The 1,113,229-nt window shown below is 33.1% G+C and overlaps 55 protein-coding genes and 2 long non-coding RNA genes across 79 annotated transcripts; 24 read left to right on the top strand and 33 right to left on the bottom strand.

Moving 5' to 3' along the window:
- Window positions 1–30,932: 30,932 nt before the first annotated feature.
- On the top strand, window positions 30,933–34,891 carry LOC149478826 (uncharacterized). The gene is made up of 6 exons (XM_089708802.1): window positions 30,933–31,117; window positions 32,097–32,253; window positions 32,629–32,743; window positions 33,044–33,178; window positions 33,727–33,940; window positions 34,626–34,891. Exons 1-6 carry the CDS (start codon window positions 30,955–30,957, stop codon window positions 34,778–34,780), a joined length of 939 nt encoding a protein of 312 aa, XP_089564928.1. The 5' UTR covers window positions 30,933–30,954; the 3' UTR covers window positions 34,781–34,891.
- A 5,089-nt stretch (window positions 34,892–39,980) lies between these two features.
- LOC149478825 (alpha-tocopherol transfer protein-like) lies at window positions 39,981–53,659 on the top strand. Its single transcript, XM_089708480.1, has 7 exons — window positions 39,981–40,025; window positions 40,715–40,922; window positions 41,527–41,683; window positions 43,501–43,618; window positions 45,354–45,488; window positions 49,664–49,877; window positions 51,601–53,659. Exons 2-7 carry the CDS (start codon window positions 40,760–40,762, stop codon window positions 51,753–51,755), a joined length of 942 nt encoding a protein of 313 aa, XP_089564606.1. The 5' UTR covers window positions 39,981–40,025; window positions 40,715–40,759; the 3' UTR covers window positions 51,756–53,659.
- A 24-nt stretch (window positions 53,660–53,683) lies between these two features.
- LOC149478824 (uncharacterized) lies at window positions 53,684–61,740 on the top strand. The gene is made up of 6 exons (XM_089708473.1): window positions 53,684–54,317; window positions 56,931–57,087; window positions 58,237–58,354; window positions 60,076–60,213; window positions 60,465–60,678; window positions 61,056–61,740. Exons 1-6 carry the CDS (start codon window positions 54,155–54,157, stop codon window positions 61,208–61,210), a joined length of 945 nt encoding a protein of 314 aa, XP_089564599.1. The 5' UTR covers window positions 53,684–54,154; the 3' UTR covers window positions 61,211–61,740.
- A 6,491-nt stretch (window positions 61,741–68,231) lies between these two features.
- On the bottom strand, window positions 68,232–99,800 carry spidey (hydroxysteroid 17-beta dehydrogenase 12 spidey). The gene is made up of 7 exons (XM_089709146.1): window positions 99,529–99,800; window positions 79,011–79,057; window positions 78,261–78,336; window positions 77,804–77,969; window positions 70,893–71,061; window positions 70,288–70,601; window positions 68,232–68,508 (listed from the first exon to the last, which is right to left on the bottom strand). The coding sequence occupies exons 1-7, from the start codon at window positions 99,680–99,682 to the stop codon at window positions 68,487–68,489; spliced, it is 948 nt and encodes a 315-aa protein (XP_089565272.1). The 5' UTR covers window positions 99,683–99,800; the 3' UTR covers window positions 68,232–68,486.
- A 26,296-nt stretch (window positions 99,801–126,096) lies between these two features.
- LOC149478822 (alpha-tocopherol transfer protein-like) lies at window positions 126,097–135,857 on the bottom strand. Of its 5 annotated transcripts, XM_089708478.1 has the most exons (9): window positions 135,722–135,857; window positions 135,077–135,208; window positions 134,762–134,788; window positions 134,464–134,677; window positions 133,797–133,953; window positions 133,245–133,365; window positions 131,654–131,785; window positions 130,931–131,144; window positions 126,097–126,531 (listed from the first exon to the last, which is right to left on the bottom strand). In XM_089708478.1, exons 4-9 carry the CDS (start codon window positions 134,624–134,626, stop codon window positions 126,377–126,379), a joined length of 942 nt encoding a protein of 313 aa, XP_089564604.1. In that variant the 5' UTR covers window positions 134,627–134,677; window positions 134,762–134,788; window positions 135,077–135,208; window positions 135,722–135,857; the 3' UTR covers window positions 126,097–126,376. The 5 variants fall into 5 exon arrangements, with proteins under 5 accessions (XP_089564604.1, XP_089564603.1, XP_089564601.1 ...); XM_089708477.1 differs by lacking the exon at window positions 134,762–134,788; XM_089708475.1 differs by lacking the exon at window positions 135,077–135,208 and having other exon boundaries at window positions 134,464–134,788.
- Window positions 135,858–143,636: 7,779 nt separating this feature from the next.
- LOC149478821 (alpha-tocopherol transfer protein-like) lies at window positions 143,637–147,765 on the bottom strand. The gene is made up of 7 exons (XM_089708714.1): window positions 147,678–147,765; window positions 147,091–147,279; window positions 146,199–146,355; window positions 145,706–145,826; window positions 145,207–145,338; window positions 144,502–144,718; window positions 143,637–143,960 (listed from the first exon to the last, which is right to left on the bottom strand). Exons 2-7 carry the CDS (start codon window positions 147,251–147,253, stop codon window positions 143,806–143,808), a joined length of 945 nt encoding a protein of 314 aa, XP_089564840.1. The 5' UTR covers window positions 147,254–147,279; window positions 147,678–147,765; the 3' UTR covers window positions 143,637–143,805.
- A 2,227-nt stretch (window positions 147,766–149,992) lies between these two features.
- On the bottom strand, window positions 149,993–155,451 carry LOC149478820 (uncharacterized). The gene is made up of 6 exons (XM_089708937.1): window positions 155,217–155,451; window positions 154,649–154,805; window positions 151,743–151,863; window positions 151,184–151,315; window positions 150,504–150,717; window positions 149,993–150,185 (listed from the first exon to the last, which is right to left on the bottom strand). The coding sequence occupies exons 1-6, from the start codon at window positions 155,377–155,379 to the stop codon at window positions 150,031–150,033; spliced, it is 942 nt and encodes a 313-aa protein (XP_089565063.1). The 5' UTR covers window positions 155,380–155,451; the 3' UTR covers window positions 149,993–150,030.
- A 3,978-nt stretch (window positions 155,452–159,429) lies between these two features.
- LOC149478819 (alpha-tocopherol transfer protein-like) lies at window positions 159,430–182,433 on the bottom strand. The gene is made up of 8 exons (XM_089708935.1): window positions 182,356–182,433; window positions 180,223–180,401; window positions 179,593–179,698; window positions 162,694–162,853; window positions 162,007–162,124; window positions 161,313–161,447; window positions 160,795–161,008; window positions 159,430–159,886 (listed from the first exon to the last, which is right to left on the bottom strand). Exons 2-8 carry the CDS (start codon window positions 180,277–180,279, stop codon window positions 159,732–159,734), a joined length of 945 nt encoding a protein of 314 aa, XP_089565061.1. The 5' UTR covers window positions 180,280–180,401; window positions 182,356–182,433; the 3' UTR covers window positions 159,430–159,731.
- Window positions 182,434–186,855: 4,422 nt separating this feature from the next.
- On the top strand, window positions 186,856–188,478 carry LOC149478818 (uncharacterized). Its single transcript, XM_089709084.1, has 4 exons — window positions 186,856–186,864; window positions 187,325–187,545; window positions 187,672–187,733; window positions 187,808–188,478. The coding sequence occupies exons 1-4, from the start codon at window positions 186,856–186,858 to the stop codon at window positions 187,846–187,848; spliced, it is 333 nt and encodes a 110-aa protein (XP_089565210.1). The 3' UTR covers window positions 187,849–188,478.
- Window positions 188,479–194,215: 5,737 nt separating this feature from the next.
- LOC149478817 (alpha-tocopherol transfer protein-like) lies at window positions 194,216–199,437 on the bottom strand. 2 transcript variants are annotated; one of them, XM_089708939.1, is made up of 6 exons: window positions 199,083–199,436; window positions 197,474–197,630; window positions 196,339–196,456; window positions 195,823–195,957; window positions 195,292–195,505; window positions 194,216–194,482 (listed from the first exon to the last, which is right to left on the bottom strand). In XM_089708939.1, exons 1-6 carry the CDS (start codon window positions 199,243–199,245, stop codon window positions 194,328–194,330), a joined length of 942 nt encoding a protein of 313 aa, XP_089565065.1. In that variant the 5' UTR covers window positions 199,246–199,436; the 3' UTR covers window positions 194,216–194,327. The 2 variants fall into 2 exon arrangements, with proteins under 2 accessions (XP_089565065.1, XP_089565066.1); XM_089708940.1 differs by lacking the exon at window positions 195,823–195,957 and having other exon boundaries at window positions 199,083–199,437.
- A 5,917-nt stretch (window positions 199,438–205,354) lies between these two features.
- LOC149478816 (uncharacterized) lies at window positions 205,355–210,915 on the bottom strand. Its single transcript, XM_089708587.1, has 6 exons — window positions 210,745–210,915; window positions 209,538–209,694; window positions 207,649–207,766; window positions 207,228–207,362; window positions 206,336–206,549; window positions 205,355–205,602 (listed from the first exon to the last, which is right to left on the bottom strand). Exons 1-6 carry the CDS (start codon window positions 210,896–210,898, stop codon window positions 205,448–205,450), a joined length of 933 nt encoding a protein of 310 aa, XP_089564713.1. The 5' UTR covers window positions 210,899–210,915; the 3' UTR covers window positions 205,355–205,447.
- A 3,759-nt stretch (window positions 210,916–214,674) lies between these two features.
- LOC149478815 (alpha-tocopherol transfer protein-like) lies at window positions 214,675–233,342 on the bottom strand. Its single transcript, XM_089708536.1, has 6 exons — window positions 233,101–233,342; window positions 219,622–219,778; window positions 216,705–216,822; window positions 215,894–216,028; window positions 215,162–215,375; window positions 214,675–214,829 (listed from the first exon to the last, which is right to left on the bottom strand). The coding sequence occupies exons 1-6, from the start codon at window positions 233,261–233,263 to the stop codon at window positions 214,675–214,677; spliced, it is 942 nt and encodes a 313-aa protein (XP_089564662.1). The 5' UTR covers window positions 233,264–233,342.
- A 3,541-nt stretch (window positions 233,343–236,883) lies between these two features.
- Window positions 236,884–252,497, bottom strand: LOC149478814 (alpha-tocopherol transfer protein-like). Its single transcript, XM_089708534.1, has 6 exons — window positions 252,312–252,497; window positions 247,953–248,109; window positions 247,429–247,546; window positions 240,633–240,767; window positions 240,083–240,299; window positions 236,884–237,117 (listed from the first exon to the last, which is right to left on the bottom strand). Exons 1-6 carry the CDS (start codon window positions 252,472–252,474, stop codon window positions 236,963–236,965), a joined length of 945 nt encoding a protein of 314 aa, XP_089564660.1. The 5' UTR covers window positions 252,475–252,497; the 3' UTR covers window positions 236,884–236,962.
- Window positions 252,498–254,903: 2,406 nt separating this feature from the next.
- On the bottom strand, window positions 254,904–271,614 carry LOC149478813 (alpha-tocopherol transfer protein-like). The gene is made up of 6 exons (XM_089708467.1): window positions 271,382–271,614; window positions 262,666–262,822; window positions 260,239–260,356; window positions 257,840–257,974; window positions 257,019–257,232; window positions 254,904–255,563 (listed from the first exon to the last, which is right to left on the bottom strand). Exons 1-6 carry the CDS (start codon window positions 271,542–271,544, stop codon window positions 255,409–255,411), a joined length of 942 nt encoding a protein of 313 aa, XP_089564593.1. The 5' UTR covers window positions 271,545–271,614; the 3' UTR covers window positions 254,904–255,408.
- Window positions 271,615–286,612: 14,998 nt separating this feature from the next.
- LOC149478810 (retinaldehyde-binding protein 1-like) lies at window positions 286,613–308,006 on the bottom strand. The gene is made up of 6 exons (XM_089708936.1): window positions 307,764–308,006; window positions 302,715–302,871; window positions 292,176–292,290; window positions 289,072–289,206; window positions 287,939–288,155; window positions 286,613–286,914 (listed from the first exon to the last, which is right to left on the bottom strand). Exons 1-6 carry the CDS (start codon window positions 307,924–307,926, stop codon window positions 286,760–286,762), a joined length of 942 nt encoding a protein of 313 aa, XP_089565062.1. The 5' UTR covers window positions 307,927–308,006; the 3' UTR covers window positions 286,613–286,759.
- LOC149478812 (uncharacterized) lies at window positions 290,539–291,720 on the bottom strand. Its single transcript, XR_016317372.1, has 2 exons — window positions 291,471–291,720; window positions 290,539–290,916 (listed from the first exon to the last, which is right to left on the bottom strand). It is a non-coding gene; the product is annotated as an uncharacterized LOC149478812 (long non-coding RNA).
- LOC149478811 (uncharacterized) lies at window positions 304,614–306,433 on the bottom strand. Its single transcript, XR_016317371.1, has 2 exons — window positions 305,654–306,433; window positions 304,614–304,878 (listed from the first exon to the last, which is right to left on the bottom strand). It is a non-coding gene; the product is annotated as an uncharacterized LOC149478811 (long non-coding RNA).
- Window positions 308,007–313,667: 5,661 nt separating the features above from the next.
- On the bottom strand, window positions 313,668–322,765 carry LOC149478809 (retinol-binding protein pinta-like). Its single transcript, XM_089708465.1, has 7 exons — window positions 322,707–322,765; window positions 318,554–318,727; window positions 317,545–317,698; window positions 317,020–317,140; window positions 316,478–316,609; window positions 314,794–315,007; window positions 313,668–313,858 (listed from the first exon to the last, which is right to left on the bottom strand). Exons 2-7 carry the CDS (start codon window positions 318,720–318,722, stop codon window positions 313,704–313,706), a joined length of 945 nt encoding a protein of 314 aa, XP_089564591.1. The 5' UTR covers window positions 318,723–318,727; window positions 322,707–322,765; the 3' UTR covers window positions 313,668–313,703.
- A 23,822-nt stretch (window positions 322,766–346,587) lies between these two features.
- On the bottom strand, window positions 346,588–563,049 carry LOC149478806 (uncharacterized). 2 transcript variants are annotated; one of them, XM_089708929.1, is made up of 5 exons: window positions 562,637–563,049; window positions 442,788–442,844; window positions 391,164–391,203; window positions 349,956–350,738; window positions 346,588–347,886 (listed from the first exon to the last, which is right to left on the bottom strand). In XM_089708929.1, the coding sequence occupies exons 4-5, from the start codon at window positions 350,680–350,682 to the stop codon at window positions 347,078–347,080; spliced, it is 1,536 nt and encodes a 511-aa protein (XP_089565055.1). In that variant the 5' UTR covers window positions 350,683–350,738; window positions 391,164–391,203; window positions 442,788–442,844; window positions 562,637–563,049; the 3' UTR covers window positions 346,588–347,077. The 2 variants fall into 2 exon arrangements, with proteins under 2 accessions (XP_089565055.1, XP_089565056.1); XM_089708930.1 differs by lacking the exon at window positions 391,164–391,203.
- Window positions 538,327–540,518, bottom strand: LOC149478808 (uncharacterized). The gene is made up of 2 exons (XM_089709083.1): window positions 540,450–540,518; window positions 538,327–538,926 (listed from the first exon to the last, which is right to left on the bottom strand). The coding sequence occupies exons 1-2, from the start codon at window positions 540,516–540,518 to the stop codon at window positions 538,327–538,329; spliced, it is 669 nt and encodes a 222-aa protein (XP_089565209.1).
- On the bottom strand, window positions 555,432–557,224 carry LOC149478807 (uncharacterized). Its single transcript, XM_089709082.1, has 2 exons — window positions 557,218–557,224; window positions 555,432–556,102 (listed from the first exon to the last, which is right to left on the bottom strand). Exons 1-2 carry the CDS (start codon window positions 557,222–557,224, stop codon window positions 555,432–555,434), a joined length of 678 nt encoding a protein of 225 aa, XP_089565208.1.
- A 4,240-nt stretch (window positions 563,050–567,289) lies between the features above and the next one.
- Spt3 (Transcription initiation protein Spt3) lies at window positions 567,290–568,708 on the bottom strand. Its single transcript, XM_089708789.1, has one exon. The coding sequence runs from the start codon at window positions 568,525–568,527 to the stop codon at window positions 567,586–567,588; it is 942 nt and encodes a 313-aa protein (XP_089564915.1). The 5' UTR covers window positions 568,528–568,708; the 3' UTR covers window positions 567,290–567,585.
- A 237-nt stretch (window positions 568,709–568,945) lies between these two features.
- Window positions 568,946–570,370, top strand: Hsc20 (iron-sulfur cluster co-chaperone protein HscB-like protein, mitochondrial). Its single transcript, XM_089708713.1, has 4 exons — window positions 568,946–569,074; window positions 569,215–569,506; window positions 569,589–569,674; window positions 569,975–570,370. Exons 2-4 carry the CDS (start codon window positions 569,232–569,234, stop codon window positions 570,274–570,276), a joined length of 663 nt encoding a protein of 220 aa, XP_089564839.1. The 5' UTR covers window positions 568,946–569,074; window positions 569,215–569,231; the 3' UTR covers window positions 570,277–570,370.
- Window positions 570,371–573,978: 3,608 nt separating this feature from the next.
- Window positions 573,979–575,986, top strand: LOC149478803 (trypsin, alkaline A-like). Its single transcript, XM_089708788.1, has 4 exons — window positions 573,979–574,111; window positions 574,630–574,822; window positions 575,216–575,471; window positions 575,648–575,986. The coding sequence occupies exons 1-4, from the start codon at window positions 574,063–574,065 to the stop codon at window positions 575,954–575,956; spliced, it is 807 nt and encodes a 268-aa protein (XP_089564914.1). The 5' UTR covers window positions 573,979–574,062; the 3' UTR covers window positions 575,957–575,986.
- A 785-nt stretch (window positions 575,987–576,771) lies between these two features.
- Window positions 576,772–584,230, top strand: LOC149478802 (N-acetylglucosamine-6-sulfatase-like). Its single transcript, XM_089708452.1, has 10 exons — window positions 576,772–576,977; window positions 577,230–577,467; window positions 577,543–577,602; window positions 578,393–578,593; window positions 578,832–578,984; window positions 579,245–579,412; window positions 582,519–582,720; window positions 583,167–583,474; window positions 583,652–583,768; window positions 583,973–584,230. The coding sequence occupies exons 2-10, from the start codon at window positions 577,351–577,353 to the stop codon at window positions 584,150–584,152; spliced, it is 1,506 nt and encodes a 501-aa protein (XP_089564578.1). The 5' UTR covers window positions 576,772–576,977; window positions 577,230–577,350; the 3' UTR covers window positions 584,153–584,230.
- Window positions 584,231–584,882: 652 nt separating this feature from the next.
- Window positions 584,883–598,151, bottom strand: LOC149478801 (uncharacterized). Its single transcript, XM_089708439.1, has 12 exons — window positions 597,940–598,151; window positions 597,644–597,721; window positions 596,099–597,293; window positions 595,748–595,888; window positions 595,267–595,378; window positions 594,731–594,874; window positions 594,262–594,407; window positions 593,622–593,788; window positions 586,955–587,075; window positions 586,670–586,785; window positions 586,227–586,345; window positions 584,883–585,014 (listed from the first exon to the last, which is right to left on the bottom strand). Exons 1-11 carry the CDS (start codon window positions 598,027–598,029, stop codon window positions 586,238–586,240), a joined length of 2,418 nt encoding a protein of 805 aa, XP_089564565.1. The 5' UTR covers window positions 598,030–598,151; the 3' UTR covers window positions 584,883–585,014; window positions 586,227–586,237.
- A 3,826-nt stretch (window positions 598,152–601,977) lies between these two features.
- On the top strand, window positions 601,978–620,285 carry LOC149478799 (sodium/calcium exchanger regulatory protein 1-like). The gene is made up of 4 exons (XM_089708451.1): window positions 601,978–602,139; window positions 611,527–611,693; window positions 618,850–618,960; window positions 619,962–620,285. The coding sequence occupies exons 1-4, from the start codon at window positions 602,070–602,072 to the stop codon at window positions 620,010–620,012; spliced, it is 399 nt and encodes a 132-aa protein (XP_089564577.1). The 5' UTR covers window positions 601,978–602,069; the 3' UTR covers window positions 620,013–620,285.
- LOC149478800 (uncharacterized) lies at window positions 617,377–618,222 on the bottom strand. Its single transcript, XM_089709060.1, has one exon. The coding sequence runs from the start codon at window positions 618,121–618,123 to the stop codon at window positions 617,377–617,379; it is 747 nt and encodes a 248-aa protein (XP_089565186.1). The 5' UTR covers window positions 618,124–618,222.
- A 1,761-nt stretch (window positions 620,286–622,046) lies between the features above and the next one.
- Window positions 622,047–806,278, top strand: Mhcl (Myosin heavy chain-like). The gene is made up of 38 exons (XM_089708942.1): window positions 622,047–622,379; window positions 646,203–646,385; window positions 648,372–649,598; window positions 650,253–650,390; window positions 690,298–690,480; window positions 690,761–690,940; window positions 691,540–691,664; window positions 692,553–692,690; window positions 693,211–693,354; window positions 699,305–699,534; window positions 705,334–705,478; window positions 706,115–706,225; window positions 706,516–706,645; window positions 706,868–706,964; window positions 707,224–707,347; window positions 707,528–707,675; window positions 707,993–708,093; window positions 708,264–708,385; window positions 708,580–708,755; window positions 716,381–716,466; window positions 717,076–717,208; window positions 775,539–775,687; window positions 776,741–776,864; window positions 783,230–783,319; window positions 795,110–795,253; window positions 796,137–796,364; window positions 797,837–797,953; window positions 798,776–798,937; window positions 799,359–799,535; window positions 800,404–800,533; window positions 800,869–801,016; window positions 801,304–801,409; window positions 801,685–801,882; window positions 802,258–802,467; window positions 803,102–803,268; window positions 803,912–804,121; window positions 804,439–804,546; window positions 804,768–806,278. Exons 2-38 carry the CDS (start codon window positions 646,215–646,217, stop codon window positions 804,853–804,855), a joined length of 6,465 nt encoding a protein of 2,154 aa, XP_089565068.1. The 5' UTR covers window positions 622,047–622,379; window positions 646,203–646,214; the 3' UTR covers window positions 804,856–806,278.
- On the bottom strand, window positions 657,013–659,675 carry LOC149478798 (uncharacterized). Its single transcript, XM_089708941.1, has 3 exons — window positions 659,398–659,675; window positions 658,012–658,256; window positions 657,013–657,704 (listed from the first exon to the last, which is right to left on the bottom strand). Exons 1-3 carry the CDS (start codon window positions 659,558–659,560, stop codon window positions 657,246–657,248), a joined length of 867 nt encoding a protein of 288 aa, XP_089565067.1. The 5' UTR covers window positions 659,561–659,675; the 3' UTR covers window positions 657,013–657,245.
- RhoGAP5A (Rho GTPase activating protein at 5A) lies at window positions 748,141–909,412 on the bottom strand. Of its 3 annotated transcripts, XR_016317370.1 has the most exons (9): window positions 909,239–909,412; window positions 908,956–909,157; window positions 908,558–908,788; window positions 908,166–908,398; window positions 907,016–907,267; window positions 906,691–906,822; window positions 906,046–906,151; window positions 905,248–905,709; window positions 748,141–748,314 (listed from the first exon to the last, which is right to left on the bottom strand). XR_016317370.1 is itself a non-coding variant. In XM_089708932.1 (8 exons), exons 1-8 carry the CDS (start codon window positions 909,270–909,272, stop codon window positions 905,541–905,543), a joined length of 1,359 nt encoding a protein of 452 aa, XP_089565058.1. In that variant the 5' UTR covers window positions 909,273–909,412; the 3' UTR covers window positions 905,011–905,540. The 3 variants fall into 3 exon arrangements, 2 of the variants coding, with proteins under 2 accessions (XP_089565058.1, XP_089565059.1); XM_089708932.1 differs by lacking the exon at window positions 748,141–748,314 and having other exon boundaries at window positions 905,011–905,709; XM_089708933.1 differs by lacking the exon at window positions 748,141–748,314 and having other exon boundaries at window positions 905,011–905,709; window positions 908,956–909,143.
- On the bottom strand, window positions 810,465–811,650 carry LOC149478796 (uncharacterized). Its single transcript, XM_089709081.1, has one exon. The coding sequence runs from the start codon at window positions 811,137–811,139 to the stop codon at window positions 810,465–810,467; it is 675 nt and encodes a 224-aa protein (XP_089565207.1). The 5' UTR covers window positions 811,140–811,650.
- AP-1-2beta (adaptor protein complex 1/2, beta subunit) lies at window positions 848,018–859,994 on the top strand. Of its 3 annotated transcripts, none has more exons than XM_089708991.1 (18): window positions 848,018–848,082; window positions 848,280–848,441; window positions 848,818–848,988; window positions 850,148–850,345; window positions 850,517–850,634; window positions 850,801–850,991; window positions 851,872–852,054; window positions 852,572–852,754; window positions 853,306–853,500; window positions 853,769–853,861; window positions 854,000–854,121; window positions 854,511–854,701; window positions 854,885–854,973; window positions 855,279–855,407; window positions 856,225–856,354; window positions 856,811–856,928; window positions 857,738–857,864; window positions 859,414–859,994. In XM_089708991.1, exons 2-18 carry the CDS (start codon window positions 848,334–848,336, stop codon window positions 859,813–859,815), a joined length of 2,748 nt encoding a protein of 915 aa, XP_089565117.1. In that variant the 5' UTR covers window positions 848,018–848,082; window positions 848,280–848,333; the 3' UTR covers window positions 859,816–859,994. The 3 variants fall into 3 exon arrangements, with proteins under 3 accessions (XP_089565117.1, XP_089565115.1, XP_089565116.1); XM_089708989.1 differs by having other exon boundaries at window positions 855,261–855,407; XM_089708990.1 differs by having other exon boundaries at window positions 848,070–848,187; window positions 855,261–855,407.
- LOC149478794 (uncharacterized) lies at window positions 863,299–877,286 on the bottom strand. Of its 2 annotated transcripts, none has more exons than XM_089708943.1 (16): window positions 877,074–877,286; window positions 874,489–876,987; window positions 874,139–874,309; window positions 873,613–873,714; window positions 873,135–873,216; window positions 870,486–870,643; window positions 870,104–870,194; window positions 869,729–869,852; window positions 868,603–868,699; window positions 867,997–868,149; window positions 867,626–867,772; window positions 867,118–867,330; window positions 866,446–866,598; window positions 866,129–866,207; window positions 865,693–865,918; window positions 863,299–864,293 (listed from the first exon to the last, which is right to left on the bottom strand). In XM_089708943.1, the coding sequence occupies exons 1-16, from the start codon at window positions 877,167–877,169 to the stop codon at window positions 863,729–863,731; spliced, it is 4,956 nt and encodes a 1,651-aa protein (XP_089565069.1). In that variant the 5' UTR covers window positions 877,170–877,286; the 3' UTR covers window positions 863,299–863,728. The 2 variants fall into 2 exon arrangements, with proteins under 2 accessions (XP_089565069.1, XP_089565070.1); XM_089708944.1 differs by having other exon boundaries at window positions 869,729–869,849.
- Window positions 877,795–880,237, top strand: LOC149478793 (uncharacterized). Its single transcript, XM_089708596.1, has one exon. The coding sequence runs from the start codon at window positions 878,014–878,016 to the stop codon at window positions 879,472–879,474; it is 1,461 nt and encodes a 486-aa protein (XP_089564722.1). The 5' UTR covers window positions 877,795–878,013; the 3' UTR covers window positions 879,475–880,237.
- On the top strand, window positions 881,348–894,191 carry LOC149478792 (serine protease gd-like). Of its 2 annotated transcripts, none has more exons than XM_089708928.1 (9): window positions 881,348–881,407; window positions 890,518–890,683; window positions 891,032–891,130; window positions 891,333–891,657; window positions 891,905–892,119; window positions 892,415–892,576; window positions 892,867–892,982; window positions 893,332–893,476; window positions 893,900–894,191. In XM_089708928.1, the coding sequence occupies exons 1-9, from the start codon at window positions 881,363–881,365 to the stop codon at window positions 894,109–894,111; spliced, it is 1,485 nt and encodes a 494-aa protein (XP_089565054.1). In that variant the 5' UTR covers window positions 881,348–881,362; the 3' UTR covers window positions 894,112–894,191. The 2 variants fall into 2 exon arrangements, with proteins under 2 accessions (XP_089565054.1, XP_089565053.1); XM_089708927.1 differs by lacking the exon at window positions 881,348–881,407 and adding an exon at window positions 884,326–884,645.
- On the top strand, window positions 895,167–897,012 carry Ogg1 (8-oxoguanine DNA glycosylase). The gene is made up of 6 exons (XM_089708934.1): window positions 895,167–895,304; window positions 895,407–895,745; window positions 895,835–895,946; window positions 896,167–896,337; window positions 896,569–896,763; window positions 896,894–897,012. Exons 1-6 carry the CDS (start codon window positions 895,228–895,230, stop codon window positions 896,981–896,983), a joined length of 984 nt encoding a protein of 327 aa, XP_089565060.1. The 5' UTR covers window positions 895,167–895,227; the 3' UTR covers window positions 896,984–897,012.
- On the top strand, window positions 902,882–903,922 carry LOC149478790 (uncharacterized). The gene has a single exon (XM_089709080.1). It carries the CDS (start codon window positions 902,882–902,884, stop codon window positions 903,920–903,922), a length of 1,041 nt encoding a protein of 346 aa, XP_089565206.1.
- Window positions 909,413–912,731: 3,319 nt separating the features above from the next.
- Window positions 912,732–915,492, top strand: LOC149478788 (phospholipase A2-like). The gene is made up of 4 exons (XM_089708801.1): window positions 912,732–913,007; window positions 913,352–913,511; window positions 914,979–915,131; window positions 915,356–915,492. The coding sequence occupies exons 1-4, from the start codon at window positions 912,836–912,838 to the stop codon at window positions 915,441–915,443; spliced, it is 573 nt and encodes a 190-aa protein (XP_089564927.1). The 5' UTR covers window positions 912,732–912,835; the 3' UTR covers window positions 915,444–915,492.
- Window positions 915,493–916,498: 1,006 nt separating this feature from the next.
- On the bottom strand, window positions 916,499–933,305 carry LOC149478787 (RIMS-binding protein 2-like). 6 transcript variants are annotated; one of them, XM_089708972.1, is made up of 21 exons: window positions 933,230–933,305; window positions 932,760–932,960; window positions 932,059–932,260; window positions 931,091–931,993; window positions 930,863–930,983; window positions 930,618–930,795; window positions 930,385–930,517; window positions 929,591–929,781; window positions 929,165–929,368; window positions 928,626–928,823; window positions 927,800–927,994; window positions 927,370–927,624; window positions 926,318–926,377; window positions 925,323–925,412; window positions 924,405–924,620; window positions 923,945–924,175; window positions 923,380–923,610; window positions 923,082–923,244; window positions 922,755–922,913; window positions 921,796–921,869; window positions 916,499–920,711 (listed from the first exon to the last, which is right to left on the bottom strand). In XM_089708972.1, the coding sequence occupies exons 2-21, from the start codon at window positions 932,955–932,957 to the stop codon at window positions 920,343–920,345; spliced, it is 4,371 nt and encodes a 1,456-aa protein (XP_089565098.1). In that variant the 5' UTR covers window positions 932,958–932,960; window positions 933,230–933,305; the 3' UTR covers window positions 916,499–920,342. The 6 variants fall into 6 exon arrangements, with proteins under 6 accessions (XP_089565098.1, XP_089565101.1, XP_089565099.1 ...); XM_089708975.1 differs by lacking the exon at window positions 925,323–925,412 and having other exon boundaries at window positions 916,499–920,714; window positions 924,405–924,617; XM_089708973.1 differs by lacking the exon at window positions 926,318–926,377 and having other exon boundaries at window positions 916,499–920,714.
- Window positions 933,306–945,650: 12,345 nt separating this feature from the next.
- Window positions 945,651–963,158, bottom strand: LOC149478786 (retinaldehyde-binding protein 1-like). Its single transcript, XM_089708710.1, has 5 exons — window positions 963,002–963,158; window positions 953,683–953,793; window positions 949,463–949,654; window positions 946,604–946,856; window positions 945,651–946,359 (listed from the first exon to the last, which is right to left on the bottom strand). Exons 2-5 carry the CDS (start codon window positions 953,772–953,774, stop codon window positions 946,000–946,002), a joined length of 897 nt encoding a protein of 298 aa, XP_089564836.1. The 5' UTR covers window positions 953,775–953,793; window positions 963,002–963,158; the 3' UTR covers window positions 945,651–945,999.
- Window positions 963,159–963,290: 132 nt separating this feature from the next.
- LOC149478785 (uncharacterized) lies at window positions 963,291–976,421 on the top strand. The gene is made up of 12 exons (XM_089708709.1): window positions 963,291–964,068; window positions 965,065–965,351; window positions 966,067–966,241; window positions 972,015–972,211; window positions 973,088–973,226; window positions 973,439–973,566; window positions 973,641–973,884; window positions 973,957–974,301; window positions 974,404–974,543; window positions 974,638–974,779; window positions 975,836–975,969; window positions 976,290–976,421. The coding sequence occupies exons 1-12, from the start codon at window positions 963,981–963,983 to the stop codon at window positions 976,419–976,421; spliced, it is 2,151 nt and encodes a 716-aa protein (XP_089564835.1). The 5' UTR covers window positions 963,291–963,980.
- A 606-nt stretch (window positions 976,422–977,027) lies between these two features.
- Window positions 977,028–979,526, bottom strand: LOC149478784 (zinc metalloproteinase nas-4-like). The gene is made up of 7 exons (XM_089708354.1): window positions 979,445–979,526; window positions 979,262–979,297; window positions 978,698–978,829; window positions 978,223–978,398; window positions 977,992–978,130; window positions 977,705–977,835; window positions 977,028–977,453 (listed from the first exon to the last, which is right to left on the bottom strand). The coding sequence occupies exons 1-7, from the start codon at window positions 979,524–979,526 to the stop codon at window positions 977,028–977,030; spliced, it is 1,122 nt and encodes a 373-aa protein (XP_089564480.1).
- Window positions 979,527–982,582: 3,056 nt separating this feature from the next.
- wbl (endoplasmic reticulum protein 29-like protein wbl) lies at window positions 982,583–984,058 on the top strand. Its single transcript, XM_089708410.1, has 2 exons — window positions 982,583–983,299; window positions 983,575–984,058. Exons 1-2 carry the CDS (start codon window positions 982,751–982,753, stop codon window positions 983,776–983,778), a joined length of 753 nt encoding a protein of 250 aa, XP_089564536.1. The 5' UTR covers window positions 982,583–982,750; the 3' UTR covers window positions 983,779–984,058.
- Window positions 984,059–984,074: 16 nt separating this feature from the next.
- LOC149478782 (ran-specific GTPase-activating protein-like) lies at window positions 984,075–986,715 on the bottom strand. Its single transcript, XM_089708411.1, has 4 exons — window positions 986,567–986,715; window positions 986,302–986,493; window positions 985,659–985,893; window positions 984,075–985,336 (listed from the first exon to the last, which is right to left on the bottom strand). The coding sequence occupies exons 1-4, from the start codon at window positions 986,576–986,578 to the stop codon at window positions 985,101–985,103; spliced, it is 675 nt and encodes a 224-aa protein (XP_089564537.1). The 5' UTR covers window positions 986,579–986,715; the 3' UTR covers window positions 984,075–985,100.
- A 524-nt stretch (window positions 986,716–987,239) lies between these two features.
- On the top strand, window positions 987,240–996,756 carry Lztr1 (Leucine zipper like transcription regulator 1). 2 transcript variants are annotated; one of them, XR_016317320.1, is made up of 17 exons: window positions 987,240–987,379; window positions 987,639–987,795; window positions 988,214–988,385; window positions 988,679–988,815; window positions 989,021–989,135; window positions 989,393–989,556; window positions 990,132–990,302; window positions 990,824–990,965; window positions 991,423–991,586; window positions 991,987–992,162; window positions 992,379–992,574; window positions 993,193–993,347; window positions 994,248–994,426; window positions 994,830–994,956; window positions 995,551–995,708; window positions 996,085–996,336; window positions 996,372–996,756. XR_016317320.1 is itself a non-coding variant. In XM_089708558.1 (16 exons), the coding sequence occupies exons 2-16, from the start codon at window positions 987,653–987,655 to the stop codon at window positions 996,265–996,267; spliced, it is 2,382 nt and encodes a 793-aa protein (XP_089564684.1). In that variant the 5' UTR covers window positions 987,240–987,379; window positions 987,639–987,652; the 3' UTR covers window positions 996,268–996,756. The 2 variants fall into 2 exon arrangements, 1 of the variants encoding a protein (XP_089564684.1); XM_089708558.1 differs by having other exon boundaries at window positions 996,085–996,756.
- A 1,774-nt stretch (window positions 996,757–998,530) lies between these two features.
- ox (ubiquinol-cytochrome C reductase complex subunit oxen) lies at window positions 998,531–999,620 on the bottom strand. The gene is made up of 2 exons (XM_089708609.1): window positions 999,401–999,620; window positions 998,531–998,643 (listed from the first exon to the last, which is right to left on the bottom strand). The coding sequence occupies exons 1-2, from the start codon at window positions 999,539–999,541 to the stop codon at window positions 998,605–998,607; spliced, it is 180 nt and encodes a 59-aa protein (XP_089564735.1). The 5' UTR covers window positions 999,542–999,620; the 3' UTR covers window positions 998,531–998,604.
- Window positions 999,621–1,007,734: 8,114 nt separating this feature from the next.
- Rab35 (RAS oncogene family member Rab35) lies at window positions 1,007,735–1,010,850 on the bottom strand. The gene is made up of 4 exons (XM_089708506.1): window positions 1,010,625–1,010,850; window positions 1,010,234–1,010,533; window positions 1,009,537–1,009,685; window positions 1,007,735–1,008,879 (listed from the first exon to the last, which is right to left on the bottom strand). Exons 1-4 carry the CDS (start codon window positions 1,010,674–1,010,676, stop codon window positions 1,008,778–1,008,780), a joined length of 603 nt encoding a protein of 200 aa, XP_089564632.1. The 5' UTR covers window positions 1,010,677–1,010,850; the 3' UTR covers window positions 1,007,735–1,008,777.
- Window positions 1,010,851–1,011,513: 663 nt separating this feature from the next.
- Window positions 1,011,514–1,012,575, top strand: Arpc4 (Actin-related protein 2/3 complex, subunit 4). Its single transcript, XM_089708493.1, has one exon. It carries the CDS (start codon window positions 1,011,612–1,011,614, stop codon window positions 1,012,116–1,012,118), a length of 507 nt encoding a protein of 168 aa, XP_089564619.1. The 5' UTR covers window positions 1,011,514–1,011,611; the 3' UTR covers window positions 1,012,119–1,012,575.
- Window positions 1,012,576–1,012,652: 77 nt separating this feature from the next.
- Ufd1 (ubiquitin fusion-degradation 1-like) lies at window positions 1,012,653–1,015,029 on the bottom strand. The gene is made up of 7 exons (XM_089708492.1): window positions 1,014,908–1,015,029; window positions 1,014,708–1,014,828; window positions 1,014,468–1,014,622; window positions 1,014,152–1,014,281; window positions 1,013,677–1,013,819; window positions 1,013,183–1,013,398; window positions 1,012,653–1,012,905 (listed from the first exon to the last, which is right to left on the bottom strand). The coding sequence occupies exons 1-7, from the start codon at window positions 1,014,908–1,014,910 to the stop codon at window positions 1,012,744–1,012,746; spliced, it is 930 nt and encodes a 309-aa protein (XP_089564618.1). The 5' UTR covers window positions 1,014,911–1,015,029; the 3' UTR covers window positions 1,012,653–1,012,743.
- Window positions 1,015,030–1,015,450: 421 nt separating this feature from the next.
- Chc (clathrin heavy chain) lies at window positions 1,015,451–1,040,192 on the top strand. The gene is made up of 29 exons (XM_089708926.1): window positions 1,015,451–1,015,583; window positions 1,015,753–1,015,862; window positions 1,017,353–1,017,578; window positions 1,021,001–1,021,258; window positions 1,021,600–1,021,788; window positions 1,022,067–1,022,321; window positions 1,024,379–1,024,575; window positions 1,025,304–1,025,484; window positions 1,026,250–1,026,443; window positions 1,026,726–1,026,952; window positions 1,027,494–1,027,665; window positions 1,028,197–1,028,475; window positions 1,028,771–1,028,989; window positions 1,029,432–1,029,574; window positions 1,029,886–1,030,020; window positions 1,030,424–1,030,646; window positions 1,031,132–1,031,306; window positions 1,031,651–1,031,805; window positions 1,032,137–1,032,361; window positions 1,032,816–1,033,056; window positions 1,033,539–1,033,696; window positions 1,034,416–1,034,583; window positions 1,034,944–1,035,093; window positions 1,035,660–1,035,902; window positions 1,036,008–1,036,122; window positions 1,036,665–1,036,831; window positions 1,037,154–1,037,240; window positions 1,037,359–1,037,485; window positions 1,037,961–1,040,192. The coding sequence occupies exons 2-29, from the start codon at window positions 1,015,821–1,015,823 to the stop codon at window positions 1,038,056–1,038,058; spliced, it is 5,049 nt and encodes a 1,682-aa protein (XP_089565052.1). The 5' UTR covers window positions 1,015,451–1,015,583; window positions 1,015,753–1,015,820; the 3' UTR covers window positions 1,038,059–1,040,192.
- Window positions 1,040,193–1,043,850: 3,658 nt separating this feature from the next.
- LOC149478775 (zinc finger protein 593 homolog) lies at window positions 1,043,851–1,044,498 on the top strand. The gene is made up of 2 exons (XM_089708373.1): window positions 1,043,851–1,044,055; window positions 1,044,164–1,044,498. Exons 1-2 carry the CDS (start codon window positions 1,043,944–1,043,946, stop codon window positions 1,044,496–1,044,498), a joined length of 447 nt encoding a protein of 148 aa, XP_089564499.1. The 5' UTR covers window positions 1,043,851–1,043,943.
- On the top strand, window positions 1,044,449–1,045,905 carry Slimp (Seryl-tRNA synthetase-like insect mitochondrial protein). Its single transcript, XM_089708369.1, has one exon. It carries the CDS (start codon window positions 1,044,449–1,044,451, stop codon window positions 1,045,865–1,045,867), a length of 1,419 nt encoding a protein of 472 aa, XP_089564495.1. The 3' UTR covers window positions 1,045,868–1,045,905.
- Window positions 1,045,897–1,048,453, bottom strand: Tango2 (transport and golgi organization 2). Of its 2 annotated transcripts, none has more exons than XM_089708372.1 (7): window positions 1,048,438–1,048,453; window positions 1,048,036–1,048,211; window positions 1,047,835–1,047,945; window positions 1,047,484–1,047,604; window positions 1,046,613–1,046,834; window positions 1,046,274–1,046,372; window positions 1,045,897–1,046,072 (listed from the first exon to the last, which is right to left on the bottom strand). In XM_089708372.1, the coding sequence occupies exons 2-7, from the start codon at window positions 1,048,175–1,048,177 to the stop codon at window positions 1,045,937–1,045,939; spliced, it is 831 nt and encodes a 276-aa protein (XP_089564498.1). In that variant the 5' UTR covers window positions 1,048,178–1,048,211; window positions 1,048,438–1,048,453; the 3' UTR covers window positions 1,045,897–1,045,936. The 2 variants fall into 2 exon arrangements, with proteins under 2 accessions (XP_089564498.1, XP_089564496.1); XM_089708370.1 differs by having other exon boundaries at window positions 1,048,428–1,048,444.
- An 876-nt stretch (window positions 1,048,454–1,049,329) lies between these two features.
- LOC149478772 (uncharacterized) lies at window positions 1,049,330–1,054,829 on the top strand. The gene is made up of 12 exons (XM_089708360.1): window positions 1,049,330–1,049,358; window positions 1,049,464–1,049,625; window positions 1,049,707–1,049,974; window positions 1,050,129–1,050,291; window positions 1,050,506–1,050,582; window positions 1,050,799–1,050,929; window positions 1,051,152–1,051,291; window positions 1,051,951–1,052,918; window positions 1,053,181–1,053,344; window positions 1,053,657–1,053,766; window positions 1,054,186–1,054,290; window positions 1,054,608–1,054,829. Exons 2-12 carry the CDS (start codon window positions 1,049,593–1,049,595, stop codon window positions 1,054,642–1,054,644), a joined length of 2,196 nt encoding a protein of 731 aa, XP_089564486.1. The 5' UTR covers window positions 1,049,330–1,049,358; window positions 1,049,464–1,049,592; the 3' UTR covers window positions 1,054,645–1,054,829.
- LOC149478770 (Fanconi anemia group J protein homolog) lies at window positions 1,054,737–1,111,196 on the bottom strand. 4 transcript variants are annotated; one of them, XM_089708356.1, is made up of 19 exons: window positions 1,110,755–1,111,196; window positions 1,110,161–1,110,278; window positions 1,078,887–1,079,006; window positions 1,067,518–1,067,604; window positions 1,066,024–1,066,171; window positions 1,064,416–1,064,665; window positions 1,063,864–1,064,088; window positions 1,063,334–1,063,453; window positions 1,062,732–1,062,820; window positions 1,062,247–1,062,374; window positions 1,061,767–1,061,880; window positions 1,061,344–1,061,456; window positions 1,060,870–1,061,058; window positions 1,059,593–1,059,777; window positions 1,058,135–1,058,228; window positions 1,057,690–1,057,803; window positions 1,057,104–1,057,228; window positions 1,055,975–1,056,101; window positions 1,054,737–1,054,921 (listed from the first exon to the last, which is right to left on the bottom strand). In XM_089708356.1, exons 1-19 carry the CDS (start codon window positions 1,110,965–1,110,967, stop codon window positions 1,054,817–1,054,819), a joined length of 2,664 nt encoding a protein of 887 aa, XP_089564482.1. In that variant the 5' UTR covers window positions 1,110,968–1,111,196; the 3' UTR covers window positions 1,054,737–1,054,816. The 4 variants fall into 4 exon arrangements, with proteins under 4 accessions (XP_089564482.1, XP_089564481.1, XP_089564485.1 ...); XM_089708355.1 differs by having other exon boundaries at window positions 1,078,887–1,079,012; window positions 1,110,167–1,110,278; XM_089708359.1 differs by having other exon boundaries at window positions 1,064,416–1,064,605; window positions 1,078,887–1,079,012; window positions 1,110,167–1,110,278.
- On the top strand, window positions 1,068,710–1,072,281 carry LOC149478771 (fatty acid-binding protein, heart-like). The gene is made up of 4 exons (XM_089708368.1): window positions 1,068,710–1,068,939; window positions 1,070,326–1,070,495; window positions 1,071,430–1,071,540; window positions 1,072,182–1,072,281. Exons 1-4 carry the CDS (start codon window positions 1,068,810–1,068,812, stop codon window positions 1,072,251–1,072,253), a joined length of 483 nt encoding a protein of 160 aa, XP_089564494.1. The 5' UTR covers window positions 1,068,710–1,068,809; the 3' UTR covers window positions 1,072,254–1,072,281.
- Window positions 1,111,197–1,113,229: the final 2,033 nt, after the last annotated feature.

The raw sequence follows: 1,113,229 nt of genomic DNA, 5'->3' as shown, positions 1-1,113,229 counted from the left end.
TGATTTAGCATGACACTGATTTTAAAAGATTGCAATTGCTAGCTTCAGTTGGAATTTACTAATTCGTTACAACTAAGATGAAACGAAAATTTTGGATTTCGTATTTCATTAAGAAACTCTTACGAATCTAAAAATATGTACAAAACGTTCGTTTAAGAATTCAAGGTTTAAGTTTTTTATAGAGTACGTAATATTTTAGTGACATAAAGAATTGATCAATGAACTTTTTTAAAGGATTTTTCCAGACTCGATATAAATTTTCAATTCGTCCTTTTTTAACTTAAACTTCCCCAGTTATTAAAACAATAGAGCTTGTAAATAAAATAGATAGTTATAACATCTAGTCTTTAATTTTTTTTCAAAATCGAATCAGGAAACAAACATTTTTTTTGATGTTAATGTATAATGAGAATTTTATACGCGTTTTTTTGTATTTTATGTATGATTATTCTATCGATTAATTAGATTTTTTGTTTCATTATTTTGTTAATGATTTTTTATGAATCCGTTACGATGAGATTCCTTAAAACCATTGTTTTCAGTCTATCCAGTGCAAAAAAAGTTTATAGTTTGAGTACTAAAGTTCAACGACTTGCAATTTAAAAAGTCATTTATTGGTTATTCAATTGACACAAGCAAGGACACAAGGTCCTATCAATCTTGACTGTCAATTTACAAAATCTAGGTGAAGGCAAGATCTCTTTATAGTACGTTCTTAGTACGTTTAAATTTATATTTGCATACAAAATATAATTAATTTCTTCGTCGAATATATGCCTGTAAAATCTACGTAAACCTTGAGAACTATAACTAACCTTTGGAATATTATAGAAGATTCGAATATCTTCAATAATTATGGCATTTTAAATTCATTTAATCGCCATTGGCTGTAGGGTTGCCAATTTTAGTTTACCATCAAAACCGACCCCTTAATATAAACCTTGTATTTGAAGGATCTCTAGAGGGTGTATGATGGCAGTATTTTCATTGAATATTATTCATGAAAAAAAATTCTAATTTGAAATAATTTTTTGTTTATTATTGGTAATATTTTCCGTTAGGTACCAACCCTAGCAAATTCGAGTTTAATACAAAATAGACCTTTATATAATTGATCATGGTCAATTCCATGTTATTCTTGAATAAAATTCAACAGAAATTTAAGACTGTTGGTTAGTTTCCGCACAATCAACAAAAAAACCATTATTTTAACGAAAGGAATAATTAATAACGATGACTGAGCAAATTATAAGGCCAATATCCTTTCACTGGGTTTCTATTTCCTATGATTACTTTCTTGGTATTTTTAATATTATCTGAGGACGTTAAAATATGTTTAAACTGTTGTTTAGTATTTGAACAGTTTTCCTTATTATTTTTTAGCAGTTGCAATAATTGTTTTTATTGTATCTTCTACAATGTTAAGATCTTAAAATAAACATAATATCTACATATTCGATGATTTTTTTTCAATATTTTGGCGTGTATTAATAAATGTAATTCCCATTGATATTCACTATGAAAACTTAAAACATATGATTTTAACAACAGCGAACATATTATTAACAATCCGGTTCTAAATATTTATGATGCAACAATTTTTTAATACGTTCTCGTTCTTTTATCTCTCGCTTTCGCTTTCTGAATTCCTTTCTTTCTAAATATTGCACGCCTCATAAACGAAGCGTTGAGGTGGGTACTACTGTCACTTCGCGCAAAACATCTGATTTTTTAAACTTAAAATGTCTTTATGTATCATACATTGCACTTGTAAGATAATACATACACACACATAGAAAAAACACTATTTTTAACGTTCATGATATTTTTGATGTCATTTTTGTTATTTAAACTAGTTAAAAAACAGTTTAAAAAAGTTCTGTCTTGGACGTCCGTGTGTCTGTATGTGCGGATCCTTTTTCTTGTTAACACGATAGCGACCGAAATACTTTACTAATCGAGTCTTTTTTTCTCTCTTACGCTTGAGTATGCTCAGGAATAGAACCCTTTCATTTTTCAGGGTCTGATTCGATGTGGTTTAATTGTTATTAAATAAACAAAAATAATAATTAATAAATATTTATTAAAAAAAAAATTATGAGGCGTGCACTTTTGGATTTTCCAAATTAATTTAAGTATTAAACTATACTTCGATGTAATCTCAAATAAAATTGCATAATTTCTGAGTAGGTATGCTCTCGGTTTTTTTTGTATTGGATAACAATAACATTTATTTTTGGTTGAAAAAAAAAGGTTCTTATTTCGAATGTTATAGGTAATGTCGAAGTTTTATGCCACGAATATCCTTGTAGCCAATTTGGTACATCATCGAAAATAAAAATCATTTCTTCAACTAGGTACTACACTTTATAATATTATTTGAAACTTGCCACTAAAATAAGAACTTATAAGCAGAATTCAATTTGAAACTATTTTATGCGTAAACGAAATTTTTGTATCGAAACTTTATCAAGACCAAACAATCTCGATGACCTCTGCTTGAATTAAATCTCTAACAAAGTGTATTAAAGTTCTAAATTGAATACACTATCTTTATATTGATACAGAATGCAAACAAAGGAATAGTCGGATAGTTCAGGTATTGTATTATCTACATCGACAGGTAATGTATGGAAAACGCCACCCGCAACGTTTGTATGAAAATTAGATTTGAATTTAAAGCGACTGGGATTACGGTTCGATGGAGGCACTGCCTTTTGAAAACAGCGTGCTATAAAAATGAATATAAAGCTGTATATTTTTACAACATAAATAAAGTATCAGGTAGCTTGTTTTCACAGATAAAAAGGGGTTTTCATATACCATAATATTCCTTGAAGCGTTACTTTTCAAAAGATGGCTCTCTCAGTAAACACGGGGATTGGGTAAGTTAAGTTATGTAAACAATTCTTGGGTGATATGAGAAAGTTCCTCATTGACGTCGAGGCGTGACGCATTGGACAAAATCATACGTTTTCCCAAAGATATTTAGCCTAACCTTGGACATTGGCTCACCTGCGTTCTAAGGGCCTTGGTTTTTCACACAAATAAGCCTTTGTTCGTCAGAGTTCCAAAATTTATTTATTTATTTATTTATAAATACTTTATTGCACTTAAAGATAACAAAACAAGAAATACAAACACTTAAATATAACTTACACTAAGTACAATTGGCGGTCTTATCGCTTAGAGCGATTTCTTCCAGACAACCTTTGGTACAATAGAGGAATAAATACCAAAATACATAAATGGGTAGTGCAATAATAACTATGATAAAGGATACACATACATATTATATATATTGTGACATAAACTAAATAAGTAAAAGGGAATAGAGATTCGAAGAAAAATACCATACTAAAATAATACATAGTAATTAATAATACGTATATAATATAAATAAATTTTATGTACGGCTAATACTGAGAAAGTGAGATTTAACCATACATTTAAAACTATTTGGTGACTGAGCATTTTTGATAGAGTCTGGCAGAGCATTCCAGAGTTTAGTAGCATGTACAGTAAAAGATCCATCATAAAAATGTGTGCGATGTTGAGGCATAATTATCCTCAACATTTCGGATGAACGAACCTCACTACATTGACCTCTAAACTCAAACCTTTCCTTAAGGTATTTTGGCGTTTTAGGGTCAAATAAAATTCGATACAGTAGTTGGAGAGCATGCGCATCCCGCCGCAAGCGAATCGGCAACCAGTTGAGCTTTTTTCGGAACTCCGAAACATGATCATATTTACGGAGCCCAAATATAAACCGTATGCAGAAGTTCTGTAGGCGTTCGAGCACATTCAACTGTTCCATCGTTAAGTTTACATAGCTTACATCGGCATAGTCTAATATAGGGAGAAGGAGGGACTGAGCTAAAAGGATTTTAGTAGGCAAAGGAAGAAAGTTTCTTAATCGTCTCAGGGATCCAGCTGCTGCGTACATTTTTTTGCTCACTTCCTTGATATGAGGTCTCCACGATAAGGTTTGATCAAAAATCAAACCCAGATTTCTTACAGACTCACTATAAGGAATTATGGCACCATCAACTACAATGGGTGGCAGATTAACCCAGTTAACCCTTGCGATTAACGAAGGACTACCAATAATAATAACTTGGGTCTTAAGTGGATTAACCTGCAAGCCATAGCGGTAGCTCCATTGGACTATAGTATTCAGATCTGTATTAGTATCTTGAATAGCCTGGTGTATTTCGTCAAGAGTAAACTGTGTGTATATTTGAAGGTCGTCAGCATACATGTGGTAGAGAGACAGCAAGGTATCTGATATGGTATTAATAAAGATTGAGAACAGTAACGGGGACAGAACACCACCTTGAGGAACCCCGGCAGAGACCTCACACCAAGAAGACAAAACGTCATCGATGTGTATTCGCTGCCGTCGTCCATTCAGGTAGCTCTGAAACCAATCAATTACCGGTGCGGATATATTTAGTGAACACAGTAAGCTGAGGAGAATGTCGTGGTCTACAGTGTTGAAAGCATTACTGAAGTCTAACAAGGTCAGTACTGTAAGCCTTTTATTGTCCATGCCCATTCGAATATCATCGGTTATTTTAGCTAATGCAGTGGCCGTACTATGACCTGGACGGAAGCCGGATTGGTAAGGATTAAGGAGATTATGTGAATTTAAAAACAGTTGCAATTGATGATGTATCAACTTTTCCAGAACTTTAGAAAGGAATGGAAGGATGGAGATGGGTCTAAAGTCGGAAAAAGAGGATGGGTTATTTCTTTTGGGGATCGGTATGAGGTGGGAATCTTTCCACACCTGTGGAAATGAGCTATTGGATATGGAATAATTCAGAATATGGGTAATAACAGGTGTAACAATGTCTAGGATAGGTAAGATGTATTAAGATGTACGTCCAATGCAGTCGCCACCAACAGCACTCGACGAGATGGACAATATGTTCCTTTTGACATCACACTCGGTAAATTGTTTGAAGCTAAAAGGAGGAATATTGGGAACTGGTAATTTGGAAATGTAATCTAATGTGTTATGTTTTAATTGAGTATCGAAAGAAGGCGAAGAATTAGAAAAATGTAAGTTAAGTTGTTCTATGTTTATATTAGATGGAATTGAATTATTTCGTTGTTTGCCAATACCTAACGTTCTAAGGAATTTCCAAATGACAGTAGGATCACTGTTTTCAACAGAAGAGTGAATATACCGTCGCTGTGCATCTCTACAACATGTATTGCATCTATTTCTTATCGCATTGTATTTTTCTCGACTTGCATCACATTTAAGTGCTCTATGCCTCGCCTTGGCGCGAGCTTTTTTATTCAACAAAATTTTGAGATCTTCAGTCAACCATGGCGCAGGTAATTGTTTTATTTTAACTGATCTAAGCGGTGCATGCAAGTCATAAAGCTTTATTAACGCGGAGTTAAAGAACTCAACTTTTTCATCGATGCTAAGAGACAGAAATATCGGAGACCAATCAATACAGCGAGCATCTTCCTTTAGTTTTGAATCATCCATACCGTTGAAATTACGTCTTAATAATACTCTAGGTTTATGTTTAGGTGGCCGTATTCTATATGACAGAAGCAAGAGGTCATGGTGTGAAAAGGCATCAGCTGGATACTGGCCGTATTTCGAAACTAAATACTAAAACTTCGAAAAAAATTTAGTATTTACTTCATACAATAATTATGCATTTTTAGAACATTATTTAATGGGCGTCCTTGTTTTGCAAATGTTTAAAATTAGTAGAGTATATTAATAGATTTTTAATGTGAAAATTTGTCTTTAAAAGTAAAGGGCCAATGACATTTTAATTTTAATATTTCTTTGCGTCTGGTAGCTTTGTATTTCCACAATAATTCAATATAATTTATTACGTAAGGAAATTTCCATGGGCCGAGATAATTCAGCGTGGTAAATTTATTTTTTATTTCAATTTTTTATGAACAATAAAAAAATGTGCTGAGGTAAAAATTAGCGTGTCACTCTGTTCTTAATATCTACACACATATTTTTTGTTCACTATTAATCGATGTTTAGACACATTTAAATTACCAACACAACTACCAACACACACCTAATATGTTTACTTTTATAGAGATAAAACATCAGCGCTCTAAAGTGGTGCAAAGAAAACATACACAAAACATTATTCAGCAGTAATAGAAAGAACCAAATCACTCGAATAAAACCAATTCTCGGGTAAACAAGAACTTCTTACTTTGCATTTAAAGCTTGCATTAGCGACGAAAAGAATTATACGATTTACGAAGTTGTTGATTGTGGAAACACATTGAAAACGAATGCTATTGTGCTGTGTGGAATACATTATGTAATTAATTTATATTTTGTTTAATACACCATTAAAAATGTGAGTAAAAGAATTATTTGTTAGTCATTTTGGAACACAATACTTAAAATATGCGTCAACATTAAATAAAGTCAATTAAGGACTTCGTCGTTTTGTTAAATTTTATTCACATTAGTTGCGTAAGAACAAGGTAAAAAGCATATTCATCATTACTGGGTGGAAATTTCTATGGACCCAGGAGGGAAATACTTGAAATACTGAGCATAGCATGGCTATCTAGTTAAAAATTGAAAAAATAAAAACTTGTTTTAATTCATCAAATCTATACAAATAAACATACATAATATAACGAAACATACTTAGAGCACCGAACCTGCTTCATTTTAGTGAGCTTAAAATTAAAATTACCTATAAATTTAGTACATTACGAGAAATCTATGTTATTTTAAAATTAAATCTGTCTATATCGTGTGACAACGCGTGCGAATTTTAGACTATTCGGTTCACTGGATTCGCGTCAATCCCTCGGATCGACTAACACCGGGAATAAACTAATTGGATTTGAAGCTGTGTATTATTTGATATATCCATTGCATATGTTAATATATTAGGTTAAAGTTGTAGCAATTTATTAGGCTGTTTCATAATTAAGGAATTGAGATTGGTTGAATTAAATGTAACCTGTATACATACAGGGGGAATTTGCTTTTAGTTTGTAATATTTAAGACAAAAACTCTTTACCTACTCTAATAGTGTTTTTGATTGCAGTTTCTTAGTTCAAGAATGATTGATTACAATACGTTTAATACAACACATTGGCCAAATTCATACCAAGCCGTTCGCCAAAAAATGCGTAGCCCAAAAAACAGTTACAAGAAACAACTCTTCCATCCAATATACTTGATGTAATGGAAAATCCATTCGATTTGTCGGACCGTGGCTGAAGTGAAACAGCCAACTATTTGTGGGCGCGTGCAAAACTGTTCACTGGCTATTAACAATGGCTAATACATTGCCTTTCGTTGGGGTCCATTGGTGACTCCTTTACAGACAAATGGGGTGAACACACGCGTGATTTACTCCACATTTAGGCTGGTTTCACGAGCCTGAAGTGAAACTGTAAGGGAGTACGTGAAACTTTTGTGTATTGTATTACGTTTATGTATTTTTATTTTATTGGCTGAGCTTGGTGTTTTGGTATGGAGACGGAATTGTAAAGGTTGTGTGAATTGGATGGGGTTTATAGTTACAGGGTGCTTGTAAAAGCGTAAAGCGTATAAATATTGTTATTTTGTTACCAGATGGCATTGATAAGTTAAATTAATGTTGTGAAAAATTTTCAAAATGTTTGGATTTTAAAATACTGAATGCAACCAAAAATGCACAGCATACTAGATATGTATTAATAATTGTCAGATTACAATCAATTGTGTGATTTTGATATCAAACATAATTTGTTAATTAAGAAATTATTGGTTAATATTATTACAAAATGTGTTGTTGCATGCTTAATGAACCAATAATAATACTTATCATCATGGCAATATTCCTACAAGTAGTTTATTTGTTATTGTTATTAAAATTATAAGTCAATTATGTGAAACCACACCGCTATTTCGTTTATAAATTTATGTATAAAAGTTTCTTCCTCCGAAATAAATGTTTTACGAAAATGAAAATATTATAATGTTCATTGAAGCTTACGAAATTTCTTCGAAATGAGTTTATGATATAAAATTACGACGTACCATAACAATGCATAATATTATAATTGTGTTTCAAGATTCGCAGGAAATTAGTATCAGAAATAATATTTTATAAACCATGTATAATCGTATAATCTAATCATATTTTGTATGTATATGTAATAAATTATTTATAATATTAGGTGGTTCAAATTTCAATAAAATTAGTGATTGAAAATGCTAGTGCGAAATCTATGATCGAAATTAGCAAACACATCCATAACCAGACGAATCGTTAGGTATGTTAGGTGCTTTACATCTAAACAAAATAAATTATTAAATCCCAAATTAAGAGAGAAACGTTTAATTTAACAAATTAAATTAGACACTCCATAAATTGAATGTTCATCCATTGTAAAGTGACCAATATTAAAGGGTTGGATCATTCTATCAATACAAGGGTAAAGATAAAAGAATTGGTTAAAATATCTCATTTACCTTTTGTTCAATGAATTATCAATTTCGGTTTCTATTTATAATTCAATATTTTATTCATAAACATACGTTCTCTAATTTTAAGCACTGTTGCGCAAAATGCTATTTCATCGTACAATACTGAAAACTTAATTGAATTTTTACAGTAATACAAGAAATAGATATTTCTATTAATACCTATAATAGAAGTAGAATAGGAGTATATAAAATTTTCGTATAGAATTACCTACACATAAAAACCTATGCATTCCCTCTTTATTAAAAAAAATATAGATCAACTTTTTAGTAATCAATGTGACGCTCAACCTACCAGCTACTTTGCCTACATAAAAAAGAATCTATGGTATAGTTTCTACATTCTTTAATTGTGAAAACAAGTTTGGAAATTGTTGGTATTCATATACATTCATCTACTTATAGTACAAACTCAACCTGAGGAATAATTCACTTAGCGTCTAATAACAAGATCATTATTTTAGAAAAAAAGGATCCTAATAAACGGTAATCACCAGATATTGCTTTTATCAAAGGCCACATATTAAATTGAATGGAGCTAATGCACTAATTTCAAATAATTAATTTTGTTGGTACTTTACGTACACATACGTTAAATAGGTACATAAAACAATTTGTTTCATCGAAATATGTTGTACAATATAGAAATAAAAAAAAATATTGTAGTAATCACTGATGATGAAAACAGTAAATCGATTGCTTTGAAACAATACATTTTACCTTTTATCCCTTACCTAGTTATTATTCCGTGTCTTGGGCAGCCTGGAAGAGATCGCTGGTAAACTATAAAGCCGCCTTATGTACCCTATTAATGCGTGTATTGTAAACTTAATTGTAAATACTCATTTATAAATTGTAAATATTTTCTACTTGGTGTGGTATATAAAATTGTTAAATAAATAAACCATACTCAAGCCTTAACTACAATTTTCAAAACGAATCAGGAAGCCAATCAATAGACATACGGCAGGCAATATCAAAGCAATACGTTCCCTTATCTACAGGTGCCTTCACACAACTAATGGCGGCTGTCTGCTCACAGCTGCTTCATATTGTTAAATGGGAACTGCATTGTGCCTCTGCAGCTTCCAAGACGTGCGATACCGAACTAATACTCTCTAAACGTTTATTTCAATTCAATGGAACTTGATTCGGCTTAGTTCTGAGCTAGATAGTTATAGGTGACTGTTCTTGGAAGACAAATTTGGTTTTCCTTAAGATTTGATAGCCTGATTTGTTATTTATAAATACAAATAGAGTATAAAATAAAGTTGTTCCCCTCTGTCTATCTCTATGTATTCTTAGATCTTCAGTGAACGTTAGCTACGAAATATTTTGTTGCGTTTTTTTTAATAGATGGAGTGGTTCAAGAGGAAGGTTTAAGTTCTTACCTATTGTTTGTTAAATTGTAGAAAGCTAGTATAGTAGTTTTCATAAAGTCATATCTAAATATTCTTTTCTATTTCATATTTCATAGAATTATAAGAAAATTAAAACGACACGGAATAAGTCGAGCGTTATATTTAACACAATACAAAAATATTTTTCCACAATCAAAGTTGTATATCAAGATAAAACGGTACCTTGTGGTATATCATCTTTTGTTGCACAAAACTACGTCCTTCCTCTAACCGGAACATCATGCAATATTTACTGACCCTGGCAGCACAACTATTGTTTCGAATATTTATTATACACTGCAATGTATGCTGTTTCCTTTTAATACGTTTTATTCATATATTTTTAACTTTATCCCTTATTTAATAGTTTTAGGTACTGGTATTAGAGCTTGTCTGGAAGGTGGCATTAAAGTTTAAGAATTTGTTTTTTTTATAGTTTTCAAACTGTTTTCAAGTTCAGATTGGTTATTAGTCGGAATGAAAAATTTAAATACAATAAGTAAAATATTTTACGAAAATTCTAATTTATTAAAATTAAGTTGATCCATTACTACTAACTTTTAACTTGATGCCTCTAAAAATACTTGCTTTTATCATCCCTTACAATACAATACATATCGCCTATCTCATTATGTAAAAGACACAAGGTTAGATTCTAGAGATAAGCGCATTTTTGCTCCTGCTTTATGATCACAGTACTTTGTGAAGGGAATAATTTGCCGATAAATATCTTCAAGGCGTTCCCTTTCGTTTTATTGTTTGGATTTCGCTGATTTCTTTAACTGTTTATTCTTTGAACCCCTTTTATCGTCTGAGTATTGCCTGAAATGTTCTTTAAATGGAAATCGGCGGAGATTCTCTTGAATATGGGGAAAATTTTGGCATGCGTTATTATTCTAACTAATTCACTAACATTAAAGAAGAATATTCACAATTTTAATCGATTATATACTTACATACTTAAATGATGTTTATTGTGAGAAATTTTGGACGTTTTGATTAAAAAGATATTCACAATAATTAAAGTAAAGTAGGTAGATATTCTGAGAACTGAACATGTGAACAAGCTTTACTGAAACACATAATAATAATTGATTTTTCAGAATTTTGTGTCAAACAGTAAGTAACTATTTCTGCGCGAAACTAATTTATTTGGAATATTTTTAATACCTACCAACATGTCTATGAAATGTTTATTACATTCATTATATACATAATTATACAGATAAATCCAATCTATCGAGACACAACACATTTAGACGGAATAAATAGAAAATAAGCAATAAAGAGGGTCGTAAAAAATCATAAGCACGACCACGTTACAGGACCGGACCGTTCGTCGTGGCCCCTCCAATTACGAGGATTTACTGCCATGGTAAAGTCACTCAGAGATGCTTAGAACCTGGATGGTCAATGCATAATTTAAATGAGTTTTTCATTTGAATGAATGAATATTCTTTATTGTGCATTCACATTACTTATAATATAGGGTAAAAGTGGGATAGATGCCCTACTTTTTGAAATAGCCTCATAATTTTAAATACATGAATCTTATACGAACACTTTGTATGAATATAGCTAGGTTAATTATCTGTTTTGAATTACTATATATATTTTTTATCCTATCATTTATAGATAATGTGTAATAAATATTTTTGTAGAACACCTTTTTTGAGGATAGATGCCTACCTAGTTGGATAGTTGCCCCACCATGAAAATACTAAGGAGGATTGATGCCTGCAGAGTGGGATAGATGCCTTACATACTCTATAAACGCGAAATCTAATAAAATTAATATGATAAACCAGCAAATGTCATGTTAACATAGTTGTTCTGTTGTCCAAGAATATACTTGCGCTCGCACTCCTTCTTTTCTTTTGTATTTTCGTGGCGTGGTTCTCCTACAATCAGTATAAGGACAGATCATTAATAAGTAAGTATACATAACAAAAAAAGCAAATTAAACGAGTAAAATCGGTTAATGTAGAGAAAACCTCTGACGCAATCAGGTAAAAATATAAACAGTACTTGTGATTATCGATAATAACATGTACATATGTATTGAGGGATAGATGCCCTTAGAGGCCCCTAAGGGCATCTATCCCTCGAAAAAAAAGGGGCAACTATCCTTTTTGATAAGGATAGCTGCCCCAGTATTTTTTTTATTAAATAAAAACAAAAGAGCCACTATTTTCACTTAGATTTGTACTTAATGAACCAGTGTATAGACATAATAAGAAATATAGTGAAATTTATTAATACTTATAAAGTTATGCAAAGGCAAATATCAACCTTTTTAAATTTTAACGTGTTCGTGAAGTTCACCGCGTATATTATAACACGCACTAGCGAAACACGTCTTCACCAAACAACAGCTCATGCGTACCCGAGGTGCGGGGTGATAGGAGCTCCTATTTAAATCATTAATTCGTAGTCATGACTCTGGGAAGTGAGGTTTTTTGAAAATGAGGCATCTATCCCCGTGCGGCATCTATCCCACTTTTACCCTAGATGTACAAAGAGCGGCTTAATCGCTCGTGAGCTATTTCTTCCAAGCAACTCGATGTAGACAGATATAGTGAGTTGTTTGAAGAAATAATTTGGAAGACATCTAAGTTGATGAGACTGCTTGAGCTTATTTTTCAATATAATATTAATCAATAGCTGTTTTTTTTTGAAATGGTAGAATCTTTTTTGTTTCATCTAACACAGTCATTGAAAAAAAATGTTTAGAATATTATTTTATTTAAGAAAAGGTATATACTATATAGCAATTTTGTCAAGTTCCCCTAAAAATGCCATGTTATAGGTACATATAGTATGTTTCATTTACTAGTTATCCAAATAGTCACGTAAAGTATATTGGTGATTGATAATGTATTCGTATTTTAGAGTAACGAATTGTTTTCTCCGGCAAAACTTTACAATATAGTTAACATTCAAAAGTCTCTTCAAGTGCTTTCATACGGCGTTTATGCAGCTATTCGAAAACTTACGTCGTTTACTTAAAGTTTCACGTTGTGGTTGCTTTTAATTAAATAACTTCCCAGTCTCATATATTTCTTAATTTTTGTTTAGCGTAAAACGTGTTATGGGAGCTTTAGGATTTAACCACTGACCTACAATTGTTTTTGACTATGTTGTATACAATTTAGTTTTGCTAAATGTTTTAACTGTGCACACATAAAATAAGAAAGTTAAGACTTGATATCAATTGTTTTCTCTAGGATACAAACAAATAAATAGGTTGGTACCTAGGTATTTATTTGGTTGTATCCTATAATTTTTTTTTCAGAATTTTATATTAATTCTATAGGAAGCCGAAAAGTACTAAAAGTGAAAATACCTTTTATTCACCGAGAAAAATAATTAATATAATTGATACAATTTCATTTAAGTACCTACTTAGTATGCATTCAGAAATTTTTCCCTTTAATTGGAGATAATTACAGTTTTCAAACCTAGCACATTGTATCAAGCTCTTGTTTGTTTGTTGTAATGTTTTCTAAAATTATCTAGTTACCTTATTTTTCAATATAATATGTAGCTCTACATTTTATAACAAATAATACCCCATTATACCCTATATTGTACGATGCAACACAATTACTGAAGAATCATCTATTAAAATGGGCACTTCCAGAAGTAATATATCCACGTAAAATGCCAGCAGAAGGTACAAATTAAGGGTAGGTAACAATATACAGCTTTATTTATACACCTTAATTTAGAAGTCGCGACACTATAATGATGTACTTACATTTTAAAAGCCTTGTACCGCAATTTATGAACACACTAAACCCAGAATATGTTGGGTAGAAACTAATAATGTGTGTTAGAGCCTAGTGTAAAATATTTGTACAAGGTTAATATTGTAAAGGTAATTTTAATGAGACTATTTAACCATTTTGTATGTACATCTAAACAGTATCTATTTCTAAAAACATCGCTAACTATCATGTTGTTGAGCAACAAGCTGCATATGAAAGAGATTAAGTTCAAATGAATTTCAAACAAATAAACATAAAGGACCTCATCATACCCATTTTTCATTTCACGTATATATTGCCGTAATCTGTACAATGTAATTATCTGCTCCTCTTGAATTTCACAGATAACTAGAAAGCTGTGTTCTTATGAGCGCTAATTCAACGAAACTTGCATTTAATTCCCTAGTAACGATTGTTAACTTAGACATGCTTAGACGTAGGAAATATGGTAAAATTGTATGTCATATTGGTAAAATCAACCATAACATTTATCTTCCAAGAACAGTCAGCTATCTATCTAGCTCAGAATTAAGCCGTATCAAGTTCCATTGAATTGAAATAAACGTTTAGAGAGTATTAGTTCGGTATCGCACGTCTTGGAAGCTGCAGAGGCACAATGCAGTTCCCATCTAACAATATGAAGCAGCTGTGAGCAGACAGCCGCCATTAGTTGTGTGAAGGCACCTGTAGATAAGGGAACGTACCTATTGCTTTGATATTGCCTCCCGTATGTCTATTGATTGGCTACCTGATTCGTCTTCTAACATGTAGCTAAGAGTTCATGTACCTAGTTTTCTTGGTGTATATCTGAACTTTACAAATGAATTATGTTAATTTTAATAAATAAAATTACAATACATTGTATTACAATCACAGTTATGATGTTCCTATTAATTTAATGAAAATTATACGAAAACCATGAATTTAATGTGTTTGAAAAACGAAATACGACGTTCGACGACGACGATGACGATCTACGATCTTTCATTGTTATTAAGATTTTAATAGGTTATTAAAGTTATAATATCGCACGCTGAGAACGAAAGTGACCTAACTCAAAATTTTGCAAAAATGAGTTATACTCATAAAATGACTCAGAATAAGGTATTCTATCATTTAAAAAATCAAAAACTATCCTATGTCACCTAGAAACCGAAAAACACGTATGTTGCGTCTCTTTATAATTTGCGTATTTTAAATGTCCCTCCGCTAAAATAGTGACCGTTTTAGTATTATGTCGGCACGGTGATTACATTTCTTAGTTTTAAAGTGATTTAATCCTGATTGCGGCGTTTATTTACCGAAAGCTAAGTAAATATTTTGTCAATGTTCTAATCCTAACAAGACCGTTATTCGTATTAGGTCACTTTTGTACTAAAATGCAGTTTTTGAATTGTGACTTAAATCATATTAAGTCATTTTTGTATTATCAACTATTCTAAAGGTAACGACATATTTCTCGTTATGCCTGTACTTTATTAAATGTTTTCTTTGTTTAAGTGTATTATGTATAAATAGGCCGTTTTAATAATATTTTGATAAGTTAATTTTATGGCGTATTAAAGTTTATGTCGTTGTTTCAATAATAATTTGTTTAAATATTTATGTTTAGGTCATTAGATTAAGAGATTAAAGATGATTTTATATTACAAATGGTTCAAGAAAATGAAAAAGAAAACGAAAAATTCATACCCAAAAAGTTATCATGAAATACAAGAGTTTCCTCGCTGAGTGATCATCATCATCTGAGGCTCTACAGCTGCTAGTGGGCCTTAGCCTGGTCCAGTATTTTTTTCCAGATCTCTCGGTCCTTTGTCTGAGTTCTCCAGATTTTCACAGCAATCATTAGATGCCATCCAACCATCGGAGCTTCGGCCCATCTGGTTTTCCATATAAAAGAAGACGCAGAGGTGCCTTCTTGTCGTCCATATGTGCCTCGTATCAGGCCCAGCGTAAACGGCCTAGTTTTATGGTCTATAAGACATTCGGCTCCTCGTACATTTCATAAAGCTCATGGTTATACCGCGTTCTCCAATGACTATTTTCCAGCACAGCACCGAAAATCCGTCTAAGGATTTTTCGCTCGAACACCAGCAGGCAATCCTCATTTTTTGCTCAGGACCCAACTTTCGGACCCGTATGTTAGTACTGGTCTTAGTAGGGTCTTTTATAGCAGTACCTTTATGTTTCGGGATAGCAGTTTCGATCAAAAATATCTTAGAAGGCCGAATCAGCCATAATTCGTTTACATATTTCTGCAGATATTTCGTTCTGGTTTGTTATTAATTATGCCAGGTACACAAAGTCACGTACAGCCACGAACTTGACTTGTAGAGCGAGCTTTTGGGCAATTTGGTCTATAGCAAGATATGCGTTAACAGCAGTAGAGGATCACTGCTGGTAGCGTCCTCCCGATCCAGGTCTATATCATCCGCGTATCTCAGTATTTGTATCTATTCGAAAAATAAAGTGCCCGATGTCTCAATTTCTGGAATCTCGGATGCATTTTTCTAAGGCTATGTTAATCAGAAGGCTGGAGAGCGCATCACCCTACCTAAGGCCTTCCATTGCCCTAAAAGGTTGCAAGATACTGAATGGATCCGAACGACGCTTTTTTATTTTTTTAACGTCATTGATGTAAGTGACACCAATTGTGGTGGAATGCCGATCTCAGTCAACGCTTGGTACAGGAAATTTCGGTGAACATTGTCGTATGCAGCCTTAAAATTCACGAAAATAATATGGTGTGTTATGACATTGAACTCAAGTGTTTCAAAATCTGATCAGTAGTCGAACGGTTAGGGCCCCAAGCGTACTGGTAGTCACCTAGTTTGTCTTCTGTGTATGGAGATATTCTATTGAAAAGGACATAGGCGAAGATTTTATATGCCGTGTTTAAAAGAGATATACCGTGATAATTCTGGCAATCAAATATGTCACCTTTCTTGTGCTGTACACACCGCTGTAATATATACCCTATGTTACTGCGATGTTCCACTCATCGGGCGTATTAGATTATATTAGAAAAACTTAACTATAATTTTTCTTATGTCATTGTTGTGGCAACCCTGTACTTAGTCTGTGGTTCATGTACCTATGCAATGTGTAAGCCGTAAGGCAATGTGCTTTTAGAAAGAATAAAGAAAAGTTAACAGGGCGTCGTTTCAGACTACCACACCTGGACTATCAGCCGATAAAATTTCTCCTTAAAGCTAGTTTCAGCATATTTAAGCAATTCGACAGAGATGTAATCAGTTCCTGGTGGCTTTTGAGTTTCCTAATGGCCAATCTAACTTCGTCTATTTGTAGGCAGCGAGATATCTGGGATGTTAGTATAATTTTGTATGGCAGAAGGTGTTTCAGCAGTTTCTGTGCTATTTAGCAGTTCTTGGAAGTACTAATTCCATCTTTTAATAATATCGTTCTTACTATTTAGTAGCTCACTATCTTTACTTTTACAAGCTGAGGTTCTAGGTTTGAAATCTTTCCTAGCTCTACTCTATTAGTTTGTCTTTAAAAGTTTCTCGAGTCCTTCGTTGAGAAACTTTTAGCAATCTCTTTAAGTTAGTTGACATCAACACATTTCTTCTTCTTTCTCTTGTGTAGTTATTTTTTTTCCTTCGTCGCGCTTTATGCTCTCTCTCGTCTGCAAGTGTAGGTCTGCTGTAACGACAGGTATACTTCATTCTTTTCGTTAGTAACCTTTTGGCATTCGGCCACTTGTTTCTGCATCGTATCTCATTACCTAGATTTTCACTCGCAGCTGTTAGTAGAATTTTACTTAGTACTTCCCAGGATCTTACTTGCGTTTTCTTCGCTATTTATCTATCTGCTCTGAGCCAAAATTTTTAGATAAACTTTCACTTTAAGAGGTGCGAAATAAATCTATACTACATAGTATAAAACAAAGTCGCTTTTTCTGTCCCTATGTCCCTTTGTATGCTTAAATCTTTAAAACTACGGAACGGATTTTGATGCGGTTTTTTTTAATACATAGAGTGATTAAATAGGAAGGTTTTAGTGTATAATTTATTAGGTTTGAAACAAAGTAGTCGAAGCCGCGGGCGGTAAGCTAGTAATATTATAAAGAGGAAAGGTTTGTATGTATGTATGGTTTTCACGCATAAACTACAGAACCGATTTTGATGAAATTTGGCACAGATAATCTTTAGACATTGAGAAAGAACATAGACTACCTTTTATTGCGAAATATGTACTACGGGCGGAGCCGGGGCGGACCGCTAGTTCCTAACTAAAACTGCACTTTTGTATTACTTTTTTTAATTAATTATACTGAAGTATAATTTTTTGTTGATTAATAATACCAATATTAGAGTTGATTGCCCATACGTATTAAGTAAATAGTAAAAATGAGTCTTGAAACAAACAATAAATATAATTTCTTAGTTAACATTTGGTTTCATTAGACTACTTCCCATTAATATTTTAATACTAAGTTGACATAATTCAGGTTACGTCCAAATGCATGCATAGAACAAAAATACTAAAGTGACTCATTCCCAAACTAGTCAAAGATGATTTACAAGTTTTCAGTACTAAAGTGACGCAATATCTAATGATAATTTTTAAAAAAAGATAAAAAATATTTAAATTTAATTTAATTTATTTTTTATGGATTGTATGGGTGGACAATATCCTCTAAAATGATATCAGACTTTAATATCTTATATAACTTTGCATGCGAACAAATTATGACATGATTTGTAAATAGTTCTGTAAATTACGAACACTTTTTTGATGATTCCCAAAAAACACGAATTTCGTATTAGGTCACTTTCGTTCTCAGCGTGCGATATAGCAAACAAAACTATAACTAGTACCTATTAAAGCATTAGCTCCCGACTACGTCCTACTTTTATATTTTTAGACTAAATTCTCTTATATCAATATAATATTATGTCTCTATCTAGCATTATGTCTCTATCTAGCATTAATGAAAAAAGAAATAGACATAGGTATGTTTGCGTTTACAAGCGAAAATGAAAACGTTAAAAATATGTCATTTTAGCGGTAGCATAAATTATTTAAAGAGGGTTACCTAGCATACAAGCTGATATAAAAACATTTCTCTTGACCGTATTGGTGAAAATTGCGTAACATTTTGACTTACACTGAATGCGAATGGTGAAAGGTATAATTTACTCAAGCCACCTGTCTAACCCTCGCCCTGGGGTGCACTAAATTTATATAATTGAACGCCCAAACATGTCTGCCCGAATTTATTATAAGAACCACGAGTATTTTCACTAATCGGAAAAAGTTAGAAAGTTTAGGGAAAGGTCATGATAATATTACGAAGTACCTAAATATAAAGATGAATTAGATTTTTAGTTTGATTTTTAAGTAGTCATTAAACGAATTATCACAATTACTACACAGTAATAACGTAAACATTCTCTCTTTTAATTGATGTTATTTTCAAACTCAAACTCAAACTCAAACATTTATTTATTCAATTAGACTTCTTCCAGAAGCACTTTTGAAACTTTTGAATTTTAATGTCTGTTGTTAATTTATGGGAATTACTGAACGGATTGTGTTTTTAAAATTCAAAAGTCTACATTCAAATAATGTATGATATTAGATATTTTAATAATGATCACATTTACTAAACTTCAATTTATGTGTTCCAAATTAACGATTTCTTTCTCTAATATATAATTAATCTACATTATATTAAGTTAATAAATTCAAAAAACCTATTAATCATATAAATATTACACGCTACTCTTACTGGGAAAATATAATATCAAAATTAAATACCCTACGGTGAAAAATTCACCTATAAAATAAGTATGAAAAATAAAAATACGTCCTTCGAAGGATGACACTTCACCACGAGAGTTCAAGAAGAAATTCTACATTAAATTTGTGACGTGACTTTGCCTAAAATTGAGAGATTATTATCATATTTAACAACATCTCATTTAATTCTGGTTTATAATTTACAAAATATACCGAAACATACGTTTATTCATGGAATTTTCACCTGTAGATGAACTCGCTGACAAAACCAAGTATTTCTATAGCTCATAATAATATGTTATTCTGTAAAGTTTTATTCAAAACCATCCAGTAGTTTTTTCGTGAAAGCGGTGAAAGAGTAACAAACATACTCACAAGCATTTATAAAATAAGTAGTCATTGAAGTTAGCCGTTCAGTGAAAACAAAAGTCATGTTAAATAGTTGATATTTTATCAATATTGGTCTGGACTCTGGACGCTACAGTGGTTTATAGCTAGTGGCGCCCTCTGTTCTTTATGCGATATAAATCAGTGGTCGGACAGGGGATACAAGATATTCGGCACTTAACTATAAGTAATAGCATGTAATAGTGTATAATAATATATTTATAGGTAAATAGTGAAGAAGACAAGGAACGATCCAAGCTGTATATTCATGTGACTTTTTATTTAACACATTTTTAAAAGTATAAAGTCCTGGCATTTCTGTGCATAATGACAAATTCATTTCATGTTATTTGCTTAATTTTACTTGTTTTTCTTCTTCTGAGCTTACGAACTCTTAATATAACAATAATTGTTGGATAGGTGGTTAGTTACTACATTTTTTGCTCTATTTAGAATTTAGATTAATGTGTGAGTAAAACGACAATTAACAATGTATCAAAAAATGTATTGAATAGGCAGGCAGTTAGAAACATTGTCAAGTACCTATTGCCTACAAATTTTCAGACGTGTTGTATGTACGATTATATTGTATAAAAACAAAAAAAAAAGACGAAAACAATCATGGACTGAAATGCTATACGCGTGATTAATAAATATATTTAATTTCAACTGTTTTATTTATCACCAATGCCTTGCTTTATAAAACAACATGGAAACTATTTACGCAGGCACACAATGGACAGAGACAGACGACTGTCAGCCAGGCCAATGAATCTCACCAGAATTTGTCTGGACATTTTGGAAGTAATCGGTTAGTAGCAGGCCCTGACCACGCTGTTTCGTGTACGACATATTTCACTCAGATTCCGAAGTAAACTGAGATAACGTCAGCATTTATCTTTTGTCCATAGTTTAATCGGCAAATAATTTTTGGACGCATTTTTTGGTATAAAGGTTGGGGAAGGTCCTTCATAAAATCATTGTATTCATTATGTAAATTATTTATTGATTTATTTCAAAATCATTATAATAAAACAGTTTCATTGTGTAGCTAAAAATTGGTAAGTAAAAGACATAACTGTTTGGTACCTATAATATATATCCATAATATTGTAAACCAAAAGTTTTGGATCTTGATAAAATTATCACTTGTCGAGATGAAAAGCTTGTAAATTTTAATGATTATTTTTCCGACCCAAATATCGACCAATAGAATTGCACCATTCGACGTCACGTGGTACAACCTACATGGTATTATACTGATAATTTTTTGAAAATTTTCTCTGGTCGTTGACGTCAAACTGACAGGTTGAATTCAATTGTGAAATTATTGGCCGACATTTGGGACGGAAAAATAATCTCCCGAATACCACACGAGCTTCAAAATTATCTGGCATTTCCCTCAAGGTTCCCTGCAAACAAATAAAGTCGTCAAGTTTTTCAGGAAAAATCACTCGCGCTTCGCGCTCGTGATTTTTTAACCTTGACTAAAAACTTGACTCCTTCATTTGTTTGCAACGAACCTATCGGAAAATACCCGATAATTTTGAAGCTCTTGTGGTTATTATAAGTGAAAATACTTTCAAAATAGCACAAGAGAGCTTACAAAAAACTACAGCTTTATTGTACTAAACTTTTTCTTTTAAATTTAGTAACCATAAGTATGTACGTAATTCATTTACGACTCACTTATAGGAACCCAATACTGAATACAGAAACTTTCCCATTATTTAAAACAGTTGAAAATTCGATTGCAGTAAATCCCAACTCCCAGTGTCATTAAAGTGAAGTTTTAATTCGTTAATTTTTACCCGAAACTTTCACACGCCCATATACCTACTCAGTTTCAGAAGTGTCTGTTTAATTGAGAAATAATATAATTATATACTCTTTGTGTTGAAACTTTATTGTAAATGATTTCAGACGCCTTTTTCAATTGGTATACTTGCAATAAAATATCTTTGTTTTCTTTAAATTCTTATTAGGATTAAACGGAGTGGTTTTTCATGTCTTTATAGGTCGATTGTAAAATGTTATAAATTTACTCACAAGTAGCTAAATATCATTATAATTTTAGCTGTAGGTTTGGTAGATAACGAACAGAAAAGGAGAGATAATTATAGAAAACAGGAATGGATCTATTGGATTGCACTTTTATATGCATATGCTTTCAATAAACTATTTTCAAAGGCTGATTGACGCTTCGGATTACGTAAATATATATGACGAAAACATAAAAATTCATACGCAAATCATAAAAAGCAAAGAACCGATCACAGTTCGTTTGTTATCGACGATTTATGGAGTGTCATATTGCGGCGTGTAGATCAACTACGCCGACAGTTTAGCTAAATTTGATTTATTCGCTGATTTCTCCAATGAAATGGAACGACAACGATTATATTAAAGGCCATTGCAGATGATGATATGTAGGTATATCGTGAAAAAACCGGTTGAATGTGAGTCAAACGCTATATGCGTTTGACGTACAATAATTTTAAAATTGTCTATGCGTGAATTGTTTGATTAACATGATTTATATCGCGCGTAAAATAATATAGAGATATCAATGGAATTCTGAAATTACTGTTTGGTAGACAAAGTAAGTATTAACTGATATCGAAAATAGACAAAGACTAGGTACTAATAATATCCCTAATAGTAATATCCCATAAGCAATGCGGCATGAACCTTCACAAATAGGTTAAAACAAAACCTCAAACTATGAAAAAGCGATACGAGTTTATTATAATAACGAAAAATATAAAAATGTAACAAAAATTATTCGTTAGGTATATTTTAAGCATGACCGTTCTTAAATATCTATAAATTTAATCTGAGGGCAATAAAAGAATCAAAAATAATATACAATTTTATAAAAAATATTATTTTTCCAGTGTAGACTAATCATATTTTATTAATCATTCAAATATGATAATCCTCTTAAATTGGATTATATTTTATTATGTTTTCGAGGCTGTATTAATTTTATTTCTAGATTGTATTTCTTTCATAAAATAAGTTGCCACATCTGCCGATTGAATTATCTTTGACAAAGTCATAAATCACATGTGCATCGAAGTTTAGAAATCACTGTTGTCTGCTGTTAATGACCATTTACGATATTTTATGAGTCGTAAAACCAACATAGTACATTAGTAGCTTATAGTAGAGTTTTCCAATAAATTTAGATAATTATCTGATTATTAAGGTATTATTTTCTAATGTATATTAGATCAATTTATAGTAGCGCTAAGGATAATATTTTTGTCATTTTGATATTATTATATGTCTCGAAAAAATCCTGAATAAGAGCAGATGGACTTTGAGTAATGACGTCTCATTCGTAAAGCTGAACGCATATTGCGCTACGAACAGAAAAAACTATAGAGCTGTAAGTATGTAAGTATGTGTATTTTTATAAGGTTCGTTTGTTTGAGACTTACTGATAAACTTACTCAACTTGTTGCTTAGAATTATTTTAACGATTGATATTATTTTTGTAATTTCCTTCACAAAGAAATAGGTATTGACATACATAAAGCAATAAGAAATAGATATATTTTCATTATTTATGATAACTATGTCAGTTGTTAAAACTTCAGCAAATTTTTTCATCAGATTTTAGCAATAGTAGTTATAGTCGTATCTATACAGATACGACTCTATAGATTTATCTGTTCAATCACAAAATGTGTCAGCAGAATTTCTAAGCAACGTAAGCTATTTTCATTTTGATAAGTCATTCTATTATCAATCAATTAAGCTTTTGTCTTAGAAGGGCTTTTACTTTTATTGCCTTTTCTATAGAAAAGCTTTTGTATCGTAACGCCTCAATTTATAACATTTAAAATTGAATTTGTTTTTATATTATTCAGAAAACAAAATTATTGTACAACTAAGATACATTTTTTAAATTTCAGGAATATTTTAACTGTTTATGGTTTTTAAACATGTCCTACTATTAATATATTATGTCCGAAACATAGTAATTTGTAAGTAAATTTTATTAGAACTGTCTTTATCCACGATACTTTTTACACTAACTCATACCAATTAAACAAAAAATGCGAGTTTTAAACGCATCTCTCATGAGCATATGAGACCTCGATTGAAGTATGATATGATACCTGTTGAAGTATCAACTATGTATCTAATTCATGTTCTCCTTTCATTTAATCGATCTTTCCTTCAAATCACATATACCGCTGCAGAGTTCACAATTGACGCAAAACATTTCCACGTAGCTATAAAGCCACTCCCAGTAATGCAACGGTATGCTCCTTGCATAGAATGGTGAATTTTTCCAGTACTGCCTGTATTTTCTAGCTGAAGCTGACCTTATTAAATTTTCACGCCAAGTACAATCTGGGGTATCTGCGTCTCTGGAATGTGCATATCTTAAAGCTTTTAAACAATATTTGTTTTATGTAAAACGAAGGATTTGTGCTATCAAGGTGACTCAGTTGTGGAAACTGGTTAGTTTTAATTTTTATTTAATTAAAAAAGTTGTGTGTTTTGTGGACTGAGGTCCTTGGGGTTTAGAAACTGTATTAATCATTATAAATATGTATCATTAAATTCACGAAGAAATACTATTTCACTGTCACAACTCACAAACTAACATGACGTCGGTTTATTAAGTTCTATTTATTAATCTTTACTTCTTCAAAGCTATTTTATCATATTTTTGAAGTGAAAACTTCTTTAGCGGCGTTGAGCACTTTTTCTGTAATGGGTATAAAATCTTAAACTCGCGTCAGGACACGTGACCTGATCGAAAAAGCGTAAGACGGATACCATTCCAAAATATCAAACATGCTCAACGTTAATAATCAAGTTTTCACTTCTGCCGGCACTCCCGGAGTGCAACCCGTCTTTTTTTAAATAATATTATCTTTAGTGTAAGATGATATATTTTTATATGTTATCTACAAATCAAATAATTCTCTTTTAGTTTAGAAGCGAATGGAGACGTGCGTAAAGTACCTATCCATTAAAACGATTTTATTACCTATAAATACCTACGCTTTTTCAAATTGAAAACAAATTGGACACTTTGAATGAACAAAACTTTTTAACAAGTGGTCTGAAGAAACTTCCACCTAAACCCTTCAATTTTCACTTGAATTGACAAAATGAAAATTAAAGAGATCCTTTGATGTCGATAACTTTACAATGACTGAATATCTGAAATAAATTAAATTGCGAACTTTGGCGCGCTTTTCTTCATTATGAAATAGGGTTATTAAACATAATTAGTTTGGAATAATTTGTATTTAGAACACCTTATTATTAATTTTATTACATGGTGATATTTGTAATGTAAAATGGTAATTGCGCGAATCGTTTCGACGTTTTAATCCCAATGTGGAAAAATGATAGCAATATAATGATGATAATTAATTGAATACCTTTTACTACAGGCACACTATAGGCTACCATGAAGTCTTATAGCAATATTAGTTCCAGGTATTTGAAAGTGATAGCCATGGGACTGTAAAAAAAGACGGACGCCGTTTTACGAACAAACAAAGTGAAGCCACCATAGTAAGCTAGCCATCGTGCAAATACAATGAACACTCAATCATTCATTCACAGAGTACACATAAAATGTAGAACAAATTGAAATATAAAAGTACTAAAATTTGGGATAATTTCACTGCATCTGGCAATCAATCTGGCACACACACATGGATGTGTCGCCGCCATTACTAGGCTTCACCCAATGTTTAGGCCATATTCCGTCCGTCTTTTTTTTAGGTCCATGGCTATCACTTTCAAATACTTAGAACTAATATTGCTATAAGACTTCATGGTAGCCTATAGTGTGCCTGTAGCACGCCTGTAGTAATAGGTATTCAATTAATTATCAACCACGTACCGCGCATGTAATTACGCTCCTGTACGAAACTTCGGCCGATTCGAACTTTCTTATTGTCTTCCGCAATTTGACTTTATACAATTTGTAGCAATGAATTTGATCTGCTCAAACTTTGTAATCACGTGTTAAGATTAAAGTGTTTCATTCATTACAACCTATTCAATACTAAATACTTTGTTACGTAAATTACTGAACATTTTAAAATGGTATGTAATAATTTGTTTAGTATCTACCTACTTAATGTTTTATGCGTTTAGTCAACATTGCATCATAGAATACTATGATTTATGTGTCAATTAGCAGTTGAAATAATAAACATAGGAATGGTAAATAATAATTGTACCTAATTAAATGTGAATTATTAAGCAAATATCAAAGCCGCGAGCGAATGAGAATATTGTATCAAGACCAAGACAGTATAGATGCTGCGGGTGTAAGTTTGGTCTAAAGTACTTTATTTCGCCCTTAGTTTCAATATTATGGTACTAACTGCTGTTTAAATAAGAAAAAAAAGTTAATCGTTAATTTATTCCGTTAAATACAGTAAATGCAGAATCACTTTAACCCATTGACCACCGAGCGCGCGCGGCGGCCCGATCGGGCCGAGACACAATAGATTTTCTATTGTGTCTGTGATCCGAGGACTGACGGATTATTAGATATAGCAGCAACAAACAGACAGAAACGTGAACAAACTTTGCTATTTATAATATGGAGTAGGATTTCAAAAACTTTCAAAAGGTTCTATTTAATTAAAGCGGTAAGTGATATGAAATAGAATTTAATTTACCAAAAACCATTGTTTAACTCGACTGTAGCAAACAAAGCTTAGATATATAAACTTTAAACTTCAGTACCGTATTTACACATTGTCCTGGAGAATAATGAATTAGTTTAATTATTATTTTATATGTTAATGTGTACTTTAAAATTATAATAGGTACTATAAAGTTCTTCTTAAACAGTATGCGAAGAGAACCGGTACCTACCTACTAGGGAAGCGCGTACCATCTAGGCCGCATCTTAGCTTTCCATCAGGCGAGATTGTGGTCAAGCGCTTCCCTATCTAGAGTAAAAAAAATAAAAATGCAAAGAAGTTCTTTCAGTATTTCTTGGAAGTTTTCGGAAATAACTGGTATCCAAACGAAATGTTCAAAATTACTGCCTATTTTTACTGGAATATACTAATAACTGACCTAAAGTATAATCATAATATTCGAGAGTTAAAAATTCTCCAAGTCGATATGTAGCGGAAGCTTAAGGCTTCCCTGTGGACGGAATTAACAAATTAAACTAGGAATTAATTACAACTAGCGGCCTCCCGGACCCTCTTTATGGCGCCCTTCGTCTGTCTGCCTCAAGGTAACCCGCACTATAAAAATTTTGCAGTCAAACTTCGTGCCGTAAATTTTTGATGTTTTACTCCGCAAAGGGTTGGGACAGAGGACTTTTAAAGCGACTAACCGCTTGAATGTTGAGGAATTTTATGTTATCTTCCTAAAACAAGCTGTCGCTGCTTTATTTTAAGAGTTTTGGGTAGTGCTTTTTATTACGCTATTGTCATTCTGCAAAATTTAAGGGCTTGTTTTATAAATTTCAGTGTTATTTGAGTTGATGGAATAGACAATAAAACAAAATTTAAACAGCTACCTTTGAATAGAAAATAAGCAATTAAAATGTACAACGCAAAAAATAAAAAGCAGAAGTTTGGTGTGTTTTGGAGAACGGATAAATATATACTATTGCTATTACCCTTTATTTATAAACCTATATTAAATACTCAAGTGCTACTGAAAATACATATAATTTATAATGAACTCATCAATTAAAAAAACCCAATCTAGACATAGTCCCAACCTTTAACGACCTTAAGTCATATTTACAACTAGCAGAGGTAATAAACTATCATTTCATTCAATAACCTTAAACCATCAAAGAGAGTTAGACTTCCAATTATACTAATATGTATACCAAATATGTATCACACGCAAATATTATCATGCCTAACTGGTAAATCCAATAAACTGGCTCTGTTTGTCTGACCGATATATTGACGGAGAACTATTGACTCGAATGGACTAAAATTTACTTAATTCTTGCATGACGAGTTTAGATCAATTCAGGGAAAATTTATTATTTTCAGGACAATTTTCACACACGGCACAATCTGATCCCATACTAAGCTTTCGCTTGAGTTATGGAAACCAGATGGCTGATAAACATACATGTTATATAATTTTAAAATAAAAACTTATATAGATAATTAACACCCAGACACAGAGCAAACATCTCTATGTTCATCACACAAATATTTGCCCCGGGTGGGAATCGAACCCACGACCTCTGGCTTGGAAGGCAGGGCCACTACCAACCAAGCCAACGGGTCAGTCGATTATAATCGACTTGGTTGGTTGGCAATTGGTTGGTATGTCGATTATAATTTCGTTTATTAATATTCTATTAACTATTAAAAAAAACGATATGTATTTGCCTGGATTTTGAATGGTAGAAAATAAAAATAGGGGAAAATAATTATTGTCAGTCATGAAAATTGGACAGCTATTTTAGTCTTATTACTTTATCTTCCATTGAGAACCATACAATGGTTTTGAATGAAAATGGTTTGACTATAGAATATATTCTCCAATTTAATTTTGATATTATTCTGATACTAATACCTATCTGATATGTCACTAAGCCTTGCATGACCAAATATTAAGTTTCTCCTACACTTTTAAGTTCAAATTTGCACATAGACGAATTTTAAATGAATACACTAAGGTGTTTAAGAATATTACCATTGTGAACTTATTAAGGTGATATCTTTTTTATGTTGCTCCATTCATAATTGTTAATTAAGGTTGAAAAAATACAATTATTGAAATAATTTGTTACTGATTAACTATTTTAATGCCGCTGATAAAATGTTAAGTATCTTTTTTATCGCAATTAATTAAATAATTACACATAAATTCCAAATTGAGATTTGATTTTGGCTCTCCCACGTAAAATAATATGAGTTGAATCTTCTTTTAAAAATTTAATCTATACTAATATTATAAAGTTGAAGAGTTTGTTTGTTTGAACGCGCTAATCTCAGGAACTACCGGTCTAATTTGAAAAATTATTTCGTTGTTACATAGCTTATTTATTGAGACAGGCTATAGGCTATATAATATCAACACGCTGCGCTAATAATACCAACAGGAGCGGAGCGATGCGGGTAAACCGCGGGGCACAGGCGCACAGCTAGTAAATGACTATTTTCATTATTTACTGTCAAAACCTTTAGCACTTCGTCATTATTTTATTAGTTGAAGCTGTTAATGTCAATATATATTATTAAGTCTGTGTTATTAAGCAATTAATTACGAATTTATTAAGTGAATGTAATAAAGGAAAGCTTTTGTTTCTGATAATCTTTGATGTCTTGAAATATTTCGATTAAATGTTAAAATTAAAGTTAGATTGTGCTGACTTCAATGACAAAATTATTTGAATTGCGATAATATATAATAGGTATACATAGGTAATAAGTCAAATTATATACATACAGTATTGCAATATTACAACATACTAGCTGTGCCGGGGACAGCTAGAGATATTATTGTAATCTGAATTTAGATTTAATAATTCATTTAAATTCTTAGTTCTAATTTGATTTATTGTGTTTGTATGACTTTCGTAATTTTTCCATCAATATTTTAATTATTTAACGCCTACTTCTCGTTGCAAAAAAAACATAATAAAAAAAATTTATCAAGGTTTTTAATTAGTTCCCTTATTATATTGTAAACACGGTTCGAGGATGAAATAATTGAGATAATGAAATGTAAATAAATTAATTGCTATATTTAAATACAAGGTTATCGTATTATCTGAGCTTTTAAAACTGGTTATACCTAAGGGCTTTAATGTTTTTATTTTTCATTGTTCCATTGTGCCCACATGTCATAATATAATGTATTCATATACATCATCAAGTGTCATTATATAATATAATAAAATAATATTATTATGACATCATCACTACATAGTATAAAACAAAGTCGCTTTCTCTGTCCCTATGTCCCTATGTCCCTTTGTACGCTTAAATCTTTGAAACTACACAACGGATTTTGATGCGGTTTTTTTTAATAGATAGAGTGATTCAAGAGGAAGGTTTATATGTATAATAACATCCATCAAATAGTAGAGAAGTACTGTTATTTTTGAGGTTTCCAATGTGATGTCGTAAAAAATTACATTTTTTCCGCTTACATTGCAAACGCAGGCTGAACCCTACGAGTTTTATCAAAATAATGTACTAAGTATTATACACATTGAAAAGGTCTACAGAAAAGTCCGCGGTGGTATATGTCTATCTCTTATGGATAACCCACAATAACTTTTTTTTGTCATTTACTTTTTACGACAAATAATGGCTAATTTTCGAAGCGATTTTAACCAATACAGCATTAATCCTTAACCAATTAAATACCTTGAATACATTGTTCATTTAATATAGATCTATATGGCCCTTTACACCGTATGATTTAAGTGAATATTTTCGAAGATATTACAGATTTAAAAATTGCGGGACGTAGCGTTTGCGGCGGCACCGGCCGGCCGCCTGGCTATATATTTTATACCCGTGCGAAGCCGGAGCGGGCCGCTATGTTTTTATATATACAACGTTCACAGTTTTTCTGTTATGTATTTAGTATCAGCATTGCACCCGTGCGAAGCCGGGGCGGGTCGCTAGTAATATATAATTCATGTTACATCAAATAAATAACTTCTGTTTGTTTGTAAACTCTGTTTGTCTGTTTCCCAGTTTGTAACCAAAATTTGCAATAACATTAGAAATTAGTCCTATTTAAATTCTTTTTCGATGTGACTTCAATATAAATCTTGATTATCTTACAACTTAAAACTGTTCGTGGATAGATTTAAACTAAAGCTGCCAAACTTAACAAATGTCGGTTACCGATGAATTTTTTAACATAAATTACATAAAAATTTATAAACCATGATCCAGTGACTAAAAGCTAATCTCTTACTTGTATAAATATCCCATGAATATATAAATAAATATTATGCCTTGCAAAAATAATTTTTAACACGTTCATTTAAGTATCAATACTTACGTCAAACCATATAAATAAAATAAAACAATAAATACGATATTACAGTTAACAACTACTTAAAGTTAAAAATAAGATCAGTATTCTTTACGACGTTGAAAAAGGAACACATACAGTATGGAGTATAAACCTATGAAAAATCTTTTGTTACTAAGACCGGATTCTGTGGAGTATGTTTATAAGAGCATTAATATGAAGACATCGTGTGACATGGAGGGAGCTATCAAGGCTTTGAGGGACTGGCTGGAAAAGCAATCGCATTTTAAGAGGAAAGATTTCAGTATGTTAATGTCTTATTTATTCTAGTTATGAGCAGAGAGTTATGTTCATGTAAGAAGTTTTGATAGATTATACTCTCTTTGCAGTAAAAGTCATAGTAAAATCAGCTCAGCAATCCAATAAAACATTTTTCCGGAAAATAGAGAACAACATAATATTAGCTAAGAATTCCAAAAGGTTATTTTTATGTTATGTTTGTCTTAAATGTAAATCTCTATTTAATATTATGGAGCTGAAGAGTTTGTTTGTTTGAACGCGCTAAGCTCGGGAACCACGGGTCCGATTTAAAAATTTTTTTCACTGTTAGATAGCCCATTCATCGGGGAAGGCTATAAAGCTAATAGGAGTGAAGCAATGCGGTAAAACCGCGGGGCACAGCTAGTACATAATAAGCACATGTGAAACATGTAGGTATTTCTTGCAAAAGTTTTATAAATACATATATAGGTAAATACCTACAGACTTCAGACTTTAATATATAATTTCCAAGTAAACGATTAAGTGCTACGTATACAGAAACTGCTTACTGAACCGATGAAATATGGTAAATCTATGTTATAAGTTATAACGCTTAAAAAAGGCCCCTAGAAGAAGTCAAATTCTCTTATTTAAAACAAAGGTAAAAAGTTAATAATATATAACAAAAAAAGAATAAAGTTAGTTTTATTTCATAGCATAAATATTATGTATTATCCTATAGCACAGCATATTAAAATATTAACGTCATAATATCCAGGACATATTTTTTTAAGAAGCATTTAAAAATCATGATGTAGGTTAAATTACAAAAAAAAGTCCAATCGATATAATTATTATGTAGATATACTTCCGGAGATTGTATTTTATAATATAAGTACCTACTTTTGTCGTAAAGCCTCGAAAATTTAACAACAAAATAAGAATGTTTTCATATTTTTTTCATTCTATACATCGCATTTAATGAAAGACATGTTTTATTCCTAAAATATATTTTATTCCAGCCGACAACTATTTGCAATCTGCAATCATTGCTTCAAAAGGTTCGATAGAAGGCACAAAGCAGAGGCTGGACAAAATATGTACTCTACGGACTTTGATCCCAGATAGTTTTCGAAGCTTTGACGTGAAGAAGGACTTTCATGACTGCTTTGTTTATATGTACGTATGATTTTACGAATTGAAGTGGTTTTGAAAAGTTTTATAGGGTTTATAGTCACTGAATTTCATGATTCTTATGCGCAATTAATATCCATTTTTGTCCACCGCAATCGAATTTCTTTCACCTGAAGATAAATCTAGATACATAAACTCAAAATTTACATACCCATACATTTTTGTTCATATACATTAGTACACATACGTACTACAATGTATTGAATTTTATTGTAACCACCACTGATTCGTAATGTACCTATCGATAAAAAATTCGATAGTTAATTGAAAAACAACTCATAAATACTGGGCAAAGTCTGTCAAGAGTTTCCTGGGACACCCATATATATTTGTATAATTTGACTTCCAGTATATTTTCAGGAAACCAATAATGTTGCCGCAGTTATCACAAGACCAGTGCAGGCTGTTCGTCGTAAAGCCTTCTGGTATATTTGAGGCGTCGCATATTTGCGATGTACTTAAATATACATTAGTTGTAAGTTTTATTATAATTTTACTTGCAATATATAATTATTATAGTATTAAAATGTCGTCACTACATAGTATAAAACAAATTAGCTTCCCGCTGTCTGTCCTTCTTGTCCTGCAAAGTTACAATATATTTTTTATTAATCTTTTGTAAAATTTTTGCTTTTTTTATAATTATGTATAAACTACAAAGGTAAACTTTTCAAGCGTGTAATGTAGGTTATTGTAAATAAATGAAAACGACTTTTGTCAATATTATTATACTAAAACGTGGGAAAATTAATTAATTATTGTTTGTTCATTGCAGATCGGTGATTACATGAAACAAACTGATATTATTTGCAATTTTAAGGGAATATTTGATCTCAGTGATATTAATTTGATGGAAGTCATCACGAAACTGAATCTTATGGATTTGAGACGGACTTTGACTGTGTATTTTGTGAGTATGATAAAATATTTGTATCAAAGGCAATAAAAAAAATCTCGATATAGGATATAAGTAACTGTTTATTCGTTGTTTCAAACGTCGAACTTAACCCAGCGACAGCCTAATTCCTGTAAATTATTGATTTCTCAAAACAACAATAAAATAACGGATCGAAATACCATGATTTTAACCGTAAAAGGGGGTTTTAATTGCTAGAAACCTTTAACGGGAGAAATTTGTTAAATGATAGAATATGATTTCTACTATGTACCTTTATTTTTTATATCTGTCTATAGTGCTACCTACTACATATAGTATAACATCCCATTCTAAGTACCCGCTGACAAACATTAAAACAGACAATTAATAGGTAATTAGGTATACAGAGATGGTAAATTATATTATATAAGAGTTGGATTTATATTCAATTCTCTTAATTTTTAAACAAGAAGTTGGCGCCTGAAAAAGTTTAAATCTTTATTAATAGAACAACGAATATGTGGATAAATTATTTAACTAAATATATACTTTTAAAATTAATTAATAAATATCTATTTCAGGAAGGACACGGGATGAGATTAAAAGGCATATATTTTATAACAACATCAAAGGTAATAGAAACCTTGATAGGTCTATTGAAGCAGGTCCTAAAGCCGAAGATAGTCCAGCGTATCAGAGTGGTGAAATCCTGGGACGAACTACATAGTGTGTTTGGAAAGGATATAATACCTGTTGATTTTGGTGGATACGAAAAATCGGTACAGGAAATACACGGTGAGTCTAATTATCATTGTTATTAAGTAAATAGAATCACTATAGACTAACTAAACGTTAAACGTTACATTAGGAACATTAATTATGCATGGTCATACATTTTTAAATAATAGAAAAAAGCCATCACGTGGCGGGATTCGAACCTGTGTCTTTTTGCCCAACCGTGACAACGTCTATTCAATCAAATTTCTTATATTTTTTGGGTTTTATGTGCCAAAGGGACCATCTCTGTGATCGATTTTTTTTCTATTCTTTAAAAATGTATCATATATAAAGCATTCGAATGCTATAAAACTTAATATTAAATTGATGATCGTGTTCGGGACTTTAAACTAACTGATTTCTGGAGCTGATAATCCAACTAATCAATAAAATCCAATTAATAGATTATTTTTTTCTTTTAAACGTCGATTTTGTATCTTATCCTTATCTAGAGTAAGTTGAAGCTTAAAGTTTAATAACTAGAAGGTAGGTTGATATATCTTATAATATATTATATAAATCTCGTATCACAATGTTTTTCCTCAATGGACTCCTAAACCACTAAACCGATTATAATAAAATTTGCATACCATGTGCAGGTCGATCCAACTTGAGAGATATGATAGTTTAAACATGTAGGTACCACGGGCGAAGCCGGGGCGGACCACTAGTTAATATTATAATAATTTATGATTATTCACAGATGAGTGGGTTGAAGAATTATCAAGTGATAAATTTAAGCAGTATCTACGGGATATAAATTCAACTGGAACGGATGAGAGTTGCAGATCTTCGTACAAGTTCAATGAAGAATATGCGGGAATGCCTGGCACATTTAAAGTTTTGAATGTTGATTAATTTATCATTGTATCAATTGTATAGAGTATGATTTAATATAATATATATAAATGATATCACAAATACGTATATAATAATAGATTATTTATTATAACTTTATATTTTTATATATTATTGTTTATACAGGGTGTCCCACTATTGGTATACTAAGCGCGAAGGGACTTGTAGTTTTACATACACTGATCACGTAAAAAATACTTAAACAACAAAATTACGTAAAAAAATTTTTGCTAAATTTTTCCTGAAAATCCATGTTTTCTTCTCTAACTTCGCGCAGCCGGCATATACCGCTTCTCTAAAATGAGCATTTTGTCTATGAAAACATAATCTTAACGATAGCTCACGTGCTGGTGGCAAAGTTGGGCGGGTTGCTTGTTAGAGGTGTACGCATAGAGTTTTAAGAATTCATCTATTTGAAAAAAAATGCGTCTGGAATTTTATAAGTATTTTTTACGTACTCAGCTTATACAAAACTATAACCTCCTTTGAGCTTAGTATACCAACAGTGGGACACCCTGTATAACTTTATAGACTGTGTCGTAAATCGGGCTAAAACTAAATGACTGTGTACCTACTGTTTAATTAATGGAAATGTATAGAATTTATTGAAAGTTTTCTACCTATATTTGATAAATAAATATGTGATTTTAAATCAATGAACTGGTTTAATATTATAGTTACCCATATTAGTTAACCGATGACGTACAATCAAATTATCAAAATCAATTAGATTAATTGATTTGATTTGATGACGTAAAATGTCAAACTGTATAAAAAAAGTTAAATAACAAGTTGAACTAGTATTAATTAGCAATTAAGACACACGTGGGTACCTACAGTAGATAACTTAGTAACAACGATACCGAAGGTTTTTTTTTAACTTGGATGAAAATAACTATAAAACTATTCATATTGGTGTGAATCGTGAGAAATTAAACATAATATTATATGATATTATATTATTGACGTTTAATAGGTTTACGTAAATAATATGACTTGTAAAGGTTAGCATAGTATTTGTGTTTGATTTAATGTGAATATTTTATAAAATAAAGACTTTTTTTTATATTTTAGCCTATTTTCAGTATCTCCTTGTCCACGCGAGCGCTGTAAAGTGTCCGAATAGTCGGGCTAATAGTCGAATGTAATAAATAAATTGCCATTAACAATAAATAAAAATCCATACTTGATACTAATATCTATTATAAATGCGAAAGTAACTCTGTCTGTCTGTCTGTTACTCAATCAATCAATCACGCCTTAACTACTGAACCAATTTGCATGAAATTTGGTATAGAGATATTTTGATACCCGAGAAAGGACATAGGATAGGTTTTATCCCGGAAATCCTACGGGAACGGGTTTTTCTTTGCAAACGCGGGCGAAGCCGCGGGCGGAAAGCTAGTAATCTTTAATTATTAAAGAATCTCCAAAGTTAAGAAATACATTCTTGCAACAGCTATGACGATATAAATGTGAAGTATTTTTAAAGAAATATGAAGAACAATATTATACCTATTAGTCTATCTTTTCGTTTTTTAGTGAAAATTTTGAGGGTGTCTGGATAAAACGTTTCAAGTTTGCTAGTATAGTTCACATTTTTTTATCATTGCATGTAATACATATTTTGCTTTTATTGAGCGTTTAGTTGGAGCACAAAGCTTTAAACGCCTTGAAATTAATAATAGCAAACTTGTTAGTTTACGTAATGTAGGTACTGTTTTTTCACACTTGTTGATATTAAGACCTATACATATACACGAGTTATATATTTAAGATTTGTATACAATTTCAAGTAACGCACTAGTCTTGATCTTTTAGTATTTCCCTCCATTTATAAAAAAAAAAAACAACCAAATGCACGCTACAATAGAAAGCTTAAGCTATCCTAGATATAAATATGTGATGTTTTGTTATATGTGATGTTTAATACATACAAGCAGTCTTAGTTGTTGTACAACGAACTTTCGAGATTCTGTATTCAAGCAAAGAGCCATTGAATATCTTGAGTCAGCTGTAGAATTAGTTCACAAAGAAAAGTAATATTAGCTTATTTCGTGAGAATGTGATCCTTCGAGTCAGGCGAGATGTTCACGTTTCTTCATTCTCTATGCAATCAGCTATAAGAATGATTAAACAAAATAAAACACCTTTAAAATGTAGTTTAAATCATTTTTTTAGAAATATAAATCAATACACATTTCAATTAAAATGGAGGTTAGAATTATTATTTTATATAAAGAAAAACAGAATCTTTTAACTTCGTTGTAATTTAATAACAAATTAATGTTAAAAAGGAAAACTAAACATACACAAAAAAAAATCCACTGCTTGGCGGGCGGAGTAATAGCTCGCTATCGCGAACGCGGGTGTGCGCGAAGTCATTCTTGCATACTCGCCGCGCTGCCGCTGGCCGACTCGGGACAAACATGTATGGAGTCGTCATACAGTTATAATATTGTTATACATTTATTTAATTGTTGATTTATTGGTTTTATTTTCTTGCTTATAAACAAATAATCTTCTTTTTAACAACTATGTACTTAGACATTATTAATAATTATTATTACATATTTCGTAATGTTTACTTTATTACAAAATAGTAGTTACAGGTTATAAATAATCTTTAAAATAACAAAAAATATTGTTACTCTGAAAAAATGAAATGGTACTCAATAACGCGGACTACTGAATTGATTTAGATATAATTTGATGCTGACGTAGATATTACATCATGCCCAGAAATGAAAGGTACTATTTCTGAAAGAAGTTATAAACCCTAATTCTTCTCAGTCAAAGTCAAGAGTGGAAGATATCACTAATACAGTAAAACTGATGCGAAACTTTGGATGTTAATTTGTATATTTTTTTGTTAGTTGTTACTTAATCACGTCAAGACTACATTACCAATTTTGATAAAATATAGCTAATTGCCTGGATTTACACATAGGATACTTTTTATCCGAACTGAACACTTCTGTGGGATAAAACAGGATTCACGATATAACCTAATTCCACGCGGGCAAAGCCGCGGTCGGAATGATATTTTTTTAAATAAAAAAATTGTTTTAAAAAAAACACAAAATATATTGACGCATGTATTTATTTTTTGCACTCTATAATAATTGTAATTATTCATTGCAAATAATCAAAATAAAATAGCCAGAACAAAGTTAGGCCCTGGTAGGGTAGGTAGGCAGGTACAGCAATGTGAGACGAACACTGGCTTATTTATACCAATAATAATGTATTATAAACATTAAATTAAGTTTACAACAAAAATACATAATATTAGCTAATGTGAAAACGAATCAACCAATCATCACACAACAATGAAATGTGCACACAAATATTCATCCAAATCGGTTCATGTGATTAGGAGGAGTGACTGCAGCGCCATCTTCCGGGCCCAATTGTGTTTCCAGATCACCCAGGAACTCAATTTAATATACTTACACAAAATTTTTCGAAATGAAAACTCACATTACTATGTATATATGAATATAAACCTGTTTTAGTACTAAGCAATTTCCCGCACAGGTGTAGTAAGTATAAATGAAATAAATATCAACATCAAATTCTTTATACAACATACTTATCTACCACCTACTAAGAAATGTAATTCTTGAAATTTTTTCGTATTTTTTTTAAATATAATACTACTCCAATGAGCTCCTGTTCCATATTATGTCCACCATACTTCCACTAAGTTCACCATGATTTTTTATTTCTTTGCACTTTGTTGCTTTTTGCTAAAAATGGAATCATGCGATAAAACCAGTAGAGCGTTGATAACATACATTTTTGACTGAATAAAGGTACTAACGAAGGAGTGGGTTCACATTGTGAACAATCAGTGGGTTTATTTTCCTTCTGGATTCCGGATTTCTGAAAAGATTATCTATGCCATAAATGAAAAAACCTTACACATTCGTTATGTACTTAAAACAGGGGTACATATCAAACATCGTCTATAATACAATTATCATCAAATTTAAAATAAAACCAACTTACTTCATTAATTTGTTCCAATTGTAAGCATTCTTTTTCCTCCAACCTTTATGTTTCTTCTTCTTATTTTCTTTATTGTCCCCATTTGTCTCATTTTGTCTTATCGTGTTGTCACCCTTTTTTACGATTGCGCGAGCGACACAAGTTCCCCGTGTGACGGCCGTAGCGGGAATGACTCGTGCAGCGATCGGGGTAGGAAGGTACAGGGCGGCTCTCGCTATATTGGCTGGTCGCGCGCTAATTTCAAGTATTTCTTGTTTATTTCAAAACCATCGCATATTTCAAAATTCTAAATCGGTAGACGTATAGGTTGTATATTTTATAGTTAATATCCAAAAAGTCGTAACTTTACGTTTGTTATTTTGAAGATGCCAGAGATTTAAAAAAAATAACAATGAGAACTTTGTATTTTTTTTCTATCGAGAAAATATCATGGAATCATGTTTCTAAAACGGTAGACGTATTGTGTTACTATTGAACTTTCTTGTCAAGAATTTTCATCACGACAACTTTAATAATATAAAAATTACGAAGGTTTAAAAAGGGCCGTAAATGTTAGAAAAATTAATTCATCACCTTGTATTATTAGTAGGTCAGTTTCCAGACGATATCTATTATAACTCGATCGACTGTGACATGACTAACCCGTGTGACTAACCTACCTACCCTATTGGACTTCTTAAGTTTAACAAAAAAATATGCATCGCTAAAGCCAAGTTTCACTATGCTACTCGCTACTATGTGAAAATAATTTGCCACAATTTTCTTATGAATATTATTTACGAAAAAGAGACGTGTGACACTCGGGGACTGCCGCGGTAAAGTATATTGCATGCTATGCCTTCAAGCCACACCTCCGTGCCCGTCGGAGTGGGAAGCGTGAGGTTTTTTCGTTACGGAATTTCTGGATTCGGTCCCCGCGCTCAAGGCCCGCGATAGAAGCTATGCAATAGGCGATCGCTCTACAACAAGACATATCTTTGGTCAGCCCAGCGGGAATCAAACCCGTTCCATGTGATTGTTAAACACGTGTTAACCACTGTACCAATAAAGCGAAGTATATTATATCAGATCCATAAATATACAACGTATCAAATTTTACTCAAAAAATATTCAAATTTTGGTTATAGGTGGGGTAATAAATTCAAATAGTTAGAATAAACTGGTTTAGCGATGTATCTAATCAGCCCTATCAAATTAGATAACGGACGTGTTTTTAGTTATTAACAAAAAGGTAAGTCCCATTTAAAATTTTCGGACGAATTTCCATAATTTGAAAATGAAAAATGAATATATTTATTATATAGAATATATTTATTTCATACACACAATTTTCTATGACATAAACTGGATGAGTCCTCCTACTAAGTTCACAAAAACCTGTGTCAGGAGGACCCGGAATTTAATACAAGAAAAATGATGTATAATTATGTAATCAAATGTAACACGCACATTTTTTTTTGTTTTATTTTATCAGTTGACACCTAAGTCTCTGCAGTTTTATTTTGATAGCCCCCTTTTGATAACAGACGCTGCCGCGCAGTGCTTGTCTTATTTTTTTTGAGCTGTAAGTTTTTATGTGTTATATTTGCTTTAGTTTTATGTTCTGTACCATGTTTTTTTTACTTTTTATATTAATGGTCGTTTTCTATCAATAAATGTTTTATTTGTATATTTTATTTATCATTCGTTTAGGAATACCTATACACCATATTATTTATCAAAATAATTTTTACTAAAATAATTATATTTACATCAATATGTATAAATATAATAACGCAAATATGCTCTTCCATAAAACTGCATTAAATGATTGTCTTAATTATAATAATTATATTGTTGTTGGGTAAATATGTAAATATTTTCTTTAAAAGACGTTCATGAAGGTTAATATAAATTAAATTACTTTGTTTCTACTTACAGTACCCAAAATATATATCTAGTCGGTGGTCGCATGTGATATTAAAAATGGATTTTGTACCAAAAACACAAGTTTTGAAGCTTCATCCTGATTCTATTGATGTGGCAAGACAAAGAATTAACCTGAAGACACCTGAAGAAATGGATGCGGTAGTTAACATATTGAAGGAATGGATTCAACAGCAAAAACATTTCAAACGAAGAGATTTTAGTAAGTTTGATTACATATTTTATAAAGTTTGTCTGTAATTATTTATTAATTACTAGCGGTCCACCCCGGCTCCGCCCGTGGTACATATTTACGTTTTCTCTACATAAGAACCATCCTCGTAATAACTTCAAGGAATATCTATAATAAAAAAAAATCTAAATTGGTCCACCCGTTCACGCGTGATGCCGTGACCAAGGAAAACGGGTTTCATTTTTGTATATAATACTAGCGGTCCGCCCCGGCTTCGCCCGTGGTACATATTTATGTTTTCTCTACATAAGAACCATCCTGGTACTTCAAGGAATATAATAAAAAAAGAATTATCGAAATCGGTCCACCCGTTCTCGAGTTATGCGCTTACCAACACATTTTGCGATTCATTTTTATATTATAGATATAGATTCAGTTAATAATTCAAACAGTATAGTATAAAAATAGTTTAGTATAGTTTTCACTATAGCAATAGTCCTTTGGTTTTCCGCTTTTTATCCACTAAACCAAAATGCTCGCTAAAAATAGCAATATTTTTTTATTAAATTTGAATATAGTATTCATAATTTAATAGTTACTTAGTTAGTTTAATACTCTATATTATTATATACAGGCAAAAGGTACTTAGAAATGACTATAGTACAATCAAAAGGATCGATAGAACGCGCCAAACAAATGATCGACAAAATGTGTACCTTGCGAAGCTTGTTACCTCAATACTTCACGATAAGCGACATAAAGAAGGACTTTACAGAAATGTTTCAAGTTGTGTAAGTAGCCATTTTTTATACGTTTTATTTATTTATTTATTTTCTTAAAATAGGGTAGTCTATTTCTATATTTTATTCTCCAGAAAAACGGTATACAGGGGTCGTTTTCGTAATCTTTAAAATATATTTGAAAATAGTGATGCTCCAGATATTATTTTTTGGGATTGACTAGCAGTTGTCTAGCAGTGGGTGCTCACTGCTCACCCATGCTGCATGCACGTGTGCTAAAATCTACTACCGTCATATTTTAGACCGGGAGATATTGACACAAAATTTCGAGTCATTTGTAACAGGATGGCGGTTCTACAGGGGTCTTAGTACGCAATAACAAAAAGAATAAAACCGGCCAAGTGCGAGTCGGGCTCGCGCACAAAGGGTTCCGTAGCAGCAAATATAATAAATTACAGTTAAATCAACCTATCTCAAAAACTATAAGAGATACTTTGATCAAACCAAAAATCGTTGAAAGAGTTAATTAGCATGCATCACCTCTATTTTTTTTAGAATTTTATACCCCGTAGTTATAAAAATAGAGGGGGGGGGACATACTTTTTACGACTTTGAGAGCTGATATCTCAAAAACCGTTCACTTTAAGAAAAATGTTTTTTTAGAAAACTTTATATCATTTTAAAAGACCTTTCCATTGATACCCCACACGGGTATGTACATCGAAAAAAAAAATTTCATCCCTCAGTTACATGTATGGGGGGCCCCACCCCCAATTCTTTTTTTTACTATTTAGTGTCATATTTTTGTAGCGGTTCATACAACACATATTCCCATCAAATTTCATCACTGTAGTACTTATAGTTTCCGAGTAAATCGGCTGTGACAGACGGACAGACGGACAGACGGACAGACGGACATGACGAAACTATAAGGGTTCCGTTTTTGCCATTTTGGCTACGGAACCCTAAAAAATGATGGTGTGAACGCTGGTACCGGCGGCTTAGTCGCGTGGGCGTTAGTCGAACTCGTCGGAAAAATAGCGAAAGTCAAACGATTTGTAACACAAAAATTTTATAATTTATCGATAGCCCATAAAAAAGAAGCAGGCGGTAGTGTCATGTCATTTTCCGGTGTGACTTACAGCCCGCCATACCGATGCGAATGTGTTGATTTAGAAAAAACAATTCAACCAGGCTAACTTTTGCACAGGTTACTATCGTCGTGCAGCCATTTACGAAAATCGCCATGCCATACTTTTCGGACGATTCCAAATGGTCGCCATACCGCCGAAAATCTGCATCGAAATTTTGTGTTAATATCTCCCGGTCTATTTCATCTAAATTTCATGAAATAGAGTACATACTACAATTATCTCTTCACACCTCTCTGTACCATGTTTTTGGCAAATAAATGTTATTTTATTTTTTATTTTTATTTTATTACAATAATAGTCCATATTGCAATTTACACTATACTACAATGTACACTAGTTACTAATTATTATTCTATGACACTATACAATGTGGTAGAATGGTAGAAACTACTACCTATAAAGATCGTCAAATTCTAAGTCTTCATTTCCTCCTAACACCAAGAATTAATACCTGAATTGGTATCATATATTTGTTTTCTCGTGACTTATTACACGCTTTATATTAGCTTCACCTGTATGTTTGTTTGTTTGTAACCGACTTCTTTGGGCGCGATTTTGACCCACTTTAAACGGCCAGATTTCGTTCAAACTTTGTAGATTTATTGAGGACCGACGACAATGCACTAATTTGATAAAATTTTCTATTTTTTAGTTCGGTTTTCTATAAAAAGCGTGTTTTTTTAGTTTTATTAAACTATTATTATTTTTTTACAGAACTCCGGTTATATTACCACGACTTACAAAAGATCACCGAAGGGTTTTTATTACCAAAATGTGGGGAGATGTGCGAAATTTATCGAATATTACTAATTTCTTTAAATACACTTTTATGGTAAGTAGGTACTTATATTCATTATAACGTTAATATTTATTTTAATTGTATCGCTTGTCCTTCTCTTTATTGTGTCCTAGACGTGTGTGCAGTGCCATTAATTTTGATTTATTATTTCTCGATTTGTATCTCGAATATTAAAATTATCGTGCCGAGGTATTTGAACTTAACCTCCTCCGAAACGGCTTAACCGATTCTGATGAAATATTGTGTGCACATCAAGTAAGACTGAGAATCGAATAACATCATTTTTCATACCCCTAAGTGATAAGAGTATCTATAATAACATTTTATATGAAGACAGATTCAAAGTGTTCTAAAATAAAATTCATTTAATTTCTACCACTTCAGTTTCGTTTATTAAATTAACAATATATTAATATGAGAATATATTTTAACATCATAAAAAAAACTCATCTGTTTTCCTCCACTGATATAATTATTTGTAAACTGGAGGAAAACAAATGAGCTTTTTTCATAATTAAATGCAATTCCATGAGGATAAATGCAAATTATAACATATTTTATTTTTAATATAAACTTCTTTGTCAGTGTTATATAATAGGTATTTATTTAATCTTGTTATAATATAATAATCTAAATAAATAATTAGTAATAAAAAATAAGAAGTCATTCACCGGAACCAGTCGTAACCTTGGCAATAGTAACATACTTAATATTTAGTCATCGTGTTTCTCAGTTATTTTTTAATCTATAAAATACACAGATTTAGGGTTCCCTAATATATTAGGGAACCCTAATAAAATTTAGTTCGTTTTATAAAACGAACTCTATCTATTACTGAGACTTCACTTCCAGTTTGTCCGTCCGTCTGTCACTACCACTATTATAGTAACTAAAATTTCAGGACTGATGTATTTGTGTTGACACTAAAATAACAAATAATAAAATAAAGCCTTCATGCCTAGTTTAACCTAAAATTTTGTTCTTAAATTTGCAAAACATTATGTATTTCATACACGTGGATCAAATCAAACATTGTTTTATCCAATTTTCCTTCTTTTTTATATATAAATTATTTTAATATGATTTAAGCAAAATGTGTTTTTTTAAAGCAAAGAAGTACAGAATCACGCTATCGTGATAACGCTTTGTCTATACAAAGCGTTATAGAAACGCAATAGGAGAAGTGAGGGTATGATGCTTAGGGTAATAACTAATAACAATCTACACGTGGATACAACTGGTTTAAACCAGCTCAGCCAGTGGCCAATTTTAGGGATGAGAGTATAATATCCGTATTATTTGCTCTTATATTTCACGATGTGAAATATGTGAAACACATCTGAAGCTTTTTTTAACATAAAATAGTTCCTAAAATATAGGCACAGCTATCTTTGTTTATTTTCTGTACTGTGGTGGCCGTGGTGTGATGTAATACGTTGTTGTTTCGACTCTGATTCAAACAATTAAAAAAAAATCGTGACAGGGTATTATTCCACTAGCCGACCTTAAACATTGTAAAAATAAACGTGTTTTTTTTTAAATTAAAGGCATTTAACGCACCATTAATTGAAAAAAGACTTACCTAGTTCGTTCATAATTTATACACATAATTAAATCGTAGGAAAATCAAAACTGTACATTGAATATTTTTTTTTAAAGAATCCTTGGGGCGTGATCTACAATCCATATTGAAGCTAAAAATAAAATTTAAAGAATTTTTATTGGTAACGATTAGAATTATAATACATAATAATAATTTTTGTTGCAGATTGCTGAATACGAGAAGGCAACTGACTATGTAGCTGGAATTCATTTGACTATAGACTTTTCGGAAATAAATCTGATGAATTTGTTGTCCAAATTGAATCCGGTAGAATTGAAACAAGTTATTACAACATTCATAGTAAGTATATTATGTTAGATAGTTGGCTAGTGTTGAGGAAAATATAATAATAAATACTAATAGATATATTTTTGAGCATAAAACTATGTGTAGGTATGTTCTGCGCAGCCTTATAAAACGATAATTGTAAAACTCGTATAAATAAATAAATAAAAAAGAAGCAATAGGAAGCAATCATCAGCCTTTGATTTAAAAAAAAACAAGTACAATTAAGTTGACATGAATAATTAGCGAATTATTTTAAGAGTTGAACAAAAAAATATTAGAGTAGAAATTTCATGTGAATGAAGTAATAATAATAGATGGTATAAAAATGATGTACACATGTTCATAAAAATAATTATAACATTAAACAATTTGACATAATATTAAAAGATTGATAATTTTTTTATGTACATGTACTTACCATACATTTTGAAGGACAATTTATCTGATAAATAATATGCTAATTAAATCTATTATTTATTTTATATTTTTAAGTTAAATAAGCTTTTTTTAATTCCTATGTTTGCACTTATTATATCGATTGTTAAACAAATAAATAATAAATTTATAGATAATCTATACTAATATTATAAAGCTGAAGAGTTTGTTTGTTTGTTTGTTTGAACGCGCTAATCTCGGGAACTACTGGTCCGATTTGAAAAATTCTTTCGGTGTTAGATAGCTCATTTATCGAGGAAGGCTATAGGCTACATACCATCACGCTACGACCAACAGGAGAGGAGCCACGGGGGTGAAACCGCGCGGAGCGGCTAGTATTGTATACAAGCTGTGTCGCACGGTTTCACCCGCGTGGCTCCGCTCCTGTTGGTCTTAGCGTGATAATATATAGCCTATAATATTACTCGTGGATAATGTAGCTTTCGAATGGTGAAAGAATTTTTAAAATCGGTCCAGTAGTTTATGAGCCTATTCATTACAGTCAAACAAACAAACATACAAACAAAGTTTTCCTCTTTATAATATTAGTGTAGATAGTAAATTATTTTTTGAAAAATAAGGTCATAAAGAAGTTTCACTTCTTACGTGTGTACTCTAGTACACGCACACATTTTTTTTTTATTGTTTAGCACAGTTTAGTATCTAATAAATTTTACTAACAGATCTTTTACTTATTTACCTATGGTAGTCCGTGTTTACTCAATACTTAAGTTAAGTAGTAACTATACTATGCAGTCACTATTCCACGCGGACGAAGTCGCGGGCACAGCTAGTATAAATTATAAATATTCCTGAAATAAGAAGAGACTAAAAACAATCGTACCATATGAGATACAGTAGGATTTACTCCATTTCCCTGGTAAAATTGTGATGTTGACTAACAACGTAACATAACGTAATTATATTAATATTTAAGGGCTTGGTCTAGTAGTGCAAACAAATGCATCCTGTCATCCTATATGTAAATAATACAAATGTACTAAGGGAAAGTTGCTCCACTTAATTTTTAAAAATTAAATCATTCGTATGCATAATTTAATATTCGTAATAAGTACCAAAAATGACAATTTGAAACAATTTTCGTGAAAATTACACCGGGTGATTTTTTTTTATCAGTACACAAAATTTCCGAATACTTTCTATTGATATCTTCATCTTCATGTTTATATAACTGATCAACTTTTACAAAGAAATTTGGACGAAATATAAAAAAAAATAAGCTTTCCATACAAAATGCATAACTCTATACATTTTTTTCGACCTAAGTTTCTTAGTGAAAGTTGTACAGTTTAACTAATAAAACGGATAAACAAATTTTGTATATAAAAAAAAATGTAATGTTTGTGTTAAAAAATTATAAAATAGAAAAATACGCAAATGAAAACAAAAGATATTTATTTCTGACTAGCTTCCGCCCGCGACTCCGTCCGCGCGGATGTCGGTCTTCACGTCTTCTACAGATTTATTATATAATGTATAATATATAGATTTATATTGATAAACCTAATAAATCTTTTGCTAGCATTCTGATGCTTTATCGGTTGCACTGGATTTATCTCTTTTTTTTTTCAATCGCTTGAATGATATAGGATGGGTCCTTGATGGGCATCGAATGCTGAAGTCTCGAATCAATCAATTCTGACAGTAGGCAATTTATGTAAAATCTTGATAATGGTCCATCATTTTATTTTGCCTAAACGTTACATAATTTTTTATATATTCTATTTTTAACGAATGATTCACTCCAGTCCAAACAGCAAATAAGCAGACTTCTGCTTCTGCAACGTTTAGTTGCAGAAGCAGAAGTCTGCTTATTTGTATTTCAAAAGTGTTATTTTTTGCATTGTATTTCAAATATTAAATTTTTTTTAACCGCATCTTCCGCATTCATGTCTTTTGCCGGAATTAGACATTTAACTTCTACTAGTCCCATTTTCCCTTTTTGATATGGGAGTGTATAAAGTAAATTTTTTAGATATTTCTCGTTATACTTTTAAAAAGTTATTATTGTCATTTTGCTCATTAGGTAAAGTAATTTCGATATCAGTTTTAAGTTTTTTGATACCTGCAATAATAACGTCATAATCGCCTGCACATACTTATCGATTACACCCTGTATACAATCCACCATCAACATTCATAATGTTTTCCTGTCCTCCTCTCCTTTACGCTGTTCACCGATACATTTTAAATGAGTAAATCTGCTACCACTGAAGGATGTTTCATTGTGATCAGCAAATTTTCACCACTGTTGTCGATTATTTGTTTTTCATTTTTAATCAGCAATTGGGAATCATCAGTTTTGTTTTTTGCAGATTGGTGATGTACCCTAACAATACGTTGAAAAGGGAAAGCATCAACGAATTATCGTTTTCGTCCTCTTTTTTTATTCTTCGCGTCTCTGTTACTTCTGTTTGTTTAGTTCTCAACCCCACTGAATTTTGATGATGTGATGATAATCCATTCGTTTTAATATTGGTACTTAGAGTTTTTTGGTAGTTTTGTAGTTAGACTAAACTAGAAATGGTGGACTAAATTTGTCAGCGCGTCTGTAAGATCAGAATATAAAACCAACATCCTGTATTTAAGTTACAAAATTAATAATCAAACAACATGCCGCTACGTTGAAAATGACTAGAAGAAAAAATTAAAACACCTCGGATCAATTTTGGAGTAAACAAATCATTTTCCCCGTATGGGGATTTCCCCGGATGAACTTAGGAAGTTCAAGTTCTCAATACAAGTTTATATTATATTTCGTATTTCTCAAACGAAAAATAAACATTTTCGGAACTTCAAAAAAATTATATTATAAGAAAATTTATGAGCTTACTTTAGTTTTAAAGAAATATACATCCCTTTACTGACACCCCGTAAAATAAAGAAATTGTTGCCAATCACCTTTGCAATCTATTTGGTTTCATTAACTTTATGTTCGAAGATAATTTTTTTTCTAGTAGTTACACGCGTATTTTTTTCGTTTATTTTCCATATCGAAATCAAATGTTTAAAAATACGAATATTTGCACAAAACTAAGATAAAAATAATCAATTAACAAAAATATTAAATTTAATGAAGTAGAGCAACTTTCACTTCGGTATGAAGGAAAATCGAGCGTGGAGCACACGTCAGAACGCTCCGGCCCAAGGAGCGCGACTAAAGAAATTCGCTAGGATTTTTCCTTATTATTTTAAATATTTTTTTAATATTTAAAGAATTATCAAAATTAAAAAAAAAATTTTTTTAAAGGATTAATACTCATTGGTCTTCAACCAACTCGAATAAATTAATGGAAAAAATAACTTTTAGCAGTATTTATCAATCGATTTTGTAAGGCAAAAAATGGGAAATTTAATGAATTTATAACGCTCTAATTAAGAAAATCATAAGTTTTTCGGCAATTGTATTCAGCAGTTTTTAATAACGACTATATAAGGATAATAATGCGCTGATCAGATTATGTAAATTGTAATCGGTTGCAACGTAGTGAGTGCACAAACTTAGCTCGAAATGATTTTGGGGGAAAGAGACTTATCTTGAAGGCCTGATTAAGGTAACATAAAGTAACTTTATAAATGTGAAAAAATTCACGCGCATTGCGTATATAACACTAATTGATAAACAAGAAAAAAAAATTCAGTTTATCATTTTATTAGCCGGGAAAAAATTGTCAAATAACTTGTTGAAAACGCAATTTTGCTAGACTGCAGCCTTAAATTATTAATTATAGGTAGCGTATGGCATGAAGATACAAGGCATTCACTGCATATCAACATCCAATCTGATAAACGCCTTTATAGCAATCTTCAAACAATTTCTGAAACCGAAGATCGTTAGTCGTATTCACGTTTATAAGAACTGGGAGGAGTTGCATGACGTCATCGGGAAAGATGTCCTGCCTAAAGACTTTGGAGGAGATGAGAAATCTATCAAAGAACTACATGGTAAGACAAAATCTTATTTGTAATAATTAGGTGGATTACAGTCTTCGGCACGTAGCTTGGTTCGTTCAGGCAGTAAAAGTGACTAATTTTAGTTGCTCTAATAATATCATCATCAAAATAAAATAGGCTAATTTAATAACAATGCTAGTTATACTACGAAATTTTGTTGTCAAGTAAATTAAACTCAGATATTTATGAACACAAAAAAATTTGTCAGATATTGACTGGACGCTCAATATAAGTATCTAATCCTGAAAATGATTGGATAGTAGATATTATAAATATTTCAGGACAATTTTCACACACGGCACGATCTGAACCCATACTAAGCTTTCGCTTGTGTTGTGTTATGATATAGGCACAGAACATATAAAAGAGGTGTTCTGTGGGTATAGGTATATGTTTTCTATCTGAGTGTCGACATAATATTATTTTTATACCTAATGTAAAAAAATGTGATCGGCCCTGATTTCAATCAAACGTTGATTAAAACCGGTTAGTCAAGTACGACAAAAAGTAATAACAAAGCAAACAACATACGAATATTTAATCTATTTTTATTGCTGTAATTATAGGCATAATAATATTTATTAATTTAGAATAAGCCTATCGTAATTAATAAAAAAATTCTATTAAAATTAATTAAGGCATTGACAGGATCAATTTGAAAATAATAAGTAGAATAATATGGGTATGATGATGTAATAAAAAAGAGCGTGTTTCGAGCACACGTGTCAGAAGTGAAACTTCTTTGGCAAGATTCAATGATACCAAAATCATCGCCTTACGTACATGACGAGACGGTATTGCCATTACGCGACCTTGAAATTTTACCTTTAACGTGCCTTAAGAAGTTTCACTTCAAAAACAAATAGTTAAAAAAAAGTATAATAATAAAAAAAAAAACATATAATCGGGTCTGTATAAATATTGAATACAGATACAAATTATAATTGAGATCATTAGCACATTAGGACATCCGTGTGTGAGTGAAGCCGCGGGCTCTAGCTAATAATATAATTATTACCTACTCGTGTATGCTAATTCTCATTGTTACGGTAAAAAATGGATACGCAATGAAGTTCAATCACCTGTGGAGACTTATAAAAAATAACAATTGTTCAGATACATAGCAGGAGCATAGAATATAATATACTCAATGGCAGAAGTCTCTTCTGTCCATTTTTTGTCAATAAAGTTTTTTTTTTATGTAAATCCATAGTTATAAAATTCTTAAGACTAAATCTAAATTTGATGGGTCCAGAATGGATGATGCAATTACATGTAGATGTGGAACGTGTCGCTTGATAACATGCAATTGAACGTAAGCTAATCAATAGAATAAGTATCTACTACAAATATCGAACTGGTATACCTATATTATAATTGTGTGATTTATAACTTTTTAACAAAATATATCGCATATGTGAAGTCCTATGTCCCCTAGTGGGGTAAGTAGCAGATGCATTATATTGTACATCTGTTTCACTGATCGATTTTATTTAGGGACAAGTGGGTGATCAACTTTCTGTGTCCCGTCAGACCGAAACTTTTTTTTTTCTTCGTCTCCACCGGGAATCGAACCCAAGAACCCTCGGTGCTACGCTCACGCATCAACACTGTACCAAGGATGTGGTCAAATATCACATAGGCCATCTATTACTATTTAAAACACTTCACAAAGATACAATTTTTATCTTAAATCATCGATTTACATTTTCAGCGGACTGGGTCGAAGAATTATCTTCAGAGGAATTCACAGCATACCTTCGTGAAATATACACAGCTGGTACAGACGAAGCTTGTCGACCGTCACATAAGTTCAATGAAGATTACGCTGGAATGCCTGGAACTTTCAGAGTTTTGAGTTTAGATTGATTATAATCTTATTTCCTTTGGGCCCTCTTCACAATAATTGATATTGTTGGCCCAAAAAATGATCGTCGATGTTCGCCGCCATTACGGCGATAACTAATAAGCATCTACAATGACGGCCGATCATTTAGGCTCTCTGCTCTATCGTGATTGCCTCTACTCGCCCAAAGCTGCCCATTGTGAAGAAGGCCCATTATATACATATTAATACGATGTCAGCTAAAACCATGAACTTTGTGTCTCATCTTGACATAGAAATTGAACTAATTGATGTGTTGTTGTGAGCAATTTAATTCGTTTCTTTTGTATAAAGTGTAATAAAATGTTAATAATATCTACATATATGCTTTGTTCCGATTGTAAAGAAATCTTGTCATACCCCGTTTTCCAATTACAGAGCATAATGCGACTCAGTGCCGCACAATGCCGAATTATGCTGATGCTTAATTGGAACGTGAAACGCACCAGCAGGTTGCGCTAAGTTCAGTGTTGAAAAAAAAAATATTCATAGAGTTAGCAATAACCTCATTAATGTGTAAATAAAGTGGTATACATAATAATTGGTTGAAAAATATTTACGGTTATTTTAAGTAATTTGGATTTTGATTTTTTCATTAACATTTTTTTCAATGTTTGTACCTTCATCCATACTTATATTTATTTTTTTAACACAATTTGAATTAACTTTGATTATTTCGAAAAAACTACAATGAAACGAAAGCTTTAATTTTTTTTTCCAACAATTAATAATTACTAACGATAAATCGATTGCACGCATCAATTCACGCGCATTACTTTTTCTAGTGCTCGATTGTGCGAAGCGTTGCTGTAGTTGGAACATTCAACCTTAAGCATTATGCCGCACAATGCGCTCTAGTGCTGTAATTGGAAAACGGGGATAGTGTCACGTCCAATTTTACTTTCATTTGATTCATTTGTTCATAGTTTAATTGATTTATGTGGATTTTCAATTTCTACTTATGTTTTTAAAGCTTTTTAAACATAGATTTAATTTATTCTTGTATAATATATATTCAATGAAGTATATTCAGTTGATTAATGTCGCATCAATCTATCTGTCTATGTGTATGGTTGATTAATGATCTGTGTTATGATTTAATGATAATTTACATTATGTAAGACGTTGTTATATAATAATAAAATATTTCTTGAATAAACGATTATTCTAAAAATATCACACTTTTTAAGAATGTACCAAATATGTACTGATGTTAACATAAAAGTATAGGGATTTAGTTGACATATTATATTACACGCATTTCTACAAACATAGACATAGGTGATAAATGGCAATTTAATGTGATTAAATACTTAAACAATTCTGGGAATAAGGGTTCCCGAATAAACCCGAATTAATTTCAGCACCTCACGAATATTGTTTGACGATGTTTTCAACGCGTTTGGATATGGGATTAAGAGATTGCTCCTAACAATTAATCTGCTTGTTATTCTAACATATAATATTTTATATTCTTATTATAATGTTTTATAATACAAAAAAATAACATTATTTTAACTTAAAATGTACTTAACTATATGTACATGTATTATGCGATTGATTTACTCCCTGCTCTTCGATCCGATATAATAAGTTTTACATTTTAAGAAAATGCTAATTAATATCTACGATATTAAAAATATTTCAGTACTCAAATAAAACCTCGTTATTAAAAGTTTGCATAGTCTGAAATAGCTTTACCAAAATAAATAGAATTTGGAACAAAAAATTCTACTTAGCTAATAAGGGAGAGTAAAGAAAAACATGAAAAAGAAAAAGTTTGGGTAGTTAAAATAGGTATATAAACATTTATTTGCATTTTACTTTTATATAATTATTTTCTATTTATATAGTGCTTGTTCTTTATCTCCCATAACTTTTTATTCTCAAATAGCATGCTCCCAAATTTTTTCTTATATTACTTATGCAACCTTTTTCGCTGATGCTCCATTCCTTTTGATCTAAAATATAGCCATAAATTTAGACAAAAATCTGTTTGTATACTGTGAATGAATGAATTAAATTTAATAAAGTAATTAAATAAAAATATAAGATACTATTAGTTCAATTCTCAATTTGTTCTTCGGTAGAAAATGTTTTTGTGTACTAATGTTTACGATCTTTGTCGCATATTCATTAGACCAAAGCTACATCAAACAAGACAGTACGTCAATATTAGCCAACATTAATTCATACAAAAAACTGTGTATTCACGCGTGTTTTTAACCGAATTATAAATAGCTGATTTTAAATTTTTCACTGATGATGTACAGTCTACTTAGCGACGTCAGTTTAAATCGATTTTTGTTATACATATAATAAAATATACGGGGATCACGATTAGTATGTTTTATTACTCCATTGGTGTTAGACATAACTGAACATGGATTATGTACCGGTGAATAAAATTCTGCACCTCCATACCAATTCAGTGGATGTCGCGTGTCAAAGAGTCAATTTATCGAAACCCGGTGAAATAGAGCAAGTTGTGAAAATATTGAGGGATTGGATACAGGAGCAGCCGCATTTTAGAAGAAAAGATTTTAGTGAGTCTGTCTTTGTATTGGAACGGTTGAATGCAATATGATTGGAGGCTCGAATTGATTGCGAGGAATGAAAATTGTTATAATATGCAGTGTTGTTGTTGATAATTTTTTGCATCTGATTATACAGGGTGTAGTGCACAGGCGATTATTCCGGAACAGATATCAAAAAACTTAAAACTGACATGAAAGTACCTACTTACTATAAATAATGAGTAAAATGACACTATCAATTTTTTTTAATAAAACAGGAAATATCCTAAAATTTTACATTAAACACAACCTACATTTAGTATGAGATATGACTATCCTATACAATTGAAATGTAGGTAAGGTTTTGGTTATTTTTTTGATCTTGTGATGTAATTAGTTCGCAAGTTTTAAAAAGTTCATTTAAAAACTGTATAAATCGTTGAGAAATACAATAATATTCCACAACGAGGACGTCACTTCGAACATTTACTTTGAATACAAAATGTATGAGAGTATTTAATGAAAAGTCTTAGAATATAATATTATTATGCTGTTTTATTTTTAAAAAGTTTTTAGTGCCATTTTACTCATAAGGTAAAGTATTCTTGATACCTATCAGTTTAATTTTTTTTTTATCTGCAAAAGTTTCGAAATAATTGCCTGTGCTCACTTAACGATTACACCCTGTATGGAATTTTAAAAAGAGGTGTTTATTATGTGTATTAAATATTAATATAGTATCCTCTAATTCCCTAATTTACAATTATTATATTTAAGTGTCCAAAGAAACCAAACATGCCGAATTTCGTAAGACTCGAGGACATTTCTATATTATCAGACATCTAGAATCATCTGATAGTACCCAAGATTGCATGTTTAAACGTCTACAATAATTGTTATTCTTAATGAGGAGGCGTTATAATAATTATTCATTGTATTGCTAATTCTAATAAGATTAATTTACAACGTTTACAATGTAACTGTCGCAGTTATATAGTTAAATCTGCTATTTAATTGAATCACTAGCTCCTTCATCGAATGACGACTTTTAAACGAATTACTAAAAAACAACGCGTCAACGCGATGCTTTAACTGAACATCTTTTAGTATAGTATATAAGGGAATTTTTTATAGCGTTAGTCATTCAATCAAATAGCAGATTCAATAAGATGACGGTGACATAACCATTACAATGAATCTTAATAATACATGCCTGATTATTTTTACTAAACAGTTACTCAGCTGCTCTCGTTTTAGTTTTAGGTCAATGATATTCCTAAAAACAAGTTCATTACTATTCTTTTTCTTTATTTCTCCGCTCATTCATTTCCTTGTTATTTTTCGCGGGTAGGTACTAACTACGTGAGTGATATCACAGGCTCTATCTTGAATAGAGTGTAGCAGTTATTATACTTCAACACTTCAACCCTTGAAAGATCTAAATTCATTGCCACGATTACATAAGTTTCAATATTTTAAACGTAAGTTTCACTTAATTTTCACCAATATAAATACCTAGTTAATAGACATTTTCACGAAATAGAGATGATATATTAAATTTCGAATTCAACTTCATAAAATATGTTGTTTTTTTATTCATAATGTTCCTTATTTTATAAATTATATAACTAAAATATAATTGAATAAACATAATAACATGTAATTAAAAGTATTGAAGGTTGTTTGTCAATTGTTAAAGGAACACGTAAACAGTAATTATTATTTAACTTCTATATATATTTTTGCATATAATTAACAACCATAAAATCATCGAGATAGTATGTACTACGTAGTACATATATCTCGATGCATAAAATAGACATTGTAGCATGAGACCACAGACATGTAAAGAATATGACTTATACAAAGACTTAATTTATTGTCTAAAACATGTGTTATGTAGCTTTTAATTTAAAGCAAAAACTTACTACACCTAAAATTACAGTAGAATGACACTATCTATAGTATTATTTATAACTCCGTAAATCTATACTTACATATTATAATAAATCTGTAGAAGGGTCAATTCTGTACATTGAAAATATTGAAAAAATAGATAGGATCGATATCAAACCCAAATATGTGATTAAAAAAATTTTTGTCTGTCTGTCTGTCTGTCTGTCTGTCTGTATGTGAAGACATCACGTGAAAACTAACGGTTCGATTTCGATGAAACTTGGTATAATTATACCTTATTATCCTGGGCGTAAAATAGGATACTTTTTATCCTGGAAAAATACGTAGAAAAAAAAATAATCTTAATTTTTCAGTTTTATCCATAGACGTTGTTCTGTAGAACCGCGAACACACGTAGCGTATTATTATAAGCCTAGCCGTATTTGGGTCCAATAGATATTAATAATTATAAGATGCCATTGTCAGAGTTACTCAAAATGGAGAAATAAACCATCCACGCGAAGACCGACATCTGCGCGGACGGAGTCGCGGGCGGAAGCTAGTACTAAATATTATACAAGTAGAACAAATTACTATAACTTATATACTTACTATTAAACTTATAATGTATTACCACAGATTAGTAAATAATTAATACGTCTATAGTTCATTAAATATTATATCTATACCTACCTATAATATCACTCATTTCCAATCAACCAAAACACTTTTTATCAACATGTACAGGTGATGCCTACATAAAGATGACAATACTCACCTCCAAAGGTTCAGTGGAACGAGCGAAGAAACAATTGGACAAAATGTGCACATACAGAACTTTGTTACCGGAAAATTTCCAAGACTGGGACGTTAGAAAGGATTTCGGCCATACTTTTGAAGTATCGTAAGTTCACTTTGCTATGGTTCTTCTGAAACTTTTAGTTGCTATCGAGGGTATAATAATTTGAGAGGAGGTTAAATATTTTTGTTTCTTATATTAAAAGAGTTTTTATTAACTCAATGGAGCATTTCATGTTGTTCTTGGTTTTTTGTGAACACTTTTTTCATTCGTGGTATATATCTCGCTGTTAGTCTTATTATCTAGGTACTATAATACATAAATCACACGTGGGTGAACTAAATCGACTTACTAAGATAAGTAAGGGCCTTCTCTATACCGCAAACCTCAGCTTAGAATGTCTCAGACTGTCGGGCTCTTACAAGTACCTAGTTGAAAACCGAGACTTATTTAAATAGGATTAGAAATCTTACTCTATGCTTAACATGCAAAAATTGTAAATCAAAAATCATACATTAACTTTTATGGTTTTTAATCTTTTTTTATTAGTACTTTTCAACATATCACTTATAACCTATAATTTTTAAACTTTTAATCTGTTCAAGTTCAATAATAGCTTGTTAAACTTTGAAATAAAAAAAAAATATTTGAGTTTACTCGATACAAGGCATAATGAAGTTCATTGCTGAACAGGTTAAAGTACCTAGATCATTAATTATTATATCCATTACATCATTAAAGTGAAGATTTGTATCATGTGAGAGAGTCCTCACTAGGGCTTCACACGATTGTAATAGAACAACGTTAAAATTAATTATTCAGGTAGGTATATATTATTATGTTCTACGTCATCCGAAGATTTTTATCTTTTGGGTTTTGACGTCAGAGAACACAGATCCTTTGGACTCAAAACTAGATAAATATCTTAAATAAATTAATATATGCTAATGGAGAAGATTAATTATTAATAAAAGGGTTACGAAAATACTCATTACATGCCATATTATCAGTAAATCTGTTAAAAAATAATTTTGTGGTTATTTCAATTGTTATAAAATTTATTTTTCAATAGAAGCAGACAAAAAAAAACGATGGTAACGATGTAGAAGTTTTTGTTGTACCGTTAGGTGAGAAATAAGAGCTACAAAAACATATAATAAATCATACCTAACCATAATTTCAATAAAATATGCAAACATAACTTTAATTAAAAAAGAAAAATAATATTAGTTCCTTTATTATCTGTTCATTCAGATCCCTGGTAATTCTCCCAAAATTAACAAAGGACCATCATAGAGTATTCTTATATAAGATTTGGGACCACTTCAAAGACGCATCGCAGATATCAAGCAACTTTAAATATTCCTATATCGTAAGTATTCAAAAAGAGCGTGTATGCTTAGCACACGTGTCAGAAGTGAAACTTCTTTGGCAAAATTCAGAGATACCTACCAAAATTGTCGCTTTACTCCATCACGTGACGGTATTGCCATGACGCGATCAAGAAATTTTACTCTCAATGCGCTCACGAAGTTTCATTTCAAAAACCTTGAATTAACCGAGATATTTTATATCCTACTAGCGACCCGCCCCGGCTTCGCACGGGTGCAATGCTGATACTAAATACACTACAGAAAAATTGTGAACGTTGTATAGGTATAAAAATATAGCGGCCCGCTCCGGCCTCTGGCATCGCACGGGTATAAAATACATAGCCGGGCGGCCGCAAACGCTACGTCCTGCAATTTTTAAATCTGTAATATCTTCGAAAATATTCACTTAAATCATACGGTGTAAAGGGCCATATAGATCTATATTAAATGAACAATGTATCCATGGTATTTAATTGGTTAAGGATTAATGCTGTATTGGTTAAAATCGCTTCGAAAATTAGCCATTATTTGTCGTAAAAAGTAAATGACAAAAAAAAGTTATTGTGGGTTATCCATAAGAGATAGACATATACCATCGCGGACTTTTCTGTAGACCTTTTCAATGTGTATAATACTTAGTACATTATTTTGATAAAACTCGTAGGGTTCAGCCTGCGTTTGCAATGTAAGCGGAATAAATGTAATTTTTTACGACATCACATTAGAAACATCAAAAATAACAGTACTTCTCCACTACTTAATGGATCTTATTATACATATAAACCTTCCTCTTGAATCACTCTATCTATTAAAAAAAACCGCATCAAAATCCGTTGCGTAGTTTCAAAGATTTAAGCGTATAAAGGGACATAGGGACATAGGGACATAGGGACAGGGAAAGCGACTTTGTTTTATACTATGTAGTGAAGCCCTTAAAGATGGGCAAACGCTAACTTACTAACAAGGACGTTGATTAGAATATAATTATTGTTCTATATTCGTAGTAAAAAATACAGTGATACACACACAAACGCACACACACACACATGAACAAAAAACTGTTTGCCACGAAAAGGCGTATAGACTCAGCGTGTATGATGATGATGCTGTAAACCTTGCGAAAAACAAAAACTTCTGAATCTAGTTCACATGATATAATTAAGTAACAAGAAACTTTATCTAAAATTCGTATCTTGGAAATTACCAATTTTTTATAATTTTCCTACATAATTAAAATGGTAATATTATGTGCAATGATTAGATAATGTAGTAAAATAGTCGAAAGACATTAATTATTATTTATTACGTTTGCTTCCTTACCTAAAAAAGTATTCATGAACAAAAAATGAGTGATTTGTGACCAAGTTTGTGAGTTGTGACAATAGGTACCTATATTAGATTCATGGTATTATCTTTTTTTGTAAGCTATAATTAAATTCCATACTTTGCGTGTACTTGTCACTATCACGTGACTTCTATACATTCGCTTTTCCCCTTTTTCTCTCGCATATAGTTTTATTTTCTTGATAAAAAGTAACTTATAGCCATTTCCAAAGTTCTGGTATATCTCTGTTACATTTTTACCGAAGTTCAGTCTCATATAGACTTACTTCTTCATTCATAATCGTTGAAGGAATATTGTTCTTTAGGATTTGATCATTTGACCTCAACATCACTATTAATAGTTTTGTTTATTTATGATTCCTACATTATGTTTCAGATAGCTGAGTATGCTAAGCAATGTGACTTTGCTTTTGGATATCACATTGTAATTGACTTCTTAAAAATCACCAATTTATTGGAAACTATTAACAAATTAAATGCTTTAGAACTGAAGCAAAGTCTTACTCTTTATATGGTACGTATCGTCTGTTAATTAAACGCATCCGATTAGTGCTTTTGTGTTATTACCTACAACTTTTATTCTTTCTTTTTCTTTTTAAAAATATTTTTCGCAAGTTTCATAAGTTTCAATACCAGAAGACCAGAAAGCAATATTTCTGGCATTGAAATAAATTTTACGTTCACCATCTAATTTGAAATTCTTACTTAAAATTTTCGGTTTCATCAGACTTAAAGCAAATATGAATGTTTCACTGTATTTTATAGGAGGCATACGGCATGAAAATATTGGGTATTCACATCCTCTCAACATCAAAAATCATTGACATCTTCGTGTCAATATTGAAACAAATCCTCAAACCAAAGATCGTTGACCGCATCCACGTATACAAGACTTGGGACGATTTACACGGCGTTTTAGGTAAAGAAATAATACCCAGTGAATTTGGTGGTGATGAAAAATCAATAAGAGAGATTCAAGGTAATTGAACAATCATAATTATAAGACCTTCGGTACTTTCATTTAATCACTAGTTATATAACTAGTGATGTATCTACATTCTACAAGGGTTCATCTAGATTCTGGTTTTATAATATTATGACGTGTAACCTATACTTATTATAAAATATTCAAAATACAGACATCCGCTTGTTAGCTCACTTGAATTATATTAATATAAAAAACATAAAGTTCATCAAATTGTTTTTCGAACCCTAATTAACCATAAATTGATACCCTTTATGAAGATTCATAATTATGCCATCGTAAAAATATGGAGATGCAGCTTTTATGAAACAATTATTGAACAGCTATTATTTTCAATGATAAGTTACATTCTCTTAATTATTATCTTTCAGAGGATTGGATAGAGGAGTTATCTACAAAAGGATTCAAAGACTACCTTCGTGAGATGAATACAGCCTCCACAGATGAAACTCGTAGATCGTCAAAAACATTTAGTGAAGAATACGCGGGCATGCCTGGCACTTTTCGTTTGTTGAGTGTTGATTAATTTTGTAATTATTTTACTTCTGTTTTCACAGACTTATGGGCCCAGTTCACAATGGGCATTGGGCAGCGTTGGGCGAATAGAGGCAATTACGATAGTGTAGAGAAACTGTGGTAGAGGGCCTAAATGTCTATAATCGGACAACACTGTAGATTCATAATAGCCGTAATGGCGGCAAATACCGACGATCATTTGTTGGGCCAACGCGGACGCTGGCCCTTGTGAAGAGGGGGGCTTTTAATTGCTGTTTTGAAAGAAGATTCTTGATAATTATGTGTAATTAGGTACCTACGTGTTTGTATGAACTGTTCATAATCATAACTAGATATCAGGAAAACCTCGTTTGTCATATACGTATAGTATTTAATGAGTAAAGGATAATAAAAACCGTATTTTTGTAGTTATTACTTCCATTGATGTTAAATACCTATTATCTTTTGTGTAAAATTCAGACTGAAGTTTTATTTTGAAGCGCAGAACTATTTGATGCTTTTTATTCATTCCATGTATTTAATCTTCTAGTATAGGAGACATCATTAATTGTAAATAATAAAGTGGTTGTGTTTAATTTAAAATCTGCATTTTTTCGATTTCTGTATTATCTTAGAACAAATGTTCAAACCGTTAATAATGCCTATCAATAGGCATTATTAACAACAAATTTAATCACTTCTCTAGATTTGCGAAATTTAAATGAAGAGATTTTTAAATAATTTTGAAGTGATACCTCCTACATGCAGTCGTTAAAATATGATAATGAATAAATCGTGATATTAGAACTATTACAATAGTTTATTTTTAAACAAAGTGCACGTTTAGCTTATGTTTAATTTTTTTATGTTTTATGCACTAAAATAATTATGCTCCTTGTTATAGTACATATTATGTTATACAAAACAGTTCATTGTCAAACAAGTAGGTACTGAATAATTTCTTATAATGTCTTATAAACTCGTAACTATTTATTTTTGATGTCAATTAAAACGATAAATAGGTAATGTAAGGAAAAATCATAGAAATATACGTTTAAAGGTTTATAGGTAGATACAATGTAAGTGTCCTGGCTTCAGCAAGTGGTGAAATTGAGCTTTATTCTTTTTATATAATATACCCAATACTGTATGAGACAGAATAATTCATGTTTCGAAAGTCAGTTCTTTTGCAGCACAATTTTTTTTTAGAATAAAAACATAATTTTAACAGCACATTAATTAATTTTCTCAAAATTTCTAGCATGGTTAGGCCTCCCCCACATTGGGCGTTGGCCGAGCGTACGCGTTTTCTGAGCGTGCTGCCGGCGTCGGCGCGGCGCGGACGTCGCGTCAGCGCACCGTCTGCGGAGCGCGCGCCCCGCGTTGTCCAGCGCCGCGCGGGCGCTGCGTGAACGCCGCGCAGACGCCGCGCTTACGTCGCGTTCCACGGGCGACGACCCTAGCGGGCGACGACGGGGGCAATGAGTGCGAGGGGCACGGCGCGGGCGGCAGAGTGCTTAGACGCGACGTCGGCGCGGCGCTTGCGCAGCGCTTGCATGGCGTTCGATGACGCGACGCCCGCGCCCCACAGACGGTGCGCTGACGCGACGTCCGCGCCGCGCCGACGCCGGCAGCACGCTCAGAAAACGCGTACGCTCGGTCAACGCCCAATGTGGGGGAGGCCATGTACTTCAAAACTATTTTATTTTACAACAGCACCTATTATGAATATAGTATCGTCTTACCAATTACTCTACCTGAGCCTATGTAATGGAATACATACATTTAGAAACCACTTGCCGATTTAGGTACCACGTTTATAGTGTGTTATGAAACTACTAATTTAGGAAGATAGTGTTTCAAGAAGGTTTCAAGCATTAAATTTGTAAGAAAGAGTCTCTAGACACATAAACTAATGACGTAGGTTCATCACTACTACTAGTCTATTTTAAAAGTTTACAATTTCTGTTCATTGACAAGACTATTTACCGATTACTGTTATTTGTTATGCAGATATATTATGGTATAATGTACGCTTCCCTACTACATGATGCAGCTGAAAATTTAAGGTACTTACGTTATCTAATATCTAATATATATTATAAAGGCGAAAGTTTGTAAGGACGTATGGATGTATGGATGTTTGTTACTCTTTCACGTAAAAACTACTGAACCGATTACAATGAAATTTAGCACACATATAGAGGGTAACTTGGATTAACACATAGGATAGTTTTTATCCCGGAAATCCCACGAGAACGGGAACTATGCGGGTTTTCCTTTGCAAACGCGGGCGAAGCCGCGGGCGGAAATCTAGTACTACTTATATTCTTACTTTACTATTATACTATTCATGTTTATTTCAAGCTCATAGATTGTAAAGCTGAAAATATACATAATCATCATCATCAGCCCTTCGTCGACGATGTTTTCCTTCACCGTTACAGTAGGTACATTAAAAGTATTTTTTTAAAAGTTTGAAAAACTTGATAAGAAAGTTATCACGCAAATCGTTTCAGTGAACCAGGGAAACATGTTTTGCATTTGAATTAATGAAAATATTCACGATTACATTTATCAGCCCTGTTTTGGTTAAAAAATGTCCATTGTCCATTGTGTAAACACAGGATGACAAGGGGAATGCTAATTACTTATACCGTTGTTTTGAAACTTTTAATGCTTTTTCCTGTTAATCAATTCAAATCTATGGGCTTTGTAAAACAGTAATCGGTCTATGGTTAATTAATTCATCATACTTAGATAGGAATTGCAATTTTTAATAATTACGTTCAATATGAAATTAAGTTTGGAGAGAGAACTTAACCGATTGTGATTAAATTTACGTGAACTAGGAACTTAAAGGTTTTGTGGAATGAAAAAGTTGTTCAATAAACATAAATGTTAAGGTTATCTCAACTATATACTTTTTCGTCGATACATACCTACTTACCCTTTAATCTTTATCATTAATATCTTTCTTTTTATTTTTCTCATTAAAACAAACGTGTAGATAATATGGTGTAGAATGTAGATATATTATCTTGTTATATATAAAAATGAATCGCAAAATGTGTTGGTAAGCGCATAACTCGAGAACGGCTGAACCGATTTCGATAATTCTTTTTTTATTATATTCCTTGAAGTACGAGGATGGTTCTTATGTAGAGAAAACGTAAATATTATGTACCACGGGCGAAGCCGGGGCGGACCGCTAGTATGAAAATAAAACTCGATTTGTGCATTTCATTTTTATTTAACCCCTTCGTTTCAAATTAAGACACAATATGATATCTAAGTTTCGACTTTCGACGTGTAAAAACTGTATACTATTATATTATATTAATAACAGAAAAGTATACACAAGGTAAAGTTTTACAGTTTTATCAATCGTATACAGGTAGAGCGGTAATCCCGTCCAAACCAGATTAAACTTTGCGCGACGTGAGACGCAAACTGAATTGGTTTTTAATATTAATTACGAATTGCAGTGACTGCTACCTTTTTGCATTGTTTAATCCCGGAGGCAAACGTTTCAGCATTTTGTTTGCTATTTGTATACTACAGTGTATATTAAAATAGAGGCGAAGAATCGTATATTATGTACTATAAAAATAGATTTCTAACAAAAGGTTTTGAATGGATACGTTGCAATAAAAGCTTTTTGTAAGATAAGACACAAACAAAAGAATGCTGATAATTATTCTCCTTAGAGCATCGAGTTGGATTAATACTCGTACCTAAGTCTAAGGTATTCTCCAATATTGATAGGTATGATTATTAATTTCTAATTATTATAAAGAAACCAAGGAGCTTGAGCTTTAAAAACAGCCTTTACCTATAAAAATGAATGAAATAAATACCTTCAAATACAAACTTATCGTGTTTCATCTTCAAAGGAAGTATTTGCTGGCTATCAGAAATCAGTCATTATATTTTTAACAGACCATAACTATTACTTTTTAATTAGATACTAGTGGTCCGCCCCGGCTTCGCCCGAGGTACCTATATGTTTAAACTATCCTATCTCTCAAGTTGGATCGAACTGCACATGGTGTGCGAATTTTATTATAATTGGTTAAGTGGTTTAGGAGTCCATTGAGGACAAACATTATGACACGAGATTTATATATATCTACTAGCGGTCCGCCCCGGCTTCGCCCGTGGTACATATGAAAAATAGATGTTGGCCGATTCTCAGACTTACCCGATATAATGCACAGAAAATTTCATGAGAATCGGTCCACCCGTTTCGGAGGAGTATGCAGACTAACATTGTGACACGAGAATTTTATATATATCTATATATATATATATATATATATATATATATATATATATATATATATATATATATACGATTTAATACATATAAGATTTAGGTGCCAAATGCTTTCTTCTATTTAAATGTTATCTCCTGAAATTACTCTGTACGAGGTTAAATATTTCACCACGGCAGGAATGAGACGCTAAGCGCAATCAAAGCACTATAATGCTTTGTAGCACTTTGCCATTTTCGAGCTGCGTCAAAAGCAAATATGAAATGCTCAGATCTACTAATTAGATGGCCTTATATTGAAGCTACTGTACCGTGAAGGTTTTACAGGGATGTAATGCCCTTAAGGGTGGGTATTAAAATATATAAGGGCCCGTGGTTTTTGCAGAAACCACAGGCAGAAACCTTATGAATATTCGATATATGCTTGAAATTTTCTTTTATATTATACCTATGTAGTTATGTACATAGCAATACGAAATTCACCTCATCAGTAGGATGAATAGAAAAAACTATTTGTTAGCACAACATTTATTCAAATATAGTTACCTACTTAGATCCAATTTATTAATGAAATGGCTGCAGCACACGATTTAATTATGATTAAATATTATAGATAAGTAACTACCTAGTAACTATTTGTTTTAAAATTATAATTTAAAATTGTTTTTTTTTGTTTTATACAAAAAACTATTTGTTTTAAGATTATAAAAAAATATACAGCCTTATTTTTACTAAGTATACACAAACCACCTCGTGGTCGCCGGGGCCTCAACATGTTTAAGACCATCTCTGCAGAAATGCCTCAAACTTGATCTCGCGAAATATTTAATTTAAATTATATTTGTTATAACTGTTTAGTTTATTGTATAAACAATGTAACCTAGATAGTGAAATGTCGAAGACAGTTTCATGTAATAAAATATTTTGTAAGAAAAAAAAGAAGAGATTCTTTTTTTAAGCTTTTTATTTAAATTTTTTATTAGCAAATATTTCAAAACAAAGGATTGCTAGTCATATTAACTTTTATCTATAGGCGTAAAAAAGGACAGACTGCGGACACTATTATATTTTTTAGATAATATTATTATATTTCAGATTCCTTGGCTTAAAAAAATCTCTATATGAGAGTTCTCATCTCTCTCTATATTTCAGATAGGTATAATATGATTTTCAATGGGAGTTTACTACCAGTCATCTAATACACACATCAAGTATTTATTTTATACTTCAAATTAATATAATACCACAGACTAATAATAATATACTACGTATATAATACTATCGTGGTAAAATCTAACATTGTAATTAGTATCATCTGTTACGAAAAATTTGATGGTTTATACTTGTTCTTTCTATCTATTTCTTGCGTTTCAGGTTTCTAAGATTGACTCAAAAGAAACTAATGAGAAAAAATCCATCGTTTAGTTACGAAGGATTGTTAAGTACAAATTGGAAAAGCTATTACACAACGACAATGATTTATTATTGTACATTCAATCAATATTGCGTAGGATTGGCGCCAGTGGCAGTCTTTGATTTGGAGTTACTAAGACGATTTTTATCGTAATATTTTTAAAAAAACTTCCTTAGGAAATTTGCAAAAGCACCTGTGCACTAGGATTCTTTATTGCTCTTCTATGTACATGCATAATAATCATGTTAAAAATGAAAAATTATTTCATTATTGTGATGGTATTTATATAAATGTGTAAAATATTATAGTAACACTACTGTTACATTTTATTAAAATGTAGGTCCTAGTTGCATAATCTGTAGGTAAATAGGTATATTTGTACCTACAAATAATAAAAAAAACAACAATTTATGAAAATAGTCTTTTATTGAACATAATACTGAACAGTTATTTGAGTGCAGCACAATTTGAAGTAAGTTAAAAAAATATGTTTATCCTGATCCAGAAGCTACGGTGGTAAGCTCGTAATGTATTTGCACATATACTGCATTGCCATCAGCCATAGTACAAATGAGAAGCCAATTAAAACAAACTGTACGAGATCAAATTCTGGCGGTTCCATCAGGTTTTGTCATTCATGATGCTGCAAATTAATGTAAACAACAGCCCGAGTACCACCAACGATCCTATCACCGTCACCAGCTGGTTAAGATTAACCTGCGGGCCTTCACACTTCATTTTGACCTACGTTCCTTGGTAGTACTTACACATCCAGCTCATTACAATCAGCAAGGTAACAAAAGCAAAGGCGATCAGGATCACTTGGAGTACATCAATGTTATAGCACACACTGCTCTTCCCCATATCTACCGGCCATTGACAATATGGCAGACGACCAGAAAAAGTAGCACTAGAATAACAATAGACCCTATTATCATCAGCAGTTGGTTCAAATTGAAACTGAGGCCGCAGGTAGAAGAGCTTGAATTTCCACCCAACTTTCGACCCATAATGGTTCACGACAAAGGCATTTTGCCGTCCATCAATTTCATTTTCAAATTTCCATATTTCGAGAGTCCCGGTATATTTTTATTTAACTTTTATAATTTTGATATAAAATTGAATTGGATGTTGCACTATTTCATTTTGATGTTTGAAAATTTTATCGATTGAGCGAAAAGTATTTTGACGTTTTATGGTCTATGATTGGACTGAAGTCATAAAATTTAATATTTTTAGTAAAAACTATTAAAATAAATAATAATGTCAATTATGCTACTAAAAACCTTTTCTGTTTAACCAACTGAGAATAAATTAAAATTTTCCAATAGGGGCAAAAATAAGAAGAAATAAAAAACGCTCTTAATGGAAACCACTTATTTAATAAATTATTGAACAAGCAACAATAAATAGGATAACCTACAGAATATAACAAAATTAAAAAAAAACGATATAACATAAAGTTCTTATAATCGAAACCCCAGTAGTCAATTTAAATTATCACGTTTCAGCTTTTCCTTGTATAATACTCAACATAAGATTATTGTTAAATATCACATTATTCTAACCTTCTTCCGTGTTACGTGTTGAACTCTTGTAACTTCCCTTTTGAATTCTTCATGCAATACTCTTATCTCTTCTGAAATTAGGAGGAAATTATTTTATACACATAGAAGTGTCTCGATGAACTTTTTATTTTAAAGCCAATTTACATAATATACTGGCTTTCCGCCCGCAGCTTTGCCCGCTTCGTCTAAAACTTTTCAAATTATACACTAAAACCTTCCTCTTGAATAATTATATCTATTAAATAAACCATCAAATCTGTTTTCTAATTTTAAAGCTCTCAGCATACAGACACACAGACGGCGGAAAGCGATATTGATTTATACTATGTAGTGATAGCTTAGCCAGTCGACAACTTTTAGAGTCATTACTTCACTAGGTATTTTAATTGGGCCCAAAATAAAAATATTCATCAGTATCTATTGTAATATTTACACGTGGTATTCGATCAGACGGAAACTCATTAATGTTTAATGTAACCGTTTAATCAGATACTGCGTTAATAAGTATTTGTAACAATTAAAATATATGCTACTTCTCACATAATATATGCTACTTCTATCTACTAATTTATTAGGTGTTCTCGAGGAAAAGATTGCTTCTTTTGTAGTCTACATACTTCAGTTTAAGCATTTGGGCATCGAAAGATTTATTTACAAGTTAATATACGAGATTTAGTACTAGATCTAATTAATATTGCATATTATGTACAGTAAACTTATTTCTAAACGCAAGGTATTCGTACTTACCAATTTCGAGCTCCTTGGCCGCAAATTAGTAAAAGCAAAAGCCTCGTGTACCCTCAATTACAATAAAATTTTCTTCTTTTCAATATACTATATATTTAGATGTTATTAGTTATTTTACGTTGATAATGCCATCGAAAGGTTTACAAAAACATTTTTTCTTTCGATATATTTAGATGTGAACAGGCTATTTTGCGTTGATAATGTCAAAAGGGTAACCACATTATGGCAATAACGTGAAAATATTTCATTACTTTATTAGGGACAGCAGCGGTTTTCCGTCACAGTTCATTGTTATGTTATAAGCGAAATATAACAATATGAATGTTCTATTTTGGTAACGCGGCCTTTTTCGTAATAAAGACAATATTTGTAAAGAAGCTTTAGAAAGTCTTTTCGAAACACAATAGGATAAATATGATGTTTCCTGTTACGCTGCCCAAATGGTAATTTTAAGGTTAAAATGTGTCTAATATGGTATCTCGTTGAATATTGTCTTTTTAATCATCCATTTCACTATTGTTTGTACATATGCAGACTCTATGCATGGCTTGATTATTCCTTCGTGTGACAGAAGCAGGTAGAACTACAATTTAAAATATTTACACATCAAAAGAATTAGATAAATTTCCTGGATAAGCCCACCACCACAGGGAAAATTAAATACCAGTGTATTGTCACCAATTTTATTGCAATTATAATAAATTACACAATCCCAACCAAACATACAAGCAAACATAATATGGCATTTACACCAGTTAATAAATCATTAAATGCGTAAGTATTCTACACAGCCTGTTATGTGAAGGGATCATAAGAACACAATATTTACATGAAATTATATTGACATAGCCTAGATTTGTCCCAAGTCACCAAACGGGCTCTAATCTTAAAACGCTACACGATAAATAATTGTAAGGCAAGTAGCATCAATACGGAACCAACAACATGCCATGAAATTTGTGTACTAATAAAGATCCCCTTTTTCTTCTATCTGGAATGAAGGTAAGTTTTAGCGCTATATTCAACCTTAGTTACTACATTCGACCCACAGCATGTCGTTGGCAGCACGTAACTCAGAAGAGAGGAATTATTTATTTTTGTACTTTTTCAGGGCCTTCCTGCGTGTGTTCTCCATCGACCTGGTAACCAACCAGACTGCGAATCTTGCGTATGCTGCATATATCAAATTGATGGTATTCACGAAAACAGCATGTGGAAAGTATCCCGTTGTCTTTGACGTTGTACCAACAAGGCTGATAGAAGATTTGACGAAGGTCTTTGCGGTTGGGGCCAACCAAGTGCTCCTGCGAATACCAGACATATTCGAACAGACGAAACCGGGTAGAACGCATTGTATTATAATGCCCTTTTTGCTGTATTCCATGTCAAGTCCCTCAGAGAATTTGTCTACGTAAGCCTGAAAATCAAAATCTTTGTTGTAATTTAAACCTAAAATTCAAATAATGATTACAGGTTCCCCCTTTAAAATTCCTCTGATAATAAATTAAACTTATTAATGAACACGTATCGAAACTGGTTAACTTTTCAACAAATCCAAAACAGAATAAGCATACATTAAAATCTCATTTAATTGTCATATTTATCTATCATATTCACCCTATCCTACCTATCCTTCATCAGACCTATCCTGTCTAATGAACCAATTTCCCACCATCCTGAAATAAGCCATTACTTTGTCTATACATACCTTAGAAGCAGCATACACAGTGAGCAGAGGGCTAGGTATAACCGACGATCCCGATCCGATATTTATGACGACGCCCTTACCACGCTTCACCATGTCGGGTAAGACGATACCCGTCATCCGCGTCACGGATACCATGTTGGCCTTGATCATGGTTGATATGCTACGCTCCCTGTTGAACAAATAGTATATTAATCTTAATATTATGATAAATGTTGATGCAAATGCATTTTAATCTTAAATCAAATTTATACTGAACTAGCTTTTCACCCGCGGCATCGCTCGCGCAGTCAAAGAAAAACCCGCATAGTTCCCGTTCCCGTGGTATTTCCGGGATAAAACCTATCCTATTTCCCGGGATAAAAAGTAGCCTATGTCCTTTCTCGGGTATCAAAATATCTCTATACCAAATTTCATGCAAATTGGTTCAGTAGTTAAGGCTTGATTAAGTAACAGACAGACAGACAGAGTTACTTTCGCATTTATAATATTAGTGTAGATAGTGAAAAAAATGGTGCACATGAAACTACAATATAAATATCTTCATCCAAGAACATACTAATAATAAATATTTATTTATTACTAGCGGTCCGCCCCGGCTTCGCCCGTGATACATATTTACGTTTTCTCTACATAAGAACCATCCTCGTACTTCAAGGAATATAATAAAAAAAGAATTATCGAAATCGGTTCAGCCGTTCTCGAGTTATGAGCTTACCAACACATTTTGCGATTCATTTTTATATATCTGTGCCTCCAGTGAATAAGGGAGTAAGACGAGTTATTCCCTTTGGTTTTTATTGCACCATTGGATTCAGCTCGTCAAAATACACAACATATCAAAAGGTCATATCTCTAGCTGCGTCCTAACCCATTTTTTCGAATGACCCAAACGGTATAAGTAGGGTGTGATTAACGGTATAAGTTACCTTATCCATCATTTTAGGCAATCGCAAAGGAACTATTCGTCTCGAGTCAAAAGTACCCACGAACACAAAGACGTATGTGTAGTTATACTTTTTGAATAAAGACTTATTTCATTTTGTTCCATCAGCCCTAACACTATTTTAGTATAAACGCATTTGTGTCATTTTTCTAACATGAGCATAAAGGAACAACTCTTTTAGTGTCATTGGTTCAAGTGACGACATGAGACAGTTTGGCATTAATGCCGTGTTGCTATTGGTCTATTAATTGAATACTGCACGGAAACAACACACTCTATTCCTTATTATTTTTAAATCGTTTTTTCAATAAATCTCCAACAACAAATCTTTATATTTTTTAAAAAAGGTATTTATCAGTTAACTTGGGATACTAATATATTTCTATGGAAATGAACTATTTTTTGCAATAGATATTAAAAATACAGTTAACACATTAAGTGCATTTAATGATATTATACTCTTTGTTTATATAAATACAGAACGATAATTGAATCATCCAAAAAAAAGCCAACAAAAATGTTAAACTTATATTTTCTTCTTATAATTGGGTAAGTTTTTAAAAAATAACTCGATTTTAATCTTTTTTTTTTCAAAAAATTATCTAACTACAATAATCAATTGACAATAATAGGTATTATAGTATATAATAGTCGCATAAAAAAAAAATATTTATAACCAGTCTTGACAATAATTATGAATATTGTTTTCTCCGCATATAGCGTTTTAGCCACTGTGCTTTGGTAATTTGCCTTTTTTATAGGAAAAAAATCCGCAATATCGATACTTCTTTGGTCCTGCATTTTCGTAAACATTTTATGGATACTCTGGTACCACATATTTTGAAAAAATTGGGCTATTGTCACGTAGAGTCTCTTCAAAGTGCGTGCCACAAGTCGTATTTGCATCCAAGGCACCTTCAAATCTGAGCTTAATTTTTTCATAAAATCTTTGCGGCTCATTGTATTTTCTTTATTTATCTACATTATTTTGATATTATATGATATAGAAATTGTTAAAATTCTATATCATGCCGTAAAAAATCGCCACTACCAACCACCTATAACTTTTCCTGTATTAACTGAACAATGAACATACAGGAATATGGTTTTCGGGCTTCTCTTATCTCTTTATAGTGCTTGTATCCTCAATGTATTCCACCATGACATTGTGGCGTTGCCACTTTTATTATCTATATTTTACGAAACGGAACGCACTTGAACGAATTTTAAATTGATTCGACGATTAATTTTCACTATATAGGACAATAGTTAATACGCAAAACGCAATACGCAGTTGATACGTATTTAATACCAATACTCAATGATTGTCTCCTGCTAACCTGTACAGACTAGACTCATTGTGGTGACTGGTGAAACATTGTATAGCATTAACAACATAGTACTGTATTATTGAAAGATCGATTAAACGTTTATTTTACAATCTACGACTTTCATTATACATGGGTAACAAAACCCCATAACATATTCGGTTTTACTCCGGACAACATCTTCAGCCACCCAATCCCCTTGCTTGAAGTCCAAATCCAGCGGAGTACAATAATCGTCATTTACTAAAATTGAAGGTTTTTCGTTCTAGTATAAAAGTTGTCTGGATCCCATTTTCCCTACTCAATCTATAGTATAATACTATAGATATCATGTGAAACGTGACTTGGAATAAAAATTATTCAAATAAATCACAAAATAAAAAATTTGAAACAATCTTAAAAGTTACGAAAAGCCCAATTATACGTCAAAATGACGCACAACATCCTCTTTACAACCAAATGGCGGAATTTACCTGGATGAGCCAACTATGTACTGCTAGGTCTCGACGGCTCGTAAGTTGGTTCTGGATTTTGCAGCGATTCGATGGTAAATATAGAAGAGTTCATACGTCAAATTTACGTAGATTGGACTTCTAGGGTTAAATGCATAAATACCTAAATGTTGTTTTGTTTTTATTATCTAATAACGATAAAAAAGCCGTTGATTTCATTCGTTTTTCAAGCTACGTGCATAGTTTTTCCACTAAAAGTCCTCAATTGAGTCATAAAGTACACAAATTTCAAGCATAATAAGTCACATCATTTCTATAAAACCAAAACTGGCAATAATATAAGTCGTGTTGTGCGATTATGAACATAGTGCATAAGGGCATAAGTCGTTATATTGCAAAGAGTAAAAAAAAAATTATGTGAATACATTGAGTTATTCCATGAAGTACTCGTTCATAAGGCCACAACTACAAAAAAACACGAAAAAAGTATATTTATGGGGTTGTTACAATATGTGTTCATATGTAAAAATATAGTCTTACATCATATCTTACACATACAAGCTTAAAATTTTGAATTAATAAAGATTTAGTATTGATATATAGTTTTTTGTCTCTCCTGAAAAGTGCTGTTTTTGAGTTATTCCCTTATTCACTGGAGGCACAGATATAAGACTAGCGGTCCGCCCCGGCTTCGCCCGTGGTACATATTTACGTTTTCTCTACATAAAAACCATCCTCGTACTTCAAGGAATATAATAAAAAAAGAATTATCGAAATCGGTTCAGCCGTTCTCGAGTTATGCGTTTACCAACACATTTTGCGATTCATTTTTATATATAAGAAAGAAGATAAGAAGATTAGTAAACCTATTGCAATTTCAAAGTAAAATAAATAAGTACAAATGAATGTTAATATGCATTTAATTTATATACTAATTTAGATATTAATTTAGATACGCTGTACTGATAAAATACTAACATATATTTTCATACAATATCAAACATAATTAAATTTTAAACTTAATTGCGGTTCCAAATTATTGTCGCCTAGCGTAAAATAGCTAGCAAATAGTCGTTTACAATATTTGCTATACACTAATAACAGGCGTTATAAATCTAAACATTCACAATCTGATCTCATCCTATACCCAATTAATAGGAACAATTAAGCGGGTCCTTAAAAGCTATTTCGCCATAAATCACAGATCACTAACAATCAGATAGGATCATTAGGTCAGTTCATTAGCTAGCTATGCTGATATTAATCAGGTAACAAATGGGACACGGAATGTACTACCCTCAATACACTAACAATTACAGAATAATTAAACAGCTCATACATTATTAATCGATTCTTTCATAATTGGTTACCTATCTTAATCTCGAATTTTAATATTCCGAATATCATAATCCAGAAAACGTTTGGACATTTTTTCATAACCCCGAATTTTAAAATTTCGAAGTTTTGTTTGACATATAATCGCAACTCCGAATTTCATTTGCCCATTTCTTTATTTGTACGACGTTTTACAATCCAGACGAATGAGTTCCAGACATACGAAATCTAAATGCACAAAATCCAGATGACCGTAATCCATATGCACGAAAGCCAGATTTTTAAAACACAAATTTTTGAAATACAGTTAATTGATATCCAGACAAACAATGTCCAGATTTTTGAAATTCAAATAAACGATATCCAGCTAAACGTAATCCTTCCAGGGGAATGCAGCACGAACCTAACCTTACCTTCTGAATAGATTTTAACACTTTAACCTTTCTGTAATGGGCAAGTAAAACAATAGCGAGTCGGTTCTGGCACTCGCCGGCCGCTGCCGCGGCACGCTCGCTTCGCTCGCTCGGCTCGTGCATGGGGGGTCACAGTTCAAACCTAACCTAACCTACTGAGTCGAATTTGACACTTAAACCTTTCTGTAATGGGCAAGTAAAACAATAGCGAGTCGGTTCTGGCACTCGCCGGCCGCTGCCGCGGCACGCTCGCTTCGCTCGCTCGGCTCGTGCATGGGGGGTCACAGTTCAAACCTAACCTAACCTACTGAGTCGAATTTGACACTTAAACCTTTCTGTAATGGGCAAGTAAAACAATAGCGAGTCGGTTCTGGCACTCGCCGGCCGCTGCCGCGGCACGCTCGCTTCGTTCGCTCGGCTCGTGCATGGGGGGTCACAGTTCAAACCTAACCTAACCTACTGAGTCGAATTTGACACTTAAACCTTTCTGTAATGGGCAAGTAAAACAATAGCGAGTCGGTTCTGGCACTCGCCGGCCGCTGCCGCGGCACGTTCGCTTCGCTCGCTCGGCTCGTGCATGGGGGGTCACAGTTCAAACCTAACCTAACCTACTGAGTCGAATTTGATACATACACCTTTCTGTAATAGGCAAGTAAAACAATAGCGAGTCAGTTCTAGCGTGGGCGTCGTAGTTCAAACCTAGCCTACTGAGTCGACTTTGACACTAAAACCGGACTAAAAATGGACAAGTAAAACAATAAATTTACTTACTGACAATGTTTATTTTCAGTCGATAGTAAAGGTATAATCACGATTGTATGGAAATCAAATAAAAAGATTGTGAAAATCTGGCAATAGTTTATCTGTTATATGATTATATGGGAACCAAATAAAAAGATTATGAAAATTTGGCAATAGTTTATTTGGAAAATGGTACGATGGGAAACAAAAAAAAGTATTCTGAGAATCTGGTATAATGAGATCTGTATTATGAGAATACGGGAAACAAAAAAATACTTTTTAAAAATCTGGTTTTGGTGCATCTGGAAATTGATTCATCTGGGAAATTGAAAAAGGAATTTTAAAAATTTGTCATTCATTACATCTGTCTTTTAAAAGTTCTAACAACCGTTTTCGGGGTTTTAAGATTCGGGTAATAGAAATTCGAGTTTTTAATAGGTTACCTTCATAATTACATCCAACTAATGAAACACAAACATTTTGTTACCGTTGATGCTCTTATCATTAATTAAAGCCCGAAATTACATGTAATCGCTCATGGTAATTATATAAATTTAGCTCAGTAATCTGTCCTCATTTATTACACTAATGAAAACCATGATCGAATAAAATGCCTAGAGACACATAGTAAATTGTAATGTTATTTTATAAGAACAGGTCAAATTGAAGATAAAATGCGATATTGTTGTGACTATCATCGTAATTTCAATCGTAATCACGTGAATAAGTTGATAAATCACCTTTGACATCCACATTATAATGTCGTCAATATACGAATATTAAAATGCACAAAATTCTATCCTACAAACTTCTACAAATTTGACAGAGGCAAGGGATGAATTTATAAGTTTTACATCTTGTAGAAAAAGTAATTAAACAAGAAAGGTATAGGAAGAAATTCATCTTGGGTTCTCTTGTAAGTTTTTCTATAGAAAATATCACTCTCTCTATATTCAAAAATATACCTGAGATACCTACATCATTCCACTTATATTAACGAACATCATACTATATTCTCTTTCGAAATAGTAACATTAGCATACGCTAATAAAATTCACGATATCTTTATACTGCAGAGCAGTCATACCATTAAAATATACGACAAAAGAATTCAGTTCAGAAATAATCCCGACGATAAGACGACGATAGTTCGTATAATATTTCAATTGAGCACTTATTTCATACGGCAATACGGGAACACCTGCTCTACTTGAAAATTGTTTTCAGGGGACCACCCGTGCGGTTTTATACTTTCAATTTGCACGATATTTCTGAACTTATGGTTATTGAAAGGCCAGTAGCTTAAAACGTTTCGGAACGTATGAAATGAATTGTTCCCGCGAAATAGTAGGTAGCTACAGAAAGTGGGTACGAATTTGAATATCATTCTAAATGTAGAAATTTAAACGTATTGTATTCAGAGCAAATACTCATCAGCATTTTTAATTATTTATCAACTTACAGTGTATTTCAGTCTCTTTACTAGGGAAATAAGGTTCAAATCAGTAGGTGTATATAGTTCATATTACCGCGACATAGTTAATTAACCTTATAACGTTATTGCACATTAAGCTTAATACTTAATGAGGTAACGTGACATGTCTTCGTTTTTATGCCAATTTCGCCAAATATACCGTCTCCATGTCACATATTCAGAATGATGATTAATGCACTTGATCTAGAAACTATTAACGCTTACCAATCAGGGATTTCTGTGAAATACTCCGGATAGCTGTACGAAATACCAACATTATTGACTAGGGTTCCTATTTCAAGATCAGTAATTTCTTTGGAAATTTTGTCGTAAATTCCTTCGTCGCCGAAATCAGCTTGAATTATTTTGGTATTTACTTTGTAGTCGTTTTCTGAAAATGAGGTATTTTTTAATGATACGAAAAATTACAGGAGTCTTAAATTAATAGATAGATTCAAATATTTTGTCGTACAATATAATAAATAGCTCTTATTTTCAAAGCTCAATCTATAAAGCTTCACTTTTTATATGGGATAAAAAACGAAAAATTATAATAATCAAACATTTACTTTTTCATTCTTTGAACATTAACTTTTCCCAGGAAAAACCAGTGTAATTATAGACCAGTCTGTAGAATCATGAACCAAAAACTTAGTTTATTGGCCCATGGTAGAATACATACCTATTTCAGAGGCAGTTGCTTTCAACTTATCAATAGAACGACTGACTAGAATTATATCACAGCCTCGTGCAGCCAACTGGGAATAAACAAAAGTATTGAATAAAAACAAAATAAAAGTATAGGAAATCGAGTTAGTAGGATGCATAGTATTTATAGATAGGATATGGATCTATATAGTCAATAGTATTCACTATTCACTAATAGATCCATATCCTACCGACTGTTCTAGCATTTAAAAACCCCTGCAAATGCGATTTGAACAAAAACAATGTTGGAATGAATGAAATAAATAGGTAACTAGAAATAAAGACCAGTGATATTCTTTTAGAAATTGAGTAGTCATTCTTTTAGAAATTTATAACATCTATGGCTCTTAATCTTAAAACGGTTTTAGAAAGCAACATTTTCTAATTCCTAAATTATATATACTTACTTATAACTCTTTTTTTTTTGTTGAATACGTATCAAATGAACAGAAGAAAGCTATAAAAGCATTGACCAAATGTATAAGAACAATATTCTTATACATTTGGTCTCTAATAAAAATGTAAAAAAAAAACTTTTCTGTATTCAACATAGAAAATTAGTTATCTGCAGCGTGTTAGCAAACATGTCAACACACCTCTCAAAAATACAAAAGTGCATATCCAAATTTGACTCAATGACCTACAACAGGAATCATGTTATTTTTTCATTTATTTCTATAATATTCAAACGGCATATTACAAAAAAAAATATACATGTACTCACCTCAATCGCGTATTGTTTTCCAATACCATCAGTGCTGCCAGTGACCACTGAAACAAAAGGACAATTTTATAATCTGAATTTTTTATATTTTTTCACATTTTTTAAACTAGCTGTGGAAAATAATAAATGTAGCCCGCACTTATCAATACAAATTCGTGTATATTGCAATATTTTTTCATACTTTTTCAAGATTCTAACAACTCTACATTGATGGCGTGGAGTGCCTTTTTATAGACATTCATAAAAAATACTATTTTGGGCGTATTTTTTAAATTTAATATAGAGCAGGTAGAAAGTTATCAGGAAAGGTATCAGGAGATCAGAAATGATATAATTCGTTGACGAACAAACTTGTTAATCAAAACAAATTTGATAACCTAAATAAAGAAAGCATTCGGAAAATCCTTTTGTTTAGAATATATTTATAAACATCCGAATCTCATTAAAAACAAAGAAGATAAACAACGAATCTGTTTATTTTAAGGTTTATTTACATCCTCCCTTGAGAATAGCAAGACTTATATTATATTTACAATCAAATGCTAAAATTACTGTAACGAATAGTATTTATTGACGTTTCAAAAGTGCTTCTTGAAGAAGTCTTATTGAATAAATAAATGTTGGAGTTTTTTTTATTTTATGAAAGGCGAGTTTTGCCCACAAGTAAGTTAATTCAAACGGTCCACAATCTTACGTGATTTCGGTTACCTTCTGAACGCTTAGTCGACAATTCACAGGAACTACTGTATTTGCATAATTTGCAATTGATAAGACACGCAGGCGTTGGCTGCTGGAGCAGAAAATATGTGCAGCTAAGCAAATATTGCCGCAATATTGCACGTTTCATTGTATTACCTATTGAAATAAGTTAATCATAAATGCAGAGAGATATAAGAAATCATATCGATTGTTTACATTTTTACGTAAGGACTGGAATCTGGATGCATTGGTTCTTGGTCTATAATTTGAGACATCTACTAACTTACTGAGTACTTAATATAGTCATATTTTTGGTAACTTTGATTTGATTAACTTTTCGTAATAAGTTTTTTGTAGATTTTTTATAAAGACATTAGTATAAATGAAAAAAAAAACTTTTAAAGATGTCTAAATAAAGTACTATAAATGATGCAGGTTTTTTCAAATACCATGTAAAATTATTAAGCTGGTCAATAAACTAACAAAAAATACAGGAACGATTATTTTTTACTTTGTGCATTATAAAATAAAAATCTTGTTTCAAATTCCATGTTGTTCACATTATTGCACTTTAGACAGGTCAATAACCTCTTACCTTGTTTCCTCATTCATGAAATTTTTTACATTATGTTAAATAGCATTCCGACTTGGGAGCGTTGCGCTCAATTAATTGACTTGTTTTGAAAATTATAAAATACTCTATTGTCCTTTTCTTTTTGGAAAATCTTTAATATTTAATTTATGTTAACCAGAAGAGTGGCTTATCAATGGTGTTATCAGTACATCCCTATTAGATAAACCTAAGCAAACCATAATACTAATTTTGTAGCAAGTACCCAGTAATATATAACTAAACAGAGTTTCGATGACTATAAATACATTAAAATTTACTTAAAAACATCCTGAATATTAAAAACTAACTTTCTCTTAAAATAAATGAACCACGCAAAGTTCAGCAATAAACAACCTTGTTAATATAAGGTTAAGAACCTGATCCCCTTGAACTTGTGTTTAAGTGTGAAAGTCACGACTGCAATAACGAAGCCTTCGTTAATTATGACAAATGAATTTAAACTCTATTCAGTTATAATACGACGACTTTTCAAATGATTTATAGCTTACATATTAATAGATCCAGAATTAATAGATTTTGTTTTAGCAAGATTATCGCAACTTAGGGAAAGATTAAAAATTGGTAAGCTTAACAACAATATTTATATAGAAAGTTTTTTATTTTAAATATACTTTTCGAAAATGAGGAAAAATCCAAAAAAACTAAATAAAACACTCAATAAATTAAAATTTAAATATACGTAAACGTACGGTAGCAGATAGTATAAAAAAGTTCGACTTTTGGACCTAATATTATATTGACGTCAAATACGCTGACCACTACCTCAGAGCTGTTTTTGTATGCAAATGATATCCAACACGATTTAAATACGATATTCTGTTTGAAGTAAACATCGATATTTTTTGTAATTCACTTCACTTTAAAAGTCGTAAAGAACATTTAAAAGCATTCGATGCAAGTCGAATAAGAAAAAAATCGATGTTGTTAATAATTTTAAAGTATCAAGCAAAAAATAAAATGGTAGCGTGGATAAATCCTTTCAACTTATTATTCCAGATATTATTTACTTAACTATTTATTATAATTAATTTTTTGTGACGTTTTCGCATAAACAATGAAAATAAATCCATACTAATATTATAAATGCGAAAGTAACTCTGTCTGTCTGTCTGTTACTCAATCACGGCTAAACTACTTAACCAATTTTCATAAATTTGGTATGGAGATAATTTGATACCCGAGAAAGGACATAGGCTACTTTTTATCCCGGGAAAATGACGCAATCCCGGAAATCCCACGGGAACGGGAACTATGCGGGTTTTTCTGTGACTGCGCGGGCGAAGCCGCGGGCGGAAAGCTAGTATTTCATATATTTTTTAAATTATTAAAAATATATCTAAACATGGATGTTGATCGGACATAAAAATACGCTTGGCAAAGTCCTTCGGTATGTCGATTAAAGGCCTACTAGAATCATAGTACCATCAATTCGTATAGGAGCTACCGACGTTGACAAGTGAGAATTTTAGTATAGTTGGTTCTTTGATATACTGTTCCTCTTGCTATTTCGATTAGAGTCCGGGCTGTCTGGCTGGTCGCAGTGGTTGCGTTTAGTAGTGCGCATCTTATCTGTACAGGATAATTTCCTTAATTTTAAGTCATTTTTTAACGCGTAATTTTTAATATTTTGCCTTTAGATAGATCCATCAGACATAGTTTTTTTATTGCAAGACGTTTTTTTCGTTGTTAAATAGGTGCCAGACGCAATTTTTTATTTCGTTTTTATAAAAAATTCAAATTATTTTAGAATGTCTGTAAATTTCATATTATGTTCTTCAAACATAATATAATCTAAAATTAATTAGCCAGACGCTAATTCGATTGTTAAGTATTAAATAATGTGTATAAATAAAAAAAAGTAATGAAGCATGCAGCTCATCAGCTAGTGTATTTTAATTATGCGACAGGAAATAATTGCAAGAATACAATATTATTTACGTCTTGTTCTTATAAATAAAAGCTAAAATGAAAAAAAAAATATATAAAAGTGAAAAATAAAATATTAAAGTTACCATACATTGAAAATAGAATAAAATCTATATCAATGAAGGTTAACAATTACATTGTTAAATTTAAAAAGCCATCTTCATAATCATCATCATCTTCCCTCACACTGTCAGAATTATTAATGTTATCGTCTAAGGAGTTGTTATTGTTTTCCAATATTCCATCATCTGTAAACAACTAGAAAATTAGTAATGATGTACACACATACACACACACAACACACACACACCACACCACACAAGATACACACACGTGAACACACACACAGTACACACTCGCATGTTTAAGTTTGTATTGAATTTAACTAAAGTAGTTAGCATGAATTTATATAGCTAGTATACTAGCGGTCCGCCCCGGCTTCGCCCGTGGTACCTACATGTTTAAACTATCCTATCTCTCAAGTTGGATCGAACTGCACATGGTGTGCGAATTTTATTATAATCGGTTAAGTGGTTTAGGAGTCCATTGAGGACAAACATTATGACACGAGATTTATGTATATATATTAAGATTAATGAATTAATATTGTTATCATCATCACTACATGGTATAAAACAAAGTCGCTTTCTGTGTCCCTATGTCCCTTTAAATCTTTGAAACTACGCAACGGATTTTGATGCGGTTTTATAAATAGATAGAGTGATTCAAGAGGAAGGTTTATATGTATAATAACACCCATTAAATAGTGTAAAAGTACTGTTATTTTTGAGGTTTCTAATGTGATGTCGTAAATAATTACATTTTTTCCACATACAGTGCAAACGCAGGCTGAACCCTACGAGTTTTATCAAAATAATATACTAACTATAATAGTACACATTGAAAAGGTCTACAGAAAAGTCCGTGATGGTGTATATATGTCTATCTCTTATGGATAACCCACAATAACTTTTTTTTGTCATTTACTTTTTACGACAAATAATAATGGCTAATTTTCGAAGCGATTTTAACCAATAGGTACAGCATTAATCCTTAACCAATTAAAGACCTTGAATACATTGTTCATTTAATATAGATCTATATGGCCCTTTACACCGTATGATTTAAGTGAATATTTTCGAAGATATTACAGATTTAAAAATTGCGGGACGTAGCGTTTGCGGCGGTACCGGCCGGCCGCCCGGCTATATATTTTATACCCGTGCGAAGCCGGAGCGGGCCGCTATGTTTTTATATTTAACGTTCACAGTTTTTCTGTAGTGTATTTAGTATCAGCATTGCACCCGTGCGAAGCCAGGGCCAGGCGGGTCGCTAGTTAGTTATAAAAAAAATTGTTTTGTATAGAAGATTGTTGATGTACCCTAATAGTTTATTTTTTAGCCTAAGGAATAAAATGTACCAATAGAAGGTACTTGTTCCCACAACACAGGGAATCCTAGAGTAGGAACAATTCAATTTCTATGCATCGTATATTTTCGAATAAAAAAAAGTTATTTTTTATTGTTATTTAATTTTCGCGGCCGACCCTTTCTATCTCTCTTGCACTTTAAACTATCTCTCCATATACACAATCACCAAATTGTTATATGTACTTACCTACTTTCACTACGTTTTTATTTGTACATATTTAATACTTAACAATCGAATTAGCGTCTGGCTAATTAATTTTAGATTATATTATGTTTGAAGAACATAATATGAAATTTACAGACATTCTAAAATAATTTGAATTTTTTATAAAAACGAAATAAAAAATTGCGTCTGGCACCTATTTTACAACGAAAAAAACGTCTTGCAATAAAAAAACTATGTCTGATGGATCTATCTAAAGGCAAAATATTAAAAATTACGCGTTAAAAAATGACTTAAAATTAAGGAAATTATCCTGTGCAGATAAGATGCGCACTAAAAAACGCAACCACTGCGACCAGCCAGACAGCCCGGACTCTAACCGAAATAGCAAGAGGAACAGTATATCAAAAAACCAACTATACTAAAATGACTTTTTTTTTAACGTTAATAGCTCCCGTACCAAATGGCGAAATCCCTTCTTATTAGGTGGAGCCATTAATAAATAATAATAAAGAGAAGAAGAAGAAGAATCATAGCATGACAGAATTCATGAACATTGCAGGCACAGATTGCAGGTATCTTTCAACTAAAACTCTATTCTTGTATTTTTGGGTAGAAAAATGGAACATTACACGATTTCATACATCTTTAAAAAACTCTCACTTATCTTTCACGTATTTTCTATAACTGGTTGTTTGTAATACTAATCCAAATTTATATAATATTTAAATATTCTCAAGGAAATCATTAGCTCCTCTTAAATTAACATCCGTTTCAAATAAATTGCCATAACAAAACAAACACATATCGCATTAATAATTGTAATGTTATACATAAAATAAATGAGACCTTGTGTTTTTCCATATTGCGGAAATAAGCTTTGGTCAGTTTAAGAAATTTATTTTTTTTGTGAAGGCAATCCAGCGGCGATTTATTAAAAATATAACGTAGGAAGCAAAGAGCACATAAAATCCTTGTCAAGGATGAAAAACTACATTAAAATTTATAATTCTACTTAAATATGTATCTAATCGAAATAATTAAGATTTTTTATTGCATTTTAGAAGATCTTCCATTTTTTTTATCAAAAATCGGGAAGTCAAATTGTAAAATACATATAGGTAGGTAGGTCAAATCGTAATCTATAAAGTTTAGTAGACATTATTGTAAGTGTACCAATAAAGATTTTTGGACATTTCTTTTGGCTTTCAATGCATCGCAATCGCATTTGAGTCATCCTTGAGTGGCAGTTTCAATCAAAGCTACATTTCAGATAGAATTTCAATTGTTACACTTCCTTTAAAATTTTTGACCAAGGAAGCGGGAATAACTGATCCCAGTTATTCAGCATCAATATCAATGAATATTCAATTGAAATACAGGAAATATTTCCCACTTGTCGGGGAAATTCATCAGTTGATTCATTTGACCCGGTGGGAACCAACCTTCAAGCGCATAATGTGTGTTATGGACTTGTTTTAGATTACTTCTGTACGAAACATTTTTAGTTGCATAATAGCGGAGATATAATTTGTATTTTGCTTTGTACATTTACTTTACATCAAACATTCAGAGAGCATTACATATTGCACTCATCGCAGCGTTCCCGTTGTTGCACTTTAAACAATATCCGCATCGTTTGCAGATGAAATGTAAATATTTTCAAACAAACACAGTTATATTTTGAACATACCGGAATCAAGGTAAAGTATAAAGAGTTTCACGTTTGTATTGTATTGTTGAATTTCATACTTGCGACTGCTATTGTACGGGTAAAAAATGATAAATTGCACAACCTTTCATCTCGCATTTCGCTGTTTAACGGATGGACTTTCAAAAATGCTTTCTGATTATCATGCTTATGTTATTTTAATACTGAATTTCTATTAGCGAATTAGACTGCTTCATTATGATGTGAAAGGGAAATGAGAACAATATCATAATAATATGTAGGATAATAGATATGCTTATACTGAATACTTCCGCGCAAATACTTCCAGAAGTGTTAAATATCACCTCCTAAACTTTATAACTTTTAAGACTAGATATTACATTGTACAGGGTGTCTCAAAAGAAAGTTTATATTTTGTGGATGAATAAAAAAAAAGTAAGCGGTGTATTGAAAAAATGCGTTTATTAATTATTGAAGTGCATAATATGGGAATTTATTTCTTAAAAATAATATCTTCCAAATGCAGTCCATTGCGTTCACGGCACTCATTTAATCGAACAGTAAAATTACAGTATTTATGACAGCTCGGCAGGTAGACACAGTGATGGCTGCCATTTCGTGCCGGATATTTTCTTTTAAATGCTCTAGAGAAGTTGGTTTGTTGGCATACACTTTAGATTTAAGATACCCCCACAAGAAATTATTGAGGATAGAAATTAGCGAGGAATTATTGGCCCTTACTTTTTTGAAGACGAAAGGGGGCGTGCAGTTACAGTAAATTCAGAGCGCTATGTAAAGATGATAGACGAGTTTTTAATGCCTGCACTGCATAACTTTCCTGGCTATAACCAGAGAACATGGTTGCAGCAAGACGGAACTACATCACACACATCCAATATGTTTTTACCTCGAATTCATGAAATTTTCCCGGGAAAATTGATCTCTAGGAGAGGTGATATAAATTGGCCTCAACGCAGCCCTGATTTAACTCCCATGGACTTTTTCTTGTGTATCTTTAATCTAAAGTGTATGCCAACCAACCAACTTCTCTAGTGCATTTAAAAGAAAATATCCGGCACGAAATGGCAGCCATCACTGTGTCTAACTGCCGAGCTGTCATAAATAATTTTACTGCTCGATTAAATTAGTGCCGAGAACGCAATGGACTGCATTTGGACGATATTATTTTTAAGAAATAAATTCCCATATTATGCACTTTAATAATTAATAAACATTTTTTCAATACACCGCTTACTTTTTTTTTTATATTCATCCACAAAATATAAACTTTCTTTTGAGACACCCTGTATAAGTGAAATCACGCGTTCATATCCACCCCCTTCAGGCAGATTAATTTATATCCAAGAAAAGGGATATAACTGTAAAAATTAAAGCGATGGCTATAATGAAATTTTGTAAATTCCTTTACCGACCCGTGTTAGATCGGGCTCTTAATTTAGTGGAATTTTAATAGGGTTCTCCAGACGCGAAATTGTATTAGATAAATTGCAATTAATAAAGTTTTTGCATTGTTTGATGGATCGTTTTTTAAATTAAATCCTTATTACCTGGGGTGGGATAAGCTGTTATTTTTATGGCCTTTTTTAAACAGATGGGTCTCGAGCATATACACCTGGATTTGTATGCTTGTTTGAATTAAATCCTGTTAAGAGGCTTGCTCTGTAACGAAATATGGGGGTATGCAACACAATTATGCATATTGGATAAATAATGACTGAAACTTGTACCTATTGTTAGAGAATTTAAACTTAATATTATACTTCCTATTACAATATACCTACCACGATATATTAAATGTTCGGAATAATTAATTACATCGCTTATGATTGAAATAAAGATGCTATGCTATGTGCTTAACTAAGGATATTAGTTTTTTGCCTACGTCCCAATCAAAATAAAAATCTAGTTTTTAATTAGTGGAATATACATAAACTTACAAAGAGTACCTAGTTTTTTACTTACATTTTATTTAAATAAATGTATTTTTGTGCACGGTACACTTAATATGTTGGCTTACTTAGTATGTTGGGTTGGTTGGCAATTATAAAGCTTGTTTCTTTCTTTCTTTAATATGCGGGTATTTACAGACAGACAGAATCGACTTTTTATCATAAATAGTTTTACATTCCTACCTTTATGTGCATAATATGTATTTACAATATAAATTATAAAATAATAAATTATTATTAAATTTGTAAGGCAAACTCTTGATATGGTTTTATTGTAATCATATTGTAATATTTGCAAGCATATTAACACGCAAGTGTAATATAAATAAAGTAACCAGTTGTAATAAAGTGATAAAATACTTTGTCAAATATCAATATTTATTTAACATTTTCATCGTTATAATAAAATATAATCTATTATCATAAATGTTTAATTAACCCTTAAATTGATTTCGTCCGTTTTAAAGGACATAGTATTTACAAACATGCTGGCGCTGTTATAGCAGACCTAAGCTTCGCTAATCGGTATATTGGGAAGGTACTAGCTATGTCCTTTGCGTACATGCAGGTTTTTTTACCAAAGCGAAGTACAGTCGCGAATGGTGACCATTTGAAAATTGCAAAAAACGATTCTCTTGACTCTCCTGATAAAATTGATAATAACTGTAAGTATTTTGGCTATTTTGCTTATAATGTTATATTATTAGTTAGAATACGATTGTAAGTATAGTATTTTGACATAATTTTTACATATTTTACAATATTTGGAATAGAAATCTTAGTTTATATACGATGTCCCATAAAACGGACGTTGACAACTTGGAGTATATACTAGGGTATTCTTCACATGTCCTATGTAACGGACGTTGCCAATAAGGCCCTCCATTTTCAACGTCATCATTTTGATACATTTTTCTCTATTTTTAATATGTTTTAGAGGAGCATGACTTGGCAATCAATAAAAAAATTCCCTCACTACCTCTGGCGGAAGCTGAAGAGTCTGGCGTTGAGTTGAGATGACGATTTTGAAGGAAATGTAGACCTACGGGAATGATTTCACTATGATAACAGTGTCAATCATTTACCCCCAGCACCATACCTTCGGAATTATACGACAAATTGATTTGAGACACAATGAAGACCCAAAAAGTCAGAATTTTTACCATCAACAAAATATTATTGCTGCAGAATTACAGCCATTACATGCGGTGCGAGATGAATCTTCCCTACTTCTCAGTAGTTCTTCAGCCACAGAATCATGTTACTTACCAAAAATACCACCCAATGTTTAAAAATTTAAATAATAATACCTTACAAATTAAAAAACTGGCAGAAAATGGATATGTATGCCAAAGAATCCAAAAAAAGTGATTTAAATTTCCTGTTTGTTTTGGTACTTCAGGCATGGTACATACGACTTCTTTGCATACGATGAAGCAAACACATCTCAATCTGTACAATATAAGGAATGGGAAGAGGACTTTCTTGGTGTATTAGATATGTTCTCAGGCTATGTAATACTATTTCTATTCCAATTCTTAGCATATTCTTAGGCTGTGATTTTTGGGAGTGTCGTTTTTTAAAATCCATTATTTTTAACGATATCGTCAAAGTTTTAACCAACATTTTAAGACAGATGTTTGAAAAGCTTATTCTAGATCGTCTATAATTATAATTTGATAATAATTTTGAATTACAGAGTTGAAAATGTGCATTGTATTCATGTACCACGGTTGCAGGAATAATGTGCAATGTCCGTTATATGTGACGGTTCAAACATGTACATATAATTGGCAATGTCCGTTTTATGTGACATAGTGAAAACAATAGAAAAAATTAAAATTTTTAATTTTTTTTTTCATTTTCCTCTTTTCTATCCTAATTCCAACACATCCTCCAAATTTGGACATTATAAACACAAGTTATCTAGGGGTGACAATTTAAGGGTTAATTCACACCTCCATATTTTATAGAGCCATTTGTTGTCTTCCTCTAGCTATCTAAATTGTAAATATTTAGGAGTCCATTAAAATCCATTTTTATTACAAAATGACTAAATCCATACTAATATTATAAATGCGAAAGTAACTCTGTCTGTCTGTCTGTTACTCAATCACGCCTAAACTACAGAACCAATTTGCTTGAAATTTGGTATGGAGATATTTTGATACCCGAGAAAGGACATAGGCTACTTTTTATTACGAAATATGTACCACGGGCGAAGCCGGGGCAGACCGCTAGTATTATATAAATACAAGAATAGCCAGTAAATATCTCTATAAAGGCATAAATAATTATATCTATCAACGCACAGCCCAAACCACTGAACGGATCGGGCTGAAATTTGGCATGCAGGTGTTAGGACGTACTTTAGAGAGAATTTTTATAAATTCCACCCCCAAGTGGTTAAAATAAAAAAAATGATACCATATTATAATAATACTTCTTAACGCGAGCGAAGCCGCGGGCAAAAGCTAGTCTTTAATAAATTACAAATTGTCCTGTTTCCTACATCAAGAGAGGTGTAGATTCTCTATTTCAGTTATATGGATTGTGTGATTTTATTACCTGAATGACGAACCGAACGCACATTTGTTACACAGTACATTGCTCGATACCTGCAGTCAGTAATTTGAGTCATTCACAGCAATTGAGCATTGTAACTGAAACCTTTGCTAGCATTGAATATACGTAGTTAGATATTTAGTTCAAAACGGATAAGGAGAAATGTATCCCGAAAATCTAAATTGAAAAAGTAAGTAAATAACGTTAATAATAACGAAATTAAATAGCACAAGAATGTAAGCTTCATAACATAAAAAAGTGTTTCGAATGTTTATTATAACTTAATTAGCCTAGCATTGATTTACCTTTTCTAGTAATAATTAAATATAACCTTTTCTATCTTTGTCAAGGATTATGCTATTAAATACTGCGCGCCAATAACATTGCATTTCCATTTAAGTATAAGAATATTACATTATCATGCAAACACTTGTGATCTATTTTAAAGGTCAGTAGGAAGCTAAATATATTAAAATCGAGTTAAAACTAAAATAAACAAAACGTACAGCCAAGTGAACGACTGACCCTGAATTTCAATTCTTCAATATTAATTTCTAGAAATTATTGCAAAATATTATATTTTGTTTGAAGAGTTGGAGGGCTATTTTGGTCGTAGCTATAGGAACTAAATATTTGTGAATTTATGTGTCTTCTTGTGGGGTGTTCGGCAGATCGACATTTGTTCCGCTGATCTAGTATTTGATTATAGGGCAAGTAGGTTCTCGTTTTATAACCTGCCAGGACAGGTTAAATATTGAAGTCTTAAAATGGAGCACAATCTAGGTCTCAACGATTCTATGTTTACGTGTTGACCAATAGTTTCCAAACAACTGTTTCATCAAACTACATCATCATCATAATCATCAAATCAATCATCGTTCCCTCTGCTGTGACACGGGCGTCCTATGAGGGTACAGGCCATAATCCATCACGATGGTCAAGTGCGGGTTGGCAGATGTCACATGTCGTCGAAGTTTTGATTCTTCAACATGTCGGTTTCCTCACGATGTTTTTCATCACCGTTTCGGGCAGTGGTGATGTTATCCACATGCTCAGATACATTAAAAAATCAATTTATTTCCTAGACGCTCGCTTGGTCTTGAACCCCCGACTTATCGATTTGAAGTCTGATGTTTTCACCACTGAGCCACCACTTCATTTTGATCACAATCAAGTTTCATTAAACTTGATTATATTATGATCAAAAGGAAAATATAACTTTTTAAATGTAACGTCTGATCTTGTTTTGTTTATTTCATACTGAGAAACCCCGATCGATACCTAACATAATATTATCGTTAAGGGCTTGGTCTAGTAGTGCAAACAAATGCATCCTGTCATCCTATATGTAAATAATACAAATGTACTAAGGGAAAGTTGCTCCACTTAATTTTTAAAAATTAAATCATTCGTATGCATAATTTAATATTCGTAATAAGTACCAAAAATGACAATTTGAAACAATTTTCGTGAAAATTACACCGGGTGATTTTTTTTTTATCAGTACACAAAATTTGCGAATACTTTCTATTGATATATTCAACTTCATGTTTATATAACTGATCAACTTTTACAAAGAAATTTGGACGAAATATAAAAAAAAATAAGCTTTCCATACAAAATGCAGAACTCTATACATTTTTTTCGACCTAAGTTTCTTAGTGAAAGTTGTTCAGTTTAACTAATAAAACGGATAAACAAATTTTGTATATAATAAAAAAAATGTAATGTTTGTGTTAAATGAAAACAAAAGATATTTATTTCTGACTAGCTTCCGCCCGCGACTCCGTCCGCGCGGATGTCAGTCTTCGCGTCTTCTACAGATTTATTATATTATGACGTGTAATATATAGATTTATATTGATAAACCTAATAAATCTTTTGCTAGCATTCTGATGCTTTATCGGTTGCACTGGATTTATCTCTTTTTTTTTCAATCGCTTGAATGATATAGGATGGGTCCTTGATGGGCATCGAATGCTGAAGTCTCGAATCAATCAATTCTGACAGTAGGCAATTTATGTAAAATCTTGATAATGGTCCATCATTTTATTTTGCCTAAACGTTACATACTTTTTTATATATTATTCTATTTTTAACGAATTATTCACTCCAGTCCAAACAGGAAATAAGCAGACTTCTGCTTCTGCAACGTTTAGTTGTCCCTGAATTTAGAAAAAATAGTCATGATTCTTATCTATGACAAAAGTGTTATTTTTTGCATTGTATTTCAAATATTAAATTTTTTTTTAACCGCATCTTCCGCATTCATGTCTTTTGCCGGAATTAGACATTTAACTTCTACTAGTCCCATTTTCCCTTTTTGATATGGGAGTGTATTTATAAGTATAAAGTAAATTTTTTAGATATTTCTCGTTATACTTTTAAAAAGTTATTATTGTCATTTTGCTCATTAGGTAAAGTAATTTCGATATCAGTTTTAAGTTTTTTGATACCTGCAATAATAACGTCATAATCGCCTGCACATACTTATCGATTACACCCTGTATACAATCCACCATCCACATTCATAATGTTTTCCTGTCCTCCTCTCCTTTACGCTGTTCACCAATACATTTGAAATGAGTAAATCTGCTACCACTGAAGGATGTTTCATTGTGATCAGCAAATTTTCACCACTGTTGTCGATTATTTGTTTTTCATTTTTAATCGGCAATAGGGAATCATCAGTTTTGTTTTTTGCAGATTGGTGATGTACCCTAACAATACGTCGAAAAGGGAAAGCATCAACGAATTATCGTTTTCGTCCTCTTTTTTTATTCTTCGCGTCTCTGTTACTTCTGTTTGTTTAGTTCTCAACACCCACTGAATTTTCTATGTTATTGTGATCTTCCATTACATCTGAGTTTTGATGATGTGATGATAATCCATTCGTTTTAATATTGGTACTTAGAGTTGGTAGACTAAACTAGAAATGGCGGACTAAATTTGTCAGCGCGTCTGTAAGATCAGAATATAAAACCAACATCCTGTATTTAAGTTACAAAATTAATAATCAAACAACATGCCGCTACGTTGAAAATGACTAGAAGAAAAAATTAAAACACCTCGGATCAATAATTTTGGAGTAAACAAATCATTTTCCCCGTATGGGGATTTCCCCGGATGAACTTGGGAAGTTCAAGTTCTCAATACAAGTTTATATTATATTTCGTATTTCTCAAACGAAAAATAAACATTTTTGGAACTTCAAAAAAATTATATTATAAGAAAATTTATGAGCTTACTTTAGTTTTAAAGAAATATACATCCCTTTGCTGACACCCCGTAAAATAAAGAAATTGTTGCCAATCACCTTTGCAATCTATTTGGTTTCATTAACTTTATGTTCGAAGATAATTTTTTTTCTAGTATGTAGTTACACGCGTATTTTTTTCGTTTATTTTCCATATCGAAATCAAATGTTTAAAAATACGAATATTTGCACAAAACTAAGATAAAAATAATCAATTAACAAAAATATTAAATTTAATGAAGTAGAGCAACTTTCACTTCGGTATGAAGGAAAATCGAGCGTAGAGCACACGTCAGAACGCTCCGGCCCAAGGAGCGCGACTAAAGAAATTCGCTAGGATTTTTCCTAATTATTTTAAATATTTTTTTAATATTTAAAGAATTATCAAAATTCAAAAAAAAAAATTTTTTAAAGGATTAATACTCATTGGTCTTCAACCAACTCGAATAAATTAATGGAAAAAATAACTTTTAGCAGTATTTATCAATAGATTTTGTAAGGCAAAAAATGGGAAATTTAATGAATTTATAACGTTCTAATTAAGAAAATCATAAGTTTTTCGGCAATTGTATTCAGCAGTTTTTAATAACGACTATATAAGGATAATAATGCGCTGATCAGATTGTGTAAATTGTAATCGGTTGCAACGTAGTGAGTGCACAAACTTAGCTCGAAATGTCTTTGGGGGAAAAAGACTTATCTTGAAGGCCTGATTAAGGTAACATAAAGTAACTTTATAAATGTGAAAAAATTCACGCGCATTGCGTATATAACACTAATTGATAAACAAGAAAAAAAAAATCAGTTTATCATTTCATTAGCCGGGAAAAAATTGTCAAATAACTTGTTGAAAACGCAATTTTGCTAGACTGCAGCCTTAACAACCAAAACATGTAAAGAAAAAAATCAGTTTAGTAGAATGTTGTTTTCTCTCATTTTTAGGGTTCCGTACCCAAAGGGTAAAACGGGACCTAAGGACTAAGCCTCCGCTGTCTGTCTGTCTCCAGGCTGTATCTCATAAACCGTGATAGCCAGAAAGCTGACATTCCACAAATGATGTATTTCTGTTGTCGCTATAACAACAAATACTAATAATAAAAAATAAAAAAAAATTAAGGAGGGTCCCCAAACAATAAATGATTTTCTATCTATTATAGATGATAGTACGGAACCCTTCGTGCGCGAATCCCACTCGAACTTGGCCGATTTTTATTTAATTTATTTCTTTGACGTCAATATAATATGATCCTCAAATATAATGAATGGAGGAAATAATAGTGGAAATGTTGAATTTCATTTGCAATGATAACAAAACATAAAAAGCTTATTAATTATTATTTTTTTACTTAAATGACGTCTTTATTTATATCCTTGGGATCATTTTTTACGTTTTGTATTTTAATACGATTAGCTTATAATCTTTTGTGGGATGTAAACAATCTCGAATTTGTTTTGCAATTTGTAATTTGCAATATTGCATTCAACTTCAACAATATTAAGTTATTTAGAAATATTGAAGTTTGTAACACATCCGAAAAGATTAGTATGAATTATATAATTTTTTAGATTATGATTTTTAATACTTATCTTTTATTTATACCTACTATATATTACGTTTTAACCAAGTAGGTATAGCCAGTAAGTATAACGTGAGCGATATTAAAGATAATATGAACAAGTATTTATACCTATAAATCTATATATTTATACCTATATGTACCTATAAATCTTTGTACCATAATAATAAATTACAAGTTCTGCTATTTAAACTAAAATGTTCCGAATGCATGCGTACTAATATTATAAAGCTATCTAAACTAATATTATAAATCTGAAGAGTTTGTTTGTTTGAACGCGCTAATCTCAGGAACTACTGGTCCGATTTAAAAATTATTTCGGTGTTAGATAGCCCGATTATGAGGAAGGTTAAAGGCTATAAATCATCACGCTAAGACCAACAGGGGTGGACCACTGCGGGTAAAACCGCGGGGCACAGCAAGTAACTTAACTATACGGAAACGGCACTGAAACAAGAATACTTAAATGATAAAATTAACATTATTTGAGGTGCAATAAATCGTAAGTATTACTTTGAAGTTTGAATGTTCACAGAGCCAATAGCTACTGAGTTTATACCTATAGCTGACAATAATATAATTATTAGTTAATACATTTTCAAATAACCATATTAATAACAAACTCAATTGGTACTAGGAAAATAATAAAAGTAAACCTGTTCAATAAACTCATGCTTAATTTTTTTCCTTTTATAAAACATTAAAATTTAAAATAATCAAGTTGAAAAACTATGAAATAAATTTAAATTTTAACAGATTCTTCCATTCACAGTTCCCTACCTACCATTTCAAATTTGTAGCCATTATACGCCGAGAAATCGAATATTAATTTGATTTTTTTTTATTTAAAAAGGGAATACCTAATAAATTAGCAAGTAGTGGCGTAAATATTATATTTGCATAAGTATTTTATCCATCATATACCTACAATCAAAGTATTCACTACAATAAGTTGCTCTGTCGGTCTAGAGTCGCTTACAGTGTCGGGTTTCAGGTATTTTGAAAATTATAGTATAATTTCTTAGTAAAATAAAAAAGCCCTAACTTTGAAAAAACATATTTATTACCTATTACTTACCTAATAATATTATAATGATTGATTTATTCTAGTAAGTTATGGGCAAATATTTAAACGAGTTATCTGCGTACGCCGTACATACAAGTTGAGAGTATAGCAAACAATTTGTTTTTTTTTTTTCAATTTACTTTAGTAACGTCAGTCGCATCCGGATATATTTTTATATAAGTACCGATCTAATATCAAATAAAAATATTGTAGCGGTGGCCGCCCATACAGTCTTTTCCTGAACAATGAAAAGTAGAGTGTCATTTTTACGTTTTTTCTTTCCGTACGAAACTTCCCTATACTTTTTTTTAAACAAAAATTTTCGAATTTGTCGAGCCCTTCTCGAGTTTTACGATTAGCAACACATTTGGATATTCATTTTTGTTCTATCTGATTGATAGATGACAAATAAATTGTGTTTGAGATTCTACACAGCTATTTACTTACTAGTAAGCCTGGAATAATTTCATATTATTATTAGTTATTCACTACGTCTTCCTGGTGTACAATTATAAAGAAACAAATCAAACTATTCTTAGTAGGCAATTATAATACAAACTTAGTAATTAATGACTGTTTGTTATGCTCGCATAAACTCAACTCGAATTTTTGAACCAGTTTTTTATCGCTTTTATTTTCGTTCGGTTCGTCCAATTAGTTTATAGCGTGATCAACACCGCTGATATTGAAAATAGGCTTTGGTTTTGGAGCCATAAAGAATTTGTACAACCATTGGTATAAATTCTTTTTTGACATTCTTCGGAGAGATTCCTGTTGTAATAGATCACGGGACCGTTCACCATCACTTTGGACTGATCGCATCAGTAAGTAATTGATCCAGTCCAGCTTAGTACAATGTGCTCGCCACTCTGTACTAAGTGGTACAAATCATCAGAAATGGTGATTCGTTACGGGTCAGGGAACTTACAGAGAAAGAGATGATAGCGTACATCAGGAATAAGCAACATCAACTTTAATGACGACAACTCTGGCAAAGTGTGTTATTTCAACGCGCCGTTTGCGCGAGTCGCTCCTCGCGTCGGTCGGCTTGTCAAGAAAACGCTGGGCAACGTTAAATTCGAGATATAATAATATGTATTTAATAATTACAGGGCTTCAGTTGAAAACCAAAATTTAGCACGTTTTCTGCAGTACATCAAAATACATATCCTTATATAAAAATTATTTGCAAAGTCAGAAATTTCATTATTAAATAATTCGTTTTCGATTTTTATTTTAGCCTATTTTTATGATTTTATATGATCGAGCAAAATACACGTGGTTGTGTAACAAATTAGCACACTTTTTAGGCACTATATTGAAGTGTATTGATTATTTTTTCTAAAAGCGTCATATAATTGCAAATGCATGAAAAATTTGATCTTGCAAACCAATTTTACTCCGTTTCGCTGACGGGACTACTATAACGGCCACACTACCGTGATAATATGCCAATAATTATTGCCACAACTTTATACAAAGTAGGTATCATATTGAATTAGACTTAACTGGTACCTAGTAGGTATCTAACTTATTAGGTTCCGGAGAAAGTGTAGGGTAAAAGTGGGATAGATGCCGCACGGGGATAGATGCCCCATTTTCAAAAAACCTCACTTCCCAGAGTCGTGACTACGAATTAATGATTTAAATAGGAGCTCCTATCACCCCGTACCTCGGGTACGCATGAGCTGTTGTTTGGTGAAGATGTGTTTCGCTAGTGCGTGTTATAATATCCGGGGCGAACTTCACGAACACGTTAAAATTTAAAAAGGTTGATATTTGCCTTTGCATAACTTTATAAGTATTAATAAATTTCACTATATTTCTTATTATGTCTATACACTAGTTCATTAACTACAAATCTAAGTGAAAATAGTGGCTCTTTTGTTTTTATTCAATAAAAAAAATACTGGGGCAGCTATCCTTATCAAAAAGGATAGTTGCCCCTTTTTTTTCGAGGGATAGATGCCCTTAGGGGCCTCTAAGGGCCCTCAATACATATGTACTGTATGTTATTATCGATAATCACAGGAACTGTTTATATTTTTACCTGATTGCGTCAGAGGTTTTCTCTATGTTAACCGATTTTACTCGTTTAATTTGCTTTTTTTTGTTATGTATACTTACTTATTAATGATCTGCCCTTATACTGATTGTAGGAGAACGCCACGAAAATACAAAAGAAAAGAAGGAGTGCGAGCGCAAGTATATTCTTGGACAACAGAACAACTATGTTAACATGACATTTACTGGTTTATCATATAAATTTTATTAGATTTCGCGTTTATAGAGTATGTAAGGCATCTATCCCACTCTGTAGGCATCTATCCTCCTTAGTATTTTCATGGTGGGGCAACTATCCAACTAGGTAGGCATCTATCCTCAAAAAAGGTGTTCTACAAAAATATTTATTACACATTATCTATAAATGATAGGATAAAAAATATATATAGTAATTCAAAACAGATAATTAACCTAGCTATATTCATACAAAGTGTTCGTATAAGATTCATGTTTTTAAAATTATGAGGCTATTTCAAAAAGTGGGGCATCTATCCCACTTTTACCCTAAGTGATGATGACTGTTACCTACCTATTTAAAAAGTAAGGCAAAAATTTGACGAGGGATGTTATAATTATCTGAATTTGAAACTTCTGCTTCATTGCTTATTAATAGATTAATGTGTGATATCCCAAATGTAGCTACTGGGTTGGGGTTTTCGTTTACTCGTAAGCCCTTTAAAGCTCAAACAGCCGTACACACTGAGATGAAATTAGGTATCCAGACAAGCCTGGCCTTAAATGACATATTTAAATCTTTCTGGTGGTCATCTTAAGTGACGCCTTGTATTTGATCTACTTATTCTTAAGTTGCCTACTACAATATACCTATCTACTTCTTTATTTTCCGATAGCTAATAATTTAGTGGATAATAACTTATCTATTTACTCCATTTTATATCACGACTTCGCTTATGTTGTTTTTTAAGTTATAGGTTACTACCTATCAATAACTAATAAAACTAATAGGTTATAATATTACGTTATTGGTGATTGGACTTCATTAATTAGCCATCAGCGGAAATCGCGACTAATTTAGGTTCTTTATTTTAGTTACCTACTTAACGTAAACTTTTTTAACTTATCTGAAGAACATTTTTTTAAGTCCCTACTTGAGTTTAGACTTTTCACTAATATACTTTTTCTGTTTGTTACAAACCACTTTTACTTGGAAGTGAAAGTTGTTACGTGAAGTTATGATGACGATCTTTCCTGTATGTATTATTATAATATTTTTAATATTAATATTAATAATAAATATAGAAGGAATATATTTTATGCTTATAAAGTTAGCTAGACACAAGCCGCGCTAATCCTATTGGCTATTTTATTGTCATACGGGACCACAAGATGGGCCCGCAATAGGTCAATGACCTTCTGAATGACAAACATATTTTGCTAATAATATTGTAACCCATTATTGTAAGCGCCGTACGACAGTTACAGTTACAATTAATTGAACAATAACACTAACTAAATAAACAAATAATGATACTCACGTGCCCACTTTCCTTTCGATTTGAAATCCACTTTATTCACTGCTGGTCCAATAATGTAAGTATACACCACATTTACGAAACATTTTACTATATAGAACAGTAAACCTATTAGGAACGCGAGTCCCAACTTTTCTAAGGACCCATAGTGTGCCATGTTTATTTAATTCACAATTTAATTATTATTTTTAGGTTATTATTAGAGAGAGTGAACCACTTCACTCGGCCAACTGACACAGTTAACGCATGCGCACTGACGATCGAAGAAAGTCGCCATGCGCATCGACTGTTCTGAAATACGTCAGCGGCCGGCTTCCCGATTGAGATAAGGACGGGAATAAAACATATACCCTTCTCGCTCTGGAGTCTTATCGTAGAGGTTTCAGCGAAAATTAACAACTGAAATATTACGTACGGGTTATATTTTTAATTCAATAAAATAATAATTATGGTGTAATGATTTAATTTAGTTGATATATTTTGCGTGTGCTACTAGAGAAAAACACATTGAAACTAGATTCGCGTTTTAATCGCATGTTTTTGATAATAATATATGCCTAACAGGTTATAAAGCTTTGAATAATGAGGTTGTATGCTTCAGGGTTGCCTATTTGCATTTAATATGTATTTTCATTTAAAGTAAGTATAAAAAACGTATTACTTAACACACTTTTTTAATCCTTATGATTAGAAGTTAGGATATCTAGATTGTTACTTCCTATTAGACATAAGTGTGTTGTTGCAATTAATAATTTATAATTAGGTACTTACGATGTGAGCTGATGAAGTGAGACTACGTGAAAATTGTTTATTTTCTGAAATCTTAGTATACACCTAATTCATAAATGATTTAGAGACAACCCTAGTTATAGGTACTTGAACAACACTGCGATCAATCATAATGTTATTTCATAATCTAAACAATTTCCTTCCTCTAAAACCTGCATTGAAATAATACAAATAAAAAAATGCATTTAATTTATAATATTATAGGTCCTTCTTTTGACTTTTTAATTAGGTATAACTAATTGCCTCTCCGAAGCAAGGTTATTATTTTTATAATCGTACTGATTTGTATCACATTTTTGCCGTCCTCAAAGGATACTGTACATTTATTACTACTCCATACTCATAAAAAATTAACTTTATATAAAAAAAGATCAAAACAAAACCCAGAAATAAGTATATCTATTTTGAGATTAATTTCGAGTTAATGTTCGGAATATTGAACCTTATAAATTATAATGAAATTCGGAATAAACTATTTCAGGACCTTTTCTCTGAACAATGAAGAATGCATCTAAATTTTACTTCAGATCAATAGCTTTTTCGAGTGGGCACATTATCACAAATTACTATAATATTATAGTTACTACGGTCTACATTATTTAGATACAAAACACATTTTTTTTATATTTCTTAATAGAATTAAAATAATGAAAATAATCATTTATAATTGAAACAAATTAACACACGGAAATCGCCTTTAAACTTTAAATTATATTTTTCAGCAATTAATTAATTTTGACTCAGTTCCGCTTTTTAAAGAAACAGTGCTTGTAAAATGATTATATTTTGTATCCTATTGCATTAAATTTAGTATCTATTTTAGTTCATAGTTTATTTTTTTTAATAATCTACAATCAAATTAATAAGAAAACGGAATAAAGTAAGTATCGATGTCAACCAGACTTTTTCATAAAATTTAGAAACCTAACTAACCTTGTAAAAACGTAGTAAAAAGTGTAACAACCTTCAACGATGTTATCGCTTGTTTCTTATCCGTATTTGATCACGAACGCTATAGAAAATGTAATATAAATTACATTTCTTATAAGTAACATTACTTGAGCGAATTTTTCCTTTTTCGTTTTAGTGAAACTATTCTAATATAAAGAAGAAATTAGAAGAAGAAGATATTGTTCTCAAGTGATGATATTATGATCAACACAGACCATTGGTCTGTGATAGTAAGGATAGATTCTTCTCAGAGGAACTCTTGCATTCACAAAATTTCATAGAAGACGAAATGTTCTAACTCTACTTTATAAAGCATATAAAATTAAATATATTTTTTTTTTGTGAAAAAATTATTGCAAAGTGTAAAAAAGGTGTGATAATTTATATTGACAGTGCCTGCCGTGCGTATACTCATCATTACTATTATCAATGGCAAAAAAAGGACCAAGGTAATAAGATTTTTAAACAATACGTAGTGAAATAATAATTAATCGATCAAGCAAAAACAATACGTTATAATCGTTATTATATTATAAATAGGTGTCAGGTAATTTTAATAATAAAAAATACCTACCCTTCCCTGGATATTCTTACCGGAAATTACTAAGATTGTGTACTTAGGTAATCCTTCCGTAAGGGATGGAATTCCTTTTCCTCTCCTATTAAGTATAAATAATATAATATATTTTGTCAGTAATTTGAACAACGGTTCAAATTCCTGATTAGGACATCTAAGGGTATAAACTATAAATTATTTGCACGCATACTTGCCCATTTACGTATGTATTGTTATAAATTCTAAGGGGAAGAGTAACCTCTTTTGGTCAAAGGTATTGAGTCCATACTTTGCATTCATTTATTTTATCGTGTTACAGTTACGAGTCTGTCTGGAACATTATGGAGTGCTCGTACTAGAGAAAGTTTACGTTATTTCATATAGGATCGTTTGATTACTAAAATTTGACCTTTTTGTTATAATGGGTCTAACCTACGTATTGCAAGTAAAAGAGGAAATAAAAAAAAAGATTCTGAATTAGCAGCTTTTCGAAAAATACGATTAAATTTAAACATATTATACTGCACGTATCTGATATGTAACGTGTAGCAGACTAGTGCACTGTCTTAGATGTTAAATCTCAAGTCTATGGTACTCATCGAGATAGAATGTACTACGTACTAGAGAGGCGATCGCTACTACACTCTCTTTAACACGAGCTAGAGGTAAGAATCACAAGTCTCTTTAGTCTGTGTCGGACTGTGCCCCCCGCTTGCCGCGTCAACACGTGTTATTGCTCTGTTCAAAATGCCTTCGTGTTTGCTTAGATATTGTTTTAACAGTTCCCATAATACAAACAAAGCCCGAGGAGTGACTTTTCACCAGTAAGTTTCCTTATTATGAGTAAGTCATGCATTTTACTAATATTGTTATCATTTTGCGAAAAATCACCACGCGTTCTGCGTTTCGCGCCATTTTTCATAGACTAACAGCACAGACGTGACACTATCGATGAGTCTGTTAAAAAAATGTAACTGGATTTTTTTAACTATGTATATACAATATCTACTAGGAAAGATTACCGTGGTGTAGTACCTAAATATTTATACTTTTACCCGACTACGCAAAGTAAAACGGTAGGTTATATTAAGTAATATTTATTTATTTACCTATTTTTATTTATTAAAAAAAGGTTAATCAACAGTTGTTCCAATAGGATTTATAAATTATTATGCACAACAATTACAAATAAACACAACATTCACAGAAACTAATACAGTAAAAGTTCCTTAATCGCGCTTCCTTTATTCGTGTTTTCACTATTCGCGGATTAAAAAAATGCGACCCAATTTCTATATTCACGACTAAAAATTTTTTTTATTCGCGGATTTAATAAGTACATACATAATAATAAAATTATTCCAATAGGTATCTTACCCAATATCCTTGTCAAATGGACTAATAAGAAAGTAAAATAGAACTTATTACAAGTTTGCCTAAAGTACATAATATTATGTTCTTAAAATATGATATCGCCAAGGCCTTTGACACAAGCCGCCTTTGTCGCAAGCCACCTCTGCGGCGATTGATGTTTTTGAGAATGTAAATAAACAGAATGGAAGCAACCTTATAACTCAATAAATAAAGTTTATTTTTAAATATAGTTCCGTTTATAGTAAAGTTACAAAAATTGTGATCGAGTAAGGGGGCGTCCATAAATTACGTGAGGTGTTTTTTAAAATTTTCTGCACCTCCCTCCCCCCCTGGTGAGATGTCGTGAGAATTTATTCAACCCCTCCCCCATCCTCGAATCTCACGTGAGATTTTTCAAAATGTGAGTTTCTTATACGTAAACGCCATCAACATTGAATCATCGTATCCATTTAATTAGGGTTATTATAAACCAATACTCCAAAATTCGATTACATCATGAAGCAAAAACTGATAAAACTATTGATTACTACACAAAACGACAAAAGCTTACTAAATTGATATTATTTAAAGGAAATTAAAATACATAGTTTAATATAAAATCCTCGTTTTATTAATTCCCTAGTATCAGTACCACCAGATAGTACCGAGTAAACAGATTGCACAATGTGTCGCATCTGCACGCATTGCTTAATCTTTGAACTTGAAGCCACGCCTCACTTGTTCCACACGTACCCCACCACATCGGCCGCGCGCAATGTTTTTGTTTGGAATAACCCCTCTAGTAGTATATCTCGATGATGGTACTATATTTTTTTTTGCATTAAATAGTAAGCAATACCTATAGGCAAGAAGTATACTTACTTACCTCAGCCTCATTTTAGCAACCTAACGCCGAAATTTTCTGATTATTGAATAAATCCTTAACAAACATGCGAATTTATGAACTAGATGAAATAATATCGTTATCCATAAACTTTATTAATTTATCTGTACGTGAATCGTCAGTTATTCCACTCATACCACCAGTCTGCCAAGACAATGTATGATCATATTATATTCTGATTATCCGTTATGCTAATACCAATTTGCAATAATCTACGTAGTTAGACCATTTGGGACGCACAAAACATGATGAAGAAATAATTACGATATATTACATGTAATTAAAATAGTTTTATGTATGTGTGAACAACAAATGAATTGTTAGTTGCATAAAGTTAGAACCTAATGAAACTTTGTTTTACAAAGCTCGACCGGATTATATTTTTATATCTTTAACTGCGTAATAGAGCTTGGTAATTATAATTTTAATCATTAGGTATCCGTTGAACTTTATGACGTAAATAAAGGGTACAAGAATTCGAGATCGTTGTCTTAGGTGTAGAAAAAAAGAATTAAATCATATTATTTCTTAACGTTAAGAGAAACAAAAAATAAATAAGTACCTACACATAAAAAAAATAATGTAATTTTTCACATTCTTCAATTGCCTTTAGTTATATAATATTTATTTAAATATTACGATGCGGCCTCAAATTTTTAAAAAGTATTACTACTCGACGTTTAACGAGTTAAAATTGCTTTATTAGAATTCTATAAGGGTGCTTTGCAAAAAATCTATATTTATTCTATTCATAACGTTAAATCTGAAGCATAGCAAAGCGAAGGCGAATGGTTAAAGATATTACGTTTTGTTACAAAGTCATTAAAACAAGTCTGTTCTGAGTTTATAATTATTGCGAATACGTAGAAATATGTTAAAAAATGCAAACATTATGCATATTTATAAATATTTTCCATAGCGTTTATATTGTAATAATATACCTATGAATAAAGTGCGATAATTACGTACACCGATAACTTCACGAATAATAATTTAAATAAGTACTGCATTAAACTATGGGAATGCGAAAAATTATTTCGATTTCTCGCAAGAATAGATATTTAAAAACTATGACGAATTATCTTATAACTTTGCAACCATAATATATTATATGTACTTACTATACATATTTTTCAAGTGAAACTTCTAGATAAGCGCATTGAGGCTAAAATTTCAAGTTCATGTTATGGCAATACCGTCACGTCATGGATTAAGGCGACAATTTTGTTATCTTTGAACCTTACCAAAGAAGTTTCACTTTTGTTTGCTCGGCACTTTCTTTAAAGATAAACAAACACAGCAAATGTGTATTAACTATTAAGTTTATGATAATATTACTTCTGATTTCATCCATGTATTGGATACAAATATTATCTATTTCATAAACATCCACCTAATACATATAAACATCAAATCAATCGAAAAATCAAATCCGAGAGAAGCTAAAAGTATTAATTACAGCCAATATCCATTATTGGAACAAAATGTAATTTGTAAATACAATTTCGCCTCACCTGTGGATCAAGTCGATAGCGACGACTACGAGATATTACCTGAACAATTTTTAATCAAAAATTCGTTTGTGGATCGCAAATCGAAATACAAATTGGTTCTCTTCAGTTCGACAATTAGTTTTCAATTTTACAATTTATGACAATAATTTTTTGAATGTTATGTTACGTAGGTAAATTGTTTTTAGACAATTTAAAACAATTGTTCGAAGTATACATTTTATTTTGTCGGTAAAAGTCAGAACGTCAACTAAATATAACACAATAATAATTATTATAAGTAACAAGTCCGAATCAAGTTCAAACTTTATTTTGATAACTAAAATTATAATTTAGTTCCCATTTGTTACCAAAGGAAATCTGTTTATTAAAATATGGTCTGTATGTAATTACAATTATTATTTTGTTGTGAAACTCATACAACAAAAATAAGTAAATTGTGGTACTATCATACAGTAAAACCATGCTCACACTGCAAACATAAGTGACCTTAGATAAATCTTATCAGGCATTTATCTGTTATCTTCTTATATCTGCATATAATATTTCAGGCTTTTTTTCGTTTACCCGCGAATATGCAGCTAATATTATCTTCACAATACAATCCATATTATCACAACATCATCACTACATAGTATTAAACTAAGTCGCTTTCTCTGTCCCTATTTCCCTAGTCCCTTTGTACGCTTAAATCTTTGAAACTACGCAACGGATTTTTATGCGGTTTTTTTAATAGATAGAGTGTTCAAGAGGAAGGTTTATATGTATAATAACATCCATTAAATAGTGGAGAAGTACTGCTATTTTTGAGGTTTCTAATGTGATGTCGTAAAAAATTACATGTTTTCCGCTTACATTGCAAACGCAGGCTGAACCCTACGATTTTTATCAAAATAATGTACTAAGTATTATACACATTGAAAAGGTGTACAGAAAAGTCCGTGATGGTATATGTCTATCTCTTATGGATAACCCACAATAACTTTTTTTTGTCATTTACTTTTTACGACAAATAATGGCTAATTTTCAAAGCGATTAAAGCAATACAAATACAATACAGCATTAATTCTTAACCAATTAAATACCTTGAATACATTGTTCATTAATTAATATAGATCTATATGGCCCTTTACACCGTATGATTTAAGTGAATATTTTCGAAGATATTACAGATTTAAAAATTGCGGGACGTAGCGTTTGCGGCGGTACCGGCCGGCCGCCCGGCTATATATTATTTACCCGTGCGAAGCCGGAGCGGGCCGCTATGTTTTTATATACAACGTTCACAGTTTTTCTGTAGTATATTTAGTATCAGCATTGCACCCGTGCGAAGCCGGGGCGGGTCGCTAGTTATGTTATAAAACAAACGTCGTCCGCCGCGTTTGTCTGTTCGCGATAAACTCAAAAACTACTACACCGATTTTCATTGTGATAACACCAATAGATAGTGTGGTTCTTGAGGTAGGTTTAGCTGCTTACATAATATAATACAATGATAGTATACAAATGAATTGTTAAGTTCATACAACGCGGACGAAGCCACGGGCGGAAAACTAGATACAGATATAGAGTTATAATAATACAATAATATTTCTAAATTATATCAAGTTCGTGACTTGTGCGTAAAAGTAACTTCCATTGAATAGTACAAACGTTTTTATATTATCACAATATTACGCCCTTGACAATAATCTTGTTGCATTAATCAGACGCTTTGCAATGCAGACTGCAATCTACGGAAATCATCTGGGGACCTGTTAGGCATTTGCATTTGTATTGTAAAAACTTCATTTGGGATAGATTATATTAAATTTAAACATATTTGTATCTATTTGACAATATTTAAAACTTTCGTAGATACTCAATTACCTAGTGAGTTCAAAAAAAAACTTGAAATGTCGAAAATATCAATAATAAAGAAGGTTATTTTTAAGACAAAATACCTGAAATATTCAAATTCAAGATAACTATAACTACAGTTATATACCTAATAATTATTTAAAAATAATTCGCACACGTAGGTACATACGTGCAAATGCAAAGTACCTATTCAGTTTTCACTTTAAAAATATTAACATCTCCATAACAGCGAAAAGTTTACTTAGGTAATTGTTTTAACTCGTTGACTAGACTATTGCCGCAATTGTAATACTGTGCTATTGCGATGTCCTATGATTGACATTCAGATAAATAAATATTATATTCTATATTTCTTGTTCTGTAGTAAACAAGTTGAATTCCAAAGTCCATTGTTAACAACAACGCTATCGTGTACGTATTTCCGACATTCCATGGTTTTTATCCGTACATCACATCTAAGTTAATATTTACTAGTCTATTACGTATAGATATAAAAAAAAAACTTCCCAGAAATTATTTATTAAAATTGCGTGATATTTAACACAACAAAAAATTAAACAAGTAATTTAAAATCACCCGACACTAAAGTAATTATATTAAAGCTCGGTAATTTTTATATAAAAATACATATGTATATTATTTACGCTCAAATGACGAGGTAAAATTCAAAATTTTGGATTTCCAAAAAACTTCGAAATTCATTAAAAAACATTAAACTGGTAAGCCTGATTGATTACTAGGTATCATTATTCACAAAGACATAATATTTCATAATTAGGTAATTTAGCTTTTAACCCGAACGGCCCGATCGGTCCACGACACAATAGATTTTCTATTGTGTCTGTGTGTTCCGGGGCCTGAGTTATTTACATAATAATTATTAATTAACCACCCCTATTTACTTCGTATGACTTTAATGCGTCCATATAGTGTAATATTCTCATAATATTGAGCGTAATGGGAAGGAAGGCAATGAATGCGTATTTATTAACCAGTTTAATGGCTTCGAGAAATTTATCGAGCACTCTGTCCTGGAAAACTGCAATGCATTCCATCAATATAAGTAATATGTTTATTTTCTTCTAAATATAATGATAGTTATTTGGAACGACTTATAATGCTCATACATTTATTTTGCCCAACTTGGCCCAGTTATATTCAATAATAATATAATATATATATGGGTGATTATACAAAAATGGGGTAACTCGATGTCATCAGCCAATTTAAACAAAGTCTTATTATATTTTATTCAAATAACAATATATTTTAAAACAATGAAGCGTCCTTTATTTGGTCACTCAATTTCACTTCTTTATTTAAAATACAAATGAATAAAAAAAATAAATTAATACTTCAAATGTCAGTACTTTGGCATGTCACAACTCCGAAAACCAACAATAAAGTGACTATCGTTTAAACATTATCATCGATTTAAGAAAACTTACTAATTCACTACAATCTTTGATGTACATAGTATTATATACTACAACTTTCATAACGTAATGTTTTCCATTTTATTTAAAAAATAAAGTTAAACTTTGTCATCGTTTTCACTAGTCAGTCCGTTGTGTGTTTTTTAAATTTGAAATTCTCGCAAAATATCACCAAGTCGAGGTCAAATCCCTGTCTAAGTATTAATGTTGGTAATGAAGTTACTTGTGCACCGCATATTTTGACGAACGTCATAACTGTACCAGCGCTAGGGTTGTGTTTGTCCTCTAAAATCTTGCTGCGCCAGTCAACATTTCAGTCCTATGGTGAGTCGTTATTTTATTGTTAATCCGATTTTTATTTTCATTTATAAATGGTTAACTATGATTTATAAAACTATAGTTTGTTGATATTAGAAATTAGGCAAAAAAACATAATTAGTGATTATAACCTCATATTAAGTCCCTTTTCATCAGTCCGCTGGCATCAGTCCTTTGTCAGATATCGTGCCAGAGGACTGACGCGACCCCATAGGACTGATGATTCTGTCGTTTTTGAGAACTTTTATCTTGATTGCTATTGGTATAAGCATTTCTATTTTATATTTCAGTTTAAAACATCATGCGCCACGCTAAAAGAAACTGAATTTGACTAGGGAAGAAACATTTAAGAAACAGTAGCAAAGAAAAGAGCTATTGAAACAAACTATAATAATTTTATTAAAAAGATCTTATTTTATTTTGATTATTGATTTTGATGCTTTCAGGGCATGGCAGGGTATATTTATCAGATAAATACGTATACGTATAATACTGTGAAGTAAAATTACCTCAAAATAACATAAAAGATAATTAATATACTTAATAACATTATAAAAATGTCAAGGGGCTCTTATGAAAACTCAGATGAGAGTTTCATTCGAGCCTTTGGTTTTTAATTTTACTATAATTAGTACTTTTAACATAAATATTGGTAGATTTTTAGGGCTCCGAACCTCAAAAGGAAAAAACAGAACCCTTATAGGATCACTTTGTTGTCCGTTTGTCTGTTAAGACGTTTTTTTTTGGAACGCGTGGAGGAATCAATCTGAAATTTATATTGGATACTCAAGATTAAGAAACCTTGGGGCTGTAAAAAAATCAAACTTATAACGCAACGCAATCAAAAGATACCTACATCCGTTAATACTGCAAATTTCCGCAAAATTCAATATTCGCAAGGGAATAAAAAAACACACAGGATGCTTCCCGTGTATACAGTCTACTATAAACTGCTCTAAAGTTTACTTCTACTTGGTAAATAGCAACGTCTTATTACACAGATAAAGGAAAAATTGCTAAAAGTGTAAATTTTTAGTTACAAACATAATAAAAAATAGGTTTGTTAGGACTCCAACTCGCACTTGGCCGTTTTCTTGTTTCTATTGTTTGTGAATTACTTGAAATATCAAGTAAAACTAAGTCAAAGTAGTAAAAGTTAAGTAAGAATATTCACGTAGCGGTAAATGTCAGAAGGCTGTTTTGAAACTTGAGACATTGTTTTTTCCCAGTATCACATATTATTAATTATCATTTTTAAACGTAACTAAGTGATTTTAATACTTAAAAGACATGTGCCATTATTAAAACAGAGATTTGTAGTAATTTTCATTCAATTTCTTTAAGAATATTACAAAATTGTGCTTTTTATCAGTACCATGTTAGCCTCGTCAGTCCCCTGGAGGCCAATTCCAGAAAATTTAAAATATCTCACAATCTACTTAAAAAAGTGGCTGGCCCGATTTGGAACAATATATTCATTAGATCAGCTATCATATACACCCTAATTTGTAACAATCTGATATAAAAAATATAGTAAACAAAATATCCTCAAAAGTTACCCCATTTTTGTATAATCACCCATATATATATATTTTGTAGAAAGTTATACCTACTGCGTATTGTAGAGCAAACTATATTTAAAATAAATTATACCAAAATCTGTTCATAAAGGTTTACGTAACAGTTCTAAAGGTGTTGTGATAAAAACAAAATCTAACCATTTACGGTTTTAAAGTTCTGCTTTTCATCAACAGTACATCGATAATATGTTTCCTTAAAATATACGTTTGGATACTCGAATTATAAATAATTTAGCCCATTTTCAGTGCAACCCAATGATCTCTATAAAAATAAACCACTAAATACAATACATTGCAATACTTAATATAGAATGATTTCCAAACCAACGCCCAAGCTATCAACTTCAGCCAATCTTATAGTTGGAACCATTCACAGTATAATGAAGTGAACTTCAGCAGCGCAGCCTTTACTAAATTAATTTCCTATAAGCTTTAGTATCGTCAAAATAACTTTGGAAGTTAGCGACATGTTTTAATTAAAAGTATAAGGCAGTAAGGCGGGCGGAAGTATACTGTATTGTTCTGATAAATTGATTTTCTTCCCGTGTTTAATGCGTTTTAACCTGTTAATAGCTTGTTGATAACTAGTTCAATTCACGACTTTGTTCGCTTTCAGGAAATTATATTGGGGTACTACACTGAACAAAAATTGGTCAGGGAACTATAATGACTTAATTTCGGTTCAAAATAAGATTCTTATAAAAATGCGACTAAGTGGCACCTACGAAATGATAATAAAAAAAATCTAACTAAAATTATAAAAATATGAGTAAATAATCATCTCTTTGGTTTATCACATATTAAGTCAAACACGTTTATAATGCCATAATATTTTATTTGTGAATGGAAAAAACACCTTAAAAATAAAACGCAATTTAGGCTACTGCTATTTATCATCTTCAAGCTTACATGTAGGTAGCTTCAAGCGTACACTACTTAATAACATCTAACAATTTGTTGTTTCTTTTGTAAAAATCATAAACAATATTGAACGTCGCAAATAGAATACAAGCAAAAAATATATTAAATTATGCCGACAAAATATGTAAATATTTTTATTTGTGCGATACTTAAACATTTTCCGGTCGCAGGAGGATTGACGAGGGCCAAATTGAATATTATGCTCAAATTGAACTGCCCTTGCGACGACACCTGTCACCAACTATTTTTTCATTTCGATTAATATTTATTATAATATCTTTACTTTCTCAACTTTTTATTTTCCTTTTTTGACGTGACAACGTCTTATAATTCGATAGAGCCGGCTGCACGCACGAAAAAACATGACTCATGCGGCGTTACCTCGCTCTGAGGCGTTCCATGTTTAGGCTTGAAGTGCAAGCGAGAGCGCGGAACGAGCGACAAAGAAGCACAATCAGCCTTGACGTGTCACGTTCAACTATCGTCAGTAAACCGACTTTACAGACAACCATTTTTTTTCTAAATCTTCTACTACAAAATTAATAAATAAGATGTATAAGTATATTCTGTAGATGGTACACTGTTCATTTCGGCGTTAGATAGCGTTAGATAGCCTGTTTATCGAGGAAGGCATAGGCTAATATACCATCACGCCAAGACCAACAGGAGCGGACCAGTGCGGGTAAAACTGTGTGACACAGCTAGCAGACACAAATATTTTGAACAAAAGACGGAATATTGATGCAGAAATTGCAGCAATCTCTGCAGGCAACCTGTAAGGAAAGGTATTATGATATCTATAAAAGAAATAAGTGCGTCTTTTTACTGTCTTCCCGTTCTTTCAACAAATAAATGTTTATGCATTGTAACTTTCTCGTTTTACATCAAACAAGCGACACTCAATTGCTACAAATACAAGTATAAATTATTCAAACACAAATAAAAGTCTCAACAAAACTATAATCGACATCTAAATATTCTCAATTTACTCTATTGAACACTACGGTCTTGAATTTCAATAACTGTAAGCGACGGTCCTTATATTTTCCTCTGTGACTTTATTTACTCAGCAGTAGTATAGGATTTAAAGCATTGTTTATGGAGTATTCTGTGTCAGCAGCCGTTATTTACTCTGGCACTACCTTATAAGGAAATACGTACAAAGATTGAGAGCGGTACTTTGAATTTTACAGCGCTCTGTTGGGTAGTATGATTATTTATTTTAAAGAGCTTCTGTTTTTGAGGAATTTTAAATATTAAACTTGCTAAGTTTGGTTATATATTTACATACTGTCATTATTCGAATTAATAATGTGAACGAGTAGATGCCTAATAATAATTGGTTAAATATTATTTTCGATTATATAATAGTAAATACTGTACATAGGTACGTATGTATTAGATCCTTAGATTCAAAATTTTAATTTCAAAATTGATACTGTCTTTATTGGATTATTGTCTACTTAGAGGCATAAAATTAATGTTTTAAAAATACAGTAAATATAATCCTGCCAAAGCTCGATAAAATAAACACCTCATAAACATCGTAAGACGCTCGAGTCAACGATCGCACGATCCTGCGATTCCCTTTGACAAATCAGTGAATCCCATACGAGCATCCTGGAGCAATGCCACTTCCTTTGTTCTGGCTTGTAGGTATTTGCTGAACATGTAAATATATTATGTTCAAATGTAAAGAAGATATAGAATATAAGTATGTGTTATTTTTTGTGACTAATTTAAATATAGAAAGGCTTGGTTGCTATTACAATCAATTTACGAGTATATAATTGAGATAGTGGGTTAGTGGTCTACTACCTACCTACTAACATCAGATTATTTTATTTTATAAAAATCATGTTTTCGTGATGCATATTTCAAATGTCTATATATGAATGATTCAGAGATTCTTGTTATCAAATTAATAAAAGAGAATGTGAAATACCTAAATACTATAAATAATAATTTGTAATTCATGAAACCTTAGGCAAATAGAAAATTGGAGAAAGATTTTTGCTTTTGTAACACGCAATTGTAGGTATATGTCTTTCTTTACATGTTTAAAGAAGGATTTGTAATATTATCGGAAAAGAATACCACTTCCATTAAAATGTAACAAGCTGTTGAAACACAATCACATAAATATGACACTAGAACCGTGATGAAGCCGAGAAAATAAACAGAAGTTGGAGAAAAATAACATTTCTCATACATTTCCTGAGTTTCTTTGCTGTTTTCAATAAAAGTCACTTTAGCGGAATTCTCGTTGTATATAAAGGTGGAATGGGATTGCCAAGATTGAAGAGGGTCTCATTGTGATTCTGCTGAGGCACCATTAATTAATTCTGCATACCACTTAGCTGTTAAGAATTGATGTATAAATGTTGCGAATGGAGTCATTTGTTTCAGTATCTTGGAAGTTGTACAGGTTCCTGAGTTTTACGGGTCAGGATTAGTTCTAGCGCTGATGCGTTCATCATTTTATAGTAATATTATAAAGATGTAGAATCACCCTAAACCTATTTGCCAAGCACGGTGGATTAGACCACTACCGCATTGAAAATGCCAAAAAGTACCTGCACGAACACGTTAAAAGAAAGGCGTATGTAAAATTCAAATTACTTTTCAATAATTTGCTGTAAATTGTAATGGATACCAAAATAATGTCATCCAAAGTATTTTTTTCGTGTTACAATATTAGGGAATAGAGACGTTAAATTATTTCGTGTCGTAAAATTACATTGGTCTAAATCCGAATAGTTGCTGTAAGACCAACGGTGCTGCAAAATAAAACAATATACGATAAACGGTAACATAGGTACTTTAGGAAAACTTACTTAAATAATACTTATTTAAATTATTCTAAAACTGTCATCGGTTTTCGTAGAGTATTTTATGAGCGATTTAAGTTTACTCAGCGTTTTCTATTTATTGCCGTATTTTATCGATATCTGAGCTTTTATGTTTGTTTTTAAATAATCAAACTTATCATATTTTATAACCGAAACGTTATACTGCTTTATTTTAGTTTTATGTCACTCTTAAAATGAGACATGGATTTTACGGCTCAAAATAACTTTGACAGTAGAAAACTTTAACGCAAACAAGTAGGAACCCACACACATATCTAAACTATTTAGTATTTTTTTACTAAAAAACACACTTACAGTATGCTTAAACTCATATTTCAAATTGCAATAAAAAATCTAATGATAATAATCTATCAGTGTGGTAGCCCTACGGCCTTTTTATTTTCTCCCTCTTAATTTCTATCTAATCTGTATCTCTTAGGAAATTATGTCAGGAGTTAACGCTAATAAAGCTATTTGTAATTTAACTTGAAGCTTTGTTAGATGCTTTGTTAGATTCTTTGTTTTGTTAGAGTACCTATTAATGCGACCACTTCATCTTAATTAAGTTTCTCGTATCCAACTTTAAAAATATCAAAATTATCTTTAAAGTTGGATATGAGAAAAATTAGATTATCGAATTATGAACGAATGTATTTTGTAGAGCGGATTTGAAAAATGTTAAAAATAGTTTCAAATATACTCGGTGCAAAATTACATCCAAATTTTAACTCGTAAAAGTCAACAATACCTGTGTCAGTACGTTAGTGACACACGTAAATTTCACGTTATTGTAGGGTTGACACAAACAAGTTGTAGATATTATAAATAACAATAGTTTCAAAACTTTTTTCTTAGGTACTGCTTGCTATTTTTCGTAGCCATTTCTTATTGATATTTTTTTCTAAAATGGTTCACAAATTGATAGTATCAGTCATGAGGAAGAATAGATTTGAAATAAATTTATACCGCCCTTTCAAAAATCGACAATATCTACTCTTAAAAACAACTATCACAATAATTACATTTCTTGTTTAAATAATTATCAATATTAAAATTAAAGGCACAAAAATAAATAAAATAAAACAAAAGTTGACAACCCTGTACCACGCCCGCCTGGAATACCAAGGGGAAATTCCTTCGTATATAAACAGTAAGTGGAATGTAGCAAAGGGTGGACCGAGGTGGATCCTTCAATGAAAAATCTAATATCACTCAAGTGAGGTAAAACTGAACAATTGCCGCTCATGAATTTTAAAGAGACAATTTCTTTGCGCCGTCTAAAATTATCCCGCGGCTTATTATTCCACCGCAAATATTTCCGTATAAATTGTTTTATACATTCTTATCTCGTTTATTTTAATAATATTTATGTGTTGAAGAAAATTATTTTGCGCGTTTTCTGATACTATAGTCGAATTTAGTAGCCATCATTAGCGTAAAAGTATGTTTCTTTCCTTTTCATTCTGATGAAAGGTCATTGACCCTAACAACCCACGTCGTCTTAATATCTTTGCTGTATTCTTCTGATCGATATTCGGAAATCGCAGCCAATTTCCCAATTATAATATTATAAATTATTCGTATAGGAGCTAGCAACGTTGACAAGAGAGAATTTTAGTATAGTTGGTTCTTTGATATACTGTTTCTCTTCCTATTTCGGTTAGAGTCCGGGCTGTCTGACATATAGTCTTATCATTTATCACATAAATTTTACTAACTTAGGGTTTCTTTTTAAATTTGGGCGCCTCGAATCCGGCACATCTCAACCTATGTTTGTACATGCAAACCACTAAGCCGACGAGATTGTCAACCCTCCTCACTCCCCCATTGTATAATTATATTCAAATGGTTTATTAGATTTTCACGACCCTTTTTGCACAGAGGGCAAAAAAGAGTTGACGATACTTTTTAACTTCGTTATCTATGCTTTATAGGGAAAATATAGCCCCTACACCATCTATCAAGAGTTACTTGAATAAACGTATACAAAACTGTACCAATGATAAGAAACCCAATTGCTTCTTTTTTTTATTGTACCAGCTTATGTCGAAAACTTCAGAAATTAAGACTCCTCACACACAGATAATTTAAAATAACAAAAAACCGAGTAGATTCATAATCTCTGCTCTTTCGTTAATAACATTTACTTACATGCAATACACAAATTATCTTTTAATTATTCCGCACATTATCACTTACACGTTCACTCGTCCAATTTTAATATAGCACCAATTTAATAATTTATGGATAACATAACGAACCTGTATTAATTAAAATTAATTACACCGTTCAGATCTACGGATAATCTCCCGATGAATTTTCATTTGCACCTTCCAATCTATGACAGATTAACAAAGATGGTTTTAATGAGATTTCGTTTTAATGGTGGGCTACTACCGGCTGCGTTTTGCTCTGGTTTAATTGAAAATCTATACTTAATATTATAAAGATGATGAGTTTGTTTGTTTGAACGCGTTAATGTCAGGAACAACTGGTCCGATTTGAAAAATTCTTTCGGTATTAGATAGCCCATTTACCGAGGAAAGCTATAAGCTATATATTATGCTATATAAATTATCACGCTAAGACCAACAGGAGCGGAGCAATGCGGGTAAAACCGCGGGACACAGCTAGTAATTAATAAATTATTAGTTTTAAAATATTGAATGGAGTGTGTTAGGTAAGGCTGAATTAGAAATGACAGGTCCTTAGAGTTAATGTTTTGGTGTAAATATTTTTAGTACACTCGATGTGCCACATAATATGAAATTATATTAGTTAGGTTAGATAAGGAATGATTACTGAGAAATGGTTAAAAATTAACACAGATTTTGTTAAAGTATGAATTAGATAGTAAAAATAATAAAAAGGATAGGTTGGGTCTGCGAAATATTATTTTAAAGATGATTCAAGGCTGAAGTTGGGGCGGCAAAAAAAACAATAGGGCTCAAAGCTTCATCCTATACAATGTGGGCTTAATTTATTTCACCAATAGGTATGTACTCATAATTTTGTTAAATTAATTTTGATCGGTCCTCAAGATATTTTTCGTCAAAAATGGTTCATTCCGTTGTTATCACATTTATTATGCCAAAAACATCAAAAGGTTCAAATAGCCTTTTCTTTTCAGGCAGATCTTTATTAATATTTTTATGGTAGGTACTTTAAGATTAAAACTCTACTCAAAATTTAGTATATTATTAGATATTTTATTTTTATTTTTTATTTTTAATTTCCAACAAAGAATACATACCTAGTTTGAAAATTCTTAATTCTAAAATTGCTTATGACAATAAAATCATTTATGGAAACAGGAAATTACAATGATCATATTATATTAATATCATGACCATCGAATGAAGCCATTTAAAAGGTAGTTTAATTTTGAAATATACAAATAAAGTAACAATTTAGGATATTTTTTTATTTTGAGTGTTAGTACCTCTGTTATTAAAAAAATTTCCCTCCGGACGTTTGTCTTAATTTTTCTTTTACCTAAAGATATTTTCACGGTAACATCATAAAATTACTTTTTAAGTAAACAGTCTATCATAAAGTAGGTACGTTTACTCATAATTGCTTTTTTGATTATAATACACGACTGGACATCTTTTTAGATAAATAATAATCAAGGAGAAGATTGCTTAGCCGTCTGACTTCGGGGCAACGCTTCAAAGGAGCGAAATATATTTTCTGGAAGTCGAGTCAATATTGATAAGGTAACTATTTTATTCAAAATAAATTGAGTAAGATGAAGCGTATTTTTAATATCGACATTCTTCCATTGAATTTTATAAGTAGCACGATATTGTCAAGTTAAAGGTGTTTATGTTCATAAGACGTTCAAAATATAACAATTACGTATTGGAAAATATTATCAACATTTACAACTAGATATTAAATTTTAAAGCAACGAAGGACGGTAACACTACCTTTAATCACAAAGTTAATTTGTTAGACATAAATTTAAATCAAAGTTTACACAAAGTTTTCATTTCACTTTCTAGAACGAGCTAATTTAAATTCTTAACTAGACCGGGAACCTTCTTTAGACCCTATAATATTTTACCGAGATCTTAATATGTAATATGGTAAAACTTTTAAATTTTATGCCTAAATCTTTCCTTCGGAACATTCGGAACATTCGATTCGTAAAATTCTATCCTTCTAACAGGTTTGTCTATCCAATATCTAAACACATTACATGACCACTAATCGTCCTGTCTAGAGAAATGTAACAGTATATCGCTTATTACGTTACAGGCAGACCGTGTAATCGGTATAATTCCGTATGACAATATTTACGGAAGCTTTATGGCCACTCTCACTGATGGCTGCTATAAGTAATGAGCGCTTATTATTTGCTAGAAATTATTCTTTGCTTGTGTGCGTGAGTTTATGATATTGAATTTATGTAGAGGTTATAGGGATGTTCTTGTGTAGTTAGAAATTGTAACTGGATGTCTTTAATGATGGTAGATTTAAAAGGAATTAAAAATTATACCAAGATATGAACTAAATCGTACGTTATGCGTATTGCGTAATATATCAAATACAAAATCATCCCATATATTCTGAAATAAAATAAAGAAACAAACTTACAAATGAATACCACGATCAACAAATCGTTTCTAGATATAGCAATCAAGTAAAATTATATACCTAATAAAACATATTTATGTAACTAAATATAACGAGACATGTGAACGTTTTTCTAGGGACCCCAAACACTTCAAGGAAATAACGATCCTAAGTAAACATTGTGTTTTCTTACCACCCTAATTGGATAACTAAATCCTGCGGTCGTTTTGATACTTACAAAAATGCGATAGATTCTAATATAAGACCTTTAATACTAAAACCTATATATTGAAGGCTTTATTCCGGTTGTGCGTCTAATAACGTGTAAATAATAAAATCATGTACAAGGTTTGTACTAAAAATATAGGATATTTTCCCATTCATAAAGTTCTTTAGTAAAAGCGTTGTTTACCTATAGTTTGGAATAAGATAGTATGCGGAAATTTTTATTGATTAAATGTCTAAATAGAAAGGAGTTCCAACCTAATTTATGTTTATTTAAATAGATTTTTGCATAGAATAAGTTTAACATTGTTGGAAAGTAATTTGTAATGTGCACACTGCACGAACATCTTGCTTTTCAGCGTTCAAAAAGGAATTTTAAATGATACACTTAATTTTAAATGATACACGAATACTACATAATAAAACAAACATTTATACAGTTTTAAATAAAGTAGCAATTGTGTTCTAAACAAATGCGTAATTCATTTTCCCAATAAATGTTAATCACAAACATGTACTTACTAAGGACTAAGATTAAACAAAAACTCAAGGAGGTACATAAGGAAATCCCAAAACCAATTTCTTATAGAAAGGAAAGGTTAAAGGGCAGATCAATCACCTAACGCAAATTATTCAATCACTGATGTATTGACCACCGTAAAGGTAGGCTCAGTAGGCTTGAGACGGATGTGGAAACCCTATGAAAAATAAGGGTGTTTATGGAGTTTATATGTTTTAAAATCTATAGGAATAAATTGCATCTATAAGTAATTAATGTATGTTTTTGTGAAGTTTTTTACCATGTATACAATGTACATGTACAATGTACATATGTTGATGCGGAACTATTTGATTACAGGTAAACCTTTTTGCGTCAAACTAACCAAAGATTAACAAAAAAATTCCAGCACTGAATATTAGTTTCAAACAAAAGCATTATATCAAGGCCCAAGTGTCTTTAAATCAAGCCTTTATCCAACAGTTCATTTTAATTTACATTTCCCAAAATTAACCTAAATTAAAACATTGATTCGCACTCCGCTAACCTCCCCGCTTTTGTTCCGAACATAAAGAGAGAATTTTTTATCGTCAAGTCACACCGAAGTACATTAAAACATTTCAGTACAAGGAAAGAATTTTATTACAAAGTTAAATTACATTGCTGTTATTATTCTTCATAACACCGACTGGTTCACTTGATGACACTTCATTTATGTTATCTTATTTCCTTAGTAACACTATGTAATGTATTTGTTGTATGTAATTATATGTATTTGTTTTTAAATTTACAAACCCTACTTTTTAATTCGGTCGTTTTAAGTGCGTTATTCTTAGTCCGATCATCTTTTTGTTGGTTATTTCATTTCAGCTGCGTCATCATCGGATTTTTCAATGAACGTCCCCTCAGCGTGCGAAAAACAAAAGAAAACACAAGTTCACCAAATATTAATATGACAGAGGAAATCCATTACATTAGATAAATATCGAGTGATGAAGCACGTTAAGGAAAAATTGCAAGTCATCATGGAATGAATAGCTGAAGACATAGCTGGAATATAAGAAATATGTGATTTCGAGACGCGGCATTCGTCTACTCATGAATAAACGATTTGTGTCACGCCTGCTTTTCTTGTTTTAGGGGCATCGTCTTGGATATTGCTACGAGTTATGTGCAAATGTATATTCAAACACGTGGTTCTTGTAATACATATTGTATTTAACAAAACGCTGCAAGACGTACAATCGAATGCATACTTTTTGCACTTCAATTTATTGAAACCGTGCTTTTTGTTTTTAATTTAACAACTTTTGTAAAGTTGGTAGGTATATAATACAATTTTATAATATTTATTACTATTCGATATTTAGGTTTTTCAAAAAAGTATGATAGACTACAAGCCCGCATAGGACAAAAATATGGGTCAAATGAACCACCAGGGGACATATCTAGAACGAAAGCAGAGCAAAAAATAATAAGATTCATCACTATGCCGTCACTTGTAAGCTGTCCAACTGAGTGCAGATGAGAATTGAAAAGTACAGGTAGACTCGGTAAATTTTGGTCATATATTTTTGTACGGCATTCTTAACCATCGATAGATCCATTAAAAATAATAAGAAACCGCTCAGTGCCGTACAAAAATGGTGGTCCACCAAGTCGGAATTTTTATTTAATTTCCGAGAGTTACCGGGGGTAAATTTGGTCAATTGACCATGTACGGCATCTGTGTCATACTATTGCTATACTGCTTTTAATCCATTATTCCGCAACGCCGTACAAAAATCATGGGGACAAGGGGAAAAAATCGAGAGATGCAATCCCCTCTCTTTCCCCACTCCAGGGGGTCATTTGACTAAGTACGGCTTCGGTTCCAAAACATTATCTAGCACTCAAAAGTACTATTAAAAGCAATGCCGTCAAAAAATAATTGTTCTTTTAAATGTATACCAATAATCATCTTAATTTCATCGAATTCTTGATATAAAGAGCTGTAAGGTCATTTGACCCTGTACGGGAACTTTTTTTTTAACATGATATTGTAAAATTCAATTGTTGTATAGTATTGCCGTTCAAAAGAAACCGTTCTAAAAAAAGTTATAGAGAAATGCAAAACCAGAAATTTTGTTAAAGTTTAAACATCGTAGATTAATGAATATATAATAGTTTTCTACACTTTATCCGTTGTTTTAAATAGTATTAACATAGATAAATTAGGAAAAAACGATGCCGTACATTTTTGTGCAGACCACATCTTTTAGGCTGATGAAAGCGACGAAAGCTACAATTTTAAGAGTGCTTTATGGCCATTTGATACAGTACGGCATTAACATATTTTTACCCAACTACGGCAAAGCAAAAGGAGGGTTATGGTTGTTTACAGGTCATGCATGTATGTTCATCTATTCCCTCGTAACTTCTAAACTACTTATCAGAATTCGACAAATGACATATCATTAGAGGCGTCTGAATTGTTCACTGGATAACCAACGACCAGCTAGCTAAAGGCTATATGGGGTTTCACAAAATCTAATGTGGCGCCCTCTAGCGGACAAAACATACAGAGTAAAAAAATAAAGTTAAGATAAATATGCAGTGTTTGGTATCATTTGAAAGCGCTTTACTTGTACATTTTGAATATGTATATATTACTAACATTTGCTTGTGACTTTACCTGTATTCATGGACTGATTGCATATAATTCACATCTTTTCGTTCATAGCTTTTTTATTAGTTCATCAATTTAACGGAGTCCATTCCACCTGACTCCGACTTTCCAAGGTGATAATTAACCACCTCGAGCTTCTTAATATTAATGTATATTTATATTTTATTATAAAAATATAAAGCAAACATTTCGTTATATGGATTTTTTTCTTTTTCAGATTTTTCCCCTTTGAACCAACGAAAATGTACGGCACATGAAAAAATATTATCTATGCATAAAATACTTTAAAAATAAATTTATTTCGTGTTGTGTCAAATGACCCCCTGGAGTGGGGAAAGAGAGGGGATTACAACTCTCGATTTTTTCCCCTTGTCCCCATGATTTTTGTACGGCGTTGCGGAATAATGGATTAAAAGCAGTATAGCAATAGTATGACACAGATGCCGTACATGGTCAAATGACCAAATTTACCCCCGGTAACTCTCGGAAATTAAATAAAAATTCCGACTTGGTGGACCACCATTTTTGTACGGCACTGAGCGGTTTCTTATTATTTTTAATGGATCTATCGATGGTTAAGAATGCCGTACAAAAATATATGACCAAAATTTACCGAGTCTACCTGTACTTTTCAATTCTCATCTGCACTCAGTTGGACAGCTTACAAGTGACGGCATAGTAATGAATCTTATTATTTTTTGCTCTGCTATCGTTCTAGATATGTCCCCTGGTGGTTCATTTGACCCATATTTTTGTCCTATGCGGGCTTGTAGTCTATGATGTAAAGGTATGACATAAAAAATAAAGAATATTGTAGCTAAAAATTAGATCCTAAAAACATTTAGAAGTATGTTTGTACAATGTACAGTGAAATTTCTCGCTCATTCAAATTTCCGCGAATTTCATCACCGGTGCAAAACATACGTTTTAACGTCTTTTTTAACGCATAAATAATATGAATACGCAAAAAGGACAGTGAAATTTTGTAAACATTTTTTTAGACAAACAATTTTCGACGTCTACGAGCTTTGAATATATTATACTCAGAGAGAAAGGGCAAAAGACATGTAAATATTTTACAAGGTCGGTCTTTATGTTTGTTTATCCGCGTATTGTGGATTACGTCAGTCATGTAGAATTGGATTATGTATACAGTGATTATCTGGGAATCATAATAACACTGAAAATATGGAGCAATATTTGGGAATTAAACGGAGGTGGGATCTAAGAATTCCGCCCTAGAGTCGCATTTTTATTTGCTCCTTCATTTATTCTTTAGATTTATTATTTGTCATCCTCTTTGAAACATTATAATAAAATCTACCTTTTTCTATGCTCTCTTGTTGAAATAATGTTTTTTCTTTTACCAATTAATGCATTATTTAGTCAGTGTAACTGGAACCTGCTAGTATTGAAAGGGACAATAGTCAATGACTACTCAAAATGTGAAACTTGCAACTACCAGGGTAATTAGTTATCCGAATCAGGCGTGATGTGAACTCTATGGAAGGTGTTAAAAGATATTGCATTGGTGTAAATTGAAATCGAAACAGATTTGGAAAAAATTAAGCAAATGTAAAGCAAAATGTAATGTAATATTGCCAAAATGATGAAAGATAACCACGAAACTTAATGAAAGACTAAATAACAGCAATATTGAAAAGACACTTCTTATAATATCACCAGATCAGCAATGATGAAATTGATGATGATTTGAAAGTTATTTAAGACACACAATACAATACAAAGGACAAAATAGCTAAATATTTCACTATACTGTAACGGCTAGAACGCTTGGACACTCGGAATCCAACAATAACCTAAACATTTCAAACTGTCTAGAAAAGCAGACGTGCAAAAATTTAATGTAGCTCGTTGCTCAGGTAATTGGATAGAAAACTCAATTTTTGGAATGTGACCACTCGGTTTTTCTATACGTATCTACTAATATTATAAAGCTGACGAGTTTGTTTGTTTGAACGCGCTAATCTCAGGAACCATGGGTTCGATTTAAAAAATTATTTCACTGTTAGATAGTGTATTTTTATCAAGGAAGGCTTATACATAGACTATTTATTAGCACGCTTAGACCAATAAGAGGAGCAATGCAGTTAAAACCGCGGGGCACAGCTAGTGCTCATTAAAACTACGGGAAGTTAACCATTCCCCATGATATTTCATACAATTTTGTGCGACTTATTCAAATGAGTGGGAAATTATGAGGTGTATATTGCGGATCTCGGACTTACTAATTGACTTCTGCGGGTACGTTTTAGGAATTTTTAATTACTTTACATTTTCGCTGGTGATTTTGCAGCGACTTTTACAACTTTGGCAACTTGTTCTACTATTTTTAAGATTTTGGTGAAAGAACGTGTCTTGAAAATTGAATTGCTTCTTCATAAATAACGGCAATTCAAAGATTCAGTTTTAACTAGGTATCCCTTAATAAAACTACCGATCGGTAAAGGATACGTTAGGTAGGTAAGATTTCGGTATATAATTTCTAATGGTTGGGTATAATCACACATTCATCTTTACAATCATAGGGAAAAACAACATGTGGTCTGACATCCATATTTATTTTCACCAATTCCACAGCCAACTGACAACTTTGGAGAAAGTTGTACGACAAGTTACATTTCTCCTGTGAGGATAGCTACTAAAGTATATATTTTATGTGAATATTATTGACAAAAGTGTGCAGATGCAGAGATAATATTATAAATAACGACTTATAGACAGTGACCCAAACGACAAGGCGTGGTCCTTGTGAATTATGATCACTCGTGGCGGTCAGCCATTGTTTGGAACCCATTGATCGCAGGCGAAGTTTGTTTTATTTATCGTACAATAAAATATAAATAAGTTTATACAATATATATTTAAGGAGTTATTTAAACACTGCAGCTAACAGGAATTTATCAATAAAAGAATAGAAATAACATAAAATATGAACAGCTGGCACATTGCTCGTTTTAATTTATTAGGAGTTACATTTTTTTAGAGATAGAGATATTTTAGATATTTCTCGCGAAATTAATTAAGATTCCATAATAGTTTACGTAAATACAAACATTTTTATCATCATTGAAAATGAAAAAGATTTCTCCAGCCGGAGTGACGTGGAGACGCTCCGACTTGACTGAAAGGGGACACGACCTGAATCTCGTGAGCGTTTTATTTTAAAAACTCTTTAAAATCCACTATTGGGAACTGGAACAGAAAATTGTACAATTTAGTGAATAATTAAATAATAAATAGTTGAGGAAATAATGCATCAATTTGTGCTGTTGAAACAATTAGATTGTCTTCTTATTAAAAGTAAAATGTCAAAAGTCTACTAATATTAGATACTAGCTTTCCGCCTGCGGCTTCGCCCGCGTTTTCAAAGAAAAACCCGCATAGTTCCCGTTCCCGTGGGATTTCCGGGATAAAACCTAGCCTATGTTACTCGTGGATAATGTAGCTTTCGTATGGTGAAAGAATTTTTAAAATCGGTCCAGTAGTTTATGAGCCTATTCATTACAATCAAACAAACAAACAAAGTTTTCCTCTTTATAATATTAGTGTAGATGAATAATTTTAAACGTGAATGAAATACGTATTTTAAATTAGCCCATATGTAAGTTTAATTTGCTTATGATTTCTTCATAGGACGTCACTATCATAATTCCATAGCCTTTTGTTCACAAAGACACGGATTTAAATATGTAGTACTTCAGTAGATACCCTACCCTATTATTCGAATATGTCACTTAGTGCACAACTGAACTGTTAAAATCATAATTAATATATTATAAGCAAATACACAAATCTTCTTGAACCGTCATATTATATTTCAAAATTAATCAACATTTAAAGTTTTAAAAGAGCCCGGCATTCCCAGATACTCTTCGTCGAACTTGAGCGTCACTCTGTAAGATTCATCCGTCATGGCCCCCTCTGATGCCTTGAGTTGCTCAATATGTTCGTTGGTGCACATTTCTTTGAGAGTCGACTCTGAAAATAAATGCATATACACTATTTTATATACATAAAATAATACAATGGAAATGATGAAGTTAAAATTAATTAGCAGTTTTGTGGAACTTAAATAAAAACTTTTATTAAAAAAACTTAAAGCTTAGCCATTAAAAAATAGGCAATAATGAATCTATGTTGGTCGCATTATTATTTTGTTTTTAATGGAATAATAAATAAATTTTCGTTCCTACAAACAAGTCTATGAAATTGAAAACAGTCAATAGGTATTTTATAAGAAATATTTTAGTTTCGAAGTAAGAATTGTTTTTCAAGTGAAATACCTAATCTTAATATAGGTATATAAATCTCGTGTCACAATGTTTGTCCTCAATGGACTCCTAAACCACTTAACCGATTATAATAAAATTCGCACACCATGTGCAGTTCGATCCAACTTGAGAGATAGGATAGTTTAAACATATTGTAGGTACCACGTGCGAAGCCGGGGCGGACCGCTAGTAGAATATAAGTAAATCATTGTCAGTTACTTTATATTTAAACACCATTATTCCTTATACAGCGTGACAATAAAATATGTGGTCAGTAAATATATTGGTTTGGTCCTCAGAAAACTTCGGCAAATTTTGGTACAGGGGCGTATTTGGGAGTGATAAATCGATCTAGATAGGTGTCAACGGGAAAATCCGTTCATTGTTCAAACTAAGGGGAAAATAAGGGAGATATATAAAACAAAAGATAATATACCCTGGAACATTATTTTGTGACAAATTTGATTAATGGATGGAATGCATTACAGGAATTTGATTAAATTTATTTACGAATTTGTTTGTTCAATTTATGCTTTTGTTTTGCAAAAAATAAAATTCCCGATATCACTGAACAAAAAATTATTTTCGAGAATTTCATGTGTAGATTTTTTTGCAAATTGTTCATGCAATATGCAAAATTATCTGTGATTAATACCTAATTAAATTAATTTTATGAAATATTAAATAGATGATTCTGTTATTTACTGATATACAATATACTTAACCCGTGACGCGTCCTATGAACAGGCGGTTGCTCATAACTAAAACTGTACTGTAGCGTCCTGTGTAACAACGACTGTTCATAACGCGGCCAATGACTTTGAAGGTCACCTGTAGCTGCTTACAAGTGAATGTTTCCAGTATAAAAAATATTTGTCTATGCCTTATACATTTTTAATTCGAATCGGTACGACTCCGACGCTGGCAATAAAGACTAAAACCACAAAATAAAAAAAAAAAGTGAATCATTGATTGAGTTGCGTCATCGGCCATAGTTTGTGACATTTGTCTTGTTCAACGAATATTTGGATTGTGAATTATGCCGAGAGGAATAATTAGATGAGTGATAATTGAGACGTATATTACTGGAAATTTTACGTAGAATACGTTTATGATATTGGTTTTAGGGATATTTGAAGAATACTCAGTGAAAAAGTGTCTCAACTTTTCAGTGCGGAAGACGCAAAATGGCGCTTTTTTTCTTGTTTGTGAATAATGGAGATTTGTTATTATTCATAGTGAAATACGTTGTGTTAAATGTGTGAAAATATAAGTGAATGTATTTGGCAATCGTGTAGTGATATGAAAACGTGAATATGATCATTTGATGACTCAGCATTATCATGTAAGTGTTAGTATGTAAGCAATTAAAATTAAAACAAAAGAAAATCAATTTTTTATAATTTTATAGAAAAAATATATCGTCATGATTACATTTTTATGCTATAACTAGTTTCTTCCTCTTTCCAAAAATATATCATACATGGCATATAATTATAGAACAATAGGGTAAATAAAATTTTCAAACTCGGTAGTCATAAAAAAGCTAGATTTCGTGAACTCCCTTGACACTATCGGGATCGGTGCCGGCTGAGCGCCGGACGCGTCACGGGTTAAGACTAATTTAGCATAATAAGAAGTTATAACTTTTTTAAATATCTATAGTTTTTGACTAAGGTTTTTGATATGTTGTTGTTTCGTCATTTACCTATTGCAATTTATAGAAGCTCCAATTCAAGCGCGGATCCAGGGGGGGGGGTCACGGGGTCATGACCCCCCCCTGGGCTAGGTCCACGACCTAAGTGGACCACTAATTTAATATTAACTTTTTTAAATTAACAAATTAATACTGTTCAATATGATGTTTTTATTGAATTTTGAGACATAAAAGTAATATAGAACAATGAAATCAATTACAAACGGTAACGGAAGAGAATATAACAAAAATTATAGAAAAAGTTTATTAGGGTCGACCTGTGGTCGTAATTTAAGGACAAATAACAGGTTTTTCGATTAAAAAAAAACTATAACTGCGGAATAAAGTGTAATGGTAAAGTTGTATGTAATTATTTTTTTTCTACAACTTTTGCTGTTACACTTTTCACACAAAACCTCAAATATCGAAATATCCCAGTTCGTGGATAAGACATAAAATAGCAAATTTTTTTTTCAAATGAACACTATAAAATACAGTCAAATTACAACAAAACATCGGCCAAGTGCGCGTCGGACTCGCGCACCGAGGACTCCGAGCAAACATATTTTTTCATTATGTTGCAGTTGTATCTTACAATTTTGTTTAAAGGATTTTTTTTCTCTATCTGTGCTTGCTTTTAACCAAATTTCAAGACTGTGTTCACGGGAAGTACCTTGTAGGTTTTGATTGATGATTCCCTTGCAAGTAGTTGCGAAATAAAGAATATGCGGCTCTAATTGCTTTTTCTTCAGATTGCGTTGACATATAATTTGAATTAATTAACAGATTTAAGTTATTATAGACCTGAGTTCTGATGTGAATATCAATTAAAGATATATGTAGACGTTCATGAGTAAAGGGATTGTAAGTTTAAAATTATTTAAAAATATATTTTTATTTAATTTACTTAATTAAATAATTAGGGTTTTCGCAGTTATTACTACATCTGTGCTATAACACGATACTTTTTACTCAATTTCAAGACTGTGTTTACGGGACAGGGTGCTCCCTGCAGGTATTGATTCCCTTGCTAATGTCGAAATCCTACGGTCTAGGTCCCTTGATGCTGTGAAAAATGCAAACGTTTTAGCTAACGTAATCAAAAGATGCAGCTGTAATTGCTGAAATTTTTCGACACTCCCTAAGAAATCAAAACCTACAGGGTACACAGAGTTCCCGAGTACACAGAGTCATGAAATTTAGTACAATCAAACGTCTTATAACGCAGACTAGCTTACCGCCCGCGGCTTCGCCCGCTTTCTCTAAAACCTTATAAATTATATACTATTCCTCTTTAATCACACTATCTTTAAAAAAACTGCATCGAAATTCGTTGCGTAGTTTTAAAGATTTAATCATACATAGGGATTAGGGACATAGGCACAGAGACAACGACTTTGTTTACTAATTGCGAAAAGCATGAATTTTTCCTTAGATTATAATATAAAAAAATATTAAAAAAAATTTTTAACTTTTACTCACGAACGCTGACATGTATTAACTTAATATTCATACCAAAAACTCAAGTCTAAAATACCTTTACGCTATAATAAAATCAAACTTCTATGTCAACGAATCAGAAGATACAGCCGTAAATGCCGAAAAATTTCGCAAATTTCGACATTCGCAAGGGAATCAAAACTCAAAACCTACAGGGTACTTTCCGTAAACTCAGAATCTTGAAATTCGGTACCAAGCAACATCTTATAGTACAGATACAGGAATAATTGCAAAAAATATATATTTTTCAAGTTTGTCTGCCTGTGAAGACCCTTTTTCTCAGGAACGCGTGGAGGTATCAATCTGAAATTCATACCGAATACTCAAATCTACGGTTCCTTATAGCTGTGAAAAAATCAAACTTATAAGCCAACGCAATCAAAAGATACAGCCATTTATGCCATAAATTATCGCAAATTTCGACATTATCGCAAGGGAATCAAAATCTTTAGGTATTGTACTACTTTCTCTGAACACAGAGTTCTGAAATTTGGTTAAATACAATGTCAGCACAGATGGAGGAAAAATTGCTAAAACATACATTTCATGCTTATCAACATTCGCAAGTGTTGCCAGGAATCAAAACCTACAGGGTACTTCCCGTGAACACAGAATCTTGATATTTAATAGAAACTTACGTCTTATAGCACAGATAAAGGAAAAATCGCAAAAAGCATAAATTTAATATTAAAACATATAAAAATGTTTGTACGGAACTCTTGGTTCGCCAATCCAACTCGCACTTGACCATTTTTTTTTAAATCTACGTATCAATTAAATTACCAAAATATAGCTTTTGAAAATTGACCACGTCTATGTGACCCCCCCCTGGCACTAAAGCTGGATCCGCCCTTGAGCTCCATTTTTTCCACTTTACATATTATTTTTATTAATTTTGAAACTAACTTACCACATAGTTCCTTAATACTCTTGTCTTTGCCACCATAATCTTTTGGTAAGATTTCTGGAGAAATGTATTTATGTATTGATTCAATATTATCATGAACAATAATTCTGTGCACCAATTTTTCTGTAAGCGCTTGTTTAATGATGGACAAAACCACATCAAAAAGTTTTGAGCCATTTATTATATGCAGCCGTTTAAGTCTTAACCCAATAGCTTCCTAAAAAAGAAAACAAAAATACATTAGTATTCTCGAACGATTGAAGTTATTTTTTAATTATATTCATATTATGAAAGAAGGTTATAAGGTTTCACTGTACCTTTTCGAACACAATATCCATTTTATTCCTCATTAAAATTGTAACAACAATTGTGAGGAAAATGAACGAAAATATAAATTTCTACCTCTTTTCCTCCTCGACTTTTAAATTTTGTGAAATTCTTCTTCAGAAATGGCAAAGCCTTACACAGTAGGTATTCAATTTTCACAAATAACATTTGAGTTTATTATCATTTATGTATTTTTTTTAACATTACATATCGATACATTACGGTAGTAATAACGGTAAATTTAGTGTCATGTTTTAATAATAAACATTGATTTGTAATCTTAAACTTTTTTAATTGTTGTTAGTGTATTAAAAATGTATGAACATAATATAGATACTATTGTAGTTATTTCTATATGTACAAAAGTTTATATCTATTTTTCTTTATTCGAAAACTTACCAAGAAGATCGTAGCAGCTTTTTTCATAGCAAGTGGGTTTAATTTAGACACAACTCCGAGTGTAAAGTTTCTCGTATCAAATATAACTTCGTAGCCAGCGTTGTAGTCGTGGTTGAACATGTATTCCATTAGCTGTGAATTAAAAGAAATTACAATGTATTTTATTTAAATAATATTATGTAATATTATACAGTTATACTGTATTTAGAAATAAAGATCTGTATATTAAGAAGTGTGAGGCCGGCTACTCACGTACCTGCCGCAGGGGCAATATTGGAACAATCTTGGTTGGTCGACGCGCGGTGCGGTCGGAGCAATTTCAGTTGTTCTCTAAATTGCCCCTGCTTGCCTATTCACATCACAATTAAGGGTCCAATTTCAAAATTTCCCCTGCTACAGGTACGTGAGTAGCCGTCTTAACATGTCATTGAGAAATAGAATATCCTTATACTGTTCTCTCCTATCCTAATATATGTAGATTGTATTTAGTGAAGGTAGTAGGTAGGTAGTATTTGCACTTAACCTACTTTTACTCGAGTATATCACAAGTGAAGTCAAGGGCTTCAACTGGTATGTACCTAAATATAACTGCCATAGGATTCCAATATATATTTTAGTGGCAACTTTCAAAACATTACTTCGCACTTAAATATTCTTCTCGATCGAAATTTGATTACAAAGTTTGGTTTAGTTTCTATATTGTATCGAATGCTTTTGTCGTAGTTATAATTGTGTAGGTAGTAAATAATAATGTCGAAATATAAATAGAATACTAAAATTACCTAAATGTTGTCGAAATATAAATAGAATACTAAAATTATTGATATTTTGATTTTGACTGACCGGTTGGCTTTGTTGGTAGTGGCTCTGCATCCAAGCCAGAGGTCGTGGGTTCGATTCCCAACCAGAGCAAATTTTTGTGAAATGAACATCGATATTTGCTCTGTGTTTTGAATTTGAAATTGTATATTTTTTATACGTATGTTTATCAGCCATTTGGTTTCCATAACACAAGCGAAAGCTTAGTATGGGATCAGATAAAGTCGTGTGTGAAAAATGTCCTGAAATATTTGTTTATTATTTATTTAAAATATACTTATTTATCTTATTATTTAAAGGATTTATCTAGCAATTCGCCGTGGCTCCATCCTCGTTGTTATTCATTTTATATTTTTTTGGGATAAAAGTTCTGTTCAGCCGTTCTTGATTTATTTTAGTGTAACACGACCTTCTTCTTATATCGCTATCTAGACATTATAAATACATACAAATCTCGTTGTCGTCCAATTTTTTTTTTAAATAAACAACTTATATATTGTATTTCTCGATAATCTTATAGTTACATATTAATATATTCTTACTTATTATATTTATGCTCTGCCCTATTCCTCTCCTCAAACTAACTTCCTTTCGTACGTGTGGTTGTCTGGAAGAAATCGCTATTTAGCGATAAGACCGCCGTTTGTTTTAATTATTTTATAATTAGATAAAGTTCCTAGTTAAGTTTTGTCAGAGCAATAAAGTATGAATAAATAAATAAACTTATTGTTTGAGTAACATTTGTTAAAACTCAGTTTTAGGGGTCACTTACCGATATATTAAACCTGTAGTATTGTATAAAATCAACAAGGTCAGATGCCTCTGGATCATGCACGTGTGTAACCAAAACTCGATAATTGTCTGGTGTTAGCTTCGGCATGACGCATGAATGGCTATAAAAATGTAAATATAGTAATAAAGAACTTATTTTATGCTCTTTGTAAATAATTTTTCTCTTGGAAGGGCGTATCGCGTCACTATAGTAGTTAGGCACTCAAAAGGTTCTTACCATTTTCAGACAATTAAAATTTGAAACATAATATTGATTTGAATTTGTACGTCTTTTAATTCTTATTTAGGTATGTGATTTAAATGGGACTAATAAACATACCTAGAGAGAATTAAAGTAACTAATTAAAATGTTTGATCGGGATACCGAATTTGTCGATAGGCCGTTTTAAGTAAATGAAAATGTACTTAAACATTTATTCAATTTAGTAGGTATAGAAATATAAATTTTGTGTCAAAGATCTTAAGAATTCCATACAACAAAAAATGCCTTACAATAATTAAGTAGATAAAATAAATAAAATATAATACAAACCTCCACTTCATAGTACTAGCGAATTCATTTCTCACATCGAAGTTAGTTAAGAATTCCGGCAATGCTCGTCTAAATGAGCACAATTTGTCGAGGCGTTTTTTAGCGATTTCTACGGAACCCTTGCTTGCCATGAGGAGACGTTCTAGGTAGTCTCTATCTGAAATATTATAAATATTTATAATTACTTTATGTAAATAAAAAAATAATGCATAATTATAAATTATATAATTAAGCGTTATATTATTAACATTGTTGGCAAATATTGTAGTAATGGTGTAAACTATGACATTATATGAGTTTCTTGCCCAACTAAAGTTCTTCGTTCTTCCTATATTTTCTTTATAATATTGACTTGATTTTAAAATAAAACTGATAACATGAATAAGATAATACAATACAATATGTTATTACAGTTCGTGTGTGCTGTTTAGTTGTTACAGCAAATAAGATTTTCTTATTGATAACACGACATTTACAATTTAGATTTCTGACCTAGAAACAAAAAACATTGACTATGAAAGGAATCTGTAAGGCGTGCCGCAACAGTAGTAAGGGACTATCACGAAAAATAATCACTACCTAAGACTAAATATAACCTTTCCATTCAAGTTTTGTCCGAATTAAAAAAAAGGTACATAAAATTAATTTTTAATAGAGTCGTACTTACCAAATCGTCGAACAAGAAAATGATTCTGCTTCTCAATCCAATCCTCAAAATTATCCAAGTCCTGCTCCAATTTTTTAACATCATTATAATTAAATAATTTACGAACTTCATCTATTTGGTTCGTTTTAAATTCCAATATCGCACTTGGTGGTAATTTATCCATATTGTCAATAATTTATATACTTTTTTGCTTTAAAAATATCAAAACTGCTCACTGCAACAAAGTAGGAGTATTGCTTGAACTTTAATACTTTTAAACTTTCTTTAAAGTGAGAGCTTTCGAATAAAATGTACCGACATTATCAACGTTGTCACCACAAATGAACTAGAATCATAAACAATGTATAGTTATAGTATAGTTTCTGCAAAACCGCAGTTTTTAAAAGCAATAAAACATTTTATGTGCCTGAAGAATACCATAAAATGAAACACGTTACATAATTAGACTTTGTTTTTTCGAAAATTATACCTAACTTTTATAACTATGTGTCCTATGAAGAAAATGAGACGATAAATTATGATTTTCTGGTAAAAAAATATGTATTATAATAATGTTTGGTACCTAATAAGTAATAAATAAATCAAAAACTTGAACAATTTTGAAAAATCTCACCACGTTGAGAGTAAAATTTGAAGGTCGCGTCACAGCAATACCATCACGTCATGGAGTAAGGCGACAATTTTGGTATCTTTGAATCTTGCCAAAGAAGTTTCACTTCTGACACGTGTGCTCAGCGAACGCGTTCTTTTTTTTCTGAAGCAAAACAGGTCATACAAGTATATTTTAAGTTTTAATCTCAGGTGATTTGGGGCGCTCTCCTAGTTACAAATAATATGAAGATATTTTTTTAATTTTGTGTTTATCTCGGGTCGACAAAGGGCGAACGGCTAATTCTATAAAATATAAAGATAATATTCGGAATTAAATTTTAGCCAACAAAAATATCAGTAACTTTAAAACGTAAACGTACCCATCATAATATTATCTCAGTTTAAAAGTGTTTATTTCATAAAACTAAAGAAATAAGGTATTAAATATTTAATTAGCCGCTCGTCCCGGCTGCAGCTCCACCTGGGTTGACCCGGGATAAAAACACCATAAAGCCCTTGTTGAAGTGCCCTTGATAAAAGTTTTTTTTAATCGGTCCAGTGGTTTCGGATCCTTTGCAATTCAAACAAACAAACAATTAAATATTTCATCTTATTAGTGTAGATTTAATTCAAATAAAATAGAAGAAAATATATAGAAAGCACTCACCATATACCTATTTGACTAAAAGCACAAAAACTCTTAATTATAGCACTTTTGATAAGTTTATTTTATTTATTTTTTAAATATATTTTAGCCAAGCGACGAACATTTGGTACGCTTGATCACGCAATGCGACCATAGCAAGCAAAAGGACAACTTTCAAACTTCTTGAGGGAATTTATATGTACCGTTATATTACACACTTCATTCGTATTTTTTATCTTCATCTGCCAATTATTTAAGTTTGTTTCCAAACCGGAGGTATAAAAGTTAATTTATGTGCTATTCATGCGGAAGATTGCGAATGTGTACCCGCATCCCGTCTAAAGCAGCGCGTTGGTACACGGTGGGGTTTTAGTCGGTAGGAATCTGACATAACCCACGGCTCCTTCCCCGGGAGCCGTGGGTATCTTAGGCAAGATTTCCCCACTTGAAAAAAGAAATGTGCTATTCAAAAGAAATATAATTTAATAAACAAATGTTTGAGTGGACGAATTTAGAGGAATAGGTATCCCATGAGGATGGAAGTGAGGAGAAATGTCTCGAAGTTGGTAAAATCTCCTTAAAATGACAGTAGATAGACAGGAATAAGGAAGGCTTCACAGAATAAAGTTGAAAAATAAACATCTTTCCAACATCGACTACTCTCCATGTTTTTGACGACTGTATTTTAGATAATTCTTGAGAACTATTTGAGATTTACAGGTATGTCACGTAAAACTTATTAATTAAATGTACTTGGAAAAAAATAATACAATTTTCTGGCATGAAAGGTAGATTATCTGCTTTTTCGGGCTAAATCTATTTTGTGCCATATTTTTTCCAGATACCTACCTGTAGCTGTTAACCCGTGACGCGTCCGGCGCTCAGCCGGCACCGATCCCGATAGTGTCAAGGGAGTTCACGAAATCTAGCTTTTTTATGACTACCGAGTTTGAAAATTTTATTTACCCTATTGTTCTATAATTATATGCCATGTATGATATATTTTTGGAAAGAGGAAGAAACTAGTTATAGCATAAAAATGTAATCATGACGATATATTTTTTCTATAAAATTATAAAAAATTGATTTTCTTTTGTTTTAATTTTAATTGCTTACATACTAACACTTACATGATAATGCTGAGTCATCAAATGATCATATTCACGTTTTCATATCACTACACGATTGCCAAATACATTCACTTATATTTTCACACATTTAACACAACGTATTTCACTATGAATAATAACAAATCTCCATTATTCACAAACAAGAAAAAAAGCGCCATTTTGCGTCTTCCGCACTGAAAAGTTGAGACACTTTTTCACTGAGTATTCTTCAAATATCCCTAAAACCAATATCATAAACGTATTCTACGTAAAATTTCCAGTAATATACGTCTCAATTATCACTCATCTAATTATTCCTCTCGGCATAATTCACAATCCAAATATTCGTTGAACAAGACAAATGTCACAAACTATGGCCGATGACGCAACTCAATCAATGATTCACTTTTTTTTTTTATTTTGTGGTTTTAGTCTTTATTGCCAGCGTCGGAGTCGTACCGATTCGAATTAAAAATGTATAAGGCATAGACAAATATTTTTTATACTGGAAACATTCACTTGTAAGCAGCTACAGGTGACCTTCAAAGTCATTGGCCGCGTTATGAACAGTCGTTGTTACACAGGACGCTACAGTACAGTTTTAGTTATGAGCAACCGCCTGTTCATAGGACGCGTCACGGGTTAATGTGATTGAGGAGCAAATCCATCTAGCCTACTGTCACAATAATAATATTATATTTGGGCGTAAAATCTATCAGTTGGTTCTTAAAATAATATGTAAGTTGCAAATCCATACTAATATTATAAATGCGAAAGTAACTCTGTCTGTCTGTCTGTCTGTTACTCAATCACGCCTTAACTACTGAACCAATTTGCATGAAATTTGGTATAGAGATATTTTGATACCCGAGAAAGGACATACCCGGGATAAAACCTATCCGGTTTTATCCCGGAAATCCTACGGGAACGGGTTTTTCTTTGAAAACGCGGGCGAAGCCGCGGGCGGAAAGCTAGTCTTATATATCCTCCTCCTCTTTCGTCCGAGCTTGCATCGAGGTTAGACGTGTTGTCGTTTTGTTCCGCGGTATATTTTTGTCAGTTAAGCAAAAGTGGTTTTTATGTGAACGAGTTGAACCGTGCAATTGCGCTGCGCTTGAGACCGGGCTGTTGTCGACGTGCTTGCTCGTCTCTGCCCCACGCGTGCCGCGGAAAGTGAAACGGATGCCATAATTGCTATCCCGCTTGTGCTTCGCTAGAACGTAGCCGCAAACGCCGTATGCGGAACAGTCTACGATTTGTTTAGTACGCTACGGTGATACCCGCTACGAAGCTGCTACGCAATTAACAACAGACGCAAGTATTCGTGTTAAATTATTTACTACGCTGACGGATCGACTACGTGTACGCTGTTAACGGTTTCATCTTCTCCTTGCATTTTTATCTTACAAAAACGGCGCAAAATATGAGTAATAAGCCGTCTCCGAAGACATTGTCGGCTTCCGACCCAAACATAAATGTCTCGAAAAGGGTTAATACTAAAAGACTGCGCCTCGAAGACCACGCTGAATCTGATAAATTCGAACAATTAAAAGGCGAAATTATTGAAAAAATTACAGTCATGATTAAACCTATAAGCTCAAGACTTCAGAGCGTCGAAAATAGTCTGCAAGAAATAAAAAAACAAACTACGGAAATAAAAACTTCTAATAACGATATAGAAAAATCGCTCTCATTTCTGTCTAGCCAAATGAGTGATTTCGAAACAAAAATTAATAACCTTGAGAAGGAACGAAAAGCCACTAACTTACTAATAGCACAGCTAGAAGACCAACATGAGAACCTTGAGCGTATCTTAAGGAAAACAAAAATTGAGATACGAAATGTCCCAAAGATAAAAAGAGAAAATAAACATGCAATCCTAAACTCAGTCACTACTCTTCTGAAAAAGATTAATCTCGAAACGGCCATATCAGATGTCAGGGATGTTTATCGTCTGCCCTCAAAGGAAAATTCTACCACATCTACGATCATCGTGGAGTTCCTGAATGCGTTTACAAAGGATAAATTCCTAAAAAGCACTAAGCTATATAATAAAGAAAATAAATCTTCCCGATTAAACTCAACGCATCTTAACTTTGAAGGTACAGCTACACAAATATATTTCTCTGAACATCTCACTAAAAAAACTAAGAGGTTGTTCTTTCTTGCTAGAGATTTTGCACTGGCTGAAAAATATAACTATTGCTGGATTTCTGATGGTCGAATTTTTCTACGTAAAGAGGAAGGCTCTCGATATACTATTGTTAAAAACGAAGACACATTTAAACAACTTCGAGCTTCTTCTAAAAATGAATCCAAAAATCAACTCGGACCTTCTCCCCCCTTGTAATACTGTCACTTTTAAAATATGTCTTTTTTATTTTGTTTTATATTCTTTTATTGCCAAACTATTGCCTTTAACTACTTCATTCTGTAAATCAATGCACACTACTCATAATACACATTTACTACACACACAAACGTACTTACCTTTTTTTAACAAAAACATTCATGTTATATTTTTATTATTATACAAAGACCCGCTCTTTTGTAACACATTTTTTTCTTATGTAATTTCAAATGGCTAATCAAGATGTTTTATTCAATGACATTGATAACACTGAGATTTACTCCAGTTTTAAAACGGATGTTCCCGAACATTGTGTAAAACTGCTAGGCAGTTTACAATCTCAATTTATTATCCTAACTCAGAATATCAGAAGTATTCAAAAAAACTTTGATAATCTTACTATATTTTTAACGAGACTTAAATTTTTACCAGATATTATCGTGTTGACTGAATGTAGGCTTAATGAAACTGTTCCTGTAGTACATCTAAACGGTTATAAGTGTCGTTATTCCTATAACCATTTAAATCAAAATGATGGTCTTGCAATCCTCTATAAAGAAGAACTCAAAGTAATGATCGAAGAACCACCGTTTGAAGAATCAAATTGTCTGCTGATTCGAGTAAACCTTGATATTACTATATGCGCTATTTATAGGTCTCCCTCTTATCGCAATATTACAAAATTTTGTCACTCTTTAAATAATATACTGCAAAGGTGCACCACGCCTACAGGTATAATAATAGGAGATATGAATATCGATATCGGCACCCACACTCAAGACAGTCGTGCCAGTGATTATCTTGATGTATCTGAACATCATGGATTTTATCCTGGCCATCAGCTGCCTACCCATGACCGTACATGTCTTGATCACGCTCTCATTAAGACAAACCATTTGACAAGAGTGATCGTCTGCGAATCTGGTCTGACTGATCACGACACAGTCTTAGTTGGTATTAGTAAAAAAATTCCCAACGAGCCAGCGCATACCAAAGGGCCCAAATACAAAATAAAAATTGACTATAACAGTGTAACAAGTGATGTAAAAACTATAGATTGGACCAGACTCTTTAATTGCAATGACCCCTCAAAAGCCTTAGAAGAATTTACAGGAAAAGTAAGTAATATCATTCAAAACCACTCCCTTAAAGTACCTATTAAAAATTCTAAAAGCATTAAAAAACCCTGGATATCCTTTAACCTCTTAAAATGCATTCGCAAAAGAGATAGACTGCACATAGAAGCAAGGAAAAAAGAAAACAGAGACAATCCTATTATTCAAAAACGCTATAAAGACTACCGAAACTATTGCAATAATACTATACAAAACTTAAAGAACGCATATGAGAAGGGACTTTTAGAAAAATCTGAAGGTAGCAGTAAAAAGACTTGGGATGCAATTAAATATATCTGTAAGTTAAACAATAAAACATCGTCTAATTTTGACATTTTCAGCGCTGACCAAAATCCTACTCGGGCCCTGAACAAAGTTAATGATTATTTCGTAAATATTGGTGAACAACTAGCTAAAGAAACGATGAAGCAAATCAATAAAACGGAGACTGTATTAGTTCAATTAGCTGCCACTTTAGATGAATCACACACAAATCCTGATAAGTCATTTTTTATAAATCCTACTAATGAGTTAGAAGTGAGTGACATAATTTCAAATTTGAAGAATGACTCCGCTCCCGGATGGGACGGAATAAATTGCCGTGTTATCAAACTTGCTAAATCCGATCTTTCTGCACCCATTACACACATTTGCAATCTTAGCATTTCCACTGGTATAGTTCCCTCTCATATGAAATTAGCAAATGTTTGCCCAATACACAAAGGTGGAGATACTTCTACTTTAGCGAATTTCCGACCTATATCACTGTTAACAATAGTTTCAAAAATAATGGAAAAGCTAATAAACAAAAGACTGCTTAAATACCTGGAACAAAATGAAATGCTTTCAACAAATCAGTATGGATTTCGTAATGGCAGGTCAACGGAGGACGCCGTCACAAATCTGGTGGATTTCATAACTATGAGTCTCGACGGCGGGGAGAAATGTGTGGGCGTCTTCCTTGATCTTGCCAAAGCTTTTGACACGGTGTCCAGATCCATTCTGCTGCGAAAGTTGGAGTTGTTTGGCATTAGGGGTACTGCACTCGACTGGTTCTCGTCATACCTATCCAACCGAGAACAAAGAGTTTGCCTGGGTGAATACCATAGCTCTCCCGCTGCAATAAGATACGGAGTTCCCCAGGGCAGTGTCTTAAGTCCTACGCTCTTTCTTCTCTATGTTAATGGACTCTGTTCACTCAAACTCAACCAGGCAAGGATTTTTGCTTACGCAGACGATACCGCGGTGATTTTCCACGGCAGGTCTTGGAGGGAAGTGTATAGCGCTGCAGAAACCGGAATGCAATCTGTTGCCAACTGGCTCCACAACAACCTGCTTAGCCTCAATATAGGTAAAACCAAACTTATGAATTTTAACATAAGCAATAGGACCAATGCCCCGAAAGAATTTTCCCTAACAATACATAGATGTCAAAATAACACTACCAACTGCAAATGTACTGCTCTGGAAAATGTTACCTATATAAAGTATCTAGGTGTGATTATTGACAGACACCTTACCTGGAATATACAAACTGATTTAGTAAAGACACGTGTGAGAAAATTAACCTACATTTTTAGAAAACTAAGACTAATTGCAGATATCAAAATGATCAAAATGACTTATTTTGCTCTTTGCCAATCTATCTTAAACTACTGTCTCATTTCTTGGGGTTCCGCAAAAAAATGTCATCTTATAAAAGTTGAGCGCGCGCAAAGAGCAATTCTTAAAATCATCTTTAAAAAGAATTTAAGATATCCAACCAAAGAATTGTATCAAGAGGCTGGTTTACTAACGGTGCGTCAGCTATACATACTAGCAGTAACACTAAAATTTCATAAAATAGCTCCAAACACAATTATAACGAACGAGCGCACTCGAAGAAATCCTGTATGAAGGAAACATTGCTGTAATATGTCTTTCGGTAGCAAGGCGTTTATATTCATGGGACCTTACTTATACTCCATAATGAACAAAAAACTAAATATCTTTCCTATGACCAAGTTCCGCTGTAAAAAATATGTTACAAATTGGCTATTTAATCTAGACTACTTAGAAACTGAAACTCTCGTTAGCATAATATCTTGATTAAAATATAAACTTACTATTAAAATAAACACTCATACAACATCAACACATACACACACACATATACACGCGCGCATACACACACGCATATATACACACACTTAATACTTAAAATGGCAAGTAAAGTTTGAAATATTTTTTATGTAATACGATGAAAGAGATTGAGCCTCACAACACAGGGGATCCTAGTGTGGGGTTCAATGCAGCATATATAACTATATTATGTAACATTTTTTGAAACTAATAAAGAAATTTTTCATTTTCATTTTTTCATATAATAAACTGAAAAGTTGACAACGTTGAAACGATGGACTGACTTTATAATAGTACCTAGATATTATTATTGTATATGACGAAACAGCTGAAAATTCTTAAATTTACTTGCTAATATTTTGCAATTAGGGTTCAATATTTTTTCAGGAATTCACGTTGTACATATTATAACGGTCACCAAACAAGATAATAAACGTTTTCTTTTGTAGGTACATTTCTTTTTCTTCGTAATATTTCAATAATTATTTTATGTAGAATTGATTTAATCGTTTAATATATTGTTTATGTCGTATTTACCTAAACAATACGTGCAATGGCATTCTAAAGAATTTTCTGCTTGATTTTCCCCGCCTCATTGCAGGATTGATTGCACGATCGTCTATGTATCAGGTGATTCGTCAAATGTTGATAGCTCGGAATGATATTTTTATAATATAATGTACTTTTTGCCTGATTTCGCTCATAAGTTTTAGATAAACCGCCAGGTTGCCTGGTAGAGATTGCTGTTTAGCAATAAGGCCGCCTTTTGGGTAAATTATGCTTTTGTATTACTACTTCCTTTTGTATACTATTGTTTGATCATATTTTGCACAATAAAGAATTATAAATAAATAAAATAAATTTTTATTTTAGACAAGTTTCCATAAATACAAAATCTTAACAACCTTGTTGATATCATCATGGCAGTAGTTATATAGATATGGAAATGATACAAATCTTAAATCTTACTATTGTAATAAAAATGTTTTCGGACAGTTTACTAAGCATAACTATAAAATAAGAAAAATTTTAAGTGATAAATTATTGTATTATTTAGACTTTAGACACATAAATAAAATGTATTTAACTAGACGTGCATTGCAAAAATCACAATGTCTACCCTCACAAGGAATTAAAACTTGAAACTCACAAGTAAATTTATCAACAACGTATCAACAAAGTAACGTATTTTTAACACCAGGAACACCTAATATTAAAAAAAATGTTCCAATAAAACTTCATTCTCCAAAATAATAATTTATTGTAACCACCAACAAACATCGGTCAGCCTTAACCATAGTGAAATTAATTACAACAATATATGTGTTATATTGTAACAAAAACACCTAGCCCATAACAATTAATAAATTAACAATAACTTTGGACAATTACTATGAAAACTTTACAAATTTAATCAACACACAATGTTTTAAAAGACCCAGGCATTCCCAGATACTCTTCGTCGAATTTGAGCGTGATTCTGTGAGATTCGTCCGTCATAGCTTTCTCAGTTTCCTTGAAATGCTCAATATGTTCATCAGTACACAGCTCTTTGAGAGTATTCTCTGAAACGGTAAAATATAAGGCATAGTTGAATTATTGAATAGCTATAAGGCTGTGTGGCAGAAGCGTAGCGTGCCTTGGCGGGGCCCCGTATAAAAATTTGTTTGGGGGCCCTTAGGAAGAGAAAAGATTTCTCACAAAAGCGCACGTTGGGGGCCCCCTTGGCGCGGGGGCCCCGTATAATTGATACGGCAGATACAGCGGTAGCTACGCCCCTGCTGTGTGGACCCACAGAGAGAGCAGCATCATGAAGCAATTACTGCAATTTCCTCGATAGAGCCACGTCCACATAGACCGAGATGCTTCGCGCAGTAGTTGCTTCGCGAGGCTGCCCTTTCTGAGTAGACCTTCCTAATAAAGATATACGGAGACCTATGAAGCTACCTATATTTCTATTAGCAAAGGAATCAAAATATCAGTGAATAGGTAGAACATTATTAATTATTTGAATATTATAAACTGTTCTTAAGCCTTACACAGGTCGAAAATTGTCTCGTCACTTAGTTTTTACAAAAATGCAACGCTAAATATACAAATTCTTACCGCACATTTCTTTAAGGGTTCGTTTGTCCTGACCACCATAATCAGCTGGTAAAATTTCTGGAGAAATGTACTTGTGGAGAGATTCAAGATTGTCATGGACGACAACTCTATGTGACAGTTTCTCTGTTAGAGCTTGTTTTATGATTGTTAAAACAACATCAAATAGTTTAGATCCACTTATAACGTGCAAATGTTTCAATCTCATACTAATTGCTTCCTGAAAACATACAAAAAATATTATTGATGGTGATTATTATAAGTTCATGTTCTGTTTATAGAGACAAAAGCATATACATCAATAGTAAACTACTTTTGATAATGACAAATCTATACTAAATACTAATATTATAAAGCTGCAGAGTTTGTTTGTTTGTTTGAGCGCGCTAATCTTAGGAACCACTGGTCCGATTTTAAAAATTCTTTCGGTGTTTATGTGATAGCCCAATCATCAAGGAAGGCTATAGGCTATTGACTCATAGAATATTACAACTAAAAGCATCTGTATTTTGATTGAACCCATGAGACATAATTAAATGCTATTAAAACCGCCTTACTAGTTATTAGATTTTATTATAAAACACGATCTTTAAAATAATTCGTTGTAATGCATATTACATCTATTTTGCATCATCCTACGTTATTTATCCAGCGTCACTTTAAAGAGTAAAACTCTATTTCTACTATCATTTCTTATCAAGGACTTACCAAGTAAATAGCAGCAGCTTTTTTCATAGCAAGTGGGTTCAATTTAGATACGACACCGAGAGTGTAGTTTCTCGTATCAAATATAACTTCGTAGCCAGCGTTGTAGTCGTGGTTGAACATGTAGTCCATCAACTGAAAATTTTTATAAGTAACTTTATAGAAATTTAAAAAATTATAAATGATTGTTTCAGCTCCGATAAAGAGAGAGTACTGGGATATATACATAATGTTTAAACAATAAGAATATTTAAAATGTTGCCATTGGCTGAGTGAGAAATTAAGACACAGAGATCAAAGTTAAAGTACCTACTAGATAAAGAACTTAACTAAATTCAATGAATTGATTTGCAAAATATTGACAAATTACAATAATTGCTAATTTATTTATACAAATAGATTTGCATGTAACAGAAACCATCATGACAATTCAAGATAATGCGTGTGATCTCTTAGATGTATCAATAGTAATTAAAGAAAATCTATAGCCTTGGATACTTACCGATATACAAAACCTGTAGTATTGCATGAAATCTACATGCTCCGTCGCGTCTGGGTTGTGCGCGCAAGTTAAAAACACTCTGTGGTAATCAGGTGTGGGTTTCGGCAGTATAGTTGTGTGGCTATAAACAAATTAGTGTTATTTAATATATTATACATTTAAATACTAGCTGTGCTCCGCGGTTTTACCCGCAGTGCTCCGCTCCTTTTGGTCTCAGCGAGATGATAATATTATATAGCCTATATAGCCTTCCTCGATAAATGGGCTATCTATATAACTTTTCAAATCGGACCAGTAGTTCCCGAGATTAGCGCGTTCAAACAAACAAACAAACTCTTCAGCTTTATTATTAATATAGATATTAGTATAGATACTGTAATCCTGCAAAGTAGCCTAGAATATGATATTTATTAGTAGAAATGTTGACATTTTTAACGTTTTATAGAGATTTTTGCTTTAAACTAGAGAATTAAATTAATATGAAAATACGTACCACCACTTCAACTTAGGAATGAATTCATTCCTCATGTCATAATTCGTTAAGTACTCCGGCAATGCTCGTCTAAATGAGCACAATTTGTCGAGCCGTTTTTTAGCTGTCTCCACGGAACCCTTGCTTGCTATCAGAAGACGTTCTAGATAATTTCTATCTATAAACAAACAAGTATGAAATACATTAATTTACTAGCTTCACTAAAACTCGTTAAAATAAACCAGTGTAAGTAGATTTCGCTGAAATATGTATTTCGTTATGGTTAATTAATATCTATAATCTATATTGACAAAAACAGTGATTGTATTTTTAGCTACTGATTAAAATATAGACTACTTAAAACCACAATTTAGTTTCCGTTGAAATTAATTAACCAAATGTTTATTAAATGTACAAATAATGATAACTCGTAGATTGGTACTGGGAAATATTATGTCCATTGCCTTTACTATTTTAATAATTTATTTATTTATTTATTTATTTTAATAAATCATTGTTTCAGCTCCGATAAAGAGAGAGTACTGGGATATATACATCTAATCTTAATATTATATATTATATACATTTCCTAGGAATTGTATACAATGACGGATTACATACATTTCCGGTAACATATTATATATAAATCTCGTGTCACAATGTTTGTCCTCAATGGACTCCTAAACCACTAAAATTCGCACACCATGTGCACTTCGATCCAACTTGAGAGATAGGATAGTTTAAACATGTAGGTACCACGGGCGAAGCCGGGGCGGACCACTAGTAATATTATAGGTACATAACATAGGAATGATATTCAATGATTATTATTTTATTTTGTATTGACTTATAATAAAGTTTACAATACCACTAAACTTTGGTCTACTGTCTTTTTTGATTGATAGGTACTTACCAAAACGTTTAACAAGAAAATGGTTTTGTTTTGCAATCCAGGCTTCGAAGGTGTCCAGATCTTGATTGAGTTTTTTGATATCTTCATAATTGAATAATTTGCGAACTTCTTGTAGTTGATTTGGACGATGTTCCAAAATTGCACTCGGTGGTATACTCTCCATTTTGATTGTGTTTGTATGCACGAAGCCTGTCGTTTAAATTGGATATTTAACAATTTGATCATTTAATTTCGCTAGCTAATATTATAATGAGTGGATATTTTACATAACATAATATCACTAAAAAAAGATCTTACCCAATCTTCTTCTTAGCAGGTCTAACTTAGTATATTATGTCGGTAATTAAATTTCTAGTACCTAATTATTTGTAAACCAATAAAAATTACAAATTTCAAATTCTGAAGGTATATTATGTCCATGTTTGGTTTGTTATGTAAACACATAAATGTAATTCAACTATGTAGTATGAAAAGTTCAAAAAAATAATCTTAAACGTATACGACGTAACGACGGCTAATATTATATCAAAACTATATGTAATACCTATAACATTAGAATTAAAATAATTAATAAAACACGTACTTACTTGTTTAGAGGACTAAAATAAAATCCAAAAAAGCTCTAGGCCACACTAAACACAGTAGCAGCAACTATTGTTGATCCTTTTAAAATTAATAACGACATTAAAATACTGCCCTTTTTGTACTTCTTTCTGTTATAAACATTGTTAGCAGGGAGGGGGAACATGTTAAAAAAACTTTCCTAATTTTTGGAGATGTCAAATGGCAAAAATAATCATTATAATGTTGACGCAGTTAAGTATCGTCGTATCTATAACTCAACATTTTGTTTATTTTGTTAATTTGACTAAATTTTTTATAAGTACTTAGATACAAGTGTTATTAAGTGTTCAACCAATCGATATCAAATCCATTATCAATTATATTCTCTTATTAAAAGAAACAAAATGCAATATGTAGATTTTCGGGCTTATTCATCTATACTAATATTATAAAGAGGAAAGGTTTGTATGTATGTATGGTTTTCACACATAAACTACTGGACCGATTTAGATGAAATTTGGCACAGATAAAGAACATAGGCTATCTTTTATTGCGAAATATGTACAACGGGTGAAGCCAGGGCGGACCGCTAGTCATATATACTTATGAATGAATGTAATTATCATGCAACAACACTTTGCTGGTATATTATTAAATAGTATAAATATTATATAATAAGGCTTATAACGGGTCGTATTCTATGTCTTAATTAATACGACACACTAGCTCCCTTGAGATTCATTCTAGACTCTCATAATATAATAATTTCTAGTTATTTAGTGCAATAATAAACAATGCTTGAGATATTATTAATTTATTAGGTAAATACATACTTAATTAAGGTTTAGTAATTGTAATAATTGTAAGTAAGTTTAAGATGACTTAATCAATGTTATGTTAAATAACAACCTAGTAGCTATAACTTAATCAATGTTTTTTGTGATTATATTATTTGTCTAGCTTTGAAAAAAAGAAAACTAAACTAAACTCAAGAAGGTATACGTAGTTAAAAAACAAAATAGTTTATTGTAAAATTTAAATGTGAGTTTCAAAGTTCATTCTTATCTTATACGAGTGGAATAGAATATTGCAAAAAATTGGGTTTAGTATATTTTTTAAACCCCAATAGCATAGAAAGTAAAAGAGATGTTATTTAAAATATATGCCTAATTATTAAAAGTAGGTACATATATATAACCATAAATGAATAAAACGAGAAGATAGATTTAAACAATTTAAATATTAAAAGACTTAAATGTGACATTATAATTAATGTAAAAAATATTAAGAATAAGGTACTTTTCTTCCCCGTCTTATATAATAATGTGATTTATTATTTTAACAAGTAAATTTTCTTTAAAATATACAAACATTATTCAACACACTCTTTACCACGTATGAGCTAATACCATAATAATATAATATGAAATTAATATCAAATTTTAATGTGGTCACGTGCTTGTCATTAAATACGTGAACTCTGTTGATCATAATTAAGATTTAGTATTTTATTGTAAAGGTTAACAATACCAGTGTATACGAGGTTAGTTTTTTAAGCCTGAACAATAGTAAAAGCTTCTTTTAGAATTTCACTACATAGTTATACATATAAGTCGCTTCCCGCTGTTTAACTGTCCCTATATTAATTATATGTTTAGATCTTTAAAACTACTTAACGGATTTTGACGCGGTTTTTTTTAAATAGAATGAATTAATTAATACTTCATTTGCACCAGTAACAAAATAATAACAAAAAACACAAACAATAGAAATACGTACAAAAAGGCGGCCTTATCGCTAATACAGCGATCTCTTCCAGGCAACTTTAGGTCAATGATCATAAGAATTACGTCGTAAAAAGTTATATATACATGAAGATACTATACATAATTAAATAAATGAGATGAAATAATAGATGGGATGGTTCTCGAAGAAGGTTTTAGTATATAATTTGGTAAGGCTTAGACAAAGCGGACCAAGCCGCAGGTGGAAAGCTAGTATTTATAAAAAGAAAACAAATTTTAGTATTTTGTAACAATATAATTTAATTATTTACCCCAGTGTAACAATATAATTTAATTATTTACCCCAATATAATTTAACACAGATTTACCTTCAAGAATTGTAAAAGATAAGCCCAAACCCTAAACAATAATCCCTTCAATGTTAGTAATCAATAGTAATGATACATTGTAACAAAAAACATAACCAATAAAAAAAACCCCAATTATTTAACTTCCGGAGTTATGTTCCGGATAAACATCAACTTTTGTCAATCAAAATGACAAATAATGAACGAAACTCCATCAAAATCTGATAAATAGGTTATCATTAACTTTATCACTAAGTCATGAAACTGGCCATCAATATTTTACATTAATCAACGCATAATGTTTTGAAAGATCCCGGCATTCCCAGATACTCTTCGTCAAACTTGAGCGTGATTCTGTGCGATTCATCCGTTTTGGCTTTCTCCGATTCCTTGAGATGTTCAATATTTTCATCGGTACACATTTCATCGAGAAATGCCTCTGAAAGCGTAAAATATTATACTGATATAGCGACTACAGTTTACAACTAAGTACCATAGACGAATATTCGTTGTAAATCTCTGTATGCAAAAATTATACAAAAATTGGAAGAAAAGAGCAAAGTCTCTAAATAAAAGATAGATCGAAGAGTAGATTCGGTGTCATTTCACACATTTTTTTCCTTTCCTTGTATTTGACGAGAGCAAGAGATTACATAATAAACCCAAACCACGACTATTATATTATAGTTTAGCCTCTTTTAATGGTGTTTTATGCACTAGTTTCTACGACTTCTATCTTTAAAGCCCCAGATCTTACCAAATAAGTCCTTAAGACATTTGTCCTTGCCACCATAGTCTGCGGGTAAAATGTCTGGTGAAACGTATTTATGGAGTGACTCCATACTGTCGTGGACGATAATTCTATGTGTCAACTTCTCTGTCATTGCTTGTTTGAGAATTTTTAAAATTGCATCGAATAGCTTCGATCCACTTATTACATGCAAGTATTTTAATCTCAAACTTATGGCTTCCTGAAATTATAAAAAATGACTGATGATGCTGACGATAATTTGTAGTCCTATTATATTATAGTTCTTTATGTAGGTATAAATATACCTATACCAATACCTATAGTCCATGATATTGTAACGTGCTATTATATATGTTCTGTAGTAAACACGCAATTTTTAAGCTATTGCATAGCTTCTATCGCGGGCCTTGAGCGTGGGGATCGAATCCAGAAATTCCGTTACGAAAAAACCTCACCCTCCCCACTCCGACGGACAAGGAGGTGTGGCTTGAAGGCATGCTATGCAATAACTAAGTTTTATTATGACAGAATGTATCTAATATTGTAGATAGAACATTATAATGTTTTCATCCTGATATTGTTCTCAAAGAAAATAGTAAATTCATCTCACTTGGGAAATGATGATACAATTTTTAATACACCAAAGAAAAAATTCCTTAATTAACAACGCAAATATAAAATCTTACCAAATAAACAGAAACAGCTTTCCTCATAGCCAGTGGGTTCAATTTAGATACGACACCCAGAGTGTAGTTCCTCGTGTCAAAGACTACTTCGTAGCCAGCGTTGTAGTCACGGTTGAACATGTAGTCCAGCATCTAAAATTATATTATAATTATAATTGTTAATTGTGTTTTATGTATTAATAAACAGAAAATAAGGATTTGCAATAGTTTCTGCATATTATGTAGAGCGATAAGATATTATATGTTTATAACGAAAAATATAGGGCTAGTTACTGTTGACAATTTATCTTTCTGGTGGAACAAGTTTCAAAAGCGGTCCAGTATTTTTGGAGCTTGTTTGATATAAATATGCCTATATTTGGCTAAGGCTACAAGGAAGATCTTAATAAAATTAGTATCTATAGATATTGAATAGGTACATTTATTACTTTTAATAATACATGCATGATGACTTCAAGTAATTGTGTGTAACTAAACTGAAAAGTCAAAAAGTTCTATGAAATCGTTTTTATTTTGTAAAGTTGAATAATTATTTACATTGTGATTAATAAATTCTTACCGCTATACAAAATCTGTAGTAATGCATGAAATCTACAGAGTCCGCCGCCTCAGGATCGTGGACACGTGTCACAATGACTCTGTAGTTATCGGCTGTTGGTTTTGGCATGATACTTGTGTGGCTATACAGGCATTAGTAAAGTATCAGTTTTCTATGAGATTTTGTTGTTGCATTTGAAAGTGAAACTTCTTGAGGCGCGTTGATAGTAAAATTTCAAGGCGACGTCAAGGCCATACCGCCACGTCATGGAGTAAGGCGACGAATTTGGTATCTTTGAATCTTGCCAAAGAAGTTTCAATTCTGACACGTATGCTCGACACAAACGCTCTTCTTTTAAATATTTATGGTAGAGAGTGATCGTCCATGGTATAATAGTATGAGCTTTATCATTAAAAAATCAATAATAAAAAGACACAATTTCTCTTATATATATTTTTAACTAGCGGTCCTCCCCGGCTTCGCCCGTGGTACATATTTCGCAATAAAAAGTGGCCTATGTCCTTTCTCGGGTATCAAAATATCTCTACCAAATTTCATGCAAATTTGTTCAGTAGTTAAGGCGTGATTGAGTAACAGACAGACAGAGTTACTTTCGCATTTATAATATTAGTATGGATAGGTTTGAAGTTGGTGCCGAACATTAAGCACTTAGTATTAAGCCCGTGCACCGACATCAAACCTTTTTAATAATTAGCACATATAAATAATATGTAGTAAATAATAATGTCAAATCTTTTTTATTTCTTATTTTTCCGTTTTTGAAGTCGGTTGTTTTTAACGTAGTTATTTTTATTAGTGAATATTAAGCTTTCCGTGCGATTAGAGCTTTTTATGAAAATTAAGCTCTCCGTGTTATTAGAGCTTCTTGTGAAAATTAAGCTCTCCGTGCGATTAGAGATTTTTGTGAAAATTAAGCTCTCCGTGCGATTAGAGCTTTTTGTGAAAATTAAGCTTTCCGTTCGATTAGAGCTTTTAATGAAAATTAAGCTCTCCGTGCGATTATAGCTTTTTTGAAAATTAAGCCTCCGTGCGATAAGAGCTTTTTGTGAAAATAAAGCTCCGTGCGATTAGAGCTTTTTTGTGAAAATTAAGCTTTCCGTGCGAATAGAGCTTTTTGTGAAAATTAAGCTCTCCATGGGATTAGAGCTTTTTGTGAAAATTAAGCTCTCCGTGCGATTAGAGCTTTTTGTGCAAATTAAGCTTTCCGTGCGATATGAGCTTTTTGTGAAAATTAAGCTCTCCATGCGATTAGAGCTTTTTGTGAAAATTAAGCTCTCCATGCGATTAGAGCTTTTTGTGAAAATTAAGCTCCGAGCGATTAGGGCCTTTAATGAAAATTAAGCTCTCCATGCGATTAGTTTTTAGTGAATATTAAGCTTTCCGTGCGATTAGAGCTTTTTATGAAAATTAAGCTTTCCGTGCGATAAGAGCTTTTTGTGAAAATTAAGCTCTCCGTGCGATTAGAGCTTTTTTGTGAAAATTAAGCTTTCCGTGTGAATAGAGCTTTTTGTGAAAATTAAGCTCTCGGTGCGATGAGAGTTTTTTGTGAAAATTAAGCTTTCCGTGCGATAAGAGCTTTTTGTGAAAATAAAGCTCCGTGCGATTAGAGCTTTTTGTGAAAATTAAGCTCTCCATGGGATTAGAGCTTTTTGTGAAAATTAAGCTCTCCGTGCGATTAGAGCTTTTTGTGCAAATTAAGCTTTCCGTGCGATATGAGCTTTTTGTGAAAATTAAGCTCTCCATGCGATTAGAGCTTTTTGTGAAAATTAAGCTCTCCATGCGATTAGAGCTTTTTGTGAAAATTAAGCTCTCGGTGCGATGAGAGTTTTTTGTGAAAATTAAGCTCTCCGTGCGATTAGAGCTTTTTTGTGAAAATTTAGCTTTCCTCGCGATTAGAGCCTTTAATGAAAATTAAGCTCTCCATGCGATTTTATGCGGTTATCAATTCGGCCGGTATATTTTTTTTATGTATGTACATTGTACACCGATTACTCCGAGGTTTCTGAACCGATTTACGTGATTCTTTTTTTGTTCGATGCGGGATGGTGTCGAATTGGTCCCATAAATTTTTTTTTCGGATAGGCCCAGTAGTTTTTATTTTATGAGCATTTTTGTCTGTACTCGATGGTTGATATGTAGCAAGTAACTTTGATTCACTTCCCGGTAACCGATTGAGCTGAAATTTTGTATACGTATGTAAATTTGATAGCGATGAAACATTATCATGACATGAAGCTGATTTGATGATGGAATCGGAAGGTGGCCATAGGAACTCAGTAATATATTGACTCAACTTTATCGAGTTTGGGCTCGTTTGATTCGTGTTGAAAAATACACTAAAAAGTAAAAAATGTTGTGTGGTTTTATGAAACTACGGTAAAAGTGAAACTGTTCGAACGGTTCCGAACACTGCTTTGTGTAGCGCATGTCGCGTGACGGTCGGCTGCCGAGTAGGTATACCTACTCGGCAGCCGCGATACACGCGACATGCGCTACACAGACCAAAAAGTTTGAGACGATGTAATAAAAGTTTCACTTTAATAAATAAAAACTGCGTTAAAAACAACCGACTTCAAAAACGGAAAAGTAAGAAATAAAAAAGATTTGATATTATTATTAACCACTACTTGATATTATATTTCGCAATAAAAAGTGGCCTATGTCCTTTCTCGGGTATCAAAATATCTCTATACCAAATTTCATCCAAATTGGTTCAGTAGTTAAGGCGTGATTGAGTAACAGACAGACAGACAGAGTTACTTTCGCATTTATAATATTAGTATGGATGTACGTTTTACGTTAGTTTATACAATATGATATTATGCATCTAATAAAACTGATTAGGAATGAAATTATTTGTTCAATTCAACGAACATAGTACCTACAATATCCATGAATATACAAACCACCACTTCTTTTTAGGAATGAACTCATTCTTCATGTCAAAGTTAGTTAAGAACTCCGGCAATGCTCGTCTAAACGAGCACAATTTGTCGAGGCGTTTTTTAGCAGTTTCCACGGAACCCTTGCTGGCTATCAAGAGTCGCTCTAAATAGTTCCTGTCTGTAATTAAACATATTTTATGAATACAGTACTTTTTTGGTTCAGTATTAATAAATCGAAATCTATGTATTTAGTTGTAAGTAGGTAACAAACACAGGTGTAGAACTTTTCTATGATTTATTTATATGGGTATAATATTATTCTGGACTGCATTTCAAAGCTAGCTATGTAGGTATAATTGAAAAATTCTTCGTTCTTTTATATCGAATAACTTGTTAGATCAGAATATGAACTAAAATAACTACATGAACTTGTTTCTTGTATTAAGAATATTAATTAATTTCCTAATTTTTTTTTTACCTTTGAAGAAAATTTGGGATATTGTATGGGATATTAATTCAAGTCACTTGCGTGTAATAGGTATACTTTTGTGAAATCCATTAGAAACCAGTATGACTGATAGTTACTTACCAAAACGTTTGACAAGAAAATGATTCTGTTTTGCAATCCAGGCTTCGAAGGCGTCCAGATCTTGCTCAAGTTTCTTGGCATCATCATAGTTGAACAATTTGCGTACTTCTTGTATTTGATTTGGATTAAATTGTAGTACAGGACTCGGTCTTAAACTATCCATTTTACTGATTTTGCCTTAATGCACGAATTTTTACTTGTCTGTTGAACATAAAAGTAATGGATGATAATTTTTGGATATATACTTCTCTGTTGAACCTCAAAGTAATAGACAATTCATGAATATTTTATTGGGTTAAATTCGTTTATATATAAAGGTAAATAAAATGTATAAAAAATACCATATTATGGTGACTGCTTTATATGAATTGATACCATGACATCGATGTCATAGTATCAATAAATTTCATGTAGTTTAGAACCCTAAACTAAGTATTTGAAATTTATTGGTTTAGAACCCAGTTTAGAACAAGGTAGCCACTTCTGATGAAAATTTTCAAAACCAAAGTTCAGTAATTTCCGAAAGCTATGTGTCATAACTCTATATGTATTGGGTAATGATTAAAACTAAATATTCTATAATAAATTAAATTATCGAACCATTGTTTATGTAATTTTGGTGATTATTTTTCCGACCCAAATATCGACCAATAAAATTGCACCATTCGACGTCACGTGGTACAACCTACATGGTATTATACTGATAATTTTTTGAAAATTTTCTCTGGTCGTTGACGTCAAACTGACAGGTTGAATTCAATTGTGAAATTATTGGCCGACATTTGGGACGGAAAAATAATCTCCCGAATACCACACGAGCTTCAAAATTATCTGGCATTTCCCTCAAGGTTCCCTGCAAACAAATAAAGTCGTCAAGTTTTTCAGGAAAAATCACTCGCGCTTCGCGCTCGTGATTTTTTAACCTTGACTAAAAACTTGACTCCTTCATTTGTTTGCAACGAACCTATCGGAAAATACCCGATAATTTTGAAGCTCTTGTGGTATTATAAGTGATTATTTTTCCGACCCAAATATCGACCAATAGAATTGCACCATTCGACGTCACGTGGTACACCGTACAACCTACATGGTATTATACTGATAATTTTTTGAAAATTTTCTCTGGTCGTTGACGTCAAACTGACAGGTTCAATTCAATTGTGAAATTATTGGCCGACATTTGGGACGGAAAAATAATCTCCCGAATACCACACGAGCTTCAAAATTATCTGGCATTTCCCTCAAGGTTCCCTGCAAACAAATAAAGTCGTCAAGTTTTTCAGGAAAAATCACTCGCGCTTCGCGCTCGTGATTTTTTAACCTTGACTAAAAACTTGACTCCTTCATTTGTTTGCAACGAACCTATCGGAAAATACCCGATAATTTTGAAGCTCTTGTGGTATTATAAGTGAATATTATTGGTAGTTATGTCTTGAATTATATTAAGTTACGTATAAATTATGTAAAGTTGGGGTACCCAGCTAATTTACTTTATCACATTATTATATTTTATTTCCAAAATTAATTAATATAAATATTACTTACTTTTCTTAGACGTTAAAGAAATCCTTATAGTGATACAAGCACTATGATCAAGTACCCACAATATAATAATACAACTTACTTTTAAATTGCATTTGCTATTTATATATTATTCTCAGTGCTTTTTAAGTTTATTAGGCATTGCATTATCTCATCTATCTTATAGTCTTGAGAAGGGAAAAAGAACTATCATATACCTAAATTAATAATTTGTCTTTAAAATTCATGCTTTTTAAAATGTTAAGATGACGTTACTGATGGAAATAATGCATATTTTAAGAAATATATTACCTAAATATAATTATATCTCATGTAGGTAATATTGTAGTTTGCATTTTCCTAAAGAAACTAAAGATTGCTGATTTAGAATCTAAAGGTGTCCTGAATTATGATTAAATCTTAATCTTAATATTACTATTATAAAGGCGAAAGTTTGTAAGTATGGATGTATGGATGTATGGATGTATGGATGTTTGTTAATCTTTCACGTAAAAACTACTGAACCGATTACAATGAAATTTAGCACACATATAGAGGGTAACTTGGATTAACACATAGGATAGGTTTTATCCCGGAAATCCCACGGGAACGGGAACTATGCGGGTTTTCCTTTGAAAACGCGGGCGAAGCCGCGGGCGGAAATCTAGTAATAAATATAGATGAGAAAATTTATAGAGAATTTTATTTCAATAAGATAGAGCTAACGATAATTATGTCTTTTTGAATGGCACGATGTATTTTTTTATACGGGAAATTTATCTGGAATTTATTTAGTTAGAAAATTAAGTTGATGACAAAGATTTTGTACAGGTACATATTTAAAAAAAAATGTTAACTCAAATGAAAATAATAAAATTATAATAAAAAGCGACTCTTAGTAATTGCAAGCGAATAGATTTTAGATTAGCAGTCTTCACGATATACGCATTATATTCATGATTAATTAAACGATAAACTCTTGTTAAGTAAAAAGTATATCAGGAGACTTATTAGCGAAACTTTGTTTTCTATGACTGCAGTGTACGACGCCTTTTGTGACGATTATGATCACATGTGTCAGAAGTGAAACTTCTTTGGCAAGACTCAAAGATACCTTGCTCCATGACGTGACAGTATTGCCATGAATCGATTTTGAAATTTTACTCTCAACGCGCCTAAAGAAGTTTCATTTAATAATCGATATTTTAAGTCAACCATCATTGGCCTAAAAGAGTCATTCGTTTAATCAACTTTTGTTTTTAATATTGTCTGTTGCAGCGAAAGTAGAAGCTGCTATATTATAATAAAACTAGCTAATATTACGACATTAGTTTGTTTTATCTTAGTACCTACGTGATGTATTATATCTGGAGGCTTATAATTTTAATGTATCATACAAACAAAGAGACATTCAACCATTTAATCTTTGTCTGAATCTCAAGTGGACTTTGCTACTTTCTGAACATTATAAGAATTAAAAAGATTGTCCATGGGTGTGGTTGTTTAATATAACTACTATATTATATGCTTTTAAATGCCGTTTTATATATCGTTATATCAAATGAGTAGTTATAATATTATTATGTTTCTCTTTTCTATTGTGTTTACTTTGATCATAATAATAATTAATAAAAAAATATCCTTATGTAGAGTCGTTGAACCAATATGTTTTATTGGCTTTGCATATGGTTGTAAAAGCTCCAATTTACAGATAGTTTAATTGAATATTTATTTAGAATGGTAATAATAAATAATAATAAGAGTTAAAATAAATAGAGTTCAAACGTTTATTTTGCGTGTTCTAAGACTTTTTCCTTTTGAAAACTATTAGCTATTATGTTTTTAAACCGTACGTCTTTAGAGCACGTTAAATTTTCTTTTTTTCCTTGAGCACACCTTATTTCAAATCATAATTAAAAGGTAAGGATATTGCGTTACTAAAAGGAATAATCGTTTTTAATATCAACGAGTATTTAATTATACGCTTAGAAATTAAAATACAAATGTATTCTACTAAAATAAGAATAATTACGTCCATATCACAATGCCTAGTCTCATAACCTAATTAAAAACGAGAGTATTTGTAAAACTCAAATAATAAAAAGAATTATTTGCTCCAATATTAAACTTCCTTAATTACGTTTCGTAATGAAATTGTTAAGTTATTATTTTTCAGTTATCTATATTATTTCAAAACAAAGTTTAAGCCTGCGGCTTTACTTGTGTAAAATAAAAGTAGTAGTAATAGTATACCTATAATATTATATTTAAACTATATTTCTGGGGTCGAGGAAACGCATAACAATGGTAAAGCAAATAATACGGATTCAAATCCTGCTTAACAATCACTGTTTCCTTAAAGATTTTTAATACATTATATTCCAAATTACATTCGTAGTGAGTAAAATCATCCATTCATAAATTAAATAGTAGTAGAAAAACACAAGGTCTGTAAAGGAGCTGAGGGCGTTGAGGTGTGCTTTGGGCACTTTTTATTTGTTGGTAAAATGAATCAATACACTCGGAAAACTTAAAACTGTTCATTATAGCCTCTTTACTGAGATTTCGTATAATAATAAGTATGTTGTGTAAACGAGCGTATTGTATTGTCGAATTTACAAAGGCGTTACAAAATGAAATAAATACATTATTAATTATCATGTGTTATTATCATTATCATGTGTGTAGTTTAGTCTGCATTTTGAGAGAGCTACACATTACACAATTTTGTAGTTAAAGATTTTCTTGACTTTCTATATGATTGACGATAAATCTAATTTAAAGTAGTAAAAATATAACAATACATGTAGGATAGGATGATCGAACGATCGACGATCTAGTGATTTTGAATATATAGTATAATCGAAATAAGGTTTTTTAAATCATTTATAACACGCGGAACGTAAAAATTTAACAGCATGATTAATGAAGTCATCTTTCTATTATTTCAATAGGAACTTAAAACTATAACCGATATACAAAATACGATAAATATCAGTCAACAGTCAGCAATCGGAATGTGCCCGGCATCCCCGCATATTCTTCGTTGAATTTGTTTTCCGTTCGAAGCGACTCGTCCGTACCAGCGCTGTTTATGTGTTTAATATATTCCTTGTGTTCTTCTGTTGATAATATTTCTACCCATTCCTCTGTAAATAAAAAATAATATTTTTTGAACGTGGAAATGTAATAATTTGTAAACTGCTCAACAATTATTAATAGGCTGTGCTCTATTTAGTTACGTTGTTTATTTTATAAGTGACTTTTGGACATTGACTTATTTTGTGTAATGAATTATACAATACAAAAAAAAAACAATACTAGGTTTCCGCCCGCGGCTTCGCCCGCTTTCTCTAAAACCTTATAAATACTAAACATTCCTCTTGAATAACTCTATCTATTAAAAAACTGCATCAAAATCTGTTGCGTAGTTTTGAAAATTTAAGCATACAAAGGGACAGAGAAAGCAACTTTATTTTGTACTAAGTAGTGATGAGCCCTATAATAAAGTGATATCCATTTGTACATAAACTAAGAGCTTCCTTATTTAATAATTGTTTGAGAGACACTCTTAATCAAATGCTTAATTGATATTGCGTGGATATTACATCATAACATAAATCGAGCAGAACATTAGCTTTACAATTAAATGAGTCATTTAATTAATGTCCCAATCATTTGTAATAAACTGTTAATATTCATGTTCTACTAGCGCCGCGGCTTCGCTTGTACTAGGTACCTGTAATTATAGCCTACAGCACTCAGGGTACACTTATGCAAGATGGAAATTTTCAATAGGCCCTGGAAGGAATAGTACTTGAAATACTGGAGATAGCAAATTTTGTGAAAGAAAACATTCCTTTGTTTTTTAAAATAAATAGAACTGCATTTAGAGATTTTCAGTAAAATTTGCTAGCTCCATACTCCAGGGCCCATAGAAAGTTTCCACCCTGTATATCCAAAGGTGAAAGAATTTTTCTAATCGGTCCAGTTATTCCAAGGATAAGCTTTTTCATAATTATTTTAGTAGGTACCTATAGATATTGAAAATACAAACCAAAAAGTTCCTTCATAGACCGCTCATGGCCACCAAAGTCCACAGGTAGAACATCTTTGCCGATAATATCGTGTAGTTCATCGCAAGTCTTATGCACATGCATTCTACCAGCTATCTTTGGTTTCAATACTTGCTTGAATATTGTTAAGAGAGCGTCTATTGCTCTGGATTGTGATATAAAATGGATGCCCTTTATTTTCATTCCGTAGCCGTCCTGAAAAAGAGGGTTTTCATTTTGTATGTTAGAAGATTTTTTTGTAAATTTGGTTTATAAGTTATTGCAGACCAATATTTAAGTTTCAAAGACAGACAAATGAATGATTTTTTTTTTTGGTTTTTAGAAGCCTGGTCAAAAATAAACAATTTTGGTAGTTTTAAAAATTTGTATTTTGAGAATATTTTAAATGCTTTAATGTTTATTTCTACACATAGATTTCACGACTACTAAGCTTAAGAATTATTCAGTGTTTAAATTATTAAAATAAATACTAAATTGAACGACATAATTGATTCCTTACCATGAACAGGGCCATCACTTGCCGTATCTCCAGCAGATTTATTTTCGATATGTAATCTAACAGATTACACTCTGATAGGTCAGCAACCATTCGAAAACTACCAACGTAGTCATGATTTTTTGCGTATTCGGCCATCTGGAAATTAATTTGAGAGAAATATAAAAATTCTAATAACATTTATATATATATTTTGTATAATAAATGTAACTGAAAATAATAATGTAAAGAAAATTCAAAATTCTGGCTGAGAATATAGAGTCGCGCGTTTTCACTTAAAACAAACAAACTTACTTACTCTACTTATCGTTTAAAAAATATTTATCAATTAGGTACATTAATTTGGAGCATTTATGATAATAACATGAATTTGCAGATAGTTTTACAATCAAACAAAAAAAAATGGTTGCCTGTAAAGTCGGTTTTACGGGCGAAGATTTTACGTGACAACGTCTTTTTCTCGATCATAGTTGAGTGGGAGAGAGACGCAAGGCATTCGGCGGGCCTCTCTCTCGTTCGGTGACTCATCGTAACGTTACCGAGCGTTACACTTTTTCATAAGTGACTCCCAAGTCCCAGTCGCAACCTAATTTAAGACGTTGTCACGTCAAAATTTAGATTTTCAACTCCCTGCGTCTTGTCGGAGAGAAAAATAGAATTCATAAAAATAGAAAATAATATAGTTCAAACATCTTACTTGAATACAGAACTTAAAATATTTTGTGTAGGTAGCTGAATCACCAAATACATCAATGACTTTGGTAGCGAATACCCTGTAGTGCTCTTTTGTTAATTTTGGCAACATTGTTAAGTATCTGAAAATGAATAATATTTCAATATAGTAATAATAGGGAAATATTTTCGAAGCAAGATAATTATTAATCTTATTGTCAAATTATATCCGATATTTAATTAGTTGACTACATTTGGAGTGGTCTCTAAAAGGCACAAACGTTCAATGTAATCTTCTCTTATATATAAAAATGAATCGCAAAATGTGTTGGTAAGCGCATAACTCAAGAACGGCTGAACCGATTTCGTTAATTATTTTTTTATTATATTCCTTGAAGTACGAGGATGGTTCTTACGTAGAGAAAACGTAAATATGTACCACGGGCGAAGCCGGGGCGGACTGCTAGTTATTGAAAAAAATAAAATGCCTTGGATAATTAAAAAAAAAGTATCTAGGCAATAGCCTATTCGGTGGCCAGTTTATGACTCGTATTTTGCACTAATAATGTAAAAAAAGCTTTGATTGTAAGTGTAGTAAGAAAACTATTTCGAACATTCTTTCATCAGTTCTAATTCAAATAATTTCTAAATAGCATAGACTTTTTATAGTTTAAATTTCAGCTCATCCATGTTTAGTTAAAACAATATTTACATAGAATTCTCCAAATACGGTGCCAAGTCCTTTTTAACATCGTACGTGTCGAAAAACTGTGGCATCAACGTCCTCATGGTGCAGACTTTGTCGAATTGTTTCTTGGCGCGTTCCACTGATCCCTTTGTTCCTACTATTGATGTTTCAAGATAGAATTCCGCTGAAAAATAATAAATCTTCCGTAATATACATCTTATTATTTATCTATGTGAAATATAATATAATATATGACGGAAGAAAGGCCCAATGGCTATTTTTAAAAAGAGTGACGTCAGCAAATCTGACGTCACCATCATCAGAGCAGACGCTCATACTCGAAGTAGAACGCCTGTGGGTATTTTACTGCCTTTTTAATCTACGTCGAAATTATAGAGAGAGCTCCGAACGCTCCGACGGCCGGCGAGTGAATGTGTTCTGTGCCGTCGGTCGCTCGTATTTAAAGCAAACAATGACTCACAAGAATTAGTTTGAGTGTTGCCACTCGAATTTTTACAATGAATTTTCATCAGTTTTAACAAACATTAATTATTTCGTTAATTTAATTATTTCATTAGTGGTTGATTAATGAATCAACCACTTATTTAAAAAGATCAAAGTAAACTTCAGCTAGTTATAATTATTTAGTAGTTTGAGGGTAGTCGTTTATCGTCGTTGCGCCGACACGGCCATACTGACAGGCGGTGCGCGCTCTGCACCAGCCTCGTTGTAAATGTCTCGTTGTAAAAGCAGGTCACCAATGCGCTGGACTGACCAAGTGAAATCTGCTATAGGAATTTGTGTATCAGACTGCACCAGACAGTCTAGTAACAGGAAGACATGGCGGGAGATCGTGCGGAAAGCTGTGTCCGCCTCCACTACCAATGTGGATGTCTCAACGTGACCACGCCCACTCTGCCAAGAGTGAATCGACAAAGAAGAAGAGAACGATTCTCGGCGTATTTTGTGTCGGTTCTCGGAGAGTCTCGAAGGTTCTCGGAGAGTCTCGAAGGTTCTTGTAGATTTCTCGGAGGTTCTCGTAGATTTTAAGTCTAACACGGCCATACTGACAATCGTACGTCCTCGTACGCCTTTTCTCGTATTACAACACTACGGTAGTTCATCTCGGGATTTCAAAAACACACTGCCTCGGCCACACTGACCTTTCAGAATACTGAACACTCCACATGACAGACACAGTCCGTTCGCGTATCATGTGATCAACACCTACTCATTTGTGATATAGGCAGATTCTCGAAGGTTCTCGTAGATTTCTCGGAGGTTCTCGTAGATTAATGCTTATCACAAAGAGAGGCGCAGATAGCACGCACAATTCCTTCGATGAACTACACTCCCGTTACAATTATCCACGTAACAAACTTTTACTTTACACAACGCACGAAAAAACACAAACGCCAGTATGCCGATACAAAACTACGTAAACGTTAACATTTAAAAATAGAGAGCTTGAATTCTATCCCACTTCTGATGACGGAAGAAGGGGCCCAAAGGCTATTTTTAAAAAGAGTGACGTCAGCAATTCTGACGTCACCATCATCAGGGCAGGCGCTCATACTCGAAGTAGAACGCCTGTGGGTATTTTTACTGCCTTTTTAATCTACGTGGAAATTATAGAGAGAGCTCCGAACGCTCCGACGGCCGGCGAGTGAATGTGCTCTGTGCCGTCGGTCGCTCGTATTTAAAGCAAACAATGACTCACAAGAATTAGTTTGAGTGTTGCCACTCGAATTTTTACAATGAATTTTCATCAGTTTTAACAAACATTAATTATTTCGTTAATTTAATTATTTCATTAGTGGTTGATTAATGAATCAACCACTTATTTAAAAAGATCAAAGTAAACTTCAGCTAGTTATAATTATTTAGTAGTTTGAGGGTAGTCGTTTATCGTCGTTGCGCCGACATATATAAATGATTTTCTGTTAGTTTAAGGAAGGCTAATCCGATGTCAAAAAATTTATGGTGGTGAATAGGAGGATATTTACACAGTTGACAGATATAAGCCCCTGCGATGAAATTATGACATAAGCACTATTATAACTATAGTAGGGCTGTTACCTTTTTGATATTTAACCGACTTCAAAAATAAAGGAGGAGGTTATCAATTCGGCCTGTATATTTCTGTTTGCTTTTTTTACAGATGATTTTGTGGTAATTTTGAGATTAAAACCCGTTAAAATACAAAAATGGTGTACTTAGCCTAAATATGAATTTACAAGAAGAAACAATCCGAATAAATATACCTTGTAAAAGTAAATACTTTTTTTCAGTGCTATATTTCGAAATCTTGTTTTGTTATGGACGCCGAAGGCTATTTAATGTACCACCTAAATTATTTATAATGCTTGATATTTGTATGATACTCTTAACGATTTTAAATTTAACCTAGAAAAGTTTTATTCTTTACAAAATGACTTTATATGTCTACCTTCAACAATAAAATAATAATCGACTCAAATTAATGATTAACGCAACTAAACACAACCAATAGCGACCGTTACGTCCGAGAGCCCAACGCAAAGTGTGTCAAATCCGCTGTTCAGCTCATTTTTATAAACACCCACTCGGTTCGGGTTGCCAGTTGGGAATTAATTTATAACACGGCCGTTCCTGACAGTGCGGCGTCCTCGACCGCAGCATGACTTCTACCACTAGCAAGTAACATCAGATCCATCCAACCTGCTTGCTTCATCACATAAAGGAAACTTGTTAGCAATCAACCTAATTTCGCGTTATAGTCTGAAGCGTATATGTTATGCAGGGGAACGAAAAATGACCTTCATCTCTATTTTACCATTACCAGTGCCATGGACGCAAGCGTGCACTCAAGCGGCCATAGACAAGGTGTATTAAAAGGCAAATACTTATTACAGAATTAGATACCTTCAGACTTAACACGAATATAGATAAAACTCAAAATGTAATACACCGTCGTAACGACAGTGGCTCCAAGTGCTCTCATAAGCGACAACCTGTAAAAAAACAGAGACCCATACATTTTGCATGTTCTCTAAGTGGCCTAAACACATTAGCACCACAAAAATTTAAAACAGAGAGACCCATACCTTTTGTACGTTCTCTAGTGGTCTATAAACAATAGCACCACAAACTTTCAAAACAGAGACCCATACCCATGTATGTCCTCTAGTGGTCTATAAACAATAGCACCACAAACTTTCAAAACAGAGACCCATACCCATGTATGTCCTCTAGTGGTCTATAAACAATAGCACCACAAACTTTCAAAACAGAGACCCATACCCATGTATGTCCTCTAGTGGTCTATAAACAATAGCACCACAAACTTTCAAAACAGAGACCCATACCCATGTATGTCCTCTAGTGGTCTATAAACAATAGCACCACAAACTTTCAAAACAGAGACCCATACCCTCGTATGTTCTCTAAGTGGTCTATAAACAATAGCACCACAAACACAAAGTCTTCGACAGCAGCGGTGAGTGGCTACCGTCGTTCCTCGTTCACGCAGGCATCCCGGCGTCGTAGATTGGTTGCAAGCAGCCCGGAAGCCCGTTGTCAGCAACTGCAGTGGCGCAGTGGATGTACAGCGCACGTGCCATTGCCAGCGCACAGCACATCGTACCACTGGGAACCCTTGTTGCCTCCTTCAACACGTAGCATGTTGAGAACTGTCCCGTAGCACCTGTTATTATCATAGCAACTAGTTATTTTCTTAACAACTTTGCTTCCCCGACTCGGCCTAACCTGACCATGACTAATCAATAGCCCCAAGGTACTTAATGACTCCCGCTCACAGGACGCAACGGACGTTATTTCGCTACGGTTGAGATAATGTTCTTTCAACACTGAACAACTGAACTGAACAATAACTAATAAGCACTAAATTTAGATGGCAAACGGTCTAAAACGCGTGGCAATCCCAATTCTGATCTTAACGATTTTAAATTTAACCTAGAAAAGTTTTATTCTTTACAAAATGACTTTATATGTCTACCTTCAACAATAAAATAATAATCGACTCAAATTAATGATTAACGCAACTAAACACAACCAATAGCGACCGTTACGTCCGAGAGCCCAACGCAAAGTGTGTCAAATCCGCTGTTCAGCTCATTTTTATAAACACCCACTCGGTTCGGGTTGCCAGTTGGGAATTAATTTATAACAATACATAATATTATATTCAATAATAATTATTTTAAACCAGAATTAACAATACTTGTATGTAGGTATACCTACTAAATTATTTTTAAAACGATAAATTAAATTAAATTAAAAAACACAAAATATGCAAAAATACATTAAAATTATTATTATACGAGCATAGAACCTCCACCTTTTTATTTTAGGATGAAAAAGAAAATAGTTTGACAGGCTTAGTGCTTGACAAAGTGGTAAAGTCACGTATCGATAAAAATACAATAATTATAATATCTATCTTTTTCTTCCCTAATATTTACGTAATTATGCACATAAATTTAAACAAGATTTTTTTAAGGTTTCCATTTTTTTAGATTTTCGTGCTCTTCTAGATTGCGTAAAAAATAGATGCGATCTTTAAAACAGACTGGACTCCTAATAGGTACTATTTGTAGCTATCATTTTGGTAGAAAATATGTCAACATAATTTAAAACTCATACTGCCATATCTATAGGAATTAAAAAAGAGTCTCTTTTTAACTTATAGTCAGATACGGTATTTACAAATATATTTATTGAAAGGGCTACAAACTGAAACAATCGATATTTATTTAATGTGAAATGACATCACTTTAAACTTTTTTCTATACTATGTATCTTTGTCATTCAAAATCTGTGGATGTGTCACCCGCTACTATCGATCCCTCTCAATACCCTCGTAAACACGCTTGATGGGGGGGAGCCATTTCGAACATTTTGTATGAAGTTTCCTTACTGTATGTATATGTATATTGTGATATTTATAAGCAGTCTGTCTACCCGAGTAGCACCTAGTTTAGTTTTTACGATTTAAGGTTATTTTTTTCAGTGTTTATAGATATCAAGGAATCAGGAGGTAATATTTGTGAGTTTTTTTGAATGGAGATAATTTGTTAAAAGAACAAGTATCTAGGTAATTATTGTAAAAAAAACAGTTTCAATTTTGAAAATTAACTGTTATGCTTTGTCAAAAATAAAGTACGAATTATAACATCTTCGCATATACGAAAATTTATTAAGAGAGTATAATAGTTCTATTACTTATACTGTCATGAGTTTAGTTCATAGTAATCATATAGTAATACTAAAGAAAATGTTTAATGAATATGTTTAAACAATGTTGGCATAAATCAAATCTAGAACGTCCTGATAAAATCGGTATTACATCAAACAAAATATAATGTTCCCACTGCGGCACAAAATGTGTATATTTGAAAAGCCTTTGTAATAATATATTCTAAGATGGGCGAGAAAAATCAGATTATTGGTCGATCGGTTGAAGATGTCGTATCGTCAATAAATTGGGTCGCCTAAGATCGGACGCATTTGCCGAAAATTTTATACGTACTGTATTTTTTATTTTATTTCTCATGATTCGATGTCGTTTTTCTGTTGCGGTCAACTGTAAATTGATGACAAAGAAATATTGTTTAACCCCAAATTTTTTGGTTTGCGTAGATGCTATCTATCTAAGCAAATTTAGAGCCTAAAAAGCAGACTTTTTTCGACTTACCATAGTGAAGAAAATAACAGTTCGGCCGAAGATCGGACTATGTAGTATCTTCACTTCTATGCGTTTAATAATAATGTTCACATTAGGAAAACATCCGGACTTACGTCCATACATTGAGCATCAATGATTGAGTCAGGAAATTCCTCAAAAAATTTGACAAAGAAGTTTTTTTTATTATTGCGTTTTTTTAGTCCGGTCTTCCCTCCTCATCCTAATTAAGTTTCTCAAACTTTTATCCTCCGTGTTCTAGGACTAAATAATGAAAATGTACCTAAGGTCTGATAGTCATAGCGTCATTGGATAGTTAAATATATTAAAAGTTAATAATTATTGCGCATTATTGCATAAGGCGCAGTCAAGAGCTAAACTTCGGTCCGATCTTCGGCATTGGGAGGGAAGATCGGATCTTGGGTTGTGAACGTCCTAGGCGTAATCAAAGTATACAGATGGAAAGAGGATTCGCTAATTCTGCCCCAAAATAATTAATTACATTATTTCAATGAAAGTACTCTCCACAATGAGCCATCAAAATTTTGTAGGTAAGATCGGATCGACGATTTTCGCCACAAAATACACCTTTTCTGCTGAATCACCTGTGTACACGTCCCGTCTGGTCCCTGGCCGGCCGCAGAGTGAAGAGAGGGGCAGAACAAAATGGCGGATCTAGTAGTGTTGGCAGCAGTAGAGAATATTGCCTAGTTTGCGAGTTATTCCATGCATCCGATCTTATGTCACATCCGATCTTAGGCGACCCAACCTTATTAATAGCACTCATTGTTATTAAATAAATTACTTTTTTATTCATGTTTGATGTGTATGATAGAGCAAAATAATAATCCGTAGACAATCATTACTATTACGACGTAGCATGTAAGAATAATATAAATGATATATAATATTATGATTATTACCTATTGTATATTAATTATTAATGGTATTTTTTTGTCGAATATGTAATGAAACTCAATAATATTACCATTTTACGAACATTATGAATAGGTATATAAAAATTGTAATTTTGTTCATATGAAAATCCCATCAATTACAAAATCGAGTTAATCTCAAGTTGAAAACAATAACAATACTAATTGTTACAAGTAAAAACTATTTATTAAAACAACAATATATTATGTTGCTTAATTTTGCAGATGTAAGCATAGGTACTTGAAGATCTATGAGCCACTACAACAGCTATGACAGATACATATATACCTATCTCATAGAAAGTAAATATCTAGTTCTAGTACATAGTACATAAATATATCTATGGCAAAGAAATATTTTTGACGTGACAACGTCTTATTATTCGATAGAGCCGCGTGCACGCACGAAAAAACAGGACTCATGCGGCGTTACCTCGCTCTGAGGCGTTCCATGTAAGGCTTGAAGTGCGAGCGAGAGCGCGGAACGAACGACAAAGAAGCACAATCGGACGTTGTCACGTTCAACCTGTGCGTTCAACTATCGTCAGTAAACCGACTTTACAGACAACCAATTTTTTTTGACGTGACAACGTCTTATAATTCGATAGCCGGCTGCACGCACGAAAAAACATGACTCATGCGGCGTTACCTCGCGCTCTGAGGCGTTCCGTAAGGCTTGAAGTGCAAGCGAGAGCGCGGAACGAGCGACAAAGCAGCACAATCGGCCGTTGTCATGTTCAACTATCGTCAGTAAACCGACTGTACAGACAACCAATTTTTTACAAAATAATAATGACATTGGATTTCATCACAAGGAGAAGTATTCAAAACAATAAAACGATTAGTTATTCTGTGTAACTAGCTTATCCTTGACCATTTTAGTTCTCATACACCGATTACCGGTTAATTATTAATAATCAAAACAACACGCGATTAAAAATATTTCAATTCATGCTTTTTGTCTCTAGTTCAGAGGCATTTTTTACCCGACTACGGCAAAGCAAAAGGAGGGTTATAATTTTGACAGGCTATGTATGTATGTATGTTCATCTGTTCCCTCGTAACTTCTAAACTACTTATCAGAATTCGACAAATGACACATCATTAGAAGCCTCTTAATTGTCCGCTGGTCCGCATTTTACCATTTTACACATTATGAAGTAAAAGCTCACCCTCAAGTATCAAGCAGGGTCAGTCCAAGTACATTCATCGCAGTATGGCGGTACGGACCCCGTCCTCGATATTCGGCACCATATACACACAGAGATACCTCTACGCTCCATCTAACTATTCCACATTCATGCGATGGATTGTTCTCCAATGACAGATGAGCGCAAAAACTCAGCAATTGGCACAAGTATCCAATTATCTAAATATTAGGCACGTATAATCTTGAGACTTGAATATTGAACTTTGAACAGATTTTTTTGTGAAGATCCATACGATAACTGGTTTTGATTTTTTTCTTGAAATGTTTTTATCCGCATGTTATTGAATGATCTAGCCATGTTTTATTTATGTAGACAGGATAGTTAAAGGCTTGTGTTATGAATGATGTCATTTAATTGCAAATTTTAATTTTATTCATAACAGTCGTTATTTGCTTTCAATGACTATATATTTTACGTTTTACCCGACTACGGCAAAGCAAAAGGAGGGTTATGATTTTGATAGGCTATATATGTATGTATGTAGGTATATGTATGTATGTTCATCTGTTCCCTCGTAACTTCTAAACTACTTATCAGAATTCGACAAATGACATATCATTAGAAGCGTCTTAATTGTTCGCTGGTTATAGGCTATAATATGGGGTTTCACAAAATCTAATGTGGCGCACTCTAGCGGACAAAACATACAGAGTAAAAAAATAAAGTTAAGATAAATATGCCGTGTTTGGTATCATTTGAAAGCGCTTTACTTGTACATTTGAATATATATGTATATTACTAGCATTTGCTTGTGACTTTACCTGTATTCATGGGCTGATTGCATATAATTCACATCTTTTCGTTCATAGCTTCTTTACTACTTATCAGAATAATGTTGGTTATGACTTATGAGCTATAACCACTGTTTAGTTGTTTACTCATAGGTTGAAGTTACAATGTTCGGCCAACAGATGCCGCTAGGTGTATTCACTCGCATATTAACTCGCGCTATAGAAATACTTTTAATATTTCATAAGTATTTTTCTGGTTATATGAAATATAGTTTGGTTTTTTACAAGTGTGTGAGTGTTTTAATTCAGTGATCCCTTAGTGATTCTACATTGGTGCCGAAACCCCGGAATTGGACTTTGGACTGGTAAATTGTGGACTTAGAATAATTTGCAGTGATTAAAGACTTAGAAAATTTACGAACATTTCTTCAAACACTTAGAATATTTTCTGGACTTAGTAAATTTTGCATTTCTGGACTTAGTAAATTTTGCAGTGATCCGACACTTAGAAAATTTTGCAATAATTTCATGGACACTTAGAAAAATTTCGATGTCTGTGCTTGGGACTTAGAATTTTTCATCGAGTTTATGTCAAGGACTTAGAATTTTTTCGTCGAGTATATTTTGAACTTAGAAGATTTCTTATACTTTGCTTGTCACATAGAAGATTGCATTTTGGACAAATATGGAAGCACATATGTCAATTCAATATGACCTTTTTGAGAAATTGAAGAAGGCGGAACTGAACTTCCGGAAGTCACCAAAGGAAAGAATTAAACCATCATATATTGAGACTCGTTTAGAGAATTTGGAAGACTTATGGAGAGAATTTAAAGCTGGTCATCGGAAGATTATTGCTTCAATATCTGCAGCGGAAAAGCCTAAGACTAAGTATTTCTCGGATGATTTATATGAAGAATTTGAGGAATTCTACACAACATTTAAATGTGTCTTGAAGGATGCCTGTGCAATTGTACCTAAAAGCAATAATAATATTCCTAGTGTAACTAAAGATGAAGTGAAACTTCCCACCATACAGCTACAAACATTCAGTGGAAAGTATGAAGATTGGCAAGCGTTTCATGACATGCACATTTCTATTGTTCAGAATAATGCATCTTTGAGCAATGTTGAAAAATTTCATTATTTGAAATCCAGTTTAACCGGAGAAGCTGCAACTTATTTGAATAATTATGCTACAACGGATCAAAATTATTTGGAAGCCTGGAAACAATTGGTGAAACGTTATGACAATAAGAAATATAATGTTAATACTGTTATGAAAAGGCTTTTTTCACAAAAGAAGATAACGCATGAGATTTCAACTGGATTGAAGAGTTTAATTGATACTACATCATCTTGTTTAACGTCACTGTACAACATGAAAATTAAAACTGATAATTGGGATACATTTATCGTCTATTCTGTTGTTACTCGGTTGGATGCGGAAACTCACAGATTATGGGAGAATCATGACAGTCAATTGAATCCAGAGGAATTGGCTACTTGGTCACAACTTTTATCCTTCTTGGAGACAAGGTTTAGAACTTTGGAAAAGTTTGAAGCTATAAAGCATACACCAAAGTCTCAGCAGACTACTCCCGTTGTTAAACATAAATCTTTTCATAGTTCCATTCAACATAAGGAAGCTGCTGACAACATTTGTGCATTGTGTGAAGGGTCACATTTTATATACAGCTGTAAAAGCTTTCTTCAGCAGCCAGTGAATGCCCGTCAAAGCACAGTAGAAAACAAAAGATTATGTTTCAATTGCCTCTCATCTACTCACACTGTTAAGAAATGCCGCCATTCAACCTGCTGTAAAAAATGTGGAAGGCGACATCATTCGCTGCTTCATCGCGAAAGGGATAATGCGCAAGAGATTCTTACGCATAATCAGCACTCACAGAACCAGGACAAATCATCCCCATCAAACTCATCAACTGAGACTAAGATTTCAGCCCATTTTTCGAAAGTGAACCCCGTTCCATTGTCAACTGACATTCATGTGTCAGCCCATACCACTAGAGATAGTCATCATGATGTGGTTCTCGCCACAGCTATAATCAAAGCGTATTCTAGAAATGGTGTTAAACATATAGTGAGAGCGTTGCTTGATCAAGGCTCACAAGCATCGTTCATTTCTGAGAAAACTGTACAATTACTTGGACTTCCACGCATTCCCATAAATGGTTTGGTGTCAGGTCTTGGTGAGGGTTTATCTAGGAGTAAATACATGGTGTCATTATTCATTGAATCGTATCACAACCCGTCTACCACAATCCAAGTAAATGCTCACGTTTTAAGTTCGTTGACTACTCATATTCCATCTCATAGATTGCATACGCCCAGTTGGCCAGATGTACCTCTTACATTGGCTGACCCAAGTTATAATATTCCAGGTAAAATAGACGTTCTTTTAGGAGCGGATATTTACAGTGAAATTTTACTCAATGGTGTGCTTAAAAATTCACAGGGTCTAGTAGCGCAAGAAACTACATTAGGATGGATTTTATCGGGTAAGCTTCCACAAAGTTCAGAAAGATTAACAAATAGAAGTATAACTATGCATGTTCAAGAGAGAAGCGACGAGCTTTTAAAGAAGTTTTTTGAAATGGAAGCAGAACCAGACAGTATAGAAAGAAAATTATCGCCAAGTGAAATAAAGTGTGAAGAGTTATATGACGCAACAACTACGAGAAATTCAGACGGAAGATTTGTAGTTAAGCTACCATTCACTAGTGATGATCCTCAATGCATGTATGGAAATTCAAAAGACATAGCAGTAAGAAAATTGAAAGCGTTAGAAAGAAGACTTAAACAAAATTTAGAATTATACGAAGATTACCGAAAAGTTTTAGGTGAATATTTGGAACTAAATCATATGATAGAAATTAAAGAGACAGATATCAATAACCCCAAGGCAGTTTATTTACCTCATCACGCTGTAGTAAGGAAGGAAAAGGACACTACTAAGGTGAGAGTCGTATTTAATGCATCATCGAAAGGTGTCAATGATGTATCTTTAAACGACGATCTGCACATAGGTCCTAAACTACAGCAAGATTTGAGACATCTGCTTATGAGGTGGAGAACTCATCGTGTATGTATCATAGGTGATTTGGTTAAGATGTATCGACAAATATTGGTGAAAGACGAAGACACCAACTATCAAAGGATCGTGTGGAGAAATGACTCAAATCAACCAATCAAGCATTATAAATTATTGACCTTAACTTTTGGAACTGCTTGTGCTCCTTATTTAGCAGTTAAGACATTACAGACATTAGCAAAACAAGAGCAGCTCAGGTTCCCTACTGCATCGGATATTACTCAGCGTGATTTTTACATCGACGACTTAATGACCGGATGCGAAAATCTAGATGAAGCTTTACACATATACGATGAAATGAATAGTCTAATGAAGTCTGGTGGTTTTCAAATGCAAAAGTGGAGTAGCAATGACACCAACTTTCTAAGTAAAATTGGTAAAGATAAAATGAGTGATGATTCCGTACGCATCAAATCAGATAATCAATTTAAAGTTCTCGGATTATCTTGGAATAGAGAGACTGATAATTTCGAATATACAATTAATTTACCAGATGGTCAACATCCTGTAACGAAGCGCCAAATATTATCTGATATAGCTCGATTATATGATCCGATAGGTTGGATAGCACCGGTAGTAGTTAAAGCAAAGATATTTATACAGAAGGTATGGAAAGCAGGATTAGACTGGGATGCAAATTTGACAGAAGACCTATTGATAGAATGGACTAATTTCAGGAAAGAGTTGAATGATCTAAAGAATATCGTAATTCCACGCTGGCTTAATACAAGCAAAGATTGCGATATGGAGCTACACGCATTTTCGGATGCTTCTAAAGCTGCATACGCAGCAGCAATTTATCTACGAGTTGTTAATAAACTTGACAAATCTGTGCATGTTACCTTAATCACAGCGAAGACTAAAGTTGCACCTATCGACAAAGAAATATCCATTCCACGATTAGAGCTCTGCGGTGCGACACTTGCAGCTAAACTCGTGTCTGAGGTCGCTCAAGTCATGGGTATAATTAAAGAAAATACTTACGCTTGGACGGATTCAACTGTAGTCCTTGCATGGTTGAAAGGTCACTCATCTCGTTGGGCTACATTTGTGAGCAATAGAGTATCGACAATACTTACCATTTTAGATTATAATCAGTGGGGACATGTACCTTCGGAATCGAATCCAGCGGACTGCGCCTCTCGTGGTCTTAAATCTACAGAATTAAAGGATTACTCACTTTGGTGGAAGGGTCCTGACTGGTTGTGTAATTCTACAATTGATATCGATCAACCGATTATACCAGATACAGAAGAAGAAAGAAATACTAAATCATTTTGTGTTCAACATCAGAAGGAAGAAGATTTTGAGTGGATTAGATTTTCGTCGTTGTTTAAAATGTTGAGAGTCATGGCATGGTGTCGTAGAATTTTTAATAGAGAAAAATCTAAATTACCGAAGTACTTAACATCTAATGAATTGAACGAGGCTTTATTTATGTGTATCAAACAAGTTCAACACCATGAATTTGCTGAAGATATAAAACATCTGTCATCAAAAGGCTACGTTACAAAGAAGAGCATTCTTCACAAACTCACACCTTTTTTGGACGAAAAAGGTATTGTGCGAGTTGGTGGAAGAATTAAACAACATCCTATTATTATTCCCGGAAGAAGTCATTTGGCTACACTAATAATTTCGGATACTCACAGTCGTACTCTCCATGGAGGCCCTCAACTCATGCTCAATGTTATTAGAGCAAAATATTGGATTCTACGAGCACGAGACCGTGTCAAAAAATTCTATAGAAGTTGTATCACATGTTTACGTCATTCTAAAGCTCAGAAAACGCAAATAATGGGTGAACTCCCAGATGTTCGATTAAATCCGAGCAAACCGTTTAGATCTGCCGGAGTTGATTACGCTGGCCCTATATTAATGCGTTTCTCTCCAGGTCGTGGTTCCAAAGCCTATAAAGGGTACATTTGTATTTTCGTGTGCATGGTGACCCGAGCTATTCATTTGGAAGCAGTTTCTGATTTGACGGCAAAAGGATTTATAGCTGCATTCCGAAGATTTACATCAAGGCGAGGTCACTGCCAGGATTTATATAGCGACAATGCTACCAATTTTGTAGGAGCAGACAAACTCTTGCAAAGCATGTTACGGGAGGCACGTAAAGAAAATCCCAATGAATTGGTGGATTTGTTGTCTTACGAATCTACGACGTGGCATTACATCCCTCCATATTCGCCAAATTTTGGTGGATTGTGGGAGGCAGGGGTACGATGCGTTAAAACACATTTGCGTAAGGTCATAGGTGATAGTACGTTAACCTACGAGGAACTTACTACTGTACTTCACCAAATCGAAGCTTGCTTAAACTCGCGTCCTATTACTTTACTTAATGACAATCCAGACGATCCCCTACCCCTGACACCAGGCCATTTTCTAGTCGGAGAACCGCTCATTAATATCCCAGATGAAAATCATCTTGTCCAAAACATATCTCATCTAGAAAGGTGGAAAACAGTACAGAAAATGGTTAATGAATTTTGGACAAGATGGTCCAAAGAATATTTAGTAACGATGGCCCATCGTCAAAAATGGACCACTAAAACGCCTGAACCAAATATTGGCGATATTGTTGTTTTAAGAGATGAACAGCTGCCGCCTTGTAAATGGGCATTAGGTAAAATCGTCGACAAACACCCGGGCCCAGATAAAATCACTCGTGTAGTTACTGTGAAATGTAAGAACGGTCTATTTAAACGCGCTTTAAGTAAAGTTTGTGTATTGCCTAAATGATTATTTTTTTGTATCCAAGTTGTTTCACGGTGGGCGGCAGATCTGAGCACGTCTTATAAGTTTTTTTTGTTTTACATTAGGTAATGTTGAGAAGTTATTTTCGTTTTTATTTTTTACTTTTATTATTTATACTTTTGTATTGTATCGAGTAATAGATCTGTTCACAGAGAATGTATTGTAGTGTTAAGACCGTAACTTCATTTTTCTTTGTATAATTTGTTCACATAGAAGTATTAATGTATAATGTTGATAAGGAGGACAAGTCCTCGGTGGGCGGAATGTTTAGTTGTTTACTCATAGGTTGAAGTTACAATGTTCGGCCAACAGATGCCGCTAGGTGTATTCACTCGCATATTAACTCGCGCTATAGAAATACTTTTAATATTTCATAAGTATTTTTCTGGTTATATGAAATATAGTTTGGTTTTTTACAAGTGTGTGAGTGTTTTAATTCAGTGATCCCTTAGTGATTCTACAACCACCAAATATATATGTCACCAAATTTAGTATTGCGCCCTCTAGCGGACAAAAAGTTGTATGTTAATATAAAATTAAAATAAATATACCGTGTTTGGTATCACTTGAAAGAGCTTCACGAGTATTTTTAGATCATCAATTTAACTTTTGTTAATATTATGCGCCACAAATACACTTTAAGACCAAAATAGTACAAATAATAAAAAGTAAAAAAACTAAAACCCAACTACGACAAAAAACGGCGCTGAAAAAGGATAAAAAAAGGTTTTCAGAATATTGAACTGAACAAAGTTGCTAATGTAGTTGCAAGTAAATGGACACAGTAGACTCTACCAAGATGCCTTCGTTGTAAATTGACAATAATGTCATACAATAATATTCTGAAGTATACAATATTCCACTGTAGAGATAAATTGTCATGTTTTGAAAGGCGTAGTCACACGTTACATATACCTATCTACCGTAGCACTTTGACAACGTGTGACTGCGGTTTGTTCAGCAACTTTGTTCAGTTCAGTATTCTGAAAATCTTGTTTTATCCTTTTTCAGCGCCGTTTTTTGTCGTAGTTGGGTTTTAGTTTTTTTACTTTTTATTATTGCCTTGTAGGGGAATTCCCGATGTGGTTTGGAAATTTTAGAATACCGCTTTAGAGGATCGTTTCTTAGTAGGTAACGTAAAAGGTATCGTATGAAAATATACATTCACATTATGACCCCGTCTTTCGAAGATACCCCAATGCACCTTAAATTAGGCGCGATTGTTTAAATGTATCCTACTATTATTATAAACGGGAAAGTTTGTAAGTATGGATGGATGGATGTTTGTTACTCGTACTCTTTCATGCAAATATTACTGAATCGATTACAATGAAATTTGCTATGTAGGTAGGTGCAAATCCAGAATAAGACATAGACTAAATTTTATCCCGGAAATCCCACAGGAACGGGAACAATGCGGATTTTTTTAAAACGCGGGTGAAGCCGCAGGCGAAAGTCTAGTTTTAATATAATTTATTTATTTCAAATTACTATACTTTTTCAAATATTTCAATCAATTAATTTACTATCTATGCAGTTTTCTGATCCTCGAGAATTAGTTTCATGATTAATCATTTAAATATGGTAGAAAAGAAGTAATACTAAGTGGATTAAAATATAATTCCTGATACGTTTATGATTAAATCGAGTGATTAGTTTTGTATTTGATAACGAATTCGGCCGTTTATAATGTTTTTATACATCATCGATATATGTATAATGATAAATATATATCGTTTTTTTTTTGTTACCGGCAAAGATACAGATTAATTAGATAAGTTTAATTATTTTTAAATCTCTATATTCTGTAAATTTTCATGAGTCTTCAATCGGTATTAATATATCACACATTCAGAACTGTTTGTAAATTTTCATGAATCCCCAAACGGTTTTAACATAATATTATGATACACTAGCTTACCGCGGCTTCGCCCGCTTTGTCTAAAACCCAATAAATTATATATTAAAACCTTCCTCTTGAATCACTCTATCTATTAAAAAACCGCATCAAAATCCGTTGTGTAGTTTTGAAGATTTAAGCATACAAAGGGACATAGGGACAAAGAAAGCGACTTTGTTTTATACTAGTACTACTATATAGTGAATAGTGATTCTTGCTAAAGTATGGGTTATTCTGAGTGTTTATCGATTAGTATATAAGATAGATATCGATTAGTCATATAAAAATAGGATTTGAATTCTTAAGATAAGATCGGTATTTTTGTACTAATAGTCATACAAATTACATTTATATAAATCACACCATTTCACATGAATTTGTATGATTAAAGTTATTACCGGATACTTAAATAAGAAATTGTTACAATCTTTTTAAAATAATATTTTCATAAATTTGAATCGAAACTATTGAACATTTATTTAGAACTCTACATATTATGAAACATTATTAAAATAATTCACATAACACCCGAGATGCAGAAATTATTACTTAGTTTATGAAAAAGGTAGAACTAAAACATTGACTTACGAAAATCTTTCTTTATCAAATGCGGTTGTTTGAGCAGCCATTCCTTCAAAAGATTTACCGCTCTTTTCATTTCACCTGGCTTCTCCATATTTATTTCTTTACGAACCTGTAAACGTATTTTTTATTTGTTAAAAAGTAAATTAATGATTTAGCTGAATGTATGTAGTAAATGAGATAAAGGATTATTTTTTATTGCAGCTAAAAGAGCTTCGTAAAACAATTTATTAATCTAAATTAATAATAAATCAAAACTCTTATAGATCCCAAATTAGTGTGTAATATTAACAAATACCTATTTAATATAAAAGAAAGCCGTATAACTTTAATAGGGCTAAACGCATCTTTATATGATATTCTTGCGCGTTTGCTGTACATGTAAATGATGCTGATAATGATTACTTAACAGTAATTATTATTTTCTTGGCAATCATTATTTCTTCTATATAAAAAACAATATTAATCGATCATTGTATTAGACTTTACATTTATTCATTATAATAGAAGCACATGCAACATTTATATCGAATCTAACGCGTAATTAAATATTATTATGATCATTGAATTGGCATCAATTATTACAATCGAAACTTTTAAAAACGAGGATATAAAAAATTTAAATATTTCCCTTACCTGATACAATGTGTCAGGGTATAGTTCCAAAAACCTGTCCTTCGGGATAAAATCCATAATTGTAACTCTTTGATCACTGCACAAACACCGTCTTTTGTTATATTATAATAATATATTATGTATTTTGAATAATTTATTACTCAGATACTGTTCAACTCGCACTGCCATTAAATCGTAACCTATAATGAACATATGATTATATGCATTGTGTATTTATATCAGAAGATCGATTATAACTATCCAGTAGTTATGTCGCCGTCATCCGGTTGAATCTGCTATTTGATTGAATGACTAGCGCGTTCATTGAATGACGACAGAATTTACTTTTTCTAAACGTCCACAAGAAGAAAGTTGCGAAGCGTGGGTCCTATTTCTGTGTAGTAAAAAAATACACGAATCTTACCTAACCCACTCCCATATCTAAAGCGGGTGATCCACTGGCGAGCCGACGAGCCGACGGTTTAGATCGTTGACTCGTTGGCTCGTCGACTCGCGTTGGTGATCCATTAGCGTACCAAACAGTTTACTCTCATCGTTGGCGAAGTCATGGCGTGTTACTTTGGGGTACTTTTAAATCAGGAGAAAGAACAAAAAAAGAAGAAAAGACGCAGATATTGAATGGTGTTTTTAATATCAGATATTGTACCGTTGGGATCATTTTTTTGGTAGATCTCTAAAAGTTTATTGTACGCGGAAGTTTTTAGCAATTTATTTTTATAGTCTCTGCTGATGTACTTCCATAGACAATCATGTTCCTAAAAACATTTTATAAATTCCGACACAAACTCGCGACGAAACGAGCATAAATCCATTTTTGTAGCTAGACGCAGCGCGTGCGGTCTACACGAAAGTCGCAAAAAGACTGTAGGCTCGCCGGCTCGCCTGATCCACTGGCGATTTTCTGGACAGCGGACTTCGAATTTCAAGCATGCACAACGAGCCAGCGAGCAAATTCGCCGTTCTTTAAGTCCGCAGACTTTTAAGTGCTCCATTGGCGGTTTAGACCTTTGGCTCGCGAGTTCGTTAGCGTACCAGCGGTTTTGCTCGCCAGTGGATCACCCGCTTAAACCAACGAATATACTAAATGATGTTCGATGTTCAATCAAGACGTTGAACGTTTAACAACTGGGCGAGTTGTCCTTTAGTCATTCAATTAAATGTTGTCATATTATATTGAAATCCCATTCAATCAAATAGCAAATTCAACCAAATGACTGCGACAGATACATTTTGGTACTTGCACAATGTTTAACGCTTTGTCTGTTCAATGTAGGGACAAGAGTAAAAATAAATTTGTGTTAAAACTCGTTTCATTAAATGTCGTATTCTTTTGTCAATATAAAATGCAATCTCGGTTCATTTTGCAAAGCCTTTTTAGATCTTTATTTTATTTATAGATTTTTCGGAATTTTTGCAATTACTGTGGCCAAGGATTCATATTGTATTAAATTACAAAAAAAAAATGAGAATTTTTGTCGTTTTTGGAACGTCCGTTAAAATTGGATCTGTCTGCAATGTTGTTAAATAAAGTAACGTAGAATATTGTAATTACACATAGATAGTACCTAGGTACCTATATAATTAATATGCTTGTTTGCTGTCTTGAATTGACAAGACCTATAATTAATTGGAACATAAATGTAATAAAAACATGGTTCGAAGTGTATAATATATCTTAATACATATATATAAATCTCGTGTCACAATGTTTGTCCTCAATGGACTTCAAACCACTTAACCGATTATGTATAATAAAATTCGCACACCATGTGCACTGTGCAGTTCGATCCAACTTGAGAGATAGGATAGTTTAAACATGTAGGTACCTCAGGCGAAGCCGGGGCGCGGGCGGACCGCTAGTTATTGTATAAGTTAGTTTCATCCAATAAATGTTATGAAGATTATGTACACAAGGAACTATTTTTTATAGATATTCAATAGATAAACATATTGTTTGATAAAGAAAAAGATTAGGCTTAAATTTTCGTGGATTTATTTAGTTTCGTATTTTTAAAGTAATTATTAGAAATAGCATAACTACTAGCCCCTAGGTATGATAAAAAAAATAAACCTTAAATTAAATACATTGAAATATAGGTACTTATTAATTCATTTTTTATATTAAAAACTTACCCCAATATGATTTTCCCGTACATTTATTAAAACATTTTACCGACACGTTCACGACCTTGTCCAAGCAAACTATGCGATATATCTCATAGATAACATTATATTTATTATCTTTATGCGTCTCACACAATCAGGACATATTTTTGTCCAACCGATAAAATGTATTAAATTATCAGTTTCCGTGTACTACAAGATCCTAAAATTTTGTAAATTACGTAAAATTTTACGTGAATGTGTAGGTCATTGACTCGCACCAAGAATTCGACTCTCATTATCATTTCGTTGCAAACAAGAAAAGTACTTGCTCAGTATTTATGCCGTTCAAAAACTGTTTAATATTTTCACTTTTCATTTAGGTGTTACACGCATTATTTATATCTATCTACCTATAAAGCTGAAGAGTTTTTTGGTTGTTTGAACGCGCTAATCTCAGGAACTACTGGTTCGATTTGAAAAAATTATTTCAATGTTAGATAGCCCATTTATTGAAGAAGGCTATAAGGCCTGCATATATCATTACGCTATAAAAGAAGCGGAGCCACGCGGGTGAAACCGCGAAGCGCAGCTAGTACCTAAGTAAGTAAGGAGTATAATAAGGTATGCTTAATTAATATTCTAAATAATTGAGACTTCGGAATAAACAAGACTACGATAAATTGAAGAGAAATATAATGTTCTGAATAAAAGTTTATTACAGAAAAAGCAGAAAAGTAATTGCAGTAATTGCATTTTATGAATTTCAAACTTATAAAAACAAATATAATTTAATTATAAGAATAATTATGAAAAAAAAATAAAATTTAAAATAAAACTTATAGCAAATAGCCTTCCTCGATAAATGGGCTATCTAACACCGAAAGAATTTTCAAATCGAACCAGTAGTTCGTCTCAATAAAATATTTATGAAGACACAAATGTAAGTGATGTTAATATAATAAAGATGAATAAAATAAATAAAGTTTGGAAAATCCAAAAGTGCACGACTCATAATGCTCATTTAATTATGAAATATAAAAAAAAAAACTTATTGTAGTTTTCGTTTTTTATTAATTGCAATTTTAGAAATAGAATTGTTTCTGAATGATAACAATATTAAAATATTTTGTGTAACAGAACATTGGCTTAAACAATGTCAGTCGTTAGTAAATATTGAAAATTACAAATTAAAAAGTATATACTTTAGGACACAGGCTATTCACGGAGGTTCTGTTATTTTTGTACATGATAGTGTAAAATGTAAAGAACGAACTGACATTGTTAGTCTTTCTGTAGAACGGACCATTGAACTGTCCTGTGTGGAGCTGGAGCGTTATATTATTGTTTGCGCTTATAGACCCCCTTCCAGTGACTATAATATGTTTGAGACAGTCATGGAAGAAATATTAAAGCGTCTAAGCAGGAGTAAAAAAAAAGTTATAGTATGTGGTGATTTTAATATTGATTTACTTTTACAAACACAAACGGCTACTCGAATTGTTAATTTGTTTCAGTCATTTAATCTATATAAACTTTTTAACGAACCCACACGAATTACACCTACTTCTGCAACTTGTATTGATAATATATACTGTGACTGCATCTGTTTAGAGAAAAATATTCTCAATACATTGACTTCGGATCACTGTGGCCAGAAAGTAGTTTTTGAATGGGATTGCATACCTACATTTAAAAGGATTAATGTTAGGCCTATAACTAAAAAAGGCATTAATAAATTTAGGAATAATATTAATAAAAACCTGCCCGTACTAAATGATCAATCCTATCCTAATAGTCCTTGTGAAATGTTTAAAAATCTTTTTAATTTAGTACATAAAGAATTTGAAAAAATATTTAAAGTTAAATCTTTAAATATTACCAAGGATTTACCATTTAGTAAATGGGCGACAGCTAGTATACATAGGTGCAGGAACATTCTTTATGAATTATATGGTATGAAGCAATATAATAAAGACCCATCTTTTCTTAGTTATGTTAGAAATTACTCAAAAATTTTTAAAAAAGTTTGTTTCACTGCAAAGCGTTTGTATATCAAAGAAAAAATACGCGACTCTGATAATAAAGTTAAAACAGTTTGGTCAATTATTAATGGTGAAATGGTTAAAAGCAAATCAAGTAATACCATAAAACTAGTAAATAATGACAGGGTTATTGACAAAAGTGCTGATGTTGCGCTTGCTTTTGAAGAATTCTTCAGTAGTGTCCCTGCTACTATTACTAATAGTTTAAATTCGTCTTCAGCACTCGCAGAGACCTTTTTGAGGGACCATGTTGCGGAGTGCAGTACATTATTTGAATTACGACACGTAACTGCTAATGATATTGTTACTGCCTTTAAGACGCTTAATCTTAAAAATACTTGTGATCTTTGGGGAATGTCCGTAAATTTAGTTAATAATATAATAGAAAATATTGCGAAAAATTTAGCTTCCATATTTAATAAGTGTTGTGACTATGGTACATTTCCTAATTTACTAAAGCTTAGTAAAGTTATACCTTTATTTAAGAAGGGCGATCAAGAAGACTGTAACAATTATAGACCTATCTCTATTTTACCAACATTAAGTAAGGTATTCGAGAAGTTAATATTAAACCAATTGAGTAGTCATTTTGCAAATAATAATTTACTGCACACCAAACAGTTTGGTTTCACAAAGGGGCGCTCAACCACAGATGCTGGAGTTGCACTTCTAACACATATATATAAGGCATGGGAAAACTCAAAAAATGCTCTAGGGATATTTTGTGACCTCTCCAAGGCATTTGACTGCGTTGAACATTGTACTTTGTTACGTAAACTTAATCACTATGGAATTAAAGGAAAAGCCCAGAACCTCATAGCGTCATACCTGCATGATAGGATACAGACTGTAGTTGTTAATGGAGAACGTTCTAGCGGTGCGTCAATTAACATTGGTGTTCCACAGGGGTCAATTTTAGGTCCCTTCTTGTTCTTGGTATATATCAATGATCTTCCCTATTATCTGCAGGATAGGTGTGAAATAGTTCTGTTTGCAGATGATACCTCATTAATTTTTAATGTGGATAGGCATGACCCAAATGTTGACGAAGTGAACAGTGCTCTTTTACACATATCTGAATGGTTTACTGCCAATAATTTATTATTAAATGCCAAAAAAACCACTTGTGTTGAATTTTTACTTCCTAATGTAAAAAAGTTGAACAGAGATATTACCTTGAACGGGGAGGCATTGCATCCTACTGAGTCTACTGTATTTCTAGGGTTAACATTGGACGAGAAACTACAGTGGGGAGCCCATGTCAACACCGCTGCAGGTAAGCTCAGTTCTGCTGCATATGCAGTCCGAAAAATAAGGCATCTCACCGATGAAGATACGGCCAGATTGGTTTATTTCAGCTACTTTCATAGCATTATGTCCTATGGAATTCTACTGTGGGGCAGGGCTGCAGATATAGAAACTATATTTATCTTACAGAAAAGAGCCATTCGCTCTATATATAATTTACGTGCTCGGGACTCACTAAGAGATCATTTTAAGAATACTGGTATCCTTACTGTACCATCACAGTATATATTTAATAATATTTTGCATGTACACAAAAGCTCTGACTTACACACAAGAGTAGGAGATAGACACGATTATGGCACAAGGAACAAGAATAGAATTGAAATGCCATTTTTCCGATTAGCTAAAGTTAAAAATTCATTTATGGGTCAAGGTATACGCTTATACAATAGAATTCCTCATAATATTAAAGAGTTTAGTAGTACTAAATTTAAAACTTACATAAAAAATGTACTAGTTCAGAGAGCGTACTACAGTATTCAGGAATATATGGACGATAAAGACCCATGGAGGGTTGTCGCGTAAAAACCACAGGACAGTTCTTTGGCATATTATGTAGTTAGGTAGATATAAGTTACATATTATGTAAATTTATTGACATTATTTAAAAGAGCAACTATGGAGTTTCTTGCCGATTCTTCTCCATAGATACTGCTTTCCGAATCGGTGGTAAATGTTAAAATACTATGTAATGACGATTCGAAAGTGCTACTAAATAGTAGTCTAATTGAATAAATGAATGTTTGAGTTTGAGTTTGAGTTTAAACGACACTGAATTAATTAATCATTCGCATTCAGTGACCTACAATCGTCGATTAGAATATTTAAAAAAAAAATTAACTCAAATGATGGATTTTTTCACAAGTTATAGTGTTTTCAGGTTTCACACATGACGGACAGGAAAATTTTTTGACCTATTTCGGTGTTTTTTTCCAATTCTATTGAAGTAAATCAATTTTTAAAAAGTATGGGATTAATCTCCATTAAATTATCTCGACAATAGTATGCAAATTATCTTGATTCCGTGAACTAACAAGGCTATAATAATAAGAATAGCTACAAAAATGAGGCGAAAAAAATTTTTCGATCGTAAAGCACTCTCTGATGCTTCGCATCATGAGTCGTGCAATTATTAAGAATAATTATTTTAAGTAAACATTATTCACAGACGTATATTATGTTAAAGGTAATAGGCTGTAATAGGTTTATTACACGTAGGCTCAAAATATCTTTAACAAGAATATTAACCTCCTGAGACCCAGGATTTTTTTCTCTTTATTTTTTAAGGTGATGAATTAATTTTTCTAACATTTACGGCCCTTTTTAAACCTTCGTAATTTTTATATTATTAAAGTTGTCGTGATGAAAATTCTTGACAAGAAAGTTCAATAGTAACACAATACGTCTACCGTTTTAGAAACATGATTCCATGATATTTTCTCGATAGAAAAAAAATACAAAGTTCTCATTGTTATTTTTTTATAATCTCTGGCATCTTCAAAATAACAAACGTAAAGTTACGACTTTTTGGATATTAACTATAAAATATACAACCTATACGTCTACCGATTTAGAATTTTGAAATATGCGATGGTTTTGAAATAAACAAGAAATACTTGAAATTAGCGCGCGACCAGCCAATATAGCGAGAGCCGCCCTGTACCTTCCTAGTTCCTACCCCGATCGCTGCACGAGTCATTCCCGCTACGGCCGTCACACGGGGAACTTGTGTCGCTCGCGCAATCGTAAAAAAGGGTGACAACACGATAAGACAAAATGAGACAAATGGGGACAATAAAGAAAATAAGAAGAAGAAACATAAAGGTTGGAGGAAAAAGAATGCTTACAATTGGAACAAATTAATGAAGTAAGTTGGTTTTATTTTAAATTTGATGATAATTGTATTATAGACGATGTTTGATATGTACCCCTGTTTTAAGTACATAACGAATGTGTAAGATATTTTCATTTATAGCATAGATAATCTTTTCAGAAATCCGGAATCCAGAAGGAAAATAAACCCACTGATTGTTCACAATGTGAACCCACTCCTTCGTAAGTACCTTTATTCAGTCAAAAATGTATGTTATCAACGTTCTACTGGTTTTATCGCATGATTCCATTTTTAGCAAAAATCAACAAAGTGCAAAGAAATAAAAAATCATGGTGAACTTAGTGGAAGTATGGCGGACATAATATGGAACAGGAGCTCATTGGAGTAGTATTATATTTAAAAAAAATACGAAATAATTTCAAGAATTACATTTCTTAGAAGGTGGTAGATAAGTATGTTGTATAAAGAATTTGATGTTGATATTTATTTCATTTATACTTACTACACCTGTGCGGGAAATTGCTTAGTAATAAAACAGGTTTATATTCATATTTACATAGTAATGTGAGTTTTCATTTCGAAAAATTTTGTGTAACTATATTAAATTGAGTTTCTGGGTGATCTGGAAACACAATTGGGCCCGGAAGATGGCGCTGCAGTCACTCCTCCTAATGACATGAACCGATTTGGATGAATATTTGTGTGCACATTTCATTTTTGTGGGATGATTGGTTGATTCGCTTTCACATTAGCTAATATTATGTATTTTTGTTGTTAGAAAGTAAACTTAATTTAATGTTTATAATACATTATTATTGGTATAAATAAGCCAGTGTTCGTCTCACATTGCTGTACCTGCCTACCTACCCTACCAGGGCCTAACTTTGTTCTGGCTATTTTATTTTGATTATTTGTAATGAATAATTACAATTATAATAGAGTGCAAAAAATAAATACATGCGTCAATATATTTTGTGTTTTTTTTTAAACAATTTTTTTATTTAAAAAAATATCATTCCGACCGCGGCTTTGCCCGCGTGGAATTAGGTTATATCGTAAATCCTGTTTTATCCCACAGAAGTGTTCAGTTCGGATAAAAAGTATCCTATGTGTAAATCCAGGCAATTAGCTATATTTTATCAAAATTGGTAATGTAGTCTTGACGTGATTAAGTAACAACTAACAAAAAAATATACAAATTAACATCCAAAGTTTCGCATCAGTTTTACTGTATTAGTGATATCTTCCACTCTTGACTTTGACTGAGAAGAATTAGGGTTTATAACTTCTTTCAGAAATAGTACCTTTCATTTCTGGGCATGGTGTAATATCTACGTCAGCATCAAATTCTATCTAAATCAATTCAGTAGTCCGCGTTATTGAGTACCATTTCATTTTTTCAGAGTAACAATATTTTTTGTTATTTTAAAGATTATTTATAACCTGTATTATTTTGTAATAAAGTAAACATTACGAAATAATAATAATTATTAATAATGTCTAAGTAGTTGTGGGAAAGAAGATTATTTGTTTATAAGCAAGAAAATAAAACCAATAAATCAACAATTGAATAAATGTATAACAATATTATAACTGTATGACGACTCCATACATGTTTGTCCCGAGTCGGCCAGCGGCAGCGCGGCGAGTTTGCAAGAATGACTTCGCGCACACCGGCGTTCGCGATAGCGAGCTATTAGACTCCGCCCGCCAAGCAGTGGATTTTTTTTTGTGTATCGTCTTAATAAAAATTAGCTGTATCTGTTCTAATGCAATTATAGATATTCAAAAAAATGGTAAAAAAAATCTTTCGTGGAAAACTTGGATTTTCTTTATGTCATGTATATATTACAGGGGGTCCCAGTTCCAAGTGTAATAAGTTTATGAAAATGAAGAAAAACTACATGTTTTCTTAGTTATTATATATTTTTAAACTTGAATCTAAATATTTATTATTCTATCCATTGTTCTGTGTCTATTTTTTGTACCTTGGTTCAAAGATAGGTATTTATAAGGGTGAGAAATGACCAGTTCAAGTATTTTGCACCGGCGCGGCGGTGTATTTATATTGTCACGTCCACCCCTAGGTCTTATTTCTTATCCATCCTCTCGGTCAGCCTCCTCTTATGCTTGGTCCACGTCATGTGCGTCCCCAAGATGGTCTGCCAACAACTGAAGATGGCATACATAGTGACGATTCTGTTCTGAAATGACTCATACTCATTAGACGAATGGAAGAAGAATCATTTTCTGGTATTTGGGCGGCTTCATCCGTATCATTTGGGGGATTATCTTCATCTCAAACATTTACTTATTCAATTAGACTTCTAAAAGCAATTTGGAATCGTCACAACAGTATTAACATTTACCACCGATTCGGAAAGAAGTATCTATGGAAAAGAACCGGCAACAAACTCCATAGGTCCATCATATAGGTCAATATTTGACTCATCCAGGTGTTGGTAGATCTCAGTATCTTATAATCCTTGAAAATTATAATAAAATCTGTAACATAAACTAAAGAATGTCATATAGGTAATACATGGGGCCCTTGTAACCAATACCAATTTGGTAAGAATTGAGACCAAATGTCTTACCAGTATGACATAGAAGAAAACATTCATATTTTTCACAAGTTTTAGATTTATCTTACAAAATAACTATTGCGGTTGCAGAAATAATATCTATTATCATTAGATATACAAAGATATACTGCAATATACGAATGGTTCCACTAGAAATGTAAGATTACTGACCACGTGTTTGCCGTCGCACAGCCACCGTCAACTTCGAAATGAGAATACTTCAAATCACTGTCACTTATAAAACCAAAAACCATTTAGGGTGCACTCACACACATCAGTCACCGTCACGGCACGTCACCGGACAGGATTAAAAAAAAATATGTATCAATAGTTCTAGTATGACTCTGTTCCCACACGACAGTCGCCGGCACGAAATCTATCAGTGACGTCACCGGTCAGGCACGTCAAATAATCTTTCCATACATGTATCATACTTTTATCCCCACTCACCCGGTGCCGTCACGTCTCAGTTCAGTCAGCGTCGTGCTACCGTCAATTGCTACATGTTCTCTAGCGTGACACACGTCTAATCACTGACTAACCTGATGTATGTGTTCAATTGTTCAGTCAAACCGGCGACGTGACTGACGGACAACATGACGGTGACTGGTGTTTGTGGATACGTACACAAACCGTCACCGATCAGTCATCGGTGACTTGACGGTGACTGATGTGTGTGAGTGCACCCTTAGTATAGTGGATGACATACCACTACATCGATTTGAGGTATTATTCCCGCATATACGCAAAAGATGGCGTTGAAATATTTTTTTATTGTTTATGTAATATATATATGACCGCAGGCCCCAGGAGGTTAATATGGGAAATTCATTGTTACTGATTTTAGTGGCTGCTCAACTGTTCAGATTTGTAGTACGTTAAAATGGGTTAGAAATATCATACAGCGCCATATAGGTTTATTTTAAACAACTCTTATACATATTATAGTAAATAAAAAATATTATATAAATGTAATAATAATTATTATAATATTAGTAAATTGTATAGATTATCATACAGGCAAAATTATATGCTCTAAGGAAGGATCAGACATCTCGAATACCTAGACGCGTATTTTGAGAAATAGGTCTTAGAATTCACTTACCACTATTTCGCTAATTTTGTTATATTTTGAGATTTTTATATTATTTCATGAACAAAGACATATTTACATCAATACTAATTAACAAATATATTATGAAGAAATAAGCCAGCCTTTGTATCGAGAACTCAAAAATTCACATTATTTAATATGGTACAAAAGATAAATTCGCAACAAAATTGGTAAAAAGCAGGTCATTAATTTATTCATGCATTCATTAAATTGTTAATCCTTTAGCAATGCTTGCAGTTTTTCAGTATATTATAAATCAATACATTCCATAAATTATTCTTAACCGAGTTCAAAAAAAGGAGGACGTTTTCTATTCGGTCGGTATGTTTTTATTAGTATTCTTAAACATAAAACATTGTAGAAGCAACTGCTTCTAACTAGAAGTGGTGTCTGTAGACTCTTTCAAATCCACGTTTTAAATAGCTTTATAACTACTACCTATATATTGTTTATAGTATTTCTTAAATAAATGTGATTTTAATATCGCAAATATTGTTCTACTTTACCAATTCATGCTCTCCCAAATTTTGGAATGTAATTTAATCAGCATTGATGTTGACTATTCTGTAAAAAAATCTAGGACAGGCTAAGTTTATTCTATATTAAGTATTAATTAGTAATTTAATTATAACATTAAGTTGTATTATCTGACGTTGCAAATGAGCCAAAGGTTATAGGTTATCAATTGAAACAGCTGGCGTAGAGTCGTCGTAAAGTCCATTATAAATAAGTAAATAACAAGAGCCTTACTAACCAATATGTAAATTCCTTTTGATACCTAAGTGTAAAAAAACGGAATTTGTTATATTCGTAAGTATATTTATGAATTTACAAAGTACTAAAACGATAAAAGTCTTATAAGATAATTAAATAAATCAGTGCAGTGTAGGGCTTACTTTTCTTTTTGTTTTAGTTATATATTATTAACTATATGTTTGTTACTTTCTAAATTACCTACATATTACATGTGTACATACACAATGTACAAATTATTATCTGTTACCTGAAAAAAAAATAACTAGCAACCTAGCTGTCAGGCTTCGGATATAATATGTAGGTACCTAAGTAGAATCTGATGTAGAGTCAGCGTGGAATTACTCTTGTATAGTGTAGAAGAAATAAGCAGTCAAACTCATATTAAAAAAATTGAGCTCATATACTTATATTATACTTTCTCTTAAATTTAGAAAATTCCAAAGAATGGTTAACGAAATCAATATTTAAAAATATTTTTGATGCAGGAATGTCAATGACATTATTAGTACCGAAAAGTAACAAAATATAGCAAGATACCAGCTTTTTTACTTGAGTTATATGGTATTGAAAAAATATTAATTTGTTTAACAGGTCTTCAGAAAAAAATAAATGTATACAACATTTTGTAATCTGGTGCAGAAATACCACAAAAAAATAATTTTAAAAGACCCCATATGGAGCATGAAGGAATCTGGTAACTTTCGAATTTTTATATTAAAGTAGGAAGTAAGATTTTTAATTCAGATGTTAAAATGCGATTGGTATTAATGACAATAAATGATATCATCGACCTATAAAGAGAAAAAATGTACTTTTAAAAATATCAACTCGTAGTGGTTATACATGCTTTGGTGCTCAAAATAAACTGAACGTTTTTACTCTTATCAAAGAAGGATTTCGTATATAAATATTTATAAAAATGGAAGAAATTGCGTGCTTTTTTTAATCTTGCACGGTTTCTTATCCTAACTAATATTATAACTGCGGAAGTAACTCTTGTCTGTCTTTCGTGAGACCTGTGAAATGACAGGATGAATCATATAATTATGCGGGTTTTTCTTTGAATACGCGGTCAAAGCCGCGGGAGCAGAGCTAGTAATCATATCTGCGAAAGTAACTCTGTCTGTCTATCTGTCACGCTTGAACCACAGAACTGATTTGGATGAATTTTGGTACAGAAATAGTGTGAGACCTGTGAAATGACATAGGATGAATCATATAATTATATGCGGGTTTTTCTTTGAATACGCGGTCAAAGCCGCGGATGCAGAGCTATATGTTTATGTTACAATATTGTAAACACAATACATAAATTAATAACATTATTGTATATCTTTTTTATTGGTTTATTAACACTTGCGTACATGATAATTCGTCATTTACGATGATAAATACTTATTAAGTACTAATGGGATATCTAACCCTCTCCTTTCGATGTCTCTGGTACCTACATCTTTAGAAATAAATAAAAAAAAATGAAGGTTGTAATCAAACCTCATATAAATAGAAAAGTAATTTGGGAAGTAATGTCTGTAATTATTTGAATATTGTATGTAGAGACTTATAACTTACTTAGAACTTCTGATTTCTCAGTGATATACTCTCCTATATTTATTTATATCCTACGGAACCCATATTAGGGCATATTTAATTATTGTGTTGACCTTATCTTTTACCATTTAACAATGAATAAAATGCTTCACAAATAAAATAAAAACTATGAATGGATGTTCCTTACTCAATATTGCGTAAATGTATGCAATTGTTTGCACTTTGGGATTAAAGTTGTCAGTGGATTAGATTATATATTTATAATGAAATCTTACGTAAATTCATAAAATAAAACTACTATGTATTTCCAATACTTAGTTTATGATCATGTTCATCAATAGTAGTTACCAATACCACAGAAATTATTATATTAGGAACGGTATTTCGAAATTATGTTGGAATGTAATTATATCCTCAGAATAATTGAACAGGAATTAAATAATTACGGTGCATTTAGACCAAACGAGCATAGAGCTAGAGCTAGAGCAAGAGCATTCTTTCGTGATAAGTGTAGTGTAAACGAAAACTCGTATTCAGTGTTGTTCAGTATTAAAGCATTGCATATAATCTTTTCGAACGCACTAAGAACAACGAAAGAATGCTCTACGCCTGTTTACACTAAAATAATTCACAGTATTAGGGTTAGAATGAGTATTCGCTTGTTTGATCTAAGTGCACCGTTGTGTAGGTGAGCACAATAATTATTAAAACTCTCCTGGTGCCTGAATTAACTATTTATTTACATTTTAAATATTATATACATACAACTATCATCTCATGAGCATATAACATAATATTATATCTAATATTTAATCTAGTGTCAATACTCTGAAAGTCCCTGGTAACCCCGAATATTCTGCGTTGAATTTTGCTGACGCCCGACGTGTTTCATCAGTACCACCTTTGTACAAATCTTCTATATATCTAGTGAAATCTTCTGATGATAGAACCTCTAGCCATTCTTCTGTAAATAAAGTAAAATTTAAACTATAATATGAATCAATAAATGCAAACAAAATAATAGTATTATGTAATAATAGGTTCACAAATACCCCAAGAATTTAACACATGTAAGCTAAGTAATTGTACACTTAGTTTACAGTTTACAGGTTTATAATAAGACATAAAATAATGTTATTTTGTATTACTTTTTGTGTAAATTCTATGTTTAGTTTTCCTAATAAAAATAACTGCGTTAAAAACAACCGACTTCAAATACAGAAAAGTAAAAAATAAAAAAGATTTGATATTATTAATTACTACATATGTATTATTTAGATGTGCTATTTACTATAAAGGTTTGATGTCGGTGCACGGGCTTAATACTAAGTGCTTAGTGTTTGCTACCTCGATTAAACCCTTTTCCTGACCATACTGGAATTATAATCCCATTCACACCACAAGTATGTTAAATTCTGTATCACGACCGCAAATATTTTGTAGATATTTGTCTTAGCCCCAAAATCGCCAAACATTACTTCAGCCTCTTATGACATAATAACAATATGCATTTAAATATAAAAACTCTTCAAATCACATTCATTCATTAAAGATACATTATTTTCAGTCATGAATACAAAATTACTTGCTATATTTCTATCCAAAAATAATTTTGTAATATATTTTCCGGGCATAATATGACCACAGCTATTTGCATACATAATTACACCAAAGAGCAATGCATTAAAACATTTTTCAGTATTACATCTCAACCATCTACTAATTTGTTTTCACCTGTTAGAATAATGACTACAATTTTATACATTTCCTCACCATGTAGAATTTCAAACGACCGTTTGTTGCCTCCCAAATCAATAGGCAGAACATCTTTGCCAATAATATTGCACACAGCTTCACTAGTTTTATACGTATGTAGCCGACTGACGATCTTCGGTTTCAGAACTTGCTTCAATAATCCTAATAGGGCTTCTATTGTCTTTGACTCTGTGATGATGTGGATCCCTTTGATTCGTAGACCGAAACCGTCCTTCAAGTAAATACATTATTGTAACTATAATAGTTTATCATTTTAAAGCTTTTGAGAGTAATAATACAAAGTTAAGTTATCTAGTAAATTTATTTATATTTATTGTAGGAAGATTATTCAATTATATTTTTAAATGCAAATATTAATTATCCAAACAAAATATAGTAGTTCTTTATATGAGGATTGATTTAATAATTATCTGGTTCATGTAGTAAATTTTTCAAAAGTTATATGCATATTTTTATTTTGAAACTCAAGCCAATTTAAATGTTACCTATTATTAATATTGAATAATGAATAGGCAAATAATATCTTACCATTAGTATAGTTAATCCTTGCCTTAAGTCAACGAGATCCACAATAGATACAATTTTCAATATATTTGACTCAGCTAAATCTAGCACAATTTGAATATTAGCAACGTAGTCATGTAATTTTGCATATTCACCCATCTGAAAGCATAATAATCTCAAGCTTGAAATAGAAATGATACACTATTTGTAGACAAAAAAAATATAATCACTAGGTACATAGTACTATAAAACAAAGTTGCTTTCTCTGTCCTGTATGATTAAATCTTTAAAACTACGCAACGGATTTTGATGCGTTTTTTTAATAGATACATTGATAAAAGAGGAAGATTTTAGTATATATACATAATTTATTAGGCTTTAGACAAAGCGGACGAAGCCGCGGGCGGAGAGCTAGTTAAACATAATTTTATATCAGATAGTTTAAATTAGCTACAAATTAATCCATATTTTTGTAACGTGAAGAAAATTTGTGTTGTAAATGTATGCAATGCATGACTAAATAAATAATACCATATTTACCAAGGCACAATATTTATAAAACAGTAAATATTGTTCTGTGGTCGAGAAATTTCCAGTAGCTTTGATTGCATATACTCTGTGATGATCTTTCGTTAGTTTTGGCAGTAATATGGGAAACCTGTAAATATTATAGTAAATGTTAATTAGATATAAGTAATAGAATTATTAAAATTGAATATTAAATGGGGAAATAATTAGTCAGATGACTAATAAGTCCAAGTATTCTATGCATTTTTAGAAAATAGGTAATAAAACGTTCAGATATTTGAGAGAAAATTTAATTTCCCTTATACATCGTTTCTTTGAGAGAAAATTAATTTTTCCTTGCACAATACAGTGACTTGCTTCATCAGTAAACTGCATATTATTTAACCATTATTGCAAGTCACTAGTAATAACTCATCCTGTAGATAAATCGTTTATTATGATTTAATTGTAGAATAACATATCTAAAACCTTTTGTATTGTGTAAATTTTATGAATAATTATTAATGTCTCGAAATACCTATTTAGTCGGTGAAATTAATCTTTAGCTGATTATGCTGCTATTTATCTTATATTTTTTGTGAAATTGATAATCTCAAGTCAACATTGAAAGTCAATCATAACAAAAAGCCAATTTCAATCGTATCTTTTTATCAACATCAACACAATCGCGATTAAAAATATGTTGTCTGTATCGTAAAACATTACTTTATACAAAATAGGAAAAAAATCTTTCTATTTTTCCAGAGATAATGAACTGGCTGGTTTGAATATTGAGCGTTATGTGAATCTATTATAATCAGTAGCCATGTAAATTATACGTCAGTATGACACCATGTTCCTAAGATAAGATACGAGATAGATGTGTAGATAGTGAGAGGTATTCTCATGACTGTTTGGATTACAAAAAATGGAATGATATTATATAGACTTGCTTTGTTAAGTAGCTTGTCTCTTTAATCGTATAATAATATATTGAAACTTTACATAGGTATGGACTCTAACGACAAAACGCTAAAGGCTCTATTACTAACAACTGTTAGCGATTAGTCATGAACTAAGAAACATAAATAAAAGCAAGAGTACAAGTAAATAAATATTCAAAACCATAATAAATACAAGAGTATTGAATATATTAAAAAATACGAACGTAATTTTGCTAAATTCACAGGTATCTCTTCTGACATCGTAGCTGTTGAAAAACTTCGGTAGTAACGTCCTCAGGGTGCACATACCATCTAGGAGTTTTTTAGCCCGCTCTATTGACCCTTTTGCTGCTATCAATGTAGATTCTAAATAGTGGTCAGCTAGAAAATAATGGTTATTTGTCAATTGTCAGAATGTATATAATTATTTTGAAACAAACATTTAAACCGCCTTCAAATTGTCACAAGTAAGCCATATTTAAATGGAACCATATGGAAGGAATCAGCTTTCAAATATAAAAATTATAATCAAAATTCGTTCACTCATTCGAACGTTTGTAGGTAACAAACAAATAAAAAAATAGTTTCGGCTAAAATAGACACAATATAATATAAACGGATGCCTCTCTCGTAATTTAATTAACGTTAGATTAAAAAAATTATTTGGAAAATCCAAAAGTGCACGCCTCATAATTTTTTTTTAATAAATATTTATTAATTATTATTTTTGTTTATTTAATAACAATTAAACCACATCGAATCAGACCCTGAAAAATGAAAGGGTTCTATTCCTGAGCATACTCAAGCGTAAGAGAAAAAAAAAGACTCGATTAGTAAAGTATTTCGGTCGCTATCGTGTTAACAAGAAAAAGGATCCGCACATACAGACACACGGACGTCCAAGACAGAACTTTTTACACGCTTTATATTAGCTTCACCTGTATGTTTGTATGTTTGTAACCGACTTCTTTGGGCGCGATTTTGACCCACTTTAAACGGCCAGATTTCGTTCAAACTTTGTAGATTTATTGAGGACCGATGACAATACACTAATTTGATAAAATTTTCTATTTTTAGTTCGGTTTTCTATAAAAAGCGTGTTTTTTAAACTGTTTTTTAACTAGTTTAAATAACAAAAATGACATCAAAAATATCATGAACGTTAAAAATAGTGTTTTTTCTTAATATGTGTGTGTATGTATTATCTTACAAGTGCAATGTATGATACATAAAAACATTTTAAGTTTGAAAAATCAGATGTTTTGCGCGAAGTGACAGTAGTACCCACCTCAACGCTTCGCTTATGAGGCGTGCAATAGGTGATTCGTGATTCAGTAAGCGTATAATAATAAATACCTATTATAAAATGAATATCTGATAAAGATTAAGCACTATGATTAATACCTACATAGAACCGTTGATAGAACCTGATGTTTTATATCTTTGAAGATAAATAGTACTTAGACATTGTAAATTATAACGTTACTTCCTAATCCGTTTGTCTAGTGTCCTGTAATCTTATCTGCCTTTTTTGAATTCGTGGGGAAACAATATTTAGTACCCAAAAATAAAATAAATAACATACTTTCTTGTGTTTGTTTTTACGCGACCATTATAAACATTTAAAAATTAACGGAAGACTTTTTAACGGATTGTAAACGCGATTTATTCATTAGGTATATTATTTAACCCAATGTTTCGAACTTTCGAACATTTTACAGCGAGAGTGGTCACGAGGAGACTCCCTATTACAAATAATTTGCAATTATTTTATACTAATGAAGCTGTATTAACATAATTTAAAATAAGTGTAAATACACTGAATCTACTCACCAAAATCTTTTTTCTTAAAGTGTCTCTGTGCCTGTATCCATTCTTTCAAAATAACGAGAGCCTCTTTTACTTCCCCAGGTTTGTGTAAATTAATATCTTTTCTCACAACACTTAAAGTATCTGGATGGAACTTGAGAATTTTATTTTCAGGCAAAACTTCCATTTTTCCGTCTTATCACACATCAATTCTTTATTATTCTAATACTTCTCTACCATATTTGACCTTCAGTTCCCATAGTTGACAAAACACTCGACATAAATTAGAATACATAAAAGAGTCAACAAGTAAATAATTGTTTAAGTGTATGACGTTAAGAACTGGCTGGTACGAATATTGAGCGTTATGTGAATCTATTACAATCAGTAGCCATGTAAATTATACGTCAGTATGACACCATGTTTCTAAGATAAGATACGAGATAGATGTATAGATAGTGAGAGGTATTCTCATGCCTGTTTGGATTACAAAGAATGGAATGATATATAGACTTACTTTATTTAGTAGCTTGTCATCTGTTATTGTATGTTCAAACAGATTTATAGAAATAAATCTCTGGATCTCTGTCAATAGCTGGATTCAATAAATAAATAATATATTGAAACTTTAAATATTATAATTTAAGCAAATCGTTATTTGCTTAAATATATAGTTGTCATTTTGAAAACTCAGATGGTCAAAGCAATGTAGGTATGTTAAAATAAATCACATATTATTTATATAGTGATTGAATATATAATATACTAGCGGTCCGCCCCGGCTTCGCCCGTGGTACATATTTACGTTTTCTCTACATAAAAACCATCCTCGTACTTCAAGGAATATAATAAAAAAAGAATTATCGAAATCGGTTCAGCCGTTCTCGAGTTATGCGCTTACCAACACAATTTGCGACACATTTTTATATATAAGATATATTATATATTTGGTGCATTGTTTTAAGTATTTAACCCTCAATCGTGACTTCAAAATATTATTATTTTCAGCTTTAATTGTATAGATAATACACACTGAATCTACAAACACATACACTTTAAGGATATCGTAAGAATTAATCTGAAAATATATTCGTAATTTAATATACCTACAAATAATAAAGATTCTAGTCCACATTTAAAACTCTAAAAGATCCAGGAACTCCATCATAATCTTGAGCCAATTTATCGATCGGCCTACAACTCTCATCTGTAGTACCTAAGTTCATTTCTCGTACATAATCCAAATGTTCTTTTGAAGATAAAATATCTCTCCAGTCATCTAAAATCAGTATTACAAAATTTTGGTATAATATTATAGAGATCTTAGTACGTGAAAATAAAATAAGACTCATAAAGTAAGAACTACATTGAAATCTAAATATCCTGTTTGTTTTTCTTAAGAAAAAATGATAAGCTACTTAATAGTACTAAATATCTTGTATGATATTTTATGATAATATACATAATAATATAAAAATACATAGGTAGTCTACAATACTACGGATCATGTCTGAGAATTGAATTGACAACAGTTTCACGAAACACAAAAAATTCAGAGCAATATATTTTTCGATATTTGAAGAAAGAGTCATCTGAAATATTCAATATTATATAAATCTATATATCTTCTTCTTATATATAAAAATGAATCGCAAAATGTGTTGGTAAGCGCATAACTCCAGAACGGCTGAACCGATTTCGATAATTCTTTTTTTAATATATTCCTTGAAGTACGAGGATGGTTTTTATGTAGAGAAAACGTAAATATGTACCACGGGCGAAGCCGGGGCGGACCGCTAGTATATATATAAAAATGAAATCCGTTTTCCTTGGTCACGGCATCACGCGTGGACGGGTGGACCGATTTCGATAATTCTTTTATTATTATATTCCTTGAAGTACGAGGATGGTTCTTATGTAGAGAAAACGTAAATATGTACCACGGGCGAAGCCGGGGCGGACCGCTAGTATTGAATATTATAACAATTAATTTTTCAAATATTTAAATTTATTACACTTACTCTGAATATCACGAATTGGTCTTTCAGTGCCCTCCAATTCAATCGGTAAAACATCTTTTCCAATGATATGTACAAGTTCCTTACAATCTTGGTAATGGTGGAGACGACTCATTATTTTTGGCTTCAGAATTTGATTCAAGAGCCCAATAAACACATCCACTAGTTTAGATGTTGATAACAAGTACATACCTATCAAGCGAAGCCCGTAACAATGCTAAAGAGAATAATTTCATTGATTTATACAAGAAAGAAAAAAGAAAACATGCTTTATTGCCAACAAAAACTTAGACTACCTTAACTTAAAAGTGTATAGATATTAGGCAATCGGAACAGACTCAGCCATACTATAATGGGCGAACAGCGCTGATTTTCAGTCTGCCCGCGTATTTTTTAACAATTAATACTTATTCATTTATAAATAGAGTTGTAATAATAATAATTGCCTATAGTACTGTATCTTTACACAAATAATATGTGATGATATACAGCTTTCGATCAGACTACTTTCTGCGCTTTTGCAAATTTTAAATCGTCGCATCTAATTAAGATTGTATACTTTGAAGTAGGTATTTATATTTTATTCTTTCTATGGTGTCTATGAAACATATTTTTGCAATACCTATAGAAAACTTTGATTTGGTTAACTCACCACGAATATTGTAATAGCTTGTTTTAATTCCACTAAATTTACTTTGGTCACGAAATCGCTCATATTTGCAGTTCTCAGGTCCAATATTATTTGAAAACTTTATTTATTTATTTATTTAACACTTTATTGTGCAAAAAAACAAAATATACATAAAGGTTACAAAAATAAGATTAGAAAGCACAAAGGGCGGCCTTATCACTATGCAGTGATCTCTGCCAGGCAACCACGGGGAGAAAGGCAAAGAAGCGCAAAAAGTTGTCGGACAAAATAAAAACATATTTTTAGAATAGGGTAGAAATAATAAGAGAACACAATAAAATATATACACATTTTATACAGTACATGATATAAATACGTAAAAATGAACAAAAATAAAAAAAATATATAAATGCTAATTCAAAAATATATAAATTTATTCGTAAATTTACTAATATTACCTAAATAAATATAATATGAAATACAAATATATCATAAGATACACATACATACATACACATATGCATACTACATAGTAGTAACTATATAAATATTATATATATATATATATATATATAAAAATGTCTAAATAGAAGTATACTACATAAACTAATCCGAATTATAGGCAGTTATTAGATTATTTGTTATTAGATTATTTTTAAAGGTAGGTCTTTCTATGTAATCGTGAGATTTTGTATATTCCGCCAGCTATAACAGTATCATTTAAATTATAGAATTTATTATATATGTCGCAGGCAAATTGTATAATCTCGCCGTTTACAAATGCTCGGCATTTTGTAATATGCTGAGGATTCAAAAGACGGTCGCGAGCCGACGGAGCTCCACTTCGTGGGGCTCCTATTTATGTGTAGTTTTAAAAACACGAACCTAACCTAACCCACCCCCTTATCCAAACGAAAAATTTCTGATTACGAATTCTCGACATATTACAAAATACCGAGCTTTTGTAAACGGCGAAATAATACAATTTGCCTGCGACATATTATATACGATAACACGATTTATTCATTATCCATAGGTATTATGTTTTTCTTGAAAAATATAAAATCTCAATAGTTCATGATGTATATGCAGTAATCAAAATTTTTTGGGTAAAATGTAGCAACTATCTCTCTACTAAGCCTTCTGACTAGCATTTCACTTCTTGTCTGTATGTATGTTTATTGTTTAACATAATATTATTACGTCTATAAATATTCCCTTAACCGCGTGAACTCAAAATACTGTATCATTCTCGCTTCAATGAATATTTATGGGATGAAATAATAATAAAGAATTGCTTACGATAATTGAATATCTGTATAAATTCAGAAAATGTGAGGAGTTTTCGATTTTTCCAAAATAAGTAACCAAATGCACTCGATGACCATCTTTGCTTTGTTTTGGTAATATTACGGAATAACTGAAATTGTTACACAATTAAAGTTAAAAAAATATTATAGAAGTACATATTATTATTATTATAAAGAAAACATCTTCTTTTTTTCTATGAAACTGGACTGTATATGTATGTTCCAAAAGAAAAAGTGAATATAGATATTTTATCAGAAAACATGGTTTAAACCACTCCTAACGCACAAAACTTAAATAAAATATTTATATCTAAAATTAAAAAAGTATTATATACTTGTTGACCCAGAACGGATCCCTGAAGTATCCAGATTTATTATCGAACTTAATTTTCAACTCAATCACTGACAAGCTGTTAGATTGATACAGTATTGCAACTCATTGCTGATGCTATGAAAAGTACGTACAGTTAAACTAGAGTGTAGAGATTTTAGAAATTAATTTGGTACATAAATTAAAAGTAAATAAGTACTTAAAATTAAAGACCTCGGTTTCGTTTTAAATAATAATCATCCTTACCATGATGTAAATAACGATTCGAAATCTTTTTTTACATTGAACTCTCCATAAAAATGTGGCAACAATGTTCTCATGGTACAAGATTTATCGATTTGTTTTTTTGCTCTCTCAATCGATCCTTTCGATCCAACGATTGAGGTCTCTAAGAAGAAATCACCTAAAATTAAAAAAATATAATTCAACGCACTCATTAAAAATTGAATTTCAGAAGAATAAACAATTAATTCATTAAATATAACACAAAAAATCATCGTGATAGAAGACAGAAGAAACTCTAAAGAACATAATATCGTATACTATTTAATATACTTATAACTCAGAAGAGACTTTTTTTATCGTAGACTTTCTCAGCCCCCGGAATCACAGACACAATAGAAAATCTATTGTGTCGTGGCCCGATCGGGCCGCTCGGTGGTCAAGAGGTTAAAAGCTATATTTTGTAAATTAGAATGATCTTACAAAAATCCTTCTTCCGTAAATCTGGTTGTTGTTGTATGGATACAAAATTTTAATGGCCGCTTTCATTTCACCAGGTGTATTTAAATTGATATTTTTCCTTACAGTTTCTAATGTATCGGGTTTAAATAGTAAAATTTCATTTTCTGGTATAAATTCCATTATACGTTATTGAATGTCTATTTCTACATTTAATTGTAAAGAAACTACATTTTTACTGTCTATACTTTATTTCAAATCGTGACTTTCTCATAAATCTTTATGATTGAGCAAATTGGTCATTATATTCATAGTAGGTACCTACACGAGTATTTTGTAATGTTAAGTTCAGGTTAAATATTTCAATCGCAATTACATTTTTTTTTATATTTTAAGGGTCACTTTTGTCATATGGTTAGATATAAGATTATCATCATATCTATACTAATATTATAAAGCTGAAGAGTTTGTTTGTTTGTTTGAACGTGCTAATTTCGGGAACTACTGGTCCGATTTGAAAAATTCTTTCGGTGTTAGATAGCTCATTTATCGAGGAAGGCTATAGGGTATATATCATCACTCTACGACTAACAGGAGTGGAGCCACGGGGGTGAAACCGCACGGAGCAGCTAGTAAATTATATAAACTGTTACGCCTATTTAAAGTTCAGGTCTATAAATCACGACAGAATATTGCTCAGTATGTCAAAAAGGATAATGATGAATTTGTGTATCTGAAATTTGTTGAGCTTTCTGCTTTAGGTATAGCAGTTATTTTCTTTTTTAGTACCTAGTTACGTTCTTCAAGAATTAAAAAGAGGTGTTATTTTTACACATAACTCTAATAATTTAATAATATGATTTTAGTTCGTTGTAATGGTTATACATATATACTATAATTATTATATAATTAAGTCTTAAATCTTATACTAAGTTTACCTCGAAAACAAGGTTACGAATATTCAGCTTTTACATGTGCATGGCGATGCTGACTTGTGATTTAATGGCTTTTAAATGAAGCTATCTAATTAGTATAGTATATAAGTAATAAAATACCATTGTAATTTATTAGCACTTTTTATATTTTCACAGAAAAGAACCCGCCTCCCGCGACGCAGTTCATGGCAATGCTTTCAACAATTGCCTGTTTATCAGAAAAATGAGATTTAAAATGCTAAAAATTAATAATATCCTTGTAGACTATGATGTTTTCTAAATAATTGGGATATAATAATAAGCTGAGAATGAGCACAAAAAGCTAATAATTTTACTCTTTTTGTTTTTTTTCATAACGTCCATGCTGTTCAAATAAAATATGCTTAACAACAAAACATTGTGTTTTATTTTAAATATACTGTAACACCATAACTTATCTATATTTACGAACAAATCAGATTTTTGTTTATCATTTTTTATATTTCAATCCACAGTTAACAGTCGGAATGTTCCAGGCATGCCAGCATAATCTTCATTAAATTTATCTTGAGGTCGGAGCCCTTCGTCAGTACACGCTTCGTTCATCTCACGCATGTATTGCAAATGCTTCTCAGATGATAATTCTTTCACCCAATCCTCTGAAACATTTTTATTCGTTTATTACATTACTGTGAATGCAACGTTTGCTGGCTGTAATAACGCAACGGGCAATTTTAATTTTATTTTACCAAGCCGAGACAAGAATATGATATATTATTAAGGTAATTTGATTAAAAATATATATAATTATATACATTGAAAAATCTTTCTTTTTAATAATATAGAGCGGAGTAATAGAGAAATGTAGAGTAGCTTATAATATACTAGCGGTCCGCCCCGGCTTCGCCCGTGGTACCTACATGTTTAAACTATCCTATCTCTCAAGTTGGATCGAACTGCACATGGTGTGCAAATTTTGTTATAATCGGTTAAGTGGTTTAGGAGTCCATTGAGGACAAACATTGTGACACGAGATTTATACAGGGTGTCCCACTGTTGGTATACTAAGCTCAAAGGAGGTTATAGTTTTGCATACGCTGAGTACGTAAAAAATAATTAAAAAATTCCAGATTCATTTTTTTTTCAAATAGATGAATTCTTAAAACTCTAAGTACTTTTTTAAGTATTTTTTACGTGATCAGTGTATGCAAAACTACAAGTTCCTTCGCGCTTAGTATACCAATAGTGGGACACCCTGTATATATTAAGATAGACTAAAGTAAAGTTGTGAATATATTTTGCAAAATTGTCACTTTCTTTGAGAAAAAATTGTTCTAAGATCATACCCAATGTCGTCTTGTGTTTTTAAATAAAGATTATACTTAAAATTACCATGAATTTTCGAAATAGACCGCTCTTTGCCACCAAACTCCACCGGTAGTACATCTTTGCTTATAATATCATGTATTTCCTCATAAGTTTTGTGAACGAAGATGCGGTTAGCAATCTTCGGCTTTAGCACCTGCTTCACAATGGTCACTAGGGCTTCTACTGCTTTTGAGGGACTTATAAAATGTATGCCTTTTATTTTTAAGCCGTAGCAGTCCTGAAAATTTTAATCAATATCATTAATTGTTGTATTAAAAATAGGTATCTTCTATAATATAAAAATGAATCCCAAAATGTGTTGGTAAGCGCATAACTTGAGAACGGCTGAACCGATTTCGTTAATTCTTTTTTTATTATATTCCTTGAAGTACGAGGATGGTTCTTACGTAGAGAAAACGTAAATATGTACCACGGGCGAAGCCGGGGCGGACTGCTAGTATAATTATAAATGTATTAGGTATAGTAGTTGGTATAAAAATGAATCCCAAAATGTGTTGGTAAGCGCATAACTTGAGAACGGCTGAACCGATTTCGTTAATTCTTTTTTTATTATATTCCTTGAAGTACGAGGATGGTTCTTACGTAGAGAAAACGTAAATATGTACCACGGGCGAAGCCGGGGCGGACTGCTAGTATAATTATAAATGTATTAGGTAGTTGGTATAACAAGTATGCATTGTATTGTCTTGGATAAATTAATATATTTTCTTTATTTGCTTTTTGCTTACAACAAACTCGTCAGCTTTATAATATTAGTATAGACTATAGATGATAGGATATCATAACTCAGAGAGTATTATTATCATAAAAGGTAGAGTAGGTGTAATATAATTAAATATTCATGATGCATTAACATGATTCTATCTCGACATACATAATTATATTAAAATCTTACCATAGTAATACTTAAAGCTTGTCTCAATTCGATAGGATTCAGCTTTGAAACAAACTTTATCATATCAAACGCAGTCAAATCTTGAACGATACGAAAACTGCTTATGTAATCATGCATTTTAATGTATTCAGCGATCTGAAAAAAAATGCGGAAACGTTTTTTTATACTTCGATAATAATTTCGTACAATTTTCCTTTTAGATATTATATCTTTTACTATTTGTACATGAGTAAATATTTTGTTTTATTTGAGATCAAGGCAATAGAACCATCTTTCATTCTAGATGTCATAATATAATTAAATATCTTACAGCTCCCCTTTTGGATTTAACAGGCAAAGTTTAAGACTGTAAATAATCTGATATTATTAAAATCTCAAAAGCTATTTTATAAATATCTTGATATATAAAAATAATACTTACATATAGAGAATATCTATAAAAGTTTGTATAATGTAACGATTCAGTAAAATTTCCATAGGCTTTTACGATAAAAACTCTGTGATGTTCGTCAGTTAATTTTGGGAGAACTGCTATTTTCCTAGAAGAAAAAATTCTCTTTTACACTTTATTATAACATATTATTTATTTAGTAAAAAAATAAATTTTGAGGAAAGCTTATTTAAAATTTAAGTTTCCATTTTTAAATTTAATTTTTTTACAAATTACAAGCAATAGAGGAAAAACATAATTACTAAGTATTTTTTTTTTTTTTTTTTTTTATAATAGAGCGGGTAACGGAGCAGGTGGGTCACCTAGTGAGGTGATCACCACCGCCCATGAGCACTCACAAAGTTACCTTTGTGAGACTGTTACCGACTTTCGAAGGTGGGTGTAGGCTCTCTTTTTAAATAAGTCCATGTCATATAAGTGCGGGAATACCGAACTTGGTAGACTGTTCCACAGGGTGGTGGTACGTGGAAAAAAGTGACGCGAGAAGCGTACGGTACTCGTTCGCCAGCGGTCCAAATGATGTGCATGGAACTTGGCTTTGTGGCGGGCGGTGCGGTGATGGAATTCCGCAGCAGGTATGAGCTCGAATAGCTCATTTGAACACTCCCCATGGTATATGCGATAGAAGACACACAGCGAGGCAATGTCCCTACGCAAAGCAAGAGGGTCAAGCCGATCGCTAAGTCTTGGATCGCCAATCATTCTAATTGCTCTACGTTGTACGCGATCAAGTGGAAGGAGTTGGTAAAACGGGGCACCAGCCCAGAGATGTGAGCAGTACTCCATGTGTGGCCGTATCTGAGCTTTATAAAGTAAAAGAAGATGATCAGGCTTGAAGTACCGCTTCGCTCTATTAAGGACGCCCAGTTTTTTAGAAGCTAGAGAAGCTTTACCTTCCAAATGATCGCGAAACTGAACATCATTAGAAACATTGACGCCAAGAATTGCGATGCTAGGCTTGACGCTGAGGGGAGTGTTCAAAAAGAGGGGAGCTGGTTCAAATGGCTTTTTTTTGGCCGTAAAAGCACACAGTTGCGTCTTAGCGGGGTTAAACTCGTTAAGTTAAAAAAAAAAGAATACTCGAGTATTTTTATACATATATATCTATAGATATATCTATAAGATGATTCATTTCAATATTTTTTTAGCACTATGAAGATTGAAACACGGAACAGTATTAAAAGGTCTATTTTTAGTCAAGCAGAGAAACGTTCCTACTATCTTAGATGTTATTCCAATCTTGCAAACTTTTGTTTAACTAGCGTGGCTGCTCTCATTCTAAAGTATTCGAAATGTAGCATTTCAAAATAATAAAAAATATAATGGCTTTTTAAACTAAAAAAATATAAATAAAAAATCTTATACGAATGGCTCTGCGAATAAAATGATGTATGAAAGAACAAAAAATCGTTTATTCAAATCGTCAGAATTTTAATATTACTACATGGGACCGAGCTCTCAAATAAAAAAGAGTCATCAAAATGGGTTCAGCCAATCGAAAAATCTGTGGTAACAAAGCCAAAATTAAAAGCAGAGTTGAGTAACTCCTATTTAAGTTGGTTGAAGTATTATACGAATAAATCTAAAAAGATTGTAGAGTGACAAAATATGTTACTAGTAATGAAAATAACCATAGGTCAGTGGAAAATATTAGGTATAGTAAAATAGAACTGCATCCTATTCAAACTGTCCTGGCTTATCAACTAGCTTATTAGTATTCTAGCTTAGAAACGAAGCTAGTTTTGTCTACACGAAGCCAGAAATTCTAGCTTACTGGTTTACTGACACTAGCTTGCTATCATAGCTTGAAAAACTATCCTCGTGTACCCCGGGCATAAGGTTAATGATGTCTTGCTTACATTATATCAAATAGATCCCCAAAGTCTTTGCTTACGTCGTTAACTTCAAAGAAATGTGGCAAAAGAGTTCTCATCGTACACATCTTGTCAATGTGTTTCTTTGCGTCTTCTATAGAGCCCTTTGACGATATCAAATATGATTCCAGATACGCGTCATCTGCGAACAATGGTACAATATTTACATTAGTGAGACTGCTACTTTGATTTACATATTATTCACTAATAAGCTATGAAGATGTTTAAGTTCAAAGTTCATTGGAGTATTAATTATTTGTTTATTTATTTCTTTAAGAATTTTAAACAAGGATACAGATTACATTTATTACAGCTTATTAATTATTAATAATACATGGTCTACTGCACCTTTAATTACAGGAAAATGTAATGAAATAAAAGCGCCATTAAGTACATAAACTCAATAAGTATTTAAAGTATAAAACATAGCTGTAACATAGATGCATTTCTGGTGCCGCTATAACAAAAAATAATAAAAATGGTCGATGTGAAACAAAGGTTAAGCAACGATTTAGCACAATTTTTTCAGCAGCTCTTTAACTTTTTTGTACGGAACCCATAATGTCGCGAGTCTGACTCGCGTTTGAACGACTTTTTTTGTTTTTTATTTGGAACCTTGTTGAAAGATAGGTGTCATAAAATTTCATGGTGCAATAATTTAAAAATGTATTTTTATTACACGAAGGTGGTCCCTTTGCAAACTAATTGCAACGTTTTACAACTCAATTTTATTGCAATTGTTATAAAAGCAATTAGAGAAATAATTTTGTATGATGTCATTAGCTGTATTAACCTCAGACTAATTAAAAATTAGACTCTTAGTTTGCATATAGGTAAATACAGTATAATTAACCGATTTACACCAAAACTGCTTCAGGGAATATATTTTTTTTTTCAGTAGAAAACCACATTAGGTACTTACATATTCCTTGAACAACTCTTAGCTTTTAATAATTACTTTCTTGTAATAAACAAATACAAGTGAATTTGATATTATACTTTTACAACATTCAAATGCTTTATAAACAATAATTTTAAAGAATTGAAAAAAATCGATCACATATTATAAATTATAATGTGCAGAAGACGTGGGTTTGAATCTTCGCCTCGTAATCGAATTTTTTCTGTTCTTTAAAATCTATACCAATCAAGTGTTCACAGCTTAGTTACTAAGAAATAAACGAATACTAACGAAAATATTTCTTCTTAAAATGCGGTTGCATTTTCACCCAATCCTTCAGGATATTAACAGCTTGCTTCACTTCTTCTGTATTCATATGAATACTTTTTCGAACCATTTGCATAGTATCCGGGTGTAATTGTAATAATGCATTTTGTCTAAGCATGTTGTGTGACCGCACCGAACGATTTATAAAGACTGAATAAAGTTCGCACTGTTAAGGTAAAATATATTAAACCATGATTATACGCAAGCTAAGATTTATTTAAATAGAGATGCGATCTTTGATGATAAATTTGCGTACTAATTGATTGGGTTCTGTATATAATATGTTTGTGTAGCAAATTGGTTCTATTTATCTATACTATTAAGCTGAGATTATTAAGCTGAAGAGCTTGTTTATTTGTTTGAACGCGCTAATCTCAGCAACTACTGGTCCGATTTTAATAGTTATTTCGGTGTTAGATAGCCCATTTATCGAGGAAGGCTGTACATAACAGGACCGGAGCAATACTGGTAAAACCGCAGGGCACAGATAGTTGCTTTAAAATATAGCTACGTCATTGATAAAAGTAAGGCAAATAGTTACATTATATTTTCTACATATTATAAAACAACGTCTTTCTCAAATTAGTTATGTACTTACGTTATATTTTTTGTTTGATAGGCACCCGCTATCACAATTCACAGGGTGTATCAAACCAGAATGGCGTCACCTCTGGATTATAGTCCAGAGACATTGTTTACTTTTATTATTTTAATTGTACAAATAATTTAATAATATAAAAGTATAATAATTACAATGAATCTAAAATAGAATTATTTAAAATTACAATATTTAAATTAAAATAAAATACTTAGTAGATTAGATTTAAAATAATAATATATAAATAACCAGTATTTATATATTATTATTTTATATTATTAAAATACAAATCAAATTATAATACAATAAATGGTAAAAATACTTATTATAAATAACAATATAAAAATAAAACACGGTACAATAACATTCTATTTTAACACAGTGAAACTAGCTAAAACCTAACACAAATTATTAATTCTTTGGTTTACTACGACTACAATATTGCTACTGCATCTATCTGCTCGTGATAAACTCAAAAACTATAGGACCGATTTTCGTGGCCGTAAACGAAATCAATTTCCGGCAGCTATCACAAGAAATTACCATATATTGTAAAATAATATTCATACCATAAGACATTCATTCATACCCTAATATCTAGGTATATTATGTACAATGTGTACAGACAAGATATTGTTGTACTAAACCCATCGCGAGTCTGACTCGCACTTATCCGTTTTTTATAAGGTGTGTAAATTTAAGTGTTTTAAAAATGTAGAAGTATATTTTTATACTTAATGTATTCTTCATAAGTCAGTCAGCAGAATACCGCCTCTAATTTCAATTAAAAAGTCGAAGGATTCGAATATTTTAAGTTATCCTCCTTCGTGAATACCGATTGGCGAACGAAAATATCACAGAAAATATCGTAAAAGTTGTATGACACAAATCGTTTGACTTTCGCTATTTTTCCGACGAGTTCGACTAACGCCCATGCGACTAAGCCGCCGGTACCAGCGTTCACACCATCATTTTTCTTTTTGTCATTGCGTACTAAGACCCCTGTAGAACCGCCATCCTGTTACAAATGACTCGAAATTTTGTGTCAATATCTCCCGGTCTAATAGATATTAAAGAATGCAAATAATGTTTGGGTGTCTGTCACTCTATCACGGAGCAAATTCTGATTTGAGTGTGATATAAATGCATACAGCGGTATAATCTGATAATAAAAAAAAAACAATAATTTTCTAAGGATAACTATTTGAATAGGTAAAATTTTATTTTTATCCCACAAAGAAAATGCACAAGAGGTAACAAAAATGAACACGTTCACGAATTAATTATTCTTGTTAATAATTAGATACGCCTTATAAAACTTTATGATAACATTAAGTATATTATGCAATGTAAATCAAGATTTTTTACATTAATTAAATTGTCTTACAGAAAATAGGTTTGCATGTTAACAAGTAATAAGTAGGATTTCAATGTTAATGTAATTTTTATCTAATTGTCACATCAATTAGATAAAAATTACAGCTTATGAATTCATCCATCAGTTATCTATATTTAAATAAACTTGTTAAAACCATTCTTTTATTAATCTACTAGCTTTCCACGAGCGGGTTCGCCCGCATAGTCAAAGAAAAACCCCTATAGTTCCCGTTCCCGTGGGATTACCGGGATAAACCCTATTCTATGTCCTTCCTCAATCCATGCAGTACCTACCTACTTTTTGATATTAGCCCGGATATAGGAACATACAGACAAACAGACAAATAGAAATACAAACAGATAAATAGACAAAAATTCTAAAACTATATTTTTGGTTTCGGTATCTCTGCTAATAGACTAATGTATCTAAATAATGAGATTATAATATTTTTGACCTTTTTTTATCTGTAGGCACTATTATTATATTATAATTCATAATATAAATATAGATAAAATTCGCGCATCACAATGTAAGTTACCATACTCCTCCGAATCGGCTAGACGTCTAGGCTCATTAAATTTTTTGTGCCTATTGGGTACATCTGAGAATCGGTTAGGCGTATTACCCGTGGTCCCCCGCTATGACCCACTGGTGGGTCTACGGGTAATATTTTTTCCCCGTGGACCCAATGCTATAGAATGGTATGACAGTGGGTCTACGGGCACTTGAATTAAAAGTAATTTTTACCCGTGGTCCTCCGCGACCATGCTTTGACCATTATAGAGACAGGATTATTATATTATCTGCACTTCCCGGTTTATGTCCTGCGTAATTATTGCGAATTAACCGTTAGTTTCGAATAGTTTCGGTTTACGGTTGCGGATATCAGATTTAACTAAAATGTATACTAATATTGTAAATATGAAAATATCACCCGCAGATTGCGTTTCCTGCTTTTGACAGTCGGTTGTTGGTTTAGAATATTATATTAATGAGCTTTATCGTGGTTGTTCCCTCGAATTATTGACCGTGAATTAATTACGTACTTGTCAAAAAGAAAATGAGGGTCACTTGTTATTAAGATTTATATTCGGTCTGAAAAAGTTGTTATAAATAACTCATATTAGACTTTCTTGTAGAAGTAATAAATCATAACAAAGTATACCTACTTACGTCCTACAATTTAATTTTTAACATGTTTTTAGGTTATATTTTATTAAGTGTTGTAAGTGCCTAAATATGTCATAGGTATAAACTATGACAAAGATTTGAAGAATAAGCAAGAAGAGCATTCGCAAAAATAAAACTATATTTAAATACATTTTTATTTATAAAATGTATTTAAATATCTTAATTTTTATTTATAAAATGTATTTAAATATCAATAAAAGTGTACGAGCATATGAAAACTTTACTAAATTATATGCATCCTTTAAAATAAATAAGACAATTGTTTAAGAATAGTATTTATTAATTAAAATCACAAGTATTTACCTACTTTAATATTTCATTTAATTAAATTTGTTTAAGTACAATACATACAATAAAACCCTAATCGATTTAAATAAGCTTGGTCTAGGTATATCTAGATTTCATTCTTATATATTTAATTTATAATAAACAGACTGTACCAAACTAACGCTATAGCTTAGTGTAGTGTTAATAGAGTTTCACACTTCTGATAAATCAAAGTAAATAACTTATTTCTCCAATTTAAAAGACGAATTAGATCTGATAATGTGTTACCATAAAAAGCCTAGTAAGTCCTCCCCGTTGTAGTTCTTTTCCCTTAACCTTAAAATTACTCACAGGATTTCTTATAAATGCTTCTAACTTTACAAATTATTAAAATCACTATCATATTATCAATATTTTCATTTCCATCTACTTATATAATCAGAAATTATTAGCCTTAATACTAATCTACGCTTAATACTCTAAAAGTTCCCGGCATCCCAGCATATTCTTCGTTAAATTTATCCCTGGGACGACAACTCTCATCAGTCAATGCTCTGTTCATTTCTTTTATGTAGTCCATGTTTTCTTTGCCGCCTAAAACTTCGAGCCAGTTTTCTGAAATAATGAAGTGTAGGTATATGGTAAGTTTCTAGAAGGCTCCATGATTTGAACCTTGGAAGAAAAAGAGTTGCAGTTAGGAGTGAAAGTCCCTTAAAAATATATGTATCAATATCAAATGATGATAGTTCTAGATATAATAACATTTTCTTATTTATCTTTTGATTTTAGACATTGACTCCTGATAAATCGGCAAATACCTGGGGAAAATCATCGCCAGATCTTATTAATATTATTATAATGTAGTTAAGAGTAACCGGATACATTGACTTCCAATCAAATCCTTAACTATGCTGTGAATTATAAGCACAAAGCAAAATATACCGTACCTCTGATGTCTGAAATAGATGGTTCTGTGCCTCCCAATTCCAGAGGAAGGTACTCCTTTCCGAATAACTTTATTATTTCCTCACAATCGTTGTGATGATGGAGCCTTTGCACCATTTTCGGTTTAAGTAACTGTTTAAGTATTGCAATGAATGCTTCGATCAGTTTCGATGATGTTATCAAGTGAATCGATTTTATGCGCATTCCGTAGCAATCCTGAAAATAAAACAATTATATCATAATTACATCAGGGTATAGATTTTTAACCGACTTTTAAAAAAAGGAGGAGGTTCTCAATTCGACCGTATATACCTACTAGATTTGCGCCCGCGGCTTCGCCCGCGCAGTCAATGAAAAAACCCGCATAGTTCCCGTTCCCGTGGGATTTCCGGGATTGCGTCATTTTCCCGGGATAAAAAGTAGCCTATGTCCTTTCTCGGGTATCAAAATATCTCCATACCAAATTTCATGAAAATTGGTTCAGTAGTTTAGGCGTGATTGAGTAACAGACAGACAGACAGAGTTACTTTCGCATTTATAATATTAAGTATGGATATATTTTTTAGTAGCTAAACTCTGTATTATCAAAATTTTAACAAATAAATGATTGATTTGATTTAGCTAAGGAGTTGAATTTAACAGATGCTTTTTCTTGAAAAATATTTGTGCTATTTTATTTTTAGCTCTGATATTTTAATTGTGGACAAAATTAATAAATTTAATAATATACTTACAACAATGATCGTCAATGCTTGTTTTAGTTCCATAGGATTCAGGCTCGACAGCATATCTTGTAGGCTTGCCAATCTCATATCCACAATGCATTCATAGTTACCGACATAGTCGTGTGCCTTGAGGTATTCTGCAAACTACATAGTCAATAATTAGTTAGTCAGTTGACCTGAAGAGCCGTGAAAATTGAGAATGAGCAGAAACGACAAAATATTTATTTATTTTTATTTGTTACAGTTTATTGTACATAGGTTAATGAGTTAAATTACAAAGAAAAGAAACAGTCTGATACCAGAATAATGTTAGACAATTATTGGGGACCATAATATCAGCACCGCATACAAGGCAACCGCGGAAGGAAGGTAAAAAAGGGAGCCAAAAACGCTGTTTTTGTCAAGATCTGTCTATGCTTCTTTTAAACTGACTAACTCGATTAATAAGATAAGAAAGATTATTATAATATAGTAAGATTATATAAGTAACTAGCGGTCCGCCCCGGCTTCGCCCGTGGTACATATGAAAAATAGATGTTGGCCGATTCTCAGACTTACCCGATATGCACAGAAAATTTCATGAGAATCGGTCCACCCGTTTCGGAGGAGTATGCAGACTAACATTGTGACACGAGAATTTTATATATAAGATATTAAAAATATGTATTCAGTTTAGATAATTACTCAAGTATTTTTTAAATGGATCTAAAGTTAGGTAGTGTATTTAAGTTTAGACGATTAATAAAATAGCCTAGTAAGTAGGAGGGTTGTTATTTTTGCGTATTTGCGTGATAAATGAAAAATAATTCAAGTTACTTACGAAAAATGAATATTTAAAGAATTTCAGGAATGTCGTGGAATCAGGAGGCAATGCACTTATTTGTAATACCATTATCCTGTGGTTCTGTTTGCTCAATTTTGGCATTATCACTAAATGTCTGTAACAATAATAACCGCTATATTTTTATGATATATAAATAATTCATTAATAGACGTTGGTGTAGAGATTAGTATAAATTTTCCAAGTATGTATCTTATGTATTGTCGTCATAGCAATTAATTCCTTCCAATAGATAATAGATAAATTCGTTTATTTTGTTGACGTCCCAAGTCTTACTTGTAAGCGAAAAATAAATTAATATTAAAGTGATACCCACTCGTCTATTTGAAGACGGTGGCTTGTTGTTTTGAAGGGGGTTATTTTTTAATTATTTCTTGTAATAATAATTAATTCAATCTTCTTATGTGAAAAGTAAGTTTTAATAAAATTAGATTCATCTCTTCATGAGTGAAAATATTGTTAAACATACAAAAACAAATTGATTCAGCCGAAAATAAAATCATTTTTGTTTTTGGAAGTCGCTTGATACAAAAAATTCTGTTTAAGTATTATAAATAATTTGCTAATTAATAATTTAAAATTGTTTGTGAACCATTATTGAAAGATCAAGATGTCAAATAATTACAATAGTCTACATATACAATTACAAATTACAATGTAAGTAAATGATTTATGAATGCTAATTACTTATGAATACTTAATTATTCTAATAACTTATAATACTCTGAATGTTTATGAGCGAAATACGCAACCAACGTAGGTAGGTAGTTAATAAGTTGATCTAAATAATAAAAATTATTAAAAAAACCCTATTAAAATATCTACTATTATTTTGTGTTGAAATTTATATAAACAAAGTAGTTAGCGTACAACAGCTGAGCGATTAATTTTTAAGCTGCAATTCCACCAGAGATGTGAGAGGATGCGTAACGAGGGATGTCTCTTTAAGCAACCAATAGTATCGCTTCAATTTTCTGCCCTCGGTCAACACAGCTCAGGTGGAAACGGCTTAGGCGCGGGTCAAACACAAGCGGCGCGGGCGCGGGCGTGCCATAAGCGCACCTCTTGAATCTGTTTTGCACCACGTCCTTCTTATACATTTTGTATGAAAGAATTTTGGACAGGCGTCGAGACGGCACGCCACGGTTGTGCCACGGTTGCGCCGCCTTTCCAAAATTATTTCATACAAAATGCCAATAGCGCACCCGATGCACGCCGGCAGCGCGCCCGATGCGCGCCTCGCCGCTTGTATACCTATGTCCCGCGCCTTAGCGTAGTAAGATTTTTGAGCATAAAAAACAAGCGAGAGATGTGTGCGAGAAACGTGTGCGTGGAAATATAGTTGTATTATTTAACAATGGAAGACATTCCACAGCTTCGCAACGCATCCTCGAACCACGCATTCCTCATCATTCCTCACACATCACTGGTGGAAACGCAGCCTTATAGTACGCGTGTAAAGCCTCGGACGGAAAGTAGACAGTGTAAATAATAATTATTAGCTATGGTAACACAGCTACAGTCATAAAATCATGTTGTAATCTATAATTACCTTAAACATTGCATAATCAAACAATTACCATGACACTACTTAACTTGGTTAGAATAGTAATTAATCCTTAAATACAAGTTTTATAAAAACTAGCTCCAGTCTTCATACAAAGTAGTCTTATTATTTACTAGCGACCCGCCCCGGCTTCGCACGGGTGCAATGCTGATACTAAATACACTACAGAAAAACTGTGAACGTTGTATATAAAAACATAGCGGCCCGCTCCGGCTTCGCACGGGTATAAAATACATATATATAGCCGGGCGGCCGGCCCGTACCGCCGCAAACGCTACGTCCCGCAATTTTTAAATCTGTAATATCTTCGAAAATATTCACTTAAATCATACGGTGTAAAGGGCCATATAGATCTATATTCAATGAACAATGTATTCAAGGTATTTAATTGGTTAAGGATTAATGCTGTATTGGTTAAAATCGCTTCGAAAATTAGCCATTATTTGTCGTAAAAAGTAAATGACAAAAAAAAGTTATTGTGGGTAATCCATAAGAGATAGACATATATAATCGCGTACTTTTCTTTAGACCTTTTCAATGTGTATAATACTTAGTACATTATTTTGATAAAACTCGTAGGGTTCAACCTGCGTTTGCAATGTAAGCGGAAAAAATGTAAGTTTTTACGACATCACATTAGAAACCTCAAAAATAACAGTACTTCTCCACTATTTAATGGATGTTATTATACATATAAACCTTCCTCTTGAATCACTCTATCTATTAAAAAAAACCGCATCAAAATCCGTTGCGTAGTTTCAAAGATTTAAGCGTACAAAGGGACATAGGGACATAGGGACATAGGGACAGAGAAAGCGACTTTGTTTTATACTATGTAGTGATAAATCTGGACTTGAATAAATAACTGACGACATTCCATTCAATCGTTTAAGCTTAATAGTATCCTTATTATCTACAATCATCATTATCATCATCAGCCCATATGTTATGTTCCCACAGCAGGGACATAGGCCTTCTAGGAGGATACAGGCCAAACTAATTATGATGATCGACTATATCTGTAATATAGTCGATGATGGAAGTCAATTCAAAAGAGAATGACTCTCTTTTTAAAGAATACTAAAACCACCTTCGACAGCCGGTAACAGCCTCACAAAGGTTGCCATAAAACCGAAAGAATAGAATAAATTCGATTGCTCTGGAGGGATCTCGGGCGGCCGAGTGGTCAGGCGTCGTGTCGCGTCGCCCCGGTAAGGCAGAAGACGCGTGTTTGAATCCCGCGATCGATTTTCTTCAATTCTTTAAAAAATATTTATAAAGCATTTGAATGCTATAAAACTAAAAATATGAAATTTAAATTGACTATACCCATTATCCACAAGGTTAGCGAAGTCCTTCTCCACGTCGGTAACGCCAAAGAACTGCGGCATCAGAGTCCTCATGGTACACGCTGTGTCGATCTGCTTCTTCGCTCGTTCTACAGAGCCCTTTGACGTCACGATAGTGGTCTCCACAAAATGATCAGCTGGAATGAAAGGAATGCAATTCATTGTGGTCGCGCCAATATAAAAATATACGTAAATATATTTCTCGATATGAAAGTGGACTGTATTTAGATCTACGTGGTGTTAGCAAAGAGGGATAGACAGGATACACACGGCACGTACCTCGTCGGAGGGAGTAGCGTCCAGAACACACGCGCCGCCACGCGGTCAGGGTCCTCCAGCTCGCGGCGGGCAAGAACGGCGTCCAGTCCCACACTCCACACAAACACACACGCGGCGGTGAGCGCGACCAAGGGCCGGGGCACGGGATACCCCGGTGATGTTACAAGGGCACAATGCCTGATGATCTAGAGAGCCTCGTGGAAGCTCTCCGGCGGTGGCCGAGTCCCGAACCTCGCGAAGGCACGGAGCGAACCCGACTGACTGCAGCGACACGAACGTCGCGTTCACGTCTTATTGGACGTGTCACGTGGTTAGTGACCACGCGATGATTGGTTGTGCTCGTATGTAGGGAAGGATGAAGGAACACACCACAAATAATAAACGTTTAATTTCTACATTTACTATTTTAATTATATTGGCGTTACCATATCCACCCGCCCTAAATGGGTCACCATTTAAAACCAATCATAAGATACAGCGAAAAACTATGACTCTAGGATCGCATAATGCGCGCGGGTTGATAAAAGTCCTAAAGTCACGGCGGTATTACAACTAACAAATTCTATGACTCTAGGATCGCGTAAAGCGAGCGGGGTATAAAAAATTCCTAAAGTCACGGCGGTATTATAACTAAGAAATTATAAACGAAAGCGGTGCAAAACTTAAAATTAAACTTAACTAACTGCGGTAATATACTAATGCGATATAACTATTGTCTTGGAAGCGGACATAAACGAACGACCGGGCGAAGGTAAGTTCCCTTGGCGGTTCTAACTGTACAAACGCGCGCGACGTCGTCCTTTGAAGGATGTACTTTCTCTACGACGGCTAAACGCCAGGTTAGGGGCGGTGTATTATAATTTATCACAACCACGACCGTTCCAGGAGTATGAGGTGTGGAAGGCATATTCCATATCTGCCTAACCTGCAAACCGTGTAAGTATTGCAATCTCCAACGTTTCCAAAACGACTGGACTAACTTGTCCAGTAGCGAATGCCTATCAAGTAAACTGACGTGATCAGATTTGACTTGCGGCGCGGGTAAAGCTAATAAAAGCGCGGTAATTAAAATAACACGAAACAAATGCGTTATAATATTCATAAAATATTTAATATGATAATAGTCAATGATCATGATAATTATGTGATCATTGCGCGGTGATATCACTGGATGCTTATGTGCACATTCCAGGGCGGAATCGCTTAGACGTCCGATGAGGATAAGTCTGTTGCGAATAAAAGGCCTCAAGCGGTTGAGAGCCTGCGAATAAAATTTATAATAGAGTATATTATAATACTCCTCTGCAAAATATTTATTTTGCAGGGCGGGAATTATTTTATTCTCAGCGAAATTAGGTTCCTCTGCGGTCATCATAACACCGCGGCGGGTTAATAATATAAGGAACCTATAAATATAAAATACACGACGCGACGAGACGCGAAGGGCGGTATCGTATAAAGCGCAATGCTTTATAGGCGGGCACACAGTGTGCGCTAATAATTTTCGTTCGGGAATGTCTGCAATAGACTCACCATCGAGACTCCTAAGAGGCCAATCAGATGGGTCCGAACGAGCCCACTGGGGTCCGTGGAACCACAGAGGGTGCGGTACGAGATTTTGTGGCGTAATGCCACGCGAAAGAATGACAGCGCGAATTTCAATACCAGAAACATGGTAGAAATTATCTGATGGGATGTTATACACGACTGTGGGAGCAACGAAGCCCATCATGTCCCACAGACGGGCGGTAATTGACAAGATGGAGCGCTTAGTGCACATCACATCGGCGGGAGCGGTAATTTTAAAATAAAAAACAATAAACAACAGTAGACCAATGCAGACCAAGTAATTTATGTTGCACGGTCTTATCAAACTCCACCGCGGAGGGTAAAATTTTGTGCGAAGCGGGAAGATTATCTAACACATTCTTACTATTACTATTCCATTTAATAAGATCCCACTGAGCTCCCTTAAACAAATCGATGAGCTGCTGCGACGCGGAAACTGCTTCACATTCCGTGGGAATAGAGAAGGCGATATCATCCATATACAACGAGGAAGACGCAATGCCACTCGCGAGCGGATATTTCGCGCCGTCATCTTCTACGAGCTGTCTTACCGTGCGCAGTGCATGATAAGGACTAGACTTGATGCCGAAGCAAACTCGATTAAATTGATAAAGAAGCAGCGGATCCTGCGGGCTGAAACGATATAAAAAACATTGAAAACGACGATCAAACTCACGCACGAATATCTGCAGAAACTGTTGGCGGCAATCGGCGGTCATGGCAATCGCGTGGAGACGAAAACTTAAAATTATTGTAAACAAATTGCCTTGTAAATTCGGCCCAACATGCAGAAGGTCATTCAATGAACGCTGGCTTCCAGAAGTTGGCATGCTAGCATCTAAAACCATGCGCAGCTTAGTCGACGATTTATCCTCGCGCAGAACAGCGTGATGCGGTATAATATAAATAGGTGTAGGGTCACGCGGATCATACGGAGGCGCGGGTGAAATATAATTTTTCGTTAGATAATCTTTTATGACGTCATCATATGCCAACCTTAATTTAGGTGAAGCCTGTAGCTTTCTTTCGAGGCACATGAAACGTTTTGCGGGCAATATTAAATGAGTCACCGAGAGTGTAGAAATCATCCTTAAATGGAAGCGAAACAATATATCTGCCACTCACGGGGTCGCGGGTTGTAGTTAATTTATAATATTCTTCACATTCAACATCATCGGGATGTTGAACGGGCGGTGCGGTAGGAAGCTCCTCGAGCTCCCAGAAACGCCTGACTAATGAGTCAATAGCGGCGGTCTCTTGAACGTGACAACACGTCAAGGGCGGTTTATGTATGTTAGGTATGGTGGGTACTGAACCCATTATTACATAGCCTAACACCGTGCGCAATGCAGCGGGCGCCGACGAGTCACGAGATGCATGAACTACGTCGGGGAGAAGCAGATGAGGGAACAGAGAAGCACCGATTAATAAATCGATTTTATTTGGCGTACCAAAACTCTCATCTGCGAGCGGTAAATGCGAAATATGCGATAAGACAGAAGTGTCTATAACAGCGGTAGGTAATAAATCCGTAACATGATCAACAACTAGCGGTGATATATTAAAAGATATGTTGTTGTCAAGACGCGAATAAAATTTTATATTTACGGAATTACTATTTATAATTTTTTCTGAACCACCGAACCCCTTAATAATAGTACGTTCGGTTTTCTGCGGTTTAATACCTAAACGTTCACAACATTCATTCGTAATGAAGTGACTTTGCGAAGCGGAATCTAAAAGCGCGCGAATAACAAGCCGTTCGCCTTTACAATTATAAGCTACGACTTCAGCGGTTGATAATAAAATAGTACGTTGTTTATTCGCGGGCGCGTTGCATTGAAATGTGTTATCAGTATCAGCTGTATAGCTAGCGGTACATAGCGCAATGTCGGAGCGGACGCACTCGCCCGACGGCTGTGACGGCGCAGGCAACGGCGGTGTGCTGCGCGGCGGGGGGTGAGACGCAGGCGCGGGAATGGACGATTCGCGTTTCAAAATATGTAACATCGTATGATGTTTTAATTTACAAATGCGGCAATTAGAATTAGACGAACAGCTAGAAACTCGATGTTTTATACTGAGACAATTTATACACGCGTTTCTATCCTTTACGTATTTAAAACGTTCCTGCGGACTCATTTTATGAAAACTTGAACATTTAAATAAATGTTGATGCGTAATATTTGTACAAAGACAACTATAAGCGGAATCAGCGGTTGTTACGTAAGACTGATACGTCTTAGGCGGTGCGGAAGAAGTATTATTTGAACTGCGGTTATAATTATTATTCTTTCGCGGCGGATTATTTATTCCCGAATTTGTGGAAGGACGAATGCGTTCTAATACCTTCGCACGAGTCTGAATAAATTGAACTAAGTTATCAAAAGTAGGCATTTCACTACCAAACTTAGTCTCGAAAGCGCGAACAGTATCTGAGTCTAACTTCTTCAACGCGATATGAACAATCATTAAATCTGTAATATTATCTAACTTTATATTTTGTAAGGCGCGCACTGCGCTAATAAAGTTATCAGTAAATAAATCAAAGTTTGTTGCGGACGGAGAAAGCAAAGGTTTAAAATCAAACATTTGATTTAAATACGCGGAAACTAACATACGTTTATCATCATATTTATCTTTTAAAGTTTGTAAAATTAAATTATAATTTTCAGCGGAGGGGGTTATACCAGCTATAACAGTTGTGGCCTTCCCCGTTAATTTACCTAGTAAATAATATAAACGCTCGGCATCTGTAAGGCCGGGATTGTTATGAACAACTGATTCAAAATTCGAAAGAAACAGCGGAAATGAGCGAATATCACCCGAAAATGGTACTAATTCGATAGGCGGTAATTTAGGCCTATTTTTATGCAAATTATTAATATCTCCGTGTGACGGACTTGGTTGCGAATATTGCGATTTAATTCTTTTAATCCTGCTATATAAAGACTCGAATGCAACGAGGCTTTTATAATCAGGTTTCGCGGTAGGTGTTAATAATAATAAGCGAGTATTGTATTCGTCTAAACACTGTTTATAATCATCGCGTAATGATTCTACCTGCGCGGACTCGTCAAGGAAACTTTCCATAAGCGCAGCGTTGTTTTGAATGTTCAAAGACAAATCATAAATTCTTTGCACCATTTCGAATATAATTTCGCGTTTAGCTAATAACATGGATAACTGCGAATCATTTATATCTTCCGAATCATTAACATCCGAAGCGTCACTATCAGGTAACTTAGTCATTTTCTTAGGCGGCATTTTTAATAACAAAAGTATATATTCAAACAGAGAATGTTACAATACAAGTTACAATAACAAGTAATACGACTAAATAAAGTAGGTCAGCGACGCAAGCGTAATATGAACCGAGTATGAATTTTCAATATGGTCGGATTATAACAGCGGATCGCGGAATGACCTAGATAACGTTATAAATTTCGAACGCGGGTAGCGGGTAAATAAATATGATGAAATATGTTCGATTTATAATGATTTTAGCGTTATAACTGCGGATAAACGATATGAATATAGTTTTAATTAACTATTTTAATAATAATATACGCGTAACTTAATGTTACGGGCGGAATAAAATATATTTTAAGCAAAAAATAATAGATGACGCAATGTCGATCTATGCGGTATATTATAGTTATTTCACAATGAATGTACTATTAAATCGCTTATTAGGGCCTACAATGAGTATCCTAATAAGGGCGGGTTTAAAATATATTTTATATGAATAGTAGAAGACGCATTGTCGTTCTATTATATGCGGTATATTAAATAGTATTTCGCATTGAAGATACTACTAATCGCTTATTAGGTCCTACACAATGAGTATCCTAATAAGGGCGGTGGAATCATCAGGTATTTATACGGAATGACCAAACAATGGTTACTATCCGGGTCGAAGGTACCACTCAATGGTCGCGCCAATATAAAAAATATACGTAAATATATTCTCGATATGAAAGTGGACTGTATTCAGATCTACGTGGTGTTAGCAAAGAGGGATAGACAGGATCACACGGCACATACCTCGTCGGAGGGAGTAGCGTCCAGAACACACGCGCCGCCACGCGGTCAGGGTCCTCCAGCTCGCGGCGGGCAAGAACGGCGTCCAGTCCCACACTCCACACAAACACACACGCGGCGGTGAGCGCGACCAAGGGCCGGGGCACGGGATACCCCGGTGGTGTTACAAGGGCACAATGCCTGATGATCTAGAGAGCCTCGTGGAAGCTCTCCGGCGGTGGCCGAGTCCCGAACCTCGCGAAGGCACGGAGCGAACCCGACTGACTGCAGCGACACGAACGTCGCGTTCACGTCTTATTGGACGTGTCACGTGGTTAGTGACCACGCGATGATTGGTTGTGCTCGTATGTAGGGAAGGATGAAGGAACACACCACAAATAATAAACGTTTAATTTCTACATTTACTATTTTAATTATATTGGCGTTACCACATTGAATAGATAATTATTTTTTGATAAAAAAATAAACCGACTTTAAATTATCAGAACTAAACAAACCTCCTCTTTTTTTGAAGTTTGTGGCAAAGAGAAATAAATATGCCCAAAACTTCCAAGGATAATGGGTAAATACTATTACATACTACTAACAAGTAAAAATTTTTTTCTCCATTTCATTATAATATTATACGTATAATAATAATTAATGATTTTAATAAAAACAGGTAGGTATGACATTGTATTGTGTTAGTTACATTAAATAGTTATGATAATCCGATTGCAATTTAACGATTATTATAATTGTAATCACATTTTTCTGTTCTTTTTCCATGATTGTCTTGGTATTTCATTCCGTAATTATGTCGTCTTTGAAAAAAACAACACTGTAAATTGTCCTCTAACTATGTACTGACATGTTATTAGAGTTTTGACCATAATTTTTATTTTCCGCAATAAAAACGTGCTATGATTACGTTTATTATTTTATTATTGTGAAGAGCATGGAAATGTAAATATATTTTTTTTTTATTTCCTTTTTGTTTGTCATATTATATTATATCATGATAAATGAAAAGGAAATAATAAAAAAACTTTTTGGAGGTATGGAAAATACCTTGTTTCTACAGAGAAGAGGACTACTACTACTTTATGCAATTTAAAAACAAATTATTTTTGTCAACAATTTTAAACAACAGATTTTTCATCTAGAGTCCTTTTTTTGTTGGTCGGTACGTGCACACTATCATGTTATGATTCTCCTGACCTCTATGAGTAGGAAACCATATTTTTTAAGGATCAACAATATAATGGTAAGGTTAATAATTATTAGAAGCTTTTAAATTCATTAAGCTCAATATTACAATAATAAAATGAAGGTACAATGTATAAAAAATTTATAATTATACGATAAAATTAGATATTTCTATTCTTATATTCTCCATTACAAGGATTGTTTCAGGTAATACCTACTAAAATTCCTTTGCATTTGCGATGTACATTGAAAATTTGAACGTAATTATTCAGTTTGATTTTAATGGTCTAATTTGAAAAAAAACTCGCCTCTCCCTAACAGGATGTATATTGTATAATTAGGACTTTCCTAGTATAGTTTATAACAGTATGCCAAACTATGTAATGTCCTCTTGATTAATATTTACTCTTTATTCTAACACTGTCAAGGTGACTAAGATAATATTAAGCAATGTCAAATACTACTTTGATAATTAAGACTGTATAATTTATGTAAGTAAATTATAACTAAGAAAACTTAACGATAACACGTTTTCCAAAAAAGAAAAAAAAACTCAAATTTATGTCGTGATATCCTTTTAATTATACTTTTTGTACATTTATCTGTATTATTTTTCTTTATTATAATCGTAAATATTATTTTGAACCTACCAACAGGGAACAAATTCCTATTATTTTTAATGACGTGATTCTAATTTCTATGAAATAGAAGCTATAAATTTTGACATTTTTCGACAAGGAAAACCCTCGAAGGACTTACGCATGACTTCAAAGCTTGATCTTAATCATTTCTGTTTGAACATTAAAACTCAAATCATATAAAACGACTTTCAAAAATGACGACAGCTGTTTACAATAATTATAAGTATTTTTTTTGCAAATATATCTCAAGTAATTGTTTGGGTTTTGAACCTAAGTTCAAAAATGTTAATGGATGCGTTGGCCCTGAAATGTCAAATTTAAAAAAAAAGGGGAAAAAATTGGCTAATATCTCACGCATTTACCCCATTTGTCATATTTGAACCGAATAGAATGAAGTTCATGATGTGGTTCAAGGTTTGGCAAATATAATATGTATTTGTTATATTTTGTCACGTGTATTGTAATTTGTATTTAATAATAATATATTTTAGCGAAAACTAAAGGCGATTTTCAACGCTCTCTCTGTTTTCCTAGAATCTAGATGTAATAAGATCTTCCTACGTTAACATTTTAAACTAACAATTTCTACGAGTATATATACATATATACAGTGGTGGTCACATAATTAAAGACACCCCCGAATTGACCATAAAAGATTTACATTAGGAAGTACAATTATCTGAAAAAGGCATTTAATCTAGAACTATTTTTATTAAACCATACAAGACAATATGTTCTTTAAAATGAGGGACAAAATATAGTTATATTCCTTGTTAGTTTCGACACTTGCTCTCTGTGGGAATGTAACACAAACTTTGTTAACGTACGTGTAGCTGGCCACTTAATTAAAGACAACAAGAAATCAGTTATAATTTTTTATAAATAAAAAGAAACAGCATTGTGCTTTTCTTCGTTTTGCCGTAATTTCATAAATCGTTGACACTCCATAATTTTTTTTGAGTATTTTTAACTTTTGAAATTAAAATTCATATTATGTTTCATTGTTTTAATATCAATTATTATGGTTAATAAAACCGGCCAAGTGCGAGTCGGGCTCGCGCACAAAGGGTTCCGTAGCAGCAAATATAATAAATTACAGTTAAATCAACCTATCTCAAAAACTATAAGAGATACTTTGATCAAACCAAAAATCGTTGAAAGAGTTAATTAGCATGCATCACCTCTATTTTTTTTAGAATTTTATACCCCGTAGTTATAAAAATAGAGGGGGGGGGACATACTTTTTACGACTTTGAGAGCTGATATCTCAAAAACCGTTCACTTTAAGAAAAATGTTTTTTAGAAAACTTTATATCATTTTAAAAGACCTTTCCATTGATACCCCACACGGGTATGTACATCGAAAAAAAAAATTTCATCCCTCAGTTACATGTATGGGGGGCCCCACCCCCAATTCTTTTTTTTACTATTTAGTGTCATATTTTTGTAGCGGTTCATACAACACATATTCCCATCAAATTTCATCACTGTAGTACTTATAGTTTCCGAGTAAATCGGCTGTGACAGACGGACAGACGGACAGACGGACAGACGGACATGACGAAACTATAAGGGTTCCGTTTTTGCCATTTTGGCTACGGAACCCTAAAAACAAGAGTTGCGACTCGTCCACAAGAAAAATTTTTTTTAACTTCCATGATAATTATAATGTTCCAAGGATATGGTTATGAATGCTATAAAACATGTCAAGATGTTCCACACGACCGAAAACGTACTCAGAAAATCAAAACCAAGTGAAACTACTCGGCCAAAAGATTCAAAAATGGTGTTGTTGGCTAAAAAAGATCTATTTCAAGGGTCGAAACTGATACAGTTCAGAGTTGTATGGTGCAGCAGGCTTGAAGGAAGTGTCTGCAAGGACAATTAGACGGAGACTGTGTGAGGAAAACTTGCACTGAAGAGTATCTCGGAAAGTACCACTTTTGAAAAAAAAACATTTGAAGGCAAGATTTGACTTTGCTACAAAATACGAACACTGGACTGAACGAGAATGGAAACATGTGCTGTTTTTGCATGAAACTAAGATTAATATGATTAATTCTGTCAGAAAACAATATGTAAGACGCCATCTCAATAAGGAAATGGATCCAAGATACACTAATAAGTAGTCATACATGGAGGTGGAAATATCAATGTGCGGCGCTGTTTTTCTGGACTTGGTGTTGGACCTGTCAAAAAGACAGAAGGCAACATGGATAAATTCCAGTACAAGTATATTTTAGAGCAATCCATGCTGCCCTATGCGGAGGAAAATTTACCTTTTGTTTGGACTTTTCAACAAGATAGTGATCCTAAGCACACAGCAAAAGTAGTGAAGTGCTTGAAACTGTAACTGTTTTGAATTGGCCCCCCTACAGCCCGGGTTTAAATCCGATCGAAAACTTATGGAATCAAGAAAGAAAGAAGTCGCGGCAAAGCGGTCATCAGTCGTCGACTAACTTTGCAAAGCATTTTCGAATAATGGAACCAAATTAGTGATGCAGCTTGTACAAAATTAGTTGCTTCAATGCCCAAGAGATGTAAACCGTCATTACCGCCAAAGGACATGCAACCAAATATTGAAAAGTGTAAAAATGTTTTGTAAATACGTCAGGCATTTTGTGTTGGAAAAATAATCTCATTAAAATAATATTTTTTTATATTTCTCATAAGCGAGTCTAATGTCTTTAATTATATGGCCAGACCTTTGCTAGGTTAAAACTGCTAGTAGTAAGGATGAACCGATTAAAATCTAACAAACCGACAAGTTCTGTAGATAAAATTTAGTTTAGCATTAGACAACACATACCTGAATATTTTAAAATTATTTAACAAGTTCCAATGGTAGTGTGAAAAAAAATGTTGAGAGAAGTGTCTTGGGTAGTATAAAATGCTCTTAGTGTCTTTAATTATGTGACCACCACTGTATACTTATATACAAATTTTTAATCTATAAAGCTAAAGAATATTTTTTTTTATTGAATATGCTGTTCTCAGAAACTACTACTTTATAAAAAAATTACGACATATTCTTTCATTGTACAATTTTTATACGGCGCTGAGACATAATAATATGATAGGAGTGGAGCAATACGTGTTAACCCACGGGGAAAATATAAGTGATCTATATAGTTGTTGGATTTCGACTGAGTAAAAAATAGACAATTTTATGCTTATAATTTACCTCAGACCTAATTATTTAACCAGTCTGAATATAGCCCAAACAGGATGATAAAAAGTTGTAATTTCTGACCGGTTATTTTATGTTTCGTTTAGATCATAGAACCATATATTTTTTAATCAGAGAGTAGGAATTTAAACTGATTGTCCTTATAAAAAGATGGCTCAAATGCTCAAACATGCTTTAAAAGCCTTGATTTATATGGTTCTGTTGCTTATATAGTTTTGACTGACAACTTTGGTAGATAATATCTACTATCTACGTAATTATGAACAAAATATTATAGTCATCGATTTTATTTCAAATTTTAAGCTCATTGCAAGAATTTATGTAATGTACTTATATCGTAAGAATGCATTCACTTTATGATGGTCTAACATAAAACGTTATGAAATTAATTTTAATTATGAAATAATTTTCGTTAATAATTAAGATTTAGTTGTTGCATTGTTGCATAATACATTTTATTACAACGGATTGGTCTACAAAAATAATTATAACTGAGTCTAGTCGATATCTGATCATTTTGTTCATAAAAATACGCTTAGATTAGCATTCTTTTATTCTATCTGGGTTAAGGTTGCTAATAACTTGTTAAGTTGCAAAATTAAATTAAATTTTATTGGTATAAAATATGATAGCATAGTTTATATTTGAAACGAATGTGACTCAAGCATCGGGGAGATTATCGAATCAATTGAGAATTCATAAAATACATTTATTATAAATAGTCGTAAGAGCAATTTATTAATTTCGTTAGGACGGTCTCGCAATTTATGACCACGAAGGGTGTATAGAGATTTTTCTAGCAAATATTTTTTTTTTATAATATTTTATAATTATTATGGTTTTCAAGCATCTTGGTAAATAATAACTATTATACTGTGAACATCCAAATGCCATAATCTGAGATATCCTTAGATAGATGTTGTTATACATGACCTGAATTTATTCCAGTATGCAAAATAAGATCGTTATTCATATCCATTGATTTATTTTCACAAGGTGCTTTGGATTCACACTAATTAATCCAATCATTAAAAAAAATATAAATAAAATTTTTAATCTCTTATCTAGTTACTGTCGCTTAGTTAAATTTACGAACTTAATGAAATTGAATAACTTTAAATATTGATATATTTTAACACATAGGTATATTTTATTCATCTTTTATTCAAAAATTATTACAGATTACAATACTATTGTCTGTATCAAAGCTTGATCTCCAATAATAATTGGTCATAAATCTCATTGTTTCTTTTGTTGGACGTAAACAATGATTTCGAACCCACTTGCCTGTAATGGATCTGTTAAAAAATTACAATACGTGTCGTCGTGATCACATCCTGTCCTTGAGAAATAATAGTAGAATTATATCATGTTCAGAAGCAAACAATGAAACAGAATGAGTGAATAATTGCCTTAACACCTGTGTATAGGGTTCTCTAATAAAATTAGTAATAACCGTAGCCTCAAACAAACACTTATTTATTCAATTGAATTCTTCTAGAAGCACTTTTGAATCGTCATAGCATAGTTTTACAATTCACCAACAATTCGAGAAGAAAGAAACTCCAGTTACTCTAGTTGCTCTTTTAAAATCATGTACCGTAAAATAGTTTTAAGGAATCTAGAAATTTTTATCACACATTGAAGCCTTTACGTATAGGAACCTGTTTTATAATCAAGCCTATTTATATGGCATTTGTTTTATTTATAGAAAAATCCTACAATGAGATAATATTGATGGAAAAGCCAAAACTATCGAAGAGATGAGATAAATATAGAATATAATATCATAACACAATTTAAACTACAATAATATTATATCTTCCTATTTAATTAGTTCCTGAGCTTTTTCGAAATAAACATACCTTTTTTACAAGACGCTTATAAGTAGAGTTTCAATGTAAGGGGTAGATATTCTATTTTGCATTAATACCTAGGGGTAGTTTTGGTACGCATGGTAATTATCAATTTCTCACTAGCTCTCCAGAACCCATCAGGTTTATATCAATAATAATCGTATGTTCATAGATCAAGTAAAGTTTTTTAAACCTAAAAACCGAATATAAAAGCCCGTAGTCAATTAACTATACCAAAAATGAAGTAAATTTTCATAAAATATGCTGTGGTTGTGGGTATCAATTACGAAGTACGAACCCTTTTAATACGCACTATCCTATGCCCACTTGACATAGTGTTTAGACTTATTACAGTTAATTGCTGATTGAGATTTTTTAATTATAGTGACGAGAATTAAATGCACAATTATTACTAGACTCATTACAACATAATACGAACGTCAATAGTGTTATTAAATCAAGTATTTTTTTTATGGAAAATAGGCACCTAATAATTAAATATATTGTATGTTTTTTCTTGATTTCATCGAAAACATATAAATATTTTTGAAGGATACTGTCACCCTAGAATTCATCTTGTCATATTCAAAATAAATATCTCAAATAAAAAAATAAATTAGCAGTTCCTAATTTGAAATACTTTGAAGTTACCAGCATGTAATTAAATAATAAAAATTAAATGAAAAACTCACTAAAATCCTTTTTTCTCAAGTGCGGTTGCTGCTGAATCCATTCCTTTAAAATATTAACGGCCTGTTTCATCTCTCCCGGCTTATCCATATTAATTTCTTTCCTAACAACTTCCAGAGTATCTGGATTTACTTTTAAAATTTTATCCTTCGGTATGAAATCCATTGTAGAAAATACTACTTAAATTATTATTATTATTCAGAGCGTCTACGAATCAACCACTTAGATGTAAGATCAGCCGCAGATTGCGTTTACTGCTTTTGACAGTCGGTTGTTGGCTTAGAATATATTAATGAGCTTTATCGTGGCTGCTCTCTTGTATTATTGACCCTGAATACACTCATAACAAAAAATATAAATAAGAAACTAGGGGCCAAAGCAACACGTATTGTCACTTTTAAATCAAATATAACGTGAACGAGATCGTAGTTAAACCCTATAATTAATATCCTGTTGAAAATCGAATATTAACATTTTTAATATATTTTTTTAATTTATTTATTTTGTGGCAGTTTTCGAATTTCAAACTTTTTTGTCTATATTCTAAGGAGGTTGTATTGTAGGTACAAAGTAATATTTATGTGTGATAATATTATGCTGACTTTCACACAATAAATATTATTATGTTTCTCTTCTCCATAATACTCGGGTACCACCAGAAGGACGGTACCCGGATCTTTGGAAGGCTTACGTGGGGACACGGATCCAACACGCAGAGGCCCTTTCGAGACTTTTAATGTGTTGTGGGACACCAGCCGCAGCCTGTCCATGACTGCACTATAGAGATACAGCCCTAGGCAGTCCGCGGCCGATGTAGGACTATTGCAGGGTATGGAAATTTAATAATTGGGCTATGGATTGGGATGCTAAATGGACTGTTACTGGGGACTATGGGAAACTATGGCACCTGCCTTTCTACTAAAAGAAAGTAAAAATATGTTGGCAGGTGGTGACTCGCCCTCTCACTGTATGGGCCCCCGAAATAAGTCGCTGCAATAGTGCGACAAGGGGGCAACATATTGTGAGCAGCTAAGGGTGGAGAGGCGTCCCTGGACTTTAAACTACGACCACGCGCTCCCTGAGGGTCCAGCATCACGTGCCCACTCGCCACTTACGCTTCGCATCCACCCTTCGAGCTAAAAGCTCTCGCGACTCCACTCTGGCCGGCCGGTAAAGGCAAGCCAGAGGTGGGGGTCCTGTCCTCGTCAGGCTTCACTCCGACCGGCCGGTGAAGGCGAGCCGGAGATGAAGACAGGGGCCTCCCCCGGGAGCACTCGGTTCCCGCGGGGTTGCTACTCCCCGACACCCCGCCACAAGGTGTCCTGCGGGTTGACTGATTGCACGGGTGGAATATCTATTGTCAAGTAAACAATAGATATTCCAACCGTGGGCGATGGGGTCGTCACATCCCTACGCCCATAAATATTATTACTATTACGGATCGAATAATTATTATCTATACTCTACCAAAGTAAACGTCCGTGAAATAATTTAGATTTTTAATAAAAAATTAAAATACAATGGGAATATATTTTATCTAGTTCTTTAATTAAATTTATTAAAGGATTCTTAATTTTTTTGTCGAAATAATATCACGTTACCATAGGTATTATCAAGGTCTAAATCCAAAAATGGTTATAAGGAAAAATAACGCCTAGGCAAGAATATTAACTAGCCTAGTCTTTTGCAGTATTTAAATTATAATAATATATTAAAGCATATTTTCCCAAACAATGTGTCAGTTTTTTTTGATGGAGTGCTACTTAGGCTCATAGATTTTGCAAAAAAATATGTTCATAGATTAATTTGACCTTGCTCATTCGATTTCGATATTGGTATTTATTGTTCATATATTTTATATATGTTGTTGGAATATGTGTACATTTATATTGGCAACACTGAATGGTATTCGAGTAGGCAAAATGGCAGATGCCGGTTAGCAATGTTAATAATTATGTAAAAGTGTAAACTGTTCTTTCTCTAATAAAGCTAAGCGAAGTTAAAACATGGTGTTTAAATTAATTATTTAACATATTATTTATAGATATTAACTACTGAACCAATTTGCATGAAATTTGGTATAGAGATATTTTGATACCCGAGAAAGGACATAGGATAGGTTTTATCCCGGAAATCCTACGGGAACGTGTTTTTCTTTGAAAACACGGGCGAAGCCGCGGGCGGAAAGCTAGTATATTATATAAATCTTGTGTCACAATGTTTGTCCTCAATGGACTCCTAAACCACTTAACCGATTATAATAAAATTTGCACACCATGTGCAGTTCGATCCAACTGGAGAGTTAGGATAGTTTAAACATGTAGGTACCACGGGCGAAGCCGGGGCGGACCGCTAGTAAATAATAAAGCTTGGAAATTGGAAACTACAGCAGTTTTTGAAGTTCACTCAAAAAAGGCCGAGTTAGGAGGTACGTTTTAACTGTGTCATAAAAAAATATATTTATTGACCTAGATCATTTAGACGTGCTTCAATTTGGAATCTACAGTGGGTCCAAACACAAGAAGAAGAGCCAGGAAAAACTTATTGACGTTTCAACTTTTTCGTCTCTGACTTCATTCATATTATTCAAATGCATTTATTTCATGTTATTGAAAATTATGTTCCTTTTTTTGTAGAGATCGAAGGGGACTATTTGAGTAATTTTTGCTAGAGCTTTAAACCTGAGTTAGGCAAAAATTCTCCTCTACCTTTACCTCTACCTCGGTCTACCTTTACCATAATCATATAAATGCATATTGCTCAATTATTTTAGAATAATATGATAACGTGAATAATGTGATGTCAAAGTTTTGAACCTCAGAAAAAGTTTTATCTCATAAAATATCATCTAATTACTTGTCGTACTCGATAAAGGGAAAGTATCAAACACCTAACTCGTTCATTTTCTTATAGTCAGGCGACAGTTTTTTAAACTTTATAGAAGAACTTTCAAATAATTAAATTTACTGGAACAATCATTTAAAAAAGAATTGTTGAAATTTAGATACCTAGGTTTGTGCAATAGTTTGAGTTATTATATCTTAGAATGAATTATGTGCAAATTTCTCATTTTTTGAACAATCCAATTATAATAAAAACATAATACTTATAGATGATATGAATACAAATAAAACTACATAATAATTTAATGTAAAAGGGTAAAAAATAAAGATAATTTTAAGCAGATATAACTTTATTTATATACATAATTGTGTTGTTCTTAATGTTATTAAACACAGTAACTTTTTTATTGAACTAAATAGGTACTAAATTATATTACCAGCATTGAAAAATATGACGAATGTATGTTAATTCTATATTACTTTAATAAATCATTCTAACATTGCAATTAATTTAATATAATAATATACAAACCCTCCATCCATTTATCAACAGAAAATATACCAATTAACTGCAAATGTATGCAAATTACGTATAGGTACTATGTTTTTATTTAAATTATCAGTATATTTTTAATCATATTTACAATAAAAATAAAGGAAATCATAGATATTATTTCAATTTGAAGAAAAACTAAACACAAATCAAACCAAATTTCCACCTTCACGCACTAAAGGTTTTGTGTTAAATAATATATATTTAACACAAAACAAGCTATATGAACAATTAGAATTACATTTTTCCAAGCCATACAAATCAAATTTACAAAAAACGTGAAAAATATAATTATCACATAATATTATCCGTCCCATGTGCATGTCTGTTTGTCTATTCACGATAAACTCAAGAACTACTGCACCTATGGATAGCGTGTTTATCAAGGAAGATTATGTTATATAATATAATTTTCTAAGTTATTGACGACGGGAGCGAAGTCGTGGACGGAAAGCTAGCTATTATATTCTAATCTACACTCAACACTCGGAATGTCCCAGGCATGCCAGCGTATTCTTCATTGAACCGATTGTTCTGACGAAGATTTTCGTTAGTTTTCGCTCCCCTCATTTCTCGCATGTAGACCATTACATCTTTCGACGATAGAACGTTGACCCAGTCATCTAAAAGTATACAATTTAAGTATTTAATATTTTTAGCATTTAATATAATTAATTTAAATTACTTACTGTATTAGGTTTTACACATCATTTCAATGCTGAAAATTGTTACGTAAGTACATGAAAAATTGTATAAAATTACTGTTTTAATAGTACTTATTTACGCATCACTTCGTTGCTGAAAAATTGCGAGGACAGTTTTTATAATATCACAGTTTCTATTAAAGGTTTTTATAATATCACAGTTTCTAGTAGAATCACTGCATAGACTATACCCGGCGCGGCCTAAGATGATCCCTATGACAGTTCGTCTTAGTGATTGCTCGTATGATGGATCGTGTCGATACTTTACTATTTTATAGGCTAAGGCGTGGTTTGCATTCAGCCACGTCGGTAAACATGTTTTTACAAATATTATAAAATGAATTTTTAACGTCTATTATGTAAACGAAACGGTAAGTAAAACGAAAGTTTTCCAAAACATAAAAATGCACCTTATCATTTTCTCGTAATCTTTAACCCGTTTAACACAGTGTATATTATTTTATCATGAAAATGGAATCCCCCATTTAATTTTTCTAAAAAACTTATATTATCATAGGTAAGTAAATTAACGCGAACGGTAATTAATTAATTAATTATGCTGCGATCTTCTGTTCCATTCAATAGAGAATGAACTATAGCTTAAGCATGGAAAAAATGTGAACTCGTTTCCATTATCGTTTATTTATCGATACTTTCCGCACTAGTCGATAAATGCCAACGATGTAAGTTTTGAAGGACGTAAACGTAAAGTCAGATTGATATAATTTCTCGTAAATGTTAAGAATTGTTATAATTCCAACGGAATATCATTGTAATGGCATAAAGCTACGTAAAAATTAATAAATGCCATTTTTAGACGCCTCCAATACGTTTCTAATTTAATGGTGACGCCATTACAAGTTTGTCTCTTGAGAATAACTGTCAGTGTCATAGGGATCATCTTAGGCCGCGCCGGGTATAGATATGCTATGATATGAAAATGAATATAAAGTATTGGTATGATTGAATAATAGCCGAAGGACTATCCTCATATTTATTGATTGATCGATTTCCTATTAAAATTAAATTTATACTAAAGTGGAAGTTTTAATTGAATTATGTATGTAGAACGTAAGTAACTATTTAGACTTAATCTATGGTAGAACCTTTGTTGCTCGTAGTCATAAAGGTCTTACAGCTTACTTAAAATAAAACTAAAGGTATATAAATCAAACGTTCGAGAACTAAAAAAGCAATTCCTAGTCAACCTCTTATACAAAAACAACACCCATTGTAAAAACAATGAAGATCTAAGAAGGCCTATTGTAGTTAAAATCGGTATTTCTTATAAACGCGTTGAGTGTTGTTCTTAAGATAATAATTTTAATGATTAAATTCTTGAATTTCTTTTTCAGATTTTGTATCTTTGTTGATAAAACAATTTATGAAGCATCACATAGTGAAACAAATTCGCTTTCCCCAGTCTGTGCGTCTGTGTACTTAGATTTATAAAATTACGCAATTACGTAATATGATAAAATTTTGTTTTAATTAAATTTCGAGAAGTTCATTAAAACGTCGCAAAATATTAAGTGGTTTATAAAAGAACTAGTATTTTAGGGTCAAGGCTCTCAGTCTTTTTAATGACTTACATTTCAATTAGTTTAGTTCGTGTAATTAATTAAATGAATTATGTTATGTGTGCCAAATAGGTATGTAATAGTAAGAAAAGTGTCATAATTAGACATCGGATTATATGCATTTGCATATTTGCATATGCAAATGCATAAAACTCTCTAATTACGGCGTTAGTGCATATTTTAGCCTTTTTCCCCAATCGTGCACGATTATTTCGTTAAGTAGCGGGAGTTTTGATTGGTCGACTAACCTTTATTAGCCAATCAGAACGCTCAGCGAGTAAACAAACCCTATTTTGGCATGGTAAAATGGCAAAAAATTACAAAATTTTGGGGCTAAAAACTTAAAACACGGGTTGAATTCCAAAAAAGGGCTAGATTTAGCCCGGAAAGGTCTAAGGTGGCAACACTGGGCTCGCGGGTGACAAACGTCACTTTGCGCTCGAAAATTTGGTAAAAATGCTTAATTGTATATTGGCACAAAAACTATACTTAATTTCAAGAAAATTTCACTGTTTTTGTACAATCTTTGATTTAAATATATAAATATAAAAAAAATATTAAAGGTTTTTTGAATTTGTACTGTGCATATTTTAGGCATATCAGTCGTTTTTAGTGCATATTTCGGCCTTTTTTAGTGCATATTTGCATGCATATTTTGGCATTTTGTTAGTGCATATAATCCGATGTCTAGTCATAATATTATAGTCTGTGGTTATAGCACAGATAATTTAATTTCTTTTACAAATAGTAAGGGGGCGCCCATAAATTACGTAAGGTATTTTTTCAATTTTTGGACTTTACACCCCCCCCCTCTCCCCACCGTAAGGTTAGATGAGATTTGATTCGCCCCTTAAAAACCTCACGTAATTTATGGACGCCCCCTAATCTATGCTATAACCGCAGATTACTATTTGTAAATAGTTACTACGTAAGTAATATTTGACATCAGTCAATAACAAAAAGTTTTCCGTCGATAGTTATCTTTATAGACAGAAAGTTTTTTTGTTATTGACTTACAAAAACAATTTCAAAGGAGAAAACGTAGATCGTATATTATGTTTCTTATTATAATAGCATAATATATAGTAATAGAATATCTACTATGATAATTTACATTGACAGAATCATAAAAAAAAAATTTCGCACTTATTTTATATACTAAAACCTTCTTCTTGAATTCTTGATTCACTCTATCTGTTTAAAACATCACATTAAAATCCGTAGCCTATTTTAGCATACATAGGGACATAAGGATAGAGAAAGCGACTTTGTTTTATACTATGTAGTGATAAGTAATAACCAACCTTGCATTTCTGATATAGTTTTTTCATACCCTCCAAAATCCACTGGTAGCACATCTTTACCAATAATATTATCATGTAATTCATCACTAGATTTATGAATATGTATGCGGCTTGCTAATTTAGGTTTTAGTATCTGTTTGAAGATCTGCACTAGAAGGTCGATTGCTTTTGACTGTGTGATCATGTGAATGCCCTTTACTTTCATGCCATAGCCATCCTGAAATCGAGAATAGTGTATGTTTTGAAACTTTCAAAGGAAATACTGTAATTATACAGATCATCTTATCAACAAGAAATAGAGGCAAAAGTTTAACAATTATAAGATAGGTAAATCTGGAATTAATGCATTATTTTCCCATGTCGTTTTCACGTTACGTTTTGTAAGCTGAAGGTGCCTTCTACTTTAAACGTTATATCTAAACGTTTTTAATATTAGAACACCCATATTATAATAAATTTAAAGAAACAAATTCTCTTCAAATCTATTTGATTATCCAAATTTGATGTATTTTTATTCCTAAAAAATGTGTTATAAAACTGTATTCCTCACCATATAGATACTGAAAGCTTGTCTCAATTCGACGACATTTATGTTGGAGACAAATTTAACTAAATCTACTTCGGTTAGGTCATATACCACACGGAACCCATCGACGTAGTCATACCGCCTTACGTACTCTGAAATCTAAAGAGAAATGTTTTATAATTTATGTACGTATTATGAATTAAATGTAAATATTCTTCTTTATCAAGTTTAAATGAAGAAAACAATCAAACCAAGCATTTAAAAATTTTTAAACGTTCTTTCTTATTTCAGGAACCCGTAAAATGTACCTATATAACGTGGTTTGGAAAAATGTATCAACAATAGGTGGTCGCGCCAATATAAAAATATACGTAAATATATTCTCGATATGAAAGTGGACTGTATTTTGATCTACGTGGTGTTAGCAAAGAGGGATAGACAGGATACACACGGCACGTACCTCGTCGGAGGGAGTAGCGTCCAGAACACACGCGCCGCCACGCGGTCAGGGTCCTCCAGCTCGCGGCGGGCAAGAACGGCGTCCAGTCCCACACTCCACACAAACACACACGCGGCGGTGAGCGCGACCAAGGGCCGGGGCACGGGATACCCCGGTGGTGTTACAAGGGCACAATGCCTGATGATCTAGAGAGCCTCGTGGAAGCTCTCCGGCGGTGGCCGAGTCCCGAACCTCGCGAAGGAACGGAGCGAACTCGACTGACTGCAGCGACACGAACGTCGCGTTCACGTCTTATTGGACGTGTCACGTGGTTAGTGACCACGCGATGATTGGTTGTGCTCGTATGTAGGGAAGGATGAAGGAACACACCACAAACAATAAACGTTTAATTTCTACATTTACTATTTTAATTATATTGGCGTTACCATATCCACCCGCCCTAAATGGGTCACCATTTAAAACCAATCATAAGATACAGCGAAAAACTATGACTCTAGGATCGCATAATGCGCGCGGGTTAATAAAAGTCCTAAGAGCCACGGCGGTAATATAAATAACAAGTTCTATGGCTCTAGGAGCGCAAAATGCGAGCGGGATAATAAAAAAATCCTAAAGGTCACGGCGGAAATATAACTAACAAATTCTATGACTCTAGGATCGCGTAATGCGAGCGGGTATATAAATTCCTAAAGTCACGGCGGTATTACAACTAACAAATTCTATGACTCTAGGATCGCGTAAAGCGAGCGGGGTATAAAAAGTTCCTAAAGTCACGGCGGTATAATTATAACTAAGAAATTATAAACGAAAGCGGTGCAAAAACTTAAAATTAAACTTAACTAACTGCGGTAATATACTAATGCGGTATAACTATTGTCTTGGAAGCGGACATAAACGAACGACCGGGCGAAGGTAAGTTCCCTTGGCGGTTCTAACTGTACAAACGCGCGCGACGTCGTCCTTTGAAGGATGTACTTTCTCTACGACGGCTAAAGGCCAGGTTAGGGGCGGTGTATTATCATTTATTACAACCACGACCGTTCCAAGAGTAATAGGTGTGGAAGGCGTATTCCATTTCTGCCTAACCTGCAAACCGTGTAAGTATTCCATTCTCCAATGTTTCCAAAACGACTGAACTAACTTGTCCAGTAGCGAATGCCTATCAAGCAAACTGACGTGATCAGATTTGACTTGCGGCGCGGGTAATGATAATAAAAGCGCGGTAATTATAATAACACGAAACAAATGCGTTTTAATATACATATATTTAATATGATAATAACCAATGATCATGATAATTATGTGATCATTGCGCGGTAATATCACTGGATGCTTATGTGCATATTCTAGGGCGGAATCGCTTAGACGTCCGATGAGGATAAGTCTGTTGCGAATAAAAGGCCTCAAGCGGTTGAGAGCCTGCGAATAAAATTTATAAAAGAGTATATTATAATACTCCTCTGCAAAATAAATATTTTGCAGGGCGGGAATAATTTTATTCTCAGCGAAATTAGGTTCCTCTACGGTCATCATAACACCGCGGCGGGGTACTAATATAAGGAACCTATAAATATAAAATACACGACGCGCCGAGACGCGAAGGGCGGTATCGTATAAAGCGCAATGCTTTATAGGCGAGCACACAGTGTGCGTTAATAATTTTCGTTCGGGAATGTCTGCAATAGACTCACCATCGAGACTCCTAAGAGGCCAATCAGATGGGTCCGAACGAGCCCACTGGGATCCGTGGAACCACAGAGGGTGCGAGACGAGATTTTGTGGCATAATGCCACGCGAAAGAACGTCAGCGGGATTTTCAATTCCAGAAACATGGTAGAAATTATCTGATGGGATGTTATACACGACTGTGGGAGCAACGAAGCCCATCATGTCCCACAGACGGGCGGCAATTGACAAGATGGAGTGCTTAGTGCACATCACATCGGCGGGAGCGGTAATTTTAAAATAAAAACAATCATCAACGGTAGACCAATGCAGACCAAGTAATTTATGTTGCACGGTCTTATCAAACTCCACCGCGGAGGGTAAAAGTTTGTGCGAAGCGGGAAGATTATCTAACACATTTTTGCTATTACTATTCCATTTAATAAGATCCCACTGAGCTCCCTTAAACAAATCGATGAGCTGCTGCGAAACTGCTTCACATTCCGTGGGAATAGAGGAGGCGATATCATCCATATACAACGAGGAAGACGCAATGCCACTCGCGAGCGGATATTTCGCGCCGTCATCTTCTACGAGCTGTCTTACCGTGCGCAGTGCATGATAAGGACTAGACTTGATGCCGAAGCAAACTCGATTAAATTGATAAAGAAGCAGCGGATCCTGCGGGCTGAAACGATATAAAAAACATTGAAAACGACGATCAAACTCACGCACGAATATCTGCAGAAACTGTTGGCGGCAATCGGCGGTCATGGCAATCGCGTGGAGACGAAAACCTAAAATTATTGTAAACAAATTGCCTTGTGAATTCGGCCCAACATGCAAAAGGTCATTCAACGAACGCTGGCTTCCAGAAGTTGGCATGCTAGCATCTAAAACCATGCGCAGCTTAGTCGACGATTTATCCTCGCGCAGAACAGCGTGATGCGGTATAATATAAATAGGTGTAGGGTCACGCGGATCATACGGAGGCGCGGGTGAAATATAATTTTTCGTTAGATAATCTTTTATGACGTCATCATATGCCAACCTTAATTTAGGTGAAGCCTGTAGCTTTCTTTCGAGGCACATGAAACGCTTGCGGGCAATATTAAATGAGTCACCGAGAGTGTAGAAATCATCCTTAAATGGAAGCGAAACAATATATCTACCACTCACGGGATCGCGGGTTGTAGTTAATTTATAATATTCTTCACATTCAACATCATCGGGATGTTGAACGGGCGGTGCGGTAGGAAGCTCCTCGAGCTCCCAGAAACGCCTGACTAATGAGTCAATAGCGGCGGTCCCTTGAACGTGACAACACGTCAAGGGCGGTTTATGTATGTTAGGTATGGTGGGTACTGAACCCATTATTACATAGCCTAACACCGTGCGCAATGCAGCGGGCGCCGACGAGTCACGAGATGCATGAACTACGTCGGGGAGAAGCAGATGAGGGAACAGAGAAGCACCGATTAATAAATCGATTTTATTTGGCGTACCAAAACTCTCATCTGCGAGCGGTAAATGCGAAATATGCGATAAGACAGAAGTGTCTATAACAGCGGTAGGCAGTAAATCCGTAACATGATCAACAACTAGCGGTGAAATATTAAAAGATATGAGGCTGTCAAGACGCGAATAAAATTTTATATTTACGGAATTACTATTTATAATTTTTTCTGAACCACCGAACCCCTTAATAATAGTACGTTCGGTTTTCTGCGGTTTAATACCTAAACGTTCACAACATTCATTCGTAATGAAGTGACTTTGTGAAGCGGAATCTAAAAGCGCGCGAATAACAAGCCGTTCGCCTTTACAATTATAAGATACGACTTCAGCGGTTGATAATAAAATAGTACATTGTTTATTCGCGGGCGCGTTGCATTGAAATGCGTTATCAGTATCAGCTGTATAGCTAGCGGTACATAGCGCAATGTCGGAGCGGACGCACTCGCCCGACGCGGACGGCGCAGGCAACGGCGGTGTGCTGCGCGGCGGGGGGTGAGACGCAGGCGCGGGAATGGACGATTCGCGTTTCAAATGTAACATCGTATGATGTTTTAATTTACAAATGCGGCAATTAAAATTAGACGAACAACTAGAAACTCGATGTTTTATACTGAGACAATTTATACACGCGTTTCTATCCTTTACGTATTTCAAACGTTCCTGCGGACTCATTTTATGAAAACTCGAACATTTATATAAATTTTGATGCGTAATATTTGTACAAAGACAACTATATGCGGAATCAGCGGTTGTTACGTAAGACTGATACTTAGGCGGAGCAGACGAGATATTATTTGAACTGCGGTTATAATTATTATACTTTCGAGGCGGTTTATTTATTCCCGAATTTGTGGAAGGATGAATGCGTTCTAATACCTTCGCACGAGTTTGAATAAATTGAACTAAGTTATCAAAAGTAGGCATTTCACTACCAAACTTAGTCTCGAAAGCGCGAACAGTATCTGAATCTAACTTCTTCAACGCGATATGAACAATCATTAAATCTGTAATATTATCTAACTTTATATTCTGTAAGGCGCGCACTGCGCTAATAAAGTTATCAGTAAATAAATCAAAGTTTGTTGCGGACGGAGAAAGCAAAGGTTTAAAATCAAACATTTGATTTAAATACGCGGAAACTAACATACGTTTATCATCATATTTATCTTTTAAAGTTTGTAAAATTAAATTATAATTTTCAGCGGAGGGGGTTATACCAGCTATGACAGTTGTGGCCTTCCCCGTTAATTTACCTAGTAAATAATATAAACGCTCGGCATCTGTAAGGCCGGGATTGTTATGAACAATTGATTCAAAATTCGAAAGAAACAGCGGAAATGAGCGAATATCACCCGAAAATGGTACTAATTCGATAGGCGGTAATTTAGGCCTATTTTTATGCAAATTATTAATATCTCCGTGTGACGGACTTGGTTGCGAATATTGCGATTTAATTCTTTTAATCCTGCTATATAAAGACTCGAATGCAACGAGGCTTTTATAATCAGGTTTCGCGGCGGGAATTAATGATAATAAACGAATATTGTATTCGTCTAAACACTGTTTATAATCATCGCGTAATGATTCTACCTGCGCGGACTCGTCAAGGAAACTTTCCATAAGCGCAGCGTTGTTATGAACGTTCAAAGACAAATCATAAATTCTTTGCACCATTTCGAATATAATTTCGCGTTTAGCTAATAACATGGATAACTGCGAATCATTTATATCTTCCGAATCATTAACATCCGAAGCGTCACTATCAGGTAACTTAGTCATTTTCTTAGGCGGCATTTTTAATAACAAAAGTATATATTCAAACAGAGAATGTTACAATACAAGTTACAATAACAAGTAATACGACTAAATAAAGTAGGTCAGCGACGCAAGCGTAATATGAACCGAGTATGAATTTTCAATATGGTCGGATTATAACAGCGGATCGCGGAATGACCTAGATAACGTTATAAATTTCGAGCGCGGGTAGCGGATAAATAAATATGATGAAATATGTTCGATTTATAATGATTTTAGCGTTATAACTGCGGATAAACGATATGAATATAGTTTTAATTAACTATTTTAATAATAATATACGCGTAACTTAATGTTACGGGCGGAATAAAATATATTTTAAGCAAAAAATAATAGATGACGCAATGTCGATCTATGCGGTATATTATAGTTATTTCACAATGAATGTACTATTAAATCGCTTATTAGGGCCTACAATGAGTATCCTAATAAGGGCGGGTTTAAAATATATTTTATATGAATAGTAGAAGACGCATTGTCGTTCTATTATATGCGGTATATTAAATAGTATTTCGCATTGAAGATACTACTAATCGCTTATTAGGTCCTACACAATGAGTATCCTAACAAGGGCGGTGGAATCATCAGGTATTTATACGGAATGACCAAACAATGGTTACTATCCGGCTCGAAGGACCAATCAATGGTCGCGCCAATATAAAAATATACGTAAATATATTCTCGATATGAAAGTGGACTGTATTTTGATCTACGTGGTGTTAGCAAAGAGGGATAGACAGGATACACACGGCACGTACCTCGTCGGAGGGAGTAGCGTCCAGAACACACGCGCCGCCACGCGGTCAGGGTCCTCCAGCTCGCGGCGGGCAAGAACGGCGTCCAGTCCCACACTCCACACAAACACACACGCGGCGGTGAGCGCGACCAAGGGCCGGGGCACGGGATACCCCGGTGGTGTTACAAGGGCACAATGCCTGATGATCTAGAGAGCCTCGTGGAAGCTCTCCGGCGGTGGCCGAGTCCCGAACCTCGCGAAGGAACGGAGCGAACTCGACTGACTGCAGCGACACGAACGTCGCGTTCACGTCTTATTGGACGTGTCACGTGGTTAGTGACCACGCGATGATTGGTTGTGCTCGTATGTAGGGAAGGATGAAGGAACACACCACAAACAATAAACGTTTAATTTCTACATTTACTATTTTAATTATATTGGCGTTACCATATCGGTAATATTATAATATTATATTATGTCCAATAAGTCACTATTAACGAATTAGCTTGCAGGCGAAAAAGAAGTTAAAATATGAGTATCGAAAAATTTGCTAAGACTAAAACTCAATAAAAATGGATAATAAAATTATTATTTTTATTTACAGATATTTGATGGTAATTACTTACAAGAATGCAGAACCTATACACTACACTAATATGCTGAGCATTAGTGGGTGTCTTCAAAGCCTTCGCTGCGAACAATCGATGATGTTCCTTTGTTAATTTTGGACAGATTGCTACATTTCTGAAAGAGCAAATAAAAAGTTAATATCTAAGGATTATGTCTATATTTACAAACAGTTAAATTGAATTATTCTATGAGCTTAAACAATATTATATTATTAATAATAATATTATATTATTATCTATATTTGTTTCAGCGACGTTAGAGCCGGATCAACATTGATTCTTATAAATTTAGTGGCTCACATATTTTGATGGTTATGGTTATGATCATGTTATGATATAATTTTAAGTATTTTGTTGGCGATGTGGTTAGCGCTAGACTGTTTCGTTGTCTGCTTTATGTTATTCATATTATCAAGATAAGATTCAACATTGGAAAAAATTAATATAAAATTACACACACTTCATAAATGTATTGTCAGTTTTAGGATTGATTTACCTATTTAAATTATTTTTAAACTTACATAACTTCAAACATTACGTCCAAGTCCTTCTTAGGGTTTAGTTCTTCGAAGAATTCAGGCATCAGAGTTTTAACTGTGCACATTTTGTCGAGTCGCTTCTTTGCGTTTTCTATCGATCCTTTTGATGTTATTATACAGGACTCCAAATAGGGATCAGCTGTGGAAAATAAATGTAATAATTAATTATTATTAAATAATGTTTATTTTTGAGTATAAATGTAGAGTTTATTAAGAAATAACATGAAAAATTAGTGAATTTATATGCGGAAATGTTTTTAACAATGCAATCTGTGCAATAAGTGCAAATAAGCTAATTAGCTGTGGTTTAAAACATAAAAAAAAAACTATAAAAAATGCTCGATACTGTAATAAATGTACGTACTGTAATAATGTACGTACGTAATACGTACGTTTTTACAACGCTACGTCATTTATTATGTACCTTTAAGGAGACTGGAGTTAATAACATCATAAATGCGAAGGCTGTTTTTTATTTATTTATCACGATACATTTTGGCATGACCGATGGAAAAATCAAATGTTACTCATATTATGCTAGGTATCTATTTTTATAAGTTAAATAATTTCATACATAAGTTTATTGAATTTTTATAAAATTAATAGTTAACTTTGTTTAAAGTTTAAAAATATATAATATTTAAATGGGATATTATTATCTATTTATTCGTCATTCTATAGCCTTCGAGAGACTTAATTTATCAAGGAAAAAACATTAATATTAATATGCTTAATGTTATGCTCTAAATTGCACAGGTGATAAAGAATATAAATATTAGCCACATAAGGTATATTTTCTATTTCTCATGATTTTTAATGATCCCAAAGGAAAATAAAGGTTTTATTGATTCTGGTCGCTTAGTAAAATTCTTCACGCCTCAACCACTAAACCGATTTGGATGAAATTTGTGTACCTACAAGTTTGATAAACGTAAAAGGATACGATATTTTATGCCGGAATTCCTACGGGAACGGAAACTATGCGGGTTTCTTTTGACAATGCGGGCGGAGCCGCGGGCGGAGAGCTACTATAAAATAAACATAAGAAAAGTCATCGTGGTCAAGCCCTTACTATAATTACCTATTATACGTAAAAAAATAACTAAATGCTGATGCACTATTTTATTAATCTGTGATTTATATGCACTGTGAGTGAAGTGATAGGTCCATAGAAATCTAAATAACAAGACACATAGAAGTGCTATAATGTCATAATTCATATGAAAACCGCTGTCGCCAAAATCAACACATTTAAACCGATAGCTAAACAGTACACACAAGTAAACTATGCCTTTTATTGGACAGCTTGATTTTAGTGAAAACTACCTTAAATATTAAATTAAGCTTTTTAATATGTATCCTAACGCACGAATTTACGGTTTATTTTAGAATAACATCCCTAAGTATATGAGACGTTTTGTTTCTTTTTGTTCCAATACGAAAAAATTCGGCTTTTCTACAACAGAAGTTGTCAATTTTCAATAGATATAACTTTGAACATAAACTCATAGAAATAAGGTTAAAATTTGTGTTAAACGTGATAATAAGAATGGTCGACTGTGTCATTCATTGTTATATTTTCGATCTTACTATGGTGACACTCGTAATACTTGTAAATATTCTATAATTTTAAGGAAAAACGGCATTATTTCTAAAAAAGAAATATTTACCGATGAAATATTATTCCTTTATTAGTATAATTACAACTTGTGGAAGAATTTCCGCAATGGGATATGCTGAAACACACCATGTTTATACACATACGTCTCCAGAGCAACTGAACAGTGACGAACACGCTGGTGTTGTGAAAGTCACCTGAGTGGCGACAAGGTCACGCGCGCTTACGACTTCTAGTGTCTTGTTATTTAGATTTCTATGGATAGGTCAATAATAATATAGGCGAATCAAGTAGATTTTCTGTGTTTTTTATAATCCAGATATTTAAGAGTATTGAGCGGAGTTGATGACAATTTTAGTAGTTTTTAACATCACAGATGAAAAGCAAAGAAAAATAAAGAGAAAAGCACCAATAAATGATAATTTATTGATTGAATTTAATAAAGAGAATAAATTTTATTTACAAGAATATTTATTGGAATCACATTCGTAGGTACATCTTTACAAAAATATAAAAATCGGCGGCAGTTAAATGAAAATAAAACGTATTTCGCTTTTATTGGTCTCAAACGTGATTGTTGTTTTACAAGTAATCTAGTAGGTACCTATCGCTTTATTTTTATGGTATTTTAAATTTTAATATATACTTAATAATATAATATAAATACATGAACAAATGCACATTCACATCTATACTAATATTATAAAGCTGCAGACTTTGTTTGTGTTTTTATTAGCTGGGCGCTAATTTCAAGAACTACGGGTCCGATTTGAAAAATTATTGACTACTGTTGACTACTGTTAGACACTACATATTTTATCGAGGAAGGATGATAGGTATATCTTCACGCTAAAACCAATAGTAGCGAAGCGTTGCGAGTAAAACCGCGGGGCACAACTAGCGTATTATTTCAGTATCTAAAGTTTCCTTTAATCTAATGCCTCATACAGATCACTTTAATATCCTAAACTAAATGCACATGTTAACTCTTATTAATTATTGCTCTAGATTGGTTATATTTGATCAACTTTACAAAAACAGCATTCTGGCATTTACAACAGATGGTCTGGCTAACCTAGACTTTTATAATTTTACACCACTTAAGTGCTAAGTTTATTACGTGTTTATGGCCGACTTTAAACCATATACTTAAAATGATATAGAGCGCAAGCGAAAGTTAGTCCATTTTCACAAAATATATAAGTATACTAGCTGTGCCGCACAGTTTCACACGCGTGGCTCCGCTACTGCTGGTCTTAGCGTGATGATTAATTTAATAGCCTATAGCCTTCCTCGATAAATGGACTATCTAACACTGAATTTTTCAAATTGGACCAGTAGTTCCCGAGATAAGCGCGTTTAAACAAACAAACAAACTCTTCAGCTTTATAATATTAGTATAGATTACAATTTATTGAAATAATTAAAAATCAAATCTTGGGGTATCATATACATTTCACATATTTATCATTTATGAGTTTCTTATGGATCTACGCTTTTTCACAATTACTTCCTATTTATTTACTTTATAATAATATAAGGTATATAGTACAATAATGACGTTCTACTGTTCTTAGTGTTAATAATTGACTAACAAACTAAAAATAAATTCAAGTATATTTTTAACATGAAAAAACCCGTGTGAATCCGTTTCCTTTTAAATCTTTATAAACTTAGAACCAGACAAAGTAAGAATATGTAATAACAGAACAGAAGATTTTTTAATTATTATAATAAGTAATTTTCCATTTGTTTACGTGGAAAATTATATGAAATTAAACACGTTTTTTCGACAATCACTACATAGTATAAAACAAAGTCGCTTTCTCTGTCCCTATGTCCCTTTGTATGCTTAAATCTTTAAAACTACGCAACGGATTTGGATGCGGTTTTTTTAATAGATAGAGTGATTCAAGAGAAACGTTTAAGTATATAATTTACTAGCGGTCCGCCCCGGCTTCGCCCGTGGTACCTACATGTTAAAACTATCCTATCTCTCAAGTTGGATCGAACTGCACATGCAGGTGTGCGAATTTTATTATAATCGGTTATGTGGTTTAGGAGTCCATTGAGGACAAACATTGTGACACGAGATTTATATATATTAAGATTGGGTTTTAGACAAAGCGGGTGAAGCCGCGGGCGGTAAGTTAGTTTTAATATAATACAAATTTATGGAGACTATTCGCAAACATTAGCCTATATTTCAATAGGCTGCATATTTTATACAAATGTGCCAGTAAAACTAGTTTGATTGAATTAAATTGGCCTACAACCTTCATTTAGTAGTTGTTATTGACGTATTTAAAAGTGTTTTTATTTACTTTTAATTAGCATTAGCATTATTGTCGAAATTAATATTTGAATTGAAAATTTCTTAAGTCGCGTTGATCTCCAGAAAATGTCTAATGGTTTCGCTTTACCGGCTTGCTGGTGTTCCCAAATTCACATTTAAATACCAAAATTGTAAATTATAGGTGTTCACTTCTATCAGCAGTCTTTGTGACTGATTTGCTTTTTTACTCAAACATTTGGTTTTATATAAAAGAGAAAAAATAAACACGAATAATATGCTTCTCTCATCGGAGAGAGAACAGCTGTTCCTTTGCAGCGCGCATAAAAAATATGTTGATGATATTGTTTATGATATTATTATCAGGAGAAAAATAAATTATAATTATAATATCATCATTCAGAGTAATAAAAAAATAAATAATACTAACGAAAATCCTTCTTCAAGAAGTGCGGTTGACTTTCCACCCATTTCTTCAAGATTTCAATGGCGTGTCTCCTGTCTTCTTCTTTTTCTAAATTGATGCTTTTTCTTACAAACTCCACAGTATCCGAGTGTAATTGTAACAGCTTATTCCCTTGTATTTCTACCATTTTTCCTTAAGATGAATATGTGTTTTCACTACAACTGCTTTATTTAAACTGCGGTACTGCTGCTGCGATTTGTATTACTAGACGCTTGTTAATATTTTATTAGTATCTGCAAAACGTCAATAGGCTTTTTAAATTATTGTTTTATTTAGTTAAAACTTTTATAATAACAGCTGTAAGGTACCTTTTATGAATTAAATAATAAAAAATAATAGCAAGTCAATAATTTATTGTTTAATTGCAATGATAATAGATATATTTTAAAAATTATATTACCTACATGACTGTGTGAATAAAAAATCTCATTATTTTGTTGTAAGTTTATTACAAGGAAATAATAACGTTTTAATTACATTGTTCTGTGAGTGGTTACAGTCCTTACTTTAAAATACATTAGAAAAATAGATTATAACATTATTTTATTCCTCAGCTAATCAGCTCATTTTTATTAAATTTTTGTTTGATTTGAAACACAAGGAGTTTCAAAACTTATAAGAGTACCTAATAATTTTGGAAAATATATGATAGAGAATTTTTATAAATTAAATTGAAATAATGTTTTGCTTCATAATTTAATGATAATAAGCCATATTAACCATGACTTGATTAAAGTGAAATTCATTACTGTTTGAGCCAGAGGTTTTTTAGATATGAAAATAAAAAAATACAGCAAATTTTTTTTTGTGTTTTTCCATCTAAAAAATATCTTTAATTATGACAAGATATTTGTTTTTCGAAATGGTAATTAATGCTCTATTGCCTAATGTATATAATCGGTTTCGTTCGTTTATATGCCCCTCAATCCGTCCGCCTCTCCTAGGCTCAATTCCATGAACCGCGACTTTTTACAAACTTTCACTAGATTTTTCTACTAGATTGATATTAGATATATAATAGAAGATTATATTTCAATAAACTACGTTACCTTAACGCAAACTACAATAAACTACATTACCCAATGCAAACCATGGAAAAAAACACCCACCTTGAACATTTTTAGAAGATCTACTTAAGCAAATAATGTTAAGTGATAGTGAATTGAAAATTAATTTATTAAAATAAATGTTAAACATAATAAAAAACTCACCAAAGTTTGCCGTTTTATTTCTATTCACAATGCTAATTATATTTTAACACTATTTTGTTAGCTTCACCTCTATGTTTGTAAGTCAGTCCTTTCGATTCAGACTCGATTTTTCTCACTTAAAACGGATTTAACAGATTTAATTTAATCTTCGTACACTTGTCAACTGTGTAAATACAATAATTTCATGATTTTAAGCGTGTTAATTTATATTTCTTAATTTCAGTTTGTGTATCAGATTGCATTGTAAATTGTTTAAATGTCAAACCTTGACCTGGTACAAAACAATTACTTTTTTATTTAAAAGTATGTCTGGCATATGTATCGAATAAAAAATGTCGTTATCGAGGTGAGATCTCAGCAAAAGTTCATGAGTTGTCTGAAAATCGAGTTATTGAGGACGTTCAGGAAACATATTAAAAACCAAAATTGCATTCATTCAGATAATATTAGATTATTACCTACCTATTAAAGAAAATAATGATGTATATTGGTTGATATACCACGGAGATAGAAATGTACATCTCTTTTAAAACGACATCGACAACGATATTGCGAAGCTGGATCGTTTTGTGAACGACAGTTTAAAAAAGTAATGTATTTATTAATAAAAATAATACATTAAATAATGAAACAAGACTACTGTCACTGTTCACCTTAATTATATACATACCTATATACAAAATTCTCAGTAGACGTTCTCCAGTATAAAACTGTGTTTAAAATAATTAATTGTACAATTGTGTTATTTTTTACGTTTATTTTCAATTAAACTCCTTATAAATAATAAGTAGCAAATATGGCGAGCCTCGTCGGAAATAAAATCTTTTTTCCCAAAAATGAGATCATCTTACTCAAAATATAAAAGTAAATTTGGAAAAACTTGTTCCTTGTAATCCAATGCTATTTTTAGTACTTAATTTAAAATCCTTAACCATAAAAATTTAAGTTCGCAGGTTCAGTAGCCTAAGTGCTAGCGCATACATACAACTTTTAGTTGAACAAATATTTTACATACTGGCGCATACTGTCAACACGATAGTTGATCGATAAAAAAGTCAATAACTGTATCGATTCGCTCTTGATTTTAAAATTGGACAACTATCGATCACACGCTCATTGTGTATTGCAACATGATTGCAACGTATTGAAGTGCGCATAATATAATCGACTAAACAGTTGATCCGCAAGATTGCTTTTAAAACATGTGTAGAGAAAAAATACAAGCTCTAACATGGTCCTTATCACCGACACAAACGACTGTTATATTTGTTTGATAATAAAAAGAGGAACAAAGGAATTGGTTGATCTCTCAATTAATAATGTGGATCGTATACAATGAAACAAGTTTATAAATAAGAACTTTTATTTAGCTACTTATAATAATTAATTATATTAATTCAGTTGATGCAAATGTCGAATGGCTTAAGCCTACTTATACCTAATTACGTCACGCAAAACTAAAATACTTAATTATAAAAAAAACCGGCATTTAAACAACAGATTTTCATGTTTAATATTCTATTCCTTAAATGATGAGCAAATATAAAATATGTACCTAAGAATAATTTCAATCAATATACACGAATACCTACACGAATAAAATTAAAATATTCGACCGCTTGTAAGTTTGTTTATATTGGATAAACACAAAAACAAGTAAACGGATTTATAAAATGCTCCGTCCTTTAGAAAGCTACCTTTTCCTGCGTGGTATAAGCTGTTTTTTTTTTAGTTTTTATCCCGAGTCCAACCCGGGGCTCAGTCCTCTCTATTTAGGATGGCAAGCAAAACTTTAGAGTTAAAATAATAATATATAGAATATGCATATTTTTAAGAATGGCTTTATATATTTAATCTAGGCTTAAAACCCTGAAGGTTCCGGGCATGCCAGCGTAGTCCTCGTTAAATTTGACAGAAGGTCTGCAAGCTTCGTCGGTCTTTGCTGAGTTGATATCCCGTAGGTATTTTTTCAACTCTTCTCGGGATAATTCTTCCAGCCAGTCCTCTGTATTAGGAAATTTTATAAATTAATTAATAGGTTAGATTTAGACACAAATCAGTGCTATATAAGTATATTCTATTAACCCTAGAAGCCTAATCTATATAGAACGTACACAAAGCCTTAATATACGTCTCAGAGGCGTACACATATAAAAGCCCTTATTTTATGTATATTGTTTAATTATTATTGTTTTAATAAAGCGGAAATTTGAATTTGGGAAATAAACTAAAAATAAAACCACACTGTTATTAATTATAACTATAATCACAGTTGTTTATTACAACATAAAAAACAATATGCATAAATTGGAACAAAAAAATTAACTTCTTCAAAATCAACTAAAACATACATTATTTTTATAGAGTATCAATTTTTTTCACGTTAATTATATATTTTTAGATCAAACATTACATCTAACCAGACTTTAAAGGACTAGATTAACTTTAGGAACTGTCTACACATAAATCAACCTTGTGCTCGCCACACATAGTTTTTTTAACATTTCTTACACACAAATTTTGACATGCATGGTTGGATTAGTTTCTTCAGAGGGCCCAGATTCTTGTAATGATGCAACAAACTCAAACACCTCATTATTGTCGTCCTCGCTATGAACGTCGTTGATAATCTGGTCATCCACAACTTCGGAATTTGAATCCTCGTGAGAAGGACGTCTCCTCCGTTCAAAATTGCGATAATGTCGTCTTCATTTAATATATTGGACCGTGACATATTTATACCTGAAACAATTCCGAAAAAAGATATAAAATACACGAAAAACAATCAAAAGGAAAATCACTCAATCTTAGTTAAAAGTTACACAAAGCCTAAACATACGTCTCATAGGCGTGCAACACTTCGATAAATCAAAAATGGCGGGACTTACCTTAACGATACAGGCACCGTCCTCTAGCTCCCGTCGGCCACTGAGATAACTAAAGAGTACGACGCGCTAGCTTCAACCGTTAAAAAGAGACATCCAATATTCGAATTCTTGTACGCCTCGCAGGCGTAGATTAGGCTTCTAGGGTTAATAAAAAAGGGCTTCCAACTTTGTACTCGTTGCTAAATTAAAGTTATTTTCGAAATGTATATTGTAGCATGTTTTATAATATGAAAACAGTATTCCATATTATATTCATATTAATAATGGCTTGTGCATACTTCTTTGCGTACTATTGTAACTTCAATCTTATGAATAAAGAATTGCCTTTTTATGTACTAGCTATAGCCAGCCTTTTTATGTACTAGGTACACATCTACAGAATACAGAGTAACTTACATGTAAATGATAATAATCTATCTATGTAACAAAATTTATACTAATGTATAAATTTCTAATGGATAGAGACATGCTAGAATTATCTAACATCTGGTTTTAGGAAAAAAGATAAATCGTTAAAAAATCATAAATCGTTAAACGTTTACGTTTTTAAAATAATGGGATTAATATTTTACCGTGAATAGCTTTCAATGATTTCTCATAGCCACCAAACTCCTCAGGCAGGATATCTTTTCCAATAACTTCGTGAAGATCCTCACAAGACTTGTGCACGTAAATCCGACCACCTACTTTGGGTTTCAGTATTTGTTTCAGGAGAACTACTAGACCATCAATGAACTTAGACGCGGTTATAAGGTGGATCCCTTTGATTTTCATACCGTAGCCTTCCTGGAAATTTAAATATTGTTTAGTAAATATTGTTCTATGGTCAACGGACATAGTAGTTACGTCAATAATCTGATGATGGTTTTGTGGATATAAATAATTTCTGTGTATTAAAGGCAATAGGTATTATGGAGATTCTTTAATTCACGTGAAACAAATCTACTTTTATGAGAATGTAATGAAATAGTATAAGATTTCACTTATATATACTTGGTTGTAGTGGCACGACTTCTCTCTACCTTTACATAAGTTTATAGGTCAATAGGTTTAGAGAAATTTTATTTCAAATAATTTACAAGTAACTAACTCATTCTTAAATTTTAAAGTAATATAATAAGTAAACACTAACAAAAATAAAGTGCAGATGTGTATAGATTTAGTTTTGCAACAATATCATACTACGACGCTACGGTATGTACCTATGCAGTATTGCTGCGCTCCTTCGAAATGTTAACATTGCAATTCGTACTATAGTAACTAAAATATTATGTGCTATGTATTGGCAAATGACTAAACCATATTATCAATATTTATATCTAGAACGCCAAGTCATATAAGAATAATAAGATCCACTTGTGTTATCGATTTCTACATCTCTTTGAATACTTACAAGATAGATTGTCAAGGCGTGTCTCAGATCCATAGGATTAAGCTTAGTTAATAGATCCATCATGTTTATATCTGTAAAATCGACAACCAGCCTGTAGCCTGTGATGATGTCGTGGGCCTTTATATAATCTCCAATCTGCAAAAGCATTAAATCATACAATATAAGTAGGTAATATTAATCAATTGAAGTTCAACGCGTTTATTTATTTATTAATTCACTAGCTGTGCTCCGCGGTTTTACCCGCAGTGCTCCGCTCCTGTTGGTCTTAGCGAGATGATATTATTTAGCCTATTGACTTTCTCGATAAATTGGCTAACACCGAAAGAATTTTTCAAATCGGACCAGTAGTTCCCGAGATTAGTGCGTTCAAACAAACAAACTTTTCAGCTTTATAATATTAGTATAGATCAGTCTCGTTTAAAAGAACTTCTTATTCAGTTTCTGTTCTAGGTATGTAATAATAAAATCAAAACCATATATACCTACTGTTAGTCCATTGAAAAGTTACATTTGGGGTTGCATTTTTTAGAGGACGCAATTTTGTTTTTTTGAGGTGTAGAGGGGGTCAGTGTGAAGCTATCACCAAGTTTGTGGGGTCGCCACCCTTGTCCCACGGCCGCCGTCTTGAAAATAGCGGTTGAAATGGTTTTTACGATATATCTCTTAAACTATTTATTTGATAAAAAAAATTTGGTTACATTATTTGTTGCAAATTAAATTCTCTACAACTTTGGTCCAGTAACTTTTTGTCGTAGAACTATAAATAAATAAGTTATAAGTGAAAATGTTCAGAAATTAGAGATATTTGTTTTTCAATAAAACTTTTTTTTTTCATTTTACGAAGAAAAAATTTCAGACCATTTTTGTAGATTGTTTTTCGAGGAATAACTTTTATATACAACATTTTTTCATTAAGTAAATAGCTAAGGTTTTACACCGCTTCAAAGTGAGTACTGATTTTCAGTACTCTGAACTATACAGTATACTTATATAATGTGTGTACTAATAATAATTTGTCATCAGTAATTGTTTTTTTTTTGTTATTATAATATTTTTAATAATTAATTTTGCAATATTATTAATAATTAATTATTGAATCTTTTCCCCACCACCCAGGAGGTAGAGTCTGGAAGCGCGTTTTTTTTACGTCGAAAAGCAGGGCTGAAATGTTCTGCAGTGTGCTTCTATTGTTCTGGAGTATGGGAAAAGAGCCAATAGCCAATATATGTACAGTTAAGAGTACTGAAAAAAAGTACTCACTTCAGAGCGCTGTAAAACCTTAGTTTAAACGTAATGAAAAATGTTGTACATAAAAGTTGTTCCTCGAAAAATAATCTACAAAAATGGTTTGATATCATTTCTTCGTAAAATGATAAAAAAATGTTGTGTGGTTTTATGAAACCACGGTAAAAGTGAAACTGTTGGAACGGTTCCGAACACTGCTTTGTGTAGCGCATGTCGCGTGACGGTCGGCTGCCGAGTAGGTATACCTACTCGGCAGCCGCGATACACGCGACATGCGCTACACAGACCAAAAAGTTTGAGACGACGTAATAAAAGTTTCACTTTAAAAAGTTTTATTGAAATATATAAATAGCTCTAATTTCTGAACATTTTCGCTTATAACTTTTTTATTTATAGTTCTACGACGAAAAGTTACTGAACCAAAGTTGTAGAGAATTTAATTTGCAGCAAATAATGTTAACGATATTTTTTTATCAGATAAATAGTTTAAGAGATATATCGTAAAAACCATTTAAACCGCTATTTTCAAGATGGCGGCCGTGGGATAAGGGTGGCGACCCCACAATCCTGGTTTTAGCTTTACACTGACCCCCCCTACATATCAATAAAACAAAATTGCGTCCTCTTAAAAACGCAAGGTTAGGCCTAAAAAATGTAACATTTCAATGGACTATGTTGTAAATAAAATATTTAACCTTTTTTTCATAAGGTAAAAACAAATATAAAATAAATTACCGAAGCATGTCATAAGCTTAATTTACAATTGCAATAAAAGTGCTGTCTACGTATTATGATATTTTGCTGACTTGGTAGCCGAATAAAAATTGTACATACATAGTCTAGGCTATAATTTACGTGCATACTAAATTTTAGCGAAATCGCTACATTATTTTTTGCGTGAACACAAACATTTAAACATCCATCATAAGTATCCATCTATGCAAACTTTCGGATTCAAAAAGCTAGTCTGATAAATAACATAACGAAAAAAATGTTTAATATTTTAAAATTGTATTTAATTTCTAAATGCTTTTTGATTCATAAAATTCCCCAACAACTCGGTTAAATTCAAATTAATTCAATAATGATGTTGCCGAAACTCGCTCAAGTTTTACAAGAATAATTAAATTACAAATAAAATAAACAAGTTTTACCAAATATCCATATCTGAAGTAATTTGTTATCTGCGCTGTATCCGTTACATTCGCTGTGAGCTTCGATACGAATACTCTGTAATGCTCCTTAGTCAAATTCGGTAAAATTACCGGAGTACTGAAAAAAATATAAAAAAAAAATTATTGCGTAATATTTTCCTAATTAAACGACATTTAAGTTATAAAAATAAAAAGAAACACATTAAACATAATCAACATTTTTTCTTCGCATGATAATCTTAAAAAGTAAGCATTTTTTAAAACTTGAACTTTGAACGGATTATTTGCAAATCTTATCTTAATATATATATGTTACCGGAAATGTATGTAATCCGTCATTGTATACAATTCCTAGGAAATGTATATAATTCCTAAAATCGCACGGAAATGTGTGAAATAAATTATTTTATACACATTTCCTAGGAAATCTATACATTTCCTAAATAGCTATCGGAAATGTAAAACATTTAAGATATGAAATGTCGCAGGCAAATTGTATATTATAATCTGACCGTTTACAAACGGTCGGCATTTTGTAGTAACTATGCCGATCCTTGGTACAGTGGTTGACGCGTGAGCGTAGCACCGAGGGGTCCTGGGTTCAATTCCCGGTGGAGACGAAGAAAAAAAAAATATCTCGGTCTGGTAGGACACAGAAGGCTGATCACCTACTTGTCCCAAAAGAAAATCGATCAGTGAAACAGATATATGAATAATGCATCTGCCCCTTACCCCACTTGGGGACACGGGACTTCACTTTTCTTTATGCCGATAATTCGTAATCAGAAATTTTTGGTTTGGATAAGGGGGTGGGTTAGGTTAGGTTCGTGTTTTTTAAAACTACACAGAAATAGGAGCCCCACGAAGTGGGGCTCCGTCGGCTCGCGACCTTTTTTTTGTAGAATTTTGGAAAAAGACGAATTTTCGGCATATTAAAACAGCTAGCCGTAATGTAATAGGACGAGGGGACTGATTACTTGCCAAATGAAAATTTGATTTTATAAGAATAAATATAAGTTGATTTTGTGATATTTACGTTAAAAGTTAGATAGTTGATTTTTAAAATGTTAATTAGTAAGATAATAATATGAACATAATATTATTACAATTTTATGGTATGACTGTTACCCGATTGTATCAATAAGAGCTATAATAAAAAAAAATAACAACGTGTTTTATTACAGAAAGCATTTACTTTACACATTTCCTAATACGATATTGGAATTGTATACAATTCTTAGGAAGATTATACATTTCCTAGGATATGCATGCATTAAATAGTTTTTTAAACAATATTTTATACATTTCCTAAATGGTATCGGAATTGTACACATTTCCTAGGAATTGTATACAATTCCTTGATTTCATACATTTCCGGTAACATATATATAAATCTCGTGTCACAATGTTTGTCCTCAATGGACTCCTAAACCACTTAACCGATTATAATAAAATTCGCACACCATGTGCAGTTCGATTCAACTTCAAAGTTACATGTAGGTACCACAACAGAGTAATCTTATATCTTATCTTCTTATATATAAAATTCTCGTGTCACAATGTTAGTCTGCATACTCCTCCGAAACGGGTGTACCGATTCTCATGAAATTTTCTGTGCATATCGGGTAAGTCTGAGAATCGGCCAACATCTATTTTTCATATGTACCACGGGCGAAGCCGGGGCGGACCGCTAGTAATAATATACTACGTACCACGGGCGAAGCCGGGAGGGACCGCTAGTAATATATTAAATTTAATTCCCAACAACTTTCTTGGGACCTCGATAAACTGAACAAGGAAGTAAATTGAACAAAAATTTAATTTAATATAGACGGAAATTAAAAGGAATATTCCGGTATATTTTCGTAAACCACATCTACAATTAATGCGTAATGAGTTCCTTATTTATATTAATATATACAAAATAACGAACATGTGGGCGAATAATTATGTATATATGTATGGTAATAGGCTCCAGAATTTTATATTTGATAAGTCTTAAAGTCAAGGCTATATATACTTTTGAACAAAATAATATCATTGACTCGTGTGAAATCCGCTTTTACTCATAACCTTTTTCGGTTGATGACGTCACAAACCCTATTACCTTCGTTGCATAACAGGTTATTGCTTTTGCACATTCTGTGCGAAATTTTGTAAGAGAAAGTAGACTGTATTAATTATTTTAATTTTGTAAATTTATACCAAGTAAGTAGGTGGTACTTCATTTAATTAAAACATTTTCTACGCAATAAATAGGTACGTATAATTTATATTATGCACGTCAAAAAAACATGTAAAAAATTAACAATAGAACATGAGCGCGGGATTTTTTGAAACAATTTCCCATGTCTAAATAATGCGTATTAACAAAGTACAATAAAAAAAACCCCGTTATTTATTGGAAATTCCCTTAAAATTACTTACGTTACTTCGAATACATCTTTAAAATCATTTCTGACATCGATAACGCCAAAACACTGAGGCAATAGCGTCCTCAGGGTGCACATTCTATCGATGTATTGTTTTGCCTTCTCAATCGAGCCCTTTCCCTCCAAGATTGTTGAGCGCAGGTATCCATCAGCTGTAAATTGAGAAAATCGTTTCATTATGTATGTAATTATTGCAAGGTTCAATTTAGCTTGCACTTGAAGTTTTTATTCAATAGAATACAAATATTGTCGTTTTTAAATTAAAGTGAGCTTATTATAATCTGAGCTTTCTAGAAGTTCTGGCCAAAGATCTCAAGAAATACCGATCTCAATAAATAAATAATAATACATAATATGTTAGTATTTTGTGTTCCTTTTTAGGGTTCCGTAGCCAAAATGGCAAAAACGGAACCCTTATAGTTTCGTCATGTCCGTCTGTCCGTCTGTCCGTCTGTCCGTCTGTCACAGCCGATTTACTCGGAAACTATAAGTACTACAGTGATGAAATTTGATGGGAATATGTGTTGTATGAACCGCTACAAAAATATGACACTAAATAGTAAAAAAAAGAATTGGGGGTGGGGCCCCCCATACATGTAACTGAGGGATGAAATTTTTTTTTTCGATGTACATACCCGTGTGGGGTATCAATGGAAAGGTCTTTTAAAATGATATAAAGTTTTCTAAAAAACATTTTTCTTAAAGTGAACGGTTTTTGAGATATCAGCTCTCAAAGTCGTAAAAAGTATGTCCCCCCCCCTCTATTTTTATAACTACGGGGTATAAAATTCTAAAAAAAATAGAGGTGATGCATGCTAATTAACTCTTTCAACGATTTTTGGTTTGATCAAAGTATCTCTTATAGTTTTTGAGATAGGTTGATTTAACTGTAATTTATTATATTTGCTGCTACGGAACCCTTTGTGCGCGAGCCCGACTCGCACTTGGCCGGTTTTTTCTTTAATAGTTTTTGTTTCCTTGCGCAGTGTTATTTTATTTTGCTAATTGTTAATTATTATTTGTTTGTTTTTACAAAAAATATCTAACATGTTGAAAAATAAATGACGCAGCGTTTAAATGAGATCGATTCTAATTTAATGTTCTAAAATGAAATATTTATTTTTTCATAAATGCGTAGGTAATAACTAATAATGTTATTACATCAGCTATGTCATCATTTAATATTATTGTTTGGTGTTTCTATTTAAATAGCAACACAATATTTGCATTAGCAAATATGATTCGTAGTAAACAACACCTAATTCTATTATACAAATGAACCGACGATATTATTTTTTATTATGACAGCTTGCATATTGTTATGACTTATGATAACGGATAAGTAATACATTTTTGCAAGCACTAACTGCCACTAATTTGCTACAGAGTAAACAGGCTTTCTTCGTTATTATTTCGTTGCGACATCTTCAAACATTGTATAACATATTATTATATGTTATACAATGTTATATGTTATATATTATATATAATAGCACCTTGCTCACATGCTTGAGACACCACTAGAAGATAACCATTATAATTATAAAATAGTTTAATTTGTACTCCGTCAAAAACTATGAGAGAAGGCGCTGTTTATGTTTTACTAGCTGTGCCTCGCGGTTTCACCCGCATTGCTCCGCTCCTGTTGGTCTTAGGGAGATGATATTATATAGCCCTAAAATTTTCTCGATAAATGGGCTATAAGAAACTGAAAGAATTTTTCAAATCGGACCAGTTGCTCCTGAGATTAGCGCGTTCAAACAAACAAACAAACTCTTCAGCTTTATAATATTAGTATAGATTCGTTCCCTTAGCAGCTACTACGTATCAGGACATTATTTTGTCAGATATTCGAAAAATAATCTTTTTCTGAAAAAGTATCCTGATACCGGAATAAAGAGATCAGCCTCTGTATCATAATGTCTTAAAGCAATATTATTTCGTTTAGCGCCATCATTTTCCCGCCCTGGAAATAACACTGCTTAAAGACATCATGGGGGTTACCAGATCACAATAAGTAAGTGTCCATAGTGTAAAAGGCTCTAAAAATAAGGGGATTTTCCAAAGCACCAATTATTGTTTTTCCCCGGTCTGGCTGTTTATAATTGATAATGTAATAATTTCTTTATTATAATCTAGAAAATATAATATAACAGAATATCACATTTTCCTTGTTTGCGTTTTTTCACTCACGACTATAATAATATGGCAAATTTTATTTATAACATATACAAAAAAGAGCCTATAATTATGATTTATGAGTATATGGTCAACAACAATCGGGTTACCAACATTATTTTTCCAATAAAATTCGATTATTTTTCCAATTTTGAACATCTCCTCGACCTTTTTTCTCCACAATATGATCATATTATCCTTATGGGTGACTTTAACACGTGCTTATTAAAAGGCGATAGCCGTAGTAAGAAGTTACTCTCCCTCCTCAACTCCCACAGTCTCCAGGCCCTCCCGCTCAACCCTACCCATTTCTTTCCCGGCTGTAACCCCTCTCTCCTTGATTTGCTTATTGTCTCTTCTCCTTATTTTGTATCTAAGCACGGTCAATGTCCTGCCGATGCCTTTTCCTTCCATGACCTCATCTATGTGTCCTATAACCTTCGTCCTCCCAAATTTAAACCCTCCAAGGTCATGCTGCGTAATTTTGCTGGAATTGATCTTAGTCAGCTATCTGCTGATGCAAAAAGCTGTGATTGGCAGGGTATCGTCGATGCCGAGACCGTTGATAGGAAGATTAGCTTATTTAATAACCTTATTATTAGCTTATATGATAAACACGCGCCTTCTCGACCTGTTAAGAGAAAACATACACCAGCTCCTTGGATATCACCGGACCTTAAATCTCTCTTAAACAGGAAGACTAGAGCAAAGGCCAAATACAAATCTGCTAAAACGGACGATGCCAGGGAAAAATACAAATCAATACGTAATCGTTGCAACATATTGTGTAGAGACGCACAACGACGCCATATTCACGCATCTGTCGAGAACGGCGACAACCTCAAAATATGGAACTTTCTAAAATGCCTGGGAGTTGGTAAATCACCCCTTCAAACCTCTTCTAACGTTAATATAGATCTTTTAAATCAACATTTTTCATCTGCAGTTAATATTAATAATACTTTAAAGCAACTCACTTTAGATAACCTTTCTTCATTTCCAACTCCAGAATTTCCTCCGTTCTGTTTTAGTCAACTCACCGATTGTGATGTTAAGAAAAGCATATTATCCATCACCTCTAACGCTGCCGGCTGTGATCTTGTGAGTCGTAGAATGCTTATTCCTATCCTCGATATAATTATCCCTACCATTACACATATCCTCAATTTCTCTCTTTCTTCTGGAACCTTCCCTGAATGTTGGAAATCTGCTCATATTATACCTTTACCTAAAAAATCCAATCCCAAATTATTATCCGACTACCGCCCTATTTCTATTTTACCGTTCCTGTCAAAGGTCTTAGAGCGCCTTATCCATCAACAATTAACCACTTTCCTTAACCTAAATAATATCCTGAGTCCTTTTCAATCTGGGTTCCGCTCCGGTCATAGCACCACTACGGCTCTAGTCAAGGTAGCAGACGACATTCGTGCAGGGATGGATAATAAGAAGCTCACAGTTCTCACTCTTCTCGATTTCAGCAATGCTTTTAACACCGTTGATTTTGACATACTGCTGAGTTTGCTGCGTTTGATTAACATCCCAACTTCGGTGATTGACTGGTTTCATAACTACCTGCGTGGCCGACGGCAGCGCGTCCTTATGGGTGAAACTCACTCTTCTTGGGCCGCTGTCACAGCCGGTGTGCCGCAGGGTGGCGTGTTGTCACCTCTCCTTTTTTTCTATTTTTATAAATTCTCTAACATCTCGTTTATCTTCGCTCTACCATATGTATGCTGACGACTTGCAAATTTATACCCAGGCATCCGTTACTAACTTACCTAGTGCTATTCATTTTACCAACGCTGAGCTTGCAACTGTGGTCAAATGGTGCGATGAGTACGGTCTTAAAATCAATCCTGCAAAAAGTCAAGTCATCATTATAGGAAGTCCGTATCTCATCTCTGAAATTGACTGGGGTGCTTTGCCTAGTATCATACTTGGTGGTGTTACCATCCCATATAGCAAAGTTGTTAAAAATTTAGGTGTTACCTTTGACCAAACACTTTCCTGGTCTCATCACATACAAGAGATAAGTCGAAAGGTGTACGCAGCATGTGGTTCTCTACGGCGTCTGCGAAACTTTTTGCCAATTCCAACAAAAATTATGTTAGCGCAATCCCTCCTTTTCCCTATCCTCGATTACGCGGATGCGTGCTTTCCTGACCTTACAGTTGAGAGCATGGAGAAACTTGAGCGTCTACAAAATCTTCTAATACGATTTATCTTTGGCCTTCGGAAATTCGACCATGTATCTTTATATCGTAGACGTCTCAAGTGGCTCCCCATTCGCATGCGACGTAATCTCCATTACCTTCAATTATTATACCGTATCCTTTTCGATCCCATCACTCCTTCCTACCTTAAGAATAACTTTTCATTTCTACACTGTGAAAACTACTCTCTTCGATCCGTTGACAGACTTATTTTGTGTACCCCATCTCGACACACACACTTCTTTGGTGATTCTTTTACTGCCACTGCTGTTAAGCTATGGAACTCCTTACCACTAAAGATAAGACTTGCTCCCTCTTTACCCTCATTTAAAAACCTTGTTCGGAAACATTTCTTTTTATCAGCCTTTAATTCGGAATAGTATATTTATTATATGTATTTACATTTATTAGTATTATAGAATATATTTTTTATACTTTATGTAGTTTTATGTATGTATTATCATTAATTATTTATTTATTTGTCTATTATAATACATATATTGTATATATATTATGTAAGGTTATTTATAGTATAGTTATTATACATGTATGTATAGTTATTTATATGTGCATAATATAATGTACTTTTTGTGTAAGTATCATAGTTACTTTTTTTTTATTTTCATGTTTATATTTAAATTCTAATTTTATTTACAAAATTTTATTTACTAAATATTTCGCTTTTTTACCGTTTGGTTGCCTGGCAGAGATCACTGCTTAGTGATAAGGCCGCCGATTGTACTACATCTTTCTTGTACCATATTTTCTTTTTATTGTTTCCTATTTTTAAGTGAATGTATTACAATAAAGTGTAATAAATAAATAAAAATAATATAATGTTTTGTTTTAAATTCTGCATGAAAGTACCTAATCATAGGCATGCAGATGCAGATATTTGCTTCGGAAATTAATCATAAATATATTACGCTTTTCTTCCATTTTATTACATTGCTTTAGTTCATGAATATTCAATATGTATAAAATTTAAATTACTACTACCTATGTTAATAAAAATATATGCGGGTATAATTCATCATTTGTTTTAATTATGCATTGTTAGGTACTTTTTTAATTATATTGCATTTATTATCATTTTATGAATGAGAAAAAGAATAAATTTAATAAAAACTGTGTAGTTTGGTAACAAAAAATAAACAAAATCATCCAAATAGACGAATAAAAACTTTTGAATTGACTTAAAATAAAAATTATGAATAGTTTTTTTAATAATATATTAATTAATTAGTGAAATATTTTATATTCAAATAAAATATTGTATCGCCTTTTTAATGTTGATTTACCTAGCCACTTCATCTAATTACTTTTAAATCTTTGCAAAGTATATTCTTGCTTTCAATATAAATTAAAATTGTCAATTTTTATCAGAGCATTATTTTGGATATACCTATTAAAAAATAATGAATAAATCGCTATAATTCATTAATTTCTAAATGAAAGAGGCATTAGGCACAAGAAATCCTACTAATATTATATGCGAAAGTTTGTATGTTTGTTTGTTACTCCTTCGTGTAAAAACTACAGAACCGATTTTCATGAAATTTGGCTCACATAATATAGAAGGTAACTTTGATTAACAGATATAATAGTTTTTATCCCGAAAATCCCACGGAAACGGAAACAACGCGAGTTTTCTTTTGACAACGCGGACGAAGGTGCGGGCGAAGAGCTAGCTAGTCATTCAAATAAATAGGATATTAAGTATTAATTGTTATTATAACATATTTGACTACATATTCAAAAAAATTGAATTCACACTGACAACTGACAATATTTTGGCTTATAATATCACATAGCATACAAACACCTTTTATTCATATATACGTGTGAAAAGCTTGTATCGTCAAGCTAATACTCGAAAAGGATATCACGAATTAATTATTGGGCCTCTTTTACATAAATCGATATATTATCACTCATTAAGTTGCCTAGCAACGGTGGAAAGGTCTAGAATGTTCTTATAATTTCAACAAATAAGAACGTTGCTAGGCAAACTCAGATAGATATTGGAGATCTTATATACAAGAATATTCCATTGAAAAGTTACATTTGGGGTTGCATTTTTTAGAGGACGCAATTTTATTTTTTTGATGTGTGGAAAGGTCTAGAATGTTCTTATAATTTCAACAAATAAGAACGTTGCTAGGCAAACTCAGATAGATATTGGAGATCTTATATACAAGAATATTCCATTGAAAAGTTACATTTGGGGTTGCATTTTTTAGAGGACGCAATTTTATTTTTTTGATGTGTAGGGGGGTTCAGTGTGAAGCTATCACCAAGTTTGTGGGGTCGCCACCCTTGTCCCACGGCCGCCATCTTGAAAATAGCGGTTGATATGGTTTTTACGATATATCTCTTTAACTATTTATCTGATAAAAAAATTGTTAGCATTATTTCAACATTAATATAAAAAACACTTATTGCAGGAGTTTGAGTTCCAACCTTAGTTGTGTGATGGTTATTCACTGTCATTAGGTTTTACACATTATGTAGGTATACTATCTATCTATCTATATTATTACGTATTATTATTTTTATTTAAACCTTAACATTTATCCATTAATATTAAGTTAAATTATTATAATTATGTATTTTATTCAATAAGCTTATTATATGTAAATATATTTATATATGTATATAATATATATAATATCTATCTATGAACGTACTGCCGCTCCAATCGCTTCAGAGAGGGGCCACTGAAAATCAGCGTTGCAACTATATTGCAACTTATGCTGAGTTGGCCTGAGTACCTGACTTGGCTCCACTTTTCGGCTTCATTTTATTTTATTTTACTCTTTCATTTATTATAATTGTATTGTTTTGTTTCATGTTGTGTTGTTTTAATTTTAATTAAGTATTGTATTCTGTGTCAATTGTGTTTGTTATTATTTTGGAGTCAAATAAATGATCTTTCTTTCTTTCTTTCAATATTATTAATAATTAATTATTGACTGAACTGACTTGAAGTCTGGAAGCGCGTTTTTTTTACGTCGAAAAGCAGGGCTGAAATGTTCTGCAGTGTGCTTCCATTGTTCTGGAGTCTGGGAAAAGAGCCAATAGCCATTATAGGTATGTATAGTTAGGAGTACTGACAAATAGTACTCACTTCAGAGCGCTGTAAAACCTTAGCTATTGACGTAATGAAAAAATGTTGTATATAAAAGTTGTTCCTCGAAAAACAATCTACAAAAATGGTCTGATATCATTTCTTCGTAAAATGATAAAAAAAAGTTTTATTGAAAAATATAAAAAGCTCTAATTTCTGAACGTTTTCGCTTATAACTTTTTTATTTATAGTTCTACGACAAAAAGTTACTGGACAAAGTTGTAGAAAATTTAATTTGCAACAAATAATGCTAACAATTTTTTTATCAGATAAATAGTTTAAGAGATATACCGTAAAAACCATTTCAACCGCTATTTTCAAGATGGCGGCCGTGGGACAAGGGTGGCAACCCCACAAACTTGGTTTTAGCTACTCACTGACCCCCCCTACACATCAAAAACATAAAATTGCGTCCTCTAAAAAATGCAAGGTTAGGCCTAAAAAATGTAACATTTCAATGGAGTAGAAAGTTTAAAAAAAGGAGAACTCAGGCACAGCTAGTAATTTTTGTTGTCTCAACTATTATTCGTTGATCCTTGTAGGTTCGATTTTTAGAGATAAAGTTGTTGAATGATGTATAGATAATTATTCAATTTGCTTAAATCAACAAATTCGTTCTTATAAATATTAACGAGCTAAAAACGAGTAAAATCTCTACACTTTAGACAGAAATAAAGATAAATGAATGGGTCTATCGAGGTGGGTTTTTAATTGAAATACAATCGAATTTGGACAACATTTTAATAATTAATATGAGTGGTCGAGTCGAATAAAATATAAAATAATTGTCCTATGATTTCGTCTACATAAATTTTCTTTTTATAATATTCTATCTATAAACCAACGATTTCAAAAGTAACTGTTACAAACTTGTCTTAAATATTTTAATCGCAAATCTGATTTTCTTGTTGAATAGAACTTGTAACATGTAATTATTTAAGCAAGATCCGAATAGATAATTTTCTTGATTTCTCCATTTTAAATAAGTGTTACCTCACTTTATTAAATAACATGCAATTAAAATTATTAACTAAATACAATATAATCACGAACTGTCTTGTGCCTTTTCTTTTTGAGCCTTATTCCAATCCATCACCGAAAGATAGTTATTATTAAAATAATATATATAATAATATCCATTCCCGAATTAAATTATTAAATTAAAATAATATAAAAAAAATACTCACTGAAGTCAGTCCTAGTAAAATGCGGTTGTTTCTTAACCCATTCCCGTAATATTTTGATAGACTCCTCCATAGCTCCCGGCTTGTCCAAATTATATTCTTTAAGAATAACATCGGTTGAATCGGGACGAAGGTGCAACAAAGTATTTTTGGGCTTGAACTGCATTTTAATGGATAATTACTTCTTAAAAGTATAACCTCTCGCTACGAAGGCGTATTGTAAACTGCTTGCAAAGTATCGCGGTGTTAAACATCAAAATAAAACAGGTCAGGATTTTTGTGTACATTTCATTAATAAGGAAGCTGTACGAAGTGATACTATATTAAAACTGTAACAAAGAGTTTTATATTACGCATACAGTGCACTTTGATTGTCGTATTCATAATATCGCTGCGTATTATAAAATGTATGTAACTTTCCTCTTGTATTATTTTTAATTTTGACGCACGATATATTTTATTAATTCTATATAATATGAGCAGTGATTGTCTCAAAGAGCCTTTCATAGAGTTGTACAAAAGTACAAAAGCAATGTCTTTTAAACAGATATGATATACGTTATATTACAATCACATCTTCGAGTATTTATCTGTGTTACATCGATGCTAAGCAGAATTATTATTAAAATAACAAAAGTTTTAGGATAAGTCAAATAATATGTTTGTAGAGTATTTAATATAGAACTTAAATATTTTGATGACGTGTTTTATGACGTCCACGTGCGTGTATGTTACTTTTAAATCGTCTTTCAATATTAAAATATCTATATATAAAAAATCTATACCAGATTAAATTATTTAATCTTATTTATAATATTATGTATATATAATATGAACTATGGATTTTTTATTTGTTCTTATTTATCAATATTAAGCAAGGATTCAAGTCATATGACGGTCATATCATTCTCCGTTAACAGCAGGTCATACACATGTCATTGAACTTTTCGGTTTTCGAACAAGTCGATTACCTCACATTATATTTTATACTCAGATTGAGTTATATTTATGTTATCTGTATATCTGTATGAAATGACAAAAAAGTATTTCGAAATTTTTTATAATAGTGGATTGTTTCTATCCGGTCGTCATTCACCCATAGCTTTGGCCACGTATTACTAAATTTTATAGTTTTATTGCATTAACTACTAGCTGCGCCTCGCGGTTTCACCCGCGTGATTCCACTCCGGTTGGTACTAGCATGATGATATAGCCTTCCTCGTTATATGAGCTATCTAACACCGAAAGAATTTTTCAAATCCGACCAGTCCTTTCATTCCGACCTGAGATTAGCGCGTTCAAACAAACAAACAAACTCTTCAGCTTTATAATATTAGTACAAAATTATATTAATTGTAGTTTTGTAAGAATCCATTATTTACGAAATAAAATTGTGCACATGTGTTTGTGGCGGGAAGTTATTTTCCGCATATCCGCATCAAACATAGTCTGTGTATTCAGAATTAGAATATGCTTTATATCTACCAACTTTTGAGTGTAATTATGTATTTTTCTTTTTATGTTTAGGCATTATAAGTTACTTAATGAGACAACAATTATTATTTTTTAATTGAACAATTAAATATTAAACAAAATTCTTGGTTACTCGTGTAAGTACATTCAGGGATTTCAAGTGTTTTTACATAAAGTTAAACTTTAGATAATCAATGAAAAAATTGTAAACTTTTCGCAATAAAAAATAATAATCAGCCATTAATCAGCCTATTTAATTGTACGTTAATACGACGTGGTTAATTGTTATGTTTTTTATAATATTTTTATCAACGAAACTAAGTAATTCATTTTAACATTTAAATGAAATATTTTTTTAATAATTATCTTCCGCATCAGCCGATTATAAATTAAGGAAATCCAAATATAGAATAAACCAAATGTAGGTAGTATGCGAAATGTAATATGTCTAGAAAATAACATCCATGTTCAGCCCCCCTAGTCAAGTGGCTTTCTGTTAGCGTAGCGTTCAATAGAATAGACTACGAATGTATGAGATTGACGTAGGCTGTAGATAAACGTATCTACAGGTTACGTCAATCTCATACATTCGTAGTCTATTCTATTGAACGCTACGCTAACAGAAAGCCACTTGACTAGGGGGGCAGTTAGCTCTGTTTGCGTGACGGAATATCAAATATTCTAATTATGTATAGGAGTACACGTATAAGATAATATTGTAGAGTTTAAAAATTACTATCGAGATAAGAATGTTTTTTAAACTTGATTTTTTAAGATTTATTGCTAGCTTAATATGGCAAAACCATAACCCAAAATCTAAAGGCTTTTTCAGTAACCTTTATCAGTATTAGTAAAAAAGCATTTGACATATCCATGTAATCGGCACGTAAGATCATATTCGCTTTAGCAATAAGCATTTCATAATATTTTTTTCTGTATTTACAACTGATTCTATTCGATAAATAACCAATCTCATAAAAAAACTGCGCTTTTGCCATGTTCGTCCGCGGGTGATACTGCACAGCAACCATTTTTTTTATATTAATGTTTCACTAAATTTGTATAGGTTAGCAGTGTAGGGTTTCGTACTAAGGCCACTTTGTTTATTTTTCTATTGCCGAAGTTTAGAACCTAATTCTCCTGGACCACATTTATTCAATTTTTAATTATTTATGTAGGTACAAATGCATATCTACGTACAGTAATGTTATTTTTCTGTTACTTGAATGGAAAATTTTAAGTATTGTACAAATCTCTATACAGTTTCTAAATAGGAATTAAGTAGGAAGAGAATAAATAAATGTTCTAGTAATATCATTTTATTGTTCTAGTTTAAACAAATCTTGTGTTGTTTAAATTACGTCAAAATAAAACCTGGTCACGCACTTAAAATGTGACCTTGTCTTTTACCAGTCTATAACACTTTTGTATTCTGTTTTATTCAAATTTGATAATGTTTATGTAAATATGCAATACTAGGTAAATAAAGCCTAATTTCCCTAATAACCTAATTTCAATATTATAAATTTTTTGAAATTAAAATGGAGTATGTAGATTAGTTAATGGTTCTATTTTTGTTTATGTCTAGACATTTTGAAAAAGCAACAAGAATTAAAAAGATAATTAAATATCTTTTATCTAAAATAAGCTTTGATTACTTTTATTTATTTTTATGCGTATGATACGTAATATTATGTAAAGCAAATCTTGGCTGAATTTCCGTATGCCTTATTATTTTATTTAACGCGGAACTCCTCTTTTCAAAAATAAAGGACTGAGAACAGTTTATGTTTTAAATCATAATTTTCAGCAAATAAAATGATTGCATTTATTTGATTCGATGTATTCCAAATTTTAGAGCCCCCGCAGACCACAGACTTTTTATCGGCCGATAGTTTAGTCGGGTTGGCCTGCTAGTACGCACACCGAGCCAACTAAACAGTTCAGTCGGTTATGAGTGCGCAAACTATCCAACAGTCTGCCGACTATTTGCTAGTTTCTAACCAACTGTTGAAAAGAGTGGTCACACCGCACAATGAAAATTAATAAAACATTGTATAGAATTGTTATTATTGCTCTCATACACCGGAGGAGGAAAATTAAAAAGAGAGCCCGAGAGTATTGGGTGCATCCTATCTTTAGTGATAGATTAAAATGGAAAATTTTACACTATGCATTCCAAATTACTCCATTACCCGAAAAAATTTTCGCCTTTTATCGAATGAGCATAACTAGCTTCAACCAACTTGTCAAATACAGAGTACCTACTCTTTTAAGTCTTTCTTATAAAGTGGAGGGCGTTTTTCGACTTCCTCGATCAAAGTTACGATCGAAAATTCCGAAATAAGCGACTGAGAATTGAGCGACGCCATTTTACAAAACATGCGCGGCCGACCATTCGCTGTCAAAGCTCGGAGCGAACTGAACTATTGGCCTAGTCGGCCGACTAAAAAATCGTCGTGTTTGCGCGTGTGGTAGGGAGCCAATACTGATTATACAGTCGGCCGATAGTTTGCCGACAGTATAGTTTGAATTGAATCGGGAAGCCCATCAAACTTGTTTATCGGCCGATACCTAATCGTCATAGTGTGCGCATTTGCTTATATCTGCGTACTGATTAAGAGCCCGACCAAACTATCTGCCGATAAAAAGTCTGTGGTCTGCGGGGGCTCTTAGGGAGGTAATTCTAAAAGTATGATGAACAATTGCGTTAATAGCTTCTCTAAAACTTGTTCGCCTCATCATCAAGTTTGATTTAAAATAAGCTATATATATTATACTTTTACTTCTGTGTACGTATTTTTGGTAATAATTTAATAACTTTATTGAATAAACTCAAATAAATAATTAATATTTATGAATAACAGCGCGCGCGTTAAACTTTTTTGCTGCGTGAAAGAGATTCTCCATCTTGTTATGTGTATTGTCAAATGTCAACGCCATAGACATCATGTAAATATACACATAGACATATGTTCATACTTTTATTAAAGAAAAAAAAATTGAATTTTTGGTCTATTTTGTGTGTTAGTATATATACTTCCAGTCACCTTGATAATAATTATTAAGAGATTATTATTTATATCATTTAACAAAAACTAAAAAAGACAAGTAATTGGACACCCTTGAGAAGTAAAATACAATTTTTTTACCTCTTTTTAATAACTCTCAATAAGGTTTTGTATTCAATCAGTTTTGAAATCGTGTACAAAATATTACCTCAACCTAAGTTAACGATGAAAATTCTTTAAAAATAATAAATAAACCAATGCTTTCAATCCCTCATACTTAATTAAGAATGTTTGTTGCAATCTAAACCGATTATAAGGAAATAATATGATAAATTTTTCCTTCATATTGACAGAGGTCGATGAACTTTGATGTAAATAATATTAAAACATAAAATAAATCATTGGAATCTTTGAAAGGTCAAGCCGTTTTAAGTGCATAATTTTTCGAGTATTTAAAATAGTCTTTAATTTCTAAGTTTTAAGTAATAAAGAGGAAAATTTTTATTCTTTACAATTTAAATCATTTCTTTTTTTTGAACCACTAATTTTTTTTAAGATTTTGGAAAGCTTCATTATTGGTGAGTATAAATATGTAGGCTATATTTTATTATTGTTTTCTATGTGAACCCGGGAGGAGCAGGGTCCAGTGGATAGTATTTCATAATACCCGCATAGAATCGCAGGTAAGTTGATTTTTGTTCATAAATTTTATGCAAATATTTTAACCGCGGTTTTATGAGAGCAGTTTTTTTATATTACTACAAAAATACTGATAAACAACCATACTCCTCATTCTTTTTTATATATTATCAACCGTATTTTAATATGTTCCTTTTTTTTAGGCGCTTTTTCATAGTACCTTATATTAATAGCGAAATGTAAGGCATGCTTCTCTTTTTAACAGGAAAATAAACCAGATTGTTTTGTTTTTCTTTTCTTCCATAAACACGATAGTGCCAATATAATGAAAAAACGCCATAAACAAAATTAATTGTTTTTAAAATATATTCACAGTCCACATCCGCGTTTTAAATAAGCTTGAATAATAATATATTATACTAGATTTCCGCCTGCGGCTTCGCCCGCGTTTTCAAAGGAAAATCCGCATAGTTCCCATTCCCGTGGGATTTCCGGGATAAAACCTATCCTATGTGTTAATCCAAGTTACCCTCTATATGTGTGCTAAATTTCATTGTAATCGGTTCAGTAGTTTATGCGTGAAAACCATACATACATACATACATACATACAAACCTTTCCTCTTTATAATATTAGTATAGATTGTTATCATATTTTTTAGTCTCGTTTAATAGAGATTAGTTACCGATGACACAACTAACATTTTTTGTAACAAAAAAAGGTTTGGAAGGATACTTGAGTATAAAATAAGAATTGTAAATCTATGAAATGTCCGAAAAATATTTTTATATTTATTTCAATAATAAATTTCACCAGAGGCTGATGAAGTCACTGATAGCCCAATTAACAATTTGACGTAAATTTTCATACATTATTGATCAGTGTAACTGACAGATATACTTACACCCAGATATTAATAACTACATAAAAAATATTAAGACTAAAGATTGAGTTAAAAATTGGTTGTCTGTAAAGTCGGTATACTGACGATAGTTGAACGTGACTACGTCCGATTGTGCTTCTTTGTCGCTCGTTCCCCACTCTCGCTTGCACTTCAAGCCACATAGGGAACGCCTCAGAGCGAGGTAACGCCGCATGAGTCATGTTTTTTCGTGCGTGCACCCGGCTCTATCGAATTATAAGACGTTGTCACGTCAAAAATAGCTTATAACTGACTGTTATCAACATAAACACAAAAAGGAGGTACTTTAAGTAGGTATTCAAAAATATGGGAAAAAAACTCTAAATTAAGAGTCACCAAGTATTACAGGGCAAAGACATCAACGTTTAAACACAAAAAAATATCATTAACGTTTTAATTATATTTTAATTTTATAAATTATAATAATTGTTATTATTACACTAGTTTCGGGAAATAATTAATTTGTTTCCTGGTTTAATGTATTAATTGATACAGCAACCTTCGTTGAAATTATAACTGGATAGTGAACGAAAAGATAATAAATTATAAATTTACTGAAATTATTGAAACGGATTTACCAATATTTCCAGGTTTATTAATAAAGTCTTATTTGTAATGCTTATGAGCCTACAACGCTTGGAAAAAGGATAACCTATCACATAATTATGGAAAAAAAATCGAAAATAAGTACGCAACCTAATAAATACTCAGACCTACAGAACTATTTAATCAATTAGATACAAAATAGTGTTGTTCGTATTATCCGTAAACAAGTTTTTGTTAAATCCATACAATATAATAAATACGCCGTATTTACGGTAGGTACTATAACAAAACAAAAAATAATAAAAATTCGTGGTTACATGAAAAGCTGTATATAAATAGGGCATGCTATTTTTACTTTGTGTTTTATAAATTAAACGTGTTACAAATGGATTAGCACGGCTCGAAAATTAAACATGTAAATAAATGAGGGCTGCCCATTGCTCAACCTGATTTCAGGGTTGAGCTCAAAATAATCAAGATTTATACTTAGTCCTAGTATCAGCATAAAAGTCTAGTCCAGTCCTAGGCCAAATTTTTGAGTCAGATTTTTCAGATCGTATTGACAGTCCAAATCCGAAAAAAACTGATTATGATAGGTTATGAAATAAACCGTCATACTTTTTTAAGTATGACGGTTTATACATATAAATGCATAAATGGATAAAAATAAAGGTACGGTCTACCTCATACAGGGTGACTGGTAAGACGTCAGACGCATTTTGACAGGAGCTTCTTCTCATGAAACTGAAGAACTTTTGTTCTACAACTTTGCTGAATTCGTAGAAAAAAAAATTGACTTTGTATGGAAATCGGTCAGCTGATTAGCGAAGTTTCCTTACAAAGTCCAATTTTTTTTTACGAATTCAGCAAAGTTGTAGAACAAAAGTTGTTCAGTTTCATGAGTGGAAGCTCCTGTCTAAATTTGTCTAATTCACCTGGTATAAGTAATGCCTTTCCTAATGTTCAATGATTTGTGTAAGGAATAGGCCTTTATTAATTCTGATATGTTTGTAGATTAGTCTTTCTTGGTCTTTTGAGATTACGCAGGTGGGATTCTTGTTTAAATTCACGTTCCACTCATGCTTGCCTTTCCTCTTATTTACATTTCTCTAGAACATTTTTTAGTTGATCCCTCATTAATCATTCCATCATTATATCTCATACGTAGAAACCCGTTTTAAATTTTAACGAGACACCATAAAACAAACTTGATCATGCTATTATTTAATTTATACAAATTACATGAAATTTTGAGAATGACGTGGTTAATGAGATTATTTATTTTACGTGGGTACGATTCTAGGAAGCGAAAATTATACTCGATGCGTATTTAACTATTTACTTGCAATATAATTATTTTTTATATCAATAGTAGTAATCTTCTTTTAACAAGTGAATTAATATTATTTTAATATAATATTTTTTTATGTAAATTATATAGGAATCACTAGAATCACTAGTTCTCTTCGTGTTTATATCATGTTCTTTAAAATGGTATATTTAATGAAACTTTCGTAGGAATAAGGTGTCATAGAAACAGGAATAAGACGTCAATAAAATTTATAAAATAAAACAGTTATCTAGTCAATAATTAATAACCCTAAACGGAATTTGGGTAAAATTATTGGTGCGCTAGCAAATTTAAAAAAAATAGCGGAATACAACTAATCTAACGGAAAGTCAAAATGCTGTTATGAGTATGTTTAATATTTAATGCTTAGTATTTATAAGTATACCTATGATATAGTAAGGATTTCCTAATATAGAAAATTATTAGTGTCAAGTACCTAATTCTAAAATTCAAATTAACTGGGAAAAGGATTAGCTTTTACTTTTAGTATCTATTATGTAACAGACAAACATATCAAATTTTAGGATTTAATAAATAGGATAAATATAATATTTAAAAATCCAGTATTTTTAGGAAACAGCTGTGAATACCTACATAACATTAACATCTGTTTAACATATTACATACTTAAAAATCTACTTATAAAGTCATTTAAAATCAATAGATGTAATCAAAATCCGGAAGATTTCATGTAATATTATGTTAGTATTAAGTAATAATTGTAACAAGGTGTTGATTTGATCAATTCAGTTCAATATATTAATTAAATTACCTACAATTTAAAACGCTGTGAAGTTTTCAATGCAAATATAGCCTAAGAAATATTTGCCAATCTATTAAAAAAAACGTAATTAATGTACAGTCAAAACGGCCTATCGCACACATAGTAAATAATTACTCAGTATTTTCATTTCCATTTTCATCGCTGTCTCTTCTACTAAAACCCCACTGATAAGAAAAAAGTGTTGAAATCGTATAATCGCCTCATAATACGAAAAAAAAACTCAGCTGCAAACATTTTAGCAAAGAAAACAATCATTTAATACGTTGATTATATTATCGTTGTTTTTGATTTTTACACGGTTACAAACAATTTTTTACTTGTTTTGCGTGACGGAATTTTTTCGAAACATGGACTGTTTATCTTCAAAGTACGTCATGTATTTTTTAATAAATCATCAAATAAAGCTCTTAAGTCAGTAAATTTAATATAGCAAAATTGGACTTAAACAAAATAAGCACATACATCCATTCAATATTATTATTATACTTACAATAAGCTTACAATTCATTATTAAAGAAAGGACAGAAGTCAAAGAAAATTTTTCAATTCGGCGAAAATTGTAATGCGCCTAAATAATTATTATTGTAAAAATATGGTTAGCAGTGATTGCTAAATTAATATAATATTATATGATAAAAAAGAGCGTGTCTGTCGTGTCAGAAGTAAAACTTCTTTGGCAAGATTCAAAGATAAAAAATGTCGCTTTACTCTATGACATGACGTTATTGCCATGACGCGACCATGAAATTTTACTCTCAACGCGCCTAAAGAAGTTACACTTCAATAATTAACGTTTTTGCTATAAATTAAACGTTGTAACTTGTTTTAAACAAATCCTTTAAAATACAAAGAATGCGTTTGATCTACTAATAATTTAAAATAGCGGAATTCAAAGAATTCAAGGAATTCAAAAAAAACCTACTAATAATTATTATGCTAATCATTCATATTAATTGTTCACAGCTAATTTTTTTGTCCTGGATGTCTTATATAATTATGTATAATATCTTTTACTTCAAACTTTTGCAAACTCACTTATAAGACTAGATATTTATTTTGAAAACTGATCATGTCTTTGTGCCATTTTATACATTGTTGTTGTTTCATATTTACTCATTGTATTAACCAAAACATAAAATCTAACAGATATTTCCTACCACCTTAATCCTCTTTGCATTTTTGTGTATTTATCATAAGACAATATTTTTATTCATCAATCATAGGACCATAGAAATCTAAATAACAAGGCAATAGAAGTCGTGAGTGCGCGTGACATTGTCGCCGCTCAGGTGGTTACCATACCACCACTACCACCAGTGCGTTCGTCGCTCTTCAGTTGTTCCTGCAACGTGCGTGAGTAAACATGGTGTGTTACAGCATTTCCCAGTGCGGAAATTCTTCCATAAATTGTAATTATACTAATAAAGGAATAAAATTTCACCGGTAAGTATTTTTGTTTATAAATATTGCCGTTTTTCCTTAAAATTATAGAATATTTACAAGTATTACGAGTGTCACCATAGTAATCGAAATAACAATGAATGACACAGTCGACAATTCTTATTGATAATACGTATAACACAAATTTCAACCTTATTTCTATGACTTCTATGAGTTTATGTTCAAAGTAATATCTATTGAAAATTGACAACCTCTGTTGTAGAAAAGCCGAATTTTTAAAGTGAAACTTTTATTACATCGTCTCAAACTTTTTGGTCTGTGTAGCGCATGTCGCGTGTATCGCGGCTGCCGAGTAGGTATACCTACTCGGCAGCCGACCGTCACGCGACATGCGCTACACAAAGCAGTGTTCGGAACCGTTCGAACAGTTTCACTTTTACCGTGGTTTCATAAAACCACACAACATGTTTTTTTCGTATTGGAGCAAAAATAAACAAAACGTCTCAACAACACTGAATACATAGGCTTGGTTGCACCATATTTTAGTAATTATAGCTGTTAAGGGCGCGTATAAAGTCAAATCACCAATCAACTTTTAGTTGATACGTGTAATATTCAAGACCAAATATAAAAAATAAAATATATGTAAAACTTGATGATATTTTCGATTATATTGTCAGATCAAAAACATAAAATATTGAAATTGACTCGATAGAAAAAATTCACGAAGTTACCTCTAAATTTCACACTTTTACGTTTTTTACTGGACATGGTAATACTTATTAAGATTTTTTTTTCATAAACAATTATATTAAAACATTTGCAATATATTTGTCAGAGCATTTTGTGTAATTACTTTTAGTTTTGGTTTAATCACGATAAAACACTTTTGGCGCTTACTATATTTTTAATTACGCAAGAAATCATCTTCCATCGCACGTTCCGGGAGCTAAAAACATAATTCTATTTCATACATCAGACGCTATCGCTCCGTTGAGACGAGTAGACCACGCTAAAATTGCTGCGCCGTGTTTTATAATTACGCCGAATATTGATTTGTAAACAACAAAATGAGAAACGAGAACTAAAAAAGATTCAAATTGAAAAGATAACTAAATGTCGAAGGTAAGTTATAATAGTATTGTTATAATATTAATAAATAATAATTATAATATAAAAAGATAAGTCTTGATTTACCTATTTGAGAAAGTTTAGTTTCTGTAAAATAATTTCCGCGGGCTGAATATTGACGCGATAGCAGCAGCAACTATAGATAGGTAAATAAAATTCATAGTGGTACCTAATTCTTACAGTCGCGGTGCAATCAATCAAGTCAAGAAAGATTTATATTATTATTATTACTATAGGCAGATCCTATGTTCGCTCCAGTAAATAATAATATCAATAATATGTAAACCGGTTGTGAATAGTACATATATATTATATTTACAATCTGTATTAGATAATCATACATAACATCTATACATAGGTATAACAAATTCGTACGAAAGTCAAAACTGTACTTACATTGAATAGGTATTTTTTTATAATATACATAATATGTATATGTATATATATAATATATTCATAATCTGTATTACATAGTAATATGTAGTACATATCTATACATAAATATAGTTTTTAGAATTTTTGTACGTCTGTCTGTATGTATGTCTGGGCTCTAATTTTGGTGCAGATATAGCTTGAGACCTGAGAAAGGTCATAGGATGAGTTTTATCCCGTAAATAAAAAAAAACTGTCTGTGTTTGTCTGTTTGTTTGTACACGCTAATCTCCGGAACTACTGGACGGATTTGAATGAAAGTTATTTTGTTGTGTAGGTACTATTATATTATCCGGGAAATATAAAATAATAATTTATTTTGAAAACTGAAACACCTGATGCAGAACCGCAACAGACCACCTAAACTATAGATTCATTTGAGAAAGTTTATCCAGGCGAGTTTGGATATTATTATTTGTGTAAATTCTGTAAATTCGTTTCGGGAAAATCGGGAATGTTTTATAATATTATATATATATATATATATATTATAGTATTACTATAGGTAGATTCCTATGTTTGCTCCAGTAAATAACCAATACAAGTTGTGAATAGTAACTACACATTATATATATTTACAATCTGTATTAGATAATAATATTACAATCACATAGGTATAAAAAAAAATTGTACGAAAGTAAAAACTGTACATTGAATATTTTTACGAATACCTACTTGGGGCGTGATTTTCAATCGATATAGGAGCCAAATTATAGAATTTTTGTCTGTTTGTCTGTATGTATGTCTGGCTCTCTAAGCTCTAACTTTGATACAGAGATAGCTTGAGACCTGAGAAAGGACATTGGATAGGTTTGTTCCCGTAAATCCTAAAAAAACTCTATGTGTCTGTTTGTTTGTACACGCCAATCTCCGGAACTATTGGACGGCTTTGAATGAAAGTTATTTTGTTGTGTAGGTATTATCTGGGCAATATAAATATACAAATTCGAAGATCTAGAATGTATGATGAGGGACCCTGAGATCACACTCTAACATTTATAGGAGTGACGTCAACAAAAATTGTTGCGTCTGATGGAAATTTTCTGTTGATTAAAAAAAATCAAAGATCTGGAACATCTGATATAGACCCATAAGAGCCCAGCTACACATTTATAAGAATGATTTTATTTTTAGAATAATTGCTGAGTCGAAAAATGTCGTACAATCTAATAGTCCATTGAATAAAAAGTTCTAGAGTGCGTGAGTTAGTAACGTAAGATGTTTCTTCGGAAACATGTCAAGAGTCCCTAGGTAATAAACATACTAAAACCCCGGGCCACTAGGAGGAGCCCCGGAGTGGGGGGAGGGGGAAAATGGGTCCATTTTTTTCATTTTTCGCTTAAATCTCAAAAACGGTACATGTTAGAGAAAAACTTTCAAGGAAAAGTTGAAAGGCCATAAAATTATCTACAAGTTGTACCTGAATCATTTTTTCCTATATCCTACCGTTTCTTAGTTATACGCAGTAAAACATGATTTTGGCTCAAACAATTTCCACATCAATCGATCAAAAAATATTTCTTTCTTCCAAAAAACTCAAAAGTGCAACTTGTGACCGGTACTGATAGATTGCTCTTAATTAGGTCTATAATTGGTAAAATAAACACATTCCTCCATGGAAGCCTTTAGGAGGAATCGATTGTCAAAATATTATATTATGGTAGTTTGAGTTACTGAACTTGATCTTTTTTATTTTTTTCTTCCAAAAAACTCAAAAGTGCAACTTGTGACCGGTACAGATAGATTGCTCATAATTAGGTCTATCATTGATAAAAATACTAGATTCCACCATGGAGGCGTTTACGGGGAATTGAATTTTATTAGGGTAGATACGATACTTGAACTTTTTATTTTTTTTCTTCCAAAAAAACTCAAAAGTGCAACTTGTGACCGGTACCGATAGATTGCTCATAATTAGGTCTATCATTGATAAAAAAACCAGATTCCACCATGGAGGCCTTTAGGAGGTATTGAATTTTATTAGGGTAGTTACGACACATGAACTTTTTAACTAACTACCCTAATAAAATTCAATTCCCCGTAAACGCCTCCATGGTGGAATCTGGTATTTTTTATCAATGATAGACCTAATTATGAGCAATCTATCTGTACCGGTCACAAGTTGCACTTTTGAGCTTTTTGGAAGAAAAAAAATAAAAAGTTCATGTATTGTAACTACCCTGATAAAATTCAATTCCCCGTAAACGCCTCCGTGGTGGAATCTGGTATTTTTAGCAATGATAGACCTAATTATGAGCAATCTATCTGTACCGGTCACAAGTTGCACTTTTGAGTTTTTTGGAAGAAAAAAATAAAAAGATCAAGTTCAGTAACTCAAACTACCATAATATAATATTTTGACAATCGATTCCTCCTAAAGGCTTCCATGGAGGAATGTGTTTATTTTACCAATTATAGACCTAATTAAGAGCAATCTATCAGTACCGGTCACAAGTTGCACTTTTGAGTTTTTTGGAAGAAAGAAATATTTTTTGATCGATTGATGTGGAAATTGTTTGAGCCAAAATCATGTTTTACTGCGTATAACTAAGAAACGGTAGGATATAGGAAAAAATGATTCAGGTACAACTTGTAGATAATTTTATGGCCTTTCAATTTTTCCTTGAAAGTTTTTCTCTAACATGTACCGTTTTTGAGATTTAAGCGAAAAATGAAAAAATGGACCCATTTCCCCCCTCCCCCCACTCCGGGGCTCCTCCTAGTGGCCCGGGGTTTTAGTATGTTTATTACCTAGGGACTCTTGACATGTTTCCGAAGAAACATCTTACGTTACTAACTCATGCACTCTAGACCCCCCTTGGAGGGACTCATTCAATGGACTATAACCAAATTAATCAAAATAAAGTTCTGGAGGAATGTGTGTCGTCGACTGCGTATGTTTATTTAAAAATAGTATCTATACTCGCTATTTCGACAGACTTTTTTTACGGATTCGTGCTCTATACTGTTTCCCTAATATTGTTTTTTTTTATATATTACATACAGACAGTTTTTTACTGTTTTATAATATGTATCGATTATCATTAATAATTATAAACAAATAATAATAAAAAGACATATTACATAATTTGTGATGATTTCAACTTCACTGTTTTATACAATTATTTTAGACAACATACCTACTAACTACCGAAAATACGCGTTGAACGAGCGAAGAATATTGTGTATAATTTAGCGTGCGATGAACTTTACGTACGTTGGATGAGCCGGGTGTATGAGGGTATTGTGAGGGCGCGCGGCATGGCGCGTAATGTGCGGGGCTTAATCGTAGAATTATCTGGCTTTATACGCACTCTTAAGGTTAATATCAAATTTAACAATAACAGTAACGGTGACTTTTACAGCGTCTGCGAAATTTGTTGCACCAGCGTATTTTTTAGCATAGCAAAAGTTAAAAAAAAAAGTCATAAGTCAATTGACAGCTTATTTATTATTTGACGCTTCTGACAGTTATTTAACTTTAATAGCTTTAACTGCTGAAACACGGTAGGTAATAATTAGTGTAAAATTATGAAGTCATGTATAAAATTGTCAAATTCATTTATTTTCCCTAACCGTTACTTTGACATGTTTGTTATCGCTAAAGTAACATGGGGCAGCTTTAGGATAAGTTTGAGAAAAGTGCTTTACTAAGTCCACCCCTAAAGTCTTTAATATCACCACTTTTACTTTAGTCTACACTTAATGTTCTGAATGAGCCAGGCGTGCCTAAATACTGTTCGTAGAACTTTTCTGTCTGTCGCTTCGATTCGTCGGTTTTAGCAGCACTCATTTCTTGAAGATAGTCCATAAAATCTTTTTTACATAACTCGTCTAATAGTTCATCTGAAACATTATGAAATGAAGTTATACCTCTATAAAAAAATTTTTAAATTGAAAGTACTACGTTCAAGTAATCTATATCTACAGGGTTACTTGTAAAACACCAGCAACCTCTCAGGACAAGATAGCTAACATCATAAGTAACAACATTTGTTCTACGACTTTTGGCATAACGCAATACATTATTTTTAAATGATTTTTTTAAAGTTTTTATTGTACTCTCCTAACATTTGTAAGTCTATGTTCTATTCATTATCGAAAGGACGACGCGACGCCTCCTTTCCCCTCTCGTTCGCTTCTTGTTTACGTAATTTTTGGGATGCGCGTAGAGTTTATAATATTCAAACGGAAAATTAAATGAATATTTTATATTTATTTTTGTATGAAAATAAAATCTAACAAATTATCAAAAGTCGTAGAACAAATGTTGTTACATATGATGTTAGCTATCTTGTCCTGCGAGGTTGCTGGTGCTTTACAAGTAACCCTATATATTATATAATATTATATAAAACTCAAAGGTGACTGATATAGTGATCTATCAACGCACAGCCCAAACCACTGGACGTATCGGGCTGAAATTTGGCATGCAGGTAGATGTCATAACGTAGGCGTCCCCTAAGAAAGGATTTTAGAAAATTCATCCCCCAAGGGGATCAAATAGGGGATGAAAGTTTGTACCATGAAAATTTATCTTTTCCACGCAGGCGAAGCTGCTATCTAATATATTTAAGTATTATGTTTTATAGATTGTGTATTTTGATGATTCAAAAGAACTTCCGAAGGAAAACTATTTGAAAGAAAAAGTTTGAGCGTGAATACTAAAGTCTGAATACTTACTACTAAATATAAAAAAAAAACTCAGGTCCGACGCAAATTAAAAGTTCTACCTAAAGAGGTAAGTAAATACTGCATAGGTATGCAGTATTAGTGATATAATAAAAATCAATGGCCAAACGCCATAAAATTAATAATATTGCTATTCCAATTTGTCTTGAGTTCAAAATTAACCGCTCACGATACTCACTATGTATTTTTTCCATTGATTTCTCTTTACCACCATATTCAGAAGGTAATATGTCCAAGGGTATATGTTCTGACAAAGAAGCTATATCTTTATGTACGTGGATACGGTTAACCAGCTTCTCATTCAACACTTGCTTCACAACCAGGTTTATGAAGGTTTCAATCGTTTTAGATGGTGACAGGAAATGTAGGCCTCTGATGCGGAAACTATAACCCTCCTAAAAACATATTAATACAATAAATATGTTCCAAAAAAAGTTTAAAGTGTATGCGTGTGTTAATTTTTTTTTGCTAGTATTTTAATTACATATATAAATATTATTCTGAGATTGCGTATGTGTAGTGGTTCATAGTTGCTATTTAACTCTTATATAGAATTTATTTGACTGAAATTTGGTATGCTGATGGGTTATGACTTGGTGATATAAGTTATACGGATACGTAATTACAATAATAATAATACAATTACAATAACTTTATTTTTCAAAATATTAGATACATGTAAATTGACAACCCTTGCTCCCAGGATTCCCTGTGTCGTGGGAACAAGTTTCTTCCAGTGGTACTACATTTTATTCCTTAGGCTAAAAAATATACTATTACAATTAAAAATCTTGTATTTTTTTTTCTCATGAACTACTGATCCGATTGGAAAAAGTATTTCGGTGTCAGATAGCCCATTTATCGAAGAAGGCTATAGGCAATATATCATCATTGCAGTATATAAGTAAGGACCCAGGAAAGAGAAGAATTTATGAGCAAAAGAGGTGTGAGTGGTAGGAGTTTTCCATGTAAGAGGTCTACTTTCCGGGTTAATTATGGTTCTAGCAGCTGACTTATGAAATTTTAAAATGAGTGAATTAAAAATAGCTTCCGTACACTAAGTTGACCGGTTTCTAAGTACAATTGCTTTTCAATTTGCAATTATCAATTATCAATCTTTGCAATTATCTTTAAAATTTATTTTTATCATCTTCATGAAAACTTTCTCAGATGGTATGATTAAATTTTAATTAACTTTACCTGATGAAACATTATAGTCAGCGCTTAAAAAGCATTTTCAAACAATTATTAGGTACAAAGAGAAACCTAACATATAGAGTCAAAAATATTTCCTAAAAATAAAATACTCACAACAATAATGGTCAGTGCTTGTCGTAGTTCCATTATACTAATATTCTTAAGCAATTCCAATATATTCGCTTCTCGATAATCGAACAAGACGAGAACACCATTGCAATAATCATATCGTTGTAGATACTCGCATAACTGTAAATGAATTACATAGGTATACTATAATCACCATTGAATATATAAATATTTTAAATATTATTTTTATTTATTTTTCCCTATTTCTTATTTGTGGAAACGCGGTGCAAAAGATACTTTTTGTTACAGTACATTAGGACTAGAAATTGTATTGTTGCGTCTAACGTTTGTTTTTTCAACTGTCGTTTAGTTTTCAGTAATTATCTACACTGGATACGTTTTGGGTATGAGTCCAGTGCAAGTAATTGCACATTAGGGATAGCAATAGCAGCATTGGATTAAAATCCATGTCACAATCAGTTTGTAAAGTAATTGTAACTGATTTCTATTCATTGTGTAATAGTTACTAATACAGTTTAAGCCTTAAGGTCTGTACTGAATGTATAATCTGGATCTGGTAGACAGGGCATACCGGCATAATGCACCCCAGTATAGAATAATATAATAATTCAATTTTGATTTCGCAACTAATTTGATTATCTATAGCAATTTATAGACATAATAATATCGCCTTGCTAACGTTATCAAGGTCTATACAATGTGCTTTAAAAAGTACATAATTTTATTTAAAAACGACAATAATTTTTTTTTATTTTTTTAAATGTAAAATAATCGTGGATCAGAATTTCACATTACCACAAAAAATAATCCTGCATTAAATTTGCTACATTGATTCTGCATTCTGATTCCCAATATTTAATGTAGGTACCTATTCAAATTATATTTTAGCCTCTTTATTTAACGGCATTTATAATACGACATCCGATACGATATACGATATGGTCAAGTAGGAAAAATTGCAAATCAGTTCAGTTGTTCTTGTATTAGAAAAAGTTTAACTAACACGACTTTCCTATATTATACTTATATGACGGCGCGCCGATAATTACTGTACTAAATAATAATTATCTAGCATAGTTGATTTCACGTGGTTAAATTGTTTGTTTTGATTGTCAATGTCAAAGTCATTGAGATAATATTAATAATGGAGCAGACACCACGAACAAAATCTGTGCGCCAAGATGGCGGCGCGGGGCGCGCGAATGACAGCTAGACAGTCATAGATTATGCGATGTCACTGACTCACCGCTATAGAGGCGACACTTTGTTTCTTTCTGTCTATTTTATTGGGTGCCACTCCTTACATGCACGTTGACTTGAAATTTTCTTTGTACTTACTTAATATTTATTTCAGATATAAACTGACTTTACTACGCGGGGCTAACAATATCTGGCATATAATATAGGATGAGGAGGTTCAATATGGGCTATGGGAAGTTTCATTCCTTACAAATTGAGCCTTTTTTAGAAAAAAAATAAAAGCCGTGTAAAAATTGTGTTTATTTATATTTAGTTCATCATCCTCAGAACATGTTCCCGGCTCAGAAATTGCTTGTATTGTTCCAGTACTATTGTAGCACACCTTCGGCTAAAATAAATATAATAATAATAATGTTAGTGATGGCTAAAATAATATTTTATTTGTTATACAAATCCGTAAAATTTTATTATTATTACTAACATCAATACAAGGAACAGCAGACTTCTTTAGAATACGCCTTCCCGCTTTTGTGGTATATTTATCCTCATCGCGAAAATGCAATGAACAGATGCTAGTTCTATCGGATGGTAACCAGGTTTTTTTCACTGCGGTTGTTTTGGACAAATTTTACCCATTTTTCCCTTTCTTCACGACCCAGACATGGAAACCTTGAATAGAAAAAATATTAATCTCTGAACTAGCGGTCCGCCCCGGCTTCGCCCGTGGTACATATTTCGCAATAAAAAGTAGCCTATGTTTTTTCTCAGGGTCTAAAGATTGGCCAAATTTCATCAAAATCGGTCCAATAGTTTATGAGCCTATTTATTACAATCAAACAAACAAACAAAATTTTTCCTCTTTATAATATTAGTGCAGATAAATAAATAATAATTCAATTATACGTTCAAGTCAGTAGCTTATACAATATCAATTAAAATTGATTAAAATCAATTAACAAAAAAAAAAATTGGTGATTAAGTAATTGATTTTCATATTTCATGATTTCACCTTTTTTCAATTAACAACCAGTCTATGCTTTTCTAAATATGTAAAATTATTATTTTATACTATAAAAATATACGCCAGCAAATATTACTAACAACACTTATTTCATGCCCAATGTCATATCTTAAATTTTTAATCTATGACAAATGACGCAAAATGTCGCCCGCCAAAAATTTTGTTCTAACTAAGTTTTAAAAATTATTATCTAATTACTTACTGATTGAAAAGTTATTCCTTTGCACTTTTCCGTATTATTTGTATTATTTGTGCAATATCGTAACACACACGTAGGCATATTTGATGCGTTTCACTTTAAAACAAATAAAAAATGAGCGTGACGTTCGCGCCAATGAGCGAGCAAGCGACTGAGTGCAGTTACGCCACATGACGTATGTTGAGTGGAACATAAGTGGTGTAGGCGGTATCGACTCCATATTAATATTATCTCAATGGTCAAAGTATTATGTTGTGTTGCCAGTAATGAAAATATTGTGAAGTAAGGTTGACACATGACATGATAAAAATAAGAGCGGGTAGTCCCGAATAGGGTAGTGGGTTGGCACGATGGTGACAGCTGACATTCTACTGTCAGTTGTGCACAGAGGCGCACGTGGGCGCACGCGTACTAACCTATTGGCTCTTAATCTGTTTCCATCTTGATTGTTACGCAAAATTAAGTAGTACTGTAAACTTTAATAAGTATCTGATTGGCGTTTGAGAAAATAGTGAGTTTATTTCGGTGTTCCCGTCACTACTAAACCACCGCTATGTCTGATAACGGAGATCATACCGCCGAGCCTTCCGACGTTCCGTTATACATATAGAATTTAAAAATATAATATCTCCATTTCAAATTAGACATATTACCGTGCTAACAATCCATAAAATGTACATAATATAAACTTTATGAATAATAACTTACCATAATCGTGAATTTGTAATAATTACTGAAACTGCTTTCGAAACGTTTTCCTATGTTCCTTAGCACGTACACGCGGTAGTGGTCCTTCGTGAGTTTTGGAAGGAAACCATCGATACTGAAACGAGATTAAATATAATTGTTAGAAATTTAACAACACAGTACAGTCATAGAAGTCCCGTGCCCCCTAGTGAAGTATGGAGCAGATGAATTATTATGCATACATCAGAAATGTCTCAGTCTGGCAGGACACAAAAGCCTGATCACCTACTTCTCCCTAAAGAAAAATCGATCAGTGAAACAGAATTATTCTGTTTCACTGATCGATTTTTCTTTAGGGAGAAGTAGGTGATCAGGCTTTTGTGTCCTGCCAGACTGAGACATTTTTTTTCGTCTCCACCGAGAGTCGAACCCGAGTTCCCTGGGTACCCTAGTTCTACGCTCACGCGTTAACCACTGAACCAAGGAGGCGGTCAACAGGTAATAGAGATTGTGGCTCCCATAAGTAAAGTTCATATTGTAATGTTAGTGGCTGCCATAGTGTACACTGTACACACTATCTATACAATATATAATATTATAAAGCTGAAGAGTTTGTTTGTTTGAACGCGCTAATCTCAGGAACTACTGGTCCGATTTGAAAAATTCTTACGGTGTTAGATAGCCCATTTATCTAGGTATATAATATTATCATCTTGCTAAGACCAACAGGAGCGGAGCAATGCGGGTGAAACCGCGGAGCACAGCCAGTACATAAATAAAGAGCCTTAGTAATATGGAATAGAAAAAGATCTTTTTCTATTCCATAATATTATGTTTTTCATGTTATAGATCCTCATCCCCAAAACATTCGCATTTAGGGCAAAGAAAAAAAACCATAATAATTAAAAAAGTGGTTAAGATAAACGTACAACACTGTATAAACTGTACACTATGTAATTGTTTTTCTATTAAAATTTATTATGTGTGACTGGAATGTTAACTGGTTTCCTACAAGTTTTTATAATGAATGTTTATTTAATTAGCTGAGTTTCTTTTTTTAAGAATATAAAGTTATCTATTATAATATATATTATTCTAATAATATCATTAGCGTTTTATCTATTAATGATAATTATTAGACGTTAACTATGAAGCGTGTTAACTATAAAAAATGTTATGTTCAACTATCTTTATCTAATACTTCTTATCAACAAGTTTTAAAACACAAGATTTGGTCTAAGTTATAACATGATGAGAGTTATTGATTGACATTATAGACCGGGAGATACTGACACAAAATTTCGAGTCATTTGTAACAGGATGGCGGTTCTACAGGGGTCTTAGTACGCAATGACAAAAAGAAAAACGATGGCGTGAACGCTGGTACCGGCGGCTTAATCGCGTGGGCGTTAGTCGAACTCGTCGGAAAATAGCGAAAGTCAAACGATTTGTAACAGTATGGCACTTATTTTTCCTGTAAGTTTGAGGATCAACAAATATAAATACAAAATTTCAAAGATCTATGTGTTGGAAATCTTCACTTATATAAATTAATAATAAATTAAGTTTTCAAGTATGACAGCACTTTTTCCCCCTACTAGAAGTATGGCAAATATAATAATGGTCACATTTTATCAAATACTCTCCAAAAATCCAAATGCAATACTGGTACAAAAAGTTTGGCGAAATAAAATTTTTTTGCAGATTTTCGGCGGTATGGCGACCATTTGGAATCGTCCGAAAAGTATGGCATGGCGATTTTCGTAAATGGCTGCACGACGATAGTTACCTGTGCAAAAGTTAGCCTGGTACAAATGGTTGAATGATTGTTTTATTTAAATCAACACATTCGCGTCGGTATGGCGGGCTGTAAGTCACACCGGAAAAGTATGGCATGACACTACCGCCTACTACTTTTTTATGGGCTATCGGTAAATTCTAAAATTTTTGTGTTACAAATCGTTTGACTTTCGCTATTTTTCCGACGAGTTCGACAAACGCCCACGCGACTAAGCCACCGGTACCAGCGTTCACACCATCATTTTTCTTTTTGTCATTGCGTACTAAGACCCCTGTAGAACCGCCATCCTTGTTACAAATGACTCGAAATTTTGTGTCAGTATCTCCCGGTCTATTAGGTATATAGGTACATAATATAAAACCGCGTACGTTTATTGTTTAGTTTGGTAAACAGTAATATCACAGTGTTCTGATGATATGAAAAAAAAACTTAACTTATATCACTACATGGTATAAAACAAAGTCGCTTTCTCTGTCCCTATGTCCCTATGTCCCTTTGTATGCTTAAATATTTGAAACTACGCAACGGATTTTGATGCGGTTTTTTTTTAATAGATAGAGTGATTCAAGAGGAAGGTTTATACGTATAATAACATCCATTAAATAGTGGAGAAATACTGTTATTTTTGAGGTTTCTAATGTGATGTCGTAAATAATTACATTTTTTCCGCTTACATTGCAAACGCAGGCTATGAGTTTTATCAAAATAATGTACTAAGTATTGCACACATTGAAAAGGTCTACATAAAAGTCCCTGATGGTATATGTCTATCTCTTATGGATAACCCACAATAACTTTTTTTTGTCATTTACTTTTTACGACATAATAATGGCTAATTTTTAATAAACAATAATGGCTAATTTTCGAAGCGATTTTAGCCAATACAGCATTAATCCTTAACCAATTAAATACCTTGAATACATTGTTCATTTAATATAGATCTATATGGCCCTTTACACCGTATGATTTAAGTGAATATTTTCGAAGATATTACAGATTTAAAAATTGCGGGACGTAGCGTTTGCGGCGGTACCGGCCGGCCGCCCGGTGCGGGTCGCTATGTTTATATATATATGTATGTATTATGTACCTACAACGTTCACAGTTTTTCTGTAGTGTATTTAGTATCAGCATTGCACCCGTGCGAAGCTGGGGCGGGTCGCTAGTATTATTATAAAATATTTTTTAATTGAATAATTATTACGTCTTAACTTCCAGTCTTAATTCTTTAAAATAAATAATGTTATACCTACTAGACAATTTTCCTCATAATATACGAAAATGTGAAGTTTAATTTTTACAATAATATTAATTTGTAAAATTCTGAGTTCTGACTAACGCCGACAAAAAAGTGATCACGCAAAAAGTACCTAACATGAATATTTGCAACTTTAACCATCTAAAAGTAAATTTAATAAACAATATTTTTTTGTATACGACTTTTAAAGAATAAATTTATGTAGGTAGCGGTCCGCCCCAACTTTACATATAGAACGTTACATTTTCTCTCCTTAATAACCATCCTCGTACTTCAAGGAATATTATAAAAAAGAATTAACGAAATCGATTCTGCCCTTCTCGAGTTTTGCGCTTACCAACACATTTAGCGATTCATTTTTATTAGGTACTAGCGGTCCGCCCCGGCTTCGCCCGTGGTACATATTTATGTTTTCTCTACATAAGAACCATCCTGGTACTTCAAGGAATATAATAAAAAAAGAATTATCGAAATCGGTCCACCCGTTCTCGAGTTATGCGCTTACCAACACATTTTGCGATTCATTTTATATTATAGATATTGTTAACTATACCCCCACAAAATGGCAACACTGTGTCGGGTAGATGTATAAAAGCAGTTGTTAACTAGTACATCCTCCTTTTTCGTTTCGCGGCTTCCAAGGCAGACGGACATCTACCCGGTATACGTGAGCCATTTTGTGTTGTGTTAATCGTTTATCTTTACCTGAATTTCTAATGTATAAGTGCAGTACGAATTACCTGTCGGTTGTTTTGAACTATTGATTTAATTTTGTTGTAATAACAATTAAAAGTTTGGATAAGTCTCGTGTGCGTGTTTTTTTTTAACGAATTACCACTTCTGATTCTAACATCAGAAGTGGGATAGTGAACTCCATAAGCCCACTTGTTCGACGGTCGTTACATTGCGTACGGCAGGTAGTTCTAGTGCACTTTTTTTTTTTTTTTTTCTTTTCTTATTTTTACATTTCCTTTGTTCTTTTGTGTTTTACTTTGGTTGATCTAACTTAACCGCCGAATAATAAGCGTGACTGTGTACGTGTGAACTTTTTGTGCTAAATAATGCCGCGAAGTAGGTCACGTGGACGTACTCGGCATCGTCAAAATGGCTCGCGTGAAAGAGACGTATCGCGATCTCGTAATAAACGTAATAGTTGCCGTCGGTCGTTTTCGCACTCGCGTAGTTCTTGCTCAAGCGATAGTCGTCGGTCAGAACTCGCATGCAGCGCGTCACGTCACTCGCGTCAATCTCGTGATACAGTACCACGTTCCCACCGCCGTCGCGACCGGTCCCGTAGCGCCGCTGTACATCGTTCTCGCAGCGCGGTGCGTCATACAAAACGATCTCCTCACTACTATCGCTCGCGTCAATCTCGTAGCGTTTCAAAGTCTCGTCATTCGCATAAGACATCGCGACGTCATAATCGTGACCATAAAACGAGGACTCCTTCACCGCGGCTGATGACTCCAGTTCAAAGCGCGTTGAGGTCTGCCCTTCCCATTGAACGTGGTGAGCTTCGTGAATCGAGATTGATAGGAAAAGATCGCGCCACGAATTCGACTATGCGTTGTTCGGAGACGTCCACTCTTGCTCAGGCTATTATCGACGCAGTAAAGGCAGTTCAACCCGCGCGTGCGGGCAACTACTTCGTCTCCAACTTCGACCCTACCATAAACAATATTGATGTGTGGTTCGAAGAAGTAGACCGCGCTAGGGAAATGAACGGGTGGTCAGATCATGAGTGCTTATCCCGAGTAGCGAACTGTTTGAAGGGCGACGCTAAGGCGTGGATTAGCGAATGGGTCACCAACGATAGGACTTGGTCTAACTTTAAGCGTGAGTTTAAACCGCTCTGCCCCGCTAAACTCGACTTTGCTAATATCCTTTACGATACTATGAATAAAACCTCGGACAAATATAGTACTTACGCTGAATATGCCCGACGAACCTTACTCCGTTTACGTATTGTGCAAGGTTTAAGCGACGAACTACGCATACTTATCGTAATAAGAGGCATTGTTAATCCCCAAGTACGCGCGGCCGCAGCTAACGCTGACTTAAACCCCGACAACGTAGTATCATTTCTGTCAATCTACACAAAACAAAGTCATATTAAACAGGAAGCCCGTAGTTCTGCACCGAAGCCGCCGTCTAGACCACCAAGGCCAAGTTATCATGATAAAGAAATTAAGTGTTATACTTGCGGCCAACGAGGCCACTTACGCCGCGATTGTCCTAAAAGAACAAAGCCTTCGGCTAGCAGCGACTCTAGTAAACCTCGCGTCGAGACTCGGAGTTCCACGATCGTTTGTACATTCTGCAAAAAGCCGGGACATACAGAAAAAGATTGTTTCACTAAGAATCGGTCGGAAGCCCGCAACGAGCATAGAATTAACTTGTGTTCGGATTCTTCAAACTATTCTCAGAAAAGCGACATTACTACCGCCGTTGTATGCGGGGTGCCAATGGATGTTCTTATAGATAGTGGAGCATTAAATGTTTCGTTAGTCTCTTCGGCTGTATTGAAGTACCTCCCTTGCCAGCCAAAATTTCGTCGGTGCGTACTTAAGGGAATCGGGAACAAGGAATTCGTATCCACCTCGTACGTCACAGTTTACATAGAGTTCGACGGTATATCGATCGAAACTGACCTCACTGTGGTACCGTCTTCACTCATGGTAACCCCGATTATAATAGGGACGGATGTATTAAACAGAGACGGTGTGACCTATGTGCGGACAAAAGATCGTCAGTTCTTTTCTCATTCGGCATCGAAAGCCCGTGTTAACGTCATTAGAGAACAGCCAGATAACATTGAAATAAACACACCACTACACGGTAGCGAACGCGAAGCGTTACTTAGCGTAGTTAGAAAGTTTTCAAAATATTTAATTACCGGTACGGCCGAAACTACTGTCAAGACTGGAGAGATGGAAATCAAACTGACCAGCTCGACACCCGTAGTGTACCGACCATATAAACTGTCCTACCAAGAGAAACTGAAGGTTAGGGAAATAACGGCGGATCTTTTAGAAAAAGGCATCATAAGGCGCTCCACATCAGAATACGCTAGTCCAATCATACTAGTGAAGAAACGCGACGGCTCTGATCGGCTTTGCGTAGACTTTCGAGCCCTAAACCGGATTACGGTGAAGGACCGATATCCTCTCCCGTTAATAGAGGATCAAATAGACAGGCTAGGAACTCATGCTTTCTTTTCGAGCTTAGATATGGCTTCTGGCTTTCACCAAATTAAAATTAAAGAATCGTGCGTCCACTTGACCGGTTTTGTAACACCGGAAGACCACTTTGAATATTTAAAGATGCCTTATGGTCTGGCAAATAGTCCCATCGTCTACCAAAGGATAATCAATGACACACTACGTGAGCACATAAACGCGGGAAATACCCTGGTCTACGTGGACGACGTGCTCCTACTAAGTGACACCATTGAAGAGGGCATCGAACTGCTCCGAAGGGTGCTAGGAACTCTTACAGATGCAGGATTCTCTATCAACTTAAGAAAGTGCTCGTTCCTAGTTACTGAGGTAGAGTATCTTGGCAGGATCATTAGTAAGGGTCAGGTGAGGCCGAGCCCACGGAAGGTCGAAGCCTTGGTCAACACGAGTCCACCAGAAAACGTCAAGCAGGTAAGGCAGCTATTAGGCCTTGCTGGTTACTTCCGACGTTACGTCAAGGGATACGCTACCAAGACTGCTATTATCGCCCAACTCACTCGAAAGGGCTCTGAATTTTCGTGGACCCCGGAACATGAAAGTGTCCGCCAAGATTTGATCAGGTACTTGACAAGTGAGCCAGTTTTGGCCATTTTTAACCCTAGATATCCCACAGAGGTCCATACAGACGCCAGCAGCGTTGGTTATGGAGCTGTCCTACTACAGATCCACCCGGATGGTAAGAAGCACGCAATTGCTTATTTCAGTAAGGTGACGCAGGGTGCCGAAAGTAAGTACCATTCGTACGAACTCGAAACGTTGGCCGTAGTGAAAGCACTCCAAAACTTTCGTCACTATCTAGTGGGATTGAAATTCACCATCGTGACTGATTGCAACGCGCTGAAGGCGACTGAGCGCAAGAAAGATCTGCTGCCACGAGTTGCAAGGTGGTGGATTTATTTACAAGACTTCGATTTCTCAATGGAATACAGAAAAGGGGTGCTTATGCCACACGCAGACTACCTCAGCCGCAACCCGGTTACTCGAGTAAACCACATACAGAAACCTCGTAACTGGGCTCACACTGCGCAAGAAGCGGACCAAGAAACTCAGGACCTGCTTCAAAAGTTACAAGACGGGGCTCTAGACTCAAACAGGTATGTGGCTCGTGACGACCTTCTCTATTATCGTTACATGCCAGTCGGAGAACAACCACGCCTGTTGTGTTACATACCCAAAGGACATCGGCTTAGCCTTCTGCGGATATTCCACGACGAGCATGAGCACATCGGCGTGGAGAAAACTATAGACCTCATCCTGAAACACTTTTGGTTTCCTGGCCTGAAACAGTTTGTGACCAAATACATCTCCCATTGCTTGACCTGTATCTCGAAGAAACGAATTCCCCGGGCACCTCTTCAATACATCACTTCATGGGAGAAACCAGACACGCCTTTCCACACAGTACATGTTGACGCATTGGGGCCACTACCCGCATCTGGAGAGTACAGATACGTCCTTATCATTGTCGATAGTTTCAGCAAGTACTGTTTATTACACCCCATGGTCCGTCAAGACGCTGAGGAGCTCAGGAAAGTTGTCACGCAAATGATTTCGCTATTTGGTGTGCCGAAAGTCATGATAACCGACAAGGGACGTATGTTTGAGTCAAACGTGTTTGTCAAGTGGGTTAATGACCTAGGCTGTGACCTGCATCATATAACACCCGAGATGCACCACGCTAACGGCCAGGTTGAGAGGTATATGCGCACCGTACTCAACATGATTAGAGTAGAAGCCAGTCAAAGAAATACATCGTGGACAAACACGTTGTGGAAATTACAACTCGTTATTAATATAACGAAGCACAAAACCGTACAAAGCTCCCCGCTAAATCTCCTCATAGGAACCGAAGCAACGACTCCGGTGATTCGCGCTTTAGTGCGAGACGTGGCGATCGAGAACTCGTCACCTAACAGGGAAGCGCTCAGAGAACTCTCCAGGAGCAGAGCACGACAACTCCTCGACAAAAACCGGACTGAACAAGATGAGCGTGAGAACCGTCGAAGACGACCACCACGGGAGTTTAATGTAGGCGACCTCGTGTTCGTAATAAAAACTTCTCAGTCCACAGGCAAACTAGATTCGGGGATGCGAGGGCCCTACAAGGTGGTGAACATCCTGCCTAGCGGCCGATACGAGCTGAAACTCGTTAGCGGTGACTACGGGAAGAAGACTCAAGCCGCGGCACAGCATATGGTGCCCTGGCGTGGCGAGTGGTGTCCCGAAGCATGTGCCGCATTTTTTGATGGTGAGTACCATTGGCTCGTAGCGATCCAAATCGCTAGTCGAACCCTGGCGTTGAGGTATTGTCTAGTCGCTGGCGTATCGTAGTGATGTACTTCACTAGTCGAACGAGCGTAGATATACCGTCAAGTCGCCGTCTGTATGTCCGTAGTGAGTTGCCTCGCTAGTCGGATTTGAGCGTTGACGAATTGTCAAGTCGCCGACTGTATTTCCGTAGTGAGTTGTCTCGCTAGTCGGATTTGAGCGTTGACTAATTGTCAAGTCGCTGTTTTACTAACGAGTGCGTAGAAAAGTATCCAGATGTTCTCTAAACTAGCAAATTGTTACTAAGTCACTGAAGCCTTGATACCGCTCTAGTCGCACTGGCGTTGTCTGACAAGTGTTAAATCACGTATACGGCTGTACATTGTGTATTAGAATCCTTGCATAACCTGTAGCGTTCGAATCGCTAGCCAGGAGTACTGGACTGAAACCCTTCAATAGCAGGTGGCTGTAGACTACTCCTTATAATTTCAGGTGAAGCCGAACCCTGGGAGACCATTCAGCCATCAACGTCTGCTGCAGATGCCGTGCGGAGGTCGCTCCCTGATGAACATGTCAACGATGGGAGCCGGTCATCGAGATCGACGGACCAGTGACGCCCCTACCTAGCCAAGTGGGATTGTCGATGCCACTACTGGACTAGGACGTCATCACAATCAAAAAAACAGGATCGAGGACGATCGGCTGTCAGGAGAGGCCGTGTTAACTATACCCCCACAAAATGGCAACACTGTGTCGGGTAGATGTATAAAAGCAGTTGTTAACTAGTACATCCTCCTTTTTCGTTTCGCGGCTTCCAAGGCAGACGGACATCTACCCGGTATACGTGAGCCATTTTGTGTTGTGTTAATCGTTTATCTTTACCTGAATTTCTAATGTATAAGTGCAGTACGAATTACCTGTCGGTTGTTTTGAACTATTGATTTAATTTTGTTGTAATAACAATTAAAAGTTTGGATAAGTCTCGTGTGCGTGTTTTTTTTTAACGAATTACCACTTCTGATTCTAACAATATAAAGATTTTCTGGATTTTTTTCACATAAGCTAAGTATAAATCGTGTCCGCTTATCTTTTGGAGTATTTGTATATATAAACAGTTACAAGGCCAAAAATCTAATAGGTGGAGGTCAACGACTTTAAAACTTGATTGGAATAATTTTATGGGAAGTTCTTACAAAAAGCCCTTATAAATAAAATGTTATCTAAATTCATAAATAAGGTTATTATAGTTATGGTTAGCTATACCACATTAATCAATAATATATTTTCTTTTCTAAAAAACTGTTTTTACAGTTCACGAAATAATTGTAATAATACGAATAAGTTTAGGTACCTAATTGCGATTATCTATAATTCGTGTATGAAAACTGATGAATATTTAGTTTAAGTCTGAAGTCAAGGCATAGAAGTCGCCCCAAATTAACAAAACCGCCCAAAGTAAAATTGGTAAAAGAATTTACTTACAATTTTAAACACAAAATAACACAACAAATCAATCTTTCTATTTGTTATCAGCTAATGTTATATGTTTTTTTTTTAAAGGCACCCGTCATCACAGGGTGTTCGCGCCCCCTCTGGATTATAGTCCAGAGACATTTGCTTTAATTTATTTTTTGCACGAATAATATAAAAATGCAATATAAAATACTACTTTTAAACAAAATAAAAAATACTGGTATAAATTACGAATAAAATGACTAAAATACAATAATTGCTTAAAATACTATAAAATATAAATACTAATAATATTATAAATGCGAAAATTTGTGAGGATGTGTGTGTGTTTGTTACTCTTTCACGCAAATACTACTGAACCGATTACAATGAAACTTAGCACACATATAGAGGGTAACTTGGATTAACACATAGGATATGTTTTATCCCGGAAACCCACGGGAACGGGAACTATGCGGGTTTTCCTTTGAAAACGCGGGCGAAGCGAAGTGGAAATCTAGTATATTATATTCTATACTCACACAATATCTTTGTAACCTTTGACAAGATATCTTGGGTCGTGGATTTCGAAAAACGCAGGCATAAGGGTTCTAAATGTGCAGGTTTTATCCAATTTCTTCTTTACTTTTTCTGTAGAACCCTTGCAAATAATGATGGCTCTTTCTAGGTATTCTCGAGCTACAACCAGAAAAAAAAAACAATAATTATTAAAGACATATTCAACATACAAAATAAACACAATTAAATTTGTTCTTGACTAATTATACGATCCTAATTGGTGGTATCTAATGTCTATTTTATATTGTGGTTCAAAAGCTCTTTTGATAGAGTGATCATAATTTTGGGAAGACTTCACTTCAAGATAACGTTATGATTATTATAAATCTACTAGATACTATTTTGGATAAATAATTTAGATTGACTCTACACACTATTGACGAATCTAAGTTACCGCCATAGACTTTGAACGAATTCAAGTGCTAGATAATTCAATAATATGTTTAGATTTCATTTTTTTATTCAGTAGCAGTATAATGCTAATTATTTACTCAATTTACATAAGACACAAGCGAGACTATGTTAATTATTATAACATTTTTTGCAGTTTCATAACTTTTTGTTATCAAGATATAAACCTTCAGATTCACAGTACCTATAGCTTATTTACATTAACATATTTTTTTTCGAATATTACATTAAAAATTACTTTTTTTTTTCATTCAAGTGAAGTCCTGTGTTCTCTTGTGAGGAATGGGGTAGATTTTCACAATTTATCGACTTTTCTTTAATGACAAGAATGATATGTTTCCTATTATAGCTTCCCAGACTGTGAGTTATGTTATTAAATTTTACTGTGAATTGAACATCGATCAATTTAGATAGAAAGTAACGCTTTAATTATTTTGCCTAGAAGTGGATTATTCTTATTTTAATATGGTTTAAAACCTTCGTTTTCTTCTTTATTTCACGTGTTTATAATATAATTACAACAATTAATAAAACTGTTTTTGTATGGAAATATACTTACTTCATTTATAATATTATACAGTGTATTAGTCAGAAGCGTGCGAGTAATTGTTGTTTTATTTTACATTTTTTATATCCCTAAACAATAGCTGCTGTCAATGGCGCTAATGCAGGTCGAGACTAATGGCAGAGAATAGAACAAACGAAGGAATAGAAACTGCTATCGCTAATTATTGACATAAGTTCATGACATTTTAGTAATGGTTCGGTCACACTACCAACGATGACGACGACAACGACCAAAATTCCCATCCAGACAAAATTCGTTCAAAATAAATTTCCCGTCATACTGGTACTCGGAAAGAAAAAAATTTCGAGGTCAATTAATAAAAAATAGGTTTTTTGCGATTTTCGCCGAGACGGTAAGCTAATCATATAATTACCTGGGACCAAAATTATAGATCATAAAATTATCTATAAAAAACTTCCAATACATTTTTTTCTAGGAGCCACCGTTTCTACGAAAAATCTATGTTTTCATTCATTATTCGCAAAAAAAAAAATCCAATCACCAGAACGACACGAAATTCCTATACTTTAGTTTTAAGTGTGTTTTTCAGAATTTTGTTAAATTGCGACTGGATGAAAATTGTCCGTATTTAAGCAAAAAGGAACCACCCAGCAAAAACGCACTTCTGAGATATCAAAGGATTTACAAAAACATTTGCAGCTCTGTTAGATGAAGTAAAATTAAAATTTATTTTATTTAAATTCATTGATAAATTACTTATTTAAGTATGTGTATATAAATTTGCTCTGAATATTCTTAAACTTTCTAGATAATTAAGAAAATGTGCATGTGGTTCCTTTTAACATTTATCAATTGATAGGTTTTCTCTTATACAAAAAGGAACCACATCCCAGGGATTTCATGATATAAATGAAACTATGTATTTATAATATCGTAATTAAAGCTTTAATTAATAAAATACATAAAATAATACTTATATAGGACGTTTATTCGACGTTATCATCAAATTGGATTTCGAAATCCACCGTGTCTAGTCCATCTATGTGGTCTTCTATTGCATCATCACTAATGAGACCGTTATAAAAACTGTGCATCTTGTGGAATGAGATGTAATATGCACTGAATATCGCTAGAAGGTGAAGAAAGCTTCTCCAGAGGCAGCGACGTATAAGGTTCTTCGTTATCTTCTGTAATAAAAAGAAAAAAGCTTTAAATCAAAATAATAAAGCCGCGTGGCTTTTATACGTAGGTAGGTATATGGCGACAGCAAAATATTATTAGTTCTTATAAAGCCGTGTCCCTACTAGACGACTAAGTATGTTGTATGTACATGCGCCATGTACAAAAAACTGGCTAAGTGCGAGTCGGACTCGCGCAATAAAGAGTTCCGTACCTTATAATCACGGCTTATTGTATGGGAGCTTCTTAAATATTTATTAAGCTATTGCATAGCTTCTATCGCGGGCCTTGAGCGCGGGGACCGAATCGAGAAATTCCGTTACGAAAAAACCTCACTCCGACGGGCTCGGAGGTGTGGCTTGAAGGCATGCTATGCAATAGCTTTACCGCGGCAGTCCCCGAGTGCCACACGTCTTTTTTTATTCTGTTTTTTAGTATTTGTTGTTACAGCGGCATCAGAAATACATCTAAACGTATTTTACCAAAATAGTAGGTAGGTACCTAGATAATCGACAGTTATTTTTAAAACAGGGTTTAGACTTTAGTAGTTTCATCTCACAATGACAGATGAATCGTAACAAAATGACTCTTAATTCGACTCGCCTTCGTGAACAACGACATTGTCGTTAAAATACGTAAATCCACAGAGGATTCCTCTTGTACTTACTTAATGAACTATCTTCTTAAAATCACACCACAATCGGGAATGAATCAAAAGTGGATAAAGCGTACCTGCATCTCAGATTCAATAAGTACTTATATGCATTAAATAAAACTACTTACCCGTTGTATCTTCATTATTATCTTCGGTGTTCGTCTCCAATGCTTTTCTTACCCATTGCTTGCTTATTTATTTATTACTAAACATTTTCACATTTAATTTTAAAGGTAATTAACAAAAACAATAGAACTTACTTCGCGGAGGAAAAAAACACCGTCGCGTATTCGAACTACTTCGCTGAATGTCACCTATATTGACAGATGTTCGACGTTTTACTTAAAAAATCGGAGTTTTGCACTTAAGTAATGAAATACGTTGTTTAAAGATGAGAAGCATTGTAACAAGTCAAGGCATTTGGTTCCATATAGCGATGATGGTTTTCAGAATGTTTTACAATATTTATTTATGCATAATAGAACCGAATGCTTGTGGTTTTATTTTGCAATAAAAAATTACAATTAAATTATGTATTTATTTTACGCATAACCATACCACAGAAACCTGGTTCCATTTCGTGTATTAAAAATAATTGTTATTAATAGAAATATGTGTAATGTATAATGGTACCAAGTAGGTGTGGATCTGTTTTGTATAAAATGACATGATAGTAATATCGTTTATTTGTTTGAACAAAGCAGTCCCGTGGTGCTGTGGTTCGGTTTTGCTTAATATGGTATTATTCGTTGTTCCTGGTGGTTCCTTTCTGCTTTTAGTATACCTTGTTTCCAACGTAAAAATCATGTGGTTCTTGTTTGTATAAGAATTTAGACCACTTTTGGATGAGTATTCTTCAATAAAAGCAAAAAACGAAATTTGTCGAGTGGTTCCATTTTGCATAAATACGGACAATTATTTTTATGGTCGTCTTCGTTGTTGGTAGGGTGAACAAATCCTTAGCGAAATATCATACGCTTATGACAATTAGTATCGCTAGCGAATTCTATTCCTTTTCGTTTTGACGTTTGTCTCAGCGCCATGGTATTTAATTTGAAGCGAGTTTGGGCGAATTCTTTTTTTTTAACAAACTTAATACACACCTTTCAATTTTCAGAATTAAACCAGAATTTTCCACCACCAGTTTTCAAATAAAAAAATATCAAAACAGGTTCGCCGAGTCATAAGTTTTGAGATAGCAAATCCAAAAAAAGATGGATGGAAAAAAGTTCTCAAATCGACTGTGATTTGTGAACTTCCTCCTTTTTTAAGACGGTTAAAATTAGATACCCACTATTAAAACAATTATAAGTGATGATTGTGTTTTTATATATAATATAATATAATTAGATTGTACTTCATTTTTTAATTTATTATATTAATGGTAAATAATAAATTAAAAAATGGTAAATAATAAATAGGTACCTAACCTATTTATTTATAACTAGCGGTCCGCCCCGGCTTCGCCCGTGGTACATATTTACGTTTTCTCTACGTAAAAACCATCCTCGTACTTCAAGGAATATAATAAAAAAAGAATTATCGAAATCGGTTCAGCCGTTCTCGAGTTATGCGCTTACCAACACATTTTGCGATTCATTTTTATATATAAGAAGATATAACGTCTCAGTTTTCCTTATTTCCAGAGTAGAGCAGTATTTTACTTATTCATAATACTTAGTAACTACTAACTATACTTAAATAATTCCCGAAATCTTTTTCATATTATAAAAATTTTTGTGTTTGTAAAATTTAAAGATACTGATATAAATATTCTTCGATATAATATTACGATCGCATATCCTTTGTATTAAATATAGAGTTTTTATTTTTTTACTACAGAGCATTCTTATGCACGCTAAATAGTTTATTATAGTAACCCATATATGAACCCATATATCATAATCATATTTTAATCTAATTTGCACGATTTAATAGAATCAAAAAATACAGTACCTACCTATATTAAAATTATCATCCGACTTATTTTATTTTACCTGATATTTATAACTTTTATAGAAAACAGCATAATTACAACTATCAAAATAAAATGTTTTAATAATTTTTTTTACCATCACTTAAATGATATAAATAAATTATAATCTATTATTTTATCCAATTTTATCCATTTCTAAGCAAACATTACTAGAAAGTTTGTGCTTAAATCGACTCTATGATTTAATAAATTATTTATTTAATTAATTTTTAACAACAATGAAACATAAATAAAATACTCACAAAAATCGGTCTTTCCAAAATGGCTCTGTTTTTTAATCCATTCCTCTAATATATCGATGGCTTCGTTTATCCTGGCTGGTGTGTTCAAATTGTATTGTTCCCGAACGAATTTCATAGTGTCATCCCTGTATTCTAACATAGGATTTTTTGGTATACTCTCCATACTTACAGACGGGCACAGATAATGTAATATAATAATATACAAGTACAAGTAACTGACACCACCACGAGTTCAAGAGTGACTGTGCCTTCGACGTTCTATATGATACATTATACATATGTGTCATAGTTTTGTTTTTTAAAACGATCTTTATTATTGTGTAAAATAGTAGTGTGTAAATATATTGTTTAAGAAATTAAATAGGTAATTTCTATTTCTATTTTTAAAGTTGCTTTAAGTTATCTATTAAATTTACTAACTATTTACATTTTATTAAAATAAATACAGAATTTACTTGTTACTAAGAAGTTTGTGATTAAAACATGAATAAAAATAAGAATTATTAATCGTTTTAATAGTTTTATCACGTGAGTTAACTTTATTTTGAAGAAGCATTTTTAAATAAAGTTTCTTTTTTCATTGCTGAATACAAAAATAATAATCTCTTATGATTTATGAATATTAATAGATTATTTTATTCGCAATTAATTATAATTACTGGATATGGTCATAACATTGAATTATAAATTAATATTTATGGAAAATTTAATTTCAAATCATGAAAAGTAGTTTTTAATATTTTTTAAATTTTGTATATTTTTTAAAGTAAAACGGAAAATCTTCATTGAATCATCATAATAATTATCCTTGTTGATTGTAAACTAAAACCACTGACCATGGAAAATAATGCATAAACAGATCTCTACGATGTAATTTAAAAGTATGTGTAATTATGTGAATTATTTTATCAACAAAAAATATTAAAAAACCCAGAGCAGTCTATAAATTTTTTGTCAAAATAGTGTGGTTTGGTTGTCTCAAGAATCAATTTGATGTAATTATCACAATGATAATATGAAAAATACTACACGAAGAAATGTTATTTTGTGTTGACTTAGTGTGATCTGCAATATATATTTATGTAATGTAATGTAGTCAGGTCAAACTATTTATATGAGTTTTAAAATTGATGTAATTAGCGTTAATACAACTGTTTCTATGCATTTTTGATTCATATTCATATTCATATTCATTGTTTGTGTAGATATATATACAAGTTTTATGTTGGACAACTGAATCAATTTTGATTAAACTTTCAATGATACGTAATTGAAATGAATGAAGCAACGAATGAAGTCAATATAAAAACAACATTCGCAATACTAGCAATTGTTTCTTAAATAATATGTATAATGTAAGATAATATTAGATACATAATATGAACATACAGATTGCAAGCTTTCCGCCAGCAGCTTCACCCAAATAGTTCCTGTTCCCGTGGGATTTCTCAGGTCTCAAGCTATCTCTGTACCAAATTTGAAGTAGATCCATGCAGTACTTTTTGAGTTTAGCCCGGTCATTCATACAAACAAAGATACAAAAATTACAATTCTTACCTAGGTAATTAAAATTTACTTGTGTATCTCATGGTATCATGGTATCTCATGGTATCTGTCGATGAATTGAATATATAAAATATATTTCAAATATTTTGATATAATAAAACGATCAAAACTAGGCTATTATATTATGTATTTTGAATAAAATAACATGTTTTTAATAATAAGTAAACACTTATGTTATACCTAAATAAACAAACTAAAACAACAAAAAAACCGGTTTAATTCGGTATTTATTGGTAGAACTTATTTATTACGCATTAAAGTAAATAACACGTTCTATTTATTTAGATTAAATTATCGCCCTACATTCTTTATATGTAAGTTGAGCTCTCTAGATGTTCTCAATAAAGCTACATTTTCCTTATTTATTAAACCTAAATTATAAACTGTATGTAAAAGCTAGATTTTTAATACAAAAATAATATTCCAAATTATCGTATTATGAATTAAAAAAAAGAAAATGTTGTGTGGTTTTATGAAACCACGGTAAAAGTGAAACTTAGGCACAAAATTATCGTATTTGTACGATAATTATCGTACGGTTCGACCGTCACGCGACATGCGCTACACAGACCAAAAAGTTTGAGACGATGTAATAAAAGTTTCACTTTAAAAAAAAAATAGATAAAAAAATGCTTATTAAGCTAGAAAAATAGGTAGTTAAAAATATAGCCTCGTGATCAAATTTTTTCTATTCTTTATAAATTTATATTTATAAAGCATTTGAATGCCGTAAAACCAAAAATATCAAATTCAGTAAAAAATATTATGTTAAACGGTCTAGCACAAATCACATTTTACATAATATAAAGGATTATAAGTAATTGCTTGATGTAAAAAAAATATTGTTTACACCGAGATTAATAATTTATAACAACAAGCTTACGGTTCCGTAACAATATCATCATCATACGCCCATATGCGCTCCCACTGCTGGGAAACGGGCCTCCTATGGTGGTACAGGCCATAATATTATATTGCAGTCACTTTAGAGGTTACCTAGGTATATTGAGATGCCCAGTATACCACGTAAAAACTTGTATTTTTGCATCCTAAAACTGTTCTCAAAATACATTTAATTGGTTTGTCGCAACTTGCAAGTTTCATAATTAGGGTTCAAAAAATCAAATTACTAATCACAAAACTATAACGTTTTAAAATACATAAAATACATAAAAAAAAGTTCAAGTTATAAAAAAATGTAACATGGAAAAGTTGTAGAGAATTCTCTACAATATTGATAATTAATAAAAATGGTGTAAAACCCATAGAAAAGGAGAAATTCGATTTTTACAAAGAAAGTTTTCCCATTGGACCATCGGATCGGAATGATGAAATAGAGAATGTTTAGTTATAACTTTATTTATAACTAGCTGTACACCGCGATTTTACCCTCAGTGCTCCGCTCTTGTTGGTCTAAGCGGGATAATATAATATAGGGGATGGGCAATCTAACACCGAAATAATTTTTCAAATAGAACCATTGGTTCCTGAGATTAGCGCGTTCAAACAAGCAAACTCTTCAGCTTTATAATATTATAGTATCTGTAGATCTATTCTTCATAATTAGATATCATTGCGTTATGCTAGTCTCAATAGAAATCGAATACAGTGATTAAAATACGGTAACTTGACCAATTGTTCTTTAGATCAATATAAAATTGGACAAACAGTAAGTACCTCATAATCGTAGTTATATCGTACGTGGCTTAACCTTGAGCTGCTCCAATAAAAAGTGGTCACTGATTCACCGTGTAGGTACGTAGCATTTGATACTAAATAATATACAGAAAAACTCAGAAATCAATCGCATATACGCGTGACCTTCTAGTTTGTATAAAATCATTGCTAGTGAACTATTAATTTTTGACATGACCTCAATATTTTTAATGTTTCATTTTAATTGCATGTGTTTTTAACATAAGTTCATAAGGGATTTTATAAGCTTTAAATATGATCTATATGATCACGGTTTCTGATATACAGCCTGGAGACAGACAAACAGACAGCGGAGGCTTAATAATAGGGTCCCGTTTTACCCTTTGGGTACGGAACCCTAAAAAAACAATTCACTTAGTAATCTTATTATGTCGATGACGAAATCGGATGAGATTCTAAATAAACATTTCTATAGGTATCCGATCTGCAATTGCATTTTTATACTTTGAAATTGTTTTCCCTATCTAGTCTATTTACATTAGCAACAAAGTAGAAGCCTATTATAATAATTGTTCACAATCTTGTTACCATGAATACACACATACCCACCACGTAATTATGCATGCTAATGTAAAGAATTCTACTGCTACTGCTGCTATACGGCTGCTATAATACAATAAATAAACAAATACATATTGGAATTTAAAATACGGTATTTGATAGGATTATGACCAACACTCTCATAGAAGGCCCTAATTTGGCCCTAGGTATACAAATACCTAAAGATAATAATGATGAAGAATTTATTAATGGTGCTTCATTAATTTCCAAATATAAGTAAAGGAACATTTCGTGTAGTTTGTTCTAATTTTTAATTGGTTATAAGCTTTTATGACCGTCACCGTGAAATTGGAAAGAAAATAGAGAGAGAGAGAGAGACAGAGAGTGAAAGAGAGACTGAGAGAGAAGGAGTGAGAGAGAGAGATTTCAAACAACTATTGCTTATTATGTTATTGTATGCACTATACGGCACGCATTATCAAAATTCAGCTAGTCCACCGGTTTTATTTAGGGATCTCCAATATTTTGGAATATATAGAGGAATAAGGAGATTTTTTATAATTATTCTGATTCAAAATGCCGAGCATTTGTAAACGGCGAAATAATACAATTTGACTGCGACTTTTTGTTGTCATTAAACTTAAAAAGCTATTGTCAGCGCGTGCTTTTGTGAAATAATTATTTTGATGCTCTTTAAATTACCTAAACTATAAAAAAAGCTTTTTATTATCTTCAAAACTTATACGAAATTTATAGGAACACTTTTCTATACATAAAAAGCGCGAAATATTGTTTATATGTAAATTAATAGAGTATTGAGTAGGTAGTGGTTGCTGTGAATTCGCATAGGGCCCCAGTTTGGAAGTGCGTCATTAAAAATCTACCTGAATTTTTAATTACGCCATTAGCTAAATTTTTTATTGAGATACAAGTGTGGGTCAAAATTCTCTAAAATATATATATAGAGGTTTGTCATACGCTTGTCCTATCTATATTAAAAAAAAAACAAGTACATTTTCATGATATTGATACACGATATTGATACATGATATTGTAGTCACACTTATATAATTAATATTTAAACTAATTTGGATATCGTATTGTAAAAAAAATAATAATAATAAAGTATATTGCCAAATAAACTTTCAGAAACATTATCAGTAAGCGGTAAAAGAGTCCCTGAAAACGTAGAGGGCTTAACACAATATTTTAGTTTTATTGTCTTGGAATTGAAATATATATTTGTTCAGCTAGAAAATACACGTTTTCATAAAATAATCGACATAAGGTTCTCACTATTTAAGTTACGAAAAATGTTTGCGTCGTATTGCGTAAGGTTTAAACAAATTTTAATTAAAATCAAGCTTTTTTTGTCAGTTTTTGTAACCTACTATAGCGGAACAAAGATTTATTACGCACTAAGCTTATGTTTTCCTGTACATATTAATTGTGGGTGTTTCTTTTCTATGGCATACAGCTATGATAGTATGGCACTAAAATCAGACTCGTCGGACTCTAAAACTTACTAACTTTCGACACTACCTACTAACTTTTAACTCAAACATTTTTGTCTTCGACTCTACTTTTTCTTAAATGCTTTTGAATCGCCGTGACACGTGGATATTATTTTTTTAATTGTGTATTACAAAACAGTTTCTTGAACTCGAAAGGCCATAATAAATTATGTATGATGACGTCAAAACCAGATGGTCAAGGGATTTAAAAGTGTATCGAAAGTTCATCTCATGATACTCCTCCTAAATGATCTTAGCGATGCTCAGTTTTTGTCAGTTTATATAAACTTTGGAACCTTGAAAGAGAGATTTCTTATTTTTCGTAACATAAAAAGATGGTTAAATTGTTAGAAGCTATTGTGAGTATATAATTATGAATACTGAATATGATTATTAATAAAACATTTAATTATAATGCTTAGAAATTACAATTAAAAATAGTTAAAGTGAACTTATTTTCCAGTAGTATCTATAAGATTGTAGCAGAGGCGCACGTATTTTATACATACAAAAATATGAAATATAAAATATACCTATGCATATTTTAAATCTCAACATTATGAATTTCAACGTTCAATAAAACACCTTTTAACTTACAATAAATTTATTAACGTAAACACCACCATAAAAAATACGTTAGAGATTAATCTACGTTCAATTTCCTAAACGATCCTGGCAATCCTAAATACTCTTCGTTGAACTTTGACGTGTTGCGTCGAGACTCGTCAGTTACCAATTTGTCGCTGTCTTTTATTATCTGCCTCGCTTCTTCCGTTCTTAGCATTTCTTTCCATTGTTCTAGAATAAATGATATCATGAAATAAGTAAATAGGTATTTTTCAATTGCAAACAAGAATAATTATTATAAACAAAAACCCGATTGCGAATTTATATTGTAGCCTATGTACTATCACAATAATTGAGATGATTACAACAACATCTCATAAGTCAAAATCCGTCCAGCAGTTTTAGCTGTAAGGCATGCCAAAGTAGAACATACATAAATATCTACACTCGAAAAAATCTCGCCTCTTTCGCAGTCGGGTAAATTATCTAATCAATAAATATCAATAGACAATTCACAAAATAATAATACATCTGAATCAACTACTAATTAGTTTTATATTACGTTTCAACTTCATTATCAGGACCCTTCCAGTCCTTTGCACATTGCTTACAACCCACAAAACAATAGTAGCTTGTGGCACATTGAAGCTACTGAAGGTACTTGCAAGAACAAATAAAATAAAAAGACGTGTGGCACTTGGGGACTGCCGCGGTAAAGCTATTGCATGCTATGCCTTCAAGCCACACCTCCGTGCCCGTCGGAGTGGGGAGCGTGAGGTTTTTTCGTTACGGAATTTCTGGATTCGGTCCCCGCGCTCAAGGCCCGCGATAGAAGCTATGCAATAGCTTAAAACTTCATAGTAAACAGGGCTAAGTTTGTAGCCAAAATAACGAAGCCTTTAAGCTTCCGAGCAATTTTTTTTAGTTATAAAACCCTACTTTACCGATAATCCTGCATTCCTGTATGGTTACCATAATGCCTTAAAGCAGTATTATTTCCAGTTTGGGGAGTATCCTTTTTCCACACTGGAAATAAAACTGCTTTAACCATGGCAAGTTACTACTATAATACTTTAAGACATCATGTAACCCCTTGATGTCTCTGTTGAGAATGTAACAAAATTGTTATTCGGGCTTTGCATTAGTTAGGTGTTTTGTATCATTACCTGCTAATTTAGATATACTCGGGCCGTCGCCCTCGTAGTCCTTTGGCAGTATTTCTTTTGGTATATACTTATGTAGGTCGGCGTATGAATTATGCACGTGTAGCCGACTCGCTACCTTTTCCTTAAGACCTTGCTTTATGAGAAAAACAATCCTGTCCACGAAGGATGGCGCGTTCAGTAAGTGAATGCCTTTTATTTTTGTACCGAAACCTTCCTGAAAAATTAAATGGATTGGTATATTTGCAGGATTTGATGTAGAGAATGGAGATGGATGAATGTTCCATCAGCACATTTCACATTATGAGTGTCATCTCTGCAACTTTAAGTGGATCGGCTGCTGAAGAAGTAGTCATAAAATCTTGAGGTTTAAATAAAGTGATTCGTTAAAATTATTTATTTATAGATCTCAATATTTATTTCAATAATCATCCTATATCTTATATTGTGATGTAATAATATCTGGCACATTATAATAATACTTGTAATTCGTCTGATATTCGTTTCTGAATAGTGAAAAAATAACAGTTATCTTATGAGCATCTTTGAAACAATATTTTATTGCGTAGTTTACTAAAAAGTACTTTATTATTTCATAAAATTGTAATTATTACATTAAGTTTTTATATAGTTTTTAGTTATCATCCTTGAACCGACCTAGTTTTTTAGGGTTCCGTAGCCAAAATGGCAAAAACGGAACCCTTATAGTTTCGTCATGTCCGTCTGTCCGTCTGTCCGTCTGTCCGTCTGTCACAGCCGATTTACTCGGAAACTATAAGTACTACAGTGATGAAATTTGATGGGAATATGTGTTGTATGAACCGCTACAAAAATATGACACTAAATAGTAAAAAAAAGAATTGGGGGTGGGGCCCCCCATACATGTAACTGAGGGATGAAATTTTTTTTTTCGATGTACATACCCGTGTGGGGTATCAATGGAAAGGTCTTTTAAAATGATATAAAGTTTTCTAAAAAACATTTTTCTTAAAGTGAACGGTTTTTGAGATATCAGCTCTCAAAGTCGTAAAAAGTATGTCCCCCCCCCTCTATTTTTATAACTACGGGGTATAAAATTCTAAAAAAAATAGAGGTGATGCATGCTAATTAACTCTTTCAACGATTTTTGGTTTGATCAAAGTATCTCTTATAGTTTTTGAGATAGGTTGATTTAACTGTAATTTATTATATTTGCTGCTACGGAACCCTTTGTGCGCGAGCCCGACTCGCACTTGGCCGGTTTTATTTTTTATATATTTTTATTTCAGACACGTGTGTACTTTTTTCTTTCGTCTTAAACATTGTAATGGAAAAATACAGTAAGCACTGTTAATATGTATAATAAAACGCTAAGCTAGTTCTTTATTTTCATAATCAATCAAAAATAATAATATTAAATTATTATGATTTGTTTAATTTTTTCATGAATAAGTAATATTAAGGTAGATACCTACTAGGTATGAACTGTGAATATTGAAGCAACATATAGGTCTTCAATTATTTATAAAGTATACTTAAATATGTCGTCAAATGGTGTTGCTAAGCGTAATACTCGAGAACGGCTCGACCAATAACCTCAACTATTTTTTAATGTTTTTTTAAGGCAATAAAAAGGGGCAACGTGGCAGAACAACGTCTGCTAAGGCAGCTAATTATTTATTAATATATAATATGCAAGTAAACTTACAGTACATAATACTTCTGCTTTCTTCACCAGTATAGGGTTTACTTTTGTAAGCAGCCCAATGTGAATATTCGATAGATCGATGATATATCTTTCTGATAAACAATAATCGTAGTGCAACCTGTATTCTCCAATCTGGAAAAGAAAGAAAATGTAATTGATTACACACTTTAGTATAATAGAATTTAGGCGATGCCTTTGTAGCATAAAAATAACCTCCTCCTTTTTTTGAAATGGGTTAATGAAGAAGGATATGACTCTCTATGTAAGCTCTACGTTAGTCCACTTGTAAAAATTCGTATAAAATGTACAAAACTTCAATTAAAAATATTGTAGATAATATGTATTAAATATAGTTGATACTAAATTTTAGTTACGTATAAAATATAGTTGATACTATATTTTATTTTTCAAATCATTATTTGTGCGGTCAGTGAGTATATTGGTGCGCAAGTTACAATGGACAGACAACAACACAGAAATTCGTTCGGTTTGACTTATTTCTGAAATATCTAATTATTAACCGAGCTAAAAGAAAAGCTTACCATAAAAGCATATCGAAAGTATGATAATAAGCTAAATTGTTCTAATTTCTCCGACAGAAACTGTGTCACCATCACCCTAGATTGTTCCATCTTGTACAGCTTTGGAAGTGGCACGTACAGTCTGTAAACAGCATAATATACATAAATAATATTACCTATAATTATCAATTGTTGTTTTCCTTTTACCTATATACAATTTCCGTAATTATTAAAATTGCCGTAAAAACCTAATTTAACACGCCTTTAAAATTTACATAGCAATATTTGTAATTCACTATTCGTAGGCACGAACTATTCACATGCCGGTTTACAATTAATGAAAAACCTATAGGTATGAGAAATTGCAGTAATGAAAACTAAGGTATGCTCATTATAATATATTCACATATTTTTATACACGTGTATCCGAGATACGTAAAAAATACAGCATATTATGGATTCTTAACTACACGATTTAATTAACGTAAATCGGCAAAATTAAATCTAAATGTAATAAATTATGTAGCAAATAAGAATAAAATGTACCCATAATCCCAAAGCGGTTCAAATTCCTCCACACTTCGGTTCATACATAATTCCGGCATCATGGCTCTTGATGTGAACATTTTGTCTATTTTAATCTTTGTAGCTTCCACAGATCCTCGAGACAGAATCAATATTCTTTCTAGAATGTTCCGATCTGAAATTAAATTATATTGAATAATAAATAAGCCGTAATGTAAAGCTTACGTCTTGACGCAATAATAGGAAATATTCTGCGATTGTATCCCATTTATTTATTTCAGTTTAAGTTTGAAATAAATTGCGTTTTGTATACAAATGTTTTTTTTTTGCTTTCAGAGGGCGGCAGTCGGCACCTTCACAAGGACTCAATGATTTTTATTATTGTAAATCCAACATTATTGCAACAATATCAATATTTAACAAACAGAGAAAGCCTATAAATATAGAGTATTCTTAGAATAATTATGCGAATAAAGTTAGTAAAATTTTTAAAAGTTAATTCAATTCAGCGTTCATAAATAATTGTTAAATTTTCAAAACGGACAATAAATTATACTAGCACAATTACCATAATTATATTAGCTACTACATGAATTGTTTCATTACGATTGTTCCAACTACATTTAAATATTTTATATGAACATAATAATCGTTTTATTACGTTTATTAAATTTTAAGCAATAAGTCTAATGCAAATCACCCATGCATTTAACTACCTGTGCCTCACGGTTTTACCCGCATCGTTCCGCTCCTATTGATCTTAGCGTGATGGTATAGCCTAATTCCTCGATAAATGAACTATCTAACAGTTCAAATTGGACCCATGATTCCTGAGATAAACGCATTCAAGCAAACAAATAAAATATTCAGCTTATTATTCTATAGCTTATATTAGTACAGATTATTAAATATTTCTAGTTTAATGTAGAGTGTTTTTTCATTAAATCTTAGTTCAAATAAACAAAGGCATTGACATTATGTGCCAACGCCAAAATGGAATTTTATCACTAAACTTTTCCTGTAAGCTTACTTAATGCTTTGCAAGCCTCTGATAAATGGTCTTGTTTCTTGCACCATTCGTCTATAGCGTCTAGACTTTCCTTTATTCTGTTCACGTCATTAATTCCATAAAACTCTCTCGCTTTACTAACGTCGTCAGCTGATATTTCTATCAACGGATGGTGCGGTAGATTTTCCATTTTAACTGAAAATTAGAAAATGTATTAGCAAATTTTCTGATCTTCGTATTGTACAAGAGTAAGGAACAGGGTTCAAAAAATCATAATAATCATAAAACAAGTGTTTAATTTGTTTTAAATGGTTTTTAAACATTTACTTAATGCATTGATTATTATAGATTACCCAGTATGTTATGTACTAATAGGGATGGAGTTCAAAAGTTAAATGGCATTGCAATTACAATATTGTAGTTGGGTAAATATGATACTTATAATACTTCTATGTCCTGTAGATAATTTATCTATATGTACTAATATTATAAAGAGGAAAGGGTTGTATGTATGTATGGTTTTCACGCATAAACTACTGGACCGATTTTGATGAAATTTGGCACATTTCGCATTGCACATTGCATATTTTCGTGTAGTACCTACATAATATTTTATATTCAATTTACAAATTGTCGAAATTAAATATTTAAATAATTATCAAATATTATTTTTCATTCTAGCCATTTTTATTAAAATCATTTTTAATAAATAAAGTCATAAAAAACCTCAGCATCTTTTAGACTCTATTCTATGAATTAGTCATTAAAATGAGAAAAAGTTAACTGATATATCGACAAGTTTTAATTATTTGTACCTCTAATTTTGGGCACATAAAATGTAAGATTTTAAAGGCAGTTTAATTAAAAACAAATATCGAATTAATTACAAATTATACGTATCAGCCATACTTGGCCTTTGATCAGAAATCTTATAGGTTAATGATATTCAATAGTATTAAGTTACTCCTTATAATTATGACATGCGATATAATATGCTATTACATACCTAAGTGTTGAATCAATAGTATTTAAGGTTTATAGTTTAGTAATATGTAATATACCTTAATATAGCAAGATATGTGAGAGCAGGAAAATAATTTATGAAGCTGTATGGTAGGAATTTATGGAAGAAGTTCGCAAACTCTATGTTTACTCTTGAGAGTGAATAAAATAGTAATAGAAAAATGTAAAGAGGTATATCAGTGCGGGGGAATTCAGGAGATTTAAGTGTTTCTGCCTTCGAGCACAAAAATGTTTTGAAATAATGACAGGAGAGAGGTTTAAAATTCGGTTGCACTTCTTGTAATTTATATTTTGGTAGACAACGATATATTCGACTCTATTGGTAACTTTTTACTTGAATTGGTCGTAAATATTATCGAGGACCAAATTGATTACAATTTTCAATGGTTTCAAGGATTTTCTTAATTGAATTGTTAATTTTAATGCTCTTTTCCAGGGCACATGTAGGTTATGAACCTACATAGGCCAAAAAGCTCAAAGATTCTAACGATTTACGCCAGGAAAAATATTCATAACAAAGAAAAATTTTCATGATTTAATAATTTTACCGTATTCCATATCTATTTTAACATTGACCTTCAACGCCTGTACCGTTTTAAAAAATAGTTGTATCATCAATATGACATAAACGGTTACCTATGACGTGTTAAACAAATAATATTTATAATGGCTAAATCAAATATAAGATCATTACCGTTGTAATAAGTGGTTGTACAAACATTTGCTTCATATATATACGTGTTTATTATGAGTATAGTAAAACTGACCCGAGTGGTCAAGGAAAAACTGGTACTATAAGTCTATGCTATATTTTATAATACAATTAAGCCAAGGTCAATGCTATAGTTGTATGCACGTGATATGCATGGACTAGATTTAAATATTTAGAAGAATTAGATATTAAGAAAAATATTGTTATTATGGTCCTGGGTAATAATAATATTTTCAAAGGATAAAAGCAGATACTTTGACTGTATTTTCTATGATTATTTTGAAGTGTTCAATGCTCTTAGTTTTATTTAATTTTTGCAATGAAATAAATTATTTAGTAGGAACCTATGTTATTAAATCAAAAGTGAGTTATCAATTCATATTTTACTAACTTTGCATGCATTCCCTCCATTTTTGTGAAGACTTTCACTAAACTACTAATCTTCGGGTAAATAGTTCAAGTTACACGAAGTAAAATTACATCAAGTTCTGTCAAATCGTTTCCAAGGTAATTAATATTTACATGAAATACCTCACGATATTTTGTGTAGCTACTTGTCTATGACAAGTAGTTCACGTACCTGTATGACGCTACTTCGCACATGTTAAAGTGTCATCTAAAACGTTTGTTTGCACATTGTAAGATTTTTTTGTGTTTATTCCAATAAAATCACACCTACGTGTAAGGCAAATCCTATAATCGACTTAATAGTACGTAGGTACTTATCGTAAATTACTGTCAAATAAGCACACGTTTTGTTGAGAAATTCATCGGAAAATATAATATAACTAGTTTACCGCCCGCTTTGTCTAAAACCTAATAAATTATATACTAAAACCTTCCTCTTGAATCACTCTATCTATTAAAAAACCGCATCAAAATCCGTTGCGTAGTTATAAAGATTTAAGCATACAAGGGGACACAGGGACAGAGAAAGTGACTTTGTTTTATAGTATGTAGTGATGAAACGGCCTGTTTGGTCATTTTTAAATGACTGAACGACTGACAACTCAATGAATTAATAAAAATTATTTTTTGCGATACAAAAAATATACAAAATAATGGCAAGGTTCATGACGTGACGGTGTTGCCATGACGCGTGATAATTGAACTCATTTAATGCGCCTAAACTCTAAAGACGTTTCACTTCAAAAACAGCAAAATAAAATTATTTATTCTGCATAGTTTGTAACACATTATTACGATTTGACTCTCATTCCAGCTAATTATAAAAATTGTGGGAAGTTACATAAAACACGTCAATTGCGAACCACAATAAAAATAACCATTCTTTATAATTCCTAATAATATCCTGTCCTTGTTTTCTTACGCTAAAACTATATCGAAGCAATTGGACTTAAATGTTGTGTATCAAAGGTTGTATTTGGTTTTAAAGGATTGTAAACGATCACCACCGCTCATGAAAATTTTCAGAAATGTACTGGGAGAGGAAAAGGAAACAGGCAGTATTTCTATCCAGATTAGACGAATAACCTTAAATACCTATGGAATCCATATTAATCTACATTATAGGTAGATACAATAAATGATAAACATTGATGATACACTCGCGAATCTACATTTTCTAATATATTGAACTTAGCAAATAATTTTCTTTAACACATAAAAAACAATATTATTAGTTATAAGAGGGATTAACACAATACAAAAAGCGATCATTTCGATCTAGTTAGAAATCAAAATGTATATCACTTTTAAGTTCTAAGCCCGTTCTTTATAAAATGTTACCTTTAATTTGGCTTACATATTAAATTACTAAAAATTAATAGAAAAATGCTATGTCTATTTATAGCTGTATCAGTACTATATGAATGTATCTATTATGACGTGTAATCAAAATTACATCAATCCTTTTAGAATATGAATTAATTAAACGGTGTACTAAACTGATTAATAATTATAATAATTAATTTATGAGGATAATTAATTGATATTGATTGACGTTTACATGATTTAGTTATCTGCCAGCACAAAGTGGTTTATTATGGTTTAGTAATAAGAATACTAAGAATTAATTAATTGGTGTTCGTAAATAAGCTGAAGATTAACAAAATATCGCCATGAAAGGCGATATACCTACGAGGCGGAAAAACATGGTTTGTTATTTAACAGGAATAACTTAACTATAATTATAAAATTATATAGAATTGTTAAATTGATTACACTACAAAGAAGTAATTACATGAAAGAAATATATTTATAAATTTTATTATTTGGCAAGTTTTAACCCTAAAATTTACGATGCATAATATGAATTTTCACAAACATTTTATACAATCCATCTCTATTTTATATTATTTGAATGCAATGATTATTTAAGTGTTATTAAGGAAATATATCTAATAGAGGTTTCTAGAAGAACAATGGTATAATATAATAAAACACAAAATAACCATAACTACGCAATACAAGACTTACCTGTCCTTTAACAAGGTAACCAACTGAATACGTTAGTTCTAAACAAATGTGCTCTGATGTATATCTATACAGTTTACTTTTCTAGGCTGTAACAATTATCAAAGAATGTCGTATGGTGCAGATCTGTTATGGGGTTTTATGCCTTATACCTTTGCCTTAATCATCTTAAGAATCTTGAGAACAAGAGTGATTTTCTAAATACATGATATTTACGCGTATAATTTACGAGATTTTCGGTAAATTAATATGTGATACTTTGAACTGAAAATTACAAGTTGCTTAGTATTTTATAAGCATTTACTGATAAGTTTTCTTAATTATATGGCTAAACTAGTAGATACAAAGAACCATAATATCGTCCAACAGCTTAATAAAATTATAAGTCAATTGAGTATATATACTTACTTTCAAATAATAATTGTAGTACCTTATTCACAAGTAATTATTTTTATTCCTATATTAAAACTAAAACCTTATCTTATAAACCTTAATATATAAAAGGGAACAAGTCGTAGTAAAATAATCTTTGCCTGTTGTCGCAGTTTCTCAATAAACTACGGGACGGAAGATTGTTAACGTTACCACCACTCTACCATCATTTACAGAGATGTGTGAAACGTTTTAAACATACCCTTTGTTTAATATAACAATTTAAATCTAGTGCGTACAAGGTTTACGGAAGAAAAGCTTTGATAATCATTTCCTTAGTTATTCCTCTCCGAAGTAACTAAAGCAGGTACCTTTTTTAACTAAATTTTTTACATATTACTTAAAATTAGTCCAATTTTTTCTTCTAAAACGTAGTAAACATTCTCAAGTAAACTTTTGAATAATATATAGGTAATGTTTTGTTATTATGAAACCTTATAATAAGACGTTATCAATACTTGACATAGGGTAAGTTAATTAACTTCTAGTTATTATAGAAGTCTAGTAATATAATATTATGTCTTGAAAGTATTTCTTAATAGTGTTACCTTAAATAAAAAAATCTTGAGGGGTGTCAAGGGACACCCGGATGGAACGCAGTTTTAAGTTAGATAGAGACAGACAGAGAAACACACGCACGCCGCACGGCTTACAACTATAGCAAAAACAAAAAGTTTTCGTCTTAGTTTTTTTCCGTCTAGACCCCATTCGCATCGCGCAATAAGGAACTTCGTTCCAAAAAAGTCACCAATCTATAGAGATGGCCAAAATCAATCTAAAAAGGAGTCGGTATATATTATATTATGTTACTAGCTGCTCCGCGCGGTTTCACCCCCGTGGCTCCACTCCTGGCCATAGCGTGATGATATATAGCCTTTAACCTTCCTCGATAAATGGGCTAGCTAACACCGAAAGAATTTTCAAATCGGACCAGTAGTTCCCGAGATTAGCGCGTTCAAACAAACAAACAAACTCTTCAGCTTTATAATATTAGTATAGATACCACCTATATGTTTGTATGTAACAAACATATAGGTGAAGCTAATCGAAGTGTGTTAATATATTCGTTTCTCAGTAATCAGAAATCAAAATTCTTCCTCAACTATTAGAATATCTTACTGTAGTACCTATATTATTATCCGCTGTGGTTATAACAGCTTATAAATGTATCAATCTTGGATTAAACGAGGATTAACGAATTAGGCAATATTAATTCGTAAATCAAGAGCATCAAATTTTGTCCTAAAATAGATTCTATTAAGTAATTGTTTCTGTTATAAATTTTACTTGTTTTATATTGAATGTAGCCTATGTCTTGGCAGATCAAATGAAACAAATAAATCTACCTAAATTATAACATAGTATAAAACAAAGTCGCTTTCTCTGTCCCTATATTATCTCTATGTATGCTTTAATCTTTAATACCACGTAACGGATTTTGATGTGGTTTTCTTAAATAGATAAAATGAGTCTTGAGGCAGGTTTTACTATAAAATTTATGAGGTTTTAGAAAAAAAACAAAGCGGGCGAAGCGACGGGTGGAAAGCTACTATTAGTACTAAGTACTTAATAAACTATTATCAAGTAATAATAAAATGTTAATCTGTACAAAACATTTCACAACAATTTCCGTGAGTTACAAAAACAATTTAATATGAGAGAATGTATGAAGGGTTATCAATTTATATTTCACCTTTATTCTTATCATGGAGATCGACATAATATTATCTTTCGCCAAGAATTCAATAATTGTTGATTTGACGATGTTTTTTACAATTTTCATTCCAGTTTTATTACCTTATTAATTGATCAAATTATTTTTGTGCAAAAACTCAGATTAACTTTATTTGTTTTAGTAATGTTGGATCAAGGTTGGATCAAAGATCAAAGACTTACACACAGCTATGAACAAATACACACTGTTAATAAACCAATCAAAATTATAGCAAACTCTACATCTCTACATGTTTTATTTCTGAAATATACATACATTAATTCATTATTTTTTTTGTCATAATATGCGCACATAATAATACTAAGTTTAAAAAAAAGCTCTACCAATAATAAAATTTTGTAACACAAAAATACAGTTAAAAAATTAGAACCCTTTGATTAAGAGTTATACCTATTACACCAAACTTTATTTCGAAAGTTTAATAACAAATTAAAGCAATTTCCCTTCTGTTCGCAAACTCTTTAAATTGGTTAACACTTTTTTATCCTAAAAAGTTAGGGGAAACATAGCATCAAGGTAAATAAGATCACTGAATAAAATATTACTTTTAACGAGTTTATTCTAATTTAAGCAAACGCTTCTTTTGTAGGAGAATGTCTTTTACAATGTTCATCCCAGTTTTATTACATTATTAATTGATCAAATTATTGTGCAAAAACTCAGATTAACTTTATTTATTTAGAAATGTTGGATCTAAGACGACATTATAATTATCACTACATATCATAAAAATCCGCTTCCATCTGTCTGTCCGCATACTGTCCCTATATTATTATGCTTAAATCTTTAACACTGCGCAACAGATGCCATAGGCGGAAAGCTAGTGTGGCATATTTTATCAATTCACACATCATGTCCAACCCGGTAAATTAAAAATGGGTTGAAAAGATAGATGAATTAAATAAGTTAAGTTAGTTATTTTTTGTAAGTATATATTTCTATCAAATTCCGAGACACATAGGTATATATATATTACTAGCGGTCCGCCCCGGCTTCGCCCGTGGTACATATGAAAAATAGATGTTGGCCGATTCTCAGACTTACCCGATATGCACAGAAAATTTCATGAGAATCGGTCCACCCGTTTCGGAGGAGTATGCAGACTAACATTGTGACACGAGAATTTTATATATAAGATAATATATTATAAGTAAAAAAAAATTGTGAAGTAAATATATAGAACAGAAGTCACTTTCTTATAATATAATCCATACTATAATATTATAAATGCGAAAGTAACTCTGTCTGTCTGTCTGTTACTCAATCACGCCTTAACTACTGAACCAATTTGCATGAAATTTGGTATAGAGATATTTTCATATCCGAGAAAGGACATAGGATAGGTTTTATCCCGGAAATCCTATGGGAACGGGTATTTCTTTGAAAACGCGGGCGAAGCCGCGGGCGGAAAGCTAGTTATTGTATATAATAACGATGTATTATAATATTTGAATTAAATCTCCTGACTACCGTCTGTTAAATACAAAAACATAAAACCCGAAAATATCCGAATACAAATGACCGCCCCAAAAGCTTTATTAAGCAAACTTCAATTAGTATAAATATAAAATTTTCTTTGTGAATAACTCTTTACGCAACGAAATTTACACCTCTTAGTAATTAAGATAATGCCTCTAACAAAGATTCCGTCGAAACATTTCTTTTAGAATAAAGGGCCAAAATTTGTGTATTACGAAATTTTGTTGCTACAATGTTATCAGGGAAAACATTGTTAAGTACAAGCCATGACTTTGCTAACTTTATGATTAAGTTACAAAAGAAAGGTTATAATTTATTATATCAACGGACAATATCTTTTAGGCCTGCGAAAAATCTGTGCATACTTCTCACCTAATGAATCAATTAATTATACAATAATATATTACTATAGGTACACTTAAATGGTCATTTCAGCACTTGATATTCGATGATACGATGGAGACAAAATAACAATTAATGATTGCTACATAAATAAATCGGACCAATGATAATCAAGATACTACCCTATATAATTACACCTAACGGTCAAGCTGATATTACATAATAATTATATGAAATAAGCATGTGGCAAAGTATTATTCACAACTAAATTAATTATCTAACCATGCTTGATGCTACACGTATCTACCTACTAATCTCAAGAAGTCAAGTCAATCTTCAGGCTGAAGAAATCACCGTGGCCCCGTCTTTAAAGCGACTCGACGGAACACTAGGGTCGGTAGCAATCCGACATTCCACTGAAGAAGACGTCTTTAGGATTTATCAAAAAAAACCCGCGTCGAAACAACTCAGGTGTAAGTCGTCTGAATAATGAATTATAACCGTTTTATGCTAATTGCTGGTCTGCAAACGTAACGAAGGGATAAAAAGCAAATTTATAGCTCTAGCCGAGTGTTAACTGAGGCGCGAGAAATTTTTATTTGCCCGCCTTACTTTTTCGGCTGTCTGAGTTTAGCAATTAACGGCGTTTGTTTTATTCGAATGGATGCAGTATAATTACCTTACCTACCTTATGTACCTGATACTTCATTTTATAATGTGGACATGTTTCTAATGATTGAGAATTCCGATTGATCTACCGAATCATATTCGACAAAACTCTCTAATTATATTTAAATTTATCTTTATGTAAATATAATATTATTTCCATAAGTCCACTTCTTTTGCTTAAAAATTAATCCAGATTTCATAAAATGATACTACCTATTATTGCATTTATCTTGACAGAAGATGTTTCCACATCACTTACATGATACTTCTACTTTGTATATAATACACAAATAAAATGAAATTTCAACTCTATTACAATACGTTTCAGTGCTAATTTGATAAATTATGAATTCATACAGCGGATTCCTTACAGTGGAGTATGAAAATAATTTAAAGTCTATTGTCGCGTAATAATTGTATTACGTGCCTTGAATGCGCAGCTTGTGACTAATAACATTTTCTATAAACATGAACATAACAACCTTTTTCATTCCTGTTACACTATATGCAAATACAAAATGTTTTTCAGATTGTTTTGTTATTATTTTATCGTATTATTATCTAAAAAAAAACTATATTAAGATTGTATGATGTTTATCAAATTATATAATTAAATAAAACACGATAGTGTATCGCTTCAATTTATTTTCACAATATAATTTATATCAAGTATATCAATCATAACATTTGTACAAAACAATGATGACCCTTGTTCTAATTTAAACGACTTATTAATCTAATCATAAGTACCTACTAAAAACATACAATCCTTGTTTACGTACTTTTAGCATTTTATTTCTCAATATAACACATAATATATTAACTCACATCTATTTATACTTTATACACATTAACACTTAAAATCTATGAAAGAACTTTATTAAGGAACTGGTAGATCCAACAATCGAAACTTTGTCGTCATTAGCCAACCCGCACTTGGCCAATGCGATGGACTTCCTAAAGCTTCATAGGCAATAGGTATATCCCTGCAGTTATCCCTGAAGAGTCACATTCACTTCTAATATAATGAAGTTTCCACAAATACCAAATATGAGCTGATCACGATGAATATAGAAAAACTATATTTAAAATCCTGTTCTGTTTGCTTGAGATGTGCATCTGCCTGAACTCCTGAGCCTGGTTTGTGTAACTGAGCGCCTTTTTGAAGTAATTGTTACATCATGCTTTTACAGTCAAACAAATTATTATCACAATTTTAGGCTCCCTCTGCGGTATCGAAAATATTTCTTCTTGAAAAAATCTTTAGGTATACACTGGTTCAAAGCACGAATTGTACCACTCACACACTTCACAGGTACATCTATAAAAGCCCTGGATCTTATTGATGCCATCTTTTGTAACCTTTCATACATATCCGGGAATATTATGATGTCTTTGAAGAACTCGTCATCTGTGTCTTCCCCTGTTGTCAATTCGAACACCACACATAGGAGTATTATGTTATATAGGAAATACTTCGTGAAATACATTTTGTATTAATGGCACACGACACAGCACGAACAAACAATAATTACGACTGAACTCAGAGGTCTGGAGCTGTGGAGTGATAAGAGAAACATGTGCCGAAGTTTACATTATGAATAATAACAAATTATGATTTGTTGACTCATTTAATGCGGTCAATATGTTTGTTATTTATATGAAATACAAGAATTTAGAAATACACTAGTGATCTAGCCTCTAACCATACAGAAGGAAAAAAGTAAACCATACAGGATTACTTTGTTTTCCGTGTGTGTCTGTCAAGGCCTTTTTATCAGGAACGCGAAGAGGTATCAAACTACAATTAGAAACAAATAATCAGGTCTACTGGGCCTAGATCTGTTGATAAAATCAAACCAATACAATCAAGTTATTAGGTCTATAATACATTTAGCTATAGGCTGTAAAAATTCAAGCTTCCATGTCAATGTAATCAAAGAAATAATAATAAAATCTGCATGCTTCGAAACTCGCAAGGAAACCAAAACCTAAAGGATACTTCCAGTCGGTCTAAAATCTTAAAAATTGTGATGAAGCACAGTGTACAACACAACATTGTGCATAGCATATTAAGGAAAAAAATAAATTCCTGAAAGTCCTATTTATATCACATAATATATCTTTTAATGGATACAAAATTATTACCTTTTTCCTTATTGGTATATATAAGGGGATAGCAAAATTCATATGAAACACTTCGAATAATAAAGCATATCACATAATACGTCAAATTGCCTTCAGGCTTTGGCAGACAGAAGGCGTACTTAGCGCCGCGTAATAGCGCTTTAGGGTGCTTTTCCACCAATAATGTGCGAGGATGTGTAGCGAGGAATGTGTTTGTAAATCTTATATATAAAAATGAATCGCAAAATGTGTTGGTAAGCGCATAACTCGAGAACGGCTGAACCGATTTTGATAATTCTTTTTTTATTATATTCCTTGAAGTACGAGGATGGTTCTTATGTAGAGAAAACGTAAACATGTACCACGGGCGAAGCCGGGGCGGACCGCTAGTAACTAATAGAAGTGCTTGAAACACGCTTCTAACTTCAAAGAGTTCAAACTAAATAAAGTGATAAAGCGATATGATTGGTTATTAATTAATACACTTTCCTCGCTACACCAAGCACCCTCATAGCGTATTAGCGTCGCGCTCTTCTCATGCCACACATATTTATTTATTTAAACAGAATTACACTTACAGTAATTAAACCAAAACGTACATTGAATTTAGAAACGATACTATATTGACTAGAGCCCCGCTACGCAAAGCACCATACACCTAAGCGTAATCTAAAAACATACCAAATAACATAAATAGTATGAAATTATTGCAATATTCTCCTTGATAAGAATACAAAGTTTAATATAGTTAAGCTAATAAAAGCGATATCATTGTTTGTGTCGCGAGTAGGTATTTATTGTATAATTACTTATTCGTTTCATTGATTTCCGATTTTTTTACAAAAAGCGTACAAAAACATAATATACATTGTGCTTATTATTTAATATTATTTGTAGATGTAGCAAATTTTGAACTCGGTTTACACAAATCAAATCCATTCATTGCTTAATATCCTAAGGTGGGGTGGGGTGGGAAGGCGAGGAAAGGTTTTGGTAATGCCACGTGGTGAGCGTAGCACTACCTTCAAATTACCATGTATCTATCTGCTGTGTTTTTGGCGGGACACTAATTCTTAGCAGAGCCTCACCCAGTCCGAGTCATCGACGTCCCCGTCGCGTCGTCCACCCTGGGACCTGCTACGACCACGCCGCCGCGTGATCCGCCTTAAAAGTCGTAGTTGCTAACAAGATGCAGGGCGAAAGGCGAATTCTGCGCCTATAACTCAGAATCACTCACCAGGGAGGATACCCGAAACTAAACCGAGCCTGTCCGCAGGTTTAAGGTGGCAATCCCACCAGCGGACTAGGATATAGTGGGCTAATCACCTGCTTATCCGAAAACTTCACGATTTTCGAAACTGAAACAGTACAAAACCGGACCGAAATCCATTCATTGTTTCTTGTTAATTTCGTGAGTAAACTCGCTTACATTAGACTTTCTCAAGACACAAGAATGAAAATTAAATGCGCCGCATCGTAATGGAGTGGCAATTTCGTAAATAAATTGTGTTGCTGTTCTCAAATGCGGCGTAAAGTACAGAAGATATAGCCAACAATGAATTTTATGTGAATGACCTTTGTACATATTACGTCATTCGTATCGAGGTACGGGAATCAGGAATTCTTTTATTGTCACTCACGTTATTAAAAATGAATCATAAAATTAAGAATATTTATTTATTCGTTTTTAAATTTAAAGTATGTTACAAAATCTGTATATCAATATGTTTAATTGTCATTTTTAACTAAAAATCTGTATATCAATATGTTTAATTGTCATTTTTAACTAAACCAGATGTTCACATAAAAATTTATTTCAGGGACTTCATTTAAAAATTAAAACATGTGTATCCTATACCTAAGGTAAACTAAATTATAAAGTATATGAGTAATATTTATTATTTATACGTAGATTAAAATATAATATGTCTAGATTATTAAGGTTTTCGTCAAGAAATTGTGTCACACAAATAGAATCAATTGCGATGAGAACATGTAATGTATGTAAACAAAGTTATTACGGGAGACGCGAATATAGATTACTCAATTTTACAGTAATTATTTATATTTACATTAGTTGCTTATGCGATGTGCTGAAACATAAGTAGCTCGGTTTCAAATTCTTCTCTTGTTGAAATATATTTAATTAACTAGATATTTAATTGAAATAGAATTAATCGGTTGAAGACAGTCAGACTCAGACGTACGGCACTATGATTCCGTACATATATTATGCTATATTTTTCTTGAAATCACCCTTAAATACTATTTATTTCACTTAGGGCTAAATATTTTGATAGCAATATTATATAAGATTGCATCATAAAACTGAATTATTACAACATCATTGTCTATATTTAATCAATAAATATTAATTATATTATTACATAATATCCGCAGTACCGTTTTTATTAAAAACACCGAAGCTGCTTGCTTTGAGCTTTGCTATGCAATATACCTAATATTTCGTAATATGAAAGAAAAATTATATTTCAAACTTTTTAAAGAGTGTTATTTTAAAAGGATTAATCATCTAAAATGATCAGCAGAAATTGGACTGAGTTCCTTTCCATTGTAAAACATTGCATTTACGATTTGTAAGTAATTAAGGAAAAACATATGAATGTAGGTAACAAACCATAACCATATTGTACGCGTGTCATTTATAGACATCTATACAAATATTATAAAGAGGAAAGGTTTGATTTTTTGTTTGTTTGTTTGTTTGTATGAATTGAATAGGCTCCGAAACTACTTGGCAGATTTGAAAAATTCTTTCACTGTTGGAAAGCTACATCATTTCTGAGTGACATAGGCTAGGTTTTATCCCGGAAATCCCACGGGAACGGGAACTATGCGGGTTTTTTTTTGAAAACGTGGGCGAAGCCGCAGGCGGAAAGCTAGTAATATATATAAGTTATATACACAATTAAACAATTAAATATTTATTTTTATTAACGTACCGTTGACTCATCGCAACTTGGTTAGTACATCCGTCCGTGAGTCAATATAAGGGATACATTATTTAATATGACAACTAGATATTTTTCTTCCTTTATAAGGATAAATTAAAAATTTTATAAATACATATTATCATCACTAGTCTTTTTAGTTTACGTGATTAACAAACATTGATGACACAAATTATCAATTCTTAAATTGTGTAAATTTAAAATTCCTTCTTTAACATTTATTACTTATTTATGCATTATTTATTCTCATGAAAATTGCAGAAAATTCAAGTAGTACTTCAGAAAACATATCGTTTGCTCGCAGCCATATTTTATTTCTAACCTTTACAAAATTTCCCGCCATAACTTAGAAATGTCATACTTTTGTCTTCATCAACTTTAACCGGGGAAGTTATCTCGTTAAATGCACCAGAACTTCATTCAGATGACTAAAGTTTTGAATTGCCGACCACAAAACTGTGGCCTCCGGTTTTGTCGGAAAGTTCCAACTTCTTGAGGAAATTATGAATAAGATAGGTCTATTTAAAATGGCGCAATGGCGGTTAGTAAAATTAAAGAGACCTCGTCATTTCTCCACGTGTTTTAGCGGAGTTATAAACGTGCTTACTTCCTTGATATTGTTTTTATTGTTTTGAGTTATATGATGCATAATAATTATATTTTAAATGCTTTAATAATATAATTAATAATATGTTTTACATATGTCATACCTAATCATACCACACATTGATCAAATATTCCCTATTTCTGGGCTTTGACTCGATTTGCCGAAGGCTTATTTCTGTGGGTTATTTAGTAATTTAAAAAAAGGCTACCGGGTTATTCATAGATATTGAATTATTTTATATACAACGAGCAATTGAATCTATACTATGAGTCATTATATCTTACTCAAGTTCAATTGACACAAATTTACTATGGTAAACAAAACGAATCTGTTTACTGTAGATTTACGCATAATAATTTTCATACATATAAGTTTCCTTAAGTCCTGTCTAGTTAAATAATTGCTGCCAATGGTCAGCTTTGTGGTTGACTAACAAATAAACGGAATATGTCAATTGCTATCTCAAAAATTACCAATTGATATAATTTATAATAATATACACGGTTCTCAGAAAATATCTACCACGGATGCGACGACTAAACTACTCATAACAGCAAAACATTAACATTATTTCTTACGAATCATTTCATTATTTAACCAATAATCTAATGAAAAAGTGTTGCATTTTAATAATTATAATCATTATCAAAATTATGTTTTTATAGCTTGATCGGCCTTTCATTAATTTAACCCGCCATTGGTGACGTGAATTTGACTTACAGCGTTGGTGACCCCGGTCTCACGCACCGGGGTTTTTGACTTCGAGTTTATCTGTAATTTACGTTTCATGCTACTTTTCATTGGGATAGATATAAAATTTGATCTTTTATTGTCAATAAAACATAGGTATTTAATAAATCAAATCTCTTTTATTAGCATAAGACAACATCTTTGAAATAACTAAAATTGTCAAGTATTTTAACAAAGTTTTTTTAAAACTCAAAAATAAAGCATCAAACTTAATTATTTAACAGTAAAATTAGGCTTAGTCAGTCTTATGACACTGAAAACATAAAATGAAGTAACATAAATGGTAATACTTCGACCAAAAAAAAAATATACAATACTAAAATCACTCATCTTCAACAGCCAAACAACTAGAGCAAGTTATTGGTACTACGTGCGATCTGGTTCGAAATTATCTGGTTCGAAGTCACTTCCAGATTCACTTTCCGATGACGTTTGTAATCTGTCCTCATCAGATACTGCTTCTTGCAAAAGAGCCTCGAGACGACACTGATTACTTTCGTAAGACATGCTGAAACAGTGTTCACAATTTGAACAAAAAACACGGAATTTCTTGTAAAATATCGATCAAATCTAGCAAAACGCTTACTAATAATAGAATTATATGATTAAACTATAAATTACAACAACAGCTTTATCAAAATAAGTAAAATAAAAAAAATATACAATAACCATTTGACTTACTTAGTTGGTGACGCCGGTCTCACGCACCGGGTTGGGGCCAAAACTCAGTAACGTGCGCCCGCGTCGCTGTCGTGGGGTAGGGGTAGGGTAGGGGGCGCGAAATTAGGCAGCTACTCGAAACCACAGTGCAATTCGATAAACGGTGACAAAAATATTTGGGTTTCTTTAACTGCCCGGTCTCACAGACATATGAGGTCACCAATGGCGGGTTAATAGAAACGATGGGCCAAAAATGGATAGAAATTTCACAGGAAAGGATTACATGGAGGCTTTTACCCTATAGGGATCCGTGGATCTAAGAAGGAAAGTAAAACTAAAATTACATACTAAAAATGTAAATTATTATTTTAAGACTTAATAAATGAGCTTATTATTATTATTCGCTAGATCATACATTATTTACATCATTTAAGAATAATACACATCACAAATGAAACTCGGAAAAACCTCGTTAGAATATTAAAATTGAATAATATTAAGTTACAAAGTGTAATTATTTGCTGCTCAGCGCAAGACTCACCAAGTAAATACGCAAGTAGAAAACTTATTTTAAAAGCGGACGCTGCAAAATTTTTAATCTTAACCTAAGAACACTTTGACGAGATAACTTCTTCGATATGATCTGGTTAATATTTTAACTCCATTGGGCTTGAGGTTTTTACAAATTGACGCTTTTAAGATGCTATTTTGTCAGGAATTTAGTGTATTGTAGTTTTTTCTCCTCAATTCAACGGTATTTTTAATGGGTTTGTTTTCGCCTGAGTGAATCGATTTTGGTGATTATTTTATTCGAAAACTGGTGCTTTCCGTTTGCTAAAATTTAAAATTTTCCTAGTTTTTTTCCTAGTAAAAAAAAATAATTACATAATATGTTCAATTGTTTCAAAGTGACGTTTCAACACGTAAATTTTGTAAATGTAACTCTCTTGAAATATAAAGAATTGACTCTTAAGTTAAAAATAAATAATTTGTGAATGAAATTCCCAGTAAAACAAGCAATTTTCTTGCAGGATTTAGACCGTACTTAAACTCATTATTGCATTTAAATACGTTTTAGTATGTTGGAAAAAGAGAATTGAAAATAAATTTGTTTTAGTCTAGTTTTTAATGAACTGAAATATAAGTGAAAGTAAAATTCAATCATATCTGTGCTTGAAATAAGTTTATGAATGAATAATTTTGTTTGATCACTTATAATATGTATTTGAAATTGAATATCATTTGACTAACAAAATATTTGACTTGTCTGATTGCTTGTCTGCAGATTATTAATGAAACAGTTATTTTATTAAACAAAAATGGAATCACATTACGTAAAATAAAGAGAACTCTAAAATAAAAAGTATAAAATCAGTATTTTCAACAAATATAACACAGTGTATATTATGATTCAAGATGTCTGCCTACGCTGCTATATTTTATATTTTGAAGGTATAAAAAATAGAGAACTTCATTACGCTCTACTTGTGTATTAGGTTTTTCTTTTATTTCTTAAAACAAACTATTCATAATAACGCTAGAAAATGTGTTCCTAACACACATATTACGGGCACGTACGATATCCAAATTCTTGTATTGTCACCGTCAAAGCCGCTTGTATCCTTCATTTACATTTCATATCCATGGGAAAACGTCTTTTATTGTGCCAACAAATAAATCCCATTTTCCCTTCACACTATTTAAGGCATTGGCGAAATCTAGGGTTGTGCTGACATACCAATATATTACAGTCTGTTTTCAGTGTTACTATCAATTTTTATATGCCAGATTATGGGTTGGGATTCGGATGTTTTTATGTTGCAAGTTGTGTTCGTATATTGGATGTTTCTAGCGATATTTTCTTATTGCCGCTTTAGTACTGGTGTTGATTGTTAATGCTTTGTTGGGTTAGGAGTTTGAGACGGTTATTTATATGTTTATGCCTTCTTCGTAGGTATAACTATGTTTATTTCGTACGTTTCTTTAAGATTGTGTATTTAAGTACCTACTGTAACCTATTCTCGTGGACGTTTTTTCGTATTATAAAAGGGTCAGAAACACTTCACTTATATGTTCAATTCACACTATAATAATCTTAATAAGTACCTACTCGTATATAAAAAATATACGACCTAATTATTCGGGTCTACACACATATCTTAAAACGGTAACGCGGGTTGCTCATGAACTTTGATCTTTTCAAACAGTCTATTGTGATCATAAATCTCATATTAGCAACGAGAATAAAAGGAAATTAAAAAGGAATAGCGCTATTGAAAGTGCACTGCATCGCGGCGTGATTGCCTCGACCGTGCATACAGGCGGCGGAAAGAGTGGGCCGCCCACGACCCCGCGTTTTAGGGGCCTCGGTTTCGTAGTTTAAAATAATTTTGAATCTATACTAATATTTTAAACCTAAAGAGTTTTTTTTTTGTTTGTTTGAACGACTTAATCTCAAAAACTGGTACGATTTGAAAAATTATTTCTGATTGATTTGGATAGCCCATTTATCGAGGGAGGCTATACTGTTATAGGTTATCATCACGCTAAGACCAACAGAAGCGCAGCCACGCGGGTGAAACCGCGGAGCGCAACTAGTAATCAAAATAGTTCTAAGAACTAAAAAAAACTCATGAAATTATATAGTAACCTGTATCCTTGATAAGTGTACAAATTTTGAATTAAATCTATCCGTTAAAAGGTAAAGTGGATGAAAATCGATTCTAAGGAATCGTTTACGTGTAGCATAAAAACATACATGATACAGGTGCAGCTAATAAAAGCATGTTAAAAATTATTAAAAGTCCAAAATCACACGCCACAAGGCTATACTAATAAAAATTTAAAAAAAGACGTGTGGCACTCGAGGACTGCCGCGGTAAAGCTATTGCATAGCATGCCTTCAAGCCACACCTCCGTGCCCGTCGGAGTGGGGAGCGTGAGATTTTTTCGTTACGGAATTTCTCGATTCGGTCCCCGCGCTCAAGGCTCGCGATAGAAGCTATGCAATAGCTTAAAAAAACAGTTGATACCAATCTTACCAATCTTGTTAGAAATGTCATACTTCTAACAACATCAGGGGCCTCGCGGTACATTTCGCCCACATAAAGTTTAGATCACGCGCCGCCACTGCATACAGGCGCTGAAAAACTTAACAAGATTTTAACAAACTTTCATTATTTCTCTTTGTTTCTTGTTCCTTTTCAATCTGCAACAATGTATACTTTCAAATTATTATTTAAAGAATGTGTTCTATTGTTAGCTTCGTTTGTGGGGCTTTGATTTAATAACCGTATGTTGCAATTTGTACAAAAAATAATTACAATTAATTATTATCATTATTGTTAACTGGCTAAAGTGGGTACCATTTAAATCTTTCTTAGAACAGGAACTTGTACGTAAAGTTCATTAAAATAATAATAATTGAGAAAAACAAAGGTAATTTTTTTTCGTCAATTTAGTAGGTATTAGCATTGTAGCTCTACAATCAAAGTCGTATCGATTCAGAATGTCCAATGCATTTACGCAGCTATATTTCACCTTTACAACATTCTAATTACTTAAATAATAATTAAACTTACGCAAACATCAGGATTCATAGCAATAAGACACAAGAAGAACCTTTATTGTCGGCCATGATAAATTGAGGTCGACTGCTTTTAAACGGACCAATGAAATTGATATTCCTGAAGTGAAGATGGGGTTTAAAGACGTTGTTTAAGTTAATTTACTTTATTCATATTAAATCATCGGTGGTATTGTCTTTGGTAGTGGATGTAATATTATGATGTCTAAAATTATGCAGAACTTAATATTTAATTAGCTCTTGTAAACAATTGTCAGAGATTTTATAATTTCATTAATTTAAGATTATATTGCAATCATCAAAAGCTTTCTTATTAAAGTGTTTTAAGCGTGTAATTGCTTTGTTTAATGTAGGCTAATTGTACTACTCTTTAATTTCATTTGATCTAAATTTATTTTTGTTCATGCATGCAACACATAATTGCCCAAATTAATTTGATTGTCTTGACATATAGATTTAAATGTGGATTTTTGAACTTTTGAGTCTTTGATAGGTTCTCAATTAAGAACCGTTCACTGTAAGAATATCGTTGTATTCTATAATATGAAGATAATATGAACACTGGATTTGAATTTTATTCATATAACTCATAAGATACAAAACTCATTATTATAATGATATGGATATACTAAGAAAAGCGCAACGCTAGAACCATACACGATACAGTTGAAAGATAACGACCTAGAGTTTAGTATTATTATCAAAATATAAGCTCTTGTGTACGTTTACATATCGATTTAATCTTCTATCTACTGCTATTATGTAAACTATAATGGCAAAATGCTTTACAGTAGACTGCATCTTTTAAAACAAGAATTTACTTATGAGAAAATAATAACTACTGAACCTGAAATTTAGTAAAAATATTCGACAGCATCCATAATAATAAGTACTTTAACATAAGCTAATAGTAATATTTGTATTTATATTTTAATCTATATCAGATCTCTCCAAATAAAATGTAATTAAAGAACGATATTTATTTTGATCTTTGCAAATACGTTTACATTTTAATTAATGTTTTCATATTCTTGTTGTTTCTGTATCTAAATTATAATATTATATCACATTATTTTAAACAGAATATATTCTCGTCTGCTTTTTATTACCTCACGAAAACTTATGAAGGATATCTTCTTAAGTTCAACCAATAATAGAAAATTTGTAAAGAAGAAACTTGCAACTGCATAACCGATATTCGGCAATTCTTTCACCAGTAGAAAGCTTCAATGTTTCGGAGCGATATAGTTAGTTTTAAATAAAGCGATAAAAGCTAGTTTTAAATTAAATTTGTAAGGTTTGTAAGATCTAAATAAATGAATGAGTGAGTTTGCTGATCACATTATCGCATTAGCAATCTTGCGTAAATTTCTTAAACAAATACATGTATTAACTACGTCAGAATAACGAAGTAATGTTACACTACCATAAAAAAACACATTTACAGCCTACTTACTTGGCTAAGCATGATAAAACTACATAGAATAGTGTAACAATCTTAAATATGATTTCCCGTGAGATGTTAGCTTAGGTCGGTTCCCCTCAGGTGGTTTAATCAAGGGATGCTTATGTATAAGAGATTATGTCTGCACACCGTAGTTACTTTAACTAGTTATTTATGGCCGTAGATTGCTTCAATAAATAAACAATGTGAAATTTGTTTCTGTCCGGTTTGCTCTCAATTCCCTTCACATTATTCTCTTAACCATTCCTGAAGTTAAGAGGTGTTAGCAATATATTATATTCTAACTTTCCTGTCTTTTACACTTGAAATCGTTTAGTGGGTGCTAATTAAGTTGGTATATTTTTTTTTTTTGATTGCCTATTAGTGGTGTTGAAGTGGGTTAATTTTTTTGTTTTAAAAATAATTTATTTTACGTCAATAATGCTAGAAATTCTATCGCGTAATTCAAGTATCGAATCCACTCTGGAATAATAATTACTATTGCTGTGTTAAAAACATCACACTAGTTGTTTCGAGTATTTGATAATTGGAATAAACATAAGTGCTTATATTTCAAATATAATAATATTTATTGTGATTTTATTGCAGTGGTAAAGAGCTGTGTCAAGAAGTAGAGAATCTAACCCAAATCATAATCCAATAAATAAATAATTATTACCTTACAAAAAATACGATAATTATTACCTTACGAAAAATATATACATACGATGACAATACTAAAAATATTTCAGTCACAAAGAGTAGAGATTAAAAATAACAATATACGAATGAAAATTAATCATCGCATGATTACACGCATTTTTTCTTACCCAAAATAAATCGTTTTACCTGTTGATAAATATAATTATAAATTCATAGATATTAGCCAGCTATGTTCCTAGAAGCGTAATAACATCCTTTGGTATTTAAAATTCAAAGACGGTAATTGCTTTTACGAAATTGAACGTGTAGGTTATTTTCCTAGTAACGTTAGTATCCGTCTATTCCTCATGATTAACTTTTTTATGTACCTATTTGTTTATAGCCAATGAATCAAGCTTAAGAAACAGTATGTTTTTAAAGCATTTGCATGTAATTTTCATAAATTTTAGACGACGTAAAAGCTAGATGCCTAGTTTTTGTGCTTTATTTAACAGTATTTCTGTACACTACACTCTTACAACTATTGATAAAAATATGATGCTGTGTCCCGCGGTTATATCCGCATAGCTCTGCTTCTTTTGGTCTAAGCATGATGATGTATAGCTCATAGCCTTCCTCGATAAATGGACTATCTAACAATGCAATAATTTTTCAAATCGGACCCGTGCTAACTGAAATTACGCATTCAAGCATACAAACAAAGCTTCTTCTCTCTTCTCTCTTCAGCTTTAAAAAAATAAAAATAAATAAAATATCCTTTATTTAATTATTTTGTACATTAATGGACGACTAAGATCCGTCAGGCAAAAATAAAAAATACAAGAGTTACATTACATTACACAGTTATTGAAATAATACAAAAATAGAAAAGTTTAGAATTCATAAATATTAACGCAGAAGCCGGGCATAAAAAGCCAAGATGCTGCTACCAAAATTCGTTTAAGCATTTATAATCGAGTTACTAGAAGTAAAAAGAATATTCCTAAATCTAGCAACGCAATGCCTGATCATGCCTTTATATTTATTTACTAGTAAATTGTATGAAGAAGATAACACAAATATTTTTAGACTTGTTGTTGTCTCTGTACTCAGTAGAAATCTATATGTTGACTTGTTCGATTCGTACATAGAATGGAGTATATAAAAGCTTATACAATGAATATTTCGATAAAGACCGTCTTTAGGGTTGTGACAAAGATCCACGTTATTAGACAAGCATGTTTGGTCCCCATTGTGATATTGAGTTCGTTCAGCCGAGAAGGGACTGCCTTATTAGCTTTCCGATCAACTAGCGAGAGACATGATGTTCATACATTCCTTTAAAGTTGGATCAGCTATGCGATTGACCGTTTTATTATATGATTCGGTGTAGTTTGAAGAATTTAAGTACCCGTCTTTATGGCTGATTGAACGTAGAGGGTTATGTCTGATCTTTGTTTCTTTGACGAAAAGTTATGTCGTTATGTGTATAAAATTTCATGTAGGTAATGGAGATAAAAATTATAATTGATTACAAGCTTTAATTTATAATCTTTCTGCTGGGATTCTTATTTGATTCCTATTAAGAAAATCCATCGAAAGCTTCTACCTACCTATGCAAGAGGAATATCAAATATGTAATAATATCCTATCTATAATAATATTAGAATATTATAAAATACAAATCGTCAGAAACATGTCCCGTTCCCGTTCTGTTAAAGTCATAATTAAGATCAATTTACAATACAAAATAAATACAGAATACAATATGAACGAACGCACAATATATGCAGTCTAACTTTCAATTTTATTTGTCCAACTTAAAAATCAAAGAAAATGTAATACGCAAAACAGACAAGGCATAAATGCAATAAGCCATGTTGGGTGAAGCTAAGATATTTTGCTTGCTCTAAATAAAAGAAAATATTCTGCTGATAAAATCACCGAAATTCCTAACATAATAAGCTTTATTTCCAAGAAATTAGACCCAGCAGTATAATGTTTTATTTATTTTTTCAGGCTAAATCATCTGATGCTATCTAACAGGAGCCTTCACTCGATATTTCATTTTACACGTATCTCAAGTTCCTTAGACAAAAATCTTTGTTTATTGGAAACCTTTTGAAGCCATCTTTGATAGCTTGTTTACCGTGATCTTTCAAGCTTTTTATGTCGTCCACTTTAAAATAAAATAAGGTTAAAGCGAAAAGTCAGGTAAATATGTTTTTATATTGTGAAAATTATTATTGCCATAATGTATTACAGGAAATAATAAAAAGAGATTATTTATTTTTGTAATTACTTTTTATTGTAGAAGAAGTTTTTAACTTTCTCTACATTTTCAGTATTTATATAAGTACATAGATATATTTTTATACACGTATGTTTCATATTTCGTCTTTAAATATGGTTCTGGTTTAAAATTACCAGAATGAAAAGCATATTATAATTTATTCGGAAACCTAATTATAAGGATGAATAAACATTTAAACAAAAAGTTTACGGTATAACATTTAACATATTAATCTGCATGACAAATATCTCATACGAAGCTATATTAAAATAAAGTGGAGTTTATGTGTGTCTTTGTAAATTATTGAAGTTATAAAACACACTGCAATTAAATCATTCCCCTGATTGTTCGGTGTAGAAAACTTTTTGTTTGAACCTCAGAAAATATAACATGTAATCAACTTGACGCAGTGCAGATATATTTACGTATGTGAAAAATGCATTTTGAACCCTGCGACAGTTTAATATTAACGACATTTTTGCTTGAATGTCTTGTTGTGATAAACCATTTATTAAGATGAAAAATGCTGAATGGCAATAACTATGTAAGTGGTAACTTTTCTTTACTGACCATTAACAACCAAACTTCTAAATATACACCACACATAAAGTATTATTTATTTATCAAATCAAAAAATAAATAAAAAAAACTAAAAACTTCCATAAAACGATTCCGGAAAGAGTGTCAGGAAAAATATGACTACAGTCAACCAATATGGCTAAAAAGTTTGTGACCATAGAAATCTAAATAACAAGACACTATTTTTGACATACCTATTTTAGGCAGCTCACAAATAGTTTCTGGCAACAGGCGACAAAATAAATGAAATTGATCTTTCAATAACCCATGCAATATTTATTACACGCTGCAGTCATTTACTATTCCGAACTAAAATAATTCGTAAACTATACATTTTGGTTAGATCCAATATAACACTAGCACATATTTCCGTGCAAACATTTCTTCAATATTCCACTGGACCTACATAACTCTCAATATCCCAAAAGTAATAATATTCAATAAATGCTATGAATAACGATGTGCGAAGTGCGACGAGAGTCGTCTATTATCTGGAATTTAAATATGAATTTTCTCTCTGGATCCTAGAATATTCTAGATTGTTACGTCAGTGTGGATTTAGATCTACAATGGTATTTCATGCAGACTTTCAATAAAAGTTAATAATTCTATTGGCAGTGTTGCTTTCATACTATGTAGACATATTTATAATTAAGACATTTTATATTATTTGTTAAATGTAGTGCGTTAACAAAGCAACGCAGTTTATTAAATATTACATATCCAACCAATGCCTACAAGTTTTACCAAAATAAATATTTGTTTTTACTACAAGCTTTTTGAATATATAAATCATCAGAAAGAACTTCAAAGATTTCCAGTCAATCACCAACAGCCAAATAAATGTACCTAACCACTGTGAGATATCTTACCAGTATTTACCATACTAGTCCTTACTTACCACGGTCAAGCATCTCATTTCCATGGGAATCGCCTTTCACTGGAGTGACGTCTCTAGCGAACAGCTATAATGATGAAATCCATTTAGAATTCTCGTAGAACGTGATTTCTTCTTAAGTTATATTATTATAAGCCCCCTACTGCCTCTAATAACCCCATATCATTCAATGTATTTCAGAAAGCGAAGAAAAGTTGCGGTGTCTTCACTTAAACCAATCATCGTGTAAAGATACCACTTTAAATAGACCTATCTCAAGGTTTCCTCAAGAAGTGGGAACTTTTCAACAAATACGGAGGCCACAGTTTTGTGGTTGGTAATTTCAAACTTTAGTCATTTGAATGAACTTCTGGTGCACTTAACGAGATAACTTCACGGGTAAAAGTAAATAAAGGCAAAACAGTACATTTGTTAGAACAGGTATTATTCGGTGAACGTGGTAACATTTGCTTCACCTAGGTATGGGTGCATTTACATCAAATGAGTGAATGCTCATACTAACCTCACTAAGTCAAATTCTTTTAGTGTAAACCGGCGTAGTTGTAGAGCATTCTTTCGTTGTTCCTAGTGCGTTCGAAAATATTCTATGCGATGTTCTAATACTGTACAGCACTGAATACGAGTTTTCGTTTACACTCAAATATCACGAAAGAATGCTCTAGTTTTATGTTCGTTTGATGTAAATGCACCGTATGACTAAAGAAATCACTCCAGAAAAATGTAATGTACTTATTTATCAGCAAAATATTATTCAGGTGAACAGACTTTCACATCCATAATATTAGGTAATGGTAAAGGTAGTATGTCGTTATTGGCTTACAAAAATTGGCATAACATCAGAATCACGTACGTTTTTTTACGGCATAGAAAATGGCTGGATTATGAAATATTTACTCAGTTATGTGGAGTTTTACAGCTTTTGTGGCCGTTTTGATCTCATAAGCTGTTGTGAAGGGAAATAATAGCCAGCCATTTTGACAAAGGAAGCACTTTATATGACAACTTGGCCTTCCAATAGCCACTCCATGTTCATTATTCGATTCATCGTGGAAGCGGATGTCTGAGTGGAGACTAATGGACGAGTGTAAAATGGTTAGACACATGTACAATGCATGGAGAATACTTCTACGCCGAGCATTTTTTACTCGTCTGATTAGAGAACATAATAAGTGGTATACTTGCTGATTTCTAACTCAAACTCTCTCTGTTGTATTCTATAAGGTGTACAATAAAGTATTTTTCATTCATTCATTCATTCATTCAAATATTCATTTCATTTAATTTATTACATTTCATTCATTTCATTCATTCATTCTCACTAAACTACCTTTACCTATATTAAGAGAGCTTTTGATTTTTCATAATACATTTTTAACTGGAACGTTTTAGTTTTTAAACTATACAACATTAATTATCTTCCTCTCTTATCTTTTAACTTGTTGGATGCAATATTATGGTGTAAGTAAATAATAATTTATATTATCATCATACCAAAAGCTTTAAACGTCAAATCACTATCATCTAGACCTTAATAAATATAACATAAAATCTATTAAAAAAATGCTTGTCAACAACATAATTTATAGCCTCGAATATGCATTTAAAATAAACTGAAATAATATCGTTTCACTTGCTGTATGTTAGGAATTAGCATAAGAAACCAATAAAATGGATGATTGCGCACAAAATCAAAGAAAGCGTAACATATTCAATATAAGCCACTATTTGTCTTCCTCACAAGCCTTCAACCCTTTTTCTTACCGAGATTACTTTTTGGGGGATGTATTTGTTCGCTCCCGAAATGAGGTATTTTTATATTCATACTCTTATTTTCATAAAAATTGTTGAATTATGTCACCCCATCGTGTTTGACTTTAACCGGGGCGGTATAACGCGGCAAAATGTTTTGCCTAATTGCCCAATCTTAGGAGGAAATTTGATGTTTTAAGAAAATAAGAAAATAAATGCGATATAATACAGATTAGGCATGTTGATGTTTATTCTAATTTAATAGATGCCATTTAGTTAATGTAATGAAACATAGTGCTAGTTTCTTCTCACTGTAACTTACCAGTTACCTTCGAAGTATTCAAAACCCTGGATTGTGAAAGCAAAGCAATTCGCAACATTAAATAAATTATCTAAAACTAGCGGTCCGCCCCGGCTTCACCCGTGGTACATATTTCGCAATAAAAGGTAGCCTATGTTCTTTCTCAGGGTCTAAAGATTATCTGTGCCAAATTTCATCAAAATCGGTCCAGTAGTTTATGCGTGAAAACCATACATACATACATACTTACATACATACAAACTTTTCCTCTTTATAATATTAGTATAGATACCCAGAATGCCTTTTTAATTTCAATGACTATAATGCTTGTAAAAATAGGTGTTCTGGTAGAATATTTGGTTATATCCTGACTTGATTGCTTTAACTACAACTAAATTCATTAATGTAATACAACAAAGCTTTTTTAGAATGCATGCCTAATGCTTATGTATAATCATATTTTACTTTGGTTTATAAATTGTGTAATAATTTGAGGAAGAGATTAACAATAAAACAACACATTTATTTCACATTTTTAATTAATTTCATAATAAATTTTATATTTTTACAAAGATTCTATTCACATAAAAATTACTTACAATTAGTCTGATATTAACATTTGACATTAAGATAATTAAAAAGATGTTAGACATCGTATAATAATTACAATATTTACACTAATTACAATTTACATTTTTTATTATTAAAATATTCTGGGAAAGTAAATTCGAGAGATTTTAGTGATATATTTCTTAACGAACTAAGGTTAAAACAATAAGAAGGTATAGTCACAGCCAGTAAACAAATTTAGAAATTTACAAAACAAATGAAGACGATTATGTATTAACATGTTCGAGCATTTCAGGTAAAACGTTATAAGCTACCATATTTCCAAAACCACCTTTAGGTTCTTTTTTTGTAACAATGGCAACGATTTCTTCCTCCGGTGGTGGTGGAGGAAAATCAACGTTAGTATCTACCGCTAATGATATATCATCTACACTAAGAACTACTTCTCTATTGTCAATTTCTATCCTATTGCGTTCTACATTAGAACTATCCTCCATAATGCTGTACAAGTTTTCGGACCGACCTTTATTAAACATATGTCAAGAGCTCATGTAAAACGGATCGGTTATGTTGACTTCATCGTTCACAGTATTACTTTTTTGTGACCACTCCTTCTGTTGGTGCTTTATCCTATAAATAATCTCATCATGGATAACACCAAAGCACATTGCGGTCAATGCAAGGCCCGTCAACGTATATACTGAGCAAAACCATAATACCGTTGAATTTATTGTATAATATCTAACACCATTAATCGTAGTGTAACTAGTACCAGGAATAATGTTACCAAAACCTATTGTGCTGAGGGCCATAAAGCAGAAATAAAAACCATCTATTAAACTCATATCATCTAGGTTGAATAAAACGATAGCCCCTAATGAAATATAGATAAAAATTGCCGTTAAGCATAATAAAACTGGAGCCAGTATGCTGAGCCCACGCATGGATAGTTTGGAATCTGTGTCAGGCCAACTAATAATGTCGTCTTTAGCTGTGCTTGTTGTTGGCCTTTCAGATAGTGATGAATCCTTCTGACTATCAGCTTTTAACACGTAGCATTCCTCAGTTGGAGTTTTACTCGTGTTTTGACTATTAAGACTTTCTTCCTGCTGTCTCTTCAGTTTCATGCGCCTTTCTTTTTCAGCCATTCGTCGTTCATCGTAGCAACAATAACCGCAGTTTGAGCAAAGACAACAACACAGTGCTCTGCTAAAAACGCTTCTAGCCATTTTAGAGAGTAAAGAGCCGACGCTTGAAAGATATACAAGTGTCAATGGAATTCCAATTAGCGCGTATAGAATTGTGATCCCCTTTCCGAGTATCGTTCTCGGAGCGATATTGCCGTAACCTGAAAAGAGGGTGCTTTCATTAGTTGTTATATTAATAATTTTGCTGTATACCTTTGAATGCACGCTCAATGCTCATGTGAAGTATATTTATGTAACAGTATAAAATATGATTATATCATATGCAATAAATGTTGTAACGTAAAAAAAATAATAAATTATTAGATATAATAGCACTTAGTTTTTAACAAGTAGCCTATTCCTGTCAGCCAAGTTCAAACGGTAATCGATGTAATTAGTTTTCTATTGGAAATTAAAATCTGTCCCGCAGTTTTTGAATTAAATTGTAACAACAAGACCAAACAACACTTGTACAACTTTACTTTTGATAAATTTATTATAAACTAGATTTCCGCCCGCGGCTTCGCCCGCGTTTGCAAAGGAAAACCCGCATAGTTCCCGTTCCCGTGGGATTTCCGGGATAAAAACTATCCTATGTGTTAATCCAAGTTACCCTCTATATGTGCGCTAAATTTCATTGTAATCGGTTCAGTAGTTTTTACGTGAAAGAGTAACAAACATCCATACATCCTTACAAACTTTCGCCTTTATAATATATGTATACAGGGTGTAATCGTTAAGTGTGCACAAGCGATTATTCCATAACTATTGCAGATATCAAAAAACTTTAAACTGATATCGAAAGTACTTAACCTAATGAGTAAAATGGCCATAATAAATTTTTAAAAATAAAACGAGAAATAACCAAAAATGTTACATTAAACGCTCCCATACAATTTATTTCCCATACATTTTGTATTCATAGTAGATTTTCGAAGTGACGTCCTTATTGTGCAATACAATGAGGAGGTCTATTTACAGTTTCTAAATGAACTTCCCTCCAAATTTGCGAAGTAATTAAAGCAGAAAACCAAAAAAACAAAAAAAAAGCTAAAATCTTTCATATTAAATGTATAGGTTGATCCAAAAGTAATGATAATTGGGTATTTCCTGTGCACATAAAAATATAAAATAAATGTTTTATGCTTGCTCATGTAATCACTAAGTTATCACAAAAAAATTATATCTACAGGCCACGTTTCCAAGTATTAACATTAATTTTAATGTGAACAGTGCGAGCCAGAATGTTTCCCGACGAAAAGAAGAAACAACGATTCGACATTTAGAGGGTGAATTTCTAAATTTTTAATGAGATCAGGATAATTTTTTGTCACGATTTGTGACCATGGGCGTTACCTGGGTTCACCATGTTTATGCTGAAACCAAGAAACAATCAATGGCCTGGATGCGAGCTTCCAAAGTGACGGTGAAGATTTTCAAAGTGAAAATTAGTGGGATAGATTAAAGCCGTAGTTTTTTGGGACGCTGAAGAAATGTGGAATATTTTAAGAAGGTAGCCACTACTACACAGGGCTCTTACTACACAGACCAAATTAAAAGATTGCGGGTAGGTTAGTAAGAAAAAGAGACATGGCAAACTTCGGTCTTGAATGTTGGTTCACCAAGACAACGCACCAGATCACAAAGCGTCAGTTGCGATGGCTGCCAATCAAAAATCGGCATTGAAAATGCTTGAACACCCACCCTGTTTGTAAGATCTAGCTCCTAGTTAATTCTATCTCTTACCTCGGCACAAGAAACACCGTCGATACAAGAAATTTTAAGACGAAAGCGAAGTGATGGCCGATTTTGAGGGGTTTTTGTAGATGAAGTCAAAGTTTTTTTTTTTCTAAGTTAAGGAAAAAAAATATCGAAGTATATTATCTAGTTAGAAGACTATCTAGAGAAATACATAATTATTTTAACTGTAATGACCTTGTTTAATATTTATTATCATTACTTTTGGATTAACCCATGTACATGGGATATTCATATCTCATACTAAATGTATGGGAGGGTTTAAAGTTAATTTTTTTAGATATTTCTCGTATTATTTTTAAAAATTTATTATGGTCATTTTACTCATTAGGTTAAGTACTTTCGATATCAGTTTAAAGTTTTTTGATATCTGTAATAGTTACGGAATAATCGCCTGTGCACACTTAACGATTACACCCTGTATATGTATATTAGAATATTAGATATATGAAAATAATAAAAGTTAACTTACCAATAGTTGTAAGTACGGTTAATGAGTAGAAAAAAGCTAATGCCAAATTCCAATCATGTTCTTCATAATGGTTGTTAATATCAGCCTCACCGAATTCTCCTAAAGCCATCTCCTTATAACTGACGCCGTACTGCGACGCCATTTCAGCTGTGACTCTTTGCATCAATTCGTTTTGAAATTTCAGAATTTCTTGCGCCGCTAAACGCGTCCAATTTTCTCTGTACAATATATTCAATGATACTGTTATTTCCCATATATTTTCCACTGCTCTACTCCTCGCGTCCCAGAAATTAGCTGACAGCGTTAAGTTTCCGTAATCATAATATTCCTCAGCGTCTTTTTTACTATCGTTACTGTGATCTTTGTGGGTAATCTTTTGTTTATCGGGCAATAGTCTGGGTCGAGCTGGCACTTCAACACCGCCTTCAATGGCTAGAAATATAAACGAGCCCAAGAAAGTATACGCCAAGAGAACTGTAAATATTACACTATTGGTTATAGATCCGACAATAAATTGTTTCCGTCTATACTTAGTTGTTTTGAAACAAAAGCAACAAACTACTTTCTGTCGGGAAGTTTGTACTTTCTTTCTGCTATTAGATGCCATCGAATCCGCATCTTGGCACTTGTCCAAAGGGATGCCCCCGTTCAAAGAAGGTTTTGCCAATGTATACTGCTCGAAACGGTTGATTGCCTCTTTGTCCAATACTACATGGCTCATATCCATTTTTGGTCTATCTTCTATTTTTATAATGCGACATTATTATTCTTTCGCCATGGATTCTGAAACAAAGAATTTCCTTATTAATATTGATGGTAATGTCGGGTTACAATGTGGGAGTTTTATGTGAGATTTTTCAAGAGTCCTCAAGGATAAGAGGAAGGAAAATGAGTGACAAATAAAAATATGAGCAAAAGTATGATTAATGGTTGCTGTGGGTATCCTTATGATAAATTTCGCAAATGTATCTTGCGTATTACTACCATTCGAGAAAATTGATATGATAAAGAGTTTGATTGAAGGACCATAAAGTTTCTTCGAAATTGAAATGAAACAAAATTTTACTACAAGTAGGTACGCTCAATGAATTATTCATACGAAACGTTTGTTCGCTCAATAAAGCTTTACCTTGTAGATGAAAATTATTTTATAAGTGAACAAAGACTCGAAACTAGGATTATTATTTAATTTTCGCAAATAAGCAATTTTGGTAGCTAAGTATATATTTATATCAAATATCAATATATATACAAAGATCAGTGGATTAAAATATTTTTTGGCAGTTTTTAATTGAAATTATGCATTAGTTGTAAACTGTAATGTTGAAAATCTTGTATGAATAATTTCCACAAATATTAACGCAGTAACAATCACTTACTGCAGTAAACTATTATGATAAAAATTATACATATAATAGGTATATACTCAATAAACTGTAGGTAAAAAATAAATAATCAAGATAGTTCAAAACTTTATTGTTTACAGTTTTAAAAGGCGCAAGAAAAGTGAATATTCTTTGAAAAATGTCTAAATTCAAAATCCAGTAGGTTATATTTATTTCAAGACACGTTTCGTTCGTTCGATTTCTCGTGAAGGTACACCAGTAACGCGTGATGAATAAAAAATATCTAATGTTCCTTACAAGGGAACTCATTTTCACCTTATAAACGAGGGCCGAGAAAATTGATATTTTGATGGATTGATTATTATCTTTTACCTCAAAGGAATTCCGTTTTATCAACAACCCTATATGATTGTAATAAGAATTGACGCTCTATTATTTATACGTGTTCATATCGATTACATAATTTTCCAATTCATTTATTATATCGTGTCTTATTTTTTTGAAATGTCAACGCACAATTTTAACTGTTGGATCTGACAAATTATTGGTATTATAATAAGTGGTAAATTGTAAAATGATAATATTTAAATAATTAATGTAATGTACTAACATAGTAATTAAGAAATTACTAACAAGTGGACCTATGATGTCTTATCAATAAATAAATTATTATTATTTATGTTTTTTTGTATTTTATAAGTTCTCTCATAATCGAGGACTCGAACATTTTTGCGGGCTTTTGGCCAAACAAAGATGCCTATACAAGCTTATATTTAATGGGTGGGACAAACAGACAAACTTAATTAATCTAAAGATAAAAATTTGCGAACTATACGGCACGTGTTTAAAATAACGGCCTTTTGTAAAAGAATATGTGTGTTACTATGAATGCTTAATGTTTTGAGGCTTAAGTGAAGTGATTTTGGTATGATTCCTGTAGTGGAGATAACTATTGGGACCGTTTTGACTGTACTGACTCGCCATTGAGTTTTTATTTCAATGGAGAGATCAGTATACTTAGCAATTTTGTTGGAGAATGTGGATGTTAGGTTGTGTGTATTAGGGATAGCGATATCTATTAAATATACAACTTTGTTTCGTTTATCTAGGAGGGTAATATCAGGTCTATTGCTTTGTATTGTTTTATCCGTGATAATGGTTCTGTCCCAGTAGAGTTTGTAGTTTGTGGAATCTAGAATTATTTTAGGGGTGTATTTATAGTAAGATACTTTTTCGGTGATGAGATGATATTTGATGGCCAGATATTGATGTATTATAGACGCGACTTGGTCGTGCCTATGCTTGTAGTCTGTCTGAGCAAGCGACCTGCAAGCCCCTGTAATGTGCTGGATTGTTTCGGATGCGCTGTGACATTGTCTACATTGGTCTGTAACTAAATTTGGGTCTTTCCGTATGAACTTCCTATAGTTTCTCGTATCAATTATTTGGTCTTGTATGGCAATCATAAAACCTTCTGTCTCTGGAAACAACTCGCCGCGTTTGAGCCATGTGTTCGATGCCAGCTTGTCGATGTCAGTATTCATCAAATCGCGTCGGTGTCTGCCATGTAGAGATTTCTGTAGCCATGCATCTATTTTCTCTTGTGGTTTTCTAATTTTTTCATTTTTTTGGGTACTTCTGTCTGATAGGTTTAGAGGTGTGAGTTTTTTGTCGGTGTGAGAGATAGCCTTGTGCAGTATGGAATCTAAGGTTTTATTGTGAAAGTATGAACGTAAATTAGTAATAATTTTATTATGCAGGTTTTGTATATCGATAATACCCCGTCCTCCTTCGGCTCTAGGTAGCGTCAGACGTTCTATTGCAGATCTTGGATGGTGTTTACGGTATTTAGTGCTTAAAGTATTTATAATTCGTTGAAGCTTTATTAGTTGTGTTTGAGACCAGTTAATTGTTCCAAAAGAGTAAGTTAATATAGGTATAGCAAAGGAGTTAATGGCTTTGACAATATTTTTAGCGTTAAGATGTGTGTTCAATATTTTATGTAATCTAGCTCTAAAGCATTTTTCAATTTCGATTTTAACCTGTTTATGGAGAATATTTTGATTTTGGTAGAAGCCTAGATATTTATATCCTATTTGGTTGTCTACTGGCTGGATAACTTCGTCATTATGTAAAGTGTATGAATTCGATTCTAATTTACCTCGTTTAACACTCTGTATCTTACATTTATCAATACCGAAATTCATCTGTATGTCGGAAGAGAAAACTTGCGTTATATCTGCTAATTTGTTGATTTCAGCTAAATTTGAAGCGTATAATTTTATGTCATCCATGTACATTAAATGTGTAAGTATGAATTGATTATTGTTATATTTTAAACGGAAACCTACATTAGCCTTGTTTAATAAATTAGAAAGCGGATTTAATGCTAAACAGAACCAAAGAGGGCTAAGAGCATCCCCTTGAAATATACCACGGCGAATACTTATGGGCGCTGTTTCTGTAAATTTAGTTTGTGTGTGGAGTCTTAAAACTGTCTGCCAATTATTCATAATGGTTCGTAAAAAATTTATAAGTGTAGGATCTATTTTGTAGTGTTCGAGTATATATATAAGCCAACTGTGGGGGACCGAGTCAAATGCCTTTTGGTAATCTATGTACATTGTATATATATTTCTTTTCTTGTTGTATGCCTGCTTTGAAACCACTGAATCAATAACAAGCTGTTCTTTACATCCCTGAGTCCTTTTACGACATCCTTTCTGCTCTTCTGCTATTATGCTATATTTTTCTAGGTGCTGATACATTATTTGACTTATACATGAAGTGATAATTTTGTATATATTTTGTAGGCATGTGATTGGTCTGTACTTTGCGGGATTTTTTGGGTCTGATTTGTCTTTAGGTATCATGACGGTTATTCCTTGAGTAATATATTTAGGCATTGATTCGGGTGACTTAATAAAAGTGTTTATATGAGTTAATAACAAATGGTGGACGGCAGTAAATTTTTTATACCAGTAATTGTGTAACTTATCAGATCCAGTAGCTTTCCAATTGTGTGTCTTTCCTATGACAAACCGAAACAATTCAATAGAGACATCTTCATATTTCATGTCTAATACGTCGGTAAGACTGTCTTTTTCATCTTTAATCCATTCTGCGGGGTTGTGTTGAATTGGTTTCGCCCAAATATTTGACCAGAAACCATGGACATCTTCAGGATTCGGTAGTTCATCTAACTCGTCGCGTGGCTCTGAAGAAGATTGATTAAAGTTCCTATAGAAAGATTTTTCATTCATATTGAAATGGGTATTTTGAGATTTCCTCAGTGTAGTTTGCTTATACCTACGTAGCCTACTGGACAGAGCGCTAAGTTTCTGCTTCAGAGTATCTAAGAAATGTGAAAGATCTGTATTTTCATTTTCATGCTGAGAGTGAATTTTATAGCTGCGTTTAATCGATTCAATATGTCTTTTTAATCTTGGGCTGCTGTTTCCTTTAATGTATTCGGTGAGTCTGCCAATTTTAACTCGGAATTCTTCAATTCTTTTTTCCAATCTAACCTGCCAGAGTGGAGTTTTATGCTTATGTGGTGTATGAATGGGGTTATTTCTAATTTTCGATCCATTGTGTGTAGCGGCTGTGTATGCTGCGGAGTAGATAATTTCTTGGAGGTTGGGAAAGTCTGTATCCTCTCGACAGTACTTAGGTAGTATGGTGTGATTAATGAAGTTGACTAAATGAGCTAGTTTTTTGGTTATTTTTTGCTTAGGGATTGATGGTCTTTGTGTAGGGTCAGTGTTTTTGAATATATCTAAAGTATTTATAAAAGTATTTTCAACATCTGAAGAAACAAACATTGAAGTTTCTTTATGGGCCTCCGCTTCATTTTCTGCGAGTAAATTGCGAGAAAGAATTGTTTCATCATTTGTTAAAACTCCTTCAATACTAGCAGCTGTATTAATATATTGATAGGAAACTGTTGTTTCATTAGTGATTTCATCTTGTTCGTGTTGTTGCTCAAGATGCAAAAGTGTACTAGCTACTTCATTTCTTATTTCTTGCAATCGGGTATCAGATATGAGTTTGTTATTAATTATGACTCTACGTTGATCAGATATACGTTGTTCGGATACATGCGAAATATTAGGATGTTTAGATATTACAGCTTGATGCAGAGGTTGAATGTAAGACGTTCTATTGGTTTCTAAATTAGTGATTGCATAGTAATGATACATTATACTTTCGTTTATTGCATTTGACCATCTCATTCTTTGGCCGGAGTTCTCTCTGTAAAGTGAAACGGGATTAGCTGGAGTAGTAGAATTGTTTTGACTTGATAAAAATACTTCAACCTCTCTACGGATTTCCTGTACTTTATTTTGATTAAGTAAGTTGTTGCGTATAATAGCTCGGCGTTGGTCGCCTATACGTTGTCTGCTGACTTGCATTTGTGGGAACTGTTGTATGAATGATGTGTGTAATGCTGGTAAATATGTGTTCGTATCAGATTCTAATAAAGTAAGAGTAAAATATGTGCGCAAGATAAAGATATTCATTTCATCTGTCCATTTCTTGCGGGCACGTTTTTCAACGTTGGTGGGTGCAGGTATTTCGGCACAGGTTGCCTCCTGCACAACATCCTCGGTTGTTATAGAACTTGAATAGTTAGATGAGCATGATGAGGGTGAAAGATGATTGGTATAAGAGATTGGGGATGATTGGAGGGAAGAAAATAAGGATTTTGGGGATGATGCAGATGATGAGGGATTTTCATTTGTTGTGTTGTTACGGAGAGGGCTTCTCCTGTTCAGCCCCCTGTCGCCGATGGATCGCATGCTGTCACGTCCAGCATCGGCTCCAGACGCGCCCCGACGCCCTCCGGGCAGCGACCGTAGGTTATATCTTTGTCTGCCTCCTACCTCCTCCATTTTTTACATTGTGTTCCCACGAGTAGCTAGGGACGATCGGTCCACCACGGCAGAGCCCCGCGTTCACCGTGGCAAGGGTAATTTAAACCGGATTTCCCCTGGTCTCCGGAGTTCGCAAACTAGCGACTAAGCTCCCCTTAGCCATGCATCCTTCGGCGCTTGCTGTTCCACCTTGGATTGGGCTGTATCTCGCTTGGTCTGGTTTCTCGTCTTGGGCCTATCCGGCATGAGTAGCTCTACCGGCTTAGCCCCGAGAGTCATTGAAACACACAAGCCCCATCACGTCGTCAACGTAGAGATACGGTGATGGGGTTATTATTATTATTATTATAATGTTTCTCTGTTCCATAATACTCGGGTACCACCAGAAGGACGGTACCCGGATCTTTGGAAGGCTTACGTGGGGACACGGATCCAACACGCAGAGGCCCTTTCGAGAATTTTAATGTGTTGTGGGACACCAGCCGCAGCCTGCCCATGACTGCACTATAGAGATACAGCCCTGGGCAGTCCGCGGCCGATGTAGGACTATTGCAAGATAAGGGAATAAAATAAACTGGGCTATGGAATGGGATGTTAATGGACCGGAATTAAGGACTATGGAAGACTATGGCACCTGCCTTTCTACTAAGATATAGCAAAAAATTGTTGGCAGGTGGTGACTCGCCCTCTCACTGTATGGGCCCCCGAAATAAGTCGCTGCAATAGTGCGACAAGGGGGCAACATATTGTGAGCAGCTAAGGGTGGAGAGGCGTCCCTGGACTTTAAACTACGATCACGCGCTCCCTGAGGGTCCAGCATCACGTGCCCACTCGCCACTTACGCTTCGCATCCACCCTTCGAGCTAAAAGCTCTCGCGACTCCACTCTGGCCGGCCGGTTAAGGCAAGCCAGAGGTGGGGGTCCTGTCCTCGTCAGGCTTCACTCCGACCGGCCGGTGAAGGCGAGCCGGAGATGAAGACAGGGGCCTCCCCCGGGAGCACTCGGTTCCCGCGGGGTCGCTACTCCCCGACACCCCGCCACAAGGTGTCCTGCGGGTTGACTGATTGCACGGGTGGAATATCTATTGTCACGTAAACAATAGATATTCCAACCGTGGGCGATGGGGTCGTCACATCCCTACGCCCTTATTATAATTATTTTTAACTTCCTTACTTAGGCTAATTCTTAAATTACTAAAACAATATTTTTATTTGACTGACTGACTACAAAGTCTCTTGAAAATTGAAACTTGATAACTGATTTCTGTATCTTCTATACCACTTCCTCATAAGACCCTGACCCGTACCATGATATTTTAAAGCAGTATTATTTCCAGTGTAGAAATATGACATTGAAAAAAAAACCACCTATATAGACGTCGAGCACCATCACAAATATGACTATGATAATTTAAAATTAGTCATAAAGCATCATCATCATCATCAGCCCATTTATACCCACTGCTGGGACACGGGTCTCCTATGAGAGCATAATTCATAATGCTGGCCAAGTGCGAGTTGGCGGATGACACTGTATGTCGTCGAACTTTTGATTCTTCGACATATCGGTTTCCTCACGATGTTTTCCTTCACCGTTCGAGCAGTGGTGATGTTACAACATGCGCAGATAAGTTGAAAAAAATCAATTTATTACCTGCGCGCTCGCCTGGTTCGTACCCGGAACTTATCGATTCAAAGTCCGAGGTCTCACCTCTGAGCCACCACTGCTCTAGTCATAAATGCAATGTCTATTTCATCAGATAATCCTCTCAACTGTTCAGTGTTCAGTTCCATCAAGTACCTTAATCATAGCAACATAAATCAGGTTAATAACTTCCAAATCTACGAGCAAGTTTTCATCAGAAAGCTTGAACAGGAGTCAAATGCAATCCCAACTAAGCTGCGTAGAGTTGGCCACTAATGAGTCGCATATTGGCTTTGTGACCAGAATTGGCTGGTATCTAGTGTGTTCGGATCGTAATTACAATAGTTCAGAACGTAGTGTCAGGTAAACATGTCTAGATTAGTTGAATTAAAGTTAGTTTGGACTGATCTACGTTGGTAATTGGAATCTCTGGATTTCATTATGATGTTCGTTGTAACAATGGCACATAGTTATTATTTCGTTGTATTTGTTTTGTAAGGCATATCCATAAATGTATTTAGGTAACGGACATTATTAAAAAATAACCAGATGAAGAACAATACTACATGTTTTTTAACCATTTCCAACACCACTAAGATAAAATTTGCAATTCCGTTTCCTCATTCTTCTCGATTTGTTTACATGATAAAGTTCGATTAAACTTTTGCCATAATATTACAATAATTTTCGGACTAGATAAAACCGTGGACACAATGCAACTAGATGACGTATTGGGTTTGTTAACGTGAAAATAGTTTCTCGGTGAATAATCATAATAACAATTGTTCGATTTTCAACATAGTTAGCTCTATTATTATTGTAACTATTATATTTTGGTATATGAATTGTCAAAACTGTCGTAATATATTTCCGTGTGTGTTTAGAATTCTGAAATGAGGATTTAGAAATGATTAAGTAGGTACGAGATAAGTTAACATAAAAGTTCACTACAATATACTTATTATTACTTATATCTTTCCATACATTTTTTACAGCAATACAATATTTAATCCCGTTACACAGGATATTGTCATGTGTATATATTTCTTCCCATGTTCTTACTACATTATCCAGATGATCCTACCAAATCCTTTTGAAATAGGCAATCTTCAATATTCAATCGCAACTTATTGTTTCGGATCATATTACATACATGCCACGTGTTTACATTTCCTTTGAAAAGTTATGTGAATAATTTGTACCCACATTAGCCTGAAACCCCGCTCAAAGTTTTCATCAAATCATACAAAAATATGTTCGTGTAAATGTAGGTTAAGCTTTAGCATTCAGGGTAGCCCGTGCAATACGGCACCGTTTATCATAAATAACCGGCGTATGTTTAATTATATAAATTATACGGACCATTTCATCTCCCCACCTGTTTCATATTTCATTAGCTCGCTCATTTCTCAGAGATAGCGCATTCTGTTCGAACGTGTTTGGATAATGGCGCTATTAACTCCCTAATTAAACAACAGCGCATCGTTTAGATAAATTTGCAATTTATTGTACACTAGATGTAGACGAGATCTCGCTCGAGAGACACATCTTACAGTAGAATTAATATTTTTAGTTTTATATAATAACTAAAGCGTCATTGCGTCTTTCTACTTAATTAAGGCAAGACGAACTTAATTGGGAATTAGATCTCTGATCATAATTAAAGTTTAAGATAGATACAACCTCATATACATACTTATAACTTAGTTTATAATCCGCAATTCCAACGAACTTCATAGATAATTAATCTCCAATTTCCAAAATGATTCAAACATAATTAAACTATAACACACTTGGCACGTCTATTAAGTTTCGTAATTCAATACATACACACTTGTATATACTTGATATGCTTGTATATACTTTTACTTGTACCATGAGCATATACCATTCGTGGTGACCAATCCTTTTTCTTTCAGAATAATCTATCCGCATTGTAAGATTTGATAACATGTAGACAGAGTACTTTCGTTTTATCAAGAATGTAGAGAAAATCCAAATAACGAAACAACAAAACTATTAGACGTAAACCTAAACCGTTTACATCTGTTCTTTTATAGCCAGGTCAATGAAAACACTGAAAATGGCCTTGTATTTAGACGTAATTAAACCATACTCGGACACTCAACAGCGTCTATATTGAGTCCAATACGAAACCGCATATTCAACACCACTAGTAAGAGCAATAAAAACGATATAAACCTTTACATCTCACAATTGTTGCAATTGTACGATAACCCATAAAATACACGAGGTCATAAACGTTAAGATTTATGGATTCCGTACGGGGTTAGTGATCACTATATTTATGATGTAGTAAGATGTGAGTCATTGCGGTGGAACTGGGAACTATCTATAAAACTTCGCTGGAAACTTGGTGTATAAGACAATGAAACGTGCTGGTTACGAACCAATGTAGCGTTTAGTGTTGAGTCTGGTAAAAGATGTTTGCGCGGATGTTGGTGTAGAAATCGGAGAAATCGGTTAGATATACCATTTTTAACATCTCAACGATATAAAATGTATGTTATTTAAATGTATCTACTATTGCCTGTTTAAATTGTTAAAAAAATATACCTGAAAGATACAAGAAAGAAAGAGATTGACGATACCTTTGTAGAATATAAGGATTTAATAAATTACTACTGTGATTTAATATTCAATACTCCTGTCATTTTTAATTGTGGAATCGTGTCTTCAATTTCTCTTTATTGTAAAAGAAAACAAGCAGATGTACTCCAATGCACATACAAACTCTTAATAAGTATTCAACAGGTGTAAAACTTGAGCACAATATCATTTTCGCTGGTCGATTCTCCTACAAGCAAAACTTTTATCAGTAAAAAAATAAGGCAAACTATAAGTGCCGTGTCAAGACCAAGCTCTTTTTGTTAATGTCCACAGAGGATTACTCACAACTTCTGGATAGTAACATCAATCTTCTAAACAGTAAACTAAGAGATCGATTATTACTAATGTAGCAATATTAATAAGAAAATAGATAATATTCATGTGTATAAAGTAGGTTTAGGGATAAACTTGAGATTTCCTTATGCTATTGAGATATTGTTTATAAACTGAACTGTTATTTGTAAGTACTGATAGAATATATTTTCTCAATATGAAGCTATAATTCGTATCCTCAAAGATAAACTGTAGTTCAAAGAAGTCAATACAATATCCGTGAAGAATTGTATTTAAATACTGACCAAATTTCACCAACATTAATTCAGCATTGCATTAAAGTTCGTACTAGTTTATGTAAATGAATTGAATACAAAATAGATTTCTTACAATAGCTTCCTTACCAATGTTGCAGATTGTGGTTTTACGATTGTCGCAAAGGTTTTAAGAACACGTTTACAGCGGTGTTATTCGACAAACTTGCAAACTTTTATTGGTGGATCGGGGCTTAGTCCGCTTGATGGCGATTACCTCACATTGTTAAGGGACTGTCGTTAAAATACATTTTGCCCTTCCTTTGCAGATTACACCTACCTTTTCTGGTATTTAACTCGGGTGGATTTTGAAATCGGCCAAGTTTAGACTATTTAACAGTTGAGTATGCTTTGTTATGTTTGTAATATACAAGTGTAATGGACATAACATTGTTTTCTGTCATAATCAGACTTAAAGAAGCCTTTGAATTTTAATTTTCATTATGGAAAGATTTATTTGGTAGTTTAGCAGTTATATAGGGTTACTGAAGTAGGTATGATAATTATACTGCAAAATATGTTATTTATCTGTATATCATTGTCGATCGTGATCGTGATATAAATGAAATTAAAGTGGGAAAGATAGTAACTGTTTTCACAAAATAAGAAATCAGTAGTTTAAAAGAAAGCTATAACTTTATAACTAACATTATAAACCAAACGAACACATTCACTAACGTAACTAAAACTCAAACACTAATAATATAGGCAATAATTATAACAATATAATTATCGTTAGTTAAATATACCTCTTACCTTGTGATATTCAAAAAACATTTTCCCCAGCAAAATAATCGCAAATTGTGTCATTTTTCAGAGACTACAGCGATACACAAACAAGAGAAGAGGCTTGTTAAAGTGTCAGAACACTCGGGCGTGTTTGCGATCCACACTTTAGTTGCTATGATATCAATTAGGAAATCTAGGACAGGCGCTATATACATATATATATTTTCGCAAAAATTAATGAAAGTTTTGTTTAAAAGGGTCATTTGTGTTTATTAAATTGACGTCTTAGTTATATCTTTATTATTGTTTTATTGATTTATTTAGAGTAATCTATAAATTTAATCATGTATTTCCTAATTACATTCAGTTTTGTCATAGGTAGAGGATTTGTGTGTAGAAATTAATATTATTATGAATTAATTACAAGTTTAAATTTATACATATTCATAATCAATTACATTAATGATTCTTCAAGACAAAAATCTAATCTATCAGTGATGGCTGAGATCGTACAATGATAAAATAGTATTTTAATCCAATTTCAACGTTAATTAGAATATGATATGACATGATAATATGATATCTGTGGTATTTGGTACGTACCACTTAAGTGCAAAATGGTGATTTTTGAGTATGAGCGTTTGAAAGTTTTCACGGTTGCTACCCTGTTGCTACAGATCGGAATAAACTCTTGAGTAAAACAAATTTATGATATTTAAATGTCTATTATGTTCAAGTTTTGAACACTTACAAAAAAAATAAAAAAAATGTTCTAGTTCAAGAGTAATTGTTACTTAACATGTTTGTACCAAAAGAAAAAAATGTGAAAATGATGTGAAAATGTCTAAAACGTGTGTACTTAAGTGGATTAGAGCATATTTATTTGTACTCTTAATTAGTATTTATTCCTATTTTTACCCTAAAGGAAAGGATTTTTCATTTTTTTTTCGACGGAGACATAAACAGACATTAAAAAACAAATATTATGGGGAAACGTCTTCCATACAAATAGATTTAACCATATATAAAAACAAAAACGAATAGGAGTGTGATTTGCCACAAATAAGTACTCATAAAAAAGCCAGGAAATATTGTGATTTCCGTGCAATATGCAATTCTCTCATACTCTCTCTACAAAGTAAAATCCTAAAAGTAGTGTGTATGTGCGTGTGTGGTTCAGAAGTCACGGTAGTTCGCTTGCCTGCCGTGCTAGATGCTGCGGGATCGATCCCATCAACCGAAATCTACGAATGTGTCTTTTTCGGATGCATAAGTAGATTCTCTAATAACCAGAGATACATCTTTTATAACAAGAAAAAAATCATCATTTCTAATAACAGGAAAACATCGAGATGGCAACCGGGATTTTCGTCTGAAATCACCAACCAGCAGTGAGCAAGCGTGGTGATTACTGCTCATGCCTTCTCCTTGTGAGAAGATGCCCTTACCCTGCAAATAGTTACGAGCTGGATCAAGTCAAATAAAATTTGTTTGTAAAACGTACCACTACAACATTCATTCATAGTCCTCATCACTGTCACTGAAAGTCACAAGATTGTTTCTAGTCGGACCATGAGACAATGATTTGAAATAATCATCATAAATTGGATCGCTTATTGGCAGGAGATCTAAGAGATCTTTGAATTTCAGAGCATCGATATTGATAGGCTCATTAGAGGCCAATGGCAAAGCCACTTCGGAGACTTCTCTCTTTTCTCAGTTCTCTTAAACCAGAAATACAGCAACTCTTCATTTTCACTCAAAGAGTATTTAAAATCTACGTCATTAGACTTTTCATACATCAACCAGAAAATACAGTTCTAACCAAATGTAGTTTTGTCTGTTGCAGTATTTCTTTTGATAAAATGAGTAGGCAGTCAATAGTTTAGAAAATGGAAGATCAGATTCATTCGTTAATTTTACATCATGGCGATTGCTGGTCATTTTCATTTATCTCGGGGAACGGAGATGGTGCTGTTTCTTTTTTGAAAATGAATCTTTCAATATCTGCTTAACAGGCAAGATATTATACCGATTTTGACCTGGACAACACTGAATATAAAATAAGCTACTCTATTTCTTCTGCCAAACCGTTAATAAAATGCCATAAGCATGATGCGATTTCATCCGCACCTCTTTGAGCTATTCCTTCATACATAACATAATGGAATGTTCGTTTAGTAATAACTTTGCGGATTTTTAAATTAAAAGTCCAAAGTTTCTTCTATAAAACGTTATATTTAAGTAAGGGAGAAGACCTGTTAAGTTCACAAATAATTTTATTTGATTTGGTACAAATAAGTTAAGTGATGATAATAATTATTCAAGTTTGGTCTAATTATGTTAAGTGCTCTTACGTTGTAAATGGCCGTTCGTTGAATTGAGTATTCGTTTTACAAGTCTATGTTAAGTTATATTAATATATTTGTATCAAATAAAAATATTTTTTTTTGTACTTAAGGGGTTTTGATACAACCTATTTAAGGTATTTCTACTATCAGTAGGCTTATGTGACATAGACCAAACGAAAGAGGACGTTTTTATCAGTATAGATGGCCAGAAAACAAAAAATGGCCATTTTTGCACTTACGAGGTATATACCAAACACCACAGATATTTATACACAAACATGTCTTAATTAATGTATATCGTATCATTATACGTAAGTGCTCTAATGTGACCTATAAAATTCACAAGGCAAGGTTCCATCAATTTCAATTAACATGTTAATTTAGTAAACTTAGTTTAAACATCAATAATAGGCTTATACGATTACAGATTTATTTCGTGAACTCGAAGCGCTACAAACTATTCTAATCAAAAACCCGTCAAGGAAGTTATAAAACGGTTTACTCGGAACAAGTTTTATTACTCATAAGATGTAATACATCGTCGGTAAATTCATTTTTCAGCGGTTATCGTGAACCGTTTAGACGTTATAAAACTGGATAAAGTACGTTGAAAGAGGAAATTTATGGGGGTTCGTTGCTAAGCTACAAATTCTGCTAAACAAACAACGCGAGAAGGAATAGAAAGATTAGTGCGGTTCAAATTGAAATAAATTTTATAGTAGCGAAGTTTTCTGTAATGGATTTGTGTTAAGGTATATGGGTGTTTATGACGGTTGCTTCTTTATGAATTTACAGCATAGGTACTGGTTGGTATTTAAAAACAACTTACAATACAATTATTAAACGTGAAATATAAATTATGAGTAATTTGAAAACTATCAACGTAAAGAGAGTAAAAACAAGTGGTATTAAGGCCAGGAAAATCGGAAGAAATGTATCAATTACGATATAATTATTACTCTGAAATACCTACTATAACAGTAAATTTCCCATAGAAAAGCAGCATTTGAATGAATGCTGAAAATGAAAAAACTGCAGTCGAAAACTGCTAAAGATGACAGTAAATGCACACGGACCAAGTTAACTTAATTTTTAAATCTCTTATCTCACTACCATAAACTGAATAATACTTTCAGTTAGTGATGTGGTAATTGCTTTTTAAATTTTATTACCCGGCTAGTTTACGAAGGCTGAAAATTACGGGCAAAGTTCTCCGGTTTTAGAACTATGCAAGTTTCCTTTGGTCGAATTTACGAGAAATAGAGAGTATTAACCGGAGCGATTTAGCTCTTTGCCAAAGCACTGTGGTGGTTTTTAAGTATTTAATTAGGTATTTGCTAGGTATTTTAAGTAGTTTATGGTAAATATAAATTAAAGTAAGCAAGAATGTGGAAAGTCAAATTATGTGTTTAGAAATGCTCTAGATGTAAGTTAATAGCATGCGCTACGAGGTAAATTAATATCCTAATTTTAATGTGATTTGCATAGATTATTTCTTATGTATTCATTTACGATTAATTAGGACTTAGGAGTAGTAATTTTATTATACATTGAAAACGTTAAGATTTTTTGACTCGAATACATCATTCAAAAACAGATTTCAAAATAAATAATGTATTGACGATAGTGCAAAAAAAATTAAGTTAAACATCCACTTATTTCACCATAGTGATAATTTTATGTTTTTTTCTCTGTTGGAAGTTCTAATAACGTCTACTTGTCTTTCAGCATGTTTGACATGGAGCCTTAAATTCTTAATATCTAGAATAGCAGGTGTTGCAGAGAAGAAAGCTTCACTCTATACCACCTGAGATCTTGCTTCAGAGCTTAATTTCTACATTTTGAATTAAATTTTTTATTATTATAAGTACCATTAAAACATTAAACTTTTAATATTATAATGCTAGAAAATTATGAATTCAAAATGTAATTTATCAATAGGACAGTAATTCCAATTCAAACTTTCGCCTAGCCTAAGAGTTTTCAATATAAATACAATCATGATAGCCAAAGATATGTGAATTACACTAAATTAATAAACACATAATCATATCGCAAAACGACCATATCATAACATACATTGTCATAATCATTAACAAAACAAAGCAGGCATATAAATAAAGCCACTAACGATATTACAACCAATAACCAGACTATTTCACAACTATTTGGTTCCAGCTCATAACAGTATTAAAATTATTAAATGCAATAGAGAAGCTTCAGTATAGAATTGTGGTTTTCATATTAAACTAGAACCGTGGTTATATGAATTTGCAACAGTGGGATCTGTTGCAATGTTCCAAGGAGATTAAAGAGCTTGGCGATTATGTATATGAAAGTAGGACTAGATATTATTATATTTGCGTGTGCATAATGCAAAACTTTGTCCGTAGTGGCAGTGAATTGAAATATAGTACAGTAGTAAAATGTCATATTAAAGAAACCAAATTAAATACAAGATTTTTATGTTAATAATAAATTACTTAAGCTATTGCTTAAGCTTTTGGATAAGCCATTTTGAATAAAATTCCTCGTAATTTATTAATTTATATAAATCGAATTTCAAGGAAAATTTTCAGTAAGTGAGTTATTTCTGTGTCGAAACATTTTCAATTACCTAGATATAAATACAAAAAGAATGTACAAAAATATAATAAATAAAACGAAGCATAATAATGGATACCAGGAATCCATAAAATGTTATTTGTTTTCGTTTTCACGTTTTCAACATAGCGCAGAAACCGAACTTTTCGAAGAAAACATTTTTACAAAACTTTGAAATGTGATATACTGCTGAGTTCGAAGTATTTCTCTTTGCGAATTACAGAACAAAAATTATTAATGTATATTACAATGAATTACTTGAATGGTTTAAACCTTGAATGAAATCTTAAACGGTTTAGTTTATTTATAATATAATATGTTAATAATGTTTAGGTTAGTTATTAAGTGAAAATGCTGATTCATAAAAAACTTTGACAAATGACGATTTACTTTATTACCTTGGGTTTGCTCTATAATGTAATGTTATTTTCGATTACTTATTTCATTTCCATATTTTTACAATGAGCATCTATTACTACGATTATTTGATTATTTGTTCATTGAAATAAAATATTGGCCTTCACTGCATGAAAGACTTCGTTAGTCTACTTAATATCTTATTCAAATTCAAATCATGCGGTTTGAAGGTTTCTAATGAAAATAATATAAATATCAGAAAGAAATAAAATAGAAAGAAATGTTAAAGTTGATGATTAATCATTTAAAAGTGATTTATATAATTGTTTATGTATATTCTTAACTCAACTCAACTTAATATGCAAATAACAATTATTAATTCCTATTTGTAATAAGCTATTTGAGATATATTTCACTTTACTCATTGAAAGTAGGCAATTCATAAACACCTCTTCTCATTAAGTTTTGCGAAACAAGTCAAGGCAAATAAATATGAGCCTTTAAAATTGCTACAAGCACGCACATCAATTTATCTTGGATGCGGCAAGTCAACAAACTGTTCCTTGGTCTGTCATCTCATTTGTAAAAGAAAATCTATCACAAAAGAATCGTGCAGACGAGCAAATGCCGGCGTCCTGAAATGGTACAATTGTGTTATAGTTACGGGAGTTATTTCTCCTTTTGTACGTACACAATGAGGGTATTGTGGACCAAGACAGATACTAATTTCAAATGTTGTGAGATGAACAAAACTTATGATATAAATGCTGCGCCGTAATACGATACTTTGGGAGTGCGTGCGTCATAAATGGATTGTATTTTTGTTGTGATGTATGTTTGTTTACGTTTGTATGGATGGGAGTTGAACTTAATGGGCTTGGGTCATATTTCTTAAAAGTTATTAGATACAGTGACTAAAAGTTATTGATTTTGTTACTACTTGCATTAGAAATGCCAAAGTGTGTTTTGTTTATTTATTTCGTGATGTTTTTATGATTTCAAAGAAGGTAGTTGGCAGGCTAGACAACTACATAGGCTTTTAGCCGTGGTGGGACGTCTCATTCCCATGGGAATTTCCTTATATCACGCGGGTGACGCCACATGCGAAAAGCTAGTTTGTTGAAAAAACTTTTGGCTCTCTTTTAAATTTATACGTACTGTTACAATTAGATCAATTCAATGTCCTAACGGATAAAGCACTGCCTATTTGTGTTCAACGATTTATCTTTATAATTTCTAACATTAAAAGAAGAACATTGAAAGTTAAAAAATCTGTTCGAATATAATATCCTAACTACTATTATAAAGGCGAAAGTTTGTATGGATGTTTGTTACTCTTTCACGTAAAAACTACTGAACCGATTACAATGAAATTTAGCACACATATAGAGGGTAACTTGGATTAACACATAGGATAGGTTTTATCCCGGAAATCCCACGGGATCGGGAACTATGCGGGTTTTCCTTTGAAAACGCGGGCGAAGCCGCGGGTGGAAATCTTTAGCAGATCAAAAAAAATGTGAGTTCTTATCGCGTGCAGTTGAGTTCTACAGTTCCTGATACTTTTTAGAAATAGTTCTGGCGTTTTAACCTTAAAAAACGACATTTGAAAAAATGATCTGCCAACTTCCCGTAGTAGATAATTTTTAGCAGATCAAAAAAATGTGAGTTCTTATCGCGTGCAGTTGAGTTCTACAGTTCCTGACACTTTTTAGAAATAGTTCTGGCGTTTTTACCTTAAAAAACGACATTTGAAAAAATAATCTGCCAACTTCCCGTATCAGATCATTTTTAGCAGATCAAAAAAAAATGTGAGTTCTTATCGCGTGCAGTTGAGTTCTACAGTTCCTGATACTTTTAAGAAATACTCGCGTAAAATGAAACACTAGAAAATTTATTTATGTCATACTAGATTTCCGCCCGCGGCTTCGCCCGCGTTTGCAAAGGAAAACCCGCATAGTTCCCGTTCCCGTGGGATTTCCGGGATAAAAACTATCCTATGTGTTAATCCAAGTTACCCTCTATATGTGTGCTAAATTTCATTGTACTCGGTTCAGTAGTTTTTACGTGAAAGAGTAACAAACATCCATACATCCATACATCCATACATCCATACATCCATACAAACTTTCGCCTTTATAATAGTATTAAGAATTAAGATTAAGATTTCATCATGCCGTAGCACCATGCCGTAGCATCATGCCGTAGCATCATGCCGTAGCTTCATGCCGTAGCATCATGCCGTAGCATCATGCCGTAGCATCATGCCGTAGCATCACGCCGTAGCATCATGCCGTAGCATCACGCCGTAGCATTACGCCGTAGCATCACGCCGTAGCATCATGCCGTAGCATCACGCCGTAGCATCATGCCGTAGCATCATGCCGTAGCATCACGCCGTAGCATCATGCCGTAGCATCACGCCGTAGCATCATGCCGTAGCATCATGCCGTAGCATCATACCGTAGCATCACACCGTAGCATCACACCGTAGCATCACGCCGTAGCATCACAGCGTAGCATCACGCCGTAACATATGCCGTAGCATTACGCCGTAGCATCACGCCGTAGCATCACAGCGTAGCATCACGCCGTAGCATCACGCCGTAGCATCACGTCGTAGCATCACGTCGTAGCATCACGTCGTAGCATTACGCCGTAGCATCACGCCGTAGCATCACAGCGTAGCATCACGCCGTAGCATCACGTCGTAGCATCACGTCGTAGCATCACGTCGTAGCATTACGTCTTAGCATCACGTTAAGCCGGGTCCAGGTCGGGTTTTTGCAAATGTCGTTTGTTAAGGTAAAAACGCCAGAACTATTTCTAAAAAGTATCAGGAACTGTAGAACTCAACTGCACGCGATAAGAACTCACATTTTTTTTTGATCTGCTAAAAATGATCTGCTACGGGAAGTTGGCAGATCATTTTTTCAAATGTCGTTTTTTAAGGTAAAAACGCCAGAACTATTTCTAAAAAGTATCAGGAACTGTAGAACTCAACTGCACGCGATAAGAACTCACATTTTTTTTTTTTTGATCTGCTAAAAATGATCTGCTAAGTTCACTAACATGCGTTTAGTGTTGCAAAGAGCCATACAAATTACACAAAAACAAGAAATGTCTAGACCTTCGTTCCGAAATTGTGTCATGACAATAATTAATATTTTCATTGTTAGCTCTCTGTTTAGGACGTTCTCCAATTGTTATTCGTTGTTCTTTATTATAAAAACAGAGATGACCCAAATTTCATATCCCCATTAATTCAATTCTCTGCGCATATTTTTAATCAAGAAATTAATAAAAACACCCTTGATTAAGCCTGACTGTGACTGGATTTTAAATTACGTTTGTAACAGTTTACTTTATCCGTTTGTAGCGTTATTTTTACATGGTAATTTTATAATACTTTTGTCAAAATAGTAGAAAGGCTTATTATTATACTTTCATAGTACACAAATAATTTTACATTTTTGATCGCCTTTCTATGCGTTGTCGTGTCCTTCATTTAAATATCTTATAATGAAAGATGGTGTATAACACAATTCATAATTATCTTTATACACGACAGTGCAACATATCAATAAAATCCTTACGGACATAGCAGACAAAAATAAATACAGCTAACTGAAACCTTCGAAGACACAACACGGCTTGTCCCAACGGCACTAGAAGTTTTCCCTTGCTGGCTGTCAGAAATTGTGCAGTTTCAACGTTCGAAACGTACCTACCAAGTAATTTCAGTAGGTACCAAATGTAAAAGTGGAACGTGTGTAGCTGTTTCCTCACCAACGATAAAATATCTATACTAATAGTATAAAGCTGAAGAGTTTGTTTGTTTGAACGCGCTAATCTCAGGAACTACTGGTCTGATTTGAAAAAATATTTTGGTGTTAGATAGCCCATTCATCGAGGAAGGCTATGCTATATATCATCTCGCTAAGACCAACAGGAGCGGAGCACTGCGGGTAAAACCGCGGAGCACAGCTAGTGCAACATAAAATTATATGTATAAATTCAAGATAATTTCATCACACTTAAACCTGTGAGATTTGAAGAAATATCATACGTTCTCAGTTCCCTGTAACCGTAAACCCGTCACGTGCGCGCAAAGTGCTGACAACTGTGGCTGACAACATCGCATTGGAATCAAATCACGAACTTTTAGCACTTGGAATGTGAGCATTTTCAATTATGAGATATTTTAATAATTCATCTTTTATAACCCACCGCAAGTCGTGATACATGGTAGTATATGTATACTTTAAGCAATTAATTATATTTAGGTATATCTGTTTAAATATTGTTATATTATCTAGAGACCTATTTCTTTTGCCTATGGTTCCATCTATCTTACACTGAATTGTCTACTTTATTTCACATTCATTTTGTGATTATTTCACTAGTATAGTGGTCGATTCCAAAATCAGTTACCTAACCTTATCAGTTATCAAATCCAAAATACATAAGGTATTCTTAAACCGTTTTCGGTTTAATGCACATAATATTCTATACCTACATACTAGTGGGTGTATGCCATAATTCAATAAACGTTAGCTATATTTTGGTTTAAACTCTGGCAACAATATTGACAATTGCTATAATCCCGAGTGCAAGAAGTGTCAGTCGCTCTGATCTCCAGTCATATCGAGTTTCTGTCCCACCGGACTATAGAGTATAGACCACAGAGTATAGACTATATAGCATGGATAGACTATAAAGTGTAACCTATAGAGTATAGAGTAAAGACTATAGAGTGAAGAAGAGTTGAACTGTTTGAGTGCACCGTTGAGAGTCGGAGTGTGACTAGAACATTCCATTTTATAATCTTCAACCTTCTGGAGTTGGAAATGTTAAAGCAGTATTTCTTGTATTACCTCAATATTTGTTATCGTTCTAGATGTGTATCGAGAACTTAAATTTCTACGATACTTTTATTGACCATAGAAACATTTTTACGACAAAATAGTACATACACAAATCGACATCATGATCAAGTAAAACTAGCAAACAACAAATAAGTAGTATGAAAAATTAGAAGCACCTTGTATGAGAATCAACGATATCGCAATTAATTCACAATGAATACGTTTATTCACATACATATATATACCTCTACATATTGTAACGACTACTAAGAAATAATACGTTGATTTTACAAGCCAATACAATGAAACAAATACAGGAAATCTTACTCAAGTGTTATTGTACGATACAGTAAATTATTTCAACGGAATCTGCATCAATGAAATGTTTACCTAAGTGGAGTAATAAGACAAGTCTCGAATGTAGTTTCATACTAAACAGAATATTATTAATGTGTAGCATTTTCAGACAAAAAGCCATTAACATAAGCATTCATGCTAGAGCAAGACGTGCATGCACGTACACGTATACAAGATAGAGATACAATAAACATATTATGATATTATGTAGGTTTTTAACTGAATGCATGTGGTTGAATTTGCTGCAAATTATTACCTAGTTGATTAATTATTAATTTATATAAAATACATTATCGTAAAGATACGTTATTATATGGATGTCATGTACGCTGCTTGAAATGAATGTAAAGACGATAGGAAAAGCTGGTCGTTTTCACTGATTGCTATCATTTTCAGATTTATATTTTATCGTCTATGATTAAAATTTTAATACACTATGAAAATGATCATAACATGCAAAGGGGCATTCATCAAGAAAATGATCCTTTTACTACATTGAATCTGAATGGTTATTATTCACAACATTACATTTTTATGTGTCGTCACAAAAAGAGGGAGAAGCAACGAATTTATTATTGTCATAACAACCGGGTTTTTATAGAAGATAAACTGTTTAAACGACGAAAATGTCCGTAATGCTTCGTTTTACGAGTGGCCTGGGCAAAGGCTATGTAGGTTTGGTCGTTTCCTATGCCATGACTTCATTCATATGTCCGGATATGAGCGGATATTCGATTATGCTAGACCGCGATTTGAATTTATATCCAACTCTGGTAATAACTCCATCATTTCTCGTATTCCTTAAGATTGTTATGCGACTTTTATGGCAAGAATAAATTTTTATTTATTTCTTGTAAATAAATAACATAAAATAGTATTTATTGCAGATTTAACAAATATTTGGCAGCAGTAGAATAATTAAGTTATTGATTGGTTATTGATATCTTTTGACAGCTAGTCTTGATGTACATGTCTATTATAATTTTATAAGTAGTGTTTAAAGACTTCTTCTGTCTTTGCCACATAATTTATCTGTCTAGCTAAAATATTAAGCTCTACTTAGATCTATTTTTTTTCTAGTTCAATTCAGCCTTTCTCGTTCATAATACTCGCACATTCATTATAATTTCTAATATATCTTCGCTTATATTAAGTCAAGCTCTCATAAGATAAATCAAATGACGTTACCAGGCCATTACAATGAGTTATAACTTGTCGCTACTGCACTCTAGTTCTGGTGCATATAAAGTTAAATCTTCGTAATGGCTTTTCTCTGTATCTTTTTGCGTGTTAAGCATTTTTTATTCCAACATAAATACTAAAATTTGGTTAAAAATATACATTCAGTTATTGGAAAACTATTAACGACTCGTCGTTTTAGAAGAGATTTTATATTTTTCCGAATAAGTAAAAAGCACTGCAGTCGTAACTAGTAACTATTTAGTAATCTGTAATACTGTTTATAAAATTGAATCGAACAGTATTTTGCTTCTTGTGTTTAAAGGTAGGATATTATAATTAAGTTTAAATTTTTTTAGGATTAAAGGAAATGAAATTGGAGTAAACACATGAATTATCAAATTCTATTCTATACTATAATATGTCAGTTTGCGATCTTTTACGGCACTTTCACTAGCACATAGTGAATATTATTACACAGTCGACTTTAATTTTGAGACATAATTAAGCCTGCCCCAAGAAATCGAGGGCGTCAGCTACTTACAGAAACAAAGTAATTACATCACAACGTTTTAACGTACCCACCTCCACAAACCATAATCGCCCGCAAATATTCTATCAACGGAATATCGTCCATCCATTGATCAAACACTTATCTCACACGTATCACAATCGTTTGGCACGGTACAAGCAATCGATCTCATATATCGTACACATTAGCAGTTCCAACCATTCCAAGAGGATTTATCCCGGACTATTAGACTCGATGTGCCAAATCGTTATCTAGCTAGCCTGCGGAGTAAAACGCAGCTAAAGCTGTCTATTTTGGGCCTCCGTTAAATATAGGCTGCTTGTCGAATTGTTGGTTGACACTGTTACATGCGAATTGAAGGTGATTTATCTGTAGTTTAGTGTTAGGAAGAGGCACAAAGGACTTGAGATTAACTACAATTTGTGATAGAAAATTTTCTGATGGAATTAAATGCTGGTGAAATGTTATCAAATGACGACGCTGACTGGGAATGATGATTTACTGATATTAATTATTGATTAAGTTCAATAAATAAATTAATACAATAAATTAAAGTTTTTCAATTAGGTATTATTCAAATAATTTTATATTGCGTGCAACTAACAATGACGTCGTTGACACATATAACATGATAAGAATTACAACCTTAGTTTCCAACACTGAAAATTCAAAATAAACTATATAGACTGGGGTAGAAGCCTTTGAAAATAATGAAAAGATAAAAAAAATCGCAGTCGGATGAAACCCATTAGAAAAGGAGGGGAATATGATAAAAATGTAAGGAAAAATAAATTACGGTCAATCCGAGTTCGGGAAGCGGGAGGGGGGAGCTTTTAAGAGAAAAAAATGGTTTCTCTCGATTTCCGACAAAACTACAAGTCCTATAGTCCTTCCATACAGCTTACAGATTATTCCCAGAAAACAACAATGAGAATGATTTTAGGATGCTAACAAACGCAAAGCCAGACTAATTCCAGGAATCTCTGAGTATGCACTGCAATTAAAACATACCAGAATTTGCCTTTTACAGATTGAAGACAGATATTTCGCAAACCAAGTTTATGGAAATAAGTCAAAGAGAATTTCAATAAAATTGACTATGGCCAGATCATCACTAACCAGCAGGCGAGATCTTGTTCAAAATACATTCCAAATATCTATATTTATCTAATTAAGACTACAGAATCTATTTGGAGTAGGATATCCAAAGCCGATCTTTCAGTAAATAATTCTCCAAGAAAAGTAATACGAAAGTACGGAACATGAAATTTGGTCCCTTTAATATTTAAAGAGATAAGTTCTTACTTCTTAATGCCCACACATCCTGTTTAAGCAAAATAATTCCAGGTATTTGGTATACTAATAATTAAAATACCGTACAAAAAGAACACCACAAATAATAACCATAAATAATAACCCAGAAATGCGAATACTTCGAAATGTCTAACCCAAGCGAAAACAATTTTAAAATTTAAAAGAAAGCCATAACCAATACATTGCCAGTCGAAGAGAACAGGGTTGACTAAAAATTTTACAGCGACCATAAATTTAACAAGCTTTGACTATTCAAAATTGCACGTAAATTCTGCAAGCGAAATACTCATTCAACAACACTGTCTCAGTTACTAGGTTTATTTAAGGCAATTTTTCCATGTTCTACACGGTCTTAGCGGGGAATTTTGTGTTTTATTATCATCGGGGAAAAGGCGAAAATCCATAAATACAATTACGAAGAACTAACTCCATTTACTCTGCCATTACTCTTTTTCAGTTCTTAGTAGGGGATGTTGTGAACATGAGTTATTGTATGAAACTTATGTTGATTGATTCAGAATTGTTTTATGAAAATAAACATGTACATTGGACACACTAAAATTACCTCTTTCTTTGTTTAAGAAGTAGGTACTTAGTCGTGAGTTGGGTGATTAAAATTAAATTATTCAAAAGCTTGAAAAATTTAAACTGCTCAGTAATAATATTCTTATTGTCAAAAAAATGAGCATCCCAAAATGTTATATTGCAAATATCGTGAACCAAGTAAATGTTTTAGACGAAAGTAAATTATACTCATATATCGTAAAAGTTGTGTCAAAAATAAATAAAAACGTAGTTAGATTCACAGAAACTACCGCAGTATCTATAGATGAAATGAACATAAATTAATGATCAAGCCACGAAACAATAACTCTTGTCTTAACAGATTGCAATTCCGTATCAAAGATGTTTCTTGAACGTTTATTTTGAAATTAAACTGTGTTTAAAATAAATGAATCACTGAAACGTTCCTTTTAAGCTCTTCCTTTGAAATACCACTTATAGTTATAAAGGATCCGCCTTGAAGTAGCGAATACGAGAAACAATAGCACTTAAAACATAACGACCTTATTTCCAATATAATAAACATCATACAAAGGTTGCTTTGAGTACAACATCGATATTGCTATTGGTTTCTTATTAAAGGTGTAGTGCACGGTATGGTATTTATAGACAGGCAATCTTCCTGATCTAAAAGATGTATATCATACGCTGGTATTCAATATGTATCATATAGAAACGGAGGAATTCAGATTAAAAAGATACGTTGCGTAGGTGAAATAGTATTTGTAGTTCACAAACAAATTCTTCAAGATACATTCCAATTTTTAGCGTGGGTAAGATGAAAACTGGATCTAAATCTGGATGATTACTGTTAACGTATATTCCATTCGAAATATCACGAAAGCCTGAATATTAATATCTTGGAATATTTCAGACTCGCTGTATTTGTGCATTTATTAATGTTTGTAAAGCTATTCTTATAATATGGTAGTTCAAGTAGAAAATATATTACAATCATTATCATAGGGATCGAAAATTTTAATTAAATTTTAGGTATAACTTTATGAGTTGTTTAAAACGATTCCAGGCTAATAACCTTTCAGTGATGGATATAACTAATTTGTTCATATAATATTGTTTTTTAAAACTATTCCAGTGTTTATAAATTTTATATTTTCACAAAGAAGAAACGTTAACAGTAATGAAGACGGTAATACCATCTTAGTCGTATTATTGTTCATTGGAAAAAGTATCAATAAATATAAAATTTCCAACGTAAATTATTTATCGCGAAGCATATTTTAAACTAGACTAATTCCTAGTACTTCAACAAACCAAAATAATTCAGAAACAAACTTGTAACTTGTCAGCACTTAACACCGTCTTATTACGTTCAACTGTAACAAAGCGCTCCCCTCTTTCTTCCAGTAATTGGTTTTAGAAATTCCACCGAGAATTGATGGATTGTCTTATACAAGTTTGTCTTCGCATTGTTAATTATGCTAATGTCGCTGGCGGAATCGATTACGTGGTAAATACAGTTATTTGTTCGTTGTTGATGCGGCGTTTGGTGGTGTTTTTTATTGACTGAATGCTAAGTGTCCAAGTTAGCCAATTTATTAATTAGTCTTTCTTAATATTGTAAAATGTTGTTCTCTTTATTTATCAGTAGTAACAGTATCTATCCTTAGTATAAGTCATTGAATGAAGTTCAAGTTAACCTAATTATTTATAATCTTATCGAAATTTGGCATTATTTCTCCATCTTCTACAGAGCTATAAATATAGAAACAACGATAAATTTACTAACATTCAAACAAAAAGTAAGGTAACTCAAAAGAAAAAACACCATTAGCGCGATATGTGAAAAGAATTAGGAGTTGCTGTGTTGCGCAAGGAAATCAGGCAATACACAAGAGCTGTAAATAACATTTCGGCGTGACGCGTTTAACACAAATAAGCCGATAAAAAACGACCCAAAAACTTCGTTGTTTCAGCCAAAATCGCTTCTTTATTTTCCCCCAGTTACTTGAATAAATCGAGCCCTTTCGTGTTATAAATAAAATTGTCAAATATATTGCTGTTTGGAACAAGGCGACATGATTGAACGACTGCTAAGGTCCGTAGTTTAATATTCTAAAGTCTTTTAATCTAACGTACTTGATTAATTACGACCTTTCGAATAGCCCTTTCTTTTTTCCTTTTTACTTGCTACAAATTTAATCCTAGGATAAATAATTTATTTTTTAATTAATTCAACATTAACAAAAGATGCATTATATTGTACATATTTGTTAACATTTGCATATGTTTCAACAATCGATGCTTTTTCGTCAATCTTGAACTTCATTTAATTTTATTTTGAAAATTTTATTCGATACTATTATTTACTTTGAAAACTTTGTTCTCTACCAATACCCAATTCCACTCCAATGTTAGTTTTATACCTCCAAATTATTCCGCATTCCCAAACAATGGGGAAACTCGATAAAAAGTCCAGAATAAATGTGGCAAGCATCCATTCAACTCCATATCGACGAATGCACTGAACTAGCTTTCTTATTCCTTCGATAAGAGCCACTACTCGTTGGATATTAATCATTCCTTTATACAGATTTATTATTTTTTCTTTACGCTTTTACCGCGGCTCATTGAATTAAATGGACGGAAAACTTTTCATTCGCTCTTCCATTAAATTATTAAAATACCTTTGTTTATATTAAGCGACATTTAAAATGCTTTAGCGTTTTAAAACTTACTGTTAGTTTGTTATTATATTATTTTAATATTAAAAAAGTACGTGAAATTTTAAATAGAATTTCCATAATCATACCAGATTGAAACTCGGCTATTTTTATTAAAATCTAAAGTTTGCTCGCTCAGCGGAGCAGACCTTGGCCTCCGTCAACAGAACCTTTCAGAAATGAGAATTTCTTTTTAAATGCTAATTTTATACAATTATTTAGAGAATTGTGTAAAATTGGCATTCGATGGTAACAGTTACCTCGGTTACTTGGTTACTTGCTGACGAATCTACCTTAAGGAACGTTGATAGCGTTTTAAGATCCAATTTAAAAGTACTTTACCTTCAAAGGCTGTATAAGCATAGAAGAATAAAATTATTCATCCGATTTTCCGTTTTATAAAGTACCGTGCGGCCCCTGGCAACGAGTGTTTTTATTATTTTTGTCACTGGAGTTTTGTAAAAATGTTTCTAACCCTCTATTCATACGATACGAGGAACATGCAAACCTGTGATAGTTTGACCTGAGCGGATTTTAGAAAGAATGTCAGTATGTATAACCACATTTATATGCATATTACTAGAATTAAGTAGGTACGACAAATTGTTTTTATTACTGTTGCATATTAAACAAATCTGTAGTAATGAAATCGATGAAGTATGTAAGTGTGAATTCTTATCACCTAGCAAATGTAACAACTGGTTGTTTCATCTTTTGTAACTATATAGACGGATAAGTATATCTTTGTCTTATAATCCGTTAATATTTCGTATCACCACGCAACAGGTTTTGAAATGTTTATATAACTATTATTACTATTCTGGAAACTACGTACAGCAATGGACATCTATTTTTAAAATTTCGTAAAATTTACTTTCATAGCGTAAGCTCATTAAAAACTCATACGAAAACCTGCCATATATATTCATCAAATTATAGTTCACATTGGAGCCCGTTTTCAAACAATATTTATTCATTCGTACAGAAAAAGACGATGGACTCATTTTCAAATCGCCTGTAGTCATACTAGACAGTATCTACAGACGGCACACGAGGACAATTCATCATCATCCGATCTCCATCGAGAAGACTGTATCAGATTCCAACTATAATTTCTGTATAGGCTCACAGATCTAGTTGCGGCTTGCATTGTCGAAACCATGTGTTGCGATAACGAGCTGTATCTATCAATGCGGTCGAGCAAATGTGAATGTGCTTCATTTATTTACTACCACGGAATATATTATCTGGTATCGCATATCTCGACGGTATACGTGTTTGATTTGAAGTTGGATTGTCGGTTTGATGTGGCTATTTTCTTTGAAATAAATGTCTCTAAACCTATTTGAGTGATTTTTTCTTAAAATCTATAGTTTTAAGGCCAGCATTGATGATTGAAATTGGAATGATGTTTGTTTATTCTGTGGCTATTGATTTTTTGTTAAAGTAATCTATACTAGAGCAATTTTAATAGGCAACATTTGACAGTTCAACAAAATTCAACAACGTAACATAGTAACGACGACATAGAATAACATGACATTTCGTTTTGTTAGAACTGCACATTTGCTTAACTTTTTTCAATTAGGACTACATATTCATAAAATCGAAATCTGACATCTAGAATCGAATGCATTGATTACTTGTGAATAAAAATCATCATAAATTAATAAATGCGTTGTGTTTTTTTAACTATGTATTATAATTGTCTTATTTTGCTCCTTAAATTTACGAAAGAAAGTATATTACTGGGACAGGGATTCGCCTGATGAATTTTAAAATTGACAAGTGTTTCAAGTTCGATTGACAAATGTTTCAAGTCCGTATCGATTAATTCACTTTAATCGATGTTTTTAAGCAGGTTACCTCTCTTCGAAGATAAAATTCTTTGATCTATAATTTTAAGGAACTAATAAAATTATTATAAAATATCAAAAGAATCAGAATTAATGAATAAATGATTAAAAACAATGTGTATTTATTGTACAACACAGATTTAATTGATACCTTAATCACTCCTCTGAAATGCAAATACGTAATTAGAGCGGAAGTAATTAATATGGGCCAGTAGATCATTATCAACGTTCTGTGGCCGCCAAAATAAGTCATTATTATTATACGAATATATTGTCAAACCAAAAGTTCACCCAAAAAATCATTAATTTATAAAATTAAATAATAAGGTCTTGTAAACTTATAAAATACCGTTTCTAAATATTTAATGTTATAAACAGTTAAATATTAGAAAATAGTCTTCCATTACTATTTCTCAGGACTGCCTCCTTGGTACAGTGGTTGTACGCATGAGCGTAGAGCCGAGGGGTCCTGGGTTCGATTCCCGGTGGAGACGAAGAAAAAAAAATCACATGGGACTTCACTTCACACTATTTCTCAGTATTTATGTATTCTGCGTAACTTCGTTTGCGTGAACTTTAGACGTGCGCATATAAATAGAAAATAATTCTTCTTAAGTGTCTATTGTTATAAATTAATTCCCAACTGGCAACCCAAACCGAGTGGGTGGTTATAAAAATGAGCTGAACAGCGGATTTGACACACTTTCCGTTGGGCTCTCGGACGTAACGGTCGTTTTGGTTGTGCTTAGTTGTGTTAATAATTATTTGAGTCGATTATTATTTTATTGTTGAAAGTAGACATATAAAGTCATTTTGTAAGGAATAAAACTTTTCTAGGTTAAATTTAAAATCGTTAAGATCAGAATTGGGATTGCCACGCGTTTTAGACCGTTTGCCATCTAAATTTAGTTGTTGTTCAGTTCAGTTGTTCAGTGTTGAAAGAACATTATCTCAACCGTAGCGAAATAACATCCGTTGCGTCCTGTGAGCGGGAGTCATTAAGTACCTTGGGGCTATTGATTAGTCATGGTCAGGTTAGGCCGAGTCGGGGAAGCAAAGTTGTTAAGAAAATAACTAGTTGCTATGATAATAACAGGTGCTACGGGACAGTTCTCAACATGCTACGTGTTGAAGGAGGCAACAAGGGTTCCCAGTGGTACGATGTGCTGTGCGCTGGCAATGGCACGTGCGCTGTACATCCACTGCGCCGCTGCAGTTGCTGACAACGGGCTTCCGGGCTGCTTACAACCAATCTATGGCGCCGGGATGCCTGCGTGAACGAGGAACGACGGTAGCCACTCACCGCTGCTGTCGAAGACTTTGTGTTTGTGGTGCTATTGTTTATAGACCACTTAGAGAACATACGAGGGTATGGGTCTCTGTTTTGAAAGTTTGTGGTGCTATTGTTTATAGACCACTAGAGGACATACATGGGTATGGGTCTCTGTTTTGAAAGTTTGTGGTGCTATTGTTTATAGACCACTAGAGGACATACATGGGTATGGGTCTCTCTGTTTTGAAAGTTTGTGGTGCTATTGTTTATAGACCACTAGAGAACGTACAAAAGGTATGGGTCTCTCTGTTTTGAAAGTTTGTGGTGCTATTGTTTATAGACCACTAGAGGACATACATGGGTATGGGTCTCTGTTTTGAAAGTTTGTGGTGCTATTGTTTATAGACCACTAGAGAACGTACAAAAGGTATGGGTCTCTCTGTTTTAAATTTTTGTGGTGCTAATGTGTTTAGGCCACTTAGAGAACATGCAAAATGTATGGGTCTCTGTTTTTTACAGGTTGTCGCTTATGAGAGCACTTGGAGCCACTGTCGTTACGACGGTGTATTACATTTTGAGTTTTATCTATATTCGTGTTAAGTCTGAAGGTATCTAATTCTGTAATAAGTATTTGCTTTTTAATACACCTTGTCTATGGCCGCTTGAGTGCACGCTTGCGTCCATGGCACTGGTAATGGTAAAATAGAGATGAAGGTCATTTTTCGTTCCCCTGCATAACATATACGCTTCAGACTATAACGCGAAACTAGGTTGATTGCTAACAAGTTTCCTTTATGTTCCTGAGACAGCGCTAAGGCGATGTTGAGTAGATTTCAAGGGATGAAGCAAGCAGGTTGGATGGATCTGATGTTACTTGCTAGTGGTAGAAGTCATGCTGCGGTCGAGGACGCCGCACTGTCAGGAACGGCCGTGTTATAAATTAATTCCCAACTGGCAACCCAAACCGAGTGGGTGGTTATAAAAATGAGCTGAACAGCGGATTTGACACACTTTCCGTTGGGCTCTCGGACGTAACGGTCGTTTTGGTTGTGCTTAGTTGTGTTAATAATTATTTGAGTCGATTATTATTTTATTGTTGAAAGTAGACATATAAAGTCATTTTGTAAGGAATAAAACTTTTCTAGGTTAAATTTAAAATCGTTAAGACTATAATATTCACTCATTAAAATAATTCAATCTTAGCTACAATAAATCTTACACCAAAATATACCATCAAAACTCACGAACTGACAAAAGTAAACGCATCCGTTTCTCGAACAGAACCCGGAACTTTTTTGGCACCATTCTACATTACGAACAATGTGGTGAAAAATAACTAGCGAGTGCAAAAGTAGTATTCTGCATCAGTAAAACTATGTTAAAGTGAGTTATGAGCATCCTTCAGGGAATAAAAAGTGTGCGATGTAAGAATTCAGTTTGAACAATCGTCCCAGTTCCCTGTGCAGTCGCTTTACTTGACAAAAAGAAATATGCTGCTAGTTTTCGTGTGAGTTTGTTCGCAAATATCAGTTATTAGATACGTAACATTTTTATGTTATTAAAACAGAGCTTAATAAGTACATGATATTTCAATACAAAATTTAGTTTAAGAATTTCGAAATACATGGTAGGTATAATTGTAGTCATCTGATATATGCGTGCGTATTATACCTATGTATGTAACATAGGTATAATACGCTACACGGATTCAATGTACGAGACGTAAAATTGATATAATATAGCATGGTCTGTTATTATAGATGTTTATAATATTACACCAGTTTAGGCATAGCTTAAGTCGTAGCTACGAATTTTACAAAATTTCTATGTACTGTTGTTCCTAGAAAATATCTTGTTCGTGATAACTAATAATGACATGAAAACCATTTAAAACTGTTCAGTATGAACTCAAAGCGAATTGATATGCAATGTAAAGCTGTATTTATGTACGTGGATATCGTGTTCAAACAAGAAACAGCAACAGATTGGATGAATTTTGATATTTTAATCTATGAAAACTAGGATGGCTGGAGATAGGCATATTTGCCTATCTCCAATTTTTTTATCACGAATATGAAACGTAAAAGGGACGCAAATGAAATCTTTTTACGTAAACGAAAGACTTTTTACGTGTATGTAAGTAAACTAGAATAAAAAATTGTTACATATTTTAAAGTGTGTTAAAGAAGTAAAGTTATTAATATCTAGATATTATATTCAACTCTCAATCTATTGATTTACCTTTGCGATAAATATTTATTTTGATAGCAGTAAAACATTTAAATATTTACAAGTCAGGGCAAAGACAAATAAATTAAAAATTGTTAAATTGTTAATTTTAGTGTTAAATTTCCTCGTGTTCGCCAGAATTTAAACTCATGCCTCTTGTCATGCCTACATTTAAAGGTATATCGATTTGAAATAAAATAAAGCTGAAACTTTGAATTTTAAAACTATTCATCAGTACATTACTAATTCAATTGAAAAATAAAATCCATTTGGAGACAAGAAGATCTGATAAGATTGATGCTCTCTTTTATACGGATCATTATCGTCGACTCTTAGTCGATCCAGAGTAATAGATGTCCCTTATTCAATGGAACTAGGATCTCGATTGTGAAGTGACGATTAATTGCCGAAATAATCCTAATTGACGTATCTAATTAAGAAAAAACGTGATAAATGTATAATGTGAGATTTGTGGAGTATTAAAGAAACGTGTTGAATGGGTAATAAATTTAGTTATCAATCTCTAGTTGCATAAGATTCCAAAAAATACAGAAAAGCGCAATTCATTAATTAGTGTCCTTAACTTTTCTTTAATTTAAAAAAATATTTAAATAATAGTAAGGCATAAATATTAATTAATAATTATATTAATTACTTCATACACATCAATTAAAATTATCAAATTTATGTTTATTTCGGCATTTAGGTACTTAGGTAACTACAAGAAAAAATTACTTAAGTCATTTGCTATTACAAACTGCAAAGAACAGTTTTATTGCCCACTGAAACAATATTTAATTCCTAAAACTTTTCTATTCATTCGGAATTGGTAGCGTTTTTATAAGTTTTCATTGCGTCAATCTCTAAAACAATAGATCAAATCGTATTGTTTATTCGATATTCAATTTAAAATATGCAAGAGCACACGCATCCATAACTTGGGCAGCGGACAGGATTTATAAAACTAGAATCGTATACAAATTTGACATCGACTTTCAACAAAGTAAAAGCATCAGTTAAAATAATAGACGAATAGTTTACTCCTCCTTACGCAAGGAAGCAATTCTTATAGACGCTTACATACGCCTCGGCAATCAAGAAGAAACAAATATTTATAAGCTGATGAGGATGATGATGATGATGATTAAGGAAGGGTAATTTATGATAAAGAATACGAAGTTTATATTGTTGAATGGGATGATGTAGTGAACGACAAAACTGCTAAATATATTTAACTAATAATTGGTATTATAATTATTATAGACAAGCCAGAAATAACATACAGTTTTTTTTTCTCCTAAGCTACAATTGCATATCATACACAACGTCAGAAGATGGCACTTAATTAAGATAACAGTTAATTAATAGTAGCGAGTTTCGTATCCAATTTACATCAAACTCCAAACAGAACAATAAACAATTTAACAGCACCGTCAAACTGACACTAAATACACAATTTTATTGTAATTAAACATAACTATTAGTATTTGAGTTGTGGACGCTCTAATTACTTGTCAGCAATTACGGTCACACTAATTAGTCCTTCATCGGTCTAGCTATTTGAAATGTGTAGACACTGTTATATTGTTACAGTATAATTACTTGATTCATGAGGGAATGATAGTATGTGTTGGCAGATGATGAGCGGTTGTAATGTGCTTCTTCTTTATTTCAGCTACCCCTACAGAATCTGTTTAATCTTCAGATAATGCAACAGTTAATAAGCATTAGTTTTCTTTCATTTCAAACTCAAACATTTATTTATTTAGTAAGACTTCTTATAAATCACTTTTGAATCGTCATAACATTTTGGAAACACACCGATTCGGAAAGCAGTTTCTATGGAGAAGAAACGACAAGAATCTCCATAGTTGCTCTTTTAAAATCATGTCAATTCATGTATGAAATCCAGGATTAATAATTAATTCGGTAGATTTTTTTCTCAAGTTATTCATGGTCAAGAGAATTAGGTTCAATATGTCATGTCATTTAAATTAATTTTATAAATACAAGTCATTTCAGTATCATCTTGTATTCATATGTAGATCTAAACCATAAACTAGATTAGATTTTATCCAAACATGCGATACTTGTTTAGGAAGTAATCTTGTCTTGCATCCCGGTAGAAATTCAAATATTGTCTAACTAAACACACGTATTTAGGAACAAATAGCTTCCAATCTTCTAAACAAAGACTAGATTTCAATTGTTTCGTTTTCAATTTTATTTAATCGTGCCTCAAACCAACAGCTAGTTCAGTTCCTTTATTTTTACATAGTGTTATTTAAAAACAGTCGCGGGAAATACAATCTAGATTGACGATTCGCAATGGTTTAGTGTGGCCATACGAGTTGAAAAATGCGCCCAATCTATTTTTCTAACAATCTATTCTTTGAAAACATTGATTGTGTAAAACATTTTTGAAATGGATAGAAGTGATTTGCATAGATTTGTTTAATGTTACAGAATTTATTGCATATTTCCGGAAGAGTCGTATGGATAGAAAAGGCTGTAGATATCTCTGTAGTTAAAATATTTTTGGTAAAATACTTTCTTTTATGGAATTTTATGCAAGATTGGGAATTAATTTAGTATTGTCATATGTTTACCTAATGGTTTTAGGTAAGTATTATTGTATTGTGATCGCAAACAAATTAAATTACTTGAGACTAATCTTATAAATATAGCGACAACTTGAATTACTATTTTGACCGATCCATAATATCATTAAAGTTATCTTATAAGAATCTATTTCATATAATGTCATCTAAATACCTATTTAAGAATATAACATTGTAATAACTATATAATATTATTTTCTTATACCTATGTGAAAGATAAATAAAGTTTATTTATTATGATAAATCTTGTGAGTGATAAATCGTTCTTTTGTCACAAGCAAAACAATTATTTACCTTAGTATTTTGAGATTAATACAAATATGTAATAATATAAGTAACATTTTCTTTCAATACATTAGCAATACACACACAAGCTTGTTACTTACTCAAATTAAAATATAATATATGATAATCAATATTCAATATAGACTTAAAACTAACCGAATAAAACTTAATACGCAGATACTATTTTATTCAAAGTCTAATTGAATAAAATTTGCTATACGCGGTTTACGCCATGCATAAAACATCGTATCCAGATGAATTGATTCAATATAAAATATGATATTTTATTTCATAGAAGGCGGGTTATAGGTCGTAATCTGGGATTATTTATCAGGGTATAAATATTTTAATACAGAAGACTGTTTTATGTGATGAGTGAAGGTGAACCGAACGATAGTCTGGGTAGTACTGTCTACCTTTATTTGATAAAGCCGCTATTCACGGGCGCATAATAAAGATGGTATAAAATCAGGTTTTCAAAAGTAGTAAAGTTTTTAGGAGTATTCGTTTTATGGATCACTGTCCTCCGTTATTTTAACAAGACAATCAAATATGAAAGTGATTTTTAAAAAATATATTTTATGTTAACAATTTGAGAAGAACTATTCCGAATTTCCTCTCTTTTTTTAAACATAACTTTGATCCCTTATTACGATAGATAAATAAATAATAAATAAAATAAATCTTTATTTCACCTTTAGATTATACAAAATTGAATATGAGGCTCTGGTTCTCTTGCTAGGCATAGCCTGTGTTAAGAGAGCCAGTCCCTTCCCTTAATACATCTTGGTCTTGATAAAGGTAAAAATAAAGGTAAAAATAGATAGATGTATCAAAAGTATAAATGAAACTACTTACTAACTGTAAGTTATCTATTCTCATATATAATTATTGAAAAATAAATCCCACATTTCAATTATCATTACACAATTATGCTCCAATAAAACATAACAGACATTAAATCATCTAGTATTAGATGAATAAACCTTGAAAAATATTCTCCATACGTCCGCTAAGACCGATCAATATAATCACGGTATACAATTGGAGGCAACTATGAATTCACGGTCCGAAATCGCAATTCCCTTCAACAAGCGAATGGTAAATTGCCACTCGAGCTTAACGCGAGCGAAGCGAACTTATTATGTATTTATCAATACCACAAATTTGCGCCCAATCTAACGCGAAATATAATAGAATCGCTTTGTGTATCAACGTTTAATATTTGACGAAAATGCGTGATCGATTTTATTTTGTATATAATATTCAAATATCATTTTATAGTCACGACTATCGAGTCCTTTGGCACCGTTACTGTCTTTGTCATCAAGGATTGTGAATTTGTAGTGTAGAAGATACCTACATAATACCACATATTTTGAAAATATGACACAAGTAAACTTATTAAATGGAACTAATACATTAAAATATTCAGGACAATTTTCACACACGGCACGATCTGATCCCATACTAAGCTTTCGCTTGTGTTATGGAAACCAGATGGCTGATAAATATACTTACATATATAATTTTTTTTTAATAAATACTTATATAGATAATTAACGCCCAGACACAGAGCAAACATCTATGTTCATCACACAAATATTTGCCCCGGGTGGGAATCGAACCCACGACCTCTGGCTTGGAAGGCAGGGCCACTACCAACCAAGCCAACCGGTCAGTCATTAATTATACACATGTGATTTAATATATTATTATTATAATATTTTTATACCATAAAATTATCACTACATAGAATAAATGAAAGTCGCTTTCTCTGTCCCTATGTCCCTGTGTATGTTTAAATCTTTAAAACTAAGCCACGGATTTTGATGCAGTTTTTTTTATAGGTAGAGTGATTCAAGAGGAAGGTTTTAGTATGTAATTCATCAGGTTTTCAACAAAGCGGGCAAGGCCGCGGGCTAAAAGCTAGTAAGATATAAATCTTATATGTTAGGTGTATAAAGGAAAATAAATAGGCTCGTCATAATAAAAGCGATTAATTTTCTCCAGCATTATTAGTTTCTCGAGCTCATCATGTCATTAGACACAATTAGTTTTCATTAATATCTCAGTCTATGAATAACTGAGTATTTTACTTTTAATGAAATTATAATTTCTTTATTACAAGCGACATATTTTTCTAATTTATGTATTTTTTTCACAGGCAGGACACGAGATAAAAATTATGGTGTATAATGTATATAGTTCTAAGTGTGACAAATTTACAAAATATAATCATCATCTCACACATTGTCTCCCACAGGCAAACTGCCAAGCAAGTTTTGCAGCATTTAATATCCTTAATTCTACCAGGGTCTCAAGACGTCATCGTTTTCATATCTCTTTACGAATATTGAAAAATTAATAATAGGATAAAATGATAATAAAACTTAATGCATAAACCTGAAACCTAAGACTGGAATTAAAATAAGAAATACATAGAAGAAAAAAATTACAATTTACTTTAAATATTAATAAAACTAACTTTAGAGGTCAACAGCATCTGCCTTTAGTTCTTTACAGAAGCTTACGTCACTATTACTTTAATGTTATTTATAGTTTAAATATTATGAATTTCAGGCTGTAGGTATACAAGTATTTATAAAAATACGTCATGCAATCTAAATTACTCCATTTACATTACGTTCCTTATCACTTTGGATTATATCGACAAACGTTAAAACATTAAATAGCTACTCAAATATAGATACCTAGTACAGATTTCCAAAGTTCCCTTGCACATTTGATTCAGAACTACATCCCAGAGTCTGAACAAAGTTCTAGAGCAGCACTTGCATGTTTGAACTGTGTAAGTACTTTCTTTTAAAACTGATTACAGCGCTAAATGTGCTATGCTGTGTAAATTTCCAAGTAGCAAATCAAGAAATAATGGCATTAGGAAACAAAGAGCTTCAGAGGCGGATAAATCACCAAAAATGACTTCAATATAAGTCATAAAAAGTTGCCGACTTCCGGCGAATAAATCTAATAATGGCTAGAGAAGAGCGTAAATAATATATTTTGGAAGTTGTGTTTAATCTATCTATGTTATTGCTACATATCTATTATAAAACAAAGTCATCCGTTGCGTCGATGATTCGCGATGAGCTTTAAAACTACTGCATCGATTTTCATTCACTGATAGATAGCATCTCGAGGAAGATTTTAGTATATAATTTGTTAAGTTTTAGAGCACACGGGCGAAGCTGCGTTCCGAAAGCTTGTGACATATAAATACAATTAATAGAGCCTATTTCGAGGTATTGTTAAAGAGAAGAACGAATTGACATGCCAATATGGCATTTTTCGGAAAGAACATTAAAAGAAACTAAAGCAATGCAAGAGCGGGCTAAAATTTCAGGTCCGAAATTCGGCCATCTGCCGCTCTCGCATACTAGATATGCCGATGCATGTAAATGAACTACAGAATCTGAATAGGCTGTGACACCTCGAGGTTTACGTTTAATCGTTATTGGTTCATTAGTGATGATAAGTCTGCTTAAATACGTGAAATTTAGCATGGTATTTTAAAATTTTAAGTATAGGGCTTATTTCCATCATTTAGGCGTCTAATTAATATCCTTTTGATGTTGAAGTTATAGACATAGTCCACATATTATACATATACAATATACATCTATGCTGTGCAGATTATTTCTCGCAGATTTTCATTACTAAAGAAATGAAAAGTACGTCAATCGATTTTAGAATACATAATTATACCTAATAATATATACCGACTCGATACTCGTGTACCGTCAAGGAAAATACATTAAGGTCCAGGCGAACTAAACTAATATTAATCAACCTTAAAAAAATTAACCATTCCTTACAATAGGTACTTAATTCAATATTACTGTACTCCCACTGCCTGTAAGGTATATTCACTTATACTTTATATCACATTTCCTATATTTTGCGCTATAAAAGTTCTGCAGAACATCATACAGAGCTTATCTGGGTCAAATAAATTATAGATAGTGAGTGTAATGACGTTTGCTGGGAACTGCCGGTGTATGGAATAGATTTTATTATAGAAGTGCGGGATCTTTGAACATTACTCGTATGTATGGGTAATATTTGAATAAAATACTAATGATGAAATAAAATGTGGATGAAGTTAATGAAATAGTAAAAAATTGAGTTTATTACACATAAAGAAATGATGTCCAAGAAATGCAATAAAGAGAAGGTCCATACCTACTGTTTTAACAAATATGATTGAATGATGAATCAAAACAAAAAATGAAATAGAAACGAATGAAATTTTTTGATAAATTATGAAGAAAATTGATTAAATACAAAATTAACACTCACCTTTTATTTATAACGTCCAATTGCTGCGTTTCATTTGTTCCTGAAACAGAAATCAAAATTTGAACGACGCCCTTCTTATATGTTTGTTTTACAGCGGGTTCCTTTTAAGTGGGCTATTAAATGCGTTATTTGTTTGTGATTTAACGACATTGTTTTATGCGTGGAGTAAATTAAATTATTTATGCCTTTTTATTGCGTATGTTTCAGAATATTATCATTTAAAAATTGCATAACAGAAAAGGTTCGTTTGAGACAAATGCCTATCTATGATTCTTTGGATATAATTCTAACGATTTTTAAATAAAATTTTAAAACATCCGTGTCATATACAAGAGTTAACGCACGAGCACAATGAATTAAATAGAAACTGATTTTAACAGTTAACACTGTAATTACAATAGACTATTAAAAATAAAATTAAAATATAAAATGCTTCTGTGTGCCTCACATGAAACATGAAACTCAACGTTATATTGAATGTTATTTGATTCCATAACATAGAGAATGTTATTATATTTATATTCGTTTCAATTTTTTCAAGCATTACTATAAAACGGTAATAAAATAATGTTCACAGAGCTATAGCGTATCATTGTGGATATTCTTAAAACGTTCTGAAAGTATAATTTTTATTCCAATTTCCACTCGTTATTCAATACGGTTATTACGAATTGTACGCTTTATGGAACGCAAAAACAGCAACGTAATTCTGATAAATTCCGTATCGATTCCTCCTTCAGTAATAACACGGTGAAATACGATCTCTGTTTTTATTTTCGACGTAATACCTATTGGAAGAGCAAGATTATTGGCATACTCTCGGACGGCATGGCATACTCTCGGACGGAACTCAAAATCCCTGCAAATAATAATATTTTTATTCGAAAATCCGTATAAATAACAAAAATATATTTAAATGAAAACATCCTTTAACGACATCAAAGATCGCATTGCCTAAATAATTTCAATTAAAACAATAAAAGATATTTCGCATAAAACGAAAAGAAAATCGGCCTTTTCAACGGAAAACAGGAAAAAGCTAAAAAGACATTGAAGAAAAAAGGTTTTCCTTGTTATTCAAATGGAACAAAGTTTGAACGTCGTCGACTTTTGAACCGAAATAGTCTGGAAGTTATATAAGAATTTTGAGAAACCAAACACGTTTATCAATATGAATCTCTTTCAATTGAAACATTTAAAAATAGTAGAAAATACTCTTTAATGAAATAAAAATCACAAAAATTTAGGAATATTTTGTGTACCTCATGTCATTAAATTCAAGGTAATAAGAATTACATAGTATTTTTTTAAACATTTGTAATATAAAAATCGTTTCAATCGATTTAAAGACATCGATTCTTCTATCTATATAATCTACAAATGAAAAACAGTTCATGAAATTTTTAGTTGAATCTTTAATGAATTATGTATAACGCAAATCCGATTAGCTATCATTGTTTAAAAATAAAATTCACCATCCTTCCTTCACAAACTTGCCTTTATAATACTAGGAAATACTATGTCCTATTATTACATAGGGAAAATGTTGGCATTGTTGCAAATATACAGAGACTACGCTTGCGAAGACTGATAAAGGATTACACCCATCAAACTGGAGCTTGCTTACATCCTGTTTTACTTATTACACGCTTTTATCAAAATGTAGTGCGATGCAGTTGACCATTTATTTAATTTGGGCGTTAGTAACAAACATTTTTCTTGCGTAACATAATGAGTGGTAGGGGAGAGCGGGGATGAAAGTCACATTTTTATCTTTTTTTATGTAACTTCCAAAATACGTTGTTTAGGAATGATATTTGTATACCAAAAGATAGTGTAATTATTCTGTTACAAAATAAATAAACGTATTTTTGTGTAATATTATCAGTTGTAGAAATATTTTGTATTTTCACTCTAAAGAAAAATGTGACTTATAACCCCGGGTCAGGCATGGTTGTCACAATGCCTAGGGTAGGTAGTCACATACTAAATAACAGGCAATTTATAAATAGAAAGTCACACTTTGGTCTTATAATTTTACGGAATAATTTTTAATTAAAAACTCTTAACCAAATGAAACCGTGTCTACGGTCTTTATTTCAGTCTGAATATTAATCAATCACAATTTTAGCAAACAATAATAATCGTGAGTCAATATAGAGTCATCAAGGACAGATGGACTTCCAGCAGGTTTGTTAGGGTGATTTTCCGGTGTTGATTGAAAATTTACGGCTAAAACAAACAACCTCAAAACGCAATTAAAGTCATCTCGCATACAGGGGGCTGGTTGATAGGTGACAACCAGCCCCCGAAAATTTGTGACAACGAGCCCCATAACACGTTTCATGAAAATAAAATTGAAAATAAATTCCGATCAATGAATATCTAAAAAACTATACTACGATATTATAAAACACATTTCATCATCATCAAATGAACTGAAAGATTATTACTGTAAAACAAGAACGTATAATTACGAGGTTCGACACAGCAGCACAAAAATTTACTTTTGCTGTGCGAAAACAATAAACACGTGTGAGGCCCTCACGGCAGATCGGAGCGGTCTGACGCGAAGTTGGGACAGCGTTTTCACTGTATCGATCTTGCCACGCTGTTCAACAGACTTATTCGATAGTTCAGTTTTGTGTTAAGACCGCTGTGACAAACAACCCGTGAGACAACCAAACCCGGTCTCCCCTACCTATATTTCTTTATTTAACGGTTGTTTGGTGCTTAGAATTAATATTACGTAAACAAGAAAATGCTACCGCTTTTTAATGTGAATTTGCGTAGTTTTTGATCTACCAAAAACTACAGCATTACTAGTAAGTAGCAGAAGAAAGTACTACGAAAATACTAGCGAAACATAGTAGCATTCGCATGCTACTATTTCAACCCGATATTCTGTGGGGGTGTGGTACCTTCCCAGTGCGAGCTGGCCCAATTCGTGCAGAAGCGTGCTCTAATCGAAAAGAGATTATGTTTATTTGTAAACATTAGCTACTTTTAAACGAGGAAAATGGAACTTAAATATTTATATTCGGGATTTAAAAACATAAAATGAATATAACTTAATAACTACTAATTGATGCTTTTGCGAAAATAAACTGTATTTTTATAACATATTTTCATTGTTCAATAAATAGCTATAGACAAATATCAAAGCAAAGGCTGTGTTTAATTATTTATTTAAGAATAAAAATGTTTATAAAAATATTGCTTACCTCTAAATATGAGTATAATATTTCAAATTAAATTATTTTTGTTAAAGTGAAGGCGACTTGAGAGTAAAATACCGACACGTCATGGAGTAAGGCGACGATTTTCGTATCATTGTATCTTGCCAAAGAAGTTTCACTTCTCACACGTGTGCTCGGCATATATGCTCTTTCTAAAATAATAATTTGACCAAAGATGCTGATGATGAACAAAACCTATCCACGAAGCTCACTCAAGCTCCTATTACAAAAAGTTCCTCCCAAAATAAACATAAACGATTATAGTAAGTAATTGTATCAAGCCGAAAGAGGCCGTTTTATTTAGTTTCCTCCTGGACCTTAGCCAATGTTTACGCTGAAGATGGATCGAGTCGCCCATGAAAGGAACGTTTCAGCATAATTGAAAATACGATACAGTTCTAGAGCAAATATTTTTGACATGTTGAAAGCATATTTCGGGAATCATGTTACAGCGGACTGTGCAAATATTTTTAAGGAATTGGTCTCTGCGAAGGTTCCAGAGGTATACTTAGATAAAATACACTTCTTGACATACAAGTACGTCTATTATAAATGTACTTTCGATCCTAAATATACTTACATAATCAAGTTTCAAGTAGTTCTTAAATTATCTCTGTTTTTGCAATATCTATCATAGGGAAAAAACCTTCAACGATTCGGGGAAAAAATAAAAATCAGGACAGCTTTACACGTGCGTGCTAAGAAGGCGTAACTAATTCCAAAAATAGATACATATTTGAGGAAGTGTAGTTCTATAATAAGAATTAAGATGAGACACTTCTTCATCTTATTTTTATTTTCTTAAGTTTGGTATAAAATTGAACAGTTTTGCGATTCATTTAATATCTCCTAGTTTTTTATAAATTTCAATGCCCATATTTCTGTTAGATTGGGATTTGGATAGAAATAGATATTCGAATCCCGATATCGTAGAAAAAAAATACGAAAAAACAAAGAATATTTTAAATTTCCATTTCAAAAATACAAAAGCAAGAGACACCTTTGTCCTCTAGTGAGGCAACGCAATTAAAGTCCTACCGGTAAGTACATTAATGACACTTCCCCGGTGTAAACAGGTTCATACCGGCGTGAGACCGTAGTGTTTTGCTTTTCAAAACGTTGCTGTTAAGCTATATATATAGTAGGTATTTTTAAACGTTTTTGGTTTAGTTAGCAGGACGTTTCTTATAGAGAGAAAACACGAAAAAGGGGCTATAGGCCACAGCGTCTGCCGTAGCAGCTATTATAATCAGAGGCGGCTTTAAATGGCGGTATGTTTTGCGTGGTACTTGGATAAAAATAATACTTCAAACTGGCCCAGACAGTACTCTTATTCAGTGTCAATATGATGACCTATTTATGTAGGAGCGACAAACATCAATCGATCCTTACGAAATTTAGTTCATAATAAAAGCAGTATTCAATCTTCAAGGTTCGGTTGTGTACTACAAACTCTAATTGGCAAGTCTTTGGTAAAAGAAGATCAGAACAAACCAATTACGACTTTAAAAATATGTAATACAAGATACAGATTACAGATTTACCACGCTCCAACATCTCTCAGTAAACAGTATATGTATCGTGGTATACGTTGACAAATAAGAACAGCCTTACCCTATTTCCTAAAGCCATTCTGCATCCCTCCGCACCGCTGGCTTCACAAATGTAGCTGCTATTGTAAATGTAAATGATTCAGACACGTATTGGTCCTTTCCTTGCTTTATTGTGGAAAAATCGCCTCTTGGAAATTAGGTCCACACTATATTGGGTACCTTCGCCTTTCAGAACACAATTACAATCAAATGTATATTGATTTTGTACATGAAACTACAATGCTATTATAATGTTAAAAGCTTCAGTTACTAACTGAATTTACTATACCATTGAGGCCATATAATTATAAACCTGCGTACATCTAGGTCAAAATAGATTACATAATTATGAGTGCATTAAAAATTTAAAGTCATACTTAATGTATTAAACTGTAAACAACACATTGTATATTTAGTATGTTGGATTTTGCATAACAACAATTCTATTAATCATCATTAAAAAACAGCCTGTTTGCCGAGCACACGTGTCAGAAGTGAAACTTCTTTGGCAAGATTCAAAGATCCAAAATCGTCGCCCTTCTCCTTGACGTGACGGCATTGTCATGATGCGACCATGAAATTTACTTTCAACGCGCCTTAAGAAGTTCCCTTCAAAAACCTCATAATCACTCAAGGATAAGTGGCAAATTCCTATAGCAATTATAAGATGACGATCCCGAAGTCATTTTCGTCTAGATTGATCCAGATACTATCTGGTCATCAATCTATTCGACCTGGCTCTGATATCGACGGCCTTATCTTGAGGACATTTCGGCACATTACGCCCTTTACGCGTTTCGCTAATATTATTTTAACGACGCTGGCATTTTTCATGACTGTCAGTATAGTGGGGATATTTTATATAGTGGGCAATGGGATGAAGGGAAATAATGATGTGTGCCGCTAATAGGAAGAGAAAAGATATTGTTTGTTTGTTTGTAGTGTGTAAAATCAATAACTACTTGTAAGCTGGAAATTATTTCACCAACAGGAAGTCACATTCTTACTAAAAGGTACGGGCTATTCTTTTTACTTTCATTTCATGTTTATCGGATTAACACGAGAAAAGCCTATCGTTTACCGAATTAACATGAAGGACGTCTGTAATAATGTGATAGATATTTTTATCATTTAAAACAGAGCAAATTAATATTAAATATCATCATTCGTCATTCTGTCTTCTTTACTTACAGCTTATATCGTAAACAAAACAGGTTTAGTCTGTCTGGAAGTTACCAGTGATTGTTATCCTAAAACTTTAATCCAGGCTTTTAATGCATAACGAAAAGCCTTTTCTAATAGTTTTGTCTCCTTACCCCTTTTTCTAACCTTTCTCAAAGATGCAAATCCAATTTATTAAGTCCCAAATCTTACATTTCGGATTTTGACTTACATTGGGTAAGAACATAAAATTTAATATCTCTACAAACACTTAATTATCACGCTAAGGACATCGTTATCCCCACTTACTTTGCAAGTGCTAATGGAAAAGTAGAAGTGACATCGTATAAGCCATAAAAAGAGTTTATTGCCCGCCTCGGAGAACAGGCTCATTTTATGTTGGTCTGGAGGGATAATTATGATACTCTGTTGGGTCAGATTAAATGTACAGTTAACATTTTATAGCCTTCTTTATATTGCTTAGTTCAGTTATAATAAGCGTTATTATAATCACGCTAATTTGTTTTGTAAAGGTGCGTAAACTTTGAAAGTAACACAAGTGATAACTGCGTTAAAAACAACCGACTTCAAACTTGCACTTGCAACATCTACAAATACAGACAAAAATGCTTATAAAATAAAAACTACTGGGCTTATCTGAATAAAATTTTTATGGGACCAATTCGACACCATCCCGCATCGAACAAAAAAAGAATCACGGTAATCGGTTCAGAAACCTCGGAGTAATCGGTGTACATAAATTAAAAAAAAACATACCGGCCGAATTGATAACCTCCTCCTTTTTTTGAAGTCGGTTAAAAATAGATAAAAAAATAGATGTTTATATTATACCACGATTAATGCCGGTTCGATTAATATCATAAAATCTAAAAATCTATTGAAAGGAAATATGTAGAGTTTTATCTTTCACACATAAAGCATAGAACTGATTCGGTAAAAATTGAGTAAGTATGCAGATTGATTTTCATGAAATAACTTTATATGTATGTCACTGGCTGATAATTATCATTACAATAAAAGTAAAACAGACTACACTACTCACACACTATCAAACTCTAACAAGCTTATAAATCAATAATTAAACGAATAAGGAATTCAAATAAATAGTAAATGCAGAATCAATTTTAATTACTAAAAGTATATCTACGTTTATAAAATCAGGAAAAAGGCACCAGCTACCTTTACCCTTCTTATAAATATCCGGAAATCGCAAATCCATAAATAGGTTACAAAGACCTCAAATGATTAGCAATTAAAATCTCAGCAAGATAAGGGTTGACATGTTCGTCCGATTATATCAGATCGAGGTATAAATTGTTACCTTTATTTATACGTTAAAACCCATTTGTTTTGATATACAACTGCGTTCAAAACTAACAATTTATTTTAGTAAGCAATTCGCTGCAATATTTTTAATTTGTTTGATTAATATCGCAGAATTTATCTGATGGATACGAATGCATAAAGTTAGTTTGTTCTGTTATTTTTGTTTTGTAGTTTTGTCAGTTTTATTTATACAATATAATGGTAAAGGTATTCAATGTAAATAACGAATCAATATTTTTTACCAGGTAATTTTAGCAATAATTCAGTTATTGATTCGATTTTCTCTACGTTTTATTATAAAGCCAGATCGAATTTTAACATCAAGACGACTTATTTAAATATAAAATAGTAAATATGTTGATCTTAAGCGCATCACACACGGTGAAGATACTATAATATTTATTAATTTATTGTTACAAATGACCCGAAATTTCCACCAAAATTTCGGGTCATTTGTAACAGGATGGCGGTTCTACAGGGGTCTTAGTACGCAATGACAAAAAGAAAAATGATGGTCAGAACGCTGATACCGGATACCTTAAGATACTGTAATACTTGATATTAGAGAATCTTAACATAAAATATTATAGTATCTTCACCGTGTTTGATGAGCATTATAGGTCTTATTTATTTATTTTTTACATTTTATTGCACAAACTAAATTATGACAAAAATAACATTATTACAAAAAAGGCATCGTTTATACAAATTATGTGTGCTAAGCCGCAATTTATAGACTTTAAGGGTCATAATGTGTTAAAGGAATTTGAGTTTTAATTCATCTCCTGTTCAAAACAATTCCGACTTGCACAATGGAATTCTGCATGAAATACTAAGCTTTGTAAAGGCTTAACATGCGATCCTTTTGAAACAAACAATCCGTAGAATTTTCAAATTACCTCTTGTACTAATTTTCAACACTCGCAGTGCACGATTTTTAGCTTTACATACTGGTTTATTAAGAAATTTTTTTTAATAATAAGATATAAGACATTTGATATAAAATAATATTATAATACTATTTACTTGTGGCCACTTATAATCTCACATTTATCAGCTGCATGACTTGGCTTAGGCCGGTTTGACTCGGCTTAATACCTACTTAATATTGCTATGTTACTCGGAAGAGATGGATTTTTCTTATGATACACTAGTTTTAATAATTTATAACAAGAAGTCTTTGAGTTAAATCGCAATACATTGCAACTAGCTCCTTCACTCTATTTCGCGTCCTCAATGTAGAGCCTATGTTTTACATCAGACCACTAGTGAAACCTCGGTTAGAGTTTTATCAATTCCCTCAAAGATGGATAAAATCTGATTTTTAAATCCGATGTAAAAATTAGTGGCTTAATGTAGATATTTTTTGCAGTAAAACAGAATTTATGATTTACTTTAAATATTTTCAGAGATCCACTTAAACTTTTAAAATTTTTCGGCTAACCAATTAAAAAGTACCTTTTTACATTGTCTTATCTATATAGAGACTAAACAAAACCGATATTGCAACTACGCTAATTAATCTATTTTTTTACAAAAAAAAAAACATAAAATCACTTCGTTAATAAATGATAGACCATTAACGACAAAACTTCAATGAAACTTTTCAGACGTTGCGTCAATCGATCATTTCAGCTTTTAATATTAAGCATAAAAACAACTAGCGGAGATAAAACTTTCATTAAGTACTAAACTATATTATTGGTGCTAAATATTAAACGACGCTAACAAACTGCATCATCTTAACTTATTTATAATTACTGTCCTACAAAATAGCAAAATCCCTACATCATTTTTTGACTTAGAATTTTTTTTTGTTGGTTCGTTTTAATCCTTGAGGATTTGGACCTAGAACATCAGCGCCAACCTCCATACCCAGGAAGCCACAGTGACTAAATGGTTCACTAACTAATGGTTTTAGAAAAATTTCAAGTAAACATATAAAGTTTACTAAACCGAAGCTCTCAAATTACGTAAAATTCTTTCTTGAGCAGGCGTAATATAGAAACAATTTTGCATTTAAAAAAATACGCTACTTTTACAAGTAGACATTATTAGTTCAATCGAATTGTATGATTTTACATTGTATAATATTTTAAACCTTCGCATAGCTCTCGAATGGTGATTACTCATTGTTCAGAAGTAAAATGAAAACAATTGTAACATAAATCCAAGTAAATCAGTATTCCATGTAAGCTTCCGCAAAGGTTCAATCATAACTAAACATAGTTTACATACAATCTACATGAATACTTCTTGTATTCTTACATTTGATTGGGTGTGACCTTTTTCTTTATAAAGTTGGCGTCAAATAGATCTGAATAAAACAGTGGTCTGATCATTTGGTTAGCGCTGGTCTTATTGAAGTTGGTGACACGAATACTCAAGTATTAAATTGATTGTTGGCTTTTGGGTAGGAAAATAGTGTCTTAGGGTAATTCCTACTGGCGCCATGCCAATGCTTGGACAATAATTCACTTGAAGTGCAGTCTTAAGGAAAGCTATAGCGTTGTGGTTCATGTTTTTAATAGACTGTGTTGGCACGGAGAAAATAGTGAATGCTTATTCAAAGATTGAACGTTGATTGTTGTGGTTTCTTGATAGTAATATCGTTTTAATAGTTCATAAAATATGAAGATATATTTTCTCTTGTTTATGTGAGTATTATAGATTTAGAGCACTCTAACAAATTTACGGTGTAATCATATAAATTTGTTTTATGAAAATGAATTCGTTTCAAAATAAAATGTAAGGATAGTTTCTCGATGTTTTTTTACGATTATTATAGAATTAAAACGCAGTCACTTATTATTAATGTTTGGTTATTATTAATATTTAAATGAAGAAAATGAGATGAACGAGTTGAACAAGTAGAAGTAAAATCTACATTCTCTTCTCCTTCATTAAAATGCAACAGCACGAAATATAAATTACGCGAGTAAGCATTTAGCCAAAACATTGTATTCAGGGATTCACAACAATTACCTTTTAGCGTTTCATACTCAAAGACACTTGCACTGTGCTAAGTGCACTTAATTTTAAACAAAAGCTGTAAGAAAAATAAGACTAAATAGGCTAATTTAAAAACATAAGTGAGTTACTAATACCCTGTTTGATTTCGAGCGTTTTATATTTAACTAGCGGTCCGCCCCGGCTTCGCCCGTGGTACATATTTAAGTTTTCTCTACATAAAAACCATCCTCGTACTTCAAGGAATATAATAAAAAAAGAATTATCGAAATCGGTTCAGCCGTTCTCGAGTTATGCGCTTACCAACACATTTTGCGATTCATTTTTATATATAAGATTATCAAGGTGTGAGTGATCATGGTAGATTTTTCCTAACACTAATCTTAAACTCCCTTTCGGTTTTCCATTTTCCAATTTGTAAAGCAAGTGAAGGCCATAAGCTAAAAATTATATTTCCACACCAGTGCTGCTAAAACCAGCGTGAGGAAATATCCATAAACAATATTATCTTAGTTCATTAATTTCACTAGAAAATCTTTTAAACGGTGAAGAAATCTCATATCACGTAATAATGCATCACGTATCGATGTTTCTAGAAATACACATAGCCTCAGATATGTGTTCTCAAAGGTATCATTGTACAGGGCGTACTTTTTCTACAATTTAGGTACAAATTCAATATCTCCACTAAAACAACACAGTTCACAATAACGGAATTTTGAACCGGTATCAAATTCATGTTCGCACTGTTCCTTGAAATCTGTGACAATAATCGTATTTGCGACCACATAGCCAGTCGAACATGTTGAAAGAAAACATTGTTTGGGAAACAACCCCGGTTGCGTGGAAAAATGAAAAAATATGGTTTTCATAGTAAGTTTTTTAAATTTTGATACAGCACTCTAAGGTTTGTAAAATATTTGAAACATAATTTGGCGCCAAAAATTAACAACGCAAACTTACTATTTAATAAGTTTTAACTTTATTAAGAACAAAACAAGGAATAAGATAAATGCATGTTTATTACAATTTAGCTAAACTCAAATAACATTACCATTCATTGAGTGTAGATGAGTAAAAGCAATCGGCATTTGAATAACTCCAAGATGCAAAATAAATGCAAAAGAAACAAAAAGCAATAATAGTAAGAAAACTTTACGTTCAAAAGTTTTCGCTCCAAGTGCCTCCAGGTCAATAAATGTTATGAAAAGAGAAATTAAGCCCTCTAAAAGCTATCTCTATCAATAGAAGCAAGAATCCATTAAATGATCTTAAATATAAATATACGTCAGCAATTTTTCCTTTATCTTTCCAACCCGATTCCCAATAGCACAAAAGTGCCATTTAGGTACACCCAATAAAAATGTTCAAACCCTACATTTGAAAACTTCGTCCAATATTCTTAAACTTATCGTTGAAAGTGCTTTTATCGTTCTTCAATTTCTTCACGATTGAATTGACATAGAATCAATTGCAATAAAATTAAGAATTCATTTGGTTTCACCCCCACGAGGCGTGTCGTGAGCCAAGTTCAGAAATCCTGGGAGGATGCTTCGTAGACGCTCTAATTCTGCGGGAAATATCTCATTATCTTAGTTTAACAATCTATTACTGGAAGATATCATGTGAGAATTATTGAATAGATTCCTATTCTATGTATTTAATTAATTATTAAATAATAATTGTTCACTTTTGATCAAATGATTGTGGTAAAGCACAATATTATATTAATACAGAATTGATGTCTCTATAATAATGTATGAAACGCTTAATAAGAAATCACATTAAAAAGAAGTACTTCTACAAACTAGAGAATTGTTTACTAATTGCTTTGTACTTAAAATAGTTCAGAGTTATCAGACCATTTCTGACTAAGATAAAACAAAATAATAAACATGCAATGCTATGAAAATCATCTTGTTATTGTATTTTGATACCATTAAGTATAATGTACCTACTCAGATTAAATAACCATTAATTATCTGGTTGTGACGTTTAGGTAAGTAAAACACATGAGATGTTGGAATGGAAGTGAAACATAATAAGAGCAGATATTTAACATAGGTACATAATTGTTAGAAAAATAACTGTAATCTATTTACCTCATATTCAATATGGACAACTCAGATTATAACTATTAATATTTAAAATATGGTCCCACACAAATAAATATTGAGCTCGATTTGTCACTAATTTCGTAGCTCCAAATTAAATTCAATTCAACACAAAAGGCGCTATAATATCTATCACATTACAAGTTTAAATTCACTAAAGTTTAAACAGCTCGATATTTTTAAAGTAACAATTGAAAAACGTATTATGTCCCCTTGCATTGCTTTTGTCCCGTAATGTGATAAGAAGCGTTTGTTCCGTATTAACGTGGGTTTGCATGGGAATTTAGGTCGGAACATATTCGAGCTAAATCTGGTTACTTTCGAATGCTAAAGGCCTTCGCAGACCGGGATGGAATAGCATTTTGCCGTGTCCGTGTGCACCCAAGCCGCTTAATTTATACAAGCTTTCCACCCGCTTCTTCGCCCGCTTTGTCTAACTTAACAAATTATATACTAAAACCTTCTTCAAGAACTACTGTATCTGTTGAGTAATTTCAAAGATTTTAAGCATTCAGACATACAGACGACGGAAAGCGACTTTGTTTTATGTTCATACTATATTAGAATGTCCATTAATAAAAAATTAAATCCCTTGCCACGCCGCGCCGTCCGGGTCTGCGCAGGCCTTTATGGAAAAGTTTATATAACAAGGGCCAAAAGTATTTGTACCTACCCGACGCGTGAAAATGTTGGACTTGTGTTTAGCAAATGGTAATTTGTTTCATTTCAATTTTATCGCCTTGAGAGTTTCTCGAAATATTTGCTCGCGATTTGATTAGTATTAAATTAATATTTTCCATTAGCTTACGAAAACAATATTATAATGTTAAATACGTAGGTACATAGACGAAACGAGAATATTTGTCGACAAGATTTTCCATTAGAATACTGTGACATACTTTATTGAATTTTTATATATTTGCAAAAAAACACGTCTAATACAAATTAAACTTCTTAAATTTTTACATATCTTTAAATTCATTTTTATGGATTAAAATATATGGACGAATAATTACTGTCTCAAAATATAAATTAACATTAAAATAGTTCACGAATTCCTTAAATTTCTCAGTGTTCCCAGAATTTGGCTTTGAGCCAAAAAGTTTAATATGTTTTTAGAATAGGAAAGTAATGCATTTTAAATGAAGTAACTAAAGTTATTTGTATAATGGAATTCTAAATAATAGATACCTAATTATTTCAAATTTCCTTAGGTACAGTATTTATTATAATAATATTTATTTCGACCAAATTTCAAACTTTATTAACGTCTTATATGTAACTACACCTACTTATACATTTAAAGTATTTTAATGAAAACTTAGAGCTTGAAGAACACCTTGCCGTATCAACCTATCTAAAAATCAGGTTTAACGTGTTTTCCTAATCTTATATATAAAAATGAATCGCAAAATGTGTTGGTAAGCGCATAACTCGAGAACGGCTGAACCGATTTCGATAATTCTTTTTTTATTATATTCCTTGAAGTAGGTACGAGGATGGTTCTTCTGTAGAGAAAACGTAAATATTATGTACCACGGGCGAAGCCGGGGCGGACCGCTAGTCTTATATATAAAAATGAATCGCAAAATGTGTTGGTAAGCGCATAACTCGAGAACGGCTGAACCGATTTCGATAAAAATTTTTTTATTATATTCCTTGAAGTACGAGGATGGTTCTTATGTAGAGAAAACGTAAATATTATGTGCCACGGGCGAAGCCGGGGCGGACGGCTAGTATTCCTTAAATTTGCAGAAAACTGTTAGAGAATATCATAAAAATTATGTTACGCATATAACATCAATAAATTATAATGTTTATAAAAATGTTATTATATAATTAAAGTAATAAGATAAAACGCTAGCCAATTTATTATAGCATACTTATAAAGTTTAAGTCCAAACTTAATGTTCACAAAGTAAGCTGTAGAGAAAAGTAATTATGTAAATCCACTAACATAATGCGAATAATCCCACTAAAATGAACTGCTGCAAACTTAAGTCTTAGTCCCACGATTTAAGGCTTCTTTTACATTGGCGTGAAAACGCCATCAACTAATCCACGGCGAACCAAGCTGGACTATTTTCTTTCTATATTTCCTCGCGTTTGATTTTACCTGAGTACGCTTTAAGGTAATTAAAATAGTGTGTTTACACGTATTCAGTTTCTTATCTAAAGAAAAATATTAAGTTTTTAGGTATAAGAGTAAGTACCTATTTAATATTTTTGAAAAATATGCCCATTTTATAAAGTAATAGGTACATTATTATTTTCCTTTTGTACTAATCTGATATTAAGTTCAAAGTTCACTCGACTCTTTAATGATACACAAAATAAAAGAACTATAATATTAATGGTTGCGTTTATTGTGTAGGTGTTGTTTAATGCGTGGGTGAAGATTATCCTCCTATCTTCACTTTACGTTGTTTTACACACCCACATTATAAAGAAAATAAACGCACGTATCGTAGCTGCCTTACGAAAATTCGTCTTTTAAATCAGAGCACTGAAATAGTTCGTCACTAGAAAATAAATGTAAAATTATAGTAGGTATGTAACGAACTTTAATTACATCTACGATGGAAACTTCTATCTAACCGAATAATTATATTGTACAACAGTAGCCAGCTATATTATAATTCATTAAAAATGAATCATATTACCAAAACAAAATTTCTTAATGTGTTCTTGACAATGCATTTACTCGTATACCTAAAGAATAACCAAAAGTTTCTCTACTGATTACAAATTAAATACTTTCGAACGGAACACCTATTTTTTACCTATTATAATCCCAGTGATCAAAATCCTGCACTATAGACTGTGTCACAGATTCAATAAGGCACAAAAATAACGAATGAAACATTTGACATTGAGACCGGAATCGTTATCAGCTGGCATTGAATTCAGTGTATTTTTACGAGCTGAAAGCTCACCGATTGCATAATATCTCGGTCAAAGAATTGATTTGCGTTTATTGTTTAAACTTGATGTATTTTTAGTTGAAACTGTAAAAGCTACGTAGATAAATACTAATATTAATAATAATTAACTATGCTCATTATTAGTTTAACCTTTGTAATTTTCCTGCGTGTTAAGCTTTTTTATTAAGCTTTTGTTCTAAATATAAAATCTAGATTTGTATTACTTCGTTCTGACAGTTTGTCTGTTTGTACATCTATCTGTATTTTATAGCGATTGGTATCTTAAAGTTAGAAGAAAATTAATTAATGAGTTAGCTATATCTGGAAATAAGAGGAACGGATTGCATTTTTTCCCGACTTCTTCTAATAAGAATCTTAACCAAGAAATTATTAAGTAGGTGAATTAAGAACTCTCCTGCATTATAAAAAATGATGACAAAGGCTAAGTCTAGGTAGAGATAAACGACGATAACATGGCGCGCCCCTCCAAAATTCAAAACGTTTGAAAGTATTTGTGAAAGTATTTACAATGCACCACCAAGATTCACAACGCATGTGTGCGTAATGAGACGGCCGTCAAACAAAAACAAATCCACGGATTTGTTGCTCGACTAGTCACGCTCTAATCGCTCATTATTATTAGTAATGGCGCTGCACTGTCGTATTCTATGAAAACGACACGTGCGTTGTCTTGGGCGCTCGGCAACTTATGATTAGTTGACCAACAAATCTGGACGTAAAGTACTAAAGACGAATACGTACAACTACATATACAAACTCCTTCGTAAGGATGTCACTACACACATTGAAACAGTAATTTGCAGGGGCGCGCCATGTTATCGTAGTTTATCTCTATATTTTTACTCAGGTATATTAAAAGTTTCTAAGTGTGTCTTATAATATGCCTCTAGCTCTGTAAAGACACCTGTCAAAGGTATTTAACGTGAATTTTAACGAAAACGCATTGTGAGTAATAATAACAAGAACGATTTTAAAGTTAAATACTACAAAATAGTCAGTTCTGGGTAAAGTTACAAAAAATGCGCAATAATCTATACATTTTATTGATTATTAATCTATTCATGTTAAAGCAATAACACAAAATGTAAAGGGTAGAGATTTTGACGAATATTTTTAGATTGTAAAACGTACTTTACCTATAGTGTTAAAGACAATGTTTTCATTATAATATGTATTTGTGATATAATATTATGTTAAGTACTTTATTAAGTATCCAATTAAAATAATATTTTATTATGAATACGCCAGTAAAATATCTAAGAAGTAACGAAATGTTTCTCAGATCTCTTATTTAATTTCTTGTCACACGTGCCATGAGAGATAAAGGCATAAAGGTTTAAAGGTAGACGTGGGTGTCTTGAACGTTAATAAATCATGTTATATGGATTATATAATACTTAATTAAGATTATTTTAGATTAATAACATCGCTTACGGAATATAGATACACATTCTTTGGGAATCTATTACCATATTAGATTTATTTACATATTTTTAGTGAATGGTTTTATGTGTTTGAATACATAATGATTACTAGGTTTTTTATAACGCGGCATTTTGCCCAAAACTAAGCGAAGTTTATACCTTAATAATCACTAATTAATATTAATACATTTTGTATTTATAAAAATAATAAATTTAGGAGCGCTCATTTATAACAGGTTATATTTCCAGGAATAAGGATAGAAATAATGCCTTCTCTCTGACACAATTTTTCAGAATTCTAACCAAGCTATAAAGTGAGATATTATAAGGTAACAAAATTCAAATTACAATTTAATAATTGGAACAGTGTGGCCAATTATTATGATAAGGGGATGACTGAAATTTCGTAAAAAATAAAAAGATAATACATACTAGATCCTGACGTTATATGAGACTTGGTTATGGAGTAATTAGATTTCGGATACAGGATGATAAAATAAAATGCCGTATTTTATTGGGGAACCAATCGACATAACAGACTTTTTTACTGTCATGTGAGTCGTATACGAAATTACGGATGACGTAATGAATAATATTTCCATATTATTTTTCATTGAGAGAGTAAAACGTAAATTATAATTATTGTAGAATTCAGCTATATCTCTATGAAGATTATTTGCCCTTTGTATAAAACTTTAAATTAGCATTAGTCGAAAAGTTAGCTCTTTTGTAGGCATATTACCCACTAAAAAAAATTAAAATTTGTTTGTCTTATTATTTATCCCGATCCCCATACAACATTTAAGAATACTTTATTTTCCGAGCCTGTATCCTGAATCCATTACTTGATGTACAGCAAAATACCTCTCTCACCGCACCAACGAATCAGTCAACAAGCGAAATTCCATGCCTAGCAACATCCCATTTTCCCTCCAAAATAAAGTGTCATACACGTTCCTAAAACTGGTAAAAATTTGAACGTAAAACCTTCGTTCTCTGTACAATGTAACAAGCCATTCCTGAATATAATATGAAGAAAGATTGTAGCAAAGTGAGACATTGTCTTTCTACGACAATGGATGCCCCGGTTTCATCCATTTTGAAAGTAAACGCGATTTTGTTTACTGTTTTAGGTTATGAAATAATTTATTATGTTTCGCAGCCATCAGTTTAATTACGGGCGTCCATTTTGTAATTGCGTTTGAATTTAACATGGTTGGAAAACTATCTTTTCAACATAATTGCTACGTAGTGCAGTGTGATGACGAAGTAAGTAGAATATTAATAGAGTTGTGGTCTATTCATAGCGGCATTATGATTTGAATAAAATATAAGTATACTTAATAATTAATGATGGTATGTAGTTACTGTATTCACTTTTTTGTGTTATTGTAATGATTTAAATGTTGTGTGCAGTTTTAACTGGGTTGTAATCTTAATATTGTTTAATTTAGTAAGTTGATGTAAATGTTCTTGGATTATATCCTGTAACTGTGCCTTATATAAATAAATAAATAAAAAAATGTGTGCGTGTACTAGAGTACACACGTAAGAAGTGAAACTTCTTTATGTCCTTATTTTTCAAAAAATAATTTACTATATACAATATTAAAGAAATACGTTAGTCACACGCTCGTCGCTACCTACTTAAATATTTACACCGGCCGCTGCTGCAACCCGCTCGCTTCGCTCGCTCGGCTCGTGCGGTAGTTCAAAAGTTGACCTAAGATGCTCGTCGCTTCGCTCCTCGCTACCTATTTACATATTTACACCGGCTGCTGCTGCAACTCGCTCGCTTTGCTCGCTCGGCTCGTGCGGTAGTTCAAAAGTTAACCTAAGATGCTCGTCGCTTCGCTCCTCGCTACCTATTTGAATATTTACGCCGGCCACTGCCGCGACTCGCTCGCTTCGCTCCTCGCTACCTATTTGAATATTTACGCCGGCCACTGCCGCGACTCGCTCGCTTCGCTCGCTCGGCTCGTGCGGTAGTTCAAAAGTTAACCTAAGATGCTCGTCGCTTCGCTCCTCGCTACCTATTTAAATATTTACATGCAACTCGCTCGCTTCGCTCGCTCGGCTCGTGCGGTAGTTCAAAAGTTAAACTAAGATGCTCGTCGCTTCGCTCCTCGCTACCTATTTGAATATTTACGCCGGCCACTGCCGTTTTCAGCTTATAAAGGATTTTGACTTAGGCGGATTTTGATTGGACAGAGAGTTTGAGGTTTATTCTTATAAATTTTGAATTCATAAAATTATAATAGAACACCTGACACCAATCAAGCAAACACGTGTTTACGTGAGTCATAGATTTATTATCGTATACTCCTAAAATGTTTTCTAAGAAACAATAGTGTACTTACTTACATTGTCGGCACGTTCTTAAAGTCGGTAACTTATTTTTGTTCGAACAATAGAGGTAATAAATTCCTAATGATCAAGTTGTAAAGGTTGTAAAATAAAAAATATTCTATATTAAAACGTATATATAATATGTGCGTCATTAATTTCTGACTGTTTCGAAATTTGGTGCAAAATAAAATAGTGTGTAAATAAAATTTGTAAAAAATCAATAAAATAAAACAATTGAGTAAAGATCTATAGGCATATTATGTATGTATTTATACAAGATATGTATATTATATATTTATACAGGGAACTTCTCAACGTGTTATCTATGAAATTATACTTTTACTCAATTGTTTAATTTTATTTACACACTGTTTTATTTTGCACCAAATCTCGAAACAGTCAGAAATTAATGACGCACATAGTACATAATATATACATATTAAGACAGAGGTTAAGCTTAAATAACTTGAAAAATAAATAACATGATCACGCCCACGTGTTGGTGTTTTAAAAAATTCAATCAAAAACTGAGGTTAACTTTAAATACAATTTTAGAAAAATAAATACCACAATCAACATTCAAGTATTAGAAAAAATTGATACCATAATTCCACCCTCGTGTTAGTGTATTGAAAAATACAATCAAAAAGTGAGGTTAATCATAAATGACTTAGAAAAATAAATACCATTATTACACCTAAGTATTAGAAAAATAGATATAATTACTTATTTACTTTTTTTAGAAATTCACTGGAATTAGAATTAAAACAAACCCTTTGATTTTGCTGATCACTTTAATATAACATGTATATAGTCACGAGTAACTACGGCGTAACGCAAAAATGTCACGAGTACGGCGTAACGCAAAAATGTAACGCGCGCGGCGTAACGCAAAAAATGTCTCACAAAATTTTTGTCCACCCCCGATAAAGAAGTTTCACTTCAATAATTATAGTCATATTGTAAGCCTTTCAAAACAAAAGAATACGTAAGTAATGTTGAAATGTATAACGAATAAACTGCACCCAATATAGTACACATGCTCTATAGTATATTTACGTAACTAAAAACTGCATTTTTAAATCGCTCATGTTTAGATGCTTTTACACCGCATCATTATTATGCAAAATATAAAGTATATAATATATTTAAACTGTATGTTACCATTGTATTGATAATCGTGTGTGAAAGAAAGCATTTACATACATTGTATCGAAGGTTTTCTTGTCCTATATATCGTGTTTACATAAAAACTACGGTTAACAAATCGAGCACTTAATCTTTGGTTAAATGCGTCATTACGATCGTCGGAATAGGTTGCCGCGGACAAATGGTACGGAAAAGGGTTGATTACCTCTCGATAGTAACAAATAACAAGCGAATTGTATCGAGATATCGATCCGTTAACAAATAGAAATACTTTCACAGTTCAGTTCTTTTAATTTCGCGTACATAGGCTTAAAGAGTTAGAGATAGGCCTAGAGAGGTTATACCTGAAATCTACATAATATTAAACTAGGGTCTGCGCGCTTTTGTTTTTTATTTTTGCAATTCGTGTGTATAATTTGCTTTGTTTTTATTTGGGTACTATTAATGGATATGTTTTTATGTAAATATGTACACATATGTATTTTACATTCAAGTAGTTTGCTGTAGGATAAAAACAGCTTATTCAATTTGACATAAATTTGAGCTCAATGTCACTTTCACCATCAAAACTGGATCAAAACGACTCCAATGATGCCACTCAAGCTTATATTCTAATCTGTAGTCGTGTAACAAAATGTAATAAAGACTGTACCAATATTATCAAGAAACATGCATACATATTTTATTTAATACTAGCGGTCCGCCCCGGCTTCGCCCGTGGTACATATTTCGTAATAAAAGGTAGCCTATGTTCTTTCTCAGGGTCTAAAGATTATCTGTGCCAAATTTCATCAAAATCGGTCCAGTAGTTTATGCGTGAAAACCATACGTACATACATACATACATACATACAAACCTTTCCTCTTTATAATATTAGTATAGATTCCTCTTTACGCAGGTAGAGTAGAAAAGTTACGGTTAGTAAATTATCGCATCATCGGTACAAAGGTGTCTCATATTTTTTTATGGATATGGTTGATAAACCGGACATTATTTTAAGCTATGAAAAATAGGAAAATTAATCGTTATCTTTATTCTAACTTTACTATGAAATTTTAAATGAAAAATGCTTGTAATCAATAGGGACTATAAAGGAAACAAAATTATATCGATGAAACCGTTTAAATATTATCTCTCACTTACGTACTTATAATAATAGCAACCGAATTTCCCTTAAAGTTATAAATTACCTGCCATTGATAAAAGTTATTTGTAAACATAAGTTATGGAACGCGTAATAGAATCGCTCCGCCATCAAACTTAGTAGCATTTCGTGGATATTGAATTCGTGAAGAAAAATAGAAGACATTTTATCTTTCTATAGAGATTGTGTTTCGATATAAAGCAGGAAAAGATTTGGCAGCTTTTATATTTGGGAGGATTACGTCGGGACTGCGGACAGTGTTTCAAATCCTTTGAGATGGTGCGATTGCCTTCTGTGTTTGGTGCAATATTGCAGATGTGTTTTTAAACAACGGATGCACGTATAAGCTAACAATTATATAATATCGATTGTTATATTATGTATATTAATATTTAATTACGGAAATTATGTACATCTTTTTATGTCCAACTATTTCTGGCATAAGTGACAAAATACTGGTTCCATTAATTTGTTAAATATTATTAATTAATCATGCGCTTAGCAATTATTTTTCGATTACATTTTTGTACGATTTTTTTTGTATTATTTATTATTTAAAGTAAATCACAAGTAAGTACTTCAAATATAATAATGTTACTCTAAATATTTAATTCAATAAAACTACTACAACTAAATTATCAGTGTAGTGATTGTTTGAAGGATACGTTACAAGTTACGACCCTTGATTTCAGTTACTCGAAACTTTTCCCGTAGATTTTTCCTCAATGCCCTTACGGAACCTTGTGGGGAAATATTAACTTATATAACACGAACTTGGTCTATGTGACACATTCTAGCAATAATTCCCGGTAATAGGTAAAAGGTATGAAGCAATTTATTTTAACCGACGTTTCTTAAATGATGAGGGTTCTCAATTAAGAGCGTATATTTTTGTCAAATGATTATGAATATAGACCTATATATTTTCATAGTTTGTATGCACTTCTTACGAACTTCATTAGATTGCCTAATTAATTCATATGTTATGGATTACAAAAACAATAATTTCCTCTCTTCTTTAGTGTGATCGTTGTCATGTCGGAACTAATTTCTTACAAACCTATATTGTTTGTTTAAAATGCTAGTTAAAAATAAATTCAGAGAGGTTTGTATTATAACCGCAATCTCCTCCTTGTTAATTGAGATTTTTATACGGGCTACCTACGTAAATTTGTCCCTGTAGATAATGTCAGCTATCTGCTAATAAAATTCCCATTAAAATCGGTCAGGCCAGCAGCAGCAAATATTACAGTTTTTATGTATATTTTTGCACATAGTTTACTACCCGCCTACTGTTTTATACTCCTAATAAAAAGCAGTTATTTTCATTTAATATCCAAAAAAACGTTATTTATTCATAGAAATTACTATCAAACAAGGAAGCATAATGTATTCATATGAAACCCATATACGAGAGAAACGATCCAATAAAAAATCTTATATTTTTGTGATATAGTTTAAGTAATGTAATATGTTCTTATTCCCAGATGTGTTGAGAAATGGGAAACCTTATTGCATTCTTTGTGCCTTGCTACTGGAAAAACATAGCCATTGTTTCCTTTTAACTTTCATTTTATATGTCCCTTGAGTGATTGCAAGCGTTGAATATTTTAACGTGATGATTGTAATTTTGCTTCCGTATTTTCTGGAAATGAATTTGGATGCAAGCAAGACTAATAATTATATTTTATACTTACGGCATAGTATGGTAGAATGTATTGAAAAAACAAACTACTATTTGGGTTTTTTATAACATTTTCTTCAAAACTTTAAGCAACATGTATATTTTAACCAGAATTTGAATTTAAAATTCCCAATATAATTTTATTGATTTTCTTACAACGACTATCAATACATACACACTCTTTTCTTCCTTATTGCATCATATCTACCTTCTACTATCTTTCAATAATCTGAACAAAAGCTCCTAACATTATTCCAATACAACCACATTTAAGCCACTTAGCATTAATATAGCGATCGATCATAATGCTCTAATTATATAATATACTGTCTCTAGTTAATTAATTCCAAGTGTAACAAAAACCCACACCCGGATTAGTGGATGGAGTTGAAAGGAATGACATGTAAACTGTTACAAAAGGCCTCACTGCCATCTATTATATTCTGCATGAATTGTATTTTTTGTATGAAATGATGAGCTCGTGGGAGGTAATATAGAGGTATGTAGGTATTTTTAAATATTTAAAAAGGTTAATATGGAAATTGTGAGAGTAGTTAATGTAAAGCCACAGATAACTAAATAGTAATTACTTGATACTTCGTATCTATACTCTAAATATGATAATAATAGTTTTCCACCCGCGGCATCGCCCACGTTTTCAAAACCCGCATTGTTCCCGTTCCTGTAGGATTTCCGGGTATAAAAAGTAGCCTATGTCTTATTCTGGGTCTTCAGCTACCTACATACCAAATTTCATTGTAATCGGTTGAGTAGTTTTTACGTCAAAGAATAACAAACATCCATCCATCCATACTTACAAACTTTCGCTTTTATAATATTTATTAGTAGGATGCTTATATGCGTTTGACTCGTGCATTTTCTTCAATAAAACCTCTCCCAGATATTGAACCGCAAACCAGACTGAGGTAAGTTGCTAATATCATTAATTAATTCTATAATTTTATTTACATTCGACAAGCATAGCTACAAAAATCACCGCGTAAAGCGCTTCTAAGAAAATCTTACCCTTCGATTTGCGGAATCTCAACGTTCCCAAATTTCCTAATAATGGGTCACTAATAAATCAGTAAGAAGTCAAGCGTGTAATCACTCGGCGCCAGGTCGGCATAAATCAGCCGTGGTTGCAGCCACAGTCACCATCGATCATGCTATGAATCTTGGTAACCCTTACCATTTAATAAATATAACATAAATATGATACAAAAACCGTCAACAGACGCACGCAAATGATAGCAATATTGAACAACTACACTAGACTGTTGTGTTTGCCCCGCGTCTTACGTTAATTGGTAATTACGCATACAATAATATTTACATTTATTTTGTGTCAACTAGAGGCAACTGAGGCAGCAAAATTTTTCAAATTTAGCTGCCAAATAATTCATTATTGTTATAAAAAAAATTCATAGAAATCTAGGATAATTAAAATTACATATAAATAACAGTCATTGGGTTTCCAGAAATTTAAAATTCGGAAATTCCATTGCACTTTACCACAAATAATTATTTTCCGATAAAACAAGCGAGCGTCACCTGAATATTTTATTTATTAAATACAATCTAACAAATTGTAACTGATTGTTCATTCGTGACAAGCAAATATTTCTCGATAAAAAAATGGCGCCGATTCGAATAACAAATTGACTTCGATTCTTCTAATAGAATGCGACGAGAGTTTGAAATAATAAAATGTTTTTATGATATTGAATATTAATTAGAGCGTGGACTGTTTAGATTTTATATTTATTCAATTTATATTTATTATAAGCATTTATTAATTGTTTTTATTTCGCTGCATAATAAGTTTTATTAATTTATCAAAGCCCCTTGCTTCGGATCTACCTATTACGTTATGGTCGCCCCGTTTATATAATTCATGTTTAAATATTTCATGATGCACTTTTGTTTTTTTTTTTTATTGATTACTACCTGCGCTCCGCGGTTTCAACCGCGTGGCCCGCTTCTGTTGGACTTAGCGTGATGATATTATAGCCTTCCTCGATAAATGGGCTATCTAACACCGAAAAAAATTTTCTAAACGGACCACTAGTTCTTGAGATTAGCGCGTTCAAACAAACAAACAAGCAAACAAACTCTTCAGCTTTATAATATTAGTATAGGTAGATGAGAATTTAAAATCTCCCAAATACTACATCAGTTTAGGTAATAATATTAATTCCATTCTGTTATATTAAAAACTTTGTAAAGTTCCTCAAATATGTAATTTACACAACACGGAAATGGAAAATGTATCAACCTTGTTATAACACGACACAAACAGACCATGTAACGTGGACAAATAATAATCAAATTTCAATTTATCGTAAAATAAAACGAAGTATAATGGAACGTGCACGAAATGTTCCAGAATGTTCGAAACATTACACGTAATAACTGATTGTATCAAAACAATATCACCTAGCTTTGAAAACACGTTTCTGTTTTGTACAAAAATCGACATTTTATTAACCAATATTAAATTTAACGCATAATTAATTTGTTCATTATAAATATCACTTATGTTATTGTAGAATTAAAGGTTAGAATTTAACTAATTTCGGTTCAATTTAGTATAAATAAGCTGTTTCTATACTAACATCATGTCAAAATATGTTTTATTAAATCTATGTTATTTCGGAAACATTGAATTAGCAATTTGTGGCTAGCTTAATTTGTTGTTCAATTTGAAATACATAGAAAGTTAAGAAACGCGTCCCCAATTTCTTTCAACTATATTTTTACAACTAGTAAATCTAACTTAACCCTATCCCTATGCTATTAAGCTAATTTAAAATTAAATAAAAATCGGTACAGCTGTTTTAGCATGAAAATATGTTGCATGTTTGTATGTACAAAGACTTTCCTTCAGCAAAACCTTTTCATTCACTATTCACTACACATTGCATAAATCTCCATTGCGAGGTCCGTTAAAAGTCAATTGGCATCGCAATTTTATAGTACATAAATCTTTAGCAACACTTATTTGTAAAGTCGCGAGACAATAAAAGTTTTCTTGTTTAAAACATATAAATTAAACGACAAATGGTACGTACGATGAAATCCCGCGCGTATTCGGGAAACGCATTTCAAACAAAAATAAAGTGATTTGTATAAGGATCGTAAATCGTATTTTATTTATCTGAATTCTCTGGTGAATATAAACGGAATTTTTATGGAGTTTTCTTTTGCTGGATTAAACCGTTTTTATATTTTGTATTCTAATCACTTAACTAGATTAATTGGAGTGTTTAATTATCATCTATACTTGTTCGTTTCTTACACACTAAAAGTGCAACTGAAAAGAATAACATAATATTTTTTTCGTTGGTATAATGTCAAAATAAACAAGGCTAATTATACTTATATTAAGTATCATATTAAAATACGTCATTACCCTTAGATACGTAAAAAAAATGCCACTTCTTTATTTCAAACAAATTTGATTCCCAGAAAACGTGTGAGAGAAAATTCACAAATTAAAGTGCGTTTACCAACGATGGAAGGCCGAAGCTTTGTCTTAATGTTTTTCATTATAAAGCATCTATACACGTTGTAGCAGACCCTTTCCGAATCTCATAATACCCGCAGGCTTTTCGATGATTAATGTAAGAACATAGAGTGTTCGTTAAATTTTTATATACGCTCTGCGGTAAGGGATCCCGGAATCTGGCTTAATGTTTCTTTAAATATATGTTAGGAAAGATAAAATATTTTCCCCGTGCGGTTTTAGATTTGATGAAACCGAACCCGAAAATGTATGAAATATTTTTATAAAAACAGCCTTGGATCTCGCGAATCAGTGTTATTTCAGACGGTGTTATATTTGCAAAGGAATTTACTTTAAACGCTTATTTGTTACAAAATGCTTTCACGCTGTATGCTTAAACGGAATTTTGAATCTATACTAATAGTATAAAGCTGAAGAGTTTGTTTGTTTGTTTGTTTGAACGCGCTAATCTCGGGAACTACTGGGCCGATTTGAAAAATTCTTTCGGTGTTAGATAGCCCATTTATCGAGGAAGGTTATAGGCTATATATCATCACGCTACGACCAACAGGGATGGAGCCACGGGGGTGAAACCGCGCGGAGCAGCTAGTTGTTAAATAAATGTAAAGTAAGGTCAACTTATACGCTCTCTATTTCTCTATTTTATAAAATAATGATTTATAAATATTTGATTGTGTATACATCTTTCTCATTATAACAGACAGTTTATAATAGATTATATTGTTTTGATTTGTTAAAAACTTAATCTCTGCATCAATATAAAATTAAGGATAATTATTCGCTAAAGTATTTAAAACACGACATTTACTGATCTTATATCTATAATATGTAAAATTTGCCACTTGTTAAATAATTAATTAACTTACTTAATAATTAAACAACGAATTGTTTTCGTGTTAAAATTGATTATTTCACACCATTTCTCTAACACACAGTCATAATAAAAAGTCAATAACTATTCAATATTAATAAAGAGTACACATATTAAGATTTATTATGTGAACACCATTAACAATGATCATATTATGACAACCATACCTGAAAGCATCATCGGTTTCACATTAAAAGCTATTTAAAAACTGTATCAAAATATTATTTCATATTTCTGCGACGGAAATTAAAGCAATGAGGCTACAATATTGAAAAGTAGCTTAAATTCAACATGTTTTTATTTATGTGACGTTAATAAAATAATTTACACGAGCATTGTAGCCGCAATAATAAATTATCTTTCATTTCGACGCAAGCAAACACAGGCCACGAAATTTATATGCTACACCAACCTTATGTACCATGAAGCTGGATGAACAACATTCGACTATGTTGCTTTCTGTTCTGTAAATAGAGTTCAATGTCGTGTGCATTATTGAAATAATTTAGTTGATTTGAATCTGTGATGTGGTCTTTGTCTTAGGAATTTATTTTAGGGTGTGATAGACGTGTCTCTACATTGATCATTGTATTAGTTTTATTTTGTTATTTTTATTGGCACTTAAATATTACCTATTTAAGTATTAAAAATTTGAAGGAATTGTTCAACTGCTCTAATAAGAAAAAGGCTGAATTGAATACTGCAGTAGAAAAAAAACCGGCCAAGTGCGAGTCGGACTCGCGCACCGAGGGTTCCGTACAAACCTGCAAGGTTTACAAAGTTGATTTTGTTACAGCTTAAAGGTATTATAGACCTGAGTATTTGGTATGAATTTCAATTTAATACCTCTACGCGCGGAAATGGGTAGTAAGTTTAAAATTATTAAAAAAAAATATATTATGTGATGTAACTAAAAATTTATGGTTTTCGTAATTTTTCCTTTATCTATGCTATAAGACGTTGCTTCGTACCAAATTTCAAGATTCTGAGTTCACGGGAAGCACCCTGTAGGTTTTGATTCCCTTGCAAGTGTCGAAAATTTGCGGCATAAACGGCTGTATCTTTTGATTGCGTTGGCTTAGAAGTTTGATTTTTTCACAGCTTCAAGGGACAGTAGACCTGAGTAATTGATATAAATTTCAGCTTCATACCTCCACGCGTTCCTGAGAAAAAGGGTCTTGACAGACGGACGGACGGACGGACGGACAGACGGACAACAAAGTGATCCTATAAGGGTTCCGTTTTTTCCTTTTGAGGTACGGAACCCTAAAAACATAATAAAAATAATTAGTTCTGTTAACTTTTGTGTAAGAGACTGAATAGAATATGTAGAACAATATTCACCTTAAAAACCATTTCCAAAAAAACATAAATTCCATGTATGAAACAGCTACGTTCACTAACAATCAGCTCACGATTTTTATAAAATCAGACATAAACTTGAACAAGACGTAATCAGTAAAATAAGATATACCATTGATCCCAGTCATAAAATCTTAGTCCCATCAAGTTAATAGGCCTTTAATTTGATGAGCCTGAAAATTCGAATTCGCAATAAACCGGTCTTAATGAATTACACTTAAATTTTATTTACTGAGTCTCGGACAAAGAAAATGGGTTATTAGCCACTGGCTAAGGGTCTTGAGAATTTTGTTAGCTATCAAATTAATTTTACTTCGCTGATGGAGATTAACTTATCCATTGATCTTTTGACGGCTCGTAATTGGGTTTTTGATCATATTATCATTTCGTGGAGGCGTCGGCTCCAGACGTTTATTATAAGCATGCTAATAGATAATTAGTTCAGCGACCGGTGTTGAGGTCTGGCAGTGGTGAATACGATTTCAGAGGTTAAAAATTTATTGCACGATGTTTTAAGCTATGAATTTTTTAATAAATATGTGATATGATTATAAAAGGTTTTAAATATAATGTGCTAAGTGCTATTAAATTTTAAAATATTGAAGAAATAAGATTTTTATAATGTCAATAACCTCATAGGAATTAAAATTTCTGAAGAAGATAAGTTTTATTAAATTTAAAATTGTTGGTGAATAAATAATTCTAAATTTAATAACGCTTCCCTTTATTAAATGTAGCAATATGCAATATAAATGCAATTTCTCTTAAAAAAAGTGTTAAAGTTCCCACTCTTTCAACCTCTTCTCGCTAAAAAGTTTTGACATCTCTGTAGAACCAGTCTGTATTTATTATTTTTTATTAATAAAGAAAAAAATGTTTTTTCATCGATATACAGGGTTACTTGTATAACACCAGCAACCTCGCAGGGCAAGATAGCTAACATCATAAGTAACAACATTTGTTCTACGGCTTTTGATAATTTGTTAGATTTTAATTTCATACAAAAATAAATATAAAATATTCATTTAATTTTCCGTTTGAATATTATAAACTCTACGCGCATCCCAAAAATTACGTAAACAAGAAGCGAACGAGAGGGGAAAGGAGGCGTCGCGTCGTCCTTTCGATAATAAATAGAACATAGACTTACTAATGTTAGCAGAGTACAATAAAAATTTAAAAAAAATCATTTTAAAATAATGTATTGCGTTATGCCAAAAGTCGTAGAACAAATGTTGTTACTATCTTGTCCTGAGAGGTTGCTGGTGTTTTACAAGTAACCCTGTATAAGATACAATATTCCTCGTTTACCTTATGTAGTGTATAATATTTTCACATTGTTGGCTTCCTAAACTCTTATCTTTTGAAGGTTACAAATGATAATATTATAAGAATAGGTAAATTATAAGAATAGTATTTTAATAATTAGATAATATTATAAGAATAGTATTTTAAAAGTTTTATTACGTAGACAATTATTAAAGATTTCCATATAATATTATGCATTTTCGGACCGGACATTAACTCGGACCTTCTTCTAATTTGCAACAATATAAATCTTTCATTTCACCATTGAAAGTTCGACGTTGAACATGGAAGTACCAACCAGATTCTAGTCACAAATCAAACAGAATAATTCAACGTGCAATCCCTTAGAAAGTTCATTGAAACACTGGTCCCATTCAGCAAATACGTAACATGAGGAGTCGCGGTAATCCTCAATGTGATACGTAACTAAATTAGGTCTTCGGGTAACGAAGGGGTAGGGTTACCTCTCATCAAATTAAAGCCCTGCCTTGCTTTGAATTGTGCGTAAATCAGGGTCTGCACTAAAGGAATTGATTAAGATGCTTATGTTTAAACAGCTGAATTCATTATGAATCTTCAAAGAACTTTGCGGTCGCTCTTGGTAGAAAATGCTGAAAGGCATGTGTTATACAGTGGCCTACTGGCTTTGTGATTAGTATTAGAGTGTAAGTATAGAATAGTAATGACGAATAATTTTTCTTCAAAAGTTGAACCTTTTTGCTATTATTTTTTAATTATTTGATATTAAAAATAGGTACGATCAAATAAACAAATAAAAAATATTCATAAACTACAGATAGATTTTTCCAAACAGAAATAAATCTCCAAGAAAAGCTTTAATGGTTCTGAAGGTGTGAATGAGCCAATCGAATAGTTGAAAATTAAATGTCATTTTTGTACAATCTTTGATCTTAGTAACCACCTGTGACTCGATAATTTCGAGGCGAAAATTTTCCAGAAAACTGCCGTAGGCTTGAGCGATAAAATATCAAATGATCATTCAAAATACCTATCGATTTATGGAAATACCAGTAATAAAATACTAAGCCGCGGTGTTCTTCAAAGCGGCATGGGTCGTAAAGTCGTGAACTGTGACCTTTTTAGAGGTGATAAACAAAAAGTGAATTCGGTTTGTGTGGGTATGTAAAATATATTAGAAGAGTGCTTCTTTTGGTTTTATTTCAATAGACTTAGCGTAAGTAAAGGTTAATAATCCAAATGAAAGATCCGTCATTAATTAATTTTAAGTTAGGTTATGGAATTCGTACTAACAGAAAATGTTATAATAATATAGTCGAGTAAATATTAAAAACATATATTTTCATGCAGAGTAATTACACATTTTCTGAAAAGAAACAGAATCTTGATCATGTATTATTTTGTCAATAGGTTGATAAGTTCATAACAAAAGTCCGATTCGTGCTACAGAATTTTCCGAAATTCTATATAATGATATCAAATAATATATATTACTAGCAGTCCGCCCCGGGTTCGCCCGTGGTACATATTTACGTTTTCTCTATGTAAGAACCATCCTCGTACTTCAAGGAATATAATAAAAAAAAGAATTAACGAAATCGGTTCAGCCGTTTTCAAGTTATGCGCTTACCAACACATTTTGGGATTCATTTTTATATTATAGAAGATATGTGTTTTCAAAATCTTATAATATCAAATCTTATAATATCACTTGACGATGGACATGGTAATGCGACGAATAAACCAAAGTGATGGATAGTTTGGACGAGCTCAGCGGAGTGAAGCGAAGTATCCAAATTAATCATAGTAGGTACAAAAGTTATCTATACCTATTTGATTGACATTTGAAAATAACTATGGCTTGTGTGACGCTTAAACATAGGAAAAGTTTTTTTATAACATCGCTATCAGCCATTTATTGTTTTGAAAGATGAAGCGTAGCCACATATTATAAGCTATTTTTTTCAGAATTACCTACACCTTTAAAGTGTGTCTGTCCTGTTCCACGCAATGGATTAAAAATGTTTGTAAACGTAAGAGGGCATAATCTTTCTTATTTTAAGTTACATTAATGCCTTAGTTTCATCGCATATTAGGTACCAAAACGCAGTAGCAAATGAAAATTCTAGATCTCACTGCTTATTAAATTTAGCAAGAGCCATTAGTACCATCTCAGTTACTCCTTAATCCAGTACATCAACTCGCAACGAGGGCCAAGATGAAAATGAAATTGTCTTTAAACAATAATATGATTTACCCCAATCAACGCATCCAAGAGGATTAAAACCAACAATAGAAATTAGTGTTGCGAGAACCTTAGTTTGTGATACGAAAAATTCATTCAAGCGTATTGAATTCTGCTTCAAAGCGTTTTGATTAAGCCGCGGTTATTCCCCGTTTATTCAAATACCGCAAGCTTTATGCGCGAATGAGTTGAAATCTATATTTTTTTAACGTTAACGAGGGAAGGCCCGCTGACCAAAATTGCCATATTTCAAAGCTCATCCCGCAGTTTAAACGTCGATATTTTTGCGGCATTAAGGTAACCGCTATTTAGTATCGTAATATATTTTTTGGAAATAAACGATCATAAAGTGTCCTTATTTGCTACGTATGGTAACGCATACATCGATACATGATTTTCTATACATATAATAAAATCGTAGGAAAGTCAAAACTGTACATTGAATATTTTTTTAAAAGAATACATAATCCATGATCTATAATCGATATAGAAGCCAAAAATATAGTTTTTAGAATTTTTGTCTGTTTGTCTGTTTGTCGGTTTGTCTGTTTGTCTGTTTGTCTGTATGTTTGACCGGGCTAATCTCGAAAAGTACTGCATAGATTGACTTCAAATTTTGCATGAATATTACTAACAGGTCGGGTCAGGCTATAGGCTACATATTATCAAGCTATCACCTGCGGGGGAGGAGCTGTGAACCTTTATTTTTCTTACGTATTCTCTGTACTACGATAGCGTACAATCTAAAGACTCATGTTTAAATGTTGTTTTTGAGTAAGCCATGCCATTGTCTACCTTTACACTATAAAAACTACGTCATTTAAGTAATTTTGGCAGAGAAACAGTATAATGAATCTTAGTAGTATAAAGACAAATTTAAAACAGCGCCATCTATGAGATTTCATTAAAATCAAATCAATTTACATAATATTAACGCTTCTTGGAAATTCATAATTTAAATATTATGATGTTGGTTAGGTTGTTTTTTTTTTAAAGTTAAATAAATAATTCATATCTTCCCAGAGTCCATTTCAGGTGCGCTTATATTTCATGTGAATATAATATGTACTAAATTTTTATAAGTGAGGGTAGATGTTTATTATTTGATGTCAAACAAGACACCATTACAGTTAATATAGGTAATAGTAGATAACAGTGATTGTGTTCATTCGTTACATTGTTATGCTGGGGCCACACTAACGGGAAATGCCATTAATTAACGCGATAATGGACGTTAACTTTAGGTGTAGCCAGTATTATTTAACAACGGCATTAACATTGCCGTTTGGCGAGGCGATAGCTTTATCGCGAGAATTAACGCAATGAAGCGGTCACACTACGTCCATCTTCCTAGAATTTTAGTAAAATTAACGCCGTTTTTATCGCCAACAATCGGCATTCACGTTGACCGTTCAAGTGTAGCCACCCACTTAACGCCTTAAAAATTATCGGAATAATTATCGCGATAAAGGGCATAAGACGTTAGACGTTAGTGTGGCCCCAGCATTATAAATCTTCGGCTTTTTTTTAATTTTCGCCTTCTTGCGTTCCCACAAAAGGTAAGTTGTAGCTTTTGTATTTATTCTTTATAATTATAATTATATAGTTAGACTCATGTTTTTAATTTGTTAAAGTTATGTATGACAAAATAAGAAAATGATGAAATTTTATTTTTATGTAGGTATAACTTTTACAAGACTATATTAAACGCCCAAAGAAGGTCACTTTAGTTCTTGATAAAACTTTATTTGTTAGTAGCTTTTTAATAAAATAAGGTACAGTTATCTTTTGATTTTTTTTTATTAACAGATTCAATGTTAATAAAAATTGACGATTTGCGTGAGGATGTACCGATGTAGTGGAAATTAGTAACCTTGCGCGTGGTCAATCATCAATCATCAATCATCAATACACATAATAAAATTCTAGAAAAGTGATGTCTGTACAATGAAAATATGTAAAAAAAATTAGCAGGGGTTAAATTATTAAATCGATCCCAAACCCAAAACTGTAGTTAAAAATTTAACTTAAGCTGAGGTAGTAGGGGGAGGGGTCAAACTAGAATTATGCTTACTTCTAGGTAAATTTTCTACATAAAATGTCCTTTAAATTATGTCGTATTATATTTTTAACCCCCGACGCAAAAAGATGGGTGATAAGTGTTTGACCGCTATGTGTGTGTGTGTTTGTGTGTGTAATCCGAATTAGATGCGGTTTTGATGTTAGGCAGCATATTTTCCGACGCTGGTTCTTAGATAAAGTGTATCAAAATCGGTTCATCCATTTATTATACCTTTATAGGGGTAAAAGTGGGAATGTGGGAAAAAATATTAGTTATATTTTTATCCAATTCGGTTTATCCATTACAGCTTCTATTAGATTACAGCGGTAAAAGTGGGAATGAACAATAATGGAATGTTGTCAAATAATATACTCAAGCGGTAGATATATCAAAATATGAAAGAGCAACGTGTGAATTACAATTAATAATGTTTTATCGAAATCGGTTCATCCGTTTATTACATATAGGGCACTTTAGGGGTGACAGTGGTTAGATAAATAAACCAAATGGAGCATCAAACGACAGGATATGACGTGTACATATAGGTACAATTAGATAATATGGTTTACATCAAAATCGGTTATCCCATTTACTAGGGGTGGAAAGGGAATGGGTTGAAAGTCTATTAAAGAAGAGGGGGATATGGGAGCGAGAGGATAGCCACACACTGGAAATTTTGAACTCTACTCAAAGCCACATAGGCCTGGCCCTTGGCAATTTTTTTTCCTAAAGATACCACTTCTTTTGTCACTGTGGTCCATTACAATGTGCCCGTAACCGTGCACAAATTGAAAGATGTCAAGGAGCAACAAACTTATAGATATCAATATGATGTAGGAATGTAAAATGGAGGTAGGTCTCGCTTACTTGAAAATAAGAAACCGAAGTTAAAAATTTAAAAATTAAAAAAAAAGCAACGCAACGAATGTAAAGGAATAAATAATAATTTTACAAACTTCCCGACGATCTTTAAAATTAAGTACCATTATAAAAAAAATATAATATATGATATGATAATGATGGTATGGCAGCTCCGACGACTTTGTTTTTTCATTTTTATAAATATTTAAAATGGTAGGTATTTATTAATTTTTATTGCACGGTCTAAACGGTTTAGTTACTACAGGCGTGAGACAGGAAAGATCTGCAGGCTGAGACGGCAGAGATTAGAATAAACGCTAAGGAATAGAAACTGCTATCGCTAATTATTATTGACATAAGCTCATCACATTTTAGTAATGGTTCCGTCACACTACCAAAATTACGACGACGACAACGACCAAAATTCTCATCCAGACCAAATTCGTTCAAAATAAAATATTAAAATTTCCCGTCATACTGGTACTCGGAAGAAAAAAATTTCGAGGTCAATTAATGAAAAATAGATTTTTTTCGATTTTCTAGGAGCTACCGTTTCTACGAAAAATATATTTTTTCATTCATTGATCTCAAAAAAAAAATTCCAAGCACCAGAACGACAGGAAATTTTAATATTTTATTCTAATTGTGTTTAGCACTATTTTTAACCGACTTCAAAAAAGGAGGAGGTTCTCAATTCGACGGTATTTTTTTTTTTTTTTGTATATTTGTTACGCGATTACTCCGGCAATTATAAACCGATTTGAATAATTCTTTTTTTATTTGGTAGGTCATACGTCAGAGGTGGTCCCATTGTCACCAGGTCAGGATCTGATGATGGGATCCCGGGAAAATCGAGGGAAACCCTCAAATTTTGTAGGCATATACACTGTTTATCAGAAATTATTTAAATTTGTACATATAGGTATAGTCTTGAAGTCGGTTTTTGTTTTTTTTTCTAAAAACTTACTTTATGTTAAATTGCGACTGGATGAAAACTTTGTTCGTGGTCGTCGTCGTCGTTGGTAGGGTGAACAAATCCTTAGCAAAACATCATACGCTTATGTCAATTATTAGTATCGATAGCGGATTCTATTCCTTTGCGTTTTGACGTTTGTCTCGGCGCTCAGTTGCTTCACGATTTATTATCAAAAACATCCATACAAGGAAGGAAGAAAAATAAATTTGCTCCCTTCCCCTCTGGTGCCTAAAAATAAATTTTACGTAGAAAATTAATTAAGTATTTATTTTTTTATTTTTTAGCTCAGTTTAGTAATAAATTTTACTAACAGTTCTTTGTATTATTTATGGTAGTACATGTTTTTCCTTTCAATTCAATAAAAAAGACGGGTTGCACTCCGGGAGTGCCGGCAGAAGTGAATACTTGATTATTAACGTTGAGCATGTTTGATATTTTTGAATGGTATTCGTCTTACGCTTTTTCGATCAGGTCACGTGTCCTGAAGCGAGTTTAAGATTTTATACCCATTACAGAAAAAGTGCTCAACGCCGCTAAAGAAGTTTTCACTTCAAAAATTAAGTAGTAACTACTATACAGTCACTATTCCACGCGGACGAAGTCGCGGGCACAGCTAGTATAAAAATAAGTGGGAAAATTTTCAACAAATAAAAACAAGCATTATGTACAATGCCATACCTCTCATAAATCAAAAAGTTGACTGGAATTTTTGAATGTTTATTACTCATCCAACTCCGAGCTGTTGAATAAATTTGCTTGACATTAAGCACGTTTTGCGGACGCAAATTCAACGCGTTTTCTAAAAAAATTTTTTAGAGAGTAACAAGATACGACCTCTAGAAGATTTTTTATAAAAAAAAATCAAATTCAAGTATTTAAACATACCTTGTTCTATGAATATAAAAAACATAATATCTTACGTAGAAGCGCAACTTAAATGACTTGATTGTATAGAAAATTAATGTTAAAAATTCTATGGAATAAATCTCTGAAAATTATTTTTATTTTAAAGAAGTTCTCAAATAAAGCACCTTCAACACAATTAATCTGAGACATAATCCTGCGATACTGAGGAGGGAAACATCCTTAAGTAAGTTAGACTTAATTTTAATCTCCTTTCCAGACTAGATAGTATCATTAGTAGAAAATTGGACTTTAAAAAAGACGAGAAAATAATTTATCGGATAAAATCTTAATGGAAATAAACGTTTAGGTTGGAATAAATATGTTTCGTTCTGAAACTGATGGAAGGATATTTTAGTACGAAGGTTTTTAATCAAATAATTCAATAACAAAGAAAATTTGATAGAAATAATTTCTAAAACAATAATCTTCTAAAGGTCGTTGCCCAAAATAGACATTTAATAGACCTACTAATGTTTATGACTGGAAAATAATTAATTCATCAAAAATGATTTATTTTAAGCTTTAATAACGACTAGCTAATATATAATTATGGGTAACTACTTCTTATATATACGTTAATATAATATGTAAATGTAACACCATTATTATGATCACCCATATTGATTGGTGTCATAGAAATAGTAATTTATTTAGGTTATATATAAATAAATCAAATAAAAACAAAGAAAGAACTTCGTTGCTACTCATTTTAATGATACCTAATTAATATTAATAATCTAAGCAATCTAGATATTTATTTTCATGAAAAAAGTGAGACTAGTGAAGTGTTTTCAACACGCCTATACGTTCACTAATTAATTGAATTATATAAATCTCTCAAGCGAATTGAAAAAGATCATATAATATTTTCTTGTGTTTGATTTTACGCGACTGTCCTCCATTTAGAAATAAAAAAAATTAACGGATTTAAACGTGATTTATTCTCGCGAATAGATCGCGTTTAACGTCCGTTAATAACTTTAACTAGCTGTGCCGTGCGGTTTCACCCGCATTGCTCCGCTCCTGTTGGCCTTAGCGTGATAATATATAGCCTATAACCTTCCTCGATAAATGGACTATCTAACACCAAAAAATTTTTTCAAAACGGACCAGTAGTGCCTGAGATTAGCGCGTTCAAACAAACAAACAAATAAACTCTTCAGCTTAATAATATTAGTATAGATTTCTAAGATCATATAACGTAATTTTTTTAACGTTATTAATTTGAACATATGTCTGCTTAAAATAGCAGACCTATAGATAAAACGTGCTCATTCCCGCTAAGAGCACGTCTTTAAAAAATGATAATGCTTTATTCAAATTAATTTTCTTATCTCTTACATCTGTAAACACGTTGTGTACCAAGCTTGTTAAAGTTGACCAAGGTATGAACAATGGCGTATGATTATATTTTTATTATTGTTACGTATTATATAAAATAGTTGGTACGTTTTTTGACGTGACAACGTCTTATAATTCGATAGAACCTGGCTGCACGCACGAAAAAACATGACTCATGCGGCGTTACCTCGCTCTGAGGCGTTCCATGTAAGGCTTGAAGTGGATGCGAGAGCGCGGAACGAGCGTCAAAGAAGCACAATCGGACGTTGTCACGTTCAACTATCGTCAGTAAACCGACTTTACAGACAACCAATTTTTTTTTCAATATTGGATAACCTCTAGATATTTTTCGCAACGCTACGTACAACCATTTCTAACAATCGAATCTTAATATTGAATGGAATTTTGTTACGTTCATTTGTATAAGTACATACATAAACACATTTTTTTATACACACATTATAATATGACAAGACCATCAGCTATTTAGAAGCATGCAAATATCTTGGTTAATGTAAAATGTAGTGCTACGACGATATAATGCTACGCCATGACGTAGCTTTGCGTAGCGCTATGTTTCACACTTACCACTACACCATTCAAATAAACAAAGATACTTTCCACACTAATATGAATGTTTTACACTACTAAACAAACTTTCAAAGCGTCCTGCGTCGTTTGATGTCTTTAATTACTCGGTAAAAGGTATCCAGTTTCATTATTCTGTCCTAGTTCGAGCCGTTTAGTTATTAATATAAACGCTTGAACCCTTTACTTACACCACACACAGGGTAAACGGCCCGGCGATTTACCTTCCCAGCTTGATTAAAGCATGACGAAGTTAAGATGGCTGACGGTACTATAATTGTGAATTTGCGGTCTTATTTTAGTAGGATGAAAAAATTAAATTATACAATGCCCGGGACCCTCTTTACATACATATTTATAATAATAATTTTACGTGCTTTTCGTTTATTTTGGGTCCTGTTTTTGTAAGAATACAACGAAATTAACATACAGATATAGAGATTCGAGGAATTGTTCGTTTAACGTTTATTTTCATTTAAAGTAATCATTTAAGCGTAATGTTTAAATTGTTTTTTCTCGAACTGGAATCGCCTGTTTTAGGAAAGTGTTTGGCTAAATTATTAAGAGTTTTTTTAGCCGCCCTATTTAATGCCAATACTGTTTCTTTATTCATCATACTCTATTCGTTTCATCTTTTATTTCAACTGTATAAATCAATAAAAAATCTCCAAGAGTTTTAATACACAGACAAACTATACAAATTAAAAAATATAAACATGAATCCATTATGTGAAAATAACAGCCTTAAACAGGTTTCAATTAAAATTACACAACCTGCCTACGTATTCAGGGAACATTTTTAAACAACATAATAATCTAAAACGACATCACATACTCTCCTAATTGTAACCTGGCATACGTGCAAGGATCTTCAAAACCCTTACCTGCACACTTACCCTTAATATTAACTTTTATGGCATTACGTTATATGAAGTTTTGAAGAGAATTTCAAAATGATCCGAAGTTTACGCAAAGTGTGAAGTTGGCAGAATAAATATAACCTGTACTTTACGCTGGTCCCTTTAGAATTTGCATTAATTACGTATTAAAGTTCAGAATCGCATAATTAAGCTTCTGTGTGAAGGTGCCATTTCTAAATTTCCCAAGTCAACTGAATGTGTAATTACCACGTTTAGTACGAGCTTACCGTTGATTTATTTGTATATAATATGAGTATTATATTATATTTGCTTTAATGTTTATTTGGACTTGAATTGGTGGTCGCTTTTGTTACATTCTCAGCATTTAATACATTTTACATTAAGATTGAATATTATGCTATTAATTTCGCTTTCTAGAAGCTTAAATATATTTTATTTAATGAATATAGGCGCAAAACTTAGAGAATAATATGAAATTTTGATGGAATTAATTATTTGCGATATTAAAAGGTTATTTAATACGAGTAGAGTTCCATTTCTGATGTTTTAAATAAATTACGGTGTTTGCTTTAAAAGAGAATATGATATTTCAGTATTGTCTTAGATTAAGCTCAAATTTTGTAACCTGAAATTATAATTTTAAATGGTTTTAGGTAGGCTACTTCTACTCATACTAGTCATGTATAGGTAGTAGAAGTAGCCTACCTTAAACCATTCGATACATAATTATACAAACACACATATTATTATAGAAAAAGAACTATAGTTATGACGTTTTTAAACTACAAAGAGATAACATGAGGAACTTACGATATTAACCGTTTCTATCATCGATCGACATCGATATAAGGTATGAGGACGGAGGCGGTATTATCATAAACATAATAGTAATCGACAAATCGTGACCGAAATATATACAATCTATGGCGGGAGTATATCAGAATTTACTTATTGAAAAGATCTACCAACACAAGTTTACGTAAAAGATTAAAAAACGTATTATTGTTACATTACAAGCGTTTTTTATATATAAATAATTTTGTTGTAAGTATATTTATAGTTATTGTAGCGACCTCTTCGTGATTTTTTTATTCATTTTACGTATTAAAACCTCGACCATAATAATATTGCGTATCGCTCGTTATACTATAATTAAACAGTTTCACTCGTTCCTTTATTTATTATACTATCCAATTATCGAAATTACCGTTTTAAAATCATCGACAAAATTAACATAGCATTTAAATATTATCATTTAATATTAATAATTCTCATTTTACTACAATCATTATGTACTTGTGAAATAAAAGAATAACTTGCTTAATATACATAACTAGCTGCTCCCCGTAGTTTCACTCGCATGGCTCCGCTCATGTTGGTGATGATAATATATCCTACTAATATTATAGACTATAATTATAGCCTTCCTTGATAAATGGGCTATCTAACACTGAATTTTTGAAATCGGATAAGTAGTTCCTGAGATTAGCGCGTTCAAAAAGCAAACAAACAAACTCTTCAGCTTTATAATATTAGTATAGATTTACAGGTAAATATTGAAATGAATGGATCTCTATCATTCGGTTCTGGTTAACCAGAGCTAATCAAGCCGCACGAACGCTTTTTAGCTCGCTTTAACGAATGTTATAGTACAACAGGTGGGGAAACTTCGCTGTGCTCAAATACAACTAAATGGATACCCAATAATTGCTTGACAGCATTCCATCCACAGATCGTTAAAAACAAATTGTAAAATGTTTCCAAAAACATTCCTTTAAAAAGGTTTACAACAGCTGATCACCAGCGGCCTGCATGCTTCAATGGCTGACCACCTTGCTTGGATTAAAGACAACTTTTTTAATCAAATCTCGCTGCATAAAATATTAATATTAACACTTGATATTTTATATATAACGGAAACTAATACCTTTTATATTTTATTTCGTGTTTAAATAGGTACATGCTGAATATATTGACACAACTAAATAAGAAATGAAAAGAACACACGCTTGAGAGCGTATCTTCAAATTATAATCAATTTAAAGTATTAATTATAATAATTGAAAGCACATTAATAAATAGTACTAAAATAGCTTATTATTGCATATAACAGAATCAAATCTCTGATACAGCTAAGTGTTCGTGATTCAATGTAAATTAACACGGCAACCATCTAAAAGACCTAAATCTTGGGAATTCAATTTAGTGCTCAGATGATCCGGCTCCCCTTTGCATAAATTAGGAAGGCAGTACAATTACTTATTAGACCCATTTCGTCCAACAAATGGCCGTCGAATTTTAATTAATTGAAGCAGTTAGATATACAATGACCTGAGGATTACGTGGATTCGGATTTCTTAATATATTTTTAATTAATGTTTGGAAATTTCGAGAGGAAATGAGCAGGTATTTGTATTGGGCTTTTGTCGGTTTGAAACTCCGAGACAATAAAAATGATGAATAGACGCTTACAATCCGAATGGGTCATTTAATTTGTTTTATTATTTTTGTTGACGATGTTATTACAATAGTTCTTATAGTGGTTCAGTTTTATGCTGTTCTAGTTTAATGGATGGTAATATTAATAAAAAATTGTTAAAGTCTTTCGATGAACCTATTATCATTTCATTTTTATAGAGAAATACTACGAATTATAAAAACTCAATTAATGAAAGTAGTTTTAACAAAGAACACAGTATTTAAGTCAGTTATAGAATCGATATACCTTTTAAATTTACAGCAGTCATAACTCTGACGTCATTGGTACTATGTAATTGATTTATTAACTTTCACTGTATTAAATTAAATTAAATCGGCAGAGTTAATTACACGCATATACAAAAGATGTTTGAAGTTTATTTGTTGAGACTTTAACTGACTGACAGTACATTATTTTATTTTATTGAATAGTGTAAAAGTGAAGATTTCCATAGCACGTCGGTCTCCTAATGAAAGAAATTGGAGCACAACTTGAAGTCAAGATTTGTTCTTCATAATTGTGTAAATTTTTCCCTTTATTATATAGCATTAAGTTATGCACTGTTTGAAAATGGTAAAATATATTCTGAAATCTTTTTTATAGACGAATAACAACTGCAATGTAAGAACGATTCTTGTTAAAATGTCCATTGTTTAACAAGTCTTATATGTTGGTAATTTGCTATAATTGTTTATCTTATTTTTATAATAGACATTTATTTACTTTAACTATAATAACTAATTATTTATAAATATCAATAACACTGGAATTAAAACCATTGCTGCCAAAATAACGCCCTAGTACTAGTCCTATTATTTATAATTAACAATACTTCGGAATTAAAACCATCGCTGCAAACATAACGCCATAGAACTAGTCGATAAAAGAAATAACTATATCAAAGTAAAGACAGAACGACGGCGCACCATTAAGCGTGTTTAGGGGTTTTAGCCAAAATACATGTATCTCAAATTTGGTTATTATTTAGTATGCTACAGCATTACTAACACCAGCTGTAATCCATAATATGAAATGTGTTGAGTGCGTTCGCTGTAACCCTAAAAGGGTCATTTGTCATCCAGAGAAAGCCTTAGCATTACATATTGACGGGCACTCGCAAATAACTCGCAAAATGACACATTTTTTGCGAGATTTGTTAGACTGATATATCATACTTTTATGAACACTAGCGTTATACACTACGTCTCAAAATCGCGATAAACTTTCGATTCCATTCGATGTAGCTTTATTTTTATCTTATATTTTATATGAGCTTTTTTATAATATTTTTCAGTTCCTAGACTTTTAATTTTGACAATAAAAAGGCATTGATTTCATAAATCCAAAAGTGTAGTAAAGATACTACGAGTGCATAAAGCCAGTCATTTAATATTCTTTAACAAGTAATTAAAAGGATAATAGTGGGAAAAGTTTAAATTTTTTCTCAAGATCCATGCATATTATGTGACACAAACCAATTATTTATTTGCCCAACAAAAACAACTCCACCACACAGAAATGGTTCTGTAAACAAAAAAGTTGCTATTTAGTTTTGTTTGCATCAACAACACACACAGTTTTTATCAGATAAACAAGCTCTATAAAATGTCAGTTAAAAATAAAATGCTCCTTTTTTACTGCTTTTCGTAATCCAATTTCGAGCCATATTATTGAAGATTATTTAATATTCTATTCAACAACTACATACGAAGACTTAACCAAATCGAAGCACTTGACGCAGTTTCATTATACTAAAAACTACTTACTGCCGATATAATTCAGATAATTCCAATAACACCTAAAGATTCGAATCCTGCGTCGGTTTTCTATGTAATATTTCTAAGCAACCGACGAATATCAATTTCCGGAATTTTGTACTAAGCCCGGACAATGCCAAATATTCTCTTCGAATACATAATACAACTGCCTCCACCTTCCATGAATTTTGACGTGATTTCACGGTTTTTTCGGCAATACTTATAATATTATTAGTCCTATTAGGTCGGAAAATTTTCACCGTCAATCGTCCAATAAAATTCTAATTAGATACTATTCTTTTCATAGTCGTACGGTGCATTTACATCAAACGAGCAAATGCTCATTCTAACCCCACTATGTCAAATTCTTTTAGTGTAAATTGAGCAGTTTTTCTTAGTGCCTTGGAAAAGTTTCTACGCAATGTTCTACTACTGAACAGCACTGAATACGAGTTTTCGTTAACAACAAAAGATCACTAAAGAATGCTCTTGCTCTAAGCTCTATGTTCGTTTGATGTAAATACAATCGTTAATGTTACGTAGTATGTTGCAACAAAGAACTTTTTATAGGCAATATAATAGAGGCCGCATTATTAAAATTTTATATTCCATAACACATGGCAACAATGTTTTGTTTGGTCGACACATTTAGTTGGCTATTTCGTTATTTTGTTAGGAAGGGAATTTTCGTTTCAATCATTTCCTACTAGTATCTTGATAAAAACAAACAACAATCCGATTGGTGAAAAACTTATTCAAATAAAGACCTTTAAAAAGAACTTAATTAATAGGAAATTTCTTGATATCTCTAACTAAAACTATTGCTCTATTTTTGTCGTCGTTCTCATAAATAGCAATGGCGAAGACCAAGGACATATTTTGCTCTAAACACAATCTCAGGTAGGTAAACATCCAAAACAAAACACAGTACATTTTTAACGCACACAGGCACCAGCTTAGCAGAACCTTTACATAAAATATCTCCTGTACGACTTATAGTTCGCTTAGAACAGAATTAAGTAAAAATTTCATAAGCCTATGCTTTCATGCTGCCAGAGCGAGCTTCCAAAGTCATTAATATCCCTTTCATATACCCTAACCCAGTTTCAACTCTCGTATAAAAATCATACAATTGGAATGAAGCTAAAATTTTAACGGATTAATTTTGTGGTTTTCGCATTATCCGGCAAATTTTTAAATTATTGTTGTTTTTACATACATTTTTAATATTTTATTAATAGGACTTGAATTGAATTTGTTTTTTGAAGTATTAACATATTAATATAACCAGTAAAACCCAGAATAAATTGCAGAAAGACGGACAAAATAGGTATCTACTAACATAACAAGCCGTAAGTTACCAAATATTATGAAGTGTAACTTAACAGCAGATACCAACCTTAACAAGTTATATTAAGCAGTACCAACTGTTTAAACATTAACACGAACTAAAGTTACTGATTAAATGCTAAGAGCTTATTACAATGTAAGCCATTCACGTTATGCACAGGTGGAACTTGTGCAGCGATTCAAATGTTACACCTGAATACATGTTTAATAGCGGTTATAGATTCTAATTAATAGACATGTAAAGAGCAACGTTAGTTTATGAAGTATTGGTGGTTCATAGGACCTGATTTAAAGGAGTAAGGGTTCCGGGCTAGATGGGGAAGTATAAAAGGAGGGATGCGATGTTTGAGATTTATATTTTAAAAGCTAAATTTTGGTCGTAATCTTAAGGTATTCATTTATATTCTAAGCAAACATAGGTCCACGATATTACTGTAAGTTGTGCATCTAGTCAAAAGGAAGATCACGAAAAATGTTAGTAATAAATGATGAAAAGTGTACCAGGGATCCTATACAATTAAGACAGTGTACGAATAAAATTAAAAATAAACGCAACTGCATTACTGTAAGTGATGTACAACTACCGACAAATAAAATAATGACATGAAATTCATTAACATTATCACCGCATCGTGGTCCATGCAAATGGCCGCTATTAAAAATCGTTCCGAAATTTATCATCCGCCATGCCTGCACGTAATGCCTTGAAAATAATTACGTCATTACACGTAAATACATAAATTCATTAAAAACTGAAGCGCGAAATGTTTGACAGTTCGGAGGTGAGAGCCGATAAACCTTTATTGGATGTTTATATCCATAATTGGATTTTCGATTAATTGGAAAACGTATATGTGTGAAAATCCAGTTCGTTTATGACACGTTCTTGGCCTCAAGGTGACGGACTGGGAGCGATATGGAAAGAAAAACTTTTATTCTAAATACAACCAATACACAAATTTTTTACATAAATTTAATCATTTTCGCAGTCGCAATTTCCATTAAAGAAAAACATAAAGGCAATTGTCTCAACCATTTAGTTTGATTGAATACAGCAATCGGGCATTAGCAAAACGGCAATCAAATAATACCCTTATCCAGAAATGTAATTGTAAATCCCTTTATCCGAACGCTAATAAATTCAATTTAAAATCATAAAATTGTTTTTCATATTTGGTTTGGAATAAATAAACAATTGTAATCCCAATTTACTAAAACAAATAGAACCTTTTTGTAGAAGATAATGTCGTATACTCATTACTTATGCTAAATGTGTGACAAAACAAGAGACTTATTTCACTAAATAAATATCTCAAACTATAAACCAAATGAGTGCAAATTAGTCCATGCTACAACTAATGCTGAAAATTCTAAACAATCCACAATAATTTTACTAACAGACTTCGTTACAGTAACTACTATTAGAGAGTTTTGCCGTCCAAGCTTTTGCAGTTAGAAAATATTATATTCTGTTTTGTGAAATAATTTGTACGACGACCATGAGACAAATGTTAACGCATGAAAACATTGAACTAAGTTAATTTTGTGCTGATAAACGTTGGCGAATTAACTTACTAGCTTTTTGCCCCGGCTCCGTCCGAGTCATTTTATGCACAGAAAGCATCCTATGTATATTATAATTTCTAAGCTATCTTTCCTCCGATGTTCAGCCAAAGAAGTTAAGTTATATATACTGTGACTTACATGACTTAACATGACTTTCTTATAAATATCTATACTTATATTATAAAGCTGAAGAGTTTGTTTTTTTTGTTTGTTTGAACGCGCTAATCTCAGGAACTACTAGCCCGATTTGAAAAATTATTTCGGTGTTAGATAGCCCATTTATCACGCAAAGGTAAAACCGCGAGGAAAAGCTAGTGTTATAATATAGATAGATTGAATGTTGTCTTTGAGCAACGATAGAGTATAGCTATATTTTAATTTAATTGGTATATGATGTAACTACGTATATAAATAGGCATTATTTTTCCACTTATGTCAAAAAGTATCGCATAGATTAAAATACAGTACTTATGCTATAGGTTTATTTTTTTATACATAGGTATAATAATATACTAACGACATTGTTAAAAATACAAGCAAAGTAATAATAAAAAAGCATGGCGCTATTCATTAGATTCGTAAAACCGTTGTAACAAGGAGAAAGTTTATTCGCACGTTATTTGTAAACGAGGTGTTACGTGAACACGTTTGTGAAATTGTCTTTTTAATAAAATTTAGTTTAGTTTTAATAAAATTGTCTTTTTATAAAGGAATTTCATTTCCCAGTACAGTCTTGTTATTGGAATAGAACGAATAAGAACTGATGTGTTATATAATATGTTTATTTTGCTTTTGAATGCTGCAAAATAAATAAATAAATGAAGTGAGTGTTACAATGTAAATTTTACTTCTTGTTATGACTAACAAGTAAATGCAGGAACACATTTCTACTTCTGATATTATAATATGCTTAAAGTATTTCTATTTAGTTATAAAGAGAACTTGCCAAAATTGCTGGAAAGTGTTATATACCTATTCTTTGAATGAAGACATTTTATAATATCTAGTCTTTTATTTTTAGATAGCATTCATAATTTAAGCATGACCTATCTATGATTGAGTTAGTAAGTAGATATTTTAACAAATCATTAAAAAAACAATAACACGTATATTAAGAACACACTTAACTGATCACATTACCGAGAAAAAAGCGTAATAAAATTATGAAGATAACTGGCAATCTCAATAATTTGATATCTGATACAAGCATCCTATAATTTTATTACTGCCGCGGTCGGCAGCCATCTTGCCTCTCAAGGGATATTATTCTGGGTTATTTATTTAAACGTCTTATGTTACCTTCATGAGGACTAATGTTCATGAATTATGGAATGAAGGTATTTCAACCGACTTACGGCGTCTGAACCAGGAATCTGGAGATGCATTCTTGTAATAATTTGATGCTTCCGTGGAAAGTCCGGTTTTACTTTAAAGTGGAATTTTCTTGTCTTTGATTCACACTTTTTTTATTAAAGTGCTTTTTAAAACATTTTAATAACCTTTAATACGGATGTTCAGTTCATAAATTTTAAAAAATTTGATTATGGTAACTATGAATAGCATCGGAAATATTTCACTGAATAGGTAAATATATAATGAATTGATAAAAACAAAGAATATAATTTTAAACAATCGTAATTATTAAAGAAAGCTATAATAAGAACGGAACCAACAAAAAGATATAGCGTCTCGTACAACAATAAATAATTCCAAACGCCAATCACTTTACCGAGCAGAAAATAATGAAATTCCATCAGAATCAGATCTATATCCGAATCGCTTAGACATCCATTTCAAATAAACTTCTATACCTAGACCGATGTTTAAGTCTGTCCAAGTTTAGCTGGACAAACAAACTGGAATTCCCGCAGTGTCCCGTAAACAAAAAGTTTTGGGTCACAAAGGGCCACGGACTAACCTCATCAATCAATCATCTGGTGGCACTGGTATGTAGAACGCAGTTTATTTCGTGAAATGTGCTAAATACACTACTATTAGCCCCTTTGTGGTCAACCGTAAAGTAGACCTAAGAACTGTCCAGCATGCAGACATGCCGTTCATTAGGACATTTAAATAAATAATAAATAAATAAATAAGCCATTTATTCGAAATCTCACTTATTATATACGTAATATACAATTTTGTTAGAAAGTAGTTATTTAAAAACTAAGGTTACTTATAATTAGTGTTAGTTATATTATCTAAGAGATTTCGACCCCTATTTGGGTAAAGGCCTCCTCCTTCCTTTTCCATAACTCTCTGTCCTTCCCTGTCTTTATCCAGTCTTTTCCTGCGACGTGTATTATATCATCAGCCCACCGTTTTAATGGTCGACCCACATTCCTTTTCCCCTTTGGTCCATTCCATCTTGTAGCTTCCATGGTCCACCTTCGGTCTTCATATCTTGAGATGTGCCCTGCCCATTTCCACTTTAGTGAGAGTGCGTGTCTGAGAGCATCAGTGAATCTAGTTCTTTGACGAATATTTTCGCTCTTAACTTTATGTATTTTTTTAATTTTTAATATGCTCCTCTCCATCGCTGTTTGACTGCATTTGATTTTTTGTTTAATTTTATTTGTGAATATCCAGGTTTGGCAGCCATACAACAAACAGGGTAATAGGCATGTATCATATATAGTCTTTTTCATGTGCAAGTTGTAGTTCCCTTTTAAGATTTCTCTCAGTGCCCAGAACTTTTTCCAAGTTGCGTTGATTCTTCTTGTTACTTCTTCTTCATTACTTGTCGTTTTAAATGAGATTTGCTTCCCCAAGTAGATGTAATCACTGACATATTCACATTAGGACATTAGGACATTTACGTTTGCTAAATGTTCTTCTTTGTACCTAAGTAGACCTAGACCTTAAATGTAATTTAATTCTATGTGGGAATGCTGATGAAGAAATCAATGCTTATAAAACGGTGATCATGTTGACGTAATTTGTATTGCGTTAAGGCATCACTACATAGTATAAACAAAGTTGCATTCTCTGTCCCTATATCCCTTTGTATGCTAAAATATTTACAACTAGGCAACGGATTTTGATGCGGTTTCTTTAATAAATACTGGTTCTCGAAGAACTAGCACGGCAAAAAAGTTAAATAGATATAAAAGCAATTACACTTTAAATGTTGATAGACTTAAATGAAGGAAAGATATAATTTAAACCAATTATTCTTACAGAAGAAATTACTGCTAATAGCGACCACATGAGAAATATTCTCACAATAGCAGAGCCCACAAAACATTTAAAATTTAAAACATAGATCGTGAAAGTAAATTTCGTAGACGAGGAACTTGCCCGAGCGTCTTAAGACTCTCATTGGTTTCAGTCTTTATTACACCCTAAACTGTTCGTATCTTTTGTAAAATATTTGGTTTTCTTTCATTAAGTTTATTTCTAGAAACATCTTTGGAATGTTTCATTAAATTTGAAGAAACTGAACTGAATTAAACTTATGCTTCTCGCTTTGGATGTTAGATTTTAAAATTGATAAAAAATAACCTGTTAGTGAATAAGGTATATAACAGCAGCACAGATAATACAATAATACAAAAAATAAATATTCACAATACCAATACTATTAAAAATGAAACTATGTTTTCAGAATTAGAAATTTGGTCAATTGCTTGGCAACGTTCCAAAAAATAATAGCAGACTCTACAGTTAAAAACGTATTTTCTAATCAACCTCCTAATATAAAATAATAAAAAGCTGAAAAAATACAATATGCAAATACTTTTTCTCGATACTTCTTTGTTTTCTTTGTATCGCCTGTTTATTTATGCGTAAATTATAAACTTCATTGTACCTGACCGAAACAAACAGTCTATTGGTTTACTAAGTTTCGCATTCACAAATATAATTTAATTTTAACTAGTTTTTGAAGTGTTTGCCTCCCTTTGAAGTTTGATTGATATGTAATTTGGGTTATGCGGTACTTACTAAACTAACTAAAGTAATTTAATTATAAAGTATACTGAGACCACAGTATACTTTATAAGATTATATTTTGTGTTCATTACTTATTTATACCTTCAAAATATTGATTTTTTTATAACTTCGTTTACAAAATGAAAGCTTTTTGAAGAAATACATTTCAGATTTATTGCACAAAATAATTTCTATATCGTGTTTATATGAGTAGAGGTATTATGTAAATAATATAATGATTTATATTTTTACACGAAATATATTATCTTAAATGAAATCTCAAGATAGTAAGACTAGACACAATAAGAAGAATATTAGATGGAGTCGCAATCAAATATATATAGACCATGTCGAAATATGCGTAGGTGTATTATCTAAGCGTTAATCAATGTAAAAGCCTGCTAAATTTATAAAAAAAAACTTCTACCAACGCTACAAGAAGGCTTTATCTACAGAAAAACATTAACTAAAAATAGTCCCTAAGAAATGTTGAACAAATATTTTTACATACATTTATATGAATCTCAGTTCCATAGACGCTTCATCCACTAGACTTGTCTTCTGTCACCTGAAACAATAAAGGGCTTTTATGCAAAGGCTCTTATGTATTTTAAAAGTACAATTCTTTTGTTTTATGCCGGATTCACCATTTTCTTGAAAATAAACTTATACGATTTATTCAAAGCTGAACTAAATAGAATAAATTTGTTTCGGGTCACATAATTACACATTGTGTTTATAGTTTATACACTTTTATATTTATTTAATATGTGAGTAGTGATATAGAAAAAAAAGAAGTGCCTTATGCTAATAAAACATAGCTATATTTCATTAATTTCAGAAAGAAAAACTGTGATATGCAAATGAATAAAGCCATAAGAAACCTTATCCTAAAAGCTCACTCTCAATTAACAGAAAACAAATTTATATCCATACCAAAACATTATTAATGTCCTAATAAATGTAGCATTTAATGGAAGTTGGATCAAAGACGGCCATTATCTATGTCCCACTTAATCAATTTAATACCAAGATGGTCGCCAAATTCAGCAACTACCCACAATAGTATTAGCCACGTAGCGATGAACATCCTATTTAGTAAATTATAGTAATTACACATCAGAAAGTTTAATTACAAAAGCTATAGTAGTATGTAGTATGTACTTTAGTACGTATTTGATAAAACTGCGATCGCAATATGTCTTAGAAATCCAAGTGGTGGAATAGAATATCATGTGTATGTGTGAATTTCAAAAGTAGATGGGTAGGTACTTCACCTGCTGAAAGGGTGAAATCTACGTTCGAACTAAGATTAAATTTCAATAGGGCAAGACACATCAAAACAAGCAAAGCATAGGATACATAGCTATATTTCAGTCGGTAGAAACATGAAGAATTATTTAGAGCACAATACACAGAGGAATTTTAAAAACATTCCTATTGTAACAAGCTAACTTATTAAAACGAATACAATTTCGTCGAAAGATGGAAAACATGGCGCGTTCTTTTGTGTATTAAATAATAAAAATTATACGTCTAGTTCCCTGTTATATCCAAATTTCGAAATTCGTCATTAAAACTGCCTTTTAACAATTTTAAAAGCTCCGATGCGAAATATAATCAACATAAGCAGATATTTTATAACTTTTTAATATATCACTCGAAAATGCGCTTTAAGAATTTAACAGCAAACTTTTCTAAAGTTCTCGGATGTGAAAAACATTCCCGTGGCGCAAAGATATAGAAAGCAAACTATAAATTCTATACTTTATTCAAATTTCCAACTCATCGTGGCATCTGTTTATAAAATAGTGTCCGTATAGAAAAACTTCTTAAAGTATCATTTGAGAACTCCTAGAGGAAAATTTTTCAGCGCAAAGCGGAACAAATTGAACCTCCATAAAAATTTATTGCGCGAAAGAAAGTTACAAATAAAAATATGCAAGGAAATTGTAAACTCAGTTCGTTAGACCACAAACAAGTTTGACGGCACCGAGTTGTTTAAGTAGTTGATAAATGAAGTTCATTAATTAATGCATCGGGCATTCAAGTTAAGATCTTACAGAGATAGGGTTGCCACGTCAGCATTTCCGTGGCAGATGGACGTGGAAATATTGTATTGTTGGGGGCTTTCTTCTACTAATTGTAGTAATGTATGAATTATGTTGTTCCTTCTTCACTAAAACCTGCTGGTGATAAAAAACAACGCCATATTATGTACTATAGCATTTGTTTATGAAACCTCTGCAAATTTATCTAACTATACCTGTATGACATAATCAAATCAAATCATTTATTTGAAATTAAACATGGTTACAACACAACAAATAACAATACAATTTTCATTATTTCATCTATGTATAAAACCAGTAAAACACTTAAAAAATATCAGCAAGTTTACTTACTCAGGAGTTTTCAGAATGAATTCTGTTTATTTCAAGTATTAAAAGAAAATGAATGAATTACGCTTACCTAGAAAAGGTAATTATTTTTCAAGTTAGACATTCGAAGAAAGATTACTAATTTATCCATTGTTCTCGCATCTTGTCTGAAAACTTTATAACCATAATTGTACATAATATTTCTATTAATCTTTGGGATATCTTTATGTAAAATATTATGTAATAATAATAAAATATATAAAAATGTGTTTTTCTTTTCATTAGGTACAGGAATTTTTTTATTTGGTTTTACGATTTAACCGCCTATTTCAACGAATTGGGATTAGTTTTAATAGAAAGATAAAGTTAAAAAATAACGAAAATATGTCAAACGGGATGTACTATCAAGATCAAGTTTGAACCCTCAAACAAAAAAAAATATTTTATTTGTTCCTTTTTTCTCGATGTTGACAACCCTACCCTCCGATCATTCATTAACACTAAAGCTGCACGAAAGCTGCAAGAACACACTTGTAAATTGTAAGTTCGAAATCTTCTGGAGTAAATTATTTCTCTACTTTATAATTCTGCTAAGTTTCTAAAATACATTTTTTATACCACCTGCTTTAAGATTACAGTATATTAACTTACCTTTGTAACATTTACCTATAAAATTCAGGTATTATAAGAGATATTTTGCACTAATAAGAAGTTATTAAAATAAAGATAAACCTTATACATGTTATGTCGGAAATATTTATGTACATTTTTTGTAATTATAAACCACCTTCTTATTCATAGTGTACAATTTTGGTAGCATCCATACTAATATTATAAATGCGAAAGTAACTCTGTCTGTAACTCAATCACGCCTAAACTACTGAACCAATTTGCATGAAATTTCGTATGGAGACATTATGATACCCGAGAAAGGACATAGGCTATTCCTGGACCTTTTATTGCGAAATATGTACCATGGGCGAAGCCGGGGCGGACCACTAGTTTTAAATAAATATGATCCAAAAACCATGACTATACCAGAAATGTTATAAATAGGATGGTAAGAATAGGAACTGCTGGTCTGATCTCTTTCAATTTATAACCCTAATATTTAAAGTTAAAGAAAATTATGCTAAATTCATGAGCTTGAACTGAAAAGTATTACTAACCAATCAAAACTATATCAATTAAAGTAACATTAAAAAAAGTAATATATAAACCAAAACACCAATCCTAAGATTGAAAAGAATAAAAGTAATTCAAAGTAAATCCCTCGCGACCTAAAGCCATTATTACACATATTAACCACGAAACGTTATCTGGTAAAAACATTTTTCCCGCGGAATCCATACTAATATTATAAATGCGAAAGTAACTCTGTCTGTCTGTCTGTTACTCAATCACGCCTTAACTACTGAATCAATTTGCATGAAATTTGGTATAGAGATATTTTGATACCCGAGAAAGGACATAGGATAGGTTTTATCACGGAAATCCCACGGGAACGGGAACTATGCGGGATTTCTTTGAAAACGCGGGCGAAGCTGCGGGCGGAAAGCTAGTTCTAAATAATTCCATCACAATGTGTAACCACGTGTAATCCAGTTAAATAATCTAGGATTTCAAATAGTATTACCAACATTGTGTTTTAATTCAAAAAAAAATAGATAACAATATTATGGTATATTACTTCAATATTGTAAAGTAAGGAATTATTGTAAAAGCTTGGAGATACTAGCTAGAGCTTGGTTTACGCTTCTTATATTTTCTTATTACATTATCATCAATGTATTAATACAAATAATATTGCCAAATAAAGTGCTAATTACCCATTTTTTGTATCATTTACTCGACCATTCTTTGGCATGAACTTTTCAATTAATTAATTATTATTATAGTCAACGGGACCGGATAAAATATTCACATACTGCGTCAGTATTCTAAGACAATTAAACAAAAATTCTCCATCCAATCACACCAACGCAACGCAGCATTCAACAAATAGCGTGGCATTTTTCATCAAATTTCATAACAGTCTAGAATCTCGCTACTATGAGTTCCGCAACTTTGTTAATTTCGACAAAAGTTCCATCTCTGGGGAGTTATTACGCAGGCGCAACCTCTCGACACGAAAATTACTTATAGTTCCAACCAATCGAGATTATAAACTTGCGGTAAACATGTTGAAAATAGTTGTGAAAGTTTATGTGACTAATTATGCTACTTTAAAAGTTACACTACACAACGTCATGAGTAGGTACGTACGGCTTACAGCGAAATATAGAGCAGATTAAAATTTTAAAGTTAGTTTATTCAACGATATTTCAAGCTAAATACAATGAGCTCTTTAATAAATAGTTAGCACATAGTTGGGAAGACGAATTTAAATAATAGAAGAATGCCTACTGAACTCAAACTGAGTTAATTTATGAAAAATAGAACTGTGATAGACTTTGACGACACACATTGAAAGAAGCTTTATCTCAAGGAAACAAAATTGATGTGAGTAATAGTGTGAAGTTGATAGATTTTCCCTGTCACGCGATATCACAAATTGCGGGCGGAAATCTTCAAATAATATCAAACCAAGTTTAAACTTACATTCGTAGGAAATCTACCTTCTAATACAATTCCGATTCAAATCACATATATCAAAAATACAAACTATCGTCATTTGGGAGCCCTTTGTAGAAGAAAGTCATTAGTAGCGAACAATCTTTGGAGTCGGCAAAACGTGACACGTGGTGGGATCACAAATGACTGTACTACGTGACATCGCCCTTGATAATAGATACAAATATTTACTGTGCTGTGTCCTGATTACAGATTAGGTAGTATTTTGTTTAGCATTGTCTAGCTTTTTGTAGATCGAACCCATAGATAGGATACGAGCTGATACGCAGTGTGAAGTACAGAATTATAACCGCAGTTTGCTAAAACATGTAATCGTTGTTTTATCGTACCCTTATCACTTAGGATATGAAAAAAATATAATAATAAAATATCTGATCTACCCAGATATGCACATAAAATTTCACAAGAATCGGTCCAGCCGTTTCGAAAGAGTATGGTAAGGGCGTTTGTGCACTACAAGGAATTTTACTGTCCGGCATTCCGATTTTTTACGGTCCGGTGTGGCATGAAAAAACCGATGAATTGGCTTGTGCACTTGTCCGTTTTTACAGTAAAATTCCTTGTAGTGCACAAGCGCCCTTACTAACATTGTGACGCGAGAATTTTCTATAATCTTATATATAAAATTCTCGTGTCACAATGTTAGTCTGCATACTCCTCCGAAACGGGTGGACCGATTCTCATGAAATTTTCTGTGCATATCGGGTAAGTCTGAGAATCGGCCAACATCTATTTTTCATATGTACCACGGGCGAAGCCGGGGCGGACCGCTAGTATAATATAATATAGCCTATAGAGAAGGTTTCATTGCATGCGAATGTATCAAACTCAAGTTATGAAGATTTTTAGATATGTATTCATGGAAAATTTCGGGATCATAATGATCAAACGCCTTTGAACATCTAACAAGGAGGGTATGAGAAAAAAAATGTATCATTATACAAATACGTATTTCCTGAATCACAAAGGGGTGACCAAGTTAAATCAATTTGTCACACATTTTCGTATTTTCTTGTAATTTAGTTAATTCCGTTTTAATAATTTTCCTCACCTTTTACTCAAGGAAGAGCTCAGGAAAAATTATTTCGATAACGAGAATTACTTTCTTTAATAGATGGAACGTTATGACGAGTAAAGAACAAAATATAAAATACCCATACAATAAAAGTAAAATTTATTCTTCATTATTCGGTTTCTGGAAACTACGATTTAAATTCACCCTTATAATGAAACCCGGGACAATTACGTGACAGGAATATTTTGAATCGAGGAAAAATCTCAGATACTTAATGTTTTTACACAATCAAGGCTAAAATAACATTTTCAAGCTATATTTTAGATTTATAATGGACTTTATGGAACTCAGCCGACCCATATCACTCTGTCACTTCATTCTTTACTCGTAAATACAATGACGGTCAAACTAATACAATTACAGATTTATCGTAATGGCTGGGATGAAAAGACTAATGTGTTTAGAGGAAACAAAATTTATACTTTCAAAACATAGGTTAATTACTTCTGAAAGGAACAATTTAGATTTGTAGAATGATAAAAATAATATTATTATACAGTTTACACAGGTCTGACTGATTTAGATAGTTAGACAGTTAAAGAAAGCTTACATACTACTCATAAAAATATTTTCTACATACTCAACCTATATTAAAAAGTAATATAATAATGATAACAGCAGCTTAAAATTTAAGCTCCTCTGACTAAAGGTCATCTTTACTCTCATTGAGAGTAGGCCAAGGTTAAAATATAAATCCGTTTCTATGATTCTTACAACATAAAGCAAACACATCCAATCATAATGTTAACATTTATTTTTACTTTTATTTTCATTTCCTGAACTGCTCACGTTTGGTACTCTTTTTATGTTAAATAAACATTTTATCTTCTATTTGAATAATACCGATACGTGAAACATTTATTTATTATTTTTATATCATATTTTGACTGAAATATCATCATGATTTATTTATTATATTTTGTCTGATTTCTATTTATATCAATGTTATATTTTTATGTTCATCACGCTATGTTTTATTTACTTTGTTAAACTTTTTCAGGATAGACGACCGCGACTTGACAATGTAGCAGGACCGCTAATGATCTTCCTCCAGAAAAGAATCTTAGTAGAAATGGTAATATTTGATGTCCTATGACCAGTACCGGACGTCTTAAGACTGATCGATAACTATAGCTTACGGACAAACTCCATGCTAAATCAGAAACAATACTACACCCTCGAGAAGGAAGGATATTGCAGCAACAAACTGTAAACCATTGTGAAAACATTAGCCATTCTTGACTCAAGTCCAGAGAATAGTACTAAACAATTTCAAGTCTTTACCTATAATTGAAGATGGAGTCAGAGTTGGTCGATAGAATACTAAGAATAGACAGTATATTTCAGGTAGCAGATGTGAAAATTACAATATTTACGACTCAAATAACAAAAAAAACTTCAAAGACGGATAACGTTCAAAATTCAACATCCATACTAATATTATAAATGCGAAAGTAACTCTGTCTGTCTGTCTGTCTGTTACTCAATCACGCCTAAACTACTGAACCAATTTGAATGAGATTTAGTATGGAGATAATTTGATACCCGAGAAAGGACATAGGCTACTTTTTATTGCGAAATATGTACCACGGGCGAAGCCGGGGCGGACCGCTAGTAATAATATATATTCAATAAATACCGGTACAACAAAAATAGTGTTAAACTAAGTTGGAGAAATCATTTGAACAATCACATTAAAACACCATATTTTGTCCATTTATTTTAACTTCATCAATACTAAACTTATTTTCAACAAAATATTAACACAATCAAAACATTTTAAAGCTGTTTTTACTTTTTACTTAAATTCAAGGCTCTTTTGGCTTAAATTTTGTATGAGCAAAAAATTATTACTTAAAACAGTTATTTTAAGGTAATTTCGGGCTGAAACCCGAGGCAAAAACCACACTGGTTATATTTAAAATATCTGTCATACGAAGTTTATTAATTAACAGCTGACTTCACTTAGACGAAAATAATTTCGACGCACTGCTTACTTACGAGCAAAAGTTATTAAAATATTGCTTATTTATTCATGTCCTTGGGGAATGATAATAATTTATCCTTCATGATATACTGTTAATAATGAACAACTTTGTGAATATGCTAATGAAAATACATGCTTATTATATATATAAGCAATGCAGCGATACTTAAGTTTCAGAATTTTCTTTAAGCTTTGCATATACTTAAGCTTTCGTTGGTTTATTTTGACTGAAACCTGTGTATACAATTTAATTATATAGACAACATTTTTTTGGCTTTTGGTTCATGACAACAGAAATGCCTCCTTCCATAAACTTGATAAAAAGCTTACCTTATAATTAATATAAAAACTATGTTTGAATGTGTTCAGTAGTTACCAAAATATGTTAGTATATAATATAATACACGAGTTCATATTTTCATACAGTATTATATTATAGTACTTTATGAAAATATTTGCTTTACCGCGTAGCGACTTTGTAAGTTTCTGAAGAGAAATCTGTGCCAGACAAAAGTTTATTGAACCTTTCACCCTTATAAAAGCAAGCCTATTTTAATATTCTATAAACAAATTCTTAATTATAATACTGTTGAATATGTAGGTACGAGTAACGCACAAAATAATGGTTTACCTTCCGTTATTGTATAAATTGTTCTTAGCTTTATGAAATAATTTAATCAGATTTTTTTGTTTCTATCACGACTAATAGAATTTACCAAAAATGGTTAACGCGTGAGCGTAGAACCGACAGGTCCTGGGTTCGATTCCCCGTGAAGACGAATAAAAAAAATGTCTCGATCTGGCAGGACACAGAAGGCTGATCAGTGATCACCTACCTACCTCGATCAGTGATACAGATGTATACATATCGGTCCCTTACCCCACTAGGGGACACAGGACACTACACTACCGTTAATGTACCAAAACCATTACACGCTTATTAAAATATTTACCGCGATAGACAAAGTTACAATGGACCTAAAGTTACCTAATGAAAATTAGTGGAGGGCCTATGAAATACTTTATTCATGACACAATGCTTCTGTGTGTCCTGTCCGTGTGTACTTTACGTACAATTTACGAATTAATTACATTAAGAGGCAAATGACCTTGTTTTCTTTGTAAATACGGCTCGGGTAAGGGATCCATGGTAAAATCTTAAAGGTTCGACGTTGGATCTGAATAGCGTTATCTTCAACGTTTCTTTAAATGTCTTTGACTGCTCAACGTTTAACGAAGTTCAATTAACGCAACTTGATTAAAAATTTAAGATTTTTTCATTAAACTCAATGTAGATTGTCTATGTTTCAATCAATAGAACGTACAAGGTTGTTCAGAATAGATGATAGTAAGATAAAAATACATATCTATAATATAAAAATGAATCGCAAAATGTGTTGGTAAGCGCATAACTCGAGAACGGCTGAACCGATTTCGATAATTCTTTTTTTATTATATTCCTTGAAGTACGAGGATGGTTTTTATGTAGAGTGGAGAAAACGTAAATATGTACCACGGGCGAAGCCGGGGCAGACCGCTAGTTATGCAATAAACGAGACTCTCATAAGTGACGTTTTCGCGTCCTGGAAAAGTGTATTTTGTTTATTACTTCCTTATACACGATATTCCTTACCTATCACATTTATAACAGGTTTCTCAATTGAATATCTACATTTTTTTAATATATTATGTGATCAATAGCATAGAGCATAAGAGTTTGTTTCTCGGTATTGATCACAAACCTTCAAGTATCTGCTTTATATAATACCACGACGAAGTATTACTGTAGTTCTATGAAAGCCTCAATACAGCACGTTCACGCATTTACCATATAATCATTTCTTTCTATTGCGAATACGGAGCTAGCAAACCGCTACGCTCTTTCCACGCCACAAAACAAATCTACCACAAATACCAGACTACAAAGCCTGGATTGATTGAAAGCTGCTACGTTTGATACCAGAGATAAACAGAGATTAAACTCAAAGCAAATCCTGTCAACGTGTACATGACACGAGCAAACAGCTCGTAATTATTTTGAAATAGTTTATGAATATAAAACAACCAACTACCGAAAACGATTCGTTAAAACGCGGTTGAAAGAATTAACCTGCGGTATTCCGTGCACCCGAAACTTTGCAATTAAATTCATAATTTCAAAGTGTTAATGAAAATCAAAAGGCAAATGGGCGTTCATTTAATTAGAGCTAATTGTCTTCATTTAGAAGTTGTTTGGGATATTTCCGACGCAAACGTTAAATAACGTTTCAGTTACTTTTTCTGCTTGAGAGCACACAATTCAAAGTTTAATAAATCCTTCAATACAAACCTGTTACTGACATTTGACGATAAGTTAGTAGCGAAACAGTGCGGAAGATAATGGGTGAAACTGACATTTTAGAATGGACTAAGTGTTCTTTTCCGTTGTTGTAATTTGATATGTGGAAAGGATAAACTCCATTACAGTAACAAATTAAGGGTACCTAGAGAAACTATTAAGCAGCTAATGTTTATTTTAACCAAAATACGATTTCTAAGAACATTATCGCTACAAATTTCCATAATTAATATACCAAAACTCAACTTTTTTAATTGCTTATTATTTCAACGTCGTGTGTACAAAAATCCCCGTTCATTATAGCTGTGATAATATTGCCACTACCTTGATTGTACAGCCTAATTATCATAATAACGGAGACAGCTGACTGTCAAAAGGAAAAATTAAAAACTCCCACTCTTAACTTGTTTTTTTTAAACTGATGTCGTAAACAAGTGCTGGCGCTTTAATTACAAAATTAAAATCCCGCGGCGTAGCGGTTTCATGTCAAAGAGTGGCATTAAATTTATCGCATAATTTTTTAGTCACAGTCTCGGTGATATATTCGTGAGTGTTTTTTTGCGTCTTACGCTTTAGGGTAAAGTAAGATTGCGTAAATCTGAAGGGAGTATAAAATGTATCGAATGCTAAGTCATTGTTAGTATATATATAATATGTGTTTAAGTCGCAGTCATCTAGATGAATCTGCTATGTGAAAGACTAACGCGTTCATTGAATGACGACATTTAATTGAATGACTAGGCGAAACGTTGATTTAACAATCGACACTCAAAGTAGGTATTTAGTAATTATGTTATGCATTATGATTTATGTATCTAAAGGAATAAATTAATATCGTAATATAGGTAGATACGATTTTTTTTATACTTAAACATAGGTACTTGTTACAGACATCTTAAAATAAAAATTAATAATTATTCCTGGAAGTATTGAGTAAAAGAAAACAACACAAACAATCTCCTTAAGTAAATTGAAATTTGAATAATAAATTTTACATTTCCTTGAGTTTAAAATCAAAAGTTATTTTAATTATATTAATGGGAAGTCAAATAATACTTAGATTTGGACTACGAAATTGAATATTAACGTTCACTATGATTTTTTTGCTAAATAAAGTGTAACATGATTAATTTCTTATACCTAGTTGAAAAACATAACAGCTTGAAGGCAGACCCCCATAATTTAATGCTGTTATAGTTAAAAAATGTGTTAAGCCAAATGCAAAAGTACATAATATCTAAAACAAAGACTGATTTAAAATCACAATAAATTACCTTCTTTTCATAATCACAACAGCTTAAAACAAGTCGCTTCCCGTATATGTGTCCTTCCCTAAGTACCTACGCTTAGATTTTTAAAATACGAGCAACAGGTTGTGTTGCAGTATTTTTTTAATAGAAAAAGAATATAGCATAGGTACAAGTGTTAAACAATGCGGGTGAAACCTATTGAAAGATTGTCATTTGAAATAACTAAATATATTTCAGTACTAGATGGATTTGTGTAAAGTTAACCATCCTTGTCTGCTTTACGGTTAAGCCAACAGACCGATCTTGTTGAAATTTGGTACAAAGATGGGATAAAGCATACAGCCCCGGGACATAGGCTAGTTTGTCTGTTTTACGCAAAGAGGGGATAGAAACTTAATCGAAACTACACTTTAAAGGACGTAACTTCTATTTTATAGACTCCTAGATTCGGCCCGCGGCTTCGCTTTGTCTAAAACCTAATAAATTATATACTTAGACCTTCTTCTGGAATCATTATATCTATTAAAAAAAACCGCATCTAAATACGTTGGGTAGTTTTAAAGATTTAAGCATACATAGGGACATAGGGACAGGGAAAGCGACTTTGTTTTATACTATGTAGTGATAAATGTGGACTTTAATAATATTTTTGCTATTTAATTTCAAAATTCAAAATTTTTGTATAACACCATATTCAGTGAAGAAGATGTATGAAGTAGGTATGTAATGCTGAAAATCTAACATCTTTTAAATACGTGCGTTATTGTGTTCAATTTCAATCGAACTTTACCTACCTTAGTTTATTATAGATATTATATATATACGATTATACGAAATACTTATTCTTTAAAAGCTGATATCCTTTTAAGTTTTAACAGAAATGCAATAATTCACATAACCGATAAAATCAGTCACTAAATGTGATAAATTTCTGCAACTATTAAAGTGACCACATCCTATAATAAGGTTATCGTTTGCCAAATAAAGAAATAATAATTTTCAAAACATAGAAGCGATAATGGCACTAAAAAGTGGGAAATACCAAGACGTTGCCAAGTTATCAACAACATTTTTTATCTAGTCAATGTGCGAGGGCTTAGTGTGCCAAGTTGACTTGCATTCAGAATATTTAAGTTGGCAAGTACTTTGCGATGTCTATCGTGCGTATTAGCATATTGATCAGATGGAAAATTTAAAGTTCAGTTCTCGATTGAATTCAACGTGAATCTTTTGAAATAGAAGGATTTAGGAATTTGTAGTTTTTCAACAATGTATGCAAACTATATCGATTCAAACTTAATTTTTATTAGATAATATTATATATACGGCTATTTGTAAAATATTTGATATATTTCTACAAAATGGTTATAAAACAGAATTCTCACACGAGCACGTCATCAATAAACTTCACATATAATAAAAATCACGCGTAAAATAAACGGGCGATTTCCAGCAAAACTGTCACAAATTAACCGCAAACTGCAGTATAGCAAAAAAATTCGTAAATTATTCGTAAACATATTATGTTGTAGAACGCGAAATATTACGTAAAACGCCGCAATATGCATATTTTATCTCACGGCACGCCACTGTAATACCTATGGTACGTTTTACCGCTGACTGTGGATTCCACAAAATAAAATACCAGCATTCAGGGGCTTTTCAAAACATGTCATGTGACGTCACATGTCTCTCAGTAATGGACTTGATTTTTGTTATACTATATCTAAAACTAGGGCTTAAAAAATTTAGAGGGTCCTATAATTTACCTGATCAACCACACTTTTTGGCAGAGGCATTTTTTTCAAAAGTATGATGACTGAAATACAATATTTTCATACAAAAGCAAAAAATTATCAAAAAAAATGTCCAGAAAAGCCTCGAATTAAATTGGAATACTATTGAATTATAATGATTATAAAATATTTAAAGACATTTCTTGTAAAACATATAAATTACAATTTACAAAATTCAAGCGAAAGAATGAAAATTCCCAGTACAATTAATACATACTGAGCATACGTTACAGAATAAGCTGTTAATTTGTAGCGCGCTCCAGTATGTAAAAAATGGATCCTTTTATTTGTCCAAAAGTTGAACTAGGCTAAATTATTGCGCTCTATTTCATGGAACCAAGGATGAAGCGGGATTTAACTTGCAGTTGGGACACTGGAATTTACAGCCTTTGTCATTTTAAACTATATTTTCTAATTTTACAAGCGATAAAGTAATAAGCGCGTTTCAAAACATATGAGTTTGTTTCGTACAAGCTATGTGTAGTTACGGACTTTTTTTGTGTTTTCTGTTGCTTATTGTATACGAATTTGCAAATGACTTACAATAAACTTTCATATAATTTAAAAAGGGATCTTAGGAAATTACGATTTCTACATCTGATGCAAATACATACGTTTTAGATATAGTATTATAAACATAATATTTTAGAGCATCTGCATTTTATTATTTCGCATTCATGGATCACGTTGATAATATAACTTTTTCTTAATTCTTGTGTTACAATACAGATTTACCTATACAATATGTGTTTACAATATGTATATAATATGTTTTACAATATAATATGTTTCATCGAGATACGTGCTATGAAACACCGGTGAGAGATGTATAAGACCAAGCAGGTCGAATTTCGACCACTAGAACACAATATACAATAGGTACTACAAAACTTTAATATCAAATGCACATTGTAGAGGTATAATAGAAAACAATTCTACTTGTATTTCCTTTTCCATCTATACTTAAAAACCGACGCGAAGTAAACGACGCTTAAAAGGTAATCACGTCTGTCTGTACACATTTCGCATGTCTATACACATTAGACACGTCTCATTTTTTCTTGTCACCAATATACGTTTACGTTTCTGAGCATTCATTTTATTTATTACTTCAGGTTTCACTCGCATATTTCACTTTTACCGCAGTTTTACTTTTCATTTCGCTCTCAAGTACTGACTAATTAATCTCAATTCATATAATATGTAGATACTTTGTTCATTCTTCATATTAAAGTTCAAGATAATCTAGTCATTCAGTTAGCCTTACTTTATTGATACTCTAGCTTTCCGCCCGCGGCTTCGTTCGCGTAATATATAAGAAAACGTCCATAGCTCGCGTTTCCGTAGGATTTCCGGGCTGAAAACTATCCTATGTCCTTCTCGGGTCTCAAAGTATCTGAATTTCATCTAAATCGGTTCAGTTGTTGTGGCGTTAAGAAGAGACGGGCAGACAGACATGATTTTCTTTCGAAATTATAATATAAGAGATTGTATTATTAAATTATTTTGGTAAGTACATGTCACAACTCACATCTTATCTCCGTCTTTTCACAAAGAAAACATCTCACCTAAGAAATTTCTAAATACCACGAAATTGAGAACATTCCTTCGTGTTATCAAATTCACAAACATCGTTGCGGTCTCTGGTCACAATTGATGAATGAATTCAACAACCACGAGTCCAATTAATTATATAACTTTGACATTTGCGGGTTTAAATTGCTTTTCATTAAAACAAACTGTTCATTTGTACTCGACTCTATAAATATTGATAACTTTAATCATTATTCTATTAATACTTGATACAGCCAGTTATTGACTGTCTAACATCTTATTTTCAATACTTGTGAGGGAGCAATGCTGCGTAGCATTGAATGAAACTTTTACAGAGCAATGCGAAAATAAAAAGAATTATACACATATAATGTAGTTAAACTTTACTCCCCTAATACTCGCCACAATGTAGAAAACATTATGATTTATAATACAATCGGCATTTAAAAAAATACGTGTGGCACTCGAAGACTGCCGCGGTAAAGCTATTGCATAGCATTGCATCGCTGTGCCGGTTGGAGTGGGGGGGTGTTAGGTTTTTTCGTTACGGATTTTTTACATTCGATCGCCGCGTTCAAAGTCTGAGATAAAAGCTATGCAATAGCTTAACAAATAACCTCTCTCTTCAATCGGTAAATGTCTGAATAAATTTTACCTACTAAAGAGAGAAAAGTTCCAACAAACGTGCTCCCAGATTCCATTTAAACATCATAGACCAAGTCGACCCTAGCTTCCTTCGCAATCACGTAATAAAATTGTCTACAGCCGTTTTTTCCCATTAAACTTTTATGATCAGATTCGATCTATAAAGTTAGTCATACCTTCTGTTCGCTGAAGACACCTGAAATGAGATGACCGAACAACTTTTCTAATTTCCAATAGAAGCTACACATTCCCGGAAGTTTGGTAAGCGATAGCGAAGCGCTGATAATTAAAATGATTAACGTTACTCTTTTTACGTTTTACTTCGCAGTTCTTTGATACTTTTCTCTTATTTAATGAAACTTGTTATTTTATAGTTTCACCGGTCGAGCTGGCGCTGCGAGATTTTCTGATAGTGTGCACTTTTTTAATTATTCTCGGTGGAATGAGGGTGAAGTTTTACCTAATCTATTCATTTGAATACTTTATTTTCTATGGGATCATTGCTCTAGACTGAATAAAACTGTGTTAAAATAATATTGATTTTAAAACCTGTTCTTCTTTGTAAAAGAACAAGTACCCTAGCAATTGGGTCACCTGGTGAGGAACCACCGCCCAGGAGAATTCATTATAATATAATTTTTGTTAGTCTGTCACCGGCGTACAGTTTTACTAGCGTTAGCTACTTTTAAGTATTCTGTGTTTTTACGAAGACTGTTAAGTGTCATATCCAAAAGCTTTATCACTTTACTCTATAATGTTGACTTTACATGAAAGTACGATTAAATTTCGTGGATATCCTCTAATACCTTAATCACAGTCTGATAACTTTATCGATTTAAGCAGCATACGCTTTACGCTTTGCAAAGCCTTCGATCACACGATTAATCGACAAATACCCTCATAAGTTGGATAAATTTGCATAAAAGGATAATATATTACATCCTAAACCACAGATTACATAGTCCTGAACCACTCTAGTAGTAAAAAGACATTTAAAAAACCTATTCGAAATTTTTTTTATTAAGGTGCCTGTGCCGACTAATGTAAATTCGCTTAAGGATTTTAACTGTATGCTTGTAATATATTTTATGTTTTCTTGCGTTTGAATAAGACTTTTTTACGTTTACATTCAAATATGACTTAACCAACCAATTATAACAGTTTACTGCAAGCCTAGTCATTTAATAAAATCAACAGGATTATATTTCCATTTTTACAAACAATCGAACAAAGTTCATATTTCTATTATGAGCCCATTTTTTTTTAATATTGATTCTGTCCATTGCGTATAGAGTTCATTATAATTTATAATATACTAGCTTACCGCCCGCGGCTTCGCCCGCTTTGTCTAAAACCTTATAAATTATATACTAAAACCTTCCTCTTGAATCACTCTATCTATTAAAAAAAACCGCATCAAAATCCGTTGCGTAGTTTTAAAGATTTATGCATACAAAGGGACATAGGGAAATAGGGACAGAGAAAGCGACTTTGTTTCATACTATGTAGTGATAAAGTCCATTTTCGTTAAAATTGGAATGAACAAAATATTTCAAGAACCTCCCCCACGCGTTAATTCTATGTCTGTCAATTGACATAAATTTCACAAAGAAAATTCGAAAGCTGTTACATTACAAAGTAAATAGGAATGCTAAACAGTACTGTGATTTTCCTAGGAGAGACGTCGTAAGAATATTTAATTACAACTTGACATTGGCAAAATCTCTGCTAGATATACCTTGATAGAAAAATGTTATAAAGAAAGCGTACCTAGTTGTTTATAAGATTATGCAACGCATTAGTGAATAGATTTAAAATCCTTGTCTATTTTTTTGAAAACACGAAGCTTTAGTATAAAATACTTTTCAAATAAAGCTATTACAAAATTATTATATTTTTTATCTATTAATTTCTAACCGATCACGTTAAACATTTTAATACAGATAAAAAAGAGTTTCTGCAATTTTTTATATAGCAGATTATTAAAAAAAAAAATTTCATTGCCTTATTAAGCATTGTTTATGATTTACGTAGGCAGGTTAAGATAATATTATGATTTGGATATGCTAATCTGCTTTGTGGTTAATTACAGACAGAACGATGTATGGAGATAGGCTACTAAGTACAAGACTACAAGAGAACATATTAGACTTGCTTCAATCATAATAGGTCAGTAAATAGGGCCAAGGTTCATTGAAACATCTGAATTAGATAAGTAGATATTTCCGTAGTATCGTTTGTCCACCCGTCTTAGTTTTACAACAATTTTATTTAGTGAATAATTCTGTTTAAAATTGTTTCTAAATATTACAGATTCTCGAATTAAATAAATAGGTACGTAAATATGTATGTCTTTTGCACGCCTCATAAGCGAAGCGTTGAGGTGGGTACTACTGTCACTTCGCGCAAAACATCTGATTTTTCAAACTTAAAATGTCTTTATGTATCATACATTGCACTTGTAAGATAATACATACACACACATATTAAGAAAAAACACTATTTTTAACGTTCATGATATTTTTGATGTCATTTTTGTTATTTAAACTAGTTAAAAAACAGTTTAAAAAAGTTCTGTCTTGGACGTCCGTGTGTCTGTATGTGCGGATCCTTTTTCTTGTTAACACGATAGCGACCGAAATACTTTACTAATCGAGTCTTTTTTTTTCTCTTACGCTTGAGTATGCTCAGGAATAGAACCCTTTCATTTTTCAGGGTCTGATTCGATGTGGTTTAATTGTTATTAAATAAACAAAAATAATAATTAATAAATATTTATTAAAAAAAAATATGAGGCGTGCACTTTTGGATTTTCCAAATTATTTATAATTATAACAATAAAAAATGCGGCAGAACATAATGTAGAGTTGAATATATTTGCAAAATAAAATGATACTTATGCAATTAATCTAAACGCATTCTACAAAGAAGTTTTAAAAACATAAGATAATATCTAATATACATAGAGTACACATCTAACAGTATTGCTTACATTTTCACAATATAATATAGTTAGTTCATACTTGCAACTAAATGAGGTATTTATTAGACGGAACTGGATAATGCAGTTCCAACTATTATTACTATTCCACCACAAAATGTGCCCGCATCGCGAATTATCTTCAAACTCTAACTAACAACGATTAAACACATGCACTTATATGCAATGTATTTAACTTTATATTAGTATATAATAGACTATCTGCTCTGGCGAGGAATGGGATACAACCACAGATCTCAGAAACTAAAGGATCTCTATATATAGATCTCTATGGATACAACTAAATATTGCTCTTGTCATACTAGATTAAAGAAGTTTGTCCACATGGCAAAATAAAATCTGTTTTCTTTTTTTAACATTATCCATTATAAACATACATTCAAATATTTCCCTCTTCATACTATTTTATTACCGTATGTAAATGTAGGTAAAGTCAGAAGATAAATAAACGAATGGTCAGATTTAAATTAAATTCCTACAAGAAAATTACTATACAACTTTTCCATTAGCGGGGAATCAAACCTGCTCTAGCAATAATTAAAATACCACTGCACCACAGAGCTGTTCAATAGATAAAATATATTAATTTAAAAACGTGAAATAGGAACGACGTAGGACGTAGAAACTAAAAACAACAATAAAATAGGGCTATCCCTTGAGTATCACAAACCTTTCACCCTTAAGTTTTAAATAATGGAAATATCTTCAATACAACGTGATTTCTTTTCTTTGTGACATTTTCTTTCCCATTATTTGTTTCTTTTTGAGGTTTGTGCCGATTGCCTTAGCCAATTACTATATTCTAATGTCCAAGCTAAAATAATTCATAACAATTTAGGTAGGTACTTAATTTATTACTCAGTTTAAAATTACTATTACCAGAACGCTTAAAATGTTAGTAATTCTACATTAGAATGTGAATAACCGTATTTACAAAAATATGTCAAAATACGTAATCAAAAATTACAAGTATAATCCAAACTAATATTATAAATGCGAAAGTAACTCTGTCTGTCTGTCTGTTACTCAATCACGCCTAAACTACTGAACCAATTTGCATGAAATTTGGTATGGAGATATTTTGATACCCGAGAAAGGACATAGGCTACCTTTTATTGCGAAACATGTACCACGGGCGAAGCCGGCGTGGACCTCTAGTTATACATAATTTATAATCACATATAAGTACATGAGCGTATTATTTTTAAGTCGTAAACGTCCTTTACAATCAATTTACAATACATAAAAGTATTACTATAAACTGGAAACCGCACGAATATCTTTAAATTTAATTTTGTCATCTAATCATGAATAGCCGTAATACTAAAACATAAGCATATAATATCGCTCATAAATATTATGTTCAATATTTATGCACAATATATTTTGCTGGCAAGCTTATTGATGCATATTGATTCTAAAATTATTGCGGTTATCGTTGCTTTCAAAGCTGTTCCGCGTCCTTAGGCAGTATAATTTTGCAATGCCCGAAATACGTACTCAATCTATATCCATTCCAAACTCTCGAATATTCCAGATATTCTAGATATTCGAAGATCCTGTACAGATTGTCTTTTGAAACAATGGTGTAATAGGATCGTCAGATTTTACAATAGCGCATAACTTGGGTCTACTAACCGCAATTAAAGATGATGGTATATACGTAATTCTAGGTTCGTTTGAGGACAAACTGCTTTTAATTGTCACACAATATTTTCAAGATATAAACAAAACTCTACCAGAGCCGTTTGATGACACTATACAGTAAAAGCAAAATAATTAATGTTTTCTATGCCTTTCTTATAACGCAACATCGAGAAATCTGTCTAAACATTTAACAATAATTTCAAAATTTTTGGCTTTAGAATTGTTTTTATTCAAAGAATAAGATTGTTTTAAGCCAGCTTTACAGAAATAATATTATAGCTATATTCGTTTTGACCTGACAGCGTTATAATAGCGAGCCAAACTTAGTTTAGACCAGTCGAGCCAAGCTACTGCCAATTTTGGCTACAGCATTAATGGGCCAACTCACAGATTTAAAGTTGACATGATACGTTACTTTTTCAATTTTAATTTGAAAACGGGAACATACAAATAATAATGCTGGAGATAGTAAAATAGTAGAGGATTAATGCAATAATTTTAAATATACAAAAATATATTTGTGAGCAAGGAAGGATAAGCTCATTCCTTATGTAAGGCATTACATAATATACATCATACTCATACTAATATTATAAACGCCAAAGTTGGTAAGTATGGATGGATGGATGTATGTTACTCTTTCATGTAAAAACTACTGGATGGATAGGGATGTTACTGTACAGGAACATAGGTTATACATCAGAATAAAAGAAATACTGGATTTTGCACGTGAATTGTTCAGCGAGTGAAACTGCGTGGTTCATCTAGTAAATAATAATGATATATTTATGATTATATACTGTAAAACCGAATAAAATATATCCGAATCGTATAATTCTACATCACCTATTCATTAATAGAAAACTGTCATACTAACTTTATTTGTGCCCACAAAGGAATTTTCATATGTTCCCACAGTGCTTTGTAAGTAAAATTTAATCTAGAAACTTGCAAGTAAAACTTATGAGCTTGTTAGCACATCAGCTAGGTTGCTTTTGCATATAAAAGAATGAAACTTTCAAGCACTTGGGCAAGGTGCTTTTAAGTTAGATATGGGAGAGTATACCAGCATTATAGAATATGATTTTTAGACTGAAGACTGATGAAACTATATTCGCGACGATTTTGTGTTAAATGTTATAATTTTTGTTATTTCTAAGTATAAGATTAATATAATATAATAAGTTTCACAATTATTCACCCTGAATTAGAATAAACTGTGAAGATAAGCTAAAGCTGCTCTATCACATGTATTCTTTTCCATTGCTCTTCGATATTGTTTTACTGTTCTGAATATATAAAACATATTTAACACAATGTATACTTCATGCTTATAATATCAATTTAAGTATTGCTTCGTTGGCACTCTTCTTTTTTGTTCCATGTTTTTTGTTATTTATCCAGCAACAACTTACATAGTACATATATCAATGTGTGGTTGTTTAATACAATTTATCAAAGAGCATTTTATAAAAAAAATATCTAACTTTTATAATTAGAAACGTATGTTAGCAGAACAGTATTACTTATAAATATCTATTAATAACTCAGAATAACGAAATATCCCTATTCCGCTCTCCACTGAAATATAATATGCCCTTAGGAGTGGACCCGTGAAGGGATATCGTTTTACAGTTCGTAGTAATTGTATTAATTATGCTTCGGAGATATTTGCATCAGTTTCACCTGTCAGTTCATATTATTCGTCATTATTGCACCTATGTAGCATATAATGTGAAATGTTTTATTTATTCATTACAGATAATTATATAAAAATACGGTTGAAAAGTCATCAACTTATAATAGAAATAATATTTGGGAGTCGTGTGGTGTTGGTTTTGAAGTAAAATGTATCCTATTATTATCTATTTTAAATGTGCGTAAAAGCTTTGAAACCAATCTAATATCCAAAAGATTTATAATTATAAAATAATCATGGAAACGATATTCTTATAAAAAGAGAATAATTAAAACTCTATATTTCAAAACCTAATAACCTAAAACCAACATTCCTCCAACCATTACAACCATCTCAAAGGAAATACAGCTATAAATCTAATTAGATAATTAAACACCTTTCATTTGCGTTTAATTAAGCGAAGAGACTCAATTTAAACACTAAAAACGGGCACTGGTTTAAGCGTTTAATTACGTTCTCGATAAACCTCTATAGCCCACATACGCTAACACCTACATTAGGATAGCCTATACAGTATCGTTTATGCATGCTGCCTTAAGCCATGTGTGTACGACCAGTTATACAACTGGTCGGGCTTCTATATCCCACTTATGTTTATAAACGCGGACGTTTGTAAGAATTAATGAAATTTATAACTCTTTCGCGTGAAAATTATTACTGAACGGATTTTCATTGTCTTAAACGATGATTAAAGCTTACATAATAGAATTACAAATAAGCTATAGATAGATGTATTATTTATTCATTTCTATTTCCATTACTGAAGCAGACGTCAGAGACATCGTTGTAGTTAATTTTAATAATAATTTATTGCATCATTCACGACAAGTTTTAAGCGATAATTTGGTACAGAAAAACCTCATGCATTCAAGAATGTAACCTTTTTATTTTAGACAATAAAACATTACGCTACCAAGATTTTATAAGCATAGATCCGAGAAGATTGTATAATATTCTATTGGAAGTACGATCGATTCTTCTTTACATAGACTAATAGACTATGCTATACATTAGCGACACGACCGTGCATTACTTTTGTTTAGACGGAAAATATTTAAGGCTATGCTTTGGTAGTGCAAATATTCTATCTCTATTCTTATACATTTCATTTTAATTACGCTTCTGTAATACAGGTAGAGCTTTTATAAAACCCAACCGGAGTTAGTGAACAAATTCTTTATGAATTCCATTAAAAGTTCAATATATTTTTAACACAATAAAAACGCGGCAGATAGAAATTCTATAAATCGTTTTGATAAAAGCGACGGTCGTCATCAATATTGGGAGTGACGTAGTTTTCTAGTTTAAAACAATAAACTAAACACGAACTGACTGAAATCACATGGAATGTTCACCTAAAATTATATATTAGAGTTTCGTAAATGTCTTAAAGTACGTCAGCCTTTAGGCGGTAATGGCTCTTACTTATTAAAGCCGGAATTCGTTACTGCTGGTTCTACGCCAAGTTTTTACCTGAAACACACGTTAAAAGGGAATTTGATATTTATGTTATTAACATTAGATTTTCAAGTGCGAGCTAATGAATGAGGTTATTTCCCGCGTGACGTCATTGGAACTTTGTAAAATTTATAGTCATTTTCTGAGAATTTATGTTGGTTGAGCTTTACTATGATAATTATATATTATAGTGTTTTCATGTGAGTATTACACATTAAGAAACATTATAATTATGAATGTGACCAAGTTGTTAATGTGTTCGAAATGTTGGTAATTGATATAAACTGTATAATAAATAAAACGCCAAAAATTCAAGCCTATTAGTTGATTATTAGTTAGTAGTGTTCGTTGCGAAAGTATTTACAGAAACATTTTCTATAATATTTACACTCTAAACAAACAATCATACGTTTTGTTATTTAAACACATACAAAACACTTTTTATATTTATTTATACAAACCACTATTCAAAACGAACATTCTCTTACAAAAACTACCCTGTCCATTATCTATCTCAATAAAAAGGTGCCATGATGAGGCAATCAATAAAACCTTACGTCATCATTTAGGCTTCGTACAGAAAGGTCATTAAGTCTGATACGGAGATCTACTTTGTCATGTTTTGATTGATGTTACCTAAACTTCGATAAGGGCGTCTAATCAATGATCCTCCATACGTTTTAGGGTGATGGAACCTGCATTTATTTGGTATAAGTTTGTGAATATTATTTAGATATGATTTATTCATTAATTTATGTTTGTTTGTGGCAGTTTTCGCACAAAAATACAGAAAGAGTTAAGTGTATATTGTTTAAATTTCTATCAACGAAATCTATCACGATATTGATTGAAAATCCATACCATTTTTTGCAATATAACAATAGAGATACTTACTTTCATATTAATTAAATTACACAAATTTATTTATTAATCCCACAATTCCACATATTCTATCTCATTTTACTCATTTATGAGATATTATGACTTATGAGCAGCAGAATATAGGAATATATGAATCAGTAAAGCATTTTCCTCAACCCACATTCCCTTTAGAACTCCAATAAAAATAGCTTGTATTATGACGTAGTTATCTAAGAGAAGGACAGCTTCAAGAAAAGAGCGTTTAAGACCAACAACGTAACTATAGTCTCGAGGACCTGTGAACTCATGGGCTACGACGATCGCTCGATTTTTACGATTCAACTATATTCATTTTATTTATTCAACTATAATTGCTCGGTTTTGAAATATCAAAATACATATAATTTAATTATTATTCACCATCGATTCGTAGCAAAAACTATCACAAAAAAGCGGTATGTTAAAAAACTCTATCATCTCGATATCTCATAGCTTGTGCCGTTATAATAGCAGTACCTGATACAGTAACCAGTGATGGATGCTAACATATTTCCTTTCAAAGGTTATGGATACACGGAATTTCCACGCTTTTTCGTAGCCACGCAGTACTGTAACGGTTTGTATTCATATTTGATGTGAAATGATGATACAAGCCTTGGACACTGCAACTTATTGACACTACAGATTTTATAACTTCGTTATATCACAATATACAGATACAACCAGTAGGGAAACTTCATACAACACGTTTGAAATGGCTCACGCACACGAGCAAGCGTGTTGACGAGAATCGGCACAATCGAGAGATATTAAGAATATTCTTACAATTCTCGTAAACACGCTTGCTTGTGTGCATGAGCCGTTTCGAACGTTTTGTATGAAGTTTCCCTACTGTTTGTATCTGTATATTGTATGAAGTAAAATATGTGACACAAACTGTTGGCTGTTCGTGGAAATAAATCTTATAATTATTAAGCGTTTTAGGTAACTACTAAATAACCTTGTGAAATAGTAAATTTACCTTATAATGTTACGCTCGTAAGCTTGCTTTGATGGACTAAGCTAGGGGGGATTATTACGTGAAATGTGATTATGAATTTAAATTGCTGTTACAATCATAAAAGTTACTTTTAGCAAGTAAATTATTTTATACCTTTTTCTTTGTTTCACCAATTAAATCAATATCTCAGTAAGTTTGCGAAACTTGTTATTTTTCAAAAAGTGAACAATTTCCTGAGTTAAGAAACTTTATAAATATAAAATATTAAAGCTGGTAACTTTATAGTGTTACAAAGTTTATTAGATGAAGGTGATAAAGTTGAAATGGTTGTCTTATTAAGATATTTTGCAGTATAATTTAGAACTGCTCAAATTCCAAGCCTTAAATAATAAATACTTATTATAACCATAATATTTGCAGTCATATTTATGAAAAGCCATTATCATCAGTCTACGACTACATATCTAACGAAAACAATTGAAACGTTCTACATTCAAAGACACCTCTACAAAAAAGCTATCGATTCCAATAATGTTACACATGTTAGTAAAGTAAAACAAGAGCATATACTGTGAAAATTATTAGGGTAATGGGGACCATTAGCATGTAGGTACTGAACGCCCTTAATGCACTGTTTGAGAGCGTTTTAATGCAATTACATCACTTGTTTAGTAGATTACGTATGTATATACGACATAAAATACCTACTCTTAGCTATTATTAATTGGATTTGGTACTTTGTAGGTAACTCGAGTGTTATTTAAGGTGGTGTACTAATTTAATAAGTAGCAAGGCTTACAACATTTCAGCGTAGGGAGGGAAAATATTAGACGTCAATGATGAAACTGTGTAAAATAAGATACTGATAAAATTATTATGGACATTAGACCCTGATTTATTTATAGTGAGAAACACAATCTCACCGCAATAATCGAATTCTTATACTCATTATAGTATTACTTAGACATGTAATATTTGCTTTATCTTTGAGTTATTCAAAAAGCCTTGTTAACACAAATACAAGTGTAACTTGTCAACCAGAAACATGATAGTAGATATGAAATGTTGATTAATTTTAACTTCCGTTTATTCCGTCCCTTTACACCACGTCATGGGATTTAACAAGCCCCATTAAAGTTAAATTATCCTTATATATTCCGACCCGAACACTAATTATATTATAAACTGCTGCTATTAGCATTATCTCAAGTTTAAAGGACATTAAAACGAAGAATTTATTAACTTCGGACGGACTGCGAATTTTATGTCGCATGTTCTAGTTATTGCTATAGTTCATGTGATAAAGTGATATCGTTAAATTAATCATACTGTTTATGGACCCCTTCCCGTCTATTCTATGCCATCTTATCTTCTTATATAATAAAAATTAATCACAAAATGTGTTGGTAAGCGCATAACTCGAGAACGGCTGAACCGATTTCGATAATTCTTTTTTTATTATATTCCCTGAAGTACGAGGATGGTTTTTATGTAGAGAAAACGTAAATATGTACCACGGGCGAAGCCGGGGCGGACCGCTAGTATAATAAAAAATTAATCACAAAATTGGTTGGTAAGTGCAAAACTCGAGTACGACTAAACCGATTGTGTTAATTCTTTTTTATACTATTCTTTGAAGTACGAGGATGGTTCTTATCGAGAGGAAACGTAATCATGTACCACGGCCGAAGCCAGGGCGGACCGCTAGTTCAGAATACAATTATACATCATTCAAAATTCATATTATAAATGATTTAATTAAATCGTCATTCAATAGATATATTTAATTTTAATATAATAATGCGTTAGTAAAAGAGCACGCATAGTCATCTTTTTCTATCCATTTCTTTAATATGAAAAATATAAGATAACTTTGAACATCCTTTGTACGGCGGAACGAAACTTAAAACATTTTCTTGTTCAACAAGGCTCCTTTTATATATGCTTTTGAATCGTATTATTTAATTTAATGACTATACTAAGATAGTATATGCATTTCTTTAATATGAGAATAAAATTGAATAAACACTATACATAAACTTAAAAGTGGGTAGTATTAAGTTCATGTTATTCATAGTTTATAATATCCACTGTTACATTTTATCCTACATATAAATGGTTTTTATTAAAACTATATAAAAATATACCTACTCATATGGAACCGTCTCGTTCCTATCATCTTTTGAAACAAAAGAATTTTTTGAAATCAATTTAACAGTTGGCTGAGAAATCAGTGAACACACAAAACAGTAGAACATACTCATCTTCTTTTTTGAAGTTAAAAACATAAACAGCGAATTACACACTCCGTTAAACTTGTTCAAAATAAACTAGAAAGATATATTCTAATCTCTTGCTTCCAACAATCGAGTGATGTTGATATCCTCGAGCGCTTCCGCCTGTGTATGACACGTTCATTTTATTTTCATATTACGTAAAACGCTTGTCTAGAAAAAATAGTATAAATATTATTAGTGTATAAAAATTATCTGATATACATTATTTACTTACATGATACAAGTAGAGTCCGTTCGCTTACTTTTTTATTTAGTGCGATAAAATATTATATGTATTTAACCTCGATCAAAATCATGTAATTATAGTAAATAAAAAAAAACCTTATCAAAACATGTTCATACTACACTTCTCTTATTTTAAATAAAAACATAATCATTCGTCCTTAATTTCAACCATTCCTTTTAAAAATAATATATTTCTTTAGATGACAACAATGAAAACATTATTCCACAAATTATGCTGTAATAGTAGCAAAATTTGTATCTCTACTAAATATTTCACGTATCACTGACCCTTGCGAAGATCATAAAACGAAACTGAACAAACTTCGCAGACAGTACAATCGAACAAAACAATAAAATCGTGACCAATAGTATCTGTGGGCAATTAACGTGGGAAATGGCGCCCAACGAGCCACTGTACATCGGTCGATGTCGATGACCCAAACATAGATATATGCTACTAGCTAATCCAAAACTACGACTACTCAAAAGGATCTTTATCTTACATTGATGCAGAAGGACGATCGAATAAATAAATATTTTTGAATTCAAAGCGATAGTTTCTAAGATTACTTCAATGAAACAAACTTTTCTACAACTTTGCATCAAACCAAAAACATAGATATATGCTACTAGCTGAACCAAGACTACGACTACTCAAAATCATCTTTTTCTTGTATTGATTGACTCTCCTATTGGTCGCAGCGTGAATTTAATAGCATATAAATAATGTATCAATTAACCTTGTAGTTTCTGAGATTACTTCAATGAAAGAAACGAACTCTGCAGCTATATAACAACTTTGCATTGACTCAAGAACATAGATATATAGCTATCTAGCTATCCATCCAACTTTGTCTGCATTCTTAAATAATAATTTTTAATTTTATAGATGCAACGCTCGTGTTGGTGAAAGTAGATATAATATCATAATTTAGCTTATAAGTCTCGATAAATTAAATTCAGTAGCTTTTGAGATCGGTGCCTTGAACCTAGCAAACAATGTATTATTTATAACCATCTACAAATACATTAATAAACTTAACCACTAACACATTCATTTTTATCATTTCGTACATTTAGCCTTCGTGAATTAATTCAGAACATTTTTCAGATATATCTTTATTCGATCATCCCAAACTAAAATGTATTTAAGCTGAAGTTATCCCGTCTTCGTATAAAACGAGAATTTTCTTGCATGAAAATTAAGAACTGAAAATGGACATTTAAAATTAAAATGCACTTTGGAGATGAAATTACGTTTGCACACCATTTATCAGACGGTTTTAAAAAGTCATTTATTTAATATTCAAAGAGATGAATGCTTTAAAACTTCACATGAATACAAATAACATATTAGCTTGATAATAAATTGTGGTTTGTCTATATTTGAAATGTTTATATGAAAAATATTAAAGCTATACTCATAAAATTTATATCAAACGACAATACGATTAAAATTATAATTGGTAATATTACATATGTGAGTGTGTATTCTAAAAGAAAATATTATTAAGAACTTTCTATATATCGCACGCTGAGAACGAAAGTGACCTAATACGAAATTCATGTTTTTTGGGAATCATCAAAAAAGTGTTCGTAATTTACAGAACTATTTACAAATCATGTCATAATTTGTTCGCATGCAAAGTTATATAAGATATTAAAGTCTGATATCATTTTAGAGGATATTGTCCACCCATACAATCCATAAAAAATAAATTAAATTAAATTTAAATATTTTTTATCTTTTTTTAAAAATTACCATTAGATATTGCGTCACTTTAGTACTGAAAACTTGTAAATCATCTTTGACTAGTTTGGGAATGAGTCACTTTAGTATTTTTGTTCTATGCATGCATTTGGACGTAACCTGAATTATGTCAACTTAGTATTAAAATATTAATGGGAAGTAGTCTAATGAAACCAAATGTTAACTAAGAAATTATATTTATTGTTTGTTTCAAGACTCATTTTTACTATTTACTTAATACCTATGGGCAATCAACTCTAATATTGGTATTATTAATCAACAAAAAATTATACTTCAGTATAATTAATTAAAAAAAGTAATACAAAAGTGCAGTTTTAGTTAGGAACTAGCGGTCCGCCCCGGCTCCGCCCGTGGTACATATTTCGCAATAAAAGGTAGTCTATGATCTTTCTCAAGGTCTAAAGATTATCTGTGCCAAATTTCATCAAAATCGGTTCAGTAGTTTATGCGTGAAAACCCATACAACCCTTTCATCTTTATAATATTACTAGCTTACCGCCCGCGGCTTCGCCCACTTTGTTTCAAATCTAATAAATTATACACTAAAACCTTCCTATTTAATCACTCTATGAATTAAAAAAAACCGCATCAAAATCCGTTCCGTAGTTTTAAAGATTTAAGCATACAAAGGGACATAGGGACAGAAAAAGCGACTTTGTTTTTTACTATGTAGTATAGATTTATTTCGCACCTCTTAAAGTGAAAGTTTATCTAAAAATTTTGGCTCAGAGTAGATAGATAAATAGCGAACAAAACGCAAGTAAGATCCTGGGAAGTACTAAGTAAAATTCTACTAACAGCTGCGAGTGAAAATCTAGGTAATGAGATACGATGCAGAAACAAGTGGCCGAATGCCAAAAGGTTACTAACGAAAAGAATGAAGCATACCTATCGTAACAGCAGACCTTCACTTGCAGACGAGAGAGAGCATAAAGCGCGACGAAGGAATAAAAATAACTACACAAGAGAAAGAAGAAGAAATGTGTTGATGTCAACTAACTTAAAGAGATTGCTAAAAGTTTCTCAACGAAGGACTCGAGAAACTTTTACAGCCAAACTAATAGAGGTAGGAAAGATTTCAAACCTAGAACCTCAGCTTGTAAAAGTAAAGATGGTGAGCTACTAAATAGTAAGAACGATATTATTAAAAGATGGAATTAGTACTTCCTAGAACTGCTAAATAGCACAGAAACTGCTGAAACATCTTCTGCCATACAAAATTATACTAACATCCCAGATATCTCGCTGCCTACAAATAGACGAAGTTAAATTGGCCATTAGGAAACTCAAAAATCATAAGCCACCAGGAACTGATTACATCTCTGTGGAATTGCTTAAATATGCTGAAACTAGCTTTAAGGAGAAATTTTATGAGCTGATAGTTCAGGTGTGGTAGTCTGAAACGACGCCCTGTTAACTTTTCTTTATTCTTTCTAAAAGCACATTGCCTTACACATTGCATAGGTACATGAACCACAGACTAAGTACAGGGTTGCCACAACAATGACATAAGAAAAATTATAGTTAAGTTTTTCTAATATAATCTAATACGCCCGATGAGTGGAACATCGCAGTAACATAGGGTATATTAACAGCGGTGTGTACAGCACAAGAAAGGTGACATATTTGATTGCCAGAATTATCACGGTATATCTCTTTTAAACACGGCATATAAAATCTTCGCCTATGTCCTTTTCAATAGAATATCTCCATACACAGAAGACAAACTAGGCGACTACCAGTGCGCTTGGGGCCCTAACCGTTCGACTACTGATCAGATTTTGAAACACTTGAGTTCAATGTCATAACACACCATATTATTTTCGTGAATTTTAAGGCTGCATACGACAATGTTCACCGTTGACTGAGTTCGGCATTCCACCACAATTGGTGTCACTTACAGCAATGACGTTAAAAAAAATAAAAAAGCGTCGTTCGGATCCATTCAGTATCTTGCAACCTTTTAGGGCAATGGAAGGCCTTAGACAGGGAGATGCGCTCTCCAGCCTTCTGATTAACATAGCCTTAGAAAAATGCATCCGAGATTCCAGAAATTGAGACATCGGGCACTTTATTTTTCGAATAGATACAAATACTGAGATACGCCGATGATATAGACCTGGATCGGGAGGACGCTACCAGCAGTGATCCTCTACTGCTGTTAACGCATATCTTACTGTAGACCAAACTGCCCAAAAGCTCGGTCTACAAGTCAAGTTCGTGGCTGTACGTGACTTTGTGTACCTGGCATAATTAATAACAAACCAGAACGAAATATCTGCAGAAATATGTAAACGAATTATGGCTGCTTCGGCCTTCTAAGATATTTTTGATCGAAACTGCTATCCCGAAACATAAAGGTACTGCTATAAAAGACCCTACTAAGACCAGTACTAATATACGGGTCCGAAAGTTGGGTCCTGAGCAAAAAAATGAGGATTGCCTGCTGGTGTTCTAGCGAAAAATCCTTAGACGGATTTTCGGTGCTGTGCTGGAAAATAGACATTGGAGAACGCGGTATAACCATGAGCTTTATGAAATGTACGAGGAGCCGAATGTCTTATAGACCATAAAACTAGGCCGTTTACGCTGGGCCGGATACGAGGCACATATGGACAACAAGAAGGCACCTCTGCGTCTTCTCTATGGAAAACCAGATGGGCCGAAGCTCCGATGGTTGGATGGCATCTAATGATTGCTGTGAAAATCTGGAGAACTCAGACAAAGGACCGAGAGATCTGGAAGAAAATACTGGACCAGGCCAAGGCCCACTAGCAGCTGTAGAGCCTCAGATGATGATGATCACTCAGCGAGGAAACTCTTGTATTTCATGATAACTGTTTGGGTATGAATTTTTCGTTTTCTTTTTCATTTTCTTGAACCATTTGTAATATAAAATCATCTTTAATCTCTTCATATAATGACCTAAACATAAATATTTAAACAAATTATTATTAAAACAACGACATAAACTTTAATACGCCATAAAATTAACTTATCAAAATATTATTAAAACGGCCTATTTATACATAATACACTTAAACAAAGAAAGCATTTAATAAAGTACAGGCATAACGAGAAATATGTCGTTACCTTTAGAATAGTTGATAATACAAAAATGACTTAATATGATTTAAGTCACAATTCAAAAACTGCATTTTAGTACAAAAGTGACCTAATACGAATAACGGTCTTTTTAAGATTAGAACATTGACAAAATATTTACTTACCTTTCGGTAAATAAACGCCGCAATCAGGATTAAATCACTTTAAAACTAAGAAATGTAATCACCGTGCCGACAAAACGGTCACTATTTTAGCGGAGGGACGTTTAAAATACGCAAATTATAAAGAGACGCAACATACGTGTTTTTCGGTTTCTAGGTGACATAGGATAGTTTTTGATTTATTAAATGATAGAATACCTTATTCTGAGTCATTTTATGAGTATAACTCATTTTTGCAAAATTTTGAGTTAGGTCACTTTCGTTCTCAGCGTGCGATATGTAGTTCTAAAAAGAACTATTAATCGCAAAATATTACAACGATGAATAGTTTGTTTCAAAGTGAATAAAAGAAATTATAATATACTAGCTTTCCGCCCGCGGCTTCGCTCGCGTTTTCAAAGAAAAACCCGTTCCCGTAGGATTTCCGGGATAAAACCTATCCTATGTCCTTTCTCGGCTATCAAAATATCTCTATACCAAATTTCATGAAAATTGGTTGAGTAGTTTAGGCGTGATTGAGTAACAGACAGACAGACAGAGTTACTTTCGCATTTATAATATTAGTATGGATTTAAATTGGCACTTCGCTGACATTTTAGATTCAGCGCATCGACAAGTTTACAGCGCTTTGAATTAATGAATAAAAGAATATCGTCGTACTTTGAAATCACAGAAATATCTTTTATCTATACGTAGATACCTATTGCTAATATTATAGAATTACATTGTTTTCAATAGATTTTTTTCTTTGTATTGCTATTGAATATAGCGTATCGGGAAGGCACAGGCTCCTGAAACACAGCAGAAGTTGTATTAGGAGTCTAGGATCCATATTTTGTGTAATGTATACTTATTCAATAAATGTTTTTGTTTTTTTATTCTAGCTCTAAAAGGGACACAATTTCCAATGGGTTTTGCAACTATTAACAAATATAAAACAGTATGTTAAAAAAATCGTATCCGTAATCCCAATATAATGAGAGTAATAAGTATTAAAATTATCATTTATAGCCATTCCACATTAATACCAAAATAGAGATAAATATTTGTTAATTAATAGATCAATTAGATTCGACTACAATCACTACATAGTATAAAACAAAGTCGCTTTCCCTGTCCCTATGTCCCTATGTCCCTTTGTACGCTTAAATCTTTGAAACTACGCAACGGATTTTGATGCGGTTTTTTTTAATAGATAAGAGTGATTCAAGAGGAAGGTTTATATGTATAATAACATCCATTAAATAGTGGAGAAGTACTGTTATTTTTGAGGTTTCTAATGTGATGTCGTAAAAATTTACATTTTTTCCGCTTACATAGCAAACGCAGGCTGAACCCTACGAGTTTTATCAAAATAATGTACTAAGTATTGTACACATTGAAAAGGTCTACAGAAAAGTCCGCGATGGTATATGTCTATCTCTTATGGATAACCCACAATAACTTTTTTTTGTCATTTACTTTTTACGACAAATAATGGCTAATTTTCGATGCGATTTTAACCAATACAGCATTAATCCTTAACCAATTAAATACCTTGAATACATTGTTCATTTAATATAGATCTATATGGCCCTTTACACCGTATGATTTAAGTGAATATTTTCGAAGATATTACAGATTTAAAAATTGCGGGACGTAGCATTTGCGGCGGTACCGGCCGGCTATCTATTTTATAGCTGTTTATACCCGTGCGAAGCCAGAGCGGGCCGCTATGTTTTTATATACAACGTTCACATTTTCTGAAGTGTATTTAGTATCAGCATTGCACCCGTGCGAAGCCGGGGCGGGTCGCTAGTTTATTTATATAAATAGTATTAACATATGTGTACATTCGCAATGCAAATAAATACCGAACAGCAAATTTAATAATATTAATTAGAGAGCAAATGTTAAAATATTTTTTTATGTATGCTACTAGTATGAAACTGAGATACAGTAATTTGTATATATTTTCTGCTTTACGCTGATATGAACAAAACATAACTTAAAGATTTAAGTAGTGCAGGTTTTTTTGTTGCAGGCCTTTTTCCCAATTGCCAAATATTGCTATGGTAATTGGTGTATGTATAATTTTGTTTAAATATAATATTCTTTTTAATTGCCAACATCGCGATTGTCGGCCTTCAAGAGATACATGAGAAAAATATGAAATGCATTGGGTAGTACGATTTTTTCATGATTAGATACTACACAACTTTATAGTACATAACTAAATTGTATTTATTCCTGGATCTTATCCGTCTATCCGTCTATCCGTATATCTATTTAAAATATATACAAAATAATAAACTTAACCATTTACATTTAAGTCTTAAGTACAATGAAGTTATAAGTTCCCATTGAAAGCATTCCTGAATTCATGTGGCGAGACCATCCTTGCCTTGCGGTTGATATAAAAGCGAAATGATGTCATCGTCACATCCTCACGGATCCCTTCATAGCCGTTTGTTACTCAAATTGTTATTTGTTACGTAAATTGTTATTTGTTACTTAAAGTGTTATATTACACCATTATTTTACATAGGGACACCTGGAATGTAGTACGCTGAATTAATTATAGGTGTGAAATTTCAAGTGTTATGTGTTTAGACTGAAGTGTGTTTATGTGTAATATAATACGTGGGTGGCGTGGCATCCCTAGATATAAAGGATTAATATATTGCTTACGTGGACTTAGTGGTATTATATTCTGAAGCTTGATTTAACGAAGCATACACGATTACACTATTTTAGAATGCGATTACTTTTGGTTAAGGTTTGTTTAAGCGTATGACGCGGAATACATTGCAGGTCGGAGATTGGAGAAGTATTTTAATTATATCTAATTTATACGCATCTAGATGTTGTCTGTACGTAGTATTTATATTCAGATATAATCCTATGTTTGAAAGTTGTTATTATTATTATTAGCTAAAATTTTAATTAATTTGACCTATCAACGCAATACTGACGACATATCAGATCCTGCTATGAAAATATCCAAGATAATATTATAAGTTTTATAACGACGTAAACACCCAAGTTTAATTATTTAATTACATGTACAAACATAAAACATCTGAAATCCATTAAATAAATGCTTATGTATCAGAAAGTCATTATTCAAAAGATTGTTTGTGTCCTAACATTGCGTAAACATTCCAAGTAGTAGTTCCATTTGGCAAATGGCGAAATTGTCGCGTATACCATTACGCGGAGAGTCTTTCATTTTCATTTGCGAAGCTAAAATCTGTCAGACATCATTTACCGTAAATAAAGGTACTGAAGGGTTCTCAAAAATTTAGGAAACCGTGAGTAATGTGTGTTTTAGATAATTGCTGGTAATAAATGAAAGTTTACATAAATTTTCACTTTGTACGTGGTAAAAGATTGAGACTTGTTACCTATTATAAATAAGTAGTTGTTAATATATTTTTGAGTATTAAGTAGCAACTACCTATCCAGATGTAGGAAGAAACCATATACGTTTAAATACTTTCACATTTTTCTGATCTGCGCATGTGAAAATGTTGTAATTAATTTTCAAAAAACAAAACTAAAAAATGTTGTTATTATTACTAATTTCATCAATCTTATTTCAAAGATCTAGTCCATTTTTTTTTCAGAATTCACAGAATTTCTAATCAAATTCTTGATTTTTTTCTTAACGGATATTTAGGGTTTCTTAACAACTACAACGGAAGCTTAATTTTGATTGAATTTTTTAAACCTAACTTTAATAAATTTAAGCAGTATTCACATGGCCAAGTCTCTAAAGATCTCAAGATAATAACTGCTAATATTTTATATCAAAACATAAATACCAAAACGAATAATATCGCGACAAATTGAAGCTTTTTTCAAACCGTTTATTTGCTTGTGAATTTCGGGACTTAATATTCTCCTAACGAACTTCATGAGACGAAAATTCGTTAAAATAAACCCCGAAAAATGAAAATAATCCTGTCCTTTATCACATTTGCCGAGATTGTGACTAGAATGAATTTCCTTTTTTACTCAAACCCGTAGAAATTCAATAAGACTGTTTGATAATATTTTTAATCAGTCTCAAAAGAATTATTTAAATGGATTTGACATCGGTTGTACCACAAAAATACAGATTATAATAACTTGAAATGCAGGTATTTTTATTAGTTGAAATAGTATTAATTATTTTACTTGTTAGGAACGAAATAGTTGAATTTACCTCTATTTAGTAGCTTTATCTTTTATATACTTCCAAGAAATATGGTAAGTGACTCATAAATCGGAGCCTTTATAACACCTTTTTTAACCACTCTTAAGTCCGAAGTTGTGACAAAAAATAATCACTTCAGAGTAATATGATCGAACGATCATTATGAGCACTTCACTTCTTTTATTTCATAGCAAACAATACAACTGAGAATCTTTAGTTATATCCCACAGAATAAAGTACCTACAGAGATGATTACTCACTCGTTAAAATCGATCAGTGTAAATGTTAAATGCATTCGAATTCCCCTGACTGAGGACTTTATTTTGTTCTTTGTGGTCTTCACTATGTATCCACTACTTGGATTGTTTCGCACACATCTCTAGAGATATCCTAATTCAGAGTAGCGCTTTGCATAGCAACTTTTAAACTTGCTTCCGTTGTCCGCCAGTGATAAAACGTTTCTAGGTTTTATTTTCTATGATTACCAGTCTCTCCTCTTTTACTATACATTATTTTTTGTCATATAACCTATCACTATTTTATAAATATAATTCTCCAACTAAATTATAAGGTAGAGAATGCAGATCAGAAAACGTTATTTCAGGCACAGGGTTTGTAAGCAGTTGTTAGTCAAGAGAGAACGTGCTGGAATCCACTTCAAGTTTTACATAGATTCTAATTATTAAAACCAATTAAATGGAATATCTATATATATAAAACTCAAAGGTGACTGATATAGTGATCTATCAACGCACAGCCCAAACCACTGGACGTATCGGGCTGAAATTTGGCATGCAGGTAGATGTTAGGACGTAGGCATCCGCTAAGAATGAATTTCCCGAAATTCTTACGGGAACGGGGAAAAACGGGGATTCACGTACAAAGTCGTGGGCGGAAGCTAGTTGCATATATAAACAGAACCCCATTCAATATTTAAATAGATAACCTACCTATAACTGACTATAGACAACACTTAAGAACTAACTTATAACGAAATATATCGATAAACAAACTAATATGCTGCTCAACTCGATGCAAACAAGGCAATCAAATAGTGAGTCATTGCAAAAGTGAGTGTACACATCATAGAACCATTAGGATATCATATATTTAGCACGGTTCTGACCTCTGAAGCGGATATTCGTTTCATACAAGCACGTTCGTTACACAATTTATCTTTCTCCTGACACTGACGCAAAGAAAGGACGAACTTAGGGTGTTTTTCCACCAGAGATGTGCTATGCAGCTATGCTACAAAAAAATTAATATCTATGCTATGAAACGATGTGACCGTTTCCACTTTCCAGCATACAAAGCTAGGTATTGGTGCGAGTAAGATGTGCGAGGAAGAAGCGTAGCTCCAGCTATGCGATGTATCGATAGTAGGCGCGTTACACATAGCACGCATCCATAGCATGCATCTATAGCACACACCCATAGCACGCATCCAAATCACGCATCCATAGCACACATGCATAGCACGCCACTTCTATATAAAAACATATCTTAGCTGAGACAGTTTCCACCAGTACGCTATGTGCATTAATGAATATGATGGGTGGATAAAAAACGCATCCACAGCAACGTAGCATCGCACATCTCTGGTGGAAAAGCACCCTTATACATCTAGATGTATATATAGATACTACATATGTAGTTTGTTCCCATATAATCTACCTACAGAGCAGTTATCTCACGTTACCTTATTAAGACTGGAGTCGCAATTTAATTTAACTCGCCAAGATCGTGTATGTGGATTTAACTCTATTTACCTTGCTTGATGATCTTTATGATTATATGTTTGCTGGAATTGGATTCAATTCTTCATCCTTGAAATTATGGTGCAGCCAGCATACAATTTATTTAGATTTTCTTTAATAGTTTTACTTACTTTCTCATCTATATGAAAAGTTATCCTATGTGTCTAAGATATTGTAGTTGCGGTTAGCCATTAAGTTTTATAATTACTATTAGGTACAATTCTTTTTTTTTTTATTTTAGATAGTACAAATTCGTGAGGTGTAAGCTGAAAGATGAGAGATAGATTTTTACTATTTTTATCAAGAAAATACTTCTATATAAAGTACACGCTTCTCTTATTTCCCCGTTAATGGCCTAAATAAATAATGTTTTTCATCGTTTATTCATCGTCCGTCATATTATTGATTTAATCTGATGTTATTTGATTCCAAAAAGCGGAAGCCTTATTGAGCTTTCTACTTAACAATCGCTTGTTTGAACAATTTGTTGAATCCTTACGACGCTTGATGAAGTTACCGTATTTATTTTAGAAAATTTTGATGAACTTATCGAATTGACGATTATAATCATATAATTTGATATTTAAACGAGTACAATAAATTGTTTTGAGTTTAATACATAAAGGTTTAATATGGCTTGTGACCGCTTCTACAACGTTGATTGGAATCTTACGAAGAAGCATAGCCTTAAATCCAAGATATAATATAATAATAGTTCATAAATTAGTAAAAAATTCTTATTATTCAGTCAGATGGTTTTCCATTTTTTAGAACCAAAAAGTTCTATATAAAATATCTTAAATATTTTTATATTCCTTTACAAGCTGTCTACATTTTCTAGCTTACTGTGTAGAAAAAAAGCGAAGCAATATCGTACCAAATAAAAAATATAAAAATTTTAATTTACTTCATGGCAAGATCATCCGGTTCGGTTTTCATCGATTCCAGCTATCTCCGGGATTTATTTACCGATATTCATCCTGACTCAGCAGATTGCTAATAAAAGACTTGATAGACGGTCAACTGAAGACTTCATTTATAAACTTACGTAATATTATTATAACAGAAAATTAAATTTTTATGAAATATACGTCCATTAACAACATCATGACAGGATTACTTTTATCATGCGTTTTTACATTCGTATTCGTTTTCAAAACTATATTTTGCATGCTATTTTATGCCACATTTTACTATAAAATTTCACCTTATAATACATGCTGAAAAGTGCTTTTAATTAATGATCTATAGCGTTCATTATATTGAAAGAGTTAAAAATAGTCCATACATAAATAAAGGTTATATTTTTATTCTAATAAGATCCCAGGCAGAGAAAACTATTTCATGCATTTTTAATTTCTAGAGCAATGTAAAATGCACTACCGAGAGGACAGAGCAAGGCTCATTCTTAAACCATTCTATTATTTATGAGGTCATATTACCTTGTTATTTGAGACTATTTTTATTTTATAACAAAGTAGTAATCAAAACGTAAAACTTGCATGCATTTTGATTTAGAATATAATATAAAGATGTCTAATAGGTACAAGAAAGTTTTTAAACGTTATTTCACAGATCCAACATACATAATATATAGTACCTACATAAAAGAAAACCTACTTGACTAGAAAATATAACAACGTTTCTTTAAATAGTACTTTAACATTTAAATTAATTTCGATCAACCACACATACACAATATAGCACCAGTAAAACAAGTTTAACGCAAGTTTTATTGAAGTTAATACAGTAACACATTATTTAATCAGCCAAAGGAAGGGTGTTTTTCATATTATAAACCACATGAAACCCAGCCTTCACTTATCTATATAAAACATAAATGAATTACAATTGTTTACATTTGCTACATAAGACAAAACTGTTGAGATAAGAGAGAACTAATTAAGTTGCGGACAACCCTCCACAAAGCTCATTAAAGTTACATTCTTGTGCTTAATTTCGAAACAAGATTTAATAGGACCCCTTAACTTAGCTCATCGGATAAAACAGGTTTTAAAATAGTGTTGTTAAGGACTTAACTGTAATGTTAAATGTAAGCACATTTCTGCACAACATATCTGTTAGCGCGTTTAATTTAAAGATAAAATTATATTTTAAAAGTAAATCAATTGATGAACTCAATTAAATAATATAAAATATGGACACAATCATAATTCTACCAAGCAAAATAAAAGGAAAGGATTAAGGTACGGGTAAAATTATTTATAAACACACCAGAAGTAATATTAATCACCAGCAAATGACTTGAAGTTGTTGAAATTTACAAATGGAAATCCAACCTCTAACATAAAATCAAAGAGCTGCAAAGTATAAACAAGCGAAAGTTCAACGTAATTAATAACTGAAGCTAACACCGAGTTACAAATGTTCAGCCATAATCCATCTCCACAATAAATCTTAAAGTTCGCATAATAAATTTTCAAAACAACTTAGTCACGATAAGAATACACTGAGAAGGAAATAAATGGGAAGGTAATCTGGTTGTAAAATGTTTTCAACAGGCGGGCATTTCATTCATACAGAACGATCTCGGTTAGTATAGACAGATGGGCCATACCGGAGCCAGGAAAGAAATTAAACAATACCCATCGACATTTCAACGCCGTACCATGTCCGTGCCACGGTAGTGCCACGGTCAGGCATGAATCACTTCATACAAAAAATATACAATAATATTTGATCACGGCCCATTACTAGCAGCATTCACTACATAAACCGCGAGCCGAGCATCGAGCCATACCCATCCTTTGACAAATGAGTCATCTCCCACATACTATATGCAAGCCGCGCCTCGAATTGAGAACGAACATTGACACGCAGATTTGTCCGCGGACATGTCGCGAGTGATAATACAATAGACGCTCCAATGTATGGTAGCGTTTAACTTACGTAGTAACTATTTTGTATTCTGTGGTTTAACGTTATTTTCTCAGCAATTGCTTCTCGAGGCTGCTCACTCTATGTGTTGTATTTTAATTCGAGCAAGATAAGGTAGCTCATGATGTGTTCAATGTTTGCCCTTCGTAGGGAATTATTTGGTTTCCCTAGAAGCGTTCTTATATAGAGTAAACATAAGGGAAGGTCCGGGTACATTTTGAAGGACCTCTCCTTCAGGTTGTTGTTACAGTTATTGAAATATTATTCACGTAATACTATGGAATTGCTTTTTACAAGACTTAGTCCAGTATAATAAAAATAACTTTATTTGAAACGTATAGATAGAGCAAATAATTAAATCAAAAAATAAATAATATGCGGAAAAGCGTGCCTGTGCTTAAAAATTAGTTGTTTTTTGTTGAACTAAAGACGTCGTGATGAAACTTGAAATAAAATTATCTTATTATGTATATTGTAACGCATTGTAAACCTATTATGTTTGTTCAAATTAAGAATTATGAATTATTTTATTTTATACTTAGGACCAGACAACAAACTAGAAACGTATTTTCTACTTTACTCAAAACTAAAACTGCTTACAAACCTAACTGTAAACCTAAACTCGAAGCAAAGTCTGAAATCCTTTTAAATATTTAAATGTAGCCAGTTTTAATAGGATTATATATCATAGAGGTGCCCTAATTAAGTCGGCGTATTCATGTTTCAGAATTTATGTTTTCGATGCGTCCATTATTATATTCAATATGCTTTGGAATATCGTAATTTAATATTCTCTTCCAAAATGTATTTTATACTTTGAAATTTTGTAAAATTATTGCCTCTTTTGCTTCGGGAACTCTATTATTGTTTTATATATTTCATAATGTTACAAAACAGACAAAATGCGATGAATTCGTTCATAATTGTGTGGTTATTTAATTTATTTTAATGCTACGCATACACGCGTATTGGATTTTACTAAAATGCATTTGTTATTTTTTTTTAATTTACACTAGATACCTACTTACTAACTTCTAAATTATTTCAGAAAATTCGATCAAGCTTTTTTTGAGTGATTAAATAAAAACAAAATATAACCTTGTTGGAATTAACATTTACGATAATTTCGTATCAATAATTATTGACACGAACTTATTGTATTTGTTTGTAATTTAACATTATTTCCCGAAATATGAAACACTTGCAAATTAACCAAACCAATCTAAACCTCAACCATATAATCCGATATTTACAAATGACAGTATCAAATGTACCAAACAGATCCATTTGAAAGTTACCTTGTTTGTTGTAATTAAATGAAGGAGATTTTATATGAGTCATGATGGCCGACATACTGTCAGATTACTCCCAAAGGAGAGATGCGTTCGCAAATGTAATTGTGAAATATTAATCATTTCAGCGCCATGTTGATGTACTGTGGCCCTTTTGGACGATCAAATATGTATGCTTTATAAAAAGACGCGGGAATGTGAAGTGATAAACTTGTACAACACGTGTTGGATAAAGACTGTTTTATAATAAAATACTGAAGATGAATAAGTATCTAGCAATAACTAAACTACTGCTATTCTACCTTATTTCTAAGTAATACGTAGATATAAGATATATTACGAATTGAACTGATATACCTATACTAATATTATTTCTAAGCGTAGTTACTATCATTAAGTAAATTATTTATAGTTTATGAGGTTAAAAAGTAGAAAGCAGCTTTTCAACTCACATTGCTTAATTGATATCCAATAAACTGTGATCTATATCGTTTTTAAAGTCCTTTTTAGGTGTTACAACCAAAAATCGAAGAATACCTCGAAAATCATTTATACATCCGCGTCGTTAGAAATAAGTATGAAAGATACGTGAAATTATAATAAATTAAAAATTAAGCACAATTTAAAAATACTCTCTGAGCTATTTCGGCCCGGGATGAAGGTAAAACAGGATTCAGCTGGTGGCTTGTGGTAAAGGGCTCATGAATTATGCTGCCAAAGAATTTGTATGGAAATTCATTACGTATGAAGTATTTAGTGAGGTTGACCGACGTTTTACATTTCAATGTGGACTTTTCTACGTGAATATGTATGATAAAAATTTAATAATGCAGAAATACTTGGTAATTTTTAAACACGTTACAATATAAAAACCATTAAGTGAATCAAAAACAGTAGCATTAGTAGGCCCTTGCAATTTTATATTAACGTATCTTTATTTATTCAAAAAGATTTGTAGTAACAAGAAACTATCTATGTAGTACCTATCCATATATTACCATGCTACGAATACACTGAATATTTTTAAATTAACGGACAGATAAAATGGTGCACTATCTTTATCCCTCTTGATCCTTGAACGCAAAGAAAAGTTTATTCGAAGTAACTGCAACTATTCACAAACAACCAGAGATAAAGCGAGCGTCCGAGCGAACAAGAAAAATATATGAGTTTGAAAAACCGCATTCGATGTGTCACAACCTCTTTATCGTGAAGTCGATTCAGTATGTATCAATGACGTCATTGTTTTCATATAAATCTACGACGTCATAATAACATTCTTGTTTCACACTTTATCGAAACCCCTGCGAAACGGTCTGATCGATTTTTATGAAATAGGTATGAGAATTTAACGTACATTATATTTTTAAATGGTATAATTAGAAACCATTCTTGAACTACGATGTCTACGGAAGATACATTTACAGAAGCGCATCTGATAATCATAATTAATGGTCTTGAGACTTAACTGTTCCTCAATTATGGTTAAAGGCCTAAAGCGATTGCAATTAACAGCGGCTAAATAAACATCCCATAAACCACAATCCCCGTTATGAATAAATGATAATATTATAAAGATACTAGTATGTTACATAAATGTAAAATTGATTAGAGCACTCGGTCCCTGTAATCCACGTGAATTATTAAAGTTTCTAAGTTCCTAATGGGACTTGAAGACCAAAACATTAGGGTCCTTTGGAATTAGTCGTGTTTGTGAATATCACATGTGGTACCAAACTTGAATATGTTATGTGATAGTTTTCTTGGAAATATATTTTCATGAAACTTCAGTACCTAATGGAAAGTCATGTCCTTCGTGTGGTGAATGGGAAAATGTTATCGCAATATTTAATAATAGTAGTGGAAATAAATAGGCGACTGAGAGGAGCTTATTTTCTTTCAGTTTATGGTCATTTTAAAAAGTGACTATGCCATGATAAATACATTAAAAATGCGAAATGAATATTTTGTAAGCAGAAATGAATGAAAAGTGCACACAATAAAGTATAACATCAATTAAAAGCATAACTTCAAAAACATAATTCTCAATTTATCTTTCACGGATCCTACACATATCTCATTCAGAATTTTTTTTTTCGACAGTTCATCCATAAGTTATACAAATGGCAACTAGATAAACAACTCTACTACTTATATCGTCAACAACTATTAATTATTAAGTGGTTTCGCAGTTCTTAGCAATTCATAACAATTTGTATCTGCACTGAGCCATAAATACGGAAGAGCGTATAGTAATGCACCATTATACCCAGATTATTCTAGTATAATTAAACTCGCATACAGGAAAGACAAAGACAGTAATTACTCATGTTCTAGAAAGATTTTTTATCGTGTCAGTATGTCAGTATATCATTACATTTCTTCATCAGAGAGACCTAAACTATGTATTCAACCGACTTCAAAAAAGGTTTTCAATTCGACTCTATTATTTTTAACTTTGTTACCTCAGTACTTTGAGCTGAGTGAACTGATTTTGATGATTCTTTTTTATTTGAATGGTAGTGTGTTTTAGTTGGTTTCATTTAAATTTTGTCTAGTTCTTAGAATAAGGATTTATAATTTAATATTATAAGTTATATGTTGGTGAAGAAAAACATCGTGTGGAAATCAGCACGTGAAATAAATGACAAGTGACATGTGCAAACACGCACTTGACCATTTTGGTGGATTACAGCCTAAACAATCAGACGAGCCCTTTGCCCAGCAGAAACCAAAATAAGCTTATACCGTTGTGTATTTTTCACATACTAATTACAATTCCCTTATTTTATCCTGAATGCATAACAAATTTAAAAATTAGCGAACTCAAACAATATGTTGAAAAGTATTTAAATAGCTAAACAAAATAATCTCTGAATAATATCCACAGCATAAACCATGTCCAACTTTCTGTTGAACTATTAAAACTTGGGCGAGCCGCGTTGTTTCGCTCTAAAGTCGTGTTTCGATCAACAATTTTAAATAGCCGGTACACAAATAATAAACAATTTTTCCTTAAACCACGTGGATACAAAAGATATGTTAAAACTAACTTAATTAAAAAATGATGGCCACAGAGAGAAAATAATTAATATAATATAATATAGTAAATAAAAGACAACTTCATGATTTTATTTAAACAGATTCAATACCAAGAAAATATATAACCCATGTAATTTATTTTTTTATGTTAGTATACTTCAATATCTTCTACTAAAGCTTTGTCTTGTTTGTTGAAAGGGATTTTCCAACTTCGATTGATAGTAGCTTCAGGATGTTGTAGATTTTTTTTTTATATCCGCCTACATGAATTTAAAACTTACAAAATGTGTTCGCGTCACACTATTTAAATTTAAAAAATACAAAGAACAAATAAATAGCCTACAAAAATAAAAACAGCATGTAAATGATTGTTTCAAAAACAAATTCCAATAATATCGATGGTGCGCGGGAAATTCATAAGCGATTAAAAACTCCGCCATTTTCATACAAAATCCGCCATTTTGATCGATTTGCGTTCAGTAATAAAAAATGCATTCGAAGTTTTATAGACTGACATTAATATCGTTTTTCAATACGTTGATAAACGGACCAATAACTACTGCTCGAGTAAGGTGAACGTAATAAAGTTAATTTTTTATCAACTTTCTGCAAACAATTCTCCAATATCGAGGAAGAATTATAAACATAGATTAATTATTATTAAGATAGCGTCTAAAAAGTTTGAAAAAAAAAACAATCTAATTATCTGAAGCTTAAACCAAGTACTAATAAGCATGCAATCTGCTTTACTATCCCACTCGATAAATAGTAGCATAGCTATCAAATCAATATCCGTGAAATTTTATGAAGATCGGCCAAGTCATTTTTTTCAAAAAGATTTACAAACCACTAGAATTTGACGCTAAAATAGGTATCTCGTGTGAGAACACATCCAAAACAAATTAGCAAACCACGATCTTAATTCTAGGGAATTCTTCCATCTACGCGTTATTATATATCGGATATTATAAGTGATTGATTTTGTATCGAGGTATGTATTTATATGACATTCGATTACTGATCGTCATGGAATACGCATCAGATCACAGCAGATGCCTGTCTCTGACGTAAGACAGATTAGCTCGTACAGCAATGGTTGTAATATATATGCAACAAGACTATAGCCTATAGGCATTAGAACAGAGACCAGATTATAACTAATCTTGCTTCAGAGTTTGATATAGATACTTTTGTTACTTATAGAAACTTGCATTTTATTGTACTGTGAGTATAACAAAACATAACAAATAATATACGTACTGATGACAAAATGAGCGTGTGTGCCGAGCACACGTGTCAGAAGTGAAACTTCTTTGCCAAGATTCAAAGATACCAAAATCGTCGCAACTCCATGATGTGACGGTATTGCCATAAAACGACGAAAAATTTTACTCTCAATGTGCCTAATGAAGTTTCACTTCAAAAACTTTTATAACCAGTCGAGTAACAAACGATCGAGATATCTACAAAATTAGAGGTTATCATATTGTTTAAAATGACAAGTACCATAAAACCATAAAAGTCAGAAAACATAAATACTTTCTTAAAAGTAAAAAAGAAAGGCGATACATTTAAGCAAATAATATTCCATATGAAAAATTAGGCCTCGAATTTCCATTTCGTGTCACGGTTAAAAGTATTGAGAGAAATCGCCCACGCTTGAATTCTGAAGACGGATAATCTTGAAAAGGACATTTAAATTTGATCTAGGTACATCAAACGGGTCTTAATTTAAGGAAAAAACCTCGTAAATCCATCTCATCTGATTACAGGGCGGTTAGGCAGAAAAAGGAATCTTTTCATCAATAAATCTCAGTTTATGTAACATTTGAACCCTTTTGGTTAACATAAACGAAAGGATTATTTACCGCCGAAATGTATTGCGTTTGAATTGAAATATTTCTTTGCTGACTTTTCATCTTAAATGTATGAAGGAATTTTATACCTTTCAGTAACGGGGTTATCTTTTTCCATTAGAATCACTTCTTATTGGTTACCAGATTAAAATTACAAACTTTTTTGTCTGTAAATTAGGACTTACATGTATATGAAATATAAGCTTTAGTTATAAGATTATTTAAACAACAATCTATACTTATAATAAATCTGTAGAGAGGCCAATTCTGTACATGAAATATATTTAAAAAAAAACTATGAAGGGGTGATAAGGGATCGCTACTGATGCCAAAAATGCAATCAGTAAAATTTTTGTCTGTCTGTCTGTCTGTCTGTCTGTCTGTCTGTCTGTCTGTATATTCGTTATAGAAACAAAAACTACGCGACGGATTTTAACCAAATTTGGCACAATTATTCTTCATACTCCTGGGCAGGTTATAGTAAAAGAATCATGTAAATCGGTGTAGAAACACCAAAGTTATACATGAAATACGCTATAGGTCATCGCGCGTGAATACAGAATCATGCCATAAGGATTATTTTTGTGTATCAGTTGCCGCGTTCGACGCGCTTCGCGGCGGGAGCTATAAAAAGGCGGCGGGTCTGCACCCGTTTCGCGTTGTCATGGCATCACGTGTGAACGGCTGAACCGATTTCGATAATTCTTTTCTATTATATTCCTTGAAGTACGAGGATGGTTTTTATGTAGAGAAAACGTAAATATGTACCACGGGCGAAGCCGGGGCGGACCGCTAGTAATTAATAAATTAAAGTTTTCTGTTTTCCAATATCCTTCAATGTTCTGTATATTTTTGGAATTTCATTTCATGTGATATTCAGTGTTTGATATTGTAGTTTAAATTTCATATATTAATATGCATGCTAACCATGTTATTTTGTTGTTTGATACTGTGTGGTTGACCAGTAACTATAATTGTCAAACCAAATTAAGTATTATGTTTTGTAAATTAAATTTATAATTTAATGAATTATAGAGCCACGTGCGTCAAATCTAACACGCAATATCTATTTTTTTTCTATAATTTATGCTGTGTGTGCTTATGGTGGAATAAATTATTTTCTTTCTTTCTTTTCTAATCTATTTTTATTTGTTGAGAATAAATAAACACAAATTTTTCTTATAATAATATCAATATTCTTAAACAATAACGATGTATCAAGAGCATTTAATTCGTTGTCAAAGGTATGCAGTAAGTACATGAAAGATCAAGCACTTACAAGCATATAAGTACCTCAGCTAAAATTCAGAAGTCGTGATGCGACCTGAATACGATATTTCTAAATAAAACTTAGATTTATGGATACCTATACCTATACCTATACCTTTTTACTTTGTGTTTCCATATAATCTAAACTAAAATACACTCGTTACATATCATTTTCATTAAATATCGTTTATACACTTTTTAAAACTTTCATGAAGTATAATTAAAATATTATTTATAGTGTTAAAAAAATAACAAGACATGACTGTCACAAAGGCTCTTGCAGTGGTTTTGTAATAAAGTATTGTGCCAATAAGAATTGGATTAGCTATAAACAATAAACATGACACACATATTTTTTCACAGACATGTTTAGATTCGTTATCTTTTATATATAAAAATGAATCGCAAAATGTGTTGGTAAGCGCATAACTCGAGAACGGCTGAACCGATTTCGATAATTCTTTTTTTATTATATTCCTTGAAGTACGAGGATGGTTCTTATGTAGAGAAAACGTAAACATGTACCACGGGCGAAGCCGGGGCGGACCGCTAGTTTATAATAATTCCATAGCATAACAATTAACATAATTGCAATAGTACAGCAACACGCTTCTGTTTAAAAATATTAAATGCAATTCCACGTATAAAACATAATGTTAAAATGTCACGCTTCAAAAAATATTCGTACAAGATAATATAGGCTTTCCCATTTTAACACAACGGAATAATGTATAAGAATCTTGACATTCCAAATAAAGTAAATGAAAATAATATGTAACATTTAAACACGTACACATAAAATATCTTTCCTCTTTCCTTAATGGAATTTTGGCGTGATAAATTGTATGTCATTTGACGAAGGCATAATAGATACGTCTGTGAAATATTGCAATAAACTTTTCCTTTTGGAAATATGATCGTTCATTACACTTCCAATTTGTTATTTTTAGTCTATTAAACAGAGTTCAAATTACAATATTATAAATGAGATTAATTGTATTTTTACAGCTGGCTACGAGCTCGATATTTGAAATAATAATATCTTCACCTTTTAATACTAGAGACTAAAACCTGCGTAATTATAAATAGCCTATAATTACATTTCTTGTATGCTAGTTATAAGCATGCGAGAAATATAGTAACAGGTATACCATAGAAATTCTTCAATTAAATATTTATTGTCTTAAAATAATGAGGTTGTTGAAGATTTACCTAAAACTAAAAAAAATGTTAACATGCTCTACATCTCCGATAGCACACAAAGAGGACAACCAAACTTTCAGAACACTTTTCAGTCCTTCTTTATATTTTTACGCTTTTCATTTTTATAACCTAGAAAATAATACAAAATAAGGAAATTTACTGAAACACTGTCAGCATTACTGCATTCAATGCATAGGCGAATGCGACGCACGAAATATGTGCCAACTCTTATATTACCACCATACTCAACTGAGCACAATGTAAAATCTTATAATCTTTAAAATGTAGGTTCTTTTATTTAAAATGACTCGACGTACCCAAAAAAGATGCGTATCTTTTTTATAGTGTACTAAATCACTCGGTACGTACAAAAACCAACAGATATTGAAGCGAGCGATATAAAAAAACGATCGAATTTTTTGAGTGGTGAAACCGCGGTTATAGTTTTTCATGTTTGTGTTTACAGTTATGTAGACTTTAGATAGGTTGTGTTATATGTATTTCGATTTGTATTGAATAAATAATGGATATTGTATTACTCTATCTCTGCTGGAAGATACAATATTGCGTAGTGGTATTGAATTTCTGTCTATTTGTCTTGCGTAGTTTGTCGTAAAAAGCAATATAATATTTATTTGGCATTCCAAAAGAAGTCTGGTTGCCTGGAAGAAATGGCTTATAAGGCCGCCTATTGTATATCTTTTATTTTGTTTTGTTTTCATTTTTGTATTTCCTTACTGTGTAGATATACAATGATGAATATATAAATAAGTCCTAGGGTCATAATATTGATAGGATTTTACCATACAGCCGATTTATAATATTGATGAAAATTAAACTTCAAATGAAAAAGCCGAGCTCACTCAAACTGCAATCGAAACGTATACCCATCGGACGTAATGCCTTGTGCTGGTTCTAGAAAAACGGAATCTCGCCACGGATATTGACTTGCTCCAAGCTTTTTAATTAAATGCCCAATCCTATGTCTCAGTCGAGGTAAATTATCTTAAATCCTCTTCACATGGAAGTAACGGAACAAAGAGGTAACGTTCTGTTTGAAATAAAACTTCAGGGAATGCGGTTTATTGCTGTCTCATTGGAATTAGTTTCTTATGCTGATCGTAATTGAGCTTTAAATTATATGGTTTTAATTTGTTGTTTTATTCTCGCTTATTTTGTCAGTACAAGCGTTATAACTTATAATTAAGGGGATTACTATGGTCAAAACCGGAAAACACCTTATACATATTGAATTTTGTTGAGGAAACTGTTGGTACGATTGTCTTAAAAAAAATATATGTGATACTCAAGGATATAATTAACAAAGTGTATTGTTTACTTTTCAGTTTAGAACGGCCTAAACATAAAAAAAATACATACAAATCAACCCCTTTTTGAACATAAAACGCATTTTGTTAGGAAAACGGCTACATATTTATACATGAAATTTATACCAAAAAATATGTTATGATATTTGTAACAATTTGTATTGATTGTTTTTTCAATTTTCATTATTATCGTTAAATTATCAAGAAAAAACTCGAATTTATAATAAAACCCACATAAAACCTCACCTCTATTGCATATTTTCGACGAAATTTGACGGTGTCAGTTCGACTCGGACGGGGGACTGTACGTGCGGTTTTTTTTGCAAAATAACGCTAAAATTCACCGAATTGAATGTTTTGTTAAATTAAACCAGATTGTAATAGGTATTTACATGAGCAGTTCATGAAATGAAAGTTAAAAATAGGTATGTAAAGATATAAAAATCTGTTTGTAAATTAGTTTTGTTTTTGAAAGGCGTCATTGAATAATATCCAGTGTTGATAATTTTTGACAGTAAAATATTATCAGAAAACACATACCTATAAAACAGTAACCAGACTTTCCCTGTGCCTTGAATATTTTTTAAAAAAGATTAATTGCTGTTCTATCGTATATTTTAAGGGTCCAAAACAATCCAAAGCCGGGAGATACTGACACAAAATTTTGGGTCATTTGTAACCGGATGGCGGTTCTACAGTGGTCTTAGTACGCAATGACAAAAAGAAAAATCATGGTCAGAACAGTGGTACCGGCATACTAGTCGCGTGGGCGTTAGTCGAACTCGTCGGATAAATTACGGAAGGCAAACGATTTGTAACACAAAAATTTTAGGATTTACCGATAGCCCATAAAAAAGAAGTAGGCGGTAGTGTCATGCCATACTTTTCCGGTGTAATTTACAGCCCACAATACCGACGTGAATGCGTTGATTTAAAAAAAAAAATTCAACCATTTGTACCAGGCTAATTTTTGCACAGGTAATCATCGTCCAGTAGCCATGTACGAAAATCGCCATGCCATACTTTTCAGACAGTTGCAAATGGTCGCCATACCGCCGAAGATCAGCAATTTTTTTTTATATTGTATAAAATCATTTAATTTTATATTATTGTATAAAATCTTAGGAAAGTCAAAACTGACATAAACGTATAGCAACATTTTTAGCCGACGCCATTGTAGGACGAAATTCTCAATTCAACTGAATTTTTTGTTGGTTCCGTTACCTCCGCACTTTTAACTGGGTGAACCGATGATTTCTTCTACACTAATATTATAAAGAGGAAAACTTTGTTTGTTTGTTTGTTTGATTGTAATGAATAGGCTCATAAACTACTGGACCGATTTTAAAAATTCCGTTCACCATTCAAAAGCTACATTATCCACGAGTAATATAGGATAGGTTTTATCCCGGAAATTCCACGGGAACGGGAACTATGCGAGTTTTTCTTTGAAACCGCGGGCGGAGCCGCCGGCGGAAAGCTAGTGATTCATAAAAATATAATTTATATAACAATAATTCCTTTGCAGTGACTCTCCGAGGAAAAAAGAAATAGATTCGTGTTACAAATTTTAAAATCATACATAGAACATTTCCATCGACAAGGTTTTCTGGTATTTATAATCTACCGCCTGAAAACTTAACCTCCCCTCCAGTTGGTTAGTTGTCAGTCGATCGCTTACATTTTTTGAAGAGACGATCAGCGAGCCAATTGATGTTAAACAGCCGACCAGTGCGGTCTATAAGTGCCATAGCCGTGCCTTGTGATTTATGTAAGATTTAAGAAAACTATCAAGTGAATGTACCAAGTGAAGGAATAATAAAATATGAATTGTGACGAAGGCGTTTTTATTCTACAACCCAACATTCGGGATAATAATAATCAAATAAGGCGTCATTATAAATATATTTTTAAGAAAAACGAAGGTTTTTTCAGTATTATTTTTTTGTTAAATTTTTACTTCACGAAAGCGAAAACTCTTCTGAAGACGTCAACTCTCTGGAAAATCTGTTTAATCGGAGGATTTTAATAAGATACTAGATAATATGTCGCAGTCATCTGCTATTTGATTGAAGACTAGAGCGATTATTGAATGACCACATTTAATTGAATGACTAAAGAACAACTCGTCATCCAACAATATGCCGAACGTTCTATCCGCTCTGTTCAAAGGGCTATAAATTCGCTAACTAGTTGGACGTCGTGAGTGATGCTTGTTAAATCAACGTTCGGCCTAGTAATCCAAACAAATATTAGATTTAATCAGATGTCGGCGATGTCTTATAGACACAAATAATGGAAACAATGCTAAAAAACATAAATTTAAAGTTACAACATCATAAAAAATAGATTTGATCGGAGCCCTCAGTGCGCGAGTCTAACTCGTACTGGGTCGGTTTTATTTCCTTCTCGAATACCTTTAATCTTCAACTGTACTATAATTTTCCTGTTGCCATGACATGGTGGTACTGATCTACACACGTCACATGCATTTTTTCCAAAGCCACAACAAAATAAATTATCCAAGTTTGCACCCTTATAAAACCAATTCCAAGTTGCCCAATTTCTTCCTTGCCCGCGCCAACATAATATGTAAGACTGTTTAACTATAGCGTTGAACATTGTAATAGACCATAGATACCGACACAACTAACACTGTATTCTTTGAACGGAAGGTATGACCCATATCAGTCATAGTCATAGGCTCTGGTAACTTCAGCCGCAGGAAAATCACTCATTTTGTAATGTGTTCAAAGATAAACAGTAGAAAAAAATATAATTTGGAAAATCCAAAAGTGCACGCCTCATAATTTTTTTTTAATAAATATTTATTAATTATTATTTTTGTTTATTTAATAACAATTAAACCACATCGAATCAGACCCTGAAAAATGAAAGGGTTCTATTCCTGAGCATACTCAAGCGTAAGAGAAAAAAAAAGACTCGATTAGTAAAGTATTTCGGTCGCTATCGTGTTAACAAGAAAAAGGATCCGCACATACAGACACACGGACGTCCAAGACAGAACTTTTTTAAACTGTTTTTTAACTAGTTTAAATAACAAAAATGACATCAAAAATATCATGAACGTTAAAAATAGTGTTTTTTCTTAATATGTGTGTGTATGTATTATCTTACAAGTGCAATGTATGATACATAAAGACATTTTAAGTTTGAAAAATCAGATGTTTTGCGCGAAGTGACAGTAGTACCCACCTCAACGCTTCGCTTATGAGGCGTGCAATAAACTCAGTTTAAAACACGTTATAATATTTTTGATTTGAAGCTGCTATATAGTCGATAAATAGGCACCAAACTCTTAAAGGGGTATAATATTTTAATGTTTAAAAATCGAAACACATTTTATTTCTCGTCATCATTTCAAAGACGTAAGGGATTTAAAAAATTAACCCCGAACTAACTACAAAATACATAACAAGTCGAAAAAAACGTGATTTCTTGTCCGTTCCCCTATTTTTTTCGGTGTGTGTAGGTTGCATGCATATATTCCTACTAGGTATGAAGAGATATACAGAGAACGCTAAATACATTTGCCTGGTCACCATTACCATTAGATACACCATGACATGGTAGAGGCCGTTCTGTAGAATTACGTCAAATAATGTACTCCATCTTTTATATCTCTGTAGGTGAGATGTTCTCCACCCTAGCCATCATCAGGTCTCCAGAATATAGTAGAGTCCGTGTTGAATAAAATTAATTTCTAAATCGGTGTTTTCTTAACTGTTCCCCACTCTAGAACTTATAATTACTTGCTTAGTCATTTTAAGGTCTCCAGAATGGGTCATGTAGTAGAGACTTTGCTTATAACGGTTAATGTTGAAAGATGAGTCTTCCTACATTACATTTACAACATACATAGTACACAATATTTACTATTCATAAATGTAATATGTTACTGCCTCTCAGAGAAAACATAAATTAGGTAGAAACCACTAACACATTACGATACAATACGATACAGTATACAATTCCATAATCTTTGGTCACTTTTACTTCAACAACGATGTATATTTATAGAGGGCGGTTAAAAAAACAAATTCAAATGTAGTGACAGAATCATTAAGGTCGTTGAACCGTGTAATTGCCTTAATATAGCGTAATTTTAAATATCCTTAGTGAATATCATACTAAAATTGGTATAATTTTTGCTTTTTCGTTTTTATAGGCTAATCATCCTTCCTCCATCCTATTTGGAAAATAAAGAACTACATTTCAGTTATTACAAAACAAGTCAAACTTAGATAGGAAGAGCGTAAAAAAATACTTTCTACGAAAATGATTTTATGTGAATGAAACTAATCCATACTAATATTATAAATGCGAAAGTAACTCTGTCTGTCTGTCTGTTACTCAATCACGCCTAAACTACTGAACCAATTTTCGTGAAATTTGGTATAGAGATATTTTGATACCCGAGAAAGGACATAGGATAGGTTTTATCCCGGAAATCCTACGGGAACGGGTTTTTCTCTGAAAACGCGGGCGAAGCCGCGGGCGGAAAGCTAGTCCAAAATAACCTTTGCAAATCATAATAAAACTGGTTGTATTTGTGAATAAAAAACTTGCAGACTGAGCAAGACGCACATAATCTTTTACTAGATAACTAGAAAAGCACACAAACTACAGTATTATCTAGTTAAAATGTCCAAAGAGCATGTGCAGTCGTAAACCGGGATCGTAAATCGGCAATAGTTCAGCACTTGAATCCGTTTAGATTTTTGTTGTTCCCTTTATATAAACTTTAATAGCAGACCAAAAGTCGATCCAACATAAAATAGGAAAGTAAATAAAACTCCGGTCAAGTTTCAATTCAATCAGAAGTAGAGCAATCAGAGGCATTTCAATTCATAAAATTGCCAATTTGTGTGCTTCAAAAAAAGTTTTGCTTATTCGTGTCTTTGAAGTATTATACTGGAGATATGTAGTATTTTCGTAGATAGAAATGTTTTATGAAAGTTGGAGTGTACAGACGTGACACGGCGATGGTACCTAATTAAGGAATTGTGAATTACAAAAGATACATAAACACGCAAAACAGTAAAACTTTAACTCAGATTTACTACAGTAAGTGACAGTTTAACCAATCAAAACCTGATTTTTGCAGGGTATTATTTAACTATAGTAGCTGTAGCTTTCCGTTTAAGTAATCCAAACCAAATAAGCATTCACGTCAGTATGTCGAAACATACAAAGAGCTAACCTAAAATGATCGGCTCATATTACTAAATACATTATATGGAGCGTCTACATACATCCATGTTGAATACCGAGCTCCATTTTAATTCCCCTTTACGCTAAATAACATATTACGCCAGTGCACACTGCGAGATTCAAATAGCTTGGGATGTTGCCAAAATAAAGCTTAAATTACGAAATTCACAAACGTTACGCGTGCAAAGCTGCGAGGTTAGGTTAGTACACAATGATGTCTAAATTCTGCCAATTTATAACCTCGCTAGGAGACGTGCGACGGCTTTGTTTGTACGTTTCGTACGTTGTTTGACGGCTCTGCTCCTGAAAAGAACAAACAAAATAATATGTTCCATATATCCTAATTAGGTATTATTATGAATTTAAGACAAACAGTATTTTTTACTTCACTGGATAAGTAGATTTTAAACGCTCTGAAGAATAATCTCTATGATAATCAAATACAAAACCATCACTAAACTTTCACAAAAATATATTATCTCATTTAATATGTGAATAACTCGTGTATAATTTCATTAAAAACACGCAATACAATCTACAAAAGTGTAGGCGACTTCTTGCATACCGTACGTTTCCATCTTAAAAGAGAATATCCTATCTTCTAAATAAAACCGACTTGAATAAAAGCGACTACAATTTCAAATCTGTTTAAATAATACACTATGCTTCTTAATTTATATAATAATTATATATTCAACGTTTACTTTAACAAATGAAGCAACTTCATAAAGATCAGTAGTACCTCCAAGCAAGTCACAATAAAATAACCCAAAAAGCGCTTTAACAAGACGAAATAAGCTATCAATTCCATAAAGTGGAACAGCCTACATAAATATGTACCACGAAGACGCAATCTGTTTCTTAACAATAAAATATAGCCGAATGCTTTACGCCTCACTTTTGTATTGGCGATAGAAAACGCCCTGTTTCAATTTATAAAACGGTGAACTGCTCTTTCGTGTTTATTCGGCAGCGTAGTTTAGGTAAATATTCAATTTAAATTCGCAGCAAACATTGAATTTGAATAATAAATAACGGTATTTAAAAAGCAAACTAATTGCCGAGCGATCAAACAAAGTCCCATCCAAATGTGAATACAATAAATTGCTGCATTGTAAACTTATTTATTTTGTCACTAGCAACATTTATAAAACAAAACTAATACAATTAGTAGTTGATATTTTAAAGACTGGTGGTTGTTTGTTTAGGAAGATTAAATCGTTTTGTATCATTGTTATATCATCAAATGAACAAAAAGGAAATAAGCAAGATAAAAGATGAAATGATTTATATTTTGATTTCACTTAAAAGAAGGTTGAAACATATTTGAATAAGAAAATAATTGTAAGCTTTGAATGAACTCAACGAGCTTTTATTTCTTTACAATAAATCATTATTTCATAGATATAATATCTTTTAATTATTTATCCTCAATACGAAAATTGCTTTACAACAATATTTAAAATAATAATTAAAAAAGAACGATAACAACAAAACAAAAGTTTGTATACTTACAGATAAGTATGGAACAAAATTAATCAATATGGAAATTGTAGGATATTTAAACTACCTTGACTAAGTACAGTTAATTTAAACAAAATCGGTCGTCATATGAGTTGTTATAAACGCAAGTGTGAAAGAAATCTCAATACATCGGTAACAAATAACGAAAACACGGCAATGGCTTCACCATTTTCCAGATTGTACGTTTATACCAAGAAGCATTTGTTTCATTGATCTCTATACCGAGGGAATAACTCCAGTTTTTATAGGAAACAATTATAACTACTTAATGTAATCTTCATTCTTACTGCGTATACTTTATTAAATTTCGTTTTAAAATTCAAAAATACCTCTCTTGTTACTAATCATAACATTCTAATCGTGACATGTTATTTGCGATGTAAGTGAATTATAGAGAAAGATAAATAACGTACTTAACAGACGCACAGACGTATTAACGTTTGCGCAGTATAAAGCGTAGGTATGCCGGTAATCCGGATTCATCTAAACAATTAACAGACAAAAAACCTACTGAAACCGTCTCCCTGTTATAAACGAATCCGCAATCGCAATACAAACTACAGAGAGACTTTTGAACTTTGTATTTAATATGCTCGAAAATTTATATTAAAAATGCAAACTTCTCCATAAACAGAGCTTACAGCGGTGCCAAATGAATGCGCCGACTTCCTCGACAATAAAGTTAATGAAATATCTTTAAAATAGCTCCCAGCGTCGCTCCTTTTTAATTAGATGTACTAAATAAAATTACTCAGGAGTAAGTGTTCGCGTGTTCTGTTGAATTTCTTTGGAAGTTTGCGAATATTATTAGTGTAAGCATTAATTAAATAGATCGCTTGTTTAAATGAGAAGAATTAAGTAACGACGTCGAGGCCAAATAGAGAAAGTACTCTCAAACAAATTTACGTCCTAACTCCTAACTACTAAGTCTGTTTTTTCGTGCATTATATTAAGTGCGTTTACTATCAGTCCAGTTCATTCACTCTTTTGAATACTAAAAAGCAATTTCTTAATAAGAATATAAGGAAAAGGAAACAAAAATACTTTTAAACGCGCGGAACCAATTCACGTAGGCGATTCACATTCTTAGGGCGCGTTCCCACCGGGTCGTGACGACAGATAATCGTGTAGTTTTAAGTGTCGTGGCTTATATGTTTAAATGGAGGTGTTCACATTTAGAACGACACAATTTACTGTCGTCTACAACAGTTTTTGCAGTGACGACACTTTGTCGTGACAGTGGGAACGGCAAGCACGACAGTCGTAAAACGATAAAAAAATCGTGGACGGCAACTCTATGTAGACGAACACGTGTTTTCCCTTCCCTCTCGCACCCGCGCGCCCCTCGTGTCTGTACTCGGTTTGCTTTTCCCAACCCAAGCGAACGCAGAGGCGACTAGATTTGTAGCTTGCTGATGATGCGAGCGATCTTAGCGATCCAATGGGAACAGCTAGATACGACAGTCCCTAAACGATAAAAAATGTTGACGACAAACAATCGTTATAATGGGAACAGGTAGAGACTACAGTCGTCGAACGATAAATTAGTCGTTACGACATAGTGGGAACGCGCCCTAAGGGCGCGTTCCCACCGTGTCGTGACGACAGATAATCGTGTAGTTTTAAGTGTCGTGGCTTATATGTTTAAATGGAGGTGTTCACATTTAGAACGACACAATTTACTGTCGTCTACGACTGTTTTTGCAGTGACGACACTTTGTCGTGACAGTGGGAACGGCAAGCACGACAGTCGTAAAACGATAAAAAATCGTGGACGGCAACTCTATAATGTCCATTGAACTCAGGAGAGTAAACGCACTAGTAATCACCAAGCGAACGCAGAGGCGACTAGATTTGTAGCTTGCTGATGATGTGTAAACGACAAAGCGACTCCCAGGAAACGATAAAATGTGGTCGCGATCCAATGGGAACAGCTAGATACGACAGTCGCTAAACGATAAAAAATGTTGACGACAAACAATCGTTATAATGGGAACAGGTAGAGACGACAGTCGTCGAACGATAAATTAGTCGTTACGACATAGTGGGAACGCGCCCTTACTCCTCTTTTAAATACGTTACTTTTCCATCATAAAGAAACATTATAAAAGCCATTCAAATAACCTTTGCTTTGAAATGAAAAGTAAATAGATATTCTTTAACATAAGGTTGTACTTTTGATGTTCTTACGGAAAAGAAAGTTTATCGCATGTCACAGACTCGAGAACCGAGGTTTTATTAACATAATATGAAAGGATGAATTAATCTTAGCCAGAAGTTTAACGTGGTTTTTAACGTTTTATCATTTTAATGTAAAGGTGGACTAGTCCCACTATTGCAGGTAACATAATTACAAAAATTTGTTATGTAGATACGAACCTATTTCAAGGAAGCCTATCCATTTACTTAATTATAGAAAGGTCAGAATTAAATTTATATAAAGCAAATTAAACTAGTATTTTATAAAATGTATGTGTGTCTTCATTTCCTATTTACTGTTTAGATAATCTGATAAAAAATTAAGCATTTCCACTTAACAATAGGAAATCATTTCAATATCTATTATTTACGTATCTTCTACAAGTACAAGTCTTTCAGGTCTTTATTTATATCATGTAGCATCCGAATAGTCCCTCACTTTATTCGCTACAGTCGAGGAATCTGGTAAATCGCTCACTCACGACACTTGTTCTAAACGTACGTTGTAAAAATGTACATACAGAAGGAATACATTTCTACACTACTGCATTCACTCGTAGTACGAAATAGACCATGCAAACGTGATATAGTGAATTTCACAGGGAGCCTAACGATCACTGAGCATCTCATTGTAACGCAAATACATTCAAGAATACGAGCTTTGTGAGACATATTATACTATGCTGGCATTTTCTTATCCGCGGGTGATGTATGTTCGTTGCAAATTTAGAACGATATTGTAATAAAAAATATACGGATTAGGTTTCTTCTCCTTCCTTGTTACGAGTCTTCATATAATTATTTAAATTTTACCCATTTAAAAAGTATATAACAGTAGTTTTCAGCCTGCCAAAATCCGCACAGTTCTCGTTCCTGTGGCATATCCGGGATGAAACCCTATCCTATTTGTTAATCCAAGTTATCGTCTATTCGTGTGCCAAATTTTATGAAAATTGGTGAAGCAGTTTTTACGTGGAGGTTAGAAAGTTGTACAAACAAACAAACTTTCGCATTGATAATAATAGTAGAATAAAACTAAAATGTTAAAAGCTAAAAACAAAACACAAAGCTACCATTTCCTTGACAGGGTCTAAAATAATTTGTTCATCAGAAGACATAATTAAATCAAATTAACTAAGCGCCAACGCAACTTTAGAAAACAATACTGGAGTGAAGCGTTTTGTTTAAAATTATCTCGAAATTTCCACCAAATAAAGTAAAGGACGACTCGTTAGTCGACGGTTATTTTTAATTATACGGAAGTGAGATGGAAAGCGGTGCGCAAAATGAACCCAAGTTTTTTAAAACCATCACTAGAAATTTGAATCCGTGATTTCATCTTGGAAGCCTTTTAAACACGCTCCGTTCTAGTCTGAAGTTATTAGAAACAAACTCATTATTTTATTCTCTGGAATTTTTAAGAAATTATTTTCTAAAATAATTGAAATTTGTATGTACTAACGTCAAAAGCCAGCGTGGCTGAAATAGAAATCTTTTGCACGGAGTTAAACATTTGGATTTTATTTTGGCTAACTATTTCTGCCTCAGTCTGGAACATGTTGTTTTTTTTACCACATTGTTAACAATAATAGAAGTTCGATTCGACGTTTAGATTCCATAATATGATAACCAATATGGTTATGGTAAAGTGTCAGCAAATTATAGTATGTCGTTGGAAGAACGTGTCGCATATTAGAAATTGATGAAACAATCTTTTTATTTTAATTACTAACGCTCGAGTTGTCACTAGTCTACAAGGTTGCAGGATAGAAAATATTTATTTCAAATGTGTTTCAGTATTAGGGAAGGCATGAATTTACATTAGTGTAAGATCCTATCAGTATTGCATAATATACGTATTACATTCAACCACCTACATCTCATTTAATTATGATCATCCCCAAAATTTATTACAAGCTGCATTCTTTTTATTTTTAAATTTACCTTCACAAATACCTTCATTATATGAAAAGCCAAATTATTTATGCAAAGTCATAGACGGTTCTCTTCAAGAATATATTTTTACCATACTGAGAAAAATCTCGTAAACACTGGCCCAAATATGAAAATTTATTTAAGACCCTCGACATACTAACTAGGCGTGCTTGAATTTTTATACTAGCATAATTTATACGGAACAAAATTTTAATAACTTTTCTCATAAAACATGCCTATTTTCACAGCTACCATTCGATACCGACCTTGGACTGGCTTTTATTAATTTAATACAAATTTCATTTTAACGGATTGGATCAAACATTTTCCGCACGTACCGTTTCGCGTGGGTTATTAATATTGCTTTATTTCATATGATGATGATTCATACTTATAATCAATATCAGCAGCTCCTAAGTAATCAGTCACATTTTTCAAAATGGACAAAGTTATCTCGGATTCAAGGGATTTGTTACGAGCTCCTGAAAAATTGCTCTAGTTTTTATAGAAGACTCATCATCGTTTTATTACTAAACTAATTTGGAAGAGCGATATATTTTAAGCATTTTTACAGGAACACAACTTTTCTCTGTTTATTTAAAAAGGTCTCTTTTGAACCGACGCACAGATACCAAGTATCAAAAACCATATTTCATGCAAAGGCTTGGCTTTAACCCAGAGAATATCGCATGCGCAAAATATGTCCTATGGGTTGCTACAAGCTTCTGTAATTCGAACATTTTGTATTTAAATACATGCATTTACGTATAATCTTAGAAAGTATGCGCTATGAATACTCCTTGTAAGAGAAATTAGAAAAATACGTAATTATTTTCTACAGAATACTTGGAGAATACAAATTTCACTAACCAGTATAACATGAAGTGCAAGCAAAGCCGGATGCAGAAGCATAGGAATTCTTCTTTTAAAGGAAAATTCTATACAATACTGAAAGTACACATTATTCCGTCCAATTGCTTTACGACATGCTTCGAAGATTCAATTAACTTTTAAATTAGAATCTCGCCAATGGACCTAGAATTTATGGAGCAATATCGATATTCAAATAGTAGTTTCGCTATACGATAGATCAAACTGAAAATCCACGTAGTTCTTGTATATTTAGTATCGAGTAATTCTTGTATATCAATTCTCAAGTAAACATCAATAATTCATCGCAACTGTGAATATAACATGACGTGTATCTTGGTACAAACGTAAAGTAGTCCCTAGACGGTAATGCGAGCATGACATGCGTTTACGTAAATTGTCATGTTGCATGAGCAAAACTTTTAAATCATGCATTTTTGTACAGTTCACGTCCAGCCCGAATTTAGTGCATGAAACGCCTTAAGCTTTCGCATTACAGCAAACAAATTTAAACGATCATGCAGCCTGCATGTCTAATATAGTCTATAATAATAGAAAATATATAGTAAGCATCAATCAGCTACCAGCACGAAGTTTGCACGACATTTATTTCAAACATCGATCCAAACGATCATTCATGCATGACCACAAGGCATGTCATGCTGTATTACCATCTAGGGTCGACTTTACGGTATAATGTCAGAAATATCCGTGTATCAAAGAGCATGGAATTGATTAAATGCGTGGGATAATAATTCGATAAGTATACGGAATTCTGCTTAGTAATTCTTCTTACGTGCTCTTATCTCTGATTATTTATTAATATTGTAGAGGACGGGAGAAACACGTGTTTTATGGAACAAATTCAGGTTATGTTTCTTCAAATAAAAATAACGAAGAATAGATCTCGCTTATATACTTTACAAATTACAAATATATGATAAATAAAATATAAGTTTTAAATTAATAAAAATTAAATTCAAAGAATGGTGCCGTATTTAAAAGAATTATGCCTGTATATATATTTAAACTTCTCTTTACGTGAACACTTAATTAAATAAATTACGAACGCCAAAATCCCTTCCGAAGTTAGTAAGCTACCATTTCATCTGAAACTTTGGGGTCAATTGTATGAAAGGGCCTTTAAGACCTGAATTGCCTAGAGTAATGAGAGTCCTTGTCATAAAAACGCTTTAATACGAAATGAGAACACGAGCACGTGTGTGAATCATTTATTATCAAATACAGCTTACATTCGATGTGAAAATAACTAGTTCGAAGGAAACCTAGTTATACTCCAACTGAAATGAATCAAGTGGAAAACGTCATCAATCTAAAAGCTACATTCTTACTGGTGTTAAGTAACTTAGACTTTTACACCGCATTCTATTACCAAAAAGACCAAAACTTACGTAGAAGGTAACTATTTATTAATATGAATCAAAATACTGAAAGAAAATCCATTTAATCCTACTAATATTATAAATGCAAAAGTTTGTCATGATGGGTATACAATATACCTACATCCATTCTCACATCACAACCATCTTAATCTTAATTCTTATTCTTAATACTATTATAAAGGCGAATGTTTGTAAGGATGTATGGATGTATGGATGTTTGTTACTCTTTCACGTAAAAACTACTGAACCGATTACAATGAAATTTAGCACACATATAGAGGGTAACTTGGATTAACACATAGGATAGGTTTTATCCCGTAAATCCCACGGGAACGGGAACTATGCGGGTTTTCCTTAAAAAACTAAAAAACGTTTGAAAACGCGGGCGAAGCCGCGGGCGGAAATCTAGTATACACATACGTATATGTGTATGTATGTTTGTTACTCTTTCACGCAAATACTACTGAACCGATTACAATGAAATTTAGCACACATATAGAGGGTAACTTTGATTAACACATAGGGTAGGTTTTATCCAAGAAATCTCACGGGAACGGGAACTATGCGGGATTTTCTTTGAAAACGCGGGCGAAGCCTCGGGCGGAAAGCTAGTTCTACATAATTTACCTGATAATAATGACCATATTATGTTAATTGGTGAATTGCTAGATAAATAAATATTAATGGAATGACGGAGCTGTTCTTAAGATTCATAAAATAGTTTAACATATTTAAACCATTATATGGAATGATAGTCCAAATACTACTATTTTTATTAATATAACAATTATTATTGTAAGTATTCCGTACGTAGCACTGATGTTTGATATATAACGTGATATAACTTACCTCGTATCACTCCACTAGGCAAGAAGAAGCTTTCTAATTACTGTAGTATTAAAAATTTTGCCGATAATAATTCGCATAAGTCATAATAATTATTGGTTATGAAACCTAACAAGGATATGTGATACTTAGTTCTTTATTACTTGCTCTAGGTTAAGTTTGCCTGTAGGGTAACTTAGAACTTTGGCTGAGTTCTTACACGCGACAATTAAAGCTTTCAACTTTAAATCAGAATACAGTTCAGAAACTTAATAAAATACTGTAAGAGCAGTTGTGAATCGTACCTGAAACAAACAAATGTTTATTAATACAGATAATAAGAAGTAATCATGTGAAGGTATTTATAATAAAAAAAATATCTAAAATAATTGAGAAAAAATATTACATTTAAAAGCATTCACTGGAATATCTTTAATATTAATTGTAATCGAATATTTATTTCATATTATACTTAATATTCGAGTAATATAAGGAACAAGCACAATCAAATATTATGATTGAGATATTATTACTCAAATAATATAATAAAGTTTGTACAGGTCATTGAGATAATATTACTACGTATGGAGGAGACACCACGAACAAAATCTGTGCGCCATTTTTTTGCTCTAACTAAGTTTTAAAAATTATTATTTAGTTAGGTACTTAACGATGAAAGTTATTCCTTTGCACTTTTCCGTATTATTTGTATTATTTGTGCAATATCGTAACACACACGAAGGCATGTTTGATGCGTTTCACTTTAAAACCATTAAAAAATACCGCTCAACATACGTCACATGACGTATGTTGAGTGGAACATAAGTGATGTAGGCGGTGTCGTCTCCTATTAATATTATCTCAATGGTACAGGTACTATAATTGTGTATAAAGCTAGTACAATTGAGTATTTATAGTTCATTATGTAACATACGTTGCATGACCTAAATTTTCAAACCGTCTATGTTTGCTTTTAAAAATAATAAACTAAAAATACGATAACATTAGAAAATATCAAGATTTTATCATTGCTTATAATATAACATTTAGATATTCAGGGAACTGTTTTAAAAATCTGAAATAACTATATGTAAAGTGTTTTATTAATTACTAGCTGCACTTCGCGGTTTCACCCGTATGGCTCCGCTCCTGTTGATTTTAGCGTAATGATATATAGCTTATAGCCTTCCTCGATAAATGGGCTATCTAACAACGAAAGAATTTTGCAAATCGGACCAGTAGTTTCTGAGATTAGCGCGTTCAAACCAACAAACAAAAAAACTTTTCAGCTTTATAATATTAGTATAGATTTATTTAGCTACTATACTAGAAGAGTAGTTAATTATTTTAGAATTAATGGGTGTTTTTGGTTCTGAAAGAGATACAATTAAATAGATTACATTTTGGTTACAAAGCTTTCAGGCAATCAAAATTGATACAATATATCAAAGAAGTGGTATTTTATTTTTCATGAATTCACACGGCCCTAAAACTTTATAGCCTCCCCAATCATAAAATAAATCCTATCCTGCTTCGTTTAGATTTCGTAACCTTATAAGGTAAATTTATGTAACATGTGATATACTTACTGGAAGTAATGTTTATAATTCTAATTAAAAAAAGGAGATCCTGTACTTCACTTATACTAAACAAAATTATTAAAGATTTTAGATTAGATCATACAATTTTCTTGAAAATGAAATGAAGACTATTTTATTTAAATTTGAACGATATATATTATATCGAAGAATAACGGCTACAAGTTTTCTTGTTTAAAATATGTAAAGCAAATAAAGATCTAAAAATGTTTAGTTTTTTATTGATATTTTTCTAACTTTCCATTCAGATTCAATATTATATTTTACTGGTTGATAAAATTAGGTAGGTACACGATATGCATTGTATTCTTACAATTAATAATAATGATTAATGACGTAACTCTGTCGCTTCAAAAAGACGAAAATATCTCTTGGACAAAAAATATCAATTCATGAAAACTTCCAATTAAATTCAGCCCACAACATTTATTATAAGTTCATATTTATACAGAAAATATGATCACAATAGTGCCATTTTCAAACATATCGAATACTTTGGAAAACATCTTTAAGTACCATCGAGTTAAGGGAAGATAATAAAAAAGTTATAGAATCAATATTTTATGATATCGAAGTCTTTCAGCTTATTGATGGGAGGAAATTAATGAGCGATTTTATCTCTTAGTAACAAATGAATTGCTTTAGCATAGCCTTATAGCATTTGTTATTATGTTTATGGGGTTCTATCTGGTGATAAATGTATTTCTCATTAAGGATAAATGTTTTAAGATATCGGACTGACACAATGGGATAGCATGATAAAAGGATAAATGTAATAGAATGCATATAATTATTATTAATCTATCTACTCATAATATGTTTTGCATTAGCAGTTTTATGTGCTATTTATTCCATCTGCGAAATTGTGGCTATGAATTTAAAAGCCTAAAAATATTTATGACCCCAGTATGAATTCATATTCTTTATATTATTCATTCATATTATTTAATGACTCCAGCAAAAAAAAAGATAAACGAACATATACTGGAATGCGTCCTACATGTGTGTTAATAAAAGAACCTTTTCGAATAGCTCCAATAGTTTCCAACCGGAACCACAGATCAAACAAACAAATAAAACCTCTTAATAATGCACAGATGTAAAAATCAACCTTTACGGACCAGTTAATCTAAGTTTACGAGCGTTTTTGCGGTTAAACCTCTGCGGAGGTTCGGACGAAAATTCGGGAACGAATTAGCAAAGTTGGAACTCCGATCATGCACATGTCCTTCCGTTACAAATTCGATCTGGATTCAGAAACCATTATTAACAGCTATTAGACAGTTCCACTCTGTCTGGTTAATGCGACCGTAATTCTGCATTTTGGGATTGAAATATTTAACTGATTAAATTGAGGAAGAGAGATTTGGATTTGAGCTTTTTAGGTTAAATTTTTATAATGTCAAAAGTGTGTGTTGTTTGAACAAGGAAATTAAAAGATCTAAACATAACATGAAAGTTCTTATTTAGAAGAACTGCATAAATCTGACCATTTAATGTCTGTTTTGTATTTCTCTTAAACTAATTTATTAACTGCGATAATCCAAAAATCTAGTTCATATATTAGAGATACTGGGTACAGAAACAAAATTTCTATTTAATTTGGACAAAAATTAATTCGTTTTACAACACTATCTCACTAACGAATATACGCAGCGTAATTTCAGGTTACATACACCTCTGTGAGCATAAATGTAAGCAAATGGTAATTAGCTTCGCTAAAATCTCTCCCGAAACCTGATTGATGTTGCCAATAAAGAGATGATAATATAGGGCTGTGAATTGTCAAAAAAATAAAAATAGATTCTCCGCAATACTATATTACGGAATGCATAAAGTTTTTTTTTAAGATTCCTAAAACAAAATAAAAAGCAATAGTATACAAAAATATAATAACTCCAGTTTTAATATTATTTTATAATAAAAAATAAACCTGTCAATCTTCTCACGCGGTAGCTTCAATTCATAATTATAGAACGCAAAATTATACCATAAAATAATTGTACATAAAATATATGTAGAGGTAAGGCACTCCGCTGACGTGAATAGCTGCCTTAATTGAAACAATTGCTTCGTAATAAATGTAACTAATTGGCTTTATTTATAGCAATTTATAAATAATAAATATTTCAGGACGTTTTTCACGCACGGCACGATCTGATCTCATACTAAGCTTTTCGCTTGTGATATGGAAATATATACATAGAACTAGATTTCCGCCCGCGGCTTCGCCCGCGTTTTCAAAGGAAAACCCGCATAGTTCCCGTTCCCGTAGGATTTCCGGGATAAAACCTATCCTATGTATTAATCCAAGTTATAGTAGTTAGTCTATATGTGTGCTAAATTTCATTGTAATCGGTTCAGTAGTTTTTACGTGAAAGAGTAACAAACATCCATACAAACTTTCGCCTTTATAATAGTACATATTAAGATTCTTAGATAGATAATTATCACTCAGACACAGAGCAAATATCGATGTTCATCACCCAAATATTTGCCCTGGGTGGGAATCGAATCCATGACCTGTGGTTTCGAAGGCAGGGTCTCTACCAACTAGCCCAACCAGTCAGTCAAACTGTTATTAATTACCACTTTGATTTTTTTGTTTGAACAAGTGTATAAACAGATTGCATGATTATTTAAAAAAATTCACGATACATTGAATGTAATCGAATATTATGCTTATATGATTTAATTGTTTACAGTACCCTTTACAGGAGTATATAGTATCGAGTTATTGAAATTGATAAACCTTTGCAAATGATGTGTGTTTTGCATAACGCGTAGAGCATTAAGTAACAAAGGGTTAGGTTTGCCCAATACTGATCATAAATTTATAGATGAATGATTACATTTTCCAGTTTATATAAACTAAAGACAAAGATTTGTTATAGGATTGACAACTTATATAAAATTAAACTAATTCGTATTTTCTAAATATGATATTATTAATAAAACTATTTAAAAACATCCGTTGCCCGAACTATCTAAATCGCAAATAGGCACTCCGAAAACCTTTGTTTACAATCCGCAGGAGTGTGAACAATACCACAATAAATCACGGCCATTGTATCTAACCCGTAACTGCCACTAACAAGCCCAACTATACAGCTAGGGGTCGATTTGACCACTTATACATTCCAACGTGCGCAAATGTCTGAGCATGGATCACTACAACTACAATCGGAATTCCGGACCAAGTGCCGACGCTTCCAGATTTAATATCTACGAGGGTCGATCCACGCTAGGGCTCTGAACTATAGGACATCCGAAATATCTATCGCTAGCCAATCCGGTTTGGATAATTTTGAATTGTCCCCAATTTATGACGCGGTTCAGGGTTAACCCTTAATTCATTTGGATGATATGTAACGCGATCACCTGTTCAAACGAAATGTTTTGCAATAAATCACTTTTATGTTCTATACGTTCAAAGTAATAAATAATTTAATATTCTCATGCTTTTACTGTGCATGGAGTTGTGATAAGCTAGACGATGTGAACTTCGTAGCTATTTCCAGTCAAAGGCTACGTCACTGCTACACCGTAAGAACAACTTAGAAAATATATCTATATTTATGTCTCTATATTTTCAGCATGTTATTTACATTAATTTTAAAAATTGGTGAATATATATTAAGTATCAATCTAGATATTACTTTCTCATTCACGACTTTATAGTACCCACTTACAATAATAATCATTTATTTAATTCTAATCTAATTAAGCTCTTCGAAAAACATAAACTTAGAACCAACACAGCTAAAATACATAAATCCAACTTTACGTTAACCAAAAAACCCGTACAATATTTATATTGTATCCAAGAACAATATAAAATAATTAGGTCGCACCGTCCGTCAACACACGTCTAATTAAAATGTTCCCTTCTTCCGCTACCGCAGCTCTATATATTGTTTGTTTTACAGATTTACTTTGAAACGTACGAATATAGCCACGGGTTATACCAGGACCTTGTTGCCTTTGTCAAAGGATGTCAACTTTGTCAATTTATCTACTTCCCTGAGGCGGACAATTATATTTACATACGCTTCAAATCGTGTTTCAGAAGTGATAATTAACTCTTTGGTTGCCATGTATACTGATAGAAATCGCTTGTTTCAGATTTCCCTATTATATTACCGTTGAATTGTATTAACTGTATTTACAAAACAACTCTATTTGCTTTATCTATATTCCAATATAATATTTAACATTAAATGTTATGTATTCGACAATAAGAAAGATATTTTGTATCAAAATTACCCATCTGAGTATAAGCTTTTAACCACTTAACCACTTGTGCCTCAACTAATATACCGTGGCTATGTTTGGTTAACCCGCTAATCTATAGATCAGCATATAGCCATAACTACCCTCACTAAGTTAATAATAATCGAAGCCGTTATCTTTACAACCCTGCACCAGTTGCAAACAAAAAATTATGCAACGACATATCGACTATTTTCGAGCAGTATTTTCACAGAAAATTATCCTAGTTTGCCACTGAAAAACATTCAACTTGTAAACTTTTGAAACCCCTCACATAAAACAGATCTTTTGATTTATTGGTGTTTGCGTTACACTCCCCGACTGAGTTCGACACGAGAGCACGAGAATGTTTCAAAATATCTGGAATTCATGTGTCAAACATGCTCCTCTCAAATTGTGTTTCAACAGATGAAAATAGAATTTGAAATCTTGACAAAAACATTGTTTGAAAACTAGTTACAAGTGTTTTTGAAAGTACTTGTTCAGATAAACAAATATTTGTACAAAAATTCATTTTTTGTCCGCTTTATAAAATTAGCATGCAATTTGGTGCAGTGTATTCTTTACTGAAGTAACCTAATATACTTTTATATCGTTATAAGCACGTCTACTTTTTAATTCCCAAGCCGGTTATTTTGGCAAGATCCGACTCCACTAATTTGTACTACACTCAGCAATTGCGCAACATATGCTATTTTTATCTGCTCTCAAAAGCCTTTACGAAGCTTTTTCACAAGAGACGAATTTTTACATGAACCTCTTTGGCTACAAAGCTTACCAGAGCTTCCTAATTTATGTAAAGAAGCTAATATGTAAGTAGTGTCAGTGAGCTCTTTTAAAATATGCTGTGCAAGAACCAAAAATAACATGAGAGATTAAAAGTGGTGATGTTTTTTATTTTACATTTTAGATAAAGACTAATTTTTTATATATTATTTAATAAGAGAAATTATACAAAAAGGACGTCAATAATTTGCCTCAATATAAACTTGAAAACAATTCAACCGATGCTTATAATATTTTGGCAAATAATGTAAGCGCTTTGCGTCATATACAGAGGGTCAGTAGAACATATTTGGCCGTCATACAAGTTACAATGTACACAATGTTGAACCTACAAACACGGCCTACATTTTGTCGCAGAATCGAATATTGCTATCTAGTTTTTAGCGATTTAGTTCAGAAACGTTATATCAGAGAAACTATGAGACTGAGAAAAAATAATTTTCGTAGGTACGATAGATAAATAAAAATATATAATCTCATTTGTTGTGTTAACTTTGAGATGTTTTATAATATGTATTAATCCCTGAAATTGAGATGTCCAAAGGAATAGTTATTAATAATATAAATGGAACCTTGATTTATAAATAATTGTAGCTTGAATTTTGTGTTCCTACGTCATCGCGCCATAGCCACTCCCTAGACCATTGCTATCCCTTATCTTAGGAACAAGATTAGCCGAAATCCCTAAGGGTATATCGGTATTTATATAAAAATTCATCCGATACCGCAACTATAAACAAAACTGAAACCTCAACAGATAGACTGACAAACAAACTTGTAACTGCTAACCGTATTAAACATTACTATGGTTTAAAAAAGCTGTAGGTACAGGTAAGCCTATTTTTTCTTTTCTACATCTTATTTTTTGTTCAAAGTAATATTCACTACTAATTAATTACATGGCTTGCGTAATATGCGTATTTGTTGAACGATTCAAAGAGGCAGCCAATGTGTTTGGTACAGTGCCAGAACGTGGAGGGTAGTTAAAAGAAACTTTACTCGTATAGAATTTATAGTAACAGAGCGTTCTAGATTAATATTATATGTTTTTAATTTTAATCAAAGACGACTACGTATAATATTATCTATTATATAGTTATCATTTAATTACGTAAGCGTATAAAAATAACTAACTCACGAAAATGGCTTTTTACAATTTATTAATTTAGGTATTATCTTTTCATAGGGATTTTTCAGATTTTGATAATATTAAAAAATATATTTACGGAGTTGTAGCCTTTAAGCGCTTTAAAGACAAGTAATCAATACAGACGAACCGGTATTGTTTTTAAAGTATAAATAACATTGATAAATATTTCATTCGAAACTCCAAACAGTTTGTCCTTTTCATGTATTGGTATTTAATCAAATTGAATGAAGGTTTTAAATTGGTAATTTTAACTATGAAATTTCTGTACCGACATGAGATGCGAAACGATGACAAGGCTTTATGGCTAAAAGCGAAAAATGTCAATAGTCCATTACCGTTCGTGAAATATTTTAATTGAAGTTGGTAACCGAATAAATGTTTCGGTCACAATTTAACTGGCGCTTTGTATTTAACATTTTCTCATGAAACTTTATTAATTGCCCGAATGAATCTTTGTTTGGGGTAACATCAAGACAACAGCGTTAGGAGGAGGAATTAAGGAATTAAATGTTGTCTTCTGGGTTATTTGTTTCTTTTGTTATTTCTCATTGCTCTTTATTTAATTTTTCGATATATCTTATAGTCTATAGTCCACTTCAATTTTCGATATATATATTCAATTTCATTCACAAAACTCATGGAAATGAGCATTCTTTAAGAACGTATATATGTTTTAATTTTCTTACATTTAAAGTACAGCTGATAATAAAATTAATTAATTATTAAATTTAATTTCACATTATGCACGCATATTAATAAACATGTCATTTATTGGCATAAGTAATCAGGTTCATCATACATCAAAATAATAAAAGAAAAAGGCATACAAAATGTTAAACATAATATGTATTTAAAAACATTTGATATGCGAAAACGGGTGGTTTTACGGTTCACACAACATAATTCCTCAAATATCGAGAACATTATCCTGAAGCACACTTTCACAAAACACTAAGGAGTTAGGGTAATCCCCGCTCAAGTGAGTTTGAACTAAACTTTTACTATTAGCATAGGCTCGAAAATTTTTAATTAAATTGAAAGAAACCACTGAATCCGCCAAAAATAGAATTGGAATCGCGCTCACTTTCAAGGCCAGATATCGTTTGAAATTAACAGCTTAAACGGTTTAATGCAATTTTTGGGTATTGTCTTTATTTAGACAAAGATGTGGTTTAAAAATTTAAGAATAGACATCCATACATGTAGAAATCAAAGACTTTTTAACTGATTTTAAACGAGAATTGTATTGTATTTTAGTAACTTATTGCAATGATAGTGAAATTACCAACTTAGTATTATAATACTAAGTTGGTAATTTCGAAATGGTCGAAATATTAGGATGGATAATAATCCATCCTTATATTTCGACCAGGATAATTAAGATCCATACAGTATATTTGATTTATTACTTAATTTTTCAAAATTATATCTAAACGCGTGCAACCGTTTATTGCTAACACGCAACATAATATTCATTCCATTTGTTTTCCAATAAATAAAAATATAAAACATGCTTCCTATAGTAAAAATGATATTACCAAAAATAAAATACAATTGCAATAATAAGTCAAAGTGAAACGTGATCGGAATAATACAATAAAGCTCTCGCTTCGTGTAAACACATGTAATAATTATTTCAGCATGAGTCGACGTTATAATTGTGGCCGTGTTATTTTGCTTTTAAAATTAATATGTTTAATAAAAGTGTTCTCGTTTATATTTTTAGTATATGTATATTTTTAGTACCCGAAATATGCCCATTTGGATTAGATCACACGATGTTTAATATATCTTATGTAGGGGATAGTAAAAAAGGAGTATCGATTTCTAATGCTCGAATCGAATTTTGCATGTGTATCTTTATTCAAATGATGTTTTTTACAGGGATATTGGTAAAAACTATTTAATTCCACTTATAATATGTCCTCTTAACGCTGTTTGCCATACTCATTATTTATGTATGTTACAATAAATTACTTCATTATAATAATACCGATAAACTTCAACATTTTGTTCAAAAATACACTACGAAAATTGTTAGTTATAAAAATAATTGACATTTTTCAAGAAAAATTTTAAAGGATTACACATTGTCCATTAGCTCTAACATCCTCCGCAAAACAAGGATTACCTTTATCACATTCTATTTTCGTCACAATCTTATAAAGTTACATCTTTCTATAATCCTAAAACCCATTTGTTTGAACAAAACAAACATAAAACAAAAGCCCCTGTCCCGATGGAATAGAAAGCACACCTAACGAGGCAAAATCGAATAATATTTTTGAAGTCAGCGAAGCTATATCGCTTAAACGTGAATTTCAATTTGGAGGTGAAACAGTATAGCCAGTAAAATTAAACAACTTGGGAAAGTTTTATTTTATTGAAAGGTAAACGGGCGGACCGGTTACCTTGTTCCTATAGGAAGTTGGAAAGTTTTACAACACACAAGTTCCATCCGTGTTTTATAAAGTTATGGAAATATGTTCCTTGATAATATGGCTATAAGGTTTAATCTTTGATCCGTATAAAAATTGCCTGCGATTTTATACAGATTGTAAACCCTTATAGTAATATGATTTTTTGTTAAAATTAACTACTTGATAAAATATAAAGGCATTGTATTACTTTACATTTCTCTTAATTTTAAGCTATAATTCATCAAATTGCCCAAATGTCGGGTTCAGGATGTCATAATATATCGTCTAACTGCGGTCTAACTTTTTGGTGTTGGACATGTCGGTTGCGTCAAAACGTTTTGCTTCACAGACTGTGTAGATAAATAGAACAAGTCTATTCATTAATAATAAATGAAACAGATGCTGTGAAGCAACTGTATATACTAGGATAGTCTAAATTCTGGTCAACGCAGTACTCCTTCGCTATTTATATATATAGATATTATAGTTAGGTACAGTTTCTTGCCGACTGCTCTTTTCAGAAACTGCTTCCCGAATTGGTGGTTAATATTTAACTATGGGTTTTTTCGACTCAAAACAGCTTATTAACGAAGTCTATTTTAAAATGACATATTGAAACAAGGCAATCAGTAAACTGGTCACAATTCTCCGTACTTTTCAATACATTAGTTGAATACTAGAACCCCATGGAGAGTTGCTTCAACTACGCGTAACGCAGTTAGAGCCATTTTACAAGAAAAACATATACTTTGTACTATTCTGCCAAAGAATTAGGAAGAATAGAATTAATGTTTTCAAATCTCATCGAAAAGAATATCGATACTACATAATTTGTACGGCCATCGACAACTCATTTACAGAAGAAACAATTAAGGTTTAATGTACATTTACATTCATATAAAATACAATGGTAAACTGATTTTTATTTGACCTCATTTCTTTTGATATTATAATATGTATGACGCAATTGGCGTTTTGGTTGCAAATGACTTGAATACGCAAATGTATTTTATATATTATACCTGAAAGCAAAAGGCTGACGTGCGTTTTGATTTGTAACGAAATAAAGTAAATAATGGTATAACTTTGGTATAACTCAATACGGCAATTGACAAAAGAAATCAATAATCGCAGCCTTGACACGTCTAATACAAAATGGAATAATTTCTTTTTTAATATCATACTCAATGGACAGGATTTAATGAAGATCTAAAAGTACTTTTTACCGTATGTAGAACCAGAATTTTTCCAGAAATAAAACCTTAGTCTTACTTGCACGCCAGCCCTTATTCTAACTAACCACCTATTAACATGACTGATAGCATAATAATATGTTCTCATAAATATAGAAATATTATTGTAAAACCCTGCTGACATTTCTACGGAACCCCATACACGGAACATTCAAGGTCCGCGGATCCCAATTTAATAATCGCTGCCCTAACACGATACGAGGTCAATAAACTGACCGCCAATCATATCATCAAATAAAATCTCAGTATCAAAATGATTGATAGACTCCACAGGCTTCCTTCCCGTAACTGCGCTGTTTTCATACATGTCACAAGGTACAGTTTGCTGGTAATTAATCACAGGGGATCGTGACGCGAAATATCAACATGCGCGAATTACATGCTCAATACTCCCCGATGTGTGATCAGAACACGTCAAATATTGTACTAGAGTTCAGGGTTGGTATATTAAAATCGAGACCCTTTCCCAAATTCCCAAAAGGGTAATTAGAAGCTAATTTGAAGTGTGCAGTTTAAAAATGTTCCACATTGACATAATATAACTGATTAATAAGAACTGCATTGGAGAAGCCAGAAATACAATTTACAATTCATATGAAAATTGCTCTTTGGTTTCTTTTGTCGCTATAATGCGCAAATAATTTGTGTCATCAGTGTCCAAACTTCAGGGTAAATTTTATGATCACCAATACGAAATATATTTCTAAAAGGAATACCTGCTAAAGCATAAATTGATTTCAATGTAAATATTTTAGACTGCATGTGTATCACGATATGTAAGAATTAATTAAGTATAATAATATAGATCGGACCCGAAAGCATATAATTTAAAAACATCAATGAACTACGGCATAATAAAATAATTGCCCTGTATATTTTTCAGTCTGAATTGCTTTGTCTTATCAACTTTAATATCAGTTACATTGATATTACTGATAATAAATTACAGTTAATAAAACAACATTACTGATATTAAAGTTAATAAAACATGAACAAAGCATTTCAGTCAGAAAAATAGACAGCATTAAATTTGAACGAAATGTGAACGACGTAGAGACACTTACTGGATTTTGTTCATAGTATAAAGAAAAAAGTAAGTTATCTCCGAACAAAGGTACATCGCGCCGTTAGTATGTAAGCGGAGCGCTTAGCAACGCCGTTTATGTATGTACGCAAGCAAGGCACGCACACAACGCCGCTCGGTTCCTAATCATGGACCGTTCCCGTGAGGGCCGCGCCATTGCTGTGAGCGGTCGGTGTTTGTTTATACAATAATTATTTAAAAATCAATGTGACAAGTGACAACCGCCTCGCGAGTTTAGGCACCATGCGCTCCTAAACGCCGGGAGTTGGCCTACTTCTCTTTTTATACTATGTTTTGTGTCAGTCAGTAAAGGTCAAGGGCTGAGAGCGGTCAAAGACGAATGTCGATAGATTGACGGATTTTCATCAAATTACATACTTTCCTTGCTACAAAGATACGGTACAGTGACCATAATTACGGTATCTCTCCATTAATCAGGGATTCTAACATGTTATTTTGAATTAAGATAATTGGAGTACATCAAAGATGAAAATACACCAAATTATATACGTCCTTGTTAAGAAATATCTAATAAATGTTAATAATGATTACAGCTTCAGAATTCTAAATAATAAATCGATTTTCGAACATGTTTAAGTTTGAATTAAAAAATGTAATCACACTCAAACATACGTACTAATTACATAGGATATTCGTGGTGCATAAAAACATAATTTATTAAAGTAGAGCTTATTTGTTAATCTGGACTACAGCTTTGAAATAAACTTGCAGCTCCGCGTTTTAGTTTGTACATATTTTATTCCTTAGAATACTAAAGAATGAAATAATAATTACTTTAAATGTTTTCAAACAGCCGTTATCATTTATTCTGCTTATTGTTCCATACAGAGCAATTTTAATAAAATTTTTCATATTATTTGCATCTGTTTATAAAAGTGCATTATGGCCTCATTAAAACTTTGCTTATAACAATAGAATGTTATTATGAAGTTGTCGTATCTGAACTTTTTTTATTTTATGGCACGATGTTCTTTTAATTTTAAAAAGAAAGCAGTTAAAATACATAAGGCTTGGAACAAAAGACTGAACGACACGTGTTCAGATGACAACAAAGGGGAGGATCGAGTTTTGTTCTATTAAATAATAATTATTGTGCCTTTATAAGCTAGTGACCCGCCATTTTTTACTTTGATCTAGGTAACATTTAAACAGTGAACAAATATCGTGAAGTTATTTATATTTTCTAATTAAAAAAATGATAATCATGTCGATACAGTGAGTAGATAAGGTTGCTCTGAACTTGAACACGACTAAATTATCTTGTATACAAGCTTTTTAGTTTAAGAATTATACTTATTGTACTCTCTATACTTTACAAATATGTATATTTTAAAAAATAGCAGCATGCTAGATAATACATAATTTATTTATTTAAATACTACTGCCGTATACATAATTCATTTATTTAAAACCAAGAAGCGTCTTTAACAGCTTCTCACACGAAATTTCGTGTCTATCAAACATTCTGTTCTAGAATATTCTTTATACAATTTACACCCAACGTTGCACTCTCCTAGCTCGTGCATGCAACTATGCGAAATAAATTATTGTCATTGGATTGGTCTAGACGTCTGCTTTTCTTATAGAAAGGCTTTACATATACGTAAAAGAAAACGCGAGCTGAATATGAGCTTGAGAATCTAAAAATAAACGTTTAAATTCTTCTCTGCGTTTTACTTTTGCATATTTTTTTTAAGTCAGTTTTATTGAGTCTGAAATACACACTATTTTTCTAAAAAAGCAACACATAAAATTCATATCATCTTTATATGTAGACTTGTACGAAAATATAGAGATTTTTTATTTCAATAGCTTCGTTAGTCCAGAATATATTAAATACGACGTTATTGGGTCTCTTCAAGTGGAATTTCTTAGGAATAACGGAAAGGATTCAGCTCAGATTATAGCAATAGGCCCTTTATTGAACCTGAAATTAGCAAAATATATGTATAACATCTCTTCGATATTTTATTTATTTTTTTAATCTTAAGATGAACGAAAAACCCATACATTATTTACAGAAAATAACGTATATAATATTAATAATAATCTTCTATAACTGAGAAGATGGCAAAACATGTAACATATAACGAACTATTATCTCCCATACAACAACAATCTATATAAATATAGCTACAAAAACCGTATATTTTACATTTATACCACTTTACCAGCTATCAAGAACATCCCACCAAAACTATTACCGACTAATCCGTCGCACCCAATTGCCGTTTAAATTCAACGCCAGCTAAATCCACAGCGAATTGAACAATTTCAACAGGATATACGAAGACTACAAAACACAAATATATCTGTGACGGTATTGACGTTTGAAATCCACACGATGCAAAATGCATTCGAAATGAGGGATGTGGATGCCCTGATACTATTTACTACCTGTCACGCTCTCGCGCGACGTGACGGGTTACAGCGGAATTATTTACTAGCATTGTCACGGATACTTTTAACTTTTTCACAGAATAACGGCTTTGTCATATGGAACGCGTTCTTGAGCGCTAACAAAGTCGCAACGCTCTGACGCGCGCTATCGTACGCCGTTCTATGAGACCGAATCATTGAATGCAACTGTGTAGAAGCACCATACCACACGTCATAACGTGGGTAAATGTAGTCACTTCACTTGCAAGATGCTAGCAGGTATTATTACGTTATTTAATTGTTTATTAAAGACGCCAAAACGCTTCGAGGTTAACTGATCTTGTATTAAAAACAAGTTGATAGTTGATAGGCCGATTTTTCTATTTAATACTGTAAATAATCGCTGTACTAAGAATTACTATTTTACCAAAATAATTCTCGTATACGTTAGAAGATTCTTTAAAAGGAGACATTCCAAGAAATCAATCTAAATCGTACAGTTATATTATCTGTGCTTAAACCAAAAAACCGAAATAGAAAATGAACGAAAATGTACCCCTAATACAGTATGACATAAGATATCAAAACATTTTGAAACAAATAACGAACACCAGCAAAATCAACTGTTTTTACTGTATTAGATTTCAAACAATTGAGACACACTAATCCTCTACAATTAAACTTGTATTCATTTACATAACAATGCTTTTTTGGAACTATTAAATCAATTGTCCTTTGCGTTTAGTCTAGTTGCATAAATAATAGCTTCTAGCAACAAATTATTTGAATAGCACTGTACCGCCATAATTTCAAGTGAATCATGTTCAACAAATTCAAAGCAATTAGCCCTGTCTGAACAAGAAATTGAACACCGACTGTTCACTTTGAACTTTATTTCAATTACCGGCAAAATCAAAAATTGGGTCAAAATATAACGTGAGCTAAGGTAGGCGTTCTCACCCCTGTGGAAATTGATTTGTTGAAAATTGCATACAAAATTAAACTCTATTGAACCCATGTGTTTTATTCTGGGCAATAATTTTTAAAACGTATATTTTTTATTATTCTCGCTCCCAGTCGAAATAATATTGTATGGTCGTAAAGATAAAGTGCAGGAAGCTCTTTATTCCTTTTTATATGGTGGCATTCTAAATAAATTACGTTATAATTTGACGCCTTGCTTTTTATATTTCATAAAAATATTAATATCATACATATTGTCTTATACTGAAATATTCATTATCTTTTATAATAATAGGTACCTACCTTAAACTTTGTTGTCTCTTTTTTTCTAATATTAACATCATTTGTAAATGTTTTTATTTTAGACAACCGTTTGAAATAATAATTCTTTATCTTAGTCTTCAAGAGGAATTTATCAATAAAAAATGTACAAACTGCTATCTATATTTATTTAAAGATATGTACAAAATTTTACCCCTACCTACAAAAATAATTATCACCACTAAAAATAATCTACGATAATCATTCGGTAATAAACGTTATATTCCCCTAACATTTTTACAAGAGAGTCCCGTATTAAAATAACAATTCCGCTCCAATCTTCCATTTTTCACTTTTCAGACACTCCGCCACACGACTGACGTTTCAATTAAGTTTTATTTAACAGCTTTGATATTGTTACCAAGTATGATATTGTAGATGAAGTTGGTTTAGTTAACTGTATACTATATACTATGTAGTTCTATAGTGTATAGTTACTAGTTCGGGCCCGCGACTTTGCTTTTAGTTACGTAGCCTTGTTAGTCATGGCTCAGGGGCGCTATATATTCGAGACTGGCTTCTAACTCAAGCTAGGAGAGGTACAAAGTTTACGATTATGGTACGTTCTAAGATTTCTTTTGATGATGAAATAACATGAACTTCAATAAAATATTTCTCAATCGACTATACCTCTCAACCACCGAGCGGCCAGATCCGACCGCGACACAATAGATTTTCTATTGTGTCTGTGATTCCGGGGCCTGATGGATTAAAACAAATAGATTTTCATGTAGTTTCAAAAAATGTACCACAGAAAACTTATCTGAAGGCGTCTATCTCTCTCTAGCTCTATATTTTTTATTAACAAATAGAAGATACTTCTTTCCTACTGTGAATTTAGGTAAGAAATCAATTAAAATATTTACTAATTTAAAGTGCGAAATTGGCAATATTTTTCGTTCCGTAGATTCTGCTGAAAATTTTATTTTTTGCTGTTAGTATAAGTAGATTCATAGTTACAACTCAGGCTTTATAAGTTAAAAATGCACCCATACAACGAATGTAACTTTTCTGATTGAATTGAATAAGTATTAAAATAAAATTAAATAGAAATTTCTTTGCCCTTCTCCAAGAAGGTCGAACTCATTAAAGCAAACTGAGAAGAAGTTAAGTAAATTATAGAATCAAATAAGTTCGTCTAACACGCTTTTAGTAAAGTTGAAATACTAATGCTGTGTTGAATAATGATACTAATTTTTTAGTTTGAATAATCTTTTACATACTTAAAAGTTTTAAGATTTATTGAAATTAAATATTAAATTACAAATTGAAAAGATTCTTCGTAATCAAAATAATAATATTAAACTTCATAATTTAAAAGAGAGTACAAAAATGTTGTCAAGTTTCAAAAATGAAGACAGAGTTATCTAACTATCCATATTCCATATGCTACAACAAAAACCTTAATCCAATCCAAAAAAAGTTTCTTATTTTATTTTAATGAACAAATTCACCAATTGTCTTATCAGAGAGCAATAAAGAAATCAATTAATTGGATAACAATGAACAAGGAAACCCATTCGTTGTTCTCTTCCGGAACGAGGACTATCTAAAGCGATTATTTAACTAGAAACCGATATCTGTTCACTGATGTGTGCAATTTATAGAATTAGTATATGTACATTTCACATAAACTAAATAAGAATGAATTATTATAATTTCAAAGGGATTTTAAAACGTTTAAAAGAAAACTGTAGAATTAGAATTTAGGACTATTCTGAAAATTGAATATCTTTATTTGAAAACAATCTATTCTAGATGCTTTGTTTTATATTTTATTATAACATAACTGTATCCCTAATTTTAACACGGACAAAGCTCCTAGACAGACTGACAGATAGGTACCTCCAAAGAACGGTATATATTATGTATTGCACATTGTATATTCCAGGTATAGCTGTTCCAAGTTTCCAAGCAGTCAAATATAAGCCAGCACCACATTAAAATTAAACTCAGTCTGCTTCATAATTAGTTACTACAGTAAGACAGAAGTCGTAACTCGTTTAACTGGCTTTAATTTCTTTGGAATCTATTAAACAAAGTTGATAGTGAGCGAATGCTCCAATTTCTCTAAAATCAACGAAATTCACGCAAAAAATTTAAATAATAGTTCGAGATTAAAAGAGCAGTCGGCTGGTGAACTCTGAAAAATTGAAGGCAAAACTCAGAGGGTTAATCTCGAGTTCTCATTTAAGAGCGACGGAAAGGCTGTATTTTACAAAAATAATAGCTCGCCTGACTTATTTGACTGCTTTATTAAATTGATGGTCTCGAAAAAAAATTTTTTGTCCGTCGACTCCGCCATTCCCCGTCTTATCTTTATTAATCATTTTGCTTCAATGCCTTCGTTTTGTGAAATAGGTTTACTAGACAGTATAAAGGGAACTGGTGTCCGTTCGTTGGAGAGGAAAACATTAATCGTGATGAGATCCGTGTAATGAGGACAAATGAAATTGAGTGTGATTGAGGGCTGTCGGATCTGACGCAAATTTCAAGAGATACTCTTGCTAATGAAATGATTGCTGGACGTCACTCCTCACTACAATGCGCCTTCAACTGACTGTGACGAAACGTATTTGTCTCCGCTTCGAGATCATGTTTTCAATTTTAAGTAAAAGATATAAGTTTCAATGGAATTATAAAACTCTACCTACTAACGTCTACAGTGAAAACATAGTGTTTCTTTACTTATGACTTATAACTTAGTAAATATTCATAACATTACCCAAACAACGAATTTTAAACTTCTATTATCATGAAAACAATTTAAAAATGCCTTAAATTTACCTATTCATAGAGTTTATATGTTCTCTTAAAATAATAAGCAACACTTTAAAAATTATAAAACATAAAGGCAAAAATTCCTTACGTTATCACGCATTTCTCTTGAAAATGTCACACGAGGGACTTTAATATTCTAGCCGCTGAACCTTTTCTTGACCTATAGCTACAAATCGTGGAAAATACGCCATTTTAGTGTGCTAGAATACGAAGGAATTATTAGAGACATAAGCTACGATATGTCAAAATCATAATTGAATTTATTTAACTGCTTTTTCACCTTTCCATAAAGAAATATAATTATTTTTTAATGAATGTTCTGTCTGTTTTTTTACAATCAGAGTAATCGGACTTTGATGAAAGAAATTAGTTATTAAAAATTGATTTCAAAGTTTATAACTAAGAAGCTTAATATTTTTATAATGTTCCACTCCACACTGTTGAAAAATCTAAATTTTAATCATAAACTCATTATGCTTTAATACTTAACGTGTAAACTTGTCTCCTAACGTGTATATAACCCGTGATATGTAATGAAATGAGTTAATTAAAACGATTTAAAGAGTTTCTATATAAATAAATGAAAAGAAAATTCCATTGAAGCATCCTCCAACCTTAGAATTTCACCTAAAGAGCAGTATATTTTTAATGAATTGGAATATCTCTTATCGCAACTTTTGAGGCTTACCAAAAATTCGTATTTGCTATTTCCCAAAGAAAATTTTGCCCTTTGATTACAAATACTTTTCTGAACGATAAAAAATTTAATGTTTGCATATTTTTTATTAAGATTTTCTTCGTAAATTTTTTCTCTCGTGGTCGATGGTAAATACAGCAGCTGTTTTATTTTAAGATAAGTTTATGGTTAATCAGAAGCCAGTGAGTAGCGTAGCAGACCAATAATTGATAATAACAAGGAAAAATTCTATATGAAATGGCTTCGTATACTTTAAAACTAATTTGAAATATCTTATTTACGATACAATCACCAAAGATAATATAACTTACTTATATCCGCAGCTTGCTTCGGAACCTAGAATACACGTAAATATTTATAGCACTTACTCTTGCTAAGAATACAATACGAATACAATTAACATTAACAAAGACATAAATTTTGTTCACAGAGGTGATCACCGTAACATTAAAGGACCAGCCAAAATCTAAATGATTCAGCCTCTGTACCTATCATGGCGAGTTCATTTATATAAAGACCATATTACAAGGGCCACATAAACAATGGATCAAATAAACATACCTGAAGACGAGCAGGCAAAGCGGAAATCCGAACAAAATTGTAGATGACGGTCTATCTCATTGTCTCTCCTATTGCCGCCTACAAAGACTTCATGCCTTCATTTTTCAAAGTGTCTTTGATTCAATCTATTTATAGAGGATACGAACAATGCGCGTCCTAGATTCGCGAGCCTCTGCTGTTTTTGAAATGCCTCCTCATTGTTTTCTTTAGTTCGAATTATGCTTTTTAATATTATTATTCAAATCCATTTTAATTATTGGAAGATAATACAGAGCTCTTATAAGTTGTTACCAATTCATTAACTACTTTTCCAGGGGAAATAAATAACTTCCATTTTTGTTTTTGTTAGGTGGATAAAAATATGATAAACTAGCGGCCCGCCCCGGCTTCGCCCGTGGTACATATGAAAAAAAAGATGTTGGCCGATTCTCAGACTTACCCGATATGCACAGAAAATTTCATGACAATCGGTCCACCCGTTTCGGAGGAGTATGCAGGCTAACATTGTGACATGAGAATTTTATATATAAGAAGATATTTTAGCTAATATATTATCTAAATAAAATCATTGTGCACTTAAGTTTTAAAGCAGCTATTGAATGATTGACTTCTATGTTTTGATTTTCCTTGTATTAACGTATTTTAGCCTCGTTTAGATTTATCAAATTAGTCCTATCCAATCCTAATTTTGACATGATGAAACATAGAACAATCAGTTTAATGCAAAATTGTATCGTTCAATCTCATTTTGGAGCGTAATTAATATTTGCAGAGGTTTATTTTATGAAAATACTCATTGTAAAAATATATAGCGATATTAGCCTTGGAAAAAGCCACTAGATGAAATTGTAGTTAACGGGAGGTAACTGTAGATTAAACTTCTTTTGTTTTAAAGATCGTGTCAGATTTTACTATTATATTAGAAAGTGCATAAGAGGTGAGATATCAAAATGTTCTGCACAAGTTCAAACTATTTTATTTGATGTAATTTCCCACCAATTATAATTATTTTTCTTAGTAATATTACTGTTGGTTACAGTTAATGTAACCAACTATCTAAGGTATTTTTGCTTCAAATGAAGTCCCAAATCAGTTGAAATAAGATCGACAAACTGCGCACTACAGGATGGTTATAAATGCCTTGTACCTCAGGAATATTTGGAAATTTTCCATTCCAATGGGTTCGAACACAGTACTGTTTAATCGCCAGTTCACTGTTTTCTGGAATGTGGATAGTCAGACTTTTCTACGTGACCTTTGAGTATACGTAAACGCGAATATACGTAAGTAAGGGCAATATGCATAAAGAAATACTTTCGCACACTGCCTGTAGAATTAAGAAAGATATTCCAGGCAGGTATTCAATCGACCATTGAAATAATGTCTAAATTCTTTGCCAAAATTTCGATAACTTTAATACATAATTTTAATTCATTATTTAAATTATTTAATCTGAATTCATTATCTTCAAAATTATAGGATTTCCAATAGAACTGTCCAGAAACTTAAACAATAACTAAAATAAGTCCTTTCGGTTTGCCGATTTGTATAAATTTAAGATATTCAAGTCATTATTAAAATTCATCAGGTTAAAATGTTTTAAGTATTGAAGAATAAAGAAATTTAAATATCTATGCTTTTATTATAAACTAGCTTCCGCCCGCGACTCCGTCCGCGCGGATGTCGGTCTTCGCGTGGATGGTTTATTTCTCCATTTTGAGTAACTCTGACAATAACATCTTATAAGTATCTATTGGACCCAAATACGGCTATGCCTATAATAATACCCAACGTGTGTTCGCGGTTCTACAGAACAACGTCTATGGATAAAACTGAAAAATTAAGATTGTTTTTTTTCTACGTATTTTTCCAGGATAAAAAGTATCCTATTTTACGCCCAGGATAATAAGGTATAATTATACCAAGTTTCATCGAAATCGAACCGTTAGTTTTCACGTGATGTCTTCACATACAGACAGACAGACAGACAGACAGACAGACAGACAAAAATTTTTTTAATCACATATTTGGGTTTGGTATCGATCCAGTAACACCCCCTGCTATTTATTTTTTCAATATTTTCAATGTACAGAATTGACCCTTCTACAGATTTATTATATGTATAGATGTGGTTATCGAGTTGAGACTCTAATTTGAATAAATATTCATTGTTTTAAACAAAAATAAAACGAAGTAGAACTAAAAACTTATATCTTACCCAGAGTAGAGACACATATATTTTATATTTAAATATAACTAACTTTTCGCTCGTATAATTTATTCAAAATTTAAACACATCAAATTGGTCCAAATCCAGGATGTACCCAACCAACCAAAAATCATTAAAATCCGTTCAGCCGTTCTTGAATTACAAGCTGCGTAACTAACACGATTTGCTTTTACAGTATCTATTTATTTAGGTAAGTATATTTTTGGCTAGATTTTCTAAACGTACTTCAATTGTATCAAACTTAAAAGCTTCTATTCAGGTGCTCAATTCAAAAATGAATTTCAACAATAGGAAGGATAGTCAACATTTATATTGATAAAAAAAGATTGCATGTAAATCGATTTTCAGACTATGCGCAAATAGAGAAAACTATTCATATTTTTTCCGCAGACCCGCTTGTTCTACCGCCGACATAAAGTAGACTTTTCCAAATTGAATCTGAAATTTATTTCGAAAACCTACATTCGTGGAGGATGAATTACTCTTTTCGACGATTCGTATCAGTTTTAGGTACAATGCAAATGAAATGGTGACTAAGTTTTTTGAAACATAGCGTTGGCATTGTTACATCGAGGGTCGTGTACTGTACAAGACATGCCTTTGTAATATTTTTTCACATTATGTATTGATTGATTTTACGTTATTGCTAAGCATGTGTTTAATTGTAAATGTATTTATCTTATATATAAATATCAAAATTATTATCACACGAATTACATGCATGGGAAATATTCATGTAATTTTTGAATTTATAAAACTTGGACTATTTTCAAATTACCAAACTTAGAGTTACCTATATCGCAAAATAGAAATCAACATTTAAAAATTTTCTGTGTTATTCTTAATTTATTAATATTAATTGTAGGCCACTGTTTAAGATTATACACCGACCATTATCTAATTCTCTGATAGGGAAGTAAGAAAACCGCAAGACAAGTACAAATGCTTTATCATAAATTATATTTCCTTAAGGCAGTTCCAGTCCCCTCAATTTCCAGAAATTAAAAACACGTAAATCTTCCCTCTGCCCGACATAAAGTTCATTCTAAATTTTCCTTCATTTTTTAAAAACAAAAATGAAAATAGCAATCAATTTTTCATTTGTGATCGCAGAAATTCTATTATCACCGGTTCAAAATTTAATTCCGAAGTTTTTACGGTAATACATAGATTGTGCGAGAATGGAGGCTTAAGTAATTCGCGAACAGCTTTTAAGGTCCAATGACGGGCAAAAATTTGTCGCGTTTCGTTTGACCTAATTTTTTACCCCACAAGCAATTCCGAGTTTATGACGTAATAAAGTAGACTTATATTTATAACGGAGTTCGCTCGTTCGGTATCGACATATTCGCGTATTTGTTAACATAACCGCAGTAATGTGTCTGGTAACTGGATGTTTATTTTGCAATATTTGAAGAAGTTGTGATTGTCTATTGACTATTCTATTTCTTTTTTTAATGCAGTGTCATTCCCGCCGAATTTAAATAAAGATCGATTTAAAAAATGCACAGATTAAAAATATAATATGTATATATATTTAAAACAACAATAAACCTACTCTACTAAACAAAATAGTATTGTTTGAAAAAGCTGAAACAATTTTAGTTGATTACAAATTATTTCGGCAAACATTTTTCAACGAGCAAAACGTATTGAACATTGTAATACAGGGAACGGAACATAATTTCTCCTTAAAAATTTAGCTAATCAAAGTAACAAATTAGTTTTGCAAACTCGAATAACAGAGGGCATTCTGACGGTTCATAGACTGTTTGATCCCTCGGACTCATTATGAGGGACTCAGATTTTCCGCCCTCTGACTCTCGATCTTAACTTTAATTGACTTTTTGTACGAATACATTTCACTATGATATCCCTTGGATTAAAGGCACAACAGCTATCGGTACACAGATTGTGATGTAAACAGATTATACGTGCTGTTTTCCGGTTTCAGTAAATCCCGCAATTAGCTCTCACTGTAGATAATTATGCATAGTAACTAGTGTTGTAAAAATAGAAATAAAAAAGCGTCTCTATGTTATAATCTTGATTACATAGAAACTTCTTTAAGTTTACGAAGTATTCTTTTTACGTTAAGTCTACACAGTCTACATATCGCTTATTACAAAATTTTCATAAATATTAATTACTAGCTGTGCTCCGCGGTTTTACCCGCAGTGCTCCGCTCCTGTTGGTCTTAGCGAGATGATATATTATAGCTTATAGCCTTCCTCGATAAATGGGCTATCAAACACCGAATGATTTTTTCAAATCGGACCAGTAGTTTCCGAAATTAGCGCGTTCAAACAAACTCTACAGCTTTATAATATTAGTACAGATTAACTTTTCTAAAACTATTACCATCCTGTAAACACAAGTATACCAGTAGAGATCGTACCGTTTCGTCGTTGTACCTATATTTAAAGTAGAAATAATTCATACTTAAATACACACACACACACAGTTTTATTATTAGATATTATTTTGACTTTCATGAATGGAAATGAAGTGAGAAATTTCACATCGTTATGCCGAAATAATAAATAATCTGATATTAAAATCTTGTATTTGTTTCTTCGAAATTATTCGGGTACAAATTTAATAATGTTTGAAGTTTGAAAGCTGTCGCGACCACGATAGGCCTAAAAAAGGGATGCGTCTGACGGGGAGCTGTAAAAAAAGAGTTAGTTATGCTAGCGTCTAACGTAGTTATGTCAAAATCTTTCTAAGCTTTTTCCTATGAAAGTTTTAAACGTAAGTTTTTTTGGATTTACCATTCAAATAGGTACACAGAGCATGTCATCATACTATAAGCGTAATAATATCTAAATTGTAAATATGCCTGACTCCATAAATTACATGTTGAATACAACAATTATACAAGTTAATAAAATTAGTACGATTCAAATAGATATAAGATACCCATTGTATACTTCATTTAATTAAAATAAAAGAGCCCTAAGCCCTAAGCTCTTTATAAAATGCATCCTTTGAAATTAAATGTAAAATGTTCTCGAAACCGCCGAGTATTTGAATATTTATGTAACAGCATCTTAATTGAATAAATAACGTCATTAACAGCAACGTAATCGCCCCATTAATTTTAAATGTTCGGTCTTTAACACAATTAGCGACAATTTACATAAAGCATTGGACGTTTGAAACAGCACAAAATCTTATTGAATCCTTGCTAATTAGCAATTACAAGTGCAAAAGTTAAGCTCGGATTTACAAGGCGAATTAAACGGTGAATGACGTCACTATGAAAATTTATGGAAAGCAAATAATATTTTTTGGATGCACGTCGAATAGATTTCCGGCCAGTATGTATTTTGATGGCTCTCTAGGAAACTAGAGTTATAGCGTTTTTATTTTAAACTTGTTTTTATAAAAAAGAACTAGCCGTTTGTCCCGGCCTGCCCGGGCTGAAGATAAAAACGGAAGTTTTGGGTATGGAATCTATACTTAATATTATAAGGCTAAGGAGATTGTTTGTTTCAGCACGCTTATCTCAGGAACTACTAGTCGGCTTTGAAAAACTCTTTCGGTATTAGATAGCCCATTTATCGAGGAAGGCTATAGGCTATATATCATCACGCTTAAAACTTACAGGAGCGGAGCCACGCGGGTGAAACCACGGGGCGCAGCTAGTTATTAAATACATTGTTAACAATTTTATTGCTTTTGAAAATTACAGAATCTCAAATATGTTTCATCTAAACAATAATAATACAATGTATTGCAATTTTCGTTCATAAAATTGTTTGTTGAACAATTAGCCCATCCGTTAAGCTATCTGAATAGTTTATTAGCTGAAGCCAACTAGCGGAATATAATAAATAAATAATCAACATTCGTAGCCCAAAGCTTTTTAAATTACATTATTTAGATGAAATGATTGCTTTTACCTTCTTTGTTTTGAAAATTTAATTATGAATTTCTGTAGTTCAGTTAAAACATTCTTTCAGTTAAACTATTTTTTCATGTTATTATTATGATATAAAACTAGGTATGTTCTTTGAAAGCTACACTATTTAAAATTCGGAAAAATATTACAGTAATTTACAAAATTTTGCCTTGCAAAGTCCCTTGCATCTATACTAATATTATAAATGCGAAAGTAACTCTATCTGTCTGTCTGTTACTCAATCACGCCTAAACTACTGAACCAATTTTCATCAAATTTGGTATGGAGATATTTTGATACCCGAGAAAGGACATAGGCTACTTTTTATCCCAGGAAAAATACGCAATCCCGGAAATTCCACGGGAACGGGAACTATGCGGGTTTTTCATTGACTGCGCGGGCGAAGCCGCGGGCGGAAACCTAGTATTTAATAAAAAAGACGGCACAAACGATCTTCATAATACACACAACAATAATAATGACTCTCGAAATAAAAAGTGCTGATCTATAGTGTAAATACATTTTAGTCCATTGTTAAAAAAATAGCGCCTTAATACAGCTAACATCGAAAAACAACAATTTGTTCAACATTTCCTCATAACTACTAAAGGAAAACTTGCGGATGTAACTAATTCTTGGAACCAACTTGTTTGAGCCCCTAAATATAAACGAAATAAACGTAAAAATGATATGATTTATTTTATCTATGTGAGTGACAGAACTTTATAAAAGTTTATAGGGGCATAAGCAGCTTTATAGCATTTAACAGAAACTTTCATACATAACTACCTATTCTATCACCGCTGCTATAAGATCCTACATAATAAAATCTATCTTCAAACGATATGATGTTAGTAAAATTAAAATGTTCGATACAAATCTATTTAGGCGAAAATTCAAAATAGTTAAACAAAAGTTAGAAAAATGAATTACGCTAAAAGAAGCTACGAAACTTTCCTTATCTTGGAGCTTCATTTCCTGTTAAATGCACATTCATTAGGGAAAAAGGGAATAACGTGGCTACTATCGCCAAAATTAAATATACAGTGTAATGCAACAATGGAGGATTCAAACAGTTACCTCACCAATTAATCATGTTAATAAATCATACAACTGCACTTCAAAGGTCACCTCTACCGAACGGCATTTGATTAACCTGTAGCCATTTGCAACTATAATGCAATTCAGATCCTTGACCCTTTGACGGTAGTCTATAAACTAATTGGAAATACGACAGTGTTCCACATTATGTGACTGTAAATGACATATTTGTAATTGTAAATTAAATGTACTAAATATTATTTCATTTGGTAATTAGTTCCAGAATCCAGGTGATCAACGATTAGAATAGATTAACTGCACAATATATTTTATTATTTTTCATTGTTAAAGATACCTAATTTATTAATTGTATACTTTTAAACTTATTTCTCGCATGCTGTGTTTACCTATACCTAAGTGTTTTTTACCGTTGATCATATAAAATTGTATTTTAATTCTGTTATTGTATCGGTAATGTACCTAAAGAAATGTTGATAAACCAAATAAATAAATAAATCAACCGACAATATCCTGCCAGACGGAAATCTATTTTTGTATGCATCCCATAAGGATTGAAACCCCTCGGTTCTACACTCACACGTTAACCATTGTACCAAAGAATCAGTTGCAAATAAAGTAGCCAAAATTCCCATAAAGTTACATTTCTGGCATTTGCTCCATGTTGCATATAAAACTTAAAACAAAGAGCTCGTTACAAAACTTATTTACAAGTGCAACAATTTTAAAACGCAGACAATCGCTGTGGAAAGCAACTTTGGCCAAATGTCAGGAAGTCGGGGTAGAATGTTAAATTTAACTCCAAGTTCATGCAAATGTACGACTCAACTCCGTCTTGTAAATATTATTTCGTCGTCACTTGATTGTTAAGATAAATACCAACTTTCTCGCCTTTTCTACAAATATTTATGTGAATAATATGTTTGCGCTCTGGTAGTTTTGAAAGCGGAAAATTCGCAATTTGCAAACAAAATGAAACTACGAAAAGATTTTTAAAATCAAACAATAAGATCAGCTTTAAAAGCCACGTAGGCGTTTCAATATTCCATGCAATACAAGTATTATCTTAAGAGATTCCAAACAACGCGCTCGAATTCGATTTCCTAACCAATCCACTCGGTTACAGTTAGTGTTTTCGTGTAAAAATACAAAAGGAATAAAAAACTAGGTCAAATAGTTTCCCCTGCGTTGTGAATGTCACGTGACGATCGCCTCATGGAACGGCTTAGCAATCAATACTAGTTTCAAATCCTTCCTTTATTCGACTTTTAGTGACATTAGTTACGGGTTCATAGACCGTACTATTTCTGGGTAACGCTAAATCACTCCATTTCAAATCGAATGAATTTAGTAGGAAACGCGTAACGATGCTAAGATTCCTAAAACATGCTCTTACGTGATTATTATTAGTTCAGTTTGACGTACTATGAACTCTCCTAAACTTCAAACAATGGAAAGAACTTATATCGAAGCTTCATGTAAAACTATTGAGAAAATTTTAAGTTATTGGCATAAGTTTGGCATCTAAGTAATATGCATAAACTTGGCATAAAAATTGAAACATTAACTCTTAATTATTTTTTATCACTTTATTATGTCCTAGTGTCTGTGGTGTGTGTGTGTTATGCTCTCGTCACAGTATTACAATATTAGGAAATAATATTGTAATACTGTGCTCTCGTCTTGAAAATTACGAAAACTATTCAAGCTATCTAGCAGTACAAATTCTAAGATTTCTTCTATTAGGATAGAATTATTTCACCAACAAAGTTATTCCATACATATATAGCGGATACCAACTCAAATCGTTAGAAACATTGTACATACATTAAAACCGCGTCACATTCGCAAACTCTGCAATCACCTACAGTTGTCGCTTTCTTAGTCTCAGGTACATTTAACATCAGATATCACGTCTCGTATAGCTACTGAACGGCCCCACGGGTCATTTAACTGAGAACTTTCCAGTTTTAACAAGAACCCTATGAAATGTTAGGGTTTTTAACTTCATAATGTTAAAAGTTCACCTATACGCTCTCGACATGCGTGTGAAATGTTCTGAAATAAAATTTACGTCATACGTTTGGGCGGGAACTGACGTGTTGATAACTCTTTGTCTAGTCTTGTTTGTGTGCACAGTGTTATCAAATCTTTGTAAAGAACCTGTTATTTACAAAGATTGAACTATTTTTTTTATTTACAAACTGGTAATGTGTAGTCAGTAGTTGAATAGGGTTTACAAAAACATTTATTTAATGGATTTAGCAAGTAGTAACTAGCAACGCGATTAAAACCGAATGTAAAATTATTCTCCTCTAATTCAGTCTACTTCAAATTCTAATCTACGCAATGAATAAAATTACAATCAATCAAGTTAAAATTATCATAAAATTTCATCGTAAAATGAAATCAATTTAAAATTCATGGAAAAAATTGCGTAATAAATTTTTCAAAGCCCTGTGTAAAATATTTATCGTCTAAGAAAAGCCTTGAAACAGTGAGAAAGACACTGAACTAAGTAACAATTTTCTTCTACAGTGTAAACGGTATAACCTTTTAAATTCACCTTTTTTGTGAAACGTGTTGGCTTGGAAATTTTATTTTACTATTGTAAGTTCAGCCTGTGAAAAAATGAACAAAATACGTTTTAAAATTTTATTATAGCTATGAATTTAATGGCTATTTTTAATGTGAATAAAAAGTATTTGTGTACTAAAAATATCATAAGTGTCCACTGTTCAGACTACTGAGGCTATAAAATTCCTTTATGTATTTTTCTCTATTGTAATTTTACATTGGAAACTATATTTTATTATATTCCTTAGGATTATATTATATTATGCCAGATAGTTTTTTTTTTTTTTTTTTTTTTTATCGCTTAAGCAGGCACACGAGCTGGCGGGTCACCTGATGGAAAGTGATGCCCGCCGCCCATAAGCATTCGCGATGTTAGGGCCACCGCGAATGTGTTGCCGGCCTTTGAGGTGTAAATATGCCCTTTTTTTGAAGGTCTCCGTGTCGTATCCGTTTGGGAACACTGAGGATGGTAAGTCGTTCCACAAGGTTGTCGTTCTTGGTAGAAAGTGTCGAGAAAAGCGCACTGTGGTGGACCGCCATGCATCCAGATGGTGGGGGTGAAACTTTAATTTGTGGCGAGAGGTGCGATTGTGAAATTCAGCAGCTGGAATGAGTTCAAAAAGTTCCACAGAACAATCCCCGTTATAAATCCGGTAGAACACGCATAGAGATGCAACATCTCTCCGCAGTGAAAGTGGATCCAGCGAATCGGAAAGCTTAGGGTCGTCAATAATTCGGACGGCTCGTCGCTGAACGCGGTCTAATGGTAGGAGCTGGTATTGGGGCGCTCCGGCCCAGAGGTGAGAGCAGTACTCCATGTGGGGCCTGACTTGTGCCTTATATAATTGCAGGCGATGAGCAGGCGTGAAGTACCGTCTTGCCCTGGCGAGCACCCCTAGTTTTTTCGAAGCTACTTTAGCTTTGTCCTCCAAAAAAACATAAAACATAAAACATAGTTACATAAAACACAGAGATATAAAACCCAGAAATTACAGTATCTCCTGTAATTGAATTAACAGTATTTGTTTTTTCTTTTGGTAAAATAAACCAAATGAAAAATTTTAATCTAAAAGATAGGTAACGACTCACATACGAGAAGCCTACTATAAGGCTATATGTATAAGCTTTTTAACATAGCTACTCGATACAGCCCAAATCTAGAAGTTTCTCAGATAAAAATTTACCTCATTGCACATCAAATACCACTTGAGAGGTTCGTATTTCAAGGGAAGCGCGATTTCCCAAAGCGTAATTGAATAATTTCGTTAACGAAATGAAACAGTTAAGGGGTGGAAATTCTCAGACAGTTCCACCCCGATGCATAAAGAATTTTATCGCCTCGAACCAGTACGGGATATTAAATTACATCTAGATGAGAGAGGTAAATGAAATACCGTGCTTTACGGATATGAAGAACAGCTCTATACATGCCTGAGTTTGTGAATTTGTGAGTGGATCTTGGTACTTCATTTACTATATGTTGATTATGATTTCACTTTATCTTATGGATTGCTACAAATGTATCATTAACATAGACGGCAATGATGAAACATACCATTATCAAGTACCAAACTGGGCTATACCAAGTAGTTAGCTATTTCATAGGATAATATATGTTTATGGAAATAGAACTATAGTAGTAGTAAGTATATATATGTAGCAAATAGTTATCTATTTGCTTCTTAAGATAACTTAGTCTCATGGAAGAAATATAGAAGATAGATACATACATATATTATGTATCTATATAACGATAAAAGACTTATTCACAATTTTGAATCGGTAAGTGCATATCATAATATGACGATACAATATTCCTCGATAACTTTCATTATTATTGTATTTGTAAACCCTAAACTTAATACAAGTTGGTAGTTTAATAGTATGAGATATTCTAAACATTTTGCAACGTGGATACAATATAACTATGCAAATATCAGCGGATTCGATAAACGCACACACTATACAGCTTCTAACATCAGACTTCGACAAGTCTTAGTAAAACGAGTAGATGGAATATAATAGATAGGTATCTATTATTATAGAAGGAAAAACAATGATTAGGTATATAATCTTCCAGTAGGGTGCACGAAAATGGTTTAACGTTAAACAAACAATAATAACTATTATATCCTACTAGCGGTCCGCCCCGGCTTCGCCCGTGGTACATATGAAAAATAGATGTTGGCCGATTCTCAGACTTACCCGATATGCACAGAAAATTTCATGAGAATCGGTCCACCCGTTTCGGAGGAGTATGCAGACTAACATTGTGACACGAGAATTTTATATATAAGAGATATCGCCGATGCTATCGTAAGAGCGTATTAAACGTGATGTTTCACTTATAAAATATTTGGTTTATATTCTTATACAAAACGCACTAAATGTAACTGATTGTCTCAAAAGTTCATAGAGGTGTATACATATAATATTTCAAACCACCAACGTAGTCAGGATCATCCTTAAATAACAATTTAACTTGTCCACTGTCCCAATCTGGTTTTCTTCCAACCATTTATAGTTTGGGGTCGCAAAGCGCGATAAAAACGAAAACAAGAGAGTATTCCGCGCAGTATTCCCTAAGACCAACTGGATATAACGTATAAAACCTAGTGGATTCCCAGTAATCCCACAGCAGGTATTACTCAAGAAAAATGAAGTTCGGTGTGATTCTCACAGCTTCAAGGAGCAAAAACATTGCTTTTGTTTTCATTCTTCAACGAACTTAACTTGAAAATCGAGCTCTTTAAGGTTCGAGGGCTTTCTGCGAAACATTACTTTATTATTCAAATTCAAAAGCTTTATGTTTTGTAAGAATATTATAAACCATAATAAGTCATGAAATGTAACTAACAATTATTATCTTTTTATTTTTTAAATTGAGAAAAGCGAGACGACCAGCATAATTGAAATACTTATACAAATAAACTATTCAATTAAGATTCTTTCATTTAAGAAAGAGATCTAATTATCTTCGAATTCAATGTCTTTTCAAAACTGCTTATAAAGATTATGATGAACTTAATTTCTTTTATACAGCATCTCATTATTAGCTCTCTCTAACACGTAATAAAAAGCAAAGTACAGAATTAAACATGACGTGATACACACGCTAATGAGATTTCAAATGTAACCTCGAGTAGCCTCATCAAATCCACGATGCAAGAAAAAAATGTTTTCTCGTAAATACAACTCTATTTTAATAAAAACCGCAGAACAAACATTTTATAATCCAGCTCAACATCGTAAGGTTTATGAAAATATAGGGTCACCTACATCTGTCATTTTGCCCTAGTTCGTGTAATCCAAAAAAAGCGGGAAACTTGCGAGTGGGTACTCGTCGACAAGATGGTAGTCTTGGAACTTTATGGCGGCGCGTGGCTGCCAGTCGAATTACTAAGACGAACGTTGGAAATTGAAATGAGTCGACAGAGCATTGTTTGCGCATTGGACAAGTTCCCGTTTTAAACTTCGCATCATCAGTTCGGGAATTGCTATCGGAAGTTATTTAATTAAGATGTTATGAAACCATACAAACTTCACATTCCGGTTGCCAGGACCGCTTGTAAGGTTCAAATTAATGTTTGCCAGTTCCGAACTTTTTATATAATGGATGGAAGCAAACGTATTGAATTAATTCTGGCAATTGTATTCAAGTAGCTTTATTAAGAGGGACGTGATAAGTTTCAAAAAGGAATATCCTTTTACTTATTATAAAAACGTTCAACTTATTGGGAATACATAACTCTCATCGTGTTACAAACGATGAGAGTTATACTTTACTAAGTATTATTGAATTATGGCACAAAATATGTTCTTTATAAAAATCCTCCTTCATGCTTATAATATCTGTTTTATTTCCAAAGCGAAATCTTCATAAATAAGTTTTATGGGGTGGGATTATCTTATCTCTTTATGTCAAAAATATGAATTTTTATAACAGGGGGATCTTATTATAAAAAGTATTTTTGAAGTGAAAACTTGTTTAGCGGCGTTGAGCACTTTTTCTGTAATGGGTATAAAATCTTAAACTCGCGTCAGGACACGTGACCTGATCGAAAAAGCGTAAGACGGATGGATATCAAACATGCTCAACGTTAATAATCAAGTTTTCACTTCTGCCGGCACTCCCGGAGTGCAACCCGTCTTTTTTTATATAGGTAGGTACATATATTTTTTTTAAATAAGACAATACAATGCAGCATGTTGCGATTAAAAAGTTAATTAAAAACTTAATGATATTTATTTAAGTATATAAAATTAACTAAAAGTTGAATGAATCGGCCGACGAAAATTTAGAATGTACGTAATAAAATTGACGGAAGGTCATAATGTCGCATTATAAGGGCTTTTGAAGTTTCAAGAACCCTTCGTTGTTCGAGTGATATCAAGTATCAACTGCTCATAATTAAATATTTTCAGAAGAATATTTTTGCAGTAATAAGCCACCAGATGTCACTTTCATGAGAGTTTTAAAAGTGATATGTGTATTTACTAGGTTCTAATATAAAGAAATTTTAATATGTTTCAGCTGGAAGAAATAATAAACACACAAAGTAGTTATTATTATAAACAATACGAACGGTAACTTGAAATATTTTTTTCAGCAGACTTTATGTTGCAGTTTTAATTAATAAAACTGTAACCGTAATACAGAAGTACCTAGTTTTAATTTGTCTGAAGCACTAACATTATGATATAGCTCATTAAAAAATACGTATTTTTTTCATATTCATAAAAGGCATACCTACAATTTTTCTTGTTATATGTTGTAATAAAGAAATATCTCTGTCAATAATAATGAAAAGGAACTTACACGTGCCAAGAAAATGTTACCACAGATTGGCTTACTATCTTTTTGATTTTTATTTTTTACATAAAAAACATAGCATTATTTGAATAAAAATAACTTTCCAGTTTGCGTGACCACGGTAAAGCGTGACCCGTATAAGCCTGCCCGAGGGTTTAGTGAAGAAATAATGTCAAAGCCTTTTGAAAGGTACTCCGAACCTAAATATACATGAAAATGTTCGCCTATTAACTATGCGATTAACGCTCAGACAATATTTGCTTTTCTTGCTTTCACAGCTCTTCAGATATAGGTTATCATTAATTGTTCTAGTAAATAATAGTCGGTGATTGTTATAGACGCTACTCTAGTTGGTAAATTTACTTATAGAATAATTATTTAGTTGTAGACTTATAATATTATTAAGTAAGAATAATGTCTTAAGAAATACATTAAGAAGATGGCCTAAATCAACCTGGATGGATACTAATCCATATCCATTTATAATAATAGAGACTTAATAGTAATATTATAATTATTTTACTCTATATCTTCTCTCTTTGTCTTAACGAATTTACGAAACAATGTCTCTTGTAAAATATTTTCGAATCCGTATTAAATTTCCTCATAATAATTGCAATATTGTAGCGAAAACACAGTATTTAACAATTGCTGAGTCGAATTTATATACAAGCGGCGTCAATACCTCGTCACAGTCAATAACTTCAGATTTAAAATATTTCCCCTCAATATTTCGTTACAGCAGGATATTAATACACTTTATTATATTAATGAAACTCCATTTTCATTTACCGCCTCCATGCCATCCCTTTTCAATGACATTAAAATGAATAACATTTTCTTATTCTTATATTCGTTCCGTTAACTTTGTATGCGGACTAAAGTCGCGTTTCCATTTGTGTTCATTATCCAAAAATGTTAACCTACATTACAATAATAGTTTATATCAAAAGATTGACTTTAAAAACCCGCTGACAGAATAACACGGTAGCTTGACCTAACTTCCACACAAATTGTCGACAAAACATAGGGTGACTACGACTTCACGTAAACCGCATTCGCTTTTAAATTCATACATATTTATACCGGTCAGCAATTTGTTAGCAGCCTTTTAAATTTTGTATTGTGTAAATAAATGTACGCGACCGTCGCTGTGTTTCGATAATTACAAGCGTAATCCGGACTAAACACGGAGTTGGGTCAACCAATATGCTAATAACTAAACTCAATGGCTTTCCCCTCTGACATTATACATTACTCCTATTATCCGATTTAAAGGACAGAATAAAAGCCCTCTATTCATATTATGTCAATCTGATTATGAAATTGTGAATACAGCTTGTAAAATGTTTTATAAGATGAGAATTAGCATCTTTAATATTTTCAGATTTTAAAAAACATAATAGAACGCACACTAAAAGCAATTCCTCAATATATCACAAATATTGATTAATTATAACGCAATTTTGTCCTTAAACCGAATTGAGACTATTGTAATTTGCATCAGAGCAAAGATAATTAATCTTCCACGAAAGGTTTAATTCATTATCATTTGACTAAACAGCGTATAACACTCAAAGGTGTATGATTTAGGAAATCAATGACAACGTCTTTAATGTCAGACGGTATCCCGAGGGATCAAAATTTATGGCCTCCCTACCGGCGGGTAGGAAGTCTATTCACGTCGCTCGACAATACGACATTGAAGGTAGCAGTCTATTGAAGACACGTGACTTCAGGAAAAATGTTAGCCCGATACATTTGTTCTTGCATTTTTCAAATATGTACTGATAGTTCGTCGTAATGCTTCGTGAATGCTTGATAAGTGTGTGACGAAAGGGTTTCTGGCGTAGAGAATATATTGTATATTTGGAACGCTTAAATATTTATACGTATATTTATATAAACGGTGGCTGTATATGTGCTACATCCATACTAATATTATAAATGCGAAAGTAACTCTGTCTGTCTGTCTGTCTGTTACTCAATCACGCCTAAACTACTGAACCAATTTTCATGAAATTTGGTATGGAGATATTTTGATACCCGAGAAAGGACATAGGCTACTTTTTATCCCGGGAAAATGACGCAATCCCAGAAATCCCACGGGAACGGGAACTATGCGGGTTTTTCTTTGACTGCGCGGGCGAAGCCGCGGGCAGAAACCTAGTTTTCTATAAAGGAGGCATGGTTGATTTTTGATATCGATTGAATTCATTCTACACACACTACGTCAAATTGTTTTAGTATAAACAGGCGTAGAGCATTATTTCGCTGTTCTTACTGCGTTCGAAAAGATTCTTAGTCCATTGAAATGTTACATTTTTTAGGCCTAACCTTGCGTTGTTTAGAGGACGCAATTTTATTTTTGTGATGTATAGAGGGGGTCAGTGTGAAGCTAAAACCAAGTTTGTGGGGTCGCCATCCTTGTCCCACGGCCGCCATCTTGAAAATAGCGGCTGAAATGGTTTTTACGATATAACTCTTAAACTATTTATCTGATAAAAAAAATTGTTGACAATATTTGTTGCAAATTAAATTTTCTACAACTTTGGTCCAGTAAATTTTTGTCGTAGAACTAGAAATAAAAAAGTTGTAAGCGAAAATGTTCAGAAATTAGAGATATTTATATTTTTCAATAATTTTTTTTTTATCATTTTACGAAAATATGACATAAGACCATTTTTTGTAGATTTTTTTTCAAGGAACAAAAATAACACACATCACAAAAATAAAATTCCGTCCTCTAAGAAACGCAACCCCAAATTTAACTTTTCAATGGAGTATCTATGCAATGCTCTAATACTGAACAACACTGAATATGAGTTTTTGTTTACACTAAAACGTCACGAAAGAATGATCTTGCTCTAGCTCTAGCTCTAGCTCTATGTTCGTTTGATGTAAATGCACCGTGAGGCACCGATAAATAGCCTGCTACTTAGTGTTTATTAATTCATTAATAATTAAAATGGAAAAAAACTGAACGTATATTTACCCATAAATCATAATCAATTATAATAGTTATATAAACATTATTTTTTATTTTATATAATTTATTAGAGCCCTTGTAGTTTATATCAAAATATTTCGTCACGAAATAGAAAATACATTACTTATATTTCTGAGGGTTGTCGCCAAATCGATTGAACAATTAAATTGAAGGTCGAATAAAGAACCAAAGGATCGAAGTTGGTAACACATCGCGTATGGCCGGTTTCTCTATTTTCTGTTTCTATCTTTGCGTTACCTAGCAACCATATTATTTGTCAAGTACATTCTTATATTTTCGGACAGACTGTTGCCAGGAAAAAATGTTATACTTAAGAAACTACAAAAATTATTATCATTTTTGTATCAAATTATTAATTTTTTTTATTTATTTTGTTAAAAATGGAACATTTTGTTGTCAGATGATTGCGGCATTTAGCGCCAGCTATGACATGGATTACTACCAAAAATACAATAGAGATTTAATCGTCTTTTGTTCGTATTAAATAACAGTTAATAGTTGCGAAAACCGATTACATTTTTTACTTTTAATTATTTGTAGTAGGTATTATTCAATATAATATTTAGTGTATTATAATTTTTACTTTGTCTAAAACAAAGAACAAGAGCATCCTTTAGATTCATTATACTACGGACAATATTATAGTAAGCCCCAGCTAGTCTTTAAAACATAAATACGAATGGGCCGCACCGTCCATAACAGAGATAGGCCGCATCTCTTTATCATTTTAGTGCTATTTTCCACCTAACCTATTTTGCTCCGAGCTAGTTCAGATTATTAAACAAGCTCATTTTCCACATCAATACACTGATTCTGATACTATCGCGTACAGTCTCCTTCGAATGGTACCCGATAGGTCGGCTATGATGTTATATAAGCCGTAGGGCACAAACGTTTCAGGTACGTATGTTGGTCAAGCCGTGTATCAAGGCCTTATACCTAAATGTGGAATGATATTGAAGATATGAAAATGGCTTATAGCAAAGCTGTTTGGTAGTTTAATTTCAAAACTAGTAATGTGTATCAATTTAAGTTAGTAAATGTGCTTTAAGAACAATCTTAATTAAAAAAATTGAATATAAAATACAAATTTTATATTCAATTTTTTTACCTGAATTTCAAAAGTCATTTCGAATGTTCTAAAATCTTAATAGAGAAAGCTATGTTTGAAAATTTATCTAAAAGTACTCATAAATATCGAAAGAATATATCATAAACAACATAAGAACAAGTAACTTCACCATATATTCTATCTATGGACATAATTCGATCAAAAAGCGTCCCCAATATAATAGAACGATACATTCATTTAATATCTTAGAGCGAGCGCGCACGAGCAACTTTGTCTCCGCAACTATTTTGTCTCCGCAACTATTTTGTCTCTCCACCCATGGGCTAGTATGAAAGTGCGCGCACGTAGCGACGCAACTCCCCATACAATTGATGGGAGAGACAAAATAGTTGCGGAGACAAAGTTGCTCGTGCGCGCACTGTCTTAAAGCCCACTTCTTATAATTTGCGGGTACGCCTAACGTTTGACGTTTGATTGATGCTTATTATTAGATTATACGTAGGCTCCAGGGACTGATTAAATTTCACAAAGGAACGTCAGAGCACCTTAAAGGAAACCTCACTGAGTTAGAAGCGTGACTCGACACTCATGAGATATATAATGACAATATCTAAAGATACTTGGTATCGGTTATTGTCTGAAGTATGTCTACGTCAATTACGTATCTTTCTATACAGAACTGAGATTGATAGTCTTGTTCAATGAAATGATATCCGATTAATTCCAATATTATTGTTTAGGCATTATTGAAAATAAACCTTTGTTTCCATGTAATAGATACCTAAATTATAATGCTTAACATAAAGAATCATCATTCTTTGACGGATAATTTAAAAATAATTGATCCCATTATTAAATGACAGAGTTCTTATAAGAGAACCATTAAAATCAACTGAATTGAAATTTTCTTCCATTTTCGAGGTTGGAAAAACGAAGATTGCGGTGAAGGTTGCTTTCATTGTGAATCTGAATTCAAATTTTCACAAATACATATTAAAAACACTATTGAATAAATAACATCAGTCACAAATAAATTCAATAAATCCTTTTCAAAAGTTCCACATAAACATGAATTCATAAATAACATCAAAACAATTATTTTTCAATTGGAATCAAGCTATTACCAGAAATTAATAAACAGCAGTGATTATCCGTTTCAATAAACGTTTTCATCTATGATTACAATGCAACCATTTTACGCCCAGATTAATAATCAGCCGTAATTTATAACACAGACAAGCAAAACTTAACGCTTAATTTGATGTGCATTAAGGCAGATTAACCACAAAACTACGGCGTAATAACGTGAATTTTGCTTTATTTTAAGCTGTATTAGCAGTTTGTTTAGTTCATGATTAGATAATCAAAATTACTATTAATATAATAGATAACATAAGTTAATGTGAATATTATGTTTGTTATGGCCATGGCGAGATATTTAGCTCAAAACAAAATTATATCAAATTACCCATTTTTCAAGTACATGGTGATAACTGTTTTAACTGGTCATATGAGACAAATAAAATACAACTGTCCCGATACTATCAACCTGCATGACATACATTTTCTGAAAAATTTACATCAACCAATCGCCAGCTGGAATATCTATAATATATATTTTTATTATAATTTTTTTTTTTATCTAAAATGAATCGAAGTCATTACAAAACACAAAACTGAATATAATGTTTAGATATTTTGAATCTATACTAATATTATAAAGAGGAAAGGTTTGTATGTATGTATGGTTTTCATGCATAAACTACTGGACCGATTTTGATGAAATTTGGCACAGATAATCTTTAGACCCTGAGAAAGAACATAGGCTAACTTTTATTGCGAAATATGTACCACGGCCGAAGCCGGGGCGGACCGCTAGTTTAAAATAAAGCTCAATAAGTACCTCTTTAAAATCAAATTCCAAAATGTATTGCTTTGTACAGAAATTACAAATTAATTTGTTTATTTTCGCGTTGTGTCCCCGTTTCAATGTATTACCAGAAGGGTGATATGTAAATTAATTTTTGGTATTAATTCAGTGAGGAATGATTTGTAGCCATTTTGTAGCGAATGCGATATTACTGAACTTATTAATTATGTAAATATATATCTTTTTCCATATTTATATGTTAAATTGTTTTATCATGTCATCATTAATACTGCTATTAATATGATATTCAAATGATAAACTTAATGATCATAAAAATTAATATAGATTGTAACCACATTACAGGGATATCTGTTTATATAATTTAAGGTATAGCTTTTACAGATTCATATAATTTTAATTTTAAGCTTTTATTGAAGTGAAACTTCTTTATCGGGGTTGGAAAAAAAATTAAGTGTAACATTTTTTCATTACGCGTGACATTTTTCCGTTACGCGCCATCTTTCTCTTATCCCTACCACGCGTGATTTGACGTATTTCTGTAAAGTTGCATAATATGTATAGTAAATTATATTTTGAAAAATAAGGTCATAAAGAAGTTTCACTTCTTACGTGTGTACACTAGTACACGCACACATTTTTTTTATTTAGCTAAGCTATGAGTATGATCTTGCAAGTGAATAGTAATACACATATTTACTGACTATTACACTTATTTATAATATAAATTAACGGTAACGCTATGACTAATGAGTGACCTTATTTGCGATAATAGTGCATATCTTTTACATAGTCAATATATTATGTGAATATTTTTATTTTATATATCAACAGTTCTCTTAAAATGTATCTATTTTAAGCTAAGACTTTTAGATAAAATAAAACCCGCAACATAACGTTTTAAAATAGATAGGTACACTATAAAAGGTCACTTTCGTATATTCCGTGCTTTTCCAAGAGCCGCATAGGCTATCAACTGAAAAACGAGATTTAAAATGCAAAGACATACAGGCCTACAATCTACATACATCTACAAAAATGATCGACCGCCCATAGTACTAAGCCGATTACTGACTTTGTGCACGCACCCACAAAGGCGCGTAAGGAAAATTCGATAAAAACACGCCATTTTTCACGTTCGTATATTCCCGAGAAATATTTGAAAAATCCCAAATATACTTACCCTAACGTAATAAGCCTGTAATAGCTGTCATTTCGCATATCAGACACCCGTGAGACCAGCGATGTCCGACATGATATTTGACCATAGAGATATCCCGCTCACATGAAGCATGCATAGAATTTTTAAGCTAACGCTGATGGAATAAGTTCCAGTTTTGAATACGCGCATGATATGTTTTTGTTAGCGAGTGCGCCGCAAAATGCGTGTTATAATCGAATTTGTGTTTCGGCAATTTAATCTTGAGTGTGGTTGGCGACAAAAAGCCCATTATCGGGTCCCTCTTATCTTGTTAACGGTTACGCTTCCTTTTAACTTTGACTAAATCCGTTATAGGGCCTTTTATTGATAATTTCTATAAAGTACGCTCCGAGAAAATTAAAATTTCCGTCTATCCTTTTTACTTTGTGACCAATTTCTACAGCTGGTCTTTTCAAAGCCTGAGATTATTCTATGAATTTAAAATGACTATTGAGGACCCCTCAATACTTTATAATTTGAATTAATTTTGAACTAATTAATTATTAAATATTATAAATAATTAATTCACTAAATATGTGGCGTAATTTTAAAAGTGTTTTTTCAATTATTGTATTTGCATATTCTCTTATTATTTACCAATATCACATCAAATTATTTCCAATAGGAGCATATAACACATCAATCACAGTACATGTACACCTGCCTCAATTTCACTGTCATTTGTTTCACTAATCAATAATCAATATTCAATATTATTTTGTGCTCTATGGGTTTCAATATAACGACTCCATTATATCTGAAAATCTATAACTATTGCAAAGCTTAAAATTGATGTATTTAACATACTAAATATTAAACTTAATAGCGCTAAAATTAAAAAATGATTAGTTAGAAACACGATAATAACAAGAAAAATACACTTAGACCGTGAAAAGACTTGTAGCGTTTGATTACTCCGTGTACAAAGGTTCCCATTCATCGTAGTCTCTTTGTTTTACGTAAAAAAACATCTCGTCACGCATCCCGAATGATTACGACATACTTTACAGGCTCTGATTTGTCCCCAGCCACATTTATACTTTGAATTTTGAAATTTACGTTCCTCTTGCGAAGCTATTTTGGTCGGTAATTACAAAAATGAGTTTCGGGAGATGATTAAACTTTGTGACCAGTGAGAAATAACAGTAATAACACTGTGTACACAGTACACTGTAATTAAATATTGTTACTGATAGTTAAGAAAACGATGTTGTTTCTTCTTAATTAAAATTGTGTTTGTGTAATAATTAAAACAATAACTTTTCAGATCGTATTCTAAGATAATTTGGAAAATCCAAAAGTGCACGCCTCATAATTTTTTTTTAATAAATATTTATTTATTATTATTTTTGTTTATTTAATAACAATTAAACCACATCGAATCAGACCCTGAAAAATGAAAGGGTTCTATTCCTGAGCATACTCAAGCGTAAGAGAAAAAAAAAGACTCGATTAGTAAAGTATTTCGGTCGCTATCGTGTTAACAAGAAAAAGGATCCGCACATACAGACACACGGACGTCCAAGACAGAACTTTTTTAAACTGTTTTTTAACTAGTTTAAATAACAAAAATGACATCAAAAATATCATGAACGTTAAAAATAGTGTTTTTTCTTAATATGTGTGTGTATGTATTATCTTACAAGTGCAATGTATGATACATAAAGACATTTTAAGTTTGAAAAATCAGATGTTTTGCGCGAAGTGACAGTAGTACCCACCTCAACGCTTCGCTTATGAGGCGTGCAATAGCTTGCGTTCAGTTTTTACTCGGACTAACGCTAAATATAGAACTCGAATTAATTAAAAAATGGCTTCACGGGACTGCAACAGAACTACATCTTCACAAAAGATCAACTAGTACAACCATATTCACAGTAATGAATTCCGTTGTATTCATTGAGTGGAACTTTGTTTTATCGCTAACTTTTTCTTTTGTGTAACTTAACTCGTTCGCAACTTGTTGAGAATACTCATGAGCGTGGGTCACAAACAGATACAATTCCGTTATTTATGTATACTTCCCACAAAATACGTGTTCCAAAGATAATACAATAATACGATAATATATCAATCTTGCCCTTAATCCGTTTGGAAGTAATTCTTTCAAAGAGAGTTCCCGAGATCCTTTTAAGAGCAACAATTGCTTATCAAGTGACACGAATGCTTGTATGCCGCTCACGTAAAAAATCTGCTTTAAGTCGGCTTCACTTGCCCTTGTGAAGCTAACTTTTTGTACATCAATGGAAGAATTCACAAACGGTAACGTTATATCCATTACTAGCGACCCGCCCCGGCTTCGCACGGGTGCAATGCTGATACTAAATACACTACAGAAAAACTGTAAACGTTGTATATAAAAACATAGCGGCCCGCTTCGGCTTCGCACGGGTATAAAATAGATATTATAGCCGGGTGGCCGGCCGGAACCGCCGCAAACGCTACGTCCCGCAATTTTTAAATCTATAATATCTTCGAAAATATTCACTTAAATCATACGGTGTAAAGGGCCATATAGATCTATATTAAATGAACAATGTATTCAAGGTATTTAATTGGTTAAGGATTAATGCTGTATTGGTTAAAATCGCATCGAAAATTAGCCATTATTTGTCGTAAAAAGTAAATGACAAAAAAAAGTTATTGTGGGTTAGCCATAAGAGATAGACATATACCATCGCGGACTTTTCTGTAGACCTTTTCAATGTGTATAATACTTAGTACATTATTTTGATAAAACTCGTAGGGTTCAGCCTGCGTTTTCAAAAAAATGTAATTTTTTACGACATCACATTAGAAACCTCAAAAATAACAGTACTTCTCCACTATTTAATGGATGTTTTTATACATATAAACCTTCCTCTTGAATCACTCTATCTATTAAAAAAAACCGCATCAAAATCCGTTGCGTAGTTTCAAAGATTTAAGCGTACAAAGGGACATAGGGACATAGGGACATAGGGACAGGGAAAGCGACTTTGTTTTATACTATGTAGTGATACGCACAATACCAAAAGGCGCTCACGAACCTATTTAACTAGAAGAAGCGAATCGATTTGTATGGAATCAATAACATTGCGATAAAGTTTTTAAAACTTAATGTTTTAGAGCAGTATGTTTGTTCCTCTGAGTTTTACTATTATGTAGGAAAATATTCAACTGTGAATTCTAGAATTAAATTGGCAATTAATTATTATATTAAAATTATTAACAAATACTTATGAACGTAACTCAAAGACGCATATGGCTGATTAATGCAAAATATCAAACTTATGTAAAGCAGCAATATAATTTTAAGATGATTCTATATGCCAAGGCAAAATGAGTGTTTTCCACTTAATCTGAGGCACGGTTAACAAGTGCACCTGCGTTGTCTACAACTTACAAGCTCTGTGTTACCCCTACATGTCTATTGTACTGAGAAGGGTAAATGACCTTTCAACTTTATAATTCAACGTGAATGTATTTACATTGCGCGGCAATTGTGTTTCCTATTCAGTTCTATTGTAGTGCACGAAGCAATGTATGTTTGATCAGTCTACGTGACCTATATAGTATTTATCATGGGTAAGTAATACTAAATAGAGTCAATTTCCTGTAACTATATAGTCCGAAAGGTCTGTTCATGAAAGGAGTCTTACTTTGTATTTACATTTGTTATTGTAAAATAAACAGTGTAGACGTAGTACATATTTGGTATTAGTTCTGATATTCATGAACCATTGATTAAAAATACTTATTATTTTCTTACATTACAAAATAGAGACAAACTATATCTTTATATTATTTGTACATGAAATTTATTTTATGTTTACATCATAATATCTTTGAAGAAAATTCGTTTGCCCGTATAACAGGATTTGAGCCAGTTATATACTTAAGTAAATTTGTTTATTTGCCTCTGAGGTATTACTATAAATATAACTATAAATTAAAATAGTTTCAAGATTAATTTCAACAAGGTCGTCAAAGGTCCTTTGAAGGTCCTTAAAAAAAATTTCATTAACATAAGAATTACCTACCTATATTAAGAATTAAATTTCGTATAATGTCCAACTTTGCAACTCACTCATAATGAATTATACAATGACATTATCATTACAATATCAAAATTCAAGAGACGTTAATTTGTTTTGACATAATATGTCAAGTGGAAGTGATATGGCGGGAAATACGTGACGTAAATCCGCAACTTCTCTTGAGAAGATTAAATTCGCACGGAAACCCACTGTTTTATTTAAGCAGGGCTTAAAACGATCAAAATTACATTTCCCGAAAACAAACTGCCAGAAAATAATGGGAGAAGTTACATTATTTCGGCGTAGGGCTTTTATGGTAACGGATATTTTAAAGTATACGTTGTACTTCTATTTACTTTCGACCACGCTGACTGCAAGCAAAAAGTTTTCGCTAATGAGGGTTTATATGAAGCCACTCGCGCGAATATAATTTTTTACTCGACTTCAAAACGAACTGTGAATTTTTGACGAGTTCACAGTCCGAAGCCAAGTTAAAACTTGGTGTTAAATTCTGAAACTAAACTTTCAGTTACTCGTACACCAGCAAAGCTGTTTAAAAAGCTAGTGTAAATCGGGTAATGGTCGGGATTATATGACTCGCATTTAATCTGACCTACTAAATAACATTAAGTTAATTGAAATACAGAGAAATTCCATTCAGATATTATTTTGTGTTTTGTATCATTATAAATAATGTGCGATTCTAAGTACGAATAAACAATAATACATTTATAGGCAAAACATTCACAATATAAATTTGTTCCGGGGACATTAATGTTAAATTACTTCTTCTGCAGCATTTCTAAAGCTGCTACAAATTCAATGACCGAATCAATACGTACCGTACTATTTTATGTATAGAAAACGGATTGGTATTTGCCCAGCGGCACTCAAAATTCAATCCTTCTAGGTGCTATAGTTGGAATTCCTACAAATAGTAATTGCGGGTAGGCAGTAATTTAATGGGCTTATCTGACAAGGGCCAATCGCACCCACGGGCTTACCCTCAGCAACCAATCAGGCCATCCTCTTTTTACCAAGATCAACGTCCTGGGAACAACTGGGTGTTTTTTACGTTGCCTGCGCCATTAGAGAAATGAGTGCTCCGCGTTTTTTGTCCTTTAGCGAAGTGCGTGAGGCTGTGACGTCATTTCTTATGTTTTCTTTATACATATTCTTGTTAAAATTACTTTGTATGTTTCCAACATAAGTAAATTTTTAAAAATGATCTCTACATTTCTCAGCATATAAATTTTTCCTATTTTTTTCGAAAAACAGTCTGTTTATGCTACTTATACTGTTTCAGAATAAAGCATCCTCGCTGCGCCTAAATAGTTGGATTCTTTTTTTTTTTTTTTTTTTTTTTTTATTAGAGATTAGGCAAGCATTTGACCATCGCTTCGCCTGATGGAAAGCGATAAGCATGGTCTAGGATGGAGCATGCTGACCTAATAGATGCCTATTCACTTTTCTTTTGAATAAGTCCAGATTGTAATTATCAGGAAACACGCAGGCCGGAAGATTGTTCCATTCCCTACTGGTACGCACGAGAAAGGAAGAAGCGTGACGCTTAGTGCGTATAGGTGGAATGTCGATGACATAGGGGTGGAGACCAGCACCGCGTCGACTCGACCGGTGGTGAAAAGGAGAAGCAGGTATCAGGTTGTGCAGTTCTTCAGCACATTCACCATGATAGATCCTGTAGAAGACTGCCAAACTAGCCACTTTTCGACGATGTTCCAAGCTGTGCAATTTCGAGGTCGTGAGGGCCTCATTCCCGATAAGCCTTATCGCTCGTTTTTCAATCGAGTCCAAGGCGCTAAGTTGGTATTTTGCTGCACCAGCCCAAAGGTGAGAACAATACTCCACACCCGACCGAACTTGAGCTTTATAAAGGTTTAGGAGCTGTTCCGGTGTGAAGAATTGCGCCACTTTGGAGAGAATTCCCAGCTTCTTGGCGGCAACTTGCACCTTGGACTCAATGAAGGTTTTGAAGTTGAGGTTAGAGGAGAGCTTTAGGCCTAGAAGCTCCAGTTCATTGGACAATTCCAAGGACACATCCTGAAAACTAGGTGTTAAATTTAAATCGGTGCGTTTAGCTGATATAAAAGGGATAATAAATGTATCCAATTTTACACGATTTAGTCTCTGAATTCGAGTACTACGATCCTTTTCCCCGTTCGTTGCCAACAAATCGAATAATATAAGGCATCCACTTAGAAAATATATTAAGCATAAAAAATGGTTTCTTTCAGCGGGCCTATTCTTTACACATGTTATTTCATATTCGGTTAAAAAATATTTCTCGTTTATCTAATCGGATACAGTTCAAATACCATCCGATCAATACTTTTTATATAAGCTACAAAAAAAGAAATTAACCAGTATTATTCAAACTGATAATTATAATTAGTATCGGCTTAAAAACAATGCGAATAAAACACCTCAGTTATAAGTAATTAACACAAATACCTGAGTCAGTAACCTAGAGTAGCTTAGTTTAAGCGTATGCTTTAAAATAAAAGAAATCCTTATGAAATAACAAAACAAATATCTTTCAGAACGACTCCTTAATTCCATAATAATTTCCCCTCCAGTTAACAGTTTGTATGTTCGGAAACCATAAGAAGTGTTTAAAAGTGAGACGGGAAAAGTCGCGCCGTTTATGGGTATTATAACTTAGTGGGAGACGATAAGCCGATTTACTCGCACCTAACACCAAATCAGGTATTACCGACTTTGTTAATCCCTCTGTTCGATACATATAATATACAACAAGTATCTGTACTAAAAGAAATAGATTTCTTCTCGAGAGTTAACTCATATGCATCGCAAAATTACGAAATTTAATTCATGTCAAAATTATTTATTTTGCAGATCTGCCGATGACAAGAAAATTATTTTACTGGCATACTATAAACACACACACACACACTAGAAACGTAAAGTTATAATAAAAAATAAAGTAAGAACGCTTATAGATTAGTTAAACACTATTCAAAATACATATTGCAATATAAAAGCTATTAAACTTGTAAAGCGACATTGCATAGAACACTGCGGAAACCCACGGGGCTTTTCAAATCTATGGTCAGGAAAATGACGTCACAGGTAGCGTTCAGTTCCATACAACTTTAGTCGTTAGAATAATAACACCCTTGGGTAATCGGATGCTAACTGCGCTAAAGATAAAATTAAATTAAAATTCTTATACCGCACATTTTCACTAGCATTAGCGACTAGCGACACTACTTGCATTTTTATTCATTCTTTCCGTTTATTGTTATACAGTGTTCCACTCTATTCAACAACGCTTCTACTTAATTTAATATCGGTATTGTTAGCGGAACAAAATGAGAGTTAAATCGCAGCTAAGACAAAACTAGAATTTTAATTTTAAGAGCAATATTGTCTGTTCATAGCTTCGAAGACTATTGAAAGGATGGCAACAATAATTACAAATAATATTAATAAACACTAGAGATAATGGAGAGAACACAATATTTTCTTTCGCGTTCTTATAAATTCTTCTCTCCATAATGTACTTTACAATTTTGAAAATAATCAATTTATTAAAAAAGGTATAAATAATATTTAATTCCTCTTATTAAAAGGTATACAAATAATCACTTTTATTTGTATTCATAAATGCTTTTCCTTCAACTATAGTTACACTAAATAATATAATTCATATTTATGGATAAAGACCTCGTTTGCTCAGATTTAATTAATCTAATTATGTAAAACCTTAAAGCATTTTCATAACAAAAAATAACACTCATGTGCGATATATAAAGTCACATATAGTTATACTCTTATTGCGAATCGAATCCAAGGATCCGACGGTAAAAAAAAATACAAACTCCTCGTATAATATACGTGTACACTAAACATATGTCTCAGTATCTCAAACACACGTCGCAAAATGTTGAAATACGTTTGTATTCAACCCAAAGGCAATTTTCTATCCACAGGTCTCGTAAAAATAGAACATTGGAACACAAAAGTGGATGGCGCCCAGTTTTCACGCCTCAATCACGTTTTGAAAAATCCTATCTGAGGACGCTTCTTCAGCAAACACCTGCTTTGTATACATAGGTATATCGATTCACCACATTCTCTTATTTGGTGAAATTTCTGACGATTCTAGGCTAGAACGTACGCAAAGGCTTTGCGTGTGTCCTCTATTCCTGATTGAGATAAAACTTTATTGCAATTGCTTTTAACTCTTTAAATAGCAAAAAAATTATTGAGTTGTATGTGTTTGAAATTGCTTTATTAATATGTATATACGGTGACATTGAAAGTTGAGATAATATCATCAAAATACAACAAAATATCGTCTTGAATCAAGTAAATTGTATATTTAGTAACAAAATAACAATCGTTAAGGCTACGCTATTGTACTGAACGAAAAGTAATTTATAAAGTAATTTTCAGTAGACGAAGTAAAAACACCACACCCCACTCATGATTGAAAATGGAGACAGCCACCGTGTATTAGTGAAAAAGTCTAGTTATTCTATATACATTACTCCGAACACTTCTTGTGACAACTCTCAACACGAAGTTAGAAACACATCTACAAAAGTTTGTTGAAGTTCCACTGAGGAATTACTAAAATAAAAACGTGGAAGTATTAACAATGTAGATATCTAGACTTCGAAATGTTTAGTGGAACATAACATATTTTATGGAAGGAAATGGAAAATTATTTTATAAACATTCATCCTGTTCTTAAATATAAAAAAACCTTTCATCATTGTGTTAATCGAAGAGACTTAAAACTTTTATTCGTTTGTAATAAACAAATCTTTTATCACTTAAATAGAACGCCTCTACTATATAATAGCATTACCGTAATCTCTATATATATAACTCTATTAGGAGATTACATGGAATACAAACTTTGTTCTATAATTGTGTCAAAATAATCGGGTGTTATAATCTGGTTGATACGAAACGGATAATAGCGGATACTATACAGCTTATAAATTTTATAGTTTATGTACTTGTTTTGAAATTTATTACTCAGCTACAGTGTTATGCTAAAACTATTTTTATATGGCGAGAACTTACGTAAACTGTATAAAGTATAGATGGTTATAAAAATAATCCTCATATTATTTTCTTTTGTAGCTAATCAAAGCTAAAAACCAGCGATCAGACAAATTAATTTGTTTTAAAGAGCATTTTTACAATACATTTTTTTTTACATAATAAATTCATTTTACCTTAAGTTCAACTCACACCACATACCGCACGTACCTAATTTGCAACTGGTGTTACAATAAATTCAAATTTCCGTCTCATACATTTTTGTCTCATTTCCATCAACGCGATGACATTTCATTCCGTATTATAAATGGATGTACAAGCACCACGCCCAGACATGACCTACCGCAACTGCTATGTAAATTTGACTATTCTATGGACGCCCTGGACAATGTACACGGGCTTTATAACGTACCATCGCCACTCAGTAAACCTTACATCGTATTCTTTCGTTATAAATTTCAGGTGTTGATATAAAATAATGCTATTTCTTTGTGAAATAAGGTTATCTTAAAAGCACCTGAACTCTTCCAGAAAAATATCATGGCTCTGATACTTTGAATATTATATTTTACATTTTCTGAATATTTAATGTCACTTACTTTCTTACTATTTTTGTTAACAGTGTGTTTCATATAAAGAAGGAACATTCATTCATTTTTGTTTCACGCAGCAATTACTTTGCAGCAGTTGCACGAAGCTACTCACACTATGGGGACCAGCTTAATAATTAATATCTATCTCAATATCAATTACAAAAATATGAAAAGATTCTCTTTCATTCCTTTGTTTATTTAGGGAATACAACCTCAACACATTAGCATAAATAACCACCGTATATCGAAACCGATACTCTCCAAGCAAGTTTGGAGCACGTATGAGTTACCACTTAGGCTCGAACAAACGCAATAGGAGGACAGGCAGAGTCAACAAACGGCGAATCTGTCTCACATCGGTTACCAAACTTTGTTAGATCTCGGTTTTCGCAGACTAATGAGTTATGAGATGTCTAACGTCGTGATACATTGTATGAATTCGAATCCCGCTCGACCGTTCTGTTGACATTTAACTAAACTTCGATATTAATTATTCATGTTTTATTAAATATGTCCGCCCTATATTTAATATCGCGAAATTGCAAATCTGTCACATAGGTAACTTTTATATAAAAGGGTTCCCATTTAGGGATTACTGCTATAAATTCTATTTAACGACGGAATATTCGATGAAATTTTTGTAAGTATACCGGAGGTTTTGGGATCGAATTAATCTTTATCGGTGTTATCTCTGGGAATTCGGTTCCACTAGCTAAGCTTGTCACGCTCGGCCACCAAGTATTAATTAAAACGCCTTTGTTTGGTCGTGACATAGTATATACAAATGTTTATTTTCATTTATTTTGATCAAATCCGCAAAGATTATAGTCATCAAGTGATAATATTTTATTCTGTTGCTATGAACAAAGGATATATTTTGTGTTATTATAGGATGAAAAGTATAAGTCTCCGAACATCTAACTGAATGCAAAATATACTTTAATAATTATGTGAGGTCTTAACCACCCCGTTGTGAGCATGGCTAAATTTATACCGAAGCACGTTCTCTCGTTTAGTCTATAAAAGAATATAAATGACACGAAACGTATTAATATTTTCCATTTGACATTTTGTCAAAGAATCATTAATATGAATAACAATAATACTACGAACACTATAATCCTTTTATTATTAATAATAATTAAGGCATTCAGGCAATCATTTGTTATTTAAACCCTGGTTACTGTTAATAAATGGTTATTACAGCTTGTTTATATTTTACTAAATGTTTACAAACTAAGATTAATTGTCCCTTCTACTGCATAATTTACACATAATTTTAGTTATATAAGAAGTGGAAACCTGAATCGTATTGTAGAATAACAGCCCCAGACTATATAAACACCAGTATTACAGGACTGAAGTGAGTTACCAAGTTAAACTTCGCTATACCCGAGGAAGGTCGGTTGGTAACATTAGGTAGTAATGTGAGAAACTTCGCCTTATTATTTCATATCAAGAGCACGCTTATATTTTCCTCTTTATTAAATTTGTTTATCGTTGACAACACCAACGAAATGTCCTCTTTATTATCTGTCTAGTGGAACTTTCACACTTCATAAGATTTTTTAACACGATATAAATTTTTTTTAGTCTCTTTGAACTCCTTATTAATAGATACTAATACTTCTTTTATCAAATGGTTAACTGTTTATAACAAAGTCCTCAAAGTAACATGTAGCAATTATTTTATTATGATTGTAGTATAGATGAATTTGAACACGGCCTTGTTAAAATTATAAGACACTAGTTTTATGTATTCAGTGAAATGAGGATAGTATTTTGCAGGTTCTCTAAATTGTCATTGAATAGATCGTAATTTGAGTCATGAAAATTCATTCTAATATTTACATAAAGAGAAATGGAAATCTTCAACTATTTCAAATTTTAAACACCTGACAAAATCATAATCAGATTATATTTTCAATACAATCCACGTTATCGCTGAAATAATTTTCAACAGTACACTAGAACTTGTATTTTGTAACGGAAACACCCAGCCAGTACCTAATTAAATAAGCTTAATGAAAAGTTTCCACTCAAAACTCGTTAACTAAATTAAAATGTATGAACTAAAAATATAAACATTAAGAAATTATTTCAAGTACGTCACGTATTTACCACAGTTTCGTGATTATAAAGATTGTTGACCTTGGCAAACATTCAACCCGCTTATAATGTAGCCGTGCTACGCCGGGCGCTACGGAACTGTAGCGAGATTGTAGCTTCGTAGAACGTTTACGATTAATCACGGGTGTAATACAACAGCTGCCGCTAAGTTATTACAAAATAATTGTAAAAGATAATCGATGTTTGACTTACGTCTAAAAATTATTGATATAAAATGAAATAAAATTATACAATATACATATACGAGTATCCAGTCAGATTTTATTTAAATTTTGATTATTAATTCGAAATTTATTTCATAGCTTATTGTAAAATTAAGGTAAAATTATATAACGTCAAACGTTATATACAATGTATATTGAAGCTTGATGGAATTTGGTTAACAATGTCGCAAGTGCTTTCGTAATTATTTTCATATCAGTACATAATAGGAATCAGTACTTATAATTTTCCAAATTATTTGTTTTCTATATAATTGTTAAGATAAAGTTTTATTAAGATAATTTATTTAACTAGAAAAATAATATCCGTTTGACGTTTCACTTTCCTAAGCTGTAATTTTAATAGTTTAATCAACTAACACAGATTTTTTATTACAATTTGAATAATATTATTTAAATATTGTGGAAGATTAATATTTAATTTATCTTTCCATATTATAGTTATTAAATCATATATAAATCACAACACATTGTAGAGCTTAAGTAGAGTCATTCACTAAAAATATAAATATGCATTTATCATAAAATTGTTTAAAAATCCACTGTTTTCTTTTATTTTGACACGATTAATGTGTACAGCCAATAAATAATAAAATTTCCTTTGCAGAACCACAACATAAACTTTACTTACGTTTTCAGTCCAAATTACGCTTCAAACACGACACTTCACTTTTATGGTTTTAATTTCATTCGGCAATATCCAATACCGCACTAAATATTATTTAACGACACTTTCTACTGAGTTTAATATTTATTATCGATAAATCTACACTTATATAGAGAATATACTTCATACATTAAACACGTCACGAAGCAGCGGCTTAAGGGCAACCTCATGAAACACACGTTCAGAGCGTTCCGCCACGAAGGCTAAACTGACTACTTCAGGCAAGCACGAAGCCTTCCGAAGTCGAATTTCCATCCCTCTCATACAATAATACCTCCGCGGTACGTTAAATTACTAGTAATAATATTTAAAAGACGATTACCAGTGTTAAACGCGAGGCTGGTGAATATTGCGCTTATATTAGGTGGTGTATTCCCGCTTAATGTTTGTGTGAACTGAACATCGTACCATGTAGACGCGTATTATATTTTAATGGAGTCGCGAGAACACGCATGAGGAATGTCTTGTGCGTGCGCGAAATGTAAAACTACTTTTAGAAACACAAAGAATAGATTAATCTTCATTGTGAATAGTACAGGTGTTCGTGGTGAAATATGATGCTTTAGTTTTGTTGTAAACTATGAACTTTATTTAAGGGAAGCTAATGTTTTAGTAAGTTTATGTTATCATGGAAATGCAAACCAATTAACAAGCAATAATTAACGGTCAATCGTCTATGAGGATGAGTAAAGGATTGACGAAGAGAATAAAGGAAAAATGCCTTCGACTTCCCCACATATTCTGTTTTCGAAAAATATAAGAACAAATATATGAACTCTACATATTCATCAATATTTGAGTTAAGCCGCAATTCTTTTCTAGGAGCATATACGTCTGTGAAAAATCTATTATAAATAGCAATACTATCTAAAGCTAGTTCTCCTTGAAAATAGTCTTCATGCAACGTGTCCTTATTATATTATTTTCTTAAACAACATTAAATCCTTTTAATGTAACGAATATATTATATTCTTTTAAATTTACGAGATACATAATTTATTTACTTTCTTTAAGAATAAATTACCACAGTCGGACATTTTTAAGAATAATTTAAATAGTCTTTTATCTCTTAATTTATTGAAAATACGGGAATAAACCAAATTCAATGTAGTTAAACATTAAAATTATAAATAATTAAAAGTCGCTAGCAACACGTTTACAATATTGTGAATACATACAAATTTTAAAATCATATTTTATCATTTCAGTTTGAGGTATGGTTAGCATAACAATACAGTTGAGAGAGTTGATTTGCTAACCGTAATTGGTTAATTATCAGTTCTATTGCGCCCAGTAGCTGGTGCACGTAATTTCATTTCTAGTTTCACGATTATGTACATTTCATTTACATGTACTGTTTAATACTAGTTTAGTAAGGTTGAACAGAAAACACACCACCAACACATAATATTGTATTCCAAAATACCATACAGCCATACCATATAATGTTTGTATGAAAAAAAAATTGACTATTTCTAGTAGGTATATGCCACAAAGAAATAAATCTCTACATAAAGAAACATAAACATTCATGATCATTCTATACAAAAAGCATGTTTTCAAAATTGTATTAGGTATACAATTGAACGCTTTCAGGAACAAACGTTTAGATGTGAAATAGGGACGCCTATGATTTTTCCTCCCCGTTCTCAGATGTCAATCAACACTTGGCGACTATGAGTGCCATAGCGGAGCCGATTTAATCTTCAAACGTCAGTCCTAAATCTTTTGATATCGGAGCTTGCCGGTATTGGAAGCGGATTTCAATAAATCCGTCTTACTGATTTTAAGTACTTGAACATTGCTAACGCGATCTTTTATTTTTCCCAAAATAGAAAAGATGTTTTCAATTTGTGTAGAAGAAAAAAAATTGTATAGAGCAATCAAGGAATTAGGAATCAATGCCTAGATATATTTCGTTCTATTGATAAAAATAGAACTATAGTTATATTAAAAAACTTGAAACGTCTACGAAAAACGACCACTAGAGTCGTCTAAACTCCTCTCCTTTAAAATACAATAATTCAAGAAATGTATAGTCTTAAAAGCTGTAAGCATACACAACGATCAAAATCATTATTTAATCACTTACATCAAAAATATATCGACGCATTGTTACGCGTTATTCACATCCACGCCTACCAAATAAACAAAACCTGCTCTCTTTAAACGATATAATCTTATATCCTCGCTTATAAGGTCTATTTTCCTATCTACCTCGCGCAAATAAAATGTTGTACATCCGAAATATTGGGGATAAAATAAAAAATATTCCAATTTCGAAAACAGATTGCGGCCTGGGCATCCCTTATAAATATATTAAAGAACGAATTATGACTTGCAGAATGTATGTTCAACCTTTTCTATGAAAGCGAAGGTCAAATGGGGCTTTTATAAAGTTTTAAAGCTTTTAAGATCGATTATACCCACCACGTTATTTGATATCCTTTCCCGATTCCCAATTGTCTACTTATTTTGAAGTATTGTCTTTCACCCTATCCACTTTAATTGTTTTTTGTTTGCCTTTTGTTGTAATTGATCACTTAAGAATTGAATTTCGTTTGATAATTGACAGTAATTATTGTAATTCTATAAATCGAATTGAATCCTTAACAGTGGTGGAAATTAAATACAACTATATTATAATCAAGGCGAAATTACTTTATTTATAAAAAAAAAAAAACAATTTAAGTAAATAGCAGCTTTACAATATTGCTAAATTTCAGTCCATGATTTTGCTCCTTTTCTTGCGTTATATCGCAACATAATATTATGCACTATGTAAATAAAAAACACAAACCGTATCATATGATTTATAATATTATTTGAGATCGCCTTTACGGTATAAACCACAAAGCAATGAACTAACGAAACAAAATATGATAAAACGTTTCTAATTTACGTGCAAACATTAAGATTAACCGATTACAGAAAGTTGACTTTTGATTAAAAGGTAAGTGTAAAAGTAACAATGTGGTCTACGGTCGATAGCCAATTTAAACACGTTTCCCTTTCTGCTCACTCAATTAATCTTAAAGATTGGGTTGGATCCCATATGGGATCCCGAGGGTTTGAAGCACACTCGGCCACTTCACCCGACCTTAAGTACGATACGAGACGAGATAACATACCTAACTAGTAACTAGATTTAGTCACGTAGATAAATAGAAGTATCATAATAGCTATATTTCGAAAACTACGTATGTGCAAAGGTTCTATTAACTATTGAGCTATATTGAAGGTCTTAATAACATCGTAGACGTAGACGACACAATGTTTGAGTATAGGTAATCGGCTTAAATACCTATTTCCATTAAAAATCATTATTATTTTTAATGAAAACAGACATTTTGGTACAATAAATATATCTCTATTCTATATAAACACATTCTTTTTTTTCAATTACGTTCATGAACATTTATTGAATTGCAGCATTAGTTCTAATCTTATTTTTATTTCGTTTCTCATTATTTTTACGAACTTTCTTAATATACCTAATAACGTGTATTTTTGTCCTTATCATAAAAAAATTAGCTATAACCATTACCTACAAGAATATTAATTTATACAATTAACAATTTAACAGTTATAACTTTATAGTACAAATAAAAAGGAGGCACATGAATAATTCTTAAAATTTCCACCGCTTTATTGAACTAAATACATGATTCGGTGCAACTTTCACGAAGCACTCCAACTTAGAAATTGTGTTAGCAACATTAATGGTTAAGGTCCAACCGCGGGGTCCAGAACTTTCTCGTACAACAATTGCTTAACTTCTTTCACATTTACTTCAACTTAAAGTAAATCCTAACATTGTCTTTGTTTAGAATAAAAATTTAAGTGTAGGTAGGATTAGGAGTCCTTTACCAATTTGTACAATTCGATGAATGAAATACTGGATTATGTGATCGAAAATAATTATAAGCTCACTTTTATATTACAGTACTATAACAATATTATACTAATAGTAATTAATAAATAAACGTACATAGTTAAGTGCTTTTTTTGCTATTCGAGCAAGTAGCAACATCTACGTGTACTTATTGAATAATAAGTAAGAACACTGTTAAATACAAATAAATAATTTTAATAAATGTAAAAAAAATTGATTAACGGGAGTCGGGATGCGCATCTTTTTGAATTTTTTCTATTACTTAAAAATGTCTCTTCTTTCTTTATATCTGCGCCATCTATTAAATTATTCTAAAACTAACTGTTGCATGGAGGCTAGATGGAGACCGAACAAAATATAACGAAAACCAAAAAACGACATTCCGCTTAATAACCTCAAGATAAATATGGATTATCCATTGAGAAAATACTTTCGCAATTCGGACCAGTAGTTCTTGTCACAATATATAAAAATGAATATAAATGTTATAAATAAAAATAACAGTTATTGTGATTCAATAATATAATTCTCAGATTCTGTCATGATAAAGGATAGAATATAATAACAAGTAATACATCAATCAAATTCCAAGGGAGTTAATGAAGTTAAGTACATATTAAAATTTATCCGCAATGGTTTCAGTTTATATGTAGGTTTCAGATTATATAATTTAACCCATTGACCACCGAGCAGCCCGATCGGGCCACGACACAATAGATTTTCTATTGTGTCGGTGATTCCGGGGCCTGATGGATTAAATTATTTAACCATATCTTGTAAGGTATTTCCAACAAATGCTGGATAGAAAATGTCTTACAATAAAGAAACATTCAATACTGAAAATACATAATTTAACAATCTTTCATCCAATGCCTTCTCTTGAAAGTAGACTTGCACATATAAAACAGTTAAGTACAACATATTCAACTCTCCACAGAGTTATCTGCTTTTAAATCATGTGAATTAACACTTAATTATAGCACATATACATTAAGCTCAATTGTTATTATGATTGTAGTTAAATAGCTATATATCTAACTGGTAAATCATTACTCATATTCCTATAAAATAATCCATTCATCCCAACTCGTGGAGTAAAATATCTCCTTAAAACTTCCCTCACTTCTGCTACAGTAATCGCAGGCACTCCTTCATACCCTGATTTAATATACACTGCATTATTCAAACTCAAAGGGTTGCAAAAGTAACCACCTTCAAATTTACTAAAAGGGTCTCCCGACTTCTTCTTACTATCCTGCCGAATCAGAAATACTGCATCAACAATTTCCGCTACAGTTTCATAAGCCAAGAAACACAGTACTTCTAAAGCTGGAAGGGTTATCTTCAATTCTTTGGTAGGGTTTATCCATCTCTCTAATTTAACAAAACCTTTTGCCATCCCATAACCTGAGCGAAATGAACTACATCTAGCTTTGTGATAAGCCTCATATTTTTCAAAAGACATTGCCTCTGTTAATTTAGCAGCCCTGACTTTGCGTAAATAGTCAATCACATCGAATTTTATTTGACTAACTTCATCAGCCTCGTCCAAATCCTTAATAACGTCAATGTGAGTTCTTTTCTTTTTGACCAATTCTTTATCATCTTCTAAGGCAGGTAATATACCTTCTGCAGTAGGGGTACTTACAGTTGCCGAGCGACTCGTTTCTATCCGATCTAATTTTATTTGATAATCGTATAATCGCTTCAACTTCATCGGATTTTTTCTCATCAAACATATAATATCAGTATTTGTAATTGCTTTCGCCCCTCTCAATATTGAATAATTCAAAGCCTCTTGTAACATTGATCGTAGCTGTTGAAGCACTATACTCTCGACTAGAACAACTGTAGCAGCGTTTGGATTCGGATTATCACCAAAACCGTGCATCATGTTGGAAATTTCTTTTTGAAAATTAGTTACTTCGCCGGTTGAGTCGATAGTAAAGTATGAAACCATTTTTCTATAATTCTGTAATTAATTGCTGATAGTGGTAATGGCAAATTATAGAGGTCAATCAAATTCGTTACTACAAAAACCAAAGATCTTCACTAAAGCGTAGTGAAATTCAAAATTTTGACCAAAATTAAAATTATAGCCAAACGTAAACACCAAACAGTAGTCAGTACAAACATCAGTCATCAAGTCATGAATAATTGTCAAATGTCAAAAAGTGACTAATTAAGCCAATGATCAATAATGAAAAAAGTATGTGTTTATTTAGATACTGTATTTAATTTGAATTTAATTAAAACTAATTGGAAACAAAAAACTGGAATAGGAGTATCTTCAAATATGAAGAACTATTAAATGTAACATAAATAAATAAATTATTATCTATCTGTATTTCTGAACTTGTATACCAAATGTCAGTAATCAGCTGATTTTGAAATGTCTGTCAGCTGCGGGCTGTCATATGCACCTATTTGTTGATTCTATTTTTTATTTAGGATCATACAATAAATTTGTTTAGAATTTATGTAATATATTAACATAAGCATTCAAGGTGAGATAATTATATTAGCTCTAGTAGGTTGTGACTTGTGAGTTGTTATTGTAATGTACAGCACTGACATGACGTTTCGACCTTCGTGATTTATCAACTTTTCATTTGGTTTTAATAACATTTTCTGAATTACTTTTCAGGTGTATCGTTATAAATTATGAGTTTTGGAAGGCTTATATGTAATTTGACTAGACCAAGTGTATTTTTAAACAAATATCGCTTAGCATCATGTTGGTCGTGTGGGAAAGATCAAACAAGTCTAATATCAAACTTATTCTGCTCGAACTGCAAGGCACTTCAGAAACCCGATGATAAGGAAAATTATTTTCAACTAATGGGTATAAATGAAACATACGATTTAGACGAAACTGATTTGGCAAAAAGATACAAAGAACTACAAAAATATTTACATCCAGACAAATATGCCAATAGGTATGTATTAAAAATCAATTTTAATATGTATCTGATTTTATATTAAATGTATACAATACTTAAATTACCTTCCACTTTGTAGGGATACCAAGGAACTAGAAATATCAGAAAAATATTCATCATTAGTGAATGAAGCCTATAAGACATTGTTAGAACCATTATCAAGAGGTAAGTTGTTATGTACCTACTAGTGATTTGTGCTATTTAATACTTTATTTATTTGATCCATGTTAACATGTCACTTCAGGTAATTCAAGTAATTAAATTCATATTACATAGTTTACTATCAAATATTATTACAATGATCATAATTCATGATTCTCTTAATTCCCAATCATTCCTTCAAAGCTTTATATATAAAAATTAAGCCCTATTCCTATTTCCAGCTTCTGCATTTTTTTTTTACTATTACACTGCATATTTGACAATTTTCACAAACACATTAACAAGTGTCTGGTCACGTTTCAGGTATTTATATGTTACGCTTAAGAGGGAAGGAAATACCTGAAAGCACAGAACTAGATAGTGAGTTTTTAATGAAGATCATGGAAAAAAATGAGGAGGTGGAAAATGCTGAAACAGAAGATAAAATTATGAATCTAAATAAAGAGAATAAAGCCATTATTAAAGATCTACAGAAAAGAGTCTCGGTTGCATTTTTTGATGGTGATTTAAAAAGAGTAACAAAATTACTTGGAGAAATGAAATATTATACCAGTATTGATAATCAAATACAAGCTTCTATACGAAGCAAAGGGATTATAAGATAAAATTGAAAGTAGATATTTTATTTTGTTATTGTTAATGTATGTAAAATTATTTTTAGAAGTTGACATGTGATATATTATAATAAAACAAGCAATAGTTACCAAATTTTTTCTTTTATTTTTACATAGGTTTTTTTTTATATAATATCTTAACATTAATAATTAGCTTTAGGCAAACACACAGGCAGTTAACTAGTATTTTTTTATCAAAATTACGTAAATTATTATCGACTCCGCCTACAAAAAGAACAAGCAATAAGCAGAAGAACACATTGTATGTATGTACTACACTACTACTATCACAGACATGTAGAAATTAAAGACTTTTTAACGGATTTTAAACGCGATTTATTCATTCTATTATTTTCCCGACGTTTCGAACACTTTACAGCGAGCGTGGTCACGGGGAGACAGTCTCCCCGTGACCACGCTCGCTGTAAAGTGTTGAATAAATCGCGTTTAAAATCCGTTAAAAAGTCTTTAATTTCTAAATGTATAATACTCGCGTAAAATCAAACATCACAGACATGTATCAAGATAGACTAAGCGAGTGTATGTACTTCCCGTGTCCAAACTAAGTTTATGAAACTTACTTGACGCTGGCCTACACTCAGTCCGCGCTTGCAGTTCGCCAAGGAAAGACGTGAAGCTGAATAAAGTAAAATGCCGAATTACGCCGTTATAAACTGTAGAAACTCCACAGCTGTGAGTGGCCGAGTTAGCAGAGATGTTTCCTTCCACCGGTAAGTAATTTTCTAATCAGAATATGCACTATTTATTTTAAAATCAAATAAAGGATATCTGTGGAAAACGATCGTGACAAACACGGATACCAAATCATACGAAATGATTCGGAATACATTGCGGCTTTTACTTGGCACGGTAAAGATCGCGTCGTATGATAACAAGCAATGAATAGCGTCTTCTCATTTTTCTGTTCTCATTTTTCTGTCCAATTTTGTGGTTAGTGATGTTCATTTGATGCAACAGTTCTCGATTCTAATCGATTTTATAATCGAACAGAAAAATGATAATTTGAAGGAGCAATTTTTCAGAAAAAAAGGCATAGATTTTTTTTGTCATTTAATACGACTTGACCTAGAACTTTTAAGTATTTTAATACAAAGGTACTAAAAATAAATATTATGACATGGACGCCATTAGTTAAAGTGTCATCTTGGGAGTTTTTTAAGAAAACTCCTTATTGCTTAGACTATGTTTGTTTTTTCAGTTTTCCAAGTAACCCGAACATAAAAGGAAAATGGATCGATGCAACGGGACATAAAGATTGATTGATTGACAGTTTCATTACTTTCTTTCGATGGCCTCTCTAGTACGTAGTACATGGTAACTCAATGGGCATATGTAAGAAAAAGCTAAAACACATTAGTTTACTTGTTAGAATATTAAAAGGTTTATAACTTTATTTTATCATCCCTCTGTCTATGGTAATTATCATTTTTCTGTCTTGAATCGATTTAGTAATCGATTACGATTCATTTATTTGACTACCTCTTAGACATAGATCTAGTTTGATCTGATTTCTTTCGATTTACTTCGATGGGATAGGACGATACTAGAATCGCCGCGCGAGTGGCGGCCTAATCGATTTAGCGTAAAATGAAATTAACATCACTAAAAAGCGCTCGTGACGTCATAACGCGTCAAGGTCAGTACAAAAAATATGACACGCTTGGTTTTCATACAGATCGCGGTACTTGCGTTGTCTACTTAAATATGTGACTACTATGCTATACCTATGCACTGATCGATTTTCTTTACTAACAAGTATAAGTTAATAGATATTATGACCAAGATTATGACCCTTAGGACCCAATTAGGACCCCTTCAGTGATCTGCCCGTAGACAGAGTGGTTTCTCTGTCTACGGATCTGCCAAACAAATATTTTTTTTTGACGTGACAACGTCTTATAATTCGATAGAGCCGGCTGCACGCACGAAAATACCTCGCTCTGAGGCGTTCATGCGTTCAATGTATAGGCTTGAAGTGCAAGCGAGAGCGCGGAACCAGCGACAAAGAAGCATAATTTAATTTTTACTGTGTGCCGGCTACGTTAATTTAAAAAAATGTGTGCGTGTACTAGTGTACACACGTAAGAAGTGAAACTTCTTTATGACCTTATTTTTCAAAAAATAATTTACTATATGCAACTTTGCAGAAATACGTCGAATCACGCGTGGTAGGGATAAGAAAAAGATGGCGCGTAATGGAAAAATGTCACGCGTAACGAAAAAATGTTACTTACACTAAATTTTTTTCCAACCCCGATAAAGAAGTTTCACTTCAAAAATAATTTACTATAAGTATGCAACTTTACAGAAATACGTCGAATCACGCGTGGTAGGGATAAGAAAAAGATGGCGCGTAACGGAAAAATGTCACGCGTAACCAAAAATCTGTGCGAAAAATGTTACACTAAATTTTTTTCCAACCCCGACAAAGAAGATTCACTTCAAAAAAAACATTCTAATCTCTATGAATTCTCAAATTATTATTCGAATGTGGAGTTTTCTTAATTTTTTAAAATAGCTACATGAGTACTAATAAAGTTTTTATTCATTAAAAAATCGTTCCAGCCGTGAAGGAGCTCTGACAAACACATTCGCTCATGTTTTACGAAAGAACCCTCAACCTCAACTTTATACCTCAATAAAAAGACAACAAAGTTGCAACCAAAACATTAAAGTTCTATATTTATGTCGTGTCCGTGGTAGGTTTAATATGAGCAGAGAAATTCAGAGGTCGGTCGTCGGTAATACTGGCACATCCCTTAGTGCACAATTAACTGCGTCGGTGTTCTAGACCTTATTATAGTACCTAGGTACTCTGCGTATAGGCTTTACAGTTTGTAATTATTCTGTCCTTTCCCTACCTACTTCTATTTTCAGGTAGGTACCACATAAGCGCAAGTACCTAACTAATTAAAGAGGATAAACCATTAACATCTAATATGTTTACAATGATTAAGTAGGTAACTACCTATATTTTACTAAGTGAATTTCGGAGCCTCCTCTTTCATCAATAAAACAGGATACCTAACCTAGAACATCAATAATTATTATAGTTTATGCGTGCTTGAAGCTTCAAATTTCTAATTAACTAAAACACTTTCGAGATGATTGATGGACATAATTTTCTACAACGGACAAAGTACTTATTAATATTTACTTACCATCGAATATGTTTATCGACCTAACAATGTTGATACTTTATTGATTTAAATACCTATAACTTTTCGATAATCCTAACTTTCCATCAGACAAGAATTCTTTCAAACATAGCATTTAACAAGTAGGCAAGTGTATAAAAAATGTGGAATATTGATAAATTGTTTCAGGCAATTCGTAGGTATAATTTCAATAAAGCTACGAGAAGACTGATTCTATATTTTCCAAAACTGGGGGAATTCACCTTGATGACTCTGGGCTAGGCATTTATTTATTATTATAATGTATATGCAAGAGACATTATTCATTACGATTTACTGGAATACAAATGAAATAAAATGTACCTAGTATAATTTAAAGCATCAGTATCTACTAATCCCGTAAATTCGAATGCAATCTAGGTCTATTAAAATACAAGTATCAACACTGCATCATCAGACTACAAATTGCTTAGGCTTACCTTTACGACTTAGGTATGTTATTATATCACCGTAATAGACCTTTAAGAAAGTATCAGTTCAAGTTGCGATTCATTAGTCGAAAGAAATCTTGCAAGGTACACGAATACAGCTCGTGCCAAAATCATTTCAATTTAAAATCATGTTTGTGCTTAAAATTCAGTGCGTGTTGCTATCGTACTTTTTAGCAGGTTAGTAGTTTTCCTTTAAAGTTATAATAAAACACTTTCGAGATGATTGATGGACATAATTAAAAATTACTTATTTAAAATTTTCAAATTCAGTTTTTTCATTCATATTAATTTTAATTTAGTTTTACTTTATTTTGAGTACCAAAAATTGCCGATTATGCAATTATGTATTAATGGATTATGATTAATTTAAATTTAAATATACCTATTACTTGTTCTTCATCTGTAAAAGGACATCTTTTCTAATCTATACTAATATTATAAATCTGAAGAGTTTGTTTATTTGAACGCGCTAATCTCGGGAACTACTGGTCCGATTTGAAAAATCGCTAGTCATATAAATGTGGTAAATAATATGTTGCGGCATTAAACTGTGCAGGATATAATAACTAATTAAAATTTTCTTTATGTTTACAAAGTTTAAGTTTTTTTAGAGATTATAGCGACATAATATTATTGGCAAAAGTTGTGGTTATATCTTTTTCACCTCAATTTCAACCTATTTAAATATGTTTCAGTACATTGCCAAAACATTCGTGTGTTAGGAGGATCACCCACAACAGTACAACAATTTCCAGTTATAGCCCAATTGTTACTAGACCCCTTTGGTAACGGCCAATACTCTCAACATTGCGCAGGCGTCATCATCACATCTCGGCACATTCTTTCAACGGCGCATTGCTTTCAATATAATTATGAAAATGGTAACAAGTAAGTTCACATACCTACATATTTTTAATGACTCCATTTATTGATTGATTTAAACGAAAAAATAAACCCTATGTCTATAAAACAGATAGTGATAAAACTAAGTGATAAAAGTAAAAATCCAATAATCTCTGAAAAATAAAGATGTAGGTACATAGTTGTTTCTGTAGGTTCTTTCTGTATCATTGAAGCTTCATTATGAATAAATTTATAAAGAATAAAAAAAAATCGATCACGAGGCGGGACTCAAACCCGCATCCTTTCACGCCAATCCGGGGCGGATGCTTGACACGCATGATGCTTGCAAAAGCATTTGAATGCCATAAAACCAAAAATATCAAATTCAAATTTATTATGTTCTAAATCTGATTATATATTATATTATATTTGTTTCAGTTATACGTACCCTAACTTTTGGAGGGTACGAATTGGTTCATCGTTCCGCTCTCGCGGTGGTGTCATACATAAAGTAAAGACGATTGTACCACATCGAGAATTCGACAATTATTACTTTACCAATGATGTTGCGGTAGTCGTGCTAACTAAGAAAATCCTTTTTGGCTCTACAACACGACAAGCTACTATAGCCAATAAAGGTACAGAGTTGAGACCGAATTCACTCTGCACTCTTATTGGATGGGGTGTTACACAGGTGAGAAAATAAGATCAACCGCAAATTCATCACTAACTTTCGCTTAATTACCTACTGGTTATACGTGATTGATGACGACGGGGAGCCCCGAAGGAAAATATTGCTTAGTCCGTAATAATAGCCTTCTTCCACTAATGATTTGTTACATTTAAATTAACCTCATTTTCCTTACACAGGTGGGAGGCCAACAATCGGATCAGTTGCAATTAGCAACGATTTTCACAGTAGAACAATCAGATTGCCGATTCCGATACAGAACTATCGGATCGGTTATAGCAGACTCAATGTTTTGCGCTGGTCGAATTGATGTAGACGGTATCGACGGGTGCTTCGGAGATTCTGGAGGACCGTTGTTTTATAAGGGAGTGGTCACAGGATTAGTCTCGTTTGGGTATACATGCGGTAACCGGTTTTACCCAGGTGTTTACACTAAAATTTCACATTATATTGATTGGATAGTGAATACAATTAGAAGAAATAAATAAAAATATCTTTATATGTACAAGTAATGGTGTTTTATTAAAATAAAATAAAATCGAAACGAGATTTAAATACCTATTCTTTTAATCCTGGATCCATTATGTCTTACCTTACATAAAAAAGGTAAGTAATCTTTTCATGCAGATTCAATATTATGTGGTCATATTATTACATTTTCAACGACTTTATCTTTGAGTTTCGTTTTCTATAAGCTCTTCCACTCTATATATACCTAGTTAATATTATCTAATATACTTTAACCATATAAAAATAATTTAATAGTATATGAGAGTATAAGTAACATAGTGATTACTTATCCTTCACGGGGACTCATGTTGATGTAATTTCACTTATTTCGATGACATTTTAATTATTTTGAAATAAAAAATTGCGTTTGGCACCTATTTAACAACGAAAAAAACGTCTTGCAATAAAAAAATTATGGCTGATGGATCTATCTAAAGGCAAAAGATTAAAAATTACGCGTTAATAAATGACTTTAAAGTTAAGTATATTTTCCTGTGCGCACTAATAAACGCAACCACTACCGCCAGCCAGACAGCCCAGACTCTAACCGAAATAGCAAGAGAAACAGTATATCAAAAACCCAACTATACTAAAATGACTTTTTTTAAAACGTTACTAGCTCCCGTACCATTAAGTATATAGATTTTTCGGAATTGTGAATGAAGTTCAATCTTGAGTTCAATGCTTGGTTCAATGTTATATTATGTTGATCGCAGTGCCAATGCCTTTAAAAATTGTCACTCTGAAAATAGATCACTCACCATAAACGTCATTAAGAATTGTCAAATGTCATCTGTCCTTTGTCAAGTGTCAGTGTCAATGTGAATTTTATTTAGAAAAATTAGGATTTCTGATTTTCCTGCTTTTCCTAGAGAAATTAAACGTTTCAGTAGTCTTTTAATACTAAATTTAGAACTAAAAAAATTTATTATATTATATAATGGGTAGCAAAGGTGCAGTAGCATTTGTTAAGGATTTTTATACCGACCCCTTCAAATGGTTAGTGCGACGCATTAAATATAACCTCTATTAAAGATAATATAGCATGATAATTATTGTTAAAATAGCACCTCGTAAGTAAATGATCAATCTGTTATTGATTGAATACACTTGTTGATGATGATTAAAGCAATAGTTAAAACCTTATCAATGTTTCGGACAATCACCTCACTTATTGTTATCTTATTGACATAAACTTGAATACTATTATTGTTCTGAATTATATTAATTTCCATATTCCTTATCTTTCAGGTCAGTTGTGAAGAGCGTAGGTTTCTTTGCTGTCGGAGTTTTAATAGCCAGTGAGTGTACAGGTCTGGAACTAATGCCTGCCGTACCACAATAAGTTTAACCTTTATAGTTTGTTAGCAAAATGTTAAGTTATATTTTATTCTCACTACTACTCCTGCACACTGCAAGGTGTCAGGAAACAAAGCCTAACTTTGTTATTATTCTTACCGATGACCAGGATGTCACTCTAGGAGGAATGGTTAGTAAACAATAGTTGAATGGTGTAATTGAATAAATGAATTGAGATCAATGGGCTTTTTATTTTCTATTACAGACCCCTATGAAGAATGTGCAACGATTCATTGAGAGAGAAGGCACAAGTTTCACGAATTCTGTAAGTTCTTTTGCTATGTAAATTGTTACATACAATATGAACTCAATTGCTCTTTATAGATGATATTTATTATTGTTATATTTCCTATTTTTATTACTAGCATTGACTGACATAATATTTTAACACTACCTTATACAACCTTAAATGAGTTTATAGAGAAAATGAAAAAAAACACTCAAATAGCCTAAGCTGCATATACTTAAACAATATTTATATTTGTATAATAACAATCATTTCACATGAAACCAAACTAATCATATTGCTCACCAATGTTCACACTGTAAAAATGTGGTTTGAATTTTTTTTAATACCTAATAGTTATACCAAATATGTAGTATGAAATATAAATACATACATAAACATAAACAGAATTATTCATTTACTATTAAGTATTAACTTATATTTTTGGAGGACTCCTGAAAAACAAATAATATGTTTCAAATAATGTTCAATAACATAGCCGGTAACAATGCTTCAAAGAATTAAATTTTCAATCTCACAATCTACATTTCAAAATTATAATGTTGCCTAAGCTGACGAATTTATTTTTAGAAGACTCCTGATACACTTATTATAGCCAGTAACAAACATCACATCATTGCGTTTAATAAATTATAATATCAGAAATACATCTTCAGTACGTCGTATCGCCGATCTGTTGCCCGAGCCGCGCCAGCTTGCTGCACTCGCTGCATGTGCATAAACATCTGACGAATTTACTTTAACAAACAAATATTTTTCATTCCATCATTGCATTTAATAAATTATAATATCAGAAATACATCTTCAGTACGTCGTATCGCCGATCTGTTGCCCGAGCCGCGCCAGCTTGCTGACCGGGCTGCATGTGCATAACCACCTGACGTGGAACAACAGTATCGGCGGCGGGTGTTACGGTAGATACTGGAAACGTCTGGAATCACGCACGTTCGCTAACACGTTGAAGAGCGTGGGGTATAACACGTTCTATGCTGGGAAGTATTTGAACAATGTAAGTATTTATAATATTGGCTTAAAATTTTATTTTAATGCTGAGTTTGTTGAATGCTGCTATCCTTGAATAGAAATGAGTAATGTAGGGAAAATCTTAATTGACTAGGTATTTATTTTTATAAGCAGATTCAGTAGTAGAATCATTAGAAGGGAATGGCTAGCAAATTTTATAAATATTTAACATGTGCATATAAATCTTTTAAAACCTGCTAAAATTAAGTATTTATTTAAAACAGTATGGCGCTAAGGATGCTGGCGGCCCCGAAATAGTGCCTCCTGGATGGAGCGAGTGGCACGGCCTTGTTGGGAACTCAGTTTATTACAACTATACTATATCCAATAATGGTGTGCCTACACACTCCACTGACTTATATCTCACGGATATTATCGTAAGTAACATCGACTTAAGTTGACTGTATACTGTGATAACTTTATAAAACTTGAGAATCGTTTCTTCACAAAAATGGTTGTAAAATATATTTCTTTTCGTGATGAAATGGTTTCGCAAAAAAAAATATTAAGGATATTACGTGCGCATTCAAATTTCATTATTGAATTTAGACAAGGTTCAATAAATAACTATGTATTTTAACGGCATACCGAAAAATATAAACTAAACTTTTTTTAACATACTATTTTATTATTTCAGCGTGATCTAAGCGTATCTTACATAGAGAATCAAACAGAATCTCAACCGTTCCTAATGGTGCTAGCCCCGCCCGCCCCGCACCAACCTTTCACCCCCGCGCCGCGACACAGGGACGCATACATAAACATAACCGCTGTCAAACATCCCAACTTCAATGTAGCTTCCATGGTAAGTATACTTCGGTCACCAACTGGCCACTTATCCCAGCTTGAACCGGGATAGAAAAGTAGCCTATGTAACTCGGATATAAGCTATCTTGTAATAAAATCTTTTTTGAAATCGATTGAACATACAATCAAAGCTTTCCTATCTTAATTCTTAATACTATTATAAAGGCGAAAGTTTGTATTAAGTATGGATGTATGGATGTATGGATGTTTGTTACTCTTTCACGTAAAAACTACTGAACCGATTACAATGAAATTTAGCACACATATAGAGGGTAACTTGGATTAACACATAGGATAGGTTTTATCCCGGAAATCCCACGGGAACCGGAACTATGCGGGTTTTCCTTTGAAAACGCGGGCGAAGCCGCGGGCGGAAATCTAGTTTATAATATTTCTAAATAATTAGGACACAATGTCTGTAATCTATCTGCTACTTCAAATATTCTTGTGTTAGTATAAAATACACAATATGTTAATTAACAAAGAGAAGGAGTACACGTGTACATATATGTACTTCCTCTTCTACTCAGAGGCGGCGTAAGGCGTGGGCGACGTGGGCCACCGCCTACGGCCTCGCGGTACAAGGGGCCTCGCGCCTCAAAATTTTTTAAATCGAGAATAAAATAAAATAATTTGGAAAATCCAAAAGTGCACGCCTCATAATTTTTTTTAATAAATATTTATTAATTATTATTTTTGTTTATTTAATAACAATTAAACCACATCGAATCAGACCCTGAAAAATGAAAGGGTTCTATTCCTGAGCATACTCAAGCGTAAGAGAAAAAAAAAGACTCGATTAGTAAAGTATTTCGGTCGCTATCGTGTTAACAAGAAAAAGGATCCGCACATACAGACACACGGACGTCCAAGACAGAACTTTTTTAAACTGTTTTTTAACTAGTTTAAATAACAAAAATGACATCAAAAATATCATGAACGTTAAAAATAGTGTTTTTTCTTAACCTATCACGCGTCTGGCGCACAGCCGGCACCGATCCCGATAGTGTCAAGGGAGTTCATGAAATCTAGCTTTTTTATGACTACCGAGTTTGAAAATTTTATTTACCCTATTGTTCTATAATTATATGCCATGTATTATATATTTTTGGAAAGAGGAAGAAACTAGTTATAGCATAAAAATGTAATCATGACGATATATTTTTTCTATAAAATTATAAAAAAATGATTTTCTTTTGTTTTAATTTTAATTGCTTACATACTAACACTTACATGATAATGCTGAGTCATCAAATGATCATATTCACGTTTTCATATCACTACACGATTGCCAAATACATTCACTTATATTTTCACACATTTAACACAACGTATTTCACTATGAATAATAACAAATCTCCATTATTCACAAACAAGAAAAAAAGCGCCATTTTGCGTCCTCCGCACTGAAAAGTTGAGACACTTTTTCACTGAGTATTCTTCAAATATCCCTAAAACCAATATCATAAACGTATTCTACGTAAAATTTCCAGTAATATACGTCTCAATTATCACTCATCTAATTATTCCTCTCGGCATAATTCACAATCCAAATATTCGTTGAACAAGACAAATGTCACAAACTATGGCCGATGACGCAACTCAATCAATGATTCACTTTTTTTTTTTATTTTGTGGTTTTGGTCTCTATTGCCTGTCTCGGAGTCGTGTCGATTCGAATTATAAATGTTTAAGGCATAGAGAAATATTTTTTATACTGGAAACATTCACTTGTAATTCACTACAGATGGCCTTCAATGTCACGGGCCGCGTTAGGCACAGAGTTTGTGCGCAGTACGCTACAGTACAATTTGCGTTACGACACAAATATTGTGCGTAGAACGTGTCACGGGTTAATATGTGTGTGTATGTATTATCTTACAAGTGCAATGTATGATACATAAAGACATTTTAAGTTTGAAAAATCAGATGTTTTGCGCGAAGTGACAGTAGTACCCACCTCAACGCTTCGCTTATGAGGCGTGCAAAAAAGATATAAATCAATTTTGTTGTGAAATATGTTTTCTTAGTCTGGCAACATTTGCCGCCGACCGACCAGAGTTCCAATGCCTTAATAAATAAAAAAACAACCAGAGTGCGGGGAATCCCTGGTTTTATTTGTTTACTTTCTTTTATAAAATATGTACAATAAAAAGTAACAACATTTTTAATAAAGCTTTTGTTTATTGAAAAAAATAAAAAAAATACAATTATAATCAACTTCCGATTCACTAACATTTGAATTGCAGTAAATAATCACGTGTTTTTTTTAAGCTATTGCATAGCTTCTATCGCGGGCCCTCAGCGCGGGGATCGAATCCAGAAATTGCGTAACGAAAAACCTCACGCTCCCCACTCCGACGGGCGCGGAGGTGTGGCTTGAAGGCAGAGCATGCAATAGCTTTACCGCGGCAGTCCCCGAGTGCCACACGTCTTTTTTTTTAATCTTCAACACATCATGCGGTTAATTTTTTTTAGGATATGAAATCCTTTGTTTTTTCTATGTCGTAACTAAATTTTTGCCTAACAACTTCAATAACGGGTCCTTCCGATTCAGAAATCTTCTTTTCTATATTTTGGATTATCTTCAAATTTTCTTTGAGTGAAGTTGAAGAATTCTCGAGCGCCATTATCTGCCAGAATTTTTAGAAAACTCATAGCGCTGATAAAAATATGGATACATTTATTGATATTTTGTGGAATATGGATTTACATTTAAAATATGGAAAATAAAACCTGAAAATTCACGATCTAAATAACATATTTACTGTGGACACCATTAACGAAAACATTGTCAAATAAATACATATTAATCCGGGCCCTAATAATTACAAACCTTTCCTCTTTATAATATTAGTATAGAAGTATAGATAAAATCCGTCTTCAGGTCGCCATAAAACAGGGCCTCGCGAAATCTGTCCTGCCCACATCAAATTTAGGTCTTGCCCCGCCACTGCTTCTACTTGTAGGTATAATCTATCCATATTATAAGTACCTATAGTTGGAGTTACATTTGTCAAATCTTTCAGTATTCTGAATTATGAATAAATAACAATTAACAAAATAAAATGCCATGAATAGCTTGTATATAATATATTTTACAGGACAAGCATTGGCTACTCCGAATGCCGCCCTCCCCCCTACCAGAGACAATGTTGCCAGAATTAGACAGAGTGTACCGTTCTCGATGGGAGAGTCTGTTGTCTGTGGACGAAATGGTCGCGGACGTTGTTGAAACACTTGATAGCAATAATTTGTTGGATAATACGTATTTGATTTATACGTCGGATAATGGATATCATATTGGTGTGTACTTTTTTTTACAGATAACCAGCTTACCAATTTATAGCATAGTTTTTTTTATGACAGAGCAAGCAAAGGGGCAGGTGGGCCACCTGATGTTAAGTGGTCACCACCGCCCATAAACACTTGTAACACTAGAAGTGTTACAGGTGCTTTGCCGGCCTTTTATGCATAGTATAGAATATCAACTCCAATAATGTCTTTATTTTCCTTTTCGAAGTACCTAAGTAAAAAAAATAGATTTTTTTTAATTAGATACAACACACTTAGTTCAATATTGTTTAAAAATTAGTCTTACTCAAATTAACTTGATTTGCTATTTTTTTAAGAAAAAGTGTTAAATTTTGGAACTTACAGAAGATTTGCAATTATAATTTTAAATACTATTCAAAACCGCAATCTTTTGTCATCTACCAAAATATTTTAAGCTATTCTCTTTTATATTACAGGTCAATTTGCCCAAGTATATGACAAGCGACAACCCTACGAAGCCGATATAAAAGTACCTCTAATTATACGGGGGCCGAACATTGAGAAAAACTTCATTGACAATCAACCCATACTTAATATTGATCTTGCTCCAACTCTCCTAGAATTAGCAGGATTAACCGCGCCAAAGTCTATGGACGGAAAACCGATAAAGTTTAATAATGGCAAAGATATCGAAAGATACATGCTTGTTGAATACTATGGGGAAGGGAGAGATGGTACCGTTGATCCGGAGTGCCCGTGGATATATGATAAAGATAATTTAGCTGTAAGTTTAATTTTTTTCAATTATTTTTTGTTAATTACCAAGAAAGCCAGTACTTATCCTGTTTTTGAGACAATAATCACATGTATTTTTCGATTGTACTGTATTGGTTAAAATGAACACATTAAAAGGAAGCAGTTACCTAAATGTTTAATAATAATTAATTTGTACTTGTTTCAGCAATGCTATCCCCTGTACGATTGCAAATGCCAAGATTCTAAAAATAATACATATGCATGTTTAAGACATATTTCCAAGAGAATCGATATGAAATACTGCGCATTTGCTGATGAACAGGTATGTTTAAAACCTTTTTTTTTTTAGACTTAATTAGAAATTAAACCGTAAATATACCATTTCTGATCTTCACCATAATTTTCCATTTTATTGAGCTTGGTTAGGACAATTATTATCATGTCTTATATCATATTTGATTTGATTTTTAAATTATTCATAATTACATTGTATAAATTTCTATAGTAAAATAGTTTTTTTTTTCAGAATTTCAAAGAAATGTACGATCTCAGTACAGATCCGTATGAACTCAAAAATATCATAGACGAAGTGCTGCCATCTATGCGACATTGGTACGCACTAACTCTTACCCAAATGCTTTCCTGCAAGGGAGCTGATAATTGCGATAATCCACTCGAAAAACCTAAACTTTATTCAATATTTTAAAAGATTAATTGTACCAGTAGAAAATGTGTAGATGTTCAAAATGTATGTTATAAGCTGAATAAAAATTATTGAAGTATGTTCTTAGTCGTTTCATTCTATTAGACTATAATTTAACAATGAAGTTACGGTAAATTACCCTGATACATAAAATTAAAATAACTGAATAGAACAATAATTTGTATGCATGATCTTACGTCAATGCAATGTATTTACTATTTGTGTAACCACCGTCGAGAAAACTACTATTTTCTCGTAGAATTAACAGTCAAAGCATAATCAATGTTACACATAATTATTACACAGCACAAATATTATATTAAGGAATGCTAATGTAATAAAATATATTTTTAAGTCTATTTTGCGAAGCGGTAAAAGCCGTGATGTTGCAAAAGTTGCAGAAAAAGCGAAAACACGTGAGATTTAACCATTTATCAAAAAAATATGTGTTGGGGATGTTTGAGTTATTTTTACATAATAATCAGCGTCTGAAAAGCTAAATGTTTCGTTGATGATAGTATAACTCAATATGTGTGACCCTGTATACTGTGTAGAACACGTAAGACGAGAAAGCTGTTTTTAACGCATTTTAGTATGAATTTGTGTTATTACTTATTATTGAACATCTCGGTAGTCTTAAATTTGAAATTAGTACAAGGGATCGCATTACTGAAATTAGTAATGCGATCGCAAATTTAAATAAACTAGGTGTTAAAAAAACAAAAACCACAGGTAATTTCCAAATTTTTATTAAATCATCACAAAGAAAATAACATTTTCATAAATAATTATAATACTAAAATAAAAATAACATCAAAAATACATCACAGTCGAAATAATGGCGGCTTAGGTGGTTATTTTGAATCTGAAAAAAAAACGTTTTCAATATTACTACCGAATTTATTTTAAGGAGAAACTCAATTCTCATGTTATCCCATGAAATTCGGAGAATTGAGAGGAAACATAAATAAAAAAGGAACTACGAAATAAACTTTACACAATTTTACTACCAAACTTGGTAGTAGTAGTAGTAAATTATATGTATAAACTACTATAATAAATTTGAAGAATTTGTTTGTTTGCTTGAACGCGCCATCGCAAGAACCACGGGTCCGATTTAAAAAATTACAATTATTTCACTGTTAGATAGTCCATTTATCGAGAAAGGCTATGCAGCTAGGCTATAATCATGCTAAGACCAACAGGAGCAGAGCAATGCGGGTAAAAACGGCACAACTCACACAGGTCCACAACAGGTCCGCCCCGGCTTCGCCCGTGATACATATTTCGCAATAAAAGTTAGCCTATGTGTAAGTCCACACTGCGAGCCTAGCGCGGTTGCGACGGCGGGCGCGAAATATCAAACGTATGAAACGCGCCTTTGCGTCCACATTGAAATGACTATGGCGGAAGCCTAGTGCGACGGTAATGAGCGAGCCAGCGCGCGTAGTTTTCAAACTCTCCTATCCGCGCGTTCTGGCCACACTACGGGCCTAGTCAGCAAGCGACCCAATGCGCGGACGGCGGGGGTATCAAACCAGTTCGGTCTTGTCGCTCGACTTCTTATATATATCCTTTATTGTTTTTCGTAAAATAGCGGTAAATACTTAATTGTTGAAGTGAAACTTCTTTATTTATAAGTGCGATTCAATCTAAAACACTTATATACACGACAGTAATTTTGTAGGGTATAATCTCAATTCTTCATATAAGATTCACCCGTTATTCCTCTGTTTTATTTATTTCGTGTACAACTTCTATAATGATCTCATCTCAAAATCGGACTGTCCAGTAAAAATAGCAAATCGTCCAAAGTTTGCAACACCCGAAAAACGTCGAACCGCTACTTGAGCTCGCGCGTCGGTGTGGCCACCGCGAGCGCCCGCTCGTCGCGCCCGCCTAAGCCGCCGCCACCGCGCATTCAGTGTGGACGCACACTATGTCCTTTCTCGGGTATCAAAATATCTCCATACCAAATTTCATGCAAATTGGTTCAGTAGTTTAGGCGTGATTGAGTAACAGACAGACAGACAGAGTTACTTTCGCATTTATAATATTAGTATGGATTAGTACTGACCTCAAACTATTTCACGTGACCGCTGCCACTTGGTGCGCTCTCTGCAAACTGAAGTAATCCGTCACTTTGCTCTGGCTCTGGATATCTTCTTTGAACACCAGCGGGCAAGGGAAGTATTTCTGATAATAGATAAAAAAAAGATATGTTATATTTACATTTTTTGTACTATTTATAATTATGGAGAAATTGATATTTAGAAAAAAATGTATGCGTTACGATAAAAAATCTGATAAAAAATTGACTGTCAACTATCTGTCAGTCAAAAGTGGTTTTTATCATCAATCAGTTTTGACTATAACACACCGTATTTTGTTAAGCAACTGTGTACGTATATAGCGATAAATTGAGTTTTTTTTTACTCATGGAAATAGATATCTTATAAAGAATAAAGTATAATATAATTAAATGTTTAAATTATTACGATTAAATGTACTAATATCTACCTGAACGGACTTGATCCCTCCAGATATATCAACGGTAGGTACCACTTGCTTCGGTTTCAAAAACTTCACAAATCGTATCATCTCTGAGAAACTGGAATGTTCACTATATGGAATGCCTGTAAATTTTGTGTAAAGCATTTGAAATATTAATTTGACTGTCTGAAAATATTTTTACGAATAATTTTATTTAACATTAATTTACCACACTATAAATTATACAACCATTAAATACACACAGAAATTACAGATTATTGCATAGGTAATAAAAAAACAAGGTATAACTACCATAAATGGTAACAGAATCCTTTTCGACACAGGAATTTTTCCCATTCTCCCATCCGCTAGGCTTGAATGCAACCACCTCACTGAACGCACCTTGAAGACTGTCCAAGTAACTTTTTAGCTTCTGAAAAATTTGTATAAACATGTTTTTAATTAATCTAATCCATGCATTGTTTATAGACAGTAAAAAATATGAATGCGAATATTTATCGGTTGTATCGAGGACCTGTATCGGAAAGAACATGCAAATGTGTTGCAGATTTTGTCACTTGGACAAGTATTCTGTGGTATATGTATCCATATTAGGCACATATGGATACATATACCACAGAATACTTAATAGTAGCTAACGCTACAGAACGGACACTCTCCGCCTCCCGGCAAAAGAGAAAACACTTACCTCAACCCGCACGATCATGAGTAATATGGCTGGCGCTTACCGCAAGGATGATACGCAGCGAAAATTACGCTTGACAACATTTAATGTTAACAAAAGCAATAATTTATGAAATGTACTAAGTCGATGTGTCATGTAATGAATGTTACACATATGTATGCTTGTTTGCGTGCGTATATGAACGGTCGTGAGCTTGCGTATCTCTATGGGTGTGCGTGCATATCTGTATACATGTATGCTTTTTTTTTTGTGTGGTGTTTCTCAATGTTAGCCAGAAGGGCTTCTACATTTTAACGCGGACGCGGGGGTGAACTTAAGGTTCACCCTGGTAGCGACATGCGCAAGGGCGTCTCGGGCAAGGGATCTCGAACCTCGGCTTGGGCTGTCGCTTGAGTGGAGGAGGCCGGAAGGGAAATCGGACGAACATGTATGCGTGCATCTGCATACTTAAAATAATAAAAATAATAAAATCTTTATTAGCAAGCAGGCCAGGTACATTAAAAATTAACAATCTATGTACTTACAAACTAATTAAGTACTAAAACCTACTAGCTAAAAGGAATGCCGCTCAGCATTTTACAGTGAAAGCATAGACTTTCACTGCAGAGCTGATTTTCAGCGACACCTTATTTATATACTTATCTAATTATAAAAAGATTTACTTAATGTTAATATTCAATATATATCATCATACTCACTTCCGGTGACTGTCAAAGTAATACGTACAATTGTTGTGCTCCGCTATTTAAACCTCAATCATCTGTATAAGTTATCCATATTCAGTGAAAAGTGTAATTATTCATAAATAAACACCGAAATTGCACAAAAATCATCGGAAACTAAGAAAAGATAAGTCTTTAACAATTGAATTTACTAATTAATAATTCCATAATTCAAAGCATTTCGATAATCAACAGCTGTTATTGACAGATGTCACATATTTGACAAGTGTCAAATACATACTGCCAACATAAGGAAAATATCGGGAGTTGCCATTTGAAAAAGATAAGGAAAAATATAAAAGTCGGGTGACACGATATTGACCATAGACTAAAACTAAATTTTTTAAAATGAATAATGAAGCACTTTTTGACAAACTTAAAACCGAAATGCAAAACCAAACTAAGGGCGCGTTCCCACTATGTCGTAACGACTAATTTATCGTTCGACGACTGTCGTCTTTACCTGTTCCCATTATAACGATTGTTTGTCGTCAACATTTTTTATCGTTTAGCGACTGTCGTATCTAGCTGTTCCCATTGGATCGCGACGACATTTTATCGTTTCCTGGCAGTCGCTTTGTCGTTTACACATCATCAGCAAGCTACAAATCTAGTCGCCTCTGCGTTCGCTTGGTGATTACTAGTGCGTTTACTCTCCTGAGTTCAATGGACGTCATAGAGTTGCCGTCCACGATTTTTTATCGTTTTACGACTGTCGTGCTTGCCGTTCCCACTGTCACGACAAAGTGTCGTCACTGCAAAAACTGTCGTAGACGACAGTAAATTGTGTCGTTCTAAATGTGAACACCTCCATTTAAACATATAAGCCACGACACTTAAAACTACACGATTATCTGTCGTCACGACACGGTGGGAACGCGCCCTAAAGAAGTCTTAAATAAAATGGATGAAAAACTAGCACCTTTTACACGAGAAATAGAAGAATTACGATTAGAAAATAAAATTTTAAAAGAAAAAATAGCGAATTTGGAGAAAACCAGCAGATCAAACAACATTATTATATATGGTCTTAAGGAAACAGAATCATCCCAAACAGATCTTTTGGAAAAAGTAACCAAGAAACTTACTACCCATCTGAACATTACGGTTGAACCAAAAGATGTAAATAAGATTTATAGAATCGGAAAAAAAGATACTGTTGGAGGGAAAACTAGACCAATACTCATGGCCTGTGTTAATGGTTGGTTGAAAAATACAATTATGAAGAATAAGAAGAAACTTGGTGATGTTTACGTATCGGAAGATTTTCCTAAAGAGGTCTTGCAAAAAAGAAGAGAACTACACGAAAGGGTCAAAGAAGAACGAGATAAAGGGAATTATGCGACTATTAACTACGATAAACTTATTATTAAAGATTATTCTACACAGACAAACAACCGGAAAAGGGATCTATCCATATCACCAACTACCCCAATCCAGCCAGAGAAAAACGTACCGACTAAAAATAAGAAAAACGCATTCACACTAATGAGAGGCCGATCTAACTCCACAACATCTCTAACTGGAAAAATAGACCACAACGCATAGCAAATACCTATCAGCCACCGGAACAATATAACACAAACCACAATAGAAGAACATACAAATACTTTCCCCAAGCCGGTTGGTCACCGTGGGGACAACGACCAACACCCTCACCCCTCAAAAATGAAGCGCAACCATCTGTTAAAAATCTGCACCTACAACGTAAGATCCTTAGCATCACAAGAACGATTAATTGAACTGCTGCATGCACTGAAAAGCGTAGACTTCGATATTATAGGACTGAGTGAAGTAAGGAGAATGGGCTGCAAAATCGAAGAATTACAGGAATACATACTCTGCTATACAGGAGAAACAAAAGGACTATATGGCGTAGGATTTTTAATCAAAAAGCATTATAAAAATTTCATAGTAAATTATAGTGGAATATCTGAAAGAGTAGCGGTATTACAACTTAATCTAAACAAACAACTTCTTACACTTGTTCAAGCATACGCACCTACCGAAAAAGCGAGCGAGGAAGAACTTGATAGATTCTATAACGATCTTAGGACGGCCCAGGAAACTGAAGGCAAAACCGTATTGGTTATGGGAGATTTCAACGCTCAAATAGGACAACCATCTAGTCATGAAAATTTTGTAATGGGTAAATTTGGATATGGGAGACGGAATGCTAGAGGTGAAAGATTAATTCAATATGCTTGCGAACAAAAACTGTTCATAATGAACACATATTTTAAAAAGAGGCACAATAGGAGATGGACTTGGGTGTCGCCAGACCATAGAACGAGAAACGAAATTGATTTTATAATGTGCAATGAACCTAAAATAATAAATAATATAGAAGTTCTGAATAACCTGTCCTATCCGTCAGACCATAGATTAGTACGAGCATCTCTTTCACTAAAAATACCGAAATTGAGCAGGAAAACTTTCAGATCCCAACATAAGTTACCTTCAACTGACCAAGAAAAAATGTTGTACATAAAGCTACTGAAACAAAATTTAGAAAATAAAATAAATCTCAATCATGATACAAAAAACATACAATATTTCTACGACAAATTAGAAAACATAATCTCAACAAGCGTTATTAAAAAACCTACAACTAATAGCAGAGACAACAAAACTAACATCCTAAGCGAATCAACAATAAACCTACTAAACAGGCGGACAGAATTATTAAAAACTAAAAATAAAACAAAAGAAATTAAAGAGGAACTTAAAAAATTGTTTAAATTATCAAATAAAGAAATAGCAAGAGATTACAAAAACCATAGAAGCAAAATTATAGAGAAAAACTTAGACAAATACAGAAGCATCAAACGAGCTAATAAAGAACTTACTACACATAAAGACTGGATACTTAAACTAAACAAAAAGCAAGAGACAACTAAAACACGTCAGGATATTATTAACTACGCAACTTCATTTTATAAAGAATTATATAGGAAACCAGAAATAATGATACAAACTACACAGAAAAAGTTCTCGAGTACGCAACATAAGGAAGATATCGTAAAAGAATTTGTTAGTGAGGACGAAGTATTAAAACATATCAAAAAACTAAAATCTGACAAAAGTCCGGGCCCAGATAATATTACCAATGAAGCTTTAAAAATAGGTGCACCAGTACTCACTCCATATCTTGCACAACTTTATAACTTAGTACTTCAAACCGAAAATGTACCTAAACAATGGTACAGCTCAGAGATAGTTTTGCTCTATAAAAAAGGAGATCCATTAGATATTGCTAATTATAGACCTATTAGCCTTCTATCTAGTATTTATAAACTTTTCACATCCATACTTTTGAGTCGGTTAACACCACTAATAGATTCCCAACAACCAATTGAACAAGCAGGCTTTCGTTCGGCCTTTTCAACTATAGATCATATCCACACGTTAGACCAAGTACTAGAGAAATATAAAGAATTCAATCACCCGCTTTATGTAGCTTTTGTTGACTACTCAAAAGCATTCGACTCCATTACTCACTGTTCAATTTGGAAAGCGCTCGAATCATGCAAAATAAGTACCACATATATAAATATTCTAAAGAACATCTACTCTCATAGTGTAAGCAGAATACGGTTAGAAAACAAAGGAGAAGAGATACAAATCGGACGAGGAGTTAGACAAGGCGACCCCTTATCACCAAAGCTGTTCATCGCAGTATTGGAGGATGTCTTCCAGAGTATTGACTGGAAAAACAAAGGGCTGTGGATTTCAGGCCGATATCTTAGTCATCTAAGATTTGCAGATGACATAGTTCTATTTGCCAACTCAGCCAACGAACTAGAACAAATGTTACAACTGTTATCGAACTCCAGCCAGGAAGTAGGCCTACATATGAACCTCCAAAAAACTAAAATAATGACCAATTCTCGAACTAAACTAATACAAATATCCGGTAATCAAATCGAATATGTTAACAGCTACATATATCTAGGAAAGCTAGTATCATTTAACGAAAACTGTAATGAAGAAGAAGTTGATAGAAGAATTAATGGGACGTGGAAGAAATTTTGGGCTCAAAAAGAAATTTTAAAAGGAGACTACCACATAGGATTGAAGAGAATAGTGATGGATACCTGTATTTTACCTAGTTTGACATACGGGAGCCAGACATGGACATATACAAAGAAAATTAAAAACAAAATTACCACATGCCAACGTTCAATGGAACGAAGTATATTAAAAATAAAAAAAATACAGAAGATTAGAAGCAAAGACATAAGAAATAAAACTAAACTAACAGATGCTCTCCGCCAAGCTCTACATCTCAAATGGCAATGGGCGGGTCACATATCGAGATATACAGATAACAGATGGACATTACTGACAACTAAATGGGCAGGACCAACAGGAAAAAGGAAAAAAGGTAAACCAAGAAAGCGATGGGCTGATGATTTAATAGAAACGGTGGGCAAAAACTGGATGAAAATTTCACAGGATAGGATTACATGGAAGAGGAGAGAGGAGGCTTTTACCCAATAAGGGGTCCGTGGAAATAAGAAAAATAAAACTAACATTAGATACTAAAATAGATTAAGTTAAACTAACAACTAACAAAACATTTGAAATGTAAATTTTGATTTTTTCACGGAATAAATGAGCTTTATTATTATTATTATGTTTCTCATTTCCATAATACTCGGGTACCACCAGAAAGACAGTACCCGGATCTTTGGAAGGCTTACGTGGGGACACGGATCCAACACGCAGAGGCCCTTTCGAGAATTTTAATGTGTTGTGGGACACCAGCCGCAGCCTGCCCATGACTGCACTATAGAGATACAGCCCTGGGCAGTCCGCGGCCGATGTAGGACTATTGCAGGGTATGGAAATTTAATGATTGGGCTATGGATTGGGATGCTAAATGGACTGGTACTGAGGACTATGGGAAACTATGGCACCTGCCTTTCTACTAAAAGAAAGTAAAAATATGTTGGCAGGTGGTGACTCGCCCTCTCACTGTATGGGCCCCCGAAATAAGTCGCTGCAATAGTGCGACAAGGGGGCAACATATTGTGAGCAGCTAAGGGTGGAGAGGCGTCCCTGGACTTTAAACTACGATCACGCGCTCCCTGAGGGTCCAGCATCACGTGCCCACTCGCCACTTACGCTTCGCATCCACCCTTCGAGTTAAAAGCTCTCGCGACTCCACTCTGGCCGGCCGGTTAAGGCAAGCCAGAGGTGGGGGTCCTGTCCTCGTCAGGCTTCACTCCGACCGGCCAGTGAAGGCAAGCCGGAGATGAAGACAGGGGCCTCCCCCGGGAGCACTCGGTTCCCGCGGGGTCGCTACTCCCCGACACCCCGCCACAAGGTGTCCTGCGGGTTGACTGATTGCACGGGTGGAATATCTGTTGTCACGTAGACTACAGATATTCCAACCGCGGGCGATGGGGTCGTCACATCCCTACGCCCTTTTATTATTATTATTATTATAATATTCAATATAGGTAATAAATAAATAATTAATATAAATATAATAAAAAAACTTGTAAACTACTTGTGTATGTCGTGTATGTCTGTCCGGCCTCACCTCGTGCGTGAGGTCGCGCATGGGCACCACGTGCAGCTGGCACGAGTGCGGCGGCGCGTGGCTGAAGCTGCGGCCCTCCACCGCGCGCAGCACGCGGTCCTTCTCGGGGCACGCCCACACCGAGCAGCCCACGCGCCGAGCCATGCCCAGGAAGAACTTCTCTTTGCCTGAAAAATTTAAATACAATAAATCTATATATATACATATTATATAAAACTCAAAGGTGACTGATATCACTATATCAGTCACCTAGATCACTATCTATCAACGCAAAGCCCAAACAACAGGACGTATCGGGCTGAAATTTGGCATGCAGATAGATGTTAGGACGTAGACATCCGCTGAGAAAGGATTTCCCGAAATTCTTGCGGGAACAGGGAAAAACGGGGATGCACGCACAAAGTCGTGGGCGGAAGCTAGTAAGTAATGAATGTAATAAGTTAAACAAAGAAACAGGCATAAACTCACGAAATTATTGTATTGTCACCGATCCATGATAAGTAAAGTGGGTCAAAATCGAGTTTTAAGGAGTCAGTTTTATATCTAAAAACCTATTCCAATAAAATATTGATATCAATAATTCAGTAAGAATTATGACATAAAATTATCACAAATCATTATCTTTTTACAAACAACCTACCAATAGTATAAGTGCCGCACACAATGAGTACTGACGAGAACTTCTTCCCAGCTTTTTCCAACATGGTCTTCTTTTGACGCAAGTGATAAAGCGCCATTTCCAAGCTTTGGTCTTGTGTGGGAAAGTCGTAACGCGGGTTGCAGTAGCTGGAATATAAGCAACAAAATACTATTAAACATACCTATCTGATGATTTAATGTTATAAGGTAGTGAGTTTTAATATACCAGATTGACAAATTATAGCAAACTGTATCAGTAATCCTAGGTGGTGGTGGATGCTCCTAAATTATTTTATTTTATAGATAAATAAAACACAAATCACTTTATAGTTATTGTAGTTAAATGGTTATAAGGGAATATTTATTTATTTTTAGATTTTTACTTTTTTAATGTCTATTACAGTGAATGAAAACAAACATAATAACGATATATCTCCAGCATTGCATATTTTTCCACAAAAGAAACTTACGTAGTATCCAAATATATAGTGTGTATATCCCTATTCCAAAATATAGGAAAGGACTCCATAATCGGAGACGCTCTAAAGTCCCCCGTATGAAGCAGAGTTTTTCCGCTGGGTAGAGTGAATACCAACATTACTGCACCTGGACAACTGCAAAATAAAAATGATCAAAACTCGTTAAAGCTGTATAAGCAAATAGCATATAAACTGAAGTTTAAGAAAGATTGGCTTGCAATAGTAGCCTTATATTATTCCATAATACTGCTATTGGCGTGCAATAGTAGTATTATGGAATAATATAAGGAATATAATTCTTTTACAGTTCATACAACAATACAACAAGCTGACCAAGACATTTGTGTGTTTTTTGCAAAAAAAAAGGTCATACAAGCATCCATCCCAATTTTTCAAAAGCTTTTTTTTAAGTCTAAGTATACAAAAAATTACATCATAAATCTAAGGTACAAGTCCTTGAATGGAATTGCTTTTCCGTTTCATCCTCATAATTTATTAATAATGCACATAAACATATAAAAACTCACTGATTTGCATCAACAGCCATAACTTCGACGCCATCAATTTTAATGGACTCATCAACATTCATAATATGAATGTGTTTCATGTTTACTCCTAAACGTGACACGCATAAGTCCGCTAAAAGAAAAAGGAAAAAAAGCCAAATAAAAATGAAATCATTTTTGCCTTGCAAGTTGCATTCCAATAAATATCAAAATTCAGTTAATAAAATATAAACATATTTGCTCATAGTCTTAAAGCCGCGAATGATATTTTTAAGTAGGTACAGTATTTCATTTTTTTTTTAGTCAAATAATTGAATTTCATTTATATGGATGGCCATCCTCAAAAACTCACATGTTCGTAACAGAACAAGGAATATTAGCAAAAATTTGGAATCTGATACTCTTTATAATTATTTTTAAGGTACTTTAGAGTAAGTACATCACTTTAACTGAACAAAAGATCAGATACGCGGAGAACTAACTTTATAAAATTATCTCTTACCAGTAATTTTTGAACAAAACAGCAATTTGCTAAAATTTTTCTTCAAGCCTGAATAATGATCTGAATGGAAATGTGTGAGGAAATAATGTTTAACATTTGGGATATCCCCATAGGCAAATGCATCCACTGCAAAATGTGTCCCTGAAAGCAAAAAAATTATCTTCTAAAGTTGAGATTCTAAACTAATAATCTTAAAATGTATGTTTTTATTTGATGATTAAACAACTAACTACTCAGGCAATAAAACTTTTTTTTTAATATCAATCAAAAATACTTTTTAAATGTGCTAAATAAAACACTGATAAGATTAAAAATAATGTAACAATCCAATAATACCTTGGATTCTCTTACCTGCAACAATTTTATAATTTGGAATAATTCTAGTCACAGTTGATGTTTTATTTGATTTAGATTTGACTGGCAAATGAAACTGTATAGACTCGACAATCTTCCTTGGTGAGTAAGAACCAATACTCTCATTTTTCACTTTTGAGAACTGTGTGGCTTCCGATTCCTTGATGTCAATTCTGGGAGAGATTGATCTGTGTGACAGCTTCCTCGCCGATTTGACACTTTCATTGTTCTTTCTACTGGCTTTAGTAGATGGAACAGTAGCATCATTTTTAATAGCAGTTATACACAAGTTTTTACTCATGTCATGTGAATCATCCTGAGCTAAGATCTTATCTTTTAAACCATCACCATTCTTTATCAAATCTACTGAACCATTCACATCAACTATCTTCTTGACCTTTAACACATTAGAAAAATAACAATCTATTGACTTCTGCTTTAATTTATCATGGACTGCCTTCCCATTCCTGAATCTGATCTGGGATGCAAATTTCCCGGTGGCAGCAATGAATTTACTTTGATCTTTGATTTTGTTCTTCAACAATTTATTATTTGAGGGCTGCACAATGACATCTGACAGTTTTTTAACATCATTTGTGTTCAAAATAAGAACTTTATTTTCTTCTCTTTCAGTTTGTTGTGACAATTTTTGCTTTTTAATTTCTAAATTGACAGCAACAGATGGTCTCTTTGACGGACTGTGTTTATATGGCAATACTTCTTGCTCTGTTTCCATTTTCACCGATTCATCTGATATCTCAATAATTTCACATTCAAAACTCATATTGTTATTATCATTTGTCACTGATACATGCTTAATATTACTATTCTTTGTACTTAGTTCTACATTGTTAGTGTTGTTCACAGAAAAACACACAGTGTAAGATGGTTTTAAGTCTATATTATAGACGAGTGTGTCATCACTTTTGTTTTCAACATAACTTAATTCTGTTGCAGAGGACAGAGATATAAAGGAATTATTATTATCATCAGTCTTGGCATTGTTACATACTAGGGGTACACCAATCTCAGTTGATAAGGACAGGTGATCATTAAAGAAAGGCAGATTTTCAATAGCCGAAAGGTGGAGTGTTTCTTCATCTTCCAACTTCTTTACTCCGTTTTCTTTTGTCTTTTTTAATTTGTCACATGTTACATTGTTACTTATATTTTCTTTATCTTGTGAGAAAACCTAAAAGTTGTCAGGAATTAGAGTTGTTACTAATCAGGGGCGTAGCTACCCCCGTATCTGCCGTATCAATTATACGGGGCCCCCGCACCAAGGGGGCCCCCAACGTGCGCTTATGTGAGAAATCTTTACCCTTCCTAAGGGCCCCCAAACAAATTTTTATATGGGGCCCTGCCAAGGCACGCTACGCTTCTGTTACTAATAATATAACACAACCTTGGTATACAATAATGACTTGAATAATAAGAACTCATAATATTATAAATATGAAGTTTGTTATGAACTTATTTGTAATATTTAATTGTAAGATTAAACAAAGAACCCTTAAGCTAAAATGAGCAATACGTCTTCACCTTATTTAAATTTTTCTTGGTCTTGCTTATGATGCTATTTTTCTTCAAAGATAGTGAGCATCGGCTTCTGATTGAATTCTGAAAAAATTATTATTATATGCAGTGCTATTGTTGGATACAATTTTGATTTAAACTTTCTATTAGGTACTATTTATGGTAATGTCTATAGTTTCATAACTATGCAAGATTTTTAATATTATTTGTTTTTATTATACGTCATATGAGTAAATCAATTACATTATTCTAAAAGTTAAACTTTATTACTTTATAGGTTTAACAAGATAAATATTTCGAACCTGAGTCAGAGTGAGATCGTTGCTCAATTTTTTTACAGATCGAGGATTTAACAATGAGGGTACATAAATATCAATATCATCTTCATGCATTTTCTAATAATCATAGTAAGCGAAAAAGACTAACAAGTCTGAAAAATTAAATTCACATTGAAATTCGATTGATCAATATGTTTAAATTTCGTAAATTTCGCACAATGTTTTCAGGTGTCATTTGTCAACGTGACAAGTGACAACTGACAATTTCAAAAGCCACAATTTTTTTTTTTTTTTAATAATTTATTCATAACCATGGATACAAGTCCTTCAGTCGCAATCAAAAACCACAAATAATTACTTTTGATGTCACATTTGTGAGCATCTCTGTGAACTCACATCAAAAACGAAAATTTGAAAAACAGTAAAGTAAGAATCAATTTGATTTCTATAAGAGCCTAAGCTATTGATTCAACGACGCCGTTATACAGGGTTACTTGTAAAACACCAGCAACCTCGCAGGACAAGATAGACTTTTGATAATTTGTTAGATTTTATTTTCATACAAAAATAAATATTCATTTAATTTTCCGTTTGAATATTATAAACTCTACGCCTCCCAAAAATTACATAAACAAAAAGCGAACGAGAGGGGGAAAGGGGCATCGCGTCGTCCATCCGATAATGAATAGAACATAGACTTACAAATGTTAGGAGAGTACAATAAAAGTTTAAAAAATCATTTAAAAATAATTATGCCAAAAGTCGTAGAACAAATGTTGTTACTTATGATGTTAGCTATCTTGTCCTGCGAGGTTGCTGGTGTTTTACAAGTAACCCTGTATAATTGCTTGAATGATATCCAGCCATACTATTTAATACACCGACGCACGGTGTAGCTCGTATTTATAGTTGGGGAGGCGAGGTAGCTAAATGGCGTAATTCGACGGCGCCGTCGAGACTTATCAAAATCGAAAGATAAAATAATTTCGAAAAGAAAAGCTTCTATGGTAAAAACCATTTTAGCGGTGGGTTTGGCGTGTACCGTTTTTCAAAAATGTAAAAAAAAACAGTTACTTGGGCATTCTCGAGCGCGTCAGATATTCATACTACGTATGCCCCAAGTGCCTCTGATAACAACGGTATACTAATCTGCCGGTTTGCGTGGTGGGGCTAGGCATATAAATTAGTCAAAAATGCACAAAAAAAAAATTTACTCGAGCGCGTCAGATTTTCGGAAGGGGTGTTAAGTAGGCCCCAAGGAAGCTCCCCTTAAAAAAACTGACGATTTCGGCGTGACGATAAGTTACGATGAATTTTTGAAAATGCAAAAAAAATAAGTCTTTTTGAAATACTCGAGCGCGTCAGATTTTCATAGGGGAGGTTTATCTCGGTATCCTGAAAGCATATTTTCTTAATCTGACAAAAATGTTGGTGGGTTCTCTTAATCTGACCGAAAAAGGTTTTTGGGTTTCTTTTTTTTAATCATCGTTATTTCATATCAATTTTTTTAACACCCTCAGTTTTCGAGATATACTCAAAAAACCGGGAGTTTAAGTTTTCATGATGCTTCAAGTCAAAAAGTTTTAACTTTGGACAAAAATGTAAAGAGACATTTTTTGTGTAAAATAAAATTACCTTTTTTGTGCATTTATACTTTTTTTTTTGTAAAATGTATTGTTCGCGAAAATGTATTGTTCGCGACTTATATACTGCAACGCGTTTTTCGGAAGACGAAATGGCTCCTCCAGACTTCCGGTCATGCGGAAACCGGCAGATTTTGTATTTTTAGTAAGTTTTAGATTATATTCTTCAAAATAAAAAATGAAAAATTCGCGCTCGTGAATGCCGGATTAACGTTTTTTTTTACAAGTTCGCGACCCTATAACTCGGCTGCGTCAAAGACTTATCGTCAGATTAGTTAAATTTAGTCTTATAACACTAAAATCAACCCCCAATATCTTAATCTGACGCGCTCGAGTATTTCAGACTATCGATTTTTTTTTACTAATCTGATCGTCTATCCTAGGCGCGCGTCACTACATATAGAGCTAAATAGTTTACAAGGTTGTTCTATTAGGTCTAAGGTATCTCTCATATCTTAAACTGCCACGCTCGAGTATTACCGAAAATTCCCCTATTCGCCTCCCTATCTATTACGGTACATCTTAGACCAAAATAGTAATTTTTAGAACGGCTGGGCCAATTTTAAAGGGATTTTCACTTAGAGATAGTTGATATAATACGGAGTAACAAGTTACTTTTTATATTCCTACAGGCACATTAAGATATTTTACTCGTTCACGCGGGTGAAAACCGCGGGGCCCAGCGGTCAATACTAACATGTGTAAAGAATAATTCTCACTGTACAGCCAATCTTACATATGTACATAAGAGTATTATCAAAGATTTTGAATAGACAATAATTAAGCTATTGCATAGCTTCTATCGCGGGCCTTGAGCGCGGGGACCGAATCGAGAAATTCCGTAACGAAAAAACCTCACGCTCCCACTCCGACGGGCTCGGAGGTGTGGCTTGAAGGCATGCTATGCAATAGCTTTACCGCGGCAGTCCCTGAGTGCCACACGTCTTTTTATTGATAAATTGAGACATGATGCGGGTTTTAATTCAGAAAACGCTTTTGATATATTGTGTGTTTCAATTTAAAATCAATACAAGTGGTTTTGTGCCGTTCATTATTTTTTTTTTATTGATATTGTTAGGATTTGTATGGGTTTCCGTGATACTTTTCCGTGTACTTTTTCAGGTTTTACATTAAGTAATGCATGTTTTTATATGATGTCTAAAGTCAGACTTGGTACCTAGTATCAAATTAGTGAATTGACATGCAACATTTATATATGTCGTGGCCTGTGGTCGTGGCCATATCGTAGATTTGCTCATTTCATGAAACGATTGATCATTTCACGAAATGGTCGCATTGCATGATGTGGCCAACATAGTTTGACCAGATCGTTAAATCGTCAATGTTTCACGATTTTGTCATCCACATTTCGCCAGATCGTATAAAGTATAGGGAGTCCATAAAATATAAAAAAAAAATCAGAATATTTTAAGAACTTGTTTATTGTCATTTAAGTTATTGCCGCGGCAGCGGCCGGCGAGAGCCAGAAGTAAATCGTTTTTGTAATAGGAAACAGGTTAGGTTAAGTTAGACTTTGATAAACAACGCACGAACCGAGCGAACAAAGCGAGCGTGCCGCGGCAGCGGCCGGCGAGTGCCAGAAGCGAATCGCTTTTTAGAAAAGAAACAATTATAATAATATAGCAGGATATATAAATATAGTTATAGAACTTTAGACGTATTTTTCTTGAATATAAGATATCCGCAGTTTCCATAGTACTCGAACCTCTTCGTCGTAATTCTTTGCTATGACTTTCTTCATATTCTAATTAAACGAATTATGAAGATTTTAACTGCGAATAATAAAATTTTCGCCAGTGGCCGCCATCTTCACACATAAACACAGCGCCTGCAGCGCCTCTACCAATAATTAATGTAACTACTTTATGATATGATCAAATAATTTTGATCATTTCATGAAAAAACTGCGCGTTTAGTTGCCCATATCGAGAAACGATTTCTTATCATTGATCTGCTCAAACTACATCGTGATGTGGCCAATAGACATTCAACCATTTCATGAAATGCGACCATTTCATGATATGATCAATCATTTCATGAAATGAGCAAATCTACGATATGGCCACGACATATACATGTCGTGGCCACCCAACCTCAACCCCAAGTCTCAACTATTTATATGTTACCATTATTAATTATTGCCTATTGGCTATAAAAATATGAGGACAATGAGGATTTATAAAAAGATTCAAACATAATTTAAATGGATTCTCAGACACGACGTCGAAAAAAGCTAAGAAAAAGCTACATATTCATATTTTGTACAAGCGAAGCAGGGAGCAGTGAATGGTGAACGAAGAGGGTAATCTGTTTTCAACGCGCGGTCTTGACTTGGTCTTGACAGGTTAAGCTCATTCATTCACGGCTTTGGAGTGAGTTCATTCTCAGTTCGTGTTTCATTTTCGATTTTCAATCATTCTAGTTTCAACCAGTGTAACTGGAGGTTGTCTTATCTTGTAACGTAATAACGTAAATTTATTCTAAGTAAAAATGGAGTTTGTAGACAAGAAATACAAAATGGTCTCATCAGAGAACTTCGACGAGTTTATGAAGACTATTGGTAAGTAATATATATTTCTACTATCTTTATTTCAACCATTATTATATTTCGAAGGAATTGATGCCGGCCGGCTTTCGTCCATTGAGGCACGCGATGTTTTACTTATTCTTTATTTTTTAATTTTTTAAGGAACAACTGGCTATATGGTGAGTATATTTTGTAAAAGCCTGAATCTTATATGCGAATCATATAAAGATTATATTTATTTTAGGTAGTAATAACAATCTTTTAAATCGCGTGTTTGCTCGGACACTACCGATGTACTTTGCCCGCCTACCTCCATATTTAATATTTATTAATTATGCTTTTGGAACTTCTGGAATGAAGAATAAAATTCGTATTACTACTTATTTTATTTTAATTGTTCATGACCTAGGTCCTATGTAATCGTCAATTCTTCGTTTTTTATATGAATAGTTACCAGAATAAGGTTGGAATATATTTTACGGAATTGTTATCATATTGCATAACTACCTACATGAATAAAACATAAAAGATTTTATTTATTTATTGATTTGTTAAATGAGTAATAAAATTAGCTTTTCTTTACATAGAAATTTCCACTTGCCGCCAAGCCATATGGCGCCGGCATAGTCTCGTTCCTAAATAAATTTTTATAACTTTGCGGTGACTGCAGAATAAAATTGAGAAAACTTGTAAAAACTACAAATCATTTAAATATAGGTATTGTACCTATATATAAATAAATGTTTGTGTAGGTCCAATAAAATCTTAAATCATTGCCTCTTCTTTACTAAAATTGCATTATCTACCTACTTAATACCTATCTAAAACAATATGACGCATCTCAAAATTTTGCACCTTGGAAGATTCGTGATTTCATCTGTTTATCTTTTTGATTTATGAATGATTAGCGGTCCGCCCCGGCTTCGCCCGTGGTACATATTTCGCAATAAAAGGTAGCCTATGTTCTTTCTCAGGGTCTAAAGATTATCTGTGCCAAATTTCATCAAAATCGGTCCGGTAGTTTATGCGTGAAAACCATAGGTACATACATACTGTATACCTACATATAAACCTTTCCTGATTCCTCTTTATAATATTAGTATAGATTTAAATACATTATAATTTATAACACCACAAGTCCACAAATACACAACTATTTAAATCATAACATATTTAATCAATCATCAAAATGTAGGTAGCTCTGTTGTAGCATCTGTTTAGCAAAAATTAATCGGTTTCTATTCAATATCAGTAGGTACATCCCTAACCACATTACTTAGGTATATTGAAAAATATTTTTTCAATGATATACATATTTCAATAAAATTTCTCAATAGCCAGGCTGTTTAATGTTTTTATTATATATACGACTTACCGAACAAGTAGGTAATAAATTAATAGATTGGAAATTTGAAAAAAAATACGAAGAAAATTAATGAGGCGGCACGGGCGCGAGTTTCGCCACATTGGTTAAAGTGAGAAATAATTTAGTATTTTCACGAATTATGTCGAACATTAAAATAATTATTCATACCGACTTGAACTTATACTATTAAATATTATTAATATTCAATATTCATATCGTTTTTCTTCATTTAACTGTGAAAGAACATGCACTTGTAAATATTTTCGATCAATACTAATTTGAAATTGCATTTGCACTATTTGAACTTGTCCAAACATTTCTTATCATTAGCAAATCTTATCCTTATTGTAGTATTATAGATTCATCAAATTTAAACATAAACAATAAAGTGTGATAACAATATTTTCATATATAATATGTAATTTATCGATCGAACTTGTATGCTTAAAGAAAATTATCCTTAGGTAGGTACTATAAAATCCACCTCATAAAATAATTACATTTTGAAACAGCCTTATATTCTAACCTCCTCAACAATCAGAACTCAGAAACATTATTAAATTATTTCTATGAGATCAAATAAAAAATAAAACAATGTTATAGATTTAATGTTATAATTTGAAAAAATCAGTTTTGAATCATTCAAAGTCTTCAATCGTCATCCCTAAGGCTTATTTTTTTTTATCACAGATTAGAAAATAGTTACCGTGGTAGTATGTCCTATATGCACATTGCACATACTGTGCCATAAGTCTCCTCAATATTATTTATGGTTCATTAGTTTATACTTTATAGCCAATACCATGTTATCAATATTGACGAAGAATGTGAATGTCGCATACAGTTCATAACCAATAACAAGTAGGTACATTGACTTAACGTAAGTCATAATAATTATAATTACAAAGTCGATTAATGTGAGATGCAGATAATTAATTTCATTGGGTATAAAATTTCTGTTTGCATTGTAATCAAAGGTCCAATTCTTTTTGGCATCCAGTTAGTCTTTCATTTTGTGGGACCAACATTTTTCCAGTCCATTATAAATATTAAACTTAATTAGTTATTTAATACTTTCTTAAACATTACATTTTTTGTGTTTATACACGAGCGAATAAAATTTCTTACTTAATTCAGTTTTTAAAATAAAAGATTTGTAAAAAGATGCAGAGAAACTGCAGATTTAAAATTAAACTTTAGTAAAAGTCTGGAACTTTCTTATTAAGAGTAAAAGTATCCTAAAAGTAATAAACATATGCAGTATCAGAGGTCACACGGCACACCACTGCAGTAAAGGCCACTTCTATGTCAGGTCATGGGGTTACAGAAAACCTGCCCCCAAGCAGCGTTTATCATTCCTTTGCATCTATTTACGAACTTTATTTTATTATTTTTTATTGTACGAATGGTCTTATCGTATTTTATCGTATTTTATTCAATGTATATTTTAAAACTTTATTTAAATGCACAAACGGTGGCCTTATGGCTCTAAGTCCTCTCTTCAGGCTTTGACAAAACATACGTTTACGTATGAACTTTTACGTTTTATACTTTTATAAATCTTATCAGTTGCAAGTTAAATGTACATTGTGTACTGTAGCTTATCAGTTTACTTCCTACCAGGCATGGAAATAAATAAACCGGTGCTATTTACGATTTTCAAATGCTTCGCAATAAATTCTGTACCTACATACCGCAGTCAGGCATATATTATACTTTTCCAAGCTTTTCATTTATTTTGCAAAAAACCTTAACTGGAGATTTACTGTTTTTAGAAACACGAAAACATTGATTCATTATAAAATAACGTTTTTATTATTTTACAACAAACGCGATAATCGTGACCACGGCCTATGAATATCTATTATTCCGTATTCATACTTCAAATACATATCTTGTATTTTTTAGAAATGAATGACACACCTGTAGAGCCAAACACAATTATAATATACTCGAACACAGTCATAGATATGGATCGTAAATTATTTATGTAACTAGTTTGGATTTCAATGGTTATTTTATTGGTACCATAAATATTTTTAATTTTTATAATCTCTCTTTATATCACGGTTATAATACAGGACGCTTACAAGATGTTATAGCATTTGAAAAAACAATAAAATGGAATGAATTAGCTACTAAATATAAATGCATCTGACTCTGTGACTCTTAGCTATTAACTTTATTAGATAAAAATTAAAAACCAATAAAAATTGCAAGAAATTTTATCTCTTCCCGTTATCCTCTCTCTGGATGGAAATAAAATATGTGCATTCATGAGTACTTAGTAAAAACTTGTAAAGCTGCCTTGTTTCTAACGTTGCGTCGATATGTTCGGATCAATGAGCCCCATTCAGTATCTATTATCTTTATTAGCAGTTAACGATTAAATGTTTCTTTCTAAGAAATAAATTACCTATCGTTAATGCTCGAGGAAGTTTGTAAAGGATGTTTGTTCGCGTTGTTCGTTTTGCCATTTCATGGTTTACGAATTTGAATCATTTTTACACCACACCTTATATTATTTGACGATGGGTGTGTACACAGCAATATACAATATAAGGATAATAGTAACCTGGCTTAGGTTTTCCTTCAAATAACCCCTGTTTTGTGAACAAGGACATACATAGTTCATATTTTATCAATTATCGTAATTTGATAATGAAATTATTGAACTGCAATAAATTCATTAATTCATTTATTGCTGTTACAATATCACATTGTAAACATAAATATTGATAATCTCTCATTTTGAGGTCGGTTTAAAGTAGTTTTATAAGCTAGGTGGAAATCTGCTTTAATGATTTTTATTTAAGTATCAATTATTTACGGAGAATGAATCATACATAACAATAGGTACCGGTTACGGAGAAAAAACTGCAATCTGAAACTGCTTAGATCTAAACTATTCGGTGACATTCGATTACATTCGATTGTACAGTTGATACCTCCAATTCCAGACGTAAGAGATATTCAATTTCTTAGCAAAAAAGGTTACACTTTGCGACTTGCAATTATGTTTAGAATTATTAACATTGGCCTTTGTCTGCAGCAAGAATATGAAAATAGAAACATGCATAGAGCATATTGCATGTACGTAATGATAATAATTCTGGCATCTCAGATACATTGTATTTAGGATATACAATCCCATGTCAGCTTTATCTAATCATTTTGTGACACATATTTTACACAATCGGTTAGAGTTATCGTAGGTAATAAAAAAAACTGGGCGTTTACAAAAACTTGTAAAGAATTTTTAATTTTAAGTTTTCTATGTAGATAGGTATATATTTAAAATTATTTGCTTGGTAATAATTATTAATGAAAATAAATTTGGCGCAACTTGCCATAGCAACAGCCGACCACTGGATCCTGAGAAGTTAAAACAAGAAGCAAAACCCGTTTGAAATAAAACAATTTTGAAATTCTAAAAGGACTTGCATATTTCGTTATGATTTTCGTTTTTGATTTGAAGGCATAGCTTATAGGTTATATTTAAGTGTATTGGTATGAGTAATTGTTTCTTTGATAAGGGAAATTTCCTATAAGATTCGTCATTGCACTGTGATAAATATATTATGTACTTTACATAATCAGTCTTAACATACAGTCACTTTCAGCATGATGTCACCAATACATCTCATATAGTTCATAATATTGTTGTCTTCAAGTTGGCACAATCGAATGTTAATTTCTTGATTAATTAATAGTTTAATTAAAGCTTTCGGAAAATTCACAAATTCACTTATATAAACGTTTTTAACCTTTTGTTACAAGTAGATATTTTAGTGACTATTTGTAAAATATAAAGTTATATTGCACGTAAACTAAATAAAGCAAAAAAGAAATTCTAGGGTACAATATTCTCTGCGGTTAGGTTGAGATAGCTTTCCATAAACAGTGTGGCAGAATTAAAATTGCAATTAGAAACTGAGAAGAAAGTTATCATTCGACTGCTGTCTAGACTGTAGACTGTTTTTTTTTTCATAAACTAGTTATCATTGTAAAATTGGTAAACCATAACATCTCATAAGACCTCTTAAGTACTGATTTACTCACAGAGATTTACTGCAAATCTACGCAATTTATATTTTATATTTATTTTATTAAACTTTCCAAGATTTAGTTTTACTGACAAACAGCAGTTGAATTTTTGTTCTATTAAATCATTCTCTGGTGTATGAAGGTTCTTAGATGGCGCAGGCGTCATCCCAAACCTCGCAGCATTATTGATACACAGGAATAACTCAGTCTACCAAAGTTATTCCACAATCAAGGCAAATAGGGGGACGTTGATATATCAATGAGTGACAAATGCGGGTAGTAAAAGCTCAATAATAGTCAACAAGCGGGTCAGACTAAGCTTAATTACGGTCGCATGAGAACGTCCCGACGTACCAGCTACTCTTGGTCACGAACGCTCACAATTGTCCGCAAATCGACGCCAATCAGCATCAATTCAGTCAATAAGATGAGACGGTTTGTTGACTGTAGGATGTATGTGTGTCCGGTCTGCCTACGTATGTGACTCACATGCACCCATAACTATGATAGATGCCAAAAGTACAAAGGTTCACCGTTCACCTACTTATAGTTATTTCCTCATTTCAAAATGTGCAGTGTTTACATTATTTATATTCGCAAAGTCGTTACAGGTTAAGGAGAATTTAAAGTCTTAACTAGAGTCAAGTGCAAAACACTCGATTTCGTTATCTTTTACTGAAATCGCTTGATGATGTAGTCTAATTCTGAGATTGATTAAGAATTAACACTAAAAGTGAAACTTTGCTAAGCATTTTACACAGAAATTACTAATTTTATATGACATACTGCTTTCTTATAAGCAAGTGATGTAACACCGTCTTAATCTCAAGTCTTCATTTTCTTTTTTAATTTCTTGAAATTGTTAATAATTCATCTGCAGGTATTCTTTTTCTTTTATCTCCGTAATAATTATTAACCTGTCTAACTAAAGTTGCAAGTAACAAAAAATAACGCCAACTTCTAGGTAGGTATAATCTAGGGTCATAAACTATTGAGGCGTGCATCCTATTATCAGTCTACTATCTAAGAATATCTTTACACAGATAATTCCTTATATTAAAATGATAAGATCATGACTCAACTATAAAATACAGTCATGGATTAAGAAATGCTAATCGTATGTAAGATCAATGTCCACACGGCAGTGTCACAGGTGACCGTAGCCAAGAGATATTTATAGATATGTATAACTATTTATTGCAAGTTACTTTGAACTTGTTTGTATTTCGTAATTAATCATAATATGTAGTTACCAATTTATGATACTCATATCTTTGCTGTTTTTACTTTCTATGTGTTCGGCCGCTTGGCACTACACATTTTATGTTCGGTTGTAATAATTTTCAATTTGGCATGATTTAACTTTTTTTTTTTTAATCTGACGGGTCTGCGGACGCGGTTCTACCGAATACCCGCGGCCCCGTCAATAAAGCGGCTCGGCGGAACACAGTGGAGTTTAGTCGGTAGGACCCTGCACTCAGCAGGGTGAGTCCGACATAACCCAGGGCTCTTCCCCCGAGTGCCCTGGGTATGCCTAAATGCATTCTCCACTATAAAAAAAAAAAAAAATGGTTTGCTTTTAATATTGACGTGATATTTTATTTTGTAATCTAAGGACGTGAGATACAATCTTATCTTTTTCAATGAAAGTTTACTCGGCTTCGTATTTGCGATCGACAGATTCTGGTTTCTATTAAAAGGATAAATATATCAATTATGTATTGATTACAGCAAACTAGGTTCTAAAGTCCATCATTCAATTTATACGAAGGATGTTTTACAAAACTGTCATATCAAGATATTCAAAGACAGATTTATTACCTAACAAAACTTCAATATGAATGGACTTTCAATTGAAAAATTACGCCAATTTATAGGTCGTTAACCTTGACGTCGAACCACGTTAAAGCGACCAATGGGAGCGCGCCGCGCCCACAAACCGACCAATCAGACGTCGCGCATTGTATTGATTCATCTGCGCGTGATAAGAGTAACTCGGAGGATTTAATGGACCCACATGATACCGGCTAGATAAACTACGCCGTATTTTTGCATTCAGCATTGCTTTATTACGTAACGATCAATAAATTTACGGTCCAAACTCCAAAGTACATACTCGCGAGTCAGAAAAACATTTCATTTAACAGCGTTTGAAAATATTCCTATTAAATAAACTTAATAATAGTATAATAAATTCTATTATACTAGGAAGAAAGTCGATACGATGACAAGACGCTATACCACATGATTGATTCATTTCGCATCCGTCCCTAGGGCACTGCACCATATAGCTACCGGTTTAGTGCTGGCCGCTCGCATTACGTTTTCCGCATATTATATTCGCAACGACGCCTACTAATCTTTATATTATGGACAGTTACGTCCCAAGGGTCTGTAAGAATGCGGTATGCAACGGATATTGTATTTGATGCGCTTGTTATTGGAATTAATGGGTAAAGTCCAACGCAGTTCCACCTACTTGTTGAAACTATCTTGTGTTTATACTTTATTGATATAATACCCACTTACGATATGCTACATGGGATATAATAACGCGTTTTATCTTTGATTAATTGTGGATTTATTATATTTTGCGTTGACCACTGAAACCTTCTTGGTTTAGATAAATCTTTATATAAAAAAAAACATATATGCCTCACATACGTCACACATGCAATTGACATTATTGAACATTGCATTGATAATTAATTGTACTAACTGAAAAAAATATTGAATCATTTAAGGAAAACAAAATATATAATAATAAGAAAATGTTATCTTTAGATACGGAAATGAACCTCTGTTTGGGAAAAACATATAAACTTATTTCGTCCGAAAACTTTGATGAATTTATGAAAAAACTTGGTATGCTAAAAGCAATAATTAGAATGTTGAGAAAAAATATAGATGTTCTTATTTGCTTGCAAGTTGCAAGTAACACATTGCTTATTTTATACGACGACAATAAAATTTATTTGAATTTATTATATCTTCACAAGATCTTCACTGTGTCTTACATAATTGATTCTCAATCCGTCAGAACAATTTATTTATGTTATAAAATGTTCAACGAGGTGTAAAGAGCTATGCAAATGAGAATTCAAATCGGTCTATAAAGTGCAGATTTTACACGGAAATTATACTATGTTAAGGCTGTGTACGCGGTCCGTGCGCTGTTTGGCTCAAATATGTGATTTTTCAAACCAGATTGTCCATCAACCACTTATCTTACAAACATATGAATTACTAATAATTTTAGGAAATTTTATTGTCTTTGTAGTTAGTTAAGAGTTTTTTTCAATTAATACAGTATTTCTGAATACCATCAAGATAACTGAGCCGATGATTACTTGATTTCACTTTTAGTGTCAATTTCGAAGCTAAAAACATCTGAAATTGCTGACAGATCTAACACACAATTATTTTTAACTAACTGCAAAAATCCTTATTAAAATAGTTAGTTAAAAGATTTTTTTATTTTGGACTCCTAACTTACGAAATTAAAATCCGAACAATGTGAATTTTTTTAGAAATTATAGTCGACAAAATGATTATTTTCACCAAGATATTTGACTTTATTGAATATAATTTATACATATTGCAATAAAAGAATGTCTTACTTATAAGATAAAATTTAAAAAATCAACTAAGGTACCTCTATTATTTTTCTACAATTTTTTTTAAAGTACTATAAAACACTGCGCGCGACCCGATTAAAATCAGTCGGCAGCGAGCCTTTCCAGAGAGAGGACATGTTGCTCGGCGCTCTCCTGTGGACCTATGCTGTTCATAGTAAAAGGATAGCGCAAGCCGCGATCTATCGTAATAGATCGCGGAGTTTTTGACTTGCGTTAAATAGAATATGCGCTCTTAAAACGCAACCGGGGAGTTATTTTGCTCCATTACAAGGGAAAGTCTTGACTCTCGAGAGTGATCATGCTATATCTTTGATAAGAAAAAATAAATACAATTAAGGTTCTACTAATTTTAAATGTTTGTCTTTCTAGGCGTTGGTCTGATCACCCGCAAAGCTGCGAATGCCGTGACCCCTACCGTCGAGCTGAAGAAGGATGGAGACAACTACGTGCTGGTCACGTCCTCGACCTTCAAGACGACAGAGATGAAATTCAAGCCCGGAGAAGAGTTCGATGAGGAACGCGCTGATGGTGCTAAGGTATGTGCAAAAATAAATAATGTAAGTACAAGGAATGCTGAAAAAAGAGATAAAATCAAGGTGACCGGAATTTGACCTTGTGACAGAACCTATGTGTCCACAGGATGTATTTCGATGAAACAAAGACAAACATTCGACAAATTTGATTTCTAAATAAGAAAACAACGATGTTATGTGTTGAATACGGGATAAACACTATTTTAAAGCTCAAGAATAATGTAGTTTTATTCTGGTAGTTTAATAATTATAAAATTCATTTAATTTTCTCTAGTTAGTATTATACAGAATTGATTGAAGTCTCCTTCTAGCTATAAGTCTAGTATAGGATGTCGATTAAAGATTTCAATAGAATCTAAACTGCAACTACAGGCTACAACGAAAATTGCGAAACTGCGTGTCTAACTTTTGAATAACTACCTAACTAATTAAATAATTTACCAAGTTACTAAACCATGAAACAATAGTATATTAAACAAAATTTAAAGAAGGGGCCAGTAGAAAAGGTCGATGTTTATTCTGAATTGATATTCAAATTTTTAACCTCGGATATATCATATACGCATATATCTTATTTTATAAAACTTTAAATTATCAGCAATTTAACCCCAATGGAGCTCTTCGTTTGATGATTTAATATTTATAAATATTCATGTAGTTTTTATCTTTTTATATCATAAAAAAATTAACATGGACTAGCTAATTGAGTTACCATATTGTATTGCATGACGTGTGGGCGACCTAGATTACGAGATAGCGCACATTTTTTCCATTTTATACCGGTAACTCCAATTTATAATGACTATTCCATAGTATTATATATGCGCTTTATGTATTGTTTGTACAAGTCAGAAAGCCTTTTACCACTACTTAAACTTTGCCAATTGCCACACATACCAAATATGTCCAGATATCAATTAAATTGAATACTACCATTACCATTACCATATTAAATGCAAAAAAAAACAAATTGTGTAGAATTTATCCTTCCAAATGTAAAAAAGGTGAAAAGGGATATTATTTTAAACGGGGAGGTATTATACCCTGTGGATTCTACTGTTTTTCTTGGTTTGACACTAGATGAGAAGCTACAATGGGGGGCCCATATTGCCACCACCGCTGCTAAGCTTAGTTCAGCTGCATATGCAGTTCGAAGAATAAGGCATCTCACCGATGAAGACACGGCTAGATTGGTTTATTTTAGCTACTTTCATAGCATTATGTCCTATGGAATTCTGCTATGGGGCAGGGCTGCAGATATAGAAACTATATTTATATTACAGAAAAGAGCCATACGCTCTATATATAATTTACGTGCTAGGGACTCACTAAGAGATCTCTTTAAGAATACTGGTATCCTCACTGTACCATCACAGTATATATTTAATAATATTTTATATGTACACAAAAACGCAGACTTACACACAAGAGTAGAAGATAGACACCGATATGGCACAAGGAACAGAAATAAAATTGAAATGCCATTTTATCGATTAGCTAAAGTTAAAAATTCATTTATGGGCCAAGGTATACTTTTTTACAACAGAATTCCTCATAGTATTAAAGAGTTTAGTAGTGCTAAATTTAAAAATTATGTAAAAAACGTATTAGTTCAGAGAGCCTATTACAGCATTAAGGAATATGGAAGATAAAAACCCATGGAGGGTTGTCGCGTAAAAACCACAGGACAGTTCTTTGGCATATTATGATAATATATATTTTATTTATTTATTTATAATCTTTATTGCATACAACACAAATACAAATTTCACACACACAGACAGGACATTAGATGCAAAGGGCGGCTTTATTGCTTCAAGCAATTTCTTCCAAGCAACCCGAGCAGCCAATGTATTGGAAAAAAAAAGAAAATTAAGGTAGATTATGTACACAATAGAAATAAAAAAAAGGACATCACATAATAAAATAAAAGACAACAACAAAATTATGACAAATAAAAACACATGAAAAAAAAAAAAACAGTGAAAAAAAACAAGCAAGAAAAAAAAATGACAATAATTAATAATAAAAATAATTAACAGGTTTGCAAATAGTGACACTTAACCATATTTTTAAAAGAGTGGAGCGTTTGTGCTTTCCTTATGCTAGTAGGTAAGTCATTCCAGAGTTGAACGGCTTTTACGGTGAAAGAGGCGTTGTAGAAATTAGTATGGTGCACTGGAACACGTAGCATTAGGTTATCATTAGATCGTAGGTTCAAACTCCTGGCAGATAAAAATTCAAAATTATCTTTTAAGTAGCATGGGATACGGGGATCAAATAGGATGGAGTAAAGGAGAGAGAGGACATGAGCGTTACGACGAAGTCGTATGGGTAACCACTGAAGCTGCTTCCGGAAGGCTGTGACATGATCAAATTTCCTTAACCCAAAAACGAAGCGCACCGCAAGGTTCTGTAAGCGTTCGAGTTTATTAAGTTGCTCCTGAGTAAGGTTTGAGAAGCAAACGTCAGCATAATCTAGTGTTGGTAGCATCAGGGTCTGAGCAAGCATAATTTTGGTGGGAATAGGTAAGAAATTGCGCAACCTTCTTAAACTAGACGCTGTATAAAATATTTTTCTGCTGATATTTTTAAGGTGTACAGACCAAGACAGTGTTTCATCCATATATAAACCCAAGTTCTTAACAGATCTACTATAAGGCACGATTACGTTATTAATAATTATAGGTGGTAAAGTAGTCCAGTTTATTCTAGCCACAAGACTCTGGCTTCCAATGATAATAGCTTGTGATTTTAGAGGGTTAAGCTTGAGGCCGTAGCACACAGTCCAGTCGAACACCTTGTTTAAGTTATCGTTAATGCTATTAATTGCAGAATTAAGTTCATCTAAAGACGACTGCGCGTATATTTGGAGGTCATCTGCATAAAGATGATATAAGGAAGTCAGATGGGGAGTTAAAAAGTTGATAAACATAGCGAACAGTAAAGGAGAAAGCACACCTCCCTGCGGCACGCCAGCAGTCACATTGCGCCACGTTGAGAAGGAATTGTCAACAAGAACGCGTTGCTGACGACCAGCCAAGTAGCTCTGGAACCATTCTAGGACATTGGGAGATAAGTTGATTGATTGAAGCATGGCCAACAATAAATCAAAGTCCACGGTATTAAAAGCGTTGCTAAAGTCTAAGAGTACAAGAACTGTGAGCATCTTATTGTCCATACCCCAACGTATGTCATCCGTGATTTTAAGGAGGGCAGTAGTCGTACTATGACCGGGGCGGAAACCAGATTGGAAAGGATTAAGAAGGGAATTTTTATTAAGGAAGGAACTGAGTTGTTGTTGTATAAGACGCTCTAGGATTTTGGACAGGAAGGGTAAGATGGAAATAGGCCTATAGTCAGATGATGATTTAGGAGAATTAGTTTTAGGGATCGGAATAACATTAGCCTTCTTCCACATTTTAGGAAAAACACTGGATGTGATAGAGGCATTCAGGATGTGGGTAATGATAGGAGTGACAATGTCAAGGATAGGAACGATCATATTACGACTAATGCCATCCACACCAACAGAATTTGAGGTAATAGACAAGATGATTTTCTCAACTTCACTAACAGAGAAGGATTTAAAATGAAATGATGGAAAGTTAGAAGGGGGCAAAGAAGATAAGTAGCTTAAAGTTTTAGTTTTGATGTTATTATTAAGGGAAAAAGAGGCTGAAGTAAAGTGCCGATTCAATGATTCGAGGTTTATGTCCTTTGAGAGACAGCTACTATCCTTACTCCCAACTCCCAATGTTTTCAGAAACTTCCATACCTTGGCTGGATCGCCGTTTTCAATAGAAGTATGTATATGACGCCTCTGTGCATCTCTGCAAGCTGTGTTGCATTTATTCCGGATGATTTTATATTTCTCTCGGTTGATATCTGACGGCTTCATCTTATATTGCGTTTTAGACTTATTCTTTTTATGTAAAAGGACTCTTAATTCGTCCGTAAGCCATGGAGCAGGAAGGTGTTTGATTTTGACAGGCTTTATGGGTGCATGTACATCATATAGATTTATTATAAAATTACTAAATACTGACACTTTTTCCTCAACCGTATGAGCTTTCAATATAGCATTCCAGTCAATATTTGCAGCATCGTTGCGGAGACGATCAAGATCCATTCCACCAAAACTACGCTGCATCAGAATCCTATGCTTTAATTTAGGAAGGCGCAGCCGATATGATAAGTAAAGGAGATCGTGATTAGAGAAGGCATCCGCAGCGCACTGACCATGCTTAACAACATAAGTCGGGGAGGAAATAAGGATAAGGTCGAGTAGGGAAGGTCTGCAATTTGGTACGGTATGTGTAGCATTGAGAGGCAGTAGGTTGAGATTGCAAGCATCTACCAAATTTTGTAGTTTTTTGGACCGAGAATCGTTTTTAAGCATACAAGTGTTTAAATCGCCCATACAAATTATGTGCTCGTAGATGGAAGATAAATTTTCAAGTAAAGTTTCTAATGACGAGAAGTAATTAACATTAAGTGAGGGACTATAAAAAACTCCGAGTAATAATTTAGTCGAATTAATGGTAATTTCTACAATGAGGTGCTCAGCAGCATCGGCAGGCGGGGGTTGAGCCGAAACGCTAACTATAGAGAAAGGAATGCAATTTGATAGATATATCGCGACACCTCCCCCGCCACGGCCTACCCGATCGTTGCGGATTAAATTATACCCAGGTAGGGAGTATGAGGATGAGGAGAGGCAAGGTTTAAGCCATGATTCCGATATCAGGATTGCACTAATAACTTTTGGGTCAAAGGATGTAAGTAAGTCGGGAAAATGTGCTGGGACACTTTGCGCATTTATATGCACAACATTAAAATTTTTAACACAGTTCGAAAAATGAGAAAGAAGGGTTTTATCAAGGGAGGGAAATGAAGTGCTACTAAAACTGTTGTCATTGCTACCACTATCTGAGGATGCCGAAAAAAAAACGTCACTGTTTGCACTGCTGTTAGACATAAAAGAAAATATATACTATAATAATAATAGAAATACTACCAAAATATTATAATAATTTACAATTTTTGCAAATATAAAACTAATTATTCAAATGATACCAGCCATAAACATAATCAAAGTACAGCAAGTTAAGCAAAAGAAAACACCAAAGATACAGAAAAAAAATAACAATTAAAAACACAGAGAAACCAAAAACCAAAAGAAAATACCAAAATAAAAATTCAAAAATAAAAATTTGTTTGCCCAATTGCCCTACGCTCAATGTAGAAATTGTAAAAAGATTTTTACAAGGAAAGCTTCAGTAAACGTCAAATGTCAAAATTGACAAATATGACAGCTGTCGAAAACTGTCATAACAAATCTTCAATGTTTACATTAGTTAGTTTGAACTTTGACAATAACTATTTTGGCATCTTTACAATAAGTACACAATTATTACAAGAATGAAGGTATGCAGTTTTGATATTGACATTTTATTGCATTGAGTGTGGGTAACTAGTAAATTTAGTAAGCTAAAAACTACAGGTTGATACAAATATAACCATATATATGTAGCAGACAAGAAGCAACGAAATTTAGAAAAGTTTATACTCATTTAAAAACCAGTGGATAAGACAAACAACACAGAGTCACAAGAGACAGCAGAAAGCGATAGTTAATAACACACAGAAAAGGAAAGTTAATATACATATAGTAATTTACCGTCTATTGCTTCTTGAGGTTTCGTTTGGGTCTAATATTATTCAACGCTGCATGGGATTCCTTAGCCACATCACTGGCCTGTGTCAGCCCAGGCTCCGAGGCACTTTTGGTAATACTGTGCAGATCAGCCATACAAGTTACTTGCCGCTTAACACCTTTGGGGTCCAACACAATCACACAACCATCTCTGGTCCAGCATTTATTAATTCCAAAATGCTTGCGAGCAGCAAGAAATACTTCATGCCGCCCCTTAGTGAGGAATTCCGAAATAGTAATTCCAGTTGATTTTAAAGAAGTTTTGCCGAACCAGAGCTTATTTCTAATGGATAAATCATTTAACTTGACAAGTATCGGCCGTGGTTTGTCCAAACCAGTGCGCCCAATTCGATGGCATCTGGTGATATTCACTGAACTGAATTCAGAGATTTTGAGCTGTGAGCGAACACACTGCACCACTACATCAGATGTATTTTCTTGATCGACTTCAGGCAGCCCGTGCATCAAAAGAATTTTCTTTCTGCTCCTCATTTCTTGATGATCACACAATTTAAAGAGGAGGTTGACTTGTGTATGAAGATGTTTTAAAGAGGAGAGAACAAAATTCCGAAATTCTGTAAATTCCGTTTCCAAGCTGGAGTTTGCATTGGAAGCCGGTTCAGCATTAGTGCGTTTCAAGGTGTTCTCAAATTCTGCCATCCGTGTAGTGAACATATTAGTCATGCTCTCTATTGACTGTTGAAGTGAGTCCATTATGGTGATATATAATTATTATTGAAAATGCTGTTATTGATAGGAGTGAACTTAGGAGTTATATTGCTGGTATGTACTGGGCACTAATTAGCCATTTAATTTCAACTTTATTTGTAATATATTAATTAAAATGTATGTGTATATACGTACAGTTACTTACATATTTTGTAAAATTAAAATTGTAATACTGAAATTATTTAAAAGAGCAACTATGGAGTTTCTTGCCGATTCTTCTCCATAGATATTGCTTTCCGAATCGGTGGTAAATTTTAAAAATATGTATTGACGTTTCAAAAGTGCTTCTCGAAGAAGTCTAATTGAATAAATAAATATTTGAGTTTGAGTTTACCCCAATAAATTAATGCATTCAATGAAATAATTAAAACAGTATCTCATGTTGAAAAAGAATAAGTAGGTATGTGTAGGAGGCATGGATCGATTTCATTTTGATTCGATTATACCCGCTATCAATTGTACTTTTCCAAAGTTCTGATAAAGCTAATGTGCTAAGTGCATATTACGATTATCTGTATACATATAATAAAAATGAATCGACAAATGTGTCAATAAGCGTAAAAATCGAGAACGGCTCGACCAATTCGGCGTTTTTTTTTATAAATTTTGTTCAGGAAGGTTCTTTTGGAGAGAAAATACGGAAAAGGGGCCAAAGGGCAGAACAACGTCTGGCAGATAGGTTATTATAAACATTTTTTTTTGTATTTCCAGGTAAAATCAGTGTGCACCTTCGAGGGCAACACCCTGAAGCAAGTACAGAAAGCTGCTGATGGTACGGAGGTGGTCTACACCAGAGAATTCGGCCCCGAAGAAATGAAAGCTGTAAGTATTGTAACTAGTGTTCCAGAATGTTCTTCATAAAGGAGATGAAGATTAGGCAATAAGTACACTGTACTGCATATTTAGAATAACGTAATTACACAGCCAGAAAAAATAAGACTCCCAAGTATTTAATGTAAAATTAGGCAAATTAGGCATTATAATAACTCCTTGTAATATCCTAAATACATATTATAAATAAAATGAATGCTGAAGTATTAGAACAAGGGTATTGAATATTTTCTTAAAAAAAGACAAATCAGCCATGCACGAATAGTTACTAATCTTATTTATTAAACTATACTCTTTTGAATAACGTAATTACTAATTACATAGCCATCAGATACCACATGTTCGGAAAGTAGAATTAGAAGATAGAATTCAGAATTAGAAGTAGACACGTGTAGTTGGTATATTTTTAACATTTGTCATTTGTAATAGCTTTTTACATATTCAGGGTTTTAATAATAGCCGGTTATAGTAATTAATTGAAGAAATCTAGTAGTTTATTATTGAAAGTAATTTTAGTTTGTAGAAGCTTCGTGTGTTATTTGATTTAATATTTATACATTTTTATATACTTTTTTTTACTTGTAAATAAGAAGGATAGTTCTACACGTAGTACGTACGTATCTATCTTTTATATTGCTCTAAGTAGTATATATTAGGTATAATCAAGAAGCTTATAATTATCTAATACACTGGAGATTTCAGTATGAACATTAACTTGTAACAAGCAAATATGACGTTGAATGACGCCTGTATGTTTCTTTATCCCTTTCACGCCTAGGTAGTTAGTTAGGTGTGAAAGGGATAAAAAAACATACAGGCGTCAACAAGGTCATATTTTCTTGTTACAAGTTAATGTTCATATTGAAATCTCCAGTGTATTAGATATAAGCTTCTTGGGTATAATATACATTTATGTAAATCTCACCACAGTACTTGAGAGATAATATAACCTGAATGAAATTTTACAATATAACCTATCCTTTCTTTTTCAGGTGATGACAGCCAAAGACGTGACCTGCACCAGAGTCTACAAAGTACAATAAGCTACAAGACTGCGGGGCTGAGCCCTAAAATTGTCCTATCGTTTATATGCCTTTATTATTTAGCACAACTACATGTTTAAGAACCTATTCGTCTTTAATTTCTTTTATATTATGCTTTGTATCAGCACACGATTGTGTTATATTTATTATAATTCAAGTTGGAAGTCGTATGCAGACATTGTGTTGTATAAGTTTCAAGTGTGTATTTAAATAAATAGTTTTCTATACATATGCGTGTTTTTTTCTTTTCGGAAATAAAGATTCATGAAGGAAGGAATGTGTTTTATTGATTTTTTGTTATTTTGATTATTTTTTATCTATTAACTGACAGATAAGCTAAATAGAACATACCCGAGGGTTGTGAAAGCAGCAACAAAATACCTTGCACTGTCACTTCCTATTCAAATCTTTAGCTTTTTTAATACTCCCATTGCAAAAATATACATTTTTATTGATGTGAATTTTTTTACAACCCCTTTGTGGCTTGTGCCGGGAGATACCGACGGAAAACATAGTCTATATAGGATGTATATAGCCTATAGGGTAGTTTATGTACGCAATGATATCTTATATAACATTGATAGGTTTTTGCTTGGTGATTAAATAGTGTACAGAATGAGCACGGAGAATGAGTTTTAAATACTTACCTTGTTCAGATTCAGAAATAACTATTTACTTCGAGTTTAATTTCATTCAAATACGTATCTCGTCATCTTAATATACATAGTTAGGGCCACTATGTATCTGGACTAAGATAAAAGTTGGTTTATTTATAATTAATTTTTATGCAGACCAGGCACTCGCCCCGGCTTGAAGTGTTATAAAACTGAAAACAGAAAAATAAAATGGTTCCTATGCAATCCAGGAATAATGAGGGTTTCTAAACTCGTGTAGGTAACGATTTTCACTGACTAATCTAAGACTGGAGCTAAAGTGCTTCGTAAGTAGTAAGTACATATATTATATTTTTATGAATTACCAACTACATAGGTATGTAGGCAACTAAACATATAAAACGTGAAACGTCTAAATTTTCCTGTTTACGTTTATTATTATCCTATTCATGTAGAAAAGTAGAAATTGATATACCTATTATGGTCGATTTTATTAAATATGATTTTTTCTACGTAAATAATAACTTATGTAGCGTGGAAGTGATGTTGTCTTTAACTTAGGTAATTATCGATAATTGAATGAATACTGAATAGGTACTCACGCGCTGGTTATCTAAGTATTGATTTTGAAATTTGAATTGTATCTAACACCAAAAATAGAGTATGCTATGTAGTCTATTAATTGATAGTGCAAACAGGTGCAAACCTTAAACAAATGTTGAAAACAAGTTGAAAATCAAAATATCTAATCATAATTATTTGAATCCTTGGTTTAGAACGGAAATTGAAACCTTACGCCATCTACCGATATATTATGATACTAGCTTACCGCCCGCGGCTTCACTCGCTTTGTCTAAAATCTAATAAATTATATACTAAAACCTTCCTCTTGAATCACTCGATCTATTAAAAAAACCGCATCAAAATCCGTTGCGTAGTTTTAAAGATTTAAGCATACAAAGGGACATAGGGACAGAGAAAGCGACTTTGTTTTATTATGTAGAGAAAGTATTAGATTAGCGTTTAGTGCCACGCCATCTATACGTGAATAGAATAACTTTTGAAAGGATAATAGTTTGTAATTTTTAAAAGTTTTATCTATTCGACACTAGATGTCGAATGAATACAATTTCTTCAATTAAATCGTAATATGACTGTAATTTAAAATTATATATCTTCTATTATAAGGTTTATATAATAAACAAAGTTTTTCAATTATTTAATAAATTTTTATTTTGTTTTAAAGTAAAAAAAAATTTAATGAAAAATTTCTGAACGTTACACATCCATTCATATGAACTATTATGCTACCAAATAAAATGCTATTTGACACGAATTGTATTTGAAAGCCTAGATGACTTTTCATAATTCCGGTTAATCAAAGTGCTTTTTTACTGCAGCCTACTTCTGTAGGTAGAGCTTGTTGTACATTAGTTTATTCGGTGCAAGTTAAAGTTGAATACGTTTTGGCAACGCCTTCGTATTTGTAACGCGATTTACATCTGTCAAAGCGATCCTTAGCTTATTTGATCACGACTGGAATCCAGATTTTGATGTATACCTCATAGTTTCAGTGAATTTTGTGTAATGCATTATTCGGTCATATTGCGGATGTGTTCTAGTATTTGTTTTTTATGTGAAGTGATTAAAATAAGTGTATAATGATTAGAATTTGTGGTGTTCTTATGTGCTGTTGGTTGTAGGCCTCTTGAGGATTTTCTACACCCTATTTGTGGCTTATAAATAGGCACTAGTAAGTAAATATTTAAGTTAACATTTGAGGGGACTGATGGATATCGTTCACAGCTAGATACATTCTCTGTTTATTTATCTTAAAAGTCTTTAACTTGTGTTGCATTCCAACTTGATAAATTGGTTTATTTAGACGCAAGAATGAAAAGATCATAAAAATGTAGTTTGTTACAAATTTAATTTAAATCTAATAGCATCTATTAAATATTTATCTCAACATATTCAAGGCAGATGCTTATCTATCGATACCTAAGATCGATACTATTCAAAAAAGTATCTAACTACCTCCTAATTAGTTAATTACCTACATAATATTATAAATTAGTTGCTTGGTAGATTAGAAAATAACTACAAATTTGTAAGCATAAAAAAGTGAAGAAGTTAGTCTTCACTTTTTTAGGCTTAAAATTTGTTTCAATACTATAATTTAAACATACTAGGTATACTGATAACTAAACAAATACCCCAGTACAATAAATACCATATCCTAAAACCTAAATTTTGAAAAAGAGCAAATTTTTAGGAAATTACAGCAAATATAGCAACATGTACTCAATAATTAAATAAATTATTTCAAAGTAACAAGAATACTGTATTCTTCCCTAAATTAAAATCATCTGAAGTCTAAAGTTAGGTCCTGACAAATTTATATCATTTAAATCCATTATTTTCCTGTGAGTACAGAACATTTTTATTGCTTTGAAGAATATATGTGGTTGCTTTCAGTTTGTGTTGCTATGAACCACATGAACCTAGTTTTGTCTATTAATTAATTATTTCAGATAGGTCATAGAAAATTGTATGTACAAACTACAGATTATTTAAATGTTTAAATTATATTGCACTAGATTTCCGCCCGCGGCTTCGCCTGCGTTTTCAAAGGAAGACCCGCATAGTTCCCGTTCCCGTGGGATTTCCGGGATAAAACCTATGTGTTCCTATGTGTTAATCCAAGTTACCCTCTATATGTGTGCTAAATTTCATTGTAATCGGTTCAGTAGTTTTTACGTGAAAGAGTAACAAACATCCATACATCCATACAAACTTTCGCCTTTTTAATAGTATATTAAGATAAGATGGTAGGTTGTTAATGTGCAGTTTTCAGATCACACCTAAATATAATAAATTAATAAATTTAGGTGTGATCTGAAAAGTGTTAGATTGGAAGATACAGCATCATCCCTTATTTCTTTTCATCCTATACAGGGTTACAGGAAAAGTCGATGTAGATCCGTTAAGGGCACATAGTACACATCATTTCTGAATGATTTCACTACGGAACCCCCCATCCTAAACTTAACCGTTTTTGAGATATTCGAGTTTTAATTTTTTTTATGAAAATGCCCAATTTTTCGGCTATTCAATTGAATATTTTGAATTTTTTTGACTCTTATGATTATTTTTTTGGTTTTTTACATGAAGAATGAGATGCTTAATTACCTCAATGACTAAAATTGCACGTAAGTTAACTAAATAGGTCATGGTAGACGATTGAAACTTTAGAAAATAAGTACAAATTATAAAAAAATATTTTTCTTTTCTGGATATCTCAAAAAATTATTATGGCACTTGCTCTGCAGATGTGCTTAAAAACATCTACATTTTATCAGCTATCCAACGAGGTATAACACTCTAGGGTATTTATTAACCTCAAAGGTGAAACTTAGTTTCTAAGGCTACATGGCAGTCAGAATAAATAGCCCTTATTTAATCTAATTAATTTGACTTAAGTTCAGCATCATCATTTCAGCCTACTGGCTTCCACTATTGAACATAGGCCTCCCTCGGCTAGGTACAACCTTCATGCATCCATCGATTAAGTTAATTTTCTTCTTATGTCGTTAGCAGCATTAATTATCCTTTCTTTGAGAACTTCCACTGACGATATGGGGTTGGGCTCACTGTAAACGAGGCTTTTCATGTGCCCACATACATAAAAATCAATGGGGGTCAGGTCGCGACATCTGGGTGGCCAGGGTAAAGGCCCACCTCGTCCAATCCATTTGTTAGGATAGTTAGTGTCCAACCATTCCCTAACGCTTCTTCTGAAATGAGCAGGGCAGCCATCATGTTGAAACCACATGTCCCGCAGTAATTGTAATTGGAGATCATTAGTAGGTCACTTAAGTCACACACATAAGTCGTGTGGGGATCCGAAAGCACAATATTTCGCATCTACCATGGACGAATCGCATGAGCAGACTAAAATGGATGGCAAGCAAACAAAATACCAAATACAAAACAATGGGCATGTTGTATCCCCAAACTTGTTTTTGCACATTATTTTTCTCACTCTCATCTGCATAAATCGTAAGTTGTCTCGCTCACACGCACCGGATTAACTGGAAGGACAATAGCCGAGGGACCTGTTAGACCTACTACCTGAACCTTTTCAACTATGTTTTTTTCTATGAGTTTAAATATAACCCTAGGTTGTTATACCTCGTTGGATAGCTGATAAAATGTAGATGTTTTTAAGCAAATCTGCAGAGCAAGTGCCATAATAATTTTTTGAGATATCCAGAAAAGAAAAATATTTTTTTATAATTTGTACTTATTTTCTAAAGTTTCGATCGTCTACCATGACCTATTTAGTTAACTTACGTGCAATTTTAGTCATTGAGGTAATTAAGCATCTTATTCTTCATGTAAAAAACCAAAAAAATAATCATAAGAGTCAAAAAATTTCAAAATATTCAATTGAATAGCCGAAAAATTGGGCATTTTCATAAAAAAAATTAAAACTCGAATATCTCGAAAACGGTTAAATTTAGGATGGGGGGTTCCGTAGTGAAATCATTCAGAAATGATGTGTACTACATGCCCTTAACGGATCTACATCGACTTTTCCTGTAACCCTGTATAAAGCAACTACTACATTAGATTATAACAATAATTCAGTTGATAGTTTTAAGCAGTAGTCATAGTCATATTTGTAGTATCACTCAATAAACTTCTTTTTCTTTAAACAATAATGTATAGATGGAATTTCTAAGTTCCCATAATGATATTAATTACAATAAGCATAGGCAACATTGAATAATATTTGTCTATACTAATGATATCATCCTTATTGTTATGTGTTTGTTATGAGTAACAATTATAATAATCAGGTCACATTTGTCAAATGGATTAGTGTTTATTAATTCAATACTTGCTTTATTATTTAGCCATTACGGCGCTGCATTGGACAGCATGATATAGTATGTTAAGGTTCTAACGTCACAGAAATTCACTGTTGCATATTAATATTATTCAGTTTATTGTTATAAAATATTGTTTCTTGTACAGAGACCTGTAGGAAATAGAATTTTGATATACTTTTACTACTTAACTATATATGCCCCGTAGTTTTACCCGCATAGCTCTGCTCCTATTGGAATTAGAATGCTTCCTCGATAAATAGAATGGATATAATCAATCATATAGTATTACAAAGTCTGCTGGTTTTATCACTAATATTTAATGATCTAAGTATGTTTTTTAATATCATAACATGACTAACATTTTTTTATAATTCTATCAATCGTTAATAACAAGGCATGAAATCTCAAACTTCAGAAAATACATATTAAGGTAATCACTAGTGTTGGTGATTCTCAAAACAACGGACAATAATTATAAATTATGAATAATTTAAATGATATTGTCAATCTTACTTTTTGGTGCAATTATTAGGGCTCGTAGCCCTCTGCAAATGTTCATGCGGTGGCGATTGCTTATCATCAGGCTACCAGCCAGCTCTGATGACTACTCTAAAAATAAAAGGAACATTGTAACAGTATATGTAAGAACATAATAACATTGGCCTGTCTAGACGTGGCTATCCTATCTGTCTGTGCACAGATGATAGGCGGTTTCATTCTCTTTAACTAGGATCGTACCTTATTGGGGATTATAATTCACGTCCGGAGGGCTATTGATTCCGCGCGTCTCGGATCGTTTATGTAGGTACATATAGTATCCAACGGGAGGGAAGAGCAGGCAAACCACCTTTCCTGTTCTTGGCTTGCGCCTGGCCTGGAGATGGGCTGCCGCCGAGGGGGTCGCGGAAGAATTCTAACAAATACCCGCGGCCCCATCATTAAAGCGGCTCGACGGAACACAGTGGGGTTTTAGTCGGTAAGAATCCGACATAGCCCACGGCTCCTTCCCCGAGGGCCGTGGGTACCTTTGGAAGATTTCCCCACTATAAAAAAAAGGTACATACAGTATGTACGAAATCGTTTCGTGTAAAGTTTTGTCTACTAGGCTATCAACACATTATTATAAGAGTTTGTAATGTGTTATTTAGGTTAAATTTTGGATCTATCAATTAAATTAGTGTAATTCGAAATAACTTATAGTTACTCATAGTACCTACCTAGTTTAAATATGTACTTTTTGTTGTAGACCTGAATGATTCGTTTGGGTAGATGCGATTTTTTTAATTTAAAGGCAAAAAATTATGATTTGCACTGACTTGATAGTAAAAATAATTTTAATATTTGCACACCCAATCGATCGCGATGGGTAGAATGTATTAGCCACATAATATTGTAATTAAAACATCTATAATTTGTAACTACCCACATTCTTGCAAATAAATATAAATTGAATTTGAATTTGAAAAAAAATGTCTATTAAAAGTTTGCGCTCAGTATTGAAAATTGCTAATTAGTAATTACATTCAATACGTATTACAAAATAATATTGATTTCTGGAACATTCTAGTCAATATTAATTCGTACGCGTTTCCCTGCTTAAAATAATGTAGTAATAGGATAAAATTGTTGTAAATAATGAGTTTTCCCTAACAGCGAATTATTTTATCATTAATATTAAGTACCTACCTAACTATCATTATTATTGAGTACATTAAAGACGACAATAATTATAAAGTTCACCAACGTAAAATTTTCTTAAATTAAATTTCTTTGTGTGCATCAAAAGTAAGTGAACCCTTTGGGCAAGCGAAAGTTCATATGACTCAAATGTAACGTCATTCAAATTTAGTGGAAGGACTAAGGTGTTAGTGTGACTGTATCCGTTTCCGTTCATTATGAATATTCAATTAAATTTGGTACCTATTGTGATTATCATATTCATTACCTACATATTTTTTGTGTTATTGGCAGGATTTTAAGAAAGGGGTAATTTATCACAAAAACAACAAGACTTTAGAAACTATTTAAAACAACCAAAAAAATCTCATCGATTACGAGTCGCTTGTCGACTGTACCTATTCAACTATAATTTAAACTTGAAACCCACGCATGTCATAATCCAATCTCGTAACATTTGTACTGGCAGATGCATTTGACGTCATATAAAATGAATGAAGATTGCAAAGAGAAAATTAAATTATATTATCATTGTACATTTATTAATGACGAATAGAAATTTTGTTTCACAAACTGAAAGTGAAATAATTTTATTTTTATTAGTTAATTCTAATCTTCAAAGGCGCCTTGTAATACGGAGTAAATCCATACTAATATTATAAATGCGAAAGTAACTCTGTCTGTCTGTCTGTTACTCAATCACGCCTAAACTACTGAACCAATTTGCATGAAATTCGGTATAGAGATATTTTGATACCCGAAAAAAGACATAGGATAGGTTTTATCCCGGAAATCCTACGGGAATGGGTTTTTCTTTGAAAATGCGGGCGAAGCCGCGGGCGGAAAGCTAGTAATAAATATTGCTATGTGCTCAACGAGTCAAGCTGTTGTGCAAATTGCTTGCTTCACATACACGTGCATGAACACTGAACAGTATCTTGATTTTTACAACAATATTACCATGCTTACTCCAGTAACTAAGGTATGTACGATGTCGCAAAACGCACTTTACTGTGTACTACATTACATATAAATCACGCGATGTGTTCATAGAATCGAACGTAACAGTTAGGCAATTTCGATCTGAAAAGCGTGGACAATGCAAAAGCCAGCATCTCGTAACTCGGCGGTGTTCGACAATTTACTATTTGATAATGTCGCATTGCAGTACTCGGGGAATGAGCCGCTTTCAAGTGGCAATATTACTGCTATATGTAATCCCAGGTCCCCAACTGGATATAATAGGGAGGTTTCGTTTGTTTTATGTAACACTAAAGACCTGACTCGTTTCACACCAGTATTACAGATAATAAATCGCAAAATGTAATTAAGGGACGTTAGGGAGGACGTTTGTCTGCCCGATAATCCTACATGTGCCCGAGTGAAATCGTGTATATCCTCTGTAGACAAATTAAAGTTAAAAAAGCCAGGAATTAAAATTATTATACCTTTATTAATTCCACTTTAAATAGTTAATGCACACGAAAATATGTATGGTTGTGGCAAATAAGATCTATTTATAACGTTGCTACATCATAATTAATTAATTAGCTTAAAATTGCTGTAAACTCATGTTTTAAATTAGCTTGCCATACTTCAGATAAGCTTATTTGCTCTAATAGGACGTTAATTATGATCCTGTGTAATTAAGGGGGCGCATAAAGCAAAATAACCAATCTTCTATTAGATGATACGTGTAATATGCAAGACCAAATCTAAAAAATAAATTATATATCAAACTAGATGATATTTTCAACGATTCTGTTTAATCAAAAACATAAAATATTAAAATTTACTCGATAAAAAAAATCACCAAGTTAGCTCTAATTTTCACACTTTTACGTTTTCTACTTGACATGGTAATACTTATTATGATTTTTTTTTCATAAACAATTATATTAAAACATTTGCAAGATATTTGTCAGAGCATTTTGTGTAATTACTTTTAGTTTTGGTTTTATCTGCGATAAACCACTTTTATCGTGACAAAATCAAACGTTTATCTCGAGAAAAAAAGAGCGCCAAAAGTGGTTTATCGCAGATAAAACCAAAACTAAAAGTAATTGCACAAAATGCTCTGACAAATATCTTGCAAATGTTTTAATATAATTGTTTATGAAAAAAAAATCATAATAAGTATTACCATGTCAAGTAGAAAACGTAAAAGTGTGAAAATTAGAGCTAACTTGGTGATTTTTTTTTATCGAGTAAATTTTAATATTTTATGTTTTTGATTAAACAGAATCGTTGAACATATCATCTAGTTTGATATATATTTTATTTTTTAGATTTGGTCTTGCATATTACACGTATCATCTAATAGAAGATTGGTTATTTTGCTTTATGCGCCCCCTTAAGTTAAAATGTGGTATTCTACAGGGTGTCCCCAAAAGTAGTGATGAACGGAAGCTGGGAGGTAGAGGACCTAAAGGGCTATCCGAATCACCCCCATGTGTGTTATGCGATTTTTCGTATTTTCGGAGTTATGACTCTTTTTTCAATTTTTCACCTATCGCCGAGTACGATGATATTTTCACTCATGGTGACATCAATTATTGCGGAAGATGCTTGATTTTTTTTGTGTGCTACGCTGAAAGATAGGCCAATTCAGTATGGTAATATTTACTATCGTTAGATCTTTGAATGGAATAAAAAAAAGGATGAAATGCCAAGAAAGGTAAAATTTCCCGGTATGTTCACCACTTCAAGGGCCCGTAAAAAAATAAAATCACATAAAAAATGTTTTCCGTTTGGCTTTTAAAAACTTGCTCTATCTATCAGGTAGCTACCCTGAAAATTTCATTTTATTATTCAGAAGGCTTATCAATCGAAAAATTGAAATCTAAATGTGGTAAGTGCAAAAATTTTATTAACATGATGATCATTAAAACCAATAAATAGGTGTTTAATTACCAGAATTTTTTAAAATGACCCCGCTGTTGCTCAGTGCAAGTGCGACATCACCGTAAAAAGTTGTCTTTTAAATGTCTGAATGCCCTTTTATCATTTTTAATGGTTTCTTCTGCTACTATGAATTTCCGGGTTATTTCGTCCAAATTGTAGCAGTCTCTCGTCTTTGTAGTATCCCCACGGAAAAAAATCAATATGGTTTATGTCCGGAGACCGTTCAGGCCAGGCTAAAGGGTAAAGATACCCTGAAAGATGGATTGGTCGTTGCAGCCTGCGCATGCGCCGGTGACGCTTGCCTTAAAACCTGGCCTCCACGGTCCCTCGACCTAAACCCAATTGATTTGTTTCAATGGGGATACTAAATAGACCGCGGCTACTTGAGAGAATGCCACAATTTGGACGAAATAGCCCGGAAATTCATAGTAGCAGAAGAAACCATTTAAAATTATAAAAGGGCATAAAGACATTTAATAGACAACTTTTTACGGTGATGTCGCACTTGCATTGAGCAACAGCGGGGTTATTTTAAAATAATTCTGGTAACTAAACACCTATTTATTGGTTTTAATGATCATCATGTTAATAAAATTTTTGCACTTACCACATTTAGATTTCAATTTTTCGATTGAAGCCTTCTGAATAATAAAATGAAATTTTCAGGGTAGCTACCTGATAGATAGAGCAAGTTTTCAAAAGCCAAACGGAAAACTTTTCTTATGTGATTTTATTTTTTTATGGGCCCTTGAAGTTGTGAACATACTGGGTAATTTTATCTTTCTTGGCATTTAATTCTTTTTTTTATTCCATTCGAAGATCTAACGATAGTAAGTGTTACCATACTGAATTGGCCTATCTTTCAGCTTAGCACACAAAAAAAATCAAGCATCTAGCGCAATAGTTGACGTCACCACGAGTGAAAATATCATCGTACTCGGCGATAGGTGAAAAATTGAAAAAAGAGTCATAACTCCGAAACTACGAAAAATCGCATAACACACATGGGGGTGATTCGGATAGCCCTCTAGGTCCTCTACCTCCTGGCTTCAGTTCATCCATACTTCTTGGGACACCCTGTATATTAGGTATAATGAAAGTCATTTTTCACTTTAGGGTGCACTCACACACATCAGTCACCGTCAAGTCACCGATGACTGATCGGTGACGGTTTGTGTACGTATCCACAAACACCAGTCACCGTCATGTTGTCCGTCAGTCACGTCGCCGGTTTGACTGAATCATTGAACACATACATCAGGTTAGTCAGTGATTAGACGTGTGTCACGCTAGAGAACATGTAGCAATTATTGACGGTAGCACGACGCTGACTGAACTGAGACGTGACGGCACCGGGTGAGTGGGGATAAAAGTATGATACATGTATGGAAAGATTATTTGACGTGCCTGACCGGTGACGTCACTGATAGATTTCGTGCCGGCGACTGTCGTGTGGGAACAGAGTCATACTAGAACTATTGATACATATTTTTTTTTAATCCTGTCCGGTGACGTGCCGTGACGGTGACTGATGTGTGTGAGTGCACCCTTATTCTGGAGTTTTTTGTGGTGTTATTCTAACCGTGATTAAAATAATAATTATTTTCATTGAATTATGGATACCATACTCCCGGTCTGGGCGATTAACGAAATTCTGTTGCTTAGGAAATTTGGAGTTAGGTGTTTTTATAAGCTCACTTTAAAGCTTTTTTGCTTTATTACCGGTGCACACGCATTAAGAAAATTAATTGTTTGCTATAAGCTCCTCTAATAATAAAAATAGCTTCAGCTTGCCACGCAACTTTTAATTATACTTTTAGCTATACAATATATCATCATGTACTATAAACACAGGAAGTACAGTTAGGGAAACCTCGTAATAAACATGCTAAGAATTATGGTGTTATTATTGAGATATACCTATAACACATTTGACTTTGTTTGTTTCTTTCAGTATTCAAATGTAGAAAGTTCAATATTTATATCTTACACGAACGTACAATAACTAGACGCAACATTTGTACGTTAAATTTTTACAATCTACAATTTCGCTAATTCAGTTTTCGCAAATTCTTTGCAGAATCAAGTTTTGAGCATATCCGTTACAATGACATAAATACCACGAGTCCGTTAGGTACTATGTATACGCGTGCCTTTAAAGTTGACGCATAAAAAATGCACAAATCTTGCCCATATATGTACCTAGTAACACGTTACGTAATTCTTTCAACGTGCATTTGTCTGATGTTCTATTCTAGATAGATATGGTCTGGAAGACAAATTACCGTAACATTTTAATCCTTTTTCACATGTATACAGAGCACACAATCCATTGTATGTATGAGAATAGTTATCATATAAAACTTCCTCTCTTCCGCAACAGTTGGTACTTGGTACAATGACCCCGCGCGGAAGCGCTAGTAGGTGCCGAACTAACGGGCTACGGGGCCCGATGGTCAGCTGCTGACGTCCTGTGACTATTGTTCTTTATCTGTCTTTGTATGTGTCACTGGATATATGTATGAACATCTCAGTTTATAACCTATTTATTGAGATAACTAGGTATTAAAAAAACACCACTTGAAGGATTGTGTCCAGAATCTATTCAAAATACTCATGTAGCAAAGTTTGCTATCCCGTTCCTTTAGAATCGATCCGATTTGGCTGAAATTTCAAGAAGTTGTGAACTAAGATTTACGAGCGGACATAAACATTTGCAGACAATGTTCCGCGGAACAACTCCTTGCGAAAAATATTCTTCAATGGCATCGTTCAATGGAACAGTTATTATTTTAATAAGATATTAGGTCAAATGTATCAAGAACAATCTAAGTATGTGCGTGTTTTAGGAACGCAATTTTCCAATCACTATAATATTTGTACAAGGGGATACTTATTATTGAAAATTAATTCGTAGTTGCGTCTTAATATTAATTGTATAGAATTACATAGTCTGTATCTGAATTGCGGAAGTAATAGGCAAGTATTTAGTTGCAGACTTCCTATATTATTTTACACACGGCTGGTGTCAAGCGTGATCAGTCAGCTCTGATGAGAAAATATCGACGCCGTAACATTAACGATTGTACATACAAAATACTTTACCAAACCGAACAAATATTCAATAGTTATAAATGGACTAAAAGTCTTTTCGGAAATTGAAAAAATACATACAAAAAGCAAGTCAGATTGATTCGTTGAATTTTTATAGTTGGTTTTTGCTATCTACTTCATCAATGATTGATCTTTATTGTATTGATTGACAGCTAAACGCTAAAGGTCAAAGAACTATAAACAAAAAATACATTATAACTTATTTGTCAAATAGTTGAACGTTATTGAAATTCAACGCAACAACTGCAAGGTGTCAAAGACAGTTTTACTCATTGTGATTAGAATTAAACATGAGTTGCGTTGACGCTGTTTGAATTTATTTGCCACATACAACGGTGGGTTTTCGATAAAAGTTTGTGTGTCACTTGGTAATCAACATAGTGGCCTGTTTTTGTCATGCTTTACATAGTAGATACACGTACAAATGATAATTATTAAATATTATATGCAGTTGAGTTTACGTTATAACAGACCATAATACTCTACTTCTTTAATTTAGAATTTTGCAAATATTTATATACTGTTGTACATATACATACTGTGAACTAAATGGAAATTTAACATTGGATTTCATTCGTACCTCGTTTTGTTTCGAATATTGGCACAAAATCCATTGTAATTTTTGCTGTACAGTTCTGTATCATTGGATATAACCTTGACATCAAACCAAACGATTTCCGTAAACGAGAACTGAATGTTACTACAGCTCGCAGATGATGAAATAGTTCACCTGAACAATACCGCGTTCCGATTGTTTCTTACACCCTTTCATAACACAAGCAGGTTGTTTGCGTCAATAATAAGTCATTATATCGATCTTATTACAACACGTTGGTGAATGGAGACGAATTATCTCAAGATCTTGCGTAATCAGGTGATTGAACTCTCGTTAAGAGCGCATATTCTATTTAACGCAAGTCAAAAACTCCGCGATCTATTACGATAGATCGCGGCTTGCGCTATCCTTTTACTATGAACAGCATAGGTCCACAGGAGAGCGCCGAGCAACATGTCCTCTCTCTGGAAAGGCTCGCTGCCGACTGATTTTAATCGGGTCGCGCGCAGTGTTTTATAGTACTTTAAAAAAAATTGTAGAAAAATAATAGAGGTACCTTAGTTGATTTTTTAAATTTTATCTTATAAGTAAGACATTCTTTTATTGCAATATGTATAAATTATATTCAATAAAGTCAAATATCTTGGTGAAAATAATAATTTTGTCGACTATAATTTCTAAAAAAATTCACATTGTTCGGATTTTAATTTCGAGTCCAAAATAAAAAAATCTTTTAACTAACTATTTTAATAAGGATCTTTGCAGTTAGTTAAAAATAATTGTGTGTTAGATCTGTCAGCAATTTCAGATATTTTTAGCTTCGAAATTGACACTAAAAGTGAAATCAAGTAATCATCGGATCAGTTATCTTGATGGTATTCAGAAATACTGTATTAATTGAAAAAAACTCTTAACTAACTACATAGACAATAAAATTTCCTAAAATTATTAGTAATTCATATGTTTGTAAGATAAGTGGTTGATGGACAATCTGGTTTGAAAAATCACATATTTGAGCCAAACAGCGCACGGACCGCGTACACAGCCTTAAGTGCTTGTGGAGAAGACTGAAGAGGTGCGAGGAAAATGTACTGTAAATATGTTATTGTTTGTGTTGATTGATTAATCGGTTTTAAATTTGTTGTACATTACAAATTCATTGCGAGTTTGTTTAACTTTTATTAGGTAACACCGTGTTTATAGCAATATATGACTTATAGTTACCTATTTACAAACATAGCGCCATTCGCAATTCAAGAACATTTTATCACGGCATAAATTTTAATACTTACACATTCACGATGTAAATAAAAGATAGTCGATAATATTATGTTATATTCACAATGAGTCATAAACGTGTTTCTCTTATTAGTAATCGTCTTTAAATAAATTTAAAATAAACTAACATTTACATGGCGTGTACATTTATTATTGTTGTAAAAGAGTTTAGCTTGGAATACAACCGCAGTCGTACAACTGTGTCAATAATGAATGTTAAGGTCACTAGCGAGTGTGTCGGTGTGGCTCCGTGGTGTGGCTAGCATGATATGCGTTCATTAAATCTTTTGTTTTGCGTTTTAATGCTGAAAGCGCACCTCATATTTTATAGTGAATTAAAAAAGACGTGTGGCACTCAGGGACTGCCGCGGTAAAGCTATTGCATGCTATGCCTTCAAGCCACACCTCCGCACCCGTCGGAGTGGGGAGCGTGAGGTTTTTTTCGTTACGTAATTTCTGGATTCGGTCCCCGCGCTCAAGGCCCGCGATAGAAGCTATACAATAGCTTAAAAATAATTTGGAAAATCCAAAAGTGCACGCCTCATAATTTTTTTTTAATAAATATTTATTAATTATTATTTTTGTTTATTTAATAACAATTAAACCACATCGAATCAGACCCTGAAAAATGAAAGGGTTCTATTCCTGAGCATACTCAAGCGTAAGAGAAAAAAAAAGACTCGATTAGTAAAGTATTTCGGTCGCTATCGTGTTAACAAGAAAAAGGATCCGCACATACAGATTACAGACACACGGACGTCCAAGACAGAACTTTTTTAAACTGTTTTTTAACTAGTTTAAATAACAAAAATGACATCAAAAATATCATGAACGTTAAAAATAGTGTTTTTTCTTAATATGTGTGTGTATGTATTATCTTACAAGTGCAATGTATGATACATAAAGACATTTTAAGTTTGAAAAATCAGATGTTTTGCGCGAAGTGACAGTAGTACCCACCTCAACGCTTCGCTTATGAGGCGTGCAATTGTTGTTGGTAAACTACATGTTTAATAAATTAGGATAGCTAGACATTGAACGCTTGCTTTTTAATAAATTAATTTAATTAGATCTGACTGAAATATTAGAAAATGGTAGCGTGCAGTTACTTAAAGTAAAGAAAGCGTAGCTACTTATAACTGAGTTTTCAATCTTACTTTAAAGACAACAATATTATGGATGGATTACCAACATAATTGTACCAAGATTTACTTTAATAAAAATACTTATGAATTTAATTGTTATATATTTCTTCGGTATTTTAAAACATAGACTGTTCTATACACGGAATAAATCAAAGCCTGCCATTGATTGACGTTAACATTCTAGTTTTTTATGCGGAAAGCTTTATGAGAACAAATCTCACAACATGTGTTTAATCCGTGATTGAATAGTGAGAGTTAACGTAAGATGAAATGTTTTTGCTCTTAACTCGTATTGCCAAACATGGAAGCATTCATTTGCGAGGTAATTACCGCAGGTCGATGCGTGCATTCCGGAATAGGGTTGTCATCAATCGATTGTAGGTAGTATGAGCAGTGACATGAATTTGTAGACTAATTATTGAAATTGGTGCGCTTAAATGACTTATAACGTTATGTAGTTCACTCATGTTTCCACAATTCACACTATTCAAAAGTTTGATAAGGAATATGAAAAAAAAAACTAATTATTTCTATAATTGTCTTGTATTTATCACAACGAACGCTTATTCCAGGATAAGTAACACGAGATAAATGATTAAATACATTATATTTCAAGTGTGTGACAGCCCTATTCAGCTCCATTGTTGCATGTCGCGTGCGCGATACTTTCGCATTGTATTCTCCCGCAGAGGGGCTGCTTTGTCTACGGTTTAGAACCTAAGATTGAAAATCTAAATGCGACTCGTATTTGTTGTGACGAGGCTCATTGTACCAATCGATATACCAAATAGCAAGCCTCTGTATTGATTTACCATTGACAACTTAAACAGTCAAGGATGTCACACACAGCTTTCTGTATGACTTTCAAAAATATACGAGTATTTGGTATTAAGCTATGCCCGATGTATTGATTTATCATTGAGCAACTCAAACAGCTAAGGATGTCACACACAGCTTTTTGTGTGACCCTCCAAAATTTACAAGTACATATTTGAAAACGTATTGGACATTGGTATTTGGTACTAAGCTATATCCGATGTATTGATTTATCATTGAGCAACTCATACAACTAAGTATGTCACACACAGCTTTTTTTTATGACCATCAAAAATTTACGAGTAAGTATTTGAAACGTATTGGCATTTGGTTTTTTTTTTTTGGTTTTTAAGCAGTGTCCGAGTTAAAGGTTATCTAGTTATGACTTCATATTTCAATGCACCTTTAAAGAAGCGACACATTGACATTTTCTATGACTTTATTAAAAACTGGTTGCATCAATATTTATCTTGAATTATTTAAGAGAAGTAAAAAGTGAAAACGGAACGAAATATGATCTTAATTGTAATGCTTCTGCAAAGAAAGTTTAACAAATTATTCAACGTCTAGATTTTTTACTCTACTATGGCGCATTTTTCACTAATTTAAAAGCGGCCTAGTTTTAAGCTGGCTAAAAATAAATTTAAAATTTTATCATCCATAATAACATGTTACTGGATGATATCTATACATATAATAAAATCGTAGGAAAGTCAAAACTGTACATTGAATATTTTTTTAAAAGAATACATAATCCATGATCTATAATCGATATAGAAGCCAAAAACATAGTTTTTAGAATTTTTGTCTGTTTGTCTGTTTGTCGGTTTGTCTGTTTGTCTGTTTGTCTGTATGTTTGTCCAGGCTAATCTCAGAAAGTACTGCACGGATTTACTTCAAATTTTGCATGAATATTACTAACAGGTCGGGTCAGGCTGTTATATACATATTATCATGCTATCACCTTCGGGGGAGGAGCTGTGAACCTTTATTTTTCTTACGTATTCCGTGTACTACGAAGGCGTACAATATAAAGACTCATGTTTAAATGTTGTTTTTGAGTAAGCCATGCTATTGTCTACCTTTACACTATAAAAACTACATCATTTAATTAATTTTGGCAGAGAAACAGTATAATGAATCTTAGTAGTATAAAGACAAATTTAAAACAGCGCCATCTATGAGATTTCATTAAAATTAAATCAATTTACATAATATTAACGCTCCTTGGAAATTCATAATTTAAATATTATGATGTTGGTGAGTTTGTTTTTTTTTTTAAAGTTAAATAAATAATTCATATCTTCCCAGAGTAAATTTCAGGTGCGCTTATATTTCATGTGAATATACTAAATTTTTATAAGTGAGGGTAGATGTTTATTATTTGATGTTAGTTACAGTTATATAGGTAATAGACGTAGTATTTGTATTCTCTTTGGGTAATAGTAGATAACAGTGATTGTGTTCATTGGTTACATTTTTAAAAATCTTCGGCTTTTTTTTAATTTTCGCCTTCTTGCGTTCCCACAAAAGTTAAGTTGTAGCTTTTATATTTATTGTTTATTATAATTATATAGTTAGACTCATGTTTTTAATTAGTTAAAGTTATGACAAAATAAGAAAATGATGAAATTTTATTTTTATCATGTATAACTTTTACAAGACTATATTATACGCCCAAAGAAGGTCACTTTAGTTCTTGATAAAACTTTATTTGTTAGTAGCTTTTTATTAAAATTAGGTACACTTATCTTTTGATTTTTTTTTATTTACAGATTCAATGTTCATAAAAATTGACGATTTGCGTGAGGATGTAGTGGAAATTAGTAACTTTGCGCGTGGTCAATCAATATTCAATACATATTATAATAAAATTCTAGAAAAGTGATGTCTGTACAATGAAAATATGTAAAAAAAATAGCAGGGGTTATTATTAAATCGATCTCAAACCCAAAACTGTAGTTATATTTTTTTTGTCTGTATGTCTGTATGTTTGTGCACGCTAATCTCAGAAACGGCTTATCCGATTTAGATGCGGTTTTCACTAATATATTGTGGTAATCTTCATTTAACATTAAGTGTTTATTTCATGTTAATCGGTTTGAAAATAAAAAAGTTATGACCATTTAAGTATTCACGGCGAACATTTGCAAAGGCATTCTATTGTACACTATACAGTATAAAACGTAAGTTATCTGATATACGCTACAGTAATTATTCCTTATAAATGTCCAGGTGATCAAATCGAAAGTCCCCAAGGGTGGGGGGGTAAGCTGAGGTAGTAGGGGGGGAAGGGGTCAAATTAGAATTATGCTTACTTCTAGGTAAATTTTATACATAAAAATATGTCCTTTAAATTATGTCGTATTATATTTTTAACCCCTTTTAACCATTTTTAACCATCAAAAAGATGGGTGATAAGTGTTTGACCGCTATGTTTGTCTGTTTGTGCCACCGTAGCTCGCTAACAGGTAATACGAATTAGATGCGTGTTAGGCAGCATATTTTCCGACGCTGGTTCTTAGATAAAATGTATCAAAATCGGTTCATCCATTTATTATACCTAGGTATATAGAGGTAAAAGTGGGAATGTGGGAAAAAATATTAGTTATATTTTTATCCAATTCGGTTTATCCATTTATTAGATTACAGCGGTGAAAGTGGGAATGAACAATAATCGAATGTGGTCAAATAATATACTCAAGCGGCAAATCAAAATATAAAAGAGCAACGTGTTTTATCGAAATCGGTTCATCCGTTTATTACATTTAGGGGTGACAGTGGTTAGATAAATAAACCAAATGGAGCATCAAACGACAGGATATGACGTGTACATATAGGTATAATTAGATAATATGGTTTACATCAAAATCGGTTCTGCCATTTACTAGGTGTGGAAAGAGAAGGGTTGAAAGTCTGTGAAAGAAGAGGGGGATATGGGAGCGAGAGGATAGCCACACCCTGGAAATTTTGAACTCTACTCAAAGCCACAGCCAGCCAAAGCCAAGGCCTGGCTCTTGGCAATTTTTTTTCCTAAAGATACCACTTCTTTTGCCACTGTGATCCATTACAATTTGTGCACGGTTACGGCCCAACTTAAAAGATGTCAAGGAGCAACAAACTTATAGATATCAATATGATGTAGGAATGTAATATGGAGGTAGAGGTAGGTCTCGCTCACTTGAAAATATCACATGAAAATAAGAAACCGAAGTTAAAAATTTAAAAATTAAAAAGAAAAACCCAACGCAACGAAGGAAAAGGAATAAATAATAATTTTACAAACTTCCCGACGATCTTTAAAATTAAGTACCATTATAAAAAAAATATAATTGTATATGATATGATAATGATGGTATGGCAGCCCCGATGACTTTGTTTTTTTATTTTTATAAATATTTAAAATGGTATTTATTTTTAAAGATCTTCGGAAAGTTTGTAAAATTAGTGAAACTTTTATTACATCGTCTTAAACTTTTTGGTCTGTGTAGCGCATGTCGCGTGACGGTCGGCTGCCGAGTAGGTATTAAGCAGTGTTCGGAGTCATTATCGTACAAATACGATAATTTTGTGCCTAAGTTTCACTTTTACCGTGGTTTCATAAAACCACACAACATTTTTTCCTTTTTCTATGCACTTTTCTTCGTTGCGTTGAGTTTTTTTTTTATTCAATTTTTATTGCACGGTCTAAACGGTTTAGTTACTACGGCGTGAGACAGGAAAGATCTGAGCGCTGAGACAAACGTCAAAACGCAAAGGAATAGAATCCGCTATCGATACTAATTATTGTCTTAAGCGTATGATGTTTTGATAAGGATTTGTTCACCTTACCAACGACGACGACGACCACGAACAAAATTTTCATCCAGTCGTAATTTAACAAAATTGTGCAAAACACAATTAAAAATAAATTATTAAAATTTCCTGTCGTTCTGGTGATTGGAATTTTTATTTTTGAGATCAACGAATGAAAAAATATATTTTTCGTAGAAACGGTTATATATATTGTCAAAAGCATCCATACAAGGAAGGACGAAAAATAAATTTGCTCCCTTCCCTCCTGGTGCCTAAAAATAATATGACATAATTTAAAATAAATTTTACGTAGAAAATTAACTAGGTATTTATTTTTATTTTTTAGCTCAGTTTAGTAATAAATTTTACTAACAGTTCGTTTAATTATTTATGGTAGTACGTGTTTATTCAATAAAAGTTAAGTAGTAACTACCTACTATGCAGTCACTATTCCACGCGGACGAAGTCGCGGGCACAGCTAGTTATTTATAATCTCCAGAAGATTAAGCATGACATATTTTTTTTCTATAAATAACATACATTTCATAGTTAAAATTCAGTAATAGCCGTTGTAGTAAGGTAAAGAGATGTATGTGGACTGTCAATGTGATTGAAACGAAAGAATCGTAAATGAAACAAAAAAAATTTCAAGAAAAGATGTCCTAAAATATAACATGTATGAGATGCGTTTTAATGAATCACAAGAACCGGCTGATTATCGCAATTGTGTTGTGAATTGTGATCATAAAAGTGTACACCGATACAGTTTTTTTCTGCGCTGTCGTGCAATGACTCAAGCGCTATTTATAATGTGATCAATTTATATCAGCAGATTAAATGAATAGTTAGTTGTTTTATTTTTAAAGGAATTTACTACACGCTCGCTGTGGAGTAATTTAGGAGCCGTTTATTGAAAGATCGATATCGATCGATAATGATAACTGTGTGTTAACGGTTATCTAATTAATAGTTTGTATTTAAATGGTATACTTATTTAAGCTGTGTGAATGTAAATTTTATAAGAAATGAATGATGAATGGTGATGAATTTTCATTCTTATATTATTAATGCACAAAATAAATTATAGATGCAAATGATTTAAGATTATGCATTGAGCATTGAGATCATTTTATTGTATCAATTCTGTATAACCTCTAATTTATAAAATTTTAATGTCACAGTGTTAATTGCCAGTTTCCATACTCTTCGCCTTCGGAAACGGCGATAGACGATTTATATGAATTTTCATTCTTAAATGTATATTGCAGGTTGAGAAGAGAGAGAATCGGTCTCAGAAATCATTTTTATTATATACATATATCCCAATTCCCAAACTTGTCCTGGCAGAACAACGTTTGGCGGGTCTGTTATAATTTCTCATTTCCCAACAATAAAGTTTCCCAACTAACAGCGATAAATGTAACATAATTTCACAAGCGCCGTTGTAATAAATATGCCGGTAACAAGCCAATTATGTACAACGTGAATTAATAAAACAGGACAGTGATGACGTCATACAATCATATGGCGCTCGCTGCAACGTCAATGCACTAGTGGCCCTCAGCTAAATGTTAATAAGGAGGGTATGGGATTGCGTTGTTAAACCAATTGAAGAGAGACAATGATAGTCATACGAATTAGTTATGAAAAAGTCTATACTTTAAGTTTTTGATGCACTTTTTGACTGAACGTCTTGTAAGATGTTACTCATTTTAGACATCATTTTCATATCATTCCATTTACATTTACTTCCGGGCTCGATTCCTGAAATGAGTAAGTACTTACATTAATGTATAAATTCAATTATTCTTCTTATTTAAATCTATGACGTGTTTATTATAAAAATACATATTCATACCAAATGTTACACCCTGTAGTTAAATTATTGCCTTGTTCCTCAAATCTTGTGTTAAGGAAGGATTTAATTATTTTCGGTACTAGTTATTTGCAGGCATAGGTTTTTGCATAGCACAAAACCTATGTCAGTATAGTTAGTTTACGATATCCCTTTTTTATAAAACGACATGTTTGAATCAACACTAACGTAATTAACCTTGCTAATATAAGGCTTCATATATGACAATGCGACCTCCAAGCGGGATCTAGGTAATTTATTAGGTTAGTAAATTTAAATCCCTTATATTTTTAAATAAGTATTCATTAATACAAAATTATCAATATAGACGGGACAAATGAATTGTAACCTGTAGTACCCTATGCGTTAATCTTGACTAATAATATCACTAGTTATTACTAAGAATTTTCATTCAGATCCATTTTTGTATGAAACGGTAACAAAGATCCAGCCATTCCTCTCAGAACTACGAGTTTCTATAGGATTCTTGTATTGATATTCAAACATAGTGCTAATATTCGTTTTAGATGTTTCATTTTATCGATGGATATTAATTGATAGAAGTAATCGTGTAGCATCTACACTATTAACTCAGCTGTGACCTACAACACTACAATATTACGAAAACTGGTTTCAACAATTGAAAGGTTACGAGGTCTCTCTAATGTCGGCAGTGGATACGTCACTATCTCCAATTCACTAATAAATCTGTTTGCTTCATTAAGATATGATAATAAGCTATCGATCAAGGCATTGTTCGATGAGAGAATGTATGAATTCTCCTATTCAATTGGAAGGGCTTTTGAAATGTCGACACAGATCAAATCAGTAGTAGGTAGAAGATAATAGGGATTTTTGGTTTATCTGAGCGCATAACTTACCAGTGATTGCACCAGATCGCATAATTTTTCTTATGTTCTTATCACGACAAGGTTTATACGTTATCTACAGAAGACTTTTTAATAATAATAATCACCTAAAATATAGAAAAGAAATTTCCTTTGGGAGTAGAACCAGGGCGTGCGACTAAAAGGTATTTAGTATTATAAAATTATAAATATTAAGTACCTTCTTAAACAAAACTTTAAAATACGCTCGTGACTCTTATCTTATAGTAGGGGAGGCCAAGAGGGGATTTTGGGATTTACTCGAGCGCGTCAGATTACTATAAGGGACGGTACCTTAGCTATTCATTAGTACCTCTAGTCAATATGAGCAGTTATGGTTGGTGGGTGCGCTCAGGGGCCCCGCTGGAAAATTTGAATAATCCATAATTCCCTAAGGTTGAGCTCGAATCGTCAGATTAGCGAAATGGGGACTTCTTATATTGTAATTAACCCCCCCATATATTAATCTGACGCGCTCGAATAATATTACTTTAATTTTTTACCCTTTCTTCATAGCGATTAAATCGCCACTTAAATCGTCAGATTAACGTATACTTTTTTCAGTGACGTCCTGGAGCATGCAAAATATCAATATCTAACGCGCTTGAGTATTTCCAAGCCAATTTTTTTCCTTTTTAAATTAAAAAAAATCAAAAAACCCTTCCCCACCGCTAAAAGTGAAAACATTAACTATAGGACCTTTTCTTCTCGCTATGGTCTAATCTACCAATTCTAATAGGTTCCCGTGACGCTCGAGTAAATCCACATTTAGCATCCTGGGCTCCCCTACTATAGATGTGTCAAATTAATTACGTTACGAGCGGTTCTCGTCATCAAATGCGGTAGGCGTCACCAAGTCTGGATCGTGAGCTATTCGGGTCGATGCCCACTGACACATTATCATACTGGACACGTTTGTCTTAAAGAATTTTTACATATCTTATAGTTTAAGCCATGTGTAGGCTTAATGTTTTGAAGAAAAGCCAATGACTTGTGATTTGCGATGAATTGATTAACGGGTTATAACGTAGCAACGCTTATCCATATTACCAGAGCAATTATTTATAAGTATTCATCGCATAGTTGTTTTTTTACTTTGTACTAAGTTATTTAATGGGTTTCAAGCTACATTGAATATGATTTCGAAATAAATACTAAAATATTAAATGATTGTTCACTGTAAAATCCAATTTTCTCCTTCAGTTTTTCTTTAAAGCCCCCGCTGTGTTAAAAAAAGGATTAGCTTCAGCCCAGCTTAGTTTGGTAATTCAAGCTAACGAAGCCTTGCTTTTGCACTCTTTTTGAACTCGTTCAGACTTTTATTAGAATTAAAAAAGGTCTGGAAAATTCATCCACCAACTCTTTGGCCTCTTATACGTCTTTTTACGGCTGTAATGATTTATTCGAAAACACCACCTCTTTGCAAAAAGTAATGATCAACTTTTGGATGCTTGCCAATATGAAACGTGCCATAAGGATTGGCCGGCAGCTAAAAAATGGCACATTGTATGCTTCAGAAGATGATTGCTAAATAGAGAGCCTTTTGTAAGCGCACAATAAAAAATAATGTTTGGTTTGTGTAAAGACATATAGTAATATATTTGGGTGGCCAGATGTTATTTGAACCTCGGCGTATAAACACCTCCGTTGCACAATAGCTTGACGTTGATATGCATCCAGGCGGCTGTTTAATTCAAAGCACATAATACAGTAGAATGCGAGGACTGTTAGTTCGGATAGAGCCGTATCATTTCTAGCTAGTAACGGTATGGTTATTGTCATCGTGGAACGTACAGCGTGTCCAGTGTATAATGGATTACAGTTGTACTGTCCACTGTCCAGTGTTATGGTTTGTCATTGGAAGCCTATTAGTAGGTACCTTAGTCTGACATTCCTAGTAGCTTGTGATTTTAATTGGTTTAATATATACCACTTAAACGTTTGTCGATTAAATTTTCAAATAGGTATGTAGGTATTGAAACTAAATTTGTCCGTTCATCATCTAATGCAAAGAATTAAATTCATACCGATTTTGTTTACTTTTTAATGATAGAATGACTGCAATTTTAAATAAATATTATCAATTACGCAGTGGAAGAGGAACAATTCTCGTTGTATGATTTTAAAATAAAAACGTCACTGCTATTATGTACAAAAAATCTCGCAAAACTGATTGCTCCGTGCACTGGGACAAATGCAAGAGCGGATGCGACGTAAATAAAACTCTGCGGCCCCAGTAAACTTGTCAAGTTATGAGTTACCGTAAATGAGAGTTTTAAAAACAACTTTGCCATTGTTTCCTTTTTAAATATTAAATGAGCACAAGCCAAACTATTTGTAATACATACATATATCCTTCCTGCACAAAATATACACATACAAACACAAAAAATATATCTTTGATATATCCTTTATATACATATACATATTTCAAATATTTCATACACTTCATATTTATGGAGGTATTTTTCTTATATACGTTTACATAGAGAGACTTTTTTCAAATAAATAATACACACATTTAATGAACTGGCAAGGGGCAGCAGCATACATTCGTTAGAGCAATGAAGTCATTTATATGAAGGGTAATAATAACTAGTATACTTTTATCACAGGACAAACACTCAATATAGTTAATACTTTTGTTCCAGGTACATTCCATCATGTTCAACTTCATAAAGAAGTCGACCGTTCTCACGAGCGGCGACTCCGGTAACTACGAGGAGAGAGACGGCGAGAAAGAGAGACGGAAACGGGAGAAGAAGGAGCGGAAAGAGAGGGAGAAACGAGAACGGATAGCTGCTGGGCTTGAAGAGCCTTTGCGATTGGAGGAGGTAAATGCTCAAGATTCTTGTTTAAGTTAACTGAAATAGTAGAAACCTGAACCAGGATTATATTTTTTTTAAGGTTGGTGATTAAAAGGGACGTGGTCAATAAGATTTCTTCTCAATTGAGATTGGTATAAAAGTGCCAGCTGGCTGATTGAATATTTCTGGATAGAAGAAAATCTAATTGCACTAGTAGCTATTGATTCTGAGTGAGTTATGAAGTGATAGCATATAATTTAAATTAATAGTATGTGCAAAGCTTTTGAAGAATAAAAAGACAGCTACAAAAATCTCTTTACTTTCAAGTTTCAACTTACAAGGGTCACTGGACATGAACTCATAACCACAAGATATGTTCACATTTTTACACGTACTGTCGTCTTATTTATATCTTAACTAGTTTCATCTTGTCAAGAACCTCCCATCTACATCTACACTAATCTATACTTATATCGTAAAGAGGCAAGATTTGTACGTTCTTTTAGTGAATAGACTCAAAGTACTGAGGCCATTTTTATATGAAATCTAGACCGCTGTACCGATGTATAGATGTATATGAGTAAAATAAAAATGTCATTCCAGATAGAAAGCTCAAGTGATCTTAAATTAAAACATATAATATGGTACATCATGACCATCGTTTAATAAGTGCAATAAGAAATTTGTTATAAAATCTACGAAATACCCGCGATGAATGATCTCATCAGTGAGGATTTTTAGTTTGTCCTACACAAAATAATTAAGAGGCACTCTTACGTTAATCATCATAATTGTTATTATCATTCAGCTGTTGATACATTATCCATCTCATTACTTTGTTTATTTTGTTAACACGCATTGTTTGTGACAAGACAATAATTACTAAATGAGTTCGTAACAGTGTTTCGCGAGTCCCAAGTAGGTCGAGTGCGGTTTTGTGATCAGTTATGGGTGATTCTGTTCATGTAGAGCGTAATGGATTCAAGCTGATTGCGTTGCATCTCGGGGCGTTGGTACGTTTGTAGGATGTAGGATGTTAGGAAGTTGTAGTTAGTGTTGTGTCTGGATTTGAAAAATGAATGCTGTGTTTTTAAATAAGGATTTTGTTGAAAGGCCATGCTGATTGTAATCTGTATAGAATAGTATTGTGTGGATTGGTTACTATCGTTTTGAAACTAAAGATTTTTTTATAATTTTTAGATATTTGGAGTATTTACGCTTTTATGAAAGTAAAATTTATAATCCATTTAGCTGTGACGTGCGGATTAAAGTGTGGTCAAACCCGCGGACAAAATAAAATATTTCTATTGCTTATGTGTAATTCTGGCACATAAGCTGCCACTGCTTTTCGCGTGAAAGAATAACAAACATAATACATAATGCAATAGTATATCCATACATTCCTAGAATCTTTCGCATTTATAGTGTTAGTAGGATTTAAGTGTGTTAATTACTTCTCTTTTGCATTTCAATGGCGACAAAAGCAGTTAATATTATAGTTGATGTAGTGATATCGAAAATATTTCTTTGCGAATCGTTTGTATATATTTTTTTAAATGTAAATGTGATCATGTTATCGATTGTCATATAATCACATTGCTTTCATAACAGGACGAGTTTAATTCAAGTTTACCACTTTCATTAACAGCATTGAAATTTTAATTTGATCGCTCGTACGTTTGGAATGCGAGTTTTTGCGACGACTGGAACTCGAATTTTCATCATCGTACCAGAAATAACCTATGTAATATTATGTATCCATACATTATACTCACAACATATCGTTTTTGCCGACCAGCAAGAAATTAATGTGTTCTTTGGCCATTTTTTCCCTTGTGTATTCAATTCGTATACTTTGGTAATATCAATCAGTTGTGAACCTGTTATTGCAAAACATTGCGGTGCCTTTAAATATATTTTTAATTTTTATCATTATAACTTATAAATTTGACCTTTATGCTCACTGAAGTATACTTTATTCTTAGCCAATCAGTAATAATTTTTTTGTTACAGGTTCGACGATCTCTCAAGCTTCGGGGTCGGCGTAAGGAAAAAGAGAAACTTCCCTCAGGAATTACAGCCGACTATACAGCAGCGCTATTTGCTCACCTTGAACAGGATACCAATTATTCTAATTATCCGGTTATAAACACTTCAGGTTCCAATTCCAACCTCAGTGATGAAAATAATCACTTGTCACCGGGATATCCTACTACACATACCTGGAATAAAAAGGATGGTATCTTACAATCTGATAGTTCAGAAACCTCACTGAATTCTTTAAACAATCCAAACAATGCTAACAGCAATAGTCCTCGACAAGCACCTAATCTACCTCCTATTCCACCGCGTCCACCAAAGCGAGGCATACTCAAAGGCCCACGTTTAAGTAACACGAGCTCTAATTCGCAAGAAAGTAATATCCCTAATTCAGACACCGTCGATTTTGTCAACGGCCAAGACTCGAATGTTCTGGCGCGTAACACTCAACAAAATGAAGTTATCTCGTATGGTATTCCACCGTCAAAGAGCACATCGTCTAGTGATGATATGCAACAAGTACAGAATTTTACCAAAAAAGTTATACACAGTCCTGTAGAAAATCAATACAAGAATTATAAAAATAATGCGAATCCATCGATAAATAGGCAAGATATGGACGAAGTGCCAAGGACGAATGGGAACAGCTCTCTTGGCGTGACTTCTACCTCACCGAGTGCAGATTCTCTAACCGATACTACAACAAATTCTTCGTTTGCTACTCCACCCTTCTCCACGTCGCCCGTTGGAGAGTCGCAAGGCTTTCACCGCTGGTCGAGGACGAATACATTTGACGATGTCTATTTGCCGCTACCAGCATTGACACCAATGCAATTACCTAAACCAAGAGTTCTAACAATACAGCGGCAGAAGGCTCCGAGAAATGATTTCGGTTTTAGTCTACGTAGAGCTATGATTCAGGAACGAGTTTTCATTGGAGATATGAGAGAATTATCAAGCATTGAAGAAAATTCAATGGTCAATGGTGATAGTAAATGCAATGGTAATAATATAATGGTTAGCAAACTGACGCATAAAGCTGTTATACTTGCTGAACCTGGTTCGTACCCGGGAGCCAGTGAGACAGGATTATTGCCTGGAGATAGACTTATTGAAGTCAATGGGGTGAATGTTGAAGGGAAAAGCCGGGAAGAAGTCATCGATCTTATTAAGAGCAGCCAAGAATCTGTGACTGTTAAGGTACGTTTGATCAAATTGGTATTTAATAGTAACTGATAAGGTTTAAAGTTAATAAATCGTTTAAAGTTTATAAACCAGTATTTAATTAATATGTTCAATGTTCATGTTAATTAGTTATATACAAAATAATTATTTTAAGGTTAATGTAGAATAAGGACGCAATAATATGATAAGAGACATATTGTAAACAATCCATATTTACATTGTATTAAATACTATGTACTTACGTATTTTCGTTAGTTGAATGTTATGGGTAAATTAAAGCTAAAGTTAACCGTTACAGGAAATAACAGTACTCAAAAAGTTCTCATTCTTATTGTAATAACAAATGATTTATATCCGTAACTGATTATAATAACTCTGACCTTAAATACGAGTAATTTCGTTACATTCATAGTTATAAATCTCAGGCAGATTTTATACTGTTACCGTGAAATATCAATTTTTGTATTTTCAAATCCATTGTACATTCTTAAAATTTATGTCTAAGTGTAAGAGTATTTTGCTACAATCTTATACAATAATTGTACTGGTATAAATATTGTCCTTCACATTGCCCCGTACAAAATTGTCTTAATTTAAATTTTCAATACAGGACATTCTTGTCTTTAAACAAACATTTTGAAAATTCATACATCATTCATATCAAAACAGGTGCAACCAATAGCGGAATTATGCGAGCTATCACGCAGGAGGGCGGCCGACGGTGGTGTGGAGGTCGAACTGTCTGACAGCAACGTGAGGGGAGGGACCCTCAGCAGGTCCGGCAGTCGACGGTTCACGAGCACTCAGGTTAGTAAAATTGAGATATAAATGACTTTAATATGCGAATGAAGATAGAATTGACTAGTCTAGGAAAGGTTTGGTAAATCGACCGGCGATTTTGTGGCGTGATTTTGGCGTGGTAAATCTCGGCAGTTATTTAAACTTGTAGCATCGTTTTTTTATTTATTTTTGTGCCTATTCTGTCTCCTATCCGAAAGATCCGTCTTATAATATGATAAAGTTATGTTTGAGATATTAGATTAATTAGCTTTCCATACTTCGAAAGATGCACTGTTAAGATAAACACAGTATGCACGTAATTTCAAAGGAAATGCGTATAACAGAAAATAACATTGATATTCAATTAAAAACATCTTAGTTGTAATTGCTGGATATGAAATTCACTACATAAACGCACATGCAATTATCTATATCAGTAAGTATTTAGCACAGGTGTTATAATTGCAATGCGATACAGTAGAATCAGAGATCTTTGTGAAGCGTGGAATTCTACTAATTAGGATATAATTTTTTATAATATTTTCCCGCGTGAAATTTTTATTTCTCTGTTTTGAGTATTTAAGCATTTATTGATGATCATGCATGATTGATCGATTACGTGAAAACTTTAAAAGAAAAGAGACGAATACAATACCTACCTATAATGCAGATTTAAGTATTCACTTTAAAATGATAAACCAACAAATTTTTCCTACAAATTTCTTTGTAGAGCAGGCTCCAAGGAGATGTTCGTTTGCATAAATAGCGGACCTAAATCTGACTTCTGATATATATTGTATAGATCCCAGACATCCTATAGACAGATGTTGCCAACCAGTTTTGTGGTCCCCTTCCCCGCACCCCGGTAATTAAATATGGCATACAAAGAAAAAAATAAACATTTCCAAAACATGCCGCGTGGGGTATCAAATGAAAGAGCTTATTGAGTAGATCACGAATATATAGCATACTATAACATTTCTTACACTTTCTCAAAGATTTTTTAGAAAATTTACGAAAATGCTCCATTTTTGAGTTAACTTTAAACCACTATAGATTGAAAACTCATGAATATATTTTTTAAATTATTATTTTAAATAATTAACAATAGTCCATTGTTTACGATTCAATAGTTCGTACAGTGAAATAGTTGCATGGGGGAGTGGGGGGAGCATTCAAAGATGGCGAGTATATTTTCAAGTTTATGACAGAAATAAAGGCCTAATACAAAAATATCGGTGTCAGGGCTTAGAATAATTATCTCTGCACTGTCTTTGTGTTTGACTGAATGAAAAATATGGCAGAAAATTCTTGAATCAGCCTCTGTGTGATTAGATTTGGCATAAACTTGAAAATATACTCGCCATCTTTGGATGCTCCCCCCACTCCCCCATGCAACTATTTCACTGTACGAACTATTGAATCGTAAACAATGGACTATTGTTAATTATTTAAAATAATAATTTAAAAAATATATTCATGAGTTTTCAATCTATAGTGGTTTAAAGTTAACTCAAAAATGGAGCATTTTCGTAAATTTTCTAAAAAATCTTAGAGAAAGTGTAAGAAATGTTATAGTATGCTATATATTCGTGATCTACTCAATAAGCTCTTTCATTTGATACCCCACGCGGCATGTTTTGGAAATGTTTATTTTTTTCTTTGTATGCCATATTTAATTACCGTTGTGGGGAGAGGGGGACCACAAAACTGGTTGGCAACATCTGTCTATAGGATGTCTGGGATCTATACAATATATATCAGAAGTCAGATTTAGGTCCGCTATTTTTGCAAACGAAACTCCACTGAGAGTAATAAACATGAACAGCTGTACAATAGACCGTATTGTACAGCTGTTCATGTTTATTACCTTCTCGGGGTATTAGAATGTGACGTTGAAATCGCATGTGCGACGTAAACTGGTTTCTAAAAGCCACGATAAGCGGTATTGCATAAAAAAGTATATGATTGCGAACTTGGTCATACTGTCACACTAGTTTACAATACGCATAGCATCCGTGACCTAATTAGTTCGTAAGTAAGTACTAATCACGAAGCGGTGCAAGGCTAGTGATTAATAAACTTGGAATAACTGCATATCATATTGCATACCATATCTGACTGTATATAAACTACAATTTGTTATGAACTTAATAATGGTCGTTAATTATACATCATTTGCGGTTTGTGCAGATAACTTCGCGATTAATTAGGCTAATGTCAATGTTTTGTTATTATCCGGTATAATTTTGTACATGATTTTACGTGACTATAAACTATGGAATTTGCACTAGCGTCTGCAGTTATTTTCCTCGTGTTATTGATTTTTCAAGTGGACGCAAGGCCTCGTTCATTTTTAATATCGAAAAATTTATTAAATGCCCTATTGACGTTATGAATTTATAGTAGTTAATAATGAATTATGAAATCAAAAGTACGAGTTACCATTAAATATTAATAATTATTATATCTCTTCGTTTAAATTATGTAACCTTTTTATAATCTGCGAAAATGACGTTTAATTATATTTAAATTTATGTTTATTGGTATCTTCCGTCTCCTGACTAGACTATCCGATTCCGATGTTATCGCCTTGTTTATCTTTTTTAATTTTCTAATTTCACATTAGTTCACACTTGTTATTTATGGATAAAAAATGGCTGTTTAGCACGAACCAATGCACACGAGATATTCAACAATCAACATTCGGGTCGAATAACTGTGTTTTCCGTACGCTGTGAAACTTAGTCGTAAACAAAGGTATTTGATTAGGATAATATGTATATCATATTGGGCTTTTCATACATAAATACCAGTTTGTATGTCTAGTATGGTATGGGTACGTTTTATTGATAAATTTTTAAAGACACGAAGGAATGTCGCTATTCGAATTTCGTCATATTTGTGTACTTTCTATGCCGTGATAAATATAATTTCGTAATTCCTATTGTCTACGTTAAGTAATATTCATATTTAATTGCCTAATTCCTTTTCTATTAAATAATAGTTTTATTGCTACAGAACATTTATTCAATAGTCGTCTAAATGTGGTTTAGGGTAGGCATTGCGGTTACACCAATGAAGGAATTAAGCAGGGGTCGAATAATTGGAAATTAAATTAAGTAATCAACCACAATTGAACTTCGCGTAGCAAAATAGAAAATCTCTGGATAGGGCTTTAAATTGAATTTATGGTTAATTAATTTTTATAAAGTTATTTTATCACTTTACAACCAAAATAAATTGATTTTTATTAACGAGTTTTGAAGGAATGGAACAACTAATAAACAGAAACAGACCTACAAAAAATACTTGTACATATATCTATAACTAATTCGTTGGTTTTTGAGGTCGCAATGATGCTAGACAAAAAGTGACTGCCCTAATAATTTCATAGCAAGATTTTACAAATATAGCTACACTTGTCATAACGCAATTATGAATATATAAAATGTGTTGCTACCCTGTCTCATCTCACTTCTTACATCTCTCAGTCTTACTAAGCGTTTATATAGCTATAATAACATCTATATATTCCGCAAAATACGCAGGACATTTCAATGTAAGGGCCTTGTTAACGTCGACACTAGGTATTCCGCATATGCTAGCCTCCATTCAATCCAGCCACTCAGCTTGGGGTGGAAACTGGGAGACATAAGCGCCCTCATACATTACGTAGTCAGCGGCATATTGTTATAATGCACAAGCGATTTTAATCTTTATCAAATTAGGATAAAGTTTAAAGTGGAGAGCAAAAGAATGGCACTAGAATGGAACTGAGGTTGCTTTGAATCTTTGATATCGGAAACGTCAGGCTTTGATGCGGTTCCTTGGAGCTCTGGTTATGAGAGTCAAATAATATCCATACTATCCATACTAATATTATAAATGCGAAAGTAACTCTGTCTGTCTGTTACTCAATCACGCCTAAACTACTGAACCTGCATGAAATTTGGTATGGAGATATTTTGATACCCGAGAAAGGACATAGGCTACCTTTTATTGCGAAATATGTACCACGGGCGAAGCCGGGGCGGACCTCTAGTTTAATATAATCTTTTCATTTTTATTCAGTGTTCGTTAAAGTGCATATGAAAATATCGCGTAAGTATACTAAAAGAGCTTTATTTTGGTCAATTTTTTTTAACTATAGCTGCGACCTCGATTCCGAATCTTGTATTATAAAAGAGCAATATGTTTGAAAATAAAAAATTCGCTGTTAGACTGGAACTATTTCATGGCTAACACGTAAAATGTTCAAAATGTTTCAATCAAAGCCAAATGATTTATCTTAGATATCTAGGTGAGCCGGTTTAAAAATTATAAGAATTCATAATTATTAATTAGTGAATCTAATAACATAATACAGAACTTTATATTATGTGAGATTGATTTATGATATAATCGCGTACCAATATACCGATTTCTATAATACATTCAAACTCGAGATAGCTAAGTTGCCCTATACAAGTAACTACGTAATATATTATAGGATTGGGATTTGCGTCGTATTGAAAAGCGATACCGTAAGCAATACACTGATGAGTAAAACGTAAGGTCGGTGGATGCCCTTGAAGGAAATTGCTAAAGAATCGAACGGTGCTCCCAGTCTAGACGGGCCCTGCACGTCACGGATGGGGCTTCCTCTGACCTGCGCAAAGGAATCAGAATTCATTAGCGATTTCATATTCACACATACTAAAACCTCTAGGGTCGGCCCGTGGCAGTTATATACCTATGTACTTGAGTAATTTATGTTGCTTCTGTTGGAAGTAGGAACGCGTTTGCATGAGGACCTAGGTACTATAAATATATGTACTTAATTAAAAGTTTGATACGAAATATTTCCACAAAATAAATAAGCGAATAAGTCGACTAAAATTTCAAGAATATACGTACCTAATTCCCTTTTTGAGATATTAGCGCCTAAATTCTGACGGCAGTATTGAATTTATGTTGTAGGAGCTACATCGAACATTTTTTTTAATACTTCATCTGGCAGCCTCACAATAAAGATACAAATCTTATTACATACCTACCTACTGAAATTGTTTTAGTTTATTGAACCCACAAAATGGGCATTTTGAACACATTATTACATTTCACCTTACAAACATAATTTACAAGAAGCAGAAACTATTTAATACAATATTGTGATAGATAAAATTTTAATTTTATTTAAAGTAAGTATACCCGGCGCGGCCTAAGATGATCCCTATGACAGTTCGTCTTAGTGATTGCTCGTATGATGGATCGTGTCGATACTTTACTATTTTATAGGCTAAGGCGTGGTTTGCATTCAGCCACGTCGGTAAACATGTTTTTACAAATATTAGAGCGAGCGCGCACGAGCAACTTTGTCTCCGCAACTATTTTGTCTCTCCCATCAATTTGTATGGGGAGTTGCGTCGCTACGTGCGCGCACTTTCATACTAGCCCATAGGTGGGAGAGACAAAATAGTTGCGGAGACAAAATAGTTGCGGGGACAAAGTTGCTCGTGCGCGCACTGTCTTATAAAATTAATTTTTAACGTCTATTATGTAAACGAAACGGTAAGTAAAACGAAAGTTTTCCAAAACATAAAAATGCACCTTATCATTTTCTCGTAATCTTTAACCCGTTTAACACAGTGTATATTATTTTATCATGAAAATGGAATCCCCCATTAAATTTTTCTAAAAAACTTATATTATCATAGGTAAGTAAATTAACGCGAACGGTAATTAATTAATTAATTATGCTGCGATCTTCTGTTCCATTCAATAGAGAATGAACTATAGCTTAAGCATGGAAAAAATGTGAACTCGTTTCCATTATCGAAATTTGTTTATCGATACTTCCGCACTAGTCGATAAATGCCAACGATGTAAGTTTTGAAGGACGTAAACGTAAAGTCAGATTGATATAATTTCTCGTGAATGTTAAGAATTGTTATAATTCCAACGGAATATCATTGTAATGGCATAAAGCTACGTAAAAATTAATAAATGTCATTTTTAGACGCCTCCAATACGTTTCTAATTTAATGGTGACGCCATTACAAGTTTGTCTCTTGAGAATAACTGTCAGTGTCATAGGGATCATCTTAGGCCGCGCCGGGTATAGTTAAAATGAAACAATTACCTTTTGCGACAACAGACTTATTTTTATACCTCTAATGTGTTTTTGGATACAAAATAATTATTAGGTAAACATATTCTGATGTACTGTTCATCATCATAGCTGAGTAATTGTTCATATGATCTAAATCAATATGAAATCTTCATACAATAAAGTCTCTAGGGTTTACCTTGAAAATGGGATTATATATTACTAGCGGTCCACCCCGGCTTCGCCCGTGGTACATAATATTTACGTTTTTTCTACATAAGAACCATCCTCGTACTTCAAGGAATATAATAAAAAAAGAATTATCGAAATCGGATCAGCCGTTCTCGAGTTATGCGCTTACCAACACATTTTGCGATTCATTTTTATATATAAGAAAGAAGATGTATGCTTTGCTTTGTTATGTATAGTCAATAATTTTATAGTTATTAAAAATTTATGATCGGAATACAACGAAGAGAGACAGAAATTCCTATAGTGATGCTATAAATAATGTGAAACATATGTAAGTTCTCATAAAACTGTGATAAGTAATACAAATTAAACTTTAAAATATCATTTAATGATAACAAAAGATTTTTATAATCTCTTAAATAATTTGATACAACCCATTCTATCATATCCAACAAATTTTTTCATTTGGAAGAACATAGTGGCTTCTTTTTGTCATAAAATTAATCAATATAAATAACAATATGCGTTTAAAAGGCCGATTCTTCAATATTATATGTTACTCTAGCTATACATAATGTATTAACATTTGTATAAAATAATCAATTATTCTGCGATTGCTTATCAAAACTTTGCATTTCATATTTAGCGATAACATTACAAACTTCCATTTTCACCTTAGGTATTAAATTAGGTTGTAATTTTTTAACACTAGCTGCCATACTTCTGAAGAAAACGTCTATTTCATTTGTATTTTCTTTGAGTATTTTTTCTATAAGTTTATCTATAACTTGCGATCTTTGTTCTGGCGTTTTTGGTTCTTCAACATATTTCACTATTCTAGGTTCATTTAATAATATAGGTTTAGGTAATATTTTAATAGGTGTGGTGTTCCTAGGCATCGGTAAAGACTTCTTTCTTCCTGCATTTTTTCTTCCTATTTTCTTTGGAGGTTCCAAGTTCTCCTCTAGCAGTATTTGTGACAATTTTTCATTTTTCGGCATGATTTTTAAGATTTGCTTATTCTCTGTTTCTTCCTTGGGTCCATCAACTATTGTGATCTGAAATAGCAATTAGATACTATTGAGAAATAACATTTACCTCTGAAAATGAGCTCATATTTATATGTAAAATAAAATATCATACAAATATTTTTATTTATTTATTTTATTTAACATAATATTAATTCTTATGATCTAATTTACATTGATGCAATCATAAACTCATTCAAGTTTTTCTGTGCACCATAAGCCCACAATCTTATATATAATTAAAATTTAAATAATTAAGTGCATTTATCCAATCTTTTATCCAACAAAAATGTGTCTAAATTCACAATGTGGGCAATAAAATAATATGTCAACATACCTCATAATATTCCTGGTTATCAGTAATGACCTGTTGTTCAGTGAACATCACATTATCATTGAACTTATCGTTCGTTTCATCGTCTTCTAGCGATTCATCATTAACATCGACACCATCAACTGATACCCCGTCAAGGAATTGCAGCTTCTCAAAAATACTCGCTTTTGTCTTGTGCACAGTACCAACACGTTTGCTCCTCATGTACCCATCACGGAGGCCTCGCCAACGCTTTTTGCACTCCTCCACTGGAATGTACGAAAATAGATTATTGTCACTGGTTAAAATGCAAGAAAAATATTGTTAAAATTCATTCACATCGTCTTATCTTTACGTAATGCAAAAAGATTCATATTTAAATATAACTCATTAACAAGTTCATTATCTTAATAAGAAAAGAAAGTTTAATACAATCTAAAACTACCATAAAAATAAAGCTATCCACTTAGATTAAGGATTGGTCTCCGCGCGCGCGCTACGACTAGATAGCGCCCCACCTAAAAACAATAGCTCTGTGAGTGCGGCAACTCATTTCTGTAGTGTGTGTTAGGCAATTTGTAAAGACGCTAGTGTGTGTGAAGAATTGGGCTGCCAGCTACATAAATTTTACCTCATAAATGGGAAATCTGCCATCTTGGAAAGAAGTTTGAAAAATATTTTTTTTCATCCTGACCTGGCCGGGAATCGAATCCATGAACGATTTGAGTCGCATGACTCAAATCCACTTGCGACGCTACTATACTATAGTCACAAAGGTTGTTTAAAAGTAAAAAAGCGGAAATAAAAAAAATAACATATTATATGAGTCAGTTAAACATGGTTAAACAGAAATAAATTATTGTTATTATACTCTTTTATATGTATTAGTAATAGTATTGAAAAAAAAAGTTCAAATTATTGCTAAAAGATTTCCTCAACCACGTGTATTTTTTTGGATATGCAGTACGGCAACACTGAATGGCGTCGTATTTTCGTAGAAAAAAATTTCGAAGTAAAGGAGAAATTTCGAATAATACGAACTTAGTGATGGTACGTGATCCCAGTGTCTTTCTTATTTTTTGTTGTATTATTTTTAAATAGTTTTATGGCACAAATAGGCATTTTACTTCAGATTTTGTTCAAAATCTTTATAAACTATCGGTTCGCCCTCTCCACACAATGCTTGTGTCACGACTGGCTTGGGTACGCCGAATTCGGCGTACTATTAGTTGCCGCATTTTTCAAGTACGCCGGCGGCATCTAGTCGTAGCGTGCGCGCGGAGACCAATCCTTAATCTAAGGCTATCCAGCTGATCTGACTTAAACGTAAACAATAAATATGAGAATTTTTCATCTAACTGTGCAGTTGCGGTACGCAGCACAACATAAACCAATCGGTTATGACCTTACCTGGTTTCAATAATGCTTGAGCTATTTCCTGCCAAGTTGATGCACGGGCCAAAATGTTTTTTCTGGAAGGGTCAAGGAGATTGTAGAGAATCGCATGAGGCTGCACTAATTCAACAAGCGCTTCGTCTTCTTCAGAAGTCCATCCTACGGCGTTTAATGGCATTTCGTGGATAAATAAAATATGCTTTCGTTTGCGTTGCGTCGTCAAAACAAAATGTCTGCCACCTATCACGGGCGAAATTCGTCGCGCTGCGCAGCACGACGTCACGACCGCAATCTTTACATTCACAATACTGGTTCCTCATTGGCCAGTTATAAATACACGTATCGTTTTATTCCGCATTGTAGGTATATTTGTTTTAGCGCCATCTACAAATTACTTGTAGCATTCTGTTTCATTTTCTACTCCCCAATAGAGGTCGCTAGCACAACTTATAAAACTTGTCACTTTGCCGCTAGATGGCGGTAAATTTAATGAATTAGGCTATAATTTATGCGAATGCGTTTATTTGTCTTTCTTTCACGTCGCAAATCGCTCCATTGCGACGCAGTATTAAAAAAAGCAAACACTCTTTCGCTTTTACAATATTAGTAAGAATTATCAATTCAGCAACAAATATAAAATGGAAGGTTCCGATAAACTTAAAAAAATAGTTTGTTTTTATTAATTGCTGCTTAAATATTGGGATCACTGCTTTTAGCAACTAGTACATATGTGTTTAAGCGTCGTAAAATCTCACGGTGTATGCTGTAAATTTTTTTTATCAGACTTTTATATCCAGTACCTACTGGAAATTTGTGATACTATCTCAAAGCTTGGGAACGTTATCACTTATCAGTGCGATGTGATAGTAAAGGCTTATGTTTTAAAATTTCAGCCTAGAAAGTTTGTTTGGCGAAGGTCCTAAGAGAAAAGATAAGCTTTCTTTTTATCCTGATTTATGGATGTATCTATATTCAAATATAATTATGTACCTATGTACTTAAAAATTAATTTCAAACTCTTAAAAGTATGTAACTATGTAGAACTTGTCACAAAATAGGTACTTACCTTGAGAAACTCAGTAAGCAATTGAACATTACGTATTAAAATATTAATTTAATATATTGATATTTTTTTTATTTTAATTAAAATTTAAATGGAGATTTTCTTATAAGTTTTACTAGTGGTATTTACTGGAATAGGATACTCGTATAAAACCCAACACAGGGAATTTCGCAATAGCCCTTCATTCCCTGGTAAATGAAGAGCTTTCGAGTGATTTTTTTTTTATAAAATTTTAACCGAAGGCACAACTTAATAGGAACGTGATAATGGAGAATGTTCACTAATTTTGATTATTAGCACTCCATATTCTCTGTCAAAAATAAAAAATACTAGTGAAAAAATTACTTCGATACGTCAATTAGTTTCCGATTTAGAAGTAAAACAAGTTGTAAACGCCCGGTGATGGTGTGACGTCACACCACAACACGCTCACGGCTCAATCTGGCTCACTCAGTCCGCTAGCGATCGCGCGCCCTTGCCGTCGAAATTATAATTAAATACTTTTAAAAATGTCCAATCCAAATACCAGAAAATCATGTGTTGTTCCTAAATGTAAAAATACAACTAGCAATTCGCCGGATAAGTTGTTTTTTATAGTTGCAAAGGACGTAAACAAAAAATGGTCAGAGGTGTACCTAAAACCTTTGGTGTCAGAATTTTCCGTGTTCTTACATAGTACTACTTGTATTATGTATACGTAGTATATTATTATTAGTCTGTGGTACTACATATTATAATAACATATTACAAATCTGCGTAGGAGAAATAGCCTGTTCAGAACTTCTTAGCTTAATAAATTATCGCATCCCATCCAGATCAACACGCTCAAAAGACTTATTTCATATACCTACCTACCGCCAGAACCAATATGGGTCTTCGTGTGCCTCTTCACAGAATGTCTAGTTTTTATAATACCTATATGAATGATCTTGATATGTTTTCTTGTTCCTCTTCGTCTTACAAAATGAATGTAAAAAAATTGCTATTGAACATATAAGAATAATGTAAAGTATAAAATATGTAAAGATTTTGCAAATACGTAGACCTATTTACCTCCGTCTTTATGTACGCATGAAAATATTAATCAACGATTGTCTTTTGTGGTTTATTCCTTGTCTCTCCTACTGCTGGGTGTTGGCAAAAATAATATTATGTATATGTTCACAGTGAAAACACTATAAGGAGGCATTTTCATGTATTTTTAGTTAATAAGATTTTTTTTGTTTTATATCTTATCTCTGTCTTTGTCTCTGTATGTTTTCCAATAAAGAAAATAAAATCAAATAAAATAAAAAATATTTTGAGAACATTGCAGCTGTTTTGCGTTATCCTTTGTTTTCTATACCTACAAGTTTTAATATATGTACTAGACTGTGCTTCTGCTCTGCTCGTATGGGCTAGTATAGGTAGATGGCTAGTAAGATTTTTTCTTGTTTTAAGTTGAGAATGATATGGAGAACTATACTAAAATATAAGTTGGTCGGGGGAAGAATTAAACAAAAACAGGGTATAGTTCCACACAAATTCAAATGTCAGCAGGAAAATGAAGATAAACCTCAGAGATCAGCAGTGCAAAAACGCAATCGTATAGAATATTTTGAGAAACTATTAAATAAAGATGAAACTTTGGCATGACTGTTATTTTATTAAACGAATAATAATTACTATTATTGGACTATTAACGAAATTCGCGGACGAAAACCCATCAAAATACTGCGCAAGCTATAACACCTACTACAGCGCTGCCGACTTGATAGGTACTAAGCGCGGGGGCGCGGCCGCGCGGCGCGTTGTGACGTGACGTCACAAGCGGTCACGTGACTATTAGCGGGACTCGATATTTTTCGAAACTTTGAATGCGTATAAAATCAAAACTACTTACTTGGTATTTTTGAATACGACAAAAACTAGTGTATTTGTGTACATACAGGCTTTACTGAGACACAATTTCAAGGGATTTGGCATACCTAGTAACATTCTTCATTAATATAAGTTTTTCTTAGCTTTTACTTATGTAGAAGTTATATTTTATATTATACTTAATCAAGGATTTTTTTAAACATTTTCACCATCTGGTGCAGCTCGGTGTTGTGGAATATTTGTTAGTTGAGCAAAGAAATTCCATCTCTGCCTAATGAGCTTATCTAATGAGCTTACCGCCCGCGGGCCGCGGCTTCGCCCGCTTTGTCTAAAACCTAATAAATTATATACTAAAACCTTCTTGAATCACTCTAACTATTGGAAAAAACCGCATCAAAATCCGTTGCGTAGTTTGAAAGATTTTTAAGCATACAAAGCATATACAAAGGGACATAGGGACAGAGAAAGCGACTTTGTTTTTGTTTTATACTATGTAGTGATAGTGATAATAAATCATTTCACTTTCAGTTTCATAAATAATTAATTGATCGACTTGCTCTTATCCGATATATTTATTAAGTATAAACCACGAACAAACGTTTGTTATTAACAAAATACTTTACATTACCTACTCTCGAGTCTTGACTAATGAGAACAAGCTATGCACCGGTTTAACCTTTGAAGATAAAATGCCCTGCATTATATTATTCCGCTTTTGATGTTATTCTGGTATGCCACGGGCGCTTTGTTATTGATATTTATGTGTTACCGAATATATTTTACGTAATAGTTTTAATGCTACGTTTTTCGAAGAATATTTCCTTGCTTACACGTATGTTGGATCGTTACTATCCTGTAATGGGGTTTCGGATTTTTCCTTAGTATTCAATCATGGTGTACTGATTGTTTAAAAAAAATGCAAGATCCCGATTCATAAAATTGCACACGGTTTTTTTATGTAGGTTACTACTTACTGTAGAGTTTGCGACACTATTATGTTTGTAAGTGAGTAGGTATGGTATAGATACATCGACGCTTTACTAATTTTGATTAAATTTATTATAAACTATATTCTGTGAATATCTGTTGTTGCTCCCTCCCTCACTTTCGCCGATTCGCGGTATGAAGAATATTATATGCGATTACTAAAAAAACACCTTAACATTATCTTTGTTTCCCACTTATTATAGTATATTTCTTACAAGACATTGTCCAACTCTGTTCTTATTTTCTTCTGAATACCTACAAATATGTAGATGCTATTACGTTAAAAGGTTTCATATGAAATTGTAACATGATACATGTGTTCCAGCAAATCGTGGAGTCGTAAAAACGGGGGTGCTACTCAATGGTGTGTGTAATGCGTAACCATTCGTATAATTGGCTTCCTGTCTTCTTCCTTGTCCATTTTTAATGTATTACAAATTGCATAACCCTTCGTTTCTGGGTTCCGTAGTTAATGTACAATATCAATTGTCCCAAGCTGCCCCATCCAAATAATGAAATAAAGATGGGTGAAATTGTTGATGCTCCTGTTAATAGATATTAAATGGTGATGTCATTGTATTGTCTACCGTTCAGCCCAAGTTCAGCCAGTCTCGAGTGTACGATTGACATCTTCCAATTGTTTTATTGAGCTGTCTTCTTTGCACTTTATATGAACAGCTGTTGCTTAGTCATGGGTTAGGTTTAACCTTTCGTATATAATTAAATTGTCCATAAAGAGCTTCTGAATTCGTTTTTTAGAATGCGCATTATGCGCAAACAAACGTACGTCTTTCTGTTTGTGCGTAGTTTGGAAATGACCAGCTTTGCCCTGAATTTCCAGACAGACACAGTTGACAGACACATGTAAATATGTATAGCACATGCCTTGCTGTTGATACAACTTTTTATATTGAGTATATCCACTTTAACGCATGGCCAATATATTTACAATCAATTCTTTTCTGTCTACAAGATTTGTTTGAAAAATAAATGTTTATATCAATAAATAATAGAGTTTACAAATGTTAGAAAAAATTGTTTTATTTTGTTGGAATGGAAGTAGTCGTACTTCGTTACCCTAAGCTGATGATACCGTAACCGTTGTAAGGTTTTATAGCAATTATTTCTGACCTAGCCATAGTTAGCTAATTAATGGGCTGCCAATTGTGTATAAAAAGTCACATTTTCTGGGTTCCTAACAACGTTTACCATGTGGTATGTACAACCAAAAAAGGTGTATTTTTTCTCTTCTTAAGTTCAAATAAATACTAATTTAATAATACTTTTTATTACGCCAATTATTATTAGCCAATGAAAAATTATGTTTCGCCGTTCATTTTTTTATTATAACGGAATTATGATAGCCCGATCATTTAGTAATTGAAAGACATGTTATGCCAAGCTAGACATAATATACGCACTTTTTAATTGTCAAGGCTGTGAAAAATATATGCGTAAGGAAGCCTATGATATTGCAATATCTCCACGCAATATTGTCACAGTGATTAGAAAAGGCCGCACACCTTCAAACTTATTGCTCGTAAACAGTAAACACTCTGTCGATGCTAAACAGTTGAAAACCGCGCCGCGCCCTAACCGCACGCGCACACTCGCGAGTCGATATCGAATAAAAAAACATCGATAAAAAATATCGATATTAGAATCGATACATGTGAGTGCTAGTGAAGTTTAGTGAGTTGCAAGCGTGGTTTAATTATTCGGTGTAGATCGGCGATTAGAGTCCGTCAAGTTTGACAGCTTTTGGTAGCTGGGCTTTTGGGCCAGAAAGTACCTCATTGATATTATATTATAGGTAGGGTAGGTAGGGTGATAGTAGCAACATTCCGATTGTAATTTTTTTTTCTAGTTTTTATGGTATTTTAAAATATATCTTACATGAGCGATAAATAGTTGCTAGCTTGTCAAATTTGTTAGGTAATATGATAGGTTATTATCTGATCCTAGAACTTGATCTTTGAGTTTACATTATAATCAATCACATCGTAAAAAAAATCTATTTTATATCTTTAAAATTCTAGAATTATGGGAAAAATGAAGAACAAGTTTTTGAATTGTGTTGTTTATCATATTAAGTATTTTTATTTTTTATTGCCTATTATAATGTTTAAGACTGACGCAAAGAAATGGAAAAACCTAAATTATGTGCAGATCACATAACATAAACAAAGTTGTATAGTGTATATGTATGTATCAATAGTTAATTTTATAATATATACTCTAAACATTGTGCTTTCCTTGATAACAATTAATTATGGGGCTAGGTTTGATATCACGTTCCTAGAAATTATTATCTTCAACCAACTTGAAATCATTTTAATATCGAATAAGATTTTAATGAGAAAATATCCACATAGTTAAGTAGGTATCGCAAAAATTTAAAAAGTTAAAGACGTATTTTAAACCGTGACCAAAACCATAACCCAAATGAACCCGATACGGTCACAAATAGCACAAAGCCCTCAGCTTCCGTATGAAAACCACGCACATTAAAATTTCGCACACCCATGTAAACGAGACAATGGCGAAGCATTTGTGTCACGAACACTTAAAATCAATAGCATTAGTGCACTGGAATCCAGTCCAGGAATCTCCAATCCATAATTGTGCATCTATAAAAGGGATTGGAATTAACCGATGCGCCGGCGAACTATTTTCGTAACCGCGCCGAGATTGACTGAGGAAGCCAAAGGGAACGCATACAAATGCATATGCACTCTGAATAATACATTTTTATGTAGGCATTTACATATTATCCCAGTTTTGAAAGGGTTGCGGTAATCCGGTAGGACATGCTTTCTTAAGGTTGACGATGTGAAATGTCAATAATCCTATTTGTGTGGATGGATGGATGTTTGTTACCCTTTCACGCAAATACTACTCAACCGATTACGATTAAATTTGGTATGTAGGTAGCAGAAGACCCAGAATAAACATAGGCTACTTTTTATCCCGGCAATTCCACAGGAACGCTAACTATGTGGGTTTTTCTTTGAAAAAACGCGGACGAAGCCGCTGGCGTGAATCTAGTCATGCAAAAATTAACCTTAATTCTTTTACATCCTAATGACAATGTAATTTGCGGTTCGCAAATACAATTACGCTCGATATTAAGCAGTTTTTAATTATGCAAACAAATAAATAAGTGATTAATTATTATTAATGTCTTCCATTTGATGTATGTTGCATGCAATTCTCAAAGGTCGTTTGCTAAAGCTTATTGATGTTTAATGATTTCCAATATGTTTTATTAAACAGTCGTTATACCTATTGCGGCACTAAAACGAGTAAATAGCAAGCTACTTAGATAAGGTTTTTTAGGTCTGTTTACTTAAATTTCACTGAACTCAAAAGCAACCTACGCTTAACTATCGCATGTTTAATTTTAACTGAGGTGTCCTCTACTTGTTTTGGAAATTACATCATACAGTAATGTTCAGGTTTAATGCACTGTTAGTCTTATATAATTCTTGGTATTTTAATAATAATTAAACAGATTGAATATATTTTACATCAATGTTAATTATGAGTGTTAATATTAATAAAATTCGTTCTTGAATAACACAGTTTGTGATAGGTAATGTTTTATAATTATAAATATTTCAATTAGTACCTATTGGGCAAAAATTTCAATTCTGATTATCAATAATTTCTACCAGAGTTAGTTTAACGCTATATCTAATAAGTAAAGACTGTTGAATCAACTAGTTCAATAGACTAAAGATGTAGAATAAAATTCATTCGCAAATCAGTATTCATTCGATTACAATAAGCATAATACATATGAAGCCCTGAACCACATGATGTGTCAGAGTTTAAAAACAAGAGTGGGCAGTGCGGGGGCGCATTGTTTTCACTTTCTGCTGATATCTAAATAATATTTTGATATTTCACGTCGATAATGTAAGCAAAAGAAATCACTTTCCATCGCGCATCGTTGATTCAAACTAAATATTTACGTGGCTTGATTGAACGCCCTTTGTTTTCATAGTTCTTATTAACATAAGTGTTAACTCTGTTTATTCTTCTTAGTGAATGCGGATTTTGTGAGTTTTATCTTAGCTTCAGAATCTTATAAGGCTAATGCATTTTCCTTATTGCATACCGTGCTTGCATAAATAATGACCTAGTCCTAGTGCATTATTGCTTTAAGTTTAATATTAGCTGAAGATTTTCTTATTGCAATATGAATGCAAATTAAATATCTATTCTTTGCAATTTTGTCCAACGCGTGATTTTTAGAACGATTTAAGTGGTTTATTTCACAAATTTCTGTTTGCACCTTAGGATCATTCTTAGGTATACCTTCAACATTTACAGTTTCTTGACCACTTAGTAACTTTAGTCGTGGTCTCGTATAATTATGTTCAAACTCTGTTTTCAGCTCATTTCCTTGCTCCAGTGTTCCGAGCCGTTTATTATTGTCAACACCGCCTTGTGTTCGATTGGTCACGTCGATCGTGCCAACCGATGCTGTTTTAATGTAAATTACTATATCCATAGCCTGTTGTGCCTCTTGGGCTTTGAAAAGTATTGTCTTGGACATCACGAGTTCGCACTTGGCTAGAATATTAATATACTACATCTCGCATCGGCCGTTTCTTAGAATTGTAGGTAGGTATAGGGTATTTTTGAGGATTAAGTTCCGTGGAAGTGTGGGTTTTATTGCTTTTAGGTGATGTTTTTTAATGATTACAATATCTTTTAAACTTTTTACCTGTTAAACCTTATTGGATTGGTGCCTTTTGGGGATAGCGGATCTTGTTCATGTATGAAACGATGTATTTTTTATTTTGTCTGCTAACATAGACCATTTCGATTCCATAAAGCAAATTAATATAAGCTGCAAAATTTTCTGCACTTTTGCTTGAATTTTCAATCAATTGCATTGGAAATTGAAACTACAAACATGGCAAAAGTTGAAATAACACTACCAATTATCTATAATCTACTTTATCACTACCAGGACTGTTAGGAGTAACTAGCTGTTAGCTAGCGACTTACATATCTAGACAATAGCTCTATCAATTGGTTAAATAATTTAACTGTACTCGTAAGACAAACGAATAACAATCGTTGACATTTCAGATTGATTGATGTTTGCATTATTTTCGCAATACTGACAGTGTAATAATATAATTGATTCGATTTATACCACCATTATGTTATATAGGTTAGTCTAATAATGTTTTGCGTAAAACGGATTGCGATTTTGCATAATTATCGAGTTTTATAATCTATGTATTCACTGCAAAATGCTTCGAGATAGGTACCTATTATAAAACAATTTAGTTAATTTTAATAGAGCACTAATAAGTTTCTGACACATAGGACGTGAATGATAAACGTATAATCGTATAATATTAGGTATAACAATAATTATTTATTCATATATGTATGTAACATAATAAATTGTCTTTGGTTTGTAAAGCAAATTATAGCATGTGCAGCGAATAATACCTATCATTATCACTTTGATATAGTTTTACAATAAGATTAGGGATTTTTTTTATTGTCACTCCTTTTGTATACTTACTAAAGTTTTTTAATATTAAACAAATTAAATGTAAATGTAGGTAGATCTATTTACAAGATCGGAAAGAATTGCAATGCCATTTATGTTCCTTACAGTTGCAATTGCAGAATAAATTTGACTACGCTCAGTCACTGTGTAAAATTTTGTGATTCACAACTTATTAAAAGGGGAGAAATTTCAAACTCTGGACTTATTTCATATCCGTTATAAAATGAAGCCAATCCCTTATAGAATATTTCCACTAATTGATAATACCAAGAAACTGAAATAAAAGAAACTAAAAATAGGAAAGTGATCCTTTTAGTCACAGTGCACTCTTAGCCGGGGCTAAATCGTGTCAACACATAATTTATTTTGATGCTTACTCGTTAATTTTGTCGTGTTTTGAATTATTTATTTTAACCGATTGTGTTGTTGTTGTAGAATGTAGATACATTCGATTAGATAATCTAGTAGTGTAGTGTCTTATTGTTATAATATACATTTGTAAATTTAATATTTTTTCAATAAACTAGATTTTTAATTATACGATTTGAATATTCATTATTAAATGTTTGGTTAAAAGCCACTCTATAGGTACCTGTATGTTATTTGATCGTAAAATTGTTTCAAAATAAAATAAATAATAATTAAATATTAATTATCCTTAAGTAATATATTCCGATGTCGACCGTTGAATATATTATCCAAATGTTATTTTTATTCTGTACAAAACGTGTCCGCCGAAGGTCCTACACCTGTCCTCTAAATTTAGTGTTTTTACAGCAATATTTTCTTAGTTTCGAGAAAAGCTTATCTTTTTGCACATAACAATAACTATTAAAAGAACATTAACAAGAAATAATTGGTGTTAATACTGTTAATACTTCTTATTATGTTTATCGGCAAGTCACTGAAAATTTTGGTGGAAAATTGGCACGTTGATATTTCCGTAGGTATGAGAATATGTTCTTATATATCAAAGTACTAGCAAGGATAATTTACATAATAAATTTTGCACGAATGAAACAGTAATATGTGAAAAACCGGCAGTATCGATATACGCTAATTATCTTAGGTTATACCTTATACATATTTTTTTAGTTATATTGGTTCTTTGCTTTGGACGAAAAATTCTATATGTATTGTTACATTTGCAATATATGTTGTTTTGGATAAAAATCTCTTTAAATTTAGGGTAAGAGTTTTAAAAATCGCTAACATTAGAAACAGAGCCCAATTAGCAGTAGGTTAGTTATTCTAGTGAGCCTGAAAATATCAGTAACAATATCAAGTGAGTGATAATGTACCGTATTCGTGACGAAAACAGCATCATAAGATAACATAGTCTCTTCGTAATGAAGTGATTAATTAATTACATAATTATTATCATTATCAAGCGGTGACGGTCACCTTGATCTTGCGTTTTGGCGCATCGGGTGTCACCTCACGGGCTTACGTTTCAATACATTGTGGTTTGTGTTTGTACATCTTATGTAAATAATATTGTAAACGTATTATTTATTGTATCTATTATTGTATAGTTTTATAGAACATGTTTAAGACCATTTTAACCGGAGTTCCAAAACATTAGGATATTAACATTGGAGACTCTGCAATCGTCAAAGCGTATTTTTAGGGTTCCGTAGCCAAAATGGCAAAAACGGAACCCTTATAGTTTCGTCATGTCCGTCTGTCCGTCTGTCCGTCTGTCCGTCTGTCACAGCCGATTTACTCGGAAACTATAAGTACTACAGTGATGAAATTTGATGGGAATATGTGTTGTATGAACCGCTACAAAAATATGACACTAAATAGTAAAAAAAAGAATTGGGGGTGGGGCCCCCCATACATGTAACTGAGGGATGAAATTTTTTTTTTCGATGTACATACCCGTGTGGGGTATCAATGGAAAGGTCTTTTAAAATGATATAAAGTTTTCTAAAAAACATTTTTCTTAAAGTGAACGGTTTTTGAGATATCAGCTCTCAAAGTCGTAAAAAGTATGTCCCCCCCCCTCTATTTTTATAACTACGGGGTATAAAATTCTAAAAAAAATAGAGGTGATGCATGCTAATTAACTCTTTCAACGATTTTTGGTTTGATCAAAGTATCTCTTATAGTTTTTGAGATAGGTTGATTTAACTGTAATTTATTATATTTGCTGCTACGGAACCCTTTGTGCGCGAGCCCGACTCGCACTTGGCCGGTTTTTTTGTTTAATTTAGGGCCGATTTTTCAATGCTTGGATAAAATTTATTCGTCGATTAATGTATAAAACTACCATTTTAAAAACGTGTTCTAATTGCCCGTATTTGACAGTTTACGTGACATTTTAATATTATCGTGTAATACTTTATTGGACGGATAAGTTTTATCCAAGCATTGAAAAATCACTTCAGAGTTTCTTTAATTGTAAACACTTGCCTTAAAGTTAGTAAAATTCACGTTATGATATTTGATTAACGTAATACCAAATAGTTTAAATTAATTTGAATAAATAATCGAAGTACAGAACATAACGTTAACTAATGGTTGGTTTGAGTGCGCTTGGCTCTCGAGATCATCAATATGGCTTAAGAAAATCATTAATAAAATTATCCATTAACAATTTACCGAACGGCAATTGACAAAACGAAACTTGTCCAAGTCAACCACTTGCCTGCTGAGTCTGAAAACGGGTTGTATTGGTTACAAGTTATATTTTAACTGTATGTGATGTTTCCTAACTGCATAAATTGTTATTATCTAATGAATGACGTGATTAAGCTGCTCATTATGTGGTTAAAAGAAGTTAATTTCCTTCGAAACTTTGGTCGCCAAGTTTCCTCTGAGTTGATCATGTTTGTGGAAATTTTTCATAAACGATCAAGACATGTACTATTATTTAGTTAAACAAGGTCTAGTAATGCTTTGCAAGTCTACCAGATTCAAATTTTGTCAGAGACAATACTATATTGTCTCTTCTGTCATTCTCTCTTTGTCAAACTTTTTAAGAATAGAAGAACAGAGGTATTCTTATCATAATAATAAAAAAGAGTAAAACAAACGTATCCTATATGTAGCCCAATTTAATTACGCTTAAATGCAACGTAAATAATACAACTAATTGACAATTACAATGCATGAGAAGCTTTGGCGTATGCGGTGTAGTGATTAAGTGTAGGTGGTAAGTATTTAGGTCACTATATATGTACATTCTTTAACGCGCGATTACCATTGTTTAAATGGCTTCATATTGTTGTGAAGAATGCATATTTTGTTCTGTGTGAATCTGAATACCATTTGAATGAGTAAATAAGATCTGAAATTGGCGCCACATTTTATTTATCGATTCAATCAAAGAACTCGAATTTAGCATGATAAGCTTATATTATATCACGTTTCTTTTTTACGTTCTTCTTTAAATTGTTATCATTGTGTTTAAATGTTATTATTTCCCTGCTTTATAACGTTCGTTCTATTTGTCTTGCGATAACTTAATGTTGATGGTCATGATTCTGTATATCATTACGTGAATCATTGTAATTCCCTATACAAATAACTGTTTGTTCTAAGTTATTATCCTCTCCAATAAAGTTCATACAGTGTGTACGCAGTGGTACGTTGTGTAATGACAATTTCAATATTATCGAATAGGTGGGATCTATGTCGCTAGACCAATTTGCATTCGGTTGAGTAACTCTGTGTTCATGTATTAAGACTTTATTTACACGGCCAGTGAACGAAAAGCGTTCAACCATTTAGATAAACTTTACGTACACAAATATGAACTGTGCCGGGCTTTTAATATAGTTTTTGGAGATTAATGTTGCCGGTTAAGTGGTTTTGGATGTTCTGTCGAGTTTGTTTTAATTTGTGGGATCAGTTTTGTCCGTTATCTTATTTAGGCTATTTGACTTCTTTTTCCTATACGTTTGAAATATATTCATAGCTCCCACTATATAGAGGCAGTTCAAATATGCATTATTAAACCAACGTTAAGTATTTCTAAATTTGTTCAGTTATTTATGAAACGCGGAAATATATTTTTATGTCTGTCCAATTTAAAATCCTTATTTAGCCGATATTGTTTGCAAAAATCGTTTGTTTTTACGTGGAAAGAAAATTATACGTAAGAGAGCGGAGCCTCATTCCCACGGTCAGATGCAAGTTAAAACTGATAACGACAGCTCAAATATTGATAATGTGATAACCAAATTAACAATATCTCGAACGACTGAAAAGGTAGAAAATTCGTTCCAAAATGGAACGCGCAAACTGGGAAAGATTCCTGCATGTAGATTGTAGGTACGCATTGTTTAACTGCCTCGGGGTATGATGTTATATGCTAATAACTTGATGAGCCAAAGATTATAGATCATATCCAATCGCAAATAAACTTTAAATTGACATTTCATTGTATGCAAAGTGCTCAATTCCGTAGAAGTAAACGTATTAGCTCCTCGTAAGTAAATGCTTTAATAATAGGATAAAATCTCGTATCTAGTAATGAATTATTATTATAAATAAGATGAATTATGCAACTTTAACTGCGAACGTGTTTACGTATCTTGCGTCGTGGCATAGCAAATGCGGAGGCAGACATTTAGTCACCTTAATCTGAAGCTGATGAGAATTACAACATTTTATTGCTTCATTTTTTAAACCACCAGGCCGCGTAAAACCGTTACTCGTCAATCGTTCTATAGATTCTATCGCTACAGGGCATATCTATACAGCGCAAGAAATTGCTAATTTTGTAGGTACATATAACATTAGGATTTATACCTTAGCATACTGCTTTTAATCTAATTCAATTATCGTTACTATAACGACAATAGCCCTTGCCCTATAACAAATGTTCGTAACAAATTACATTGCACATTTGAACTTACGCAAATTCATGAACTGACCGAGCGATAACAGCAAATCGTTAGTTAGTAATGAGACTTATTAAATATTTAACCGCCGATCTACACCGTTTCATGAATACATTATTACGCAGTGTACTAGAACTGTCATGATCAATCAGATCGATAGAAAATGAACTTTGATCTCGCAAAATGCCAGAAGTCCATTGAAATGCCCGCGTGAGAAAAGTAATACAGTGGCATTAAAAATGTTTCACATACAAGGACCTTTTGAGCAGTCGTTGCGAGGTGGTGATGAATTATCGCCCAATGGAACCAAAACGTTAGCAGCTCTCGCCAAGATTCACAAGCATTGCACTGGCAAAGCGCATGCACACGGATGTGTTGATAACAAAGTCAGCAGCCCTCTTGCAAAATCTGATTCTAACACAAGTTTACACTCGAAAAAATCGTTTAGAAATGATTGTATAATAGAAATTCAGGATCCTGCTAAAAATGGCGGTAGTATGGCCAAAAATGGCAATGGGTCATTTACGAAGAGTTTTAGCAATAGCACGAGTTCGTATGATGGGCATAGTGACAGTGATTCAGAAAATACATTTAAAGCCCGCCAAGATACAAAATTGACTAGCCCAGGCGAGAGATTGTTTACGCAAAATACGAGAGCATCTTTAATGAAAACAGCTCGCATGCGTTATGCGGACGACAATACGGTTGTAGCTTTATACGATGAAGTGGATGGTGAAAAATGGAGAAACACTTTCACTAGAACTCCTTCGAGAGGCAGTTTTCGAGGACGAAAATCTGCTGCAGTGACTATAGAAGAAGTAAAGTCGGATGGCTTAAATTATGAAGATGATGTAATTAGTCCGGGAAGTGTTGATGAGAAAAAGAAAACTCCCACTCATAGTAAAGTTGCTCTTGTTCGCAAAGGCTTGGGGGGTACATTAAACGGAAAAAATAATATAAATGGTACGAAACCACCGTGGCGTGGTGCATCAAAAAACGGTGTTCATACCGATCCATTTGTTCGTACACCGTCACTACGCGGAAGTATTAGGAAGAAGAAACCTGATGGCATCCCTTGGCGCAGGCTTTACGAGCTTGCGCTGTATAGAAGATATGGTGTAAGCTTCGCCGCCAAGGAAGCTGATACCGAACGCGCTCTTTTACGTCCATGGAGTGAACTATCGTCTCAACCAATGCCTTCAGAGGTGAGTAATGCATATTAGCTTCGTTACACATTTGGTAACAACTGATTACTGCTATAAGTTCTTATCGATTGCACGATTTCAAATATCTTTATGTGGAGAGAGGCAGTCACGCTATGCCGAACGGCTATGCCGTCCAGTTTATTAAGTTAATTGTATTTTATTGTTACTGGGATTACAGATAAAGGGGTTACGCCGTGTATAAATATCAGATGTTGAAATAGAGCAAGTAATCTTATCTCGCTCAGAAATGAGTTGACCCACCTATGTTTGCTTGCGAATGTTGTCGCACATAATATGTGAAAAGAATGTCGATTTGTATCTCCTTAAAAACTAGAAACATTGTTATGCTTTTAAAATTTCATGTCCTTATCCTTATTTCTTTTAAAAAAGGAATATGGATTGAAAATTTATGAAGAAATGCTGATGATGTAGTTTGTCCATAAAATTGTGTTCCTTCCATAGGTAAATCACCTACTAGAATTATATTTTCACTTTCACCATAGTGTAAAATCAAAATAGTTAGCCTGCAGGGGTGATCTTCTTGTACTCTCGTAGTGAAGCCGTATTCTTAGAGTTTCCATATACGGTGCGAGAAATGTGCGGCCACCGGCATTGTGCGCTATGGGGCTTAACTAGATGTGCGGCAAAACATTGATCGTTTGTATTTGCAGCGTAACTGTGAAAAGTAATAAGTTTGAGGTATAATTGAACAGCCTGTATAACGTTTAGTTTCTCAGTTGTGTATCCTTTTGTTGCAAAAATATGCAATGAAGGACACAATTAGCACAATCAGAACGTTAATACATTACTTCTCAATTCTAATAATTCTCTTCTTAATTCTATTATTTAAAAACATTTTGCCTTTACATTGTCTAGTTTTTTGGTTCTATTCAATATTATTATTTCACGAGGTGTAATAACTTTTATTATAGGTATTATTCTGTAATAGTTCCTTAAGAATTAAAACTAATTAAAATAAAGCTCATTTTCATGGCAAATTTAGTTTCACATCCGCTCTACACTTAAATACGTAGGTTTGTACAAAGATTGGATCCCACAGTCCATATGTACATTGCCTTAACATGCGTTAACATTGCAAAGATTACTAAATCGCCAATGTCACTATGTTACAAGGCTCGCTTACATAATGCCGGGGCTAGACACGAATACTAATGAACTGCAGATCAAACACGCTTCTGATGCCGTGGCGGACTCGTAGGCGGCTGATTTATGGACGTTATTCAATAAATATGTCGAGAATGATATGCCTGTTAAGGTAATTTGCTGGATAAGTCGTCAGCAGATTTTTCAGTTATAGCTCTATGTATGTTTGTTTCAAGGCTTTGTCGGTAATCACCGGATTAACCGGGTGTAGTGTGAATGTTATTTTTAATGACGGTTTGAACAAAATGCTTTATTTAGATATTTACAAATATAAAATACAGAAATTTCAAGTCAATATTCAAATTAAAATGATTTACCTTCCTTCAGTATGACTCTCAATGAAAATATTTATAAAACACAAAGATTTTACGTTTCATTATGTATAAGAACTTGTTAAATTGTTCAAAGTTGTTAGCGCATGGAATGTAACGATAATAAAATTAAAGTAATAACGTACCGGTATTAACAATACAATAGCAAATGTCGTAACACCTCTGCTATGTTAATCTCACGTATAATTTGGCTCCTACATCTGAACAATTGTTATTATGAAATTGTTAGACGCTTTATTGGTACCTAATAAATGTTTTTACATTAATTTATTAGCATTGTTATAACTTCCGATTAAAGATTGAAGGATAGTGTACTATTGTAAAGAAAAATAAACACTAGAAATTATATAATAGTGCTCCTTAATGATATTTTATGGTGTTGTAAAGTACCTTTGTACTAAATGCATGTAGCGAAAGTTGATACCTGATATTAAGAGATATGAAGATGGCGCCATGTTTAATAAATCCACTATAAATAAGAGTCTCGTAGGCCAATCCCTTCCGTAATTGCAATATTATGACCACGGTTATGAGGTGACGGGGTTATGTTTTGAATATGTTACACGGTCGGCGGCTTTGATATGTCACAGAGTCGTAAATATAAGCTTAAAATGATGCGAGGAGCGTCGGGAAACTGATACTTGAGACGTCGTGGACAGTTTTGTAATGAACACCGGACTATGATGTTTGAAGAAAGGTTTTTGTATGTCTATAGGAAGTTAGGATGGTTACGTTTTTTTTAGATAATTCGTAATAGGTAATTCTGTCAGTATATTTTAAAATTAAGAATTTACCGTTTAAAAGAAGATTTAATATATGTTAGTCCATAATAACTATGTAAACAATAATTACAAAATAACATATGTTGTAAAAGCAGTGTCAATAACATTTCCGTATACAGGATGTTTTCAAATGCCGTTTTATCAGTCATGCACTCAATACAGAGTTCCTAATCACGGTATTCAGAGTTTCATTGCACCGTATTTGCTGAACGGGAACAACCTTATATGGATTCGAAGCCAGTTATACGACTGTCACAGCGTTGAATATAATCAGGTAAGTATGTATGCAAATAACTGCATGTACTGATGCGTAATCTTTGCTCTTGAATCGTGATGAGATTAATGTATGTAATTTGTTATGTTAACTGTGTTTTACTGAGCTATGTGTTGGTAGTTAGCTGCTAATAGCTGGTTATAACGAACACCTTGTATATGGATCACACTTGTAATTGAGTGTTTTGATTTCTTGCATTTCTTACAAGCTCTAGATAAAGACGAGTGACTAATGGGTAGTGTTGGAAAAGTCTTAATTTTTAAAATCGGCAAAGTGAAAATATAGGTTAGCTTTTTAAACAAATACAATATTACGACAAATCTATACCATTCTATATTAACCTATAATTAATATCTTGAATTTTGGACAAAGACCTAATCCTGCAGCGCATTGTTGTAGAAATTATATAGTCAAATCGGCATGATTGGTGCGATTTCCAATTCGACACAGTCAGACAGACACCCTAATCCAGCCCGGGCCGAGACCAATCGCTATTTGTCGAAGCTGGTATTATATAGATTATTTGCAACGATGTAAAGCCACCAGCCAGTATTCACTTAACGCCCACGCGACGTTTTGAAAGTGCAGTGCACGCATTGACTGTACAAATGTATTCGAATTAACATCTTGAGTAGGAGTCTGGAAGCGTTTTTATCGGGCCCTTTGTTGAGGAAGTTAACAACAGCTGTCGTTGATAGTGTGATTTGGTATGAATTACATAGAACTGGACTGTTGAGTGGGATTCTTAATACATACCTACATAATATATCCTACAAAAAGATTTTGACATATTGTCCAATTTTTGAAGTGATACCGTTAAGTGTATCTTTTGAAATGTAAAGCACATTTATAAATCTCTACATTTATCTCTACAATTATATTATCCGATTAAATCAATTCGTAACTCCTCTATGTGTCTATTTTGAGCAGATTTCAGAGTGCATAGTAATAAGATGCATCATGTGTGTTTATAAACAAAGTACACTCAAGTGTTGCCCTGAATTACGAGTGCGGTACCTGGAAGTTGAATATACTATAATTTATATTATCGTTAATTTTAGTGCTTGTAAGTGTATCTTCCACGTTCCAGTCTATAAACAAATTAATAATCCGTTTTTGTACTGGAAATATTTTCGTTACAAAGAACATAAATCTTCATTAATGTTAAGAAGTGGTTTTGAAAAAGATTTATCTAATTACGTGTGTAGAATGCCAATTTCATTCCTTTCCCGTTAGAAACTTCCCGGTTAACCTATTATGGATTTAATTGACATCAGAAATATTGGCTGATTTGTAAGTTCGCCTTATTTAATAACAGTTAATCTTTTTATAAAATGTAAATATGTAAAGATAATTGTGTACTCACAACACATTATTAAGTAAATATCCTTAAGAAATAGAAAAAATAAAAGTCATCTTAGTATTCAATTGAACCGTCACTTGTTTCCCTACGTTGAAACCAATCATCACACAACATTTTGATGCACCACAATATTACTTTAAAACGGGAAATGCACCGCTGTCAAATGTTAAATAACAGGCATCCCAACAAGGAATAAATTATAAGTTCGGAGGGTTTTATATCATAGCCGGTGTCTAAATATGGTTACAATGGTCGGGAGTAGGAATACAAGCACGTCTCCACTTCCTGCCATAGCTTTATGTATTCCGTGGACGAATGGCTCCGTGACTGGATTAACTATAGAAAAGTTCAACGGTAGATGATATTATATCGTAATCTTGATGTGTTTATTATTTGCCCGTAATTGTAAGGGGAAAGTGTGCCTTGATTATTGAGTTAATTGAACTTGGTAAATGATGGATGTGTTGTTTGAAGTTTGAAGTAGTGGACTTTGTGATGATTTATTTGATTGAAATGAAAAATAGACGACTGCATTTAAACAAAATTACTTTACAGCTGATAAGTTTCTAATGTCGCTAAACACCAGACTCTTTTAAAATAAATATGTAACTAAAAATCTCCATAAATATTAGCTGAATATAATGCTCTGACGTAGTGTCGTACCATAGCAGACTAATTTATTAAAATCTGTGCACATTCTTTTATACCATAATAATATGTTAATAAAGTCAACAGTATAAATTTGTGCTGTATATTGTGTACTTATTATTTTGCATTCGATTGGATAGATAAAAAAATAATTTAGATTTTCAATCATAATTTATTGATCTAGGCGTCTAACTGATGGCTAGTTAGTCTCTAAGATTTGCTCTTATGTTAAGAATAATATACTATAACATATATTTATTTGGAAGCAATGATTTCGTATATATGACATGACATATTCACATAACATTGAATATGTGAAAGTCTATTATTCATCAACGACTGATGTAATGAACGCTATTAAGGGAAGACTAGTTTCCATCTTTATCGTCTAGTTTTATTTTTTTTAACTAGCAAGTTGAATTCTAAACGCAATACACGACCTTGTTATTTGTGTAAATCTTACATTATGTTACGAGTTACGACTAGCTGTGCCCCGCAGTTTTAACTGCATTGCGACGCTCTTATTGGTCTTAGCGTGGTGATATATAGCCAATAGCTTTTCTCGATAAACGCTCGCTATGAAACACTGAAAGAAATTTTCAAATCGTACACGTAAATCCTGAGATTAGCGCGTTCAACCAAATAAACAAACTCTTAAGCCTTTAATATTTGTAGAATTTAATATAGATGGGTAAAATAATTAATTAAGTATCTCATATTTATTATTGTTGCATGATGATTAAAAGAGGAGTGTGGGAAAAACATTTGTATTCGCAAATTGATTGCGGTTCGCTCTACATCCTGCGATAGTAAGTATAGAAGTATTTCTATAACTAGGTATAAATATTACCATGTATTATTTGATAATTTATAATATATAAAGCATCGAATAATTTCATGGTAATTTATATTTAAAGTTGTGCTTAAAATAGAACTGCGTTGGTTTCTACAAGTGCAGATTAGGGCAGCTGTAAAGCAAACAATATTATACACGTAGGTAGTCTTAATCATAGTAGGTTTTTTCATTGGGTCCGGTTGATGACAAACGTTATTTAGTCATCATATAGACTAACCGATGTTTAGTATTCATCTTGTGGCTCTAGTTCGCGATATTGTACACATATCAGAATTTTTCGATTTTCCGAAATGACCTAGGTAATTCTACTTCGGACTATATAATTACTAAGAAGGACTTGTGTAATTATGTATAGTAAAATTATTGTCAACTTATGATCAATCCTTACAGTAAAATAGCTATTTTACAGGAATGAAATACTCAAATCTTAGATTAAATTCCAACAGTATACACAATTTTAGTTTCAAATAGTTGACAGGCGGACAGAAATCCGGTTGCAATAACTAGTCAGATCAATGTTAATAGCTCCTAACATTTAATGTGCATTGTTTATTTAAGACCTATCTAATTAGAACCATGTTTCAAGTAATGTAATTTAAATTAAAACCCTATTACGAAATGTAATCTTGAATAACGGCGAAATGGATTAAAAGTATAAGTTTAAAGGCTGAAATTAATAATTCGACAGATTTTTACAAACTGAACAAATCTATGGAGCTAATTTGTTTGTATATTCAGTAATAAAAACTTTTCCGATATTTCGATAAACAAACAACACTTTTTCAACACATCATAATGCCGCAACCAAATAGCCCTTTCCCAATGTACCTATTAATTTAATTCAATATCAATTTTCATTTTCTATTTGTGCACATTTGAATACATTAAGTCGGTCAACATTAGATGTGTGTAACCAACACATCTGCTTAGTAGTAAAACGAGGCAGTAAAGACATGGCCTGGTTTGTTTGCTAAAAGGGAAGTACGGATTTTTAAAGGGAGTTTCTATTTGTGACGTCATAAAATCTGGTTACCGTCGGTTTCATTGGTCGGGGATGATTTATGTGTGTTCGATTTTGGGCAAATATTTACTTAAAGACGTTACTACTGAACCTAGTTAGTAGTAATCATTACAAATTGGTTATTTTATTTCAGGTTCATCAATAAGAAATTAGATAGTAACTAAGATGAATTGTAAGTGTGTATCTACTGCTTCTTACAAAATACCGCATCGTTACTTACAAAATCGATAGGTCAAAATGCGCAATGTAGAGATATGCGAGCCACGTCTGATGTTTTTGCCAAGTCACACGACGGCTACCGAATGATAATTGATTTGTAATTCACAAGGACTCGCCAATTCTCATTTAATTAAGGTAAATGAGAGTTATAGCATTAGAATGGTGATGAGTTTGACTTGTTTAACTTGCCAAATGTAAATGCAATTCTACGTGATTTCTTTAGCATAGAGAAATTTAAACTGAAAATAGTACACGCATATGATAAAGAATAACTGTTAACATTGATAAAATCTACTCTCAATGAGAAGAAAATATATAAAAATACATATATATCTTATTGTAGTATCGTGATAAACGACTGTGTTTACACCCTATAGCCGATGCTGTTATGAGCCAGCTCTATTATGAATTGTCCCCAAGGCGTGTTCGCCATTCTTTACAACGTATTTCGCGGATCGCAGCAGGACATAAACTGTGCAGCTGATATTCAGCGCTGTAACTAATGGCAGCGCTGTCCGCACGCTGGCTATCTGATACTCTTGTTTATTGTGTCACACTGCTTTGTTTACTGCCTTTCGTGTATCGAGAAATTAACATATTTTACGGGTAAGGTTTAATTTGTGATATCGTGTATTGTTTGATTTGATTGAATTGTTGTGGATTATTATGTGAAGTGGCGTTTTGCTTCTTATAATAATAAATTAGATTAAATATTAAAAAGTACATTAGCTTGCAAAAATGTGTTAGCCATGCTGTGTTGTATATTGTTGATGATGCTTCCCGTCCGATTAGGGTCCTTCTGGCCTCCTCCACTCAAGCGACAGCCCAAGCCGAGGTTCGAGATCCCCGCCCTTGTGCATGTCGCTACCAGGGTGAACCTTCAGTTCACCCCCGCGTGCGCGTTAAAATGTAGCTAACATTGAGAGACACCACACAAAAAAAAATTGATGATGCTTTTTGATTATAATAAATACTTAACAATAGATAGACTTAATAGACGAAAGACGAAGACGGCTTTCAAATAATACCTATGTTACGTATGGAAATTCCTAAGTAAGTATCATTTTCTGCGTCATATCGTATAAAAGAACGATTTAATTTTTTTTTTGGTGAGTAACAATAAACTTGCAATTAAAATAATTGATCAATAGCTGGAATTACGGAAACGTTCAAACTCATATGTACCTATATATATTGTATAATTGCCTGTAATATAACTTGCGATTTGTGCGTAGGTGTAAAATGGATAACTATAGAAAATTCGCTTCCTTAATCATGTGTTATTTGTGTGGGTGAGGGCCATTCATCAGATTAATTCATCGACAAGAGACACGTAATTAAAATAGAATGTCCTCAAAACATATATTCAATTCTTTGTAGTAGCTAGCTGGCTATAATAAGGCTTCTAGTTTGATTATAAAGAAAAATGTGATGGTTCTATAGTTGAGTACTGAGCATTTACAATCACTACATAGTATAAAACAAAGTCGCTTTCCCTGTCCCTATGTCCCTATGTCCCTATGTCCCTTTGTACGCTTAAATCTTTGAAACTACGCAACGGATTTTGATGCGGTTTTTTTTAATAGATAGAGTGATTCAAGAGGAAGGTTTATATGTATAATAAGATCCATTAAGTAGTGGAGAAGTACTGTTATTTTTGAGGTTTCTAATGTGATGTCGTAAAAAATTACATTTATTCCGCTTACATTGCAAACGCAGGCTGAACCCTACGAGTTTTATCAAAATAATGTACTAAGTATTATACACATTGAAAAGGTCTACAGAAAAGTCCGCGATGGTATATGTCTATCTCTTATGGATAACCCACAATAACTTTTTTTTGTCATTTACTTTTTACGACAAATAATGGCTAATTTTCGAAGCGAATTTAACCAATACAGCATTAATCCTTAACCAATTAAATACCATGGATACATTGTTCATTTAATATAGATCTATATGGCCCTTTACACCGTATGATTTAAGTGAATATTTTCGAAGATATTACAGATTTAAAAATTGCAGGACGTAGCGTTTGCGGCCGCCCGGCTATGTATATTATACCCGTGCGATGCCGGAGGCCGGAGCGGGCCGCTATATTTTTATACCTATACAACGTTCACAATTTTTCTGTAGTGTATTTAGTATCAGCATTGCACCCGTGCGAAGCCGGGGCGGGTCGCTAGTATTTTATATTGAAATTAATTAGATGAGAGTGCTTTCATATTAATCGTAGGTACCTACTTGTTGTCATTTGCATTTGAAATATTGTATTTTTTTTCGAGAAGTTATTCTTTATTTTATAAAAACTGAAAGAATAAATCATATCATGTGTATTTATTTTCGAAAAGCAAATATGAATGATTTAAATGCATTACTTGTTCATTTCGTATGTTTTGTCCTTTATTTTTTAAAGTCAAATTAATACAAGATGATATACCTTTTTAATAATCTATACATATAATAAAATCGTAGGAAAGTCAAAACTGTACATTGAATATTTTTTTAAAAGAATACTTGATCCATGATCTATAATCGATATAGAAGCCAAAAATATAGTTTTTAGAATTTTTGTCTGTTTGTCGGTTTGTCTGTTTGTCTGTTTGTCTGTATGTATTTCCGGGCTAATCTCAGAAAGTACTGCATAGATTTACTTCAAATTTTGCATGAATATTCCTAAGAGGTCGGGTGAGGATAGTTTAAACATATTATCATGATATCACCTTCGCGGGAGGAGCTGTGAACCTTTATTTTTCTTACATATTCCGTGTACTACGACAGCGTACAATCTAAAGACTCATGTTTAAATGTTGGTTTCGAGTAAGCCATGCTATTATCTAGCTTTACAAAATAAAAACTATGTCATTTACGTAATTTGGGCAGAGAAACAGTTTAATGAATTTAGTAGTATAAAGACAAATTTGAAACAGCGCCATCTATGAGATTTCGTAAAAATCAAATCAATTTACATGTTATCACTACTGAACAACTGTTGAAAATTAATCTATATCTTCTATACATCTATACATATAATAAAATCGTAGGAAAGTCAAAACTGTACATTGAATATTTTTTTAAAAGAATACATAATCCATGATCTATAATCGATATAGAAGCCAAAAACATAGTTTTTAGAATTTTTGTCTGTTTGTCTGTTTGTCGGTTTGTCTGTTTGTCTGTATGTTTGTCCAGGCTAATCTCAGAAAGTACTGCACGGATTTACTTCAAATTTTGCATGAATATTACTAACAGGTCGGGTCAGGCTGTTATATACATATTATCATGCTATCACCTTCGGGAGAGGAGCTGTGAACCTTTATTTTTCTTACGTATTCCGTGTACTACGACAGCGTACAATATAAAGACTCATGTTTAAATGTTGTTTTTGAGTAAGCCATGCTATTGTCTACCTTTACACTATAAAAACTACATCATTTAAGTAATTTTGGCAGAGAAACAGTATAATGAATCTTAGTAGTATAAAGACAAATTTAAAACAGCGCCATCTATGAGATTTCATTAAAATTAAATCAATTTACATAATATTAACGCTCCTTGGAAATTCATAATTTAAATATTATGATGTTGGTGAGTTTGTTTTTTTTTTAAAGTTAAATAAATAATTCATATCTTCCCAGAGTAAATTTCAGGTGCGCTTATATTTCATGTGAATATACTAAATTTTTATAAGTGAGGGTAGATGTTTATTATTTGATGTTAGTTACAGTTATATAGGTAATAGACGTAGTATTTGTATTCTCTTTGGGTAATAGTAGATAACAGTGATTGTGTTCATTGGTTACATTTTTAAAAATCTTCGGCTTTTTTTTAATTTTCGCCTTCTTGCGTTCCCACAAAAGGTAAGTTGTAGCTTTTATATTTATTGTTTATTATAATTATATAGTTAGACTCATGTTTTTAAGTTATGACAAAATAAGAAAATGATGAAATTTTATTTTTATCATGTATAACTTTTACAAGACTATATTATACGCCCAAAGAAGGTCACTTTAGTTCTTTATAAAACTTTATTTGTTAGTAGCTTTTTATTAAAATTAGGTACACTTATCTTTTGATTTTTTTTTATTTACAGATTCAATGTTCATAAAAATTGACGATTTGCGTGAGGATGTAGTGGAAATTAGTAACCTTGCGCGTGGTCAATCATCAATCATCAATCATCAATACTTACATATAATAAAATTCTAGAATAGTGATGTCTGTACAATGAAAATATGTAAAAAAAAATAGCAGGGGTTATTATTAAATTGATCTCAAACCCAAAACTGTAGTTATAGTTTTTTTTGTCTGTTTGTCTGTATGTTTGTGCACGCTAATCTCAGAAACGGCTTATCCGATTTAGATGCGGTTTTCACTAATATATTGTGGTAATCTTCATTTAACATTAAGTGTTTATTTCATGTTAATCGGTTTGTAAATAAAAAAGTTATGACCATTTAAGTATTCACGGCGAACATTTGCAAAGGCATTCTATTGTACACTATACAGTGTACGATAAAACGTAAGTTATCTGTTATACGCTACAGTAATTATTCCTGTAAGCTGAGGTAGTAGGGGGGGAAGGGGTCAAATTAGAATTATGCTTACTTCTAGGTAAATTTTATACATAAAATGTCCTTTAAATTATGTCGTATTATATTTTTAACCCCTTTTAACCATTTTTAACCATCAAAAAGATGGGTGATAACTGATAAGTGTTTGACCGCTATGTTTGTCTGTTTGTGCCACCGTAGCTCGCTAACAGGTAATACGAATTAGATGCGTGTTAGGCAGCATATTTTCCGACGCTGGTTCTTAGATAAAGTGTATCAAAATCGGTTCATCCATTTATTATACCTTAGTTATATTTTTATCCAATTCGGTTTATCCATTTATTAGATTACAGCGGTGAAAGTGGGAATGAACAATAATCGAATGTGGTCAAATAATATACTCAAGCGGCATATCAAAATATAAAAGAGCAACGTGTTTTATCGAAATCGGTTCATCCGTTTATTACATTTAGGGGTGACAGTGGTTAGATAAATAAACCAAATGGAGCATCAAACGACAGGATATGACGTGTACATATATAGGTATAATTAGATAATATGGTTTACATCAAAATCGGTTCTGCCATTTACTAGGTGTGGAAAGAGAAGGGTTGAAAGTCTGTGAAAGAAGAGGGGGATATGGGAGCGAGAGGATAGCCACACCCTGGAAATTTTGAACTCTACTCAAAGCCACATAGGCCTGGCTCTTGGCAATTTTTTTTCCTAAAGATACCACTTCTTTTGCCACTGTGATCCATTACAATTTGTGCACGGTTACGGCCCAACTTAAAAGATGTCAAGGAGCAACAAACTTATAGATATCAATATGATGTAGGAATGTAATATGGAGGTAGAGGTAGGTCTCGCTCACTTGAAAATATCACATGAAAATAAGAAACCGAAGTTAAAAATTTAAAAATTAAAAAGAAAAACCCAACGCAACGAAGGAAAAGGAATAAATAATAATTTTACAAACTTCCCGACGATCTTTAAAATTAAGTACCATTATAAAAAAAATATAATTGTATATGATATGATAATGATGGTATGGCAGCCCCGATGACTTTGTTTTTTTATTTTTATAAATATTTAAAATGGTATTTATTTTTAAAGATCTTCGGAAAGTTTGTAAAATTAGTGAAACTTTTATTACATCGTCTCAAACTTTTTGGTCTGTGTAGCGCATGTCGCGTGACGGTCGGCTGCCGAGTAGGTATAAAGCAGTATCGGAGTCATTATCGTACAAATACGATAATTTTGTGCCTAAGTTTCACTTTTACCGTGGTTTCATAAAACCACACAACATTTTTTCCTTTTTCTATGCACTTTTCTTCGTTGCGTTGAGTTTTTTTTTTATTTAATTTTTATTGCACGGTCTAAACGGTTTAGTTACTACGGCGTGAGACAGGAAAGATCTGAGCGCTGAGACAAACGTCAAAACGCAAAGGAATAGAATCCGCTATCGATACTAATAATTATTGTCTTAAGCGTATGATGTTTTGATAAGGATTTGTTCACCTTACCAACGACGACGACGACCACGAACAAAATTTTCATCCAGTCGTAATTTAACAAAATTGTGCAAAACACAATTAAAAATAAATTATTAAAATTTCCTGTCGTTCTGGTGATTGGAATTTTTATTTTTGAGATCAACGAATGAAAAAATAGATTTTTCGTAGAAATATATATATTGTCAAAAACATCCATACAAGGAAGGAAATTATTTTTATTTTTTAGCTCAGTTTAGTAATAAATTTTACTAACAGTTCGTTTAATTATTTATGGTAGTACGTGTTTATTCAATAAAAGTTAAGTAGTAACTACCTACTATGCAGTCACTATTCCACGCGGACGAAGTCGCGGGCACAGCTAGTTTTAATTAAAACAATTACATTTTCAACTATTAGTCCGGGATACATCGCCCATTTTTGCAAGTGATTACTATCAAGCTAATTTTTCGTGAGTAGCTTTATTTTGATGAGATGCCCAATAATTTCATGTACGAAACTCTCGATTGTGGTAGCTTACAGAGGTAACAAGGATAAAAATTTTTGATTTGACGGTTCTCAAATATTTATTACGCAATTTGTAGGACAATATTTCTGTTGAATTATATAAGTATTAAATAAGTGAAAATAAAAAAATCAGCTGGTTAGTAATCATTTATGATGACTTCGTTATCGATACACATTGGAAAGGGGGACTCTTTGATCAAACCATAGATTTTGTAGGACAAATATTTTTTCGAATAATTTAGATAATTATCTTGAGATTGAACAAAAAAAAACATTCAGTTAGTAATTAATATTTGAGAACCATCAAATCAAAATATTTTATCCTTGTTTCCTCTGGTAGCTACCACAATCGAGAGTTATGTACATGAAATTATTGGGCATCTCATCAAAATAAAGCTACTCACGAAAAATTAGCTTGATAGTAATCACTTGCAAAAATGGGCGATGTATCCCGGACTATATGTGCAATCAATAAGTACTAACATTAGTAGGTATGCTTTGTTGACTTAATCCAAACCATAATTCAATCTACAAGACAATATTTTATGATTGACCTAACTTGTATTCCGTGACTAGTCGGCGCTTGATGTGATCATTTTGTAAATTTGTAGACATTCTGAGTTAATTTGCGTAAAAGTTGTTGTTAGCGAGCGATGCAATTGATTATGCATGACTTGCAATAATACGATGTATGAGAAAATTATTGCACAATCGATTTTAATGGTAAATCGTGGTTAAAATTCATGAAATATACAATAGGGTAAAGCTATAAATGAATGCTTTTCTTTTTTGATCGATTGGTGAGGAATTCCTTTCTGGGTGATTTTTTTAACAACAGATTGTGTTGGCATAAAGTCGCACACATAATCTGTCGTTAAAAAAGTAGTTAAGAATTGAATTTTTCACAACATAAAATACCTACATTAAATGTTGTGTTAAATGTTTATTATTTTCTTTACTCCTTTATCGAAACTCAAGTTTTACTTAAATCTACCACTTAAATGTAGAGTGTTAAGTAAAACAATTGGATGTGATTGACAGCAGAAGTTGTTAAGGATCGTCAGCATTGTTCTTAATATGTCTATTATTATTCTATCAAAGCCAATCTTCGCAATAGGGTGTTACTAACGTGAAACTATCAAACTATTCTTGATAACACCTCGACTCTACTGTTCGATTCAACAAACCGGTGTTCCAGTTTCTTGTTTATATTTGAAAATTTGTCTTCAAAATTTATACCTCGTGTTATTTTAGCCAAGTTAATTTTCATATGTCCTTAAACAGCTCGACAAAACAATAGATAATTTAATACTTATACAAATGTATGTAGCAATTCTATTTAGACGTCCTTGTTGTTACTTAACGTGCAAATGTCTACATAAAATATACATAAATTCCCGCTGTGATCAAGGTCATACGAACTAGAATGTATTAAAATATTTTCAATTATTTTGCGACGAATTTGAAGCTGTGATCTTCTAGGTATCTGACCCACGTGATCTTTTTGGCTAATGACTTGTGATCACACTCATGGAGACAATCGTCTCCGTTTATAATTTACATTTTTATGTATTTACAGTATTTAATATGAAAATTAGTTGATGCGGACTGCGGAGTAAAATGACCTTTATATATGATGTTTTGGAACCTGTATTATAAATTTGTTAATTGCTAATAATATTATTAAGTTGAATTCTCGTACTCGTAGAGCGTAGGCAGATGTATAACAGCTATCTAGCGGAAGTGTAAAATAATAATTATCATTAATTACATAATCGTTTTATTTGCCGTTCATTTTTAGTTGAATATCTAACTTCCTAGTGATGCTATAAATCGGAAAGTTAATTTATCGATGTAAGGTGTTCGTTGGTATTTTATTCTTTGAAAGAACCCTACGTAGCTACCTACATTATTTTTATTGGCATTTCAATACGAAAAGGATAATTGACAAAATTGAAAATGTAAAAAAGAGCTTCATATCTGCGCGATGGAAGGAGAGAGATAAAGATGCAATATGGAAACCTTAATAAATAAGGACACTAAATATTGATTACAGTTTTTTCTTGGCATAAAAGACAATAAGGACTTTATATTTAAAATTATTTAATTTTTGAAAACACCGAGACTGCAGACTGCAGATAATAAAATCATTAATAAACATTTGTTTAATTACAGGCGAAATCGGAAGAACAGCTAGCATGCGAGAAACAATGGCTGCAAGCTGGTCACATGTGGCTCGCGCACCGCGGCGGATTCACGGCGGTGACTCGCGAAGGCGAAGCGGACGCGGGACGCGTGAAGGTGCGCGTCATACAGACGGGCGAGGTTATCACCGTGGATGAGGATGATTTGGAAAAGGTAATTTTTTATATGTACTATCTACTACAGTCAGTTAGTCAGTCAGACGTTTGACCCAAATACCCTCACTTTGCTTATAGTCGTAGACTTGTTTCGATTTATTATCAACTGCTTTTATCAATTGTGTAGAATCGCAGTACATTCTTATTACATTCAAACTAATATTTAACACCGCCTCCTGTGTGTACATTTCTAAAATTATATATTTTTTATACTATCTCGAAGATTTTGTTTAGTATTTGTACATACGTGTTTACCACATAACATGTGTGACTTCCAGGCGAACCCGCCGCAACTGGAGCGCGCTGAAGACATCGCGTCGCTCCGCTGCCTGAACGAGTGTGGCGCGCTGCACGTGCTGCGGTCGCGCGCGGCGGCCGGCCTGCACCACGCGCGCGCGGGACACGCGCTGCTCGTGATGGGCCCGCCGCGACGCACCACGCCGGTGTACACGGAGAAGGTGCGTGGGTACAGGAGACCCGCTGTAGACAGCGTGCGGGTATATATAATATAACGTCACTCCGCTGCCGGAACGAGTGCATCCAACTCAATTATTGCAAACAAATATGAATTTGACTGTTTATACCATTTTAGGTTTTTAAATTTGCGGGGACTTAAGATTCATGATCATCAGCCTATACGTTCTTAGTGCGGGTCTCCTATGAGTGTTCAGGCCATAATCTATCCGTACTCCGATTACGAATTGCCATTGATCATTGCGAATTGAAAATATGTGTTGTTATAAACTCTTTATCGCTGAATTACTGTTTAATCCAATATGTTTTCCTATTCCCTAACAATTCTGAAATTGTGAAAAAAAGACGTGTGGCACTCGAGGACTGCCGCAGTAAAGCTATTGCATAGCATGCCTTCAAGCCACACCTCCTTGCCCGTCGGAGTGGGGAGCGTGAGGTTTTTTCGTTACGGAATTTCTGGATTCGGTCCCCGCGCTCAAGGCCCGCGATAGAAGCTATGCAATAGCTTAACACGTTTCACAAATCCATTCATCCTTTTACCTAATAATTGGAAATAAACTTATCTAAAATCACTTTATTCTAGGTAGCAGCAATGTTCCGCGGGTGCCGCATGGACGACATGCCGCCGCACGTGTTCGCGGCGGCGCAGGCGGCGCACCGCGCCATGCTCGCGTCGAGGAAAGATCGCGCTATTGTGTTCCTTGGAAGGTACGTTTTTGTGTATCTATAGAATTTTATTGAAATAAAGCACAAAGAAAAACAATTCTTATACTATAAAATGAAATGACAACTTGATATAAAATTATAGGAGGACTGCTGATAGAAGTAGAAATAAAATATATGATTTTATTATAATTTGTAAAAAAATACACTAGTGTAAATAAAAACAAAGTTTGATCATCGATTTTTGTGTGAACTCAGCACTTTATTGGAAAATGTAAATTCGGTGGTAGACATTTCTATTACGACTTTTTGGCAAAAAAAAAAGATGTATGGCAACCTGTCTATTCATTTATTTTATTTATTTATAATACATGCAAATAAAAATAATTCTAGTTTCTCGACTTAAGTTTGTATATTTTTTTAACTTGTTCAGCACAATTCAGATTATCATATAGTTCGCATAATGATGAAGATCAAGGTCTCGATTTACATAATATGAGACGTGGTAATGCCACTATGCATTGTTGTTGATATGCTTAGATAAACTATATCAATTTTAAACTTAAATTATAAACTATATCAATTTTAATAAACTATATCAATTTTGGAGTGAAATACTAGCGCCATTATGTGGATTGTCTTGTTTTATGATAAGGAGATTTATTTTAGGATTCAGACTTAAACTGAGTATTTTGCTAAATACTAAATTTATTTAAGATTTTTTGAAAGTCTAAGTCAAATATAGCAGAAAAAATAATTTAAGCTGTTTATCAGTTTCAACTGTTTTACTTCACACAAAAAATAATAAATTTAAATTGCAAATTAGATTTTTATTATTACAAGACAGTTGATAAAAAAAATTAATAAGATTAAATCACTTTTTTAATTAGACTAAACACAAAAAACCTATATTTAATATTTTTTCACTTCCAGATCTGGCTCAGGCAAAACTTCAGCCATGAGGCATTGCGTATGGTACCTCGCTAGTGCGTATCCTGCTCAAGGATCGAAACTCACACCAGAGAAACTTGAAGCGGCGTTGGACGTTCTACATATATTTGGTTCTAGTCGGTGAGTGACCGTTTTTCATTCAGAAACCAAATTCAATAAAAACTCAAAAACTCAAAAAACTGTATTGTTTTCTTATTAAGTTGGTAAATATGGCCTTCCTTTTTTATACCCATAGATATGTTATAATATTGGATATATCCAATTCGGCTATAGCCGAATAAGAATATTTGAAAGAATTATGAGTAAATGCTGTTTTAGTTTTGAGTAAAAAACATTGTGTTTATAGATAAAGTAGTTATGTATCTCGAATACCGACTCATGATCTAATTTTTTTTCTATTCTTTAAAAATGTACAATGAATTACTTTTTGACGTGACAACGTCTTATAATTCGACAAAGCCGGCTGCACGCACGAAAAAACATGACTCATGCGGCGTTACCTCGCTCTGAGGCGTTCCATGTAAGGCTTGAAGTGCAAGCGAGAGTGCGGAACGAGCGACAAAGAAGCACAATCGGCCGTTGTCACGTTCAACTATCGTCAGTAAACCGACTTTACAGACAACCAATTTTTTTGTTTCAGCACCGGCTCCAACACGCACGCTACTCGATTTGTATCCCTCACATCATTGGACTTCGATGGCGGCGGCGCTTTGGTGTCTGCGTCTGTGCAGACGCTGCTGCCAGACCTTAGACCAGACCAGTCGCATTTGAGGGCGCTGCATATGTAAGTAGATAAATGGTAGAAAATTTTAAGGCAATTACACGGTTCAACGACCTTAATGATTCTGTCACTACATTTGAATTTGTTTTTTTAACCGCCCTCTATAAATATACATCGTTGTTGAAGTAAAAGTGACCAAAGATTATGGAATTGTATAGTGTATCGTATTGTATCGTAATGTGTTAGTTGGTTTCTACCTAATTTATGTTTTCTCTGAGAGGCAGTAACATATTACATTTATTAATAGTAAATATTGTGTAATGTAGGAAGACTCATCTTTCAACATTAACCGTTATAAGCAAAGTCTCTACTACATGACCCATTCTGGAGACCTTAAGATGACTAAGCAAGTAATTATAAGTTCTAAAGTGGGGAACAGTTAAGAAAACACCGATTTAGAAATTAATTTTATTCAACACGGACTCTAGTCTGGGGGCACGGCAGTGCCCCCGCCAAGTCGAGCAAAAAAAAAGCGGCACGGCCGTACCATCCTTTTCTCGAAGCAATTCGGGCCTTTTTCGACCCCCTATAATTCGGTTGTGGATAAAGCAAGAAACCTGAATCTTCAGTAACTAATTCGGCATTGTATAAACACGGAATATTTAAAATTTCAGTCAATTTGAACCAGCAGTTTAAGAATGACAACTTGTTAAAGTTTCTAAATTTTGTCACTCACTGACTCACCGATCATCAAAAGTCCAAGGCACTTCTAGCAGACTTAGAAGCTTCATATTTGGAATACATATAGAGTTTAGTGTCTTAATCATGGGAAAACTTAAATATTTTGTAATTTCGGTCCAGTTTTCCAAATACACCAACTGCATCAATAACTTTGTAATCCCATATAAATATATGGGATTACAAAGTTATTTATGCAGTATTTAATATTGAACCTAATGCATACGAGCTTGGTCCGGTCAAAACTAAATTTGAAATTATTAATAGAGCTTATGTTCATCGCGAACAATTTCCCATATGTATAGCCTATGCTATAACTATACATAAAAGTCAGGGCCTAAGCCTAAGTAATGCGCTGATGGATATAGGTTCTGCAGTGTTCACATCCGGTCAAGCTTACGTGGCACTTTCGAGAGTTACAAGTCTGGGCGGTTTACATCTCATTAATGTCGACTTTGGAAGTATTAAAGCGCAGGAATCATCAATTTGTGAATACAACAGATTAAGAAGTATTTACCGTCCAGACTTGTCAAAAATTGAGACATCAAAGCCTCCGAGAAAAGCCCATAGAGACAGGGAGTGGGCTTTGAGAAAAACTGTGGCTGAAGCTCAAGAAGTAGTACCGGAAAAGAAAAAGAGGAAGACTACATATAAAAATAAGAAAATATCATAAGACCTTTAACAAAATTCGTTAGAAGTAGATGGTATCAAAAAGAAAGGCTCTACAAAAAGAAGTGAGATCCCATCAAAAACATCCTGTAAAAAACCCAAGTCTCGCAGCTCAGTCTTTCTACCGTCAAAAGGTGTGAGATCCATGTAATACCAAGTCGGTTAATCTATTTAGTGTCTACTTGAAGGACCTTCTGTCTTAAGTTATTACATAAGTTATTATCATGCCAATATTAAAAATATTTAACGTTTTAAACAAATAGATCGACTTGGACATCGCATGAAAACAAAATGAATATTACAATACATATTATATTAGATTCTTTAGTCTCTCGCGCCTCACGCGATTGAAACTCTCGTTCCTGTTGGTCGCTGGCCCGTCGTGCTGTGTAGTGTGATACATATACTAATAATCAAATCAAGCGATGTCCAAGTCGATCTATTTGTTTAAAACGTTAAATATTTTTAATATTGGCATGATAATAACTTATGTAATAACTTAAGACAGAAGGTCCTTCAAGTAGACACTAAATAGATTAACCGACTTGGTATTACATGGATCTCACACCTTTTGACGGTAGAAAGACTGAGCTGCGAGACTTGGGTTTTTTACAGGATGTTTTTGATGGGATACTATATTCTGGAGACCTGATGATGGCTAGGGTGGAGAACATCTCACCTACAGAGATATAAAAGATGGAGTACATTATTTGACGTAATTCTATAGAACGGCCTCTACCATGTCATGGTGTATCGAATGGTAATGGTGACCAGGCAAATGTATTTAGCGTTCTCTGTATATCTCTTCATACCTAGTAGGAATATATGCATGCAACCTACACACACCGAAAAAAATAGGGAAACGGACAAGAAATCACATTTTTTTCGACTTGTTATGTATTTTGTAGTTAGTTCGGGGTTAATTTTTGAAAAACTCGCATAGTTCCCGTTCCCGTGGAATTTCCGGGATAAAACCTATCCTATATTAATCGTGGATAATGTAGCTTTTGAATGGTGAACGGAATTTTTAAAATCGGTCCAGTAGTTTATGAGCCTATTCATTACAATCAAACAAACAAACAAAGTTTTCCTCTTTATAATATTAGTGTAGAAGAAATCATCGGTTCACCCAGTTAAAAGTGCGGAGGTAACGGAACCAACAAAAAATTCAGTTGAATTGAGAATTTCGTCCTATAATGGCGTCGGCTAAAAATGTTATCGCAGTCGGATGAAACCCATTAGAAAAGGAGGGGAACATGATGAAAATAAAAGGAAAAATAAATTACGGTCAATCCGAGTTCGGGAAGTGGGAGGGGGGAGCTTTTTAGAGAAAAAAATGGTTTCTCTCGATTTCCGACAAAACTACAAGTCCTACAGAAAAAAATTCAATGGCAAAGCTGTAGGTAAAAAAGTTCTACAACTTTTGTATTCACAATTTTTTCACATAACCTCAAAATTTAGGTGAAAAATTCAAAAAACCAAGTTTTTGGTCTTTTATTTTTATCTACTTCAAAATTTATTGTTTTTCTAAGAAATTTGGTGGAAACTTACTTTATTATGTCCCAAATACACTGTAATTTATTTGATTGAAAATATTTATTTTTTCGCCTTTTTTTTGAATTTATACCAAAAAAACAACCTAAATTTCAATCGAAAAGTCACCCGTCAAAATGTCAGCTTTTTTCAAAAACTGGGGGTGCCTTTTATTCATTGAAATCTCTACTTTCATATGGTGTAAAAAAAATAAACACCACTATAGTAAATGTTCTCAGGAAATGCATACAAACAGTGTGATAATGAGCTTTTACTAAATCAGGCACACTTCTCGAACTCTATATCTTCTCTTGTATCGGCTTTTCGGTAATATTTCAAAAGAAAAATAATTATCTGTTCTAAGTTTAATATTTTACAGCATATTCAAAAGCAAAATGATGTCGATCAAAACATTTCAGGTAGTTTGAGAAGTGTGCCTGATTTAGTAAAAGCTAATTTTCACACTGTTTGTATGCATTTCCTGAGAACGTTTACTATAGTGGTGTTTATTTTTTTTACACCATATGAAAGTAGAGATTTCAATGAATAAAAGGCACCCCCAGTTTTTGAAAAAAGCTGACATTTTGACGGGTGACTTTTCGATTGAAAATTAGGTTGTTTTTTTGGTATTAATTCAAAATAAGGCGAAAAAATAAATATTTTCAATCAAATAAATTACAGTGTATTTGGGACATAATAAAGTAAGTTTTCACCAAATTTCGTAGAAAAACAATAAATTTTGAAGTAGATAAAAATAAAAGACCAAAAACTTGGTTTTTTGAATTTTTCACCTAAATTTTGAGGTTATGTGAAAAAATTGTTAATACAAAAGTTGTAGATCCTTTTATTACCTACAACTTTGCCATTGAACTTTTTTCCGTAGGACTTGTAGTTTTGTCGGAAATCGAGAGAGACCATTTTTTTCTCTTAAAAGCTCCCCCCTCCCACTTCCCGAACTCGGATTTACCGTAATTTATTTTTCCTTACATTTTTATCATATTCCCCTCCTTTTCTAATGGGTTTCATCCGACTGCGATTTTTTTTTGTTTCAAAAATTATCTACTCTAGTCTAACTGGACTATGATTACCTGTGCAAAAATTAGCCTGGCACAAATGGTTGAATTTTTTTTTAAATCAACGCATTCACGTCGGTATTGTGGGCTGTAAATTACACCGGAAAAGTATGGCATGACACTACCGCCTACTTCTTTTTTATGGGCTATCGGTAAATCCTAAAATTTTTGTGTTACAAATCGTTTGCCTTCCGTAATTTATCCGACGAGTTCGACGAGCCCACGCGACTAGTCTGCCGGTACCACTGTTCTGACCATGATTTTTCTTTTTGTCATTGCGTACTAAGACCACTGTAGAACCGCCATCCGGTTACAAATGACCCAAAATTTTGTGTCAGTATCTCCCGGCTTTGGATTGTTTTGGACCCTTAAAATATACGATAGAACAGCAATTAATCTTTTTTAAAAAATATTCAAGGCACAGGGAAAATCTGGTTACTGTTTTGTAGGTAGGTATGTGTTTTCTGATAATATTTTACTGTCAAAAATTATCAACACTGGATATTATTCAATGACGCCTTTCAAAAACAAAACTAATTTACAAACAGATTTTTATATCTTTACATACCTATTTTTAACTTTCATTTCATGAACTGCTCATGTAAATACCTATTACAATCTGGTTTAATTTAACAAAACATTCAATTCGGTGAATTTTAGCGTTATTTTGCAAAAAAAACCGCACGTACAGTCCCCCGTCCGAGTCGAACTGACACCGTCAAATTTCGTCGAAAATATGCAATAGAGGTGAGGTTTTATGTGGGTTTTATTATAAATTCGAGTTTTTTCTTGATAATTTAACGATAATTATGAAAATTGAAAAAACAATCAATACAAATTGTTACAAATATTATAACATATTTTTTGGTATAAATTTCATGTATAAATATGTAGCCGTTTTCCTAACAAAATGCGTTTTATGTTCAAAAAGGGGTTGATTTGTATGTATTTTTTTTATGTTTAGGCCGTTCTAAACTGAAAAGTAAACAATACACTTTGTTAATTATATCCTTGAGTATCACATATATTTTTTTTAAGACAATCGTACCAACAGTTTCCTCAACAAAATTCAATATGTATAAGGTGTTTTCCGGTTTTGACCATAGTAATCCCCTTAAGGATATGTTTTGTATGTACATGTAATTATTTTCTTTGGATAAGCAGGAGATACATTATGCATATTCACTCCATGATGACTTATTAAGGGGAAGCTCCCTAAATTTTATGTGACTGCATTAATATTCTGAAACAGGCACACATACAATCAAAATGGAACTTTAGTATATGATTTATTGGGTCTTTTTCTTTCGATGTAATAAGCGAAAATGTTACAATTACGTAACTGTCAAGACAGTTACGTAATTGTAACATTTTCGCTCGATTCATTTTTTATTCCAAAATTATGCCTTTTTTAAGGATTAAGTATTACATTTTTTTAAAGATTTACTTGGACTTTGTCTAAAATAATTATTATTTAACAGTAAGAAAATAGAGTTTACTATCGAATCCCAAGATATTTTATCTCTAGATCAATTATTACTTTAGTTATAAACGAAATAAGAATTGAGGCTTTTCGAGCTCGAACGCGATCAAAGAGCGCACGCGATATTCAACTTTATTACGGCTGTATTAGCGTCTAGTACCGTAACCGGTCTCTCAATGCCAGAAATGAGAAAGGGAGCCTCCTCTTAACTTGTACCGTGCAATACTTGCAATTGAATAAATGCTTAATTTTATGTCTTAAATAATAATTTATAGATTTTTGGTACCATTTGTAGCTTCGCACCTTTCAAGCTATCACTGCACGAGTTGTTATCGATAGACCCATAATTTTCCTTTTCTTTTTCAATGCAAAGCTATATACTGACTCGCGTTGTAACGTGTTACGTAACGTAGCAGTTCCACCTTTCACCCTCCATATATCCTCCATTCCACCCTTCCACAAAAAAATATAAGATAATAAAAAAAAGCAGTACCTAACAATATTTTCTTTCTTCTAGTCTATTCCACGGCTGCGATGGTCGTCTTCGCCGCGAGCTGTTCCTCGATCAAGCGCCAGCTAGCGCACCGAACCCATACATAAGTCCTACGGACAAAGCTGAAGCGCCCAGCGAATTTGCGGCTTTGAAAGACGCGCTACAAGCTATAGGAGTCACGGAACAAGAGCAGCTCGCTGTGTGGAAGATACTGGCTGCGGTTTGCCATCTGGGCTGGGCGGGCGTTGTTAGAGGTAAGTGATGTTTGGTGTAGATGGTGCTGTATCTATACATATAATAAAATCGTAGGAAAGTCAAAACTGTACATTGAATATTTTTTTAAAAGAATACATATTCCATGATCTATAATCGATATAGAAGCCAAAAATATAGTTTTTAGAATTTTTGTCTGTTTGTCTGTTTGTCTGTTTGTCTGTTTGTCTGTATGTTTGTCCGAGCTAATCTCGAAAAGTACTGCATAGATTGACTTCAAATTTTGCATGAATATTACTAACAGGTCGAGTGAGGTTTTTTTAAACATATAATCATGCTATCACCTCCGGGGGAGGAGCTGTGAGCCTTTACTTTTCTTACGTATTCCGTGTACTACGACAGCGTACAATCTAAAGACTCATGTTTAAATGTTGTTTTTGAGTAAGCCATGCTATTATCTAGCTTTACACTATAAAAACTACGTCATTTACGTAATTTGGGCAGAGAAACTGTTTAATGAATCTTAGTACTATAAAGACAAATTTGATTCAGCGCCATCTATGAGATTTCGTAAAAATCAAATCAATTTACATGTTAACACTACTGAACACAATGTTAAAAATTAATAATTTAAATATAATTATGTTAGTTATTTATTTAACTCTTTAACCCATAATAAATCTTCCCTTCCCTATAAGGTGCGCTTATAATTCATGTGAATATACTACATTTTTAAAAGTGAGGGTAGATGTATATTATTTTAAGTCAAACTAGACACCATTACAGTTAATCTAATATTGATTGTGTTCATTGGTTACATTTTTAAAAATCTTCGTGTTTTAATAATTCGATCACGAGGCGGGACTCTAATACAAAAAGGTTAGTTCGTTGATAATTATTATTCCTTCATCATTTACATGTTGTTAGTAAAAAATAATATACTTTGACTGTTAATACTTTTGTTCTATATGATTATTGCTTGGTAATTAATATATTTTCATGTCGTATACCTAATTATAAACATAAGTGTGATGTGAAACTAGCTGGATTTATTTTTACACACTCACACTTCACAGTCTTATATTTTGTGTTAATGTTAAAATAGTATTAATAATAGTGTAAATCATAATATTTTTTCAAAGTTAAAAATATTTCCTTTTTTCTGATGGTGTTGCCATCGAATTAAACCGCGCTGTCGTTTCGTTCACAAAAAGTCATGTTATTAGGACCGAATATGTAGCCGCCTCAACTTACGGAAACGAGAGTAACCTGCGTTGTCTGTTAGTTATTGTATAGTCGAATTTAACGTTACATGGAAATTGGAATCTAAATATATGTATACCTACTTATATTAAATCTGTAGAGGTCAATTCTGCACATGAAATATATTTCCTAAATAACTATTATTTTTCATATTCGTGAGCAGAGCAGCAACTCCATTTTTAAGCTTTCGTCGCGTGTGCGTTCTTAATGCGTGTATCTTAATGGTTAAAGCTACACAGAAATCAAGTATGAAAGAAATGTTCTCCATATTATATAAAAAATATCTCCCGACATCATAAATGTCTATCTTTTATGGTTGAGCTTAGGAGTTCAAAGCTTTCTGATTATATTTGTCTACTAGCTGTCCCCGCGACTTCTTTCGCGTGGAATAGTGACTATGGGACCTATGACCATGGGCTCAGGGTGGGGCAACAATAAAAAATCATTTTTATTTTCATGCTCCCACTCCCGCGCCCACTCGCACTCCCACGCCATATGCCACGTTCAGTCCCAATCCCACGCCCACGCCCACTCCCCTTCACAATTAGTACCTACCAGATCAAAGCCAGGGTAAGCGCCCCACCCAGCCCCACCGTGGCTACGCCCATGCTGAATTACTACTTAAGATACAATTATTGAGTAAATACGTACTAAAGTCCGGTCGCGAAGCAGAAAGAATTTCGTACAATGACCTCTTTACCTACTGACAGTGGTCACAAACATTTTTGAATGAAGTGCATGAAATATTTGGAGGAGAAAATGTTTTTTACTAATTTATTAAATAAATGTCCTCTATTCATTTACAATACTTATTAGTTAGTTACATTTTAACTTTTTCAATAACAACGATATATTATATAAAAAAAAGTGTGCGTGTACACACATAAGAAGTGAAACTTCTTTATGACCTTATTTTTCAAAAAATAATTAACTATGTAGGTACAATATTACAGAAATACGTTATTCTAACACGCGATTTCGACTTAGGCGGATTTTGATTGGACATAAAGAGTTTGAGGTTTATTCTTATAAATTTTGAATTCACAAAATCATAATTGAACACCTGACACCAATCAAGCAAACACAAACCTTACGCTCTCAGGTTAAAGGTTTACAATCCCTAAGGACGGCGGTCATTGCACCTGTGCGAGCAAGACACATTATTTTTACAAGGGAGTGACAGTGACAGGTTAATGTACGAAATTCTTCCTGCTCCGCGACCGGACTTTACCATAAATAATTAAAAGAATTGTTATTAAAATTTCTTACTAAACTGAGCTAAAAAACTTACGTACCAAATTATTAAAGAAAATCAAGAAATGAAATGCCTAACCTATACCAAATAGTTACTACATAATGTAATTAAAAATTATGATTAGTATATAATATCGAAAATCAAAAAAGAAACGCCTAACTAATTCTACGTACGTGTACGTCTACGTAAAATTTCTTTTAAATTATGTCATATTATTTTTTAGGAACCAGGGGGGGGGGAGAGGAGCAAATTCTATTTCCTTCCTTTCTTAAACGGATGTTTTTAATAATCTATGGTGTAGCCACTGATCAGCTAAATCGATACTCAGTTTTTATCAAATCCAGCAACAAATCCAAATTAGATCTTTCCTGTCTCACGCACGTAACTAAAGGCTGAAGAGAGAGAGAGCACGTAACTAAACCGTTTAGACGAAGAAAAGTGTATAGAAAAAGGAATAAATAATTTCATAAACTTCCCGACGATCTTTAAAAATAAATTATAACTTTCATTTTTTTCATTCCCACTTTTACCCCTATGTAGGTATAATAAGTGGATGAACCAATTTTGATACACTTTATCTAAGAACCAGCGTCGGAAAATATTCTGCCTAACAAAAAAAACCGCATCTAATTCGGTTTACCTGTTAGCCAGCTACGGTGCCATAGACAGACACACACACACACACACAGAAATACATAGCGGTCAAACACATAACACCAGTCTTTTTGCGTCGGGGGTTAAAAATGTAATACGACATATTTAAAGGACATTTTATGTGGAAAATTTACCTATACACCAGGGTAGATAATTTTTGAAACAAAAAAAAATCGCAGTAGGATGAAACCCATTAGAAAAGGATATGATAAAAATGTAAGGAAAAATAAATTACGGTCAATCGGAGTTCGGGAAGTGGGAGGGGGGGGAGCTTTTAAGAGAAAAAAATGGTTTCTCTCGATTTCTCGATAATAATAACACCTGCTAATTTTTTCTACATATTTTAATTGTACAGACATCACTTTTCCACAATTTTATTATATGTATTGCTTCACAAGCATTGGCAGACAACAAGCGCTTGTCGCCATCCGTCGCGATTTGAACTGAGCGTTCCCACGGCATGTGTGCGTATAGCAAGCACTGGCGAGCGACAAGCGCGCCGATTCCCATGGCATGTGGTGTGGTGTGGCGCGGTCGGATTTGTGAAGCAAACATGTCGTGGGAATCAGGCTTTAACTTAATTTTTATTCACCCGCATCAGTGCCACCTAAAAAATCTTTATATCGAAATTCGAGCAAAGTTAAGAAAATGAGAAATAAGAGTTCTCAAGGATCGTTAGAGATAAGAGGCTTACTATTGACCGAAAACAACATGTGTTATGCCGAACCTGAAACCGCTTCACAACGAGAATTGCGGCTCACAGCTGACCGCGAACGGCATGTACTATCCTGTGAGACCGAAACCTTCACTGAGAGGGTATAACGTCTCACAGCTGATCGCAAATGGCATATTGTACTATCCCGTGAGACCGAAACCCTCACTGAGAGGGAATTACGTCACACAGCTGATCACGATCGTCATATTTTATCTCGAGAATCTGAAACTTTTACTCAATATGAAGACCGTTTGACAAATAATAGGGTGCACCATAATATTATTCGATCTCTCGAAGATGAACATGAGCATAAGCAATGACTAGAGTAGGGACGCGAATATTACCATTATTTGAGACCAGAACGATTAATAAGTTTGTTTAATGAAAGATTAAGAATTGAAACTATTGGTCTCTGGACGAATAGCGAGAGGCCCGTCTTACTGCAGACAGATTTCGACATAGTCTTAATGACTTAGAGGTAAACATAGAAGATCAATCTACAAATTCGGTGGTGTGGTCCGACAAATATAAAAGTGGGTTTGCTTATAACCTCACAATTGATTACCTACAGATCATCTTCTGTATAGGCGATATTAACGTAGTATGTTCTTTTTGTAATGCTTTAAAGTGGAGTAAGGAGTCGGCTTTCGTTTGAAGATACGCCGGAACCTTTGAAATCACTACTTTTAAGTTTTAGAGGAACATGTGCAATCTAAACAGTTCTTAGACAATATTAGCTCTTATAGTATTGCGTTTTAAATGATCCTTTGGTGCTCAACAATTATCAGATGCTCCTTTCATTCTTACTTTTAAGATACAAGGTCAAGTTTATCATTTGATAGGATCCCTTTTGCCTGAAGGCCAACCTAAGTTTCTTTAAATATATTTTGTATTCGACTACGACGAATAATCGAATACAAGAAATCAATATTTCTCGAATTTAAAACTGAACTCATTTCACAATTTTAGAACATGTTAATTCATCAGGTTAATCCGTATATATGCGTTTTAAATCGACATTAGAAGCTTTTCCTCAAGATGGTGATATTAATATAAAATTGGTATAAATGCCGATAGACGGAAGTCTATCAGCACTCAGGAATTCCCTGAGCGTGTTATAACGCCCAGGCCACAGTATTACAATTTTTCCTACAGTAGGGCGACGAATGTATTTTCGCATAGCAACGGAGGGGAACTCGTGGGGGGTAAAGTGACGCGGGCCACGTACCACAAACATGCTTAGTTTGTGGTACCGAGCGCGAAAGAAAGTCATCGTGTTTTTAGTAAAGTTACTATGTACACTAACGTAATTTATTACTTAGGTACATATTCTATAATGGTGCGCTCAAACTGTTAATCTACATTTAATTTAGATTATTATTTTAATTACTAAGAAATGTAGAATTTAAATCACATTCATTCATGTTTTCCTCAGATATTCGATGTCTATGATTTTCGATGATTTTAAGATTTTCTTATCAGAGTATTCAATTTTAATGTAGTTAAATTTTATAAGAGACAATTAAGAACATTCAAATATAAAGTGTCACGTATTTTTTTTAAACGACGAATGATGAAAAACGACCGAATCGCGGACGAAGTCGCGGGCAACAGCTAGTTAGATAATATTACAATTTTAAGTAATAGTTACAAATTTTAGTACAAATTCTCCTTTGAGTTCTTAATCGACTTTAATAAATGGCTTGGCTTAGAAGTTTGATTTTTTCACAGCTTCAAGGGACAGTAGACCTGAGTAATTGATATAAATTTCAGCTTCATACCTCTACGCGTTCCTGAGAAAAAGGGTCTTGACAGACGGACGGACGGACGGACGGACGGACGGACAGACGGACAACAAAGTGATCCTATAAGGGTTCCGTTTTTTTCCTTTTGAGGTACGGAACCCTAAAAATTGACAAATGATGATGAATGTGTAAATATAACTTTTCCCAGCGAACACCGGCTCGGGGCTGAAGCAGCAGTTCGGGAGCTCGGGGTGCGCGACGCGCGCGAGCCGCCTGCTCGGCGTCGGCGCGGACGAGCTCACGCGCGCCGTGTTCGCGCCGCACGCCGCTGACCAGCCGCCCGCCGCGCTACGGTAACCCAGCACTGTGCCACAGCGCACACCGGCTCGGGGCTGAAGCAGCAGTTCGGGAGCTCGGGGTGCGCGACGCGCGCGAGCCGCCTGCTCGGCGTCGGCGCGGACGAGCTCACGCGCGCCGTGTTCGCGCCGCACGCCGCTGACCAGCCGCCCGCCGCGCTACGGTAACCCAGCACTGTGCCACAGCGCACACCGGCTCGGGGCTGAAGCAGCAGTTCGGGAGCTCTTTTGCTTCTCCAATACCAACATAAACCTTGATAAACTGTTCTTTTTGCCAAATTAACTTGGTTTTTCAGCACACGACTTCGCCCGATTTGTCAAAAACTTAAAATAAAATTGTCAAAAACCTTCCTCAAGAATAACTCTATTAAAAAAGAGCGTGTTTGCCGAGCACACGTGTCATAAGTGAAACTGGTTTGGCAAGATTAAAAGATACCAAAATCGCCGCCTTTACCATGACGTGACGACATGACTTTGAAATTTTACTCCCAAAGCGCCTAAAGAAGTGTCACTTCAAAAAACCGCATCAATATCCGTTGCGTAGTTTAAAAGATATAAGCATAGATAGGGACGGACAGACAGTGACAGCGTCGTTGTTTTATACTATGTAGTAATGTTTTCTTTTTCTTTCAGAACACCATCGCCGTCAAATGAAAGAGAATCGCCGGGTGTAGATTCATTAGACGCATTCGTTACCGGACTATACAATGAAACTTTCAACATTGTTGCTGCATTTGTTAATAGGTAAGGAGCAAAAACTTGTGAACATTTGTAGTTTATAGCTAGATGGGGATAAATCTCCTACATAATTCATGCAGTTTTAGTCAAAAATGCAGTACGCATAATAAAAAAATAATGAATACATACGAAATAAATATACATAAAATTAGAACAGCAATATTAATCTCGAGAGATCCCTGATGCAAGCTTGAAAACTTGACGGAATTTTGCTAATATACTCTTCTGACTTTATGACTATGTCGCTACTGTCATACAGATCTATGTTATAACGTACCTATTGTTTATTTTTTCAGGAGTATATCTACCTCTGCACGAACATCAGCATCGATTCTGCTATTAGACACGCCTGGAGCCGACAACCCGCTATGTGCGGGACAGCAGAGTGGAGCATCTTTATCCAAACTGCTTTCTAACTATCTTCAGGTATAATTTTCGTTAATTCCCTGATAATATTTATTTCTTGGTAAATGAGGGTAGTTATTTCTTAGTAAACCAACCCATTTTTTACATGTCCGAGTAAATAAAAAATTATATTCTTCTATAATTTATTGTCATTAACATTCAGTCCAAAATTTTCTAGTTAAGGAATGTAACCCTTCCTTCGACTTGCTATTAAATATATTTCACGTATTTTGCTCATTACAGGAACGACTTCAAGGAGTATTTCATGAGGCAATGCTAGTCGCGCCTCGCGAGCGATACGCCCAAGAGGGAATCACACTAGATGACGGATCGGAAGAAGGTAGATTATTTTAACCATTATTATAATATGTTGACCTATCATTATTACTACTTATTCAAAACCACTCCTGTATTTATTCTGCATGGTAGGAAATTTTACGCTAGAAGATTCCTGTTAGTTTTAAGATTAGACTATTCTTTTTCATAAAGTTTAATTTTCACCAGGAAGAGTAACCGATTCATTTGTAGTTTATTATGATTTGTCTGTGTCTGTGTTATAATATTTGAATCTTAAGCTTGATAATTTACATTATTTTCAGATTGGCTATCAGAAACCGTCAATCCGGGGCCCATGATAGACTTGCTCGACAAAGCGCCGCAAAACTCAATAGTGCGGAGTTCGCAAGCGGATTTGCGCGACTGCGACCGACGCGGATTGCTTTGGTAAAAATGTTTTTGTTTTATGCATCTCCATTTAGACAACAGCATTTCTCTACCTCATATGGAGTTTTATTCACCACCAGAAACATTTATTTTTTCATACAGTAAAATTTTTTTTTCATAAATTTTTAGACGTTTTTTTTAAGTTTTTTGGTTGAAATTAATATTTATTCCTGGCTACAGGCTGCTAGACGAAGAGTCAATGTACCCGGGCTCGTCAGACGACACGTTCCTGGAGCGCGTGATGACGCACTACGGCGCGCCGCACCACACGCAGTATCTCATTAAGAAGGCGCCGCACGCGAGGCAGTTCAGCTTGCAGCACTTGCAGGTGATCTACCGGGAAATTTTCGATGGGCCATGGAGGGAAAGTACTTGAAATACTGAATAGCAAATTTTGCTGAAAGAAAATATTCCCTTATTTTTAAAAAGAAATAGAACTGCATTCAAAGATTTTCGAAAATTCACTTGCATCGACCGGGAATAGAACTAAAAATTAAAAAAAAGATTTTTTTTTAGTTTATTCTTCACACACAACACATCTGTACCAGCTGTGCCCGAGCCCATCGGACACACGCTTCTGGAACGCGTTACTACGTTCTGTGTGATAATCGTGACTAAATTAATTAAAATAATATTTTGTTGTAGGGTACCAATCCAGTATTATATGACGTCACTGGCTGGGTAAAGGCCAGCCGCGAGAATCCTGTCACCAAGAAGGCACACGCATTGTTACAAGAAAGTCAAAAGTAAGTATTTCTTCCAACATTGCTAAAGGTTTATTTTCGTGTTGCTTCTCAATTCCCATATATGCCGTTTAATTGACGTCAGTTTTTATAGATATTTTAAACATTTTATACGAGCAAAATATTGAATCATTATTCTGATACTGTATTTTTTTTAATTCTTCATTACTTAGCGAGGAGATAGTGCGCGTGTGGACGTGGTCGCGCGGCGCGTGCGGCGCCTCCAGCTGGTCCGCTATCGGCGACGCGTCCACGCTGCGACGCGCGTCCTCTATACGACGGACACTCACATCGGGTAAGTTTCTTGTGATTTATTTATGTAATATGATGAAAAATAACAAAAAATCACGTGATTTAGTCGAATCAGTTCTCATGCCATGTTACGATGATTTTTTCTTTCATTCTATTGAAAATTTCATACTTATAAATTAATTTCGTCAAAAAACAATGAAATTAATTCTGTTGAAATAATGAAATCGCATTAAACAGGCACAGCGGGTATGAAGCGTCGTTCCACTGCGCTTCAAGCGAAGTTCGTGGCGGACGGCGTGGTGGACACGCTGCGGCGCTGCGGCGCGGCCGGCGCGCACTTCGTGTGCTGCCTGCTCGCGCACCAGCCGCCCGACGGCGGGGACGACGTCAACGTGCCCTTGCTGCGCTCGCAGGTCCGTGCTTATACGCGTCACGGGTACAGAATACATAATAGTAGCTAAACCCTTTTTTTGAAGTGAAAACTTCTTTAGCGGCGATGGGTATAAAATCTTAAACTCGCGTCAGGACACGTGGCCTGATTGAAAAAGCGTAAGACGAGATGTTTTTTTTTAGCCCTTATATTCCATGCGTAAGACGGATACCATTCCAAAATATCAAACACTAGCGACCCGCCCCGGCTTTGCACGGGTGCAATGCTGATACTAAATACACTACAGAAAAATTGTGAACGTTGTATAGGTATAAAAATATAGCGGCCCGCTCCGGCATCGCACGGGTATAAAATACATAGCCGGGCGGCCGCAAACGCTACTACGTCCCGCAATTTTTAAATCTGTAATATCTTCGAAAATATTCACTTAAATCATACGGTGTAAAGGGCCATATAGATCTATATTAAATGAACAATGTATCCATGGTATTTAATTGGTTAAGGATTAATGCTGTATTGGTTAAAATCGCTTCGAAAATTAGCCATTATTCGTCGTAAAAAGTAAATGACAAAAAAAAGTTATTGTGGGTTATCCATAAGAGATAGACATATACCATCGCGGACTTTTCTGTAGACCTTTTCAATGTGTATAATACTTAGTACATTATTTTGATAAAACTCGTAGGGTTCAGCCTGCGTTTGCAATGTAAGCGGAATAAATGTAATTTTTTACGACATCACATTAGAAACCTCAAAAATAACAGTACTTCTCCACTACTTAATGGATCTTATTATACATATAAACCTTCCTCTTGAATCACTCTATCTATTAAAAAAAAACCGCATCAAAATCCGTTGCGTAGTTTCAAAGATTTAAGCGTACAAAGGGACATAGGGACATAGGGACATAGGGACAGGGAAAGCGACTTTGTTTTATACTATGTAGTGATGCTGCACGTTAATAATCAAGTTTTCACTTCTGCCGGCACTCCCGAAGTGCAACCCGTCTTTTTTTTTAACGTTGGGAAATGCATTTACGCATCCCCCTCTGCAGTTTTCCTGCGTGATGGGGTATGTGGGGCTCGCGAAAAGCCATACCCACTAAAACCCAACGGTGGCCACCGATCACCTTCGGCGGCAGGGGTTAACAGCCAGGCCTTGTACCCCCACCGCCTATAGTAGCTAAACGCTACAGAACGGACACTCTCCGCCTCCCGCCAAAATTAAACACTTACCTCACCCCGCACGATCAGTCTAAAAATGGTCCACATTTTTCTACAGGGACGATATACGCAACGAAGATTGACAACATTAATCAAATTGACTTAAAGTAATTTTATTAATTTGGATTTGTGATTATCGTTTTTCGTAGAAAATGGTTAGATATTGTGCTGTTTACGGATGTATTTCATCAGAAAAACGGGAATTTTTTTTACGCTAGTCACAAATGTGCCAACCATAAAGCGTTAACACACACATTTGCAGTCTCTACAGTGTGACTGTCAAAATGATAATTTTGTATGGAGTGTCCGGGTAGTGTCACAGGTATAGCCACAAAGCAGATACAAAGAAGAGATGCTGTAGGCAATGTTGCCTTGCCTTTTTTTTCGAGGGTAGGCGTGAAAAAGGCAACAGTTAAAATTTTAATCTGCTAAATATTCTGTTTTTAAAAATATTCAAAACCTATTTTTCAATCTAATTCTATGGAATACTGATCATTAACACCTACCAGCACTAAGTCCTATAATATTTTTTCCTCTATCTTCGCATAAATTTTCAAGTCACTTCAAACTCACTCTCACAATGGAATCAATTAGAGAAACTATGGCACAGATGTCTGAAAACTTCAATAAAAGGATGGAAGAGTTTCAAAAGGAATTGCAGAACAACACTTCTCCTGCTTCTACAAACATATCTGGTGATTTTGAACTTTTTAGAAAATTTGTTATCTCCTCGCTTAAAAACATCCATGATGAAATTGAGCTTCTCTTCAAACTTCACGACCTCCAGGAAACTCGTTCTCGTCGGAAAATGCTCCTGATTCATGGTGTGCATGAAGATAAAAAAGAAGACACTCGTGCATTAGTAGTGAGAACATTATCTGACAAGCTCCCGTACACTAAGATCTCTGTCGAGTCAATAAGCCGCTGTCATCGAATGGGTCGAGCTGTCAATGGAATCAATGATGAAGCCAATGGTTCAAATTCCAAGCCCCGTCCAATTTTGGTTAAATTCAGTGAGGTGCAATTGAAAGATAACATCTGGTTCAAAAAGACTAGCTTAAAAAACTCTGGTATTACACTCTCTGAATTTTTAACTAAGAGTCGCCATGAAACTTTTATGGCTGCTCGTAAGAGATTCGGGATAAATAAGTGTTGGACAAGAGACGGTAACATCTTCATTATTGGACAGAGCGGTGATAAGTTTCGTGTGACCTCCTTAATTGAGTTGGAGTCGATACCGTGCACAACTTCGGACTCGGCCCAGGTGGCCTCCAATGAACTATCTAGTAACGACCCCAAAACTTCCAAATGTGTTGCGTCTAGGTCAAGAAGGTTACTTAAACAAAATAAGTAACAAGTAAGTCTCACACTTCATATATCGATCTGTCAAGTGATTTTAAACCTTGTTACACTGTCAAACATTTTATTTTCGTTTTTCTTTCTTGTCCGTTCAAACTAATATTTTATTACCCGCTTTTGTCTAATCTTAATATTTTCATTGTACCAACTTTTATTTGTTATGTTATTGTATTTGTCAATTGTCATGCTGTTGTAATTTGTTTACTGTCAACTGTCAAACATTGGCTGTCAGATCACAGATGTCACTGTTTAAACGTTCCGATACAGATTAAAAATGCGTTCAATTCTGTACATTTAAATTGATTGCTGGGGTGTAGTTAAAATAAGTCATAAACAATTTTTTTTTTGTCTTGAATATTAATTACAATCATATTTTATTCATTACTATTAGAATATATAATCATTATTTTTTATCTTTATTGATTCATATTACTTGCATAAAACTTTATCATTTTGTTATAGTCTATTATTATACTTATTCATATAATTTATTTAATATTATATTATATTATTATATTTTATATATATACATTTTATATATTTATTATTATTTATCTTTTGTCAAATGAACATGCTGAACGAAAGCACTTCTAGTGATTTTAACTATTTGTCTTTCTCATCTGAGGATCCTGGTAGTGAGGACAGCTTCCACAGTACTTCTTCCTTCACTCCTCTAAATAATCTCCTTTCAAACTGCTTCCCTAATGGGTCCAAAATATTCAACGCAGTACATATCAATGCGCAAAGTGTGCCTGCACACTTTCCCGATTTGTTAACAACTTTCGATTCTCTCAACATTCACGCTATACTTATCTCAGAGTCTTGGCTCAAGCCCTGCCTTCCTTCCTCCTGTTATTCCCTTCCTGGCTATAATCTAATACGCAACGATCGGATCGGTAGAGTTGGCGGTGGTGTCGCGATCTATCTAAGCTCACAAATCTCCTACAAAATAATTAGCGTGTCCCCCCAGCCTCCGCCATCCGATGCTGCTGAGCATCTAATTATTGAGGTTACTTTGCATCACTCTAAGCTCCTGCTTGGTGTTTTTTATAGCCCTTCCCTTTCCATAAATTACTTTCACTCCTTTCAAACTATCCTCGATCATTATGTTCCCATCTATGAAAACTCCTTGATAATGGGTGATTTTAATACCTGTATCATCAAAAATGATTCCCGAGCCAAGACTCTCCTTTCTACAGTCGAGTCAGCGAACCTACACCTTCTTCCCTTAAATCCTACCCATAATTTACCTAACTGCTCTCCCTCTCTCCTTGACCTTATTATTGTTTCCTCCCCTAACCTCGTCCTTAAGCACGGTCAATTTGCTGCCGATGCTTTTTCCCATCACGACCTTATCTATATTTCCTACAACATCCGTCCTCCTAAACTGAAATCCAAAATTTCCCTGCGACGCAACTTTGCTGGAATGGATGTTGATCAACTATGTCGTGATGCTCAAGACATAGACTGGTCCGTAGTTTATTCCGAACACAATATCGATGCCAAGGTTGAACTCTTCACCTCACGTGTTACACAATTGTATGACAAGCATGCTCCATTGAGACCTGTTAAACTCAAACACCTCCCTGCACCTTGGTTAACTGATGAATTAAAGTCACTTTTACATCTTAAGTCTAAAGCTAAAACTAAACTGAAGCTGAACAATACCGACGCGAACAGGGAGAAGTACACAAAGATTCGGAATCGTTGTAATACATGTTGTAGAGATGCACAAAGACGCCACATTCATTCGTCGGTCGAGAACGGCGACCCTGCTAAAGTCTGGAAGTTCTTAAAAACCTTAGGAGTTGGCTCTAAAGATCCTAACACAGATTTTAAAAATTTTAATATTGAACTTCTTAATCAGTATTTTGCTGAATCTCCTCCCTTTGATAACATTACTAAAGTTACGACTCTTAATACTCTTTCCTCTATTCCAACTCCTAATTTTCCTCCGTTCTGTCTTAATCAATTTTCTAGTAGTGATGTTAAGAAGAATATTATGTCTCTGTCATCTAATGCCGTCGGGAGTGATTGCATAAGTCGTAGCATGATCCTTCCTATCCTCGATGTAGTTGTTCCTGTCATTACCCATATTCTTAACCATTCCGTTTCCTCTGGTACCTTTCCCACTTCTTGGAAAAAGGCTAAAATTATTCCTCTTCCGAAAAAACGCAACCCTTCCTCTTTTGCCGATTTCCGTCCTATCTCCATTTTACCATTCCTGTCTAAAGTCCTCGAAAAGTTAGTACATCACCAATTAAACACCTTTCTCAATAAAAATAACTTGCTGAATCCTCTCCAGTCCGGTTTTCGTCCAGGTCATGGTACGACTACTGCTCTCACTAAAGTCACTGATGACATTAGACTTGGCATGGACAACAAGCAGCTCACATTGCTTACGTTGCTGGATTTTAGTAACGCTTTCAGCTCTGTTGATTTCGATGTCCTTGTGAGTCTGCTTCGTTCCCTTAACATATCTCCAACTAGTATTGATTGGTTTCATAGTTATTTATATGGACGTCAGCAAAGGATTCACAGTGATGACGTATCCTCGTCATGGTGTGATATTCGAGCTGGAGTTCCTCAAGGTGGCGTTTTGTCTCCACTCCTTTTCGCCATTTTCATCAATTCTATCTCAAAATCCTTAATTTCTCTCTACCACATGTATGCCGACGACGTTCAAATCTATACCCAGTCAACCCTAGCTGAGTTGCCGAATGCCATCCAAACAATGAATAATGATCTGAGTTCAGTCCTTCAGTGGAGTAACCAATTCGGTTTGAAAGTTAATCCATCAAAAACGCAGGTCATCATTGTTGGTAGCCCATCGGTAATCGCGAAGGTTGACTGGGCTTCGCTTCCTCCGGTCAGTTTATGCGGTACTCTAATACCCTACAGTAAACAAGTCAAAGATCTTGGCATATACATCGATCAAACACTATCCTGGGATGTTCAATTGAATAATGTAAGTAGGAAATTGTTTGCTTCCGCGGGTGCTTTGCGGCGTCTACGGAATCTTCTGCCCATTCCAACAAAGTTAGCGCTTGCTCATTCCCTTCTTCTATCCCACCTCGACTACGCCGATGTCACCTACCTTGACCTTTCTGAAGCCCAGTTGGATAGGCTTGAGAGACTCCAAAACTTCTGCATCCGATTTATATTTGGGTTAAGAAAATATGATCACGTTTCTGAGTACCGAAAGAAGCTGCAATGGCTCCCTATCCGACTGCGGCGTAACTCCCATGTCCTTCATCTCCTGTACTGTGTGTTGTTTGATCCAAAAGCTCCAGGCTATCTTCGAGAGAAATTCAAATATGTAAACTCATTGCGCTCCTCCACTAATCTCTTGCTTTTTATGCCGGCTCATAATACTAAGTTCTTCCACAACTCATTTGCTGTTCGTGCAGTTCAATTGTGGAATTCTCTTCCCATAAATGTCAGACGAGCCCAAAACTTAAATTCTTTTAAAATTTTAGTAAAACATCATTTCATGTCTCTTTCTTAGTTCTAATTTAGCTGTCTCGTTAGTTATATAATTTTGTTACTTAAACTAGATGTGTCCAGCTTATATTTATACCTATCAGTATACCTATATTATAAATATATTAAACTATGTAATTATTTTATTTTATGTACTTTATAATGATATTTATTTATTTTTTATGTATTTTTTATTATATATATTTATAATATATGTTATATATATTGTTTATATTTATATATATATATATATTTTATTTTTATTTATATATGTTTAGATAGTGTATTTAAATATAACGTATTATGTGTAATAGAATATTTTATTTAGTTTTCCTTTTTCGCATTGCCTTGTTTTTGCTCACCCACTTTTTGCTTTTGTGTTTTTCCTATATTTTAAGGGTTGCCTGGCAGAGATCGCTGCCTAGCGATAAGGCCGCCTTTTGCTTGCTTTATATTATGTGTTGTGTGCTTTTGCATTTGTATTTATTTATAAGCAATAAAGAATTTTCATTTCATTTTCATTTCATTTCATTGCCTTAATGCCATCAGTGTTGTCCTGACGTCACAGATTCTAGTTCAAGCTATTCGAGCGATTCTAGGTGGCGGTACTGGCGGTGCATTGTGCACGTCCCTCTCAACATCGTGCACTGGCTTCAACCGATTCTATATAGAAAATGACATACGCCATCTCTTCTTCGTATCTGCTTTGTGGGTATAGGTCGCGTCATGTAAAAAGAACGCTGACGATTAAGCTGTGCATTGGCGATTTATTGGTCTATTTGGTGTTATGAGGTGGTATAAGAATAACAAATATGTAGTTGCGAAGCCACGACTCGAGAGCCTACTTCAAAAATAAAATAAGCAGCAAATAACTTTCGTGCTAAACTCGATACATCCCAAAACACACCCCATCACTTTCATCCAGTGTTTTTTTTACATGATTCGCGTTATATAGCGGTAGCGGTATTCGACGTTGCAACGGGAAATTCGTGGTGGACTGATGTTCGCTTGAGACAGTAGTGACGATCTGGTGTAGGCACATAGAACCGAAAGAGTAGAAGAAATTAGATTGCTCTAGCGGGATTACGGGTGGTCGAGAGGTCAGCCCCCCTAGACAAGTGGCTTTCTATTAGCGTAAAGTTCAATAGAATAGATAATGAATGTATGAGATTGACGTTTGATTACGACGAGGACGACGATTGATTACGTCAATCTCATACATTCATAATCTATTCTATTGAACTTTACGCTAATAGAAAGCCACTTGTCTAGGGGGGCAGGCGTTGTCCTGGCAAGGCGAGAGACGCGTGTTCGAATTTTTCTTATTTAAAAAAAATTCGCCTGAAGAAAAAATATAATTTTAGACAAAAAATCACATAAAATTATACATATTATACATACAATAAAATTTATCCGGCTACAGACAAAAAAAAATATATCAATGTTTAACTTATAATACTTGTTTTTGCATGGCGGTAAACAAAAGTATTTATTTTATCCGTTCAACGATCCGATCCGATATGCCATCATCTGCTTGTGCACGTGCTTCTTCGTCCAAGTTAATATGAAATATTTGTTGCAGTTCCGCGGCTTCCAATTGCTCGAGGCAGCGAGGTTGTATAAACAGGGATTCCCTGAACACATGCCCCTTTCGGAGTTCGCAAGGAGGTATGTCATATAAGATATTTATAAGTTTTGTGATTCATGTAAACTTGGCATGATTTCTTTTTGCTAGGTGTAAAAATATAAAATGTTATGCAAAGAAATCGAAGTGATATGCACATTTTTTATCACTTAGTTTTGAAATTAAAGTATCAATAAATTAATTACTATTATTATTTATTATGAACATAGTTATAGCACATATTTCTGTCATTTCGTTTTTGTAAAATAAGACTGTTTTAAATTATTGCGGTATTGCTCTTCCTCACATTTTTACTAAGCTTTCCGTAGCTCAGGCCTCTTCGATTATAACTAATGCCAAACAAAAGAAAGCCCTATAACAATTGCAATAGATATACAATAGATATACATATCTATACTAATATTATAAAGAGGAAAGGTTTGTATGTATGTATGTATGTATGTATGGTTTTCTACTACTACTACTACTGGACCGATTTGATGAAATTTGGCACAGATAATCTTTAAACCCTGAGAAAGAACATAGGCTACCTTTTATTGCGAAATATGTACCACGGGCGAAGCCGGGGCGGACCGCTAGTATAATATAAATATATATACTATATCACACTAATATAACGTATATTCGAACAGGTATCGACTCCTAGCCACATCGGAAAGTGAAACGCCAGAAACAGCAACAACTCTATCAGAGAGACAGATCGTGGACGACATGCTGCTAACCCTGGACCTGGACGTCACCAGCTATAGACTTGGTCTTACACAGGTTAGTGATAGATTTAGTTATGTATTTGGTTCTTTTGGCAGGATATTAGGAAAAGGATTGAAGACATGTCAACTGTGGTGCTATTTTATTTTCTTCATTTGACAGGAATTTATCGAGCTTTACGAAAAACAGTTTCTCATATGACTATGTTTTTAAAGGTGGGTAATGTAATAGCAGTCTAAGTACTATATTTTAAGATGATGGAAATTTACCACATCGAAATTATCACAAATAGGTACTTTTTATGGTCATACGGAGCAACATGATCGATAAACGCATAATATAGAAAAAAGTACAATAAAAATAATATACAGTTGTTCCAAAGATTACTTCACACTTCACATAAACACTAATTTAACGATTACATGAAAACAAAACTTTTCATATCAATTACTTAACGTTCATCTTCATAGTAATTTCACGGTTGCAATTTTGTAAATTTGACAATAACGATACTCAATTGTTGCAGCATGCAATGTTAAAAAGTGTTATTTAATCTGCATGTTATAACGTTAAAAGATTAAAAAATGCAGAAATATTAACGATAGAAAATAAAAGAAATTAGAGAGAAAAAATATTCTCAAAACTCTTTGACCGGATGGATACACATAACAACACACTATTAGATTGTAGTCACATTAAAAAGCAATTTATATGATTCTCCTAATATATAATTTCATAAGCTAGATCGCGTGTCTAATGATATATAATAATGTGAAGTTTTAGGGCTGTTTGTGTGTCGACGGAAAAATACATCAGTTGCGTCTTTATGTCTCGTTATAGTTTATGTGATCGGTGCTAACTAGATTGTTTCTTGAGAAATTGAGATTATTTTTTCGTTTTGTTTTCATGTGTATGTTCCAATGTTATTTTGTTTTCATGTGTATGTAGTATATTATGAAGACTTTAAATGACATAAACATCATAATTTAACATTTTAAAGTTAACTGTTTGATGAATATTTATTTGGTTTGCAATTGCAAAAACGAACACCTATACAAGTTGACTAGACTGAAATATTTTTAAAGTCATATCCATGCATATCATAAATTAAACTAGATATAGTGCAATGCTTTAAAAATACGTAAACAAAGTTCAGTGAAAGTTTTTACGTAACCGTTATCTATTATAATGTACTGCGACAAGCTGGTCTTGATACTTGGCGGAACGAAATACTCGTTTGATGGATGATTCTAATTCTGTGTCATTATACTAGCATGTAATTTGAGCTTGTCATCAATTACTCGTATAAAGTGGATAAAGTGAAAGATAAACAATGTAAATTTGCCTTATTTATTTTGACAGCCGTATATCATTTTAACACACATGAACAAAAAATATACGTGTAGAACTTAAGTGGTGAACATCGGATTTAAACTATTTTTAATTCGTTTCATGTGTTCATTGCCTGACATTATAGAGAAATCGGTTGCGAATGTCTCGTCAAATAAAATTAACGATAATATATCATGTGTTTATATCGTCACACAGATTTTTGATGTTCTGCTGTTTAATCATGCAGTTCCTAAAAAACAATCTTTAGAGAAATTAATTTTTTCTACACTAAGAAACAATAAACAATATTTTTATTTGGTGGTATTTAAGTACCTTTAACTTGACCAGCGCGAGAATCTGAAAAACTATAAGTTACGATATACAGGGTGTCCCAAAAAGTAGTGATGAACGAAAGCTGGGAGGTAGAAGACCTAGAGGGCTATCCGAATCACCCCCATGTATGTGATGCGATTTTTCGTATTTTCGGAGTTATGACGTTTTTTAAAAATGTTCACCTTTCGCCGAGTACGATGATATTTTCACTCATGGTGACGTCAATTATTGCGCTAGATGCTTGATTTTTTTTTGTTTGCTAAGCTGAAAAATAGGCCAATTCAGTATGGTAACATTTACTATTGTTAGATCTTTGAATGGAATAAAAAAAAGAATTAAATGCCAAGAAAGATAAAATTACCCAGTATGTTCACCACTTCAAGGACCCGTAAAAAAATAAAATCTCATAAAAAAACTTTTCCGTTTGGCTTTTAAAAACTTCCTCTATCTATCAGGTAGCTACCCTAAAAATTTCATTTTATTATTCAGTGGGCTTCAATCGAAAAATTAAAATCTAAATGTGGTAAGTGCAAAAATTGAATTAACATGTTGATTAATAAAAACAAATTAAAACCAATAACAAGGTGTTTCATTACCAGAAATTTTTAAAATGACCCCGCTGTTGTTCAGTGCAAGTGCGACATCACCGTAAAAAGTTGTCTTTTAAATGTCTGAATGACCTTTTATCATTTTTAATGGTTTCTTTTGCTACTATGAATTTCCGGGTTATTTCGTCCAAATTGTGGCAGTCTCTCGTCTTTGTAGTAACCCCACGGAAAAAAATCAATAGGGTTTATGTCCGGGGACCGTGGAGGCCAGGCTAAAGGCCAAAGATACCCTGAAAGATGGATTGGTCGTTGCAGCCTGCGCAGGCGCCGGTAACGCCTGCTTTAAAGCCTGGCCTCCACGGTCCCTCGACCTAAGCCCCATTGATTTGCATCAATGGGGATACTAAAAAGACCTCGGCTACTTGAGAGAATGCCACAATTTGGACGAAATAACCCGGAAATTCATAGTAGCAGAAGAAACCATTAAAAATGATAAAAGGGTATACAGACATTTAAAAGACAACTTTTTACGGTGATGTCGCACTTACATTGAGCAACAGTGGGGCTATTTTAAAAATTTCTTGTAATTAAACACCTATTTATTGGTTTTAATGATCATCATGTTATTAAAATTTTTGCACTTACCACATTTAGATTTAAATTTTTCGATTGAAGCCTTCTGAATAATAAAATAAAATTTTTAGGGTAGCTACCTGATAGATAGAGCATGTTTTTAAAAGCCAAATGGAATAATTTTTTTATGTGATTTTATTTTTTTATGGGCCCTTGAAGTTGTGAACATACTGGGTAATTTTATCTTTCTTGGCATTTAATTCTTTTTTTTATTCCATTCGAAGATCTAACGATAGTAAATGTTACCATACTGAATTGGCCTATCTTTCAGCTTAGCACACAAAAAAAAATCAAGCATCTAGAGCAATAATTCACGTCACCATAAATAAAAATATCATCGTACTCAGCGATAGATGAAAAATTGAAAAAAATGTCATAACTCCGAAAATACGAAAAATCGCATAACATACATGGGGGTGATTCGGATAGCCCTCTAGGTCCTCTACCTCCCAGCTTCCGTTCATCACTACTTTTTGGTACACCCTGTATGTCAAAATTGACATACACATAGGTACTTACACCAAATCTGAGACACCATGTTATTTTTAACATCTCGGGAACTACTCAATGGAATTGAAAATATATTTTTTCATTCCATTGAGTAGTTTTAGAGTAGTTCCCTTAATACAGGTTATACCTAGTACGAGGGCCTGAACCCCAATCTATTGTAACATATTAATGTATGAATTCAAATAAAGATTTTTATTTATTTATTTATTTATTCATTCATTGAATAGACTTTTTATAATGATAAGAATTTTAGATCAAGAGAAGCGGAGCAGCAATGAAAAGAGTTGCAAAACTATTCCTTGCGATAGTAGATGAAGTTGCGTGGGTCAGGTAGTACAATACAAATCTATTTCGTTTCGCTAAGGTTTCGAGATCTCATACGACTGTATCTAATATGAAATAGATTAATTTTAAACTTTAACAATATATGTTAAAATTGTATATTAAAATGCTGATAGCTTTATTAAAAAAGTAGTAATACCATTTCTAAAAGTTGATCGTTAAATAATTGTATCATTTTGAAGCTTAACGCATTTTAACGAACAAAAACATCCGACGGTTGTTATTATGCAACCGTTCACCAACGCTTTTTATTTGGAACTTGCTTTCGTTTTTTCGTACAAAGATGAATTTTCACAAACGGCCTATGTTTCGTTGTTATAGTGTTATGTGCAGTGTTATGTAGATAAGCTTCCTCTCACGTGTGAAGCCACGCATGGTCTCTCTCTGCCCATAATGTTGTGTTCGTGACGAATAAATAATCATAACTATGTTTTGTGCGCACTACTCGTGCAAGAAACTGGCTATATGTAGAGATGTTGTGCGCATTTCGACTATGTGAATTTCTGTACGTTATTAGTCACATTTCTTAGAGGAGATTTGAATTAAGATACATGAGGAAGATTGGGTATTTCAAAATGGAACATGAAAAACAAAAAAATCTATGAGTCCTAGTTTTTGTAAGATAGTTATAATAGCCGATACGACTACATGGTCGTTAGCGTTACTTAAGGCATTTGGTTATTTTATTTTTTTAATTCAAACATATTTTTTTTAATAAATTAACGTTAATCTAGCAGATCATTTGACTTTGAATCGAAACTATTTAAAAAATATAATAACCTTACTCGTCTTTACATTTCTCATTCATTTATTCCTGCTATCATATTGCACGACTCATGATGCGAAGCATCTGAGAGTGCTTTACGATCGAAAAATTTTTTTCGCCTCATTTTTGCAGCTATTCTTATTATTATACCTAGCCTTGTTAGTTCACGGAATCAAGATATTTTGCATACTATTGTCGAGATAATTTAATGGAGATTAATCCCATACTTTTTAAAAATTCATTTACTTCAATAGAATTGGAAAAAAACACCGAAATAGGTCAAAAAATTTTCCTGTCCGTCATGTGTGAAACCTGAAAACACTATAACTTGTGAAAAAATCCATCATTTGAGTTAAATTTTTTTTTTAAATATTCTAATCGACGATTGTAGGTCACTGAATGCGAATGATTAATTAATTCAGTGTCGTTTAATTGCAATTAATAAAAAACGAAAACTACAATAAGTTTTTTTTTTTTTTTATATTTCATAATTAAATGAGCATTATGAGTCGTGCACTTTTGGATTTTCCAAACTTTATTTATTATGCATGCATAGCACACCAAAACATGTTATTCATCTTATTTCCCACCGATGCGGTAATGTCGACCACATTTAGAGGATGCATAGAGGCTAGAAGTGACCGCCGTAGTTATGTAAGGCTACGTAATACTTACGTCATCGGTGTATCATTTCCGAACTGGCTTTCGCGACCTCCTTTTGGCAATACAATGTGACATTAAGTGTTACACGTCCCAATTTTTATACGTAAATATTGCATATTGGCGAAAATATCAATAATATTGAGTGCAAGAGTTCCTAGGAAATCTAGTTGCGTTTTGTTATGAAAGAGCATGATGCTGGTTTTATGTAATCACTTTCTTGTTCTTATTTTAGGTCGGTGGAAATCGGAGATAATTAAATAGTTCATGTTTTCATGTTTGTTTGCTATTTACTTTTTCACTGTTAGACGAAAGGAAGTTTTCATAAATACCTAGTTACCTGAATATTAAGTTGTAATAAAAATGATATTAAGATTCTTTGCATTACGATGTAATGATGATAATATGCGTTCAGTCATTAATCATACCTACTAATTTGAAACTATATCAAAATAAATTAAGTGCAATAATTGTATTATAATTGCAATTGTGTTTGATTGTATAATCAATTACGAGTAGAACCTTATTACTTGGTAAATAAGAAATCTTCAAAAATGAGATCAGAAGATTATGACGGTACTTACACAATCCAATCTTTGTGTACTTACCCACTATCTTTGGATCTCAAAAGTGATTTAGGGCTATAGAACAATAACATAATTAATCTTCCGAGGTGTGGCAGATATCATCTACAGCAAAAGAAATTAACGTCTATCTCTATTATGGAAGTCTGATAGGTAATTTTCTCTTGGCGAACTTAAACAAACATTCGATTGTTTTTAAATGAAGATAAAGATACAAGAATTAATAAGTGAGATAAACCTGTCTTGTACAATGAGGTGGTCAAAAATTGACCGGAAAATTCCCAGCGCTGATGTAAGCTTAGTAAGTTTCTATTTTGAAAGATTTTCTGAAAAACAAGTTCTGTTTTCTTATATATTTGTTTTTAATGGAATTGATAAACTCATTTCATTACAGTGTTATAAACTCGTCTTGTTTTTAATGCAATTGACCTACAAATGTATAATTTATGTATATTTAGTACCTATAATATAATTTTATTGCATATCAATGACGGTCCGTACAATTTACACAAAAAAAAGAATTTAGTGCAACCATAAACTTCGACGGATTTCTTGTCGTTGATTTATAACTAATAATAATATTGATGACATGCGATAAGTAATTAATTATTCATATGATAAATATTGTAAATTTCTTTGAAGTTTTGTATCAAATAACCTCCAACTAAGGATTTTTAAAACAGCATTAATCTTGCATTCATAAAATTTATAAGAATATGAAATTTTATAGGCGTTACTAAAATCACAGTGTTGTATAAATTAATCATAATAACCAAATAGATACTTTTGAATATGTTACGCTATGACCCCCGCGGTGAGGTGAAAAGGGCCAACTTTTTATAAAAGTTGACTGAATGGTGTCTCGACCAGATGTTTTATAGGAGGAAATAGAAACTGCGCTTAGAAACTGGCCCTAGTGGAATCCTGCTAAGACGTGTAAGGAATGATAGTTGTTAGAAACTCTTTATTAAGTTGATGATATGTCGTGTACTTGACCATGTTTTATATGGAGTATCATAATTGCACTCTATAATATTAGAACATGTTTTCTTATACACGTTTTTGTATTCTACCGATTTATAAATATACAGTTAATCAGCCACGGTTTAATTTTTTGTTGAATTCTGAACATTTAAGGTTTAATGAGTGACCTCTATGCGCATATATTTTCGTACTCAATTTTTTGTATTAATAAGTTACTATATTTGGCTAGTTCTATTTTACGTGTATTTACATGTAAGTGTTAAAAGTGTTTATATAAATAAATAACAAAATGCAATTTGTTTCCATTGATTGAGCAGGGAGCACGATCGCATACCGTTAGTTACGTTTCAATGAAGAAAGGAAATTTAAAATTTCATCTATTGTTGTTTCCGTATGTACCTATGGGTCAATTACATGCAATCGTTAAAAGTAGAGTAATTTGACTGCTCTGTCTATGATAGTATCTATATTGAAACTATTGTAATAGAATTGCTTCATAAAAACATATGAAAGGAAGCTTTAATATAAAAACATACCTTAAATAAACGTGTTATTGAGTACCTCTGTCAATCACATGAACATTGCTTATCATTAAGTTCTCAAAAGAAGATTGGGCCACGCGCCCAACGTCGTATTAAATATTATAAGATACATTAAACTGTATTTGTGTTAAAACCCTCATTAACGATCAACATCGGTAAACAAATTAAAACTACATACTAATTAATAGAGTGGCGTTCAAGGCTATTCGAATAACTTGGAAGTTCGTTTAAGTATTAAGAAAACTAAGGCACTTTTATAATATTTAAAGTGTTATTGAAAATATGTAAATTACAGCCAGCGTTCTTACAACGTGCAGTTTAAAATTGAAATTAACAGCAATGTCGTTATTTTTATTTGGAAAGCCTCTCTTACTAGTGTTTCGCCGTATTTGTTGTATTTAATGATTCATGGTGGTATCTAAGTCAAACACAATAGGATTCTATTATAGCTAGTAACGTTTTGTTTTATTTTTTTAATTCGTGTATAGTCAATGTTCGTAACCTAGTAAACAATGATTTACATTTTATATCAGAGAAACTCAGCTATGCCAATCTATGTTTTGGACCTAGAGCCATCATAGAGCTAATTATATAGGTATCTCTAAAACTTTACTTTATTTTTTAACTCACAAAAAACAAATTTTATCTGTAGGAAGTACAGATAGTGAGTGATGTGATCGTGAAAACACTTTCCCACGTAGAAACCATTCATAATTTTTTAAATTATCTTTTACGACTTTGGTTAGCATTTTTCTTTAACCTTCTTTTACGCTCACTATAATACATTGTTGTATCGAAAGGCTTTTCCGTACTCTGCTGTGAGAAATTTCGCGTTCACACTATCCAGTGATAAATAGTAAATAGTACTAATAATGATAAATAGTAAATAGCTCAAATAGGACGGCGTTGTTGTGGAACTTCGAGAAAGAAAAGTCATGTGCGCCCACACTAATTAATTTTGGATTTCTTTTTGTGGAAATATAGTTTATTATTAATTCATAAATCACTTTCCCTATCCAGTATCCAGTGATAAATATGTAGTAAATAGTACTAATAATGACAAATAGTAAATAGCTCAAATAGGACGGCGCGCGCGTTGTGGAACTTCGAGAAAGAAAAGTCATGTGCGCCCACACTAATTAATTTTGGATTTCTTTTTGTGGAAATATAGTTTATTATTTCATAAATCACTTTCACTAGTTGCAAGATTTATATCTTTGGTTACACCAAGGGCTAAAGAGGTTGATAAGTTTTAGCAATAAATGCATTATAACAAATTTATTCATCGCGTAGATATTTTCGTTGTGATACAAAAAATTTGACGTTTTATCCAAATACTCTTTCTTGCAAGAAAAGTACTGTGAAAGTGCTATAACAGTTTCGTGTATGCCGTATGACCGTTAACAACGAAAATGTAGCAATTGTGTGTGTAACTTATAGACTCAATAACCGCAAGAAAAACCTTTACGATGTCCAAAAATGAAAGCTTAAACGTGCTCAAGATTCGGTATACCTCAATTCTCAGCCATAAACGAGCAGTTAACAATGTAAAAAGAAGTGATTCTAACGTACTGAAGTAATATTCCAAGCTTTCACACCAGACACTGGAAAGCGTGGGCAAGATTATGTAAATAGATGTAAAACGTAGGTAATGATAGGGCTATAACCGAAGATATAAATTTGATTAGCAATGATATAACGGTTATAATGGACCTACTCATAAAGTGAATATTATTTTACATATTTTCGATTGATATAAGGAGGAAGTGACGTCGTAGCGGAATGTATCGCATCAAATATTTGAAATTATGGCTGGGTCGTAAAACATTTTTCGAGTGCAAAGTTTAATTTGATCGTTAAATAACGTTATGAGGTTAATACTAATTGGTTTCGTATTTTTCATTTTGATTATATTAATTATAGGGAATTAGAAAGTTACAATAATCTACGAATTGATTCTTTTGCCGATGTAATCAAGAACGACCCTAAATTATAAGTTAAAAATTTAAAATTCTATCAAATCATATCGAACACAATCACAGAATCTGCATAATAAATGAAGATAGGTACTATTTCTACTAATCTATCATTAAATGTTACTGGGTCAGTAAATGTAGGAAGTTATTGACCGATTTACAACTTCTGCTCGGAAAGAATGACTATCTAAGATTGGGTTATGTAACTCGTTGGTTGCTATTGCAGTCGGCGACTGATTACTATTTGTACCTTAGTGTATTGGTTACATAAAACAAGTGGAAAACATCGTAAAAATAGGTCATTTTCGTTGAAAGTAATAATATGAAAATATTTTGCCGTAAATACAATGTTACAAAATATGGCATGTTTATGTGTTAAATAGGTTCATAATTAGTCGTAAATTAGGTAAGGACGTAATTATTTTTTCAGCAATATGGTACAAAAATACGGAAAACACATTGCTTAATCAACCGTCCGTGTACAAGAGGTGCACAAAATTGGATTAAGAACTTGACTATATTCTGTTTAAGCAAGAATATTACGTAATCACCTAGTAATGCTATAATCAATATGAATTATCTTATACTGCTGATTATCACGTGACTAACTATTGTATGTATCGATCTTCGTGATTAGTTTCCAAGAATAATAGCACCTTTAATTGGTATTTATTCTTCTATTCCTTTTGTAATTATGATCTTCGTTTTGGTTATATAAATTCTATGTTCTAGTACTAGGGTTGGCACTGACTCATTTTCAGTCATCTGTACGAGTATTGTAATGTTGAATTTTGTTTGTTTGGTTGAACGCGCTAATCTTAGGCCCTACGAGTCGGATTTGAAAAATTATTTCAGTGCAAGATAGCTCATTAATCGAGGAAGATTACAAGCTATAATATCATCACACAAAGATCAATAGGAGAGGAGCAATGCTGGTAAAACCGTGCGGTACCTACAGCTAGTGGTAGTAAAATTTATACAAGAATTAACGAAATAATATTTTGAATAGGTGCTATAAAAGTTAGTTAAAAGGGATAGGTTATGTGAGGCAAATAAATCATAATTTTTATTTCACTTTCACGCAGCTGCTCGTTTATTGATTTCTGTTAAAGACCATAATTTGAAGATCTCAAGAACGAGAAGTGAATCTAATATTAAAGATAGATCACGAGCAGATACGTTTTTGGTTGTTATATAAAATCTATATGTATAAAAAATTTAAATTTTTCCTAAAAACAATAATATCTCCAATATTCACGTTATATTTACTATGCACTGACTTTTCATGTATTGCCTTTAAAAAATTAACAAGCAAGCATGTAAACACATAAATAAGCGCTTCGTTATCACAACATAGGCATTGCACTTAACTTTCATTCTTATCGAATAAAATGGATTATTTTTAATTGCGTGCCAATCCTTTACTTTTAAAAACTTTCAAAATACAAGATCTGCTATCGATGGTGCATCTGGTACCAGTAGGTACGGGTAATTATTTTCTCTAAATGTATCAAAGTGAGAGGTACTCGGTATCGATTCATAAAGGAATAATCCAGTTTTGGAAACAGAAAGTTGAATCCTGCTCTACATTAAGGTTTAATGAGAGATGTTTATGAGATGCCCGACGAATTTCATTTTAACGATGGCTTTATTGCATTTTATCGGTTAACTGTGGTAAATTAAAATGTAAATTAAATGTTATATTTTTTTGCGTTCATGACTTCCACATATTCATATAATTAAATGCGTACATGTTTTTGTTAAATTTTGACACATCGACCCAAAGGCCACGCTCTGTTTTTATTTAATTTTTCTTCATACTAAGATATCTAAAACCTATATAATTGATTATTGTCTTGAAAATTGTCCGTAAATTTATGTAAATATATTCATAGATATGAAGCGATTCATATTAGATTGAAATTTTCAGAGCCACCTTGAACTTTGACCAGTGACTAGACTAGAGAGACTGTTGTCTAGGTCGAGGCAATGACAATTTTAACAAAGCGCATTGGAAACGTTTTTAAGAAAATGCTGCAATCGCTATTGGCAATTTAATCAAAATTTGTAAGCATTTAAAAAAAGAAGTAGACCACAATTTTATACAGGTATAGAGAGAAATTTTTCATCAAGGTGCTTCGATAAAAAATATAAAGAGTGAAACTATAAAGTAAAAGACCTAATAATGTATTTGTTTGATTTATTTATGTGTAGAAAAAATATGTAAATAATATTTGAACATGTAATTAAAATTATACGGTGTTTTAACTCGATATCCATTTATCTAAAAGTTAAACAATTGCTATGGGTATATGCGTTTATTCAGAAACATTTCTGAATGCATTTGCCTAAGTAAAGAGGGAATATAGGTTTATGTAAGACATTTCTTAACTTGTGAGTGAGGTTATGTTATCTCGAATATAAACATTGAGATGGTTTCAAATTGATTTATAAAAGATAATTAAAATAATAATTTTATTTAGAATTGCGATTGAAGATTTGTTTAAAGAATTACGTTTATAATTTACGTCTTTAATTACATTTTAAAATTTATAATTTACACGTACGAAATTATGCATTCTTTATAATATCAATTTATAAAATCACCGCTATAAATCATCCACTACTAAAATTAATTTGATACTTAGATAATAAATGTAGGTGCAGATTGAATCAGACACTGACCAGACAGTTCTCCAAGATCGTCAGCTCACTGGAGCTTGAAGCTAAAACAAATGCTAGCATATATCATATTGCAGTATTTAATACAAAACATTGTCGATGTCAATGCGAGCGATATGTAAATTGAATCTAGTTGGGTAACGTGGACGCGGCCGGGTAACGGGTTGGTGCCTGTTGGGGCGGCTCAGTCTGTTGCCGTGAAGCGTGCGACGCGCGCGCACTTTCGCTCTCTATACTGTACAGTACGTGCACTTCCGTAGTACTTCCTTAACCCTTAGCTGCTCTACGGAAATAGACAATACATACTATATATGTATTATATTTACTGTATGTATTATATGTACTGTATGTGCTACGTTGTTAAACTTATATACGTAGATGTGCGGACTGATATTGAATTAATGGTTATGATATAATAAACTATATTATTAATTGATTAATTATTGTTGATGATTGACAGTTTACTTGAATTGAAAGACACTATTTGCTGAGTACAAAGTACCTACATGCAAGTAGAAGTACGTGTGTAAGTTGAATGTTAAGGGATAGTGTTGTGTAAGTGATAAGACAGTGCAGTGAACTATGTTGGTGATCCTGGCGTTTATCGGTGTTCGGTTCGCACTCCATGTGTCCCGGCAGAGCGGGCGGGCGCTCGCCAATGAGTGCTATACGAGAAAGTAATTATTATTTATTTATTATAAAGTTGGAATAGAATTGCCATTGCCTTCAAGTCTTTAATCATCTTACGATCGATTCATAAGTGAACTTGAAAATTTTGTTTTTTAGAGTACCTAGTTAATTCGATAAATAGTTATACCTTTTTTATTGATATTAGTTTTATCAAAGAAAAGTTTTGTCAGGTTCGATTCCTGATACAATTTATAAGAACTAGATTACTCACTCGTACATTATTCTAAACTTGGCCCCGCACTAATAGGGTTAAATCGTTAAAGTATGGGTTCACGATGGATAATCGAACTACGACCTAAAAACCCTTATAGTGTTGAATTTATCACTCATTGTTCTGGTTAATTATTAGTAAAACAAATGCTTTGTAAAGAGTTATCCATAATGATTAATGAATGAGCCATAGGCTTAATTTTAATTATCTCAGTGAAGGCAATGCTTGTTTTAAAATAATCTTCATAATGATTTCTTTGTAACATGTGGCAGTACTTCGTTGTATAATTTAAAATTAAAATTCGTATAAATTTTACCCGTTGAAATGGTTTAAAATGTTAAACAAGAATGAGAACATACGTGATAATGTAATTAAAAGTTAAAACATGCGAATTAAGATCACGCCAATTTGAAATTTTAGTGGATGTAATTTGTATTATTTTTGCATTATTTTAAAGCACAGTTCATACTAATTATATAGTACTTATCCGAAATAATGGAGTATATGTATATACATATTTAACGGCTACTTATGAAGAATTAGCATTGTATTATTTTTAGGAGATAGATAAAATATTTCTTAGTATTTTACCGGAACATTGTGATACAATATAAGCTATTTATTTCAACATTATATTTCAATAATCGAGTTAAATAATTATGGGAAATTAAAAAACAAATAGGTTTATTTTAATAGTCCTTACTAGTCCTTTATCATCATGAAATGCGGCCATTTCATAAAATGATCAATCTTTTCATGAAATGAGCAAATGTACGATATGGGCACGACATATCTAAGTTATACATATGTAGGTACTATCGAGTCTTAAAAATTATAATTCTATGTCTATATTTATATTATTCTTAGCTTTACCGCTTCGTGCTAAGTCATATAAAAAGTAATTAATCATATTTAAGTAGGTAATTAAAGCATATTATGTTATTAAAGCACTTCATAATTAGTTACAGTAATGTTCTTCAAAGTCCTTCGTACTTTAATAAATCTTATATATAAAATTCTCGTGTCACAATGTTAGTCTGCATACTCCTCCGAAACGGGTGGACCGATTCTCATGAAATTTTCTGTGCATATCGGGTAAGTCTGAGAATCGGCCAACATCTATTTTTCATATGTACCACGGGCGAAGCCGGGGCGGACCGCTAGTAATTAAATAAATATTCATTGAATTCATATTTAAAATAAATAGATAATACATTATAACTTAATGTAGTATTATGATGATGTACCTATATATATTTGAGATGACATGACCTCACTTAAACCATCTTTAATAAGGCAAATATATTCGTTAGTGGTTCTGAATACACGTCAAATAAATCAGTAGATTCAAATCAAATATGATTAAATCTCGTATCAGTGAAAAAATCATGTACCAAGTAACAGGATGCCTTGTAACAAAAGTAATCAGGACAAGGTTGATGCTACGTAATTTAATAAAATTACGAAAAGGTTATTAGTGCCCATAAAACCTGTTCGGTATCGGTGAGCCAAAAGTTACGAATCACGGGGACCTTGAAGACTGAAAGGTCTTCGTATAGAGGTCGATCATATATCGCTATGTTTGTATTACGAGATACATTTACTTTTAACGTGTGGAAAATGACCAGCTAGAGTGACCTCTCGAATGCTAAAAAGTATCAAGAACAGTTAATAGTTGTACCTATAATTGATAATGAACAGATAATATACACGTATATTAAATAACAAATATAACATTAAATATAAAATTAGAGAAATAAAAAAAAAATTGCGAGGTTTTTATTACAAGATACATTTACTTTTAACCTGGAAAATGACCAGTTAGAGTGACCTCTAGACCTCTCAAATATTATTGTGCTAAAAAGTATCAAGAACAGTCGTATTGTTTAACAGCAAATTGATATAAAATAGCAGTGTTTATCAAATTAAAACAGAAAATAAAATTAAAAAAATGAATAAAGATAAAATAGTTAATATAAATCAAATTCCTTAATTACTCCCGGTGCGCAAAAAATTAATTAAGATTTTCGCATTTGTATGTTATTAAACAAAAAATATCAGAGCATGAAGTGGAATCTAAAATAAGCGCTTATTAGTGCTTTCGTTTTGAAGAAATACCTACAGGTGAAAGGATTCATGACTAATAAGATATTTTTTAATTGACAATGAATCAGGATGTATTTAATTACTTATTACTAAAAACGAACACAGATACCTACTTTCAATACGGAATACAATTCGAATACGGAAACGTTTGTCTTCAAACTTAGTAGGGCTTGCACAAATGAAACTATTGATAAGACTCAATGTGTATTTTATGATGAGCGAAGTTATTATATGCCTGAAGCTGTTGACTGGATACTAAACATATGTTTATAGTTATAGTCTCTATACATTTAGCATTTTCATACTAGGTAATAAAATAAAATCGAAGAAAACTTGTATACGGTGTTTAATTGATTGATTCCTCTGTAATAGATATATTTATAGTATATTTATGTTTTTATGTGTTTATTTTCTAATTAGTGAGTAACCTTAAGATCAAAACTCGATGTTGATTCGTAATAACGTCATCTTTATGAAATTTTCCATCGTTGTGTTGGCTGATGAATGTTAATAAGTTCGAGTATTCAGATTTAATACGATTTCGGAATATTTAAAATTATATACGTGCTCTGGACACTGCAAATAACTTAAAAATATGCTACCTATTTTAATAAAATAGTAAATATTGGTACACAACAAAAATTAAATTAACGCCGTTAACTAAATTTCTATACTTAAAAAATATGTATCTATAAAATAAAGTACTTACTATCGAATGTAAACCAGCTTATAACGTACTAAAAATGCATTTAAAGTTGATATCTACTTTTTGTAGTTAATTTAGTATTAATCCAGTCTGTAGGTATTTATGCTCTACAAAAGGTGGCGTAGAAAATGTTTTGAAACGATATTGTTTAGGTATGAAAGGTTAATCAAAATCCAAGTTTTCGACCTTGACGGACCCAGGCGCTAGCCGCCATCTTGAATTAAAGGTGCTAAAATTAGGTATATTTTAAATAACTTCTCAATTGTTTACTAAATCACAAAAGTGTCTATGAGGGGTTCAAAGAAGACAAAATTACCTACATTTTTTTCATACATGATTATTCTGTAAGTCTTTAAGGGCTTGGTCTAGTAGTGCAAACAAATGCATCCTGTCATCCTATATGTAAATAATACAAATGTACTAAGGGAAAGTTGCTCCACTTAATTTTTAAAAATTAAATCATACGTATAATTTAATATTCGTAATAAGTACCAAAAATGACAATTTGAAACAATTTTCGTGAAAATTACACCGGGTGATTTTTTTTTATCAGTACACAAAATTTGCGAATACTTTCTATTGATATCTTCAACTTCATGTTTATATAACTGATCAACTTTTACAAAGAAATTTGGACGAAATATAAAAAAAAATAAGCTTTCCATACAAAATGCATAACTCTGTACATTTTTTTCGACCTAAGTTTCTTAGTGAAAGTTGTTCAGTTTAACTAATAAAACGGATAAACAAATTTTGTATATAATAAAAAAAATGTAATGTTTGTGTTAAAAAATTATAAAATAGAAAAATACGCAAATGAAAACAAAAGATATTTATTTCTGACTAGCTTCCGCCCGCGACTCCGTCCGCGCGGATGTCAGTCTTCGCGTCTTCTACAGATTTATTATATTATGTATAATATATAGATTTATATTGATAAACCTAATAAATCTTTTGCTAGCATTCTGATGCTTTATCGGTTGCACTGGATTTATCTCTTTTTTTTCAATCGCTTGAATGATATAGGATGGGTCCTTGATGGGCATCGAATGCTGAAGTCTCGAATCAATCAATTCTGACAGTAGGCAATTTATGTAAAATCTTGATAATGGTCCATCATTTTATTTTGCCTAAACGTTACATACTTTTTTATATATTCTATTTTTAACGAATGATTCACTCCAGTCCAAACAGCAAATAAGCAGACTTCTGCTTCTGCAACGTTTAGTTGTCCCTGAATTTGGAAAAAATAGTCATGATTCTTATCTATGACAAAAGTGTTATTTTTTGCATTGTATTTCAAATATTAAATTTTTTTAACCGCATCTTCCGCATTCATGTCTTTTGCCGGAATTAGACATTTAACTTCTACTTGTCCCATTTTCCCTTTTTGATATGGGAGTGTATAAAGTAATTTTTTTAGATATTTCTCGTTATACTTTTAAAAAGTTATTATTGTCATTTTGCTCATTAGGTAAAGTAATTTCGATATCAGTTTTAAGTTTTTTGATACCTGCAATAATAACGTCATAATCGCCTGCACATACTTATCGATTACACCCTGTATACAATCCACCATCCACATTCATAATGTTTTCCTGTCCTCCTCTCCTTTACGCTGTTCACCGATACATTTTAAATGAGTAAATCTGCTACCACTGAAGGATGTTTCATTGTGATCAGCAAATTTTCACCACTGTTGTCGATTATTTGTTTTTCATTTTTAATCAGCAATTGGGAATCATCAGTTTTGTTTTTTGCAGATTGGTGATGTACCCTAACAATACGTCGAAAAGGGAAAGCATCAACGAATTATCGTATTCGTCCTCTTTTTTTATTCTTCGCGTCTCTGTTACTTCTGTTTGTTTAGTTCTCAACAACCACTGAATTTTCTATGTTATTGTGATCTTCCATTACATCTGAGTTTTGATGATGTGATGATAATCCATTCGTTTTAATATTGGTACTTAGAGTTGGTAGACTAAACTAGAAATGGCGGACTAAATTTGTCAGCGCGTCTGTAAGATCAGAATATAAAACCAACATCCTGTATTTAAGTTACAAAATTAATAATCAAACAACATGCCGCTACGTTGAAAATGACTAGAAGAAAAAATTAAAACACCTCGGATCAATTTTGGAGTAAACAAATCATTTTCCCCGTATGGGGATTTCCCCGGATGAACTTGGAAAGTTCAAGTTCTCAATACAAGTTTATATTATATTTCGTATTTCTCAAACGAAAAATAAACATTTTTGGAACTTCAAAAAAATTATATTATAAGAAAATTTATGAGCTTACTTTAGTTTTAAAGAAATATACATCCCTTTACTGACACCCCGTAAAATAAAGAAATTGTTGCCAATCACCTTTGCAATCTATTTGGTTTCATTAACTTTATGTTCGAAGATAATTTTTTTTCTAGTGTAGTTACACGCGTATTTTTTTCGTTTATTTTCCATATCGAAATCAAATGTTTAAAAATACGAATATTTGCACAAAACTAAGATAAAAATAATCAATTAACAAAAATATTTAATTTAATGAAGTAGAGCAACTTTCACTTCGGTATGAAGGAAAATCGAGCGTAGAGCACACGTCAGAACGCTCCGGCACAAGGAGCGCGACTAAAGAAATTCGCTAGGATTTTTCCTAATTATTTTAAATATTTTTTTAATATTTAAAGAATTATCAAAATTCAAAAAAAATTTTTTTTAAAGGATTAATACTCATTGGTCTTCAACCAACTCGAATAAATTAATGGAAAAAATAACTTTTAGCAGTATTTATCAATAGATTTTGTAAGGCAAAAATTGGGAAATTTAATGAATTTATAACGTTCTAATTAAGAAAATCATAAGTTTTTCGGCAAATGTATTCAGCAGTTTTTAATAACGACTATATAAGGATAATAATGCGCTGATCAGATTGTGTAAATTGTAATCGGTTGCAACGTAGTGAGTGCACAAACTTAGCTCGAAATGTCTTTGGGGGAAAGAGACTTATCTTGAAGGCCTGATTAAGGTAACATAAAGTAACTTTATAAATGTGAAAAAATTCACGCGCATTGCGTATATAACACTAATTGATAAACAAGAAAAAAAAATTCAGTTTATCATTTCATTAGCCGGGAAAAAATTGTCAAATAACTTGTTGAAAACGCAATTTTGCTAGACTGCAGCCTTAAAGGTAAAAAGTTACAAGCGACGGAAAGAATATTTACATAAATCATATAATTTTAATTTTGTTTAAAAATTGTACAGCTATCATTTTTTTAATTCTCTTTGATGGCCCGAGCTGGTTAATGGTGGCTTCTTCATTATCGTCGCTGAAATTTTCTGTTTCATTGTCTGTATTTTTAGTTTCCAACCATGAAATTTCGTCATCATGACCAGAAGAAATCGAAGACGCTGGAGCACGCTTTCTAGTAACTTTTTACGGAGGGGACATGGATAAGGAATCCTTAGAAGATATCCGATATGAACGATTCGTCAAGTTATCAATAAAAAGTAAATTTAATCGACGAAATTTCATGGTTGGAAACTAAAAATACAGACAATGAAACAGAAAATTTCAGCGACGATAATGAAGAAGCCACCATTAACCAGCCCGGGCCATCAAAAAGAATAAAAAAAGATTGCTGCACAATTTTTAAACAAAATTAAAATTATATGATTTCTGTAAATATTATTATTTCCGTCGCTTGTAACTTTTTACCTTTAAGACTTACAGAATAATCATGTATGAAAAAAATGTAGGTAATTTTGTCTTCTTTGAACCCCTCATAGACACTTTTGTGATTTAGTAAACAATTGAGAAGTTATTTAAAATATGCCTAATTTTAGCACCTTTAATTCAAGATGGTGGCTAGCGCCTGGGTCCGTCAAGGTCGAAAACTTGGATTTTTATTAACCTTTCATACCTAAACAATATTGTTTCAAAACATTTTCTACGCCACCTTTTGTAGAGCAGAGGCTTTTACATTTCCCCACAGACTGGACTATATTGCAAATTAAGCGTTAATTACATGCTGCATCATAATAATAGCTTAAGAATTCAACCTTTAAATTTTTTAATTATTTGTACTTATGTGTAAGTAAAATAATAAACTTGAATAATATTGTGGGAAATCAAATTTGTATGTATAAACCGTGCTATGTTTAAAAAAAATCTTACAAAGTTTTTAAATATCTTTTATCGTTAAATTACCTAATCCTTGGTTCCTTCTGAATTTTTGGGTAATTATTATCTGGATACCAGCGGAAGCGTGCACTTCGAAACAATGACATTTTACATTTCAATGCAATTATTTTCACAAAACGGACATCAGCTAGTAGATATAACATAAATCATACATTCCATGTGAGCCAAATCCCTGTATTGAAAGCTCAAGCTCATTGATGATGAAGCTTTTGCTTTTTACACATCATTAAGTACGACAATACTGTTTATGGTCAGACGGTTTTCCTCTCTTGATTATTATAATTGCAGGCGATTAATAGGTACCATCCGGGTACGCTAAAGTTCATATATACAATGAATACGAAGGATGTATAAAATGATTGTCTTGTTTTGCCAAATAACTGGCGTCTTGCTCATTTTTGGGCACCTTTATTACGATGTTTTTTTTCCAGTGCGCTACTCAGAAACTGATTCGTATGATACTGCTTAGCATCAACTGTTTATATTAAACAAAATGACGATAAAAAAATAAATAAAACTTAATGTCGCGTCGTTTTGTCTTGAAAAAGGTTTTGCTGCAAATTATACGATATATGGACATAATATACTTTTTTGAGTTTCGCACAAAGGATCGTAATAAAGTCTTATGCACCTTATGTTTATAAACGTATTTTAAACGTGTATGGATTAAACGTACGTTAGAGAAATTTGTTTTATTTATAAAATAAAATTATATTTATTTTAATATTCTACTTTATTTCAAGTCGTTTACTTTCTATATCATGATTTCTCACAGTTAAAGTCGTTTATGAGGATGAGGATACAGACAATAACCAGACAACATTTTATGTTTATTATTTTTAATAGGAATATAAAGTGGAATATTTTTCTAGTGTCGAGCAATAAAATATATATTATATTGCTATTTCAGACGTCAACAAACACATCAACGCCAAATGAAACGGGAAAAATGAGCGGAGCGTAGAATTGCAAAAAATAAGTGATCGTAAAACTCTTCCGAAATACTAATTTTTCCCATCGTTTCTAGTTCTGGCTTGAGAATCCAATAACTTTAAAGTTTTAAGCAATATTTCAACTAACGGAAAAGATTTAACACGTCATGGTAAATAAATAAAATAGACACATAAAAAATGTACAGGTAATGAAAATCGTGCTACTTATAAATTAAATTTAAAATAAACAAAAGCACATCAATAGTCTCCATTAAAGTAAAGTAAAGGTCAATCTTGTCTTTCGAGAGATTTTATCAGCCCTTCAAGAGAAAAGTGGACGCGCGCAAGTGGAAAACATCAGAGATTGACGCGCTTCATATTAAAACATCTTGATTCATGATGCCCGTCATTTTGAGCTGGCGATCATATCTGTGAGTCAGGTTTCGGAGAAATTACCACTATCGAGTTACATCTAAATACTACCGGGTTAAGTGCTTAGGAGATACGCACAGTGATACGGTTTTTTTCTTAATTGAACGTGATGATAATCGTATGAGCGGTTTAATGGTTCATTGTTGTTGATGGAATTGTACGCTCTTTTGTTCTTAACGTTTCTCAATACGACATACGGTCTGATTTTTTGTTATCTGTTCTCTACACATGTGATATCTTGTTATTGTTTAATTGTACAAAAAATTGAATGAAGAAGCAAAATTAACATGTATTGCTATTGATTCGTTCTCATGACAAAACGTTTGTCTTTTCTTTCGATTATAATCTTCTTCTTCTTATATATATAAAATTCTCGTGTCACAATGTTAGTCTGCATACTCCTCCGAAACGGGTGGACCGATTCTCATGAAATTTTCTGTGCATATCGGGTAAGTCTGAGAATCGGCCAACATCTATTTTTCATATGTACCACGGGCGAAGCCGGGGCGGGCCGCTAGTTACTTATAATATTCTTTAAAATTTGAGCCCCAAATTGATTTCTATAGTGCAATCTTATATATAAAATTCTCGTGTCACAATGTTAGTCTGCATACTCCTCCGAAACGGGTGGACCGATTCTCATGAAATTTTCTGTGCATATCGGGTAAGTCTGAGAATCGGCCAACATCTATTTTTCATATGTACCACGGGCGAAGCCGGGGCGGGCCGCTAGTTACTTATAATATTCTTTAAAATTTGAGCCCCTAATTGATTTCTATAGTGCAATTAGTTACAAAATCTGTTATATTAATATTATCAATTTCTAACTCCGATAAGCGAAGATTTGATTTATACGCTTGCCGCTATTTAATATCAATTAATAAAAATAAATTACCGCAACCTCTGAGAGGCGGCTCAAGTGTTCTCGAAAATAGGCGTTTGTATAATTAATAATTATAATTCTATGTCGTAAATTAAAATTAATATGTAGCTGGTTACGTGTTCAAGTTACCTGTAAGATTAATTGTAGAAAAGGAGCATTCTTGACAAGATCATAATCAAATTTATAACTGCGTGCTGCTGACAGTTTGAGAAGTGTTTGAGCATTTCTCACTATTTCTTTTGTGAATTTTAATTTATCAAGACATCCGTATTGCCGTTAGGTAAAGGTAGTAAATAGGCAGGCCTTTGAAGGTCATCTGGGTACGCATAAAATATCTAATAAGTGAATGACTAATCTCCTGAAAAGATCGCTACAAAGCGATGACTGTCTTATAAACTATATTAATTATATAATATAAGTTTCCTATTTACAATTGTTGTAAAGGGAAATGAATAAATAAGATATATAAAAATACATATTTGCCAAATTACAACCCAACCGTTTCAACCGATCTTCGCCATTCAGTACGATACCACACTTATTGCGAGATAACTATCTTTTTCTTCCGCTCTTCTCTAGTATTACCATACTGGTCAACTTCCTTGTCACAAGGGTCAACGAATTTAGTTCGTGTCAGTTCAGTTAAGTGTTTATAAGTGTCTAATGTAAAAGATGTTTGATAAACTCTTTGGCTTGTATTTTTTTTGGGTTTATTCATTAGCATTAAAACACCTATCAATTATAATTATAGCCTTAATGGGCGACCACGCGTAAGCAGCAGTAATTAGATTAAGTAAGCTTTGATTTGGAATAAACGTGAGCCAAAAATCATATCAAAACTTTCATGTCATGTGAAGTGTGATGTTGTCAAGCCAAAAGAACCTACATCTAGTTTTTGTACCAGTTTTTTTTACGTTGTTCTTATATTTAACAAGTTGACTTTCAAATTAGCTTTCTTGTAGTGGTAGATTTTATATATCTGGCTTAATTTTGGATATTTATTTATTTCGAAATAGGAAGTTTTGCTTTCATTTTAATAGAGTACTCGTTTATAAAGAAATAATGAAAAGTACCTACCTAATGTGTATTTTTTCTGCTATCGCAATTATTCTCTTGCTTTTTTATTTTCTACACCTTGCTATAAACTAGAATATTATTTATCACTAAAGCTTTCTATAAAGTTATATGAATTTAAATTAACTGTTTTAAGTTAACGTTATGAATTAAAATTTTAATAAAAAAAATAGTTACCCCAGTAACAATAAGTAATTAACGGTAACACCGATAAATTTAAGAAGTCGTGAGAATAAATATATCTCCAATTTTTTTGTAATTAAAAAATATTTTCTACCAAGAGACCAACTTTTGGTTTACAACATTCTCGGAACTTATCAAGTACTCCAAGAAACGATATTTTTCATTGTTGACAGAATGATAACTCCATTAATATAAATAATATGAAAAGGTTTATACTTTCACTCTATAGATGTCACATTTTAATTGTTTTTCTTTGAAACGGCTTTTAAGCCGATCAATCTTTCGTAAACATAAAAGACTTGAATGAATGAACTTACAAAAACACTGTAGCTTCAGTAATTACTCATTTCCACACAAAATCTTTAATGCGTACGTCAGTGAGAATTTTAGGCCTGTCTTCACTCTGATGGATAGATGAGCGTTATTTAAACATTTCATATTCAGCAAATTATATTTATATTTGCGTGCAGAAAATACTTTCCGCATGAGATTTGCATAAATTAAATTGACTTTATTGTGTCTTATCAATTTAGCCTACTTTTTAAGTTTTCGTTATTTAATTAAGATTTTTTTCATCTGATGTGATTATACCAAAGTTTTTTAACCACTTGATATTAGATGGTAATTATAATTAATCATCTTATCATAGCGTAAAGGAGGCAGTCTTTTAAATAACTAATGTATTGCCAACGTTAGAAGCGATCGGCATAATATGACTGTTCTAACATAATATGTTCGTTTAAATCTGTTTTTTAATGTTCTTAATTTCTTTTTAATAATAATATGGTCTAACACGAAGTATTCTGCAGATATTGTATGTATATTATGTTTTTTCTGTGAATTCACTAGAATAGACGACATCGACCTCTAAACTTATGTCAGTCAGGATCATAAAGAGACTACGAACAAAAACAAGTACAATAATCTAATTACAATGTATTATATCCAAGTCCACGGTCGTCAATGTTTTGCCTCGTAAATGTTCAAAGTCAATGAAGGCGTTCACATTGTATTCACTTGGTATCTTTGTGCGTAGTCATAAGGCGAGTTCACACAGAGCGAGCAGGAAAATACATGTGCATTTTCCTCGGTCGAGTTATGTCCACACTGACTGAGTTGCTTCGCGTAAGAATTCATTTCAAAATTTAAAGCTATTTGTTTTTTTAATTCAAAAAAATACTGTCTGGCAGGACTTTTTTATACCTACTACAACATAGTTATATAGCATAGAAATAAAGAAGAACCATATAAAATAGTAAATTTAGTAAACATATTTATTGTAACGTATGCATGACGTCATCACATCCTTTTTCGTGTTTCTCTTAAAATATACTATAAATAAAATTCTGTGGTCAAAGTAGCAAAATGATGATATTATTTTTTATTTGATTTAAAACATGAAATGTTGTAATCGCTTTGGTGCTCTCTCTGTGTGGATCTGCCTTATTTTGATGGGAAACGTTTAATTGTTACGAATGGTTTTCTAATGTCGAACCCCAAGGCTTTTAACATGTAATCGATTGCTATTGCTTTAGTGCGTGCATACGTAGACTGCATGGAGAACGCGTTAATTAAACTTTTATATCAATGGGCTATGGACTATAAGTGTCAATAGAACAATACATTTGAATGTAACTGTTGTAGGCGGTGTATGGTCGTTTGGAGACGGGAATTGGCTTTCTAAGAAGGGTGATTGTCTTTTGAATTGTTTATTTTCTTCTTGATTAGTTGTTCAACTCAATTGTCGGTGTATATAAGAGCTTTAGTTGAGAGTTTGAAATAGATAATAGATTCGGTAACAAACTATTTAAGATTATACCATGCCAATATACTATGACAGATTTCCTATGCTAGTCGAGTTTATAATTAAAAAGCAATGTTTCACTAACCCGACTAATAATATGAAACACAAATTGAATGGAAGAATATATAATAATTAACAATATCTACTAATTAATGTTATATGTATGTTAACTAACCATTCTTAAATTAGACAATTAAAATCGATGTATTTACTCAGATTTGCAAATTACTATCGTAAGGCCCTTTCAGTTTAAGGTTTTCACCTGGCTTTCTAATAACAGTTATAAAATATATTAAAATGGTTACTCAAAATGTAATAGTTGTATATTATTATGAAGAAAATTACTGGTAATGTTGTGTGATGTCAGACTAAGGAATACATAATAATTATACATAATATTCATTATCATTTTTCATTATGTTATGAGCTCTTGGGAACATACCGATTAATGTCAGAACATTTATGTGTTCTCCAAAAAGCCTAGAACAATATTTTATAGTCTTCGTACTTTCATTAAAAGAAAATATAAACTAAGGTACGATATCTCATATATGTAGAGCTTAAAAATATTTTTATAATTATAAAAAGAGAATACGTTCATATTTCGATTGCATTCATATCTCAGAATTAATGTCTTTTCGTCGATAATTTGCAATGTGTTGACGTATTGGTTAATACGACTGTCGATATCTGCATATTCAAAGGTGCCGCGATTCGATTAAATAATAAAATTCGAATAATTCGATTTAAGGCCAATGTCATAGATTACGGAAAATCGAAAGTATCGGTTCATTTTTCAATCATGTACTTTAAAAGAGAGGGTTTATGGTTTTTGGATGTGTAATTTTGAGTAATATGATCCGCCCATTGTATTAAAGCTACGGGGTTTATTATTTTTACTGCATTGACATTTGGTTTTCATTACACATTTTATTTTATTACTTGATGATTTGGCGGTGGTAAAATATCGGATATTATTTTAAGTTACAACGTTTTTATTGAATAAACTTTGGAATTACGGGTCTTCGTAACAATTATCCTCAATAAAACTCTACCTGTGTCCGTTTTGTGTATAAGAATCAATGGTTGAGAATTATTGTTGTTTGACTTTTGAAGCTCTGCAAATCTAGAACGCCTAGTAGAGATTTTAGAAACCAGTCCGTTAATTATTATTTATTCCGATGCTTTTGGCATTTATTGGCCATAATCTTTTTTTTAAACAATCAACACATTTATGAAAAGGAAATTATGCCGTATAAATTTAAAAACTAGACCTATAAAAAAGAGACGAGAATTTTGTATCCGCCAAATTTGTCACAAGAATGCGTAGATACCGTTTTGGCAGCTTTCGTCAACTAGAGCCAACGTGCCCCTTTATGGGTTATCATTTATCTTACTAGATATTTATTTCGCTTATTATTCCACTTTCTAGTAATTCAAAACGCGTCCCCTGTTGTGATTTTATCTAGAATAGAAGTACCTAGTTAGTTTTTATACGTGGATGTCAGAATATTATTGGGCAGTAAAAGTTTTTATGTTCAAAAGAAACACATTTTAAATTAATAAATAAACTGTCTTGCGGTTTCAGCCTGTTTAAAACGATGTCCAAAAACTTTCATCCTAAATATAGGTACATACAAAAAGGAGCTGATCTAAAGTCGGTTTCTAAAAACGTTGTTTGGCACGACATCAGTAAATATTTAAAAAATCAACTATTTGTCGAGCTAACATTGACTACTCAAGTATTCCATTTTCTTTATGGGTCGGTGCGTATTATAATATGTACGTAAGCAATACACTTAACTGTTGTTTATATAACAAAGATTATCAGTACGAACTAGTTGTGGAGTTGTTTGTACATTTTGTCTTATTATTTCTAATATGCTATGTAAACTTTTCTCTTTATGGGAATTTCTCTTGATAAATACAAGTAAGGTTTTTTAAAGTATCCTGTGCTGACTTACCTTTTTCATACTGATATTTATTACTTACACTTTGTTTTACATACATAAATTAAACACGCAATGAAAATAAACTATGGTACCAGAAACATATTTAATATCATCTGTATCATCAAAAACATAATATCTATTTGTTTCAGGGTTCTAACGACTCTAGCGCAATTATAGTAGATAATAATAATTAGTCATTTATCATTTCAGAATACCTAGTTTTAAGTTGAATTATTACCTCAATTAGATTTCGTAACAGATTATTTATTGTAAAATAAATTTTGTTGACGCCTCTACTAGAATGGCAATTAATCTTTAAACTATTATAGCGTTCCTTTTAAGATAGAAATACGATATTATGAATGTTTTGTGATAATAAATTACAACCATGCGTATGCGCATATCTTTTTTATGTATTAACCGGTTATGGATTCCGTAAATGAATGGTTTTTAATTAATCTTCCAATACACAAGTAATTTATATGACTAGCAACTTGGAGAAAAATAACGTTTTACTTTGTTTATAGTCTGTGGTTACAACGTTCGTGGGAAATGTAAAATATTGTTCGCACTAGCAAAAGTAACATGATAGGCTGGTATTCATTTACATCATAAAACGATTATAATAGATATTATATGAATATATTATCCCACGTTGAAAATTTATTCATTTCTCCGCTAAATTTGGCCTGAATGCTAAGTGGTTTTTATCGACGAGCCCAAAAACAACGGACGTTTTTAATTAGCAGCGAATTCTTTTCTAATTTTTACGTCGTAGGTCATATCTTTTATTTATTTTGCACATAGTTTAAAGTATGTAGTTGATATTGCAGTGATATCACTATGTGGTACCGAGCTCACAATATACTAGTTGAGACAAAATAAATAATGAGATAAATATTTTAATAATATTTTTGCGAGTTTTAAGAAATAAAAATTATATGCGTCCTGCAATCATATTATTGCAGTTTTAACATATTTTTACTTTCAAAATTCAAATACATTCATAACATAATAAAATTGACTTAAGGCTTATACATGCGCTAATAACCTTGACCATACTTGACGGATCTCAAACCTCTCCCGCTGCACCTTCTTTTTTCCTCGCATTTTGTATTTAAAAAGATACCAATCAGTGAAACAAAAAATCCTCGTCAGGGACTGTTGTGTAACTGATAATTTATTAAACATAAAATTTTCAGAGCTCTAAGTCAGCAGGTTACGAAGTTTATAGAGTATTTGCGGAAAAATCGATGACCACGGCACATTTTTTTTCTAGAAATCTATTAACTTTGGAAAAAATTCCTCGCGAGCAATTAAAGATCAAAGACCATCCTATTTTATATATTTTTTTCGGTATTGTGCTTTATGTTGTACCAGACTTTATAGAGGTTGAACATAGTCGAAATTGCCGGGTAACGCCTTAACATTCCCTGTTATTATAGAGGTGTGAAAAAATTTGTAACAAGTGAAAACTTTTTTACTTTTCCATTTTCATCATTTATAGTAAATGCTTACCTCTCTATTGTTGTGGTTATGAAGCTCTATGACAATATACGAAGCTAAATTTGCATTTTAATTAGCGAAATTAGTGATAAGCATCTAAACAGCCGAGTACAGTGTTAAATCTTGGATATACATTATCCGCGTAGACGTAGTTAGTGAAATGCGTCGAGGTTCGTGACTGTGATCTTAACACTCACACTGACCTATTAACAGGGTCACAAAAAGTAAAGCTACGCCTTGTATTTTATATCACGCACGTTTGCATAGAAAGCGTAGTTTTTCCTCTAACTCAATATTAGTAGATTTATGTAGTGTTTACCCGCGAGGCTCGGATATCGTGATATCGGCTTAAGCTATCCTCGTTACGCTTAATACGTGAAGACAAACAATTATCAATACCTATCTAATATATTGAGCTTGAGTTGTGCTAAATAAACATAGAATACCAATCTCTTAATCTCGCTTACAGAATACATACCTGTATTTGATTCTGAGATGTTTTATTATTATAGCGCAGATGTGTTTCAAGTCGTATATGGCTATAAAATTCACTTGTCCTATGTTTCATGGTGACACGGTATTTAATTTTTAATTGCTATATAATTAAAATCATCTAGCAGTTAGTTACGGTATATATTTAACGATTATTATGTAAAAGCGGAGATAATTGCTCAAGATTTTAGAAATACGGAAGTGTGAGGAGGAAATATTTTATGAGCAGTTTACGCTTGTTTTGACCTCATGCCTTATTTGACCTTATAGGTACTATTTGTTAACCAACAGATGTATAATTGATTTCCTATTTTAATCTTAATTGATCGAGGAAAAACCATGTTGACATCATGATAATAAATATACTTTGTAGTACAAAAATAAAATTACTAGACAATAATTAGTTGTATAAATGTCGAATAAAGATTTTAGGTTCAAAATAACCATAGATATTTTTCATAGTACAATATTTACCTAAGTAGAGATTTTTAGCTAGAGCTTCACATTTATTTAACATACATTCAAGTCACGATGAATCGTAAAAACAAAGTATTGTAATTATTGATCAATCAAATACTAAAGATTATCCGTGAATAATTTGCTATTTAGGCAGAATCAATTATCAACTTTGTATCGTGCTGAATTAAAGATTCAGTAAAATGTATTTTATGTTCGAGTAATAAGTACAAACGTAATTTATAGGAAAAGGTTGTTATGTAACTGATATAAGCTTGACCGTAAATTGTGAATGTCTGCGATATCTGCGCCCCACCAGACGTAATGCACTATACAGGATGTTACAATTTTCAACGTCTGGTATAATACGAACTATTGTAGAAGGCTTCCATGCAAGACTAAAGTAGTATAGTATAATGTAAGACTGGTAAAGTATATAATATTAAATCATGCAATGTGTATCGCAAATCATATCTGTAAGTCAACTTATATCTCACAAATATGAACCATTTCAACGGCCACGTAAATAGCAATCTTTTTGTATTATATTACCACTACAAATGATAATGTGTTAATGAAGTACAGCCACCTGTTACGAGGAAAACATACGCTCGTATATGCACAAGTCCTCCAATACGACCATTCCAAACAGATGTACGACCGCCGCAGTCGATCTTTCGATACCCGAATGGGCTCACTACCTCGCAGCAGCCCTGTTTCTACTCTGGGTCGTGTTTGGACGGAGAAGAAGCAACGTGGCCACAACCCCATCAACATGATTCTGTATGTAATATTTTAAATCTTAAAAGTGCCAACGTATTATTTTGTTCATAAGATTGTATTGAATTTTATTTAAAATGAAGTTTCTTGTCATGCCTTTAATACATAAAATCCAGTAACGTTAAAAACGTATAATAATATTGCAATTCATATGCACCATAAGATTATAACTTGATCCTTGATTATGTCTATTTCAATGTCATATCCAATTTGGTCGTATAATATTATAAACAGTTATTTAGAGAACACTCTGTATACGTGACCGGTAGGTGCAACCGTACCGTGAGTTTATGTCATCATTCAGAGCTTCAGTCAGCGTTCCCAACCGTACGATAATTATCGTACAAACACGATAATTTGGTACCTACGTACGATGTACGATAGCATGTTATTATCGTACGCTGATTTTACGATAATTTCTATCAGGCAAAATTCGAGAATTTATATTATTTCACCCATACAAATATGAAATTTTGACGTGTTTCATATCGAACTTTCATGGGAACAGTGAAATTTTGTCAGATTGAATTTTAAACTTGGCGCGTTTATTGAACATAAAGTGGAAATGGAATCGGTTCAGGTCTGTAGTCTGTACCACGCGTAAAACCAAAGAGTATAATGAATATTAAGACACGTAAAACGTTTGGGTTTCAGTGTCCCGTTGATTTGACAGCGGTAGTTAAACAAAGATTAACTATAGAGAACTTGCATACTTATCAATATTACAATTTATATGATTTATTTATTTATAATTGACTTTATTCTAAAAAGTACGATAATTTCGAACCAAAAACGCCTAATGTACGATAATTTTACGCCCCTGGTACGATAATCAGCTCACTTCAGGTTGCTAACACTGGCTTCAGTTGCAGCTCGACCTCCGAGCTGGCTGGTCGTATGAAATAGCTGTTACTTAAAAAAGTATTTAATATATTTGCTTTAAGGTTCTCTCGTTTTATAAAAGTACATTAAATAATTGCACGCCTCATAAGCGAAGCGTTGAGGTGGGTACTACTGTCACTTCGCGCAAAACATCTGATTTTTCAAACTTAAAATGTCTTTATGTATCATACATTGCACTTGTAAGATAATACATACACACACATATTAAGAAAAAACACTATTTTTAACGTTCATGATATTTTTGATGTCATTTTTGTTATTTAAACTAGTTAAAAAACAGTTTAAAAAAGTTCTGTCTTGGACGTCCGTGTGTCTGTATGTGCGGATCCTTTTTCTTGTTAACACGATAGCGACCGAAATACTTTACTAATCGAGTCTTTTTTTTTCTCTTACGCTTGAGTATGCTCAGGAATAGAACCCTTTCATTTTTCAGGGTCTGATTCGATGTGGTTTAATTGTTATTAAATAAACAAAAATAATAATTAATAAATATTTATTAAAAAAAATTATGAGGCGTGCACTTTTGGATTTTCCAAATTATTTAATATTCTTATGAATGATGATAGGTTTTTAGTTATTCCCATCTTTTTTCTGAACATTTTGCTTAACTGTCTTAACTTTTATTAAAATATTTTTTTTAATAAAACATGAATGAAGGATACTTTCTGAATTGGACAAGCACAGTACAGGATTCACTTAAAATTTTAAAACCTTCTCACACAACGAAAGTACCCATGCCATGTAATAAAAATAGTATTTTGAAGAAGAATTAATTGATAATATTGCACGCCTCATAAGCGAAGCGTTGAGGTGGGTACTACTGTCACTTCGCGCAAAACATCTGATTTTTCAAACTTAAAATGTCTTTATGTATCATACATTGCACTTGTAAGATAATACATACACACACATATTAAGAAAAAACACTATTTTTAACGTTCATGATATTTTTGATGTCATTTTTGTTATTTAAACTAGTTAAAAAACAGTTTAAAAAAGTTCTGTCTTGGACGTCCGTGTGTCTGTATGTGCGGATCCTTTTTCTTGTTAACACGATAGCGACCGAAATACTTTACTAATCGAGTCTTTTTTTTTCTCTTACGCTTGAGTATGCTCAGGAATAGAACCCTTTCATTTTTCAGGGTCTGATTCGATGTGGTTTAATTGTTATTAAATAAACAAAAATAATAATTAATAAATATTTATTAAAAAAAAATTATGAGGCGTGCACTTTTGGATTTTCCAAATTATTGTACATTACAATCTTATAATGTTTCATGCAAGTGAGAGGTATGCCAGGAACATTCAGCAAGGCGTCTATGTAATAATTAATAACTAAAGTAAGAGTCGCCTATCTATTGCCTTATAGGTGAAGCAGGCTTGCAGGAACTAACTTAAGCATTTTCCATAGAATTAATGATTAAACTACAGTCACCTTAAATCCAAGGTGCTATGTAGATATATAATAACGACTGGATTTTAGGCAAGCATAGATATCAATTTGTAAAACTGGAATCACAAATTGAGTAAGTTGTCAAATGTTTTCAATTTGTAACAGGTCAAATGTCTATTTATTTGGATTCTTATAATCAAGCTTATAATCGTATGTTCTTGTTAATTGTTTATTATTTCAAAGCAAATAAAATATAAATAAGAATTAGTTTAAAAAATCTGTATCTGTACCGTATAATAAATTGTTTAAACGAAAACATTTCATCAACATAAAAACAAATGCGAATGTCACCTCTAGCAAAAAAAAGACGTGAAGAAATCTTTTATAAAAGACAAATGATGGGTGATCAGTCTACCTAAAGTAGGCTAAGAAGTATTTGAAGTCCATATTTGATCGACTAAAACTACTATGCTTATGTATTTATTAATTATCTACTTGTTTTTATTAGGGTGACAGCCCTTAGAGCTAGCGCGCACGAGCAACTTTGTCTCCGCAACTATTTTGTCTCTCCCATCAATTGTATGGGGAGTTGCGTCGCTACGTGCGCGCACTTTCATACTGGGTGGAGAGACAAAATAGTTGCGGAGACAAAATAGTTGCGGAGACAAAGTTGCTCGTGCGCGCTAGCTCTTACGCTTTCACACCAGCTCATATCTTCCGCTAGGAGTGCGTGTGAAAGTCATTGAATAACCGGGATGTTGTATCGTCCAGTCTCTCTGGACCACTCCCTGTACATTAGGCTACTTTCATTATGCTAATATCGTAACGCACTGATTAAAATTGCCGACTCGCAGATTATCGCAAGTATTTTGAATTGAATGTAGTAATTGGTATACAATAAATAGTACTAAGGATGGTTATAAATTCAAGCTAATGTGTGTCTTGAATTTATTTTACATGTATTAACGGATGATTTATTATATAAAAATCTCAGTAATATTCGATTGAAAGTGGATAATATTGGAAACCAATACATTGCGCCTGCGCGTTTTCACTAGGCAAATATATAAAATCACGTTATTTTCGTTATACCAAATAAACATATTGATTTAACAATTATTGACATTCAGAATTTTGAACTTCCATCTATTGATATCTCCTAAATTGTAAAAAATATTGTTTCCATTATTATTACGGATGTGAATTAAATGCTCCTAATAATTTTCTAGGATTGCTTGTATTTTGTAATATGAATTAAAATTGAGACTTACAGCTTTGAAAATCACTAATGTGTTAATAATATTACCATTTTCCAATATATTATAAATAAATCCCGCTCTTCGCTTCCCATGATAAATCGAAGCATCCGCACTCTCACCGAGAATCGAACATAAATCATGGAAGCTGTCGGAACAGGCGCAGATTATGTCCAGAACTGTGCACCATGAGCGTCATTTGTGAGCAAGTGAAATCTTGTGAACATAACATGAGTTATATGCACAGATAAAGTAGTCTGTATAGCGCATTTACATGATGTAACATCGTAAACAAAATTTTAGCGCCTGTTATTTTCTTCGAGCAACTTTACAGCGGTATAGTTTGCCTTACTTTTTTCGATTTATAAGTTTTATATTATATTTTAGTATAAAGCACTTGTTTTAATATTTAAAAATGTTGAATCCCGAACCTACAATTATACGCTTTCATGAAATTGTAAATATTGCAACTATTATTTCCACGAAAAATAGTGTTAAATTTTTAATTACAAAACCGTATTCGCAGCAACTGCTTTAAAATATTGTTCCCTTTTCTGCTATAAATCGAAGTTGCTTTATATCTAATGAGTAACTAAGCTTAATTGCAGTTAATACCTACGTTTAGTATGTGCCTGCATTTCTCCAGATGACAAAGCTCGTTGAATGCTAACGAGACGTGGGCTGGTTCGTTGAACCGAGCATTAAATCATTACTCATTTGTGACCACTTGGTATTTGCTCACAGGAATATTGAACAGACTATAATTTGCGTAAAAATAATTGCACGAACATACTTTTGAAACAAATACATGGAGTCGATATTGCTTTGTTTATTTTATTAGGCGCTTGAAATTTTATATTATGCGTGTAGGGGCTTGTTATGTGCGGGTGTAATAAAAGATGTAATAACTACGCAAAGGTTATATTTCGTTAACTACATATATATATTCGTATGTAATTAATATTCGACCTAATGCGACCAACCCGCGTCCCGACAAGCCCTTAACTAACTGTGCATAACGCACAAACTGTTTATATACGAGTTACCGTGTGAACCTATGGTGGGAACTTTCTTAGTAGGTACTACACTTGAAATATTTCGGTAACTCGTAAATTGGCTTGTCGTCGCTACATCATTCCCCCCTTAAAAAAAAGGGTATACAAGTAAAAAAATCTTACAATAAAATTAAACAATAAACAAAGGGGTATATATAAAGTGTCGCTATATAAGATTACAAAATGTTTACAATATAAAGTATAAAAAATGTTCACAATATAAATCAATCATAACGTATACAAGTGGTTACAGTTAACACCTAATTTCGTTAAACTATTTATGTTATTACAAAAACTCGGTTGGGTCTTCTAAGTGGCGTGCGATTATTGTTACACGTCAATTAACACTTAGTAACGTCAACATTTCAAATCTCAATACGTTCTTTACACTTGTATCGTTTAATATTACAAAGGCTATTACTATACACTCATAAGCCATAAATCAAAAGTACTTAAATTTCTAAGTAGTAAACATTTCAATCAAAACTCAACACAAACATAAATTTGAAATACCATACTTAAAACGTTAAACAATGAATAAAAAACTCGTTTCAAATTTACTTAAGTTTATTATTTATTAAATACGATGTGTTGATTACTAAGTATTTATATACATTTCTATGAACTCTTATGAATACTTATAATCATCGTAATTCTAATAAATATAAAATAGTTGAAAAATTTACAAATACAATACTATTACCTAAATCGTACCGGTAATCGTATAGCTCTTCCACTACGCGTGGTATGTGTATTAGGCAATTCGCTACTTGGAATTTGTAACGGAACCTTAGTATCTGCCCCAGATATCGTATCCTATCATCATTCAAATAATATGCAGGTTTTAGACGGTCTACAGATATTCTAACTTTCCTGCCAGTCATTTGAATGTAAAATACCTTTTCCTCTCGACTCAACACACGATAAGGACCGTCGTATGTTGGTTGTAAAGGCTTACGTACTGCGTCGTTTCTTACAAAAACATAATCGCACTTTTGCAAATCGGGGTGAATAAATATGTTCCGTCTTTCATTCTGCCTAATAGCTACTGACTGATATTTTCTAATAGAGTCTCGTAATTTACTTACATACTCAAGACTGCTATCTAATTCAAAACTCGATTTTTTATCGTAATAATCACCTGGTAATCGTAAAGTTGTTCCGTACGTAATTTCTGCTGCGCTTATGCCGGTATCATTTCTTACTGCTGTTCTAAGTCCTAGCAACACAGTTGGTAATTCCGTGATATATTGCATAAACGAGCCGTTAATGCCGCTTTAAGCGACCTATGCCAACGCTCTACCGCCCCGTTACTCTGTGGGTGGTAAGGTGTCGTACGCAACTTATTAATACCTAATAACTTCATAAGTGTAGCAAATAATTGACTTTCGAATTGGCGTCCTTGATCGCTTGTTAGCTTTTTCGGACAACCAAAACGAGAGATCCATCCTTCATATATTACACGCGAAATCGTTTCAGCAGTTATATATCTCGTAGGAAAACATTCTGGCCATCGCGTCCCCCTATCACTATGGTTAGGCAATACGTCCTAAAACCTTCGGGTGAAGTGGGTAAAGGTCCAATTAAATCAACATGAATATGTTCAAACCTATCGCACTGCGGAAACGATCCTAAACCTGACATTGTATAACGATTAACCTTCGATCGTTGACATTCAATGCATGTTTTAGCCCATTGGCCAACGTGACGATTCATATTTGGCCAATAAAAACGATTTTGAATCAATTTGCGTGTAGTCCTTATTCCGGGATGACATAAATTATGTACACTATCAAAGGCAATACGTCGAAATTTATCAGTCAAGTAGGGTCTAATTTTATCATTATCTAAATTACAATAAATAAATGTACCACTTTCAGGTAACATAATTTTCTTTAACCTATTATTAGCGTCTTTCGAATTAGATAATTGTAACATATAAGAATCCTGTTGTTGATCCTTAGCAAGTTCCGCGTAATCTATTACAGTGGGACAACTTATTGTTGCGACTCGTGATAACGAATCCGCAACGACATTATCTTTCCCACTTACGTGCCTCAAATCCGTTGTGAACTCACTAATGAATATCAAGTGTCGTGTACGTCTGGGTAACTCTTTCTCGCTATTTACTTTAGAAAATGCATAAATTAACGGTTTGTGATCCGTATACACCGCTAACTGTCGTCCTTCGACCATATTCCGAAAATGACGAATAGCCAAGTAAATTGCTAATAACTCCCTATCATACGTACTATACTTGCGTTCAATCTTAGATAGATTCTTAGAAAAATAACCTACATGAGTATCCGATGCGTCCGTCATAAGTGCGAGCGATGCATCGGCCTTAGGGTGCTAAAAAAATCTGCACTTTATAAACAAAAACATAAGTTGAGTTACCTTGGCGATAATAAATAACCATTTATACGGTCGCCGTAAACTAAGATCTAAAGTCATTAACTTAGTACCAAATGTCTTAATTACACTAAACTACACTTTATAATCACTACACAGTACACTCACTCGCGGATTGGTTATTTTTCGACACTGGTAAAATTAAATCACTTTTAGTCGGCTCTCCTGCTGCTTCCGCCACGCACAAGGTTGAAGATAGTACAATCTGGCGTTATGCTTAAAGCAGTATTGAAAAAACATAACCAACTTGGTTTTCTCTGTTTTGAGCTTCCTGCACGATCGCGACTTCGTGATGCGGAACGATGCGTGCTATTTCCATACCTTCGACCGCTGAACGATTTTCCTCTCGAGCCTGCACATTCTAGCTGGTTTATCCGCTGCTTTAGTTGTGCTAACTGCTCGAGGTTTAACGGTACCGACGAAACTGGAACTGCCGGATTAATTTTTAATTGTAAACAAACGATATCTATGCAATTCACTAATATAATGTTCACTTTTCGTCGGGAGTCACCAATGTAGGGTTTGTTATGTGCGGGTGTAATAAAAGATGTAATAACTACGCAAAGGTTATATTTCGTTAACTACATATATATATTCGTATGTAATTAATATTCGACCTAATGCGACCAACCCGCGTCCCGACAAGCCCTTAACTAACTGTGCATAACGCACAAACTGTTTATATACGAGTTACCGTGTGAACCTATGGTGGGAACTTTCTTAGTAGGTACTACACTTGAAATATTTCGGTAACTCGTAAATTGGCTTGTCGTCGCTACATGCGTAATGGATTTTATAAATCGCATAAGTAAAGAAGTAGATACAATTAATTTGATGAAACAAATATTTATTTCCATGAACGATTCTGAACTTCTATATTGGATTTACTATGAATTTTACAACGTACGCGTCGGTCCCATATAATCCCACCTGTTAAAAATCTGTACAATCCTTATTCGCTTTCCATGAAATATGGAAATGCGTGTTTTGTTTCATTCTGTAAAATATTCAGTTTTGTCACGAGAATATCTCAAATGTTAAACGGTCAGCGGCGCCTGTGAGACTCTAGTTTCAAAGAGACGTGTATCGCATAAATCTTCGTCAAGTTGGAGAGTCTTCCTGTTGCATGCTCCGGAATGAGACCACTAACGCTTACTAATATTTGTGCTCTCTGTATAGACATGGTAATGAAGTGGTTGCGTTAAAATTAACTCATAGGGAATATGTAAAGTGGCGTTGAGATGCAGTCAATATTATGTGTGGTGAGGTACCTCTTCAAATTATTGGCCCATATGCAAATGAAGGGTTTGAGGATACGTTCAATGGTTGGGTAAATTTTGCTCTTAGAATGAAGATTTACTCAATACGCGTGTGTCGCAAGTGACGTAGATGAATACTAACTAGCTTTCGGTAGTTTTAGATTCACTGTGTTGTTCATTTAAAAAAAGACAGCTCGAATTTGAGTTCCTTTCTGGTTTTATGCAGCTACTAGAGTTTAAAAAAAATTTAAAATAGTGGCTCACATTATCCTAATTTAAATTTTCCCACATCCATATTGTTAAAATCCTATGATATATTTCTATAAACACTTACAAAAAAGGATGTTATAAGTACATAAACGTGTGATACAAAACATGCATCTTTCATGTGTTGGCGGAACCGGCGTATCACGCGATGCTTTCTATCGTGGCTTCATCATTCCCTGGGATCATCAATCCAGTGAGACAGATATGTGTTAATATTGTGGTCTGTTTGAAAACAAACTTGAGAGATTTTAGGTTTACTTAGACTGTTTATGATGCCTTTTTGACTCTACCATTTCTTTGGATTGTTTATAAGTCGATTGAAGTTGTTTATTACTCTTTTACGGATAAACATTGAATAATTTCCATTCAGATAAGCCATTCAATTGAATCAATTTATCATAAAACAATATCGTATATAAATTGTTCAATGTCGCGATGTGTTGTAGATCTCCATTGTTAGAATGTTAACAAATTGCTATTACGCCACGACAACACAAACCCTTCTTTCAATACAAACACTTATATATAGTATCTTCATTCGGATCTCGTGTCGCGCAGTTTGTCTGACGCGTCATTATATTATCTTCTATCGATAGAGTCTTAGCTAAACCATATGAAGTATTTGTGGAATCTTATACAGCTAACTTCTGGGAACGTAAAGCAGACAATAATAAAGCCTGAATAACAAGTGAGCATCGTGGACCAAAAACAACGTTGTAAATATAAGCAGTAACGGCGATGCCACGGATCACGTAGTAAACTAGACAGAGCATACGTAAATGTACATACTACATACCGGATGACAAATAGGAGGTACACATAGCCATTTCGTTGTTTTAATTGGCTTTATTCCGCGCTCTCACTCGCGTAGAGACCGCATGAAAAGCATTTCATATTAATCCAAACTATGAATACTACAAGAATAACAAACAACCTTCCAAACAGATTTTCGCGACTATAATAGTTGGTGAATATTGGCACAATATTGGCATGCTCACATAATAACAAAATTCAACATATTAACAAACTCTAGGTTCTGGGTTACCGGTTACATGCTTAAAATGTTTAGTTGCATGGCATTAAATATATTGTTATCGAAGTTCGGACTAATAAAATGATTGCTGGTAGGTTATAGAAAATGAAAGTAATGATATATTCGAATTGTGATGCTTTAATTAAATTATATGATAGTGTTCTATTAATCAATATAAAAATGCAAGGTTTCTTTTTCTAACTTACATTTATTCGCGATCCTTCCAAACTATTAGGTACATTATGTATCTTATACATTTTATTTTTAAGTTTTGGTGAATCACAAATACAGTTGAGTTGATAATACATATCGCTAATATTATTTATTATTACAAAATAAATAATTTAAAGCAATTAATATGATTGCATTGTATATAGAATTGTAAAATAAGGAAACACGGTCTAAATAAGATGTTTAGCATGTAATTAATTTTCACACGGTTCTGTAAATGGCATTTACTTCTTATTCCCACGATGGTGCACATTTTAAAAAACGTATTAGAATAATATATTATCTGAACAATATATACATATATTGTAAGTATATTAAAATATTTCGACTACAGAAAGCATAATACAGATTTTCTAAATTGAGAGCTCTTTCTTAATAAATATTATTTTTGTCGTAAGCGGTTAAACTTTGTAGAAAAAATAAACATTTTTGTATGTCAATAGGTGCTACCAAAAATGATTTTTTGTACTATTTTGATTAAATTTATCTTACAGGCTTTACAGGTTATTTCTACGACTTAAATTGAAACAAATAGCAAATAATAGTTTATTTCAATGTTGCATGTATGTCGCTGGCTTGCCTTTCATAACATAATATAATATTTGTTTGAGACATTCAATACTTAAAATTTAATGTATAGTAAGGTCTTACCAGTAAAATATTAGTACCATGAAACTTAGAAGACTAACCCGATGGATAATGACATGTAATTATAGTTTGCTTTTCACACAAAAATAGATAACTACGTGCCAACGATTTAAGAAGAATCTTCGATTTTCACAAGCACCAAGCATCACTTTCGTTTAGTGAAAATCGTGTGAAGCTTTGTCTCCGGAGATCAATAAGAAACATTGATTGGTGCGGAACTACAGTTCAGTAATTATTAGGTGAGATAATAGGAACTGACAAAGGCTCGTAATTTGCGACGTGACGACTTAGAAAGGTGCTATGTAGGCGATTGAATTTGAGATAACACACGTTTGCTGAGATGAAAGTGCGTTCGGACGTTGGCGCCCAAGATGTCTCTATAGTGCTAAATAACTTTAGCAAGTTTGTTATGTAAGGGAGTATGGTCGGAGATTTTTGCTCTCAAATATTTTATGGTACAGATGAATCAAAATTTTATCTTATTTTTGTATCAGACTTGACTCGTTGAAGTACTTGTGTGTCGTCGTAATGATCGTCGTCCTATTTTTATTCCTGTAGGGACACAGACCTCTTATGAGCATTTAGTCCATAAGTATTAACTGATAAATGTCAAAATATCGGTGTTACTGCGATGTTTTTAACCCTTGACGCTGGTGTATGTTTTAGAGTACTTTATCAGTAATCCTAAAATAACAATAAGATTTTCTATCATAAACTTATCAAGATATTTTACAAATACAAATAGGATGAGGAAATATGTGTAGCTATGGATTTGTGGTGGTTTGTAACGGAGTGCATACTTCGTGTTTGTATGGGACGCTCTGCTAGAGAGCCTGCTCATTAACGGCATTCTTAGATACCTTGTGTGTTAGAGAATTAATGGATGATAACCTGGGTAAATAAATTGTTTATATTGCTTTGCTTTTTTCAAAAGTTGAAGTCGAAACTTAAAAATTGTTTCGATAAAATTAGTGTCGGTGGAAGAACATTTTATTAGGGATAAGAACAAGGAAATAATAATTCTGTGAGAATATTGTAAAGCGAGAAAATTAATTAAACGTTATATTTACAGAATCAGTTATGAGTTAATAAAATTGGTTGAAAACATTGCTAATTCTTCGTAGACTTGTTTTAGTGATTATGTTACAATAATTAATAAATTCTAATTAAAAGGAAAAACTTAAAGCTTACCACAAAATTAAATATTCAATTATTCTAACATTTATAAACGCAATCACAAGTCACGTTGCGACATAGCCTCGTGTGTTTGTAAATTTCATGTATTTTGCAATGCAATCTCCCTTCGTGCATGCATCTCATAATGTACGATAATGTACGACCATGTAAATAGAAGATTAAAGAATATTAGTTACAACATTTTGTAAGTCATATTAATAGTGTGAACGACATGCTATTTTCACATCATTTGTGGTCATTTGCGAGTACCCTTGACTATTCAATTTGTTGATTTACGTCGCTTGCACAATATATATGTAATAAACTACTTACTATGTCTTAAAGTATTGGAATAAAAAAAATAAGGTTTGTCTTACTAGTACTTGTCCTATGAGTATTTCATTATCAATTAAAACTTATACTTAATCAATAATAAGAACGATTTGTCTTAGCTGAGAGTGAAGTTATAGTTTTTAAGTTCGAATGAAAATCCTCATGAAACGTGGATAGAAGATAATTTACCCAACCTGACTGTAATAAATAAAGCTCACTGCGCTGGTTCATGAGACATACAAAAACTTTAATTTGAAAGTGACAAAATAATTTTAACAATTGTATTTTTTAAACGCAACTTAGTATTATCGTTTGAAGAATTACACCAAATTATGGACATCTGCTCCAGGTGGCATTGTAATTACAACAATGTTAATTGAATTAAAGCGATTTCTCAGTTAATCTAATTAAATTGGTCCATTCACGCCTCTGTTAATTAGTTAACACGTTGTGGCCCTCTCTATGGGTGCGGTAATTTTTATAAGAGCATTTTATTTGTGACTAGTGTCATGTTCTGTAGTAGTGGTGAAATTATGTAATTTATCATGGAAAACGTATGTACTTTGAACCTTTTTTTAGCAATTGTCTCTGGAATATTTATATTGTAACTAATTGCATGAAAATGGATTTGCATGGCATTGTTTATGTAGGATGTATGTGTTTATTTATTTATTTATTTATTTATAATACTTCATTGTACAAACATGAAAGGACAAAGCAGAAAAAAAAAAAAGAACAAAATTACAAAGGCATCATTTGTACAAAAGGCGGCCTTATTGCTGAACAGCAATCTCTACCAGGCAACCTGGTAGGAAAGGAAATGTAAGAAGGTCGTGGGATAGCGCAAAATAAATGACTATAATTACAATTACATAATATAACAATACATTGCAAATAATGTAAAATAGACACATTTACACACATATTTATATAAACTAAATATTGCATATTATATACTTCAAAAATATGTAGGTACATACTAAAATACATACATAAAATATTACTAAAATACATATTGTACATACACATACATAATATTAAATACATACTAAACATACACATACATATTACAAAATACATACTATACACAAGCCATAGTACACAGATGATAAGACATTCAAAAACAATGGTTACAGTTACAGATGTCAGCAAGCAGAAACAGAAAGGTAGGGAAAAAGCTACAGTAAGGAAAGGTAGTGATCTTTTAATAGTGATTTAAAAGAGGAGAGCGTTTTAGCGCGTCTAACACTCTCAGGTAAAGCGTTCCAAAGTTGGATAGCACGAACAGTAAAAGAGTTGTTGAAAAAATTGGAATGGTGGATAGGAGTGCATAGTAATAACAGGTTGGAAGAACGAAGAGAGAGGGAATTGCTAGAGCTTAAATACTCAAAGTTGTCCTTTAAGTATTGCGGTGACTTAGGGCTAAATAGAATAGTGTACAGAAGATGCAGCAAATGAGTATCCCGGCGTTGGCGGATGGGGAGCCACTTTAATCTTTTCCTAAACTCAGAGACATGGTCAAATTTACGTAGTCCAAATATAAATCTGACACAGAAATTTTGAAGCTTCTCAAGGGTGTCCAGCTGATATTCACGAATATCAGGATAGCAGGAGTCAGAAAAATCAAGGAGAGGAAGGAGGAGGGATTGAGCTAACGCAGTTTTGGTTGAGATAGGAAGAAAGTTGCGTAAGCGCCGTAAGGAAAAAGCAGAAGAAAAAACCCTTTTTTTCACTTGTTTAATTTGCTCATCCCAGGAGAAAGTTTGGTCAAGAGTCAGGCCAAGATTTTTAACCTGCGTGCTGTACGGGATAAGTACACCATCAACGATGACGTTCGGAAAATTGGTCCAGTCGATTTTCGAGATTAATTGCCTACTTCCGAATATAATAGCCTGGGTTTTGAGAGGATTAACTGTTAAACCATGATTTTTGCTCCATCTGACAATTGCTGCAAGATCAGCGTTTACTTGGAAAATCGCTTCAGGAAGTTCAAGGAGTGAGGCGTGGTTATACAATTGAAAATCGTCTGCATACATATGGTAAGGTGACACAATGGAATTGGAAATGGAATTTATAAATATGGAAAAAAGGAGGGGAGACAAAACGCCACCTTGAGGAACACCAGCGGAGAGTTTATGTTTAGTTTATTTATTTATTTATTTATTACTTTATTGCTCTTAAAAATTACAAATTGAGACTTAATCTAGGATACATATGTAGTAATATGAAAAAAAAAGTTTAAATTAATTTAAATATTTTTTTTTTTCTAATTAAGTGTTATGATTCAAGCGTCTTTATTACATTTTTATCCATAAAAAATTAATGTATGTTCTAAATATTCATGACGCTGACAGACGCGTTTATGTAGATAGCTTTTTACGCAATAACATTGGAAACAAAATGAGTTATTTTTTTCGTTAGAAATTTATTTAAATTCTAATAAAAATGTTTTAGTTAGGTCACGCTTGTCATTTCTATTGCTAAAAACAACATTAGGATTACATAACCCGGTTAACAAATTGTTTACTCTGTGGCATTAAACTGAATTTTCTTAGAAAGCCCATTGTTTATTTAACCCCCTTTTTTAATGTTTCAATTGATGGTTATAGGTTACGATTTTAAAATCTATAAACCCCAAATTCTCGTTTTAACATATCGATTACGTAAAATCTTAAAAACAGTTAAATAACTATGGAGATCTAATCCAAATAAAAATAAATACAAATTCTAAAACACGTGTTATGATAGGATCTAAATTGTGGAGTTATTGTTTTGTTATCGATATACATAAACATTTAAGCACTTGTTCCGAATGACATTGACTTTCTTGCGGCATCTGATATCACAATTCACAGCGCGGCAGGTCGCGTTGCGCCGGCGCACATGCACGCCGTACGTCGTCACGCGCGCGCGCATCCACGCTCCGCGAACGCGACAGCCCGCGCGCCGGGCCCGCGACATGCCCGCAGTGAAAGTATTTAACATATTCGGTGGGCAGAAGCCAGCCGAGAAGCAACCTTCCGCATCCCCCGCTAATGCGGCACCTCAAAAATTCTACAGGACCTTTTCAGTCGGTCCCGAAATCTCACCCGAGCACAAGGGTGGCAAAGTGACCGCGATTGCCGCCTGTCTCGAAAAGCGAATTAGTGAACCCGCAAAACTGTCTAGTGATACCGCGCAAATAAAAAAATGTTCATCCAATACTAATGTCAGTGAGACTGTGTTTTCTAAAACGGAACTTAAAACTCGCCACCACACTTATGAGAATGTGAATATTTCCGAAAGGCGAACCTTCTTAAAAAGCACATTGCTAGAAGAGAGTAAAGGTTATTCTTCGGTTTATGAAAACGTAACAATCGTTGGTAAGAAGCGTGAAAACGATATTAAAGCTGAAACTGATAAAAATTCGGAATCAAAGCTTAATAAAGCATTAGAATCATTCGATAAAATATTATCAGAGTTTTCAACTAGTACATCTTTAACACCTGAATTAAATTTAGCCGCTAATTCAAATTTCATTGTGCCCAAGCTACAGAAATCTAAAACTTGTAGCATAATTGAATCTCGTTGTATATTAAAGAAATCAAACTCGGATCCCGAAGACAGGAAAACGCGTAATTTATCTCGAAATAATTCAATTGATAAAACTACTAGTTTGTGGAATCTAGACGATATGAAGGGAAAGGAACTCACCAGTCCATTGAAGCCTTTGTCACTTCCAACGAATGACAAAATCAGCTCAGATAAGTACGCTACATATAAAATATCGTCAAAAACGCCAACTCGTCCAAACTGTATAAAAACTGAAGATTTAAAAAAACTCGACGTTAAAACAAGAATTCTTAAAAAGACTTTTTCGAACCCTCCGTCAACACCTGTTCCGGTTGTTTCGAAAACCAAACCAGTCCCTAAGAAAATGGAGAAAAAGAGTCCCGAAATAAAGAAAATAAAAACAAAGACCACTACCACTAACAATATAGAAAGCAGTTCAAAATCACGAATGCAAAAAGCGAAAAGCGTGTGGGAACTTGGTAATGAATCGGAAGTATCACCTGTATTAGAAAGGACAAAGTCATCAACTTCTATCGCGGGCTCTCCCAGTAAGATCCCGGTGATTAGGAGTCAAATGTCTCAAAACAAATTCAGTAGCACTAGAGCGCTGTTTTCTCCCACTCCGGTTGATCTAAACAACTTAGACCAGGCCAGAGAGTGTGCTCAGAAAAAGAAATCGAGTGTCTTAAGAAAAACCACAGAAAAACCAGATCTAATCAAACAAACAAAGCAAAAGTCTCAACTCAATTTAAAGGCCGACGTGAAGCGACCGAATGACAAAACCAAAAAAGATGCCCTTGATAAAAAACAGCTGTCATCTCCAAAATCGTCAGTTAGAGATTATTCGGAAGAAATCAACGCAATACGTGCTAAGCTACAACAAAAAAAATTGAACAACAAAAGGGACCTCGTAATAACGACGGATTGTAGGCGAAATGAAAATGAATCCGAAATCGATTTACCACTGTCGCCCGTAAAGAATATCGTACAAAGGTTGGAATTTAAAACGGCAATAGAATCGAAAATTGAACCTGCGCAATTTATAAACTGTAAAGTAATCCCGCCGGTACACAAGGTTTTGTGTGTAGCTAACACTACTTTCCACAACCACTTGAGCACACTCGTCGGTCGTCAGATAAGATGCGTCGAATCCTGTAATGATACAAAATTATGTTCTCAATATGGGAAACTGCCCCTACAAAAACCAATCGACGAAAAAATATCAGATACGCATTCAGATTGCAGTGACGACTCCGGTCACGTATCTAATGACGCCGTACACGACAGCGACGTGGCTTATGATACTATCCGGGACTTGAGTCCTGTGGGGACCGTGGATGAAGTGGACTGTAAAGTATTGAGTGAACCTGGACAATTCGGGAGTGGTGTGGCCGCCAGCAATGTTTGTCCCGTGCGGCCGGCGCGGCGCGGGGAGCGCAACGAGGTCGTTAGCGGTACCAACGCCAGCGCTGACGCTTCCAAAGTGGAAGAACAGGTACGCGACACTGTTGACATATCGATAACAACAAATTACAGGTGACTGCTTAGTTCGCCAGTCAAAACAAGCTTGTACTTCTGACACGCCGCAAGATAGATTTATCACTTCCATTTAGTAATAATCTAAACTGTAGTGTGAGACAAACTTCTGTTTTGTTATAACAGTTTCCTCAACAACGTAATCTTTCAATTTTTATTACGTATACTTTATTAGCATGTTCATTTCTAGAAATATATCCATAACAATACTAATAACAGGTATAGCGATGAACATTCTAGCTTGTTATTATGCAAGCATTTGATAAATTTTCTAAGATATGCCTGCCTAATTAGCATTTGCCATTCAAAAGTAGACAATACATAGACGTGATAGGAATCGGTCAACTGGCATAAAACAAGTAACAGTGCTTTCACGTATACATTATATACATCGACATCAAGTGGCATAAATACCTGAATTCCCAACGTTACGTGACAAAATTAACGCTCAAATAAAAACAAATTTCAACACCTAACCTTTCGTTACATTTATAAATCGATGGTAAACTATTAGATAACAGGCTTAACACGAGACACACTAATCAAAATCCATAAATTTGCATCTAAAATTCATCTGTCAAGAGGCAATTGACTCACAATCGATACGAACCCAAACCGGCACAGCGCTTATGTAACTTCCTATCGGCATTCTTTCTGTCTTGAAAATTTTAATTAGCACGAAAGTCTTCAATTACGTAATGGAAGTAAACGCTTTAAGTTCCTTTTAAGATACACGAGGAATCCGCTGTAAAGTGTCTTTCATAACACATGTCAACATGCTCCTACCCAACTTGGCGGTATATGTTACGTATTCTACATAAAAACCATTCGTCAAATCAACTTTCATTCGCGATCGAATGCGGATTACAAGTTATTACGGCACGCTGGAATTTTACTATTGTTTAGATAACACAAACAGCAAAATATTAAACTCACTTTCACTGTGTTTCCCGGCGCGTCTCTCGCCTTGTATGACTATACGATTTTCGGCAATTAGTACTACGTTTCCAAAAGTAACTACAGCATCGATTGAGAAATCAACCTTACGGATTTCTATTTCGAAAACGGATTGTTATTATATGCTGATCCATCCCTCAACGTGTTGTAGTGCAAATATAATGCCAGTCACTTTCTGGTTTAACTTTCTTTCATTGTTATTCGATTGACTAACACCGTTACGTAGTTTAATACATAAATTACTGCGAACATCTCTCCATATTTGTAATATTGAGACGTCAAATTCAGTATACGCGATACATAATGCTAATGGCCGACCATTATACCACACATTATACTTAAAATTAATTTCCCAATTTGTCTTAAAAACAGGCAAGCGTTTACGTTTAAGTGAACAATTAATGTGCTTATAATACTTTTTCAACTTTCTCGAATTAAGTTCAGCTGAAAATGGCAAATATTACAGTACTTTGATGATATTTAAGGAGCATAAAAAATTTAGAATATTCTACACATGTTAAATGAAACACATTTCCTCTATAAAAGACAGGTAGAGAGTGAGTCTCTATTTCTAACAAAACGTTCACAATATCTCTAAAAGAACGTACAGAACATGTCTTATAATTGCTAGCAATTACCTTCAGCGGCGTTTCACCGAGATTCCGAGTTTGTAAACAATTCCTATCATCTCTGATACGGTTGCATACGAAATAACTTTCCCTTGATTATTTAATAGTTAATTTCGTTTCCCGTACCGGTGTACGATCAAAGCGTTCAATTCGCTCGGTCACGTACCCTGCATTGCTTTCGTACATAAATTGTGATCTCTCCACACCACATGGAACATGCCCATCACGTAGAGCTTTCCCCGCTTGTGTCATATCCTTTCTTTGGATGTTTTCTTAATGATATCATTCATGGGCTCGTTTGAATGAAGACATGCAACTATTGAGTTTCTTGCCGGTCCTTCTCCATAGATACTGCTTACCGAATCGGTGGTAAATATTAAAAAAATGTCATGGCGATTCAACAGTGCTTCTAGAAGAAGTCTAATTGAACAAATAAATGTTTGTTTGTTTGACAAGGCTTGTTGGTCGCTCCCAGTTAAAGAAACTTTGAAATGAAGTACACTGCAATTTTTATCCGTGAGCGAACTTCCTGGTAAAAAATAAGTGAAAACTTTAAAGCTTACTAGCTTGTACTATATTTTATTCTGTGTTATGTTATTTGATATGCACCAAATATTATCCGGATCCGATTAGCATTTCTAACGTGATTGTGTAACAAAACTTTCGTTTTTTTTTTATAAAAATATATGATAGCATATTCATAAGAATATTTTATTAAAATATTAGTCTGTATCTACATTTGCAAAATTTGTGTTTAAATTATGTATTAAAACGATGGTCAACATATATTGTAACGTTTAACAATGGTGCTGTTTACTTATTTCTTGTTTTTAAGAAAGCAATTATCATAATGTCATAATCGTTTAAATAATTACGCAATCGAAAGTTCCGCGTAATGTATTGCTGCTCTCTTATGATAATTTGGCTTCATTATCTGTACAGTGTTTCACTTTTATAATGACACCCAGCATCTCACGTACGCTCCTAACTACTGTAATATGAATACTTAACTTTAATAAAGTCTTTAGTTTGCACGATTTTAAATTCATAACTATTATTTTTAAAAGTCTGGTAACACGTAGGTAGAATGGTGCCAAACAGTAGCAAATTATTCTACATAAATCAATTCCTCTCAACTGAGTTTCAAATTTAACATAAAAATCGTGTGAATTAATTTTAAATTGATTGAACGCAAACTGAGTCACATATCATAAGTATCTTTCGCCGATGCTTATCAAATTAATCCATCAAACGAACGTTTCAATTGCAATAATATAATTTAACTGCACTCATAAACTAGTTTTATCTATAAGGAACGTGAAAATCGAATTTCTTCACGATATATGAACGGGGCAATCGTTTTCTAACACCAATAAGGCAATTGTTAGAAACAGCTACAATTTGCGAGCTCTCGCGTCTCGGCGTGGACAAATTGTTTGTGTAATTTACGAGATGATGTGAGTGTGTGCTGTTTGTTCAGGGTTCGCACATGACATTTCTTTTTAACACGCTTTTTTGGAAATATATATGTTTTAGGAACATGTATTATTTGGTTATTATGTAGAAATGCACAACAGATCTTTCGTTAAGTATTCATCTAGAAAATATGTTAATATGTTGGTTGCTTTCTTTTATCCACATATAAAGAAAGTGATAATTAAACAATTCTTCCACTAATGTGAATCAATCTTATATCTTTTACAAATAAAACATTTACATATTTGAATAATCTTCTTAGTAGAAATCTAGATAAATTAAATCGTACACACAGCGAAAAAACAAAAGTTGATATACATAACGATTCGATAGATCGACTTTCGTATTCATTCTGTGATAGCGCCTTCATTTATCGAGAGCAATAAATCGAATAGATTCATATTAAGTAAATCGAATAGATTCATATAACGTTGGTGTGAGCCCTGAGTAATGGTGGCAATCGCAGCTCTGCAGGTGGCTGATAATGACAGGCTGACCCAGCTGGCCGTCTCGCGATAATGGGCCCCGACACCCATTACGCTAGACCATGAGCTGGTGGTGTTTCTTGTATTATGTAACTGAATAATGAAGAGAAATTGGCATAGCTTTTATTGTAAACTAAATATGATTTTGTAATTGCAATCTTAATGATATTACTAGCTGACTCGGCAAGCGTTGTTTTGTCAGGAAAGGCATATATATTAATATGGAGAGAGAAAAGCTGTTAATGACATATCTCTAAAAACCTTTTAAAGGGAAACAAAAGCAATCAGACTAACAAATGTAATATGTAATACAAAGTTAACAAGTGTTACTGAATAGGTTCAGCTTTGAGTGGGTGAAGTGGGATTAGTAAAGCTCACTTGTTTATGTCCAAGAAAGTGGACGTGTGAAAGTTTCACACTGCTGCATTCAAATGTCTCATCAGTGGGAAAATATATGCGCTTATCTAAATCTCTGCTAATATCTAAGAAAAGTTTAGGTAATATTGTTAAACGCAGTGCTAATTTCAATCAGATATTTATAAAACAGTAATTTATGTATTTATCAATGTCTTTAGGAAAGCCTCAAAGTATAAAGACTTTGAATATCCAGCCAAGTCTGCCAAATTAACTCGTTTAAAAATAATATTTAGAAACAATTACAATTCAAAATAGTATCTATTCGGTAAAATTTGAACTCAAAAGAAAACATTTCGAAAAATATCGATTAAAATGAAGCTCAAATATTTACAAGCGTGCACGACTTTCCATTAAATGTCATTTTATTTTTATGTCTCTATCTCTTACGCTACAGTATTCCGTTTCTTGTAAAACAGTATTTAATTAACATCTCGGCTCTAATGCGATGTTACATTTAATTTGCAACAGATTGAAGACAGTGTCGTTTGAAGGTTGTATCAATTAGAACTGCTGTAGGACAAATCGTGGTATTAAGCTGCGTTATGATACCTTTTATTATAATATAATCTTTAAAGATGTCTAATAACTTCATTGAAGGTTTATGATAAAGGCTACCATTAGTAGTAGTAATAATGGAATATCAGTTCTTATGTATCACTTCTATTAGATAGAGCATCAACAATTAAATGTGTATTATAATTGAAAAATACATAATATGTGTAAAATATCTGAATGAAGCTTTGTTAGTTATCATTACATCTCATAATTAAAAATACAGAAAATATGATACAGACATGTATTTTTTGTTATCAAATTTAGACAAGACATACATTATAAATTCAGAAGCTTTTTATAAACGTTAAGACAAAGCGCAGGTTAAAGTTCATTGTTTTTGCGAAAACGCGTATGTTTGTAAAAAACCTTTGTATTAAAGCAATTGTTTGCTCCAGTGGGTCGACACTTAGAACATCGTTTTGGTTAGGCTTCCATTATCAAGCAATTTTAAACTTCATTCAATTGACATAGAGTTCAAATTATTTTGTACTTTTCCAAGACCTAAGGTCAAGTCTGGCTTGCCAACATTTAGAAAAAATAAAAATATTTCTAATGTTGGCCTCTCCGATGTAATCATATAATAAAAGATTTAATATTTTAGTTTTAATTATTTATTATTATTTCTTCTTTTTTTTTAAACCTTATTTTTGTACATTTTAATTTTAAGCTAGTACATTAATAAATTATTTCTTTCTTTCTTCAATTTCTTGTCAATGGTTAAGACTTAGGCATAGACAACGTCTTGATGTTGATTTGTTGTTTGAAATTTGAATTCAAAATGGCGTTTTATTTTTTTGTTTTGGTGGATGTTTACAAAGTTTGTTCTTCGTATATCGTAAATTTTGTTATTTAGGTACTCAGTTAATGTACAGTACATTTTTTAATTTCTAATATTTCTGCCAAAAGTGAAAAAAGAAGAAAAAGTGCTATATTGTGTACCTAAACAATGTTAAAATCTTTGTGTGTAATAATTGTGATTTGTGACTAAATATTTGCAATATGTACCCAATGACTGTTCTATAAGGAAGATAAAACATAATAAATACATAACAATTTATGAGAAAACGTCTCTAACACGTCATGTTCTGGCTGTAGAATCAATTGGAGATATTATTATTATGTCCAAAGAAAACAACGGCTTCTTCATATACAATTCCAATATGGCGATCCGAAATTCCGAACGGCAACGATATATTGGTATCGAAATTTAGAACGAGATTTAATAGAAATCCCGCAAAATATTTCAAGGAAAAGTATAAAATGTGAATCTAGTTGTATTCACATAATATTTAAGCCGAATTCAGTCCTACATGCCTAAATAAAGATATTCAGTAAAATTCAAATGGAATTATCCATTTTTGCTGATAATAGTGAGGTTTAATATTATATAAAATGTTATTATATAATTAATATTATAATAAACTTATTCATCTACATTGTTGTTTTATTTTTAATTTCCTATAAATTTGAATATATGGATGAGAATTAGTAGTGTTGTTACCCAGCATCGATAATTTTATCGATATCGATATGAAGTTTTATCGATACTAGCACTCATAAAGAGACATCACTAGCAACGTCTACTTTTTAAATGTTGGCAGCAATGTGGGTCATGTTTGACGTAAATTTTTCATAGGTTGGTATATAAGATTTGACCTAAGTAATACATGCATATGTGTGCGTGAGCTCGAAATCGAAGTACTGAGTGCCGTCTCTTACTATATTACTTGCTCTGTGGTTTGCTCTTGAAGCAATGACCGTAACCTCTGCTGAGGATTCATCTTGAATTTTAATTAAACTTTGAATCAGCTGTTTTAAATGGATTGTTATTTGAAGGAGTATGAGTCATGTAGTTTGATAGAGTCATATTTTTCTTGAGGTATATAAATTTAAATGGGAGTTGTAAGAGACGTTTTATGTCTTAGGATTGGTATATCTATGTTTATTATTATTATTTTTTTTTTTTTGAAAAAAATAAGAGCTAAATGAATTCCGGTTGATAAAAATATACAAAAAACACTAAGACTTTCTAGTCTTCTAATTCAATAAGAATGCATGTTTGACTGTATGATGACTGAATATATATTGATTTAAAAAAAGGAGAGTATATATTGAATATGTATTCAAGCGATTATGCTCTATGAAGAGGACTTTGAATATTATAGAGGAAAAATATGGTAATTTACTTTAAAATATAAATCAACTTTACACATATTATATAGTTTGTTCACTCCGATGTTAAAATGTCCTTGAACATCGGAAATTGTTTTTTTATAAGTTTTAATTTAATTCAAATTCAAATTGTCTATATTTTTACGCATTAACTTCATGTTTATTCTACATCCTTTAAAGCTAAAAATAATGATAACACATACAAAAAAAGAAACATTATTTAAATCCATATAATTATTATATAGCAACTATTGCCAAGTGCTTTTAGATAATATAGATATATGATAGAAACCGTATTGGCTATCATTTTAAAGTAAAATAAAACCCAAAAGGCTTAATTTACGGTAAAACAATCTTTTGTTAAATGTAATTATTATGAAAACAATTAGCAGCTTTTATAGTTTTTAACATCAATTGAATGTCGGCTATTGTTCCACGCAATCAGAGAACGTGTTGATACAACGATACCACATCATTTAAACGAAGGTTTCCGATTACACGTCTATAATAACGCATATAATTGCATGATGCAAATCTCAATGCAATCTTGAAGTCAATAGAAGTGTGTTAAGGCTTTTTTTGCGTGCACAATATGTAAACATTGTTATCTTGATGTGTTGCTGATTGTTTGTTTGGAGTATTCTCTGTTGTATTGAATTGTTTGTATGTCCTCGTTTGAATTGCTTATTATTTCTTTCAAGCTTCGATAATACATAGATGTATTACAAAGTAGGAGTGTACGCGAAATTCTGATATTTTTTTTCATGAAAATTAATGTTCTGTCTACGTTAAACAAATGAAGAAACATTAAAGGCAAGCATGTAGAGCATGCACGATTACTGCTATCACAACACATGACGATCTGTACCACTGTTATAGTAATATATGTATTTACTGAGTACATACATTAGTGGGGTACTTTTCTGGTCTAATTAATAACAGTGTATTTATAGTACTGTAGATAGCTGGAGATCAAGGACATGAACTTGAGATAGAGATGACTTTATAGTGAAGTTTTTTTATAGAATGGAGAAATATATTATAAGCTATATGCTTGCACGTATACGGATTTACTCTACTTGTTGCATAACTATCCAATATTTTGACTTTGATTTTAATTCAATATTACATACTCCCACTGCATCTACAACTACACATGTATGTTCAGATATGGTCATAATATATAAATTCGTTTCGTTTTCAACTTTATAACGACATGTATAATTAATAAGAGAACGTTTTGTTAGAACGTGTAGCTGATAATCATAGAAAATGCAATGAAAGTCACGTTCCGTTGGTTAATTGATAGATGTTGCTAAACTAATTCAAAACAACATTTATTGGCCAGTAATTGGCGCCAGATCCGAGATAAAGTTCAATCGGTCAGCGGAACGGATATATTATGTAATGTAAATATTTATATTTAATAATAAGTATTAAATATCGTGTTACTATTTTATGAAGTAATGGTTTATTTATATCCATATAAATCATATATTTTAGATAAAACGATAATTCAGAAACTCGCAACTGATTTTTCTATTTTCATGCCTCCCAATAATAAGTATTTAATAATTAGTATACTTATGTAGTTCAATTATGTATACCGTAATGCCTTATGAAGTTACAATTTCCAATTGAGACTTCAAATTATAATCAGCAGTAAATTGATGATTAAATCTTTCAACTCGTATTACGCTGTCTACTTCTGATTCAGGATGAATGCATCAGTAAATGAAATGGCAAATAATTTTTTTTGTGCTTGCGATTATTTCGTGTTCCAATGATCTCAATTATATCATTAAGTCTTAGTCCACTACAACATAGAAACCTGATTTAGATACTTTTTCTGTCTTATTTAGTTATAAGTTACTACAAAGAATGGAGTTGATACCGATTATGATGAAGACCTGTACAATTAAATAAATAATAAATAAATATTTCAGGACAATTTTTACACACGGCATGATCTGATCCCTTACAAAGCTTTTCGCTTGTGGCTGATAAACATACATAATATGTAATATTAAATAAATACTTATATAGATATGTAACACCCAGACCCAATTAAATCAAATTTAAATGTCGTGTTTATTTCTTATATTCTTCATAATATACTAACTATAACAATCACATGGAGTTATATTGACAGGAATTTCCTAACAGAAAATTGCATTGTATTCACACGTACTGATAACAAAGTAAATAAAACAACTATTAAATCAAAATAATAGTTAAATCACGTTTATGTCGAAATCGAATGTATGTATATTTTGTCTTCGGACTTATCCTTTAGGTTTGGTATTAGTAAAAGAATAAATTCATGTTGTTAAAAAATTTGTTTCGATAATATGAATGAATGGGTTCATAGCCGAAATAATAACGTTGATTGAAATAATTGGCAAAATTATGAATCGTGTCGTAGCTAATAGTAGTGAGTGTTTTTCACGTCGTAAACTTAATCTAAACCAATAATTCTATTTATAGTTGGACTAGTCACGAGACGCTTGATATTTGTAATTAATTAGTATTTTCACTAGTATACGCGCGTTTTTTAATCATCAATAATGTATTGATGAATTACAACAGAAAAATTACACTTATCCTTAAAGTTTAGTTATAAAAGAAAGTTAGCTACAACCTTTCTTTTATAACTAAACTTTAAGGGCATTGAGAATTACTCTAGCGCGTCCCCGTTAAAGACAATATTTATTATAATTCAATTTCATGAAGTAATTCTCATAACAAGACAATCATCTAGCAACGGTATAACGTATTATTTGTCTAAGTTATTACTATTATAGAGCGGAGATCTGGCGCGATATTTATCTCGATTTACAACTTGTAGTGGCTGATGCCGTTAGTGCAAACAGCACGCAAACACATGAAGCATAACCAGTGTTATGTGTTTAAAAATAGGCTCTAATAAACTGGTTGATTCAGTATTGATAGTATGTTTTTATACTATTGTGGTAAACCTGTACTCGGAATACAAAACGTTAGTTACATTGTAAATTCATAAGTAATTGATAGCAGGATGTGTTAATTTAAATTATTATTGATGCATATAAGTTAGTATTAACAGTAATGGCTTGTAAACATATCCGAGTGTTCTATCTCTCCAATCGATGTATAGTTAAATAAAAAAATTCTCCGTTGACATGTACTTCCCATGGACACTCATAAGACCATAACTAAAACATAAATCGAAAAGCATAAGTTGTTATTCATCAGCCACTGTTATTTTATTCTATAACATAATTTTCGTATTAATGTATGCCACTCAAAATAGCATAAATCACAATTTCCGATTGCGACTACTGTATGTCTGTATTGGCATTAAGTGGGTCGAACTAAACGAGGCGACAATAGTTGTCAAATGTAACCGGAGTGGGTCACAGTTAATGATCGTTACATGACCACTACATAGTAAAAGTTGAGGAAATATCTCGTAAACTGGTGGTATGTTTGCTGCGACCCACCTAGTGAGATGCATTGTATGCAATTATATTATGTATTTGCTTAAATTGTTGCTTCTAAAGATTTTTATATTTTTTTCTCTTTCTAGTTGATATTGCTCAATTAGGCTACTTTTAATTGTTCTTATTCGTTACCTATAATTATAAGGATTCATTACTAATCAAATTAAAAAAAAAAACAAAAGCTTAACAAAATTGAAGAGCGTAACTAAATACATGCTTGTCTGTCGTCTGAAAATATAAAAATGTCGATTATCAGTCGAAGGCTGCAACGTTCACTGAATTATAACTGTAACGTTAGTTTCGGTGAAAGTGAACGCGCTGTTTCACGAGAAATAAAAATATATGACGTCACAACCACAGATCGCAGTGTTCGTCGCTTGCAATTGCAGTCAAATCAATTTATTATCTTTTTATTATGCAACCTTTAATTGGTTCAAGGACGAACAATGATAAACACGATAAAATCATTACACTGAGAGGTTTTATTGCAGGTTTTGTTTTATACATTCCGATAAAAGTTAATTTATAATGTGACTGAATTTCGATTCCCAAAACGAAGGTACTGTATATAACTGTATTTCTTTTCGTTTTGCTTCTCGACTACTCCGTGGGTTTTCAACAGCTTGACATGAATTTTTAATCATTTGTTCCCATTGTAGAATCTGGAATAGTACTTCCCCCTGGGAACATCGGTGTCGGTTTTTGCAGAACATAATTAATTACATTTTGTTTACTAATATCAATTGTAATACACATTTTTATACATCTCTCATGTACAGACACCGATCTATTACATTGTGTTTACTATGTGTATCCATAAACAATATTAATTTATTGATTTATCTCTATTGTCACAGATCATGTTCCGCGGCGGCGTGGTGGGCGAGCTGGACGCACGGCGCGACGCGGCGCTCGCTCGCGTGCTCGTGCGGCTACAGGCGCGTGCGCGCGGTCTGCTCGCACGGCGCAGAGCCCAGAAGCTGCGCACACAACACACGGCTGCTAGGTAAGATAGTTTAGATTTTAGGTAGGTGAGGTGTTGTTCCTGTGTAGTGATTCCTTGAAGAGTTAATACGATTTGTTTTGTTGGATAGTCCTCGTTGGTCCTAAAAGGGGAAGAAGACGGATGACGCTGTACAGGATAAATAAATCTTATCCACGAATACGTCTTTAATCCATACAGCGTTATTCTTTTACTTTCGCTATTCAGAAGAATTTCAGGAAATATGTATTGTTACAAAGCAGTTGTGTCTTTGTAACAATACATATTTCCTGCATCTAGCAATTTTGCGTTTGAAAAGAAATTCGTTTTTAGATTTTAGAAATTGTAAACAAGACCGTTGCAAAATTACATTCTATTCAGATTGAATGGCTTTCTTTTTTACTGGTTTTAAATTCATTTAAATAATTAGATAATAACAAATTATATCATATAGAGCAACATGTCCCATTATGGAGGCTATTGACTTTCTAATGTACACTTGTGGGTATCTAAAGATAAGTATTTTTATGCGAACTAGAATATAGTAGCACTCTAGCTATCTCGATATGATTTGATCGTTTATGTTTTATAGTATCAGACCACCTCCGAAGATCTATAAAGTTATCTTCTTCATTTACATTTTTACTGCACTTTTGGTAAGGTAATTGTCACATTGAAGTTATTTTAAACTTTTTATGTTCTTTATCGAACATCAATGTATCTACTTGGGTTTAAGACTGTTCAATTTAATTAACTTTGGTGATATGTACGTGTAACTAACAAGCTACATTCATCTGAAAACATTGATTTTCAGATTGTCATCCAAGCTAAAAAGAATATTTAAATATCATTGTTTAATGTTTATTTCACCCAAGAGAATTGAACCTATATTTTTATATATCAGGCAAACATTCAGTGTTTTGCGTTATTTGTTTCCTTTTTTTTACAACACAATATGATCGCTATTTTAGCAATTAGACCGCCTGTTTATGGACAGATTGACGATTCTTATTTGTACTTGTCTCTATGGTGTACAATAAAAAACTTTTTGATTTAAATACATGTATTTACTCGTAGATGCGTCCAACGCAACGTGCGCGCGTTCCTGGCGGTGCGCGACTGGCCGTGGTGGCGGCTGCTCGTGCGCGTCACGCCGCTGCTGGCGGTGCACCGCACTGAACATCGGTTGAAGCAGGCACAGGTATTAATAGCTCTAGGATATTACATCTTGATGGTATTAACATCTCCAGGATATTACCATCTCTATAGTATTAACATTTTCATGGAGTTACCGTCATAGCCTCGTGCATAGATAGCTCTTTGTCTAACACCTGACGAATTGAGGCGCACAAGCCAAAACCGCGACGATAACTTAAGCATAGGGAATCTAGGGAAAGCAACTAATATCCCGCGATATTGGTAATGTGTACGGCTTCTTCTTAGCAGAGGTTAGTGTATTTAGTAGCCCAAAATAAAGTCGATGATCAATAAATGTTGAATGACACATAATCTAATCACTCAACTCTAACCCCTGAAATTGTAAAATGCAAAGAACACAAACACTTTATTGCTTCATACAACTATCAATGTTGATAATAAATAACATCATGTCGAAAGAATGTATTTTATCTATAGTATGTGCAATGTGTTGATTTGTGAATGGCATACGGGTGATTAAAACCATTAACCAACATTTCCTAATTGAAAAAAAGGTTTTTCCGTAATGAATATTTATGTACTACCACGTAATTCACTTTCTTTGTGACAGTGAAAGGTTTATGGTACATTAATTTATTTATTGTTAATGATGTAGACATTGAAAACACGCAACTCAAGAGCTTATAAGTAGAGAAATCGATTGTAATGTAGTTTGATTTGCCGATCCGTTTATTTAGTTGACGTTTATGACAAAGCTATTAATAATAAAGCTAAATTAAACTCTAGCATTCATTATAATAGGTAACCTGTAAATTTCATAAAAGCTTTTGTACATCGAATGTTTAAGATATATAGACAAATTCTCAAAATACTTCTGAATACATTTCTGCATTCCACTAAAGTTCATAGGATTAAGTTGTTAGGTGTTATTCAATTTTAAAAGGTTTTCGACTACCACGAAGATAAGACATATTACCAACAAATAAAGATATAAAATTTCGTAACTGTATCCATTCAAAAGCTATTAAAAACCGTCCACCTCAAGAGGTTATCAACTAGTTGACTTATATTAGCGTGTAAGTGCTTCCTCACAGATTAGAGTCAGTGACCCGGTCTATCGACTTACTCTTGTGGGCGTAATCTTGTAATTTCTTGCTCTAGATATATGTAATGGTCAAATAGGATATGATTATTGTTTAGTTGAATTAATAGGATACGTATTCATAGGTAGAAAGATACAGACGGACTTTCGGCAGTGTATATCTAATAAAATGTAAAGTTTGCCTTCTGACAAAATATTCATTTCTTAATTGCTTTAGTGAATGCTTCCAAAAAATATAATAAATAACAATTCCCTAGATCTATATTTCTTCATATATTAATTTTATCGACCAATTTTATCACCAACAAAATTTATGGTAATTGGTTGAGTAGGATACTTTAATTACATTTACAAAAAACATCGAGCAATTTTATGAATATGATGGTACAAAAAACTGTTTCAATGAACATTTATAATTGCTTAGGTTAGAAATTCATTTTATTTTAATTCTCCTACATATTATAAATATACCAATGTTGCAAAAACAGTTAAAGCAACTACTCAATAAATCAAAATTCCATTAGAAAATTCAATTATAGAATTTCATGAAATGGAAGCTTTGATTACTTAAAGCTTACTATAAATTTTACATTTGCGATATATTTTAGTAATTCAATAAAATATATTATCAATAACACCGCGGGCTTCATTGCTATAAAACTTTATATATCGAGTTTATTATTTATCAAACGATCACAGTAAAAGTATTATGAATTAATTATTTACTGTGAAATTCTGTCTAGCAGTAAGCTATAGACAATTTAATATAATTGATTCAATAGGTATACCTATGATTCTATTTATGTGTATTTTTGTATTAGGTATTTTTATAATAAAATATGTTGAGAAGTTTTCACTAAATTCACATATATGGTCAAAAGTCAAGTGATATAAAAGGAAAGAAGCATTTAAAAATATTATCAATTCTTAACATAAATTCTTTTATAATTGGTGAAATCAAGCACTTAGTAAACATATCAAGATTCATCGATCTATTTACAGTGATATATGGATTTATGAATATTCAGAAGTTTTTAAAAGTCTAATTTATGTAAATAAGGTAATAGCAGAAATGTCGTGCATAAAATGTTAATGGCCATGTGATAAATAAGTATAGACTTATTTAAATTCACGGTCCCGACTCATTTATTTTCTAAACCATTTAAATATATCTTTGTATTATAATTTCCTTGAGCAAACTTTCATAGAATAATTTCTTTCATCTCTAGAACTCCCAAGATATAAACTATTATCTTTTTATAGTACGCTATCCCGTCTTATCTCCATGGGCACTTATATCAATCGGTTTTGTAATATATTTTTTGTCTTCACTCAGCCGCCAGTAATTACATATCAGTCAACAGAGATTTTATCGTCACAATATACATTATTTATCTGTTAGAAGAAAGCAGGAAGTCTAGAGTCACGATAAAATGAATAAGTCATTGTGGGTGGCAAAAAATATGGAACAAAAAAGGATACTTCTCGACCAAGTGGAACCAAAATTTCATGGGAGACATTCCTGTGTACACGGAATACTCTCACCCAAAAAGAATTTTAACAAAAAACAGAATTTAGTATTACCCGTTGAAAACTATAGTTTTTGTTGGTTTTATCATCATTCCAAAGCTTTTATTCCACCTTATGCGATGTAACCAAGTTCAGCCAGTAATTTCTGCATACATCAGCGTATTAAACAGTAATTTCTATACCATGCATTCAGCATTACGGGTCAGGCGATTAATCCAGGACTCGCGAAGGGTCAGCCAGAGCTTGTCATACGCGGGAATGTTAATAAACACCGCCGTTCATATTACCTACGAGACGATGTTATCAAATGACTTCCGCGTGCAGCGATGCACAATTTGCTAGCTAATCGAGAATGGCCGTTAGATTATGATAATCATTATTCATATTCTTGTTGTGGCGGCTTGTGTGTTGGTGCAAAAACACTAAGTCATTTGACTCTGACTGGACCTCCTGCGTTGATGTCATTAGGTTTGGTGGCGGTCGGATATTTCAATCAAATTACGTGTAAGTATATTTAGAAAAGCGTAGGTATCTTTAATTTGGCATTATTGGAGTATGATGGGATAGGAGTTTTTCATTGATTCTGTTTTTATATTTCCACGATATAATGCCATAAACATGATACACAGCATACTAATTATAAAACGACTTAGCTTTTTTCCATTCATACATGCATATCGCGACATAGACTAAGTACACAACATTAATAACGGGATCGATTCCCACGATTGAAGACAGAGTGAAAAACTAACCATTCGCCGACGATAAATTATAGTATACACGTACCGGTCCTTTATTTCCATAGTGACATGACGTCCCATACGTATACTAACATACAGCTTGATTATTGTTTCGTTCTATATCTGGACAGGATCGTAAATCGTAGCGACTCAGTCTAGCCTTTTTAAAGGCTCGTCTGGAAGACCTAGTTCTTTTTTGTTTGTCTATGTCTGCAGTTGGTGCGTTTGATACGGTTAATTGTAAATGGACGTTGAATGAGTTACGCACTTGATGTAAGAAGGGTTTATTTATTGCTCTAACCGTATTCAGTTTATAACACTACGTAAGTAATGCTTCTAATCAAGCAATGCGGCTGTATGTTGAAACGGGATTGTTAGAAAAGAATATTGTGTTGAATGTCTTGTTTAACACCCTTTTTTACTATTAATCGAAAAAATATGTACAATTTTAGGCCCCAGAGAGAACTGTTTATTTTGAGAATTTACGCAGAATTTAAATGCCTACGCTACGATTATGTATTGTCACAATGAATAATATTAAGGTTAATAAATCGTTAGTATTTTTATCGAATAACAATCGAGACCGCACGAAGCAATAAAACATTGTGAATTATGACCCAATACATTTTTTATAATATGTACATCACATATGCTCCCGTTCATCACTATTAGAGCTATTACTATTACCATATAAGGCAGTTACGAGAATGACGATGACACGATCTATTGTGCACTCGTCAGTTATAATGTAAATGAGTGAAACGATCAGCGAAATAGAGCGAAACAAGTTGATTGAACACAAAGTTATGTTGTTCATATTCGTTCGTTTCTAACTAGATGCGGTATGTATGACAATAACTGTTATTACCTAATGGAGGTAACTGCTCAATTATCGAATGCCTCCGTACTTCTACTTTATACTAGTCACGAATAGATAATTGGTAGTCTTAAATTAAGGGTTTGAGAACGTATATTTAAAGGTTTGTTCTACTACTTGCAACTTGCAAGGAAAGTAGCGTTGATCATTTGAAGTCTATGATATATGATTATATTTTTCCAAATGTGCTACTTTGGAAGACCAATAACGCCTTTAATTTTTTTACTGAGTCTTCTGATTAGTGCGGTGTGTCTACATGTTAAGTTCTAAGCGCATATAGAGCATTCAATAAATGCTGTCAATAATGAAGAAGTATTGACAATTTTGTGCAGACGTACGAATGAATAATTAGGTCGTTCGTCTAAGCTTTCTTATCCGGGAAGTGAAAATCACTTGAATTATAACCGCACTCAGTGTCCAGTACATTGTAGAATAATAACTGTTCCTGTATTTACAATCCTCCTACGTCTGGTTTACATCGAGTTATGTAAGGGACGCTCTGTGGTTTTATACCGCTACTAATAATGATTTTATGCGCTTATACTAGCATCTTCCTGGGTTGAATGGTACTTGATTGAATTAATATTGTGTTGTTATTATCTTCATGTAATAAAGTAATGAGATAGTGTTATTTATTGATTGGACAAGCAATGAACTCTCAGTTGAGTGTTAAGTATTCGAAGTGCTGTTCAAGCGATTTCTAATTAATAACACGTGTGAGGATTAATAAGCTGTAATTTAACTTTGAAATGTTAAGTAGTATCCCTACAAGTCTATCGGATTTTCTACTCAGCTTCTATTAAGCATAATGTATGTATACATATAAAAGTGTAAATCTTACTTACCTAATTCTTCCTGAACGAATTTACTTTGATTATGGTATGGTTTTCCTATAACACATTAGTTTGGTTGGTATCATATAAGATACAGAATTAACATATCCTTACCTTCTTAAGGAGATATCCATACTAATATTATAAATGCGAAAGTAACTCTGTCTGTCTGTCTGTTACTCAATCACGCCTAAACTACTGAACCAATTTGCATGAAATTTTGTATGGAGATATTTTGATACCCGAGAAAGGACATAGGCTACCTTTTATTGCGAAATATGTACCACGGGCGAAGCCGGGGCGGACCACTAGTTCAAATATAAAGTTATAAACATTTTAAAGATAGCATTTCACTAGACATTTCAGTAGATATACATCAATGCAATCCGTCTTAACAATGTTGCATATTTCCTGTCGCGATAATCTGCCACATGAATGCACACATAAAGTACTTTTCCCCAACACAACTATTTTACGCCTTTCTCCATTACACGCCACATTAATATATGTTTTATGATCTATGCAATAGCTGCTATAATTGCATAACGATATATCTCGTAATAAATGCACTGTTGATGCGTCGCAAAGCACTTAATTCCGGTGCGTTGCGGAACGGGTTTTCAAAGCAGTATATTCAATTGATATGGATTCTAGTAAATATAGATAAGATATGAATTAACTGCGTGTGAAAGTTTGATAATCACTTGAATTTTTATTCATTTAATAGTGTATTCAATTACAATATCACACATTTAGTTACTACGTAAACAATATACAACATTTTAAGCCACACATTGCTTTACATGATAGGTAAACAAATTTTAGTAATACGTATTTCTAACAAAATTTATAATACTTATTCTTAATTTATTTATGGCTATTTTATACGATGTTCTCTCTTATTAGCTTAGCACTACGAAAACTGCACTTTTTTCTACTAAATTCGAAAGGAAAATTTATCTCATTTGTTTGAATGTCCTTGGACGTATATCTCTCAGACATTTGCGCGTAATTTAAAGTAAATTCGATGTTTTTACTATCTTAATTATGTTGTTTAGAATACCTATCTTTTTATTTATTTACAAAACAGGTATATTTCTTTATTTGTTACTCTTAGAAATATTTAGTTATATTATATTCACCATCAGAATTCTCTGCCTTACCAGACACTGACCACTTAATTCCCAATTACTTAATTTCTTCAACTCAATAATTTATAAGTTGATACTTATAAATTATTGAGTTCTTTGATAAGAATAACTAACAGATAATTATTTTTATTAGAATAATTTATGTCTTAATTCTAATTGTATATTTTAATTGCAGGAAGAACTTGACACACTTCGCTCGAAATTGGAGAAGGTGGAAAATGAACGCACCCATTACAAGAACGAAAATGAACGACTTGAAACCAAAGTAAGTAGCTCTTACTATAATTTAACATTGTTTTGATTAGGTAACTTTAAAAAATAGGCAGGATTTAATAAATTTTTTGTGAATTTAAACTTCGAGTTTGACCTTAGAAATAAACGAAAACACAAATGTTTTGTTTAATTTATATGACAAGTTTTTCAAAGTTTTAAAATTAATAAGTAAATAAATTTTATGATAAAAATAACATTACGTAAAATAGGAAAATACATAAGTAGCTTGAATAGCGTCTCTATCTGTCTCTAGTTGTGTAACATACAACAATGTATGTGCTCTTCGTATCAGTAAAATAATATTTAAAAAAATATATTCATAAACTATTAAACAACAAAGTAAACAATCAACAGCTTCACTAATACTCTATTAAATACCATAAAAAGTATGGGAACCGAACCACTATGACAATATCTCGTCGCACGGGAATCGAACCGACGCACCTTGGCCGGGGTCAATGACACGCACCATAACACACATAACAAAAATACTAAGTAGCAATACAGGTGTTATTGACAGACAGACAGATTTTTTTCTTCTCGAAACAAGTTTGGCTCTGCGACTAGTTTTTGCGCGTGGTGCTGTCTGGGATTAAACGCGCTACTGATTATTTGTATTTTGGAGTTTACGAGGTTATTTCAATATGATTAAATTAGATTTTTAAGCTTAGAATTTTTAAGACGTATTATAGATAGAGTTAAAATTTTAGCAAAACACAATTTTTTCAGTCTGTTGAAAATTGATACAAAATGTAAATATGTTGTAAATCATGATCATTCATATAAAGGGGTTTGAAACTTTTTGTATGGACGCTGGCATATCGACCCGCCGCCATTTTGATTTTTTTTCAAAATCGCGGCGCACGATTAAAGTGGTATGTATGGATAGAGGACACATAGACGAACAAAAAATGTCTCATAACATAGTACCCTAAAGCGTCACATTACCGAGATATTTGGAGGTAAATATTCACTTATGAGTACAACGACAAACACTAAAAATAGACTTATTACGTGTCTATATGCATAATATTATCTCCAAATAATCACTCCTAGGTAGATTATTATTATTACAGGAAGAAAGTAGGTATTCATTACATTATTTACATTTTTATGTAATGTATGTATGTTTTTATGTAATGAATCTACCTACTTTCTTCCAATAAACTGTTAATAATAATAATCTACCTAGGAGTGATTATTTGGAGATAATATTATGCATATACCACGTAATAAGTCTATTTTTAGTGTTTGTCGTACTCATAAGTGAATATTTACCTCCAAATATCTCGGTAATGTGCCGCTTTAGGGTACTATGTTATTAGACATTTTTTGTTTGTCTTTGTATCCTCTATCCATACATACCACTTTAATCGTGCGCCGCGATTTTGAAAAAAAATCAAAATGGCGGCGGGTTTGATATGCCAGAAAGTTTCAATGCCATTTAAACATACCATTTGTAATGTATTCACCAAGTAGTCTACTTTTATGATCATTTTATTAGCATAGTTTAAACTTCGAGTATTCCATTTAGGATAGCAATAAACATTTTACACGTGAAAGAGGTTTACACCGCATACTAAGCTAACCATAAAGTTCAAATTACTTAAAATAAATAACGTTTTATTATTTTTATTGAGCATCAAATAAAAAGAAGCACTTATTCTTAATTTTAATTATTACTAACGCCATCTAGCTGTGAGGATAATCACCAAATGATTGCCAAAACATTTGTAGAGATGGCAGCGCAAACGCATATGCACGATTCATATTATATTTTGAATCGTTATTAAATTTTGTCTTGTTATTGATATGCATATCTCAAAAAATAGAAAACATTCGATGGATTTATTCTTCTATTTTATCATTAAAATTATCTATATGTGCCTGCTAAATATTAATCACCTGTAACACTTCTAGTGTTACTTGTAACACTACCATAGACACTTGTGTCTATGGTAGTGTTACTTGTAACACTACCATAGACACTTGTGTCTATGGGCGGTGGTGACCACTTAACATCAGGTGGCCCATCTGCTCCTTTGCTTGCTCTGACATAAAAAAAAACATTTAATTCAAAGCCTATTAGTCTTATTCCATCAAATTTCTTCTAGATTGTAATAAATCAAACGATATTTAATAAATGGTTAGTATAAGCAGCAAGTTGGCGTATAAATCTAAAGTATTGATTGTAGTAATGGAAACAATAGGTTTTGATTATCGTCAACGATGTTCAGCGGTGAGGAACGTACCATTTATTACGAACAGTCACGTACGAAATACGTTTCCATGGTATTATTATAGAAAGTTCTTATAGATTGCAAAAAAAACTTTCCTTCCTAATAAAATTGACAATTATGAGAAGTAATTGTTAAGTAATAACATCGTCGAGGTAAATTCATAGCATCGATATCGTCAAAATGGTTTGAAGCGAATAAAAAATAATACTTATAATTTATTTTTGAACTATTTATAGCATTTGATAGATTAGTGTGCACCTATTTAAATAAATAAATAGATCTCTATAATAATAGCAAAGGATGCAAATCCATTTATAATCAAGAGATCGAGATAAAACAATCCCTTTAAAGGAACCTATAGCACATTATACAATCTGATGAATATTTGATCTCTATATGAAATTTCAGAGTCTTGGCAACCAATCTTTAAGAAAAGTTGAATCCCAATTTCAATATAATATTTTTGTTAAAATTATTTAGTGACAGGCTGAAAAATGCTTCTTGTCGTGTTTTTATCTCTCACATTGTCAGACAATTATTTTTGATGCCAAACAATTTATTTATAACAATATATGAGCTCTTAGACTACAAGGTATGCATAACAAAATTCAGAACCAACCAAATTATTCAAGGAGCATCTCAAATGAAAAATTTAAAATGTACTTAATCGATCGATAAACGTTAGCATTGAAATTTTTCACACGTTTAAGGCGATTGTACCGTTAGTCTCAAGTCGCGACTCAGTACCTAGATCGCCTTCGTCCTAGGGATTTGTAGTTTCACATCAATGCGTCTTCGCTTGTCAAAGTGGTCGATTGTTTGTTTTTATTTAATTGCCGTTAACTCGAACTAGTAGGCTCTATAAATGCATGTGAGTATTTTTATCCGATTACCTTGTCTTTGATGTGTAGAACTTGTTTTAAACGTTATAATTGAAACGTTGGCAAGTTTATATTTCATTAGAAATGATTAATTCCAAATGTCGCCAAAGATAACACTATAACGGTGTTCAGTAGACATTATAGATCGTAATTCGTATTGCTCTTTCAAATACTTAACATTTGATGAAAATAGCTATTGTATTGAGTACATTTGTTAAAATTGTATAACACATGATTATCTAGCTTTGTCAGATGTAATACCCGCCTACGACACTCTCAAAAATTATCGAGCGCTACCTTGACCGAGAGTTTATAAGTGGATCTGCAATATTCGCGTAAAAATTCTGAATGAAGTTTTAGTGGTGTGTGTCACTAATGCTAGAATATTCGTTTTTATAGCCACTGAGGATTAAAGCTGAATTTGCGTATAAAAATAATTCGAAAGGCAAATTTTTGGTCAAAAGAATTTCAATCGAAGTTATCACGACTTCGATTATTTTAGCTAATGTATGTTGTTTACGTAAAGTCTTTATTAATCTGACTAGAGTTCCAAAAATACTCTCCTATTTTTATTATTAAGAAGGTTGAATTGATAATGTTGTCAAAGTAGAAATTATCTAATAAACATTTTTGAATGTTTCTCCCATGACAGAAAATTCAGTTTCAATAACAAAACCTTAACAAAACAATGTCGTACAATTTTTCGCACAGACAGAAACCATTAATAAAAATGGCACTTCAAACGCAATGAAACTGGGACAGAACTTACAGCTACATAAAAAAAACACTAAATAATAATATTTTCATTCTTTCACCGCAAACTGTTCGCGTGAATACAAGAAGGTCTTTTTCTATTTGAAATTTTACTAATTTATCCAGTAACCCATTTTGGCCAATATATTTTATTGATTAACGTCGATTGTTCAATAAAGACCCCAATTCTTAAAGAATGTTAATCCTTCAATAGGATGATATAAAAGTTCAATGACTAAGGGCGCGTTCCCACCGTGTCGTGACGACAGATAATCGTGTAGTTTTAAGTGTCGTGGCTTATATGTTTAAATGGAGGTGTTCACATTTAGAACAACACAATTTACTGTCGTCTACGACAGTTTTTGCAGTGACGACACTTTGTCGTGACAGTGGGAACGGCAAGCACGACAGTCGTAAAACGATAAAAAAATTGTGGACGGCAACTCTATGACGTCCATTGAACTCAGGAGAGTAAACGCACTAGTAATCACCAAGCGAACGCAGAGGCGACTAGATTTGTAGCTTGCTGATGATGTGTAAACAACAAAGCGACTGCCAGGAAACGATAAAATGTCGTCGCGATCCAATGGGAACAGCTAGATACGACAGTCGCTAAACGATAAAAAATGTTGACGACAAACAATCGTTATAATGGGAACAGGTAGAGACTACAGTCGTCGAACGATAAATTAGTCGTTACGACATAGTGGGAACGCGCCCTAAGACATGTTTACGTACTTGAGTTCTGTAATTCTACAATATGAAACTTAAATGAATTTAAGTTAAATTCAGGATTACCACAATGTTTTTGACATAATTATCCAATTCTGAAAAATTCCTTATTGCATTAGGTATGTCTTTATAGGCAATATAACTTTATAGTTATAAACTTGAAGGAAAGTAAAAGTTTTCTATCACGAGTTCTTATAATTTACCGCCTATGGCACAATTATTATCGATCTATAGTTTCGATAGGATCCCAAATACATTCCCGAGACGCAACAACAAGCGACTCTGTGCCATTATAATTTTAGAAGCAAGTGTATGTAAACTGATTTCACTCGTCGCGGACAATTCAGTCGCGTCGCTGAGTCGTGGACGTCCCAATTTTGATGATTTATCATTCCAGAAATATCGTTGCACTGGAAATTTGTTTGATCATGCTTATAGTATAACCGGTATATGTAATGGGTGTTAGATATATAACACTATGCCAAAAAATTGTAATCAGCTTGTTTTCAAATAATTTTCTCATAATATTTTGTTGTGTTTATATATTATTATGTTTTGTGTAGCCTATCAGATGGTTTCTTGTACTTTATAGATTTTCTTATAATGTAATTGCACATTTCTAAATTGTATTTTGTACAGTCTCTATTCTAGTATGTATGTATTTATTTCAATTGCTCATATGTTTACAAGCCTCCACTTACAAACTGTCCTCGTCTAGCAAGGTTTCTCCTTTCGTACAAAAAGACGTAGAAAAATACTCATTAAAAATATTTAAGTCAGGATTTATTAATTTTTTTAGAGACATAATTTTTCATCGTAAAATTTTGTCTCTACCTACGTGTTTACGAATTGAAAATAGTTCAAGGATGCAAGGAAAATACGTTGTAAACAAAACTAAAATATCAACAACTTTTTTGCATTTATGACGTGCCTAGAATTTTCTTAGTGATCTGTTTTAGGGATTACTATTGTAGAAAATGTCGTTACTGTATAAAGTTGTTTTTATAATTTCTTGTCCTTCATTTGTCTGTTTACGCGGTCAGGATGAAAATAAGACCAAATAATGCAGTCAATTCGAACCAAATCTGATATTATTGGAATGTTTCAGTGCGAAATAAATTCCAAGAGTTATGACCCAATTTAAATTACGCCGAAATTCTTGTACTAACGTATCTCTTGCAAAAGCTTTAAAACAAAAACATATCCTACATATTCCGTTTAAGAAATAAATACATTTTTAAATTCATTAAAGTACTATTTTATTTAATTAAGTTTAAATTAAAAAGCAAATAGCCTTCTCACTACAAATTATCGTCCTAGTAACCGACAAACTGGTTTTTGCACATACAACATTGTCAAGATCCTCTGTGAGATTATATTGCAGTGCTAACCTTTGTCAACTGTGCACATTTTGATGAAATGCAGTGCTCTGTGTAAATTATTCAAAGTTCTCTATTATCTTCAGTATTTACAATTGAAAGAAAACTCGTGACATACTTGAATGAAAGGATTACACTGCTGGGTATGTGATTTCTTCTCAACTTTATGTCTTTTTTATCTGTCTCAATCCAGTGAACTGTATAAATGATAGAGGCATAATTATAATGCCGAAGATAATTTCAGTGAAGATATTTATGTTGTTTCTTTAATAAGCGGGTGAGAGTCATTGACATTGCCGGTGACTCAGATCAGTGTTTTGTTTTAATTTTCCCTTGAAATATCTAACATTCCAATTTCAAAAATAAATACATCAGGGACAATTCGTGCGTCTCTTAATTTATCAATTTATAAAGAAAATTATCTCTTTACGAAACTTAATAATATTATGAAGAAAGTTATTGCTAATGATGTGGGAGCAAACAAAAATAAAACCAATAGCGGACGATCATAGGCGGTTCCTAAAATATAACTGTTAAAAGAAACTGTTACGCGTTAGTTACATAATATAACAGTGACGGATGTAGGCTATCTGTTCAGTGCAACAAACGGCCAGCGTATTGGCAGACGACATTGTGTATTTCTTATTTGAACTATACTCGTTGCAGTGTTTTTGTTATTCTATTATAGAATCAACAATGACGCTTGGGAATGCCTCAGTTATGGTTCCCATGTGTGCTTCGTGTTGGTTACTTCCTGTGCTTTCTCTAACTTAAAAGGCAATATCAACTACCACGAGAGCTATAAAACGATCAATAAAAATGGGAGTTTCTCATAGATACACATCCGATAGCGTCGTTATGAACTGATATTAACTATCTTTAATAGACTCAAGAATAACATTACTTATACAGTTAATGAATGCTCGTGTATTGCTTTTACTATAATAGTGGTTTGCTTATACTTTTTCAATATACATGCGTACTCTTCCGCAGCGGAACTCAATAATGAAACAAATACACTAATGTAGTTACTTTTAACTAAACTAACTGCTGTATCGAAGGTCATGGAGCTTTTAAACAGGAAACATATAGGTCATCTCAGCGTCAATCGCTTGTATCTATTTTCATCATCTTTAACTGTCGACGTTAATTCAGATTCTTGGCATATGGTTCTCTGCCAAACTGACCGTAATGTTTATATGATTACAGTTTTAAACCGATTTTGATAATGTCAATTCAAGGGTAGGCCGTTGATCTTTCAAAGCTGACCTCATGTTTTACAAGTGTTCTTGTTGTTTATAATCAAAATTTTCGGTTTAAAATTTTTAATATGTAATGCTACTTCCAATATGTAATCATAGTAATGCTAGTAAACACATTATACAATATGGCGTCTAAGAGAGGTGCTATAAATCTAATTTTCTATTAAAATCACTTTTGGCAAAGTCCAAGATACACTTGTAAATCTCAATGTTTATAGTTTCTGATGTTAAGCTTTGAAGGTCCAACGAACGTCACTCTTGCGTGCACTTCGACATCTACGTAAACCAAAATAGTCGGGCGGGCGCGACTGCCCAGCGACCGATTAGCAGCCGCAGTGCGTTCGCGGATCGCTCTCACGCCGGTTCTATTTCCACCGATGTCCCGACGCATCCCAACCCGCTCGCGACAATAATACTGCACGCACCGGTGAAATGGCACTGGTCTTTCAACGCGGGAAACGCTTCCGCTAGGAAACACAAGTGTAACAAATCATCATGCCGCACCTTCACGTTACGCCCGCCCCCCAGGGTGGGAACCCCAAACAGCTCAGCATCAAGATACCCGATCAAAATAACAACGGAAATTGTACCCCGATTAATGGAACACACGCTACGTCCAACGGATCAAATACACCGACTAATGGGATGCTCTCACCTAATTACAATGGCCCACTTTCGCCGCCGATACTGGATGCAACACCTAAGAAACCGCCGAAGCCGCCTGTCGGACGAGCCATATTGCCAGTAAAGAAATCAAAAACGCTACCGATTAACTTTGAAGAGAAGGTGCCACAAAAGATACCGCCTGTCTTGATGAATACTAAAAAGTTGTTTGTAACGAAGCCCTTGAAAGAAATCAAGACTATTCCTCAGAATCCGTCTGAAAATACAAATCTGCGTATAAAATCTCCTAGTCCGTCATATAGACGAAGTTCATCTGCATCGATAGAAACTGGTTCTATAGCCGAATTAGCTAAACGCCACATTTCTGCTTGTAGTATAATATCGCGATCACCTAGTCCATCCTATAGTAGCATCAGAAGTTCTGCAAGTCAATATTCAACATGCAGTAGCAACGGTACTTTTGTTCCATTGTCCCGCTCTTCGAGTATGAATTCTACGCTCTACAATAGAAGCCCTACCCCTCGCAGAATGTACCCGCAAAGCTGTGATAACTCTGATAACGTCAATCTAAAGGAATTAAAATCAAAAGAGCAAGCACCAGTTGTTTTTGATGCTAATTTATCGTTTGTACTTGGATGCAAGAAACAACCGGTAAGGCAAAAATTCAAACCTCAACCGGCTTATTTAGAAGAAGGCACATCTTCAAATTATTTGTCCAGCAAAATTGATAATTTTCTTCGACGCACTGATCATATTATGGACGAATGGCGCCGGTTGGGGCACAAGGATGAGCCGGACTTGGAAATGTATTATGACGGAAAGAAAAGAAAGGTTGGAAGATCTAAGTCAGCAACAAACATCATGATTAAGGGGTTTACATTATTCAGCCGTACTGGAAGCAGAGCGAGTAGCGTGTGTAGGTCTTCAAGAGGAGTATCTGAAGACAGAACAACAGTCTCCGAAATGGATGAGGTTAGTGAATCATCGCGTTCATTTATGTTCTCAAGAGGAATGTGATAAGAATGTAAATAATACGAGATAATAAATTACTTGGAGTATTTCAGTACATATAATTTCACGCGCTAGCAGTGGCGCTTGGAAAGGCCGTCATGCCGCTATTACAGCATGGAACAACGCTTGCCAAACTTTTTTTTACTGTTGAGTGGCACTTATGATATATTCTCTTAATGCATAAAATTCTTGGCAATCTGTTGTCATGTCTGCTAAAAAAACATGTTTACATAGATTCCAAACAATTTACATTTAAGTAATTATTTGTTTAACTATCCTAATCTAATCGTGTTCTTTGAACGTATAATGGGTAAATAATTTTCACTATCAAAATGTTTGCCATTCTCATTTAATGCATGAATATTTAAACATCAAATGTAGGATATCCAAACTAATATTATAAATGCGAAAGACTTTGCGTCCGTTAACTTTTCACGGCTAAACCACAGAACAGGATAAAATATGTAGTGAAAATAGTTGAAGTTAAACATAGGCTACAAGTGAACTAGAAGATGAAAGTTTTTGCCCATGTTTATCACGGGGAGTGAAGCCATTATAATATATATCGAGTATAACATATACTGATACAATGAATAGGTATTGTTTCCAAGAGCTGTACCAGTTGCTCTATATATTAATTTAACTGAAAGGAAATGCCCGACTGCATTTGGCACACGTTGTATGCAGTTAACGCAGATTAATCAAATCTTTGTTACAGTGAGACCTCCCACTCGGTACGTCGGCGGTCCAATTTTATCTTTAACTGAATTATGACGAGCTCGTTAGTGTCCATTCATATTCATACAATTACTTTCACGTTACGTAGGTACTTGTAACGCACGCGCGTGTATTTCGTGCCAAAGAGAAGTATTTGAAGGTTTCTTTCTACGCTATCGCGTATTTTTAATTTTTGCGTAAGATGAAATTGTACACAGTTGTTTTTTTAAATATCATTAGAGTGTTCTGTATGCGAAGATGAGGATGTTCCCTCATTTTAAGTAAGTTAGAGGGAAGCTTACTGGGGTTCCAAAAAATCTGCTGTAAGGAATACTATAGTAAACATTTACCGATGCGTTTTACAAAATATTAATCACCACTAGTTTATAAAAGGTATTCATGCATCCACAAAATTAAATAGTTAACGATCGTAAAATACAGACCATTCAAAAATGATGTCCGTTATTAAAATATTGAAGTACCCGTTCGTATCTCACGTAATAACGTGACGCAACATAACAAGTATCGGATAATCTCTACAAGTGTTACATGAGAGCGAGCGTTTACACCGTGTTGTGTGTCATTATCATATTTTGTTTGATATCATGATTATAGTTATGAGTCAATTCAACCCCAGCTTCTCCTATGGAATGTGGTCCAATGTCGAAATTTGGTCGTACGAACTCAGAAACCTTCGTGCGGATGCTCAACAGTTTGTTTAAGATCATCACATGATCAAATTCATAATTTACGATTCTATAAAAAAAAGACAAACGTGCATTTTTAAATAGATAGATTTAAAATGGTAGCGCATATGAAAGTTAGTTTTATCTCGATGAGCAGTTTTGTAACTGGTACAGCAGCTGGGCGCAACGACTGAAATATAGAGCTAGTTTTACTGGTGTGTACTATTCAGGTGTTTATTTATATAAAGGAAGGTAAATGACCCACGTTTTTATGTTGCTAGATACATCGGGACGATACAATAAATGCATTTAATGCGACACACGAATTTGAATTTGAAGACCCTTTTGAATTACCAAAAATTTCCATACGATCGTCTTCATTGGAAGTTGGAACTCAAGAAATTACCATTAACATATTGCCATATACCTCAGCGTAGTAATAGTGTTTATGCCAGGAAAAAAATATGTACAGTGTTCTGAATAAAGCTTTCATTCAAAGACTCCACTTATCCACTATGTAGGTAAAATAGTAAATAGAACCCTATAATATATTGTTATCGGTTTCCTTTGCGAATTGTAATAGCGCCAAAATGCATGTATACTCTTAGATTGCATAATTGTACAATGTTGTTGACTGATATATTAACGGGTTTGATGAAGGACGACCGCTGATTAAAAACTATTTCGTTTTAAAAACCCGCTTAAAATGTAACCTTCGCGAATATTGGCAATGTAATTACAAATAACAATGTTTCAATTTGCACTTTTCATGGCCATGGTTAATGGAGTTTTTACTTGTTTTTGGTATTTCAAAAATATTAATTAAAAAGAATAGTAGTGAGCAACTTTTTTCTTTTGTGACTGTAAAGATAACATTAAAATGACAAAAAACCAACCAATGTTACTCTGTAAAATGAATTAGAACTTTTTATTAGCAATGTGGGACCTACTAACATGTTTAAAAACTCAGATTTATGGAATCTGTTGCGGATATCCCAATTAACGAATGTCTATTTAAGAAATGAGGTTAGGTTTCTTGTACATTAACATATTAAACTTTTAGTGCGAAACATATTAGGTATAATTTGTTTCTTTTTAGTTCCACGCATAGTTTCAGTATGACTAAATCTAATTGTACACCAAACAAACCATGGTTTAAGAATTAAACAGTATTTTGAGACAACTGAATCGGTGTATGGAAATTGACAGACATAAACATCCGTTTAAAACGCATGCAATAGTAAATCTACTTATGAAATGGAAAGCTTTTCAAATAATTTTTCGAGGAATTGAATACAAGAGAAATTAAACATGAAAACTCATGCAAATTTAGTTTTCAAAATGTATTTTGTCAATAATTCTATTGATATACGTTCTGAATCTAAGACTATCGGGATTGTCTATAGGTAATGTATTTACATATGATGCCTACGATTCTACCTGCACAATATAAATATTGAACTGGCATATATTAATATTATCTGTAATATGTTATAGCTATCCGAGGTGGGCGGCGAGTTGGCGGAGGAGCGAGCTGCAGCAGCGCTTGCCACTGAGCGGGCTGACGCTGAGGCGGCTGAGCGGCTGCGCATTGAGCGGGATAATAGAGAGCTACTTAATAACAACCAGAGGTTGCAACAGGTATGTTTAGTGAAATGGCTTCAGTGATTGCGTTTAATTGGGTATTTGAATATTTTTTTTTTGTGCTAAATGGAAAGATTATATATATAAGTTTTATAACAAAACTATTTTTTTTATTTTTTTTTGCAATAATTCAAAAGTTATTTCAAAATAAAAATTAGTCTTTGAATCCAGTACCGAAAACACACCGACAACTCCCGAAGCGTCACACGAACGCGTGTGACGTCATAATGTTAGTTTTCACTCATTACAGTTGATAGAAAAACGTATACAACTATAACATTTTGACGTCACATCTATCGTGACCAGTCATGGCGCGTTTATAGTCACGTGACTTTAATTTAAATTTCATCAATTTTTAATTGCTTATAATTAATTGAAAAATAATTTTTTTGGAGCTTTTTGCATTAAATATCAATATTATTAATAATAAAGTTTTAAAATACATTAAAAAAATCAATACTTTTTTATTATTCAAATACTCAATTATGAGTGCAACCGGGTTGTAGTAAAATATAGCAGATTAAACCGATTTTTGTGATACTCTTGTTTTGATGGAACAAAATAATAGTTTATACCTATTACCATATGTATATATTGTTAAGATATGTTGATTATGAAGTCTAGACAGAAAAATGGAACGGGGGTAGTATTATTATTATAATAATCTTTACATTACCCAATGATATAAACTTCCACAACAGAAAAAGGATTCATAATACAGGAGAATTGCGGTCTACACTTACAGCCTTTTTCTATTTGAAATCGTACGGGGCAGGATTGTCATAATAAATATCACTAACTTGCCCCTAATTTACAAGCATTCGAGCAGTTCGAACTTGACCTGCTACATCTACCCTACTAACGTGTATCTCACTTGCAGGCATCCGAACGCCTTGAGCTCGAGCTGCTCCATTGGCGCGCCTCTGACGGCGGTGGTGCAGAACCCTCCGACTCGGAAGGCTCAGAAGCAGAAGGTGCCGGGGACAAATACAAACGTCGCTGGGAAAGAGCTCATCGGGAACTACAACTATTGCGAGCGCAATTGCGTCGCCAGCACGAGGATGACCTCGAGCAGTTGGTGTCTGTCAAGAAACAGCTCGAGAAAAAGGTAAGGAAGTTTGAAAGGCTTTATAAATAGTGTTATAAAAGAGCAAAAGAATAGCAAAGTAGCGATTCGGAAGGCTCAGAAGCAGTAAGCGTGAGATACGTGAGCGTACAAGAAAGATGAAGTATCTGGGGAAGAAGTTCAGTGCGGTGGAATGGACGTGGACAATATTTTATAGCATAGAATGGGATATACCAAAAATAAACAATCTTTTCTCTGCTATGGAATACACAGACCTTAATTTTTAGATCCTATTACAAAACTAGGTCTTATAGACAAACTGCATTAGCATCAGGATCTACAATAGTGCCTGTCAATATTGCACAAATACTATTGGCATCATAGCACATAAATATTGAACTGGCGTTATGCCTATTGTAAACTCACTGGCGCGGGCGCCTCTGTTTGAATACATAATGTATATATAATATTGTCTTAGATAAATATTATCAGACAATATAAAAATTGTTGACCTACCTATAAAAATTGTGTACAGGCATTAAACGATATTATTGTTGTATTTACTTTTGTCTAAACATGTATGTTATTTTATACAAAACTAATTTATAATGCCAAGTAAAATGTGTTTCGATTTAATTTTGGTAAATGGTATGACGCAAGCACCTTAAATTCAATAGCATTGCGATTGCAATTTCCGTTTCCTTTAATGCAAATGAAACAACAATCTGAAATATATAAATCAGGTTATTTATAATATCTGGAAAGCGTATTTAAGTTTGCAACTGCTCTTGTAATATGTATAAAAAATATTGTACTTTTCCCAAAACAAAATTCAGGTCACGATAGGTCCGTATTTGTTTATTTTATCTGTATACGAAACTCAGTTATCTCCTATCCATCCTTGATCGGTCGCTGATGTTGATAGCGTGATACATTTTATGATATATCTCATTTTTATCATCATATAGCTTAGTATAATGACGCGTTTCTATACTTATACATGTATAGTTCTTTTATAGTTTTTTGTGTCCAATAGAATTGTGATGGAAGATGATAACGAAGAGGTCAGTAAACCTTTTACTACAGGGGACCTATTTGTATGCGTGTTTTATAGAAACGTTTCGATTACTTGACATGCTGGCTTGGCTCCAAATTGCAAGATCGACGGCTGATCGCAGCGAGTTTAGCAAATTAACTATTGAGTAATTTATATCTTGAAGATTCCTTCATACGGCATTGGGCAACGTGTAGAATATAGATTTCTGTGTTTGTTTCTAGTTGCAGGTTGTATTTATATTTTTTTCTAGAATCTGTGGTTAAAAATTATTGTACTGTTAAGACTGACTGTTATAACACACAAACTTTTAAGAAAATTAGGGATCCTAGGTCCTATCAAACTCATTGTTTATAGAATAATTTTGCAGTATGTTTCAATGGTGATGATTTTTCTGATCATTTTCAATCAGAGTTATGTTCTGTGTTAATATTTCATTTTAAATTCCATTCCCTTTTAGGTTCAAGATGCGTATGAAGAAGTGGAAGAGCAGAGAGCGGTTGCCGCGCAATGGAAACGCAAGCTGCAGAAACTTACCAACGATATGGCCGACCTACGATCATTATTGGACGAACAGGTAACTTCAATTAATTTGTTTTCTGGAATTCATCATTCAATTTAAATTATTTCCCTTATTCCTCATTTAATATGTTGAACTTTTGAAGTGAAAACTTCTTTAGCGGCGTTGAGCACTTTTTCTGTAATGAGTATAAAATCTTAAACTCACGACAGGACACGTGACCTGATCGAAAAAGCGTAAGACGGATGGATATCAAACATGCTCAACGTAAATAATCAAGTTTTCACTTCTGCCGGCACTCCCGGAGTGCAACCCGTCTTTTTTATTTAATTCTTGTATAGCACTGCTTTCACGGTAGCTTGTTTTACGTGAATGTTTATTTTGGGCACTTTATTCAAATTATTTTGTCCGAATAGTTTTGGGCTTGTATGTTAATCCTTGGCATTGAGATAATATTACTACGTATGGAGTAGACACCACGAACAAAATCTGTGCGCCATTTTTTTGCTCTAACTAAGTTTTAAAAATTATTACTTATCTAGTTAGGTACTTAACGATGAAAGTTATTCCTTTGCACTTTTCCGTATTATTTGTATCATTTGTGCAATATCGTAACACACACGAAGGCATGTTTGATGCGTTTCACTTTAAAACCATTAAAAAATACCGCTCAACATACGTCACATGACGTATGTTGAGTGGAACATAAGTGATGTAGGCGGTGTCATCTCCATATTAATATTATCTCAATGATCCTTGGCTATTATTTCTGAACTCTGCACTTCCATTTACAAATATGGTGTCTTTTTTAGTGCCCATAAGTGCTCAAAGACGTTTTCCTGACCAGTAAATGCCTAATCTTTTGTTCTCGTATTGCAGACGTGCCGCAACAACCTGCTGGAGAAGCGGCAGCGCAAGTTCGACGCGGAGGTGCAGAGCTCGCAGGAGGAGCTGAAGCGCGAGCGCGCGGCCCGCGAGCGACTCGCGCGCGAGCGGGACCAGGCGCACGCCGAGAAGTACGCGCTCGAGCAGAGCCTCTCTGTGAGTAACGTGTTTGTGAGAGTGTGTGAGCGAGGCATTATGATGGGTTAGAGGGATTTCATTTACGTAAGTGCAATTAATAATGAGTGGATTCAAATTTGTAATATGATTTTCAGCCATTTGATAAGCAATAAGAGCCTGCTCTTCGTGTTATGGTATACCAATTAATGTTCAGAACGCGACACTGCAGAAAAGCAGAAGCTTTTTCTGCTTTTCTTCGTGTTTGTCATCCACAATATGAATTTCGCGATAAAGTCTTTTATGATCATCAAGTCAGAGCCGTTTTCAATATAGCCATAATTATAGTCAATTTCGCGTTTTGACTAAAATTTTCGCTCAATTAGCGATTCCGGTATTTAAGCGTTAATTTATCATGCATAAAGTAACGCAATTTTAATTTATCCCCTTTTTTGATACACAGGAAGCTCGGCTAGAGATCGAGCTGAAGGAGGAGCGGCTTGCGGCGGCTTCACGCGAGCTGGAGGAGCGCGGTGGGGGGGGAGACGAGCTGAGCGCACTGAGACGCGCTAAGGCCGAGCTCGAGAGACGCGTGCGCGACCAGGAGGAGGAGCTAGATGAGCTCGCGGGGCAGATACAGGTTAGTGCATTGAGGTATTATTACTAGAGGTATTACTACTTATAAATTAAAACCAATCAATGTAACAAATAAATATTGTTTATCTTATTTTAAAAATTTGAATAAACTTATCAATTAAAACCAATCAATGTAACCGAACAAAAATTGAGTTTGAGACGATTGACTCTAACTCGTGTTAAAAAAAGTGTAGTAGCGATGTCCTCTCTATTACATGTAACTCTAGTACATGTACATGTAACTCAATGGGTTAGTGTGTTTTTGTTGTATAGGGGTTCTGCCATAATTGACAACATTTCATTTTTTATAAGGCCTTGAAGAAAAGATTGTTATTTTTGATCTTATTTTAATTAAAAAAAAAAAACAAGTAGATAAAAAGTTTGTAATATTCTCTATTGGGCAGTCTTAAGCATCGTATGGCTATCTGAAGAGTAGCTTAACAAGATGCAGCATTCAAGTTGCGTCGCACTGAAAATCGACATACAAATTGATGGAGAGTTTTTATCGTCTTTCCACAAATCTTTATTTTTCTAGTAAATACATGCAGTAATTTATGTCACTTAATTTTTTTTTAACATTTTATAAGGCTTTATCAACTTTTAAAATATCACGACTTGAACATAATTGTAAAATAAAAAAGACGGGTTGCACTCCGGGAGTGCCGGCAGAAGTGAAAACTTGATTATTAACGTTCAGCATGTTTGATATATTGGAATGGTATCCGTCTTACGCATGGAATATAAGGGCTAAAAAAAAAAACATCCGTCTTACGCTTTTTCGATCAGGCCACGTGTCCTGACGCGAGTTTAAGATTTCATACCCAACTCCGCTAAAGAAGTTTTCACTTCAAAAACAATAATTTCGTTCACAGTTACTGGAGAGTTCGAAACTTCGAGTGGAAATGTTGCTGGAACAGCAGCGTAAAGAGGCTCGCCTCGAGGCGGCCGCGCGGGACGACGAGATGGAGGAAACTAGAGCCAATGCCGCTAAGAAACTAAAGAGTGAGTACATTTTTTATCTTTAATACTAATTATAGTTAATAGAATAATATAAATGGCCAAATTCATGTAGGCAAGGTACCATGATATTTAAGATGTATTTTTTTATAATATGTACTGACGATTTGTGTTTTCTATCACGAAGCGTCCCTTCTATCAACAATTTTTTTTTACGTTTAAATTTAAATTAACGATAAATGTAAAGTATCTAGTCATTTAGGCCATACAAATATAGTTTATTTCGTAGTGTTTCGCAGTCCATAGAAATTTCTAAGCGAATTTTTATTAAAGGATCAAAAATCACCCGTTTTCTGACCATATATTATTTCCCATCCCAGTACTAGAAAGCCAGCTAGAAAGCGAGCATTCAGAGCGCAGCTTGCTACTGCGCGAACGGCACGAACTGGAGCGACGACTGGCCGCGCTAGAAGAAACCGCAAGAGCCGAGACACAGGAACAGGTGCAGCTCGTGCATAGACTTAAGAGGTGAGATTTATACAAGTATGTCAATAAGTATACACACACATGCACATGCGCAAGCACATGTGCACACGCACACATAGGTCGTGCTCGTAAAGACACGTGTATACACATAGGTATATAATATTTCATGAAAAATATCATCAATCTTTTATAAACTGTTGCACTTAATCCTGTCGCTAATACTCAAAAGTTTGCGTCTTTGAATGATGTTTTATGATTGATCACTCAACATAATTTATTTCTAATATTGATACTAATATCCGTCTTCTTAATTTTTATTTAACTTTCAGGGATTTGAAACGATACCGCGCACTGTTACGAGACGCTCAAACGATGTTGGAACAAAAGGAGAAGGAAGGTGGAGGCAAAGCCCAAATTAGACAATTGAAGAACCAGGTTAGTTCTAATTATAATAACATAACATACATTTATGTATTTGCAAGAATGCAGTTACAAATATAGGTGTTGTTATTACAATATAATAGCGCTAATATATTACACTAATAAATTCTATGTGTCACAAATTCCTAAAAGTATTTTATTTGAAAATATGTATAAGGTTACTTTTTCAGTTTCATAAAATATGAATAGATACAGCTAACGCGTATTACTATTTACTATTTAGTTACTACTACATAATTATTTTAAAATCTATTTTTTTTATATCTAAGGTGGAAGACTTAGAATTGGCCCTACGTGCTGCGAACAAAGCGCGTTCTACCGCTGAAGCAGAAGCTTCTGAAGCGGCTTCAGCGCTTGAAGAAGCGAACCGGGCTAGAAATGAAGCAGCTGAGCGAGCGCTTTCCGCTAGCAGGGATGCGGCTGCTGCTAGAGCGCAATTAGATGATGCGGAGGAAGAGGCTGCTGAGGTAAAATATATATTTACTATGGAGACACTGCTTTATTAAAACACTTTTTATTGAAGTTGGTTCCAATTACATAGTGAAAAGTGATTGATATTGTAGCATACATATTGTAACCTACAATTTTGTAGCTAAGAAAGTTTGTAGTATTGTGTATAGCAAGGTATAATTTCTAAATTCTAATGTCGATAGGAAGTTCATACTGTTTATCAGTTAAGCATAATCATATTAATTAAAGAATTTGGCGTAAAATTTGTTAAGGAACGGGATATTATCACTGAACTCATGCTACTTAGTTTTTAATATTTTTTTAAAGTATTTGTCTTTTTAACTACCATCAACATATCGAAACTAATAACTTATACTGACGTTTGCTTTTAGCTGCTGAAGAAATACCGCGCAAGCACAAGCGCACTATGCGCAGCGCAAGCTGAAGCGCGTGAAGCAGAAGCGAAGGCTGAAGCTGCCAACGAAGAGGCGCGAGCTGCCCGCGAGCGAGCAACTGAACTGGCTGCAAGGCTTGCTGCTGCAGAGGCGGGACATTCGCACGGGCAGCATGAGACTGAGCGACGATTGGAGCTGAGGAACAAGGTACGTGGGGATACTGAGGTAGCAGAGAGAGAAAAAAAATTTAATCCAATACACAATAAAAATTGATAAATACAAGAAAAAAAGCAAAATAACATCATGCAACGAATATAAACGATAGAATTACAATTAAACTCATCACAATTTCAAAATTCTTTGTTCAAGGGACTTTCCTTGTAGATGTGATTTGTAGGTTTTTACCTACAAATGTTGAATATTTACAGCATAAACGCATGTATAGCGCCCGGCAATCTTCTTGGCCAAAAAGTAGCGTGGTGTGGGAAGCTTGCGCATATAAAAATGTACTAAAACTTGATGCGCAAACTTCCCCCACCACGCTACTTTTTGGTCAAGAATTTTGTCAGGCGCTATATTTTTTAATTGCGTTAGAAGTTTGATTTTTACACTAAATATCCGACCCAATCAGTGTAATTTCCTTTATTATTGTTTTATGTATAGTTGCCGGCGCGCATATATCTTGCGCATATAAAAATGTACCAGAACTTGATACGCGAGCCCATGCACTTTTTGCCCAAGAAGTTTGTCGAGCACTATAGCAACATGTTAATGTAAATTAATGTTATTTTTTATAATTGTGTGTGCTGATTTATCTAATCCCTAATATTTATATGTGCAGGAGCTAGAATCGAGTCTAGAACTGGAAGCGACGTCCCGTGCCCGTGTAGAAGGACAAGCGGCGCGGCTGCGGGACGCGCACGAGCAGCTCGCGCACGAGCTGGCGCAGGCGCGCGCGAGGGACGCGGCTGCGGCCGACGAGCTGCGCAAGCTGGCCAGGCAGATACGGTAATAGACTAGTTTTTGAGTGAAAGTTTCAGTTTTCTCGCTCTTTTGTAAGAATTTTTACTTAAATACAAGGTCCTGTATATAATACTAGCTTTGCTCCGCGGTTTTACACGCATTGCTCTGCTCCTATTGGTCTTAGCGTAATGATATATAGCCTTATAGCCTTCCTCGATAAATAGGCTATCTAACACCGAAAGAATTTTTTTTTAAATCGGACCAGTAGCTCTTGAGATTAGTGCGTTCAAACAAAATTTTCACCTTTATAATATTAGTATAGATAGCAATCAAATGCCTTATAAATGAGAATTTTTAAAGAATAGAAAAAAATCAGCGACGAGACGGGATTCGAAAGACACAGAAAAGGCGAAAGACGCGAGTTCGAATCCCACCTCTTGATTGATATTCTCTATTCATTAAAAATTTATTATAAGGTTTGGTTGTGAACGTCTAGCATAATGCGCCGTTAGGAACTTGCTTACCATTTACCTAGTACATATGTATACGTTATACATAACTTCAAAATGCTGTCTAATCCTGTATGCTGCAAATCGTGATTATATCTTTTTTTCTTACTTGAAAAAAGTTAATACCTTTTTCATACTATAACAATTACATATTATAACAATTATTATTGCATCTACAGGGAACTAAAAGAAGAGAACACATCCCTAAACTCTAAACTGAGCGAGGCGCTGCGGCTCAAGAGCGCTGCTGAATCAGCGGCTCAAGCGGCTGCAGCGGAAGCGGCGGCTGCAAGAGACGAAGCGAGGCTCGCTGCACGCCGCGCTACAGCGCTGCAGGAGGCGATAGCTGGAGATCTCTCTAGTCCGGGCGACTCTAGGGACACTGATAGGTGAGTTGGTGTTTGTACTAGGTATCTGTATAATCGTGTAAGTCAACTAAAATTTATCTAATTCAATTTACACATTTTGAATACTAAATTAATTTTTAGTTATTTTTCTAGAAAGATACGATTTTATAATTATGCAATAAATGCGTGTGATAGCGTGTTATGTAATTTTGTGATACCATTCAATTGCTTAACGTTTCTTTACAATCCAATATTCTCTCTGATTACACATTGCATTCTTTCCCTACTGGTATTTACAATATTTCAATGTAACAACAATTTACAATAGAATTACGCTAATATGTATTGCATATTTCCAGTGAGAACGACAGCTACAGCTCGGACGAGTCGATCGGCACGTTCCTGGCCAACCACAAGTTGAGCCCCTCCGCGCCCTCGCGCACCAGCTTGCACCAGGACTCGCATAAGTAATTACCCTCACATTATTTAAAATATTAATATCAGTGTACCTTAAAGTCGACTAAAATAATATAGGAGTAGAATAAGGAAATAAAAATAAACAAAAATATCGATCGATTTATTATTTTATCAAGTGAGATAAATTCATGAAAAATAATTCCACACAAATTTTCGAAATCCTGTAAGCGTTTATAATTACGCGAACTCATTTTTTTTTCCATTTCCCAAGGTCCACCAGCTCCGAGGGCCGGCACAGCCGCTCGAGCGCCGGCTCCGGCTCCAAGCCGCTCAGCCCCACGAAGGAGTCGTTCGCATAACAGCCGCCCGCCGCGGCCGCCGGGCTGCTCGGCGCGGCGCTGCCCGCGCTCTGCGCCGTCTTCTGCCGCCAGCGCGCCGCGCACTCCGTCATCGAGTAGACGAGCCATGGACATGTGACATGTGACATTGACAGGTGTCACGGTGACAGGCCGCCATCTTGCGAGATACGTCAACGTGGCAGCACCGCCATCTTGGGAGATACGACTTGACAAAACCGTTTTGGATTGTGACTTTTTAATTCGTGTAGCTGTTTGACGATGTATTGTTGAGATAGAAAAAGGAAATAGATATACAAATTGACAAGTGTTTAACGTGCGTGGATTATTCCTTTGAACGATAATGTCGGTCTGTCTTATATTACTGTTAGTCATTTTAGTTGTATTTAAAAACGTATGTTAGTGCAATATGGCGGTCATACCTATTTATTGTCTATGGTGTAAAGTGAATATTTGAACTTTTGAGTGTACGTGTTTTATTGTGAGTAGATATGTGACGTGCTTGAAATCGTTATGTAATAACAACTATTTGTCTACATTATACTGTTATCGACTAATAAAACTACTGAATTCTTATAATCAGCAATAAATACGAAAATAGACCTAATAAGCTGAGCATTTGTCTTCAAAAATGTCTTAGATGTGGTATTATTACACTGCTCAATCATTTATACATTGCTATACATTTGTGAGGCTATACATTTTTGACTTTTCTAGATTTTGATATACAACATAATATATCCATTTTTAACTTAGTAAAACGGCACTATTGTTATTGTCTATGCCAAGTCATTAGCATCGCTGATTTGTTTACATAAAATGCATGCATTCCAAATAGATCTTACTTATATTAAACTTGGCTTGACTTTACCATGAAACAACAAGGCTTGGACATTATTTATTTAGCTGATAATTTTATTAGGAAATTGTTTATGTGGTTAGATGTTGAGCTGACTTCAGCCAATCAGTATTTAGATGAAATAGAGACGGGATTATCACTGTAATATTAGGTTGATTGTTATTTAGTTAGCTAACATGTAAATAATTAGATTGCGTATACATTATTATTATTATTTAATTTGTAATATTCGTGTGATCAGACTGTTATTGTATGATTTTTGTTACACTGTAAGTTGTTGCTTTATAAACGATCAAACATATCTGTTAGGTACCTAATATATCGAATTCCTTATTGACTGGTTTTTGTTTTATTTAATTTTATTAGCGATCTGTAATCGTATTTCTTAATGTATTATGAATATAATTATAAAGTCTTCTAAATCTTCATAATATACCCTAGATACGTGTCTATAGCCATTGTCTTCTTTATATCTATGTGTATTGTACGATAATGTGATGAAATGTTACTGCGTTCAATATTGGTTGTAAATGAAATTATTTAATAAAGTAACTCATGGAAATATAATTTTTTCGTTTCATTTATTATCTATTATCTCCTAGAGCTGATCCTCATATTTTGGACGTAAAATAATCTATACTTAATATTATAAAGCTGAAGAGTTTGTTTGTTTGTTTAAACGCGCTAATCTTGGGAACTACAGGTCCGATTTGAAAAATTCTTTGGGTTTTAGATAGGCCAATTACCGAGGAAGGATAGGACCATATTATATTATCATCTGGCTAAGACCAACAGGAGCGGAGCAATGCGGGTAAAACCGCATTGAATTTGAGTTTGTGTTCGTGTTTGTGTTTGTTTGAGTTTGAGTTTGTTTGAATTTGAGTTTGGGTTTGAATGAATGAATGAATGAATGAATGAAAATTCTTTATTGCTTATAAATAAATACAAATGCAAAAGCACACAACACAGTGTGTTGTGTCTGAGTTTGTGTTTATGTTTGTGTTTGTTTGTGTATGTGTTTGAGTTTGTGTTTGTTTGAGTTTGAGTTTGTGTTTGTTTGAGTTTGAGTTTTTGTTTGTTTGCGTTTGAGTTTGAGTTTGAATTTGAGTTTGAGTTTGAGTTTGAATTTGAGTTTGAGTTTAAGTTCGAGTTTGAGTTCGAGTTCGTGTTCGTGTTTGTGTTTGAGTTTGAGTTTGTGTTTGTTTGAGTTTGAGTTTGGGTTTGAGTTTGTGTTTGTGTTTGAATTATATTGACCGACCCGCGAAGGCGCAAAAAAAACCGAAATTTACTTATTAATAATTTATTGTAATAAAAAAATTACATTATAAATCCCTTTCACACCTAACTTGGCAAGTTAGGTGTGAAAGGGATAAAAAAACATACAGGCGTCATATTTTCTTGTTACAAGTTAATGTTCATACTGAAATCTCCAGTGTATTAGATATAAGCTTCTTGGTCACGTGTCCTGACGCGAGTTTAAGATTTTATACCCATTACAGAAAAAGTGCTCAACGCTGCTAAAGAAGTTTTCACTTCAAAAATTATTATCTTTACTTAAATTATAAAATGAATTTATTTTTATATTATAAAGCTTTATTTGATCCATAAGAAACAGTAGTTGGTTACAATTACAGTTTAAGAACAATATTAGAACAGTTTAGATACAATCAAGATAATATAATTTTAATAAAGTTAATTTAAGTACTAGGTAGGTTTCTATATGGACCCCATACGGGTAAAAGCCTCCCCCAAAGAATGCCACTTGTTCCTGTCTTGGGCTGTGTTCAGCCAATTTCCGCCAGCAACTGCTACTATTTCGTCAGCCCATCTGGCCCTTGGTCGACCCCTTGTCCTGGTGCCTCTTGGCCCCGACCATTTCACTGACCTGAGGGTCCATCTTCCGTCTTTATAACGAGCCAAGTGACCCGCCCACTTCCATTTTCCCTTCAGTGCAAAACCTAAGGCATCACATACTTTTGTTTTTTTCCGAATGTCGGTGTTCCTTATTTTATCTTTAAGTTTGATGCCTAGGCAGCTTCTTTCCATTCTTCTTTGGGAAGTCTGGATTTTATATCTAGTTTTGTGGTCGAAGGTCCATGTTGGGCACCCATAAGTGAGGCAAGGCAGTAGTGCTGTGTCCATGACTATTTTTTTAGTTGCTAGCGGAAGTTGTGATTTCAGAATCTCTTTAAAGCTCCAGAACTTGCTCCACGTAATCGCCACTCTTCGGTTTACTTCTTCAAAGTTTCTTTCCTTATTAAAAGAAATCTGTTTGCCTAGGTAGATATATTTATTTACGTACTCGAGAGGGGAATCTAGTAAGATGGGCGTAGCAGTGTGGTTCGTCATTATTTTAGTTTTATCGAGATTAATTTCCAATCCAATATTTTTGCTAGCCTGATTAAGTTCATTGATCATCTTACTTAGGTGGTGAGGGTTTTCCGCAAACAATATTATATCATCGGCAAATCTGAGATGACTAAGCATGTTTCCATTCATATTAATGCCTCGATTGGACCACGGTAGTTTTTCTAATACGTGTTGTAAGACGGCTATGAATAATTTAGGCGAAATTGGGTCCCCTTGACGCACTCCTCTCTTTACCTTGAATGATTCGCCTACTCTATCTAGCTTGACTCTACTTGTACTGTTATTGTAAATTTGTTTTAGTATGTTAATATATTTTTCATTTATTTTTAGTGCTTTCAGTGATTCCCAGATGCTTTCGTGTGAAATTGTGTCAAAAGCTTTTTTGTAGTCTACGAAGGCTAGGTACAAGGGCTTATTAAATTCTGAGAATTTCTCAATCACCTGGTCCACTACTTGGATATGGTCTAATGTGCTGAAACCACTTCTGAACCCAGCTTGTTCGATCGGTTGATGTGAGTCGATAACAGGGCCTATTCTTTCGAGCAAGCAGGAAGCAAAAAGTTTGTAAAAGCTAGACATAAGGCTTATAGGACGATAGTTTCCTAAATCTGCTGGATCGCCTTTTTTGTACAGTAGTGTAATTTCAGATTCTAACCATTGGTGCGGTACAGCTTCATCATCGAGTATTTTATTCCATAGGATAGTGATTGGTGCCAGTAGTAGAGTTTGCGCAACCTTGATACATTCATTAGTGATCCCATCTGGTCCTGGGCTTTTCTCCAGTTTAAGTCTCATTATTTGTTTCAAGATTTCTTTTTCTGAAAATTGTACGGTTGGAGTTGTGTCAGTATAGTGGTAATCAGTCTTGGTTTGTTTTTTTGTGGGTGGTTCACTGTATAGATTAGCATAAAAGTCGGTAGCTTTTTTTATTATTTCTGAGCGAGACTTGCATTTGTTATCGCCAGACTGCAGGAAAGGTACCCATGTTTTGGTTTGATTAAGTTCTTTAAAAGCTTTTTTAGCAGATCTGGAGTTATCGAGTTGTCTTTGTATAGTTGTTATTCTGTAGGTATCGTAACATTTTTTTATTTCTCTGTTGGTAAGTTTGTATAATTTTTTTAGATTTTCTTTGTCGGATTTATTTAGTTTTGGTTTATTTTGTAGTGCACTTCTTTGTTTCATCAGTTCTAGCGCTTTCTCTGACAGTATTTTGTTCTTTTGTGAAACTTTAATGTTTGATAGACTTGACTTAATGTAGTGGATAATTTCTTGGTAGTACTCCTGCGCGTTGTAAATATTTTGAGCCGTTAAAAGATCTGGTATAAATTTGCTAAGGTTCGAGAGGTATAATTCTTGCTCGGGTAGAGTTTTCAGCTTATTAGACAGGTTAGAAAAATTCCGTCTGCTTTTCTTTTTTGATTTTAGGTCCATAGTTACCCTTATTAGTCTGTGGTCTGATCCGAACGGGAAAGATGGTAGAACTTCATATTTGGTGATTAAGCGGTGTTTCGTCGTCATAATATAATCAATTTCATTCCTTGTGTTTCTATTAGGAGAGATCCAAGTCCAACGATTTTTAGGTTTTAGTTTGTACATTGTATTTATTATTTTTAGGTTGTATTCTTGTGCGTATTGAATCAGTCGCGTACCTCGAGCACTTCTAATGCCATAACCATACTCGCCTACGATGGGGCGCTCGTATTTTTCAGGAGTTCCGATTTGGGCATTAAAATCTCCCATAGAGAATATGTTCTCAGTAGATACGGTATCGTGGGCTTTCGCTAAGTCATCATAAAAACAGTCTATTTCGTCCTGAGATGAATTTTCAGTGGGCGCATACGCCTGGATTAATGAAAAACAGATATTTTCCAGCTTGATTTCTAGTATGCAAACCCTCTCTGATATTCCGGTAAATTTTATGATGTTATCTTTGTATATCCTCCTAACTAGAAAACCTACACCATGAAGCCCTTTTGTTTGGCCAATGTAATAAAAGATGTAATCACTGTCTTCGATTATCTTTTCTCCTAAGCGACGAACCTCGCACAAACCTATTATATCATGGTTAATATTTTCTAGTGCTGCCTTGAGCTCTATAAGTTTTTGATCAGAAGATAATGATCTTACATTAAGGGAGCAAATAAAAAAGGTAGTTTTAATAGTTTTATTTTTATTTGGGGGGTTTTGGTCATACTCTCCCGCGGTGACCGGCCGAACTGGGAGAATTGAGGTTGGGAGAGGGTCCAATATTGATTGCTATTCTTTGTTTCGTTTAGGTGTCGTCATTTGGCGTTGTGCTGATGCTGTCTGGGCGGCCGTTAATTTAGGCTTATGTATAATGTAATTATTCATGTTTCCCTTATTCTTCTTAGGTGGTTGTTTGTTAGTTTGTTGAATATTTTCGTTGGTAGGTTGACTTGTCTCCGGGGATTCTGATAGGATTCTTTTGCTCGGCTGTTTTTTGTGGATGTTGTTGGTTATTTAGTATAATAATTTTATCGTATTTTATAAAAGCGATATTGCCTGCATCTTTTTCTTTCTGTACTTGGGCTTGTAGTTCTTTCCGTTTATTTAAAATTTCGATTGGGTAGTCTTCTTTTAAATAGTATGAAGTATTTTGTAAGTAATGTTTATTTTTATGTATTTTTAGTTTAAATCCCAATGTGTTGAATGTTATTACTATCGGTCTTACTTTCTCCCTCTTTTTTCCCAGTCTTCTTACAGCTTCGATGTTGTTAGCATCGCATGAGATTTTTATGTATGTATTTATTATGTTTATTACTATTTTTTCGAGTTCTTCATATGATTTTTCTTTCTCTTCTACGCCAAATAAGACTAAATTTTTGCGTCTAAACTGTCTTTCTAGGTTGCTTACTATTTTTGTTTGTTCTTCAATTTTTTTCTCCAAAAGTTCATTTTTTATTTCCAAGTTGTTAAATTTTTCGTTGAGACTATTGATTATAGTACATTTAATATCTTCCTTCATTTCTAACATGTCTTGTTTTTGTTGCTTTAAATCTTGCTGCATGTTAATTAACATATTTTTTATTTCCTCCATATCCTTTTTATTTCAGCGCCCTCTATGAGAAGAGGTGTGAACTTCTTGTTTAATCTTCAATCGATCGGATCGAGCGGACTAGGTGGTGTCGCTATTTTCTGATAGATGGCGTAGTTCTATTCGACCAAGGAGTTCTAATGGGTCGTAATAGATGGTGCTGCTACTTTGATCGATAATTAATTAACGTCTTGTTATGTTTACTTTGTACTTTTGGGGTTATAATCTTAAATGTTTTTTGTTTACGTACTTTTATGGTGTTTTCAAGTTCCTTTTTTATCGTACACACACTCCACTAGTTATATGCACTTTTGTAATGATGGATTCTATGTTTTCTAACGGATTTCGAGTGAGTGATGACAAGAAGTTTTTCATGCACTTTTTTATAAATTGTATTGTTTGTGCACTTTGTTATTTACATTGATTCGAAGCAGTTTGTATAGTAGTTACGTTTTAGATGTTTTCACTTGGTTTTAGATCACGTAAACAATTTTAAAAATTTATTTATTGACGAGTGCCGTATTGACAGTTAGACAGACTTCCCCCTTCCATAAAATGAATTAATTCGTTAAATTCGAAAATTAATTCGTAATTAATTAATATTTAAACTTATTAATCTTTTTTTCTGTGTAAGTAATATCTATATTTGAATTTTACAATTGATTTTGTAAAATTCGAATTCGAAAATTAATCCGCGATGAATAAATATTTAAACTTATTAATGTCTTATCTACTTAATATCTATATTTGAATTTTACAATCGATTTTTTAAAATTCGAATTTATGTGTTGTGTTCGTGTTCGTGTTCGTGTTCGTGTTCGTGTTCGTGTTCGTGTTCTTGTTCGTGTTCGTGTTCGTGTTCGTGTTCGTGTTCGTGTTCGTGTTTGTGTTTGTTTTGTGTTTCAATTTGAATTTGAATTTGTGTGTTTGTGTTTGTGTATGTTCACATTCACATTCACATTCACATTCACAATCACATTCACATTCACATTCACATTCACATTCACATTCACATTCACATTCACATTCACATTCACATTCAATTTCACATTCAACATTCACATTCACATTCCAACACAAACAGCCATCCACACGTTTGGTTCGTGTTCGTGTTCGAATTCGAGTTGTGTTTGTGTTCGTGTTCGTGTTCGTGTTCGTTGTTCGTTGTTCGTTGTTCGTTGTTCGTTGTTCGTTGTTCGTTGTTCGTTGTTCGTTGTTCGTTGTTCGTTGTTCGTTGTTCGTGTTCGTGTTCGTGTTCGTGTTCGTGTTCGTGTTCGTGTTCGTGTTCGTGTTCGTGTTCGTGTTCGTGTTCGTGTTCGTGTTCGTGTTCGTGTTTGTGTTTGTTTTGTGTTTCAATTTGAATTTGAATTTGTGTGTTTGTGTTTGTGTATGTTCACATTCACATTCACATTCACATTCACATTCACATTCACATTGTTCTTTGTTCGTTGTTCGTTGTTCGTTGTTCGTTGTTCGTTGTTCGTTGTTCGTTGTTCGTTGTTCGTTGTTCGTTGTTCGTTGTTCGTTGTTCGTTGTTCGTTGTTCGTTGTTCGTTGTTCGTTGTTCGTTGTTCGTTGTTCGTTGTTCGTTGTTCGTGTTCGTGTTCGTGTTCGTGTTCGTGTTCGTGTTCGTGTTCGTGTTCGTGTTCGTGTTCGTGTTCGTGTTTGTTTTTCAATTTGAATTTGAATTTGTGTGTTTGTGTTTGTGTATGTTCACATTCACATTCACATTCACATTGTTCGTTGTTCGTTGTTCGTTGTTCGTTGTTCGTTGTTCGTTGTTCGTTGTTCGTTGTTCGTTGTTCGTGTTCGTGTTCGTGTTCGTGTTCGTGTTCGTGTTCGTGTTCGTGTTCGTGTTCGTGTTCGTGTTCGTGTTCGTGTTCGTGTTCGTGTTTGTTTTGTGTTTCAATTTGAATTTGAATTTGTGTGTTTGTGTTTGTGTTTGTGTTTGTGTATGTTCACATTCACATTCACATTCACATTCACATTCACATTCACATTCACATTCAAATTCACATTGTTCGTTGTTCCTTGTTCGTTGTTCGTTGTTCGTTGTTCGTTTTTCGTTGTTCGTTGTTCGTTGTTCGTTGTTCGTTGTTCGTTGTTCGTTGTTAGCTGGAGCGTTATATTATTGTTTGCGTTTATAGACCCCCTTCCAGTGACTATAATATGTTTGAGACAGTCATGGAAGAAATATTAAAGCGTCTAAGCAGGAGTAAAAAAAAAGTTATAGTATGTGGTGATTTTAATATTGATTTACTTTTACAATCACAAACGGCTACACGAATTGTTAATTTATTTCAGTCATTTAATCTATATAAACTTTTTAACGAACCCACACGAATTACACCTACTTCTGCAACCTGTATTGATAATATATACTGTGACTGCATCTGTTTAGAGAAAAATATTCTCAATACATTGACTTCGGATCACTGTGGCCAGAAAGTAGTTTTTGAATGGGATTGCATACCTACATTTAAAAGGATTAATGTTAGGCCTATAACTAAAAAAGGCATTAATAAATTTAGGAAGAATATTAATAAAAACCTGCCCGTACTAAATGATCAATCCTTTCCTAATAGTCCTTGTGAAATGTTTAATAATCTTTTTAATTTAGTACATTGAATTTGAAAAAATATTTAAAGTTAAATCTTTAAATATTACCAAGGATTTACCATTTAGTAAATGGGCGACAGCTAGTATACATAGGTGCAGGAACATTCTTTATTTAAGGAATATATGGAAGATAAAAACCCATGGAGGGTTGTCGCGTAAAAACCACAGGACAGTTCTTTGGCATATTATGATATATACGTACAGTTACTTACATATTTTGTAAAATTAAATTGTAATACTGAAATGATTTAAAAGAGCAACTATGGAGTTTCTTGCCGATTCTTCTCCATAGATACTGCTTTCCGAATCGGTGGTAAATGTTAAAATATGTATTGACGTTTCAAAAGTGCTTCTCGAAGAAGTCTAATTGAATAAATAAATGTTTGAGTTTGAGTTTTGAGTTTATGAATTATATGGTATGAAGCAATATAATAAAGACCCATCTTTTATTTATTTATTTATTTCTTCGTAATCATACAGCATTACAGTAAATAACATTTCTTAATATATTGATACAGAACTATGAGCCAATTAAGATTACAAAACAAGGTACATACAGCTAGATAAATGAGTTATTTTTTAAATGACATATCAGGAGTGTATTCCATGTTTTGGTGAATTATATAATACAGTAAGAAAGGTTAATAAATAATTAAACAGTTAAATCTGCAATCTCCCTTTGTGTGAGTGTGTGTATGTGTGTGTGAGTGTTAGTGTGATGTGAATGTGTGGTTGTCTGGACTTGCGTGTTAGTACTAAAGCCGAATTGTATGTGAATTTTGTTAATTTCTTTTATAAATCTTTGCTTTGATAAAAGGAAAATATCTAGTTCTTTATAGTCTTTATTGTATATATGAGAAATTCTACACATAATTCGATTCTTTGCGTAATTACTACTAGAATTAGGAGTATAAAATAATGATGTGTGACGAGTTCTAAACTGAGGGGTATTGAAATAAACTAGTTCTAGGAGTTCCGAAGAATCAATTCTTCCGTTGCATAAAGCATGAAGAAACAATAAGTCACTTTTAATACGTCTAAGTTGTAATGGTTCTAATTTAAAGTATAAGCAAACATCCGTATATGTGTTGAAGCAGTGTTTAGCTTTAAAACACAAAAACCTTAAAAACCTTTTTTGGATAGATTCTATTCTGTTTACGTGTTTAGCGTAATATGGAGACCAAATATTTGAGGCATAATCGAGTATACTCCTGACATATGTAGATTGTAGAATACAAAACTTTGATACAACTAATATTTTTGAAAATTTTACAAGTGCGTTTAATAAACCCAAGTTAGTAGTTCACGACTACGTCCATATGCTGTGTCATACTTAATTTTTGATCAATAATTACACCAAGATCTTTTACCCAGTTGACTTCTTTTATTGGATCATCATTTAATGTATATGTGAATGAAATGGGTGCCTTTTTTCTAGTAATTGATATTTTTTGACATTTTTTAATATTGACAGTAATTCTATTTTTTCTATAATAGGCTTCTAAATTAGTAAGGTCGCTTTGAATATTTTTACAATCATTAATAGATTCAACAGCAAGATAGATTTTTTTATCATCCGCATACATTAGATATTTAGAGTGGATAAAACAGCTGAAAATATCAAACAGATAAGCGTTGTATAAAAGAGGTCCAAGTATTGAGCCCTGCGGAACTCCAGATATGATATTTACGAAGTTACTTTTAGCCCCTCCAATCACTACAGCCTGCATTCTTTTACTGATATAAGAACAGATCCATCGATATAGATCACCTCGTATACCGATAGCATATAGTTTTTTAAGAAGTATGATGTGATCTACACGATCGAATGCTTTTTCGAAATCCGTGTAGATCACATCCACTTGTTTACCCCCATCCAGTTGTTGCAATGTATAGTTTGTAAGTATAGATAAGTTTGTTACGGTAGAGCGTCCCTTTATAAAGCCGTGCTGTTCTGGAGGAATGGATTTATATATTAAAGGACTTATTCGAAGTTATTTTAAAGTTAATTTAATATAAGAATATTGTATAAGTTTTTCAAAAACTTTACTGAGTGAGTTTAATATAGAAATCGGCCTATAATTGATAATATGGTTTTTAGGACCCGATTTGTATATAGGGACAATAAGAGCTTCCTTCCATTTCGAAGGAAACTCACCAAAATGGTTTACTGACATCGAAAATATAATGGACAAGGGTAACGCTAAAGTTTCAGAGCACTGTTTTAGAAAAATTGGTGGTATTTCATCGCTACCTGCGCCCTTTTTCCCTTTAAGTGACTTTAAAACACGTTTAACCTCAGAAATTTTGAATGAAATATTAGAGATAAGTTCATTATTCGGACACGAAATTGGAAGGTTGAATTCTTCATATGACTTAGCGGGTTCAGCAAAAGTGCTATGAAAGTGTTTGTTAAGGTCGTTCCCTGAGCGAGTGACCTTGAGCATTCACACTTCTTTCCCGAACCACAGCTACCCGCCGCTTCTACAATACTTCGCAAATAATTCTTGCGCCACCTAACGCGCATCCGCGTGAACTGTTTCAAATACAAGTAAAATTCACAGAGCTCAGAAGTAACAGACATGGCATACAATTAAAATATTTTTTTATAGAAAAAAATTATAATGGTGCAAACACATAATTTTGGTCTTTACCAATTCAGAGTTAAATTATAGTCATATGGATGAATTTTATATTAAATTTTTAAAATGAATCAAAATTGATGGTACTCTGTAATGATCATCATTCGGTGATATTTTTATATTTCTTTAAAACTAGATACACGATCCCATTCAAATGTTCTACAAAAACTGTCGCCAAATGGTTTGAAGGACTTCTAGTTGAAATAAATATACATGAATGTAAATAAAACCTTAAATACACCAACTTTTATACACAAATACATAAACCTTTAATAGTCTAGTGCGACAGCGTAAAGTATGTTAGTATATTCAACCAACTTAAAAAAGTGTGAGTGTTTTATAAAACCCCTAGGAATTGTATGCAATATCGAAGCTTTTTAAGAAACGCATAAAATACTTTTTTAAGAATTGTCATACATATTATGTTACCGGTAATGTATTAAATCCGGCATTGTATACAATTCTTAGAAAATAAAAAAACAATGAGGTCAAAACTAAAATTCAAGATGGCGCCGACGAAAATTTTACATCTTTTTGTCATGGGTCTCATTTTCTTGGTTTTTGGGGTAGCTATTAACCAATATGAGGTCAAAATTAAAATTCAAAATGGCGCCGACGAAAATTTTACATCTTTTTGTCATGGGTGTCATTTTCATGGTTTTTGGGGTAGCTATTAACCAATATGAGGTCAAAATTAAAATGTAAGATAGCGCCGATGAAAATTTTACATCTTTTCGTCATGGGTGTCATTTTCAAGAATTCGACTATATAGCTTGTATTTGTTATTTTGTTTTAGTTTACTTTAAAGGAGAAAATTTCGCTTCCAAGGCCTTGTTTTATGTATCAAAAACAAGATCTATCACGAAAGCGAATTTTGTGACATTATTTGAGCCAACGGCGTAAATACTCAAATTTGCTATATAGTCGAATCCTATATATTACGGGAGAAATCAATTTTAAAGAGCATTGATTATTGAAATACATAATATTTAGAAATGTAATGTAAAACGCAACTCTGTGTCAATATTCCGACAGATATTCGCTTTTTCACTGTATTCGCTCAACTTTGTTTAAAATAAAGTTCATCTAATATACTAAAACGAAGAGAATAAAATAAAAAAGAGCGCGTGAGCCGAGAACACATGTCAGAAGTGAAACTTCTTTGGTAAGATTCATAGATACGAAAATCGCCGCCTTACTCCATGACGTGACGGTATTACCATGACGCGACCTTGAAATTTTACTCTCAACGCGCCTATAGAACTTTCACTTCAAAAAGCTACACCTAAACCACAGAATTTGAATTCTGCTCGATTAATATGTAAACGATTGTAAGAAAAACCACATAAATGACATCCATTTCGAAAAAAATGTCAAAATTTTGTCAGCGCCTTGTTGTATTTTAGATTTGACCTCATATAAGCTACCACAAAAACAATGAAAATGACACCCATAGCAAAAAGATGTAAAATTTTCGTCGGCGACATCTTGGATTTTAGTTTTGACCTCATATTGGTTAATAGCAAACCCAAAAACCATGAAAATGACACCCATGACAAAAAGATGTAAAATTTTCGTCGGCGCCATCTTGAATTTTAGTTTTGACCTCATATTGGTTTATACCTACCCCGAAAACCATGAAAATGACACCCATGACAAAAGGATGTAAAATTTTCGTCGGCGCCATCTTGAATTTTAATTTTGACCTCATATTGGTTAATAGGTACCCCAAAAACCATGAAAATGACACCCATGACAAAAAGATGTAAAATTTTTCTCGGCGCCATCTTGGATTTTAGTTTTGACCTCATATTGGTTAATAGGTACCCCAAAAACCATGAAAATGACACCCATGACAAAGAGATGTAAAATTTTCGTCGGCGCCATCTTGGATTTTAGTTTTGACCTCATATTGGTTAATAGGTACCCCAAAAACCATGAAAATGACACCCATGACAAAGAGATGTAAAATTTTCGTCGGCGCCATCTTGGATTTTAGTTTTGACCTCATATTGGTTAATAGGTACCCCAAAAACCATGAAAATGACACCCATGACAAAAAGATGTAAAATTTTTCTCGGCGCCATCTTGGATTTTAGTTTTGACCTCATATTGGGTAATAGCTACCGCAAAAACCATGAAAATGACACCCATGACAAAAAATTGTATAGGTACTTAAAACTTAAAATGTTGTTTGTCTAATCCTAATACTTAGTCACTAAAAACTTAAAAAGTAAAATGTGATTTATTGCATAAATTAATAAATTTATAATAATATTTATAAAATATTTTCGATTATTAAAAAATTTATATTTAAAAAACATTTGAATGTTTTAAAATCTAAATATCATAATTATATAATATATTATAATAACTAAAGCTCATTGACCAGTTATTATATTATTAATGATTTCTAAAATCTCACTATAAATAATTAATAGTAGTAGCAGGCCTCCGTCACTCGCTCAAGGTCGCGCTACACTACACGCCCTAACTCTACAAGGCCTAACTTCACAAACTCTACACCTTAGTCAAAATATGTGGCTTGGCCGTTCGTTACTACAAGAACTATTGTATAACACAAAAGTAATGAACAGTGAATTAATTTTTCACCTTACGCCGATGTGAATGTAGCGAAATGGCCAAGCCACATATTTTGACTAAGGTGTAGAGTTTGTGAAGTTAGGCCTTGTAGAGTTAGGGCGTGTAGTGTTAGAAGCTTGGCTCTACATGAGATCTGGGGGGTAACCGGCATCTCTTATAGCAAGCTTATTATAACATTACTATGTCTTTTCGTACCGTGACACCCTTAACGCAAGCTTGTTGCAGCGTTAAACTGATTTTGCTTTTCTAGCAATTTTGATGACGTCACTGTAAAACTGTACGTATATATCTGTCAACTGTAGTAAAACATTGCAAAAACATATGAATGTAGGTAACAAACCATAATATAATATTGTACACATGTCATTTAATAGACATCCATACTAATATTATAAATGCGAAAGTAACTCTGTCTGTCTGTCTGTTACTCAATCACGCCTAAACTACTGAACCAATTTGCATGAAATTTGGTATGGAGATATTTTGATACCCGAGAAAGGACATAGGCTACTTTTTATTGCGAAATATGTACCACGGGCGAAGCCGGGGCGGACCGCTAGTATTTATATATTTAAGTAAAATACACAAATAAACAATGAAATAACTATATATATATATATATTTATTTTTATTAACGTAGCGTTGACTCATCGCAACTTGGTTATTTTATTTTATTTTATTTGCAACACAAACACAAAGTAGTTAGTATAGTGCCACAAACTTATCTGACCCGGTGACAGTGTGTCACTGATGTCGCTTTCTTTTATATAAACAAAATATTCCGTATGAAAAGTCTGTGAAAATGTGACATTTCAAAATGGCGGCACGTAGTTCCAGTTTTTGCCACCGGGTCAGATAAGTTTGTGGCACTGTATGTACATCCGTCCGTGAGTCAATCATTATTTAATATGACAACTAGATATTTTTCCTCCTTTATAAGGATAAATTTTATAAATACATATTATCATCACTAGTCTCTTTAGTCTACGTTATTAACAAACATTGATGACACAAATTATCAATTATTAAATTGTGTAAATTTAAAATTCCTTTAACATACTTATTTATGCAATATTTGTCCTCATGAAAATTGCAGAAAATTCAAGTAGTACTTCAGAAAACATATCGTTTGCTCGCAGCCATATTTTATTTCTAACCTTTACAAAATTTCCCGCCATAACTTAGAAATGTCATACTTTTGTCTTCTTCAACTTTAACCGGGGAAGTTATCTCGTTAAATGCACCAGAACTTCATTCACAGTCGCTCGGCGCCAGCCGTGTGAGCTGTACGTGTTGTTTACGCGCAGGCGCTTAACGTCGTATAAAAATGTCTGACAATGCGTGTGCGATCGAACCATGCGGTAGTGTGTTTAACGAAGAATCGGGTGGCGAACTATTTGGTTTACACCCTATGTCTGCGGTTATGTCTTCGGACGAATCAATACATCGTAAACGGGTGAGGGATTATAGTGATTTAGACAATGATGATTTCATTGAGGTAAATAGAAAATCGAAGCGGTTAATTAAGAAGCAGTCGAAAAGAAATGCAGTAAACGACATTCAGGTAACGAACAATAGTTCGATTCACTCTCAATGTTCGGATATAATATATGAGGTAACTTTGACGTCAAAAGATCAACTTCCTAAACAAATCGCTTTCGCAAAACTGTTAAGGGACTTGAACATTAAGAATATAGTAAGAATTAAATTTAAAAGTAATTATAAAGTATCGATTGCTTTTGGAGATAAAGAGAATGCTGACCTTTTAATACAATGCGAAGAATTAATTAAGAGAGATTGGAGATGTTATAGAACTGATGAGCTGAAATTTTGTTATGGTATAGTGAGGCAAGTAGATTTAGACACAAGTATAGAAGAATTAAAAGAAATTTTTGTATGTGAGAGTGAGATAGTGTCTTTGCGGCGTTTACGTCGTCAAAATAGTGAAGGAATATGGGTTGACAGTGAAACTATTCGAATTTGTTTTAAGAGTACCGCTATACCGCCTTATGTTTCTGCATACGGTTGTCGTTTTATAGTGGAACCGTATACATTTCCAGTCTCGCAGTGCGCGAATTGCTGGCGCTTTAGTCATATTAAAAAATTCTGTCCACATAAAAAAAGAGTGTGCCCTAAGTGTGGTCTTAACCACGAGAATTGTGACACAAAATTTTTCAAATGTGTAAATTGTGGCGGTCCACATATGGCGATTGAAAGAAGTATATGTCCAGAATTTAAAAAAGAAAAAGAGATAAGATGTATAATGAGCGTGGAGAACTGTTCATATAAAAAAGCATTGATGGTGTATACAGAGAAGATGAAAACAGGTTCTTTAGGAAGTCAGGATACAATAGTGGAGAATACAAGTATAAATATACCGAATGATATGAGCGTCGATAGGAATGTTGAAACTTACAGTGGAGCGGTATTAAACCAGAATAAAAAACATACAGATAAGGAATACACTAACGATCATCAATTTTTAAATAAGGAGTCAGAGAACATTTCAGTGAAAGAGGGACAAGAAGTTAAGAAAAAAATGAAAAATAAACCCAGGAAAAAACGTGATGATAGAGAGAAAACTGCAGATCAGGAAATAAGTGAGTGTAATGGAGAAGATTATGAAACCAGAGAGAAGCATAACTTTAGTTTTATTAGGTTACTTAATAGATTAAGAGACATTATTTTATCAAGAAAAATGCTGAGCGAGAAATTCACGGACGTGTTAAGCGTAATGTTTGAGGAGTGCTACCCATTGGTAGCGGATTTATTTAGAAGAGGAGAATTCTTCTCTAATCTTCTATCTATTTTCGGTCATGGATAGCGTTCCTGTTAAGCAGCGCTTCATTAACATAGTCCAGTGGAATTCGCAAAGCATCAAACCAAAATTGTTAGAGTTAGAATGTTTGTTGATACAGAATAAGATACATATAGCCATCTTAAGCGAGACTTGGTTGAATGAGGAAATAAATATAAATATGACTAATTATAATATGCATAGAAAGGATAGAATTGATTCATATGGGGGGGTTGCAATTTTAGTTCACAAATCAATCATAACTGAAGTAAATCATGTTAACATTAATAATCCTGGAATAGAAGCAGTAGCCTTAAAATTATTAAATTGTAAATTTATTCAAAATATAGTTTCCATTTATTGTCCGTCATCAGTTAGAACAACTCAATCAGTTTGGGATGAACTTTTTTCTTTGTATAGACATAAAACGATAATAGCCGGAGACTTTAACGCGCATCATACAAATTGGTCTTCGAAAAGTGATGTCAGGGGTACTCAGGTGTTAGATGCTTCACTAGATAATGATTTTATTGCTATGAATACAGGAACCGCAACTAGAGTTAAATTAGTTAATAACCTTGTACAAGAGACTTCTCCGGATATTACATTTGTTACGTCTGACGTTATTGCAAATTTTACATGGGGTGTAATGAATGAAAATCTGGGTAGTGACCACATGATAATTAAAGTTTCTGTAAATTTTGAGGATGTTGGCCACTTTGTTAAAAAGAGAAATTTTAAAAAAGCTAATTGGACAGATTTTTCTAGGGCTCTCGAACTCGCGTTACTAGAATATAGTATAGATTCTGAGAGTATTCAAGCTGCTTACGATAGATTTGTTGAAATTATAAATGAAGCTGCTGACAAAAATATTCCATTTGTAAAAGTAAGCATTGACCCTGAGAATAAATTCAAGCCTAAGTCATACTGGAACCCATCTCTTTCTCATTTAGTTGCCCAACGTAGATTAGCTTTAGGCATATTTCGACGAAATCCAACTCCACATAATCTTACAATATTGGAAAGTAAAAATGAATTATTTAAATCTGAATTAAGAAAAGCTCGGTCTATTGACTGGCAGAAATTTTGCGATTCTATTAATGAAAATACTACGTTATCAGATATGTGGCATAAAGTTAAATGGATCAAAGGTAATCGGAATTCCCGATTTAGGGCTCCGACTCGGGATTTACAAGAGTTACTATGTAAATTAGCTCCTGATTTTGTCAAAGCACGTAAGCCAGAATTATCATCGGTAAATAATCTACTTGAATCATCTTTCAGTTTAGAAGAGTTAGAAGTGTGTCTCAAAAAGAAAGACACGTGCCCAGGAAATGATAGTATTACTTATTCTATGATATTTAATCTCCCGGAAATAGGTAAACGCCATCTGCTTAAAATTTTTAACGATATATTCGATACTGGCTATATTCCTAAACAATGGAGGGATATTAAAATTGTACCTATACCTAAGTTAAATTCAAATTTAAATAGCGAAGTCAAATTGAGGCCTATTTCCTTAATATCGTGCATATGCAAGATATTTCATAATATGATTGGTAAAAGATTAGAATGGTATGTGGAAAGAAATAGTATTTTGTCTGTTCATACAACAGGGTTTAGAAAATCGCGTTCTTGTCTAGATTCAGTAGCTTGCCTTGTCTCGTCAATTCAGATTGGTCTTACTAAAAATATACCGACGTTAGCTTGTTTCATTGATGTAGAAGGGGCGTATAACAATGTTCTTACAGAAGCCGTAATTAAAAAATTAGACCTTTTAAATGTGGGTTATAAAATGTGCAATTATTTTTGGGAGTTTTTAAGTGAGAGACATCTACTAATTAATAATTCTGATTACTGTAATGATAATAGTAATAGTAGCTGTAGTAGTAGTAATCTATTGGTTAGGTGGGCGTCTAACGGTTTGTGCCAAGGCGATCCAATATCTCCTCTTCTTTTTAATTTGGTTACTGCTGAGATTAGTAAAACCATTAGTGTAGGAATAGGTCAGTACGCTGATGATTTTGTGATATATTCGAGTAATCCCGTTATTAATAATAGCGTTCAGGACATTCAAAATGCATTAAATATTTTAGTATCCTTACTTCATGATATAGGTTTACAGGTATCGGTAGATAAAACAAATTTTTGCCTATTTAGCAGGGGACGAAGACAACATAATATTACTCTTAAAATCAATAATTTAGATTTAAAATATAATGAAAATATTAGATATTTGGGTGTTTGGCTGGATCGCTCTTTACGTTGGGGTAGGCACATAAATGAAATCTGCGGCAAAACTCAAAAATTCATCAATATATTGAAAGTCTTAGCTGGTAGCGGTTGGGGAGCTCATCCTAAGCACTTAAGAAGGCTATATATAAGTATCATTAGGAGTAGAATTGATTTCGGTAGCTTTTTATACGACAACAGTGCACAATGTCATGTTTCTAAACTTGATAAAATACAAAATCAAGCGTTAAGAATTATTGGTGGCTTTATTAAATCCACGCCAGTGCACGTAATGGAGAGTGAAATATGTATTCCTCCGCTAGCTATACGTCGGAAATATTTGGCTTACAAATATTGTCTTAAAGCCAAATCTTTTTGTAATAATCCCGCTACTAGTCTTTTGGACAAGCTCGGTGCTCTTTGTACAAATAATTATTGGTCTAGAAAAAAGCAGCCACTGTTGGCGTTAACTTACATAGAAATTAAAGATGAGAGGCTTTTTACCTCTAACACTTTAGAATTGTTTCGGTTTAAAAATTGGGTCCCTGGAGCAAATATTAAAGAATATATATGTGATTACTTGGATTGTATACGGGATTCAAAAAAAAATTATAATTCATTGGTTTTAAAAAATGAAGTTGTTCGTGAAATTAATATTAAGTATAGTCATTGTTTTAAAATATTTACGGATGGATCAAAGGGCACCGGGCTGCCCTCCGGTTGTGCTTATATCGATGTTACTTCTAAAGTAGAAGATTGTTATAAAAATTCGTCGCCTGTTTGTATCATGACTTTGGAGTTGTTTGCTATATCAGCAGCTTTATCCCATATTCTAGATAATTATAAGGCACAGGATAGTGTAGTTATACTTAGTGATAGTAAAAGCGCTATACAACATTTATTGCACTGCTTAAATGGGACTTTTAGAGGCTATCCTATGGCATACGATATTATAAGTAAATTAATTAAGGCAATTGAAAATAATATAAATGTAAAACTGCAGTGGATACCTTCCCATATTGGCTTAGCAGGGAATGAGGAGGCTGATCGTTTGGCAAAGGCAGCAATCAGTGACGGTTCGGAAATTTATATTCTTCCGAATCACTATGAACTTTTACCTAAATTTAAATTTTTATGTTTGGAGCAGTGGCGCGAGTATTTTGATGTCCGTTCAAAAACAAAGGGTATTTGGTACAAAATTATGCAAAGTCAGCCTCATCGTTCTCCTTGGTTTGTTGGAAATATACCGCGCAATATTGTTGTGTTGGCACATAGATTGCGTTCCGGGCACATGCCATTAAGAGCTTTTGCACATATGATGGGTAAAATAGAGTCTCCTTTGTGTATAATTTGTGGAAAGACCGAGGACGTGCATCATGTGCTTGTGGAGTGTGTCCGGAATGAGACGAAACGTGTGGAATTATTTCAAAAGCTAGATGCTTCGCGGGCCAATATGGGAATTTTTTATAGCTCGTTATCCAACCCTTGCTCGGAGGAGGCAGGGTTGGTGTATGGCATGGTGGGAGATTTTCTTTCAACGTATAGCGCTGGCTCCTAGGCGTTCTCATTGTTATTTAGATATATATTATGGTTATTAATTTGTGTTTAGTTTGTAAGTTGATTGTTACAATGGGGCTGCCATGAACATTCGTTCAAAAGCCTTGAATAAATGATTTAAAAAAAAAAAACTTCATTCAGATGACTAAAGTTTTGAATTGCCGACCACAAAACTGTGGCCTCCGGTTGTGTCGGAAAGTTCCAACTTCTTGAGGAAATTGTGAATAAGATAGGTCTATTTAAAATGGCGCAATGGCGGTTAGTAAAATTAAAGAGACCTCGTCATTTCTTCACGTGTTTTAGCGGAGTTATAAACGTGCTTAATTCCTTGATATTGTTTTTATTGTTTTGAGTTAACTATATGATGCATAATAATTATATTTTAAATGCTTTTATAATATAATTAATAATATGATTTACATATGTCATACCTAATCATACCACACATTGATCAAATATTCCCTATTTCTGGGCTTTGACTCGATTTGCCGAAGGCTTATTTCTGTGGGTTATTTAGTAATTTAAAAAAGTTTGGAATATCCAAAAGTGCACGCCTCATAATCTCATCCTTTACAATAAAATTGATTATTGTGGTGTATCACTACATAGTATAAAACAAAGTCGCTTTCTCTGTCCCTATGTCCCTATGTCCCTATGTCCCTTTGTACGCTTAAATCTTTGAAACTACGCAACGGATTTTGATGCGGTTTTTTTTAATAGATAGAGTGATTCAAGAGGAAGGTTTATATGTATAATAACATCCATTAAATAGTGGAGAAGTAAGTACTGTTATTTTTGAGGTTTCTAATGTGATGTCGTAAAAAATTACATTTTTTCCGCTTAAATTGCAAACGCAGGCTGAACCCTATGAGTTTTATCAAAATAATGTACTAAGTATTGTACACATTGAAAAGGTCTACAGAAAAGTCCGTGATGGTATATGTCTATCTCTTATGGATAACCCACAATAACTTTTTTTTGTCATTTACTTTTTACGACAAATAATGGCTAATTTTCGAAGCGATTTTAACCAATACAGCATTAATCCTTAACCAATTAAATACCTTGAATACATTGTTCATTTAATATAGATGTATATGGCCCTTTACACCGTATGATTTAAGTGAATATTTTCGAAGATATTACAGATTTAAAAATTGCGGGACGAAGCGTTTGCGGCGGTACCGGCCGGCCGCCCGGCTATATATTTTATACCCGTGCGAAGCCGGAGCGGGCCGCTATGTTTTTATATACAACGTTGAACGTTCACAGTTTTTCTGTAGTGTATTTAGTATCAGCATTGCACCCGTGCGAAGCCGGGGCGGGTCGCTAGTATAATATATAAGTATGTAGATACACTTGTTCTCATGTGCCAATGCTCTTGTACTGTCTCAAGATCTTTCAAGGTGTCACTACTGTTAAATTAGATGGTAATTTAAATTGAAAATTAACAGGCTCGATAGAGCCTGGCGCCAAGTACCGTTCAACACATGTGCGTAGCATGTGTGCGCCAGCTCTTCGAGTCTCTATACCGTAATCAGAACGGTATTTTGAGGTTGTAAAATTTATTTTTTTCCCAAAAATTTTTTTTCACTCAAATATCAATTTATGTCAAAATATACACTTAAATAAAGTATATCCATCGTTACTGACCAATTTTTATAATATTTTTATAATAAACTCTATTGACGTGACAACGTCTTAAATTAGGTTGCGGCTGGGAGTCACTTATGAAAAAGTGTAACGCTCGGTAACGTTACGATGAGTCACCGAACGAGAGAGAGGCCCGCCGAATGCCTTGCGTCTCTCTCCCACTCAACTATGATCGAGAAAAAGACGTTGTCACGTAAAATCTTCGCCCGTAAAACCGACTTTACAGGCAACCATTTTTTTTAATTAATATTATTTATTAGCTCAAACTATAGTACCCCCGATTTTTAGATCTTGGCTTTTTTTCATGTAAAAAGCGGACGGGCACAGACTATAAAAAAAAATATGATCACATATAGTTATCTCAGAAGTAGATTAGACCAGGGTCGATAATTTTTGAAACAAAAAAAAATAGTAGTAGGATGAAACCCATTAGAAAAGGAGGGGAATGTGATAAAAATTAAAGGAAAAATAAATTACAGACAATCCGAGTTCGGGAAGTGGGACGGGGGGAGCTTTTAAGAGAAAAAAATGGTCTCTCTCGATTTCCGACAAAACTACAAGTCCTACGGAAAAACGTTCAATGGCAAAGTTGTAGGTAATAAAAAGATCTACAACTTTTGTATTCACAATTTTTTCACATAACCTCAAAATTTAGGTGAAAAATTCCATAAACCAAGTTTTTGGTTTTTTATTTTTATCTACTTCAAAATTTATTTTTTTTCTACGAAATTTGGTGAAAACTTACTTTATTATGTCCCAAATACACTGTAATTTATTTGATTGAAAATATTTATTTTTTCGCCTTATTTCAACTTAATACCAAAAAAACAACCTAATTTTCAATCGAAAATTCTGACGTCAAAATATCAGCTTTTTACAAAAAGTTTGGGGGCTTTTTGTTCGTTGAAATATCTTCTTTCTGATGGTGTAAAATATAATATACATTACCATAGTAAATTTACTCAGAAAATGCATACAAACAGTGTGATAATGAGCTTTTACTAAATCAGGCACACTTCTCGAACTCTATATTTTCTCTTGTATCGGCTTTTCGGTAACATTTCAAAAGAAAAAATTTCATCTGATCAAAGTAACGATACCACAGCTAACATTTGACAGCATGTTCATAAACAAAATGATGTCGATAAAAACATTTCAGTTCGTTTGAGAAATTTGCCATTGCCAAAAAAGCTCATTATCACACTGTTTGTATGCATTTTCTGAGTAAATTTACTATGGTAATCTTAATCTTAATCTTAATCTTAATCTTAATACTATTATAAAGGCGAAAGTTTGTAAGGATGTATGGATGTATGGATGTATGGATGTATGGATGTATGGATGTTTGTTACTCTTTCACGTAAAAACTACTGAACCGATTACAATGAAATTTAGCACACATGTAGAGGGTAACTTGGATTAACACATAGGATAGTTTTTATCCCGGAAATCCCACGGGAACGGGAACTATGCGGGTTTTCCTTTGCAAACGCGGGCGAAGCCGCGGGCGGAAATCTAGTGTATATTATATTTTACACCATCAGAAATTAAATATTTCAAGGAATAAAAAGCCCCCAAACATTTGTAAAAAGCTGATATTTTGACGTCAGAATTTTCGATTGAAAATTAGGTTGTTTTTTTGGTATTAAGTTGAAATAAGGCGAAAAAATAAATATTTTCAATCAAATAAATTACAGTTTATTTGGGACATAATAAGGTAAGTTTTCACCAAATATTGTAGAAAAAAATTTTTTTTTGAAAAAGATATAAATAAAAAACCAAAAACTTAGTTTTTTGAATTTTTCACCTAAATTTTGAGGTTATGTAAAAAAATTGTGAATACGAAAGTTGTAGAACTTTTTATTACCTACAACTTTGCCATTGAACTTTTTTCCATAGGACTTGTAGTTTTGTCGGAAATCAAGAGAAACCATTTTTTAGCCTTAAAAGCTCCCCCCCTCCCACTTCCCGAACTCGGATTGTCTGTAATTTATTTTTCCTTTAATTTTTATCACATTTCCCTCCTTTTCTAATAGGTTTCATCCTACTACTATTTTTTTAGGTTTTTATCATTTTGGAAGGGATTGGCCCTGGTGTAGATAGGATACTACAGTTTAAAAAAAATTACGACGCGGCTTCCGCTTTTACACACGAGAGTGCGGTGTCTTTCATTTACATAAACTATAGGATCTGAATAGTAAATATATCCACCTTTGCATGCCAGCGCCCCCAGTGTCCTTTTTCATAGATCTGTGTCGGTATGTATGTTGTCGGTATTGTCATAGTTAAGGGGAAATTCATAATTAAGGGGAAATATATCTGTTGGCAGAACTGGAAATAGGGAGGGGTTTGAATATACGGTTGAGGTGAAATGAATATACCCGTGAATACTGCAAGACATATGTAAACAAACATGAAGGATTAATAAATATATCCTAATTATATGATTCTAAAGTTAGCCAACATCTAATAATTTTTGAATTTTTTTTTAAAACAAAAAATCACTAAAAAAATTTTTTTTTCAAAATTGCACATGAAAGTTTTTTTATTTTCTACATGTTCAATTTTATAAAATAATTTTTATTATTATTTTTGTTTATTTAATAACAATTAAACCACATCGAATCAGACCCTGAAAAATGAAAGGGTTCTATTCCTGAGCATACTCAAGCGTAAGAGAAAAAAAAAGACTCGATTAGTAAAGTATTTCGGTCGCTATCGTGTTAACAAGAAAATCCTCCGCACATACAGACACACGGACGTCCAAGACAGAACTTTTTTAAACTGTTTTTTAACTAGTTTAAATAACAAAAATGACATCAAAAATATCATGAATGTTAAAAATAGTGTTTTTTCTTAATATGTGTGTGTATGTATTATCTTACAAGTGCAATGTATGATACATAAAGACATTTTAAGTTTGAAAAATCAGATGTTTTGCGCGAAGTTGCAGTAGTACCCACCTCAACGCTTCGCTTATGAGGCGTGCAATATGTCAATAGTGTTATCTTTATTAACTATTTCGTTATATAGTCGGCATAGGTATTTTTGTATTGATTACCAGGCATGGAAGAAATTCTTTTACCAAAACAGATGTAGTTAGTTTTTTCAACATTTATTGACAACAGGCTATCTTCCAACCAAGCAGTGATTTTGCACATCTCTTTTTCAGTTATCAATTTCAAATCACTCCACGATTTGGCGTGGAAGATAACTACTGTATCATCAGCGTACATGATTGTGTTTGCAGAATGTAAAGGGAGACTACATAACTCGTTTATGTACGCTAAAAACAACGTAGGTCCCAGTGTGCTCCCCTGTGGAATACCGTATGTGCAGGCTGCTTTGCTGCTCGTTAAATTATCAAGGCGCACCACTTGCTCTCTATTAGTCAGATAGTCTTGCAGCCAGTCAATAGCTACACCTCTTATACCAAGGTTTTCAAGCCTTGAAATTAAAATAATAACATTTTCTATAAACATGAACATAACAACCATTTTCATTCCTGTTACACTATATGCAAATACAAAATGTTTTTCAGATTGTTTTGTTATTTATCTTATTATTATCTAAAAAAAACTTCATTAAGATTGTATGATGTGTACCACATTATAATATAATTAAATAAAACACGTTAGTATATCACTTCAATTTATTTCCACAATATAATTTATATTATATCAATCATATTTGTACAAAACAATGATGACACTTGTTCTAGTTTAAACGGCTTATTAATCTAATCATTAGTACTAAAAACATACAATCCTTGTTTACGTACTTTTAGCATTTTATTTCTCTCTTAAACATCTATACTTTATGGTCTAAGATCCGAATATAGGTCGACCTTCACCGGCGTGATAATAAAATGAGCCCAATTATATAATTATATTAAAAATGTATTAAAAATAGGTTTGCTGGAAAAATCCTGGACAGGACATTTTAATTAATTAAAAAAAAAATTTAAGTTACAGAAACTGGTTTGTGTAACTGAGCGTCTTTTTGAAGTAATTGTTGCATCATGCTTTTACAGTTTAGGCTCGCTCTGAGGTATCGAAATTCTTCTTGAAATAATTTAAAGGTATACACGTGCCGCTAAAATAAAATGTATCCTTCACACACTTCACAGGTACTTTTATAACATCCAGGCTTAATGTGTGTTTGAACTCGTCATCTGTGTCTTCCCCTGTTGCCACTTCGAGCACCACACATATGAGTATTATGTTATATAGGAAATACTTCGTGAAATACATTTTGTATTAATGGCACACGACACAGCACGAACAAACAATAATTACGACTGAACTCAGAGGTCTGGAGCTGTGGAGTGATAAGAGAAATATGTGCCGAAGTTTACATTATGAATAATAACAAAATATGAATTTTTGACTCATTTAATGCGGTCAATATGTTTGTTATTTATATGAAACTAGCTTTCCGCCTGCGGCTTCGCCCGCGTTTTCAAAGAAAAACCCGCATAGTTCCCGTTCCCGTGGGATTTCCGGGATAAAACTTAGCCTATATTACTCGTGGATAATGTAGCTTTCGAATGGTGAAAGAATTTTTAAAATCGGTCCGTAAGTTTATGAGCCTATTCATTACAATCAAACAAACAAACAAACAAAGTTTTCTTCTTTATAATATTAGTGTAGATATAAAATTATGTTTTAAAAATTACCTTGCCTGAGATCCTCTTTCTTATGGGTTGTTGAATAGGAATAGCGGCAAAGTTTTGAAGTACTAGTACCTAGGAAGACTATTATGATGTTGGTTGATCTGTATGAGTATGACAAATATTATTTTTATGAAACAACAATCCAAGATGGCGCCGACGAAAATTTGACTTTTTTTCGTGATGGGTGTCATTTTCATGGTTTTTGGGGTAGCTATTAACGAATATAAGGTCAAAACTATAATCCAAGATGGCGCCGACGAAAATTTTACATCTTTTCGTCATGGATGTCATTTTCATGGTTTTTGGTGTAGCTATTAACCAATATGAGGTCAAAACTAAAATCCAAGATGGCGCCGACGAAAAATTTGACTTATTTTCGTGATGGGTGTCATTTTCATGGTTTTTGGGGTAGCTATTAGCGAATATGAGGTCAAAACTATAATCCAAGATGGCGCCGACGAAAATTTTACATCTTTTCGTCATGGGTGTCATTTTCATGGTTTTTGGTGTAGCTTTTAACCAATATGAGGTCAAAACTAAAATCCAAGATGGTGCTGACGAAAATTTTATATCTTTTCGGCATGGGTGTCATTTTTAAGGTTTCTGAGACAGCTATTATTAAACCAATCCCCAATGTAACCGTCGATAATTTGGTATATTTTTCTTACAACCGTTTACATATTTTTCGAGCAGAATTCAAATTCTGTGGAACTGTACACAGATAATAGCCTTTTGAAGTGAAACTTCTTTAGACGCATTGAGAGTAAAATTTCAAGATCGCGTCATGGTAATACTGTCACGTTATGGAGCAAGGCGGTGATTTTGGTATCTATAAATCTCGACAAAGAACTTTCACTTCTGACACGTTATCTCGGCACACACGCTCTTTATTATTTTATTCTCTTCGTTTTAATGTTTTAGATGAACTTTATTTTAAAAAAAGTTTAGCGAATATATTTGTCAGAATATTAACATGATTGCCACAGAGTTACGTTTTATATATATTACATTTCTAAATATGCATTTCAATGTTCTTTAAAATTGTTTTTTTAAGACTGTCTACAAAACTGTAGTTGTAAACGTTTTTGTTATTTTATTTTATTTAAGTTTACTTTAAAGGAGTAAGAAAAATATACCAAATTATCGACGGTAACATTGGGGATTTGTAAATAGCTGTCTCAAAAACCTTGAAAATGACACTCATGCCGTAAAGATGTAAAATTTTCGTCGAAACCATCTTGGATTTTAGTTTTGACCTCATATTGGTAAATAGCTACCCCAAAAACCATGAAAAAGACACCCATCACGAAAAGATGTCAAATTTTCGTCAGCGCCATCTTGGATTTAGATTTTGACCTCATATTGGTTAATAGCTACCCCAAAAACCATGAAAATGACACCCGTGACGAAATGATGTCAAATTTTCGTCGGCGCCATTTTGGATTTTAGATTTGACCTCATATTGAACTCTTTGAAAATGACACCCATGACGAAATCATTTCAAATTTTCGTCGGCGCCATCTTGGATTTTAGTTTTGACCTCATATTGGTTAATCGCTGCCCCAAAAACCACCCACATTTGCTACTTAGGAAAAGTTCAGATTTAAAGATATCATAGGTAATGTGACGATTATAATTTCATTCCGACCGTTTCTCGGAATAACATACATTTACTTAGAAGGGTTTAATATAATATTGCCGGTAACATAATAATATTATGATGTATGATAATAATTAATAATTCATAAAAAAGTATTTTATACATTTCTTAATAAGCTTCGATATTGTATACAATAATACAATTCATTAATTGATTATTATTCAAATTGTTGTAAAATAGTCACACTTTTTTAAGTTGGTTGAATACACTAACATACTTATCAGGATCGTACCTACTAATAAAAATAACAAAATGAATTTTTAAAGTTCCCAGTAATCTTCTAGAATCAATTTCAATTTCAATAAAAAAATAAAATAATATCAAGTATGAAGATGGTATATAAAATGGAATGTGCTATGTTTACGTGAGCGTGATGTTCCCGCGCACCACGTTTCGACGTTGATACCTAAATTTGAGTAACGCAGATATTATGTATGTGACAGCGTCCTTAAACATGTTTGCGGTGCAAGACTTCAATTTACAAAATTCAATTATTATTTTGTCTTTTTTATTTGTTTTACTTTTAATTATTATTACCAATATTTTCAGAAGAAAATAAATTATTAATGTATATCCAGAACGAGAGTTTCATTTTAAACTTTAAATGTATTTATAAAATAGACCAATAAACCAGAAGAGTTCTTTATGTTTAGATGATGTTGATGCTACAATAAGAAACATGATATTTTTATTTCTAAGAGCAAATATTTTTACGAGAAATTAACAATAAATTATCTTTTACTAGCTTACCGCCCGCGGCTTCGCCCGCTTTGTCTAAAACCTAATAAATTATATACTAAAACCTGCCTCTTGAATCACTCTATCTATTAAAAAAAACCGCATCAAAATCCGTTGCGTAGTTTTAAAGATTTAAGCATACAAAGGGACATAGGGACATAGGGACAGAGAAAGCGACTTTGTTTTATACTATGTAGTGATACAAGAATTTAGAAATACTCTAGCCTCTAACCATACAGAAGGAAAAAAAGTAAACCATACAGGATTACTTTGTTTTCCGTGTGTGTCTGTCAAGGCCTTTTTTTCAGGAACGCGAAGAGGTATCCAACTACAATTAGAAACAAATAATCAGGTCTACTGGGCTTTATAACTGTGAAAAAATCAAATCAATACAATCAAGTAATTAGGTCTATAATACATTTAGCTATAGGCTGTAAAAATTCAAGCTTCCATGTTAATGCAATCAAAGAAATAAAATCCGCATGTTTCGAAACTCGCAAGGAAATCAAAACCTAAAGGATACTTCCAGTCGGTCTTAAATCTTAAAAATTGTGATGAAGCACAGTGTACAACACAACATTGTGCATAGCATATTAAGGAAAAATATAACATTCCTGAAAGTCCTATTAATATCGCATAATATATCTTTTAATGGATACAAAATTATTACGCTTTTCCTTATTCGTATATATAAGGGGATATCAAAATTCATATGAAACACTTCGAATAATAAAACATATCACATATTACGTCAAATTGCCTTCTAAGGCTTTGGCAGACAGAAGGCGTACTTAGCGCCGCGTAATAGCGCTATATGGTGCTTTTCCACCAAAAATGTGTGAGGATGTGTAGCGAGGAATGTGTTTGTAAATAACTAATAGTAGTGCTTGAAACACGCTTCTAACTTTAAACTAAATAAAGCGATAAAGCGATATGATTGGTTATTTAATACACTTTCCTCGCTACACATCCTCGCACATTATTGGTGGAAAAGCACCCTCATAGCGTATTAGCGTCGCGCTCTTCTCATGCCACACATATTTATTAATTTAAACAGAATTACACTTACAGTAATTGTACTTACAGTAATTAAACCAAAACGTACATTGAATTTAGAAACGATACTATATTGACCAGAGCCCCGCTACGCAAAGCATGCACCATACACCTAAGCGTCATCTAAAAACATACCAAATAACATAAATAGTATGAAATTATTGCAATATCCTCCTTGATAAGAATACAAAGTTTAATATAGAGAAGCTAATAAAAGCGATATCATTGTTTGTGTCGCGAGTATATATTGTATAAATTACTTATCCGTTTCATTGATTTCCGATTTGTTCCTACAAAAAGCGTACAAAAACATAATATACAGTGTGCTTATTATTTAATATTATTTGTAGGTTTAGCAAGTTTTGAACTTGGTTTACATAAATCAAATCCATTCATTTGTTTCTTGTTAATTTCGTGAGTTAACTCGCTTACATTAGACTTTCTCAAGCTACAAGAATGAAAATTAAATGCGCCGCATCGTAATGGAGTGGCAATTTCGTAAATAAATTGTGTTGCTGTTCTCAAATGCGGCGTAAAGTACAGAAGATATAGCCAACAATGAATTTTATGTGAATGACCTTTGCACATATTACGTCATTCGTATCGAGGTACGGGAATCAGGAATTCTTTTATTGTCACTCACGTTATTAAAAATGAATCATAAAATTAAGAATATTTATTTATTCGTTTTGAAATTTAAAGTCTGTTACAAAATCTGTATATCAATATGTTTTATTGCCATTTTTAACTAAAAATGATCATCTTACCAGATGTTCACATAAAAATTTATTTCAGGGACTTCATTTAAAACATGTGTATCCTATACCTAAGGTAAACTAAATTATAAAGTATATGAGTAATATTTATTATTTATACGTAGATTAAAATATAATATGTCTAGATTATTAAGGTTTTCGTCAAGAAATTGTGTCACACAAATAGAATCAATTGCGATGAGAACATGTAGGTACGAATGTAGGACGCGAATATAGATTACTCAATTTTACAGTAATTATTTATATTTACATTAGTTGCTTATGCGATGTGCTGAAACATAAGTAGCTCGGTTTGAAATTCTTCTCTTGTTGAAATATATTTAATTAACTAGATATTTAATTGAAATAGAATTAATCGGTTGAAGACAGTCAGACGTACGACACTATGATTCCGTACATATTATCCCACCAAAAACATAAATGTAAAAATTGGAGCCGAGTTCAATTGTTGACTTAATTTGCCAAAAAAAGAAATGAGATCTAAATGTGTGCCAAGTTCTGCAGACAGTCCAGAAATTTATTTACAAAGATGTATTAAGTTCTTAACTAGGTTGACTGAAAACTCAATTGTTTTATTTTCCCTTAGAGAACAATGCTTATTCCAAAATATAACTTTTTTAATTTGAATAACATTTTCTAATGACTGCCCTATTGCTTCAACCCAGGGGCAAAAGGGGCTCGCGGGCTGCTTGCAGCCCGCGCACCACGCACCCTCGAAGGTCGACAGCATTCCAGAATAGAAAATATTTGAATTGGGAATTTATAAGCACTTCCGATTGACTGTGGAATCGCTGTTGGCAAATAATAACAAATTGACGGGGTATTTGATGCATTTTCAAATGACTGCCCTATTGCTTCAACCCAGGGGCAAAAGGGGCTCGCGGGCTGCTTGCAGCCCGCGCACCACGCACCAGCTAGTTGCATTATAAAACTGAATTATTACAGCATCTCTATATTTAATCAATAAATATTTATATTATTACATAATATCCGCAGTACCGTTTTTTATTAAAAACACCGAAGCTACTTGCTTTGAGCTTTGCTATGCAATATAATATTTCGTAATATGAAAGAAAAATTATATTTCAAACTTTTTAAGAGGGTTATTTTAAAAGGATTAATCATCTAAAATGATCAGCAGGAATTGGACTGAGTACTTTTCCATTGTAAAACTGTACGTATATATCTGTCAACTGTGGTAAAACATTGCAAAAACATATGAATGTACCTGTAACAAACCATAATATAATATTGTACACATGTCATTTAATAGACATCCATACTAATATTATAAATGCGAAAGTAACTCTGTCTGTCTGTCTGTTACTCAATCACGCCTAAACTACTGAACCAATTTGCATGAAATTTGGTATGGAGATATTTTGATACCCGAGAAAGGACATAGGCTACTTTTTATTGCGAAATATGTACCACGGGCGAAGCCGGGGCGGACCGCTAGTATTTATATATTTAAGTAAAATACACAAATAAACAATGAAATAACTATATATATATACTTATATATATATTTATTTTTATTAACGTAGCGTTGACTCATCGCAACTTGGTTATTTTATTTTATTTTATTTGCAACACAAACACAAAGTAGTTAGTATGTACATCCGTCCGTGAGTCAATCATTATTTAATATGACAACTAGATATTTTTCCTCCTTTATAAGGATAAATTTTATAAATACATATTATCATCACTAGTCTCTTTAGTCTACGTTATTAACAAACATTGATGACACAAATTATCAATTATTAAATTGTGTAAATTTAAAATTCCTTTAACATACTTATTTATGCAATATTTGTCCTCATGAAAATTGCAGAAAATTCAAGTAGTACTTCAGAAAACATATCGTTTGCTCGCAGCCATATTTTATTTCTAACCTTTACAAAATTTCCCGCCATAACTTAGAAATGTCATACTTTTGTCTTCTTCAACTTTAACCGGGGAAGTTATCTCGTTAAATGCACCAGAACTTCATTCAGATGACTAAAGTTTTGAATTGCCGACCACAAAACTGTGGCCTCCGGTTGTGTCGGAAAGTTCCAACTTCTTGAGGAAATTGTGAATAAGATAGGTCTATTTAAAATGGCGCAATGGCGGTTAGTAAAATTAAAGAGACCTCGTCATTTCTTCACGTGTTTTAGCGGAGTTATAAACGTGCTTAATTCCTTGATATTGTTTTTATTGTTTTGAGTTAACTATATGATGCATAATAATTATATTTTAAATGCTTTTATAATATAATTATTAATAATATGATTTACATATGTCATACCTAATCATACCACACATTGATCAAATATTCCCTATTTCTGGGCTTTGACTCGATTTGCCGAAGGCTTATTTCTGTGGGTTATTTAGTAATTTAAAAAAGTTTGGAATATCCAAAAGTGCACGCCTCATAATCTCATCCTTTACAATAAAATTGATTATTGTGGTGTATCACTACATAGTATAAAACAAAGTCGCTTTCTCTGTTCCTATGTCCCTATGTCCCTATGTCCCTTTGTACGCTTAAATCTTTGAAACTACGCAACGGATTTTGATGCGGTTTTTTTTAATAGATAGAGTGATTCAAGAGGAAGGTTTATATGTATAATAACATCCATTAAATAGTGGAGAAGTAAGTACTGTTATTTTTGAGGTTTCTAATGTGATGTCGTAAAAAATTACATTTTTTCCGCTTAAATTGCAAACGCAGGCTGAACCCTATGAGTTTTATCAAAATAATGTACTAAGTATTGTACACATTGAAAAGGTCTACAGAAAAGTCCGTGATGGTATATGTCTATCTCTTATGGATAACCCACAATAACTTTTTTTTGTCATTTACTTTTTACGACAAATAATGGCTAATTTTCGAAGCGATTTTAACCAATACAGCATTAATCCTTAACCAATTAAATACCTTGAATACATTGTTCATTTAATATAGATGTATATGGCCCTTTACACCGTATGATTTAAGTGAATATTTTCGAAGATATTACAGATTTAAAAATTGCGGGACGTAGCGTTTGCGGCGGTACCGGCCGGCCGCCCGGCTATATATTTTATACCCGTGCGAAGCCGGAGCGGGCCGCTATGTTTTTATATACAACGTTGAACGTTCACAGTTTTTCTGTAGTGTATTTAGTATCAGCATTGCACCCGTGCGAAGCCGGGGCGGGTCGCTAGTATAATATATAAGTATGTAGATACACTTGTTCTCATGTGCCAATGCTCTTGTACTGTCTCAAGATCTTTCAAGGTGTCACTACTGTTAAATTAGATGGTAATTTAAATTGAAAATTAACAGGCTCGATAGAGCCTGGCGCCAAGTACCGTTCAACACATGTGCGTAGCATGTGTGCGCCAGCTCTTCGAGTCTCTATACCGTAATCAGAACGGTATTTTTTTTTTTTTTTTTTTTTAAGGCACCCGTCATCACAGGGTGTTCGCGCCACCTCTGGATTATAGTCCAGAGACATTTTTTGCTTTTTATTTATTTTTTTTGGATGGATAATATTAAAATACAATGATCGAGAAAAAGACGTTGTCACGTAAAATCTTCGCCCGTAAAACCGACTTTACAGGCAACCATTTTTTTTAATTAATATTATTTATTAGCTCAAACTATAGTACCCCCGATTTTTAGATCTTGGCTTTTTTTCATGTAAAAAGCGGACGGGCACAGACTATAAAAAAAAATATGATCACATATAGTTATCTCAGAAGTAGATTAGACCAGGGTCGATAATTTTTGAAACAAAAAAAAATAGTAGTAGGATGAAACCCATTAGAAAAGGAGGGGAATGTGATAAAAATTAAAGGAAAAATAAATTACAGACAATCCGAGTTCGGGAAGTGGGACGGGGGGAGCTTTTAAGAGAAAAAAATGGTCTCTCTCGATTTCCGACAAAACTACAAGTCCTACGGAAAAACGTTCAATGGCAAAGTTGTAGGTAATAAAAAGATCTACAACTTTTGTATTCACAATTTTTTCACATAACCTCAAAATTTAGGTGAAAAATTCCATAAACCAAGTTTTTGGTTTTTTATTTTTATCTACTTCAAAATTTATTTTTTTTCTACGAAATTTGGTGAAAACTTACTTTATTATGTCCCAAATACACTGTAATTTATTTGACTGAAAATATTTATTTTTTCGCCTTATTTCTTCAACTTAATACCAAAAAAACAACCTAATTTTCAATCGAAAATTCTGACGTCAAAATATCAGCTTTTTACAAAAAGTTTGGGGGCTTTTTGTTCGTTGAAATATCTTCTTTCTGATGGTGTAAAATATAATATACATTACCATAGTAAATTTACTCAGAAAATGCATACAAACAGTGTGATAATGAGCTTTTACTAAATCAGGCACACTTCTCGAACTCTATATTTTCTCTTGTATCGGCTTTTCGGTAACATTTCAAAAGAAAAAATTTCATCTGATCAAAGTAACGATACCACAGCTAACATTTGACAGCATGTTCATAAACAAAATGATGTCGATAAAAACATTTCAGTTCGTTTGAGAAATTTGCCATTGCCAAAAAAGCTCATTATCACACTGTTTGTATGCATTTTCTGAGTAAATTTACTATGGTAATCTTAATCTTAATCTTAATCTTAATCTTAATATCTTAATCTTAATACTATTATAAAGGCGAAAGTTTGTAAGGATGTATGGATGTATGGATGTATGGATGTATGGATGTTTGTTACTCTTTCACGTAAAAACTACTGAACCGATTACAATGAAATTTAGCACACATGTAGAGGGTAACTTGGATTAACACATAGGATAGTTTTTATCCCGGAAATCCCACGGGAACGGGAACTATGCGGGTTTTCCTTTGCAAACGCGGGCGAAGCCGCGGGCGGAAATCTAGTGTATATTATATTTTACACCATCAGAAATTAAATATTTCAAGGAATAAAAAGCCCCCAAACATTTGTAAAAAGCTGATATTTTGACGTCAGAATTTTCGATTGAAAATTAGGTTGTTTTTTTGGTATTAAGTTGAAATAAGGCGAAAAAATAAATATTTTCAATCAAATAAATTACAGTTTATTTGGGACATAATAAGGTAAGTTTTCACCAAATATTGTAGAAAAAAATTTTTTTTTGAAAAAGATATAAATAAAAAACCAAAAACTTAGTTTTTTGAATTTTTCACCTAAATTTTGAGGTTATGTAAAAAAATTGTGAATACGAAAGTTGTAGAACTTTTTATTACCTACAACTTTGCCATTGAACTTTTTTCCATAGGACTTGTAGTTTTGTCGGAAATCAAGAGAAACCATTTTTTAGCCTTAAAAGCTCCCCCCCTCCCACTTCCCGAACTCGGATTGTCTGTAATTTATTTTTCCTTTAATTTTTATCACATTTCCCTCCTTTTCTAATAGGTTTCATCCTACTACTATTTTTTTAGGTTTTTATCATTTTGGAAGGGATTGGCCCTGGTGTAGATAGGATACTACAGTTTAAAAAAAATTACGACGCGGCTTCCGCTTTTACACACGAGAGTGCGGTGTCTTTCATTTACATAAACTATAGGATCTGAATAGTAAATATATCCACCTTTGCATGCCAGCGCCCCCAGTGTCCTTTTTCATAGATCTGTGTCGGTATGTATGTTGTCGGTATTGTCATAGTTAAGGGGAAATTCATAATTAAGGGGAAATATATCTGTTGGCAGAACTGGAAATAGGGAGGGGTTTGAATATACGGTTGAGGTGAAATGAATATACCCGTGAATACTGCAAGACATATGTAAACAAACATGAAGGATTAATAAATATATCCTAATTATATGATTCTAAAGTTAGCCAACATCTAATAATTTTTGAATTTTTTTTTAAAACAAAAAATCACTAAAAAAATTTTTTTTTCAAAATTGCACATGAAAGTTTTTTTATTTTCTACATGTTCAATTTTATAAAATAATTTTTATTATTATTTTTGTTTATTTAATAACAATTAAACCACATCGAATCAGACCCTGAAAAATGAAAGGGTTCTATTCCTGAGCATACTCAAGCGTAAGAGAAAAAAAAAGACTCGATTAGTAAAGTATTTCGGTCGCTATCGTGTTAACAAGAAAATCCTCCGCACATACAGACACACGGACGTCCAAGACAGAACTTTTTTAAACTGTTTTTTAACTAGTTTAAATAACAAAAATGACATCAAAAATATCATGAATGTTAAAAATAGTGTTTTTTCTTAATATGTGTGTGTATGTATTATCTTACAAGTGCAATGTATGATACATAAAGACATTTTAAGTTTGAAAAATCAGATGTTTTGCGCGAAGTGACAGTAGTACCCACCTCAACGCTTCGCTTATGAGGCGTGCAATATGTCAATAGTGTTATCTTTATTAACTATTTCGTTATATAGTCGGCATAACCTATATACTGGGTTATTATAAGAAATACATAAGCGAGTGGCGGGTACATAGAAGGGTTTAGCGTTCCGAGTTACACGAGCGTTACAATACAAAGAGAATTTACAAAGCATATCGGTGTGAATTAGGTTATTGATAATTTTATACATATAAGTTAAATCAATGTGAACATACTCAAACACAAACACAAACACAAACACAAACACACAAATTCAAATTCAAATTCAAACACAAAACAAACACAAACTCAAACACAAACACAAACACATACACAAACACAAACACAAACACGAACAACGAACAACGAACAACGAACAACGAACAACGAACAACGAACAACGAACAACGAACAACGAACAACGAACAACGAACAACGAACAACGAACAACGAACAACGAACAACGAACAACGAACAACGAACAACGAACAACGAACAACGAACAACGAACAACGAACAACGAACAACGAACAACGAACAACGAACAACGAACAACGAACAACGAACAACGAACAACGAACAACGAACAACGAACAACGAACAACGAACAACGAACAACGAACAACGAACAACGAACAACGAACAACGAACAACGAACAACGAACAACGAACAACGAACAACTAACAACGAACAACGAACAACGAACAACGAACAATGTGAATGTGAATGTGAATGTGAACATACACAAACACAAACACAAACACACAAATTCAAATTCAAATTCAAACACAAAACAAACACAAACTCAAACACAAACACAAACACATACACAAACACAAACACAAACAAGAGGCGGCCTTATTGCTGCTTAGCAATAAGGCCGCCTCTTGTACAAACTATGTCTTTCTTATGTATTAATGGTATTTTTGTCATATTTTAGTTTGTGCAATAAAGAGTTATAAATAAATAAATAAATAAACACAAACACAAACACAAACACAAACACGAACAACAAACAGGAAGCATGCCATGAAGAGCTTGTGTCTATTCCTCATGTTGAGCATCTTTGAAGAGTTCAGAAAAGGTGTTATGTGGGACCTGGCAGGAATGTTAAAGCAGAATCTGGCACAGGCGTTCTGAACTCTTTGCAAAAGCCTCCGTGACCGTTCCAGTAGACAAGACCCGAATACATTAATGCAGTAATTGAGTCTAGAGAGGACAAGGGACTCGCACAACATAAGTCGGAGATCCGTATTAATAAAGGGACGCAACTTATACATTACTTTTAGACGATAGAAGCAACCTTTAACAATTTCAAGAATATGGCTTTCGAATTTGAGATTACTGTCAAAGATCACTCCCAAATTACGAGCCTCTTCCACTTCTTGAATCGGGAACCCATCAATGGATATTGACAAATTCAGATTTTTTGCTTTATGAACCTGCCCCTTTGTCCCGATAAACATATACTTGGACTTGACGGGGTTTAATAGCAGAGAGTTGTTAGATGCCCAGGTTGCAATACGACTCAAATCCGCTGAGAAACCAGACATAGTCGCTGCGACGTTATCGTATTTTATTCGAGAGTATATTTGCAGGTCGTCCGCATATAGATGGTAGTTGGAGTTGATAAGGCACCGCGTAATGTCTGCCGAGTAAATTATGAACAAAAGGGGGCCCAATATCGAGCCCTGGGGAACACCACGTGTCAACAGGAGCTCCGAAGAGACGTTAGAAGAGCCATCATTGTTGTTCAGAATCATCCTCTGTACACGGTCTCGCAAGTAACTATCAAACCATTTGCAAGCGCCGTCATCAAATCCATAAAAGCGAAGCTTACTGATCATGAGTTCAAGATTGATCGAGTCAAAAGCTCTCGAAAAGTCCAACAGTGCGAGCAAAGACGCGCTGCCCATATCTTCATTAGATAAGAGATCGTCTACAACATTCAGCAAGGCCGAGCAGGTGCTATGGCTCTTCTGGAAACCTGATTGGTACTTCGGTAAGATATTATTCTCTTCACAATAAATAACTATTTGATTGTACACGATTCTTTCCAGTAATTTTGAAAAATATGGAAGCAAACTAATTGGCCTTAGGTCTTTAAATTCTGAAGGGTTATTGGTTTTAGGTAGTGGTCGGACTAAAGCTATCTTCCAAGCAGATGGAAAAAAATGTGAGCCGTCATGGGACGCCTGGCAGATGTGAAACATCGTGTGTCTACACATCCCGTCGCCATGGCAACGTCAACAATTCGGTTTACAAGTGAGCCTATAGATGTGTATAGCGTGGCGACCCGTCGCCATGGCAAGCGTCGCCACGTCAACAATTCGGTTTACAAGTGAGCCTATAGATGTTTCACATCAAAATTAAAGTTTCAAGTGATCGATTTAGAATAGCGGTCATGGCTTTCAATGTGGTTGGCAGTGTAAGCAAAATCATATCCCTCGATATTTTATCGTGGCCTTGCGCATTCGATTTTATCGCAAGTATTAGCTTCCCCACGGTTTCCTCGTCGACAGGTTTTAAAGAAAAATATACCGTTGTGAATTTATGATTGTTAAAGTAGTCTAAGGTAGGTTTATGAGTCGTATTTGGAGCTGGGATATTAAGAAAATGGGAATTTAATGCATCTGGATCCCGTAAATGATCAGGTATATCAGAACTGTCGCGAAAATTGGGCAGTACATATTTTTTCAAATTCTTCCAAAGTAGCTTTGAATTATGGGAATGTGATTGGATCTGAGACTGATAAAAAGCCAACTTTTCTTGTTGCATACATATATTGGTAAAATTTTTCAAAGATTTGTAGTATGACTTATCACTCTCGCACTTGGACGCCCGATATTTATCGTGAGCTTCATTTCGAGTTCTCATAATTTGACGAAGATTGCTTGTCAACCACGGCGAACTCTTATTTTTTAGAACTCTGGTAGTCTCTGGTGCATGCTTATCAAAAAGAAAACTAATATAGGTATTAAAAGTCGTCACCATTTCGTTTACGGAATTAAGATTGGATATGTCATCCCATGGTAACATCTCAAGATCTTTGTTAAAGTCTTCCAGTACTATATCGCGAATAGATATCTATATGTGAGACGTTTTGACGGGATTTTTGGTTTTTTAATTTTAAAATTTGCATATATCATGGCGTGACCTCCTAATTCCGGGATATGGTGAACGGCTGCTGAATACACGGGCATGTTAGTACACAACAGATCAATAACTGATTCACTGTGATCTGTGAAATGCGTTGGCTCCTCTATGTAATTGTCTAAGTTGCAGCATTTTAAGAACTAATTAAAAAGTATAGTCATACTATCTCGGTGTTTGTTGATGTTTATATTAAAATCACCAAGCAGAATAATATTATCAAATTCAGAGAAGTGTGCAATAGACTCAGTGAGCACATCCAGAAAAATGTCAACATTCTGCCACGGTGGCCGATATGCTGTTCCAATCAGAATTTTTTGACAATTTATATTTATGGAGATCCACATCTGTTCGACTGTGGAAATGGACTGGGGGTTTGAACAAACACGGAAAGACAAACCACGCCTAACAAAGAACCCAACCCCACCACCACGCGACCTGGTGCCCAGTTGGCGCGGTATGTGTCGAAAAGAATATCCGGGAATGTTTGGAGCCCTGCCTTCCTGACCGGGACGCAACCAGGTTTCATTAATTGCCATAATATCAGGATTGTGCGTCTCAATAGCAACTTGGAATTCATCATGCTTTGTGCAAATGGAACCGGCATTAAATAAACCAATTTTCAGTTGTTTATTACTGATCATTTGTATATAAGATAAAAATTGCAATTAGATTAATAAAATTCAAAAAACATGGAATATATATAATGTTAAATAGTTTGTACTATAGCAATAGAGTATGGTAATAGATTTATATATACACAAATACAGAAACATGTCCACGTAATTTAGAATAATCTATACTTATAATAAATCTGTAGAGAGGCCAATTCTGTACATGAAATATATTTAAAAAAAAACTATGAAGGGGTGATAAGGGATCGCTACTGATGCCAAAAATGCAATCAGTAAAATTTTTGTCTGTCTGTCTGTCTGTCTGTCTGTCTGTATATTCGTTATAGAAACAAAAACTACACGACGGATTTTAACGAAATTTGGCACAATTATTCTTCATACTCCTAGGCAGGTTATAGTAAAAGAATCATGTAAATCGGTGTAGAAACACCAAAGTTATACATGAAATACGCTATAAGTCATCGCGCGTGAATTACATCCCATAAGGATTATTTTTGTGTATCAGTTGCCGCGTTCGACGCGCTTCGCGGCGGGAGCTATAAAAAGGCGGCGGGTCCGCACCCGTTTCGCGTTGTCACGGCATCACGTGTGAACGGCTGAACCGATTTCGATAATTCTTTTCTATTATATTCCTTGAAGTACGAGGATGGTTCTTATGTAGAGAAAACGTAAATATGTACCACGGGCGAAGCCGGGGCGGACCGCTAGTACTTAGAATAATACTTGCGTAATCGATTACAAACACTCTGCGTATTCGTAAAACATCGAAAGGACGTCTGCGAGTGCTCCGCTAAAAATGCCGTTTTGCACTGTCAAGTCTTGCAGAAGCAATTCAAACATGTCGAATATTAAAAAAGATGGAATAACCTTTCATTTGTGTATATTTTTTTATTTTTTTTAACGTACATTTCTAATTAAATGCAATTTCTAATAGTCGTCGATGTATCGTTTAGCGATATGATCAAGACAAATAATCGAGTCATGTTTACTCGATCATTGATGCGGCCCCACGAGACTATCATGGAAAGAAAATATACAAATTTAATCTTTATGAACTAAGAGATAAAGTTGAATTTAAAACGCGATAATGAACCGCATTCCTTACGAGACTATCTTGTAAAGAAATACAAATTTAATCTTTATGACCTAAGTGATAAAGTTGAATTTAGAACGCGATATTGAACCACACTCCCCACGAGACTATCTTGGAATGAAATACAAATTTAATCTTTATGAACTTAGTGATAGAGTTGAATTTAAAAACTCGTCGCTTAAAAGGTCGTAAATTTTTACGACTTTCGTGACACAAATTATTTTTGTGAATGTGTGATTGTGTTTCATAGTGTGAGTTACCCTCCCCGCACCAAAATCAGCAGAAAGTTTAGTTAGAACATTTGCCAGCGTACTCCATCCATTACTTAATGATCTAAGTTTTAAATTCAAAATTGTTTTATTTTTTTGAAGATTAAATGATTCAAAATTGAATATTAGATAGAACCACAGTTCAAACTAGCCCATATTTCTATTTCTCATTCCAAGCTCATTTCATTATTAAGTCTATGGCACTTTCAGATCCTCAGAGCAATAAACCTACCTCTGAGTTCAGATCCAAAATATTTCTAAACGTAATGTTATTGTCATACGTCATAGATGTAGATGTCATTGTCATGTCATCAAGACGTTAGACGAGTGTCGAATGTCTAATGTCTTAATTGTCTTATGTCGATTGTCGCAGCCATAGGTGATAGGATAGGATTGTCGACAGTCGTCGAATTGTACGCCCCTTTCATAGTTGGTGAGATTCAATTAAAATAATAATCGCTAACGAATTTGTTATTTATTTAATTTACTGCTACTTAATTACACTATTAATTTCAGTTGTAGTTACATTGTACCCTAGGTAATTACATGAAAGTGTAAACTTAGTGACTATAATAAGTAATAGAAACCATAACTTGACACATAGCTGATGCTATTGATTTTTCTTTTTAGGGTGTTAAATAGAAAATTTACTTAATAAAACTGTAAAATCAAGAGTTTATCAAAATGACTGATTCAAAGTACTTTACGACGACAAAAAAGGGAGAAATATTTGAATTGAAGTCAGAATTAAACAGTGACAAAAAAGAAAAGAAGAAGGAGGCTGTTAAAAAGGTAGGTAGAAATGTAACTTTAGTATCGCCTTTTTGAAATTCAGTATAGCAACCTAACACCTCTAAACAATATGTGAGACATTGTGAGAAACTAATTCATTATTTCACATTTATAGATCATGATTCACTCTAGAAAAATTTGCCAAACTATTTACAAAAAAAAAAACTATGTTAGAAATGCCATATTATGCCAGCTTTTTATGTAACTGGGTGTATTCTTATTAACTTAAATTATTCATTTTCTTATAAGCTTTTTTAATTTATTTCAATAACTGCATTTAGATTGTTTCATTTATTGTTTTAAAAAGTTAACAGGGACAATACTAAATTTGTGAATAATAGTTCTTTTCATATTTTTTATTTGATTGTTATTTCAGGTGATAGCATCCATGACAGTTGGAAAGGATGTCTCTGCACTATTCCCAGACGTTGTCAACTGCATGCAGACCGACAACCTTGAACTCAAGAAGTTGGTCTACTTGTACCTTATGAATTACGCCAAGTCACAACCTGATATGGCCATTATGGCTGTTAATACATTTGTTAAGGTATGTTTCTGTTATTTATTAATGCTATTATTTTATATTTGTTTCATAAACAACTAAAATGTTACACCAAAATCAAGTTTTATTGCTTTTCATCAATTTTAATTTGCGAATATCATAACAAAATAGGTGACAACTCTGAAAGAAAGGACAATTTATAATCATTATTCAGCTTGATGACAAACCTCCATAAGTATTGCTTAAATATTTATGTCAACAAATTCTTTATGTGTATATTGTTTGATAACCCAATATGGTAGGACTTAATGAAATTGTTAATGACAAGTAAAATAGATTAGCTATCTATGTGAGTGACTTGTCTTTTTTATCGTTTTAATGTCTACTGTACCATATTATGATGGGTGGAAGGATCTACCAACATACCAGCTTGTTAAGGTAAACATATGATCCAAAGAAATCAACTCATCATTTGTAGATTTACACATTATTAAGAACACTAGAGAGATTAAGCACTCAAAGGGTACAAGTATTAAAAAATAGACATTCTCATGCCTTCTGATTCAACATGCATGATTAGGTGACTAGAATTTTGCATGATTTTACACTTAACTTAGTGATCATCAAGCACAGATGTGTAAATCTACATCAATAAGTATATATTGGAAATATATCAATGCTGAATTTTAAAATGTAATTACTGTAAATACAAAAACTCATGCCTCATCATATTATTCTGAGATAGAAGCACATTGGCTATGGTTACTCTCATATTGTATTGTATGGTAGAAAGTTGCCGAATGTCTGAGAATAAATCACATTTAAGGAACCCTTATCACACATATAATTCTTTTAAAGCTACTTATGCTAATATATATAACCCTCTCTCTATAACAGACTACAACTTTAAGCATAATAAATAGGCATATGTGGTTTTATTATTGCTATTCTAATAAATGATCTTATACAAACCTGGAGAATTAATATTATAATTATGCTATATATTATGTAGTTAGTTAAATTTTATACATTGCACAGATTATAACTAGATACATTAAATTATATTCTGTATTATTCAGTAACAACCTTTTTAATGGTGAATTTCTACCATACTTGCTTATAGTCAAATTGCTTCAGTATGATTGATGTGTTGCTTTGTTCCTTCTCTCCAATACGAAATGCAAACGCCAATGAACATATTCAGGATTGTGAAGACTCGAACCCACTGATACGAGCGCTCGCGGTGCGCACAATGGGTTGCATTCGCGTGGACAAGATCACGGAGTACCTCTGTGAGCCTCTGCGCAAATGTCTCAAGGACGAAGACCCGTATGTGAGGAAAACGGCCGCTGTGTGCGTCGCTAAGTTGTATGATATCTCACCCAGCATGGTTGAAGATCAGGTAATATTTATCACTCTTAGTTAGACTTGTACTTTATTTCTAGTAGTGAATGCTATATTTAATAACGGATTATTAATAGATTCTAATAAGCTTGTGATTTCTAATATAATCCTGTTTTATAATAACATTGATATGACTTATATAATGTGTACTATAATTTAATACTTTCAGGGCTTCTTAGACCAATTAAAAGATCTGTTGAGCGATTCAAACCCAATGGTAGTGGCTAATGCCGTGGCAGCACTTTCAGAAATCAATGAAGCTAGCGTTTCTGGTCATCCATTAGTTGGTATGAAATGATCTTTTGATAACTTGCTTGGTAAAAAATACTATTACACTTAAATAATCTTTCCATGCATGATCCCTTACGTCCTATTCTGATACCTAAAAAACAAGAAACAAGAACCATGGCGCGATTTATATAGAGATTTAGATAATCCAATCGTTTCTTGCAGAAATGAATGCACCAACAATAAACAAGCTACTAACAGCTCTTAACGAGTGCACAGAGTGGGGGCAGGTGTTTATTTTGGATGCATTGTCCAACTACTGCCCGAGGGACTCGCGGGAAGCGCACTCTATATGCGAGAGGATCACGCCGAGACTGGCGCACGCTAATGCGGCTGTTGTTTTGTCTGCGGTTAAGGTATGTTGGAATTTATTATTAAAAACTAGCAGTCCGCCCCGGCTTCGCCCGTGGTACATATTTACGTTTTCTCTACATAAAAACCATCCTCGTACTTACTTCAAGGAATATAATAAAAAAAGAATTATCGAAATCGGTTCAGCCGTTCTCGAGTTATGCGCTTACCAACACATTTTGCGATTCATTTTTATATATAAGAAGATTTGGTAGTAAATAATAAAAAAAACAGGTGTGAATGTTAGATCGTATGCACATTGCTATTCTATGTAATTTTGTTAACATAATAAAATGTTATGTAAAGATGTAAAATTGCAGTGATATTTTCACATTTAAGGTCTTAAAGATTAGAACTAGAAACTGATTTACTAAATAACTATTGATCTGCATTAAGAATATGAGATTAATGGCTGGTTTCATAGTTTCTGCATAACATGGTTCTGTCTAGCTTTAAGATATAAAAAGCATAATGTATCCATCTGCTTTTTTCTCTTCTCTTATAACTGTCTGTAATGGCCTGTTTATAAAGCATGTAACATGTAGCTTTTCTAACGAAATTTAAGTTCATATAGTATACTAGATTTCCGCCCGCGTTTTCAAAGCAAAACCCGCATAGTTCCCGTTCCCGTGGGATTTCCGGGATAAAACCTATCCTATGTGTTATTCTGATGTGAAGCTATATTGTGGTAAAGTTTCATTCAAATCCATTCAGTAGTTTTTACGTGAAAGAGTAACAAACATCCATACATCCATACAAACTTTCGCCTTTATAATAGTATTGTGATGTAATTAACGAAATTTAAGCCTTTATAATAGTATTGTGATGTAACGAAATTTAAGTATGGTATATGGTAATGTAATAAAAACATTATCCACATACAAGGTGCTCATGAAGCTAATGGAGATGCTAGCGGAGGAAGCAGAAGCAGTAAGCACGTTATCACGCAAGCTCGCGCCGCCGCTCGTGACGTTGCTGAGCGCGGAGCCCGAGGTGCAGTACGTGGCGCTGAGGAACATCAACCTGGTGGTGCAGAAGCGACCGGACATATTGAAACATGAGATGAAGGTATATAAATATATTCCACGAATATTCGTGGCAAATATTTGCCAATTTTTTTTTCTCGTTAATTAAAATATACATGGCCACCTCTTTTTTTTGTGTGGTGATTCTCAATGTTAGTCAGAAGGGCTACTACATTTTAACGCGGACGCGTGGGTGAACTGAAGGTTCAACCTGGTATGGGCACCTTATTGATAGAATATACAAAGCAAGATACTGTATAATAAAATATTTATTGTGACTATCAATACACTTACATAAATAAATTGATAACACAAAACATAAAATGCACAATATTTCTAATAGGTAATTTGCAAAACTTTGTAAAAATATCTGTCTATTATAAAAAAATAAATAAAATTAGGAATGCACACTTTAATAAGGCATTTTGAAATGACAATTGAAATCATTATTAATAACAATTTCAATCTGTTTGATAAGCTTTTTTGCAGAAAAAATACTATAAACTCTTTTTAAAAGCACAAAAGCTATTCCGTCATCTAGCAATTAAAAATATTTCCAGGTGTTCTTCGTGAAATACAACGACCCCATCTACGTAAAATTGGAGAAACTAGACATTATGATTCGTCTAGCGTCTCAAGCGAACATTGCGCAAGTACTCGGCGAGCTCAAAGAGTATGCTACCGAGGTAGATGTGGACTTTGTGAGGAAAGCCGTGAGGGCGATTGGCAGATGCGCTATTAAGGTTAGTGGAAAATGGACTTTAATGTTGAGTGATATGGTATATTTTTCCTTGACTCGGGTGTATTTTTTCCGTAGTTTTTAAATAATATATTATCAGCTTTTAAGTAAATTTTAATACTCATTATAGTTTCGATTGTAATTTTTTTTTTTTTTTTTTGTGTGGTGTCTCTCAATGTTAGCCAGAAGGGCTTCTACATTTTAACGCGGACGCGGGGGTGAACTGAAGGTTCACCCTGGTAGCGACATGCACAAGGGCGTCCCCCCGCCACGGCGACCACGAACCTCGGCTTGAGCTGTCGCTTGAGTGGAGGAGGCCAGAAGGGCCCTAATCGGACGGGTGTAAATTACTATGACGTTTCATTATTTTGTAAACCTTCTAAATCTAACAGGAGACTTTATTGACTTTTACATGAAAACTAATTTTACACGGTTAGAACTTTTAATCCATCTTTTATATTCCTTAAAACTGTATATACTGAATTCCCAAATTTAACTTATCCAAACAAGACACCTTTATTCATACAAAACATTATTCTACCAACATTATTCTAGGTGGAACCATCAGCCGAGCGTTGTGTCTCAACCTTGCTCGAGCTGATCCAAACAAAAGTAAACTATGTGGTTCAAGAAGCCATAGTGGTGATCAAGGACATCTTCCGCAAGTATCCAAACAAGTACGAGAGCATCATCAGCACGCTCTGTGAGAACTTGGATACCCTGGACGAGCCTGAAGCTAGGGCTTCTATGGTAATTTATATTTAAAAATTATTATGTATTAAAATGAAACTTTAAAATTGAGACAAAATTGTGCGGGAAGATTCTGATATTTTTCCAAAATAATATTTAAAGTTAGATATTTGTTTGTATTTATATAAATATTAAAAATTTTAAAACATATTTCTGTTGACTCATGAAAAATATTAATAACAACAGAAACATTCATCCAGACAGCATTCAAACTAATTTCGATCTCAATATGTATTGTATTATGTCTCATAATGTGTGTTATTTGTAGGTATGGATCGTGGGAGAGTACGCAGAGCGTATCGACAATGCGGACGAGTTGCTTGACTCATTCCTCGAAGGATTCCATGATGAAAATGCTCAGGTATGTAATTTGATAAAATATTAGTCTAATTTGACTATACGAAAAGTGGCGCGTCTATATCAAATATTATTTCATATTCTCTAGTAGCATATATGTACTAGAGATCATAAATACGATATTCCACATTATGCTCTCTAGGTACAATTGCAACTGCTGACGGCGGTGGTGAAGCTGTTCCTCAAGCGACCAGCTGATACGCAAGAGTTGGTGCAGCATGTACTTAGCTTGGCTACACAGGACTCCGATAATCCTGATCTCAGGTGAGTGTTGTTTAATAACTAAAAATTGCATATTTTCATAAAACAATCTACCTAACCTGTTTTTAAATCGTGATTTTTAATAAGCATGATTCCATGGTATTGAGGATTGAGATGGTAATGGTATTCATTATATGGGAAACCTTGAGATTAATAAAATCTTGACTTAAATGTATTATTATGGAGACATTTTTTTTTTTGCGGCACTTTCTGCCTGGCATACAAAACTGAGTTTTTTACCAATTTTTCGAAATATATAGCCAGTAGTTAAATGTCATAAACATAGCCGAAATTTTTTCCTAATTTTTCCACCAATTTGCCAATAGTTCCCAGTGCCCGTAAAGATACAAAATATATGTATTTACAAAGCAAAATATCACTAACACCCTCAGGGACCGCGGTTTCATCTACTGGCGCCTGCTATCCACGGACCCCGCGGCCGCTAAGGAAGTGGTTCTAGCGGACAAGCCTCTGATCTCCGAAGAGACGGATCTATTGGAGCCCACGCTGCTCGATGAGCTCATCTGCCACATCAGTTCCTTGGCTTCAGTGTATCATAAGCCACCCACGGCGTTTGTTGAGGGTAAGGGCCAATTTTTTTTTTCCAAAAATTTCTTAAGGGCTTATTCTGTTTTGCTTGGTAGGTTTTGTAAAAAAAATACATTAGTAGAAAATTTCCAGAGATGATGTTCATGCTCTTTCTCAACCAATAGATTAATTAATGAGCATTATATAATAATATACATTATATTATGTTTGTCTGTAGGTCGTGGTGCTGGAGTACGCAAGTCGTTGCCAGCTCGCGGAGTTGGCTCTGAAGATTCACAGCCGCAACCTACCGTTATTCCTAACCAGGTGAGATATTTTATGGATTTTTTCCTTCATTGCATTTGAAGATGTTTTCGTTAAGTTAAAAATTAATGAATTTGTTGTACTTATTATTGCATTTTAAAATGCTTGCTGCGTTTATTTATCGCATTTTGAAATGCTTACGAAAATTGCTTTTCTGCTTTCTTTTTGCCGCCATTATTGGATTGTTTTCTTTTTTTTATATTAATTATAAGTTTAAAAATGAAATTTCACACACATTGGTGGCGAAAGAAATTAATCACACATGAAATTCGTGTACGCCCGTTGCAAAGGCGCTTGTGCATACGCAGGAGTCGTTGATTGGGGACCTGCTGTCTATGGACATTGGATCTAGTGCGAGTGGAAGTTCTGCTGCTGCTCCAGCGCCTGCTGCTCCTGCGTCTAACTTGGACCTGCTAGCTGGTGGTTTGGATGTGCTGGTGAGTTTATTTTTATTTACTTAAGTATGCAAATCACTACATAGTATAAAACAAAGTCGCTTTCTCTGTCCCTTTGTCCATTTGTATGCTTAAATCTTTAAAACTACGCAACGGATTTTGATGCGGTTTTTTTTAATAGATAGAGTGATTCAAGAGGAAGGGTGTAGTATATAATTTATTAGGTTGTAGACAAAGCGGGCGAAGCCGCGGGCGGTAAGCTAGTAAATAATAAAAATTAAAGAAAATATTGTGAAGCCAGCGGCAAATTGAGTATTGTTTTATAGTTGAAGTATTAGTTATTTGCGAAAGTATTTTCGGGATAAAAATTAATATAGAGAACGAGTGTTGCGTAGTACTGTCAAATTAACTGTGTTTAAGAAGAGTCTCTCATTAATAACATAACTATCCGAAATAATTTTTTGACTTCAAAATAAACAAATCTTTTATGTATACGACGACAATTAATTTTCAAATCACAACTCTGCGCCAAGTTCTTACCATGCTATTGATTCATAACATATATTATGCCTGGAAGAGACCCTCTGTGCTAGTCTAGTTATAAGTTTTAGTTTTAAGTAATAATATAAATATGTATACTAGCATAGTAGTGTAATAAATAAAAAAAAGACGTGTGGCACTCGGGGACTGCCGCGGTAAAGCTATTGCATGCTATGCCTTCAAGCCACACGTCCGCCCGTCGGAGTGGGGAGCGTGAGGTTTTTTCGTTACACAATTTCTCGATTCTGTCCCCGCGCTCAAGGCCCGCGATAGAAGCTATGCAATAGCTTAATAAATTATATTATGCTATGAACTGCAGCTAGGTGGCGGTTCACCGGCAACAACAGGGGGCAGTGCGACCGGTTTACTAGGAGATATCTTCGGTGTGACCGCGCCCGCCAGCTTTGTGCCGCCCAAACAGTGCTGGCTGCCCGCTGATAAGGGGAAAGGTAATATTAAGTACCATTCCAAATTGTATATTTATTTATGTAAACGAACTTTATTGTGTCCTTATAAGAAGGTATTGTACCTTGATAAAGGTATTGACCATTTGAAGTTATATCTTCAAGCATACAGACTTTAATGTGTCTTATAACAAAGGTACTGACCAGTTGAAAGTATTTAAGTAAACAGACCTTATATAGATTTTACTGTGCTTAGTAATATTTCAACTTCTGTAACTGAAATTTAAACGATTGAAACATTATTCAGTGGCCAAACTGACTGTACACTTAACTTTGCTATGAATTAACTTTGTTATTTTTAGTCAGATTCCGTCCTCCATTGGAATAAAAATCTGCGACGATTACACTCATTCTAAAACTTGTTTGTTAGACACTCGTGTTTTTTTTTTAATAGAATAAAACTTCATACATCATAAAACTATTATTTATCAAAATTTGCAGGCCTCGAGATCTGGGGTACATTCAGCCGACAAAACGGTCAGCCCAGAATGGAGATGACGTTCACTAACAAGGCCATGCAACCCATGACCGGGTTCGCGATACAACTCAACAAAAACAGGTATGTACCTGCTACAAAAAATAACTTGTAAAAGTAATGAAAATACTTTGTATTTCCATGTTTTAGTTTTAAAAAGAAACAGGTGTATTTCATTTGGTGGCACACCTTATTCATATCCATATATTAAACTTAATGTAGGCTCAAGAATGCTACCTTGCGGTACTCCGTAAAATATGTCATATTCATATTAATCATGTCATGTCATATTAATCTTCTCAATTTACCACTTATATGCATAGTTTGTATTCTGTTACATTTATATATTTTAAATCAAATGTGTGGATACGTTTTTAAAGTTACTTGTTCCAACTTCGCCAACATAATTAGGATTTATAGTGTCAATGACTGTTTGAAGTTCTTGTAGTAGTTAGCCACTTTTAGTTCTGTTAAATTGTACTTTTAGAAAAAGTGGCTTTTAAAAAGTAACCGTCAAGTTTTTTGCCATTTCTTTGAAAAGACTGCGAATTGCGTTCCAAAAAATGATCAAATGATTGAATGAACGCGTGTTTTGAATGAACTGATGATCGAATGAATGCGTGTCTTGATAGAACTGATGATCGAATGAATGCGTGTCTTGATAGAATTGATTATCGAATGAATGCGTGTTTTGAAAGAACGAATGATCGAATGAATGCGTGTCTTGATAGAACTGATGATCGAATGAATGCAAGTTTTGACAGAATTGATTATCGAATGAATGCGTGTTTGGAAAGAACGAATGATCGAATGAATGCGTGTTTTGACAGAATTGATGATCGCATGAATGCGTGTTTTGAAAAGAAGTTTGAATAGAGAATACTGTGTTATAGTTTCGGCGTGTACCCGGCGGGCGCGCTGTCGGTGGGCGCGGTGGGCGCGGGCGCGCGGGCCGACGCGCCGCTGCCGCTCGCCACCGCCGGGCCCGTGCAGCGCATGGAGCCGCTCAACAACCTGCAGGTGCGTACTGCATACAGACACACACACACGCGCCGCTGCCGCTCGCCACCGCCGGGCCCGTGCAGCGCATGGAGCCGCTCAACAACCTGCAGGTGCGTACTGCATACAGACACACACACACGCGCCGCTGCCGCTCGCCACCGCCGGGCCCGTGCAGCGCATGGAGCCGCTCAACAACCTGCAGGTGCGTACTGCATACAGACACACACACACGCGCCGCTGCCGCTCGCCACCGCCGGGCCCGTGCAGCGCATGGAGCCGCTCAACAACCTGCAGGTGCGTACTGCATACAGACACACACACACGCGCCGCTGCCGCTCGCCACCGCCGGGCCCGTGCAGCGCATGGAGCCGCTCAACAACCTGCAGGTGCGTACTGCATACAGACACACACACACGCGCCGCTGCCGCTCGCCACCGCCGGGCCCGTGCAGCGCATGGAGCCGCTCAACAACCTGCAGGTGCGTACTGCATACAGACACACACACACGCGCCGCTGCCGCTCGCCACCGCCGGGCCCGTGCAGCGCATGGAGCCGCTCAACAACCTGCAGGTGCGTACTGCATACAGACACACACACACGCGCCGCTGCCGCTCGCCACCGCCGGGCCCGTGCAGCGCATGGAGCCGCTCAACAACCTGCAGGTGCGTACTGCATACAGACACACACACACGCGCCGCTGCCGCTCGCCACCGCCGGGCCCGTGCAGCGCATGGAGCCGCTCAACAACCTGCAGGTGCGTACTGCATACAGACACACACACACGCGCCGCTGCCGCTCGCCACCGCCGGGCCCGTGCAGCGCATGGAGCCGCTCAACAACCTGCAGGTGCGTACTGCATACAGACACACACACACGCGCCGCTGCCGCTCGCCACCGCCGGGCCCGTGCAGCGCATGGAGCCGCTCAACAACCTGCAGGTGCGTACTGCATACAGACACACACACACGCGCCGCTGCCGCTCGCCACCGCCGGGCCCGTGCAGCGCATGGAGCCGCTCAACAACTTGCAGGTTCGTTTATAGCACCGGACATTCACACCAACATACACACACGCACACACCACACTCAAACATACAAAGCATCATACATTTACACCAACACACTCATACCAAGCGCAATACATCCATACAATCACAATTCATACACACACCACACATTCACACATTCAAAGGTAAAATCACACATTTGTATATGTGTTATGTATACAGGATATCCCTCCGTTGGCGTAATAAGCTGAAAGGAACTTATAGTTTTATACGCACTGATTACGTCGAAAATACGTAAACAATAATATGACGTCAAAATTTTTTCGTTAAATGTTTCCTTTCACTTTACGTTGTCATCCCTAGCTTCGCGGCTCGCGCAGCCGCCATATACCGCTCCACTAATGTGGGCATTGTGTCTATGAAAACATAGTATACGTAAGCACAAGTGCGGATCGGACACCTTGTATATTTTCACATCTACCTTACGTATGATTTTAGGACTCGAAAACTGTAAAAATGTTTACTTCGAAATAAATTAACCTTTCAACTTCATTTATCCAGGTGGCGGTGAAGAACAACATAGACGTGTTCTACTTCGCGTGCCTGATCCCCGCACACATCCTGTTCACGGAGGACGGTCAGCTCGACAAGCGCGTGTTCCTCACCACGTGGAAGGAGATCCCCGCCGCCAACGAGGTGCAGCACACCATCGCCAACGTCATGGGCACCGCAGACACCATCGCGCAGAAGATGAGCCTCAACAACGTCTTCACCATCGCGAAACGCAACGTCGAAGGCCAAGACATGCTCTACCAGTCGCTCAAACTGACAAACAACATCTGGGTCCTGCTGGAACTCAAACTGCAACCGGGAAACCCCGAAGCTACCCTCAGCCTCAAATCTCGTACGGTCGAAGTGGCCACTTGCATATTCCAGGCCTACGAAGCCATCCTCAAGTCGTAATCTCGTGCGCCACGTGATCTTGTTATGAAAGTATTGTTTAATATAAGTTATCTAAAAGACTAATGTGACTGTAAATTCCACTAGTTGTATGGATGTTTGAGTTATAGAAAATGTATTTAAGCTCTATAATATGTTGCTATCATGGCATTGTAATAATAAATAATTATATGTTACGTGTATGCCTTGTTTTATTTATTTTTTAACATTCCTGTACACCTTAGAATCACACATACATATCTACAATCTGTTACATGAAGCATCCTCGGCAAGAGTAACGACCGATATTTAAAAAAATCTTTATATAATTTCAAAACGGAATTATGTTATCAGATTATATATTTCAGCTAGATTTCTATTTTGAGATTGGATAAAAAAGTATTTTCCAATCAATTGTAGTTTCCAAGATAGTATTGTAGTTCACCCAATGATATTTTATGTATAGATACGTTATATCAATGATATTTTATGTATAGATACGTTATATACTCACAATATATCCAAAAAAAATGCTTCATATGCAGTGTCAGGCACACACAAATACAATTTTCATTTTACTTAATTTATTACATTGACAGACTGTATAAGAGAGATGGCTCTAATAAAAAGATATAAACAAAAAAGACAAAGATAGTTTGTCGCTTCCGCGCAGGTGTAAGCAAAAGTCATAAGAATTCGGCAATTAAATATAAATAAACAAATAGTTGCCATGGTAATTGGCATAGAATAACGACACAGAAGGTTCAATGTTGTAGATGTTAGGTTTCCTGCACAAGTAAATAAATGTGACAATTTCATTTACTATTTTATGATTATTAGGTATGATGTCGTATTAAAATGAAAAAAAAAACTTTTTCGGAGATATAACTGTATTAAGTATTTATTACTAGCTGTGGTGTTCGTTTTCGGTCATCATCATTTCACCCGATAAACACCCACTGCTGAGCATACTGCATAGTCCTCCTTATAGAATAATAAGGACCGATCTTACGCTATTCGTTTCAAGGCACACGGTTCCCGAAACCCGTACAAGGTCATCACTCCAACTTGTAGGATGATTTTAATAATAGTGGTGCCTAGATGGCTAGATGAAAAAAAAAGATGAAATAAAAGAAAGGATGAAGTACTTATAAGCCTTTTTTATCTAAAACACAAATAAAATTTATGTTCAATAGCTATTTACAGAAAAGCAAATAACATTTTTCGTCAGTAGCGATAATCTTTTCTTTAATGTTTAGGTACGTATATTCAACATCATTTTATTTTTATTTATCATTTTATTATTGCAAACAAACATTTTTGCCATCACGATTTCATTGTATATAATAAATAGCTATATTTGTTAATTATATGCACTGTGTGGATTTAAATATAAATATAATCAAGTATTTACCCAAATCGAAATTTTATAACCGTTCTATTTTCAATAATCGTATCTACATGATAATCTTTGAACACAGTGTACGCTAGCTTTGTCACACTAGTGATTGAAGCAATGTTTTATCTCTTTCATTATTTCAATACACGTGTCAAGCATAAAGAGTTGTAAATTGTTATTTTTACTCTTAAACTGTAATAATTTAATATTTTTTGCTGTGATATAATATTCCTTTATCTTTCTTTATTTTTTTGCACGAATACGTGCACTTTCTGAACACACAGGAAGGCATTTTCGACAACTTTAATGTACCTATCGGCACATACGCTCACTGGGACCGGTGACAATCTGACTGATTGCATTGGTCCCAAATAGGACCAATTCACGGAATCAGTTTTGGTGCGTTGATGACGTATCTACCTCTTGTTTCTATATATAATATCATTGAGTTCACCTATTTACTTAATTTTAAAAACGTAGGTACATAATAGAAAAATATTCTATCTCTAAAAACCTAATCAATAATTTAAATAAACGCACTACTTACAATTAAGTGCATGAAAACACCACTTAGTAAAATTAATTATACAACCACAGTAGTTTTAGTACTCGGAGATCCTACAGCAGGATTAGTGCGTTCATAGTTTTTTTGCTAAAACCAAAATTTATGTAAGTACTTATATATTTTATAATTAGGAGAATATAATATTATATCGACTAGGTTGCCAGTCAAAATTTGTTCGCAAGCATATGTGTGGATCATCGAGATAGAATGGTAATATATCTCGATGGTGTGGATCTACAAAATGACCTTAAGGCCTTTGAACAACTTTCTCCCGCAAACATAACCCTATTATTAACGACTATAGTTATTAGTTATTACCCGCGTGGACTCTGTAAGAGACCTAGAAGTTAACCCTCGATTCTAAATTACATTTGAAACTGCACATCGAAAACACTGTATCAAAAGCATTCAAAATGTTAGGATTTATTATTCGAATAAATCATTAATCATCATCAGTCATTTAAGAAAACAATATGAAAACTCTATTCTATAATTTTGTTCGCAGTGTATTGGAGTTAGGTAGAGATCTGGAATCCTCTTTATAAGAATCACATTGAACGAATAGAAAAAGTTCAAAATAAGTTTTTGAAATATCTAGATTAGGTTTTGAATTTACTTATAAAGTATTCAAACAGTGCCTCTAGGCACCAGTTACAACCTTTGCATATTCGGCGTACCTACATGCATCGATGCTGTATTTTTGTTTAAAGTTATTCATAATTATATACATTCAACTTTTTTAGAAAAAAAATATATTTATAATCCCGCGACCCTTTTCACCTTCACAAATTACAAGACACATTCTTCTATATTCCATTCTTAAAAAATAACTATAATAAAATTACTTTCATGGTATAGCTTGTGTTTGCTATAATAAAATATGTTTATGATTTTGGCATACATAATTTATCATAGTAGTGGTATATTGTAATTATACAAATAGTTAAGAAATGAAACTATAGGTAACCATGTTTATGTATTATTGTTATTACTGTGTATTTTTTTTTGTAAATGACTGTTTGTTTTTAAATTAAAAAAAATGTATTCCTTATGTAATCATCATACATATCGACGATTTTACGTGACTGGTACGACGCAAGTCGCGGGACGGTGTAGATGGATTTGTATGGCGGTGAAGACAAAAATCGTACAGTATAAACTGGTATAAACTGTAAAGTGCCTGATACATACCTAAAATTTCGTAATGTGAGTGATTTGGAGATTTGCACCTTAGTCCATTGACATATTACCTTTTTTAGGCCATACTTGCGTTCTTTAGAGGACGCATTTTTTTTTTTATGTGTAGCCCCCTACTAATTTGTGGGGGTCAGTGTGAAGCTAAGTATTCTTTTAAAAATATATTCAGTGTACAGTTTCGACTCCCTACGATTTTATTATATGTATACTTACTACTTAGTATTAGTATGTTACTTCTTCTGTTACATAATATATATCGAAATATTTTTGGCCTGTCTTCTATAAAATTTATCATCCTTTAAAATAAAGGCACTTGAGTGAATAAGGAGGAAAATTAAACAACACATTTTACATAAAGTCTTTTATTAAATTCATTACAGCATGGCATTGAACCACATTCTAAATAGCTTTCTATAAATTAGTATAACTCTCAAAATTTAAAAATGTGTACAAAAAAATTACTCTCCTTAACAATCTATATTCCGAAATAGACACAGAGATTCCTAGAATGTCGTATGGATTTGAATCGTAATAAATTAAGGCACGGTTGCGTTTCAAATAACTATTAAATGCATTTAAAAATCAACTGAAAATAATATTTTGTTAAAATTTCTGTATGGAAAAATAAATCGAACAATATTCTATCCTCATCTAAGGTGATAAAAAATTTTGCTCTAGCTATAAAACTCTCACTATCCGCTTATATACATGGAAGTATTTTACAGATGTCGCATCAGTTTTTTGCTACTTTTCAACATCTTACACACCAATAATAATTAGTCTATTTTGACGAGAAACTCTTCGATCTCTAACTTTTGCCTCATAATCGCGGACAACACCACTTCAGTACTGCATACGACATTCAAAGTCTTCTCGGACTGCAGTAAATAGTACACTAAATGCAGATCGTTGGGCACGGTGAGCACCAAGTAGCTGTACGGCCTCTGGTTGTGCATCTCTTGTATGGAAACATAGGACCGTCGATTCTTCTCAACTTTTCCCCCGCACAGTTCTATCATTTCCGTGAGACTCGCCTTGGCGGGTTTAACACAGGGAGTGAGGAAGAAGGTAACACCGTCAAACAGTTTCTTTCTCTGTTCCCCGCTCAGTAATACTTCGTCTATATCACATTTGAACATCTTGTTGAAGTCTTCGTCTCGGAGAGCGAATTTAGCTTCATCTGCGAATTTATTGAGTCTCTGGCTCTCGGTGACCCACTCTGTAGTGAGCAGATGTTTGACTGTTGTGAGACAGCTCACGAGCTTGCACGTGCGAACCAGTTTATCCATAACGAGATGCGACGCTTCAGCCGCTGATGTTACTACTAGCCCACCGAGTTGCCTGAAATAGAGTAATCGTTTAGAAAAAAGGAAAGAAAACCATTGAATCCATTTTGTTTAATGGTTTTAATATTTTATTTAGATAATATTAGATTATACCAACGAAAACAATATTATGTTAAAAAAATATTTATATCGCGATGCAGTCGTCTAAATACCCATTAAACGATAATATTTTTGATACAATTACCGTACAATTACCCTAGCACCTTGCCCATAAACACAAACTATCAAACTATTAGGTAAAAATCTACAAATTTTAATAAAAAATTAATAACTTCAGTGATGCATACAGTAATATTAACTACGATACGGACGACACAAGTCTAAATAAGGCTAACCCTCCACCACTACTTTAATGCGTATAATGTAAACCTGTTGTATTATTTCTGTTTCTCAACGAGCTCACATGTTTCTATATTATTCGAGTTTTCATCATATTTCGCAGTTTCACTGAAAATATTTGAAATCTTTGTAAGTATACTGAAGTTGGAAGAAATTTTATCCTCGAATTTTGGCATTAATATTATTGTACGCAAACAAATACAACACGTACAATAGTACGTTGTTGTAACAATGTACTATTGTTACAACAACGTGCTATTACTATATTGAACGTTCGAGAACAGCACGTTGGGCGCGCGTGCGCGGGGGGTGTCTGCTAGCGTATAGTACAGGGTGGACACTATAGTATATACCTAGGGCAGGCGGAAATTCGTACAATGACACGAAGTATTATTTTATCATCAAAATAAAACGATACCTATCGCTCTTCAGACACTACTTTATCGTTTACGCAGCGTACCGCTTTTCATGGTACAAGGTGAGGTGAGCGACGCGGTCGTTCAGAAATAACAAACTTGTTTTGACATGTCTGGATAAGGTGCGGATAAGGAAGCACAGCGAAACGCATTCACGCATTTCGCTTTGAAATGCGCTTGCGTGTGGACAGTTTGAGTTTGGATATTTTCGATAATTAAAATTATTGTTTTTTTTGGCTATTGTTTTCTGTTAAGTTTTATTTTGTTGTTAACACAATGCTGAAATAGTAATAGATACGTACCTAAAAGCTAAAAGTAAATAATTCACTGATTTCATAAGATGTTACTAAAATATTTATTATTATTTTTATTATAAAACACTTAGAAGTTAGAATCCAAGAGCAGACGTGGTAAAACATTTTTTTTTGTTGTAAATTGTGTCATACCTACAGCTTACTGCAAAGTTAGATATAATCAAGTCAAAGTCAAAGTGTTATATAATGTAGGTTACTGAAATAAAGATTTTCACTTTCACTTTCACCCTTTAATAATGTTCTCAGGTTACACAAAGGTTGGTTACCCCTGTTCGGTCATTGTACGAATTTCCGCCTGCCCTAGGAACATACTATAGACACATACCTCACGACCGCAGCCAGTCGGTTCTGCGCGACCGCTGGAACGTTCGAGAACAGCACGCGCGGCGCCAGGTGCAGCGGGGGGGGTGCGGGCGGGGCGAGCGCGGGGGGCGGGGGAGGGGGGGAGCTGAGCCGCGGTCTCTTGGCGCGCCGCTCGCCCGCCGCCGCCGCTGAGCGCTTCGCCCGCTCGTGAGACTCTTGCGTTATGTTGATCGGCATCTTCCACGCGTCTGGGGATTTGAATTTGGAATTGTTTATCATGCCTTTCAATGATCGATTATTATTATCGACATTTTCTACCAACGTTTACTGTTTTATAATAATGAAACTTAAATAATTTTATTAAAATATTTTTTAGTAAGCAACATTGTGTAAAATAAAGAATTAGGAGATAATTTGCACAAAAAATCGAACATATTATTACAAAAAAAAAAACTCACTCATCAGATGAGACACAAGACTGTAGTCCATTCGGAACGGACTCGCCAAGTTGAACTGTTGATATTTTGCATTCTCGATCTGAAAATATTTAGTAAATTTAACATTTGTACTATTACTAAACACGAGAATATTCTTAAGTAGTCATTCAGAAGGTATTACCAAGTACCAACCCGAATTTACTGCTTGAATGCATGGTGGTAAGCGAGCTGTTGAAGTCACGTATTATGTATGTACATACAGTAATGCATTTAGAGCACACGATATCGTGTCGTGTGGTATGTGTGTGTGGGTGTGTGTGCGTGTGGTGTGTGTGTACCTGCGACAGCGCCGTCATGTTGCCGAGCAGCAGGTCGGTGAGCCAGGCGGCACTGACCACGGGGATGGCCCACTCCCTCGCGCGCCGGTACTTGTTGCCCTCCGCGCGCTTGCAGATCAGCACCGTGTTGTCGCGCGTCATGTACGGCGTCAGCTGACACACAAAACGATTATTTAACGCGTTTATCTTGTTTGAAACTTTTATATGTTGCCAAAAAAAGTAAATTTTACTTTTTAAAAGCACTATCATGCTACAAACAGAGTGAAAAAGAGAATAAGTCAATTTTAGCTCATTATTAATTTTAAGCATTTTTATGTTTGGTATGATTCTTCAAATTAAGTTTATTAAGTATGGAACCGTGATTATAAATGAATACATGGCCGGCAGGTGTATAGCACTCACCTTGGCGCCGACCTGTCGCAGGCAGCAGGCCAGCCGGCGCCGCTCGTCGCGCCGCCAGCCCGACAGCGCGGCGCGGTGGTGCCGCGCGGGCCGCTCGCGCGCCGCGTACATGGCCGGCAGGTGTATAGCACTCACCTTGGCGCCGACCTGTCGCAGGCAGCAGGCCAGCCGGCGCCGCTCGTCGCGCCGCCAGCCCGACAGCGCGGCGCGGTGGTGCCGCGCGGGCCGCTCGCGCGCCGCGTACATGGCCGGCAGGTGTATAGCACTCACCTTGGCGCCGACCTGTCGCAGGCAGCAGGCCAGCCGGCGCCGCTCGTCGCGCCGCCAGCCCGACAGCGCGGCGCGGTGGTGCCGCGCGGGCCGCTCGCGCGCCGCGTACATGGCCGGCAGGTGTATCGCTTGCCACGGCGGTGCCACCGCGCGCCGCTCCATCGTGTCCAGCACCCAGTACGCCGTCACGCACCGCTTAGCATCGCGCAGCGCCTGACGGATAAATATTGAAATGTTAGAAATTTACAATTTTATATTATCTTAATTATATTGATTAATTTGTTAAAGGTTTGTGAACGTAACAAAAAAGAGCGTGTGTGTTGAGCACACGTGTCAGAATTGAAACTTTTTTGCCAAGAATCAAAGATACCAAAATCGTCACCTTACTTCACGACGTGATTATACTACCATGACGCGACCTTGACATTTTAAAACTTTTTTTACAATATTCAAAAAACCATCAAAATAATTTGGTTTAATAACATCCTGTATATAGCGTATCACGTACCTGCATGACGACGCCGTGGCGCTGCGTCTCGCACAGCACGTGCGTGACGCGCGCGCAGTAGCCCGCCTCCACCTCGCCGCCGCGCCGCTGGATCGCCTCCGTCCAGCGCGCCACGCGCTCGCTGCCCACCGACTGCTGGTACTCCACCTGTACACAAACATTATATACAGAGTGGAACATTTTTGAAGTAAAAACTTCTTTAGCGGCGTTGAGCACTTTTTCTGTAATGGGTATAAAATCTCGCATCAGGACTCAGAACACGTGACCTGATCGAAAAAGCGTAAGACGGATACCATTCCAAAATATCAAACATGCTTAATGTTAAAAAACTTAAAGCGAAGAGATGTTTTTACACAAACAAAAATACTTACCACATGAAAAACACAGCCAAGCAGGAACAGATCAGGAGGCAGTTTAAGGTTAGGATTGTGTCCGTAGAACTGCGCACGAGGCGGAGCTGCACGCACTGCGCCCACCCCGCCCACGCTGCCGTACACTTTGTTGCCCACTACCGTGCTACCGGCCTGTGAACATTTGCAATCCATACTAATATTATAAATGCGAAAGTAACTCTGTCTGTCTGTCTGTCTGTTACTCAATCATGTCTTAACTACTGAACCAATTTGCATGAAATTTGGTATAGAGATATTTTGATACCCGAGAAAGGACATAGGATAGGTTTTATCCCGGAAATCCCACGGGAACGAGAACTATGCGGGTTTTTCTTTGACTGCGCGGGCGATGCCGCGGGCGGAAAGCTAGTTATAAATAATAATTATAAGATTTTTGTACTCATTAAAATTACACTTCTTTAACACTAAACGAAATTTGAATTTAGTGTTTCATTAAAAACTTCTACCTAAAATATTTTGCACCAATACAAAACGATTAAAAGATCTGTACCTACACAATATACCTTTTTTCAATAGTAAAATAAACCTTATCCCTTTAGCAATAAAGTGTACATTAGCACATACCGGTGCAGGCACTGTGTGCGGGTGATGTGTGGCTCCAAGTAAAAGGCGCGCCGGAGCTCGCACCGCACCTCCCGCCGCGTGTGCTGCCGTCATCAACCTTTATTGACATGATTATGTATTAAAATAGGGTAATATCTAGTTATATCGGGGCCACCCGCAGTACATGCATGTAACGTCGTATTTGTTAACGCGGCATAACTACGGCCACCCTGCATCGCCTTAATGCGTTTTGTATTTCTTCGAACGCAGATTGTGGCGTTGCATTTTTGTTTAGAGATAAGTTTATAGTTTTAAGTTCTCATTCTGGATGTAGAGAGCACATATTAAAGACGTTTAAATTAAATCTTGTGTTTTTAAAAAACGTCCTTCGGTCCGTCGAAATTTGAGTCGAAACTTGATCTATTGAATGTTTGCTATAAACGCACAATCGCCTAAATAAATCGGTTGCAAGTGGAATTTTGATTTTTTTTTTCTCCTTATTATGAAGTGTCCGTAAATTACATTCAGTTCAACGTAGCACCATTTTTTAAGACATTAAGGGCTGATTTTTGAATCCTCGGTTAAAACTTATTCATCGAATAACGTATTAAACTACCATCACGCCCCGGACACTCCATACAAAATGATCGTTTTGACAGTCACACTGTAGAGACTGCAAATGTGTGTGTTAACGCTTTATGGTTGGCACATTTGTGACTAGCGTAAAAAAAAATTCGCGTTTTTCTGATGAAATACATCCGTAAACAGCACAATATCTAACCATTTTCTACGAAAAACGATAATCACAAATCCAAAATATGTCAATCTTCGTTGCGTATCGTCCTTGCAGAAAAATATGGCCCATTTTATGTCTGATCGCGCGGGGGTGAGGTAAGTTTAATTTTGGCGGGAGGCGGAGAGTGTCCGTTCTGTAGCGTTTAGCTACTATTATGTATTCTGTGCTACCATTTCAAAAATGTATTGTAATTATCCGTATTTGACAGTTTACAGGTGACATATTAATATGTTCCTGTAATACTTTATTGGACGGATAAATTTTAACCAAGGATTGAAAAATCGGCTCTTAAAAAACGTTTAGAAATTTAAACAACTGCATAAAATTTAACTTATTACTTATTAGGTATACCTTAGGGTACCGGCCGCGGATGGTTCATGATCAGACGGCGGTGCTGTTCCTTGCAAGCGAATGGACAGCATGTTAGCCAGCGCTGTCTTCGTCTTGGGATTCACCAGCAATGCACCAGCACCTGCTGATAAAATAAAATCGCTTTTAATTGTAGGTACATTTTATTTCTTTCATTGAGGAAATCATAGATTGGATACGTTATTTGATATGTTAGTTAAATTAAAAAACCATTTTATCTCTTTTTATTAAAAATCATTATATGAACTGTTATTTCAACAACATGAATGTTTATGATAAGTTAAAAGAATATCTTCAGTTATGCACATAATTGCCTTTTATTGTATTTAATTTAAACGAAAAGGATAAAATACCTACCTTGTTGTTGTTCCGGTGTGGTAGGAGTCAAAATAGCATCGACTTGTTGTTCTTGTAGTGGAGTTACCACATGTTGCGTTACAGGCGCCACCTAACGGAATTTAAACTTAATTATATAGAAATCAAATAGGTTATAAAAATAGGCTATATTATTAGCTCATAAATTTCTTCATAAACTACAATACTTAAGGAAACAATATAATTTTTACAGCATTCCTCTCAATGGTTCCTCTCGATTATAGTAAAATGTTAATTTTTATTTTTATTCTATCCAACAATTTACTATCCGTATTAAAACCATGTTTTGTATTACGATGATACCGGAAATAGTCAATACATAAATTTTCCGCGTGTAAAACTAACACAAAATATCTTCAGTCACCTGTTTAGCGGTCTGATGGTGTGCATGGTCCCTTTGCGCCTGCAACTGTTGCAGCCGATACTGCTGTTGCCGTTGCAACTGTTGTAACTGCGTCTCCACGCCCGCGCCCACTGTTGTAGTCCCACCTACATTACCTACACTCCCTCCTACTCCACCTACTGGAAGTAAAATAACGAATTTGTATACAGTTATGACTGTATTTTATTCCTTTCTTGGTTTTTGTTACTCCATAACTCTGTAGGTTCGCAACGGATTTACGTGATTATGTTAATGTTTTGTAAAAATCAGTAGTGATATTTTCCTGGATAAGGAACTGTAGGTAATGCTACAGTTTCGGGGGTAAATGTTAAAAATATGTTATGACGATTCAAAAGTACTTCTAGAAGGAGTCTTATCGAATAAATACATGTTTGAGTTTAAGTGTTTGAGTTATCTATCCAGAAAAGTTCCACTACTTTATGTAGAAAATAATTATTGCAAATATATTTTGTCGTCGTGAGATGAGCGAAATGTGACAAGTTTGTTTTTTGTAAAATATGATTACATACTCATATTACATTCATAACTATAAAATAATATTACTTGTAAAAATTACCTCGAGAAATTGTTAGGGTGCACTCACACACATCAGTCACCGTCACGGCACGTCACCGGACAGGATTAAAAAAAAATATGTATCAATAGTTCTAGTATGACTCTGTTCCCACACGACAGTCGCCGGCACGAAATCTCTCAGTGACGTCCCCGGTCAGGCACGTCAAATAATCTTTCCATACATGTACCATACTTTTATCCCCACTCACCCGGTGCCGTCACGTCTCAGTTCAGTCAGCGTCGTGCTACCGTCAATTGCTACATGTTCTCTAGCGTGACACACGTCTAATCACTGACTAACCTGATGTATGTGTTCAATGATTCAGTCAAACCGGCGACGTGACTGACGGACAACATGACGGTGACTGGTGTTTGTGGATACGTACACAAACCGTCACCGATCAGTCATCGGTGACTTGACGGTGACTGATGTGTGTGAGTGCACCCTTATACATATCTTGTACAAATATAATTATTATAGAAGCGGAAAGCGAGGTGTGTCTTTTTAAAAGGCAAATGCTAAATAACTGTATAATCTTATATATAAAATTCTCGTGTCACAATGTTAGTCTGCATACTCCTCCGAAACGGGTGGACCGATTCTCATGAAATTTTCTGTGCATATCGGGTAAGTCTGAGAATCGGCCAACATCTATTTTTTTATATGTACCACGGGCGAAGCCGGGGCGGACCGCTAGTAACTATATTTTATTTCAATATTAATTAAATAACTTAATTTTAGAGCATAATAAACCGTATATAGTAGTGTTTTTTTACTTCAATTGATACCAATAAATATAATCTGCTATCAAATACTTGAAATACCATCATTTCGGTATTATAATTAGAAAATTTAGGAAACAGCATATTACATTCCACACAACTTTATTTTGCAAATATCCTGAACCACGAAATTATAATTACCATTTTTAAATTTATGATAAAGATTTATTTGTATCTCAATATAGAAACTTACCACCAGACTCCTCTATATCCATTGTAAACCAACACTAATTGACACTACGGCGTAATCAAAGCCTATGAACTTAAGTATAACTTCAAGTCAACAAACATGAAACTTTACCCCAACCAAATGGCGACTACACAAATATTCTCGAGATACTTAGAACATGAGGAACATTGAAATTATAATTTTTGATCATTGACGTCGAACATTATGTATGAATGACCATTTGAATAACAAAATTTGTCAGCACACCAAACCCTCATGCTCTTAGATAAAAAACATAATCCCGTTTCATGTTGCATAAGTATCTAGTGAATAAATAAGTTTTCTATTTACCAAGGTAGTGGGAAGATTATGAATCCATTTTAATATTTTAACTTTTTAAGTTTTACCACTTTTTTAAGCACTTAATTTCAACAAGCCTCAAATCTTGATAAGAATTAATCATATTATATAATTAATTAAAAAAAATAATAACAAAACATTTTTCTGATTTCTCCATTTGTAAGATTTGTTATATAAATATTATAAAGAGGAAAGGTTTGATTTTTTGTTTGTTTGTTTGTTTGTATGAATTGAATAGGCTCCGAAACTACTTGGCAGATTTGAAAAATTCTTTCACTGTTGGAAAGCTACATCATTTCTGAGTGACATAGGCTAGGTTTTATCCCGGAAATCCCACGGGAACGGGAACTATGCGGGTTTTTTTTTGAAAACGCGGGCGAAGCCGCAGGCGGAAAGCTAGTTTGTTATATTTTTTTAAATATAATATTGATAATTAATAATAAAATTTAAATATTACTTGGCTAGGAGTCTTCTAATTTGAATGTAAATTGAATATATTAATTGATTTTTAAATACCCTTGTCAATTAAGTTATTTATTGTCAAAATATATCTCTACTAATTATTTTTCTTAAATATGGATACTTGCCAATAAATTTCAAATATTTTAAAAATGATTAAAATAGATATTTTTTAATTTAATACAAATTAAGTATTTTTGTCAACTATTTATCTGAATAAATGCAATATCTAATGATATACATATAACAACTATTTACTATATATTTATTTAAATCAATAATACCTGGTGACTGTGGTGTCTGTGACGGAGTCGCGGCGGGAATTGTAGCAGTTCTAATTCCTGGCTGTTGCACTTGCCATTGTACCTGATACAATTGCGATATATAGTAATAAAACACTTTTCTAAATGCAGTTTAAATTGACAACTATCATTTTAACCGCAACTTCACCTGTAGAACAAAATCCTATGGGAATAGGCAGTTTCAACGCGGCCTCTACCCTTCTATCTCCAGGCACAAAAATCATATCATAAAATCGCTCCATTACGTGCGTACAAATATATAAGTTATTTTTTAATACAGGAGCAAATTATCAGTTCAGGAATACACAGCCTGGAGTGAAAATTACTGGTGGGGGCCATCCAGGAGATAAAAAATGCACAAGGATAAATAAATCAAATGCTGAATTTTCATAAATATAACAAAAAAAATAATAATAAAAAAAATGTATATAAAAATATTGCTCAATAAATCATAACTAACCTGCTGTTGTTGCGAAAGACCGGGCGGCAAGGGACTCCGTATGAACGTCACGTTTTGCGTCGCCTGCAGCCCACCACCCGGCGCTCCCGATACTACTGGTTGCTGCAAATAATAAAATATAGTTCACAATGTGGTCCGAGTTCGAATTCCGGTTATCGAATTTTGAAAAATAAAATATTGCTGCTAGTGAATGTGTGCAACTGAGAGGTCCTATCCAATTATACCATGCGACAGAAGAGGACACAGCTTAGCAGCTGTTTAAAGTCCGCCCATTTAATGGCTTTAATAACTCAGGCCCTGGAATCACAGACACAATAGAAAATCTATTGTGTTGTGGACTGATCGGGCCGTTCGGGGCTCAATGGGTTAGATGGAAAAGGAGCCATTAATTCATCAGTCCCCGGAATCACAGACACAATAGATAATCTATTGTGTCGCGCCCCGATCGGGGCGCTCGGTGGTCAATGGGTTAAATGGGCGGATTCACTAGCAGCAAATCGTCACACAGTAATCAGCTGTACTGTACCTGCTGCTGCGCCAGAGCGCGCTGTATCTGCAGCTGGCGGCGCTTCTGCAGCTGCGCCACGAATATGGCGCGCTGCTGCGAGTCCATCTGCTGCAGCTGCGCGTGCGTCTGGGCGTCCAGGTGGATCAGTTGTCGTCCACCACCGCCTGCGGTCCAGGATACTTGTAGCGGCTGTACATGTTATGGTTTAAGTTAGTTATGTAACTTAAGAATTATGAACAAATTGTTAAAAACAATATCCTTTTTTTTTCTAAAATCAATTATTTTTTCAATGTTATAGTTGAAACAGATTGTAGCCAATAAGGATGAGAAAAAGTAAAAATCGTAAATATTGATTAACTGTTACTCACCCTTTGTCCAACTCCAGTAGGCTGCCCAATGGGTTGCCGTTGCTGTATATACTGTTGTTGTTGCCAAGAAACATTCTGCCCACCCTGTACGATTTGCTGCCCACCTGGTGACACTATTTGCTGTCCACCACTATGAGTTATTATCTGCTGAATGCCCCCACCAGTAATTTGCCCTCCAGGCTGTGGAGACTGAGGCACCTGTGATAATACTTGTTGCCCCTGACCAACATTTTGGCCAATTATCTGTTGGCCAGACTGTGATACAATCTGCTGTGGTGATTGAGCTATCACTACTTGATGTTGCTGTCCCTGTTGTGTTATAACATGCTGACCCCCTTGTGACAAAACTTGTTGAGTACCCTGAGTGAGTATTTGTTGTCCACCCTGGTTGACCAATTGACCTCCCTGATGGACTATTTGGCTCTGTGACACTATTTGTTGTCCTCCTTGCAATGTAACTTGTTGGTTGCCATGAACAAGTATTTGCTGTTGGCCAGTATGCTGATTTATCAAAACTTGCTGTGGTTGAACAATCTGTTGTTGTCCGGCATTATTCAGGAGTTGTTGTTTCTGTACCAGTATTTGATGATGCGTCTGACTTATTGATTGACCTTGAGATCCAATGGATTGCTGTAAAATCTGTTGAGATTGTTGAACCGCATGCTGTGGACTCAGTTGCGACTGTTGGTTGTTTATCAATGCTTGCTGTTGAGTTTGCATAATCTGCTGTTGTAATATAACTTGGTTTTGAGGATTTCTTGACTGAACTAATGGACTTCTGATTATCTGATGTTGACCTTGGACATTTTGTACCATTTGAATATTCTGCTGTCTCCATGTTCCTTGCACTGGCATGTTTCCACTCTGCTGACCTTGTATTGATTGTTGTATTTGCTGACCAATGACAGATTGCTGAGAAGTATTACTAACTAATTGGCTCATCTGTCCTTGATTGGATTGGGCTTGAGAAGTAACAAGGCCTTGTTGTACTCCCATATTAAGATTTTGTTGCTGATTAGTAAGCGATTGAACAGTTTGCTGTTGAATCATGCCTTGATTTTGTGATGAATGTTGTTGACCAGAACTCATCATCTGTTGTTGGCTTATCACTTGATTTTGGCCAAGGTTTTGATTAAGTTTTGCATTTTGTAAGCTCTGTTGTAAATTTTGAGTTGACTGTGCCAATTGCTGGGCAATATTTTGCACGGCACTTTGCTGACTTAGAGTAAGACTTTGTTTCATAGACATATTCTGTTGATTAAGCTGTGCTTGCTGCAAATTATTTGCTTGTTGTAAATTATTAGCACTTTGACTTAGCATTTGACTAATGCTCTCAATTTGTTGTTGAGCTGAAGTCATAGATGTATTTTGAGATTGAGAAACATTTTGTGATTGTTGTACATGATGTTGATTACTTTGAATATGTTGCTGAATTTGACCAGAAATATTTTGATTCATCTGAGAAACGTTAGGTTGAGTAAATCCTTGTTGCAGCATTTGCATTCTGAGTTGATGTTGTTGCAACAACTTTTGTTGCTGTATTTGTATGGCAGATAGCCCATGAGGCTGTGGTGACTGTTGAGTTTGTGAATAACCTTGTTGCATATTAGATTGTTGATTCTGAATATTAACATTTGCTTGTGATATAGCAGGATTCTGCCCAAACTTCTGTATAAGCTGGGAATTCTGTTGAACACCCTGTATTTGCACATTCTGCGTTATTCCTTGTGGTAAAGATTTTGTTACAATACTTGTTGTATTAGAAGCAGTAGTGTAGCCCATTGAATTAGCATTAGAAGTTGTAACTGCTGAAGAATTAGCTGATGATGGATTATGATTCCATGGCATTCTTTGCTTGAGTTTATCTAAAAGTGCTTTTGTATCTTCATTTTTACCTTCTGACATGTTTTGAGTTGGTACTTCGTTTTTTGCAATGCCTTCTTCAAAATCGAATCCTGTTATTGCACTAATACGATCCATTGGTTTTGGTGGCGGAGGTGGTTTTGGTATAACCAATAATTTAGGGTGAAATACCTCAGCCACCGCCTGTATTCTAGCTCGTAAGCTCTCTAAAACCCAATCTGGAGTGACGATTTTAATTTTATAGGACAGTGAGAGTGCTGAATTGTATTTTTTACTTGATGTTGAGCCACAGATCAAATGAGTACACTGACTATCCAAATTTAACTTCACTCTTCCACCATGATATGTTAATAGCGCAAATAACGTTTTGGCGTCAGCTGGAGTCACTTTGGATACACATGCAACAACATTTGAGAATATTTTATTTTTGCTAGGAAAGTATGGCTTTGTGTTCGCCAATTTTTTTAATCTAGCACAGGCAAGGACCCAATTTTCGTTCACAGCAGGAATCTGATAGATGTCCTGAGCTTCATCAATGTCTGTATCGGCAGCATTTTGACCACAAATTAGATGAGTAACGTAGTCAGAAAAATATTTTGTATTTTCACCTCCACCTGACTGAAGTAACTGCATAATCTGTAAAAACAACAAAGCGCGAGACCAGTTAAACCACATATCAATACATAAATAAAAATAAAAACAAGAAAAACATAACAACAAACCCTTTCCGAGACATCGCCAGAGAGGTAATATTTGACATCTTTAAAAATCGCCTCTTGAACTGTTAAAAAATCTATATCATCAACAATCGTTACCATTTTCTGTTTTACAAACTAATAAAAACACAAGTCTCAAATAATCATTTTTATATCATCTTTTGAGCGCCGAAAATGAAAACTTATGCCAGAGCCTCCATCATGATTACAAATAAATCACAGAGCAAATAAATGTTACCATTTGTTGTCACTTCAAAAAAAGAAAAATTCAACTTCGACAATGTGTTCGACAACATGCAATATGATAAGAGTAAGTTGTTTTCTTGATTAAGCAAAATTTTCTTTCCTTTCCTTTCCTTAATTAAGCAAAATTATCAACTTGATTTAAATTAGAAAAATTTAAAATGTATCCATTTCCATTAAAAATGTAACATCACGTAAACCTACTAGCAATTTTGTTTTATGCTAAATGTGCGTTTTACTTTCATCACATTTATTATAAAATGCATAAAATCATATCTATATTCCAAAAATAAAGTATGTTCTTTAAAGTATTTTTTTTACAATTATGTTAAAATGGCTATTAATAATCAGAATCGTGTAGCAGAATCATAATATATTATTAGTAGTCTGTACCGATCTGCACGGACTAAATATAGTCTGTGCAGATCGGTACAGACTATACATAATAGGAAATACGTCACAAAACAAGTCTCGTTCGGAAAAGCGCGGGAATCTTCGAACGAGCCGGGTGTAATTTTTGAAATTTAATTTGAAAAAAAATTTAAATTAATGTTCAATTGAGTTTGGCTTTGTATATATCTTTTGTTTCCTATATATAAACTTGTAAATTAGTGTAGTTAGTAGTTTTTTATTGGTAAGTCTATTTTATTCTGATTTATAGTATGTAAAAAATTTTTGCACTTAAATTTTGGCGGGCTGATCGATGAACGATCCTCCCGACCCTATAGCTTCAGGACCAAGTTTCCAACTTGGTCCTGAAGTAGCTAGTTATATTACGGTTCCAAGTATAGAATGTGAAAACGATTTTGCATTAAAAAATAGTTGGGTGGAAAGCACTCCTAAAAAACGCAGGCTAAGGAAACAGGACAGTGATAGCACTGAGCCTAATAAAAAGTCCAATTCTGATGTTACTTTTAATGAATCCTTTAAGAATGATAATAATAATATGAATGAACAATCGGCTTTACCAAATTTACGTTCAGAATACCTATCTACTGACTCCTTCCCTTATATTGTTCATGTTCAGCGTACAGAGTCAACACCTGGCGATGGAACAACATTGCATCCCATTACTTTTGGTAGATTTTTAAAAAATAACAATATTAAAAATATAGTATCTGGTAGTGTTAAAAAAATAGGGAGAAATCGTTGTATTGTAGCATTTTCAACGCCAAAGGATGCTAATGATTTTATTAAAAATAAAAATTTAGAATTAAATAAGCTAAGTGCAAAAATACCAACATTTAACATAAGTCGCATTGGTATTGTTAAAGGAATACCTTCTGAATGGTCCCAAGAGGAAATAATAGAAAATATTTCAACTCCAGCTGGCTGTGGAAAAATTATAAAAGTTAGAAGGATCAATTATAAGGTTATTATTGATGGTTCCATATCTTGGAGACCAACACAATCTGTTGTTCTTACATTTGACGGTCAAGTTCTTCCTGAACGCGTGTATGCCTGTTATAACTCTCTGCCAGTTAATCTTTACATTTTCCCTACCATCCAATGTTTTCAATGCTGTAGATATGGTCATACTAAAAATATATGTCGTTCCAAACCCAGATGTTATAAGTGTGGTCAAGATCATTCTGGCGACACTTGTACAGTCGAAGAAGATTGTGCATCATGTTTGTTATGTTCAGGCTTCCATTTCGCAACTAATAAAACCTGTCCAGAATTTAAACGCCAAAAGGATATTAAAATAAGTATGTCTGAAAAAAATATATCTTACGGGGAAGCAAGTAAACTTTACCCAAATGTATCAAAGTCTTATGGGGATGTATTAATGTCTTCATCTGCTTATTCAACCACAAATAGATTGAATGTAAATAGTTCAAATTCATCCTACAAAAATACTTATTTTTTAAAACCAAAATTGCCTCCTAAGACTAATAAGGGTTTTGATAAAAATGCTCATAATGCTATTATTAGGGAAGCTCAGATTCCTACGCCTGAAAAGGGCTGCGGTTATCAAGTAGCCCCTAATGAATCTGAAACTTCCCAGATAATGGATATAATTACTTTACTTATCAACACTCTATTGAGAAATAACACCCTGAAACCGTCCAACGTTGCCACTTTACATAAAGTAATTGATAGTTTATTTAGTAATCATGGATTCCAAAATAATACAGTGGAACTGCAGAAGCGTGATACCTAAAAAGTCAGATCTAATTCACATAATAAATAAGCACAATCCTTTTTTAATTGCTCTAAATGAGACTTGGTTAAAACCAAATCTCTTCTTTCGAATTCCAGGATAAGATTGTAATCATCAATCATAATATTGTAATTTCAAATTTGTATTTTGTATTCGTGATGACAGAATTGAAGGGTATGGTGGTGCTGCCATACTTATTAAAAAGTCAATAGTCAATACAATTTAAACGTCTAATATTACCAGCGCACAATAATAAATATGTAAATAGTGTTGGCATTATTTTTAAAAATATTTCAATCATTTCAATTTATATATCCACGGAAATGATAGGGCTGATAGCTTGGCCAAGGATGCAGTGCAGTGTAGAGATATGTAATATGTATCCATACATTAACTACTCTCATGATCTCTTAACATTACCGAAACGATTTCTCTTTGAAGCGTGGAATACGGTCTACGGTGGACAGATACAGCATAAGGGAAGGAATTACTATAGAATTCAACCGGTAATCCCCATAAAACCTTGGTTTGTTGGTGTTGAAGCAAATAAATTAGTTATATCTACAATAAGTCGCATGAGAATAGGACATATGTGTATTCCTAGTCATTTAGCCAGTATAGGCGTATTAAATAGTGAAGTTTGAGAGGATGAGGGAAATATAGACCACATATTTTTCTCTTGCTCTTTATACGATCATTCTTCCTTTTATAATTCATTAATTTCTTCAAATGTTCCTCTTCCTACTCGTATGTCATATCTATTTATGTAAAAATATTATAATAATATATCTACTTTTATATTTAAGAATAACGTCAAATTGTAATACAGTTTTTTAGTTTCTATTTAATCTATTTAGTTTATGTAAATAATATGTAATTTTATAATGTACCTTGTATTAATTTTGGCCTAACTCTTCTGATCACCTTGAAAAATATCGTACTATCCTATTTTCCCGTGTATGGATTCCCTACCTTTTACTTGACACTGGCAAATAGTTTTAGCTTCTTGCCATAACAGAAAAAAAAAAAAAAAAAAAGTCTCGTTCGCGCCAAGGCTGTCAGCGCCTCTAATAATATTGCCAGTATTATTTTATTTTGATATTTTTTCTGTTTTGTAATAAATTATGGTTAGGGAGCCAGGTGCAAATTTGGTTAACTATTTCCTCTCAAGAAATAATTCGTCAGACGCATGAGAGTATAGTATTATAAAGCCTCGTGACCGTCAGCTGGCGCTCGGTTGGGGGGTGAGCCTCCCACGCACATAGGAAAAAAAATACATTCATTCATTCATTTCCTCTCAGCTAAAAATTTGTCAAATTGTAGCTAACCCAATATCTCAACGAAAAAAAATAGTCAGTTGGTTACAACATGGTGTATTATACGTCAGCTGGTGTCTCGAACATGAAAGTTAAATTTAAAGAAAAATTTATTTTCCGTTATTTCCTCTCAAACAAAAATTTACCTGATGATAGCTTATATGTAACTGTGGATAAATATATATGTCAGCTGGCTGTATCTTGGTGGAAAAACCGTCAGCTGATACGGGAGGCTACAACCGCTCTTCCCCCCAACCGAGCTCCAGCTGACGTTCACGAGGCTTCATAATACTATACTTTGATGCATTTTACTAATTACCGCTTGAGAGGAACTTGGTCATAAAATCTGCTGCTGGCTCCCGGACCATTATACCCTCAGAGTTGATGAAAATAGACGTGAAAAAGGTTATAGAAAATACCGCTACATTTGCGTTAAGTATGTAAGTATGTTTATTGATTTATTTTACGCAAAGGTATTGAAAATTATGTAGAGGTATTGAAAAGTATGAGTTAATATTATGTAGAGGATTTCTATCAATTATATTTTAGCACCCTAATTTAAGTAAGTAACAATGGTGTGTAAAGTGTGTATATGTTACACATTTAATTATATAATAGTAAGTATTTCAATCACATATCAATATTCAATGGAATCCTTTCTAAGGCGATCCTCACACTGCCCCGCATCACGCTGCATGTTGCATGTCGAAGCACCTACGCGCGTTCCTGCGGGAGTGCAGATCTGCATCATCGTGCGGGTTTTTTGCGCACTCACGCGCGTAGGTGCGTTTGTAGATTCACGCACGGCGGCTCTCATTTATTCGCCGTTCTCTGTGGTGGTCGTACAATACTGAGCATCACGACGCGCGGCACTGCGGGTTCGGTGTGCCATACCTTGCGTCTCGCCCCGCACCTACGCGCGGGGATGCATGTTTCTTCGCGTGTATGCGCGTGATCCGCATGTACGCGCGTGGTTGCATTTTCAGTGTGTTGGACTGTGCGTGTTTTCTATACAAACGGAGTTATATACAAGTAACGTTAAACACGCAGTCACGCAACATGCAGCGTGGTGCGTGGCAGTGTGATAATCGCCCTAATAGAAGATAGAGCAGCTATTCATAACTTATTACATCTTCACGGTTTTAGTTTTATTATGTGCATAATGATGTATTTATCACACATCCATATTGTTAGTAATGAATTATGATATAGTATTCATGAAATTAAATTTAAGAATTTTATAATTTGTGGAACAAGGAAGGAAAATTAAAAGGGAACAATCGGATGGACACATACCTACACCTCAGAGACGAGTAATGGGTATACCATTATGGTTTCATGCTTTCACTCCCTACTCCCCTTTTAAGTTACGAAGTAGTGTAGTACGTAAATGTATAATGTTATACATACATAATGTTATTCCCCCCAAGGATGTCAATCTATTTAATGCGATTACGTAAGAAAGGTGTAATAACGGCATAGTTAGTAACCAAATAATATATACTATTTAAAAAGATATAAACATTGTTGAAATTTGAAAATACCTATATGATCATGTGATAGAATTGTATAATATAATTAACGATCAAACTTTTACCTTAGAATACATAATATGAGGTCGAGCGGCATAGGTACGCACAGCGTAAAAACTTCTGTCAGAAATCAGCTAAATTAGGCGGGTTGCGTTTAGTCGGTTAAGTTGCTTTTTCGGCTAATGTTTTAAATGTATATTCTATCTTTGTTGAAATTGATATTTTTTGTTTTATGGCATTCAAATGCTTTATAAATATAAATTTATAAAGAATAGCAAAAATTCCCGCGAAAAGTCCCGCCTCGTGATCATTGAGCTATTATTACTACGTATAGAGGAGACTGCTAGTTTTTTTGCATAATATACATATACCTACCACTTCCACGTCATTTTATGTATCTGCCTTTTATTACGCTATAGACGCTATGGGTAGGTAGTGGTAGGTATATCCGTATATATCATTTCTATTTCATTCCTCAAAATATCAAACGATCCACAGAATTGAAAACCGCAATGAGATTGTATTTACAATGTAAGTACTACAATGTAGGTAATTTGCCATTGAGAAGCACATACATATACCTAACAACTACATATAATAATTATTATCTTAGTGCTTTAATACGGAAATAAAGTCACAGAATATGTTAAAGTCTATCTACACTGGATGCACTAAATTTAAGCATCTGAGATATTATCGTATCTTCAACCATCAATAGTGTCAATACTCAAGGATAATTATTATGAGTAAGGTATGTAATAATAATATATTAGATACGATGACTTCATCAATCTTTTGGTTAAAACCGGCTATAGCAATGGATACATAATGACATGGAATCGGATGTAAATTTTATGCGAGATGCCGATAAATCGGCAATTTTATGATTATTAAAATCTTATTAAAATACTTAAATAAGATATTATTTGCATGATCCTCCTAAAACAACGGAAGGTAGTTATTCGTAAGTCGTAACGTATATTTTTTAAAGCTTGCTAATATTTTACTCAATCATAGAGTAAAACAGAGCGTTTACAGAGTCCTATTTTTCTACGTAGGTATTTTAAAATTCATTCTAGATACTTAACACAACCCACGTTCTTAAGAAACGTTATAGAAATTAGAAGTATGTAGGTACATAATAAATGTAGTTCAACCAAATGAATGTACATACCTAACTATATTGCTTTCTCGTTTTTGTCCAGTTCCGATATAAAAAGTGAAATGTGAAAGAATTACAAATAACTACCTACATATTTATTTGTACTAACTATGTATATCTTACAATAAATAAACATAAATAATAATATGTACATATGTAATATGTTCTTCTTAATTACTTAGACCTAAGACATAATATCTCATTGTACTGTGCCTGTGGTCTATAACAGATGATGAGTGTGTGAATCATGTGTGTATCACAGAGGTAGATTAAAGACTGGTTAGGAACTGCTATTTTTTTACCCATCATCAAATTCTTATATAAATATAAAACTTAAAAATTAAAATAAAAGCGGCCAAGGTGGAGTCGGACTCGCGCAGCGAGGGTTTCGTGCTAACCAGTCTTTTATTTTAAGTTGTAACTGTAAAATTTATACTTTAAAATTTTCCTTTGTCTATTATTACGTTGCTTTCAGCAAAAAAGCTATATCTTTTTGATTGCGTTGCCGTTGGCTAGTTTGATTTAATTCACAGCTTCAAGGCAGACTCTTGAGTATTCAATATAAATTTCAACTTGATACCTCCAAGCGTTCTTGAGAAAATGGGTCTTGACTCTTCACAGACAGACAGGCAGACGGACAACGAAGTGATGCGGTCACAAACACCGAGATGAAATGTGTATAAATTAGAATATAATATGGACTAATTTACAAAAGGAATTCCGAAAAAAAAACCCAAGAATATTTTATTATAAATATTAGGTACTTAGGTACAAACATATTTAATTCGAAAGCGGTTTGGTATATGGTTTTACCACGCTGGGATATTTTGTAGAGACGAGAATTACCGTGATGTCCAGTGTGAATCCGACGAAGGCCTTGAAAACACGTCTAGTTGTTTTAATAAAAAAAGCTTAAAATGATACGCATTTTATAAACTTAAGACAATAAAGATGACGCGTTTGTGGTTTAGTGTATTTTTCACAGTGCTCTTGGAATATTTTACGGTTTGTGGCCAATATGTTCAGTCCCCGTGCCCTGAAATATTTAATTACAAGTCGGATCATACGGGGATCTATGGAATAATCCATTTGCAGCCTTTTGGATATGTGACTTCTATTATATTAAGGGCAAATTTCACCATAGCTACAAGACTGCCCACTGTGAGTATTTTTTCACCATCTGCATCCCAAGAAACGCTCATGAATATGCACGCGTCATACTTTGTAGTAAATACGGTCTATATGATTTTAAGAGAAACAAAGTACCTATTAAAACGAAGGTGAAATAAAAACGTGACGTTCAATTATGAAATAGCAATAAATTAATAGCTTTCAATTATCATATGAATTATTATGTTTTTTTTGTTATTCTAAATGCTATAATCGAAATAAGATGTGTTCTTTGTATATAATATGTACTTACAACATATTACTAGGTAGTAGGTTATACTAGGGCATGCACCCGGGTTTACCCGGTTCCGAAAAACCCGGGTAAACCCGGGTTTTTTCATGATCTAGAGAACCGGGTCTGAATAATATGAAACCCGGTTCTCCCGGTTCCGACCAAAATATTAAAATATAAAGTATTTTTTATATTTTGCTGCATTATTTTAACAAATTTATTCTATCTGGCAACGTCCGACTCACGTGCATCGCGAATTTTCGTGCCACGCCTCAAACGTGGCTCTGATTGGTTGTCTAACCTTATGGTGGCAGTACACATTGGGCCAACGTGTTGGGCCAACGGGTTGGGCCAACGTGTAGAGAGCTACTTGGCGGTATGTTGGCTTCATTAGCCTAGTTGGCGCCAATATTGGCAGGCCAACCGAATGTTGTCGGTTTTTTGTGCACACATCAAAGGATCTTGGCGCGCTCCACAAACAGCGTTCACACGTTGGTGTCTTGTTCAGTTTGTTGTTACTCGTCAGCGGAGACAGTATCGTTGCGCGTCAATGAAATTTACGTTTAACCATGTTCCGATAGCGATGGCGGCGCCGAGGTTTTACAATTCGTAGATTTGTATCGACATGAAGGAATAATTTGGAATCCACGGCATGAACTACACAAAAATAAAACCATATGACTCAATAAATTAGATGTTCTTTTTTCTATTTATTATATTATTCTAGATGTTTTTCTTATCTAACTTTCATACAATGCGATAAAAAAATGAATATATTTATAAAATGAGTAAAATAGTATTAAAAAGTTACTTGTTCTTAAAAATTAAATAACAATATACAATGAGCATTATTTTGATCAAATTGTGCTTTATTACATAAATAATATTATCATTTAATAAAATAATATCTAAAATCTAATCTTTAAAGTTTCGTTTTATAGGTAAGTAGTTAAAATTAAATTAAATGTAAAATGTACACATTTTAAACATTTGAAAAAATCTAAACATAATAATGTTTTATTTATACAGTTATAAAAAAAGGACAATAGAGATTGGAAAATGGTATCATCGCAGACGGCAGAGTACACTCATTGTTATTGATGCACATGTACGTAATAATTAAACGCACTGTATATAATTAAATTGCCGCGGCTGCAAGAACTTCTACGGACTACGTCCATCTTTGAAGCGCCAATGCAGAATGATCAGTACGCCAATGTGTGAACAGGAATCTTGATATCCTTCATTTTTTCCCAACACGTTGGCCCAACGCCTTGGCCCCATGTGTACTGCCGCTATTAGATGCTGTAGGTTTTCTACGGTTGTATTACCAAAAAAAAAAAATTAGGCTTAGAAATTGACAAAAATTAGGCTACAGAAATATTTTTATTAGATTTGTCGTGAATTTGAAAAGCTGTTGATTTTACTGTTTCACATAATGATCAAGTCATGTTTTTGTTTTTGGTATCAAGCTGAAATTTATATCGAATACTCAAGTCTACGGTCCCTTGATGCTGTGAAAAAGGCAAATTCACAAGCCAACGCATCAAAAGATACAGCCGTATATGCTAAAAAAATTTTCGCAAATTTCGACATTCGCATGGAACTCAAAACCTACAGGGTACTTCTCATGAACACAGAGCCTTGAAATTTGGTAAAAGTAACATCTTATAACACAGATAAAGGAAAAATTGCCTGAAACATAAATTTTTAAGTTACAACAATAAAAAAAATAGGTTTGTTCGGAGCCCTCGGAGCGCGAGTCCGACTCGCACTTGGCCGGTTTTTTTCTTTACAGTTTGCAGTTAATGAATAAGGTTTAAGTTTATATGTGATATTATGATAACAAGGTACTTTTATAAGACTGATAAATAAAGAGAAGTATTGAAATTTTGTTTCTTTATTAATTTAATAAAATAAGACACAAGCCGCGTAAAATAAAAGGCCCATCAGGTACTTTTACAGTTACTTTGTTTTTATTTCGTATTTTTTTCCGAGGTATTATAAAAGAACCGGGTAACCCGGTTCTACCCGGTTCTGAGCTCAATTTGGAACCGGGTTTCAGAAACTTGGAACCGGACTCGGTTCTGCATGCCCTAGGTTATACATGTATAAAACGTTTTTTATGAATCAACGTGTTGCATGCAGTTAATTATTTCTCGGCAATGGACTGAGGTACAAGCATAGTACGAGTTTCCTTATCCCTTCCATTTATTCCAATCATAACATTGTGATAATTTTATATTGATCCAATCAATGAATTTTGTTGAGACACACAGATGGCGCCACGTTCGCACTTTTTGAATTAAAAAAAATAACTAGGCACCTTTGGATATGACGTGGATTGTAAGAATAATAAAGAGCCGTAGGATCACGTTTTATTGTTATGTACAGGTGTATAACTATATGGTAATATAAGCTGTTTTTTTTTGTTCTTGTTATTGAGAGGCTATCAAAATAAACATATGAAAAGGGATTAGTGATGAAAAAAAAAGTATAACGTCGACCTAACTAACTACATAATGTTAATTTTGAAAAAGGAATACAAAAATAATGATGTTTTAGCACTTAATTTTAAGTCAATTAAACAATATCGCCTAAAGCCAATAGGATCTAAAAAGGTAAATATTTAACCTACTGCAATAAATTATACGGTTTCCTGTTTTTAGCGTTCCGCGTATTTTGAATATAAAAACGATTAAAAAATCTCAAATACATATATAACATTTTTTTATGTTATATACCTAGTTAAGAGTTAGTTGGTAGGCGTTTGTAAAAATACTATTCATGTGTACCGTGTACGTAACGTAATATGTACCTGGTCTACCTGCTTGAGTACATGAACATTGTACAAGGTATAAGTTGGTATTGCTGTTTACTCAGAATATGATAATTAGGTAATTATATAGATAATCCATTCTACGTAAACATGGACACTACTATAATTTGTATCTATATTTTTTACTTATTTTACGAACCATTAATCCAACAACTATTTATAAGTAACTTGAGATCGAATAACGGATTAAAAAATATGTCAAAGTACTGGATTTAGTTGTGATTTAGTACTGAACCAGATTCATCGAATTTGAGTTACGCTTCAATTTTTTCCTTTTTATGCGCAGCTGATTTTATCATAACAAGGAAAAGATTTGTTTTAAATCTCAGCAACGTAAAATGAACATCGTGTATTGCTTAAAACAATTTTAGCGTTACTACCTATAATTAAAATAAATCGAATCGAAACATCTAGAGTTTTGATTATGTACTTACAAGTTACAACGAAGGTACCTACTTACCCAAATAAGCTTATATAACTAGGTACTGAATTTACCTGTTTTAAATTGCTACTGAAATTCTTTCACCAATATACCTAAAACTCAACTGTTCTTGATTTATATACGATAAGGATAATGTTTTATATTTTAATTTTTTTCCCAAACCATCTTATTCGCTGCTGAGATGAGCCGCTCGAGCTCGTACAAATAATAAGACTTCGTTCTATTATTATTAAACAATATTAGTTACCTACCAACAACCACTAAGCGTTATGAAAGTACGATACTTATCTGTTCAAACAGTGGCGGGGCAAGACCTAAATTTGATGTGGGCAAGACAGATTTCGCGAGGCCCTGTTCTATGGCAACCTGAAGACGGATTTTATAAAATAATAAAAACAAACAAAAAAATTAACACTGCCAAGTTTTTATTGCGTTAAGTTTTGACTTATCCGTAGTAAAGAAAGTAAACAAATAAAACCAGGGATTCCCCGCACTCTGGTTGGTTTTTTTTTATTTTTTATTAAGGCATTGGAACATTTGCCGCCGACCGAGGCAAATGTTGCCAGACTAAGAAAACGCGTTTCACAACAAAATTGATTTATATCTTTTTTTTTATTATTCTCGCTTTAAAAATTTTTGAGGCGCGAGGCCCCTTGTACCGCGAGGCCGTAGGCGGTGGCCCACGTCGCCCACGCCTTACGCCGCCTCTGTGTTCAAATAATAATAAATTTTACACTTAAAACATAATATTGTAAACAAATAACAATAACAACAACCACAGGTAGGTAGGTAAGTTATTGGTAAAAAACTTTGATCGTACAATAATTAATTATGCTTAATGCTAGAGCGTTATTTTGATCAAAATTAATTAAATATTTGTCGTCATCTAACATTTAAATGAAGAATCAAATTAACATCTCATCAAAATTCGTGAATTATCTGTAAATTTTGATATTGAATGCAAAATGGCTTTGGGCTGCGTCATATTATATGCCAATAAATGTAGGTATGTACCTATATCGTGTATTTTCCTCGTCGGGGCAGACCCTCTTAAGTATAAGGAACATTGAACTTGAACACAAGCTATGAAACGAAATAAACCTGTCTTTGTAATGTTGCGAAATATGTTGCTAAACAAAGCTAAAAGCTACATTAATATTTGTTTTACTTTGGGCACCGACTTCGACTTGAATTTAGTTTTTGCTTATTGTTGTCGAATATTGTTTATTTTTTAATGGAAATTTTCTGTGCTCTTTACACAGACCCGTTTTATACCATGGTCCATGCATCTAACAATCCTCCAATATAGGTATTACATATTATAGAAAACGTCTTCATCTTATAGTTTTTTTTTTGTGCAATAGGTCTATTTCCGAAATAAAGGGTCCAATAATTAAATGAAAATACCAACTCGGGAGAAAATGATTTCTTATAAGAAAGTAGGTATACAGCTGGCCAAGAAAAAACATTTCAAAAGTTTACTAAGTAATACCTTGTAATTGTAAAATGTTTAAGGAATAGAAATCCTCCAAGGCGCACCCGAAGACGCGAAGACGCGGATTTCAATCCAACCTCGTGATTCAAACAATGTACCTACTGTACTTTAGGTCAATAGGTCCATTAGTAATATTTTTTTACTTAAAGAACATAAAGAACCTACTCCATTTTTTATGGTGAATCGGTAAAACCATGGACGCGTTGCACTTGTTTGGTCTGGCCATTTTGTCGTCATTAGTTTGATCAATAATGACTCAATTATTTGCCCATACCTATATATTTGCAATGTATGAATACGTACCCTGATAAGGATGCTTTTCCACCATGTGTGAGGAAGTTTTGCGAGGTATGTGTTTGTAAATTACCTATACCAATAGTATCGCTTCAAACGCTAAACGTTTGATTGAAGCCAAGCCCAAGGATTCCGTGGGGAGACCGGAGAGATAAAAAATATCTCTGCCTGGCAGGATACAAAGGAAATCAACATGGACTTGTGTTTGTCCTTGAAACAGTTGTCCAAGAAAACAGAAAACAGATGTAAAACTGTAATTAAAAGGCTCTTATCTGCCCCATTACCCATAGGCCATACAGGATGTCCAACACGGCAACATGGGAAATAACTTTAATTTAAATCCTCTAAAGTTTCGACTTTTTAATCACACAATTCACTTGTAGGTACCTCTTTTATTTCGATTTTTGTTTATTATAAAAACTTCGACCAGTCTCGTTAGGTACATCATCTTCAAAAAAAAATACAAAAAAATCAAAACTATAAAATGCAGGTCCATCAAAGGAAAACAATGTTATTAGTTTAAATTATATTAAAGTTAATCCTATAATTCGTTTATTTCAGAGTTACGTTGGAAGCATACAGCTATTGAACCCAGAGCTAAATGTGTTACAAGACTTCAACCGCGGGGCACCTATAGATTACCGCGTCAATTTTCCCGTTAGCTCGCCTGTGCCCCGTCTGACAGGACTCTCGGCGAACGATAACCTGATCTGCTATGGGTCTGGTGGTATGTTGAAACTTGAAATTGAAATAATAATATGTTAAATCAATGAATAATTTAAATTAATGTGTTTAATGTTGGACAAATCTTAAATTAATAAACTTACAAGAAATTTTACGTACCAAATTTGTATCCCATAGCCTACATAAAATCGGCTATACGATTTATGAATGATTAGAACAAAAATACAAATTCTATTTTATTTCTTTCGTTATTTTGCTAACAATAATGTGTTCACTTACATTTTTGTGTAGAACGGAGGAATCAGCAACTGAAAAAACATAGTTTGATCCTTTTAATGGAATACCATTAAAAGGTTTAATTGTACCTAACTTATATTATTGTCTATTACAGATAACCCTGGTCATGGGAGGTATGTGACTATGATAAGCCTGCAACATGCATTGTACCTTCGCAACGATTTCAATGGCGTTTATGACCCCCAAATTCCAGGTATAATAAATTCAACTTATTTATCAAAGTTCTAGAGTAGGTTCCTTCCCGAAAAACGTATCGAATCATCCATTTTTTATAAAATTTGATTTGATTCAAATCAATGGCCAGTGTAATGAAAATCGCTCTAAATTACAATGATAATAAAACTTAATACTTAACAAATTGGTATCTACCTACATAAGACTTCATTCAATTCTAGGCAGCCAATTCCACATTGAAAAAATCAATCAACCGAATCAGAATTCGGAATTCGAGATATACAAAATTTCGCAACAGACACCCGTATATAAGCCACAGCCACCTCCACCACGGCGTCCAGAAATAATAATCGCAGAAGTGATTACGAAGAGACCGCAAATTCCACCACCGCCTCCACCGAACAGAGACCCAGAATATGAAATTTATGAAGTACCGCCCTTCACTAATGAACAACAATTCGATAGACCTATAGTGATCCCGCCAAAACGTACGGACCGCCCGGAAGTTAAACCAACTACCACTACTACCACTACGGAAGCACCCAGGTATATTATATTATTTAAATTACTGAAATATGAATTTCCCGTTGGTCTTATTATGTCCATCTAGCGATAATAACGAGAGCAATAATTAAGGTACATACAGATTCAAATGAGTAATTATATAAGCAAAAATCACGACTATAGACTCTATATATATTTTTCAGATACTCCTATGTGTAATAAATGATATAAGTACTCATAAAAATTTAAATAAGTCAATGTGAATAAATATTGTAAATTCTCGTTTCAGGACAACTCCAAATCCAGAACCTCTAAACATCGAAACATCGTCACATTATGACAAATGTGGAGTGACGTCAGAAAACGTAACTCCCTTGATATTCCAGGGCAATACCTACGAGAGAGGTGACTGGCCGTGGTTGGTTGCCATCTACAGGAAAAGGACAAGCAGTTTGAGTTACATCTGCTCTGGAACTTTAATTTCGGATCAACATATTGTCACAGGTGAGGATAAAGCTACGTTTACTTGATGCTCGAGACTATGCAGTTTTATTTGCCTTCTTATTTAATCTCTTACAAAAATTAAAAAAAAAATTAATAGCATATAACTAACTAATACATATATTACTAATATTGTTTTTTTTATGTATACCTTTGTGCTTTTGAGTAAAGGCACATATTGTAGTTTTAGTCGTTACAATCGTTATTTATTCAAGTTCAAGAAATTGGATATTTTGATAAATTTATCTCGCGCAAGATATATTTTATGTGTTTTAATACATTTCCTTGATATCTACAGCGGCGCATTGCATGCATGGGAAGAACTCAATCACATCCATAAAGGACATAGTTGTGAAGGTCGGCGTGTACAATCTAGAAGACTGGGGTGATGACATCACCGTAACAGTGAAGTTGAGGAGTGCTGCCATACACGAATCTTATAATGCCACTAATTTAGCAAGTAAGATTTCTTTAGGAAGAATTTTGCCATTCATTTCGTTTTTATATAAGTAGATAAAAAAAATTATCAAATTTTAGACAGCATTGTTTTACATACCCTATACGTTATCCCATACGTTTGCTTAATTATCTATGTATATGTATTTATTTAAAATTATATAATGTATGTTTATCAACCATCTGGTTTCCAACTGGGAACATACGACATTTTTGTGTTCATGTTCAAAATTTGGTATTTACACATCTTGTTTTGTAGGTATTTATTGTATAGATTCATTTTCTTGTTTACAGATGACATCCTCGTGATGACTTTAGAAAGGCCAGTGAATTTTAACTCTAATATTATTCCGGCGTGCCTCTGGACCAGCAACGCGGACTTGAATCGGATCGTGGGCACTACTGGCGTGGTGAGTTCAAATAAATACCTATATAATTAAATCATTAGGTTTCATTGCATTTTAGTTTTACTATTATAATTTGTACAGATTCGTATGTTCTATTAACACGAAGTTACAATAATAGGTATGCTTCTTAAAAAGTCCTCTTGGTTTACTAATTTGTTCACAGAATTTGTTTATTAATATTAGTTTTTTTTTTAAATATAGCTATTACTATTGAAATAACTCAGAAATAACATTAAAAAAAATTATAAATATAAACAGGATAATTAATGCACTCGAGTTAAAAGCAAATGTGACTTTATTATTATCTGATGTCTGTACTCTGTAGTATTAATAATGCAATAATCTGTTATAGGTAACAGGTTGGGGAACATCAGAGTTAGGTTCAGGCGGGTCCGGGGAACCCCGTATGGTTCGAATGCCGATTGTTAGCACCAAAGAGTGCAGAGCTAGCAAGCCTGAATTCCATAGACTAACGTCGCATAAAACATTATGTGCAGGTAACGTGTAATATTTTTTATTATCGTTAAGTGATCTTTATTATTTTAGAAATAACATTATTACATATACATACATATTATACAGATCTTATTAACTTAACAATGCTTATCATTTTGTTAATCTTTTAGAAAAAACAAATATGAAAAAAAAGACGGGTTGCACTCCGGGAGTGCCGGCAGAAGTGAAAACTTGATTATTAACGTTGAACATGTTTTCTATTTTGGAATGGTATCCGTCTTACGCTTTTTCGATCAGGTCACGAGTCCTGACGCGAGTTTAAGATTTTATACCCATTACAGAAAAAGTGCTCAACGCCGCTAAAGAAGTTTTCACTTCAAAAACCCTTTTAATAAAATAAATTTGCAACGTTTTCTTTTTGTAACGTTCAAATGCGAAATAATTAAAGCAATTTATTTATTTAGGTGATAGAAAAGGAGCTGGCCCATGCTTAGGAGATTCCGGAGGCGGACTTTACATACTCGACAACGGCCGATGGAGATTACGAGGTGTGGTTTCATTATCCCTTGTATCTCAGAACGGGGACCACACTTGTAATCTAAACGAATACGTTGTATTTACTGACGCTGCTCAATATATACCGTGGATTAAGGAGAAGATGAGGGAGAATTCATAGTTAGGGAATACCTATTGTATAAGTTAATATTACATTTTTGTACATGACAAATAAAATTTAATTTATATGAATTATGTCTATTTTATTGTTTTATTTTATAAATAAGATATTTTGAAGTGAAAACTTCTTTAGCGGCGTTGAGCACTTTTTCTGTAATGGGTATAAAATCTTAAACTCGCGCCAGGCTGATCGAAAAAGCGTAAGATGGATACCATTCCAAAATATCAAATATGCTCAACGTTAATAATCAAGTTTTCACTTCTGCCGGCACTCCCGGAGTGCAACCCGTCTTTTTTTTACAATATATTGTATACGTTATAATATTATACATGTTACAGACGTCTAGATCATACACGATTTTTAAATGGACGCGTAAAACTGATCCTGGATTGAAAGACAGTTTACTGTATATCTGTATATTATACAGGGTGTACCAAAAAGTAGTGATGAACGGAAGCTGAGAGGTAGAGGACCTAGAGGGCTATCCGAATCACCCCCATGTATGTTATGCGATGTTTTTTTATGTGATTTTATTTTTTTACGGGCCCTTGAAGTGGTGAACATACTGGGTAATTTTATCTTTCTTGCCATTTAATTCTTTTTTTTATTCCATTCAAAGATCTAACGATAGTAAATGTTACCATACTGAATTGGCCTATCTTTCAGTTTAGCACACAAAAAAAAATCAAGCATCTTCCGCAATCATTGACATCAGCATGAGTGAAAATATCATCGTACTCGGCGATAGGTGAAAAATTGAAAAAATCGTTATAACTCCGAAAATACGAAAAATCGCATAACATACATGGGGTTGATTCGGATAGCCCTCTAGGTCCTCTACCTCTCAGCTTCCGTTCATCACTACTTTTTGGTACACCCTGTATATTGGTTTAACCCCGGCTGCGCTAGAGTCTAGAGATTAAAGTGAGATTAAAGATACAAGAAAATATTTTTTCATGGTTTAAAAACTATAATTTGTGCGTCACCAAATATGACAATGACATTTGCAATCATTCGTGACATTGACATTTGGCACAAAGTTTGCAGTTCCGCAATTCGCGGTATTTTGGAATTATTATTCAATGAATTACTTAATAAAAATATCGCAAATACGAAATGGGTTGGCAAAAAATACCTTACAAAGCCAATGAACTACAACTACTTGGTACATTGAATGGAGGTCAAAGCTTCAGGTAATTTAAAATATTAAAAGTGCTCACCATTAATAATATTTTTTGTTATTAAACAAAATCTTAAATCACCATAACATGTGAATTACATAATATGTATTTTAGATGGACATATAACAGTAATCTAAATGAGTGGACTGGTATTTTTGCAAAAACTTTGTGGAAATTACAACAAATAGATAATGGATTGCAATATCAAGTTATTGGTTCCTTATTAAACAAGAAGGAGATAAATGAAGAAAAAAACGAAGATACGTTTAAAAATTTGTTAAGAAATTATTTCCGCCTTGACGTTGATTTGAGCAAGCATTATAAATTATGGTCGGAAAAGGATGAACTATTCAAAACGGCATGTGTTCAGTTTTATGGCATTAGAATGTTAAATCAAGAACCAGTCGAAAATTTATTCTCTTTTATATGCAGTCAAAATAATCATATATCCAGGTGATAATTTTTGGGATAATCTTAAATTATTTTGCTTAAAATAAGGCCACATCATACTTGATTTTATTATATTGCCTTTGAATTTTAAGGATATCAACTATGGTGGAAAAACTCTGTACACAGTATGGAGATAAAATATGTGAACTGGATGGTACATCTTATTATGCTTTTCCAGAAGTTGAAAAGCTTGCACAACCTAAGGTATAATTCTAATTTAAATATATGAATCCCAAGTCCCAGACTTGTAGATCTTTAATTGCTTGAATAAATATTGTAAATTAAAATGAACTTATAGGTATGTAGTTCCTAATCGAAGAGCATTGTATTTTATCAACCACTGACAATAATCTTCATTTAAAAAGAAATATGTCTTAAATATTATTTGATTTATATGCAATTGAAGATAAAGTCACTATAACAGGTGGAGTCAAAATTACGTGAATTGGGCTTTGGATATAGAGCAAAGTTCATACAGAAATCGGCAGAACAAATTGTGGATTCAGGTGGTGAAGATTGGTTTAAAAGTCTACAAGAAATGAAGTATAAAGATGCCAGAGCTGAACTGATGAAATTATGTGGAATTGGACCTAAGGTGAATATTTGAATTTAGCTAAATACATGAGCTGTTTGTCTTAAAATTATTTTATCAGTCAAATGGTGTTTTTTTAGGATTTTGTTCTGATCGATCGAGACTTTGCTTGGTGTCTGTCTGTCCATCTGTTACCATGTTGTATTTCATGATTCAGTGATGATGTATTCCTATAATTAATCTTAAATTTTTATTTCTCATTTTACCAAGTAAATATATTTTTTAATTCTGCAGGTTGCGGACTGTATTTGCTTAATGTCATTAAATCATTTAGAAGCATTGCCAGTGGACACCCATGTGTATAAAATAGCTGCTGAGAATTATTTACCACATTTAAGAGGGAAGAAGAATGTTACTGAAAAAATGTATACAGAGATTGGTGACCATTTTAGAAATCTGTATGGAGATATGGCTGGTTGGGCACATACAGTGAGTACTTTTTGTTAATTGAAGTAAGGGAAGTCTTGTATAGAATCTGTTTGACAATTTGCTTTTTTCTCAGAAGTAGATGGTCATTCTTAAATACATATAAATGATAAATCTAGAATTTTATTTTTAGGTATTATTTTGTGCAGATTTAAAGAAATTTCAAATAAAAGACAGCAATGAAAGTGAAAGTGAAGTGCCCAAAAAAAGAAAGAAAAGGTGACAAATGTGAAAAATAAAGTATATGCCTTATACAGATTTTTATTAAAGCTCAATAAAAGAGAAAAACATGAATGACTTTGTTAAACATTTAAATGGTTATCAATACTTATTAATATTATAAAGTTGAAGAGTTTGTTTGTTTGAACGCGCTAATCTCAAAAACTACTGGTCCAATTCAGAAAATTATATTGGTGTTAGATAGGCATTTATACTATTAAAGTTGAGCAATTATTATATTTATAACCGTGTTTATGAATAGGAGGATATTAGTAGTTAATCAGAATATTGTTCTGTTGTGAACGAGGATTCAAACAAAAAACAACAAAAAAACTTAATTTTCATTTTATTTAACAAAAAATGTAAATACATGTTTTCAAACCAATTCATTCATTGTTATATTTTGTCAGCTTGGAATGCTTTTATAAAATTAGTAAAATTATTTGATCCAATATCACATTTTTTCATATAAAACATTCATAGTTTGAATAAACCTTTTAATAATTGCACACATGCTTATTCTAATTTCTTATTTATCTTACATAATACATGAGATACATTGAATACATAATTAATATTTATATATTCTAAACTATATTCTATTACTTACATTTAAAAAATAAATGTTATAATCAGTCAAATTAGCAATAATAAATACTATATCCTTCTGTAGCGGTCTCTGGATATTTCATTACTATTGACAAAGCTGTTTATATTTATTTCATACATTTTTACCTTATTCTAATGAAGTCTTGGTTTTAAGTGCATTGTCTTTTGATATCAGTGAGTCGTATAGAATCAAAGGAGGCTATCTGCTATTTTTACTAAATTTGAACCATGAATGTAGCAACACTCTAGATCTTGAATAAAATAAAATGGACTGACTTGTTTGTTTCAAAGCCTAGGGCTATCCTGCTTTATATTTTCATCGTAAAATGCAACTTAGGATCAAATCCGGCCACCTGTAAATGTTTAGATTTAAACCTGGCAATCTTTTGACATCAGCCAATCACAAGCGTTCATTTTGATCTATGGTCTAATGGCGTCTCCTTTGATTATGTACTAGGGCCTTGATAGAATATCGGCGCGTCAAAAGCGTCGATAAAAATATCAGCTAACTGTAAGAGCGTAGACGCACTATGCGGGTAGCCGTCCGGCTGACCGCAATCACAATTATGTACGTAATATTCATTTCTATGCGCACTGTGCGGTCTGCGGTAGCCGCATCGCAGTGCGCATAGAAATGAATATTACGTACATAATTGTGATTGCGGTCAGCCGGACGGCTACCCGCAATGCGGCTACCCGCATAGTGCGTCTACGCTCTTAGCCTCTAAAGCGCTCACCACTCCTCAGTGTCAATTGTAACGTCAAGAGATACGCACGCACGGCTCATTTTTTGCGTTAGATTTTTTCGGTGAAAATGACAAGCTGCGCGATTAAAATCTGCAGAAATTACAAAGGACATTTACGAACAACTAACAAAATCTCCTACCATGGGTAAGTAACTGAAACTCAAAAGTCAAAACTAATAGTAATTTACGGAAACAAAAATAACAAATTCATAATTATTTTCACAAAATCAACGCGTCGTTTTTTAGTGCCAGTCTTGGATTGCGAATTTCCCCATAGAGTTAGTTGTCTTAAAAGCTGATGTATGTTCATTTTTACCCGACTGCACCAGAAAGAGGAAATACATGAGGGAAGGTGTGTGTATGTATGTATGAATGTATGTGGGTGTATTTTAAAAACTGTTTGGCTGAGCCTACAGCCTTAATGGATTGACCGATTGTTTTTGCTTTGCAAGCTTCCGCACAGTCGGATGTTTTTTTTTTAGTCTTAAATATTATAATATTTATTTTTGAAGTAAAACTTCTTTAGGCGCGGTTGAGAGTAAATGAGATTATTTTTCGGATGGAAATAACGCTCTATTGACACAATTTCCGCTACTTAAAAACAGAAAAAAAATCTATACGTCTGTTTAAGAATATCTATGGACGCAGTATAATTTTTTTTAAATTGTACCGGTAACGTATTTGCTGCCGACTTATATGCTACTATGGAAAAAAAGTTAAAGAAAAAATCTAAGAGACCTGTATCTAGACCAGAGTTTAGGAAATTTTGTTTAACTTTGCATTTTCTGTCACCAAATGCGTATACATTCGTCAGGAGTAAATTCGAAACATGCCTTCCTCACCCGAAAACCATATCGAAATGGTATGCAAATATTGATGGTTCTCCAGGGTTTACAGAAGATTCGTTCAAAATTTTGGATGCTAAAAGAAAACAATCCGATAAAAACATGACTTGCGCATTAATAGCGGATGAAATGGCAATCAGACAGCAGAAGTGTTTTAATGAAAAAACTAAACAAGATGAGGGTCTTGTTGATATAGGCACTGGTCCTAACGAAAATATGAGAATCAAAGCATCAGATGCTTATGTTTTTTGTTAGTGTCATTAAATGAGCCTTGGAAATTACCAGTCGCTTATTTTTTAGTTCATGGAATGGCAGGAGACCAAAAAGCAAATATTATCAAAACTATACTTACCAAATGTCACGAAGTAGGTGTTGATGTTGTATCATTAACTTTTGATGGTCACTCCTCAAACATGTCGGCCATGAAAATCCTGGGTTGCGAATTGAAGGACCCTCGACGACTGAAAAGTACATTTCAACACCCATGCGCAGACTATAAAGTAGCAGTGTTTTTGGATTTCTGCCACATGTTGAAATTAATTCGAAATCATTTTCAATTGTAGGAAATCTTTTTGTACAAGAATGAGCAAATAATGTGGGAATATGTCAAAAAATTATCAAATCTCCAAGAAGAAATAAGGTTTCAATTTTCATCTAGCGAATCGCTTGACAAAAAACCATATTGAATTCCGAAATTCTATAATGAATGTCAAATTGGCAACACAATTATTGAGCAGGAGTGTTTCAGGCAATACAATTTTGTCGACAAGAGCTGAAATTGTCTGGTTTTGAAGACAGTGAGGCGACATAAAAGTTCATAATGGCAATGAACAACGTTTTTGATGTTTTTAATTCCAGAAACTTACAAGCATATGGCTATAAACAGCCCTTGAATTCAAAAAATAAAGATGAGATATTTGCAGTATTAGAAGAAGTAAATTATTTGATTTTGAATCTTTACTTGAAAGTCTCGAGAAAAAGAACTTACACAGAACATGAAACAAAAAAGATAATAACTCTAAAAAGCTACACACCGGTGCTGAAATCGAACTCCTTCATCAGATTTCTTGGAGTTCTAATTTGTATTAATAGTTTAAAAGTGTTATATGCAACTGTAATAGAATCACATAAAATGCAATACTTATCTACATATCGCAACAGCCAAGACCACATTGAATTATTTTTTGGAGCGATACGTATGCATGGTGGTTACAACGATAACCCAAATGCCCGACAATTGAAAGGTATATACAGAAAACTGTTATGTCACATGGGACTTAAATCTGCTGGATCAGGAAATTGTGTGCCGCTAGAAAACATAAGTGTTTTGACGTGCTCTTCGGCACTAAAATGTATTAATTTAACTACACCGGCAACACGAAAGGATGATGAAGATGAGAGTGAAATGGCAGAAGAAAATATTTCGGATGAAAACGGAGGGAGTGTGTCTCGATTTTTAGACGATTCTTCATTATATGAATATACACAACAAATAGTTGGGTACATTTCAGGTTGTGTTTTGAGATGTCTTTGTTTTCAAATGAAAAGCATAAATATCATAAATTAGTTAGCGCACGGGATGAAGGCGGATTAATTTATGCTTCAAGAGATGTATATTCTGTATGTAAGACTTCGCAAACTATAATCAGAAAGTTTATTAGACAGAATTTTATTATGACGAGACCAACTTATACAAAAATTTTATCCTGTATAGTAAAACAATTTATTGGTCATAAAAATACTTATTATAAAGTTGAAACTGAACACGCGTGTGGTTCACTTCATCAAGTGAACCTAATAACTAATAAGACTGGTCGCCGAAAAATATTTGACCATACGGTGTTATCATATAGCTAAATTAGATAATGTAAAAAGTGATGCAACCTCAAAACGCAAATTGTTTAAAATACAAATTCAAAGAGAGGGCCATTAAATTAGTAGTTAAAAACACTTAATTATAGGTTTAAAATAGAAGAGACTACTCTGTTCCTAGAGGTGACCTTAAAAGCAAAGCTTCAATGGGGCACCCATATATCAACTCTTGCTGCCAAACTCAGCTCTGCTGCTTACGCTGGCAGAAAGATTCGACAGTTAACTGACATAGAAACTGCAAGAATTGTATATTTTGCTTCTTTACCAGCTGAATTTATTAAATTTTGGTACCAGTTTCCTATTTTGCGATCGTAGATCCTGAGATATCGATGTTGAAGGAAATCGGTACAACAAAGAATTTCAAAATGGCGCTGATTTTTTTAAAATTTTGGTACCAGTTTCCTGTTTTGTGATCCTAGAGATCTTTAGATATCGATTTTGAGCAAAATCAGTACAATAACAAAAATTTCAAAATGGCGTTGACTTTTTTTTATTTTAGTAACAGTTTCCTGTTTTGTGATCCTAAGGATCCTCAGATATCAATTTTGAACGATATCGGTACAATAACAAAAAAATCAAAATGGCGTTCACTTTTTTAAATTTCGGTACCATTTTCCTGTTTTGTGATCCCAGGGAGCCTCAGATATCGATTTTGAACGAAATCGGTACAATAACAAATAATTTCAAAACGGCGTTGACTTTTTTTCAATTTTGGTAACAGTTTCCTGTTTTGTGATCCTAAGGATCCTCAGATATCGATTTGGAACGAAATCGGTACAATAACAAAAAAATTCAAAATGGCGCTGACTCTTTAAAATTTTGGTACCAGTTTCCTGTTTTGCGATCCCAGGGAGTCTCAGATATCGATTTTGAGCGAAATCGGTAGGGGAGAGGGGGGCAGTTTAGAACAGGGGCAGTTTTGAATTATTCGATTTATGAACGCATCCTTTACTGTTTTCGACCTCCATCACCTTTTTAATACTGGTAACACCGAACTACACATCTGTCAGTTGTTAACTAACGTCTATGTCAGTGTCATTTTGCGAAAATATTGCCGGTTACTTTGACGGAGACGAAAGTAAACAAATATTTTTTTGGTTAAATGCAAATTACTGAAAACGTAAGTATTATATTCGAGTTGTTATTATTTTATAGTGTTTCACGTATTACAGACAAAGTATTTACAAATATGAGATCATTGAACACAAGTTACTTTCACGTCCAAAAATTTTTTATTTGTGGTATTGGGGCAGATTTGATCAAAATAACTGGGGCACTTTTGAATAACATGTTCAAAACTGCCCCATACACATATACATACATGTAAAGCTGACCCTTTTACTAAGTAAGTAATTACATTTTTTACTGTCTTTACTTTACAGTCATAATGGTAAGAAATTATAAAAAGAAAAAAGAAAGTGATGTGATCGAAGAAGATGCCCAACGAGCTGTTTCATATGTTGTCAATGATGGCATGAAGTTGAGGACCGCTGCTACGATATCTTCTTCTTCTTATATATAAAAATGAATCGCAAAATGTGTTGGTAAGCGCATAACTCGAGAACGGCTGAACCGATTTCGATAATTCTTTTTTTATTATATTCCTTGAAGTACGAGGATGGTTCTTATGTAGAGAAAACGTAAATATGTACCACGGGCGAAGCCGGGGCGGACCGCTAGTTTAACATAAAACCGTCAACTTTATTTTATAGAGTTAAAAAATTTAAGGAAAACATAAAGCCAAAAAATGAAAACTATAGCAGCAAACACACCACGCATCAAATTTTTACCAATGATGAGGAGCGTATGCTGGAAGGTTACTTTTTGAAAATGTCCAGTATGAACTATGGTTTAACATATTTACAGGGCCGAGAGTTGGCTTATGAATATGCAAGAGCTTTAGGAAAGTGCCCTGAAAAATGGTTAAATAACAAGTTGGCGGGGATCGAGTGGATGAAAAGTTTTATGAAACGGCACTCCAAATTATCTTTGCGAAAACTTGAAAACACGAGTCTTTCTCGCTCAACGAGCTTTAATAAACATAATGTTACTATGTTTTTTAATAATTATGAAAAGGTGCTGCAGCGAGACAATTATTCACCAGATCGTATCTATAATTTAGATGAAACAAATATAATGACAGTTGTGCAAGCACCCAATGTCATCGCTAGAATAGGCCAAAAGCAAGTGGGCCAAAGTGTTTCAGCAGAAAGAGGGCAATTGATCACTATGTGTGGTATTGTAAATGCTCTTGGGAATACCATTCCTCCAGTTTTTATTTTTCCAAGAGCTAAAGTTCATGAATCAATGTATTCAGCAGGTCCAAGGGGATGCGTGGGGTTCCCAAACAGTCCTAAAAGTGGCTGGATGACGGGGCCTTTGTTTGTGAACGTTCTGCAACACATTCAAAAAATTACTAGATGCACCAAGGAAGATAAAATTCTTATCCTTCTTGACAATCATGAAAGCCATTACACTCTGGATGCTATAAATTTTGCAAGAGAAAATGGAATTACATTGTTGACTTTTCCTCCTCATTGCACACACAAACTGCAACCTCTCGATGTTGCAGTAAACAGTTCTTTTAAGGCGAAGATTGCAGTTGCTCAAAATGATTGGTTACTTAACCATCCGGGTAAAACAATTACCATTCATGATCTCCCAGGTATTATTACTCCTGCATATAATGCTTCTCATACTATCAATAACATAACGTCAGGATTCTCTGCGCCAGGAATATATCCGTTTTCAAGAAACAAATTTACAGATGACGACTTTGAATGTGCAGAAGTAACCAATCGGACTGATCCTGCGCAAGAAAGACCTTTGATTGTAGCTGGTGAAAATGTCGAAAGTAATCAACACGATTAGGTGTTATGTCAGGTTAGTGACTGTATGCCACATACTGCCAATGATAATGCCGCTCATGCTGAACATATGGACGTGGATGAACACGCAATAATAGAACTTCAGGCTGTAGATGAACCTCAAATTATTGCTCCTGCAGCATCCACAATCGACAGCGACGCCACTGATGCTGAAGATGTAGAAATGGATCAACATAATGTAATATCGACCACTAAGACTAATGATAAAGCTCCAGTTCTTGCTTCTTCACCGTCTGCAATGAAAAATGATGCCATTGTTGCTAATTTTGAGGAACCTAAGAAACCGATAACCACTTCATCGCAGCTTGCCCAATGTGAAAAAGCAATACTTACTCCTGAAGCAATAAGACCGTTTCCTAAAGCAGCTCCTCGTACTGGAAGAAAAGGAAGAAAGAAAGGTTCCACACGTATTTTAACTGACACTCCAGAAAAATGCGCAATAGAAGCTGCTTATCAGGAACGCATGAAACGCAAGCCTGTAACTTTTAATTTAGGAAAACGAGGAAAATCTACGCCTAAAAACACTTCGAAAAAATCTCAAAAGTATAAATCATTGCGGTGTGATCAATCAGACTCAGAATCAGATGGAAATATATCTTTGCATGACGTTTCTGATATGGATGCAAGTGATCGAATCAAAATCGAGTTTTTTAAAAATTGATACTGTGTAAATTGATATTTTTTTTATGTAGTATAAGCCCCATATCTTATATTAAAATAAAATAAATCTTGATTGGTCATACCATATTTAAAAAGTGTTCAAATGTGCCCCCCTCTCCCCTACAATAACAACGAATTTCAAAATGGCGCTGGCTTTTTAAAATTTTGGTACCAGTTACCTGTTTTGCGATCCTAGGGATCCTCAGATATCGATTTTGAACGATATCGGTACAATAACAAAAAAATCAACAAGAAAACAACAACTAGCTGGCCATTAAAATTTAAGGAATGTAAGAGATTTATTTTAAGAAGAACAAAGACAGCAGGAAATGTGCTTATTAGAGGTGAACTACATTATAAAAGCGATCTCGCTACACCGGCGAATGTTTGTCAGCGTGGCAAAAATAGCGAAACGGAAAACTTTTTTTATGTGATTTTATTTTTTTACGGGCCCTTGAACTTGAAGTGGTTAACATACTAGGTAATTTTATCTTTCTTGGCATTTAATTCTTTTTTTTATTCCATTCAAAGATCTAACGATAGTAAATGTTACCATACTGAATTGGCCTGTCTTTCAGCTTAGCACACAAAAAAATCAAGCATCTTCCGCAATAATTGACGTAACCGTGAGTGAAAATATTATCGTACTCGGCGATAGGTGAAAAATTGAAAAAAAACGTCATAACTCCGAAAATACGAAAAATCGCATAACATACATGGGTGATTCGGATAGGCCTCTAGGTCCTCTACCTCCCAGCTTGCGTTCATCACTACTTTTTGGGACACCCTGTATAGTATATTGCCATTTTATAGTCTTAAAAAAAAACGTTTTTACTAGGTTACTAAAAAACTGTCAAAGTACAGATAGCCGATTTTGATTCTTTACGACTGATATAATAATACATTTTAACAGCCTTATTTCACACGCTTAGGATTACTCTTTATTTATTATTGTAATATATTTGTGGGCAATATTCAATAAGTGCTTGTAGGGCGCGAATTTCAAAAGATAGATCTGTTATAGCGGGCGGCGTAGCAACTAAAGTTGGCGCGAAAACTGTACTCAAATTGTGCGGCGACATTTTGTTTACCTCTGCGTGTTGTGCCACTCTGTTAAAAAAATATAATCATACTTATTAAAGCATAATATTATGTTTAATAAAAAAAAAGCGTGTGTCGTGCACACGTGTCAGAAGTGAAACTTCTTTGACAAGATTCCAAGATGCCAAAATCGTCGCCTTACTCCATGACGTGACGGTATGGTCATGACACGACCTTAAAACTTTATTCTCAACGCACATAAAGAAGTTTCACTTCAAAATATTTTCATCATTACTACCCACTTCATGTAATTTGACTATGAAATATATTGCAAATGTTTTTAAATTGATAACCCTTTATGAAAATACTTTGTAAAAAAATCATTTTTAAAGTAATTGTACTTACCTATGCAGGTGTTGAACCATATATTGTAAACAGTTAAAATGTGCTGGAGGCAGTAAATCCAAGCATTCTCGCAACATCGCAACTTGTACAACGGTTGTTTTCATTTCTAAGAATTTGATACAAATATTAATCATAGATTACACTGGATCAACTTACAATATAACTTTGGCAAAACTTTTGAAGAGTCACGCTTTTGGCTCAACTTATGAAAATAATTAAATGCGTCTAGCCATCGTATCCAGCCATGGATTTATTAAAAGAGAAAATTATATTATGATAAATTCGCAATCCGTAAATTTTGTATGTGTGTATTAAAAGTTGGCGTTAGACAAGGACAGAGATAGAAGTCTGGCAACGCCGCAATATCGTGCGCATCGCTTTGCGTACGTGTCGTATCACGTAAGTAACATGTTCGTAATTTTTTTGTTTCACATATTAAATCATAAGAAAACATTAGATAAGTATAAAATTAATATAGTTATTGTCGGTTACCGAGTTGTTGGTAACCGATTGTTTCTTATATTTCTACACTTTAAATTAAAATATTGTTTAGCTGCACAAGAGATAAAATTACTCATCAGTGTTATCAACAATGGCATAAATCTATATTACATTTACAAATAAATAAAAATGCTATAAACTTACGAATTGCATTGATGAGCTTAGGATGAACCTCATAGGTGATGAGGGGGACAGGCAACAGCCTTAAGTATAACTTCAATGTACCCGCCACTACATTTATATTACTGTATACACTTAAATCTGTTGCTTCACCATCTGAAAAGTTGAAAAAGTTTATAATTCAATGTTTTATTTACATAATTTTCCAATAACAATATAATGTTAGTAATTAGTATTAACTTGAAAATTTCAATTTTTAATAAAATATCTAAGTCATTCCATACTATATTACAGCCCTTATTTATGCAAATTATATCTGTTTTTATAATTTAAATAATATGCAAATTACCTCTATCAAAAGCTAATTTCAAAGCTTCAATTTCATCAGCAAATCCAGATACTCTGTAAATTCCCTCAGAATCCAATCCTCTATTTTCAATCTCATTTACACATTTCCTTACAACAAATGGTAAAGTACTTGAATGTGCATTTAATAACGTTGTTAGATCAATGCCAAAAACACCTCGAAGTTTCTTCAAGTCTGGTACACAATGATTTGGTACTCTTTCTGAGCATTTTGAATGTGCTATAAAACCGCAATCTGAAATTTATTGTATAATTATTTTATTGAACAAAATAATTTCTTAGCTTATGACCCGGCATAGTGGTCTAAGTCTAAGACATTATTTTGGTAAATGGAAAGATAGTTACAAATCAGGCCCTTATAAAGTTATTACTATTATGACTATTTGATATAGTCTTTTAAATATAGACATAAATATACTGTAACACTCAATAACATTTTAATGGTTAGGTTAGACTATGAACTAGTGCAAAAAATATTAAGTGTAATAAAAGTCAACTTCAAATTGTATAATACTGTAGTGATATATTTTTAAATTTATGTTGTCAAATGTCTTAAGTTTTAGTAATATTCATAAGTAATATTTATTACGCACACACACACACACACTCACATACACACACAAATATATATACAGTCATACGATACAGTTTCATACGGCACACCCGCATTCTCTTATACACCTTCAATTTATACATATTTTTAAAGTGAAACTTTTATTACATCGTCTCAAACTTTTTGGTCTGTGTAGCGCATGTCGCGTGTATCGCGGCCGTCACGCGACATGCGCTACACAAAGCAGTGTTCGGAACCGTTCGAACAGTTTCACTTTTACCGTGGTTTCATAAAACCACACAACATTTTTTTCTCTTACTTTCTATTGTAACCAATTTTAATTTATAATTGAGTACTTGCTAAGAGGCTTTTTGTGCATTTATTTTAGAGGCAAGCTGTTTCTCCTAAACACAGGTTGCCCAGTAACCTAGCTAGGGTAACATTGGCTTGTATAAATTGTTTTAGTAGCCTTTTATATTTATATACTTTTACATGAATATTAATTGTACATTGTAATAAATTGTAATTGTAATTGTATTTAAGTATGTTTAATAAATAAATTTGAAATTTGAATATTTACCTTCACATTTGACTCCCTGTGCAGTAAATCCCCACAGGAAATTTGCACACAACTCGCACCAATTCAAGCCTTTGAATGTATGCACTTTAAAGCTATGTGACTTTGAATATTTATAGAATGGTGGAGGATCTTCCAGGGTGGGTGTTAAGTTGAATGGAGGTGGTGGTCTGTCATTGTGTTTTTCTTGTTTTGTATCAGATTTGAGAAAAATAGGACTGGCTCTGTTTGATTCTCTGTTGAAGTAAGATATTAGTTCCTCAAAATATATTGAAAATCAAGTCCAATTCAAGGCTAGCAAACACCTCTTTAATTAAGCTTATAAGTAAAAATATCACAATATTCTCATTAATTTACATATAAATTGCAATAAAAGAAGATAATACTTTACTTACTGTTGAATTTGAGACAATGTTTTTAATTTCTTCCTATTTAGAGTGACATATGGACTCTCAGTGTAATTTGCTCTGGAGTTAATCATTTCCAGAATGTGTTGGGCTTTCAACTCCATGTGACAAGTGATAAGACCATCGGCAACCAAGTCATATATTGTATCATATCTTTTGTCCTTTATATAATGTGTTCCATCATAGTACAACTTATAGTGGTGTATCCTGTCATTAAACCTGCCAGAAATATTTAAAAAATGTATATAAGTTTACACAGTAGTTTTTTCAATACCTTTACTGTTTATAAAACCTAGATAAAATGTTTATAAATTAAGGTAAAAATACTTTGCCATTCGGAATTCTATCAATGATTAACTTATAATATTAATAATAATTGTTCATACTTCCAAGAGAGTGTATAAAACTCATTGTACTCATTTCCTTTTCTTATTAGAAATGCACCGTTGGGTTCGTCTTCCAATAGTAACGTAGCTTCCTTATGCCCCATTATGCCATGATATTCTTTGCCGTAAAACTCCGGTCTGTTCGGACAATTTTCACACATAATGCGCTTTGGTAAAGGTGCTTCCATCTGAATGCGGTAAACTAAAAATTAAAACAATAAATGCATTTTAAAACAAACATTCCGGATGCAGCTTTCACTTGTATACAAAGCTAAATACTAACGTTCTGGTTTCCAAATACTTTTAAGGTTTTCCATTGTTTTTCACTTATTTTATACAGATCTTTTATACGAGATGAAAACTAGGAATATATTAATACATTAAATTAAAGGTAAAGCGCCTGAAATATACATAAACAAAACAAATATCAAATCACAAATAAAATCTGAAATATGAATGTGTCAAATGACATTTTGACAATATGTATGTGACAGATGACATATTATAGTGGTTTTTTTTTTCTATTATGTCAAGAATTTACTATTTGCGATTGCCAGTGTCATAGGCTGTTTTCCAATTACAGAGCATAATGCGACTCAGTGCCGCACAATGCCGAATTATGCTGATGCTTAATTGGAACATGAAACGCACCAGCAGGTTGCGCTAAATTCAGTGTTGAAATAAAAAATATTCATAGAGTTAGCAATAACCTCATTAATGTGTAAATAAAGTGGTATACATAATAATTTTGAAAAATATTTACGGTTATTTTAAGTAATTTGGATTTTGATTATTTCATTAAAATTTTTTTCAATGTTTGTACCTTCATCCATACTTATATTTATTTTTTTAACACAATATGAATTAACTTTGATTATTTCGAAAAAACTACAATGAAACGAAAGCTTTAAAATTTTTTCCAACAATTAATAATTACTAACGATAAATCGATTGCACGCATCAATTCACGCGCATTACTTTTTCTAGTGCTCGATTGTGCGAAGCGTTGCTGTAGTTGGAACATTCAACCTTAAGCATTATGCCGCACAATGCGCTCTAGTGCTGTAATTGGAAAACGGGGCTAATGTAGTTAATAAGTCCATTCATGGTTCTACTATAAAATAATTAAGTTGATATTCTATAAGTAATGAAATTCACGTTTTAGCACTTTTCATCATTCATGGACATATTGGAGTTAAAAAAGATGTGTCCCGCGGATTCATTCGAAATAATTGAGCAAAAAATCTATAAACTGTAGATAACCGCAAAAGTTAACGCAGCGCAACAGAAGATCGCAAAGAACAACATTATTGTTCTCCGCTTTTGCGGATCTATCGCAAAAATAAATATTTTCTTAGATTACTCTTTAGCTATTTATACAAACGGGCTATCTAACACCGAAATAATTTTTAAAATCGGACCAGCAGTTCCTGAGATCAGCGCGTACGAACAAACAAACAAACTCTTCAGCTATATAATATTAGTATAGAGGCAGAGACCTGAATTATGGAATTGAGAAACTAAATAAGTTTATGGTAAAATATTATTAAACTAAAACTAGAATAATTTCCCATTCAGTGATAACTGATATAGTATTAAAATCGTATACCTATAATAGGTAAGTATACGATTTAATCACACTCGGAGTTTGATATGTATAATGTTATACTATTTTAAATTTAGAGTAGGTACATGATCGAAAAGGATTAAAAAAGAGTTATTTTAATTGATGTCAAGCATCGTAGAAAAACTACCGTTTTTCATCGACACTGGAATCTAAAAGGTTTTGATTTGTAGGAGGGTAAGTATAATTAAGTACCTATTAATTAAGTAATTGCGCTACATTGTATCCCTCATATATGTACGTTGTTTTGCATAATGAAGAATCTCAAACATTTGTATTGAAAAATTACAATCATAAAGTTTTTCGCTTATCCACGTCCTTTTACGAAGGATTTATTGATTTTATTAGCATTATTATCATCTTTTGCGGCTAGGGCATGAAGGTTTTTGAAAATAGCAACCGATTTTGGTTGATATCATATGCAATAATTAATCTTCAACTCTAGAGGTATATGCCTGTACAAATCAGGTATAGGCATATACCTGAATGGTATTGAGTAACTAGGTACCAACTGCAACCTATCTAAAAGTATACATTATGCCAATTTACATTGTGCCTTTCTTTTTGATTGTAGATAATTACAATCCAACAGTAAAATCGCAAAATGTGTTGGTAAGCACATAACTCGAGAACGGTTCAACCGATTTCGTTAATTGTTTTTTTTATATTCCTTGAAGTCTTATGGAGAGAAAACGTACACAAGTAGGTACCACAGGCGAAGCCAGGTTAGAGTATTTTCCATAATTCGAATGTATGTACAATATTGAAAATATAATGCAAGGTTAGTTTTCTATGGATCAAATTAATAAATCATTGCAAATAAAGAAAGGTCATTGTGGAAATAATAAATACAATTTGATATTTAACACGCTATGTGGATTAACAGTACCTATCATATTAATTAGATTAAGGAATGAAAGGATGAAGGTTTAAGTTTGGAATTCCATCGTTTAGGTACTTAGGTGCTTAATTAAAAATTTATTGAAGACCTAAGTCGTAGTTAAAATTATTGAGGGTAGGTATATGAATCAATAACAATAGGGCTTTTTAAATATTGCTTTAATATGGTGATTTATTATTTTTTTTCTTAAAGATCTAGGTAATTCTTAGTCATGCTTATAAGGACTTTAAGGAAGATAATAATCTTAGGAGTATGATAGCTAAGGATCATGCTGTGCTCTGTTACAAGAGTTTTTAAGTTATCACCTTCTTGGTCTCTAGGGGGTATTTAGATAAGAATAAATTCAACAAAATGTTCAAGGATAATAAGTTTTTCTAACTAGGTTTCAATAAATTGAAAACATGTTAAGCATGTTTATCTACCTACGTAGGTAAGTACCTACTATAAAATATTTGTTGCTATTTCTTTTTATCAAGTCTTTCCTGAAAACCTGAAGTTTCCTGGTTTTTCGGAAAACTGCGCCAAAAAACCAGTGTTTGGTTTTTGTTCTATGAATTTCAGCTATGTTTGCTAATTCTTAGAAACATAATACGTTGAAAATAACATCGACGTTATTTTACGTTAGTTTCGATGTGACGTCTTATCAAATTATGCTAATTGTTTGTTAATGCATACCTATACTGTAATGTACAAACTACAAATACGATTTTAAGGCAACAATATACGACTTACTGCTGTTTGTAGAGATATCTTATTGGGTGGTGTGAGTGGAAGCGATTCGAATAAAATTATTCATTTTTTTAACACGAGTTTTATTTTTATTTTAACTACTCCTTTAAATTTAATGGAGGTACATGATGATTTAATTTTCCAAATTAGAACATTATTAACTATATTAGAACATTCAGGTTAATCGATAAATAATGAATAACCTACAAAACTGCACAGTAAATCTCCCAAAATTAAAGTAGTCAGAAAATATAAAACAATAAACAGCATTTTAAGTAAGTATTATAATATAAATGCGGTGAAAATAAAAAAAATAAAAAAGTTTTAAGCGGTTTTTAATATATTGATTGTGTTCAATAAGTTATCAAATAGGTACAATTAAACGATAATAATAAAAAATTAGGCATTGAATTCATTTAAGTATGTTAGTTGTAGTAGTTATCTCCATTCCGCTGTAAGAGCCGCAGCTCTAACGCCAAGCGAGGTTTTATATATAAAAGAAAAATATCCTGTAAAGTTAGTATCGGCGACATTACCGCGGTTCAATTAATTAGTGATTTAAGTTTTATTGTTTTACCGCCAATTCTAAACATTCATAGACAACAAAGTGAAAAAAATATCTCCAAATGTTCATTCAAATATTTATTTTATTTCTTTTTACGCACTGTATTAATTGTTGGATATTCAATAATATAAAAAATGGAATTATTTCACGGAGACATAGTTTCAACGGATTTGATGACGATGATATTACTCCAAATGACTTGGCAGACCTAAGAATAAGTTTAATTTATCCAGGTTCGTGTTCAAATTATTATTTTATCTGTTATATTTTTATCTATGATTTGATATAGGTATCATATATTATTCTATAATTTGAATTTTTTGGCGGGTACTATCGTCATTGATTATTGATATTATATCTCCAATGAAAGTGTTCGATTAATTATTATAATCAGTTCAATTGTAGGTATCTCTTTCGTTGCATTAATTATATTTTCGAAGTTCCATTGTTTAGATTTTGATTTGAATTTTTTTCATAGCGAAGTCGATGCTCTAAATATAAAATATTTTCAGTTTAGTATATTTTCAACGAGCATTGCGCTTTTTGCTCTATATGGACAATTTTCTTATATTCAAAGGTACAAAATGGTGTGGAGCAGGTAACATAGCAGATGGATACGATGATTTGGGCACTGAAGAAGAGGCAGATTTTTGTTGCCGAGAACACGACAATTGCCCTGATGTTATATTAGCTGGAGAATCAAAATATAACCTTACGAACAATGCATTTTATTCCAGGTAAGCTAATTACCATAAATACCATATTATCTCCGTTTAATTAAATAAATAAATAAATAAATATTATAGGTAGGTTATTTGTTGAACCCCGTTTCTTAATTCAGTGGAATGATTTCCCGTAACTGGATTTAGTGTTTCTTAATTAAGTATACGGAGGCACATTTGTACTCCTATTAATTACTTAGGGTCGCGTTATTCTTAGAATTCATCCACAAATTTTGTAAATAAGCAGGTTTACGTAAATTTTTACAGGATTAGTTTTGTTGTTCCAAAATATAAGTTTGAAAACTTTAAGTACTTTATTTTTAGATATGTTTTAGCTAAATAAATGTTATCAATGCATTAAAAACATACCACACAATAATCAATTTTAATTGCTGATACTACATTCGTCTTTGTCTTCCGTGTTCCGAGGGAAACAAAGAGTTACAGTAGGAATGCAAGATCCTTCCGTAAATAATAATGTCCCTAATAACCCCCTATTAATTGAACCTTGACGTTCATCTCCGCATTTGTTGATTCCAAATCATTTCAAGTAATCTGCCAATGGATGCGGGCTCTAAAGGCCGTACGAATTCATAATATTGTCATTGATATTGTTCATTGGGCTTGCGTGACTGGATGTCGTGATTTATTTGTGTTTGTCTTTCACGATACTGTGTTAAGGATAGCCGATATTATAATCATCCTTCATTTCATAGTAACCTTTGCATAATGGTGTAGTAATAACGACATGACATTTTTTGTATCCCGAGAAATAACAGTTTTACCTGGAAATGGCTTAGTTTTTTTATGTAACTGAACCTTTAAATTTATTATTGCACAAGGAGTGCAGTCTAGATTTAACCGTCTTGCTATACTTATACCTATAGTGTCTAAGTGTTTGCCGAAAACAATTACGAGGGCTATATTGCTGTAACACACCTGAAAATTGTTTACACAATGTTCCTTTTTCTCGGTTCCATTATTTTTTTTATCGTCCCATATATTTTCGTCAATTTGAACTTGCAATCCTTTAGAGCAGCTATGAATTAAATATTATGTTCTGATAAGTTGTTACACAGGTAATAATAATGTTATCGTTTCATCTAGATCGATTCAGATCAAATATCATATTAAGTACGCTTTAGGGCATAATATTATCTAGTTCATCGGCTCTCGATATGACTAAATGGTTGGAAAAAAATGAATTAAAATAAAATAATTAATTCTTCAATACATCTGTACATCACTCACAAATAAATGGTCCAATTAGTGTCCCAATCTTGTTGAAACCAACCGATAAAGTTCGATAAACCACCGAATTCGAATTACCTTACGACAACATTATCTTACATTTCATAATAAGTTCTAACAAAACAAAGCAGCATAGATAAGTCAACAGGTCTATTGTTAAATCCATAAAATTACTTACAACTATAAATTTATACTTACTTACTTACTTACTTACAACTAATCAATTTTCAGATTATCCTGCCAATGCGACTTAACATTCAGAAAATGTTTGCATGATGCTCAGACGAAAACTGCTAAAAAAATCGGGCTCGTTTACTTTGATGTTTTGGGCACGAAATGTTTCAGAGAAGATTATCCTACCACTGGCTGTAAAAAAAGGAGCGGGTGTGTATTTTTTTTAATATTATAGAGAGGTTTGCATGTAAGTATATGTTTGTAACGAATTGGCTGATAAAGCATTAGATGGATTTGGATGAAACTTTACAGTAATATATGTTTGACCCACAAATTTATAGTCCCTACAATAATTCAGAATTATGACGTCGTTGCTTCAGACATAGCATGCTCAGATAAGAAAAAAATAAATAAATGAAGTCTCTACATTATAGGTGGTTGAAACAGAAGTGCGTCGAATATTCTTATGACGAGACAGCTCCGAAACGATACCAATGGTTCGATGTCCCTAATTACAACTGAACTACCAAAGATAACCGGATGATCTCTAATAAATTTAATGCAAATTAAATTTGTTTTATTAAGCCCTCCCATTTTTCCCATTAGGTACTCTTAAAATAAATAAAAACCTAAATCGTATGAGAAATATTGAAGAACTTCTTTAAAAGCTATACCAAAATATTAATTTTCTGCTATATATAGACGAATAATTATTAAAGAATATATGATGTAGAAATATCTAGTTTCTGTAACTCTCAGACTCGAATCAATATCGTTTAAAATAAAGACGTGCTTGTCATAGACTACAGGCCCGTGTTGAAAAAATTATGGGTCATTTGACCCACCACCTGACCTATCTAGAATGATATAAGAGCATAAAATAATAAGATTCAGCACTATGACGTCACTTGTAAGCTGTCCACCTGAGTGCAGATGAGAATTCGAAGGTTCAGGTAGAGATTTTCTCCCCTTGTCTCCATGATTTTTGTACGGCGTTGCGGAATAATTGATTAAAAGTAGTATAGAAATAGTATGACACAGATGCCGTACAAAATCAAATTTACCCCGGCAACTGTCGAAAAATAAAAATAAATTCCGACTTTGTGGACCACCATTTTTGTACGGCATCTGTGTCATACTATTTCTATACTGCTTTTAAGCCATTATTCCGCAACGCCGTACAAAAATCATGGAGACAAGGGGAGAAAATCTCTACCTGAACTTTCGAATTCTCACCTGCACTCAGGTGGACAGCTTACGAGTGACGTCATAGTGCTGAATCTTATTATTTTATGCTCTTATATCATTCTAGATAGGTCAGGTGGTGGGTCAAATGACCCATAATTTTTTCAACATGGGCCTGTAGTCTATCATATGACGAAAATCAGTCTTGTCGTATACTGATAGAGTAATTCTTTGTAATGTAAGTACGTGATCAATGTTACATTTAGTTTAATCGTAAACTACGTATGTATTTAATTGCATATAGAAATATCTCAAGATGATTCACGCTACATAATACATATTTTAAGAAAAAAAATAGTAAAGGGTATGGAACAAGTATGAAATACAAGAAATAAAGAAGCGGCATTTGTATCATTTATTTTGTTTCGGCATATTTCATTGGTACATTGTTAAAGATTTATCCATTAAGTTTAATATACATTCTCCATTTTAAATTACGCACAAATGAATGCACGATTAATATACAATAATTATTTATATTATTTCGTATAAATAACGATACATAGGTACACGTGATAAAAGATATGAATACAGATTTTATAACAATGTATATAAACAAGTGAACAACTTTTATCGGTGTTAGATATAACGCTATTATTTATTAATATAGAAAGTTTTGATTAGTACAGGTTATATATAATATATTATGGATATGTAGCACTGAGCTTAGCTAACGTTTAGACCTCTGCAAACACCCACTTTATGTACAACTGATTTGTATATACATTAAAGGGATACACGCACAAAGGAGATAATATATTTGTTTTAAATTATCGTCATGAGAGGTGTGGCAAGATTGCTTTATTGAAGAATATGGGTTCGGTAAACCACATTCACTGGAAAAACATCATCGACAACGTTCTATTATAATATGCACTAACTATCTAAAATTGAATCTGGAAGTGGAAAATTGCACTAGGACCCGTTCTGGATAATTACTGTAACACAACCCAACAATATCCACGTCCATTGAAAAAACTAAAAAAATGATCATCTAGGTATTCATATTCATAATATTGAATCTTGTACCCAACTTATCTGACCATTAATTACGTTGACAATGCAAAATTTATGCGTTATTTTAAAAAGTCCATGTCCCGTTTTACGAATGGGTGAGTCAGTCATTCCTTTTTCTCAACGATACCTTTAACACACCCACAATACCTTAAGCAACACTCAACCCACTAGAAATTTGAACATATTATATGGGATGGATATATTTGAGAATTTTTAAAAGTATCAGGGTTCCCAAAACTAATTCAAATTATCTTGTTTATATTATCTTCTTTGTAACGTTTTACGAAATTCATGATTGTGGCCTAAACAGCACGGCTAAACATTTTCTATATACCAATTTTACTAGGAATCGCAAGCTAATTGTCTCTTATATACGTGAAAGATTGAAATACGCATTAATTTTGGATATATACGAAGCTATATAGGACTTAATAGAGTATCCCTTGTACGTAGTGAGCATCTCGTTATATAGCCTACATTCCAAGCAAACTTACCGAACGATATTTACAACAATGATTATATTATATAGAACATTTATAAATTATTTAGATTCGAACAACGCATACGTAGAAACGTTCTTAAGATAGGTCACCTTATATACGATTTATTGTCATACGTTGTGTTAGGCATAATGTTTAAACAGTAAAGACGAATAACGTTACTCGGAAGTAAGAAGCTCGCATTTATTGCTATATTGCTTTTAACAGGATGTTTTAAAGATCACTTTCACTGTGAGAAAACTTGGTTGCTATAAAGGGCTACAATAAAATTGTTTAGAATAACTAATATTTGGCCCCAATTGTTTTCCTTCGTAGTAAGATAATGAGGTAAGAATGAGACTGTCCAATTATTAATATATTGAATAAGAAACAAGGTATTGATTGATAATATTCCTAATTTTATATCAAGAGAGAAACAATTTGATATTCTAGATACTTATTAAAGGGCGATTAAATTATCTATTGTTTCATCTTACCCCATATCTAACCTTAGATACCTCGATGTACCTTTAACGTTTGGTTTTGGATACTAACTATAATGAAATGATTCAGTAGGTAGTTAATACGATTTAGGATTTAATTAAAAGCTTAATTTTTTGAGTGGTCTGAAAAATTAGACGCGTGTGTAATATGACATTATTTATCCATCTCGGATCATACGTGTAAAATGTAAACAATCGTAATGAATGGACGGTGACCTCATGTCATTTAATGATGTATAATATAGTAATATTTAACCCCAGTGTCTTAATTCACTCTAGTGGTCAAGTCTATAGAGGCTTTATAAAACGATTATCTGACAAATTTGTAGAAAAAAAGGCGTAGATTAAAATATACATCTCAGACAAAAAAAACATACATAAGCACATATTTACACCGGGATGCAATGGCATGTATCCGAAAATGCGATTAATATAAAACGTAGGACGTACGCGCATGATTTGTGACTGATTTACTAACATGACAATAAATCATACATAAGAATGAATTGAATTTGACTCCCGACGTACGTTATAGAAAATATTAAACACATTTCAACTGTTTGTCGATGGCCAAATTCCATAAGTCGTTATTTCGATTATTTCGACTAATTAAGGTAGGTATGTAAGTTCATCATAATGAAACATATTTTCTTATCTCCCACCGAGAAGTAGGATTAAAAGATATTTATAAGTTAAATAAATAAATACTATAATAAAACTCATGCAAGCAGTCTTTAGGCTCGATACGGGGGTAGCCTTTTAGTTTAAGTCAAAATTTAACAGTAGATATCGATCATTATATAGTTAAACTTTAAAGAGAAAGACAAAGGTTTAAATATTTTTTCCTTCATTGTCTATTTTATACATAGACAATATATTTAAATATACCCATAAAATTTCCCGAAATAATAAATGCATTTTCAACAATTTTCGTTAGAGATAAATATTTAGCATGTTATAACACTTAGACATTGATGAGGTCTATGGAGCAAGTTGCCATAGAAAAATGTTTCAGAATTTGGAAACTTTTTAGATGAAAATGATTCTGTATTTTACATATTAATGACAAAGATGGTATCACGTCTACTATCACAGAATATTATTATTTTCAGAAAGTGAATTGTAATATTTATTAACCTTACATCTTCTAAATTTAAACATCTTTTTTATTATTTTCTATTGATTATTTAAACTGCAAAACGGTACCTTTTAGATTAAAATCATACAGGTAAATCAAATGAACTTCTCGCAAGGTGACGCTAAGTTCAGCTTTTATATTGTTATTTAAATCTTCACAACATCACTATAAACTTTATTATAACACAATGAATCAACATCAATATTCAGGAATGTATTTTGTATTGCTGAAGTCTATTTCTGCAAGGACGGTTGCAGAATTCAACGAATGAACTGTAATGGACAATTTGATGGTAACATTCAACAATTATTTATATTTTTTTAATTTTATTGAACAAAGATATAGTTTTGAAACATCTAATTTCTATATTTAATAAGGAAATACACACCTAGCGATAGAAAACGTAAAGTGGACACGTGGCCTCTAAGCCACAAACATTAATGAAAAATTATGTCACGAAACACTTAGAAAAGATTTTCTTAAACTGTTTTTTTCAGGTCTAAATACAAAATGGAATAAACTAAACTATATAAAGGAAAAAAGCCGTTCTATATAATAGGTAGGTACATTCTTCAAGATATTATAGACTCATATTTCTTCGGAGCACATTATTGATACATAAGTGTAAGTGCACATACATTTACAGAACGGCTTTTTTAAACAATCAAAATACTTATAGTCTAATCTAACAGACGGGCAGAGGTTCAAGAGATAGAAAACTTTACGATACGACTAATTCAGGGGTTAAACTCCAACCGTGCGTTATATCGAGACTGCACTAACATTTGAATATTCACTAAACTGTGCGTTTATTGAATTCATTATTAATTATTTACATCATTTATTACAATACATTATGTAACAGATATAAATGGGTTACAATAAGAAGATCGACGCATAGAGCCGAGTAGTTTGCCGGACAAACACAGCAGTAGATCCTTCCCGCTCTGAGGCTTTTATCAGCTATCAGGAAAGTGATCGCGGAGAGCGATACGGGTGAAATGGTAAATTTAGGGCCCTAAAGGCCGTACCGCCGACATTATTTGCCGCCGAGACCGAATTTCATAAAGATGAGTTCCTTACCCTTGCTAAGAATATCACCGCCGGGGGCGGTCATTTCGGAGAATTTTTGCATGAGGTTCGGTTGTGAGGTGGGTGGTTGTTGTTGTTGCTGTTGCTGCTGCTGTTGCTGCTGTTGCTGCTGCTGTAGTGGTTGAGCGGTGGGTGCGGGGACGACGGTGGGGCCGCCGCGGCGCGCCGGGGACGTGCTGACCGCGGTCGTGGTGCCCACGGGCGGCATGGCGAGCGTGGCCGCCGAGCCGGGCGACTGCGTGGGCGTGCCCACGTTACCAGCGGTCGTGCGCGCGGTCGTGGTCACCGGCTGTGCGTTCACGCCTTTCCCCCTCGCCTGCTATATTGTATATGCAAAATATGGTTCAAACATCCTACTTTATCTAGCAGATTGATAGCTTCTACGATGATTGAAAAATTTTGAGATAATGGTCAAACCATGGTCAAACAAATATGCGTATAATGTAGTATGATAATATGGTCTTGAATTATTATTATTAGCGAACTAAACCAAGCTTCAAATGGAAACACCCAAACCGGTGTAATGTTTAGATTTTAATGAATGCTCTTTTTGTAGACTGAATTTTTTGCAGAAATATCATAAATTTTATTCCACGTAAAAAATTTCAAAGAACCATTATGAAATAATCATAAATAAGTTTGTACTACGTATACAGTTTGAAGTTTAATAAATACTTTCACTAAATTATTTACAAATACGGCATGCATTAATAGTATAAATATAATTCATAACATGCATTGCCATACAAAAGCTAAATAGTTTACGAAAAATAAATTAATAAACATTAAAACATACTTAACTTCACATTCGGAATAAATCTAAACATCGATTTGAATAAATGCAGGTAAAAACGCATATTCATGCTTAAAAATCACATAAGCTTTTAGGTCAGTTCCTGGTATTAGACGAGTACTATTATTGTCCACCTCAAACAATTTTTAGTGAGTAGTATTAAACTCCTTACCTTTAAATTATAATGTATTATCACAGAATCGAATTAATGCATGTATTCGTCTAATAAGGGACCACATTCACAGGCCTAACTGTCTGTTGACGTTAGTGAATGTTGATGGTAAGTAGCTATTTATCAAATGTTAGTGAAGTAAACCGCTGTGTTGTTTGTTCTAGTTTCGTATGATATGCTCCAGTATATGATATGATTTCTAATAATGTGTAAATAGCTTCAATGATTCGTTCGGATTTGTGAACCAAAATGCTTTTCGGTTACGTCACCCTGTTCTACTGGGCGTAGATGAAACATAAGATATAAGAACTAAAAGAAGGAAAAGTAAACAGTGTAAATAATAAATCTAAAGATATGAAAGTGGTCGAAAATAAAGAGACTAACGTTGCATATCGAAATTGTCGTGGGTCAAACGTTATAAACGGCAATTTTTACCTGAGCGTTCGCCTGTTCTGGATTACTGGCGCTTGTGTTGTGGTCTAACTGAGAAGGGGGAAGAGGGCAGGCATCTAGCAAACAGACAATACACACAACATATATAGTGACCACAGACAACCACTTAAATCTTGGATCACACATCACGCACATCTGGAATCTGTGCATTTCTATGTTGCGTGTATTTGACCGGCCTACCCTGCGTGCCGTGACACTTCTCAACAAAACAAAGTTGTGATAAAACAAAAACAGAATAGATAGACGATAGAGAACGCAGAAACAAAATAAAGTTGCCCTCTCTGATATTTGTTATAGTAAAGGTATCGTGTTATTGTCTCTAGGTACCCTCGTGTTTATACAAAAGTTAACGATGTCTGTGACTGTGTAATCCAAGATAGTGTTATTCAGCAAAGTGTACACCAAGAGTCTTTGTGCTCCGTAGATTGCAACCGGACTCGCGTATTAAAGTGATTAACTTTAACTTGGGAATGGAAAAGGGGCTAATAATACAAGATTTTTACTTGGAATTTATACAATATCTAAATGATAAGACAGGACGGGAAATTTTGTAAGGTGGTGTCACTACATTTTCAGGATATTCATAAATTCTACATTACCCATAGTTGAGTAAGGATAAGGTACAAGGATATAGTGTTTTTTTTAACTAAACTCGCTAAGCGAGTCCTTTTGCAATCGCTAGAAAGTGTACGGGAAAGATGATAGAGGTAACCAGAGTGAAATAGCTAGGCGGATCAGTAGTCACATAGCAAGTCCAAGGTGCAAACATGAAACACTCAAAGCTCTTAGTGATCAGAATTAACCCTGATCGTCAGCCGGACTTACCTACGTCATTATAAATTAAATTTCTCTAACAAAGAGATTTACTATAACAGCGAATATCGAAAAGCCTTCGCGGCTCTACACAGTACAGTACAAGATAATTTGGTGTGAATGTATACCTGTTTTCCGATGTTGATTTCTTTGTGCGGGTACAACGTTGTCTCTAGGGGGAGGCGGAGGGCCGCGAGCTCCAGGACCGGAGGGCACTCCTCGGCCGCGGCCCGGGCCCACCCCGGGGGCACTGGTGCTCGGGCCCATTCCTCGACCACCGGACGGCCCTGGAATCAATGGAATTGTTTTAGTTTGCAGAAGAGTTGATATATGAGAGCGATGACATCATTACTGACGAAGAACCATATAGAGTTAAATATCAGGTTGTTCCAATAAAATAGTAACTGCTATTTTTTATGGTTAAATTTTAAGCAAACAGTTCTCATATTAATTACCTTGATTACTTGGTCCCGCTGGCGCATACTGATCGTTGGCTTCTGTGAGGAAATTACTCGGCACCAGGCCCCTAACACCGTCAATTTCTGCCATGTAAAAACCATCATCGTCCATATCACCGTAAACATGAATAATCTGACCAGTTTGAAAACTTAGCTCTGCCTGTAATTACAAACAATTTATATTTCTATAAGCAATAGTGTAACTACATATTTTTAAAACAAAAAATGTAGAAATGAGATTGTAAATATGTAGGTACGTAAAGGCAAAATGTGTAACAGGAAATAAATGACTTACATCAGCGTCAACATTAGGGCTGAGTTCCTGTGGGTCGTAGTCATATAGAGCAATCATGCGTCTCACCGGATGGTTTGTGTACGCGTCATTCCACCGATCTCTCGGTTTCGCCGACACTTGGCCGGTTGCCTCTTGCTCGGAAACTTCGACAACCATGTTGTGAGGAACATAACCTCTACGACCTCTACACTCGCCCCAGTAAAAACCGTCGGCGTCCTTGTCACCCCACACCTGTAATTACATATTATAGTTGTCTGAATTCACACTGTTGTAATCTCAAAAATATCTGTTTCCATTGATCACTTCACTCCGTGTTCAATAGTTAGACCTATTTCGGTAATTATTTTCTGTTGTATTCGTAATTGTCATGAAAAGGATGAAATAAAAACTCTCCAAATATTAATAATATTAATATGTGACATAATCTTTCTCAAACTCATCTTTCAGAAAAATGCCTTTAATAACAGAAGACAGGAAAACATTTGTTGAGAAAGCTAGTTTGTGGTTTTAAAGTTAAAATTAAGACATAACATGTTAATATTTTTGTGTAATTAAAATGACAAACCTTTATTGTATCTCCTTCACTAAATGGCAGTTCTTCATCACAACTCTCAGGATTAGGACTCATAGTTGCTGGATCGTAATCAAACAGTGCGATGAAATAGCGGCTTCTTTTGGATTGCGGTTGACCCTGAGGAGGAGGGCGACCTCCGGGAGGTGGACCTCGAGGCCCAGGTGGAGGTACGCCTCTAGGGCCATACTGCGGCATACCACCTTGTTGTACTTGTTGCTGTAACTGTATTAATAAAACATCAAATATGCATTTAAATCGATGTATCTACAGATATTATTACCTACAGATGATCTTATGTCAACAGATGATGATAAGCAATTATTAAATTGAATACGAATATTATACAAACTGTAATTCTAACATTATAAATTTCAATTATTTTTTATTAAATTCTCATTTGTAAAATTTACATAATTTTAAAAATTTCAAAAACTTATTTCAGTGGCATTACCTGATGAGGATTAGGAGGGCGTCCTCTCTCATGATGATTCCTCGGAGGTTGGTTTTGATACTGCTGTGGCTGCCCGGGGTAGGGGTTGGTTTGGTTACTTGGGAACTGGGCGCCCTGTTGAAAGGGGGGTTGCTGCGTGCCATGGAAGGCTTGTGTATTCGGGTACTGCTGACCCGAAGGCTGCTGCGACGCTTGTGCAGGTTGGGACGGCTGCTGCTGACGTCCGTACGAACCAATACATTAATAAGGTTAGATTTTCCATAAGAAAGCCATCAGCAATTCATCAAGCTTGTAGCCACATATTTTACCTGGCGGTATGCATAACAAAGCAATAAAAATTTACCTTCTTCTTTATAAAAGACATTCCGTTGACACTAGTCAACCCCCATGCACAACGAAAGCCTGCGTGCAGCTTTTATATTGAAAATCAAATCGTCCATAGCAGAGGGTGTTCCCAAAAGTGGTTCAGCTTTAGATGCGGATAAAGAATGTTTCAAAGTCTCGTAAATTACGAGTATTTTAAAAAGCTTATCGATGTATTTCCTATCTCATAAACGATTAAACACGGAAAGGGCAGAAATATCACTTAAGAATCTAAGCCAAGACAGCATGCAAGGACAGTCATACAAACACGCTGCGCATGCTTTAATGATGATTTAGTGTTGTTTCGAGTGCTTTTGTCGGGGATGTTAATTAATTTCCTATAACTTCGAATGTTGGCTTGCGGTAGTGAGACGTTATCAAAAATTGGACAGTGTTGGACGTGGTTGTGTAGTGTATCAGACAGAGACGTGAAGATGTACACAGACAACGAAAATTGGAAATCGTGATTAACCGACACACAATTAGTAGAAAAGACAGCAAAGTGAAAGTGTTAGCACATGAAGAGCACATCGATGGCAAGAAGAGAGCGCAGACCTGCTGACGGCGCCGCGACGCCTCCTCGTCTTCGCCGACCTGCTCCACGGCACCTTCTTTAGTGATTTCGATGGCCGGTATCCCCGATTGCTGATATTTACCACATGGTCATTCGAGAATTTAGAAAAAAACATGATTCGAAAATTTATAATGTAGTTAGTGAACGTGATACAGTGAATGCTTATCTATGAATCAGAATTCGACAATAATATTGCCAAGCATGTTATTGAAATGAAAGTGAAAGAAGAATAATAAGAAATGGGTTGCAGATGATGCAGGAAGAGCGAGTGAAACTGCATTATATTGTAGAAAAGCTGAAATCGAAATGAAACTTCGCTACCGTGGAAGCGTTTCTTTGTTCAGAAAAATAACTTTTGTTAAAATTTCCTTCAGCGTTAATTCATGTGTGGTCGATTCATGATCGATGTTTTGCGTGTTCAAGTGATAATTGATTTAATAACTTATGATTTGTTTGGTATGAGTTAACAATGAACTATCATAGGATCTAAATTATTTAAGCTATATTTTCAAATCTATGTCAGACTATTATATGGAAAGCTGTCCTTTTTCTGTTAGCACATATTGTTGGTATTATTATTATACCTAATATAAAGCTATAGGTACTTGACTATGTTATAATATATATATCAGTGTTATGATTATACTTTGAAGAGTACGTTTTATGTATACAGCTATAACGTTAATTTTCTGCTACGGTTATATTTTTTTCTACCATAATAATAATATAGAAGCATACTCAAAGAAAACCTTTATCATGTATTGTTTGTAAAATGACTACTTTGTATAATAAAATACTTATATAATGATTCTATAATAAAAACGGGCACACTGTGAAAATTAACAAAAATCAACTAATAACTAAAAAAACACACTCCCAAAAAATTTGTAGAACGCTAAACAAAAATGGGTGTTATAAGAATATTATAGAAATAAATATAAAAGATATAAATAAAAAAACGTGTAAAATTCCTTACCGAAGGGGTTATTTTGTCGAATATACTCTTTAGAAGGCCTGTGCCGAATCCGCTCGTGGGCTACGAAAAGGTGTATAACAGTTATGTGAGAGAAAGAGGCAAGTTTAACTTTAGGTGGTATGGCATAAAGATGAGCTCGATGAACGGGTCTGTGTCACAAAGTACAAGCTCTTTATCTGTCTAAGTATACGGGTACTGTAGGTGTCGTGCGTTGTCGGGTATCGGCCAATAGCACTAGAGACTACTGATCTAGTCGCAAGCTGTAGGTATGCAATTTAATTTTGAACGCCTCGAGCCGAGTGCACAGCTATACACAATGGCACGCGTGGTTGTACCTAGCGGTTCGGTCGACCGGCACTTAGCTACTGGACGTCAAGAAGGTTTCAGCGACAGAATCACAGAAGATTAGTATAAAGAGTGCAATTTGCAACACTGATGTCATGTGACCAGCAATTTGTGTAACGATTGAAACTGTTTCTCTATAAATTAATGTAACAAATTGCAAAGAATCATTCAAAGCAAATTGCTCGTCACGTCGTAAAAGAGCAAATGACATTTTGTTTTACAATGATAGCTAACACATAAATTTATTATTAATGAAATTAAACAATAAAGAAGCTCAAATAATTACACAGATCAACATGACAAAACATTAATTAAAATATATAATATGAAATGATATTCGAAACACACATATTATAGACAACACTGATCTGCAAACTAAATAAGTACATAGAGCTGTGCCAAATACATTTGATAAAATGGTAATTAAACTCTATAAAAGATAAAATACTATGTATGAAATATAAAAGGGGTATTCCAAAAGTTACGGCGGATTAATGATAAATCTCTATTACAGCAATGCTCTTTGCTGTTCGTTAATATAACAGTAAAAAATTCGCTATTAAAGATTTTAATGTAGTTATAATAAAATTATTTTACCAATTATAATAATTTAAATGTTTAAGAAAAAAATATTTGTATGAAAGGGTTAAAATAGAAATCAAATTAATCATATAAACTTCTTCTAAAATATAAAAATAGATTGTCACCTGAGCTGCTTGTTGGTCATGGCGATTAGCCGTTGGGAATATTTCTTTATCAGAAAGGTTTTCGTCATGTTCTATGACTTGTTGCTGCTGCTGATAGGCTTGAGGGCGCTGCATTCGATAACCTGGAGCTGGTTGGTTAGGAACATGACCTGGGGGACCTCTCGGAACTCTGGACACAACACCTCGAAGAACAGCCGGAGGAATAGGCGTCGGTTGGCTATCACTTGACTGGCTGTCGCGAGATTTAGTACGAACCTGTAATGAATAAAAAATACATTCAATAATTGTGAAAGCGTTCAAATTCGTTCATTTATGTATTTGCATCTGCTTTTGTGCTTTATTAATACATGTGTGTTTGTAATAGTATGAAGCGTATACTTTAATGCTAGTTAGCGCTTGAACAGCCACACTAAGCTAAACAGAAACTTACGGTGACGCATTTAGGATTGAGGCCGAGCAGTTTGCCAATATCGATGAGAGCGTGATCGCCGGTCGGCGAGTCTACGTCGGTCACCTTCTTCCCGTCCGCATAAACAGCATATCCAGTGACAGGCCCTGAAGCGGGTGGGCGAAGCACTGGCTGCCACGTCACAAGCAGTGTACCGTCTTGGGGCCCAGCTTCCACCTGCGACACCGCACCAATCACCACCAACAATCCAGCAAACATCTTAAGGCCAATTGGTTTACGACAAATGTGTCAGAGATACTAATAAGCCACATTGAGGGAGGAATCGACATCACACAGGGTACGCTAAGCTAACAACGAAGTGAGCGACGTCAATATAAATTTCTCCTGACGCTGGATTTATGGTTGCGATTGACGCGACTTCTTCGAGATATCCATTGTGCCTCGTGCTTTGAGGTTGTGACTTAGGACGGGGTGTGTATGTTATGTGAAAGAGTAAATATAGGTAGGGTAACCACACACTTCGTGAATTTCAGAAAGCTATAAGTCTCAGGTGCGTCTTCTATTTTCAAACTTTTAAATACGGTATGTCCCTCGTATTTAATTTTCTAAACTCTGTCCTACTCTGTACTTTAATTTAGTCAAACAATTTTCACACAAAGATTAATCTATAAATTAAATATTTTCAGTACATATACCTATTTAAGGTTAATAATATTAATTAAAAACAATATAAATTGTAAGTAGGTATGCTTCAGTGATCGGGAAGTTTGAGTGTGGAATGTGAAAAAACTCCGACAAAAGCATGCTCGATCCACATCATGCTATTCGTCTATTTAAAGGAAATTACCATGATTTCGTTTGGAGGATCTGGAAGACCTTTTGGCAGAGTTCTAAAGTCTGTATATGCCCCTGGGGCTTCTTCAATGGGTATTCCAGACGGAGGCCCGGCTCTCAAATGCTTAGCTCTTACTGTAACTCGATATTGCGTGCTTGGTGATAGCCCGGTGATGGTATGACGGTATACACCCGGCTTCACAGTTCGAACCTATAAAATATAACTATGTTTGAAAATGAACATTTCGACGTTTAGGTGTAATACGCTTGATTAAAATTATTGTTTTTTTATTTAATTTTAATACATTAGATTTTTTATTTGGCATGACAAAATGAAGCCCCTTTCTATTTCGCTTGGTCGTTACCTACTCTTTTTGCTAGTTTCCGGAATAATACAAATATTTGAACTTTAACTATAAAATGTTTTGGTTGTTTAATTTTCATGCGTGATACATTTTATGCGAATACAAAAACACTTCGGGTCAGTAATTTTGTTATAAAGTTGACATTACTGAAATATCCAAGAATGAGAACAAAAATGGTAAAACTTACTTCAACATTGTTTACACAAACTACATGTTGGTGATTGGAATTAGCTGGGAGCCAGGAGATCACGGCCTGGGAACAGGTGACGCCACTGGCTCGGACACACGTCGGGCCCATGTTGGATGTGTCCCGCCCAATGACCATGGTGCAAGCGGCATCTCGAGATGTACGCCTAGTCACCGTCACAGAGCGAACGCTAATCCGATGCGGCTGTTAATTCATCACGGTTTAGGAACGTATTATATGCGCAATAATTCAATAAATTCATAATTTATTACCTGGCGCCTATTTAAAAAACTACATTTATAGGAAAAGTTGCCTATTTTTTCCTATAGTAATATAAAATTTTTAAGCTCCACAACATTTGAAAATATTCTTCGTTAATTCATATTGCATTAAACACTTCTAATGTATCGAGTTAAAGTAACTTACCCGATTAGAATCTACTCCTTCAACTAACGCCCGCGTCCGCTCTGTAGCTTTGACCGTTGTCTTCAAGACGCCATCGACGTAGACGTGGTAGCTTTCTATGTTCGCCTGCTGCACTCCCTCTGGCGCCGTCCAGCCAATCAGCACGGACTTGTTCAACTGCCTCTCGAGGGTTAACTGGCGCGGAGCAGGAACTAGTGACGAGAAAAACAGCTTGGCTGTTCAGGTCCGAGGGCAACCGCGTGTGGGAGAGTAGCCAGGCAGGCGAAGTGCGAGTGATATGCGATGAAGCGTGCAGCGAAGTCCGGTACAAAGGGACAAGGGGAAGGAAAGGACAAAGGCTTAACTATACGGGTGTCCTCTAATGAGTAAACCTTTGAACTGGTGATGATTACCTATAATCTGTATCATGCTTGGTGTATGTTTGGATTAGCCAAAATTAGAAAAATATTCAGAAATTAATTCCCGTCACCAGTGATCATTCACCTTAAGCTTAAAGGTATACTCTTTATTGGATACCCACTATGACCTCTATGTTGAACTTGGGGATTTCAATTCTCAAATAAAATTCTAAGTATTTTCCTGTTTCTAATTTTTCTATACTGTTTTAGAAAAACTTTAAAATTTTAAAAATAATATCTAAAAATATCTGTATAACTAATATTCTACTAATGAAAAAAATATTTGTTTAAAGCTATTATTATTATATCAGCTCTACGCTATAATAGGATAACAATATATAAAAATCCAATGAATTAAAAATGAAGAAAGTGACTATGTATTTTTTTTAATCTTACCATTATCGTCATCTTCCGAACCGTCAGTAACATCTGCAACTTCACTTAGGCGAGCCACGTCACGACTAAGAGAAAGATCACTAACAGCAGTTGTAGCAGTTTCATCTGCGTCTCGCAATGTCGCAACGACAGCCTACAAAAACAATACAAACATAGGAATATTTCAATCATCATCGCCTTGTGTATCTTGTTTTAACGATCTACTTACGGAAATAAATAACAATTAATCTTACCTGATGAAATTCTAACAAATCGTCTCCAACTAGTCTTTGAACAAAATTAGCAGGAACTAATCCCCGGCGACCGTCTAATAATTCAGCATCGAGCATGGTGGCGTTTGGATCGGGCGGACCCCATACCAAAAGATAATCACCAGAACAAATAGATAGTTCCCCTTCAGCACTTTCGATTCTAAAATATCAAGTCACATCAATCATTTGATAAACATTATATTTCATTATTATAAATTGATACATACTCAGGGGGGTCATAAGAGAATCTAGCGATGTAAACACAGCAACGACCTTTTCCGGGGATATCCAGCATATCAACTTGAGCCTCTGTGGGTCCACCACCATTCATATAATGTGTATTCCGAACTGAAATAGAATAACCAATCCGTAAGAAATATTATGTAATTCTTCAAATATCTTTAATTTATACAAGTGAGTACCTACTAAAATAGTGTATGTACTGAAAAACTTACCATCCATATCTAACATATTATTTGGTAAAAGTCTCATATTTCTCGGACCTCTGTCATGATATAAGGTCGATTCTAAACCTCCTAATCTGTCTGGAAATTGGCTATCTAATCCTAAGCTCCAGCTTGGTTGATGAGGAGTTACAGGAGTGACAGCCCTTATCATAGCTGGATTATTAGTTCCGTATCTACCTAATCCAAGGTCAATTTCATCCATAGGTTTAAGTTTAATATTCATTGTATTGGTTCCTAAGCCGCTAGTTAGAAGAGGATTTGTATAAGTACCCGTTCCAGTTCCATATACACTTGTGCTTGTTAGATTTGAATTCAGTCCTCCAAGTTGATTGCCACCAGTGAGGTTACTCAATGTATTACCAAGTGCACCGGTTAGACTTGACTGTATACCCGCGAGTGTACTTGTAAGTCCACTTGATAAACTCGTCGGTACATTGTTCAAACAACTGCTTAGACCTCCTCCTGCCATAGTCCCCGTAATCGCTGTCCCACCTAATGTACTACCCAAAGTCATTCCAGATACATTCCCAGATAAATTTTGAAGGTTTGATTGCAGACCGGCTAGCGTACTAGAGATTTGGTTAATATTATTAACAAGGGGTGCTGTTACTGGATTTGTGAACGTGACTTGATGAGTATTTGATAGCCCATAAGAAGCCGACACGGAATTAGTATAGGAGGAAGGGTTGTGCGCACTCATGGAATACGCAACGGAGTTAGAACTAGGAGCAGTAAACTGTCCAGTGGCATGCAACGAGGAAAGGGTAGGCATTGTGTTGCTCTGACAGAGTGCCATATGCCCCGCTGTACTTGTATAAGAATGTGGCAAAGGTGACGGAGTTGGCGAATGGAATTCCCCAAGTGCTGTGTTGGAACCGCTTTGTTGAATACCTGTAAATTAAATTATATTTATTAAGCATAGAGGATATAAATCAACCCTCACTCGCATAACTTACTATACAAACCGTGTGTAGTAGATCTTGTGTGCTCCAATTCCGCAAGGATTCTATTATCTTGTTCGATTTTTGCCATAATACGTTCGATTTCAGAGGCGGGCTGCGTTGAAGTAGACCACGTGGTGGTCGTAGCACCTCTTGCGCGCATTGATGATGATAACTCTAGTTGTAATTCCTCACATCGAACCGTTTCCAATGCAGCCTAAAAAATCAGTATGCAGCCTTAAAATATTCGAGAGTTATAATATATCGATTATTATATGATTCTATCACTTTATATATATTCTATCACTAGTTCAGAGTTAGAGCAGTTCGTGCTATTTTTTTGTAACACATTAAATCTACGCATGCAAAAGTGTCCTAAAGTACACGAAAGTATATAAATGCATGTCATAATAATATGACTACATAGATTAATTACTATTTATCTAATTTACACCTACATATAAAAAACTATCTACCCAATTTCTCATAATTGAAGTTAAATGAACTTATATATTACGAGTAAATCTAAGTGAATACATGTTTCAAAGTTCATGCAGTAATTACTTTATTATTCAAAAGGAATTTGGTAGTTCTATGGCGATGTCAATACAAAGTGATCGGTAATAAAATGCTGCTACTGAGCGTATAAATTGGTTTTGCAGCTATATCATATATAGGTATTACATATTAGTATATGTTCGAATGATGAAAGTTACCTTCTTTTCCAACTCTCGTACTTTAGATTGCAGCTGTTCCACATTGTGCGAATCGAGCGGCGACCGCTGCGCACTGCGTAGCTGGGCGAGCGCGTCGGCGTGCGCTCGCTCCGCGTCCGCCCGCGCCCGCTCCGCTTCGCGCAGCCTACGCGCTATCACATCGGATTCGCTGCCCCCTGATATTCCGTACACGCTCATAATCTGTGGAAAATATTATTTTTATTACTTTTTAACTACAATATATTGCATGTGAGATGCAATCGCATCGTAAACGTATAGAACGTTACAGAAAAATCATAATAGACAGGATGATAATACAGTAGAAACTAGAAATTAACAAATAGTCGTTGCCTTATTTCGAGACCTAAATATAACATGGACACATTGTTTTTGAATTGAATCCCTTATAATACTTTAATTGCTCAAAGCACATTTAATTAGAACCCTCAGCTAGAATCAGAATCAATCACCCATATTTACAATCGACCGGATTTTTCAAGCCATTCGTTTGCCAATAATAAACCAATGGTTTACAGCCAACCGTATACCGGCACTACGCTACTCAACCGTGACAAACCGTGCCGCTTAACTGGTGTATGAATAATTTATTGATTTTATGTTAAAATCGAGTCGAACGGGTACTCCATCGATTGACGTCACAGACGGCCTGATATCAAAGCATTAAGTGGGTTGATTACACCTCTAAGAACAAACTTCATAAATTGAATTGCTGTTTGCTTCTAGTGTTCTTAAGCATAATGAATGACCGAATCTTTTTTAGCCGACTCTCTCCGACTCTAGTGTCGAATATAGAATACTATTGTTTCAAAACCCTCGTCACCAAGTTCTGTGTATAGTCTAAGATGCAAACAACTAGTGTCGTTTGTTCAGTTAAGAAAGCTAGAATCGCACCCCTTCTCACAACAGACAACAAAACTGTATGTGCCATATGTTCTTTGGTTTGATATAAACATGTTTTGTTTCAGATCGAATTTAAGGCTTTTAGTTTTCAGAATTTAAGTTTTAACGATTTATATTATCTGTATGATACATATTGATCGTAAGTTCTTACGTTCCAACAATACACCTCTAGCATTATTATAATTTCTTTACATTGCTTTGACATGAAATGAAAATCCTATTTATAATGATAGTAGGTATTAAAAGTTGATAGTAGATGTTAACCGAGTGAGTCCATTAACTCACTTAATAAACAAAAGCGCTACGCATAGCAATTCCTCCGTTGTGTTAAAAGAGAAAAAGAAAAAAAGCAGTCCATTACAACCTTCACAAAGGGCAACATACAACCGATAGTGTTACAAGTCGTTCGTCAAATTTATGTCAGCAGCAAAGCGTTTCAGAATACGTAAAAAGCCCCTCGACATGACCTAAGATTTTCATCAGAGGGCTACAACCTCAACGGGTCAACGTACAGTGTACAATCGGAACACTTTGGCTTAAACCTTATAGAGTACCTATGTACCTACCTACTTATATGTAAGAGAGACTAGCTACAATCATGTGTTTTGCGATGGCAAATACGTTAAGTACAAGCACAGTACAAGGCTAGTTGGTTGAAAGGGAACAACAAATGACACTTAAAAATATTTCAGGCTAACAAATATAAAAAAGTTTGCAGTTCCTAGATTTGTAACTGATGCCTAAAAATATTTACTCTTGACGCACAACCTATATACTTACAACTTTGTGCACATGCGCCATTTCTATAGAGCAGTTTTATACAATACTAGCTTCCGCCCACGACATTGTACGTGCATCCCCGTTTTTCCCCGTTCCCGCAAGAATTTCGGGAAATCCTTTCTTAGCGGATGCCTACGTCCTAACATCTACCTGCATGCCAAATTTCAGCCCGATACGTCCAGTGGTTTGGGCTGTGCGTTGATAGATCACTATATCAGTCACCTTTGAGTTTTATATATATAGATATTTGTTATACATTTCAAATACACAAATATTATTTTGCAGATAAACGGTCACATATCCTTGGAAATATAGTTCATTATATATATGTATTTGCTCCCGCGTCGCTCTGTCTAGCCGCCTAAAGACAGAAAAGTGCGATGAACTTTACCCTCTACTTTATCCCCATTCAAGCCTTGCCAGACTTCACGGCGACGCTTGGGAAATTAGGAAAACGGTCAGACAGTTACGCAATATGTCTGAGATGGTTTATGATTTTATGAATAAGCTCATTGGCATTGGGCGACAAAAATGATAAACAAAATCTATCTACTTAATCTTTAATTTCGTATTAATTTTCATGTTTTTTAAAGTAAAAAAGTTGTGAACTATGTTTGAAATTTTGTAAAAGACTCTTGTTGAACATTACATATTCAATATTCAATAGTTAGTTCCGTAAAGAATAAATATTTTATTCAATGAGTATTAAAATGTGAATTCAGTTTTGCCGAATCAGTTATACAGTTCCATCACTATTCAACCCGAAAGTCTATTATGATGAATAAAAATTTTCTGGCAAACGAATTGGAAAAAATATTATCCGTAGTACGTATATTATTATTAGTCTGTGGTAGTACCTACCTATGATCGACATTGTAGTTCTTGAACTTAATCTCTATCTCTAAATTTTTAAATTATCTACCAATGACCCATTAATAACATTAATTTTCGTTTCAACCGTAATTTATATTTTGTGTATTTAACATAGTTTATTTAACTACATATATTTTTAAGCTCCAGCTACAAGAGCTCTAGAAATAACTATTTTATTCAGGACATGGGCTATGAACATTCCGGTAAAGTGAATATACAGACTCTTCAATAATTATGAGCAAACGCTAGAATATTTAAAATTTATGCAGGTCAGACAATTTTTAATACTTGCGGTGGGTCCGTGGTATAATCATACTTTTATAAGAAGTGAAAATATTAATAAAAGTGTTTTGTATTTTTTAATTGAAACTGCTCTATGTTAGCTGTTTGGATCGTGTAATGGCTTGAGGGTCGATTTACAGTAATTATTCTTTGAAAGAAATAAATTATCTATTAATTCAGTTTTTTTTTTAATATGTATTTAATCTGATTCCAAATATATAAATGAGATATAACGTAAAAAAGTACAACATAGTACTATGTATTTTCATTTTAAAGTCGAGCCGAAAAACACAAAGAAGTTATAAACAATCTCGGTTCTTAGTCTTGTTTCAGTATATCCGTACAGTGTAAGCAAGAAGAGAGATTTTTCTGAACTTTTTAATTTCCGTTAACCAAGCGAAGAACAACGCAAGTTTAGTAATAAACGGTAAGTAGAACAGATGTTGCTTTTTCTTGTTCAGAGACAAACCTAATTGCGCTTTTCAGCCACTGCGCTGTTTTATCTATATTCTATACAATGTAAATATGTATCTGTGGACCACGAATTCATAGGAATAACTTTATATTTTAGGTATATGTGAAGTAAATTATAAAATTCTGAAATTATTATGAAAGTTTTCCCCATTATACTAAAATTCTTTTTCTATCTCGAAATCAACTTAAAACTGACGTATCCGTAGTAGATTTAAAAATTTATCATCATTAAGAAGATAAATTTTGCGAATAGACAAAATTGGATCACACGGCGGGATTTGATCCCGCGTCTGAATTAACAAAAAAATAAAAATCTACATTTAGATATTAAGTACAAAAAATGTAAGAAACTGTATTAATGAAATAAAAACAGAATATTATGCAGCAAGATTTACATTGAAATTTGAAAGCACAAATTATAGTCTTAGCGTGTTATATATTAGTTCATTAGCTATTCACTCGTTCTTTTGAAAGTTCGGATTAGTGTGTTTAAAAACACTATTTTGTACTACATTTTGCGCCAACATACTTTTATATTGTACTTGCTGAAGTCTGGGTCATATATGAGCTGGAATTCATAGGTATCTTTAGTCAATTTATAATATGTAGAGCAAGTTTCACGACAATTTTGTGATTTGTATTGATATATAAGTTCAATATCCCAAAGTAAAAATCCCATTTACAGTTCTACAATAAAAAGTTGTGAAGAGAAGATGTGAAACTGGCGGATGTTTGTCTTAAAACTAATAAATTATATACTAACGCCTTCCATCAAACTTATTTATTTTCAACTATTTTTTCACTTGCAAATTGTAATACTAATACCATACTAATACCAATAGGCTTGCCAATAGGTGATGAAAAGTCAATAGGTTGACATGTATGAAATACACATGCACATTTGCCTATATGCAAAAATATCACATGTCAGAAAGCGATGTAGGCGAAGCTTGCACGATTTATAAATAGCATTTTGTGTACTGCTAAAAACATATTTTTTTATAAAAACTGAATATTGCTATATAAAATCGCTTTTTATTATAACAATGGAAGAAAGTAATTCGAATACCAGCCTTCAAAACTGTGAAAAGATAGAGCTGTGTAGTGTGTAGGCTGCAAATACTGGTTACTTCCCGAGAACACAGAATCTTGAAAGCAGGATCGTCTATAGAATAAATGGTGAAAAATATAAATTTACGGTTAAAAAACAGGTTTGTACGGAACCTGAACCGGAACTGGGTTCGCGAGTCCTACTCGCACTTGGCCGGTTTTATTTACGTATATTTAGCCAAGAGATATTCGAAAGTGCAAATGTAACATCGAAGAAATTCGGATAATTAAAATCGCGCTTTGGATTTTGTTCAAATTAATTAAAAATTTTATACATAGTTGATATTCATTATCTCGGCAACTATCTTACCAGCAAATCAAAATTGTTAATTTACAATTTTTCAGCTGATGGTTATCCAATTTTTCAGTTCGTTTGAAAATTTCTACATTCAATGTTTGAAAAAAAACTTAATATTTGGCGATAAATGTTTACTTACGTACCTACTATAAAAAATTTAATTTTTTATAACAAATAATAATTATATATTCGATTAACAAATAAATCACATAACTCAAAATTCAGTGTGTTTAATAATAAAACTAAATATTTGTTCACTATTTTCAATGCCGAAAGTTCTATTTCTCTGTTGAAAAGGCACGTTCTAATTTAAAACCGCGAAATAAAAACGAATATCAACATTTTTCATATTTTATGTATTTTACCGTCGAACATTTCACCGACATTTGCTATTTGTATTTGAAATATCAAAACCATTTTTAAAGTATTTGAAATGTTTATCCCGGTGTTTTAGAAAACATTTTTATAATACTTCTGTAACTCAGAATTAATTGTTTTAATTTTTTGTGACAGCTATTCAAGATTTTTTTTTTAGATTCACACTTGGAGTCTGAAGTTTGAAGAACCCCTTTCCTGGAAAGTAGTAGAAAGTAGCTTAAGGCCTTGAACCCTTGATTCACAATTTTACTTTAATCTGCGCTTAATCTAATCTTACCATACTTTTAAATAAACGATAGATTTACAAACTCTAATAGTCCGGGATACATCGCCCATTTTTGCAAGTGATTACTATCAAGCTAATTTTTCGTGAGTAGCTTTATTTTGATGAGATGCCCAATAATTTCATGTACAAAACTCTCGATTGTGGTAGCTACCAGAGGAAACAAGGATAAAATATTTTGATTTGATGGTTCTCAAATATTAATTACTAACTGAATGTTTTTTTTTTGTTTAATCTCAAGATAATTATCTAAATTATTCGAAAAAATATTTGTCCTACAAAATCTATGGTTTGATCAAAGAGTCCCCCTTTCCAATGTGTATCGATAACGAAGTCATCATAAATGATTACTAACCAGCTGATTTTTTTATTTTCACTTATTTAATACTTATATAATTCAACAGACATATTGTCCTACAAATTGCGTAATAAATATTTGAGAACAGTCAAATCAAAAATTTTTATCCTTGTTACCTCTGTAAGCTACCACAATCGAGAGTTTCGTACATGAAATTATTGGGCATCTCATCAAAATAAAGCTACTCACGAAAAATTAGCTTGATAGTAATCACTTGCAAAAATGGGCGATGTATCCCGGACTATAAACTCCACATTTCTGTAAATAATATTCTAAGACAATTGATAAAGGCTGAAACCAGTAAAAAATTCATATGAATTTTAAATGTATGAATAAGAACTGCTTATCTAATAATCTATATAAATGGTTTGTATTTATGATATATCAATTCAACGCCGAAATCAAATCCTAGACCTTAAGAGGATCACCATTCACAAAGACTCGCTAGATCAATCATTTAACTTGAAAGGTTAAGAGGGATCGGAGCATGATTTTATATTTCTTAGATAAACAGTTTCCAAACGCTCAAAGGTTTAAGTACACCATTAGTATCTAGACTGATACAATAAAATAGATAAAAAAATATCTGTGAGAAGTGAGAACGTATCACTGTCACTACATAGTATAAAACAAAGTCGCTTTCTCTATCCCTATATCCCTATGTCCCTATGTATGCTTAAATCTTTAAAACTACGCAACCGATTTTAATGCGGTTTTTTTAAATGGATAGTGATACAAGAGGAAGATTTATTATATGATTTATTAGGTTTTAGACCGAGCGGGCCAAACCGCGGGCGGAAAGCTAGTATACATTATATCGGCTATTTATATCTCTCAGAAATATCTTGAAAGAAATCATTAAAAAATCCTAGATCCAAAAATATTTTATTGAATACAATAAGTTCAGGATATATAAATATTTCCGTACAATAAAAAAAGAAATGTAGTGAACAAAAGCATTCATTTCCAACGTAGCGTGTAACAGCGGTTTCAGCAGCAGTATAAAGTAGGACACTAATGGTTCACTATTTACGTATTCAAAAGAAATTGTCAAGCATGTATTTAAGAGCTCGCCATTGTTAGCCGCATTTAATTTTTATACGATTTAATTTCTGTACAATAATGCTTTTAACTCCATTATTACAGATGACAGCATCCTGTATGTTTTCAGCACACGCAAAACAACGAAAATTTGCAATTTTCTGAATTAAATTTACATAAGTTTTTGTGTTTTTTTTACATTTGTGTATATCCCTTTTTCCTGAACGATTACTTTTCCTAAACAATCGAAATAAGTTATCTTATCTATTAATTTCTAAAACTCAGGCAGAATCTGTCTGCGAACAAATAAAATTTTGTATGATACGTGAAACATAATTACAATTATTTTGAACGTTATTACCCAGCAGATACCTAATTACAATTAGTAAAAGGCCGATGAACTCTAACTATAGCTGAGTCGTAATTTGTCTCGCTGGTTGTAACTACTGAAAATGTTAAAGAAAGTAAGAAACATTCTCTTCACCGCACCAGCATTATTACATCATCAAGAAATTCATAGTCATGAATTCGTTTCGTGTCGGAGCATTTTTACTCAACTTACTTTAAGTCTTAGTTCCATAATGTTTTTGATCCTCAACTGTACTTCTGTAGTACCTACAATGTGGTTAAGTACAAAGCAGGTAAAATTAAGGACGTAACCTTAGTCGAGTAACTTTCACTGAAAGTCGAAATTGTAGAAAAAAGGAATTTCACGTAACTCTATTTTTATCACTCGGCTTTATTATTTTGTGTAATTATGGATTAAGCTTGTTCCAAAGCTTTAAGGAACATGGTCCATTCAAGTGCCTTTAATAACTACCTTCAATTTTCCGTTTTAATTTTAAATGTAAATACAATGTGAATTCTACTATACTTATTCTTATTCTTCCATACTACTTGAATTCTAGGTGAATTGTAGTATATAAATTAAATAGATACATTTATAGCTCACATCTGTTGGGAATAAACGCTTTCATTTGAGTGGGATGTTACTATTCATGCGACTGAGTGGGAGTATTCTTAATTTAACCTATCTCTGGCGTATTACGAGAGATAGGGTTAAATTAGCTATATATTAATAATAATCAAGCCTAATAAATGCCATGAATGCATATTTGATGATTTGTCGTGCTTAGGTAATATTCAAAATAAGTTACCAGTCGATTATGTATCAGAAAAACACATCTATGTATAATATATTTAGATGTGATGCAAAAACTCTGTAGGTAGGTACCCTTATTTACGAAAAGTGCGCGGACGCAGGAAAATAATGGTGAAATATATATTTGAAATTCCTCAAATACTTTATTACGGGTCCTCTAATATTCTTTAGCGTATAAATAAGCTTTATATTGCTGAGATATAGATATCTAACACATTTTTTCTAGGCCTAGAATTTGTTATAACTATCATGTAATGGCTGGTATTGAATTCATCATCGGAACAAAAGAGCAGCAAATTTCAAGTACGTTTTGGAAAGATTTTTTTGCAAATAGGCTGATAATCTTACGCCTGACCAAACTTTCATAAATTTTAATGAGAAAAAATTTCACAATGCACCACATCACTTAGTTTTAATCAGAAACAAAATCGCTCTGATGGACACAGGTATAGTATACGATAACAATGATTATTTTAGTTGTAGTCAAAAATTACAGTCTATTCTATCAAAAATATCATAAATATAGGAAAGTAATTGCAGCATAATATCAAAACTATGTAAGACTTCTCTGAATCAATGCTTATCTAAGAGAAACAAATTCACAAAAAAAAACATTTCATCAAATAGCAATCTGAGTCTTATCCTTTTATTACCCATTACGAGAATACTGAATAATTTGTCCCTTGGGTAAACAACAATTTTGGCCAAGTTCTATGGCTGCCAAATATATTAACTCGGTTTGGCTGCTGGCATCGCATGGATACGCGTTGCGGTTGTAACTTGAATATTTCATATATATCTACTGAGCCAAAAGTACAATGACCGAATTCATGAACCAAAAATGTAGTTTTTATTTAAATTTAATATCTTGAGAGACCATTAAAATCGAATTTTCATGCCAACAAAAAGTATGTAGGTACGCAGAACCAAAATCTGCGTCAAGTAAGATTTCTACTTGCTTTGGTAATTGCTGATAATCCAGAATTTCTAACAATGTGGATTAGTTCTAAATAGATAAATACTTACGCGAGTACGAAAGTCAATATCATCAAGTAAAATACACACATTTAGTATGTGTGTTTTACAAGCTGTAGAAAATATATATATATATATATATATCTTATACTTTGCGTCTACTTTAAAAATAACCCATCGAAAAATATTTCTCTTGCAAAATTTTCCCCATAATATTTGACCTATCTCTGATAGTTCACGCTTCACAAAAGTTCAGCAATAATTACCAGAAAACCCTTTGTTGCGCGTGAGAAAATCACACTTGACCGAATTTTCTTGAGTGCGCGCGATCGACGGCTCCAATCTTGCTTTCCTCTTTACACGAAACTGTGTAGGGCAAATATTATGCCCGTAATGGATCCACGGTGAAAGAATCAACTTAAAATAAATATTGAAGTTCCATGTGTTGTTATAAATAACTACATAATTTATTTAATTAAATAATAGAGCTATTATATTTTATGTTTGTGACGATTTTGGAATTCATAGTTCATCAGAATTTGTAGTTCCAATACAATAAAGCTATTAATTTAGATAATATTTAACAGGTATGAATTAAATAACTCTTTATATTATCCTGTTTTATCAATGAAATCAATCAAATATATTACTTTGCATACCTTTCTGCAAGAACATAAAAATTTACCCAATGGTATACAATACATCCGAAATACCTATGTGTATATCCAAGACATGTGTCGCTACTCAGCATTCGTTTATTACGAAAAATCCTTATTCGTCTAATGTAGAGCAATGTAAGTACTTCTCGTAAAATAGAATTTGTGTGTGTGTGTGTACATTACTATTTGGTCTCGGTTATAAGATAAAATAAATCGTTACTAATACCTTAACTAACACTTATCTATCAATAAACAGGACATTGACGATTCATCTTTTATATCAATCATCAGATTTCTATATGTAATGTGAATCTGAACAATATGATCAATAACTTGTATTAAACATGCAATAAGGCTACTAAGGGTAACCACTGTTGACAGGCGCAAGGTTCAGCCAACTCGAATATAACCAACCGCGGCCTACACCGCCCTACAACACAATCTAACGCAACACCTTTTCAACAAGCTTTTCAGGAGCTCCAGATAACAAAGCGATCGATATTTAGGCGAGCACTCATAACACCAAACACCTTTCGATATCAGATCAGCTACTACTGTGACATACTCACGGTAATGTCAGATCCAGCTCGTTACATGGGCACCGCGGTTCACTGCACCGTATCGTGGGCTGTAAGATGCACCTTAACGTCCCAAACTTGCGTAACATTTACATAACGAGGCACATAACGTCCGTAGAACCGAGTCAGAGGCGGGCTCGCGCAAGGCTGGAGAGGCAGTCCCGTCCAGCCATTTTGGAAACGCGGTAACTAACGCGCGACAGATAGACGTAATCGTGGCGCGTTTGGAACTAGTACTAGGTTTTCTTTTCTGGATGTTACAGAGCTACGTTCGAGAGGAAAATAAAAAAAGTGTGAAATGTTCGGGTGGAGCGGTCGGCCGGCTGCGAGTGGCACATGCCGCTCGATAGGCGGGCGCATGCGTGAGGCGCGGCGCGGGTGACGTCACACTCCGCGCCGCCGCGCTGCCTCCGTCGCCTACTCAATGGAGCGCCTCTGGTCGACGCACACCATTATAATACAGACACCGCAGTTCGCCAATATGTTTAATTAATAACCCTACAGGTTCCATGGTTTAGAACGACAAGGTCCATTACGGAACGTGCAAAACGATAACTTCTACTTGTTACGTCTTATTTTATTTATCATCATAAAAAAACTATTATTTTAAGCCTTACCTATAATATGATAAATGAACAAATATAACAAATTAGGGGAAAAAATTGGTTGTTTGTAAAGTAGGTTTACAATCGAGATGTTTACGTGATAACATAATGCAGTGGCAGCGCTCGAGATGAGACGGGAGATCGGTCCGTCTCTCTCTCGTTATACCTGCGATCGCGCTCGTGAGGTTTTGGTGTGACACAAGTTTCTGATCATGACACCCGACTAAAACGATTTTAAAAACGTTATCACGTTAAAAATATAATAAATTAAACGTGTTTTTTTAAATTTTATTTTAAGCTCAACTTGATATTTATGATACTCTACAATAATTTAAGTAGTAAGCTTACTAGGTATATAGGAAAAACTTTTTAGTCTTTTAGATCAATCTTACTTTAGAGTAAATAAGTATTAGTTTTTAACGTGATAACGTTTTTAAAATCATTTTAGTGGGTGACATGTTCAGAAACACGTGTCACACCAAAACCTCACGAGCGCGATCGCAGGTATAACAAGAGAGAGACGGACCGATCTCCCGTCTCATCTCGAGCGCAACCTATTAACAAAAAAAATCCGAAATATGGTTACTAATTATCTACATATCCACCATAAATCCTTGTAAAAATAATTTATACTTGAATGAAGCAGAATTTAGCTGGCATCAACTTGCTCTGAAGAGTCATGATAGAAAAAGAGATCACACGCCTATCAAGATTCAAGATATGGCATTTAGGTCACGTACCAGCTTGATAAATAAAAAGGCCAATGGAGTGCTTCCAAATTGCCTGTATAACTAACATTTAGTACATGTATGTTTACTTTTACCAAACTTTTACTGGCATTAATATTTTTACTGTCAATCAATTCAAGTCCCGTTAATGTATTTTATTTAGGTATTCGTTATTATACTTACTTGCTAGAGTGGCGCAATGACCCAAAGTGAGTCTTGGCATCTAACAATAAGAGCCTCCTTTGGTTTCGGTCCTGCGCCATCTCTTGCCAGTTATTATCGACTATAATAAAGATTTTTCGAGATTCAAAAGAAGGTGAATATCACTTGAACGACAATTAAACAATACCAACAATACTCTTATACTATAAATTCTGGCTGCTGGCAACTAACACCAAACATAAAAATATACTGTTGTATAACATGATTACCATTACCGTAACGGTATGAGAAATTGATAATCTTAATATGTAAGTATATATAAATCTCGTGTCACAATGTTTGTCCTCAATGGACTCCTAAACCACTTAACCGATTATAATAAAATTCGCACACCATGTGCAGTTCGATCCAACTTGAGAGATAGGATAGTTTAAACATGTAGGTACCACGGGCGAAGCCGAGGCGGACCGCTAGTATAGTTGTATGTTTTATTATCAAAAATATAAAATAACCTCTAATTCATAATAAAATTAAGCAACAATATTTAATTGCGAGTAGAAATCATTCGGTCTAGAAGATTTTGTAAAAATTCACAAGCGTAGCCTTTGCCTCTACGGCGTAGAGGCTATTTATTCCAATTCCCGATTAACTGAGTTTGATAGGTACTTAGCCAACCGTATTTGAACGGAAAATATATTATATAAATATTAGAATCATAGTTATTTATACTATGTTAAATAATATTAATATAAATAATTATATCATATATGAGTGATAAAATGGGAAATGATTATAAAAGAAAAATCGCTGAAGTGATATATATAAAATTTATTAAAATATTTACAAATACAAAAATAAATTTGTTCTATTGAATATAACATTATCTATACAATATTCTAAACTATGTTTAGATATTTTTGATTATACATATAAAACTGTGGTTATAATTGGTAACGATAGAAGTGAAATTAAATCAGTAAAAATTAACTAATAAACAATATAAATTGTAAACTAAATTTGTTATTTAGCTATCTACCCCTCAGCTTAAATTTAGATACAGGTATATGCAAGTAAAAATTATTTACAATTATTATCAGCATTGGGATGAATGATGAAAAATAGGTGTTTTAATTAAGTCTTATTTTACAAATATCTGCTAACAATGGTAATATGCCAGTTTTCCGAAAATCTAAATATTTATTAATAGACTATATTATATTTCACTAGATACCAGGAACAGAATAGAACTGTGTTAAGGTATAAAAACTAATTAATTAATAACGGAATTTCGTTATACAATTAACAGGAAGACATTCGTATTTTACATTTCTACATAATCTAATGCTAAGGCACGCTTTACAACCAAGTTTTAAAAACTCTAAACATTAACACATCAAAAATATTTTATTGATTTTTTCCTACCATAAGAAAACAATGTTACAAAAGATATGATTACGTATAGAGATGTATATCGACAGTCGCTTATAAATTTATTACCAAATTCCTACAAAACAATAACAAAAAGAAGCGCTTAAAATTACTCCTACATCCTAACATGTATACATTGCACAGATTAATCGATATCCAGACCCTTAAAACTACTAGTCAAAGTTGCGAACAGTCCTCTGCTTGGTTTCTTGATTCGCTTCTTTTCATCTGTTTTGAATATCTCAGATTCAATAAGCCACTCCCTGTAGTCGGTCTCCATGCTCCTTCTCTGTTCCTCGTGTAGATCCTTTACAGGTCGTAAAGGACCACCATAGTCTTCTGGCAGGTATTCTATGTCAACGACAGACGCTGGTCCTTCAGACGAGAAGTTCAGGAGGTTGTAGAGGTTAGAGTGAATTAGCGGTTTGACCAGACACATCACTTGATTGATGAAAGATACGGTATGCACCACGTGAATCTTTTTTAGACGAGCCGGATGGGCGCCCTGAAAAAAATTATGAGATATTTTATGGTGAAGTAAAATGTCCTTTGTAAACGTTTTATCAAGAGTGAGATAACTGTAAGATATCAAAATTATCTCCTAAAAAATAAACGCTATGCATTGTAGGCAATGTGGGTGTCCGTTATTTTGGGAATGTCAAAAATAATTTGAATCAACAGAAATAAATTTCTATGTTTTTTCATATTTTATTCATCTGTGCTTTTTAGAAAGCTCTCATTCTACTTACTTGAATATATTGCATAAAAGCCCGAAGCGCAGGCAGCGTAACTCTCGTCAAATGTCCCAAACTGCATCCCTTCATGTCAAAGATAACAATATATCCCTCAGAGAGTCTATCGTCAGACAGCTTGATGTCATTAAACATGCAGAACACCCGTACCGCGTCTGCGAAGCACAATTTGCTATAATCTGTGTCTGCCAGCCTGTATAGGAGGATGTGGTATCCCTCGGGTGTCAATTTGGGAAGCGCGGCCATATGCCTGAAAAGAGAAAAGATTGTTTGTAAATTTTACAAAGCATAAGACCTGGTGCTTATTTTCCTTACATTTTATATTGTTTGTTTTTGCATCTTTATAAGTACATATTTAATATGAATCCCTTATGAATCCATTTATTATAATGGCCACAGTGCCAAGTACTCTATGACCATTGACCATGAAACATAAAAATAATTATGTAGATATTTAGTAATAATTTTCTTGCAACGAAAAAGATCAAAAAGTACATCTTTCGAATGAGAAACTGTAACTATAACAGATGGAAATAGATGTTTCGTTATTATAAGAATAATTTTTATTTGATTACTATTGACGGAAATATTCTAAACAGTATGTTAAAGTACAAAGGTTCTTGTTATATTATAGAATGACATAAACTAATACATTAGAAATAATTAACAATAAGGCTTGTTTTAGTTTAATAACAAATATTGATATTTGTATAAATTAGTAAGAATTAATATTTGTATACATTATTTTCCGTATTGCACAATTATATAATAGGATTACATACTGAAACTAACACGCATGTTTGTTTGCACGCCTATTAAGTTATTTTTTATGCATACTTGAATCGTAAGCACTATTAAGTTGACAACTTCGTTTGTTTGTAGAGATAAATAACCAGATATGACGTTTTAATTAATGACTATTAAGTCTTTTAAAGTGAATCTTTTGTTATATATAACAATTCAAATTAATTTAATTTATATTTCATGGTTGTCCAAAACTAGCTTACCGCCCGCGGCTTCGCCTGCTTTGTCTAAAACCTAATAAATTATTTACTAAAATCTTTCTATTGAATCACTGTATCTATTAAAAAAAACCTCATTAAAATCCGTTGCGTAGTTTTTGAGATTTAAGTATACATAGAGACATATGGACAGAGAAAGCGACTTTGTTTTATACTATGTAGTGATGTATGTGATGTACATTACATATTTTGCCATTGTATCATTACCATTGTATAATAAATTATCAAAACTAAAAGAGTCTCTCAATAAGACTTAAATTGAAAAGAAAATGTTGTGTCATGAGCATTCGCAATTGTTTGAGTTACGGTGCATCTACAACAAACGAGCGAATGCTCATTCTAATACACACAATTTGTCAAATTATTTTAGTATAAACAGATGTAGAACATTCTTTCGTTGTTCTTAGTGCGTTCGAAAGATTCTTTGCAATATTCTAATACGGAATACCACTGAATACGAGTTTTCGTTTTAAACATTTGATCACGACAGAAAGCTCTTGCTCTAGCTCTAGCTCTATATTCGTTTGATGTAAATGCACCGTTATCTATGACATTCGAACTTCTTTCAAATAATCTCTATTCAATAATTATTATTCTGCGTATTTCTATTTTCTACAATCTACCTAATGCAAGGTACCTTCCTAATTTCTAATATACGCCTTAATTACGAAGTTACATATCTTAATTCCTAAGTATTATCACACCCCGGACACTCCATACAAAATGATCGTTTTGACAGTCACACTGTAGAGACTGCAAATGTGTGTGTTAACGCTTTATGGTTGGCACATTTGTGACTAGCGTAAAAAAAATTCGCGTTTTTCTGATGAAATACATCCGTAAACAGTACAATATCTAACCATTTTCTACGAAAAACAATAATCACAAATCCAAAATAATAAAATTACTTTAAGTCAATTTGATTAATGTTGTCAATCTTCGTTGCGTATCGTCCTTGCAGAAAAATATGGCCCATTTTATGTCTGATCGTGCGGGGGTGAGGTAAGTTTAATTTTGGCGGGAGGCGGAGAGTGTCCGTTCTGTAGCGTTTAGCTACTATTATGTATTCTGTGGTATTATTGACTAAAATGACTTATATGCAATAAGCAGTAGTTTTGTTGCGGTTTTCTTACATCCTTAGTAATACTACGTAAGCAGCTTATTACAAAAACATATAAACTAGAGCTCATATTTAAAATTCAATAATTTGAATTGAATGGAACGAAAAGAATTAATACGAAAAACAAAGTTTACCCAAATGCTAAAATTGGAATGGATATAAAAAAATATCAACACTACATATTACTACGACTTTTACTTCTACTATTAATATTCTTTTTAACTTCATAGTATGTATTTGGTACTACTTATACGGGTTAGCCGTTAGATTACTACAACAATAAAATTAATTTTAGAAACGTCAATAATTTTCAGCTAATAAGTTACAAATTAAAAAAAAACATTAGTGCCACGTGTGCACAAGCGTCTGTAGCTATACATATTTTTTCTAGGATCACTTTACGTATATGTCGCTTTGACCTTAAAGAATTAATTGCTATTTCATTAAAATTTGTCTTTGTTTTTGTCTTTATGTACAAAGTTTCGTCTATAATTTCTTTGTCCATTGAAAAAATGGGTATTGGACATAGTGATTATTTGATATTTCATATTAGGCATCATCTTTTAGGTACGTGGGTACTGGGTATATCAACATTTTTTCCATAATATGAATAAAATAAAATTATTACTGCCAACTAAGAAAACAGAATTTTCGAAATAAAAAAAATAAAGTCTAAACTCTAAATATATTTTCTAATAGTTAAAGAAAACTTACGCAATATCCAAAATCACTTGATTCTTTGGCATCAATGGGTCGCGATTCGAGAAAAGGTCTGGGGTATTGTACCGTAAAGTGAAGTAGCATTCAATTGTGTCCTGGGTTTCCTTCACTTTATAATAGTTTGAGTGCAGGAAAAGGATAATAAATTCATCTGATATGTATGGCAGGTGCGGCTGGCTCTTCATCCTGGAAGTAAATATTTTTTGAATAAATATATTGTCTCTCTACTATTGCTATAATTTTTCTAATATACCTATTCTGCATCTACCTATGCTCTACTGACATTCTAGTTCCAGCAAAAGCTACATCAATTTTTATTTATGCTATCATTTAGCCATAACAAAAAAAAATTGGTTGTCTGTAAAGTCGGTTTACTGACGATAGTTGAACGTGACAACGTCCGATTGTGCTTCTTTACGCTCGTTCCGCGCTCTCGGTCGCACTTCGAGCCTTACACGGAACGCCTCAGAGCGAGGTAACGCCGCATGAGTCATCATCTCGTGCGTGCAGCTGGCTCTATCGAATTATAAGACGTTGTCACGTCAAAAAAATAAAAATTTTATAGTTAAAATTGTTGTTTTTGCGTTGTAAAATTTTAGTTAAGGGGAAAAGGAACGGCGTCACCTATATGGTAATGTGAGTCGGAATAACAACTAGCTAATACATTGATAAATAACCAATAAACCGTATGTTTTTCTTTTTGTTAATATCCAATATACATTTTTTTTAATAAGCGTATTTAATGACAATTTTTAATTTTATATTATTCTTCCGTGTCGTTAAAAAATTCTCATAATTTTATGGCTTAACAGCGTGTCCATTTGGAGCTATTTTTCACCTTTGTTTACGTGAAGTAAAATTATTAGCTCTTACGCTGTGTTAACAAGATTAACATGGCAATTAGCTTTGTTGATATTAACAGCAGCTAAAAGCTTCAACTGTAGATACTATAAAATAATTATTTCTATATAATTATCAAATTGTTTATGGGTCAATCAATTTTTAAAGGTCCCGATCATAATTTTCTCGTATTTTTTTTTTTAATTTAATTTTCAGCATTTTACTATTTCATTTAGAAGATAATTCTTCGTAGATTAAGATTATATAGGCAGCAGTGATGTTGATTACATACATTTGTGGATTTAACTTCACGAACCGATCTATTCACGGGAAATAATGTCCTTTGGACAACTTACACAATAGTACTTTTTTAAATGTTAAATTCCCTTCAGAATTAAAATAAATTCTTCTAATATTAAATAATAAATAATATTTTGATATTTGTTCTATTTACACCCAAAATACGAAATATTTTTATTAAAATTGAAACCAATGATGTCTTTTGAACAACCAAACAATGTTTCATATATAAAAAAGTTTCAGTAAAGCGGAAATAGTGATATTTTTCACAAAAAAACTATTAAGGCGAGCTTGTTACGTATCGTATTATTGATTTTACTTAATTAAAATGAACTGATTCTCGATATAACTGAATGAATGAAGTATAATGTGATTTTCATATGGGGACATCTTAGTCGTCTTGATTTTTGAAATGTTAAAATTACAATTAAACTAGACATAAAATTGCGTAATAAAAATGTGTTCCCGAAACAGCCGAGTAATAAACAAAACATGAACTATTTAACTGTTAAAGTATAAGTTTTATATAATTATTGTCCTAGGGACAACCAAATTGTCCATGGTACAACCACTTTGGTTGGCCAAGTGACTGGTTGTCTGCGGGACATTTTTAAAATTTTGACCCGCCAAGCAAATACTATTGCTATTTTATATATTAATCTCAGCTCACACTAAATTATAGACGAAAGCGCATCTCGTGTAGTATAATTGATAACAATGACTCAAGTACTTATGTTTTAATCACAGTTGTCTGACGGACTGACAATAAAGCCACCCCACACTCACCAACGTTGCTCGGACGACTGTTGCCGTGATTTTATACAAATCAAAATGGCGTTTGAGCCCGACAGTTAATTATTGTGTTTATCTTGTTGTTTAGGAATCTACCGCGCCATCTGTGTTTTGTTTTCATAACTAAATTACGGTTGTCTGTGAGACCTGTGCCATGTAGATGATTTATGGGGACAAAAGTAAAATGCCTGAAAATCGTATTATATCCAATAAAAAAAAAATTATTTGTATGTTTTTATGTCAATAATCATTAACTGAAACAAGAAGTGTATTTGGTATTTATGGTCGTGATAGTATGTGTTCGTGATGCGAAGTTTGTTAATGCATTGTAGCTTGGGGACAAATGTGATAGTACTGGAAAATTGCATTTAGTCTCTGGACAACCATGAAACTACGCACAAATTAATAAAACAATTAAAATTTTGTTTTGTTTATGTTAGAAAATATTAAAAAGAATATAATTAAAACCAATTTAACTCTTTATGATTTCATGTTTATTAATTATCGTTCAGGGACATGATGCGTGTACCGTCGGACCATTAAAAGTTGATCGACCCTTATAGTACAATGGAGACATATTATGTAGGTACAACAAACGTTTTGGTGATTTGGCTAATAAATTACAAGTTCTGAGTGAGTATAGAGGTAACAACTAACAACAAATAAGGTTTCTCATCGGTTTTTTGTAAGACATAAAAAAACGCAGTACTTAACCCGACCAAAACGTGTTCAAAGACGGCCTTCCAAGTTGGAATTCTAGTTAACACAAATAAATCTGGTTATAGCAAGGTTTTTGCTGATATTTACTACGACTGTATGTAAAAAAAGGAAAATAACACGTAAATAAACTACGATAGATATCGATATGTTTATTTAATAGGCATATACCTACACGATGAATATATACCATCTTGCTGTAACTATAATAAATCCCGAAACTTTACAAAGTAAAACCCTTTGGTCTAAAAGACAATACAATACTGTGAAAATTCAAACCATCACAACATTAAATTAATTTAGCAAGTATTCGCAGTTTTCCTACTTGTCTATCCGGAGGCATAATTTTTTAACGCATTTTAAGCATTGTTGACATTTTCTTGCACCTTATAAATTGGGTTCCGTTGGCCTTCATGGTCAACGATTTTCTCACAAAATAAACTTAGTTCATTGTTCTTAATCATTCGGCTCTTATTCAATAATATGACGATATTTATACAAACACGTTTATCTTAAATTACATCGTGTCAATTTTGGTAATCAGTGTTTTTATATCGTAGCAATGCTCACGAAAAAATTCAAGAAGGTAACTTAAATGTTCAAATAACAATCACTTTTTCAGAGAATTCAGTTATCTCTCCAATATATAATATAAGCAATCCCTATGTTTCTAAACGTATTTAACGCTCTAACAACAGATATGAATTTATATTCATACTTGGAGATTGGCATGGACGGATGGATGGATTGGCATTTTTACCTAGATGAAATAAAAGCTTATAGCAAAAATATATTTTGCGGCATTAAATGAAGTCATATAAGATTGCTTGTAAATTAACACCGTTATAAATGTGACACCCTTTAGTAAATACATTCATACAAAAGCCATTTATTGCAATACAAAGACGTTTTATTAAATAGTCATTATATCTGGAGAAAGTTTAACGGACATTCCATTCACTGGCTATTTGCTCTGTCGGTTTCTCGCTGTAGGTACTCGTATGATGTTAACTGTCCAATAAGTATTTATATCTACCTATACTTACTAATATTATAAAGCTGAAGAGTTTGAATGTTTGTTTGAACACGCTTATCTCAGGAACTACTGGTCCGAATTGAGAAATTTAGATAGCCCATTTATCGAGGAAGGTTAAAGACTATTGGTAGGTATATCATCACGCTAAGACCAATAGGAGCGAAAGACAGCGGCAAAAACACGGGGCACAGCTAGTATGTTATAAAGTTATTAAGAAGAACATAGTAATAAACAGATATGATTCGACAAAATTGTGACACTAAAAATAGAACGTACTGACAAAAAACAATAGATTATTCATAGTAGAGCTTCGCTGATAGAACGTCGCGTCGTGGTAAGATTCGAACCATTATTATCAAAATAGTACAGTAATATACATATAATAATAGTATAGTAATATATATGTAAGCCGAATCACAGATAATATTATACCATAATAGTAGTCTATATGCCGAATATTTCAATAATTATTCATACTTATAATTTTTTAAAAACGGAACGATCTGAAAATTCAACAAAATATTCTTACCATTCCCGTATTTCTTGGATTTCATCATCATGCCCCTCTGGAAATGGCTTCAATCCATATAAAAAGGGGTGCGAAAACTTCGTCGCCGCCATCTTTGCGAAGGCACCCTTTCTGTAAGAAGAGTTTAAAAATAATTATCAATTAAATCCTTAAAACAACATCTAATTTTTTTATTCACAATATAATTCGCAATTAGATAAATAATTTTAAATACAAGAATAATAAAATTGAGATACACGATTAATTATGAAATTAACATGCTTAGTATGAATTAAATTAAACACATTGACAATTTAAGATTAATGTGCCGTCGATTAAACAATATTTTCGTTAAAAGTTTTGCATAACAAATCGATTAGTCATATATATATTTATTATTTAGGAAGGTTTTTGTACCATTAATAAAATTTCATTAACAATTTTTATTGCAATAATTAAAAATCTAATTTCGATTACTAAACAAAAATCCTGTATTACCTAACGTAGAAAACTCATACAAAAACTCAAATCATTATATAATAGCCAAATTAAGCTAGAAAAATATTTTAAACTAGATTTCCGCCCGCGGCTTCGCCCGCGTTTTCAAAGGAAAACCCGCATAGTTCCCGTTACTGTGGGATTTCCGGGATAAAACCTATCCTATGTGTTATTCTGATGTATAAGCTATATTGTGGTAAAGTTTCATTCAAATCCATTCAGTAGTTTTTACGTGAAAGAGTAACAAACATCCATACAAACTTTCGCCTTTATAATATTAGTAGGATAGGATTACGTTTAACCTAAAGCCTAAAGTTTTGAAAGATTGGGCTTTTTTTATTAAAAAAAATGGGTTAAGTATAAACGAGTGGGTTTTCTAATATGTACAATAAGGTCGCTGTGCTGTGAAAACCACAACAGGTTGCAATGATTAGCACCATTAACACGTTCGCTGCGGCACAGATATATCTGTACTTTCCATTACTGCGTTACGGGTCGTTTTAAACCTTGTCCTATACCAGAGATTGTGGCGGCACGAGGCATATTAAACCCCACCGCCCGTAGGAGACCAAAATCCTTTTTTTGGCGCCAAATAAGACAAAGTGTGCGGCTTTTGTCGTGATTATTATTAACAATGAGTTCATTAACCTAAATCTACCGCCGCCCGTGGTTAGATTAGTTAGTTTAGATTCTATGGGTAAAATAAAATGTGGGGTCTGATGTACCCCATACCGCACTGAACAATAGCAGTTTTTCATATAATTTAGTGATGGGAAAAGAAATATCGATTTTATTTAATTGTATTTATTTATCAAACTTATGGATGTTTTTTATTAAAACAGGCCAAACCAGAATATTGTTTGCAACCAGTGCATTCTGTGAGAATTTCCTTTACTTTTTTGTCGGCCTCACGACTTGTTAAGAAGGTGCGGAGTTTTTCGTAACATCCTACACATCTCCTCTTCTTTGATCCCTTTAAGAGATGATGTGCCTTGTTTGTTGGCTTGTTGACTTAGGCAAGAGTTAAATTTTGACGAGCCATACACCAATTGCCGGGTGTTTTGGATTTGCTGCTAGTTGATTCAATGAACAAACACACTAATAGTAATCATGATTATCAACCTATTTGAAGAAAGTTACTCAACATGTCACATTCACCTTTCTATTAACGATATTTATTATAACGAGTAGTTAGGATGTTTGAAAATTACCTGTATCCACATTCAGGTCCTTCTTTGTAAAAGCTTCAATAAGTTGTTCCACAAATAGTCTCGAATGCGTTGAATGCTAACCGCGTGAAGCTAGCTTAAGGTGCGGTACGAGGTGCGCGATGGTACGAGGTGTTCGCAACCTCGTTCCGCACTGTGTTAGAATTTTTATTTGTTCAGTGCGGCACGAGGTCTAAGAAACCCGGTATTAAGGTCGGTATACCATTGAACTAGGAATCAATAGCACATCTCAGATATATAGATATCACTTTCCTACACTGAACCAGATGGAAGTTATGCCTCCCGCACGACAGAGAAGTTTAAGTTTTTTCCTACCGCTATAACGACGAGACACAGACAGGGTGTTTCAAGCCCTGTTTCGCAGCGAACGTGTTAAACATTAATTTGTTTGACGATGGATTATTTTGAGGGTCATAGACCCTGCGATTTTATTTTGAATGTCAGTTATTAAGAGATGTGGTTGTGATCATTAAAATGAAGTAGAAATTTAAAGTAGGCTGTATTTCTCAAAGGACATGAAATGCCCTCGGAAATCCTTATACACCTAAAGTAAATGAGTACTTAAATTTATTTTAAAGTATGTTAATGATCTGATACCTTTTAAGGTACATATATCTTTAAAGGTATTAATTTGAAAAAATGTGATTTATATCTATGTCGTGGCCATATCGTAGATTTGCTCATTTCATGAAATGGCCAACATAGTTTGATCAGATCGTTAAATCGTCAACGTTTCACGATTGATATTAAATAACAAAACGGCTTGGTCATTTTCGGTTTGATAATGAATATTAATTTAAACTTTTGGCTAACGTAAGTATACGAAATTCGTTCCAAGTCATACTTTCTTTTCTGCCCATTATTTATGACCAATAAATTATTGAATCATCCAACACGTGCAGAAACACGAAATAAGTACCTACATACTAACTAAATTAGGGTCTGCTTCAATAAAACTAGAATAACACCGGTTCAACAAGCAAACTAATATTGGGCAATAAGCAAAAATATCACTTTTTAACACGAAAATGCAAGTAACCGTCGTAACAGAGAAAACTGGTTATTACGGTGCTTGAATTCGTATATCGTATGATGTTACAAAATAACCAACGATGCGTGTTTTATTTTCATGTAACGCACGGAACATATTTCCACTAATCACCTGATAATTGCTTCAGCTAGAATATCTACTTGCGAATAGAACTCTAGTTGCCAAAATCCCGTTACGATTACGGACATAGAGTCCGTTTTAGAATATAATTCAGAGCAGAATATAATCTCATAATAATGTATCAGTATCAATATTCGAACTCTACTTCTCACCTAAAAGTTATCACATTTGAGAATAAAATTATGGTAGAGTCACAATAATGTCGTATCAATATTCAAACTCTACTTTGTGATTTGTCATCCAAAAGTAATCACATTGAGAAAAGAATTGTGATAGAGTCACAATAATGTCGTATCAATATTCAAACTTATTTCTCATCTAAAATTGTCACGTTCGAGAGTCAAGATAATGCAGTAGCAACATTCGAGCTCTTCTCTAAATACAAACGGTGATTCTAATGTAGGTATGCTATCGAGAACAAAATCTTTATGGTAATTATTACGGTAATTATTTCTCTTTTTCTCGCGCGAATTATCATCATGTCATTCCAACCTTTTTTTTCTAAAACTTGACAGTGTACGATACAAATAATATATTACAATGTCCAATACATTTATATATGTAGATAAAGTGTAGATATATATATATATATATATATATATATATATATATATATATATATATATATATATATTTATATATATATAGGTATATATATGCACAGTTATATGTAATACCAAATAGATATAAATAGATATACTTAATTGTAATACAGTAGTTTACGTAAATGCTTGTTAAATGTACGATATATATTGAATATACTTAATAAATTAAACTCGAAGCATATTTAAACACGTAACATACAAAGGATTATATTTAATCGTAACTAAATGCATAAATTGTTCATTGTTGTATTTCTAAAAAGAAATAAAATTGGTAATCAAGAACAACTTAATTACAATACAAATTACAAAATATGTATTTGGACCACCCCCTTTAAACACGAAGTTCCCGTATATAATTATACAAAAAGATTTAATTTGTATAACAGACCCACCACAGTTGTATGCATGCCCTTATATTTGCCCGTCGACCGTCAAAACGTGCGCGCAAACACCTCACTTTCTTTAGAGAAAGTACTGTTAAGTTCGTCAGAATACTGTTGACTTTGATCCAATGTTTATTCAACTTTGACTTCGCAACTTTAGAGTTATTGTGTCACCAGACATTTAACCAACATTGTTTTTTTATTATTATTTTAACAAGACATAACTACATACTAGATACATTTCTAGGATCCAAGACATCAGCCATGTTGGATCTCCTGTAATTCTATAACGTTCTACACTTGATTATTATTAAAAAAAAAAGATATGTGTATTTCTTTATTTAAACTATTTGGCTCTACATAATTAATAACAATTGATTGCTCTAAAGATATTAAAAACAGTAAAAAAACAATCAAAGCTCATGTTTCCACGCAAATTAATTATAATTTTATATTATCATTTATTATAATATATATACTACACCTAATCAATATGCAATGCCCTTTTTGCCACAAGCATGAATAAATAATATTTCTTTTAAAGAAAGTACGACCAACAAAATTTTTCAAGCTTCGAGCTTACAAATTCCGTCTTTCTCAATGTTTGTTTCCTTTTACAAATAAAATTATGATAAATGTATTTCTAACAAATTACATATTATCCCTTTACAAGTAAATACTTCTCTTTATTTCGACAACCATAATCTTTGTCTATGCATTGAAACTAATAAGGCATTTTTTTTAAATTAGTTTCAGAAATTGTCTAGATATTAGCCGGCACATCGCACTACATAATAAATATTATATTATTAAATTGCTTTGTAAAACTGTACCTACTTGATGTTCATGTAAATTATGTATTATATAAAATTTTGCATAAATACAATATTTGATAAATGTCTAAACTAAATTGTAAGTACCCACGTAATTTATATAGGTACCTATAAGATGCCTATATGTTTTTTTAGTAATCTGCATGTTATGAACTAATGAATAAAATTTTTAATTTATTAAAAAAATGTTTTAATCACATTTTTTTTGTTTCAAATTAAAATTCTAGCTGTATTTTTTATCTGTATCATTATTATTTTGTAAATTTATACCGTTACTAGCGGTCCGCCCCGGCTTCGCCCGAGGTACATATGAAAAATAGATGTTGGCCGATTCTCAGACTTACCCGATATGCACAGAAAATTTCATGAGAATCGGTCCACCCGTTTCGGAGGAGTATGCAGACTAACATTGTGACAGGAGAATTTTATATATAAGATTATACACTTATATTACAGAGCATATCCGACATCTATTAACGAAAACTAAAATAGAAGAAATCGTGAAAATAATGAAATGCAGTTTCAATCAAAGCCCATTACTTAATTTGAGACTTTATTGGTCTCAATATCAACATTGAGGTCAATTACCGTTGACAGATACTGCTTACTGGGTATTCTGAATACAGATTAAAATTGCCAGTGATAAAAAAATGCGATACGAACTTTCAAGGTTTGAATAAACCACAAGCTATGCAGATATGCATTGTGAACAGTAAATATTAAGAATAAACATGACGATATATAAAAAGAAAGGACAATCTCCATCCCAAATACAAGTTCGCTTTCACAAAGACTGATTGTTAATATTTTCATTTAAAAAAAATATTTCATGGTAGAAAATATTGTATTGTAATTCAAGATTCTGTATTAATTATTATGTAACTATATTCATTACCGCAAAAATTTGTACTTCAACATCTATATATATTATTTTTTAACATAGCTTAATTATTTATTCTTATTTCTCATAAGTTGAAATGGACTTAAGACCAAACATATCTGGGGGCACGGTAGTGCCCCCGCCAAGACGAGCCAAGCGACTACGCGTACGGGCACTACCTACCTTTTCTCGAAGCGCTTCGACGTTTTTTTGAACCCTCATAACTTGGGTTTGGATTATGCTACATCAACAAAATTTTCGGGATATATTGTCAATAGCGGATTTATTGAACATATTAAGTTTTAATTACATTATCAAACTCAAACTCAAACTCAAACATTTATTTATTCAATTAGACTTCTTAAAGAAGCACTTTTGAAACGTCATTACATATTTTAAAATTTACCACCGATTCGGAAAGCAGTATCTACGGAGAAGAACCGGCAAGAAACTCCATAGTTGCTCTTTTAAATCATGTCAGTTTTACAATTTTACAAAATACATATGTAACAACATATAAGTATTGTAATAACATGCCAAAGAACTGTCCTGTGGTTTTTACGCGACAACCCTCCATGGGTTTTTATCGTCCATATATTCCTGAATACTGTAGTACGCTCTCTGAACTAGTACATTTTTTATATAAGTTTTAAATTTAGAACTACTAAACTCTTTAATATTATGAGGAATTCTATTGTAAAAGCGTATACCTTGACCCATAAATGAATTTTTAACTTTAGCTAATCGGATAGCTATCTTTTATACTTCAGATTTTATTTATATCTAAAAAACGCTAATTTCGTCACTGACTCACTGATGATCATCAAAATTCTTAAGGTATTTCCTAATGTCCTAGAAAGCTGAAATTTTGTATGTAAGCTAGTATTAGCACACAAACAACAAAAAAATTATAAAACTTGTAACTTTCATCCCCCAACCCCTTAAACTAGGGGATGGGAGTTTGTATGAGACCTGTAATTTTAAATTAAATTTTGATGACGCTAGAGGTCTAATCTAATAATCTAAAACTTGGTTCCCCTAGATATATATATGTATAGGTACTCCTTGTTAAAAAAAAAAAATGTTACAAACAACCTACAAAAATAAATGAAATCCCACCAAAAACATTTTCATGTAAAATGTTGCCAAGACGAGCCCATATGACTCACACTGTCAAAAAGTTATCAGATCTCATGTAGAGCCAAGCTTCTAACACTACACGCCCTAACTCTACAAGGCCTAACTTCACAAACTCTACACCTTAGTCAAAATATGTGGCTTGGCCGTTCGTTACTACAAGAACTATTGTATAACACAAAAGTAATGAACAGTGAATTAATTTTTCACCTTACGCCGATGTGAATGTAGCGAAATGGCCAAGCCACATATTTTGACTAAGGTGTAGAGTTTGTGAAGTTAGGCCTTGTAGAGTAAGGGCGTGTAGTGTTAGAAGCTTGGCTCTACATGAGATCTGATAACTTTTTGACAGTGTGAGTCATATGGGCTCGTCTTGGCAACATTTTACATGAAAATGTTTTTGGTGGGATCTATATTATCTATGTTATGCATCTGTATATCTACTTAAAATATGCTGGTTCTAAGTCGTGAATATTAATTGGTAGTAAATAGAAGGTAAAATATAATAACTAATTGTCAATACAAAACGTAAATGTCGAATACGCGTTAAATAATAACTGCGCATCAATTTTTCGTTTATTTTGAAATATTGATATACAGTATGGTTTTGTTCGTTTCTCCATAAACCTGATTTACAAGTTTACATACAGGCAGAAATATTTCAAGAGTGAATTTTTTAATTATAAAATTAATGAGAGTTTTTGCAAATTAATTATTTTTCACATAAGCTTTTATCTTTTATTTACCTACTATCCGACGCTTATACACTAATCAATTTGCCCGATTATTGTTAATTTCCTGACATATTTTAATATGCTACATTTTATTAAAAGATCACGAAGCGCTATCTGAAAGTGGATTAACCCGCCTGTTATTTTTACAACATACGTCTTATTTCATAGTTACTTACTTCTCACATTCAAATTTTTGTGTCTAAATTAGGTAAGATACTAATAAAAAAAATTAAAGTTTATATCGATTTACAGTAATATTTATGTAGCTTTACACCTGCATTGCCAATAGTACGAAGAAACCTTCTCGTATTGATAAACTACTTAAAACAGGTTTAACATGGATGCCACTATCAAAGTTAACTGTTAACTAATTTTATATTATCTCGAAATCTGAACTCAAATTATGTACCGGTATTCCATGTATGACGTAGACTCTAACTATGCCATGACATTGCATATTCCTTGAATAGGCATTTATAATTTCACTGCAAATATTCGTAATATGATATTCTAGTTATATAATGATAATCTAATATGCTCATGGCCCTCGATAACACGTGAGAATAATGAAATTATGCACGCACAAGACTTAAATTTCAAACAAATTTGTAATTATTTATTTAAAAACATTTTCTTTCGTATCCGCTGTGAGTAATGAAATCCAACTTTTAATTACTAGTTAATTGGATTATTTCCCTTATTTTACACTAGATAAGAGTAATATTTAGGTACCACTTTCATTTATAGCCTAATAGCTTCGTCTAGATCTAGATAGAAGAAAAAGTGCTAAAACTTTTGCAATTTCATGCCAAGTTATTGCGTGCAGAATTGAAATCGTTATGCGCTTTTACATTTTTAATGTGTTGTATAAAAATCGTTCAATCGATATTTTCTTAGACCTTATATAATAATAGAATGCGAATATGTGAACATATATGCAATATATCTATTTCTCTTTTAAAAACAAACTCAATACTCATAATGGGACATATTATGTACATAGGTACTCTACATTTGCTCTACAGTCTACCGATACTATATTTAAGCTATACCTATCTTTAATGCACGTAAAAATCTGCTGGGTCCACTGTATTTCTTTCTCTAATAGTAAACGCTTATCGGTTTGATATAGTTTATATAAACTGTTATTTAACGTATTAACTTACTAATGACAATAATAATACGTACATAAAATATAATAGAGATATTAAAGACCAACTAGAAATCAATTTTCATTACTGTTTTCTCTCATTAAAAGCATTGTTCAAATCGAATAGATGTTATAAAAAAAACTTATTAAATAGAAATAAGGTCGAGTATCAACAAAATGGAGCACATTTCAAAGAAACGAATCAAATGAAGCTAACCGTACAAACGCCGAAACAACATAACGGTGCAACCAGCTGATATACTCTTGATAAAATTATGCTATAACGTATTTTATTTTACAAGCATGTAATATGATTCATATGAATGAACTCGTAAAATTAAATGATTCTTGTATGAAGTACCTATGTAGTAAGAATATTTATTTATTTAAGTAATAATTACGGGGGAAATTAATTTTTAAATATTCCAATTAGTTACTTCAATATAAAGAAATCGGCCAAATAATTAGCTACAGTACCTATAAGTAAATAAAATATATACAGTATTTTAAGGAGGTCAATTTAAAATGTTATACCTATTTCATAAATTTCACTTTACAATTCAATTGAAAACTAATTAAAAATATATGAATAAACATTTCAAGCGTAGTGACTAAGGTGTTTACGAAATATAAATGTATTTATATGGAAAAGCAACAAAGTTGACATATTTCTTGCAACAATTACATGCTAAAAATTCTTATAATTGCTAAAATGCTTACTTTTATAAATCCTGTTGCTAAAATCACTAACGGGACCAACGGAAGGCACACGCGGTTCACGTTTCGCGGGACTGGAGCCCAAATCGCGACTATCCACAGATAACTATATACCAGTCAGAGACGACTGTCTTTGCCGGCTACCAGCGGTCTTGTGCAACTCCACGTTAAAAAGGTTGACTTTCTAACTACAAATTGGCGAATCCATCAAACAGGTGCGGTACTATGTTCAAGAATGAAGAATGCTATTTACTACGTACAAACTACACACGCAAGGGACGCTGGTCCCTACGTTGCGCAAAAATATAATAATAAAGTTTGATGCTCATCTAGTTCTTCTGTTGAAGTGTCATGAAGTCAAGTTTAATTAATATTTATAGAAGGTCAAAATTTTCGAGTTCGTTAATGAATTACAAACTATTGTAGAGTCGGCTCTACATTCGCACTCAAAAGGTGGACATAGAAAAAAATGTGAATACGAAACCTCCATAGGTTCATGACTAATAAATACGCTATGTTTTAAAAAACGTGCTATAAAAAAAGGTCTTTATAACGTGTATGTATTTACAAAAAATTCAGACGACCGAAATGACCATGGTCGTTAGAGATTATTCAACTCGATTCATACAAATATTTATAACTCATTCATAGTCTAAAATACTTTTTTATAAAAATATTTAAGACAAAACAGTAATTTTTACAACACTACAAAAAGATTTTTGATTTAAGTGCTTAAATGTTAAATAATTTATCGTGATGCTTACATATTCAATTAAGGATTAATAAGTAATTAACGTTTTGCAAACAATAGCCATTCAAAGTTATGAGTACAAATTACAATTGCTTTTACCTACCAACATCATAAAACAAAATACAATACTGGTTATATGCCCATATAAAATTTTCAACTTTATCAATAAAATAACACCGTTTATGACTTTTTTTTGATGTGTAATAAGTTTCCAGTTCAGTCTTTTCTGAAATGAAAATCTACTATATTTTATTCGTACTATTCATGCATATATTTTCTTATGTGAATGCTGTAATTCCAACGTTATCTGTACATAAAAGTAAGTAATTAATAATAATAATAATCGAACTTTGACATATTCTACTGGAATATCTTATATATAAAAATGAATCGCAAAATGTGTTGGTAAGCGCATAACTCGAGAACGGCTGAACCGATTTCGATCATTCTTTTTTTATTATATTCCTTGAAGTACGAGGATGGTTTTTATGTAGAGAAAACGTAAATATGTACCACGGGCGAAGCCGGGGCGGACCGCTAGTTATATATAAAAACCGGCCAAGTGCGAGTCGGGCTCGCGCACAAAGGGTTCCGTAGCAGCAAATATAATAAATTACAGTTAAATCAACCTATCTCAAAAACTATAAGAGATACTTTGATCAAACCAAAAATCGTTGAAAGAGTTAATTAGCATGCATCACCTCTATTTTTTTTAGAATTTTATACCCCGTAGTTATAAAAATAGAGGGGGGGGGACATACTTTTTACGACTTTGAGAGCTGATATCTCAAAAACCGTTCACTTTAAGAAAAATGTTTTTTAGAAAACTTTATATCATTTTAAAAGACCTTTCCATTGATACCCCACACGGGTATGTACATCGAAAAAAAAAATTTCATCCCTCAGTTACATGTATGGGGGGCCCCACCCCCAATTCTTTTTTTTACTATTTAGTGTCATATTTTTGTAGCGGTTCATACAACACATATTCCCATCAAATTTCATCACTGTAGTACTTATAGTTTCCGAGTAAATCGGCTGTGACAGACGGACAGACGGACAGACGGACAGACGGACATGACGAAACTATAAGGGTTCCGTTTTTGCCATTTTGGCTACGGAACCCTAAAAATGATTCGCAAAATGTGTTGGTAAGCGCTTAACTCGAGAACGGCTGAACCGATTTCGATAATTCTTTTTTTATTGTATTCCTTGAAGTACGAGGATGGTTCTTATGTAGAGAAAACGTAAATATGTATCACGGGCGAAGCCGGGGCGGACCGCTAGTTTTATTATAAAAATATTTAATTTTTAGTTGATAGTAAAATAATAGAAAAAAAGCGACAAGACACTTTAGAAATATGTCGGATATTTAATGAGCAAAATGAATTGCTGCAAAAAGCATCGAAAGACGATATTAAAAGCACAAATAATAGATTCAAAAGAGATTTAGTTCCCCATGACGTAGGTAATCCTCTTTTAAATAGTGAAGATTTGAGAAGAGTTGAAAATATAGTAGACAAACTGTATGACGATATGGAACAAAATGGACAAAAAATAATATACCGCCAAAGAATCTTGAATGACACACAAGAGATCAAGGTAAAATATAATATCCAAGCCGGTAATAACTAGATAATAATAGTTACAACTGGTTTTACTTCTTCATATTATAGTTAATAAACGCTTATAATATAATATTTTTAATATCTATGAGATCATATTACAAGGCCACCATAATTTGTTTAAACTTTAAATATAGTGTATGGTTTAACAATAGAAACCATACCATTTGTAAGTACCCTGCACTATCGATCTTTATAGTATTTTTTCATAATTTGTTTTTTTTTTCCTTCATATACTGTTTAATAATTCACAGGAAACTGACTTCCGAGACACATTTTGCGACAAGATCGAAAGTCACGGCCACAACTAAAATACTATAATAACCTACATCATGTGCATTACATTTTTATTCATTCAAATTATTTTAACATATTTTTTTACCGAATTCAATAATAACTGCATACAACAAAACATCTATTATGAAATATGTATATTGTACAATGTACATGCTATTAAAAATAATAAATCACCTTTACTTGCCAGCTAGAGTTCGCATTTAGCGATAAGGCCGCCCACTTCACATTTCTTAGAGTGTACCTACTTGTGCGATGTGAATTTTTTTATTTGTAATAAAAAAATGATCATTCAGTCATACATAGAACATACATTTGACGCATACACCCACGTGTATAACATTTTAACGAAATAAAAATAAAACAAAAAGTATATAATAATTTTATTATTTTCACAGACTACAATAAAAAATAATCGACGTTATAACTTCGCTCCAGCAAAACTGTTAGGTCCACTTGAACCAGAAGATGTCAAAGAAACAAAACAATTAGTAGAAGTAAATACTGACTTGGACTGGATTAAGAAATGGCATCACGGCATTGTACCATACTTTATTGATTCTAGTTCATATGGTACGTATTTGAAATTTTAGAGACATAATAATATTAAAAAATCAATTCACTTTGCATATTTTTACATTTAAACTTAATTTTTAACTTAATCCCCCCCTTCCCTCTCGGACACTGTGCAGTACAGACGTGTTTCATTCTCTGAGTAATTTGTATTTTTTTTTTTTTTTTTTTTTTTTTTGTACTAAAATTAAATTGATTTGTGAGTTTAACTTAAACAAAATAATAGGAGCTCATAAAAACTAAAGAGTTCGCATTGGGGTAAACAATACGAAGGAATTGCCGCTATTTCCTTCATTCATCCAATATACCGAACGTGTCACAAATACCAGGAGGACATAACACGCAAGGAGCCGCTTGTTGTATTTCTATTGTACGCAGCTTGCGCATGCGCTGCACACATAACGTGCTCCAACTACCACCGTAATTCAACGACGAGTACTAGGAGCGCATCAAACGCAAGAGCTAAGTGGTTGTGAAGAACGGGACGACACGCGTGCGACGAGGACAAGTTACGTGAGTGACTCATCTTTGTACATCACTGCAAAACAAATCCTTCGCTCGATCCGATATATTAATAAGTTGTTAAGTGAATTTCAACCTTGTACCGCACTCACACGAGTTAAAACTGTGTACCGTCAGTAATCGTAAACTTTATTTATTCGCAATTATGTCTGTGCAACGTTCACCACCTGATTCCTTGCATACACCAAATACTAATTTGCAATACAACTCGGATTCAGCTCTCAACAATTCGTGTATGCAACAATCGGCGGACAACTACTTTAATGTAACGAAGCGTCAAAGCGTTCCTATGCGGAACTTCCCGTTACGTCATCCGCGTCAAATTCCGACATAAAATCCATGTTCATCGAACTTAAAGAACAACAAGATATGAAATTCGAATCTTTAAATAATGTTTTGACTACTATTATGTCACAAAACCAGGACATACAAAAATCAGTAGAAACGATTTCGGGACAACATCAAGATTTATTGTTTAAAATACACGAATTAGAGCAAGAAAATAAGGAATATAAGGATCGAGTGGCTTCCCTGGAGTTGAAACTGGAACAACTGGAAAAGTCGGCCCATTGTACTACTCTTGAAGTGAGGAACTTACACAAACAGCCAAATGAGAATAAAGAAACTCTTACAAATATTATCTCCAACATCGGTTCGACATTAGGCGTCGATTCGCCAATTCAAAATTCTGAAATACGTGAAATATTTCGTACAAGGTCAGACACTGTATTAGTGGAATTTACAACATCTTTCCGTAAGGAATCCTTTATGTCGAATTTTATAAACTACAATAAAAATAGGCGCCAAAATAAAGAATCCCTATTGAACACTGAGCATATTAACTTACTAGGTCCATCGCGTCCTATTTATATTTCCGAGTTCTTATCTAGTAAAATGCGAAGAATTTTTTACGTTGTGCGCGAGAACGTCAAAAACAAAAAGTTGTTTGCAGCATGGACCTCTTACGGAAAGATTTATATTAAAAAAGATTCGAATTCGAAACCCATACGTATTGTGAATGAAATTGAACTAATTCAACAAATAGCATGACTATATAATGTACGCATTATAAATTTCAATTTATTGTTACGCATTACACTTTATATTACTCTTTATTTTTATATAATTTTTTCAACTTGTTCTATACCTATATGCGGACCAAAACACACAACTACTTATAAACAACCATTATACATACAATTAACTCACTACACAAAATACACAAAATTCAGCTACCCACACACATGCTGCATTTTATACACATCTACACTAAATATAAATATCATACCTATTCCTATAAATAAAACATCCCATACAATTATTATCAATATCAATTTACTATTTTACTTACTAATTAAAAAACAGCTAATAGCCACTTGCGTTTATGATCAGAGTTTATATTATTATTTTTATAACAATAATTATTATAGAATTAACGTGCCACGGTGTTGCCGTCGACACGTAATTTTACCCCGTTTAATATATAACTTAAAATGATGCCAATAGTTGAAACCTTAAACTCTGATCTAGATAATATACAAGTGGCCAATTCTATAATATGCGACATAGATAACATTGATAAACATCTCATAAATTCTAATAGTAAGCTCAATTTGAATATCTTGTCACAAAATATACGCAGTATTAACCGTAACATGCCGAATCTTATAACATTTCTCCAAAGATCTAATATTTCGTGGGACGTACTTGTGTTATCGGAATGTTGGCTGTCATCAACTAGAAACATCCCAAGTCTTGATAATTACCATTACATTTCTACATCTTCTCAAAACACTCAAAACGAAGGAGTAGTTATTTATTACAACAAACACCTCATTGTAACGCACGAGGAACCTTGTCTTAGTGATACTAACTGTTTATTATTGTCCGTAAATTCAGAAACTTGTATTATTGCAATATATCGCCCGCCGAGCCAAACGAATACATCGAAATTCATAAACTCTCTAGACGTACTCCTCACTAAACTTAGTTCTTATAAAAATATTATATTGTGTGGGGATATTAATATAGATATCTCATCAAACACAACTGATAAACGGGCATACGATTACCTTAATTTACTAGCTGGTCATCGCATCTTACCTGCCCACATTGTGCCAACTCACGGGAGGACTTGCCTCGATCATGCTATGATCAGAACTAATCTAAAAGCTACTTGCTTTATAATTGAATCATCTATCACGGACCATGAGTGTGTTGCCGTCAACTTACAGCAAGTAACATCATCGTTCAATAACTCTAATAAATCGTATCTTGTTGATTTCTCGGGCCTTGACGCAGACTTATCAAATTTTAATTTCAATTATATTTCTGAATTTAATGATGCTAACCTTGCTACTGATCAATTTATAAACAGTTTATCAAGCTTCATAATTAAAAATACTCGTACTTTTAAAACTCCATTACGGCAAAGAATACGTAAACCATGGATAACTAAATCACTTTTGCGCGTGATGCGAAATCGTGACAATTTACATAAAAAATTAAAGCGGAATCCTAATAACGAAACGCTAAAAGTTACTTATCATCGCTATAGGAACTTTTGTAACGCTCTATTAAAAAAGGCAAAACGAAACTTTGAAAAACAGGAAGTCCAGAAATATAAAGGAAATAATAAAAAAATATGGGAATCTATAAAATCTATTTGTAACTGTAAAAAAACATCAGTTGTTAACATTAGCTTAGGGTCTAAAAATCCTGTCCAAAGTGCTAACGATTTTAATAATTTCTTCGCTAACGTTGGTGCTGAATTGGCGGATAAGATAATCAGCTTGAATCAAAATTCACATCCAGTAACTGATTCATATTTATATCCAAGTTGTTCATCCTCTCTTGATTCACTTGTCTTACTTCCCACTGATAAAGAAGAAGTACAAAATCTTATTAATGGTTTAAATAATGATTCTCTCTCCGGTGTTGACTTTATTTCTGGAAAAATTGTTAAGAGGTATGCTAACTTGTTGATTCCACCAATATTACATATCTGCAACTTGAGCTTGGTATCAGGTATATTCCCTAACGCTTTTAAAATAGCTTTAATAAATCCAATACATAAGGGAGGTGATAGAGACTGTGTGAATAATTACAGGCCTATATCAATATTGCCCACATTATCCAAAATTTTAGAACGCCTAGTAAATAAAAGATTAATTGGTTTCTTAGAGTCAAACAGTAAGCTTTCTTTAAATCAATATGGGTTTAGACGCGGCAAATCCACTAGTGATGCTGTCCATGAGCTAGTCAACTCTATCATCAATAATTTAGATAAACATAAAAATTGTTTAACGATCTTTCTTGATTTGGCAAAAGCATTCGACACAGTCTCTATCCCTCACCTATTAGATAAACTAGAAAGTATCGGTGTACGTGATATCCCATTAAAACTAATCAGTGACTATTTGACTGATAGAAGACAACGTGTCAGGCTAAATAGTGATGCAACTAGTGATGAACTATCAGTTAAATATGGAATTCCTCAAGGAAGTATACTCGGGCCAACGCTTTTCTTAATTTATATCAATGGCTTGTGCAACCTCAATATTTCCAATGGTAAAGTCATCACTTTTGCCGATGACACTGCCCTTTTCTTTGTTGGCAATTCATGGGAGGAGGTATTCAATTACGCTCAACAGGGATTTAATAGTGTCTGTAACTGGCTACAACGCAACATTCTAACGTTAAACGTTACGAAAACAAAATATATGGTCTTTGCACATAGAAATAAAATGCTTCCATCTACATCTTTTGCTATTGCAGCTCACTCTTGTTCTTCCATTCTTCCGAATTGCCAATGTCCAATACTCGAGAGGACTGAAACTATTAAATATCTGGGCATAACTATTGATCAGCTCCTATCTTTCAAACCACACATAAATATACTTGTAACAAGACTGCGTAAATTAATTTACATTTTTAAGGGCTTAAGACATATAGGAGATCACCAAGTCATTAAAATGGTTTACTTTGCCCTTTGTAGCTCTTTAATAAATTATTGTATCACATCTTGGGGCGGTAGTGCTAAGAGTTACCTGATAGAAGTTGAGCGTGCCCAGCGCTCGATCCTCAAAGTTGGTGCTGGCCTCCCTTACCGTTTCCCTACCACCGAGCTTTACAAAAAGTGGGACTTACTGACGGTTAGGCAATCATTTATACTACAGACAATCATAAAACAGCATTCTCAACTAGTCTTTGACAAAAACCTACATTCTAGCCAGCGTCGTAAAGATAAAATATGCCCGACCTTACAATTCAAAAGTTTTCACTCACACAATTTTTTCTGCTTTTTGGGACCTTTTCTTTATAACCTAATAAATAAAGCGTTAAACATATATCCTCAAAATAAATATAATTGTAAATCAGCCGTAACTAATTATTTGAAAACCCTAGATTACCAACAAACTGAAAATCTTTTAAATATAAAAAAATAAAAATATAATTCACTGTATTAACATCTTATTGTGTATGACACACACACTCACAAACACAAAAACGCACGCACACACACACACACACGCACACACACACACACACACACACGCACACAAGTAGACGCACACACAAACACACACATTCACACACACTCACACATACAAACATACATTTACACGCGCACACATACATGCAGACAAACACTCATTAACACACTGGTCACGTATATAATTTTAAGTTACTATTTAAGCAGAAGTAGATTTAAGTTCAGTCTATGTTTTTGTTTTCCTCTCCTTATTGTCGATTGATATTTAGTTATTGAAACTTTAAATGTATTTTAGTAGTGCTATCCGCGAGGGGGGCTAGTGATCTGTACTACAGGTCTTTCTAAGACCTATTTCAGACACTAGTCCTTCACAACGAAAATGCTACACGTTTACATATTTAGTTCCATTGTAATAGTTTTAAGTTGTGAAGGCAAATAAATGAAATTTTATTATTTTATTATTTATTATTATAATCATATTAAAGGTTAAATGAAAAAGAAATGAAATTTTTGAACAAAAAAAGCATCGAGATTATTGAGATTCTCTTTTTTTAAGACTATCTCAATCATTAATGTCATTGCTTTTTAATTCATCACCAATATCGCATCATTTTTTGTTAGGATTTTGGAAACTTTTTAAATTTTTACAACATTATACGTCATGCAGCCACCATGTTCAGCAATACCGTATTCATGTTTTGCTTAATCAGACATCTAAAAAATGTATTATACTAAAAAAAAGCGAACTAATTGTAGATGTACAGCTTATGGAAACGATAGTAAAAGCCTTTGACTATTTCGAAAAGGCTACCTGCATCCGACTACAGCGACTACGGGAGCGGCCGGTGGACAAGCAATCACTGCAAAGTGTAGAGTGGCTATACATCACCAATCCTTCTGGAATAAAACAGTGTGTGCATAGCAATGAAAAGAAACCTAATAACGGTGTTCAGGTAAATTCCCTGTCCCTATGTCCCTATGTCCCTTTGTACGCTTAAATCTTTGAAACTACGCAACGGATTTTGATGCGGTTTTTTTTAATAGATAGAGTAATTCAAGACGAAGGTTTATATGTATAATAACATCCATTAAATAGTGGAGAAATACTGTTATTTTTGAGATTTCTAATGTGATTTCGTAAAAAATTACATTTTTTCCGCTTACATTGCAAACGCAGGCATTGCATTGAACCCTACGAGTTTTATCAAAATAATGTACTCAGTATTATACACATTGAAAAGGTCTACAGAAAAGTCCGCGATGGTATATGACTATCTCTTATGGATAACCCACAATAACTTTTTTTTGTCATTTACTTTTTACGACAAATAATGGCTAATTTTCGAAGCTATTTTAACCAATACAGCATTAATCCTTAACCAATTAAATACCTTGAATACATTGTTCATTTAATATAGATCTATATGGCCCTTTACACCGTATGATTTAAGTGAATATTTTCGAAGATATTACAGATTTAAAAATTGCGGGACGTAGCGTTTGCGGCGGTACCGGCCGGCCGCCCGGCTATATATTTTATACCCGTGCGAAGCCGGGGCGGGTCGCTAGTTTAAATTATAATGAAATATGTATTACATGAAACGATCTAAAATAATAATATGGGTGAAAATCGTACTTTAAGTTCAAATTAAAGTAATGAAAGAGACAAAACGTAACTTACGTTTTTGGCCTTACTCATAATTTGAAAACCGATAGCTAATAAGCATAGCATAAGCTTGAAGTTGATTCTTTCGAGGAATTAGCAATGCAAATTATTATCTCAACTCATTCACTCATCATTATTATCGCAACTTTAATAATTGCTCTAGATGGTTGTCTTCGGGTATGACTGCATGTCCTTGGGAGAAATAGTTCATGAAGTAATGCACATATTGGGATTTTCTCATGAACACACCAGACCCGATAGAGATAGATATTTAACAATAAAATGGGACAATATTAAACCAGGCAAGTAATTTTCCTGTGTAATAAATTATCCTGCAAGTTGATTTAATTGAATGCATAACAAATAACAATGCATGATTTTATATAACTCAGTGCAATTGAATGATTGATAAAGTAGGTGTGTCGTACACGAACGTAAGATAATTATAAATAATATAAATTGTAAGTATATAAATAACTCTAAATAGTATAAATCCGATGATTTTTATGCATAGGATACAAAAAGTATTTCTCAGTTCGTGAAGAAGATCCTCTTTCAAGTTTGCCGTATGATTACGCAAGTGTACTCCATTATCCCTCCCGGGCATTTTCTAGGAACGGGAAGGTTACTATAATGACTGAGGTAAAACCCTTGACATTGTATAAAAACAAAATATAATCAAGTATATTTGAAAATATGCATTTGAATAATTACAGAATGGCGTTAAAATTGGACAAAGGGAAGCTTTGAGTGAAACAGACGTTGAAAAGGTGTCTATGGTTTATAGTGCGGAATGTACAAAACGTAATAAAGAATATCTTTTAAAGACATGCCCTAGTGTTATACACCGTACCCCAGATAAAAATACTGTAATTAATGAAGAAATCGATGAATACTTCAAGGAAAGAATCTGGCCCTATGGCATTGTAAACTATAAAATAAGAGATGCAATGGAATTCAGTAAGTAAAAAAGTAGTACTTAAAATGTAACATCTGCGTGCAATATTTTGCTTATTTTTAAAATAATTTTAGCTACTGAGGAAAAGGAAAATATACAGGCGGTGCTAAGACACATCGAAAAAGAGACATGCATTGAATTTAGAAATTTAAATATGAATACGGATTCTCCAGAAAAAGATGAAGATGCAAATGAAAGTGACGAAAATGTAACACCAGCTGGTCATCCGCTGCAAAATCAAGAAGTTACGATTGCAAACAATGAAAATGAACATTTGTCAGACTCTACACTTGCACCCTTAGTTGAATCTGACTTTTCTAATACAACTCTCAAGGAAAATACTACTTCAGTGCAATTAGATGCTGAAAATGAAATTGTTAACGATGATAGAACAGACGAAGTAGTTGTTCTATCAAAAAGTCAGTAATCTATCAATTTAGATTTATCTCTCTATTAATGTTGATGTTTTAATTCTTGATATTGTTTGATAAAAGGTTTTACATAGAGTAGTTACGTTTCAGCTAAATTCAATAATCGAGTAAAACGTAATGCAAATGTTTCATCACCGCTCAGACGACACGCCGCGAACATTTTAACGCTAGTAAGATCATCGGATCCTGGATGTGATTGTCCACCTTCAGGAAGACCTAACGGAAATAAAGTAGGTTCTTTACTGCAATAATTACCTTCACCTTTGCCAAAAGGCGAATTACGTTAATACTTGTATCTATACAAAAGTTTATAATTTCTTTCAGGTATTAATGATAAACAATGACTGCTTTAATTCCGTTAATGACTTGTTACATTTATTTGTTCACGTTCTGGGATTGGACCATCAACACAACATGCATGACCGAGACTATTTTCTTAAAATAGTGTGGGATAAGCTTACTCCAGGTTTGTTTACATTTTGTTTACAGTTGAAATTACAAAGATATCAAGCGAGATTAAAAAGTTGTTATTGAGCTTATGTAGAGCTAGTGCAAACGTGCAATATAATATAAAAGTGGGCAATAAAACTAAAGTGAAATAGTTTTACTAGTGAAACTTATCGCCTTATATCACACTTCCTTACGTAATTTATGTTTTGTTTGTTTGTTTCAAGTAACTATAGTATCATACATTGCTGGTACATTACTAATATCAGAATTTAATATAATACAATATGTTTGCAAATTATTTGTATAATTGGTTAATATGGTTATTTTATAAATTACTAGCGGTCCGCCCCGGCTTCGCCCGTGGTACATGTTTACGTTTTCTCTACATAAGAACCATCCTCGTACTTCAAGGAATATAATAAAAAAAGAATTATCGAAATCGGTTCAGCCGTTCTCGAGTTATGCGCTTACCAACACATTTTGCGATTCATTTTTATATATACCTAGCGGTCCGCCCCGGCTTCGCCCGTGGTACATGTTTACGTTTTCTCTACATAAGAACCATCCTAGTACTTCAAGGAATATAATAAAAAAAGAATTATCGGAATCGGTTCAGCCGTTCTCGAGTTATGCGCTTACCAACACATTTTGCGATTCATTTTTATATAAAAGAAGAATATATAAGATATTTATATATTTTATTCAGAACGTTACGGCCAAGTGAGTTACATTATTACATAAAGTAATAAATAAAGAGACACATAATAATTATATACAGTAGGTATTAAACTGAATACCTTCTGAAGTGTGCCTAATAATACAGCAGTCAGCACTCAGCAGTGTTTCCTAAATCCTTTTGACTCGCGCGCAAAGTCGACAAATTAATAGGGAGCAGACAGCAGTGGTGTGGCAGTGGGCAGGACGAGGAGCATGACATGACGTGTGGCATGACGAGTAATGTTGCCACTTGCCACACTGTCTCTGCCTCCTTTCCTCGTTACTTCCCACGCCACTCGTCGAGTGTGTGGCAGGCGCATTATACATGAACTTATGAAAAATTTAATATTTTCAGATATTAGAAGGGAAATGGCTAAAAAACTTCCTCATGCAGCTTCAGCGGGTTTCGCTTACGACTATCAAAGCGTCATGCATTACCCATGGTTACAAATTAAAGATGGTGTTACCAATATCATGTATCCAATTTGGGTAAGAATTCTTTTAAAATATAAAAAAGTAAAAAAAAAACACGGTTAGTCGTTTCGAACACTTTATAGCAAGCGTGTTTCGCTCGTAGTAGTTCGTCGTTCGTAGTAAGTTTCGTTCAGCTTGTCCGCGATGGACAGGCTGAACGAAACTTTGCGACGATAATAGATATTATGTTAATATGTGAAAAATCAATAAAGCATGCTTAAAATTTTACACATTTAAAATGAAATTTTATTTATTTGTTCAACGTTAAGAAATTTGAAAGTAACTATAAGTTTTATGAATCTAAGCATAGGATTTATCAGAATTGTTTGTTTCAGAACGATGGTTGGGCTATGGGCCACTGGCAAGGCCTCAGCTTTACGGACGTTCAGAAACTCAATCTTATTTATAAATCACAATGTGCGGAAAGAAGCAAGAGTGTGTCTGCGAAAAAATTTAAACGACAATAAATCTTTTTAAAAAATAAAAATATAGAACTTTTATTAAAAATAACTCCTTATACATACGAGTGGCAAATACTCTACTTATAAATACTATAATATTATAAATGCAGAAGATAAACAATTATATTCCGTAATACACAACAACATACAGATAATATACGCATTGAGTAAACGTGGGTAAAGGGAAAATCGACATTTTTTATTGAGAAATACATATTAGAATTATTGAAGTAAGAGATAAAATTTTCGATCGAATCCACGGGGTGAAAGCTAGTACTTGCCTTACAAGATGAAATGCCTACAGGTAAAGTAGTAAAGACCAGTAAAATTTTAGGAAACTTAGTAAGTATTAATAATACGAATTATAACTCAATTATACATTTTTAAAAATTAAATGCGAGAAAAAAAATGTCATTATAATAATAATAATAAACACTTTATTGCACACACATAACAAAACAAAGAAAAGTAATACACTCAGAGTTATATAGAGATGCGGTACAATATAGGCGGCCTTATCGCTTAGAAGCGATATCTATCATTATAATATTAAATGCAGATTTATTGGGCGCAAGTATTTCATAAATTGAAATTGTTATTTTATTACAACTTTTAAGACCTATCCTTAGAGCCATCTTGAACTTTGTCTTGATCCATGTTTTCTTCTTGATCTTGGTTTGCCCTTTTTTCTGCACTATGTTCGTGAACTTCATTGTCATTTTCACTAACTTTGTCACTTACATTAGCATCATGAGACTTCTCATCATTATCTCCCAAACTGTCTTTCAATTTCTCTTTACCCTCTTTATGTTCAGCAGATAATTCTTCGGCTTTGTTATTATTACTGACATTATCTTCTTGTACATTGTGACTAGCATCCTCTACTGAGCCCTCAAGTTTTTTATGAAAGGCATTTTTACAAGAATCTAATAAATCGCCAACTTTTCTTTTATTGCACTCGTGTTCAAATAACAGACGGAGTTTCATCTTATCTAATTGTGATAACTCTTCCGATGGATTTATCATTAATCCAGATATCTAAAATTAAGATAATTATAAGCATATTTTGATATTTGTCACGACATAACCTTAGATATTAATAAAAAATTATACATCTTTCTGTTTTACTTTTTTATTTATGAGGATTTCACACCATTACAACTTTACAAGCCCTACAGTTTTATGCCTTCACGGCTCATACATTTGTTTTGAAATCCTACCAGAGTCCAGATGTCAATGTTCATGATTATGCACTCTCCAATATATTACATGCTTAAAACAATGCTTACCAAAGGTACGATGGTTGGCTGCCCATTGCTGCTGAACGCGCGGTCATGAAAGTGCATTATACTCAAGGGATCATACTCTGCCAATACTTTAGACACATCTTGCGGTTCAATTCTATAAAGTTTACGACGTTCTGGAAATGGGTATTTGCTTATTAATGTGCCTCTTTCCCAAGAACGAAAATATAATCAATTGAAAAATTTTTTACAATAGTAGCTCTCTACTACTGGATTAAAACGTAATTGTAGGTTAAATGTAGCTAGGTATATATAAATGCATTTTCTATTACCTGGGCGAATGTTATTCCAAAGAACTCGTATATAGCGTTCTCTATGAGGATGCGTGACTTCATCCTTCAATCCAATACCGTGAAGTAAAGCATGTAATATTTCGTTTTCCTTGAGACAATCATATCCTAGTACTAAAGTCTGACAAATAATTTTTTAGTAGTTTAATAAACATCTTAATAAGCAAACAGAATAGTACAATTAGGTACCTAAAGTAATAATTTGAAACGTACAATTTCCCCATCGTCGTGATACTTTGCTTCGTGAACACATTCTCTTTCTCTCTTAGGATTAGTTATATAGATCCAGGATATGTTATGAGGTTTTTCGGATAGCGAATTAAATTTTATACAAGAGGCGCTCTCCAATATATTTATAACCGACCGTAGACGTCCAGCTATGATGTTATCTGTTGAAAAATGATCATCCTTCAGAGCATTATACTAGTAAGTATAATTTATACAATTCATGGTAAGCTGCAGTCGTCAGAAAATATTATTTGTCTTTGTAATCCAATAGAAAATGGGACCATACGGAAGGCACTGGCTTTCAAATAAAAAAAGATTTTTCCAAATCGGTTCACCCTTGTAAAAGTTTTTAACAAAGCCAAAAAATAGAGTCAAAGAAAAGGCTTTCTCCTTTTTTTAAGTATATTGTGAAGATTGCAACGTCAATTGTTACACAATAACACTAAGGTAACGTATTTACCGTAACTTTGGCTATCTAAATAGTACGATACAACCCCCAGCGGCCATCGGGAGCCTATCGCTTCTTGTACTTTAAGGTCTATATTCTTTTGAAAACTCATTAGCTTCATTGGAAGAGACTTAGTGTTTGAACCTGAAATAAATCATTGTATAGCGATATAATTATCCAAATACTGCGCCAATGTACAAATTAAAGAAAACTGAGTCTTATTTATTAATTTTAAGAGTCTATTTTTTATTACAGAGCCAGCAAAGTACCTGTAACACCACTGACCATTTAACATCACATAGTTATACTTACTGAATTACCAGCTCTACCATAAAAAGGAAAACAACGAAGAGGCTTATTGGTGTGCGAATCAGCACACCGCATTTATAGATAACTTTGTTTTTACCGCAAAAATAATCATCATCAAGTTCACATAGCCATTCTCTGTGATATTTTATTTTTCATGTATTGGTTGTTAAGTACCGCAATAAATAATAATATGTAAAGGTCATTTATACATTTTTATTCAGGATGTAAATTAGACATAGTTACCGTAGGGAAATATTTTCTACTTACTGCTTATGACGTTAACGTTAGGTTTTTGATATAAAACTGCAAATAGACAATAAATTAACAATTAAAGTTAGTATGTATCATAGTTCTATCTACTAGATGTCTAGATCTAGAACAAGGCATTGCCATTAAATATCTATGTATGTACATACAACACGTATTTTTATATTTAAATATATTAAATACCATATTCATCTTGCTGTATGGTTTGAATGTTTGCACTATTACATAAATGTACTTGAAGCAATGCTACTAGAAAAACATACATGTTGAGCTATATTTTTATTATAGCCTTTTCTTATCGACAACAAACTTATAGGCTAGGTACGTAACAAAGAAATAAAATATCTAAAATAAATAGTATGTCTGATTTATTTTTATTGCAATATAACAATAACAAATTTTATAGTGACCGGATTATAACACTTTTAACCAAATTTGTATTAATTCATATTTCTTAAGTAAATATTATAGATTCTACATGTTATTGGAAAATATCTAAAAGGTATCGTTGCATAAGTAGGTACCTATAAACTGTTGAATTTTCAAGTAAACTCGAAAATTTGGAGAACCAACTATGTTTCATTTGTAAGCTCAATGGCCTGCGCAGACTTTCATGTCTGCTAAAATAGATCACTTACAACAGTATCGAGTTACGCAAACAAGGGATTAAAAGTACCGCGTAGGTACACGTGCTTTTCTCCGCACACCTGCACAGTGTGCGTTGAATCCAACCACAGGTTGAATCCGTCATCTGCGCAGGCAAAATGCTTCCCATTTCCCATTTGACCTATATTTAAATGCCCTCGGCTACTCTCGCTTGGTCAAAGAAAGTTAACGGTTATGTATGAACATTGAACATGTCATATTTTTTACTGAGTGATTCAAATGCTTATCATGATGGACCTTCCCATCACATAGGAATGAGATGTTGTTCCGCGGTAAAAATTGACTAATATCACTGTCTAGTTTAAAAACTGTCTCCAGATACGGAAATAATAGGTACCATTAAAAAGCTCCTTTACGACGTGACACAAAGACAAACTAACAAAAAAAACATACTGACTACTGTAGCTTTTTATTCTGTAGCCTAGCGATAGGATTCTACGTAGAGAGATAATTAAGGTTGTTGTAACTACTTGCTACTCTTTACCGCGATGAAGTATTTCCATGGGAATTTTAGAACACACGGGTGAATCCGCGAGTAACAGGTAGTTTACTTTTCAATAAAGAAACGAATCTTCAATGGCGGCGCTTATCATTCCCTCTCGCTTACACTCGGCCGTACGGCACACTGTGTTTCATTAGATCAAAAAAATTTCCCTGTGCTGTTTATTGTATTTATCGATCAAGGGATGTATTTACAATGTAAGAGTAGAACACCCACGTGTCAATTTCTTATACTTTTTTTTTAATAAAATGGCAAACTTTAGGTGAATTTTTCATGAAAAATATTGAAATGTATTCTGAAATCGTAACTGTCTAAGATATTTATTTTAAATAAATATAGACTTATAAAGCATCTTTGGGCGCATATTATCCAGTTTTTATTTTTGGAAAACTACCTCCGAATACCGAGAAATATATTTTTTTCAGATTTTCGTTTTTATTTTTTTTCTCCCTAAAAACGCAAAAGTGCGGCTTGTCACTAGCATAGAATTATTGCTCGTAATATGGCCTATCACTCATAAAAAAACCACACCGCACTATTGCGGTTTTTGGGAAGAATACGACATTTTCAAAAAGGTCAAAAAACACAACATAGGGTTGTCGCAAAAAGGTAAAACAAGTTTATTTTTTCTTCTAAGTGTGGATATACAAGGAATAAAAAGAGCTGATATAACTTACATACTTATCACATCGCAAGCTTCTTCATCGAAAAAAAAAATCCTCAAACACTTGCTTATAAAGTATAAATAAAAAAAAATTAAAAAAAGGTTTTCCAAGCAGGTCATTAGATTTCATGCCTAAATATCTCATTTATTGTAATATGGTAAAAAATATATTACAAAACAAAATAAAAAGAATGATGGTCAAATTTATTGCCAACCCTTACACTATATTTAGAAATTGGATTCCTTCTAAAAACCGCAATAGTGCGGCGTGGTTTTTTTATGAGTGATAGGCCATATTACGAGCAATAATTCTATGCTAGTGACAAGCCGCACTTTTGCGTTTTTAGGGAGAAAAAAAATAAAAACGAAAATCTGAAAAAAATATATTTCTCGGTATTCGGAGGTAGTTTTCAAAAAATAAAAACTGGATAATATGCGCCCAAAGATGCTTTATAAGTCTATATTTATTTAAAATAAATATCTTAGACAGTTACGATTTCAGAATACATTTCAATATTTTTCATGAAAAATTCACCTAAAGTTTGCCATTTTATTAAAAAAAAAGTATAAGAAATTGACACGTGGGTGTTCTACTCTTACATTGTAAATACATCCCTTGATCGATAAATACAATAAACAGCACAGGGAAATTTTTTTGATCTAATGAAACACAGTGCGGCATGCCAAAAAAAATGGAAAAATAAAATCACTAAAATGTATTTGATTTTCCCTATAATAGTTTTTATCATAAATTTACAATGACAATTGAAATGTTTTTGCGAAAGTAAATAATGTTTTATTGGAATTTGACAAAATATGTTCTTTGGGAAAAGATGTTCAGTTTTATGGGCTCATTACAAGTATTATGGGGATTTTGTTACATTCTGTATACGTAAATATGATAATTCATAACTATAAATACACAAATACCATAACAAAAAAGTTTGTCAACAAACAATTTGAAATAATTAATAAAATAATTATCCATTTACGTTATTTTTATTTTCTTTTTTGCTGACCCTACCATACGTCAGTGTCAGCTTTGGCCGCCATTGAAGATTCGTTTCTTTAATGAACTGCGTAATAGTAACAAATAAATATATATACCTTTAACAAATAAAAATATATGTATATTATGTGATTAATTCTAAGTTAATGGGCTTTACAAAAATTGTAATAGAAAACAAACGATATTTTTATGCACCAATCACAGCTCACCACGGCTATTTTAATCAAACTACGTTGTTTCTTTTTATTGCATGCATAAAATTTATCATTATTCTAGCACCTAATATTTATCGTAAGTTTGTAAAGGACAACACGCATAATTTAAACTTCTGACATCGTAATGAAAATATATATTTTTTTTACATAACTTTATAATATAATTAATATTGATAAATACATATTTATTTTGATGTGCCAATGATGAGGCAATGAAAACCAATTTTACCTGTTCAATACCACCTGTCAAACTCGAGAAAAGTCAATAAAACTGTGACAGCGACAGAAGAGGTGTCTATTGTGATTTGTGTTACTTCGATTTTAACATCGGCTTTTAGATAAACGCGATAATTAAATATTTCAATAAAAGCGACCGATTTTTCTAGTAGGTAACTGTTATCATATTGTTAAGTTGTTCGTAAGCACGCTCAACATGGAGAAATTTTTACTATTTCTCTCAATTTTATTTACTGTTCCTGCCGCTTATAAAGTGTCTGCATCAAGTGGGTCTATCGAACTCGATGATTTTTCTTTTAATAAAATAATTAATGCATTCTCTGCGTCGTTAGTAAAGTTTGATGTTGCATTTCCTTATGGCGACAAGCATGATGCATTTGTAGCTGTAGCCAAAGAAGCAACGGACGTCAGTGAACTAGTAGTTGCTGAAGTCGGTGTAAAGGATTACGGGGAGAAGGACAACGAACAGCTCGCTAGAAAGTATGGTGCAACCAAGGAGAACTTTCCAGTCGTAAAACTGTTTCTTAAAGGAAAGGAGGAACCCATCACTTTTGATGATAGTCAAGGATTTACAACAGATCAGTTACGGCGTTTTGTAAGACAAAACACTGGAATTTATTTAAGCCTCCCTGGTTGTATAAGAGACCTGGACATGCTTGCTATTGAATTTATGAAATCTGCTAAGGAGAAAAGAAGTAATGTTTTGAAAAAAGTAGAGGTGTCCTTGAAGGAACTAGCCAAAGAGGTAAGTCTCATGAAATTCTTCTGAATTATATCTATCTCCTACATTATCGTAAAATTTATTCCTAGTGGATGTGTTTATTACTACAATTTAGCGCAATTTGGAGCAGAACCATTAATTTAGCTTTGCGAAGGCCAATAAGATGTTAATTGCTATATATATTATAATATACAAGCATTAATTTCACTACAATTAAAATCAAGACCTCTTAACTGTAACAATTGAATTTAGTACTTGAATATAAAAAGATTAGTGTAAATCATTTTAAAATGTTTCAGAATGCAAATACTGGAAAGATTTACAAGACGATTATGGAGAAAATTCTAGAAAAGGGTGATGAATTTGTTAAGACTGAAAACCAAAGAATCAAGAAGGTGATGAGCGGGAAATTATCTGATGAAAAGAAACAAGAAATGGGCCATAGACTTAATATTCTTCAATCGTTTCAATTGCATGAAGTTCAATACAAAGATGAATTGTAATAAATAACACTATCATATAATAATTACACATTCCAAATTTTTTAAGTTTTAATATATCAAATTATTTTATGACTGAGTGACTTATTGATGAGAAAGCAATATCACTTTAAATGTTTTAAGCAATATATTTCGTTTCTTTCCTTTATAAGGAATATCTTCATTTCTTTATAATAAATCTATGAAGAGAAATTGTTTGATAGTTTGTGTTTTCATAAGTTTAATTTAATTGAATTATATTTTTATGTATTAGTGATATGCACAGTGTGGTTTAGTTGTACACTAAAGAAATAAAGGTGTGAAAGAAAACTTCTTTGTTTTATTTCCTGTTTCCGTGTAATGAAATCATAAGAATTTATTACATGTGTAATGTAAGATAACAAATTTATCATAAAACTTACATCTATATACAAAACTATTTCATCAGTGAAAAACACAAAATATATGCTAGATGTTCGAAGCAAATTTAAATTTCTTATGTGGTTACAAACTATTCTCTATCTTGATATGTCATATAAAAAGTACTAAATTTCAAATACTCCACATGTTACTTGTTGATTTCATCAAATCCCATTATCACAAAGTCAGCAAATCTATACAATAAGTATTATCCTAGCAAAGGAATTATAAAAAAGTAAATCTAACCTTAAGATTACTCTTCAGAAAATGCTATGAATTATTTTAAGTAAAACTTATGACTTGCAAATAGAAATAAACATTAAAAACCTATGGAAATTTAAAATCACAAAAGGATAGTTGTCTGAAAGAATCTTATAATTGGCAGTGATATTGAACAGTCTTATGTGAACCAGTACTGCAACATATGAATAACATTATTATTACTTATCATAAAGCAGTCAAATTGTAAATAAGATGTCCATATTCATACAGGATTATTATGTATGTTTGTAAAAATACATTCATCTCTCTCTATTATGCACATATAATTTGAATATACATTATATCAAGCCTCATTTATCTAAGAAGTTAATGGATTTGTGTGTTCAGGAAATTGATATTTGCATTGAAGATGTTAAATATATTTTATCATTGTGTAAAAAAAAAGGAATGAAAAGTGGATAAAACTTTTATGGACTTTTCTTTTAAAATAAGAGAAAATTTCTAAGAATTTATATTATGGCTGAATATTTGTGGCACCTGGTACCCTGTTCTTGCACAATTTGTCTACTGAACATAAAATCCTGTACTAACAAAACATTCAGACTGATAATAAACATTTAATATTTAAAATATTGCAACAATAATATAGACTCAGACAGACCACATCCTTATTTCACATAACATTAGTTTTAAACCGATTAAAATTATTCAGATTTTTCACTATCCACTTTCAGTTCTTTTAATTGTAGCACAACACCATCAGATTCGTTTGTTTCTGGATCTTGACTTTTGTCCACACTTTTTGGTTCAGGGGTGTCGGTATCCTCACTTCTAGTGATACTGCTTTCATCGTCTGACGATGCGTCCTGAGTGTAGAGGCTACATTTTGTTCTAACAATTTCTTGGGCTTCCGCAAACTTTGCTTTCCATAGTTCGGCATCTGTAAATTTCAGTCAAACTTTTATTAGTGACTATGCAGTGGGTTGAATTCTCATATTTTTATCCTAGAGAACAATAATATATATAATATAACTTCAAAGAACTATACTCCTTTCATGTATATGAATGTTATTTCTCAAAGCTCTGACTAATTGAATTTTATTTCTACTGAAAATTTCATCTAGAATGATAAATTATATTCTAAATTTACATAATATAAATCTTAGCTTCATTTTAATTTACAAATTTAATTTTGACTTTAATATGCATAAGTTCACCCATCTGCAAGGTAAATTAATAAGATATTTAAAAACTATACTTACTCTGGGCATTCCCAAACTTAATAGCAAGTAACTCTTGTTTCATAGTCTCATCTGCGTAGTCAGCGAACACTGACCAATTGAACGCTTTATCAGATCCACAGTGCACATTCATTCTAATATCGGGAGTTATAAAATGGTTAGCACACACTTTCAGTGTCTTGTCTCTCCTCATGACCACTCTTACAGTGTGATTAATTTTATGGCGTAATAATTTGATGTCTCCTGTGCCCCTTTCCTGAAAAATTACCATCAATGTAAATTATTTTAATAACATGGTTAAACAAAGTAGTGATTTTAAAAGATCCAGAATATGATAGCATGTCCTCTATTTACTACTTAATTAATGTTCGTAAGTTAAATTTAAAACTTATTGTTTTACCCAATAGTGTTCTGACAATGGAAAATAATCATTACCGATTAACCTAAATTACAATATTGTTTTACACATTGATTGTAATTAAGAAAACTATTTCAATTAATTAACTGATAGTAGGAATGATCATTAACAACTTATGACTAAATATTAAAGTAATTCAATAAATACTTCTATGTCATTTTTTTAATAATTGTAAACATATTTCTAACAATGAAATATTTTCTTTTGTCTCATGAGAACAATAAAATGAGATGGAAGAACGCTAACCTTCCACTCATGGTCGCTGGTATCATATCGGTAGAGTCTGGCGCGAATTTTCACGAGCTCCTCTTCATCTTCCTCGTTTGTCTGGATGTCTACTAACGGCAAGGAGACAATTGGCTCATAATGAGGATCATGTTCTGGCGTGTCAGGATCACCAGCTTCGCTCTCGCTATTACGCCTCACACTATCCTCAACCTGCAAACAAAAACATCAAACAATACCTCTACATTGTACAATAGAAAATACAATAGCTTAGCTAAAAACTTACCGGAGAAGACATTTTATTACACAAATAAAATATTTATTTAGTTTCTAGACTAACAAATAATAAGATTTTATTGCTACTCAAAAAATTAAGAAATTACAAAAGAAACAAACTTCGTTATTTAATTCCAAAGACAAAAGAATTATGAAGATTGAAGTGACATGAAACATAGTGATGCCACCATAAAATATTAAAATAAACAAACAACATTTATTAGTTTATCATGTTTTATTATGAAATCACATAGCTTTCAGCTCAAATTCATCTGGAAAAAGTTTCATATTGGGAATGTTTTTATTTATACAATAACTTCTAAGATAACTTCAATTAAAATTTACAAGTAAATTGCAATATAAAAAAGGTGTTACAAATTTTTATATATTTTTACCTCTCAGGAATTCGATAATTAGAGCAAAATTATTCTGCATATTTTCACCTTTATAACAGACTTCTTCTTTTCTTCTTCTTCTCTTTCTTAGAACAATACATACATCGTGCATACATCTATGTGTGTGGGTGAATGGAATGCTTTATCATAAAAAAAAAAAACATGATGATTTGTGTCCACATAATATTATCTGTAGTTAGGTTATACTCTGTAAGATGACTTAATCTGTATTCTGGGTATTCTGTAGTCTGTGGATCTGTATTCAACAAATCTGTCAGAATCTGTCAATTGTGAATTGTCAGAAGTTGATAACTTTCTTGCTAAATAAAAACAAATATTGTAAAATACCGATAAATATTTTTTTATTTGTAAAGGTAAAATAAACTCTTTCACCCTGTCTTCCCAACATTCCTCTTTCAAAGCCTCGGGTAAGTCATTGTAGTTTTTTTATCGATAAAACTGAAAATGTGTTATTAGCCTACCTATGTTTCACCGACCTATTTTTGTGTTTATTTTTATGCTTTTTGTAATCATAACGATGGTCTCAATTGTAAATCCAATATCCGGACTATTGGTCTAGTTTTGTACCATTCAACTCAGTCCGCTGTAATTGGACTGTAAATGTCTAATATGATATAGACATGAGAAAAAGATAAATATTTATTTATATTTTTACAATCAATTTAGATAAATCCGCGAGGATGCAAAACATAGCAAAAATGATAACAGAGCAACTACGCAATCCAAACGAACTGGATATAAGTTTAAGAATGGAGTTTGGGCCATTTGAAACAGTCCATAAATGGAAAAGGATGTCTGAATGCTATGAATTTGTTGGAGCCAGGTAAAATTTAATAAATACTATTCACTGTAAAAAAATTATGTGTGGAAATCTATACTAATATTATAAAGAGGAAAGGTTTGTATGTATGTATATATGGTTTTCACGCATAAACTACTGGACCGATTTTGATGAAATTTGGCACAGATAATCTTTAGACCCTGAGAAAGAACATAGGCTACCTTTTATTGCGAAATATGTACCATGGGCGAAGCCGGGGCGGACCACTAGTAAAATATAATTTGCTAAAAATAATACATACTTCTTATACTCAAAAAGTTGATTCAAATGTAAACTTTATTATTAAAATATAAATACAAAATAGTAAATACCATACTCACATCTATTGTTTTATAACTTTTATACTAATGATATTATATGATATAGATATACTACAAACTGGCAATCATTTTTTTTTCAGACGAAGTAAACATACTGCAGTTGCTTATAAAGATGCAATATATGTGTTTGGAGGTGATAATGGAAAGTCCATGTTAAATGATTTAATAAGGTTTGATATAAAAGAAAAATCATGGACAAAAACTGGATGTATGGGAACCCCACCTGCTCCAAGATATCACCATTCTGCAGTGGTATGTCATGATTTAAATAAAAAAATTATATTGGCAGTATTTTCATTACAATTATTAAGTTATTTTTATACACTACGCTGTACAAAAAGCAGGTATAAATTTTTTATTCCTATTTTTTGTACAATACAGATATAGTATTTTTTAACATATTACTCTCTTATATATATTATATACATAGCTGAAATAAAGCGCATAGATTAATCAGATCTATATTTAGATGAGAAATTAATTATTTCTTTATGCTTCTGTAGTTTATTCCTTTAGTTATATAAGGTGGAAAAATACATTGACAGGTGCATCGCTCATCTATGTTTGTGTTTGGTGGCTACACAGGAGATATACTGGCCAACTCGAACCTTACAAATAAGAATGATCTCTTTGAATACAAGTTTCAAAGTGCACAGTGGGTTCAGTGGAAGTTTACAGGACAGTATGTACATACTTTAATTATTACATTTTTAGTGTTTGAAATAAAAATTAATTTTAATTATGTTCTGCTGCTACCAAATTTTTGCTTTTTTTTATTTCTTATATCTGTATAAACATGTTTTATTCTAAAAAGGAGACTGGTCATGGCCCGTACAAATACATTATAATTCTCTTTTTGTTCAACAAATGATTTATATTGTTTATAGAGAGCCAGTACCAAGATCAGCCCATGGTGCAGCTGTGTATGATGATAAATTGTGGATATTTGCTGGATATGATGGCAACGCAAGATTGAATGACATGTGGACTTGTAATTTAGTGGTAATTATAAATATATGTATATTTTACTCGCATAATATATCAAGACCCAGTTAAAAATATAGACAATATAAAGGTATTGAAATGATGCTATATTAGGTGAAAGAGATAGAAAATGAATGTACAGTAATTTTTAGATTGTACATATGTAGTATGCAAACACAACTTTCCTGTTTGTAATAGGATATATTATAAGATTATAAAATATATTAATAATTATCCACTAACTGTATAAATTTTAATTATTATTAAACTTTCAGGGTGAGAATCATCAGTGGGAGCGCATAGAGCAAAAGGGTGAATGTCCCCCGACATGCTGCAATTTTCCAGTAGCAGTTGCGCGCAATAAAATGTTTGTCTTCAGTGGACAAAGTGGCGCCAAAATCACAAATGCGCTTTTCCAATTTGATTTCGAAACTCACACGTAAGTAAAATTTATTGAAATAAAATTTTATTTCTGACATTATCCTGGTTGCTATTCTGTATAAATAAAAAAAAAGACGTGTGGCACTCGGGGACTGCCGCGGTAAAGCTATTGCATGCTTTGCCTTCAAGCCACACCTCCGTGCCCGTCGGAGTGGGGAGTGTGAGATTTTTTCGTTACGGAATTTCTGGATTTGGTCCCCGCGCTTAAGGCCCGCGATAGAAGCTATGCAATAACTTAAAAAAGCCCATTTCATTTGGTCAACAAAAGTTTTTAACACTTATAAACATGTCCTTTATTTTAAAAAATGGGAGAATGTTTTCTTCATTCTTCCATAATTCATTTACATTCATATCCACAGAATTACAATCAACATTATTTATTATGCTTGCATACTGCGTAATATCACGAACTAACCATAATGCAAAGTATGTTTAATATATGTACCACAATTTCAAATAAATTAACCCATTGAGCCCCAAACGGCCCGATCGGTCCACGACACAATAGATTTTCTATTGTGTCTGTGATTACGGGGCCTGAGTTATTAATTATAATTTGTCAATACATACCAGTTGGAGCCGCGTATGCACGGAGCACCTACTCCGCAGCGCAGGCCCCGCCCCCGCGCGTCGCTACGGGCACGTGATGGTGCACCACGCGAGACATCTCTACGTGTTCGGCGGCGCTGCGGACAGCACGCTGCCCTCCGACCTGCACTGCTACGACCTGGACACGCAGATGTGGTGAGTTTACGAAGTTTTTTTTGGCTTTATGTGTGTGGATATGGTTTTTTTTTTGACGTGGCAACGTCTTTTAATTCGATCGAGCCGGCTGCACGCACGAAAAAACATGACTCATGCGGCGTTACCTCGCTCTGAGGCGTTCCATGAAAGGCTTGAAGTGCTAGCGAGAGCGCGGAACGAGCGACAAAGAAGCACAATCGGACGTTGTCACGTTCAACTATCGTCAGTAAACCGACTTTACAGACAACCAATTTTTTTTTTCGGAAAAAGAAATAGGTTTACCAGGAGTGTTAAACAGCTAGACTGCAGTATACATAATCTATTTAATAGTAAGTCTATATGGAAATGATAGAAGGTGACATGACAGTATAAAATGAGGTAGTCTAAATGAAAAATATTTCTTATCGATAATGATCAAGCAATAGAATATTTCAAAAGCACATATTATTGTGATAAAAGCTGCTACGGCATGCCTACTTTAAATGCATATTGAAATTACTCAGCAACGTCATTTGTTATAGGTCAGTGGTGAACCCAGCACCTGACTCGCAGATCCCATCAGGCCGTCTTTTCCACGCGGGCGCGGTGATGGGAGACGCTCTGTACATCTTTGGTGGTACTGTGGATAATAATGTTAGGAGTGGCGACCTCTATCGTTTCCAGGTAAGTCACTTAAATAAAATGTGTTGGAAATTTGCACTTGTCTATAAAATTGAAATTAAATATTAATGAATTATACTGAATTTACTTACTAACTAACTTAATTCTAAATTACAAGTTTTGCATTTGAACAGTGAATTTTTATTAGTATAAAAAGGTCAGTTTATTACAGTAATATTACTTACCACACTTCAATGTATAGCGGTTAGCATCTGATAACAGATAAGCATATTTATTTATTCCCATACTAGCTTACCGCCCGCGGCTTCGCCCGCTTTGTCTAAAACCTAATAAATTATATACTAAAACCTTCCTCTTAAATCACTCTATCAATTAAAAAAAACTGCATCAAAATCCGTTGCGTAGTTTTAAAGATTTAAGCATACAAAGGGACATAGGGAAATAGGGACAGAGAAAGCGACTTTGTTTTATACTATGTAGTGATTATGATAATTGTTAGCTATCGAACTTCCCGCGGTGCACTCTGCACGACGACTTCGGGCGCATCCTCAAGTCGCAGCAGTTCTGCGACGTGACGCTGCTGGTGGGCGGCGAGCAGGCCGCCGTGTTCGCGCACCAGGCGATGCTCGCCGCGCGCAGCCAGTACTTGCGGGCCAAGATCAAGTGAGTGGAGCCCCAATTTGATACTTCTAGGATAATTCCCAGATTCGAATATCAATTTATGTTGCATATTCTTAAAAAGATTCACAACTAATGATTTGAATTTCTACAGCAAACACATACACTCAGTACACACACACACACGCGTGCACAAAAAAAGGCGCGCCAACCCACAAGCTCAAACATTTATTTATTCGATTAAACTTCTTCAAGAAGCACTTTTGAATCGTCATAACATATTTTTAACGTTTACCACCGATTCGAAAAGCTATGAAAAAACTAAATAAATATCTTACAAACTATGTATGTGTATATGAATTAATATACTTAATAGGAATTTCAGCAATTTTTTATTTATTTTTTCTTATGCCTAAATTTATCAATATTTATAATTGATTTATAGGGAAGCGCGTGAAGAACTAGCGAAACGCATTGCATCCGGTGAAGAAGAAGCAGAAGAAGAATTTTCGTACAAATCTCGTCCGCAGCTCACGGTCTTATTACCAGAGGCCACACCAGAGGCGTTCCGCATGGTGCTCAATTACATTTACACAGATCGGATCGATCCTACTGAAAAAGGTAGGACGCTATAATTGTCTATTGACTTTTTTCTTGGCCAATATAACAATATGATATTTTTCCTCATCTTCGATTTTAGATACGATAAATAAAGGTCAAAAACATCAAACATAATATATAAAGGCAATAAAATTTAAATTGCAGACTTTTTCAGTTTGAAAAAAGCCTTTTTTATCTATTCGAAAATGAAGTTACTTAGTTAAAAACTCATTACAGATGAAGACCCCGCATCCCCAGCGACGATTCTGCTAGTCATGGAGGTGCTACGGCTTGCGCTACGGTTGAGCATACCGCGGCTACGCGGGCTGTGCGCTCGCTTTCTACGCGCCAACCTGTGCTACGGCAACGTGCTGCCCGCGCTACACGCCGCGCACCAGGCGGGCTTGCATTGTATCAAAGAATATTGTTTGAGGTGAGTAGCGCTTCCAAAAAGCATACGGGTGCTACGTACGCTATCTACGCGTTAATCTGTGCTACGAGAACGTGCTGCCGGCGCTACGCGGGTTTTGCACGCGCTATCTACGCGCCAACTTGTGTTACAGGAACATGAAGGATCACGAAAGATTGAAGGATTAAGGTCAACAAGTAGATTTTTTGCATAAAATAATACAAATCAGAAAAATTTAACAAATAAGCTTTTGCTAAAACATAAAACAGCTTAACTATGTAAATAAGCTTTGGTACGGGAGCTATTAACGTTTTAAAAAAGTCGTTTTAGTATAGTTGGGTTTTTGATATACTGTTTCTCTTGCTATTTCGGTTAGAGTCCGGGCTGAAGATTAAAAATTACGCGTCAATAAATGACTTTAAATTACGGATATTTTCCTGTGCAGATAAGATTCGCACTAATAAACGCAACCACTGCGGCCAGCCAGACAGCCCGGACTCTAACCGAAATAGGAAGAGAAACAGTATATCAAAGAACCAACTATAATAAAATTCTCTCTTGTCAACGTTGGTAGCTTCTATACGATTTTGTATAAATAAAAACACGTTTTTCAAAAAAATAACACTAGAAACCTACCACCAGGTTCGTGGTAAAAGAGTACAACTTCACGCCGATCGTGATGTCGGCGGAGTTTGAGCGCATGGAGCAGCAGCTGATGGTCGAAGTGATCCGCCGCAGGCAGCAGCCGAGCAAGAACCCGGCCACTGCGCAACATGATGTGGATGATGAGATTATTGGTAAATATCACAATTTCTGAGATATGACCATAGACAATCCATAGATTTACCACTCACCATAGAGAAACTATACATAGATGAACCACTTGCCAAATTTCTCAATAACTTTTTTTATTAACGATAACAACACAAACAATAATGAATGTTTTATTATGTTATGCAAATTCGTAAAGTGAGAATAAATTAATAAAAACAAGCACAAATTGGGCTTAATACGCAGCTGATTATTCTCTCTGCCAAAATCAAAATGTTCATAAAAAAACGTTTCAAGCACAATGCTATTCAATTAATATTCTGACAATTTAATTCTTTATCAAACTGTCAAACTGGCCACCACCAAAAAAAATCATTCAGGACATGTGTATTTTCCATAGAAATCTAAATAACAAGACACATAGAAGTGTTATAATGTCATAATTCGTATATAAACCGCTGTCGCCAAAATCAACACATTTAAATCGATAGCTAAACAGTACACACAAGTAAACTATGCCTTTTATTGGACAGGTTTTAGTGACATCCGCTCAAATAAGCTATTAATTTATTTATAACTAGCTTCCGCCCGCGACTCCGTCCGCGCGGAAAAATTAAGATTTATTTACTTCTACGTATTTTTCCGGGATAAAAAGTATCCTATTTTATGCCCAGGATAATAAGGTATAATTATACCAAGTTTCATCGAAATCGAACCGTTAGTTTTTACGTGATGCCTTCACATACAGACAGACAGACAGACAAAAATTTTTTAATCACATATTTGGGTTTGGTATCGATCCAGTAACACCCCCTGCTATTTATTTTTTCAATATTTTCAATGTACAGAATTGACCCTTCTACAGATTTATTATATGTATAGATGAATATTCAAACTGGCCACCAATAAAAAGCAAAACATTTCAGGTACAACCCTCGAGCAGGACATGTGCGTGTTCGTGTCAGGCGGCGGCGCGGAGCTGGCGGACGTGAAGCTGCGTGTGGGGGGGGGAGCCCGACCCGCTCACAGGTCCATACTGGCCGCACGAGCTGCGTACTTTGAGGCTATGTTCCGGTCTTTCTCGCCGCACGACAATATTGTTAATGTGAGTTTTATTGTAGACTAGCGACCCGCCCGCGGCTTCGCCCGCGCAGTCAAAGAAAATCCCGCATAGTTCCCGTAAAAAGTAGCCAATGTCCTTTCTCGGGTATCCAAATATCTCTATACCAAATTTCATGCAAATTGGTAAAGTAGTTAAGGCGTGATTGAATAGTAGACAGACAGACAGAGTTTCTTTCGCATTTATAATATTAGTATGGATTTGTGAGATATTTAAGTACATATGTTTTCCTTGTACTATTTTAAGCTTTTTTTTTATTTTATAAGTTCCGTTCTTATGTTTTATAGGTCAAAATTTCTAAATCTGAGAATTTTAAGTGTCTTAGATCTCCCATTTTAACTCTATAACTACTTATTTCATACCATCTAAATAAATAAATGTCAAATAGATTCAAATCTGCGATACGGTGCCATCTGAAGAGGCATTCGACTCGCTGCTGCGATACATCTACTATGGTGACACCAACATGCCAACAGAGGACTCGCTTTATCTCTTCCAAGCCCCGATTTATTATGGTAATTTATTTAATTTATATATAATGAAATTGTAAACTATAGCATACAGATGTATATTGAAGTGAAAACTTCTTTAGCGGCGTTGAGCACTTTTTCTGTAATGGATATAAAATCTTAAACTCCCGTCAGGACACGTGACCTGATCGAAAAAGCGTAAGACGGATACCATTCCAAAATATCAAACATGCTCAACGTTAATAATCAAGTTTTCACTTCTGCCGGCACTCCCGGAGTGCAACCCGTCTTTTTTTTAATACTTTTGTTAGATTTTTTTTTATTTTTTAGACATTATTGAGGCCATCTGTATACTAGTCCCTTTCTTTTGTAACAAAAGTTAATTTCGTACGAGTTAGTTGTAAACAAAAAATTAACCAAAGTTACAAAAATAGGGACTTGCTAACTAATTGCTAAAAAAACGTGGTAAATAATTATTTCCGTATTTAAACGATTCAAAAGCGCTTCTAAACGAAGTCTAGTTGAATTATTATCAATTCATATATTCGTTTGAAATTTTTGTAATAGTACTTAACTACTTAGTTCAAAAATATTTTTATATTCCTGATATTATAAATATTTTCATCATCATTTAAACAGGATTCACAAACAACCGCCTGCAAGTGTTTTGCAAGCACAATCTACAAAGCAACGTGTCCCCAGAGAATGTTCTAGCAATACTACAAGCGGCGGACAGAATGCGTGCGGCCGATATCAAAGAATATGCGTTGAAAATGATCGTGCACCACTTTGAATTGGTTAGTATATTTTGATGAAACTTGTTTTTTTTTTAACTTTTTAAGAACTTAGATTTTGGACAAAATTGTGATAATTGGGATTTGTAGGTTTTACCTGTAAGCACAAAAGTCGTAAATAAAGATTTAAAAGTGTTGTGTCCAATGTTTGATGAAAAACAGTCAAATACTTGCAAGTTCATTGCATCTTTTTTAATTAAATGTAAATATGTAATTAAAATGATGCGAACTTCGCGATCTTCTGTCTCTTTCTATCTTCTGACTTCTGTCTCCTTGCTATATATATGTATATAAAAACTCTATATAATTTTGTCCCTTGATATCAAGCAGCTTTAACTTTTTACAAAAATATATCAGTTATATAATATTTCTCTTCCAGGTGGCGCACCAAGACGCAATAAGGAACTTAGCACAGCCACTCCTAGTGGATATCATTTGGGCTTTAGCAGAAGAGCCTCGCCATGACACTCCCCTCCCCCTCCAACCCCGATCCCTCCCCTCATCCTCCTCCGCTGATACACTTGTAGAGGATGAGTATACCCGTCATAGGAGTACCAAGTAGTAGGAACATTAGAGCCAAAGGAAAATTATAACTCCCCTTCCCTAAAGTGTATTCAGGATTGGCCAAAATGTAATTAATGGCTATAAATGGATTGGTATGGTAAGGCATTCCCCGATTCCTCTAGTGATAATATCGTTGAGGATATTACAGCCGTCATAGGAGTACCAAGTAATAGAAAAATTATAGTGGTATGAACATCCTTTTTCCTTAGTGTGTTGTACTTTTTCAAGATTGACCAAAAAGTAGATAATGGCTGAAAATGGATTGGTATAGTAAGGAACATCTTCTCTTTGACAGCTGACAGTCACGAAGGGGATAATGAGTACAGTACCAACATCAAAGGAAAATTATAAATTTTTCCTTGTAACGTATGTGGACGGTTGGTATAGTAAGGTACTCCCTTCCTCCTCCGCTAATACACTAGTAGAGGATAATGAGTACAGCCGTCATTGTAGTAGTTATACTAGTATGTACGCTTTTTCCTTGTAGAGTTTCTTTCCATTATCTACATTTTGGCCAATCCTGGATGGATTGGCCAAAATGTAGATAATGGCTAAAAATGTATTGGTACATATAGTAATGAAATAAAGATAATATAGGAGAAAATTCAAGATAATTTTAAATGAACTTAAATATATCTCTGGCTTTGGATTACATATAGCTCGAAATTATAAACATTTGTTTGGGGCATATCGGAATTGCCTGTATTAATTATTAATTGTATATTATTTTAGATTTATATATTTCGCCTACATAGTAGTTTACAAGACATTGATAAAGATATTTTAAATAACTCAAACGTTATCTTTGAATACTAATTCAGTTCAATTTTTACTTGTGGCAATTTTGCATTCATGACATTCGCTGTGTTTAAAAATACTTAGTTATTCCTTTTCAATTGTTCATGCTCAGTATTGCAGCCAATAAAGATTTTGGAACGAAGTTCCTTCTTGCGCGTTGCAAAAGAGGGCTAGCCGAAAAAATTGAGACCAAAAGTTGTAACGACAATTTTTTTTATAGTTGCAAGCCGTGCAGGGTGCACGTGTTTCTCTATCTATCTCTCTTCCTCATAGAACTTCGTTCCATCCCGGACTCCCTTGACAGTTGACACCTCTAATTTTTTTTATAATTCATTCCTTTGCCCTTAATATACATAGAAATAAAATCGGTTAGTTTACAGTATTCAAATATCTCACGCGCGTATACTACCTACGTGATAGCCTTAAGAAACGCTTTTAGTAGTTATAAATTATTGTAACAAATATATTTATATTTATTTCTTAGGTATAAAAAAAAACAATTCATATTTAAGGAAGTCGTTCCTCCTAATTATTTTAGAATTTAATACTGATTAAATTTTTTTTATATATGATTATTTCTGATTTAATTATGATTAATAGTTGTTTTTATAATACTTATCTACTGATGTTACATTTATTTTTTTAATTATGGATCTGTATGATTAAATCTTAAAATTTTAAGCATTAATTGAAGATAGTTATTATTATTTATGTGTACTAATCATAGAAGTTAACTATTTATATTTAACTACAACTTAAATGACCATAAATTAAAGAGTTTATTCTGATTGTTACCACATTATTGTGAAGATCGTGAGTTATAAGCTCGAAAATTGAAATGCCAATGAAACAAAAAACTTCGAGATCAATCTATTTTTGTAATGTGAAAAGATACCAGTTGTTCTTTCACCACATCCCATGCATTTTTTATTGATTTATTAATTTTATATTTCATATACTTTTTCAGTTTAGGTGTTAGGTCTATGACCATATTCTTAATTTACTGTTATAATCTAGAATTGTTTTTAATAGAATTCCTATTAAAAATGGTTGATTGTCAATTCATAATCTCCAAATTAACAAATTTCATAATAATGTCTTGATAATAATTAAGTAATGGTTTCTAATAACTCATTTTGAAATCAAAACAAATGTGTTTGTACAATTAGAACAGACAGATAGTACAGACAGTATTGAGATAGAAGACCCCATATTTATAATATTAACATTTATAATTTTTATATGGGTTCCAAAACATAACTTTTATGGAATCTGACTTTTTATGATGTTTCAGTGATTGAATCTCTCTTGAATTTAATTATTACAAGGCATGTAGTGCTTTAAATTGTTGTTTCTGGCTTGTTCTTTTTTTCCTAAATAAATATATAAAAATATTGAGTTACAAAATAGAAGATGGAATCTAGTCAAGTGTTTAGTTTTAGAATGTAATAAAAATATAGATATAAAATTAATGTATTTTATTTAAATTACAATTGTAACTAATAAATTAATGTATTTCATTGTTGGTTTTCTTTATTTATTCCTCATATTTGTGCTTGATGTCTTTCCATAATTTCTGAAAGCAAAGAAAAATAATATTATTATAAGACATAGTTGTTACACATTTTTATGTTCTGTTTGTTTTTTTTTTTTCGGTTCACCATTTTTAAAAAAGGTGACCATTTTCAGTCATTTCATTCTTTAAATTAATTAATATGATTGAAATAATTTTTATAAATTATCCTAGTATCAAATAACTGACTATATTATAAAACTTGGAATTGCAAGACCTCTATGCAAAAATGTATATGTACACACAAAATGAATACTTTTAATTTTAACAGTTGGCCACATAAAATTCATTATAACACTATTTGGTTGGTTTACAGTTTACACACAAGTGACTTTTAAAAGTAGCTGTCCAAACATATTTAGTAGTTAAGCTCTTTGATAAACTCAGGATGGACGACCAAAAAGGCAAAAAGTCTTCAATTCTGTGTTTAAATTTGTAATTAGTGAGGTTTTAGAAGAGGGAAAATATGAATATAAATGAAATATAGATTGAAATATATTAAAATTTAGTTAACTACTTATCAACTTAGAACGTGTAAACCAACCATAAGGATTAACTTAGGCATTAAACACATTAAAATATTTCTGAATAAGTAATAAGGTTATATAGTTGACCACTAAAAAATTTGGGGTAATTAAAAACTACACATATTGCTGCTAGATTGTTGTTTCTTGTATAAATTAAGACCCTTATAATCCTCTAATAATCTAATTAATTGAAGAGTAATAGAAAAATACAAATTACATAACAATTTACTTACTCCCTTGTTGATGCTTTCAAAAATCGTAACGGAGGCGAGGTCGAAAGCTCTCTCAAAGAAGAAAGCGCCTCCTGCTACAGCCAAAGCAAATGTAGATGTTCTTTTGAAAACATAGCGATTCAGCGTTGAAAACAGGGACATTTTTGTAATTTTCTTCGATGCCTTCGAAGTAAAATTCAATATCCCGAAATGAAATGTCAAAGTGTCAAATATTCTGAAGATAAAAATCTCAGAGGAATAAACCTATAGAGTCTCAGAGGAATAAACCCTCAGAGCAATAAACCTATAGAGTTCTTATATCGAGACAGAACAAAATACATATTTCTAATCTACTTACTCTTATGGCTGGTTCACACTTTGATTAGTGCGAGTGCAGGTGATGAGTAGTACTACGTGTGGACAGCGACTGTTTAGTGCGAGTGTTTAGTAGGCTGTGTAGTAAAGTGAATAGAAGCGTATTCTATTTTTTTGCGAGTGGACTGCGAGTAGCCACGTCCCGCGCGCCCTCCCTTCCCCCTCACTCGCAGCGTGCCTGCACTCGCACTAATCACCTGCACTCGCAGTCAATTGGACACTACTCGCACTACACACCTGCACTCGCACTAATCACCTGCACTCGCAGTCAATTGGACACTACTCGCACTACACACCTGCACTCGCACTAATCACCTGCACTCACACTAATCAAAGTGTGAACCAGCCATTATGGCTGGTTCACACTTTGATTAGTGCGAGTGCAGGTGATGAGTAGTACTACGTGTGGACAGCGACTGTTTAGTGCGAGTGTTTAGTAGGCTGTGTAGTAAAGTGAATAGAAGCGTGTTCTATTTTTTTGCGAGTGGACTGCGAGTAGCCACGTCCCGCGCGCCCTCCCTTCCCCCTCACTCGCAGCGTGCCTGCACTCGCACTAATCAGCGGCACTCGCAGTCAATTGGACACTACTCGCACTACACACCTGCACTCGCACTAATCACCTGCACTCGCAGTCAATTGGACACTACTCGCACTACACACCTGAACTCGCACTAAACACCTGCACTCACACTAATCAAAGTGTGAACCAGCCATAAGTCAATAACAGCATAAGTCAGATTGAGATAGCGATAGAGTATCTGCACTGTCTTCAAACGTAGCGCGCCGGCAGTCAGTTTGTTTTCCAACCAGCTGGTGGGCTCAGTGCGTCAAGTGTTTTTAACGAAATATTTAGAAAATATAAAGTGTATAGTGTTTCTTTTTATTTGTCAGTGTGCTAAAATGACTATTGTATGTTTAGCTACCGGCTATTACTAGTCGAATGGGAGTTTTGGATGAAAACAATGAAAAAATATCTTTCCATCGGTAAGTGATTTTCAGCAAATTGATAAATATTTATGTTCTAACCCTATTTGAAGGTTTTATCAAGCACTTTTTTATAAGTTTATGTTGTAACTGTAACATTTACCCACTTTATGGGGTTGTGGAATACAAAAGAATTAAATAATTTTTAAAAAATGTCACAATATTATCAAGTTTGGCATTTTGTTTACCACCGTAGTGTTGTAACACATCTAGCGTATATTATCGATTTATGACAAAAAATCTATTTCATATTAACGTTGATTTATTTATTTTGTTTCTTATATCAGATTTATATGTAGTTGTTGTAGCAAATAATTGATGTAAATTTTCTACAGCAGGAAAATAAAAAATACCACGTGGTTGTTTTATTTGACTTATCTGTTTAGTTTGTTGTTTCTCTTTTAGATTATTAATAAATTCATTTTGTTTTAGATTTCCAGAGCTAAATAAGAAATTGGTATAAAACATGAGACGTGTAGATTGGACGCCGTCGAAATTTGCTAGATTGTGTTCACTGCATTTCGAGCCTGCGTGATAACAAGATGGATACTCTAGAAAAATTGTGCAATCTTACGCTTACGTTTTTTTTGTTCCTTTAGATAATAAATACATTTGTGTGTGAGTGAATTTTTATTTGGAAATTTTTTTACACATTTACTATTAATGTGTAACTATGTGAAAATTAAACGGTTGATTAAATGACAGTTCTCATAGATGAGAAACTACTATTGAAATACATACTTAATATACATGCGTTTTCAAAGAAAAACCCGCATAGTTCCCATTCCTGTGGGATTTACGGGATCAAAAGTAATGTTTCCAAATTTCATTGTAATCGGTTTAGTAGTATTCGCGTGAAAGAGTAACAAACATCCATCCTCACAAACTTTCGCTTTATTAGTAGGATGTAAGGAAAATGTTTTCTTTAAAACTGTCCTTTTATGAACTTGTTAAAATTCATGCTGACTGTGCCTTTCTCCTCACTCCTTTAACTTTATTGATCTTTATTTTAAATTATGTAGTAATATTTAAAGTTTTAAAATTTATTTTAAAATATACTAGCTTTCCGCCCGCGTTTTTAAAGAAAATCCCGCACAGTTCCCGTTCACGTGGGATTTCCGGTATAAAACCTATCCTATGTGTGTATGTACAAAATTTCATTGTAATCGGTTCAGCAGTGAAAGAGAAAGTTATCCATTCTCGCATAATTTCGCATTTATTATATTCGTAGGATTAAACAAATAATGTATTCAACTGAAATTTATGATTAATTTTGTTTTTTTTTTATTATTTATTATTTCACGAAACCGTAAATGCAAAATGCATTCACGATTTTATCGATTGAAGCACATCCCATCACTATCACCTTCTATCTATCTAAATACGTACCTATAGTAAAAATGGTGCCATGACTATGTTGAAACGTAGCTTGTAGTCTATAGCTATCTCATTCTTTCTTACGACGTTTTCTTTAGATAGAAAGAAACAAATATATGTAAATTGTATACGCTCGATACAAGTACTCTATAGGTTTATTCCTCTGAGTATAGAGTACTTGTATCGAGCGTATACAATTTACATATATTTGTTTCTCTCTATCTAAAGAAAACGTCGTAAGAAAGAATGAGATAGCTATAGACTACAAGCTACGTTTCAACATAGTCATGGCACCATTTTTACTATAGGTACGTATTTAGATAGATAGAAGGTGATAGTGATGGGATGTGCTTCAATCGATAAAATCGTGAATGCATTTTGCATTTACGGTTTCGTGAAATAATAAATAATAAAAAAAAACAAAATTAATCATAAATTTCAGTTGAATACATTATTTGTTTAATCCTACGAATATAATAAATGCGAAATTATGCGAGAATGGATAACTTTCTCTTTCACTGCTGAACCGATTACAATGAAATTTTGTACATACACACATAGGATAGGTTTTATACCGGAAATCCCACGTGAACGGGAACTGTGCGGGATTTTCTTTAAAAACGCGGGCGGAAAGCTAGTATATTTTAAAATAAATTTTAAAACTTGAAATATAACTACATAATTTACAGTGCGACACAAAAGAGATGAAAATAAATGAGGGCGCCACCGTCGCTCATATAGCAACACTGATACTGCGACGCAAGCGATCTTGATACTATAGAATAAAAATCCAAAAATCTATATAATATAATCTAAAATAAATACCGCGATTTAAACCGTTATAATTGTTTCATTGTAGCAATAGTGTAAAATATTTAAGACAAAAATACATTAGTATTTTAATTGACCTACCTAGGTCAAATTTTACTTAAATGTATTTGGAATTAGTTATTTTATAAAAATCGGTCAAGTGTTTAGACTGCAGAGGCGCACATAGAATCAAACATACAAACAAACAAGCATACATGCAGCTCAAACACATTACCCTCTTTCTGGGTCCGTCGGGTAGAAAAAAACAAGGCGATTTGAAAACCACATATTTTTATTTTTTTTGTAGATAAATTTTGTACATTAATATAATTCATCAAAATTTAAATATTCTACTCCTTCAAAGGACTGATCATCAATCTGTTTCGAAGTACTGGCAAGAGGGTACGCGGCATCTTCAGTATCTGTAAATATGATACAGTAAATATGATTTTTTTTCTTATGGTTTGATTGATTAATAGATAGATAGCTGTATGAAAACAGTTATCACTATACTATGTAGTAAAATCTAAACTAGGTACTTTATTTGAGGCTGGTTGGATTGGATATAACTTCTTGACTCAAATTGTGCTGGTCGCACTATAAAAACTAGTTTTTGTTTACATACAAATAACCTCAAATTAAATTGCGAAAACGTAATAATCGCCATACATACATACATTAAACACTCGTCACTAATGGAATATTCTATTTTACGTAGTACTGAGCAAAAATAAATGGAATCTCACCGGTATATTCTGATGTACGTTTGTAAACGTTTTCCAAATCAGTCAATAAATTTCCAGCTTGAAATTCGGACAAACACCGAATAAAAACTTTATACACCACATCACGGACACCGCTACGTTTAACCTTTTTCATGATGACTCCTTTTTTATTTAAATTTCTTGTTCTAAATAACAATTTTATCTCAATAATTCTCCACTTCACGAAAAAAACAAAAAATTTTTATTCAACTTGACAGCTACATTGCCAATTCAGGGTTGCCAGGTAATGAAAAACGAATTAGTTCCAAAATAATTAATTTCATCTCTTTTATGTCGTACTATAAAAGAAAGATCAATAAAGTTAAAGGAGTGAGGAGAAAGGCACAGTCAGCATGAATTTTAACAAGTTCATAAAAGGACAGTCTTATAGAAAACATTTTCCTTGCATCCTACTAATAAAGCGAAAGTTTGTGAGGATGGATGTTTGTTACTCTTTCACGCGAATACTACTAAACCGATTACAATGAAATTTGGAAAAATTACTTTTGATCCCGTAAATCCCACAGGAATGAGAACTAGGCGGGTTTTTCTTTGAAAACGCATGTATATTAAGTATGTATTTCAATAGTAGTTTCTCATCTATGAGAACTGTCATTTAATCAACCGTTTAATTTTCACATAGTTACACATTAATAGTAAATGTGTAAAAAAATTTCCAAATAAAAATTCACTCACACACAAATGTATTTATTATCTAAAGGAACAAAATAAACGTAAGCGTAAGATTGCACAATTCTTCTAGAGTATCCATCTTGTTATCACGCAGGCTCGAAATGCAGTGAACACAATCTAGCAAATTTCGACGGCGTCCAATCTACACGTCTCATGTTTTATACCAATTTCTTATTTAGCTCTGGAAATCTAAAACAAAATGAATTTATTAATAATCTAAAAGAGAAACAACAAACTAAACAGATAAGTCAAATAAAACAACCACGTGGTATTTTTTATTTTCCTGCTGTAGAAAATTTACATCAATTATTTGCTACAACAACTACATATAAATCTGATATAAGAAACAAAATAAATAAATCAACGTTAATATGAAATAGATTTTTTGTCATAAATCGATAATATACGCTAGATGTGTTACAACACTACGGTGGTAAACAAAATGCCAAACTTGATAATATTGTGACATTTTTTAAAAATTATTTAATTCTTTTGTATTCCACAACCCCATAAAGTGGGTAAATGTTACAGTTACAACATAAACTTATAAAAAAGTGCTTGATAAAACCTTCAAATAGGGTTAGAACATAAATATTTATCAATTTGCTGAAAATCACTTACCGATGGAAAGATATTTTTTCATTGTTTTCATCCAAAACTCCCATTCGACTAGTAATAGCCGGTAGCTAAACATACAATAGTCATTTTAGCACACTGACAAATAAAAAGAAACACTATACACTTTATATTTTCTAAATATTTCGTTAAAAACACTTGACGCACTGAGCCCACCAGCTGGTTGGAAAACAAACTGACTGCCGGCGCGCTACGTTTGAAGACAGTGCAGATACTCTATCGCTATCTCAATCTGACTTATGCTGTTATTGACTAAGAGTAAGTAGATTAGAAAATATGTATTTTGTTCTGTCTCAATATAAGAACTCTATAGGTTTATTCTGAGCTCGGAGCAATTAACTAGCCTGGAGAAGTAACAATTAATTGAACGTTTCTTATATAGTGGCTCTCTTTTATTCAATACCCTTATTATTGCGATAGAAAGAGACAACACACTATTATCTGCTTGGCATTCAAATCCACATGTAGCCACTTTTTGCTCTAAAAAGGTAGTGCTTGACACTTTATCGAATACTAAAATATCGATAAATAAAAAAATTAAGATATAAAATTGCTTGAAGATAATTTAAGATTCGTTTAATTTTGAATTATGGATAGGTAATTCCAAATTTTAAGATTCTTTTAATTTGGAATTATTCATTTACGATGCGTATTGACTGCCTTGCATTGTATGGTAGTGGTATTTATAAAAAATATTATTAGGTATTTCGGTTTAGGTTGTTTTTATGGTTTCGTAAAAATGTACGTATTTTTTCCTGTTTTCATAGATTCATTCATAGAATTATACCTATGGAACCCTTCGTGCGCGAATCTGACTTCCACTTGGTTGATCTTTTTACAAATCAATAGTCGTATCCTACTAATATTATAAAAGCAAAAATATATAAGAACTAGAGGTCCGCCCCGGCTTTCCCGTGGTACATATTTCGCAATAAAAGGTAGCCTATGTCCTTTCTCGGGTATCAAAATATCTCCATACCAAATTTCATGCAAATTGGTTCAGTAGTTTAGGCGTGATTGAGTAACAGACAGACAGACAGAGTTACTTTCGCATTTATAATATTAGTATGGATGGACATTTGATACTCTTTCACGTAAAAACTACTGAATGAGTTTTTATGGAACTTTACAATTATATAGTTTAAACATCAGAATAACATATAGGCTACAATTTACCGCGGGAAAATAACTCATTCCCACAGGAAAAAATTGGTAAAAGTTTAAAATAAATTGCTTCAAATAAAACAAATAAACATTTATTTTTTTAACAACATTTTATTTCGACACTTAATTACCAAATTACAATATTTATTATTTAAAATAGATGCCACCTTAAACTTGTCGCACAGCATCTTTGCAAAGCACTTTACTTTTCTTCCCGTCTGATTAGAAATGATTTGAACAAGGCCGAGAATGTTTTGAAGGCTTCCAATTTTCCCTGTGCTATAGCTTTAACCCAAACATCTTTTAATTGTTCTCAAGCCAGAAACCTGCAAATAACAATAAAACCCATACTTAAATAACTTTTTTCTCCTAACCTATTTGATTTAAAGCAGTCGTTGTCAAAGTACCTTAGCAAAGTACGTATATTTGAATATTTCGTTTCTATTAAAGTATCGATAATTGCACAACACTATGGAAATAATATTTTGCATTTTCTCTCAAAAATAAGCTAATTATGATTTCATTTAAATGATCAAGGGTAGATAAAACATAGATGATTTAGAAAATAACGCAAATTCACTGATTTTTATTACAATTAGCCAAAAATTGATCTAAATCACTAACCTGTGAAATGACAAATTTCTATCTTCGTCCGATTTCACATTACTACGGCTTTTACAGCCGTAAGCAACACAAGCCATGTTATCTTTAGTTAATTGTCTTTTCATAAAATAACAAATTAAACTAAAACACTCGTTTTTCACTTCAAACAAAATAATTAAAATAACCAAGCGATGATCACCAGACTGGTGATCAAAACAAATTGAAATGGGCCATGTCATTTCAAACTGTCGAACTGACATATATCTGTTCTCTTTTTTCGCATGACATTTTGCCATAAGCCAAAAAGGCCAAACTAGTGCTTTATTGTTCAATTAATTGTTACTTCTCCAGGCTTGATAATTGCTCCGAGATTCTGAGGGTTTATTCCTCTGAGATAAAAATTAAAATGTCAATGTCTGTTGTGGTCTTTAGTCTATTATTTGAAACACAGACAATAATTACCATAGACAAAAGTATTAAATGAAAATATTGTAGAATGAATCATAGAATGTCTTTTAAAATTTTATTGTAATGATGATGCAATTAGTACTATGAGATTCATTACATAGATAAATATTTAAAAAAATATACCTATTACTGTTCTTATTTTGGTCTACAGCAAGTCTACAGTTATGTTTCAAGACATGATTTTTAATTAATCGTTATTTTCTCATAATAAGATCCAAGGTCCCTACATATATTTACTATAGGATTATTATTATTCATCATAAATGAAGAATGGGAACGTACATAATAAGGGAAAGAAGAAAAATTAAAACACTTCATTTATTATGGGCAAAATATATCATCTATTTACATTTTAAAATGCTGGTATGAACAATATATCTTATAAATTAATATGAGTACCAAATAGAAGATAATGAACTTCATACAAGTTAGACCGGTCCCGCTTTATTTGCAATTTTAATCCATAATAAAAACAAGCACATACAAAAGAGTATTTAATTAAATAATAAAATGCATTTACATAAGTGTCAAATGTTTCCAACTGTACGTTGATAGTTTGGAATGGAAGAAGAAAATATAATAAAAATGAAAGCAATATAAAAGTGCAATAGCTCTAGGTTTTGGCAATTCATAATGGTGGATAAGTAAAATATTAGAAGAGTTGTTGCATAACTTATTAATGTTTTATAAGATTAGACATAAAAATACACATTTCATAACATATTCAATCAATTTGGTTTATTACACATTCTAGACAATAAATTTTATACTTTGCCAATTTTAAATAAAAAAATATAAATATGATCTCACTTTATTATACACTGGATTCAAAGTATAAACTTGTTATTTTGTTAGAGATTATATTATTAGGTCCCTGGTAAAACTGGCATTCAAACCAACCAAATAAAGAACTTATGTTACATGTTTAAATATAATACTTTCATAAAACAATAAGTTTTTAATACTACTATTGTTCTAATTTTCTCTATGTGATGACACTAGTTAATAGCATGTACTGAACAATACAAATTGGAATAATATTAAAATAATTTTAAAATTAATTAATGGTATACATTTATACAACATTTCTCGACACATGACACTCCATCACATAAATTTCGATAATGGGAATACATTCATACTGTAACTATGCATTCAATATCTTAATGTAATATTTGGAGTCCAAGATTCCATGTCTTACATGCCCTAAACCATGAGAGTGTGCAACCCAGCTCTACATCTATTGTCGATTAAATAATATCTAAATACAGAACAGACTTGGCTAAAATAAAATATTTCATTTTATTCTTAAGAGATCAACAAATACCAAGATTAAAAATTCACTAGAAATTAAAAAAATAAAACCTTTTGTAGCAACACTTCATGATTCTATATGCATTTGAAGGTTTATTCATTGGTAAACATTACATGGCCAAACTACCAGTCCTGCTAGGGTTGTGCAACATCTCAACATTTGAGCATTATAAAGCGACATCCCTGGCTTAGTGCCAATGTGTGCAGACACTAGCAACATTTCTTTTTTGTTCTGTGACTCTTCTTTAGATGTACTGTATCATTTGCTGTGATATTTTGTCTTTCCTTCATTTCCAATTTCGATCTTAGTACCTGAAATTGACAATTTTAATAAATAACATGCACAATCAACAACAACATCAACAAATTTTCTTACACTGTTTTTTTTAACAAACTCCCAAAGCTAAGGGACAAAGGTTTGTTTACTTCATCAATCTATAAAAAGATTTTAACTACACACATGTTAGCTTTAATGTATCATGTTCTCTCCAGAGCTTTTTTCTTTTCATACATACAGTAATCAAAGATACTTATATATAGCCAAATAAATGAAAAGTATAATAAGATTACATAACATGTGATATACACAATTAGAAGCCATACAAGTGAACCAAAGTTAAATTAGGTCTAGGCAACACCTACTCATATTTTATAAGACATTATTTTGTTGAAATTTGTCTCAAAAATATTGTTATTGTAAGTAGTATATTTTTTTTTTATGAAACATAATTTAGGTTCACATTCAATAATTAATTTTGTAGGCTTTTAAAAATGAAATGAATTAAATTATCCTCTTATTGTGCTTGGATTGAATAGTTTTACATTTGTCACAGAGATTAATAATTTTCCTTAAATGTAAATTAGTGATCAACTATATGTATAGGCCCCAAGTTTAGTAAACAGCGCTGCATAATTCCTCATTCATACATATGTAATTAAAAGGTATCTATTCTTTGTATAAAACCTTACCATTTTAGTGATGGTAAGAAACATTTCTTCAACATTAATATTCTCCTTAGCACTGGTCTCAAACAGTGGTATGTTCATTTGATTTGCAAACCTTTGGGCATCTTCTGTTACAACCACTTTTCTTGATGGACAATCATTTTTATTACCAACTGAAAAAAAGCAGACATAACATTATAATTAAATTATAAAATTAATTGATAGGAGAATATACAAGTATTCAGACATAAGAAAAGAAAAGCTCATCAATAAATAAGATAAATGGCTTTATAAACAAGAAACTTTTGCAAATAGATATTTAATTTGGACTATACAATACCAATGAGAAAATAAATCATAGTTCCGGAACCTAAATCTGATTAAAACGCTTTACTGCAGTTAATATCGCTTTTAAACAGATTCAAGCGCCACCATACATATTAACTAACTTGACTAAATATTGCAAATTTAAAACCAAACTTAAATCAAATGATAAAAGTCATGAGTAATTAATAAAATTAGAGGAAAATTAACTTCATTGTTAATGTTATCTTAAAGCATTTTTTTGTGTAGGTTTATCAATTTGTGGAAACAACACAATGCTTTAGTTTTTTTTTCAAACCAATATTTGGTAAATGAATTTTTTCAACATATCTTACAGCTTAACTTTATGCATTATATTAACAAGATTTTCAATACAAATAATTTCTAGACACCTTACCTAGAACTTTATTAACAACATCACAATTCTGTTCAATTTCATGGAGCCACCTTTTGACATTAGCAAAAGACTCCCCATTAGTGACATCGTACACAACAATGACACCGTGAGTTCCTCTGTAATATGTGCTTGTGATCGTTCTAAATCTCTCCTGGCCTGCAGTATCCCATATCTGAAGCTTTACACGCTCACCATTTACATCTAAAGTTCTTATTTTGAAATCGACACCGATGGTTGTAATATAACTACCAGAGAACGTATTGTCGGCGAAACGCAGGAGGAGACAACTCTTGCCAACACCTAAAACACAGAGCAATTATTCCAATCATCATTTCCTCTGAGAGTATATCAACTTCAATATCATCAGAACACATAGGCCTCGCCCACTCACCACTGTCACCGATAATCAGTAGTTTGAAGAGATGATCAAACTCGCGCGCCATTTTAAAGCATAAACGGGCACTGCTTTAATCGGTCATGTGTTTATTGATATCTTTAGTAATAAAATAATAACCGTTCCTTGCAAATTAATAGTCAAACGCATGCCGTAAAACGTTACGCTTGCGTCACTTTACGAATCGTCCGCCATTATTTTGCCCACTGCCCAGTTGTCTGTGACATAGTAGTTAATACCATGGTTAATACCAAAAAGTATAGACTAAAAAAGACTTATGATTTATATTTTTTTTTATAAGCAACGAGGCAATTGGTGAAATTTTAAGTTTATTAATTAAGATTTGAAAGACTTACTTAATATTTTAAACCACTAAAAGAGATATTTTATATTGAGAGCATTGGTTTAATGCTCTAAGGTTAGTTTTCTCAAATTAATAGAGTTCACCGATTGTCAAAGCATATTCGAGTAAAGTCTGGCCAGCTAAAGCTGAACCCAGTAAAGGGCGGCAAATTTAAAAAATATGGACGGTAACATCGGCTTTAGTAGGAAAAAAACATTTTGATACTTTTGATATTCATAAAGGTGATCATAGTATATAGGTACATTATGTACACAACACAGCAGGATTTAAACGTTATTAAAGCAAATGATTCGAACCGTTTTCAACAAAACTAACAACTAACTTCGCAGAAACGCCATGATGACATTCCATGTGTGTCCATGTGGCCGCTACAAAAAACACTGGGTTCAGCTTTGGCTGGCCAGACTCTACTCATTATGTATATTCTATACTCAAAGACTACAGAATATAGAAAGGATCAAAGAGCTTGTATCTTCTTGCAAAAAGCTTAAAAAAAATATTCTGTCAGTGTCATAAATGACATCATACAACATTGAAGCAATTAGCAAATCTATTTTTTCGAATGAATCCGTGTTATCTTTAGGTGTGGGCTAGTGAAGGTTTTCTTGAAATTGCAAACAATGTCGGCCACTTTAAAACCGTATTTAACGGCGGTTCGCCATACTCTCACATCTGCTATGTGTTTAGATCATTTTTCATCACAAGTTGTTGAAAGATATAATAAACCGGAGGTAGAGGTTGGTACAAGCAAAGAATTGTTATTGAATCCAGTCATCATTTCACGGAATGCCAATGAGAAAGTGCTCATTGAATCATCGATCAATTCAATACGAATAAGCATAATGATTAAACAAGCCGATGAAATTGAAAAGATTTTGTGTAAAAAGTTTATGCGCTTTATGATGATGAGAGCGGAAAACTTTATCGTCCTGCGACGGAAACCGGTAGATGGATATCATATCAGTTTCCTTATTACGAATTTCCATACAGAGCAAATGTACAAACATAAACTCGTTGATTTTGTTATATACTTTATGGAAGAGATTGATAAGGAAATAAGTGAAATGAAATTAGCTGTCAACGCCCGCGCAAGAATTTGCTCAGAAGAATTTTTAAAGAGATTTTAAGAATAGGATAATCTTTCTTCAGTTAGCTATATGTGATGTTCATACAATTCCAAATTTGTATTACTTTATAATAAGGGTGAGAAATTAGGATATCTGCATTTTATTTTGTTATATTTTATCTCTCCATATAATTTTATAAATAAGTGACTCATAGGTATTATCAAATACAGCAGAAGTGTCGAAAGTGTAAATTTTGCTTGGAAATTGTGTTTAATAAAATAGAGTGAATAAAAATGTTATCATGTATCCAGTATTACACAGAAATATTCATAAATAAATTTAATTCATTATACATTACTATGAAAATGACTGATAATATCATTGCAGAAAGCTTTGGGTTTATGTTGTAACATGTCTGCGGTGGTAGATCCATGACTTGAACCTTGTTTGCATTTTCTTATATCTTAGCAAGTATGTAATAAACTTAAATTATAATAAATCTTTATCTTATAAGAAACTTTTTATTATCACATTCCCTGAATTGTTCAAATCATGGTTAATTTACATAGATTATAGAACATAAAAACAAATATATCTATAATTAAAGTATTTATTAAAATTAGCCACTATAAATAATTTTCCATACAACACATCAATTGTTCTGACATTTTACTGAACTAATTTCTCAATTCTTTGATTTAGCTGTCCGTAGTGTAAATCCTTCACCCTTGAAAGCCTGGAATGTTTCAACTGGAGTCTCTTCCTTAGCACTGGACGGCCGAGAATTTCTGATGAATCTCAGTGTACCAATGACATAATCATAGTCTGGTATGCCTCTAACATATGGCTGTAAAATAATATAATTATTTTCAAAGACTTTCCATATACATACCATCCATATACCGTATCTCCAAGATATGGATATATCATTTCATCATTAATTCTTTATAAAGAAAGCAAAAACATTTCAATTATTTTTCTATCAACATTAAGATGTTACTACATCATAGATTTATAACAGAAAAGTTATAAAAACGAACAAGCTAATTTAAAACTAAGACTTATTACTTTTTAATAACAAGCAAAAATCATTTTGATGAATTATTAAGTTCAATATCACTCACTTGTCTGGAATTAGAAGCTTGAGGTTCGGAATCACTCTCACTGGTCAGTTTCTTCTTCTTTCCATCCAATCTGTTCCCCTCACCCTTGAAGGCCACAAAGCCACTTGCCTCTGGCATCATCTCGGCTGGATCCTCATCCATACCAGATACTGTATTCCTATCACGTCTTGGAATGTGTTCCTCCTCTTTATAACCAACTGGTGGGGCGAATTCAACCTGAAAATTGTTTTTATGATAAGATTTTGTACATAATATATTCAATCATTATTATTTCTTGCTTCAAGTTAGAGACTGTTCTCTAGTTCCTTGGTAGTTTTGGACAAATGTATGAAATATTCAATTTATTTGTTTTGTTGAATTTATTTGAGCTCCACATAGCAAAATAGTTTCAGGATAATTCTGTAGAAAACCATTATAAATCCCAACATTATTTATCAAAGGATATTAGTTTCATTTAAAAGTATGATCATAAATAAAAGAATAGTAAAACTTACATTCATATCACACTCAATGATGATAACAGCATTACCAGGCTTAGTCTCCAAGACACATAATTCATACACTTTTGAATTATACTTTATTGCAATTACATCACCAGTTGTGAGACATGAAAAATTCCTCAAGCAGTTTTCCAGCACTAAAAATTTTATTAAAAATAATCAGTATAAACTATAAAGGTATAATATAGATGTTTCTGATTCCAAAAGCCTTCAAGAGTATATAATGCCACTTCAAGAGATCTATAACTAATCACATATGAATGAATGTGAAAGCTTGTAAGGATGGATGTTTGTTACTCTTTAATGGGAAAACCACTGTACAGATTTTGATGATACTTGATAGCGATGTAGCTTATGTACTTGAATTACACATATGCTATAGACATACTTGCATTTGCATGTTTATCCATGTGTGAAACCAAGCGGCCGAAATAATATCATATAAAACACAGTATACTTTTATAATTACCTGCTTTAGGGTTTGTGATGTCAAGGAAATCTTCAGATAATGGTTGAAATTTAGAAAATGTGGCTACTGGCAGTGATACACTCTCTATTTGTAATAGTGTACCTTCCTCTAGTACTAAGTTGGCCATCATCTGGAAATTAATCAAATAAAGTTTTAATAAATAATATTTGGACCATGTATAATTATTGAAAAATGATAACATTATACAAATATTAAACAATTGTCATTTGAGAAATAGTAAAGTATATTATAGTAGAAAAAGCATTGTACACTTTGTAATAAAAGAATGGCCTTAAAAATAATGTATATTGCTTACCCAATGTGGTAAATAAACTTTTCCCTCATCAGCAACAAACTCCAAGACACCACAATGCGTAACTCTTTTTGTTTTCTTGTTAGTTAATTTGAAAATCATAGGATACTCTATGTTTAATCTTGTTAATTGTTCCAAAGCTGATGGTGGCATGATAACTGAAAAAGAAATAATATAAATAAAATGATACTACTATTGGTTTTAAAGTTCTACATGAGAAAATTGTTTCTTCAATAAGCTTACTTTTTCCACCCCTTTCAACATCCTGGCGTTCATTCCCTGGTAACATAGAGACAGAATAACATCTATAGGTCATGTTAAATGGCCTGCTTATTTCGTGAAACATATTGAACCCGAACTGAAACTAAAACCATAAAAAAATTAGACGAGGCCTGATTGCTACGATGTCTTATTTGTTTGTAAGGACTATGCGTAGAATTTACCATTTTTGTTTATTTTTGGAACAATGAAAATTTGTAAATAATTGCAAATCACGCACAAGAACACAGTCGTCAATTCAAAATATAGAAACGTCAACATCTGAAAGTGACATCCTGGTGACATCGGTGACATCTCGTATGAGTACATTATGTACCTATCAATGTCAAACATAATTTAGAAAAAAACAAAAAAATATGTGAAAATATATAAAAAAACAAACACATTTCCTACCGTTTCCTACGTTTCCTACACGTAAGAAGCTATCACGACACTACTCATCTACCAACACGATCCAACATCGTCGGCTGAAATACTTAGGAAACTTTAGGTTTTGTTTTAAATTGGTTCTAATAGTATTTAAATATACACCTATAATTTTACTGAAAGCACTCAAAATAATTTACTAAATTTAAATGAAAAAATAACTAAAAAAATGAAATTCCATGTCCTTTACAAAAAATCAGATATAAAATTATAGGTACAAGTATTCGAACGTAGAACTTGATTGGTCAGCAGTTTTGATGCTGTCTTTCTCTTTCTCATATTCGTTCACGGTTCATTTTGTTTCATTCATTTGTGTATGTGGCAGCTGTGGGTGCATTAATCGTAGTTTTTTCCTTACAAATAAAAATTGAAACAATTACCTAATTTTTCTTCATGTAGAAGTAAAATTAAATAGTGAGTAACGTAAATGTAATTGTATAAAAAACAAATATATTTTTCTAGTTCCGGTCGTTAATCATTTCGCTTTGAAACATGAATGATCGCCATGTTGATTGTCAAAAGGTGTTATTCGTATCGTATCGTATGAGAGAAAAGTGAAATTGAAACAGTGTTATATTTTCAGAAGCCGCGATATCTGAAGATCGCTCGATAGCTTCCTTGGTGTAGTTAAAATAAAGGGAATTAGCAACCATGGCTCAACCACTACCTATACGTTTTCAAGAGCATTTACAGGTGAGTACGCCCATCACTTTTTAACAGATTTGCCGATAGCGGTTGATGAGAAAGGGCTAATTATCATTTGCATATCTCCTTTGTTCTGCTTTTCTATTAGTATTCAATAAATAGAAGTAGGATGTGATAGTAATATGACATTGCGCAATTGCTTGACAGTTTCCACCCCCTAGCAAATGCCAGAGGGTGCCGGTATTGATTTGTTCCATATTCTTTCTGGATCATATGTTTTCTAGATTATTGAATGAAATGAATATGATTTAATCAGTATTACACTACAACTTTAATATAATTTTTGAATCCAAATAACTTTCAATAGATACAGTACAGATAAACAATGTACTTATTGGATTAAAATGTATGAAATTATGTTTTGTTTCTTCTTATACGTAACTTTTAAATTAATTATATTTTTTTTTTTCTAATTGGAAAGTAAAATTTGTTCTGTCTGATCCTGCATATAATATTACATTACAAAGAGAAATAAGGGTGAAGAGAAACCTTATAGACTGTAGATTATTGTATATACTTTTCTATATTTTACCCAATGTATATTATTCACAAAAAGAAACAAGGGCAGAAACTTACAACAGTGACTAATCCCTTTTAGTTGTTTTATGAATTTGTAACTGATAAATATAGCTGATAAGTGTATAACAATGTATTGTTGATGAAATTTAATTTTTTTAGGGTTTTTTCACAATATTAATAAAATAAAAATTAACGAATTTACATTTTAATGTGCACTCCTTAATTTTTCTTCCTAATTAACTAAAGAATCAATGACAGATATTATAGTGAATTTGAATTTGTATATTTATCAATGAAAATTCTCTTGTACTTTAATGAAATATAAAATTAGGTGGTAGCTATAATAGTACTTCATATTTACTCCAAAATGATTTCTTAATAATTAAACAGAATGAATTCTACTAGTACTTTCTTTAATGTTAAGACATTGATTATTGATGATTTATTTTTGATGACATGATAAAGAAAGATATAGAAAATGAAGAATATATTGTATTAAGCACCACTTAAATTTTCTACATATTCAAGAAAAGGAGGAGGTGCTCAATTCACTTATTTTTGGGTTTGTTACCTTAAAACTTTCAACTGAGTGAACCAATATTGATGATTCACTTTTTTTAAAGCTGTTGTGTCTTCTATAGACCAATTTAAATTATAACTCTTAATTTATTAATATAAATTGGTAGTTTTTTGTAAAAATAATTATCCTTTAAGTCCATTCAAAATGATTTAGTTTATGTCTTAAATTCTATTAATAGAAGATTAAAAATAAAGAAAATTGTAACAACAAATTACATTCATTCGACACCATACAGGAATAAGTTATATTTTGTAATTAACTTAATGTTTATCACAATGAGACTATAAATAAGACCTGATACCTACTATTAAAAAAAATATGTGAAGAAAGCTTTATATATTAAGTAGGTACATCATATATTAAAACTATTTGTTTACAGCTCACAAACATCGGCATCAATCCGGCGTCCATCTCCTTCAACACCCTGACAATGGAGTCGGACAAATTCATCTGTGTCCGTGAGAAAGTTGGTGACACCTCAGAGGTGGTCATCATTGACATTGGGGACCCCACGAACCCCATCAGGCGGCCGATCAGCGCCGACTCGGCTATCATGAACCCGGCCAGCAAGGTTATCGCACTCAAGGGAAAGGCAGGGGTGGAAGGTTAGAAATCAAACAATTTATTCATACCGTTTTTTCCATAAAGTTTGTGATGAGTGGTTGGTTGATTGATGATGTATGACTTGGTTGGTAGAGAAATAAATTGTTTAAAGAACAAAATATGCTAGAATTTAAATTTAATTATAATTTTTATGTCAACCAATAAAAGAGCTGTTTGACACAAGATGGAGATGTTACATAACCCTTTCACCATGGAAATATTTAGTTTAGTCACCCCTTTTTTGAGATCATTAATAATAACTTCTTATTGGATTTATTAATTTATTAATTAATATAAAGTAAGAACAAAAAAAGGGTTAAATTTTTTATGAGTAGAAGAAATAAATATATATATGATATACAAAAACTAAATTCATTCATACACTAAATTAAAAATTATAATATTCTTGGATACTAGATTTACATTGTCCAGAAAACTTATACATATTTTTCAAACTTAGTAAAACTTAAGTAGTACAAATAAATAAATTTTATTTTATAGAATAAGTGAAATGTTGAATTATAAAGACTGAAATTATGAAAATACTAGATTTCCGCACGCGGATTCGCCCGCGTTTTCAAAGGAAAACCCGCATAGTTCCCGTTCCCGTGGGATTTCCAATTGGGATAAAACCTATCCTTTGTGTTAATCCAAGTTATCCTCGATATGTGTGCTAAATTTCATTGTAATCGGTTCAGTAGTATTTGCGTGAAAGAGTAACAATCACACACACATCCTCACAAACTTTCGCATTTATAATATTAGTAGGATTAGTAGGATAGTAGGAAAGACAGGATAGGATGACTGTTAAAGATAATGAGAACAAAGTCGGTAATAACATAATGTCACACAGAAAACATATAAAAAAAATATCTTCTTTCCTGGTTCAGGCAACTCATTTAACAATACAAAATAGTACAGAGCAAGAGTTAATGTCTTTTACATAATTGATAATACAAATAATTACCCACTTAAGTACATTTATAAGGTTTGATGTTTAAACTTAGCTGTATTTATGATTATATCAATGTATTACCTGCAATTGTATATTTTGCAACAAAAAGCAAATAAATTATTTTGCATGTTCATTTTGTAAATTTAATTTATTTGTGTAAATAGTTAGTGTATTAACCCACAGATTTTAAATTCCCAATACATACTAAAAAAGCGGAAAGTTGATTTATATAAACTTAGTCTTGGCTACGAATTCATCGCCGAAAAATTGATACTTCGCCAAATCGGTCGACGAAACATTCAAAACATTTGATGCACATATGGATTAAAATTATATGGCCATAAATATCGCTTCTAAATTTTGTTTTCATTTGAACATTATGCAATTTGCAATATTAATTTTACGATGCGAGGCGGTATAATTTCGCTTGTTCGATTTCGTTTTTACGATTGATTAGATTTGACGGTAGATTGAGCGAAATCTTTGAACTTCTTTTCTCATAGTCTTTGTAAAGAAATTAAGTTGTCTTTTATGTTCAAATTTTCACAAAAAATAGGTTAAACTGAGAATGGTCGTTAAGCTGAGTGTCATTGAAACGCCCACACCTCAATATTCGGGGTAGTGAGATTAAAAAGAGGGCGTAGGCAGATCGCCAAGCCAGAACGCGTATAATAGCATAGTGCGGTATCACATTGATTGCCTACTTGTTTGCGGAATTCAGAAAACTTCAACAATACCCAACTTAACATGCTTTTCGGTTGCGTAATTGTTTTTCGTTTGGCCAATGTGGACATTCCCGATGGACATTTCCGTGGACATTCTCGTATCTTCGATCCTACTACTATAATAATGCATTTGTTTTATTAATTAGCTATAAATAAAGTCTAAATACGAGAATAACCAGACTGTTGACCTTTGACAATTTGAATCATAAACTTACGGTTCACGAAAGGGTAAACAATAATATTAGAATATGATAATGATAATTACTATAATAATAAACAATATTTATGTATTGTAAATAAACATTTTTATTTAATTAATACAGACTTATGCACTTAACAAACGCCAAATTGCAAAAGTTTGATTTGATTATTTTTTATGAACATGTAACCGTACTATTGTTGAATCACCACCAATAAAGGTGGTGATATACTGATAAATGCTTTTAGATAGCATAGTCGTTTATCCTATAACACGATTTATAGATATCGGAAATGGGAAAGCCTAAAAAGACTGCTCGGTTACTAGTTGGTTTTTGGTAATGAAAATCATAGCTTATTCTTTAATATAATTATAATTTATGGAATGGAATATATGGTATTTATCGAAATATAACAAAAATATTAAGACAATACGGCATGATACTGTTTACATAGGATGGGAAGACATGTTTATCGATTGCGTCACGGTTCGCCGTCAGGCTAGAGCACTGACTCGTGGATGAGTCATACGCATATATTAGACTTCACTTTTATATGAAAAGTAATGTAAAATGCGCTGAACATGCATGCGAGTAAATGGGAATTTTATGTTCGAAATGTTGTCTTGCATTCAGATTACAGTATGATTAATTTCTGCAAAAAACTATAATTTAAATTATAATGCTTTAAAAATAGTATATATACTTTCTAAAATGAAAACTTGTCGTAGTCAACTTAATGTACTAAGTACAGAAAATAATTTTATATTCTATTCTCATTTTAATATCTTTACAATATACATAATTATTTATTATTATAAATACTTTTGTATGATTTCAATAATAACTTCAAGCTTTTGTGATGACTGAAAGATTCGTTTTTATTGCCTTTTCTCTGTTTCTCTAGGATAATCTGACGACGAACTTAGAGTAAAATAGGTTTTCTAAGGCAACTTGACATCATGACTTAGAAGTGGTGGGCGTTTACTTTCACCACTGCCACATCAGCATAAAATTTCAAAAAGTTTTAAAACAACCGGATATAAAATTTAGCTAACATTAACATTTAATATCTATCGAAACAATTCAACAATAGCCATTTTAAGAATATTTTAAATTCTTTCGATATTTTTCATTCATTCGGAAAATATCAAATTGTGATTATGTCATTGTCTTTACCAGATATACATAATACAGCCTTGACATGCATTTAGCTACAAGTATAAGCAATGGCTATAAAAATATAATAAGATTGCATCTTATATGAATCCTTACTTTACAATATGCAAATGATTATTTAATTTAGTTATGATATTTTATCTTCTTTCTGACATGTAAATGAAGCCCATTTAAGAATTAAAAACTATTTCGAATAGGAATCTATTTAGGTAGTTTAACAAAAATATAAAAGTAAAACATTTAAGAAAAATAAAATGGAAATAATTTTATTTGATTCTGTTTTCTATATAGTTTTCAACACTGAATAATATTAATATTACACGCTCATTTGAACTCTTTGCTATAACTTAGTTGTATTCATATCACAGCGGCCCAAAAGACCCTCCAAATATTCAACATCGAGATGAAATCAAAGATGAAAGCGCACACCATGACAGAGGATGTCGTGTTCTGGAAGTGGATCTCTCCGAACACGCTCGCGCTAGTGACCAAGATGTCCGTCTACCATTGGTCCATGGAAGGCGACTCGACGCCCGTGAAGATGTTCGATCGGCATTCATCGCTCGCTGAATGTCAGATCATCAATTACAGGACTGACCCGAAGCAGCAGTGGTTACTGTTAGTTGGTAAGTTTATAAGTTAATTGTATAAGAATGTCATTAACTTATGATTTATGAATCAAAGTATTATTAAATAATCAATATGTAGAATATATTTTTACAAAATATGCATGGAAAAATAACTATATATCACGGTTAAAGCAGTATGTTATGGTTAATTTCATTTTGATAGTTTGCAGTTGGATAATAATTTAAGTGTTAATTTTACGGCAACATTACGAAAAATTAGAACACAAACTTTCTTACATTATCAAATTTATAAATGTTCAGATGATCAATTTTAACATCATCATCATTTTTTAATATTTTTTTTGAAATATATAATTAATATTTTTCTTGTTCGCCAGGTATATCCGCGCAACAGAACCGCGTGGTGGGCGCTATGCAGCTGTACTCTGTGGAACGCAAGTGCTCGCAGCCGATCGAGGGGCACGCGGCATCGTTCGCGACGTTCAAGGCGGAGGGCAATGCGGAACCCTCCACGCTGTTCTGTTTCGCAGTGCGTACAGCGCAAGGTGGCAAATTGCATATCATCGGTGAGTTGTTTTTGTTGGTTAAGTTTGGAACCATTTTGTCAGATAAATACATCTTTTTTTTAAGACTAAAGTGAGAATAGAAACATTTTGTGGCTGAGTTTTTACAATATTAAGCTTAATTCTTAATTTCAGATTTTGTTTGAACAACAAGCTAAAAAACACATACACACATTATTATATTCAAATCCAATGCAACTTAACATCAACAATATTTGATTATGAAAATTTGTTCACCAGTCTTCTTTTCATAAATATACAAATAATATTTCTATTCACAGAGGTGGGACAGACGCCAGCCGGTAACCAACCTTTCCAAAAGAAAGCGGTCGATGTGTTCTTCCCAGCTGAAGCGCAGAACGATTTCCCGGTAGCGATGCAAGTGTCGCCCAAATACGATGTTATTTACCTCATCACGAAGTACGGCTACATTCACATGTATGATATTGAGACAGGAACATGCATCTACATGAACCGCATCTCATCTGACACCATATTTGTGACTGCACCTCATGAAGCCACTGGCGGAATTATTGGTAAGATTTTGTTTTATCTGGAAAGTTCACGAAGTCTCTATGATGCAATTTAATTAACTGGATACATACTTAAGTTAATTGAATTCTATAAGGACAAAAGTATTGTAAATTAAAAAGTTTTTGTGAAACAGTACGAAGTAATCAATATTTAAGTTTAGAACAACCATTTACACTTACGGTAATAAGGTTTGATTTCATAGTATTCAAAATAATTAAAAAAAAAAAGATGGGTTGCACTCCGGGAGTGCCAGCAGAAGTGAAAACTTAATTATTAACATTCAGCATGTTTGATATTTTGGAATGGTATCCGTCTTACGCATGGAATATAAGGGCTAAAAAAAAAAACATCCGTCTTACCTCGGAGCAATTAACAAGCCTGGAGAAGTAACAATTAATTGAACGTTTCTTATATAGTGGCTCTCTTTTATTCAATACCCTAATTAATGCGATAGAAAGAGACAACACACTGTTATCGGCTTGGCATTCAAATCCACATGTAGCCACTTTTTGTTCTAAAAAGGTAGTGCTTGCCACTTTATCGAATACTAAAATATCGATAAATAATTGCTTGAAGATAATTTAAGATTCTTTTAATTTTGAATTATGGATAGGTAATTCCAAATTTTAAGATTCGTTTAATTTGGAATTATTCATTTACGATGCGTATTGACTGCCTTGCATTGTATGGTAGTGGTATTTATAAAAAAATATTATTAGGTATTTAGGTTTTGGTTGTTTTTTATGGTTTCGTAAAAAGGTACGTATTTTTTCCTGTTTTCATAGATTCATTCATAGAATTATACGGAACCCTTCGTGCGCGAATCTGACTTCCACCTGGTTGATCTTTTTACAAATCAATAATCGTATCCTACTAATATTATAAAAGCAAAAATATATAAGAATGGACATTTGATATTCTTTCACGAAAAAACTACTGAATGAGTTTTTATGGAACTTTACAATTATACATATTATAGATTAAACATCAGAATAACATATAGGCTACAATTTACCGCGGGAAAATAACTCATACCCACGGGAAAAAACTGGTAAAAGTTTAAAATAAATTGCTTCAAATAAAACAAATAAAATTTAAAAAATTTTTTACAACATTTTATTTCGATACTTAATTAACAAATTACAATATTTATTATTTAAAATAGATGCCACCTTAAACTTGTGGCACAGCATCTCTGCAAAGCACTATACTTTTCTTCCCGTCTGATTCGAAATGATTTGAACAAGGCCGAGAATGTTTTGAAGGCTTCCAATTTTTCCTGTGCTATAGCTTTAACCCAAACATCTTTTAATTGTTCTCAAGCCAGAAACCTGCAAATAATAATAAAATCCATACTTAAATACCTTTTTCTTTCTCCTAACCTAAAGCAGTCATTATCAATGAAGTACTTCGTACCTACTCAAGTATCGATAATTGCACAACACTATGGAAGTTATATTTTGCATTTTTTCTAAAAACTAAGCTGATTATGATTTCATTTAAATGATTACGGTTAGATAAAACATAGATGATTATGAAAATAACGTAAATTAACTTATTTATAATACAATTAACAAAAAAATTGATCATAACCTGTGAAAAGACAAATTCCAATCTTCATCCGATTTCCCAGTACTACGGCTTTTACAGCCGTGAACAACACAAGCCATGTAATCTTAAGTAAATTACCTTTTCAGAAAATAACATAAGAAACTAGAAAACACGTTTTTCACTTCAAAAACAATAATTAAAATCACCATGCGTTAGTGACCAGACTGGTCACTAAAACAAATTGAAATGGCTACATGTCATTTCAAACTGTCGAACTGACATATATCTGTCCTCTTTTTTCGCATGACATTTTGCCATAAGCCAAAAAGGCCAAACTAGTGCTTTATTGTTCAATTAATTGTTACTTCTCCAGGCTTGATAATTGCACCGAGCGTCTTACGCTTTTTCGATCAGGCCACGTGTCCTGACGCGAGTTTAAGATTTTATACCCAACGCCGCTAAAGAAGTTTTCACTTCAATAATGAAAATTGTAAATTGTAATTCATAGGTGTGAACCGCAAGGGCCAAGTGCTCTCGGTAACAGTGGAGGAAGACTCCATTGTGCCATACATCAACAATGGCCTGCAGAACCCAGAGCTGGCTCTCCGAATGGCCGTGAGGAACAACCTGGCTGGTGCTGAAGAACTGTTTGTCAGGAAGTTCAACATGCTGTTCACTAATGGACAGTATGGGGAAGCTGCGAAGGTAAGAAGAGTCTTATTATGGTTTTGTTTAACCCATTGAGCCCCGAACGGCCAGATCCGACCGCGACACAATAGATTTTCCATTGTGTCTGTGGTTCCGGGGCCTGAGTTATTAATAGGGAAACATTCGTGATATTTATCGCGCGCTTTTCTAGCGAGCGTTTTGAGAACCAGTTCTATTGAACTGTATACTTCCAAGTGCGCGCTTCTAGTCAAACCTGTGTCAAATATTTATCTGTACTTACGATGAAAAACTAAATTACTTCATTAAAACTTCCGTAATAAACTTTACTACTTTACTGTCGAATTATTACTGCCGTGGATGATGGGAGTTGGAATTACTTTAGTTTTATAGCTGATGTAAATTTTTATGCTCTAATTTAACTGTAAATAGATACTAAAGCATCCTCAAGTAGTTTTCACAATCACAATTGCAGGATAAAGTTTTAACATATTCACAAGAAATGGTTTACTTATTTCAAGTTGCCATACTAACTTTTGTTTTTGTAGCGATATCTCGCTCTGAATCGCGGAAGCGAAATGTTTTCGCTACAGATCATTTACAACTTTCCGACATCATTAATCGGGGCCTTAACGGCCGGCCAGTAGACTGATCGAGGATCCTCCCTTTTTCGATGGTGGAATTCAACCTTCCTTCCTCCAGTTTATTAATTTTTTTTGTGTTATTCAGTGTTTTTTACAAATATTACGATTTAAAAACCAAACCAGGTGGCAGCAATGGCGCCCCGCGGCATCCTGCGCACGCCGCAGACGATCCAGCGCTTCCAGCAGGTGCCGACGCAGCCGGGGCAGACGTCGCCGCTGCTGCAGTACTTCGGCATCCTGCTGGACCAGGCGCAGCTCAACAAGTTCGAGTCGCTCGAGCTGTGCCGCCCCGTGCTGCTGCAAGGTTTGTGTTACTTGATAGTCAATGTATTTTGTTCTCTAAAATTTAATTCTTAATATCACAATCACGTGTCATTCCAATCCCCTTGCCCATGGCCCATGCCCATGAAGGCAGACGAGTCACTGGTCTCGTAGTGTCTCGATCTACATATTCTCGTGCCAGTCACCTCATCGGCTTATAGTCTTGCGACTGATTTCAGATCTAAATATAAATAAATAAAAATAATTAATATTCCGTGTATTTTCGCTTTCCATATGAAAGCTAACACAGACGTTAAATCCGTTTTTCAAGATATAAAAAGAATGTGCATATTTGTACGACTACGATAATAGACATGTACAACAATAATAAATAAAATACGTGTTTAAAATATTTTTCTAACTTATTAGTAGATAATATTATTCAAGTGCACTTCATATCTTATCTCCACTTCTGTTCATTAAACTTTTTATCACAGAGCTATGAACTTGAACTGTTTTAGATGACAATGTTAAAAAAATAAACATATCTAATTGCACAAACAGTGTATTAGTGTTTATATGGATGAGTTTTTATTGTTATTATTTTGAACTTTTCAAAAACTGAAAATGAGCCTGAATAAATGGACATCCTATTTTTCATATTCAGATTTTTTATTACACTCATTTTGCTTATAAAAGGGACGGAAATAATCTGCTTATTTTGCCAATTCATTCACAAAAAAAATATGTCGGCCGTATTGAGAAGCTCCTTTTTTTGAACTTGGTTAAAAATGTATTTTATAATCAGGTCGCAAACAACTTCTTGAGAAGTGGTTGAAGGAAGAGAAGTTGGAATGTTCGGAAGAGCTTGGAGACCTGGTGAAGCAGGTTGACCCCACTCTGGCCTTGTCGGTGTATCTTCGCGCGAATGTGGCCAGCAAAGTTATCCAGTGTTTCGCTGAGACTGGCCAGTTTCAGAAAATTGTGCTTTATGCTAAGAAGGTGAGTTTTGAATGATTTATCCAGCTATTTTGAAATGGAAAAAGCTTTTGCAATGTTTGGTTTCGATATTTTTATCAAATGTTCTTACTTCATACCATTATAAACATTTAACATCATAACAAAAATTTGCACATGACGGTTTGAATTAATAATAGAAATTGTGATTGATGAATAATTTAGTTTAATTCAGATAAATTTGACACAATTATTATCGTATTCTACTTAATAGTCAATTAACGTGTTGAAAACGTATTGGCATAAAATTTACCCATATTATTTCAGGTTGGCTACACGCCCGACTACATCTACCTCCTGCGCTCCGTAATGCGCACGAGCCCGGAACAAGGCGCCGGCTTTGCGGGCATGCTGGTGGCTGAAGAGCCTCCGCTCGCTGACATCAACCAGATTGTGGACGTGTTCATGGAGCAGAACATGGTGCAGCAGTGCACCGCGTTTCTGCTGGACGCGCTCAAGAACAACCGCCCTGAGGAGGGACCTTTGCAGACACGGTGAGCGGATAGTTTTAATAAATATGGTCTAAGATCCGAATATGGGTCGGCCTGCACCGACGTGATAATAGAATGAGACCAATAATTTTAGACCAATAAATGTAGTCTATTTAAAAATTAATAAAAATGTCCTGTCCAGGATTTTTTCAGTCAACCCATCTTTAATAGATTTTTTAATAGACTACATTTATTATAAAATTGGTCTCATTCTATTATCACGCCGGTGCAGGTCGACCTATATTCGGATTTTAGACCAATAGATGTCACTTCACTAGCATGCAAAGGCAGCTAAGTCTCTTTCAATTTAGGCGGTTAATGTAGGGCGAGATATAGATATAGTGGTACGGTAAATGTGCGGCAGTGATACGAATGCACAGCATAACGCGATGCAAAATATAATACATAAATCTGATTAAATTCCGTTAAAAAGTCCTTAATTACTCCACTGTCTGTTGGATCATAAATAATTATTTTAAATTAATGTTTAGTTTTAATGTAATTAAATTTCATGTGTGTTATTAATTTCAATTGTTCATTGCAGTCTCCTCGAAATGAACCTGATGTCGGCCCCCCAAGTGGCAGACGCGATCCTCGGCAACGGCATGTTCACGCACTACGACCGCGCGCACGTTGCGCAACTGTGTGAAAAGGCGGGGCTGTTGCAACGGGCCTTGGAACATTATACCGACCTGTATGATATTAAGCGGGCTGTGGTATGTTGACTTTTGTTATGTTAGATTTTTTGTTACAAAATTGAAAAAAAGACATTATGAAAAATGTTGTGTGGTTTTATGAAACCACGGTAAAAGTGAAACTTTCCGAACACTGCTTTATACCTACTCGGCAGCCGACCGTCACGCGACATGCGCTACACAGACCAAAAAGTTTGAGACGATGTAATAAAAGTTTCACTTTAATAAAATAATTAATATCCTAGAACAATAATTAAATAGCATAAGTGATGATAAATTGAGACAGTTTTAACTTTAAGAAGAGACTAGCTGTTAATTATATCTCTGTATTTAAAAATGTTTATGTATGCTGCAAAAAACTCGAAAACTTTTTGCATCAATTCTGGTTAAATTCTGAAATATGTTATGATGGAAAATTTCAAATATGAGTTGTGCAATCGTTTTTCAATTGAATTCGGTTTGATGTATAGCAAAGATAGTTTTAAATTTTTTATATCTATTATATTTTTATCTATAATTACATTATTTATTTATTTGAATCTTTAATTACAGGTTCACACACACTTGCTGTCCGCGGACTGGCTCGTCACCTATTTCGGAACTCTCTCCGTGGAGGACTCGCTCGAATGCCTCAAGGCGATGCTCCAAGCTAACATTCGCCAGAACTTGCAGATCTGCGTACAGATTGCCACCAAATACCATGAGCAATTGACAACTAAAGCTCTAATTGAACTGTTCGAGAGCTTCAAGACGTACGAGGGATTGTTCTATTTCCTTGGATCTATTGTCAATTTCAGCCAGGATTCGGAAGTTCACTTCAAGTATATTCAGGTAATTATTACTTCAGCCTAGTTGAAGTTATTTTGATTATTTAAATGATAAGTATGGTTTATTTCTAAGTTTGTATAATTTATGTTTGATATGCTTTGAAAGCATTAACTACTATTCCTATACCATTTCCTGGAAGTATTGGAAATTTTCCTATTTGCAAAAAATATCCTTTTAGTAATTTTTATCCAGAGTAGAATAATGTCTCACAGAACTTATTTTAAATCTGTTTCTCTGTGTAGACATATTGGACCCGTACATATAATTATTATTAAAACTTTAACTTTAAAAATTCTAGGCGGCATGCAAAACGGGCCAGATCAAAGAAGTGGAGCGCATTTGCCGCGAATCTAACTGCTACAACGCAGAGCGTGTCAAGAATTTCCTCAAGGAAGCGAAGTTGCCCGACCAACTGCCGCTCATTATTGTGTGCGACAGATTCGACTTTGTGCACGACCTGGTGCTCTACCTGTACAGGAACAGCTTGCAGAAGTACATCGAGATTTATGTGCAAAAGGTACAGTATTATATTGCACTTATTTTCATTTTTGGAATTTAGTACCATGTGAAAAGATAAACAAAATTATCTAAAAAAGTAACTTTGTTTCGTGACTGAAACATGTAACTTTTTTGTTGTTTTAAAAAATGAAATAGAGCTTTAATAGTTATTTAATAAAAATGTTATTGAAGCTTACAAATAAAAAAAAATCCTTTAAATATTAAAGTGAAACTTTTATTACATCGTCTCAAACTTTTTGGTCTGTGTAGCGCATGTCGCGTGTATCGCGGCTGCCGAGTGCCGAGTAGGTATACCTACTCGGCAGCCGACCGTCACGCGACATGCGCTACACAAAGCAGTGTTCAGAACCGTTCGAACAGTTTCACTTTTACCGTGGTTTCATAAAACCACACAACATTTTTTTTTCTTATTGATGTCTATATTTCTTTGTTGTTTATAGGTGAACCCATCACGTCTGCCAGTGGTTGTCGGTGGTCTCTTGGACGTCGACTGCGCTGAGGACATCATCAAGAACTTGATCCTCGTAGTGCGCGGCCAGTTCTCCACTGATGAACTTGTGGCCGAAGTTGAGAAGAGAAATAGGTATATTTTCATGCATTATTTGTGACCAGACTATAGACATCCTTTTGTCTTATCTATTAGGTAATATGCGATATAGTAAACTGCAAACTTATTTGACGTCATGTGAAAGTCTCACTAAAATCGCTGTTCCGAATATCACGCTTGATGAACAGTAAGACAGATATAAAATTTAAAAGAATATTACTATCGCAATTTCTATAGTTTCTATCTTATTATCTCAGTATAATAACAATAAGCATTAGTGATACCAAATTTTATTCTATTTAAAAAGTAAATTATATTTTACTAAAGTTTTCTTTTGTTCTGTCCAGATTGAAGCTCCTCCTACCTTGGTTGGAAACACGTGTGCACGAAGGCTGCACCGAGCCGGCCACACATAACGCGCTCGCCAAGATCTACATCGACTCTAACAATAACCCCGAGAGATTTCTCAAGGAGAATCAATGGTGAGTGTAGTTTATTTAATCAAATAATTCATGAAAGTGACTATGTACAAATGGAAATATGTAGCGTGTATTAACAGTTTATTTTAATGTTTTTGGTCATACTGTTGTCAAAAAGTTGGGGCGGTGTTGCATTAATACATTAATTCAAATTAACACCTTATATCGTGGCAGTAAAGTATTATTTACGTGAATAGTAAAGTCTGCCTCAGAGACACGCATAGGCAGAGTTTAGCTCCAGACTTTTTACGTGATTAGTACAAAGTCTGTATATGAGCGTATAGAAAAGTCTACCTTATATACGCGTAGGCAGAGTTTTTCCTCAGACAACTTTTAACTGTGATGCGATTGTGAATAGTTGTTTATTCTAAGTCAACAAGCAGTACATGTGATTACTACGATGTAGGTACGACTCGCGCGTGGTGGGGCGGTACTGCGAGAAGCGCGACCCGCACCTCGCGTGCGTGGCGTACGAGCGCGGGCAGTGCGACCGCGAGCTGATCGCGGTGTGCAACGACAACTCGCTGTTCAAGACGCAGGCGCGCTACCTCGTGCGCCGCCGCGACCAGGAGCTGTGGCTCGAGGTGCTCGCCGAGGCGAACCCCTTCAAGCGACAGCTCATCGACCAGGTAACTATACGGATGTACAAATACACAAAGTCTAACACTCATCAAATGGTTTAAATGTATGAAACAAATGATATATGAAATTAAACGAGGTGCTCGCTGAGGCAAACCCCTTCAAGCGCCTGCTCATCGACCTGGCAACTATACGGAGGTGTACATGTACACGAGGACTGACGCTTGATTGCGGTTGATATGCGCGAAACAAATTATATATGAAAATAAGCGTCAAAAAGCAGACAAGCTGCTAGTAGGTCAACAAGCGAAGAAACTAGTGCTAAGAGAAATAAAAGCTAAATATCAACAACATCCATTTAGGTATACCCTGCAAGCCTCAAATTCACAAATATTGCATACTATGAGATATTTATATCGATTAGTCATAAGATATTTCTAAATTATTGCATAAATATAAAAAAAAAATTTAACACATGCAAGAAAAAGGAAATAAAATTGTACATATATTTATATTATCCACTTCAATATTACAGGTGGTGCAAACCGCTCTATCCGAGACGCAAGACCCGGAAGATATCTCGGTGACAGTGAAGGCGTTCATGACGGCCGACCTGCCGAACGAACTCATCGAACTGCTGGAGAAGATCGTGCTCGACAACTCTGTGTTCTCCGACCACAGGAATCTGCAGAACTTGCTTATCCTTACTGGTGAGTTTTTTTGTATATTGGATCTTTATGACCGACGTATTTTCCTTGGCTATTTCGAATTATATAGACAACTGTTTGAACACTCCATTCCTTCTTATCGTTAAATACTAATTGAACTTGAAATAGAATCTGGTTTTATAGTAGCAAAATACAACAATTCTTCTGAATGAATATTTATATCAAACCAACTTTCCGCCCGCGGCTTCGCGCGCGTAATCAAAGGATAATTCGCATGCGATTCCTGGGATAAAACTTATCCTACGTCCTTTCAGACTTTAAAGTACGTTTGTACCAAATTCCATAAATTTTAATGAAGTTGGTTAATAACAACATGTACATTGCAGCTATAAAGGCCGATCGTACCCGCGTCATGGAGTACATCAACCGTTTGGACAACTACGACGCACCAGATATCGCCAACATCGCGATCAACAACGAACTGTACGAAGAGGCTTTCGCTATTTTCAAGAAGTTCGATGTTAACACCTCCGCTATTCAAGTTAGTATCATTATTTTCATGAACCTAAGTTAAAATCTATTCTTTATTATGTTAATAAATACCAATTTTTTATAAAGAATGGATTGTTTTCTCAAATCTAAATACAGTATAAATTATAATCCATATCTTTATACAAACTTAAGAAATTTTTAAAAGAATAGGAAAAAATTCGATTAAGAGACGGGATTCGTACCTGCGTCTTTCGCCCCATGGCCTAGTTTTTCTCTATTCTTTAATATCATTTTTTCATACAAACTTGTTCGTAAAAACAACAAACTAAAATTATCTGCAAGTTTTTATATTGTAAAATTTTATTATTAATAATTTCTAGGTACTAATCGAGCAAGTGAAAGACCTAAAACGCGCGTACGAGTTCGCCGAGCGTTGCAACGAGCCGGGCGTGTGGTCGCAACTGGCCAAGGCTCAGCTCCAACAGGGCCTGGTGAAGGAAGCCATCGACTCGTACATCAAGGCTGATGATCCTTCCGCGTACATGGATGTGGTCGCTACGGCCAGCGCTCAGCAGTCCTGGGAGGATCTTGTTCGGTACTTGCAGGTATGGTTATCATGATATTTGGACGTTTTTACTGGGATAAGACCTGAAATGTTTCTACGAGTTCACAGAGCGTTGCAACCAGCCGGTCGTGTGATCAATCATGCAATGGAATATGTCATTTTATATGGAGAGAGATTGAACAATTCAATCACCACATAATATGCTGATTTGTTGGTAATCTTACAGTACTATAGGAATATACTTTTTTAACACGATCTTAGAAAATGAGTATACACGTTTTATTAATGCACTTTTAATACTTAAATTTAGATGTCGTGACTGGTCACCAGAGAGAAAAGTGTTATAGATAAATTTGCTATAGCATAGGTACTATTGCTTTTTATACCTGCCATAATACACAAAATCAATAATATTATACATATTTGAAGAGCTCTAGAGCTCTGAATCATTTGAAAACGTAATTACATTCCTAAACCATACTTTCGTCCACCAGATGGCGCGCAAGAAGGCGCGCGAATCTTACATCGAATCGGAACTGATATACGCGTACGCTCGCACGGGCCGACTCGCAGACCTCGAGGAGTTCATCTCGGGACCGAACCACGCGGACATACAGAAGATTGGAGACCGGTGCTTTGACGATAAGATGTACAACGCGGCTAAATTGTTGTACAATAATGTCAGCAACTTTGCCCGCCTAGCGATCACGTTAGTGCACTTGAAGGAGTTCCAAGGTAATATATAATATAGATAAGTGGTTGTATTTTACATAAAGGAAAATATACCTGTTTTTATAATTATTATGGTATGTGATGGGCAGCTATGTCGCTCATGATCAATTTCATATAAGAATTGAGAAAGAGAAGAAAAGAGTATATGTAGTGCATTCATTCGTTCTTACATGTTAAATATTTCAAAGCTTTCGTTAAAGTATTAGAGGTGATTGATAAATGAATGGGTTGTTAATTTATTTAGATGAACACGTTTAAATGTATTCTCATAAGTTTGTTATGGAGACATCAGTTTACAGACATTATAGCACTTGTTCCTCAATTATACACGCCATATTGTATTCATATATTATATCACTTTAAAAACAGTATAAATCCGCCATTTGTACATACTTGTCTCTGTTTGTCTTTTTCTGTGTTTTATGTAAATCTATCTATATATATTTCTAATTATATATTAAATAATTTATTATTGTATACCTTAGGCGCGGTGGACAGCGCGCGCAAAGCGAACTCGACGCGCACGTGGAAGGAGGTGTGCTTCGCGTGCGTGGACGCGGGCGAGTTCCGGCTCGCGCAGATGTGCGGCCTGCACATCGTCGTGCACGCGGACGAGCTAGAGGATCTGATCAATTACTACCAGGTGAGCGATTATTATTAGCTATTTACAGAAAATGCCGCCTTTTTATTTTCTATTTTATCGGCAAAAATGAATGACAGAAAATGCCGCCTTTTTATTTTCTATTTTATCGGCAAAAGTGAATGATAGAAAATGCCGCCTTTTTATTTTCTATTTTCTATTTTATCGTCAAAAGTGAATGACAGAAAATGCCGCCTTTTTATTTTCCAGCGGCCGTCTATTGACATTGTTTTTTTTAAATACAAAATAAGGCAATAAATCAAATTTACTTCGACATGTATACCTCTAAACATAGTCTTAACTAAGCTACTGATTTTTCCATACCGTTCTTCCGCGAACGGAGGAGCTTTGAATCGATTGACCACCCGCGCTGTTCGCGAACAATAAGGACATTAGAGGCTTTATGAAAAGAGCGGCAAAGCACCTATAACACCGCCTAATGTGTAAGATCGGTGGTGACCACTTTCAACAGGTGGACCACTTAACCCATTGCTTACTTTGCCATAACTTTATTCTAAAACTTCGAGTTTTTAAAATCGTTTTAGTCGGGTGACATGTTCAGAAACTTGTGTCACACCAAAACCTCACGAGCGCGATCGCAGGTATAACGAGAGAGAGACTGACCGATCTCCCGTCTCATTTCGAGCGCTGCCACTGCATTATGTTATCACGTAAACATCTCGATCGTAAACCTACTTTACAAACAACCAATTTTTTTTCAGGACCGAGGCCACTTCGACGAATTGATCAGTCTCCTGGAAGCAGCCCTTGGTCTGGAGAGAGCACACATGGGCATGTTCACGGAGCTGGCCATCCTCTACTCAAAGTACAAGCCTGCCAAGATGAGGGAGCATCTCGAGCTGTTCTGGTCCAGGGTTAACATTCCCAAGGTATGTGTACTGGTTACAGTCTTATTTATTGTGTGTTGTTTTTCATGGATTATATAAACTGACAGTGAAGTACAGATTACAGAGAATGCAACTTTATTGTATAAAAAACATTTAAACAATTTTTATGGATATCATAAAACTATTTATAAGGTAAAGAACAAAGTTTTATAAGCACAATTATTAAAATAGTGTAATTCTATATTCTAATCCTAACAATACTAGATTTTTATATGCATTTGCAACAAATAAGTCGCTTCAAACTTCGTCGACTTAGTGTTATTTGTGTACACTATTTTACTAAAATTTCAATTTAAACAATTCCACATTGGTATTACACATATTACACATATTTTGTTACAGGTGCTCCGGGCAGCAGAACACGCGCACTTGTGGTCGGAGCTGGTGTTCCTGTACGACAAGTACGAGGAGTACGACAACGCGGCGCTCACCATGATGCAGCACCCCACGGAGGCGTGGCGGGAGGGACACTTTAAGGATATTGTCACTAAAGTATGTATCTTTAAATAAAAAAATTGTTTGTCTGTAAAGTCGGTTTACTGACGATAGTTGAACGTGACAACGTCCGATTGTGCTTCTTTGTCGCTCGTTCCGCGCTCTCGCTTGCACTTCAAGCCTTACATGGAACGCCTCAAGAGTGAGGTAACGCCGCATGAGTCATGTTTTTTGGTGCGTGCAGCCGGCTCTATCGAATTATAAGACGTTGTCACGGCAATATTATATTATTATAGTGTCTTTAAAAACCAATTGTTTTATGAATTAAGTGTCTTAAATTATTATAATCTGAAACAAATTGGTGTGTTCTCACGTCTGCTATAATTGAAAGAATTATGTAATAAAATTTGTTTAAAATCACAAATAGAAAAAGTAACAGACAAATTTGAAATTACACAGCGTTCTTGCAGATTTTTTTAATTTTTTTTTTCATGTTTTTAAATACGTTTTTTCAACGATAAATATTTCGAATTAAAAATCTTGTAAAAATTATAGAATTTTTTTTATATCGCTCCTAAGTATATGGAATACACATATTAATCACCCATTACAAATATTTACAGGTAGCCAACATGGAACTCTACTACAAAGCCATCCAATTCTACCTGGACTACAAACCCCTGCTCCTCAACGACCTGCTTCTCGTCCTTGCTCCAAGAATGGACCACACTCGAGCGGTGAACTTCTTTACGAAGGCTGGACATTTGCAACTTGTCAAGGCGTACCTGAGATCGGTGCAGAGTTTGAACAACAAGGCGGTGAATGAAGCTCTCAACTCGTTGCTTATAGATGAAGAGGATTATCAGGTATGCTTGATAATTTGATGAATAGTATTTTATGTTTGTTTTGAAAATGATGAAAAATTTGTATTTTGTTTCTTTGTTTATTCATTATTGTTTTGTGATTTATAGGGATTACGCACATCGATAGACGCGTTCGACAACTTTGACACAATCGCGTTGGCGCAACAATTGGAGAAACACGAGCTCACCGAATTCAGACGAATTGCAGCCTACTTATACAAAGGTAAATTTAGTTGTTTATACAATTTTTATTTGAAAACTAGCAGTCCGCCCCGTCTTCGCCAGTGATACATGTTTACGTTTTCGCTCAATAAGAACCATCCTCATACTTCAAGGAATATTATAAAAAAAGAATTAACGAAATCGTTTCAGCCGTTCTCGAGTTATGCGCTTACCAGCACATTTTGCGATTTATTTTTTCGTCATAGATTTCATAGCTTATATTACTACTTGACTTTTTCATACTTACAAATGCTGTTAGTTTTATACTGCTTTTTCAATTTACCCTATTTATTAATGAAATGAAACTAAATGGGTAAATAAATTAGATATTATCTGTCTGTATGCTTAAATCTTTAAAAGTACGCAACGAATTTTAATCCGATTTTTTTAATAGACCGAGTTATTCTCGAGGAAGGTTTTAGTATATCATTTATATTTATATATAAGCGGGTAGAAAGCCAGTAATAATTAAAAACAAACAATTTCTAACATTTCGTACAATTTATTAAAACAAAAAACCGTAAATAATTATTATGTTAACAGGCAACAACAGATGGAAGCAGAGCGTGGAGCTATGCAAGAAGGACGCACTGTACGCGGACGCGATGGAGTACGCGTCTGAGTCGCGCCAACCAGAGGTGGCCGAGGAGCTGCTCGACTGGTTCCTTGAGAGGAACAACTATGAGTGCTTCTCTGCTTGTTTGTACCAGGTGGGTAGATGCTTTATGTTGATAAATGTATTGGATGATGGTAAGCAATAGGTGTGAAACTATTTACAAATTTAATCTACAATAGTAGTGTAAAAGTACGTGAAATATTACGAATTTGATTGTTGGATTGTTGGTTGGATACTAAAGTAGTATTTTTATGAGTTGATAATTGATATTACAAAATTTACTGTATTATATATAAATATATGCATATCTTATAACTCAATAAATAATCTTGATTATATCAATTGTTCAATGGTTGAATGGAGGTTCAATTTTTTTTATAGGAACAATATATCTAGAAACTCGTTTATTTTTTCAGTGCTACGACCTTTTGAAACCCGACGTCGTCATCGAGCTGGCATGGAGGCACAACATCATGGACTTTGCCATGCCATTCCTTATTCAGGTAACTTAAATGATCATTGTTTTATGAATTACAAGATTTCTTTTTGAAATACATGATCGTTTTAATTCATTTAATATATTATTATATAAATGATGTAATGTAATAAAATATTTTGCAGACTGTACGCGAATTAACGACGAAAGTGGAGAAACTAGAGGAAGCCGACGCTAAGCGCAGCACGGAGAGCGCTGAACACGAGGCCAAGCCAGCCATGATTATGGAACCACAACTTATGCTTACAGCCGGTAAGTTATGTTTTTATTTTTAAAGAAATTTGGGGAGAAATAATGTCAGTCTACTTAGGGCTGATTTTGCAATCCTTTGTTAATACTTATTCGTCGAATAACGTACTAAACTACTATTTAAAAAATGTATTCTTTGGCTGTATTTGACAGTTTACGGGTGACATTTTAATTTCCGAATGGGAAAGTCCCTTCTAAGGTCTACTATTATTAGGGCCATACCAGTATAGTCCGTATCCGTATCCTACCTTAGGTTTGTTTTTTAACGTTATATAATTTTATGCTAAGGTATAATCTAGGCTAGGTCATAGTTAAGGCGCAACGGATCGTAGAATGCAAAATAGAATAACTGTTTATATCAATCCCGAAAATACCGGGATTAACCAAGTACAGTCCCGGGATTTTCGGGATCAGAAACGGGTCGGGATCCCGGGATTGTATTCTCTAATTTCAACTAATCGTGTCCTCTTATCCACAGGTCCATCAATGGCGTACCCCGGCGTAGCGGCGCAGTCCCCGTACGCGTACGCGGCGCAGGCTCCGTCGCCGGCGCCCTACCACGGGTACGGCATGTAGGGCTCGCCCGCCCCCGCCTGGGGGACCGCGCGCTTCTAATGGAGCCCTGCGATCAACGCCTGCAACCTGCCACTATATACTAGTGCTTCAAGTGATACAGTGCATACAAGTTTGAAGTTAATACAGTGCGACAACTAGTGTTTGAATAGTGTATTGAAAATCTACTTTTTGCAGAAATGTGTTAAATTCAGTGATGTGATGTGAAGTGAAGTGTTAATGTGTTGATTCATTCAGTGATTGAAATTATAACTTCATTGTTTTCAAATTACGGAATATGAGAAATAGATTCAGGTTGCAATGTGTAGGTTGCAGGGTATATATCGCCTGTTAAGACAAATGTTGCTTGCATCATTTTCATGGACTGGTCTGGGACAAGTGACCCTCGCTTGCAAAATGTTAAATGCATATATGCAAGTGTTTTTGTCGACTGTAGAGTAGATAAGAGAAGTTTCGTAAATATTCTAATGACTATAACATAGCCAATTTGTAGTTCAACTATGTTTTCAATCAGAGTTGTCAGATTGTCCAGATTTTCCTTTAAAAATAGTTAGCAGCTATTTATTTGACATTTTCATTAAATTTATTTATTGCATACATAGGTTTAATTTAAGTAATTAACAATCTTAAGACAAGATAAAACCAATAAATTGAAATTTGACAACTCTGAATATACCAATATTGCAATAAATGTTTTGTGGGAATAGATAGGTATACTATACCTAGGGCTTTGTCTATATACTATACTATATCGTGTTGCTGTTATTTAGACAAATTACATAATAACTGTCTATTAAATATGTTGTCCATACATTTTCGATTGTATAATTCTATCTTGGGTACATTGTTTCATTTGCTGATGGCCTAAATAAGTGAAACTTAACAATTATCGTCGAAAATGCATTGATGTTAGATCTTTGGACTGATTCTATTAAACATCGGTCTGTACAAAGTTCTTATGTATTTCTGTAGATGTAAACATAAGAAATAATAAATTATTAGCGTTGAAGAGATTCTTGATTCACCACATTAGTACACTCAGTATTTTGATTATATTTCATTTCATTGTTAGAATCTCGACATCGCAAACCTATGTATGTGCACTATAGCTTTTGAGCAATTAAAAATTATGCGGCATCAATTTAATATATATTTTTTCATGTCATTATAAACTTAAATAACATTCTCGCGATTAATGTTTTTCAGTAGAAGTAATATTCTAACTAAGGTGCATATATATAAAGATAAAAGCTATATTACAGCTGTAATATTTCTTATATTGTTGTCCGTAAAATATAATTACATATTAATAATAAAAATGACTATGATAACCTTTAATCTCGTAGAACTAGTAAATATTAGAGGAACAAAGAACTATATTTGAAACTAATGATTTAGATCGACAGGCCTCAAATAGCAGTTTAGTGCAATAATTGGATCAAGTGTTAAGCTTCAGTGTTTAAATTAACATTTATTGTTCATCAATACTTATGTACAAAAGATTTAAAATTTGTTTCAAAAGTTGAATTTATTGTTATATGTATATAATGCTTACAAATTAGTCGATGCGCATATTTATGAAATTAATACGAAATTTATCACATGGGATTAATTATGAAAGTATGATGGTAAAATATTTAGGTATGAATAGGTTTAGAGTAGGCGGAGTTCGGTTTGTCGTTATAATTTGAATTAATTATTGATTACGTTTGCGTTTGTGTGCGAGTATTGTTTTGGCACGCGGTAATGCGTTGCGCGTTGTATCACACCTGTAATGCCTTCACTAGTTAATGTAAGACATATTCATTATTCATCCAGTGGTATGACTGGAATCAAATATTGTTTACGAGTGTATTTTTTATTGCTTAAACGAAAAATACACAATTCATATAACTCACAATTATAAAATTATAATGTGATTTATTAGTTGATGCTAATTTCATAATTCAAATCATTCCTATCATTTTTGTTTAATGAGCAATCTGTAATAATACTTATTATTATTGTTTGTAATAGTGAATCATATTAACTTAATGCAAAAGAAATTTGTAGTTTTAACATTAGTATTGTATTTATTCGTGTATAATACTGTTTCCCTGAATTTTATTATAGTAAGAATATATTATATGAAAAATAACCGGTATTTTATTTTTATTTCCCTTGAACACCTACACTCTTAGATCATTAAGTAATGGATAACACACGCAGGCGTTTCCCCTTTTGCCGAGGTATAAGATTATTCGAATCGAAAAATCTTATGCTTTCATAAAAACTACTTGCGTAATCGATTACGAACACTCTGCGTATTCGTAAAACATCGAAAGGACGTCTGCGAGTGCTCCGCTAAAAATGCCGTTTTGCACTGTCAAGTCTTGCAGAAGCAATTCAAACATGTCGAATATTAAAAAAGATGGAATAACCTTTCATTTGTGTATATTTTTTTATTTTTTTAACGTACATTTCTAATTAAATGCAATTTCTAATAATCGTCGATGTATCGTTTAGCGATATGATCAAGACAAATAATCGAGTCATGTGTGTACTCGATCATTGATGCGGCCTCACGAGACTATCATGGAAAGAAAATATACAAATTTAATCTTTATGAACTAAGCGATAAAGTTGAATTTAGAACGCGATATTGAACCGCACTCCCCACGAGACTATAAAGTGATGTAGCGAGACTATCTTGAAGAGAAAATATACAAATTTAATCTTTATGAACTTAGCGATAAAGTTGAATTTAGAACGCGATATTGAACCGCACTCCCCACGAGACTATAAAGTGATGTAGCGAGACTATCTTGAAGAGAAATTCAAATTTAATCTTTATGAACTTAGTGATAGAGTTGAATTTAAAAACTCGTCGCTTAAAAGGTCGTTAATTTTTACGACTTTCTTAGTGACGGACTGCTTTTAACTTGAACGTCGATAAAAAAATATTTTTCTAAGTATAATTTGAAATGAGATGAGAATTAATCTTTATTATACATATTAAAATTTTACACAACTGCATAAAAAGGAGTATAATGTTTATTTTGTAAGTCTTGTATATATTTATTAAAATTTACGCTCGGTTACTTTTAACTGGCAGAACATTTTAATGGTACGGAACCCTTCGTGCGCGAGTCCGACTCGCATTTAGCCGTTTTTTTTGTAATGTTAATCTTGTAACCTGTCTATTATGTAATCTATAGGTACTTATATTATAAAGCTGAAGAGTTTGTTTGTTTGTTTGTTTGTTTGAACGCGCTATTCTCGGGAACTACTGGTCCGATTTGAAAAATTCTTTCGGTGTTAGATAGCCCATTTATCGAGGAAGGTATATATCATCACGCTACGACCAACAGGAGTGGAGCCACGGGGGTGAAACCGCGCGGAGCAGCTACTTTATTTATATGTATGTACGAATATTGCATATATTTCAGATTTACAAAAAATCCTGCTTTAAGGCTAAGGTGGATTGAATGCTGTGGGAGAAAATCAGAATGGACACCTCGGTACAGAAATAATAAAAATTTCTGGACCGATATTTATTTTATTGAATATAATAATATGTGATGTGTTGAATAAATACATATTCAAATACAAATAAAATGGCGTTTTATTGTTTTTTCGTATGCATATAATAATGATGAAAACGTTACAAATGACCTGTGTAGTATTTTTTATGAATATAATATTAATGTTATTTCTAATTTCAACAAAATTATTATTTTTGTAATATCGATATGGTTACATCCCTTTAGAGCGATTGTATTATTACGTATATGTATAGAGATTTTTCTGTGTAATCGATGTATGTGTGCAAAAACATGCTAGTCTGTCCATTTTGTAATAGTTTGAGTTTGTAAAGACACAAATTATTTTTGTGAATGTGTGATTGTGTTTCAAAGTGTGAGTTACCCTCCCCGCACCAAAACCGGCAGAAAGTTTAGTTAGAACATTTGCCAGCGTGCTCCATCCATTACTTAATGATCTAAGCCTACACTAGATAAAACATAATTTGTGTCAAGCACTTGTTCACACCTGCCCTTATCTCAAATGGTGGCTTTACCGTGAAAACGTGTTATACAGGGTGTAATCGTTAAGTGTGCACATGCGATTATTCCGTAACTATTACAGATATCAAAAAAAAATTAAACTGATATCGAAAGTACTTAACCTAATGAGTAAAATGGCCATAATAATTTTTTCAAAATAAAACTAGAAATATCTAAAAAAATAACTTTAAACCTTCCCATACATTTAGTATGAGATATGGTTTTCTAATTTAATTACTTCGCAAATTTGAAGGGAAGTTCATTTAGAAACTGTAAATAGAGCTCCTCATTGTATTGCACATTGAGGACGTCACTTCGAAAATCTGCTATGAATACAAAATGTATGGGAGTGGTTAAGTGTAACATATTTGGACATTTCTCGTTTTATTTTTTTAAATTTATTATGGCCATTTTACTCATTAGGTTAAGTAGGTACTTTCGATATCAGTTTAAAGTTTTTTGATATCTGCAATAGTTACGGAATAATCGCTTGTGCACACTTAACGATTACACCCTGTATATACCAATACCAATACCAATAATAAAATGGGAGTGTCTGATTTTAATGAGAGAGCCTATTACAGCAAAGGAATACATGGAAAATGATAATTCATGGAGGGTTGTCGCGTAAGAACCACCAGGATAGTTCCTTGGCATATTATGATATAGGTATGTAGTTAAATATTTGATGGCCACTCGGGATAAAACCTATCCTATGTGTTTATCAGTACCCAAGTTACCCTCTATATGTGTGCTTAATTTCATTGTAATCGGTTCAGTAGTATTTGCGTGAAAGATTTACAAATATACCGACACATACACATACATCCATCCTCACAAACATTCGCATTTATATTAAGTTGGAAGCAGGAATTTAATATTAAATAGGAAGGTAGTAGGATAGGATATGATTTATCTTTTTTGTGGTTTTAAAAATATTTTTTTACTTTGACCATCTTAAATCGGTCCAGTAGTTTTTGTGTAAAATCCTTACAAATTTACCTACATACTAAAACACAAATTTTTCCTTTGTAAATAGATTTCAGATTGGATGATTAGTGCAGTTATTTAGATTACTCTAAAAAAGATGTAGATAGATTATTAGCGCTCCTTGAATGTCACGTCAAATAAAATGTGGCAAATTAGCCACATTTTACCACAATTATCTCGTTTTCGCTTACGGTAATTGAATCATACCATCTCACTTCGACGTCTTAAATCGTGTGTGCTACCCGATATATATAAGTTACTCTATGGTGTGTGACAGTGTGCGTTCGAGTGCCGTTTTTGAAGATCGAATACGTAGTGTTGGTCACCTACCTACATTTATTACTTAAAATATCATTGCCATTATGAATACGGGTTCTACAGGATTTAGGACCTAATAAATAATACACAAACATTATAACAACAAGTTTATTGCAATTTTAAAGTACCTACTTATACATAATATTATGTAACCGATAGTTATACAGTACACTACAAGTAATCTATGCCTTTGATTGGACAGCTTAATTTGAGTAAAAACTGACTTAGGTTATTAATTCAGCATTTCAATATGTACACTAACGCACCATGTTACGGTTTATTTTAGTATCCCTAGGTATATTGGCTGTTTTGTTTCTCATTGCACAGAAATTCCAAATTCGAAAACATTCAGCTACTCCATAACAGAGGGCGTTAGTGGCTAGCATACACCAAAAACACACGATAGCTGTCAAGTCACATTCGTCAAACGTCATTTGACATCTGTCATTTGTCAAGGTCCTGTTGTCGAAGCTGGTTTTTGTAAACAATAAAACAAGCAAATTGCATTTTTAAACCAGACAGCGAAGAAGAATTATTATGACTTACAAACGCAAAAAATACCATGTTGGTGATACACATTTAAAGAAGCGTTGGCGAGTGCGTAATAGAAAGAAGGATTTAGATGAAATAGATGGTGATCTCAAAGAAGGTAAACCATACATGTGATTAGCAAATGTCACATGGCGAAATCTGACGTTAAATTTTTAGGTTATTTGCAAATTTATGTTCCAGTTGCGATAATATATTTCGTTTTTAGGAAAGGCGGAGAAATTATTGAATCAAGATGTTGATTTAGACCTGCCAGGCGCGGCGCAACATTACTGTTTACATTGTGCACGTTATTTCATAGACGACAAAGCATTGCAAGAACATTTTAAAACAAAGGTACATAAACGAAGATTAAAAGCATTAGAATTAGAACCCTATACTATCGAAGAATCGGAAAGAGCGGCTGGATTTGGTAACTTTAAACTTCCAAATAAAAGAAAAATAGTAACTCAAAATACAGAAGTATTGGATAAAGATGGAGATGTGGTGATCGATGAAGATACGCCCAGCAAAAAGAAGAAGACTGAAGAAAATGCTGCTTAAAAGTATAAGTAAACTTTTACATAAAACTTATGTTATCAACTTCTCACCACATAGATATTCTGCTTTGTTTATAAATGGACCAAAAGCTATTGAACATTTTATATTTTTGCTGCCACACATTGACTACCCTGATCGGACGAGAGATAAAGATGGTTTATTAAGTATGATAAATAAAAGAAAGTCTAATTTTGATATGGACAAATTGGAAAATCTTTGGAATGTTTACATAGATTTGAAAAAACATAAAACTGAATGTGATAACAGACGAAATGAATATTCAAAACAATTAAATGAATTATATAAAAATGAAACTGAAGGAAATTCAGAGATAGAGAAGTTAAAAATTCAAATGAACTTAATAAAAGAAAATTTAAAGAACTTAAAAGCTCCATTATGGGCAGCAGAGGAAGCTGCAATTGTTGAAGCCCTAAAGTTGCCCAACATACTGCATAATCTTACTCCTGACAATGAGAATAGATTGATTTATGAACACAAACAACACCCTAAGAATAATAAGAACCATTCAATAATAGGGCAAGAGCAAAACTTATTAATGTTCATGAAAAATAATAGCTATTACCTGTTAGGTGATGCAGCATTATTTGAGCTCGGGGCCAAGTTCTATTTCAGTAATTATTTAAAAAGTAACAATTTTATTCAATTCTCATGTCCAGATTTTGTGAAGAGTTTGGTTGTTGAAGGATGTGGTATAGATCACACCGACCCTAATTCCACATATATTTTACATGACCATGAAAATAGTGAAATCAGTGAAGATAAGCGTATGCATTTAACTGGAGCTGGCTCGTTATGTTCTTTTTTTGCTTATCATGCTAAGAATGTTATTTACAGCAAGTATTTGCCACTGCAATATTTTTCTATGGGCCGGCTTTATATCCCCGGCGATAGTAAAGAAAATAGTTTGTTCAATGTTAGTCAGTCATCAGTTGTGCAAATGTTTATTGCAACTAAAGATAATTCAGATGTTGACACTCAGCTCAGTAATGTTATTGAAATTATAAAGAATTTGTATAGCAAATTGGACTATCACTATAGGTTAGTTTATGTGTCGGCAGACAAATTGCACAGTTGGGAAGCTTTAAGACTTTCTATTGAAATGTACTCAACATCTTTAAGTGAATACATAGAAGTTGGTAGTGTGTCTCTCAGTGGTGATTACATCAGTAAGAGGCTCATGTTTATGTATACTGACAATAAACAAAATAAATTCCCTCACATCCTCTCTGGTACAATACTGAATGTACCAAAGTTTTTAGCTTGCGTCTTAGAACAAGATGCTGACTTTGTTATACCTGAATCCTTTATGGTAGGAAATTGGAAAGATACAGTTGATGTAAATAATAAATAATTGTATATTTATCACAAAAAATAAAAATATACATAAATCATGTTTGTTTTATTTTATCATCCTTTTAAATTATACATTAGGTTTTATAATAAATTGAAAATCGGATCTTTTCCATTCAGGCTTTGAAAGGTCAATCGGAGATTGTAAATATATTTCTATAAGATCCACTTGTCCAGTCTTTGTTACCAGCAACAGAGTGTGGGTTCTGTAAGAGATTAAATTTAACATAATATACATAATTATGAAGACTAAAATGAAAAAAATCTTGTTTGATTAATGGAATAATTGGTACATAATATTATATATAATATTATGGTGATAATATTATATATAATATTATGGTGATAATATAATTTGCTATATAATGTATTATATTACAAAATAAAATAAGTTAAATGATTTGTACCTGGTACCATAGCGCACAGGAGGAATAGTTACAAAAACTGAACTGAACCAGTGATAGTCATTTGGCTTTCTTTTTTGAAGCACTGTATCCGGAAGATGCCTGTAAGCAAAAATACATATAAACAATCTTTGTAGAAAGTGTGAGAGTAAAAGTAGAATAGACTATAGAGTAAGAGAAAAAATCTAGTTTATTGTTAAATGACTTAACTATTTACTAACTACCAGGGCTAACCCAGATCGTGCTAAGACCTCAGGTAATGCTTGAACAAAAAAGGTTTCATATGCAGTTATTATAGAAGTATACAAAACCAACAAATATTCATAATTTTAATATACTCACTTCTCTTCCCATCTCAATAGCTCAATTAGTTTTTCAACCAACATTGCCTTATTTTCGAGTTTCTTATGATCTTCACATATATCTTTCATCTTTTTCTTTCCCTCTTCTACCTTTTTCAAAGGATTATTTGGGAGGCTATTTGAAAAGCCTACACAAGCTTCATTGTATTTCTCCAGTTTATTTGTAGCATTGTTGTATGTTTGAATCAAGGGCTCATTATTCCTGTTGATATAACATCAATTTAAAAAAAATTATACTGATATATGTATTAAAAAAAAACAAGCTATTCTTAAAAACAGATGATAACAATATAAGCAGGATGAAATATATTAAGCATACCGCAAAATGAAAATATTTATAATATACATACTATAATTTTTTGTCATCTCTATTGAACATTCTTTAGAGTATCATTAATATACAATAAACAACGAGTCTAAAATCATAAGTACACTCAAAAATTGTCTGAAGCAAAACCCAGCTTGCATTTCTTTTAGGCAGAGTTTTCTTACTATAGACTGAACATTAACATGATGAAATAAGGTGCAAATTTAAATGAATGTTTCATGCCACTGTATTTTTTACAACCTTTTAACCCATTGACCACCAAGCGCCACGATCGGGGCGCGACACAATAGATTATCTATTGTGTCTGTGATTCCAGGGACTGATGGATTAATAGATGATTGTTTGTTTAATTGTCAATAGTATATCAACAATATCATTGGATAGAATTGTATGAATAGAAATAAACATTCTTGATACTTATAATTATTAATGTATGATTAATAGCATGTTTAGTTATAATGATGATGTTACAAAATATGGTATGCACATATTGTAATGATTCATGTAAATTAATTTTTCTTACCTAATCTCTATTGCTACTAATATAAACTCATTGCAGTCTTGAACATAAGTTTGTATAGTTTGTATATAAGAATCGGTTGTTGAATTATTTATAACATAGTCTGCTACTATTTTACCTCTACCTTAAAATGTATCAAAAATATAGATGTCGATAATTCTATGTTTTTAAAATTTAGAATTTTAATTATGTTTTTGTCTGTTTGAAATACCACATTATTAGCATGGTATAGAAGACTAGTACCAAATTTAATAAATAAAAATATTGTTCATTGAACTCACATAATTTTAAGAATCAAGAACTACTACTTACTACATTTAAGTCGCAAATACTTCCAATATCCTACCTACTTACTTTTGGCATTTACTTTTTTTACACCAGGCAAATTGAGTAACACTCCCAGTTTATTTTGCAACGATGAATATGCTAACCAGGTGCCTTGACACTCTGCTTCCATATCTCTCCCTGTAAAATGAATTAAATAAAATGAAAATAAGACATTGTTCTGTGATTAAAAATTAATCTTTTAATGACAAAAACAAATAATCTGCTTACCTCCATAAACATGTGGATGTTCTTTCCACGAAGACATATTTGTTGAAGGGCGGTCATAATATTCATCTCGGTTAGTAGCTATTATTAAACTATAATCACTTTCTTGATCATCAAAGGCGTTGTAAATAAATATAATACACATTTTTAGTACGCAAGCCGGAACACGGTGATCTACGCTATAAAAATATTAGCTTTTATTTATTTTTACAAATTATTTATAAAATTTCGGCCCCAAAAGCTTAGTTATCTTATAGTCAAAATTATAATATATTCCCTTTATATAATAGTTTTGCTATCTTTCGAAATTAATCAATGTTATCATGTTTATTCGTCTGATCAAATTTCAGAGCCAATTTCAGAGTACAAAAAACAAAACAAATAGAAATAGAGACAGGTCCAAACCACAGAGTCCAAACTCCTCTTTAATTACTTGCTCTGTGCTCCTCTACACCACAGACTAATATAGATAACAGAGTATACTGAAAACAGAGTGAACTCTGTTTAGATAATGTGTATGTCGTCGTAAGATTATATAAATTTAAACCGTTTATAGATAATATTACTCGCGAGACGGTAATCTAGACAAATCGTGATAAGTAACTCATTATTTTTCTTTAGATTAATGCGAATACATCGATGATAATTCGACTTTCCAGTCGAAAATTTACTTTTCCCAGTACAATACAAGTCGACGGAGGGGCTCTTCATTTTGTGTAGTCACTATATTAGTCTAAAACAAATTCACTGTCGCTGTCTGTCCGTCCATAGTTATTTTCTTTAGATGTAGTAGTTCTAGAGAAAGGTTTTACCGAAAACGATGCCCCACGCAATTCTAATATGCAGTGTTCGTATACTAATCGGCGTAATCGCATTCATCGCACATCTTTGGTGGAAAAGCACCCGTACATCTGGCTTCGCAGTCACGATAAATGTGTTCTAGCTGAGCTAGTTACACATACATGTAACAGTGCCATTTCCTTCGTCAATCGACGTAAGGGCGTATTCAGAAAGAAAGCTTGAAACTTATAAACGCTTATAAGCGCTTATAAGTTTCAAGCTTTCTTTCTGAATACGCCCTAACATTCGCTACGAGTATCATCATGAACCACTATTCACATATTTATCTTCAATTTGACGCAAATCATAAATTTAATACGAATCTCTTTGTTGCTTTTTAAACTTTATTTGTGCCATAAATAACAATCTGTATTAACAACAGTCTGTATATCTTCTGTATAAATTTATTCTTATTTCTATTATCTGTGCCAATTTTCATCTTCGATCTTTCATCTCACAGCTGTCTGTCATTCAAGTTGTTTACAGGTTTAATTTATTTTTCTATTTCTTTGCTGTGGTTTTGATTAAATTCCATAATTTTAGCTAATCTGAAAGCGAAATGCAATTTAATCAAGATGTTCTGTTTTATAGCGTGTCACCGTAACTTTTACTGAAAATGATGGGGTCTATGTCAGTGATGAGTGAAATAGTAATATAATTAGGCCGTTTCATTATTGTTCACTAGATTTTTACACAAACTTTATTTTAACAAAATAAAGGATGGATTCAAATCTTTCTTTTTTTAGTTTACCCGTAAGTAGCACTAAATTATTGGAATGTCACAATCGTGTAATAATGTGGCATTGGTACTATAACTTGTACGGTATTTTTCAGTTCGTAGATTCGGAGCAGTCGGAGTTAGGTATAAGCAAAAGGGAAATAGACTGTAACTTTGATATTCATAACAGTTTGACGACTAGTGGCGCACTATTAGGTGGTGATGATGTTCTCGCTCAGTTCCTTACTGACGGCCCCTTGGAGGAACCTGACCTCAATGGGCCGACGACCTTGCATTGTGAAATTTGTAAGAAGAAATTTGACAATGCAAAAAAGTATTACGGTCATTTACGGGTCCATTCAAAAGACAATCTTTGGATATGTGGTGAGTATTTATAGCAAAATTAGAATAGTTTTCTATGCTATGAAGTATGAACACATACCTACCTATACATACAATTATTATCTTCATAAATCAACTTAAAATCTTGCTGAGAGTAATTGGCAGTCTTATAAAATTTAATTTATTTTATTCATAGATAAGTGTCCAGACCAGAAATTTTCAATCAAGCAAAACTTAATGAAGCATAGTTTAATACACAAGCCATTACCCAAGGTTTGGAAGTGTCCACAGTGCACTATGGTATTTGATTCTTTGTGGCGTCTTCAGCAACATTTATTTGCTAAACACCTTGATTACAGGTATTTAAATTATTGATATAGTGTAATTATTATCCTCAATATCTTATTCAAGTGGCATCTTATGGAAAAGAATGAGATATTCTAGTTTGGCTTTTAAAATAGCTCTGGTAATTAATCACCAAGAGAATTTTTTATTTATTTATTTATGAAATTAGTACTCATTTTCTGTTTGTGAAATTCTTGTGTATATTAATGAAAAATGTCTCTATTTTAGACCTCATAAATGTGATATGTGTGAAAAATCATTTCATAAGATGTCAGACTTAAAAAAACATAAAGATGTACATGAAGGTAAGAATTCTTGATGATGTGTGTTAAAACATAAATATCTTAATAGTAAACAAGCTTTATAAACTAGAAAAATATACTATAAAAATATTTTCTATTGTGTCTGTGATTCCGGGGCCTGATGGATTAAACAGTTATAAAAAAATAGGTACTTATTGTAATTTATTTTTCACACTGTGTGTTAATATATATAAATCCATAAACACTTTATATTTTTAGGTGTTTCTAGATATGAATGTCCAAGATGTCAAAGAAAGTTTAAGGATTCATCTAATTTAAAGAGGCACATGTTGAGACATACCAATATAAAACCATACAAATGCTCTGGTTGCCAGCATTCATTTAAACAGGTATATATATAATTTTTAGAGGATTTGAATGCTATAATACAAAAATATCAAATTCAGTTATTCTAATATATAGAATATAAGGAATAATATATATTATTCCTTATATTCCTATATATTCTTCCTTATATGTATAAGGAAGAAATACAGACCATATATGAAATAATATTATTCTAATTCATATTCTATTGTAATTTTACCCTATATGATAATGTCATCTTTTAGATAGCATCACTCAAACGCCACCAAAACAATTGTTCCTTATATTTTAATGCAAATGTGGACAGGACAACTAGAAAAAATTATTGCAGAGAATGTGGAATGACATTTCAATACAAAAGTGCATTGCTGGAGCACTGTGTTAGGTAAGTCTTATACACTAAAAATGTTATAGTCCGGGATACATCGCCCATTTTTGCAAGTGATTACTATCAAGCTAATTTTTCGTGAGTAGCTTTATTTTGATGAGATGCCCAATAATTTCATGTACGAAACTCTCGATTGTGGTAGCTTACAGAGGTAACAAGGATAAAAAATTTTGATTTGACGGTTCTCAAATATTTATTACGCAATTTGTAGGACAATATGTCTGTTGAATTATATAAGTATTAAATAAGTGAAAATAAAAAAATCAGCTGGTTAGTAATCATTTATGATGACTTCGTTATCGATACACATTGGAAAGGGGGACTCTTTGATCAAACCATAGATTTTGTAGGACAAATATTTTTTCGAATAATTTAGATAGTTATCTTGAGATTGAACAAAAAAAAACATTCAGTTAGTAATTAATATTTGAGAACCATCAACTCAAAATATTTTATCCTTGTTTCCTCTGGTAGCTACCACAATCGAGAGTTTTGTACATGAAATTATTGGGCATCTCATCAAAATAAAGCTACTCACGAAAAATTAGCTTGATAGTAATCACTTGCAAAAATGGGCGATGTATCCCTGACTATTACTTTAAAATATAAAAATTTAAATAACTTCAATCAAATAAAACTTATTTTTTTTATTTCAGGCAACACACTGATCCAAATACAGTAGGAACAAGTGATCAAAATCAAATCAATATTGATGCAAACAGAACTGTTGATAATATTGTAGATGACATTCTGTCTGCAGAAGATGATTATATGACCATGACAACTGGCCATGAAATGTTGAACAATTTCAATCCCACTATCCAGAACTTCACTGATACAAACTTAGATGACAATTTAATGCAAATAGAATTCCTCAAAGATATGAACCAACTACACACATTGGATGATGAACTTCTGTACAACGATTTGGATTTTGATAGCTTTCAAAATGGTCAAATATTCAACATGAACCCTGAAGATCTTGATTACAATTGCGATAATTCCGAAATATTTGATTACACAAATGGTGGGAAAAGCATTGAACATGATATAATGAATGCTTTATATCAAGTTAAACCTGAACATCTAACGGATGAATTATTTAATTTAAACACATTTGCGGAAAAACCACCAGAGCCTCTTCCAAATACATTGACAGATGAATGTGCAACTATTTTCGAAAGTGACGTAGATCTGGAAGCTAGCACGAATTTAGCTGCAAATTTGAACCAGTTAATAGGAGAAAACAGTGTGCAATATATATCTACAGAAGATGATGATACATTCATAATAAGTTTAAACAGTGAGATAGATGCAGAAAAATTAACAGATATGCTGAATATAGGGGTTGAATGTGTTGAAAATGATGAAGATTATGAATATGATTTAAATACTGGTGATGATAATAAAAGTCGCAGTCTTTTAGATAATATAGTGCCAGTTATTTTGAGAGTAACATCAGTGGACTCAACACCTGTACTTACTGAGAGTGAAAATAAGATAGATGAAAAGAAAGATAAGAATAGCAGTAAATCTAATGCCAAAAGTAAAAAGAGCAGTGTCTATGTTTGCACTACTTGCAATAAAGTATTCAATAGAAAAGATAATTATAGATCTCACATTGGTAAGTCGAAAGGACAACCAATTTTGTCAATGGAAAAACATAATGTTTAAAATTAGTTAAAACAGAAATTATTTAAAATGTTATTTAATTATTATCTTGAATATATTATATTATAAACATTTGAAGTGTAAAATTTCTAGTTTTATATTAAGTTGGCGTTTGTTGTTTTTTCATAGAAAAATAAACGAGATTTCTTATCCATAAACAAGCAGAACAAACTAAAAATCGTTCCATTATTTTCAATTATAACTAATATTTCTAGCAATCCACGAACCATCTCTCCGCCGTCACCGGTGTGAAGTGTGCGGCGAGCGGTTCGGCTACCGATCCACTCTGAACAAGCATCGAATTGCTGCTCACGAACCGAGGACACTGCCGGCACACGCTTGTCCACATTGTGAACAACACTTCTCAGCTAATTGGAAGGTATTGTGGTGATATTGAGAGAGACTTAATCCAACTTTTTAATACCATACCGGCCGTCGATTAACGTAGGATTCAGGATATTTTTTTCAATTGAGTAAACCAACTTTCTAACTTAATGTCTCGGAACTAAATGTTTTATGTTTTGATAATTTTTTCATACAATTTTACGAGTAGTTTCAAATTAGTTGAAATAATGTTGCATGAATAAATTGCATGAACAATAAATTCTTAATTGCATAAAAAATATCGCTAAATAAATTATTTCTGTATAAACCTGTTGTGTGTTATAAAATAATATAACTATTATTACAGTTAAAACACCACATTGAGCGTGACCACGAGCGGCAAACACGCTACGAGTGTGACTTCAAAGACTGCGGCAAGAAGTTCTTCAAGAAATGCGATCTCGTTGTACATAAAAGGTAAGTTTGATTATACAGAACTAGCTTACCGCCCGCGGCTTCGCCCGCTTTGTCTAAAACCTAATGAATTACATATATACTAAAACCTTCCTCTTGAATCACTCGTTCTATTAAAAAAAAACCGCATCACAATCCGTTGCGTAGTTTTAAAGATTTAAGCATACATAGGGACATAGGGACAGAGAAAGCGACTTTGTTTTATACTATGTACAGAATACAGATCATTCACTGTGAAAATATTGAGTTATGTTAAAACAAAAATATTAAAATACCATTACATTTCAATATAACAGAATATAGAATGAATTATTATCAGCTAGTTTTTTTTTATATGTAAAATGAAGTGGTTTGCATGTTAGCAATAAGTTCACATGTCTTTCTTGAAATAAACAAATAAAATATTATGTATTTTCCATCAGATACCACACTGGCGAGAGGCCATATTCGTGCGACATTTGCAAGCAGAGCTTCCCGCACGTTTCGCACCTAAAGAGACACGTTCGAAGTGTCGATTGTACGAAAAAGTACGTAATTTTAATATCTTGTAACATATATGTTATTATTGTAAATTATATATATGAGAACCGAGGATTTTTGAAGTCAAATTACTTTAGGCGCGTTGAGAGTAAAATTTCAAGGTTGCGTCATTGCAATACTGTCATGTCATGGAGTAAGGCGACAATTTTGGTATCTTTGAATCTTAAAGAAGTTTCACTTCTGACACGTGCGCTTGGCACACACGCTCTTTTTTATTAAATTGTCTTACCATAATGAAAAGCAAGATATTTGGAGATTTTATATTGTCTGATTGACTGATGACTAATGTATGTGTTTGTTTCAGGATTCGCAAGAAATACAAATTTCCAACGCTTGTATGAAAAACGAAAAATCATGATTACTTAACATTAAGTTTAACAAGTTATAAAATTATATGTTACCTATTTATATAAGTTAAGAAATAAGAAATAAATTATTTGAAAAATATAAATTGTATTTGATAAATTAACAAAACCTTATAGAATATAACAATACAAAAAAGCGATTTATTTGTCACATGGAATCTTCAAGATCTTGTAAGGTCATGGATTTCATGAAAGATTCTAAATTATTATCACTATTTAGCAGACTGTTGTATGTGTGGTGGTTGTTACCCATCTGTAAAAGAAAATATGATGATATTATATGTTTAATAAGATTAAAGTATTAATATGAATTTGGTTTTACTTAAAAACTAGGTAAAACAATAAAAACATTACAAATGCCGCGATTACCACAGCGGACAAGTCCTGTTATATAATTAATTCTACTACTCGGTTTGATAAATAAATGTATTGTAAATGTATACCAACAACCCATTAATGGACAGGTGCGAGTTCAGTTCTATCTATAAGTACGCGCAGTTGTCACAAAAAACATTTTGACAACGTTGCGTACCAAAACTAAAGATATAAGTGCGTAGTGTGCGTACTTATTTGCGCACCCACTCAGGACAGATGCAAGTTCAAAGCTGGTTATAACCACATAGCTATACGCACTTGTGTATGTACATAGTTGCGTACAAAAGCTAATTACGTTATCAGTGTACGTACGTAATTGTGCACCACCGCTTGGTTCGTATATAATATACAGATACATTCAGTCATCAATCAATCAAGATTCCCTATCTTCATGCAAAAACTTCGAAATGGCTCACGCACACAAGCAAGCGTGTTTACGAAGCGTGTTTACGAAGTGTGTTTGAGTATCGTAAGGGTATTGCACAGTTGACAGATATAAGAATACTCTTCCGTATGTTCTCATAAACACGCTTGCTTGTGTGCGTGAGCCGTTTCGAACTTTTTGTATGAAGTTTTCCTACTGGTTGTATCTGTATACACCGCGCCCCAGTCGTTCTGGTGCCGCACGCAGCGCCCTACTGACCGGTTGGCTTGGTTGGTAGTGGCCCTGCCTTCCAAGCCAGAGGTCGTGGGTTCGATTCTCACCCGGGGCAAATATTTGTGTGATGAACATAGATGTTTGCTCTGTGTCTGGGTGTTAATTATCTATATAAGTATTTATTTAAAAAATATATATGTATGTTTATCAGCCATCTGGTTTCCATGACACAAGCGAAAGCTTAGTATGGGATCAGATTGTGCCGTGTATGAAAATTGTCCTGAAATATTTATTATTTTTGTTATTTTTTTATACGTATACAAGTGCACGTACATAGCTGCGCACCCACTTGGCCAGGTGGTCGGTGTGTCGCGGCAGGCGGAAGCGCGCGTCCGCGAGCAGTACTGCGCCCCAGTCGCCCCGGTGCCGCACACAGCGCCCTACCGCTTGGTTCAGCGCCCTAATCGTTAGTAACATTATTATAGTCGTCGACATTATCACAATCATATTATCAACTAGCTTTTCGCCCGCGTTTTCAAAGAAAAACCCGTATAGTCCCGTTCCTGTGGGATTTCCGGGATAAAAACTATCCTATGTGTTAATCTAAGTTAACCTCTATATGTATGTGTGCTTAATTTCATTGTAATCGGTTCAGTAGTATTTGCGTGAAAGAGTAACAAACACACACATACACCTCACAAGCATTCGCATTTATAATTTTAGTAGGATAGGACAATGAAAGAAAAATGAATGGAGAATAGAAAAATTTGCTCCATACATGGACGTATAAAAAAAGACGGACGCCATATTACGAACAAACAACATGAAGCCACCATAGTAAGCTAGCGATCGTGTAAAGACAATAAACACGCACACACTCTCACCATAGTAAACTAGTCGGCCGCCATTACGTCGTGAACTACCGACTGATTAACTGCGTCACTGTTTCACAAAAAATATTTAAAATGCCGTCTTGCGTGGTAAAATGGTGTCGCAACAGTACAATTTTAAATAACAAAACACAAGGGATTAAATTCCACAGGGAAGCAAGTTATTTCTTTTATGTTTTAATGACAAAATTATTACGGCAAAATTTATAGAAAAAAATACAGCCGCCATTGTCATCAGGACAGCTGTTGCCATGGCAACATGGCACACACACATGGATGTTTCGCCGCCATTACTAGGCTTCACTCAATGTTTAGGCGATATACCGTCCGTCTTTTTTTATACGTCCATGGCTCCATAATAAACAATGACAAAAAGTAAACCACCATGACAATCTTATGATGGAGCGCGCCCGAAACGCAAATGTTCGACACAACACAGAGAAGGTTTCGTAATTTTATTAAAAAAATGCCGTATGTGTAATTGAACGCTTAAAAATTTTCTACAAAACAAAAACAAAGAAGGTAGATGGAATATCATTAATTTAAAGGTGAAAGAAGGTTAGGTTTCTTACCTATATGCTTGTACTTGAAGCCACATGCTGCCTGACAGTAAGTTCCTGCTTTTTGAGTACTTATCATTGTATTTGATCTTTTCTTTCACAGCTACATCATGCATATTCGGGAACGGCACACCTATCTGTTGATGAAATGAGCGTCTAAATATTTTCACGATAGAAAATTTCTTGAATGACTATTAAAATGTTGTTTGGGAAATCATTAAAAACAGCTATTTATTATAAATATATTTGCCGGCACGTATCTTCACTATATTTTAGCACAGCTTGCAAAAAATTACAATAACTTTTTGCGCAAACTTACCCCACTACGCCAAAAAGTTGTCATGTTACGTGCCGACAATTCTACTACAAAGTAGATAGATTTATATACATAATTACATATTAGACAAATCAAAGCAAAAAAGAGCATGTATGCCGAGCACACGTGTCAGAAGTGAAACTTCTTTGCCAATATTCAAAGATACAATAATCGTCGCCTTACTCCATGACGTGACGGTATTGCACTATTGCCATGAAATTTTACCCTCAACGCGCCTAAAGAAGTTTCCCTTGAAAAACTATTATTATCACAAACACATACTATAATAACAGCTCTAGCCTGATGGTCCTTGAAGTCCATCCCTTCAGACACTTTGCCGCGGTACACGGCGAACAATACCGCGCCTTTTTGTGTTGTAGTGCAGTGGTAGTAGTCCTGAAATGTGTTTATTATATTATACAATAAGAAAGATAAATTAGTACTTTAAATTCTATGTACTTCAAATTTCACTTGAGATACATTTTACATTTTATCTTAAAATTTCTTCGTTGCGGTTATGTACATTTATTTCAAGTCTCTTGTAAGTCAATTTACATTCGAAGGAATTTTCCCAAGCAAGCCGTTTAGATATTTAAGATTTTTCACCGAAATAACATATATTTTATACGTGGACGTTTATGCAATATGTGGTCTTGAAAACAATTCATTTAAATAACAAAATTACACGGCTAAATTTCGTTTAGTAGATAAGTCGTAAAGCACTTACTTCCATGATTTCATTGTGATCACGAACATTCCGGCTCTCGCTGAACACATTTTTCAGTCTATTCAATTCGTCCCAAACATCAGTCTCGCGCCAACTGCATAAGAAATTTGCAATATTATATATTTGTCTAGTGTCTGTTTGTAGAAACGGTAAAAAAATCGATACATAAATAAAATTATTATCATAGGACAATTTTTTGTTTTGTATTTATAATTGTATTTTTGTATTCAATTTTCATTGTTGGGTTATGAGTCGTGATATTCATTTGGAAGATTTGCTTTACCGATTCACAAGCTTGTTATTACCGATTCACACCCTTGTTATTACTGATTCACTAGCGCGTAATTACCGATTCACAAGCTTGTTCTTACCGATTCAGAGTCTCGTTATTACCGATTCACAGGCTTGATATTACCGATTTTCAAGCTTGTTATTACCGATTCACAAAAACATTATTACCGATTCACAAGCTCGTTATTACCGATTCACAAGCTTGTTATTACCGATTCACTAGCTTGTTATTACCGATTCACAAGCTTGTTATTACCGATTCACAAGTTTGTTATTACCGATTCACAAGCTCGTTACCGTTTCACGAGCACGTTCATCAGCCGGTAAGAGGGCAGGAAGCACAGCACGCCGGCCGGTTTGACGCGGCACATGTGCAGCAGTGTCGCTCCCAGAGCATTAATAACATATAACCGATTCACAAACACGTTATTACCGATTCACAATTTTGTTATTACCGATTAACAAGTTTGTTATTACCGATTCACAAGCTCGTTATTACCGATTCACAGGCTTGTTATTACCGATTCACAAGCTCGTTATTACCGATTCACAAGCTTGTTATTACTGATTCACAAGCTCGTTACCGTTTGACGAGCACGTTCATCAGCCGGTAGGAGGGCAGGAAGCACAGCACGCCGGCCGGTGTGACGCGGCACACGTGCAGCAACATTGCTCCCAGAGCATTAATAACATATAACCGATTCACAAGTTTGTTATTACCGATTCACAAGCTCGTTATTACCGTTTCACAAGCTTGTTATTACGGATTCACAAGATCGTTATTACCGATTCACAATCTCGTTATTACCGATTCACAAGCTCGTTATTACCGATTCACAAACAACTTATTACCGATTCACGAACAACATAATGTTTCCTATTATTCATTTGTGTATGTCAAGTAACTCTGTCTGTTACTCAATCACGCCTTAACTATTGAACTAATTTGCATGAAATTTGGTATAGAGATATTTTGACACCCGAGAAAGGACATAGGATAGGTTTTATCCCGGAAATCCCTCGGGATCTATGCGGGTTTTTCTTTGACTGCGCGGGCGATGCCGCGGGTTGAAAGCTAGTGTTTGTATATTTGTGAATATTTTTACGTTGGTGTGGTGGATAAATAATAATAAATAGATTGTAAAATAATAATAAATAACACATTACCGTTTGACGAGCACGTTCATCAGCCTGTATGAGGGCAGGAAGCACAGCACACCCGCCGGTGTGACGCGGCACACGTGCAGCAGCATTGCTCCCAGAGCGTCCTGTGTGGCGGGTCGGCTGCTGGCTCGGCTCGTGCAGTCTAGGTCGGAGCCGTCGGGGCACTCGTATAGCGTGCCTATCCACACCTGGTGAAAAAAATGTTGTAAAAAATATCTTCTGTTGTATTTAAACAATGATTTGAATATAGCAAGTCTCACTAATAAAGTAAAAGGACTAATAAAATAAAGTATAAAAGTACATAGATCAACAACGTAACATACAGGCTATATGTTAGAGCTATATACAGGTTGTCCCAAAAAGCTGAATACTATTATGAATTGGCCTATCTATCAGCTTAGCATACAAATAAAAAATCAAGCATCTACCGCACTAATTCACGTCACCATGAGTAAAAATCTCATCGTACTTGACGATAGGTGAAAATTAAAAAAAAAAATCAACTCCAAAAATACGAAAAATCGCATAACATACATAGGGGTGATTCGGATAGCCCTCTAGGTCTTCTACCTCCCAGCTTCCGTTCATCACTACTTTTTGGGACACCCTGCATTTTTCGCGAGCGAAAAAGTCGTGCCGCTCGCGGAGCGCTTTAAGCCTACCTACATCTTTATTCTTATAATATAGACCGAGCGATAGTGATAGAAAAAAAATTCAAGGATTTGTACCAGGCTAATTTTTGCAGTTAATTATAGTCATGGAGCCAATTACGAAAATCATCAATTTTTGTTTGCCAAACGTAGTATTGCATTTTAATTTTGGAAAGTAAATATTTGATAAAATGTGATCGTTATTCTATTTGCCATACTTCTAGTAGGGGGAAAAGGTACCATAACACAAGCGAAAGCATAGTAGACCAGATCGAGCCGTGCCTGAAAAATGACCTGAAATCATTGAGATAATATTACTACGTATGGAGGAGACACCACGAACAAAATCTGTGCGCCATTTTTTTGCTCTAACTTAGTTTTAAAAATTATTATCTAGTTAGGTACTTACCGATGAAAGTTATTCCTTTGCACTTTTCCGAATTATTTGTGCAATATCGTAACACACACGAAGGCATATTTGATGCCTTTCACTTTAAAACAAATAAAAAATGAGCGTGCAGTTACGCCATATGGCGTATGTTGAGCGGAACATAAGTGATGTAGGCGGTGTCATCTTCATATGTATATATCTCAATGCCTGAAATATTTATATTTATATATTCCACCCACCCGTTCCCTCGGTATCACATGGCTGGGGCTCACTTGCAGCGGGAACTCCGCCCCGAGCTCGGAGTGCAGGCTCACGAGCGGTGTGAGCGTGCCCGACGCCAATATTATACACTTCGCCGGCTTTAGTGCCGCGAACACTACCGCCGGGTTCATGCATATTAGACGGAGGACTAGATCGTCGTCTGCGGTCTGGAAATGTGTAAACTCTATTGGAATTAAGGAAGAAGACAAATTTCTTGCTAATTTCTATTTTTGATTTAATTGGAAAAACAGTTACAAAATTTTATTGGACATCGAGTCAACATTTTGTATCCTAAAATTTGGTACAAATGAATCGCTTCCTCATTGCTTTCAATCATATGAGAAAAGAAAATTAATTTCGCAAAATGTAACTAATAACTATAGTAGCGAAAATAAAAATCCTATAGTTAAAAAATCGATTTATTTATAAGTGAAAATTTTACCTAATCCTACCTGATTTTGTTGCGAACTCCTCCAAGACACGTTGGAGCCCTCGTCCGCGGTGGACCGCACGAGCGCCGGAACAAAGTCATCCGCAAATTTGCCCATATCGCGGAATAGATAACCTATAATACAAAGAGAAAAAGATTAATTATCAATGCTAGTGGTGTTAGATTCGCTCTTTACGATTTTTAATTTTTAAGTGAATTTAAAAAGGTGAATCTAGAATAGACTACATGTTTTTGTGGCACTTAATTTTCCCTCTTCTCTAATGAGCAGATTTATATTCGTCTTATTTATAGAGGGAATCGATCATTGCAAAACATGTCGCGACGTTAACGATGCACAAATTTGAAAATACATATCATATTTGCCATTTTAACCAGAGATATATAAATAACAAGGATTCATTTAACCAGATTCTTCTGTATTTACCCAAAAAAGTGGCGATGGTTTCAATAAGAATGCCTGTAGCTTGAGTGGCACCTAACATGGCGCGCGGGTCTTCGCGAAGCTTGCGGACGAACATTTCTGCGTGCAACTGAAATTCTGGATCAGAAAAAAATATCAGTAGTATAATAAATATATTTATATTCTCAATGTTTATTGAATGTTTTATTTATCTGTTTTAAAAGGAACAGTGTAGTGTAATAATGTGACAAATATAATCTACGTCATTCATTTCATATGAAATGATTCCTAAATTAGATTAGTAACAAAAAATATCAATTTGGATATCAAACAAACAAATCGAAATTATACAATAAAAAAAAAAAAATGTTTTTTTGACCCTTCCAGTAAGTAAATGGATGTACTTATTCGTATTTCAACTTAATTTTGAAGTGGTATTAATTTTATATATTTCTATAAAAACGAAATAAGATTAAGTTTGTTAAAACAAACAAATCTACAAACCGCCATACTGCTTCATGCCAATATTATGGTTATTCAAGGTCGCCATAAAGTTCTCAACCGCCCACACGTGAATAACTTCGTTGCCGAACTCTGGCTGTTTATTGAGTAAGGGCGTTTGGTTCACGAACCTGGAAAATATATAAGATTAATTTAGTTTTTGAATGTTATATGTGTTGTTTATTATAATGGGTTGTCCTAGTAATAATAAACTAGCTTTCCGCCCGCGGCTTCGACCGCGTTTTTAAAGAAAAACCCGCATAGTTCCCGTTTCCGTGGGATATCAGGGATAAAATCTATCCTAGTTACCCTATATATGAGTGCTAAGTTCAATTTCATGTATTGTAATCGGTTCAGTAGTTTTTACGAGAAAGAGTAATAACCATACACCTACACATACACATACATCCATCTTCACAAACTTTCGAATTTATAATATTATTAGTAGGAATAGGATAGGAAAGGAAGCGAAAGTTTACAACACTTACCACTGATCCCAATTGGAGAGAATTTTCGCCAAATACTCGATGGAGCCCATTGAGTCTTGATACTTATATTCTGCCATCTTTTGCAGCTCCTAGGATAAGCATATTTTAAACAAAAATACACGAGGAAATAACCCATTGAGTATTTATTTACTGCGTATTTATATAGAGAAACCTAGAATCTGGTTAAGTGGTTATCTGAAAGATCCTCTGTTTTTGATTATACTGATTCTATAAAAAAAGTCTTGTCACTTGTTGTATGTAAATTGTTGTGTAATTTTAAGAATTATCGCATAGCTGAAAAAATGAAACTTGTTTTCATGGATAATTATTTTAATTCAAGATAAATATTTTTATAGCGTTCCGTGATATTCTTGTGACAGTTCAAGGAAAGATGGGATGGATGCCCTGATGATATGTTTTCGAATATTATTTATTAAGATTTCATTGTAATTTTGGCTAAATTTTATTTTATAGGACGTCGAGTTTAGAGTTGTAAATTTTTTTGTGGTTAGCTATTGACCTATGGAACCTATATTTTATACTGAATGATAATGTTTAGACTTTAATACTGTTACAAATTTAGAATGAAATAATAAAATTACCAAAATAGCAGCCCCAATCTGTGCCCGTTTCACAGTGAACGTAGCCGCGTCCCGACACACGTCTTCAATGTTGTGCGCTTCGTCGATTATTATTATATTGTCCGTTACGTTTATTTGCATCTGGAAATATAAAAAATTTTTGGTAAAAAAGTGTAATCGTTGAATTATGAAGTCTTTTATTTCGTTGCCTCGTTGGTTACAAGAAAATCGGACTAAGTAAATTTCCACGATCATTACAAATATTACAAAAAAAAATTTTATTAAAATAACATTGCAGGACTTCACATTTTCAGAATGTAATTATAATAAATTATTTTTCAACTTAAAGACCTGCAATGTTTTAATGTAAGTAACAATGTTAGTTGAAAGTGATAAAATCGATAGGCATGACTACAATTTATATATGTTTTTCATTATAAGAAGGTTAAAACTTTCTCTCTCACCAACACCTACAATCATAATAGCACAAAATAATTTTTATTACATTTTTAGAATTTGTATTACATTATTAATTTATTAGGTATACTCACACTTTCCCTAATACTAGGTTCAATCAAATAATTATAAGGACAGAACACAATATTGGCTGCATTTGCTAATTCTCTTGCTGCATAATACGGACAAGCTTTTAGCTGCTCCCCCGCCATTACTATATCTTCCAAGTCGAACACTGGGGCTAATGTCTTGTGGTTTAGCGCTTTTCTGTTGTCGTAGTATTGGCAGTTGCTTGAGCCTGGACGAACGCCTTCATACGTCTAGAAATATAGAAGTGATATAGAAGTGGCATAATAAATAACAATTAAAGAGCGCTGGTACCGGGGGCCCAGTCGCGTGGGCGTTAGTCAAACTCGACGGATAAATAACGAGTGTCAAACGATTTGTTCCACAAAAATTTTAGGATTTACCGATAGCCCATAGAAAAGAAGTAAGCGGTAGTGTCATGCCATACTTCTCCGGTGTGCCGTGTGACTTACAGCCCGCCATACCGACGCGAATGCCCTTGTTACAACTACTTCTTATAAGGGAAAACGCGTTAGGTAATGTGAATGAACTGACAGAGGTTTTTTTTGTAGAATACGCACCTTTACACACCCCCTGCACATGTCATTCTTGCTCGCCCACTGTTTCCTATCGAACTCGCGTATACAGCTATATTCTCTACTGGACAGCACGCTCATGGTCGCATGCTTCCAGTACACAGTTCGACTGAACTCCTTCACCACTTGCTGTATTTGCTTGTGCGTCCGCGCCCCGTAGTATATAGTTGGTGTGCTGCAATCAACGATCATGGATGTCCTTACACGCAGGTTGTCGACTAGCGAGTACAGTTTTCTGCAACCAACCCCCATGCCAGTCACCGATTCTACTAACTACCACAATAACTCGTACATACTACAATGTGTTTGTGTCTTAAGATTGAAAAGAAGAAAGACGTAATTAGCAATGATGGATAGAAAAAGAGTAAGCACAGCTATAGGCATTACAAATATGGAAAAAATAAAGGTATAAGTACATAAAAATGAATTTAAATGAAATGAATTTTGATATAGACTTTGTAGAAAAGATATCTGTACGTCGCGGTCGGGACAAAAAAGTATAAGGGAGTGAATTAGGTAATAATAGTTGATGAGGGAAACACCTATATTGTGAATCTGTAGAGTGCACGCGAGTTGGGGGAAAAAGCTTAGTTATATTGACAATAATCAAGTCAGATAGAAAGTTTAAAAATTCATCTGGATATAAACAAAGGATATAAAACTAATAAGAATTTTATAAATATACCTACACAGGAGATGATGATTAGAATTTCCAATAAGATATATTTAAATGTGATTCTTTTTGAGCATGAATCATGATTTACACCAGAAGAAAGAAGCTAAATCAATGGTCAGGTAAATTATACATTATACCATAGTAAACCAAAGGTCTATTAGAAGGTAGAATGGAATGCTTGTTATTCTTGCAATGTTTGAAATAATTATATATAATGTGAAAATAAATGACAACATGCAATTAAAAAAACAATACTTAATTTAGTACAATTACGATACGACACTACACAAACAACTCTACAAACAAACGAGCATGCAAACAACACAAGGCATCTCATAAATTACAAGTTTAACACGTTCTTCATGCAAACAAAAGTTCAGTATCAAAATATAAAACTACCCTCTACATTTTATACAATATGTAAATCACAGCCTGGGGACTGTTACAGTGAACATAACACATGCTTGTTTACAATAATATCATTTACATATTTCAAGTAGCTGTGGAAGTATTAAATTTTGCAAAAGATTTCTTTTGTTAAAATAGAGAACATGCAATTACTTATTGTGTCACATATGAAAACATCATATAAGTTAATGAAATAACTCTGCCTTTTAAGGAACTTTGATGAGGTTAAAAATTTGTTTGTGTGTTTAAAATTGCTCACATTTTAATTACGCTAAATAGTGAATTGTTACCAAAGCGTATTAAGCTTAGGTATTAAGATATTGAGAGCTAAAAATTTTAAAATTTTAAATCAAATTGGCTACTTATAATACTTTTTCTTTTCTTTGAGTACATATAAATCATAGTACGATGTTATTTCTTGAAAATAAGACATTTGGTCATTTCAACGAACACTTGATACAAGCTTTTCTTTGTCAGGTACTTTGTCTAAAACATCATTAATTATTTACCGTACATCCTGAGGTGTGGTAGGTTCGGAGGGCGGTAATTTCTTCTCCGGAGTGACCGGAGTCCCGGGAATCTGTTTATTACTCCCGGGACTACTGAGCCGCTGCTTCTTATGTATACTGACTAGTTCTGGCGAGTCTGTCGAGGTATCTATAGATAGATAAAGTTATATAGATTTGCTGAATACCCATTCAGCAAATCTAAAAAAAGAGCGTGTGTGCTGAGCACACGTGTCAGAAGTGAAACTTCTTTGGCAAGATTCAAAGATACCAAAATCGGATCGGACGGTAATGCTATGCGGCTTGAAATTTTACGCGTTGAGAGCGCCTAAAGAAGTTTCATTTCAATTATTTTTAAATACAGACTTTTAACAAAGTTTTGACTGTAAAGACGCTGTAGGTATCTATTAAGCATTAGGTAGGTATGATTTTGGATGTTACATAACTTTTAACATATATTAAGTTGCACTAAGTGTGATATGGAATACCTAATCAAAAATTGATGTAACATTTTGATTCATAGGACTTGTAGATATAAGCTTGCCCTACTGAAACATGTGAAAAAAAATAAAAATCAAGAAATTTTCAACAGTGCAATATGTAGAGGTATAGTGCCACAAACTTATCTGACCCGGTGACAGGTGTCACTGATGTCGCTTTCTTCTAAATAAACAAAATATTCCGTATGAAAAGGTATGAAAAGTCTGTGAAAATGTGACATTTCAAAATGGCGGCACGTAGTTCCAGTTTTTGCCACCGGGTCAGATAAGTTTGTGGCACTGTAACTAAGTATATTATATTGAAATGATTCTACGTTTAAATTTACTTTTGATGGTATAAATAACTTTTTTGCAAAAACGCACTGCACAAACAAACTTAATATGAATCAAAATATACTTTAACAAAAAAGCGAATGACAAAAATAATTTACGAGCACAAACATTAAAATTATACCCAACAATCCATACACGTTGAAAAATTACGCGGTAAAGTTGATCACAAAGCAGTACTTTAACGAGCACACGCATTAAAGCCATACAACTGCACGTACCTACATATAACAAAACGACATGTCAATGTTTAAGTCACAGCGAGTGCACTTAGCTTAGATTACGTTAGGCCTAGATACGAGGATGAAGAAAAAATAAATACTTGAAAAAAAAAGTGTATTTCGAAATGTCACGGTGGCTGCACTTGAATGGGGCTAGGGCGGGTGGCTCAATACTTTCATTAGGGGTAGCGAACGCCTGCGACGACGCAATCCCCGTAATGGCGTCATTGTCATTGCGCGACGCCATTTTGAATCAGTGCACTTATTTGTTTTTTTTCGTGTCTATTTTGGGTTTAATTAATTAAAGAATTTTTAATTCTTTAATTATTCGGTCATCTGACAGTGCTGCTACTGATACAATTATTATCATATTTTTATATGTTTTAGAAGATAATACCTATATCGAATAGGAATGTGTTTCTTTTCTATGTGTAATTAAATTGTACCTGGAGGACTGTTGCAAGGTTCCAGTCGTTTGAAGGTAGAAAGCTTTTCTTCACTTGTAGACGGTTTGCTATAAATGCTGAGATCATCTGAGAAATAAAATATTATGAATTAGTGTCACAAATATATTGTATATTATGTAATCAAATAGTACCTATTACTAGGTATATACTTTTTAGTAGCAGTGGAATATTATCGTCGTATCTGCTACCTAATTTGTAGATATTGTATTAGAATGAAAATATATGACTTAACTAAATTTATAGGCAATTGTGATTATTTTCAAACAACCATTAAAACCATGTTTCTGATAAATGAAAGAGAGGATATAATTTCATATTAGTTCTAATACGAAACCTACTGGATAAGTTAAAGTACAAATCTAACAAGATTCCTAGAAGACTGCAAAGATATTATCAGTACTATTTCATAATGCTATTGTTTACAATGTATCTCGTAAGTAAATATGTGCATATATCGATAAGATAGGCAATTTATAAAATTTGACTAGATTTTTTAATGAATGACATTATCTCTAGTTAGATATACATATTTACACAGTATGTATACAGAAGCTAGATAACATCTACGAAATTAATTAAATGTTGATCTAATATTTTTAAGATAAGAGTTGGTATCCGAGCATATCGGGTCGCTTGATGGTAAGCAACCACCACTGCCCATCAACATTTGCAGACGTAAGACCTCTTTAAATGCGTTACCGGCTTTTTATAATGAAAGGGACGCAGAAAGGATTGATGACTGGAAAGAAAGAAAGGCCTGGGAAGTGTGAGAAATAGGATTCGGACTCTGCCATTAATAAATTTTATACAGAAATGATTTACGAAGAAAGAAAGAAGGTACTAGGATGGATGAGCAATGGCATTAATTTCATTATTTTAGAACAACTTGAAAGTGTTTTGCGTTTGTTGTGCAGCTAGATTGTTAGATGATGATGATTGATAGATATTACGATTATAATTAATATTCCTACTTTTTCGACCGATCTATGCTATACATCCAATTAATCCCTCAGTCCCGGAATCACAGCCACAATAGAAAATCTATTGTGTCGCGGCCCGATCGGGCCGCTCGGTGGTCAATGGGTTAAGATAAGAATATGTGTATGCTATCACACGCCACTAGAGCGCGTGGCGCTATTTATTTAGGGAAAGCTTAATTTGTTATCAATATAGATACTACAAGATTATTTGTCGTAAATTGATAGCCGCGATACCGCGCTATACATAGATAAGAAACATTATCGAAATATCGTGCACATGTGACGCGTTCAATGTATTTTAATTTAATAAATTTCTGTAAAAAGAAACGGAACGCTGTCGGCAGGATAATGGACCAATTTTTAGACAAAGAATATGTGCTAGTGTCCACTGAAAATTTTGAGGATTATCTCATATTTTTAGGTGAGTTTCGTTTAAATATTTGTTTATTTTGCAGTGTTTATACTTTATAATTTTGGAAATTGGAGCACTTACAAATTTTAACAATTCAAGGGTAAGATATATATGAAGTTGTGCTGTTGGGATGAAATGAATAGATATTATTAAAGTTATTTTTGCATGTAGGTAATTGAAAATTAAATATTTACTTGTATAAAATGATTTTTTATTTAAATAGGGATAATAAAGTGGATCATTGTAACAATGTAAACAAATTTATTGTTATGATAATAATCGGGTCTCAGTTATTATTTACACAATGCAAAGCTAAATATATGCATGCAACATTTTTTTATCTTTTGTGTGTCTAGATTAGGGAATGCAATCCCGACTCGAGATTGCAAATTCCCGATCCCGCGGGATTAGAAATATCAATCCCGCGGGATCCCGGAATTAAAAAAAAAATGTTGAATTCAGACTGAAAAAGCTAATAACTACTCGTTTGTGATAGTGAGGTTAACTAAAATAACATATTACTCGAAAGAAAGTAAAAACCTTTATTCTTTAATCTTACCAACTAAATAAAAATCAGGTTGTAAGGAAATTAACGTAGGTAATTAGGTAATCAAAACAATAAGCTTATTTCAAGGGAATTAGGAAAAAGAGTGATTTTGAAAATGACTCCTTAAAAAACAAAGGGTATTAATATTTTCATCTGCTAAACGGCATCTAATGTCCGTTGCAACTTGCAATGTACCCCACTGCTGAGAATGCATTCTCCGCCTCAACGCTGATTGGCAACAGCGTGGCGAAGCAATTATATGCAAACTGCAAAAATCGCCCCTTGCCCACACTCAAACAAATCCATTTCTTTTTTAATGGTAGATTCTAATTTGTCGCCGATTGCGCTCCGAGTGGTTGTGTGTTGCGTCGCTGACCACTGCCGCCCAATCCCGTCAATCTCGAACGGGATCTCGTCTTATGATGCGTCGGGATTGATCCCGAAAAATTACACGAGATTCGCATTCCCTAGTCTAGATATATTTATTTACGAGAGCGGTTACAGTTTTTAGTGAACTATATAATACCTTACATAATTTTTAGAGTAGGTATTCAAATCGTAATGTAGGTATCCTGAATCGGATCAAGCAATAAACATTTGTCACAATTGATTCAAAAGAAAAATTAGGTATTTATTCTATTCGACTTCTTTTCAAAGCACTTTCGTATTATCGTAATAACATAGGTAGTTTTACCCAACTTAAGGTTTTACCATGTAGCACTGGTTCGGAAAGCAATTTCTAAAGAGAACTGCCGGCAAGAAACTCTATAGTGACTTTTAAGTGATTTTACATGTACATTTACACATAATTATTAGAGTTAATGAATAATGATTAACAAAAATTCCAGGTATTGGTTACCTAGCCAGAAAGGCAGCGCTGGGCCTCAAACCATCTCAAGTGTTGTCAAAAGACAGTGATGGTAACTACAAATTATATTTTAACTCACTACTAGTAAATACGACCACAACATTCGTGCCTGGCGAAGAATTTGATGAAGTGAAACCGGATGGTGTTAAGGTTTGTAACATGTAGTTATAATTATAAACGATTTTATGCCTACTTTACGTCTTATTATATTAAGTTTTAGAAAATCTGGTGGATTGCCATAATTGCCTACGGGAAAACATACTCAATGCAATTTTATTTCTGTCTATTCTGTTAAACTTTAAGAATTATTATAAATTCCTAAAGTTAGCAGTCTTCTTCTGCATCTGGTATGTTAGCTTATTATTCAAGTAGTACCTATTATTAATTGCAAAAAGTATGTTTTTCACGCCTCGCAAAATAATTTAAGTAATCATTACTATTTTCATAGATTCTTGTGCCAAAATAATTGTTACTTGCCTGGATATTGCCTAGATAGAACAATACCTAAAAGTCTATATGTGTATAGGTATGTTATCATTTATCAGAACGATTGATAATGTTAATGAGAATCATCTTTATTCTAAGTAATGTCAAACGTAAGATATTAGATAAGAGTTTAAGATATATTTCTGGATTTAAGGAAATCCATCGGTTATCGTTTTTCTTATTCTACTAAATAAAAATAAGTCCGATTTTCCTTCCTGACGCTATAACTCCAGAACGCACGAAACGATTTCCACGGTTTTGCATTCGTTGGAAAGGTGTCGGGCTCCGTGAGGTTTATAGCAAAGACAAGGTGTCTCTGATGGCGAAACGGAGTTCGCCGGGTTTGCTAGTATTTTCTAAAATTAAGAATATTGGTATAATTTTGGTTAAATAATAGGAAATAATTTGTGTCTCCGTTTGTGCAGGTTCCACAATCTTGTCGAAAAGTATTTGCATATTGTATGTTTCTCCTAGTTACGTTCCTTTTTAAACTACATCTCTGATCTAACTACTATAATAATTCAAACCTGAAAAATACTATCACTAAGTATATCGTATAATTTAAAAATATTTATATTTCTTTTGATTTCATTTACAGGTGCGTGCCATAATAACGTTGGAAGGGAACAAACTCATACACATACAAAGGGAAGCGAATGGTAGAACTTCTAAACACATCCGGGAATACTTCCCAAATAAAATGATAACTGTAAGTTATTTGCTACTTGTTATTATTTATGAAGATTCTCTCTTTTTATTAAAAGTAGGTATCTGTCATCACTAATTTTATCGCAACCATTTCTAAATGTATAAAGTGTAAACTCGCGAAAAATCGAACACAAGAGAAAATACAATTATATCTACCAATCATTTTATTTCTATATCAAAGACTTGTATGAGAACAAAGTAGAGCAGATAACAATTTATATTTCAAAAGTAATAATAAAATTAATGAATGATAAAACAAAGTAAAAAAATCGTGAGTTTGCATACTCTATACCTAGGTACTCTAATGATAATTATTTTAGTACTTCTAACTTCATTTAAGTTTATAAGAAACTAGCGGTCCGCCCCGGCTTCGCCCGTGGTACATATTTATGTTTTCTCTACATAAGAACCATCCTGGTACTTCAAGGAATATAATAAAAAAAGAATTATCGAAATCGGTCCACCCGTTCTCGAGTTATGCGCTTACCAACACATTTTACGATTCATTTTTATATTATAAGATTAAACTACAGTCATGGTAGGTGCTAACAAATTGTTATCATATAGTCGCGTTCTATCGTTTGTGATGTTAGAGGTGCAATTTTTTGTGTTTGTTGAATTCATCTTTTTATTTTCTTACAGACAACAACAGCTGAAGGGTTTAAGAAAACGGCAGTGCGGTATTTTGAATTAGTAAGATCTGATAGAAATTAAAACACCTCGTGTACTTAACTATTAAGTAATTAAGTAGGACATATTAAGGAGTAATATTTATTTATTTCATAGTAAGTTATAAGTTATAATAGTCCGTCTCTAAAAGACAAATTCATCATACTAAAGTCGCATTTAAGTATTAATTGAAGATGTGTAGAAAAATGACTAGATTAATTAAATCGTATAGAGATTAGAGATAACATGTACCTATGTGTGTAAAAATACGCAACTGACACCTAGTTAATAAATATTTATGTAACAATAGCGATTGTTTTCACTTTTCGGGATGTATGCTGCTTTTATTTTAAAAGTCATTAGATACATTATATTGTATTCGGATTTCGGAACAATATTTTCATGACGTGTTTATAACAATATTGCACGATCCCTATAACTTTAATACAGCATAAAGTAAAATTTACTCCTAGACGTTATACGACGAATATACAAATGATAACCTTTGTCAAAGCAATTCGCAAATAAAGATAGCAAATCTATTAATATTCATCACCAGATGACATCAAAGCCGTGTCGAAATTTAATTACGAGTCAAATATAGAAGACTATTAACCGCTATCAAGTGAACGTTAGAATAATCAAATTCCCAGCGTAATCCCCATATCGACTTTCACTCAAAATAGCTAACAACCCAGAACATTCTCTCCGGGCCACTTTCCAAAACACGATTCCCTATTCCATTAGACCCTCTCGAAGTTATCTCGCGTTATTTACATCGCCTGACCGTACCGTCTTATGTAGTGGGGTGCGGACCCTTATGTGTGGGGTGGCGGTGGGTACATAAGTGAGCAACCGTGGGCCGTGTGTCGTTCACGATAAGGGTGGTTTTATCGTGCGGGGCCGCGGAGGCGGGGTGGTGTCGCGGTGTCGTTGCCGGGGCAACGGCGCCCGGACGCCGGATCGCGACGCCCGCAGTGTCGGCCGCCGCGCCCGCGCCCCGCCGTCAAGTGACACGCGCTGCGAAAAAGCACAACCGCCCTACCTAGTACCTATACGTGAGCTATCGTTTCTGATGTTTGAGGACTATTTCAATATTGTTAAGATACTGCCGTTGTGTCTCTTAATGGTACTATAAGTTTCCAATTGGAATTCTTTTTCTTTTAATACCGTATCGTACGTTGTCAATTAAAATTTCGAATACTAAACTAATAAGTATACCTATTACTTTACTGCAAGAAACATGCAGAGCAATGTGAGATTACAAAATGTTAAATAGGTAGTTGATTACAAAAATAATTGTAGTACCTACCTACATAAGATTATTTATTTATTTATTGTGTTAAGAATGACGAAAGAATTATCGTACAAAATTTCCAACAGAATCATAACCGAAAGATATGTAATAAGTTGTAAACAGACTATAAAAAATATTACTTATATTATGATTTTTTTTAATATAATTTCTTGTACGATTACTGTGTTAAAACAATCTGTTTTCCCAATCCCATAAAACTACAAAATTTACTGAACATATTATCTGAAATGTTATAATAAAATGCAACAAACTGTTGCACTCGTCTGTTTCTAACCAATATTGAGCCCAAAAAAGAAAACAATATTCATTCAAAATGTTTTAAAGTTACGTATAATCTAACATATATTACGTATTTGTATTAGTCACTTATATTCCGTGACATAGATTAACAATTACAAGATATTTGTAAAAAAAAATGTCCCACTTTCACCACGCCTATGGTCACAATAGCCACCCACCCTAAGTCAGGTCGACAAGGCCTGGAGGGTGGGCTAGCACCTTTTGTTTAGGACCCCTCCCTTCATTTACTCGCAGAACTCTCAATGTTGTTTGCAAAAGGTTTAGGTGCCTAAATGTGAAGGGAAATGTCACGTTTTCACTTTTTAAGCGCCCTTTGTTGGAAAATATTGCAAATACACCCCGTCTTATGTATGGAAGAGATTCTTGTTCAATCGGCATGCAATAATGACGGATTATAGGCGCTATTGTTCTAATACTGCTTTTGGGAATGTTATTTGTAGTCAATTTCATTCATACTTGTACTAAGCAAGTGTAGAGTCAAAAAATATTGCAAATACACCCGTTTTATGTATGGCAGAGATATTTCTCGTACAATCACTGATTAAAGACGCTATTGTTCTAATACTGCTTTTGAGAATGTGATTTTTAATTAATGTTATTCATACATGTAGAGCATCTTAAGACGTATAATTTATCAAAAATCGATGTTACCCTATTTATCATGTTGATGTTATAATTACAATAAATTGATCTTCTCGTAATAACAAATAATAACATATTGTATTATGTATAAATTATTCTTAAAAATGAAACCAAGCTACTTTTTTTGCAATAGCATGTAGCGGGATGATAATAGGTACATGTTTGTTAAAATATCTTGACTTATTTAAAATAATTTTTAACGTGAAGAATTCCATTATTTTTTAATGTAATTGTTTCATGTATTTTCTTTGTAAATAATGTATTTATTAAATTATTTCTCTCATATCGATTTTTATTTTACCGTTTCCTATAAGCTTGTTAAATCATTTTTTATTACATCATCTTGCGTTTGTCTCCGAAACCTACCAGATGAAACCCACTAGATACGGAATATAAAAGTTTGTTTGCAAAAGCACATAAATCTATGAACCCATAAGTACGTAAGTTAAACTAGAGCGTAAATAAATATTTATTTACGTTATTAAAGCCGGCTTCTGTGGAACTTGTGCCGTCGCGTATTTCCAAACTATACATAGCCAGAACGCAACCATAGGAAACTGCTCGTGTATACTTTGTAATGCTGTTTTTAAGTTTGTTATTACAATATATACACGAATTTTGCGTACTGATCGTGTATACTTTGTAACGCGGATGCTTACTTCTACGTTCCAAACTATACACGATCAGTACGCAAAATATGTATAACTAAATATAGCTACTACACCACTTACGCTTGAGCGAAATAATAAATATATAGGCAATCAAAGACTTGTACAGCTATATCTATCTACTTTTATTCTTCTTGATTGATTCAGTAAAATATGGAATAATATTAATATTATTAGGTAAGCTTAGAAAAATAAATAGGTAACAGATGTTACCTATGGGTTAGGTTAGGTTCGTGTCTTTTTTAACTACACAAAAATAGGAGCCCCGCGGGGCTCTGTCGCCTCGCAACCGTCTTCTTCTGGACTTATTAGATTCTTACATTTTAGCACTATTGTCAATTGTAAGTCGTGCAGTATAGTCGGGAACGAAGACACAAGCATCCTCGATACAAAAAATATACGATCAGATCGCAACATTATATACACAATACACATGCATTTTATTTTAATAATAGATTTCAAAACAGCAATTTACAATAATATAAACGCGAGCAATGGAAAGACGCCACGCTTACTCCGAAACATACACGATTAGTCCGCAATCCGCATGCGTACTGGCGCTGTATATTTTGGAGCGCTATTCTTACTTACTTCACTACAAAGTATACACGAGTATTTGCGTACTGCTGTTGTATAGATTGGAAGAACTTTGTAAAAAAGTTATTTCCAATTTATACGTGATTAGTTTCACACCGTTGCGTACTGGCCTTGTATAGTTTGGAAAGACGCTGTGCCGTCTACGAAACTTATTTCCACTATTTTCGTTTGTTGCGTTCAATACTTTGTGCTGAAAGTAACAGTTTCTTTGAATATCGCTGTACAATTTTCTTTAAGCCGTTGTAGGTACGTTATTTTATTTACTTTTATTATGATTGTCTCAGAATTATAGTAGATCTACCTATTGTAAAAATACAAATGTACAACATGACAGTCAGTCATGATTGATGATGGAATTATTTATTGAAAATTTTGAATAAATAATAATTTTATCAAAAACTAGACTGTTGTCGTTCCATCCGTCCCACTTTGGTAACGATGACAAGTTCTTTTAGGGTCTATGCTCGATTTCATTCAAAGTTCTGCAGCACTTTTTGCTTTATTGAGTAACAAACGTGCTATTAAAGAATATGCTTGGTCAGAGACCTTCATAAGAGTTGATTTAATCCGTATAGTCATGAATAAATAAACAATATGAAATACTTGACCATCCCAAACGGCATATTTTGTTGCAAGAATGCAATTTCACTTTTTATTGTGCACTTAACTGCACGCTTATGTAATACAAATCAGAAGGATCTTACAAAAATGCATAAGATGAATGATAGAGTTAATTTTATAGTACCCAATAGTCCCGTACTTTCTAACTATAGGTAGGTATGTACCTAATGAAAAAAATCGGTTTTATAATAAAAAGTAAAAACGCATGAGTCTATTTTTTATGCTATGGATTAATTTGATTAAGGTTTTCAGAACCTTATTAGAACGTAGCCTACCTTCCTTTTTTTTAAATAAAACGAAGGAAGTTAAAATATAGGTATCATATGGATTTTGGAACTGTGCATTTGAGGCAAAGCGAAAGCTATATAAAATGGGTTACATATTAATAAGAATAACATAAAATATTAAAAAAACTTAGTGATTTATATTTTAATAAGTTTTTTCGTGTTTTATCGCCAAGTCGCGAAGTTATGCAAAGACAAGGTCTGAAAGTTAAAACTTTCGGCTTGCGAAATGTTTGAGGCAATTATGATGCAATGCCTCTGAGAGTTTTGCATCGTTATTCTTTGATATCAATCATAATATTTAATTCTTAACTATTTAAGTTGTAATGCTGTTAAAGTAACTGGATAAGAAGACTTTTATGATGTATTTTGCGAGGATTATCTTGGATAGATGTAAAGATCACCCCATTATTAGATATGGTTTGTTTTATTGGTACCAATTGCAATGCCCTCAAAAGATTTACTCCGACAAAATATTCATTAGATACCTATACCATAACTTAAACATGACCACGACTGTACACTTGACATTAGTAATCCATAAAACGTTTTAGACCTTCCCCTGAAAACATTCCTTAAATACCACTATGTGATCCTTACTACTCGAGCTTCTGAAACTCTTCTTTTAACCTATACAGTTTCCACATCTACATAACATGTCAATACGCGGTCCGTTCTGGCAAACGTTTTTTCCCGTCGCCTCCACGCATCGATCGTTTGTCACGGCGAGAGGTCCCGCCTACATTTCACGCGAGAGGTGTTGATTGGTCCACCGATGATACGCACACAGCAAAAATGGAGCAAGACTGCCATTTCATGTCGTCTTTTCTGATGACTGTGCTCAGCAAGCTATATGTAGATGTTTATTGATCAAATTTACATGACGTCAGCTCGTGGTTGGCTCATTTAAACCTGCTGATAATTAATTATTTGTATTTTTTTATTTTTTTTCTGCCTTATCATTGCACTGAGGCAAGCTCTCTAACATTTCTCTCGATGAAATGCTTTATAACGTACAGGATATATTATGTTATAATTAATGAAAGGCTCAATTGCTTAAAGGAATAACGATACCGTTATTTTAAAATTGGTCGTTACTTCAATTATTTTAAGTGTAATGTGTAAAACCTTTATGTCAGCCGATGGAAATTGTGTCATAGCATGATTCTATGACACTATTCCAGTTTTAATAAATTTTCTTCCTTGATAGAAATTATAAAGGTTACTACAGTCACGAAAAATACTTCAAATTGTTTTTTGTTTTTGCTTAATAAAGATCAGAACCACTATAATAAAAATTCTGAACTCGGGTTATATGTATTTTCAATCGTGGAAATTTTATAGGTATTTCGTATAGAACAAACTACAGAAAATTTTAGTTTTACAACAACAAAATAGAACTTCATACCATGATATAAGTATAGATACAACATTTCAGTAAAGTAAGAGTAAATAATATGGCACATTGAAGCTCTTGTTATAATTAAATAAAAAATTTTCTGGTATTTGTATTTTAGCCCGTGAATAAATAAAGTATAAATATTTATTCATAGTTGTGCATAAACAAATACTTAAAGATTTTGATATCCTACATCGAATATACAAAAACATATCACAGATAACGCACATGAATCAACACGCCTCAACCACGTATCACGAACGCTACCAAACGTACCTATATCTGCACTTGAAATCTAATTCCGATTCATACAATCGAACGAGCAGATGCGCGTACGCAACCAACAATAGGCAGCATTTGTACGAGCATTCGTAATACAACTAATTTGACGCTAGAGCCGTTGCATAAAGGCCGATGCTCGCTTGTTCGCGCCCTGATCGACAGATCCGATAATTTGAATATGGAGAGGCATCGAGCCGTGATGCGTCTGCGCCGGCGCAGATCCGCGCAAACGGCAAACTGGATTCGGGTACTTATGTTACGTATGGTGTTTAATTTTACGGAAAGATTTTCGGTTTTGTTCGCTTTTTTTTTAGCTGACGGTATCGAATTTGGAATTTTTAATATTATATTCGTTATTGTGCGCGTTCGCACAGCTTTTGTTCGTAAAGATATGCAATTTTCAAATCTCTGCATTAAAAATCAATATCGCCGTAAATTTTCTCGAATAGGTAGAAATAGGTATAATAATTTTATACTGAGTACCTAACGATTTTTACAATAGAAAATTGAGTCGTGATCAAGATGAGCTAGTAGTGAAAATAGAAAAGTAGAAGAAAAAATACTTACTATTAACCTTAGAGAAGATGTCCTCACCAGGGCTGTTGCATTTCGATAGGTCCGAATTGCCTTGCAATGTGCTTAATTCAGGGTGATCTTGAAAGTAATCTTGCGCGAGTTTCGCCTGTACTTGATCTGTAAAGAAAAACTTTTATTGAATGCTGATTGTTTATCTCTTCGATTGTAGATTTGTAAACTAGTCTACGTAAAACAGAAGAATTAAGGCCGATATTTCGATCCTTGTATGTCTTATCTTCTTATCCGTCCAATAAATGATTACCTAATTTATTAAAGAAGAATATAAACATGTATCCTGTAAAACTATGTGTTTCTTGCCTGGCCAATTTACATATTTTGGAAATGGAAAGGATTGAAAAATGAGCCCTAATGTAGATGATACCATCAGGTAAAAGTGAATAGTCTATACCTACAACAGAAGTAAAAAAACGGACGTGACGCCATATTATTAAAAATAATGCTGCAAATAAACAAACGATAAAAATTAATTTCAACAGACGGTTTCTAATTTCTATATACGTAGAGATTATTAATATTTTTAATTGTACAAGAAGGATACAAATACAGAATTTGGTCAATTTCTATTATTAATTAAAAGTTGCCACGATTTAGTTAGGTAATTAATTAACAAAAAATACACGATACACACAGATGATTATAAAAAAAAAATACAGTCACGCTAAGAATATTTCATTTAACACTAAATAATCTAAATTATATAATGTTTTAATTTGCTTCCCATGAAAATAGCGAATACGAACGAAAATGAGGAATTTGGATAAAATATAGCTGTTGCTATAGAAATAACTCTGTTTAGCAGAATCTCTACAACGATATTTTATACCCTTCAACAGGTTTTAAACAAAAATTAGCTACGGAATATTTGTTTGTAACTACTAAGTAGTTTTTTCAAGTAACTTCGGATGGTTCTTATCTGTATCAGAAAGTTATCAGATGATTATAGACAGTTATAGATAGTTAAAAGTAAAAACAAAATACATAATAAAACGCCCGATTAAAAAGACGTGACTATTTTAAAGTAAAGTAGGAATGTATAATAATTATTATATAAGTTTTATCTTCAAACTGTACGTTAATATCTATACATCTAGTATCTACTTAATCTATCAAGTACCTAAGTAATATAAGTTTATCCTTCTATTCCTGGAAAGACAAACCAAATGTTATGATAAATGTGGAAGTTACCATGTTCGCAATTCTCATCTTAATCGGTGTACAAAAAGTAAAAGATAAATGTACGTTTGTATTTCATTTGCATTTATATTTCATGTACATCTAAAAAATTATCACGAAAAACAATTTAATTTAAAGAAAGTTTTCATAAACAATTCTGGCATTTATTTATTTAAATGGTTTGAAGCCGTTTTCAGTTCAAAATGTATTGAAACAAAAAATTTAATACTCTAAAACAGCCAACGATCACCGCTAACCCCACCTCTCCTACACAAAGAACTGTAAAATCCGAGCAATTTTTACTTTCCGCTCTCAGTTTGTACGTATATATTTATCGATTTATTGCAAACACGAGTTCGTGTTTTAAAAAGTCAAGTAGACTGGGTGAACGGCGATGTGGGTCTTGTATCTTGTGCGCCAGGGTTCAAAATGCGCTAACTGGATATCACTCTATAAGATTTTTCGGATCGGTGGCTGTGTGTAAAAATGCCGTCTTGTAGGCACACCGCCCCTCCCCAGGCGACATTTTTACAAGGGGGAGGAGGGAGGCCACCCGCGGACGCTCTCGTCATTTCGTTGTCATCCAGGTCCTCCTTTTTGCGCGATCACGGCGCGAGCGTCGGCGTCACAATACTGTTCAGTATTTTTATTCTTTTCGAGAAGAAAATGTGAAAAAAAAGCGTAGAAAATCAGGAACAATGCCGCCCTTGGGCGAGATTACCGCCATCAGAAAATGAATGCTTTGTTAAATCCAACGGGATGTTTTTCAGTTGTTACATTAGACTTGTCATTTCCATTAGAGGCCGGCCCGGGCATAACAAGTTACCGAATGAGCCTACAGCTTTATTTACGTTTCAATTAGGGAAAGTGCTTTGCTAATAAACAACCTAGCTTTTTATTAAAATACTTACATCTTTATTAAATTTATTCTCGTTGTACTATATTGGTTTTTGAACACTATATTTCGGAACAAATATCATTATTTGAAAATTAAACAATTGTTCACCGTAAAATTCTGTATTATGAACAGTTTGTAAAGGTCATGGACAAATGAAATTGTGTTTTAGTTTTCTTGATTCGATAATCCGTATTTTTTATCTATAAATGGGAAGCCACATTCTATTATCGTGTTCCCATGTGATATAGCCTAAAATGTGATGATTTCCTCAAATATACAATTTCCTAACAATCCAAAGCATTTCCAAAGAAATTGATTAAGGAACACGAGCGGTTAACCTCAAAGGCCAGCAGACGTTCATTCAGAGCGATGTAACGCGATGCTCTTACAAATCGGCGGAGTCAAAGCTTTGCCCGGACCGCGCTTCGCTACCAATCATATCAGTTCTGACAGGACAAAGCTGTAGGTGTCATAAAGGATGGTAGCTCGATCAGGTTTTAGTGAGGACGCTCAGTGAACGAATGCTTCTAGAGGTTTCTTGTTTCAATTCGTTCAGAGTTTCGATTATTGTCCATTGATTACAATATTACTTATATAGTATGTACTAAGTTTTTATTCGTATTAATTCCTACTTAATATTATAAGAATACATGTTGTGGTGGCTTGTTATTTTTTTACGCAGATTTGGAAATTGGTATACCCATAGATCTAGGTCTGGATTAGAACATAGGCTAATTTTTTATTTATTTATTTATTTATTTATTTCAGAACCAAAGACACATATACATATTATCACAATACTCTGCCAAACTGTAAAACAGTTTGTTGGCAGATGTAGCTCCATTTTACAAAATATGTACTTCCATTTTACTTATAAAACACTACAATTTAATTTAACACTTTGATATTCTAACAGCTAACAATGTTACATTTCAACGGCCACAGATCATCAACACATCAACTCACTCTCAAATGCATTTAAAAAATATCTTCTTAATTCCTTCCTAATAATTCCATCCTTCCTATCACTTTCCTTAATTTTCATTGGGATTCTATTAAACAGTTTTGGCACTAAGTACTTCCTATGTCTCTGCCCATAGTAGTTACAATAGTGTGGCACTTCTAATACATTTTTAGTTCTTAAGTTATAAGACATTGTTTTATTAATACAGATTTTAAATTCATCATTATGAAATTGTTCCATTGCTATTAACATATTTACCTTCTCATGAACAGGCAGCATCTTGCACTCTACAAACAAATAGTTATAATCATTATTTTTTTTACAGCGGATTTTTACTTTTTCATGTGCTAATATTTTAATAAATTTTAATTGAAGCGCTTTTATTTTATCAAGGTAAGTCTTAAAAGTGCGCCCATAGCTAGCCAATCCATAAGAAAGCAATGAGTCAGTCAATGCATAGTACACAATATACATAGTGGCCTTATCTAAAATAAAACTAAGATGATGAAATTTAACAAGAACTGCCCTCAGCCTATCCGAAAGATTAAGAATATGAGATTTCCATGAAAAGTATTTATCAATAACTAACCCCAAGTATTTGTATTCTTCCACTAATTCAATATTTTTACAATTACATTTCTTTGCAATATGTAGACATTCATAATTATGACCTAATATTTTTGGCGAATTCATAGTCTTACTATAAGGCCTCCCCCACATTGGGCGTAGGCCGAGCGTACGCGTTTCCTGAGCGTGCTGCCGGCGTCGGCGCGGCGCGGACGTCGCGTCAGCGCGCCGTCTGTGGGGCGCGGGCGTCGCGCCATCGAACGCTATGCAAGCGCTGCGCAAGCGCCGCGCCGACGCGACGTCGCGTCTAAAGCACTCGGCCGCCCGCGCCGTGCCCCTCGCACTCATGGAATGTGTGCGGGGGGCACGGGCGGCCGAACGCCCATGGAACGCGACGTAAGCGCGGCGTCTGCGCGGCGTTCACGCAGCGCCCGCGCGGCGCTGGACAACGCGTAGCCCGCGCCCCACAGACGGCGCGCTGACGCGACGTCCGCGCCGCGCCGACGCCGGCAGCACGCTCAGGAAACGCGTACGCTCGGCCTACGCCCAATGTGGGGGAGGCCTTAGGTGAGCGAATATGTATACATTTTGTTTTATTCATATTGATTATGATTCCATTATCGTGCGCCCATTTTATTATATTTGTAAAGTCATTTTGTATTTTAGCTTCTAATATGTGCATATCTTTATGCGCATAGAGTAGACAAGTATCATCCGCATACATATATATACTGCAATCACGTACTACATTGCACATACTGTTCACATGCATTATGTATCCAACGGGTCCGAAGACGGAGCCGGTTGGCACGCCACACTCAACCTTTGCCGGCTTACTGGCCTCCCCGCTAACCATTGTTACAAGTGTTCTATTCCCAAGGTACGCCTGGAGCCATTTACTAACACTCCCTGCGACCCCACACTCTTCCATTGCCTGAAGCAGCTGGTGGTGCTCCAAAGTGTCAAAAGCTTTTTTGAAGTCTATGAAAACGATCACCACCTGCTTCCGTTGGTCTAGGGCCTCATTAACTTCATCCGTGAATCGTGCCAGGAGCGTCTCCGTGCTTCGGCCCCGCCGAAATCCATATTGGTTATCGGTTAATACATTATTTTTTTCTAAAAAACTACTAATCTGTCCGACAATATATTTTTCTACAATTTTATTTATAACCGACAATATTGCTATGGGTCTATAATTTGTGTAATCTGTATGTGCTCCCTGTTTGAAAATAGGTCTGATTATAGCGGATTTTAACATATCAGGATACAGCCCTTTGTCTACACATAAATTTATAAACAATGCCAAAATTGGACTCAGTGTACTTTTTAACATTTTTATCTCTTTTACCCTTATTTTATCTATACCAGGCGATTTATTAGAACTTAAATTATTAATTATTTTTTCAACATCCTTGGATGATGCTTTTTGAAACCTTAGGGACACTAAACTATCTTTAATGTAAGTATATCGATCAAGGAATTTATAATCACAGTTGTGTTTAATATTTGAGATCTCTTTTGTAAATGTGTGAGAAAATTTATCACAAATGTTTACTGTAGTATCCGATTTACCTAAATATTTTATAATAATTTCATCTATACTTTTTTTATTTTGACCTGTCCATGAGTTTATTTTAAACCAAATTTTTTTGAGATCCTTTTTACACTTTAAAATTTCCTCTTTTCTGTAACTATTTTTTGCCTTATTAATATGCTTATTCACTCTATTCCTATACTTATTATATTGTAAACGTAAATTCAAATCCATTGGTCTACTTTTTGAGTATTTAAACAATTTATCCCTAGTATTAATCATATTTTTTAATTTTTTTGTTATCCAAGGCTTACATTTTCTCTTTTTATTGAGATTTATGAACATATGTGCTTGGTCATAGGCCATATTAAATATAGTATACAATTTATCATATAAGATTAACGGACACTTACAGTTCAATAGATCAGTCCACTCAACATTTTCAAGAAATTCTAGCACTTTTTTATCACATATTACACTTACACTGTTTCCTTTGTTACACATATCTATTTTCTTTTCACTATCTATACACAAGCCTATAAGATAATGATCTGATATTTTACTATTTAAAACATATGAAGAAGCCTTTCTTTTGGTTCGTACCCACACATGATCGATGCACGAGCTCGTCACTGAGCCACAATATATCTCCTCGCGTGTTATGTCACTGATTGCACATTGCATGCCGACTTCGCACATGTTGTTGTTATACATATTCACTACACTGTTTGTTCCCGCCATTAGGTCAATATTTGTGTCTCCAATCATTACCAACTCGCCATTTTTAGGCAATCTGGATAAAGTATATTGTATTTCCTTCAGAAATCCCAGTTTGTTTGTCTTTGGTGGTCTATAAACACACAGTATATGCAAGGGCAGCTCACCGTCTTGAAGTATTTCACAATGAATGGCCTCTGAGTAGTTACAATTTAACAGATTTGAGTTGAATTTTAATGTATTTTTTATATATATCAATATTCCTCCCCCTCTCTTATTTTCCCTTGTGTGTATACTAGTGTCAAATCCTTGTAGGCAGTATAAATCCAATTCATTTTTTTTTATGTTTATTTCTGTAAGTACAATGATATCAATCTTATTTCTGCAATTACTTATCAATGTTTCAAATTGATTGAAGTTTTTTCTTAAAGATCTTATGTTTAAATGAATAATATTTATATTTGTATTTTGTCTGCTAATAATATCTGCTTCCCAGCTGTTTAAAGTTGTATACTTTTTAAATCTTATATTATTTTGTATATCTGGTATGGAGTTATTGAATTTTGTAATATAGTAATTAACTGATTGTTTTGTTATTTGATGTGTGATTGTGTCATGATGATTTATTCACTTGCAAATAAGTCTATATCACTTAATGTACGAATAGCTCTAATTTTGGGATTTTTTGGATCATCCTTTCTTATAAGTACCTTTCCTTCTTGTACCCAAATATATTTATAGATTTGCTTCAACTCATTTTTTGCAGTCCAGAGTAAGTTACGCGTGTACTTAGTTAAATTTTCATTGATAAATATCCGCTTCATGTTGCCGTTTTGAAAAAGGTCGTCATTTGTTAATTGATGTGTTTTTCTTGTTGCCAGCCATTGGTCACGAGCTGTTCGTGTTCGCATAGTAACAATTTTTATCCTTGTCCCATGTGATTTGGGCAAAAAGCAGGTGACTTTGCATGTTCCACAACTGAATTCATTTCTCAAATTAGATTTAAAGGCGATTATAAGATTTTTTAGATAAGAAGCTTAAGATAACTTCAGACTCAAGATTTTATTTTTGGTTTGGCCAAGCCAGTGAAGCTTTCTGTCATAATTTACATTGCCAAAACCGGATTGATTTTATTTTTATTGTCGATAGGGAAGCGCTTTACCACAATCTCGCCTGATGTTAAGCTGAGATGTGGTCTAAGATGGTACGCGCTTCCCTAGAAGGTATACCTGTTCACTCTACGCATGAAAACCCCCACTATTGTATTGTAATTCTGGAGATGAAGGACGTAACTTTTTTTTATGAAAACATTTTAGTTGCATCACCAAGATTGTTTAGTGGCTTTTTACATCATAAATTGCTTAAATAATTAACAAGATAGAAGAAGTTGCGCAAAACCTCTCACCAGCCAAATCGAATTACGCATTCCCATTTATTCATAGCAGGACACAAAAAACGATTTACGACCGCATTAAACCGTATCTCCAGCACGCGAACCGTTTTTTAAACATAATTCCTAATTTCCGTGCTTAATACACGTTATCGGAAACCGATCGGTTCAGCATTTTGTCGGGCGATATCAACCCTTTATCTGATGGGGGTACCGGGTGACATCGCGGGCGTATCGCCGCATTTCATTATGCTACCAAATTATCAGAGTGCACGCTGCACGTGACGATGTTTCAATAAGATTTACAAATATTACGGTAACCGCGCTGTCACGCGGCCATAAAGCGTTGTGGACATGCAACGGCTTGTCTAGGATTCGTTAATAAAAACTCAGGGCTTCAAATTATTTTTACTTAGGAAGAACATCTATCTACAAAATGCACCATACCATACCATACAACTTGAATGATTTCAAATTGTTGTGTTGTACGTAGATAGTCTGTAAGGTCAGTATTTTTATATTGATAGATATGATTTAAAGCAACTTTAGCGTTCTCTTCGACACCTCTGTATAGAAACTGCTAACACCGGGTAAGTGGTAAAAGTGCTTTAAAAATATCTCTTGTTTGAGTTTGAGTATATTTGCCATAGTATATATCAAGTCTAGTCAAATATTATATGAAAAACAAAATATTTTGAAAAAATCCAACAAAATACTATCGTTTAAAAGAAGAAATTCACAAAATCAAATAAAATAAAGCCACATTACTAAATATGATAATCGACGCTCTAAGAAGAGTTTTGAGATTCTGCAGAAAAATACATTTACCTACGTTCAAACACAACTTCAGTTTGTGTACATAAAAGGTTCATGTAATGAAATCTGTAAAAGACTTCAATAAAATATTATTCTACATAAAGAGCCACTTAAACACGATATTCAGTCGCATCAAACTCATGTCGGCACGTTTGTGCAAACAAGTTTATCTTTCCTATAAATATTTCATAGGTTACGTTATGTTTCGGAATCATATAGGAAAGCTGAGTGAATATGTATCTTTGTATCTATGCGTTACAATCGTTGCTCCTTGTCAATCATTTGATTGCGATTATAATTATACAGGTCCCCACAGAGCAAGCAGCCTCGCGAAGCAGTGGCTTTAGAATGCCACTTAAGTTAATTTTGGCACGAACAATCGTTTGCTTAAAATTGACCAATTGAAAGCTTTTATTGGCTGATGGATGGTCGGATGACCTATCAAAATTAAGCGAATAGACCGTTCGTGCCGTTTGTCTTAGGTACTCACATTCTAACCTGTTAAAGACTACGACTAGAAAATGACAGCATATACGTTTTCCTTAGTCCGTTCACGTCCACACTGTCCGAGCTGCTTCACGCGGCAAATGCTTCGTGAGGCTGCTCGCTCTGTGGAGGCCTATTGATGATCGAAACGCATTAAAACCAGCTTTATTAAACGGGAAAAAGTTCATATTTATTTATATTCATTGTGAGCGTGTTATGTTATCATGTGATTCCTTGATATCGTAGTTTTCTCCTTTCAACTTGGACAAGTAGACATAGATCGTACATCCTGTTTATTATATTCGTTTGAAATAAAATACAAGTTTATAACGGCATTAAAAAGGTAAGTAACAAATAAAACAGTAAACATGACCTGTTACAAAGAAAGGCAAGAATATCTTATAAATGGTAAATATACTTCGAACAAGCTTCGAAAAGTATTATTTATAACATAAGCGTTCGGTTTTAGGTAATTAAGAATATTATCATTAGAAATTTGAATTTCTAAAGATAATGTTCAAGCGGTTAGCAATTTCAGGATGCGAAGGACTTAATAAATCATAGAAATGTAGTTTTTAAGCCACTCTTACAAAAGTTTTTGTAAACTTTTGCATTATACTGATATTAATTATAAGCTAGCGTTCAATAGAGCAACGGCATTATAAACCTCATTGAATAGCAGGCAATTTGTAAAGGAAATTGATAACCAATAATTTTGAAACAATCCACAGGGCGCGCAGCAGCTCCAACAAAACGAACCCTCACAAAGGTAAGGAAACAGCCAGTTTCAGGGTTTACAAAGAGAATAATATTAGACGACCACAATGGCGTTGCTTGCAGCGAATAAAAAACGGATGTGTCAATAATTAACCGTGTGATTCAGCAGCCGACGCCGGCGGCCATCGATTGCGGAGCCGGTTTCACAAAAAATAACCTACGTATTGTGTATTTGGACGAGGGAGAGCTTTGCTTGTCATGTTTTCATAGCGCGAGGCTGGGGTGAAAAATATTACACCCCCGGGCGATTATGTGAGAATGTTCGGATAAATCGCATGTGCGAGTACGATATCGTTAAGCCTATTGTGATTTGAATTGCTTATTTGTTTAGCGCACCGTGTTTAAATTGTTATGTACAGTGTTATGTGATAAGTACAATGTAAACCTATACGTTGTTAAAATATTTCAATAGATTAAGTCTGAGTTGCCATAGTCACGGATAAACTATTTTCCTATTTTCTTATCTTAGTTTTTAACTTCTGGAACGTGCGGCACAAAGGCCACTAGTAATGCAAATACCTTAATTTATTATTTCTAAATACTTTACTTTTTATTCTAATACATTTTTTTTACTTTTCAAAAGAAAAAAACTCTTGGAAGCGTCCTCTTTCAGTTATTTATAGCCATTTTATTAAGAAACCTTGAAACTATGCTTGTGCCACATCCACCGGGAAACATATTAACAGTCTAGGACCTAGTTAGTAAAAAAAAAACAAATAGGTACATATAATTCCAAATATGTTAGTACGAATAATTTGCATATACATAATATGTTCATGTTATCCTTATGTGCCAGGAAGGTATATGGATATACAAAATACGAAGGCTTTATGCTCAGGAAATTGCTTGATCTTCACAAGTCAAGTGTGGTTAGTAGAGCACTAGTCACTCCTCATCTCCTCAAATGTTTCGTATTATGAGGAATAGTATATATGAAACAATATTATCATATACTAGTGGTTCGCCCCGGCTTCGCCCGTGGTACATGTTTACGTTTTTCTCTACATAAGAACCATCCTCGTACTTCAAGGAATATAATAAAAAAAGAATTATCGAAATCGGTTCAGCCGTTCTCGAGTTATGCGCTTACCAACACATTTTGCGATTCATTTTTATATATAAGATTATTCCTCAATGAATATCCATAACACGGAAGAATTTAGCTAGAATTAAACATAATTTTATGTTTACTCATGGTCAAATGGTCTATTAATATCCGACAGGTAAATTATAAAGATTTTATTGGTGGGGTTGTGTCTCTTTTATCCAAAATTTGTGTTAAATTGCATAAGGTAAAGAGTGAATGATAAAAATTAAATTCTGGATATAAGCGAATTAAAGTACAGATACTGCGAGCGGAGCCACAGTGACGTTTGTGTCGTAGTATCCATGGAAAATCGACGCACCTAAAAAAAAAAAAGGTAAGGTAAGTAAATATATTTCTCAAAATATAAACGAATTCACAAAATATCAATATTCATCGCAATCATAAAAGTACAATTCCAAAAAGCCATAATATCGCTGCATTACGGAGCTTAAAAAATTAATTACAATAGCGAGTAGTATCAGACAATAAGTCGGCAAGATCCCGATAAATCCACGCACAATTTGAACCCCGCGAGGATCAGGAAATTCATCTCGCTAATCCAAAGCCTGTGAATAGTAAAAGTGATTCTATTCATCAGCTCTATTCACCAGGGAGGGGAGGCAGAGTGGGGGAGGGGGTTGGAAAGCGCTAAAATTTAATAAAGCCGAGCTCGTCGGACAGCCCTCGCGATTAATTACGCACAAGAGGCTAGTAATGATACCTACCCGCTCCATAAATACCGGGGGTAGTTTGTCGCTCATCTATAATTCATCGCTGAATCTGTACAGCGTTTACTTTGGATTATATGTTGATATTAATATTTGATAGGCGAAATTAATTCGTTTACGCCTAGTTTCATTTTGGTGTATGGAGTGGCGAGTGTTGATATCACAACATTCATTACGGCACGTACGGTGAGCTTTATTGGAGTTTTTATTTGAATGGCGTCGTTTGAACGCTACAATTTTTTTAAATGTAAAAAGGATATAACATATGAGATGATAGATATTTTTTTATTTCTCTAGTATGTCTTTATCAAATGTACTTATACAAATCGAAGGTGTTTATCATAAGCCCATAATTTTAAATTTTGCCAATGCTTTTTACGAATTTTCAGTTGTTTTGCACGCCTCATAAGCGAAGCGTTGAGGTGGGTACTACTGTCACTTCGCGCAAAACATCTGATTTTTCAAACTTAAAATGTCTTTATGTATCATACATTGCACTTGTAAGATAATACATACACACACATATGAAGAAAAAACACTATTTTTAACGTTCATGATATTTTTGATGTCATTTTTGTTATTTAAACTAGTTAAAAAACAGTTTAAAAAAGTTCTGTCTTGGACGTCCGTGTGTCTGTATGTGCGGATCCTTTTTCTTGTTAACACGATAGCGACCGAAATACTTTACTAATCGAGTCTTTTTTTTTCTCTTACGCTTGAGTATGCTCAGGAATAGAACCCTTTCATTTTTCAGGGTCTGATTCGATGTGGTTTAATTGTTATTAAATAAACAAAAATAATAATTAATAAATATTTATTAAAAAAAAATTATGAGGCGTGCACTTTTGGATTTTCCAAATTATTTAATTATTTTTTTTATTACTGTAACACTTCTTGACAAATTCTGAATATGGACAAACCTAATAGACAAATTATGTAACAATTAAAATAATTATAAGCCACCTATAGCAGGCGAAGACGAAGGAAAAAATTCATCAGTTATTCAAGATTGAAAATATTTTCTTATACCTACTTCCCTACCTACGATCCTAATATTATGTAGTAAAGTCCCCCAAAGTACTGCGCTCCCTTTAGCTCGAAAGTAAAAATTAAACCACCAGCTCGAAAACTCCGTATGTGAAAAACTTACGTCATAAAAGGTCTTATTAAAACACTCGAGACGCACTTATCTAAACTAAACCCACACAGCACGGCGCTCGTTCCCTCCACGCATTATTCCACCGGGGAGGCTCCGCAGTCACATTTATATAATTTCACCTTAGATTTTCCTTTTGTTGCGTCGTAGGCAACATCAACCATTTACTAATGAGTTGCCGGTTCATGTGTCTTATATAACGGATCATTTTAATGGAAAATTTCTGCACAAAAAGGATGGCTTAAGCTATTTTCTTTGTGGCAATATTGCCGTCGGTTCAAGGGAGTAATTACAAAAATAGAGATCATAATATTCTGTTGTTTAATCTTGGAAATATAACGAAAAATGTATGTGTATAGTCAGAAGTAAAAACTTAAATGTAAATTATAATAATGGTAAGTACCATCGTTTCTGAAATGATTGTTCGTACCTAATACTCATTCTGAGATATTGTCCTTTCTACAGAGATATACCCTCAATATTATAACGCCTGCGCCAAGAACGTATTTGGTGCTAGTATCAGCATTTATTGCATTGTGGTCCTATTCAGCATTCAGTCATAAAAATCCATTCCAATAAAATAATTCTGTCGCTCGTAGCATTGCATTTCTATATTCACACATGGAGTGTACACCGCCGTGTACATACCACAATACATACACGCGGCTACGTCCCCTATTTACAGAGAAATTCTTCAAGTGGCGCGTTTGAAGCCCGGGCATATTCTGATGCGGGTAACGACATCTTTTGTTACGTTTCTACTCCGCTATACGCGGGTATACGCTCGTAATCCGCGCTCCGCTCGAGTATTTCGAGTGTTTCACATTCGCCCGCTCTCCATTCGTCGCGAGGGAACGGCGTCACACTTGACTCTTGCTCTGCTACGAGTTGGGAACTGAAGCGGGTTTCTTGTGCCCCTGGCTGATAAACAGGTATGCGTTTCAGAACACGGTCCCTCTTAGATACTTGTTGTTCTTGAATATTCTGCGTGTACTACTGTCAATACTTGGAACAAAAGAAATGGATGTAAGGTGAAAGTGCAGTGAAGATGATGGTCCTGATTAAAAACTTGTATCTTCGATACGAAATATCTCACAATCCATGTATTATGGATATATGGATAATCAAATACATGGTATGGAATTGGGTATGGAAATGTTGAATCTTAGTTGTTATACTTAAATAAAATGAGGACTAAAGGCACTGTATTCACTGTATCCGTTCTTCATTTATGTAATCAGAGTATTTTAAATCATTTTATGAACATCGAATGCTATTGAATGAATACATCAATTAACGCATTCTGAATCAGATAAAGCACTATCGTGTTATATTCTTCTGTCTCGAAACTACTATGTAACTGCATATTATGATGTATGGATGGTAGTGAATAGCATCACTATTCACTACCACCTGCAATCAACTTTCAAGACTCATATTTCAATAGAAAGGAAGTGCTAGTTCCCCGCTCCCGCGGCCTCTTCTCCCCGACTCCTACATCCTCATCGCGTCGCGGTATCGTCTCCGTAATTGGAGCTGGAGTGGCAATTAGCGGCCACTTGCCTCTGTCACCGCTCGACGTCTCTTATTCTACTGCTACCTTGTTATTCCTACCTACTATTTTTAACTATTTACTCGTTAAAGAAGTTTGCGCTGGAGCATTCTTAATTTAGTATTCAATTCCGAGATTTTCTTCTCGCTCCGTATAATGATGTATTGGCGGTTTAATTTCTTCAACGGTTTATAATGAACCGTTACTTTCGGTGACTTTTCCCAATTCTATTTTAAGTATAATTAATATTTTGGATATCAGTGTTAGAGCATGAAATTTTCTTTACTTATTTTATATTCATTTCTTATAAAAAGTAAACGATTATATTGAGAAATTAAAAATCATTTCATAGATAAGATTTGGTAAGTTTGAAGGAAGGAAAATATCAGCGAACTATTTTCATACGCAGGACATACGACCTTTGAAAATTTTTCATCCCGCTTCTAATCATCGGTATCAATAATTGAATTTCATGTGCTGGGGGATCACTTCGTAAATTCCATCCTAAACCCTCTATTAATTGCCAGAATTAATTCGTCCCCTACAAAACATTAAGTTCGGCGTACATAAATGTGTATTTCCATGCAAACCTCAAATTTGTTTACAGCGTTTTTTTCCAATAAATTATTATTGGATGTTTTACTCTTGCAGAACTTAATTATATGTGTGAGTGTTAGGTATAAGTTTCAAAGGTTTCACCAGATAATAATAATGTTATACAGTAAGATACATTTAACTCTCTAAATGTAACTGGGTAAATTATAAGTTTTTTAAACAGATCTTGCCTTAGCTTAGGAAAATGCCTATAATTAATAACATTGCTTATGGTCTAAGATCCGAATATAAGTCGAAATGCAACGGCCGGCGTGATAATAGAATGAGACTAATTTTATAATAAATTTAGTGTATTAAAAAATGTATTAAAAATGGGTTGACTGGGAAAATCCTGGACAGGATATTTTTTATTAAATATTAAAAAAATTTTCAATACATTTTTTAATACACTAAATCCATACTAATATTATAAATGCGAAAGTAACTCTGTCTGTCTGTCTGTTACTCAATCACGCCTAAACTACTGAACCAATTTTCATGAAATTTGGTATGGAGATATTTTGATACCCGAGAAAGGACATAGGCTACTTTTTATCCCGGGAAAATGACGCAATCCCGGAAATCCCATGGGAACGGGAACTATGCGGGTTTTTCTTTGACTGCGCGGGCGAAGCCGCGGGCGGAAAGCTAGTTTATTATAAAATTGGTCTCATTCTATTATCACGCCGTTGCATTTCGACTTATATTCGGATCTTAGACCATTATATTTGTCTGTTTTTAGGCATTCCTACATAAATGTTAGTAACGTTTTGGTTTTAAGATATATTTATCAATTCAACACCATAAATCTCAACATTTCTTACATCATCCATTGAGCGTCGATCCTTATCAACCCTTAGGGGGTGTTGGGGGGTCTAATCGCAATCGATACGAGGTCCCTGATGATGCTGACTCAATACTCGACGCTTCGCACTTACGTTACCATTATTTTTATCCATTACATAATAAGGCTCTATATATTTCTACACGAAAGAATTTCTTCGTTCTGCTAATATTCCGAAAAAATTTTATATTCCGAGAAAGCATTTTATATTCCGAAAAATATATTCTTCATTTGTGGGATATTTTCGTCATTGTATTGATATATCATGTTTTCTTGTTATTATTTAAGTTCATGTTAAGTTTAATGAGTTAATAATAATACTTAAGATTGAGAGAGGTCCATAAAATGTATTGCATTACAAATATAGTACATAAGTTCTCCTCTTGTCCATTTTCTTTTTCACTTTCTGACATAAAAAACGGATATAATGAATAAGATAATGAACTGCATAGTAAAGAGATTTAAGAAGATAAAACATTATTGAATATCTATTCAGAGACTTTGAAGTTGAGAATAATTTAAATCGTGCACAACTTTTGAGTTTGAAAACTACAATTTAATTTTAAGTTATCTGGCTTTATAATCCATTGAGTAATTAATACTTTAAGATATTTCTGATCATTATTCTTAAAGTAAGTAATCTTTACTACTAGGGTACACTTTTAGTTTACAATACATATATTATGTTTTAGCTGTTTTGGTAGGTGAAACTTGTAATGTATTAACAAGTCATACACGATTTTCTTATGGAGGTTTCTTTGGTATACCTACTTTACAAAGCTATAAACTTCGTATATATAGAGTATATCGAAATATTTTATGTGCTGATTTCGTTCAACCTCGTAAATAGCTTCGTGCCTATCACTTTCAGTATCGTGTTGCATATCCATTCGATATACACTATTGCGTCGTACGTTCGTGACACCGACACCCCGCACTCACACCCCATGTAGCTACACCCTTACCGAAATACATCTGCGGCTCGCTCGCGCCTGTCACCCAAATATACATCGTATGTACCGGCCTTAGGGCCTACACGAAAATAGAACGTGTTTCTTGTCTATGGTTTAATGTGGTCATTGTGTACATAGAGGGCGCGCCCCTCGTTGTCGCCGAACAAACATGGCGGCGGCTAACGAGGTTTTTGCGCGCGGCTACCGTGAGCGATTTCGCGCCTAATTTGGACGTACGCTATGCCTCTCTTTATTTTGATTTTCACACAATTTTGGAGATTCACTTTAAAATGCAAAGTAGATATCTCCGTTTTATAGGGAACAGGTAATGAATGTAAAATTTAATAGCGTGGGTCATTGATACTAAATGTGAAATTATACTAATACAATAGTATTTATAAGTAGGTTAGTGTATATCAAAAATGGCAATACTGCAGAGTCTATTGAATTCAATACTCAATATTTGAGGGGCTCCATTTCATCCTAAATCCCTCGAACTTTCCAGAACATTATCTATCAACAGCTGTCGAGGCACCACCATCTATCTAATCACTAACTGAAACAAAAACAAGATATCGGAGCATGTCTAGTTTCGTTAATAAAGATGCCACCCACCGCCCGCACCACCCCGGCTTGCGGTCCGAAATAGCCCTCGGCGGCGACATTGTCCCTTGGACCATCTACTAAAACAGAACCATCTCTTGTATACATAGACGGTCGATTGTATTATCCTATTTTATTACACGAGCAATTTAGGTATCTATTGCGGGGTACTTTTTCGAAATAACGAGCATGATGATCCGAATTTTGAGACCCTGTACATAAAAAGCTGCATCTATTTTTCATTCCGTTTGTATTTAGGCGATAAATTATGTACATACTTTTAAGAATAAGAGAAGTCAATGCCAATATATTGATTAGGACTTTCTGGTGTTGAAAGCAATTATAAATCAATGTATTGATAACCAGAATATCTACGAAAAAAATATAAGCCTACAATTCCAACAGAACACCCTATCTTTATTTGTTAACAAAAACTAACTTATAAAACGGAAGCTGTTGAAAGCATAACCAAAATAAAACGACCTGCGTATCTTGAGCATGTCTAACTAAATGTATTGGAATTAAAAAGTAAATTCGTTCACTTTAATTTGGTTGGCAACAAAAAGATTGGCAGCGGTTCGTTAAAGAGAGCATTATTCTTCCAACAAAACGTTATTAAATCTCATTTTGTCGGGATAAAGATGTTTTGAATTGTATTGTGTATTGTGCAAATGGTGCTTTAGCGCCTTTTTGCTGTATATCTTCCAGTTTTGATGTATTTTCATTATTTGGGATACAGATAGGAACGTTTTGTAGAAATATAAGTATGTATAGATTAATAGGTAATATTTATTGGACTTATATTTAAATGTGATTAAACTATTCTATTTTTGCACAAAATATTGTGTTATTTGTGAGCAAGCTCATACTGTTTCTATTCAAAAAGCTCGTGTTTCTATTTTCTGTATGGAAATTGTGTACACTTGGAAGTATTTGCGAATTATCCATCATATAGATTTTATTTATGAACCTATAAGTTCAAAGATAGATAGAAAGGTACGCAATATAAATTAGGATCGGCTGAAGAGTGATAACGATGCTGATGACGTTTACCAAGGGTGAGGCATAAACATATAGCCAATTATCTATGTCACAAAAGATTTACATTTCGCATGCACAGCATAACTTATTTATTAAGTTTTAAAAAACGTTTACATCCAGGATACATATTGTTGCGACTGTACGTGCTCTCAAAATTTATTTCTTAAGCAGTGCTCAATTATTTATCTATATTTCCAAAATGTAGGTACTAGCCCTGATTCAGATATTCTGATTATGCCTTCATTTATGCATGTACAATATTATATAACAACCGATATACATCGTATCAAATGCGTTATTGATTAACCGTATCACTTTGCGGCATCCGCGTATTTGTCACACAATCGAACAATGAAATAGTACCGATCATTGTCGGATAGTTTCCGGACGATTAGCCCCAGACATTCATAGAAAATGGGATGAAAATGTCAAAATACAATCTCTGGTGGCAATCTAAACCGATCTACGAATAGAGAAAATAAAATAAACTTTAGGCGATGGACTTAAGGGCGGAAATCGTTAGCAATAAAATGCAGTGTTAGAAATATCTGCAATGGACACAATAGGATTTGTTCGTAACACTAGAACTTGTCAACGCATGCTTTTATGGCGAGCTTGTGACTGCGAAGTTGGCGAACAATGATAGCAAGGCTTTAAATCGTTTTGTAACATTAGAATTGTGCAAACAGAAATTTGTGAATTTAGTGAATTGAGCCGTTAAGGGTTATAAATGAGTAGAGTCGTACGTAAGGTGTGCAAAATAGCTATTATAAATTATTTTAGGTTAAAACTAAAAGTAAAGTAACTAGAAGTATTTTTATAATATGTAGTTTCATATTTCGGTAGGTTTCATTGTTAAAATAGTTTTCAATTGACAACAATAAGGCAGTATAAATAATAATTTATAGTGCTAGGTTGCATAAGTCTAAAGAAAGATTATGCTCAAGAATTAGAACTTCCATCGTCTCTGGTACCTAAGTGGTAACATCGCGTCGGTAAAATAAACTTAATTCATGTATTGATAGCGTTATATTTACATACCTGCAAACGCACAACTTGTAGAATCACAGACATGTATCAATATACATGTCTGTGTGTAGAATACAAATGCCTCTAACATCCATACTAATATTATAAATGCGAAAGTAACTCTGTCTGTCTGTCTGTTACTCAATCACGCCTAAACTACTGAACCAATTAGCATGAAATTTGGTATGGAGATATTTTGATACCCGAGAAAGGACATAGGCTACCTTTTATTGCGAAATATGTACCACGGGCGAAGCCGGGGCGGACCTCTAGTAATCAATAACTCAAGAGCGGTTGATGAAGCAGTTATTATCCTTGCTTGTACTTTTCGGCAAAACACAAGACTTTGACAAAAACAAGGACAATTTCCTAGAAAACTACCTACAGATATTAAACAAAAATAACATCCACTCCACAGTTTTCTAAACTTCAAAAATATAAAAGGCCGTGTCCACAAATAATTGGCCCACGACATCCACTTGCTCCGGGGGATCTTGGGATTATTCTATTTCAACAAGTCAGTCGTATTGTCATCTATTGGCCTCCATTCTTCAGTTATAGTATTAGCAATCCTTCTCTACACAAGGCAATTGACAGGCAGTTAAAGAAACTTGTCAATTCATTTTTTGCAGGATTACTTTTTGTTGTATTTTATATCATGTTTTTGTGCTTTATTTTTATCAATTGACTAGCTATCCGCCCGCGATTTTAAGGGGATTTTAGACTTGATGCTTGCAATATGTTTTTTTATTATCGCCGCAAAAAACTGTCTGTCTGAACCGATTTTAATATAACAGAATAATAGATATTATTCCGTACAGACATTCCAAAGCACTGACGAGCAGAAAGAAAATGTATCATTGAAATAAGCATTTGAGGGAAATCTGTAATTTTGAAATTAGACACTTAAATTTTAAATTAACGAATGAACAGAATACAGATTTGAATTTTGCACCGGATTACTAGGATCTAACAAATTAATTCAAAAACTAAAACTGGAAGTATGTAGATGGTTATTTAGACTGCAAACAAACTTGTACCCTTAGATTAAGGATTGGTCTCCGCGCGCGCTACGACTAGATACCGCCCCACCTAAAAACAATAGCTCTGTGAGTGCGGCAACTCATTTCTGTAGTGTGTTGGGCTGCCAGCTACATAAATTTTACCTCATAAATGGGAAATCTGCCATCTTGGAAAGAAGTTTGAAAAATATTATTTTTCATCCTGACCTGGCCGGGAATCGAATCCATGAACGATTTGAGACGCATGACTCAAATCCACTTGCGACGCTACTATACTATAGTCACAAAGGTTGTTTAAAAGTAAAAAAGCGGAAATAAAAAAATAACATATTAAATGAGTCAGTTAAACATGGTTAAACAGAAATAAATTATTGTTATTATACTTTTTTACATGTGTTAGTAATAGTATTGAAAAAAGAAAGTTCAAATTATTGCTAAAAGATTTCCTCAACCACGTGTATTTTTTTGGATATGCAGTACGGCAACACTGAATGGCGTCGTATTTTCGTAGAAAAAAATTTCGAAGTAAAGGAGAAATTTCGAATAATACGATACTTAGTGATGGTACGTGATCCCAGTGTCTTTCTTATTTTTTGTTGTATTATTTTTAAATAGTTTTATGACACAAAGAGGCATTTTACTTCAGATTTTGTTCAAAATCTTTATAAACTATCAGTTCGCCCTCTCCACACAATGCTTGTGACACGACTGGCTTGGGTACGCCGAATTCGGCGTACTATTAGTTGCCGCATTTTTCAAGTACGCCGGCGGTATCTAGTCGTAGCGCGCGCGCGGAGACCAATCCTTTATCTAAGCTTGTACCAAAGAATCCTAATAGCATAACCGGAAATAATAATCGATAAATTTGTTAATTATAAAAGACAATAACCATAGAACATAAATAAATTTAAACGGATTCCATGATTAATACAAAATTTATGAGATTAATAGAGAGTAAATATTCTAATTAATGTTTGTGAACAAAAATAAAAAATTGAATCCTCACTTTTAAATGAAATACATGTGTGTTTATTCTAAACAGGAATTTTTAAATCGTAAAATGTCACTAATATAGATCCAAAATTTAATTTAGCAACACCATTGGATGTCTGATTATACAATAAAATTTACTATTAGTACTATAGTAACTACCCTTGTTAAATGCAGATTTGTATAGAAACAGATAGGGATCGATCCAAAACGGAGAGGCTTACTTTGGACACGCTGTGCGTTAAGAATCGATACAAAAGATTTCATTCATATTCATATAGAAGAAGCGTTAAAAGGCCTGGGGTATCTAGATATATGTTTGACCTGTCTCGTCTAGCGAAGGTAACAGCAATATCATTATAATTCTTCTTAGATAAGACAATCATGTAACCAAGCCATAGTTAGGAAGTATAATCAAACTATTTCAGAACTAATTCAAGACGCCAAAAAAAGAAAAGTTTTTTACTGAATCATAGGTACAATACTCATGACAAAATTGTCTTCCCGTGACCACGCTCGCTGCAAAGTGAGCGAAACGTCGGGTTGATAATATGTATAATGAATAAATCGCGTTTAAAATCCGTTAAAGTCTTTAATTTCTAAATGTATAACACGTTAAATCAAACACAAGAAAATACAACAATACTCTAATTACTTAAAAATAATATGTAGTACCCACTCAACTATAAACAGACCGAGCCTACGCTCTGCTCAAAAAGTGAAAACGCTTCAGGAAGTCGCTTTAGAAGACATTTATATGACAGAACAAATAAGTGCACAGGAAATTGAGTTGTAAAACCCTACACGTCACTCACACTCGAAAGGGCAGACCCTCATAAGTGCTTGAATTGGAGACCCTCGTGGGAGTGCTCTTGCTAATGTATGTACCTACAGATAGTTTATGTATGCAATGGATATGGCTTGCGTATCTCAACCAAATGTTGTTAATTGTTAAACATATGAACATGATAATATGTTCCAGAATCCTGACTTAATATTGTAAATGTGAATGTGTTTGTTTGTTTGTCTTGCTCTTACGTCACAATAAAGCAATTTTATGATTAAATTTTTTCGGTCTGGAGACACTTAGGACGCTAGAATATAGTGATACCTTTTACTGCGTTGAAACATCTGAACCTCATGAGAATTTCCGTTGAATACGTGGGCGAAATCGCGGGCGTAAAGCTAATAAGGTTATAAAAGGATGATTTCTTACATTTATTATTTACTGATTATTTACTTCTGTAATTTCATCTATTATTTTAAATAAAATAAACTTTTCTGTGTAATAATTAGGTAAACCATTACACATATATTAGTAAATAGCACGGTCATGGTTTTATGATTTGGTTTATCTACTCGATAAATTCCTTTAAATAATTCTCTTAAATTCATTCTAGATCTTTATAAATCCTGATCTATAAATAAAATATATTCAATTATGAATCGATCAAGTGCAGCTGGTCTTACAAAAGAGCTTTCAACTTTCACGATAATAATAAGTAAAAAAAAGCTTTTTTTTACTTTCTATACTATTCCTATAAAAATAATGATAATAAAAAAACATAGGCATTGGTGATAACCAAGTGATAACCAAGTTAAAACTGCAGTTTGTTGATTAAAGATTGTACTACAAAATTCTTAGTAGTTAATTCCGTTTGAAGTGTCGCAGGAAAGTACATAGATGACATTTCATTACAAAAGTTTACATACTGACTTGACATGGGTCTCAAACGCCCCAGACTTACGTCAACACAGACGATAAATAGCCCACTATAAACATTTCACATACGACAAAGACATATGAAGTTGACACTAAGCGCCCGTGTGACATCCCCTTTGTGTTCGTTTTGTAATATCTTAATTCACACCCCTAGCGATTTAACTTTGACAAACAAATTTCAACGCTCTTCCGACTTTATAAAGTACACAATTCTTTGTAGACATCGCAAATGAAACTGCTTTTACGCAATAATTTCCTGAGCACTTTCGAACAAATTTGTGTTTTAAGTTTATCCATTAGGGTTGAGTTTCGACAGCCACAATGTTTTATTTATTAGGGGCGTGCGTAGTTAAAAGCTGTATCAAGCAGGCTTGTCGGTACGCTTTGTAATTAATACATAGGATAACGCCATTGATATGCCAAATTGTCAGGAGAGAACAAAGCAATTTTTCTCTGAGGGCAATGCCGACAATTGAAATGGTAATACGCCAGGGGCTATAAATGTTTGTGATACTGAGCTATCCTTTGTTGATCTCGTGTAATGAAAATTATTGCAATAAATGGTGAGCTTATTAAGTTTTGAAATAAATTGATCAACGAGCTGAACAAAACATGCCAAAGATGTCAATATCAGCAAAAATATAATAGAATGCTGAACGTTTTGCTATATACCCTGATATAAATGTTCAATATTATCTAAAAGGAGCTAAGAATTCGATAGCAATCTTTTTTGCACGCTCCAGAATTATGGTTAGAAACGTCCCTATAAAACTATCTTATCCATCAATAAAGTCTAGTTATTGTGAGAAGGTGAAACTCATGAAGAAAAAAGGGTCGTTAATTCATGAAACTTTGCAATGTAAAGTATTAAAATAGAAAAATGAATGACATCAGGTTAGAAAGTGACCGAATAAAACTCATTTTTATTTTATTCACTATTCATAAACAAAGAGATGAAGATGTTTATTTACTACAAAGAGATGAATGAAAATAACCTAATGGAATCAAACAGTATAATAATATAAGACGACGTCAAATTTGCATTCTATGGAAGACTAGCTATACCTTTAGGTATTCGACGGACGTTGTCCTGGCTAGCGCGAATAGTCAAACCCACAGATCACAGAAACTAAAGGTCAAACCCGAGAAATTTAAATAGCCGTTAAGATTTCTCTTTTTACTTTAAGCGCAAATATTTCTCTTTTTACTTTAAGCGCAAATTCTTAAGTTTGACTTTAATAAGATTCTTCTCCTGACAAAAAGAATTATCGAAATTAGTCCAGTTGTTCAAGCGTAATACCATGATCAAGAGAAATAGGGATTCATTTTTAAACATAGACAGCCGTACAAATAAACGAGTTATAACATTTTATGAAAAGAATAAACTAAGAATAAGGAAAAATCATACAAATAAACACGTAATAAATCAAACCTAGTATAACTTCGTAATAAGTATTCATACTAATACTATTTCGTCCTTATTCCGGCTACCACCCTAGTATAAGTCTGACATAACTGTGTTATAACGTATTTTTAGTACATTGTGCTGTGTTTTACAAGTTTTAGAACCTATTTTCAATCTAAATTTGAGATAATAGCAATGAGAGTAATACGAGAAGTAGAAAAAGTTGAGCAAATTAATAATTTCATTACGTACCTATTGAAATGGAAAATTTAGTATGAAATGTCAAAATATACGAAATTATGAAAAACCCTTTTGATATTTATAATGATTTATTTATTTACGACATGCGCCAAACCATACATACATAAAACACTTATTTCTAAACTTATCACAATAATATAAACTTTCGTTGAAAATATAAATCTTCTAAGCTTGGAGTTGTATGTTTTGAGTACCAGTTATTTGGCAACTCTCTATCTCAAGGTGGGTTTATCTTCTGATCTCCGGATATTGGATAGGGTTCTCTTTCATTTGCTTGCATATTTAATGATATACATATTTAAATTATTTCAAATAAATATTTAAAAAATAAATAAACAGAACATCGTATGATGAAACTTCACAACAAATTCGACGAAGTCAAACGAGCGTCAAAATGACAGCACCAAGGTTTAACCGTAGACAATTTCAATGTTTTTCATAATTTTGTGAATGAATTGCGACGTTGCCGCTTCGCGCCTATTGCATAGCGTGAGCATAGATACATCGACGTTATTCCAAATTTATTTGTAAGAAATTATGACATCCTTATTCTTTATTTATTCTTATCATATCTATGCATTGCATAAGGTTTGAATAAGCAAGTTTTTATTTGTACGGCTGAGAGATTTTAATGACAGATAAAACTTGCAATGATCACGTTGATATTTGAAACGATACCTTCCACACCAAAATCAACCAGATCAAAGTCAAGACACCCTAAAATCTAAATACAGGACACTAATATGGGACGATGAAAAAATGGGCTAGTAACTAATATTACTTGCCAAGAAGGAGTTGGCGAAATATGTCCACATTATAAAATATGCACCAATCTTAAGGAATTGACAAAAGACAAAATCGTTTTTTTTTAATTCAAGTTCAAGAGATGCCTTCAAGAATACAAAAAAGGATCATAATGGCTCCCAGGCTTCTTTCTATTGCTTTTCCTAATAAGATTAAGGAAGTCGGAGATGCATGCTGCTTTATCTATATCGAAAGTATCGAAAATCCTGTTTTGACTAGGGTCGTTCATCTAAAATTCTAAACCTTATTGGAAACTTGTAAGCTTATGGGAAACTAGCTATGCTGCGCGGTTATTATAACTCATGTGCTATTCTGTTGGTTACTACTGTAAAGTTTCATCCAAACCCGTCAAGTAGTTTTTCGTGAAAAAGTACCAAACATCCATCCACCACAAACAAAATATTAGAAGGATTTTAATAGAGAGAATACTAGGACTCCCAAATAATTTTATTTTTCTCGTCTCTATTGTTCAGTTCCCAGCCCTTTTAGAAAAGGGACGATGAAGTTCGTACGTGTATCGACAGAGGGCGTTGTACTTACCCTGCGCAAAGAATAAAGGGCTCCTAATAGTTTCGGATATAGGGCATAGGTGGCGCTTTAATGAAAATGTTGTTGTAATTAGTTTGTAGAATAATTAAATTGAAAATATTTTTAATACCTAGTTTTTTGTTAGTATCATAAAATTAATTACAAATAGTGTAATTGTAAAACAACACAACACACAATGCTATACGAATAACAAATTATTTTATACGTTTTTATGTTGTATTCACGAACTGCAAAATAGATATTTCTTGTAATAACAATTCCTAGGCAAATTATGTCACCGATCGCGACAGACCGCAAGGCAGAAACAAAAAATTTTAACTACCTACATGAATTACGTTCTTAATATTAGAGTATAGAAACCGATTTTTATCAAGTTTACATTCGATTTGTGAATGTAATAACTTCATAAATCACGGACAATCAATGCGCATCAGGCGAACATTTCATTCGAAAATTTACGACCAAAAATGAGACAATTTTTAAAAAAACAAAGAATTATTCAAAGCAAATTCTAAACGAGTCACGAACGCGGTACAAAGCGCCCATCACATTAATAGATTGACGTGCTCAAAACTGTTAAATTTCCATTCCAAATGTGATCAAGAAAAAACCATTTGCTTTTAAAAGAAATATGGTTTTATACCTATTAGGGTTGTAAAACGAATCGCGGGGAATACAAACACTGCTTAATGAGTTGTAATAAATAAAATAAAATACAGATAACGTTAAGTTAAATTTATAGCAAGAGTGAGCACTGCACATAAATAAGTAAAATTGTTGTTTACTACGGGAAATTTTATGCTTACCTAGAACTGACCTCTACTAAAGGTTCTAGATTAATTTACTAGATTATTTAGTGTTACAATCATCAGCTAATTTATATTCCCACGGGTGTAACTAGTTAGATGTAGGTATATGAAGATAGAAGATAGAAGTAAGTATACCTAAGATGATTTATGGGAATATTTTATTGAACAATTTCACTTTTTTTTTTGTAATGCGTCCTATGTCACTCAAGAATAATTATTAACCTTTATTCGTGTGAATTTTCGAGTATATCCATAACTTGTTTACTCAGAAAGAAAGTGATTTTTTTATTTCTGTTTAACTGGACTTCATAGAAACTGCTATAAAGCCATGAATTAGAAATACGATAACTATGCCAGCTTCATCTACGAAAGACAAACAAAACAGGCAATGCGTATAGTCTGTTTCGTTGAAAATGTTTACTGTTACCTACATACTGTTTTGGATGCGCCTCGAGTTTAATTTTTCTCTGTAGTTTCGTGCAAAAAATGTACCATAGGATATGAACAATTTATTTTGGATCGTATCATCCTAATAGCATCTTATATAGTGTGTTCCTATAATTTCAATTATTTTCAAGTTTATCTTCACTCCTTATAACGCTTTGCTAACGTTTTCATCATCTCTATCATTAACAGTTTTTATTCCGTCTAGTGTCCTGACATCATTTTAAACAATCAATAAGATACGAGTTTAAAACAGTTTTATCGCTATCAAACCATTACCAAACTGCTCACCTAGCGTCTCGATAGAACACCCCAAAAGCGCGGAAGCAGTCGCAAAGCATGATCACTATGGCATAAATTTGTATGCAAATGAGTGGAAGAGCTTGCGGCAATAATCGGCCGGGGGCGTCATAAATAACGTTTACGATTCGACGACATCGGCGGCAACCCTTGCTGGGTAAATTAACGCGACGCGGGTGGTACCTCCGCTGTGATAAAATAAGGCACCGCCGCATAAAGTATTGTTTATACCCGCGGATATAAAATCTGAATATCGGATCAACGATCGTGACTAACCGCCAATACACAGATACTACGGTCGTCAGGAATTAGAACAGCAGTGCGGGATGCTCGGTTATCAGCCTTATGCACGGTACATGCTCTTATTTTAAAAACATGGCACAACACGGTTGAGACACGATACGGAGGTTCTTACGTTCCGAGTAACAGATCATTTTCGAATGACTTTTTGGTATTTAAATTGAGCTTTAACGTTTGCAGTATTTAATTTAGTGCACACATTAGCTGAGCCAAGAAACATCGGGTCTGTAATAAAATATTTAAACGATGTGACAAAGCTGCCGAAAGTCGCACAAAATCAGGATTGTAATTCAATTTAGAAAAGGGTTGTCAGCTACGCGGAAAGGAAAAATGCGGGAAGTGAAGGGAGACTCAGGGGAGAGTTCGAGTCACAGGGGCGATATGTCAAGCCTGTACGGTGTTTCGGGTTTGGATAATTGATGCGTTTTAAATTACAAGGACATAAAAGAAAATATATTCGGGAAAAATGCATAGAAACTAAAGTTCCAAAGCAAAATTTTCCCTTACGTATATATAGGTAGTATTTTGAATTCCAGCGTTACAACGCACAAACAATTAACACAAGACCTTAAAATATAACGATATGAAACAAACAATGACAAGTAGTAGGTATTGAAACCGTACAGTGTTTTAAAGAAGATTTGTTGTCTACAAATAAAGTACTTAATCTCGGCAAGTAATTATTTCTTCATACAAAGTGTTTTTATGTTTAAATTTTATTATTGGACTTAGAAGCCATATACAAATGTCTTAATTAACTAATGAAACCGTAATGAAACGTAAAAATGCAATGTGTGTAGTAGGTATAGCATGCAAAACTGTTTTGTTTTGGGTAAAATTGTGCTGGATAGCACTATTAGACTATGCTATTAGTCAACTTTATCTAATTCCACCGCAAAATGTTCATGTTAGAAAATATTTCGTGATTCACATTAGTCAAAACTTAATTCCGAAATACCGTGATTGAGGCGTCATCTTTTTTGACGTGAACAAAATTGGGCGACAAAAGTTCCCTAACAAAAAAGTTTCCGTGCAAGACACATGCCAGATGCAAATGGTTTTATAGCCTTAGGTTCTCACCAATCTTATAAAGATTCTTTTTCTTCTGTTTCATTGTTTTATGTCCAATTCGTATGAAAACAAACACCATTAAGCATTGCTGTATTGTCTATTGTAGGACGTAGGTCAAAGATTTCAAAAACAATCTATGTTTAATCTGCACCTTTAGGAATTTATTACCATTTAATAAGGTCATTAATCTAGGAACTTTTGCCCCACTGACAAGTCTACTTTATGAAAAAGAAATTATAAGAGGCAACTTGCACATTTACAATTTTGCATGAGTAATTTCGGCCGAATTTTTAAAGCTGTAAAAAATGCAGTACAATTTTATCATTTACAAATCAGTATTTTTTCCACAAATAGCACGTGCCACATGTTTTGTTATGTTTGTTTGTTATCAGTAACGTTGCAGCTACTCTTATTTTCAGTATCAACACCAAGGTCCTCTTTATTTGTTTGTGTTTATCAAAAAATATTTGCGTACTTTCAAATTGTAATAAAAACTTCCTTCTTAATTTCCGCCTTACTCAAAACAATTCGGTGTATTTGTAGTCCTTCACTGACATTGATCAATTTATGAGTTTCCGATAGCAATGAGTTGTGATGTAAAAGAGTTTATCGAGTTACGAGAAGTTTGCTCGTGTCGAAATATAACCGTTCATATTCAAGGCTTCGAGTGCCCAAGTTTCGGTGTAAAACTGTATCAACTTTTCGAACAGTTCAATTGCAAAATAGGGAAGGTGAATTTTGTATAAACATTCGATTTTGGCCAATGTTTATAAAACATGGATGGGAAATAGATTTCCTCATTTTGTTTGGTTTCCCTTGTGATGTTTGGGAAATCATAATTATTAGGTAAGTAGGTATTTATTGTTTATGAAGTTTGTAAAAAACTTTATAAAACAGTTTGAATGATTACTTTGTCATACTTTTTTTGGAAAACAGCAAATAGCTGATCAACAAGGTACGTCTAAAAAATACCTACCCTATTTCATTTATTATTTTATTATCTATATATAGTTGTTGTATAAAGGTTCTAGTTTAACGACTGATACAAGTACAATTTAGAAGCACATTGCATGTATGCTATCAAAATATTAGTAGGTACACAAAACACTACTTATTGAACTCTACGTCACGTATACCAAGAAAATGATTTCACAAATTGAGTTACAATAAAAAATCATGTCAAATATCAGCTACGTCCTTATCCTATGCAAATGCCATTGCATGCAACAACTGCATTTACTAGAGCGCAATTTTCATGTAGGCCCGTCGCGATAGTTGCGCGACAGTTGCACGACAGTTGCCAATGATTTATTTGACTTGTTGGCGTGGAAAGGACGACACGCTACCACTTGTGATCAATTGACGCATTTCATAATGTTATACGTGTTTTCGGGTTTGACGATAGAGAAGGAAAGTAGCTTTTTTACATATTTAGATTTGATTGATAGATTTGTTATTAGTTTATTACATATTTAGAATTTGTGTGTAGAGAATGAATTCAATTTTGCCTTACTAACAATGTAGAACTAATTAAATAAGGTTCTGTTAAAGAAGTCGAAAAAATTGAACTTGCATTATCATTAAAACTTAAGACGAAAAAAAAATATACCGACTGAATTGAAAGTCAGAAAAGTCTAAAGTCTAAAATACATGCCAAAACTAAATTACGGAAAGTGCAAACACATAAATTTCTTTACATGAATCGCTAATATTTAAAACTTGTTAGATATCAAAACTGCAAAACATAGTAGGAATACAGATAAGTAGAGGTAAAAAAATGGCACAGAGAAAACTATAATTGAATGAATCTCTAAAATTAAAATGGTCACTCAATGTTGTTTTTATAAATTATTTTATAATTATTTGTTTACGTGAGCGATTGTTACCCATTTTGTAAATAATGTTATATACTTAAATCTAGTAACCATACTAATTACTAACAACTCTCCACAACTTTACCAGGGATGAAAAGAGAGATAAAAAAATATCCTTTAAACACGTCATATTGGAGATACTTCTTCCAATACGACGTCACACCCCGGACACTCCATACAAAATGATTGTTTTGACAGTCACACTGTAGAGACTGCAAATGTGTGTGTTAACGCTTTATGGTTGGCACATTTGGGACTAGTGTAAAAAAAAATTCGCGTTTTTCTGATGAAATACATCCGTAAACAGCACAATATCTAACCATTTTCTACGAAAAACGATAATCACAAATCCAAAATAATAAAATTACTTTAAGTCAATTTGATTAATGTTGTCAATCTTCGTTGCGTATCGTCCTTGCAGAAAAATATGGCCCATTTTATGTCTGATCGCGCGGGGGTGAGGTAAGTTTAATTTTGGCGGGAGGCGGAGAGTGTCCGTTCTGTAGCGTTTAGCTACTATTATGTATTCTGTGACGACGTGTTTAATAGTATAAAAAAAATTGATGACTTCATTAATCAAAGATTTTCTTACTTTCAAAACCAAATATTTTAAAAACTCACAAAGTTAAAACAATAAATAAAAAGTTGAATATCACTAGAAAAGAAATTAAGGCAATAAGGGCATTTTGAATTTTTAGTTATTTAGTCATAGATTAATAATTTTTCTAAAAAGAATTTTAATAATAATCAACATTTCATTATATTACATTACTTACATAAAACACTTGCCTCTTTTATGTTTCTGTGCGGCCAACGATGCACACAGTAGCGCCAATGTCTTCCCCGATCCAGTCGGACTTTCCAACAAACAATTCTGATTTTTGTTGATTGCTTTTATTACCTGTATAAAAGAAATTATTTATCTGTTACTAAAGTTTAACAAAAATCAGTAAAATATATTTTGTTATAAACTTTTTATAGCTGAAATTGTAACATGAAATTAAGTTATAAACATTAAAACTTATGTTTAAAAGGATGATTAAAATATTATTTAAATAAACAACCTTGCAGCTAATATAAATATTTGCATATAAATGGTAGTTTCTGTGCGCTAAAGTCTAATTACAAAAAGTTGATCAACAATTTTGTTAAAGATCCCCAGCCTAATGAATAAATGTGATATAAAATTCACTCAGCACATCCTAAGAATAGCCATAAATGTGACAAATAAATATTGTGTACTTAAATAATAATAAGGATAATTTTGGAATAGTTATTCATAGCAATTAAATATTTATTAGTAAAAATAAGTAAAAAATTATTTCTAATGCGTGCATCTGATGTTTAATCTTGTATTTTGGTTTTATTATTACTTACCATTGACATTAAAGCAATTTGACTTCCATATGGATTCACTGGCAAGTTAACTTTCACACCACCAATCATTTTATCAACTCCAGGTTCACTTGGTGTAGTTAATAACGCTTTGTACTTTTGGTTAGAAGTGATATTTCTCACTGGTGGTTTTTCAGTAGAGAACGGATTCTCCATCTCCATTTTTTTAGGCGAGGCATTCGGACCATGAGACATCTTAAATATTAAAAATCAAATCACATCGGAATGACCTTAAATTTTTAAAATTTTTACCGCTTTTTTCTTGTTCTTAAAGGTAGCTGTTTAGGCTTAATAGTTAACTTCGATTTTATTATAAATATGCCACTTTTGCACTTGTGAATTCATTCACTTTAAATAATGGTTTAATTTGAAATTAACTAAGTAAATACATTTATTTAAATGTTTTATTACAATAACATTAACGTTTATACAATGACATATTGAATAGTGACATTGACAAGTTCAAAGTTGAGCTTTGACAGCGACAATAAACGTTCAAAAACTTTTAAACGAAAATAAATAAAAAGTAATGAGTATCGATTTCATTTTAATTCGACAATTTGTGATAATTATATGATTTTGCTGCATTTTAATTTACACTGTTATAATTTCATCAAATAAACGTTTTTCAAAATATAAATTCAAGCAGCTGCTTTGCGTTGTTATCTTGAAATGTAGATCTAGGTATCTGAAAAATAATTTTAGCGGTTCATATTCGGTTCATATAATTACTTTCAAAGTGGATTAATATATAATTTATTCCTAAAAAATGTAATTTTACTTTTACTTTCCTTAAGTAAAATTATCAATTAATTCCAAGTAAGTACTTAATTTTTACAAAATATATAAAGTTTGTTTGATTGCTTCTTTGGTTAAACTCATCATCGTAATCTCAGAAACGAATAAGTAGAAGGTTAGGTTAGCGGCTCGGGCAGTCCATGTATCGAGGAATGCTTTATATGCTTTATAATAATAAACCGCACGATTCATGGTACCTATCTACAGACTACAAGTAGAACAATTAGAATTTAAATGTATCTACCTAAACCGCGAAGGGCCTTGATAGGCCTCTAAGAGCTAATAATTCATAGGTAAATTTTATATTTATTGTTATAAAAAATGTTCACCTATCACCACTTATAGTGAAGACTTCAATTTTCTACTAACTTTTCTTTTTGTATTTTGATGACTTCAGTTCCTCATCTTCAGTTACACTTTTCAGATTAAATTTATTACTTAAGCATATTTAATATTTAAGTAAGTAATATTAAATCCTATTAAATCGTAGAAACTTCATTGTCTTGGTGGTGCGGTAAACATGAATGAAAAAAGGGATAAAGCCACTGCCCAACCTAGCCAACACATCTTATTTTTGTTGGATTTTACTTTTTTTGCAATTTTTTTGTGTGATGTGTGATTTTTTTTACGTGATTTCTTCGTTGATTTTTTTGACAATGTCTTGTAATTGTCATATTATTATGTTTTTTAAATTATGGTAAAATACAAGGTAAAATAACGATGTGAGTGGATGTGATACCTGCTGTGGATACCTGCCTATTACCTATCTTGTGAAATTATATAACTTAACCAAATTTTACCTTAACCTCTCTAAATACAAAGTTAATTTTAGCGCGAGATGCAAACATCTAAAAAGATGAATGTTTTATTACTTTACTCACCATTTAACGTTTTATATTAGAAAATGCCTGGCTGCTGCGTTATAGTTGCATCGCATAACCCCGCCAAATTTTGGCGCCATTACACGAGTGAATTGTCAACGGAAGTTATGGCGCGTTATAATTTGGTTTATAACCCGACACTACGCCGTTTAGGCAGAGCAATTAGTAAATGACGTTGATATTCGGTGATATTCATGTGTGATATTTATTTTAATTTAGGTTATAAAAGTTGTACTAAAATAAAGCGTACGTTGTGGGTCATTCAAAACGCTGAAACTTAAAATACTGATAGAGATTAGAGTAGCTGTTATAATTATTCGTAAAAGTAAAGCTGTAGACCCTCGCATTTTATTCTTGAGCCTGCCTGGTTAAAAAGCAAATAACTTGCAAGTACCTAAATATATTTTTGTCCCATTACTGATAGGTATGTATTTTTTTAAATTTTTAATATCGAAACGTTTTATGAGCAAGAAATGGAAACCAATAGAATGCAATTTCCAAACAACTTTACATTTGATACTTCTCGATTGAATGGTAATTTACTTGAAATTTAAGGAGCATCCACTATAATCAATATAATCCTCCTATAATCTAAGATTACTTTGGTGACACAGTGACACAACTGTATCATATTATGTTTTACTTGCCTTACCATTTTAGAAAATAAATAGATATTTCATTCGTTAATTGTAGACAGGTTGTGTATTTATATCAAACAGTGCATCAACTAATCGAAACAAAATGTTTTCAGGAAAAAAAATACAGGAAAAATTAATAA

The sequence above is a fragment of the Colias philodice genome, chromosome 21 (genome assembly GCF_061535455.1).
Source record: "Colias philodice isolate Cphi_HAF_F1 chromosome 21, ilColPhil1 Martin Lab GWU primary, whole genome shotgun sequence".
Classification (NCBI taxonomy): Eukaryota; Metazoa; Arthropoda; class Insecta; order Lepidoptera; family Pieridae; genus Colias; species Colias philodice.
This window is presented reverse-complemented; position numbering and strand designations above follow the sequence as displayed.

What these genes read in the sequence shown, in the direction of transcription:
- LOC149478826 (XM_089708802.1), top strand. Translation starts at nt 30,955, where the DNA reads ATGGAGTATAAACCTATGAAAAATCTTTTGTTACTAAGACCGGATTCT. An exon ending in TTTTAAGAGGAAAGATTTCA is followed by an intron (nt 31,118 to 32,096) that starts GTATGTTAATGT and finishes ATTTTATTCCAG; the next exon opens with CCGACAACTATTTGCAATCT. An exon ending in TACTTAAATATACATTAGTT is followed by an intron (nt 32,744 to 33,043) that starts GTAAGTTTTATT and finishes TGTTCATTGCAG; the next exon opens with ATCGGTGATTACATGAAACA.
- LOC149478825 (XM_089708480.1), top strand. Translation starts at nt 40,760, where the DNA reads ATGGATTTTGTACCAAAAACACAAGTTTTGAAGCTTCATCCTGATTCT. An exon ending in ACAGAAATGTTTCAAGTTGT is followed by an intron (nt 41,684 to 43,500) that starts GTAAGTAGCCAT and finishes ATTTTTTTACAG; the next exon opens with AACTCCGGTTATATTACCAC. An exon ending in TCTTTAAATACACTTTTATG is followed by an intron (nt 43,619 to 45,353) that starts GTAAGTAGGTAC and finishes TTTTTGTTGCAG; the next exon opens with ATTGCTGAATACGAGAAGGC.
- LOC149478824 (XM_089708473.1), top strand. Translation starts at nt 54,155, where the DNA reads ATGGATTATGTACCGGTGAATAAAATTCTGCACCTCCATACCAATTCA. An exon ending in GGCCATACTTTTGAAGTATC is followed by an intron (nt 57,088 to 58,236) that starts GTAAGTTCACTT and finishes CTGTTCATTCAG; the next exon opens with ATCCCTGGTAATTCTCCCAA. An exon ending in AAAGTCTTACTCTTTATATG is followed by an intron (nt 60,214 to 60,464) that starts GTACGTATCGTC and finishes TGTATTTTATAG; the next exon opens with GAGGCATACGGCATGAAAAT.
- spidey (XM_089709146.1), bottom strand. Translation starts at nt 99,682, where the DNA reads ATGGCACACTATGGGTCCTTAGAAAAGTTGGGACTCGCGTTCCTAATA. An exon ending in GAAAACAATACGCGATTGAG is followed by an intron (nt 78,337 to 79,010) that starts GTGAGTACATGT and finishes GTTTATTCCCAG; the next exon opens with TTGGCTGCACGAGGCTGTGA. An exon ending in TTCACAGAAATCCCTGATTG is followed by an intron (nt 71,062 to 77,803) that starts GTAAGCGTTAAT and finishes TTTGTTCAACAG; the next exon opens with GGAGCGTAGCATATCAACCA.
- LOC149478822 (XM_089708478.1), bottom strand. Translation starts at nt 134,626, where the DNA reads ATGGATAAATTACCACCAAGTGCGATATTGGAATTTAAAACGAACCAA. An exon ending in AAGCTGCTACGATCTTCTTG is followed by an intron (nt 131,145 to 131,653) that starts GTAAGTTTTCGA and finishes TTTCTTTTTTAG; the next exon opens with GAAGCTATTGGGTTAAGACT. An exon ending in GAGTATTAAGGAACTATGTG is followed by an intron (nt 126,532 to 130,930) that starts GTAAGTTAGTTT and finishes ATTTATTTTCAG; the next exon opens with AGTCGACTCTCAAAGAAATG.
- LOC149478821 (XM_089708714.1), bottom strand. Translation starts at nt 147,253, where the DNA reads ATGGAGAGTATACCACCGAGTGCAATTTTGGAACATCGTCCAAATCAA. An exon ending in TTTTCTTGTTAAACGTTTTG is followed by an intron (nt 146,356 to 147,090) that starts GTAAGTACCTAT and finishes GTTTGTTTATAG; the next exon opens with ATAGAAATTATCTAGAACGT. An exon ending in AACCCTTAAAGAAATGTGCG is followed by an intron (nt 143,961 to 144,501) that starts GTAAGAATTTGT and finishes TTACCGTTTCAG; the next exon opens with AGAATACTCTCAAAGAGCTG.
- LOC149478820 (XM_089708937.1), bottom strand. Translation starts at nt 155,379, where the DNA reads ATGGATAGTTTAAGACCGAGTCCTGTACTACAATTTAATCCAAATCAA. An exon ending in ACTACAGATTTTGTATAGCG is followed by an intron (nt 151,316 to 151,742) that starts GTAAGAATTTAT and finishes ATATAATTTTAG; the next exon opens with ATGCTGGACTACATGTTCAA. An exon ending in ATGTCTTAAGGACTTATTTG is followed by an intron (nt 150,186 to 150,503) that starts GTAAGATCTGGG and finishes TTACGCTTTCAG; the next exon opens with AGGCATTTCTCGATGAAATG.
- LOC149478819 (XM_089708935.1), bottom strand. Translation starts at nt 180,279, where the DNA reads ATGGATTTTATCCCGAAGGACAGGTTTTTGGAACTATACCCTGACACA. An exon ending in TTTGATAAAGAAAGATTTTC is followed by an intron (nt 162,854 to 179,592) that starts GTAAGTCAATGT and finishes ATTATTTTTCAG; the next exon opens with CGGAATTCTATCTTGAAACA. An exon ending in AAGTGATGGCCCTGTTCATG is followed by an intron (nt 161,009 to 161,312) that starts GTAAGGAATCAA and finishes CCTCTTTTTCAG; the next exon opens with GACGGCTACGGAATGAAAAT.
- LOC149478818 (XM_089709084.1), top strand. An exon ending in AATTGGAACAAATTAATGAA is followed by an intron (nt 187,546 to 187,671) that starts GTAAGTTGGTTT and finishes TAATCTTTTCAG; the next exon opens with AAATCCGGAATCCAGAAGGA. An exon ending in CAATGTGAACCCACTCCTTC is followed by an intron (nt 187,734 to 187,807) that starts GTAAGTACCTTT and finishes TTCCATTTTTAG; the next exon opens with CAAAAATCAACAAAGTGCAA.
- LOC149478817 (XM_089708939.1), bottom strand. Translation starts at nt 199,245, where the DNA reads ATGGAAGTTTTGCCTGAAAATAAAATTCTCAAGTTCCATCCAGATACT. An exon ending in CTTTAAGAAAAAAGATTTTG is followed by an intron (nt 197,631 to 199,082) that starts GTGAGTAGATTC and finishes ATTATTTTCTAG; the next exon opens with CTGACCACTATTTAGAATCT. An exon ending in AAGGATTAACTATACTAATG is followed by an intron (nt 195,506 to 195,822) that starts GTAAGATATTAT and finishes ATTTACTTGAAG; the next exon opens with GACGGTTTCGGTCTACGAAT.
- LOC149478816 (XM_089708587.1), bottom strand. Translation starts at nt 210,898, where the DNA reads ATGCTTAGACAAAATGCATTATTACAATTACACCCGGATACTATGCAA. An exon ending in TTTTAAGAAGAAATATTTTC is followed by an intron (nt 209,695 to 210,744) that starts GTTAGTATTCGT and finishes CATTGTTCGCAG; the next exon opens with ATGACGCGTATCTGGAATCA. An exon ending in GGGGATCTATTTGATATAAT is followed by an intron (nt 207,767 to 209,537) that starts GTAAGCAAGACA and finishes TTTTTCTTCTAG; the next exon opens with GAAAATAGCAGTTCTCCCAA.
- LOC149478815 (XM_089708536.1), bottom strand. Translation starts at nt 233,263, where the DNA reads ATGGATTTCATACCGAAGGATAAAATTTTAAAAGTAAATCCAGATACT. An exon ending in GCTAACCTTGTGGATAATGG is followed by an intron (nt 216,823 to 219,621) that starts GTATAGTCAATT and finishes TTATTGTTACAG; the next exon opens with ACATTTAGTGATAATGCCAA. An exon ending in ATCTATTTCAGACATCAGAG is followed by an intron (nt 214,830 to 215,161) that starts GTACGGTATATT and finishes TCATTATTTCAG; the next exon opens with AAAACTGGCTCGAAGTTTTA.
- LOC149478814 (XM_089708534.1), bottom strand. Translation starts at nt 252,474, where the DNA reads ATGGTAGAAATACAAGGGAATAAGCTGTTACAATTACACTCGGATACT. An exon ending in GACGTAATGTTTGAAGTTAT is followed by an intron (nt 247,547 to 247,952) that starts GTAAGTTTAAAA and finishes TTGCTCTTTCAG; the next exon opens with AAATGTAGCAATCTGTCCAA. An exon ending in TGTATAGGTTCTGCATTCTT is followed by an intron (nt 240,768 to 247,428) that starts GTAAGTAATTAC and finishes ATTTCTCTTTAG; the next exon opens with ATTTCAGAGTACGTAAGGCG.
- LOC149478813 (XM_089708467.1), bottom strand. Translation starts at nt 271,544, where the DNA reads ATGCAGTTCAAGCCCAAAAATACTTTGTTGCACCTTCGTCCCGATTCA. An exon ending in ACTTCAGATATGGATATTTG is followed by an intron (nt 257,975 to 260,238) that starts GTAAAACTTGTT and finishes ATGCTTTTGCAG; the next exon opens with ATTGGAGATTATATAAAGGC. An exon ending in ACGCCTTGACAATCTATCTT is followed by an intron (nt 257,233 to 257,839) that starts GTAAGTATTCAA and finishes TTAAATTTCCAG; the next exon opens with GAAGGCTACGGTATGAAAAT.
- LOC149478810 (XM_089708936.1), bottom strand. Translation starts at nt 307,926, where the DNA reads ATGGAGAGTATACCAAAAAATCCTATGTTAGAATACAGGGATGACACT. An exon ending in AAAGGTTACAAAGATATTGT is followed by an intron (nt 292,291 to 302,714) that starts GTGAGTATAGAA and finishes ATCTCGTTTCAG; the next exon opens with TATCGATGGTTTCCTTCCAA. An exon ending in ATCAATGGAAAAAATACATA is followed by an intron (nt 286,915 to 287,938) that starts GTGAGTATCGTG and finishes ATAATGTTTCAG; the next exon opens with ATGAACTATTAGACGAGTTA.
- LOC149478809 (XM_089708465.1), bottom strand. Translation starts at nt 318,722, where the DNA reads ATGGAAAATCTACCGCACCATCCGTTGATAGAAATATCAGCTGACGAC. An exon ending in AGAGGCTTGCAAAGCATTAA is followed by an intron (nt 317,699 to 318,553) that starts GTAAGCTTACAG and finishes ATTTAATTTCAG; the next exon opens with ATCGGAACATTCTAGAAAGA. An exon ending in AAGCAGAAGTATTATGTACT is followed by an intron (nt 315,008 to 316,477) that starts GTAAGTTTACTT and finishes TTAATTTTTCAG; the next exon opens with GAAGGTTTCGGTACAAAAAT.
- LOC149478806 (XM_089708929.1), bottom strand. Translation starts at nt 350,682, where the DNA reads ATGGATATGAGCCATGTAGTATTGGACAAAGAGGCAATCAACCGTTTC. An exon ending in AACCGTACTTACAACTATTG is followed by an intron (nt 347,887 to 349,955) that starts GTAAGTTAACTT and finishes CCCTCTTTTCAG; the next exon opens with GTTACGGCAATATCGCTCCG.
- LOC149478808 (XM_089709083.1), bottom strand. Translation starts at nt 540,518, where the DNA reads ATGGTTGGAAGAAAACCAGATTGGGACAGTGGACAAGTTAAATTGTTA. An exon ending in TTAAGGATGATCCTGACTAC is followed by an intron (nt 538,927 to 540,449) that starts GTTGGTGGTTTG and finishes GTTTTTTTGGAG; the next exon opens with GACAAAGCTAAAGTAGCTTC.
- Spt3 (XM_089708789.1), bottom strand. Translation starts at nt 568,527, where the DNA reads ATGGTTTCATACTTTACTATCGACTCAACCGGCGAAGTAACTAATTTT.
- Hsc20 (XM_089708713.1), top strand. Translation starts at nt 569,232, where the DNA reads ATGAGTTTTGGAAGGCTTATATGTAATTTGACTAGACCAAGTGTATTT. An exon ending in CCAGACAAATATGCCAATAG is followed by an intron (nt 569,507 to 569,588) that starts GTATGTATTAAA and finishes TCCACTTTGTAG; the next exon opens with GGATACCAAGGAACTAGAAA. An exon ending in GTTAGAACCATTATCAAGAG is followed by an intron (nt 569,675 to 569,974) that starts GTAAGTTGTTAT and finishes GTCACGTTTCAG; the next exon opens with GTATTTATATGTTACGCTTA.
- LOC149478803 (XM_089708788.1), top strand. Translation starts at nt 574,063, where the DNA reads ATGTTTGTGCTTAAAATTCAGTGCGTGTTGCTATCGTACTTTTTAGCA. An exon ending in AATTATGAAAATGGTAACAA is followed by an intron (nt 574,823 to 575,215) that starts GTAAGTTCACAT and finishes TATTTGTTTCAG; the next exon opens with TTATACGTACCCTAACTTTT. An exon ending in TTGGATGGGGTGTTACACAG is followed by an intron (nt 575,472 to 575,647) that starts GTGAGAAAATAA and finishes TTCCTTACACAG; the next exon opens with GTGGGAGGCCAACAATCGGA.
- LOC149478802 (XM_089708452.1), top strand. Translation starts at nt 577,351, where the DNA reads ATGTTAAGTTATATTTTATTCTCACTACTACTCCTGCACACTGCAAGG. An exon ending in CTGGGAAGTATTTGAACAAT is followed by an intron (nt 578,594 to 578,831) that starts GTAAGTATTTAT and finishes TATTTAAAACAG; the next exon opens with TATGGCGCTAAGGATGCTGG. An exon ending in TATATCTCACGGATATTATC is followed by an intron (nt 578,985 to 579,244) that starts GTAAGTAACATC and finishes TTATTATTTCAG; the next exon opens with CGTGATCTAAGCGTATCTTA.
- LOC149478801 (XM_089708439.1), bottom strand. Translation starts at nt 598,029, where the DNA reads ATGCATGAAGATGATATTGATATTTATGTACCCTCATTGTTAAATCCT. An exon ending in ACGATCTCACTCTGACTCAG is followed by an intron (nt 597,722 to 597,939) that starts GTTCGAAATATT and finishes TAATTTTTTCAG; the next exon opens with AATTCAATCAGAAGCCGATG. An exon ending in AAATTATAAAATTGTTGCAG is followed by an intron (nt 595,889 to 596,098) that starts GTAAGAGAATCC and finishes TTTTGCTTTCAG; the next exon opens with GGACACATTTTGCAGTGGAT.
- LOC149478799 (XM_089708451.1), top strand. Translation starts at nt 602,070, where the DNA reads ATGGAGTTTGTAGACAAGAAATACAAAATGGTCTCATCAGAGAACTTC. An exon ending in AACGCGCTGATGGTGCTAAG is followed by an intron (nt 611,694 to 618,849) that starts GTATGTGCAAAA and finishes TTGTATTTCCAG; the next exon opens with GTAAAATCAGTGTGCACCTT. An exon ending in GCCCCGAAGAAATGAAAGCT is followed by an intron (nt 618,961 to 619,961) that starts GTAAGTATTGTA and finishes TTTCTTTTTCAG; the next exon opens with GTGATGACAGCCAAAGACGT.
- LOC149478800 (XM_089709060.1), bottom strand. Translation starts at nt 618,123, where the DNA reads ATGGACTCACTTCAACAGTCAATAGAGAGCATGACTAATATGTTCACT.
- Mhcl (XM_089708942.1), top strand. Translation starts at nt 646,215, where the DNA reads ATGTTCAACTTCATAAAGAAGTCGACCGTTCTCACGAGCGGCGACTCC. An exon ending in CATATATTTGGTTCTAGTCG is followed by an intron (nt 692,691 to 693,210) that starts GTGAGTGACCGT and finishes TTTTTGTTTCAG; the next exon opens with CACCGGCTCCAACACGCACG. An exon ending in ACGACGGACACTCACATCGG is followed by an intron (nt 708,386 to 708,579) that starts GTAAGTTTCTTG and finishes CGCATTAAACAG; the next exon opens with GCACAGCGGGTATGAAGCGT.
- LOC149478798 (XM_089708941.1), bottom strand. Translation starts at nt 659,560, where the DNA reads ATGCCATTAAACGCCGTAGGATGGACTTCTGAAGAAGACGAAGCGCTT. An exon ending in TCAAGCATTATTGAAACCAG is followed by an intron (nt 658,257 to 659,397) that starts GTAAGGTCATAA and finishes CGTACATTCCAG; the next exon opens with TGGAGGAGTGCAAAAAGCGT. An exon ending in ATAACCAGGAATATTATGAG is followed by an intron (nt 657,705 to 658,011) that starts GTATGTTGACAT and finishes TTGCTATTTCAG; the next exon opens with ATCACAATAGTTGATGGACC.
- LOC149478796 (XM_089709081.1), bottom strand. Translation starts at nt 811,139, where the DNA reads ATGGAGGAAATAAAAAATATGTTAATTAACATGCAGCAAGATTTAAAG.
- AP-1-2beta (XM_089708989.1), top strand. Translation starts at nt 848,334, where the DNA reads ATGACTGATTCAAAGTACTTTACGACGACAAAAAAGGGAGAAATATTT. An exon ending in CTGTTAATACATTTGTTAAG is followed by an intron (nt 848,989 to 850,147) that starts GTATGTTTCTGT and finishes GAACATATTCAG; the next exon opens with GATTGTGAAGACTCGAACCC. An exon ending in CCAGCATGGTTGAAGATCAG is followed by an intron (nt 850,346 to 850,516) that starts GTAATATTTATC and finishes TAATACTTTCAG; the next exon opens with GGCTTCTTAGACCAATTAAA.
- LOC149478794 (XM_089708943.1), bottom strand. Translation starts at nt 877,169, where the DNA reads ATGGTAACGATTGTTGATGATATAGATTTTTTAACAGTTCAAGAGGCG. An exon ending in ACAGACACCACAGTCACCAG is followed by an intron (nt 870,644 to 873,134) that starts GTATTATTGATT and finishes TTTTACTTCCAG; the next exon opens with TAGGTGGAGTAGGAGGGAGT. An exon ending in TCCGCGGCCGGTACCCTAAG is followed by an intron (nt 868,700 to 869,728) that starts GTATACCTAATA and finishes ATGTCAATAAAG; the next exon opens with GTTGATGACGGCAGCACACG.
- LOC149478793 (XM_089708596.1), top strand. Translation starts at nt 878,014, where the DNA reads ATGAACGATCCTCCCGACCCTATAGCTTCAGGACCAAGTTTCCAACTT.
- LOC149478792 (XM_089708927.1), top strand. Translation starts at nt 884,436, where the DNA reads ATGACGCGTTTGTGGTTTAGTGTATTTTTCACAGTGCTCTTGGAATAT. An exon ending in TAATGCCACTAATTTAGCAA is followed by an intron (nt 892,577 to 892,866) that starts GTAAGATTTCTT and finishes TCTTGTTTACAG; the next exon opens with ATGACATCCTCGTGATGACT. An exon ending in TCGTGGGCACTACTGGCGTG is followed by an intron (nt 892,983 to 893,331) that starts GTGAGTTCAAAT and finishes AATCTGTTATAG; the next exon opens with GTAACAGGTTGGGGAACATC.
- Ogg1 (XM_089708934.1), top strand. Translation starts at nt 895,228, where the DNA reads ATGGGTTGGCAAAAAATACCTTACAAAGCCAATGAACTACAACTACTT. An exon ending in AATGGAGGTCAAAGCTTCAG is followed by an intron (nt 895,305 to 895,406) that starts GTAATTTAAAAT and finishes TATGTATTTTAG; the next exon opens with ATGGACATATAACAGTAATC. An exon ending in CAAAATAATCATATATCCAG is followed by an intron (nt 895,746 to 895,834) that starts GTGATAATTTTT and finishes TTGAATTTTAAG; the next exon opens with GATATCAACTATGGTGGAAA.
- LOC149478790 (XM_089709080.1), top strand. Translation starts at nt 902,882, where the DNA reads ATGTCCAGTATGAACTATGGTTTAACATATTTACAGGGCCGAGAGTTG.
- RhoGAP5A (XM_089708932.1), bottom strand. Translation starts at nt 909,272, where the DNA reads ATGGAAAACCTTAAAAGTATTTGGAAACCAGAAC. An exon ending in AAGTATTTGGAAACCAGAAC is followed by an intron (nt 909,158 to 909,238) that starts GTTAGTATTTAG and finishes TTTAATTTTTAG; the next exon opens with TTTACCGCATTCAGATGGAA. An exon ending in ACATTGTCTCAAATTCAACA is followed by an intron (nt 908,399 to 908,557) that starts GTAAGTAAAGTA and finishes TTACTTCAACAG; the next exon opens with AGAATCAAACAGAGCCAGTC.
- LOC149478788 (XM_089708801.1), top strand. Translation starts at nt 912,836, where the DNA reads ATGTTCATTCAAATATTTATTTTATTTCTTTTTACGCACTGTATTAAT. An exon ending in AACAATGCATTTTATTCCAG is followed by an intron (nt 913,512 to 914,978) that starts GTAAGCTAATTA and finishes ATCAATTTTCAG; the next exon opens with ATTATCCTGCCAATGCGACT. An exon ending in GGCTGTAAAAAAAGGAGCGG is followed by an intron (nt 915,132 to 915,355) that starts GTGTGTATTTTT and finishes TCTACATTATAG; the next exon opens with GTGGTTGAAACAGAAGTGCG.
- LOC149478787 (XM_089708972.1), bottom strand. Translation starts at nt 932,957, where the DNA reads ATGAGCGTGTACGGAATATCAGGGGGCAGCGAATCCGATGTGATAGCG. An exon ending in ATTTGTTAGAATTTCATCAG is followed by an intron (nt 930,518 to 930,617) that starts GTAAGATTAATT and finishes TTGTTTTTGTAG; the next exon opens with GCTGTCGTTGCGACATTGCG. An exon ending in GCCCTAATGTTGACGCTGAT is followed by an intron (nt 923,245 to 923,379) that starts GTAAGTCATTTA and finishes TTGTAATTACAG; the next exon opens with GCAGAGCTAAGTTTTCAAAC.
- LOC149478786 (XM_089708710.1), bottom strand. Translation starts at nt 953,774, where the DNA reads ATGGCGGCGACGAAGTTTTCGCACCCCTTTTTATATGGATTGAAGCCA. An exon ending in CAAGTGATTTTGGATATTGC is followed by an intron (nt 946,857 to 949,462) that starts GTAAGTTTTCTT and finishes TTCTCTTTTCAG; the next exon opens with GCATATGGCCGCGCTTCCCA. An exon ending in CTTTTATGCAATATATTCAA is followed by an intron (nt 946,360 to 946,603) that starts GTAAGTAGAATG and finishes AATTTTTTTCAG; the next exon opens with GGCGCCCATCCGGCTCGTCT.
- LOC149478785 (XM_089708709.1), top strand. Translation starts at nt 963,981, where the DNA reads ATGAAAATCTACTATATTTTATTCGTACTATTCATGCATATATTTTCT. An exon ending in AACCTAATAACGGTGTTCAG is followed by an intron (nt 972,212 to 973,087) that starts GTAAATTCCCTG and finishes TAATTGCTCTAG; the next exon opens with ATGGTTGTCTTCGGGTATGA. An exon ending in AAGAGATGCAATGGAATTCA is followed by an intron (nt 973,885 to 973,956) that starts GTAAGTAAAAAA and finishes AAATAATTTTAG; the next exon opens with CTACTGAGGAAAAGGAAAAT.
- LOC149478784 (XM_089708354.1), bottom strand. Translation starts at nt 979,526, where the DNA reads ATGTATGTTTTTCTAGTAGCATTGCTTCAAGTACATTTATGTAATAGT. An exon ending in TAACGTTAACGTCATAAGCA is followed by an intron (nt 978,830 to 979,261) that starts GTAAGTAGAAAA and finishes GATTTATTTCAG; the next exon opens with GTTCAAACACTAAGTCTCTT. An exon ending in ATCACGACGATGGGGAAATT is followed by an intron (nt 978,131 to 978,222) that starts GTACGTTTCAAA and finishes ATTATTTGTCAG; the next exon opens with ACTTTAGTACTAGGATATGA.
- wbl (XM_089708410.1), top strand. Translation starts at nt 982,751, where the DNA reads ATGGAGAAATTTTTACTATTTCTCTCAATTTTATTTACTGTTCCTGCC. An exon ending in TGAAGGAACTAGCCAAAGAG is followed by an intron (nt 983,300 to 983,574) that starts GTAAGTCTCATG and finishes AAAATGTTTCAG; the next exon opens with AATGCAAATACTGGAAAGAT.
- LOC149478782 (XM_089708411.1), bottom strand. An exon ending in CCAGCGACCATGAGTGGAAG is followed by an intron (nt 985,894 to 986,301) that starts GTTAGCGTTCTT and finishes GTAATTTTTCAG; the next exon opens with GAAAGGGGCACAGGAGACAT. An exon ending in TAAGTTTGGGAATGCCCAGA is followed by an intron (nt 985,337 to 985,658) that starts GTAAGTATAGTT and finishes TGAAATTTACAG; the next exon opens with ATGCCGAACTATGGAAAGCA.
- Lztr1 (XM_089708558.1), top strand. Translation starts at nt 987,653, where the DNA reads ATGCAAAACATAGCAAAAATGATAACAGAGCAACTACGCAATCCAAAC. An exon ending in TGTGGACTTGTAATTTAGTG is followed by an intron (nt 989,136 to 989,392) that starts GTAATTATAAAT and finishes TTAAACTTTCAG; the next exon opens with GGTGAGAATCATCAGTGGGA. An exon ending in GCGACCTCTATCGTTTCCAG is followed by an intron (nt 990,966 to 991,422) that starts GTAAGTCACTTA and finishes GATAATTGTTAG; the next exon opens with CTATCGAACTTCCCGCGGTG.
- ox (XM_089708609.1), bottom strand. Translation starts at nt 999,541, where the DNA reads ATGTCCCTGTTTTCAACGCTGAATCGCTATGTTTTCAAAAGAACATCT. An exon ending in TTGAAAGCATCAACAAGGGA is followed by an intron (nt 998,644 to 999,400) that starts GTAAGTAAATTG and finishes CTTTGCTTTCAG; the next exon opens with AAATTATGGAAAGACATCAA.
- Rab35 (XM_089708506.1), bottom strand. Translation starts at nt 1,010,676, where the DNA reads ATGGCGCGCGAGTTTGATCATCTCTTCAAACTACTGATTATCGGTGAC. An exon ending in TGTTGTTAATAAAGTTCTAG is followed by an intron (nt 1,009,686 to 1,010,233) that starts GTAAGGTGTCTA and finishes GCTTTTTTTCAG; the next exon opens with TTGGTAATAAAAATGATTGT. An exon ending in TTCTTACCATCACTAAAATG is followed by an intron (nt 1,008,880 to 1,009,536) that starts GTAAGGTTTTAT and finishes TGTCAATTTCAG; the next exon opens with GTACTAAGATCGAAATTGGA.
- Arpc4 (XM_089708493.1), top strand. Translation starts at nt 1,011,612, where the DNA reads ATGTCGGCCACTTTAAAACCGTATTTAACGGCGGTTCGCCATACTCTC.
- Ufd1 (XM_089708492.1), bottom strand. An exon ending in CATCACAAACCCTAAAGCAG is followed by an intron (nt 1,013,820 to 1,014,151) that starts GTAATTATAAAA and finishes TAAAATTTTTAG; the next exon opens with TGCTGGAAAACTGCTTGAGG. An exon ending in AAGCTTCTAATTCCAGACAA is followed by an intron (nt 1,012,906 to 1,013,182) that starts GTGAGTGATATT and finishes ATTATTTTACAG; the next exon opens with CCATATGTTAGAGGCATACC.
- Chc (XM_089708926.1), top strand. Translation starts at nt 1,015,821, where the DNA reads ATGGCTCAACCACTACCTATACGTTTTCAAGAGCATTTACAG. An exon ending in GTTTTCAAGAGCATTTACAG is followed by an intron (nt 1,015,863 to 1,017,352) that starts GTGAGTACGCCC and finishes ATTTGTTTACAG; the next exon opens with CTCACAAACATCGGCATCAA. An exon ending in GAACTTGCTTATCCTTACTG is followed by an intron (nt 1,031,307 to 1,031,650) that starts GTGAGTTTTTTT and finishes TGTACATTGCAG; the next exon opens with CTATAAAGGCCGATCGTACC.
- LOC149478775 (XM_089708373.1), top strand. Translation starts at nt 1,043,944, where the DNA reads ATGACTTACAAACGCAAAAAATACCATGTTGGTGATACACATTTAAAG. An exon ending in AGATGGTGATCTCAAAGAAG is followed by an intron (nt 1,044,056 to 1,044,163) that starts GTAAACCATACA and finishes TTTCGTTTTTAG; the next exon opens with GAAAGGCGGAGAAATTATTG.
- Slimp (XM_089708369.1), top strand. Translation starts at nt 1,044,449, where the DNA reads ATGAAGATACGCCCAGCAAAAAGAAGAAGACTGAAGAAAATGCTGCTT.
- Tango2 (XM_089708372.1), bottom strand. Translation starts at nt 1,048,177, where the DNA reads ATGTGTATTATATTTATTTACAACGCCTTTGATGATCAAGAAAGTGAT. An exon ending in TTAGTAGCAATAGAGATTAG is followed by an intron (nt 1,046,835 to 1,047,483) that starts GTAAGAAAAATT and finishes TTATATCAACAG; the next exon opens with GAATAATGAGCCCTTGATTC. An exon ending in CTATTGAGATGGGAAGAGAA is followed by an intron (nt 1,046,373 to 1,046,612) that starts GTGAGTATATTA and finishes TTTTGCTTACAG; the next exon opens with GCATCTTCCGGATACAGTGC.
- LOC149478772 (XM_089708360.1), top strand. Translation starts at nt 1,049,593, where the DNA reads ATGGATTCAAATCTTTCTTTTTTTAGTTTACCC. An exon ending in TAATTATAGATCTCACATTG is followed by an intron (nt 1,052,919 to 1,053,180) that starts GTAAGTCGAAAG and finishes TAATATTTCTAG; the next exon opens with CAATCCACGAACCATCTCTC. An exon ending in AGTGTCGATTGTACGAAAAA is followed by an intron (nt 1,054,291 to 1,054,607) that starts GTACGTAATTTT and finishes TGTTTGTTTCAG; the next exon opens with GATTCGCAAGAAATACAAAT.
- LOC149478771 (XM_089708368.1), top strand. Translation starts at nt 1,068,810, where the DNA reads ATGTATTTTAATTTAATAAATTTCTGTAAAAAGAAACGGAACGCTGTC. An exon ending in GGATTATCTCATATTTTTAG is followed by an intron (nt 1,068,940 to 1,070,325) that starts GTGAGTTTCGTT and finishes CAAAAATTCCAG; the next exon opens with GTATTGGTTACCTAGCCAGA. An exon ending in TGAAACCGGATGGTGTTAAG is followed by an intron (nt 1,070,496 to 1,071,429) that starts GTTTGTAACATG and finishes TTTCATTTACAG; the next exon opens with GTGCGTGCCATAATAACGTT.
- LOC149478770 (XM_089708356.1), bottom strand. Translation starts at nt 1,110,967, where the DNA reads ATGTCTCATGGTCCGAATGCCTCGCCTAAAAAAATGGAGATGGAGAAT. An exon ending in CATCTTCTCTAAGGTTAATA is followed by an intron (nt 1,067,605 to 1,078,886) that starts GTAAGTATTTTT and finishes TTTATTTCTCAG; the next exon opens with ATGATCTCAGCATTTATAGC. An exon ending in AACCTAGTATTAGGGAAAGT is followed by an intron (nt 1,063,454 to 1,063,863) that starts GTGAGTATACCT and finishes TTATATTTCCAG; the next exon opens with ATGCAAATAAACGTAACGGA.